Here is a 1,010,115-nt window from a genome sequence, read left to right on the forward strand (position 1 = left end):
TACATATTTGTATGTCTCACTGAGAGAAATGAAATGTAATTATATTAATATGTATGTTTCTGCAGTGTCGCATGATTAAAACAAATCCTTTTTGTACCAGAAAATTCATGATTACAGATAAATCCATTGGCTCAATCTGGTCCAGGTATATGACAAACAAGCATAATTGATGAATTAAAAGATTCTAAACATCAAAAGTAATATATTCTTTTCATCCATTCTATTTCTTTCTATTGTCTCATTACTTTCTAGACACTTTTTCAACAATAATCAACACTTCTTTTCTCACATTGTTTCTTTTTAAACAAAGAGCAAATTCATATTAGAATTTATAGAAAGCAATGATTTCTGCTATGGTTCTTTCTACTCTTTTTACACTTCCAAGGAAGGAAGGACTGAAGAAGAATTTAAGGAGAAATCGACTTATTGCTTGCTATTAGGAGTTCCCAACTACATATATGACTTCATGCTGGTAATATAATTTCACATTAAAGTATTTTTCCATTAGATAAGATTGAACTTCTTTGAAGAGTCTCAGGGAAGTTCTAAATGTTATGAATTCTGCATACGTGGTTCAGGATGTAGAGAAAAGTTAACTCAAATTTCACTAATGTCAAGTGTTCAGTGAAACTGAATATGTAGAAATCAAATCATTAGGAATGGTTGAGACATAGTTCTAGTACAATGAAGATAGTTAAATAGATTGTACTATCCAGATAGAAATGTTTCAGAACCTTGAAATAATAGTGCTTATGAATTAGAAAAAAAAGGCTATTAAATCCCTTGTATAATTAGCAACATGAATAAATATGAATTATTGGTAAATAAAATTGTACTTTCTAGAAAAGTATAAATAAACACTCAATGAAGCACTGAAATAAAAAATAAGACTTTCTATTTGATGCTATTTTAAGGACATTGAGAGCTATCTTAAATATGTAATTCTTAATAAATTGAAAAATGAAATTAATTTTTAGGAATGTGGACTCTGGGCCAACGCTGTGGCTCACTTGACTAATCCTCTGCCTGCGGTGCCAGCACCCCAGGTTCTAGTCCCAGTTGGAGCACCACTAGTCCCGGTTGCTCCTCTTCCAGTCCAGCTCTCTGCTGTGGCCTGGGAGGGCAGCTGAAGATGGCCCAAGTGCTTAGGCCCTGCATCCGCATGGGAGACCAGGAGGAAGCACCCTGCTCCTGGCTTCGAATCGGCGCAGCACCGGCCGTGACGGCCATTTGGAGGGTGAACCAACGGAAAAAGGAAGACCTTTCTCTGCAAGCGTACACCTTCCGGATAGGTTAACGCCGGCGAGACCTCGGAGACACCAGACGCGTTTATCGGCTTTTCAGCTTCACTTTATTTTTCAGCAGACTCACGTTACATGTCGCGAACGTCCGCCCTGTTACCGGCATTCATTCACAACTCCTTCATTCACTACTCCGCCTTTTACCAGCGTTCATTCATCACTCCGCCTTTTACCAGCGTTCATTCCTTCACTCCCGCCCACCGTCCACCTATTTATATATGATTCACGGAAAACATGTTACCAACTAAGTGTGGGAAACATGCAATAACAGGATGCTTAAAGTCAAAACAGGATCTTGCAATTAGCAACGGGCAGGGTGGAAAAAGCCCAGCACTAAACTTCTTGTGCTTGTACATGTCGGGAGGGGCACAGCTGGCCAGGCTGTCCCGTTCCCCGACATTTCTCTCTGTCTGTCTCACTGTCTATAACTCCTGTGAAATAAAAAAATAAAATAAAATAAAGGAATGTGGACTCTGTAGACATAATATAAGATAAAACTTGTTTCCTGCAGAATTTCTTCAAAGAACCACTCATCACTATTTGGATAAGAATCTTCTCTTTATAAATCCAGTACCAGTTCTGTTCCAGAACTGAGGTTTGGGACAGAAACCTAGATCTGAGAACCAACAAACTCAAAGATACACTGGAAAAGCAAACTGTAACTTGAAATTAGGGCCTATCAGTGTTGCCCCAAAAGGAAACACTACCTCTGTATTAGTTGTAGGAAATGACACAGAGAGTTCTCGCCACAGTCTAGTGTGTTTCATGCTGTCTTACATGTACCTTTTTCTAATAATACAAAGTGTAATAAAGTTAAAGATTTGTGCTCATGGGGCTGGCGCTGTGGTGCAGCGGGTTAAAGCCATGGCCTGCTGAGCCAGCATCCCATATGGTTGCCGGTTTGAGTCCCGGCTGCTCCACTTCTGATCCAGCTCTCTGCTATGGCCTGGGAAAGCAGTAGAAGATGGCCCAAGTCCTTGGACCCCTGCACCTGTGTGGGAGACCCAGAAGAAGTTCCTGGCTCCTGGCTTCAGATCAGCTCAGCTCTGGCCATTGTGGTCATTTTGGGAGTGAACCAGCAGATGGAGGACCTCTCTCTCTCTCTCTCTCTCTCTCTGACTCTACCTCACTCTGCAACTCTGCCTTTCAAATAAATAAATAAATCTAAAAAAAAAAAAATTCACTTCTTTTAAAATAAATTGTCACAAGTAAACATCAGTGTGCATACATACATTATCTGTCTGCATAAATTCCTTGTAGGTTGTAAGGAAGGTTAGCCAGAGGCTGGAGATTAAGTCCGAAAGAGAAGTTTGGGAGGAGATTTAAGTCTTGAACAAACAGAAAGCAGATTTAGTAATCTCAACCCAATGAAAACAATTATTATAGAAGACAATGAGGAGCAGAAATGAACAGATATTTTAAAAAAGACAATGACAGAATTAATGTAAATAAAAAGTCCAGCGGTAAACAACCAAAAATTTAAAGTGAATCAAAAGAGGAATCAATCAGAAAGAAGTGTAATCATTGTGAGACACTTGGTACAAACACCATATGATTTATTTTGTTTGTATTTATGGAAAGTAGTTCCATTGGTCTCTTAGACTTACATAAATGCCCAAGAAGAGCTAAATTTTTATATTCTTTAATGCATTTTTTCAGTAACATTGTTATAGAGAAAGGTTGGTCTGTTCTAAGAGCAAAGAATAGGGGTGGATTATTTACTACAATTCTCCCTCTTCTAACAAATAGGAAACTGGTTTTACTTTAACCCATGAATACATTTCCTAACCTTACTTGGTAGCTTGGTGTGTTCAATGACAAAGGTGCGTCACTTCTGAGTCATGCACTTAAAAGAAAAAGGATTTATTTCCCTTGCCATTTATTCTTTCTGTAAGCTACAGTGCAGGCAAGTTGGGGATCAATCATATTAAACCAGAAATTGGAATCCACACATTCAGGATGACAGAACAACAAACTAGGATAATACTTGCTCTCTGTTAAATTTCAGGACTAAAACTGTTCTGTCATATCCAGATTGTCTACCTCTGGACAATTACATGGAAGAGAATGAATTTCTATCTTATCTAAATCATAATATTTGTAGTCTATTTTCTTTTCCTCAGTGATTTAAGATTCTACGCTAAGTAACACACCTCGAATATTTTCTCTAAAAACAAAAATTCTACAATGAAAGAAATTTGGAAAATATTGAATGAAAGAAAATCAAACTCTCTGTCACCTGTATGTGTGTGTTTGTGTGTGTGTCTGTCTGTGTTATTCTAATATGCATTGTGATTATCTAACACAGGAATTATAGTATACTGTGTACTTAAAATAAATTTCATGAAACATGGAACTGCATTTTTAGCAATTGTTTAAAAGATTTGATTATGGGGCTGATGTTGTGGTAAAGCAGGTAAAGTTGCCACCTGCAATCCTGGCATCCCAAATGGGTGCCAGTTCATGTCCTGTCTGCCCCACTTCTAATCTACCTACCTGTTAATGTCCAGAGAAAGCAGCAGATGATGAGTCAAGTGCTTGGGCTCCTGTCACCCCTATGGAAGATCCAGAAGACGCTCCTGGCTTCAGCCTGGCCCAGTCCCGAATGTTTCAGCCATCCAGGGAATGGAAGGCCTGTGTGTGCATGTGTGTGTGTGTGTGTATCTCCCTGTCTCCCTGTAACTCTGACTTTCAAATAAATAAATAAATCTTCCACTGCTTTCCCAGGTGCCTTACCATGGAGTTGGAGCATGGAGTCAAGTAACTGGGACTGGAACTGGAGGTCATGTGGGATGCCAGTGCTGCAGGTAGTAGGTTAACCCACTGTGTCACAGACAGCACTTGCCCCAGCAAGTTGTAAAATGTGTCCCATGGAGAACACTAGTAAAAGCTGATACAAAAGTGTGTAAGTGAATCACTCCATTTGAAACATACATTCAGTCTGTTCATCACAGACCCGGAGGGAGGATTTCTAGGGTATATCAAGGAAAAAAGAAACATAACTATTTAAAGAGTGGCTGCGATAATATTCTACTAAATAACAAAATGTTCAGTTTATTGGAAAAAGAAGACTAGTATTTGCAGCACACTGAAAGAGGCACAAAGGTATATACATACAAATAGTAGACACATATGTACACACACATATGATATTTTCATTCTCAAAAAATTTTTCAAGTAGGCCTTGGTAAACCCATTTCATAATTGAGAAAACCCATTCATATCTAATCATGTGGAAATAACAATACTAGTCAGAGTGATAATGGGCAATATTATGTACCTATTTGCAAGAGTTTATACAGAGCTCCTAAATTTGTATTACTTGTCTTCTACTGGGAGAATTATGTGAAATTGTGAGTTCCTGGAGCCACACAATAGACATTCTCTTGGATCACCAATTTTACAGGTAAAAACAGGCACAAAAAAGCAATAAGAAAATGAGACAATGTGATTCTAAAACAGCACCACTATAGGAGGTGGAGATGATAATTAGGTCTTGGGAACAAGTTAGTGGAGATAGCCCTTGTCTGGGAAAATGAGAACGTAAGCAACGAGAGATGGAAGAACACTGACACTCTTCACAATTTTTCTTTGGATCAATCCAAGTAGTTATCAGTCCTTATGTAAAAACAAAGTGCCAACCAATTATAAACCTTAATTTTTACTGTTTTTAATACCGGCTTCTTTTAAGACTATTGATTCAGTTAAATAATAGACTGTGGGTTTTTTGTCTTTAGTAAACTGATTTGTTAGTTAAGCACATTGATCTGTTTCCTGAGTTTATAGGTTCTTGAGAAATTGATTTGTGTGATAAATACACAAGTCCCCTCAGCAGTTTAATTGTTTTCTGTATGAAACCTATTGATTTATGATTAGGAGGTATTGCTTGGAATATATATCAAACAGTGATTACACTTTGTAGGCAGTGTCTTGTAACTTGCCTTATGCATTGGTAGAAGGTACATGAATATTCACATAAACTCACACAAGTTTTATTTAAATTAAGCTATCCATTCAAAAAACACTATCTACATTTTGTTCATTGAGATTTAAAAATTAATGTCCAGTCTCTGCATAGCTAGGGAGCAAATACAAACATATAACTATCAAATGTGGGAACAGCATTGTGGCAAAGCAGACTAAACTGTCACCTGTGATGCCAGTATCCCATATGAGTGCCGATTTCAAGTACTGACTGCTTCATTTCTGATCCAGCTCCCTGCTAATGCACCTAGGAAGGCAGCAGAAGATGGCCCAAGTATTTGTTCCACTGTCACCCACATGGGAGACCCATACGGAGTTCTAGGCTCCTGGCTTTGGCCTGGCCCAGCCCTGTCGCAGCCATTTGGGGAGTTAACCAACCAATAGAAGATCTCTCTCTTTCTCTCACTCTCCTCTCACTCTCCTTTCCACCCCTCTCTCCTTCCCTTTCTTCCTCTTCCTTCTCTCTGTCTTCCTCTTCTCTCTATAAGTCTGCCTTTCAAATAAATAAATATTTAAAATGATCTATAGATGAATAAAACTTGCCTAATACAAGTGTAACCTAGGTGATGTAAGAGAAAATAATTGTGTCTTACTTGGAAAGCTTTAAAAGGGAGATAATATTTGAACTGTACCTTAAGGATGACTAAGATTTTAACAAACTTGGATGGAATAAATCATGTTCTAGTCATTTATTTTAAGGTCACAAAAAATCTTAACAAATTTTTAAAAGCATAAAGAAATTTTTCATTCTTAAACATGAAACTCTTTAACCTAAGAAATCTTCACAATAGAGCATACTGATCTTTTCTTCACAATATGTCGATTCTTTGATTAAAATATAGCTGCATATAATGAAATAATAGAAGTTTTTATATGATATCATCATAAACTTTAAGATCTATAGATAATAACATGTACATTTACAGTTCTGTATCATAAAACAACAATATTTATTTTGCCCCAGCTCTACATTCAGTTCTGTATTAGATAAGATGAGGAATTTGTAAAGAAAGATAATTTAAAGCATGGTTTCTGTATCCATATTTTAAAGTCTATTTGTATAAGATACATGCAATGATCAAAAAGCAACAATACCCTAATTCAGTAGTTAGGTTTTCTTGCTATTAAAACCAAGGCTTAGATTCCATTTAAAAATATGTGAATTAGAAGTATCATGATATAATGGAAAGAATTACACATAGAGCTTGAGTCTAGCCTCTGTTTTGTCACTAACTTACTAAGCGGCCTTGGTAAATCATTTCTCAGCTTCAGTTTCATCATCTGTAAAGTGAATTCCTTAATCTTGAATTCTTTTCTAGATCTAATATTCTAATATAGACAGCATTCTAATGTGGATGATCAAATATTGAATGTTGTTAATATCATTGTGTTATGATACTAAACCATGAAGGGGTATTGGCCAACTGAGGGAATAAACAACTTTGAGAAACAGAGAATCCATAATTTGTGCAATGATAAGATAAGTTTAGACAAGTGGTTTGGACTCAAATAATTGAAGCAGTTACTAGTCAGGAAGGCTAGTAATTAGGTTAGACTTAACATGAAGAAACTAGATAGAATGGGACTAATTAAAATTATACTGTGCTAATCTAGGAATGAGCTATTGAGAACCTGTGCTGGAGCATTAGTAGTGAAAGTACAGAGAAAAGGATGAATTTGAGACGGTTTGGGGGGGAAATGGATAGGGCAAGACATAAAAGTAAATGAAAAGTCAATCATTTCATCCTAAAGTTTCCAGTTTTCAATGCTAGAGGAACAAAACGCACTCCTTACAGAAATCAGATTTTTATCCAAAAGTGAAAGGGAAATGCAGATTGCTTTTACATTTTTATGGAGTCTGTGGTAATGATGGCAAAAAGAAAAGAAGTCCCAAAAGCAGTTTAAAACATGGGTATAGTACATGAACAAGAGAGAGATCAGAACTAAAGACATAGGTTGAAAAGCTATAAAACCACTGCAATAAAACAGGTACTAAATTACAGTTAGATGAGAAAGTTTTGGTGCTCTACTGAACAGCAGGATGACTATAGATAATGATAATGTACTATATATTTCAAAAAGGAAGAAGGAAGGATTTTGAATATTTTCACTATAAATAAAAAATGTTTGAGGATATAAGTATGTTTTTCAGGATATAACATTGCACAATACAGACATCTATTGACATATCACATGTTTTCCAAAAGTATGTATGATTTTTACATGTCAATTTAAAAATAAGTCATTATTGAGACCATATATTATTTTTCAAAGATTTATTTATTTATTTGAAAGGCAGAGTTACAGGGTGGCAAAGGCAGAGAAAGAGTGGCCTTCCATCTGCTGGCCCACTCTCCAGATGGCAGCAATAGACAGAGCTGTGCTGATCCTAAACCTATGCTCTCTGTTCTACAGTAGTCTGTTCTTAGGGCAGGGAATCTGCATGGAACTTGCCACTTTCACATGTTCTTATTATTTTTTTCTTTTTTTAAAAGATTTATTTATTTATTTGAAAGTCAGAGTTACACAGAGAGAAAAGGAAAGGCAGAAAGAGAGGTCTTCCATCCGCTGTTTCACTCCCCAATTTGCCTCAATGGCTGGAGCTGTGCCAATCCAAAGCGAGGAGCCAGGAGCTTCCTCTGGGTCTCCCATGTGGATGCAGGAGCCCAAGGACTTGGGCCATCTTCCACTGTTTTCCCAGGCCACAGCAGAAAACAGGATAGGAAGTGGAGCATCCGAGACTCAAACCAGCACCCACATGGGATGCTGGCACTGCATTTGGTGGCTTCACCTTCAATACCACAGAGCAGGTCCCAAAACTATCTATTATTAAGTAGCTAACATTTACTGAGCATATTTTTTTAAGTCTGCTACATGTATGAATTCATTCAAACCACATAAGAACTTAGGAACTATTATTATGATCACTTTATAGAAGAGGAAACTAAATGGAATAGGGATTGAGGGTTTGTCCTAGGTCATGGCTAGGCTCTCTGGTTCCAGCTACTATGTTCTTAAATACACGAGAGTAAGTAAAGTTAAAAAAGAGAGTTGAGGAATTACCTTAAGAGAAAAAGAGTAAGAAAATGATACAGAAACAAAAGAGATTGTCAAGAAGGTGTGAAGAAACCTGGGAAAACACACATATTACAAAATACTAGGTGATGGTTAAGAACTTTTTACAGAGTCATAAAGAATTCATTAATCCAAGAATGCTATAAAATAAGTGAGGAGAGAAGACTGAGCATAAATCACTGTATACAGTAAGTTATATTTACCAAATAAATAATATACATAAGCAAGCATTGGGGCGTAGGGGGTAAAGACACTGCCTGTAACACAGGCATCCCATATGGGCACTGATGTCAAGTCCTAGCTGCTCCACTTCCAATCCAGCTCCCTGATAATGCGCCTGGGAGAGCAGTGGAAGATGACTCAAGTGCTTAGGCCTTGGGAAACCAGGAAGAAACTCTTGGCTCCTGGCTTCAACTTAGCACAGCACTGGCTGTTGCAGCTGTTTGAAGAGTAAACCAGCAAATGGAAGATCTCTCTCTTTCTCTTCCTCTATCTCTCTGTCTCTGTAACTCTGCCTTTCAATAAATAAATAAATCTTTAAAAAAATGAACTATTGATGGGATTAAGATGGCAGAGCAGGGAGGGAGCTTACTGCTCTAGTCTAGGAGAAGATAGTTTTAAAAAAAGTGAAAAGAGTACAGTCTCAGGGAAGAGTTGGGGAGAAAACAGCAGAGAAAACTATGCAAATTAGAGGGACATGGTGGACCTACATGGAAGACGTGGATGAGCATAACTCAGGATCCCAGCAGCTAAGAGGCTCTGCATGAGCGTTGGAGAGTGAGGTGAGACCAGATTGTAGCAGCCCAAGCTACTGGCAAAAAAAGCTGCCATAAGAGCCTAGAGGGAATCCAGCTTAGAGCCCCACAGGGGATAGTGTACCTGCCAAACTAGAGGAGAAAAAACAAAAGGGGGGACACATTTCTCTCTCCCCATAACCCTGCAATGGCATCCTGTAACAAGCTGACAGAAGTCAGGAGCCATTTGGGATATACATAACAGCTAAGCCAGCTCATGTCTCCACCCAGGAACCAGTCAAGCATAGACTCTTGAGTCTGGTGGGGAGAACAGACAGGGGGATGGATGCTTGTGACAGTGGGAGGCTTGTGTGCTGGGACTCTGAAAACACTGAGGCTGTGTAGGAGGACTCAGGATGTAGCTCAGATTTGGGCAGTTCTATAGGAGGATCCACATACTCAGGGCTCCCTGGTTCCCTAGTGAGGGACATTGCTGGGGAGTCTGTGCTTACATGGCGGACTACACAGATATTTGTGTGGTACTTGTAGAAATAAGGACGAATATTATACCCACTGGGGCTAGTGCCAAGGCACGGTTCCACTTTGAGGAGAGGAGCCCAGCTGAGTCTATGCCAACAGGCAAGAAGAAACCTACCCTCTGATAATAAGAGAGAGAGAGAGATTTACCACACCAAACCTGGCTGTGTCATGTCAGACATGCCCTTCACCATGGAGCACTGAACAGAGCTCCTTGGCCACACCCACCACACCCCTCTAAGTATTCTCTGAAATCAAACACTCCAGTAATCCACACATAGTCCAAAGATAAAAGCTGCCACAGCATAAAAAAAAAAAGAAGAAGAAGAAATCCAACAAGTATCTCTACAAATGCCAAATACCAAACACACCAATTCAATAAACAAGAATATGGACAACAACATTTGTGGGGCATGAGGGTGGCAAAGATGATGCCGAGAGGAAGTTAAACAGGCGGAGTCCAAGTTGTTTACAAGAAAGCTTGATTGGGCACAGGCATCAGGAGAGATGACGTCAGCGCGTGAACAGTGCGTGGACCTTATGGAAACCGAGCGCATGATAGGGTAACCTTTAAAACGATTGGCTGGCTTGTCTTCCCCTCCCCTATAGCTCTGCGGTTTTTTCTTTGAAAGAGGCTTACTGCGCAATAATAAACGAGTTCCTGCTTGACTTGACTCCCCGCAGCATCTGATTGTCTCCAGGATCAAGGGAGGCTGGGAATGGGCAAGTGGCGCACTTACCTTTCCTTGGACCCAGTCCATCCTCGTTTGGGTGGCTAAGACCCTGCAAACATTATGCCCCCAAATGAAAACAACACTTCAATTCTAAATTGTGAAGATGATGAGATTGAAGAAATGCCAGAAATGAAATTAAAAAATCTATCAAAGGATTAATTAGAAATAATCAGAAGCAATGCACAAAGTAATGACATGAAAGAAAATAACTCTGATGAACTTGAGATCTTAAAGAGAAATCAAAATGAAATCTTGGAAATAAAGAATTCGATAGAACAAATAAAAAATGTACTGGAAAGCCTTAAAAATAGAATTGGTAAAGCAGAAGAAAGAATATCTGACATAGAAGACAAAGCACAGAAAATTACATAGTCAGATCAAACACAAGAAGAAATTAGATAACTAAAACACTATAGATAATCTATAGGATACTATCAAATGACCCAACATATAGGTTCTAGGAGTTCCTGAAAATATGGAAGGAAATGATTAGAAGGTCTTTTTAGTGAAATAATAACAGAAAATTTCTTCAACCTGGAGAAAGAAAGGAGCATCCAGACAGGAAGAACGTAGAACTAATAAACCAGAAAAGATCTTCTCCATGACATATTGTAATCAAACTCTCCACAGTAAAACATAAAGAAAAAATTCTTAAAATGTGCACAAGAGAAACACCAGATTACTTTCAGAGGATCTCCAATTAGGCTCACAGTGTTCTTATCAGAAACCCTAAAGGCTAGGAGAGAATGGTGAGATATATTGCAAGATTTAAGAGAAAATAACAGTCAAAGCAGAATACTATACCCTGCAAAACTCTCATTTATGAATGAAGGTGAAATAAGGACCTTCCATAACAAACAGAAATTGAAAGAATTTGTCACCACCTGTCCTGTCATACAAAAGATACATAAGGATGTATGTATAGATGTATAGAAACACAGAAACATAGTCATCACTATGAAAGAAGGTGAAGACAGAAAATCTCAGAGTACAAAGGAAATCCAAAGTAAAATAGGTATCAATACACAATTATTATTAAGTGCTGAAACTTAACTGAAAAGTGATCGCTGTTAAATATAAGAGTGGGGATAAGAGAGGGAAGAGATGTGCAATTCGGGACATGCTCAAGCTGACTTACCTCAAACGGTAGAGTTAGAAACATACCAGGGGATTCCAATTCAATCCCATCGAGGTGGCATGTACCAATGCCATCTCACTAGTCCCAGTGATCAATTTCTGTTCACAATTGATCATAATGATAGGACTAAGAACCAAAGGGATCACATAAACAAGACTAGTGTCTGCAAATACTAGCTGATAGAATAAAAAAGGGAGAGAACGATCCAACATGGGAAGTGAGATACACAGCAGACCCATAGAATGGCAGATGTCCTAAACAGCACTCTGGCCTCAGACTCAGCCCTTAAGGCATGTGGATCTGGCTGAAAAGCCCATGAGAGTATTTCAGGCATGGAAAGCCAAGACACTCTGGGGGAAAAACAAAACCTAAATGAAAGATCTCCACAAGTGAGATCCCAGTGGAAAGAACGGGTCATCAAAGAAGGAGGTACCTTTCTCTGAAGGGAGGAAAGAACTTCCACTTTGACCATGGCCTTGTCTAAATATGATCAGAGTCAGTGAACTCAGGGGGCTTCCATAGCCTTGGCAGCTCATGACAAGAGCCTAGGGTGATTACTGATGCCATAAACAAGAGTGTCAATTTGTTAAGTCAACAACAGGAGTCACTGTGCACTTACTCCTCATGTAGAATTTCTGTCCTTAGTGTGCTGTACATTGAGATTTAATGCTATAACTAGTACTCAAACAGTATTTTTCACTTTATGTTTCTGTGTGGGAGCAAACTGTTGAAATCTTTACTTAATGTATGCTAAACTGATCTTCTGTATATAAAGAGAATTGAAAATGAATCTTGATGTGAATGGAAGGGGAGAGGGAGTGGGAAAGGGGAGGGTTGCTGGTTGGAGGGACGTTATGGGGAGGAAGCCATTATAATCCATAAGCTGTACTTTGGAAATTTATATTCATTAAATAAAAGTTAAAAAAAAAAGATACAACTGTTATAAATATATGTCCATCTAATTACAGGGCACCTGGCTGTTTGAAAGAAATATTAAGGGATATAAAGTGAGACATAGACACAAATACAATAGTAAGGGGAATTTCAATTCCCCACTGTCAGCAATCAACAGATCTACCAGAAAGAAAATGAGCAAGGAACACCAGAGTTAATAGATACTATAGACCACATGGACCTAATAGATATTTACAGAACTTTTCATTCTACAGTAGCAGAATATAGTCTTCTCACCAGTGCATGTAACTTTCTCAAGGATTTACCACATACTAGGCCATAAAGCTAGTCTCAAAAAATTAAAAAAAATAAAAATCATAACATGCATCTTCTCAGACCACAATGCAATGAAGCTGAAAATCAGCAACTTAGGAATCTCTAGAACATATACAAACATCAGGAGAATGAACAAATTACTCCTGAATGAACAGTGGGTCATAGAAGAAATCAAAAGAGAAATCAAAAATGTCTGGAAACAAATGAAGAAAATACAACATATCAAGACTTATTGGATACAGCAAAAGCTGTGTTAAGAAGAAAGTTTATAGGAATTGTTGCCTACATCAAGAAATTTGAAAGGCACCAAATAATGAACTGTCAATGCATCTCAAAGATCCAGAAAAATAACAGCAAAAGAAATCCAAAACAAGTTGAAGAGAAATAATAAAAATTAAAGAAATCAACAAAATTGAAACCAAAAAAGCAATACAAAATATCAAAAAAAAAAATGAAGATCTGATTTTTTTGAAAAAATAAATAAAGTTGACACATCATTGGCCCAACTAATCAAAAAAAGAGAAAGAGAAGCCCCAAATCAATAAAATTAGAAATGAAAAAGGAAATATAATAACACACACCACAAAAATAAAAAGAATCATCAAAAATTACTACAAAGAGCTGTATGCCAGCAAACTGGAAAATACAGAAGAATGGGCAGATTCCTGGACACATACAACCTACTAGAGTTGGACCATGAAGACAAAGAAAACATAAACAGAACCATTACCAAGATGAAAATTGAATCAGTAATAAAGAGCCTCCCAAAAAAGTTAAGCCCAGGACTGGGTGGCTTCATTGCTGAATTCTACCAGACATTTAAAGAAGAAATAATTGCAATTCATCTCAAGTTATTCAAAATGTTATTGAAATGGAGGAAATACTCCCAAATTCTTTCCATGAAAACAGCATCACCTTAATTCCTGAACCCTAAAAAGATGCAACAGAAAAAGAGAACTACAGAACAATTTGCCTGATGAACATAGATGCAACAATCCTCAACAAAATTCTAGCAAATTGAATCCAGAAACACATCAGAAAGATCATTAACCTAGACCAAGTATAATTCATCCCTGGTATGCAGGGATGGTTCAACATTTACAAATCAAGCAATGTGATACATCAAATTAACAAACTGAAGAACAGAAACCATATGATTATCTCAATAGATGCTGAGATAGTATTTGATAAAATACAACACCCTTTCATGATGAAAATTCTAAACAAATTGGGTATAGAAGGAACATTTCTCAACACAATCAAGGCAATTTATGACAGCAGTGTCCTATTGAATGGCGGAAAAGTCAGATTCATTCCCACTGAGGTATGGAAACAAAGATACCCACTCTCACCATTGCTATTCAATATAGTCCAGGAAGTTTTAGCCAGAGTCATTAGGTAAGAAAAAGAAATCAAAGAGGTACAAATTATAAAAGGGAAAGTCAAACTATCCTTATCTGAAGATTACATGTTTCTATATATAGGGGATCCAATAGCCTCCACCAAGAGACTACTGGAACTATAGAAGAGTTTGATAAAATAGCAAGATATAAAATCAATACACATAATCAACAAACCATATACACAGACAATGCCATAGCTGAGAAAGAATGTCTGAGATCAAACCCATTCAAAATAGGTATAAAAAATCAAAAACCTTGGAATAAATTTAACCAAGTATGTCAAAGATCTGTACAATGAGAAATACAATACATTAAAGCAAGAAATAGAAGATACAAAAAAATGGAAAAATCTTCCATATTCATGGAAGAATTAACACATCAAAATGTCCATTCTTCCATGAGTGATTTGCAGATTCAATGTAATACCAATCAAAATTCCAAAGACATTCTTTTCAGAGCTAGAAAAAAGGCTGCTGAAATTCATATGGAAACACAGGAGACCCCAAATAGCTAAAGCAATTTGATACAACAAGAACAAAGTCAGAAGGGTCACAATAGCAGATTTCAAGACATGCTACAAGGAAGTTATAATCAAAACACCCAGTTACAAAAGGGACAAAGGACTTAAACAGACATTTTTCAAAAGAGGAAATCCAAATGGCAACAGACACATGCAAAAATATTCAGGATCACTGGCTGTCAGGGAAATGCAAATCAAAACCACAATGCAGTTTTACCTCACCCCAGTTAGAATGGCTTTCATACAGAAATCAACAAACAACAAATGCTGGTGAGGATGTAGGGAAGAAGCTACTCTAGTCCACTACTGATGGGAATGTAAACAGATAAAACCAATATGGAAGACAGTATGGAGGTAACTGAGAAACCTGGATATAGACCTACCATATGACCCAGGCATCCCACTCTTGGGAATTTACCCAAGGGAAATAAAATCAGCAAATCTGCATCCCCATGTTTATTACAGTACAATTCACAATAGCTAAGACATGGAATCAACCTAAATTTATGTCAGCCTAAGACTGGATAAAGAAATTATGGGATATGTACATTATGGAATACTATACAGTGATTAAAAATGAAATATTGTCATTTGCAGCAAAATGGATGAATCTGGAAAACATTATACTTTATGAAATAAGCTAGTCCTAAAGGCACAAATACCATATATTCTCCTATATCTTTGATAACTAATAGAGCATATAAAAGGAAATCTGTAGAAGTGAAATTGATACTTTGAGAAGCAATGACTTTAACAGCCCATGTCTTGGCTGTTTAGGAACAGTTTTTTTTTTTTTTCTTCTTCATACTATGTGTTGAACTCTTTACTTAACATAGACTTAATCTTATGTATATAAAGTCAATTGAAACTGATCTCAGAAAAAAATAAGAGTGGGAATGAGATAGCGAGGAGGAAGTTTGTAACTGTAAAGCTGAGTAGTTCTGAATACATTCCTATGGACTTACTTCTAAGGATACAGTTTGAAAACTTGCCATAGGACCCCAAATCTCATTAAGCTTGGTGGTAAAAATGATATCTTAAGTATTAAAGTGATCATATTAAGTGTCAAAGTGATCATATGGATAGGATTAAGTGTTAAAGGAATCATATAAATTAGATCAAGTGCATGGCAATTATATAGACACAATTAAAAGGGAGAGAATGTTCCAAGAGAATGTTCCAACATAAGAAGAAGTCCACACACCTGACTCATAGAATGACAATCGCTTTAAACAGTACTCTGTCCTCAGAATTGACTCTTTAGGCACCCTTGTCAGGCTGAAAAACCCATGGGAGCATTTCAGGCATGGGAAGCCAAGACACTGTAAAAAAAAAATTTACATGAAGGATTTCTGTGAGTTAGACTCCAGTGGAAAGAAGGGGCCATCAAAGAAAAATGTACTTTTCTTTGAAGAAAGGAGAGAACTTCCACTTTGCTTATGGCCTTGTCTAAATACTGGCAGAGTTTGTGGACTCAAAATGCTTCCATATCTTTGGCAGCTCATGACAAGAGCCTCTGGTGATCACTGATGTCATAAATAAGAGTGTCAGTTGTTAAATCAATAACAGAATCACTGTGCACTTACTCCCCATGTAGGACCTCTGTCCTTAATGAGTTGTACTGTGAAAATTAGCTATAAAGCTTGTTTTCAAACAGTACTTTATACTTTCTGCTTGTGTATCGGTGCAAACTATTGAAATCTTTACTTCGAATAGAGTTGGTCCTCTGTATATAAAGTTAATTAAAATGAAACTTAATGAAGAATGGGATGGGAGAGGGAGTAGGACGTGGGACAGCAGTGGGGTATAGGAGGAAGAACCTCTATATTCCTAAAGCTGTACCTATGAAATTTGTATTCCGTAAATAAAAACTTTAAAAAAAAAAAAAAGAGATAAAGGGGCTGGCGCTGTGGCACAGCGGGTTAACGCCCTAGACTGAAGCGCAGGCATTCCATATGGGCACTGGTTCTAGTCCCGGCTGTTCCACTTCCCATCCAGCTCTCTGCCATGGCCTGGGATAGCAGTAAGAAGATGGCCCAAGTCCTTGGGCCCCTGTGCCCGCATGGGAGACCTGGAGGAGGCTCCTAGCTCCTGGCTTCAGATTGGCACAGCTCTGGCTGGTGCACCCAAATGGGGAGTGAACCATAGGATGGAAGAACTCTCTCTCTGCCTCTCCTCTATGTGTAACTCTCACTTTCAAATAAGTAAATAAATTTTTAAAAAAGAGAGAGAGATAAATAAATAAAAACTAACGGAGACTGTGGATTCAAAAGGTTCCCATAGCCTTGGTAGCTCATGTCAAGAGCCTTGGGTGATCACTGACATCATACATAAGAGTGTTGTTAACCACAGGAGTTGCTGTGCACTTATTTCCCATGCAGAACCTCTGTCTTCAATGAGTCGTATTATGAGAATTAACTATAAAACTTGTTCTCAAATAGTTTGTGTGTGTGTGTGTGCAAATTGTTGAAAGCTTTACTTAGAATAGAGCTAGTCTTCTATGTATAAAGTTAATTGAAATTGAATCTTAATTGAAAATGGGACTGGGAATGGGATAGGGAGGAGGAGGTGATTTAGGAATAGGGTGGGAGGGTGCGTATGGTGTGAAGAATCACTATATTCCTGAAGTTGTACTTATGAAATTTGTACTCCTTAAATAAAAGGTTTCTTTGAGGAAAAATGTGAACTGTTAAAGAATAACAAAGAAAATTAAATTTTCTAATTTAAAAATGCTTAATTGACAAAGATTAAGTATACCCAAGACATACAAGGTGATGCTTTTATATACATACGCATTGTGTAATCGTTAGCTGTAAGAAAAAAATCTTAATCAGCTGAATTGTAATGGAACATTGAAAGGGAAGGAGGAATTAGACAGAACTTGTAAAATCACCAGGTGTCTAAGAGACCTGATGATAGATGAAAAGAAGACTGTGAACAAAACATAGATGTAATATAGTTAAATATTGATATGAAATGGTTGCAAATGCACCCTAAAACCCAGTGACTTAAAACTGCAACAGTTTATTCTCACTCAAGCCTCTGTAGGTCAGCTGGAGGTTGGCTAATCTCAGCTGATCTTAACTGGCCTTGGTTTGGCTTTGAAGGCCTTGATCATGAGCTATATCTTCCTTACACCAGCAGGACAACTAATATATCATAGTGATGACAAAATCACAAGAGAAAATGCTCAGTCTTGGAAACAAATTTCAAGTTTGTGCTCATGTTGTATCTGATTGGTAAAAACAAGTTACATGGCCAAGTCTAAAGTCAACCAGTAGGCAAGTATACTGTGAATATGATGCAAGGAACTACAAAAGCTACATAGTAAAGAATGTGGATTTGTGGTGAGTAAAAATAAGAACCACTAATTCAATCTACCATAGATAAGAATGGACAAACCACTTGGAAGTCTATGATTTATCAGACCATTTTAAATGATGCAAAGATGTCTTATATGAAAGTATTAGGAAAACTATTTTGAATGACCAATTGTGGCCGCAAGATAGAAATCCATGCATGACATGGACTGGAATTCACATTTTATATGTAATAGAAAGCAAGTGAAGACCCACAAGTATTGTAAGGGCTTTATGAAAAAGTGGCATTTTGTGAGGACTACCCTGAAAGTGCTATTTAGATGTGATTGGAATAGGGAGAGACAATGACATGGAAACCATAGGAGATCAGCAAACCTACTTAAGAAATCTAGAGTGAGGCCGGCGCCACGGCTCACTAGGCTAATCCTCTGCCTGCGGCGCCAGCACCCTGGGTTCTAGTCCCGGTTGGGATGCCTGTTCTTTCCCAGTTGCTCCTCTTCCAGGCCAGCTCTCTGCTGTGGCCCGGGAGTGCAGTGGAGGATGGCCCAAGTGCTTGGGCCCTGCACTCCCTGGGAGACCAGGAGGAAGCACCTGGCTTCTTGTGGTGGAATGAGAAGGCCATGCCAAGGTGGCCGCTGGCAAGCAAGTGTCAGTTACTCAGGAATGGCTTTGAAACCCACCTGGCAATGGAGCCTGCCTGGCAACAGGCTGTGATTGGATGGCTTTGGAAACTGCCTGGCAACAGGCTGTGATTGGTTGGGGCATAGACCGCCCCTTGACCAGATTGGCTGGTCTTGGCTTTATAAGATGTTGTACCAACTGAAATAAACGAGTCTGCGGGCTGCTTGCTTCAAGCCCGCTTTCACCCGACTCCCGGGGTCTATGTGGTGACTCTGCACCTCTTGCCCCCACCACACTCCTCTCAGAAAGGAATCCACTGCAACATTGTTGAGAAATCAACTGCAACAGCTCCTAGCTACGGATTGGCGCAGCCCACCGGCCATAGCAGCCATTGGGGGGGGTGAACCAGAGGAAGGAAGACCTTTCTCTCTGTCTCTCTCTCTCTCTCACTAACTCTGCCTGTCAAAAAAAAATCTAGAGTGAATATATTGATATCTAAGAAAGCAGAATTCAGGATAATACATGCTAAAATAGAGAAAGAGAAAATTTTAGTGATAAAAGGGTCAATCATCAATAAGACAAATATCCTCAATAGGTATTTAACAAATAACAGTTTCAAAATACATAAAAATTTTAACTGAAGGGAGATATAGACAAGTCTACAGGTGTATTTTAAGATACTTATGTCTTTCTATGAAATTGGTAGAAAAAGTAGGCAGAAAATCATAAGAATATAGAAAACTTGAGCGACACTATCGACTTTCAAGATAATTTCCACTGATAGAACAATAAGCCCAATAAAAGAAGGTCTGCATTCCTTTCAACAGCATATGAAATATTTGGCAAGGTAAGCCATATAATTGGGTGTGGAGACCCTTAATTTTAAGGCACTGAATTTTATACAGACTATGCTCACTGATCAAAATGAAACTAAATTAAAAATCACTATGAAAGCTGCATGGATAACATAAATATTTTAAAATTAAGCAACATACTTTCAAATAATCTATGTATCAAAGAAGAAATTACAAGGAAAATTGGAACACATTTGCAACTCAGTGATAATTAAAACATGACATGTCAAAATGTATAGGATGCAGCTGGGGCAGTAATCAGAACTCTACATGCTTACATTAGAAAAATATTAAAAACTAAATGATCTATGGACTTACTGCTCATGAACAAGATGTGGTACCTATATTTAATTTTCCCGATGCAACAACAGCAACAACAAAAACATGAAAAAATTATACAAAAATGCCCTCCTTGCCAGATGGAAAATCATTCTGGTCACACCTGCTTGTACGTAAATAAAAAGCACAAGAAAAGGTACTAAATCTCAAGATACACCTTTAGGATGTTTAAAACTTGTTAAAAAAAAAAAATGGCAATACTAGGTCGGCGCCACGGCTCACGAGGCTAATCCGCCTTGTGGCGCTGGCACACCGGGTTCTAGTCCCGGTCAGGGCACCGGATTCTGTCCCGGTTGCCCCTCTTCCAGGCCAGCTCTCTGCTGTGGCCCGGGAAGGCAGTGGAGGATGGCCCAAGTGCTTGGGCCCTGCACCCCATGGGAGACCAGGAGAAGCACCTGGCTCCTGCCATCGGATCAGCGCTGTGCACCGGCCGCAGCGCGCCAGCCACGGCGCGCCAGCCACGGCGGCCATTGGAGGGTGAACCAATGGCAAAGGAAGACCTTTCTCTCTGTCTCTCTCTCTCACTGTCCACTCTGCCTGTCAAAAAAAAAAATGGCAATACTAAATATTGGCAAATGTTATGATTTCAATGCTTATGTCCCCCAAAAATCTTCATCCCTGTGTTGATGATATTACAAAATAGGTTCTCTGGGAGGTGACTAAGTCATGGACACAGAACCCACACAAATGAGATTAATACCCTTGTAAGAGAAACCTTTTTCACTTTCCATCATGCAAGGTTAATGTGAGAAAAAGGCTGTCTATGTGGAAGCAGGCTGTCATCAGACCGTGAATCTTCTAGTTCCTTGATTTTGAACTTTTCAGCCTCTAGAACTATGATAAATACATTTATTTTATAAGTAGCCCATTCTATGCTGTTTTGTTATAGCAGCCCAAATAGATTTAGACAGCAAGTATGTAGAATAACTGGAACTATCGTAATTTGACCCTGGGAGTTTAAATTGTTTAACTACTTTAGAAAGATGGTTGTCAGCTTCTAAAACGATATGCATTCCCTTATTATCACTCAGCCATCTTTCTTCTAGTTATTTACCCAATATAAATGATAAAAATGTGTACAATAAGATTTGTACAAGAATAGTTATAGGGTCAGTGCTGTGGCAGAGCGGGTAAGGCTGATGCCTGCAGTGCCTGCATCCCATATGGGCAGTGGTTTGATTCCTGGCTGCTCCACTTCTGATCCAGCTCCCTGCTAATGGGTGTGGGAAGGCAGTGGAAGATGGCCCAAGTGCTTGGGCCCCTGCACCCACGTGGGAGTCCCGAAGAATCTCCTGGCTCCTGACTTCAGATCAGCCCAGCTCTGGCAGAGCTGGGGAGTAAACCAGCAGATGGAAGATCTCTCTCTCTCGCTCGCTCTCACTCTCGCTCTGTGACTCTGCATTCAAAATAAATCTTTTATAAAAAGAACATTTATAGCATTCATAACAGCAACAAACATTAATGATAGCCCCCAAAACAACACAAATATCCATCAATATGGGAATAAATTCAAACATTTAGATATATTCACACAATTAAATGTCAGTAATGAAAAAGAATAAAGTATGGTTACATGTAACAACACAACACAAGGTGGCCTCAGAAACATCAGGCTGAAAGAAAAAAGATGGACAAGAAAGTATATGCTGTATGATTCCTTTTATCTAAACTTTTGGAATAAGCAAAATTTATAAGAGTGGTTCCTTGGGATTGGGGCGAGTTGAAAGAAAAGGGACAAAATGATCTTTCTTGTGTGATGACAATATTTAATCACTTAATAGGGGATGATTATACAATTATGAAACCTCATCAAACTACATATGTAAAATCTATCATTTTCTTACATATTTAAATTCTACCTCAAATTTTAAAGTATTTTTAATGATTGACAAAATTTTAGCAGGTAAAATGACCACCTGAGAAGCAGGCATTCCATATTGGTGCCTGTTCAAGTCCAGGCTGCTCCACTCCCGATCCAGCTCCGTTAATGTGCTTGGGAAAGCAGCAGAAGATGGTCTAAGTCCTTGGGGCCCCGCACTCACATGGGAGACCCAGAATAAGCTTGTGGCTCCTGGCTTCAGACTGACCCAGCCCTGGATATTGGGGCCATTTGAGGAGTGAACCAACAGATGTAAGACCACCCTTCCATCTCTTTTTCTCTCTCCCTCTCTCTCTCTCTCTATCATCTATCTATCTATCTATCTATCTATCTATAACTCTGCCTTTTGAATAAATAAAATAAATTCTTTAAAAAAACTTTAGATGATACTTGAAAAAATTTACTGGGAATTGCAAAAACAAAGGAAGGAGTGAGCATAACAAAATAAAGATACCAAACAGTGTAAAATAATCAGCCATCACCATCTCCAAATGCAAATACTATAATGATAACTTCATGAGGGAAGAATGTTTATCATTTTTATTCTTTGATTTAACCCTGGCACAAAACATGACATATAATTGCCACTCAAAAAAATCTATTGTGTGTATGGATTATCATCAAAGTTGAAGCAGATAGTATATAAGGAAAGAAAGAGTTGTTTAAATAGAATAATGGAATTGAAATAAATATATTCTTTGTTTTAAGATTATTATATATTGAATCCAAGTCAAATGGAAAATATATATGACTGGATTTCAAATAACATTCAGGAAAGTGTTTGGTGTTTTAAGAGGTTTAATTGGTAAAACAAATTAACCTCAAGTGTTGAGTAGGGGAAGAATGAATTTTGTCTCCCATATGAAATTACAGAATGAGAAAAGAAAATTATATGTTTATACATATAATTACTAGAGAAGACTATGAATGCAGTTTGGACTGCAATTATGACAGCTGCAAACCTATGGTTATAAAATTGGTCCCACTGAAGACACCTTGTAGAGATCCCTTTGATTAATACTAAATCATTTCTGAAACAAGAATATGTGGTACCAAAATCAGGGATAGTCTTTTCTGAACAAGAAAGTAGTTATGAATTCTCTTGATGTCTACTTTATAAGTATGAAATGATCTTTGCTTACATAAAACTATTGTTCAATATGTACATAATGTATGTATAGAAGCAAAAAAAAAGATAAATCATACCTACTGAATAAGGCAATTTGTTGATTGCTTTAATTGATATTGGCAGACTTTAAAAAACAGTTTTTTGGAAGACATGGTTAAAATCAAGATTTTGAATCTGCTAGAGACTTCAATTATCTATGATATCATTGTAATGCAGTGAGTTATACTAAATGTTTCTTTAAGCAAAGATTGAATCAATCTCTGGTACTCTATCACAGAAAAAAATACATAAACCATTCCTGTTGTGAAAAAGGAACAAAGTCTCTAATCACCAACCACTGTTTTGCAATCAACCCTTCCCAAACAACAACAAAAGTGATGGCTTTGGGAAATTATTGTGGCTGAAACTCTGTAGCATCAAGAAAAATGATGATAAGACATCACACAGTCCCATTTGATATTACACTGAGAATAGTAAAAAGTATGATGGGGTGGTAGGGATTGAGCCAATCTTTTTTTCAAAACTGAATCCTGTTTTGTGTTCCCAAATTAACAAGTCATGGGAAAAAAATATTTGTATCTTATCAAAAAGAAAGGGGAAAAGGAAGTACTATTAGTATAAATTAAGCATATTGAAATTTATTTATATTTTAAAGTGATATTGGCAATATTAAGATAGAAACATTGATTTCAAGTAAGAATAAGGATATAGAAATGATCTCCAAATATTTTCAATAGCACACAAAAATAGTTTCATATCTGCAAAAGATTCTATTTATGGCTTAAAAAATAATTTACAGGCCAGCGCTGTGGCATAGCAGGTAAGGCCATCGCTTACAGTGCCAGCATCCCATATGAGCACCGGTTAAGTCACTGCTGCCCCACTTCCAATCTGGCTCTCTGCTATGGCCTGGGAAAGCAGTGGAAGACACGTGGGAGACCCAGAGGAAGCTCCTGGCTCCTGGCTTGGGTCAGTGCAGCTCTGGCTGTTTCGGCCAATTGGGGAGCGAGCCAGTGGATGGAAGACCTCTCTCTCTCTCTCTCTCTCTCTGCATCTCCTTGTCTCTGTGTGTAACTCTGACTTTCAAATGGATAAATAAATCTTTACAAAAATGATTTATTCATTATCATTTGCATTTTATGAGCACTAGGCATAACAGTAAAATAGGTACTCTGTACGCACAGAGCTCCTGATATACCTTTGTCTTACATCAGGCTAGCATTTATTCACACACATTGGAAATACACTATAAAGTTTGCTTTTGATGACATAGGATAGAACTTGAAATAGTTTCTTTCATTTCTTCACAAATTGCTTGAAAATTCCAGGCTCATCTCACCATTTACTGTTTTAAAGCAGCGACAAGATAAATGGTATGTTCCTGGGAGAGAAATATGTCATCGGTGATAAACAGCCCCAAACTCAGTCAAGCAAGTAATGCATTGCAGGTCAAAAACCACACCCCTGACAATACTGCCCATGCAGGTAATACACCACATGTCATATTTGAAGGAGGAAATGCTTTTTCTACTACTACCTCCTCAACAAATTGTAGTACTTGCTGACATAGTAATATGAAGGATTTGCAGAGGTAGAGGAATACATTTACAAGTTTCATGAAATGTAGTAAAACAAAGCCAAGATGCAATTAGCAACTGAAAGTCATCAAGAATATTAGCCAAACAATAAGTCATGATGAGATTTAATTAGAAGCAAGATTAAGTGTTCACTATAAATGAACATTATGTCCACAGACAGAAAAAGTTTCAAATTTAATGTCTATGAAATCAAAATTGATATTGGTTAAAACGGAAGGAAGAGAGGATTCTTCATTCTTGATTTAAACTCATTCCATTTCCCTGCTATGTACTCAACTACAGATGAGTTAGTCATGAATATAATAATATACTCCTACACCCGTCCCAGTCAATACAGCTACAGAAGCAGTGGGGAGGATATTACCTTCAGTGTTTAATTAAGTGTTTAAATAAATAGAGCTAAATTACTTGAATAAAATTCTAGATATAGAAGTTATCTCTAGCTAACCTTCCTTTAAAAAAAAAAACTCATGGTATTTTACCAGATAGGTTGGTGAACAGGATGATTCTATTATTTTGTTTTCCATGTAAAGGCTAGGATACAGACATATGGAATAATTTCACAGGTTTGAAGCATACCAGATGTTTCTTCTTAGCCGATTTGGCAGAATTACCTTGCAAATCATCAATCATATCCCCATGTTTTTAGAAGCCATACTATTGGTAGGTTTTATCACCCAAAATCTATAAATAAGTGAGAAAGATGGCTTCTGCAGTGTTTGTGCACATTTCCGTGAAATTTCTAGTGCTATCTGCAGGACCAAGAACAGCTTAGAATTAAATGTTAAAGTTAATTTTGTTTCTTATTGTTTTAAAAACAGAATAAACAGAAGATCAGAACTGTTATAATAGATAACCCATATGTAATATTTATTCTCTTCCAGTTTTAAGTGAGCTACATGATTAATTTCATTCCTAATGCAAGACTATGAAATAAACACTATGACTATCCTAACTTATATTTGAGGGATCTAGAGCAGTGATTAAATATCTTGTTCAAGGTCAAAAACCTAGTTAATGATGGAATCGTGATGAGAAGTCAAAAACCTGCAGAATGACAAAGAGAGAGAGAGAGAGAAAGTGAGAGAGAGAATGAGAGAAATGACAATACAGGTATCCTACAGTAGTAGCTGGAGCCCAACTACTTGAGCCATCACCATAGCTTCCCATGGTGTGCACTAGCAGGAAGCTAGAATCAGGAGAGGAGTCAGGGCCAGGAAATCAAATCCAAGCATTCTAATATGGGACAGGGACCTCTTATCCATAGGTTAAATTTGCCTCTGCATTGCACTCTTACCTGTTATGTTTTACTATTACTGAAGAAACAATAGGAAACAGCAGCAACAGGCTAATCCCTCTGACAACAATTGACTCTACATAGTACAAAAAAACTCTTAAGGGTTTCACTGTGTTACTACATGGAAATAATTAGAGACAAAATATGGCAGTTTCTTGATCACCATCTACACACCAGATGCTTTCACAATGTTATTTATCTGATATAATTTTAAAATATTTTATTTATTTATTTGAGAGGTAGAGTTAGAGGCACAGAGAAGGAGAGACAGAGAGAAAGGTCTTCCATCTGCTGGTTCACTCCCCAAATGGTCACAATGATAAGAGTTGGGCTGATCCAAAACCAGGAGCCAGGAACTTCTTCCAGGTCTTCCATGCAGGTTTCAGGGGTCCAGGCACTTGGGTCATTTTCTACCACTTTCCAGGCAATAGCAGAGAGCTGGATAGGAAGAAATGCAGCCAGGACTTGAACCAACGCCCATATGGGATGCCTTGCTGCAGGTGGAGACTTAACCTACTATGCCACAGCGCTGGCCCCTGTCTGATAATTTTATAATTCCACAAAGCAGGTTAAACCCTTCCTTTTGAACCAAATACTGTCTAACTCCCAATGACTCAATGCCCTATGACTTCTAATAGGTGATGCTGGCCAGTGAAACAAGTGTTTTTCATTAGAATGGCAATGGGTTTCCAAATACTTTCTAACATGTTATCAATGACAGACTATGCACAAGTAAGTTTACAAGTGAAGTTTACGAAAAGTTCATAGAAAATGCGTATTATGAAAAAAAATCATCCATGGATTTGAAAAACTTTTGGCACCAAAATGAGCATATCCTCTAAATCAATTTCCCACAAGCATTTTAAAAGACTCTAGCATCATTTTCTCTAAAATAGATAAAAGATAATATGATTTAATTCAACAAGTATTTACAGATGCCTCATATGACTAAGGAACCAGGTTAAACTCTTCAGGTCTTGAAACAAAATGAGTAAGCAATGAGAAAATCTGGTTTCACAGAGCTTAGCGTCTCCTAAAGTAGCTAAAATGAATGTGAAAAAGAATAATGCTACATAAACATATTGAAAGAGATACAAAATATCATGAGAGTAGATTTATCATGATGGAATGAAGAGAATTCTGCATCTTTCTCCTCTGACAATCACTCTCAGAAATGAAGAAAAAATGAGAAAATGAAGACACAAGCTCCATATTTAATAAAACCAGGATATTGCTGAAACAAAAAGCCCATAACATGAGATGAAAGTATATGGAGGGATTGTAATTGACTTAGCAATGCTAATAAAAGCCAACACACTTGTCTTCTGGGTAGAAAACAGATCCAGAAGTGGCAAGGGAGTGAGTAGGCTGTAAGTTGGGAACTTTCATTTGTACTTTTGTCTTTGGCCTACAAAAATTCCAGGGATGAGCCTGAATTTAAGCATATGGAATATAGTATTTTGGACATGGTAAAATGTAGCAAGCTTAATAGTAAGTAAAACTAATCAAATGAAATGCAGGATACTATTTGAATTTGCAGTAAATATATCTAACAAATTTATATATATATATGGCTTTTGTGTTGGGCTTCATCCACACTTTGGTGACTTCCTTCTTCAGCCAAGGAATAACAAAAGAAAAAAAAAAACATAAACTGAGTATTAGCCAAAATTTCTCTAAAATTGTGTAACTTAGACAAGTGTTTTTTTAGCCATTGGGCACAATTTCTTTCTTATCATCATTATTTTTACACTTTATAAGCAATATATACACTGAATATCATTAATTTTAATAAAATCTTGTTATATTCCTTATGGTATTTTGAGTATTTTCTCATACCATTATATCATTCCTACGTGTGAAAGTATAATTCACATACAAAATACAGACATATGACATGTTTTGGGTATGGACAGCCGTATAAATCCACATAAACATCAAGCATAAGAAGTTATAGAATAGCTGCATCACCCAGAGAGTTTCTTCTTGTGCCTTTCTGCCTCACCCACCTCACCTCCACACAAGCACCACTTTGTCAACTTTATGATCATAAGTCAGTCATGCCTGTTCTTGTATTTCAGACTGTAGGAATCATACAGTGAACTCTGCGGAATATGGCATTTTTAGAAAATATCAAGTTTCTGAAAGTCACCAACTTGTGTGTATTTGCAGTTTGTTCCTTTCACTTCAGGAGTGGCATCCTTTTGTGTGACTATGCCCCTGCTTGTTCCTCCAAATCTCTTTTTGGACATATGCACACAGTTCCTTTCTATGTATTTTGTCCTCTCCAAGAGCAGAAAGAGTCAGCATTATTGTATGTAATAGTAATAAGCTCTCATGCTTATTTCCATATCAACAACTATCATGTTTTCTTTTCCTTTATTCAGAGTATAAAAATGCGACTAAAAAGTGTATTAGTTTCTTGCTATACTAAAAAATCTGTGCTATGAGTACAACTAAATCAACAGACAACATCTAGCCCCTACTAGAAATATCTGAATCCAATTATAATCTCCTGTATTAAAAAGCTCTGCCTGTGGTGCCTGCAACCCTTACGGTTCTAGTCCCAGCTGTTTCTCTTCTGATTTAGCTCTCTGCCATGGTTTGGGAAAGCAGTAGAAAATAGACTAAGTGGTTGGGCCCTTGTGCCAACATAGGAGATCCAGAAGAAGCTCCTGGCTCCTGGCTTCAGATCTGCCCAGCTCTGGCAGTTGTGGCCATCTAGGGAGTGAACAACGAGATGGAAGACCTTTCTCTCTGACTCTCCTTCTCTGTCTGTAACTCTGCCTTCCAAAATAAATAAATCTTTCTTTTAAAACAAAAGAATTCTGCATCACTTGGAAACCAAACAGAAAGGTATATCAAAATAAATATGCATATATATCATTTTTCATATTTATTTCATTATTTGAAAGGCAGAGTTACACAGAGAGAGGGAGATACAGAGGATGGTCTGCCATTCACTGGTTCACTCCCCAGATGGCCACACTGGCCAGGGCTGGGCCAGACTGAAGCCAGGAACTTCTTCTGGGTCTCCCACATGGTAGCAGGGCCATCTTCTGCTGATGTCTGAGGCATAGTAGCAGGAAGCTGGACTGGAAGCAGCCGTGACCCCAACAATTGCCCATATGAGATGCCAGCATCACAGGCCGTGGCTTTAGCTACTATGTCACAGCTCCAATCCCTAAATATATATACATTTTTAAACTTTTTTGAAGTTTATTTTAAAAGTGTCACTTCATTTATGCTTGCACTACATCACCACATCTTTGAGATTTATCAAAATTGTTAGGTATATAAGTGGTTTGATTCTTTCATCCTGAGCATTTTCCATTGTATGACTACAACTCAGTTTATCCGTTACCTATTTATTTTTTCCCAAAGAAACCTCTTATTTAAAGAGTACAAATTTCAAAAGTACAACTTTAGAAATATAGTGATTCTTGCCAAATACCCACTCTCTCACTGCCAATCCCACCCCACCTACTCTTCCCTCACTCTCCCATTCCCAGTCCCATTTTCCATTAAGATTCATTTTCAATTAACTTTATAAACAGACGACCAACACTACACTAAGTAAAGATTTCAACAATTTCACACACACACACACACAAATTGAGAACAAGTTTTACAGTTGTTTCTCATATTACAAGTCATTGAGGACAGAAGTCCTGCATGGGAAGTAAGTGCACAATGATTTCTATTGTTAATTTAACAATTAACATTCTTATGCATGATGTCACTGATCACCATAGGCTCTTGACATGTGCTACCAAAAGCTGAGGAAGAATTTTTTTTTTATTTGACAGAGTTAGAGAGTGAGAGAGAGATACAGAGAGAAAGATCTTCCTTCCATTGGTTCACCCCCAAAATGTCCTCTTCAGCCGGCGTGCACCGATCCGAAACTAGGAGCCAAGTGCTTCTTCCTAGTCTCCCATGTGGGTGCAGGGCCCAAGCAGTTGGGCCATCCTCCATTGCCCTCCTGGGCCACAGCAGAGAGCTGGACTGGAAGAGGAGCAACTGGGACTAAAACCCGGTGCCCATACGGGATGCCAGCGCCACAGGCAGAGGATTAACCAAGTGAGCCATGGTGCCGGCCCCTGTGGAAGATTTTTGAAACCACAGTTTCTCGCAGTATTTATGCAGTGCCGTAATCAAAGTAGAAGTTCTCTCCTCCCTTCAGAGAAAAGTACATCCTTCTTTGATGACTGTTTCTTTCCACTTGGGTCTTATTCACAGAGATCCTACATGTAGAACATATTTTGCCACAGTGTCTTGGCTTTCCATGCCTGAAATGCTCTCATGGGCTTTTCAGCCAAACCAGAATAACTTAAGGGCTGATTCTGAGGTCAGAGTGCTATTTAAAACAATTGTCATTCTATAAGTCTGCTGTGTGGACTGTTTCCTCTGTTGTCATATTCTCTCCTTTTTAATTCTATTATTATTGCCAGACACTTGAGCTCATTTATATGATCCTTTTAACACTTAATTCTACCTATATGATCACTTTAACACTTAAGACAACATTTTTACCACCCAGCTTAAAGAGATTTAGGGTCCCATGGCAAGTGTTTAAACTGTGCCCTTAGAAGTAAGACTGTAGGAATATATGCAGAACTATACAGCTTTACTGTTACAAACATAATCTTCCCTCTCTTATTACTACTCTTATTTTCTACTGAGATCAATTTCAATTGACTTTATATACATATTATTAACTATGTTAAGTAAAGAGTTCAACAAATAGTATATAAAGAAGAAAGAAAAACTGTTTCTGACAGTCAAGACAAGGGCTATTCAAGTCATTGCTTATCAAAATGTGAATTTCACTTCTACAGATTTCCTTTTAGGTGCTCTATTAGTTATCGCAGATAGGGAAGAACATATGGTCTATGTCCCTTTGGACTGGCTTATTTCACAAAGTATGGTGTTTTCCAGATTCATCCATTTTGTTGCAAATGACCAGATTTCATTTTTCTTTTACTGCTACGTAATATACCATAGAGTACATTTCCTATAATTTATCAGTATTCAGTTGACAGGCATTTAGGTTGATTCCATGTCTTAGCTATTGTGAATTGAACTGTAATAAACATGGGGGTGCAGACAACTCTTTTATTTGCTGATTTCATTTACCTTGGGTAAATTCCCAGGAGAGGGATGGCTGGGTCATATAGTAGGTCTATATAAAGATTTCTGAGTTATCTCCATACTGTCTTCCATAGTGGTTTTATCACTTTACATTCCCACCAACTGTGGATTAGGGTACCTTTTTCCCCACACCCTCACCAGCATTTGTTGTTTGTGGATTTCTGTATGCAAATCATTCTAACTGGGGTGAGGTAAAACCTCATTGTGGTTTTGATTTGCATTTCCCTGACAGCTAGTGATCCTGAATATTTTTGCATGTGTCGGTTGCCATTTGGATTTCCTCTTTTGAAAAATGTCTGTTTAAGTCCTTTGTCCCTTTTGTAACTGGGTGGTTTTGTTATGTTGTTGTGGATTATCTTGATCTCTTTGCATATTCTGATTCTTAATCCTTTTGCAGTTACATAGTTTGCAAAGAATTTCTACCATTCTGTCTGTTGCCTCTTCACTTTCCTGAGTGCTTCTTTTTCAGTACAGAAGCTCTCAATTTGATGTAATCCCATTTGTTAATTTTGGCTTTGATTGCCCATCCCTCTGGGGTCTTTTCCAAGAACTCTTTGCCTGTGCCAATGTCTTGCAGGTTTTTCCCAATGTTCTCTAATAACTTGATGGTATCAGGTCATAGATTTAGGTCTTTAATCCTTTTTGCATGGATTTTCATGTAAGGTGTAAGATAGGGGTCCTGCTTCATACTTCTGCATATGGAAATCCACTTTTCCCAGCACCATTTGTTGAAGAGACTGACCTTGTTCCAGGGATTGGTTTTAATTCTTTGGTCAAATATAAGTTGGATGTAGATGCTTACATTGATTTCTGGCATTTCTATTCTTTTCCATTGGTCTCTCCATCTGTTTTTGTACCAGGACCAGGATGTTTTGATTATAACTTCCTTGTAGCATGTCTTGAAATCTGCTATTGTGACCCTTCTGACTTTGTTCTTGTTGTATAAGCTTGCTTTAGCTATTTGGGGTCTCCTGTGCTTCCATATGAATTTCAGCAGCCTTTTTTCTAGCTCTGAAAAGAATGTCTTTGGAATTTTGATTGGTATAACATTGAATCTGTAAATCACTTTTGGAAGAATGGAATTTTTATGATATTAATTCTCCCAACCCATGAAAATGGAAGTTTTTTCCATATATTTTGTATCTTCTTCTATTTCTTGTTTCAATGTTTTGTAATTCTCATCGTAGAGTCCTTGGATATACTTTGTTAAATTTATTCAAATGTATTTGATTTTTTTTTTTGGTAGCTATTGTGAATGGGTATGATCTTAGATGTTCTTTCTCAGCCATGGCATTCTCTGGAGAAACAAAGGGTATTGACTTTTTTGGTACTGATTTTATATCTTTCTATTTTACCAACTCTTCTATAGCTCCAATAATCTCTTGTGGGAGTATTGTGGATCCCCTATAAATAGAAACATGTCATCTGCAACGAGGGATAGTTTGACTTTATCTTTCCCAAGCTGTACCCCCTTTGATTTTTTTTCTTGTTTAATTTATTTAGCTAAAACTTCCTGGACTATATTGAATAGCGATGGTGAGAGTGGGCATCCTTGTCTGGTTCTGGATCTGAGTGGGAATGCTTCCAACGTTTCCACATTCAATAGGACGCTGCTGTGGATTTGTCATAAATTGCCTTGAATACGGTGAGGATGTTTCTTCTAGACCCAATTTGCTTAGAATTTTCATCATGAAATGGTGTTGTATTTTGTCAAATGTTTTCTCTGCTCTATTGCTATAATTATATTGTTTCTGTTCTTCAGTTTGTTAATGTGATGTATCACACTGATAGATTTGTGAATGTTGAACCATCCCTGCATACCAGGGATGAATCTCACTTTGGGTGAATAATCTTTAGGATGTGTTATTGGATTCGACTAGCTAGAATTTTGTTGAGGAGTGTTGTGTGTATGTTCATCAGGGAAACTGGTCTGTAGTTTTCTTTCTCTGTTGCTTCTTTTTATTTCTGTTGTGTCTTTTGTTACATTTACTTTTCCATCTCTAATTATATTGATTTGGGTCTTTTTCCTTTTTTTGTTAATTGGCCAATGGTGTAGAAATTTTATTTATTTTTTCAAAGATACAACTTTTCATTTTGTTGATCCTTTGTATTATTTATTTTGGTTTCAATTTTGCTGATTTCTTCTCTAATTTTAATTATTTCCTTTTTCCTACTACTTTTGGGCTTGGTTTGCTGTTGTTTTTCTAGATCCTTGAGATGCATTGATAGCTCATTTATTCAATGCCTTTCCAGTTTCTTGATGTCAGTACCAATTGCTATAAACTTTCTTCTTAACACTGTTTTTACTGTATCCCATAAGTTTTGATATGTTGTATTGTTGTCTTAACTTGTTTCTAGAATTTTTTATTTCTCTTTTTATATCTATGACCCACCATTCATTCAGAAACAAGTTGTTCAGTCTCCTGGTGTTTGCATATATTCTAGAGATTTCTGAATTGCTGATTTCCAGCTTTCTTGCATTGTGGTCAGAGAAGTTGCATATAGGTATGATTTTGATTTTTTTGAATTTGCTGAGACTTGCTTTATGGCCTAGCAGATGGTCAATCCTAGAAAAATTCCATGCACTGGTGAGAAGAATCTGTGTTATGCAACTGTAGGATGAAAAGTTCCGTAGATACATGTTAGGTCTATTTGTTCTATACTATCAATTAACCCTGCTGTTTCCTTGCTGATTTTCTGTCTCATTGATCTGACTATTGCTAAAAGTGGGGTGTTGAAGTCCCCCATTACTACTGTATTAAAGTCTGTGTCTCCCTTTTATATCTATTAACATTTCATTTAAATAGCCATGTGCCCTCTAATTAGGTGCATATACATTTATAAATAGTTACATCTTCCTTTTTAATTGATCCCTTAATCATTGTATAGTACCCTTCTGGTGCGTGGGCGCTTGCCACAGTGGGTATATTATTTGTCCGCTCTGCCATAAGGACTACACAAAGGATCTGTGAAGTCCTCAGTGTAATCTCAGATTCCCTAGCAATGTCCTTTACCAGGTAACCAGGGAGCCCTGTGTGTGTGGAGCCTCCCACAGTGACTGCCCAAAGTCCCAGCCACACCCTGAGTCCTCTCATTCAACCTCAGTGTTTAAACAGTCCTGGCACACAAGCCTCCAACAATCACGAACACTCAGCCCCCTGTTTGTTCTTCTCACCAGACTCAGGAATCTCAGCTTGACTTGTTGCTGGGCATTGACCCCGGCTGGCATAGCTGTTATGTATGTCCAAAATGGCACCCCCTCTCTATTGGCTTGTTACAGGACACTGTTCCAGGTTGATTGGGGAGAGAAAAATGTGTCCCGGCCTTTGTTTTTTCTCCTCTAGTATGGCAGGTACACTACCTACCATGTGACTCCATACCAGATTCCCTCTAGGCTATTCCTGCAGCTTTTTTGCCAATGGTTTGGGTTGCAACAGTCTGGTGTCACCTCACTCTCCAATGCTGGTTCAGAGGTTCTCAGCTGTTGGGGTCCTGAATTGTGTGTGTCCACACCCTCCATTTAGGTTCACTGTGTCCCTCAATTTGTGTAGAGTTTCCGCTGCCTTTTTCTGCCTAACTCTTCACTGAGACTGCACTCTTTCCATTTTCTTTAGAATATCTTCTCGTAGACTAGAGCAACTAGCTCTGTCCCTACTCCACCATCTTAATCCAATCTCCCATGATTGTCACAATAACTATTTAAAGTGAATTTGTGTTATTTACAGTGTGGTGAGATTATGAATAAAGCAATTATATAATGTGCTAATAACATGGGGGAGTTCTCTGAATTTTTTTCTCATCCATAAAATAGAGAAAATACTAACAATAACCCTAGAAGGCTGTTGAGAAAACCAAATTAGAATTCATTTAAAACATAGCCTAATACACATTAAAAAAATTCAAATAATTAGCAATGGAAGAAAAATAAAATGGTACAGAGAAATTGCATTGCAAGTAAGTTTTCTCCCATCTTCTACTTTTGCAACTGTTTTTTTAAAAAGGAAAGTAGCAGAACATTTCATCTATCTCTACTTTATATCTTTTCATTAGTTTATGTCTATCAGTCAAGGGATTCTAGTTTCCTTGTCCTGCAACATTAATTGCCCATTTGTAAGTTGGACCATCTAAAAATTTGATAAGTATGCTTTTCACTTTTTCAATAATATGCTACACAAGGCACAAATGTAGTGAGGAATGTGGAAATGAATGGATGAACTCAATTGCAAAGAAGACTTGGCAAGTTTTGCATATAATGGGTGGCAGTCAAAAAGGAATAAGATAAAGCTTCGAATTTGAGACCTGTAAAATAAAGGTGTGTGGGGGGGTGATACTCAATTTTAGACATAAAACTATCAATGGCAAAAGTAAATATATTTTTAAAATACAGTAGCAATTGGAAATATAGCATGCAAATATTGCAGAGACAATGAAAGACCAATGCATATATTATTATTTGATCATGTAAGTAACAAATGTCCTATAGATAGTCAAGGGTTGCCACATTTAGCCAATCAAAATACATGATGCAAATTAAATTAGAGATTCAAATAAAGAAGAAATTTTTTAGTATATGACATACTTTTGTTAATACTTTATGGACCATAGTTATCCAAGAAATTACTCACTGTTTAGAAAAGTCAAAATTAGCAACATCTTGCATTCAATCTGGAAATCACTGAGGATTAAGAAGACATTTGTTGAGCCCTGCGTGTCTCCAAGAGTATGCAATATCATTGAGAAGATAAAGTAAGAGCCAGAAGAGAAATGGAGCTTAAGAAAGAATAGAGAAAAACAATGGCTTAAGTAATACAGAAAAAAGAAAATTCAAGTTTGAGATAAAGTGATACATATGAACAAGAGTTCTAGTGCATTTCAACCTAGGAGAGGCCTTTATAGGATCCATTTAACAAATATTATGTATAGTTAAGATAGCTAAGAAATGGCCAATTATCAGCTAGACACATGAAGATGAATAACCTGTAGAAAATTAATTGCAATTTAGAGACTGCAGATGTCCTTCCTGAAAATTCAATAAAGATGAACAAACTGAGATGCTGGGATGCCCAAGTTCACATAGTAGGTTAGAAAATGAACTAGAACTATAGCCTACATTTTTTATTGCTATTTTTATTTTTTTAATTAGATTTCAATTCCTTAGTAGTTTATGGAGGTGGGTGTGGACCAAAACAATAACATAGAAACAAAAGACAAAAGGAAGAAGTTTGATATCTCCATCATGTAAAGAAAGTATAACATGAGCCTGGGAGTTTTGAGTGGGAAGATACAAATAGCCTGAGGAACACCACTAAGCCAGGATGACTAACTGGTAGTCCTTGCCAGAGTAGGAATCATTTTTTCATTCTCTTCTGTACCATCAAAACTGAGAATATAACCTCATATGTACTAGGTACTTAATAAATACTCAGTGAAAAAAAAATGCAAGTATTTTTGTTTATAATATGTATTAAAGTTCTCATCAACTTAATCAGAGGTTAGTTGTAGACTAAATTAATAGGGAACTCCTACGACTTCAGATATGAAAGAAATATGCAAGTAATCTTCAAAAAGTTCATGGAAATATGTATCATCAAAAAACTTGCATGGGTTTCAAAAAATTTTTGCATCAAAATAAACATACCTTTTAATTACATTTTTCTTTGGATTTTATGAAATTCCTTTGTGCACATATACAAATATATAATGCCATATCCTGAATATGAAAGAATCATGGTCCTCAGAACATGAAGCAGAACTTTATCAGTTAAAGAAGATTCCTGCAACTGTGGTAAGAAAATGACTAATTTTATGACTAAACATATTTAAAACATTTTAAAGGTTACCAATCCAAAATGAGGTGTGCAGACTTTTGAGTCATCAACACATACGTTCTTTTTCACCCATCATCTCTCATTTCATCCCTGAGATACGCAAAGTTTTATTCAAAATTGGAAGGATAAAATATTCCTTAACTAGAAAGGTTGGCAGATTCATTTAAAATAATGTACTTTTATTTGAAAATTTAAGTATGTCCTTATTGTGTCTGAAGCTAAAGAAAGACCTAGAGGCATTGTGAAACATCATTTGTCATCCTCAAGAGACAATTCAGTTAATGACTTGGAGTCCAAGCTTTATGCAACGTATTTTAAGGATCACTTGATCAGACAATTTCCTGAGGACAACAGAGGGGAAAAAATGGCTGATTCCAACCTAAAATGGCATTCAGTTAGCATCCCTTCTCCTCCCTAGTTGATATGGCAATATTTTTTCCTGGTGAATTATTTGTTTTGAGAGAGTAGGATGATCTGATGCTATCTCAAAAATGTAGATGTGAGGGTCCACCATTGTCACACAGCTGGTTAAGCCACCACCTGCTGTGCCAGGAATCCCATAAGGCCACTGATTCAAGACATGGCTGCTCCACTTCTGATCCACTCCCTGCTAATGTGCCTACGAAAGCAGCAGAAGATGGCCCAAGTGCTTGGGTCCCTGCACCCATGTGGAAGACCCCAAAGAAGCTTCAGGCTCCTGGCTTCAGCCTGGCCTACCCTCAGCCATAGCGGCCATTTGAAGAATAAATCAGCACGTGGAAGATCTCTCTCTCTCTCTCTCTCTCTGTATGTGTGTATGATCCTATCTCTGTAGCACTTTCTTTCAAATGAAAAATAAAGAAATCTTTTAAAAATGTAGATGTGATCAGTTAGCACATTCTAGCCTACATGAAGAAAAAATGGTAAAATCACATATTTTTGAAAAAAGCTTAATTTATTTATTTGAAAGACAGAGTTACAGAGAGGCAGAGGTAGAGGTAGAGAGAATCTTCCATCTCCAAAGGGCTCAGCAGCTGGAGTTGCTCTGATCTGAAGCCAGAAGCCAGGAGCCAAAAGCTTCTTCTGGGTCTCCCAAGCAGGTACTGGGACTCAAGAACTTGGGCTGCCTTCTACAGCTTTCCCAGGCCATAACAGAAAGCTGAATCGGAAGTGAAGTAGCTGGGTTTTGAACCAGTGCTCATATGGGATGCTGGCACTGCAGGTTGCAGTTTTACCTGCTATGCTATAGCGCCAGCCCCTAAAATTACCTATTTCTTGCTTACAATTTTTTAATGTAGCATTTGGTTTACTATGGCAACTAAATCAAAAGGGTTTCATTATATGCAATTAAAAAAAAAAACTTAGATCCATTCCCTAGAGGCCTGTAGCTATGAGAGAAACCTAGAAGAATCTTAAGTAAGAATGAGGCAGTAGTGTTTTACAAAAGACATAATCATTCCACTTCTATGAAAAACAGAATTATATTTCCAAAGTTCAAATACTGTTTTCTTTAACTAAATAGACTTAGTATGTATGTAATTCTGAAGATACAGTTGCATCCAGTTACTTAAATGTTTCCCACATTGCACATAGGAGAAGGAAGTACATGTCTTTGGGAACACACCTTGCTAACTGGTATTACTGATATGGATAACCTAGTCAATAAATGACCATCAACAGACTCCACATCTTGCAAAGAACTAATTAATAGAGTGATATTTAATACTACACAAAGCTATTTAGAAACAGCTGTTAGGGACAGCATTTGTGACATGGAAGTTAGAGACATTCAACACTGTAAAAAAAAGAAAAGGATCTCACCAATTGGTCTTCTTTACCCCCATACGAGAAAATGAGGAACAGGATTAAAATATAATGTATAAATATTCGTGTATTTGCCAAGTTTCAAACCCCAACATTGCTACTTATTAGCAGTAAGAGTTTGGGCTCTCATTGTCTCGATTTCTTCACCTATAAAACAGAAATAATGTTAAAATGTATTTCATAGATACATAGTGAGAACTAAGTGAGATAATATCTGTGAATTGCTCAGTTCTGCCAAGCTCAATTCATTTTATCTATCATTAATATTAATAGACACCTATGTGCTTCACATGATACTAGGCATTTTTATTCCTTATCTTATTTTAACACTCAAAAGCACCTTGTAAGGGTAGTATTATAAGTCATTTTGTCAACTAGATCCTTGGCTTGCAAGCAAAAAAAAAAATGACTGAATAACTTAAATAGAAAGATTGTCTGTCTACCTGTCTATGTGAAAGATATGTCTCAGAATCAAAAGAAAAAAGGAGTAACAACTAGGACATTCTACTCATCCACATAACAGGTATATTACACTGCTTCTACTAGAATGAAACAAAATTTAACCACTTTGTCATTCTGTCAGTTTGCTCAAAAGAGACTGTAATTGGTTAAACATGGGTTTTTAACCATGATTTGGCTAAGGAAGGGATGGATACTTTGATGAACCATCACAAAATGACTAATCACAATTGAAAGAGACAATCCTATACAAGGAAATTAGGTGTTATTACTCAAAGAACAAGAAGGATGATGGATTACCAGAGACAGAAATCTCTGCATAAGGCCTTGAAATCAAGAGTCCATTTGTGGTTTTAGTTTTTAAGGAGTGAGAAAGTGTATTGAATGAGGATTGCCCGACAGACAGTGTGGAATTCAAGCTAGTCAATATTGTTGATGTTATGCAAGAACTACTTTGAGAGAATTCGCTTGATGGGCAAGTGTTGAGGTGCAATGAGTTAAGCCACCACTTAGAATGCCCACATCCTGAATTGGAGGGCCTGGCTTGAGTCCTGGCTACTCTGCACTACCAATCCATCTTTTTACTAATGTGCCTAGGAGGCAGCTCATGATGGCCCAAGTGCTTGGGTTCCTGCCACCCACAAAGGAGATCATGTGGAGTTCCTGTCTCCTGGAGTTGCTGTGGCGTAGCCCTGACTGTTGCAAGCATTTGAGGCATGAACAAGCAGGTGGAAGATCTCTCTCTCTTTCTCTCTCTCTCTGTTTTCTTTGTCTCGCCCTCTTTCTCTGTCACTCTGCCTTGCAAATAAATAAATAAATCTTTAAAAATATTTTGTAAAATATAATGTTCTTGAGCATTCATATTCTGAAATTACTGATAAATTCCTTTAACACTTCCTCCATAAGTTAAAAAGCATCATATCCAGCAAAGACTTTATGAATTCGCCTTTGGGTAACATCCATAGAGATTCTGTTACTATAGGCTCCAACAACATCTTAAAGCCTGTGCAAACAGAAATCTTGATAGAATACATTTTATATGGCGATTATACTTCAGATTTCTTATACTTTACAACTAATTTCCCTACTTCTCTCAAATCAAATTTAATTTTCTTGTAAGAAATCACAAACCTAACATAACAAGCTAACAAATTACTGTAATTTTCTCAAATACCTCACAAAATCACAGTGACAGCAATAGTAATAGAAATTGTCCAAATAAAAATACCCCATAATATATTTTTAAACCTGTTGAAGGCATCCATTCGTAAATAACAGAACACTACATGTAGAATGACATATATGGAAACGTGAGATGTAAAATTAGTCTTAGGAAAGTATTTCAATTTTTATTTTCTCTAGCAAGTAAAGATCACCTTATTAAACATTTATTTTCAGGGTTATTCAATTTTCTTGAAATACCACCCACTCATTTTGATGATAAAGACTTGGCAACTGGACTGTGAAAGTCCCATAGAATGACCAGAGCTTCCATAGAAACTGGTTTTGAACACTTTTTTTCTATTCTTGTTTTTATTTTCCGGTAAGATAATTGAAGTAAGTTTTCTTTTAAAACCACATTCTTTGACATTCTGAAGTATCAGTTCTGACTCGTAGGTTTGCTTATTGCTTGGCATTTCATTCCAGCCTTACAGACTGTGTTGCAGTACCCATTTAACGTTTATGGCACATCTAGCGCAATATGAAGTTTTATGACAAAATTTAGCTCTAGCAAACTCCAAGACTGCTGTAACTGTATCTTTTGCACCTGCTTGGAGAGAGATAGAAGGTATCTTTATTCAACTCTGAGGAAGGGAGAGTTTCCTCTAAAGAAAGTTTCATCTATTTTGATGGTACTTACTCTAAATAGTCATTAAGGAGGAATGATTTTTACAGTTATATAATATAGTATCACTGTACGTCAGACACAGATGTTTCAAATTAAAATGGTCCATTTATAGAAACACAAAACCAAAGACATTTCCTTAAATGGTAGTATGACAGACGGCCTACTTATCAATGAGCCTGCTTCAGAATCCCTAGGTACTCTTCCATTTAAAAAGATCAATCATTTTAAAATGTGTACATTATAATAATATTTCTGAAGATGTGGGATTCAAAATGACTTGCAACAAGACCACTTTCTTCCAGAAAGAAAACCATGGTTGTTCAATAAGAGTCCTTTGAGCACTACACTTCAGCTATATGCATAATTAAGATTTTTAAAAAATTAAGCAATTATAAACATGTAAAATTCATAAAGTAGTGCCATTACCAGTATATAAAAGAATCCTGTAGGAGGAAGATATGTTTATAATTATATTAATCAAGGCAGTCAAGCAAAATCCATAGCCAATCACATATATTTTATTAGCCCTGCCAGAAATTTCCATTCACCAATTCTTTGTGCTAAAACATTATCAACCCTTGCCATCAGGTTTTATATTTATCTGACAGAGTAAGGAGAACATTAACCATTAAATGTAAACTTCAGATTGATTAGGTTCAAGGAAATTAGACACAGCTCATATGATTTTTTTTTAAGATTTATGTATTTATGAGAAAGACAGAGTTAGAGAGAAGGAGAGACAAAGAGTGATCTTCTATCTGCTAGCTCACTCTCCAAATGCCTGTATGTATCAGTACTTAATTCCTTTTAGGGCTGAAAACTTTCCATTTGATATATGCTACCATAAGCATTTATATACGAGTATTTTTTTTTCAGTAATGGCATTTTTTAGAATATATCTAGAAGTAGAATTGCTAGGTCATATGGTAATTCTATGTTAATTTTTTAAGAAACTATCAAACTTTTCCACAGCTGCTGAACAGTACATTCCCAACAATAACGTTGAAAGGTTGTAATTTCTCTATATCCTTGCCAAATGGAATGCTTCTGTATTTTTGTTTGTTTGTTTAAGTAGACTTGCTAGTGGGAATGAAGTGGTATCTCTCGATTTAGTTTGAATTAAATGAATAACTAATAATGTTTAGCATCTGTTCATGTGCTATTTGGCTATTTGCATATTTGTGAAGAAATATCTATTCAAGTCCCTTGGTTGGAAGTTTTTATTTGTTTGGTATTTTGTTCTTGAGTTGTAGATTGCAAAGTTTATGGATACAAGATCAACACAAAAATAATACAGCAAAAAATTAACAACCTGTAAAGGAAATTAAGTAATTAAGAAAGTAATTTCATTTACAATAACATAAAAACCCTACAAATTCAACAAAACAGGTAAAAAAAAAACCACCATACAATGAAAACAGAAAAATATCACTTTAATAAATTAAAGGGGACATAAACAAAATGGAATGACATTCCATGTTCAAGGATTAGAAGACTAGTTATTATTAAAATGACAATACTATCTAAAGCAAACTACAGATTCAGTGCAGTCTATATCAAAATTCTAACAGCCTTTTTGCAGAAATGGAAAAGCCAATCCTCAAATTTCTGTAAGTATCTTATCATGAACACACACACACACACACACACACATATAAAAATATATATCTATGTGGTGTCTCTTCTACAAAGCTGTTACCTTTTCAGATAGTAATTTGACTTTCTTCTTGAAATGCTTTAAACTTTATCAACTGTAACCTCTCATTTTTATATTTTTCCTCTCACCTTTTCAACTAGACTATTTTTCTTTTTCTAATTTTTAAAAAAATAATTCATCTGTTTCTTAATGTTTATTTTATTTGAGAATCAGAGAGACAGAGACAGAGACAGAAAGACAAACAGAGCTCCCTTCTGTTCGTTCATTCTCCAAATGCTCTCAACGACTGAGTCTGAATCCTAGGGCTAAAACCAAGAGATGGGAACTCAATCCAGTTCTCCAATGTGGGTGGCAGGGACTCATTACTTGAGCCATCATCTCTGCCTCCTCTAAGATTTGTATTAGCAGGAAGCTAGAATCAGGAACAGCCACCAGGCATCAAACACAGACACTCTGATAATGAGATGTGAGCATCTTAGCAAGCATCTTAACTGTTAGGCTAAATACTTACTTATATTTTTATTTTTATTTCTTCTCTTGCTCTTTAAATGTAAGGCTCTTCCCTTAATTTCATTTCACTTCATTCTGTATCTCAGTATCTAAAATATCTATTGCTTTTGTGTGATTTTTGTATAATTAGTTCCAACTGCTCTGAAATACTTTTCTCATAGTTCTGTTTGATAGCTTGCTATTTCCATTTTGGTGTTCTATCGAGACCTCACTCTCAACATGCCAAAAATATTTTTTTAGTAATAATCACCAATTTTTTTTCTGTGTTCAGTCTTCAAACTTCAGAATTATTTTTACATCTTCCTACATAATTCCCTAAATCCAAATTCTTGGTAAGTATTATTAAGTTTTCAATTACGTTGTTTCTCACATAAGACTTTATATTTAGCATACTTTCAGAAACAAACCTTGATCTCTTATAACACATACATGATCTACAAAAATATCTGCCTACATATTCCTGTTATCAAGAATATCAAGTAAAAATTTTTTAAGATTTATTTATTTACTTGAAAGTCAGAGTTACACAGAGAGAGAAGGAGTGGCAGAAAGAGAGAGAGAGAGAGAGAGAGGTCTTCCATCTGCTGGTTCACTCCCCAGTTGGGCACAACAGCCGGAGCTGTGCTGATCTGAAGCCAGGAGCCAGGAGCTTCTTCTTGGTCTTCCACGTGGGTGCAGAGGCCCAAGGACTTGGGCCATCTTCTACTGCTTTCCCAGGCCATAGCAGAAACCTGGATCAGAAGAGGAGCAGTCAGGACTCAAACCAGCCTCCATATGGGATGCTGGCACTGCAGGCGGTGGCTTTATCCACTATGCCACAGTGCTGGCCCAAAATATTTAAAATATATATTTATCACCCTACTTTAATGTTGAATCTTTTCCTAAGTGTATATGTTATGAGACATTGATTAATGGTAGTGCAAAATATCAGTTAGAAATGCATTCTAAAGTATTATTTACTTCATCCTAATTCCATCATTCTTAAATTTTTATTTTTGAGTAACTTTATAATGTGCACATGGAGTACAATGGAATATGTATATACTTTATAGCCAACTAAGTATACATATATCAAAAGTATATAATAAAACATTTTTATTGATATGAGTTCTCTACCAAATAATTAGATATTCTTATTCTTGTACATCATTCATATCACAAATTGATTATTCTTGAAACACTAAGTCTTGCTTCTTAATGTTAATAGTCTCCAAAATTTTCCCATTGCTTATTGAATAATGTATAACACTTTGGCAATGTTTCCAATGTCTGGCTCCAACTACTATTTCCGAACTTTATGTTCATTGCCATCCACCATAAATTCACACTTTGATGCATACTGAGAAGTCACCAACTATTATACTAAGTTTGTTCTGATAGATGTGATAATTTGGGACTCACAACATTAACTTGCATGATATTTTTTAGTATTTTATTTCATTGCCAAAAATCATATTTCTCAGATACAGCTGGATTTTTAGCTTATATTAAATATCAAAAGATGTAATAACATCAAACACTTGCCCCTGAATGACAACAGGATGCTGGTGCTAAGTAACAAATGTTCCCTTTATACTGAATACGTATGCTCCACTTCATCAAATGTGTAACCTCTCTCTTTTGTCTCCATAACTCCATGGCCAAGTGTCAACTGATACTTTTTCCACCATGTTTTTGCTATGGTTAAAAAAAAATACAGGAAGACTGCAATGTATTTTAAGAGAACTGGAAGAGAGCATGTATGTATATGGAAGAGAAAATTTCTCCCTGCATTTGTGTCTCTACCACTGTTTCTTTTCCCCTACAGTCATAATGAATCTATTCAAAGGGAATAAGTTCACAGTGATGGCTCACTACTGGTGTGCTCACAGAGAGAGCACATGGCAGAGAGCAAGAATTTAGTTGCTGCCTGGGTTTGTATAGCAAAAGCCAGCTAAAGGCCATAGTGCAGTGGAGGGGGTGGTGCTAGCTTTTCCCAGGTTTTTCAAACTTGGTGGACCTTGCTCTCTGTGGGCAGGTTAACTAGAAAAGAATACAGAGCGTGGAGTGGGGAAGAATACAGGATGCGATATTGAGCTGAGCTGAGAAAGAATGCAGGGGCTAGGGAGTTCCTTGGGGGATTGGATCTGCTTTCAAGCAAAGAGCTAAAATGGTTCTGAGGATTATGTCCTTGCTCTGTCAATGCTGACTCTGAGCATAGATCGGGAGATGGAGCACTGGCTTCTTTCTGGCTACTTCCTGCTGATACAGGACATCGATGCAGGGCAGGGTAGGTATACTCTGGATCAGACTGACTGAAGAAGAAGAGCTGTTTGGTGATGTTCCTGTGGGATGACTGGAAATATAGCAGTCTCTCATTCCTGTTAAGAATCTTTGAAATATATTAATTATGTATGATAGGAATAGAAACACTATGCGATGCCTGAGGTAGGATTGCTGTCTGAAAACTTATCCTTAGATTGAAAAGGAAAAGGAAAACTTGGGTTTAAGCTCTAAACTAAGACCCTGAAGTAAAGCTGATTGATCTTAGTTCAATTGACTGGATACTAATAGAAATAGAAAACAAACCAAGTATTTTGTGCAAGAATGTTTCCCCATCTCCATTTAGAAACTCAAGCAAGTAACATTTAGAAATGTCCTCACAAACATAGGTCATAACACAAAACATAAAACAAACTACTATTATGTGCCGGCCTGCAGCACAATGAACCGGGTTTCCTGAAACAGAGAGTGGGAATGCGGGGACAAGGACGCAAAGAATGGAGCCAAGACAAGTCCTGATCAAGGCTCGTTTATTCAACAAATCCAGTAGTATTTAAACATGACCAGTTGTATACAAGAAGGCACACAAAAGATTTTACATACCCAAAAGACTTTTGGGGTTACAAAGAGTTCCCGATAAGGTTCTTCCACTTAACAGATCACAAAATGTTATTAATCATTGATTACAAGGGTATAATAAAACACCTAGGTGATAAATGCAGGTTTCAGGTGTGACTGATTATCTACATCATCTCTTGCGAGAAGTTTAGCAGTGAGATATGATGTCTCCATCCATATGTTTAAGTGTAAACAAAAGGGGCGACTGCCTATGGCTGCCCACACTATTATTGAAAGTAAGTGAGGGGAAAACCAATAGATTTAGAATCTTAAGGGTTTCAGACATTCTTGGAAACAGAATGTATAATAAATATACATATAATGTTGAAAAGAAAGGATGCAATCACAAAAGTGAACAATCGACTCTATAATATTCAAAGCACAACTTCATAATATGAAACATAATAATTACCGAATGTGGCAGAAGAAGGTGCAGAATAAACAAGAGAGAATTGAAGAACTGAAATTGCACTAGCATCCGGAGCCACGGCTCACTAGGCTAATCCTCTGCCTGTGGCACCAGCACCCCGGGTTCTAGTCCCGGTTGGGGCACCGGATTCTGTCCCCAGTTGCTCCTCTTCCAGTCCAACTCTCTGCTGTGGCCTGGGAAGGCAGTGGAGGTTGGCCCAGGTGCTTGGGCCCTGCACCTGCATGAGAGACCAGGAGGAAGTGTTAGGTAGGAAGTCAGTTATGAGCTTATGTGTGTGACATAAAGGCCTAAAGAGAAGACATCTATGTCCAGCATATGCTGCATCTCAAAGTCATCCTGATGATGTTTCAGGGGCAGTCCGGTGTTCACATCCTGCCCTGCCCTGCCCCCTTCTACCTGATAACCTGCCAGGTGGGGGGTCCCCACCCCTTCTGCCTGACAAATCTTCCACAATCTCCCAGGTGCAGCCCAGTGTCTGCATTTCAAACACCCTGCTCAGGATCCCAATTCTCTAGGGGGTCCTGCCCACCCTTCCTCCTGTCTGATAACATTTGCATCCATAAAGTCCTTTGTTTCAGCCATTAAAGTCCTTTGTTTCAGGAGGCAATGTGTGAAGACAAAGACCCATTTCTTTAACACACACACACCCACACACACACACACACCCCGCCTAAACCCCGCCTAAATGTAGACCCTGCACTCTCTCCCAGGTCCTGTCTGGAGAGGTGCCCATCCATTCTTATGGATGTCCCTTCCCTAACAAACTTTGCTACTTTTACTTTCCACTACTCTGTCTCACGCCAGAACCCTCCAATTTCTCCAGTAACACAAGGATATCAGCAGTCTCTAGAAACTAGAAAAGGCAAGGTGATCCTGCTCTAGATTCTCTAGAGAAAATGCACTTCCACCAATACATTTATTTTAGCCCAGTGAGATCATTTTGGACTTCAAAGCTTCAGAACCATAAGACAATTGTAGGAGTTGGAGTCCCTAGCTTGCTAAATGCTGGTACCACTTCTGTACTCTGGCTGCTTGCTTGCCTGCTATGCTCCCCTGAATTTATGACCTCCTGCCCCCCACCAGCTCCCCTGGAATTTATGGCCCGATGCTTCCTGCCAGTTCCTCCCCATGCCATCTCCTTTGTGTGGCCTGCCCGCCACATAACATATATAGCCTTTACGTTTAAATAAACCAATGAACAGTTAGGTCCCAATACCTTGCCATAAGGAGAATAAGAAGATAACCTACGTAGGTAGGAGATGACCTGCTCCCTTGTAAGTGTGAGGCTATAAAAACCTCTCTTATGCAAACAAGAGGGCCTTTTGCCTGTGCACTGCTAAAGGGCTGTGTGCGGGTAGGGGGTCCCAGCCGGGTAGGGGGTCCCAGCAGGCTGGTAACAAATAAACCTCTGCTTTTGCATCCACAACTGTGCATTGTGTATTGATTGGGAAATTCAGACACAACAACAATAAGTTTTGTCTATTTTAAATCACTAAATATATGTTTATCAATAACTGTTATGCCCAGTTCAGTCATCCCCAAAGACCACCAAGGAGCCGATACCGCTGTAAAGCACATGAGAGTTTTATTGCAAGTCCGGGCCTGGTCTCTCAATCAACACCGACACAGCAGGTCTGAATTGAGAGCCCCGACCCTTCAGTGAACAGGGTTTTTATAGGGTTTTCAGAGACATTCTATACATTATGGTACCATTTAGCAAATCATCTCATCCCGCGGGAAATTCAAAGAACATCTCCTAGAATTGATTAGTGTATCCAGTGGCAGGAACGGACCTACTAAAGGTGGTTGGATGGTTTTGGGGTTGATGCCTTTTGAACTGATTGGCCGAAGCATAGGGTCTGAGCTGATGGGGTGTACGTGCCGAATTGCAGGGTCTCAGGTAGCTATCAATCACCTTATCTGCCCTGCGAAGACACCAGAAACTCTAGGTATTTCTCTATTATCTGTTAATCGGCTGTTGTTAGGAGAGTTTATCACAAGGGGAGTTCATTTATTTACTTTTAGGAGCTTCTGGCTCAGGGTTCAGGGCCTGGTCAGGCCCAAGTTACAAGATGGAGGCCTAATTTAAAATAGTTGCACCTTGATCCAGGCTCAGGTCTCACATAGCCATGATATAATCATCATAAATAGCATTGTGTATTATTACTGCTTGCTAATTGATTGCACCACTGAAGCTCCATATGTAGTGTTATGAAACTGGCACAGTTTATCTATGGCGCGATCTACACTCTGATTTACATCCCAAGCTCTAGCCCCCACCGCCATTGCTAGAAGCCAGGTGGCTACATGGCCCAACCTCTGTTGTCAAGCTCCACCCCCATCCTAATGGGATTTGCTGCTCCTGCTTCCCTGCCTGCCCTCAGGCAAAGTTTTAAAAGGACCTGTTCCTGAACACTTGGCTCTCTTGGCTCCTCTCTCTTGGTTCTTCTCTCTTAGCTCTTCTCTCCTGCTCACTCTTTCCAGCCTTCTCTCTCACTCCCCTCTCTCCTGTCCTCTCTCCTCTTTCTCTCTTACTCTCCTTCTCCCTCTTCGCCCCTTCCCTCCAGTCTGCTGTGTTTTCCCCAATAAACTCTTTCCCTTACTCTGGTGTTCGGTGTGCTCTGTGACGGCTAACAGAAATATATAACATGTAGTATTCAGTACCAAAAAAATGAGGAATATGCATACATTCTTCTAAAACATACAAAAGATACTTAGGAAAACTATTCACATTTTGACTTATGGACCCAACAAATTTCAACAAACAATTGTCATAAATGACATGTTCTCTGATTGCATTATAATTTAGAAGAATTTTTACATTTTTATAAACATATTTACAGAAACATAAAAACTAAGTTGTTGCTCAAATATAACTCATAATGAAGTTTTGAAATAATTTATATAAGAATAATAAAAATATGTTTTATATAACTTTTCAGGATACCACAAAATGATACTTTAGGAAAATTTAGTCACTTAGACATTTTCAAATAATAAGGACTGAAAATACATCTAAATTAAGAAATTTGAAAATAAGCATAAAGGAAATATAAAAGATAAGATTATAATGAAGAAAATTAGTAATCTATGACAGAAATTATTATTGTTCAGAGGAATAAAAATCACAAGAAAGGAATTTGTTCTTTTGAAAAGATTAATCATGGGGCCAGTGCTGTGGTGCAGTGAGTTAAAGCTCTAGCCAGCAGTACTCTCATCCTATATGTGTGCTGGTTCGAGACCTGGCTGCTCCACTTCCAATCCAGCTCCCTGCTAATGTACCTGGGAAAGCAGTAGAAGATGGCCCAAGTCCTTGGGCCCCTGCACCAAAGCGGAGACCCAGAAGAAACTCCTGCCTCCTGGCTTTGGATCAACTCAGCTCCAACCATTACAGCCATTTGAGGAGTGAACCAGCAGATGGAAGACCTCTCTCTCTCTCTCTCCTCTTTCTCTCTACTCTCTACTTCTCTTTGTAACTCTGTCTTTCAAATAAATAAGTTTTTAAAAAAAGATTAATCATATGCAAAAAAAAAAACCCACTGGTCAGACTGATTTAAAAAATGAGAGAAAGGGCACATCAAAAATTTTTCAGACTATAGTTCACATCAATGTGTTAATTTTGGTTACTGCTATCCACATGGGAGACCTGGATCGAGTTATTGGCTGCAGTTTCAGGCCCAGCTCAGTCATTTTCATTGTTGGCTTTGTGGAATTGAATTAGTAAAGTGAATAGAAATTCTCTCTCTCTCTCTCTCTCTCTCTAATAAAAAAAAAAAAATTAAAGAAAGACTAAAGTGTGGCATTGTAACAAGTATAGACAAATAGACCAATAGTAAATTGTTGGGTTAAGTAACAACTCCATATATACACGAATTCTTAGAACTATGAAAAATGTGCTACAGTGAAACCATAGAGAAAAACTGGTGTCTTCACAGCATGACTTTTCCAAGACGATGGGCTAGGAAACTCCAGGTCCTCAATCCTACGTGGAAGCATCACATAAACAGCAACATTCCAACCAAAGTAGCTTTGTAAGAATGTTAGAAACAAAGGATCTGAAGAAAATACTTGAACCACCAAACAACAAAAAGCAATACTTCAAACTGCAGAAAGTTTTGTGGCATGTTTGTTTGACCTTCTCCATACTCTCCCACATGTTGTGTACCTAGATGAGAAGGAAGTCACCCAATTCTCATTGCCTCCTTTGGGATTGATGGAAGAACTGAATTTTGAATTTTCTTACAGTATTCAGATTGATCTGATGGCTATTTACATGGCTGGTTTCTGTCTCGACTGTATGGAGCATAGGTCAGAATGTTGTCATAGATTGTATATCAGAGTGGAGATCAGGAACAAGGTAAAAAGATACCTGCTTCCATCACTTCTATTCACTTTAGTAGTGGAAGTTCCAGCCAAAGGATCTAGGCAAGAAAGAGAGACAATGGCATCCAAAATAAAATAAAGAAATAAAATAATCTCTATTCACAAATGAAATGGACATAAAACACCAAATATTTTACCTAAAAACTATTAGAAGTAATAAATTCAGCAAAATGTAGGATGAAAACAACACACAGGAATCAACTGTACTTCTATATGCTAATAAAATTCAAATGAATTTAATAAAAAAATTTTACTTACCATATATTAAAGGAATAAAATGCTTAGGGATAAGCTTAATTAAAGTGATGGGAGATTTGTTTATTGAAAAATGCAAAATGTCACTTAAAGATATTGAAGTCACATATGTGGAGAGACATTCATGCTTATGGATTAGAAGATTTAATACTGGTTAAGACGTCAATCATCTCCAAAGTTATTTATAAATTCAATGCAATCTCAACCAAAATCTTAATGTATTTTTGGAAGAAATAGGTAAAGCAGTCCTAAAATTCATGTGAAAGCTCAAGAAGATGTGCATAACGAAATAAATCTTGAAAAATATTTATAAAAGTAGATATCCCACACTTTCTGATTCCAAAATATAAAACAAAGCTATAGTAGTGAAAGCAGTGTGCATTGCCATAAAGACAGACATGGAACAATGGAGAACCACAAAATAAACTTTCACATGTTAGTTCAACTGATTTTCAGCAAGATGTCAAGACAGCTCAACACAGGGAAAGATCATCTTTTCAGGAAATAGTGTTGAGAAACTGGATATTCGTGTGCAAAAGAATAGGGATATACCTGTCCCTTACACTGTATGGAAAAAATAATTCAAAATGGACCAAAGAGCAAAATCCATAAAAGATTTAGATGGCAACCATATTAGTTTGGTAGGGCTGAAATGAGAAAATAACAGAGTCTGGGTAGTCTAAACACAAGGAATTTATTTTGTCAGAGACCTCTTTTCTGCTTTTTCTTTCTTCTAACATGTATAAATTTCATTGGAAACTATACATGATGTATGGTGTAATAGAGCCTGAAGCAGTCTGTAATTGTATTTGTAAGAGGCTTCAGATTCCTCTAGTGTACCTATTTTTTCTTTTTGTTGTTGTTGTTGTTGTTGTTGTTGTTTTCTTTCTTCCTTTTTTTCTTTTTTTTAGTGTACCTATTTTTATCTCTTCTCTTAAAGTTGGTCATCATCAATACTCCACCTCAGAGAGAATCTGTGCCTTGCATGTCTTTCATATGTAATCCTTTGTTATTTTACTAGAGCTCTTGTTGGCATGGCGGTAATGTTTGGAGGGCTGGGGTGGGAGGAGCATACAATTAAATCTCAGTCATTTAGTGGATATGTATACTGTTGACTTTGACCTCCAGAAGTGTTTCTTAGTTCTCCCCCAACCATAACCATGAAGGGGCTGCAGTGGAATAATGTCTTTTGCTGGGATAAGGTTTTTATAAATTACCTGTGCTGGTGTGTATGCCTTTTGTTATTGGCATACACCTATTCCTGTTTCTACCAGGTCCACGAGGGGACAATTCTCTGATCTTCACCTTTGTAATCTCGTAGAGTTCATGTAGGTAAAACCCATTAAAGTGTGGGCAAATGCTCTAAAACTATGACCTCAAGAAGTTTCTCAGACTTATGTTAACTATAATGACCCTCAAGTATTTCACTAAAATTATCATTTAAGTATTCTGCCCTATCCTTGGTGCCATTTGTCCCTCCCACAAATGTGATTGTGCTTTTCTGCTTTAAAAGACAGACCCTTGCCTTTGCTCCGGTGGAGAGATCTTGGGGCGTTAGCCTGCTCTTGGCCACCAGCTAAATAAAGGACTCATTCCAAATTCTAATGTGTGGCGCTTTTCTGTGACTCAACTCATTCCAAATTCTTAGTGTGTGGCTCTTCTGTGTGACTCACTTTGGGTATAACACTGTGAGTTTTTCATGTAAATCTTTTATGATATTGAAGTAGTATATTTGTAGTTATTGAGTGTCTTGACCGTGCTAATTTTGTCAAATACCTTTTCTGCATCAATTGAGATGATCAGGTTTTCTCATTTTTGCCTCAGTCCATTAATGTGATGCCTTCTACTGATCAATTTCTGTGTGGAAGTATTCTTGCCCTCCAGAAACAAATATCACTTGACCAGGGTATGTATTCTTTTTAGTATATTGGTAAACTAAGCTTTAGAATATTTTGTTGAAGACTTTTGCATAAATATCCCTAAAAGATATTGTTCCGTAGTTTTCTTACAGTGTCTTCGTCTGGATTTAGTATTAAGGCAATGCTGGATTGATAGAATGAGTTTGAATATGCTCCATCTTTTTCAGATTTTCAGAAGAGTTTCAAAAGCATTGCTGTTCCCAAGTTTCATTTCTGTTATTAATTTCTTATTTCATCCTGTTGTGATTGAAGAGGACATGTAAAATAATAGCTATCTTTAAACCTATTGAGACTTAAATTTTGTTCAACATATGGTCTATTTTGGAGAATGTCCAATGTACACTTGAGAAAAAAAAAAGCCATATTGTATGTTTTCTTTTTGGTAGGATTATCTGCATATGTCAGTTAGATAAAGTTAGATTATTGCTTTTGCTCAAGTCTCTTATTTTCTTATATTTATCTTATGTCTGGTTACCATCTCCATTATTAAGAGTATAGTATTGAAATCTCCAACTATTTTTGTAGAATTATTTCTCTCTTCGATTCTGTTCATTTTTCTTCATATGCTTTGATGGTCTGTTATTATGTGCCTGTGTGTTCATAATTTTATATCTTCTTGGTATAGTAAACTATTTATTAATACATTATATGCATTCATCCTTCTCTTAAACTTTTTCTGTGTATTTTATAGCACCCATGCTCTTTTGGTTACTGTTTTTATGGACTATCATTTTTCATCCTTTCAATTTCTGTCTCTTTGTGACTGTGAACAGAGAGTGAATCTGCTACAGACAAGTAGTTGATCACATTTTATAAATCATTCTTCCAAACTCTATCCATTGATTTTAAAGTGTAATCCATCTATACCTAATGTAATTACTGGTAAGGAATGACTGGTTGTTTTGCTATTTGTTTTCAATATTCATGATAATATTTTTGCCAAGTTTTTGCATTACTTTCTTTAAGTACACTTAATTTTGCTAGTGAAATTTAAATTTCCTTCACATTTCCTTTTATGTGCATTCTGTAACTACTTTCTTTGTGGTTACCATGTGGATTCCATTTAATATTCCAAAGTTATAAAACTCTAATTTAAATTTATACCATCATAACTTCAAAAACATACAATCACTATTTTCCTACATTGCTCTGTTCCCAGCTCCTTATTTTTGCTATTGATGTCATAAAATTTCATCTTTTATATATTGTGCATATTGAACATACCCTAATGATTATTTACTCGTTTGTCTCTTAAGTCATATGGAACATAAAATGTATGGTTACAAATCAAATTACAATATCAGTTTTTATGATATCCCATGTACTCATCTTTGCCAGAAGTCATTGTTTCGTCATAAAGCTTCAACTTGGTATACAGTCTCCTCTCATTTTAACTTGAAGGACTCCATTTAAATTTCTTTCAGGGCAGAATCAGTAGTAACGAAATGTTTTGGCTTTTGTTTTTCTAGTAACGTGATAAATTCTCTTACTTCTCCTAAGTATAAGGCTCTTGGTTGACAGCTTTTTTTCCTTCAGTTATTATATTTTTCAGTTCTAAAATTACTATTTGGTTCTACTTTATAACTTCAATTTCTTTTATGACATTTTTAATTTTTGTTTGCTTCAAATGTTTCCCTAATTGCTTTTTGGTGCATTTTTTGATGGCTACTTTAAAATACTTGTCAGCTAATTCTAATATCTCTGTCATCCTGGCATTTACGTGTTTTGATTATCTTTTTCCTCTAAGTAGAGATTTTCCTGGTTCTTGGTATGACTGCAACTTGTAATTGAAGCCTGAATATTTTGAGTATTATGTTATGGAATTCTGGATCTTAGTTTCTGTTTCAGCTAATTTTTGTCTCCTTGCTCCAACAGAGGAACGGCAGAGGAGGCAGCTTGTTACTGCTTACTAGAAGTATAGATCTAATTTTTCTTACTTAGACTCCTTGGACACCTGAGGGGGAGGGCACAGAGCCCCCTCTTTTACTAGTGGGCTGGGATTGATATTCTAGCTATTCAAAAGACTATTGCTATTAAACCTATAATTGGTAGAGTGCCTTGCTACTGTGTGGGACTGGCCTTGTTAATTTTGGGTCATGTGAAAACTTCTAACTCTATTATGACTTCTCTAACACCACTGTAGTAGAGAGGGAGGGTTGCCTTCATTTTTTTTCACCATACCTATGGCCATTTCTGGGTGCCAGGCTTTTTCAACTTCAAGTTAATGGATATGTGAGGTAACAATCAACCCAGGAAACTAGTGTTCAGGTGTTTTTATTTGAGTTCTGAGATATCTAGCTGGTCTGTTTCCTGTCAATCTTTAAACATTTTCTTATGTTTTTTATATATAATGTTTGAGGTATAGTAGTACTGATTAAAAGAAGCAGAAAGCCATATGATTACCCTATCTTTCTAGAAGTATTTTTTAAATCTAATGAGATTATCATATATTTCTCCTTTTTTTCTGTTAATTTGGTGAATTGTTTTGAATAATTTTTGAAATGTTAAACCACCCTGGCATTCCTAGATTGAATCCTATATGGCTTTATATCATTATTATTTTTATATATTTTGTATTCAATATTTTAATATTTTGTTAAATATTTCTACATCTCTGTCTTTGGGAGAGACTGTTAAACAAATTTCCTTTTCATAAAATCTTGCCATATTTGGGTATCTGGGATATGTTGATCTCATAAAATTGAGTAAGAAAAATTGTTTTTGCATTATTTTGTGTAAACATATATGTATTCTGTAATTTTTTCTTTATAATTTTGAGATAATTTTGTGGTGTAGCTATCTGAACACAAAGTTTACTTTGTGTCAATGAGAATAATTACCTTACTAGATATTACACTTTGGGGATTTTTTACATTGCTACCAGCTTTGATTAATTTCATCTTCAAAAAATATTTTCTCTCATTCATAAAATACTCAAGTGCATTTATTTATGACACCCTAATGATATCCCTAGGTTTTGAAGTAATGTTTTTTATTTCATCTATATTATTTATAATTTAAATCATTTTTTATAATTTTGATGAGCTTAGTTTTTCCTTTTTAAGATTTATTTATTTATTTGAAAGGCAGAGTTACAGAGGCAGAGGCAGAAAGAAAGAGAGAGAGATCTTCCATCCACCGGTTCACTCCCCAAATGGCTGCAACAGCCAGAGCTGGGCCAATCGGAAGCCAGGAGCCAGGAGTTTCTTCCAGGTCTCCCACACAAGTGCAGGGGCCCAAGCAGTTGGGACATACTGTACTACATTCTCGGGCTATAACAGAGAGCTGGATCAAAGTGGAGCAACTACATCACAGCACCAGCCCTGATGAGCTTAGTTCTTACATGTGTGGTATTGTTCTTTTGCTATCTATTTTGGATTCAGTGTGTTCTCCCAAAATCCATACTTTGAACGGTGAACTCTCTGTGGCTGCACTTAGAAATGAGGTCTGTAAGGAAGTAATTAAGGTTAAGTGAGCTCATAAGGGTGTGGTACTTATCTGATAGGACTAGTAACTTCGTAAGAAGAAACACCAAAGAACTCTCTCCCTCTTTTCTTCCCTGTGTCCTCCCCTCACCTCCCCTCTTTTCCTCTACCTCTCCTGTCCTCTCCCCCTTTTGCACACACTTACACATACACACACATTCACATACATTCTGAAGAGGTCATGTGAACACATGACAAGAGAGTAGCCAACAGGTAACAAGGAAGAGAGCTCACACAAGAAAATACCACATAGTCTGTGATATTTTGTTGTGACAGCCTGAGCAGACTAAGACACTGTCATAAAAATTACTACAACTCTACCACCTTTAGACAAAATAAATTAACTGTTTTATATCACTTTACATGAGAAATCTGTCTAGATTTTACTGATTTTTTTTCTTTACTCCTGGTCTCATAAAGCTAAAATCAGAGAAAGAAAATCTTCATTATATACCATTAATAAAATGGTATATAATCGAAAATAAAATATATAAGGGTACTTCAAAACATTTGTGGGAAATCAATGAAAATATACATTTATTTGAGTATAAAAAATTTGGAATCCATGCATAGATATATCATAATACACATTTTTCATGAACTTTTGAAGAATGCTTACATGCTATGTATGCATTTATTTCAATTTTTGCACCAAAATGAACTTACCTTTTAATTCACTTTTCAAGAAACTTTTGGAAGTACCCTCATATCTTAACATCAAGGGGAGATTATACTGTAACAAATATCTGAAATGTGGTAACAGCTTTTTAATGGGGTTTGGTGTGGGGAGCAACTGGGAGCAACTCGGACTAGACTAAGTTACTGGAATTAAGACTTATTCTATGCATCTGCTCTCCCACAATATGGCGCTGGGAGAGGAGGAAACAGCTTCTACTCAGCTGCCTCCAGTTCAACCAATAAACAGCAGGACCTGCTCCTGATTGGAGGAGAGCAGCGTACTCAGCGTGTGGGTAGCAGAGTTGGGATTGGTGGAAGAGGACTATAAAGGAGGAGAGAGACGGCATGCACCAGGAACATCTAGCTGAAGGAACACCTGAGCAGCCCCCGAGAGAGCCGGCCGGCGGTGTGCCGCTCCCCCGCGGAAGTGGGGAAAGTGGCAGGGGGAACCGCCCTTCCACAGAGGTGGAAGGATCAGTAGCCAACCCGGGAAGAACCAGCAGCAAACCCGGGGAGGGCCGAGCAGACAAAAGAACAGCGCAGGGTCCTGTGTCGTTCCTCCGCGAAGAGGGGGAGCGACAGTTTGGGAAGAGACTATAAGGACTAATTTTTTTTTTTTTTAAGATCCACTGATTTATTGGGGCCAGCGTTCTGGCGTAGCAGCTAAAGCTGCCGCCCGCAGTGCCAGCATCCCATATGGGTGCCAGTTCGAGCCCTGGTTGTTCCACTTCTGATCCAGCTCTCTGCTATGCCCTGGGAAAACAGTGGAAGATGGCCCAAGTCCTTAGGCCCCTGCACCCACGTAGGAGACCCGGAAGAAGCTCCTGGCTCCTGGCCTCAGATTGGCGCAGCTCCAGCCGTTTGGGCCATCTGGGGAGTGAACCAATGGATGGAAGACCTCTCTCTCCCTCTCTCTCTCTCTCTCTCTGCCTCTACTTCTCTCTCTCTCTCTCTCTGTGTAACTCTTTCAAGTAAATAAATAAATCTTAAAAAAATTTACTTATTTATTTATTTGAAAGGCTGAGTGATGGGGGGGGCTGGGTGATCCCATGGGACTTCCTGCCCTGCCCAAGCAGGAGGTTGGGAGGGACCTCACAGTCTGGCTGCTGGCAGACGGCAGGAGCTCCAGGCCCATATCCTCCATTCCCCCTTTCTATTGGAAGCCTGTGGCTGTGCCTTTATGATTGATAGAGAGCCGATGAGCAACTCCCACATTCCAGATGTGGGACAGTTGCACAAAGGAGCCCAGGGGCCTATGTGGCCTATGTGACCTATAAGTCTATTGGTTAGGGGTATTTGGCACACTGCCCCTTCTGCCCTATAGAATTGCTGTTACTACCCCAGGTTTTTTCTCCCTGTCTTACCCTATAAAAGTCTGTGCCTGATTGCTAATAACAGACATGTTCATCAGGCCTGTCTCCAGTGTTTCTTGTCAAGAGACATTGTTGCTCTTCCTGCCTGACAGCTAAGGGTCTCACACCAAGAGACCTGGGGCAGGGGGGCAGCAAAAGAGAGAGAGAGAGAGATCTTCCATCCACGAATTCACTCCCCAAAATGTCCACAACAGCCACGGCTGGGCCAGGCCAAAGCCAGAAACCAGGAACTCTATGCAGCTCTCTCATGTGGATGGCACGGGCCCAAATACTTGAGCCATCATCTACTATCTCCCAGGCACATTAGCAGGAATGTGAATGGAAAGCTGGATCAGAAGTGTGGAGTAAGCAGAACCCAAACCAGATCCTTTGATAGGGGATGCAGGCGCCCCAAACAATGACTTAATCTGTCATGCCACAGTGCTCACTCCAGGCTTGGTGAATATTGAAGAATATGTTGCAGAATGTCTAAATTCCTTTGACCAAACTTTTTGCTAAAATGCTTTCTGAATTGGTTTTACCATTATACATTCTGACCTGTAATATATAAGAAGTAATGTTAAATTTTGAATTAACAGTATTTTCACATTTTAGGGTTATAATTGAACATGTCAAAACATATGTATTGTTTAAAGCCACCAAACAAGACAAAATATGGAATCAACCCTGGGTCTCTGTTAATAGATGAACAAAGAAAAATCCTCCGCTTTGCGGCGCCGGCACACCGGGTTCTAGTCCCGGTCGGGGCACCGGATTCTGTCCCGGTTGCCCTTCTTCCAGGCCAGCTCTCTGCTGTGGCCAGGGAGTGCAGTGGAGGATGGCCCAAGTGCTTGGGCCCTGCACCCCATGGGAGACCAGGAGAAGCACCTGGCTCCTGCCATCGGATCAGCGCAGTGCGCCGGCTGCAGCGTGCCGGCCACGGCGGCCATTGGAGGGTGAACCAACGGCAAAGGAAGACCTTTTTCTCTGTCTCTCTCTCTCACTGTCCACTCTGCCTGTCAAAAAAATGGTAGGTATACAAAAAAATGGAATATTATTCCATAAAAAGAATGAAACCCTGACATTTCCACAAAATGAATGGAACTGAAGAGCATCAGATTAAGTGATATAAACCATACAGAAAGACAAACACTATATATTCTCTCTCAGATGTGAAACTTAAAAATCATAATTTTATTCGTGCCCCACTCCAGGTACCAAAAAAAGTGATAATTTTAATCCAAATTTAAAGAGTGATTACTATAGACTGGGAAGGGTGAGAAGGAGATGAGGGGAGGGTTGGATATTGAATACCAAAACACAGTAGGATGAACTTAACAAGTTCTAGTGTTTTGCAGTCCAATGGAGTGACTATGGCCCATGATAATCTATAAAGAACAGGAACAGAGGAGATGATTGGCTCCAAATGGAAAGAAAAGCTAAGGAAGTAAAAGGGATATTTTATTGGTTATTTTGATGATTCATATGACTCTGGTGTTTCATCACCTTAGTGAATTCTCTTTGTTCTCACATGTGAATTTGCCACATAACAAATGTTTCTAAATGCATGCAAAGGTTTTTAAAAAAAGACTAGCTTATAACACTCATAAATACTATATATGACAAATAAATCACATACATTGAAATTAGTGATAGTGTATTAGAATTTCTGATATGTAATAATTGAGTAAAAATACTGTATTGTTCATGGGACAATAAGCATGACAACATTTGTACTTTGATTTCAGAAAAAGGAAACCCTTTATCATTGCATTTGAATAAAGTACAAAGCTCATTTAAGCATTCCCAAACATGATTTTTCAGAATTTTTTCTTTTGACATACTGGAATGTATTTGCTTAAACATCTTTCCAACAATTTTCATTTGATGTCGACCCTATAACAACAGATAAAACATTTCTTCAAGCACTTCATAGTTATACATGAAAGAGGAAGAGAACCTATTCAATCAAATTTCAGAACATTTTCCCCCAAGTTGTTAAAAGAATAATACATAATGAAGTCTACAATAGTGTGGTAGGAAGTATGTCCTTTTTCCATTTGGAAATTTTAATTTAGAATGATTTAGAGGCATACAATATTAATGTTTGTGATTGTGGAATCAATTAAGCATTCTCACAGAGATTACTTCCCACAGTCAGCTGTAAACCAAATAAAATAGTCAGAAACTACCTCTTTCCTTCAAATCAGTCCTCACCAGAAGATGATCCTTACTGTCATAAATAACTATTATTGGGGCCACCACTGTGGCATAGCAGGTAATGCCTCTGGCTGCAATGACGGCATCCCATATGGAAGCCAGTTCAAGTCCCAGTTGCTCCACTTCTGATTCAGCTCCCTGCTGATGACCTGGGAAAGCAGTGGAAGATGGCCTAACTCCTTGGGCCCCTGCACCCCAAAGTGGGAGACCCAGATGAAGTTCCTGGCTTTGGCCTGGCCCAATGCTGGCTCTTCTGGACATCTGGGGAGTGAACCAGTAGATAGAAAATCTCTCTCTATGTGTGTGTCTCTCCCTCTCTCTCTGTAACTCTGAATTTCAAGTAAATAAATATATTTTTTTTAAAAAAGAAAATAATAGGTTACTCCAGATTCCTTTTAAAATACATATATATGTGGCTATAATTAATATTATTCGCTAGAAAATGAGAACTTTTATCAGCTGTTCTCAATTTTTAGGGAAAAAGAAAACTCTACTGGTTAGATTAATATTTATTTCCTAAAATTTTCAATGTGTTTCAAAACTCTATAATTTCATCACCAAAGAATACTATAGAAAATAATGATTCCCTTCCTAGTAAATCCATGCTTTCACCATACTGAATAATATTGTACCTAACATTTGGGACACTCCTTTAAATTGGTAATTAAAATTTCTGCATATATAGCATATTTCTTTATATAAATTAAAACTCCTTGAAAGAACCATATTTTGTGCTTGTTTTTATCTTTTACAGCACCAAGGAAAAATCTGAAATTTATTAGTTGCTCAAAAGGAAGGAAGGAAGGAAGGAAGGAAGGAAGGAAGGAAGGAAGGAAAAGAAAGGAAGAAAGAAAAGAGAAAAGAGAAAAGAGAAAAAAAGAAAAGAAAAGAAAAGAAAGGAAAGGAAAGGAAAGGAAAGGAAAGGAAAGGAAAGGAAAGGAAAGGAAAGGAAAGGAAAGGAAAGGAAAGGAAAGGAAAGGAAAGGAAAGGAAAGGAAAGAGAAGGGAGAGAAGAAAAAGAAAGGCTCACTGGGCTTGATGTAGCCCACCAAAAAAGAATCACTGTAGTCATAAAAACACACTCTGCCATGGAAACACAATCACATGTGTACTAAATATTCAATACTGTTGTTGAGGGATAGACATTGTGGCATAGTGGGTTAAGCTGCCACTTTGAATGCTACCATTCCATATTGGAGAGCCTGGTTCAAGTCCTAGTTACTCCACTTCCAATCCAGCACTAAGATCTAGCTTTCTGCTAATGCATCTAGGAAGTAGCACCTATCGGTCAGGTGCTTGAGTCCCAAACACCAATGTGAGAGACTCAGATGGAGTTCCTGGCTACAGGCTTTGGCCTGGCCCAGGCCCAGCTATGGAGCATTCGGGGAGTGATTTGGGGAGTAAACCAGTGGGTAGATTTCTCTCTTTCCCTCTCTCTCTGTCACTATCCCTTTCAAATAAATTGATAGTTAAAAATGATCATTGGTGAAAATTGTTTTGGAAATACCACTGTTGAGATGAAAAAAAAAGCTACACATGATATATCTAATGGTGATTTAAATCTGAGTATTGAATCTAAAAAGAACTACCTATCAATAATTCATAGCTGATTAACACAATTGACAAATAAAATGCTAAGCACTTTTCAGTTTTATTTCATTTAATCTTAAAAATTTATGAGGCAAATACAAGTAAGTTACTCCCATTCTACAAATTTAAAATTTGAGGCAGAGAGATGCTATACCTTTTAAAAATCTTTCAGACCATATGTGACAGAAAAAGGCTTAATATCTAGATTTTCTTTACTTCAAAGGGTTTGATTTTAATCTCCATAATCTACTGTCTCCTGAGTTGGATAATACACTGGATGAGAAGAATTCTGATCATTAAATTGGACTGATTAAAAAATTTCAAGTCTTACACAATAGCATGATGATCTACATCCTCAAGTACCTAATCTACTCAGTATTTTGTGACAGTTCTAAAGAAGTTTATTAAAAGGTTCTCTATTAAACAGTAACTATAATTTTGTATCTTACTACAATATTACCCGAAGGGTCTAGGAAAGGGAATACAATTGCCTCAAAAGTCTATGATCCAGGGATCAGCTTTTGCCATGAGAAAACATTGCTCAATAATTCTTTGCTATTCTGAATTGCCTATGTACAACTCTGCCACATTCATTCCATTCGTACTTGAGATTCCATCTGCAGAAACTTGACATCTGTTTCCTTGTAGCCACAAAGAAAAATTTTCCACGTGTTCATATAAACAATTTGAAGCAGGGAATAAATTATCACAGAGAGCGCAAGCTGCAATTGAAGCAGTGACATCTGTAAGAATATGTGATACAAAATTAACTCTCTAATTACCCAATATAATTTTGCCATTTTATTACTACCACTTACTTTCCAAGGTTTTCATATAGATTAATTTTAAGCACTTTTTTATAAACAACTGTTGCTAATGATGAGTCAACTCCAAAGAACATGAAAGGCATTTCAAATTCAAACCCAGCAAAGTATACCCTCATTTAGTGGAAATAAACTATGTATGTAAAGAGTTTGGTTTCTCTCATATACCAACTGTAAGCTTATCCCACATACCTAGCATACATGAAAATGTTTTATTAGATGAAACAAGCACCTGAGAGATTCACAGATGGCAACCAATACCAATAACAGAATTCTATAATTTGGCTAAATCAAGAAGCAAATGAAAATAAATACATAAAACTTAAGAGAGACAACCTGAGGTCTTTTAAATAATCAGTCTAGGTAGAGTCCATATGGCATATTTCATTGGAAAGTGAAAGTACTCACAAAAATATTTAGGATTAACTAAGCTTTTAATGGACAGTTGAAGAACAACCTGGTGTTGGGGAGGGGATAAAAGCGGGAGTAGCAGAGGATTGATAGAAAACTCATTAGGGATCATTATCCTCATTGTGAGACTGAAAATAACCACCATTATGAGAATTAATATAAGTTGACTATCTTCAATAACAATTAAGTAAGGCTTGAAAGGAATAGCGTAAGAGGATAAGTTTCTTAAATATCATGACTCCTAGCAGTACTGCTAAATTACTTCAATTATTCCATACTACCAGGTATGACATTAGTGTAACCTTGAAGTCATTGTAATATTGTGTGGTTAAGAAAATGTTTATTACAATGATAGGAACTTGGGGCAGACATTTGGTGCACAAGTTAAGTCACTATTTGGAGCGTTGCTAGCACACTCTGTTGGAATGCCTAAGTTTAAGTTCCTGCTCTACTTCTGATTCCAGCTTCTTGCTGATGCACGTGTTAGGAGAAGATAGCTGAAGTACCTGTATCTTGGCTATCACTTAGGAGACCTGGATTGAATTCCCGGCTCCTGGCTAATTTGGGGAGTGAACCAGCATATGGATAATCTCTGTTTCTGTCTCTCTTGCTCTCTCTCACTCTCTCTATTTCTTTCTTTCTCTCTCTCTCATCCTTTCAAGTAAGCACATCTTCAAATGGAAAATATGGAAGCTTGTTAACATTTCCAAACATTGAAAATACAGTCAATTTTTATTGGTGTAGCAGAATTGCAAGGCCACTTTACTGGACAGAAAGAGGAACAAGGAATAGAAGCCATTTAACCTGCAAAGTCTTAACCAGTCATATTAAGTATCATGACCAAGAGTGTTTTAATTCTAGAAATAGTCCACCATGTTAGAATGTTAAGATTGACTGGTAACCAGAGAGGAATCTCCCATGAACACTCCAAACTGGAAGGTAGTAAGACTGAATGTATAGAGCAGAAGCTCAATGGTGAGAAGGTACACATGATACAGAGAGTCAGATCAATGACAGATATTATCAGAGATATGGGATTATTTTCTTGACAAAATTGGAATAGAAGGATACTTTAGAGAAAAATGTCTGTAACATGCTATATAAAACCCTTTTATGAAATTTTGGAATAAACAGCAACATTTTTTCTAATGTTGTTTGACATAGGCATTTATATATTCTTGTTTCGAGTGGAAAGTGAGATGAAATAGGTGGATGGAGCCTGTTCCCTTAGTTGGTGAAGCAGACAGATTTAAAAATTCACTCATAATCTATCTTTCCTCATATACATCATAATCTTGCTTTAATACTATTTTATCTAATGACTTTCTTTTAGAAAATATTTATTTATTTAAAAGGCAGAGACATGGAAAGAAGAGAGACAGAGAGATATCTTTCATCCTCTGGTTCACTCCCCAAATGACTTTAATGGCCTGGTCTGGGCCAAGCAAAAGCCAGGAGCCAGGAGCTTCTTCCAGGTCTCCTACAGGGGTGCAGGGACCCAAGAACTTGGGCCATCATCTGCTGCTTTCCCCGGCACAATAGTAGGGAGCTGGATTGGAAATAGAACAGCCAGGACTCAAACCAGCATCCATATGGGCTGTCACCACTGTAGATGCTTACACTGCTATGCCATAGCACCAGCCCTTTTCTAACGACTTTCTATCAAAATATTAGCATTCATTTAACATAGTTTATAATTGCTGAAAATTTTAGACAATCTGTTCTGTGGGAGTGACCACGTCCCTCTTTCTCACAACTACACATGCTATCACTATTCTGGAATTTTCAGCTATCCACAAGAACCAGAATTGTCACCTTAGATAAATGAATCAGGCTAGAATGGCAGCTGAGATTTGAATCTTGCAGCCAGAAACCCAGAACCCTATGATGCTGAAAGATTTATTCAAGTCATTTAACTAACTTTACAATAATATGGCCTCACAATATTAGATGATTAAATATACTGAATCACACATACTCATATATCATTATAGGTTTTTACTCCAGTTAACTACATTTCATTTGCAAACACCCCACTAACAGCAAGTGCGCACACACACACCCCCACACACACAGGATACTGAGATAAGAGGTTTAGTGTATGCCCAATTCTTAATACTGAACCCTACCTTCAAGCTCTTGGGATTTTGAGAGTCATCTTAAAGTTGGTTTCTAACTGTTGTTATTTTTACCTTGATTATGCATTTTACATCTCAATAACTTTCTGAACAATAATGATAATCAACAGCCTATTAATCATATCTTTAGATTTAGCTTGAGTTTACTGGTACTTTATCTTCTTCTACCTTGATATCTTTGTTCCAATTTAAATTTGTTTTCAGTAGAGTATTCTTGAATTTCCACCAAAGTGTTTTGAGTGAGTTCACATTTAAGCCTTCTAGTGAACACTTATGGTAAATTTTATTTGTCCGCTTCACTAGACCATGGAGTGGAAGTGGGGGAAAATTTGTTGGGCAAACTTTGTTGTAGTTGGCTTTGTGAAGGTGTTTCTGGAAAGAGATTAACATTTGAATTGGTAGATTTAGTAAAGCAAGATAGGCCTACCCAAAGTGGACGGAATCTCATTCAACCAACTAAAGTCTTAAATTGAACCAATATTCTCTCAAATTCTAGCTTTCACTTATACAAATGAGAAATTCAATGCAACATGACAGTCATTACTTGCAAGTATAGTTATTGTGGGAGGTTAGAAGAATTTCCTTATTTCCTTTGTATTTTAAAAATTTTCCCAGCACATATTCAAGTGGAGGGTTTTGATAGTGCTTTCTGGTATTAGGTGTTTTTTTTTTAATATGAAAATGCAATTAGTTTTCAGTTTGATCAAAATTCAGTAGGATTTTAATTAATGTTTTTGAGAATCAATTTTCTTCCCCCCTTCCTTCTTCGATTTGCTTTTATTCTCATATTCAATGTCCTGCATTTGGCCTCTAATTTTTTATTCTTTATTTTTATGTATAATTTTAATTTATTTGTACTGTTTTCTGAATTGCTAAATAATTCCTCCAGTTCAGTTTCTAGATCATCATTCTTTGAACTATTTTGTTTGCATTGTTCTTTAAATAATTGTGGGCTAAACTTAATGTGGTCAATGAGTCACATCCTAGAAGAGAAAAAGAACATCAGAAGAAAATTTGCTGGCAATCTAAAATAATCTGTACTTCATAAATGTACCAATGTTAATCACTTAGTTTGGCCTGAATGATGTAGATATGCCTGATACTTAACATTAGGGAAATTTGATGAAGGATATGCATGAATGATCTGTATTATATTTGTAACATTACTGTAAATAAAGTTCTTTTTAAATTAAAATAAAACTTTGGAAGAAATAAGTGCCTTTTTCACACACAATTTTAGGTTGAAATTTCATATTTTATCATAAGATTCAAAGATGTAAAGGATATAATTTGTGGCATATAGTAAATACAGGTTGAACATCCTTAACCCAATATTCCAAAACCCAAAATGTTCAAAATCTGAAACTTTTGGAGGGCTGATATGATGACACAAGTGGCAAATTCCACACCTGACCTCATGTGATGAGTCTCCACCAAAATGCAGGCATACTAACAAGATCTTATAAAATTGCCTTTTGGGCCTGCACCGTGGCTCACTAGGCTAATCCTCCGCCTGCGGCGCCAGCACACAGGGTTCTAGTCCCGGTCGGGGCGCCGGATTCTGTCCCGGTTGCCCCTCTTCCAGGCCAGCTCTCTGATGTGGCCAGGGAGTGCAGTGGAGGATGGCCCAAGTGCTTGGGCCCTGCACCCCATGGGAGACCAGGATAAGTACCTGGCTCCTGGCTTCAGATCAGCACGGTGTGCCGGCCGCAGCGTGCCGGCTGTAGCGGCCATTGGAGGGTGAACCAGTGGCAAAGGAAGACCTTTCTCTCTGTCTCTCTCTCTCACTGTCCACTCTGCCTGTCAAAAAAAAAAATTTGCCTTTTGGTTATGTTGGTAAGATATATATGAAACAAATGAGTTTTCTATTTTGACTTGGGTTCCATTCCAAAGACATTTCATTAAGTATATGTATGTTTTCCAAAGTCTAAAAATGTTTGACATCTGAGATTCTTCTAATTCCAAGCGTTTCAGATAAGGAATACCCAGCCTGTATTTCATTATTAAGCTAAATGTGACAAAACTCTTTTAAATGTATTCAAGGAAATCTTATTAGTATGATAGTATGATGTTTACTATTGAAAGGAAAGAAGGAAAGAAAATAAAAGAAACCACAAAAAAGTCCCTCTCCAAGAGATTAAAATTGCATTCATTTTTTTTTCCTGGATTCATTATTTTCTTTTAATTTTTTAAAGATTTATTTCTTTATTTGAAAGAGTTACAGAGAGGGGGGAAGAGAGAAGGGGGGAAAGGGAGGGAGAGGGGAAGAGACCTTCCATCCACTGGTTACTCCCCAAATGGCTGCAATCACCAGGGCTGGGCCAGGCTGAAGCCCAGAGCCAGGTGCCAGGAGCTTCATCTGGCTCCCATGTGGGTGAGGGGCACAAGCACTTGGGCCATCCCAGGTGCATTATCAGGGAGCTGGATCAAGTAGAGCAGCAGGGACTCAAACCGGCACCCATATGGGATGCCAGTGCTGCAAACAGTGGCTTAACCCACTGTGCCACAGTGCCAGCCCCTATTTTCTTTTAAATTTTATTTATTTGAATGAGACAGAGAGAGAAACAGATAGAGAGATCTTCCATTCTCTTGTTCAATCCCCACATGCCTACAAAAGCCAGGGCTGGGTAACATTGAAGCCAAGAGCCCAGAATTCAATATGCATTTCCTACATTTTTGGCAGGGACCCATGTGCTTGAACCATCAAGCCATAAGCAGAGGCAGAGGCAGGACAGGACCTAGGGGCTTTGCTATGCCATGCCCATGTTGCAAGGGGGATCTCAACTGCTGCGGCAAACATTCGCCCACCAGTATCTTTATTTTCATTTCTGCTGCTACCCAGAATTCCATTGTGATGTGAATTATCTTTGTTTGAAAGCTTTTGTTTAATATTCTTCCTTACTTCTCTGGGGAAATAAGCATGTAAATAAATTGAAAATAATCGTTTAAAAATTTCCCATGATCAACTGAATTCTTATAAAAAGTATTCCTGTATCAAGTTATCTTTATAATTATTAATGGTACATAATTACAATACAATAAAGACTCAAGAGAAGTGAGAAGTGAGCCTTTCTTTTACAAAGTAAGAGACAGGCAACCGTGAAAGCAGAGATATAAAAAGTTAATGATGCATGATGACTCAATCAGTGATGTATTTCAGGACAGGTCAACTTTATGGAAGAATGTATGCAGGAAAATTGAAGATCTGCAAATGTATTCCTTTAAAAACCATCCATTCCTATGTCTTCACATATTCCCAAGGTTATATGTATCCCATCCGAAGTACAGCAGCAGTTCGTCTGCTGAATTTTTAATTTGAGTAACATGCTGTTTCTTTTCACTTATGCTTATTGCCTTTTCCATATATCCATGAGGTTTTATGTGTTAATTTACGTTCTCTTATTTTTCCCGTTATATCAATCAGAATAGTAATTGTTTCCCTTCTACAAACTACCCTTTACCCTATACCAGCCTGTGATTTTTCTTCTGTGTTCACAGAAGACAGCCACGGATGTTTCTTATTGAATGGTGGATTTAAGGGACTGTAGGGAAGAAATTTATTTTTCAATTGTCTGATATAATTTGAAATGTATTTCTCAGTTGTCTGGTGTCATTTGGAATCAGAAGGCTTCTTTCAGGGCCCCTAGCAACAAGTAAATGGAAGTAATTTTTTTAAAGAAGTGGTGAAAGTCTCCACCTATTACATTTGTCAGGGGCCCACTCTAGATTGTGGTCCTTGATTCAGTTTCTGTCAGAGACTTAACTCCTCCCATGGGCTTCATTCCTAGGCCTTCTGGCTTCACAAAAAAAAAAAAAAAAAAAAAAAGAGAGAGAGAGAGAGAAAGAAAAAAAAAAAAGAATGGTACCTGGAAAGTGAATTCAAACTTACTTTCCAAATTCATATCGCATTTTATTTCCAGTACTTCGGCATTATCACCAATCTTAATAAAGATGACAAATACTGTAGCTCATCCTTCATTCATTGTAATATAGTCATGAAATTAATTTCAATAGATTACATGTTCTTGACCTAAGAAAGAAAAGCTTTTCCCATTTAAAAGCTATCCTACTTGTTAGATGAAATTTAAAATTGGATACTGTGACTAATGGGAAATTTTGTTATAAAATTCCATCTTGTTTTTTAGGCCAAAATTACTGAAAGCCATAAACATCACTTCATGTGTTTCTGAAATAAGAAGACAGCTTGGTATTATGATACCTAACCATTCATCTAACCTTCAGAAATATCCATTTAATGACTCAAATTATGTCTTTCTTAGAAATAAATGATAGCATAAATGACAGAAATACATTTAGAATGTTGACTTGAGACTTATCATAGGGATATAACACACTTTTTGTGCAAACTTGGGAAGATGATATTATTGCACACTAATATTTTAAATCTTAAATAATTTTTTAGACATTCCATAATTTTCAAATCCAAATTAGGAGATACTTCAAATGATCAAGAGTGTAACAGATGCTTAACATTGAAACTTTTTTTTTTTTTTAACTTTTATTTAATGAATATACGTTTCCAAAGTACGAATAATGGATTACTATGGCTTCCCCCCCATACCGTCCCTCCCACCCACAACCCTCCCCTTTCCCACTCCCTCTCCCCTTCCATTCACATCAAGATTCATTTTCGATTATCTTAATATACAGAAGATCAGCTTAGTATACAGTAAGTAAGGATTTCAACAGTTTGCTCCCACACAGAAACATAAAGTGAAGAATAATAGATGATTTTTTTTTTAATGATGATGAAATCAGATCAGACCTATTGTCATGTTTAATCCCAGTGAGAGTCAAGTTGGGAGTTGATAGTTTCTTTTCTTTTCTTTTTTTTTTTTTTTTTTTACAGAGGATCAGTTTAGTATGCATTAAGTAAAGATTTCAACAGTTTGCACCCCCATAGAAACACAAAGTGAAATATATTATTTGAGTACTCGTTATAGCATTAAATCTCAATGCACAGCACATTAAGGACAGAGATCCTACATGAGGAGTAAGTGCACAGTGACTCCTGTTGTTGACTTTACCAATTGACACTCCTGTCTATGGCATCAGTAATCTCCCTATGCTCCAGTCATGAGTTTCCAAGGCTATGGAAGCCCCTTGAGTTCTCCAACTCTTATCTTGTTTAGACAAGGTCATAGTCAAAGTGGAGGTTCTCTCCTCCCTTCAGAGAAAGGTACCTCCTTCTTTGAAGACCTGTTCTTTCCACTGAGATCTCACTCACAGAGATCTTTTGCCAGAGTGTCTTGGCTTTCCATGCCTGAAATACTCTCATGGGCTTTTCAGCCAGATCTGAATGCCTTTAGGGCTGATTCTGAGGCCAGAGTGCTATTTAGGGCATCTGCCATTCTATGAGTCTGCTGAGTATCTCACTTCCCATGTTGGATCACTCTCCCCTTTATTTATTCTATCGTTTAGTGTTAGCAGGTACTAGACTTGCTTATGTGCTCCCTTTGACTCTTAGTCCTTTCATTATGATCAATTGCGAACTGAAATTGATCACTTGGACTAGTGAGATGGCATTGGTACATGCCACCTTGATGGGATTAAATTGGAGTCCCCTGGTATGTTTCTAACTCTACCATTTGGGGCAAGTCAGCTTGAGCATGTCCCAAATTATATATCTCTTCCCTCTCTTATTCCTACTCTTATGTTTAACAGGGATCACATTTCAGTTAAATTTCAACACTTAAGAATAACTGTGTATTAATTACAGAATTAAACCAGTCATATTAAGTAGAACAGACAAAAAAACTACTAAGAAGGATAATGTATTAAGTTGTTCATTAACAGTCAGGGCTATGCTGATCAAGTCACCATTTCTCATAGTGTCCATTTCACTTCAACAAGTTTCCTTTTTGGTGTTCAGTCAGTTGTCACCGATCAGGGAGAACATATGGTATTTGTCCCTTTGGGACTGGCTTATTTCACTCAGCATGATGTGTTCCAGATTCCTCCATTTTGTTGCAAATGACTGGATTTCGTTGTTTCTTACTGCAGTATAGTATTCTAAAGAGTACATATCCCATAATTTCTTTATCCAGTCTACCGTTGATGGGCATTTAGGTTGGTTCCAGGTCTTAGCTATTGTGAATTGTGCTGCAATAAACATTAGGCTGCAGACCGCTTTTTTGTTTGCCAATTTAAATTCCTTTGGGTAAATTCCAAGGAGTGGGATGGCTGGGTCGAACGGTAGGGTTATCTTCAGGTTTCTGAGGAATCTCCAGACTGACTTCCATAGTGGCTTGACCAGTTTGCATTCCCACCAACAGTGGGTTAGTGTCCCTTTTTCCCCACATCCTCGCCAGCATCTGTTGTTGGTAGATTTCTGAATGTGAGCCATTCTAACCGGGGTGAGGTGGAACCTCATTGTGGTTTTGATTTGCATTTCTCTGATTGCTAATGACCTTGAACATTTTTTCATGTGCCTGTTGGCCATTTGGATTTCCTCTTTTGAAAAATGTCTATTGAGGTCCTTGGCCCATCTCTTAATTGGGTTGTTGGTTTTGTTTTTGTGGAGTTTCTTGATCTCTTTGTAGATTCTGGTTATTAACCCTTTATCTGTTGCATAGTTTGCAAATATTTTTTCCCATTCTGACGGTTGTCTCTTCACTCTCCTGACTGTTTCTTTTGCAGTACAGAAACTTCTCAATTTGATGCAATCCCAATAGTTAATTTTGGCTTTGACTGCCTGTGCCTCCCGGGTCTTTTCCAGAAACTCTTTGCCTGTGCCAATATCTTGAAGGGTTTCTCCAATGTTCTCTAGTAACTTGATGGTGTCAGGTCGTAGATTTAGGTCTTTAATCCATGTTGAGTGGATTTTTGTGTAAGGTGTAAGGTAGGGGTCTTGCTTCATGATTCTGCACGTGGAAATCCAATTTTCCCAGCACCATTTATTGAATAGACTGTCCTTGCTCAAGGAATTAGTTTTAGATCCTTGATCAAATATAAGTTGGCTGTAGATGTTTGGGTTGATTTCTGGTATTTCAATTCTGTTCCATTGGTCTATCCATCTGTTTCTGTACCAGTACCATGCTGTTTTGATTACAACTGCCCTGTAGTATGTCCTGAAATCTGGTATTGTGATGCCTCCGGCTTTGTTTTTGTTGTACAAGATTGCTTTAGCTATTCGAGGTCTCTTGTGCCTCCATATAAATTTCAGCACCAATTTTTCCAGATCTGAGAAGAAGGTCTTCGGTATCTTGATTGGTATTGCATTGAATCTGTAAATTGCTTTTGGGAGAATGGACATTTTGATGATATTGATTCTTCCAATCCATGAGCATGGAAGAGTTTTCCATTTCTTGGTATCCTCTTCTATTTCTTTCTTTAAGGTTTTGTAATTTTCATCGTAGAGATCTTTAACGTCCTTGGTTAAGTTTATTCCAAGGTATTTGATTGTTTTTGTAGCTATTGTGAATGGGATTGATCTTAGAAGTTCTTCCTCAGCCATGGCATTGTCTGTGTATACAAAGGCTGTTGATTTTTGTGCATTGATTTTATACCCTGCTACTTTGCCAAAATCTTCTATGAGTTCCAATAGTCTCTTGGTAGAGTTCTTTGGGTCCCCTAAATAAAGAATCATGTCATCTGCAAAGAGGGATAGTTTGAGTTCTTCCTTCCCAATTTGTATCCCTTTAATTTCTTTTTCTTGCCTAATAGCTCTGGCTAGAACCTCCAGAACTATATTGAATAGCAGTGGTGAGAGTGGACATCCCTGTCTGGTCCCAGATCTCAGTGGAAATGCTTCCAACTTTTCCCCATTCAATAGGATGTTGGCTGTGGGTTTTTCATAGATTGCTTTGATTGTATTGAGGAATGTTCCTTCCAAACCCAGTTTGCTTAGAGTTTTCATCATGAACGGGTGTTGTATTTTATCAAATGCTTTCTCGGCATCTATTGAGAGAATCATATGGTTTTTCTTCTGCAGTCTGTTAATGTGGTGTATCACATTGATTGTCTTGCGCACATTAAACCATCCCTGCATACCAGGGATAAATCCCACTTGGTCTGGGTGGATGATCTTTCTGATGTGTTGTTGCATTCTATTGGCGAGAATTTTATTGAGGATTTTTGCATCTATGTTCATCAGGGATATTGGTCTGTAATTCTCTTTCAGTGCTGCATCTTTTCCCGGCTTAGGAATTAAGGTGATGTTGGCTTCATAGAAAGAATTTGGGAGGATTCCTTCTTCTTCGATTGTTCTGAATAGTTTGAGAAGAATTGGAGTTAGTTCTTCTTTAAATGTCTGGTAGAATTCAGCAGTGAATCCATCTGGTCCTGGGCTTTTCTTTGTTGGGAGGGCCTTTATTACTGTTTCAATTTCTGTCTCAGTTATGGGTCTGTTTAGGTTTTCGATGTCTTCCTGGTTCAATTTAGGTAGGTTGCATGTGTCCAGGAATCTATCCATTTCTGATAGGTTTCCCTGTTTGCTGGCATACAAGTCCTTGTAGTAATTTCTGATGATTCTTTTTATTTCTGTGGTGTCTGTTGTTACATTTCCTTTTTCATCTCTGATTTTATTGATTTGGGTCTTTTCTCTTCTTTTTTTAGTTAGTTGGGCCAATGGGGTGTCAATTTTGTTTATTTTTTCAAAAAACCAGCTCCTCGTTTGGCTGATTTTTTGTAATGTTTTTCTTGATTCAATCCTGTTGATTTCTTCTCTGATTTTAATTATTTCTCTTCTGCTACTAGATTTGGGTCTGGTTTGCTGTAGGTTTTCTAGATCCTTGAGGTGAATAGAAAGCTCATCTATTTGGTGCCTTTCCAATTTCTTGATGTAGGCACCTATTGATATAAACTTTCCTCTTAACACTGCTTTTGCTGCGTCCCATAAGTTTTGGTATGTTGTGCTGTTATCCTCATTTACTTCCAGAAAGTTTTTGATTTCTCTTTTGATTTCTTCTATGACCCATTGTTCATTCAGGAGCATGTTGTTCAATCTCCATGTGTTTGCGTATGCTCTAGGGATTCCTGAGTTGTTCATTTCCAACTTCATTCCTTTATGGTCTGAGAAGCTGCATGGTATGATTCTAATTCTTTTGAATTTGCTGAGACTTGCTTTATGGCCTAGTATGTGGTCAATCCTAGAGAAGGTTCCATGCACTGCTGAGAAGAATGTATAATCTTTAGCTGTAGGATTGAAAGTTCTGTATATATCTGTTAGATCCATTTGGGCTATAGTGTCGTTTAAATCTACTGTATCCTTGTTGATCTTCTGTCCTATTGATCTGTCTATTTCTGAGAGTGGAGTATTGAAGTCCCCCAGTACTATTGTATTGGGGTCTAAGTCTCCCTTTAAGTCCGTTAACAAATCTTTTAGATAAACCGGTGCCCTGTAGTTAGGTGCATATACATTGATAATTGTTATATCTTCCTGTTGAATTGATCCCTTAATCATTATGTAGTGTCCCTCTTTGTCTCTCTTAACGGTTTTTGTGGTAAAGTTTATGGTGTCTGATATTAAGATGGCTACGCCTGCTCTTTTTTCATTTCTGTTGGCATGGTATATCTTTTTCCAGCCTTTCACTTTCAGTCTGCATGGATCTTTGTTGGAAAGATGTGTTTCTTGTAAGCAGCAAATAGATGGGTTTTGTTTTTTAACCCAACATTGAAACTTTTTTCATTAATTTAATATATTAAATGACACATTGAAATTTTTACCACATTTCTAGAGTATATTTTCAAGCAATTCAAGAATTTGCTGCATATATTTATTAATATATTTATATTAATAATATAAATATATAATATATTTTATATATATATAAAATATATTTATATAATAATATAAAAATATAATATATTAATATATATTATAAATGCATAATAATTATTATGCATTTGGAATTATATAAAGTTTTGGTGATGCTTTGGCTTTGAATGAATTCTTACATTCATTCATTTATGTTTTTTTTTAATATTTATTTATTTATTTAAAAGGCAGAGTTCCAGAGGCAGAGAGAAAAGGAGAGAGAGAGATCTTCCATCCACTGGTTCATTCCCCAGATGGCCACAAAGGTTGGAGCTGCACCAATCCAAAGCCAGGAGCCAGGAGCTTCTCCGGAGTCTCCCACATGGGTGCAGGGACCCAAGGACTTGGGCCATCTCCCACTGCTTTCCCAGGCCACAGCAGAGAGCTCGATTGGAAGTTAAGCAGCCAGGACTCAACCGATGCCCATATGGGCTGCCAGAACTGCAGGCAGCAGTTTTACCTATTATGCCACAGCGCCTGCTCCTTATGTTTGTTTTAATGAGAGCAAATATTCATTAATAAATAACTTCAGCCAATATAGTAATCTTAGATTATATCTGCAATATACCTTCTTCCCCACATTTCTTTGGAGGAACTGCTTCTCTCTCCATTTTAACCATAGGGGACATAACCTTACCACTGTGAGTTCCATTCATAGTCAAGGGATAGATCCTTAAACCAAGCTAAGACAATCAGCCTTTTTATGAGACTTTTCTAACTAATGGTGTCAGTTAAGAGCCTTTTCCTTTTTGGTCACAAGTACGTAAATCTAGAGCTGTTGTTGGATGCATCTTTTATTGTATAGACAAAGCTAGCATTATAAAATAAGGTGTGCTAAATAAAGAAGACATGAAAGATGTTGTGTTGATTTCTCAACAATGTTGCAGTGGATTCGTTTCTGAGAGGAGCAGCGTGGTGGGGGCAAGAGGCGCGGAGTCATCACACAGACCCCGGGAGTCAGGTGAAAGCAGGCTTGAGGCGAGCAGCCCGCAGACTCGTTTATTACAGTTGGAACAACATCTTATATAACCAAGACCAGCCAATCTGGTCAAGGGGTGGTCTATGCCCCAACCAATCACAGCCTGTTGCCAGACAGGCTCCATTGCCAGGTGGGTTTCAAAGCCATTCCTGAAAGGGGAGGGTTGTGGGTGGGAGGGGCGTTATGGGGGGGAAGCCATTGTAATCCATAAGCTGTACTTTGGAAATTTATATTCATTAAATAAAAGTTTAAAAAAAAAGCCATTCCTGAGTAACTGACACTCGCTTGCCAGTGGCCACCTTGGCATGGCCTTCTCATTCCACCACATTTCCCCCTTTTCATTTATTTTTGAGCAACAAGAGGCATGATTCTTGACCATACCATTGTTGACCCCGTTTCCATGTGGTCTCTGTATGCAGCTGTGCCTATGTTAGGTTGTCCCCCAGGGGATCTTACCTGTCATTGACTAACCAGCACTCAAATCAAGAGACCACAGGATTGCTTGCTCAGATAGGGGTAGGAATGAGTAATAATGGTTATCAGGAATGGCATGACCACACACAGGCTGTGGGCCTTTTGAGTGGCTGACCAGAGCTAGTGGGGTATAAAACAGTAACAGACATGGCTATGGGCAGTTTCTCAGGGTAGGATGATAGGGCAGGTGCGTCTGCTAACAAGGCGGAGTCTCGGTCTTGTTCAGCTGGTTCTGGCTGGCCGTCAGTTGCAGGCTTGATGTTTCTGGCTGGTACCCAAATGGGCTTTTCCGCATTCTCTGGAAAGACACAAGCATATCCTCGACCTTTGGTTAGCAGAGGGTGTGGTCCTTTCCATTCTCCTGTCAGGGGGTCTTTCCACCTAACCATAGGGGCTGGGGTCTGGGATGGAAAGGATCCCCAGTGTTTATAAGCTGGGCTTATCCCTTGGGAATCAAAAGTAAGACAATTGATAGTGAAAAGGACCTCAGTCAAAGCAAGCTGTGGGTCTGAGGGCATATGATTGTTTCTTTGTCTTTGTAAGAGATCTTTAATCGTCCTATGAGTTCTTTCAATGATTGCCTGTCCCTGTGGGTTGTATGGAATACTGTGGCAAACTGTATGTTCCAATATTTCAGGAAGGAATTAAATTCCTGTGATGTATATGCTGGCCCGTTATCAGTCTTTATGGTCCAGGGGACACCAAGGACCAGCATGGCTGATTTAACCGCCTTTATCACATTACTAGCTTTTTCTCCGGATTGGGCTGTTGCAAATACAGCCTTTGAATAAGTATCTACCACCACATGGACAAACTTAAGTTTACCAAAGGAGTTAATGTGAGTGACGTGCATTTGCCATAGCTTATTAGGAGCTTGTGAACAAGTAAGATATCATCCACATAATGTATGACCAAGCACTGATCTTTAAGTGTGCTGGTCGCATGAGAAACGTATCTTTGGCAAATGGCAGGGCTATTTTTCATGTCTTGTGGGAGTACTGTCCACTGGAATCTTTTTGCAGGGAGCTGGAAATTGGGCTCCCATACTGTAAAGGCAAAGTAAGCCTTATCCTGCTCCGCAATGGGAATGGAAAAGAAGCAATCTTTGATATCAATGGTAACTACGTGGTATCCATTAGGAATGGCCCCTGGATGGGGAATGCCATCCTGGAATGTTCCCATCTTTTTTATATTTTTGTTAATGGCTCTCAAACCCTGTAGAAGCCTATATTTTCCCTGTTTTTTTTTTTTTTTTGGTATCACAAAAATGGGTGTGTTATGAGGGCTAGTGGAGGGTTCTATGTGTCCCTTTTCCAATTGTTCCTGTACTAACTCTTTAAGGATGCTAAGTTTGGGTTGTATTATTGGCCACTGCTCTACCCAGATGTTTCCTGTTTTTTTCCCATTCAATGGGGATTGGGCTTGGCTTTTGTATGAGGTGAGCAGTGGCCTCTAGAATTGGGGGTGAATCTTACTTGTAGGTTCTCCATTAAAGCTGCTGGCTTGTGGAGGTTTGTGATCCATAGTAAGGACCGCTTGCATTTGTGAGAGCACATCTCTCCCCCATAAGGTCATGGAAACCTCAGCAATTAGTGGAAAGATGGTTCCTGTATCTCCATTGTCATCTCGCCAAGTTACAGGTGTGATGACCTGGTCAGCCAATTTTAATCCTCCAACACCTTGGAGGTCAGGTCCAGGTACTGTCTTCCAATGTTGTATTTTTCTTGCATCCCTAGCTTTTAAGACAGTAACATCTGCTCCTGTATCAATTAAACCCACAAAGGCAATGTCATCTAAATATCGGGTCAATTTTGGCCTCAGATTGAAGATAGGCATCGAACAGTTAAAGGTGGTGGGACTCCCTCTTACTTGCTGGGCTCAGCGCTGCCCCACTGGGAGTTTAAAGGTTTGGTCTTGCAATCTTTTGCCCAATGAAAGCCTTTTTTACATCTGGGAAACAGCGTTTGGGGCTTGCCCCATTTTGCAGCGTTTGGGCAGTTTCGCCGTAGGTGTCCTATTTCCTGGCATCCCCAACAAACTGGAGGGTCATTAGACTTCTTTGTGCTCAATGTGTTAATGGCTGCAGTCAGGGCCTGTATGGGTATCTCAGCAGGGTTTACCTCCTTTGTGGCTACTATCCATTTAGAAATGTCTTCATTACAGACTGGGGCGATTGCTGCTTTTGCCTCTTTGGTAACACCTTCCCAAGCTAATTGTTTGACCAAATTGTCTTGATCGGGGCCAGGCAATAGTCTTTTCTCTACTGCCTCCAAGACTCTGGCAAGGAAATCGGGGAACCATTCGCCTGGGCCTTGAACTAGATTTCTCAAGAGCTGACTATAATCAGGAGGATTTATATTTTTTAAGGCTTTAATTGCCAAATCTCTGACCTGATCAAAATAGGCAACTACTCCAATGCGGGCCTGTTCATGAGGATATATATAGGTGCCACGGCTTGTAAGCATATCAAAGGTTACTGCTATTCCATAGGCAGCATTATTTCTTGTCAGTTTCAGCCTCTTCCTGATAGGAGGCTTTCCACTGTAAAAACTGTCGTCTCGACAAACATGCTTTGAGCAGTGCAACCCAGTCAAAATGAGTTTGAAGGTTTGCTGCCCATTGTCTGAGCACGTGTTCAAAGTAGGGAGAGTCAGGACCTGACTCTTGAGAAGCCTTTTTTAGCATGGTAAGGTCATTTATGGGTGTTGGAATGCAGGGCCTGAATTCTGCATCTGCTCCTACATTAACAGCAAACGTGCAGGTGGGATGGGGTCTAGCAGCTGCCCTAAGAGCTTGGGGTGTCCGAGTACTGCCACAAATGTGGGGATCCTCACTGGGTGCGGATGGGATGACCTGACATGAGTTATTTTCTAGAGGTTCTCTGAGTTCTTCCCACGGGTATGTGGGGGGTGGCTGACTAGGCATTGCTACATTGTTTGCTACCTTGTTTGCTACATGGTTATTTTCACTGTCGGAGCTCTCTCTCCCTAAGTCATCAACCACTGTCTGTGAGACAGGGACCTGGAGTGTCAGGCTCTTATCACTCACGGATTCACTATCTTTGATAATCTGCACAGGATTCTGAGAGGGGGGTATCTTTCCCATGTCTGAGTGCTTAAGAGCTGCACGGCATGCCAGCTCTAGCCAAAGGAAAGACACGCACAGCACTGCTGCCATAACAAAGCAAATTCCTAGCACCTCAGCTGTTGATGGCATTTTGCAGGAGGTTTCCCTACATTAGACAAACAGACAGTGGTGTATCAGATCGTAAGTATGTCCTGTGCTTAGTGGGGGACTTCCTTGATTCGTTAGGTCAAGGCTGTATGCCCACACGGTGTCTCCGGAGCGTCACCTCTCTCGAGTGAGGGAAGATGACTTGGTTCCGAATTCTGGGATGATCAGTCCCTTATGTTAATTCTCCAGGCGAACCGAAAGTAAAAGGAGGAGCCGAGAAGTGACATGAGCTTCTGGGCGGTGTGTGCCTAACCTGGGGTCACTTAGACCGAGGACAAGGACAAGGAAAGGGGCGTAGGAGGGGGTTCTGTGCTCACCCTCACAGAACCGAACAGCACACAAAACACCAAGGGGCCTTCTTGCAGAAATCCAGGGGGACTTTGCCAAGTCCCACACGCTGTCTCTTTCTCAGTCACATTGGCGCAGATGTTTGCTACCTTGTTTGCTACATTGTTGTTTTCAGTTAGCTCTTTAAAGCCAAAGAGACAGCTATGGTGGCATCTGACATTCTGGTTCTAGATTTTTCTGTTATTTTGAGATTATTTGATGTTAAGCCATTTATTTGAGCCTGAGGGTTGAGTCAGTGTAGTTTTACTCCCATGAACTACGTTTTTTTTTTTTCCTTTGTTCTTTTATTGGTATGTAGCTTAAACTATTCAGGTTTGTTTCCTGTTTTGTGCAAATGAAAAATTCTGATAGTGGTGAGCATTTGAACTAGTGATCAAGACAATAGTTATGACACTGTGTCCCATTAGAAAATTTGAATTTGAACACAAAGAAACATGAATGTCCAAAAAATATATGAAAATGCTCATTATCACCACCATCAGGGAAATGTAAATCAAAGCCACAATGAGATATAATCATGTCACTCCAATCAGAATGGGTATTCCAAAAACAGAGAGCAGGATCCCAGGTAAAGCTACCGCCTGCAGTGCTGGCATCCCATATGGGTGCTGGTTCAAGTCTCGGCTGCTCCTCTTCTGATCCAGCTCTCTGCTATGGCCTGGGAAAGCAGTAGAGATGGCCCAAGTCCTTGGGGTCCTGCACCCACGTGGGAGATCCAGAGGAGGCTCCTGGCTCCTGGCTTCGGAACGGCCCAGCTCCAGCCATTGTGGCCATATGGGGAATGAACCAGGAGATGGAAAGTCAGTTTCTCTCTCTCTCTGTCTCTCTCTCCCCCCCACACACACCTCTTTGCAACTCTTATTTTCAAATAAATACATTTAAAAAGAAAAAAGAGCAATAAAGGTTGTAGAGAAAGGGAAACACTTATACACTGTTGTTGGGAATATAAATTAGTGCAGCCACTGTGGAAAACAGTATGGAGATCTCTCAAAGAAACTAGAAATAGACTTGACATATTTTCTAGCAATACCACTACTGGGTATATACCCAAAAGACATTAACACATTCTGTGAAAGAAATACCTGCACCACCATGTTGGTAATAACACTGTTGACAATAGCCAAAATATAAAATCAACCAAGGTGTCCATCGTCAGATTAATGGATAAAGAAATGCTGGGGTGTGTGTGTGTTTGTGTGTATAATGTAATGTTATGTACCTATAAAAATAGAATTAAATTCTATCATTTGCATAAAAATGGTTATTACTGTAGGGCATCACGTTGATGAAAAATTCAGACAGAGAATGACAAATATTGCATGCTCTTCCTTATAAGTAGGAGCTGAAATTAAAAGAAATCAAAAACCCAAAATGAAAGAAACGCCTGTGTGTATTAGTTTTGCTATAAATACAGTGTTTTGTCAATCTTTGTTTTAAATCTTTGTCAAATTGTTATACTACTCCAGGTTTTTGTTTTAAGATTTATTTATTTGAAAGGCAAAGTTACAGACAGAGAGAGGGAGAGACACAGAGAGATACGGAGGTCTTGCATCTGCTGGTTCACTCCCTAAATGGCTGCAACAGCCAGGGCTGGGCTGATCCGAAGCCAGGAGCCAGAATGTTCTTCTGAGTCTCCCACATCCATGCAGGGGTCCAAGCACTTGGGCCATCTTCTACTGCTTTCCCAGGCACATTAACAGGTAACTGGATTGGAAGTGGGGCAGCTGGGATTCGGACTGGAGCCCATATGGGATGCCAGTATCACAGGCAGCAGGTTTACCTGCTATGCCACAACACTGGCCCCACTAATATAGTTTTAATGATTTTGTGACTATTCTAAAATTTACTTCATGAGTGACATTGAAAATCTTTTTATTCGATTTTTATTTATAGCCCTTGCCTATTTTTCTGGATCTTTTAAAAATTTTATTTTGTTGAACTCTTTAGTGGATCATTAAGCCTATGAATATAATGTAATTTTAAAATGTTATCTCAAAACAAAAGGTAAAATATAAAGAATACCTGGGTTTGAATCTGGGCTCTGGCTTCCAATTCCAGCTTCCTGTTAATGCAGACTCGGAGGTAATGATAATAGCCCAAATAGTTGGCTCCATGCCATCCCTTTGGGGGACCTGGATTGAGTTGCTGGCTCCTAGCTTCAGCCTGACCCAGCCCCATCTATTACAGGGTAGTAAACTAGTGGATTGGAGTATTCTCTCTCTCGCTCGCTCTCGCTCTCGCTCTCACACACACAATGTGTGTGTGTGTGTGTGTATGCTGATATTTGCCTAATGAAGATACAAGATCCTGCCTCTGCATATATTTTAAATTGTTCTCAAAGAGGCAAAAGCTAAACAGTATTTCTTTTTTTGGGGGGGGCGACAGGCAGAGTGGACAGTGAGAGAGAGAGAGACAGAGAGAAAGGTCTTCCTTTTCCGTTGGTTCACTCCCCAATGGCCGCTGTGGCTGGCGCACCACGCTGATCCAAAGCCAGGAGCCAGGAGCTTCTCCTGGTCTCCCATGCGGGTCCCAGCTCATCTGAAATGGAAATCTTCATCAAATGAGAAGTAATAAACCAAGCAAACAATTAAATGTGGGGAAAACAATATAATAATTGATAGCAAAAAGAAAATCTGAAAATCAAATTGTGATTATACAGAGGGAGTAAGGAAAAGAAATTATGAAACAAGAAAATATATATAGAAAAAAAACACACAGAAGCTGAGGCTGTTTATTGATAGTAACAGAAATACAAAGAAGCAAAGATAAGAAAAATAAAATTGTCACAATGGAGAAAGTTTAATGAATCCATGTTGCTGAGGGACAAATATAATAATCTTGACCTCAAATAATTGTGCACTTTCAATTCCTAAACTGCTTTTAATCTACAGATGTACCATTATACAATTTTTCTTGTTATTCTACAAAATTACTTTTTCTTTTACCACCAAATGTGACATGCATTATTTATCCCTTGAAGTAACCTGAGAGAATTCTATGCTATTCTATTTGACTAAAATAAGCTAAATATCACAGTTCTATATTTGCGTTATGTCTTATGTAATTGTGAGTTATTTATAAATTATAATTGGTTTAATAACATTTACTAATCAAATAACAAGAAATAAGATATTCATAAGCAATGTATCTATGTACCAAATAGTTAAGGCATTATTTTTTATCAGAATTAAAATATTATCTTCTAAAAGCAATAAATGCTATTTCTCAGGTTTTCCTGTCTTGTTTCTATCATTTAATACATTGTTTCTAAAACTACATGCCCCATTAGATCTTTAAATCAAAATCCCTGCTAATCTTGGCACAATATATGGAAGAAAACTTACATCTGTGGGGGCTTCTTATTTCCAATGTTTGATACATACTTTCACTGAAATTTTAATATACTAATCATGATGTTGCTAGTGGGATAAAACTTTCACAGAATATGTGTGCATATGTTAGCACATATATACATAGACATATATATGTACATACCCATATCTATGCATTATAAAATATAATATATGAAATTATAAAATACAATGCATATATATGGATACGTATATAAAAGACCTTGACAACAGCAACTGGATTTTTTCACCAGTTGTAGTTTGGAAAATTCACACACAATATATAAATATTTACACATTGATTGATATTTCAGAAAACTTTCTATGTAATGGCAAGCTGATTCACTGCTGTTAAATAGCATATAAAAATTAATGTTGATGTACTCTTTTTAGCAGGCTTTAAATAATTATTTCTTAAGACTACCCCCATTCTGCATGATGTCACTGTCAAACATTTTAGCCAAAACTGTTCTGATGCTCATCTATATGACTTTTTTATTATGATTTTTTAAAGTAATTTTGCACATGAATGAAAGAGAATTAAGTTATTTTCATGATAGTAGATTCAATGAATCTGATTTTTAGTACACTTTGTTAGAATTATAAATTCAAGGGAACAGATAGGACACTAACCTAAGTACATACTTTATATTTATATCAACATAATTGCAAAAAATACAAGGACAGTTACTGTTTTTCTATCTGTCAAAAAAATGCCAGGCAGGCACTTGGTACAATGGTTAAGATGCCACTTGAAATCCCTGTAACCCCTATTGGAGTTCCTGGGTTTAAGTCCCAGCTTTGTTTCTGACTCCAACTTCCTGCTAATATGTACCCTGGGAGGCAGCAAATAGTGGTCCAAGTACTTGGGTTCATGAAATGCATGTGGGATACCTGGACTGAATTCCATGCTCCCGGCTTTAGCCTGGCCCTGCCCCACTTCTTGTGGGCATTTAGATAATGAACCAGGGAGTATCCCTGTCTCTGTCTCTCTGTCTACCTGCCTTTCAAATAAAATTAAAATAATAGATAAGCTTTTTAAGTTTCAACTGTTGGTTAAAAGTAGGGTAAAGCTAAGACATGTGCCATAGAGGAAAGAAAATGTAAAATTACTTTGCAATAAATTTCCTCAAGATGAAAAGGAATAAAATGAATAAAGAGGTGTAGTGTTTGTTCATTTATTAATCTCTTTATATTGGATACTGTCTGGATAATATGCATCTCTAAATCTTTCTTATTCTGGAAAAGAGAATTATAATGGGAAGAACTCTTCCTCCTAATGTCCAATGTATACATGTCCACATACAGGCCAATTAGATAATCTTGGGAAGAAATGTGAAAACAGAGAGTAACCCAAAGATTCAGAGATCTTTAGAAATTATTCAGAATTCACAGATGAAATTTGAGACATTGTACCAGGAATGGTCAGAGGTGGCATTTCAGGAATGTTATCCTAACCAAATTTTAATGAGCTTCACTTAGCAAATTATTATATTCTTTTGACTCCTCTTTCTGTTTCAAACCAGGTAATTCATATTACTATTGATATTGTAACATAAACAGTACCTATCCCACCAGTATGCTAAAGGAGAAAAATCATGTGAGCATATCAATAGATGAAAAAACTCATTTGACAAAATCCAGCACTCATGGATGATAAAATCTCGCAGCAAATTATAATAAAGAGGAACTACCCCTAAGATTGGGGCAAGGCAAAGATATTCACTCTTACCACTGCAATTCAACATTGTACTTGAAGCTGTAGCAAATGCAATTAGAGAAAAGGAAATTAAAAATTATAGATATAGAGAAGGCAGAAATAAAAGTGTCTTTTGTCAGAGATGACATGATTGTCTATGTAGAAAACTCCCAAATAATCAACCAAAATATTTCTAAAATGAATAATGAATTATATCAACATATAAATGATCAGTATGAAAAAAACTACAAAACTCGGAAGAAGAAGTGATCAAGAAGATAGAAATAAATGAAGAGCTCAGAAGACTTAACATTATTCATAGTGATCTTTGAAATCAAAACCATCTCTGTCAAAATTCCAGCTAGTTACTTCGTAGTTATAGATAAATTGATTCTAAAGTTTACACTATGGAGGGGGGGGGGAGGAGGAGGAGGAGGACTCACACACTTGATTTCAGGACTTAGTAAAAAGCTACAGAAATCAGGACAGTGTGGTATTTGCAAAACAATAGGAAAACAGTTAAATGGAACAGAACGGAAATCCCAGAAATGCACTCACACAAATAGAGTAAACTTGCTATTGACAAAATTACAAAAAATTCAATGGAGAAAGGATAGTGTTTTCAACAAAGGATATTAGAATTCATTGTCTATCCAATACAAAGAAAATAAAATAAAATAGATGATGAATAGAGGATTTAAGGACTGATCTTAATTAATTGTTTCTCAAAAAGGATCTTAGACTTAAGTATAAATCCCCAAAATGTGAAACTTTTAAGTGATAATAAAAGAGAAAATCTAAGTGAACTTGGGTTTAGTAATGATTTTTTTCGATAAAATATCACAAGTATGACCTATGGAAGAAATAATTGGTAAACTTAATTTGATTAAAATTAAGACTGAAAAACGAATAGGCAAGACACAAACTGGGATAAAATGTTTATAAAACACATCTTATTATAGACATATGAGAATAATTCAAAAATTGTGGGAAACATAATTGAAAGATCATTTATTTCGGAGCAAAATCTTTTTGGAAATACATGCATGGGTTTTCATAATAAACATTTTCCATGAATATTTGGAAGACTTGAAAATATTAGTTCAAAACATTTTTCATCAAAGTAAACCTTTTATTGCATCTTCCATGAACTTCTTTAGATACCCTTATATATCTAAAATACACACAGAATATTTAGAATGCAAGAGGCCAGCGCTGTGGTTAATCCTCCACCTGTGGTGCAGGCATCCCATATGGGCACCGGGTCCTAGTCCCGGCTGCCCATCTTCCAGTCCAGCTCTCTGCTGTAGCCTGGGAGGGCAGTGGAGGATGGCCCAAGTGCTTGGGCCCCTGCACCCGCATGGGAGACCAAGAAGAAACACTTGGCTCCTGGCTTTGATTCGTCATAGCTCTGGCTGTGGCAGCCATTTGGGGAGTGAACCAACAGAAGAAAGACCTTTCTCTCTGTCTCTCTCTCTCTCACTAACTCTGTCAAATAAAAAAAAAAGAAGCTACTGGCTCCCAGCTTCGGTTCGGAGCAGCTCTGGCCATCGTGGACATCTGGGGAATAAACCAGTGGATGGAAGACCTTCTCTCTCTCTCTCTCTCTCTCTCTCTCTCTCTCTCTCCGCTTCTTCCTCTCTGTAACTCTGCCTTTCAAATAAAGAAATAAATAATACTTAAAAAAGAATATTTAGAATGCAAATAGTAAGGAATCAAACAATCCAATTAAAAATAAGCAAAAGATTTGAACAGTGGACCTATAGAGATGATGAATAAGCATAAGGAAAGTTGTTCAACATTGCATGTCATTAGGAAATTGCAAACAAAAACAACAACAAAATGTTATTATGCACCTATTAGAGTGGAAAAACCTGAAATACTTACAATATCAAATGCTGATGAGGATGTGGAGAAACAGGAATGTATTCATACTGGGAATGAGAACACCTTCACTGACTTTGAAAGACAGTTTGGCAAATTCTTTAATACGGCAATCATACTCCTGGATATTTATCCAAAGTGAAACTCATAAAAAATATGAAGATGAATGTTTATACCAGTGTTATTCATAGTTGACAAATATCAGAGTCATTAACAGGCTCTTCAACTGCTAAATGTATAAATTGTGTTATATTTATACAGTGGGAAATTACAACAAATTACTCCATATGATATAATGTGATTACAAAAGCAAATTGACATCCACACCAGCATCCCATATGAACTCAAGTTCCAGTCCCAGCTACTCTACTTGTGATCTAGCTCCCTGCTAATGCACCTGGGAAAAGCAGTGGAAGATAGTTCAAGTGCTTGACCCTGGCACCCACATGGGAGACCCAGAAGAAACACCTGGCTCCTGGCTTCAGCCTGACCCAGCCCTGACTGTTGCAGCCATTTGGGGAGTGAATCAGCAGATGGAAGATCTCTCTTTCTCTCTCTCTCTCTCTCCCTCTCTCTCTTTCTAACTCTCTCTCTCTCTGTGTAACCCTGCCTTTCAAATAAATAAATAAATCTTTTTAAAAAATGAACTACATTAGGCGCCGGTGCCGTAGCTCACTTGGTTAATCCTCCGCCTGCGGTGCCGGCATCCCATATGGGCACCAGGTTCTAGTCCCGGCTGCCCCTCTTCCAGTCCAGCTCTCTGCTGTAGCCTGGGAGGGCAGTGGAGGATGGCCCAAGTGCTTGGGCCCCTGCACCCGCATGGGAAACCAGGAGGAAGCACCTGGCTCCTGGCTTCGGATCAGTGCAGCGCCAGCCTTAGCGGCCATTTGGGGAGTGAACCAACAGAAGGAAGACTTTCTGTCTCTCTCTCTCACTGTCAAACTCTATCTGTCAAATAAATTTTAAAAAATGAACTACATTAATTAAAAACATTAAGAATAGAAGAAATCATGTGAAAATAAGAGCAGGTATTTGAGAACACTAACAATGTCTGTTCAATTTTCCTATAAACCCCAAATTCATATAAAAATATATTTAGTAATTTTCAAACACACATACAGCACATGTGCAGCAAAATGTGCTAACATGCAGCAAGAACTGCTAAGGTAAGTTTATAGCTGTAAGTGCCTTATTAAAGAGGAGAACGATTGAAGGCAATAAGCTAGTCTTATAGCTTAAGGAACAAGAAGAAAACAGCAAACCAAACCCAGAGAAAACAAGAGTAAGAAAACAATAATGATCAGAATGGAGATAAAGTAAAAAACAATAAAGTTTCAAGAAAACCAAAAGTCGACGTTTTGAAAAGGTCAACAAAATTGGCACAAAAATGGAATCATTATCGCTGAACCTTCCAGAAATATAAAGGATTAGAAGAAAATATGAACAGTTGCATACAAACATATTAAATAACCTAGATGAATTTGACAATTTTCAACAAACACACAAATTACCAAAAGTGACTTTAAGAGAAATAGAAAATCTGAAAATATCTATAATAAGTAAAGAGATTGAGGTGGTATTAAACTTTCCAGTAAAGAGAAGTTTAGTACTAGAAGACTTCACTGGTAAACTTTACCAAACATTGAGAAAAGGATTCACACAATTAATTTTTTTTTTTTTTTTGAGAGGCAGAATTAGACAGTGAGAGAGAGACAGAAAGAGAGTTACAGACAGTGAGGGAGAGAGACAGAAAGAAAGTTCTTCCTTTTCCATTGGTTTACCCCCAAAATGGCCGCTACGGCTGGAGCTACACAGATCTGAAGCCAGGAGCCAGTTGCTTCCTCCTGGTCTCCCATGCGGGTGCAGGGCTCAAGCACTTGGGCCATCCTCCACTGCCTTTCCAGGCCACAGAAGAGCTGGACTGGAAGAGGAGCAACAAGGACAGGATCTGGCTCCCTGACTGGGACTAGAACCCAGGGTGCTGGCACTGCAGGCGGAGGATTAACCAAGCGAGCCGTGGCGCCGGCCCACACAATTACTTTAAAAAATTCTTCAAACTATAAGAGGGATCAATTCCTAACTCATTCTGTGAGATGAGCTTTATTTATTCTGAGAACTAAAGCCACACAAAGGTATCACAAGAAAATTATAGACCAATACCACTTATAAATATACAGGCACAAATCATCAACAAAATACCACCCCACCACATTCAACATAATATTAATAGGATGTAGACTATAAAAAAGTAGATTTTATCTTAGCAATTCAAAGGTGATTAAACAGAAGAAAAGCAATGAATAAACACACTACAATTACAGTACAGAGGAATTTCATAAAATGTATCATCCTTTGGCAACATTTCTAAAACTATGTGGGTTCTTCAAAAAGTTCACGGAAAATGTGTATTACAGAGAAACCATGGAGGAGTTTCCAATTTTTTAATCAAATCAAGGTAAACTTACCTTTCAATTCAATTTCTTCAAGAAATTTTTGAATTGTCCTCTTAAAAAATTCTTCACCATGATAAAGGGCATGTATGAACAACCCACAACTCACATCTGACAAAAAATTGGAAATTCACCCCCCCCCCCAGATCAGGAGTAAAACAAGGAAGCCTGATTTTGCCATTTCAATTCAAAATTGGATGAGAAGCTCTATCCAGAGCAATTAGACCACAAAAAGAAATACATTCAAATTGTAAAGGAATAACTTCAAAATATTTATATTTGTGGATGGTATGAGCCTATGTTTACAAAATCCTGAGAAACCACAAAAAATATAGAATTAATAAAAGAATTTAGCAATTTTTTTCAGTGTATAGGATCAACTCACAAAAATCACTTGTCAGAAAAAGTAGAGAAAGATCGTGGCTGAATAAGATGTTCGCAGGTGATTATCTCTCCACAAAACACCATTTCCTGTTGCCTTCACAAGAGCTCAAAAGCCAGGTGAGAGATCACAGTGCCTGGGTTTAGTAGAGTAATAAAAAGGAATACACTGAAAGCACTAGGAAGAAAAATGTTGCCTGCCGCATCCCTTCCCCCAAGATCTAACTAGAGTAGCATGGAGAGATATGCCTTACCTCATGCTTGGGAGAAGGAGAGTGAATTAAATCTAGAATTTAGATTTAAAATGCAGTACCAGGACCATCATGATTAAAAAACAAAACAAAACAAAACACACACACACACAGTGCCCAACACAGCCTCTTTCCCCAGTCTCATAACTTCAGACTGAGATTTGTGGGCTCTCCTTGGGCAGCTAAAGAACACCTCCACCACCCTCTATCAAACTCAGACAGACACCAGATCAAGACTGCAGTTGCTGAGGAGTAGGGCAAGAAAGAACATTTATGACTTTGATTTGCAGCTTGGAGCCAGGACAACCACTGTGAGATCCAGTGCCTGATAAAGCGCAAAGGCCTCTACCCTCAGTCCAATGATTGCAGGTAGATCCCTTAGACTTGCCCCAACATCAGGTTAAGATTGTGTTCTGGTGAGAAAGATACATTTCAACCTCTTGTAGGTGTGGCATGAATCCTCAATATTGTGCAGAACTGTGACCGTGAGATGGTGTGTCCTAAATTATTACCAGTATGGGCAGTCAGGCAACTGCCTTTATCCCCCTGTCCCCTAATCTGAATTCTTAGGCAGACAGCAAGGAACACCAGGGCTTTGTCTTAGGGCTCAATGATGGTCGTGCTGGTAAAAACCAATATTGAAGACATCCTGATGATCTTGGTCACGAGGTCAGTGCCTGAAGATGAAGCTTTTAGACTTGCTATGGCATCAGAGATCTGTGCCCTAGTGAGATGGACTCATCTTGACGTATATCACTTGCGGACTCACATGGGCCTGGTGAGCACCTCGGAGATTGCACAAGACTTGACAACTGTAAGACCCAGGTATAATCCAGTATAAGCCAAGAAACTGCCTTTATCACCCTTCTCCTACCATTGGGCACAGAATAAAGAACCATAGAACTATGTCTTTGGTCTCGGTGCCAGGGTGGTAAAACCCAACACTAGGTAGATCCTAATAGTCCATGTCCCTAGCATACATTTGCATGGAACTTCTGGAACTGTCCTGGTGCCAAGTGGAGTCCTAAAGTTCCAGTTGACCAACACAAGGGTTCGCATTGCAGCCAGTGTCAGTTGTGAGTAGCTGCAGTGGCTTTGGGTCCATTTTGAGCCCATTTTGGCAACAGACAGACCTTGAAGCATAAGCTCATGCTTCACTGGTATGTGTGGGCTGAGGATCTGGGGTATGATCTATCATTGTGGTATTGGTGGCTGGCCATAGGCCTAGCCTCAGGGGGAATGCTTGTAGTGATGGACTACCCCTTTTTTGATGCCCCCCTTGTTCATTCTGAATAGCATGCCAGGTTTGGATTTGGGTAAAATCTGAGTTCAGGGCATCACTGATGGCAGTCTGGCAATAGAGTTGCTGAAGACTATGACTTACAGCAACACCTAACATCGATGTGGTGGAAGTGTGCAGACTCAGAGAAAATAAATGGACTACTTAGAGTCTCTAGAAGGAAAGTCACAACAAAGGCAGATAATGAAGTACAGGGGAAAATACCCTTCAATGTGCAGACAATGTCATATGCCAAAGTCCATCAAAAACTCCCAAAAACTCAATTCCTTACCTAAGGAACAAAATAAAGTGCCAGAAACCAAACACCTAGAATCTGATATTGTCAAATGCTCAGATCAAGAATTTAAAATAGCTATTTTAAGGAAATTGAATGAACTAAAGAACACATATAAATGATTTAATACTCTAACAGAGAGACTTGACAGAAAGATGGAAGGAATTTAAAAACTCAAACAGAAATCCATCCACTGATAACTATACTAAGTAAAATTAAAAGCACATTAGAAAGCATCAATAGACTAGATCAAAGAGAAGAAAGGATCAGTGAGCTTGAAGGCAGGCTATTTGAAAATACACAGTTGGAGGAGAAAAATAAAGAATTGAGAGGAACGGAAAAAGTGTAGAGGAAGTTTTAGATAGCACAAAAATAGCAAATATCTGAGTAACTGGGGCTCAAGAGGGACTTGAGAATGCCAAAAGCAAAGAAAGCTTATTTAAAGAGACAAATGTTCCAAAATGCTCCAAACCTAGAGAAAGGTACAACTGTCCAGCTATAGGGAGGTCAAGGGTCATTAGTCAGATTCAGCTCTAACAACTCAATAGCAAAATACCAAATAATCCAGTTAAAAATTGGTAATATATTTAAGCAGACATTTCTCAAAGGAAGATGTACTAATGGCCAACAGATACGAGATAATATGCTCAACATTACTAATCACCATGGAAATGGAAACCAAAGGCAAAACAAGGTATCACGTCACTCCAATAAGTTTGGGTATTATCAAAAAGATAAAAATAACAAATGATGGCATGGACACAGAGAAAAGGGAACTTTTGCACACTGTTGGTGAGAACATTAATTTGTACAGCCATGGTGAAAAACAGTAAGAAGGTTCCTCAAATGACTAAAATTAGAACTACTATATGATCTAGAAATCAATCCAAAGAAAATGAAATCATTGTCAAAGAGTCATTTGCACTCCCATGTCTATTGCAATACTATTTACAATAGCCAAGAAATGGAAACAACCCATGTGTCCATCCACTGACGAATGGATAAAAAAAAATGTGCTACATATACACGATGGAACACTATTATATCATAAAATGAATGAAATTTTGTCATTTGCAACAACATGGAAGGAACTGGAGGTCATTATAGTAGTTAAATAAGCCAAGCTCAGAAGGTCAAGAATTGCCATATTTCACTCATATGTTGCATATAAAAAACGTGATCTCCTATAACAAAAGAGTATACTGGTAGTTATGAGAGGTTGAGCAGAGTAGCGGGGAGGAAAAGATGCTGAAAGTTTGATTAATTAATATGAAATGTTATATATCTGGAGGAAGTTTTAGTATTCTAGTGCAAAACGGAGTGACTGTAGATAATGATACAGTAGTGTATATTTCTTTTAAAAAATCAAGAAAATATAATTTTAATGTAAGTTAGTTAAAATAAAATACAAATTTTATAAATTGGTTGTGTTTCCACACATAACATTCTAAAAGGATATATTGAAAATTCCATTTACAATACCATCAGAAAAATAAAATATTTGGGGATAAATCCAACCAAGGAGGGAAAACTATGTAACATTACTGAATAAAGTTAAAGAAATCCTAAGCAAATGTAAAACTCCTGTGTTTACAGGTTAGAAGACTTAAGACTGTAATAGTGACCAAAAGGAATCTACACATTTATGCGACCCCAATAAAAACCTGAATATTTTGCATATATGAAAAACTAATTCCTCAAATTCATATGGAACTGGAAGTGACCATGAATAGCCAAATCCCTGAGAAAAGAAAAAAACTTTCTCCTCTTATGCAGTGGAATGACTCTTTTTATTTATTTATTTTATTTATTTAAAAGACAGAGTTATAGAGAGAGAGACAGAGAGAGAGGTCTTCCATCTGCTGTTTCACTCCCCAGATGGCCGCAATGGCCAGAGCTGCGCCAATCCGAAGCCTGGAACCTGGAGCTTCTTCCGGGTCTCCCACATGGGTACAGGGGCCCAAGGGCTTGGGCCATCTTCCACTGCTTTCCCAGGCCATAGCAGAGAGCTGGATGGCAAGAGGAGCAGCCAGGACTAGAACCGGTGCCCATATGGGATGCCGGTGCTTCAGGCCAGGGCGTTAACCCACTGCACCACAGTGCCAGCCCCTGGAATAACTCTTATCCTGTGTTGACACAGGGATGGGTGATCAGCTGCTCGGAGCCTGGGTCACTCTCCTGCTCCCACTGCCAGCCACACCCAGCCAGGCAAGTATCCCTCAGCTTCTAACACAGGCAGCCATTACCACTGTGGGCCTCAGAACAGGGACTGAAAGCCCTGGTTCTGATTTCTAGTTTTATTCATACACACACACACACACACACACACACACACAGATTGAGAGAGAGAAACAGAGAGAAACTTAGTAGCAGCATCACAATATAGGGTATGGGCTTTTATGCCTCTCCTCAGGTAGAGGTAAATCACAATTTGAAACATCCTAGGAATGAAATTTCTGTTCAAAAAAAAAAACCTCTCTGTAACTGAGAGACAGGATTTTAATGTTATTACAACAAAAAAAAAATGATGAGTGTTGTAAGGGATAGATATGCTAATTGTCATGATTTAATCATCATACAATATCTACTTCAAAAAGTTTATAGAGAAAAAGGAATTAAAAGGTAAGATTATTTTGCTTCAAAATAAGATTTGAAATCTATGCATAGTTTTTTCATAATGAGCACTTTCCACAAACTTTTTGAGACACCCTTGTGCATGTCATGAAAGATCATACTGTATCCCATAAATATGTACCATTATTGTGTATATGCTTAACTATATTTTAAAAATATTTTCTATTCTTATCTATTTGAAAGAGTCAGAGAGAGAGAAAGATCTTCCATTCGCTGGTTCATTTCCTAGATGGCTGCGAAGGCCAGCACTGGGCCAGGCTGAAGCCAGGAACCAAGAGCCTCTTCCATGTCTCCAATGTGGTTAGCGAGAGCCCAAGCACTCGGGCCATTCCCCACTGCTCTTCCCAGGCCGTCAGCAGGGAGCTGGATCAGAAGTGGAGCAGCCAGGATACCAACGGGCACTGATATGGGACACTGATGTCCCAAGTGGCAGCTTTCACTCTCTATGCCACAATGCTGGCACAAGATTTACAGAAAAACAATGTGTTGGTTGCAGAGATGATCAATTGTGACTGTAATGAGTCTCACTAAGAATGACCCAAACAGCAGAATTCTGAATAACTGAAAGTCAAAATGCTGAAATGGGATTCACACTAGGATCTAATATTTCTCACTGAGCACCATTCTCAATTTTTCCTATTTTTTTTAAAGATTTATTTATTTATTTGAAAGTCAGAGAGAGAGAGAGAGAGAGAGAGGTCTTCCATCTAATGGCTCACTCCCCAATTGTCTGCAAAGGCCAGAGCTACGTCGATCCGAAGCCAGGAGTCAGGAGCTTCTTCCCGGTCTCCTACGCGGGTGCAGGGACCCAAGGACTTGGGCCATCCACTGCTTTGCCAGGCCATAGCAGAGAGATGGATCGGAAGTGGAGCAGCCGGGTCTCGAACAGGCACCCAAATAGGATGCCAGCTCTTCAGGCCAGGGTGTTAACTTGCTGCGCCACAGTGCTGGACCCAATTTTACCTATTTTGAAATACCCATCTTATAATAAAAGGCAAAATTTCCACAGTTGTGTTTAGCAGAACTTCTCCTGGATTTTCTTGGTTGCAACTATGGAATAAATAATTTTCTACATTGACTGGCATATGAGAATTAAATATGATGTAGTCTATAGCTACTGGAATTATAGCCCAGAAGAAATCCTATTCTATGTAAATTTTCTCCAGCGTATGTCCTTGGTAAGCCTCGAAGAAAGATGTTACCTCTGTAGGTGAGTTTATATAGATTTAAAAAAAAAATAGTGGACTTTGGGGCTGGTGTTGTGGCACAGCAGGTTAAAGCTCTGGCCTGCAGTGCCCGCATATCATATGGGCACAGGGTCAAGTCCTGACTGCTCCACTTCTGATCTAGCTCCCTGCTAGTATACCTGGGAAAACAGCAGAGGATGGCCCAAATCTTTGGGCCCATGCACCCATGTGGGAGGCTCAGGGGAGGCTTCTGATTTCAACCATTTAGGATATTTGGGAAGTGAATCAAAGGATGGAAGACCACTCTCCCCCTTTCTCTCTCTTTCAAATGAATGAAATAAAAATCTTTAAAAACATAAAGAAAATAATAGGTTCATGTAATCTTTATCCATGAGTTTGAATTTTTCCTGATACTAATGGATACAGATAAAATATGAATAGAATAAATAAATTAAATTCAAAATAAGCAATAAATTTGAAAGTTGTATAACACATAACTAAGTAGCAGAATTAATAGACTAATCAGAGCAGAAATTTAAAATAGCCACTGTGAATATATTCAGTGAAAAATGGGAGGATAATGGCAACTTGAAACTGATTAAGCTTCAGTAGAGCCACATAGAAAAATTGCACATGAAAAACATAATCATTATAAGATAGAATGCAGTAATGAGTTTAACAGGATAAATACAGAAAAAAATTAAAATATTGAGCTAGATCAGGTTTAAGTATTCACTCTTACTGTGAAAATTCTCTAGAGGAAACAAATAAGAAAAGCACTTAGAAAGATGTAAAATTTAGACATCAGACTTCACAAAAACAATGGATGCAAGAAGACAATGGAAAAATATTTTGAAAAAAATTAAAGCACAGGAACTCAATCACACAATTCTCTTTAAGTTGGTAGAAAAATGAGAAGATGAAATGAAAATATTTCCATCATGGCCGGAGCCTCGGCTCACTTGGCTAATCCTCTACCTGCGGCACCGGCACCCCAGGTTCTAGTCCCGGTTGGGGCGCTGGATTCTGTCCTGGTTGCTCCTCTTCCAGTCCAGCTCTCTGTTGTGTCCCAGAAAGGCAGTGGAGGATGGCCCAAGTGCTTGGGCCCTGCACCTGCATGGGAGACCAGGAGGAAGCACCTGGCTCCTGGCTTCGGAGTGTGCCAGCTGTAGCAGCCATTTGGGGGGTGAAACACCAGAAAAGGAAGATCTTTCTCTCCCTCTCTCTCTCTCTCTCACTGTCTAATTCTGCCTGTCAAAAAAAAAAAAAAAAAAAAAGGAAAAAAAAGAGAAAATATTTCCATTCTCAAAGAATACTAAGTGTTTAACTATGTATAACCTTATTTGCAAACATTCTTGGCGGAAATTTCCATTAAAAAGAAATAAATAGGGAATTAAGAGTTATGGATGGTCGGCGCCGTGGCTCAATAGGCTAATCCTCCAATCCTCCACCTAGCGACACCAGCACACCGGGTTCTAGTCCCGGTCGGGGCTCTGGATTCTTTCCCGGTTGCCCCTCTTCCAGGCCAGCTCTCTGCTGTGGCCCAGGAAGACAGTGGAGGATGGCCCAAGTCCTTGGGCCCTGCACCCTATGGGAGACCAAGAGAAGCACCTGGCTCCTGCCTTCGGATCAGCATGGTGCGCCGGCCGCAGCGCACCAGCCGTGGCGGCCATTGGAGGGTGAACCAACGGCAAAAGGAAGACCTTTCTGTCTCTCTCTCTCTCACTATCCACTCTGCCTGTCAAAAAAAAAAAAAAAAAAAAAAAAAAAAAAAAAAAAAAAGAGGGAGAGAGTTATGGAAGCAAAAAGAAAGAAAAGAGCACAATAAACCTTAACGTTGTTTAACATCCAAGCAGTAATTAGCAATAGACCATATAAGGCTTATCAGCAACAAAAATGTAATTAATATATTTATCTTTCCAGTGAAATAAAAACTGCATCTCTAAAGGAAAGGTAAAACTGAGGTGTAATATTGTAATTTATAATAAGAGATGAATACTTTAGTCTTTGTCCCTGATTTCTGGAACAGAGCAGTTTCCTTTCCTTTCCTTTCCTTTGCAAAGCTTGTGTTTCAGTCCCACTTGGAACTCAACTACCATACTGCGGGAAGCCTACACTTAGTGGAGAGACTATGCGAAGCGGACTTCAGTTGATCAACAGCTACAACTGAGAGAAGAATCAACACCAGCACCAACTATCATCCATGTCTGATTTTTAAGAACAGTGGAGGTCTCAGATGTCTGTATTCCCGGTCAACATCAGATGAAATGGAAGAAGCCCTACCGGAGTCCGGTTGACACAGATAATCTTGAGACATGATAAAATGTTTTTAAAGTCATTAGGTCAGAGTGTGACATCAAAAATATATTTGCCGAACAACAGATAAATGAAACAGAAGAAAGGCTGGCAGCTGAAATCATCTGAGGGATGATCTACTCACATGTGAGGAGGCTCATGCAGTCTCACAGCTAAAGACCTTAACCGAGGCTCTCATACAAGAACACTTCTATATCTGCTCGCTTCATGTGATAACTGTGTTCCAAAAGCAAGTGCCCTGGGAGAGAGTGAGGGGGAGAGAGACGGACAGACACACACACACACAGGGAGAGAGAGAGAGAGAGAGAGAGAGAGAGAGAGATGAAGGTTGTAATTTCTCAGTGACCTAGCTTCAAAAATCACAAAGCGGCTGGCGCCACAGCTCACTAGGCTAATCCTCCACCTTGCGGCACCGACACACCGGGTTCTAGTGCCAGATGGGGCGACGGTTCTGCCTGGTTGCTCCTCTTCCAGTCCAGCTCTCTGCTGTGGCCCGGGAGTGCAGTGGAGGATGGCCCAAGTGTTTGGGCCCTCTACCCGCATGGGAGACCAGGAGAAGCACCTGGCTCCTGGCTTCGGATCGGCGCAGCGCGCCTGCCATAGCGCATTGGCGGCAGCGGCCATGGGGGGGGGGGGTGAGCCAACTGAAGGAAGACCTTTCTCTCTCTCTCTCATTGTCTAACTCTGCCTGTCAAATAAAAAAAAAAAGTCACATAGCACCACTTCTGTACTCTGTGGATCACTTGGAGCAGTAACAAGCCACTCCAGGTTCACAGAGGGTTGGGGAATAGAATTCACCACTTTATAGAAAATACTAAAATTCTGGGAAATTATGTGAGACAAGAAATATTCCTGTGGCCATTTTGTAAAATAAGATCTGCCACAAATAGTTTGCAAATGATATATGTGGTAAAAACATTAATGAAAAACAGCAAACTTTTAAAAATCTGGCTTCCCTATTTTAAACAAAAGGTGACTGAAATACCATTCTTTTTTATAAGTTAAAGATTAACATTCTGTACATAAAAAGTAGAGTATGAATTTAATAAGAAAAGATATTCTAGAAAGGCAATATTTTCAGTGCCCAGATACAAACAGTATAGAAGCTCATAGAAATATTTTCCTTCAAAAATGTGTAAAACTTATTTTTACATAAAATAATAGTTTCATTTAAGAATAATCTTATCACATGAATAAAAGAAATAATTACAATTAATAGAATGCATATTAAGCAGCCTCCTGTTGCCCCTTGCTACATTACTCTACGGTAATATTAAAATAAGAAAGCAAATGCCATTTTAGAATTATTTCACAAAAATAATGTTCTTCAGGATTATATTAGAAAACCTATTTTAAAAACTCAACAATGAATATGATTAGCTTCAAAGTGTAATTTTAATAAGTTTTCAAAATTCATTCACCTTAATCTCTACTTTTCTGAGAGATAAAACAGAACCATTTTGTGCTTTGAATCTTATTTGTTTGAAATCCATTGCTGAAGAGAAGACACATTTTAATGTTCTGTGCATTTGCTATTCCACATTCTTACCATATTTACTGTTTAATCTTCCCAAGACTCCAGATGGCATTATCCTGTTTCTTTCCTCTGGTGATAGAAAAGATATCACATTTCTCATAATACATACTGCTCTTCAGATCACCTTTAAAGCTGTTGGATGAGCAAAGGCTTTCCTGATAGAATAGTGTATTAAGAAAAGAGCAAAAATACAGTGAAAGAATTCAGAAAGTTCAGAGGCCTCTGTGGTTGAGGCTTTGTACCAGATTTATTTCTAGAATGTATGTTTAGCTGTCATTGACTTCTCATTGATTTCATCATCAATTCCTCTCCTTCACTGATTATATGTCCTCAGAGATTATTGTTTCCATAATAATGATACTCTCTTTAAATGAAAATCTTTGTCTCATTAAAGTTTTAGTTCTTGTAGCTTTTATACATTTATATGCGAAAATACAGTATTTTCCAAGTAAAAATAGGTAGTAATATGTTATAGTTATCATAGCTATATTTTAGCTTTTATACACATTTACCCTAATAAGAGGAAACTGAGGTGCAATTCATATTTTTAGTTTTCCCAGACGCCTTATGGTAGTTGGAATTGCACACGCAGTGTTCTTTGAGTTACAAATCCATGAATTCACCCCTGCAAATCCAAAATGTCTAATGCGAACTTTGCATTTTATCATCTTAGTTGTTTTATTTCCTCCCATAAAAATAGTGACACAATCCACTCATTTTTCTCAAACTTGAACCTGATGATTCTTTCTAGACTGTTACATATTTGTTGCCATTCATATCCATTCATTGTGAAATCCTGTGAAATCTAATCCCTGAAAAGTCTTCAAAACCTATTTTGGCCATTCTCATTGCCATTGCCTTAAATTTTTGTCCATCAAAAGACTTCGTGTCAGACCACAGAAACACAGGCAATCAAAACCAGTATTAACAAATAGGATTAGTTCAACCTGAAAAGTGTCTGCACTGCTAAAGAAACACTCAACAAAGGGAAGAGGCAACTGACAGAATGGGAGAAAGTTTTTGCAAACTGCACAATGGTTAAATCCAGAATCTAAAAAGAGATCAAGAAACTCAACAACTACAAAACAAACAATCCAGTAAGAAATGGGCAAAGGACTTAAACAGGTTATTTTTCAAGAGAGGAATTTCAAATGGCCAGCAGACATTTGAAAAAATGCTCAGGATCACTAGCCATCAGGGAAATGCAAATCAAAACCACAATGAGGTTTCACCTCACCCCAGTTAGAATGGCTTTCATACAGAAATCAATAAACAACAAATGCAAGTGAGAATGTGGGGAAAGGGTACCCTAATCCACTGTTGGTGGGAATGTAAACTGGTGCAGCCACGGTGGAAGACAGTATGGAGGAGACACCTTAGAACTCTGAATGTAGGCCTACCATATGATCCAGCCACCCCACTCTGAGGAATTTATCCAAGCCAAAAGAAATCAGCATATGAAAGAGTTATCTGTACTCCCACGTTTATTGCAACATAATTCACAATAGCTAAGATATGGAATCAACCCAGATGTCCATCAACAGCTGACTAAGTAAAAAAAAAAATATGGCATATATACACTATGGAGTACTATTTAGCCATGAGAAAGAGAGAGAGAGAGAGAGAGAGAGAGAGAGAGAATGAAATAAAAAAAAAGTTATCTTTTGCAACAAAATGAATGCAATTGGAAGCCATTACACTTAGTGAAATAAACCAGTCCAGAAAAGACAGAAACCATATTTTTTTCCTCTGATCTGATGTAACTAATGGAGTACCTAAAAGATAACGTATTAGAGTGAAATGGACATTTTGAGATTTGATGATTGTTTACTGCTCTTGTCTCTTCTGTTGAAGAACAGTGTTTTTTTCTTCATTGTATTTATTGAACTCTTTTGCTTAGTATAGGATTAACTTTATGATAGTTAAGTAAACTGAAAGTAGATCTTCATAAAAATTGAGAGGGAGTGGGAGAGGGAGGAGGAAGAAGGATTGGAACATGGGTGGAAGGAAAGACAGGGTGGAAAGTGTCACTATGTTCCTAAATCTGTATATATGAAATACATGAAACTTGTATAACTTAAATAACTTTTTTTTAAAATCAGGAATAAAGAGAAAAAAATTTTCCTATCAGTTTTTACATGAAATGGGTATTTCCTGATAACTTTTCCAGTCTTATTTTTTGCTTACCATCAAAATGTTCTTTCTAGGAAACCAAAAATTAGATTTTGCTTTCCATTACTTTAAACCTCCTGATAACTAATCTTATTCTTTAGGAAAATGGTTCAACAAAATATACAGGGTACAGTGGGGTGACTCCTATCTTCTTTACCACTCTCATCTCTGGCTACATATGCATAACAATTGCATTTTCCTGTATACACCATAGCCTTTCTTGCCTATATGCTTTTTGTCAGTGATATTCCCTTTGTATAGACTTCTCCCTTTTTTGCACTCTTTTCTTGGATTACTCCTATTTGTATCTCAAGACTCAACTGAAGGGTCATATTCTCCAAGAAGCATTTCTCACATTCTTTTTTTTTTTTATTTCACAGGTAGAGTTATTGACAGTGAGAGAGAGAGACAGAGAGAAAGGTCTTCCTTCCGTTGGTTCACCCCCAAAATGGCCACTAAGGCCAGCGCTGCACCGATCTGAAGCCAGGAGCCAGGTACTTCTTCCTGGTCTCCCACGCGGGTGCAGGGCCCAAGCACTTGGGCCATCCTCCACTGCCTTTCCGGGCCACAGCAGTGAGCTGGACTGGAAGATGGGCAACCGGGACTAGAACCCGGCGCACATATGGAATGCCGGCGCCACAGGCGGAGGATTAATCAAGTGAGCCACAGCACTGGCCCCTCTCATATTCTTCATACTTATATCCCCACCCCTACCATCATGATCATATATCCCCCTCTTCCATTTATCCATAGAACAGTGTAACTATCATTTCAATAACTTGTATCACATTGCATTTTAACTTTCCACTTGGTTTATTCCACTTTTGTTTCTGGTCTTGTTAGAAGAAGGAATTCTATCTTACTCATTTTTGATTTCTCAGTACTTAGGCCTGTACTGGTATGAAATACATTTTTATTAAGTATTTGTTGAAGACCAAGTGAATTAAATACAATAAAATGAAATAGAAGTAGACTAATTGCTAGAAATCTCATATGTCAATCCTGAGCCAGGGATAAGTAGCCAGGGAGAAGTAACCAAACTTTTCTGAGCTTCAATTTTCATATGTAAATATATACATGTATATATATAAATTTTTTATGAAAATAAATTTAAGACACCATAAATCTGAATATACTACTATTTTTGCCATTTTCCCCCAAGATTTAACTTATTGCAACTAACCCATTGAAATAAGTCAGGACAGAAACTTTAGATGAATCATGGAAAGGCAAGGCTTCTATATCAATTAAGATGGTTTTAACTAAAAGTAATGGAAAACCTCAAATCAGATTATTCTATACAATGAAGAATATTATTTCTTGTTTCTGAAACTCTCAAGTTAGAGTGGGCCCTGGCGTTCATTGATTCAGAAATTAAATGATCCTTCTAGTATGCAGATTCTCTCCATATTGTCATCCTTGGTGTTTCAGTTATAGACCCCCTCATAGTCTCTACATTTCAGGAGCAAACAACTACGAAAATAAAATTTCTTTTCCATTAACTATCAGGAAAGAGAAATCTCTTCATCTACTATGTGAAGTCAATAACAATTGTTGAAATACAACTGGATCTGTTCAGTTTATACTAATCAAAATAGATTGCTGAAGATCTGAATGGAGTTAGCTTCCCAGGAATCATGTAGAAACAAAAATCTGGACTTGGGTTTAGAAGGAAGGGGAAAATTGGTATTAAATAGACAACCAACAAAAATAATATGGCAATTACATGCCAGAAAAAAATATTATATGACTATCTATATCACTGTTAAGAAGAGAGAGACGGATTATCAATGCTACAAGTAGGAATAGCAAAGCACAAGGGCTAACTTGTTGCACTGCAGATTAAGCTTCCACTTGCCAGCTGGCATCCCATATGGACACCAGTTAAAATCCCAGTTGCTCCACTTCTGATCCAGTTACCTGCTAAGGTGCCTAAGAAGGCAATAGAAGCTGGCCCAAATCCTTGTACCCCTGCACCTCACCTGGGAGATTCAGATGAAGTTCCAGGCTCCTGGCTTCATCTTGGCCTATCTGCAGTCATTGTGACCATTTGAGAAGTGAACCAGAGAAGGAAGAGCTCTCTCTCTGGGTCTGCCTCTCTCTCTCTCTCTCTCTCTCTCTCTCCCCATATATATATATATATATATATATATACATGTATTATATATATTATATATAAACTCTTTTAAATATGTAAATAGAACTTTAAAAATAGCAAAGCACAGAATAAGTATACATAGGGATAATGTGTTACAAACTATGTGTGATGATCCAGTCTCAAGACTCATAAATATCATAAAGTTATTATATTGACAAAGGCGGGTAGATTTGTAGTCATTTACAGATTGCTTTCTGTCATTAAAAAAGAAACCATATTTCTAGGGGCCAACGTTGTGCTGCAGCTAATGAAGGTACTACTTCTGACACAGACATCACGTATCAGAATGCTGATTCAAGTCCCAGCTGCTTCATTTCTGATCAGCTTCCTGATAATATACCTGGGAAAGCAGCAGACTGAAGACGCAGGCACCTGGGTCCTTGCCACTCATGCGGGAGACATGGATGGACTTTCTGAAATTCCTGGCTCCTGGTTTCAGCCTGACCCAGCTCTGGCTGTTGCAACCATTAGAGAAGTGGACCAGAGGATCAAAGATTCTCTCTCTCTCTCTCTTTTGAATAAGTAAATAAATCTTTAAAAAATGTGTTTCTATTTAGTTTCATATCTAAATAAATAAGATGCCATTGCAATAAACATCAGTAATCATAAATACCAATATAATGAAGAATTATATTTGACCAAAGATTCATAAATTAAGCCTTAAGAAATTAGCTGAATTGCTTCCAGAATATATATTCCATAGTGAAAAATCAATTCCAAGAAATTATTTTTTAAATCCTGTGTAGTCATTCTCTGTAATGAAAATCTCTGATTGAAAACTGTACTATAGGGCCCTTTTTCTGAATTAGGGGTAAGGTTAAGCAACACAACTGTTTTTCAGAGCCTCTAATTTATAAGTAAATATCTTAAGCATCTCTAGACAGAAAACATTTCTTAGCTTCCGAATTACCCAATAAGTAAGAAATAAAGCATTTCAGATGCTGCAAGGGAAAGATGTGACTATGAAAATGATTGGTAGGGTATGATTTTTCTTCTCCAGAAGTCTCAAAGCCTGTTGAGTTTTATGTACTAACTATAGAGACAACAAACTACTTCCTTATTATGGTATCAGCTCTTATAGATTTCTAGCCAAACATTTATTGTAATGAATTTCCACTTCAACAAGCAGAAAAGATAGATAAGAGAGGCTATTAAAATTGAACTTCTCCTCTAAAAAAACGTGGAAAATGGAAATATAAAGTGGTATCTTACAAAAATTCGGATGAATTGAATTTTTTAAAACCATAAGAATACAATAGGGATGCATCTGTAGATAATTACTGTGGTGTGGGAATGTGTAAAGCTTTCCTTGCAATCTGATTTTAAAAATCACTATTTCTTGAAACTTAATTTAAATATGAACCAAAACTGTTGACAAGCAACTAAAATATATATTTAAAAAGTCACTCTGTTCAAAACTGAAGATAACATACTATTTCCGATAATCAACAGTTGTGTGGTGGGGCTGAAATAAACCAATATTGACAAATGAAATGTAAATCCATAGCTTTACATCCTCTTTGTTGGTTAAGGAAGTGTCTGCTGGAGTTAGCAACAAAAGCAGGACATTGTTCAGTTGCTTCACATGAAAAACTCAAAATAATTTTCAAATATGTTCTTAAATAAGCATACACAGTTATAGAAGATAATGCTAACAAGAAGCTGAAAGTTTTAAAATATATTTTACCCACTGTAAACATTCACTTTATTAACACAAATATGTGCATTTAAACAGAACACTGATAATATTTTTTGCAAATTTTAAGGGAATGAAATGATTCAATTATTTTCTTTCAGTTTAGACTCATTACAAAGAAATTATGTCAAGCAAAATATACATATCAAATAGATTTGTTTCAATATTTGTCACTGTAATTCCTGATGCAAAGGTAAATAATTGTTCCTTCAGACTTTTTTTCTTTTTTTTAAAGATTTATTTTATTTACTTGAAAGAGTTACATAGCAAGGTAGAGCCAGAGAGAGAGAGAAAGAGAGAGAGAGAGGTCTTCCACCTGATAGTTCACTCCCAAAATGACTGCAACGGCCAGAGCTGAGCTGATCCGAAGCCAGGAGCCAGGAGCTTCTTCTGGGTCTCCCACATGGGTGCAGGGGCCAAAGGACTTGGGCCATCTTCTACTGCTTCCCCAGGCCATAGCAGAGAGCTAGATTGGAAGTGGAGCAGCCGGACTAGAACCGGTGCCCTTAGGGGATGCCGGCAATGCAGGCCAGAGCTTTAACCCACTGCGCCACAGTGCCAGCCCCTCCTTCAGACTTTTAAAACCACATTTATTGATGTAATGCTCATTCATAAGGACATGGTGTGTTCTTTTCAACACACAATTTAAGCACACCTATTTCTTTTACAAAAGTCTACAAAAATTTTGGACAAAAAAGATCACTGGATTATTTCATGCCACACTAGCTCTTTTTTTTAATTTTTTTTTAACTTTTATTTAATGAATATAAATTTCCAAAGTACAGCTTATGGATTACAATGGCTTCCCCCCCATAACGTCCCTCCCACCCACAACCCTCCCCTTTCCCACTCCCTCTCCCCTTCCATTCACATCAAGATTCATTTTCAATTCTCTTTATATACAGAAGATCAGTTTAGCATACATTAAGCAAAGATTTCAACAGTTTGCTCCCACACAGAAACATCAAGTGAAAAATACTGTTTGAGTACTAGTTATAGCATTAAATCTCAATGTACAGCACACTAAGGACAGAGATCCTACATGAGGAGTAAGTGTACAGTGACTCCTGTTGTTGACTTAACAAATGGACACTCTTGTTTATGGCCTCAATAATCACCCTAGGCTCTTGTCATGAGCTGCCAAGGCTATGGAAGCCCCCTGAGTTCACTGACTCTGATCATATTTAGACAAGGCCATGGTCAAAGTGGAAGTTCTCTCCTCCCTTCAGAGAAAGGTACCTCCTTCTTTGATGACCCATTCTTTCCACTGGGATCTCACTCGTGGAGATCTTTCATTTAGTTTTTTTTTTTTTTCTTCCAGAGTGTCTTGGCTTTCCATGCCTGAAGTACTCTCATGGGCATTTCAGCCAGATCCGCATGCCTTAAGGGCTGATTCTGAGGCCAGAGTGCTGTTTAGGACATCTGCCATTCTATGGGTCTGCTGTGTATCTCACTTCCCATGTTGGATCATTCTCTCCCTTTTTGATTCTATCAGCTAGTATTTGCAGACACTAGTCTTGTTTATGTGATCCCTTTGGTTCTTAGTCCTATCATTATGATCAATTGTGAACAGAAATTGATCACTGGGACTAGTGAGATGGCATTGGTACATGCCACCTCGATGGGATTGAATTCGAATCCCCTGGTATGTTTCTAACTCTACTGTTTGAGGTAAGTCAGCTTGAGCATGTCCCAAATTGCACATCTCTTCCCTCTCTTATTCCCACTCTTATATTTAACAGCAATCACTTTTCAGTTAGGTTTCAGCACTTAAGAAGAATTGTGTATTGATTACAGTATTCAACCAAAAGTATTAAGTAGAACAAACAAAAAAAATACTAAGAGGGATAACATATTAAGCTGCTCATCAACAGTCAGGGTGAGGGCTGATCAAGTCACCGTTTCTCATAGTGTTCATTTCACTTTAACAGGTTTCCTTTTTGGTGCTCAGTTAGTTGTCACCTATCAAGGAGAACAAGTGGTATTTGTCCCTTTAGGATTGGCTTATTTCACTCAACATAATGTTTTCCAAATTCCTAACAGGGATCACTTTTCAGTTAAAATTTAAACACCTAAGAATAATTGTGTGTTAATTACAGAGTTCAACCAATGGTACTAGAACAAAAAAAAATACTAAAATGGATAAAGTATTACATTGTACATCAACCGTCAGGACAAGAGCTGATCAAGACACTGTTTCTCATAGTGTCCATTTCACTTCAACAAGTTTCCCCTTTGGTGCTCAGTTAGTTGTTGCCAATCAGTGAGAACATATGATATTTGTCCCTTTGGGACTGTCTTAATTCACTCAGCATGATGTTTTCCAAATTCCTCCATCTTGTTGCAAATGACTGGGTTTCGTTGTTTTTGACTGCTGTATAGTATTCTATAGAGTGCATGTCCCATAATTTCTTTATCCAGTCTACTGTTGATGGGCATTTGGGTTGGTTCCAGGTCTTAGCTATTGTGAATTGAGCTGCAATAAACATTAATGTGCAGACTGCTTTTTTGTTTGCCAATGTAATTTCCTCTGGGTAAATTCCAAGGAGTGGGATGGCTGGGTTGAATGGTAAGGTTATATTCAGGTTACTGAGGAATCTCCAGACTGACTTCCATAGAGGCTTAACCAGTTTGCATTCCCACCAACAGTGGGTTAGTGTTCCTTTTTCCCCACATCCTCTCCAGCATCTATTGTTGGTACATTTCTGAATGTGAACCATTCTAACTGGGGTGAGGTGGAACCTCATTGTGGTTTTGATTTGCATTTCCCTGATTGCTAGTGATCTTGAACATTTTTTCATGTGTCTGTTGGCCATTTGGATTTCCTCTTTGGAAAAATGTCTATTGAAGTCCTTGGCCCATCTTGTGAAGTACCAAAAATGCAATGTATAGGAGTCAAATTGACATTTTGAGCTTGGATGATAGTTCACAGCCTTTAAAAGTGTTTTTTTTTCTTCTATTTGTTGAACTCTTTACCTAGTGTAGGGTTAATCTTATGTGTATAAACTGAAAGTAGATCATTGGAAATATTGAGAGGGATTAGGACAGGAAGGAGGAGGAAGGGTGAGAGCATGAGTGGGAAAGAGGGTGGGGTGGGAAGCATCACTATGTTCCTAAATCTGTATACATGAAATTTGTATACCTTAAATAATTTTTTTTTAAAAAAAAAAGGGCAAAAAAAAGCAGTATCTTATATGACAAGTACAAGTGTACCTGACAAAGTTCATAGAGAAAAGGAATTAAAAGATAAGTTTAGAGGAAGGCATTTGGGGCAGTGGTTAAGCTGCCCCTTGGGATGCACATATCTGGTTTGAGAATACCTGTGTTTGAGTCCCAGTTCTGCTCTCCTTTCCTGTTTTCTGCTAATGCACACTTGTGAGGCAGCAGGTGATTGCTTAATATTTGAGTCCATGACATCCACATAGGAGAACTGGACTGAGTTCAATGCTTCTTGCTTTGGCTTGACCATCCCTGACTACTGTGGGCATTTGAATAATGAACTAGTGGGTGAAAATCATTTCTCTCTCTCTCTCTCTCTCTCTCTCTCTTTCTGTAACAACAACAAAATGCATATTCAGGGGTAGGCATTTGAGCTGTCAAGATGCCTGTGTCACATATTGGAATATCTGAGTTCAATTCCTAGCTGTAATTCCTGACTTCAGCTTCCTGCTGATGCAGACCCTGGGAGACAGTGGGTGATGATTCAATTACTTAGGTCCCTGGCACAGAAATGGGAGACCTGGATTGAGTTCCCAGCTCCTGGCTTTAGCATGGCCCAGAACCAGTTATTGCAGGCATTTGAGTAATAAACCAGTGAATGGGAACTTTCTCTCTCCATATGTCTCTCCTTCTTGTCTCTGTCTCTCTGGCTCTCAAATGAGTACATTTTTAAGATAAGTTAGGCTGGCACCATGGGTGCTGCGGGTTAAGCTACTGCCTGCAGCACCAGCATCCCTTGTAGGTACCAGTTTGAGTCCTAGCTGCTCTGGATCCCTAATAATGCACTTGGGAAAGCAGCACAACATAACCCTAATGCTTGGGTCCCTGCCATCCTTGTGAAAGACCCAGATGAAAGTCTTGTCTCCCGGATTCTGCCTGGCCCAGCCCTGGCTACCGCGGCCATTTGGGGAGTGAACCAGCTGATGGAAGATCTCTCTCTCTTTCTCTCTGTAACTTTGCATTTCAAATAAATAAACAAATCTTAAAACAAAAGATAAGTTTATTTTGGTGAAATATTATTTGAAATGCATGCATGGTTTTTCTATATTATGTATTTTTCATGATTGTTTGAAACCTCATACTTCCAAATTTGCAATCCTCACAAAAGGCAATGAAAACATTGACACAGATTATTAAATCCACTCTAAAAATTGCTTTATGTTTTTCTTTTGTACTAATTAATTTGTTTTTATTGTGATTATAAATATATATGTCATACCATTTTAACCATTATAACTGTAAAGTTCAATTCACAGCATGTACAGCCTATACCACTATTGATTTACAAAATTATTTTATCTAAAACATAAGCTTTGATGTCCAGCATTGTGGCACAGCAGGTTAAGCCATGGCTGTTACACCGGTATCCCATATTAAAGTGCTGGCTCAAGTCCTGGCTGCTCCACTTCCAATCCAACTGCTAGCTAATGTGCCTGGGAGTAGAGCAGAAAATGACTTACATCTTGTGCCCTCTGCTGCCCATGTAGAAGACCTGGTTTGAGTTCCTGGCTCCTGCCTTCATTCTGGCCAAGACCTGGTTGTTGCAGCCATTTGTGGAGTAACTAGAACATGGAAACTTACTTTCTTTTCCCCTCTCTCTTTTTTTCTCTCTCTCTCTTTGTTGCTTTGTCTTTCAAATAAATGAGCCTTAAAAAACAAAACTTAAGCTCTATAATCATCAAGTGATATTTTTCCATTCTGCTTTTTTTCCTCTAATTAATTCTAACCTAATTTCTATCTCTGTGAAATTGCCTAATCTAGCTATCTCATGTATGTGGAATTATACCCTATTTCTTCTTTTCTGTCTGGCTTATTTCAATAAATGCAGTGTCCTCAAATTTCAGCCATGTTTTTGCATGTATCAGAATTTCATTCCATTTTATAGCTGAATAATATTCTCTGGTACACATATATCACAGTTAGTTTATTCATTCATTTGCTGATGGACATTTGGTTGGTTTCTATGTTTGGGGTATTGTGGATAAAGCTGCCATAAACATTGGCATACAAATATGTTTTCAAGTTCATGCTCTCATTTTCCTTTAATATAAACTTAAGTGTCCAAATGTGGGATCATATGACAATTCAATGTTAAGATTTTATTATTTTGGGCCGGCACCATGGCTCACTAGGTTAATCCTCCGCCTGAGGCGCTGGCATCCCATACGGGCACCAGGTTCTAGTCCCAGTTGCCCCTCTTCCAGTCCAGCTCTCTGCTGTGGCCCGGAAAGGCAGTGGAAGATGGCCCAAGTACTTGGGCTCCTGCACCCGCATGGGAGACCAGGAAGAAGCACCTGGCTCCTGGCTTTGGATCGGCACAGCACCTGCCATAGCAGCCATTTGGGGGGTGAACCAATAGCAGGAAGACCTTTCTCTCTGTCTTTCTCTCTCCCTGTCTATATCTCTACCTGTCAAATAAATAAAACAATTAAATAAATAACATTATAAAGAAAGATTTTGTTATTTTGAGGAGGTTTCCTTTCATTCCTAATTTTTAGATTTTTTTAATAGTTTTGAATTTTGTAAGGCCGGCGCCGCGGCTCACTAGGCTAATCCTCCGCCTAGCGGCGCCGGCACACCGGGTTCTAGTCCCGGTCGGGGCACCGGATTCTGTCCCGGTTGCCCCTCTTCCAGGCCAGCCCTCTGCTGTGGCCAGGGAGTGCAGTGGAGGATGGCCCAGGTGCTTGGGCCCTGCACCCGCATGGGAGACCAGGAAAAGCACCTGGCTCCTGGCTCCTGCCATCGGATCAGCGCGGTGCGCCGGCCGCAGCGCGCCAGCCGCGGCGGCCATTGGAGGGTGAACCAACGGCAAAGGAAGACCTTTCTCTCTGTCTCTCTCTCTCACTGTCCACTCTGCCTGTCAAAAAAAAAAAATAGTTTTGAATTTTGTAAAAAATATTTTTCTGAATAAGTTCAGATGATCATATCAATATTTTCCTTCATTCTCTTAATGTGATATATTACATTAATTGATTTTTATATGTTGAACCATCCTTGCATCCCAGGAATAAATCTCACTTGGTCATGGTGTATAATCCTTTTTAACATGGTGCTGAATTCACTTCAGCAGTATTTTGTTGAGAATTTCTATAAAAATATTTATAACAGGAAATGGTCTGCAGTTTTCTGTTCTTCTGGTATCTTTGTCTTCATTATCATAGCAAAGCTGGCTTCATGCAATGAGGTTGAAAATTGCCCCTCTTCTTCAATTTTTTAAAGGACATGAGGGGTGCTGGCACTGTGGCATAGTAATTTAAGCCTCCTCCTGCAGCACCTATATGCCATTTGAATACAGATTAGTGTCCCAGATGCCTCTCTTCCTATCCAGCTCACTGCCATGGCTCAGGAAAGCAGTGGAAGATGGCTCAAGTGCTTGGGCCCCTGCACCCATGTGGGAGATCTGGAAGAAGCTCCTGGTTCCTGGCTTCAGATTGGTGCAGCTCCAGGCACTGAGGACATCTGGGGAGTTAACTAGCAGATGGAAGACCTCTCTCTAGCTCTCCCTCCTCTGTCTGTAACTCTGCCTTAAAAATAAGGAAATAAATCTTAAAAAAAAAAAAAAAAGAGGAGAAGAAGAAAGACCTTGAGAATACTGAGAATATTTGAAATTGTTTCTCCTGTGAATGTTTGATAGAATTCACCAGTGAATCCATCTTGTCCAGAGTTTTTCTTTGACAGAAAGTTTTTGTTTACTTATTCAATCCTCCTACTAGTTCTGTATCTGTTCAAATCTTCTATTTGCTCATGATTCAGGGTTGCTACATTGTATTATATGGAATTTGCTTATTCTATCTTGTATATCCAATTTTATGACACAATTGTCAATAGTTTGTTCTTATAATCCTATATATTTCTGTAAAATAAATTGCAATATCTTCTTTTTCATTCCCAACTTTAAGAACTTGAGTTTTCTCTCAGCCTAATTAGAAGTTTCTTAATTTTGTTGACTTTTTCAGAATGATTATCACATGGTTTCATTATCTTTGCTGTTTTTCCATTTGTGCCTCTCATTCTTATTCTCTAAGTTAGTTATTTTCCTCTGAGATTTTTTAATGTGAGAATTTATAGTTATGAATTTCCTTCTTAGTTCTGTTTCCACTTCCTTTAATAAGTTATGATATATTAGATTTATATATTCAGTCATCTCACCATATTTTGTAATTTCCCTTGTTATTTATTCTTTGATTATGTTCTGGCTTAAAAATTATGTTGTTTCATTTCAACCTATCTGAATTCTTCAGTTTTCCTTTTATAACTGATTTATAGTTTCATTGGATTGTTATCAGAATCTATATTTGGTAGGATTAAAACATTTTAAAGTTTATTGAGACTCTTTTCCAGACCCAACATATAGTATCTCCTAGAAGGTGTTCCATGTGCACTTGAGAACAAGGTGTTTTCTGTTGCTACAGAATGAAAGCCTCTAAATATCTCTGAGCTTCAGTTGATCTATGATGTTGATAAAATCCTCTATTTCCTTATTGCTCATTTGTCTAGTTGCTCTATATGTTATTAAAAGTAGCATATTAAAGTGTACTACTATTATTCTAAAACTATCTAATTCTTAAATTTGATTGATGTTTCCATCATATTTTGGTGCTCTGATATTGGTATATAACTGTGGCAATAGTTATATATCTCTTGACCCATTTATCAATATACAATGTCATTTTTTATGTCTTCTAACATTTTGGTTTAAAATATTTTTCTTATATCAACATTTCCTTATCAGCTCTATTTTTTTATTTTCATGAATTATCATTTTTTATCTTTTACCTTTCAACCTGCATGAGTCTATACAACTAAAGAGTTTCTATTTATAGTTGAGTATTGTCTTTTTACTGTCATAGCAATAGATATCTTTTGAGTGGAAAATTTCATTCTTTATATTTAAAGTAAATATTTATAAGAAAGGACCTAATTTTTCTATTGTATTTGTTTTCTGCATGTTTTATAGTCTTTTGTCCTTCATTTATTACATCATTACCTTCTTTTAAGTTTAGTTGATTTTTTTAGTGGCAAATTTTGATTCCTTTCTTGTCTCCACTTGTGTATAGTCTAAACATATTTTCATTGTGTTACCAAGGGCATTGCATACAATATCCTAAAGTTGTAACTATCTAATTTGAATTAATAGCACCCTAACTTTGATGACATGCTAAGGCTATGCCATTGTTGTCATAAGCTATACATTTATTCCTTGTATACCTTTTAATAGATTTATAATTTTTTGCTTATTTGTTTTTAAATTCTATTAAAATGAAAAGTAGAGTTATAACACAAAATTAGAGTAAAACTGCTTTCTGTATTTTTCTCATATTCATACATCTTTATTACTATTATTTACATCCTCATCTTGTTTCAAGTTACTATTTAGCACCCTTTGGTTTCAACCCTCAATAGTCTCTTTAGCATTCCTTATCAGGTGTATCTTAATTTCTCTTACATTATTGAAAGAGAAGTTTCTTAGCTATAGCATTCTCAGTTTAGAGGGTTTGGGGCTTTTTTTTCTGAAATTCAGATACATCAACTTATTGCCTTCTGATCTACAAAGTTTCTGATTAGTAATTAGCTGATAATCTTAGTGAGGAACACTTGTACGTAGTAAGTGTTTTTTCTCTTGCCACCTTAAAGCTTTCTTTGCCTTTATCTATCTTTCTTTCTTTCCTTTTTTTTTTTTTTTTTTTTTTTTGACAGGCAGAGCGGACAAAGAGAGAGAAAGGTCTTCCTTTTTTCCGTTTGTTCACCCCCCAACAGCTGCTGCTACCGCTGGCGCGCTGCGGCCGGCACACCACGCTGATCCGAAGCCAGGAGCCAGGTGCTTCTCCTGGTCTCCCATGCTGGTGCAGGGCCCAAGAACTTGGGCCATCCTCCACTGCCCTCCAGGGCCACAGCAGAGAGCTGGACTGGAAGAGGAGCAACCGGGACAGAATCCAGCGCCCCCAACCAGGACTAAAACCTGGTGTGCCAGGTGGAGGATTAGCCTATTGAGCTGCGACGCTGGCCAACCTTTATCTTTCAATAGTTTGATTATAATTTGTCTCAGTGTGAGTTTTTTGAGTTTATAAAAATCTTGAATTTTTAATTTTTTTCATTAATTTGGCCAGTTTCTTATATTATTTCTTCAAATAATTACTCTTTCTCTTCTCCTTCTGTGTCAATCATAATTCATATATTGGTCTGTTCAATAATGTAGTCCATTAAGCTTTGTTCATTTTTCTTCATTTTTTCCCTTTTTGTTCTTTAGACTCACAAGTTCCAGTTTACTAATAACTGATTCTTCTTCCTACCCAATTCTGTTGTTGAACTTCTGTATTTTCAAAATTTGATTATTTTATTGTTCACCTCCAGAATTTTTTCCTTTCTATGATTTCTATTTTGGGTGAACATTTTGTTTTTATTCATAAATTCCTTTTATGATTGTCTTTGGCTTTTTGTATATAGTCTCCTTTAGTTCTTTTGAGCATATTTAAGACAGCTGCTTTTAAGTCTTTGTCCAGTAAGTTTTATACCCAGGCTTCCTCAGGGATAGTTTGTGTGGCTTTATTCTTTTCCTCTGTATGCGTCACAATCTTCTGTTTCTTTGCAGACCTATTTAATTTGTTATTGTTGAAACTGAGTATTTGAAACAACAGCTACCTCTCAGTCTCTGCAGACAGGTTCTCCGCCAGAGAAATTCTTCACACATTAGCTAGACTTTCTCTGAGTCTAGTGATTAGCTTGAGGTTAAAGTTTATGGTCTTCTCTGTTCTTTTCTTGAACACACACCTTTGTAGGATTTGCATGAGGCCATAAAAAGGCATAAAGAAATGATACAGTGTGGATGGACCTTGAAAACAAAGAAAAGAAACCCATGAGAAAAGTCAAGACATAGTTTGACTCCATTTGTATGATATGTCCAGAACAGAGAACACTATTGAGACATAGATTGGCAAGGGTGTTAGGTGGGCAGGATGGAGAATAATTGTCATGCATATTGGATTTCCTTTGTGGAGATAAAAATGTTCTGGAATTAGATAGTGATAACTGCACTACTCTATGCATATACTAAAGTGCACTGAATTGTATACTTCAAAGAGATAAATTTCATTTTAATGTGAATTATATTTTAAGCCATAAAAACACTTGATAGATCCAATGGAAAATTAAATTATTTTTGTGACTCCTTTCAGAGAATCCAATGTGAAGATATTATAAACGAAATGCAAAGATTGATAGATCAAAAAATGTAGTAGAACTAAGAGTCTCCTGATAATACAGATAAATGGTAATCAATATTTGAAGACAGATAGAACTTTACATGGGCATAGGGCCTGGTACCACCTGCAGGGGATATTGTGGAGGGAGGTGGATCTGGATGACCTGCATTGTGGGAATAACAAAAATACAAATATTCAATTAGGAAGCAATCAACACTCATTCTTTTTGCTCACACAAAGCCTGCTACAGCGCAAACTGTTGCTCCAGAGTAGCTGCTGTCCACATGTTGAGTAGCAATCCAGGTCAGTTTTGTTCTCCAGCCCCTCCCTCTCAGCACGTATTTTCAAAATCATTGCCACGGGGAAAGGACGAGATTCACTTGGAATTTCATGCCTCAGATCAAAGTAACACACATCGCTTTCATTTATAGCTTGCAGATCAGAATTGGTCTCCTGTCCTGCTTACTACAAGGGCACAGAGAACTTCAGTTGTCCACGTGCCCAAAAGGGAAGGACAGGTAGTAGATATCACTGGAAGTTTTATACTGTGACTTCTCCATTTCTCTCTCTCTCTCTCTCTCCCTCCCTCCCTCCCTCTCTCAAATCTATATCCATTTGTAGCTGTGGGCAGCAGAATAATAGCACAGTGATGCAGCCTGGCTCAGATAGTCGATAACTTAAGAGTGGATGAGCCAGGCCATAAACCTCCTCAACCCCTTGTCCTCCATCGTCCTGAAAGATTGAAGAATCCGAAGTACTAGAAATTTTTAAAAGGGAGCAAGTTCTCCTTGTTCAGGCACAGGGGTGAGTGCAGGAAGTAAGAAGAGGCATAAGCAGGAAATACTAAAGCTTAGAATATAACACTAGGGATTGTTTCCTGAGGTCTGGCTTTCCCTCTAAAATTCCCCAAGAAGATCATAGGCTAGGACTTGAGTTTTAAGTCTCATTTAGATACATTTCATAAGCCAGCATCACTTTGATTTGAGATTTGAAGTGCTGTGTTTATGAAAAGAAGATTTAAAAAGAGGAATTTCCTAAACAGCACTCTGGCCTCAGAATCAGCCCTTAAGGCATGCGGATCTGGCTGAAAAGCCCATGAGACTATTTCAAGCATGGAAAGCCAAGACACTCTGGGAAAAAAAAAAAAAAAAAAAAAAAAAAAAAAACCTAAATGAAAGATCTCCACGAGTGAGATCCCAGTGGAAAGAACGGGTCATCAAAGAAGGAGGTACCTTTCTCTGAAGGGAGGAGAGAACTTCCACTTTGACCATGGCCTTGTCTAAATATGATCAGAGTCAGTGAACTCAGGGGACTTCCATAACCTTGGCAGCTCATGACAAGAGCCTAGGGTGATTAATGATGCCATAAACGAGAGTGTCAATTTGTTAAGTCAACAACAGGAGTCACTGAGCACTTACTCCTCATGTAGGATCTCTGTCCTTAGTGTGCTGTACATTGAGATTTAATGCTATAACTAGTACTCAAACAGTATTTTTCACTTTACGTTTCTGTGTGGGAGCAAACTGTTGAAATCTTTACTTAATGTATGCTAAACTGATCTTCTGTATATAAAGAGAATCAAAAATGAATCTTGATGTGAATGGAAGGGGAGAGGGAGTGGGAAAGGGGAGGGTTGTGGGTGGGAGGGACGTTATGGGGGGGAAGCCATTGTAATCCATAAGCTGTACTTTGGAAATTTATATTCATTAAATAAAAGTTTGAAAACAAAACAAAACAAAAGAACAGTAGGTTACATTGATCATGCAACTTAGTCTGCATAGATGAAGCCACTCTTTATTCCTTTGTGCCTCATTCCTCATTTGTATTTCCCTCTCTTCCATAACAATTGTTCTATTTTGTTCATTGTGTCTTCCTTTGTTCTGTATTCTATTAAAACTGTGTATGTTTAGTGTACAAAAAAATAAATAAAAAATAAAAAGAGGAATTAATTTAACAGAAAAAAATGCTGCAAAATTTGTCAGAAAAAGTGTTGTTATGTATTGGAACTTCATCATTCCAGCACACCAGTATCAATATTTCAATGTGTATCTTGAGATAGGAAATGTGAGAAATAGAGAAGTGGGAGAAGGCCAAGATATTACAATTTTAATTTTTACAATTGGACAAAAAGTACTCAATTTATTACTAGTATGACTCTTTATGAACTAAATTGGTTATATCTCTGGATTTTCTTCATACTACTCCATCTCCCTATACCAGTATACAAATTTTACCCTCTTACCATACACACTTAGATACATGCAACTTTCCTAATTGAGCTACCCTTTGTGTATTTCCACTTTTTTTTTCCTTTTTGACTAGAATATTCTTCTGTGTGTTTTTTACATAATTCCTATGAAATACTCAAGTATCTAAATGGTCTACTTCCTCTGGATTATTATTAATGCCCTTAATAGCAAATTTTCGAAATTCCATGCAAGTTAGATTTATGAAAAGAAGCATATTATCTTATGGAACTTGGAAACCCTGGTTTGCAGCTGGACTCAGGAACAGCTGGAGCCATAGGCCCAAACAGAGGCACTTGCCATTTATCTTTCGCTACATCTCAGAATGGGCTTCCTCTAGATAATGACCAAGTTTTTGTCCCCTCTCCCCCAGTAGCTTCAGATACATATCTTACAATTCTAATAAGAGCCAACCAGGACTTTTCCTTTGTAGTTGCTTGAAAAGTTTATACTGTCAAACCTAGGTCACAAGGTCATACTGCATACAAAGGGAGGGAGACTGGTAGACATTAGTCTCTCCTCATACTATAAAATGAGTTTAATATAACATATGCATATCCTTGTGTTTAACATAAAATGGGCTTTCTGATCCCTGAGGAAGAGTAGGGAAAGGATACCTGAATAGACAAGACCAACAGTGACCCTCTACACCATTCACCATGTTTTCACAGCACACAGCATGCGTTTATACCAGTTACCACTTAGTATTGTAAATTCAGTTTAACAATCTACCTGATCCACGATCCTTGAGGTCAGGATTTGGTACAGTTTCTTATATGCATCAATATGCAGTGGAACATTTTCTCTTTTCTGGTTCACAGCAGGATTACACTTTCCTTTCCCTTGGATTAGGTAGTATATCATATACAGTTGTGGGCACCATAATGGGATGTTAAAAAGAAACACACTTCAAGTAACATGCACACATATTCCAAATGGTGCAGCCTCAGAATGTGGAACATTTATCACCTCTGCCTTGGATGATTGTGCTGAGCCACAGAAATTTGACAGGTTTTGTAGCTGCAGCTTAGTCCAACCTACTCTGACAAACACCAAAAAATTTTAGGTACAGTTATGGCAAAAATAGAATAAAATAAAACATAATGGAACCTGAAAAGATGGCTAATCATGTTATGCAGTGACAAGATATTTGGAAAATTTTTAATCTTTGATAAATTGTAAAGCAGAACAGGTGACATGATTCTAGCAAAAAAAAAAGTAGTTGGAAAACAATAGAGAACAAAATGTTATTAATTTGTGTTAGTTGTTATTTGTGGTGTTTGGCACATTACTACAAGAAAAAGAGGAGCTCTGGAAATAATTCACCAGTTAGGAAGCCAACAAGGAATGGTAAGGGAGAAGTTCAAAAAGTCTGGACTTTTCAATGTTTGAAAAGACTACTGCTTTTGAGCTCCCAACATGAAAGATAAGAGTGATAAAGGCTTTGAGGAACAAATGCCCAATAAAACCTTTAATCTGATTAAAATTGCCTCTGGGAAAAGTCTTGTTTAAGTGTGTGGTATCCAATGAAACCTTTCAATTGAATAAAGTAACTAAGAACAAAGATCCTATTAGGTGTGTGGTCTTCCAAGAGAAGACTGACAGCCTCAAGGTAGTTCCTTTGAAATTGAAGGAAAAAGAAGTGGAGTACAATAAGACTCTTGACCATCTTTCTCCTTATGTCCTCTTGACGCTCTCCTCTTGACTACATCTCTCTCTCGCTCTCTCGCTGTCTCACTCTCTCGCTGTCTCACTCTCTCGCTCTTTCACTCTCTGTATATGTATATTTATATGTATGTATAAGTATCTGTATGAATGTATAAAAATCATACTCATCTATAATAAGTAGTAAAATAAAATGTAATTTATATAACATTTGAGCATCTATCTTAAAAAGGACTGCAGAATGTAACTACTTATTTTTAAATCAATTTTTATTTTAGAAAATTTTAAATCTTTATGGGTACAGAGAACCCCATGGAAGCTCTATATAATCTAATCAATAATTCATCAGTTTGTATCTCTAAAATACATACTTCACAAAAAATTTCCTGTCGTATACAAGCACTTGTAACAGGGCCCCCGAAATAAGAACCCAATTATTCTCTTGAGGACCCTTTCTTTCCCTGCTAACAATGGGAAAGCAAGTTCCTCAACCCTGATATATAATCGTCAACCACCTGCAAGTCGTTTTTCGGAGAAAATTTCCTGTTTCTTACAAAAAACAATTCTCCATTTAAGACAAGGCAGACATTACCAAGTGTATTACTGATCTTTTTGACATTGTAACAAACACCTGAGAGAATCTACTTATGAAGGAAGAAAGTTTTTGTTTAAAAAAAGTCTATTTATTTGTTTAAAAGGCGGAGTTACAGACAGCCAGAGTCAGAGAGAGAGAGAGAGAGAGAGGTCTTCCATCCATGGGTTCATTCTCCAAATGGCCACAGCAGCCAGAGCTGAGCTAATCCGAAGCCTGGAGCCAGGAGCTTCTTCCGGGTCTCCTACACCCATGCAGGACGCCCAAGGACTTGGACCATCATCTATTGCTTTCCCAGGCCATAGCAGAGAGCTGAATCAGAAGTGCAGCAGCTGGGACTCAAACCAGTGCCCATATGGGATGCCGGCACTGCAGGCAGTGGCTTTACCTACTACACCACAGCACCAGCCCCTGAAGGAAGAAAGTTTATTTTGGTTCAGGGTTTTGGAGGTTCACAGTCCATGATTGGACAACCTCCGTGATCAGGCATCAGATGAACACAGTGCATGGTAGAACTGTTAGCGAAGATCGTAGTGTGGGCTTCTTGTCCTCGTGCAAGAAAGAATTTAGACATGAGATGCAGAGCAGTGGTAAGCAAAGTAGCACGGTTTATTGGGTAGGGCATCCATAAGAATGCATGGGACAGAATCAGAGTTCAGTCACTCATATTGGAGAAAGCAAGGTTATATGGTTAAATGGAAAAAATACACCTGGCAGGCCTGGTGGGTAGCACAGCGGAGAGCTGAGTGCTGAGTATGTGGTCTTTGTTCAGATCGGAGTTTTTAAGGGAAAGGAGTCCTGGTTTCTCCTTCCCCTCCTCCTCCTTCTCCAGGATGAAGGGTTTGCGGAGTGCAAATTAGGAAAATCCCTCCCCAGGATTTACTACTCAGTACTATCAGACTTGGGAGCCCACCTGTGCTGGACAGAAGCACCTCCCCTAGTGTGCCTGCCATGATGGAAGGCTGTAATGGTTTTATTGCTCCGGGTTATCAGGCCCAGGTAACCCATTTGATGCTGAGGAGAGAGGATTGTCCTGGGGAGCCTCCCTTGGGGGAAGGGCTGAGACCACCTGGAGAGTTATCAGGGTCTGGGCAGGACTTTGAAGTGTAAACACTGGGCTGCTTCCAAGGTGAGCTTCTGCAGATGCTGTTTTCCTCAAGCCCCTCTCACACACACACACACACACACACACACACATAGGCTAATCTCCAACCTCCTACCTAACAGAACAACTGCAGAAGAATGATAACACGGTGAGCCAAGACTCAGAGAACAGCTAGTATTCACACAGGTTTATAAAATCAGCACTCTCTAGAAAAAGACCTCCTCTGGCAATTCTGCAACAATGTAAGGACTTCCACTGAGCACACCTTCTTTTTAAAGATGTATTTATTTATTTATTTATTTGAAAGGGAACGTTATGGGGGTTCGGGGGGCGAGGAAGAGACAGAGAGAGAGAGATCCTCCATTCGCTGGTTCACCTCCTAGAAAGCCTCAATGGCCAGCACTGGGCCAGGCTGAAGCAAGGAGTCAGGAGCCATTTACATGTCTCCCACATGGCTAGTAGGGGCCCAAGCACCCAAGCCATCCTCCACTGCTCTTCCCAGGCCATCAGCAGGGAGCTAGATCAAAGTGGAACAGCAGGTACTTGAACTGGCACTCAAATGAAAGCCAGTCTTCAAGGCAGCAGCCTAACCCCTGGGCCACAATGCACACCCTGGGACCACCTTGTAAGTACCATCACTGGATCAGTCTCCATCCTCTTTCAATAATGCCACTGTTGTAGTGTTGTTGGTGGTTTTTTTTTTTTGGCCACATTTTTAGAAATGTTACAGCTTTTTTATGTTAGAGCTATTTCTCTCCACGTGATTCTTTTTCTCATGACCTGGGAAGAATTATGTACATCAAAGAATTACGCACATCGATAAAGAAGTATGAATAATGTGAAGGAAGTCTATTAAGTAAAAAAGGAAAGCAAAAGAATAAGCTCCTGGCAGGGCCAAGAGGGGTCCCAGAAGAGGTGGCAGAAGAAGAGGTAGTTTCTAGGGGTTTTTATATGTTTTTAAACAGGGAGTTTTCCTGAACTGGTTACTATATATGCTAATAAGTTGAAAACCTATGAATCACTCAGGGAATAGCTGACAGACTCACCTTTTCTGCATAGTTAAGCTAACGAGTTGAAACTGAACGCTTATTGTGAGCCACTTAGGTCAGAATCTGAGTAACTTGTTTTGCATAGTGGATTTCATGGAGTGCTCAAACAGGTCAGTGGTGGTCAGGGCCTTTGGCTAATGTGACCTCTTTTGGTGATTCCAATGAGTGTGTCATTTTTTCCTCAGGGCCCCTTGTCCCTCTGTACCTGCCTGTATTAAGAACCTGTCTGCCTCCCATCTCTATCTCCACCCTAGGAGCAAGCCTTGAACACTTGACCCTTTGAGGCACACTGAAACTAATATCCAAACTCTACACCAAGCCTACCAATGACATATACATCCTATGATGATCACAAGACCAGATTGTTTCATAATCTGTCGGTATAGAGTAAGAACAAAAACATACTAAGAACGTTACCTAAATTTAGTCCAAGGCCTCTCCCATCACTCATCACCTTCTGTTTCTGTACCTATAACAATCTCTTTGCTAGGGTGGGGCAGTATTTTGGAGCAGTAGTCCCTACTTCCTTTGCTGACTTTATGCAAATAAACTCTGCTTTTGTAAAAGCTGGTGTCCTCAAACTTGTTTTACAGAGTGCTTCAGATGATAAATGTTCTAGAATCACTGTGACAACACATTCAATCATAATTTCTAACATTAATTGTCAGCGAACATATTTCATCGGTTCTCTTGTAAATATTTTTTACAGTGGTTTCTTCAAATCTGATCTGAACAGGATCCACAGATGCCAGTTTGCTGGCATGTTTCTTAGAAGAATTTTAATCTGCCATTTTTGCATATTTGTTGAAGAAGCCATTAAGTCTTATTTTAGACCGGTAATCAGTTGTTTCAGCACTACTTGAACATTTGTTAGCAAAGCAGATTTTTTTCAAAATTTTCTTTCTTTTTTTCTCCTCTCCTCTCCTCTCCTCTCCTCTCCTCTCCTCTCCTCTCCTCTCCTCTCCTCTTCTCTTCTCTTCTCTTCTCTTCTCTTCTCTTCTCTTCTCTTCTCTGAGGTATAAAGACTGACAGAGATCTTCCATCCACTGGTTCACTCTCCAAATATGCACAAGAGCAGGGGCCAGGTCAGGCTGAAGCCAAGAGCCTGGAACTCAATCTAGGTCTCCCATGTGGGTGATGGAGAATCAAGTACTTGGGCCATCATCAGCTGCCTCCCAGAATGCACAAACAGGAAGTTGGAATCAGAAGCATTATAGGGACTCAAATGTAGACATTCCTATATGGGATGCATGTGTTCCAAGGGACATCTTAACTGCTGAAACAAACACCTTCCCCGAAACGCAAATTCTTGAGAATCTCTCCAAACCTATTGAATCAGAAACTCTGGGGGAAGAGCCCAGAAACATGCTAATGTGCACTAAAGTTTGAGACCTAGTGCTATAGTTATACATACTCAGCATTTTGTAGATTGTGTTTTCATGATATTGTTGAGTATGTTCCTCGGTCACTATCTCCTGGATTTCATACAGATTGTTGTTAGAGCTAAAGACTTCTCAGGTGCATTCTTTTGACAGTAGTATTTCATGGATCATGGGTTTATTTTATTTTATTTTTTAAACTTTTATTTAATAAATATAAATTTTGAAAGTACAACTTTTGGATTATAGTGGCTTTTTCCCCCCATAACTTCCCTCCCACCCACAACCATCCCATCTCCCACTCCCTCTCCCATCCCATTCACATCAAGATTCATTTTCAATTATCTTTATATACAGAAGATCAATTTAGTATATATTAAGTAAAAATTTCAACAGTTTGCACCCATACAGAAACACAAAGCATAAAGTACTGTGTGAGTACTAGTTATACCGTTAATTCTCATATTCAATATCTCAATTCACAACACATTAAGGACAGAGACCCTACATGGGGAGTAAATGCACAGTGACTCCTGTTGTTGATTTAACAATTGGCACTCTTATTTATGATATCAGTAATCACCTGAGGCTCTTGTCATGAGCTGTCAAGGCTATGGAAGCCTCTTGAGTTCACAAACTCCGATCTTATTTAGAAAAGGCCATAGCCAAAGTGGAAGTTCTCTCCTCACTTCAGAGAAAGGTAACTCCTTCTTTGATGGCCCATTCTTTCCACTGGGATCTCACTCACAGAGAAATTTCATTTAGGTCATTTTTTTTTTTCCCCCAGAGTGTCTTGGCTTTCCATGCCTGAAATACTCCCATGGGCGTTTTAGCCAGTGGATCATGGGTTTATATAATTTTCAATTGAACTATATCCCCAGGTTCATTCTCTTTTATAGTAATAACAAGATTGGTCAGTGCATCCGATGTGTCAGCCTAATATATTCATTGTAAAGTCCTCCATATGTGTTTTCATGATGGTCCAGGGTTTGCAAAATGGTGATACACTAAATCTGTTGTTTCTGCATTAGCTGACATAATTCTAAAGGTATGAACTTTTCTACATTAACTGTTTGATTAGCCTAAGAAACAATTTGTACTACAGAGACAGAATAACTGCCTGACTCTTTCTCTTATGTGCCAGTTTCCAAAATTGAATCTCTAGAAATCTGCAGAGTAAATCTGCCTTATAAATCAACATAATTGATTCGTGGATTTTAGTATATCTGATATGTTTCTATCCATTGTAGTTATTATTACTTTGATGCTCAGATTATCCCAAATTTGTCCAGTAGAAAGTTTTTAAAGTAGGCTCCTAAAGCTATTTAAAATAATCCAAATAGTTTTTTATAGTTTTCTTGACCTTGACGCAACAGCATGCTCCAGGCTCATTTTGTACATTTTGTGCACTACATCTGTTATTGTCTATTTCTCCAAGGATCTCTAGTTGGCTTAATTGGGATGTCATTCTAAAAGAACATCATATTAGTGTTAGTGCTACTCAACACAACTAGATATATCTTTGTTTTTAATAGAATGTAAAGAATAGGCACCTTTAAAATATAAACTACATCGTGAGCTCTTACTGAAATTTCCAGGTGAACATTAGGAATTCAGTGACCTTTTTTAAAAGCAATTATCTGTCTCTGTCTCACTCCACAGATGAGAAAGGGAGAGAGAGAGAGAGAGAGAGAGAGAAAGAGAGAGAGAGGAGATCATAGATAGGTAATAGATATCTAGATTCTGCAAACACTTTTTTTTCTGATAAGGTATATTTGTATTTCCCACCATTTGCCAATTGATGTGTGTGTCTGTGTGTGTATGCTTTTTTCCAGGTAAAACTATTGTTGCTGTTAAATATCAAATTTATGTATATTTCCTTTATAACATCTGAATATTAAATCACAGTCTCAGAGATAGTCACTGTTTACAGACAATAGACTTATTTCACCCTTATTTTCTTCTAAAACTGGTACTTTCAAAACTTCTAAAACTTTTTATTACTTTTGAACATTTTTTTTAATTTTGAGATAAAATATTCCTACTAGGGAATATTCTAAGGATGAAAGGAATTTCAAAGAATCCTTAAGCTGATTCATAATTGTACTTTTTACTAATGATGTTTTCATTTTGAACTGCTGAAGTAGACATCTCTAGACAAAACAAATGTTTTTAAATATCATTAGAAATCAATACTTTTGAGTTTTAGCCAGAGCCATTAGGCAAGAAAAGAAATCAAAGGGGTATAAATTGGAAAGGAGGAAGTCAAACTATCTCTGTTTGCAGATGACACAATTCTACATATAGGGGATCCAAAAGACTCCACTGAGAGACTATTGGAACTCATAAAAGAGTTTGGTAAAGTAGCAGGATATAAAGTCAACACAGAAAAAGCATTAGCCTTTGTATACACAATGCCATGGCTGAGAAAGAACTTCTAAGATCAATCCCATACTATAAAAAAATTAAATACCTTGAAATAAATTCAATCAAAGAGGTGAAAGATCTCTACAATCAAAATCATAAAACTTAAAGAAAGAAATAGAAGAAGACACAAAAAAATGGACAAATCTTTCATGTTCATGGATTGCACGAATCAATGTCATCAAAATGTACATACTAGTGAAAGAAATTTACAGATTCACTGAGATCCTAATGAAAATATCAAAGACAAACAAAATGAAATCAACATATGAAAAAGTTATCTGTACCCAATGTTCATCGCAATTCAATTAACAATAGCCAAGATATGGAATTAACCCAATGGTCCATCAGCTGATGACTGGATAAAGAAATTATGGCATATATGCACTATGGAATACTACAGAGCAATTAAAAAATTCTGTCTTTTGCAGCAAAATCGATGCAACTTGAAACCACTAAACTTATTGAAATAAGCCAGTCCCAAAAAGACAGATACCATATGTTTTCCCTTATCTGAGGTGACTAATGGACTACCTAAAATGTCACATATTGGAGTGAAATTGACATTTTGAGATTCAATGGTTGTTTACATTCCTTGTCTCTGCTATTGAGGAACAGTGTTTTCTTCTTCATGCTATTTGTTGAACTCCTTATTTTGTGTATTGTCAATCTTATGAGTATAAAGTAAACTGAAAATATTTTTGTAAAAATTAAGAGGGGGAATAGGTGAGGGAGGAGGAATAATGGTGGGAGGATAGGCAGGAGGGAGGGTAGGGTAGAAAGTATCACTATGTTCCTAAATCTGTATATATGAAATATATGAAATTTGTATATGTTAAATAAAATTTAAAAAAAAAACTTCTTATTACTTTTGACCTTTTTTTATTTTTGACATAGCATATTTTCATTTTACATTATAGTAAATGCTAACAAAAAGCAACAAAGACCATAGGTACACAAGCAAGGTAACAACAATCAAATGAAAAGATGTCAACTTTACCCATATACAGTAAACTTTAAGATAGTCACAGATTAAAATTTGTATAAAGACTCCTTGCTCTGAAAATAGGTGAAGTGTGTGTGTGTGTGTGTGTGTGTGTGTGTGTGTTTCTTTTATTTATTTGGGGAGGCAGATGAAAGAAAGCAAGATTAAACAAAGTTTCCATCTGCTGTTTCACTCTCCAAATGCTTTCAAAGGCCCCCAAATGGTACTGTAGCTGGGAGCCAGGAACTCAATTTGGGTCTCCCACATTGGTGGTGGAAATCCAATCACCCAAGCCATCACTGCTATCCCCCCAGGCTCTGCATTTGCAGGAGCTAGAGCCAGGAATTGAAACCAGGTACTCCATTGTGCATGGACATCTTGACTGGCATCTTAACCACTAGTCCAAATGCCCACTCCTGGAATTTCTTTTACTCTTCAATCTCTGATCCACCTGAAAATATGCCTAGGTAGATGGGGTGAGCAACAGATCAAGTTTGCTTTCTTTTGTATTGCTGTCCTGGAGCTTCAATATTACTTTTTTTTAAGATTTATTTATTTATTTGAAAGTCAGAGTTACACAGAGAGAGGAGAAGCAGAGAGAGAGAGAGAGAGAGAGAGAGAGAGGTCTTCCATCTGATGGCTCACTCCCCAATTGACTGCAACAGCTGGAGCTGCGCTGATCCTAAGCCAGGAGCCAGGAGCTTCCTCCTGGTCTCCCAAGTGGGTGCAGGGGCCCAAGGACCTGGGCCATCTTCCACTGCTTTCCCATGCCATAGCAGAGAGCTGGATTGGAAGTGGAGCAGCTGGGTCTCAAACTGGCACCCATATGGGTTGCTGGCACTTCAAGCCAGGGTGTTAACTTGCTGTGCCACAGCACCAGCCCCTCAATATTACTATTATAAAAGTCCACCTCCTTGTCCCCTCTGCAACTGTTTTGATATGTCATATTTATCATATACAACATTTACTTATTTTGTGACTATTTTGTTCTGGCCCACTGATCCATGCACCTAATTGTATATCAATGCCCCATTTATTTAATGAAACAAACATGAACACTATAATGGTTGCATAGTTCATCAGATTGAATTCTGAAGAGATATATCATTGCTCTGATGTATCTGGGGATAAAAAAAGAATCATGATAATATATTTTGGTTTAGGGTAGGATTTACCCTACTGTCAACATTTCTATTTTTTCAGGGTTTCTCTTGGTATTCTTACTTGTGGCTTTCACTAAATGAAATCAAAATATAGCTTCAAAAATGCTTGATGGTATTTTTATTGGAATCACTAAATTGAGATGACTTAATGAACTTTAACATATTTATCATGTCGATTTTCCTTTTAAAGATCACAGCATTCAACTGTTGCCAAAGATATCAGAAATCACCACTAGAAATATCTACTTTTTTTTTTAAGTTTTGCAATATGCTTTGGGCCATCTATATATAGGAAGAAGACTGGAGAGAGAATATTTCCCAATATTCTCTTCACATAGGGCCAAGGAAGATTACAGATGGAGAATATTCCAGAGTTGGAGCCAAGCATACAGATAAATGGGCAGAAGAGCAGAAGGACCTAAAAAAGGAGCATTCTCCACCCCTCAGGCAGCTCTGCCCTATTTCAGAAATTCTGTGTACCAGTGACTGTTATGCACATTTAATGACTTCCTGGTTTTTCACAATGGGAGTATTTGTTGCTATTAGTCTTTGCTGTCCCAACAGTTTATGTTTGGGTATTTAGTTCATAGGTCTTTAGAATAATCAAAGTTGTAGCTGACCATGATATAAAGACTCTTACATATGAAACAGAAGCTCTGGGCTTTAAGAGGCACATTTTGTGTTCTTCATGAGGGGGAGAGAATGACTTGACATTTGGTAATGAACAAAGGGGAATTCTGCATGGACTTTTGGGCCACTTATTTTCCTCTGTTTCTAAAAGGATGGGGGTTATGATTTTTTTTTCATCTTTTGTAGTTAAATGAAATTGCTTGTTACCATGGCATATGTATGTATTTTCACTAATACATGGGGACTGCACATTTTCATGTATGTGGTGCCTGGTATATTATATGGACACTCAGTAAAAATATTTTCAAAGAATGGAAATTATCATTTCAGAAACTCTAGCAGTCTCATCACATGGCCTTTCTTCACTGTGAGAATAATTAAATTTTCAAAGATTTATGATTTCTTAGTTTTTTCATTCATTGACTGTTTTCTCAAAATTTCTAAATATGCATCTAAGGAGATTATTACAAAATTTTTGTACTTTACTTATTCTTTAAGAATTCTATTCTGCCTATTAATTTTCTCATGGTAATGTCTAGGTATTTTGGCACTGTTTTGTTAAATAAAACAGCACAGAAAATTGAAAAGTGGGTATTTCCAGTCTCTTATTAATAAAACCCAACATATGTTTTGTTAAGATGAATCTAGAAATTAGGTAAAGCTCAGAAATATTTAGAAAACTAAATAATTGTGTCCATGTGGATTGTTCTATTTCTAATTTAACTGTTCATTTAACTGACAGCTAGTATCTTCTTTTAGGATTTTTTGAACAGAAAAAAGTATAATTTGAATTTGATTGAACGCTGATGGCATGACAAAGTGATCTGAGTTCACCAATTGATAGCTATATTTAGAAAAGATGATTACATGACTTTTCCAAACTCTGTACTTTTGGGAGATTCTATTCCCTAAACTGAATGTGGATACAAGGAAGCTGTCATGAAATCCTGTTGATCCAAGGACACCCAGACTCATATAACTTGCAAAACACTGCATAGACAAATGGCATGCAATCTTTAGGGAAAAACAAGTGTTTTTTGAAGTCTTTGCATAAACTTTTAAAGTAACAAAAAGCAACATACTTGTTTAAACCATGCTTTTAGAAGCTCAGAGAACTAATTATTTAAAAAATATTTTTCTACAAACAAGATATAATATATTCTGCTTTAAAGTATACATTCAGTAATTTTGACATGGTATTATAAAAATGTACTTTTGAGTTACCTAGCTTTAGAAAAAAATTTACATCTGAAAAACACACTGACACAACTGAAGTGGGGTATTACATTACAACAAAGCTTTTCTACAAGTTTCTTTTGTAAGAACAAGAAAGAAATTGAAGTTGACAACATGATTAAAAAACTGCATATTGTACTTATGCTAAGAAAATCACATAGCAGATTTTCGATTACCCACAGTAATAGGATCCAAAGAGAGCACACAATTAAACTACACAGATGATCATTTTAACCATGAGTTCCAACCATGTAAACTATTAGTAAGCAAGCAAATTTTTAGTTCACTAGAGTTCTGGCCAACCTCATCAAAGGTATTATAAGAGATAGTCAATGTTGAAAAAACACAATGAGTTGTTAACTAAAAATAGTCCATAAACTGAATGATATCCTGTGTAATTTAGGGTTTATAATGCATATTAACCAATAAATAAGATTTTTCTATGAATAATAAAAAAAGGGTTGTGGGAAGGACCAGGTTAATAGAAACACTTTGCTTGAGGAACAGAAAGGAAGCTAAATGGAACTGGCCAACATAATCAATAGAAAAACAGCTAAATATTTCCATAATTGTTTTCCCCAAGAAAAGATGCAAATCCTTTATGAGTACACTGCATCCTCAATGTTTCTACAGCATAGAAACACTGTTTGCTGGAGCCAGCACTGTGGCATAGTGGATAAAGCTGTCACCTGCAGTGCCTGCATCCAATTCGGGTGCTGGTTTGAGTCCTGGCTGCTCCAGTTCCTATCCAGCCCTCTGCTGTGGCCTGGGAAAGCAGTAGAAGATGACCCAAGTCCTTGGGCCCCTACGCCCATGTGGGAGACCTAGAAGAAGCTCCTGGCTCCTGGCTTCAGATCTGCACAGCTCCAGCCACTGTGGCCAATTGGGGAGTGAACCAGCGGATGAAAGACCTCTCTCTCTCTCTGCCTCTCCTTCTCTCTCTGTGTAACTCTTTCAAATAAATAAATAAATCTTTAAGAAAAAGAAGAAAAGAAAAGAAAAGAAATAATATTTGAAATTGTCATTGACCTCTGAAGATTCATAAATGGATTTAAAATAGAACCAATATATTTTGAAACATTTTGTAGTGTTGTTGTAATATATAACCTACTGATACCTTGAAAATCGGCAATTACTATTTGCACATTTATTTTTTGCTTATGGAAACTTCAAATTGTGTCTTTTCCAAATACTTAGATCATCCACAAATGATTACTTAATTTCCATCAATAGCATCTTTTTATTCTAATTCTGTCAAGAAACTATGCCAAAAATTTATTTAAGGTCTTCACTGTCAGAAATGCATTAAGGAGTGACAAATATTTTGGTACACTAGATTTCATCACATCACGAAGATTACAGTGTCTTCCCCCCAAAATATGACAGTATTCTGTGTCAGCCAATTATTCCCATTCAAAAGTCTAAAGGTTACCAGATCTTCCGTTATTTCAAGCCATTGATAGCAATATCATAGTTACATAGATTAGTGTTTCCATTGTGTTATGTTCTTTTATATATATATATTTATATTTTATTTTATTTAATGAACATAAATTTCCAAAGTACAGCTTATGGATTACAATAGCTTCCCCCCCATAACTTCCCTCCCACCCACAACACTCCCCTCTCCCACTCCCTCTCCTCTTCTATTCACATCAAGATTAATTTTCAATTATCTTTATATACAGAAGATCAATTTAGCATATATTAAGTAAAGATTTCAACAGTTTGCTCCCACACAGAAACACAAAGTGTAAAATGCTGTTTGAGTACTAGTTATAGCATTAATTAAGCATTGTGTTTATGTTCTTTATGGAATAGAATTACAAAATGTAAGTAAGCTATCCACTAGATGTTAAATTGAATTTTTTCATGTATCTACATACTTTTCATACCTTGCTTCATTAAATAACTGCATATTTTAAATTGTCTTCTCTCATTACTACATGCAACCACAGATGACATCTGTTTACTATGATTTTGTAATAGTGCCATTTGTTTTACCCAGATATACAATTTCTAGTTGCTCTACTCTACTCTTCTGTGTACATTATATTGACAAATACAGAAACATTCCCCAAAACCTGTTTCCAATAAAAAAAGCAAAAGAAACAATTAAGTCATGCTTATGCAAAACATGGAATTCATAAATTCTATGAAACACTCTAAAGAGCCATGATGCCAAACAGAAGAAGGAAGCATGATATAAATGTGCTCTTTCCAGAATATATTGATTCCCTCACAGTTTAGAGACCATATATGCTCATAATAACAAAATAGCTGAGTTAAAACTAGAGATGTATGTGTGTGTGTGCGTGTGTGTGTGTGTGTGTGTGTGTGAGAGAGAGAGAGAGAGAGAGAGAAGAAGCAGAAGAAGAAGAAGAGAGAGATCTTTTCTGAAATCTATGAAGGTTAAGTCCAACTACTTCATGTGCACACATACACACAGAGAGAGATGTATAAACTTATAATATTAGGATTTTTTAATGTCTTTGAACAGATCTCAGGAAAATGCTAAATAGTAACCTAATTTTGTTTAGTTTCTTTTTGTAACAGCACACTACAGATAGGGTTGTCAATGCAAGTCTTGGGAGAAATATTTTAAGTGTTCTTTGAAAATCTGTTTTATAAAATCAGCTATTCTGCTATATAGTCAAAAGAGATTGCTTAGATAAACTTTTGGGGCAAACATTTGGCATATTAGTTACGATGCCAGTTTGGGACACCCACATACCATATTGTAGCGCCTAGGTTGGAATTTCAGCTATGCTTCCCATTCCAGCTTCCTGTTAATGTATCCCATAGCAGGCAACAGGTGACGGCCTAAGTACTTGGTTCATGCCACCCACATGGGAGACCTGGGTTAGATTCTGGACACCTGGCTTTGGCTTGGCCCAGTCCTGGCCGTTTTAAACATTTGAGGAGTAAACTAGAAGACAGATGACACTTTTATCTGTCTTTGTCACTCTGCCTTTCAAATAAAATGAAAATACATAAATAATTTTTAAGTTCTGTCTTGTAAAGTTCGAAGAGAACTAGCATTATACATAGAAAAAAGATCTTGTCGCTCCCCCTCTTCGTGGAGGAACGACACTAAACCCTGCCTAGGCTTCATATCCGAGTCACGGCACAATTATGTCGCTCCCCGTCTTCGTGGAGGAACGACACTAAGCCCTGCGCTGTTCTTTCGTCTGCTCGGCCCTCCCCGGGTTTGCTGCTGGTTCTTCCCGGGTTGGCTACTATCCCTTCCACCTCCGTGGAAGGGCAGTTCCCCCTGGCCACATTCCCCACTTCCGCAGGGGAGCGGCACACCGCCGGCCAGCTTTCTCGGGGCTGCACAGGTTTCCTTAGATGTTCCCCTTAGATGTTCCTGGTGCATGCCGTCTCTCTCCTCCTTTATAGTCCTCCTCCGCCAATCCTAACTCGGCTGCCCACACGCCGAGTACGCTGCTCTCCAATCAGGAGCAAGTCCTACAGTTTATTGGTTGAACTGGAGGCAGCTGTGCAGAAGCTGTTTACTTCTCTCCTAGCGCCATATTGTGGGAGAGCAGATGCATAGAATAAGTCTTAATTCCAGTAACTCAGTCTAGTCCGGATTGCTCCCCACAGATCCCCCTTTCTTTTTATTTTTGGCGTTGATACGCGCCTGTCTTCGGTGTCCCGCGGCACACACTCTGCTCTACTTGCTAGAGTTGCCACAGGTTCTTACAAGTCCTATCAATCAGGCAAACCGAATCCGGGTCCTCTCTTCGCCATGTTGTGAGGAGGTTTTTAGGCGCTGATGCGTGCCTGTGTTCGGTGACCTGCGGCTCATACTCTGGTCGAGCCGCCTGCTGGCGCTTACCGCCTTGATCAGGCAGACCGAATCCAAGCTTTCTCATTGCCGTATTGTGGGGGAGACTTATTAGTGTTGGTTCGTGCCTATCTTCGGTGACCTGCAGCTCATACTCTAGTCGAGCTGCTTGCTGGCGCTTACCGCCTTAATCAGGCAGACCGAATCCAAGCTCTCACATAGCAGTGTTGTGGGGAGGCCTTATTGATGTTAATTCGTGCCTGTCTTCGGTGACCTGCGGCGCATAAGCTGCTAGCCGCCGCAGGTGCTCATCACCTCACTTAATCAGGCAGACCGAATCCAAGCTTTCTCATTGCCATGTTGAGGGGAGGCCTTTCTATTTCTCTATTTCTCTATCTCCGGGCATTCCTATTTCTCCCATTTTACTTCTATCTTCCAGCATTCCTATTTCTCTCACTTTACTTCTAAACTTCTGTTTCTCTTATCCCCGCAGCTTCCCGGCGCCTCGCCCTGCCGGCAGGCTCCGCCCCGAGGCTACTTCTCCGCGGCTTTCCGGCTGAGCCGCTTCAGCCCGCTTTGCGCGCACACTCCGCAGTCTCGCACTTAACCCTTTCGCGTCTGAACCACGGCCTCGCGCCAGCCCCGTTCCCTATCTATTCACGCCCCATGCTCTCTCTGCACGCGGCGGCTTCCACGAGTCACACAGCGTAGCTTACGTGTCCGCCACTAGCATTCAATCTAAGTTCCCCGGGCTAGCCTGGCGAATTCAACCCAGCTTACGTCTCCGCCCCACGGTTTGGCTTCCCGTCCTTTGCTCCCCGGGCTAATCAGACGGATCCCAATCTGGCTTACGTTTCAGCTTCTGGTTTCAACTTTTCGCCCCCTATTCCCGGGCTAACTTGAGAATCCCAAAGTGGCTTTCGTGTCCGCCTTGGCCTGCTCCCCACGGCTTCAATTTCCCTAACATTTTTCTCTACCCGGTATGTTTCCCCAAGCTTTCCTCCAACAATATTCCTCCCTCATTTCTCCTGGCCTCTCCCCACAGTCTGTATCCGAGTCTGTTTGTTCTAGCTTTCACTTTCGCTTTCGACCTTAGAGATTTCTCCCAGCTTCCCCCCGTAGTCTGTATCCGAGTCTATGCCTAGGCTTTCAATAGCTTCTTCCGGCACCTTTTTCGTCCGGCTTTTCCCTAGGCTATTTGCTAGTCTCTCTCTCCGGTATTTTCCCAGTTCTTCCCGTTTCTTCCCTCCTAAGTTTCCTATCCATCCTAGGTTTCCTATCCGAGTCACGGCACCATTATGTCGCTCCCCCTCTTCGTGGAGGAACGACACTAAGCCCTGCGCTGTTCTTTCGTCTGCTCGGCCCTCCCCGGGTTTGCTGCTGGTTCTTCCCGGGTTGGCTACTATCCCTTCCACCTCCGTGGAAGGGCAGTTCCCCCTGGCCACATTCCCCACTTCCGCAGGGGAGCGGCACACCGCCGGCCAGCTTTCTCGGGGGCTGCACAGGTTTCCTTAGATGTTCCCCTTAGATGTTCCTGGTGCATGCCGTCTCTCTCCTCCTTTATAGTCCTCCTCCGCCAATCCTAACTCGGCTGCCCACACGCCGAGTACGCTGCTCTCCAATCAGGAGCAAGTCCTACAGTTTATTGGTTGAACTGGAGGCAGCTGTGCAGAAGCTGTTTACTTCTCTCCTAGCGCCATATTGTGGGAGAGCAGATGCATAGAATAAGTCTTAATTCCAGTAACTCAGTCTAGTCCGGATTGCTCCCCACAGATCTCAAGTCAAGATGATACTGTGAGTTCCTTTTTAAACCTTTGCATTTACATTTCATAAATATAAGAGACTATGTTTTCAATATATAAAAAGCATAGCAGTGTTCAATATTAATTAAAAACCTTCAGCCATCACAAATAATAATAAACCTCCCCTTACAACAAACACACACAAAGTGATAGTAGGGCTTGATGCAGCAACTCTTCATAAATGATGCTGAGATTTGAACAAATCATAGATATATTTAGCTAATTCGTGGTGATTTGCCCAGATAGAGAATTTACAGGTACTCCAACCCATCTATATTAATTGTAATGGAAAACTACAAAATTTGTCCAATTTTGTGGCCCAAAACTCATATCTCCCTGTGACTTCCCATTCTTCTCCTTTATTTAAACTTTTGCTTTTTCATGATGTTCTGTTAAAAGTAAAATAGAAAAGCAGAGTTCCCCTAAGATAGTGCAAAATGCTTCCCCCAAAAGTTAACTTCAGGGAGATCAAGATCTAAGTGCTGAATCCTACTGCAGGTTTCTCCCCCAAAGCTGCCTTTAACAAACAAAATTGAGCTTCCAATCTTATCATGAGAATAGCAAGGGAGTGGTGATTCCACCCTCTCAATGGCTCTTTTGTTTTATCTGGAGCAAGACAATTAAGATTACAAATCAGGTCTTTTGAAGGGTTTTGTCCCCACCTTGTAAATGACTGTTAGGTGAATGTCAGGGTTTTTTTTCCCCAAAAAAGTGTGCAGAAAAACCCCACTACCACAAGCCCCTTCTGGTTTTGCCTCTCTTGGAGCCCCTTCCAGACCACTCTGGCAGGAGATCTCTGACTTAGATAAATCTTGCTTTTCTCTATGCATAACTATATATTTGGCTAACTAGTCTGTTAGGGCTGCAATAACAAAATTCCATAGACTAGGTGGCTTAAATAGCTGTACTGTGGTTTGAATGTATGTATGCCTCCCAAATTTGTATGTTAGGATCTAGCACTCAGTGTGGTAACAATAAGAGGTAAGGCCTTTAGGGCCATGATTAAGTCATGAGCAGTATGCCTTCATGTATGAGATTAGCGTTCCTATAGAAGAGGCGGAAAGGTGCACCCTAGTCCCTTTTTCTCCTTCTGTTCTTTCCACAATGTGAGCACATAGCATTTATATCCTACCTTATGAGAAAGCTGTCAGCAATGATATTTATGAAGATAGGCTCCCAACAGACCCAAAAAATGGTGCTATCTTAATTTTGAACTTTACAGTCTCCAGAATTCTGGAAATAAATGTCTTTGATAAATTATCCAGTCTAAAGTATTTTTATTATGGTAGCAGAAAGAGACTAAGACAAACAGAAATGTGTTTCTCAGGGCCAGCGCTGTGGCACACTGGGTTAACGCCCTGGCCTGAAGTGCCGGCATCCCATATGGGCGCCAATTTTAGACCCGGCTGCTTCTCTTCCAATCTAGCTCTCTGCTATGGCCTGTAAAAGCAGTGGGAGATGGCCCAAGTCCTTGGGCCCCTGCACCCACGTGGGAGACTCAGAAGAAGCTCCTGGCTCCTTGCTCCTGGCTTCGGATCTGTGTAGCTCCAGCCGTTGTGGCCATCTGGGGAGTGAACCAGGGGATGGAAGACCTCTCTCTTTGTCTCTACCTCTCTCTGTAACTCTGTCTTTCAAATAAATAAAATAAATCTTAAAAAAAAAAGAAATGTATTTCTCATAGGTCTGGAGACTCAAAGTCCAAGATCAAAGTGCCAGAGGGATTGCTTTCTCACGAGGTTTCTCAATTATATATATTTTTAAGGTCTATGTCAATTCCATTTGTCCTGGGATGGTGATTGTTCCTTCATAGGAGTTACTATGCTTAAATATTAAAATTAACTTTATAGTAATAAGCTATTTTACTTTACTTATATAGCATATTGGTATAGGTACAGCCTATATATTCCCCTAAAATCTATATGTTGAAATCATAACCTCCAGTACTTCCTAATGTGATTGTATTTGGAGCTGAGGAATTCATAGAAGTAGCTGAAAATACAATGAGGTCATTAGGATGTGCTCTAATCCAATATGACTGTTGTCTATAAAAATAAGAGATCATGGGCCGGCGCCGCGGCTCACTAGGCTAATCCTCCGCCTAGCGGCGCCGGCACACCGGGTTCTAGTCCCGGTCGGGGCGCCAGATTCTGTCCCGGTTGCCCCTCTTCCAGGCCAGCCCTCTGCTGTGGCCAGGGAGTGCAGTGGAGGATGGCCCAGGTGCTTGGGCCCTGCACCCCATGGGAGACCAGGAAAAGCACCTGGCTCCTGGCTCCTGCCATCGGATCAGCGCGGTGCGCCGGCCACAGCACGCCAGCCGCGGCAGCCATTGGAGGGTGAACCAACGGCAAAGGAAGACCTTTCTCTCTGTCTCTCTCTCACTGTCCACTCTGCCTGTCAAAAAAATTAAAATAAATAAATAAATAAATAAATAAATAAAAAAATAAGAGATCACAAGACAAATACAGAGGGATGGGCATGTGATGACACAGGAGAAAGAGGACCATCTACAAGGAAAGGGGAGAGAACTCAGAAGTAAATAGCCCTACCAACCTTACCTTTGAACGTCTAACCTTCAGAATTCTAAGAAAATATATACAACTCTCTTAATTCAAGATACCCAGTCTGTGGTACTTTTTTATGACAATTGCACCAAATTAAAACAGATACTTAATTTTTACATTTTTCCCACATTTGACCCAGGCCCCTTTCCCACTCCTGAGGCTATTAATTATTATCTGCAGATGATCAGCTTAGAGATTGGAATTCACATCTCTGAGTTAAAGACGATTTCAACTACTTTTTTCAAAGTGGTTTTCTCAGATGACATCTTGACAAAAAACTCAACTAAGCATACCATATTAAGTGCAAACCTTAGAGAGATTTGTGCAATTTATTTCTTTCATAGTCTGTCAATGCCCCCAAAATGTCCAACTGACCCAGCAATGACTGAAAAATCTCCCAGGAAAACCTCAATTCTTCTGTCACTTTCCTGTTAACCCTCTTATTTAAAGTCCTGTTTGTATGATTGACAGTGAAAGGAAAATGTGGATTGCATTTTGGAAACTGAGACTCTGTCTCAGTTTTACAGACTCACTTAGGTCTTTAGCCATTTCCTTCGTACTAGGGTTGTGAATTGCCTCCTGTCTGTGCCTTTTCAAAATGGGTATCTAAAAAAAAAGAAAAGAAAAAGAACCTGCACACTGTAATATTATCATATTGTAAAAGTACAAGTAGATGAATTAACTAATTCGGTGTACACTGAATTGCTTCAAGTACTAAGACCTCTTTGTGCCCCACACCTGTCAGTATTCCTACCCTCCTTTCTAACATTGTAAGTGACTTCAGCCCGGTTTTGAAGTTTGTATCATTTGAATCTTACAGTACATATTTTCTTGTGACTGACTTTTTAGATTAACATTATATTTGTAATATTAATCTGTTACTGCATACAGTAGCCCTTTGATCACTTTAAATTCTTCCTAGTATTTCATTGTCTGAAATCTCCTGCATATGAATTTTCTTTGGGTTCATTTCACTATTAATGATCATGTAGGTTATTTCTAATTTCTGGGTATTAGAAATAGTTGAGTTATGGACATTTCTGCAATTGCATTCTGGTGCACATGAGGGTACTTCCAAAAGTTCATGGAAAAATGAAAAGACAAATTTGGTAAACATTTGATGCAGCAGCTAAGACACCACATGGGATGCCAACATCTGATACTGAAGTGCCTGGTCTGGGTTTAAATCTTGGGTCTTCTTCAGATTCCAGGTTCCTGCTAATGTACACCATGGGAGGCAGCAGTAGGTGATGTTTGAAGTACATGTGGAAGGCCTGGATCAAGCCCCTGGCTCCTAGCTTCAACTCGGCCCTGGCCTGGCCACTGTGGGCATTTGAGGAGTGAATCAGCAGATGGGAACTGTCTGTCTCAGTCTATCTGTCTGTCTCTCTGCTTCAAAACAAATAAAGAATCTATCTTGTTGCAAAAAAAAAAAGATTGAAATCCATGCATAGTTTTGTTATTATACACATTTTCCAAAAACTTTTTCAGGATCCCTGAAGGACCCATATTTCTGCTCATAATATACTCATTGTTGAGAAGTATTCAGTAAAACAATATCTTTCTTTTTAATTCACTTCTGATGGTCTGAAATATTATATCCTGCCATTTTTCCTTTCTTCACTTTTTCTACACTTAACTTTTCATCCTTACTTCCTTCTATAAGAAAATTTTTTTTCACTATTCCTACCTAGTAATTAACTTTTCATCAGTGTTCTACTAAGGAATCCTCAGACACTTTAGATAATTCTCACTAGGACACATAATAAACAACATTTAGTGATCTGAAATGGTCCCTTATGCTAACACTGGAATTATTTCAGTTTATGAGACTAGTCAATCCTATATGCTTGTCTCATTTGTCTGCCTACCTCATTACTGGGGAATTCTCATATTGATAAAGTAATTATAGTTCAATACAACATGACTTATGACAACTCACAAAAACCAAAATCAATCATGATCTACTACTATCAAAACAATCATGACATTATTTGATTTGGTACCATCAATATCTGTCCCATTTCATGTAACAAGATTTCCAAGTATCCTCTTATCATCAAGTGTATTTTAGAAAGATTAAAATAATTAAATTAATTCCCCTGTTTCTTGAACACTGTTCATTTGTAGACTTCCACCTCTAAGTCCAGGAATCAAATTTCCCTAACACAATCAATTTCCTTGATCAACCATGAGTGTCAAAATTGACTTTCTTGAATTATTTAGAAAGAGAACGGTTGTTAAAAATCAGACAAGTGGAAATGATTGTTTAAATAACTTTAGTGAACATTTAGGAAATCAAGAGACAGACTTAGTTGATTTTATTATAAAGTTTCTTTTTTAAAAAAAGATTTATTTATTTATTTGAAACTCAGTGTTAACACAAAAAGAGAAGGAGAGGCAGAAAGAGAGAGAGAGAGAGAGAGAGAGAGAGAGAGAGATCGTCCATCCTCTGGTTCACTCCCCAATTTGCCACATTGGCCGGAGCTGTGTAGTTCTGAAACCAGGAGCCAGGAGCTCTTCCAGGTCTCCCATGTGGGTGCAAGAGATGAAGGACTTAGGCCATCTTCCACTGCTTTCCCAGGTCATAGCAGAGAGCTGAATTAGAAGTGGAGCATCCAAGTCTCGTACTGGTGTCCACATGGGATGCCAGCACTGCAGGTGGCAGCTTAACCTGCTAGGCCACAGTGCCGGCCCCTGTAAAATTTCAATTAACAGTTTTCCTAAGATGGTAAAAAGGAGGAGAGTCAGTTCATTCTGGTTCCAGTAAGTTCTGGGAAGGAAAATTGAGTGACAAGGAGAATTAGGAGATCAGAAACCAGGACTTTCACGAAGTTTTACTAGAACAAACAGATGGGAATGGAGAAATAGGATAGATGTAAAGATTAGAAATTTTGGACGGCACCCAGGCTCACTAGGCTAATCCTCTGCCTGCAGCACCAGCACCCTGGGTTCTAGTCCCGGTTGTTCCTCTTCCAGTCCAGCTCTCTGCTGTGGCCCGGGAAGGCAGTAGAGGATGGCCCAAGTCCTTGGGCCCTGCACCCGCATGGGAGACCAGGAGGAACCACCTGGCTCCTGGCTTTGGATTGGCGCAGCACGCCGGCCACAACGCACCAGCCATAGCGGCCATTTTGGGGGTGAACCAATGGAAAAAGGAAGCCCTTTCTCTCTGTCTCTCTCTCTCACTGTCTAACTCTGCCTGTCAAAAAAAAAATAAATAAAGATTAGAAATTTTGACACATTAAGCAGAGGCTGAAAGCCTCTGGAAGTGTTACCAGAGGAAAGGCTGTGGAAGCCATGGGGTTCTTGTCTTCACACAAGAAAGAATTCAGGCATGAGACAGAGAGCAGAGTGATAAGGCTTTATTGGAGACAGGGCATCCATCAGAATGGAAGGGACAGAGAGAGTCCCCAGTTGCTCGGACTGGGGGAGAGCGAGGTTACATGGTTGAGAGGAGAGAATACACCTAGGCAGGCCAGGAGGGTGGCTCAGCAGGAGGCAGAGGGCTGAGCGCAGTCCCTTTGGACTCCATAGGTTTTTGAGGGCATCTGTTTACCCACCTCCTGCTCTCCTCCAGGACAAAGGATGGAGAGGCCTGGCAGAAGGGTTTGTTAGGTGAAAATTAGCAAATTCCTCTCCAGATTTGCTGGCACCGGGGGAAGAGTAAGGGGGCATCCCTTAGGGCGTCTGAGAAGGCTTTATTGTTCCATGTTATCAGGTCAGATAACCTATTTGGTGCTAAGGAGAGAATTCTCCTGGGAGCTTTCCTGGGGGAAGGCCTGGTTATCAGGGTCAGGACAGGACCTTGAGTGCAAGATGCTGGGCTTCTGGAGCTGCAGTAGGCACTGGTCTTCAGGCCTGTCTCACAAACACACATAGGCTCAATTTCTGACTTGCTATCTCACAGAAGAATTTCTATATGCCCCTACTTTCATCACAAAGTTTAAACTAAGATAGTGAAATATAAGTACAAAGCAAGTAGTTTGATAAGATTGGGCATTTCCCCAAGCTCATGTTGGGGAGTGGGGTAGAACCTTAACAATGGGAACCTAGAAGTTCTAGTGTGGCTCATTGAGGGTCCATTGTTAGAACACTTTTGGAGCACCAGAAAACCAGGATTACAATGAAGAGAGACAGTCATGGATTGAGTCTTTGAGATAAAGAGTCTGTGTTCAAAAACATGAATTCACAAGTAGATACAGCACATTACCCCCTGGAAAGCAAAATAAACCAGTTTTACCTCAACATTCACCATTCTGGGAAACATCACAGAAAAACTATTGGGTATCCAGAGGGGCCAATGAGGCCCTCCAAAGGGCTCCATAATGCTACAAAAAATCCCATATCCTTTTAACTGTCCTACAGGTCAGTCCCATGAGCCGTATCCACCTCCCTGCAAAGCATATCCATAAACCAACTGAAAAAGTATCAGGAGAAGAGAGACAGAACATTGAAAACTGAAAAGATACCAGAGCTTTCCAAGGAGAGATAGACTGAATTATCTAAAGAAACAGTTCAGGGGTCAGTACTGTGGTGCAGAAGGTTAAAGCCCTGGCCTATGAAGCCAGCATCCCATATGGAAGCCAGTTCAAATCCTGTCTGTCCCACTTCCTGATCTAGAAAAGCAGCAGAGTATGGCTCAAGTCTTTGGGCCCCTGCACCCCCTTGGGAGACCCATAAGAAGCTCCTAACTTCGGATCGGTTCAACTCTGGCCATTGCGGCAATTTGGGGAGTGAACCAGCAGATGGAAGACCTCTCTCTCTGTGTGTCTCTACCTCTCTCTGTAACTCTGAATTTAAAATAAATAAAATATTTTTAAAAAAGAAATAGTTTGAGTTAAGGTAAATGAAATGAGATTATAGAATTATATTCAATCTTGGGCAGGGGAAAATTTTTATTGTTTTTTTTTTCATTACTATTCAACACAGTCATAGACAGGCCCTAATAGAAAAACCCAATAATATTGAAGAATTTACAGTGTATTAGCACATCTGAGGGTACACTAAAAACACTGGTAGATAATTAAATGTGTCTGTGAGATTATTTCTCATAACCATGCAAAATTTAAAATTTTTTAATTACTACAGTTGAGACAGTATGTTATTGCTAATCATTTTTTTTTTCATGGAAATATACTGCGCGGTCTTTGAACATCTCTCAGGCTTCTTGAAAGAAAACGATGTGTAGGAGAAGAGGATGAGAAAAACACACAACTCATAATATGATGCAGAGTCAAAAGGATGACTGAGAGCAGAGAAGGCATTGTGGCACATCGGGTTAAGAGCTGTTTAGGACATCTTAGTCCATATCAAAGTGCATGGGTTTGAGTTCTGCTTCCTGCTTCCAATCCAACTTCCTGATAATGCACATCCTGTGAGGCAGCAGATGATGGTTCAAGTAGTTGTATCTTTGCCAGCCACAGGAAAGGTCTGGATGGATTTCTTGGCTCCTGGCTCAAGGCTCCTTACTTCTCTCTGGCCCAGCCCTAACAGTTGTGGATCTTTGGGGATGATCACTTTCTCTCTCGATCTCTCCCTCTCTCTCTCTCTCTCTGTTACTTTGCCCTTCAAATAATACAGGAAGAATGGGTGAGTACAAAAAAAAAGAATAAAGTCATTTGCACAATTTATCAAAAAGATTTTTTTTTTACTGGGGCATGCACTGTGGTACAGTGGGTTAAGCTGCCCAACCCCAGCTGTAGGGACCATTTGGGGAATGAATCAATGGATGGAAGATCTCTCGCTTTCTCTTCCTTTCTCTCCTTTTCTCTTCGATCTGTTAATTCACTCCCCACATGCTCACAATGACCATGTCAGATCCAGGCTAAAATTAGAAGTCAGAAACTCCATCCTGTCCTCCCAAATGGATGATGTTTTATGTAAGCCATTTTGTGTAGGACAGTTTTCAAATTCAAAATATTCATGATTTCATTTCTTTTGGGTAAATTCCCAGGAGTGGGATGGCTAGATCACATGGCAGGTCTACATTCAGATTTATGAGGTATCTCCATTCTGTCTTCCACAGTGGGTGCACCAGTTTACATTCCATTCCCACTAACAAATGGATTAGAGTATCTTTATCTCAACCATCTGTTGTTTGTTGGTTTCTGTATGACAGGCATTCTTTTTTTTCCCCCACAGGTAGAGTTAGACAGTGAGAGAGAGAGACAGAGAGAAAGGTCTTCCTTCCATTGGTTCACGCCCCAAATGGCCACCATGGCCAGCATGCTGTGGCCGGCATACTGAATTGATCCAAAGCCAGGAGCTTCCTCCTGGTCTCCCATGTGGGTGCAGGGTCCAAGCACTTGGGCCATCCTCCACTGCCTTCCTGGGCAACAGCAGAGAGCTGGACTGGAAGAGGAGAAACCAGGACTAGAACCCGGGGTGCCAGTGCCACAGGCAGAGGATTAGCCAAGTGAGTTGTGGCGCCGGCGTCAGCCATTCTAATATCAGTGAGGTCAAACTCACGGATGGTAGTGATCCTGAGAATTTTTTCATGTGTTTCTTGGCCACTTGAATCTCTTCTCCTGAAAAATGCCTGTTGAAGTCCTGTGCCCATTTCTTAGCTGCATTGTTTGTATTCTTGTTAAATTTCTTGAACTCTTTACAGATTCTGGATTTTAATCCTTCATCAGTTGCATAGTTTACAAATATTTTCTCCCATTCTGTCAGTTGCCATTTCACTTTGCTGAGTGTTTGTTTCACAATGTAGAAGCTTCTCAACTTGATGTAATCCCATTTGTCAATTTTGCTCTTGATTGTGCTTCTGGGGTCTTTTAAAGAAGAACTCTCTGCCTATGCAAATGTCTTGCAGAGTTTCCCCAGTGTTCTTCAGTAATTTGATGATATAGGGTTGTAGATTTGGGACTTTGTTCCATTTTGAGTGCATTTTTGTGTAAGGACAAAGGAAGGGGGCTAGTTTCATACTTCTGTATGTAGAGTCCAGTTTTCCCAGCACCATTTGTTGAAGAGACTCTCCTTGTTCTAGGGATTGATCTTAACTCCTTTGTCAAACATAAGTTTGTTGAAGATGTCAGGACTGATTTCTGGAGTTTCTATTCTGTTCCATTAGTCTATAATTTAGTTTTTGTGCAAGTGCCAGGCTGTTTTGATTATAACTGTCCTGTCTTCAAATCAGGTGTTGTGATGCCTCCAGCATTGTTTTTGTTGTATACAATTGCTTTAGCTATTCTGGGTCTCTTGTGTTTCCATATGAAGTTTAGCATCATTTTTTTTTTCCTAGATCTGTGAAGAATGTCATTGGTATTTTGATTGATATTGCATTCAATCTGTAACTTGCTTTTGGAAGTATGAACTTTTTTTAAACTTTTATTTAATAAATATAAATTTCCAAAGTACAGCTTTTGGATTACAATAGCTTTTCCCCCCCCATAACTTCCCTCCCACCCACAACCCTCCCATCTCCCACTCCCTCTCCCATTCCATTCACATCAAGATTCATTTTCAATTCTCTTTATATACAGAAGATCAATTTAGTATAAATTAAGTAAAGATTTCAACAGTTTGCACCCACACCGAAACACAAAGTGTAAAATACTGTTTGAGTACTAGTTATAGCATTAAATCACATTGTACAACACATTAAGGACAGAGATCCTACATGAGGAGTAAGTACACAGTGACTCTTGTTGTTGATTAACAATTTGACACTTTTGTTTATGGCATCAGTAATCACCCGAGGCTCTTGTCATGAGTTGCCAAGGCTATGGAAGGCTTTTGAGTTCACCGACTCTGATCATGTTTAGACAAGGCCATAGTCAAAGTGGAAGTTCTCTCCTCCCTTCAGAGAAAGGTACCTCCTTCTTTGATGGCCTGTTCTTTCCACTGAGATCTCACCCGCAGAGGTCTTTCATTTAGGTGGGTTTTTTTGTTTTTGTTTGTTTGTTTGTTTGTTTGTTTTTGCCAGAGTGTCTTAGCTTTCCATGCCTAAAATACTCTCATGGGCTTTTCAGCCAGATCCAAATGCCTTAAGGGCTGATTCTGAGGCCAGAGTGCTGTTTAGGACATCTGCCATTCTATGAGTCTGCTGTGGACCCAGTTTCCCATGTTGGATCATTCTCTCCTTCTTAATTCTATCAGTTAGTATTAGCAGACACTAGTCTTGTTTATGTGATCCTGTGACTCTTAGACCTATCGTTATGATCAATTGTGAACTGAAACTGATCACTTGGACTAGTGAGATGGCATTGGTACATGCCACCTTGATGGGATTGAATTGGAATCCCCAGAACATTTCTAACTCTACCATTTAGGGCAAGTCAGATTGAGTATGTCCCAAATTTTACCTCTCCTCCCTCTCTTATTCCCACTCTTATATTTAACAGAGATCACTTTTCAGTTAAATTTAAACACCTAAGAATAATTGTGTGTTAATTACAGAGTTCAACTAATAGTATTAAGTAGGACAAAAAATACTAAAAGGGATAAAGTATTAAGTTGTTCATCAACAGTCAGGACAAGGACTATTGAAGTATGAACATTTTGATGATATTAATTCTTGCAAGCCACAAACATGAAGAATTTTCTTTGTTTTAATGCCTTTTAATTCTTTCTTTAATATTTGGTAATTTTAATCATAGAGGTCTTTGAAATTCATGGTTAAATTTATTCCAAGTTAATTAATTCTTTTTGGAGCTACTGTGTATGGAATTGATCTTAAGCATTCTTTCTCAGCCACAGCATTTTCTGTGTGTACAAAGGCTATCGATTTTTCTGTGTTGATTTTATATCCTGCCATTTTACCAAACTCCTTTATGAGTTCCAATAGTCTCTCAGTGGAGTCTTTTGGATACCCTATATATAGAATTATGCCATCTGCAAATAGGGATAATTTGAGTTCCTCCTTTCCAATTTGTATCTCTTTGATTACTTTTTCTTGCCTAATGTCTCTGGCTAAAACTTCCAGGACTATATTAAATAACAATGAGAGTGAGCATCCTTGTCTGTTTCTGGATCTTAGGGGGAATGCTTCCAGCTTTTCACTACTCAATAGGATGCAGGCTATGGGTTTGTCATGAATTTCTTTGATTATGTTGAGGATTGTTCCTTCTATATCTAATTTGCTAAAGGTTTTCATCATGAAATGATGTTGTATTTTGTCAACTGCTTTCTCTGCCCCTATTGAGATTGCCATGTGGTTTTTATTCTTCAGTTTGTTAATGTGATGTATCACATTGATTTGTGAATGTTGAACCATCACTGTATACCAGGAATAAATCCCATTTTGCCCAGGTGAATGATCTTTCTGATGTGTTGTTGGATTCAATTAGCTAAGATTTTGTTAAGGATTTTTTCATCTATGGTCATCAGGGAAATTGATCTATAGTTCTCTTTCTCTGTTGTATCTTTGTCTAGCTTAGTTATTAAATGTTTCAGGCTTTATAGAAGGAGTTGGGAGGATTCTCTCCATTTCTCTTGCTTTGAATAGCTTGAGAAGAATTGGAGTATGGTAGAATTCAGCAGTAAAGCCATCTGGTCCTGGGATTTTCTTTGTTGGGAGGGTCTTTATTACTGATATGATCTCCATCTTTGTTATTGGTCTGTTTAGGTTTTCTATGTCTTCATGAATCAATTTTGGTAAATTATATCTGTCTAGGAAACTATCCATTTCTTCTAGGTGTCCCAATTTGTTGGCTTACAGCACTTTGCATTAATTCCTGAAAAATCTTTTTTTATTTCTATGGTATCTGTTGTTATATTTCCTTCTTTTTCATCTCATTTTATTGATTTGGGTCTTCTCCCTTATTATTTTTTTTTGGTTAGTTGGGACAATGGTGTATCAATTTTGTTGATTTTTTTTTTTCAAAAAATCTTTTGTAATCTTTTGTTTCAATTTTGCTTATTTCTTCTCCAATTTTGATTCTTTCCTTCTACTAATTTTACATTTGATTTGTTGTTATTTTTCTAGGTCCTTGAGATGTACTGATAGCTCATTTATTTGTTACTTTTACAATTTCTTCATGTAGGCACCTGTTGTTATCAACTTCCCTCTTAACACTGCTTTTACTGTATCCCATAAGTTTTGATATGATATATGGTTGTCTTCATTGATTTCCAGAAATTTCTAATTTCTTTTTCGATTTCTCCAATGACCCACTCTTCATTCAGGAACATGTTGTTGAGTCTCCATGTGTTTGAATATGATCTAGAGGTTCTTGAGTGTTGATTTCCAGCTTTATTCCATTGTGGTCAGAGAAGATGCATGGTATGATTTCAATTTTTTGGAATTTGCTAAATCTTGCTTTATGGCTTAGTATATGATCTATCCTGGAAAAAGTTCCATGCACTGGTGAGATGAATATGATGAATATGTATTGTGCAACTGTGGGGTGAAAAGTTAAGTAGATATCAGTTAGGTTCTTTTGGTCTACAGTGTCAGTTAGCTCTGTTGTTTCTTTGTTGATTTTGTGTCTTGTTGATCTGTCTATTGATGAAAGTGGGTGTTGAAGTCCCCCATTACTATTGTATTGGAATCTATGTCTCCCTTTGGATTCATTAACATCTAAATAGCCTAGTGCTCTGTAATTGGGTATGTATACATTTATTATAGTCACATTTCCTGTTAAATTCATCCGTTAATCATTATATAGTGCCCTTCTTTGTCTCTTTTAACAGTTTTTGTGTTAAAGTCTACTTTGTCTGATATTGGGTTGGCAACACCTGCCTGTTTTTGCTTTCCATTAGCATGGCATATCTTTTTCCATCCTTTCACTTTCAGTCTTTGTGTATCTTTGTTGGTGAGTTGTGTTTCTTATAGGCAGCAAATAGATGGGTCTTGTTTTTTTAATCCATTTGTTCAGTCTGTATCTTTTAACTGGAGAGCTAAGGCCATTTAAATTCAAGGTGACTACTGATAACAACTTGGCCTTGCCATTTTCCCATAAATATTCCTATTGTTTACTTTGGATTTCTTTTATACTTTTACTGAGGGATTTCCTGCATTCACATTCTTTTGTAGTGATGACTATCTTTCTGTGTTTCTTTGTGTAGCACATCCTTACGCATTTTTTGTAATATTGGATGACTGATGACAAATTCTTTCAATTTCTGTTTGTTATGGGAGGTCTTTATTTCACTTTCTTTCTTAAATGAGAGCTTTTCAGGGTACAGTATTCTTTGCTGAGTTTTTTTCTCCTACGAATTGGACTATCTCTTGCCATTCTCTTATAGCCTATGAGGCTTCTGATGAAAAGTCAACTGTGAGTCTAACTGCAGATCCTCTGAAAGTAATCTGGCATTTCTATTGTGCACTTTTTAGAATCTTTTCTTTTTTCTTTAAAAAAAGATTTATTTATTTATTTGAAAGGCAGAATTACAGAGAGGCAGAGGCAGAGAGAGAGAGATCTTCCATCTGCTGGTTCACTCCCCAAATGGCCACATGGCCAGAGATGGAACTTTCTGAAGTCAGGAGCTTATTCTTGGCCTCCCAAATGTGTGCAGTGGTCCAAGCACTTGGGCCATCTTCTACTGCTTTCCCACATCATAACAGAGAGCTGAATTGGAAGAGGAGCAGCTACGACCAGAACTAGGGCCCATACGGGAATCTGGCACCACAGGCAGAGGATCAACCTACTGCGCCACAGCGCCAACCTCTCAATAGAGGTTCAGTCTTACTTAGTTCCTAGAAGCTACCTTCTGCTCCTTTCATGTGATCACCCACATTTTCATAACCAGCAAAATCCATCTCCTGCTTCAATTCCTTTTGACATTCCTTTCTGCTACCAAAGAAGAAAGTTTTCTGCTTCATGCTGTGAAATAATCCAGGCACAGAAAAACAAATACTGTGTGATCTCACTTTTACATTTTTAAAATCCAAACCCACAGAAATAGACGGTAGAAATATTGGCTGCCTGGGACTAGGAACACGTGAGATGGGGATACATTGATCACAAGCATTCACTTACAAGATGAAAAAGTTGTGGAGATCTAATGGACAGCATGTGTGGTGAGGAATATGTTCATTAATTTGATTGTAATCATTACACATTGTATATGTACATCAAAACATTAAATTGACATCTTGAATATATATGGGATCTTCAGAAAGTTCATTGAAGATGCATATTATGAAAAAAAGGTATGTGGGTTTTAAAAAATTTTGTGAGCAAGTAAACTTATTCTTAATTCCATTTTCCACAAGCTTTTTGAAGTACTTCATACAATTTTTGTCAATTAAATATTTGAAAATTAAAAAAATTAAAGGCTCATTTGTTTGAGCCAAATCCACCCAGATAATATCCATATATTAACATAAACTCACTTGGGTCTTCATTTGTAAAATTCCATCACAGCTATTCCTAAATCACTATTTGACTAAATAAACAGGAATAGGAATCTTTGGTCCAAAAGAAGAAATTAGAATTCTATGTACTATAGCCAAATAACTGCAGTTACAAGGAATTTCTGGAAAAAAAATACACATACATAAAATGATACTAGAAATGTTAATGGAAAAATGCAAGTTAAAAATAAGGGTTTTTTGTGCAAAAGATAAACCCATGTATTTTTTCCTAATATACATTTTCTGTGGACTTTTTGAAGGCCCCGTGTGTGTGTGTGTGTGTGTGTGTAGCTTTGCAGCTCTTTAATATAAAAAGATACATTAGAAGGACCTTACAACAGCATAGATGTTTGAAATAAATAAGAGACGTTATTTGCAAATGATGTATTTAGAAAGCTGCAAGAAACCCATTGTGGCTAAATGGAAGGGTAGGTACATGATTAAAGATAAAGGAAAGAAATGAGCCTCCAATATGCATTGGAAGGTTTTCAAAATAATATGTATTAATTTATAAGGATTTTGAGCTTCTTGCTGCAAGTCATAGGAAATTGCATAGGATAGAATTTAAAATCATAAATATTGAACTGATAATTAAATTAATAAGCATTAGTACACATCCTAGGTTCTCTACTTATTAACTTTACTTGCTCAAATTACTTGATTTTTCTATCAGTATCTTTATATATAGATGCATTATCTTCTTAAAGATTTATTTTTGGGGGGCCAGTACTGTGGCTCAGTGGGTTAAAGTCCTGGCCTGAAGAGCTGGCATCCCATATGGGCGCCAGTTCTAGTCCTGGCTGCTCCTCTTCCGATTCAGTTCTTGCTATGGCCTGGGAAAGCAGTAGAAGAGAATAAGCTCCTGGCTCCTGGCTTGGGACAGGTGCAGCTCTGGCCATTGCAGCCATCTGAGGAATGAACCAGTGGATGGACGATCTCTCTATCTCTATCTCTACTTCTCTCTATAACTCTTTTAAATAGATAAAATAAATATTTTAAAAAGATTTATTTATTTATTTACCTACTTGAAATGGAGAGAGAGAGAGAAAGAGTCTTCCATCTGTTGGTTCCCTCCCCAAATGTCAGCAAGAATCAGGGCTGGACCAGACAAAAGCCAGGAGCCAGGAACTCCATCTGGGTCTCTCACATGGGCAGCAGGGTTCCAAGCACTTTGACCATCAACCACCGCTTTTTCAGGCACATAAACAGAAAACTGGATCAGAAATTGATCAACCAACACTCCAATTGGCATTTTAATATGGGATGCTGGTGTCACAAGTGGCTGCACTTTGCCACAACAGTGGCCACTGTAATCAATTTTTTGAAATAAAATTTTTAAAAAGACTACATTTTATGAAAAGAATAGGATTCAGGCCCAAATTTCAAATGATAGCTTTTATTTCTATTAAATATATTGAATAGTAGAGTCATATGATCTAGTATGAAATTTAGAAAGAGAACCTCAAAATCAATGTAGGCTACAGCTTGGAATGGAGAAAAGATCAGAGGTAGTGAGACAAGTTAGCTATGGTCGGGATAAAACATGATAAGATGATAAGATCAGTATGTCATTTTACTGTTAATGGAAACGAAGAGGAAAAGATAGAACTGAAAAGTATTTCAGAAATAGATTTGGTTTCCCTATGTTCATTTATTTAACTCAAAGATGTCTTCAACTAGTCCAATAAAGTGCCTACTAGATCAAAGCTCATTCTGTGTTTAATTTTATTCACCAAAGCCCCTGCTGGAAGAAGTGACCCCTGGTTACTTCTTGGATATGTTCTGCCACATGATGTCACATGCCATACTTTTCCATGATTAATACTCAGCCTTAGGGTATCAGATTATAAGTATTCAACTCACAAAGAGAAGCCATTCCCTAAATTGAGCTGCAGCTTATAAGAAGATGAAACATGAAGAATTCTGACAAAATGTGAATAAACCAGGCCAATCAGATTTTCTTTTTAAGAAATTTAAATTAGGAGGTCTCAAGAGAATGATATAGTTAATAAAGGGGAGCTAAGCTGAAAGCATGTACATAAAAGGGTGAAAGAGCAAAGGGAACTATAAGAAACAATAAAGTAAGTTTCATGGGATAGTCAAAATTACAAGCAAGTTGGTAGTAAATTGAGACTTTCTTGTATGATATCAATGTTACACACAAACAAACAGATTTTATGATAAAATAAATCCGAGAATATATGCATAATAAATTGAGTTTACTTCAGAGCAGAAAGAAAATGTACTGACTAAAAGATAGTCCAGTGCATACAAAGAGGAAAAATTAATAGACACAAATAAAACATCAAAACCCAACACAGAGATTGAGTTACATTAATGGTCACACAGTAACATGAAAATTCGCAAGCAACTGCTTCAGAGGTTCCTATAATAGTCAACAGTTCATAATCTCATTTCAGAACTGTTTATATTTCCTGTCTCTTTGAAATATGCCTATTGCACTGCTTATCTTTTAGATTTCCATGCGAGTACTATCACAAGTTTTTCCATATGTCTCCTTACATTATGCCTAAAGCTTGAAACAGTCAGAGTAAGACTCTATACCTTGAAATTAAAAGAGACAGATATAAAATAAGGTAGCTCTTATCTGCCTTTATTCTTGTATGATGATCTGTTTATTATTCTTTCTATTACTTGAATTTTTAATCTCTTCTTGCATCAGGTTTCCCTGCTGTGTCTACAAATATGAAACAAATCTCCCTACACTGGAAGAAAAATCATTTACTTTCCCCTGTCACTTCTTTGAGGTACTATCTTGTCTGTTTTCCTTACTCCACATTCCTTCCAGAGGAGATTCCACAGTAATTGTCTTCACTTCTTCACTAGCCATTCACAATTCTTCCGATCAGTCCCTCAGCACCACTGCTCTGCTGCAAACACATTTGGAGATGCTACAAATGATGTTCTGGTTTCCACGTCCAATTGTTTTGTCTGTATTCATACTTTTTGACATTTCTGCAGAATCTGAAGCTGTGGACACTTCCATGCTTTGAGGAATTCCTTCTTCATTGGCTTCTGGAAAATGACATTCTCCTCATGTCTATCTTACTTATGTTTCTGTACTCTGTGCTAGCTATTCTTATTTTTCTAATCTACTAAATATGAGAGTACTTCAAAACAGTTATGAAAAACTTGGAATTGAAAGTTTATTATATGCATGCAGTTTTTTAAAAAATAATATATGAATTTTTGATGATGCACCAATTTCAAAATTTAAGCACCAGAGGCTGGCATGGTAGTGAGGTAGGTTAAGCTGCTGCCTGCAACACTGGCATACCATATGAGCACCAGTTCAAATGCCAAATGCTCTGCTTCCCTTCTCGCTCCCTGCTGATGAGCCTGGGAAAGTAGAAGATGGCCCAAGTACTAGGGCTATTGCCATCCACATGGGAGAGTTGGATGGAGTTCCAGGCTCCTGGATTTGGCCTGGCCTAACCCAAGCTGTTGTGGCTATTTGGGGACTTACTTTTTGTAAATCTGCCTTTCAAATAAAGAAAAAAATCTTTTTTTGTTTTTTAAAAAAAGCTTTTGTTAATGCTACTAAGAGGTGAGGTTCAAAACTTACTCCAATTAAGGTATTTATAGGCGGGGCTTTCAGAAGTTGAATGAGTTGAATTGAGTTGTTATCATGGAGCTCCCATAATTAAATTCTAGTGGCTTTTTGAAAGACCACATGGACAGAGACACAAGTGCACTCCTACTTGCCATGTGATGCTCTGTGCTGCTTACTAAACCCTGTCAAAAAGAGCACAATCACCAGATGCCACGCCAATGAAGCTTTCCTGTCTTGGACTGCAAACCTTCAAAACCATGAGCTGAAATGAATCTCTTTTCTTTAGAAAGTTTTTCCCGGGAATTTCAGTGTTGTAACACAAAGACAACTTATGAAGTCTCAAGAACTGTTCTGTATATTTACTGAATTTTAAAATTTTGTAATCAGTACAGCAAAACTATGGGTAATATCTTCTCAATCATCCATTTGAAGATACTAAGTAACAGAGAAGATATTAGCCCAAAACCATATGGCTTGTAAGTGGCAGGGTAGGAACTCCATCTTACATACTTTTGGTTCTAGAGACTATGTAGACTTCACCACTTTTCAAAGTCCATGCTACAGACACAATATTTTTTCTTAGATTGTCCATAAATCAACTAAGCTTTGTTACAAGGTCAAGTATAGTTTGTTAAAACTCCCTACCAGGATAGTTCTATTGGAAAAGCCCTCTTGTTTGCTGGACATGCCTAGCTTTATCTCAATATTTTCTCTTCACAAAAATATACTTTGTGCGCCCATCACATGAATTATTACGGACTTTGCTTCTATGTCCTAGTAACTTTACTTTACTTCATCTTTAACTTTACTTCATCTTTTATCACGTTTGGCAGACTGAATAGCACTGCTTTTATATATTCCTTAAGGTTCTATTCACATACTCCTGGTCATTTTTTATTTTTAAGAATCTATTCCTCGGAAAATTATACATAAATCCATAGCTCCAACTATTCCTCCATTTAAAGGACCCTTATAGCTATATCTTCTGTCCTAATCTCTTTCTAGAAGAGGATATCTGCACAGTCAACTGCTTCACTCATATTTCCACCTCACTGGAACTACAAATTCAACATTTTCACAATTGAACTCCTCATTTTCTTGCTCAAGACAATTTATTTCCCTGACATTTAATTTATTCCAACAGCCCTACTCAGGCTTGAAATCTCTATATCATCTTTGATTCTTCCCTCTCTTCTATTCCCCATGGTCAACCAGTTGCTGAATTGTATTGATTTTCGTTTCCACAGGATAGTTTTTATCCATTCTTTGTTTCTTCTGCCACTACCCAAATTCAGGCTTGATTGACTCAATTGTGTGCTGTTGTTAAGAGCTTCTTAACTGGTCTCCATGTCTTTATCTTGCATACTTGCAATTACTCTACCCTTCTAGAAGAATGATATTCCTGACATCAGCGTCCCATATGGGAGTTCTAGTACAAGTCCCCTATCTGATCTGGTTTTTTTTTTTTTTAAGAAGTTACCACAATAGGATAACTCACTTTTTTTAAAAAAAATTTATTTATTTATTTGAAAGGCAGAGTTACAGAGAGGCAGAGGCAGAGACAGAGAGAGATGTCTTCCATCTGCTAGCTCACTCCCCAAGTGGCCACAGTGGCTGGAGCTGTACTGAGCTGAAGCCAGGAGCCAGGAGCTTCTTCTGCGTCTCCTACGTGGGGGCAGGGACCCAAGGACTTGAGCCATCTTCTACTGCTTTCCAAGGCCATAGCAGAGAGCTGGATCAGAAGAGGAGCAGCCAGAACTGGAACTGGTGCTTATATGGGATGCGGCACTGAAGGCAGCAGCTTTACCCACTACACTACACCATCAGCCCATGATCTGTTTCTGATTCAGCTTCTTGGTAATGTGCTTGAGAAACCAGTGGAAGATCACTCTAGTACTTCAACCCCTGCTACCCATGTGGAAGACCAGAATGGAATTCTTCACTCCTGGCTTCAGACTAGCACAGCCCATGACTGTTAAGACCATTTGGGGAGTGAACTAGCAGACAGAATTTCTTTCTCTTCTCTCTCTCTTTCTCTTTCTCTCTCACTCTGTTACTCTACTTTTTTAAATAAATAAATCTCTTAAAAATTTCTAAAGTAGAGGCTGGTACTGATGCAGTGCCTACATCCCATATGGGTGCCGGTTCAAGACCTGGCTGCTCCACTTCAGATGTGGCTCTCTGCTATGGCCTGGGAGAACAGTAGAAGATGGCTCAAGTGCTTAGGACCCCTGCATCCACGTAGGAGACCTGGAAGAAGCTCTTGTGTCCTGGCTTTGGATAGGCCCAGCTCTGGCTATTGGGACCATTTGGGGAGTGAACTAGTGGATGGAAGATCTCTCTCACTCCCTGCCTCTGCCTCCACCTCTGCCTCTCTGTAACTCTGCCATTCAAATAAGTAAATAAATCTTTTTTAAAAAAAAGTTCCTAGGGCCGCACTGTTAAAACCCTGGCCTGAAGTGCCGGCATCCCATATGGGCGTCAGTTCTAGTCCCAGCTGCTCCTCTTCCAATCCAGCTCTCTGCTATGGCCTGGAAAAGCAGTAGAAGATGACCCAAGTCCTTGGGCCCCTGCATTACATGGGAAGACTTGGAGAAAGCTCCTGGCTCCTGACTTCGGATCGGCACAACTCCAGCCATTGCATCCAAGTGGGGTGTGAACCAGTGGATGGAAGACCCCTCTCTCTCTCTGCCTCTCCTCTCTCTGTGTAACTCGGACTTTCAAATAAATAAATCTTTAAAAAAAAAGTTCCTAAAGTAAAGCTTCTGATATTCTATCACCCTACTGAAAAACATACTTTGCCCTTACTCAGCCATCAGAAAATTTCTAAATTACTCAGCCTTGCATTTGAGGCTCATGTCAATTGGTTTCTAACCATCTTTTTAGGATTCCATTTATCTAACCTGTTAGCTTTTCTAAAAGTGTAGTTCCACATACTGGACTTTTCATTACCTCATGGTTTGCTTCCTCCATGCGTTTTTCACTCCATGTTTCTGGAATGTCTTCTGTACCCATCCTGAACTCTGCATGTAAAATTTCTATAATTAACTATATATCACCTCTTTTATGAAACCTTTTTGAATTCATCTAATTAAATATGATCTTTTCCTCATTTGTTTCCCATACCATTATATGCCTTATATTTTATGCAATTATAATATGCATTATATTTAATATATATAAATACAATATTTTATATGTATATAAAATATAATATGCATTATATTTTAATGCCATTTTTCCCATCCTGGTTTTTATTTTAGCTATTTTTCACTTGCTTTACTTCCTTACTAATGATATAAGCTTATCTTCAATTGCCTCAGTTAAAATGTGAGTACTTTTAAGAACATAGAAAATCTTACTTCTGTTTGTGTTCTATGTAGTGATTAATAGAGTTCTTATGTCTAGAAAGTACTCAAAAATCATTTAGTTGAATTATAATGTCAAATAAGTTAGGCTTCTTTATGTATGGACTGGAAGTGTAAAACATCTGTTAGTATATGTGAAGTGAGTGGGAATTCTACCAGTTCCTTGACTAGGGCCAGAGTGGCAATAAACACGCTTTCACTATAGGCTGACTCCCAATGATTTTCAGAGGATCCAAAAGAATGCATTAGTGTTCTTCAGAGACACGGAACCAGTAAGAGAGAGAGGCAGAGGAAGAATTTAGTATGGGAATTGCATCACATGGTTATGGATGCTAATTTCCATAAATAGGCCATCTGCATGCTGGGAACTAGTAACACAGCCATTCAAAGTCTGAAATCCTCAGAACCTGGGAAATCAGTTCTTACTCCTGCGATGTGACTGCTGCAAGTTCTGGAGAACATGGTTATTCCAGCTCCAGAAGAGAGAGAAAATTCAGCTTTCCTATCTGAGTCCTCCATGGATTGAATGATGCCTGACCACCTCGGGTGAGAACAGACCTTTCTTACTCCACTGATTCAATTGCCAAACTCTTCCAGGAACGCATTAACAGACATACTCAGAAATAATATCTTACTATCTGTCTGGATATATTGTAAGATTGACACTTAGAATTAATTGATCCAATACCTTCCTTGAATATAATAATAGATGATCAGCCACCTAGAAGAGTATGGAAAGCATCTGAGGGCAGCAAATGTCCATTTTCTTTACCATTGTACCCTCCATGACTGGTGGACTAGTTGGTACATAAAGCACTTTAGATATTTATAGAATGAATGAACAAAAAAAGGAAATATTGAATGAAGGCTGTGAGAGAATATTGTAAAGGAGATGACTTCCATTGCCATACTGCTCAGACATAGTGTTAAGCACTGTGGGAGGTTTGACTGGGGTAGAGAACTCTGAGTAGAGTGAGGGTAGAGAATGAAGTCATAAGAAAACTTGTTGGGGCTGGCGCCGTGGCACACTACGTTAATGCTCCACTTGCGGCACGGACATCCCATATGGGCGTCTGTTCTAGTCCCAGCTGCTCCACTTCCAGTCCAGCTCTCTGCTGTGGCCTGGGAAAGCAGTGGAGGATGGCCCAAGCGCTTGGGCCCCTGCACACATGTGGGAGACCCAGCGGAAACTCCTGGCTCTTGGCTTCGAATCAGCACAGCTCCAGCCGTGGTGGCCATTCGGGAAGTGAACCAACGGAAGGAAGACCTTTCTCTCTGTCTCTCTCACTGTCTGTAACTCTGTCAAATAAATAAATAAAATCTTAAAAAAAAAAAAAAAGAATGAAAAGAAAACTTGTAACACAGTGGTTTTGAGAACTTTGGAATTCACTAACACAGTTGATAATCCCTATCCAAATAAACTTAGTATTCATACATAAGATTTTAAGGAAAACCATTACAATTGAAAAAATGTGTCTATTTGAAATTCTTTATTCCATCAAATGTAAATATCAAAGATATCATATAATAAATCAATAGATCTCGCTAAGCAACAGATAAAAAAAGGACTTCTGCCTTACATAATTTTTAAGTTTCAATGTTGCTTAAGCCTTAGCACTTCCAAGTACATCACGGAACGCAGTGTTTTTTAATAAACTTGGCATCTCCAAAATTTACTTTTCAAATATTGCGAAGAAAAAGACATAAACAAATCAAATGTATTTCTTCTACAGGAGATGCAAAAAATGGTGTATCTAAGTTTAAACATGGAGGAATTAGGAAAGATTATACTTCTTTTTTGTCTATGGTGTTTCTGTTTAGGCAGCTCTTCTGTCAGGGAAAGAATGATCAAGTAAATATATTTAATCCTTTTCATTCCGGGTTGAAGATTGTAATTTTGACTTATGTGGAATTACTCAAGAGTCAATTTATATGCAAAGTAAAATATGAAGAATCAGAAGTTTTTCTTCATGGGCTTTTCTGTGATTTATCAAAGATTGAATCTTACTGCAATGCAAACAATTTATTCTTTAGATAAACGAAAGATATATAAAAGAGCAAGTTTTTAAAATCCACTTTGGTTTGCTTTAAATAACAACTTAATTAGTTGTAGGCTAATGAAGAACAGAAAGAGAGTAAGGTATACATGAAAAAATTGACTTTTTTTCTCAATTTTCTTTTGCTTAATTAATCTTTTTATGGTACTATGTAAATTGAATTTCCTTTTACTAGAAATGCACTAGCCACTGTCTTTCCTCTTTCCAAAGAGTAAAATAAGCTTTGAAAGGTGGCTTTTCTGGTTTATCACAGACTAGAAGATTACACAAACAAAGCTTCAGGAGTATTTTGTTTTGCAATAAAGATGTGTCTGTGCAGCAACAAAATGGCCAGGATCATCTTTGCTACCTTACCTGAAAACAAAAGTTTGAGAATACTCAATAAGGTTTTGGCTAAAATAAAGAAGGTGGAACAATGTCTCAGCTATAAATATCCATTACAACTGATGTAGGGAAAACAAAGGAATCAAAATTATATTAACATTGTCTTGAATATAACTGTGGTCTTCACAATCCTGCTATTATAAAATCCTGATATACTCTCAAAATGTCCCTCAGCTTTTTTCCATTTTTACTCCAAGATTTGGTGTTAATGTATAATTTAGATAAGCAAAAATCATCATTTATTTTTCCTTAATTTTCAGGGGGCTGTTGAGAGGCTGATTTTATTGTGTAAATTGAGTGTACAAAGAGGGTTCTTACAAACATGAGTTGAAGTAATTACCACAGGTGAGCAATTCAACATATCCATCAGCACACACAGCTGTCTTTGTGTGTGTGTATGTGTGTGTGTGTGGTAACAATACTTATAATCTATTCTAGAAAATTTCCAGTATAGCATACTATATAATTAACTACAGCCCTCATGCTTTATATTTCTAGATATATTCATCTTACATAACTGCTACATCATGCCTGCAATGGCTTGGACGACATTTGTATGCTGTTTTTCCCCTCCATGGGTTTCTTTGTTAGGTGCTTGGTGCTGGGGCTGGCAGTACTGGGACGTGATGTGAAACATTAAGGAGGTGGGCCTGGTAGATTTTTCAGCCATTTGAAGACATTGCCCCCAGAAGGCAATACTAGTCTCTTGGAATGAATTCTTCTGAGGATGAGGTGTTTTAGCAGTCGAAGCCTAATCCCTGGGTCTCTCTCTGGCTTCCTGGTTGGCAGTGTTAATTGCTTGCTCCCACACACTCTCCTGACATCTGCCATGGGGCCCTTGCAAAAGGGTGCACAATGCTGTTTGGACTCTCAGTCTTCAAAAATCTAAATAAGCAACTTTCTTTTATAGAGAGCCTATCAGGTGTTTTTTTTTTTTTTTTTTGCATCAATGAAATCTGACTAATACAATACCCATTCATGTCCATCTCCCCATTCCTCCATCCACTCCCCTCACTCCACCTGTACCAATGGTAATCACTATTCTAGTCTCTGACTCAAAGCATGCATTTTCATTTTAGATTCTATATATGAAAGAGATTATGTATTATGGTATTTTCCCTTTTGTTTTGCTTATTTCACTTAATTTAATTTCATCTATGTCACAGAGTGCTAAATATTCTGTATGTATACATACTTAAGTATATATTTTACTGTATATGTATTCATATATATTTATACATACACACATACATATATGATATGTAGATATATGTACATGCAACATAAAGCACAATATGTATATATGTGTATATAGGCCTACATAATATGTATATGCGTATATATATATAAATGTATACTCATTACAATTTTTTTATCCAGTCATACCTCAATGGAGATTTAAATTGCTTACATGTCTTATCTATTGTTAAAAATGTAACAAACATAAAGGTACAGCTAGCTCTACAAGGTGCTAATTTCCTTTCCTTTGGATAATGTATATATCCTGAAAAGGGTATTTATCTGTTTTTAATTTGTACAGAAACCTCCATACTATTTACCATAATAGCTGTACCAATTTGCATTCTCACCAACAGTGTACAAGAGGTATCTTTTCTCCACATCCTTTTTAAAACTTGTTGCCTCTTGGGTTTTTTTAGAAAAGCCATCTACTGGGCCGGCGCCGTGGCTCAATAGGCTAATCCTCCACCTTGCGGCGCCGGCACACCGGGTTCTAGTCCCGGTCGGGGCGCCGGATTCTGTCCCGGTTGCCCCTCTTCCAGGCCAGCTCTCTGCTATGGCCAGGGAGTGCATGGAGGATGGCCCAGGTGCTTGGGCCCTGCACCCCATGGGAGACCAGGAAAAGCACCTGGATCCTGGCTCCTGCCATCGGATCAGCGCGGTGCGCCGGCTGCAGCGGCGGCCATTGGAGGGTGAACCAACGGCAAAGGAAGACCTTTCTCTCTGTCTCTCTCTCTCTCACTGTCCACTCTGCCTGTCAAAAAAAAAAAAAAAGCCATCTACTATGGTTTGGATATACTTTGAGAGTGTGCTTCAAGAGTCCATGTGTTTGAATCTTGGTCCTAAGTATGATGATGTTGGGAAATGGTAGAACCTCTAAGAGGTGGAGCCTTGTGTAAGCTGGTTAGGTTATCTCAAACACTGCCTGTGGAAGCGATTAGCATAGTTCCTGCAGAACTCTTTTACAAAAAAAAAAAAAAAAAAAAAATGAGCCTAGCCCCTGACTCTCCATGGCTCCAATCTCTAAATATGCTCTCTTGCACATACTCCTGCTATGATGTCATCCACAATGAGGTCATTACTAGAGGCCACACCAATGAGGCTGCCAGATCTTGAACATCCAGGTTTCAAAATTTGAGCTAAATAAATCTTTAACCACTATATATTACCCAGATCCAGATATTCTGTTATAGCAACTGAAAACAGACTAGGACATCACCCTGACAGATGGTGAGGTGATTGGCATTTCCTTGATGATGAATGATGTTGAGAACTTTTTCATAAATCCTTTGCCCATTTTGGTATCTTCTTTGGACAACGTCTCTTCAAGTCTTACATGTGTTTAATTGGGTTAGTAATTTTTTTTGTATTGAGTTGTGTGAATTTTTTATATATTTTCAATTTTAACCCTTTATCACATACATGGTTTATAAATATTATTATCCATTCTTTTGACTGTATTTCCCATTTTGTTGATCTACTCATTTGCAGTTCAGAAACTTTTCAGTTTTATGCAGTTCCAATTGTTTATTTTTGCTGTCATTGACTGTACTGTAGGTGTCCTATACAAGAATAAATAAATGAATCATTGTCAAGATTAGTGTCAAGGAAAGTTTCTCCTATCTTTCCTTCTGGGAGTTTGATAGTTTCTAGTGTTATGTTTACATCTTCAAACCAGTTTGAGTTGATTTTTGTGTATCATGTTAATTTAAAGAAGCTGTTTTATTCTTTTGCATGTATTCATTTTTTCCAACCACTTTAATAAAGAGTCTATCCTTTACTAATTGTGTTTTCTCAGGAGTTTTATTAAAAATTAGTTGACTCTGTAAGTTTGAGTTTATTTCTAGGCTCTCTGCTCTGGTCCATTGGTCTGTGTGTATTTTCTATGACAGTAATATACTGTTTGGATTATTATAACATTGTCAGATGAATTGAAATAAGATGATGTGATGCCTCTATCTTTGCTTTTTGGATTTAATGATTGCTTTGGATATTTGGAATCTATACATTTTAGATTTTTTTTTTATTTTTGAGAAAAATGACATTGTAACATAATAAGGATTGCATTAAGCCTGTAGATCATTTTGTATGAACATCATTGAAACAGTGACTTCTAATTCATGAACATGAGATATCTTTCCATTTACTTGTGTCTTCTTCAGCTTCTTTCAGCCATATTTCTTTACAGTACAGCAATATTTCAGCTCCTTGGTTAAATTTATACCTAAAATATTTTATTTTTTATGGTGCTACTGCAAATGGGATCATTTGCTTGATTTCTTTTTTTTAAATATTTATTTATTTATTTGAAAGTCAGAGTTACACAGAGAGAAGAGGCAGAGAGAGAAAGAGAGAGAGAGAGAGAGAGGTTTTTCATTCGCTGGTTCACTCTCCAACTGGCTTAACGGCCAGAGCTGCACCAATCTGAAGCCAGGAGTCAAGAGCTTCTTCCAGGTCTTCCACGCGGATGCAGGGGCCCAAGGACTTGAGCCATCTTCTACTGCTTTCCCAGGCGATAGCAGAGAGCTGGATTGGAAGTGGAGAAGCTAGGTCTCGAACCAGCGTCCATATGGGATGCCAGCGCTTCAGGTGGGGGAGTTAACTCACTGTGCTACAGTGCTGGTCCCTTGATTTCTTTTTCAAATGCATCATTATAAGCATTGAGGTATAGAAATCCAATCAAATTGTGTGTGTTCATTTTGTATCTTGTAACTTTACTGAAAATATTTATTAGAACTAACATTCTTCCCCTCCCCCATGGTGGAGTATTCAAGTTTTCCTTGAAATATATGGGATAAGTTCATCTGCAAAAAGGGATAGCTTGCTTTTCCTTTCCAAAATTCATATTTTAGTTTCTTAAATCTTTGGCAGAATGCAGTAGTGAAGTCATCCAGTCCCTTCTTTGGTGGTAGACTTCATTACTGATGATGCAATTTCCTTACTCATTACTGGCTTATACAGATTTTCCACTTCCCTATGATTCAGTCTTGTTAGGAAGTATGTGCCTAGGAATTCACCCATTTATTCTGGGCTATCCTATTTTTGACATATAATTGTTCATGAAGTTTCATATGGTACTTTTTATTTCAGAAATATAAGTTGTCATGTCTCCTCTTTCATTTCTGATCCTATTTACTTGCTTGAGCTCTGTTTTTCTTATTAATCTACCTAAGTGATGATTTTATTTACCTTTTCAAAAACTTAATTTCATTAATTCTTTTATTGCTTTTCTAATCTATTACTTTAATTTCTATGCTAATCTTTGTTATTTCCTTTCTTTCCATTAACTCTGGGCAGTTGTTCATTTTCTAGCTCCTTGAAGTGCAAATTGTTTTTCTTCTTGTATTTTCTTTCTTAAAAAATATTTATTTAAGGGGCAGATGCTGTGGCTTAGCAAGTAAAGCTGCCTCCTGTAGTGCCAGCATCCCATATGGTCACCAGTTCGAGACCCAGTTGCTCTACTTCCGATCCAGCTCTCTGATGTTGCCTGGGAAAGCAGTGGAAGACGGCCCAAGTCTTTGGGCCCCTGCACCCACATGTAAAGACCTAGAGGAAGCTCCTGGCTCCTGGTTTCGGATCAGCGCAGCTCCAGCCATTGAGGCCGGTTAGGGAGTAAACCAGTGGATGGAAGACCTCTCTCTCTCTCTCTGCCTCTCCTTCCCTCTCTGTATAACTGACTTTCAAATAAATAAATCAATCTTTAAATGCAAACATTTGAAAAAATATTTTTTAAAGATTTATTTATTTATTTGAAAGCCAGAGTTACACAGAGAGGAGAGGCACAGAGAGAGAGAGAGGTCTTCCATCTGGTGGTTCACTCCCCAAATGGCACAACGGCCAGAGCTGTGCCCATCTGAAGCCAGAAGTCAGGAGCTTCCTCCAGGTCTCCCACGTGGGTGCAGGTACCCAAGGACTTGGGCCATCTTCTACTGTTTTCCCAGGCCATAGCAGAGAACTGGATGGGAAGTAGAGCATCTGGGTCTCCAACCGGCGTCCATGTGGGATGCCAACGCTTCAGGCCAGGGCGTTAACCCGTTGTGCCACAGTGCTGGTCCCGAAAAAAATATTTATTTATTTACTTGAGAGACAGAGGTAAAGACAGAGAGATGGAGAGACAGAAAGAGAGGTCTTCCATGTGCTGGTTCATTGGCTGCAATGACCAGAGATAGGTAGATTTGAACCAGGAGCCAGGAGCTTCTTCCAGGTCTCCCACAAGGGTGCAGGGGCCCAAGCACTTCGGCCATCTTCTACTGCTTTCCCAGGCCAATAGCAGGGAGCTAGATGGGAAGTGGAACAACCAGGGCAATAACCACTGCCCATATGGGATGCCAGTGCAGGGGGTGGATGTTTAACTTGCTATGCCACAGCACCAGCCCATATTTTCCTCTTTTTTTTTTTTTAAGATTTATTATACTTATTTAAAAGGCAGAGTAACAGAGAGAGAGGGAAAGATGGAGAGAGAATCTTCCATCTGTTGGTTCACTCCCCAAATGGCCACAACAGTCAGGGCTGGGCCAGGCCGAAACCAGGAGCCAGGGACACCATCCAGATCTCCCATATGGTGGAATAAGTCCAAGCATTTGGACCATTTTCTTCTGCTATCCCAGGTGCATTAGCGGGGAGGTGGATTGGAAGCAGAACAGTCAGGACCCAAACTGCCACTATGATATTGGATGTCAGCATTGCATGCAGCAGCTTAACCCACTATGCCACAATGCTAGCCATTGTTTCATCATATATATATATATATATATATATAGACATTTATCATTATAAATTTCTTTCTTAGGGATCCTTTTGCTGCATTCCATACATTTTGGTATGTTATTTTTCTATTTGTATTTTTCTCAAAGAACTTAGTGATGTCCTTTTTAATTTCTTTTGACACTCATTAGTTGTATAGGAGCATGCTGTTTAATTTCTATATATTTGTGAATTTTGCCAAATTTAATCTTGAATATTTTGATATCAGAATCTGCACATGGGACAGGCGTTTGATTCAGGAGTTAAAAGACTGTTAAGAATGCCTCCATTACATAATGAAGTGCCTGAGTTCATGTTTTCATTCTTCTTCTGATTCCAGCTTCCTGTTAATGTGCACCATAGGAGGCAGAGGTGATGGCTCAAGTGGTTAGGTTCTTGCCACTTACATGGGAAACATGGATTGAGTTATTTATTTGACCCCTGGCTTACTCCTGACTCTTGTGAACATTTGGGGAGTGAAGCAGTAGATGACAGATAGGTCTCTCTCTGCCTTTAAAATACATAAAATAAATTTTTAAAAAGTTGGTGCATGCTCAGCAAAAATGCTATTTTTAAAGAAAATACACTTGCTTTTGTAATTTTTATCTCTTAATAATTTTTTGCAAATAGACTTCTTTTTAATGGTTTAGTCTTTTAACCCTCTTAGTAGAGATAAAATTGCCTTACTTACCAGCCTTATTGTATTAGAGCATCTGAATGTGTTTATATATTACTTTATATAAACTTTACATACTCTATTTTTAAAAAATAGTTATTAAACTGAAAGAGAGAGAGAGAATCTTCTATTTGCTGTTCACTTTTTCCCAAATTGCAGCAAACGTCACAGCTGAAGCCAGGTGCCTAGAATTCCTTCAAGGTCTCTCACGTGGGTGACAGGAGCTCAAGTACTTTGTCCATCTTCTGCTGCCTTCCTAAGTGCATTAGCAGGAAGCTGGATCAGAAGTGGAGCAGCGCAACTCAAACTGGAACTCTGATTTGGGATGACATTGTCACAAGTAGCTGCTTAACCTGTTGTACCTGCTATATCGCCAGATCCAACACAGGATGCTTTTACAAAGTTTGTATATTCCTGGATTACAACCTGAGATGTTCATTTTGCTTGTGAAGATTATCAATTTTCTGGCATTCTAGCCAGATTAATTTTAAATATCTAGAGATAAAAATCTTTTTAAAATCATAGTAGAGGGTCTACATATGAAAGGAGCAATTGTTTCATAAAAAACTGACTAATAAGGAAACAAAAAATTAAGAAAAATGAATATGCAGACCCTGCATATATAATAAAAAGAAATGCTTTGAAGAAAAATAAAGAGTAATAATAAGGAATTTCTTAAGATTCTGTGTGTGTTATTTCATGTTGGGGAATGTATGAAGGGGAAGAATATCAAGTTTTTGTGATATGAAATATGACAAAGCAAAATAAATACTATATCATTGGACTCAAGAACACTTTTCACCAAGCAACATAAAAGAATCGAATCTCTAAAAATTGGAAATCTGCCTATAATTAAGCAACTTGAATTTAACTAGATCATGTAAAATGTAACCCTTTTTTCTGATGTAACATCAACAATTGTGAATTGTAGGGAACTATCACAAAAATGGTTGGCATCTTATGGTGTGGTAGGAGAATTTTAAGATATGTACCCTGTTAATTTGCATGATTCATTGAGACCTGAATGAAACTCTCAGTGTTTTCATTTTGTCTAAGAAACTACAGAGGCCGGTGTTGTGGCACAGCAGGTTAAGCTGCCACCTACAGTGCCTGCATCTCATATGGGTGCCAGTTCAAATCTTGCTGCTGCACTTCCAATCCAGCGCCTGTTAATGTTCCTGGGAAAGTAGCTGAAGATGGCGCAAGTCCTTGAGCCCCTGCCACCCACATGAGAGACCCAGAAGAAGCTCCTGGCTCTTGGCTTCAGCCTGGCCTAGCCTTGACCATTGAGGCCATTTGAAGAGTTAAACAGTGGATGGAAGATCTCTCTGTCCCTCCTTTTTTCCCTTTGTAACTCTCCCTTTTACATAAATCTTAGAAAAAAAAAAAAAAAAGAAAGAGAAAGAAACTACAGATGGGGTCCCTGCTATGACCAAGATGTGCTCCAACATAATTTAATATCAAAGCAGCAGTGGTCAGACCCATCTATTCAATAGAAGATGTCATAAATCATAACTTTATCCAGCCTAGGGTCAAAAGTACAATGTTATTCTTTTCTGCTTTAATTGCTTTGAGTATTTTTACTTTTAAGAGCCTATCATTGCATGCTCCTTTTAAAAAGCTCAGTTAGATAAGTTAGGGATGACTATTTATTTACTTCCCGTTCCCCCTTAATCCAGTTAGGGGAATAATGCTAGGGCCAACTACGGTGGTTAATTATCAACATTATATATAATATCTCAAAGGTCAGGAATTATTCCTAATGTACATCTCTCTTTTGATTGAGTAGATGAATTATCATTGGCTCAAATGTAACAATTTTAGCATGCCTGCTAAGATAAACATGATATTAGCATAAAAATCTCATTCCAAAAAAGAGAAAAATGGAAACACAACTACAGATGGATCAGAGAATTCAAAAGGAAGTTGAAATTCAGAGTTTTGCTGAAACTCTGCCATTAACATTGGGTAGAAGTATTTTTAATCTCAAATATGAGAAAGCAGCACTCCATGATATACAGCAACTGATTTAAATTTTAACACTACCAAAAGCTACCATTTTAATCTCCTAAACTTAGTTGATTCTTTACATTTTCTTCTCCCCCCGCCCCAGGTAAAGCTTGTTTTTGTATGATAGTCATACATATTATTATTAAATAAAAATTGAATTATTGGGGAGTGAACCAGTGGATGGACGACATATCTCTCTCTCTCTCTCTTTCTCTCTTTCTCTCTCTCTCTCTGCCTCTGCCAGTCTGTAGCTCTGCCTTTGAAATAAATAAATAAATCTTTAATAAAAAAAGTGGAACAGCCAGGATTTGAACCAGTGCCCATATGGGATGTTGGTATGGCAGGCAGCAGCTTTACATGCTACACCACAGCACTGGCCCCTTGTGCTATATTTTCCAACTGTTTAATTATCATAATTTATTGAATAATTCATTCTTTGTAAGTAATCGCTTGAAACACTGCCTTTTCTATATATATTCTCATGTATTTTTATTCTATTTTTGGACTCTATTCTATTGACCAATTTGTCTATATTAGTTCAAAACTCTTAAATTTTATAGCTTTAAAATAGGTTTTAACATATTCTTCTTCAAAAATGAAATAATTTTTCCCCAAAATTCTTCATCTATTCTTACAGTTTCATTAAACTGTTTACTCAGTAATCCTTGGAGTCTAATACATAACAGGCCCTATGTTAGATACTGAAGATAAAGTAGTGAACAAGCTAGATATGTAATTTTTATACAGTTATCTGCTTAAAATGAAAATAACTAATCATTTATTTTTTATTTTGGTCCCTACCACAGTGCCTGAACATAATAAAACATCAAATATTGATCTAAAGATTTATGTATTTATTTGAAAGGCAGAGTTGCAGAGAGAAAGGGAGAGAGAGAGAGAATCTTCCACCTGCTGATTCAGTTCATAGATGGTTGCAAAAGCTACTCCTGGTCAGAGTGAAACTGACAGCCAGGAGCTTCTTCCAGGTGTCCTATGAGGGTAGCAGGGGCCAAAGCACTTGGGCCATCTTCTGCTGTTTTTTCCTGGCACATTAACAGGGAGCTAGATTGGAAGTAGAGCAGCTGGGACACTAACTGGCACCCCTATGGGATGCTAGCATTGCAAGCAGTGGCTTTACCCTCTACACCACAATACTGATCTAACAAAGACAGAACTTCAGTTCATAAAGGTGAAGATAAAGCAATTGTTAACTTCTTTTTACAATTTATTTGCATTATTTGAAAGTCAGAGTTACAGAGAGAGTAGGACAGACAGAGAAAGAGAAAGAGAGAGAGAGAGAGAGAGATCGATCTTCCACCCATTGGTTCACAACCCAAATGGCTTTAATGGTCAGGGCTGGGCCAGGATGATGCCAGAGCTAAGAGTTTCAACCAGGACTCCCACATGGGTGCAGGGACTCAAGGCCTTGGTCCATCCTCTCCTGCTTTTCCCGGTGCATTAGTAGGAAGCTGGATCAGAAGTGGACTAGCCAGGATTTGAACTAGCACCCATATGGTATGCCAGTGTAGTAGGTGGCAGCTTAACCCGCTATGCTACAATGCCAGCCCCTAACTTTTTAAATATATCATATTTCATTGTCACTATTTCTCTAGATTCATGAATGAATTGAGGTTATTTCCTTGTCTGTCTATGCTATGCAATAGCTTAAATAACATATAATTATTTATTACTTGAAAGTTTCATTGAATGATATTCAAAATAAACTGAGTCTATAGCTTCAGTATTGTGGGTAAATCTTTCAAAATTTTTCAAATTTTAAAGAGCTTGGGCAGTGTTCAAACCTGGCTCAACTACTTATTAACTAGCCTTGCACCACTATTTTAAGTCTTCTGTCTAAATGTAGATAATAATAGTAACAAACTTATAGTATTGTTGTGAGAATCTAATATGGTAATGTGTAAAAACACTGAGTGTGTATCTGAAAAATAGTAATATTTGTAGCTTGCTCATATTATCACTATTTGCACTGTTCCCAACATTTGAAGACAATATACATTTTCTACTTAAAATATATTGAATGAATTAGGTAGGTATATAAGCAGGTAGACAGATAGATGATAGATAGATAGATAGATAGATGACAGATAATGTTTTGTGTGGTGTCCATTCTGCAGCAGAATGCATCTTTTCATATAATTTTTGATACTAATAAAATTATAACACAGAGAAATTATTACTTTTATGGAAATCTATACTTATTTTTAAGTGTATTTTAGAAAATATATTCTGGAATATTTTCAAAGATTTCTCCTGTTTCCTCTATGAAACATCTAGTTAAGTTGGTCCACTTTAATTGCTAATTAATTTAATTGCTCTCTGTTGAACTATTAATGTATTGATAAAATAAAAATCATTGCATACTGATTTTAATTTTGTACACTAATCCAGATATCTAGATCAGGAAGCCCCAAACCCAAGGCCCTTAATTTGGTACAGATCATATATTTAAAAAATTTTTTGAAAGGCAGAGTGAGAGCAAAGGGGAGAGAGAGAGAGAGATCTTCTACCAACTAGTTCACTCCCCAAGTGGCCATAACAGCCAGGTTTAGGCCAGGCTGAATCCAGGAGCCTAGAACTCCATCCAGGTCTCCCACATGGGTAACAGTGGACCAAGTAACTTGGGCCATCTTCTTCTGCTTTCCCAGGTGCATTAGCAGAAAGCTGGTTGCCAAGTGGCAGCTTAACCCACAGCACTACAACACCAGCCTCAGTGACTACATTTTCTAGTTCACCATAGTCCACACCATCATCTAATGTCTTCCACCCATAAAACTTCACATAGGTCCATTTTTGCTCACTCTGATGAGTCTGTTAACTCCTGCACTAGGTGAATTAGCATTGTTAGTGGATGTGAGTTGATTTAAAATATATTTTTTCACATTCTCCCATGAAACCGGTAAGCAGTGATTGAAGTCTCTTCCCTATCCATTTGGGGATGAAGGGATGGAGGGTCAGCTATGGCAAGTGGAGGCCTTAAGGGTATTTGTTTTAGACAAGTAATGTTGGGATTTCCCGTTATTCCTTGGAAAGCTGGAGGTTTTTTCAGATGATGGAGATAAAGTGCTATAGGTGGCTAATTCAGCAAGATAAGAATTGAGTTGAGTCATTTTCTAACTAGCATGTGTGTGTGTGCATGTTAGAGTGGAGAGCTACATATGTATTTCAGGAGGAGGAAGGCTTCACCACCAGCAGCAGGCTCCCTGTCCCTCTATGAGAGGTTGGGTAAGGACATACCTGAAGTTTCCCACATGAGAGGTTTCTTAGAAGCCCCATCATGCTGCGTCTGCAGCAGCCTGAGATGAGACCCTTTCGAAGTGACTTCACACATTTATTGTGATTCCTTCCTAGAATAGCTAAAGATGAATATATGGAAATCATTCCTCTTACTTTGCTGTTGGCTACAGAAGTGGTAGAACTCTGTTACAGCTATAATTCACCCTGCAGAGTAGACTCTGAAGTCTATGGATAAGAAAATACATTCATACATTCTCCAAAACAAAAAAAAAATGTTTATAGATGTATCAACCATAAGCTACACAAAAAAATACAGATTTGAAACTACATTTTTTCTTCAATATAACCAAATGAAATTCTTAGATGGAACTCCTTTCTCAAACCAAATATGTTTTCTTTTCTTTCCCTACTCAGAGAATACCCCAAGGGTGGTGTTTCTTCTCAATTTTACATGTAAATAAAGGTGAAGATGGAAAAAGGCTTTACGTGTGTGTGTGTGTGTGTGTGTGTGTGTGTGTGTAGAGATACACATTGAGTCAACTCTGAGATTTTATTACCTTAAAAATAATTAAAAAATAAATTGAAAGGGATCAAAGACTTCTTTGTTTACCAGTTGTTATTTTCTAGTAAACAGCCTTGAAAATGATGGGAGAAGTGAATGGCGAATGCTTGCTTGCCCCCTAAGCCACAGTGAATAAACTGCACAATATACCAGCAAGGATCTGTAAACATAGCTCCAGGGTCTTCCATCCTGTTAGCTCCTGATTCCTTGTCTGTCTTCTGTGCTTTGTGCTAAATGATGCTTCTATAAAAAGCATCTTAACTGCTTGAGAGGATTTTAAAGCAGTAATACATTAACTGCTTCCAAACTTTTTATTTTGAGTTTTTCAATCAGTTTTCAAAGAATTGATCAGACTGAAAAGAAAGGAATATCCATTTTCAAAGTTTGATTTTAAATAATTTTTACCTGTAAATAAAAAATAAACTCTGGAAAACCATCAGATGGCTAGAAATAAATATACAAAATGTTCAAATTTACAGAAACTAAGAAAACTTTTCCTTGGTCTATGAAAAGCCTTCAGTAAGTTCATGGAAAATGAGTATTCAGAAAAAGAATTATGTGTGGATTTCAAAAATTCTTTTATATCAAACCAAACTCATCTATTAATTTCATTTTCCACAAATTTGTTCAAAGTACTTTCATGAGATAAATAAATGTCAATGTTTTTGAATCGATTGTAGAGTATACAGAGATGATGGAGTCTTGTTTTCATTATTCCTTAAAGTAAATTATTAGTTTTTAAGATTTATTTATTTTATTTGAAAGGCAGACTGAAAGAGAGAAGGGAGAGTTAGAGATGTACCTTTCTTCTGCTGCTTTACTCCCCAAATGCCGGCAACAGCCAGAGCTAGGCCTCACTAAAGCCAAGAGCCAGGAACTCCCTCCAGCTCTTCCAGGTGGGTGGCAGAAACCCAAGTACTTGACCCATCATCTGCTGCCTCCTAGGCATATCAATAGGAAGGGTGATGAGAAGCATTGAGTAGCTACAATTTGAACCAGCATTCTGACATGGAATGTGAATGTCTCAAGTGGCTAATCCACTTTGCCACAATGTCTACCACTGAATAAGTTATTATTTATTTTATATAGTGTTTGCACTTTTTTCAATGAAAAGGATTAACAATGAAGCAATAAATGAACAATGAAAAATTTAAAAATGATTAATTAACAAATTAACAATGAAAAATGCAATTTTTTCACATCTTTGGAAATAATGCAAACAGGGAAACATATACTACCAAACAGAATAGATAAAAAGAAGACATAAGCCTAGAGTATGAAATCTAAGGATAGGGATATCTAAGAAAATGTGTTGAGCTTAAGAAAAAAATTTTTCTTTGACAAAATTCATCTATGTCAATAACTTTATTTTTCTTTATACATTTTTTATTTATATACGGGAACAAATTTTATGTATTTCATATATACAGATTTAAGAACACAATGATGCTTCCCACACTGTAAAATGGAAATTATAATTACTAATTTATAAAGCTAGAAGATAATTAAGTTAGATAATGAATCTAAAGTATAGAATATTGTGAATGTTTAATAAATATTATCTATTTTATCATAGTTACACATTATTATTGCTATCATATGATTTGGAGCCACTCTTCTTGAAAATAGTTTCTTGAACAATGGAAATGTTCCATATCCTGTCAGTATGGTAGCCCACAACTGCATATGGTCCTAAAACCTTTCAAAGGTGGCTCATGCACCTTACGATCTGAATTTTCAGTTTTATTAAATTTGGGTTAATTTTATAAATTACTGTAAGCAAGTGATTTTATGGGGATGCTGTATTGTTCTGCGTATCTTGTCAATAAGGTACTAACTATCCCTTGTTCTGGACAAACCTGTCAATGATTTTTGCTATTACTGGTGGTGAAGGGGAGGGCGGTTGCAGGAGTGAGTTTCATGGGTTCTTTTCCTCAGCTTAGTATAGAAATAAAAAGCCAGGAAACAATTTTGAAAGAGGTAGAAATTTTCTTAGACAGAAAAGAAACTTTTATTTGATTGGCAAGTAACAGAGAAAGCAGCTGGTCCAAGAGGAGACCAGGCAGAGTGCCAGAGGAGGTCACTGGCTTTGAGGAAGTGTGCAGGGTTTTTGAGGCGTTACTGTTTTTTCTGTTCCATTGGGTCATTCTATTGGGATTCCCATTAGATGGGGGTTTCAATTACTGTATGTTGATTGGCTTAGAGCTCATGGAGATAGTGGAGTAGGGGTCTCCTGGAGATGGCCTTTTGGGGGTTCAGCCTCCTCCTCAGCTAGCACTGGGTGGAAATTTGCAGCTAATTTGAAGGCATGATTTAAAACCACAAGGCTCACACAAGATGATCTGGCCACAGGGGCCCAGCCCTTTCCTCTGTCCGCTCTGGGTGAAAGCTCGCCCCCAGCCTGAAGGTGCGAGTTAAAGCTGCAAGGTCACACACGCAGCACAAGAAGTTGTTAGTGGGGGAGATGCTGGTGGGTCAGGAGACAGGCTTTCCAGCCACTGCTAGCAGCCTGCTTGTGAAGGACATTCCATCTATGTCTGAAGGGCCCACAGACCCCCCACCCCCAGCACCACTGGACAGCCTCATTTGCATATAGAACAATCTTCAAAGATTGAGACAGTGTCTCTTCCCACAGCAAAGTACAGGCATTTTAGAGCACAATGCAAGAGATTTGAGTCTCATAAACTCAAGATTTCTTTCTATAATGCAAGCAATTTGTATGAGATGGTTTCAAATGGCTTTCTTTACATCAGCCTATGGAAAGCTGTGACCAGGAAACAAGCGCAAGAATGGTGATATTATGGCTACTATCCCTGATAGTAATAAACTTTCCTTTATCCTTGACACATGAGTCTCAATTCTTTTGTCCAAACTTGACACTGTGACAGATTAACTTGTTAATTTGCAAGTAGAGTAAAATGTCAGACCCTTCACAATTCTTGACTGCTAGGTATGGCTTGTGACTATAATATTTAAAATATTTTTTCTTCAAGTGTTTCCTAGCTCCCTACACCCTACCTTTGTGGACCCCATTTATAGGTTTACTAGACCAGACCTTTTATTTACATTGTTTATTAATTCTTTATCAGTTTCATTTTAAATAGTTGCTATGTCTATTTTTTCTTCTACAATGGCTAATTTTCCATCTATGTAAATGCAGTTGGGTATACCAGCATTCTATTTGAAGTGACTGGTTCAAGTCCCAATTCCTCTCCCATTTCCAGCTTTCTGCCTGAGCCATAAAAAGGTGGGATAGGAAACTTATTTTCACAGTAAACTGGGAACTCAGAAAGGTGGTACTGAAGTAGGCAGGCATACAGGTTAAAATAGATTAGGTTTGTGAGCTGGAAGACCACACCTTCACCACGCCCCTGTGTGACCTCACACCCCTACCTGGCCACACCTGGGTGCCCACCAGCCAATCAGGTTAATTAACCACTCCCTTCTGGAAGTGGGTTAAAAGCCTGGTGTGTCCAGCCCTTCTCTTCTTCCCTGGCCTCTTGCCAGGAGGGGGCTTGCTGTAGCCCTGTGCATCCAGGAAGGGTGGCCCAAAGGCCACGTGCCCTAGGCTTCCTGGCCTGGATGCTCCTCCATGTGGCTGGTTCCTTGTGCTTGGTATGAACCCAGAGTTACCCCTCTCTCTCTCTTAGATAAAGCTCTCACTCTCCTATGCATCTTTCTCACTAAATAAAGGCTTAAAATGTACCATGCTGCCTCATTTATCTGTGCTGGTATTTAGAATTCTTCTCTAAATATTAGATAAGAACCCTCTCGGGCTTATTAATATTGGAGATTTATTAATAAGCATATGGTGATATCATATGGCACCCCAAATTCCAGTAACATATATGGCACCCCAGATGGCGCTTCTGGGGAATTTTAAGGGCCACATTTGCGTATAGAGTTTAGGGGGTCATTCCCAATATATCAGTGCTATTCTCATGATAAAATTGGAAGCTCAAGGAGTAGGAAAATTACTTTTGTTTTGCTAACGGCAGCTTTTGAGGAGAAGCATGCAGTGGGATTCAGTACTTTGACACTTTGATCTCAGCCAAAGATAATTTTTGGGGGGGGGCAAGCATTTTGTACCCTTTTAGGGGGACTCTCCTTTTCCTTATTTTCCAGAGGACAAATCTGACTGACTTGTTATTGACCCGTCTGCCCCCTCACATGTTTACGGGTAAAACCGTGACGGAGAAGGTACAACTTCTTCTATGTGGAAGCTAGACATTGGAACTTAAAAGCTTTTATTTTTAGGAGAGGGAAAATAAATGAAATATTTATTCTTCAGTGCACATACTTTCAAATATCAATTCTTTGTTTCTACTAAAACTCTTATCTATTGGAAAGAGTGACAATAGAAATTGCTGATCTCCAAAAAGGCTGAGTACTTAGAAAGAGCATGCATGTTGGAGTAGAAACTAGTATCTACCCAACAGAGTTATGGAAGTAAGGGTACTCTAACACCTTAATCAAGACGAGATGAGTATGAGTACTCCAAGATATTTTCTAATTTTGAGTAGAATTGTGAGGTTTTTGTGGGTTTCAATAATGGTTGTGAAAAGAAGGACTGTTTACAAATTTGGACAAAGGAATTAAAAGAAAGACAGTGCCCCATTACAGAAATAGATTTCGTATCCTGGAAAGGAAAAGTACATCCTGTAAGACATCTATGGTAGACTTTGTAAAGGATGGCAGAACAGGTTTGTGTAAATGCAGATGAGTGAATTATAACCCTAACAGCACCAACTATCACTGTTTTTACAGCACTATGATTTGCATGCAATAAATACTTTAAGCTTTACAGTAACCTTTTATGATACAATAACACAAAAAACTTATAAGCCTGATGTTATCTTTGTCTTCAATACAGTATGAGAGATTAGGTAATTGATTAAATAACCAATTATAATATCAACTCCATTAAGATAAATGTAGCATATCCATTCTACAGACTGATGACATGGGACAAAATAAAGACCAGATACTACAAAAGTAGATTACTTCTATCCCTGTATTTCTATAATCTAATATAGCTAAGGTACACATCTTGTACTCTTTGAAAAGCATAATAAATTAAATTGAATGATTATTTTTTAATGTGTAACATTTTCAGAAATCCAGTTTTCAAGTAGTCATTAATAACTACATGTTATATGTAATAAACATCACTTGTTATGCAAAAATATCACATTATTATGGCAACCTTGATTGAATTTTGGCTAAAGGTAGGGAATAGGATGCTTTGGAATCTGACCTCTTGAGATTCATTCTGCTAAAATAAACTTATAATGTCAACATAGCTAACTTTCTAGTCTGCATTTGAGGCAGATTTCCTAATTTATAAAATATTCTTTTCATTTTAATTCATAAAGGGTACATTGTTAAATGTTTCGTGTAAAAACCTGACTTACCAGTAAAAGTATAGGTTAACATGAAGAGTGATAACTTTTGTTACATTTAAATAGAATATTCAAAATATTCAATTTGAGTACAATTTGTATAATTTTAGGTCCTTTGAATAATTCAGATGCATTCATTTATTCTTGATTAGTGAATCAAGATCTGAAAAAGAATATACTTTACTTTATGACATGTGGCATTAATAATTTATTACCTCACTTACAAATCTTTTTTCAGAAAGGCAATAGGAAACGTTCAGGGGAAGCAGTTCTCAAAATCATAGACATACTAATGCCAGGTAGCCACAGCATGACATGAAGAGCAATCTTGGTGGATTTGACAAGAGAAGTTGGTGTTCTGACAAGAATAGTCATACAAAATACACTTTTGCTATGAATTTAGAATGAGATCTTTTCCCTCAGATTATCTAGGTAACTGTATCTAGGTAGAATATTTCAGTTATGGTTTATCGTCATAATACTCCCAGAGAATTTCCAATATTACTTTGACTTTCTTAATTTTTTTTTGACAGGCAGAGTTAGACAGTGAGAGAGAGAGATAGAGAGAAAGGTCATCCTTTTTCCGTTGGTTCACCCCCCAAGAGGCTGCGCCAGGAGCCAGATGCTTCCTCCTGGTCTCCCATGAGGGTGCAGGGCCCAAGGACTTGCACCATCCTCCACTGCACTCCCGGGCCATAGCAGAGAGCTGGACTGGAAGAGGAGCAGCTGGGACAGAATCCAGCGCCCCAACTGGGACTAGAATCTGGGGTGCTGGTGCCACAGGCGGAAGATTAGCCTAGTGAGCCACGCGGCACCGGCCCGACTTTCTTAAATTTTTAACAAGGCTGTACTTCTATGATTGACGAGGCATACTAAATGAAAAAAAAAAAAAACTACACTTGGTACTCTTAGACATCTTAGTTAACAAATATAGGACCTCCACAATAAAAGGATTGTATTGAATTCTATCACAGGACATGGACTTTCAACCAGTCATGTGTGTCATAAACCTTTACCAATATATTGCCAAATGCTTCCCAAAGAGTATGTTCTATTGTTATAACTTGAGATATGTACTTTTATGAGAAATATGTCAGAAAAAATACTGAGGTGAGCACTTAAAAAATGCAATGTAAGAAAAAAGGGGTAGGCCGGCACCGCGGCTCACTAGGCTAATCCTCTACCTGCGGCGCCGGCACCCCGGGTTCTAGTCCCAGTTGGGGCGCCGGTTTCTGTCCCGGTTGCTCCTCTTCCAGTCCAGCTCTCTGCTGTGGCCCGGGAAGGCAGTGGAGGATGGCCCAAGTGCTTGGGTCCTGCACCTGCATGGGAGACCAGGAGAAGCACCTGGCTCCTTGGCTTCAGATCAGCGCAGTGCGCTGGCCGCAGCGGCCACTGGGGGATGAACCAATGGAAAAAGGAAGACCTTTCTTTCTGTCTCTCTCTCACTGTCCACTCTGTCTGTCAAAAAAAAAAAAAAAAAGGTATAGAAAATACAAGACTGTGTCAAAGAAAAATCTGTATTAAGTGAAACACTAGAGAATTCTGCCTCATGGGTATATCAGAGGCTAAATTACTGTAATGATTTTACTAAAGTGAATAGAACAGTGAGTTAGTAGTGTGATAAATGTGGATGATATTGCAGAGTCTATGAGACAACATTTTCCATAATGATGACTATTTTATGACTATTATTAACTTGTGTCTTAGTATGGTTTGGACTGTTATAACAAAATAACACAGCCTGAGTAATTTACCAAATACCAGAAGTCTGTTTCCTTGTAGTTCTTGATGCTGGGAAGTTCAAGATCAAAGTGCTAGCATCTTTCAAGGGTCATCTTCCTGTGTCATCCCATACCAGAAGTGGAAAAGATCAAGAGAGAGAATTAGAGATGAACTCCCAATGTTAAGACCTCTTATGACCTGTGTTAATTCACTCATTAAAGTGGACCCCTCATGATATAAACACCTCCCGTTAGGTCCTACCTGCCAGTTTTTTTGCTTTGGAGGTTAAGTTTGCAACACATGCTTTTCGTTGACACATTCAAAACACAGTATTCCACTTGTGTCACTCAAACTTCATGTCATTCTCTCATGCAAAACACATTTATTTAATCCCAATATCTCCCAAATCTTAACTTGTCCCAGCACTAACCTAAAGTCCAGATTCTCTCAATTAGATCAGATAGAAGTGAGACTCAAGATGTGATTTGTTCTGATGCAAACTCCCCTCCAGGCATAAGCCTATAAAGTCAAAAAAGTTATCTACTTTCTAAATATAATACTGAGTCAGGCACAGGATAGACATTCCCATTCTGAAAAAGTGAAATACTCAGGAAAAAAGAGATAACTATGTCAAGAAAATCCAAACCCATTTGGGTGAACAGTACTAAATCCTAAGGCTTGATAATAATCTTTTTTGACTCTATGTCTTGATTTCCAGTTAAGCTGTGCCAGGGATTGGATCTCCAAGGCCTTGGACAACCTTGCCCTATGCCTCTGTTGGGTTCAGCAGCTCTCACAGGTTGGAGTCTCACACTTACAGCTTTCCAAGGCTGGTGCTGCACAAAGAGAGTATGAAAGAACAAAAGATAGCACCCACTGCAGCACTTCCTTTAAAAAAAAAAAAGATTTACTTTATTTATTTGAAAGGCAGAGTTGCAGAGAGAAGTAGAGCCACAGAGAAAAAGAGAGGTCTTCTATCCATATCCATTGGTTCACTCCCCAGATGACTGCAATGGCCAAAGCTAAGTTGATCCAAAGCCAGGAGCCAGGAACTTCTTCCAGTTCTCCCATGCGGGTGCAGGTGCCCAAGCACTTGGGCCATCTTTTACTGCTTTCCCAGGTCATAGCAGAGAGCTGGATTGGAAGTGGAGCAGCCAGGACTCAAACTGGCACCCATATGGGATGCCAGCACTACAGGCTAGAGTTTTAACCTGCTGCACCACAGTGCTGGCCCCAGCAATTCCTTTTATAAAGAGAAATATTCCATTCATAAGGGTATGTATCAGAATGAACTTTGCTACACTGGGGATTAAGTTTCCAACATGTGCTTTTGGTGTGTGTGTGGGGGAGGATCAAACCATGACAACTTGTTTATTGGTTGTCTGATGCTCTCAATTTTCACAACTCTATCAGAAAAAAAAAGTTATGTCTCAGTTATATTCTGTGGAGTTTCCAGATGAAAATAGCAGACTGAACACATTTATTTGTCTTCTTGTCCTAAGCTAATACTGCCATGGACCTCAGAAGTCTATGAAAAACCTTTGTAATTTTTCAGTGAAGCTGTTAATAGAAAGTTAGACAGCTAAAGTGGGACTAGATGCCTCAAAGAACAGAATACTTTCATACCTGAAAGTTTCCCTTAAAAGTATAATAATCCATGTCAAACATATAAAACATTTTCTTCAAAATTAACAAATCCTGGGGTGGGCATTGTAGCACGGCAGGTTAAGCCACAGTTTGGGAGGCACGCATCCTAAATAGGAGTGGTAATGCACCAGGGACGCAACAGATGATGGATTAAATACTTGAGTCCCTGTCAGCCACATGGGAAACCCAAATGAAGTTCAGGGTTCCTTCATCCTGGCTTGGCCCTGAGTGCTGTAGTCAATTGGGGATTGAAGATTCTCTCTCTCTCTCCCTCTCTCTTTCTCTCTCTCTGTCTTTAAAATACATAAATAAAAAAATCTCTAAAAATTAGTAGAAATTGAGCAAAATTTTTTACAATGGGAATTTTTTCATTATAGGAAGTTTCAAACTTATAAAGAATTTTATAATAAGGATACATGATCTCATCACAAAGGCTAAAAATTAATATTTATCTTCTCTTGTTTAAAGTATACTTTTACCAGTTATTTCTACCTTTTTCCACAGGATATTATTCTGACTTAAATCATATAATTATATTATGTGATATTTAAATGTATGTCTCTCCAGGATAAGAACTGTTTGTATACATAATCACAATGCAATCATCACATCTAAAATTAATAATAATTCCTTAATATCATCACATATGCATATATGCACCTCCTAATCTCAGAAATGTCACAATGCATTTTGAAGACTATTTTATATTCAAAAGTGAGAAGTCTCTTGAGCTTACTTTGTGGCTTGTTTTTAGTATGAAAAAATTTTAACTTTTTACTCTTACCACTGCCCCTATGCACAGATGGTTCAAATGACCTATATGAAATATTTGTCACAGTGCAAAGGAAAAAAGCAAACAATAAAGTAAAAAAAAAATATTTCTTTGAAAGTGTAGCACTTAAGAAAGAGAATTGGGTGGAGAAAAAATTAAAAAGGAAAGCTTTTTTTTGCAGTGTTACTTTTCATTGTTTTGTTATACAGGCATGATAATGTATATATCCAGATTCATAACCATTTAAATAATAGTTGCAGAAAAAAAGTAGATTTCCATTTCTCTTCAATTCATTAAAAACATCTTCCCCTCAATTCCCTAATATATCAGAATATAAACCCTAAAGCTCTGTTATAGGACTCCAAAATGAAAATGAAAGCAGTATGGGGGCTCATCTAACATCCAAGATGTGTTGAATTAATTCTATTCTGTCCAAGCTAGATTTCTCCTCAACTGTTACTCTTGCTACTGATGTTAATAATTTTGCCTGTTTTTTTTTTTTTCCTGCTACAGCTGAGAGCTGAGACTGTTGCCTTCAGAAGAATGTATTTTAAGTACATTTTTGTATAATTTGAAAATGGAAAGAATACTAGACTTTCTAACTATGCATACGCATCTAAGATTATTAGTTTCTGAGAAGCTTGACATACTTTAAAATGTCTTCGTGTGAAGCATATTATCATCTGCATCCAACACAATAGTGTCTGCTCTACTTAATGAGTAATTACTATATTAATTATCCACTTTAGTGATTCTGATGTTTCTGAAAAAGAATACAATGAAATTTATTTTTGTTTCCTTACATAATTTTTGTATCTAACATTTTGTCTTTTATTTGTTACATTTATTACTTTGGAAGGTTCTCTTTTCCCACACCCATTCCTATGACACTAACACAAAAAATCCATTTAATACTCAGTGGTCTCTTACTAATCTTACTTTGCAATACAAACACATAAATGACTGAGAAATCAACAGAATAGTGTTTGTATTTTATTTAACTCTCCAAGACATAGCCATTTTTAAAAAATCAGAAACCTTAAAATTTCTTGAAGAAATGTCACAATTTGTTCTATATGCTTTTTCTTTTTTAGTCTCTTCTTTCTTGGTCAAACTCATCTCCTTTAAAACTCTAGCCACTGTTCAGATTATGAGGAATAGACATTGATTTTTTTGTTTTTCTGTGAAGATCTTCCACTTCATATTATTTCTACGTAGGTGCTTCACTCACACTATCATCCCAGTTTCTGTATTAGAAAAATTGGGGTCAGAGTAAATATGTCTGTAACAGAACCAGCAAACAAACCAAACATTGACCTAAGGTATATGTTCTTCTTTACTTATAGACCTCTTCTTAAATTCCTCCTTCTTACTCTCTCCTCAAAATAGAAGTTGAAATTGATTTAGATTGGAAATTATATGTTGTAAATGTAGTATCACATTCAGAAATGGTGTCTTATTAGCTAAAAACTCAAATGGACATTTTTAGTCTGAAACCATTTTTCTGATCCTTTTCAACAATTAGACTAAATGAGAAAAAGACAAAACAAAAATGCTAGAATTATTTAGCAATATTTCATTTTTAGATTTTTAATTACAAAAAAAAACCACAAAATTTACCATCTTAACACTTTTGTATAAGTTTTTATTTATTTACTTCAGAGGAAAAAAGACAGAGAGCACACTCCAAAGTGTGCTCAATGGCCAGGGCTGGACCAAGGCTAGAGCCAGGAATTCAATCCAGTGACTTGAACTATCACCATTGCCTCCCATAGAGTGCATTAGCAGGACGCTGGAAGTGAAAGCAGAGCCAAGACCCAAACCGGAAAACTCTGATATGCGACACAAGTGTCCTAACCGCTAGGTCAAACACCCACCCCATCTTAACCATTTTTAAGTGTAAAGTTCAGTGACATTAAGTGTATTAACATTGTTCTGCAACCATTAATGACATCCGTGTTCAGAGCTCTTCATCTTGTAAAACTGAAACTCTGTGTAAACTATTGTGCAATAACTCCATTTTCCTCTATACATTCTGCTTTCTGTATCTATGAATTTGACTCCTCTGGGTACATTACATGAGTGGAAACATATTGTATTTGTCTTTTTGTGACTGGCTTATTTCATTTTTTTTTTTTTTGACAGGCGGAGTTAGACAGTGAGAGAGAGACAGAGAGAAAGGTCTTCCTTTTTTTCCATTGGTTCACCCCTCAAATGGTTACTAAGGCTGGCGTGCTATACCGATCCGATCTGAAGCCAGGAGCCAGGTGCTTCTCCTGGTCTCCCATGCGAGTGCAGGGGTCCAAGCACTTGGGCCATCCTCCACTGCCTTCCTTGGCCACAGCTAAGGGCTGGACTGGGAGAGGAGCAACCGGGACAGAATCCAGCACCCCAACGGGGACTAGAACCGGGGGTGCCGGCGCTGCAGGCAGAGGATTAGCCTAGTGAGCTGTGGCGTAGGCTGGCTTATTTCATTTAACATATATAACATCCTCAAGGTTTATCCATATTGTATTATGTGTCAGAATTTTCTTCCTTCTTTAAGATTGAATAATATTCCATTTTATGGACATTCCACAAATTGTCAATGCATTCATCCATTCATGGACACCTAGATTACTTCTACTTTATGGCTATTATAAATATTGCTATGAACATAGGAGTACAAACAACATAAAGACCTTACTTTCAATGTTTTTGGGTATACAAAGAAGAGATAACTCGTGGATAACATGTTACTTTTATGGTTAGCTACATTAAGAACTACCGTAGTTAGCTACATTAAGAACTACCATATTGTTTCCATTATGACTACAATATTTCATATGCCCACCAACAGGACAGTTGGGTTTCAATTTCTCCACATTCTCAATAAAATTTGGAATTTTCCCTTTTCTGATGTTAGCCATCCTAATGGATAGGAGGTAGTATACAATGGTGGCTTTCATTTTCATTTTCATAATTATTGGTAATGTTGAGAAACTTTTCATGTGCTTGTTGGCAATTTTTATATCTTCATTGAGGAAATGTCTGTTCAAATACTTTGCCTTTTATTTATCTCTTATTGTTCTTATCAAGTTGTAGGAGCTCTCTTCGCATTCTAGATGTTGACATCTTATCAGATACAAGATTTTAAAATAATGTTCCTCAATTTTCTGCTTTACATCTTTACCTTGTTGAAGATCCAATTAATATTCCATACACATTTGATAGTGAATGTTTTTATTTCTTAAAAATGCTACAGAATTTTGATGGAACTGTTAATGAATTTGTAGACCACTTTTGGAAGTATTGATATCTTAACAGTATTAAATCTGTCAATTCATGAAAAAGGATATCTTTACACTTCTTTGTGATGTCTTTAATTTCTTTCAAAACATTTTTTAGTTTTTAGGGTAAAAATCATTATCCTCTTTGACTCAATTTATTCCTAAGTATTGTGTTCTTTTTGAAACTATTGTAAATTAACTTTTTTCTTAATTTGCCCTTTAGATCGTTAATTGTTAAAGTATAAAAATGGAGAACATACGATATTTGTCCCTTTGGGACTGGCTTAATTCACTCAGCATGATGTTTTCCAGATTCCTCCATTTTGTTGCAAATGACCAGATTGCATTGTTTTTAACTGCTGTATAGTATTTTATAGAGTACATGTCCCATAATTTCTTTATCCAGTCTACTGTTGATGGGCATTTGGGTTGATTCCAGGTCTTAGCTATTGTGAATTGAGCTGCAATAAACATTAAGGTGCAGAAAGCATTTTTGTTTGCCGATTTGATATCCTTTGGGTAAATTCCAAGGAGTGGGATGGCTGGGTTGTATGGTAAGGTTATATTCAGGTTACTGAGGAATCTCCAGACTGACTTCCATAGAGGCTTAACCAGTTTGCATTCCCACCAACAGTGGGTTAGTGTCCCTTTTTCCCCACATCCTCGCCAGCATCTGTTGTTGGTAGATTTCTGCATGTGAGCCATTCTAACTGGGGTGAGGTGAAACCTCATTGTGGTTTTGATTTGCATTTCCCTGATTGCTAGTGATCTTGAGCATTTTTTTCATGTGCCTGTTGGCCATTTGGATTTCCTCTTTTGAAAAATGTCTACTGAGGTCCTTGGCCCATCTCTTAAGTGGGTTGTTTGTTTTTTTTTTGTTGTTGTTGTGGAGTTTCTTAATCTCATTGTTGATTCTGGTTATTAATCCTTTATCTGTAGCATAGTTTGCAAATATTTTTTCCCATTCTGTTGGTTGCCTCTTCACTTTCTTGACTGTTTCTTTTGCAGTACAGAAACTTCATATGTTCTCCCTGATCGGTGACAATTACCCAACCACAAAAAAGGAAACCTGTTGAAGTTAAAGGAACACTATGAGAAACAGTGACTTGATCAGCCCTTGTCCTGACTGTTGATGTACAATTTAATACTTTATCCCTTTTAATATTTTTTTGTTCTAGTTAATACTATTGGTTGAACTCTGTAATCAACACATATTTATTCTTAGGTGTTGAAATGTAACGGAAAAGTGATCCCTGTTAAATATAAGAGTGGGAATAAGATAGGGAGGAGATGTACAATTTGGGACATGCTCAATCGGCCTTGCCCCAGATGGTGGAGTTAGAAATGTGCCAGGGGATTCCAATACAATCCCATCAAGATTGCATGTACCAATGCCATCTCACTAGTCCAAGTTATCAACATCAGTTCACAATTGATCACACTGATAGGTCTAAGAGTCAAAGGGATCACACAAACAAGACTGGTGTCTGCGAATACTAACTGATAGAATCAAAAAGGGAGAGAACGATCCAACATGGGAAGTGGGATACACAGCAGACTCGTAGAATGGCAGATGTCCTAAACAACACTCTGGCTTCAGAATCAGCCCTTAAGGCATGCGGATCTGGCTGAAAAGCCCATGAGAGTATTTTAGGCATGGAAAGCCAAGACACTCTGGAAAAAAAAAAAAAAAAAAAAAAAAAGACCTAAATGAAAGATCTCTGTGAGTGAGATCCCAGTAGAAAGAACGGGCCGTCAAAGAAGGAGGTACCTTTCTCTGAAGGGAGGAGAGAACTTCAACTTTGACTATGACCTTGTCTAAATAAGATCAAAGTCGGCAAACTCAAGAGGCTTCCATAGTCTTGGAAACTCATGACTAGAGCCTAGGGAGATTTCTGATGCCATAAACAAGAGTGTCAAATTGTTAAATCAACAACAGGAGTCACTGTGTACTTACTCCTTATGTGGGATCTCTGTCCTTAATGTGTTGTTCAATGTGAATTAATGCTATAACTAGTACTCAAACAGTATTTTACACTTTATGTTCTGTGTGGGTGCAAACTGATGAAATCTTTACTTAATATATACTAAATCGATCTGTATATAAAGATAATTGAAAATGAATCTTGATGTGAATGGAATGGGAGAGGGAGTGGGAGATGGGAGGGGTGCAGGTGGGAGGGAAGTTAATGGGAGGAGAAAGCCATTCTAATTCATAAACTGTACTTTGGAAAATTATATTTATTAAATAAAAGTTTAAAAAAAGTATAAAAATGGAAATGAATATTGCAAGTTGGTTTGTGTCCTGAAACTTTGCTGAATATGAATGTAAGTTTGAATATTTTAAAGACTTGTGGAAGTTTTTGAATTTTCTACATAGAAGATCATTTTGTATATGAACAGAGACAATTTTATTTCTTCATTTTCCAATTCAAATGATGTTTATTTCTTTTTCCTGCCTAACTGTTCTAATTGAGACGTACACTATTAAGTTGAATTGAAGTTGTGAAAATGGGTATCCTTGTCTTCTTGGTGATCTTAGAGGGTAAGTTTTTCACCTTTCAGCACTGTGTCTGATACTTGATCTGAACTTTTTATGTATGACCCAATTATGTTGTAGTACTACTCCTAGTATTTTTAATGTTCTTATCATGAAAAGATGTGGATTCTATTTAATTTTTTTCTGCATCAATTGAGATGAACATGTTTTCTTTTACCATAGTCTGTTTATTTTCTTATGATGAAACATCATTTTATCCTAGGAATATATCCCATTAAACATCCTAAAATTCCAACAATCTGTCTCATACTGATAGCAAATTAAGTTCAATAACATGTACAAACTCTATACCTCCACCAGCTCAGCTTTAATTTATTCTTATCATAAAATTACATTTTGTATATTCTAAAATATATAATTATCATATTTATAATTAATTCTTCTATTTTGTCTTAAGACAAATTAAAAAATGAGTTATAAATCAAAATTATAATAATACAAGTATTAATACCTGTGCATATCCTTATCTTTAAAGAACTTACATTTGTTATGGTTTCAAGCTCCTGTCTAGTACTTTTTCATTTCTACTTGAAGACCCTTCTTCAGCATTTCTGTTAGTGCAGGTGTGTTAGTTATGAACTCCTTCAGCTCTTGGTTATCAGGGAATGTCTTAATTTAGCCCTCATTTTTGAAGGACTGTTTTGTGACATAGATTTCTCAACTGACAGTTTTTCTTGCAACTCTTTGAGTATATAATTTCCCTCTCTTCTACTCTGAACACTTTCTGCTATTAAATCAACTGATAATCATATTTAAATTCACTTCTATAGCATGAAAGTTTTCTTCATTCAAGATTCTCTGCTTATCTTTGACATCTACATTTTGATTACTACATTTTTTTTTAGTGAGTCTAATTTTTTCCCACCTAGAGTTCAGTGAGTTTCTTGTAGTTGTAAAGGTGTGCCTTTCCTCAAATTTGAGAAGTTTTGATCCATTATTCTTCAAATAATGTCTCTGCTCATTTTTTTCTCTTCTCCTTCTGAGATATCCATACTGTTTATAATGATCTTCTTAATATCCTTCTGTAAGTTCTTTAGGCTATCTTTTTCTTCATTTTTAAGTTATTTTCTACTCATACAATATTTTTAAATTTTTTATATTTATTTTTAGGATTTTTAGTTTTTAACAGATTCAATAAAATTCATAGATACAATTCTAATATAATAATTTACTTGGGGCCGGCACTGTAGTGTAGAGGGTAAAGCCACCCTGTGTAGTGCTGGCATCCCATATGGGTTACAGTTTGTGTCCCAGCTGCTCGACTTCCGATCCAGCTCTCTGCTATGGCCTGGGAAAGCAGTACAAGATGGCCCAATTCCTTTGGCCCTTGCACCCATGTGGGAAACCCAGAAGAAGTTCCTGGCTTCTGGCTTTGGATCAGCACAGTTCCAGCCATTGTGGCCAATTGGGAAGTGAACCAGCAGATGGAAGACCTCTCTTCCTCTGCCTCTTCTTCTCTCTCTGTGTAACTCTGACTTTCAAATAAATAAATATATCTTTAAAAAATAATTTTCTTTTCTTCTCTCACACACTTCCTTTGTATCATTTTCTTCCTTTTTTTTAGTTTTAGAGATAACACAATTTTAATTTACATTACAGTCAAGGGCTTAATTTTCTAACAAATAGAGTTCAACAGGTAAAAAGCAACACAATTCTACTTTAGCAGGAATATAGGCAGAGATCATAAGCAGCAGTAAAATGGGAAGTTGACAGTTTCACCCATATTCTTTTTTCTGCCTATTGTGTTTGCTATTGAAACTCCAGTGATTTTTTTCAAGTCAATTATTATGCTTCTCAGTTTCAGATTTCTCTTTGGTTTTCTTTATCTTTTGTGTCTCTTTGCTGATATCTTCATTTTTTCAAAATACTTTTTTCCCCTGGATTTCCTTAGTTTTCCTCTATATTTTCCCTTTTAATTCATTGGACATATTTAAAACATTTGTTTTAAAGTCTTTGTTAAGTAAAATTTGAGGCCCATTGTCGCTCCCCCTCTTCGCAGAGGAACGACACAGGACCCTGCGCTGCCCTCCCCGGGTTTGCTGCCGTCCCTCTACCTCCGTGGAGGGGCAGGCCCCCCTGCTACTTTCCCCACTTCTGCGGGGGAGCGGCACACCGCCGGCCGGCTCTCTCGGGGGCTGCTCAGATGTTCCTCAGGTGTTCCTGGTGCATGTTGTCTCTCTCCTCCTTTATAGTCCTCTTCCACCAATCCCAACTCTGCTACCCACACGCCGAGCACGCTGCTCTCCTCCAATCAGGAGCAGCTCCTGCAGCTTGTCAAGTTGGTGAGAGGCAGCTGTGTAGAAGCTGTTTTCTCCTCTCCCAGCACCATATTGTGGGAGAGCAGATGCATAGAATAAGTCTTAATTCCAGTAACTTAGTCTAGTCCGAGTTGCTCCCCACAGCCCATGTTTCTTTAAGGTTCTGTGGATTTATTTTATTCCTTGAGCTATGTTCTCTCATTTCTTTGTATGGTTTTATAATCTTTTGGTGAACAATGGGCATTTAAAAACACGGCCAACTCTCTCAGGCTTTGCCAAGTGGTTCATGCAGGGGAATAACTTCACTAATCAGCATGACATGAAGGCTTATGGGTTTCTCAGGATGTCTCAGTGAGAATGTGGTCCCTGGGTGCATGCATGTGATTATTTTTACCATTTTTTTTTTTCAGATACATATCTTATTTTAAACGTCATAGTTTTCCTAAGAGTCTGTGTTGTCTATTTTGTGTTGCCATAACAAAATAACTGAGACTTGGTTGTTTATAAGAAAAAGAAGTTTATTTTGGCTCATAGATTTAAAGGTTGAAATGTCAAAGTTAAAGAAATCATACCTAGCAAGGGGTTCAGGCTGTGTCATAACATTGAGGATGGCATCGAATGGCTAGAGCATGTGCAAAAATTGTGAACAAAACACATGGGAGAGACTAAACATGTGGGTTGGCCTCACTTTCTAACAACCCACTCTCATGAAACCAAACCAATCCTATAAGACATAATCCACTCCTGAATGATGGACATTAATCCCTTCCAAAACTTAACTGCCTTACAGTTGGCTCTACTTCTTAAAGTTTCCACCACTTCTCAATACCACTACATTGGAGGCCAAACTCCCAGAACATGAACCTATGTATATGGGGGCAACCACATACAAACCATAGGAGAATCTCACTTCTGTTTCTTCTCAGGTCTTTATATATTCTATTTCTCTGCCTGTAATCTCTATTCCCCTGGATCCGTGTATTTGCAGGCACCCTGTAGATTCTGTTGTACAATGCAACCTCACAGGTTAACTGAAATCTGCAAACTACTTCTTGTAGGTGAAACCTAAATCATTGACAATTTTTTTTTTAAATAAGGTTTTATTGTAACACAACAAGAACCATATTTTTTCATGTTGTCTATGATCATTTTTCCCCTGGGATATAGTTGAATAATTGCAATTGAGATATTGTGGATTACAAAGTTGAAGATATGTATCATGTCCTTCTTTAAAGAAATGTTTTTCTAAAATTTGCCCTAGCAGATGATTCAAATCCTCCAGGATATCATGATACTAACATCATTTTAGCATTTTAGTCTGAAATATATATCATCCCTGATTATGTATTATCAATTAAATTTAAATTTCTATAAAAAGTTTTGGAATTTGATTGCAAGTTCCTCAAGAGAGGGATGTGTATTTATGCTTATGTTTCATTTTTTAAAACCATGTGAGTGTATGGTGTGGACAACATAAGACTTGGAAACAGGATGATTTTAATGTGACAGTAGTTTGACCTCTTTACATGCGGGACTGTAAATGATATGGGACATAAGATCTGGGAACCATAATTTCATTATTTTGAAAATGAATATAAAAATTTCTCCCTCTTAAAAATCTTTTAAAGCTTAAATAAAGGAATGTATGTGACAAATATTAAATACAATAGTTTCTCAATAAATTATTGGTATTATTATTTCAACTTGTAGGCAGTGCAAGATACAAGTCAATACCTATTGCATACAAGAATGAAATGTTTTCATGGCTGACAGAAATAGGGACGGGAGACAGATGTAAAAGTAGATAAAAGGTGTTACTGACAATAGAAATAATGGAAAAGTTGATAAAGCATTGGGGTAGATGCTGAGAAAGAAGACAAACTATAAGACAATTAATAGATAATTTTGGTATGAGAAAGGTATATATAATACAGTAAAATATGTGACAAATAGAAGGTAAACTAATTGAGAAGAATAAAATAATAATATAAATCTATTATGGGTAAAGTTCAAAATTGGATAGAAAACTAAAGAAACAAATCATACATTAAAATAGAAGATAGAACAATTACATAATCTTTGAAACTTCATTCTTCTAGGAAATCAAAGCTCTTCACTGCTGCAGGAGTCTTCCATTATATAAAATGGCCCCTAGAAATATAGATATTAATGGTATAATGTTACAGGGATGAGCCAAGAGCAGGCAGTAATAGTGCAGAATGTGGGCACCACTCCTATATAGCAAAGGCATAGCTACCTGTTAAGAGTTTTAAATGATAAACTCATGATTTTGGAAGTGAAGTAATAAAGCAAAAAAAAAAAAAAATCAAATAAATAAAATGTGAGAGATATACTTGGAGAAAGGAAAAATATAAGAAAGTATTATGAAAGTATTATTGAGAGAAAAATGAATGGTAAAAATATGAAAAAAGTTAACTGTGAAAAATTAGGACAGGAAATGCTAAGTACATAGTAATAAAAACTGAGGCATAGACACTGTAAAATAGTTGCAATTACTTATTTTTTTTGGTGGATGCATTTTAGTTTTTGTGCCCAATGTAGGAGGTATCATTTGCAGATTTAAAAAAAAAATAGAAAATTTATTCAACATTCCATCCAAAACAAGTAAATGACACTAGTTTTTCCACATTCCTTAAAGTATGTGTACATAGATAGGTATATAACTAGCTACATAGATTGATAGATAATACATAAATTAATAGAGGATACATAGATACATAAATACACATAGAGCTGTGTAGTCAGGAAATAGATTAATTATATCTTTAACATATATTAATGTAATTAATATATTAATGCATATTTTTACATATGTTGCTAAAATGTTACTTGTAGTAGTCACTATTATCTATTTAAATAAATGTCTTATTCAATGTGAGTATCAAGGCCATTCATTAACTCTCATCCTGCCTCTTGATCCCTACTACTCATTTCTTTACCTCCTTGCATCTACTTCAGCTATCCCCTCCAAATAACCAATGGTCAGAAGCTGGTTTGGATCCTTTCATATCTTATTTTGTGTTCATAGACAAACATGTTCAGGCACACAAATGCATTTTTAACAAAATATAATTGTAGTATATTTATTTAACTGCATCTTGCTTCCCTGGTTAAAATCACATTATGAAAATGTTGTCAGGCCAGCACCGCAACTCAATAGGCTAATCCTCCACCTGCAGCGCCGGCACACCGGGTTCTAGTCCCAGTCGGGGTGCCGGATTCTGTCCTGGTTGCCCCTCTTCCAGTCCAGCTCTCTGCTGTGGCCAGGGAGTGCAGTGGAGGATGGTCCAAGTACTTGGGCCCTGCACCCACATGGGAGACCAGGATAAGTACCTGGCTCCTACCTTCAGATCAGCACTGTGCGCCGGCCACAGTGCACCAGCCGCGGCGTCCATTGGAGGGTGAACCAACAGTAACGGAAGACCTTCCTCTCTGTCTGTTTCTCTCACTGTCCACTCTGCCTGTCAAAAAAAAAAAAAAAAAAAAAAAAAAGGAAAAGAAAAGAAAGAAAATCATGGCAAATCTGCTAATGTATCACCAACTTGTTTTTTAAAGTGCCTTTGTAGTATTCCACTCTGTGATTCATATTCATATTGTATCACATTTTGCCAATTTTTTTCTTTTGTAAATACATTTCTATTGTATAGATTCCCTGATGCAGGAGTGTTGAAAGAGAGGAGATGAAGACAGACAGACCAAAAGTGAGAACAGAGCAAAGAGAGAGGGAAAGAAATGAAAGGAAGGGGAACATTAAGGGGAGAGAGAGAGATGGGGAAAAGACAGGAAGGGAGAGAGAACCAAGTGAATTAAGAATGGTGGAGCAGTGAGGATTTATTTTCATTTATCTTTTAAAGCTCCAGCAAGATTATTTTTCCAAACAGATTATAAAAATTCACAAATCCACTCCAATGAATAAAACTGTCTTTGTCCACAGATTTCTCCCCAGGAATAGTATTGCAGACTTTTAAATATTTTGTCAGTCTACGGGGTAAAAGCACTAATTCATTGCTATTTTAATTTGAATCTCTGCCCTAGAGGTCTTAGACTTCAATTCATATGTATATGCATCAGTCATTTGCATTCTTTGTATGTTAATTATCTACTTAACACCATTTATTCACCTTTCTATTTATATTTTGTCTTTTGTTGTCAATTTGAAAAATTTGTACTTTTTCAACATCAGTTTTATCTATTACCTGCCTTGCATATATTTTGTCTAATATGGCATGTATCTGTTGACTTTGTATATATATGTACTGTCAAAATAAAAATTGAATTTTTCGATAGTCAAACACATCTTTCTATTCTTCTGTGGCTTCTGTGTTATGAATTTTTCCCAGGTTATTAATTATATATAATCTAAAATGTAAAAAAGCTTTTGCATTTAGCATTTACATATTTAATTATCACTGGAATTTATTTCCAAATATGATGTTTTATAGTAATCCAAGCATGTTGTGCCAATTCCATTATTGAATAAACCATTTTTATTGTCTGAATAAAATAATCTTTTTTATGTATTTCCGTATATACTAAGATCTACTTCTGGACTCTTTTTCTGTCCCACTGATTTATTTATTCATCCTTCTAAAATACCATACTGTTTTGGTATGTTGGAAGGCTAAATCTTCCTTATTTTTTCCATATTTTCATATTTCTATGATTTTGGCTATTCTAAGCTATTTGCTTTTCCATTGAACTGTAAGATAATTTCACCCAATTTGGTCTTAACCTTTTTATTACATTGTATATTTAAAGGAGAGCCATACCCCCAAAGCTTTTCTTATTATCTTCTTACAATTTGACCTTGATTTCAGTTTTGAGTGCATCAAATGTCACAATATGTAAATTCCAAGGCTAGACCATAAAATGTGATAACATCATTTTTGTTTGGCTTGGGTTTCTGATTGCTAGAATCTAGCCAACTTACTACAAGAAGGTCCAAGAAGCCAGGTGGGAAGGCCCATTTGGGGAGGAACTGAAGAACCAACGTCCCTGGCTCAGTCTCAGCTTAGCTCAGAGTCAACAATCAGCCTCAGCTTGCCAAAGATTGTATAAAATGACCTTCAATTTCTGAGAAATAATAAATATCTGGGGCTTATTGTGTATTTTTGAGACAAGGCTGCTTTTATATCCACACAATGAAGAATGATACTCCTAGCTTCTAAATTTAAAAAGGAAAGGCTAGAGTGAATGGTTTAAAACACTCCCATTCCATGTTGAAGTACCTGGGTTTTGGTTCCAGACCTATCTTGAGTCCAGCATAGCTACTAATGCATGCCCTGGGAGGAAGTCGTGATGACTCAAGTACTAGGTCTCTGCCATAGCTGTGGGAGACCTGGGTTGGGTTCCCAGCTTCCAGCTTCACCTGGCACAGTTCCAGCCATGGTGAGCATTCCCAGAGTGAAATAATGGATGGCAGTTCTCTGCCTCTCTCTCCTTCCCTCTCTCTCACTTCCTTTCAAACAAACAAACAAAAAATTAGAGTAAACCTTTTAAAATAATTACATTACAAAATTTGTGCATAGTAGTTATCAGTTGCAGTAGTGGGCATTCTTACTATTCACATATACTTATTTCTCTATATCATGGCACTGCTACTCCATGGGGGCCAGCGCTGTGGCATAGCAGGTAAAGCTGCCACCTGCAGTGCTGGCATCTCATGTAGGCACCAGATCAAGTCCCGGCTGCTCCACTTCTGGTCCAGCTCTCTGCTCTGGCCTAGGAAAGCGGTAGAAGATGGCCCAAGACCTTGAACCCCTGCACCAGTGTGGGAAACCTGGAAGAAGCTCCTGGCTTCTGGCTTCAGATTGGCCCAGCTCTGGCCATTGAGGCCATTTGGGGAGTGAACCAGGGGGTGGAACACTTCTCTCTCTCTACCTCTGCCTCTGCTTCTCTGTAACTCTGCCTTTAAAATCATAAATAGGCCGGCGCCGCGGCTCACTAAGCTAATCCTCCACCTTGCGGCGCCAGTACACTGGGTTCTAGTCCCGGTCGGTGCGCCAGATTCTGTCCCGGTTGCCCCTCTTCCAGGCCAGCTCTCTGCTGTGGCCAGGGAGTGCAGTGGAGGATGGCCCAAGTCCTTGGGCCCTGCACCCCATGGGAGACCAGGAGAAGCACCTGGCTCCTGCCATCGGATCAGCGTGGTGCGCTGGCTGCAGCGCGCTGGCCACGGAGGCCATTGGAGGGTGAACCAACGGCAAAGGAAGACCTTTCTCTCTGTCTCTCTCTCTCACTGTCCACTCTGCCTGTCAAAAAAAATCATAAATATTTTTTTTTTATTTTAAAAGAGTACTGCATCCCCATCCAGTTGAAATTTGACCTAGTCTGCTGAATAGCTTTGACCTGCAATGTTTATCTTTCATTGTCCAGTAGAAGTATTTAATTGCTTTTACTCCAATCTCTGGCTTGTTCTTCCACCATGATGATTGTGCAGATGCCTATAGAGTTGGAAGTGCCTTAGGAGCAAAGAAACCTGAAATAGGCCACACTTAGCACTGGTGCTGTACTGGAGAGTCACCTGGGCCTTCAACAGGATTGATGCAATTTAAACTGCTGATGCTTTAGGATTGCTCGTTCCCTCAGCACACGCCAGCCTTGCCTGACTTTTCCTATAGTATTACATCTTGGGGATAAAGTTATTTTTTATTGTAATTTATTTTCTCACATCTTGAATAATTAATTCTGAAAATAGCTTTGTAATGCAATAACAATTTGTATATAGGAAGCATAAATATGCTTACATTTCAGACACTTTAGGCTTTCAAAATATTGTAAAATTGAAGTCAGTTATTTAATAACATAATCTGAAAATGTCAATGTTTTGGGCAGCAGAAATATAGAGAATGAAACTTTTTAGGAAAGTATATAAAAGTATTATGAAAAACAGTAAATTCAAACAGACAAAAAGACTATGAAAGTATATGCTTTATTTTAACATTTGACAAGCATGTGAATTATGTGGTGTTACTTAGTGTAAATGTTACTCAGAAACTGATATTATTCAGAAATTCAGATACTGTTGTCTTTCAATTAATTATATATATATTTAAGGTCTACCCCATGATATTCTGATATACATATTTAGAATGATTACTTCAATTAAGCTAATTAACATAACCATCCCCTAATTGAGTTACCATTGTGTCTTGAGAGCATTTGAAATTTGCATTTACAAATGATGTTGAGCACCTTTTCATGCACCTAATAATCATTTGCATGTCTTCTTTGGAGAAATACCTATTCAAGTTTTTTGTCCACATTTTAATCAGGTTATTTATATTTTGCTATCATCTTTGTGGGATCCTTATATATTTTATATATTAACCCCTTACCCGAAACATGATTTGCACATATTTTCTTCCAGTGGTTGGCTGTGACTGTCTTTAACCAAGACAACTCTGAAAAAAGCTTGCAGCTGAAGACTGTCTAGTGGCAGAACTCTTGGTAGCTGGGGATTGCATCCTTCATTTTTGAAAAGGAATCAAAAGGGGCATTACGGTGTCCACTATGGTGTTCAGTTTCATTTTTCTTACGAAGCAACAACTATGTGCTTTAAGAGATCAATACAAGTGAATTAAGCTCTGTTAAGTTTCATTAGAGAGATATGTGAAAAGAGTTTGCCAGTCACACTACAAATAATGCAATTGAACATATAAGAAATTTCCATAATCCTGGGAATAAAGGAAAGAAAAATCAATGAAATGATAGACTGATAGAACCCATCCATATGTGGCATAGGATTATTATTAAAGCATTTCACCATGAGCAATCACTGTTAAATTATTCTGTCATAGTCTAAGTGGCAGGTTTCTTTTTAAAAGTATATAACATTGCATGTTAAAGTCAATCACATCTTACATTTGATGAAGTAAGCTATGTGTGCTTGCCTGCGTGTATGTGTAATTTTAAAAAGCTAAGATATTAAATAAAAATAAAAGATCCCATTTTTTTTCTTCCTTTCTTGTTCATAATTTCCTGTGATGTAAGTAACAGCTACTGATCTGGGGCATTTGAGGCATTTCATGCAGCAAGTAAGTCATCCCTTGGGACACCTTCTCATAGTAGAGTGTTGGGCTGCGGGGGGAGTTCTGGCTCTGCTCTGCTGTCCAGCATTTTGGTGGGAGGCAGCAAGTCCCTGTCATTTATTTTATTTTATTTTATTTTATTTTATTTTTTTTTGCCAGGCAGAGTTAGACAGTGAGAGAGAGAGAGACAGAGAAAGGTCTTCCTTCCGTTGGTTCATTCCCCTAATGGCCACCACTGCACCGATCCGAAGCCAGGAGCCGGGTACATCCTCCTGGTCTCCCATGTGGGTGCAGGGACCCAAGCACTTGGGCCATCCTCCACTGCCCTCCCAGGCCACAGCAGAGAGCTGGACTGGAAGAGGAGCAACCGGGACAGTTATGGGCCGGCACTGCAGCTCAATAGGCTAATCCTCAGCCTGCGGCGCCGGCACCCCAGGTTCTAGTCCGGGTTGAGGCACCGGATTCTGTCCTGGTTGCTCCTCTTCCTGTCCAGTTCTGCTGTGGCCCGGGAGTGCAGTGGAGGATGGCCCAGGTCCTTGGGCCCTGCACCCGCATGGGAGACCAGGAGAAGCACCTGGCTCCTGGTTTCGGATCAGCGCGGTGCCGCAGCGGCCATTGCGGGGGTGAACCAACGGAAAAGGAAGACATTTCTCTCTGTCTCTCTCTCTCACTGTCCACTCTGCCTGTCAAAAAAAAAAAAAAAGTAATTATGTTGTTTTTCTTCAACTCTTTATTTTGAAAATGTCCAGTTCCATCGGAAAGTTTAATTGCAGTATTATTGGAGCACTTTTATAATCTTTGTCCTCTATCTACACATATGCACACATGTACACATTTGGGAGGGGAGGTAAATCACTTGAATGTATTTTTCAGACATCATATATATTTTCAACATATATCTCCTAAGATAAGGATACAGATGATATCATTATCACACCCAAGATACTAAAATAATAATCACATCTGAAATTGAATACATGGAATGTCAGATAAATGTTCTATGGAATTGTCCCCTTTTTCAAGGGAAATAGCATTGGAAACGTTAAAAATTGAAGAATTTAGTACAGAGTTGAGCTTTACTTTAAATGTAGCAATGGTAGCTGGGGATTCATTGTCAATGGGCAGAATAAGTCAGTGAATAGAAATTAGTAATGTTTAAAAAAAACGTACCGGCGCTGTGGCATAGCAAGCTAACACCCTGGCCTGCAGTGCCAGCCTCCCATATGGGCGCCGGTTCAAGACCCTGCTGCTCCACTTCCAATCCAGCTCTCTGCTATGGCTTGGGAAAGCAGTAGAAGATGGTCCAAGTCCTTGGGCCCCTACACCCACGTGGGAGACCCGGAAGAAGCTCCTGGGTCCTGGCTTCGGATCTGCACAGCTCTGGCCGTTGAGGCCATCTGGGGAGTGAACCAGCAGATGGAAGACCTCTCTCTCTCTCTCTCTCTCTCTCTCTCTTTCTCTCTCTGCCTCTCCTCTCTCTGTGTAACTCTGACTTTCAAATAAAATAAATAAATCTTTAAAAAAAAGAAAATTAGTAAGAAATATGATTAGATATCAAAGATTGGGGAAGAGCCATTTGATTATGTATCAAATTGATTAATAGAATTCTAAAACTGGATTCAACAGAATTATTTGCTAAAATTTGGCTTGGTAGCCCAAGAAAAATGCCTCCTAATTGAAAAGAGAAATCAGAGGCATCTGACTAAAGTTTGACCAAGGAGATAGTCCTTGTCATCCCCCTACACTCAAATCATAATCTAATAGAAAACCTGCATTACACTTGGTTGGTAGTATGGTCTGAATACTTGTTACCCGTCAAAACTCCTATCTTGAAATTCTAACCCACGAAGTGATATTAGGAATTAGGTCTTTGGGACAATGATTAGGTTATGAGGCCAGAGCCTTCAGCGGTTGTTCATGCCCTAGGTATAAGTATAAAGAAATTCATTACCCCCTTGAGTATCTAAGGCCACAACTAGAAGGTACTATTTATCAACCAGAAAGTGAACTCTCGCTAAACACCAAATATACTGGTGCCTTCATCTTTGACTTCCCAGCCCCAGAACAGTGAAAAATAAATTTTTGTTGTTCATAAGCAAGGGGTTCATGTTATTTTGTTAGAGCACCTCAAATGGACAAAGGCAGTTTTATCATTAGCCTCCTTTTTTTAAAAGATTTATTTATTTATTTGGAAGGCAATCTGACAGAGAGAGAGGGGGAAACACAGAGAAAAAGATATCTTCAATCCGCTGGTTCACTCCCTAAATGACTCAATGGCCATGGCTGAGCCAGGCCAAAACCAGGAACCAGGGACTCCATCCTGGTCTCCCACATGGGTGGCAGAGGTCCAAGTCCTTGGGCATCATTTGCTGATCTCCCAGGCACATTAGCAGGAAGCTGGATTGGAAACAGAGCATCTGGACTCGAACTGGTATTCCAATAAGGGTTTCTGCTATCAGAAGCAGTAGCTTCACCCACTGTACAACAATGCAGGCCTTATTAGCCTCCTTTTGTCAGAGTTTCTCCATCTTAATGTGTTTTTTTTTGTTTGTTTGTTTTGAAGAGTTCAGGCTAGTAACATTTGAGAATTTCCTACCATTTGATTATGTTATTTGTTTCATCATGATACTATTTGGATTAAACATTAAATAGTTAGACTGCTTGCTATGGTTTGAGTGTGTCCCCAAAATCCACATGCTGGGAATTTAATCCATGATGCAACCATCTCTGCAGGTGGGAACCCTAAGAGATTATTGGATCATGAAGGCTCTGTCTTCACAGTGGATTGATGCTATTGTTTTGGGAGTGAGTTCCTTAATAAAGGAAATGATTGGCTTCTCCCTTTCTCCCTTTCTCTCTCCTATCCATGAGATGCCTTCCACTATGTTATGACACACCAAGAAGGCCTTTGTCAGATTCTGGTCCTTGCCTCTTGGATTTCCCAGGTTCCAAAACCACAGGCCAGACATATTTCTGTTCATTATAAATTACCCAATCTATGGTCTGCTGATATAGCAGAATTAGATAGACTAAGACATTGATACCAAGATTATACTTTCCAGATTCCAAGTTAAGAAACACATCTTCTCTTTAAACAATATTATACATGAAATTGATAGAGAAGTTGTTATTGATTGGGAAAACAATAATTCCCTCCCTAAATAGACATGCTGATTCTGGAGAACTAATATATATCCTCGGGCTTTTATTAAAACAAAATAAATTAGGAAAGCCTTCCTATCTCTCATATTAAATGCAAAATTCAACATCTCTCCAGGCCCTGAAATACAGAGACCAATTTATTTGTATATATCGACAGATTGAGTGAACATTTCTATTTCATGCAAGTATTCCGCTATGGACACCTGGTACTAACTGAGTTAACTCACTGATATTCAGCTTACAGCTAACACCATCTGTAAGTTCCAAGATGTCTTCACTGTCATGATGGTCACATTAGATGCAGTGGCTGGAAGTCAGCACTCAACATGGGTCGGTCTTTTTCTCTTTATGTAATCTTATCTGCAAGTCATCTCTGTGGCAGAGTAGTGGCACTTCAGGGCTCCAAGAACAAGCATTCTGCAAGCACCAGTTTTAAATAGTGAACCTCAAATATGGAACAATATCATTCTATTGTATTCTAATGGTTGAGGCATTCAGAATCTACCCAAATTCAAGGTCGATGTCATTGATGTCCTTTTCAATTGGAGTACTATCAAAGAAATTGTGAGCATATATAATCTGTCATACATCCCTGCATAAATTTTTGTTTTTAATTTTTATATAAAATTTTAAGACACAAAAGTTATACATATTTGGGGTATAATGTGATGTTTTGATACATATACGCATTGTGTCATATCTAATCAAGATAAATCAATCTCCTTGAATAAGTAATATTTCCTTATGATGAAATATTTAAATCCTACCTTCTAGTTTTTAATTTAACAGAAAAACAAATGATACATTAATATTATCTATTGCCACATATACATAGTCAGATATCTGGCAACTCTTGCTATATTTTACTAGCTAGAAGCCAGCCACAGACCCAGTCAACATTCAAGAAGAATTTCACTAGACTAAACAACACATCATGGGTATCATGGGGTTCACCTTAAAGTCTGTATACAACTTTAGGAAATTTCTTAGGAGTGCAAGTTCTTGGATCTAACCCAGGACCTTCTGAACAGGAAACTCTGGGAGTGGTCCCCAGTAATTGAATGATTAGAAGCCCTTCAGGTAATTCTGATACATGAGAAAGGCTGAGAAGCACTGTAATAACCCATCGTTTCCCACTAATTTGAAATGCTAACCTTGTCATATGTGAAAGAGATTTTTAATTGTTTATAAATATCTGCTCTCCTCCTCTTTTCCCTTCCCAGTGTGAAACAGAGCTCCCCAAAATGACTATTCATTTTTCAACCACCTTGTACTAGGTGTAGCCAGTTGACTAAATTCTAGGTGAGTGGAAGTGGTATGTAGCATTGTCAGAAAGTACCCTAACAGAAGGACATTTTGTCTTTATTTTTCTATTTTTTTCTTTCTTGCTGAATATAATCCAGGTGAAATGAGTAGAGTTGAATCAACATTCTTGGGTCATGAATAACCTTGATAACTGAGACCACACAATATGAAACAAGAAGATAGGAGACAGTATCATTGACATGGTAGTATTGCATACCAGCCTGAAATTATTTCCATCAAATGAATGAAAGAAAGAAAATTGTCTTTTTTTTACAGTTACTGTTATTTTTGTTCTTTCACAGTTAAACTCAATTTGTACTAACATTATGTACGCACTTGGATCTATTTCTAGACTCTGTAATTATTCCCTTTCAAAGATCTATTTTTCTATTTCTGCATCAGAGTTATATCATATGGACTGTAAATTTTAACATCTGGTGAGACCATTATTACTCATATTTTTCAAAACTACTTATTTGAACTTTAAAATAATTTTACATAGATCCCAAAATAATAATTCCATTTAGATGATTTAGATGTGGCAAAGCAATATATTAACTTATGAGGTACGGATATTTTGATGGCATTATGTCTTCTTATTTGAGAACATGGCTGTGTCTTCATTTAGATAGCTTTCTATATTTTTCTATGCAATTTTACACTCTTATTCATATAGATCCTGCCCCATTCCTTAAAGTTTGTTTCTAAGTATTATGTGGTGGTATTATTGGCATGAAAAAGGTGTTTTTCTTTTCTATGTTCAATTATGTAGTCTATAAAAAGGTCTTGATTTTTAAAAATTTGATTATAATTGTGGTATCAAATTTTCTTACTTTCTAGTTAGTTTTATAAGAATATTTGTAATACCTAGAATATTTTTGTGAAAGCAATTTTTTTAATTATTTGAAATGTATACAGAATAATTCATTTTCTTATCTTATTGCATTAGTCAGAATTTCATAAGCACTATTAAAAATAATGGAGATAACAGCTATTTATCTTTTTCTGATAGTAATGAAAATTGGGATTTTATCATTAACTATTCTTAGTTTCTCTGAAAAATCTTGAATTTTTATTACCTACATATTTATTTGCATTGAGTGCTCAACATTGACATCAATTGATGCAATCATACATTTTCCCAATTAATTAATTGAAAGAGTGAACTCTTGACAGATTTCCTAAAGAAACACAAATGTTGCATTCATAGAATAAAACATATCCAGTCATCATGTTGCATTGTTCTTTTAATTTATTATTCAATTTGATTGACTAATGCTTGTCTTACATTATTCATTTATGTTTATCATTTAAAATTGCTAGAGTCTTCTTTTATACATCTTTTGTCAGTTTAAGTAGGAAGACTTTGTTGGTCATAAAACGAACCTTGGAGTATTCATCTTTTTCTATGGATCAAATTATTTGGAAAATATAGGCATTTTCATGGGACTCCAATTCCCATTAAGCTGGGTGGTAATAATGCCATTAAGTGTTAACGTGATCATATTAAGTGTTAAACTGATCACATAGAAAGGATTAAGTTTTAAAGGGATCAAATAAATAAGATCAAGTGTTTGGCAATAACAATAGATAGAATTAAAAAGGAGAGAATGTTCCAATATGGGAAGCAGTTCACACAGGAGACTCATAGAAAGACAATTGCTCTATAGCACTCTGACCTCAGAATCAGCCCTTAAGGCATTCTGGCCTGGCTAAAAAGCCTATTAGAGCATTTCAGGCATGGAAAGCCAATATACTATGGCAAAAAATAAAATGTCCTACATGAAGGACCTCTGTGAGTGAGACCCCAGTGGAAAGAACGGACAATAAAAGAAGGATGTATTTTTCTGCCTAAATAGTGATGGAGACTGTGGAATCAAAAGGCTTCCATAGGGGGGGCCAGTGCTGTAGTGTAACAAGTAAAGCCACTGCCTGCAGTGCTGGCATCCCATATAGGCACCGGTTTGAGACCTGGCTGCTCCACTTCTGATCCAGCTCTCTGCTATGGCCTAGGAAAGCAGTAGAAGATGGTCCAAGTCCTTGGGCCCCTGCACCCATGTAGGAGACCTAGAAGAAGCTCCTGGCTCCTGGTTTCATATCAGCACAGCTCCGGCCATTGTGGCCAATTGGGATGGAAGACCTCTCTCTCTCTCTCTCTCTCTCTGCCTCTCCTTCTTTCTGTGTATGCAACTCTTTCAAATAAATAAATATTTTTTTAAAAAAAAGGCTTCCAATAGCTTTTGCAGCTTATGTCAAGAGCCTTGACTGATCACTGACATCATACGTAAGAGTGTTAATTGTTAAATTAACAACAGGAATCACTGTATACTTACTCCCCATGCAGGAACTCTGTCCTCAATGAGTTGTATTATGAGAATTAACTGTAAAACTTGTTTTAGACAGTTTTTTATATTTTGTGTGTGTGTGTGTGTAAATTGTTGAAATATTTACTTAGTAAATGTTCTTCTGTGTATAAAGTTAATTGAAAATGAATCTTAATGGAGAATGGGATTAGGAATGGGAGAGAGAGGAGGAAATGGGGTATAGTGGGTGTGGGAGGGCAGATATGATGTACTTGTGAAATTTGTACTCATTAAATAAAAGTTTTCTAAAAAATTAGGCATTTTTCTAGAAGAAAACATCAGAGGAAAGCCTCTAGATATTGATATTAGCCTATGTTAGAAATTAGGCTATGTGTCTGTGAAGAGGGGCTTAAGGAAAACAAAAGATTCTTCAGAAAAGAATGCCTGAGAAACAGCCCAGTACTTTATACTGCAAAGTTCTGCCTAGACTCATAACTTCAGAGGTAGTCTCAGCCCTCTGCCCTGTGAAAGCTCCCCAGGACAATCTTCCCTCTTCAGCACCAAATGGGTAACCTGGCCTGATAGCATGGAGCAATAAAACCTTCACAGCCTTTCTCCAAGGTAGGCTCCTCTGCCTGGTGCCAGATGGGCTCCCCAGTCTGGTAGCACTGAGCAGTGAAACTTTGGGAGGGATTTCACCTAATTCACACTCAGCAGACCCTTTTGTCCTGGAGGAAGAAGAGGAGGGGTAGGAGAAACAGAATGGGAAGAAGCAGATGTCTGAATACAGTCTCAGCTCTCAGCTCTCTCTTGAGCTTCCCGCCTGGCCTGCCAAGTGTATTCTCTCCATTTAAGCATAGAACCTTGCTTTTCTCAGTCTGAGTCATTGTGTGTTTGTTACCCAAAATACAGAAATAAAATTTTATACCTACTTGCCTGTTTCAGTGTTGTTTTGATTTGATTCATTGAAGCAGTTGCCATTAAACCATCAATAATTCATGCTATTAATTGGTGCAAACAGTTCTTACAATAGGAATAGTAACTTCAATGTTTTAATAAAAGTAAATATTAGCTCACATATTTTTGACTTTTATTTTAGTGGGGTATTTTTCTCCCATTTCAAGTATGTATTTATAATATTCATTCTTTCTTTCATATTTACAGAGTTATTGCCAAGGTTATTGTGAAAATATCTATATGTAACCTGTGATTCTTAACCTACTTCACAAACAAGTCACTTTAATTTTTGTATTTTTCCCAAATGGCTGGAGTCAGAATGAGAAATAAAACAAATTAACTTACTGATTCTAAAACTCCAGTCTCTTTTTGATAGAGGTTTAAATATTGTGTGGTTTAAATGTTTTTGCTTCTTTCACCAGCTAATCCTTGGTGAGAATGAATAGATATCACAGTAACAGAAAGATGAAGGAGAAAAGAAAATAAAAGGAAAAAGACAAAAAGCACTAGACTAGGCACTTAGTATTTTTTTCTTTTTTAGTTTAGATTTTATGTTTTTATGTATTTGGAAGGTAGACTAAAGGGAGGGAGGAAGAGAGAGAGAGAGGGAGAGGGGGAGAGAGAGAGAGAAAGAGAGAGAGAGAGAGTGAGAGAGAGGAGAGAGATGGAGACAGATCTTCAATCCATTGATTCACTCCCCCAATGCCCACAAAAGCCAAAACTGGGCCAAGCCAGAGTCAGGAATCAGGAACTCCATCCAAGTTTCCTACATGGCTGGCAGGGACCAAAGTACTTGAACCACCATCACTGCTGTCTTCCAGGGTGCACATTAGCAGGAAGTAGAATAAGAAACAGATGTAGGACTTTGTCCCAGTGTCCCAGGCACTTCAATTTGGACTGCTTATGTCCCAAGCAGCAGCTTAACCCATTGTGCCACAACACCTACCACTGTAATTCTTAACCAAACTTTGAGCCTAATCAAAATGCAAAATGTATTTGCATAATTAGTGATATTGCGCAGTTGGAGATGTTTAAACATATTGGAATTCTCTCCATTTAGCCAAAGTGAAAATGAAGCAAGGAATGAAATTATTTTGTTTCAGGCGTATTATCTCCATTATGAGAAAATTATTTTACCTGGGTCTCCTAGTCACCTAGAATCCTACCGAGAAATCCTCTGATGGCTTTTACATTAAATGAGGTGATAGGCTTATCCTGGAACAAGTAAATGTCTCTTAAGTTGGTCTTGGGAGATGCCAAGTAAATGGCCAAAAACATTACAGTATTGCTCACCAACTTAGAAAAATAATTGAAATGGTGTTCAATTCAAAGAATTCCATTGAAAGAGAAAAAGTGTAGTTTACTCTGTATAAATTTAAAATACAATATAAAACAAAATAAAATCTTTGTCTATTCAATGATCAAATACAAAGAATAAAATGCAGCTTTATTTCTCATAGTTACTTTATTAATATTAATGAATAGGAAAACATGCAATATAGAACCCGAAATAGAACAATTAATACACAATAGCCACTGGACTACATACCGCCATCCTGAGCCACACAATATCCAACCTTCTCAATTCCAAAGCATAGCGAAAACTGCTTTGGGATACTGTTCGCTTTCAGATGCTGTATGATGTCACAGAGGAGGAATCTTCCCCAAATACAAACATAAATACATATTTCATAAAATTCCAAATATTTAAAGTAGGGATAGCATAAATTTCACACATTTTATTCTTAAAAGTATCACATACTGTCACTAAACAATTGCCTTCAATTTTTGTTTCATTTGTGCACACACATTTTTCTGAGCAGCCTTTTCATTACTACTTCTGCTGTTGTCAACTTGCACTGCTTTTTAAAAATCATATTTATAGAAAGCACATGGATGGTTAGTGTAAGAAAGCTACTACTGTGAATGAATATTTAAGGCCTCTGCATAAAATTGCTCTGGTGTGGTAATTGGCACATGATATAAAAAGGTTCCTGTCCAAATATAGTTCAGCTTCTCTTGGTCCCATGTTTTCCAGGCCAATTGGGCCAGTTGCAAATAGCAAAAACAATGCCTAAAGATTATGACACAAGGTTTAAAAATAATTATAAACTTTGTTTGCAAAAACTACTGGCTTCAAAGGATAAATGATAATCATAATGAAAAATATAAATCAGATGAATATAAATAAGGAAAAACCTAAATAAGTAGATGTCTATACATGAGTATTAGGAAATAAATGTGCATTCAGCCTTAATATAAAGAATAAAAAAGGCTAATGTTTAAGTATTTATATGAGTCATACCCACTTAATTTTCCCAGGACTGAGGACGTTTTGCACGTGACATGATTACATTTTAAGGACTGCACAATTTGTGATTTTTAGTCCAATTTTTTCCCATTTTAATGCAAGTGTGTGACAAATATTAGTTCGGGAAGGCAGAGGCTCTTCATAACTGTCACCATTACACAATAGCACTACTTATTTAACAACCATCTTTTTCTAACCAAATTTACATAATTAAAAATAAAATGCTTAACTAAATGAGACTATACAAGATGTACTCACTAAATTTATTACAATGTTGGTATCATATGTAAAGGCTACTTTTAATACACTGACACAGTATTAGTTAAAACGTGAAGATAAAGTTCAAGAAAAGAACATGTATGTACTTAGCATATAAGATACACGTTTGGATATATACTTACAAACATACAGTAATATTATAGCTAGAAAATTAATAATCACAATGTATTGAATATGGCCACAAAATAGAATAAGCAGCATGGCTGAACATATTATTATCACATGTATCATTCAATTTGAACTTCTAATTTCAAGCCAAATCAACCTTTTTTTTCAAGGGAAACATTTTCCAGTTCAAAGAATGTATCTTTTACACATCAGAAAAGCCACCTGAGATTTGTCAACCTATAGCTCTGTCCATCCATTCAAAGAAAGAATTTGTAAGGTGATGAGAAAGACCTCATCAGATCTGAAGCCCTGGAGTTATGGGTTTCCAAAGCCAGACCTAGTGGAAGCTTAGAAAGAGAATGCATAGGGGAGAAAAACTGGGCTCACACCCCTTGCCTCTTTGGCTACTTTCAGCCTGCTTCCGTTCAATGCCTCTCTGACACAAAGCCAGAAGAGGGTGCCCAGTCTTTTCAGATTCTAAACACAATCTAAATCCGATTATACAATCAGAGTTAGAAAGGGCAATAAAAGCATATTTGTTCATTCCTATATGTCTAGGAAAGGTAAGAAAACTTCACAAATTTTTAAATGTGAGGATTTAAGAGCTTCCCTAGTAACTGAATAAATCACACTATCAGAAAAGAAAAATTTCCCAAAATTTTACTTTGGTTCTTACTCTGGTTTCTAATAACATAGATAGCAAGCTTTCAGATTCCTAACAGATTATTTAGTATTGTTTTAGCTTCTTCTTTTTATCTCCTTTTAAATTTGTGTGTAGATCATAACTTAACTAAAGGTATGGAAAAGAAAAAATGTAGAAATAATTAAAATTTAAAAAAAATCTCACTTGCATAATCATTGCAAGTTGTTTTTGTTTTTTGGTTTTTGGTTTTGATTTTGTTTTGCTTTTTGAGTGAAAACACATACTAAAATCTACTGGAAGCACGGATTTTGTCATTCTGGGTTTTAAAAATCTTCCCCAGATTTAAAATCTTTGCCAACAATAACAACAGCAACGATAATAGCAATACACATACATGACATTATTTCAGTGAATTTTCAGACATTAGTCCTTCAGGATTCACATGCACCTGGGAAACCAGTATGCTCCAAATCCCTTGGAATGTTAATAAATACAAAGGAGAAACAAATACCAATTAATCGGAGATTTCACTAATTAAACTTTAGTACTTAAAAGTCAAGAAGTTATTCTACACACCAAAGCAAATATGAATTAAAGAGCTTCACAATGGGAACAATGCATTCTTAAAACGCTACTTAACCTGCCGGGCACATTAAGAGAAGCTTCCTCAACATTCAGTGGAAACCTTCACCAATGAAATTAGACATTTATCACAGTTTATATTACAACATTTACACACGGTTTAATCATAAATTACGTATCTTCAAGTTACACATTACAAAGTCTACATCTAGTTTAATCAACAAGAAATATTCACTCCCCACCCCCCCCAAAACATCAATTGTTTCTTGGTTTAGTGTGATACTGAAACAAGACATTTTCTTGGTTTTGTTATGGAGGAAAATTAATTGGGAGGTGTTTCTGTAAATTCATGAAATGTGCACATAGAAGATAATGGCCACTTACGAGGATGAAAACAGAAAATAAAGAACAGGCAACGGAAGGAAACTAATGTTTCCCTTGAATACTACTGTATTCTTTTCTTGGTAGGACATATTTTGTTTCATATGTGAGATTTTGTTGGTTTCTTTTTTTGTGTGCTATTGGGGTATTTCTATCCACCCCAAGAAGCAGTCATGAACCTTATTTCTCCCTCTGCACATCTCTTTGAAATTCTACACTGTAATACATTTGATGTAGTTTGATAATTACATATCTTGAAAAGTTCCTTCCTAACTCTCATCTTGTTATCAGTGGTTTTCGTCAGTAAGTTGAGCTAGAATGGTAAAATCCCCTTAGTCTTATAAGTTAAATACATGGTTTTATATACAGTTTTATTTATTCATCTGTGGTTTTTACTGAACATCTTTCGATAATAGCCTATGGAGCTGTTGAATCAACATTTAAATCTTTCTGATCTTCTCTAGAAAATAAGAGTTTACAGTCATTGTTATAAATGAATCTGGTATTGAAGGCATACACCTTCCTTGTGATTTTTATATACAAATTCAAGAAGTAAAGGTCCAGTTAATAATGGAATACAGGCTTAAAATGACAGATAAAATATTATTTCTGATGTACTTTACACTAAACTACAAAGGTAAATTTTAAAAAAAGAAAGAGGCCCTTTTTTTTTAGCAAATAATTGCCTAATTTGGGCACTTATATTGCACTTCAGTGTCTCGAACTCTACTAAAGAGTAGAGAAATAGGTTTAAATCTAGATCTGTACAGTTTATATATATTTACCAAAAATGCATATACAAATTATATCAACAATATATTCTTGCAATAAAGGTAGAAAACATAAAAAACAGGACAGAGACAAAAACTAGGAGATATTTACAGTCCCTACTATGCATTTTTAAAGGTAGAGATACTAGTAACAAAAACCTGGAGACAAATAAGAAACCAAAATCAAACAAAAAGACTAACAAAAAGAATACAGTACTTATACCTTCTAATGTTATCTCAACAAAAGTTTAGATAAACTAAAGGTAAACTTGGAAAGTCAGATATTTGCTAGTTTTCCACTTGCTATGTACTGTGTCCACAAAAATTAGAACAGAAAAAAAATCAGTAATATTGCACATGGTGTTAAAAAATGAAAAAAATACAGTACATCAGAAATAGTATTCACCATATATTAATTTCTGTCATGATAAGCCTTTCTGTACAGAGGGATGTGAATTTTTAAATTTGTTTTTAAATACACATTCTGAATTAAATAAATTGTACACTTAATTTTAACTTTTGACTAAGGGTCTAGCTCCAGACTTATTCTGGTGTCCGTTTTTTATTTACAGAGCTATTTACAAAGCTATCAATTTGGAATAATTATGGAAATTGGACCTTAAACTTGGATTATGTACATCCTGTCTAGTTTAGCTTTATAATGGATGCTCTTCCATAATGGGGGAGTCACCCCTAGAGGGTCTGGCCTGTTGGCCTGGAGTGAAGGTTGTCAGTGGAATGACCTTAATTGAATCATCACTGTGATGAATTCTTTCAGACATGGTATAAAACTGAGCTCTTGTACTACCTTGCACGCTCTGATCAAGAGAACGCAGTCCATCAGCCCCAGCCCCCTGCACCCAGCCTTGCTGCATAGCCATCGGTGGTTGGGCTTGGTTGCGATGGAGGGTAGCAGCCTGTGGCAGAGGGGGGCTACGGCGGATTGGAACAGCTTGTGCCAGGGGAGGGCTATAGCGGAGGGCTGAGCCCTGTGCTGCTGGTGGGCTGTGGCAAAGTGCAGTAGCCTGTGCTAGAGGTGGACTGTGGTGGAGAGCAGAGGCCTGCACTGGTGGAGGACTGTGGCACAGTGCAATGGCCTGGGTCACAGGAGGGCTGTGGCAGAGAGCAATGGTCTGTGTGACCGGAGGGCTGCGGCGGCGAAGAGTGGACTGTGTCAGGGGTGGGCTACGGCAGAGAGTAGAGGCTTGTCCTTGTGATGGACTGGAATGGGTCAGAGAAGCTGGCATCCAGCAAGAATCAGAATGGCCCAAGATGAGACATTCATGGGTACAGTTGTCAGAGGCCTCTTCCACAGTTGGTTGGACAGTTATTTCTGCAGCTGTGGGGGAAAACAAAAAAGAAAATATATTTATATTTCAAAGGCTTTTTTTTAGTTACTTAAATTGTATTGCTACAGGAAAAATTAACAATTTCTCTAGAAATACAGCTGAAATTTCTAGTATTTTCACAATTGCTACTTGATTTGTCAATAATAATTCCTCGAGAAATATAAATAACCAATGGGGTGAATAGGGTCTCACTTTTATAATTAAGGTCCTTTGGCTTAGTCTCCTAAATGTAGATATCTTAAATTGTTTTGTGACTATAAATGGAAATTATTGTTGATGATCTATCTATATACACAAGTCAGTTGAAGTATGGCTCCTAACTAACATGCAGAGAAGATATAAAAGTAAAGTGAGTGAGAAAGCAAATCATAGGAACATATATGAAACTAAAAAATTATAGTTAACCAAATTTTTATCTAGTAAACTAATCTGAAAATGTAGCTTATTGAACTATAAAATGTTCCTTTTAGTTTTCCAAAATAATTGATTACTGTAGTCTTTATTTTCTGAAAATCAGAGATTAGCAACATAATAAACTTACATATCCACAGCATTTATTTGTGAATTATAATGTCTTCTAAAACTCTTTTGTAAGATTTCTCTAAAGTCTTCGAATGTCAGTAGATACTAAGTATCAATAAGGACACCCTATAAAGACTCACAAAAGACAGATGGGGTCACTATATCAATATAACAGTTGACTTGAGAGCAAGCAATGTTATCAAACATAAAGAAAAACATTATATAACAGTAGAAAGACCAGTTCTCCAAGAAGATGAATCAATTCTAAGTGTGAAAGCAGCTAACAACACAGATTCAAGATACAAGAAGCAAACCCAACCAGAAATGAAAGGAAGAATAGACATATTGACAATCAGAGACTATAATATTCTTCAAACTTGATCAAACAAATAGAAAACCAGTAATAATATAGAAGAAAAAACCTAAATGAAAGATCTCCGCGAGTGAGATCCCAGTGGAAAGAATGGGTCATCAAAGAAGGAGGTACCTTTCTCTGAAGGGAGGAGAGAGCTTCCACTTTGACCATGGCCTTGTCTAAATATGATCAGAGTCAGTGAACTCAGGGGGCTTCCATAGCCTTGGCAGCTCATGACAAGAGCCTAGGGTGATTACTGAGGCCATAAACAAGAGTGTCAATTTGTTAAGTCAACAACAGGAGTCACTGTGCACTTACTCCTCATGTAGGATCTTTGTCCTTAGTGTGCTGTACATTGAGATTTAATGCTATAACTAGTACTCAAACAGTATTTTTCACTTTATGTTTCTGTGTGGGAGCAAACTGTTGAAATCTTTATTTAATGTATGCTAAACCGATCTTCTGTATATAAAGAGAATTGAAAATGAATCTTGATGTGAATGGAAGGGGAGAGGGAGTGGGAAAGGGGAGGGTTGCGGGTGGGAGGGACGTTATGGGGGAAGAAGCCATTGTAATCCTTAAGCTGTACTTTGGAAATTTATATTCATTAAATAAAAGTTTTTTTAAAAAAAGAAGACATGAACAACACCATTAATCAATTAGAATAAAAGTGAAAATAATTTGGATAACATTCTACTCTCAGCAAATTAGAAACACAAGAACTTCTTCAAATTTACATAGAACATTTACAAAAAGCTAATAGTTAACATCATCTTTAAAGGTGAACAACTGAGTTCTTTCCATTTAAAATTGGAACACAGTAAGGTTGACCATCCTCATAACTTCTATTTAAAATTGTATTATAAGGTCTACACATACACAATTAAATAAAGCAAGGGAAGAAATCAAAAGCATACAGACTGGAAAGAATAAAGCTGTCTCTATCCACAGACATAATTTGGTATAAATCTAACAAAATGCATGTAGCATCTATTGCTGAAGATAAAACACTGATTTGAATCCAAATCGAAGATTTAACATATGAAGAGATGTACTGTCTGGCACGGCTCAATAGGCTAATCCTTTGCCTGCGGCGCCGGCGCCGGCAACCCGGGTTCTAGTCCTGGTTGGGGCGCCCGATTCTGTCCAGGTTGCTCCTCTTCCAGGCCAGCTCTCTGCTGTGGCCCAGGAAGGCAGTGGAGGATGGCCCAAGTGCTTGGGCCCTGCACCCCATGGGAGACCAGGATAAGCACCTGGCTCCTGCCTTCGGATCAGCGCAGTGCGCCAGCCACAGCGCGCTGGATTCAGCGGCCATTGTGGGGTGAACTAACGGAAAAGGAAGACCTTTCTCTGTCTCTCTTTCTCACTGTCCACTCTGCCTGTCAAACACAAAATAAAATTAAAAAAAAAAAAAAGAGATGTACTATACTCAAAGCTTAGAAGATTTACTACTGCTTTGATGTCAGTGCTCCCCAAGTTGATCTGTAGACCCAGTGTAATCTCAACAAAAATCCGAGATACCTTCTTTTGTTTTTCCCAGGTGTCAACAAGCTGATTCTACAACTTATATGGAAAGAGAAAGGAATTATAATAGCTAAACAACTTTTAAAAAGAACAAACAATTGGAGGAACTTAAAAATTTAATATAAAATAGCCTTGGGGCCAGCATTGTGGTGCAGTGGGTTAAGCCACTACCTGTGACATCGACATCCCATATGGATTTTGGTTTGAGTCCTGGCTGCTCCACTTTCAATTCCACTCACTGCTAATGTGCCTGGGAAAGCAGCAGCAGATGACTCAAGTGCTTGAGCCCCTGCACCCACATGGTAGAACCAGATGGAGTTCTGTTCCTGGCTTTGGCTTGTACGAGCCCAGGCCACTGTGGGCATTTGGGGAGTAAACCAGTGCATGGAAGATTTCTCTCTGTGTCTCTGCCTCTCTGTAATTCTGCCTTTTGAATACATTTTAAAAAATATTAAAAATAAAACTTTGTTATATAACTTTGTGAAACCAGTGGTTAAGAATGTTATTCTACTGTAGTTTTAATAATTTGTGGTTACTTTAAAATTTACTGTATATGGGTGAAATGGTCATTTTTCCATTAATTTTTGTTTACAGCCATTTTCGATATTCCCACTAAACCAGGGTCTTTTTGCTTTTTACTTATTAAATTTCTTATTTGATGAAGTATTAAATCTTTTTTCCTGTAATGTAAATTTAAAATGTTTTCTCAATAACTAAAAAAAAAAAAAAGGGAAAAGGAAGGAGAGTGGGAGGGAGTGGGGAGAGAGGAAGGGAATGGTAAAATTATAGGAATGATAAGCAGATCAGTGGTGGCCAGGGTTTGGGAGTAGAGAAAGGGGTGAGTAGCAGGGGCAGCAGAATGGAATTTTCGAGTGATGAAACTGTTCTCTGCCATGAAGATAATGGTGGATACATTTCTCCAAACTGAAAGAACTGTACAACCGGATTGAATGTATCATAATGATATGGCCAGCGCCGCGGCTCACTAGGCTAATCCTCCGCCTGTGGCGCCAGCACACAGGGTTCTAGTCCCAGTTGGGGCACTGATTCTGTCCTGGTTACTCCTTTCCAGTCCAGCTCTCTGCTATGGCCCGGGAAGGCAGTGGAGGATGGCCCAAGTGCTTGGGCCCTGCACCCGCATGGGAGACCAGGAGAAGCACCTGGCTCCTGCCTTCGGATTGGTGCAGTGCGCTGGCCGTAGCGGCCATTTGGGGGGTGAACCAATGGAAGGAAGACCTTTCTCTCTGTCTCTCTCTCTCACTGTCTAACTCTGCCTGTCAAAAAAAAAATAGCAGTATTTTGCAAATACCAAGAAATTATACATTTTGTAAGTTAACTTTTACCTCCTATATTCAGTTCAGAATTTTCTACCAAAAAATAAAGTTTACTAATCACATGAAATAGTATTCAATGGAAATACTGTATTTTCTCCTTGTGCAGTTACTGTTTGGAATATTTTTAATGCAGTACGATCGAATTTAAATATCATTTTGAAAATTATGGGTAGGAGTACTAAAAAATGGGAAAGGGATATGAGATTGGTTTACAATACAAATTACAACTCAAATGTTTTATAAGACATTCAGCCTCACACATTTTCTACCTTTGTAAAAACTGCGAAATGACAGTGATTTTCCTTTGTGTACATGATGATGGTGAGATAAGAGTATAGCAAATGAGTGAAAATTTTTTTCATATAAACTATCTATTTAGGTCACCCTATTGTCTTACCTTTTCTTTTTTTCTTTTTTTTAAATTATTTTATTTATTTGAAAGAGTTACAGAGAGTGGTAGAGCCAGAGAGAGACAGAGACAGAGATAGAGACAGAGAGAGAGAGAGAGTCTCCCATTCCATTAGTTCACTCTCCAAATGACTGCAACGGCCAGAGCTGAGCTGATCCAAAGCCAGGAGCCATGAGCTTCTTCTTGGTCTCCCACATAGGTACAGGGAACCAAGAACTTGGGCCATCTTCTACTGCTTTCCCAGGCCACAGCAGAGAGCTGGATCAGAAGAGGAGCAGACAGGACTCGAACTGGTGTCCATGTGGGATGCCAGCAATGCAGGCAGCAGCTTTACCCACTGTGCCACAGCGCTGACCCCTCAATTCGTTTTTATTATCCAAAGTATTCCTTTAGAGAGATATACCATATTTTATTTATCTGTTCATTAGTTTATACTTGGATTGTTTACACTTTTACTTATCATGAATAATGTTGCTATGAACATTTGTGTAAAAGTTTTTGTACTAAGTCAAATGACCAATCTATGTTTAAATTTGCAGGAACTTTCAAACTTTTCTCCAGTTTGACTTAACTATTTTAGACAAACAACAGAAATATATAAATGTTCCAATTCCTCTGCATACCTGCTAATTTTTATTATCATCTGTTTTTTTTTATTATAGCCATACTAGTAAGAAGTGGTGTCTCATTGTGATGTTGATAATTGTTTTACTGAATACTAATGAAGCTGAACACGTTTTCTGCACCTATTAGTCATTAGTTTATCTTATTTGGAGGTATGCCTATTCATATCCTTTACCTATCTTAAAAGTAGATTATTTGCCTTTTTATTGTTGAGCTGTACAATTTCTCTTTTTATCTATATGGTCTTTTATAAGTCCATTATAAGATATATGTTTCGGGGGGCTGGCACTGCGGCATAGCGGGTAAAGCCTCTGCCTGCAGTGGGTGCCAGTTCAGGACCTGGCTGCTCCATTTTGACCCAGCTCTCTGCTGTGGCCTGGGAAAGCAGTGGGGAATGGCCCAATTTCTTGGGCCCCTGCACCCACACTGGAGACCTGGGGGAAGCTCCTGGCTCCTGGCCTCAGGTCGGCCCAGCTCCAACATTTGCAGCCATTTGGGTAGTGAATCAATGATGGAGGACTTCTCTCTTTGCCTTTGCCTCTCTGTAACACTGCCTTTCAAATAAATAAATAAATCTTTAAAAAAAGAAATATGATTCAGAAATATTTTCTCCCATTCTTTGGTTTTCACTTCATGATGTCCTTTAAAATACAAAATTCTTGAAATGACAAAGCTTAATTCCTTTTTTGTTGTTGTTTGTACTTATGGTATCAGGTTTTAAAAGGCTTTGCATGATACAAGGCAAAAATTTATTACTATGTTTCTCATAGTTTTATGGTTTCAGCTATTATCTTAAGGTTAATGACCAATTTGGAGTCATTTTCTGTGTATGTTTGAGGTAAGGAAGGGACTCAATGAATTTTCTTGTTTGTCTAGAAAGGTTTACTCATTTTAATTTATTACAGACATTTTCACTGGATATAAAACGAGGGGTTAACATTTTTTTTTCTTTTTTGTCAGCTTCTTAAATATGGCTTACCATTGCCTTTTGGCACCTATCATATCTGCTAAGAAGTTTGCTTTTATTCTTATTAAGGTTCCCACGTACACACGTCATTTTTTCTTACTCCTTTTGAAATATTTTCTTTCAGTATTTTTATAGGACATGCTTAAGTGTGGCTCTCTATGTTTACCATACCTGGAGTTTGTTGAGCTTCTTATGTATACATATCAATGAGTTTAATGAAATTTGAGTTTTTTTGAGTCATTATTTCTTCTAATATTATTTCTACTCCTTCTTCCTCCTTTCCTTCAGATAATTCCTTTGCTCATGAATAAGTGCGCTTAATGGTTTCTCACATTTCCCATTTTTCTTTATTTTTTGGCTCTTTTATTTAGATTGCATAATCTCAACCAAAATTTAAATTTGAGTTTTCTGATTCTTTCTCTGGATTCTTGAAATCTGCTATTGCTTCTCTATATTTTGGTTATTGTATTTTTCAACTTCAGAGTTAACATTTGGTGTTTTTACATTTTTACTTCTTTATTGATATTCTGGATTTGATGGTATATTGTCATTCTGCTTTACTCATTTAAGCATGGTTTCTTTTAGATTTTTGAACATATATGTGTACAATATCTGCTTTGACATCTTTTTCTATTAAATCTGACATCAGGACACACATGTAAGTTTTTGTTGCTCATGTTGCTTTTTTCATGTATGGCTCACAGTTTCCTATTTCTTTGTATATATCAGAATTATGTCAAAATTAGGCATTTTAGATAAAAATATTACATTAACTGTGGATACTAATAACCTTTCCTTCTCTGAGACTACATATTACTTTTCTCTGTTTATCTGTTTTGTTGCTATGCTGGAAATCTCGTATCTGCTTAATATGAAGTAACTGGTGGCACCCACCAGCATTCATCGTTGGACACTGATGTCTCAGTTAAATTATCTGCTGCGGCTGCAATTATATCCAGCTGTTTGGTTCCACTAATTATTGGATGATTCTTTAGCGAGATTTTTTGTTTGTTTTTGTTTTCGTTTGTTTTTTTGGCAATGTCCTGTGCATAAATTGCTCATAAACCTGATGCAATTAATTTTAGGCTCTTTCGCAGGGATGGTTTTTTGAGGCAACATGTTGATGTCTTGTTTCTTTTTCTATGTCTCTTTACAAGGTTCTTTCTGCTAAACTTACAACTAACTGGTCTACAGTCTTTTTTTTTTCCCCTCTCATGGAGCTACTATCCTCTTCTTAATTTTTTACCACCGAAATATCCACTGGATTTGGAAACTCCATTAGCTTGAACTTCCCCAAACTTTCTTACAAATACAGTTCATGCTCTTGGGGGAAGTTTTGGAGCTCTTTGTTTTTATGGTATATCTTTCTTCCCTTGCCAAAATCTGTGGCCACTGCATGGAAGCTGAGAGTAGGGACAATAGCTTGCTTCAGTTAGATTGGAAGAGTGCTGAACAGGCGAATCAGCTTCTGGTATTCTCAGTTTACCTATCCTAGCATGAAATTTCCACCCTAGGACTAAATTGGAGTATAGGCAATTGGGCTCAGTATTCTTAAAGCACTCTTGCCTGTAACAGACCTTCTGCAACATAGTGCTAATAGGGCTGAAAAATCCTGGAAGTATGCTTAACCTTAGAATAGGAGCTGGAGGGGGGAGTTCTATGTTCTTGGATAACTCTGCTCAGCATGTAGCTTCTGTTACGTTGAATTAATGGGGAAGGTATGGATCATGGTTTAAATTCTACAGCTCTCACTGCTTTGGCAGAGCATAAATTATCTTGAATAAGTGTTTCTGAGTTTGCTGTTTGCTCCTAGGACAATTTTTCATAAACTTTATATAGTTTTTTTAAGTCGTTTTCATCAATCATGGTTGTTTCACTGGAGAGAAGATGCATGTAACTACTCATAAAACCATGTGTAGATTGTATCTTTCCTATAGAATATTTTTTCTACTCTGATTAAAATACACACAACTAACATCTAATTTTAACCATCTTTAGGCATATAGTTTTAATTGTAAAAGTACATTCACATTGTGGTGCAACCATCACCACCATCTGTTTCCAGAATGTTTTTTATCTTCCCCAACAGAGATTATGTATCCATTCAACAGTGACTCAGTCCCCCTATCCTGAAACCCCTGGCAACTACCATTATACTTCCTATGAAATCGGCTAATATAAAAACCTCTTATAAGACTTGAACCCACAGCTATAATCAGTTCACAGCAGCTTTATTCAAAATAGCTAAGGCAATCCAAGGGTCAATCAATAGAGTAGATAGGTAAAATGTTTTATCTATGCAGCAAAACATTATTCAGACTTCAAAAGGAAGGAAAATTTGTCACATACTACAACATGGTTCAGAATAAATATTTCCACATACATACATAATCATATGGCAACTGTTACAACTCTAATTATTAGGAACCATCCACATTTTGAACTCACTATATCTCTGTCTCTATTTATTTAAGCATTGGCATTAACAAGTGATGTCAATAATCAGTAATATTTCACCACATAGCCTTAGTCCTTAAAAAATAAAACCAAAAATGCAAAGAAATTAATTCAAATGATAATACATGCACCAACAATTTTAGAAAGTTCTTCAAAACTTGGGAAATTAAGTAACAAGACACACACAGAATTTAAGAAAAATAAGAGGCGTAAAAGTTGATATGTTTTATGTGATTTCATGATGTATACAATATATGGTTTTCATAAATTGAAATATTTTATGATTAAATGGGAAACCAGTTGACACAAATTTTTTTATATGAACAGATGATACTTCACATAAACTTCTAAAATCTGTTGTGGGTCATTGTAATAGTATTTTCCAATAACAACAGTATAAAATATGAGTAATCTAGTATATCTGTTGAAATGCTCTCCAAAAAATTCACCTTGATAATGATTCAAAATTTCTATTACATTTAATCACTTACCCTCAATTCATATTGAATAAAAATCAACACAAGTATTAGTTAAATATAACCTCCATCAATTTAGTTCTAAACTTTTAATAACAAATAAGCTGAGGCTTTTTGATATTATTTTTTAAGAAGATTTATTTATTTACTTGAAGGTCAGAGTTACACAGAGAGAAGAAGAGGCAGAGAGAAAAAGAGAGAGAGAGAGAGAGAGAGAGAGAGAGAAGGGTCTTCCATCCGCTGGTTTACTCCCTAATTGGTTGCAACAGCCAGAGCCACGCTGATCTAAAGCAAGGAGCCAGGAGCTTCTTCCAGGTCTCCCAGGGGTCAAAGGACTTGGGCCATCTTCTACTGCTTTCTCAGGCCATAGCAGAGAGCTGGATCAGAAGCGGAGCAGCCGGGACTCGAACTAACACCCATATGGGATGCCAGCACTGCAGGCGGCAGCTTTACCTGCTACGCCACAGCGCCGGCCCCGATATTATTTGTTTTAAGAGCTCTCTTTTTTCTTTAAATAACAAATATTTCTATATTTATTAATATTTATGATTTTCAAAAATCTCATCAACAATAAGAAGATAAAATCATTTATTCAGAGCTACTAAATGCAGTTCTTACACTCAGACTGATGGTGGGAGGATTGCCTAGAACTACGTTTGCATCTACAATAGGTTAAAAAATCACAGCTTTAGCTAAATGTACTTAATCTCAGTAATTCAGAATGTGTTGGTGAAAATCTTAGTTTTAGTTAAAATAAATCTTAAACTTCACTGCCATATATCTAAATGTATACAAATACAGCAATACTGGTAAGTAAATTTTAAACAAAAGCACAAAAAAGAAGCATAATTAAATATTATAAAGATTTCTATGTGACTGAATGCTGCTAAAGCGTATTTCCTTTAGTGGGCTATACAGCTTTCCTTAACATGATTCACACCTTTTAATTAACATAACAAGCTATTTCCCAAAGAGAAAGTATGAGATTAACACAGATTAACTCAGTTCAAATTGAAAAGAATTTGCATTGTGAATTAGTGGAATCTAGCGAATTAAACTAAAACCAATGCTTTTTGAAGGCTTCTGAAACTCATGAATAACATTCAACATGAAAGAAATTAATATTCTTACTAGGAAATATATTATGCTCATGCAACATCCAAACACCCTATGGATATCACTGTAGTTCTTCTCGAAGGAAACCATGATTCAGTAGCGTAGTTGATCATTTTGTCAGGCTGAAAAGGAAACTTGAAATAAATTTATGATTTAAGTGATGTCCAAAAATTCTGTCAACATGAATGTAAATGAAGTATACTGGGAAAATGGAATATACAGCCAGGCGATAAAAACAGCAGACACAAAGAATATATTGCTCGGAAGACTTCCCCAATATCTCTCCTTGGAAACCATTTACAAGTGAACAGTTACCATCTGCAGTTGTTGAGAAGGAGTGAGAAAAATGACAGTATATTGAAATATATTTTTAGCACAATGAAATGAAGATCACTGTCAGAATATAATTCATCTGTTTTGGCTCAGAAAGAAAATCTGCCCTTATGATGTTGAATTCATTTGGATAGACCTTTTCCTTCACTCTAAATGCTTGTACTTGAACTTTAAATGGCTTTTCAGAATTATCTATTAACATATTTCTTCAATGGTCTGATGTAGAATATGTGTTTCAAGAAGTAGAGGAGCAAATCCCAGTATTTCAAAATTCAGATATCAAGTTTATAGATATGATTAAATGTGCTTCAATGATGTGCCCAATCATTCTCTACCATCTAACAATTTGGGAACAAATACATATTTTATAGACATTTCCCTTAGTGTTATCCCGACAAGACTTGAATGTTCATTATACAGATTTCCAAATTGTTCCATTTAATCTATCTGTTAATCTCTGATAGTAATTCCACATGTCATTTGATTAATGTTCAAAGCTGAACTCTCATGAAAAGGAATGACATATTTTGGTAAATTTGCGTTTGATCTCTCTTTTTCTTGCTCTTTCAGTCATTTCCCAAATGTATCACTGAGGATTGTTAATGTTATTTTAAGAGAATATCAGGTTGTAATTGACATACTGATTTCAGCAAAATTTTACTGTCCTGAAACACTTATCATTTGGTCTTCCCAAGAAGCCTAATAGAAATATATGACTTGTTCTACTAGGTTTACATGTCACAGTTTGGTTTAATATGGTCCAAATACATACTAGAGGCACTTGAAACATTCAATACAGATATGAACTTGTAATTTTGAGATTTGTGTGACTTAAAGTTCCACTAGCACACTGAAGATAATTTGTGCAATTTGATAATTTCAAGTTATTCATGTAAATAAATTAGCCAGAGCAGACAAATAATACATAAGAAAACCATATCATGAGATGAGTGATCCTATTTTCACCTAATATGTCTCTATTTTTTCTAGGATTTGCAGGGAACAAATTGAGTGAACTGACCACAACCAAGATAGTACTTTGGAAGCTACATACGTAAGTGAACATTAGGGAAGTGATGGGATTGGGGCTTACCGTAAAATTATCATTAGAGGGACCGGTGCTGTGACATAGCAGGTAAAGACGCCACCCGCCGTGCTGACATCCCATATGGGCACTGGTCCAAGTCTACCAGCTCTCTGCTATGGCCTAGGAAAGCAGTAGAAGATGGCCCAAGTGCTTGGGCCCCTGCACACACATGGGAGACCCAGAAGAAGCTCCTGGCTCCTGTCTTCTGCTTGGCCAGGCTCTGGCCATTTGGGGAGTGAACCAATGGATAGAAGACTTCTCTTTCTCTCTCTCTCTTTCTCTCTCTTTCTCTCTCTCTCTCCCTCTCTCTGTAACTCTGCCCTTCAAATAAAAAAATAAATCTTTTTAAAAATAAAAGTATCATTAGAATTTCCTCAATGTTCCCCAGTAATTTGATAGTATTGAGTCATAGATTTAGGATTTTGATCCATTTTGAGTGGATTTTTGTTTCATACTTCTGCACGTGGAAACTCTGCAAGACATTAGGATAGGCAAAGACCTCTTGAAAAAGACCTTAGAATCACAGGCAATCAAAGTCAAACTTGAAAAATGGGATTATATCAAGATGAGAAGCTTCTGCACTGCAAAAGAAACTTGCAAACTGAAGAGGCAACCAACAAAATGGGAGAAAATATTTTCAAACTATGCAACTGGTAAGGATTAATATCCAGAATCTATGAAGAGCTCAAGAAACTCAACAACAACACAACAAATAATCCAGTTAAGAAATGGGCAAAGGATTTGAATAGGCATTTTTCAAGAGAGGAAATTCAAATAGCCAACAGACACATGAAAAAATGCTCAGGATCACTAGCCATCAGGGAAATGCAAATAAAAATCACAATGGGATTTCACATCACCCTGGTCAGAATGGCTTTCATACAGAAATTAACAAACAGCAAATGCTGGTGAGGGTGTGGGGAGAAAGTACCCTAATCCACTGTTGGTGGGAACGTAAACTGGTGTACCCACTGTGGAAGACAGTATGGCAATATCTCAGAAAGCTGCATATAGATCTACCATATAACCCAGCCATCCCATTCCTGGCAATTTACCCAAACAAAAAGAAATCAGTACATGAAAGAGTGATCTGTACCCCCATGTTTACTGCAGCTCAGTTCACAATAGCTAAGACATGGAATCAACCCAGATGTCCATCAAGTGAAGCCTGGGTAAAGAAATTATAGTATATATAAACTATGGAATACTACACAGTGGTAAAAATAAGAAACAACAACACCATGTAATCCTGTCATTTGCCACTAAATGGATGCAATTGGAAACCATTATACTTAGTTTAAAAAGCCAGTCCCAAAAAGTCAAATACCATATATTTTCCCTGATCTGTGGTAACTAATAGATTACCTAAAAGGTAATCTATATGAGTGAAACATTGACACTTTGAGATGCTTACTTTACAACAGGCTTACAATCAATCTATGATTCTATAATGATGTTTTAGGCCCGTTGCTGAAATCTCCAGAGTTTCATTTTTATATAGCATAAAGTAAATTAAATAACCTAGCTATCTTAACAACAATAAAGCTTAAGAAACTCTTCATATAAGCAATTTAAGATTGCATTTGGATAAAATGATAAAAGAAGCACAACTTTCACCCTACAAAATAAACTGTACATAATTGCCAAGTATTTTAAAATAATGTGCATATATGAATATATAGCTTATTATGTCAATAACCATAAAAATGGGGTACACTTTTCATTGCTTTTGGTAGTATTTCTAACTAAAAAATGTAATGTTTTCTATATTATCATATTATTGAGACCACAGCAAAATTGATTGTGGCTAATTTACAGATTCAATGATAGCCACTAAGAAACATTTTTGTTTTCTCCCTTTAAAAGTTTAGATTTGATTAAAACAATAATAAATCCTCTGAATTACCTCAGCAACCAAAATAAACCCATGGATAATAATATTGAATATTCTTTGACGTATTATTCTACATCATGTGACTATAATTTTTAAATGCCCAAATATATCCAAAGTTAAAACAAAATCTACATGAATTCCAAATTGTTAATTCCTTTATCATTTCACATTATGGGTGTGGTTGAAATTATACACATAAGTTTTGTGAATATACAGATAATCTGGTGCAAAACATCATGACGTTAGGGATATTGTGATTCAAAGTATTCTCCAGAAAGCAATATTTGTTTTTGGCTTTTGAGGTTGGAATGGGCAATATTTTCCCTTTCTTGGGAGGCAGATTTTTTTTAATATCCTTGTGAGGTTTGATTTATATACTGGACTTAGCATTTAGAGAAGTTGAAAGCAGATCAGGGCTATTGCTTTTGGTATGCCTTTCAACATTTTTTAGTTTAACAGAGGATCTGTCAGACTGAAATCTTTCGAGAGATGGATGAAGTACTCTTTGGACACAGATATTGTAAAAGCACACAGATTATTAATAACCAATAAATGTAGCCAATCTCATTCATCCATTAATCCTGTGACTCTAAATATCACATGAAAATTTTTATTTCAAATTAGTTTTTTAGACGTGGCAATTTTGGTGTTCCAGATATATTAGACATATTATGTATTTAATATGCTCTCTGAAGTTTGTAATTAGCAAGTATTAGAATGTTTATACAGATGTAAGATGGGCAAGGAATAAAGCAAGTTCAGTCAAATGACCAATAACTTGGATGTTTGCATTGAAGTCAAGTTATATTTGAATTACCCTGTACAAGATGTGAAAGGCAAGTGTATGTGCCAAAATATCATAGAGAATTATGAGATATGGTCTTCACTGAAATAAAACTTTCTCCACAGCAAAGTAAAATCTCAATGCATAGATGAATAAAATGCCATATTATAATAAAACAATCATGTTCTTTAGGGGACAGCATTGTTGCATAGCAGGTAAAACTACCACCTGCGACCTGGGCATCCCAGATGGGCACCAGTTCATGTCCCAACTGCTCAAGTTCCCTGCTAATGGCCTGGGAAAAGCAGCAGAAGATGGCTCAACTGCTTGGGACCCTGTCACCCACGTGGGAGACCTGGAAGAATCTCCTGGCTTCTGGCTTTGGCCTGGCCCAGCCCTGGCCAATGGAAGATATCTCTCTGTCTCTTTCTTTCTCTCTCTCAGTAACCCTGCTTTCCATATAATTAAGGAATCTTTTTTTAAAAAAAATAGCAAACTAGAGGATGGAAAAATGAGACTTCAAGAAATGTGTTTGACCGAAAAATTTGTATGTAATTTATGAATGATAGCCAACTTATTCTATATAAGATGAAGGTGATGAGTAAGTCACGGATGTTTGATAACATAAGTGAAAAATCTTTGTATATTTGTGTTTGCATGTTCATGCATGTTTTATACATGTAAATATAAGAAAGCTATGATTGTAGTGTGTGTAATGAGGAAGTAAAGACGAGAAATAGATATGGGGAGATTCTCAGTAAGGGTGAACTGTCTTTTGGACAATTAAAGTGGGACCTTAAATGAAGAGAAAGCCCTAGAGGCAATATTCCTTCTCAACTAAGGAAAATGAACCAAAAATTATCCTTGATAAATCGACACAGAAATACATAAAGCATGTGAAACACAGGGTATAAGTTAAAATGAAATGTGAGGACATGTTCTTTGAGCTGAACAGACTATTTCTTTCAATATATTTTTCCTGAAATTGGCTTTCCACACTATGAATTTTAATTCCAACTACCAGTCTTATTATACATACCCCATTTAAGTGCAATGCAGTACATGTGCATGTTCTTTGTTTTATTAAGAATGACCTCATTAACCTCACATTTTCATCCTTTCAGTAAATGATTAAGTTTCTTAGTGATTTAGTTCTCTACAGTCTTTAAGGATGGATTTGCTTTGACTTGTTATGGCAACAAACTTTGGTTTAAAAATAGTCATTACGGGGCTGGTGTTGTGGCACAGTAGCTAAAGTTGCCGCTTGCAACTGCTGCATCTCATATTGGAGTGCCTGTTGGAGTCTCAGCTGCTCTACTTCCTATCCAATTCCCTGGTACTGTGCTTGGGAAAGCCTCAAGAACAAGGGATCCTGACTCCTGGCTTCAGCCTGGCTGAGCCCTGATTGTTGTGGGGATTTGGGAGTGAACCAGTAGATGTAAAATAACTCTCTTTAAAAATCAGAAAAATCTAAAAATTTTTTTTTTTTTAAATCATGAAAGGGCCAGGCTGTTGATATTGCTTCTACTCTTGCCACCACAAGGTCAGGTACTACGTCCACTATGTTGATAGGGTGAGTTATAAAGACATTTTGAATGTTAAACAAACCATGAATTCCTCGAATAAATCTCAGTCCCTAATAAAGGTCTCATTTTTGTATTATTTCTAGATTTTTAAAAGGACTTTTGTCATTTGGGTTATATTCATGAGGGATATTATCTTTAGTTCTTTTGATATTTTTCTTTTATTTCATTCTTTAATGGATTTTGTTTCAGAATAATGTTGACCCTGTTAATGACTTGCAAAGCATTCTTTCCTCGTTTATTTTCTGAAAACATTTGTTTAGAATTGTTACTTTTTCTTAAATATTTGCTGAATTTCACTTTGAACGTTTCTGGGTCTAGAATTTTCTTTGTGGGAGCATTCTTAACAAGGTTAATTTCTTTCTTTTTTTTTTTTAAGATTTTATTTATTTATTTGAGAGGTAGAGTTACAGACAGAGAGAAAGGTATTCCCTCTGCTAGTTCACTCCCCAAATGGTTGTAATGGTCAGAGCCAGGCCAATCCGAAGCCAGGATCCAAGAGCTTCTTCTTGGTCTCCCACATGAGTGCAGGGGCCCAAGCACTCGGTCATCTTCTACTGCTTTCCTAGTCTATAAGCAGAGAGCTGGATCAGAAGAGGAGCAGCCAGGACACGAACCAGCACCCATATGGGATGCTGGCACCACAGGCAGAGGCTTAGCCTACTACGCCACAGTGCCAGTCCCTGTATTTCCTTCTTGAAAGACCTACATTAGCTTGTGTCTTTCAAGGAGTTTGTCTTTCTCTTCTAACTTGCCAATTTGTTGGAAAAAGGTTCATAATTCGTATCTTACTACTTTATAACTATCTGTAGGCTCTACACATGAACCCTTATATACTCCTGATATTCATGATTCTAGTTTCAGGTCTTTTTTTTTTTTTTTTCTTAAGCAACTTTTAGCTAAGGGTGTAGCAATTTCATTAAAGATGTCAAGGAATGAGCATTTTCCATTGTCAGTACCACTGTACATAAAAGTAGTCACAGTCTTTGCTATGACATGTCATTGGAAAACAGATGCCAAAATACAAAGAATTAAACAAAAATCTATAAACTGTTTCTCACAAGAATGTTTTTCAACTACCTACTTTTATATAACATGTCTATCTTTATATAGAAAAAAACATTCTCTCTTTATCACTTCTCTGGATAGATCGAACAATGATACATAAATAATAATCTCGTTATTGAACCCTGCAGACACATAGCTAGAAATACGTTATAATACTATTATAGTTAATACAAATGTAGCAGTTAAGAGAGTGTGTTCCAGGTCCACGTTCTTATATGCAACTCAAAGGGATTTTGAGGGTGTTTCTTAAGTGAGATTGCCAGATTTGGCACCCAAAAGCATAAGCTACCCAGTTACATTTGCCTTTCAAGTAAGTTAGAAGTGATATTTTATTGTAAGTATGCCTCTTGTAATAGTTGAGAGTTTTTTTAAATAAAAAATTGCTGTTTTCCTGAAATGAAAATTTATATGAGTGTACTATATTTTATCCTGCAGGCTTAGTCGTAATATGATGTCACAATATGTCTGTGAATTTTCTATAAGTATAGAATACCTGTTCAAAAATCAATGATATTTATTTACTCTCAAACATATAGTATAATAAACCCTGCATATATGGTAGGTTAACATCTTTATGAATAAATTTCTGGTACATTACTTACATATTATAATAATAATAATATACTAACATTATAAGCCATGTACTCTGGTGGTTGGGAGAGATCATTCCTCTTAAAACTAAATCCATTAATTTAAATTCTCATGCCTTGACAAACACTGTCTCAAATTTCTTTTTTTAAATTTTTATTTAATAAATATAAATTTTGAAAGTAAAAACTTTTGGATGATAGCGGTTTTTCCCCCCATAACCACCCTCCCACCAGCGAACCACCCCATCTCCTACTCCCACTCCCATTCCATTCTTCATTAAGATTCATTTTTAATTATCTTTATATACAGAAGATCAACTTAGTATGTACTAAGTAAAGATTTCAACAGACTGCACCCACACAGACACACAAAATATAAAGTACTGTTTGAACACTAGTTTTACCATTAATTCTCATAGCACAACACATTAAGGACAGAGATCCTACATGGGGAGTAATTGCACAGTGACTCCTGTTGTTGATTTAACAATTGACACTCTTATTTATGACGTCAGTAATCACCCGAGGCTCTTGTCATGAGCTGCCAAGGCTATGGAAGCCTCTTGAGTTCACAAACTCTGACCTTATTTAGACAAGGTCATAATCAAAGTGGAAGTTCTCTCCTCCCCTCAGAGAAAGGTACCTCCTTCTTTGATGACCTTTGATGACTTTCCGCTGGAATCTCACTCACAGAGATCTTTCATTTAGGTCATTTTTTTTTTTTTTTTTGCCACAGTGTCTTCACTTTCCATGCCTGAGATATTCTCATGGGCTTTTTAGCCAGATCCCAATGCCTTAAGGGCTGATTCTGAGACCAGAGTGCTGTTTAGGGCATCTACCATTCTATGAGTCTGCTGTGTATCCCATGCCCCATGTTGGATCATTGTCTCCTTTTTAATTCTATCAGTTACTATTACCAGACACTGGTCTTGTTTATGTGATCCCTTTGACACTTAATCCTATCTTTATGATAAATTATGAACTTAAACTGATCACTTTAACTAGTAAGATGGCATTGGTGCATGTCAACTTAATGGGATTTGGCATCCCATGGCACGTTTCTAGCTCTACCATTAGGGGTAAGTCCAAGGGAGTGTGTGCCGAACTGTACATCTCCTTTTCTTATTCCCTCTCTTATTTTTAACAGGGATCGATTTTCAGTTAAATTTAAACACCTAAGAATAATTGTGTGTTAATTAAAGAGTTCAACCAATGGTATTAAGCAGAACAAGAAAATACTAAAAAGAATAAAATAGTAAGCTGTTCCTTGACAGGACAAGGGCTGATCAAATCATTGTTTCTCAAGTGTCAGTTTCACTTCTACATCTCACTGGACCACCTCAGCTCACCCCCACATTCTCCGACAAGTGTCTTACATTATTTTGGCAAAGACATCTTGAGTAACTAACTTATTTTGTTCTAATATTTTTTATATTCATGTAGGTTAGACTATACAGAAAAATTCTGGTAAATCTGTGGATGTTCATTTTGTACTTCAGTTTACTGCAGCTCAGTTACAAAATGCAGGAACTTATGGAAGTACAGTCAGTTTCTCTGATCATCTGAATCCCAACACATGAATTATTATTCTTTTATGAAAAGTACTCTGCTGAGCCAATAAGCCTTTGAGTATAATATAAATTAAAGTGTTATCTCAAAAATAAATAAAATACTAAGCTGAAAAAAATTATTTTACTGATTCAGAGGGAACAGGGGAGATAATTGAAGAGTTGTTCTGAGGGCAGTCATGGATTACACTGAGATATTCACGCTTTCCAGCTTGACACTACCTGTGACCAAGGATCTGCACTTGTGAGAAAAACACTAATGCAATTTTGACTTTTTACTACTATACGTTAATGAAGTGCGGAGAGATTTTTATAGCTTTTGTATCATAAAATATGTTTTACACTCAAATCCTCTTTGATTTATTCTAATGAAAGCTGTTAAAAGTAAAAGTGCATTTAAAAAATCAATAAATAAAAAGTATGTCTATAATTTTGTATTTATTCCCAAAAGTTTCAATATCAAACAAGAATATGAATTTTTCCAATTTTTGTAATATCTGTCAATGTCACAAAGATCATTATATACATTATGTATGCATATTTTTGAATTAGAAATTTCATGATGTGTGGTTTCATAAATTGTAAAATGAAATTCCCTATTAGAATTACTTAACATTTTATCATATCAGTTTAAGATATAGTCAATATACTATTCTAGTATTGTTTTAGAGAATAAGTTTTACACATTAATGACTGCATATTATGAAGTTTATTATAGTTTTATGGGGATGCATGTTATTTACTTAAGTAAAATATATATATATATTTTTCAAAATCTATATTATACTGATAACATTACACCTCTAGGAACAATATAAAGCCAGAAATTTTTAATGCTCAACTACTGTGTTTATTCCTAGCTAGTTTCACCAAATATTTATAATATTGTAAAGTATAATTGAAATCTTTTTCATGTCTCTTAACTGCTACATTTTGTATATCACATAATTTAGAAAGTTTTATTAGATTCCATTAGTCATGTTCCAATGAATATGAACACAGCTAATAGAAAACATGAATACTTAGCACTTACACCATCAATACCTTACATTTGTACCACTCAAAACAGTAACAAGATTGTTGTCACACATATCCATTCACATATATGCATATGTGTGCCCATAGTTAATTTATATTTTATAGTTAATATATGATTATCATGGGCTTCTTCAAGTTTTTATATACATTTTAAATGTTAACCATATATAATCAAATGTGTAAAGACTTCATTTCCTCTGAAAGCGCTTTTTTTTTTTTTTTTTTTCACAGAAATGTAAAAGTACTGACTGGTTCACTCTCCAAATGGCCTCAACAGGGCTGGTCCAGGCCAAAGTCAGGAGCCTGGAACTCCATTCACGTTTCCCTCTAATGTGCAGGGGACCAAACACTTGGGCAGTCTCCCACTGCTTTCCCAGGCACATTAGCAGGAAGCTGGATCTGGAAGTGGACCTGCTGGGACTCAAATTGGGCTCATATTGGATGCCATTAATGCAAGTGGAGTCTCAACCCACTACACCTCAATGTAGGACCTAATTACCACCTTAATTAAGAGTAAATCATCAAAATTCATTTTTATCTATACAGGTATGTAAACAAGTAGATGTAAGTAAGTGTGAATATTGCATTTATTTATACAGGAAAGTGAGTATAAATAAAAGTATGCATGAATGCTTCAAAAATCATGGTAATACCTATAATGAAAAGCAATTACATATTTTTCTTATTAGGTAGTTGCAACAGAAAGTATAAATAACCAAAATGGTCTTTGAGGTGAAAATTCAGTATTTCAAATGAAAAGAAAATTTCTAGTCAAATTGACAAACAGAAATAATATAAGCATTATAATTTTCCCATCAATCTGAGATAAAAATATTTTGAATTAAAGTCATTTAAAACCTATTTAATAAAGAAAATTATTTCAAATACATAATAATTTTCAAAGGCATAATCTGAATTCATTGTACTTCTAACAAATTAACATTGTAAAACTGTGTTTCTGAGTAATGCATATCATCTGATATTTCTACTTAACAGTTTAAATGTTTTGTACTTTGCTATTTCACTGCTTCCTTGCATCTTTAGGATCAAGCTCTGAATAGTAAAAATAACTTTTGACAAACATGATGCCACCTATAGGTTAAACTACTTGGTTCTACATATATAAAAGGAACAACTGCTAATCGTCAATAATATATATTATAATATGACAAAATAAGTATAAAAAGCACACATTAATATGCCTCTGACATTAAAAAATGTATAAACAGAGATTTTGCTTATGTATGTAATGGCAGAATTCACTCAATAGTCACTATATAATTCGTCACACAATCTACAAAGCTTGCTTCTGAGAAGATCAACTAGTTTATGTCAGTGCCTGAGGCTTGGAGTCACAGGGTTCAATATATTGAAATGATGGATCAAGATTAAGAACTTCATATCAGTTTGGACCAAAAAGACGTAAAATTTTCCTGTGTTGTCTATTTGCTTATTTATCATGCAGATACTAGCTAAACACTTGGATGAGGCTTATTTTTTAATTGTATTCTGAAAATACATTTGTAAGAATCTGGGTGATAGGAGAGAGTTGATATGGTAACAATTTAAATTGTATTTAGGCCACAGGTACAATGTTATTTCCCATTTCAGTCATAACTCTATATAAACACAAAGATAGACATCAGTTTTCTGAATAGTAAGCACATACTTTAATAATGAGCTATAATAATATACTATTCTATAAAGTCAGCTATAGCCTTAGGTAAAAGAGGAAAATGAAAAAGACTACAATCTATTTTTGCACATCATCAATTTATTTTCAATAATTTAAAACATTTCCTTCACTTTATAAAAAATTAGAAATTGAAAACAAATCCTTGAAAATGTTCAATCATTTTGGTACAAATAGAGGTGGAAGTATAGAAATTAATTGATAACAAAAGACAAATATGATAGAGCTTATGATATTAATCAGATTGGCAAAGATAAGAGTTTATTTAGAAAATTATTTAAGAAATATTCAGGCTGGCGCCGCGGCTCACTAGGCTAATCCTCCGCCTTGTGGCACCGGCACCCCAGATTCTAGTCTCTGTTGGGGTGCCGGATACTGTCCCAGTTGCCCCTCTTCCAGGCCAGCTCTCTGCTGTGGCCAGGGAGTGCAGTGGAGGATGGCCCAAGTGCTTGGGCCCTGCACTCACATGGGAGACCAGGAGGAAGCACCTGGCTCCTGGCTTCAGATTGTCGCAGCGCGCCGGCCGTAGCGGCCATTTGGGGGGTGAACCAACGGAAGGAAGACCTTTCTCTCTGTCACTCTCTCTCACTAACTCTGCCTGTCAAAAAAAAAATGTTCAAATTACGCATTCATTTAGTCACATATATATTCTAACGCATGTTCATAAAATGATTTCCCAAATGCATATGCTGAAATTTAAATAATTTAATTTATATGTAGAATGCTTATTATTAGCATTTAAAATAGCAACCTAAACTGATTTTTTTTATTTATTTGACAGAGTTATACAGTGAGAGAGAGACAGAGAGAAAGGTCTTTTGTCCGTTGGTTCACGCCCCAGGTGGCCACCACAGCTGGAGCTACGCAGATCCAGTGGATCCGGTGTTTCCGGAGGTGCTTCCTCCTGGTCTCCCATGCGGGTGCAGGGCCCAGGCAGTTGGGTCATCCTCCACTGCACTCTCGGGCCACAGCAGAGAGCTGGACTGGAAGAGGAGTAACCGGGACTAGAATTGGCACCCATATGGGATGCTGGCACCACAGGTGGAGGATTAACCAAGTGAGCCATGGCACCAGCCCCAACTAAACTGATTATTAAAACGGCATATCTGCCTCTCTTATATTTTAAGTGTTTTTGAATATTTAGCTTACGTAAACTACAAAAAATGCCTTTGTTATCATATTAAAGGCATTATCATATGCTTGAAGATAATTTTCCTGGGCTGGTGCTGAGGCTTAGTCGGTAAAGCAGTCGCCTGTGATGTAGTCATCCCACATGGGCATGGGTTCGTGTCCTGGCTGCTTCACTTCCTATCCAGCTCCTTGTTAATGGCCTGGGAAAAGCAGCAGAAGATAGCCCAAGTGCTTGGGCCCCTGCCATGCACATGAGAGACCTCGAAAAAGCTTCGGGCTCCTGACTGTGGCCTGGTCCAGCCCTGGCTGTTGCAGGCATTTGGGGAAAGAATCCATGGATGGGAGATCCTTCCCCACCCCGCTCCCCAACTCTGACTTTCAAACAAATTTTTAAAAAATTTAAAAACAGATAATTTTCCCAACACTTTCCCAGTTTTGAAATAAGTATCCATTACCTGGATGTAAGTATTATGCTAGCTAGCTGAATCAAACTTCCAAAGGTTATACTGCCAACCAAATACTGTATAATTTCATAGTAATCTTCAACAGAAAACCTGCCTATCAGGATACCAAATACAATAGACTAGTTGTCAAAACAAACTTTTATAAATACATAAGCAGTCGTTGAAATTATACAAATAACTATTTAGCTCAGCACTCAGTGAATCTAATCACCTCATGCCAGAGCATGTGATTTGGACGAACAATCAAATCAATCACATCAGATGATAATATTAAAAGACTTGAAGGGCATTTTAATAATTGAAAATTAACTGAAGGGTTTTACTATATTAGTTTGAGAGGATGAATATATGTTCTTTCATCTTCTATATATATTCCATTCATGAGTAAGAGAATTCTTAATGCATTATTTGAATTTTGGCTAAGGATTTTCATATCCCCACCCCATGAAACTCCAATAACTACCTTAATTAACTTGGAACTTGCATATTACCAGGCTGAGCTAATGCAACATAATGAAGGCATTTCATATTTATTGGTCTTGATAAATTGACTATAAATCATCAGAGTGAACAGCTTCTATGTTATATAAAGAAATGTAACTATTTCTTCCCCAAATAATTTGAAAGGGAATTAGTCAGATCATTATTCACTTGTTTCTCTGAAACTTTTAGTACTGAGTTTAAGAAAAAACTCTCTATTTTCAGTCTAACAGGACAGTTAATAGCATTGGAAATCAGCTCTGAGGACATAATATGAATGCTTTTAGCATTGAAAAGTAAACCTTTTTTTTTTTTTTCCAAAGAAAAGAGAAACCTATTTACCTTAACTCTCCACATTATGATGGAAATCATTTAGAACTTATTCCTGTCCTACAATGTTGCTGTGTTTTGCAAAGTGTTTGTAGTTTGGGAAAGGACTTAGGCACTTTAAATACTACAATTTTATCAGAAAAATACATTCTAAGTCTTAAATGAGACACATGGATTATACCTCACAGCAATAAAAACTGCATTACTTTGCATGAACGTGCATTTAAACTATATTTTTCCCTTTGCAATATAGAATGCTCAATTTTAACTAATATAATCTGCATAAAAGACACTAAATTTGTATTCTTATGACTATATCCATGATTCTCTTTTTAAACACATATTTGCAATCAGAAAAGCCCTCCAAATTTTCTTTACATCAAAATCCTACAAAAGTTAGCCTTATTCCCTTATTATACTTTTTTATTTCCAAGAAATTGACAACATTTAATGACAAAATGATTATGTGTGAAACAGGTGCCGTGGTGGTGTCTATTTTAATTGGATTTATTTAAAGCATTTTGATGAAAATGTCTTTCGCTATCTTTACAAGCACAATTCAAAACTGGATTGTGCTGTGAATTTGTATTACCACCATACCATAAATGCTGTACCTGTTTACACTATATGTTGAATGAATGCCCTTCCAGAGCTCAAGAATGGGTTTGTCAATTTTTAGTTGCCCTTACAGAGTGAATGACGCTGAACAGCAGCTCTTTTTCTGTATTGCTTTATATTGTTATGGATTGTTCAATAAATGCTAGGTCAGTTCCCTTCCTCCAACACCGATTCCTTTAAATGGAATGGTAGGTTTTTTTTTTTTTTCATTTTTTTTGTGAAGAATTGAAGATACTTCAGAGATCCTTTGGTTGTTTTGCACAATAAAAAACTAAGACCAAGAAAACTAAGCGAACTGCTCAAGTGCTCAGGCTAGTTAGACATAGAGGCAGGCCTAAAACCCAGTTCTCTTCTCTCCCAATTCAGTGTTTTCTTAATTATGGAGTTTTGGTTAAAGAATACAACATGCAGTGTGCTGTATTCACTATTCAAAAGCACTCAATTCACGTTTGCAAACATAAAATGATTTTTTAAGATTCAAATTAGAATGCACATTACAGAACTGTATCACAGGTTACCTTCAGATCTTTTCTGGAAAGTAATGTGAATATATTCTTTGAATACCTGAATTTCTCTTTTAAAAATTTCATTCTACTTTCCTGATTTATTTTTCATTGTTTGATAAAAGATTACATTATAATTATTTACAAATAAAATAATAATAATAATATCTAAGCTGTTAAGAAAATGCAGTACTAATGATAGACATAGACACATAAAATTCAACCAGACTTGAAGTTAGTAATCAGCACTCTTATTTATTTTCCCTCTCTTTAGAAAACTTATACAAGCCTTATTTGGCCAATTAGCAGTTGTGTTTGCTAGCTATTTGTTGCTTATGTCTGTTATGTAAGAGCTGCTTTTAAGAACTGCTCTGAACTCTCATAAAATCTACGAATATGGCAAGCTCCTGATTTGATAGTGAGATGCCTTAGTTTATGTTTTATTTCTTTTTTTTTTAACTTTTATTTAATGAATATAAATTTCCAAAGTACAGCTTATGGATTACAATGGCTTCCCCCCCATAACGTCCCTCCCACCCACAACCCTCCCCTTTCCCACTCCCTCTCCCCTTCCATTCACATCAAGATTCATTTTCGATTCTCTTTATATACAGAAGATCAGTTTAGCATACATTAAGCAAAGATTTCAACAGTGTGCTCCCACACAGAAACATAAAGTGAAAAATACTGTTTGAGTACTAGTTATAGCATTAAATCTCAATGTACAGCACACTAAGGACAGAGATCCTACATGAGGAGTAAGTGCACAGTGACTCCTGTTGTTGACTTAACAAATTGACACTCTTGTTTGTGGCATCAGTAATCACCCTAGGCTCTTGTCATGAGCTGCCAAGGCTATGGAAGCCCCCTGAGTTCACCGACTCTGATCATATTTAGACAAGGCCATGGTCAAAGTGGAAGTTCTCTCCTCCCTTCAGAGAAAGGTACCTCCTTCTTTGATGACCCATTCTAATAGTAGTGCATGGTGACTATAATCTATTTGTTTCAATGGAATGTTGAAAATGATATTTAAAGTCACATTTGAAAGATTTATTTATATATTAACTATAAAATTTAATCTACATGTATATGGTCAAACTAATCTGAAGTCTTAGTTTATTTTTCACATGATATCAAATATAATTTAGCTGAGAATTTTATTTTTCATTGTCCACTTATGTGATATTGTTTTCAAATATTCTATTTAACTCAATCTATTATATTGTTCCTATCCCACATTTGTCATTTCTCTTCCCTTCCTGCTGAGCCAAGTGATAGAGAAAGACTTAGAACGTCCGGAGTAGGTGATGGAGTCAGGGGTGGTGGTGGATAAGTGTTGAAGTCTGCAATAAATACAGGCAATTTCTCAGCAGTGATTCTTATGAAAATCTATCCTGAATCAAATAAAACTACCAGCTCATATATATAGTCCTATTTTTCTTCTGGAATATTTCTTCTGATTCATCATGGCAATTCTTATATCTAGGACCTCAAGTATGTCAAAACTATCAAGTAGTTTTTCTTTTTAATTTAAGATATTAATGTTAAAATTATCAAAAATACTATTTTAATAGAAATCCCACATTTACTGGGGAATGACAACTAAAAGTATCATAGTGAAAGTCACAAGTTAAAGCTAAACAGACCAAGTATATATTTTTACTTCTGAGACATAAATGGAAATTTTAAGCATTTGGTTAAACTCTTCTCAGAACAGCCAGGGGATGAAATGGGAGCTAATTTACAGCACTCATTCCATGCTTTGCTCACTATTTGTGATAAGGAATTAAAGGTGAAGATGAATTCTTATTTTGTAAAACCTTTAAATTAACTCTGGCATCAATATGAAAAATGTGAGATAGGTTGTATAATTTCTGAACATGTTTCCAAGATATTGTTCATCATTGTTACTCTTTGTTAAGGCTTGGATATGGTTGAGTATGTCCCCAAAGATTCATGTGCTGTAAACCTTTGTCCCAGTGTAAGAGTGTTAAGGTGATGAGGCCTTTAGAAGAATATTAGATCACAAAGATAGCAAGCAAGCTCAGAAGGGATCAATGTAGCTCTCAGAAGACCAGGTTAATTCCCACGAGAGTTGGCTGTTGCAAAACAGCCAGTCTGGCTCTTCCTGCTCTTTTGCTTCCTGGCTGGTCAACATTTCCCCTCTGCACACAGTTAGTCCCCTTTCTGTTTCTCTGCCATGGTGTGACTCATATAGGCGGCTCATGCAAGATCCTGGAACCATGCTGGTTGGATTTTCCAGCCACCAGAATTGAGAACCCAATAACCTCTTCTGGGTATGAGGCACCCATTCTCATATATTTTATTATAGCAACACAAAACAGACTTGCACAGTATTCAATTAAAAATAACAATTTGAAAAATGAGGTCTCCTGAAAAATGTTATGTGCTTACTTATGCTCTGTTCTCTGGTCTTATTTACTCTCTAACCTGTTTTCTCTTCAAAATACTATTTATATGTCTAGAGTTAATTCATTATAGCCTAGTGCCTACACTCAAGCTCATGTTAACAGAATATATTCATCAAAAATTATCAGACTTGAAGAAAAGATTTATATTTCTGTGGGAGAATAATTTGTTATGGCTATGAGCAAGCTTCCTACCCACTGGGCTATTTGAGAATTGGAAGATGAGAATGTTATGCTGGAATGCTTGGAACAGAGGTGATTAGAAATTGAGGCACAAATGAAGTTACAATGGGCAGGTTGAATTTGATTACATTTAAAAAATTTTCCAGTCTTTCTCTTCTATCATGAGGCTATAATGATCTGTCAGGTCGCTGAACTGTTTTTTGCATACAGTGATGAATTAGAGTTTCTTAAAGGCAACTCCAAGGAGCAACTTGATTGAGAGTGAGTCGTTTAGCTGTTCAGAAATACCGCTGATTCACAAGGAGTTATAAGTTTTTAGTCAATAGGCTAACACAGCAAGTGATTCATGTTAAACAATACATCTTTTCTGTCTTGATATTCTATCCATAATTATATTTCATGAAATACGGATTAATATACTTTCAATTTATGACAATTAAACTGTTAACAAAGTTTTTAGCAAGGTATGCACATAAAAACATACATGTAAATATCTACAGAGAAAACATGTTTATTATACACAATAAAACTTCAACTCCATCATTTAAAAACAAAGGAGTACATGAATATAAATTCACTGATGTAGTATAGTTCCTGCAAAGTTTAAATGATTACCACCACTTATGCTAATGTTGAACATGTGAAAAAGTACAATATAATGCAATATGTTTCAAGGAATATATAATTTCAAATGTTAATTTACTTAACTGGAATAAAAATGCAATAAAGGACATACAATGAAATATAGCTATTAAAATACAAATTTCAAGAAATAGTTAATGACATTGCAAAAGCTCAGAGTATAATGTTGGATTTAAAAAAAATGAGAATATTGGGGCCAACATTGTAGCATAGCGGGTAAAGATGCCACCTGCAACGCCAGCATCCCATATGGCTGCTGGTTCCTGTTCCAACTTTTTTCCTCCTCTTCCTCCTCCTCTTCTTTTTTTTTAAAAAGATTTATTTATTTATTTGAAAAGGAGAGTTACAGAGAGAGAAGGAGAGACACAGAGAAATATCTTCCATCCACTGGTTCACTATCAAGATGGAAACAACAGCAAGCACTGGGCCAGGCTGAAACCAGCAGCCAGGACTTGAATTGGCGCCCATATGGGATGCTTGTGTTGGAACCATGGCTTAACCTGCTGTGCCACAGCACTGGCCCCCTCCTGGCTGTTCCACTTCTGATCCAGCTCCCTGCTAATGGCCTGGGAAAGGCAGTGGAAGATGGCCCAATTATTTGGGCCCCTGTCACCCACATGGGAGAATCGGATAAAGCTCTAGATTCCTGGCTTTAGCCTGTCCCAGCCCAGCCTGTTGTAATCATCTAGGGAGTGAACCAGTGGATGGAAGATCTCTCTCTCTGTCTCTCCTCTCCCGTTCTAAGTCTGACTTGCAAATAAATAAATTTTCTTTAGATTTTATTTTATTTATTTGAGAGAGAGTTACAGACAGTGAGAAGGAGAGACGGACTAAGGTCTTCCGTCCATTGGTGCACTCCCCAGGTGGCTGCAAAAGCCGGAGCTACACTGATCCGAAGCCAGGAGCAAGGAGCTTCTTCCAGTCTCCCATGTGGGTGCAGGAGCCCAAGCAATTGGGCCATTTTCTACTGCTTTCCCAGGCCACAGCAGAGAGCTGGATCGGAAGAGGGGCAGCCAGGACTAGAACCTGGTGCCCATATGGGATGCCGGTGCTGCAGGTAGAGGATTAAACTATTGTGCCACGGTGCCGACCCCAATAAATATTTTTTAAATGGAAGTATCAAATAGTATATGATCCCAATAACTTAAAACCAAACCCAAAACACATATATTCTTATATAAAAAGATTAGAATAAAAAACAATATCACACCACTATTTTCACCATAGATTTGTTTAAGTGACTTTTAGTGTTTTCTGTGTGTTTAGTGTTTTCTACAATTTTACCAATAAGCATACACCATAGAATGAACAAAATGAACCAAATTTTAATATACATATGTGTGTATTGAGCTGTGGCACACAGTTCAACATGCAATATTAATCCTCAATAAAGGATTAATAACATTTATTATGAACCAATTGTCAAACACAGTGTCTGGTACATTTCATGAAATATTTTATTTAATCAGCTTAGCATCCCCCTAAAGTAAGAACTGTTTTCAGTGCGTTAGAAGATGAAACTGAGAGTCATGAGGATAAATAAATTATTAAGACCAAGCAGCTAAGTAACAGAAACAAGAGTTAAAACTTTTTGCTTAAGATGCAAAATCTTGTACTCTTTTTACTTAAATGCTGTTTTGTTGATTACTGAATAATTATATTAGGATAGGACTATGTGATACTTCACTTCTTTTCTGAAAAATTAAAGTCAATATAAAAAACTAGTGAAGGCTGAGGGAATAGTTAAAATATTCAATTTCATTATCTTTGAACATTGTGAGCATGAGTGAAATTTGAGTGTAATTATAAAATTTTTAAAAATAATCCTATTATATAGTCATTTAAAATGATAAATAATTTTGTAAATTTTGCTTTACCTTGGAGTGGCACTTCAGAAATTACTTTAGAAAACATAAAAGTCTGCTTTATAATTGGCTAGGTTTCCTTGATGGTTTCATTGTTTACTGTTTCTGTTTTTTTATATTTTATTTAAAATATTTATTTGAGAGAGAGGGAAGGAGAATGTGAGAGAGTGTGAGAGAGCGTGAGAAAGAGACTGCCCAAAGGTCAAGGATGAACTGGGGACACTAGGGACACTAGGGGCTAAAGCTGGAAGCCAGACACTCAATCTAGGGTCTCTCACACAGTTGACAAGATATTGCATGAGCCATTACGTGAGACATCGTAGCTGCTTTCCAGAGTCTTCTTTAACAGGAAACTGAAATCAGGAGCCAGAGCCCAGAATTTTACCCAGGTACGCCAACTGGGAATGCAGGCTTCTTAACGAGCACTTTAACTGCTTTCCCTAGCATCTGTTCAATTTCTCAATTTTATTAGAAAATATTTTGCACAATTATGACAGTTTAGGTTGTATATTTCCGGAATCCCTATTGAAATGGTGCTGTTTGTGATAAAACCATATTTAATGATTCTTGACATTTAATATAGCCTTTATAAGCATTTTAAAAATATTTAAGTATCAATATATCACTCATAAAAGGCTGAAACTAACCTATGGTGCATATATTTTTAAAAGATTTATTTATTTATTTGAAAGTCAGAGTTACACAGAGAGAGAAGGAGAGGCGGAGAGAAAGAGAGAATGAGAGGTCTTCTATCCTCTGGTTCATTCCTCAGTTGGCCATAATGGCCGAAGCTGCGCTGATCTAAAGGCAGGAGCCAGGAGCTTCCTCCAGGTCTCCCACATGAGTGCAGGGGCCCAAGGACTTGAGCCATCTTCTACTACTTTCCGAGACCATAGCAGAGAGCTAGATCAGAAGCGCAGTAGCTAGGTCTCGAACTGGCTTCCACATGGGATACTGGCACTATAGGTGGTGGCTTTACCAGCTACTGCACAGTGCTGGCCCCAGTGATGTTTATTTTGATGCATAACATTTTGAAATCCATGAAATGAGAAGAATCTTCAAAAGCTTATGGAAAATGTGTATACTGCAACATCTACAGTGTTGGGACCAGCACTGTGGTGTAGCGAGTAAAGTCACTGCCTGCAGTGCCAGCCTCCTTATGGGTGCCAGTTCGAGTCCTGGCTGCTCTACTTCCAATCCAGTTTGCTGTTAAAGCACCTGGAAAGCAGCAGAGGAAGGCCCAAGTGCTTGGGTCTCTGCACCCTTGTGGGAGACCCAGAGGAAGCTCTTGGCTCCTGGCTTCGGTCTGGGCCGGCCCTGGCTGCTTTGTTCATTTGGGGAGTGAACCAGTGGATGGACAATCTGTGTGTGTGTGTGTGTGTGTGTGTGTATGTTTCTCTCCATAACTCTGCATTTCACATAATTTTTTTAAAACAGAAAGTCAATGCCACAATAATGTGTTAAATTTTAGTGGTGTATATTCTAATACTGAGTCACTTAGAAACATATGTTTGTAAGCAAATGGACCTTCCAGGAGCTTCTAACATAACAGTTTAGGAATTAAGATCCCTTATCAATAATTATTTTAACTATGAGAAGGACAGAAATCTGCTAATATTGAATAAAAGTCATGTTAATACAAATGCTATGTAAATACCAAGCAGCTGGGAAATGATGGGTATGGAGATACCATGGTGCCACTTATCTCAAGTTTTGAATGTGTTATTTTAAGATCTTGACTTCTTTCAAACAGCAAGCACAGCCTAGAGTGAATTTTAAAATATTCTATTGAAATTTCTAATCTTTATGATTTGTATTTCCTTTGCTTATATCAGAATCATACTACTATCACATTTGAGAAAATATCAGACATTTCTCTGTCAAAATGTCAAGTCACTTGGAAAACAGGCGAGGTTAAAAAATGTCTACTCATCGTAAACGAATCTGAATATTTAGATACCACCATCATAGATCCTACTTAAGTTTCTAAAATAAATGTTGAGGGTCAAACACTTCTTCCACATGTTTGACCTGCACATTTAAAGAATTCTTTCCATCCCAAACAAGGTCGCAGCCCTACAAACACGTAGTCTGAACCTAGATATTCTTTTCTGCATAAATGAAGCTGTACACCTGGATAACCTTCAACTTTCTTTCTGACACTAATATTCAGTATGGCTTTTAATAAGTTATGAAGCTCCTGCCTTGCATCAGGTATTGTGCTAAGCATTGCTGAAACAAAGGTAAACATCACATGAACCTTGCTGTTAGGGCTCTGGGATTCTAATGGAGAATACATACACATAAACACATAATTACACAGAAAGTGCTAATCCAAGAGTTAAGATATTGGGGGGGAGGCGGTTAAAGGCACAAAGGAGGAACTAAACAGTATGGAAGACTGAGTGGGAAAGTAGGATGGTGGCATTAGGAAGAGCTAGCCTATATAAAGGCAAACAGGCAAAATTAAGGCTCCTTTGCATGACTATTCATACTTTACAGTAAGAGAATAATAGCACACGTTGGAACGAGGGAACATGCAAAGCAGGGGATCCATTACAAGATATTGGAAGGTTATATCAATCATTTTTTGTAGGCACTGAGGTAGTAGTGAAAAGTTAAGAGAAGATAAGTGATATCAAATTAAAAAACTAATAATAATAAAATACATTAATTGAAAAACTAAGACCTGAGAAGTGATTTAGTCAGTTTATCTGGAATGGAAGTTTATGGAAGAGGCAAAAACTGAATGTACATGTTTGAACCATGAAACTGATACTATCCCTTCTGATTCTAAATGTTGATGAGGTATTAACTCAGATTGGTCCAGAGTCTAAAGAGCCTTGACTGCCAGCCTAAATTTGAATATTTCATGGTAAGAATATTAACAGATTTTAATTTAAGGAAAGTAGTATGCACAAAATATAGATTTGAAAATTATATTTATTTTCTTGTGTATATAAAATATTGAGAAGCATAATGCAGAATCTCCTGGTTTTTCAACATTTAAAACAATACTTATAAGAAGTATTATGTTTTGGAGAACTCACAGGTCATCAGCATGGCCAGTTTATTCTCCTTTGCTGTTAGTGGCACTTTGGTGCAAAATATTTTCAAAAACTGTGGTAGCTGATATCTAAGATATAATCCACCTTTAACATAGATTGCCTGTGATATCAGGATATCAGGAATCTTCCTTGGAACAGTGATGATCTGTGCTCTTCCCTTTGGGGTGGAAGAGACTCTGAATCAAGAAGGAATCTTTTCTTGGTCTTTGCTGTGGCATAGTAAGTTAATCCTCCCCCTGAGGCACCAGCATTCCATATGGGCGCCAGTTCAAGTTCTGGTTGCTCCACTTCTGATCCAGCTCTCTGCTATGGCCTGGGAAAGCAGTGGAAGATGGCCCAAGTCCTTGGGCCTCTGCACCCATGTAGGAGACCCAGAAATATTTCCTGGCTCCTGGCTTTGGATTGGCCCAGTTTCAACTGTTTTTGCCAGCAGATAGATGACCTCTCTCTCTCTTCTGTCAATGACACTGCCTCTCGAATAAATAAATAAATATTTTTTTAAAAAATAATTTTTCTAGTTATGGCAGAATGGGATATTAAATGGATGAAGCTCTTACTGCTCATTGTTTGTCAATTCTGCAACACACCTATATTGTCTATTATGAGTAACATGTAAAGTTGTGTTGGAAATTTTTCTAGAATTCCAGAAACTTTTATGAACGTAGTCATACTTCTTCTTTTTAACTATATAAGTCAGAGAAAAACTTAGTTATTTGAGGTAGATAGCTATTACGTTATAAAAGGAAAAATGTCAGCACTTTAATAGCACATCTAATATGCTTTTTCAAAAATAGATGCTGCACTATTAGTAGTACAATTGGGTCTCTCTTCATTGATATTTCAGTGCTTTTGTTTTATTTATTCTAAAGCATAGACATTGTTTGTTCTCTTTTGCCATCAGAAGAGAAATGTCTAGAAAAGACTAAGTGAGTCATTAAAGTTGGTTCAGAATAGATAAATCAGGGGAAAAAAAGTGCTGCTCAGGTTGAGAAATACTTATTTTTAAGGAGCATTTTATATAAGTACTCAAGGAATCAGAACGTAGATCCCACAAATTTGGAAATGTTCATCATTTCAAAAAGCTTCTCGTTTCACCTAGCATCTCAGAACTCATTTGCACATATCAAGAAACGGTGTTGAAGGTCAATATCAGCACTGGACAGAGTAATTTCAGATTGAACGGTATAGGTATCATCCTCGCACTAACCTGCAATAATAACACTGTCTAAGTAAATAATAACTGATAGGAAATAAAAATTCTGCTCATGTTCAAGATGTATTAAACTAATATACATATAAGTATTTACAAGCCATAAATGAAGGTTCTAAATAATGCAATATAAGGTATTAAATTGAAATTTAATTTAGGAAAGCAAAATGAAAGATCTAAGTACACACACGCATATCTATTTACATACTATAATGCACATGTAACTTCTGAATTGAACATTACTGTGAGATTTAGAAAGCACAGCTTTGCATCCCTCATAAAGTACTGACAGATGTATTTTGGGCCTCAAAATGTACTTTGTGAGAATATATGAGTCTTTGTGTATAATATCTAGTTTTACTGTGGTTAGAAGTACCTGTTATATGCTTTAAAGTATTGAATTGTACACTTTAAGTTTGATTTTAGTAAGTGACAATTATGCTAGTTTTTCACATATTAAGGAAATAGATTAGACATTTCTAAATACATTCTGACCTTTATGTTTTGACTGCTGTTTTCTCTATCATTTTAATAACCCTAGTAATTCTTGCAATATTTTTAATGGGACAAACAAGTCACTAAAAAAAGTGTACACTTTTATCCTTTGAACTAATGAATAAAAATAGAATTTATCTCATCTGTTGTTGGTTCTGTCATCATTTATATGACTACTTCCTATAGCTTTATGGGAGATAAGGAAAAAAATGGCTGGAGGCAAAATTTAATATTGCAGTTGAGTTTTGCTCACATTCTAGAAGGTACTAGTGTTAAGTGAAATTAATTTGGGGAAGGTTATCATTTTATCATAGATTTGACAGCATCACCAAATGTTATGCTGGACACTGATGATAAGATGCCAGAAGGTTAGATGGAAGAATTAAAAAAAAAATTTCAAGAAGGGACTGAGTTCCTTTCTTTAATCATAGTTTATAGATGACACTCAGAATTTAAAATGGATATGTAGGGAGCAGGAAAAGATGTAGAAAGGCTTTTGATATTAATAATCTTTTGCATTTATTGAAGCTATTGGAACTTGACACAAACAGATAAGAGTGTCAACATAGTTTCTGTACTGCCAAACTGACATCTTAAAGGATACTAAAAATATTGTGAACAATAAACTGTCTGTACAATGATGAAAAATGAATATTTTTTCATGGACTCACATAATTTTTCTTATTATTTATAGATGGAACTGATAAAACTATCTAGAAACAGACAATCTGTTTAATATCAAGAGAACGTTCATTAGAAACAAAATGACAACACTTCAACATTAGTATGTGAAGATTTCTTAATCATGATGAAAGGCTCGAAAAGGAATTCAAAAGAATGATCATAGGATTACTCAGAAGCAAACACATGAGTTAAAGAAATCCATACATGACATGGCTGAAAAATTGTCCCATGAGATAGAGATGTTGAAGAGAAATCAAACTGAAATATTAGAAATGAAGAATTCAATATGTCAAATAAAAAATTACAATAGAAAGCCTTAACAACAGACTTGAAAGAATATCCGAGCAAGAAGATAAGTCTTTGGAAATATCTCAGATCAAAATAAAACAAAACAAAACAAAACCCAAGAAATTAGGAAAATTAAAAAGTTTCAGGATTTATGGGATGCTATCAAACTACCCAAACATACAGGTCATAGGAGTTCCTGTAGTTGTGGAAAGAGAAAACGCATTAGAAAGCCTATTCAGTGAAATAATAACAGAAAACTTCCCTAATTTGGAGTAAGAAAGGGACATCTAAGTACAGGAAGCACACAGATCTCCTAATAGACATGACCAGAAAAGAACTTCACCATGACACATTGTATTCAAACTTTCAAGAGCAAAACATAAAGAAAAGATTCTAAAATGTGCATGAAACAAAAGCTAGATTGCCCTCAGAGGATCTCTAATTAGACTCACAGTTGACATCTCATCAGAAACCCTACAGGCTAGGAGAGAATGGCAAGATATATTTCAAGTCTTAAGAGAAAAAAACTGTCAACCCAGAATGTTGCACCCTGCAAAGTTCTCATTTATGAAAGAAGGTGAAATAAATACCTTCCATAACAACAACAACAAAAAAACTTGAAAGAATTTGTCACCACTCATCCAGCCTTACAAAAAAATGCTTAAGCATGTACTACACACAGAAACACAAAATGATAGTCATCATTATGAAAGAATGTGAAGACAGGAAATCTAGTAAAAGTACAAAGGAAATCCACAGCAAACAATAGAAATACTTATGGAAAAATGGCATGACCAAGTTGTTACTTATGAATGATAGCTTTGAATGTAAATGGCCTAAATTCTCCAATTAAAAAACTGGCTGAATGGATTAAAAAACAGGACCTGTCTATTTGCTGCCTACAAGAAACATCTCACCAACAAAGGTACATGCAGACTGAAAGTAAAGGATGGAAACAGATATTCCATGCTAATGGAAAGCAAAGGTGAGCACAAGTAGCCACCTTAATATCTTTTATTTATTTATTTTTTAATTTTTGACAGGCAGAGTGGACAGTGAGAGAGAGAGAGAGACAGAGAGAAAGGTCTTCCTTTGCCATTGGTTCACCCTCCAATGGCCACTGCGGCCGGCGTGCTGCGGCCAGCGCACTGCACTGATCCGAAGCCAGGAGCCAGGTGCTTCTCCTGGTCTCCCATGCGGGTGCAGGGCCCAAGCACTTGGGCCATCCTCCACTGCACTCCCTGGCCACAGCAGAGAGCTGGCCTGGAAGAGGAGCAACCGGGACAGAATCCGGCCCCCCGACCAGGACTAGAACCCGGTGTGCCGGCGCCGCAAGGCGGAGGATTAGCCTAGTGAGCCGCGGCGCCGGCAAGCCACCTTAATATCAAACAAAATAGACTTTAACACAAAAACTGTTAAAAGGGACAAAGAAAGTCACTACATAATGATTAAGGGATCAATTCAACAGCACGATGTGGCTATAATAAATATATATGTAACCAATGCCAGGGCACCTGGCTATTTAAAAAAAATGTTAATAGAGCTAATGGGAGAGAAGAGACATAGACTCCAATACAATAGTAATGAGGGACTTCATCATCCCACTTTCATCAATGGACACAAACCAGAATGAAAATCAACAAAGAAAGAACAGACTTAGTCTACACTCCGGGCCAAATGGATCTAACTGATGTCTACAGAACATTTCACTCCATATTTGAAGAATACACCTTCTTTTCATAAGTGCATGGAATTTTCTCTAAGATGGATCACATGGTGGGCCAAAAAGCAAGTCTTAGCAAATTTAAGAACACTGAATGAATGGGGGCCAGTGCTGTGGCATAGCAGGTAAAGTCGCCACCTGCAGTGCTGGCATCCCATATGGGTGCTGGTTTGAGACCTGGCTGCTCCACTTCCAATCCAGTTCTCTGCTGTGGCCTGGGAAAGCAGTAGAAGATGTCCTAAGCCCTTGAGCACCTGCACCCATGTGGGAGACCCTGAGGAAGCTCCTGGCTCCTGGCTTTGGATCGGCACCGCTCCTGCAGTTGAAGCCAATTGGGGAGTGAACCAGTGGATGGAAGACCTCTCTCTCTCTCTCTCTCTCTCTGCATCTCCTCTCTCTGTGTAACTCTGACTTTCAAAGCAAATAAATAAACTTTTTTTTTTATAAAAAAAAAAGAACACTGAAATCATACCATGTATCTTTTCTGAACACAGTGAAATGAAACTAGAAATTAACAACCTAAGAATTTCTAGGAAATATTCAAGCACATGGAGACTGAACTACATGCTCTTGAATGAACAGTAGGTCACTGGGAAATCTAAAGAGAAATAAAAAAATTCTTGGAAATGAATGAAGATGACAATACAACATATCAAAACATATGGTATATAGCAAAAGCAGTGTTAAGAGGGATGTTTATAGCAATTCATGCCTATGTCAAGTAATTAGAAAGGAATCAAATACATGAGCTGTAAATGCATCTCAATGATCTAAAAAAAAAATCAACAAACCAGAACCAACAGTGGTAGGAGGAAAAAAATAATTAAAATTAGAGAAGAGGGGCCAGTGCTGTGGTATAGCAGACAAAGCTGCAGCCTTCAGTGCCGGCATCCCATATGGGAACTGGTTCAAGTCCCAACTGCTCCACTTCCTATCCATCTCTCTGCTATGGCCTGGGAAAGTAGTGGAAGATGGCCCAAGTCCTTGGACTCCTGCACCCACGTGGGAAGACCTAGAGGAAGCTCCTGGCTCCTGGTTTCAGATCAGCAAAGCTCTGGCTATTGTGGCTCACTGGGGAGTGAACCAGCAGATGGAAGATCACTCTCTCTCTCTGCCTCTCCTTCTCTCTCTGTGTAACTCTGACTTTCAAATAAACAAATAAATATTTAAAAAATAAATAGAAGACACAAAAAATGGAAAAATCTTACATGTTCATGGATTGCAAGAATTAATATCATCAAAATGTCTGTATTACCAAAAGCAAATTACAGATTGAATGTGATCCCAATTAAAATACAAATGGCATTATTCCTAGATCTAGAAAAAAACAAAGCTAAAATTCATTTGGAAACACAAGAGACCCTGACCAGCTAAAGTAATCTTAAACAGCAAAAACAGCGAGAGGCATCACAATAGCAGATTTCAATATAATACGGGGTAGTTATAATCAAAACATCCTGGTACCGACACAAAAATATACATGTAGACGAATGGACCAGAATAGAATCCCTAGAAATCAATCCAGCATCTAAAACCAGTTAATCTTTGACAAAGGAGCCAAAATCAATCCCTGGAGAAAGACAGTCTCCTCAACAAATGGTGCTGGGAAAATTGCCTCTACACATGCAGAAGTATGAAAGAAGACCCCCTACCTTACACCTTATACAAAAATCAATTCAAATGAATCAAGGATCTGAATCTATGACCCTATACCACTGAATTACCAGATGAGAACAATGGGGAAAGAAATTGGCATTGGCAAAGACTTCTTGGAAAAGACCTCAGAAGCACAGGCAATCAAAGCAAAAATAGACCAATGGTATTACATTAAGCTAGCGAGCTTAGGTACTGCAAAGGAAATATTTAACCAAATGAGGAGGCAACTAACAGAATGGGTGAAATTATTTTCAAACCATGCAACTGATAGAAGATTAATATCCAGAATCTATAAGGAGCTCAAGAATCGCAACAACAAAATAATAAACAATCCAGTTAAGAAATAGGCAAAGGACTTGAACAGGTATTTTTCAAGAGAGGAAATTCAAACTGGCCAACAGATACATGCAAAATACTCAGGATCATTAGGCATCAGAGAAATACAAATCAAAACCACACGAGGGTTCACCTCACCCCTATGGAATGGCTCTCATACAGAAATCAACAAACAATAAATACTGACAAGATTGTGGGGAAAAAGGTTCCCAATTCACTGTTGGTGGGAATGCAAACTAGTACAGCCATTGTGGAAGATAGCATGGAGATTCCTCAGAAAGTTGAAAAATAGATCTGTCATGTGATCCAGCTATTTCACTCCTAGGAATCTACCCAAAGGAAATGAAATCAGCATATGAAAGAGTTATCTGTACTTGTATGTTTATTGCTGTTCAATTCACAATAGTTAAGATATCTAATCAACCCTGATATCCATCAATCAATCATTGGATAAAGAAAATATGGTATATATACACTATGGAATATTGAAAATTGATTATTGTTTACAGCCATTGTCTCTACTGTTGTGGAATAGTGCTTTTTTCTTCTTACTATTTGTTGAATGTTTAGTGGAGGGTTAAGCTTATGATTATAATATAAATATAAAGTATGTTATTATAAAAAATAAAAGAATAAGAAGGAAGGAGGAGGGAGGGAAGGAATGTGGATAGAAAGCAAGGTAGGGTGGGAAGTATCACTATGCTCCTAAATCTGTATATATGAAATACATGAAATTCATTCACCTTATATAAATTTTAAAAAAATAAAAAACCAAAAATGACCAATTATCCTTTTTCTTAAGGTAAGCACTTGTTTTCTAAAAGCTTGGCTAGGCAATAACACTAAATGTCAATGTTCATAATGGTATAAGGGCAGTTATAAGTAATGTTCACATGTGAAAAAGTGATGGAACATGTGAGGAAGGAAAGAGGGAGGCAGAGAGACTTTCATTCATATTTTTTCTTTAAATTACAATATAAGCTTTTAAAAACCCAGATGATCACAAAGTACAATCTGAATTTAAATAGTATTTTTCCAAATAACAAATATTGCCTAATGCCAAATTTAAAAAAGACCAGCAGTGATTTTATCATGTTTTATTTTAATTTTATAACTAATTCCCTTTATCACTCATCTCTCACCTTTAAGTCATGTTCTAAATAGTTTACCTGAGAATTTTGATGGTAATGAAACAATAGTGAAATACATGATTAATTTTCACAGTTCTTATAAAATCATCATGCTGCAACTGCAACTCAAAAAAAAAAAAAAAAAAAAAGAGTTAACACTTCCTAAAAAGCAACTTATGTAGTTTGGATGGTAATAGTATTTTCTGATGAAACTATCTGGAAACTACTTCTTTTTTGCTGGATTTCCCTAAAGGTGCAATAAATATGTCCACCCTGAGGAGCAAAATTGTTTCCTCCTGCAGCGATGAGTGATATTATTGCTCCGAGGAGGACAATAAGACACCGTGCTGAGGCACATTGCAAAGAGACAGTGAAGAGAGCAGCAGATCACTTTTTGCAGTCCAGATGACATGCCCTTGTAATACAATAATTAAATGCTGAGTACATGATATGGGGTCAATGTGCTCCGGAAGCTATAGACCCAATATTAAGGGTAGTATCTAGAGCCCACTTTCTGTTATGAAATATATATTTTTCTAATACAAAGAGAATATACTGCTATAAATGGAAGAGAGTGTTCAAATAATTGTGTGAATTAAACTATTGATAGGATATATAAAATTTCATCATACACTAAAACACTCGAGATAGTTCCTACTATGTACATGAACTTGGCTTCTTTTCTTCATTTGATGAATTACTATTGTATAGCAATCTAATTTAGAGTGAAGAAACATCTGTAATTTTTAAGAGAGTAGAATGGGGAATTGGTATTTTCTTATTGTTTTTCCTTGAATAACATAGAAGAGCCAAATTTTCCTGTTATTTGCTATCCATTCTCAAAATAAGAATTGGTAATAATAAAAAAATCTAGTAATATCAAAACTGAGCCCATATACAGTGTCTTGAATTCATGTCCTAGTCTCTCAAGGATTCCCAGCCTCCCTCCATTAGCTTAAAGTTTTCTTGCCCTGATTTTATGATTTTAAATAAACCTTTTACTAGATTTAGCTCACTGAATTGAGGGAGTGGCACAGCCAGTCCTACAAGGTCCTTGAACACAAGACTCATGGTTTCATTTATCACCCCTGTAGGTTACATCTTGATGTTCAGTCTTGTCTAGAAGGGTTTCTTTTCTACGAACCCCAGGCCATGAGAAAAACGTAATGACCACCTGCACGAAAGCTAAATTAACATAATCAAAATTTGCTAAAGAACATGATACTGCCAACAAATTGAATGAGGGCCACAAGCACTGCAGACCAACCAGGAACTTAGATTCTAGCTGAACCTCTAAACTGGAAGTTCAGTCTGTAAGACCCTTTACCTCTAATCCTTTGAAGAGCCTGAGAATTAAGACAAGCTATGCAGCTCCTTGTTCTGCATTTGCAGTTAACACCTGCTTTTTTTCATCATGCTGGTGTCTGTAATTGGCTTGCTGCACCCCAAGCAAGCAGACCCAATTTGGGGGTTTCTAAAGAAATTCCTCCAGTCACTTTTAAGAGTGTGCTATAAAAATATCATTTAAAATTTTTATTGAAAAAAGAGTTCTCATGCAAACACGGAGTTAAGAATTGTCTCAGACTCCATTTATATATGTGTTGATGGAAAACAACATTATTTGCAAGTTAAATACATGTAGTCTTCTCTGACGGTGCATAGCTCTCTGACCTTAACCTCATTCCAGCCAGACTCTGATAGGATATTAATTCTTCCAAAATTTTTTCTTGCCATTTGTAACCTTTTTTCTATAAGTAAATAAATGTGTAATCATGGATAAGTCATATCCAATCTAGGATTTAGTTCTGTCATCTACAAAATAAGTAATTTGAGCTCTGGAATCCTTGAGATTGCTTCAGATATAATATGTAATTATTTTTCTTTTCTCTAGTTTTTTAGAGATGAAAAGTGCTCTCATTTTGTGTAAGGATCAGCTCACCACATATCTGAATTGAATATTCAGGAGTTCATTAGCTGACACATACTTTTAAAAGAAAGGAGCAGATTGGCATCAACAGTGCCTGAAGGCTAGTGATAATTCTTCTTCTACTCCCTAGCACATAATTTATGAGAAAAAGATAACAAAGAAAATACTATCTTTAAACTAAACCATTAAGGTTGATCATAAGCTTATATTCTTAACTTAAAATGTTGGTATGCAATCACACATCTAAACTCATTCTACTGATTTTTCTCTCAGATTCTGATGCAAAAACCTTTTTTAAATTTATTCTCATGACAAGAGAATTCTAAGCATACCAGTGGATTAAATATTCATTTGAGAATTTAACCCCTAAATCAGTAATACTAAAAATATAGTTTTATGAATCTTATCTGATAGACAACATATCTCTTTTAAACTTTTACTTATGAAAGATTTATTTAATTTGATTATTTGAAAAGCAGAGACATGGGTCAGGCACCAGCATCCCCTATGGTCACCGGGTTCTAGTCCCGGTTGCTCCTCTTCCAGTCCAGCTCTCTGCTGTGGCCCGGAAAGGAAGTGGAGGATGGCCCAAGTGCTTGGGCCCTGCACCCGCATGGGAGACCAGGAGAAGCACCTGGCTCCTGGCTTCGGATTGGCTTAGCTCCGTCCTTGGTGGCCATTTGGGGGGGTGAACCAATGGAGGGAAGACCCTTCTCTCTGTCTCTCTCTCACTGTCTAACTCTATCTGGAAAAAAAAAAAAAGTGGAGACAGAGAAAGAAAGAATCAAACAGAAAGACACAGAATGAGATCTCCTGTCTGCTGGTTCATCTCCCAAATGTGTGCGACAGCCAGGGCCAGCCCAGGTTGAAGCCAAGAGCCAGGAATTTCATTTAGGTCTCCATGTGGGTGTTGGGTTGGGACCCAAGTATTTGAGCCATAACTTGCTGCCTCTCTGGGTGGGCACTAGTAGGAAGTTGGAATCAATGACAGAGGCAGTATTTGAATGAGGAACATGGATATGGAATACTGGCATCCAAAATCACATCTTAACCTCTAGGCAAAATGCCCGCCCCTATATATTTTCTTTATGTGGTAAATTATTAATGGTCTTTGAAAACAATAATCCTATAAATTATAAATTACTGTGCAGAAATTGAATGATAAGCACTAAAGTAAACCCTCATGTGTTCCCCTAGTGGTAATGCCAAAGACAAAATCCATATGGTTATCACCAAGACTTTCTCCCTACTCTCTCCCACAGAGTGCATCCAAAGCTGTGATGGCCTTTTTTTGCAGACTACCATATAGAAGCCTGCTTTTGGACAGCAGATCTCACCAACTGTGGCGTTAAAAGTTGCACACTAATAAATAGGCTTTCTTTGAAAGCTATTTTTATTTATTTTCATTTGAAAATATTTATATTCATTTTCATTAATTTTTATTTATAGTCATTTAAAAGGCAAATAGGGAGGGAGGGGGAAAATGAGGGAGAAGGAGAAAGGGGTAGATAGGTAGATAGCTAGATACATAGACAGAGAGATAAAGATATCTTCCATCTTCTGGTTTACTCCGCAATTTTCTGTAACAGCTGGGGCTTGGCCAGGCTGAAGCCTGGAGCCAGGAACTCAATCCAGGTCACCTACATGGGTGTCAGGTACTCAAATGCTTGAGTTATTGCCTGCTACTTCCCAGGGTATGCTTTAGAAGGAAGCTAGAATCAGAAATGGAGCCAGGATTTGAAGCCAGACACTTCAATATAGGAAGCAGGCATCCCAAGCTACATTTAAACTGAAAGGACAGATGCCTACCCCTCAATAGACTTTTTGTCTGTTTCAAAAGGTCATAGGATCTGAGTGAAAGCAGTAGAAAAAGAAAAGCACCTGCATACTTTGCCTGGGTTTTGAGGAAAATGCATCTTGAAATATAAATTGTAGTAGTCTGGGTCACTAGTAAAAACATGAAATCTAAGCTAATTCTAAAAATTTCATTTATACATTTTTCTTTGTTTTTAAAAATTGCTTCTGTTAATTAATATACACCAGTAAATTTTCTTTATTGAAAACATTCTTAGTACTTGATGTTTAAGAAAATCTATTTTTATTGTAGTTGGACATATTCAACTTTCCAAATGAAAGCAGATTCCTCTGATAGGGTTAAATGTTAACATGTTTCTAATGGTACCTATTAACATGAGAGAAGACCAAAGTGGGTAAGACAAAACAAAAGAAAACAAATGAAAAAAATTTAATCAAAGCAAAATTCACCTTGTGTTGAATTCATGATGTACTTTACTAACTAAATGTAACACACCTTCCAAAGTTTTTCTAATCCCAGTAATTAAAGAAAAGAATCAAAGACAAAATAATTTGCTGCACTGTGTTAACCATAGTAATAATTACTCTTCTCTTCTCCAAAGGCAGTGTTCTTCATAGAATATAATTTAGTGGAGAATAAAATTAAATTTTCTTCAAGGGTAACTTATACAGCTAAGAAAAAAAGCTAGTTTCTTAAAATGCACACTCATTTAAGGCATGTTGCTATCCTCGTTAACCAGTTTAAGGGCAAATGTGAAGTGGGATTTTCAATAATGGAATTGTAACTGCTTGAAACTCAGGGATTTATTCCAATACTTTTGAGGCCATGGTGAGAAAGATGTTTAACAATTGCCCCACATGAATTCCCAAAAGTACCAGTTTTATCTAAAAAGGGAATGAAAATATCTAGAAGATACTATTTTTAAATTTTTTTTCCTGGGGGCCGATGCTGTGGCTCACTTGGTTAATCCTCCACCTGCAGCGCTGGCATCCCATATGGGCACTGGCTTCTAGTCCTGGTTGCTCCTCTTCCAGTCCAGCTCTCTGCTGGGCCTGGGAGGGCAGTGGAGGATGGCCCAAGTCCTTGGGCTCCTGCACCCGCATGGGAGACCAGGAAGAAGCACCTGGCTCCTGACTTCGGATCAGCACAGCGCCGGCCGTAGCGGCCATTTGGGGAGTGAACCAATGGAAGGAAGACCTTTCTCTCTGTCTCTCTCTCTCACTGTCTATAACTCTACCTGTCAAATAATAAAAAAAAAAAATTTTCCCTCCCTCCCTTCCTTCTTTTCTTCCTTCCTTCCTCCCTTCCATTATCTATGCTATTTACAAAGTTCTTTGGTTTTAAATTTATATTAGCACCTCTATTTTCTTATTCATCTTCCACATGTTTAGAAAACAAGATTGACTTTTGGATGCTGTCCCTTAGAATATAGCCTTAGCTCTTATTTTCCCATGATGTGTACTATGATAAAATTTTTTTCTAAATAATAACTTTCATCCTAGTCTTATGAATCCATAAAATATCTTCTAACCTATTTAGAAGGTTTTTGAAAATAAGCTAGGTAAATATTTTATTATTCTTTGTGATAAGCAGAAATTAAGGGGAAGGTGGTATTGAAAACAAAGTATCTTATCACATGTATTTTTAACATGTCTATATTTTCAGAATAGTGGGGCCAAAAATGCTGATTTGAATAACAATCTAATGCTGTTAGATTATCTAAATCACCTTGGTATTATGCAATCCAATATATATATATATAATATTTGCCTGTAATCAGGATTTAAAGAATTTACATGTATCTACAGGTAATCATGATAATGTTTAAAAATAAAGTTTCAAAAATTATTTTTAAAGATTTATTGATTTATTTATTTGAAAGTCAGAGTTACACAGAGAGAGGAGAGGCAGAGAGAGAGAGAGACAGAGAGAGAGAGAGAGAGAGAGAGAGAGAGGTTTTCCAACCAATGGTTCACTCCCCAATTGGCCGCAATGGCCGGAGCTGCGTTGATCTGAAGCCAGGAGCCAGGAGCTTCTTCCTGGTTTCTCACGTAGGTGCAGGGGCCCAAGGACTTGGGCCATCTTCTATTGCTATCCTAGGCCACAGCAGAGAGCTGGATAGAAAGTGGAGCAGCCAGGACTAGAACTGGTGCCTATATGGGATGCCAGCACTCCAGTCCAGGGCATTAACCTGCTATGCCACAGCGTGGGCCCCTCAAAAATTATTAAGAGTTAACTTTTTAAAGGCAGTATAGGAGGCTACTTCAAAAAGTTCAGAGACTCTCTGAATCTATTCCTTTCAAAAAAGTAATATAATAAACTTTTTTAAGAAAAAAATATGGAAAATGGAATTAAAAGACAAATTTACTTAGCTACAAAATAATTTAAAATCCATGCATATAAGAGGTCTTCAAAATGTTCATGGAAAAAGCATATTCTGAAAATATTATGCATGGCTTTAAAGAAAAATTTCTGCATCAAGATATATTTAACCTTAAATTCCATTTATAATGAACTTGTAAAGTAGCCTTACACTATTGCATGAACAAAGACTGCTGTGTCCTGATTCTCAGAATACTTTACATAGAATAGTGATTATAGATTTTTTTTAAAATAATTAAAGAAATCAGAAAATTTTACCAGTTCCTTGTATTCTAAATGGAGAAGTAGAAGTGAGTGGTTTGATAATCCAGATTTAAAGAACACTTTTTTGAAAGATGAAATTGTGTGCTGAGAAATTTTGATGGCTTATGATGAATAATCCTGTTCAGGATCATTAATAACAGAATTGGTTGAAACACTTCATTTTTCTTCTGAACTATGAAGTATCTAGAAAGATGGGTCTCAGGAGAGTAAAATGATATTTTCTTTATTGCATTTTTAAAGAAGATCATGTATTCTTTTTATTAAAACTGCATTGAACTTTGTAGATTTCCGCTGCAAGATAGGCTTTAGGATTTTCAGAGAATACATCAGTCACCAGAAAATAAATGACAACCTTTTTTTTTAATGTTAAAAACATCCCATTTGTTGATGTTGTTTTGCCTGCTTTCACAGAAAGTGATGTTTTATTCTTTTATCTAAAAGGAGAATGTTATGTGTCTCATGTATTAGTTGACTTCAAATCGTTTCCTACTTTCTAAATTATTTTTAAAAAACATGTCGATAATACACTTATCCTCACAAAACTTTGTCTTTTATCACGAGCTCCAAGGAAAAAATTATGAAAATGTTTTAATTGTACTTTTATAATAAACATGCTTTTAATTGTATTTTTATTGTATTTACTTTTATAAACTTTTAAAGATTGAAAGATGTTAACAGTCATATTAGTATAACAATGGAATACACAGTATGGTAATGCAGAAACTTTTGAAGTAAAAATAAAAGTTTAGGAATCATTGGAATTAAGATTTGTATTTGCAGGCTCAATCACAGTCAACTCACAGAGCTTCCTTATCTCCTAATGAGCAGCTACATATTAGGAGGTCTTAATACTGATTTAGAAGTGATATTTAATCAGTTCTTTTCAAAAGAAGGGTTTATCCCTGCAATGTTAAAATACTTCTTAGGAATAGGACAATTCAACTGACTAGGTGTTAATCATACTTTTTTTTAATGCAATGATTTTATAGTAAATTTGATGATACATTTGTCATTGTAATTATATGATGTAAGGATATATTATACAATAATCATACAAAATACACTTAGAGTAAATCTAAGTTGAGGTACAAATAAATAACTTGGGAATTGATTCAAAGAAAATGCAAGTATGTATCAAAATAATTCTATATTTAGAACTGTATAGCTTTCACACAGTGAAAGAGTCCTTTCTAAAAATGTTATGCATTTTTAAAGAAATAAAGGGTTGAAGCAACAAAATCTAAGAAATCATTTCCTACAGAAAAATGTTTTTTGGTGCTGTGGCGTAGTGTGTAAAGCTGCTGCCTGCAATGCTGGCATCCCCTATGGGCGCCAATTCAAGTCCCAACTGTTGCACTTCCAATCTGGCTCCCTGCTAATGTGCCTGAGAAAGCAGTGGAAGATGGTTCAAGACCTTGGGACCCTGAACCCATGTGAGAGACCAGGAAGAAGTTTTCTAGCTTCGGACCAACGAGCTCCAGCTGCTGTGGCCATGTAGGGAATGAACCAGTAGATGGAAGATCTCTCTTTCTCTCCATCTCTCTTCTCTCTCTATCTCTACCCCTCTCTCTGTCTCTCTGTAAACTCTGCCTTTCAGATAAATTTTTAAAAAGTGCTTCATAAAGAAAAACAGCTTTACATCTGAGTAGAAAGTACCATCACAAGAATGATAGGAAACCCACAAATTTATCATATACAAGACCACATTCAAGGGGTCTTCAAAAAGTTCATGGAGAATGCACATTATGGAAAACCTATGCACTGGTTTCTTTTTATTTTTCTTTGCACCAACATATACTTATTTTTTAATTCCATGAACCTTTTGAAGTGCCCTCATATTCTTTTTTTAACTAAAAATGTCCAATAAAAGTCTGATTATGTTCAAATAAAATTGCAATTGTAGTTATAAATGTTGTGTCTCAAAATTCTGACTTGTATTGATATTTCTAAAATGCTGATTTTTATTTATTTTCATCTACTTGAAAGGCAGGCTCAATCACCTAATTGAGAGGCAGAATGAGAAATAGAGTGAGTGAGGGTGAGAGTGAGAGTGAAAACAGGAAAGAGCCTTATCTTCCTTATCTTCATTCCCTAGATGCCTGCAAAAACTAGAGCTAGGCCGGGTCAATGCCAATGCCAGGAGCCTGGAACTCCATCCAGATCTCCCATATGGATGGTAGGGGCCTATCTAGTGCTATTATCTGCTCCCTCCCAGGATGCATTAGCAACAATCAGGATCGGAAGCCAAGCAGCCAGGACTTGAACCAGCACTTTTGATATGGGATGTGAGTAACGAAAGCAGTGGTTTGCACCACAACACTCACCCTGTCTTATTTTGGTCATGTGTACTTTCCAGAGTAGAATTTATATCCAATAGACTTATAGGTCCAAAAATGATTTAGAAGTGAATATATGCTTATATAAATTAAAACAGATCATTTAACAAAATATTAGTTAATGAGAAATTGAGACAAAAATAGGAATATTATTCTTGTGGTATGATATAACACTATCAAGCATACACATTTGAGAATATCAGTTTAATTTACATAAAATGATTTAGGTTCACAAAAATATCTTCTCAAGTCTTTTCAACTCTAGAACTATTTTGCATAAAACTGACAGAAAATTTTAAGAGGCTTATTACTTTCTCAAAGGTTTCATATTGCCTAGGTGAATAACGTAGGTTCCAGAGTTCTTCCTTTCAACTAGATGTTGTCATTATAAAGTATTTTGTTTTATAGCATTTGAGATGTAGTGTCATCAGTGAATTTGTGTTCCTCATAATCTTTTTTAATGTTAACATGTCAGTTTCCCCATAAATTTTATTTCCATGAGCCACACAGGAAATGAAATTAAAGGAAGCGTATGATATTTTCTTAAAAAGAGAAAAATAGAATAAGGTGGTTTAATAGTTTCAACAAAGGACTTGAGTTATCACAACTATTTCACCTCAATAACAATATTGCATATTTTTCTGAAATTACTGGCAAAATAAAAATATACACATATCATTATTTAACATATATTCCTAAGACAAATAACAATCTTTCCACAATCTATGGCAGCTATTATAAGTCTTTTTTTTTTTTTTTTTTCTTTCAGGCCAGCATTTTGCTATAGCTGGTTAAGTTGCTGCCTTCAACACTGACATCCCATATCGAAGCCCTGGTTCAAGTTCTGGCTGCTCTGCTTCCAATCCAATTCCCTGCTAATGTGCCTGGGAAGGCAATGGAAAAGATGGCCCAAGTACTTGGGGCCCTGCTACCCATGTGGGAGACCCGGACGGGGTTCCTGGCTTTTGCTGGGCCCAGCCCCAGGCATTGTGCTATTTGGGGAGAGAACTGGCACTTGCTCACCCTCTCTGTAACTGACTTTCAAATAAATAAGTATTTTTAAAAAAACAGAGTCATAATAGGTTTATTCACCATAGATTTTAATAGTTGTATTCAATTTTATATGTCTTTTTTTCACTTGACCAAATATATACAGTAGCAAATAATAACAAATTTTTCATGAAACACCTAGTTGTACTTACTAAGATTTTACTTTTAAAAACATCTTTTCTACAAAATAGCTCCTAAGAAATGCATTCAAACTTTATAATTATATGATGGAGAAGGTCTTTCTCTCCCTCTCTCTCCCTCTCTGTAACTCTGACTTTCAAATAAACAAATAAATGTTAAATAAAGAAATGTATAAGGGTGTGATTTTCCTTCCGACTATTAAAGATCACTAAAAAACAATTTTTAAGTTACATGAGCTAAAGAAATGTAGAATTTATATGTAATCAGTAAATATGTTCACTGGCTTCAGGTCTTGAAACATTATCACCTTTTCAAGGGGCTTACCTGGACAGGACAATCTTATTGACAATTACAATTGGGTCTACCCCTAAAAATCTACTAGCAGTCCTCCTACCTCTGCACTATTATTTTTTTTCCAAAACACTTAACATCTTCTAACATATTACAAAATTTACTTATTTCTTAACGTTTATTTCTGTCTTTCATCACTAAAGTGTAAATTCATAGAGGGCAAGGCATTTGTCCTTTGATAGAAATCAACTACCCAGAACAGGGCCTAGTATAGAGTATTCAATAAGAATTCATTAAGGATGTTTTTGTTATGCAAACAAAGTTGTGTGCTAGCATCACAAGTGTAATGGCCATATTTTATTATTATTCATATTTTCACTTTTCCCTCTCAGAGGCATTTCATTTTATTCTATCTTGACTTTTGAAGGTTTCCAAACACCGTGTTGTTTCACTTTTAATAGTTCAGAATGTTTAAAATTTCAGTCAATACAGAAAGAAAACTTTCTCCTTGTTAAATACAATACTCCTCAACATATTTTAGCCTCCTTAATATATTTTTAAACCCCACTGCAATCAAATCTGATCACCTTTTCATTTTCTATTGTTGTTTGTACTTGAACTTAATCTATATATTTCCTTCCATTTCTATTCTTTGTTGATTGATACACTTCAATCCAAGGAATCACATCTTGTCTCTGCTGTCTATTCAATATGCTTAAATGTATGATGGTGATAATGATAGTAGGACATCCATTAATATATTGTATTCAGTGAAGAAATTTTTTTTAGACACTGAAGAAATGTTAGTGCTACTCTTTGTACTTGAATAATGAAGATAACATTATATCTCTAGTATCTTAAGGAAAAATTTAGAATAATTTGATAATCTCTGTTTTAAAAGAGCTGCCTGCTGGTATCCTCCTTCCCCTTTTAGTGGTCACTTTGGGAGACTGAACATATTTATCAAGAGTCAACCTTTGTACATCAGCTAAATAATGGGGTCTTTAAATAGAAAAAGGCTGATTAGATTCTCTCAAGGTACCATAGGTTCTTCCACAATTAAAATGTATTTCTATTCGTCTATATTTCTTTCATCACATTCCATTTAGTAGGCCTTATTTTCCCCAGTGTCTACTTTGTCCCTATAGTAGGTTAGCATGATTATTGAGGTGGCTCTGTGGTGCCATTTCTAATGCATTACTGCAGTGTGACAGAAAATCTCATTTATCCTTACAACACAAATGAAAAATAGGTATTATATTATCTACATTAGTGAAATTAATGAACTCAAAGATCTTTTCATTTCCAGTCCCTCAGGCACACTGTTAGGCCATGATCTTTCATGATTTTTCCTCTGAAAAAGATAATTGACTTTATTTTTGTGACAATATAAGGCTCTCACTTAACTCAGAAAAGCTCAGAGCCAAGGAAGATTGCATAAATGGGTCAGTCGCTTAATAATATTTTTCATGTTAAGTTTTCTGGTATATCAAATATTATCAAAATTAGATTTTTCCATCTTTGTATAAATATTTACCTGCTTATTTAATACATTCATAAAAGCATTCTTATATCAATTCTTCATAAAATCTTACTGAGCAAACTTTCAGAGCATGATATATGTTAATAACAGATAAGATAGCTTATACAAATAATATGTAGAATATATTTATGAGTTAAGCAAGAAAATTCACTAAGGGTATATATATAGATTTCAGATTTTATTCAGAAAACAGGTTCAGTCAATGACTTATATTATAGGAAATGATCCTCACTAATGGACAAAATAACTTTGACATCTAAAGTGGAAAAAGTTGGAACAATGATATTCTGCTCAAAGGGGTAAGTTTGGCATATTTTATACTGCCTATGGATGTCTTACCCTTTGTTCCTGGCATATTGGGATAGAGATTTTTTTACAGTCTTGATTTTAATTTAAGGCATTACATTTAGTCCTAAATCCTTAGAGGAAATCTCAAAGGAGTTGATAAGACCATGTTTGTGCAAAAACATGCACACTTTTAAATTAGTGATTTACTCTTGAATTGATTTTTTTTCCAGCTCAAGGAAGAACTTGCCATTTCTAATGCTTTCCTCACATATGGCAATGACAAAGAAGTGTTTCTTTCAGTAGTTTCTGGGGTAATGCATTAATCTAGGAATAAAAGATACTTGTTATCAATATACTTTAAGACAAAGTGAGGGTCCAGCACTGTGGCACAGTGGGTAAAGCTGCCACCTGCAGTTCTGGCATCCTATATGGGTGCTGGTTTGAGTCCTGGCTCCTCTACTTCCGATCCAGCTCGCTGCAAAAGATGGGCCAAGTGCTTGGGCCTCTGCAGCCATGTAGGGAGACCCAGATGAAGCTCCTGCTAATGACTCCTGGCTTCTGGCTTTGATCAGCCCAACTACAGCCATTGCGGATATTTGGGGCATGAACCAGCCAGTGGAAGATCTCTCTCTTCTCTCTAATTCTGCCTTTCAAAATAACTAATCTTTAAAAAATTTAAAAAAGACAAACTGAAATTGTCTGTAATAATTTCCATCCAGGAAAGGATTTAAAGGCTTGGAATTTTGTGACCAATATCAAGACTAAATCAGGTGACTCCATGACTAACACAATTGTATCTATGGTAATCAGTTTCAAGAGAGATGAAAATAAAATAGCTTGAGCTAAAAACAGTTGGTTCAAATATTCTTCACTCAAGTGATATTCTATTCTGTATTTGGGATATTTGTAGCAGAGGCATTCCTTATAAACCTTATCAAATTTCTGAAGACTTATTCTTAAAGCACAGAACCATTGCAAAGCAGTATTATCACTTCTGTACTAAGAGGCTACAGTATCTCTGAAAAGAGCCTACACGATAAATTATTAGGAAAATGCTAAACATGCTGGTTCACTGTTATTACCCATCTATGAGATTTCTCCTGCCTTACAGTAACAGATGGAATGTATCTTTGGGGAAACGCCTAATGGAATAATAATAATAGTAATAATAATTGGCACAATGACAAGAATGCAGGACCTACTATGATGGGAGTGGGTACTCTCTTCCACAATTCCTGAGAAGTTTTGCATTCAGAAATAAGAGCAGGAGTGTGTCCAGCTCACAAATGATTCAAATAATTTTTAATCTCGGAACAATCTTTACTCCCTCCATAGATGACAAGTAGTTAGGAGGGCAAATATGCACCTTGAATTTTGGGTTTTAAGACTAATAAAGAAGGAGCTGGCATTTGGTTTAGTAGTTAAGATATCAGTTAGGATGCCCATGTCCCATTTTGGAGCACTAGCGTTCAATACTGAGTGCCAACTTCCTGGTAATGCAGATGATGGGAGGCAACAATAATGGGTCAAGTAATCAGGTTCCTACTACCAATGGGGGAGACCCGCAATTAGTTCCTAGCTTCTGGCTTCAGCTTTGGCCCATCCCCAGCCACTATAGGAATTTGAACAGTGGATCAACAAATGGCAGCTTGCTCTGTCTCTCCCCTCCTGCATCTCAAAAAAGTTTTTAAAAAAGAATAAAGAAAAAGGGTATTATTTATTTTTTAGAAATAGCTTTTTTTCTCTCTTTGAGGACAATCGAAATTAAAATGTAACTTTCAGGATCAAAGGCTTTAATTTATTTATAAGTAAACAAGGTTTAAAAGTATTTTGAATCACTCATTTTAATATCCTTAAGTCTGTCATATAGTTTTATTTTTTTTTTTTTTGACAAGCAGAGTGGACAGTGAGAGAGACAGACAGAGAGGAAGGTCTTCCTTTTTTTTCCCCATTGGTTCACCCCACAATGGCCTCTGCGGCCGGCGCGCTGTGCCTGGCACACCGTGCTGATCTGAAGCCAGGAGCCAGGTGCTTCTCCTGGTCTCCCTTGAGGGTGCAGGGCCCAAACACTTGAGCCAACCTCCATTGCACTCCTGGGCCATAGCAGAGAGCTGGACTGGAAAAGGAGCAACCAGGACAGAATCCGGCGCCCCGACCAGAACTAGAACCCGGGGTGCCGGTGCCGCAGGTGGAGGATTAGCCTATTGAGCCACGGCGCTGGCCTCATATAGTTTTTATTTATAAAACTTTGTCTCACAAAAAAGGATCAGTGACTCTAAGTGATGCTGTATTGTGGAGGAGTCTGCGTTTTCCCAGTCAGTCCATACATAAGGTTACTTTCGATGATTGTTTCTACCAAACCTAGAAAAGAACTATCATCAATAGTGGTCTCCATTATTGACTCAATTCATATGTAATTTCAGTTTTCTCTTCTCATTCCCAAACGTAATAGAGTATCTGTATTTAATTATTGCTACTTTTTAAAACCATCTTTGTATTAATGTTCATTGACTATACCTTAGGAAACACAGCTTTCACTTTTCCAGTAAGATCATTCTTTCTCCTTTTGCTGCAGCCAATGAAACCCAGACAATCGATGGTTGAACTCTTCTTGGCTTCTTATATTTCATTATTCACAATTTAAAATTAATTCATTCTCTGCACATTCACCCTCATCCCAACACTACTCTAGGCAAGAGCAAGACTGACTACTGCTGCTGTAGTCATTCTTTATCACAGTGTAAAGGCTATAAAGCATTGCCAAGATCCATGAACACAAATAAATAACAGAGAAATCAAAACCTGGAAAGCTCTAGGTGTGGTAATGGCACTAAATAATACATACAGATTCAGTGGACTGTGATTAGCATTTCTCTGAAAGGTATCATGGCCATGTTCTGCTGTTAGTATAACATTTGCAGCCATGGAATAAATCTAAATTAACACTGGAAACCCTGACTAATGCATCTAGCATGAATAACCCATCCAGAAACAAGCAATGGTGTTTCGCTTGTTACATCAACACAGATTGCTCACCAATCACTATCTATTCTGTAAACATCAATCCTACTGTGTTATTTTCTCCTGATTTCCTTAAAAAAATTGAGCATACTTTAAACCCATAAAATGGGCAGCTTTCTGCAGTGTGAAATATAATGCTTCAGGAAAAACTGGTGCATTTAAAAAGTTCTACCCTTAGTCCAGCCAGAAATCTAAGACAGTTTTGGTGTTGTTACATGGCTCTGATTTCCTCGTACAGTGATTCTCTCTGTGACTTTTATCAATCCTGTACTTCTCTTTCAGCAATTAATAATCTAACAAATGTTAGGGCATAAATTGTACCTCATTTTCTAGATTTCAGTACTGGTATTTTTATTTCATATCAAGAGGTATGGTATACATTCATAAGTAGTGTTTGATGGATAAAGACAACTAAATGTTCTTTCTTTCATCCTCAAAACTTTTCTAAAAATATTACTCCATATTTTACCAGAGATTTTTAACATAATACTTCAAATTCTAATTAAAACACAGAAGTATAGTCCTTTCAGGGTTATGTGAGAATGAGTTGAGCAGGGATTTCACTATGGACTCCTGTCACAACCTAGGACTCATAAAATACATCTGGAGTGTGCATGCATATTTTAATTTTCTTAAAAGAAAACTTCTCTTTCAATTTTGCTGGATACATTCTGTAACTTCCTGTTCTTGGAAAATTGATCAAATTCTTTTAACCAATCACAGACTGTTTTCACCAGTAGTCTCCCAGTTATTAGTCTCATTCTGCTTTTGAATAGTGTGTAACTCAAGGAGATCACGGAGAGGTAGCTCTGTTACTTTTCTTTTACTTGTATCTATTCATTCTGGAATGGAGAATGCCTTTAGCTCTAATAGTGCTATCTAGAAATCTGTGAGATTGTAGTTCATTTCACTCACTTATGTATTTTTTAATTCATTCATAATAAATCAATAGTTTGCTTATAAATATGCTTGAAATTGCTGATTAAAAGGAAGAAAATGAGTGCTGTAATTTGAGTGAAATTCAGATTTTGGGTTAAAAGAATGAGTGAATGAATGAATGAATGAATATCTTTCTCAAGTCACAGTAATTACATTAGATGCCTGCCCATGGGCAGGATTCTATGGTCAGGATACTTGAAGAGGTGAGTATATTTTATATATTAATCTTTTAAGGTGTTTTTATTTTAAGCTTGGAGTCTGATAATTTAAGTAAATTAATTAGCCTATATTAAAAAAAACCTAGTCTATTTGTGAAAGTGTCCACACTTTAAAATATACAAGCTTTCTAAATATATGGCAATAACACCATCTGTAATTCAGCAAGAGAAAATGTGTTCAGTGACTTCTAATAGCCTCCATGGGAAACTGTACTCATAATATCCCTAAGAAGAGATACTGATTTCATTTCTATATATTTCATTAATTTTTAAATGGCATCTTCATTTATGCATGTCATCTGTCATCGGTATTCCTATGATTTATAATTTATTTAAAAACTTCACTCTTGTATTCTTGCCTAATAAGGCACTAAATGCAACTCCTGAGCTTTCTACTTGTCAAAGACATTACATCAGATATCACAGTGAATGTTTAATTAAATATACAAAGATTTCAATAATAATAATATTGTAAATATTTAGAAATTGTACATGTAAAATTATCCACAAGTGAAAACCAAAAAGTTCAACTTTTACTACTAGGATAAAGCACATTTGTTTTTAGTCTGAATCTAAATATACATGTGCATGGCTGAGTACAATCAATGTAAATTTTTACCATAGGGCTTCAGAATTTAGCAGTAAAAGTGCTTTTCTCTCTTTCACCAATTCCATGGCATAAAAGCTCTCATTTTCAGGAAAATCAGATTTTGTTTTAAAGCGTGATGATATATTTTTGTGAACTAGAACACAGAATAACAGACCAAAATACTGACTCGCCCATGTAAACGTGAGCTATTAAGCAAGCAAGTGGAGCAGAGCTCATAAAAATTGCAGTTCATCTAAGGTCTCAGCTTCATGGAAGACTTACAGATTTCTCCGTTTCCTTACTTGGTTTCCACCACTTACAGTACTCCAAAACCTGTTAATGATCATAGAACTGGGACCATATATCAAATCTTCCAGGTGGTAAAAGAAAGGAAGGAAATGCTAAAGTCAGTCTACAAGGACATAAGCCTCTTGTGATGAATTAAGAATGACTTTTATTTCAAGGACAGGTACTCTCTTCAAAGTTCAGATGCTGACCTATTGTATTTTGGCACCTGAGAAATATTTGGCTACAGGGAACAGCAGGGAATCTGCAGCCCAAGTACTGAATTCTTAGTCTTGTATCACAATTAATCCTTAGTGCTCTGTGCCTATTTTAGTTTTTATTTGAGAGGGAGAGAGAGAGAAGAGGGAAAAGATACAGACAGAAATGGAGAGCTCATAACCACTAGTTCACATCCCCAATGCTTGCAATGGCTAGGTCGGGACTAGGGCTGAAGCTGGGAGCCAGAACTTCAATCAAGATGTCCCATGTATGAGGCAGGAACCCCAATATTTGAAAAATCACCTGCTACTTTTCAAGGTCTCCATTTACAGTAAGCTGGAATTGGGATCAGGAGTTGGGACATGAAGCTAGGCACTCTGATGTGGGAAGTGGGCACCTTAACTACTAGGTAAACAACTTCTCTGCTCTCTGTGCTTTATCTTCTCTTTTTAAAAAAATGGAGCAAAGAATCTGGAAATGACACAACGAATGAATTCTATTCTCTGGCAAAAGTTACACTATCATTGAAATATTTTCCTTTAAATGATTATCAACTAAAAATTAATAGTCCAACTTCAAAATAGGATATCACAATGATGTTTGTAAAGGAAGGCTGATAAAGAATGTATTAAATTTATTTGTTTATTTTTTGGGATTTATTTATTTATTTGAAAGTCAGAGTTACACAGAGAGAGGAGAGGCAGAGAGAGGTCTTCCATCTGCTGGTTCACTCCCCAAATGGCCACAACGGCTGAAGCTGTACCGATCCAGAGCCAGGAGCCAGGAGCCTCCTCCAGGTCTCCCACACAGGTGCAGGGGCCCAAGGACTTGGGCCATCTTCTACTGCTTTCCCAGGCCATAGCAGAGAGCTGGATCAGAAGAGGAGCAGCCAGGACTAGAATCGGCGCCCATATGGGATGCCAGCGTTTCAGGCCAGGGCGTTAACTCACTGCACCACAGCGCCAGCCCCTGTATTAACTTTCTAATAAGCACTTTGTATCTGGTTGGCCAAAACTGATAAGATAATTGTACCATGTTCAGAAAAGTCTTATTTTGGAAATTTTTTGCAGCATCACCTTTGTGAATACCTTGAATTATTTTCATATTTTCCTTGGAATCATGCCTGTGTATGTCTGTAAGGACAAAAACGGGCGGTTTCTTGTCAAGTTAGAAACAAAGATATAATTCAGGAAGGAAGAGTTATTAGTTACCAAAAAGAAAATTCAGTATGGATAAAAGGGATATACCAGTATTAATCACAACACACACTATGTTAAGTTCATTTTTGTCGACTGAAGACATGTAATAGTTTATGAATATTCTCCTTAGTTTGCATTTAAGATGGCTCTCTCTGGCATTGGCTTTTATTAACTAAGTAAGAAAAAGCTTTACAAGGTTGTTTCCTATTGTCAGATTTACTTTTTTGGGTAGCTTGAGGATCAATTATCAGAAATCACGATGTTCCTCATAGCAGAAAAACAAAGTCATGATCAAAGACAGAAGTATAAGCCATGGCCTTTGACTTTGGCATTACCATACACACTTGAAAAGTAATACTCTCTAAACACTCTATCAGGTTGTTAACTTTGCTCAGTTATCAGACATAAGTGAATGACACACAAAATAGCAAGAGATTGGAACAAGGGCCTGTTGAAAGCACAGAAAACAGAACACCAGGATCAGTTTAATCAGTAGTTGTAGAAAAGAAAGGAGTAAATTGACCCTGAAAACTACCACTCCAAAGAAAACTAAACACAAATCTTTTTGTAGGAGTACAAAAATGGGATGAGATAACTGGTAGGTAGGACTCAATACCTATATTTGAGGATAACATGTCAGAAATAAGAGGATAAGCCACATAAATATTATTTGTTCCCATAGTTTGAACATAGTATGTATTTTCTGGAAACGTTTCCGGAAAACAAATGAAGAAAAGAAAATTCAATTTTGAATAGAAGTGCAGAATTTGGATATCTGAGATGTTTATATTTTATAGAAAGTTTGGATTTGCCCCTATTAACTTGGCCTAATTTATGGCTTAATGTGTTATTTTTGTGTTATAAACCCTGATTCATAACTCCAGAGCAACTTAGAGAAGATGAAAAAGAGATCTTTCCAGGGTGTAAGTGGAGATAAAGTAGTTGTGTACTGAGGTGTCATGGTGTTTAAAACTTCACATAACACGTAATAAGAGAAGCCAGGATTCTGACCAACATATAGTTGCATGTGAAACCACCTTCCAAATGTTCTAGAACAGCAAACCATTGTTTTCTGATGTGCTAAGTGTTCATATGCCTCTTATCCTCCTTGGCACTGCATAATTAAAAATAGCTGATCTGTTATCTGAAAAAGCACATCTTGGTTGGAAAATTCAATCTTAGAAGAAAAGAAAAAGAAACAGAGATCATTTCATTTAGAAAAAAAATACACATGAAAAGCAAATGTATGGTGAATAAAAAGAAAACAAATAAAAAAGGAAAAGCATTGCATTTGGAAGAAAAGTGATTGTGAGTGAGTAAAAGAACTTCATCAGGTTGTGAGTTATTAAATGCCGGAAAGGTTTACTGAACAGAATATCTGCCCATGGAAGTCCTTAAAAGGGAAGATGCATGTTCATTAGGGAGACTGATCCTTCCCATTCAGAGGTCTCATGAACTCCACGGGGGCAGGTTGATCAAAACAGAGGAGAAGGAGAAATTCCTTGCCACAGAATCTGGGAGTAATCGCTAGTGGTCACATAGTTAAGCACCGGTGATAGCACTAGTTAATGTCAAATTCCAATCTTCATGTAATATCTTTTTTATGAGATGTGAGAAATGTCTAACATGACTGTTACTATTTATAGAAAGAAAATGTGGTTCACAGCTATCCAGCACATTGTGAGAGAAAAATAATGAGATGAGTCGATAAATCATTTGTGAGCCAATTTAATAATATGAAATTTTAGAGATAGACCAACTGTAATTCTATGTATATCTAGAAAGGAATTCAAGAAAGCCTATGGGCAAAGTAGTAAGCAAAAGAGGTGAGTCATCCAAAGTAATAAATATCATCATTTTGTTTGAAAAGCAGTGCATCTTTGAGAAAAGTTGATATGACATTGGTAGTAACAACATGGAGTACTTGTCACTGTGATGTTATGCTGAGAGAAAAGATTTTAAAATGAGATGCCTTTTAAAGAATATGCATATGTACATAATATCCTCATGAACTTAACAATATCCCAGACCAGATCATCTCCAGCCAAATTTATAGTCTTCTAAAACAGTCTGAGAAGTTTTCCTTTGTAACTTTCAGCAATTTTGCCTCAAATGCAATATTTAATTAGTGATCATTAAAACAGTGCATATGGCCTGTCTTATTTCTTTTCCTACGTATTTAGCTCACTCTTAGGCCCATCTACGGGTGATTGTCAGAAACCTATACTTTATGAACAGTCAAGTCATAACTGGTGAGAACAACTCTTGGATACCTTTCATCCATGTGGTATCAACTTCTGTGAAAAGCATTAGTATTAGCAACGGACAGACTTGGGATTCATTTGGTTTTGGCACTTCACAATTTTTGATTGTGGGAAAGTTAATTAGCTGTCTCAGAGTCCCCAGTCACATTTTCTTAAGCTCCCGAGTGAGTTTCTAATTCCTATTCCTCAGAAGGACTATTTTTAAAGTTAGCCATAATGTATGTAAATTACTCAACACAAGAATGTTAAATACAATAAAATAACATTTACTATAAATAAAATAAATGTTAACGTTGATTCCTGTCTTTTTCTCTTCCCCATCCATAAGAGATTTGTATGTATCAGCATATTTTTCTTTACTCAGTCATTTTTATAAATGGTTTCCAATTATTCTATCTCTTCTTTCATTCATATAATAAAAGCCAATCTGGCCTACCCCACAGGACAAAGAAAATGCTTAATACTCATAGATATCATTTCTCAGCCACTGTGTTACAGCTATTGATATTATGGTCATCTCTGTTTATAAACCCTCCAAAGTCCAAAAGAATCATAAAAAGGCAAATATTTACTGTTAAAAGGTACTTAAAGGGAGCCATGATGAAGGTAAAAAGAAAGAGTGAGAAGAATAAAGAGAAAATATGAGCAGATCACTGTGAATATGGCAAGCTTATTAAAAATTAACTAATAATAAAGATATACTTTTGATTTTCTTTCCTGTCACAACTTAAAAATACAAAGAATGTGATGTCATGTTGCTTCTGGATCTGAACTACAAATTGAGCTAATTAAAACTGATAGGCTAATATTGTCGATCTAATGAATCTATAGTCATAAGTGATGTTTTAGCTGTAGCAAAGAAAGAGTAATAATTAATGATACTTGAACTCCTTGCAAGACAGAGTGTAGTACTTGCTGAATTACAAAGTAAAATAAAAACAATGCACATTTTTGCTGCTACTAGGGGGAAGGAGAAGGTCAATATGTTATCTGTTTTGATGTAGATAATAAAGAAGACCATTGGCTACTACAATAGGACAGATAAAAGTTTTACTTCAATTCATGTGAGCTGACTTCTTTCATTACTCCCTAGTCATGTGAATTTAAGTAAGTTCCCCAGCTAATCTGTACATGTTTCTTCATCTCCTAATACTGAGTGAAGGAATTGACATGCGGTGTTTTTGTATTATCACAAAAAATGAAATAATCACTATGATACTTCGCATTTTATGGATGATGAAATAAGCTTTACAGTTAATAAGCAGAACCAGAAATTGAAAGATCTTTTATGAGTAAGCCATGCTGAATGTTCTCTGGAAGATTTGTATCTAGCAAAGTGTTCCTTTCCTAACATGATCAAGGGGGTCTTCTTAAAATATTTTACTTCTTTAAATTTTATTTATTTATTTATTTTAGTTTTTCCCCCCTAGTTTTTAAAAGATTCAGTACAGTTCATGGATACCATTCTAAGAATATAATGATATTCCTTTCTTCCCTCCATTCTGCCTTCCCTTTCTCCATCACTCTCTCCTTTTTTTTTTAGTTTTTGGGATAAAATATTTTTAATTTATATTACAGTCAAGGGCTTAATGCTTCATCAAATAAAAAGCTTAACAAATAAAAAGCAGAAGATCTTAGTTTAGGCAAGGGCTATCAACAATAATTGAATGGAAAGTTGACCATTTTACCCACGTACAGCAAATTTCAATGTAATCACAGATCATTAAAACTATAGTAGCATAACATTCTTAACCATTGTTTTGACAAAGGTATAAAACAAAGACTGACAAAAATATATTAACAGCAATACTGATGCACAAATGCAGCTCTTTCTTTTCATTTTTTTGATTTTTTAAAAAATTTAGCTCCCACATATAAGAGAGAACATGTGGTGTTTGTCTGTCTGGATCTGGCTTATTTCACTCAATATGATGTCCTCCAGTTACATCCATTTTGTTGCAAATGATAGAATTTTATTCTTTTTTATAGCTGAATGATATTCCATTGTATACATATCCCATAGAGGTCTTTAACAAGTCAGTTGGGATGTATTCCTGAAGGGCCTGACCATTCCAACTTTTGTGAGATCAAGGAACTAGACCTTATACAAACGAGTCAAACAGGTGCTTGGACCAAGTGGAGAATACAAACATCAGCTCCATTTCAGTTACAAGAGGGCCTGTTGTGATGTCTTCTCAAGAAGATAAATGGCCCAATTGAATTGATCCAAATCAGATTCCTGAGCAATCACTGAGCTGAGTCTATACAGTATGTATATATACATGTATACACACACACACACACACACATATATATATAAAGTTGTGATTGTTGTTGCTAAGGAAACTAGTAATAAACACATGGTAGGGGAAGAGCAAGTAAGCAGCATCATTGTTAGCTTTTAACAAACATGGAAAGAAGGACATTTCAAAAAGAGAAAATATATCACAGCATTTTACTTCTCAGTTTAAAAGAATTTATAGGTATTTCTTAATCTAAAAGTATACTTACACTCAAAGAAGTATTTACAACAAACAGGTTTAGGGCAAATAGGAAAAAAATTCAACTTTTTTTATATAAATATTGAAATGATGTGACAGCCTTCACATATTAATTTTTTTAAACAACCAATAGAGAGACAGTGAAAGAGAGAGAGAAAGAGGATTAGTCTATCATCTTAGTTCAAGCAATTTTTACCAAAAGAAGATAGAGCTGAGCCTCAGTGAGTGAAACTACTGCTATTGCACTATAATAGCATCCTTTTAAAAAAGTGTCTTTGAAATAGAGGATTATTGGGGACATTTTTATGGATTTAATATTTCCAAACATTTTTTGCAAATAGAGAAGGAGATGTATTGAATCAGGTGGAAGAATTACTTTGCCAAAATTTTCATGGATGTAACTGTGAATTGCAGGAAGTGGACTTACGAAGAGAAGATTAAAGAAGACATATACTGCAGAGGAATATTTGAACTAATACTTTAGCAAGTAAATTTTCTTGTATGTATTTAGAGCAATATTTAGAGCAATATATTTTATTAGAAATAAAAATAGAGCAATATATAATTTAATAAAGACACAAATACACCACAAAATGAGTTATTTTTATACAATTGGTATTCTTAATGTTAAATATTTGAGATGAGTGATGTGGAATATTGTATTTACCTTGGAAGCTAGTTCACATTATTAATTTTCTTATCTCAATTTTTTCATTGAAGACAAAATGAACCATGTTTGAATTATCACAAAGGCTAAGCACAGTTTCCACCATTAACAGCTTTCCTAAAGGATAATAGAGGTGGACACCTAGCCTAGCACTCAAGATACCCATGTCCCGCACTGGGTTTCCTGATTTCCATTCCTGATTCTGGCTCCTGACTCCAGCTTCCTGCTAATGGAGACTCCGAGAGGCAGTGGTGATGATTCAAGTAATTGGGAACCTACCACTCACCTGGGAAACCTAGATTGAGTTCCTGGCTCCTGGCTTTGATCCTGGCACAGCCTGTCCATTGTGGGTATTTGGGGAGTAAACTAGTAGATGAAAGTGTGCTCTTTCTCCTTCCCTCTTTCTCGTAAATTAATTAATTAATTAAAAAGGATAGTAATGTAATGTAGGTGCATCATGATTGGCTGTCAACAACTTCTTCAAGAGCCTGAACTGGTCTGCAAAGAAATCTTTGATGCACTTTCAGTTTACTTTTGAAATTTTATATACACACATGTGTACAGACACAAACACACAGACATACACTCAAACTTTTATTTTAATTTGGTTTATAAAAAATCTACAATTTAATATAAGATGGAAGAATAAAATGTATAAGATGGGGTAAGAAAAAGAAGGGTTCAAATCATGTGGATGATTACATCAGCTCTCTAATTTGTCCTTGATAAGAAACACAGTTAATAGAATCTTGACTTTTACGAGACATTATTTAGTTCCTATTCTACTTGGACAATCCCTCAAATGAATCAGTTCATTCTCACAGTCTTTCACAAGTGGTAATTGCCTTATTTAGCAATTGTCATTTGTTGGAAAATAACTAGTCATGCCTAATATAGATTCCCATACCTTGCACATAGCTTGCCATGTGAGCTCCCTTTCTCTCCATTGGTCCTGAAGATGGCGGATGGCAAATGCAAGAAAGTTAGCATTTCCGGAAATGAATCTTTATATTTGGATGGTTGTAGTTTAAGTTGTGATTGTCGTTTAATATTGTTGTATGTTTTGTTTTATATCACAGGAGGTAATTAAGATAATTGAAAAATATCAGAGTTCATATGGCAGAGATTATCTGTATAAATGGAATGCAAATGCATACTTTCGAGAGGAAAACACTGAAATTCTGAATTTTCTGTAATAAACCTATATAAAAGCCATAGTATAATCATATGATTCACTGATGTTTTACTTCTATCAAGATTTTTTTTCAATTCTCAGCATTGTATATTTAAAACAATCTTTAGATACTATGTGAACTGGAAGGCATTTTTCAAAATACTTTTCTCCCTTAGAAGGTAAATCCTATTCTCCTCACGTTCCACTTCTGTTAAGAAAAAAAGCTCATAAGTCAAACTCTAATCAAGCTGAAAAATCCCAGTTTTATTTCTTTATCTCCCCCAGGGGTACACTGGTACAATTCACAGAATCTTTTATTTTCTAAACTTTGCCACATCAAGACTTTTGTTTAGTCCTGTTCCTTTTTCATTTTGAATAACTATCTTCTCACTGTTCCTTTTCTAAAATCCACATGCTTTTTCAACCTCCTGTGACTAGAAATATTTTGAGCTCAGCAATCAACTTGGCACAAACATGATTGCCAGGGATTAACAACCCCTCAATTCAATAGGCAGAATTATGTTCACACAGCTGAGAAGATATGAATCAGTCACTTCTCTAATTATGCTCCAAGGCAGATGGAATTCTCTAGACTTCACCTGGCAAAAGAGAAATTTATAGAAAAATAAGGGCCTGTGAGTCTTTCCTCTTTACTTAGACAAGATATGAGCTATCATGCATTTGCTAAATGATGAGCAGTACAACAGCAAGAGAAGAATTTCTTTTTCCTTTGGTCTGTTGTTTACACATATATATTTACAAAGGAAAAGAACCACCAATGAAAATATCAGATATATGTATCCAAGCACTAAATTTCAGTATTTACTTTGAGAAATGATGATTGTTGCTGTTACACACAAAAAAGAAGCCATTCCTTTCAATAGAGTGGGTACCTTTTCATATAAGGAGATTTGAATTAGATTAAGTACCCTTTTAATTAAATTCATATTAGACCACGTAGCCACTGAACAATTTAAGATATTTGCAAATATCTTATTATAAAATGAAAGAGTAAAGTACCAAATAAATGAGAAAATATGTTCAATACATGTTTCTCTGAAATATTTAACATAATGGCTAGATTCTCTATTCATGAATAAGATTGGTTTGATAATGTCATTTGAAGATTCACTTTTTCCTATGAGATGCAGCTCTGCCCCTGGCAAGAGTTATAATTGATTTTGAAGGACAAGGGTGCTTTCTAAATATTAATTGTTTATAGCTTAAAACTGTTAGGCTAGATGCTCTTAAATATTTGTAACTAAAACTGACGTGATGAAGCCAAACTTTATCTGATTTTGTTAAGCCTTTTTTTTTTTTTTTTCACATAACACTGGTGGGAATGTAAAATGGTACTGCTTTAGAAAGCAGCCTGTCAGTTCCTAGAAACTCTATACTTGTACATACAGGAGAAATGAAAACATAAATTTCTAAAAGCAAAAGCTTTTGCATGAATGTTCATAGCAGTCTTGCCCTTAATAGCCAAAAAGTGAAAATAACCCAAATGACCATCAACTGCTCACTAGATAAACAAAATGTGGTATGTTCATACAATAGGATATTATTCCAACATAAAAAGAAAATGAATACTGGCACATGATATAAAACGTATCAACCTTAAAAGCATTATGCTAAGTGAAGTCAGCTTGCATACTGCTTGATTCCATTTATATTAAAACTCCATCATAGGACAGTAGAGACAGAAAGTATACTAACAACCACACAGATTCAGGGATCAGAACAAAGAAGCTTATCTGAGGTGATGACAATGGTCTAAAATCGGATCTTAGTGATGGTTGTGCAAGTCTGTAAATCTGTTAAAAGTCACTGAAGTGGGGGCTGGCGCTGTGCTGTGTAGCAGGTAAAGCTACCTCCTGTGACACCAGCATCCCATATAGGCACCAGTTGGAGTTCCAGCTGCTCCACTTCCAATCCAGCTCCCTGCCTGGGAAAAGCAGCAGAAGATGGCCAAAGTCCTTGGGTCCCTGTCACCCATGTAGGAAACCTGGAAGAAGCTCCTGGTTCCTGACTTCAAACAGGCCCAGCTCCAACTGTTGCAGACATTTGGGGAGTGAACCAGCAGATGGAAAAACCTCTCTCTCCCTGTCTCTCCCTCTCAAATACATCTTTTTGAAAAATCATTGACGTGTATACTTATAATGGATAAATTTGTAATTTATATTTTAATTAATTTTCAAATAAAAAAGATTGAAATACTAAAGTTAATGTGAGAGTCCTAATGAAAATAAGAATGCAAAAGGAAAAGCAAGTACTTTTCAAAATGAAAATTTTTAAAGAAGGAAAAGTTTGAAAGAAGAGAATCTGCAAAAGCTCAACCCTCATTTCCAGGCTTTGCTTGAGATTCTCAATAAAAATAATCATATACTAGAGTTTTTATGGCTAAAAATATAGGAAATTTCACATTATTTGGTGGTCAGATTTTTAAAATTTTTTTGTGTGTGTAATACAAAGCATTAAGGAATTCCTCACTAAGTATTATGTTTTATCAAGTCCATAAACTTTATTTCTCCCTTTATTGCCAAAGCTTCTGAATTTTTCTTGATGATAATATTTTCAGAATTCTCACAATATAAAGGCTGCTACTGCGGTCAGAGCTATGGCATACTGGGTTAAGCCACTGCCTGCAGTGCTGGCATCCCATATGGGTGCCAGTTCAATCCCAGCTGCTCCACTTCCAATCCAGCTCCCTCCTAATGTGCCTGGGGAAGCAGTGAAGATGGCACAAGTATTTGGGCCTGTACACCCATATGGGAGACCCGGAAGAAACTCCTGGCTCCTGGCTTCAGATCAGTGCAGCTCTGGCCGTTGTGGCCATTTGAAGAGTGAACCGGTGGATGAAATATCTTGCTGACTCTCTCTTATTTATTTGAGAGCCAGAGTTACAGAGAGGCAGAGAAAGTGACAGAGAGAGAGAGAGAGTTCTTTCATCCACTGGTTCACTCCCCAAATGGCCGCAACGGCTGGAGCTGGGCCAATTTGAAGCCAGGAGCCTGGAGCTTCCTCCAGGTCTCCCACGTGGGTGCAGGGGCCCAAGGACTTGAGTGATCTTCTACGGCTTTCCCAGGCCATCAGCAGATAGGTTGACTGGAAGTGGAGTAGCTGGGACTTGAACTCGAGTGCATATGGGATGCTGGCACTGCAGGCGGTGGCTTCACCCACTATGACACTTAAACCTCAAAGCATTTAAAGCACCCACTATGACATTTAAACCTCAAAGCATTCCAATGAGATAAGTACAAATATTATCTCCATTTCACAGATGAGAAAACAAAGGCAAAATTATATAAGTTGGCCTATGATCACACAGCTAATATTTGGTGAGCAGAGAGTAAAAATGTACCAGTCTTTTTTTTTTTTTTTTAAATATTTTGACAGGCAGAGTGGACAGTGAGAGAGAGAGAGAGAGAGAAAGGTCTTCCTTTGCCGTTGGTTCACCCTCCAATGGCCGCCGCGGCAGGTGCGCTGCGGCTGGCGCACCGCACTGATCCGATGGCAGGAGCCAGGTGCTTCTCCTGGTCTCCCATGGGGTGCAGGGCCCAAGCACTTGGGCCATCCTCCACTGCACTCCCGGGCCACAGCAGAGAGCTGGCCTGGAAGAGGGGCAACCGGGACAGAATCCGGCGCCCCGACCGGGACTAGAACCCGGTGTGCCGGTGCCACAAGGCGGAGGATTAGCCTAGTGAGCCGTGGCACTGGCCAAAATGTAGCAGTCTTGATTGCACAGTCACGGCTGCAACCACTGCACAATGTTGCCTCTCATTTTGTACAAAATTTTTAATCTCCTGTTACTAAGTAATCCAAAATAATTCAATTTAATACATTTACTAAAACATTACTCTTTCTATTGTGCTTCAACACTCTGTACACCCACTGTGGAATGATGGCTAGGTTTTATGGCCTGTAGATACAAAGATAGTAACTATAGCGTTAATTAAACATTTTTCTTTCTTTCATATATCATCCTTCCAGCATTCCTCTAGTAATTTCATCTTACCTAAATAATTTAGCTCTAAGGAGAAACTCATGTGAATTCCATATTTCATAAACCCACTCTCCTCAAGACATTTTAGTTGGCTCTCTCGAAACATTTTAACATGAGGAAGAACAGTCTGATGAATTTAGTATAATTACATTTGGCCTGCAAATAGTTCCCAGTATTAATATGTGAGCTACCATTTACTGATCTTGGAAATGTTGCAGTCATTGAAAGCCGTTACAGTTTCTGGTGATACATCTATCTTTTCATAGTAAGAAGAAGTACTGATTCAATTCAACGGACCGTGGAGATAGTATTCTTTTGCTGCTAGGAGCACAGGTACCTCACAAATGTGCTGACACCTTAGAGAAAACAGACAATTATGTCAGTATGTCCTTCACATAGCAGATGGTATGTGAAATCAGCTTCATGGATGGTGAGACTGCTAAAAGTTCTGATTTGTAATCCGCTGCTTTAGCATCAAATAACAACACATACTTAGGGAAGAGGCACCCCACATCATCATTTTATAATGATCCATGTTTCAGGGAATACCTGAAGCAGAAGCACAGACAAGCAACAGACATTATTATATGATGTCACAGACAAAGGCTGATTGAATTTCTGCTACGTTTGCCATCAAGAAGCTGGAGCTGTCAAACTCTTAGGCATCCCCTCATCTTCCAGGAGTGTGGAGTTCCCTGTTAGCATTTGATAACAGTATTCACACCATCAAGAACGAACGAATGCATTGTGGAATTTCAGGGTGTTTTCTGCTATGCTGAATTATTTCTTAAGAAATGTAGGCAAATCTGATCACAGTGCCCTGCCTTTGTTCTCTTTCACTAAAATACATCAAGATAGAAAAGTCTTGAATTAATTCAGACACATTTCTTTCAACTAACTTCTCTGTGCCTCCTTTTGTCTATCCATGGAATAATAATGATGACAGCAAAAATGGCAACAATAGCTGCAATAAATTTGCAAAACACTCCATGACAGTCACTGTGCTTAGTGTTTTACTTCACCTTATTTCATTATTCTCCCTTACAGTTGAAACATACTAGGCTAACAGCTAATGAATATAATATTCAAACTCAGACTTACTCTTCCAAAGCTGCACTCTCTCAATCACATTATTGTTGCCCACTTGCCCCCTTCCTATCTACAATTGAGATTGTGAGATTTAAGATTCTCTGCTGTCCCTTCTTATGTAAACAACTGCCAATGACATGTTCTAACAACTTCCTGTAACTCACTCTTACTGAAGTCAATATAGTTTACTGAGGATCTTAAAATCACACAGCTGCCATAGAAAGGACTCTCAGATCTGTAACACACATAGCTGCAATTTTCAGGTGTACTCACATTTCCAGAGAGACTGCACAGGAATGTATATTGGCCACATGCAAAGACAGACATCCAGTGAGAAATGGAAAACTCTGTACCGACAAGCCTTTGCCTCTCTTAAATTATACCTGGGGATATTGGCCTATAGTACCACTGACCACACTCAGTGTTGCTGTCTGTGGTCTGAACATTCAGCAACTTTAAGAGGTATTGCTAAATGTGCACTTCTTTGAGATAAACACTTAAGATAATTGAAAGCCTGAGAATGGATTTCCATAATTTAAGAATACCTTTCATGCACAGTAATTGAAAAGCAGAGTGGATATGATGTGTTTGGGGAAGCTGTACTTAAAAATCCAGAGATGACTTAGGATAATATGAACTGAATTTCTTAACAATCTAATAAAATGCACAAGCAGGAGAATTCTATTAAGAGAACGTGCACCTTCTAGAACTACCCACCAAGATGCAGACTGTTAATACACCGAAGCAGTGTTAGGAATACTAAGTCAGATTCATTGCAATACTTGAATCACTTCCTGGAAATAAGTTAGATTGCTCTGGCAGCATAGTCACCTTTTCAAAGCCTCTTTGGGACAATTTAGTGCCTCGAAAATTGGCAGTAATGTACTAAATGCCCTCGGGTTGCATCTCCATAAGTTAAGCAAAGTAGAGATTTGAAGCAATTCAGGATAATTCAGACAAAAACCCATTTCCCAAATTTGTACTGATAGTTAACTTTAAAAGATTCAGAGACTGACATTTGCAAGACTGTTGGCCTTTCATTTCATTCCTTTAACCATATTGACACAGATCAAGTGATTATCTTATTGCTAAGTTGTTATTCAGGAAGCAGAGAAAATAAACTTCATTAGATAAAACTACAGGAACAAAATAAAATATTCTGTTTAGGACACCTCTACAGACAAGAGGTTCTAGCCTCGTGATGGTCTCTATTAGTTAAGTATTTCTATCTTGCCCACAATGAGTTATAAATTCCTATTTTATCAAGATTTAGGTTTGTTCTAAATGAGGAATTATTTCTTTCACTCTCCCTCAAGTCGTATCCTTCATGTTTATTTTCATGCAAGTATGACAATTATAAACTTACAAATTAAAATGCCTAAAAGGACATTTTCTATTATTAAATATACTGTAATTGTGAAGCCAGATTCTGACTATATCTTGTTTATTTTAAGTCTTGGCACATTTCAATATTATTCTCAAAAAAATAAAGAGTTTGTAAAGCTCCAGTAAAAGCAAGACTTAAGAAAATTATAAGGCTATCTAATCATTAATAATCATTTTTCCTAGCAGTGCTTTTGTATGCTGTGCAAAGGAGCTTTTATCAACTTGATCTTTGGCTACCCCAACAATTCTTTATTCCAGGATACAGGATACAAACTAACAGCTGTTAAACATCTCCCATAGACAAGGATCTAGACTACAAGCCAGGCCATCAGACTTGCAGTCCTGTGCATTTCCCCATAGGTTATGCTGCCCTTCTTGAAATACAGAAGAAACAAGTAAGCAAAATATTACTGAGGCAATGTTACCTCTTATAACCAATAACTAGGAAGCTGTCATAGCTAAGAATGCAGACGACTCTCAAATGATACTTATCTCGGAGGAGAGGAGAATCTGAAGTAGAAATTATTTTGTGGAGTTATAATAAGAAAATATCTCAAAAAGGGAAGGTAAATATTTTTGTCACTATTAATAGCACTTTCTTTTTTATCTGACCCTTTGTCCTTAAAGAATTAGGATACCCAGCCTCTCAAGTTATGATTTATTTGAAGAAATTGTATTTTAGTGCCAGAGTGTCAATCATTGTAGGACTTAACATGTGGGCAAATCTGATATAACCACTCTCCCCACCCCCACCCGAACCTCATATACACTGCACAATTTCCATCCCATCATTTCAGCTAAGAAGCAAATCTGACAATTTATTACAGCTCTCCTGCACCAGATAATGGTCCAATTGATGGTATGTGACAGAGCAGCTTAACTTCAAGAGCTACTGCCGCTTTCTATAACTGCTGTCACTTTTGCTTTCCTCAGCTTCACTTTAGTAAATGATTTCCTTGCTGCTGTTTTAATTTTGAAATGTCTTGTTTCCCTGGGAAATTGCTATGAAAGTGAATAAAAATAGGTGGCTGTGAAGTATTTTTCCCAATATGTACATCAATTTTTGTCTCACATAATCATAACAACAGAGCAATGGCTAACACAAAACGTATTTTTTTTTCCTAGCCGATATGAATAAGTGGCCAATGTCTCATTTTGGCAAAACTCTACTTTCCAGGTGATATGCAATGTATTGATTCAGGGAGGAATGTTTTTAAAATTCATTGTTTTAATCTCAATATAAGTTATATGCTCCTTGGCCAATTTAAAACTCCTTTTTATATGCAAAATTGTTTTCAGGCACACATTCAAATTAAAGGTGACTATTTTGTTATCATTCTAGTTTCTTTGTTCCTAAATTGACTTGTACTAATATATTTTATTGAAATATTGGTTTTATATCTTTTGTAAACTATTAATAAAGTATTATTCATTGTGAGAGTATTATTCCTATATTGGTGGCTAAGAAGTCCTGTGGTTCAATGTTAACATTCTCGTGTTTTTTGCAGTTTCTTTTCCTGTTATTTTCTTTTGAATCCACATGCTCTTAAGATCAGGCTAGCTTAAATCCTCGCTTCCTTTCTAAGGGCTGTTATTGAAGTCTTGGCGTATTCACTGCAATGTTAATATCATTCAAACATCAGTTTACACATGAGAGTTTTTCTTTAGGCATTAATCAACTGTCTAATACCCATATGTAAAACTAGATGATTCAGCTGAAATTTGTGTCCAGTATTTTGCTTTTAAAGGAATAAGATGTCAATTTCTAAAGAAATCCATCTCACTTAAAAATGTGTATTTCTCATAGCAAAAAATTTAACAAGTCAGCTCTCATCAACCTGGTCCAACATGAAAGGACGATAATCCTTAAGATGGAGGCAGATATTTAGTTTTGGAATGCATTTTTGACAGGACTTTTTTTTGCACTTGAATGTTTTGTGATTTGGATTTTTTGATTCAAACAACAACAGTCAGTGACAATCATGAACAGCCACCTGGAAACTGCTGAAAAGTTGCTCTGATTTGGACACCCAGAACTCTTCCCCATCCTGTCTCGTGCTCACATTCTTGATATCTGCCTAAATTTTAGTTCTCTGTGTTGTCACAGGTTTCCAACATTGCTTCTGCTTGCAGGATCTCCCCAGGGTGTTTACCATCCTCAACAAAAGAGCTTAGTTACTTTTCCTCTAGGAAAAGCGACTAGAAATACATTCACCTCCTCCATTATATTTTATGCCTTTCCAGTTGAAGGATAGAAATTGATGTGGTGTAAAGGATAATAAAAGGTAGGCGAAATCAGTGGCTTTTTTAGAGATTCAGGTAATTTCTTTTTCAAAATTAAACCTCACTTTTACCAGGGTTATTTACAATGGAATCCTGATTTTTGGAATACACTCTTTTGAGGAATAAACTGCTTTGATGGGCAGATGAAAAAAGTAGAATGCAACCATTTTAAAACATTCTACAACTTGATTGTATTTTAAGTCTAATTTTCACTGTGTGTCAAAGGATACTGCAGCAGAGTATCAATTATAAGAAAAATTGTATTATCTGCAGAAATTCTATCAATAAATAAATCCTATGAAGATACAGTATCTGCACTAGAAATGAATTACGAAGAAATACAGTGAAAACTGGATTCACAATTGAAGAAAATTATATACAATACAGTGGTCACGCATTGTAAAGGCCAGAAGAAAATTGGAATTACTTTTCCCCTCCTTTAGATGGTATTTTTAAAGTGCATCATTGATAATAATGGCGATAATGATCCATTGGCTTTTTCAAACTCCAAACGAAGAGAAGTACTTTCACTTATTTTATTCTTTCTTTTATTTTAATCCACAACCTTTGCTGAACCAAAAATCACTATAAAAATTGTGTGAATACATAATCACATATGTGATAATTTTATATTCATTTGTAAGAAGCAAAGAGAAATAAATCTAAATTAACTTAAATATCAAATTGATAATGAATACATTTTCCCTTTCAATAACTGGTCATAGACAAGTTTCACACAATTTGTATTTTCTGGTTCTTAGGAAGCTTGTTTTTCCATATAATTAACTGATTCAGATTTTTAACAAAAAGAGGTAAGGCATAAAAGGAACCAGAATCAAACAGTGAAAAAGAATTTTCAATGGCAAAAAAAGTTTGTCTGTGGAATTCTTTTCAGGAATATTTTAAGGAAGTAGCTAGAAAAATTATGCTGATTTGCAGCTCTCCAAGTTACTTAAGAATATAGAGAGGAAATTTCACATTTGTGTATAATATCTAATATACTGCTGATGTCAGCATAAGTGAAATAACAAACAGATTGCAATTCAAGTTGAGGGCTTTATCTTCCAGGGGAAATTTATAACTAGGTCATGTTATATTTTTCATTTCTTATTTTACAGGTGCATTTCAGGCATAGGAGTGTGGTATTTACTTTTAAACATATTATGAAAAGTGCTGTTATCCACAAGTATAAAAAACACAGCAATAGGATTATAATTACTACATTGTTTGACTCAACAGTGTGTTATAAGTCTAACTAAATGACTAATGCAGTAAACAGACTTGAAGCTTCATTCTTCTGTGATAGCTTTTTTTTTTTTTAATTTTTAACAAAGCGGGCAACAGAATAGTTGCAAAAACCCACTACCATAAAATGTAGCAGATTTGTTTTAAAGTATCAAATGTCTGTATATTTAGCAATAATTCAGCACATTCTGTTAGTGAACCACAGGTGTCTATAAAGAGTTGGTAGTTTGTCATACCATATGTGATGCCATGCTGTCCCAATAGGATTGCATCTTTGCCATAGAAACTTTGCAATTTTTCATTATGCTGTGTTACTTTTGTAGGTAGAATAAGTTTACTGGACTTAAGACAAACTAAATTATCTCTTTGAATGAGCATACATTCACAAAATAACTTTAAAAGAGAGGAAAAGAAAAGTCTCAGGGTATGCATAATTGTGGACATCTAACATAATGGTCCAATTATGGAATTATCATTATACCCTGTAAAAATGTTTATTATACTTACAGTTTAAGCCAACAAGGAGGGGTCGGAGCTTTGGCATAGTCGGTTAAGCCTCTGCCTATGGCGCCGACATCCCATATGTGTGCCAGTTCACGTCCCTGCTGCTCTTCCTCTGATCCAGCTCTCTGTTATGGCCTGGGAAAGCAGTGGAAGATGGCCCAAGTGTTTGAACCCCTGCAACCACATAGGAGGCCCAGAAGAAGCTCCTTGCTCCTCATTTCAGATTGGCCCAGCTCCAGCCTTTGCGGCCGTTTGGTGAGTGAACCAGTGTTAGGAAGATCTTTCTCAATGTTTCTCCCTCTCTCTGTTTGTAACTCTACCTTTCAAATAAATAAATAAAATCTCTAAAAAAAAAATTGCAGATATATGTAAAGCTACTGCATTGTTGTATTAAAATAATAAAATAATGAATTTAAATATAAAAGGAATGTGTCTTTACATGTTAACATGGCAATGAATGAATAATTGAAGAAAGAAATCATTGAGAATTTGGCTTTTCTCTTACTAAGTAAATCAGACTTTTTGTTGTCACATACATATTTTTCTTAAATGATCAATTCATGGAAGAATTAAGGACATAGTAGCTTTTATAGTACTTTTTATACTTGGAGTATTGAAATGCTTAGCAACAAAACTTGAGACATTGGAGTTAGTTCTATCTTAGCCTTGTTTTTAATATAAACAAGGTAATTCTCTATAATACTGCTTGAATAAAAGCAATATTTAAAGTTTTAGTGCTAGATCACAGTCAATTAAACTAAATAATTCTCATCTTTATAATTACTGAATAAATGTAAAGACTTCAATCAAAAGTTTATACCTTGAAGTACTTAACATTTGACTGTAGAATATCACTAATTAATTCTTTTTATTATTATTACTATTATTATTTATTTGAAAAGTAGAGTTATAGAAAGAGAGAGCGAGAGACAGAAATAGAGAGAGAGAGAGGTCTTCCATCTGCTGGTTCACTCCCTAAATGGCCGCAATGTCCAGGGATGAGCCAGGCCGAAGCAAGGAGCCAGGAGCTTCTTCTAGGTCTCCCACGTGGGTACAGGGGCCCTAGTCCTTGGGCCACTCTCCACTGCTTCCCCAGGGGCATTAGCAGAGAGCTAAACTAGAAGTGTAGCAACCAGGAAACTAACTGGTGCCCATATGGGATTGCCAGTGTCCCAGGCAGTGGCTTAACCTGCTATGCCACAAAAACTGGCCCCCGACTATTTAATTCTTAATGAGTATCTGCCACTAAAGGTATATTTTTTAAAAAGTAGTAAATTACATTTCTCTTACCCTCTGGACTTTTAAAAAGTTAATTTCAATTCAATAAACATGCACTAATTGAATATGCCAAACATTGTGTTCTTCATGAATAATTAATATTGAATGCAAAATGGTACCTACCTTCCTGGAGCTTCCAGTTTAGGGGAAAATATGCAAAAAAAAAAAAAAATCCTACAAAGGGATTTCAGTGCATTGTGATTAATGTTGGGGAATTAACAAAGACTTGACCAAATTATAATTAGGATCCTCTAAGCTTTTATCCTAACTAGGTCTTGTGTTTAGGCCTTGTATTTAGGCATGCTTAACTCAGTTTTAGCAAGAATTCTCCAGCTTCCATATCTGGTCATCCTTGCCTGCCATCTGCAAGTATCCTGTTAGTGAAACCTGGCCCCTATACTGTGCCTTGAATGCGGATGCTAGAAACCATTGTGTTGGTCTTAGTATCCCCTGGTTTCCCTCCTTTAATTTAAAGTGTCCATGCCCTACCTTTTTGATAGTAAATCAAGCGCTTTCTTAGATTAGCTCACTGAATTGAGGGAGTGGTGTGGCTGGCCCTACAGGATTCTAATCACCTGACCCATGAGATCATTTGCTTCTTCAATGTATAATATGTTCCATCCTGTTTTGAGAGATTTCTTTTCCAGGAATTCCAGATCTGTAGCAAAAGGTAACTACCACTTGCACCTAGACCACAGACTGACTGATGCCCACTCTGCAATTATCAAAATTCCCTAAATGACATGATATCATCAACCAAAGGAATCTCAGGAGCACTGAAGACAAACCAAGAACTTGGACATCACCTGAACAGGTAGCACTCAGCCACAACTTCAGTCTATAAGACTCTTTACCCCTTACCCCCAGGGAGCCCTGGAATTAGGGAACAGCTACCCAGCTCCTTGATTTACACTTTGCAATAACCACCTCCTTTTTTCCATGAATCCAGTGTCAGTGATTGACTTTCTGTATATCTGGTGAGTACATACAGTTTTGTGGGCTCTGTAGCAACTCCTCCAACCAGTGTTAGGGGTTGTTCTATATCAGTATGTTGGTATAGCAAAACTTTCTCCAACCATCCACCAACCCTCCCCCACAACCTGATCCTTGGCTGTAATTTCCACTTGTCCTGGTTGAATTTGGAATTTAGTCCAGTTCTATACTGTTTCTCTCTATTGTAATCATTTTTGAATGAAATCTGTTTTTTTTTTTCACTTTAATTTTTGTCTGGCTCTGGTTTTCTTTATCAGTAACTGTTCACAACATTCTGGAAAATAAAGTAGTTCAACCGGTAATGTCTTCTTACAGGAGATAACTTCAATAGTAGAGCTATAGCCTGAGAGTTAACTAGGCAAAGTTATCTGGGAAGAGGTAGAAAAGCATTCTAGAGAATTTTACTGCAAATTTGTGTAAGGACAGAGAACAGTGCATTCTTAAAATTGTTAGCCATTTAGAATCTCTGGAGTATAGTACTTTAAGGACCCAATAGTGAAAGAAGAACATAGTTAGATAAGCAGTATGAGAATACTTCAAAATGTTGATGGAAAAATGGAATTGAAGATGTTTATTCTGGTGTAAAAATTTTTGAAATTCATGCATTTTTTTTCATGGTATGCATGTTTACATGTCTGGCCCTGTTCTCATTGTTGAGAAAGCAGTTTCTACATCGCCATAACTTTGTGCTTACCATATTCCATGATTCATTGTTATCTTTAGGGAATATTTCTTATGCAGTTATACCTGATTGGAGTCACAAAGTCAAACAGCACATGTCTCTGATGGAAAAGCTTGCACAATCATCATCATTTATTTGGTTGCTGGCTACTATGTATGATACAAGTTATGGTTTATTAATTGATGCTCTGAAACTAAGAATTACTTTTACTTAACAATTTCTAGATGGCCTAACTTCAAGAGTTGTTTCATCTTAATTCATCACCATAAATTCAGCTTACACAATCTTATAATTAACTAACCTGATTCTGGGTAAAAAACACTAACCATTCAGCTAGAGCTAAGCTGCTGGGATTTTTTAAAGAATGATCAGTTATTAAATGTAGAAGAAATTAATGAATACTTGCTTCCTATACTTTTTAATTCTTAGAGATTCTCAAAAATTTTTCCAATCTAAGGGCTGGCGCTGTGTCGCAGCTGGTTAACACCTTGGCCTGAAGCCCCAGCATCCCATATGGGCACTGGTTTGAGTCCCAGCTGCTCCACTTCCGATCCAGCTCTCTGCTACGGCCTGGGAAAGCAGTGGAAAATGACCCAAGTCCTTGGGCCCCTGCACCCGCGTGGGAGACCTGGAGTAAGCTCCTGGCTCCTGGCTTCAGATCGGTGCAGCTCCGGCAGTTGCCGCCAATTGGGGAGTGAGCCATTGGATGGAAGATCTCTCTCTCTCTGCCTCTCCTCTCTCTGTGTAACTCTGACTTTCAAGTAACTAAATAAATCTTTAAAAAAATCAATCTAACTTTTATCATGGACAATGACACTCTATATTATATATACCACAAAATTATATTGCCTAAGAAAGTTATGACAGTCAATGAATATTTACCAATTAACTGCTATAAACTAAAAAGGTATTTAATGAAGTAGAGGATAAGAATATGAGGAAACTTTGGAGGATAACAAATATGTTCTCAATTTTGATTGTTGTGATGTTTTCAAGAATACAGATATTATAAAACTTCTATAGCTGCACATATATGGGCAATTGTTAATGTACCAATTAGTTCTTTTTTATTAGTTTTTAACAGATTCAATGTGATGTGCAGATACAATTCTAAGAACATAATGATATTCCCTTCCTCCCTCCCTCTCTCCCTCCCTTCCTCCTCCCTTCTTTCCCCCACCCTCTTTCTTTCTCCTTTTTTAAAAATTTTTTGTTTGGTTTTTAAGATAGCATGTTTTAAATTTACATTATAGTAAAAATACTTAATACTCTATTGAATATGAAGTTTAACAAGTAAAAAGCAAAAAGACCTTAGTTTAGTGGGGATACAAAGATTATAAACAATAATTGAATGGAATAATGACCATTTCACCCATATACAGTAAATTTTAAAATAAGCACAGATCATTAAAACTATAGTTGTTGTGTAATATTCTTAACCACTGGTTTCACAAAGGTATGAAACAAAGTTACACAAAACCATATTTGCAGCAACACTGATATGCATAGATATTTCTTTCTTTTTTCTTTTTTTAAAATTTTAGCTCCCACATATAAAGGAGAACATGCAGTATTTTTCTTTCTGGGTTGGCTTATTTCACTCAACATGATGTCCTCCAGTTGTGTCCATTTTGCTGCAAATGGTAGAATCTCATTCTTTTTTTATAGCTGAATAATATTCCATGTGTGTCTATATATACATTTATATCATATTTTCTTTATTCATCTTATGATGGACCCCTTGATTGATTCCCAATTCTAGCTGTTGTGAACAGTGCTGCTATAAACATGGTAGTGCAGTTATCTCTTGGGTACAATGTGTTCAGGTCTTTTGGGTATATACCCAGTAGTGTGATTGCTGGATCATGTGGCAAGTCTATTTCTAGTTTTTAAAGAAATATCCACAGTTTTTCACAATGGCTGCACTAATTTACATTCCCACCAGCAGTGTATAAGTGTTCCTGTTTGTCTACATCCTCACCAGTGTTTGTTATACTCTGTGTACTGGATTTCAGCCATTCTAACAGGGGTGGAGTGATATCTTATTGTGGTTTTGATTTGCATTTCCCTAATGGCTAGTGACTTTAAGCATTTTTTCATATCATCAAATTGTCAAAAGTTAAACAAAGGAGAGAATCCTAAAGAAAGTAAGAGAAAAGTCTCAGTTACACATAAAGGAATACCAATTAGATTAACTTCAGACTTCTCAGCAGAAACCCTACAGGCCAGAAGAGAGTGGGATGATATAGTCAAGGTCTTAAAAAAGATTACAACCCAGAATATTATATCCAACAAAGCTATCACTTAAAAGTCAAGGAGAAATAAAGTATTTTCCAGATAAACCAAAAGAGAAAATTCACCACCACCAGACCACTCTTACAAGAAATTCTGAAGGGCATCCTGCCTTAGAAGTAAACATCATGAAAACACATGACAGTACCAAATTCACTAACAGATCAGGTAGAATCATTATCCAATCAACAAAACGACAGGTCTTAGATCTTATCTATCAATACTAACCTTGAATATAAATGGATTAAATTCACCAACCAAAAGACTTAGGTTGGCTAATGGATAAAAACCATGACTTCAATATATTCTGTCTATAAGAAACTCTCTTCACGAAGCTCACAGAGACTGAAAGTGAAGAGCTGGAAAAAGATATACCAGGCAAATGGAAACCAAAAGTGAGCAGGCATAGCTATCATGATACCAGATAAAACAGACTTTAAATCAAAAACTATAAAATAAGATAAAGAAGGACATTATATTTTGATAAAAGGTTCAAGTTATCAAGAAGATGCAACAATCATAAATATTTATGCACCTAAAGTAGCACCCAGATATATACAGCAAGCATTATTAGAAATAAAGGGAGTGATAGACTCCGACACAATAATAGTGGGTGACTTCAACACCCCACTCTCATCAATGGACAGATAATCCAAACAAAAAACAATAAAGATACATTAGAGGTGAAATGTACTATCAAACAAATGAACCTAACAGACATTTACAGGACATTTCAACCAAGAGCTACAGAACACAGATTCTTCTCATCAGTACATGGAACATTTTCTAGGATAGGCCACATATTAGGCCACAAATCAAGTCTCAGCAAATTTTAAAAGACTGAAATCATCCCACATGTTTTCTCAGATGCTAAAGGAATAAAAGTAGAAATCAACAACAAGAAGAACAATAGAACATTCATAGATACTTGGAAATTAAACAACATGCGACTGAATGATTCAGAAGAAATCCAAAAGAAAATCAAAAACTTTCGGCCGGTGCTGTGGCTCAGTAGGCTAATCCTCTGCCTTGCGGCGCCGGCACACCGGGTTCTAGTCCTGGTTGGGGCGCCGGATTCTGTCCCGGTTGCCCCTCTTCCAGGCCAGCTCTCTGCTGTGGCCCGGGAGTGCAGTGGAGGATGGCCCAAGTCCTTGGGCCCTGCACCCCATGGGAGACCAGGAGAAGCACCTGGCTCCTGCCATCGGATCAGCGTGGTGCACCGGCCGCGGCAGCCATTGGAGGGAGAACCAACGGCAAAAGGAAGGTCTTTCTCTCTGTCTCTCTCTCTCACTGTCCACTCTGCCTGTCAAAAAAAAAAAAAAAATCAAAACTTTCTAGAAATAAATGAAAATGAAAACACAACACATCCAAACCTGTGGGATACAGCCAAAACAATAAAAAGAGGGAAGTATATAGCATTAAGTGCTTACATTATTAAAAGAGAAATGGCTCAAATTAAAGATATAATGATGAACTTAGAAAAACAACAAACTGAAAATCAGCAGGGACAAGAAATAATAAGAATCAGAGAAGAAATAAAAGAATTTGAAACTGAAAAATCCCTACAAAGCAAAAAGGCTTTTTGAGAAGATAAGCAAAATAGAAAAGCCTCTAGCCAGACTAAAAATGAAAAAAGAGAAAAAAAATTCAAATAAATAAAATCAGAGATGAAAAAGGATAAAAATTAAACTGATACCACTGAAAAACAGAGATCATAGAATGGCAGATGTCATAAACAGCACTCTGGCCTCAGAATCAGCCCTTAAGGCATGCAGATCTGGCTGAAAAGCCCATGAGAGTATTTCAGCCATGGAAAGCCAAGACACTCTGGCAAAAAAAAAAAAAAAAAAAAAAAAAACAAAAAAAAAAAAACCACTAAATGAAAGATCTCCGCGAGTGAGATCCCAGTGGAAAGAACAGGTCATCAAAGAAGGAGGTACCTTTCTCTGAAGGGAGGAGAGAACTTCCACTTTGACCATGGCCTTGTCTAAATATGATCAGAGTCGGTGAACTCAGGGGGCTTCCATAGCCTTGGCAACTCATGACAAGAGCCTAGGGTGATTACTGATGCCATAAACAAGAGTGTCAATTTGTTAAGTCAACAACAGGAGTCACTGTGCACTTACTCCTCATGTAGGATCTTTGTCCTTAGTGTGCTGTACATTGTGAATTAATGCTATAACTAGTACTCAAACAGTATTTTTCACTTTATGTTTCTGTGTGGGAGCAAACTGTTGAAATCTTTACTTAATGTATGCTAAACTGATCTTCTGTATATAAAGAGAATTGAAAATGAATCTTGATGTGAATGGAAGGGGAGAGGGAGCGGGAAAGGGGAGGTTTGCGGGTGGGAGGGACGTTATGGGGGGGAAGCCATTGTAACCCATAAGCTGTACTTTGGAAATTTATATTCATTAAATAAAAGTTAAAAAAATAAAAAAAAGAGAGAAATTACTATGGGAGCTGGCACTCTGGTGCAGCAGGTTAAAGGCCCCATCTACGGTGCCGGCATCCAATATGGATGCGGGTTCGAGTCCTGGCTGCTCCACTTTTAGTCCAGCTCCCTGCTAATGCATCTGGGAAAACAGCGGAGGATGGTCCAGGTCCTTGGGCCATTACACCCACATTGCAGACCCAGAAGAACCCCCTGACTCCTGGCTTCGGATTGGCTCAGCTCCAGCTGTTGTGGCCATTTGGAGAGTGAACTAGTGGGTGGAAGATCTCTTTCTGTGTGTGCCTCTACCCCTCTCTGTAACTCTGTCTTTCAAATAAATAAAATAAACCTTTTTTAAAAAAGAAATTACTATAAAGAACTATATACAAATAAATTGGAAAGCCTCAAAGAAATGGATAAATTCCTAGATTCATAAAACCTACCAAGATTAACTCAAGAAGATATAGGCAACCTAAACAGACCCATGATAAGCAAAGGGATTGAAGCAGTAATCCAAAGTCTTCCATCAAGGAAAAGCCCAGGACTTGATGGCTTTACTACTGAATTCTAAAAACATTCAAAAAGGAAGTAACTCCAATACTCTTCAAACTATTCCAAAATATTGAACAGAATGGAACTCTGCCAGAATCTTTTTGTGAGGCAAGCATAATTTTGATACCAAAGCCAAACAAAGATATGACATGAAAAGAAAACTACAAACCTATATCCTTAATGAACAAAGATGCAAAGATTCACAATAAAATACTTGTAAATCAAATCCAAAACCACATCAAAAAGATCACACATCATGATCAAGTGAGATTTATCCCAGAAATGCAAGGGTAGTTCTATGTTCACATATCAACTAACTACATAAATCACATCAATAACATGAAGGAACAAAATGTGTGGTCATCTCCGTAGATGCAGAGAAAGCATTTGTAAGATTAAACAACGCTTCATGGTAAAAACCCTCCACATATTAAGTATAGAAGGAATACTTCTCAGAATTACAAAGGCTTTCTATCACAAGCCAACAGCCAATATCATATGGGATGGGGAAAAATTGAAAGCACTTCGCCCTCAGATCTGGAATAAGACAAGAATGTCCACTTTCACTACTATTTTTTATTTATTTATTTTTTTGACAGGCAGAGTGGACAGTGAGAGAGAGAGAGACAGAGAGAAAGGTCTTCCTTTGCTGTTGGTTCACCCTCCAATGGCTGCCACGGCTGGCGCGCTGTGGCCAGCGCACCGCGCTGATCCGATGGCAGGAGCCAGGTACTTCTCCTGGTCTCCCATGGGGTGCAGGGCCCAAGGACTTGGGCCATCCTCCACTGCACTCCCTGGCCACAGCAGAGAGCTGACCTGGAAGAGGGGCAACCGGGACAGAATCCGGCGCCCCGACCGGGACTAGAACCCGGTGTGCCGGCGCCGCAAGGCAGAGGATTAGCCTAGTGAGCTGCAGCACAGGCCCTCACTACTATTATTCAATAAGATTCGGCGAGAGAAATTAGGGAGGAGAAAGAAAGGGCATCAACATTGGAAAAGAGGAAGTCAAATTATTCATATTTGCAGATGACATGATGCTGTACATGGAAGAACCTAAACAATCAACCAAAAAGCTATTAGAATTGATAACTAATTCTGTAAACTGCAGGTTACAAAATAAATATATAAAAAACAGTTACTTTTTTGTGTGCTGATGAGGAACACACAGAAAGGAAGAAATCTCATTCACAATAACCACGAAAGAAATAAAATATTGGGAATAAGCCAAAGAAAGGAAAGATCTCTACAATGAAAATTATCAAACAACAATGAAAGAACCCATCAAGGACATAAAAACTGGACAGATATTTTTCGCTCATGGATCAGAAGAATCAGTGTCATTCAAATGTCTATACCACTTTAAGCAATCTACAGATTCAATGCAATTTCTATCAAAATACCAATGACATTTTTTACAGAATTAGAAAAAGCAATGGTAAAATTCATATGGAATCACAAAAGACCAAGAATAGCTAACACAATCCTGAACAAGAAAAATCAAGCTGGAGGTGTCAATACCTGATTTCAATGCATACTAAAAAGTGATAGTGATTAAAAAAGCATGATACTGGGTTAAAAACTGAAACTTAGATCAATGGAACAGAATAGAGAGCCCAGAAATTAATCCACATGCATATAGCCAACAGACTTTTGATAAAAATGCTCAGACCATACAGTGGAGTAAGGATAATATCTTCAACAAATGGTGTTGGCAAAACTGGATGTATATATATGCAGAAGAATGAATTTAGATCCATACCTCTCACCATATACAAAAATCAACTCAAGATGGATCAAAGACCTAAATTCAAGACCTGAGACTATGAAGTTACTGGAAGAAAAAATGGGGGAAACACTCCAAGACATTGTGTAGGGACAAGACCCCCAAAGCACAGGCAACAAAAGCAAAAGTAAACAAATAGGACTACATCAAACCCAGAACCTTTTGCATAGCAAAGGAAATGATCAACAGATTGAAGAGACAGCCCACAGAATGGGAAAAAAAAATTTGCAAACCACCTACCCAACAAAGGATTAATATTCTTAATATATCAGCAACTTAAAAAACTCAACAACAACAAACAAAACCAATCCAGTTGAGAAATGGGCAAAGGACTTCAACAGGCAGTTCTCAAAAGAAGAAATAAAAATGGTCAATTATTTCTTAAAAAAGTTGTTAAAATAAATTGTTAAGGAGTTGGCACTGTGGCATAGCTGGTAAAGCTGCCGTCTGCAGTGCCGGCATCCCATATGGGCTCTGTTTCAAGTCCAGGCTGCTCCACTTCCTATCCAGCTCCCTGCTATGGCCTGGGAAAGCAGTGGAAGATGGCCCAAGTCCTTAGGCCCCTGCACCCATATGGGAGACCCCAAAGAAGCTCCTGGCTTTGGATAGGCCCAGCTGTGGCCGTTGCTACCATTTGGGGAGTGAACCAGCAGATGGAAGATTCTCTCTCTCTCTCTCTCCCTCTCCCTCCGTCTCTCTCTGCCTCTCTGTAACTCTGCCTTTCAAATAAATAAATAAATCTTTAAAAAAATACATTGTTAATTATTTTAATTGCTGTGTCAGGAGTCCACATACTGTATGCAAGGTCACCAAGTGGAGGGTTTAATTCTATAAAAGGGGGGAGTAGTGGAAAGCATTACAAAGAAATTGACTCCAACTACAGGTTGAATGATGAGAAGTGTTTTCAAAGCAGACATTCAAAGAGAGTAGCAGAGAAGCAAACACAGGAACCATATGAATCATTAAGTAAACATGAAATTCTTTGAATTGTTTAAAGCATTGGGATTGAGAGGCAAGTGAAGAGATGAGTATGGAGAGACAGACTGGATGCAGGTCACGGAAGACTTCTTACACCAAGCAATTTGCATCAGTTGTTAAAAGAGAATAGCAACTGGAGAAAAAGGCTGCATCAGTATATAAAGATTTTGTACAAATATTAAAGGAACCTCACTATTTAAATGCAGTGTGGTGTAATGAGAAAAGACCTGAGACTTAGAATAACAAATTAGGGTTTAAATATCAATTCTGTTTAATTCATTATGTGTGTAAAAGCAAGTTAGCATTTTTGAGCCTCAGCTTTCACATTATCAAGTTAAATTACTTGGATATGGTGGATGCAATACCAATTTAATGGTATTTTTGTATCAGGTACAGAGTCACCAACTGTAGAACGTCACCCTTTCATTTATGAAGGTGTTTTCATGGAAAATGAAATTAAAAGATGGGCTTCTTGGGGCCAAGCACTATGCCTTAGTGGGTAAAAAATGGGCTTCTTTTGGAGTGGACTTTTGGTGCAGTAGTTAAGTTGCCATTTGAGATGCCTGCATTCCATGTTGGAGTGCTTAGCCAAGACCCAGACACTGCACTTCTGATCCAGCTTCCTGCTGGCACATAACCTAGAAAGCAGCAGATAATGGCTCAAGCACTTGGGTCTCTCCCTCCCGTGTGGGCGATCTGGATGGAGATCTTGACTCCTGACTTCAGCCAGGCCCATACTCTCTAATGCAGGCATTTGGGGGAATGAATTGACACATGGGAGAGCTCTCTGTCTCTTTGCCCTTAAATAAAATGAATATGAATCAATAAATAATTTTAAAAGATAGGTTTATTTTGGCATAGAAATTTTGAATCCATGCATATGATGGGTCCCTGGAACTTCCTACTCCTAATAATCTTGCACATCTTAATCAACATTTCCCCACTCCTTTCTCTGTTCTTCTCCCCAGTCTCTGGTAATCATCATTACACTTTTAACTTCTATGAGATCTAGGAATCTACTGCACAGTAGAATGACTTTAGGTAATGTTAATATATCATTTATTTCTTTATAAAAATAAAAAAAAAAAACCTAGAAGGTAGGATGTGGATGTTGTCACCATAAAGGAATGTTAAATGTTTGAGAAAATAGATATATTTACCCTGATTAGACATAACACAGTGTATACATACATGTATCAAAACACCTTTCCACAATTATGATTCTTATACATCAGTTAAACATTTGTTTTAAAAAATAAAAATAGGGACCAACACTGTGACAAAGTGGGTTAAAGCCCTGGCCTGAAGTGCCAGAATCCCATATGGGCACTAATTCGAGACCTGGCTGCTCCACTTCTGGTCCAGCTCCCTGCTAACATGCCTGGGAAAGCAGCGGAAGATGGCCCAAGTCTTTGGGCCCCTGCACCCACGTGGGAGACCTGGAAGAAGCCCCTGGCTCCTGGCTTTAGATAAGTACAGCTCCGGCTGTTGTGGCCATTTGGGGAGTGAACCAGCAGATAGAAGATCTTTCTCTCTCTCTCTCTCTCTCTCTCTCTCTCTCTCTCTGTGTGTGTGTGTGTCTACTTCTCTCTGTAACTCTTTCAAATAAATACAATAAATCTTTAAAAAATAAAAATGAAAAATAAAAGCTTCAAAAAATTTGATGGGAAAAAAACTATGAACTATAAAAAGGGGGATTTCAATTTTTTTGCACTAAAAGAAACATCTTTTATTTTAATATTTCCACAAAATTTTTGAAGTACCCTTATGTACATATGGTGGTAAAATGAATACCTGCAACGTAAGTGATTATGTTCAGCTTTAATGATAACACTGGTGAACCAGTCATAAGTCTTACACATTATTAATAGTTTAGTTTCCAGAACAAAGCTCTCACCCTGTGCAGTCCCTGATGCCTTATTCCAGAAAGAGGGCATAGCTGTAGATCAATGCATTTTCTTGAATGCATTATGTAAATTCAGTATTGTCAGTGAGAAACGATGGATTACAGTGGTGCTGGCCTGTAATATTCACTGGAGGAAACAAGGCTGAGTAGAAAAAAAAAAATCAAATGTCAGCCTCTCTCTACTGAAACAAAGTGAAAGGTGAACTGTTTATACATATGGTATGACAGCCCCACTAACATATACTTCATTTTTCATAGGATAAACTGACAGTGACATTTAATACTCCTAACAGGGGCTAGATGTTCTGATCTATGAAACTGCTTAGCAGTTCATGCAGAGACGACAAAAGTGCAATGATATCCTATGGAGAGGCCGGGACAAAAAACATCTCTTGAATCACAAATGACGTGAAAAGGACTTAGAAATGACTATATTTGCATGAGCTTCAGGTTATTTTATAATAAATGGTTCCAAACAATTTATACCTCTTTAATATTTCATGTCCAATACTTTGACCCTGACTTTGCTTAAGGGATTTGTTGAATTGTGCATGAGTTCAGGGTGTGACTTTAGCAATTCCCTTTGGAATAGATAACATACAAAATAGTAAAATGGATTTGTTGGTAAGGCTCTGTGTTTGGCTCTTCAACAGATGCTTCCTGCTTTCCTTGACTTATATTACGTAGTTTTGTGAAGGGAAAGAGAATTATTTTTTATTCATTTTTAAAAAGCGTTGGCATAACACGATTGTAAAAATCAAGTGGTTAAATTTTATGTAAGTTTTACTACTTAATTTCTTTAATTGCTGTATTATGGAGAATGTAAGGGGTGAATATAATTCCCTCATTCCTTTTGGTCCTACAAGTGAATTTTATACTGGAAATGAATACATTTCTCCCTTATTGGCCTCTAGTGAGATTAAAACAGACAGATATGTGAACTGCCCTATCTACTATTTTGGAAAGCCAATGTCATCACTTATTTATGACTGCTTTTTTAAAGAACATGCATCTTATTGTCATGAGAACACTTCGGGTGAAATCAACACTCAGAACAGAGTTTTAATTGTATGTTACAGTACTATCAACTATAGATACAGTGTGTATAGTGTGTCTCTAGAACTTAGTGATCTTACTTTGAGATTCTTACTGAAATGAGGCTTTAGACTGTGTTTTTCTTAGTCTCACAAGCAAAACGAAGAATCTCACTGAGCCCTGTTGTAGCCTCCTCCAGTGTGATCTTTGGTATATGCATGTGGTATGCATTTATATATTCACATCAGAAATATATTGTAATTAGACACTTAGAAAATCTGTTTCATATGATTCTGACTTTGAAAGATGAAAACATTACAAAACAATTATTTGCTTACATTGAGAGAAATCACACGGTATTGAATATCAAATAATAGGCTTTCGAGTATGCTTTATAAAGAGGCTTGCATATTCAGGAGCATTTTCTCAGTTTTGGACTGCCCCTCAGAAATGTGATAGATAAGTTAAAGAAATGAACAACAAGCTTGTTGAGAAACGAAAGAAGGGATTGTTACAAGAAACAGCAAGAGTTTAAGAAATTTTGTTCTGACTACTCGTGGTTGAAGATCTCTGGCTCCAGGAACCTTCACTGACTTCACTTGAGAGCCAGGGTTCAACTTCTTCACTCTCACTTTAATCTTATTCTTGGCCCCAGGCTCGTCTCCCTGTGACTTCACTCCTATGCAAATAAAATAAAAAGATACATCTTTTTTACTTTCTGCTGAAATGCATTGTCATCCCCAGGGTTAGTGACAGTTACTCCTACTGATTGGATCTTTGTTAAAAAATTTCTCTCAGCACTCCTTAAACCAATTGGTTCAACCAATAGACACTGACTTTGAAAGCCTCCACCAGGTGGCTTTCACCTTACAAGAACAAATAAACTCCGTGGCATCCATGGTCCTACAAAACAGGAGAGCACTAGATCTCCCAACAGCACAGCAGGACGGAACCTGCCTTTTCCTGGGAGAAGAGTGCTGTTATCATGCCAACCAGTCTTCAGTGGTAACTGACTCCCTAGACAAAATTAAATAATAGACTACTAGAGCAATCACAGACTTGAAACCAACAAAACATGGGGTGGACTGCTACACTGGGAGAGTGGGTATGGTTGTTAGCTCCTCTTCTTGGGCCGGTCATGGTCATCTTTATGGCCCTGCTATCTGAACCATCCCTATTTAATTTATTCCAAATTTTTTTACAGAACCACATCAAAGACCACGTGAAGACCATGATGCTACACCATCTCTCAAGGATACCAGCCCCTTCCCTCAAAACTCGAGGAAGACTTCAGGCTCTAGAGGCAAACCCCCGCACCCACGTGGCCCCTTTTCAGCAGGAAGTAGCCAGATGAAATCCATGCCCCATTTCTTTTTTTGCCTCTAGGGGTTGGAATAAAGGGCATGTTGCCCCTTCCCTAACGCTTTTCCCCTCCTCCCTCCGCCCTGCTTCCTCCCTCTAGCTGGGACCCTTGGTGACGAACCAGAACCAGACCCTTCCAGACTTCTTGCAAAGTAATTGGCCAACAGGGAAGCTTGTAAATAGATAAGATGAAAGTTCCTAGAGGCTTCAAAGAGCCCCCTACTCTCCTGCCAGCTGCTTTCTACCTGCCCCCACCCCAGTGGCAAATTCCCTCCTCAATGAGATAAAAGCTCAGTTCATTTATCTCTCAGCACCTATGCTGCCTGAATTTCATATATACTGTTTAACAAATTATATACGAATTGATAAAATTTATATGACATATCTACATTTTTACATAATACTATAATGTATAAAATGTGATTGTTAAGTTTGTTAATTAATGACATTCTGCAGACTTATTTTCCAGATAAAACTCAGCAAGGCTAAGGACACATAATGGCACACATATGGCACACATACACATTCTAGCATCTAGGACTGTTTTAAGCATGGCAATATTCTGCCTCCCACACTATGCCACGATGCTTCTCCAGGGCAGCAACTTGTGGGACACCGTTAATACTTTAGGGGGCCTCAAGGTGATGATTTGCAGAGGCCTAGTTGTATTCTAAGAAAGTTAAAACCTGTTGGTTAGTCTCTATTATCATGTTAGTAAATCAGCCGGCTCTGGTATGCCTATGGCATGCCAGTGTGTGAGATGAACTGAAAATCTGAAAACCTGAAGCCTTAGAAATAGCCTGAATAACTTTACAACTTCGTCATCTGAGACAAGCAATTATGTTCACAATGCCTTGAACTACTTCCCATCTGAGTCCCACAACAATCCAGAGAGTGAAGCATTAGTTGAGGAAGGGAAAATCCTCTTCATCTGCCAGCAGAGCCACTTAATCATATACAATCTATAGGATTTTTTTCAAAATAAAGAGCTAGGACTAGAACGCAAATCTCCAGGTTTCACCAAATGCACACTGAAGTTTCTGAAAATTTGATGTACTGATCTTGCTCATCTGCTATTAGGGCTAAAATAGAAATGGACTTAAAATATATAACTGCTTCCAATTATCAAAACCCATGTGTTTACTTTCACCAGGATCATAGAATGGACGATAAGCAAGGACAAAGCTCGTGGTTAAACTTAAAGACTGCTTGACCTGGTCATATATGTTATGTTTTCTGTGGGAAGGATTTCTTAATAAAGGTGTGATGTTTCTGCTAGATGTGTTAGCTTGTGTAGTTAGCGCTAACTATCTGAACAAAGTACTCCCCTTCCTTTTTAAGCACAGAATTAAATCTAAAGCACACTTACCCCTGAGTTATGTACCCAGTTGAGGAAATTTTGCTACCTGAATTTCTATTTAATAATACAGTGATAGTTTGGATTCAGCCATTAATGCACAAAAAGGTAGCTTTCTCCAAAGTAAATATTTCACTCCGAGAAATTTTGAGACAGAGGAAAATAAAATGATTATCTGAAATGAGGAACTATACATGGAAATTTAATTGCAAACTTCACATCTAGCAGTTCTTAAGTAAAAATAGCATTACAATAAAGTTGACTACACTTAGAATTGCAATTAATTGAATTATAATAACATTTCTATGGCTTGCCATTGTAAAAACACTGTCATCTTAATATGATATAGGTTACCTTAAAGTTTAAGTGGCTTATTCTTTTATTGTAGAAGGATAAGTAATTTCTAAACCTTCAAGTTGTACCCAGAGGCTCAGAACCAATTAACAAGAAATTAATAAATACACAAAAAATTAAAATTATAAAGCTAATTAATCACAGATCATGCTAATTCTTATAAGCAACTAAAATATGTAAGTTTGAGGATCAAACATAAACTTCAAAAGAGCATGACTTGTCACTTCTAAAGACTACAATATTCCAATTAGTGTATATTTTGCTGCTAATTTCAAAACTAAGGAGTTTCCTGACATTTGAATACAGATATAGCCAACATAAACTATAATTTTCCTGCTATTAATAATTAGAGACTTAATATTTCCCATAAATTTCTGAGCCTTAAGAAAGGATATACTGCTATTTGTAACAACAGGGGGTGAATCTGGAGAACATTATGCTAAGTAAAATATGCCAGACAGAAGGAAAACTACTGTATGATCTCACATACAGACAGAATTTAAAAAAGTGAAATACATAGGAAAAGAGGGTAGATGATGGTTAGCAGAGGCAGAGAGCAGAAGGAAGTGGAAAGAATTAGGTCAAAGGCCACAAAGTGGCTGTTATGTAGCATGAATAAGTCTCAAGATCCAAATTACAGTGTGAGGACTATAGTTAATATTGTGTAATATCCAGAAATTTTGCTAAGAGTAGATTTTAGATGATCTTATCACACATACACAAGCTAACAATGGAATGTGATCAATGGATTAATTTCCTTGACTGCAGTAATCACTGCATTATATATACATATATTTGTATATATTAAAGTATCATGTTGTATACTATAAATTTACATAATAAAATAAGTAATAATTATGGAATTGACACAATATGTTGGCAAGCAAATTCTCCTGTATTGATCTATTTGAACTATGCAACATAGTCCCAGGAATGGAACACATGGAGAAATGCACCACAGTATTTGTTCCACTTCATCTCTTGTTAGTATTAAAACTGGAGGGATCCACTCAGTATAATGTTTTCCAAATTCCTAACAGGGATCACTTTTCAGTCAGAATCAGCCCTTAAGGCATGCGGATCTGGCTGAAAAGCCCATGAGAGTATTTCAGCCATGGAAAGCCAAGACATTCTGGGGGAAAAAAAAAATGACCTAAATGAAAGATCTTGTGGGGAGCAGCCCGGACTGGACTGAGTTACTGGAATTAAGACTTATTCTATGCATCTGCTCTCCCACAGTATGGCGCTGGGAGAGAAGTAAACAGCTTCCGCACAGCTGCCTCCAGTTCAACCAATAAACTGTAGGACTTGCTCCTGATTGGAGAGCAGCGTACTCAGCGTGTGGGCAGCCGAGTTAGGATTGGCGGAGGAGGACTATAAAGGAGGAGAGAGACGGCATGCACCAGGAACATCTAAGGGGAACATCTAAGGGGAACATCTGAGGGAACACCTGTGCAGCCCCCGAGAAGAGCCGGCCGGCGGTGTGCCGCTCCCCTGCGGAAGTGGGGAATGTGGCCAGGGGGAACCGCCCTTCCACGGAGGTGGAAGGGATAGTAGCCAACCCGGGAAGAACCAGCAGCAAACCCGGGGAGGGCCGAGCAGACGAAAGAACAGCGCAGGGTCCTGTGTCGTTCCTCCACGAAGAGGGGGAGCGACATAATGGTGCCGTGACTCGGATAGGAAACCTAGGACGGATAGGAAACTTAGGAGGGAAGAAACGGGAAGAACTGGGAAAATACCGGAGAGAGAGACTAGCAAACAGCCTAGGGAAAAGCCGGACGAAAAAGGTGCCGGAAGAAGCTATTGAAAGCCTAGGCATAGACTCAGATACGGACTACGGGGGGAAGCTGGGAGAAATCTCTAAGGTCGAAAGCGAAAGTGAAAGCTAGAACAAACAGACTCGGATGCGGACTGTGGGGAGAGGCCAGGAGAAATGAGGGAGGAGTATTGTTGGAGGAAAGCTTGGGGAAACATACCGGGTAGAGAAAAATGTTAGGGAAATTGAAGCCGCGGGGGGCAGGCCGAGGCGGAAACGAAAGCCACTTTGGGATTCTCAAGTTAGCCCGGGAATAGGGGGCGAAAAGTTGAAACCAGAAGCTGAAACGTAAGCCAGATTGGGATCCGTCTGATTAGCCCGGGGAGCAAAGGACGGGAAGCCAAACCGTGGGGCGGAGACGTATGCTGGGTTGAATTCGCCAGGCTAGCCCGGGGAACTTGGATTGAATGCTAGTGGCGGAGACGCAAGCCACGCTGTGTGACTCGCGGAAGCCGCCGCGTGCAGAGAGAGCACGGGGCGTGAATAGATAGGGAACGCGGGGCTGGCGCGAGGCCGTGGTTCAGACGCGAAAGGGCTAGTGAGTAACCGCGGAGTGTGCGCGCAAAGCCGAGCCGCGCAGATGAGAGAGGCGCGGGCTGAAGCGGCTCAGAGCCGGCGAGGCGCCGAGAAGTAGCCTCGGGGCGGAGCCTGCCGGCAGGGCGAGGCACCGGGAAGCCGCAGGGATAAGAGAAACAGAAGTTTAGAAGTAAAATGAGAGAAATGGGAATGTTGGCAGACAGAAGTAAAATGGGAGAAATAGGAATGCCCGGAGATAGAGAAATAGAGAAATAGAAAGGCCTCCCCTCAACATGGCAATGAGAAAGCTTGGATTCGGTCTGCCTGATTAAGTGAGGCGATGAGCACCTGCGGGCGGCTAGCAGCTTATGCGCCGCAGGTCACAGAAGACAGACACGAATTAACATCAGTAAGGCCTCCCCACAATACAGCAATTAGGAGGCTTGGATTCGGTCTGCCTGATTAAGGCGGTAAGCACCAGCAAGCGGCTCGACCAGAGTGTGAGCCGCAGGTCACCGAACACAGGCACGCATCAGCGCCTAAAAACCTCCTCACAACATGGCGAAGAGAGGACCCGGATTCGGTTTGCCTGATTGATAGGACTTGTAAGAACCTGTGGCAACTCTAGCAAGTAGAGCAGAGTGTGTGCCGCGGGACACCGAAGACAGGCGCGTATCAACGCCAAAAAATAAAAAGAAAGGGGGATCTGTGGGGAGCAAACCGGACTAGACTGAGTTACTGGAATTAAGACTTATTCTATGCATCTGCTCTCCCACAGTATGGCGCTGGGAGAGAAGTAAACAGCTTCCGCACAGCTGCCTCCAGTTCAACCAATAAACTGTAGGACTTGCTCCTGATTGGAGAGCAGCGTACTCGGCGTGTGGGCAGCCGAGTTAGGATTGGCGGAGGAGGACTATAAAGGAGGAGAGAGACGGCATGCACCAGGAACATCTAAGGGGAACATCTGAGGGAACACCTGTGCAGCCCCCGAGAAGAGCCGGCCGGCGGTGTGCCGCTCCCCTGCGGAAGTGGGGAATGTGGCCAGGGGGAACCGCCCTTCCACGGAGGTGGAAGGGATAGTAGCCAACCCGGGAAGAACCAGCAGCAAACCCGGGGAGGGCCGAGCAGACGAAAGAACAGCGCAGGGTCCTGTGTTGTTCCTCCACGAAGAGGGGGAGCGACAGATCTCTGTGAGTGAGATCCCAGTAGAAAGAACAGGTCATCAAAGAAGGAGGTACCTTTCTCTGAAGGGAGGAGAGAACTTCCACTCTGACTATGACCTTGTCTAAATATGATCAGAGTCGGTGAACTCAAAAGGCTTCCATAGCCTTGGCAGCTCATGGCAAAAGCCTAGGGTGATTACTGATGCCATAACCAAGAGTGTCAATTTGTTAAGTCAACAACAGGAGTCACTGTGCACTTACTCCTCATGTAGGATCTCTGTCCTTAGTGTGCTGTACATTGTGATTTAATGCTATAACTAGACTCAAACAGTATTTTTCACTTTGTGTTTCTATGTGGGTGGAAACTGTTGAAATCTTTACTTAATGTATGCTAAACTGATCTTCTGTATATAAAGAGAATTGAAAATGAATCTTGATGTGAATGGAAGGGGAGAGGGAGCGGGAAAGGGGAGGGTTGCGGGTGGGAGGGACATTATGGGGGGGGGAAGCCATTGTAATCCATAAGCTGTACTTTGAAAATTTATATTCATTAAATAAAAGTTAAAAAAAAAAAACTGGAGGGATCCAACAATTTTCCAAGTGTGATGTACTATGTAGCATGTACTGCTATTGCTCTGTTTCTTCTCCTATTTCTCTTTTAAGCTGTTTTAATGAACTTTGAATTAGGATTCTGATAATAAGTGATATGTCATGTTTTAATGAATTTGAAGAGACAAAATATACCTTGTTTTTTTAGCTGATATTTTTATTGGTAATTTCAGTTATGTGGTTGTCAAAATTCCCAGAGCAGAATTCCCAAAGACTCTGCATCAACATTTGCAGTTGTCATTAATTCCTCCTATGGTTGTCATCTCAGTAAATGTGCCAAAGACTGAATGTCTCCAAGAAGACTGAATGTCAGTCTCTTACAAAGCAAGCTCTCCAGAGGAAGCATGGTGGTGAGACAGGCTCACAACTGCAGTGCCGCTGGACATACTGCTTCCATTCTATGTATTGAATCGAGAGCCACGGTCTCTGAGCGCCTTCCCTGACATCTCCCTTCAATTCTATCTGAGACAAGTTCATTATAATTACATACAGATTTATCTCATGATCACTGATATAGAATGTAGCATTCTACCGCCTAGAATTATGTAACTTTAACCTGCATCCAACTTCAAACTACAGGTTGTTAGTTTGAAACACTTATTTTTCACATAAAATTGATTCACCACTGTAGATGAAATGAGGGAATTATCCTAGAATATATGAGATAAAGATAAGTGGAGGAAAAGATCTATAGAATATATTTATGAAATACAAATTATAGTTGAAGTTTTATTCCTGGAAATCACATGATTAAATGATTTACTCCAAGCATAATCCATCTCCTTACTTCTCTACTAATCTGTCTCTGATGCTGTCATTACTCTTTCTTTAAAAAAAAAGATTTATTTATTTACTTATTTGAAAGGCAGAGTTACAGAGAGGTAGAGAGAGAGAGAGAGAAAGAGAGAGAGATCTTCCATCTGCTGATTCACTCCCCCAGATGGCTGCAATGGCCAGAGCTGTGCCAATCTGAAGCCAAGAGCTAGGAGCTGCTTACAAGTCTCAGACGTTGTGCAGGGACCCAAGGACTTAAACCATATTTTACTGGTTTTTCAGGCCATAGCAGAGAGTGGGATTGGAAGTGGAGCAGCCGGGACTTGAACCAGTGGGATGCCGGCACTGCAAGTGGTGGCTTTACCCGCTACACCACAGCGCAGGCCCTGTCATTACTCTTTGAGGACAATGATCTTTCCTATTTTTTAGGAAAGTTCTAAGTTCTAAGCACCAGAGGTAGGAAGAATGTGTTGATGATCTTTACAAGTACTAGTTATACATCTACATGCTTCAGTAAAACCTTTGATACTTTTGCTTGAGTCCAGGATTACATTACTTTACCATACTCATTAAGTTGTTTTATATCTGTCTGCCTTGAAGATCAGTTTTATTTTATTTTATTTTATTTTTTCCTTGAGTCCAGGAATACATTGCTTTACCATACTCATTAAGTTGTTTTATATCTGTCTGCCTTGAAGATAAGTCTTATTTTATTTTATTTTATTTTGACAGGCAGAGTTACACAGTGAGAGAGACAGAGAGACAGAGAGAAAGGTCTTCCTTCCATTGGTTCACTCCCCAAATGGCCACTACGGCCGGCGCGCTGCGCTGATCCGAAGCCAGGAGCCAGGTGCTTCTTTCTGGTCTTTCATGCGGGTGCAGGAACCCAAGCACTTGGGCCATCCTCCACTGCACTCCCGGGCCACAGCAGAGAGCTGGACTGGAAGAGGAGCAACCCAGACAGAATCCGGTGCCCCAACCAGGACTAGAACCGGGGTGCCGGTGCTGAAGGCAGAGGATTAGCCTAGTGAGCCGCAGTGCCAGCTCAGTTTTATTTTTCAAAATTATTGTATTAGAGTACCTAAAAATTGATGGAAAATAGAATTGGAAGATAAGGTTGTTTTGCTGCAAATAACTTCTGAAATTCATGCATACAAGAGATCTTCAAAAAGATCATGGAAATGTATATTATAAAAAAAAAACTGGACCAAAAGTGTGCAGATGTAGATGGTTTAAGAATATTTTGGGGTTGGTAGTGTGGAGCAGCGGATTAAAGCTCCAGCCTGCAGCACCGACACCGCATATGGGCACTGGTTCGAGTCCCGGCTGCTCCTCTTCAGATCCAGCTCTCTGCTATGGCCTGGGAATGCAGTAGAGGAAGACTCAAGTGCTTGGACCCCTGCACCCATGTGGGAGACCCGGAAGAAGCTCCTGACTCTTGGCTTTGGATCGGCCCAATTACGGCCATTGTGGCCATTTGGGGAGTGAACCAGCAGATGGAAGACCTCTCTCTCTGCCTCCGCCTCTCTGTAACTCTGCCTTTCAAATAAATACAATAAAATGATTTTTAAAAATGTTATTTGAAAAAATAATAAATAAAATAGTAAGTTAAGAAAAGAATATTTTTGATGGAAAGAACACATAGAAGTCGGAAAAAAGTATATTATTGTGCCCTCAATTTGGTTATGTGAGGATCTCAAATGGAATAAAAAAGGTGGGGCAGGGATACATTCAGAAATTGACAGAATAAACTAAAAAAAAATTGATTCTGACCAAGATGAAAAAAAAAAAGAAACGAAAAGAGAAGGGATAAAGGACAAAGTCTATGGTAAATTACCAGGCAGGCAAAAGTATATCTGGGTTTCTGGGCTGAGGTCTTTAAGAAGCCATAGTGTCTTCCCTAAGCCAAATTACTTGGTTAAGCCTGTGCCAGTCAATTTAGCTTAGAGCTGATGGTAAGTGCCTTTTGTCAGCCTATAATGACAGAGATATTATATCTGCATGCACTTTTTTATTCAGGCATAGCAGTAACCAAAAAGGCCAAAAGTTAGGGGAATATTTCATTTGCCATTATATCTCTGCATACCACTGTAACTACATTAAAAAATAACACTCTCTTGTGATGCTAAAAATTAAATTAACATGGCTTTGATGTTTATAGGCTGGCAGTGTGAGTCAAGAGAGCTAAATCATCAGTTTGGATATAAAATCATGCTATTGTACAGCATCTCTAAAAATGATGAATGTAGGTCTGTACTCGCGTTCAGGGTCTGGGTGCATCTGGCCATTTGGATTAGGTACAATTTATCTTGTGTATGAAATCATCCCCACAGAGATGCAGGTGTCACTTTCTGGAAAACTGTTATTCTAAATCAGTGTCTTGAAATGTGACTATATCATGTCTGCTTACTCTTTCTTCTCCTCCTGTGATAGAATCCAGAAGAGTCCATATAACATGGCTTTTGAAACTGAATGAATTCCTGCCAATCAGAATTTGCCTAGTGTATAATTGCGTTTTAGCATAAGAGTTTTGCTACAATGAAATTTAGACAGATTTGGCCTTTTGCTACAGGCCACACTGAAATTATTTTGAATGCAAATTTTGAGATACAAACAACTGCTTACTCAAGCCGGATTCTACTAAAGACATAGATAGGTATGTGTATGTATATATAAATATATATGCATACAATTGCTATTTTAAATGTTCTAATAATTAGATCAAAATATAAACTCAGGGGCCAGTGCTGTGGCATAGTGGGATAAGCCTCCACCTGTGGCACCGGCATCCCATATGGGTGCCGGTTCGAGTCCCGGCTGCTCCCCATTGATCCAGCTCTCTGCTATGGCCTGCGAAAGCAGTGGAAGATGGCCCAAGTCTTGGGCTCCTGTGCTCCCGTGGAAGAACCTGAGGAGGTTCCAGGCTCCTGACTTCGGATTGCAATAGCTTCAGCTGTTGTGGCTACTGGGGAGCAATCCAGTGGAGAGAAGACCTCTCTCTCTCTCTCTCTTTCTCTGCCTTTCAAATAAATAAATCTTTTAAAAAAATATATAAATTCAATCTTAGTTATTGTTCATGGACCTTGTATATATTTGCAAGACACCTATAACACCTGTACTCCACCACGGAAACAGAAAAAAATATTTCTACTATCAGCTAAAAATTCACTGAGTAAATATTTACTGAATAGCTTCAATGTGGCATTTGGAAGATATCATTGAATAACACAGCAGTTAGCTTACAGTCACGTGATTTTAAAAAGACATTGATTTGATCTGATATTACTCAAAACACTAAGCAAAACCCACCCAGAAAGGCAAGCGATGAGGTATGGTGGGTTAAGCCATATAGCAGCCAGTTAGAGTTCCAGCTGCTCCACTTCTGACACAGCTCCCTGCTAATGCACCTGGGAAATTAACAGAAGACGGCCCAAGTGCTTGGGCCTCTGCACCCACATGGGAGACTCTGAGAAAGCTCCTGGCTCTTGGCTTTGGCCTGGCCCAGCCCTGGTCATTATGGCCATTTGGGGAGTGAATCAGTGGATGGAAGATTCTCTCTTTCTCTCTCCCTCTCTCTCTCTCCTTCTTTCTGTAACTCTGCCTTTCAAATAAATTTTTAAAAAAATCTGGCTGGTGCCGCGGCTCAGGCTCACTTGGCTAATCCTCTGCCTGCTGAACTGGCACCCTGGGTTCTAGTCCTGGTTGGGGCACCGGGTTCTCTCCCAATTGCTCCTCTTCCGGTCCAGCTCTCTGCTGTGGCCCGGGAAGGCAGTGGAGGATGGCCCAAGTGCTTGGGCCCTGCACCCGCATGGGAGACCAGGAGGAAGCACCTGTCTCCTGGCTTCGGATTAGTGCAGCGCGCAGCACACCAGCCGTAGTGGCCATTTGGGGGGTGAACCAATGGAAGGAAGACCTTTCTCTCTGTCTCTCTCTCTCTCTCGCACTAACTCTGCGTATTAAAAAAAAATCTTTAAAAAAAACTCACTCAAAATATAGGATTCATTTCTTAAAATCTACAGATGCTCTCTCACCTTGAGAAGAAGCTACTAACACGGAGAGGTTGACCCAAGAGACGATTGTGGAATATAGTGCTAACAAAGCACTAAGAAGATCTGCCTTTTACTTCTACTCAGGATTTTAGAGAAACTGGAAGGGAATTCGATCACATAATTACTAGGTATTCACCCAACAGTGAAACATTCTTGTCAGTGGTGTGTACACATCGTTAGCTTGCCAATGTTACAGGTACAAAGAGAAAAATGTTAGTTCTCTCACTCTGCTAGGAGTCAGAATGGCCTTTTAATTTCTCCAGAGGAGAAAAGCTTTTCATGCCCCTTTCTTCACTTGCTATACTATATTGCAGTTCTCTGCTTATGAACCTAAATCTTTCCTGGAATCAAAAAATTCAATATACTTCTTTCCAAATCCCAGCTCCTACCACAAGGCTTGACTCAGAGTAAGTGCTAAGAATTTTTAACTAAATTATTACTAAGCAAGCCATACTCTTTTTATAATCAAAACTTAAATGCATTTATAAATAATAATAATTTAAACTTATAGTTATTTTAAAATATGACATATTTCTGTATTTTTCTATATGCAAAGATAATGACATATTATAGCACTACAATATTTAGTTTTATTTAACATATTATATAAAATTTTACCATTTTAATAAATAATCAACAAAATTTATTTGTCATTCTGTTTTAGTACTATCTTTAAAATTCTATATGTATTTTATTCTTTAAAAATCATACCAATTCAAACTAGCCACATTGCAAGAATTCTATAGTTACAACATTGGACAGGTATACCTAGATATTGAGACCCAACTATAAAATATTGTTCATGAGAACCAGGAGAAAGAGAAAGGGTAAAACGAGAAATCAGTGTGGGGATGTCACTATTAACAGATTTTAGTGATTCCCTCCTATTTCTTTTCTGTCACTTTTATAATAAGTGCTATACCTAAAAATACATTTTTTTCATCTCAGGGCATTATTAAATAAACAGTATAACATTATAAAATAATCTGATATTTTTTGTTTCAGAATCTGAAGAGGGGCTGGCAACCAGCGAAGAGGGGCCAGCACCTGCCATCCCATATGGGTGTCTGTTCAAGTCCTGGTTGCTCCACGTCCAATCCAACTCTCCACTATAGCCTGAGAAAGCAGCAGAAGATAGCCCAAATCATTGGGCCCTAGTACCCACGTGGGAGACCTGGAAGAAGCTCCTGGCTCCTGGCTTCAGATCAGCACAGCTCTGGCTGTTGCGGCCAACTGGGGAGTGAACCAGTGGATGGAAGACTTCTCTCTCTCTCTCTCTCTCTCTGCCTCTGCCTCTCTGTAACTCTGCATTTCAAATAAATACAATAAAACTTAAAAAAAAAAAGAATCTGAAGAAAGTCAGGATGGGCATGTTTATATAGAACTATGTCTTTCTCAATATCCTCAGAGATATTAACTAAACAAGTAGGACCTAACTTTTAAGTCCTTAGGGAAAGAAATTTAACCATTTTTAAAAAGATTTATTTATTTATTTTAAAGTCAGAGTAACACAGAGAGAGGAGAGGCAGAAAGAGAGAGAGAGGCAGAGAAAGAGAGAGAATTCTTCCATCTGCTGGTTCACTCCCCAATTGGCCGCAATGGCCAGAACTTCGCAGATCTGAAACCAGGATTCAGGTGCCAGGAGCTTCTTCCGGGTCTCCCACATGGGTTCAGGGGCCAAGGGCTTGAGCCATCTTCTCCTGCTTTTCCAGGCCACAGCAGAGAGCTGGATCAGAAGTGGAGCAACCGGGTCTCGAACCGGCGCCCATACGGGATGCCAGCACTGCAGGCGGTGGCTTTATCTGCTACGCCACAGCTCCGGCCCCGAAATTTAACCATATTAAGATCTCTGGAATCCTTTCTTACATCCTTTCTGAAATAGTTAAGCGTCTAATCCAATTGGGATGTGTGTGTGTGTGTGTGTTTTGTTTTGAAATTCAAGTTTAAAACGTAGAAAGCATGTTTCTGAATTGAAAAGCTTATACATTTGTCATGTTACTGAAGCTTTGCTAAAGAAAGCATGTTATTTACAATCATGAGGTCCTGTGGCTTCACGATGTAATACATCAATTTAAAATTTAATGCAGGATTATATAACAGTTGGAAAACTGCAATATAGTATCTCTAAGAGGATATACTAAAATCCTTCTTTGACGAGATGATGTTCTTACCACTGCTTAAAGACTTGCTAAAAATGTTGTTTTCAATTTGTGTACTTAATTGGGTGAGCAATGATAAGAATGAGCAATATTTGGTAAGTTGATTTGCTATCAATATATTGGTGCAAGCAAAATAATTCTCCAGGAAAAAAAATACAGACTGAATAGGGCAACGAAAGTAAATGAATTATGAATATTAATGCAATTATGATTGGAATATTCTGGCTAAAATTAGTATATTTTCTTCTTAAAAGAGGAAATTGAATGTCATCATGTATAGGTATTTTAACTTGAGGCTTTGCAAGAGTCACTTTACTTTCTAGAAGCTTTGTGTTGTATGTCCATCATCTTTAGTTTTTATGATTCAGCTATCCATTTATTGCAACAAGCAGCTAGTGTATATTGAGAACTTACTCTATGTATTTTACTAATATTAATTGTAACATACTTCCATTCCACATTTTCTGATATAGAGATCGAAACTATTAGTTTCAATTATAAAGAGATAAATTACATGAGATAAATTAAAAGTGACTAGCCTCCTGCTAATTAGTTAATATATTGATGTTGGATGATCTTCATGAAAGCCTTATTTTTCAACCATAGTGAAGACATTCATAAATAAGATTTTAGTAAATTTACAATGCTTGCTTTGTTAAATATAATGCCTTTTGTATTATTCACTCAGTGAATTTTGCTCAGTTCCAATAGGCAGTTTTGTATTTTCTTGTACCTCATGTATTTTGGGTAGTTAATGTCACTTTACTTAATGATGAAAGAAGTAAAATAATAATAATTAATTTCCTTGTTAAACTTGTGAAGATGTATCCAGATAGTTAACTCTTTATTTATATACTCTTATCTGCATTCTGAAAATATTCTTTAGTCGGGTAAGCTAGTACAAGAAAAGGCAGTCCCAGAAGGCAAACATTGGCCTTGGGTTCTGCTACATAAAGAATTAACACTGGGGGGACCACACTGTGACATAGCAAGTAAAGCCTGTGGCGCCGGCATCCCACATGGGTACTGGTTCAAGTCTCGGCTGCTCCACTTCCGATCCAGCTCTCTGCTGTGGCCTGGGAAAGCAGTGTATGATGGCCCAAGTCCTTGGGCCCCTGCATCCGCATGAGAGACCCTGAAGAAGCTCCTGACTTCTGGCTTCGGGTCAGCGCAACTCTGGCCATTGTGGCCATTTGGGGAGTGAACCAGCGGTTGGAAGACCTCTTTCTCTTTCTGCCTCTCCTTCTCTCTCTGTGTAACTCTGACTTTCAAATAAACAACTAAATCTAAAAAAAAAAAAAGACTTATTGATCTTTTCCTACAGAAATATTAATAATTATTTTTTCTGAAGTAAATACACTATTGACTGGTTATGTCAGTTAATGTTTGAAATGTTATTAACAATTTTAGGCAGATAATCAGTGAAAAACTGCTCTAACTATGACTTACAACTTTTATTGTTATAATAAATTATAACTGTGAAAACCTATTTGAAAACTCTTGGCCTTAACTTTGCAAACACTTATGTATCAATATTTTTTAAAACAATGTCAAAAATTTGGCTTTGGGTTGGGCATTGTGACACTACAAGTTAAATACCACATATTCTCCCTTATATGTGGGAACTAAAATTTAAAAAACAAAGAAGGGCTAGTGCTGTGGCATAGAAGCTGCCACCTGCAGTGCCAGCATCCCATATGGGTTCCAGTTCGAGTCCTGGCTGCTCCACTTCCAATCCATCTCTCTGCTATGGTCTGGGAAAGCCGAAGAAGATGGCCCCAATCCTTGGGCCCCTGCGCTTGCATGGGAGACTTGGAAGAAACTCCTGGCTCTCTTATTTGGATCAGCACAGCTCCAGCCACTGCGGCCATCTGGGCAGTGAACCAGCGTATGGAAGACCTCTCTCTCTCTCTCTGCCTCTGCCTCTCTGTAACTCTGCCTTTCAAATAAATAAATAAATCTTAAAAAAAAAGAAAGAAATGTCTTTGTATATAAGCATTGTTGCAAATACAGTTTTAAAAAAATGTTGTTTTATACCTTTATGAAACAAATGGTTAAGAATTTATACTAGTATAGTTTTAATGAGCTGTGATTACTTTAAAATTTATTGTATATGGGTGAAATGGTCATTTTTTCAGTCAATTATTGTTTACAGCCATTGTTCATATTCCCACTAAACTAGGGTCTTTTTGTTTTTTACTTGTTAAACATTATTTGGTGAAGTATTAAGCCTTTCTACTGTAACATAAACCAGAAAAAAAAATAGACAGAAATGGAGAAGGAAGGAGGGTGGGAAGGAGGAGAATATCATTATGTTCTTAGAATTGTATCTCCAAAGCATGTTGAATCTAGTAAAAACTAATTAAAACTTAAAAATATTTTTAATATTCTGCATATTGAAATTCAATACTTGCATCACATATTGGAATGTAAGAGTTAAAGTTCCACATCTGCTTATCATTCAGTATCTTGCTAATGTGCACCCTGGGAGGCAGCAGAGAATAGCTCAATAACTTGAGTCTCTGCTACCCACAAGGGAGAATCTGATGGAGGTCCCGGTTCCTGGCTTTAATATAGTCCAGCCCTGGCTATTGCAGGCATTTGGAAAGTAAAGCAGCAGAGAGCCATCTCTCTGTCTCTGTCTATGTTTCTCTCTCTCTCTCTGTTTGCCCTTCAAATAAATGAAAATAAATAATTATAAACATTAAAAAAACCCTCAGCCTTTGATGAAATCAGGTAGTTTTAATACAGTTTAAGAGTGCTCTTCTACAGTGTTAAATCATATCCATATTGATTTTTTATATTTTCTCTTCACATTATATAAGAAGCATATTTAAAGTACCAATTTATGAAAATTTATGGAACTTCTCTCATATGTTATTTATATGCAAATCAATACAAACAACCATTCAAAGTTTTAATCATTAATCTTAAAACTTTGGTTGTCCAAAATTGTATTAGTCAATATGAATTGAAATTGTATTAACATTGCACTATATTATCATAGCTAAACAACCTGACTGTAACAGACCAAAGAAAAGCCAATGAAAATTGATACTCATCACCTTAATACCACTTGATGCTGATTTAGCATCAAGGAGACACACCTTAAAAATGAGTAAAGGTTATGTTCTTTAGCATAAAATATCACCAAAGCCCTAATCCATTACCTCTAATTATCACCATGCAGAATATGGGAAAGAAAAACAAGAGGAATTATTTCACCATCAAGATACCTATCAATATCTAGGCACAACAGAATATCATCTAACAAAACATTCATACTTTTAAATCAGTCATCTCTCATTCTTTAGATTTAAGTTGTACTTCATGGTTTATACTTTTTACAATTACAAATAAAACATACTAAGATGATGCAAAAAAACTTTTTAAATTTTATTCCTAGCCATGAGCTCTGAATTTAAGTTTAGTTATTCTTTCCACTGAACCATGCTTCTTCCTGAAGCAATAAAGTTCAGAGGGGTACAGTTACATTTGAGGGTGCCTTTAAAAGTTCATGAAAAATCTATAATTATGAAAAACAATGCATGGATTTCAAATTTTTCACACAAGAATTAACTTATACTTTAATTCCATTCCCAGAAAGTTTTTGAAATCCCCTTGTATTATGCTGTTATGTCACTGCTTCTTTAGTAGTTGGTATTCTGTAGCAAAAAAATCATATATAATCAGAAATAATCACACTGGAATAGGAAATATGTCAAACATCAACTATTGCTCAAATGTTTAAACCAAACCTTTATCTACATAGAAGTAATTTCTCTTCTAGACTGAATTATGAACAAATAAAGTGAAACTTATTTGTTCTTTTTGAGCATAGGAAATTAAATTGAACTGATGCTTATAGCTACACAAGGCTAAGGATATTGCAAGCAAGGAGTTGGAACTTCAATTAATTGCATGTTTCCTAGATTTTACTTACCATTTCTCTCAGCTTTTAACAAGAACAACTGAAAGTAAGCAAAGCAATGCAGACCAATTAAAAGAAAAATCTAAACATCAATTTCCCTGAAATAGTTGCTTATATAAAAGGAAGAGTTTTTTTAATGGATTGTCACTTGCATAATGCTGTAACTGAAAAAGGATGTTATTAGGGACAGATTGTCTACATAATCAGTAAATGTTTAATAAGATATTATTTTTCCAAGAAGTGAAGAGAAGCTATTTCTTGTTAGGCTCATTCATACACTTTAAATGAAATTCTGAGACTCCAAAATACTCTGAAAATATCAAATAAATATCAGTAAAGGTATGGATAAAGCTCCACCATTTTCTACACATTAAGTAAAACAAGTATTATATGAATTGAAAATCTCTTAAGCTAAATATTGTGTTTTCCATTTAAGCTAAAATAAAAGAAAAAGCCACAAAGATTTTAGGGATATTCTTTAAACTTCATGCTATTGAATAAAAGCAGAATGAAGAAAAATATGTGCACAGATATGTACCAAATCAAATTCTGACAAAATGGATGTGGGATATCTAAATATTTTTGGTAAATTGTTGTTTAAAATATGCTGTTATAAAATGTGAACAGCTTTTGGATATAATTTTGAGTCTACATATAAATCATCTAAAGGTGAGGGCTTTACACAATCATCATTATATTGACTTTTAAAATCACTGAGTACACATTTTAATTCTAGGAATAAGTTCTGATTGCACAGCATTTCTGACTGTATAATAATTTTTCTAGTAAATGTCTTCCCACTTCATTTTCCCTCCATCCACCCATAGAATTCTATTGCTATTCTTCAAAGAGACTTGTTTCAGATGCTCTCATTATATACCCATAGAACTGTGGTGCTACTTTAAGCTCAGAACATATTCTAAGTTGACACCCACTTGTGATATGGCTTCACAATGGTGCAGTCATCTAACCCACTCTTATAACTCCCAGACTCAGAATTGCCATAGATACTTGGCATATGAATTTAGAGAAAACCGTAAATTAGAAACAGTAAAAATATCTCAGTCTGTTTTTTCTTGAGCTATCGGCAATGATAAAATGTGAGTATCAAATATATTTGTAACATGGCATGTGTGTAATCTTGTGTATTCAAAGATAGCTCTTATCCTGGTGATATAACATAGAATCAAGAGTGTCTTAATTTGAAAGTGATTAAAGCCACATGAAATAATTTTAAAGTCATGTAAATTTTTTTCAAAAATGGCATTGCAATTAATTACATTATTTGCACTCTATCATTTATTGTATCTTTCAGAGAGAGTATATTTTATGGCAGGAAAGGGAATTTTAATAAAGTAGACTGTATTTCAGCTACATGACTGCTACTTAAAGAGTGGAGGCACAGACAGACTTGTTTGCAAGACAATCAGTAAACAGTATTAACTATTATTATTGCTGAAAATCTCTACAGGTCATAGAATTGCTGTGCTTTTTTGATATATTGAAAATCAAGATATAATATGTCATTATTTTTTAAATGTTTAATATCTACTAATCTACTTTCAAGGAAATATTATATCTATGTATTCAGAACATAAAATTACATAAACCATATAACAAAAATCTGCAGACAGAAGGAGTTTAAAAATGTTAATACCACAGTATTTCATAAAAATGTTGGAATATGTTAAGAGTTCTGGTCAGGGTAAAGAATAGAGCAAAAAGGAACAAATGCATTTCCAGATTTTGAGGTTAGTTAGGTCATGAGGTACATTTATTATCTCCTAATCTTACTATAGGACACCAAATGAATATCTCAGTAAAAATCATTATTCCCTCCCTTGAATAATGCCCTAGAGTACCAGGAAGGATAAGTGTTCAGGCCTTATTGTACATTTAAAGCCAAGACATACCTTGTTAATGTCCATATCTTCATGACCCTCTCCAACTGAATCACCATTCAAGTCCAATATTGTAAGTTGCAAATTTGTACAAGTGACCAATAACAAAGGTGAGATAGAATTCAAGAAATTTTATAGGAACTTAATCTATAAATCCATTTTAAAGTATAACAGTAAGATAATACAATTCAATGGGGGAGTGGATAGTCTTTCAATAAATTCTTGAGAGACAACTAGATTTACACATGAAAAAGAAAGCAAGTAGACCCCTAAAAGTGGATCATAGACATAAATGTAAAATCTAAACATACAAATCTCTTAGAAGAAAAAACTGAAGCAAATTGCTGTGATCTTGGCCTAGGCAATGATTTCCCTGAAATGACACAAAAAGTGCAAAAAACAAAGAAAATTCGATTTCATTTTTTCCTTACACAGCCCTACTAATAAGATAAAAAGGTGAAATATAAAGTGAGAGAAAATATTTGCAAAATATATGTCTGGCAAGGGAATGTATTTGGAATATGCAGAGAACGCAAACTTTAAAAAATAAGAAAACTCAATTAAAAAGTGGCAAAAAATTTGAGTAGATATTGCTTCAAAGAAAATATACAAATGGTCCATAACACATAAAAAGATGCTCAACATCATTCATAACTAGGAAACTGCAAATTAAGATTGCAGTGACATACCACAGAATACTCACTATGGTGACTATGAAAAAAGGCAAGTGTTAGTGAGGATGTAGAGCAACCTGAACCTTTATGCTGTGCTGGTTGGAATGTAAAATGATGCAGCTGCTTTGGAAAATTGTTTTTTCCCAAAAAAGCTAAACACTGAGTTATCATATGACTCAGTAAATCCACTGCCAAGTATATCTCAAAGAGAACTGAAAACATCTGTACACAAGGAAACTTGTACACAATTGCTGATAACATTATTCATAATAACCAAAAAGGAGAAAAATCCAGATATCTATCAACTAACTACTAGCTAACAACATATGTTATATATCTACAATGTGGTCATTTACATAAAAAAGCTACTGAACATTACACTAGAAAATTGGTTAACTCAGTAAATCTTATGCTATTTAGGGTTTTTACTATCATTAAAATGAACAATATAAATAGGAATTAAAATACTGATACATTCTCTGAGTGGAAACTTGAAAGCATTATACTAAGTAAAAGAAGAGAGCCACAAAAGACTCCAAATAAAAGATTCCATTTATTTTAAATATCCACAACAGGGAATTCAATAGATAGAAAATGTAGATTAATCCTTGCCTATAGCAATGAGAAGGGATTTATGTATGTGGGGAAGACTGATAATAGGTACAGAGATTCTTTTGGGGACAACAAAAATAATCTTAAATTAGATTGTAGTGATGGTTGAACAACTCTGTGAATATGCCAATGTAGCCACTAAATTGTACACTATACATGGGTAAATTTTATGGAATGTGAATTGTATCCCAATGAAGCTAAAATCTATCTAGAACTCTATCTATCTATCTATCTATCTATCTATCATCTATTTATAGCCCAGCATACTTAAGAACTCAGTTCCAAAGAACAGAGAATGAAAATGGAAAATGGCAATTTTGCAGTGGAGATATATGGAAGAAATTGCCTTTACCAAGCATTTAAAGATAACATCACTAGTGATGGCACATGAATATTATGTTCCTTGTGCTATAATGTGGCAAGAAAATATTTTCTCTCTCTTTTATTATTTGCTTTTAGAGTTTTATTTATTTACTTTTATTCATTTGAAAGAGAGAGAGAGTGTGCGAGAGAGCCTCTGGTTCACTTCCCAAATGCCCATGGTTGAGCCATGTACTAGCCAGAAACCCAAAATTCAACCTGTGTCTCCTATGTGTAAAGCAGGAACTCAAGGACTCGAGTCACCACTTGTTGCCACCCGGAGTATGTACCAACAGGAAGCTGGATCAGAAGTGGAGTGGGAACTTGAACACAGGGATTTGAACCTAAGCACTCTGATATGGGATGCAGGTATCCCAAGTGGTGTCTTAACCACTGCACCAAACACTCATTCCTGTCTCTCATATTCTTTTCCAAAACTCATAACCACAGTCTAATAATCATAAGACAAACATCAGACATATCTAACTAGAGTAGCATATTAGAAAGTATCTGAACCAGTACTCTTCAAAAGTTTCAAGTAGCTGGTAAAGCTGCCACCTGCAGTGCCAGCATCCCGTTAGGTCGCCGGTTCAAGTCCTGGCTGCTCCACTTCCAATCCAGCTCTCTGCTATGGCCTGGGAAAGCAGTAGAAGATGGTCTAAGTCCTTGGGCCTCTGCACCTGCGTGGGAGACCCGGAAAAAGCTCCTGGATCCTGGTTTTGGATCGGTGCAGCTCCAGCCGTTGTGGCCATCTGGGGAGTGAAACATTGGATGGAAGACCTCTCTCTCTCTGCCTCTTCTCTCTCTGTGTAACTCTGATTTTTAAATAAATAAATAAATCTTTAAAAAAAGAAGAAGATGGCCCAAGTCCTTGGGCCCCTGCACCTGTATGGGAGACGTGGAAGAAGCCCCTGGCTCCTGGCTTCGGATCGGCATAGTTCCAGCTATTGTAGCCAACTGGGGAGTGAACCAACGGATAGAAGAACTCTCTCTCTCTCTCTCTCTCTCTCTCTCTCTGGCTCTCCTTCTCTCTCTGTGTAACTCTGACTTTCAAATAAATAAATAAATATTTTTTTAAAAGTTTCAAGTTCATGCTAAATTCTCACTAATTACAAAAACAAAGAAGACATGACAACTAAATGGAGTGTGGTATCCTGGAGTCCTGGAACAAAGAATATTGTTGGAAAATCTGAATTGTGTCTGTAGTTTAGCTAATAGAGTTCTAGCAATGTTATTTTCTTAGTTTTAATAAATATGCTATGGTTACATAGCATGTTAACACTAGGGGAACTTGGATAATCAGTTCACAGAAATTTTCTGTAACTACTTTACAGATATTCCTTAAATCTAAAATTATTCCAAAATAATACAAAATTCAATGTGAATTTATATATATATATGATATATAGTACATGTAACTACCATCATCTAATTAAACAAAACAAGTACAACATGATTCTTATTCCAAGGATAAAATTGCATATAGTTACATATGGCTTTTGATATTAAATTATATACCATTTTTATTCTTATGCTTTCCCTCTTCTACTATGAAAAATGTTGATGTTAAATCAGTGTCATTCTCAGAATACCAAATCTAGAAGAAACTATATTCTCTGTTTTGGAATTGATGAGTGTATCATTGGCTCTTTTAGTATTTTGAGGGTTCATAAACTAACCAAGGGTGCAGACAGTATAATGTTGAAGAACTTTTTTATTTATGTACTCTCATTCTCCTTTCAAAGGAAAGCTGTTCATACTCATAATGATCCTTGGAAAGCAATGCCTACTTCACATGTAAAATCGCTGAGACTAATGTTTTGTAGGCCAAGGTACACTGTCTGTTGGCCAATTGGCCAGATCTTGTCTTTGAGGAATAATTTAAATTCTGAAGCACAGAGACAATACCATTTTTCCAGTAATCTCTCAATAAGTCTGAAATTGGTTAGCTACAAAGAATTTCAAGTAAACCATCTATCACAATTGTAAGGATTCTCTTTATCTTCATAGAATTATGATAATTCATGTCTTAATTTATAAATTCATCACATCACTTTTTTTAAAGAACAGATCTAAATTATCATAATGTCATACATAAAACCTACAAGAGCCATAAAATTTAGTTTGAGTTTATATATTTTACAAATGAGAAAACAGGAACATTAAGAGTTTTAATTACGGACTCCTTCCTAAGAAGAAAGGATATTATCTTGTATTATCTCAGTGGTCTTAATGGAGTCACAAAGACCCTTAAATGAGGGAGAATGAATGTAAAATTATGCTCTTTGGAAAGCAGTTTGACCTTTCTCCTCTAAATTGAAGATAATATTATGATAGGGCCCATAACACTACTCGTAACGATACACCAAGCATAAATGAAATCATATCCACACAAAAACTTGAACATGAATTTTCATAGCTCCCTTATTCATAATAGCCAAAAGTGGAAGCATCCAAAGTCTATCAACTGATGCATAAAGAGAAAGTGGAATATCATACTTAATCACACTTAATCATACTTACATGTGAAAACTGAATGAATTTATGAACATACTAAAAACATATGAATCGTACACTTTAGAAGAGTGGTTGAATAGAATATATAGAGAAAACATTCACAAAAGCTGTATTCCAGGCAAAACACAGAAAAGTTGAATAAAATGCAACTCACACTACAACCTAACCTCACAACAATGCAACAAATCTTAGAATAGGATTTGTTAATTAGTAGAAAAGCATTTCTCAACTTCCAGTATAGCCCTTAAGTAAGTATTACTTAGCTCAATTAATTGAACAATATTTGTTAGTTAATTCTGAAAAGCAAGCCAAAGTTTCATAGTATAATGCTGAATTTGTATTACCATTTGATTGGAAGTAAGGATTAGTATTATACTAGCTGACACCAACAACACACTAGAAAGAACATTCACCCAAACTAATTGGAATTTACCCCTGGTATGCAGGGATAGTTCAACATATGCAACATACATTCTATATATAGGGGAACCAAAACGACTCCACTGAGACTATTAGAATTAATAAGAGTTTGGGCAAAGCTCCAGGATATAAAATCAACACACAAAAATCAATAGCTTTTGTATGCACAGACAATGTTATGGCTGAGAAAGAACTTGTAAGATCAATCCCACTTCACATTAGTTACAAAAATTTTTAAATACCTTGCGATAAACTTAATCAAGTATATGAAAGATCTCTACAATGATCATTACTAAACACTAAGGAGGTAAAAGAAGACAAAAAACATGAAAAATGTTCATGAATTGGAAGAATTAATATCATCAAAATGTACATACTACTGAAAGCAATTTACAGATTCAATATGATCCCAACAAAAATATCATATGTTCATTATCCTATCTGGATAAAATGACCCTAAAACTCATGTGGAATCACAAGAGAACTAGAATAGCTAAAGCAAGCCTAAACAATAAAAACGAGGCTGGAGGTATCACAATATCTCATATCAAGACATGTTGTAGTCAAAAAAAGACATGTTATAATCAAAACACTCTGGTACTGGCACAAGGGTAGACCTTTCAGGCCAGCACTGGGGCATAGCTGGTAAAACCACTGCCTGCAATGCTGGCATCCTATATAAGTGCTAGTTCATGTCCCATCTGCTCCAATTCCAATTTGCTCCCTGCTGGTGGCCTGGGAAAATCAGTGGAGGATGGCCCAAGTATTTGGGACCTGCTACCCACATGGAAGACCTGGAGGACGCTTCTGGCTCCTGGCTTCATCCTGGCCTAGTCCTGGCCATTGCGGCCATCTGGGGAATGAGTCAGTAGATTCACTTTCTTTCTTTCTCTGATTCTCTGTCTCTCTGTATTCTGACTTTCAAACAAAATAATGCATCTTTTTCTTTTAAAAAAAGAATAGATGCATTGACCAGTGGAACAGTCTAGGGACTCTAGAATTTAATCCATGCATCTACAACCAACTAACCTTTGATAAATGAGCTAAACTCACTCTCTGGAGAAAAAGGACAATCTCTTAAACAAATGGTGTTGGAAAAATTGGCTCTCTGCATGCATAAGTATGAAACAATTTCCCTACCTTACACTTTATTTAAAAATCAAGTCACAGTGGATCAGGATCTAAATCTAAGACCTGACAATCAAATTACTATAGGAAAACATAAAGGCAATACTTCAAGACATTGGAATAGGCAAAAAGTTCTTGGATAAGACCCCAGAAGCACAGGGTAATAAAGGCAAAAATAGACAAATGGGAATACTTCAAGCTAAGAAGCTTCTGCACATCAAAGGAAACACTCAACAAAGTGAAGAGGCAACTGACAGAATGGTATAAAATATTTACAAACTATACATCTAATAAAGGATTAATATCCAGAACATATAAGGAGCTCAAGAAACTCAACAACAAAACAAACAATACAGTTAAGAAATGGGCTCAGGATATGAACAGGCATTTTTCAGAGGATGAAATATGAATGGCCAACAAAAACATAAAGAGAGGCCCAGGATCACTAGCCATCTGGGAAATGCAAATCAAAATTATAATGAGCTTTCACCATCACCCCAGTTAGAATGTCTATCATCCAAAAATGAAACAATAATAAATGCTAGTGAGTATGTGGGAAAAAGAGTATCCTAATATACTGTTGGTGGGAATGTAAACTTGCACAACCACTATGGATACAGTATGGAGATTCCTCAGAGTTCTGAAAATAGATCTACCATATAGCCCAGCAATCCCATTCCTGGAAATTTATCCACAGGAAATGAAATGAGCATATGAAAGAGTTATTTGTACCCCCATGTTTATAACAACTCAATTCACAATAGCTAAGATATGGAATCAACTCAGATGTCTATCAACTGATGACTAGATAAATAAATTATGGTATATATATATATATACGCTCACATATATATATATATATATATAACTATACATGTACAATGGAATACTATTCAGCCATAAAAAAGGAATGAAATCCTGTCTTTCAGAACAAAACATATGCAACTGGAGATTATGCTTAATAAAATTAGCCAGTCTCCAAAAGACAAATAACACGTTTTTCCTGATTTGTGGTAACTAATATACAGAGTATGAAAAATGCAATGTATATTAGTGAAATTGACATTTTGAGATTTGAGTATTGTTTATACTCATTGTCTATATACTCCTGAGGAATAGTGGATTTCTACTTATTACTTGTTGAATTATTTATTTAGTGGAGTTTTATGCTTGCAATTATAAAGAAAATTAAAAGCATGTCACTGTAAAAATTAAGAGAAAAATAAAAAAAGGAGGAGGGAGGGTGGGATTGATGGAGGAAGGGAGGGTAGGGTAGGAAGTATATTATGCTCTTAAAACTGTATATATGCAATAGTTTTCCCTTTATATAAATAAAAATGTAACCGAAAGTATTAATATTACAATACTATCAATAAAATGGAAGTTCACAGTTCTTACATAGAAACTAAAGAGAACATATGAATATATAAAACCAGGTAGTACTTTCTCTTCATTGTTATACCACCTTTTGGGAGGATTAAGTAACTCTATGAAAATACTATGTCAGGAGGGTCATAGCAATAATCTTAAAAAATAAATTAAACTGGATAAAACAGTTACTAATGATTAGGGGAAAATGCTTTTACATTTAAGAAATTTGATTATCTGGTTAAGTAGTTGTATTATCTGAGTAAAACAATCTAATGGCTTCTGGGGCCCAGGAAATGTAAAAGAATATGCTACTTTTAAAAAAAAAAAATTTTATTTTATTTGAAAGGCAGAGTTACAGAGAGAGAAGGAGAGGCAAAGAGCATAATATACTTTCTACCCTACCCTCCCTTCCTCCATCAATCCCACCCACCCTCCTTCAAAAGTAATTGTGTTTATAGGGTGTTAAATAAAATTGCAATAATATCATTTTTCATGAAGGAACTACTCACAAAATATTTTGATTTTTAAATTGAGTATGCAATCATATAGTATGAATGTAAGAATACAGTCCCAAAGTAGCCTGCTTGGGAAGATTTTCTGGATTATACCTTATGCCTCTGTCTATATTAAAGAGATGTTGAAAATGATAATGCAGTTTTGCTGGAAACCCCATTTAGGATTTATTTTTATATTTATCTATATGCTATCCCAAAGCAAGCTCATAATATATGAAATCTTCTTACATAGTATCTCATTGAACATTATGCTAAAAATATAATTTTGGGAACCAGTGCTGTGCTATAGTGAGTAAAGCCACCACCTGCGATGCTGGCATTCCTTATGGGCATGGGTACATGTCCCGGCAGTTCCACTTTAGATCCAGCTCCTTGCTGGTGTGCCTGGAAAAGCAGCAGGGGATGGCCCAAGTTGTTGGGCCACTGAAACCCATGTGGAAGATCTGGATGAAGTTTCTGGCTTTTGGCTTTGAGTTGGCCCAGATCTGGCTGTTGTGGCTATTTAGGGAGTGAACCAGTGGATGGAAGATCTCTCTCTGTCACTCTCTTCTTCTCTCTCTGTAACTCTGCCTTTCAAATAAAATAAAAAAGTTTTTTTTAAAAAAAGAGGAAGAAGACAGGTCAAGAGACCTGTAAGAGAGAAGGAAGGGAGTGAAAAGGCAGGAGTGTGCAAAGATTCCCAGAAACTATACACACAAGGCACATTAGCACTGAGTGAACAATCAGGCCACATCTACCAATACAAGCCTAGTTGATCAAGTATTGTTTGAAGAAATCTTCTAATCACTATTTAGAAATAGCCTCTTGAGAAAAGCAGCTGTTTCTGTTGATGCTTTAAAATTCAAACAATGAATAAACTGTTGTGACTGCTCACTGAAAGTTAAAAATTATCATTAACTACAATAAAAATGAAGAGAATAAATATTACTTAATGCAATATTTTTTACAAGGACAATATATCAAGGACAATATTTAAATTAATAACAACAGAATTACTTTAGAACTGAAACTTTTGGTTAAACTAGCCGAAAAAACAATAGTTTTCATAGTGTCACAATAAGAACTAATCTAGTAATTAAATTAAGCTACATATTTTTATTAGAGTTATTCTAGAATAGCTTTGCACTAATTATAATGATATTTGAAAAGAAATATTAAAGTAAGGCATAGTCCTTTGGTTGATATTCAGTTATATCTTCTTATAAATTATATGGTCCCAGGTTCATTGTCAGTTCATTCATTTATTACAATTTTCTTGGAACTATATTTTGGAATGATTGTCTGTTTCCAAATATTTTGCCAACTGTTTCAACACCATTTGTCTAATAGTGCATAACTTTATCTCTGGTTCTTATTATTTCTAAATCATGTTTAATATTCACATATGCATTAACATACTATTTTACTGCATTGATTTATCATTTTCTACACAGATATGATACGTGTTTCATTGTTAAATCTTTACATAGTCTGAATTCCACTGTTAAAAATCTTTTTTTTTTTTGACAGGCAGAGTGGACAGTGAGAGAGAGAGACAGAGAGAAAGGTCTTCCTTTTGCCGTTGGTTCACCCTCCAATGACCGCCACGGCCGGCGCGCTGCGGCCGGCACACCGCGCTAATCCGATGGCAGGAGCCAGGTACTTATCCTGGTCTCCCATGGGGTGCAGGGCCCAAGCACTTGGGCCATCCTCCACTGACCTCCCTGGCCACAGCAGAGAGCTGTCCTGGAAGAGGGGCAACTGGGACAGAATCCGGAGCCCCGACCAGGACTAGAACCTGGTGTGCCGGCGCCGCAAGGTGGAGGATTAGCCTAGTGAGCCATGGCCCTAAAAATCTTTTTTAATTTTGTTACTTTTTGTAATACTATTATTATTAATATTTTAAATACATTAGAATAAGCTCAAGGCTCAAGATATTAGATTTGGAAAACATTTAACACAAGTTCTGCAAAGTTACCCATTCCTTCCCTCTTTTTGTCTACACTATTATTATACTTGGAATACAGCATCAAATACTGACTGCAAAGAAAACATAACTTTTGTTAATATAATTTGTAGCTAGTGACCAGATCTGGGCAATTTGTTAATATAAATTTTGTTAATTAATTGTGTAAATTCAAACTTTGTAAAGCATCCAACAACTGCTTTTTCCAAGCTGCAAACTGTTAAGATATATTTTCTAAATTTCACTTGGATGTAAATAATAACTAAATACTGTTTGGGGCCAGCGCTGTGGCACAGTGGTTAACGCCCTGGCCTGAAGCGCCAGCATCCCATATGGGCACCGGTTCTAGTTCCGGCTGCTCCTCTTCTGATCCAGCTCTCTGCCATGGCCGGGGAATGCAGTAGAAGATGGCCCAAATCCTTGGGCCCCTGCACCCACGTGGGAGACCCAGAAGAAGCTCCTGGCACCTGGCTTTGGAATGGCGCAGCTCAGATCCAATTGGGGAGTGAACCATCAGATGGAAGACCTCTCTCTCTCTGCTCTCTTCTCTCTGTGTAACTCTGACTTTCAAATAAATAAATAAATCTTTTTTAAAAAATACTGTCTTCCACATCTTTTCCAATCAGCAATGATATATTTGGATTTGATTGATTTTATGGTTGTATTGATTGAGTTACTTAAATGTTACCCTATTAATTGTGCATTGCATCTCATTATTTTGAAGGCATTTTCTGTTTCCAGTTTGGTGATGTTTTGGACCAAAGGTACATATTTTCAAGTGAGGAAAAAAAATATTTTTTCTCTGACACATAGCACTATTCACAAACATTGTCAGTAAGTCTACAAAACATATCCTGTAGTCCCAGCCACCATGGATAACACCTGTAGACATTTAATTTAAATATTTCAGATTTGTTACGGGCTCTAATTTAATTTTATTCAGAATTAGCATTCTTAACATTCACATTTTCATGTCAAACTACATTAATAATCTATTCAAATTAAAGCATATTTTATATAAACTGGAGGAAAAAAAATTTCCAGCTTTCTGGTTCCAATACTGGGAACAATAAATCTGGACTATTAAAAAAATACTACATGATACCTAAAATAATCCATGCTTGTGTAGCCTTCAGATTAACTAGTGCCAGTCAGTGTTCTCGGAGGGCTCACTTCTCTTGAAAACTACACAAGAATTTCAAGGAAAGCAAAGAATTATGGTTCCTATATATGACACAAAGTGGGCAACTGAAAGTGTTGACTTTGATCTATATAGCTCTTTGCTGCTTCACATTCAACATTTTTTTTTCCGTACCATCACTCACAGCAGTAAAACTCAACCAAAGCACTTTTCACCAATCGCTTCTGTTCTTTGAACTTTGGCAAATCTGGGCAAAAATGTTCCCAGATGAGCAAGCATAAATTCAAGGTTTCCAAGAGTTTGTTTTTCTTCAAGGTGTAATATCAAACTGATGGACTCCAAGACCAAACTGACTAGTTAATCTTTAGCCTTTGAAAAAAATCTAAAGCTAATATACTGGTCACTAGCTACACATAGCTGTTCTGGTACTTGAAATACAGCTATTCGGAATTGAGATATGCTGTATGTATAAAATAATACAAGATTTCAGGACTCAGTATGAAAAAGAAGGTAAAATATTTCATTTGTTACTTTTATATTGATTACATGTTGGAATGGTAATATTTTGGACATACTTTGTTAAGTAGATGTATTAGTAAATTTAATTTCACTTGTTTCTCTCTATTTTTTAAAAATATGGCTGGGGCCAGCTCTGTGGCATAGTGGACTGGGCCTCTACCTATGTGCTGGCATCTCATATGGGCCCTGGTTTGTGTGCCAGCTGCTCCTCGTCTGATCCAGCTTTAGGCTATGGCTTGAGAAAGCAGTGGAAAATGGCCCAAGTGCTTGGGCCCCTGCATCCATGTGAGAGACCTGGAAGAAGCTCCTGACTCCTGACTTTAGATCGGCCCACCTCTGACCATTGTGGCCATTTGGGGAGTGAACCAGCAGATGAAGACCTCTGGTTCTGTCTCTTCCTCTAAAATAAAATTAAATAAAATCTTTGAAAAAAAAATGGCCACCAGATGTTTCAAACTACATACGTGGCTTCCATTATATTTCTATTTGACTCTGATGATCAAAATCAATGATAATGCATCACTTGAAATTCAAGATTCCTGGTCTATAGTCTCAGATGAACAATTTACCTAATGAAAATATAGCCTTTTCAATGATCAGTTTTTGCATATATTCTAGCAAACAAAATTACCCATTTGTAAACTTTGTAAACTGTATTTCTGTCAAAATGTTCTGCCTCACAGTAAATCCAGATAAGAAGCCAAAAGTGATTAATTTCATGATTATTGTCAGAACAGAAAGAAAAATACTTCTGCAATACTGAATCATCATTCAGGATCCATTTCATATGGCAAGATAGATAATAGTACCCAGAGAATGAAGATTAAAATTAAGTACAGTATGGACATTTGATATAGCAGTGTGTGATGCTGGCATCCCATACTGAGGTGTCTGGGTTTGAGACCCAGCTCTGTTCTTGATTCCAGCTTCGTACTAAAGAGCACCCTGGGAGACAGCAGATTTAGTAGTTTCAGTAGTTGGATCTCTGCACCCACATGGGAGACTTAGAATGGGTTTCAGATTCTTGGCTTCAGGCTGGCCCAGTCCTAGCCTTTGCAGGCATTTGGGAAGTGAACCAGCAAGTAGGCAATTTCTCTCTCTCTTTCAAAGAAATTTTTAAAAAACCAATTAATTCTTTAAAAAAACTAAAAATAACAATAAATGATAATAAATGATAAAAAATAACAATGATGAGGTGGGTATTTGGTGTAGTGCTTAAGATGCCACTGGGGAAGCTTGTATCCCACATCAGAAGGCCTGTGTTTGCATGTCAGCTCAACTTCTAATTCCAGCTTCCTGTTAATGTGCACGCTGGAAAGGAGTAGATGGCTCGGGTGTTTAGTGGCATGCCACTTGCATGAGAGACCTGCACTGAGTTCTTGGCTTTGGCCTGGTCCAGCCCTGGTTGTTGCGGGCATTTGAGGAGTTAATCAGTAGATGGGAATTCCTCTCTCTCTCTCTCTCTCTCTCTCTTTCCCTCCACCTCTCTAGTGTGTGTTGTGGCACAGCAGGTAGGGCACCTACTTGGAATATTCACATCCCATATGGAAATGGCAGTTGAAGCCTGGCTTCTGGCTTCAGCCTAATCTACTTCCAGCTGTTGCGGGCATTTGGGGAGTGAATAGCATATGAAAGACCCACCTATCTTTCTAGCTCTCCTTTCAAATAAATAAATAAACCATTTTTAAAATAAAGTAAAATAAAATACATTTTTATTTTTTATTATTTTTATGGGTATGAAATTTTCCTTTTTTTTCTTTTTTTTAAACTTTTATTTAATGAAGATAAATTTCCAAAGTACAGCTTATGGGTTACAATGGCTTCCCCCCCCCATAACGTCCCTCCCACCCGCAACCCTCCCCTTTCCCGCTCCCTCTCCCCTTCCACTCACATCAAGATTCATTTTCAAATCTCTTTATATACAGAAGATCAGTTTAGCATACATTAAGTAAAGATTTCAACAGTTTGCTCCCACACAGAAACATAGAGTGAAAAATACTGTTTGAGTACTAGTTATAGCATTAAATCACAATGTACAGCACACTAAGGACAGAGATCCTACATGAGGAGTAAGTGCACAGTGACTCCTGTTGTTGACTTAACAAATTGACACTCTTGTTTATGGCATCAGTAATCACCCTAGGCTCTTGTCATGAGCTGCCAAGGCTATGGAAGCCCCCTGAGTTCACTGACTCTGATCATGGTCAAAGTGGAAGTTCTCTCCTCCCTTCAGAGAAAGGTACCTCCTTCTTTGATGACCCGTTCTTTCCACTGGGATCTCACTCGCGGAGATCTTTCATTTAGGTTTTTTTTTTTTTTTTTTCCCCAGAGTGTCTTGGCTTTTCATGCCTGAAATATTCTCATGGGCTTTTCAGCTGGATCCACATGCCATAAGGGCTGATTCTGAGGCCAGAGTGCTGTTTAGGACATCTGCCATTCTATGGGTCTGCTGTGTATCTCACTTCCCATGTTGGATCATTCTCTCCCTTTTTTATTCTATCAGCTAGTATTTGCAGACACTATTCTTGTTTATGTGATCCCTTTGGTTCTTAGTCCTATCATTATGATCAATTGTGAACAGAAATTGATCACTGGGACTAGTGAGATGGCATTGGTACATGCCACATATTTTTTTATTTATTTTTATTTTTATTTTTTATTTTTTTTTTCAGTCAGAGTGGACAGTGAGAGAGACAGAGAGAAAGATCTTCCTTTGCTGTTGGTTCACCCTCCAATGGCCTCCTCAGCCTGCGTGCTGTGGCCGGCGCACCGCGCTGATCCAAAGGCAGGAGCCAGGTTTTTCTCCTGGTCTCCCATGGGGTGCAGGGCCCAAGGACTTGGGCCATCCTCCACTGCACTCCCTGGCCACAGCAGAGAGCTGGCCTGGAAGAGGGGCAACCGGGACAGAATCTGGCGCCCCGACCAGGACTAGAACCCGGTGTGCCGGCGCTGCAAGGTGGAGGATTAGCCTAGTGAGCCGCGGCGCCGGCCTAAGATACATTTTTTTTTTTTTTTGACAGGCAGAGTGGACAGTGAGAGAGAGAGACAGAGAGAAAGGTCTTCCTTTGCCATTGGTTCACTCTCCAATGGCTGCCGCGGCCGGCGCGCTGCGGCCGGCGCACCGCGCTGATCCGATGGCAGGAGCCAGGAGCCAGGTGCTTTTCCTGGTCTCCCATGGGGTGCAGGGCCCAAGCACCTGGGCCATCCTTTTAAAAAGTAAAGTATGAAGTGAGAGTTGGATCGATGAGTAAGCACTGAATCAATCATTTTCCAGTTACATTAAATGGCAGATATTCTTGAAAAACAAATTTTTTTCTTAAAGGTTTACTTATTTATTTGAAAGGCAGAATGACAGAGGGAGAAGGGGACACACACACACACACACACACATGCTCAAGCGGACACGCGCGCACACACACACAGATTTTCCATCTGCTGGTTCACTGCCCTAATGGTCCAAACAGACAGGGCTGGGCCAGGTTGGAACCAAGAGTATGGAACTCCATCCTGGTCTCCCATGCAGGTGGCAGGCGCTCAAGCTCTTGGGTCATCTTCTGCTGCTTCCCCAGGTACATTAGCAGGGAACTGGATTGGAAGTAGAGCAGGCGGGACATAATCTGATACTCATGGGATGCCAGAGTCCCAGGCAACGGCTTATCCCACTGCACCACAAAGCTGGCCTTGAAAACAAATTTCTATACAACTTCATCATGAATACAGGTAATAGGATTATGTTTTCAGAAAGAGGAAAATGTTTTTAAAGGGTAAACAACTATAGACAATAAATACAAATATGTCTTGATATTTTTTTCGTTTATTTGAATTCCTTAAATTTAAGGCAGCATTGCTCTAAGTCATGAAGGATGCACTTTAAAAACTGGGAGAGGAATATATTCTGAACTATATTCTGTCAGTTGTATATGTAAGGAGAAAATTATTAGATTTAATAATGATTTATTCAGAATATTTTTATAAACCTTTTAAAATGCTAGTGTCTTTTTTCTTTTTTTTTTTTGAAAAATTCATTTGTTGGGGCTGACACTGTGGCATACAGGGTAAAGCCTCTGCCGGCAGTGCTGGCATGCCATATGGGCTCCAGTTCGAGTCCTGGCTGCTCCACTTCCAATCCAGCTCTGTGCTATGGCATGGGAAAGCAGCAGCAGATGGCCCAAATCCTTGGGCCCCTGCACCCATGTTGGAGCCCAGAAGAAGCTCCTGAAACAGCAGATGGAAGACTTCTTTCTCCTTGCCTTTCTGTAAATCTTTCATGTAAGTAAATAGATCTTTTCTTTTTTTTTTTTTAATTTAAAGATTGGAGCAGCTGGAACTCGAACCAGAGCCTAAATGGGATGACGACACTGCAGGCAGCTGCTTTACCCACTGTGCCACAGCTCTGGCCCCTATTCAGAATATTTTTAATGGTACTGAATTATAAGTAAACAAAATTGAAAATGTTTGCAACAGTGAAAAATACAGCATAATGAGCCTCTATATATGTGTGTGTATATATATATATACACAAATATATTTAAAAATCCTTTCAAAACATTAGCAAGATACTCAGTATTCACACTTTTTTGTTTTATAATATATAATTTAATGCAACTAACATTAGTTGCACAGTGTGATTATATCTCCACAATCTTGAGTCTTCCTTTATGACTAGTTAATTGAGTAGTCATAAATGACTAGTTAATTATTCTGGACACATTTATTCACTCCATATTTATTGAATGTTTAACAGATACAAACAGGTATGAGAAATGATCTTCATTTTACCTTTCTGTCTTGAATGTACACAAATAAATAATTTGAAATCATGTAAAATACAACATGTCAAGTGGAAATATAATCCATGCAATTGACTCTTACAGCTAGCTAGCACTTCAGCTGGATACTCAAGGAATCTTTCCTAGATTTGGCCACGAAAGGTGTGTGGGATTTAAATGGGACGGAAAAAACAAGATTGAAATATAATGACCAGCACAGGTAAATTCTTCTTAAAACATTTTGAAAATTATTTGAAGGAGGGAGGGAGGGTAGAAGGGGGGAGAGAGAGAGAGAAAGAGAGAGAAAGAGAGAGAAAGAGAGAGAGAGAGAGAGAGACTGACTGGTTTACTACTTAAATACCCACAACAGCTGGGACTTGACCAGGAGCAGGGAACATGATTCAGGTCTCCAGTGCGGGTGGCAGGAACTTAGTTAAGTGAGTCGTTACTGTCTTCCAGGGTCTGCATTACTGTGAAGCTAGAGTCAGGGGCCTGAGCTGAGAATCCAACACAGGTACTCAACTACGGGATGCAGGGATCTTAACAGCTAGGTTAAATTCCTGCTCCCAGCACAGTAGCTTCCTATACTTAAAAAAGTGTTTAGTTTATTCATGAGTCAGCAAATAGGCTATATTTTTAAAAATTAATCTGCTTTATTGTACTTGATATTGATATAAGTATTGGACACTCATATTTTTAAATTAAAAAAATAAGTTTTTGTTAGTTGAATATTCATATTATTAATACAAAATTTGATGTATTAGTAATAAGAATACCATATAACTAGTACAAAAATTTTATATGAAGGTATATACATTATAACAAATTATAAGTATTATTTCTTGTTGTGAAAAGTTGTTTATATTCAATAATAATACTAATATTTTTCTCACATAGATGATATATTTTGATATGCCATACAGTTGTGCTTGATATTTATAAGGCAAAAAAGTCCAGGTTTTTATGTGATATTTAAACACAAAACCAATGCAATATTTTATTTTTTTCTCATGTCGATTTCAAGACAATATAAAAGGAAAGTTGTATATATTAAAATTATGTTTTATGAAATGAAGATTACCATTCGTATTAGCTATAGTAGAAATAAGTATTTTGAATTTCCACAATGTTTATGACTCATTTAAACTCACAAGTCATGTTTTGCTAATAAGAAGGTGATTGTCATTTAGCAATGCCCTTTAATTCATTTACATACAATTAAAAAGTTTAAAGAATTCATTTGCTCTTCAAAGATTTTATACTGCTTAAAATCTATGCCAAAAGTTTTTATCAGAATGACAACACTGTAGTACCACAACCATTTACTAACTTTAATAACTCTTCATTAACTCCAAAATGATACTAATTATTCTCTTCTTGTCTACTTTTTATGATAAATAATAAAAATTTCCTTCTTTTGTCTTATTATAAATACCACATTAGGAAACAATACAAATTTTTTCGAGCTCCATGTGTCAATGTACAATATATAATGAATATGGCAAAATTAACTTGTCATATATTATCTGAAGAAGACAATTTTAGAACTTAAAATATCCAAATTCTAATGCTTCATAAGACTTAATTCCTTTCACAAATATTTTTCTGTGACATTTTAAAGTCTACTATTAGTAATCTAAAACAAAACCAATGAAACCTCATGTTGATTTAGTCCTTTCATATGAGAATTTAGGGAAACATTAAATTATCCTGAAAGGATTAATATTATGGCTTGTGCCATAAATTTGTTACTTGAAACTATACACACACATTTTTCATTAACTCCTGTCTATGGAAAAATGCCCTATGAATGATGTTAATTTTCTCATTAATTGACATTTGAAAATCTCCTGCATAAAGATGAACTATATTTTATTGTCACAAACTCTTATTAAATAAGCAGCCAGATAAAGATAGATTTGTATGAGAGAAAAATCCATTTTCCCACACTCTTCTAGATCCTTCCACCTCAACCTAACTTTCCCTCACATGCTTGTCCCTTGTCATAGTTATCTCTGACTCAGATCCAGCATTTCAAGCCCAAAGTAATAAACTCTTAAACTACCCTTGACCCTTGAGTACTAACAAGAAGTATCAAAAATTTGTTCAAGAACAGATATTTGATGGTTAACTGAAGACCAAAAGGGTAAAGGTTGTCCCATAAAACACGATAAAGATATATCAGAAATCACCTTGGATAACTGCAGCACTGCTGTAGACAACAAACTGACCCATGACTGCAGGTAGGCAAACCAGTTGACAGTCTACTGCCTACAGATCCTAGACCGCAATGCCAACAGAAAATGTAAAAGATACAGCTGAAACTCTTGCTCTTGAAATATGTGGGGGAAAAGTGCAGTTGCAAACAAATACAATGGAAAGTATTAATTTGTCAATGTTTACAAATACGTATTTCCCTCAAGAGGAGGTACAAAAAATTTGCCCTGAATGGGTTGACAAATATCTTTCTACAATTTCTTCTTGGGGAAAAGTAAGGCATCTCCAGAAGTAGAAATGATTGTCTTACTACTAAGTGCTTGTCTGCATGCATGTAATTTGCAATGAGGAGAAATGCATACACATTTTGGAAAACAAGCCAATATCATTCCTGGAAATCAGTCAACCTTCAGCAGAAAAACGGAATGAAAGAAATGATACTAGTTTCATAAGTTCATGACTAGGGTCACAAAGGGCTTTTTCTTCATGTATAGTAACATTTAATTCTATGAAGTATGCCTAAGAAATTGTACTAAGTGAGGTAAATATTAGCAACTATACTCAAATGAGCTGATAATGACAAGATACATAAAACATAATATGAAAACTGTAATAAAATATAATAATAAAAAACAATGATTTTGTAGAGTAACTTGAAATTAGAGCCCAACTGCATTACAAATATATTAAATAAATAATATTTAATAAGAGCAAAATTTAAAGTATGAGTTTAATTGCAATTATAATTAGTCAATGATATACCAATGAAGATTTAAAGATCTGGAGTAATGGTAATGTCTTACAGAAGTATAGTGCTTAAGGGATTATCAGATGAATTTTTTAATTTAACTTTTTTCTTTTCTACAGTTTCCACCTCTTAAAATATGGGAACAATAAAATAACCTACACATAGAAGTGGAAGAAATATTAAAAATATTTGAGACTTAGTCACCAGGAACATTGGCTAGAACACAATACACATTCAAATGCTAGCTATTTTAGGGATTTTTATTATTATATTACATCATCATGCTTCAAAGACATACAATTATTGCAATTTTCTAAATTGGGAAAATAAAGCTTCTGTGAGTTTAAAAGACTTGGCTAAGTACATACATCTAGTAAGATGTAGGATTGCCATCAGAACTCCTAACTCACTTTTGAATAATCTTTCCACTATACTTCTTAGTAGTTATGAATAAAACACCTTTGTACAACACACACAAACAAGTCCCCATGACTATTAAATAATTGTAGTTCCTGAATACTGTCAGGGGATACCTAAAGACCAGTGAGAAGGAGAGACACAAAATAAAAAGTTTATTTAACGTATCCATTTAAACCTGAATAACCCATTTAAACCTTGACTACTCAGAGTTTTAAGGGTAATCCAATATTTGCCTTAAAATTTCACTATTTAATTGATAGCCAAAAAATTATCATGGAATTTAGTATTGATCATACAATATCACAAAAGAATTGCTACATTTCTATCTAAAGATTCCAAAGCAAGATTTAAAACACCAAAAAAAAAAAAATAGAGCTTGCTCTTAGTATGTCAATTAAAGATTAAAGGTGAGATTCCTTTTACACAACAATTTAGATTTATGATTGTTTTCAGGAAGATTTATTCTTTAAGTGCTATTTTATTTGATCGAAACACCAATGCATTATAAATTACAGTTTAAATTAAAACTGTATAAGCAGAAATAAATTATTTTAAATAGCAATGGAACATTATGACAGACATATCCCCAAATATGAAGTGGACAATAAAGAAATGTTTGTATGTACACAATGAATGCAAATATATTTGAAATGTTTCACATATTTTGTAACACTTTAAAATTTTATCAGAACAATAAAATTATAGATATTTTAACTGATTGCTTAAACTCCATGTTTCAAGAAATGTGCTTTCTGTCAACCTTAACTTAGTATAGAATCACATACAATTTATACATTAAAATTTGGCAAAGAAAATTCATCTTGCATATTATTTACAAGTTCACAAGGAATGTAAACTTAGATTATTTTGTTAGGCATGCATATACAAGTTACAGATAAAATGAATAAAAATACAGAAATTAGAATTATATTTTAAATGCCTCCTCAGACAAAATGCTTATACTGTCAGTGGAAAAACTGAATATTAAATCCATAGGTAATTTGAAAGCAATGACTACATGTCAAATAAATAACTTTAGGGTCATATTACTTTTGCTTTCTAAAGTTGGATGACTCATAATTTGGAAAAAGCATCCGGGTATACAACATATCTAACTAACTGAATATCCTTCCTAGAAATCAGTTTATTTTAAACATATTAAAAATGTGTTTGAAGCAAACAGTTGAAATTGTGTTGTTTCATGAGAAGAGAAAAAAAAAATAGTTCTTAAACACAAGCCAGTAATTCATTTTAAAATGAAACATGCACCATGGGTATGGTATGGATTGTTTTCCACTGTACCTTTCTTTAGTCCAGGAATGAAAGCTAAAAAGAGATTTTAATAAAGTTAAACACAATAAATACTACATTTTAGCAGATTACATTAGCATAACTGAGTAAATATAAACTGTAAGATATTTTCAACCTCCTTTTACAGAGAATGTGATGAATGAGATAGCTAAGGACCGATAGTCCATGATAGTCCCTTATAATATGTTTTTCTAGAATTTGACCAAGCCTATACAATATGCTGGCATCTTAGAAAGTAATGATTTGTCCTTTTCCAAAAGCAAGGTGCTTTTACACATTTTTAAAAAGGACTAAACGTTTTGCAAGAATCCAATAGATTTTCTAGCTTTATTTTCTGTGATGACAATGTGCATTGAAGTGCCAGTGTCTCTCATGGAACCTCTTACTGAAAATGTAGTATGAGGAAAAACATTGTTTTTCACTTAATAGTTTGCTCTACCTCCAAATACTGATGTGGAAAATAGCTGTGGGGAGATCAAAAGTCAATACACACTGGCATGAGAATGCCCAACAGAATTTTCTTATCGTGGTTTAAAAAACAATTTCTAAAATATAACTATTTTCATATTTTTCACACAATTAGAATAATATGGTGAATTAAAGATATTATTCTCTAGATAAATTCAGAGCTTGCATTATTTCAAAATATTGTGAGATCATGCTTGGTCTGAAAAATTAGCAAAGCCTATTTTTAAACAAAGTAATAATGCTTGCAAAAACTTAGATTTGTAATGATCTGAAGTTTATTCATAATGTTAAGGCCAACAGTATAATCAATTTCCTACTCACTTATACATTTTGGGACATATTGAATAATATTTATATAAGTAAAAAGGCTTAAAAAACATTCTGAACTTGTCTAAAATCAATTTTGGGTAAAAGTAGATCATAAAACTGAAGATATGTGAAATGCTAAGAGAGAAGTAATAGATCAGAGATAGAAAAAAAAGGTGTAAGTAACATTATTACTCATATAGATTAGTGAGAGAGCACTGTGCAATATTTCTGTCATTGTCATATACACAGAACATTTATTTTTCACCATAAGGTGTTTCATTTATAAGAAATGTAATTTCATGGTAATACAACCTGAAGTACAGAAGAGAGAGAGAGAGAGAGAGAGAGAGAGAGAAAGCAGTGCTTTCACAGGACACTTCAGGTAGAACTGATTGTCTAAATAGATTTCTGCAACTCCCCAACCCCAAAATAATAGCTCTAATCAATGATAAGAATCACACACACCACACACACACACACACACACACACAAAATTCTAATTTATCAGTGGAATAAACAATTAACTCTTAGAATTTTTAACTGTAGGGTTTTCGAATATACCAGAGGAAAAAAAAAAGAAGGACTGCCTTAGGCAGAGAACATAAAGTACTTGCTTTTCATTTTTAAGACTGCAATTTCACTGTGGGCTACACCTTAGTGATCAAAATCCTTTCTAATCTGGTAGCTGAAAAGGTCAGAAAAAAAGGACTGTGATGGCTCTAAACTTGTTTCAAAGGGTACGGAGGTACAAATAAAAGAAGCAAAACAAGTGGCATGACAACAATAACAAAGAAAACAAACACATTTTAAAAACCTATTTGAGACCTTTAGTTCCTAAGCTGAAAAGTGAAAATTGGTTTCTAAGCTATCCAATTCAAATTTTAATCAATTTTCCTTAAAACTCAGGACAGTAAGCAGATTCTGCATACAACTTTCAAGACTGACTCTGAAGAAACACTTGAATTTATCACATGATACACCGTCAAAACAAGAAACCTTTTCCCCTATATAGGTAAATATGTATATTATTACATGCTAGCACAGCAATTAATAGATACATTTATTATAATTATTTGAATTTCCTTCTGCATGACATCAAACCCATCTCCAAAGGTATCTTTAAATTTCAGAGTGCTTTTTAATTAAGATGTAAAGTTTGCAAGTTTACAAGTAACATTATTTAAAAGATTTATTTTATTTATTTGAAAGGCAGAGTTATAAAGAAGATGGAGGGAGGGAGAGAGGGAATAGTCTATGTGCTGTTTCATTCCCCAAAGAGCCACAATAGTAAGGGTTCAACCAGGCTGAAACCAGGAGCCTAGAACTCCATTCAGGTTTTCCACGTGAGTGGAGGGCTATCTTCTGCTGCTTTCCCAGGTGTGTTATCAGGGAGCTGGAGAAGAAGTGGAGCAGCCAGGACTCAAACTGGCACACATTTGGGATGCCAGCACTGCAGGTGGTAGCTTAATATCCTCAGCCACAATGCCAGCACCAACATTTCTTCTTTTATCGAATTATTTATGTGAGAGGCAGAGTGAGAGAAAGAGGCAGCTTCCATCCATTGGTTCACTCCTGAAATACCCTCACTGGCTTGGGCTCGGACTGGGATTGTACTAGGCTGAAACTGGGAATGGAACTCAGGTACTTGGATGTGGGCTGCCAGCATCTTAACCACTAGACATTTAGCAGATTTCATATAAATGACATTTTTAAAAGATCCATAGTGCTCAATATTTTTGCACAGTGAAGACAAGCACAATCCTTATCCTTTGAAATACTACAGTGTATGTGAATCATATGACTAAAATAAAATTTTGCATTAATCCAACCAGAACCAGATGTTATAAGTGACTACTTGATTATATAATGTAAAATATGATAAGAATGTAGAAGATGTATATATCTAAATATCAATTTTGTTTTTAGCAAGGAAATTCTTTTCAAGTTATTAAATATTCTATAATTAAATGTGTTACTAAATTTAATAAGGTATTATTTTACTTTGAAAAATATGACAATAATATAAAAATTAATGTTTACATAAATAGTGTTTGCTTATTTAAGTATAATTTAATTTTAAAAGTATTTTCTCAAAATGTACCAAATAAATAATCTTAGCTGATAAATTAAAACAGGGATAGGCATTTGGTGAAGCAGTTAACATGCCACTGTGCTTGGAATGCCCATATCACATATTAGAGTACCTGGGTATGAGTCCTGGCTCTGTTTCTGATTCTGGCTTCCTGCTAATGTGCACCTGGGAGGCAGCAGATGATGGCTGAAGTACTTGGGTCCCTGCCACCCACGTGGGAGCCCTAGACTGAATTCCTGGCTCCTGGCTTTAGCCTGTTCCAGGTGACTGTGGGCATATGAGTTAGAGAACCAGTCTGCCTGTCTTTCTATCTCTGTTTCTCTGCCTTCCAAATAATAATTTAAAAAAAAGCAAAATAGAAATAACTGGGCATTTGTACTGGAAAATTATGTGAACACTTTCTAAAGATTTGTTTTATTTATTTGGAAGGCAGAGCTACAGAGAGAGAGAGGGAGTGTGTATCTTCCATCTGCTGATTCACTCCCCAAATGGCTGCAATGACCAAAGTGGGACAAGGCCAAAGCCAGAATTCAGGAGCTTCTGCCAGCTCTCCCATGCTGGTTCAGGGGCCGATCCTTGGACCACCCTCTGCTGCATTTCCAGGAACATTACCAAGGACCTAGATCAGAAGTGGAGCAGCCAGGATGGAAACCATACCCATATGGAAATACCAGCTCTGCAGGCGGTGGCTTAACTTACTATGCCACAATGGTGACCCCAAGTGAACATTTTTTAAAGTGAAAACCAGCTTCTATTGAAGTCACATATTGCTAAAATTTATCATGAGAACAAAATTTAAACATCTTATATTTTCCTATACTCACATATTGCAGTATTTCCTTCATAACCCTTATACAAACATTTAAGTGCTTGATATGCACTAGAAATATATGGCTAAATGTGACACTGAATTCCTGATAAATAGATAATGCTAAAATAGTTTAAAAGTTAAAAGGCTCATCACAAAATGAATGATATTGGCCTAATGTTTGCTGATGAAGTATCATGTATCAATCTATAAATGCTTTTATGTGAATAAAATAATAACAGCTGCAGTGTTTTGTCATGTGTTATTTTTAAAGTCATTCAAGACAGTTACTTTAAGGAAGCCAATTTTTAAATAAGGATCATCATTTCTTGGGGAAAGAATTAAAATTGCTTCTAAAGACACTTGTTTGGAAAACTCAGGTATCTTTGCCACTACAGTCAAGTGATAGATAATATTTGAAATAAATATTTGTGACTACATATTTGCATATGTCTCCTCCTTAACTCAATACATTACACTTTTTATTATATATTCTTATATGAAGAAAAATCTGAGCAATCAAGATTCAATTCATCTGAAACCCAACACATATTCTATGTTATTAAGGCCTAACTTTTGAGAACAATTTTCTTCATTTATTTTCTTATCTCAAGCTGCACAAGAATATGTAGTGAAGGTCATCAAATATGGCAGAATCAGTATAAAAACTAAAAACAATACACTTGAAATGTATAATGCCAAATTAATAGACCAATGCCTCGTTTTCTTTGAGTAATGCTAATTTTATAACATTCTACAAGATGTGCCAAAAAAAAACCCACAATTCTTCTTGATGTATAATTCAAATCACCCCAGTGTATCTCCTGTTGATTGCAAAACTAATAAGCTGTGGCACTATTATACTTATGCAGATTGCATGGATTCTGAACCACAAAAACAGTGTCGTTCAAATCAAATTTTCTGTTCAAATTGTGTGAAAGGTTAAGGTTTCAAACAAAAAAGCTGCAAGGTGATTAATACAATTAGCGTTTATTTTTTTAAAGATTTATTTATTCATTTGAAAGAGTTACACAGAGAGAGAAGGAGAGGCAGAGGGAGAGAGTGAGAAAGGTCTTCCATCCATTGGTTCACTCCCCAGTTGGCCACAATGGCCGGAGCTACGCTGATCTGAAGCCAGGTGCCAGGAGCTTCCTCCAGTCATCCCAAGCGGGTGCAGGGGCCCAAAGACTAGGGCAGTCTTCTACTGCTTTCCCAGGCAGTACTTCAGAAGTGGAGCGGCTGGGATTTGAACTGGCACCCATATGGGATGCCTGCACCGCAGGCGGCAGCTACACCACAGCACTGGCCCCAGTGAGCATTTATTTACAGTGAAAGGTTGCAAATATAAAATAAATTCTTCTTTGGGGCCAGTGCCGTGGCTCACTTGGTTAATCCTCTGCCTTCGGCGCCAGCATCCCATATGGGCACCGGGTTCTAGTCCTGATTGTTCTTCTTCCAGGCCAGCTCTCTGCTGTGGCCCAGGAAGGCAGTGGAGGATGGCCCAAGTGCTTGGGCCCTGGACCCACATGGGAGACCAGGAGGAAGCACCTGGCTCTTGGCTTCGGATCTGTGTAGTTCCGACCGTGGAGGCCACTTTGGGGGTGAACCAGAGGAAGGAATACCTTTCTATGTCTCTCTGTCTAACTCTGTCAAATAAAAATAAATAAAATAAAATAAATTCTTCATTTCTGTATATTGAATTTTTCATCTATATCCTTCTGTGACCTGACTGTCCATAAAAGTTACTATTAGATCAAAGCAACACTCATTTTGAATTTTAGAACAACTAAAGACATAGTTTGTTACACAAGTAACTAAAACCATAAAGATTAAAGCATTTTCACTAAACATGTAATTATCATTTTCTATATTAGCAGAACTTTAGTTGACCAAACTCATGCTGTAATATAATATCAAGTGGCTCTTTTTCCTTCAGAGCCTAGTGGTGTACATTTTCAATTCCTGAAATTAACTTATTTTCCCAATTCATCACAAAATGTTTCTAGTCCACAAGTTATTGGATATATTTTCTGCTTTTTATTCAGAGGAAATATTTGGGGCCACAATAATGGATAGCATTTCAAAAGGTTTTTTTTTTGTTGTTGTTGTTGACAGTATTCATGTACTTCAAAAGTATACACATACATTATAAATTTTATCTATAATAAAATAAGTGCACACTTCAGGGACTTTGACATCATCTGATCAGCACGCTCAGTACACATATGAAAAAAATGAAGCCAAGAGAAATGAAATGGTTCATCTAAGACACACACACCTTGCTAGAGAAAAAGGTAAGAATAGAATTCACTCTGTCTCAGGCTGTCACTGCAGCGAGGCAAGATAAGCCTCCGCCTGCAGTGCTGGCATCCCATGCAGGCGCTGGTTCTAGTCCCGGCTGCTCCTCTTCCAATCTAGCTTTCTGCTATGGCCTGCAAAAACAGTAGAAGATGGCCCAAGTCCTTGGGCCCCCTGCACCCGCGCGGGAGACTCAAATGAAGCTTCTGGCTCCTGGCTTCTGCCCAGTTCCAGCCATTGCAGCCGTTTTGGGAGTGAATCAGTAGATGGAAGATCTTTCTGTCTCTCCCTCTTTTTGTCTGTAACTCTGCCTCCCAAATAAATAAAATCTTAAAAAAAAAACAACCCTCAGTTTGTTTCTATCAAAGAACTCACACATTATGAAATGTTAAAATTTGCTGGTCCTTAAGAAGATACTACTGAAGGGATTATCAAAAGATCAGTGCTTTTAGAATACAGTTTTAGGAAATTCCAATTTAGATGACTATTATACAATTTACTTCCTCAAGTACACACCAATTTATGAGACTAGAAAAAGAGAAGGACATATTTTAGGAATTAAAATGTTGTTGTGGCAAATAAAGAAAGTATACTGCCTTTAGAAAAATAGTAATTAGCAATTTAGCTTTGTTCTAAAGAGAAACTCAATGTAATTCCTCTTTTTCCCTAAACATTTAAGGAAAAAAATTCAACCTCTAAATCTAACCTCAATGTTTTATATGGTTCAAAACCATAAGGAGTGAACCTAGGCAATCATAATAATTCCTTCTGACAGTTACAAATAAGAGAAGGAAAATTCTGATATGTATAAAACTAAATGTCTTAGGGGGAAAAAACCCACTTTACGTGATCATATTATTTTCATTATTTTACCAACTGTTTTTCTCCAGTAGCACTTCATTAATCACTTTGTCAAGTTGTTCTCGCAGCACAAATGTTAATTTCCAGTTTTTCTGAGTTAGTTTGGACATTTAAGAATGAAGATTCCTTTTTAAAAAGATTGTGCTGATTTCCAAAGAGGAACTCAAGAAATGTGAATCATGAAGGACTCTGAACTTTTCACAAAAATGACTGATAGAATATAAACAGTTTGATGGCCCTTGTTATACTGCTTTGAGAGATTCAGGAAGCAATTATGATAATATAGAAATTTTAATGACCTTGAGAAATTCCAAAAGCAAAAGTTTGACGGCTGGGTAGATTTTTTTTCAGTTTGGCAGAGAAAATATTAGAATATCAATATTTCTGAATTCTGCTTCTAAGCTAGCCAAAATGTTTGAAACAATTGCAGTTCTCAAACATTTCACACCTTTGAATACTCAATCTGTTCTTGAGTGGATGAATTCTAAACTAAGACAATTTTAAAATAGGACTTGGTGCTGTATCTGGTCTTTGAGTCCATAGAGAAATTGATTTCTAAAGTATGTTCCTTCACATGATTTAATGCAGACAGAATACAAGCCTCCAAGGTAACAGTGTGCAGTCTCTTATGCTATTAAAGGATTTAAGTTTTTACATCTCTTCCTTGTGAAATTTAATATAATTTTCCTTTAATCAGTGTATCCGATATTAGGAAGTTTGGCTGGCTTGTCAACAAACTTTTTTGGATTGTGCACATAAAAAATAACAAGGATGAACTTCAATTATACCTAGAGACATAGGCATATACTATAATATAATAACACTTCCTTTTAAAGAGAAATTTCCCAGGGCGTGCATTTAGCATAGCAGTAAGACACAGCCTGTGATGCCCACATGCCATATTGGAGTGCCGGTGTTTGAATCTTGGATCATGTTCTGATTCCAGCTTCCTGCTAAGTATACCCCAGGAGGCAGCAAGTGATGGCTCAAGTAGTTGAGTCACTGCAATCCATGGGGAAACCTGGATTGAGTTCCTGGCTCCTGGTTTTCATCTGGCCCAGCCTAGGCTGTTGTAGGCATTTGGTAAGTAAAGCAAAAGATGCATAACCTCTCTCTCTCTCTCTCTCTCCCTCCCCCCCCTTTCTCTCTCCCTCTCTCTCTCTTTCTTTCTATCCTTCAAATAAATAAATGAATAAGAGTTTAAAAATTTCCATTTAGAGGCCGGCGCCGCGGCTCACTAGGCTAATCCTCCGCCTAGCGGCGCCGGCACACCGGGTTCTAGTCCCGGTTGGGGCGCCGGATTCTGTCCCGGTTGCCCCTCTTCCAGGCCAGCCCTCTGCTGTGGCCAGGGAGTGCAGTGGAGGATGGCCCAGGTGCTTGGGCCCTGCACCCCATGGGAGGCCAGGAAAAGCACCTGGCTCCTGGCTCCTGCCATCGGATCAGCGCGGTGCGCCGGCCGCAGCGCGCCAGCCGCGGCGGCCATTGGAGGGTGAACCAACGGCAAAAGGAAGACCTTTCTCTCTGTCTCTCTCTCTCACTGTCCACTCTGCCTGTCAAAAAAAAAAAAAAATTCCATTTAGAGTAAAAATCCTTTGAATCATTCCCTCACGTGCTTGCCAAAATTTTGGCTCTGTTACAAATTAATTTTAAAATATGTTGTAGTGCAGAGTGAGCATCATGGTGCAGTGGGTTAAGTCACTGCTTGGGAAACCCAGTACCCCATACTGGAGTACTGATTCTAGTCCTGGCTACTCTGTGCTTCTGATTTAGCTTCCTGCTAATGTGCCTGGGAGGCAGTGGATGATAGCTCAAGTGCTTGGGTCCCTGCCACCCATGTTGAGGACACAGAGTTTCAGGCTCCTGCTTTTGGCCTGGCCCAGCCCCAGCTGTTGAAGCTATTTGGGGAGTGAACTAGTAGATGGAAGATTCTTCTCCTGTCTCCCCATCTCTCTGTTACTCTTTCAAATAAATAAGTTTTTAAAAATAATGTGTTGTGGGGCCAGTGCCGTGGCGTAGAAGGTTAATCCTCCACCTGCGGCACCAGCATCCCATATGGGCGCGGGTTCTAGTCCCAGCTGCTCCTCTTCCTATCCAGCTCTCTTCTCTGGCCTGGGAAAGCGGTGGAAGATGGCCCAAGTCCTTGGGTCCCTGTGCCCAAATGGGAGACCAGGAGGAAGCACCTGGCTTCTGGCTTCGGATTGGCATGGCTCCAGCCGTTGCGGCCATTTGGGGAGTGAACCAGCGGAGGGAGGACCTTTCTCTCTGTCTCTCTCTCACACTGTCTGTAACTCTACCTCTCAAATAAATAAATAAAATCTTTAAAAAAAATAATGTGTTGTAATGTAAAGTAAACAGTAGGTAATTAAAGTCTATATAGCATAAGGATATGCCATTAGGAACATACATTTTACTAAAACACTAAAAGATTTTATTTCATTAAGAAATAAAGTTAGTGGAAATCTATTTTGTGAGTGCCATAGGGTACTTTATTTTTATGTCTGACTATATGCCTTTCTAAAATACTAAGCTTTGCATACAGCCTAGGGCACTGTTTGGAGACAGATTTATCCTATTTGAGAAAATTTTATATTTCCATTACACTTATTTATATTAAAATGATAGTACATACATTTTTCTCTTCCACATAGCATAAAATCTAGAAAAGGAAATATAGCATATAATTATCATTCCAAAATATCTGTCTTATCATCTATTGTGGCAGAAATTAAGGAGCTCTGTAAATGATGGCACATTTTTAAAAAATCAGTAAGAAAAACAAAATTGCTTCTCCAAAAGCATTGTTGTATTAATTTCACTTCAAAATTCTCCACAAATGAAAATGACAGTGAAAGTTTCTTATTGACAGTACTTTTCTCTGAATGTACCATTTTAGAAAAGGGTATCTGGATGGATAATTTTTAAAAATTCTAGGTAAATAGATTATCTTAGGAGGTACATCTTAATATTTACATATTACGGCCGGCGCCATGGCTCACTAGGCTAATCCTCCATCTAGCGGCGCCGGCACACCGGGTTCTAGTCCCGGTCGGGGCGCTGGATTCTGTCCTGGTTGCCCCTCTTCCAGGCCAGCTCTCTGCTGTGGCCCGGGAAGGCAGTGGAGGATGGCCCAAGTGCTTGGGCCCTGCATCCCATGGGAGACCAGGAGAAGAACCTGGCTCCTGCCTTTGGATTGGCGCGGTGGGCCGGCCGCAGCGCGCCAGCCGTGGCGGCCATTGGAGGGTGAACCAACGGCAAAAGGAAGATCTTTCTCTCTGTCTCTCTCTCTCACTAGCCACTCTGCCTGTCAAAAAAAATATTTACATATTACATATTTAAGCAGATGAAATAAGTGAAAGAGAAATTATGGTGTCAGATATGCAATCTGACTTGATAATTCCCTTCATGAATTTTTTTGCACATTCTCATAAGCTATACTAGGGCATACTGAAGTTGTGATTTCTGGTAATTACAATCAATTAATAAAATGCTGATTTTAGAGAGTTACAGTATTGAATTATTTTTCATACTTTATGTTCTATCTGTCTAATGTATATTTTATTGGGACATTTCTGACATTTTCACATTCTTGGAACCAATTGCTAGCTTTTGTATTATCGTATGCTAACATTTGTGAAAGGAGTAAACCTTGAAATAATAAGCCATATGTAAAACAGTCTCAGGCTAATGTTATGATTTTAGCAACTTGGAACATTTTATTGCAGATGACATGAAAAATAAATATGTTGGAGTACATATATTTTTCCATTTCAAAATTATAAGAATGAAATAAAATCTAAATTCAGGTCAACTTGAAGTAAAAACTTATTTTTTTGTTTAGATACAAATTATTTTTAAATTTAATGTTGAATGCCAATCATTGTCCAGGGATAAATGCTATCCATAGAAATACTTAATTTTACATTTCAAGTAACAATGAATAAACCTGACATATGGGAATCTGGCTATAGATTTTAGGAATAAGCAAGAAGAGACATTTTCCATGTGGTGAAACATATTGGGTATCTACCGTGGCAAATCAATCTTCTTAGTTGGTATGTTGATAATTTTTTAAAGTTTTATTTGAGAGAGTTACAGAGAGAGAGAGAGAGAGAGAGAGACTTTCCATCGGCTGGTTCACTCTCCAGATGGCTACAATGGCCAGGGATGGGCCAAGTCGAAGCCAGGAGCCAGGAGATTCATCTGGGTCTCTCACATAGGTGCAGGGGCACATGTACTTGGGCCATCCTTCACTGCTTTCCCGGGCACAGTAGCAAGGAGCTGGATCAGAAATGGAGCAGCCAGGACTCGAACAGGCACCCATATGGGATGCTGGCACTGCAGACAGCAGCTTAACCTGCTGCGCCACAGCACCAAGCCCCTTGTTTGATAAATATTTTATATCAGCAAAGAACAAAGCATATGACAGTGCCACAAACATGAAGGGGAAATGAAAAGTAGAAGCAAGCTATTTTCAAACTGAATTAAATAAAAGCTTATATGCACAGGAAGAGGAGAAGGAGTATGAAGGACTTATTTTATCAGTCTGACAGATTAACTGACTGCACAAGACATGTTAAAAGGTTTTCTGAATAAACCAAATGTAGTCTGCCTTAGAAATCATCTGCACTTCATGATTAGAAGACACTGATTCAAGCTAATGGCTCTTTGGATACTCAAAATATAAATATTATATTTCTGGGATTTACAAAATGAGAGCATACCACTAAGAGATAAAATATTGCCTGAGATCTACTTTTTACATAACAAGGAAGGAAATATAAATCTTTTATATGCTATAAATTTGATTCTGCATTCGCTTGAATTCCTAAGTATTAATCTCTCCTTTTACTTCTTAAGTTTCTTCAAACATAAAATGATAATGTTTCTGCCAGCCAGGTTAGGGAATCCATGCAGAAATTAGCTCAAATATGCAGACTAGTATTGCTAAGAATTTGACTGGAATTTAGCCTAAGAATCTAAACCATGACCATTCAAGACGTTTATTTAAAAAGCACAGCAATCATCTAATGCTTATTTCACTCAGATGAAACATTATGAGACGAAGATGTGTCCTCTGATCCTTAAGAAGCAGTGCTTTCCTATTCTGCTTTAATCTTTGTCCTGTATAGAGCACAGAAATTATCTGTGTTCACTTTTTAAACTAGTATTAACTTCAAGTTCAACACGTATTTTTATTTGTGGAAACTGAAGAAAAGTTCTCTCTCTCTCTCTCTTTTTTAAAAATTTATTTATTTGCTTGAAAGGCAGGGTTACAAAGAGAAGAAGAGACAGAAAGATCTTCCGTCTGCTGTTTCACTCCCCAATGGCCGCACAGCCGGAGCTGGTTAGGCCAATACCTGCCATGCTGGCATCCCATATGGGCGCTGATTGAGACTCAGATGCTCCACTTCCGATCCAGCTCTCTGCTAATACACCTGGGAAAGCAGTGGGGGGTGGCCCAAGTGCTTGGGCCCCTGTACCCACATGGGAGACCCTGATGAAGCTCCTGGCTCCTGGCTCCTGGCTCCTGGCTTGGGCCTGCCCCAGCCCTGGCTGTTGAAGCCATTTGGGGAATGAGCCAGCAGATGGAAGATCTCTCTCTCTCTGTTTCTCTCTGTAACTCTACCTTTCAAGCAAATAAATAAATCTAAACAAAAAAAAATCACTAAGGCTAAGAGTAAAAGAAAAAAAATTCTGCATTTTTTGCCCATGTCTAACCTATTTCTCACCCTTTTAAAACAAATTTCCTAAATGGCCCTATTTTCAGACTTTTGTCCAATCTATCTTTCATAATGAACAAGCCTAAATTCTCTACCACTAAGAACTGTTTATATCTTAAAAGAAGGAAGAATAACTAAGTAGAATTGCTAACTTTACCTTGTTTGGGGGAGCATTCCCAAATCTAAAACAGTAAATAATCATTCTGAAATTCACTGTACAAAAATAAATAAATAAATGAAATAAAATCTATTTATTGGTTTTAGGCCTTGTTTTGTACTCAGAATACTAGGAACAATGAAAGTTATGATCAGACTCCAGTTGGCACTGTTTTTAATATATGCACATGCTAATGTATAAGTCTGTGTTGAGTATTTTCAAGCAGTCTTGTGACTTCTGTCATTGTTATGTTGTATAAATGCTTTAATTTCACTGAAGCATTTCTTAAAATTTACTTATGAGGTGGCATTTTCCTATGAGTGATTAATCCAAACTAATTATCTCTATACAAGTACAGATACAGATCACAATATCAGTTCACTGGAATTATCACTGATATTTTAAATTTTAAGATATGATCAAGCAAATTATATCTACACAAATACATAAATAACAAGTGGGCAAGATTGTCAATGAAAATATTATCAATACAATGAGGGTCAAAAGACCATACAAATTTCACTTGATTTGCAGAAACGTGCAATCACTTTACAAGCCCTAACTTTAAGAATGTAAATATAAGGGCCGGCATTGTGGCATAGTGGGTAAAGCACCTGCAGTGCCAGCATCCTATATGGGTGCTGGTTCGAGTCTCAGCTGCTCCACTTCTGATCCAGCTCTCTGCTATGGCTTGGAAAAGCAGTGGAAGATGGCCCAAGTCGATAGGCCCCTGCACCTGCATGTGAGATCCAGAAGAAATTCTTGGCTCCTGGCTTTGAATTGGCCCAGCTCCAGTGGTTGTGGCCATTTGGGGAGTGAACCAGCAGATGAAAGACTTCTCCTTCTCTCTCTCTCTCTCTCTTGCCTCTCTGAGTTTCAAGTAAATACATAGATTTTTTTAAAAGAATGTAAATATTTTATATACTATTGAAAATGAAAGAAATACATTCTTTAGTTTTTAAGACATCCATAGAATGTCTCAGCTGAAACAATTTTTCAAAAATAATTTATTAGACAATTGAAAGAAGTCTAAAACACACTATACATAGTATCATAAAACAGAAAAAAAACATTACGTTGATTAAATACTTGATATGAATTTCACTTTTATGACTTTTTGTTTTATGCCATTTTTAAATATCTAGTTTTGACTACTAAACACAAAGATAATTGACACAATTTTTGAATATTTCCCGTTATATTGCTTGCATGGTAGGTAACTCCACTGACTTAATTTACTTTGTAAGGTCAGTGCTTGTTTATACCTCAAACATTTAAGGCACTAATTCACCCTCTTATATTTGCGTAAAATAATATTGATTAGGATGAAATTAAGAATAGATACTCATGACTATAGTATTTGCTGTAATTTTCTCTAGTGCTATGCTGTGCAATGTGGACGTTCAAATGAATGTTAATCACACAAGTAAGACAACAAAATAAGCTATTTCACTAGTTCACATTGACTTAGCAATCAAGGAAGTCACTTGTTCTATATTATTAATGTATAATCTCAAATTAATATTTAATACTGCATAAGTTGTATCATTACCGGTCACATTCATAAGATAGATTTAGGAGAGGAACTTATCTACCTCAAACACTGTTATAAATATTGACATAACCATAAAATGGCAACATAATTGTAATTCTATATGGGTCATTCACTAAGTGTGTAAGGGAACTTGTAAGAAAGAGGAGAATAGCAAAAACAAGGAAATAGAAAGTAAAAGGAGAACAGAGATACTCCAAGTATAACGTCATATATTATTTTATACTACATAATATTGTATGTAAAACTATGTATAATTTTTTTTGTTTTCTGATTTTTTCAGCTTTGCGCTGTAGTGCTCAAATACTATTTTTCACTCATGTGATCAGGTTGGCAGAATTTTCTTTTTTAAAAGAAGTTCAAAATTCTTTTCATTCTTACTGTTAATTCTCACCTAGATGATAGAAAACAAGCAAACTACTCCAAGTCATAAAGCTATTAATATTTGGATCTAGACAATCTGAATGTGATGGTTATATTCTTTCTTTGGATAAATATTTTTGATGAACTAGTCAATAAATGAATAAATATATTGAAGGCATTTATTCTAAATATATATTTGTCTTTCTTTCTATCCAAGTATGTATCTCTTCACCTAGATATTACTATAGAGAATCCCTAAATTCCTTTATATGAATATCAGTTCCATCAATTCTTCATTTATCATACCACTTGTAGGAATAACCTCAGACTAATAGAAATAATATTATGTGATTAGCAGAAGAAACTTCAACAAGTTTGAATAGCTACTGAAAATCTCCCTGTTTCCTACATGTTGATCGTATAAAAATCATTGAATTCAGTCCAGCGCCGTGGCTCACTCGGCTAATCCTCCGCCTTGCGCAGCTGGCACACCGGGTTCTAGTCCTGGTCGGGGCACCGGATTCTGTCCCAGTTGCCCCTCTTCCAGGCCAGCTCTCTGCTGTGGCCAGAGAGTGCAGTGGAGGATGGCCCAAGTACTTGGGCCCTGCACCCCATGGGAGACCAGCAGAAGTACCTGGCTCCTGCCATCGGATCAGCGCGGTGCGTCGGCCGCAGCACGCCGGCCGTGGCGGCCATTGGAGGGTGAACCAATGGCAAAGGAAGACCTTTCTCTCTGTCTCTCTCTCTCACTGTCCACTCTGCCTGTCAAAAAATAAAAAAAAAAATCATTGAATTCAGCCTAAGAATAATTTGATGTGATTAAAAATTTTTTTATTTCCATCTATTAGAGTATTTTTTAAAAAGTTTTATTTATTTATTTGAAAGGCAGAGTTACAGAGAGGCAGAGAGAGAGAGAGAGAGAGAGAGAGAGAGTCTTCCATCGCTGGTTCACTCCCCAGTGGCTGCAACAGCTGGATCTGGGCTGATCCTGGATCTTCTTCCAAGTCTCCCATGCAGGTTCAGGGGCCCAAGGACTTGGGGCCATCTTCCACTGCTTTCCCAGGCCAGGCCATAGCAGAGAGCTGGATTGGAAGTGGAGCAATGGGGATTTGAACAGGCACTCATATGGGATGCTGGCACTGCAAGTGGTGGCTTTACCCACTACAACACAGTGTTGGCCCCTATTAGAGTATTTTACAATTATCCAACAAATACTGTTAAATAGTCAACTATGAACAATTTAGATTATCAGAAGTTTGTGGCTCTTCACTAAATTAATTGCTATGAGTTTGTCGCTCCCCCTCTTCGTGGGGAAACGACACTGAACCCTGCGCTGTTCTTTCGTCTGCTCGGCCCTCCCCGGGTTTGCTGCTGGTTCTTCCCGGGTTGGCTACTATCCCTTCCACCTCCGTGGAAGGGCAGTTCCCCCTGGCCACATTCCCCACTTCCGCAGGGGAGCGGCACACCGCCGGCCGGCTTTCTCAGGGGCTGCACGGGTTCCCTTAGATGTTCCCCATAGATGTTCCCGGTGCATGCCGTCTCTCTCCTCCTTTATAGTCCTCCTCCGCCAATCCTAACTCGGCTGCCCACACGCCGAGTACGCTGCTCTCCTCCAATCAGGAGCAAGTCCTACAGTTTATTAGTTGAACTGGAGGCAGCTGTGCGGAAGCTGTTTACTTCTCTCCCAGCGCCATATTGTGGGAGAGCAGATGCATAGAATAAGTCCTAATTCGAGTAACTTAGTCTAGTCCGGATTGCTCCCCACAGAGTTATAATTTTGTTTTTATTATCATAGAGCCTTTTGAGTGTTACATTCAGACTTACAAATATTTGGGAATGTGCCTATTAAGCAAACACATTTTCTTCCTCTGTGACAAAAAATAAACTTAACTTTTGCACTTTTAAGATGTTTCATTGGGGGCCAATGTTGTGACATAGTGCCTGTGAAGTGCCATCCCATATGGGTGCCGGTTCCAGACCCCGCTGCTCCATTTCAGATCTAGCTCCCTGCTAGTGGCCTGGGAAAAGCAGCAAAAGATGGCCCAAGTGCAATGGCCACTGCCACTCATGTGGGACCAGAAGACACTCCAGGCTCCTGGCTTCAGACTGGCACAGCCCTGGCCTTTTCAGTCATTTGGGGAGTGGTCCAGTGGATGGAAGATATCTCTCTCTCTCTCTCTCTCTCTCTCTCCCACCTCTATCTGTAATTTTGCCTTTCAAATAAGTAAAAATAAATCTTAAAATGATTTCTTATTTAAATCAGCTCCTCATTTTGTCTATATACATAGAATCAACTATATAAATTTATAAAAATACGACTTATAGAATCTATGCTCAGAATAAATGATCATATTGGTAGGATATGTAATCAAATTTCTGCTTTTTTTATTTAACTGTAGTAAAATACACATAACATAAAATTTAGTGAATCAGAGTCTGTATTTGAATAAGATCACATAGGTGGATCCCTCTGCACATGAAAGCCTGAGGAATACTTCTTTTAGCTACTTTAAACATTATTGCACGTAACACATTCTTCATTCAAAATTTGTATCTGTGAGTACAGGCCGGTGCTACTGTCATGCACAAACCAAGTAACCAGAAAGAGTGTGTACAGACTTCAAATAAACTTTTTGAGATGTTAGAGGCATCAACAGTTTAGACTTATAAATACCCTGCTTTTTGTACTGATTGTGCTACTCTGATATAGCAAATGTCTCAACAGTGACAGACCTCTACTTAACCAACTAATTTAAGAAACAACCTCATATACTCTTTCAGTAAATAAAACTTATTGACTTGATGTCCTCCATAAGCTGCATATCCTTAACTAGGAAGCTATTTTAGAGTGTTCTCATTCACATCTACTGGCAAAATGCATTTCCCATTTAGGAAAGTTTAGATCTGTGTTCATGCATTGCTTAGGAAAAGTTAGATCTTTCAGCTGGCACCGCGGCTCACTAGGCTAATCCTCCACCTTGTGGCGCCGGCACACCGGGTTCTAGTCCCGGTCGGGGCGCCGGATTCTGTCCCGGTTGCCCCTCTTCCAGGCCAACTCTCTGCTGTGGCCCGGGAGTGCAGTGGAGGATGGCCCAAGTACTTGGGCCCTGCACCCCATGGGAGACCAGGATAAGTACCTGGCTCCTGCCTTTGGATCAGCACGGTGCGCCAGCCGCAGCATGCCAGCCGCGGTGGCCATTGGAGGGTGAACCAACTCACTGTCCACTCTGCCTGTCCATGCCTGTCCAAAAAAAAAAAAAAAAAATCTGTGTTCATATATCCACTGCAATTGCTACCGAAGCAATTTAATTAAAATCTTAGTAAATCCATAAAACATGAATGCAAAAATATTTTTAAAGATTTATTTATTTATTTGAAATAAATAAATAAGAGTTTCACAGAGAGAGAAGGATAGGTAGAGCGGGAGGTCTTCCATCCACTGGTTCACTCCTCAGTTGGTCACAAAGCTGGAGCTGCGCCGATCCAAAGCCAGGAGCCAGGAGCTTCTTCCAGGTCTCTCACGTGGGTGCAGGGGCCCAAGGACTTGGACCGTCTTCCACTGCTTTCTCAGGCCATAGCAGAGAGCTGGATGGGAAGTGGAGCAGCTGAGATTCAAACCGGTGCCCATATGGGATGCCAGCACTGCAGGCCGTGGCTTTACCCACTATGCCATAGCAGCAGCCCAAAAATATTTTTTCAAAGAAGATGAAATTGAATTTTTTCAGAAAAATTTGTAAAGGGCAAGGTGTATAAATTCTTATTATAGCCTTGGCAGCTCATGACAAGAGCCTAGGGTGATTACTGATGCCATAAACAAGAGTGTCAATTTGTTAAGTCAACAACAGGAGTCACTGTGCACTTACTCCTCATGTAGGATTTCTGTCCTTAGTGTGCTGTACATTGAGATTTAATGCTATAGCTAGTAGTGAAACAGTATTTTTCACTTTATGTTTCTGTGTGGGAACAAACTGTTGAAATCTTTACTTAATGTATGCTAAACTGATCTTCTGTATATAAAGAGAATTGAAAATGAATCTTGATGTGAATGGAAGGGGAGAGGGAGAGGGAAAGGGGAGGGTCGCGGGTGGGAGGGACGTTATGGGGGGGAAGCCATTGTAATCCATAAGCTGTACTTTGGAAATTTATATTCACTAAATAAAAGATAAAAATAAAAAAATTCTTGTTATAGAATTGTTTGAATAAGAGAAATGCAGATGATTCAAGAAAAGCCCCATATAACTCAAGAAATATTTAACACTCAGAAATTTTTTCAAGAATGTTTAAACACACAAATATGAGTGAACTAGAAACTCAGTCCAGGTCTCTCAAGTGGATGACAAAGATCCAACTACTTGCACCATCTCCTGCTGCCTTTCAGGGTGTGTATTAGTGCAAAGCTGGAATCAGGAGACACCGAGCCAGTTCAGTGAGCAGATGAATGCCAAACATTTATTCGTTAGGTTTGGCAAAGAGAAGTATTGACTTATGTGTCATTTGAAGAGGAGTTTAAAGAAGCCCTATCTGTGGCATCACATTTAAATGGTGCCTATCCGAGGAATGACAAAGCCATCTGCAAAAGAGCAAATTTATTTATGTGAATCATTCTAAAAGGATATGAAAATCTGCTGCCATATATTTTTAAATGTAATGATTTTGCCACTTAATAAGCAATAAATTTGCTATAAGACTGAAAACCAATAAAATGACCTAAAACAGTACTTACATCTACCACGCAAAAACTTTTACCTTCAAAATTAATAAATTGTAAACAGTTAATGAAATATCTCCTCCCTTCACACAGACACATCTTTTTAAATCTATATGCAGTCTATTCAGTTCTCATTTTAAAAGGTAGGGTAAATTATATATGACAAATTCAAGGCCGTTTTGTCTAAAATTCGTATTATACATCTTCAATTCATAGTCTGTTTAATTTGAGAAGAACTATATTATTGTTTGCACACTACGTAGGAAAGAAGCTACAAGATCCAGAATCACTTAAACACCAGGAGATATTTAGGAAGAAAAAATGTTTTTCCCTGTTTTTTCTTTTGATACTTCTGCTTCACGATGCCTTAAAGATGACATTCTAATATTAAATTCCAGACATTATTAAGTAATGACAAGGAATTTGAAGTCTACCATGACTTGGTCAAATATTGACCCATGATACAGACACACACAGAAATAACATTAGATTAAATTAAGAGCTTTATTGAAGTTGAAAATATCAGATGACAAGTTTTACTCATTCAGGATTATCATGAAATCAAAGCATAGAAATAAAAACAAAATTTTCCTAATCCCATTGGCTTCCTCACTGCATGCCAATTTTAGTCATTTGTGTCAGTGCTTCAAGCCCTACTCTCAATTATATTCAAGAGAGATGGCTCCATAATTTGCCAGGCACAGTTTTTTTTTCCAGTAGTCTATTTTACTATAAAGAAGTGATTCCTTAGATGTAGCATAATCTCTAATTATAATTTAATTCAACTTCCTCTCCTATATTTAGTGAAAATAAAGAACACATCATCTTCAAATTCTGTTTTCATTAAATAACTACAATATTGAACACAGTTTTAAAATCACTTTGCAGCCTTTCTTCATCCCATTTGCTTTAAAATGTGTCTTCTCAGTTATTTTTTCTCACTGTAATTTTTTTCTTTCTCTCTTCTGAATACTAGATTTTTTTTACAACCTTCATAATTCATGATGCCCAAAACTCTAATATTCTCCTGGTGATAAAAGATATCAAAGTACTTCTGTTTCACATAGTCTATTATTTAGATGATTTATGCCTTTCTAACTTCATGCAAGGTACTTCTTTGTTGCAATTTGAATTTGGGGCATTATTTAAATTTATGTTGTCATTGGCAACATTCAAATCACTTTGCCTAATAACTGTTCATTTTATCACACAGTCAAATAGAAATTAGATTCATTACACATAACTCATGGATGAGAAAATCATTTTAGTTGTTATGTCTTATGCTGTGCTTAAAAAAATAAACAAAATTCCCTTAATTGTCTTTTATCTATGAGTAACTTCAACTCTTTATTCAGTTATCTAAGTTTCTATAAAGTTGGTCTGTGAAGGTCACCTTTAACTACAAGCATTTTTAGTAATTTTATTCAAGATCTGAATGTGGCACCTTCCATATTAGTATTCTTTAAAATGTTTGCTAGCATTATCTACCACTACAAAATTAATTCCTTTAGGATGTATATTATACAACTTTCTACAGTGGACCCCAAGCAATTCCGTCATTGATACACCTTGAAACTAAATCTCAGAAACATTCCTGATATGAAGTATTGAAATAAACATTGGAATTAATTTTTGCTTTGCATCTTTTCTAAGCAAGTTGTGATATTTAAAAATATGAGATCTTGCAAATTATAAGAGATCATTGCAAGCATACTTTATAAAAGAAATTAATCTTTAACATTATTTAATATTAAACATGAGGCACTGGATAATTCAAAATGGGAAAGTACATTAGCATTTCATAATAAAGAAGAAGGACATTAAATTAAAAAAAAAAAAACTAACTCTCCCAGCATTGTGGTTCAGTGTAATTATCAAGTACAAATGGTTCTGAAAGGTAACTTTTTACTCTCTATACTCTTATGTAATGTCCTGTGATTTACACATCTTTTAGATCATTGATTTTAAAACATTTTTAATCTCCCAAAGTTTGTAAGTGTAGTATTCTGTTGGGAATAATTTCATTTAAAATGTCTCTAATGCATAAGTAAATACAAAGAAAGGAAAGAAGACAGAGGAATGGAGGAAGATGAGAAAGAGCTGAGTTTTCTGTATAGATACCTTTTTACCTATCTAAACTTGAACTCTCCGTAAGTTCACAGAATATTTGAAATGCTTCAAGGAATCACTATGTAAATAGCATGTATCTTAAATATAAACAAGAAAACTCTTTTAGCCGAATTTTTATTTTCAAATTCAAGTACTTTTTTCATTTTTTCCTGGATAAATTTTTCAAAACCATAGTTACTTTACTACTATGTACAAGCTGACTTGATCCATAGCCATTCAAAAAGCCTAAATTTTTTCCGATCATCACATGGAAGTCTGTAGTCAGGCCAGGCTCCTCCAAGTTTTGGTCATATTTTGTTGCCCTTTTAAGCTTTGGACTGCTCTATCAGAGTAAAAGGAGTGGCTACAATTCAAGGTGGTTGCTAGGACAATGCAAGAGCTAAATTGTTTTTATTATTGCAGCCCATTTCGTGTTATTACCTTCAGAGGTGTGATCTTAGAGACACTCCTTTTTCTTTCTTCATTTTTATGACAGTTCATAACCTAGCTTAATTACACAAATGCCATTAATCCACAATAGCACCTAGCAAGCCCAAATGAATTCTGGCTTATATATTTATGCACAGTCTGATATTCACTTAAAGGCCAAGTTTCTCCTTTTTGTTTTCCTAATGCAAAACATTTAAAAATCCTGTGCAAGTCTATTTGCAGTATCATGATTTGTAAATCCATGCACATTATTTTTATCCTTTTTTAAAAGAATTATTTTCTTTGTTTTGAAAGAGGAGTTACAGAGAGAAGAGAGGTCTTCCATTCTGCTGGTTCACTCCCCAAATGACCAACGGCCAGAGCTGAGCTGATCCGAAGCCAGGAGCTTCGTCCAGGTCTCCCACACTGGTGGTAGGGGACCAAGGAGTTAGGCCATCTTCCACCGCTTTCCCAGGCCACAACAGAGAGCTGGATGTGAAGAGGAGCAGCTGGGACATGAACCAGTGCCCATACGGGATGCCAGCCACCGAAGTCTGGGGCTTTAACTCACTGCACCACAGCACCAGCCCCTATTTTTATCCTTTAGAGGAGCGAAAATATATTTGCTTCGTCCATCCTAGGTTCAGGGCTTTAGGTATTTATAACAAAAAGATAAATTAACAAGAGAAAACAACATACATCTATTTAAGATAAGTTTTACATGACAGGAAAGCCTTCATAAGAAAATGAAACCTCATTGAGACCTATGAACTTGACTATTTTTATGGCTAGGTTTTTTTGGAGTGGACATTTGTGGAGAAATATGATTGGACAAAGAGGATATGATCTAATGGTAATAAATTGGAGGAAAGTTAGCAAACCTTGTTTTTCAGATTCTTTTCTGTGACCCTTTGTCTTCAGAGTTAAGAATGTTCCTCTCTTCCCAAATATAGAGAAGACACTTCTCTAATGAGGGTGATAGTACCTGCTTCAGGGGAAGGTCAGAAAATCCTTCTTAGGTTTTATTCCCTCTTTAAGGGTGTAGTGAGAGGGAGGTGATAGTGACCCTCCTGCTTCTGCTGTTTTCTCAAATCCCTTTATCTTAAAATATTCAATTTATCAAGGTAACATAGTTTGGAGTTGAATGTCTTGAGCCTCACTAACCTAAATGACTGTCTCAAGCATTATCCACTTTGCGAAATTAAGTAGAACAAAGCATCATTTCCCTTAACAGTAACTGCACTTGGTGAAAGCAACAGCATGCAGGCAGCTTGGTTAGTGTCTCGTGTGTCTAAACTATGCGCTTATTCAATATGCATGTAATTTTTAAGACAATGAAAGACTTCTTTCAGGTTGTAATTTCACTGGTATAGAAATTAAAGTAGGTTATAGAAAGGATGATATGTGGACTAGATTATTCAACTGAATATGAAGATGAAACATATAACCTCTAAATTTTCTTATAATGTGAAATTGCCACAGTCTCTTATATATTTGTTTTTGCTTCTATATATCTTACTACCTATCATGTAAGGTTTAAACCACAAAGCTGGCTATTCATGGTGGCATACGATTTTTTCTATGCAATTTTATCGTCTATTATGTAGCAGTGGTTCTCTTATTGTTTCCAGTACACTGAAATAATACTGCCACCCAACCTGCTACTTGTAATTGTTTGGTTTTTGTTTTTTCCTTTCTAATTCTTCTTTCTGCGAGCTATACTTTAACCAAGTCTTATAGCAGGTCTCTTCTACCTTCGCATTCTTTTTATTTTTTTAAAAGATTTATTTATTTGAAAGTCAGAGTTACACAGAGAGAGAAGGAGAGGCACAGAGAGAGAGAGAGAGAGAGAGAGAGGTCTTCCATCCAATGGTTCACTCCCCAATTGGCCGCAACGGCTGGAGCTGTGCGGATCCGAAGCCAGGAGCCAGGAGCCTCTTCTGGGTCTCTGAAGTGGGTGCAGGGGCCTAAGAACTTGGGCTATCTTCTACTGCTTCCCCAGGCCATAGCAGAGAGCTGGATCGGAAGTGAAGCAGCCGGGACTCAAACCGGCGCCTATATGGGATGCCGGGTCTACAGGCTGCGGCTTTAGCCACTAAGCCACAGTGCCAGCCCCCTACCCTTGCATTCTTTCAGACTAATTCTAAGTTACAATTTATCTCTTGTAAGAATACCATAAAAGAGAAATAGATATTACACAGTACATAAGAGAAACCCGAGGCCCGTAGTAAGACTTCTGTTTCCACTTAAAACTGTGGGGCATTTCATGTGAGAGATCTTCCCTTATGCTTCTTTTAAAGTCAATGATAGCACAATGAGAGCACATGATACACTTAATAGAAGCCAATAAAATTAATTAATGAGCAGATGTTTAGTTTAAAGAGAGAAGGGAGGACACACATGGCCAATTAACAAATCATGTTTAGTCAAATTTATGTCTCTATTATTAAGGTCTATTATGTATTTATTTTAAGCAAGGTGATTTTTCCCTCAATTATCATTGTCTAACTTTCTGAACTTACATTTACATTTCAAATATTTTGTTTCTCCTAGTGGATATCCAATGAAGCCCAGACTTCAAAATTTTACTGACATCTCTTGAAAAAGTATGCAAATTTACTGAAATCAATATGTGATAACCTTTCATTAGATTTAAGAATGTATACTGGCACACTATTCTTCTAACCACCTATTTCTATTGTTGACATTTATCTTTAGCCATAATGCAAGGCTTACATACATCCAGTACACTTGCCTCTTAATGCTTGCCTCAAATGCCCATCTCTGAAAATTATCATTATCATCGCATATTTTCAGCCTACACTGCTAGTGGTAACAATGTCAAGAAGTTAGTTATGCTTGCCATTTTCTTTGAGGTGAGATGGCATTGTCCTCAATATCATGTGCACACAATCTGTGAAAGTGAAATACAATTATAGATTGTAAATGCTAATACATTAACCAACCTTATAAAACACTTGCTAGGGGCCAGTGCTGTGGCACAGTGGGTTAAAGCCCTGGTCTGAAGTGCCAGCATCCCATCTGGACACTGGTTCTAGTCCCAACTACTCCTCTTCCCATCCGGCTTCTCTGCTATGGCCTGGGAAAGCAGTAGAAAGTGGCCCAAGTCCCTGGGCCCTTGCACCCATGTGGGAAACCCGGAGGAGACTCCTGGCTCCTGGCTTCGGATCGGCACAGCTCCAGCCGTTGCCGCCAATTGGGGAGTGAACCAGCAGATGGAAGACCTCTCTCTCTCTGTCTCAACCTTTCTCTGTAACTCTGTCTTTCAAATAAATAAAATAAATCTAAAAAAACACACTTGCTAGCCCACAAACCTCCATTTGATGACTACCCTGTCCTTAATGAAATGTGTCAGGTGGCAAGCCCAAGAACTTATTATTTTATAATTACAAAGAGAACATAGAAAGTCTTAAATCCCAGGCATTTTAATCAGATGAAATAACTTAGAATATTATTTTACTAGGCAGATAGTTGATGTTTCTTTCAGAGACTAAAAGATCATAGTGTTCTTTTAGCACTATAATACTTTCTTTATTATAAATATGTATACACATTCAGTTCATACTCATAGACAGGCAAAATAAATGTGTTGAGGCACAATTTTGAAAGAAGTCTCAGTGGTACGCCCAGTGCTATATACGCCCTTGAGTTGTCCTGAGATGAGATGCCACTAGGAAGCACTATGGTGGATAAACACACTGTCATTGCTGCCTTCTAAGATAGTCAGTGCTTGTCTAATGCTAAATTGTTTTAGAATTATAGACAATATAAGATCAGACTTAGTGCTTCTTTCATTCCCTAAGTAGTACATTCCTAAGACTATGGGTGCAAGATGATTTATTGTAAGACATAAGCATGTAGACAGATTGCATATTTAATCAGGAGAACTGAAAATCTTATGGATATTTCTAGTTTCTGGAATTGTGGGTGATCTTGTAGGACTGCCTGCCCTGTCCATGTGAGAGGTGGGGAGGGCATGGCACACTATGCCTACTGGAAGGACCGCAGAGCCTGGCTGGTGGCAGGCAGCAGGAGCTCCAGGCCCATTTCCCCCAATCCCCCTTCCTGTTGGAAGCCTTGCGGCTGTGCCTTGAGAACTGATAAACAGAGAGCCTATAAGCAACTCCCACATTCCGGATGTGGGACAGTTGCACAAAGGATCCCAGGGGCCCACGTGGCCTATGTGACCTACGTGGTTAGGGGCATTTGGCACACTGCCCCCTTCTGCCCTATAGAATTGCTGTTACTACCCCTGGTTTTTTTCTTCCCGTCTTACCCTATAAAAGTCTGTGCCTGATTGCTAATAAACGGACATGCTCATCAGGCCTGTCTCCAGTGTTTCTTGTCAAGAGATGCCGTTACTCTTCCTGCTTGACAGCTAAGGGTCTCACATCAACAGACCTCATGGAAGTATAGTCTTGTCTATTGAAAGTAGCATTAAATCCATGTTTTGTAAGAGATTTTTTCAACTATATTTCTTACTCTAATGACAATACATTTCAGCTATCTCTGTGAAGGCACTTTTAAAAGTTCGTGGAAAATGCAATTAAAAGATAAGTTCATTTTGATGTGATTTTGAAATACACTCACATGAGGGGTCTTTTATGAATTCACAGAAAATGAGTCTTATGAGAAAACTATGGAGGGAATCTAAAATTTTCATACCTAAAAAAAAAAACCTTTCCCTATAATTCCACTTCCATGAACTTTTGAAAGTACGTTCGCATTAGAGTTTCTATTTTTTTTTTGCTCATCTATTTGAAACCTACTTTATTTATCATGCTGTTCTCTCCATGTAGATTTTATCTGAATTAACATCGAAGTTTCTTGTTTGCATCTAAAATTTACAAATTCAGTTTTCCTTCTTTGTACAAAAGTTAACATTTTTGTTCCCAAATTGTTGCAGATTCTTTTTTTTAAAAAAATATTTATTTGAAAGTCAGAGTTACAAAGACAGGGAGAGAGAGAGAAAGGGAGGGGGAGAGGGAGAGAGGCAGAAAGGGAAAGAGAGAAAGAGAGAGAGAGAGAGAGATTTCATCTGCTAGTTCATTTCCCAAATGGCTGCAAGGGCCCAGGCTGGGCCAGTCCGAAGCTAGGAGCCTAGAAACCCATCTGGGTCTCCCACATGGTACAGGAACCTGAGTACTTGGGCTATCTTCTGCTGCTTTCCCAGGAGCATTAGAAGGGAGCTATGGGACACTGGCATTACAGGTGGTGTGTTAACCAGCTGTGCCACAATGCCAGCACTTACAGATTCTTTAATTTTGCCACCAACTTATCTCCAAGTAACTTTAAGTCTAAGTCAATGGGTTTTCATTGAGTCTTATCTGATAATGATTTTTTTTCTCCTAAATTCCTACTAGGTAAACTACTAAAAATAAGGAAGTTTAAATTTTGAGTATGGATATTCACCACTACTCAAGGTACCCATTAAGTGAATATATGTTTTAAAAATTCAGTATACTTTTTTGTCATTTAATTTTTTTTAATTTAATTCACTGTCAGTAAAAATATTTAACACACTCTGCCAAGAACTGATACTTAAGATTTGTCTTTTTCCTCTTAAGCTATGCCAATAAAAAAGTGGTGTCATCTAATTTATAAAATTTTGCTGTGATTTTTGGAAAAAATATACATGTGTGGTAGTTATGGAAGATGGTTCATTCATGGTCTTTTCATTCAGCTTCTTGTTCAATCAAATGTTAAGCAACATATGGGTAAATGACAATGTGTACTTGTGCATGATGGCATGAATTTATAAATAGAAAAATAGGGTAGATAGGAAAATAGATAAACTTCAGCTTAAAATACAAAGAATCTTGTTTTTATGCTGTGGTTTTCAACAAGTTAAAAATGATGTTACAGGGGGTTTACAAGATGTTGGATAAGGGAATGACATACCAGGCTAGGCTAGGGATAAATAGTAAAAAAAAAAAAAAAAATAAGTGTAGGAAGTGCACTCTCAGGGGATAATTTGAGAAAAAAAGCACCGGAAATCCTACAAGAGAAAGAGGAATACCAGAGACCTGAGTGGAAGGCTCGAACACACAGCACAAACACAAACACAAGACACGACTGCGGGAACTGAGCGCCGGAGTGGGAGGCAGTTTTGAGATGGAGGGTGAGACTGGACTGCAGCAGACTATGGTGATATAGCGGTCATCAGCAGAGCAAAGAAGGACATTATGTAATGATTAAGGGATCAACGCAACAGGAAGATGTGACTATTATAAACTTATATGCACCTAATTACAGGGCACCTGGCTATTTAAAAGAAATGTTAATAGATCTAAAGGGAGACACAGACTCCAGTACAATAGTAGTGAGGGACTTCAATACCCCACTTTCAGCAATGGACAGATTAATCAGACAGAAAATCAGCAAGGAAACAACAGTTAATCAACAACATAGACCAAATGGACCTAATGGATGTCTATAGAACTTTTCATCCTATAGTTGCAGAATACACATTCTTCTCCCCATTGCATGGAACTTTTTCTAGGATTGACCACATACTAGGCCATAAAGCAAGTTTCAGCAAATTCAAAAAAATCAAAATCATTCCATGCATCTTTTCTGACCACAGTGGAATAAAGCTGGAAATCAACAGCTCAAGATTCTCTAGAACATATGAAAACACATGGAGACTGAACGATATGCTCTTGAATGAACAGTGGGTCATTTAAGAAATCAAAAGAGAAATCAAAAAATTTCTGGAAATGAATGAAGATTCGTTAATAAATAGGCAAATGATTTAAGCAGGTATTTTTCAAAAGAGGAAGTCCAAGTGGTCAACAGACACATGAAAAAATGCTAAGGATCCTAGTCACCAGGAAAATGCAAATCCAAAACACAATGAGGTTTCATTTCACCCCAATTAGTATGGCTTTCATACAGAAATTAACAAGGAACAAATGCTGGTGAGGATGTAGGAAAAAAAGTACCCTAATCCACTGCTGGTGAGAATGTAAACTGGTGCAGCCACTGTGGAAGACAGTATGGAGATTGCTCAGAAATCTGAACATAGACCTACCATATGACCCAGCCATCCCACTCCTGGGAATTTACCCAAATTAAATGAAATTGGCATATGAAAGAGTTCTCTGTACCCCCATGTTTATTGCAGCTCAATTCATGATAGCTAACATATGGAATCAATCCAAATGGCTGTGAACTGAAGACTGGATAAAGAAATTATGGGATAGGTGCACCATGTAATACTACACAGCGATAAACAAAAAATGCTATCCTGCTTTGTGCAACAAAATCGATGCAACTGGAAACCACTATAATTAGAGAAATAAGCCAGTCCCTAAAGGACAAATACCATATGTCCTCTCTGATTCGCAGTAACTAATAGAGCACCTAAAAGATAATCTAAGAAGTGAAGTTGACACTTCATGATGTAATGACTTTGAACAGTCCTATTCTACAGGGAGGGTCATTTTGGAAACCAACTATAAATTTCCCTAACACTGACATTCTGACAAAATTCTGTGAACACTACTCCTTCACAGGTGTTCCCAGAGCAGGAAATCTAAGAGAAAAAACAATAAGACTTATAAAACAAATTCTAGCTGCCTTACATCTCCTACATGTATTCATAAGACCTCATGTTAATTATTCTAAAGGAATAGGATTTGGTAGCATGAAAGCTGACCTCACTAATATGCTTAAAAAACATAGATCATCCTCTGGTGGCAGTCAGGAAAGAAGGTTGAGTATTGTTTATTATTATCATTATTACTGTAAACAAGAAATATTTTTGTGTGCTAATGATTCATTTTCTCATTATTTTTATTTGCTTGTTTGGGCCAAATGCAGGAAGAAGATATTGAAGTTTTGAAACAGCAAATGATTAATAAAATTTTTTCTGATTGGTTTATTGTTGACTCATTGTACCTAGCAGCAATTATAATGACAGTTTTTTAAAAAGCAAAGAAACAAACTGCAAAACAAATAACAAGAAAATCTACTACAAATCCCTCCCTTGCTGTTTTCTATTGGCAGAAATTAAAGTAGTTCATTTTATTGTCTATTCCTTGTTCAAACAAATTACATTTGCCATATCCAAATCCACAGAAATGGATTTGTAGTATGCTTTGGAGTAATAAATATGTCTTACTGTATCTCAGCTGAAATTGTGCTGAAGATGATTTAATTCAAAACTAAGTTTTAATTGACTTAAACCATAAAAGTTAAAAGTATTAGCTTTGAAAACTTATGAATGTTTGTTCACCGGATCTTCCTGCGCATTTCTCTAATGATTCAGAGCCCTAATTATAAAACTTCATAACTAGTAGTAATAAACCAACTGTTATGACACTGTCAATATACTGAGTAGTTATTTTTTACCAAACAATTATTTTTTAATTTTACTTAGCTGTAATACATCTTAATATATAAATATCTACTCCATCTTCCACTTTAACAAGGAGTGCCCATGGAAATTATCTCATTTTCAGGAAGAAATTCTTTAGAAACTGTTCTTTTTGTCTGAATTATACAAGTATTTATTTAACTCTAAATTCATATCAAGCACTGAAGCATCTACAAAGGGGAACACAAGAAGTAATGAAAATGAAGTACTTTGATAAATGTTATATTTATAAACACATACAACGAATTTTTTTCAATTCTGAAAAAGTAGTTTTGGTTTGATGCACTTCTAACAAAATCACATGCTTTACAATGGAATACTGTTTTTCTATTATCCTCTTTAATGTAGAACTGGGGGCCGGAGTTGTGGCTTAGTGGGTAAAGCCACCGCCTGCAGTGGCAGCATCCCATATGGGCGCCAGTTCAAATCTCGACTACTCCACTTCTGATCCAGCTCTCTGCTATAGCCTGGAAAAGCAGTGGAAGATGGCCCAAGTGCTTGTACCCCTGCAGGTGTCGGAGACCTGGAAAAAGCTCCTGGCTCCTGGCTCCTGGCTTAGGATCGGCTCAGCTCTGGCCATTGTGGCCATCTGGGAAGTGAACTAGTAGGCGGAATACCTCTCTCTCTGCCTCTGTCTCTCTGTAACACTGCCTTTCAAATAAATAAATAAATCTTTAAAAATATATTAAAAAGTAGAACTGAATTGCAAAATCTTATTTATTAAGTCTTTTAAACCATTCTAAATGATATTTCTGTTGAAAGTTATTGCAAATTTACAGCTAGTTATTGGAAAAAGTAGTCATAAAAATTTCAAGAAAATGGTGTCACATTATTTTCAGTCAATGGTAAAAAAGAACGATTTTAAAATATTTTGAAATAAATGGTAGGAAAAATGAAAACAACAGGGGCCGGCACTATGGTGTAGTGTAGTAACACCCTGGCCTGAAGCGCTGGCATCCCATGTGGTTCGAGACACGGCTGCTCCACTTCTGATCCTGCTCTCTGCTATGGCATGGGAAAGCAGTAGAAGATGGCCCAAGTCCTTGGGCCCCTGCACCCATGTGGGAGACCCCTCCTGGTCCTGCCTTCGGATCAACTCAGCTCCGGCCATTGTGGCCAATTGGGGAGTGAACCATCGGATGGAAGACCTCTATCTCTCTCTGGCTCTCTCTCTGCTGGTTCACTCCTCAGATGGCCGCAATGGCCGGAGCTGGGCTGATCCAAATCCAGAAGTCAGAAGCCAGAAGCCAGGGGCTTCTTCCATGTCTCTTATGTGGATGCAGGGGCCCAAGGACTTGGGTCATCTTCCACTGCTTTTCTAGGCCATGGCAGAGAGCTGGATTGGAAGTGGAGCAGCTGCGACTCAAACCAGCACCCATATGGGATGCCGGCACTGAAGTTGGTGGGTTTTTTTTTACCTGCTTATGCCTCAGCACCAGCCCCCAGTATTGGCTCTTAACTGTCATATTTCGTATCTAATAATTTTTTTAAACTCCATTTAATATTATCTCTATCTTACACATGAAAATAGAATATAAAAGTCCAAAAATGTAATCAAAAGAGAAACAGTAAGCATATTAGAATGGACTTCCAAAAAACTCACAAGAAGACCTCAAATTTGGCAGAATTCCATTTAGAGGATATTTTCACAACGAATGAAATCCCAAAAAATGAAATCCCAAAGATGCTTGCAACACAAAAGGCTCAAGACTGTTAATTTTAACCCTGGAATGCAGTCATTGATAACTGTTCTCCAAAGACATTGAAGCAGATGGCAAGTTTCACATTCTCATAAGAAGCATACTTGATGCTTCCACACAGACAGAAACTCTTAAAACTGAAAAAAAAAAAACATTTTTGTTGTTTAACATACTGGGAATTTTAAGAGAAGTTACTGTGTTAGAAGAAAAGTCATCAATCACTTCTCAACTTTCCTTCTATATCAATGAGCCTGAGTTAAGAGAAGACTACCACTGATTCCACGCAAGGCTGTGCACCACATTACAGGAACTCAGAGAATCTGAAAGAGCTCATCAGCTCTCAGTTTACATGCCCCCTGCAAGAGCATTCCTACGCACTCACCCTCCTCCTCCACAGCCCCCTTGAAAATCACTGATCTCTCTCTTCCCTCCAAAAGGCATGGGACACTATGAGCAAGAGCCTCAATAAAAAAGCATTTAAAATTCTACCTACCCTAGCTATTCATTAGCTAGATGTGGATTATTCGTTTTGAAATTTCACTAATTCTCTGATCTTGGTTTTCAGTAATGGCCTATTAATTCCCAAATGGTATGGATGCAGATACCATTAAATAGACTACAAAGTTATCTCTGACATAATCGCACAGGATGATGGTAGCTGCCACATCTGTGCTACTGATTTGCCATAATTCTGTAGGAGGCTGTAGGATCATGTGTGCTTTCGTAAGGCTGACAACACTTCTCAAGTTTCTTTTTTTAAACATCACCAGAGAGGACACAACAATTGTCACTTCCAGGTATTAGGTTGCTTCCTATGCCCCCAGAGTTTCATTTCAATTACTGCTAGATTTCTCAGTGGTCATGATAAGCCTTATCATACAGATAAAAGGGGAAGCCACTTAGCATTCTGGTCTTCTAAATGCATGCAAAAGTCAATTTATGTCTATTCTAGTCATTGATCACTGCCAAGAAAATTGTTCATTTACTCTACAAATTAAAATTTTATCTTCATTTAAAATGTAGGACCAAAAGAAAAACAGAAAAAAAACACCAAGCTTTAAATCATCTAGAATATATTTAGTCACAGCCAGGGATAGTCCGGTATAGGACACATTTAATTTGGTAGCCTTGATAGAGTGGTATCTGTGCTCTATGGAGTGCTATCCCCTCTTGCCTTATCGAAAATCAGAGTATATGAGTCCATCTGCTCCAGATTCACCCCACCATATGTGTTATGAAAGTTCTCCTGCCGCAGAAGAGAGGGTAAAATTATAAATACCCAGGTGCCTTGACAGCTGTAGTACAAGCTGGATTGATTTAGTTCATGTTAATTATACCATCAAAAAAGCTAAAAGGCTAAATTTTCAGATGGCACAACAGTACCAGAATGATCACAGAGAGAAAATAAATAAGTAAATTCGTGAGAGGTCACGATACTATAAAAAATATGAAATGCTTTATAAATATTGATGAACAAAGGCTATGGTGTTTTAGGCATTCAATCACTTGTCTAATCTCCAGGTGGAAGGGGTAATTCCAAAAAATGCTTTAAGAGTTTTGTCTAGAAATCAAAGGCACAGAAGGAAATAAAGAGGAAAACCAGAAAAGGGCAAACATAATAACAGGTATTTTTGCCTTGCACATGCTCTTAGATGCTTGTGTCTTCCTGTGAACAGTGAAGCTATGGAGGGAAAACTTCATTCTCTCCTTGGCAGGTTGGGCAAGAGAATAACACTCAGCAGGACAAACAGGAGGGAATACGCAGAAATGTGTACAAAGCAATACACTGCCATATCTCTCAACCAGCCATGCACACAGATGCATAATTAAATTCATGCTTATAAGGCCTACCAATTCCCACAGAAAAATCAGAGTAATTTCTTTACAATGTACACACTTGTTTTGCAAGAGTTTTATTACAACTCTGTATGTAGCACATGCCAGAAATGCTATACCATTTTTATATTTTATGGGAAATTACAATGACATCAGTACATGGTCATTAGCAGTTAACAAAAGTTTGCACATCACTGTTAGTCTCAATTCCATTTCAATGGTATGGTTAAACAGTCCAATAGCAAGTTCAATTTGATTATAACAATTAGAAGAATTTAATTTCTTAAGATGGAATATGGACTCATGCTACACGTCTTAAAGCAAATATAACATTTCTTACAATTACATATCTTATCTCTATGTATTGATGTCACTAACTGAATTTTAAGTTGACTAGTCCCCTAATACTTCACAGGTCCTACTTGTGGCTAACTTCTGAAACAATCATGATTAATATGTTTGCAGTTTTCAGAAAGCTGTTTTCCATTGGAAGACTATTATTGATGTTAATAATTCCAATACCAATAGTAACATAATTAACACAAGGGTATATACATGTACCATTTGAAAGCACCAATGATTTCAGAACATAGGCATTACTGTCAACCCTATTTTCTAGTGTAGCAAACAGGATCGGAGTTATAAAATCATTTGCAAATTTTTACAAAATTGGTAAATATGAGAACTGAAATTCAAAACTTTTTATCTGGACTCATAAACAATTAACATTTGAGTGTGTTGGTCAATAGCACAGAGAAAAGAGACATTTCATATTGGGGCCAGCGCTGTGGCGCAGTGGGTTAAAACCCTGGCCTGGGGCACCAGCATCCCATATGGGCGCTGGTTCTAGTCCCGGCTGCTCCTCTTCTGATCCAGCTCTCTGCTGTCACCTGGGAAAGCAGTGGAGGATGGCCCAAGTCCTTGGGCCCTTACACCCACATGGGAGACCCAGAGAAAGATCCTGGCTCCTGGCTCCTGGCTCCTGGCTTCAGACTGGCACAGCTCTGGTCATTGCGGCCATCTGGGCAGTGAACCCGTGGATGGAAGACCTCTCTCTCTCTGTAACTCTTTCAAATAAATAAAATAAATCTTAAAAAAGAGAAATTTCATAACATGATTAATCTGAAATTCATGAAATAAATCTGTATAGTTACTGTATTTTTTTCCCATCTCAGGATATTTAAGTTATTTTATTCTCTGAAATATTAGAGTTCTTTAAGCTATAAAGAATTTAGAACCCTAAAGCTTTTAGCATTATATGGCTTTAGGAGTAGCTTTGAGTGTGCTTGTGCATGCCTAAAGATAAAAAATTATAGAAGGTGTTAGAAAAATCATTCTCCTTTATCAACCTCCTTCTATTTCATTAACACATTTTGCTTTCTTAAAGAAGTAGAATAATTTAGAAAAAAAAAAGCTTAAAGATGTTAGGAAGAAAAAAAAGGGGGAAGAAGAAAGGCTGATAGGGAAGAGGAGGAGAGAGGAAACAAGAGAAGAGGAAAGAAGAAATTGGGATTACACCAAATTGAGAAGTTTCTGTACTGTAAAAGAAATAGTCAGGAAAGTGAAGAGGCAACCAACTGAATGGGAAAAAATATTTGCAAATTATGTAACCAATAAAGGATTAATAACCAGAATCTACAAAAAGATTGGGAAACTCCACAACAACAAAACCAACAACCCACTTAAGAGATGGGCCAAGGACCTCAATAGACATTTTTCAAAAGAGGAAATCCAAATGGCCAACGGACACATGAAAAAATGTTCAGGATCACTAGCCATCAGGGAAATGCTAATCAAAACCACAATGAGGTTTCACCTCACCCTGGTTAGAATGGCTTACATACAGAAATCAGCTAACAACAGATGCTGGCAAGAATGTGGGGAAAAAGGCACACTAATCCACTGTTGGTGGGAATGCAAACTGGTAAAGCCACTATGGAAGACAGTTTGGAGATTCCTCAGAAACCTGGATATAGCCCTACCACATGACCCAGCCATCCCACTCCTCGGAATTTACCCAAAGGAAATTAAACTGGCAAATAAAAGAGCTGTCTGCACCTCAATGTTTATTGCACCTCAATTCACAACAGCTAAGACAATGGAATCAACCTAAATGCCCATCAACAGAAGACTAGATAAAGAAATTATGGGATATGTACTCTATAGAATACTATAGCAGTAAAAAAAAAATGAAATCTGGTCATTTGCAACAAAATGGAGGAATCTGGAAAACATCATGCTGAGTGAAATAAGCCAGTCCCAAAGGGACAAATATCATATGTCCTCCCTGACAGGTGACAACTAACCAAGCACCAAAAAGGAAACCTGTTGAAGTGAAATGGACACTATGAGAAACAGTGACTTGATCAGCCCTTGTCCTGACTGTCGAGGAACAACTTACTATTTTATTCCTTCTAGTATTTTTTTTGTTCTACTTTAATACCATTGGTTGAACTATTTAATTAACACACAATTATTCTTAGGTGTTTAAATTTAACTGAAAAGTGATCCCTGTTAAATATCTGTTTGGGTGCAAACTGTTGAAATCTTAGTATATATCAAGTTGATCTTCTGTATATAAAAATAATTAAAAATGAATCTTGATAAAGAATGGGATGGTAGAGGGAGTGGGAGATGGGATGGTTGCAGGTGGGAGGGAGGTTATGGGAGTAAAAGCTGCAATAATCCAAAAGTTGTGCTTTGGAAATTTATATTTATTAAATGAAAGTTAAAAAAAAGAAAAGGCAATATTTTCCTAATATTTTAAATTTCTTCTCAAATGTGATTTTGAATAGTAATGTGCCAAGAATTCTGAAAACTACTAAATGGTAAATATTGTCAAAATTAGATGGTTTACCCTGGTCAAGTCATTATATATACTGAATTTAAATGTCTGCATTTAGAAATGCACAAACTTGGATGAAATAATCTCCAGGGACCCTTTCAAATTAAATTATATTATTTCCTTTAATATTTCCAACTTAGATTAGGAGACAAAATGGTATTTATTAAGCACATATTAAATAAAATCATTGTCCTATTTTCAACTTCATCATATCTTCATATCTAATAATTTCCTAAAATAATACAGACTTTTAAAATTTTTATATATTTGAAAGAGAGATAAAAAGACACAAAGAACCCTTCCATATACTGACTCACTCTTCAGTGCTGGGCCAGGCTGAAGCTGAGAGACAGGAATTTAATCTAGGTCTCACATATGTGGTAGGGACCCAATTACCTGAGCCATCATCATTGCCTTCCATGATACCCACCAGCAGGAAGTTGGAATTGGGAGCAAAGCTGGGACTGAAACCCAAGCACTCTGATATGGGATGTGGTTATCCCAAGCAAATGTCTGCCCCATAGTATTATTCTACATAAACATATATAAACAGTGGTGTTATGTATGAGATTGTTAAAATTGAGCTTGAGTATAGTTTGCTGCAAATTTTTCCTTATTTTAATATATACATATTAGTCTTAAACATATAATTCAAAAACAACACAGAAAAGATTGCTATTAAAATATTCATGAAATTAAAATATATTTCTTTTTTTATTTGACAGAGAGCTCTCATTCGCTGGTTCACTCCCCAAATGCATTCAATGACTGGGCCTTGGCAGGAGCTAAAGCTGGGAGCCAACTACTCAATCCAGATCTCCCTCTTGGATGGTAAAAATGCAACTACTTGTGCCATTATGTGCTGAATCCCAGAATCTGAATTAGCAGAAAGCATGAGTTAGGACCTGAGCTGGATACCAAATCTAGGTACTTCGAGGTGGATATGTTGAGTTTTTAATGTTATATTCACCAGGAGGCTAAATGTCTACCCCCAAATACCTTTCTTATCAACTCTGATTGTTTTATTTTTTTATTATTTTTTTTTTTGCTTTCAAACTTTTATTTAATGAATATAAATTTCCAAAGTACAGCTTATGGATTACAATGGCTTCCCCCCCCATAATGTCCCTCCCACCCGCAACCCTCCCCTTTCCCACTCCCTCTCCCCTTCCATTCACATCAAGATTCATTTTCAATTCTCTTTATATACAGAAGATCAGTTTAGCATACATTAAGTAAAGATTTCAACAGTTTGCTCCCACACAGAAACATAAAGTGAAAAATACTGTTTGAGTACTAGTTATAGCATTAAATCACAATGTACAGCACACTAAGGACAAAGATCCTACATGAAGAGTAAGTGCACAGTGACTCCTGTTGTTGACTTAACAAATTGACACTCTTGTTTATGTTTTATTTTTCTTCATTTCAGTGTTATTAAAGATACAACGATATTTCAAATTGCTTGTAACAATACCCAAAGTCTAGAACGACTGAGATGTCCTTCTAGCTCTATAAATACTACTTATGCCCTATGTATTAGGAGCAGAACATTTTAGCCAATTCCATTACATTTTGAAGCTAACAGCTATCAATTGATATCTAATAGCTTAATGGTAAAACAATGCAACAGCTGAAAGAAGCAACACATAATAAAAATTTAGATCAAAAATTAAAAATTATAAATTTATTCATTAAAAATACTTCCTTGAATCCATGCAATTTTCTCTGCTTGTGTTTTAGCAAATTTTTCAAAATAATCATCTATATTGGTTGTAACAAATTTCTTTCCTGTCAATTTTCTCTTAACTCAAATCCATGCATATTTTCACTCCTGATACTAAACTAAAAATTCTCTTATCAAGGTCACAAACAATCTTTATGTTGCTACAATCAAATGCATCTAAATTTTATTGAGTAGCTCTTGTTTTCTTGACTTTGCATTTACGTTGTTGACCACGCTTCTCCTTTCTTGATATATGTCTTCATGTGGTTTCGGATCTGCCATTGACTCTTAGTTTTTAATCCTATACAATACTGCCTTTTCTTAGTCTATTTGGTTGATTTCTTCTCACCTCCTCTACCTCTAAAGATTGTAAAGTTCTGTCTATACTCGTTCCCTTTGTGACTTCATCTATTCTCATGATTTTGAATGTAATCTATAGACTCTTAACTCCAAGCCAACTCATTTCTCCAGAAATCCAGCCTTGTAAATCTAAGATATATAGATATATACTATCTGTATTTGCATGTGAAAGAGGCCTCAAAAACCCAGGGTGCCCCCAATAGTTTTATTTTTAACCCGAAACTTTATTCTCCCACAGTCTTTTTAAAAGATTTATTTATTATCTATTTGCAGAGTTACACAGAGAGGGGGATCTCTCTCTCTCTCTCTCTCTCTTTCTGCTGGTTACTTCCCAGATGGTTACAATAGCCCAGGGCTGGGCCCAGCTGAAGTGAGGGACCTAGAAATCCATCTGGATCTCCCACATGGGTGGAAGGGACCCAACTACTTTGTTCATCTCCTGTTGCTTTCACAGGTGCATTACCAGGGAGTCGGATTAGTAGCAGAGCAGCCCAAACGCTAACCGGCCTTCATATGAGATGCCAGCATCCCAGGCAGCAGCTTAACCTGATGCTCCGGACCCTCTCCCACTGTCTTTACCATCTGAATTTTTAAAAATTCAGATTTTATTTCCGAAGGTCAAACATTGCTGTCACTCTTAATTCTTTCCTTCTTCTCAAACTTCATGTCCAATATATTAGGGAAAACATATTGGCTGTACCCTCGAAATATGTCTATAATCTGACTACTATCCTCCACATCTACTGCTATTAATCTGGTATAAACCATAATTCACCTGCACTACTTCAGAGCTTTATAAATGTTCTCCTTCTTTTGCTCCAATTCTATTATGTTTTCCACATATAAACCAATGTGACCATCTTAAAACATACATCAGATCATGCCACTTTTCTGCTCAAAATCCTCCTATAGCTATCCTCACAGCCTCCCTTCTTCATATAAGTAACAGCAGTTTGTCCCATGAGCCACTGATGAAAACAGCTTTCAGTTTTCCCAACATTTGCAGAATCAGTGAGATCACACACCCTCACGGATACTTCTACAGGTGGCGCACCATTTGCTTTTCGGAGGTCTGGGGCTCAGGCCAACAGAACCCTCCTCTGAACTTGTAGACACAAGCACCAGGGAAGACACACATCTTCCTCAGAGGTTCTGGCTCTGTATAAAATATAGTAAATCCTATCTAGCCAAAATCTACCACTGACTGCAATTAAAAACTCTAGACATAATAAAAACAAGCTACCTGAGGATTATGAGATAAAAACGAGGGCAGATTATGGAAAGGAGTCAAAACATAGAGAAGCAACTTATTCAGGTATAAGATTCCCCATATGATTTTCCCTTTTGTTTCATGTCAATGCCATAGGGTAGGCTCCACTGTCAAAGCTGGACAGAGGACTGTAGCTAGCAGATAATACTCTAATCAATACAGCATCTTTCTGGCCAGAGGACCTAGAAAAGGGTCAGAGAATGTAATGGAAGCCCTATCAGAAAAAAAATCTTTTAAATAATAGGACTCCTTTTTTTCTGTGTGTAAACCCACACAAATCTCAGGCTCCCCTCTGATCCACACCACTCAGAGACAGAACCAAAGCAGAACAGTAATGTGTTCTGAGAAATCAACTATGATATAAACTACAGCTTAAACTTCAGCTCAATCTCTGAGACAGATATTATCGGGTCAGTCCAAATATCATAGGAACATATTTCAAAATTGAATTGAGATTAGAAAAACTGACTGCTAAGGAAACAAACAGAAATGAACAATATCTGGATAATTAAAAAGGACCCAGAATCTACACTATCCAACATTTAACACAAAAAGACTCATGACAACATGACTTACTCTCCGGAGAAAAGAAAATGAACAGATGCTAATCTTGAGAGGACCCAGATACTAGAATTATCAGACAAAGATTTTCAAAAGAGCTATTTCAACTTTATATCAGCTGCATAAAATAAGTGGAAAAAGAGAAGTTTTATTTCTCTCTTAAAAATGGAAACTGTAGAAAGATAATGAAATAAACATTTTTGAATTGAAAATGTAATGTCTAAAATAAACAATTTACTTAATATAATCAAAAACACAGTGGAGATAACAAAGGAGAGAATCAGTGGAGTTGAAGATAAGTCAGTAGAAATTATCCAATCTGAAAAACAAAGAGAGGAAATACTGAAAAAAAGAATGATAGCCTCAGATAACTGTGGGACAATCTCAAAAGTTCTAAAATGTATGTGACTGGGGGCTGGCGTTGTGGTGTAGCAGGTAAAAGCCACAGCCTGCAGAGCCAGTATCCCACATAGGTTCCAGTTCAAGTCCTGGCTGCTCCACTGCCAATCTAGCTCCATGCTAATGCTCCTGGGAAAGCAGCAGAAGATGGTTCAAGTCCTTGGACCCCTGCACCCAGGTGGGAGACCCAGAAGAAGCTCCTGGCTCCTGGCTCCTGGCTCTTGGCTCCTGGCTTTGGCCTGACCCGGCCCTGGCTCTTGCCAGTGTTTGTGTAGTGAACCAGTGGAAAAAAGATTCTTTCTCTCTCTCTCTCTCTTTGCTTCTTCCTGTCTGTAACTTTTCCTTTCAAACAAATAAATAAATCTTAAAAAAAAATCGGAACTTATATAAAAATGTATGTGACTGGAGTCTCAGCAGAATAGGAGAAAGTGATCAGTATAGAAAAGAACATTTATGGTGCTCAGTAACCCACAATCATGATATACTCAAAGAATACAATGGCCAGACACATTATAATCAATCTGCTAAAAATAATAGACCAAGAAAAACCATGAAATCATCTGGAGAAAAACAACCCATTGCAATTAGAAGGGCAATGATTTGTATTACTATAGGCTTCTTTTAAAAACTGTGGAGGACAGAAGATACTGGTATTTCAATGTGAGAAAAGAACAACCCGTCAATCCAAAACCTTACAGCCATTGAAAAATCTCATTCAGTATGAAGGATGAACAAAGGCATTCTCAGATTAAGGGAAACTCAATTAAGTAATTGCTAGGACACCTCAGGTTGTAGGGAAATGACATAAACTTGAATTTACTATCTCTTTTGTGAAAAATAATCATTTTAGGGGTCAGCATTTTAGAACAAAGGGTTTAGCTGCCTGTGACACCAGCATCCCATATGAGTGCTGGAGACCTGACTGTTTCTTTTTTCTTTTTTTTTTAAGATTTATTTTATTTATTTGAAAGACAGAGTTACAGAGACAGGTAGAGACAGAGAGAGAGGTCTTCCATCTGCTGATTCACTCCCCAGATGGCCACAATGGCCAGAGCTGCACTGTTCTGAAGCCAGGAGCTTCCTCCAGGTCTCCCACATGGGTGCAGGGGCCCAAGGACTTGGGCCATCTTCTACTGCTTTCCTAGGCCATAGCAGAGAGCTAGATTGGAAGAGGAGCAGCCAGGATTAGAACCGGCACCCATATGGGATGCCAGCACTTCAGGCCAGGGCTCTAACCTGCTGTGCCACAGCACTGGCCCCCTGTTTCAATTCTGATCCAGCTCCCTGCTAACATGCATGGGAAAACAGCAGAAGATGCCACTTATGAGGGAGACCCAGCCTGGTCATTGTGAACCAGACAATGGAAAATCTCTTTCTCTCTCTGTCTCTCTTTCTGTATCACCATGTCTTTCAAATAAATAAAATAAATATTATAAAAAATAAACATACTCATTTTAAATACTCTATTTCAGTATTATAAGTATTAAAAAATTAAAGACTAGTAGAGAGAATTTTCAGTAACGAAGGAACACAAAGAGAAATGATAAATATGTGGGGATATGAAACTCAATTTTCTCATTTTAGGTTCTTTAATATATGTATGATCACAGATGTAACCCATATAGCACCTATAATAAAATGGTAGGTGGGCAAGGTTATATTGTTGTAAAGCTTCTATACTTTTACCCTAGTGGTAAATATAACTCTGAGTAAACTCTGGAAGGGCTGGTGAGTAAATCATGAGGCCTAGAGAAAGCACTAAAAATAATATAAAATATATAGCCAGAAGTCAATAGACAGAGTGGAATATTAAAACAATATTTCAACGAATCGAAAAGAAGCAGGAAAAAAGGGTAGAAGGGAACAGAAAAGAGAAGGAATAAACAGAAAAAAATTGAATCCAATCACATCAATAAATACATTAATATAAATAGTTGCAACATACATTATGAGATTATCAGGTTGGATTATAAAACAAAGCAGAACAAAAATGTACAACTATACCTGTCAATAGAAAGCTACTTTAACTACAAAAATATGTTAAAGTTAAAAGATTTAAAAGGATGTACCATGAAAACTCTAATCCAGCAAAAAATTAGGAGAGCAGGTGTTGTGATGCAGTGAATTAAGCCATCCCTTGGGTCACCTACATCCCATATCAGAGTGCCTGGGATCAAGTACTGCCTCTGCTTCAGATCTAGCTTCCTGCTAATGTGTAACCTGGAAAGCAGGAGATGATGACTCAAGTACTTTGATTCCTGCCATCCACATTAGAGACTCAGATCAAATTCCTTGCTCCAGGCTTCTGCATGGCCCAGTTCCAGCTGCTATGGGCATTTGGGGAGTAAAATAGCAGATGAAAGATCTTTCTTTCTCTCTCTCTCCCCCCTCTTTTAGTAAATAAAAGTAAATAAACAAAAACAAACAAAATTGAGTGACTACATCAATTTCAGCAAAAGTAGATTTAAGATAAAGGAGTAAACCCAGGGATAAACAGGAAAATTACATGTAAAGATAAAAGGGTGAATTCACCAAGAAGATGGAGAAATTATATACACATAATTATAACAGAGCTTTGAAATATTTGAAACAAAAACTAATGAAACTGGAAAAAGAAAAGAAACAAGATGCATTTAAATAATACATATGCCTAAGAGGAAGTTGCAAGTGAAATTAGAAATATTTTGAGTTGAATGTAAATAAAACAAAGCATATCTACATTTGCAAGACATATTGACACTCATGATTAGAGGAAAATTATAATATTAAATATTATAAATTAGAAAAGATAGTTCTAACTTCAGTGTTCTAAATGTTCACCTGAAGAAACTAAAAAGACAAGAAACTAAAAAGACACCCAAAGCAAACCAAAAGAAGGAAATAATAAAGAAAGGAACAGAAATCAATGAACTTGAAAACAGAAAAACAATGGAAGAATGATGAAGCCAACAGCTGGTTCATTGAAAACTCCATGGTGGGAGAAAAGGAAGTAATCCATAAGACACAGTAAATACGACATTTACTTGTAATGCTATTTTTGCTCCTGGCAAAGTAAATCTGTGGACAAGCTGATCAGGGTTATAGCTAGCTTTTGATTTCTCATGAACGGTTTGTGTTTAGTTCATTCTATTTCTGTAGAATTGATGAAAATCATTATAATTATATCAGCCAGTGGTAGATGTGCCATGGTCATGGAGAATATATTGGCTTATCAAAACCATATGATATTTTACTGTATAGCAGAGAATTAAAAACAATATTTTGGAAACTACAAGATTTTGCTCCTTAGTGTTTTCTATATCTCAAATCATATTTGGTAGGAAAGTGAATATTAGTGAAAACTTCCTAATATGGAGTTGGAGCTGCCATAGATCCAATATGAGTTTCCTGAAAAATTCTGGTTGTGTTAATGATAAATTGTTGTTTGCAGGAACTCCATGTGTATCTCCAAATGAACGATGTCATTGGTCTTATGTTTTCTAAAGAAATTAAAGTGTTATGAATGTAAATATATAGATGAAAAATAGATATGTAATTCCCATAGATATCTGGAAAGTCATGGTAAATAAATATAATTTTAATGTAGTAAAGAAAGAAATGATAGTTGTAATAGCCTTGGTCACTTATGTTTTCAGTGACTGAAATGGTGATCATATTATCTCTCCATAACCATGGTAAAGTCTTCTTAAATTTTTTTTATTTATTTGGGAGGCAGAGAGAGAGAGAGAGAGATCTCCTATCCACTGGTTCATTCCTCAAATCATCTAAAATGGCCTCCCAGCCAGAACTCAAGTTAAAAGCCAGCCAGAACTCAAGTTAAAAGCCAGGAATTCAATTCAGATCTCTGGTGTGGGTGGCAGGAACACAATCACGTGAACCATCACCTGCTATATCTCAGGATTTTCATTATCCAAAAGCTAGAGACAGGAGCTAGAGCCTGGAATTGAACCTAGGTATTGTGATGTGGGACATGGATCTTAACTAGCATTTTAATTACTGGGCCAAATGTTCACCCCCTTTTATAACATAAAAAAAAGAAGTTAATGAAGTAATCATGTGCCATATATGTTTCATCTTAGAAATTTAAAAAATTAGGGGCTGGCGCTGTGGTGCAGCAGGTTAATGCCCTGGCCTGAAGTGCTAGCATCCCATATGGGCACCGATTTGAGACCTGGCTGCTCCACTTCCAATCCAGCTCTTTATTATGGCCTGGGAAAGCAGTAGAAGATGGCCCAAGTCCTAGGGCCCCTGCACCTGCATGGGAGACCTGGAGGAAGCGCCTGGCTCCTAGCTCCTGGCTTTGGATTGGTGCAGCTCTGGCCATTGCAGCCAATTGGGGAGTGAACCATCAGATGGAAGACCTCTCTCTCTCTCTCTCTCTCTCTCTCTCTGACTCTCCTCTCTGTGTAACTCTGACTTTCAAATAAATAAATCTTAAAGAAATTTTGGAAACTCATGACTAGAGCCTAGGGAGATTACTGACGCCATAAACAAGAGTGTCAAATTGTTAAGTCAGCAACAGGAGTCACTGTGTACTTACTGGGATCTGTCCTTAGTGTGTTGTGCATAGTGAAGTAATGCTATAACTAGTACTGAAACAGTATTTTACACTTTATGTTCTGTGTGGGTGCAAACTGATGAAATCTTTACTTAATATATACTAAATCGATCTTCTGTATATAAAGAGAATTGAAAATGAATCTTAATGTGAATGGAATGGGAGAGGGAGCAGGAGATGTGAGGGGTGCGAGTGGGAGGGAAATTGTGGGACAGGAAAGCCATTGTAATCCATAAACTGTACTTTGGAAATTTATATTTACTAAATAATAAAAAATTGTAAAAAAATTAAAAAAAATAAATTTAAAAAATGAAATTGTCAGGTTATTTATATTTCTTAGTATGTATATTCTTAGTGTATATATTTTCATTTGTCTCACTGTTGTGTTTGGTGCCTTTTCAAATGAACTGTCTCCTAAAAATTGCATTCACTCTGATTATGTCAGTGAATACTCCATAGCAGAGCCCCTATTTGTAAAAAGCTGGCTGTTTTTACAGATTAGACTCTGGTTTGTTGCCCCAGGAACCTTTGTCCATGAAATGGCATTTTTTGTCAACCTCTCCTCCAGTAAACCAATTGTTAATTGAATTATGACAGTAAGTGAATGTGGGAAAACGCCAGTTGGAAAGCAAGTGGTAAGTTATGAACCCCCTGCTAAATAGATCATAAAATTTTGTTGTCTGGTGCCATTTTCTCAGTATTCTAAATATGCCACATTGCACTAAAATGAAATTTACATAGCTATAATTTCCATTGAAGTCCCTTATGCAGACGGCCAAGGTAATTTGATGCCATTCTAGGTGGATAATATGAATAATTTATGAAAAATCTCATGAGAACTAATCTTGTGTGTTCAAGGTTAAGAAATATTTTCTCCTTTTCTTCAAGGTATATTGGCCTTATTATCTAAATGATCCCTTGATGTTAGCAACTACTATGATAATGACAATATCTATATTTTTTACAAATTGATATTAAAAAGATCAACAGATGATATATTTGGTAAATATTCTTTCACTTGAATGCAAGTTGTATGCCACAAGAATTATTTCTTTTTCCAACAATAAAATGATTTCTATTATGCTTTGAATGGTCAAGCAAAAGGTGATGATACAGTATTTTATAGTACCCTAAATGTGCATAAAGTGCTTGGCAAGATCCTAAAAGTTCCTTTGCTCTAACACTTTGTCCACATGAATAATTCATGTGTATCAAAGGATAGGAGATACATAAAGTGCCTTGTTAAAGCCCCTAGATGCAGATTTCCTATTATTTAAATATCATAGCAAATCCCTAAATATCTAAGAAAAAAATCAAGAAACTGTATCTCCTATTGCCTCTAGTGTAAAAAAAATATCATATGTTGAATTTGAAATGCAGACATGCTTTTGTGATTGCCCTGCCATTTATATTTTGTGATTATCTGCTGTTATGAATAATCAAGGATTTTCCCTATTTTGACAGTTTTGTCTCAGTAGGCAACCAACCTTAATAGTAATTTCCCACACTCCTACTAGTAGAAGCTACTAGTAATTTCAAGGGTGTTAAGATTCAATAACTAAAAGAAAAATAAAGAATAAGTAAAAGGTAAGGAAGTGAACTGGTGGATGGCTATCATGAAAAGTAGTTCAAGTATATGCCAATGTATCTTAATGAAAGGTTAGCTGAAAGTTATTCAACATCATGCAGAAAATATATTTAAAAAAAAACCTTTATCCAGCTGAGTTCCAAAAAAGCCTATATTAAAAAAAGAACAAATTGAATACATTTGATGTAGTAAACCACTATTTAGGAGTGGGATATTCATGACTTAACCTTCCAGTGTATGAAATAAGGGCAGGTTTTTGCAGAAGAGAGACAGAAAAAAAAAAAAAAAAGGAAGAAAAGAAGAAAGCAGAAGTGTGTGACCCTGGCTATAAACCAAAGTGATTTGGCAGGTGTTCAATAGTAATTAAACACATTAGGCAACTAGCTAAGCCTCTGCAATATTCATAACCTATAAATGTTTTCACAGTCTCCTTAACCAGTCATTTTTTGCCCTTAAGTTTAGAAAGAGCAAAGAGCAAAAATAGAGTTTAACAAAAATTACACGTACAGGTTAGAATTCCCTGAACATTAAAATACACTTTTAAAATCTATATTGAGTAGTCCCTAAACACTTTTTTTTATTATTTATTTATTTATTTTTTGACATGCAGAGTGGACAGTGAGAGAGAGAGACAGAGGGAAAGGTCTTCCTTTGCCATTGGTTCACCTTTCAATGGCCGCTGCACCCGGCACGCTGTGGCCAGTGCACCACGCTGATCCGATGGCAGGAGCCAGGTACTTCTCCTGGTCTCCCATGGGGTGCAGGTCCCAAGCACTTGGGCCATCCTCCACTGCACTCCCGGGCCACAGCAGAGAGCTGGCCTGGAAGAGGGGCAACCGGGACAGAATCCGGAGCCCCAACTGGGACTAGAACCTGGTGTGCCGGCACCACAAGACGGAAGATTAGCCTAGTGAGACGCGGCGCCGGCTAAACACTTTTTTCGAAAAAAAAAAAAAGAAAAAAATTTTATTTCAATATTGTAAGTAATAAAAAGATTTGTTTCATGGCTAGTATACGCAATCCTTAGTTCAACTACTGACACATTTTGGGAGCCATGCTGACTGTGACCAATGCAGAGTACATAACTTTTGTTCTAATAATGAGTGAATTCACACAAACCTCAAATACTACTAATTTGGCAAATGTATGCTTAGTAAGCCATTAGCACTGTATTTGAAAAATATACATATGAAAAGAAAATGATTAATACTTTGGAAATATTTACTTATATAAAACTGAATATTTAATTGACTTTTACAGTTCAATTAACCTTATTAAAGTCTACTGGGTTTTTTTATTGTTGCCTTTATTTTAATATAAAATTTATCTGCAGATGGCATTTACCCAACCCATAATGCACACTCTGCCATCACTCAGGAAAAGGCTACCATAACTTCAAAAAAGAAAACAAACAAAAACAAAACTCTGTCACCTACCTCTGTCATTTGTCATTGTAAAAATCAATGAAATGCATTTATATACAATGAAAAAATTGTCCAGTATACCAAAGCTATAATTATGAGATGATGTTAAACAACAACAAAAGACTAAAGTAGTCTGGATCATGAATACACAATGAATTATGTACAATTTTGGTTTTTCTTAACTCATATTCAGTTACTAGAATAAATAGAAATGTCAGGTATAATGTTCTCAAAAAAAACTCATGAATTTTTTTAAAAAGAGAAAACATTTTTTAATTTTCATTCTCCAGTAAGCCAGGTTCTTGTTTTAAACATAGGCTTTCCTTTTCTTCTCTTTTTTACTGAATTTGTAGGAGTTTTTTACACTAAATATTGATAGGTGATCCAAATAAAGGAAAACACATAAACATACACACATTAACAACATACCTGGGATCTTTAAGCAGTTAAAAGCAGAAATATTTTTAATTCAAATCTTGGGAAGGTTCTTTACACATTTATTCAGTATAACATAGTGAGTAATCAAAATAAAAACACTGCTCCATGAATACATATGAGAACAATTTTTCTGATCATACAAGGTGACAAGTAAGTATGGATATTTAGTCTTCTCTAACAATATAATGCTTTGGAAAGAAAAAAATTTTTATATTCATTTAAATGTATTGTGGTGTACCAATATTTTAATTGTGGTAGTTGCAATTTGTACCAGTTCACCTAGTATTTTAAACACACATTCAGCCTGAACTATGTTCTGAACTCCCTTTTGCATGATTGCTATTGAGTTAAGTATCTAACTAGGCCAGTGATTGTAGTTATAAAAAAATCCTATTCTTTTCTTGAATTCTATAACAATTCAGCTTTAAAGTCTTTACAATATTTTCTATTGGAAATATTTTCAGGTTGTCTGCACTATATCTTCTTGATTACTTTGATGCAAATGAAAGCTGACTTACATTTTAGAATATTTCAACTTTTTTTCTTTCATAATTACTAGGTATAAAATGTCCTTTTTAAAAAATGCACTTAAGGGGCCGGCGCCGTGGCTCACTTGGTTAATCCTCTGCCTGCGGTGACGGCATCCCATATGGGCGGCAGGTTCTAGTCCCGGTAGCTCCTCTTCCAGTTCAGCTCTCTGCTGTGGCCCGGGAGGGCAGTGGAGGATGGCCCAAGTGCTTGGGCCCTGCACCCGCATGGGAGACCAGGAGGAAGCACCTGGCTCCTGGCTTTGGATCAGTGCAGCGCGGGCCATAGTGGCCATTTGGGGAGTGAACCAATGGAAGGAAGACCTTTCTCTCTGTCTCTCTCTCACTGTCTATAACTCTACCTATCAAATAAAAAATAAATGTGCTTAATATGCATAAAAGCCAATTGATACACTTGTACTTGAATTAAGGGACCAGTCATTTAATTCCCATAAAGAAGTGGAAATTAAATTATTTCTCAGTCAGTATCATGAAATAGTTAGTGCATTAATGTCATGAACCAGGATCCATGAACATTTGGAAATTATTGTAAAAGGACAAAATAATAGGAAAATATATAGTTATCCATGTGGAGTTCACCACATCTTTTTGGAAGATAAGTGGTCCTCCTGAAAGTAACAGTGCAACTCAAAGAGTGAAACATTCTCCTCTGACAAGGTACTCCACTCCCTCATTTCACTGAAGTGTGAATGGATAATGAATGAGCTATACATTTCACTCAATACCATATGATTCAGAGAGAAAACAAGCTAAAATAATATAGGAAAGTATTGAAGAGTACTACATTTCAAACCAAATCCCTATGCTTGTGAGTGAAATGTATAGCTCATTCATTATCCATTCACACTTCAGTGAAATGAGGGAGTGGAGTACCTTGTCAGAGAAGAATGCTTCACTCTTTGAGTTGCACTGTTACTTTCAGGAGGACCACTTATCTTCCACAAAGATGTGGTGAACTCCACATGGATAACCATACACATTCCTGATTACAACTGAGAGGTGATACTAAAATAAATAACAAATTACAGACTGTCTCAAAGGTAACTGCTGAGATTAGAATATAATTGCCTTGTAGAATTTTTTTTTTTAATTTAAGGCCAATGAATTTGACTAAGAATAAAAACTCCACTACAGTTGTATGTCATTCTTTGCATAAGAGTTGCTCTCTAGGGCTCAAAACTTGATGTAATACTGGTGCAGCCATTTGATTCTAGTTAGTTAAGTGTGGTTGACTGTTCTGGAAAACTGCAACATTTTAAAATCAAAATAATAATGACTCCCTGAAATAGTCTGTTATATCTAAACTGCGTTTCTTCTTGGTCTATTCATAACCAATGCCTATGTGCCAAAGTGATAAAACTATAAACAAATGCATTTGGGTAAGGATCACATCCCAGTTAAATACAGATATTTGAGCTGATGATATATCACTGGTTCCATTATGTCTTAATAGTGTGACTGGGGTAACTTACTCATCTTCTTTAAGCTTCAGTTTAATAACCTTTAAATTTGAGATACTAAATTCTATCCCACTTTGTTTTTGAGAATAAAATGTTAGTTCCATGAACAGTATGGACATGATAAAAAGTCACTGATGTCATTACTAATTACACTAGAAGTAGTACTGAAGCATTTAGTTTGCTACATTTTACAAATTTTCCACAACAATTCTTACCTGATCCATTCTACCATGGTATGAGAAACTGTGAGTTGAGAAACCATGAGCTATGAAGGCTACCACTTTATGCTAATAAGACCTTTGTTAGAAAAATGTGTCTATCAAACAATGCACTTCTCAAAAAGAGTGGTCGAATTTGTTAATCTCTTGAGAAAATGATAAATATATATATAGATCTAAAAGTTGCCAAACTCTTCATGATAAATTCCAGATAGCTTATGCTTTAGGAAATAATCAAAGATTATAAATCATCTTTGTGAATTTCATTGTGGAACAGTAATAAATAAACTTGGGGACATGAGGACTGAATCAGGAAAAATAAAACTAATTTTGAACAATAAATAATAAATCCAAGGTTTTAAGAGAATACTTTAACAAAATATATAGGCCGGCACCATGGCTCACTTGGCTAATCCTCCGCCTGCGGCGCCAGCACCCAGGTTCTAGTCCGGTTGGGGTGCCGGGTATTAGTCCCAGTTGTTCCTCTTCCAGTCCAGCTCTTTGCTGTGTCCCGGGAGGACAGTGGAGGATGGCCCAAGTTATTGGGTCCCTGCACCTGCAGGGGAGACCAGGAGGAAGTACCTGGCTCCTGGTTTCAGATCGGCATAGCACCAGCCGTAGCGGCCATTAGGGGAGTGAATCAACAAAGGAAGACCTTTCTCTCTGTCTCTCTCTCTCACTAACTCTGTCTGGCAAAAAATAATAATAAAAATAATAACCCATAATTGGCGATTTATATTGTCAAACATTTCTTAAATAGGACATCTCTAAATAAGAAAGAAATAATGAAAATGGTGCTATCATGTAAACATTTTGTAAACCATAAGGACTGATCTTTAAAACTTTGAAAGTTATAGAATTTTCTGGTAAAAACTACTATATCTGTTTTAAGCTTTCTTATATACTGTATCTGTTCCAAACATAAACAAAGCTACATTAAATAAGAAAAATAATTACATTGAATGTGTAGTGGTGGCTTACTTCAAATTCCTATTCAAAAAATTAGGTCTCCAAAATTGCAATAGAAATGATAATGCTGCAAATTTTGGTTTCTGTGTGTATTCATTGTGGCTATATAAAGTTGCTCTCAAGAATTAATTCAGGATTATTAAATATCATCTGGGAAGAAGACAGAAATAAGTAGAGCAGTAGAAACTGACAATATTGAATGTGATTGGATACATTTTTATTAAAATAACTGTAACACTTTAAGACAACTGCTAGGGTCCATTTTGATATGTGAAGAACATGAAAGTCATCACTCCCATCCTTACAAAAGGAAACATTTTAAGAAATGGAAAATCAGTAATTTTTGTTGGAACAATCAGAAAACTAAGATTTCAGGGTCATCTGATAGCCCCAAATCCAGAAAGACACCAAAACCAGAGAGTTACAGGCAGCTAATGCTTACCTGGAGCAGAAATTACTGGAGCCATAAGCTGGCGAAAATACGCATCTGTCAATTTTGGCAAATTGCTGGAGGCTAGGGGTCAACTATCATGAAAATGAAAAACTCCTGTTCACTCAGTTTTGGGAAGGCTCAATTTCATGAGCTTCAGGTGTTAATGATGAAGCTTTGAGAAAGAATCCCTTTTGGGCCAGCACTGTGGTGCAGTGGATTAAGCTGCCATGTATGAATTCCATGTTAGCACCAATTTGAGTCTCGACTGCCCTACTTTTGATCCAGCTCCCTGCCACTGCACCTGGATAAGCAGCAGAAGATGGCCCAAGTGCTTGGGTTCCTGCCACCTACATACGATCCCTTCATGGAGTTTCTGGCTCTTGATTTTGTCCTGGCCCAGCCTTGGCCTTACTGGCATTTGGGGAGTGAACCAGTGGGTGGAAGATCTCTCCCATTGTGTAACTTTGCATTTAAATCGAGGGAGAAAGAGAGAGAGAGAGAGAAATAAGGAAAGAAAAAAAGGAAGGAAGGAAGGAAGGAAGGAAGGAAGGAAGGAAGGAAGGAAGGAAATTCCTTGACGATTTTGGCAGATACTGTAAAATATATGTTGTAAGACATATATATATATTAAAATATATTTATTATAAAATACTCCCAGATATTTATCCATTGCAAAAGCCTACTCTCCAGGAGAAAAGAGTTTATCAGAGCTTTATCTCTGCTGATGGTAAGAAACTTTTCCCTTTCCAGTCCTTCTTGTATTTCTGTCTTACCTAAGAAGTGTGGAATAGTATCAAGGTGAGAAACTATAGCACTTGAGAAGGTCACAGTCCTTAGAGGAAGACTCACTAAAAGACTCAGAATTAGACACAAGATTGTAGAACTTTCTCCTCAATACTTTATAGCACACAAATAGGGGTCTACTAAAACAGCAGTGTATTTCAGCTGAAAGAATTGCATATACACAGTTACTCTGAGGAAGAGTACTGATAGAAGCTGAAAGTCAGGAAGCGACACAAAGGCAAGGACCTCAGAAGAATATGAAGCCGCAGGCACCTACACGTAAAGCAAACATTAGTCACAGCCTAACTTCTAGGCAGATTAACATAAAACCATACATTAAAGATCTGTTTACCTCAATGCCTATTATCCAACACATAATGCCCAACTTTCAACAAATCATCACAAGTCACGCCAAAAGGCAGGGAAAAATAAAACATAGTCTACAGAGACAAAGAACTCAAGAGAACCAGACTCAGATATGACATAGATGTTGGAATTATAAACTATGTTACAGGCAGATATCATACAGTCACATATCAAAATGGTAACTATGATAATATAATACAGATACTAATGGGAAAAATAGAAAACATGAAATATCAGATAGGTAGTGGAAGCAGAAAGATACAAACTACAGTAAAATTTCAAATGAAATGCTAGAAATCAAAACTATCGTAATAAGAATTAAGAATATATTTGAGGGGCCTATCAGTAATCTGGACACAAGTGGTGAAAAAATTAGAATATCTTCAGACTTTTCAATAGAAACAACCTAAAATGAAATGCAAGAAGAAAAAAAACAAATGAATAATATAAAGATACCTTTAGTATACTTTAGTGTTACAAATTAAAAAAAAATACTCAAAATGCCACAATGATGGGTGTATGTCAAATGAACACAAGAGTCAACTCCAAAGAGCTCCTGATGGCCAAAGATAGAATGATTTGAGCAACAAAATAAATAAAATGTATTCATTTATAACCCAAGTATAAAATAAATATTCATGAGTCCAGGTTGATATAAAAATGAAATAAATAAAGAGGAGGCAAGACAAATCTTCCATATGGAGGAATTCAAAATAATATACACAGACATTCTGTCCTCAAGGAGGTAACAGCATCACTCTTGAATCCTAAGGCATGGGCTATAGAGAAGAGAAAGGAGGAAAAATGGGGTATCTTGATAGTGTTCAAATATGACAAACAGTATCTCAGGCAGGTGATCAAGCTGATAAGTAATAAGTCACGCATACAGCTTGTAACTGTGATATGATGTCAATGGTACTTTATCTCTGTAGTCTACCTCCACAAATAACATATACTTAGACAAATCATGAGGAAAGCACCAGATAAATCCGAATTGAGGGATAGTCTATAAAATATCTGAGCTATAATCCTGAAAAGGTCATCTAAAACAAGAAAAGTCTGAGAAAGTGGCATAGCTAAGAGGATCTTATGGAGACATGACTAAATATAACATGGTATCTATAGCACTGTCTGGATCTTGGATGAGTCAAACCACATCAGATAAAAACCAAAGAAATCTGAATGAAGTAAGGATTTTAGTTAATAATAAAGTATCAATAATCATTCATTAATTAAAATAAACATGCAATACAAATCTCAGAATTTAATAGTCACAATAGGAGAAAGTGTTAAAGAATAATTTTCAATGACACTTGTTGAAGCACAGTATGGAGGACTACTTAGGATCATTGCAATAGGTACTGGCATTACTGCTATGGGACTTCAATGGAGGAGAGAGATTGGGCTCAGTTTCCAACACAGCATCAGCAAGTAGGAATTTATAGACAAGGAGCAGGGTGGATGTCAGCTGATGGAAAATTAGTAAAAAGAAACATCAGCGGTAAAGGGAAGTCCAGTTAAACCAATATTATAACCAGGTTCTCAATGAAGGCAGGCCAAAGTGATTAGACATTACCTGGGTGATACTGGATGATTTGGGACTTGATCAGATATCTAGGGTGATCAGATATTAAGGGAGAAAGTCCTTGCTAAACTGACTTATCAGGGTTCTTGCTAAAACTAGGTTTTGCAAGGAAGTGCACAGATGGACCTAGGAAAAGGTTCAGGAGTCTGACTACAGTTCAGTCAAGAAAAGAATCTTAATCAAGACTCAGTGAAGGAGCAGGCGTTTGGTGCAGTGGTTCACATGTCTCTTGGGATGCCCATATCCTCTGTGGGAGTTTCTGGGTTAGAATTCTGGCTCCTCTGTTTCTCTATTTTAGCTTCTTGCTAATGCTTACCCCTGGAAGAACAGGTGATGGGTCAAGCAATCGGGTTCCTGCAACCCATGTGGAAAACCCAGATTGGATTCCCAGTTATGGTCTAAACTAGAGCCAGCTGCTATGGGTATTTAGGAAGTGACTGGCGAATGGGAGATCCCTTTCTGGGCTCTTTCTCTTTCTCTCTCTCTCTCTCTCTCTCTCTCACTGCCTTTCAAACAAGTTTTTTTAAAAGGGAAAAAATAATCCAAGTAGAGTATTTGGGAACTCTCTCTTCTGTCCTCATAGTATTTCTACAAATTTAAAATCATAGATATATTTAAAACTACTATCGGAATCACAATTACTACATTTGAATTAATATACTTGCATATAAAAATTCTCTTTCCTCAGGTTCCTTAGTTGGAGTACTGGTTATTAACAATCTGAAAATAATCACCATTTGTTAAATGATAGGTAAGATTTTTGCCTATCTTTACAATTAAGACATTTGTCATTCTGAGAACACAATTTCTGAGTTTGTATTCCTGCTAAAAAGTAAAAGACATGCACAATTAATAGTTACTTATAAAATAGAAATATGCACCTTTTACTGAACGATAGTAATGTCTGTTATAAAGGACAGAAAATTTTACAAGCAGGCATAGTCATATGAATTTTTAAAATATGATTATCTTTGAAACAGAAATGTAAATATGAATATACATATAAATGTAGAGAAAACATGCCACAATTTTCAATTACTGGACTAGAGGAGAACTAGATAGCAAGCTCTGTGAAGTACTTGTTGGCTTTTGCTTTGTTTGGCTAGTCACTAGAATAAGGTGATTCACACATTAGTTGAGCAATGCATATATGTTAAATGCATGAACACTCTTGATGGATACTAAAGGAGCAAAATGCTGAATTGTCAGCATGGTTTTGGGCATTATTAGACTTCTATTTGAATAAGGTTGTTTTATCTGTATTCCTATAAGTTCAGAACCCTAATTTAATTTTATTCCCTCTCCATTTTCTCCTACTGCCCTTTTTCATGGCCTAGCATCAAGTTGCAGAACAATAGAGAACATCAGACTGAATTCTCTGTACTACTTAGTGATCTATTCCTTTTCTCAGATGAGGTTTTTGGGAATTAGGGATGTTTTAACTGGCAGAACTTGTCTTTCTGTTCTTGCTAGATCAGGGGAAAAACCCTCATATCTAGTTTATTGCCAACAAAGTAATTATGCCTAGTTGGTGGCAAGATGAGTGACACTGTGAACAATTCCCCAGTGACATCTGAGAGATGATAATAATTATGACATGAATATATTACTATTATTTAAAGATTCAATTAGTCAAATGTGAATGGCTCTTAATGTTCAAAGGAGTAAAGGATCCATATTTTCTGGGTGTGAACGCTGTCAGATATCTACTATTAATTTGTCTGTTTTAACACCTGACACTCCCAAAATTCTTTTCACCATTAGTCAAAACCAAATAGGTAAGAAAGAAACCCATTATTTGACAGAATTAAATCAATTTAAAAGTTAAAAGTAGGAAAGAAAAAACAGCACGTTTAAAGAATCTAGGAGTAATAGCAACATAACAATTAAACATATTAAACATTCTCACTTTGCTTTAAATGGGCCACAGATTTGGCTCTGTGCTTTACAGAAAATATAACACATGCAGAGACTGAGAGAGAGTATTATTGGGTAAATTAATCACACAGTCAAAAAGAAAAAGAGAAAGTTGTTTCTCAGGAGAAATAGAGCTTTCCTGGTCAGAGAATCACCTAACATATGTACATACATAGCCTCTAGCAGCCTGTATTAAAGAGAATGTGTATGATTACTGTTTCTCCACTTAAAAATAAATTAATATACCCACAAAGACTCTTCCTTGAACCATAAGAAAACCTGTCAATAAATAATAATTAATTACATCATAGTATATAACATATGTGTACATCTAACCAAATAAATCTTTAGATGAGGGTACTATAAATGCAAGGCTGTATGAAATTTGGTCATGGCAATAAGAAATAAATGCCAAGGGCACAAGTGTATTGTTTCACTTTTATTTATTTTTAGAGATTTATTTATTTGAAAGGTAGAGTGACAGAAAGAGACAGATCTTCCCTCCATTGGTTCATTCCCCAAATGGCTGCAACACCTGGAACTGGGCCAGGACAAAGCCCAGAACCAGGAACTGGTTGCTCACATGGGTAGCTAGGGAAATAGTTAAGCCATCATCTCTGCCCCCAGGGTGTGCATTAGCAGAAAGCTGCATAGAAATCGGGATGCCCAAACTCCAACCAGACACCCCAGTATGTGATGTCCTGAGTAGCCACTTTCCTGCTGTGCAAAACTCCTACCCTTATTTTATTTATTTTAAAGATCAAATTCATATCTTTAGAAATTGTCAACAATTAACACTCCATATGACAATATACTATCTCAGTAGAGATTGAGACAGACAAATGCATGACTATGTCACACTTTAAAGTCACAAATCCTGGTATCAATGTGACAATTGCCTACATAGTGAATTCAGTCTTCTCTTCAGACAGTCAATAGGAAGGAGAGCTACAGCAAACAAACACAGAACTATCACCCTTTCTAAAAGAAATACTCTCAGCTGACAAATACAAGGTAAAGTGAGATATTTATTTTGGCAATAGATTCATATTCATTCTCTCTCTCTCTTTCAAAATTTAACAATAGTAGCCCTCGTTGTATCTCCTTATTTGTCTCTGAAACACAGTTCTATCCACATTCCTTGTTAATTCCTATCTGTCTTCAAAACAGCACATCCTCAGGTAGCAGTTAAGGCCCTTGTTGGCATGTCTACATCCCATACTGGAGTACCTGGTTGTAAGTCCTGGCTCCCTTTCAGCTTTGGTCTGCTTCAGCTCTGGCCGTTGTGGGCATTTTGGGGGTGACCCAGTGGGTGGGCATTCTGTCTGTCTGCCATCTGTCTTTCTGCCTCTCAACATATTTTGCTAATTTATTCAACCTCAGGGAAAATGCAAGTTAAATATGTCTTTGCAACATTGACCAAGTCCAACTTTCTCTGACAATTTCTTACAGTACCTTTGGGTTTTAGAATCTTCCTTCCTCATCTTATATTAGCTTTAAAATAAATGTTATAAAACACCAAGATTAAAGTAAGCAAGATATCCTTTTAAATGCAATCTGCTGACTTTGCTTCCACAGCTAATATCAAAATGTAAATGGCAATGACTTTTCTTGAATTAAGCCTTTTTTTTCTGACTGCTACCATATGCATCTGCATTGCTTTCTTAGGGAGTTTGCAGATACCTCTTTCTTATGGCTAAGAATCAGATATTGTTTTTCTTTAACTGAAGAGCAGTACCCTTTGATGGCATCAAACACGAGTGCATCTTCTGAGGTTCTTGCATGAAGCAGTGCTAGTAAGGACTTACACACATTCCCCTATTTTCCCACTTCCCATATAACATTTTCTCATTGTTGATCCAAAATATGAGCATCTACAATTTCTAATTTTTCCCATATTTATAGTAATTGATACCATGCTTTGTTTTCTGGATTTAGAGGCTATGTCCTTTAAGCCCACAATTAATGATAATCATAAATTAAAATTTCCTATGTATCTTCAAGGAGTCTACTTCCTCTCCTCAAAGTTATCTTTACCTTTTTCTTATAATCCCTTTCTGTTTTTTTTGAAAATAAAGTAGGATTTATTTAAGTTGGAAACCTCCTGCCAGAGCAACAAAGAAGGAGGTTCCAAGAGAGGAAGATTCCAAGAACCCGATAGCTCTGGGGGTTTTTATGCACAATCTTGGGGACCAAACTGTCAATCAACAAGGTGGGGACAAACTTAACAAAAGACCAGATTTACAATTATCCATCCTGTCTGGCTTGCTTATGATAAAAAAAAAAATGCAGAAGGGCTGGGGAGAAATCACCACTCTCTTGCTATTCTCATGGCAAATTTGTAAATTTTGAAATTCCTAAGGAAGCAGGACACTTGGATCTGCTAAAGATAATCTTTTTGGGGTGGGAGGGGAGCAGGCACCTCACTGTTCCAAATTTCTAGCAGGGCATCACCCTGGCTGCCTATTACCCATTTGACTCCACACATTCCCACCTCCAGAAGGTTGAAAACCTAATTTCTTTTTAGGGGGAACTGGGTGATGACTGCTCTGGCTGCTTCATGCTGAAAAGGGACATCTTTGGGAAGGAGAGGCAAGACGGGGTTCCAGCAGGTCTATAATCCCTTTCATGAAAACATAGCAGTAAAAGCCCCTTAGTTTGTACCGCAGGGGCAATTCTATGTGAAGAGTAGCACTTAAATACGAATTTCACCTTGAAAATATCACCAGAATATGCCTTTGTTTGCTGTGCAACTAATTCTCAACACCGACAGTGCGTCCCTAAGCAAAGTCACTCCTTGTATGTGCTATGAAAAGTGATTCACTCTATCTCCTGCTAACACCTAGAGGGATGCCTACCAGTAAACAATGGGGGGAGAGAGATAATCACACTTGGTGATTCCTAAGTGTGATTTTCCTTCCTTAATTATGTTACTTGCTACCAATTTATTCAATGACAATGATAGGGGGAAAAAAAAAAAAACCTGAAATGGATTTTTTTGAGATGCTTCTCTAAAATAAATTATACTGATTTCCACTATGGGGGTGGGTAATCAGAGAGGCTGAAGCCTTCATACTATCAGGACATAGTCTTCCAAATTTATTAAAAAGTAATTAACATTGTTATTACTACAATCATATCTCCAGTTAAAGTTTTGCTATCACAAGTCCTGTGTGTAAATGATATGTTTCTTTTAAAATGTTAAAAAAAAAATGCTGGAGAAAAGATAAACATTTTACACTTCAAAGCATAAGTCTTGAATACTTGAATAAGCAATTTCTTGGCATTGATTTTTTCAGTAAATACAAATGTTAAGAGTCCACTAATTGAAATAGAATAAGCACAAGCAAAATGAGGTAGAGTAAAGCAATTAACTAAGAGAAATGTGGATCAAACACACTTAAGAATCAAATCTTCACCAATGAGTTTAGCCACTGTTACTTTTTAACTCAATTATTAGAGAAGAATTATTTCAATATAATGTATCTCTTGCAATTTTATGGACCACAGAGTTTGAAGCTTTGAAGCTTTTTGTAATCCAAAGTTAGGAAGGGAAAACATTCCATAGCTCTGTCATTCCAACCAAACCACATACTCTCCCATTGTCATCTACTTGCCTTATCAACAGTATACTTCCATCAATACACAAAATTCAGATGGCCTACTCCTGAAGTAAGAATTTATTCACAGAATCAAATAATCACAGCAACAAAAAAAATAGTTCTCTACAAACCTTCTCCCTCTTGAATCTGAAAAAAGCAATTAAGAAAGGGAGAAGTGTAGTGTTGCAGTGTTGTTTACACAGAATGTTAAACTCAGGCCTAGCTTTAATATTCTATGGTATGTTTATATCTAGATGATAGAGCTACTATTTAAGATTGCCCTCTACTGATCTATGATAACATCAATCATATTACTGGATGACACATAATGTATGTCAATTCTAACAGCCCATTTGGTGTCATAAATAACATATTAGAAAATGGTCCTCTGTGATTAAAATGAGTGTAGCTACAATCAAATGCGGTCATGCTAGCAAAATGAATTCCATCAAAATACTTTAAAATTTATTTTGAATTAGCAATTAATATCCCCCATTCCATTCTCAGAAATTATATAACAAATCACATATTAATGTAATTTTGCTACTTCCAAGTTTAAATTGTATCACTCTAAAAATAGATTTAGCCAATTATCTTTAAAAATATTTTAAGGCTATCTACATTGATAACATCTACATAAATTTGTATAAAATGTATTTCTGTATAGAATAGTAATAAATGAGGCATTTCTAATAAATACAGTAATTTAAGTAGCTATGGCCAACACTAACACGTCAGGTATTTATTCCTCCTTCTTTATAAACTTGACAATGTGAGTTAATTTCTGATGCATTCAGCTTTACATAGTTAAGGATTCTGGGGATTTATTAAAAAAAAAAACTACAATTATTTGTAGACATCTTGTATTTTGCAAAATAATGATAAAGGAATTTTTATATCTGAAATTAATATGCTGGAGAACATGTTAAGACATGCTGAGCTATTCTGTCTTAACCATAAATATGGAAAATTTCATCACTTTGGCAAAATTAAAGCACTTTAATAATATCAAGTGTCAAATGAGTATAGGGAAAGAGCAAATTCATACACATTTAGTGGGAAAGTAAAAAATTATACTTTATATCACAGAGATCGGCAATGTCTCCTAACATGTTTTTCTAGTGTATATACAGTGACGATGGATACAAGATCAAAAGATGATACATGTCATATACAAATTAGAAAATGCTTATTAAAACTACATAAAGAACATGAAAATAAATAAGAAAAATAGCCTAATAACATTGGTAATATTTATTAAAGTTAATAAAGAGAAAACAAAAATCGTAATTAAAATATTTTTGAAACGATATTCAAACTTACTCATAAGCAAAAAAATACACTAAAAGCCATAATAATACACCATTTTACACAGCTTAGATTTGCAAAATTAGGCCAGCGCCACGGCTCACTAGGCTAATCCTCCACCTGCGGCACCGGCACCCCGGGTTCTAGTCCCGGTTGAGGTGCCGGATTCTGTACCGGTTGCCCCTCTTCCAGGCCAGCTCTCTGCTGTGGCCCGGAAGGGCAGTGGAGGATGGCCCAAGTACTTGGGCCCTGCACCCCATAGGAGACCAGGATAAGTACCTGGCTCCTGGCTTCAGATCGGCGTGGTGTGCTGGCTACAGTGCCCCGACCGTTAGTGGCCATTTGGGGGGTGAACCAACGGAAGGGTGACCTTTCTGTCTGTCTCTCTCTCTCTCACTGTCTAACTCTGCCTGTCAAAAAAAAGATTTGCAAAATTAAAATTAAAAAATCAAAATACCGAGTGTTGGATAACTATGCATTGCTTAAGTAACAGGAACTCTCATGAGGGCTGGCGTTGTTTCATAGTGGGTTAAGCTGCTGCCCATGATGCAGGCATCCTATATGGGCACTTGTTTGAATCTACTCTGTTCTACTTCCAGTCTAGCTCCCTGCTAAATACACCTGGGAAAGCAGTGGAAGATGACTCAACTGCTTGGGCCCATGCCACCCACATGGGAGACACAAATGAAACTCTTGGTTCCTGGCTTCTTCCAAGCCCAGCCCTGGCCCTTGTGGTTATTTGGGGAGTGAATCAGCTGATGGAGGTTCTCTCTCTCTCTCTCTCTCCCCTTCCCTCTGCCTTTTCTTCTTTCTCTGTTACAGATACTCTCCTGCTGGACATTAAGACATTAAAGGAGCTAGTTCAAGGGAATGCTACAGACTCCCTCCCATGTGTTATCAAAGGGCCAGCTGTGTCTAAGCAAATCCATACTGACTTTAGAAACCATTTCTCCACCTGCCATAGTGGCATAGATAAGGCCTAGCCATGTACCTAAGATAAGATAGGTGTGTGCCTCCTGAAACTGTCTTTAAGTTATATATAATTTACTTATTCCTCTATGTAATACCATCTTACCTTGCAGTTGTGATTGTTAATCCCAGAGGGCTTAAGATAACAGTGTGCTCCCCTGCCTTACTGCCTTGCTAAATTTAGGGTACAAAAGTAGGGAAAGACAGAGGACTGGGGCTTGGCTGTTGAGACAGGAGTCTAGTCCAGCCCACATGCATAAATAAACTGTGTGTGCCTTTCTACCGAAGCCTCTAAGGCCATTTGGTTTCTTTGGTTTTTGTCTACAACAACTCTGTAACTCTGCCTTTCAAATAAATAAATAAATAAATAAATCTTAAAACAAGAAAAAAGAAAAGAAACTCTCATGCACTACTGAGATACTCTGGATACACTGAAGATACAAGCTACAACCCAATAATTCTAATTATAGGTAAATACCCAAGTAACTTCAACTAGGAGCAACAGGAAACACATACAAGGATTATTATTCTTTGCAGCTGTTTTTGTAATTGTCAAGAATTGTAAACTGCATAAATGGGAAATAGCAACAGGGAACTAAACTGTGGAATATTCATGCAATAGAACACTATACAGCAGTGGTAGTGAAGGAACTGGGTTTACATATTCACAATACAGAAAATCCCACTTACATAAGACTGTGCAAAAAGTCAGTGGCAGTGAGATATGTCTAGGAAGACATCATTTATAATGTATTATAGATATAATAAAAATGATATAGTAATTGGGAGGAATAAATACCAAATTCAAAATTATGGGTTACTTCTGGAGTGAGGAAAGGAGATTGGCAACAGAGGAGAAATTGAAAGTATGAAATTGGATCTCGGATATTTTAGATTTAAAAAAATAGAAGGGGTGGGCATTTGGTGCTATGGATAAGATTCTGCCTGGGATGGTTGTGTCCCATACCTGAATCCTTGAGTTCAAGTCCCGGTTCTGCCTCCAATTCCATCTTCCTATTTATACACACCATGAAGGCATCAGGCTCAAGTGCTTGGGTCCCTTCCACACATGTGGGGACCCATACTGAGTCACTGGCTTCAGGATTCACACTAGTCCAGCCTCAGCTATTGCATGCTAAATGAAAAATATCTCTATCTCTCTATAAATGAATAATGAAATAAAATAAAATGAGTGCTCTGTCATGGCTGAATGGTAAGCTTTTAAAATATGAGAGATTGTATACAATGATGTTTTGCTATCCTCTCTTTTAAATGATTCAAAAATTTAATAATAAAAATGCACATATCTTTTATCTAACAATTCCATTGATTTCATGACAGATTTTCAAGTGGTAGAACATTACAATGACTATTAAAGAATGTTCACTGCAACATTATTTGTTTCAGCAAAAACCTGGACATCACCTAAATGATCAGGTACAGATTAAATAAATTATTAACTATAAATTAATCACAGTGCCATGCTACCATTAAAAACGATGACACATATCTGTCCTTTTTAATGTAACTAATTCTTCAAGACATGCTTTCAGTGAAAAAAAATCACAAGACACATACACCCATGTAAAGTATTTCTAATTTGGATGATATTTTATTTTGTTTTTAAAAGTGGCTCAGGTGAGCGGTGAAGGTGCTGACAATTTGCCACGTTCAGGTTCTAATATTTTTTTTCAAGTTTATTTAATGAATATAAATTTCCAAAGTACAGCTTATGGATTACAATGGCTTTCCCCCCATCCATAACTTCCCTCCCACCGGCAACCCTCCTCTCTCCTGCTCCCTCGATTTGGATAATATTTTAAAAATCATTTATACACCAATACATAAATGCTGGTATACAGACTTTGAAGAGAGAAAACAAAAAGGTTTTAACAGAAGTCATTTATAGTAAGAGGTCATTATAAGCATGAAAGACAGGTGCTGAGGGAGACACTGACTTTTCCTTTCATATTCTATAGCTGCATTTATATTTTACCATATGTACACATGTTATTACTCTTATTTTTTATACAACTTGTATTATCTTGGTAGTCATATCATGGGTCATTTTATATTTTTCTTGACTTTAAAGCAAGATTAATGTTCTTTGAAATAGTGTACAAGAATGCAACTAAATCTCTGTTCATATGAAAACAAAGCAATTGGTTAACTCGTTCAATTTAAAGTCATTCAAAACTCATTCAAAATAGCCACTATCTTCTAAAAAAAAAAGAAAAAGAAAAAAAAAAAAAAAAAAAACAACAACCAGAGAAGTTACTTATTCACCTAAGTGGATTTGAAGTAAGCAGGCATACAGGTTAAAATTGATTAGGTTTGTGAGCTGGAAGACCATGCCTTTGCCATGCCCCTGTGTGACATCACACCCTACCTGATACCTTTGCCATGCCCCTATGTGACCTCATGCCCCTACCTGGCCACACCTGGGTGCCCACCAGCCAATCAGGTTAATTAACCACTCCCCTTTGGAAGTGGGTTAAAAGCCTGTGTCTGACCCTTCTCTTCTTCCCTGACCTCTTGCCAGAAGGGGGCTGGCTGTAGCCCTGTGCCTCCAGGGCGCATTTGCCTTTGGGCCACCCACCCTAGGCTTCCTGGAGCGTCTAGCTCCTCCACGTGGCTGGTTCCTGGTGCTCGGTATGAACCCAGGTTTACCTCTCTCCCTTAATAAAGCTCTCACTCTCCTATGCATCTTTCTTACTGAATAAAAGCTTAAAATGTACCATGCTGCCTCGTTTTATCTGTGCTGGTATTTAGAATTCTCCTCTAAATATTAGGCAAGAACCTTCTTGGGCTTATTAATAGTAGGGATTTATTAGTAAGCATATTGTGAAATCGTATGGCACCCCAAATCCCAGTAGCATATGCGGCACCCCAGATAGCACTTCTGGGGAACTTTAAAGAGCCACATTTTTGCATGAATTTTAGGGGGTCATCTCCAATTTCAGATTGACCTAGGAAGATAAAATGATTAGTGAGGTGTCCTTTATCCTGTGGACTAATTCCTATGGCCTTTCTTGCTCAGGACAGTGACAAATGAATCTCCAAGAGTTCATATGATTCTGTGGCAGAAATGTGAAGCTTGAATCTGACTAGAAAAGTATATATTATTATTTTTTAAGATTTATTTACTTATTTGAAAGGTAAAATTACAGAGAGAGGGAGAGACAGAAACAGAGAGATCTTCCATCTGCTGGTTCACTCCCCTAAAGGTCACAACGAGAGGGACTGGGTAAGGCCAAGGCTAGGAGCATAGCATTCCATCCAGGTCTCCCATGTTGGTGGCAGGGACTCAAGCACATGGGCTAAGTGTGTAAGCAGGGAGCCAGATCAGAAGTGGAGCAGCCGAGATTCAAACCATGGCTCATATGGGATGCTGCATCAAAGGTGACAGCTTAAACCACTGTGCCACAATGCCGGCCCCAGGAAAGTATTATTATTACCACCACGAAGTTGTTTAGCATTTTTTTTAGATGTAGTATTAAGTGTTTTATATTGTTTATGTCATTTAGTCCTCAAAATAATCCAATGAGGTAGATACTAGCATCATGTACATTATACAGAGAAAATTTGATGGAGCACAAATATGTAACTTCCTTGAAGTCACAACTACATACCACTTATAATGTATATCGTTATTCTTCATAGGAAGTTTGGGGGGATAATAGCATGAATACAGAATATTCTTTGCATACATTGAAAATTGCCATGACACAACAAATCATGCAAGTCCCTTAAATATTTTTGGTTGTATGCTTCCCTATACCAAATGGCAGGCACCAGAGCTGGCTCCATTATATGTAGTAAAGTCTGTTCTCCAATACTGTCTATCCTAGGTATTCTCTAGATGGATGAGTAGAATTTAGTTGTTAGGCTCAAACTGTGAGGAGTCAGATGGGTTAATAGGCAGTCAGCATGGTCCTACTGGAATTTGGGGTGTAGAATATTTGCTTCCTCCAAAACCTTATCTTTAGCAAGAACAAACAGGCCACCCTCCTTCCTTTGTAATCTCCAAATTTGCCATGAGAATAGCAAGGGAGCTCTTCCAGAGCTCAAAGCTTATTGTGAAAAAAAATTTACCTATCCCACCCTTCGGGATGGTTTTTTGTTTTATCCTGAACAGGCCAGACAGGATGGAGAATTGTAGATCAGGTCTTTCCGTGGGTTTTGTTCCCTCCTGGTAGCTAAATGCCTATTTGATTGTCAAGTTTTTTTCCTTAGAAATTGTACTTCAAAACCCCAGTGCCACAGGGTCCTTTTGGGGTTTTGCCTCTCTTGGAAGCTCCGCTCCATGCCTTGCTGGCTGGAGGTCTTTGACTCTAATAAATCTTTTTAAATCTCTCTGCTTGTCTGCTTGGAAATTTTTCTTCCTTCTGAGACAAAGAACGGAGGTAATAATAGTAATAATTTCTCTGCTGCCGTTTTCCCTAACAAAACAATTTGCTGCTAGAAGTGCTCCGTGGGTATGTAAGCAGCAAGGTGATAAGTTGCCATCTGTTTTAACTCCTGCATATCTTTCATTTAAAAAAGCAATATTTTATTTTTAAAAAGAGTAAAGTTCCTATTTCCATACATATACCTGTAAGTCAAGTATGCTTTTACTATACATCAAAACTTGGAAAGCATTGCATGGCTAAATGTCTTCCATTGATTTTTTTTTTTTTTTAATTAACAGTTGAAGTACCTGAGCCTTGATCAAGGTGCAGCTATTTTAGACTAGGCCTCCATCTTGTAACTTGGGCCTGACCGGTCCCTGAACCCTAAGCCGAAAGCTCCTGAAAAAAGAAAAATAAACTCCCCATGTGATAAGCTCCCCCTAGCAACAGCCAATCAGCAGATAGCAGGGAAATATCTAAAGTTCCAGGTGTCTTTTCAGGCAGTTAAGGTGATTGATAACATCCCGAAACCCTGTGCTTTGGCACGTACACCCTAGCGGCTCGGACCCTATACTTTAGCCAATCATTTTAAAAAGCATCAACCCCAAAAGCCATCCAACCACCTTTACTAGGTCCATTCCTGCCGCTGGATGCACTAATCAATTTTAAGAGATGTTCTTTGAATTTCCCACGGAATGAGATGATTTGCTGAATGGTGCTATAATGTATAGAATGTCTCTAAAAACCCTACATAAATCCCACAAAGGAAACAGGAGGGGTCCTCATCAGAAGACCTCTGCAATGGTTGGAAGCGTGGACCCTAGCTTGAACTAGAACAATAAACTTCTTTGCTTTTTGCATCACCAAGTCTCTCCTTGGGTTAATTGAGTCCAATCCAAGTCTGGTCTAACACAGTCAGAGTAGATATGAGTATAATTGAAATTTTCACTCTATATCTCTATGTGACACAGTAAAAGGTTTACCTTTGCTATGTAGGTTATTTCATAAGGATAGATTGACAACTCATTCATATCTCATAATGGACATATGACATAACTGATTATAATTTGCCCTTATCAAACTGAATCCACCAAAATATTAGTACATGTCTCTGAAAATCCAAAGCTAGCATTTCTGTATTTACCACTCATCATCATTCTCAATAGACCAAACAATGCTGTGGATATTTCTTTCTTTTTTTTTTTTTTTTTTTTGACAGGCAGAGTGGACAGTGAGAGAGAGAGACAGAGAGAAAGGTCTTCCTTTGCCGTTGGTTCACCCTCCAATGGCCGCCGCGGCCGGCGCGCTGCGGCCGGCGCACCGCGCTGATCCGATGGCAGGAGCCAGGAGCCAGGTGCTTTTCCTGGTCTCCCATGGGGTGCAGGGCCCAAGCACCTGGGCCATCCTCCACTGCACTCCCTGGCCACAGCAGAGGGCTGGCCTGGAAGAGGGGCAACCGGGACAGAATCCGGCACCCCGACCGGGACTAGAACCCGGTGTGCCGGCGCCGCTAGGCGGAGGATTAGCCTAGTGAGCCGCGGCGCCGGCCCCGGATATTTCATGTTGGAAAAAAAGTAAGTATTTTAAAATCTCTTTTGATATCAGCTTTCATAACTTTTGATTCTTGCAAGGGTGGAAACATAGTTTCATTAGATTTTTGGTTACAGATTAAGAAAAGTAGGTTGGATCAATTAAAAATATACTATTATCACATGGCATTTGTAATTTTGATAACATTTCTCTTATCAAAGGGAATTATGCTTTTAAAATTAACAGCTACAGCTTAAGGTCTTCTTAGTTAAATTCTGCCACTATCGCCATTGTGCAGAATTAATTCTAATCGTCATCTTAAAGATTAGCTAGTGATTCAAATCAAATGAATTCCTCAGTCCTATTTACCATTTTTGAAAATGATGGCTCAAACTAGCAAAATTAAACCCAACAAAAGAAACTCAAAAATGTGAATCACTTTGATTTTTCTTCTTAGATTTTATCTAGGAGACAAAGCTTTGCTTATCATCGAGTCTTCTTTTTTCCTGATTGCAATCTCATTTCACTTGCCCTTGATAAGACATGTTTTCAGTGACCTCCAGCTTGTTAAATATTCAGCAGAAAGTTTATGGACTTTCCCATAACCTTGATTAAAAGCCTTTTGGGAAACTAAATGCTGAAACAAGAACTTTATTTGAAAAGCAACTTGAGTGCTCCATGCTGATTTCTGTTTCACTAATAGTACTTATAATCAGCAGTCACTGACATAAGATGAGACCAGAGGTAAAATATGGAAAAGCAACCTTTCTCTTCTTATGAGTTACTGTTGTAGCAGACTAAATGAGGTATTTACAGCTTGATTGAGAAACCAGAATAGATTTATTTTTAATCCCTTGAGAGGAATGCATGGAGTGACTTACAAATTCACTTTCTACAAGGTAAATACCAAGTGAAGCTCCAACACATATCCCTGCACACACATGTAAACAGACACTCAGTATACACAGCAACAACTCATAATGTTTTGAGTCAAAATAACTGGAAGTTTACATATTTGATAGTTGAAGATCTAGATGGAAATTAACAGTTAAGACTGATTAGCATTCATAGGAAACTGAAAATTTTCTAAGATATGGCAAACTTCATTATCTCAAGACAGACAGTATTACTCTGCCTAAATGTCTCAGTAAGTCATTTTTATCTTAAATTAGATAAAGATAGGCTTGTTATATATTATTAGTGATTTATGGTTTATCATTTTTTCACTGTATTACTTTGTTCTGGAAATTCTCCATTATCAGCAATTTAAGAAGCATTGTAGTAAAATTTCATGGATTTAAAAGCGTTATTCTCTTAGAATCAATCTATGGAAATCTAGTACATTTAGTCTTTAAACTACTGTGTTTTCAGTCTCTTCCTTGTGTTATTATGTGTCTAAAATAAGTTTCTGAAACAATTCCTCATCACTTGATGTTTGTCTTCAATAAATACAAGCACTTAGGTTGGGGAAGGTGATCTAGAATCTCAGAAGGAAAGCTGATTCTCAAACAACATTCACAATACAGAAATCAGTAACAGCTTGATTTCCTTAAGATATATCTTAGCTATGATTTTTCTTTCCTTTGTCTTTGAAAAAATAAGCTTCCTATTCAAGGTATTTGTTTCTTACATTATTTATGAATGATCTTTGTCACATCAGTTTTGTAATACAAACTTGACACAAATTTTCCAATTGAGCTATGAAACAAGATGGAGAGGCGCAGGTGTTGTAGCACAGAGGGTTAAGCCACCACCTGGAAAACCTGCAACATGTATCAGAGTGCTCGGTGCTTGCCATTCAGCTTCCTGCTAAAGCACCCAGAAATCAGCAGATGATGGACCCAACACCTGAATTCTTGCCACTGACTTGAAAGACCTGGATGGAGTTCCAGGCTCCTGACTTCGACCTTGTCCAACCTTGAGTATTGTGGTTATTTGGGAAGTGAACCAATGGATGGAAGAGTCTCTCTCTCTCTCTCATTCTCCCTCTCTTTCAAAATCTCCTCTCTGTCTCTCTCTCTGCCTTTCAAACAAGTAAATAAACCTTTCAAAAATAAGCAGAAGAGGAGAAAGAATATTTATATTTGATATAATTTGAGACACTATTAATATATAATATATTATATTATATAACTATAAGACACTTTTAAAATCCTATCAAAGTGTTCATCCCTAAATATTATACTAACATCAGAAAAAAGCCATACTTCTGGAGAAAATGTTTTTTAATACTGAGTTATCAGGAAAGAATGATAGTCTAGTTCTCACTCAATAGTAAAAATATAAAAAGTTGAGAATATACATAAAACAAAAATTTCTTCAACAAACTTCAAAAAACTACTATCATATGAAAGCTATCATCATTTCTGTAGTCATATTAATGACTTGAGAAGAAAATATGAGTTTTTCTAGCATATTGTATATTTACATTTCACAGAAACTCTATTTCAATTGATTTTAAGATATATAAAGTGATTTAGCTTCAGGGATATGTCAGATACATAGTATAGGTTTTTAATATAACATTGCCATGGGGTCTTAAGAACCTTCTTAAGAGAAAGAACACAAAATACATAACATTTTTGAAAACAATATATGTGCATGTATTTGTTTTGAACAGAGTTCCTAATTGCTCCCAATGAAAGACTAGGTTCACATGAAGGTATTTCTTCCTTTTTCTCACCTATACTAATCCTCTGAATAAAATGCATTATTACTAGCCCTGTGCTGAATACAGCAAGTCTTGCATAGTGTATTAAAGGAGAAAACATTGTGTAATTAACTTTGCTTTAACCACACACATCCTCCTTCCTCACCACCAATGAAATTTAATGAAATAGTCATTTCTATTTATCAGCCCTGGGTGGGAATAAGGCTTATCCTTGACCCATAGAATGTATAAGCCCTCCGTAGGTTCATAGAAAAAGTCCATATATTTTCATTCTAATATTTGTCTAAATGGTACTTTCTCCAGCTATTAAACAAATTCATTTCTGAATGGTGATATCAATGTGTTTATTTATAGTTTTGGCAAAATGTATGAAATTATAACCATATGTGGAAGAACAAATACAACAGAATCATTTGTAAATATAGTGTTCATTATTCATCTTGTATCTACCTAAGAAAAAATTGGAATTTGGATTTATTAAAGTTCTAAGGATGGTTCTGTGTTCAAAACAGCCCAAAAAAGGTAATAAAAAGCATTAAGCATTTTTGATGACAGCAGACACTGATAGAATGGCATAATTCATGAGCCAACTGCATATGGAAAATGATACAGAATATTTATTCATTTCTATTTAATCAGAACTCCTCCTTTCATTCATAAAGAAGTCCCAGAGTATCCTACATGAAAAATAATAGTTATTTGTATTATTTATGTTACCCTTGAAAATGTGAATTTTTTAAAAAATTTTCTTATGCTACAGTAATTATTTTTAGAAATATTTTTTACTAAGTACTCTATGTTTTATCAGAATTTTTAAGACATTTTCTACTGTTATTCAATGCTTAGGAATCACTGACACTGAAGCAATATATATCATAGAGTACTATAATGAAGTTTTAAAATATTTTATTAATGCTTGTGATAATTAAATGTATCCTTTATATTCTATAGTATTGTCAAAGTTATATCATGTATTTGTCTATCAGAATAATTCAATGAGATATATACCCCTAAATATTTAGTTGATGGGATTATTTTAGGTATCCTAAGATTTTTACTTCCATCTGTGTTACATTTTTAACACTCCACATTATTCTGTTAATTCAATAAGAACATTTAGATTTGATCTTTTGATATGAATATCAGTTATTAGTGATAGTTATTATCCAAGATTTACATATCAATGTAAATAGCTGAAGAAAAGTAGAAAAAAATTTCAATTGCCATTTAAAAGCAAAGACATGTCATGTGTAGGAAAATGGAACCATAAAAATGTGGAGCTAGTGTGAGCCTGTTATTTGACAAGTATATAACATAAGCTCAAAACAATGGCTGACTTCCAGGTCACACAGATTGCCAACAGTAACTAGACTATATCGCAGGTTCCCCTTTTCATAATCATGTTCTGTCCATCGAATACACAGTACCAAATAGATGTGTATGTATTAATTTGATCACAAAACTAATCTTCCATCCAAAAATAGGAAAGAGTAATCTAAAAAGGACACTAAAGATTAATTCATATATCCATCTAAGGGCCATTTACTTTTTCTCACAAATGATTATTTTTTTAAAAGCCACTTCAGTATTTGCTTAAATATGTAGATTTAAGACAGAGGACAAAGATTACAAATGAGGCATTATCATATGATCTACAGTAATTTGTCAAACTGCAAATCATTGCTTCAAGAACTCTCATGCATGCCTAAGACTATCTTCATTAGATAATTACTCGTTATAAATCAGCTAAGGCTGAACTCTGATAGAGCATTCAGCATTCTAAATGTACATCCTTTTCTTTAATAAATTCAGGTAAAATACTTTAAAACAAATTTAATTTATTTAAAACACATTTTTGTGCTCACCTATATTTTTTTAGAAAAAAATGGCATTTGTTCTGTAGAGTTACAGGCAATAAATCACCATAAATAATACAATGAAATGATCTGAATCACATAAAACAGTCATTGTGAAGAGAAATATACTCAAAACTTACAATGATTTAAAAAAAAAAAAAAAAAGGAGGGCGGGCACTGTGGTGCTGTGGGTCAACGCCCTGGCCTGAAGTGCTGGCATCCCATACGGGTGCCAGTTCGAAATCTGGCTGCTCCACTTCCAATCCAGCTCTCTGCTATGGCCTGGGAAAGCAGTGGAAGATGGCGCAAATCCTTGGGCCCCTGCAGTCACGTGGGAGACCTGGAGGAAGCTCCTGGCTCCTGGCTTTGGATCATCGCAGCTCCGGCCGTTGTGACCAAGTGGAGAGTGAACCAGCGAATGGAAGATCTCTCTCTCTCTCTCTCTCTCTCTGCCTCTCCTCTCTCTGTGTTACTCTGACTTTCAAATAAATAAATAAATCTTAAAAAAAAAAAAAACCTAACAATGAAATGCTATTGTGATAGGGAAAAAAAATGGGCTACCATGTCTACAAACACACACACACAATATTAAAGGTAGTTCATTTCTGTGAAAATTTGGGAAAATGAAAAAATTCTAAATTTTCTTATTTTATCCTTTTGAGAGCACAACAGTTTGCTCCAATTTCAATATTTTCAATCATCACCTTGAGGAGAAATTTTTATTTTCACTTATGCCTGTGGTGTGTGAGGTGAGGGTAAGCCTGATTTACAAGTTAGCAGTAACACATTATCAACCTATCCTGGGAAATCTATGAGCCCACTTCTAATAAAGAAAATTATGGAGTCTGTAAATTTACACATGAACGATTTATGTTTGAACATATGATTATTATTGTTACTATTGTTAAGATTGTAAATGATTCATATCTGGGGAAAGTTTTGATGGTTAATTTAAGAATCTTAGAATAATTTGAGATAGATAAAGTAATTAATGAATTTTCAACTGTATGCAGTTTTCATTCAAATAAGCAACAGTGTGGACTAGTACTTGACTATCTTTGATTCCCACAATGAACTAAAAAGAGCCATATACCATGAGAGATGAAAACACATCTGCTTACAATTTCCCTCAGCATCTATATTCAGAAAACATCATGCATACTAAAAACACAACTTCCTTTCATTTTATGTCCATTAGACTTGAGGCACAGAGCCTTCTAAAACATACTGGGAGGGTGAGATTGCAAAGAAAATGAATGATGATAATAAAACAAGATGCGAGAACAAATAATCAGTCAATAATTCTTCACTCTTTCAAACTAAACTAGGATATATTAGTAAGCAATGAGATAAAGGAAGAGATAAAACTCACACATAATCAGCAGTTACCCAATTAAAGTTCCTATCATAGAATACATCTACATTGAATTGCTAAGCAAATATGCTTCCTAAAACTATTAGGACTTTAACAACAGGACATTTCTTTTTTATGACTCAATCGGCATATACAAAATGCAGATTCTTCGGGATACATGCAAAAGTAGTCAAATAAAGCAGTCCAAGCCCCACATGCGATAGGAAATTTATTTCTCCCTTTTCATCAACTTTCTGTGACTTTCTTGGCTTCCTTTGTGTTTACCCTCCCCATTTTGATAAGTGTACACAGAAATCAGAAAAATCAACACTAGCCATGATCCAGAGGAGTCCTTAATCTGTTTTTGTGTAATGGAATGCATAATGACTTCATGTGCATACTTGTTTGCTGACTCAATTAGTTGACAGTAAAACTGGCACTCAATTTTGCACATGTTCTATCTGCCCTGTAGTTCATCTTAGTTTCCTAGAAATGAAGTTTGTGTATATTCAAATATCTAGACTAAAAATAGCATTTATAGTCACCTGCAAATGTGAGTGACATAAACATGGAATGCATTGTTTTTCAAATAAAAGGTGTCAGAACAAATAATATGTGTACTTGTGCATGCATGTGCATGTATGTGTGCAGAAAGGAGAGAGAAAATGTATTTACTGAAGAACCAAATGAATACATATTAACACCTCAAAACTCCCTATATTTTTTTAAAGATTTAGTTATTTATTTGAAGGTAGTGTTAGAGATAGAGAGAGAGCAACAAAGAGAAAGAGATCCTCCATCTGCTGGTTCACTCCACAAATGGTCAAAATAGCTGGAGCTGAGCCAGGCCGAAGCCAGGAGCCAGGAGCTTCTTCCAGGTCTCCTGCATGAGTCAAGTACCTGGGCCATATGCCTCTGCTTTCCTAGGCACAGTAGCAGGGGGCTGGATCCGAAGTGGAGTAGCTGGAACCAAAACTGGCACCTATAAAGGATGTCAGCATTTTGGTGGCAGCTTTCTCTGCTAGGCTACAACACAGGCCTCCTGTATTTATTTTTTAAAGAGCTTTTTGTTTGTTTTAGTATGATTTTAAAATTTATTTTCATCAACTGGAAAGGTAAAACAAGTGAGAGAGCAAAAGCAAGAGAGAGCGAGAGAGAGATCTACCATCTAATAGTTCACTCTCCAAATGACTTTACCAGCCAGGACTGGGCCAGGCTAAAGCTAGGAGCCTGAAACTCCAGCTGAGTGGCATGGACTCAAGCACTTGAGCCATTATCTGATGCCTCCCCTGATGCATTATCAGGGAGCTGGATTAGAAGCTGAGCAGCCCGAATTTGAACCAATGCCCCTATATGGGATGTGGGCACTCCCAGAAGCTTAACCCACTCCACCATAACACTAGCTCCCTATAATTTTATGCCACTGAATGAGACTTATCCCAAAATGTCTATAATATAAACTCCATTATAGTAAAATTTTATATATCTTAAAATACGAAATAGTATCTTTCGAGGCCTTACCACAGATTATCATGAGTTCTTTTTAATACTGTGATTAGTCATGGCTGATTGCTTCACTATTCTCCCTCATCTATATTTTGGTTAGCAGTGATACATTTATTAGAACTTTGCTACCCAAAGTGTGCTCCCCAGAACAGTAGCTTCCCTATCACCTGAGGGCTTGTTAGAAATACATGATCTCAGGTCCTCACCCCAGACTACTAGGTGAGCACCTTAACAAGATGCCCTGGCAGTTGGTATGCACCTAAAACTGAGAAATACTATATGAGAATATGTATTTATAAATGCTATAAACATGCTCAGACATACATTTACACACACTTATTCAATACCACAATGGTATTGGTAGCTGCTGTTATTATCACCATTTTTAGGATGAGGAAAGCTGAGGTATAGGGTGCCTAAATATCTTACCAAATGTCATACCACTAATAAGACTAGAGGTGATATTCTAATACAGGTAGCCCAGTCCCACTCTGTATGCTTCTCTTCACAAATAATTATTTAGCCATACATACTGCAATAGCAATTAGGCTTTCTTGTGTAGGTAGGAGGCCAAGACAGAATAGAGGAGAATGAAACCTACTTGTACCTCCTACATCTCTATGCATTATTTAGAATCAAATGAGTATGAAAATTCTCCAATTTCAGAACAAAAATCTGGGGGTGGCAAACAAAGAAATATGTAAGCTGTTTTAAAAACAAGATATCTTAAGGTCTTGTTGAGAATTTACTACATTTTTTTTTCTTTTGCAAAAATAGTGTGGTAAAGAGGCTCAGAAAATTCAGTTTAAAGTGTGTGATTAATTTCACCTATATAGTGGCTTTTCATTCTCTGCCCTAAAAGCAGTCTTCTTTTACCCTATATTGAGTGATAATGTATAGACAGATTCACTTCAGACTGTTGGGCATTATGGGATCTTTCTAGATGAAAGGTTTTTTTACTTAGCCACAGTTCATATCCTTTGAAACCCTGAGGGGATATTTCAAAGAGTTACATGGGCATTGAATTGGGCTCAGTGTGTTTAAGATCTTTCCCCATGATATTTGGATTTCAGATATTATATTTTAGAAGTTAAGCTGTTCTGCAAAAATGTAATGGCTAGTTCTTCAGAAGGGAAGACTTAATAGTTCAATATGATGGCACTTTTAATTGGAATTTCAATATTTGGACTCAATTTCGGTTGAATCCTGAAACTCCAATTTTCTACTTGAATAAAAACAGATAGTTGTGTGACATTTTCCAATATATCCTGTTCTCCTGTCCAATTCAATTCAGAATCAACATTGGGGGCCGGGGAAGATTAGAAAACATTAGTACTGCAAAGCTTGCAATAGTTCTAAACTAGTAAAAGCAGCTTTTATAGATAATTATCTGTGGATCAAAGCAATTTAAACATAAACAGCTGAATAAAAGCATAATGATTGATGCAAAGACTCAGGTCTTTGATGAGTTCATGTTTCAGGAAGGAATGTTGCATCTTTTTAAAATACAATCTGAATTAGGCAAAGAAATCCATTATTAATATTTAACTTAGTTTTGAAAATCAGGTTCTCTAAAGGATTTTTTATAAGAATCCACATTCTTTAGAATTAGACAACATGTATGTGCTCTGTAAAATTGATTCCTCACTCAAGTTAAAGCCAAGATGTTTATGCATTAGTGGACACAATTTCCAAAGATATTTGCAAGATACAGTTTAACAGAGCTATCAATTAGGAAAGAATCATGGAATTCAATTTTAGATTAAGCTACTTGCGTAAATCTAAGGGAATCACAGCCTAATCCCAACCCTGGAAATATGCACTATCTAAACAAAAATTATATTGAGCCAGAGCTTGGCAATACCCTACTAATGAACCTAAGAGTAGCAGTCTACTCTTCTGAAATCAGTTACAGCTCACCATTTTTTCTATGCTCAGATGACATTTTGTCCTGTAAAAGTAATGCTCTTTGCAAGATCATCAACTATTCTTACTATTCTTCTCAAAATATGTGTATTTCAGCATGACTTTCTCAATCTAGACCACAAGCTAATATGTCATAAATTGGTATAAATAAAAGGTTACAGACTTTATATGTAAGACAAAGTTCTTCATATAAATTAATGGTTTGAGCATAATGGAGCTCATGTTTAGTTCCTATAGTTATCTTGTTTTTATCTTCAGTTCTTTTTTAAAAAAATTATTTATTTTTTATTTGAAAGGCAGAGTTACAGAGAGGTAGATGCAGACAGAAAGGTAAAGGCCTTCCATCCACTGGTTCACTCCCCAGATGGCTGCAACTACCGGAGCAGAGCCAATCTGAAGCCAGGAGCCAGGAGCTTCCTCCAGGTCTCCCACGCAGGTGCAGAAGCCCAAGGACTTGGGCCATCTTCTCCTGCTTTCCCAGGCCATAGCACAGAGCTGGATTGGAAGTGAAGCAGCCAGGACTCATACGGCACCTACATGGGATGCTGGCACTGCGGGTGGTGGCTTTACCTGCTATGCCACAGCACTGGCTCCAATCTCCAATTCTAATCATTGTCTATAAAGACTATGGCACACTATTAACTCAGTCTTTCAAAATCAGTTCCCTGATAATTGCAACTTAATCATTCTGTTAGAATGTGAAAATAGCATAAAAATGAATGGGACATGATTTTTAGAGGAAAAGTTGAGTTTACAGCATAAAGACTGGGGGATATATGTATTCATTCTGTATTTCTCCTCCTTGAGATTTTCTTTATGAACTTTTCACCATATTCAGAGGAAATTTAGCATCTAAAATTCATTTTTTAATTCCAATTTCTCTGTAAGCAGTATACACACACACACAATTAATCTGTTAGGTTACAATAGTATAGAGTAGCTAGCTTTCCTGACATGGTGATCATTATCATTCAGCAGGTTTACAATTTCGCCAATAAAGCTAACTGGTTAGCACTAACAGAAATTTTATAAATTAGAAGTCCATGTTGCTCAAATTGCCCTTTCAGTTGCAGAAGATGCTAAATGGGAACTTTTTTGTTAATGCAAATCCTCATCACGTACTTGTATAACAAAAAGTTTTCCATATGGATATATTACAACATTCCCCTTGGGCAATGATCACTATTCAAATTTTATACTAGTCTACTCTCAATGAGTTGCTTCATTTAAATTGCAAAAGGTAGCTGCTTACCAACATTAGAGAGTCTTCTATTTTGGAACATGACAAACATCAAATCTCAGTTTAGGACATTATTGCTTAAAAAGGCTAAATCTCAGTTCTGTCATTTGCATAATGAAGAGGCTGGACTAGATGGCAGTCAAGGTCCCTTAGAGCTCTAAACATTCAAAGAAAATTGAAAAGACAACACACACACATGCACATTGCAGATTTTTAATAGTTGCAAGATTATGACCCTAGAAGGGAAATTCCAGATGAATGCAAACCCTGTGTTTTGTAGCTAAGGAAAAGGAAACACAGTGAGGTTAAAAGATCTATCCAAGGTCATAGAGCAAGTTAATTGCAAAGTGTGGATTAGAAACCTGTAAAAAAAAAAGGTGCTGGCCTTAAAGAGATTATCTGCCATACATGTGGGGAAAGGAGTTTTAATGCGGATTTAAAAATGAAATATTATAATAAAATTATTAGTGCAAATAGAAATTCTTTTACAGAAAATTTAAATATATACTCAAAAGATAATATTTAAAATCACCATCTTCCTTATAGCTTTTGAGGTGTGTAAAAAGTATGAGTAGAATTTTTAAGAAAAAACTTCTAATGGCTAGTTTCATATATACTCATTAGAACTTCTTAATGGAACCTACAAATTTTTCTAATATAAGATTGATAAAAATAAACTGTCAGGAAAGTTCATGTGCCCAGTGGAACTAGGACATTAAAAAGATTATTAATTAAAACAGGGAAAAAATTGGCTCAGCAAACACTGCCACTTCTCTTCTCTATTGGGAATCTTCAGCATTCAATAAAGATGTAAAATAACAAATCACAGAAATCTTGGCAAGACAGATTGTCCATAGTTATTCATTATTTAATGAATTCCTTGATATATTCACTAGTTGTTAAGTGTTCTGTTGATGCAAGCAATTATGAAAATTGCAAGTTATTGCACAATGTAAAAGTGTCATGAAGATTAAAAATGCATTGCTACCATGTTCCTCTTTCATTAAAATTTATAAATTATTTTAAAATAAGTACTTGTTTTGTGGATAACATTATTCAATATTATGTCATCCAAAACTTGCATCTTGCCTGATTACACTGACTTTCAAAGAACTACAAGAAGGAACAAATGGCAAATAATCATCTCCTATACTCATAGAAAAGTGAGGAGTGAAAGTAGGATAAAAGAAGCAGAAGAAAGACAGAAGAAGGTCATAAAATGAATTGCCTCATGGCTCATAAATAATAGAAACATAAATGTCAAATGAACTTTATTATATGGTGTAGGTAGCCTAATAAAAATTTAGAAGCAAAGGAAGGCTTATTGTGAAGAGAAGGCCACCTATTCTGTCACTGAAGGTGGTTATTCAAGCTTACTGACATTCTAGACCTTATGGCATTGGCTTTCAGTTGGCAGCTTGTGCCAAGTTCCCAGTGCCTGTCATTTTCAAACAGAAAAGACAAGATAAGAAATTGCTTTACTTAGAGTGGTCTGCTTTTGAGTGATAAACCTCTATCTAATCCATATTAGATTCAAGATACGAAAGATACACTCATTTTAGAAGCTGTCACCCAAATGGAATCCTGTAAACGTCTTCAAGTTTCAAACTTTAAAGATATACTTCTCATCTTGATCCATGACCTTTGTGAGCTTTTTTTTTTTTCAGATTATCTCTAGTATAAATCCTTCATTGCCTTCACAAAGCCTAGATACTTCAAATTAGATGCCATTTTTCAATTGGTCTGCATTGTGATTACATTTCCCACACAGGAAAGTTGGATATGATAGGATAGTATAATAAAATTTGTTTCACACATTTTCTTGTTGTGATGTATTTTCAAACTTTCATAAGCTTGAGTAGAGAAAGATTGACTTTTTGAAGGCATAACAGTTTATATGATAAAATTAACACAATTCACAGGGCATCTGCCACTGGATCTCTGTTTACATCTGCTTAAGTCTGTTTCTTATATAGACTACTATCACTAGCAAGTGTCCCTTATTCTCTCTCAAGCAATGGCAGGTAGTTGAACTCTTGAGTGGAGCCATTATTTCTAATCTATTAACACCTTTTAAGGTCTGTTTATATACAGATATTTCTCTAACACTATTATTTATATAACACCAAAGACTAAAATAACCTGGTAGTCATAAACAGTATGAATGACTGCAATGATTTCCCTTTGAAAAAGAATACAGTGACATTGATCTTATTGTTGCCTTAAAAATATCACTCCATATGAAGGAAATATTTTTTTTTATTTAAGTAGAAGCATAACACTATATATTGTTTTCTGTTGGCCAGGAAATAAAATATAGCAAGCATTCATCCTCCACCTCTAGAACCCAGGAACATTGTGTTCAGATCCTTTCAACCAAATAACTGATATCACTGATAATAACATCACTTCTCAAAAATACGAATGGATGGGGCTGGCACGGTGTCATAGCAGGTAAAGCGGCCACCTCCAGTGCCGGCATCCCATATGGGCACCATTTCTAATCCTGGCTGCTCCTCTTCCGATCTGGCTCTCTGCTACTGCCTGGGAAAGCAGTAGAAGATGGCCCAAGTCCTTGGGCCCCTGCACCCACATGGGAGACCTGGAAGAAGCTCCTGGCTCCTGGCTTTGGATCAGCACAGCTCTGTCCATTACGGCCAATTGGGGAGTGAACCAGTGGATGGAAGATATTTCTCTCTCCCTCTCTCTCCCTCTCTCTGCCTCACCTTCTCTCTCTGTGTAACTTTGACTTTCAAATAGCTAAATATCTTTTTTTAAAAATGGATGTATTAAATTTTCAAGATAGATGATTTCAGATTTGCTGAACTGATTTTTTAAAAATTATTTATTTATTTTGAAAGTGTTACAGAGAGAGGAGAGAGAGAGAGATCTTTCATCTGCTGAATCACTCCCCAAATGGCTACAATGGCAAGTGCAGGGCCAGACCAAAGCCAGGAGCCAGAACCTTCCAATTATCTCCCATGTGGGCCACAGGGACCCAAACGTTTGGGCCATCTTCTGCTGCTTTCCTAGGTGCATTAGCAGGGAGCTGGATAGAGAAGCCAGAACTTGAACTGGCACCCATATGCACTGCTGGCATCTCAAGCAGTGGCTTAACCTCCTACATCATGCCAGCCCTAAGCTGATATAAATTATTTTACAACCATTCTCCTCATGAACTGTCACTATTATACAGGCTAACAACTAACACAGTTCTAGTAAGCAATCTTTAAAATAGAGATGACCCCTCAACTTATGATGGGGTTAGGTCCCAATAAATCCATCGTGAATCAGAAGTATCTTAAGTCCAAAATACATTGACAACTCACTGAACATCCTAGCTTAGCGACACAGGACACAGAATGGCATCATTTTTTTTTTTTTTTATACCTGGTGACCTCGTGACTGACTAGGAACTCAGCTGTGTTCAATGCTCAGCATCTCAAGAAATTAGTAGCCTAGAAAAACATCAAAATTTGAAACACAGTTTTTAAAATACTGTTGCTTCATGACATTGTAAAGTTGAAAACTGCTAAGTCAAGAACCTTCTGTATGTAGCCAGCAGAGACCGAATGCTTTGGCTCAAGAATCAATTTTTCAAAAAAAAAGGTCTAGTGATGTGGGAGATGGAGAGAGAGAGAGAGAGAGAGAGAGAGAGAAAGAGAGAAGGAGAGAGAGAGAGTCTTCCATCCACTGATTCACTCCTCAAATGGCTGCAACAGCTGGATCTGAGCCAGGTTGAAGCCAGGAGTGAGGAATCCCATCTGGCAGGAGCAGAAGTATTTGGACCATCATTCAGTGTCTTCCAGACACATTATCAGGAAGCTGCATTGAAAGCAAGAGCAGCTTGGACATGAACAAGCGCTTCAATATGGGATGTCGAGAGTCAACCCAGTGCACCAAAATGCCGACCCCTGGACACTTAACTTTTAAAAACAGTAAAATTCCTCTTTTTTGAATTGAATTTACTTCCTAATTGTTTATACAACAGTATTAGCAAAATGATTGCATTTGCTTTTCTTTTTATTTTAATACATGAGTTTGTGAATGGCTTCCATCAAAAATGCATTCTAAAGATATATTAGGGGGTCTACGGAGTAAAATTTTCCGGGGTAGACAGCAGCAAGCAAAAACAACATATTAATAGTTATATAATTAACATTTCCTAGACTTTGGATTTTAAAGTTTTTCTATGACATCAAAATCCTCTGGGGTATTGTTACTGTCCTTGTAAATACACTCATCTATACCTCTTTTTCCAACTAACTGAATCATTTTTCCTTGAATTCTTTAGATGGATGATTAGCACAATCACTACTCTCTCTATAGTATTTAGTACATCAGAATGTACATGTAAAAATATTTGCATAGTTTTACTTTGCTTTTGGATAACTGATGTTCATAACTATGAAAGGATAAGTATTGGGAGGCCGGCGCTGTGGTGCAGCGGGTTAAAGCCCTGGCCTGAAGCGCCAGCATCCCATATGGGCGCCGGTTGTAATCACTGCTGCTCCTCTTCCCATCCAGCTCTCTGCTGTGGCCTGGGAAAGCAATTGAGGATGGCCCAAGTCCTTGGGCCCCTGCACCCACTTGGGAGACCTGGAAGAAGCTCTTGGCTCCTGGCTTCAGATCGGCATAGTTCCGGCCATTGCGGCCATCTGGGAAGCAAACCAGCAGATGGAAGACCTCTCTCTCTGTCTCTACCTCTCTCTGTAACTCTTTCAAATAAATAAAATAAATCTTAAAAAAAAAAAAAAGGAAGAAAGGCTAAGTATTAATGATCTGTCATTAGGTAATTCTTTAAAGTGCCCTAGTTTTTAAAAAAATTTAACAATTGTCTACTTTCAGAATTAGCTGTTCAACTAATGAAAAGTTCAAGCAATAATTACCCTAGTGTTACTCATGTCAAAAGTCTTAGTAGACCAAGAAAATTTTGGCATTTCTTTGAGTAGCACTCTAGTCCATCAAATTATTCTTTCACTTTTTAAACCAACTGTTTATGGTACTGGTAGAGGATCAATCAAAGTGTGTTGCTAGAGAAAGATTAATTACATCCTTTTTTGTGGGTTAATTGGTAAAGTGTTAGAATGTTAAGCAAACTTGATCTATTGAAAGAAAAATGAATGTCAAACAGATGTGCTAACCTGAGATATACTCTAGAAGATTTATCATTTTTAAATTAATAACAAAATGCATTCCTCTTTATTCTAAGTACAAAATTTCTTTAGTCCTAAATGCTTTTGGAACTCTAAATTTTTTCTTTTGTATCACAGAAATAAGTATGGTATAAGAGCAAATAAAAGAAAAATATTAGCAAATACTTTTTGATAAAATTTTACACATCAATATTTTGTCAATTTAAGCTCAAATACTAGGCACTAGACCAGCTAAGGCATTTTTAGATCGAGCAATTTTATGTAGGAAATGATCATATATAATGAATAGGTTTTTAAAAATTCAGATGACATAATAACTTTTGCAGTTGAAGAAAATTAAAACATGGGTTAAACTAAGCCCCTTTCCCTTCATTTTAGAATTTAGAATTCAAAGAATTCTCTTTGCAAGTGAATTGATTTATGGGTGGTAAACTGAAAACTGATTTGGTTCTCTATAGAAACATTTTATATATCTGAAATACACTGTTACCCTAGGAAACATTGAGTAGTATTAACTGACCTTCATGCCAAAGGCTAAAAGTAAGGAGATTGCAACTGAGAAATATAAAAATTCACACAGCTTTCAAATGGAATAAGACAGGATATTTTAATAAATATGTCTACTGAAAAAAAATAATTGGATTGAGTTTGCTTGTTTCTTCTTTATCTTAAAAAGGAAAGTTAATATTCCTGGCAAAAGACTTAAGAGAATAGACTGCATAATTTCTTCATATAATCAGCAGATTTTTATCAACCAGGGAACTATATTTTTAAAAGAGTATTAATAAATCCTTCTGGCAAATTTTGAGGAAAATCTTATTCATAAAAGTTGTATTTCTATCTTTTTGTGAACTTACAAGGGATTTTCAGAACCATGTGCTATTTTGGGCAATTCATTAGCAGGAAAGAAAGCAGATTGAGGATGTAATACGTTTCAAAATAAGAGATGGGAGCTGCATAAATTACTTCCATTGCTTAAGGACAGCACTTACTTCCTCTAGCAGTTTGCATTCCTACTCATGGTGCTATTGACTAACACGGCACAGTTTATTGGCATCTGCTCTATATCACAAAACCCATTACTTTGTACTATTTCAGAGCTATAGACTTTCTTTTTGAAGAATCAAAGCACCTTGACGGTTTAGCCTAAAGAGATTACCTTGCTATGGTGAATGCTATAGCAGTCATTTTTTCCTCTCTTTAATCAACACACACACACACGCCATGTCCTAAATCTCACCGGTATGCCATATTAAGATAAAAGAACTTCATTTTAAGTGAAATATTTAGCTTCTTGCAAAAATTATCTTGGAACATGGGTTAAAGTTAGGCTTCAGGTTTAGTAGGAGAGCAGATTTTTAGCGTTATATATAGCAAAAATGACAGAAGCACTGATCTGACAATATTGTTAGACTTGTGCAGAAATGGACAATAACAGTTAGTTATCTCTACATTTTGCATACATTTATTAAAACATCAACTAGCAAGAATGTGTTATCTGCTTGACTATATTTATTTCCCACAACTATCCCAGTTTTAAAAGAAAATCTACTTAGCAAAAATCTTGTTAACAAGGAATTTGCAATTGCTTCATCCTGTAGTAGAATTATGACGAAAATATATAATAATCAAAATAATAGTGTTAATATGATTATGAGAGAAATATTTAGTCCCTAGTATAAGCAAACTTGAAAAAGGGCCTTAAATATGTCACCTAATACTCTGTGCTAGCATTTATAAATATACATAAAATCAGTTCCTGTAAAGAATGTTGCATTTGAATATTTCTTTAACAGTACTTATTACTACATATAATTGAGATCAGGATAGCTCTATTTAACTGTTTTATAATTTCTAACATGTGCAATTCTTCTGTTATTGTCATTTATGGCCCATCTTAGTCTCACTCAGCTTGGAAGTTTGCTTCAAGGATAGATTTAAGCTGCAGATACTTACTCTGAGACCATTCTTTTAACTATTGCTGTGCAATCCTCTATACAAGGAACTTAGTGACTGACTCATACCATATGTAAATTAATCAATTATTTATAGTTAATAAGAATGAGGCTTACATAATTTCTATATTCTTATCCATTAACAGCGTGTGATAGGCTTACAATTAAAATGATAGCTTAGAAGAGAAAAGATTAAGGAAATCTTTACTAATTGCATTTGTGTTACTTATGACAATTTTCTTATTAGAAGTTGGCTTTGATTTCATTATAATAGTGAATATAATCACAATTACATATTTATAACAGAAAACATAAAGCAGTGTTGTACAAAGTAAACGAAAGGTAGATTAGTGATGCATGTTATACAAGAATTTGTAATCCTTGGAATGAATGTTCATCATTCATTCTAAGTATAAAACTAACATGAAAATAGCAGATGTTTAGGATTTTCTGAATTCAGTCATTTAAAATCTCTAACATTTTTATATTGAAACCACCCTTTTATATCAAGCGTCTATACTTGTAGACAATAAAAAGGTTGATGTTATATTGTCATCGGTATTGTATGACTATAGATTACATCTTTGTATTTAACCAACCCATTTCTGTTATGATTTGAAATCTTAAAAACAGAGAACTAAAACATTATGGGGAGGCCATTATGTTCTAAAGTCTAGGTGCTACATTTAAATTATTTATCCAGACACTCATTATGCTCAAAATAACTTTTAAAATTTTCTAGTTTATACTACATGTTGATGCTTGTTATTTGTCCCAGATTTTAAGATATATTTGTTTGTCTCTGTGACTCTTTTCTATCACATATCTGTGGTAGTATCTTTTGTACCTACACAATTTTTTGTATATAGCTTCTTGGAATTTGGGGACTCTTCTAAGATACATATATCTTATCTAATTTCATATTTATCAAAATTATGTGGAACTGAGAATGCTTGTTCAATATTCAGTATAATGAATTAAATAAAATTTGCTAATATCAAACTCATGACACTTTTTTAAAGGCTTCAACATCTTTGGAATTTGCAAAACGGAGTTTTGTGCCTTCTATGAAGTGATTAAATTTAATTTCTTTGTAAACAGTAATATGGCACAGGTACATGATTTCTGAAGATTATTAAAAATCTCAGACCAACTCTCCTGTATTAGAGTCAGGAACTGTCAAAAGTTGTTATCTCTATTAAAAATAAAAATAAAACCTAGAAAACAATCTATACAAACTAAAAAATAATTTATACCTATACAAATAAATGAATAAAATAAAATGGCTGATCACTCACAAAGACACACATAAATCAACAAAAAATCCTACCTATGTCTAAACAAAGTGACTACTAAATTCTATAAGTGTCTTTTAGATGAGCTATGCTTACACATTTCAAATATTATCAACTGCTAAATGTATGCAATCCACCCAATTCTGTATGTTTGTCTTTTACGAATGTGCTACTATTCACAGTAACATAATGAACAGGACTATGTTATTGTAGCTACAATAATGTGAGTTGCATAGGCAGTAAACCAATTCACGCTAAGTGATTAGGAGGGTGTCACTTACTAGATTCAGGATCAGAGTTCCCATCCCCTTCAGTGCGGTTGTTGGGTGTGGCATGATCAAAGTATTCCTCCTGAGGATAGCCCAGAGGCAGGGCATGGGCTGTGCTGGGAAGGCTGCTTGCATCATGGTCGCCCAGTCCTCCATCACTGCTGCTTTCCTGAGAGCCTTCTGGTAGGTGAAATGTGACACGTCGCTGAGACTGAAAGGAAGAAAGAAAATTATAGCATTTCAACTATGATCTGAGTAACTACCTAATGCATCCAATTTAGTAAATGTATTATTTCAACTATCTAGTGAAGCCACATTAACATTATCTTGAGTTGTGAACAATTCGAGGCCTTTGTAAACAGCCAGTTCTGTGTTCAAAACTGCTTCGTCTAGCAGCAGAGTTGATTCCATTATATTTCTAAATAGGGAACATCCAGATACAGAATAAAAGTCAACTTGTTCTTTAAAAAAAAAATTATTTATTTGTTTGAAAGGCAGAGTTACAGAGAGGCAGAGGCAGAGAGAGAGAGGTCTTCTATCCACTGGTTCACTCCCCAGATGGCCGCAATGGCCGGAGCTGGCCCGATCCAAAGCCAGAAACCAGGAGCTTCTTCCGGGTCTCCAATGTGGATGCAGGGGCCCAAGGACTTGGGCCATCTTCTGCTGCTTTCTCAGGCCATAGCAGAGAGCTGGATCAGAAGTGGAGCAGCCGGGACTCAAACCGGCACCCATATGGGATGTCAGCACTTCAGGCGGCAGCTTTATCTGCTGTGCCACAGTGCTGGCCCCTCAACTTGTTCTAAAGCAAGATGCTGACAGCCTTTCTAAAATTTGAGCACACTGGAAATTCTGATAATCATTTTAACTGATTTATATAGCTATTGTTTCATAATAATTCATTTTTTGAGTAATAAGCATCAATAAATATAACAAAAACTTATGTGTTTTATATATAAGATTCAGGTGAGTTGAAAGAATGACTAACAATAATGTATTTGATCAAGTAGGTTTAGGAAATTAAAAGTACAAGTTGGGCCTTCGCTGTGGTGTAGTAGGCTAAGCCTCCACCTGTGGCACCAGCATCCCACATGGCCACCAGTTCCTGTCCTGGCTGCACCTCTTTCAATCCAGCTCCCTGCTAATGCACCTGGGAAAGCAGTGGAAGATGGCCCAAGTGCTTGCGCCCTAGCACCTACATGGGATACCCAGAAGAAACTCCTGGCTCCTGGCTTAGGTTCGGCCCAGCTCTGGCCGTTTTGGCCACTTGGGAAGTGAAGCAGATGGAAGACTTTTTTCTCTGTCTCTCCTTCTCTCTGTAACTTTAACTCTCAAATAAGTAAATAAAAATTACTGATGCCATAGACAGGAGTGTCAATTGGTAAAGTCAACAACAGGAGTCACTGTGCACTTACTCCTCATGTAGGATCTCTATCCTTAATGTGCTGTACACTGAGGCTTAATGCTATAACGAGTACTCAAACAATATATTTCACTTTGTGTTTCTATGGGGGTGCAAACTGTTGAAATCCTTACTTAATGCATACTAAACTGATCCTCTGTAAAAAAAAAAAAAAAAAAAAAAGAAATTATCAATTCCCAACTTGACTCTCACTGGGATTAAACATGACAATAGGTCTGCTCTGATTTCATCATCATTTAAAAAAAATCATCTATTATTTTTCACTTTATGTTTCTGTGTGGGAGCAAACTGTTGAAATCCATACTTAATGTATACTAAGCTGATCTTCTGTATATTAAGATAATCGAAAATGAATCTTGATGTGAATGGAAGGGGAGAGGGAGTGGGAAAGGGGAGGGTTGTGGGTGGGAGGGACGGTATGGGGGGGGAACCCATTGTAATCCATAAGTCGTACTTTGGAAATTTATATGCATTAAATAAAAGTTTAAAAAAAATTTTTCAAAAAAGATAAAGAGAAAATAGCTTAATTGTAACATTAATTAGGACCTCTGGCCATTAAAAAAAAGTACAAGTCAACTTTTAGAAGAATCTTAGGCAAAAGATTTTATATTGGAATTCATTTAAATTGGTTGTACTCTGAAAATACAAAAATAGTTACATGCTATGGATAACACTTGATGGTAATTATAAAAACAAACTATAGGTGCACCCCACAAATATGTACAATTATTACATGTCAATTAAAAATTTAAAATATATTTAAAAAACATACCATAAGTATCACGATAAATTGTGTTTATAGTGGAATATAGGAAATATATACAAGTCAAAATATAAAGATGAAGCATTGAGTTTGCAAAACAAATCCATGACACACAGCAAAGTCAGTATCTCCACTAAATGCAATAATATTTTTGTTTACAGCATTGTTATATGTTCCTAGTCTCCAAAAATAGCTTCCCCAATGGACTTCATCTCTTGGTATTCAGGCCTTTAATTAACTGATGATTGCATTGGATCTGGGCAAATCCTGTGTAATCAAATCAGGCAGCTTCTGCCTTGCTGACTCTGGGGAAAACAAGCTATACAGAAAGAAGTCTTACTACTGGGAGACCAGCATACTGTGAAGAATCTTGAGCTAGCCTTGTGGAAAAACTGAAGAAAAAGAGAGGACAATGCCCAGAGAGTTCCTGCTGTTGCAGCCACTCCAGTTCAGGTGCCAGATATATATGTAAAGAATCATTATGAGTATTTCAACTTACTGCTTCATTGGCATTATCCCAGCCACCTCCAGACATGTGAGCAATCCTAATGGAGGCATCAGTCATTGTTAAACAGAGATGGCTATTGTTTTAGTGCGTTACTCAAATTCTTGAACTAAAAAATGAGAAAAACAAATGGTTTTATATTTCCAAACATTAGGGATGGTTCACTGGGTAATGATAGATGAGTCAAGACACTAAACTACTGGCAGCAAAAAAGATGCAAATTAGCAATAATCATTTAAAAGATCCATATAGGGGCTGGCATTGTGGCAAGGCAGGTAAAATCACCACCTGCAACACCAACATCCTATATGGGCACTACAATGTACCTTCAAGAATTTAAATCCTTGCTAAGGGAAATTATGTAATTAAAATATCTTCTTCTCATGATGGGGCATGGTTACCTCATCCGTTACTCTCTGTCAGTCTTTGTATCTTGAATCCATGGTAAAAAGAGTAAGAAAAAATTTAGGTCATCTTCTGATATTTCCATTATACAGACATAATTAGAATAAATACTTCACTGATCCCTGAATTTCCACTCATAGATCAAACAACCATTAAATCATGTGAGAGGACTTTGAAACACATAGATTACCTAGCCTGTCAAATCACACTATTATTAAAAATAAAGATATGTACTAGAGGGCCACTGGAACAAGTGTAAACTTACATGAAAGTTTAGAAAAAGTTTAACTATTTAGGGTTTAGAGTTTAAAAGTACTAAATAAGGCATTGTATTCTTTTTTTTTCTATTTGTTTGAAAGGCACAGTGACAGAGACTGAGGGAGAGAGAGAGAGAGAGAGACATCTTCCATACATCAGTTTACCTTCTAAATGGCTGCAATTGCCAGGGATGAGCCGTGTCAAAGCCAGGAGCCTGGAACTCCATCTGTGTCTCCCACTACCACATGGGTGGCAGGAACCCAATTACTTGGACCATCATCCACTGCTTTTCCAGGCACATCAGCAGGAAACTGGATTGGAAGCAGAGTAGCCAGGACTCAAACCAGCACCCCAATATGGGATGCTGGCATTGCAAACTAAGGCTTAACCCACTGCACCTAACACTGGCTCTCATCCGCACAGTTTTATTTTGATGCAGGCAGTATGTTTGCTTCCATATTGTCTATGTCTGCTTTTACACTATAATTTCAGGGATCAGTAAGGAGACACAGATAATATCATCTGGCTCACAAAGCCTAAAATATGAGGCCGCTGCTGTGATGTAGTGGGTAAAGGTGCCGCCTGCAGTGCCGGCATCCCAAATGGGCGCCGGTTTGTGTCCCAACTGCTTCACTTCTGATCCAGCTCTCTGATTTGGCCTGGGAAAGCAGTAGAAGATGGCCCAATCCTTGGGCCCCTGCACCCACATGGGAGACCCGTAAGAAGCTCTTGGCTCCTGGCTTCAGATCGTCGCAGCTCCGACTGTTGTGGCCATCTGAGGAGTGAACCAGCAGATGGAAGACCTCTGGCTCTCTCTCTGCCTCTCCTCTCTCTGTGTAACTCTGCATAACTTTCAAGTAAATAATAAATAAGTCTTTAAAAAAAGCCTAAAATAATTACTACCTGTTCTTTTACAGAAAAAAAATTACTGACTGATAAATTAGATGATTCTAAGGTTTTAGAAAATGATTAATTGATCATTCTCAAAATTGTGGACAGACATTTATGCATTTAAAAAAAGGTTGGGGCCCGGTGCTGTGGCATAGTTGACTAAGCTGCCACCTGCAGAACTGGCATTCCATATGGGCACCGGTTCTGTCCTGGCTGCTCCACTTCCCATCCAGCTCTCTGCTATGGCCTGGGAACCCAGTAGAAGATGGCCCAAGTCCTTGGGCCCCTGCACTTCTTCTGGGGAGACCCGGAAGAAGCTCCTGGCTCCTGGCTTTGGATCGGCACAGCTCTGGCTGTTTCGGTCAACTGGGGAGTGAACCAGTGGATGGAAGACCTCTCTCTCTGCCTCTCCTTCTCTCTTGTGTAACTCTGCCTTTCAAATAAATAAATAAAAATCTTTTAAAAATATATATTTCATTTATTTGATATAAGTATTTATTCGATAGAAGTAGGAGTTATGTAGATTAAGTAGGGGCTACTTTTTAATGTAAGGGAAATGGAGTTTTGTGTTCACTTGCTTACCTACAGAGGAAAATAGCAAGGCAATCTTAGTAAAAAAAGAGATATTTTCCCGAAATGAGCGCTTGGTAAGGAAAGTTAAATCTTGGATACAAAAGCTTTTAATCTATTTCCCTATGACAGAATTAGAATCTGATCCTCTGTTAAAGCAATTAGTTAAAGCAATCTATTATGTTCTCTTGATGTCTCTGTTAAATTCTAATTGTTTAAAACAGCTGAGTTTTTATTAAGAGCTATGGGTTATTTGAAATATATGCTTATTCTAAAACATTTGAAAAAAAAATTGAAAAAAAAAACCTTGTAACAATGATCAAATTTGGTCTATATTATGCCATGATGTTAAGGGATCTTATTTCAACCAGATACTTTAAGCCTTCTTGGCATCCTTGACAGGCATTCAAAAAAATCAAAGTTCCAAAGAATTTAGACTCTGAAATTTCCAGTAAATTTGGACTTTGGTTTTTCCAGTTTGGGCCCAACTGGAAAAAATCGAAGGACATATACATGTCTCTGATCTTGTAGAGACAGACACCAGCTAATCAGGCTATTTGGACTATATTAGAAGTACTGTCAAGATGTGAAGTGGTGCTAAATTTAAAGTTTCTATAATATAAAATGCTACTGATACAAATGTCTGAAAGTTAAAAAGTCTACTGATCTTGTGTTACTAGACCTGATGGTCATTTTAATGAGAAAGCCCTAGAGGCCTAAAAGGGTTAAATGCTTTGTAAAATCCTACGGTGCTTTCAAAAATACTGTGTGAAGTAAGCAAGTGCCTCTTGTTGGTTAACGTATTTATAATTTTAAACATGGCTATTTAAAGTCTTTTGTCATCCACAGTTTTATATAGGCTCCGATGCACTTTTTCCAGCCACTTCTATTATATTCAGTACTTTGGGATGGTTCTGTAAACAGAAGAAGCCAATAACATATTACAAGTACCACCTGAGAGAAAGTACAGTTCTCTGAGGTTACTAAGAGCAGAAAGTAATTCAAATCAATTGGCAAATTAAAAAGCAGTTAAAGAGTTTAGAAAGCTATTATTGAAACTGCTATATTGTTCTATTATGTTATATGTGTATACATATTGTATGTCTGCATGGGACAATTTATTAAGAACTCTGTTTTAATTGGCTTATAGATAAAAGATTTCTCATCAATTTAAACTGCTAAAATTAATCAAAGATACATTTTAATCCATGTGACCTTAATCTCTGTATCATATGTTTTAAACTTTTTGGTAGAAAGAAAAAAGAAACGTTTTATATGCTTGTGCTTGAATTTGCTGGTTAAACAAGCTACACCATGTTAGATATTTAAGAGATGTTTCCAAATACATGTATTCTTAAAATTGATAGAAGGCATTGGACCTCCTGGTAAATGTTTTCCTAAGTTATCTAATGGTTGAAATCACTTTTCATTTGATATTGCTATTGTCCGTAAGCAATCTAGGACTTGCTTCCTCATTTCTCTATTCTAAGCCCGACTTGTTCTTTCAATTCTCTATTCTCTTCGTGGTAGGAAACTAATTCTATTCTGAAGGACTCTCCAAGATGCAAAATTTGATCTTTATATTTTATAAAAGGGATGGCTAACATTTTCTGTAATAGCATAGCCAAAATGAAAGCTTAAGTTATAATTACACAGCTAGACTTACTTTGCCATGGGCACAGTAAACAGGCAAGGCCTCCCTTTCAGACCAAAGGGAAAAAAAAGTTTTAAAGTAAGGACATAGCTTTCCTGATGGGCATGTCTACCTCAGAAAAACCACTACCAGAACATGCCTGTGACTATAGACTTCTAGCTTAGGCCACCGAGGATTAGAGCTGGGACTTGAGCACCCCCTTAACTTGCATCCTTGGTCAGCTTTAACAAAAACCAGGAGGAAAAGAAAGCCAGGCATCAGAAGCAATGTAAATATAGGTGGCAGGCCTATTAAAGGCAGCTCTGTACAGTGATCTGCCATCAAGGATACCCAACAGGCCAGTCCACTGCATTGGTTTTTGATGTGGAAATCTGGGGCTTCAGCAGAAGTCAGCTTGTGAAGAGCCCTGGCAGCTCTGCCAGCCAAGAGTTGGGTCACTGGAAACGGAACTGCCCTGGAGTTGAAGGACGCCCAGGTCAGAGCCCCAGACCTTGCTGGCTCCAAGCTGAGAAGCCCCTCACTCAGCCCAGCTTCCAAGGTGACCACCACTGCTGAGGGGATGGCCAAGTAGGGTCCATAACATTGCAGGCAGAACTGTAATTTTCCTGTTAGAGATGCCACCTGCCTTTACCTGGCCAGCGCACCTCCCAGGCCAGGTAGGTAATGGAAGTCAACAGGGTGTCCTCCCCAAGGAGGTTCACACCTCCCTTAGGACGTACCCCATGTGAAGAGATAGATGAGTCTGGGCTTCATAACTTACAAGGCTTTAAAGCCCACCTGATTATTATCAAGCCCCTTCTGTCAGTTTCTATTTGCCTCTCAATCGGAGAACTTATTTGTGGCTTAGACAGTCCTCACAAGGGTCCAGAGACCCCCCTCATTTCCTCTCCTCCATGAAATCCTCTCATTACCTGGTTAATGCCACTCTTAGGATCATTGATTGCTAGCCTCACCCTGTCTTTTATACTACAGTGTCTGTTTAAGTGTTTACAGCAGGTGATAATGGAACGAACCAAGGTCTTCAGCAACCAGGCGGTCAACCAAATGCTGCTACAGGGATATACTCAGCTCCCTACCCGGGAGACAGCGGCTTGAGACATCGCCCCATGCCAGTGAAGAGTACCTAGTCGCCCCATGTCAGCAGGAAGTAGCTCTAAAGATAAATCATCGTCCCTCTACCCCTCCTGGACTTTTGGGACTAATGTAATCCCATACAACTCCTGCTTTATAAAAAACAAAAGGTGGGAATGTTAGGAAAATGGCGCAGTTTTATCTATGGTGCGATCTACACCCTGACACTTGGCGCCCCCGCCGCCATTGCTGGAAGCCAGGTGGCCACATGGCCCAATCACCAGTGTCAAGCTCCGCCCCCATCCTAATGGGATTTGCTGCTCCTGCTTCCCTGCCCGCCCCCTGGCAAAGTTTCAAAAAGACCTAATCCTGAACACGTGGCTCTCTCTCCTCTCCTCTCCGCCTCTCGTCTCTCTTCTCTCCTCGCTAGCTCCTCTCTTCCCTGTCTCTCTCTCTCTCTTACACTCTCCTTCTCTCTCTTTTTCCTTCTTCGCCCCTTCCCTCTGGCCTGCTGGGTTTTCCCAATAAACCCTTTCCCTTAAAAAAAAAAAAAGATATCCCATCCCAGGACATCTGTGCCAGTAGCTTACTAAAGTTGTTGCAAAGGAATGCCCTAGAGAAATCTATAATTAACCCAGCCATATACTCACCTCCGACCTGTGGGGACCCATGAGCCGGCCATGGGCCCACATGCTAAGGCTTGGCTTGCTGACCATTGGCATTAGTTACTGCTGTGTGGATGTTTATGGTTTCTGTTGAGCTGTGATATCCGGACCGTTTCATAACCCCAGGCTAGAGTCAAAACAACTATGGCCTTGGGGCTTCCCGTGCTTCTTTTCCCACTGGCCAAGGCTGAGAAAACACCAGGTGGAAGCTTGTTGTTAGCACCCGAGTCGCCTGCTACGTGACCAGGAGCTTGATTGGATGAAGGCGCGTGATCACCTTTGTGGTTGGACAAGGAGCGCATGGACTGTGCGTGATCAGGCACCCGATTGGAGCACCGCCGCATGGACTGTAGTATGGACTAAGCTTGCTTACATGCTTCAACAATGTTATACTATATAAGCTGTTTGTGATATGGTGTGGGCGCTTCCCCTTTCTTTCGGAGCTCCCCTTGCTCAAGGGTTTTGTTAGGGTCCAAAAAAGCCCACCGCCCAAGGAACGACTCCAAGAGACTTTTTCTCTCATGCAACCAGCAAAGGGTTGGGACCCTCTGACAAGGACAGAGGAGCAGTGAGGAACTACAGCATAGGGTTTATAAAGGCAAAAACCGCAAAATCGGGAGGAGGGAGAGAATACACGGTTGCTAAGCGGTTGCTAAAATCTTACAATCAGCAATTATGATCTTAAGACATAGACAAATCACATCTTCATTATTAGCCCAGGTAACCCAGGTGCAACCTTTCTACTTTTAAGCTTGAGCAATCATGCTAGGGGGGTTTTGTGCGTTGCCAAGGGTGATGTAGTGCACTGCTATTGTCCGACTATTTGAGATCATAGTTTCAGACCAGAGTCTCACGGTGGGGGGGGCGGGGGGGGTTGCTTTCCCAGAATGCAGTCTCAAGTGCTCCAAAATGGAGTCCCTACTGTCAAGGTGCTACTTTACTCTGTCTTATTTTCACAGCTGCACCAGGAAGGTTTAAACCTGTAAGCTTAAGCTCAACTTTTTACACCCGCACATATACAATTTTAACTCTTCATGTTTCTTTTTCTATCCTGTTTAAATAAAAGTCTACTGAAGACCGATAAGCTGCGAGCAACGTCATTCCTTTGCGGGCAAGGGAGTGACACCGACCCTACTCATACTCGCAAATTGAATTCCCTTACGGCTAAATAAGAGAGAATGAGTGGGTTGGTAAGGACTCCTTTTAGTGAACACAACTCACTGGCTTTTACCTCTTTCTGAATGCACAAAGAAACACCTCTAAGCGTCACCACCACCTTGTTCCTGAAATGCAGTCATATATTTGACATTTTTGCAGGTTTAAATATAAGACATATTGTTTATGTTAATTTTAGCAATTATCAAAATGCCTAAACTGTAGGTCATGCTGTGTTTTATCACAAAGCGTTCTATATCATGCTAAAATGGTTTAATGTTCAATCTCATATTAGAGATTTGTTTTCTTTTGCAATTCCCAGTTTTAAAGTCTACAGTCTGAAATATTGATTTATCTATTTCTATTATCCATATTGGGCTAAAATGGTTTAATGTTCAATCTCATATTAGAGATTTGTTTTCTTTTGAAATTCCCAGTTTTAAAGTCTACAGTCTGAAATATTGATTTATCTATTTCTATTATCCATATTGGGCAATCACATGTCATCAATTAAATGTATTCTTTTTATATTCAATTAATTCACATGTGTGAATGTACATGGTGTGATTAATTAGGTTGTCCATTGTCATAAAATATTGTCTTAAAAGAAACTATTAGAACTTAGTTGTTAAAGAATTGTTTTAACAGCTTCCAGAAAATAACTTATCTTTTTTATTTGAAAAAGGGGTCGGGGATGGGGGAGAGAGAGCGCGAGATCTATTCACTGGTTCATTCCTTGAATGTCAGTGGTGCTAGGCTGAAGCCAGGAACTTGAAACTCAATCTAGGTCTCCCACATGAGTGTCAGGGACTCCACAACTGGAGCCATCACCCACTGCTTCCCAGTGTACACATTAGCATGAAGCTGAATTGGAAGCAGAGCCTGGACTTGAACCTAGCCACTCCAATATGTGATGTGGGTGCAAAAATTTAACTCTTGATAAGATCAGAACTCTTACTTGTTTTCTCCCTCTTGCTACTTTAATGATTCCTGTTTAAGGCTGAATTTTGTAGTCTGTGATACTTTGAACAGAACTCAAACTAAAACAAAAGTTTTAGCATTTACAAATCATTTGTAGTAAATTTTGGAAACTTGGTTTAACTCACTGATCCTTTACCTTTTTAAAAACTATGTATGTATGTATGTATGTATGTATGTATTTACTTGAGAGGCAGAGAGACACAGAAAGAGAAAGAGAGCTCCCATCTGCTGGTTCATTCCCCAGATGTCTGCAATAGCCAAAGCTGGGCTACGCTGAAGTAAGGAGCTGAGAACTCAGTTCAGGTGGCAGCAATCCAAGAATTTCAGCTATCACCTGCTGCCTTCAAGGCTGTATATTAGCAGGCAGCTGGGATCAGGAGCAAAGCCAGAGCTCAAACCCAGGCGTTCTGACAGGGATGCAGGCATTCTAAGCAGCATGTTAACCTCTAGGCCAGATGCCCATATCCGATTCCCTCCCCCAACACTCTACTTTTTAACATATGGGTTTTTAATCTTTGGTGTCATTTCACTGCTCAGGTCCATAATATAGAAAATTCAAATTATGGAGGTATTTTTCTTATCCAATATAAAAGTACATAGAATTATTAATTATTTCATGAAAATCAATCCTCCATTCTCTCCGAAAGATAAATAATTTTCTTTGTTTATATGCTGAAGATGATTGCTGTGCAATATAAAAGGGCTATTATGGTAATGACCATGTCATAATTTATCTGTCTGCAGCCCTTCAAGGAAGCTGTGGCATACAAATTAAAACAAATCTGTTGACTGTAATGGTTACTTTATGAGTTGGAGATAAATCCTGAATTTTTTATGAACAAATGTCTACGCTGCCTAGTTATTTTCTGCCAATAGCTGAGAGAAAAGCACTGGATGCTTCTCTCCAAAATCTACATACCTATTTTTTTTTTGCTCAAATCAATTACAATTCCAGAACATACAAATAAAAGTAAACAAATTATAGTGGTGTCACTTAGATGAATCACTTAGAGGCAAAATACCTAAAATATCAAATTCCCAACATTCTTGTGCCCATTATACCTCATGAAAGCATAATTCCATAGTGAACATCAGGTGAATATCGTTACATTTCCATAACATGATGCGAGTGACATTTTAGAAAGGTTAATCTGGCACCAGAGAGGTGGCATGCAGATAGGCCAGCCTGTGATTCTCATTATGAAGTGCTTGAGTATCATGCTCTAGAAAGCTCATTAGAATTACTTGTCAAAGTTTTCAAAGTTATCATATAACCTTGCACTCCCCATGGCTCCATTCAAATATAACCTGACCCAATCTTCCTTAGATTCACAGTAAGAAATTAGAAAGGGAAATCATTGCTAGGGTTATCATTTTTTAAGGTTTACTATATGCAGGAATGTTTTTGATTTGTAATATAAAACATTTTGAATATCAAACTTAAGCATATTTTAAATTTCAGAATCCTTATATTCTATTATAAGCAACAGCTTCATTCTGGATGTCAGAGGATTTCTGTTTTTCCATGGGTATGGTCTATTAGCAAATGAATTTATAAGTACTCAATTCATCAAAAAGTAAAATGAGAAAATAAAAACTGTATCAAAGGTTTGCATCTGCATTGTAGGGCCAGCACATATATCACATTTGAAGATCGTAATTCCCAGTGCAAAATCTCCCACATGACACTGTGGCCTTTTTCATTTTATAGCAGGCCTTTAGTATTTCACCCTGTAATTTGTAGTCATAAAACCTCCCACTTTTCCAATTCATATCATCTTGCGGGATAGATCAGTTGCTTTAATTGTTTCAACTCTGTTCTATTTCATAAAATTTGAATAGTCTGTCTCATTTCTCATTTTCCCTTTCGCATTCTGTTTCTGAAATTTTGACTCTTCAAGGCTTTTCTCCCCCCCATTTTTAGTACCATCACATATTACTAGTATGTACAGGCAGTTCATCATGATGCTCAGTTTTCCCAAAATTAGGTGTCTTCTTAGGCCTGACTATGTGGCTATTACATTTCTCATGATACTTGAAAAATTGGAGGGTCAGCGGAGCATAATCAGACATATTCTTTGGTCGTTAAAACACTGCATGGCATTAAAGGAGGGCATCTTTCCTTGAATCGTGATTCATTTCTGCTCAATCATAAAAGAAATAATCTTATTTGTAGAGAGGACGAAGCTTTTCTCTCAGGGATACTGTTGATTGTAAATTGTTAAATTGACAATTATCAGAGTTGTGTGAACTTTGAAAATGAAATAGCATTGTTGCAAATGTTTGCCTAGCAATTAAAATACGACTGAACTGAAACTAACATGCTTTGAAATTGGCATGTATCCCAAAATGCTATTAAGTAATACTAAAACCAAATATTAAAACTAAAAGCAGGCCATGGTCTCAATGAAAAATCCAAATATGAGTAAAAACAACTATAGAAGAAATGTCTGCATTGGCTTTGGTGCTGACCACATCAATATTTAGTGACTTATATTTGAATTTATGAGCCATGAGTTATCCAGAAGCTCTCTTCTGGAAGACTCAACTATCCAAAAAATAGCCACATACCAGGAAGTCTGAGAGGGATAAAGGCAATGTGAATTGCTTAAATCCTTATCACAAAGTTCATGCTCAGAATCCTATTTGCCTTACTCTGTTTCTGTATTCAACTTTAAAAACCTTGGCTATCTGGTTCTCCAGCTCACAGTGTATTAGACGGGTTGTTAGCTGCTAGAAATCAAAACAATGACAGAAGGAGAAATTTCTACCAATTATCCATAGATCCGCTTTTTGTAGCTACATGGAATACGTGTGATTCTTCTTCTACATGACAAGTTTTCCAGTCCTTGAAGATAGTTAAGCCTCATGTACAAGTCTTCCTTTTCTAAGCTAAAAATTTCATCCTAATTTGACATAGCTTTCAGAAGTTTTACCATGTTACTAACTCTTTTCTTTTTTACTTATGAAATCTGTCTGCATAATTAGATTATTTGCAAGGGCAGGCCTAAATTATTGAAAACTCTCTATTGTCTGTGACAAAATCGATTTGGGAAACGATGGATTCATTGATCACATATGATCCAAATAACAATTTTATTTTTAGAATGGAGGCAATAGTTAACTTTTTCTAGTTGTTAAATGATTTGAAAAGTTATTTCCATAAAAGAAGCTACAAGTTTTGTTTTGAATAGTTCTTTGCCTCTGGTGTCACTTCTTTTTATTTGCAAAATAATTCGCCCATCACTATAGTTACACAACATGTCTGTTTAATTGATGCATTTTAAACAAACCAAATGTCATTCAAGCAACAGATGGTTTCTGGCTTGAATTATATAGATTGGAGTGGTTATGTAGCATACACTAAAAGAGAAAAAGAACTGGCATTGTCATCAATTACATAAACACTTTGATCAAAATATTCTCTTGTTTAATGTTAGCAGAAATCACAACAAAAAAAGTATGTGATGGTGAACAAATAGCAGTTTAAAAATAATGATGATTAGAGTATTTTATTTAAAAAGTTGGAGAGTTTACACACCAGCTAGTATGCTAGCAATTTCTTTAGTGTTTTAGTCTGTGGACATTGGTAACCTGTTTGTTTTAGACCCATTCTATAATACATGAAACATATTTTTTCATCTCCTTTACCTAGTATTCATCAGCACATCAAAAACAACTGCTAGTCTTGTAAAATGTGTCACTTCTTGGAAATTAATATGAGATGAAAAGACCAGTGTTTCCTTTGAACTCTTCCCCACATTTAAAAAAATATTTGAAGTTCTATAATCCCCATAGGTAATCAAAGAGTAAATTAAAATAGCTGCATCTTCCAGCAATAACATTTGGCAGTGATGAAAGGTAGTAGCAAGCAGCGTTAGGGTGAATATCCATTTATCCAACCATACTGTCTACCACACCTACACATCTTATACACACCACACACACACACATACACACAAACACACCCATATGTGCACACACATAGATGCTATTACAAATACTCTCAAAGTGATTGATAAAGTAAAGTTCTAAAATAACAAATTATTGTTATGCTGTAGCCGCAGGACTAGATCGATACGGCACTATTTCATTGATCATAAAATGTTATTGACATGTATTTCTTTAAAAAAAAACCTCTAAATTTAAGATGGGAATATAAACTAATAGAAAGATGAAGTCTCCAAGCCTAAAACCTTCAAATGAATTTCACATATTTATATTAAACATATTATTTCAATCTTTTATAATAACATTTTTGTGCCTTTCATTATATTTGGAAATTAAAAAAAAACACGTGATTTTGATAAAATTGAATGCTGGCTACAGTAACAAGTAAGCTATCCAGTGATTTCTAAAAACATTGGCTACATACAAATCACCTGGTTAACTTGTTACTCATGCAGCTTTCTGAGTTTGAACCTTCAGGTTCTGATTGATTAGGTCTGACGGAAGACTCCAGTGATTTGAAGCATATGAGATGCTGTAGAGTGAATGTCTGTGTCCTCCCCAAATTCGTACATATGTTGAAATCTAATCCCTAAAAATTACAGGGAGGTGGGGCCTCTGATTGTGCTTAATGGAATTAGTGCCATTAGAAAAGGATTCCAGAGACCATTCTCCCTTTACCATGTGATGAGACAGTGAGAAGGTGAGTTTATGATCCAGGAAAAGAGCCCTCACCAGGCACTGGATGCCAGTACTTTAATCTAGAATTTCTAAGCCTCTAGAACTATGAAAAACAAATTTATGCTGTTTATAAACAAACCACCTAGTGTAGGGTATTTGGTTACATTAGCCTGTATGGACTAAGACATGGCCCTTTGCTTGCAAATTTAGAGAACTTTATTTTATGAGTAAAGGAAGCATAATGATTTAAGTTTTATAAATATATTCTAACTAGGCTTTATTGACCTGGGATTTAAAATAAATTGCCCACATTAAATTAATGGAATTCTAATTCATGATAATCTCTTACTAGAAAAATTTCTAAAAATAATTATTTCATAATTTTTATGCACTACAAATCTCATTTTGCCACAAAATTCTGTTTAATCACATCTGTTACCTCAATACTCACTGAGATATGAATAAGCCAAGATAACTCCTAGTGAAAATACAAAGCAGAGATCACGTGGCCTAACGGATAAGGCATCTAGAATGATGGATGTCCTAAACAGCACTCTGGCCTCAGAATCAGCCCTAAAGGCATTCAGATCTGGCTGAAAAGCCCATGAGAGTAATGAGAGTATTTCAGGCATGGAAATCCAAGACACTCTGGCAAAAAAAAAAAAAAAAAAAAACCTAAATGAAAGATCTCTGTGAGATCCCAGTGGAAAGAACAGGTCTTCAAAGAAGGAGGTACCTTTCTCTGAAGGGAGGAGACAACTTCCACTTTGAGCAGGGACTTGTCTAAATAAGATAAGAGTCGGTGAACTCAAAAGGCTTCCCATAGCCTTGGAAACACAACACATGACTGGAGCATAGGGAGATTACTGATGCCATAAACAGGAGTGTCAATTTGTAAAGTCAACAACAGGAGTCACTGTGCACTTACTCCTCATGTAGGATCTCTGTCCTTAATGTGCTGTACATTGAGACTTAATGCTATAACAAGTACTCAAACAGTATTTTTCACTTTGTGTTTCTATGTGGGTGCAAACTGTTGAAATCTTTACTTAATGTATGCTAAACTGATCTTCTGTATATAAAGAAAATTGAAAATGAATCTTGATGTGAATGGAAGGGGAGAGTGTCGCTCCCCGTCTTCGTGGAGGAACGACACAGGACCCTGCGTTGTTCTTTCGTCTGCTCGGCCCTTCCCGGGTTTGCTGCTGGTTCTTCCCGGGTTGGCTACCGACCCTTCCACCTCCGTGGAAGGGCGGTTCCCCCTGCCACATTCCCCACTTCCGCAGGGGAGCGGCACACCGCCGGCCGGCTCTCTCAGGGGCTGCACAGGTGTTCCTTCAGATAGATGTTCCCCTTAGATGTTCCTGGTGCATGTTGTCTCTCTCCTCCTTTATAGTCCTCTTCCACCAATCCCAACTCTGCTACCCACACGCCGAGTACGCTGCTCTCCTCCAATCAGGAGTAAGTCCTACAGTTTATTGGTTGAACTGGAGGCAGCTGTGTAGCTGTTTCTCCCTTCTCAGCGCCATATTGTGGGAGAGCAGATGCATAGAATAAGTCTTAATTCCAGTAACTTAGTCTAGTCCGAGTTGCTCCCCACAGAGAGAGAGCGGGAAAGGGGAGGGTTGTGGGTGGGAGGGAAGTCATTGGGGGGGGGGGGGGACAATGTAATCCATAAGCTGTACTTTGGAAATCTATATTCATTAAATAAAAGTTAAAAAAAAATTAAAAAAATAAAAAATAAATAAATAAAGAGCATGATTGGCCGGCGCCACAGCTCACTAGGCTAATCCTCTGCCTTGTGGCGCTGGCACACCGGGTTCTAGTCCCGGTCGGGGCACCGGATTCTGTCCTGGTTGCCCCTCTTCCAGGCCAGCTCTCTGCTGTGACCAGGGAGTACAGTGGAGGATGACCCAAGTACTTGGGCCCTGCACCCCATGGGAGACCAGGAGAAGCACCTGGCTCCTGCCATCGGATCAGCATGGTGCGCCGGCCACAGTGCGCCGGCTGCGGCGGCCATTGGAGGGTGAACCAACGGCAAAGGAAGACCTTTCTCTCTGTCTCTCTGTCTCGCTATCCACTCTGCCTATCAAAAAATGAATAAATAAATAAATAAAAATAAAGAGCATTGCGTTTGGGACCAGCGATGTGGCGCAACAGGTTAACGCCCTGGCCTGAATTGCCGGCATCCCATATGCGTACCGGTTTGAGACCCGGCTGCTCCACTTCCGATCCAGCTCTCTGCTATGGCCTGGGAAAGCAGTAGATGATGGCCCAAGTCCTTAGGCCCCTGCATCCACATGGGAGACTGGGAAGAAGCTCCTGGCTCCTGCCTTGGATCAGCGCAGCTCTGGCCGTTGCTGCCAATTGGGGAGTGAACCAGTGAATGGAAGACCTCTCTCTCTGCCTCTCCTCTCTCCGTGTAACTCTGACTTTCAAATAAATAAATAAATCTTAAAAGAAATACAAAATAGCCGGCGCCGCGGCTCCACCTAGCGGCGCCGGCACACCGGGTTCTAGTCCCGGTCGGGGCACCGGATTCTGTCCCGGTTGCCCCTCTTCCAAGCCAGCCCTCTGCTGTGGCCCGGGAGTGCAGTGGAGGATGGCCCAAGTGCTTGGGCCCTGCACCCCATGGGAGACCAGGAGAAGCACCTGGCTCCTGCCATCGGATCAGCGCGGTGCGCCAGCCACAGCGCGCCGGCCACGGTGGCCATTGGAGGGTGAACCAATGACAAAAGGAAGACCTTTCTCTCTGTCTCTCTCTCTCACTATCCACTCTGCCTGTAAAAAAAAAAAAAAAAAAAAAAAAAAAAGAAAGAAATACAAAATAAAAAGTCTCAAACTGGGCTGGTTATTTGGCACAGAGGTTAAGACTTTTGAGGACACCTATACCCCATATAGGACTCTATGGGTTCCAGTCCCTTGGTTCATGATCCAACTCTGCTTCTGGTTCCAGTTTCCTGCTAATGTACACCCTGGGAGGTGGCAAGGGATGGCTCAAGTACTAGGTTCCCTACCCCCAGTGTGGGAGACTCAGATTGAATTCCCAAGTTCTGGCTTTAGCCTGGTCCAGCTCTAGCTATTGTGGGCATTTTGGGAGTGAACATGTGGATGGAAAATTTATCTCTCTGTCTCATTCTCTCTCTTTATGCCTTTTAAATAAAAAAGTGGTTGTGCTCCACTAACAGTTTAAATGTCTCATACTTTAATCATTTTTCTTATCAAAAAATGGATGTACACAAAAGAATATCATTTTAACAATAAAGTATTAGCCATTCCAAGACATCTGAAAGCATTAATGGTAGCATTTCTGCAATTTCTATTGCTCATATACTCATTTTGTATATCAAAAATGGATTGTATTCGCCAGAGAAATCATGATTACTGTTTGTTATCTACTGAGTAAGTTCCATAATACTCAAGAATTGTAAGGGTACATTTAAAAAAAAAGACTAATTCTGAAGCATGAATATATTCACTCTTAGGAAAGTAGATTAATTATCTTTGAACACTTTGTATAGTTTCACATTTTTAAAATTTATTTTAAAAAAGATTTATTTATTTATTTATTTGAAAGTCAGTTACAGAGAGGGAGAAACACAGAGAGAGAGAGAGGTCTTCCATCTGCTGGTTCACTCTCCAAATGGCCTTAAAGGCCAGGGCTGGACCAGCCCAAAGCCTAGAGCCAGGATCATCTTCCAGGTTTCCTACGTGTATGCCGGGGCCCAAGCTCTTGTGCTATCTTCCACTGCTTTCTCAGGTGCATTAGTAGGGAGCTGGATCAGAAGAGGATAGCTGGGTCTCAAACTGGCACCCACAGGGGATATAGGCATCACAGGCAGAGGCTTAACCCACTATGCCACAATGGCGGGCCCTATTTTCACATTTTCATGTCACCACATTTGCTTACTTACATAGTTTTATCAATTCACTTTTTATTCATTTTAATTAGTAGCTATTGCTAGAGTGAATTTTGCTTACAGAGAGTATTCCTGCTAAAAGAGTTTAACGTTTAGAAGCCTCCAGTGTTGTGCACCTTTCTTTATAATCCTCTGAGTAAATATAATGACTCCAGGTCTAACAGTCAATATAACCACTGTTAATGTGGAAACAGCATAATTTGTTTGTAATGTTACATTTCCAGTTTGTTAATTGATTCAATTTGTTGTTGCATTCCAAAGTCATTGTTGCTTTGAAGGGCAGAGACCATGAAAGTATTTATTCATGTTTCTGTCCCTTGCACTTAACATGGATTGTAGTACATTGTTCACATTTAACAATGACTTTGGAATGCAACTGAATGGGAATTTAAAATGATAATTTGGGGCCAATGCTGTGGCTTTGTGGGTTAAGCCCTGGCCTGCAGAGGCTGCATCCCATATGCAGTCCCGGCTGCTCCACTTCCAATCCGGCTCCCTTGCTAATGGGCCTAGGAAAGCAGTGGAAGATGGCCCAAGTGCTTGGGCCCCTGCACCCATGTAGGAGACCCAGAAGAAACTCCTGGCTCCTGGTTTTGGCCTGGCCATTTGGAGAGTGGGCCAGCAGATGTAAGATTTCTATCTGTAACTCTGCCTTTAAAAAAATGATAATCCATATCACCCCCTATGAAGCATAATTCAGATAGTATGTTATCCATATTTAAATTGTATGAAATATTTATAACATTTTCTAATGGGGGCCATCAAACCGAATTATTAGTAACTACCTTGAAGTTGTTGGTGTAAAGTATATTAGTGATTTTTTTGTTATCTATAAGTAAGCCAACTTAGATGTGATTTTCTTCAAAAAACATTGGCATAGCAAAACTCTTTAAAAATAAAATTTAAATTTAAAAGCTTCTAAATATTTGGGATGATTACATTTAAATTAAGCATGAATATTTTTAAGAGTTTACTTCATTTATTTTCAAATCATTCTATTAATTTATATTCTTAAGAATTAAATTCATTTGTTTATTTAAATTACTATTTTAAACAATTTTATTAGTGTCATGTAGTAAAATAATATTTTCACTTTTAGGTTTTAGTATGTTTAAGTGACTTTTAATATGTCTTTTTAAAGGTTGTTTTTCAAATAACCCCAGGAAGGAATCAAGAAATATTGAAATATTTTATTTTTGAAAAGAAATGTGTATGTGTGTGTGTATCTGTACTTTCAAGATATCTCCTTTTGGCCCTTCCCTACCCTACTGAGTCTTAGGTAATATTTTTATATTTATATATCTCAATATATTTTGCTATTATTTAGATCAAAGTAGGATCTCTTTCATCAAATGATCAAATGGACCACAAGCAGGCATTTCAAACTTGTTTTTAAACTTGTTTTTAGAAGTCAATTGACTGTATATATGAAATACATGAAACCTGTATACAACTTAAATAACATTTTTTAAAAAAGAAGTCAATTGTGAGTTGAACAATTATCTTTTTTTAAACTATTAATTATTTATTTTGAAATTCAGAGTTACAGAGAGAGAAGGAGAGATAGATGAGAGAGAGAGAGAGAGAGAGAAGAGAGAGAGAGAGAAAGAGAGAGAGAGAGAGCTTCCATTTGCTGGTTCACTTTCCAGATGGCTGCAATAACCAGCACTGGACCAGGCCAAAGCCAGGAGCCAGGAACTTTTTCTGGGTCTCCCACATGGGAACAGGGGCCCAAGCACTTGAGACACCTTCTACTGCTTTCCCAGGTTATTATCAGAGAGCTGTATCAGAAGTAGAGAAGCCAGAATATGAACTGGTGCCCATATGGGATGCCCAGTGTCACAGGCAGCAATGTTACCCACTGCACCACAGCACAGGCCCCATAAATTGTCTTTATTTTGAATTTATCCTAATTGTTATGACCATCTCATAACTTCAGAATTAACCCTTTCACCATTAAGTTACTTGTGTCATTGTCTCAAAATGATGTCATTATTTTGCTTTGTTACCACAGCAAAATTTGAATATTTTCATAGTTAAGCAATATTAGAATCACATAAAAACTAACTTAATTTAACCTAAACACGTTGAATAGATTGAAGATTTGCATTTTCATGAAGCTATCAGACCAAAAATATTCAGTAGCAATAATACACAGCAAATTCATCTCTCAACAATAGAGCTAAATTAATTCTTTTGTGTCATATTCCTATCAGGAAGCTGTAAAGGATTATAAGTTGCCTCGTTGCCTGTGGTTGCTAAGTGAAGGAGAAATCTTGACTGGCAAAATATTTTGAAAGGGCTGATGTCAAAATGGAAACAAATGTTAGGAGTCCACCATACTGTCTATCAGTAAAAGAAATAGCACTTGGTTATTTCTGGTTGTAGTATTCCTTTTTCCAAAAAGAAAAAAAAATGCTGTTACTTATTTCTAGAATAACAGTGTTGTAATATCATCAACTGTAGCATTCTTTCCAATTTTAAACATTAGCTGATTGCATTTTCCAAAAAAACACCAATTCTAATTCCCAGCCCTTATGTCATAGACTAGTGAGTCATACATGTTTTACATTAAGATTTGGAAAAATGTTCAGAATCTTTTTTTTTCAAAATACTACTATCTTAAGTAATATTAGGACTTGATAATCCTAAAAATATTTTCAGTTATTCAAGGAATAGTCTATATAATTGCTGGGTACCATTACATTGATTCTATGTGATGGTCATTTAACAATAATTGTCAAGCTGTAAGTAGAAAGCACTAAAACATATTATTTTGAAATATGATAGAAATTTAGATGTACAATTTGGGACATGCTCAAGCTGACTTGCCCCAAATGGTAGAGTTAGAAACATACCAGGGGACTCCAATTTAATCCCATCAAGGTGGCATGTACCAATGCCATCTCACTAGTCCAAGTGATCAATTTCAGTTCACAATTGATCATAATGAAAGGACTAAGAGTCAAAGGGAGCATATAAACAAGTCTAGTACCTGCTAATACTAACCGATAGAATAAATAAAGGGGAGAGTGATCCAACATGGGAAGCGAGATACTCAGCAGACTCATAGAATGGCGGATGTCCTAAACAGCACTCTGGCCTCAGAATCAGCCCTAAAGGCATTCTGATCTGGCTGAAAAGCCCATGAGAGTATTTCAGGCATGGAAAGCCAAGACACTCTGGCAAAAAAAAAAAAAAAAAAAAAAAAAAAAAAAAAAAAAAAAACAACAACAACAACAACTAAATGAAAGATCTCTGTGAGTGAGATCCCAGTAGAAAGAACAGGTCTTCAAAGAAGGAGGTACCTTTCTCTGAAGGGAGGAGACAACTTCCACTTTGACTATGACCTTGTCTAAACAAGATAAGAGTCGGTGAACTCAAAAGGCTTCCATAGCCTTGGAAACACAACACATGACTGGTGCATAGGGAGATTACTGATGCCATAAACAGGAGTGTCAATTTGTAAAGTCAACAACAGGAGTCACTGTGCACTTACTCCTCATGTAGGATCTCTGTCCTTAATGTGCTGTACATTGAGACTTAATGCTATAACAAGTACTCAAACAGTATATTTCACTTTGTGTTTCTATGGGGGTGCAAACTGTTGAAATCTTTACTTAATGTATACTAAACTGATCTTCTGTAAAAAAAAAAAAAAAAAGAAATTATCAATTCCCAACTTGACTCTCACTGGGATTAAACATGACAATAGGTCTGATCTGATTTCATCATCAGTTAAAAAATCATCTATTATTTTTCACTTTATGTTTCTGTGTGGGAGCAAACTGTTGAAATCTTTACTTAATGTATGCTAAACTGATCTTCTGTATATAAAGAGAATCGAAAATGAATCCTCATGTGAATGGAAGGGGAGAGGGAGTGGGAAAGGGGAGGGTTGCGGGTGGGAGGGACGTTATGGGGGGGAAGCCATTGTAAACCATAAGCCGTACTTTGGAAATTTATATTCATTAAATAAAAGTTAAAAAAAGAAATATGATAGAAATTTTAGAGATCTGGAGATAATAATAATCATAAAATATTGCCTGCTATATTTTGTGGGTATAATATCTTTACAATTTATATATGCTAAACAAAGTCACAGACTGTACTACAGAAATCAGAACTTTTTCCACATAGCATTCATTTATTAAGAGGAAATAAAAGACTCTTCACTGGTAAAGATCTTTGGGATAGCAGTCATCTTAAGAGCAATTATCTGGAATCAAGGAGTGAGTATTCTCTGAGAAGCAGTGGATAGACTGTCTTTGTATTAAAGAAAGGGATTAAGAAATTGGATTTACAATGTGAAAACCTGACGAAGTGATATAGGAGGGAAAGGGTAAAATGATTTTGTACATTATTCAGTTGATGATAATCTTTAGATGCTTGGAATCTGGTATATGCATTTTAAAAGAGTTGAATTAATATTATTTGTAAAATACATATTGAAATAAAAGAAACAACCAGGAAAACATGCAGTTCTAGGACTCATTTTTTGAAGACAAAAATAAAAAATACAAAAATGAGTCTTTTACAGGCCACATAGCAGACTCATAGATTGGCAAATGCCCTAAACAGCACTCTGGCCTCAGAATCAGCCCTTAAGGCATTCAAATCTGGTTGAAAAGCCCATGAAAGCATTTCAGGCATAGAAAGCCAAAACACTGTGGAAAAAAAATGATCTGCACAAAGGATCTTTCTGAGTAAGATCCCAGTGCAAAGAAGGGGCCATCAAAGAAGGATGTACTTTTGTCCAAAGGGAGGAGAGAACTTCCACTTTGATTATGGTCTTGTCTAAATAAGGTCAGAGTTTTTGAACTCAAAGGCTTCCATAGCTTTGGCAGCTCATGACAAGAGCCTGGGGTGATCACTGACGTCATAAATAAGACTTTCAATTGTTAAATCAAAAACAGGAGTCACTGTACACTTGCTGCACATGTAGGACCTCTGTCCTTAATGAGTTGTACTATGAGAATTAATGGTAAAACTTGTCTTCAAACAGTACTTTATACTTTGTGTGTCTGTGTGGGTGCAAACTGTTGAAATCTTTACTTAGTATAGAGTTGGTCTTCTGTATATAAAGATAATTAAAAATGAATCTTAACGAAGAATGGGATGGGGGAGGGAGTAGGAGGTGGGACGGTTTGGGGGTGGGAGGGCGGGTATGGGGGTAAGAACTGCTAATTTCCAAAAGCTGTACCTATGAAATTTATATTTACTAAATAAAAGCTTTCTAAAAAATGAGTCTTTAATACCCCAAGAAGTGCACAAAGATGTTATGAAAATATATGTCATACCTTTGATTATTTCATTAAATAAAACTATATCTAAACATTTCTAAACATTATACTTATTTTGTATTTCAACATCAATAAACAGGAAATTATTATTATTATAATTATTAGAAGAACTAGGGGAGCAAAATGTGTTCCTAGGATAGTGTAAGTGCCATGATTCACTTAATGTGCTTGAATACTCTCTTACTTTTAAAATTTCAGTTGATTTAGTAAAACATTATTCTTTAGTTTTAGTTTAAAATATATAGGCAAATTTCCAAGGATTAAAGATATTGATATTTTAGGTATGATTATATGATTATCGATGAGTTGTTAGGAAAAAATGCAATGGTTAGTACTTCTTAACATCATTCAAGAAAAGCCTACTTTATAATTTCTGTTAGTGATTTTAAGATTCAGAAGCATCACTTTAAGAGTTATATTCTCTCTTTTCTTACTTTGAAATCTAATGTAATGAAGGAGTTCAGAACATATCACTCCAAAATATGCCACTTTGGCATAAGAATTATTTTGAGCTAAGGCATTTGAAAAATAGCAGGTGCAAGAAGATCATTCTGACCTTCATTCTGTTTCTTAAAAGCAGGAGATGAAATTCCCTAGTGAAAGATGTCCTCCCTATATCAGAAGGAAAATAACATTGTTATCATCAAGAACAGGAAATTGAGGCTGAGGGAGATCTGTACAAAACAAACCCTGCTAGACTAACCATTATTTTGCCAGTCACTTTGCTACCCAATTAACTAGCCTAACTAACAAGGTCATTTGCCTTCTCACATTTTAACAATTTACTCCAATGTATCTTTGAGTCTTCATTTCCTTAGGAAATCTCCCATGCTATGTACAACTTACATTAAATAAATTTATGTGCTCTTCTCCTGTTGACCTATCTCATGTCAGTTTAATTTTCAGGTTTGGCTGAAAGCTCCTAAGAGGTAGAAATCAAATTATGCTTCCCTACATCAGTCTCAAAAAGGTGTTTTATTTTTAATCTCCCATTATCAGTGTTTGAATATATGTTTATAAAATACCAAGCTGAACATCAATTTCATGTATGCTAGTTTGAATCAAATGATATAATAGTTAAGTTATGGTGCAAATTTTTTAAAATCTTGATAATCACACCTAAGTACTGACCAATGTTATCTTTCTATTTTTCTTTAATTTAAATAAATATCTTATTAATAATATGGTTTTTAATGATCTATCAATAGCATATGCTTAAAATTAGTCTCTCAAATTTATCAAAATGTAAACATATTATAATTGTTAAATACTTACTGAAATATTTTTATATTGAAAATTTAGAAGTCATTTTCATCAAACTCAAAATGATAATCTACATTAAGAAATATATCTGATCACGCTAATATAAATAAAAAAAAGAAATACAATGTGGTCAACATAAGCCAAAGAAATTAGATATTCATAGAGTTGCATAAAATTCCCAAAATAAAACTCTCTTGAGAGTGATTCAGATCTCTAGTAGTATAACTCATTTCTAAAGTACCTACTCCTGTTGAAAGCTATGGCTTCATGACATGGAACAACATGTGCATTAGGAGAACTCAGGACTAAATATATGTCTAATGTGCTCTTGTTGCATTAGCAGGAAATGGAAAGCAAGATAGCAGCAATTCTCTATGCCATTTTAAGATTAGTTTCTCCTACAGATTCATAGGATAAATACTCATATGACCTTAACACAGCTGATAGCAGCTGGAGTTTATTTCTTATAAATAAATGCAAGTGTCAATTTCTTACTTCCAAACATACACACACACACACACACACACACATCCTTATGATTTAAAATATAGAAATAGAATCAAAAGAACTATAAAATCTCATTATTGATCTCTGAAAATGCAATGACAATAGATAAGTCAAAGTTGAGTTAGAAATATCAGATGATTCATCTATTTTTAAATTTTAATCAAATAGTGTGCATGGAAATGTGTATTTTTTTAAATTGAAGGTAATATAAGACACACACACATATATATATGAACAATCTCACATATTAATAAGAACATTCGTACACAAATGAATGCAAAAAATTCAGTAAGTGGACTATAAACAGACCACACAATGTGAATTAATTTATGTCTTATAGAGATGTTCTAAACCATCTAAAAACATACTAGAAACAAATGAAAATCCATTCTCAACTATTTGATCAACTCCATGGAAATAAGATTTCTTTTAAAATGTTACCAGGCCGGCGCCGTGGCTCACTAGGCTAATCCTCTGCCTTGCGGCGCCGGCACACCGGGTTCTAGTCCCGGTTGGGGCGCCGGATTCTGTCCCGGTTGCCCCTCTTCCAGGCCAGCTCTCTGCTGTGGCCAGGGAGTGCAGTGGAGGATGGCCCAAGTGCTTGGGCCCTGCACCCCATGGGAGACCAGGAAAAGCACCTGGCTCCTGGCTCCTGCCATCGGATCAGCGCGGTGCGCCGGCCGCAGCGCGCCGGCCGCGGCGGCCATTGGAGGGTGAACCAACGGCAAAGGAAGACCTTTCTCTCTGTCTCTCTCTCTCACTGTCCACTCTGCCTGTCAAAAAAAAAAAAAGTTACCATATTTGCAATGAAATAGGCTTAAATCCCTTTAAAATGCATACACCATTCCTAGAATTTCAGAACTGCAGAAACTAAAGCAAGAGATATCTTAGATCTACATAAGTTTTTGAAGATTATCAAGTATCCATGACCTCAATTATTATATACTAATTTTGTTTTACCTAATAAATTCATTTTTAAAAATTTCAACACGTGGTAGTATAATTATTTTGAAATAGTCACAATACTAATTTAGTCCTTATTTCCATTTAATCACAACATATCAGTTTAAGATAAAGAATGTACTCTTCTGGGGCCAGTGCTGTGTTCCAATGGATTAAGCTGCAGCACTGGTTCAAGTCCCAGCTGCTCTGCTTCTAATCCAGCTACCTGCTAATATGCCTGGTAAAGCAGCAGTAGGTCACTCAAGTGCTTAGGGTCCTGCAACCCATGTGGGAGACCTGGATGGAGTCCTAAGCTCTGGCTTTGGTGTATCCCAGCCTGGACCCATGAGTTAATTTGGGGAGATTATTCAGATGGAAGATCTCTCTCACTCACTCTCACTCCCCCACCCCACCTTCTCTGCAGAAATTAATAAAAATCACATTTTTATTTTTAAAATAATTTTTAAAAATTTTAAAAATTAAACCATCTGATGTTTCTAAAATACAACTGCTCTCTCAAAATCAGATGATACTGCCTTGAAATGGGAAATCAGTCAAATTTCAGAGAATTTTTTAAAAATAGAGAGCGAGAGAAGAATAATAAAATGTATACATAGAGAAGTATGAAAGAATTGAGTGATAAAATATGTACTGAGTATTTTAAATATAATTGGAGCAAGGAACTATCAGTAACTATTATGATTTTACATAAATGGAACACAAATCTCTTGAGTTTCTTTGCATTTAAAAGCCATTCCCTGGGCTAGTGCTGTAGCCTAGTAGGCTAAGCCTCCCCCTATGGTGCCTGTTCCTGTCCCTGCTGCTCCTCTTCCGACGCAGCTGTCTGCCATGGCCTGGGAAAGCAGTAGAACGTGGTCCAAGTGCTTAGGTCCCCGCACTCTCAGGGGAGACCCAGAAGAAACTCCTAGCTTCTGGCTGCAAATTGGTTCAGCTCCAGCCATTGTGGCCATTTGGGGAGTGAACCAGCGGATGGAAAATCTCTTTCTCTCTCCGTGTGTCTCCTTCTCTCTGTCTGTAACTCTACCTCTCAAATAAATAGATAAAATCTAAAAAAAAAGCTGTTCCCTCTAAGAGTGTCATCAGGAAAACCAGGGTCTTCTTATCAGTTCTACATATAATTAAAACCAGGCTTTTCTTAATTTCTGTTGTGATGGTCCATCCCATTCAAATTACATGGCATTCGATCCTTTCTCAAAGAAAAAGTATGATAGCTAATTAAGTTCACTATATTAACAATCAATTCATATATATGGCGTTATAAGCAAATATGCTTACCATAACTGCAATATACAAAAAACCAGATATTTACACTGGGAATTAAGTCCTAAGGCAACACAATGCAATAAGACATATTCTATAGTTAAAACAAAAACTGGCTGGCGCCACGGCTCACTTGGCTAATCCTCCACCTGTGGAGCCGGCACCCTGGGTTCTAGTCCCAGTTGGGGCGCCGGATTCTGTCCCGGTTGCTCCTCTTCCAGTCCAGCTCTCAGCTGTGGCCCGGGAAGGCAGTTGGAGGATGGCCCTGCACCTGCATGGGAGACCAGGAGGAAGCACCTGGCTCCTGGCTTTGGAGCGCGCCGGCCTTAGTGGCCATTTGGGGAGTGAACAAATGGAAGGAAGACCTTTCTCTCTCTCTCTCTCTTTCTCACACACACACTAACTCTGCCTGTCAAAAAAAAACAAAACAAACAAACAAACAAACAAAAAACCAAAAAACAACAACAACAAAAAAAACTGTTCTGGGACCAGTATTGTGGCTCTGTGGGTTAAATGGCTGCCTAAAATGCCCACATCAAACTTAGGATTAACAGTTCAAGTCCTGGCTGCTCTGCTTCTGATCCAGCTCCTTGATAACGTGTCTGGAAAAGCAACGGAAGACAGTCCAACTACTTGGGCCCCTGCCACATGTGTGGGAGACAAGTATGGAGTTCCCAGCTCCTGGATTCTAGAACTTCACTTGCTCTAAAATTGAGAGATTACATATTTATTGGTGTTTGCTGTATTATCATCAGACCTGTAGTGTTGCCTGAACCTTCATGTACGTGCCTTCTCCAACTAAACTGCAAACTTCTTGATGGCAAGAATAGCTTATAACATATGGTACCTGGGACATAGCTGATACTTAGTGAGAATTTTCAAGATAAATGAATGTCATTATCTTCCTAGTGAAAATGAACACAGTTAAAGGAACACTAAAATGTCATGGTATCCTATTTGAAATCGAAAATGAAACAGGGTTTTACTCCAATTTAACTTTAGTACTGCTGTTCTGGTGCTATTCTATCATCCCAGGATAAAATGTTTGCATTCTCGATGTCCCTCTTCCTTTGTGTGATCGGGGTACATATGTTATTATTGGCTATTGAATTTCACTGGTTTCAATCTCACATTTGACCTCATTAATCTCTAGACTCAGGCACAACCGCAATTTCATATAATTTTATTTTACATTGGAAGCATTGAAAAGTAAATGATAGCCGAAGCTGTGTGCCACCTGACACAGAGTTTAAAAGCGAACTGAATATTAACGTTAAGGTACCTAGAATGAAAAAGTATCTCCGAGTGTGCCATAATTAATGGAAACATTGAGGTATTAATGACAGCTTTTGTGACTCTCTGTTACAACTCACTTCAAATGTGAGTGCTTTTAAGAACAAACATAAGTAATCAAGTGTTTTTCCTCAACTGTTTTGTTTTAATTTGTTTTATTCTGTGAGGAATGGTGTCTTCCAAACTAACATTTGGAAAGTAAGAGACAGTTGATGTAGATTAAAAATTGTTAACACATTAATCAATAGATACAATGCTTTAAATGGATATATTTTTTCTAATTCTTTGAAACAACTAAGACAGAATCCAGTGAAAAAGTCATAGTAGTTCACAAGAAGCTCCACACAAAAAAAAGTCTGAACAAATCCATAAGTAACAACCAATAGAATTCATTTAAGATCAGAGTTTCTAAAAAATTACAGCAGTAATTTTGAGTTATTTTCTTTCAGCTACAAATAAGATGTAATTGAAGCTGGGTCCTATCATTAATGCAAACAGTAGTTAAAGCAGCAGTGGGGAGTCTATAGGTGAATTCACTTTTTGTATTGTATTAGTTCAATTCATCTTAAAACATATTCATCAAAACAGTTTACAATAGACGGTTAGATTGTTGTCTTCTGTCTATCAAAGGAAAGAAATAGGAGTTATCACACACAAAGAGGATAATGTTTCTTCCAAGAATATTTTTCTTTTTTGTTCACGATGTCTATCACCACACTTATTATGAGACCTGCAAAAAGAAGATTCTGCCACCGATAACCATTAATTCCTCCCTATCCTACATAGATTTTGGCTTTAATTTCTTCTCTTATTAGCATATGTTGACTTCACTTGAGCTTTAGAGAGGGAGCGGGAGTTTACTCAGCTGGTTATCACTTGCTAGGAATCATACTAAATCAATGTGTTTTTATATGAAAAAATATATAGTATTATTTATTGGGTTATAAAGATGATTCAAATCTGATCTGTGCATCTAAATGTGATAAGATCAATGCTAGTAAAATGGTACAGTCTTATCTGTAGCACCATCTTAGGCTCTGACCCTGTCGCCATTTTTGTACAATAAGCTTCATTCTAAGCCCAGCCTGGCTTACTAGAAATCAGGTGACCAAATGGCCCAATCATAAGTGTCAGCTCCACCCCCACCCTAACAGGATTTGTCACTCCCACTTCCTTATCTCTGCAAAACTGTATAAGACCTGTTCTCCCCATATAGGCTGTATAGACCTGTTCTCTGGGTTCTAGTCCCGGTTGCTCCTCTTCTAGTCCAGCTCTCTGCTGTGGCCTGGGAAGGCAGTGGAGGATGGCCCAAGTGCTTGGGCCCCTGCACCTGCATGGGAGACCAGGAGGAGGTACCTGGCTCCTGGCTCCTGGCTTTGGATCAGCGTAGCTCTGGCCGTAGTGGCCATTTGGGGACTGAACCAATGGAAGGAAGACCTTTCTCTCTGTCTCTCTCATTGTCTGTAACTCTACCTGTCAAATAAATAAATAAAAATCTTTAAAAAAAAGTGAAAGTTACAGAGAGGGAGACACACACACAGAGGGAGGGGGAGAGAGAGAGCGCGCTTCCATTTCTTGATTTACTTCCCAGATGGCCGCAATAAAGACAAGAGCTAGGGCTGGCACCATGGCTCACTTGGTTAATCCTCTGCCTGCAGCGCCAGCCTCCCATATGGGCACCGGGTTCTAGTCCCGGTTGCTCCTCTTCCAGTCTAGCTCTCTGCTGTGGCCTGGGAGGGCAGTGGAGGATGGCCCAAGTGTTTGGGCTCCTGCACTGGCATGGAAGACCAGGAAGAAGCACCTGGCTCCTGGCTTCGGATCAGCACAACGCCGACTGTAGCGGCCATTTAGGGAGCGAACCAACGGAAGGAAGACCTTTCTCTCTGTCTCTCTCTCTCACTGTCTAACTCTATCTGTCAAAAAAAAAAAAAAAAAAAAAGACAAGAGCTTGGAGCTTCATCTGGTTCCCACATGGGTGACAGGAACACAAACACCCAGGCCATCTTCTGCTGCTTTTCCCAGGCCATTAGCAGGGAGCTGGATCAGAAGTAGAGCAGCCAGGACAGGAACTGGTGCCCATATGGAATGCCAGCATCGCAGGTGGCAGCTTTAACACATTAGGCCACAATGCCAGTCCCCTCCCCCCACCACACACACACACCAGACTCACTTTATATCTAAGGAGACACATAGATTGGACATGAAAGAATGGGGAAAGATATTCCATGCAAATAGTAATCAAAAGAGAGTAGAGATGGCTATAGTAATATCAAGAAAATAGATTTCATACTAAAAACTGTTACAAGAAACAAAGGCATTATATATTGATGAAGATCAATTCATCAGTAATATGTAGTTATTATAAATATATGAAGATACTTCAAAAAGTTTTTGTAAAATGGAATTAAAATGTAAGCTTTTATAGGTGCAAAAATTTTTTAAATCCATGTATATAAGAGGGTCTCCAAAGAGTTTATGAAAACACATATTATGAAAAAAACCATATATGCATCATATATTAAATACATACCAAACATCAGAGCTCCTAAACATATGAAACAAACACCAGCAGAATTGGAGAGAAACATAGGCGGCTCTATAAAAATAGTAAGAGACTTCAATGTCTCACCTTCAATAATGCATAGAAGTATCAGAAAGAGCATCAATAAGAAAACATAGGGTTTCAACAACACTAAAGATCCAATGGACCTACCAGACCTGTACTTAACACCCCACACAACAGCAGCAGAGTGCATATTGTTCTCCAAGTACACATGGAAAAATTTCCAGGATAGACCATATACTTTACCACAACACAAATCTGAAAAACTTTAATAAGACTGAAGTAAAATAAAACATCTTTTGCAACCATAATGAGATGAAACTTGACCAAAGAAAAAGAACAACTTGAAAATTCATAAATAGGTGGAAGATAACATACTATTAAACAACTATTGGTCAAAGAAAAAATTACAAGGGAAATAACAAAATATTTTGAGACAAATGAAAATGAAAACATAACATACAAAACCTTAGGAGATACAGAAAAAAAAGTGCTAAGAGGGAATCAGATTGCTTTAAATGATTACATTTAAAAGAAGAAAGATACCAAAGCCATAATCAAAATTTACACCTTAAAGAACTAGAGAAAGGACAGGCTAACTCCAAGGAAAGCAGAAAATGGGAAAAATAAAGATTGAGCACAGATAAACAAAATAGAAAATAGGAAAAAAAAATTAGGAAAATTATAGGGATTTATAAAAAAAATTATTTGAAAGGTAGAGAGACAAAAAGAGAGGTTAAGACAAAGATCTCCCATCCACTGATTCACTCCTCAAATGTTTGTAACAGCTGGGGCTAGGCCAGACCAAAGCAAAGAGCTGAGACCTCAGTGTGAGTCTGCCATATCAGGGATAGGGACTGAACTACTTGAGCCCATCACCTGCTACCTCCCAGGATGTGCATTAGCAGGAAGCTGGAAGGGAGAGCAGAATTGGGACTTGACTCTAAGCACTCCAGTATAGGATGTGGGTGCCACAAGCAGTGATTTAAGTACCGTACCAAATGCCTTCCTGAGATACATAAAATTTTTATGCAGCTTACTAAGAAATAAGAGTCAAATAACTAATATCAGAACTGAAAAAGGGAATATTACAATCAATTTACATAAGTAAGAAAAATTATGGGTATTATGAACTATGTCAAAAACTTAGGCAACATATATGAAATAGACAAATTCCTAGAAACATACAACCTACAGAGACTGAATCTTGAAAAAATAGAAAATTAGGACCAATTTATAATTAGTAAGGAGGTTGAATCAGTAATCAAAATCTTCCCAACAAAGAAAATCCAGGACCTGATGGCTTTACGGGTGAAGTTTGTTGAACATTTAAAGAAGCATAAATACCAATCAACAAACTCTTCCAAAAATGTGAAGGCAAGGGCTCACTTTCCAAATAATTCTATATATTCTTTGTTATTCTGATAACAAACCCAGACCAAGACAGTAAAAGGAAAGAAAACTAGGGACAGATGCAGCACAGCAGGTTAAGTCTACCCTTGGAATGCCCAAATCCCATACTGCTGTGCTTGTTTGATTCCCGGCTACTCCATACTTCTGATCTAGCTTCCTGCTAATGCACATGATGGTCCAGGTGTTTGCGCCCCTGCCATCCATGTTGTAGACCCAGGCAGAATTCCTGGCTCCTGGTTTCAGCCTGGCCCAACCCAGGCATCTGGAGAATAAATTAGCAGATGGAAGATCTCTCCCTCTCCCTCTCTCTGTCATTCTGTCTTTCAAATAGATAAATAAATCTTTAAAAAAGGAAGTTAAGAAAGCCACATAGCAATATCCCTAATGGAACTCCTCAGCAAAATACTGTCAAATAAAATTCAGAACTCAACAGCATATTAAAGGGAGTACACCCCCAGACCAATTAGGAATTATTCTTGGAATGCAAAAATGGCTTCATCATTCAAAAATTAATCAACAGAACATGAATACTAACAGAATTAAAAGAATAATAGACCCTATCAATTGATAAAGAAAAAGCATTGAATGAAATTCAACATTCATGGGGAAGCACTCAATCAAGTAGAAATAGAAGGAAACTACCTCAGGTTTATGAGGTCATGTATGAAAAGTCTTCAGATAACATCATACTCAATGGGGAATGTCTGCAAGCTTTCTCTGTGAGATTAGTAATAACATAGAGGTGGCCACTTCCAACTCTCCTATTCAACAGAGTACTGAAAGTCCTAGTCAGAGCAACTAGGCAAGGAAAAGGAGTAAAAATCATCCAAATTAAAAATGGAAACATAATTACCTCTGCACAATTTATGATTTTTATATGTAGAAAATCTTAAATATTGCACACAAAAAACTGTAAGGACTAATAAACAAATTCAGTAATGGTATAGGATAAAAAAATCAATACCCCAAATCAATAGAGTAACTGAACAAAAACAATGAACAATACTAAAAAAAAATTAAGAAAATTCTATTGCAATAGTATCAAAACAACATTCACATAGAAATTTAACCAAGGAGGTGTAAGGATTGCACATTGAAAACTACAAAACTTCTCTGAAAGAAATTTAAAAAGATACAAATAAGTGGAAAGACATTCCATGTCACAGACCAAAAGATATTGTTAATGTTTCCATACTTCCTAAGCAATACACATATTCAATGCAACACCTATCAAAATCTCCATGTTATTTTTTATAGAAATTGAAAAATCCATCCTAAAATTCACACTGAATACCAAGGATCCTGAAATAGCCAAATTAATATTTAAAAGAAGAATATTTTAGGAAATCTCACACTTTCTGTTTTCCAAACTTACTACAAATGTACAACGATCAAAACAAAAGCAAAAACAAAAGCAAAATATTGTGATATTACCATAAAGACAAAATTATAGCAATAGAATAAAGAGCTCAGAAATAAATCTTGCATATATTTATGTGGCAGAAGAATCCCAAATGTTCATTGACAGATAAATGGATAAACAAAATGTGGTACAGGCATACAATGAAATGTGATCCTACCTTGACAAGGAAGGAAATTCTGACATATGCTACGATATGGATGAGCCTTGTGGATATAATCAAGTGAAATAAGCTTGTCACCAAAAGCAAATGCCATATGAGTCCACCTATATGAGGTAACTACAGTCATCAAATTCATAGTGGCACAAAGTATAATGATGTTTGCCAGGGGACTGGGAAAGGAGGAAACTGGGGCATCATTATTCAGTAGATACAGAGTTTCAATTTTACAACCTGAAGAGTGTTCTGGATATGGGTGACGCTGATGGCTGCACAAGGTGATGTAGTTAATACCACTGAACCATATACTTTAAAATAACTAAGGTAGTAATTTTTTTGTTATTTGTATTATACAAAAATTTTAAAAAAGGTAACAATTGGATATTCTAAGTGTACAGAGAAGAGAAGGCAGTATGAAATGGGAACAGGAAAAAACATAAATACCTGATAAATCAGGAACTTTATAGAACGTTTGAACCGACAAAAGACAATAGAGTTTGATAATCACTGGTTTCCTCTAAGCATATAGAATCAGGTACATTGTAAAAGATAATTCCAGGTTGCAAGAAGTTAAAGAGCTGACATGTTATGAAAGCAGTTATAAAATGGTCTTTTAAGTAGTTTGTAGGAAAAGAAAGTGAAGAATTCTGGCAAATGTCTGAAGGGAAAGCAAAATTTAAGATATGTAGAGTGTTTTATTTTCTTCTAAAATAATGGAAACCTGATAATACATAGATATACAGGAAGACAAAACAGAGAAATAGCAATGATGCAAGACAGGGGGGAATTTAAATGAGAGACATACATATTCCTCAAAGATATGAATAAAAATACAGTGAACAGAATGATTCAGAAATATTGGAAGTGTAAAGATTAAAAACAAGGTTGAATTATTATGTTTTAAGATTTTTTAATTTAGTTCTTTGAGAGGCAGAGTTACAGACAGAGAGAGGGAGAGACAGAGAGAAAAGTCGTCCATCCACTGGTTCACTCCTCAAATGGCTGCAACTGCAGAAGCTGGGCAATCTCCCTAAACAAATAATAGTTGAGATAATATCTGGAAAATTATGAATGGCATACGGTGGGACTAGGAGTTTGAAAAGAATGAGAATATTTTGAATCAATCTCTGAATATAATGTAATAAGAAATAGTAAGAGGACTAATAAAAATGTTGCCCAGAGGCACTAAGAACCCTGGTTTAGGTAGAAAATATGAACTAGTGGACATGCACAGGCAGCTTTCAAAAGTATGTTTTCCAGTAGTTCTTGGAAATCTGGGACCAGAAGAGTAATGACTTCTGTTTGCTGCATTCATTGGTTTTAATATGAATGACACCTTAGTAACTTAATGAAACCTACAGTGCTCAGAATAGTGCCTGAAGCATATAGACATTAAACAGATTTTATGGATTGATGAATGATGCAATGTCTTTTTAAATATGTATTACAAAAATAGTATCTATGTGTGTTAGTGTCTACAACTAAAGTGAATTGGTGAAATGTTAAAAAAGTAAAAATAAAAAGGGTTTTAAATATGCATTACAGAGTAGGAGATAAGCTTTTTTTTATAAAGCTGGATGGTTGGTTTTGCTTATATAAAAAGAAAACTTACAAAATAAAAGGAAGTAATACATTTCTATACTAAAGATATTAAAGTATCATCTTTGAAATGACTTATGTCAAATTTTTCTTCAGCTATATTTTTAAATAATTCCTCCAAACTGCAACTGCTTACCTGATTTATGGATATAAATTTTAGATAATACTAGTTCCTATAAATAACTATTATGTTTATCTCATGTGCAATATACTACACAAATTCAAAATAGTTTGAGTATTAGAATCTTCCAGCATTTCAAATGTTGTAGAAATAGAAATGATGCTATTACCCTAAAATAATTTTTCAGTGTAAGGGAAAAGCAACATCAGAAAAGAGAGAGATAAAGCTATATTTCACTTTCACAAAATGATAAAAGTACTGTACAAGCACTTCTATAAAAAGGAAACAATTCAAGTCAATATGGTTTTAAATGAGTTGTATTTTTAGCTTTATAAAATACTTCACATTTTTCATGTTCAGATAATTGTAAAAAATGATTTCTTATGGAGAAGAAAAAAGATGCTAGCAAACTTGATAGAAGGATTAATTTATGCTTAGACACATTGATTTGTTCACTCTCACAGACAACTCATGTTTTTTTAATTTATGTATTTGAGAGGGAGAGGAAGAGGACATGGGGGACAGGAGAGAGAGAGAGAGAAAAAGTTAGTTCACATTGAGTAGATCATCTTCCACAGGCCTAAAATTGTGGGGCTCACCTAGGTATGACGACAAGAACTGGGAATACAATCCAGATCTCCCATTTGGGTGGCAGGAAGCCAACTACTTGAGCCATCACTACTACCTCCTGAGATCTGCATTAGTAGGAAAGTTAATTAGGAACTGGAAGCAGATATTGAACCAGGGACTCCAATGTGTGATGTGGGAGTCTTAACCAGAGTCTTTACTTCTAGGCTAAATGTCTACCTTGACAACACTTTTTTTTTTTTTAATTTAGGCAACCACTTCAGTAGCTGGAACAACCATGACCTGATCCTGGAAGATGATTCTAAGATGAAACATCACAGACAGGTATGAATTTAATATCTGCTTCACCTCAGAGCAATTTGGATCCTCTGGACAATGCTGGATTATTGACAAGATGTAGCTGCCAGTAGTGAGAACTTGGCACCTCAGTGAGTGGTAGTGTCAGGGTCTGACTGGCCTCAATAAGGCAGAAACTGCTGCCAAGCATGGTAAGACCAGGGAAAAATTTGGAGGTGGATGTCCTAACACCTCTGATGGAGCTCAACCATCCCTTGTAAGCAACCTCAGTAAGGATTGCAGATATGCAGCCATCACTGAAGATCTTAAGGACACTGCCACCACATCTCTGCCCTTTTGGAATGAACAAACAGCTCTCCAGTCCAAGTAGGGAAAACAGACACTGACTGCAACCCAGGCAGTAGTCTTCAGGCCATTGTCAAGCATCCAGAAGGTCTGTCTGAAGAGGCTGTCACGGAGCTGAATCTGTCAGCAGATATTCACATTGTCCTTGAATTGGACAAGAATCAAAGTCTATCAAGCTCATGCATTTCCTGGGGGATGAAGAGACTGTGTAAAGCTATATAAGCTTTGACTGCTCAGAGAAAGGCTGAGAAGTGAAGGGGAGCTGCAGACTAGTATCTAAGGAACACCATCCCTGCCCACCATTCTTCTGCGCAGTCACACTGACTTCATCTGTAGGCATCTTAGGATCTGACAACTCATTTAAAAAGACACATGAAGTAGCTGCTCAGTCCGAAGCATGAGGATCGACATAACTATGTTTTTTAATGGGCCAATACTGTTTTTTAAGAAACACTTATTACGTTAATAGAAGCCTCAAATACTTCTACAAGCATCGGTATTTTATCTATGACATTCTATCTATAATAGAATAATTCTGCTTATGTGACGTTCTTAGATAATAGTTTTGTTTGCTTGTTTTAGTAAGATCTGGTTACCATACAAATAGCTCAAAATGTAATGATGAAGAGATAGCTAGATTTCATAAGCTTGCAGACACTGAATTATGCATACTTTAGTTCATTTGCTGGCTCTGTATGTCTTTGATAGCAGAACCAATCAAATCTATTGTGTCATGAAAAGGATCAGACGTTAAGTCAGGTGAAAACACTGATTTTTGATCCACTGGATTTTATCATAGAGATGTGAACTTTGCTTTAAACTAAAGGTTAAATTCTATTAGTCTGTGTTTATTGTACTGTGTAAGAAATTGAATAAGACAATCCAAGCTGTTCATTCTGTATATGTACCAAGGGACACATTTATCCTTAATTGTTGTGAGAAATCTATTTAGATGTTTTAAGCTAATGTAGTACCCTATAGACTTTTAATTACAGTTGGTTCTCACACTGCTTTCACTTTCCTTCTGATCAATAAGTCTAAATAATGAGATACAAAATTTTACTGTATTAATCTTCATCACAAATAACTTATCCCCCTAAATATCTCAAAAGGTGGAACTAACTCTCATACGAAGAAAGTAGGTTTGTCCACATTCATTCCCAAACAAATCATATATATTCTATATATATTTATATGTATGTATATGTATATTTCCCTAACAAAGGGCACTTAACCTAAAAGAACACAAATGAGATGAGATAAAAAATAGCAATGCTTGCCCCAGGCATGAGGCACCACTACTGAACGATACGTCACAATCAATTTCTGGGGAAACTGTACACTACAGCTACTGCCTTCTGATGACAGCTTTTCACATGAATCAGATTATAAGGCTGAAGGACTGCAGGTTAGTGAGGATTGATGAAACAGTAAACGCCCTTGCTTTGTTTAAGACGATCCTGCCTGAAGTATAAACTTCTTTTAAAACTAATAGCAGGTCCCCTAGGAGTAGAATTTGTAATGAAGAAATATAAAAACTTGGGGCTGGCGCTGTGGCTTAGTAGATAAAATTGCTGCCTGCAGTGCCAGCATCCCTTATGGGTGCCAGTTCGAATCGCGACTGCTCCACTTCCAATCCAGCTCTCTGCTATGGCCTGGGAAAGCAGTAGAAGATGGATCCCTGCACCTATCTGAGAGACCTAGAAGAAGCTCCTGGCTCCTGGCTACGGATCAGCCCAGCTCTGGCCATTGTGGCTATTTGGGAAGTGAACCATGGGTTATATGAAGAGCAAAAGAAATATACAATAATCAAATTCCTGTGCCAGAATGAAGTCCAGCAGGGCAAAAAAGAAAACAAAAAGAGATTGAACAAGCTACCAGAAGAACTGTAACATTTTTTTCACGAAATATTTTTTCACGGCCGGCGCTGTGGCTCACTTGCCTAATCCTCTGCCTGTGGCGCTGGCACCCTGGTTCTAGTACCAGTTGGGGCTCCAGGTACTAGTCCCGGTTGCTCCTCTTCCAGTCTAGCTCTCTGCTGTGGCCCGGGAAGGCATTGGAGGATGGCCCAAGTGCTTGGGTTCCTGCACCCAAATGGGAGACCAGGAGGAAGCACCTGGTTCCTGGCTTCGGATCAGCGCAGCGCTGGCCATGGCGGCCATTAGGGGAGTGAACCAACAGAAGGAAGACCTCTCTCTCTCACTGTCTAACTCTGCCTGGCAAAATATGAAAAAAAATTTTTTCACAAAAATCTGTAAAATAGAAATCTAGGACCTAAAAGAAACTGAATTTGACCATGCCAAAGGACATTCTGCCTTAAATGAATTCACACTTTGAACATCTTTGTGTTTTCAATAACAATAAAGTTATTTTCTTCTCACCATTATATTTGTAGCATATAACATACCTAAAAGCTTTTGCTGAACACATGAATGTGTACACTAAGAGGATGTATTTTTTACTTGTTGAACATTATGGTTAGTAGTGATTTAAGCCTGTGATAACAAAGTTGAAATTATGTTATTGCAAAAATTATAGGAAAAAAAGAAAGGAAAGAGAGGTGATTGAGGGAGAGAGGGAGAAAGGGAAGTATGATTATCTTCTGAGAATTGTATCTATGAAAAACACGAGATCTGTTCTTTTTATATCAATAAACATTAAAGAAGATGTTATAGAATCTTTCTCTACTCCATTATCTTCAATTATCATCTTTATCCAATACTATTCAATTATTTATCTCCAGCCCACTCGGACATCTTGTAATAGTTTTCTATCACTATAATGAAATAGAGACAACTAACTTCATAAAAGAAAAAGTTGGTTTGGCTTACAGTTTTGGCAGTTCAAGTAGAAGTTTGTGTGGCCCCATTGGTTTGGCCCACTGGTAAGGGCAACATATTGAAAAGGCATAGCATGTGTGGAGTAGGGGTCACATGGTGAGCTAGGAAGCAGAGAGCATGATCTGGTCCAAGCTTAAGCTTTTATAACCAGCCCTCTCAGGAGAATTATCATCTGAAAGCTTGCTCCCAATAACCTAAAGAACTCCCACTGTGCCCTTCTCTTAAATCCCATAATTGGATTAAGCTTTTACTCTCTGTACATTTAACTTATGCAGGTGGGGTTTAAATATCTGCATGAGTTCAAGAGCCAAAACCATACAATGTCTCTTTTGAGACTTAGTTCTATATTTTTTCCATCTATGTACTGGAGATCTCCAACTGACGCTCATAGACTTCAAAATCACCATTCAAAAAGTACATATTGCACTTCCCTCATTCTTCACATATTTTCTGCTGTAAATCTCTTGAGGTTCCCTGCCCTTGACACCATACAAAAGACATCAGCAATTCTTGTCCATTTTGCCCTCTGAATATGCCCTAAGTTTTTCCCTTTCCCCACCTTCCAGGCCTCTTGTTTATTTCCACTATTATTGATTGTATCAAAAGTATATGTGCAAGTTAAAAAAAAGATAAAATACATCCCTGAAAAATAAATTTCAACATCTTCAATTCTCTTAAGCATTTACAAGTTGGCTAAAGGTGGCTGGTGCTGTGGCATGGTAGGCTACACCTCTGCCTGTGGCGCCACATCCATGTGGGTGCTGGTTCATGTCCTGCTGCTCCTCTTCTGATCCAGCTCTCTGCTAGTGGCCTGGGAAAGCAGTGGAAGATGGCCCAAGTGCTTGTGCCCCTAAACCCACATGAAATACCCAGAGGAGGCTCCTGGAAGACTTTGTCTCTCCCTCTGTCTGTCACTCTACCTCTCAAATAAATAAATAAATCTTTAAAAAACAGAGAGAGAAGTGTCATCTTTCTTAAAAAAAAAAAAAAACAGCAGGCTGAAGACTTAACGGCTGCAAAATAAGGAAAAATAGATTTTTAAAGAATGAGATTGATAGAAATGATATCGGATATCTTAATCTGTTCAAGCTGCTATAATAAAATACCACACACCGGGTAGCTTGTAAACAAAAAAAATTATCTCTCACGTTTTTGGGTATTGGTGCCCATATGGGATGCTGGCACTGCAGACTGCTGCTTTACTCAATATACCACAGTGTGGCCCCCTAGGGCTCTTTCATAAAGGCACTAATCTCATTCACTAAGGCTCTGTACTCATGGCTCAATCACTGTGAGGAGTCAGATGGGTTAATAGGCAGTCAAGGTGGTCCCAGTGGACTCTGGGGTGTAGAGTGCTTGCTTCCCCCAAGGGTTGTCTCTTAGCAAGGACAGAAGTGCCTACCGCCCCACTTCGTGAGAGCTTCCAAATTTTCCATAAGAATACCAAGGGAGTGGTGATTTCTGCTGAGCTCACAGTTTATTGTGAAAACAAGTTACCTATCCCACCCTCTGGATGGTTTTTGTTTTATCAGGAACGAGCCAGATAGGAAAAAGGATTGTAAATCGGGTCCTCTGATGGGTTTTGTACCCACCTAGTAACTGAATGCCAATCTGTCAAGATTTTTTTTTTCTTCGAAATTGTACTTAAAAAAAGCCTGGTATCTTTTGGGTTTGCTTTTCTTGCAGCCCCCCTCCATGCCACTCTGGCTGGAGGTCTCTGTCTCTAATAAATCTTGCTTTTAAACCTTTAAATCTTGCTTTTCTCTTTGCCTTGTCCACTTAGAAATTCTTCTTCCACGTGAGACCAAGAACAGAGGTAATAATAATTTCTCTGCCACCGTTTTCCTGTAACAACACTAATCTCATTCTTTAAGGCTCTGTCTTTATGACCTAATCACCATCTGAAGGCCCTGCTTCATAATTTTACAACCTGAGGGCTGAGCATTTCAACATAGAAATTTTGAGGAGACCCAAATATTCAGACCATAGCATAGGGTGACAGGAGTACCAGATTATTTTTTCCAGATTGCATAACTAAGATAAAGAATTACATCCTCAGTTATAGAATCCTGTTTCTTAATTTTGCTAGTCACATGCAACTGCATTTTTCAAATAAAGCAAGATAAAAGGCAGGAATTCATTAAGTGGGCTGGAGGGAGAGTAGAGTGGGAAGTATCCCTAAGTTCCTAAATCTGTATATATGAAGTTTGTTTCCCTTAAGAGTTAAATAAATAAGTAAATAAATAAATAAATAACATTCAAAAAAGGAAAAACCAGAAATTCTAAATAATGGCCTACTTTTTCATTTTTAAAAGAAATCTTACTTTTGGTGATTCACTTAACAACAACAAAGACTATTTTCCATGGAGCACTGAAGTAAGTTTTTGAACTTTCATCCTTCTTGAATCTGCTTTTAGGACTGCATACTTAACTGCATTTTTGCTGTTCCAGAGGAACCATGGTCTCCATAAGTCAGAGCATTTCCTGCTGCCTTTTACAGTGCCAATCTCCAGTATGGTTTGTGGATCACCAAGAGTGAGCATCTTTATGTGGACCATCTGCTGAGAATAGCAATTGCTATTGAAAGATGATATTCACTTTACACAGATACCTAGGGAACAGACATGGTCTGAGACCCTGTTCTGAAGATCACAGTAATTCCTTAGTAAGGTACTCTGTTCCACATTCCTTAATAGTTTACCGGCTATATTTCCCTTAGTAGGGCTAAAAGAGATATGATTTAAGCTTCTTAATTTTTTTCTTCATTGATTATGGAAACGATACTGGAATGGTAATAAAATAAACAAATGCCAATACCTCATTTGTAAAAAACATCTTCCCCCAACTGAGCAAACTTGTTTTCTATTTTCACTCGTGCTATTATATTTGTTGTTTATTGTATCAACAGCCAAGTACTATGCATTGGTTTTTAATTTTATTATTGCAAAGTGATTCTACTATAAATTATTTTGTAACTATAGGGGAAATATTTTGAAGTTATTCACTTAATAGTTTTAAAGCTGGAGATAAATAGTTAACTTAATGGAATTTATATTACATATAGCCAGGCATATTAGAGCTAAATTTGGTATTTTTTTTTCTTTAAATAATTTAGTATTAGGTAATTACATACCACATTTTTAGAGACATTAAACATTTTAATGTTGTTAATGGTTCCTTTTTTATAAAGTAATATAAATTGTAGTTTTTTACTGGCAAAGCAAGGCCAGTCTGTGAAGAAAGTAAATGAATTCCTAGTGCATCAAAGGGATAGAGAAAAATGATACAACTTTTGCTTTGCTCTCCAAATTATCTCCTAGGGTTCCCTCTAGGGTATAAAAGTTGACGCATTTACCAAGAGCATTGACATAGAAGGAGCTCCTAGTGGTCTAATCAAAAGAGACAACAGGAGTTATTCTCTCATTCTGTATGCACACTGCTTGGCCTGCTGAAATACGAGGCTATAGAAGTAGTAACACTTGGGTATATATAAAACAACATTGCGGGTGGTTTCTTTGAATTCACAATAATTATATGCAGATTTGATAAATAGTGTGTATTTACACAGTCTCAGGATCAGATAGGGCATTTTTTGGATGCCAATGATTAGTTACAAGCATGCAAAATGTACTGCCTCCATATCTTTCCAAATAGATCCTTAGGCGGCTAATGTTTGGTCTTGATAAACACTAGATATCTGTGAGCCAGATATAGAACACAGAATATGTACATTACATTATATGATATTTTCAAGCAATGCAAGAGTTCTCAAGAATTTACAATGACAATTTAACTCATTAATAAATAAGGAAATAATTATGCCACAATTAATATATTATTCTAATAAAAATATTAAGTATATTTTTAATTTGTAGCCTTCAAATATAGTAAAGAATTTTGGTTTGCTTTTTCATTATTTTTTTTAAGATTTATTTATTTGAAAGGCAGAGCTACAGAGAGGCAGAGGCAGAGAGAGAAGTCTTCCATCTGCTGGTTCATTCCCCAGATGGCTTCAATGGCCAGAGCTGTGCTGATCTGAAGCCAGGAACCAGGAGATTCTTCTGGATCTCTCAAGCAGGTGCAGAGGCTCGAGTACTTGGGCCATCCTCTACTGCTCTCCCAGGCCATAGCAGAGAGCTGGATTAGAAGTAGAGCAGCTGGGACTCGAACCCGTGTCCATGGGGGATGCTGGCACTGCAGGCAGTGGCACAGTGCCAGCCCCACATTATTTTTAAAAAAGCAGATTCTCCTTCAACAACTTTTTTTTCTCTGAAAAATAATCAGCCTGGATTTTATCAGATACCAAGGGAGATAAAGATTACAAGAATAGCAGATCCTTTTAGAAAATGAAATCAATAAATATTACTAATTAAATAGAACTCTAATTACAGACTAGCATAAATGAGGACTATTTATTTCAGTGATTCTTTTTTGTTCACATCTTGCTGTTTCTCTTTCAGATAGATCTTCCGTTGCTATTTTATAAACCACACAAGAAAACCATTGTTATTATTTTATTGACTGAACTCACGTTTATCAAGGCTTTTATAACTCTACCATGCTGAATTTCTCTCGTTCACCAAGTATCTACTAATATTTGAGAATTTCTTTTTGGAGGTATAACTGCAGTGAATTTCAAATATTTTTTCTCTTTGACTATATGTAAGTCAACACCCACACTTCAAGATTAAAAAGAAATCTTACAATGAATCCTTTATGCCTGGTAATAATTTTAAGATATATTTAATTAATGAAGTAGTGTAATGGAGTAGAAAGAGCCTTTGGTTTTAAATTGAAAGTTCCAGTTCCAGGTGTAGTTCATGTATATGGGAGTAATTCAAATCTCATTTGGCATCAGTTTTCTCATCTGTCAAATGAGAAAGCTGGGAATATCATATGCTTCTATTATCCTTTCACATCTAAAATTTTATGGCTTCTCTAGGAGCATGTTAACTCTAGGCAAAGATCTCAATCCATTTAGGATGCCTGGTCACTTGATGAAGTACAAGAATAAGCTCTCTGTCTTCAAAACAGTATTTTTTATGGTATAAAGTAGAAAATCATGATGATAATAAATAACATTACTGTGTTGGTTGCAGGACAACTGGAAATAACTTACTCTCCAATAGAGAGTGTGGTCATATAGTCAGATTGAGTTATTCCCGTCAATTTTCCAGTGCTTAAAAATAGAAGTTTCCATTTAAACATTCCACAGCTATTCTTCATAATCTATATGATACTTTATAGGCGATGTCTGGGAGTGAAATGATGATCGCAAGGAACCATAACATCCTTTTAGTCAGCCAACGGGTGCTGTACAAATAAATCAGGGTGACTTGTACCCAACACTACAGGAGCTCAACTTCAAGCAGATTTGTCTAGGTGAAAGGAAAAATCAGACACAGTAAAGAATTGTGAAGGGATTTGAAAGAAAATGCATTTCAACTCATCCGTGACTCATACGATACTTGCAGTAAATGAGCAAGCAATGTTTAATCACTGAGTTAGAAAATTTGGCCTAAGCCCAGTGTACTCTATTCAAATGTTTAAGTAATATAATTAGTAATACACTATAAATAACACTGATAGCAGTGAAGATAAAATTGAGTTTAGCATAGATACAAATCTTAGACAATTACTCAATTTAATTTTATAGATAGGTAAAGAAATGGAAAGAAAATTTACCATTAAATGTGCTCCCTAAGTTTAGGTGATACAAAAATATTTTTAATTAAATAGAATATTTTTAGTTTACATGAAATGAAATTAAGTCATGCTTTAGGCAAATCTAGTCTAAGTTACTCTTGGACAAATTATTCTGCAGGTAAGGAATTTTGAAATTATCTGGGAACTGACATAAAAGTGCTTTACAGGATTAGAATTCAGTCAAAAATGGTTCAAAGGAAGTGAGTCCTGTAAAATAGAGGTAATTTTAGCTCTTGAAACAGATGTACCTGATTAAGGATAATTGTCTCTTAAGACTGAAAAACAATGGACCTGTGATCACAGTAAGTAAACATCTAGCTAAACAGAGGTTACTCAGAAGTTTGAAATCAACTCACAAGTTCTTTCATCTCTTTTGAATTGCAAAGTAGTCTATATAAGTTCAAAAGCTGCTAGCAGTAAAATGGAAAACCTAGAGAAACATTCCAATTTTTGTTATCTATCAGTACAGAAATATTTCATGACAAAAGAAGAGAATAATGAGTGATATGGGTGGAATTGATATGTTTTAAAGTATGGTAGCATAAAAATAAATATAGAAACAGAAAAATAGTCACATGTCTATAATTTTTACACACATCCTGATAATCAGTTCCTACTCATCTGTATTCAAAGTATAAATACACATCTACAGGAATTTAAATGAAGTATAATTTATTTTTAAAGTTAGGCAATAGCCAATGTTTTCGGACAGTGGTAAAACTATTATATAGACAAATACATTATATTTGTCAGACAGGATAGCATGTGGTTCCAAATAGTTATATAATGTATTTTTCAATTTTCAAATCACATTATCTAATTAACTCAATTTAAATCCACAAAATTGCATTTATACTCATTCAACAAATATCTAGTCAACATCTACTGTGCATTAGAAACTGTTCTGTGCAGTGAGGATATAGAAGTTAAGAAAAAAAAAAAAGAAGAAACAAAATAGAAGGGTGAATTTTGGCACAGGGGTTAAAATGCTGCTTGGGATGATGTTTACATTCCATTATCAGGAGTGTCTGGGTTGGAGTCCCAGCTCTGCTTCTATTTCCAGCCTCCTGCTAATGCACACCCTGGGAGGCAGAAGATGATGACTCAAGTGCTAAGGCCTCCACCATCCCATGGGAGACCAGGACTGAGTTCACTGTTCCTGGCTTTAGCTTGTTTCAGCCCTAACTATTGCAGACATATGGGGAGTGAAGTAGTGAATGGAAATTGTCTCTCTTTTTCACTGCCTGCCTGTTTCTCTCTCTCTCTCTCTCTAATTAATTAATTAATTAATTAAAGTAAATAAATCGGGGCCACCGTTGTGGTCTAGCCGGTAAAGCCACCACCTGAGAAGCTGACATCCCATATGGGTGCCAGTTGGTGACCTGGCTGCTTCTCTTTGGATCCAGCTCCTGGATAATGCTCCTGGGAAAGCAGCAAAAGATGTGGGAGACCCAGATGGAGTTCCAGGCTCCTGGCTTCAGCCTGGCCTAGCCCTGGCTGTTGCAGTCATTTGGGGAGTGAACCAGCAGATGGACGATCCCTCTTTCTCTCTCTCTCTCTGTCTCTGCAAACTCTGCTTTCAAATAAATCAATAAGTCTTTAAACAATAAATAAGTTAAATAAATAAATAAAACATCTCAAATATGTAATCTGTTTGGTCCATAATCTAAAACATGATTTGTCTTCAAGAATAGCATTAAGGTTTCAAAACTACACCACATGGGAGAATGAGAAAAATTGATTCACAAATCAATTAAAGACCTTAATATTTTGAGGAATCCACTATGTTCACACTATAATATAGATAATTAGCTATAATATAGCTAATATAATATCTATAATATAGATAATTAGGTAAAGGATTTTTCTAAGAACATACACTTTGACTGAAGCCAGATTATACTTTAGGTTGAAAATGAGGATGCAGACTTGATCGTAAATCATCTAGGAGGCCAGAACCCTCAGCTGCAGGAGATGGAAATACGTTGTATCAAATTACATTGGTGACATCAACCTGGGGATAAATGGTTTAGACTGTTTCAGAAGGTCAACTGCCTTCCTTAACATGCAGGAGTACTTAGGAAATTAATTTCTATCAAAAAAAAAAAACCTCCTGTATTTTTTATTATGGTTCCAAGTATTCTTTATTTTCTACAGACTGTTTTCTTCTTTGCCTTCTGTTAGAATTTTTGTGGCATTAAAGGACCGAAAAGACTTCTTTATTAACTATTAATGCTATGGCTAGCATTCAATATTTCATTAAATCAAGCCATGTGCATATATAATTATATCTAATTGTACACATTTTCTTAAATCACTTACTGGGTTACTTTCCTATGAATAATTTACTTATATGATATTGATCAGTGTAACCTTTATTACTGGGAAAAACATAGCGTATGGCTGAACTTGAGCACATGCACAAATAGATGCACATATGCTAGAAAATGGGAACTCTATAAAGCAAGAAGCAGTTGTACTTCAATGTGCACTTAAGGATATGAAATGTAATTTTAAGCAAACATTAAAGCGTTGAAATATTATTTTAGTGTAAAAGATACATAATATGAGTAAATATTTCAAGTGAATTACTTGAAACTGAGTTCGGAAATCTGGTCCTTCATATCTGAAAATAACAGAAAATCAACATGATACTAATTAGAAATAATCATATTTTGCTGGACACTACACAAAATATTTCCTAAGGGAAAATATGCTACAGGTCATTTTTAAGGTTTGAGTACCTGTACAGAAAGATGTGTGTTGAAAACTGACAAAGCTGTGAATGAAAGCATTGTCTATTCACATAATATCTATGGCTGCTACCATAAGAATGGGCTGAAATAGTCTCCTTTCACTAGAATGAATTGTTGAAACTCAAATAAAAATCCAATCAAATTTTTTTCAATATATTACTATTGTGTTGGAAGCCAATACATACACACATTATTGTTAAAGGTTCACTGTAGCCTGCTACAAATGTCCATGTTTCAGTTAATCATATAATTCTATGTGTTACTGGTTAAATGTTAATACAAAATGTTGCTCTCTTAGAAGACAGTGAAGTTAGGTTCAGGTTCTTGGATCTTCCAGGTTTTATTTATATTATGGGAGGAGAAGATTTGGGAAAAGGAAATAATTTCACAGAGGATCTATATAGTAAGCACCTGAGTATTCTATTACTGCAACGTTTAAAGGATTATAAACCTTGAGGTGTAAAATAAGGCAAAGATGCTTTGCTCCAACAAATAACCCATGAATCCCCATCTGAGTTGCTCACTGACATTAAACAGACATTTCTATTTTACAGAATGATATGACTGACTGATAAGAATTCTGTGACCTTTCCTTTTCCTCTTTCTTTCTTCCACAACAAAAATGGTCTACTTCAAAATGTCATGGACGGTTTAAGAACTTAATCTTGAATCTGCCATACGAGTTGATAGATTCATTACCAATATAGTATCAGCAGTCTTTAAAGTACATGCAAGAATCCTATCTGTATCTGTTGCTTAAATTAAACAAAGGAAAAGTCCAAAAACTATCATTGAAAGTAAAAAATGACAATATTTTATCTTGACAATGGAGTTATATGTATTTTCCTTAGATTTAAACATTCTAAAATATATATTAGCTACTCCAAACATTAGAAGCTAGTGATTTTAGAAGAAAAAAAATATATTTCAGGTACTAACATTTTGATACTATCCTAGCATGTGCTTGGGAGTGGTTAATTAACTATCAGTACCACATGTAATGTGTTCACACATTCTGAAATATACTGAAAGAGTTTAATGAATTGCAGAGTAAATCCAAAGGACAGATGTAAATGACAAATAGCATGTTGAACTCGTACATTGTGGGAAAGAAGATACTTATCAAGACTAGGACCTTAATTTGGAAAACAATTCTCTTTTTTGAAGATGTCTTCTCTGACTACTATAGTTCTTGAAACTAATAAGAATTAAAAATTATAAATTAACAGCATTCTGGAGTTAATAAAATCTCTTTATTCTTTAAAACATTTCTTCAAATATTTTAAGGAATCCTCTCATACATTTATTATGTTGAGAATATATTTAAAATTTTTTTATTTATATAGAGGGAACACATTTTATGTATTTCTTATATAATGTTGAGCATAATGATTCTTCCCACCCTTCCCTTCTTCCCTCCCTCCCCTCATTCACTCTCACCCTCCTTCCCACTTCCTTTCTTATTTTTCTTTTAATTTTTACAATGACACACCTTGAATTTATTTTATAATCACAAGCTTAACACTTCCACTAAGTAAAGCATACAATAAGTTGTCAGTAGAAATATACTTGGAGTCAGTGGGAAAAATGGCTTAAAGCTTTCATATCCTAAATGAGTTTTTCTGTGGTTTTATCTTTGTAATCTCTGCAAATTTATTATTTCCCAGCCAGTAAAAACTGCAATGTAAAAGAAGCACACAATCAGCTTCCCTGTATCAAACTCAAAGTGGATTTTGATTATATGTTTACATGCCCTGTTTGTATGTGATAGCAGCTGGAGTTCAATTCAGTCCTGGTACTAAAAAGCAAGTAACCCAGATACAGCAGTAAAATCATACACCAAACTGAAATGATACACATTTCTTCCCACACTCTTTGGTGCTCTTCCATTAAGTTTGTATGTATCTTCATATTCCTTATTGTTTGATTAATCAGATTTATTAACTCCCTGTCCTTTCCATACAAAGTTATCTGGAAAATGGGCTGTGCAGGAATGCTTTTTTTTTCATTTTCGATTCTCTTTATATACAGTTTAGCATACATTAAGTAAAGATTTCAACAGTTTGTTCCCACACAGAAACATAAAGTGAAAAATAATAGATGATTTTTTAAATGATGATGAAATCAGATCAGACCTATTGTCATGTTTAATCCCAGTGAGAGTCAAGTTGGGAATTGATAATTTCTTTCTTTTTTTTTTTTTTACAGAAGATCAGGAAATGCTTTTACACATTAAAAATGAGACAGCTATTTGAGTTTCAAAGATAGGTATCTAGACCCAACCCAACTTTAGCAAACAGTCTTCATCACAAATTATACTTAAATATTAAATTTCATTAGCGATAGTCACAATTGGCCAACTGTTTATTCTGGATCTTCAGATTACCAACTAAAGAGTATAAAATGGAATAATTCAATAACCTATCACAGAAGATAAATGGAATAATATAATTATCTTCATATGTTTTTATTCAATTTTTAATTTCTTATCAAGTTAAATTAACTCAAATTAGTAGCTTTGGTCAGCATCCCAGTAATTAGGATTATAGGTAAAGCAAATTACACATTTGAAAATTAGTTTGGAACACCTGCATTTCAGGACATCAACCAATATGGCCCAGCACTTACGGCAGATTATTTTACAGAACAGACATTAACAATTTGTTTTTTCTCATGAGTATTTCCATGTTTAATTGTTTCTACTTGTCTATGCCACTTAAAGAACAATATTATGTTGTATAAAATTGAGTAGTGGGCTCACAAATATTTTTTCCAATCTCATCAATATGATTGTGTGCTTCTACTTGTTTTTACAGAGATGTCTTTCTGTCCTCAGGCTCAAATTACTCAATTTAAAAAAAAGAAACATTGTGACAATCCTCCACAGCTGCAAATTTTCCACTTTTCTATCCCAAAATAAATTATCAATATAGAAGATAGCTTAAATTCTCTAAAATGGTACAATCATTTATTAAATTTAACTAAGAAACAAGAAATTAATGGTATATTAGTTATTTGAATAAAGCTTCCATAAAAAAACATTCACTGCTTTATTGTTTCATTTGAAGGGGTGATTTAACTTTAAATACAAGACTTAGACATTTTAATTGTGCCTTCTTTGTGTGAATTTTTTTATTTTAAAACATATTGAAGCATATCTCCATATTTATTATTATTAAATATGGTAATGTAGACCTAAGAGGGGACAATGTAATGTAGAAGTTAAGAATATACTTAATCAAAAAAAACCTGTGTACTTTAGAAAGTGTTTTTGTACTCATCAAGCCTTGTTTTCCTCATCTCTTTGTATACGTATGTATTTGTTTAATTTATATATGCACATTCTGAAGGGATTTTTGTTTCTATGCTTTTTTTAAAAATTTTTATTTATTTGACAGGTAGAGTTATAGACAGTGAGAGAGAGAGACAGAGAGAAAGGTCTTCCTTCCATTGGTTCACTCCCCAAATGGCCTCTACGGCCAGCGCTGCGCTGATCCAAAGCCAGGAGCCAGGTGCTTCTTCTGGTCTCCCATGTGGGTGCAGGCGCCCAAGCACTTGGGCCATCCTCCACTGCCTTCCCAGGCCACATCAGAGAGTTGGACTGGAAGAGGAGCAACCGGGACTAGAACCAGCGCCCATATGGGATGTCGGCACCATAGGTGGAGGAATAACCTAGTGTGCCATGGCGCCAGCTCTGTTTCTATGCTTTTAATTGTGTCGTTGTTCCTTAGTGTGGTTCCTCGAACAAATAAACACTATAAATAACAGGTATGTATAATGTGTGTATATACATACATATATATATAGTCATTCAAGTTGCCCACAGTAAATCATCATCTTTTATTCATTAACCCATACTTAATCACTTTAAGATTCCCTAAAGATGTTGTCTCTGGAATCTAAACCTGGTTATATCAATTAATATCTAGGAACTTACTTTAATTAGGTTGACTTGCTTCTTCCTCCATTATTTGGTAGACCTTTATGTCAATACATATGGCTGTCATATATTTTATTCACATTGTATCATATCTTTACGTTGTCATGCTTTCTTTCTTGATTATGAACTTCCCTACAGCTGGAGCCTTGTCTTATTGGGTTCTGTAAGCCAGGGCCAATAAGTGCTTTAAGGATATTCAATAAATTTTGGGTGAAGAAATGACCTATGAATGTCAACATGTTTTTCTCAGTGGTATTAAGGAGAAAAATGTAATGATTTCTCTGAAAAACTAATGGAATGTCCAAAACCGTAAGTCTATTAACTTTTCAGAGCAGTAAGAGCTCATATTTACTTATTGTCAGTCACTATAAACCAAGTGCTATACATAGAACTTGTGGAAATTTTCAACATGTCAATGGTACAAGACATTGGGAACTTGGAGAACATGGTGACAGGTTCCTAGTTAACAAATGCAAATTTCTTACCTTAAAAGATAAATTTGAAATAATATCACCTGTATGATGGACACAATAGCCTCAGTGTTCCAGCTATCTCCAGTCACTTTAGCCATAGATGTTTCTACTATGCACTGTCAAATATGTTATAGTTCAAATAGGATCAAATTTATTAATTTTACAAAGGCTGAGGAACTTCATATCTCCGTTTATTTTTGGAGAAACCTATGGTCACCTGGGGTAGGACATCAGTATTTTAAGTCTGTAGATCCCTCCACACCATGATATAAATCTGGGAGATGACACTGTCAGGTATTACATCCAAAACTGTGTTGTATGAGTTGTTTGGTTGGATTGAGTTAATGAGCCCACAGACTTGTGACTATTTTCTTAACACAAGTTATGCTGAATATTTTACTATGAACTAACTGGATCAAAACCTTACTAGAAGAGACTCAACTACAAAGGGATAAGTGTGTTATTGAAATTTTCATGCATTGTACACCTCATAACTGTGATAAGTATTTGGAAACTTAGAAGAATTTGAGAGAATGTGAGGTAGGGTTACTGTCACAAAATACATTTTCCACTGTATACATATCAAAAGTTAATGAATTCATAGCTCAACCAGAAAACATCATAGCAAAAATCATTAAAAATCATATAAGAAATATATAACTGAATTTCATTGTCAGAATTTAGGTTTGAATATCTACAACATCAAGATCATGTGAATTACTAATTACTAATTAAAGATTTTGGATATATGCTTCATATAAATAAGCTTTTTATGTATATTTCAGAATCATGAGATATCTATGGTTTTCTATGATAAATATATAACTGAATTTCATTGTCAGAATTTAGGTTTGAATATCTACAACATCAAGATCATGTGAATTACTAATTACTAATTAAAGATTTTGGATATGTGCTTCATATAAATAAGCTTTTTATGTATATTTCAGAATCATGAGATATCTATGGTTTTCTATGATAAATGTTTTCTGTTTCAGCATTGTCATTAAAACCTGCAAAAACATAAGGTCCAATCTTATTCTAACCTTAAAGGCACCCTTATTTCCAAATAATTTTATGTGCATGTTCTTGAGAGATTGAATTTGAAAGAGGATCTTCCCTGCATATTAGGATAACATAAGAATAAAACAAGTCATTTTTCTTGTAGTAATTATTTTTATAATTGGGATTTATGTCTAGAAGACTGCTTCTTTATAATTGTAATATAGTGACCATCAACAAAATCTCTAAGATTGTTGATGTAATTTTCCCTTGTGGTAGGTGTCCGATACAAACATTTAAAATATAGCTCACCAGTTAACTTTCAAAAGATAACTTACAGCTTTCCTAATATAACCATTACTGATAGCACCATCAATGGGGATTCTAGTCTTATTTTTATGCCACTGATTGCATAATGGTACACCAAGCAAAACTTAGATATTAAATTCTGGTAGAAAGAGAAGTTATGTATTAATGGTCAAATAATCACTATTGTTGATGTTTCATAAACACATCCACAAACCCCATATCTGTCTATGCATATGCACATGCATGCACACACACACACACACATTTACAAAAATATAAACATTTATAAGACACTGGGTAGAAATAAACAGCCTCATTATAGTAAAGTCTCAGCCTTACCAACAAAGTACTCTTAAAGAAACTTTTCTGCACAATGTTTCTAGTAGATGCTTTCTGTTACTCATTTTAAGTGTGATTTTCACACAGTTTGGAATACTCAAGTGTGTTGGCCTGCTCCATTAACAGATGGAGTGTTATTGATCTGATACTTGCAGATTAGAGAGGAGCTCATTTTCACTTTTAAGATTTGTTATCATTTGGTTGCTTCTAGTCCAACAATGGATTGGAAAACATGCCTATGCATGCAAAGCCAGTTCAAGATGAATATATTTCGATTTCCCACAAATGCCTTCATTTTCACTTATTTTCAGACAACTTTCAGGAATCAAAGCCTGAAGCATATTACTTTTAGATTCCTTATTATAGATGCAAGTTTGATTTAAAACATAAGAAGCTACTTACAAGTGAACCAAATAGAAAAGTAATCTCTTGTGTTGGATCAAGAGTCACTTGAGGTCTAAAATTATGGACTTTTGTGCTCATTTGGAATTGAAAGTAGTTATTTCTATGCCCAGAGCCCTGAAAAAAAATTGATTTTACATAGAATCAAGGTGGCTACACACATCCAATGTTCAAAAAATAATTTCTTGTCTTCAAACTGAAAAAGAAAGGAGGGGGTGTTATATCATGTTGAGACTGGACTAGCTGAATTTTGCTTTCTCCCTACCTGCAACTGATTGACCCTAAATCCCTGAACCCCTAGAGACAGAAAAAAATAGTCTGAATGCAAATGCTATTTCCAGAGCCCCAAATGGAAGCTTTCCAAGGCCTTTGAATTTCAAAAGCACAGAGTTAAAGTAGGTGCCAACTCCAACTTTCAACACTGAGGATAATTTGCTGGCTTTCTATGAAGGTAAAGTGCTTCATGGTTTTTCTGTCATTGAAGATGTTAATAAATGTGTCTTTCTTAATTGAACTTTTCTTTCTAGAAGTACAAAAGATAAATTTTAAGTGATGAATTGGTGTCAAAGGACTGAATGAAGCAGAAAATATTTAAACAAAATCAGGCTATTTGTCACCTGAAATTAAACAAGTGATCTGTGCTGGCTGTCTATAATTTGTATTCAACCATAAAACCTACTTTATGCCCATGTTACCTCAAAAAGGATTTCTCAAAGTGAGTTCTTTTGATAAACTTACTAATGCTGGCACATATGACCTTATAGCAGGAAATTCACTTCAAGGGAAAATTATTTCTAGAATATATTTTTTTTTTGTAAACTGAATGCGTGAAAAACTATTTCTTTAGTGCAGAATTCTTTCTCAAACATGTAGGAATGATTTAATCAGTCTGTGACTCATATACAGGAATCAATTGTCAGCTTTGTATTCTGGGCCTCAAGAAAGCCAAAACAAGATTTGTCGTACACAATCATAGGATTTAATACCCTGCAATTCAAATATTTCATATGCATTAGCCCACTTAAACCTCACAAGAATGCTGTTCCATCAGTTGCCAACATCACCTCACTCATTTTGCAGACATGGAAATTATGTCACAGAAATATGACGTTAGTTGCTTAAATTCTTATCACTAACTCATGGTAAGTCTGGGCATTAAACTCCCTCTATGTACACATTACATATATGTTTCTACTCTTACTAACTCTTACCCTAGGATTGAGTATGGCAGTGTTTCTTAATGACTCATCCCTCTGAATGTGTAGACATTAAGTCAGGTTAAGCTTCCAGTTGATCTGAAAATTCCAACTTGAATATGCATCAGAATAACCTGGACATCTGTTAAAACATCAACTGTTAGGGTCTATCCTTAAAGTTTTTGATTCAGTATGTCTGGATTGGGGCCTTAGAATGTGCACTTCACGGCCTGTGCTATGGAGCAGTGGGTTAACACCCTGGCCTGCAGTGCCGGCATCCCATATGGGTGCCGGTTCCAGACCTAGCTGCTCCACTTCTGATCCAGCTCTCTGCTATGGCCTGGGAAAGCAGTACAAGATGGCCCAAGTCCTTGGGCCCCTGCACCCACACGGGAGACCCAGAAGAAGCTCCTGGCTCCTGGCTTTGGATCGGTGCAGCTCCAGCCATTGTGGCCAACTCGGGAGTGAACCATCGGATGGAAGACTTCTTTCTCTCTCTGCCTCTCCTCTCTCTGTGTAACTCTGACTTTCAAATAAAGAAGTAAATCTTAAAAAAAAAGAAAGAATGTGCACTTCCTTCTAATTCTCAAGTGCTGCTGCTGCTGTTCCTGAAACAATTTTGAAAATATTGGTCCACTAACCCAATCCATTGCCTATTAATTAACACAATGTCTTATAAAAGCACATGATAAGGATATATTATAACATTTAACTCTAGAACTTGATAGCATATGTGGGTAAATAAAACCCAGTAATTGCTGTTATTGATTTATCTTCACTTACTGAAAACCAATATGTATCAGGAGTGAGTGGATACAATTGTTAGGTACTTTAAGAGCTCAAATTAAAAACCCAGAGAACCCACTTCTTACGTTCTTTATGTGACATTTGTTGTGGGGAGCAACTGAGACGACTAAATTACTGGAACTAGGACTAATTCTATGCATCTGCTCTCCCACAATATGGCGCTGAGAGAGAGAGACCAAACAACCTCTACGCAGCTGCCTCATCAGTGTGATAAGCTGCAGCAGCTGATCCTGCTCCTGATTGGAGGAGAGCAGCGTGCTCAGCGTGTGGGCAGCAGAGTTGGGATTGGTGGAAGAGGACTATAAAGGAGGAGAGAAACAACATGCACCAAGGAACATCTGAAAGGAACACCTGAGGAACATCTGAGCAGCCTCCACAGAGGTGGAGGGGCCAGCAGCTAACCCAGGACGGCGTCTTCCTCCGCGAGTGAGGGACCGGCAGCTAACCCGGGAAGAGCTGGGCAGAAAGAACAGCGCAGGGTCTAGTGTTGTTCCTCCGCGAATGGGGGAGCGACAATTTGTAAATTTACACCTAGAGGTGTTTGTGGGCATGCACACCCACACATCCCCAAAGGTTTAGGAAAGTAATACAAAATATAATCTCAATATTCTCAAAAATGAAGCTTCCCCTATGAACCAATAAATAAATGCCTTTGTGAAAAAAGTGATGAAATATTCATTAGATAATATTTATTTGCTTTCTTAATTTATCTTGTTTATACAAATCTCATTACACTGAATATTAATGCCATTTTCTTCAAGAAATTTAAGTGACCCTAGATTTTCAATATTTGGAAAACAATTCACAAGTGGTAGTGATTTCAGTATGACTATATTAACAGGACTTTTTAATAGTCTATAATTATAGACTTCAAGTTATAAATAGGAATTCCACTTATGGCATTTATTGTAATTAATGTGTGCTAGATAATGCTACTTGTTTAACTGTCTGTTATTTACTAAACTTTGAATTAAGCAAGGAGGAAAAAGAAGAAGACAGAAAAACAGATTCTTGACTGCAAGCTATAGAGTTACAGTTATAGAGTTAAATTACAGAGTTACAGTTATACAGTTAAGTGATAGATTTTCATATCACATATTAATTTAGAAAAATTGAGTTCAATACACTTGAAAGGATGAGGGAACACTAGATTAGTCAGAGAAGAGGAAGTAGTTTTAAAATAATTTTTTGAGGGGCAGACGCGGTGGTGTAGAAGGCTAAGCCTCCACCTGCAGTGCTGACATCCCATTGGGTGCTGGCTTAAGTCCCTGCTGTTCCATTTCCCATCCAGTTCCCTGCTAATGCACCTGGGAAAGCAGCAGAAGATGGCCCAAGTACGTGGGCCCTTGTGCCCATGTGGGAGACCTGGAAAAAACTTCTGCTCCTGGTTTTGACCTGGCCCAGCCCTGGCCGTTTTGGCCGTTTTAGGAGTGAACCAGCAGATGAAGATAGCTCTCTTTCTCTCTCCATCCTTCTCTCTATTTCTGCCTTTAAAATAATTTAAATAAATAATTAAGAAATAAAATAAGTTTTTAAAAAAGTAATAGATTGATTAAAAATGAGGAAGAACATTTGAACAAAATATCTGATAATACACTTTGCTCTCTAAAATTTTCCCAAGTCTTTGTAGTATTCACTAACCTTTCTCTTTTCAAAACTCAAATGTTACTTATAGTTTGTAATATAATATTTGACTCTAAAACACACGCTATCTTTTTTTAAAAAGGTTTATTTTTTATTTGAAAGGCAGAGTTACAGAGATAGAAATCTGGGCTGATCTCATAGCTTAGCTATTGTGAATTGAGCTGCAATAAACATGAGGGTTCAGATAACTCTTACATGCTGATTTCGTTTCTCTTGGGTAAATATCTCATAATGACTTTATTATTTTCTTGTTCTATATACAGATTTGTCCCTCAATTCAACTGAAATTTGCTTGAGGACAGGTGCAAAATTTTATGTGTGTGTGTTTGGCACACCAAAGCTATCACAGATAACTAACACAAGATTAAGCATACTCTAGGTAGATAATGCAAAAAAAAAAAAAATCAGAGAAAGGGAAGAAAACAGGTTATGAATGATATTAAGACAGGAAACAGGCTTTTTAAAAAAAGACTTATTTATTTATTTGAAAGTTAGAGTTACACAGAGAGAGGAGAGGCAAAGAGAGAGAGAGAGAGAGAGAGAGAGGTCTTCCATCCAATGATTCACTCCCCAGACGGCCACAACAGCCGGAGCTGCGATGATCCGAAGCCAGGAGCCAGGAGTTTCTTCTGAGTCTCTCACGTGGGTACAGAGGCCCAAGGACCTGGGCCATCTTGTACTGCATTCCCAGGCCATAGCAGAGAGCTGGATTGGAAGAGGAGCAGCTGGGACTAGAACCAGCGCCCATATGGGATGCCGGCGCTTCAGGCCAGGGCGTTAACCTGCTGCGCCACAGCGCCGGCCCCAGGAAACAGGCTTTCAATCACTATTGTTTGTAAGGGATTCAGACCTTCCTATAATTATAAAGCTGATAAAGCATCATTTTACATGTAGCATATCAGAATTATTTAAAGAAAAGTATTTTTAAACATCTTTGTTGAGTTATAACTGGCAGAGGGTAAACTGAGCGTATTTAAACTGCACCACACAATTTTTTACATATGTATGTGCTCAAGGAAGTATACTAACTATACACAAGATAGTTACAATAGCCTCACCCTCAATAGTTTTCATCTGCCTGATTATTATCCCTTTCTCCTACTCCTCAACACTTGCCTCCCTAAGGAAAGAGCTGATTTGCTTTCCGGCACAGTAGCTTAGTTTTCCTTTTCTGTAGTCTCATATAAGTTGATTCATTCGGTCTGCATGCTCTTTCGTCTGGCTTCATTTACTCAGGATAATTATATTGATATTCATCCATGTTGTTATCTATATCATTAGTTTATTACTTTTTATCAAGGACTATATGTCTGTTGTACTGATTTAGCACAATTTATTTATCCTCTTTCCTGTTGGTAGACATTTGAGAGGTCTCTAGATTATGAATATAATTTTAAGAAACTGGTATGAGCATGTCTATGCAATTCTTTTATAGACATGTAGTTTTTTTTTTTCCTCTTGGGACATGACTAAAGGCAGAATGACTTTGGTCATTCAGGATTATGTTTGACATTTTATGAAAGTGCCCAATAATGTTTTTCCAACATGCTCCATTTTATATTTGCAACAGGAATGTAAGAGAGTTCCAGTTGCTCCACATCCTCGGGAACACTCTGCATAGAGAATTTGTAAGTATTCTAAATGTTATTTTATTTTACATTTTCCTTATAATTGTAAACAAGTTTTAAGAAATAGATTGATTACAAATGAGGAGGAACATTTGAACAAAATATCTGATAATACACTTTCCTCTGTAAAATTTCCCCAAGTCCTTGTAGTATCCATTGACCTTTCTTTTTCAATTTTTTGTTTGTTTTTAAATTACCGAACCTTGAGAGTTCTTTATATATTTTGAATATCAAATATGAGATTTGTAAATATTTTTCTTTTCTCTATAGTTTGTCTTTCCATCCTCTGTGTCTTTCAAAATGCTGAGATATTTAATTTTGATGATGCCAACTGTATTATTTTTAAGAGTTGCTTATAACGAACTGTCATATAATTCAAGGTCAGAAAGATCTTTTCCTATGTTTCCTCCTAGGTTTCTAGTTTCAGGTTTTAGATTTAGATTTATACTTTATTAAATTTTGTATATTTACATATGAGGTGAGATGCAAAGTGGAATTTGTTCTTTCACTGGTGCTTATTCATGTATTGGCAAGACTTTACTTTTTCCCCTGAATTGCTTTTGTACACTTGTGAAAAGTTATTTTTTATGTAAGTGTGTGCTATTTCAGAACTTCCTATTCCATCCCCCTGATCTACTTGTCCATCTTGTTGCAAAAACTACACTTAATCGATTACTCTAGAATTAAGAAAACTTGACATCAGGTACTGTTAACTCTTTCAACACTGTTCTTTTTCAAAGTTGATTATGTTATTATATGTCCTTTGAATTTCCATATGAACTCCAGAACGAGCTTGACAATTTTTATCCCTCCCCCTACCAAAACAAAACAAAAGCAAAAAAAACAAACAAAGAAACAAAAAACCCTGTAGTAATTTGTTTCTGAGTACAGGGAAATTTTAAAAAAATCCAAGACAACTGAGATCTTAAAAATATTTAAACCTTCTATCCATGTTTGATTTTTGATTGTTACTAGTATGCAGAAATACAAGAGGTATTTGTGTTTTAAAAATGAAGTAGAAATTGGGAAAATTCTGGAGCATGGATGAAATTAATATAAGATGGCTTTGGGCAAGCAATGGACAGCAGGTGATAGACTGAGGAACATGTTGGAGGCAGAGACAAGCTTTTTGTGCTAACTCAGCTTGTTACTGAGGTGCAAGTAAGGGATCTGTTGAGGGTGGCATTTGTCATAGCTGTAGGGGTACCCAGAACATAGTGTGGCTTCTATATGGTACGGGGATGAAACTAGAGCAATATGAGAAAAAATGGTGAGCATATTTTTTCTCATTTAGCTGGTATCATCATTTGAAATAAAATTTGCCACTTAAATTGGAATGATGGAATTCCTAAAACTTACTGTTTAAAGTGTTATTTTCCTTGATGATAGAATTATTTTGTATAGGAAGACTAACGACATTATGCTTGGTTACCACATATAGCTACTGCTTTTTCTGAAATTTATGTATAATATCTTTGAGAAAAAGAAGAGTTGTTGGATCTATTATTTTCTTTGTATTCATTTATTTTATTTAAGATCAGATAATGTGTGATGAATAAGAATAGGAGTCATGATTTCTAGAATTCTTAGCCATACAATGTCTACAAGTACAAAACCATCTCTAAAGACATTGGTTGGTTGTTCAGTTTCTATCCTTCCCAATCAGATAGCTCCTTGTCCCAAAAAACTGAAGAATGTTAATGATGGTACTCAAGGTGATGGTGATAAATAATATTATCATGTACTACAATGTTGCATTTTCTATATTAGGATCTTAACTCTGCAATAAATTTTATATGAGCATTACTCAAGATAGTCAAACTTCTGTTACCTGAAGGCATTTAAAGAAAAATAGAAGAATGTCACCGAGTTATTTCGATAACTCCACAGAGTGCTGTGAAGCTCCAAAGCTATAAATGAAAGTACATTTATCTGACCTATGAAGTCAGATTGTTCACTCTATTGACACTGCGGAAAGGGATTGCCAAGTTGATTTATAAGTGCTGGACACCACCAAATTAACTGACTGCCTTCAAGCAACAGGTTGTCAGGTTTACACCAAAGATCAGGTGCACAGGGGTGGCTTCATGCATGACCTGAGCATTCTAGCCAACAGGGCAGGGCAGACATCAGTGACTTTAGCACAGCTTGTCAAAACCTGTAACTGTACTAGAAATGTCATACTCCAATCCATCAAAAAATAGGTGAAAGTCTTTTTTTTAATACCTCCAACATTTAAACCAGGAGATTCTCACCCTACGACAGTTGCACCCTAACCCACCAACTTTAAGCAGTGACACACTATTCACTGTTCCGAGATAGTTTTATCAAAGAAGTACAGAATGTATGAGCTTAGATTAAATCATAACCTAAAATACTCTCTGGAATACTGATTTAATTCGATTTTTAACATAATTAATTTGTCCTGGATTATTTTTAAAGCCTGGAGAAATAGAAAAAAATGTATGAAATAATCCCATTTTATTTGTATTATTGAAATAGGGAGAAATTCAAATGTTTCACAGGAATAGCTTTGAGTCTGAGGATGACAAGTGTAACAGAAAAAAGGTTGTCTTAGTGAGTGATTACCAGCCTCTCTCTAGTGGCACATAGCTGTGTTCCCAGTAGAATACCAGTATCTGAAAGTCAAGGAAAATGGGCTAGATTCAAAGATAAACACAGAGCACTCTGCTATACAGAGGGTCACCAGGTCACTAGTGAAGAGAAATGCATGGAAGCCAGCATTTGAAATGGATCTGTGGATTTATTGATTCCTTATTCATCTTACAGAGGAAGCTAAATGAAAAATCCTGCTCCTCTTTCTGCTCTCACAACAGTTTGAATACCAACCTATCAAAGTAGTATGACATCAAGGGAAAAATATCACCACCCAGTAGCTTTCCAGATTAGTGTTCAAAATACATCATACTTTTAATTGAGTCCATATAAGAAATATCTTATTTATTTATATTTTAAAACAAAAGCACTAATATTTTCTGTTTACATGAGCTTAGTGATAGCATTAAATGTAAAGGAATAGATTTTTCTCTCTATGAAATCTTTATGAAGTATTTGTTTATTACAATGCACTTGCTTGTTAATTGGCTAGTTTCTTGCTTAAGCAAGCAGATCACCTAGAAAGGATAGTGCCATTACTCAGCAACTAAGCAAAGTAACTGTACATGTATCTTCAATTTTAGGTTAATAGTTTCTCCTGATGGTTCCAGTGAACAGGCAACATGGAATTTGAGAGAGGAAACATAATCTACTGGATAGATCTAATGGATATAACACCAATTAATGACAGCAAAAACATTCATTAAAATAAAACTGAATTAGGCCGGCACCGTGGCTCAATAAGCTAATCCTCCTCCTGAGGCGCCAGTACCCTGGGTTCTAGTCCCGGTCGGGGCACCGGATTCTGTCCCGGTTGCCCCTCTTCCAGGCCAGCTCTCTGCTGTGGCCAGGGAGTGCAGTGGAGGATGGCCCAAGTGCTTGGGCCCTGCACCCCATGGGAGACCAGGAGAAGCACCTGGCTCCTGCCTTCAGATCAGCGCGGTGCGCGGGCTGCAGCGCACTGGCAGCAGTGGCCACTGGGGGGTGAACCAATGGAAAAGGAAGACCTTTCTCTCTGTCTCTCTCTCTCTCTCACTATCCACTCTGCCTGTCAAAAAAAATTAATAAAAAAAACTGAATTAGAATGTACACCATTCATCATTTCACTGTTGCTTTCATTCTTTGATTCCCTAGTCTGTCATTCTTTTGTCCATAGTATGGTAATATGCCTCTTCCAAAAAATGTTCCTAGTGGTATTAACAGTAATGTTAATAATGAAAACAATAATACTGAAACCACTGGTAACTCCTTATCTTTGTCAAGAACTATTTTTTTTTTATTTATTCACTGTGGGTGGGGGAGAGAGAGATCCATCTACTGGTTCACTCTCCCAGATGACCATAACAGCCAGAACCAGGCACTCCATCTGGATTTCCTACATGGCTGGCAGGAGCCCAACTACTTGGGTCCTCATCTGCTGCCTCTGAGGCTCATTAGCAGGGTGCTGGGTCAGAAATGGAGTAGCCAGGACTTGAACTGGCACTCCAATATGTGTTGCTGGCATCTCAAGCAATGACTTAACCTGTTGTACCACAACACTTGCCCTGTAATGATGATTTTTAAAAAAGCTCTATTTAGGGGGTCGGCACTGTGGCGTAGTGGATAAAGCTGCCGCCAACAGTGCTGGCATGCTATATGGACACCTTTTGGAGTCCTGGCTGCTCCACTTCCAATCCAGCTCACTGCTATGGCCTGGAAAAACAGTGGAAGATGGTCCAAGTCCTTGGGCCCCTGCACCTGCATGGGAAACCTTGAAGAAGCTCCTGGCTCTTGGCTTTGGATTGGCACAGCTCTGGCCATTTCGGTCATCTGGGGAGTGAACCAGCAATTGGAAGACCGACCCCCCCCCCCTTTCTGCCTCTGCCTCTCTGTAACTCTGCTTTTCAAATAAATAAATAAATCTTTTAGATAGCTTTTAATTGTTAGTAACGTTAGTAAGCCTAGTGCTTTATGATTTATATATTCTTCATACTATTGATTTAGTTGAAAAAAAGTGTGTGTGTGTGTGTGTGTGTGAGAGAGAGAGAGAGAATCTTTGTTAGATCTTTCCACTTCTCTATAACACAAGTTCCATAATAGGAGCAGGGCACAGGTAGGTGCAAAACTGAAAGGAGTGAGAGCCAAAACTTCTGTCTATAAAGATTGCTCATAATCTTTTATTATTCTCACTAGCCAACTGCCATAGACACATGCTGTAATTCTATACCATCTATAAAACAGAGCAGTGCTGGGGGTGTGAGTAAGTCATCATACTGTGTTTATTTCAGCACCTAAAAGCACATCACATCATGTTAAGGTTTTGTAACTAATCCCAAAGCCATTAATTGTGGTAGCAATTGTGGTGGGACATGGAAACTTTAATTAACTTATGGAATATACAACTTACATTGATATATACAATATATAAATGAATACGGATCAAAATTAACTCATTATGCTTAGCAAAACAAGAAAGTAAAGAAGGCATAGGCAGTGTTCAGCATAAATGCATATATTTCTTTTTTCTTTTTTAAAATGCATATATTTCAAAATATAGGAATTATCCACTAGCACACAAGTTGAAAAAAGTCTCCCTCTTCCATTAGTATTGTTTGTTTATGCTTGATAATAATAGCAGCTCTCTCATACTGAGTACTCATGATGCTCTAGGCCTCAAGTTTAGCACTTTACATGTAAAATCTCATTTGTTTCACTTAATAATCCTATCTATGTTAGGTATGCTTATCTGCATTAGCATAGAAGATAACAAAATCACACAAGATTTAATACTGGGGACATGGTCTCACAACTGGTAATTAGAAGACTTACATCTTAAAATCCAATTCGAATTGTGGAATACTATACTTTGCTTTCTCACTGAATAACTGAAGCCTGAATTTCAAAGTACTCATGCACTGATCTTTGTTTATCTTGATCAAAAATTAAATTGAGGGGCCAGCGCTGTGGCTTAGCAGGTAAAGCCGCCGCCTGCAGTGCTGTCATCCCATATGGGAGCCGGTTTGAGACCTAGCTGTTCCACACCTGATCCGGCTCTCTGCTGTGGCCTGGGAAAGCCATAGAAGATGGCCCAAGTCCTTGGGCACCCACACCCACGTGGGAGACCCAGAAGCTCCTGGCTCCTGGCTCCTGGCTTTGGATCAGTGCAACTCTGGCCAATTGTGGCCATCTGGGAGTGAACCCGTGGATGGAAGACCTCTCTCTCTCTCTCTCTCTCTCTCTCTCTGCCTCTCTGTAACTTGCCTTTCAAATAAATAGATAAATCTTTAAAAAATAAACTGACGATTTTGCAGGATACTTTCAGGACATATACTACAGGCACACATTTATAACGAATGATTAACTTACAGAAAGAGATAGAGTCTGCAACTCTTAAGATAAGCAGGAGCCTGCTTCAAGTTCTATAGCATCAAACACAAAAATAAGAACAGACAATTCAGGTGGTTATCTAAGTTATCTAAATATTACCTCAAAACTTTTTGATGGTTAATGGAATCTGTTTGTTTTACATTTGCATCTACATAGCAATGAGATTACCTGCAAACTGTTTGTAAAATAGGAATACATTTAGAAAGAAGTTTACATTTTGTGAGGGAAAAAGTGCTATAAAGACAACCATGCCCAATTTCAATGAATAGGACTTTTTCATGGTATAGTGCCTGTAAAGTCTTTAAATGACTATGGATTTCCTTTATGGTCTTTAAGGATGTTAACAGTTTTTCTGTCCTTTAACTGATCAGTAAAATTGATGCGAAAGTGACAATTGCAAACTTTTTGCCTTCACCTTGAATGGTATTCTTTTCATTTTGTTTTACAAGAGCCAATTTTCCTATAATTAGAGAGACAGTTGAAGACTTGCTGAGATTTTAGATAATTGGGCATTATACCAACCCAATCCTAAACTAAAGTGCTTTGAAATAATCAAGGTGCTGCCCTGCACTGAAGACGATGTCAGACATTGACCTCACACCAGAGCTGGAGTAAAAAGCATTCCACCAGACAAACAAAAGCCTTTATGCAACTGTGCACTGTATTTTCTTTATCACAAATCTGTGTATTTCAAAAGACAAACCCTGAGCTTGGCTATGCAATCACGGAGTGAAGAAATGTCTGGGCAAAAGTGCTTCCTACTGACTATTCCTATTTTTGTCTTTCTGTTTTCATGTGGTTTTTGATTGCTAGATTGCACAGGCAAGACTTTTCTGGTTGACAAATGTCAAAAAGAATGGCAAAATCAAGCTTAGCTACAAAATACAGAATTCTCAGGGATGTGACAAATTCTGAATCAAAGGATAAAAACAGACCAATTTTGAAATGCAGATAGGCAATGAAAACATGAGGAAAACATTTTCATCCAGATGGTGAATTTTGATAGAATGATTTTATTCAAAGAGGGTTTATCCAAGAGAATTGTGGTGCAAATTTGATTGCCCTAAATTTTTCTTAGGACCAAATAAACATGGCATTAAAATACTATGAGTTTAAAGATGAAAGTAACAAAAAAGACTATAAATAAGAGGATGGGAATCTTCCATTTTCAGAAATATTAATTTTTTCTGTTACTGCTTCTACTATCAGTACTATTAAGAACAATAACTAACACATAAAATGAAATATTGTATGCTTAGGTCTTTTATGTCTATCATTACATTTACTACTAGAAGTAACCTGAGGAGGTAGCTGCCATTATTGTTGTTTCCAGTTGGAAAAAAAAAGTGAGTTTTTGAGAAGCTATGTAACTTGCTAAATTTCAAGCAGGTAGTAAATAGGGAATACATGAGCTGAACTCTAGTATTTATGACTGCAAGTATATAAGGTTGTCTGTTACACTAAAGTCTTTTTTACACAAAAGTATTAGAAAAAGAAGAAAAACAGATCTAATAGAACTGCTTAGATTTCTGAATTTTGAATCCTATTACAAAATACTTCATAAATATTTATTCCCTGCTTTTGTATCCAGCAATTTTTCCAACTGAGAAACAGTTAAGATATTTTACTGAAGACTGGAAAATATTCTCAAAAATTATTGCCAATTCTATGACCATACTCTGATTTTTAAGAAATAGTGTGAACTGAGGAACATTGAGGGGGTGGAGGGAGAAAGAAAAGAGAGAGAGGTGGGCGGGGGACGCTGACTTAAAAAGAACTTTGAGCACATTTATAAAGCTTAGAGTTTTGAGTTTCCTTAAAGAACTGGTAGAATGCTGAATAAATTTGAGGAAGGAATGTGGAAATACACATCATAGGTTAAAAAGAGAATGGAGAAGGAACCCCTAAAGACAAGTCCAACTGTTTTTGTCTATCAAAACCATGCACATCCAAATCTAACACAAATGGTACTCCTGGCCAGGGAGGTGGGATTTCAGAACAGGTGATTATAGCACATTCTTTCCAATTAACATTTTGTTACTCTTATCTCACTCACATTTGCACTCTCCAATGTTTAAGACCTAACAGTTTTAAAGATGACTTCCTATCTCTTTGACTGTAATTGTTTCTGACAGTATGTGTTTGGCTGTCTTTGAGACACGAACTTTCTATTCCATTTTTGGCACTGAAGACCTGAATGGAGCTTTTCAGTGTAAAAGGGCACAGTGAAGAAATGCCTATCAGAGATTGATCCTTTAGTAACTACAGGATCATTATCAGATTAAACATTCAGAAACAATGTTACTTGGTTTAGCAGAAGTCTGGGGTCAGAGGAGGGGGGAAAGTTTCCAAACTACCAATTCTAAATCTCTGAGAACTTGGAATACAAATACAAAATAAATTCAATTTTATCAAGTCCATCAGTCTCAGAGCAGTTTTGACTCAGTACATTATTTATAAAGAATTCTAAAGAGATTAATATATGGTTAATAATTAAAAAGCCTGACATCACTGTTTTTATTATTTCATAAATGTTTGTCACAATGACACTAAAATTGCTAATAATGTTTAATAAAATTGCAAACCAGAATGAACTATTGGGCACAGAATCATAGATCTATCTTTTAATAAAAAGAAATTTCCAATTGTTTTAAGAAGGGAAATTGTAGGCAGCCCATAGACAAGTCATAGACAAGTCAAGGTCAGTCTTGGCTTGCGGAATTCCTGGGATGAGAAAGTCACATACTCCCATGTTGAAGGAGAATGATCAAAGCAAGAACACTCTGCTAAAATTGACTATGTTATGACTATGTTGCAGAAAGCCTGATAAGTTGCTTGCATGTGTTGTTAATTTCTGTGTTGCCTCGAGCTACAGCTGGTTATGTATAAATATCTTTGAGACACTGGAATAAACGAGCCTTGATCAGCCTTGTTATCTTGGCTCCATTCTCTGCGCCCTTGTCCCTCTTTTTATTCCCACTCCCTTCGTCAGGTTCTGTTCGACTGGTGCGGCAGGCCTGCACAGGAAATTATTATATCATACTTTAAATTTTTTTGGATATAAAAAGATATTTTGAGAACTTCTTTTGAAAAATAAGTATTTGAAAACTCTTTTCCCACCATAAAGCTTGGAAGAGGCTATAGGATCAACTCAGTGCTGGAGCTGAAGGCAGAACTGGCCCAGAGGATAAGGCTGTGATTAGAACATAACCAGTGGTCTATCGTTTCCATTCAATCAATCCTGAACCTAGGATTTTATTTCCCCTTATTTCCTCTTATTTATTTGAACAACATAGTAAACTTTATAAGTGAGTTCCTTTGCATTTGCATTGTTACATTTTTTGGAAATTTTGAAATTTGCTTAAATATTTATGCCTTTAATTAATTTATTTATAAGGCAAAGAGAGAGAAACAGAGAGATATCTCCTATCTTCAGATACATTCCTCAAATATTTTCAATAACTGAAGTTGGGCCAGGATAAAGTTAGGAGTTGAGAACTCCATCCAGGATTCCCGTGTGGGTGACAGGGACCAACTACTTGAGGTATGTCACCAGCTACCTCCCAGGTGCTCATTAGCAGAAAGCTGGAATTGGGAGCAGTGATTAAAATCCAGGCTATTTGAATTGGATGCAGGCATTCCAAGTGATATGTTAACTGCTATGCCAAATACTCACCCCCAACATCTTGAATTTTTCCCCTCAAAGTATGTATTTTTGTTTTCATTGTTCTGATCATACCAAAAAGCTCAGGATTTCCCAAATAACATTTTTTTAGTTATTTATTTTTTTTACAGGCGGAGTGGACAGTGAGAGACACAAAGAGAAAGGTCTTCCTTTGCCGTTGGTTCACCCTCCAATGGCCGCTGCGGCCAGCGCACTGCACTGATCCGATGGCAGGAGCCAGGTACTTATCCTGGTCTCCCATGGGGTGCAGGGCCCAAGCACTTGGGCCATCCTCCACTGCACTCCCAGGCCACAGCAGAGAGCTGGCCTGGAAGAGGGGCAACCGGGACAGAATCCGGCGCCCTGACCGGGACTAGAACCCGGTGTGCTGGCGCTGCAAGGCGGAGGATTAGCCTAGTGAGCCGCAGCGCCGACCCAAATAACATTTTAAAATAGCAGTGGTACCAGACATTCTTTCCCTTAGCAAGGATTCTAAAATTTTTCCAGTAATCACATTTGTTTTTACTTGGATGGTCTTTCTGGCATTAATAAAGTTATTTGTATTATTTAAAATGATGAGAAATGAACAACAGGAAGTTGGATTGGAAAGGGATTGAGACTTGATTCTAGGCCCTCTGATATGGGATATGGACATCCCAAGCAGCAGCTTAATCCACTTAATCACAATGCTGGCCTCAATAAAGTTACTTTTTAATTGTGCTTTCCTAACATATTTATCAACAAGGTTTCATATGTGGTATCAAATGTGTTATTCACCTAGTATTCATAACTATTTTGCTATGTTTTGATGTACAGACTATGTAATATTTACAGAGCAAAAAATATTTGATTTTAAAACAATTTCAGGATTTACTGCCTTATGTTTAAAAGTCTCCAGAAACATACAGATTTCTAAAGTTTGCTTTGAAATATATTACTTTATAGAAAATTTATATCTTATTGGATATATTTTCCTGTTTGGTCTGGTGTAGTGAATCCAATTATTTTTCCTCCTGAAAGATAGTCCATTGTTGTATTACCACTTACTGAAGACACATTGTTGACCTACTGATTTGAAATTCCAACTTTATTAAACAATAAGTTCAACATATGCCTAAAAAGAAAGAAGTTTTGACTGATTAACTCATCGAATTCAGCATTTACTGCTCTATTTAGAGAGATCACGAGGTTTCTCTGCAAATCAAGCAATTTTCTGCCTGGATTATGGAATTAGTTTTATTTGTGTCAGCAGAGACAAAGGATTGTATATAATAATCATACCATTTCTTTAATTACACGGTGTTTCTTTAAAATAAAATCAAACTACTGGAAATGAGTAAAAGTTTTTAAAAATTTTTAAATTTATTTTAATTTTATTTGAAAGTCAGAGAGAAAGAGAGAGAGAGATGCTCAGAGAAACAAAGAAGGAGATCTTTCATCCACTGGTTCACTTTGCAAATGCTCACAACAGCCAGGACTGGGCCAGGAAGCCAGAACTGAATCCTGGTCTCCCTCATGGGTGGTAGGGGCCTAAGTATTTGAGCTATCCCCTGCTGTCTTCCAAGGTATACATTGTCAGGAAGCTGCCTGGGAAACAGAGGTGAGCTGAGACTCAAACCAGGCACTCAAATACAGCATGTGGGTCTCTTAATTGGCCAACTTCATGGCCGCACCAAATCCCCATTCCGTGTAAGGGAGTAAAAGTATATAGAGATATAACCTGTGTGTACAGTGTTCAAATCACTATTTCTACATAGATGGCCTAAAAGTAATGTAATTATTCATTTACATATATATATAATTAACATGTATATACACACACACACACACATATGTGTAAGTATGGGGAGAGAGACAGAAACAGAAAATTTTCCATCAACTTTCCCTACTATGTAACTATGTAACTACAACATTGGTAAGTCAAGTTACACATTTGTATCTAATAATCATTTGGCAAATATAGAACATTCAACTCTCCTAAAGAACTGTCAGCATTGCTGTCTCTAAACCACCAAACTTTCACTAAAATATATAAAATAACCTAACATATAAAATATATAAAATATCCCAATCTATTTCACTATATTAAAATTAAAACCCATATTTTTTTCTTTCCTCTACTTATTTAAATATCTTTACTTTCACCTTTTATGTTTTCAACCTAGGAAAATATGTTGCTTCTTTCCTTATCTCTCTTACATCCCCATGTACTGTGGCATATAACCTTAACTCCTGTTAAATAAGTTCTAATCAGCTCCAGAGGAAGCCATGCCTTTGCATATAAAACATCCTTCCATGCATCCTTCCATGATTTTTCCAGACAGTCATTACCACAGCATTATTTGCCTAGTATTTGTTAAATTATAAGCAAAATTTGTTATAAGCTTTTTTTTTATTTGACAGGTAGAGTTATAGACATATAGACAGTGAGAGAGAGACAAAGGTCTTCCTTCCGCTGCTTCACTCCCCAGATGGCCGCTACAGCCGGCGCAATGCGCCGATCCAAAGCCAGGAGCCAGGTACTTCCTCCTGGTTTCCCATGCGGGTGCAGGGCCCAAGCACTTGGGCCATCCTCCACTGCCCTCCTGGGCCACAGCAGAGAGCTGGACTGGAAGAGGAGCAACCGGGACTAGAACCCGGTGCCCATATGGGATGCCGGCGCTGCAGGCGGAGGATTAACCAAGTGAGCCACAGCACCGGTCCCAAAATTTGTTAAATTATAAGCAAAATAGTAAATAAACAGATTGCACTATAATCTATAGTATCTTTGTATTCCTCCTACACTAAACTGTGGGTTCATAAAGGATACCCCATGTCTTGTGCATTTATAATTTTTAGCATCTAGCACAATTCCAGGAATGAAAAATTCTCAGAGAATGTGATGATTAAAGGATTTGGTACTCAATACTTCCTTTGACTTTATAACACTAATAATTCTTTCTCTTAATAAAAGCAGTACTTATGTTGTATGTATTTGCCAAATCCATTCCAGTAAGAATATAAAGTGTATAATTGGTTTGGTTGTTATACGTTTGTTAAATTTCCCTAGTAATTTTCTCAGTTCTTTTAGGTGGTTACAGTTAAGAAAATACAGCAACAATAAGTGAAGAAAAAAAATTCCAAAAATTAAAGGATTTAATTATTTTATTAAAGGATGTTAAAGCTTAAGCTAACTTTTCTGAGGCCAATCCTATGGTACCAAAATTATTAGACGACTCCAGTTAATAAGCAAGCAAACAACCCACTTGGCAAACAAAACAAACAAACAAAAACATTAAGAAAAGAGGGCTTGAAATATCTACACTGGATTTCTGTTGATTAAAATTTAACAGACAAATGTCAATCCTTTACTGCACTTCATGCTGTATAGGTCTGGCGTGAGTAAATGGTACATGTAACAGAATATTTTAGTAAGGCATAGAGTGTGTGGCTAATAACACTGTGCACCCATGTGCATCTATAAAAGTTCAAAGATTTGAATGGTGTTTAGTGATTCAACTTGCTCAGAGCTCTCTGGGAGGTGCACATATTGATTGCACTCTTCCTCTGGCATCCACTTCCCAGGGGCAGGGATGGAGATTCTCAAAATTCATGCTAGCACTTGAAAGGAAAATAAATGAAATGGAAACTCAAATCATAGCATATTATAAGGCATTCAAATTTAAACATATTGCAATCCAAACCTGTAGAGGCTCTCATGAAAACATTAATTTATCTTGGTCCTCCAAACATTGCTCTTTTCAATCTTCATAGGCTTGTAAACAGTCTTAATGCCCTATTCTCATAATTAAGATTTATCAAAAATCTCAGCGCTTTACATTTGGGACAAGGTTTACAAAAGCTAGTGTTGTGTGTGATGATATATTTAAGGACTCTGCATGAACGTTATTGGGTATGTGTGAATCAGTACAATTTAAATGAAAATTATACAATGATAATTTTTTCTAGAAAAATTAGATAGCACACACTCAAATGGAAGGATCACAAGAACTATGAGGATTTTTCAAGTAATTTGTGGAAAAAGGAATTTTGGTACCAAAAAATTTGAAATCCATGCATATGAAAAGCCCTCAAAAATTCATGGAAAGTACATATTATAAAAAAACTACATATGGATACAAAATATTTTTATACAAAATAAACTTACCATTTAATTCTATTTTCTATAAATTGTTTGAAGTATGCTTATTAAATGTCAACTGTCCTTAAAGATGGACAGAGCACAGATTTTTTTTTTTTGGTCACATGGATGCAGATTTATCTTCTCCATCAGCCACTGATTGTGTGACTTTGAGCAAGCTATTCAACATTTCTATGGCTCTGTTTCTTCACCTACAAACAGAGCTAAAAATACTACTTTCAGGTAGAATATTTTATAATGCTCCTATTATACAATTGGTACTCAGCAAAGGCTATAGAAAAAAACTGTGAAATTATAGACTGCAGACATGCTATCATTGTTCGTTTGACAACTGTCACTGAGCTGATTTTGGTCCTCCCAAGTTTGGACTAATGAAAAATTATTGGTGCTGGCGCCGTGTCGTAGCAGGTAAAGCTGCTGCCTGCAGCGCCGGCGTCCCAAATGGGCACCAGTCCGAGTCCCGGCTGTTCCAGTTCAGATCTAGCTCTCTGCTACGGCCTGGGAAAGCAATAGAAGATGGCCCAAGTCCTTGGGCCCCTGCACCCATGTGGGAGACCCAGAGGAGGTTCATGGCTCTGGATCAGCGCAGCTCAAGCCATTGTGGCCGTTGGGGAGTGAACCAGTGGATGGAAGACCTCTCTCTTTCTTTCTCTCTGCCTTTCCTTCTCTCTCTGTGTAACTCTGAATTTCAAAATAAATAAATAATTTTTTTTTTAAAAAAAGAGACTATTACCAGCGAAAACACAGAAACAAGCTATATATGCTAATCTAAGTATCAACAAAGAGACCATTAGGTAGGGAATGGTCAGGGAAATCAAGCAGTTTGCTCATCATTAATAGGTTCAGGTATTTCACTAAATAACTACAGACCCTTAAAACACATTAGGCTAAGCCTCAATTCTTGAATAAGTTTTAGGCATTTCATACTTTGGATGTACCATCATTAATTCCTCTCATTTAAAAAACAGAACTTGCGTTAATAGGAAACTGATCTAAAAGTAGTAAGTAAACAATACAACCTGACACTTTTCAGAAAGCAACATAATTCACTTGAATACAAATTTACAGATTGTGAAGATGAAATCTGCCTGGTGGAAACTCATTCAGATTTCTAAAGTTTTAGTAACTGCTTGCCATTCCTGCAAATGAAAAAAAAATTGAAGTAGGCACCTTCTTGTACTGTTAATATTCATATATAATAACTTATTTGAAGATGATACAGTATTCATGTCAGTGATATTACTAATTTGGATAGTACATTAGTCAAAACATTTTCCCCAGTGGCCACAACTCTAACTTTCACATGTAAGAAATACAAAAATTGAATTCAATTTCAACAACTTTATTTTAAAGGAACGTTGAACTGGAATAATTTTATGTAGTTAAATTGGAAACAACTATACTTGAAATATCTTCTTCATACCACTTACAAACCCCTCTTTGAACTCAGTTGACAATGAAATTAAAAATCTCTCAATTTTCCTACTTTGTTCTACATGTTTCCTAAAACTATAGCTCTCCAATGTCAAGAATTCTACTAAACTACAGAAAGGTAAACAATTAAGTTTTGTGGGGAAAAACAAAATAGAAAAATTAACCATGTCACAAAAGTTTTATAACCAACAGTGGAAAGAGTTACTACATGGAGAGATTTAACCCTTTCATCTCAAAGGACACCATGACAGACTTTAATGCTACAATAATGCCGAATTTGCTTATGTTAAATAATTTTCAGCCAAGATTTTACTTTTACTTATCTACTTTACAAATATTTAATTTTCAAAAGATGACTTTTCCCTTGCCCTGTTTTCTCAATCGTAATAACTAGCAGTTCTTTTTTTTCTAGCCTAAAAAGGCAAAGAAAACTACCCTCTTATAGTGGGAAGATTGCTAGTATCCTGTTGCTTTCCAATCATACATTTTGTATACTTGATCCATTTGTAATATACAAATAAGAAAAAATGCATTTTTAATTTTCATTCGAAAGAAACAAAATAGTTAGAAGAATTTAAAGTCTCATGTTAAAATTATAAAACTGAATTTTGAGCTCAAAATCCCACCACACTCACTATAAATGTTTACTGTCTGTAGTGCATGAGACAAACACTCTTAGTGATTTAAGTCTTGTGAGCTGCTGTGAATAAACATTTCATGATTTTTCTAGAGATTTATTGCCAATTGCCAAATTTATCTGAACAATCTCTATTTATTTGATTACCAGGGTTTTGTTCTTTTTTCCCCTCATTTCTTTGAAGAACTACATATTCAAACAAGTTCCTCTGCTGAAGACACATGAAGTAAGATACCAAATGAATCACAAAAAGACAAGAAATATTGTGTACATACTCACCAGTACTTAGAAAACACTGACAACTTACTAATGTAGCAAACCTCCATTTTCAGAAGGCTGACTCTATATTTTATTTAGCTTTCTGATCTTTTAATTTTTAATTTTGTAACTTTTTGCTTTTTTAATTTAATTTTATTTTCCTGGGAAACAGAAAAGGGCCCACTGTAACTGAAGGCCTAACTATGTCTCATGTGAGTTTCACAAATTATCTTATTTCTTACTTGATAAAACTTTGAAAGATTAGTATTATACTTATTCTAAAAGTGTTTCATTCTAAGGGGATTCATATACCATATTCTGAGATTATATTTATCCTCATTGCTTTTTCTTTATAGCCATAACAGACAGAGACTGAATGGAATAAATTTTAAAATATTATAATTCAAAAAAATGAGATCAACACAGTGAAAACCACATTAGGATACAAGTTTATGATGGAAAACAATTTTAGAAGGTGATGACATTGATAAAATTGAAAAGTTTTAATTCAAAATTTAATTTAACAGAATGCTCTCAGTCCAATCTCTTTACCACTCGGCATTTCAACTTGAACCCAAGGGCAAAACATGAAAGAATATTAGAAATGGTGGATATATTTGTGTAAAGTCAGGTCATAAAGGAGAACTGAAGTAGTTTATAGGTCACGAAGTACACAACAGACACAGCACTATAGTGAACTGGGTAGAGCAAAATAGGAGAGGAAAACCAAAGCAGGAAACAGGAATGATGGATATATTGAGGGATAGTAGAAGCTGCGATATCTGGAGATTGAGCTACACTATTCTTTTTCTTAAAAACTAATAATACAATTTTTAAAAGTGCAAACCTACACAATCAAGGATCAGGTGTTTGGAAAACAGCAGAAAGCAATCTAGGTCAGTATTAAATAGAAAATTGCTGCTATACAGAAAGCTGCATTTTGTCCCAGCTGATAATGTCTTGGAGAAATTTCCCTAGTAGTGAGAGGTGCACTGTTAGCAAGTGCTTTCCTTTGTTTCCATAGTGGAATGAAAGTCCCATTCAGTTTCCGAACCATCAGGAGATACATGCTTGAGTTTTGTTTTACATATTTTTCTTTGATTTTCATAAAACAGAACTAATATGAAATTTACAATTTTAACCAATTTTATTGAGGCAAAATATGTATAATGTAAAATTTATTATTTTAATTATTTTAAGTGTGCAGTTCAATAGTATTAAGTGCATGTATTTCTGTGCAGCCATCACTATCATCCATTTCTACAATTTTTGGAAAAGAAAACTCTATCCATCAAACAAAACTCTGTATCCTTCTTCCCTTTAGCCCCTGCTAACTACCATCCCACTTTCTATCTCTATGATTTTAATAATTAGCTGAACAAGGTGAAATCATGCAGTTTTTGTCCTTTTGTGAGTAGCTTACTTCATGCAGCATGCTGACTTCAAGTTACATCCATATTGCAGCATTTTGCAGACTTTTCTTCATTTTTAAAGCTAATATTTCATCTTGTATACATATCACATTGGTTTGTCCTTTCATCCATCAATGGATACATAGATTGCTTCTAGCTCTTGATTATTGTGAAATGCCACTATTAAAGAGGCTGTACAAATACCTACTTTTGTCTGTACTTTCAATGCTTTAATATTTATACACAGAAGTGGAACTGCTATATAGTATGTGTGTTATATGTTTATTTTTTTGTGGAACCACTACAGCAGTTTCATAGTAGTTGTATCATTTTATATTCCCACCAGTGATGCATAAGTCTCCCAATTTCTCCACATCTCCACCAACACTTCTATTTCCTTTTCCTTTTTTTTTTTTTTTTGATAATGGCCTTCCTAACAAGTATAAAGTGGTCACTCATTGTGGTTTTGATTAGTATTCTCCTAATGATTCTTGATATTGAGCATCTTTTCATGTGCTTACTAGACACTTCTATAACATCTTTAGAGAAATGTGATTTTCAAGTCCTTTACTCATGTTTTAATCAGGTTGTTTGGTTAGTGTTGACATATAGAAGTTCTTTATCTGTTCTGAATATCCACTCCCTATGAGATACATGATTTACAATATTTTCTCTCTGTTGATTGCCTTTTCACTCTGTTGATAGTATCCTTTAATATGAAAAACCTTTTAATTTTAATGATTTAATTCCTGTCTTTCTGGTGATGTAATCAAGAAATCATTGTCAAATTCAGTGGCATGAAACTTTCCCCTTGTGTTTTCTTCTAAAAGATTAATGTGTTACCTCATATCTTTGATGATCCTTTTTGCATAAGGTAAGAGTCCAACCTCATTTATTTGCATCTAGATATCTAGTTTTACCAACATCATTTGTTATAAAAGCCATGCTTTCCCCCACTGAATACTCTTGATACCCTTGGCAAAAATCATTTGGGATCTTTGAAAACTTCACAGAAAATTCATATTATAAAAAACCTATGCATGAACTTCAAAATTTTCTTGCATCAAAACAAACTCATACTTACTTGAAATAGCATGCCTTAACATGATCTAGTCTGAGGCAATAAGAAGAATAAGGCATCAGTTTGGAATGAGTCCCTATTAGAGCAACATGAATTCTGCTACAATTGAAGCAAGAATATCAAATTTACGGTGGTGATTTGGTAAAAGACTGATCAAATCACTGATGCTTTAGAAGAAGCTTACAGGGACAATGCCCCAAAGAAATAAGCAGTTTACAATTGGAGAACTCATATAAAGAAGGGATGAGATGATTTTGAAGATGAAGCCCACAATGACAGACCAAGTACATCAATTTGCAAGGAAAAATTAATTTTATTCATGCCATCATTAAAGAAGAATGATGATTAACCACATAAAACATAGCCAGCACTGAGGACATCTCAGTTGGTTCAGTTTACACAATTCTGACTGAAAAATTAAAGTGGAGCAAGCTTTCTGCTTGATTGGTGCCAAAATTGTTGCACCCATACCAGATGCAGACAAAAACAGAGATTTTAATGGAAATTTTCAACAAATCTCATCAGGATTCTGAAGCATTTCCCCAAAAAACTGTAACATGAGATGAAACATGGCTATACCAGTATGATCCTAAAGCCAAAGAAAATCAAAGCAATTGCTACCAAGAAAGACAGTCATCCAGTAAATGCAAAAGTGGGTCTGTCAAGAGCAAAGGTCCGGGCAGACATTTTATTTTTATTTGTAAGATTTTATTTATTTACTTGAGAGGAAGAGTTAAAGACAGTGAGAGGGAGAGGCAGAGAGAAAGGTCTTCCTTCTGATGGTTCACTCCCCAAATGGCCACAATGGCCAGAGCTGCACCTATCCGAAGCCAGGAGCCAGGTGCTTCTTCCGGGTCTCCTATGTGAGTGCAGGGGCCCAAGGACTTGGGCCATCTTCCACTGCTCTCCCAGGCCATAGCAGAGAGCTGGATTGGAAGAGGAGCAGCTGGGACTAGAATCGGCACCCATATGGGATGCCGGCGCTGTAGGCGGAGGATTAACCTAGTGCGCTGGGCAGACATTTGACACAGCAGTTAAGACACTGCTTGGGATGTGTGCATTCCATATCAGAGTACCTAGGTTCTAGTCTTGGATCTGCTCCAAGTTTTAGCTTCCTTCTAATGCACATCCTGAGAGGCAGCAGGTGGTGGCTCAACCACTTGGATTCCTGCCACCCAGGTGAGAGACCTGAAATGAATTCCTGTTTCCTGGTTTCATCCTGGCCCATTTCCAGCTGTTGTGGGCGTTTGGGGAAGTGAACCATTGAATTATAGACCTCTGTATGACTCTAACTCTCTCTCTGCCTTTCAAATAGATAAATAGCTTATAAAAAGAAAAAAAAAAAAACAGGTCATGTCAACAGCTTTTTGTTTTGGATGCTCAAGGCATTTTGCTAGCTGACTTCCTTGAGGGCCAAAGAATGATGGCATCTCCTTACTAAGAGAGTGTTTTGAGAAACTTAGTCAAAGCTTTAGCCAAAAAATAAATAAAATTTTAAAAAATGGAAAAGCTTCACTAGAGAGTCCTACTCCACAATGATGATGTTTCTGCCCATTCCACTCCATTTCACTCCTCTACCAAAAGCAATTTTCTGAATGCTTCAATGGGAAATCATTAGACATCCACCTTACAGACCCAATCTGTCTCCTTCTGACTTCTTTGTTTCCTACTCTCAAAAGTAATATTTAAAGAGCACTCAGTTTTCTTCAGTTAATAATGTCCAAAAGACTGCATTCATATGGTTAAATTTCCAGGACTCTCATTTCTTCAGGGATAGGCTAAATGGATAACATCATTGCTTATAAAAGTACTTGAGGGGCCAGCATTGTGGCTCTGTGGGTTAAGCCACTACTTGTTTCGCTGGCAACCCATATTGGAGAGCTGGTTCATATCGTGGCTACTCTTCTTTCAATCAAGGTCCCTGCAAATGTGCCTTAGAAGACAACAGATGATGGCCCAAGTATTTGGACCCATGACACCCATGTAGGTGATTCAGATGGAGCTCCTGCCTCCCAGCTTTATCCTGGCCAATCTCTGATTGTCACAGTCATTTGAGGAGTGAACCAGCAAATAGAAGATCTTTCTCAATCATATATTCATTCAGCCTTTCAAATAGGCAATATTTTAAAATGTCTTGAATTTTATGGAGCTTGTGTTTAAAAATAACATTTAGATTTTATCTTTTTAGTTTTAATTAATTTGAAAGGCAGAGAGACAGAAATAGGGAGAAAAAGAAACAGATCTCCCATGTGCTGGTTTACTCCCTTAATGCCTGCAACAACTAGGGCTGTGCTAGGCCAAAGTCAGGAGCCACAAACACAATTCAGGTCTCTCATGCGGATGACAAGGAAACAAGTAATTGTGCTGCCTCCCAGGGTGTGCATTAGCAGGAGTCTAGAATTAGGATATTTGAGACTTGATACCAGACACTCCAATATGGAATGTGGGCCTTCCAAGTGGCATCTTAACAACCCACTCTTTTATCTTTTAATTCCATTTCCAATTAAGTTTTCAAGCCAGTTCTAATGTAACAGTTTATTACTGGGATTTCTATTCTATTCTACTGGTTTATATATCTCTTTATATCAGTACCACACTATTTTGATTATGGTAGTTTTGTAGTAAGTTTTGAAATCAGAAATTATGAGACTTCCAACATTTTTTTCCATTTTATTTGAAAGGCAGAGAGATAGATTGACAGAAAGACAGACAAAGCCAGGAGCACATAATATGATCCAGATCTCCCATGTGGTAGCAGGGAACCAATTATTTAAGCCATCATCTGACACATTCCAGGAAATGCATTAGAAGGAAACTGGATCAGAAGTGGATTCAAATCAGGCACTCCAATATGTAATGCAGGCACTCCAAGCAGAGATTTAACTGCTACCTATATGCCTGTCCCAAGACTTGCAACTTTGTTCTTATCCAGATTGTTGTGTCTATTCTATATGATTTTTAGGATATATTTTTCTGTTTGTGCATAAAGCACCACTGGGATTTTGACAGAGTGCACTGAATCTGTACATGGTGTTGGGGCTCAGAAAATGTTACCCCAATGTATAGCAATTTGACAGTCTGAGTACTTCGAACTGAACACTGGAAGAGTCTCAGAAAAAGGTCTCTTTCTAACCTTTATCCTACTCATCTTTTTTTGTTCTCTTTTCTCCCCAAAGGCAGGCCATAGAAACTAGAATTCCTTTTCCCCAAGGTAGGTCATAGACACTAGAATTCCTCTCCTCTAAAGACAACCATTAAACTTGCTATTCTTCCCCTACCTTTCTGTTTAGGAGAGAGTCACAAAGAAATTCTCTGACCTATTGTATAAGATAGTAGTGTATAACACCCTCATTCCAGAAGCAGTTCTTCTCCATACTCAAGAAGAAGGAATGTTACACAGAGAAGCCAAGGAGAATTTGAACAGACAGTAGTCCAGGCTACTACACCTTCCATTCTTCATGTTAGTTATTAGAATCTTCTCTCTGTTTTCTTATTAACGTAACCAGAATTTTGTCAACGTTGTTGATCTTTTTGAACATCCAATTTTTGATTTCATGGATATTCTCTATTATTATTGTTTATTTTCTATTTTATTTATCTCTGCTCTAATCTTCATTATTTCCTTCCTTCTGCTAGCTTCGGGTTTAGTTTGCTCTTCTTTTTCTACTTTCCCATGGTGTTAGTAAACTATGGGTGAGAGATTCTTTTTATGCAATTGTCTATAGCTATAGATTTGTCTCTTAGACTACTTTCTTTTTTTCCCCAGGCAAATGCAGCTTTATTTATTTATTTTTTAAGAAAGCTTTTATTTAATGAATACAAGTTTCATAGGTACAGCTTTAGGAATATAGCGGTTCTCCCTCCATACCCACCCTCCCACCTCCACTCCCATCCCACCTCCTACTCCCTCTCCATCCTATTCTTCATTATGATTCATTTTTATTTTCAATGCATCCTGTAAGTATTGGTGTTATATCTTCATTATCCTGAAAATTTGTAATTTCCATTGTGCTTTCTCCTTTTAACCACTGGTTATTTAAAACATTTCCACATATTTTGCACTTTCAGCTGATTTTTAGTTTCATTCATGCTAATTAGAAAAGATACTTTGCATAATTTCTACCTTTTTTTTTTACATTTTAGGCTTTTATTTAGTGAGAAAGATGCATAGGAGAGTGAGAGCTTTATCTGAGAGACAGGGGTAAACCTGGGTTCATACTGAGCACCAGGAACCAGCCACATGGAGGAGCATCTAGTCCAGGAAGCCTAGGAGGTGCAGGGCTACAGTCAGCCCCCTCCTGGCAAGAAGCCAAAGAAAAGAAGAAAAGGCCAGACACATTGTGTTCCAGGCTTTTAACCCACTTCCAAAGGGGAGTGGCTATTAACTTGATTGGCTGGTGGGCACCCAGGTGTGGCCAGGTAGGGGCATGGTGAAGGTATCAGGTAGGGCGTGAGGTCACACAGGGGCGTGGTGAAGGCATGGTCTTTCAGCTCACAAGCCTAATGGATTTTAACCTGTATGCCTGCCTACTTCATTCCCCCCTCAGAGACTCCATCCCCTGAATCCTAAGGGGAATGGATGGGCATGGAATCATCTCTTCTGTAACTGCTTCCTGCTTGTGAGGGGCGTAGTGCAGGCCCTGCCTATCCAGGAAGTCTCTGCCTATCCTATCTAACAAATTTGCTTTGTGAGCTGGAGCAGTCTTGTCATTGCCAACGTTTGTGTCCCCTGCATGGTTAGTTACTCCCAGAAGTTGAGTTCAAGCACCAGGAGCCAGCCACATGGAGGAGCATCTAGGCATCCGAAGGCCATGCGCCCTGGAGGTGCAGGGCTACAGCCAGCCCTCTCCTGGCAAGAAGCCAGGGAAAAGAAGAGACGCATAATTTGTACTTTTAAAAACATGTATTAATTTTGTAACTGACATTCAGTCTATCCCGGAGAGTGTTACATGTAATGTATGTTGAGAAAAATTTGTATTCTGATGTTGGGTGCAGTGCTATATTTCAAATCTATGTCTATATCTGTATCTATATATATCTATATCCATATCTATATCTATATCTCTATATATCTGTATGGTCTAATTTTTCAATAGTGTTGCCTAAGTTCTCTATCTTCTTATTGATCTTCTGTCTGATTGTTCCAGGTTTGAGCTTTTCAATTTCTCACAAAGTTTGGTAAGATCTATTGTTAGGCCAGCGCCATGGCTCACTAGGCTAATCCTCCGCCTAGCGGCGCCAGCACACCGGGTTCTAGTCCCGGTTGGGGCTCCGGATTCTGTCCCAGTTGCCCCTCTTCCAGGCCAGCTCTCTGCTGTGGCCAGGGAGTACAGTGGAGGATGGCCCAAGTCCTTGGGCCCTGCACCCCATGGGAGACCAGGAGAAGTACCTGGTTCCTGCCATCGGATCAGCGCAGTGCGCTGGCCGCGGCGGCCATTGGAGGGTGAACCGACGGCAAAAGGAAGACCTTTCTCTCTGTCTCTCTCTCTCACTGTCCACTCTGCCTGTCAAAAAAAAAAAAATCTATTGTTATATATTTAAACCAGGTAAAGTCCATCAAGAGCATTACCATCCAATGTATTCACACAGTGAAAATGAACAGTTTTTCCATTCTTAATTATGCATTTCTGAAACATCTTCAACGATTAGTTTTCTGTACTTATTAATAGGCAGCTTTCTCTTTTTTTAGCATTGAAATATTTAACTAGTCCTACAGGACACTAAGATGATTCCACACAAGGATGTTAATCATAAATGCTGATTCAAAATTGCAAGACTTTTATATGATCTATTTGTCTCTATCTTTGTTTCTGTCTCTGGCTTCATCTCTGTGTATATGTATGTATAAGTGTAGTATATTTATATGTCGTATCTTGTGTCTGTTTTTGTCTCTGTCTCTTTCTGCAGTAACAATTTCAGTACAAACAGCGTAAATCTCTACTTCTGCATGACTCAAACAACCCAATGCCTCCTTCCTTAGGAACTATAATGCAAACATTCTGAATAATGGATGTGTTTATTGCTTCACATTTAAATAAAAGTGGCTTTCAAAGACATTTTACTGTAGTTTCAAAGAGGATTTATTTATAAGGATATAGAATCATACCTCTACCCAACTGGGAACACTGTTCTTTCTATTGTGTTCCAAATGATCATTACATACAAAGTATAATAAATAATGAAAAGAAAGCAAAATTCACTTTTCAACAATATAACAAGTATATTTTTCTAAAAAAATATAAAATGTATCCACTATCAATGTCATCCACTTTTACCTTGGTTCAAAAGTTTTCAGAGAATTTCTTCTTTTCAAGAATTCTTTATGCTGATTAATTGTTGAATAACCACACTATGAAAGTAAGAAATCTAAGAATGGCAGTTCATTTGAATGTGCTGTGTCATTCAATCACATTCTACCTTCTCGTAACACATAAGCATGTGCCAGTTATTCTTCTAGGTAGATTCCATTTTAAAGATTTGTGAATAACAGAGGTGATGATGAAATAACAGCAAATCACTGTACTAGCAGGTATAAAAAAAATGAATTATGCCCTTCCCAAATTCATATATTGAAACCCTAATGTCAAGGGGCAGGCATTTTGGTGAGCCGATTAAAACACCACTTACGATGCCCGCATCCCATATTAGAGTACTAGTTCAAATTTAAGTTATTCCACTTCTGATACAGCTCCCTGGTAATGCGTGCCTGGGAAGTCAGAGGAAGATGGCCCAAATACTTGGACCCCTAAGACCCTTGTGGGAGATCCAGATAGAGTTTCTGACACCTGACTCCAGCCTGGCCCAGGCCTGGAAGTTGTAACCATTTGGGGAGTGACCCAGCAGATGGAAGATCTCTCTGTCCTCTCTCCTCTCTCTGCCTTTAAAATTTATTAATTAATTAATATTTTTAAAAAGAAACTTTAACCTCAAATGTGTCTATTTGTAGAAAGGGCTTTAAGGTTAAAAATACCTGCCTCTGGCCTTAAGGTTAAAAATAGTCTTAAAGGTGGGGTACTAATTCAGTGAGATTGCTATTCTTATAAGCAGAGGAAGAGACACCAAACTCTGCATGCAAACAGAGAAGCCATCTGAGGACATATAAAGAAGGTGGGCATCAACAAGAACAGAAATCTCTCCAGAAAGTAACCCTGACGGCACCTTCAACTTGGACCTGTAGCTTTCAAAACCATGAGAAAAGAAATTGCTCCTGTTTATATCACCCAGTCTATGGTATTGTATTATGACAGTCCTGGTAGATTAATACAACAGGCTTTAGGCTTAGTCTGTGTGTGGCATCACTATCAATAATTTTGGGACTTATTCAGGAATTTTCGCAAATATTTGATGTAATCTGCTGCTAAGTGAAGCCTTGGTAAAATATACCAACACAACAAGAAAAAAATGTTTTTCAATTGTCTGGGCATAGACAGATGTGAGTATAACAGATTGCTTTCAAATATTCCTTTTTCCAACACCGTCTCTTGGGAAACAAAAAAATGACTGCAGGATTATATTCATTGCAATCATGGCTAATTTATGGGGGCTAGGAAACTGTCATTTTTCTAAGTTGATCTCAATTCAACATCATCCTCTTTTCATCTCAAATTCACTAGAAGAATGGATCAATATAGTTGTTTTACTGTACTGCTCTCTGAACAATTTTTTATGAGTTTTAACATAAGTAGTGAGTATAGTATAGTAGTGAGGAAAGAATATTGGATATAGTCGAAAGAGGTCAGAATATAAGGATGGTGTCCCATTTCCAAAAATAAGACATTTTTCTTAACCAAGGTATAGCACTTAATGTTTCTGATTCTCATTTTCATCATCTGAAAATGTGGGGGTTTGGTGGGTGAACTAAATAATCCCTAAGGATTTCCCTAGCTCTGACAATATATTAAGATTAATGTTTTCTTTATATAATTATACTCTCTTCATTTCACATGAATTGAATTACAACATTCATGAATGAAAACATCTAACATTTATGCAGACATCATAAGTAGCATGTTTCTACCATTAGATGGTTCTTTTTCAATGCCATCAATAAATATCAGCTAATAATAAAATTGGTGTATCTATACAGAATGTTATCAATTTAATGAATTCCAGTGAAGTTCAATTTTTTGTTTGCATAATAAAATAAATTTGAAGACCACAATTGATGGCAAGATCACCAATTTTATATCTCACATCAAAGGTAGATAGCTATATTCTCTAAACAAATACTGTAAAAGCCTTAATAAAAGCAAATTTTATTTAATTATTCTGGTCAACAATAAGTCAATGGCTAAATCAGGGAACATAAAGGAAAAATTGTGCAGGTATCTGATTAATATTATATATAACTTACCAACCTGTGTGATGCTGGGGATAGGATACAAAACATAATACAAGAATAAAACTGTATTCTTGTGACTTAACTTTAAATATTCTATGTTTGTTTTCTTAAAACATTGTTGCTGAGAGAATTTCTCATTCCATTGGGAATTAAGAGTTCTCATGCTTCCAATATAAAATAGCTCAGCTTAGTCATTTAAAACAGAAGTTGCATTGTAATAAATATCTGAACTCACATAGGTGCTGTTTATCATGTGAGACATGATTGTAAAATATCAGTGTCAACTGCATTACAAGGGAATGTTCTGGATTGTAATTCAACCATTAATGTTAGTTGTATTCTTCATGGGAAAGAAAAGAAGCTTCTTAGTATGGAAGTTACTACAGAAAAATTATCTTTAAAAGATGATAATGGAATTTCATTATTTTATAGGTTTGTTAGATATCATTTCTTTAAAACCTGGGTCCTTAGAAACATTTAAACACATGCTTGCAGTTGCACAACACATACAAATATATTCATGGTTTGAGATGCGAAACGGGACCTGCATATAAGACTATAGTTCCTAAATACAGTATTTACCAGTAGTATTTCTTTAAGATATATTGGTATGCATCTTGTCAAGAATGCCCTTCCTGGAGAAGGTAACTCAATCCAGGTCTCCTGTGTGGGTGACAGGAACCCAACTAGTTGAGTCATCACCTATTCCCTCCCAAGGTGAGTAGTATCAGGAAGCTGGAATTGGAAGTAGAGCCAGAACTCAAATTCAGGGATATGGGCATCACTACATCAAATAAACACCCACCCCAAGAGCCATATTTCTAGCTGTCTCCTGGATATCTTCGTCATGATGTCTTTTAGTCACAGCAACACAATGTCTCCAAAACCATACTCATTGCTGTCTGCTTCAAGTTTGTTCTTACCTGTGTTGAAATCAGAAGTTAGTTCAAAAGTATTATTCCAGTATCAAATGTTCTCTAGTCCCATATTCCATATACATATGCAATCAATAATTTCTCATCTTTCTGTCTCATAAGTTCTTCTGAATTTATTCATTGCTACTCTTGGAGTCATGATTTATGCTCTCGAGACATTTACTGTGTGCATCTAAGCCAATCTTTGCCCAATTTCCCTTCCAAACTGCTGCTAAAATTATTTTTTTAATACCATGCAAGTTATTAGAGGATACAAGTTTGTCGCATTGCCTAAAGGATAATCTTCAAATTTCGTAATATGACATACAAGGCCCTCCACATCTCTGGTAGCCTTATACTCTAAACTCTAGCCTATCTGGAAAAAAAAAACTGTTCTATCTAATAAACTCTGACTTTATATTCCTTTTCTTAAGATCATAGGATAAAGACTGACTTCCAGCAGGACATCTAAAGAGCTCAGTGAACCTATCCCCTAACAAAGTTGGTAAAAATCATAAAACAAGACATTTTTTCTTTTCTTTTCTTTCTTTTTTTTTTTTTTTTTTTTTGACAGGCAGAGTGGACAGTAAGAGAGAGAGAAAGAGAAAGGTCTTCCTTTACCGTTGGTTCACTCTCCAATGGCTGCTGCGGCCAGCACACTGCGGCCAGTGCACCGCGCTGATCCAAAGCCAGGGGCCAGGTGCTTCCTCCTGGTCTCCCATGCGGGTACAGGGCCCAAGCACTTGGGCCATCCTCCACTGCCCTCCCGGGCCACAGCAGAGAGCTGGACTGGAAGAGGGGGGCAACTGGGACAGAATCCGGTGCCCCAACCAGGACTAGAACCTGGTGTGCCAATGCCACAGGCGGAGGATTGGCCTATTGAGCTGTGGTGCCGGCCAAAACAAGACATTTAAAGTCTCTGAAAATGGTCCTAGGACATCCAAAAATAAAGGAATACTTGGTCAAGAAAATCTGCAGCAACTGTGTAAGAAAAATAAGACTGTGGTATTTGAATGAAAATGTTTGTCATACCTGTCCCTCTTAGTTCATTGAGACTCAAATTCCACTGAAAACAGTAGCATTCAGGGACACAAGGCTAGTGGCAGGTGTTGGGGGCAGTGAGTGAAACCAGTACTTGGGACAATCACATCCCACATCAGAGTGCAGGTTTGGGTCCCAGTTACTCTGCTTCTTGCTAAGGCAGTGGATGATGGCTAAGTTTTGGGGGTTCTTGCCACCCCGATGGGACACCCATATGGAATCCCAGGCTCCGGGCTTCAGCCTGATCCATCCCTGGCTACTGCAGACTTTTGGTGAGTGAACCAGTGGGTGGAAGAACTCTCTCTCTCTCTCTCTCTCTCTCTCTCTCTTCCTCTCCCCCCACACTCTACCTTTTAAATAATAAATAAAATCTTAAAAAAAATAGCAGAGGGCTTGATGTCACTCAGCTCCCAGCTAGAGTGCTGTCTTTCTTTTCTTGGGGTATCATAAATTGAGCATGTCTAATCCTGCCAACAGTTGTCTGACGTGGACCTTAAGTTCCAGGTGAATACAGCTGAGAGGCAGAGGCTTCCTTTTTCTACTTTCCCCCACTCATTGATAGAAATTTTACCTTGGAGGAGATGCCACTGAGAATACTAGGGCCACAATCTTCCTTGCTTCATCATTTCTAAGGCATTGGTTCCATGCCCAGGAAGGAAGTTTATAAAGATTAGAAGTACCTCTGCCTTCAAAAAGGGTTTAGCAACTAAAGCAGAAGAAGCAATCAGAGACGTGAGCAGTCCAGGAGCAGATGGTATTACGGTTGAATTCTAACAAACATTTATAGGAGAATTAACATAAATCTTTACAAATTATCCCAAGAAATTGAAGTGACAAAAAAACACTTGCTAACTCATTGAATGAGTCCATATTAACCTGATTCCAAAACCAGGCAATGACATCAAAAAGAAAGGAAATTATAGACCGATATTTCTTATGAATATGGACACAGGAATTCTCAAATATACCAGCAAACCAAATACAACGACACATAAAAATAACTATATACTATGATCAAGTGGGATTTATTTCCAGCAAGCAAGAGTGATTCAACATAGGAAAACAGATCATAGACCACATCAATAAAATAAAAGACAAAACACAAAGGATCATTTTAAAAGAAACAGAAAAAAAACACAACTTGGAAAAGCCAACACCCTTTCATCAGAAATATTCTCAACAAACAAGGCATAGAAAGGAATTTCCTCAACATAATAAGGGGCATTTATGGAAAACTCACAGGTAACATTTAATTAATGGTAAAATATTGTATGCTTTCTTGCTAAGACCAGGAACATAACAATGATGTCTGCTTTTACCACTTCTGTTCAACACTGTACTGGAGGATCTAGCCAGGACAATTATGCAATAATACTAATAATGTAGTAATGATAAATGCATCCATATTGAAAAGGAAGATGTGAAACTTTTTATTTGCAGATGCTATTAAAAATTCTTAAGGAGTTTCAAGAAATTATTAGAACTATAAAAATGTTTATCAAGGTTGCATGGTATAAGATCAATATATAAAAATTGGTTGTATTCTTCAATTCATTTAGTTTTTGTTCACTTTTAGATATGAAAAAGATAAATAATACTATGCATTTAACTTTTTGGATGATATTCAAATGCTTTTGGAGTGTTATGATTACTCACAGTTTAGTATTTATTTTATCACTTGCTTCATGAATCATATTTTATTTGCATTTATCCTTTGCAAAATGTAAGTTATTACTCATACAAACTTTTCTCAACACTTTTGGTTTCAGTAAAAGTTCTTTTCCTGGCCATTCATGAAACTTTATCCACTTATTCTAGCTAATTAACAAGCACAAAATAGATGACTTCCTTCTAAGCATTTAATATTTTTACTTCAAGAGGAGCTTAAAATAGCTGAAGTAAAAATTCATAAAGTGAAAACTCCTGTGACTTTGTTAGCTTTTGCAATGTGAGGTGCTTCATTGTACAAAATTCTAGGTAATAATAGCATCTTGCTCACCAAAGATGTTTCTCCAGGGCCCTGAATCTAACAATTGCAATCTATTTTTATACATCTCTAAATAGTAGTTCTCTCAGAAGATGCCTTTGTTTTCCAAATGAAAACACTAAGGTATACTTGATGAGAACTAGCATGTAGAAATTGCAGAATAATAGCTTATGAAAATTTCCCTTTGCGGTCACTTTACTCCTCAAATATATGAACAAAATTGCAATTTCCATTAGCATTAAGTATTGGAATGTTTGGAGTAGCTGTGTCCTTAAGTAAGGAGTATATTCTCTAAAAAGATGAAATATTTAAGATAGATAGGGATACAAATGATTAGTGTTACCAGAGTTGATACCAAGGCAAAATATTCCAGTATTTCTAATATAAACCTGATTTTTTTAGATTTCCAGGAAAGTTGTAATGCTAGTCCAGATAGTTCTTCTACACATGACATCCATTTCCTCTATAGTTCACACCCTTACATTAGTATAATACTAATTTTGCCACAACTAATGAAACCAGTATGTCTATATACAATTATTAAATAATTTGTACTTATTTCTTCCTTTACAAAAGATTTTTTTTTTTATTTGAAAGAAAGAGCAACAAAGAGGAAGAGAGCGAGAGCAATCTTATATGCCTGCTTGACTCCCTTGTTGGCCACAACTCCCAGAGCAAACCAAAGCCAGGAGTCAGGGACTCCATTCTAGTCCCCAACATGGGTGGCAGGGACTCTAGTACTTGGACCATCTTCTGCTGCCTTCTCAGGCACATGAGCAGGAAGTTGGATTGGAAGCAGAGCTGCTGCAAATGAAACTGGTAGTCCATATGTTATGCTGGTGTCACAAGCAGTGACTTAACCCACTAGGCCAGTAGGCTGGGCCTTGTATGTTATTTCTATTTCCTTACATCTTTCTTCTGATTCAGGATCCCATTCAGGATTTTACATTATATTTAGTAATCATGACTCCTTAGACTCCTCTTGGCTGTGACATTTTATCACACTTTTCTTGTTTTTGTTAACCTAGATAATTTTTACAATTATTAATCAAGTATTTTGTGTAATGTCCTTAATTTGGAGGAAACTCTTTGGTTTTTAATTCTGCTTTCATAGCAGAAAACATAAAGATGTGCTTTCACATGCCAATATAGTTTGTAAAAATGTGTTTACAGTATTAGTTCTGTATTCAATGGAGACCAGATAAATGGTATATGTCTGCAACCTTTAATTCTAGGCCTGTATATGTAAACATTAACTGATTAGACACTTAAGTTTCTATGGGTCTTTTGTATCTCGGATTTTCATCACATTGCCACATCAAGTGTCTTAACATTAGAATATTGTCCTACTTCCTTTTCCACTGTTTTTAATTGTTTGGAAAAGTATCTTGATATAAAAGATAGGATTTAGGTAGAAATATATAATGAGAATTGTAAAAATGTATGCAAATTGCTGACATAAATTCCCAAGTTATTAGAATTTATTTTTATGCCCTTGACATTTTAAGAGAAATATGTAAATTATAATGAAAACATACTAAGAGCCGATTCATCTCAATATTCTATTCTTTGTATTAGTCAGCTTTTCATTACTAAAATGAAGTGCCTGAGACAAGATACTTAGGAAGGAAGGAGAGGTTTACTTTTGCTCACAGTTACAGAGATTAAAAGTACAAATGGAATGACTCAGGCATTAGTAAAGGCTTTATGGTGGATAGTGGAGTGTGTACAGATGAAAAGTCATTTGGTGAGTCACTAAGCAGAGAGGATAGAGACTGAGTCCAGAGTCAGACTTTTTTAACAACTCAAAGGCATGCCTCAAATGACCAAAAGACTTCCCATTAGTCCCATTTCCTACAGGTTGTACCACTCTCCAACAGTGCCACTGTAGAGACTAAGCCTTTAGTACATGAATATTTGAGGGGTATCCAAAGTAGTGTCCAAACTCCTATGTACTCTAACCTACTACCATCACCATGTTTGGTTTGGCCATTTAACTCTGCTTACTATTTTTGTATATCTGTAATTATAATACTTTTATGTGTTAATAAGTAAATAACAATTCTAATATATGAACAAGTATATTACATAATTTATTTACATTTATTTTATGCAAAAAATTAGTCACAAAATTTAATGCATCCAGCATTACTGATTTAGTCTTGGCCCACACAGAATATAGGTAACAGTGGCATCAGGATAAAAACTGTTAAAGCACAAAGGTACCAGCCTGACTCTCATTATAATTAATTAATAAGATAAATATTTTTGTGAAAATGCGACTAAGTAATTTGCCAGCTAATTAATGTGATGGAATTCTGAATACCAAGGGAACTGAATTAACCACTGTGTCTTGATTTTCCCCATTTCCAAAGAGCAAAAACTTGTGCATGTCATGAGAGTAGTAAGTACAGGTCAATTAGGGGTTCTAAAATCCTTAGAACAAAATATATATATGTACATACTACATAAAACAATAAAACGAAGTATTTAAGCCTGCGCTATAAATGGAATAGAAACTGACTCATATTAAGAAAGGTGATTGTTTCCATTATAATTCCAAAGTGACTCATTCATTAAATTTTATTCAGTGTTGCATTAAGTTTTACTTTTAGCCACATCGGAATATTTTATTTAAATGAAAATCTGTGTCATATGCCACCCCCCACACACAATTTTTTCTTAAACTTGGCATCAAAAATGACATTTTGGTGTCACTGAGATATGCCAGTTACTTCATTTTCTCCTCATTTTATTTTCCACAGAAGAATCTCTCATGTAACAAAATTTTAGCTGGTGCAAGTTCATGGTCAATTAGAACTTTGGACATTGTTAACCCACTTAAGAACACTGAGAAATGCAATAGTTGTTCCCAGAAACTCATGGAATGTAACATATGATATGTATTTTTTGAAATATTTTCTTGTCAGCTCAACTTTTTCTGGGTAAGTAGACATTATAATGCTGTTCCATCCTGAGACTATGTAGCCATGAGACATGATAACCATGATAAAAAAAAAATCATACAATTATTTACAAATCCTTAAAGGAAACACAATTTTTAATTTGATTAGCTCCCTGAAATTGTTTGCTAATGGATTTTGCAGACACAGCAGAGACTTGCACTGGCTGTAATTACACTATTGGGCAGTTTACCAGATTAAGTATTACATTCCTCAACATTTACTGTGCATTTTCTCTTCCCTCTTTTTTCAAGGGAGAAATTTAAAAATCCTTGCACAGATGCACACATGACACACAAGGCATGACAACTGCCTTGGCAAAAAGCTCTTTGTTTTCCTGAATGGTTCCATTATGATCTTCAGTCACTGGCTGTTATTGATTCCTGAAGCAAATATGATTCTTTCTTGGTTTTATTAGATAAGCTTTCTCTTGTTAATTACTCTTAGTTCAAATCACTTTGTTTTTCATTAAGGTCAACAAATTGAAGGAACTTAATAATTCATGTTGGACTCTTGCTGCAGTTTTTTCCACTACTTCTTGATTCTCTGAATACCAATAATAAAGCAATTTTCTTCTTTGCCTATTGTTCCAAATAGTGATTGTGTGTGGGTCTAATGGTGTTCTTGTGGGGAGGGTTTTGGTGGTCCAGGACACCGACAATAAAGATTATAAAACAAGAGGTAAGTACATAGTATCTTCCTTGAACATTTTATTTTTGATTTTTCTTATTTTCCTTCTCAAGGTGGTTGTTGCTCCAATAAGTGACAGTTTTATTTAATTTTTTTTTTGACAGGCAGAGTGGACAGTGAGAGAGAGAGAGACAGAGAGAAAGGTCTTCCTTTTCCATTGGTTCACCCCCCAATGGCCGCCGTGGCCGGTGCACTGAGGCCGGCGAATCGCGCTGATCTGAAGCCAGGAGCCAGGTGCTTCTCCTGGTCTCCCATGCAGTTGCAGGGCCCAGGGACTTGGGCCATCCTCCACTGCACTCCCTGGCCACAGCAGAGAGCTGGCCTGGAAGAGGGGCAACCGGGACAGAATCTGGCGCCCCACACGGGACTAGAACCCGGTGTGCAGGCACCGCAAGGCGGAGGATTAGCCTATTGAGCCATGGCGCTGGCTCAGTTTTATTTAATTATTAAGAGAAGCAGCTTTGAAAAATCATCCTCGGCTGGCGCCATGGCTCACTTGGCTAATCCTCTGCCTGCGGTGCCAGCACCCAGGGTTCTAGTCCCGGTTGGGGCGCCGGTTCTAGTCCTTGTTGCTCCTCTTCCAGTCCAGCTCTCTGCTGTGGCCCGGGAGTGCAGTGGAGGATGGCCCAAGTGCTTGGGCCCTGCACTCGCATGGGAGACCAGGAGAAGCACCTGGCTCCTGGCTTCAGATCGGCGCGGTGCACCGGTCGCAGCGCACGGGCCATATGGGCCATTTAGGGGGTGAACCAATGGAAAAAAGGAAGACCTTTCTCTCTGTCTCTCTCTCTCACTGTCTAACTCTGCCATCCAAAAAAAATAATTATCCTCTATGTGCCAAAGTAAGAAGTCTCCTGAATTATTTCAACAAAAAATATGACAAAGTTAACCTGATGACTTCTATGAAAAGTTTCATAAGCAGAAACGTAATGAGAGTGAGAGCGTTCAGCAGATAAGAGGTATGCACGTAAGATATTCCAGTGACATGCCAATCCATTAAGGATATCTCCAGTTTCTAAACTCTCTGTTGTTTTCAGTGAAAAATTGCCTGTTGATTCAACAATTAAATACTTTTTCTGAAATGAATTATTTTCTGCAGCAGAATATGAGAGATATGAGAGATCACATTGATCAAGCGAAATCAGCCACTTCCTTAGTTCAAAAATGTCAATGATTCTTTGCATCCATAATTCAGATGGAGAAGATTAAAGTATGTGTTCATATGGTTTATACATCTAATATAACTATTATACTCATATGTAACTCCTAGTATAATATATAATGGCCCATATTCTCTTGGAATGTATATGACCATCTGCTAACATTTTAAAAAAGACATATACTTTATACTTTGCATTCTTTTCATTCAGAGCTGATTTTCTGAATAATCACCAGGGTAGATAGTAGAGAAAGTGATTTTTTTTCATTTTTATTGATATCCATACTTTCTAGAATAATAAAAAACATAAAGCTCACATCATTTTCTTGTTTACTCACTTGTTTATTATGAAAGAGGCAACGTCCTCCTTCCCTTGGGTGTACTTTCTGTGGAAATTGCAAGTCAAAGAACGTAGTTAGGTGAGTACCTGACTGGTTAAATGAATTTGATTGGCAGTTCTGAAAACAAATTAACATTTTGTTCCCTACCACGATATACAAAACCTCCTAACACTGTGTTTTATGAGTTCAAATCAGTGACTATGTTTTCAAATGAACACACTTCTCTAGCCTGAGTTATTTTACACAAAATTGTGAAGCAGTTAGGCTTACACAGATATCTTCAAATGTATCTTAAATACAATACTACACATATCTACATCCCCCCTAATATATAGACATATCTGATAATCAGAAACATTCTAGAGGATAAAGGAAAGTGCCCTCCACTTCATAAAGGAAGAACACTCATAGGTTATATTGTGTTTTCACCATTAAAAATTTTCAAATATGTATGTAAATTTATTTTATATATTTCTCTCTAGATCAACATCATCTTTATATCTTTGAATCCTTAATAAACTAAAAACCAGTAGTATTTACCACATCTTGTAAAGTAAACTGAAGGAGACAGACTGATGTTTTTAAATGTCATCATTTGTGACCTAGTTTTGCAATTAGCAGATTAGACAAACAGTATTTTCTATCTAGTTCTAATCACTAATGGACATGCCAAAAATGATATCCCCTTCCTTACTTTCCTGCTTTCCTCTTTCTATTCAATTTTTTTTCCCTAACCATTCAGGAATTTCTCTTAGGCAAATTCAACCTAAGTTAAAATAAGGTAGAAGATACTTTGTGCCAACTGGTGCCTACTTTCAGATTGTCAAAAGCACTTCTTTGAGCATAAAGAGAATAATGGTTTGAACAAAATTACAAAAGCAATCTCCTGCATTCAGCACTCAGGGCTGGTTTTATATATAGGACACAGTGGGTATATAGGAAATATATTGGAAGAATATAGATGGAAACAGCAACTTTCCAAATAACCGCTATCTACACTTGTATACATCCATGACTAGAATGTCCCCTAACAATGACTATCTTTAGTTACTAGAGATTCACTGTTTCACTTAAAACACTGCGTTTATAGAAATCCCGGAAAAAATGCAATTTCACCTGAAGGGGGAATAATTAAGCCAAGATGTGAGTCACAAGATCAATAATGAAGAAACTAAACAGCCAGAATCCCATGAGACACACAGCACATGGGATAAGATAAAAGCTATTATATAGACAAAAGGTCTTATAAAGGGGCAGGAAATTAACCAGGCTTGTTTCAAACTTTCCATAATCTTCGGGAGAGGCATTGTCACAGAGTTGCTAGTCAATAGATGTTGGTTCTAATGCAGCCTTGGAAATAAGTCAACTATCAACCCCCTTTCTAGGCCTAGGTTTCCTCACCTGTAAAATGATGAGGATGGATGATCCTTAAATTAGTTACTGACTTTTAAGTTTCAGGATAGACACATCAAAAACCTCTCTATTACATAATTGAGCTAAATATGCTTTACAAGAGATGAATACTCTTTAAAGTTAGCAGGTTTTGTCACAGTTTGCAATTTGCTTTAGTAACTATAGTTCTGCCTGTGTTGATGTTTGACACAGAAAGGAGGTGAGGCAAATCAGGTATGCGATAGCCCACAATAATATATTATCTTTGTTCATCACAAGTACTCCAAGAAATTCTCAATTGAGTTAGGGTTTTGTTTAGTTTTGTTTCCTTTCCCTTTGTGATGAAGGAAGAGTTTGGAATTGCTATAAAGCTATTCTTAATTTTTCATTCTGGTATTACTTTTACTTCTCCCTTTGGGCTTTCAAACTTAACTATACTGTAAACATAGCAGAACAAAAAGATGTAGAACTGAGATAAGAGCTTTGAAGATAAGAGCTAGACTTGTGAACATGTACAACTGTACTTGGTGGCTGAGAGGGTTATATATATTTTTTCAGATTGAAAACTACACATATGGTAAAAGGAGTCTTTTTTTTAACTTTTGAAAATCACTGCTTCCTCTTTAGATGTAGGTAAATAACTCAATTCAAAACACTTGAGGATTTTCTTTTCCATATTTCTAACAAGGAATACACTTGAAGAGCCAACCAGAAATAATATATTTTAAGTTATTTATTACTGAGCTTGGAAGTTTATTGAAATATAAGCTGATCTCCTATAGCTTTGACTGTAACCAGCAGGCCACTGTTGACTAGTTTTGCATACTGGGAAGATAACTAGAATTAGAATGATCATATTCTTATTCCTAAATTATTGAAAATTGTTTTTCTACCTCCTGAAGCAGTCAGGGAAATGTACTCTATGATTACCAGCATGCAATCAAAATTTCAGCTTAAAACTAAGAATTACAATAAAGAAAAACAGGAAAGAAGGGAGGAAACAAGAGAAGGATGATGGGGAAAGTTAGCAAAAGATAATGGTGCTTTTGAAGAGAAACAAGATAGAGAAGGAAAGAGAGAACAAACTATGGAATAAGAGAATAGAAGGAAAGAAGAGGCCTTGGATTATCATTGTTGTTGTGGTCTGGAACCCACCCTTACCATTGAACCCATAGAATCAAAAAAGCCTCAGGCTTATAGCAGCCGCCCAGCTTGCTACCTCTTACCCCATCTACAATCCAAATTCAAAAAAATCACTGTAGCTCTGCTGGGGAAATTGTTGTTGATTTGTAGTAGACAGAAGGATAGGAGGGCAGCATTTGCTTTAAATTTCAACCATAAGTGTTGGCAAGTATCTCTTCCTGAGGTACACTGCTTGGTTCTGAAGGAGGAGAAGGCAGCAAAGCTTCATAGTGAAAAACAATTATGGTAATTTAGAGTATACAAAGGTCAGAGGTTGAAAGGATCCTTGTTTTCCCACTTGAGATCCAGGGAGGGGCTCGCTTCTGATATGATGGAAAAGTCACTTCTTTGAATTAGCTTTTCCTTTCAACCATTCAACACTTTCATCTCTGCCATCTTTCTTTCTTAATTTGTTCCCTGGATTTCAGGTGGGACGCGAGAGAAAAGGAAAGATACATTCCACCTTTGGCTTTTGTGTGACTACAAAACACGATCTTTTTCCTTGACGAAGAAGATTGGCTGCTTGCTCTTCCCTCAAAACTAAAAAGTGGTAACAAAGAACAGACATTTGCCAAAACTTCTGGATGAAATGTTTAGTAAACATTGCTTGCCCACAACTCTAGCACAAGTTTCATTTAACCCTTATTTATCTCCCCAGGAACTAGATGATTGATAGTCATAATGGTCTCTGTGAATCACTGAGATGCATATGGAACTGCTGAATCACTTTTAGAAAGTTTTATATTAGATTTTAAATTATATTTTCTATGGCTTAAGCAAGCACTTCACTCATAATATGGGTTACTCTATTTTTATAATTTTATTTTATATGTTTATTTTATATTTTATATATTGTAAAATATATATTTTTTATTTTTATATTTATTTTATTGTATATCTTTATTTTATTTTATTTTATTCACTTTAAGAAATGAACATCACAGGATTGTGTACATAATTATTCCCGTTAACTAACCAGAATTCCATTCTTCCTCATTTTTTAAACAAACCCAACAACTTTACTGTACAAAATCAGTACTCTCTGATGAAGGGAACCATTCTAAAATAAAAGGAGTAAGGAGAAGACAACCATAGCTGTTGAATGTTTGATTTAAGGTCTTTCTATTTTTCAAACTCTGACCTATTCAGAGAAATAAAAGGTGCAGTGTAACTGTGCTTTCAAAGAATTGAATATGGACAGAGTCTGAATTCATCTGAGTTCTACAATGTTTTAAACTTAGAAAACTGTCTTTCACTGCATAAATAAGTGTTGCTCATCTTCTGCACAGTTATTCATAGTGGCATATAGTAGACTAAGTCCTGTTTTGAAGTATTTGCAAAAGTCATAAATCATGTCTCTGAGGCTTTTGTTCAAGATATGATTTTCTACCTCTTTGCATTGTTATATAAGCACTATTTTGTCATTTTCAAAGAAACAAGTAATTATATAATTTAGTAATAGTTTATGGGATTTATTCAAAAGGGCTAAACAAAGTACAGAATAAAAAATTAATTATTCCTGGCATATTATTAAGTGGCATGGCATAATTAGATGATTCATTTTGCTAGTTTAAGACCCCATAACTATTTTCATTCTATATTGGTTACATGCATAGACTTTAAAAAATTGAAATTGGGTTACAGCACATGTGTGCTAGCTATGTTGTACTGAACCTAAAAAGTTACAAATGTGGTATATCCATCTGTGAGGTCCCTCTATATGGTAGGAGGGTAAAATTTCTGTGCGTTTTGACAAATTGGAGCATTTCATTTTTTTTCCTCTGAAACTGTTTTTAATTACTTAAAGCTACCAAATGTGTATATAGGCCACTGGATATATGCTTCTCTTCTTTAAACACACCGAGACGTTTTATTATTCCATAAGAAAAAAATCTGGGGTAGTAAAATGTTATATCCATATGTTTTAACAAGGGAAAATTTCTCAGTTCCTCTTTCATCCACTAATTGCATCCTCTCTGTAAATTACTTTGACACTTCAGAAGTATAAATCCTACAAGTAATAAATACTTAGTGGTACACTGTTATGAATATACCAGTGCAAATGCTGTATGTAACTTTGCACACAGAAATAATGTAATTGGTAAAAACAGTCAAGTGATTTCAATCAGATTTATTTATCAATTTTGAAAATATTTGTGTATGCAGTTATGACACTGGTTAGTCATTGAAAAATATTACACTTACTTCAGACAAACGGGATGATATAGGAGGACAATTTCTTCACATACTTAATCTCCTGATTTTACAACTGGCAAATTTGATTTCTCTACAAGTCAACATATGTATTCTATAGAAAGTCTATGCTTTCTATATAATCAATAAAAGTATCTTTATGTGACTATTCTTGTTTGTGATAAAATTATAGGATGTGCTATTTTAGATAGTGGAATCTGAATTAAGTTTAAAACACGTGCATATAAAACCAAATGCTAAAAGTCAATTATTGCTTTCTGGCTATCTCATTGAATAGCCTTGACAATGTTATTTTAATTACTGAGTGAATCTGTGTAGTGAGGTACTAATTTTAACCTCTTTCCAATCCCGGTGGAAGAAATAACCATTTGTATACAATTGGTTGTAAAACTTAACAACTTTTATATCTGATCATCTCTAATATACATATATGCAAGTGGAAGGTAAGCAACAAATGTGTAATGAATATTTACTAATCTGATCCATTAATGGTTTATTAAATATCATACAAATGAGAACAGTTGCATTGAGCATTATTAAATTTTAACTGTTACAAAATTAATCAGTTAAAATTGCAGCTATGATTAATAACAATTGCAAATGCCATCATTATCATTGCAACTACTATAAAATAAATATTTTGGATAATGTGTCTTTTAGATTCCTATGACTTAATTCCTTTAAAATGTTTCAAAAATAAATATTATTTAGAAAATCTTAAACAAATGATATAATTCCCTGGGAAATTATATTATGTGAACTGATAGGTAATTTCTAATTATTTCATATAAAGTTATTATGATCATTGATAAAATAAAAAGAAAAGAGAAACTAGGCAGTTATTTAATAAATTTGACTCGGGAAAGATGGTCCACTAATTACCTAATCTCTGAAGTATAAAGCATATTTGCATTTCTTTACTGAATCCAAGTCTCTGCTCCAGTTCTAGCCACTGTTTACTATTTATTTACCTGTGAACATCTTCATAAATTTATTTTCCCTCTTATTTCAACCCAATAATAGTCACTAGAATGTATAAAATAATACTTACTTTCCATTCCAAGTGCATTTGTTCATGTTAATTAGTACAAAAGTAATTATTTGTAAGCAAAAACTGAAATAATTGGAGATTGTCATTTAAGTCATAGAAATATAACTATTTAATTTTGTGATACCTCAGTGCTTTGTTTTAGCCATTGTTACACCAAGTTGGTAAAACAGCATCATTTCCAACATAAAAAACCTCAAGTTTAATGTGCTGCGTATTGTTCTAATTGGAAGATCATAGATAGATGATTCTATGTGTGATTCAAATATATTAGCCTAAATTCACTGTAATAATAGCGGATGTATTCATAATACTTTATAATTTAAATATTTTTGATACTTGAATAAAATCTCAATGTTGAATCTTGAAGAAATTTCAGTAAACACTACTGAGTTATGTAGTGGGTGAAGAGTAGCTATAAAAAACCAAAGCAGGCAAGATTAAGTGGAAATTTTATTTGATAGCTTCAGAAGAAAATTCACTAGAAGACAAAATATACAAAACCTATTATTAAGACAAATATTTTAAGTATTTTAGTTGTTGATGCAAAATTCTTAAATAGAAAGTGTAGTTAGATTAAGTGCAGAGTTATCTTTCAAAATAACATTCATTAATTTTTCCTTCACATTATAAAATCATTAATTGTTATAAAAATTAAGAAAGTATATTCATTTCCATGTTACCCTCTTAAAAAGTGTTTGGCTGTACAGATTGAAATAGGATAATAGATAATATGAAACCTCTTGAGTGACTTATAGCAAGATTAAAGCTTAGCATCAAATTCATAAAATAAATCACAGAGTCATTTAATATATGCCCACGATTTTTGTTTTCCAATTCTACAATAAAATATAATCAATGCAAACACCAAGGCATGTACAAACAAATGACAGCTTGTCTGATTAATGAGAAAATATAAACAAATGTATTGATTCTGAAATTTATCTAAACAGACCTAGAAGAAGTAACTAAATTGAAATTGGTAGTAGCTGGGGTGGGCGCTGTGGCGTAGCACGTAAAGCCTCCGCCTGCAGTGCCGGCTATCTATATGTCTGCTGGTTTGAGTCCCTGCTGAACCATATCTGATTCAGCTCTCTGCTACGGCCTGGGAAAGCAGTAGAAGATGGCCCGAGTTCTAGAGCCCCTGAATCCTCATGGGAAACCTGGAAGAAGCTCCAGGCTCCTGGATTCAGATTGGCTCAACTTTGGCCTTTGTGGCCATTTGGGGAGTGAAATAGTGGATGGAAAATCTCTCTCTGTCTTGCTGCCTCTACCTCTGTAACTCTACCTTTCAAATGAATAAATAAATCTTAAAATTAAAAAAAATTTAAAATTAAAAAATTGGTCAATGTCTACCAGTGATTTGAGAAGATTCTTTGATAATGGAATATTTCTTCCTATAGACATTGTAGACACCAACTGGCTACTGAAAAGACCAATTATCACACATCTTTTGAAAAAAGACTAAAATTCCACAAATGGCCATTCATTATTGCTTCTGTGATTTCCCTATCAAAAAGAAGAATGCACTTCTGAGAGCTGCAATACATTAAATCCAATAGCATGAATATATTTTAGTAGAATTAGTTATCAGTTTATTAGGTACAAAAAGCCAAAAGAAATAAGGAATTGGGTAAGAAAATGTTGATTCAAGAAAATCTAAAGGAAGAGAGTGGGGAGAAAATTTTTAGATTCCAGGATGTTGTCCAAATAATGCTGGATCATATAAGATGGAACAGTGTTATCAGTGGAAGAGGGCATTAAATGCTGGAGTGGGGAGACAATGATGCAGATGTTGGATACTGAAATGAGATATGTTGAGAGAGATAGAACAGAAGTACAATTTCCATGTTCTAATTTTTATTTATTTTAGTTTCAACAATAAGCTATTAATTTGGCATTCATTATTTTAAAGTCATGTAAATGATATGTATTAAGTCACATGGATACCACAACTAATAAAATGATAATAGATAAACTTTACATAGCATTTTTATGTTCTAGGTGCTGTTAAAACTATTTTTAAATACATGAACTTATTTAATATATACTATTTAAACCTTACAATAATCCAATGAGATGAGTATAATATTTGTTCCCAGGTAGAAAATGGCCCCTTTTGATAACTGAAAATACACTCAGGTTTGTAGATGTGAGATTGTTTAAGGGAACATATATTGGTAAATTATAACTCACTTTTGGCTATCTACTTCTATTCCTGATTTTCAGTTGTTGTTTTTTTTATTTTTTTTATTTTTATTTTTTTGACAGGCAGAGTGGATAGTGAGAGAGAGAGACAGAGAGAAAGGTCTTCCTTTTGCCATTGGTTCACCCTCCAATGGCCGCCACGGCCGGCGCACTGCACCCGGCGCACCGCGCTGATCCAATGGCAGGAGCCAGGTACTTCTCCTGGTCTCCCATGGGGTGCAGGGCCCAAGCACTTGGGCCATCCTCCACTGCACTCCCTGGCCACAGCAGAGAGCTGGCCTGGAAGAGGGGCAACCGGGACAGAATCCGGCGCCCCGACTGGGAATAGAACCCGGTGTGCCGGCGCTGCAAGGCGGAGGATTAGCCTAGTGAGCCGCAGCGCCGGCCAGTTGTTGTTACTTTGTTCTTTTATTAGCTTTCAAGAGCATTAAAAAGGAAAAGGAAAAAAAAAATAAAAAAGAAGTCTCTAATAGAGAGTCTCCAGAAATGGAAACTAGTAGAATCATTTTGTGGAACTCACCATTGTTTAAGTATCAATGTGAAAGTAAAGAATCCCACTTATTGTACAATCTCTTTTGAAGATGTCTATGTGCACTATATCCACGTGCTTTTTCTTTTATTTTTTTTCTTTTTAAATTTCATTCAAAACATTAAAAGGAACAATGCTTGACTTCCCACTGTATTTTCAAAATGTCAAGTGGATTACTGCTAACCACCAACACCACTCCATTAAGGGATAATTCCAAATCTTTGGTGAGATGCCGGGTTATTTCTGTGCACCAACAGTAAACAATTTTCCTTGGGTTAATTAATAAGAAGCAAAGCAAAAGCCACTTAAGAATGATGAAGTGGTGATGAAATTCTTTCCTAATGGATACTCCACATATGAGAGGAGGATAGATAATTTGTGTCAAATATTTCCTCATTTTCAATTTCAGTTTTCTGAAAAAAACTCATAGCATTGACATACGCTATTACATACCTGGATTGTCCTACTATTTTTACTAACATATGCTTCAATCTGTCAGACAATCCCTAATGTTGGATCAGTACCACAGACTTTGCTAGTATATATGCATCATATTGCATACTGATATTTTAACAATAGCAATAATAAGAACAACAACAACAAAAGCAGCAATAATAATAAACTATCCCTTGGGTAAATGTCATCTTTCATTACAATACAAAGTGTCTTTGCTTGTGTCTTCATTGCAATATCAGTATAGATTGTATATATGTAATCTGCAGTTATTTGGAGTGAGAAAGCAGAGGAAAAATGAGAAGAAAAGTGCTTTTAGCATCTATGGGCCCCCAGATACCACAGTTCACTAGCTACCCAAATTGTTTTCAGGCAGTTTGGCATATCTCATCAAGTCTTTCAGATTAAATTTGAAATGTGGTCCCAGATGCAAAAAGATAGTGTTTTATGCACTAGACCCCAGAGTTCCAGCTCATTTTTACACAAGTTTCTGTAAAAACCCATTGAGAGTTGACTCCAGATTATCCCCCAAATAAAATCCATAGATTGCATTAGAAAATATATATCCTATTCAAACATAAAAATAAACTGCTCTTTGTAGGATGTAGAAATATTCTGGTTGCACAACTTTAGCCTCCTTAAAATCTGGAAAAAAGCAGCCTTGCCTTTCAGCAAAAACTGTTCTCATCCTGTGTTTGCTGATAGTTGTTAGGTGTGCCTGTCCAAATGAGACTCAATAATATCCTAAAAACTGGAGATTTGTGGTGGATTAAAATATATGGTTTTATATGTTTTAATCTAATAAAGTATAATAGAAGAAATGTTGCAGTAGGTATCAGCATAACTTGTTTTAGTTAAAATATTTAATTACTTAAAAAACAAATAGCAAATTACATACGCAATAGCTTGATCCAGTCTTACACAAATTATATCCCATTTTGCTGCTTTGAATTTTTAGTTTCTATTAATATAATTAGAAAGCTCAACTTTAGAACTAATAGGAATAAATAAGTATGAGATTATAGTGATTAACATGAATTTGACCAAGTTTCTCCAAAGTGTAGTAAAAGATAATAAGAATAGTTTACACTGGTCACAGGTTGAGTTATGTTAGCACTAATTGGCTACAATGACTACCAACAGAACTCTCTAAAGAATTCCTGTATGGTGTTTTAATTTGAATTTTATTAGAAAAATTAATTGCAACAATCAAATCACAATGGCAAATTCATCAGTTCATACTTGCATAGAGTCTGAACTTTGGGACGTATTACAATAAACATGGATAGTTTAGTTAATTTGTAAAACAATAAAGCAACTTTTTTTTTACAATGAGAACTTTTAAATCAGTTAATGAACACTGTTTAATGTTTATCAAGAATAAAAGAGGGTCATATTTTTAGCCTAGAGGGTAAACTGCTGGTTGGTACCCACATCTCATATCAGAATACCTGTATTCAAGTACTGGCTTCTGATTCCAGCTTCCTGCTAATGCACGCTCTGGGAGGCTGCAGGTGATGGCTCAATTAGTTGGATTCCTACTACCCACTTGAGAGACCTACATTGAGTTCCCAATCTCCTGGCTTCAGCCAGGCATAGCCCACTGTTGTGAGCATTTATGGATTGAACCAGCAGATGGGAGCTCACTCTCTGTCTCTGTCTCTCAAATAAATTAAATAAATAAGAAACATTATCAAAACAAAACAAACAAAAAAAAGACGTCACTAAAAAAAGTATCTTCCCTCATTCTATTCTCAACTTTGTGTAAAAGCAAAATTTTTAATTTAATGATTCTAAGATATAGAGCTCAAAGAATATATATAAGCCTCTATAGATAGCAAAAGGCGAATGAATGGAAAAATATTCTTAGAAATGATATATGTGATAGCATAGTATTTTATATAGCAATACAAACATCAGCATCCTGGAGGATTGGTTCAAAAATCCAACATGTACCAAAGTCTGAATTCTCAAGTTCCTTATAATAAAATGGGATAGTATTTGCATATAATCTATGTACATCATCCTGTATACTTAAAATGATCTCTAGATTACTTCTAATACCCAATACAGTATAAATGCTATTAAATAGTTGTTGCATTATATTGTTTAGGGAATAATAACAAAAAAAGTCTGTACATGTTCAGTCCAGATGCATTTTTTGTGAATATTTCTAATCCACGGTTGGTTAAATTCATGGTTGTGCAGACACAGAGAGCTGACTGAATACACAAAACTGCTCACCAGATCATGAAACATACTAATCACTTTGATTTTGAGAATAACACGATTTGTGGAACTTGATATGGAATCCTAGGGGAAGAAAATCAGGCATTAGAAACCTAAACATAGTTGCCAATAGCAAAAATGGAAGGAATATTACCAAATTTAAAATTTAAGATCTAAAATAAAGTTTTAATTTAGGAATTCATTAAATGTTTACAAGCAGATATTTGTTAAGTAGACCTTATGGAATTAATTATTCCAGAAACAGTATTTTTTGATGTTTTAAATTTTTTATTTAATTAGCACATAATATTTGTACATATTTATGGGGTATAGTATGATAATTTGGTACCTGTATAAAATACGTTAATTATTGGGGCTGGCGCCATGGCACAGTAAGTGAATCCTCTGCCTGCAGTGCCAGCATCCCATGTGAGCACTGGTTCTAGTCCCAGTTGCTCCACTTCCAATCCAGCTCTCTGCCATGGCCTGAGAGAGCAGTGGAAAGATGGACCAAGTCCTTGGGCCCCTGCACCCACGTGGTAGACTGGGAGGAAGTGCCTGGCTCCTGGCCCCAGATTGGCGCAGCTCCGGCCATTGCAGCCATCTGGGGAGTGAACCAACGGAAGGAAGACCTTTCTCTCTGTCTCTCCCTCTCACTGTGACTCTACCTCTCAAATAAAATAAATAAATCTTTAAAAAAATAAAATATGTAATGATCAAATCAGAGTAATTAGCATTTCCATCTTTTTCAAATACTATCATTTCTGTGTGCTAGGAATCTTCAAACCATTTTCCCCAATTATTATTTTTTATTTATTTGCATGCACTTCATAATTACAACTTTAAGAACATAGTAATTCTTCCCACAATACCTGCCCTCTCACCCATTAAAAACATTATTTTAAAACCTATTATCCCTCCCTTCTACTCTTTCTTATTCTTGCTTTCTTCTTTTTCTTATACTCTTCCTCCCATGCTGCTCATCTTCTTTCTCATTGTCCTCCTCCAACTTTTCCCTTTCTTCTTAGTATATCTCAAAGAAACTCGGGTCTGGAAAATTTAACTGACAGACATAAAGTCTATATCTGTTCGCATATGTCACAATCCAATAACTAATGCAGGTCATAGTACATAGTGGCCTTTCATGGTGAATGTATAAATTAGGATCCCCATATCACACACCATTGTATTTTTTTCTTTCTTTTTTTTTTCTTTTTATTTTTTTGACAGGCAGAGTGGACAGTGAGAGAGAGAGAGAGAGAAAGGTCTTCCTTTTGCCATTGGTCCACCCTGCAATGGCCACCACGGCCGGAGCACTGCAGCCGGCGCACCGCGCTGATCCGATGGCAGGAGCCAGGTACTTATCCTGGTCTCCCATGGGGTGCAGGGCCCAAGGAATTGGGCCATCCCCCACTGCACTCCCGGGCCATAGCAGAGAGCTGGCCTGGAAGAGGGGCAACCAGGACAGAATCCGGCGCCCCGACAGGGACTAGAACCTGGTGTGTCGGCGCCGCAAGGCGGAGGATTAGCCTAGTGAGCCGCGGCGCCGGCCACACCATTGTATTTTAGACACAGTAGGCTAATTCTTATTCTGCCACTGGACAATTATTTTAAAAATATGTAAGACCATGATTCAAGATGTGGGTAAGTTGAAAATACAGGACTATTATTTTGTCAATATTCATTATTCATTTGTTATCAATTTGGACTTTTACTAATCAAAGTAGAGTCATGTGAGAGGGAATTATGGGACTCAATCACCAAATATAATTTAATATCTCATAACTTAGAACTCTTAAGCTTTATTGATATTAATTTTCCCTACAAATTGTATATCAGTAGACCAAATTAATACCTGCTATTCCTAGTTGGCTATTTAGTTCTATCAATTATCTTTCTAGATCCAACTTAGTAAAGATAATCCATAATATATATCACTTCATGTCAGTTGCTTAAGTGTGCTTTGTAATTGCCACAATGCATATACAAAAATACACATTGAAATTAGATAAATGGAGGTACAGATGCAACCTTCTGAATAGTTGACCTAAAGAAAATAGTATTGTCTATGTATGTTTGGATGTGTGAGCTTGTGCATGCATGTATGCATGTGTGTTTATCAAAAGCACCAAGACAAAATGTAAAATAAGAAAAATTAATGAATGTGATCCTTGATTAAGATGTGGAGATAAGCTGCAGTATGGTTAAAATATATACACTGTAAAGGTACAGCCAAGTCCAAGAAGTACAGGGTAAAAATGATCCTTATCCTCTGTCACTACCCAACTACCATCACCATCATCACTAAGAGACTTAAGATTCAGCTACTTAAAACACAGATGCTCATATTTAGAATACTACAGAGGGAACTCCTTATGATATTTAATATGTCTTGGCAGTTCATTGGCTCATCTGCTGAAAACAATTCCTATTTTTCCTATTTCATAGATTTCTTTCAGCAGTGATGTTAGAATAGATGTCAAGTTTTCCCCACTTTTAATATTCACCTAATAAATAGTTTCTTCTGGCATAATATTAAAATCTAACAATTTTTATTAATTATTTTATGCCACAAAGGATTTGTTTGTTCAAAAGAGCTCATTTTCTACCTAGTCTTTATTTATTTCTATAGCGTTATGCTGTGAATTGAACAGAACTTGGCCCTCCAAACTCCTGTAGACATTTAAACTTCAAAGTCTCATGCTAAAAGTTGAAGGACTGAGGCTAGAGACTAGATTTAATTAAAGCAGCTGTGAGGTGTCCCTGGTGGGAGGTCTTTATGGTTTTGGGGGCTGGCCTCTGAAAGTAGCTCTCAGGAGAGAGTTGGTTATTTCAGCTGAGTTTGTTCTGATTTCCTTCTCCTTATCCTGGTTCACCATGTGATTGTTCTGTACCTGCTCTGCCATTTTGAGCCTCCAACAGACACCAGGCTACTGGTGTACTGGATCCAGAACTATGAACCTACTCACTGTAAGCCAAAATAAACCCTTTCCTTCCCAAGAAGCTCCTCCTGGGTATTTCAGTTGAAGCAATGTGAAGCTGACTACTACAGAAAATTGGCACCAAGAAATGGGGTTGTCACTATTAACTATACCTGAAGACATTGAGAAGTGTTCAGAACTGGTTTAATGAGAAAGGCTGGGAGAATTTGGATGAGCAGGCTAGAGAAAGCTTAGAAGACTATAAGTAGACCTTTATGGGTAATTCTGATGAGTGAACAGGAGACCAGAAGAGTGGTACAAAGGTAGACAGTATAGGCCATGCCAATGAACTCTGAGATGGAATTCCACTGGGAAATGAGCTAAAGGCAATCCTTGCTATATGGCAGCAATGAACCTGGCATTTTTGTGCCCCTGCCCTGACACTTTCTGTGAGTCTGAACTGAAAGATGTGGACTGGTTTGCGTGGTGCAGGAGATTTCAAGGTAGCAAAATGTTCAGGCAGCAGCATAGATATAATTGGCTGCTATTAGTAAGTTTTACAGTGTGAATCAGGAGAACAGAGCAGAAAGATTTGGAAAATGGTCAGGCTGGTCAGGAAGGAATGAGGAAAAAGTGTGTTTGGGACAGAATGCACAGGAGAAACCCTTTGCTAAAGACAATAGTTTAGATGAATGGGAACCATGTGTTAATGGGCAAGATAATGGCAGAGTAATATCCAGGGTATTAGAGGTAGACCTTCCCATCATTGTCCCATCAGAGTACCAATTTGTTTCAAAGATCTTGCATGGCAGAATCCTTTCAGGAAAGAGCCTCAGGGCACCCTGATCACCCAGGGTCAACTCCAGAATGTGCCTTGCTGGGCCAAGGCACTGCTCCTGTTGGTGGCAGACCTTGGTATCAGTCATATGATGCTGGCTTTGCAAGCAGGCACAGTGCAAGGGTTATTAGATCATGGTGGATTCCACTGAAATTTCAAAGGAAACCTTGAAAGGTCAGGCACGGTTGTGCTGCAAGGTTGGCACCTCTGCGTGGAACGATGCTTAGTGAAGCTGTGAGAGTAGAGCAGAAGAGCCCCCAGAAAAGTAGAGGTGCCAACAAACTGAGACACCAGTCATGACATATTGTTACTATTAACATCGTAGTTAGTAGGTGATATGTTTACTTTCCAGAAAAGCTATTTTCATATTATACAAGCATAATCTTAAGGGTAAAGAATGGATAAGAATGTGTCATTATGAAAAGTTGGAGTGTAATGAAAGAACAATTAGAAGCAAAAATAGAAGATTAAAATCATTGAATAACAGAAAAACTACTTCAATGAATTCAGTTTAAAACATAGTTCAACAGGAAATCACATAGCTAATAAATCTTGGATTTTCTGATTTCCAACCTAGGTTGCTCATACTTACGTGCTGCCCACTCAAAAACAATAAAAATGGGCAAAGTGCCTAGGAGCAAAAATATAGCCATAGATCACAGACTAAGAGGAATTGCATACTTAAAACTAAATTGAAAATGTTTTACTATAATTACGTAGGTGGGTTTATTACTTTCAGTGATAACAGATTTTTTTTTCAATTTCTGTTAAGGTAAACTATATTTTAAAACAAGACAGTTACATTCAAATCATGTTTGTTTCTAGTGTAGATACTTGTATCAGACAAATGTGATGATCTACATTATTATTAGCCTTAAAAGTATAATAGATGTATGAAATTTCATTTGACAATGGCAAGTCATCTACATTTAATATAAATGATTTTATTTCTGTTTAATAACAATGAATTATTTCTATGTCCTTTATTGAGACATTGCTGGAAATGAAGCAGTATATAAAACAACAAATCTTCAAGTACAGAGAGCTAGATAGAAATCCAATATGTTGAATTCAAACAGGAAATTACTGTGCATTACAGTAAACTGATTTTTCTACTTAGGAAAAAAAATTCTTAGGAAGAAAAAATGCATTTGCGTTAATGGGATAAAGAATAAATTAAGACAAATGGCATTGTCTCTAATGCTTTAGGATAATGCACTCCCAGTGGATTAATAATTCCCAACTAACAAATTAATCTACCACAAATGAGTTTCCTTTCTCTTGACTTGAGGGAATGTATGCTAATTTATGTCTAGAAAGGTGTTCAGTGAACTAAATTATGACAGTTTTTGATGGCCAATGTCTGAATTGTGTTTCTGATATGAGAAAGTATTGAATCTACTCTTGAGCACTTTCTCAAAACAGTGAAAACCTGCATTTGAAACGTTTGCATAGATATTGTCAAGTCATACAAATTCAAAGGAGATAATTAAAATTGCAGGTGAGCTCTTCCAGATCTGAACAGTATTCCTTTTTTCCACTTCTAATCTCTTAGGTCACACCTCTCAAATCAATGAATTCTTAGTATATGAACACACACACAATATAATCACTTAAATGTTGCCATCAATTACTTTGAATAAAACAAGGTGAGATAACTGCAAATAGTGAAGGTAGACCCTGGTATATGGAAGCAATGATGAGATGCTGTGCCTATGACAGTGTACAGTCAATCCATTGAGAACACTTTTATGGAGAGTGACGATATGGAAGAAAGTTTAAGCAAAACACAAAGGAAACAGAAGAACATGACATTGTTGCTTTCTCTGATAATGCAAATGAGTCAAACAACTATAGTAGATAGTAAAAACTGTCCTAGTGAGTTGAATCTCTAGTGTGTTAGTATTAAATATCAATGGGGAGGGACCGGTGCTGTGGCCTAGCGGGTAAAGCCGCTGCCTACAGTGCCAGCATCCCATATGGGCGCTGGTTCGAGACCTGGCTACTCCACTTCCGGTCCAGCTCTCTGCTGTGGCCTGGGAAAGCAGTACAAGATGCCCAAGGCCTTGGGCCCCTGCACCGGTGTGGGAGACCCGGAAGAAGCTCCTGGCTCCTGGCTTCTGATCAGTGCAGCTCCTGCCTTTGCAGCCAACTGGGGATTGAACCATTGGCTAGAAGACCTCTCTCTGCCTCTCCTCTCTCTGTGTAACTTTGACTTTCAAATAAATAAATAAATCTTTAAAAAATATCAACAGGGATCCATAATAAGCAGTAATATTCCCTGCCAGTAAAAAGTACCAATAATGTAGGGGCCGGCGCTGTGGCACAGCAGGTTAACACCTGGCCTGAAGCGCCGACATATGGGCGCCAGTTCTAGACTTGGCTGTTCCTATTCCAATCCACCTCTCTGCTTTGGCCTGGGAAAGCAGTCCAAGATGGCCCAAGTTCGTGGGCCCCTGCACCCACATAGGAGATCTGGAAGAAGCTCCTGGCTCCTGGCTTCAGATTGGCGCAGCTCCTGCTGTTGCGGTCATCTGGGGAGTGAACCAGCTGATGTAAGACCTCTCTCTCTGTCTCTATCTCTCTCTGTAATTCTGTCTTTCAAATAATAAAATAAATCTTTAAAAAAAAGTACCAATAATGTAAAGTTGTAACAACTCAATGGACAATGAATACACTACTTAAAATATTTAAATGTCACGTAAAGAAGTTTTATGTATTAGTATGTGCATGGAATATAATGGCACTGATTAGAAAAGGTTCTATACTTAAGAGATTTCTCTTTCTAATATGCTGCAAAGTATACCTGAAAGGTTTTTGGGGTTAAGTTCATCTTTAAGCTTATAGAGATTTCTTGAAAATAGCCACTTGAATAATGATTGCTTAGTAAAAGATCAGTGCACACTCTTTAGGTCACAGTAGTGTATAATCTTTGCTTTTTGAACATTTTTTATACATGAGCCAAAATGTATTCATGTCTATTAGTCCACACAGCTTTATCACTTGCATGATCAATACTACACTGCCATCCAGTTCTTACCTATTTTTCTGGTCACCACTACCTTTAATTTACCCCGTTATCCATTTGTGTCCCAATTTCAGCCTGCTACCTCCTATTCTGATCATTTTCTTGTCATCTTTTCCTGAACAACAAAGCTTTCAATTATCTAACAGACCTATAATATTGTCATGGAAAGAATGGAAATGTTACTCAGCTATTATACGTTCGTAGATTTTGAATGAGTATATTGAATGCACTACTTTCTCCAATTGGGAGGGTGTCACGAAGCAACACTAACTCTACACCTTGTTAAATAACAATAAATAGCCTCTTTGCCAATTGCTCATGTTTCTTATCACGACTTGCTTTTTCTGTGGCAATTGGTCATAAATTGGATGGGGGCTATATATTTTATATCAGAATATAATTTTTACAATAGTTACTAAAATCCATAAAAAAGCCAAAACCAATATATTTTTTCTTGTTGCTATTTTTATTGAAATTGTGGATGTTGTAGAGAAGTTTGGCCATAGAAACAAAATTCACAAAATCCAAATTAAAGGCAGTAAGAATTGATTAAAGTAGTTCTCAAATTTGACTATGTATTTGACAGATCTATGGAGCTTGAAAAATACTAATTTCTTACCTTACAGATTCTCATGTAATTGGTCTGAAATTAAAGTGAGCATTGCCAATTTTTCAAAAATCCTTTGATAACTCTAATATGCAGCCAGACTTGAGAAGCCCTACCAAAACTCCTTCTCCACTTGTGAATCACTGTGCAATTAGCAACATTAACGAACAAAGCTACTGGAGAAACAATCAGAATAATTGAATATTTGCTATTTACTTGTTTCACAAAACTTAATGATAGCCAAAAATCATGACCACTAGAAGCTTTTTTAGAAAGTTTGCACTGGTTTCTAACGTGAATTGTCTATTTCTTTTTAACTATTGCAGATAGCTTCACTACTGAAATTTCTAAGGGATTTCCTATTTTGCGATAGCCACTGTAATTTTTACGGCTAATCTGAAGCAGAGTGTTTGAAATCGATTTAACACTCAACCAACTTTACACAGGCATTATATAGATGGTATCTTATCATCAATAAAAATGATACAAAACCTTTTCCAGAGTTGTACAACAAACGATCCCCCACAATCACTTTTAGTACAAAATATGAAACAGTTCTCAGAGATAGTTCCTTTAATGTTAGAGATTTACAGCACTGAATTCACATTTGCTTACTATGGAAAATACAGAAGGTCAGTATTTGAGAATTGCTCCACTACACATCTTGTTTTCAGGAAAATAAGGAGGGTAATCTGTCATGTTAGTGAAGAGATGCACTGTTTGAAGCATTATGCACTTCAAGGAGAAAACCCAACTCTTAAATCAATGTTTAAAGTATATTTGGATAACAATAGCTTTCACTCATAAATAATAAAACAAGCTATTAAAGGGTATCTGATAAATACTTTAGGCCAGGAGAAGTCAAGTATAATGGGAAAGGGGATGCCATTTGAACAGAATAAAAATCCAATGGCTTGTATTACTGACATAAAGTAAAAAGAGGTCAAATGTAAGTGCTCCAAAATATAAGCATAAACAGGAAGATCATATCTTTTACACAAAAATTTGTGAGTTTATGGAAGCCCTCACCTCTAAATGAGTAAACTGGAAAGAGAAACTCAGTAAATATAAGTAAAATTTGGTTTTGTTCAAGAATAATATTCTATAAGTTATTGTAATATACTGTTTCTAATTATATCAGATTGAGTTTTTGCTTTGTTTATGTTTTCTAAGCAATGGGTCTTTGAGAGCAAAGAGTCTATGTCATTCCTTTGGATATATGTTCATCACTAAGCACTGGGTCTGGCACATAGAAATTATTCCATATATGTCTGTTAAATAAATGACAACAAGCATTCATTAAATATTTACTAGATTTCAAGTGGTTTGTTAGGTATAGACTACAGGAACTTAGATGACATCTTTAATTATTAATTCTCTATATCCCAACAATAAACTGTAGTCTTTACCACTTCAATGTCTCTATTTAAAGCATTAAAATTAATCCTAGAAGCATCTCTTAAGCAATAAACAAATAATTCATGTAAATGAGGAAGACTGGTTTCACAGTGATCCTCAAAGAATAGGATAGGAAATTGACTAGTATAATTATAATCCTGATAATTAATTGCCAGAAGCTTCCTGTGAGTTAAGCAGGAAATTTGCCTACCTTAAAAAGTAGATGTATGATAAAGGACAGATATATGAAACGTAATGAATACAGGGAACTATGTCAAAAGTAATATATGTAACTTAACGGTTACAAGATATGAGATTTTAAATTTTTAATTCTTTTTCATAAACATCTCAATATCTGACTCAGAAAATTATGCTAACTCAATTGCAAAAACACATGTTCAGAAGAAAATTTTTTTACTTTTCTTATATAAATGCACTTGAAAGAAAAGAAAGGCCATCCTGGAGTCTGGTGGTATGGCGCAGTGTGTTACCCCGCTGCTTGCAACACTGAGATGCCATGTGGGAGTGCAGGTTCAAGTTCTGGCTACTTGTTTTCCAATCCATCCTCCTCTTTATGTGCCTGGGAAGGCAGCAGAGGATGGTCCAAGTTCTTATGCCACTTCCATCCACATGGGAGACTAAGATTGGAACTCCTGGCTCCTGGCTTCAGAGCAGCCCAGACCTTGATGTTGCAGCCATTTGTGGAGTGAACCAGTGGGTGGAAGATCTCTCTGTCTCTGTGTATGCCTGTCTGTGTATCTTTTTGTCTCACTCTGCTGATCTGCCTTTCAAACAAATATATAAATCCTTAAAAGAAGAGAGGCCCCTAAGTCACCACTACTAAGATTTCCACTTATATTTGTACTCTTCTATCTAGATATTTTGACATAGAAGTAGACAAAATAGTTGAACAAGTACTGTAATGTAGCACTAAACTTCATGCACCTCCAAAGATCTAATCTACTTACCATTTCTTTGGGAATTAATATGTGCTTGTTCTAGTCCTCAAATCTGCTAAGGGACATGTATAATAAACTATCTTTAAGACAATGAAGTGCTTTTCATACTTGAAAGATACAATAACGATCCGAGTATGTCATTATTCTAAAGATTATAAAATGATGACTATAAGAATAAAAAGCCAGCATCATTTGCATCATTGCAATCACATGGTAATGGGATTCAGGACTTGCCATGCCAAAAAAGACTATAAAGGACCAGAAAATGCCATCCCAAAATATGCCTTGTTGGCACATAGGATATTTTGAGCTGCTATTTTGAGAAACTGCAGATGCAGAAACTAGAAGAAATTACCCTTTTGTTAGACAAATTTAAATCTATAAAGTAAATCTCCATTCATAAAGGTATCTTCCTCTTTGCACAAGGAAGAGAATGACAAAATACCAGGCACTCTCAGTCAACAGAAGTTTGTTAAATCTGCATTACAAACATTACCTTTGTTTTATGGTGCTTTTCTTGACCATCTCATATTAACTAAACATTCCTTTCTTTCTTTCAAGGGAGCCATGGTATTTCAAGGGAGTCAAAGGTAATTCCTTCATATATGCTCATTTCTTTGGGTTCTTCCCTAATTATATAGGAAGTAAATGGCTTATTAAACTATGATTTGTTTTCTGTTTCTTATGCTTTGTTAAAGGAAGCCCCAGCTAAAAACTCATGAAGGGTGGAGGAGAAAATTATTTTTCCTTCCCTACAGCAGTATAATAATTGTACATGTCAATATGACAGACATATTCAATAGGTAATGAAAAAGATCTGCCATCTAATGGTAATAAGCGAATAACAGAGAATGAAAAAAATTAATCCTTAACTTAGCCATGAAGAAAAAGATATGACTTTGATATTGGCTAGGCAGAAAATGTAGTAAGCAGAGGAACTGAGAGACTGCCAGCAACTTTTATGGAGCACCCACACACTGTGCAAATCCTACTCTTTCTGTGTCAATCCAACGTGGCTACAGGCTCAGCATGCATATTTCCAATATTATACACCTAAGCCCGACTTCCCAACATGCATGAGTCATGATGACCATGTGTATGCTAAACCTCACATGAAGACACCATGACACATTCCTGGAGATCACCATGTGCACAGAAGCACTCCCAAACTCCATTCCATCTGGATATTCATTAGGATACCACTTTTACCCTATAAAGGGACCACCCAAACTTTGGTGGGGTAGCTGCTATTCTCTCATAGAGAGAGGTTGCCTATATCCATGTCTGAATATGTACTATCCATTTAAATAAATTCAGTTTTCCTACGCATCTATGCCTCAACCTTGAATTCTTTCATGTGTGAAGGGAGGATCCTGGAATAAAACCAGCCAAAGACCTTGTTCCCTACAACAATCTGATGGAATAAATATGGTTTGTTAATTTATTATTCCAAAGGGAAGGAATCAGCAGGTATCTCTCAATCAATGACATGACACATATTGTGTTTGAAAATATTATCTAATAAATTCCCTAGGAAAGTTTTCTGGGCTACTTGTTTTCTGAAATCAAAAGACAGGAATTAAGAAAGTGAAAATCAAATGATTTGCCCCCTATTTTCTGTTTCAGTTCTCTCATTAGTTTAGCTGGGGTAAGAAAGCGATACTTCACTGTATGGTGGTGTTTGGGCATGTTAAGCACTATTGAATCAAAGGACATTGAAAGACCTTAGAATTTGTCTCTGAAGGATTTTCTATCATTCTCTTGCTTGTCACCCCCAAGCACAAGGAGTAGCACTTTCTGAACTTCGTTTATCTGACTGAGGAAACTTCTTCCAAAAGGAATGCAGTAGTCTTAAACGGCCCTCCCTAGGCATCTCATTAAATAACCAGGAAAGACGAATTACCAAAGAAGAGAAGAGACTGAAAATCATCACCACTGTCAGACAAAATTTAAGTCTCTTCTAAGGCAGTGCACAGAGATTGCCTGGGAGATTTTTTTGTCTACAACTTTCTTCAAGCAAAGTCCCTCAGCTCATTCCCACAATTTGTAGCTGCCTCTCCCAGAACAGAGAATGCCTTTGTCTCAGACCACTGTCTGCTCAAGCTTTTCTCCTAAAAGTCATCTACTGCCCTTCTAAAATTGCTTACGGCATCCTTGACCCCATTTTTCTCTCCCCTCTGAAGAGGATATTTGAACATCAGCTATCTGACTCCCTGCTTAAGATTCATATTGTGCAAGTTAAATTTCTATGCCTTTTCTCCTTATTAATCTGTCTTTTGCCTGTTCATTTCAGTTACCCTTCAGAATGTTGAGGGGTAAGTTTTCCCTCCCCCAGCAGCATCTAAGTCACTGTTTCTGGTATAAAAATATAATTTTAGTATGGAATTGTAGATGTCTCAATTGTTTGATTGAGATCAGAGACATTACTTCGAATCACAGCTCTATAGTTTGGAGGATCAGTCTCAATGTATCAGTTGTTGAGTTAAGTCATAGATAGCACCAGACAAGGTTTCTTTCTAACTCATGTATTGACTTCAGATGGCATTGAATGAAGAGAAGCAATGACTTCTAACAGTTGCTACTAAAAAAAGAATTAAAAACTGCCCAATCTGTGACAATAAAAAGAGCACATATGCAAAAAGCTGAATTTGTAACTACATCTAACACGATTGTAAAGCTGAAGACCTGGGAATAGTGTATTTAATATATATTAAAGTGCTATGCAAATAAACTTTTAAAAATGCTTTCTTCTTTTCTATTGCTTTGAATAAAATATAGTTCCAAAGGCTTTTAAAACCCTGACTTATTTTACTTAAGGTTTCACTGTCTATTGTTTCCTTTACATTCAGAATAGAGCATAAAGCCGAAATGAATATGGATGATTTTATTTGAGAACGTCCTCAATACCACACCACACACAGAGTGAAAACATCTGTTTCTCCGTGAGATAATGGATGAATTTTGATGCTGTGAAGTGAGACAATGGTAAGTATGAGGGCCTAGAAGATTTTGATGTGAAGTTTAAAGTTTTTAATCAGATGAGAAAAGGGATGTAGTTTGATCACACAGTCCTCAGGTGTGAAAAAAAAAAAACTAGCAAGTTTTTGAAAAAATAAAGTCCAAATTGGCCAGTTCAGCTAATTGAGACCTCATAGAACAGTATTTGAAAAAAAGATTCAGAATATCAGAGTGTTAAAAGAAAATAATGCACAGTATTGATTTTTCCTTAATACTTTTATACACACCAAAATGGGATTACACGTACTTGAATTAGGGCTAAGGAAGAGTTAATCATTTACCAAGCATACTTCTTTCTATTTACATAAAACTGGAGGATTCAGACAGGAAGATTTTCAAATCCTTGTAGAATCAGCATTTGCTACTACATGGGTAGACTACTCCATATTTAATTCAAAGAAATGTTAAATAATTTCTCTTGGATTAAGTCAATTCTGCTAAATTCGTATTGAAGCTTTCAAATTAAAATTTTCACAAGCATACTGTGTATAAGAAGTTTAAAATGATACATGATAGGAATTGAAGAGATACCAAAGTACTGAACATTAAGTCGCAATCCAGGTATATACATTATACTTATGTGGAGAAATTGGTGGAGAAATCACAGAAGCCTTTATGGAAGTTTCCAGAACCACCAAGAGAGAATCTGTGGTTAAAATGCCAGATGTAACAGAAAGTTCTGGATGTATCAAGCAAAAAATGTTAGACAAATGACAAAATAATTCTATTCTAAATGATCCTCTCTTATAGCAGGGAAATGTGTGGAGAATAAACTATATTTAATATGGGTAATCAATTCCCTTAATTTAGTAATGAATTACAGCAATATCTTGTGATGGCAGCTGTTTTTTTCCTGATAAATCATATTTACATATTTTAAAGGTAAAAAGGCCAGGGCATATACAGACTAAAAAGCTATATATATCAAGAGATGAGATGGAATAGATGAGATCCGAAAGAACTCTGAATTATATTGAGTTTGCAAAGATAGTTTTTATTTTACTATAACAGGATCTAGAGTAATCTGCTGATAATTCAGAACTTGTGATTGTGAAAAGAATTTAAAGATGGTTGAAAAGATTTGGACAGTCATTCATGGAATGGGATACAAAGCTAATGAGAGAATAAAAAGACTCTGAACAATACCAAAAGCCCAACTGAAGCTATTACCATTAATGTGTAATAAGCAAATTATTCGGTACAATTTTGTAGTTTTTGTTGTTGTTGTTGTTCCCACATAGTACTCCGCAGGCTGTGGTGAATACAAGGTGTGTGTGGGGGGGTAATCTATAGTTGCAACTTGCTACTGAAAATAAAGTGGGAAGCCCTGGATAGCAATGATGAGATAGGGAGATAAATGTAACCAGAAGGGATTTTATAAACTCAGCAAAATGGAGAGGGTTGGGTTCACTGCAGAACCTAATGAAAGGAAAGCTTACCTTAACCAGACAGGATAATATAAAGCAGCTAACAAAGCTGTGATCACAGAAAGTGAGGACTATGTTAGAAATTATGGAGCCCTTGTAATCATGAGGTTCAAGAAATGTACATATGTACACATGAGGATCACAGAATCAATAAAAACAGTATTCAAAATATAAGACAAAATAAATATCTACCTACGGTGATGGCTACTGAATGTTGGTGCTATTTAAGTCTCAAATGAGAATGGAACTGAGCAGGAAAGGAGAATGAAAAATGATTAAAGTGTCCTTGAAATTATCCACCACTTATCAAAATTTCAGTCATCACCCATTGAGTACAGACCATATTCCAAAGCCAAATAAATAGCTGCAAAGAGACCCTACAAAAAGCCTCACAGAGTATGTGTAGTACAATGTTCTTAGGAAAGCCTATCTATGGACTATATGTAGCACGAAGGTAAATGGGTTTCCTTAGGTGGTAATGCTAAATTAGAGATCTTAGTGTGATTTAATTTTCTCATAACACTAATAACACTAAAATGAATATTTAATAGGGAAAATTGGTAAAATGGCATTCATAATTGTTACACATTTAACTGCATGCATTTGCTAGATAATAATGTTCCAAAATAGTATGTATGAAAATAATCTTTCACTAAAGGCAAGATGTGAGGACACACTGGGAGATAACCTCTAAAAAGCATCTCAACGTGACATTCCATATTGAAACCCTTAAATTATGCTTTCAGTGGAATTTCTGAAGAAATAATTTCCAAAAATTCCTGGATTGTTGAGCAGAATAGAAGATGAAGAAGTACTTTGAAGACACCAGCCAAAAATGGGTATTTTAACACATGTTCACACAGTATTCTCATTGCCTCCCTCATATTCATGTAGCCTTAGAGCAAATGACTACACAAATGACAGGAATCTTGAAGAAGATGGGCGGGTGACAGAATGGCTTTTATTCGGACTGTTACTGTAAGTACTCTTTCTTTATCTCCTACACTAGTCAAAAAGAAGCCACTTTGTAAATTCACCTCAGGCAGATATAAAGAAAGTAGAAATATACTCCTTTGAGAATCTCAGTCAGTTCTGTTTCTGCCATCTTCAGTTTAGCACTTTGGTGAACATAGTCTTTAACAAGACTGGCCATTTGTGCAAAGCCTGAGGGCAATTTAAACTCAGATTCATCCAAAGAGGGGAGGGATCTTAAAGAAAAATACCTACATGGAGATTTACAGATTAATGCTAACTAACGAGGGAAAAGCCAGTAGATTGAATCAAAAGGCCACAGAATAAAGGGAATTTCTTTACAAAAACTGTTGGATTCATAAAATTGTACTTCTTTCTTTCAGTTGAAAATAAACATTGCTTACATTATTTATGTAATCACGGGTAGTTATGTGTTCAAATGTGTTTGTCTTCCTTATTAGCTTTTAAATCAGCTATCAACCAGCCACAGAATGAATGAAGCCCGAAGTGTGGCATTTCCTTTGATTCTACTGTATGACACTAGATTCTCTGCAAAATACAATCTTTTAAAATAGAACAAAATGTCTATTCTTGTAACTTAAACCTCTGATTTGTAATCTAAAATAGGTCCTGTTTGGTAAGGCCTCTGAAGTCATTTAAATTTAAATCTAGGGTAGTCATTGAGAAATTTTCCTGTCCTTTGATGTTTTAGCATCTAAAGGATGATAAAGCACTTATCTAGATACTACATTCTTAGCCAAGATAGCGTTTTGCCTTACATTTTTACAAATGCAGGATCCTTATATTTTTCACTTACTCTGAATTAAACTGAACATAAAAGCCATATTTTATAATTCATTAAAAAAAAACTAAATAGGTGAAGCTCAGGAGTTCAAGAGATTAATTCAACTTTTTATGGAAACATTTGCAATAAATCCAAAGTTAATGAATATTCTGACACTTAATATATTTAAGGTTTATGGCTTCTTGAATTTAATATCCAAAATACCCTTCAAAAGCTATACATAAATGCAACGAACCAAAACTAAAGGGCATCAGAGGACAGAAGTAATCTCCATGGTATATATTAACTATATTACATCAAGTTAGGTATGGACTGACTATAGAGTTGTGAAAACAGCTTGATGATAGGTCTGCAGCAGCTGTGTAGCACCTTATGACATTAAATGTATTGCATATTATTACTAAAATACATTAAAATGGTTATTTTGACACGAAGGAAATGTTGGTTTTATAATTCTAAATTTTTTTAATAAGAAAAAAACTGCATGGGTTGAAACTATGGCTCTTCTACTTGTGAGCATCATAACATTGGGCAAGTCATTTAAACTATCTTACTACAGTTTCCTCATCTGCAGAGGAGTTTGTAGTATTATTATGAGTTTTAAATATGTATATAGGATGTATTGGGATATGCATAAGTGAATTATGTAGGTATAAGCATGCTTATATACATATGTACACACAAATAGGTATGTGTGTACACATATACACACAGTGCTTGGAACAGTGAGAGCATAATATTAATAAGCTAATTTTTTTTGACAGGCAGAGTTAGACAGTGAGAGAGAGAGAGAGAAATGTCTTCCTTTTCCATTGGTTCACTCCACAAATAGCTGCTACGGCTGGCGTGCTGTGCCAGGAGCCAGATGCTTCCTCCTGGTCTCCCATGCGGGTGCAGGGCCCAAGGACTTGGGCCATCCTCCACTGCACTCCCAGGCCATAGCAGAGAGCTGGGCTGGAAGAGGAGCAACCGAGACAGAACTGGTGCCCCAACTGGGACTAGAACTCGGAGTGCCGGCGCTGCAGGTGGAGGATTAGCCTAGTGAGCCGCGGTGCTGGCCAATAAGCTAATTTTTAAGATTACTTATTATTCATCCATTTGAAAGACAGCCAGATATACAAGGACAGGCAGTGTCACATGTAAGTTGTGGGAATCTACTAGTTCAGCCATCACTTCAGCCATCCACGGCTTGCATGAGCATGAATCTGGGGTCAGGAACAGGAGATGGGTATCCCAATGTAGGACATGGGCTTCTTAACTAGTACTTAGGTGCTACAGGCTAAACCCCTACCCAAGTAGGTTATTTTTATTACGTTTACTTTTATGTAAAAAGCTCACAGGAAAAAAATGACCAAGTGTTCAAAACTGCCCATTTGTAATCATCTCTTTGTCTTGCCCAAAGTTTAGCCAAGACTCTCCTTCTTACAGGCATGCTTCACCCCAAGTCAGAGAAATCACTACAAAAGTATAGTATGTCCCCATCAGCAGCTTCTCCAGGGACTCAGTTGACCACAGTGAGACTTTTTTCAACTGGACCACACTGAGCTATTGAACATTTCCCTTGCTTGTCCAACTTTCCCTTAAAAGATTCTGCTTATCTCCACTTGCTTCTCCTGATCTATAAAATAACAGCCTTTTAAATTACGTTTTGAGACCCTAGCAGATTTCAAATCCAATCATCTCCCCATGTCTCTTTTCCCCGTACTTTCTCTGAATGATAAGTCCAGATATGCTTTTATCTGACAAAAGAAATCATCCTTCTCAGTCGGCATTGTGGTGTAACTGGTAAAGCTGCTGCCTGTGATGTGGCATCCCATATGAGTGCTGCTTAGTGTCCTGGCTGCTCCACTTCCAATCTGGCTCCCTGCTAATGTACCTGGGAAAGCAGTAAATAGCCCAAGTATTTGGGGCCCTGCACCCATATGGAAGACCTGGAGGGAGTTCCAGCCTTTGGCCTGGCCCAACTCTGGTTGTTCTGGGCATTTGGGGAGTGAATAAGCTGATGGAATCTCTTTTTCTCTGTAATTTTGCCTTTCAAATAAATAAATAAATGTTAAAAAGAGAAATCTTTATTCACGAAGAATATCATTTTTCCTTGTTCATTATATTGTGATTACATTGATATTTTACAATCTACTATTGAACTGTTAAATGTTATGATTTAAACGTTTTCTGAGTGGGAACACGGGTCCATACCAGAATGCCATCTGCAAAGTCTGAATTTTTTAAAACAAAACACTTCTCTCTAGAATCACTACTCTAGATAAAATTTACAAATATGTCTTTTCTTCAAAATTCCAACTTTTAAATAACTTATTAGTAGGTCAATTTCCAAATTTGCTTGAACAGTTGAAAATATTAGGACACTGCAAATCTGTGGTGCTTCTCTCTCTCAAGGGAAACACTCTCCTTTGAATTAAAGAACTCTTTTGTCTTCTGGGAGGAGGTGACATTCAAAAATTCATCACCCAGTGGCCATAGTGTTACTCAATATAGTTCAGAGAGACATTTGAAAAGTCTCAGAAAAGTCTATTGATGTAAAACTCTCTGATACTGCTATTTTAGTTTATCTCTCAAACATTAATGAAATGCATTTTAGCATCCCAGTGAAAACACATTTTTAGGTAATTCTTACACTTGATAAAGGCATCCAAGACTAACCAATCATTTTTCTGGCATACACTAGACCATGCTCTGTCAAGTTCCTTTTCAAACATCAAATTTGGTTTCTCAAGCTAGAATAAGATATTCTATCTTAAAGAATATAAACATTATAAATTTTAAAAAGAGGAGCTGGTGTGGTGGTATAGTGGGTTAAGACGCCACCTGCAACTTTAGCATCCCATATGGGCATGGTTTGAGTCCTAGCTGCACCACTTCCAATCCAGCTCCCAGCTAACGCGCTTGGGAAAGCAGTGGAAGATGGCCCAAGTCCTTAGGCTCCTGCACCCACATGGGAACCCAGATGAAGTTCCTAGCCCCTGGCCCAGTCCTGGCCATTGTGACCATCTGGGGAGTGAATCAGCAGATAGAAGATTCTTTCTTTCTCTTCCTCTCTCTCTCCCTCTCTCTTTGTCTCTCTCTCTGTGTGTGTCTCTCTCTCTCCCCTTCTCCCTCTCTCTGTAACTATCTGCCTTTCAAGTAAAAAAAAAAAAGGAATATGAACATTTAACTTGATAACACTAATGGGGATATTTTGGTGCCTACCATAGATCATGTTTAAAGCTTACCTAATTTAACTTCCAAAATACATTCTATCAGAAATTTAAATGAAATTCATTTCTTTCAACCTTAAAAATGGTAAGGTCAACAAGGCATAAATACTAGGAAAGAAACGTCAGTGAACAAGTGAAAAGCCTTAATTTTCATGGCAGTTTAGTTTAACTAATGAGGTAATTAGAATTTAACAATATGTGTGAAATAGTTTATTCTTTTTTTCTAGAATATTCTTCAGATACATTTGAACAGAATTTAAACTTTTCATATTGAAAGATAAAATTCTAAAATCATTTATCTAAGACCATTATTTTGGTAATTAAACATGTTTAATTTAGTTATAGTGTTCTTTCCTGTGACCCTATGACTTTATAAACAGTCACTAACTTTTTTCTGTCACTGTTAAAAAGTGAATTGACACCAAAATGGCTCTTTCTTATTGCTAAATTGATCATAAAATAACTATTGCCAGAACATTCATAAAGTGATGCTGTCAACAGTATGCTGTTTTGGCACAGCAGGAAAAGAAAGTATTGGTGAAAAATAAAATAAGACTTGAAAATTTCTTCCAGGACTTTGTAAGTGATACAAAATGTAGAGACAGCTCAGCTTGGGTCTCATCTAAGGCAGAACCATAACATATGTCATCTTAAATACTTACAGTTTTAACTCCATGTATTAACTACCATAGCTTCAGGAATTTTAGCCAAAAAAAAAAAAAAGAAAAGAAAAGAAAAAAAAAGAAAAACAAAAACAGAACATATTTTGAAATCAATTTTCTTTGGAATTTATAATCTTACCTTTCCTGCCTTTTTCCCCTCGGATTTCCGCTGATTTAGGTTAAAATGGTGGCAAGGGAAGCAAAGGAAAACAAAACAAAAACAAAAACAAAAACAAAAATCAGCTCCAATTTGGTTACTGTAAGTACATCTTTTTAAAAAAGCATGTCAATATTCCAAATCAATAATACACAGTTTGTTCTTCTGCTGTATCTGCTTCTTTCATCTGCTACATTCTTCAGCAGTTTCAGTAAAGGGAAATAATAACACTGTAAATCACATGCAGCGATGTGAAGAGCCATGTTAAAAAACTGGGTTATAGACTTAGCCTATATATGCATCAACCAAGAAAAGGCACCCTTCCAATTAGATGTTTTCTTGCAGTATCACTTGTTTTCTATCCATTTTTAAATGATTGGGCTTTTATTTCAAGCATGATCACATTTTTAATTAAAGTGAGAAGAATTAGTCTGCCTGGAAATGCATGCATTGGAAGAAACATAAGAAATATCAACATGGCACACTATCTTTAAGTGTTAAATCAATAATTTTGGTGATCCTTAAGGGCATGTTAACACTGACTAAATCCTTTTTAAAACTATAACAATGAAGTCATTTTGTTCATTGTATTTAAGCCTCCTTGTTTTATCCTACCAACCTTGAGAGACAAGTTATTTTACTTTTTAGGACTCCAGAAATATTTACACCATTTGTCCTTTTCCCTTTTCTTTGTAGAGAATGAAAATATCATATAAGTGAACCAAATGTCTACATTTCTAGTTAATGATGCTCCCAAATGTCCTTTCTCTTCAATTTTTTCTCAGTGCCCTGTCTTTTCTAAAGTTATATGGAAGCTCCTTAGAGAGTCTTTTTGAATAAAAAGATTTACAGAAAATCAGGGTGAGGGATTAGGCTCATACTGAAATAAAGCTAGGTACAAAAAGAAATTATAGTCACTATATTAAGAGTATTCATTGATTTGTTCCAAGAGGGTGAGTTTTTCCTGTTACTTTAATATATCTTGGGTTTCCAAAATTAGAATTGAGAAAAGTGTCCACACATAAGCATAATTCTATTACCCATGAAAATAAAGGTGTACTTTTTTTGTCCTGCCACCTTGAGTATTGATTTTTAGACTACAGTATTCATATTGTCCCTCCACTGCAGCAAATTCCACCATCAATGACTCAATGGTAGAATTCAATTTGTCTGTGTAGGCATAGCCTGAGGATAATGCCTTGAGTAATCTCTTCCAAGTACATGTTCTTGTATTTTAATGTCTTCAATAAATCATTATTTATATCTCTCTTTATTAAGAATGACCATACTTAAATAACAGATTAAATTTTTAAGTTTACCAAAAGAGATAATCTCAGAGACTAAAAAAAATCTTAAAACTTAAATAGCATCTAAGAATACAACATTAAAAAATACAATTCTCTATTCTGTAGAATCACAATGGATCATTTTATGTTTGTTCCATTAGAAATGACTTTCAAGAATACAGTAGATTTTAGTTAGATGTTTTACCATTTATTAGTGAGCAATACAAAAGTGTTAAACCTAACAAAAGATATAAAAATGTTAATCATATCTATCTTGGTTAATTATTTAGAGAACTATTAAAAGATTGATGACTTAACCATTTTATAAGGCTGGTGAACATTTTGAGACAACTCTACAATATGTGTTTATACCTCCAAATTATATATTTTCATTGAGAACATTGCCTATGCAGTGCTACTTTGGACTTGAGAATTTATATTGAGGAAAGCTTAAAATAGATAATGTGAGAAATATTAAAATCATTCTCTTTGCCTTTATCTACACCACACAAACATGACACAATCTGTCACCATTAGTAGGTTGCAATCGGCTGACTAATGTGCAAAAACAAATTGATACCAGATTTGATGACAGAAAAAACAAATCAATGCTTAAAGTAGAGAAAAACATCCTTAAAATTTCTATTTTAATAAAAACACTAATTTTTATTCCCTTATTTAAAAATTGGCCACCAAATGACCCCTATTAACTGAACAAAATCATTGTCCAAACTATACACACACACACACACACACACACACACACTGAGGACAGGGAGAAAAGCTACCCAGTTTGAATGTCTATTGCCTCAAATTTTTCCACAATATGCATTTTTTTTTTTTTTTTTTGACAGGCAGAGTGGACAGTGAGAGAGAGAGACAAAGAGGAGAAAGGTCTTCCTTTGCCGTTGGTTCACCCTCCAATGGCCGCCGCTGCAGCCGGCGCACCGCGCTGATCCTGGCAGGAGCCAGGAGCCAGGTGCTTTTCCTGGTCTCCCATGGGGTGCAGGGCCCAAGCACCTGGGCCATCCTCCACTGCACTCCCTGGCCATAGCAGAGAGCTGGCCTGGAAGAGGGGCAACCGGGACAGAATCCGGCGCCCCAACCGGGACTAGAACCCGGTGTGCCGGCGCCGCAAGGTGGAGGATTAGCCTATTGAGCCACGGCGCCGGCTTCACAATATGCATTATTCATGTAGTCTCACATGTTCTTATCAAATTCCTGTAGTGAGCAAATACTCTTATCACTGATAGATGAACATTTCTTTTACCATATCCAAATTTCCAGGTTCATAATGCTAACTGAATATAACTGATGAAAAAGAACGGCAAAATATAATGTGTAAAAGGAGTAACAACATTTTTTAACAATGAGAGTATGATCTAACCAGAGGAACACTCTAAATTTTTTAGTTAGTTCTCTTCTAAGTCTCATAGTACTTGTATTAGGCAGTACAGTAGAAAATGGTGTCAAGTCACCACAGTGAAGAGTTATTCAAGTATTCGTTGAGGCTGTAGCTCTTTCCATTCAGTTGAATGAAACCAGATCAAAAGATTTTTGTATTCCTCTGTATCTTGTACTTTTGTGATTGGTGGGAATCAGATGCATTAGCTTTGCCTGTTTGGAACCTGTGCGTTTAGACCTCAAGCACAAAGGACATCAATAGATGAAGAGATCTGTAACCCCAAGGAGTGCTACTTTTGTGCAGTTTCTCTGCACATCCCAACTCTTTTTTTCTATCTCTAGGTTTACAACTTCTCTTTTCCTTTTCCTATCTATATAAAGTACAGATGTTATTTTTCCTTAAGGCTTAAAGTAGGGCATTGCTGGTCATTGCTGCTGCTGCTTACAGAGTAGCTGCTCTCTAGAACACAAGTTATAGGAAGTTTGGACCACTAAGGTTAGTCATAAAGTGAGCAAGACTAGAATTAGAAGTCAAGGAAGGCATATCACTGCATACAGGTGCCAGAAAGAAGAAATCTGCTGCAGTACAAGAATATTAGAACTTATCCTACATCACTACTTTGTATGCTGATTATGAACTAAATAAAAAACAATATGTACCAAAGACAATGCATGTGATGAGCACAGATTTACTTTTTAAAAAATACCCACAATCTCTTTACAATAAGCACCAATTATTACTGAATATCTGTCTGCTGGATAAGGTGAAATATGAACTCGAAATGTCTGGTAGTGGTCTAGGTTTAACCAAAAACTCATCAGAATGATGCTGGCAGTGTTATGTAGGACTGGCAATGTTAGTATATCTCTTCTAAATGTCATGGTCAAAATGAAAAGATTTACTAATGTGAACACATAGTGTAATCAAGAGTGTAGAATTTAGGCAATGGAGCTGGGGCACATGAACATGGGCAGAAAATATGAGACCTTTTAGTTGCTTAAACTTATTTTTTTGAGGATGTTCCAGGAAAGCTTATCCTGCAACGTTGTGCTCAAAGGGGGCCAGACCATCACAAACAAGACAAGCCTGAGTCTGGTTTTTGAATGTACAATGTATGAAGATGTATGTTAGTTGAGGAGGAGAGGGCTCTCCTGCTCCCCGTTACTAGCATCCTGGACGCTTTGCTAACCCTTGCTATAAAAGCACTGGCAATCTCTTTCTCAGGGAGGCAGTTTCTTTAGGGAACTATAGCTTCACACTGTCTCCTTTATTTGTCACAAATAAGTAAAGCTTTCCTCTCAGTAATTCTCACTTGAGGCTAATTATTATTTGATGACATACAAGCAAAGAGACCCTTTGTGTCCCCTACTAGTAGATCCTCAATGAATGCTTATCTATTGATGCATGAAACTCTGAAGAATGCTTCTTATGTTTGTGTGTGTGTGTGTGTGTTTATAATATAACAGACTAGAAGCCTGTTGAATATTGCCCCATGTGGAATACCTTCTCCAGTCTGCACATAGTTACTATAATAGTGGAAATTAATCACAATTTTAAACACAGTTAATCTTTACTGGATGTCAATCTACACAACTACCACGACCTAGTTTATTTTTTGGTAGAATGATACATGTAACATTATATTTCATCACTCTATTCATTTATTAACTTAGATTGCTGGTCCCTTCAAAGGAAAGGCACTGATAAATCTAATAATAATAACAATAGCCTTAATTTCTTCCTCAACATGTTTGCTTATTGTCTTTTACCTTTCTAAAATGCAAATCACCACTTCAAAAGAACAAGTTTAACAGAATGCATCTAGAAATTTTAATTGCCTTAATCTGTTTCCCTAAATCTGAGACATATATAAAAATGTGTAGATCGTGTCATGGATTTCACACTTTTTCACATCCACATAAATAGATTTTCATTCCATTTTCCACAAAGTTCTTCAAGTACCCTTGTATGGTATTAAAGAAAATGTGACATTTGAAATCAGAAGATTCAAGTTGTAATGCTAGTTTTATAATTAACTATATGTCATTATTCAAGCAAACTCTAGAAGACTATATATCTCCTCCCTGAACTAAAGCCAGTACATTAACTACATTTATTGATGATAATGATGGTAATAATGACCACAACATTTACAAGAGCATTAATACCACAACCATCAGTTTCATCATTTATTATGAGGCATTTCAGTAAATTCTTTATAAGTATCGTCTCATTTAATTCTTACAGTGACTCTCTGATGTGGACAATTCATCATTCTATTTTGTAGATGAGGAAAATGTGGATCAAAAAGGATAAGAATATTACTTATTTGTTCTACCTGTAAGACACATAGGAACAGTTTAAAAATAGGTTTACTGGCTTTTACAGTTCTCATTCTAGAATGTGAACTTGATGGAAGCAGGGTTTTCTTTTTTAATTTTAGAATTTGTAATACTGCTGTAAGGGGTGTTCAATATGTTCATGGAAAATGTGCATTATTATTTAATTCCATTATTCCACAAACTTTGAAGAAACTGTGTGTCCTCGATGCCTAAAAATGTGCCTGGCACAAGGTAGATCTGCAATAAATATTTACAGACTGAATTAAAAATAAGATATACTCTATTTTTAACTGTATGATGATAAAAAATGAGAGCCAATGTTTATTAATTAATTATGAATCTTAGTTATAAGCATAAGTTCTGGACTCATATTGTCTTGGTTCAACCCTGGATCTAAAACTTATTACCTATATTATCCCAGGTACATTTATTCTTATCCTTTTTCTTAGTTTTTTCACTTGTAGAATGGAGAAGTATGAGTTCCTACTTCAGGGTATTTGTAAGGAGAGTTAGATGAGTAAACTAAGTACTTTAAACAGTAGCTATCATTTTTAAGAGTCATATATGTGCCACCTATTATTAAGAGTAATTCATTTTAACACCTTTATTGATATATAATCATATTATTATTATTATTATTATTGACAGGCAGAGTTAGACAGCGAGAGAGAGAGAGAGAGGGTAAGTATCACAATTTTAAAACACACTCACTACCTCAAAAAGAAACCTCATGAAGTAGATGTTTGTCTTAATTTTGACATTACACAATATATACATATATTGATATCTCATGGTACACCATGATATGTGTAATTTTTATGTCACTAAAAATAAAAAACTAGAAAGGACACTTTACATCACCCCTTTCCCTCCCATTTTTCAAAGCTTTAAACAACCACTAACCTAACTTCTGTCTCTATATAATTTCCCAATTCTGTACATACACATGAAATAATATAATATGTAGTCTTGACTGGATTCTCTATCTTAGTGCAATGACTTCAAATTTGTTGTAATATGTTTCAGTAATTTATTTCTTTCCTATTGTCAAATAAATATTCTGTTGTAAGTATTTGTATGTATGTATGTTTTGTTGTGTGTATGTAAATATTTGTTTAAAGACTAATAGATACTTGGATTAATTATGCATTTTGGCTACTATGAATAATTCTACTATAAACATCTATGTGCAAGTTTCTGTGTTTTAATTTCTTCAAGTTTCATATGTTTTAATTTCTCTTTGCTATATATCTTGGAGAGGAATTGTTGAGTCACAGAATAGCTCTTATGTTAAATTGTTTAAGGAAGTGCTCCACTGTTTTTCTCACCAGCTGCACTATATAACATTCTCTCCAGTAGTGTTTGAGAGTTCAAATTTCTCCTCATCCTCAATAACTTAGAATTTTTCTAATTAGACAGTATTCTTGTCCAAATATTTTTATACAGTGTATACTGGTATCCAAAATTATTTTAATCATATTAATAAAGTTATGTAGCTTGACTCTTCTATCTGAGCTTTATGCCCATTTTCCATGATACTAAGATACCAGTCAAAAAACTGCAAACTCATCCTTTTAGAGAATTGAAGTTATCCATTTCCTTTTATGGATTTGCCCATTCTTTGAAATGTATATTTTAATTAAAAATTTCCTATGTTAATTTGAATGAGACTTTTTAAAATGTTATCAAATTATTATTTATTAAATTCCAAAATATCATATATCACTGTTAAAGTCTGAAAGAAAATACAGTTGGAAGAAGAGATAGACTATCGAGGGACAACGGCATTGCAGTTGCTTTATAACAAAGTCATTGAGATTACTAGATTGCATCTAGTTTGAATTGATTCTTTTTGTGTATGTATCTTGCATCTTGGAATTGGAACATGTGGGGATTATATAAAGTATCAGAATAGAGTCAAATGGAGAGGAAAAAAGCAATGCTTTTCTCAAGATGGGTGCTAGATCCAATCTAACAAAGTTACAGGATTACATATGAACAGAGTACTAGGGAGGATACCAAATTTCCAGCTTCTTTCCAGGAGCCACAGTTGAGGAAGAGTACAATAGAACCTTTTTCTCTCATTATGCTTTTGGCTTATTCAAAATCCCACTCTTGCCCTGAAACACTCTTATACTATGACAGTAACAAAAGTACTGTGACAGACACATTTGCTTTATGAAAATACTATTGTCAGTCAAAGCAAAGCTGCATCTTTAATTGTTTGAATTCTGCATAAAGATACCTTGGTTTGTTTGCTGCTAAAGACATATGCAACTGTCTCCAATATCATTTTAAATAACAGATCATCTTAAACATGTCATCCTTGTGAAATGTGAAAATCTGGCTGAGGATATTGCATTGTTTCTATTATAGCTTGTAGATGTTTGCAAAATAACATCAAAGCAATAAAGTGATTATAAGAATAAACACCAAAATGCAAATGATTTTTTTCTTATTTGCTAGAGGGATGTATTTTTCAAAATGCAACAACAACTGAATTGCTTAATTCTGTAAATATCTTGTTTTCATACTAAATGAAGGCATAGAAAACTATCTATAATAAGACATAAAAATTTAAAAGTCAGCTATCAGAGTGGGCAGTTGGCCCAGCACTTAAGCAGCTGGGTTTGATTCCTAGCTATGGCTTATATTTCCAGCTTCCTGCTGGTATAAACCCTGGTAAACAGACATGATGTCTCAAGTAATTGAGTTATTGCCACCCACATGGGAGACCTGAATTGCATTCCACACTACAGGCTTAATCTGGCTCTCTTAAATCATCATAGACGTTTGGGGTGTGAGCCAGCAGAGGGGAGTTCTCTCCCCCCCTCCCATGTCTCTCTCTCTGTCTCTCTTTTTCTCTCAGTCTCTCATAAATATAGATATATTTTTAAAAGGCCATTATCAAACTCTGGGATAGACAAAAAGGTATTTAAACAGTGTTACTAGTTCGTTAGTATGGGTCTTAAGTGAAAATTAAATTATCCCACAGTCTAAATTTTTTTATGACAGGCAGAGGTAGACAGTGAGAGAGAGAGAAAGACAGAGAGAAAGGTCTTCCTTCCATTGGTTCAGCCCCCAAATGGCCACTATGGCCGGCGCTGCGCCCATCCGTAGCGAGGAGCCAGGTGCTTCTTCCTGGTCTCCCACGCGGGTGCAGGGCCCAAGCACTTGGGCCATCCTCCACTGCCCTCCCGGGCCACAGCAGAGAGCTGGACTGGAAGAGGAGCAATTGGGACCGAATCCAGCGCCCCAACCGGGACTAGAACCTGGGGTACCGGCGCTGCAGGTGGAGGATTAGCCTAGTGAGCCACGGCGCCGGCCAGTTAGTCTAAATATTAATTAAATATTTAATGATTTGGTAATGACTTGAAGATACATTATAGTTGTATTTATTTTCATTTATCCATAAATTTTTAGTTTCAATGTAATATCCCTTAGTTAATAACATGCTAAGAAGCTATTATAATTGTCTGATACTGGTTGCTATTTTTTGCTTATGTCCTAGATGGGAAAAAATAGTATGTTCTAGTGTTAACAAATAGTTTCTCTGCATTCCTAGTTGGCTCTGAGATAGTTTTCCTATTTCATATTCTCTGGGAATCCCGGGTTAAACTGCAATTCCAATGCATTCCCTATGGAATTTTCAACTTTATTTTAAATCATTGAAGGAAATGAAGCTCAGGATGAAGCTGCTCATTTTTTTATAATTGCAATTATTCTTATTAGTTTGTAATTTTTCATTAAGCCTGTCTCAACACTATCAATTCAAGTGATACATAATGGCTATATTGAGTAAAAGAGTGTCCTCCCCAAATTTATGTGTACTCCTACCTTGAAGTGCAACTTTATTTGGAAATTGAATCTTTGCAGATATAATTAGGTAATGATGTAGATTTAAAATCATCCTGTATATACAGGTGAGCCCCAAATCCAATGACTATTGTTCTTATAAAAAGAGGCAAATGGATAGAGAGAGAGGAGCATGTGAAGATGGAGTCAGGGAATGGAGTGAAGCAACTACAAACCAAGAATGCCAAGGACTGGAAAACACAAGGAAGAATTCCAGCCTCAAGCTTTCTGAAGGTGCATGGCCCTGAGGACACCCCGATTTCATATTTCTAAACTACAGAGCCATGAGAGAAAATTTTGTTTTAAGCCACCAAATTTTATAGTAATTTGCTACAGCAGTCCTAGGAACTGATAGAAGATAGAAGATGGCCTGAGGGCTTGGGCCCCTGTACCCATGTGGGAAACCTGGCTTCAGCCTGATCCAGCCCTGGCTGTTGTGGCCATTTGGGGAGTGAACCAGAGGATGGAAGACCTCTCTCTTTGTCCTTCCTTCTCTCTCTATAACTCTGCCTTTCAAATAAATAAAATAAATCTTAAAAATTAAAATTAAATTTATATTAGTTATTAGAATACTATGATCTGTACATATGCAAGTTTCATAGCCAGCTCCATTACATGGAGCCCCGAGTATTAATCAATTCATTTGCTATAATACATGCAAACTATCAACTTGTACAACTGACAAATTTTCAATCATTTCAGTTATCTACCCAGTTTTGGATGCATCATGTGCAAAGAGTATCCTGTGTGTTGTAAAAGGCCAAGAATTGACAACCTAATTCCACTAGTGTGGCAAAACCAGCAAATCTACAGCTTGGAATGAATTTTTATCTCCTATGCCATTTCTAACTTATTCATTTATCAATTCACCAGGCTATTTAGAAATTAATCCATTCACTAGCCAGGCTAGCAAGTAAGGACAGAGTGATTGTCAAGACAGACATAGTTATCTTTGCCCTCATAGATTCTAGTCTCAATAACAGAATAGAGATAGGAGTAGAGATAACTATAATACTTACAGTATTCAAATAGTTTAGAAACCCTTCTTTATTAACAGAGGTAATGTATAACTTTATCTCAGAACAATTTCTAAATATTTAGTTACAACTTTAGCAGAGATATAAAATGAACATTAATTAAAGGCACAACTTAATATTTACCGTAGCTCAAGTCCAATCTATGATGCTGCCAGATTTCCATAATACAGAAATAAAAGCTATCCTCCTGAGTGATCCATGAAGTTTTGAATTATCAAAGGCTTACATTAAAACTGCATAAGATAGGGTCTGAGCTTTATTTAAAAAGGTATTTCATTTCCCTAGAGGCTCATCTGCCTCAGGCGTCTTCCCAGTATTTAGCTCTAAAGTACCTAAAATATTTTAAGCTTGTACAATTTTCACTGCTTTGTGAAGTTATCATGTAGATTTACCTTTTTTTTTCCAATTTGCCATATTGAAGTTATTTTCAGCTTCCAATTCAACATAAAATTACTGATGATTCCACTTAACTCTCTGGCTGAGTTTATTCTCAGCAGAGCTCTGTATTCAGGACAGTTTGGGTTTTTTTACTGGTTGTTTATTGTTGATATTCTAGGAAGAATGCATGAATTGTAATTCTTTGGGAACTTTAATGATGTAATTTTTCAATCAACTAGTATTCATTGAGTGTCTACTATATGGCAAATATAATGCTTAAGAGCTCAGGCTCAGGGGCAGAGGTTGTGAGGGTTAAGCTGCCTCTTGCAATGCCTGCATCCCATATGGGTGCTAGTTGAGACCCAGTTCCTCCACTTCCAATCCAGCTCCCTCCTAATGGCCTGGGAAAGCAGCCAAGGATTGCCCAAGTGATTGGGCCCCCCACAACCAATGGGGAGACCCAGATGAAACTCCTGGCTCCTGGTTCCTGGCTTCAGCCTGGCCTAGCCCCAGCTGTTGTAGTTATTTGGAAAAGTGAACCAGCGGATAAGAGACATCTTTCTCTCTCTTTAACTCTGACTTTCAAACAAATAAAATAAAAAAGGTCCTGCTTTTTAAAAAAAAAAAAAAAAAAAAAGAGTGCAGGCTCAAAACCCAGCTCCACCACTTACTTAACTCTATGATCTTGGGCAAGTTGCTCAACCACTCTAATCTGTGCTGGAGTTTGCTCTTCTGTAAAACACCAATAATAATAGTAATTACATGACAGAGTCACTGTGGGGGCTAACGAGGTTAACACAGTAAAGCAGTTATCACATTGTCCTATAGCAAGCACTCAACAAATCCCAGCTATCATCATCATCATCATCATCATCATCACCATCATTTTAACTATGCACTATGTGGAATCTTGAGAACACTATAATAAACAAGGAAATATCTTACAATCTACCGACCATGTCAGCAACTAAAACTACTTAGATGTGATCAACTAATTGCTGATGAATATAAAAGTGCCTTGAGTAGTAGTAAAAGATGGTGAGTAAGGCAACTTTAACTTTGGGGTCCCATGTGACTCACTGCCTCATGAAAATGAATTATAGAAAACTGCATAATACTAATCTAGTTTGCCTGAAGCATATGTTTTAAGAAATCATTTTATTCAGCTAGTATCTGTGGTCCAAAAGTAAAAACCTAAGTTTATTAAGGGCTTTAAACATGTCTAAATCTCCAGAGCCACATGACTTAATGCACAGTTCTTAATATGAAATCAGTAGTGAAACAAAGGTTTCTGTTTGACACTCATGGGATCAGAATATTAGACCAGAAGATGAGCTTTATTATGATATTCATTCTAATTGTGGTTCATCTTGAAATGATTAGATCTATTGTTAGAAAGAGGCATTGTCAGCACTAAGGATGCAGTGATTAATAGAATATTCTGTATGATTCTTTTGGATATATGTCTAAAATCTTGCTTGAGCTGTGGACCCAAATTATTAAGTGATTAAGGAAATTGTAATTGCCAGCCTTTATCCACATTTATCATCTGGAAAGAAACTAATCATTGCAAGCTTAGGATGGAAGAAAGCAAGATATTTTATAACTAGGACTGTGAAGTTAGACAGCAAAACTTAAGCATGGTTTCTACAGGAATATCCTGTAACACAATAAACCAGTATACCATTAAAAATTCTCTAACAAAATCTAGTTTAATTTAGAAGATCAAACTTACCCTCAGGAACATGAAGACATTTTCCTCACAATAATGGCAACCTTGGTTATTTTCTTTTATTCCAAAAAATGGAGGAAAATGTATCTCAGCCAGCTCTGGCTGATAATCTACAAAAATTTTATAGTAATAGCATTTGTGCTGTTCCTAGGCATGGTTTTACTCTGATTCTTTCGTTTGTCACAAAGACATGTGTCCAAGGTATAGCACTTCATTTTCTTTTTTTTTTTTTTTTAAAAAGACTGAGTGGTTGGTTGTGTATGTGTGTGTGTATATGTGTGTGTGTGTTTGAGAGAGAGTGCTTCCATTCCCTGATTCACTCACTAAATGGCTGCAACAGCCAGGGGGCAGAACAAGGCCAAAGCCAGTAGCCCAAGTACTTGAGACATCATCTGCTGCCTTCCCAGTTACATTAGTGGGAAGTTGGACTGCACTTAAGAGCTGACCTATAAATAATTACCTTAAAAGTAAATTATCAAACTATACCAATCAAAAGACAAAATTGATGGAGTGGATAAAAAAGAGAATCACACACAACCCAAGTATACACTACTTACAAGAAACTCACTTCAAATCATTGACTTAATGAGGTAGGAATTAAAAGGATGAAAACAATGTATACAATGCAAGTATTCATCAAAGAAAGTGTGTCTATATTAACAAATTATGTGACTTCCCATGAAACAAAATTGTCAAAGAGAAGCATTACATAATAATATTCAGTCTAGTTAGAAGACATAAAGATCCAAAAGGTGTGTGCGACAAACAAAAGAGCCTTAAAATATATGAAGCAAAAATTTATGATAAAACTGAAAGGAAAAAAAGACAGTCATAAACTATAGCTGTGACTTCAACATCTCATTCGCAGCAATTGATATAAAAGAAGAACAGCAAGAGAGAAGAAATAAAAATCACCATCAATAAATAGTATCTAATTGATGTAGGTATCAATAAAATTAATTGAACATATATAGAGAGAGATATTGAACATATATATATTGAACATTCTACCTCAGCACACGACAAATGTTTGTTTTTGTTTCAATCATAAAGATTTCATAAAGACAGATCCTATTTGGAAACATACAACGATCATCAACTAAGTTAAAAAATTGAAACAATACAGAATGTATTCTCTAACCATATAGCATCAAACTAGAAATCAAGAAGAGACAGGAAAAAGGGAAATCTCTAAATATAGGGAAGTTAAATAATATTTCTATTAAACCATTAAGTCAAAAGGAACATATAAATAGAAATAAAACTATCCACAGAGCTGAATCAAAAAGAATAAATAACACTATTTTGTGTTAAGTAATGCTGACAGGGAAATTTATAGCACTGCATGTTTATACCAGATGAGGTAAGTTCTCAGTCCAATAGTTTAGAAACTTAGAAAGACAAAACAAAACCAAAACCAAGAGCATTATAGATATGTAGGAATTGTGCAACATTTTTTTGAAAACCAATGTCATTCACCACATCATAAAGAGGAAAAATCATATGATCCTATTAACAGAAAAAAATTGATAAATATCAATATGCACTCATGATGAAATTTATGGCAGGTTAGCAATACAAGAGCATTACTCCTAAAAATTAAAGAGATATTATATAAATACATTGGTATCTAACATCATAATTAATGGGGAAGGACTGATTGACATTCCCGTATAATTGGGAACAAAGATGTACACTCTCAACATTTTTACTCAAGTACTAGACAATGAAAGTACTAGACTAGAAAATGAAATAAATGGCATACAAATTGGAAAAAAATAAGTTATTTAGAAACATCATTGGATATAAGATCAACCAACAAAAATCAATTATATTTCTATGTGCGGAAACTTGGCATGAAATTAAAAATACAATACTAATTTATAATCTCTTCAAAGATAATGAAACAGCTAGATATGTACCCATCAAAACACATACAATGTTTTTAGGTTGAAAAATAAAACCTGCTCATGAAAGAAATCAAAGAAGATTTAAATAAATGGAGAGGCATGCTGGACTCATGTATTGGAACATTCAGCCTAGTAGAGCTGTATATCCTCTACAAATTTATCTGAGAGTTTAATGCAATCCCTGTCAAATTCCTAGAAAGGCTTTTGGAAACATAGATAAGCTATTCTAAAGTGCATATGGAAATACACAGTACTAAAATAGCTAAAACAATTTTGAAAAGGAATTAAATGAGACCCTCACTCTACCTGATAGTAAAGCCTTCTAATTAGCTCCAGTAATTGTGATAGTGAGGTACTGACAATTGGATCATTGTAATAGATTAGACTGTCCAGGAACAGACTCACAAATATGTCTGGTTGATTTTTTAAAAAGATAAAAAAGTAACTCGATGAAGGAAGCAAAGCCTTTTTGATCACTGTTTCTGACCCAATAGGACCTCTATACATAAAACAATCAATCTTGACCTAAACCTTACACCTTACACAAAAATTCCAAATCCATTATGATTTAAATGTAAATTGTATAATTATGAAATTCTACAAAAAATAAAGAAAATTTTCAAGATTTATGGTTAGGCAAAGGATTCTTAGTCTTGACAACTAAAGCACAATTTTTTAAAAGATGAAATTGATTAATTAGATTTCAAAGTTTAAAATTTTTCTTTTTAAGATCCTGCAAAGAGATCTAGAGAAAATATTTGTCATTTATATGGCTGAAAAAGGAAGAACATCTACAATATATAAAGAACTTCCAAAATTCAACAGTCAAAACAAAACTACTCATTTAGAATATAGAAAAAAAGACATGACCAGCTGTTTTGCTGAAGATATACAGATGGCAAACACGCAAATGAGAGGATGTTCAACATAATTAGCCATCGGAGAAATGCAAATTTAAACGACAATAAGATATCACTACACATTCATCAGAATGCTAAAATTAAATGTAGAAAGAATAACAACACCAAATACTGGAGAGGTTCCAGAGAAAATAAATCGCTCATACTTTATTCATGGCATTAAAAATGGTATAGATACAGTTTGACAATACAAGACTAAACATATGACCTAGCAATTACACTTTCAAATATTGATCTCAGAGAAATTAAAACTTATATTCATCCAGAAACTTATATGTTAATGTCCATAGCTTTATTCATAATAGTCAAATATTGAAAACAGTGTTGGTGCCATTCAACACGTAAAAGGTTAGACAACAAACTGTGATACATCAATACCATGGAATATTAAGGGGTAATGAAAAGAAATGAACTGAGCATGGTAATTGATTTACGGCAAGCCCTTCTCTTTGGCTCTCATAGGGTACCCATGACAGGGTAAACAGCAGCCTTGAACCATTGCCTGGCTTCCTTACCTATGGGTTATGAGAATTGATAAAGGTTGCACAATGTGTTTTTAAAAAGTTTACAAAGAATGAACAAATTATACTCACAACAACTTTGATGACCCTCCAGAGAACTATGCTGAGTGAAAAAAGCCAACCTTCAAGACTATATTCGATGGGATTTCATTTATATACCTTTTAAAATCACAAATTTTTAAGAATTAGAACACATTAATGGTTATCAGAAGTAGGGGAAGTGGGGGAAGACATTTGAGCAGTTAAGTAGCTGATTGAGACAACTGTGTCCCATGTAAGAGTTTCAGGATTCTATACCCACCTCCAACTCCTGGCTCCAAGGTCCTATTAATGCAGACACTAGGAAGCAGTGGTAATGGCTCCAATAACTGTGTTGCTACCACCAATGTGAGAAACCTAGACTAAATTCCCAATTCCTGGCTTTGCCCTTGACCCAGCCTTGGCTATTGGAGGCATTTGGGGAAGTGAATCAATGGATGGGAGCTGTTTCTCTGCTTCTAGAATAATCCAATATTAAAAAAAGAAATTAGGAATGAGGAAAGTTTGTGGGGCATAGATGAGTACGGTTATAAAAGGGCAACAACAGGAAGGATCATCTTGGTGATACAGTTGTCCAGTATCTTGACTGTGACAGTAGATATAGGAATATATATGTGATAAAATTCTACAGAACTGAATATACACATATAAATGATTGTATATAACATGGCTGAAATAGGAATTGCGCCAAAGTCAATATCCTGGCTATGATATTAGACTATAAATTTTCAGGATGTTATGTCAACACAGAGTCCAAGAAATATCTCTGTATTATTCCTTACAACTTCATGTAGATATGGAATTATCTCCATACAAATTATGATTTAAAAATCAAAGCTATCTTGAGTTCAAGAGAAAGTAGTTTAGGAAAATCAGAATTTTTAAAAAATTTTTTTTGACAGGTAGAGTTAGACAGAGAGAGAGAGACAGAGAGAAAGGTCTTCCTTTTTCCGTTGGTTCACCCCCAAAGTGGCCGCTACAGCCGGCGCGCTGTGGCCGGTGCTGCACCGATCTGAAGCCAGGAGCTAGGTGCTTCCTCCTGGTCTTCCATGAGGGTGCAGGGCCCAAGGACCTGGGCCATCCTCCACTGCCCTCCCCGGCCACAGCAGAGAGCTGGACTGGAAGAGGAGCAGCTGGGACTGGAACCCAGTGTCCATATGGGCGGAGGATTAGCCTAGTGAGCCATGGCGCTGGCCGGAAAATCAGAATTTTAAGGAAACAACAAGTTGGACTGTTTGGGATAAAATATATGAATTATAAACATTGTACTTGGTGCAAAAGATATCCACTGAGGAGGATGTTCACTTTTCACATTCTTACAAGCTGTTAAGAACTAGATTTTTTTTAAATCCTCATTGAGTTTAAAGAAATTACCAGGAGGGGGTGGGGAGCAGCCAGGGCTGTGGCATAGCAGATAAAGCTGCTACCTGCGACACCAGCACCATATATGGCTGCCAGTTCCTGTCCCAGCTGCTCCACTTCCGATCTAGCTACCTGCTAATGACCTGAGAAAAGCAGCAGAAGATAGCCCAAGCACTTGGGCCCCAGCTACTCACGTAGCAGACCAGGAAGAAGTTCCTGGTTCCTGGCTTTGGACTGGCCCAGCTCTGGCCTTTGCAGCCATTTGAGAAGTGAACAAGGAATGGAAACTTTGTCTCTCTTTCTTTCTCTCTCTCTTTTTTCTCTCTCTCACTCTGCTTTTCAAATAAATAAATAAATAAATCTTTTAAAAAAAGCAAGGAATAATTAAAAGTAGAAAATGAAATAAAGGTTAACCAAGAAACTGGAAAGATCTCATCAGGAGAAAGATTGCATTTGACTCCATCACAGCATACCTTTCATGTGTGTCATTAGTGACAAGATTAGATTCATTGAAAAGGATATATTGTTTTTCATAAGTCATTGCACACCATTTCTTAGTTGATGCATCCATTCCATTGCTTCTAATTTTATTTAGTAGTTTGCTTAAGGAAAATATTATATATATGTATCTCCACATTTTTAGGACTACCCTCATTTGTATTTATCCTCAATAAACATCAAAGTCAATGGGTCTTCTTTATTACTTCTTGCAAGGTGACCCTAATTTATAATAACTCTGTTGAAATTATGATGGAATTTATTTGGACCACTATTCTCTCATTTATATTTAAATGCATACCATTAAAATCAGTGCAACTTTATCATTACTATTTTAACATAAGCCCCTGTGTATCATCACATGAATATATACTAAGCAAGATTCTTCTGAAGCAGTGTAACCTGCATTAAAAATGTAGATACAAACTATCTTCTCATTTATAATTTCAAGATTTTTGCTGAGATTAATAAAAAAGTAATCTGGGCCAGTATGAAACACTGGTTGCCTGACATGCAGACAGTTTTAATAATTATAGATCAAACATTAAATGATTGAGAAAAGTTAACCACAAAAAAGTTGCTCTTTATTCTACAACAAGTTCTTAAAACAGGCTTGCACAATTTTTCATTAACAGAGACACACTTTTGATCATTATGCCAACATTATGATTGAGTAAATTGGCCAAATGATCATTAAAGTGAATAATTTATTTTAAAATGCAAGCTTTGAAATTTAAGAAGTAATGAGTAAATTTTATCATATGTCTAATTATACTTCAATGAAACTATGAATAATGTTAATAACAGGATATAGTTGGTGAACTCTGATAGGCAGAATTCTAAGATGACTCCCAGTGATTTTCCACCTTCTCCACTTTTTGATTGTGGGTAGAACCTGTGAATATTAAACCCACGATTACATGCTATTATATGGCATAAAGGAAGATTATACAGATTGTGTCTCCTAATCAGGGAAGTCCTTTAAAAGCAAATGGTTTTCTTTAGCTGATCAAAGAAAAGGGAGTCAGAGATGTAGAGCAGGTGTTCTGGAAGAAAATAAGTATCCATGTTGGGATTGCCAATGTTGAGCATCATGTGCTAAGGAACTGTAAGCTGCTTCCAGAAGCAGATCATTATTCCCAGCCTATAGCTAGCCGTAAACAGGGGTGTCAGTCCTACAAAGGGAAGGAAATCAATTTTGAAAACAACTGGTGTGTGTAGAAGAGGACTCCACCTCCAGGTGAGAACAATAGTCCTGGTTGATATCTTGATTTCTTCCCAGTGAGACCGTTAAACAGAGAATCCAGTTATGCTATGCCTGGTCTTTTTAATTACAGAAACTGCGAAATGATATGTTTGCGGGTTTTTTAAGACACTAAGAAATGTATTAACTAGCAATAGAAAAGTAACAAATGTGTATATATTTATTTAAACTTTATTGTATTTTTGAACATTTTTAATTAAACATTAAGATAAAAAGAAAAACAACCAAAAAGGGTGAGCGATATCAGACAACAGGTTTGTTAATCTGTACAACAATAAACTAGTCTCAGTGGAAGTATAAAAGGTCTTACTTACTAGTCATAGGAGTAATTCATCTGAGCATTTGCGAGAAGGTGTAGAAATGTTCAATGGAAGATAAATAACTACAATGTATAGTGCATGACAAAGTAGAAATAAAGTGCTCTGAGTTACATTACAATGTTCTGTTAGACAGTTGGGTCAGTTAACGTATGAGCTGAAGGTTGGCACATCAATCTCTTTAGTTGTCTCGAATGAGAGTAATGTGTATTGTCTGTAATACAGTTGCATGATTGAATTAAGATCCTTTAAAAAGTCTTATAGACAAGAAATTATCATTTCAATTACAATACCTCCACATTAGTATCAAGTTAATTTTCATGGTTGGGTATATTAAAATTGATAGAAATTGAAATTTCCCATGGATGTTACAAAGCATATGTGATTCCCATTTGAAACCAGTTTATGTTACCGCAGAATGGGTTTTAGATTTGACATCTGAGTAACACTGACCATCTATATTAGTTCTAAATCTATGCCCAGTAGATTGCAATACCACAATTTATGTATGAATTAACTAAACAAGCAAACAAAAAGAAATGGTCAGATGTTAGGCATAAATAGAATTCTTTTTAGATAAGAAATTGTATATTAAATACAACAGCCCAGACTTAATCTTCTGTTTCTTGAATCAACATTTAAGGAGGGATCCACTTGTTTCATAGAATTCTTCCCAAATTCCAATATAAGAGACATAGGTGAAAATTAAACATAAGAGAAATGAATGAGGGGTGGAAATAAAAGCAGATAATATCTAGTGAGATGAAGTGAAATTACTGCAAATAAGATAGATACAGCAGATATTTCAAGGACATGTAGAAAAGTAACAGATACCTATAGATGGCAAAGAAACATAAAACTGCAAAGTAATTTATTTTTCTAAAGTAATGACTGGAATGTTTTGTTGTGAGCATATTGGATTCACCAGCCATATTTTGGACATATGAGTATCTACCAATAGCTGCTAAAGAATGTAGGTATGTAAGGAATATGCTGTATTTGTAACTTTTAATATGCTACTTATTGAACACTTTCTATTTATTAGACACTGTTACTTTACATGCATTTTATATATTATTTCTTTAATCATGTAACTGAGGTGAAATGTTTTTAAAGTCTATATAGTTGTGTAGTACCTAATCATATGTATGAACAATGGTGAAGATAATTTTAAACAATAGCAACATTTAGAATTTATGAGTTTATAACTCAAACATAATTATGCAACTTTTTATTCATTTATGTAATTTAACCTTTGCAACAATCCAGAGATAATCTTTATTATCTTTAACTCCCACTACATAGATGAAGAAGCTATGATTCAGAGATATTATTTAATTCACCCCAAATTAGTCCAATTATAAATGACAGAATTAGGACTTCAATGTACATCTGTCTGAATTCTTCTTAAATTTATATATGCCATCTTACTTGTTGAGTATGATGCTCTCTCCAAATGCCAATGTTATATAAACATGAAGCATGACCCTAGGTAATTAAATATCTATGTAAAATTTTTATAATACATACATACATACCACCCACATACACATGCATTAAAATTATTGAACTTTATTTTAATCTTAGAATCCTTAAGCAACACAAATATCCAAAGTTTTCAAGGTGACATGGTACATCTTGTAATTTTTTTAGTTTCAAAAAATGTGTTAAATTTTTGAAATCATCGCATGACCTAGGAACATAAAATTTTGGTGAGCTTTGTTCTCTTCCAAAGATGTGAAAAATTTATCTTGTTGTAGAAAATTCACTTTTCAAAGCCTCTGAGCTTTCTCTAGATAAGATGCTGAGATAAACTTGGTTTGTTCATGACAGATAAAAATATGAAAACATATAGGTAGAAGACTCTACCACAGATAAATGCCATCACTAGGCAAATTCATTCCTGTTCTGAAGCTATAAGCAATTGTCCACTGTATTATTCTGACCAGACAAGTAGCTGACTTGCTTTATCAGTGCCTTGGCATAATTGATCTTATAAATGCTGGACTTGTTTCATCATCTGTTATTAAATATACAGAAACCAAAGGAAACAACAAAATCATAACTGAAGATAGAAGAGAATCACTGCTGTGGAGCTATTAGTGGGTAAGGCAAGATGGTAGCCTTTACAGCTACTTAGCAAACACTGATATTCTCTTAACAGGAATCTATGGCTTCTTTGTTCTGCAAACTTATTGATTTGGAAGACAGAGATAGAGATTTTACATCCCTTGGTTCATTCCTCAAATGGCTGCAATATTCAGGACTGGGCTAATCCAAAGCCAGGAGCCAGGAACTCCATCTGTCTGGGTGGCAAGGGCCCAAGTACTTGAGCTATCATCTGCTGCCTCACAGGATGTACATTAGCAGGAAGTTGGGTCTGAAGCAAAGAAGCTGGGACTCAAACCAGGCACTCTGATATGGGATGTAGGTATCTCAAGCAGGGACTTAACTGCTGGACCAAACACCTGCTTCTTATGGTTTCTGTTGAATTTCTTTGTATGGACAATTGGAATACAGCAATATTAGAAAAAAACTTCATTATAAATAAGAATTTTATTCAGAGTTTACTTTGTGCCAGACATTATGCTAAAGCCTTACATGCATGATCTTATGAAATTCTCCAAATAATACTCTCCATTGGAAATGTCACTCTCCTACTTTGGAGATGAATTAACTGCAACATGCTGAATTTAAGTGTCATAAAGAAAGTTAATAGGCTGCTCATGGTGACCTAGCTAAAATCAGCAGAGCCTATAATACTGACAATAAATTAATTGATAAAATTATTGATTCTTAATAGGTTTAATTTTCTCTCATCGTGAATTTCAGGTACATAGTGAGGATATTTCACTATATTAAGCAATCTTAGAAATGTATTTTTAAATAAATACTTCCTCCTACTGAACACTAAGTACTAGAACAATGAATATGCATGCCAATTTTGAAACAAAAAATATAAATAAACCAAGAGAAAACAAAATTTAGAAGAAAATTTTAAATAACATGAAGTTAATGTGGGTAAAAGAACAATGGACAATGAATTCTTGACATTTAAAAGAATGAAATCCTTTGAAATACCTCATTATTGCATAGACTTTAAACAAAGTGAGATTTAATGATATTGTTTAAATCAAAATTTCATAAAAAGCCTCCTAAATAAATGATCCTCTAAACAGGAATTCTTACCTTTAGATTCTCAACAATTATCTTGAGTGTATTTAGTCTTAATGTTAAACAAAACAATATACTCTGTGAAAATTACCCCCTCACCATTGATGGAAGTGAAAATTAATGGTGAAGTGTTGACTGAGCTCTACATGTAAAATTCAGAATATTGGAATCAGTTGAAAATGAGAGATATACTTGATATATATCTTTTCTTTAAGTAACTTAAGAAATTGAAACCCCAGGATAGCTAAATTTCATCTATTGAGTCCAACATTGCCGCATTGTTGCATAACAGGTTAAGCTACCCTTTGTGATGCGAACGTCCCATATCAGCCAGAGTTCCGGGCTCCTGGTTTTAGCTTGATCCAGACCTGACTGTTGGGGTAATTTGGTGAGTGAGCTAGTGAGTGGAAGATCTCTCTCTCTCTCTCTCTCTGTCTGTCTCTCTATCTGTGTGTGTGTGTGTGTGTGTGTCTATCTACATCCCTTTCAAAGAAATCTTCTGTTTTAAGTGGCATAATGTAAGTAATAATGGAGACTGAACGAATAAAATAAACTCAAAACTACATTCTCTATTTTAGCAAAGATGTTGTAATTTTGTTTTTGTACTTGGTGTTTTATCTCATAGTTTTCTCATATTATTTCTTGTTTTTTTTTTTTTTTAATGATCATTACTATCGAAAATGGTAATGTTGGTTTGCCATTGTAGAGCTTTGATAAAGCCCGCAGAGAAACACTGTGCTTACTCAAAGCTCTCTATATATGTCCTTCCTTCATAAAGGGGAGAAAAAAGACTAAAAAGTCAGCTTTTTTATTATTAAATACTTGTTTATTTGATAGAGAAACAAAGAGCAAGACAGTCAGCAAGAGAGCTCCCATCTGCTGATTCATTCGTCCATCCTGGTCTCCCACATGGGTGGCAGGAACCCAAGTACCTGGGCCATCCTCTACTGCTTTCCCAGACCCATTAGGGAGGAATTGGATCAGGAGCATAGTAGCCAAGACTCAAATTTGCACTAGGAGACGCCAGCATTGCAAGCAGCTTAACCTGCTATGCCACTTTGAACAGAAAATACTTGCATTAAGATTAAGGAACCTTATTTGTCAAAACTCTTACCTAATTGGTAAGAATTAACATAGTCTCTGAAATCATACCCAGACCTGACAGCTAGAACTCAATTCCACTCAATCATGCAAAGCCTCAGGGGGTCTCAGGGTTACTTTTGAAAATCTAAGAATATGACCGAGAATGTTCTTTATCAGCAAGCTTCTGTATTCATAGACTGTAATATAGCTACATTAAAAAGGAAAATATTTTGTGCTTATATTTCATTTTCTTTTTTATTATATTCATATGCACTTTCAATTTTTTTAAAAATCCATCCTTTTGAAGCTTCTATCTCAAGTAGCAGCTTCTTCAGAATCTTGTATTTCTTTGCCTTTTTAAATTGTGTTCATATGGTCTTTCAATAAAAAAGTACCTACTTCTGAAGCTACTTTTCTAAAATATATATTAAAACACATTTTAGAGGTATCATATAATTCATAAAAATGTTTTGCCCTTTACAATTAAAATAACTCAGAAGAGAAGGAATTCTTTTGTTATCTGTTAAGGCATAGTATCTTAATGAAGGCATGGTTTTAATAATGATAAAAATTCTTTCTTCTGAGAATTCTTCCTTTTGGTTTCTCCATGTCTCACTTAAGAAATCCCAGGTCTCAAATGTAAATGCCCATAACAGAGGGAGAAAAAAAGAAAAGAGAAATTCTTGGAGTTATGAGCACAGTAAAACTTTATATCATTCATTAATTCATCCTAATCAAACAATGTGATATTCTATGTATTTCATCATCTTTATGATAAAGGGCTGAAGATTGGGTGTTGGTGTGTGTGGGATGGGTGGGTATGTACACAGCCCATTGAAAAAGAGACTCTAAAAGCTAGACTCCAATGCATGATTGAGTTTCAACACTAAGATGCATGATGAAACGACTCTGTATGTTAAATTTGATATATCCTGTTTTAAAAAGTGCACTTAGTAAGCACACTCATGCCTCAATAACCCATGACTCTTGGGGAAGGCATTTGGCATAGCAGTTAAGATCCACTTGGGAAGCCTGCATCCCTTAGAGTGCCTAGATTTGAATACCTGGTGTGCTATTGATCCCACCCTCCTGCTAATAAACACCCTGGGAAGTAGCAGGTGATGACTTAAGTACTTGTGTGTTTGCCACCCACATGGGATATCCTGGCTCCTGGCTTCCACCTGACCCAGCTTTATCTATTGCAGGTATTTGGGTAGCGAACAAGCAAATGGAAGATCTCTCCATCAGTCTGTCTGTTTATCTCTGTCACTGCCTCTCTGCCTTAAAAAGATAAATAAAATTTAAAAATAATGTGTGATTCTCTCTATGTATGTTTCCCCTCTACCTCTCTTCTGGTATGGTTCCAAGAGTTCCTTATTTTGACACTCTGGCAACTGTTGCCTCAGACCTCTCTGTCAAAACTATTTCTAGATGTAGCAACTTAAGCTGCAGCCTATAAGGCTAGCATCCCCTATGAGTGCCAGTTTGAGTCCTGGCTGCTCCACTTCCCATCCAGCTCCCTGCTAATGCACCTGGAAAAGCAGCAGAAGATGGCCTGAGTACTTGGGTCTCTGCCACCCACATGGGAGACCTAGCTGGAGTTCCAGGCTCCTGACTTCAGCTTGGCCCAGCCTTGGTGGATGTGGCCACCAGTAGAACCAGTAGAGGATCTCTTTCTGTCTCTGTCTCTGTCTCTGTCTCTCTCACTTTGAAATAGTTCTTTTCAAATAAATAAATAAATCTTTAAAAAAATTGTGACTTCTCCTTGGAGGTACTTTTTAGTTGTGTAACTATTGATATGTCATAGCTAAGCAAAGGTGAAGATTATGCATTCAATGTTACAGAGTTTATATTAACTAAAAATAAACAATGAATTTAAAGAGAACATCATTACTCTAGAAAAGTGAGAAATGCTTTTCTCATCCTAGACACTTATTGTAACAATATTATTTAATTGGATAATCTCTGTTCCATTTTCCCTATTTTATTAATTTATTTTTATTTATGAGAGAGAGAGAGAGAGAGAGAGAGAGAGAGGGAGAGAATCTATCCAGTAGTTCACTCCCCATATGCCTACAAGATCCAGGGCTAGGTCTGGCCAAAGTCAGGAGCCAGAAACTCCATTTGGGTCTCCCACATAGGTGGCAGTTGCCTCCCAAAGGGTGCATTATGAGGAAGCTGTGTACTAAGTGGAGGCAGGACTCCATCCTAGGCACTTTAATATGGTATGCTGGCACTCCAAGTGCAGGGTTAACCTGCTGCACCACAACACCTGCCCCCATCTTTGCTCCTTTACAGTGTCCTTGAATATTAAATCTAGAGATACTTCATTATTCTGTGCAATTCAAGCTGCTAAAATCATGCCTGCATTGCCACAGAAAATTGAAATCATTATGCCTTCATATAGTCATAAACTTGGGGTTACATTTCATTTGGAAAAACTACTTTTCTTTATCAGTGAATATGACAATGAGATTGAAGTATGCTGTAAAAATATGTAGTAAAGGTAAAATTGAATCATGACTACTCTTGCATCAAAGACCCACTGTGGCCTTTACTAGTCAAGTTTCAAACACACTTGAAATTCTTGTGGATAGTAAATTACGTACTGGATTCAAGATACTTATAGCTTTAATGTATTTCTTTCATTATGTTGTTTCCCAGTGATATTTTCTTAATGGAAATGTTTTTTTTTTTGTGAACTAAAACACACACACACATAAAATGTATGTCTGCTTCAGTTTCAATGATATTAATTATCTGTCCCTAAGAAACCACAGTATAAAATCACTTCAAGTTAAAGAAAAGTAAAGAAATAAACATAAGAACTGAGACACAGATACTATCATAACTCATAACATTTTGATTTTATAGTTGAACCATGAACTTAACTCTGACCTTGCATGACAATTAAAGCAGAAAGAGAAACATCTAATACCCTATGCCACATTGTTTGTGTGATTTATGAGGAATTGAATATTAAATATTATGTAAAGTGTTACACGATACTTTTGATATTATTAAACAAACAGGAAAGGACTATGCATTACTAAATATGGTGCTAGAAGAAAAATAAGTAAATGAGATCATACTTTATTGCCGTCATGTAATATTATCTATATAAGGAAGCAATCTATAATAGAAGTTATTATCTAGGAGAACACAATTGAGTGTGGTTCTAGGAAGCATTAGGTAGGGTTCAAGGTGCAAGGAATCCAAAGAAACTATGAGTAAGAGTGGATTGAGGAGTTGGGGTAGTTTCCCATTTTGGTACTGAATTTATTTACAGCACCTAAAGACCAGGATGAGCATCTTTCTCCTAATTGTGACAAATTATATTACATTTTCACCCTTCGATTCATCTGTATGCCAATATGATCTGAAAAAAAAAAAAAAGGTGAGTGCCTTTCTGCATGCATACATGTAATTCCCCCACAGTTAGCATAATCATATTAATTGGTGAGCAGAGATTCATATGGCAGCAGAGATACAGAGTTACTAGTAGTACATTCCACATTTCTAACAATTTTTAGAAGGTGCATTGAAGTGGTTTGTATACACAGGGCATTTGGGATATTATTGAAAATTTGGGAAAATATGAAATCAACAAAGTTGCAGAGAGCACCATCTAGTGGTTCAGTACAGTACATGACAATATACAATAGTCTTGATGGCTCGACTACGTAGGGGTCTTGGTTTGTAATTCTGGCAAACAGTATTTCATGTGCTTTCTCTTTGCCTCTTTTACTACTGACCATTGTATTGAATTTTAAAGGATAAGTGAATAGTGAGCATGGCTTTTATAATATACACTGCCATGAATCTGTTCTATGCCATTGCTCATCAAAAATCAAAGAATTACTCAACACCTAAATCATATAATAATAGTAGCTGAAATACATGTCATGGCCACAGAATGGATGCATCTCAAATGTACTGATATATCTTTCTATACAAAGTTGATATATAACATTTGTAAAACTACATGGACCCTTGCTTTCTTAATATTTCTCCAGGGGTGGACATATATCTCAGCTCTTAGGATGCTGGTTAACATGCCTGCATCCTATATCAGAGTACCTGGGTTCGATCCCAAGTTCTGGTTCCTGATTCCAGATTTCTGCTAATACAGACCCTGGAAACCAGCAGTGATGGCTCCAGCAATTTGTTTCCTGCCACCCTCACAGGAGACCTGAATTGTGTTCCTGGCACCAAGCTTCCATCCTGGTCCAGCCTCAGCCATTACAGGTATTTGAGGAGTGAACCACTGGATGGGAGTGCTTTTTCTCTTTCTCTCCCTCCAACTCATTCTCTCCCTCTCAAATTACAAAAAAAAGTTTCCCAAATTTCCAATTGTGACCCAAAATGGAAATTATTCCACATAGTCACATTGGATCAAAATGAGGCTTCTCTGTTTTCTCTGGCTCAAAGATGCACTTAAGAGATTGTCCATGATACACTAATGAGCATTTACACAAAAGAGTCCTATGCAATAGGCCCTTTCATGGACAAGTAGCATCCTTAAGAAATGTACCTAATCAGCATATGTCCATAAGAACTTAAAACGGACATATGCCCAATAATCTCTATTTTACATACACAAGCTATTTTTGGTGCTTGTTGGATTATCACTCAAGTAATTGTTAAGGACTGGAGAACAGAACCCACATATTTAACTGTACCTGTACATAATTGTATCTCTAGACAGCTGCAAATGGCAAATGCAAATATATTGAAAACCTTGTAATTTTAATACAAAAGATAATGTTCTTAGCTTTTTGATTTCTTTGTACATATCACCCACTTTGTCTCTTACTGGCATTTTTTTTTACTACCATTACTATAATTTCTTAAAATAATTTTAAATAATTGAAATGATCAGGGATGACCTTTCTTTCAAATAAACTCACAATTTTTCTCTTGGATCCTCAGCTATACAATACCAAATTTTTTTTTTTTTTGACAGGCAGAGTGGGCAATGAGAGAGAGACAGAGAGAAAGGTCTTCCTTTGCCATTGGTTCACCCTCCAATGGCCGCCACGGCCGGCGCACCGCGCTGGTCCGATGGCAGGAGCCAAGTACTTATCCTGGTCTCCCATGGGGTGCAGGGCCCAAGTACCTGGGCCATCCTCCACTGCACTCCCTGGCCACAGCAGAGAGCTGGCCTGGAAGAGGGGCAACCGGGACAGAATCCGGTGCCCGGACCGGAATTAGAACCCGGTGTGCCGGCGCCGCAAGGCGGAGGATTAACCTAGTGAGTCGCGGCGCCGGCCCAAATCTTACATATAATAAGTAATCATAGAATCTAAGGTATTAATCAATTCCTTAAAAATGAGCCAAGAGCGCAGCTCCAGCCATTGTGGCCAACTGTAACTCTTTCAAATAAATAAATAAATAAATCTTTAAAAAAATGAACCAAGAAAAGGAACAAAAAAGAATTACAGAATTTAAATAACTGAACTTTTCATCCACTACCTTACTCTTTTAATTAGTAAACAATATAAAAGAACTTTCTAATTTTCTTTGAAAAATGAGGACATTTGGGAAAACAAAGAAAGTATTTCCTCTCTAGTAAGAAAGACAAAATAGAAATAATTTAGAGTCCTCTCCCTTTCTAGTCTGGATGAAGTTAATCTATGATACACCGACAAATTTTCTACAATAAAATGAAGTATGTATTGAAAACTGCCCAACGGCACTGTGGCGTAGGTAGTAAAGCCACCGCCTGCAGTGCCGGCATCCCATAAGGGCGTTGGTTTGAGTCCTGGCTTCTCCACTTCTGATCCAGCTCTCTGCTATGGCCTGGGAAAGCTGTGGAAGATGGCCCAATTCCTTGGACTGGTGCACCCATGTGGGAGACCCAGAAGAAGCTCCTGGTTCCTGACTTCGGATCAGCACGGCTCTGGGGAGTGAATCAGTGGATGGAAGACCTCTCTCTCCCTGCCTCTCCTCCTCTCTCTGTGTAATTCTGACTTTCAAATAAAATAAGTAAATCTTAAAAAAAAAAGAAAGAAAACTGCCCAAAGCTGTTGCCTTCACTTTTCATATTCAAAAATGTAAGTAGAATGTTAGTGATTGCACTGCTAAATCCCTGTTGCCACATTCTCATATCTGCAGACTATATTCAACGGCTATAGAAGATTGAAAACAAGAAGGCCCTAAAATAGTGACTAATGTACTTTATGGATGTTCTGCACTGCCATAGTCTCCTGAGACGTGGCTAGCAGTGGAGAATTAAAGTGGAACTTCCTTGCAGCATATGGATTCTCTGGAATAATGTGCTGACAGTGGCAGAACATTTATCAACCGCACTGGCAAGATGTACAGCAACCTCATCTCATTGTCTTTTTGTCACTGAGAAGTAAGGAACAAGTTCCCAGGATACCAACCTTAATGGTCACTCTAGCAACAGCCATATTCACCAAACCAACTGGAAAGGCAGTTGCCTTCCAACAGGAAAGATTCATGGAGGGCCTTTTAAAAGTTTATAGAAAATGCACATTGTGGGAAAAAAACTACTCATGGATTTCAAAGGTTTTTTTTTTGCACAAAAATAAATTTCCATTTTTCTACAAAATTTTTAAGTACCCTTATATATGTTCACATATATAATGAATACATATGAATACATATATATGAATACATATATGTTCACATATATATATATGAATACATAGACTAAAATTCACTGCAACAAAGTTGAGATACATAAAACAAAAGTTAGACAATGAGAAAACTAGAGTTCCAGAGGACATTGTAAGTACACCTGTTCAAGCCGTCTTAAGATCATACTTTCACTTCATCTGATATACAAATTTCATGAAAAAAGAGAGTTCATGCTTCTTGCCCATTTATATTCTTCTAAAACGTTTCCTCATATTTAAAAGCATTTTCAAGTATTTTAGCATAAATATATTTCAAAAATGACAAGGATTTTTTCATAGAAATACAAGCTATTATCTCACCTTTAGATTATTCAAATGTATGATGATTGCCTTCCACTGATTTTAATTACCCAGTGTAATCCATAGTACATTAGTTCAAAGGAATAAAGTAATTCACATTTTTGGATTTCTTAACTTGAAAATGATTGTAACTCATTTTTATAAGGTTTTATAAACTGTATCTAATTAGGCATTTCTTGGAAGCCTTTTCTTAGTGTGACCAGAAAACTATTTTCAATAAAGTGAGATTATAAACCCAAATAACATAATTTCTCTGGCAATACCAGGACTTAGGCCACAAAGTAACTGAGTTCACTCTTTAAGAAATAAATCAGCTTACTTACCGGCTTCCTTCTTTGTTTTAATTTCAATATATCTAGAAAAAAATCTTAAAATCTTATTTTAGACTTGCCATTGTCCTAAATGGCTAATGACTTAATATAAAATTGGAAAAGTTATAATATAATTATATACAGAAAAAAAAAACAATCATGTCAACTCTACCACTCCTTTGGTATTAGTTAACAATTTATTTCAGGTGCTGTTGTAAAAGTTTCAAGTCTGGAGTTTTTCTCCTCTCTAGGCCGTTAATGCATTCTGACATTATTAATGACTCCCTTATGGAATCACACTGTAAGCTGAAAGCTCAGCTCTCTAGGCGTTAACATTTATATTTCAGAATCACTTAGCAGGGAAGAAAACAAATTTAAACTCTTCTGTGCCAAGCAATCCCACCACTCAGTCATCTTTGGGAATTGTCTGAGAAGAAAAATGAGACCTTGGTAAAATGAGGGGAGACCTGATGGCTAGTGCGTGTTGTCATTATAATTTGATTGTTACTCCCACTGCCTTAAATGTCATTTTTGTTCCTTCTGTGATGCCTTTGCTTATGCTGCTGACAATTCTTCTACTCCACAGTCCAATAGAATATTCGCCCTATTCTTGTTCTCCTATCCAAATCACTCTTGTCACTAAAGGCTCAGCTCAAACAAATCTCACCTTTCTAACACTTGTTTACTAAGTACTATAGCCCACATCAGTCTCACTGGGTCTTCAACTGTTATGGTACCCAAAGTCTGCAATGCATGATTTAGCACTTGATTAAAGAAGATTTGTGATTTTTTTTAATGTGAATGTTTATATTCTTTGACCAAGGCATAGGTTTGCTGGAAGAAGAAGGTAGCCTTTGAGTATCTATACATTCCTTATCTTCTATAATGCACACCTGAAAATTTGACTAATTGCTTTGGTTCAGATGTGTATAAGGAATGAAAAGGTATCTCACAGTGAAGGAATTAATCACCATTTTTCAGTGGGGAAAAAACAGGTTGTTGCTAGTTTTCAAAGATAAACAGTGTAAGCTGCCCAGATAATGTCTTTCTTAGATTAAAAAAAAAAAATCAAGGAACAGAAACAGCTGCTCTTTTAGAGCTTTGACTATATCCTAGTACTGCCCTAATGGCTTTACATGCATTACTGAATTTAATCTTTTCAAGAGCCCAATGCAGCAGGTGTGAGAATATCATCTCCATTTTTCCCCTGAGTAAATGAAATTTAGAGAAATTAACTAATCTGTCCATTATTGCATACTTAGGGTAAAACCCAGGTCTTCCCGTTTCCAAAGCCCATGAGTTTTATCCACTGTGTATGTTTCATTGTCTCCCCAAAGTGAAACAGAATTCAATGGAAAGGAAATAAATGCGGAATTTTTTGCCAAATTTGAACACAGAACCACAGGGGCAGACTTAGGAATATCCTATAGTCTTAACTTCCAAGTTTTAAGCACCTGTTTTCTTTGTCTCACAAGAAGTTAAAATGCATCCTAAATATATTTTTGAGAACATGTAAAATATTACTGTATCGTTTTGGATATATGGATGATTCAATTAATCAATATAAATTTATAACTTGAGCGTTACAAGATTTTGGAACATAGTCTGTTAGAATTTTTTTTTTTTTGGGGGGGGGAGGCAGAGTTAGACAGTGAGAGAGAGAGAGAGACAGAGAGAAAGGTCTTCCTTCCGTTGGTTCACCCCCCAAGTGGCCACCACAGCCGGTGATCTGAAGCCAGGGACCAGGTGCTTCCTCCTGGTCTCCCATGCAGGGGCAGGGCCCAAGGAGTTGGGCCATCCTCCACTGCACTCCCGGGCCACAGCAGAGAGCTGGACTGGAAGAGGAGCAACCGGGACAGATTCCGGTGTCCCAACCGGGACTAGAACCTGGGGTGCCGGCGCTGCAGGCAGAAGATAAGCCTCGTGAGCCGCAGTACCGGCCAGTCTGTTAGAATTTTAACACAGGTTTAGAGATCAAACTAACTAGCACCTATCAGAAACAAAATATCTAGATCAATATGTTTTGGCTAAGATCACATGTTGATAACACTACATTACCTTAAACATTGTGAACATAAAAATGGAAAGGTAAATGTGACAGTATAATGTAGATTTTTTCCACTTTTGAATCAGTTCCTATTTTACTTTATTAAGATACTGTCTTGTTATAACAGTTTGTTATATGTTTCACTTCCAGGGATACAATCTTTTTGATAAAGTATACATATCTAATTTTCATTTTGGATAGATGCATGTTCTTCATTTGTTAAATGAATATGCTTATTTAGTTTTCAACATTGTAATGGTTTCCATAATTATTCTATAGGCTGCTACCATATCCTTGTAGTTTCTATATTGTAGTATCTATGAAAGCATAAAAACAAATGTGAAGCTCCCATGGTCTGAATAATTAAACCCCCACACACTTACAAATTAGTTTTTCTCACTAAGAAAAATGTAAACTCAGAAATATAATAATTTAAATTACAGGCTTCATTTTTAAAGGACCTCAGACTTAAGTTTAGATTATAAAACAGATTAATCATATTTTTTTCTAAATGAACAAAAGGTACAAGATTTTTTGTTGAAAGATTAAAGATCAAATAATGTATGCAAAAAACCCAACAGCTTTAGAATTATTAAGAATAAGCAGTAGCATTATCACATTATCTCAGAGAACTTATTGCTGAACAGAAAACAAATTAGGGCGACTATAAATGACAGCAATTGATTGAAATTTGCATCAAGTTTATAGATCTTGACACACGAAGTAATGCCAGAAAAGGAAAAAATCCAAAAACAGTTAAAACTAGCTTATTTCAGAGGATCAATGCAGGGATCAGGTGTTGCAATTGGTCATGAAATAAAAGAGGCTGAGGAAAGCTGGAAGAAAGTCAAGAAGTCAAATTCAGATGCAGAATTACAGATGCACTCCTTGGACGTCAGTTGATAATTTCTGTGGGTCAGTGTGTCTAAGTGACAAGACAGTGATAGATACAATCACTTGTAAGCTTGCTGAAGCTCACAGTGTATCATTGATCTCTTCATTATTAAAATTAATATACTCACAAATTATACTGACATTATAGATTCACTGGGGATAATTCTTTACCTGCTTCAAAAAGTTCTTCTAAGGATTAAATTTAAAACAACAAAAAAGAGGCCACTTGAAAGCATAACTACTAGCTTTGACAACTTTAGCTCTGAAACTTTATGTTCATCTGTGATAAAAATGGAGTCAAAAGAATGAAAGGGACAAAAATTGCGTGTGTACTTTAATATTTTCAAAGTACTAGTTTGTGGTTTTCTGAATTTTGTGTTCATATTACCTTTCAATAGCTGACAACCAAGAATGGATTTTGATATTTAATCTCTCTTGTCTTTATTCCACATAATTATCTAATTCATTCTAAATTGGATGCAGTTCAAGTGAAGGCTTTTCCTGAAGATACCGAGACAAGTCTGTTCATCAGGACATACATTCCTTAACAAGAAGAAAATGCTTCAACTCTGCTACTAACTACTATGTGAGCTTGGGAAAAAATTACTATTACTGCCAATGGAGGGTCTGCAAAGTACAAAACACTGTATATTTTAAAAAATTACAAATGTCGTGCTATTGAACTAGCCTCATCCTTAGCATTCTAATCTTTGAATTCCAACTCTCATACCATTACTAACCAGAAATTTTTCCTAATGTACACTTCTAATCAAATTCAACCAATCATTTGCTTTGCATGGTCACAGCTTGTTATTCAACTATTTAGCACTTGCTTATTTTTCATATTCAATAACTGGTCATTGGCACAAGATTATTTCTTACTAAGCTCTGAGTTACTGGACAACACTTGTAGGTATTGTTGTTGTTCTTTTCTCTTTCATAAATATATTTCCAGTATTTGCCTCAGGACTTAGCACAAACTAATCACTCAATAAATGCTTTTTTGAATTATTGTGTTAAGTGACAATAAAACAAGAGAGAAGTACTACAAACAGCTTACTCTAAAAAATATCAAACAAACAGAGAGAGTGGGACATATGGCACAAATAATTTATTTACCTTCATTTAGAGCAAAATGCATTTTGTACAGGTGTAAATTATATCACCAGAGAAGAGCTACCTCTCAAAGACATTTTTATTAGAATATTAAAAGAAAAAATTTGCATTTGACATGTTGTAAAATTCCCTTTTAAACTAACAACAAAAGACGTTTTAAAAGTTGTTGCAACAGAAAAAAATATCATCAGAAGCACAATATGTTTCCATACTATGTATAACGACGATGCCGAAGACTCCAAGGTGATGCAAAGAAGAAAAAGAGAAGCTGTGCTGTTTGGAGGACACCCACAGGATTCTCAAAGCACACCCTATTTGCCAGTTAGATAACTTTTTAAGGCAGAACCAAGGTAAATGACACCTACGGTGCATATTCAGTGATCGTGAATCTTTTTCTTTTTCTTTTTGAATTAAAAATTGATTTACTTTGGAGGCAGAGAGACAGAATGAGCAATGGAGACACAGAGAGAGACAGAGAAACATGAAGACATCATCCATTCCTTGGTTCATTCTCCAAATGCTTGCAACAACTGAGGCTGGACCAAGACAAGGCCAGGAGCTGGGATCTCAATGCAGTCTCCCATGTGGGTGGCAGCGACCCAATAGCTTGAGTCACCATCTACTGCCTTTCATGGTACACGTTAGCAGGAAGCTTGAATTGGCATCAGAACTGGGACTCAAATCCAGGCACTCTGATTGGGGTGCAGGCATCCGAAGTGGCTATTTAGCTGCGTGCTAAACACCCACCCCAGTTATACAGTTCTTTAGAATATCCTAAGGTCAATGCAGGGGAAGTGGGTCATGGGAGAAAATATAGGAGATTTGTGCTTCTTATTTCTTGCATCAGAATAACAAAATCATCCTCTTACAGGAACCAATTTTCTTTACACAAAAGGGCAAATTTCCAGGGAGATCTTCAGTGGTATCCCCCATGGTACATATAACATGTGCATTAAGGAACAATCACTAAATCCCATATTCATGCAAATTTAGTATGTATTTCTTTCCAATCAGGTTGTCAAATGTAAATTCACAGAACAGAAAGATAGCTCTCATATTAACAGGTACTTTAGAAGAACAAAGAGGGCAGCATTGTGGCGCAGCAGGATACTGGCATTTCATATAAGAGGGTCCATATACAATCTAGCTCCCCTGCTAATGTAGCTGGGAAGCAGGGAATGACGGCTCAAGTACTTGAGGTCTTGCCACCCAAATGGGAGACCCAGATGGAGGTTCCTGGCTCCTGGTTTTGGCCTGGCACAGCCCATCTGGGTGTTGCAGCCATTTAGGTAGCTAACCAGCAGAATAAAGATCTCTCTCGCTTTCTTTTTTATCTCTCGGTCACTCTGCCTTTAAAATAAAGAAATCTTGAAAAAAAAAAAAAAAACAGAAATAACCTACCCCCAATTTGTGGTATAGAGTACTTTAAAAGGTCACTGGATGGTTGTGAGCAAATTATTTATAGTTGATTTTTAAAATATAGATTTAATTAGTATGTCGATTATTGAGGTCTCCAAGTAACAGACTCATTTGATCATGTTTCAGATTCACCTTGCATGAACCAAGAATACTGATGGAGTTCTGGAGGGCAGTAATGAGGACCAATAGCAAAGAAGTAAAACAGCTTTACTTCTTGGAGCTCTTCTATCAAGCCCTACCTCTCTACTCTTGCCAAAGAAGGGGACAGTTTAATAGTTTTGGAGAATAACTAATCTTCTTTAGAGAGTTTAAAATTAACATAGAAAACTATCTATGAAATGACATAGATTTAGAGACAGGTCAGCATGAATTTTTTCCAAGAAAGAATGTATAAAGAAATGAATGAAACTGCATTCAGTTATAAAATGCTGATTTGTAGAGAGTGAAAGAGGAGACTCTTCCTAACATTAAGCTACATTTGAATAAAGCAAGAGACTCTGTTTCTTAAAACTCAGGAACAACTAAATTTACTATCTAATTGACACCCACACTGTGTATTGGTGTTAATATGATCCAGCACTCAATTGGTGGAACAGTTATGTTCCAGTCATTGCATAAAGTACTTCATATGGGTTATCTGATATGATCCCAAACAATTCCTGATGAAATGGTATAATCATCATTGTCAATACAAATGATGAAATAAAACTCAGAGCTATAAAATATGTTGATGATGATTGCATGATTAATCATGCAACATTGGTATTTAAACAAAGAGTTATCTGACTCCAAAGTCCAGGCTCTTGTCCAACATGATATATTGCCTCTATTAAAAAGTGTAGGGGAATATTAGTGTGTAGGTGAGAGAAGAACAATATATCTGGCACTGAAAAACATCAGGTGAGTACAAGATTCTATGTTAGGTATGGAGTACAGAGTTAAAAATCTATCTGTTCTCCAAAACTCACCTTGTAGTATGAGAATATGACATGAACACCGATACTTGAAATATAAACCTGTGTGTGATTAAAGCCTGTAAAGGCACAAAGTGTCAGAGGAGCTCAAAGAATGGAAAAGTCATTGCCCACCGGGAGCCTTAAAAGATGACAATGAAACCAGTGGTAGTAGTAAGGGAAAAACATTGTTTGGAAAGGAAGATACATATATAAATAAATAGGTAAGGATGTATACAGAAAATTCAAGAAAGCAGATTCCAGATTGATTGGACCATAAATATGAATTAAAAATTAGCAGGTGTTGGGCTGGGGGATTGGCCTTGTGGTTAACATGTCATTTGGGATGCCCACATCCCATATCAGAGTGACTACAGTTCTACTCCCAATTCCAGCTTCCTGCTAATGTGCACCCTGGGAGGCAGCAGATGATAGCTTAAGTAGTTGGGTCCCTGACACCCACAGAGGATACCCAGATTGAATTCCAAGTTCTGACCTTTGGGGCTGGCTTGGCCCTAGACATTGCAGGCATTTGGGGAGTACACCAGCAGATGCAAGACCTCTCTCTGTCTGTCCATCCCACCCACCGCTACCATGTTTGTGTGTGTGTATGTATCTACTTTTCAAATAATGTAAATTAAAAAATTTTACAAAGGGGCTGACGTTTGACACAGGAGTTAAATTGCTGTTTGGAATGCCTGCATCCCACGGCAGAGTGCCTTGTTCAAGTCCCAGCTATTATGTTTCGGATTCAGCTTTCTGGTAATGAATACCCTGGGAAGCAGCAGGTGATGACTAAAGTACTTGGGTCCTGGCTACCCACATAGGAGACCTTGATCAAGCTCCAGGCCAGCCCTGGCTATTGCAGACATTTGTAGTTAACCAGTGGATATAAGATCTCTCTCCATCTGTCTTCATGTTTTCCTGTCTCTCTGTGTCTGTCTCTCTCTTTCTGTCTTTTAGATAAAAATGGAAAGAAATAAATTTTTAAAAGAGTTTAATGCTTGAAATTAAATAATAATAATAACAATAATAATTATCAGGTATTGAGGAAAGGTATCAAGCTGAGTGGTTATGACATCTGTTAAGATGCTCATGCCTCATGTTGGAGTACTTGGGATGTACACTCTACCTGACTCTAGCTTCCTGCTAATGCAGACTCTGGAAAGCATCAATGATGGCTCAAAGTAACCAGACTCCTGCTATTGCTATGGGAGCTGCAGTTAGCATTCTTGGCTCCTGGCTTCATCTTGATCCAGTCCAAGAAAGTGCGGGCCTTTAGGGAGTGAACCAGTAGGTGGGAGTTCTCTCTCTCCCTCTCCCTCTCCCTCTCCCTCTCACTCTCCCCCTCTCCCTCTCCCTCTCCCTCTCCCTCTCCCTCTCCCTCTCCCTCTCCCTCTCTACCTCTCAGATAAATAAATATTTTTTTAAAAAATTGCTTTTGAAAAAAACAATTAGTCTTATGGCGATAAAGCAATGAAGAAACTGAAAACTGTTGAGGCTAGGACAATCTATAATTGATGTTGGGATTTAGAATTTAGAATATGGTAGCCACCTAAGAATGACAGATGTCCGAGAGCAGGGAGGAATGAGTTTTACAGCCACAGTCCAGGTGATGTGTTCTGCAGCTTTATGGTAAAGAATATGCTGAAAAAATACATTTGGGAACTCACATTTGTGAATTTTTCCTAAGATAAGTCAAACTCGACTAAAGATCTTTGCAGAAACCTAGTGAGTTTCGATATGAGTGGCATGTCGTCAGTTGTCCTACCCTGTTTTCAATAACTTTAGTTAACAAAAAAAGAACTGTGCATCAGAGAGAAGGGCTGACAACTGTAGAGAGATAAGAATGCTCTACAATGCACACTAATAGGAATTATCAGCAGGAAATATCAGCGGGAGAGAAGAGAAGGACTCTACTGCAAAGTCAAAGAAAAATAGAAAACAAAACAAAACAGGAAAATCTTGAAAATCTTAGAGGCATACAACTTGCTAAATTGTTCTAGCATTGCTTTTCTGACATTTGGGCACTAACAAATGGAGCAATTTGACATAGTTACATGTGAGGCAGAGTGTTTTCTAATGAAAGTCCCAAAATGAGAAATTCAACATTCAGATTGAGTAATCTGTGAAAGTCATGAGACAAAATATTTCCACATCACATTAAGAAGCTCGCTATCATTGTATGTTCGTTTAAAAAATATTAAGTGTTACAGTCTGCGCTGAGATTATGCTTAAAACCAATAATTTAGCTACTCATTGGGCCAGGTGAGATTTTGAAAAGGTTCATTTTTGTTTTTATTATTTTAAATGTAGCTCTAGATTACATCAGCAGGTGTACCAAAGTAACTAGAAACCTATATATTTGCTACTACATATCTGAGTTAACTCAGTGATATTTTCTCAAGGATAATCTTTGTAATGTGTAGTCTTATAATTGTTTTATATTAACCAAAACAAAGCATTTTAGCATATAATATGATGATCTGAGAAAGTGATATGTAAACTTAAATGAACTAAATTTCTTTTCTTCATAATAACTGCTGCCAAAATCAACAAACAGGCAAAGACATTTCTGTTTCTGGCATTTATCTAATCTTCCTGTATAGATAGTGCTGAAGTCTATTCAACTGCCAGAGATAAAGGCCAACTCTATTTTGGGCCAGAACCAACCTGCACCAACTTGGCAGTACTTTGAGATGCTTTGAGATGTACTCATTACGTGAGTACAGAATTTAGTGTACTGGGTGACTGTGGACACTTAAATATTCATGTTTCCTAAGCCAGATTCACTTGCTCAGTTCATATGCCTGGGATATTTCCCTGCTTCATTTAATATCTTCTGATTTTAAAGTGGGATTGGAGGGGAAGAAAAGGATTTTGATACCTGCTTACTGAACATCTATCATGTTCCTACCTTGAAGTCTTTTAGTTTTTTAAAAGATTTATTTATTTATTTGAAAGGTGGAATCACAGAGAGAGAGAGAGAGAGAGAGAGAGATCTTCCATCCGCTGGTTCACTTCCCAAATGGCCGCAACAGCCAGAACTGGGCCGATCTGAAGCCAGGAGCCAGAAGCTTCCTCTGGGTCTCCCATGTGGTTACAGGGGCCCAAGGACTTGGGCCATCTTCTACTGCTTTCCCAGGCCATAGCAGAGAGCTGGATAGGAAGTCAGAGCAGCCGGGACTTGAACCAGCACCCATATGGGAAGCTGGCGCTGCAGGTGGAGGCCTAACTGCTATGCCACAGTGCCAGCCCCCTTGAAGTCTTTAATGTGTTAACTTTCATAGAAAAATCAATGACAATAATGTCATATCCCTGAGTTATATATGTGAGACAAATTCAAATAGCTTGTCATTTGTCCCAGGCTCTCTATATAGTGAATGGGAGAGTCACTGGATAGGGTATTACTACAAGGGGAATCATACAAAATGGTTGTCTGACCCTGAGTACCAGCACTGCTTACATCTTCTACCTGCCACCAAAACAGGACCTTTGGCTTCTGGAGTTTAGTCTGAGTGATCATATACTCTTTTGGATATTCTAATGGGTCCTGCTGCCAACCCTCCTTTAAGGATAAGACTCTTTACCAAGAATGATGGCCCCAACACTAATGCTATGTATGCCCGGTATTTATTTTTCTCCCAATTTGACCTCAGTTTCACCCCCAGGATATTTTCCTGATGAGTCCCCATGATTAACACAGAGATGAGCTTTTAGTACTTGATTTCAGAGTCATCAATGAGGTTCTCTTTGTGATTAAAACACAGTTTGCTTTTCTTGGGTGCTAGGCACAGTTAGAAGAATCATGCACAGGCTTATGAGTCATAATCCAAAACTCTGTGCAAGCAAATGAATCATGAGATAAAAGCTAATTCATTCCTGACTTATTTATATCTGAAAACTGAGAATCTACATTTTATTCATCTTAATTATTATTATCCTGAATAATATTAAAACTTTGTATTTATCTTCCAAAGCCTAATAGTCAGTAGATATGAACATCATAGTTAGCTATTTCCTTTCAAAGTTGGTTGCCAACATCTTGTGGTACAAGAGCTCCAGAAGAATGGTCCCCATCTGTTGTGTTGTGTATTCATCTGCTGTGGTTGCTACCAAGCCTTTTATCTGTGGACATGACTCCCATCTGCTCTGCTGCTGAGATTCATTAACATGCCATGGGAATCTAGGGTTGTCTGATTACACCTGGCATACACGTTGACTGAGGAACCATTCCATATGAATATAGTAACAATAGGAGGCAGGGTATGTTTAAGTAAACAGAACAAACTTTAGAATTAGAATACTTGTGTCTGCATCCATATATATAAATACTTAGAAGCTGTGCAACATCATGTACTTTATTTAATCTCTGAACTTCAGATTCCTCAACTAAGAAAAGAGATGCTAAAAACAACACCTCAAAAAATCTGCTATAAGACTGAGGAAAAAATTACTACAGAGTATTTAGCATGATGCCTTTAATAATCACTTAAAAATGAAAGTTACTAATGTTTAAAATTAAGTGTTCACATCACTAAAGGTCAAGGACAATGGAAAAATCTATATTGTTTAGTAGTTTCCTTTAATCTAAAAGGAAAATCTTACACTTATAAATAATGTTGCCATATCATGGTATCACTGTGTGTTGATTTTTTTTAAAATAGTATTTCTCTAATGTAAAGAGTCCTCTCTAAACCTGACTTGGAATTTAAGGCTTTCTACAACATTGCCCTTGAAAATGCAAATGACTCAAAATTTCCCAGATGAAAATATGAATAAATTCTTATCTCAAATCCTTTCCTAATGATAATTAGCATACATTCCCCTGAAATATGCACTTTTCTATATAGAATATCAAAATAACAAAATAACATCTTGAATTTCCAGCCAAAAGATATGTGCTTTGGGCTTTGAGGATAACATGAATTATGAAGTGTGTGGTTCAAACAAATTTCTAAGTGAGCTTTTTAAAAGCATTATCAAACATATTGTATGATGTGAAACTGTGGCTGGCAAGTAAAGAAAGTTAAGGGTCTGCTCACCTTAGAAACCATTGTGTGATCTCATGACCCCAATGAATTGTTTTCAAAATACTTCTTCTGCTAACATCGCAAATGGCTCTACTGAGTAGACACAATATTAACATCAATATAAAATGTTGCCCAGATAGAGTCTAACATTTGAGGATTCAGTTATGTGTAGTCTAGGAAGGCAATTTTCTTCAATTATCATTTGTCTTCCTGGCAAAAGAAGAGGACACTAATACTGACCATTATTTGGAGTTTCTAAATTCCCTTTTGGCTGTTTTATTTATAAACAAAACAAAATAAAAACTCGAACTTTTGTAACTCATTATATCAGCAATGATAAGGCATTTGAAATATGAAAGAATTATAAGTGCTGGTTTTATGTTATGAAAACTGAGTAGCTAAATTCCTGTGGATTTCTTAAATGGTAGTGTAGTAAAATATAAGATTAGTGTAGCAATTACTGTATCAAATGAATTTACTATTAGCACATTGAATGAGTGATCCTGTTAGTCACAATTTCAAGATTAGAAGGTAATTCTTTAAAACTGTGGAAATCCTCACATGCTATCACTGTTAATTAGCCTTTCTCATCCTGCAGAAAGATTTTTATTAAGGATTATCAAGAGAGATTTAATATTTTTAAATATTACACTTTGAGGGGAATTATTTCAATACTTTGTATTCTTTTTAAAAATGCATATTTATTTTCACCTACTAAAAGACAGAGAGGGAGAGAAGGAGGGAGGGGGAGGAGAGGAGTGTGTGTGTGTGTGTATGTGTGTGTGGAGAGAGATCATCCACCAACTGGTTCACTCCCCAAATGCCTGCAACAACCAGGCAGGGCTGGACCAGGCCAAAGCTAGGAAAACCAGGAGCTGCTCCATAACAATGCACACCTTGCATTCTTTATGGGTTTTTTTGCTCTTTTCTTTTTATTCCAGCATCATATAAGAGTTATCTTACTTTATTATATGTAAATATGTAAGAGTGTACTTCTGATTGAATAGAAAAAAATTAGTTTCATGCCAGAAGAGTCTCATTTTAAAGGATTTAATTGTTCTATATCCCATGCTTGGGACCACACTTCATTATTGCTGTTCATTCTCAGTGAGAAATTATCACATTGATGCTAAAAAGATGTGCTTTGGAGCCAGAATTAAGCAGTTTGCATTGTGTCTTCAGTACTTACTAGCATCTCCTTGAGCCCCAATTTCCTAATCTATACAAGAGGCAAAATAATAATAATAGACAACAGTAGTTATAAGTTTTGGCTGAGATTTAGATGAGTTAATGTTTTAATTTCTTACAAGAATTCTTGGTACATAGTAAGAGTTTTAAGTTTTGTTCAATAAAAGGAATAAATTCTATTGCCATATTTAACTTCTATCATCTTTTCAAGTAATCATTCTATTTTTCCTATCTCTTTTGTATCACTTCACAGTGCTTACACTATTTTATTTACGCTCTATGCCAGTAGTCATTATGTTCCTTGTAGGAAACACAGAAGGCATGAGCTGTGGCCATTAGGACTGAGGGAGTGGAAGTAAAGCCATAGGTCCATTCACCACTCATAGCCTTTCTTCAGCAGTTGGCCAGTACTGTTCTTCTGAGCTATATATTTCTCAAGGAATATAAAACATGATCTCAATACACATGAATTTAATGAAGTACAGTGGTAACCAAGATATTACCTATATTCATAATCAGAATGTCATCTTAGAAGAATTTTTCACAAGCAAGACAATTGCTATTGAAAGTCATAAGGAAAAGCAGAAAAATACTTTAAGAAATATACATTTTATTTTGTTCCAATTTTTTGATAGAATATTATTACGTTTTAGATTTGCTAGCTAATTTAACATTGCTATGAATCAAGGGAAGTCCGGGGGAAGGTAGGAGAATTTATTGTGGAAGGGGAAAGATCAAGCCATTATAAAATGGCACATTATAAAACAGAAATCCACTGTAATTGGCAAATGTATACATGCAAAGCTGGTAAATGTATATGCAAAGTTTGTCAATGCACATTTTTTGAGTAACTATTTTTTCTAAGTACTGAACAGATGCTACCATGTTTGCTATAGAGAACGTTTATGACCCCATTGGCCCTTATACGTTTAAAAGGTGTTCTGTTAGATTTATCTTCCTTTTTAAAAGTTTTTATAGGCTGGTGCCGCGGCTCAATAGGCTAATCCTCTGCTTGTGGCGCCGGCACCCCGGGTTCTAGTCCCGGTTGGGGCGCCGGATTCTGTCCCTGTTGCTCCTCTTCCAGTCCAGCTCTCTGCTGTGGCCCGGGAGGGCAGTGGAGGATGGCCCAAGTCCTTGGGCCCTGCACCCGCATGGGAGACCAGGATAAGCACTAGGCTCCTGGCTTCGGATCAGCGCGGTGTGCCGGCCACAGCACGCTGGCTGCAGTGGCCATTGGGAAGGAAGACCTTTCTCTCTCTCTCTCTCTCACTGTCCACTCTGCCTGTCAAAAAAAATTTATAGATTTTTTTTATTTGAATGGCATAGTTACAGAGAGAGAGAGAGAGAGAAAGAGAGAGGGAAAGATACAGAGAGAGAGAGAGAGAGAGAGAGAGTTCTTCCATCTGCTGGTTTATTCCCCCAAATGGCTGCAATGGATGGGGCTGAGCCAGGCCAAAGCCAGGAGCCAGGAGCTTCTTCTGGGCCTCCCACATGGGTGCAGGGGCCCCAAGGACTTGTATTGTCTTTCACTGCTTTCTCAGGTAGGGAGCTAGATTGGAAGTGAAGCAATAGGGACTCAGAACCAGTGCCCATATGGGATGCTGGCATCGCAGTTGTAAGCTTAACCCAATATGCCACAATTCTGGCCCTAAGATTTATCCTCTGATGTTAAATCTCACACTCTCTTTTAGAAATCTAATTTGGAATTTCAGTTGTGTATCTAAATATGTTCTAAGGATTCTAACAAAACTGCTATTTTTTTCTTAGGAAATGGGTACTTTTTTGAAAGCTCTTTACTGAAGATAAAGAACCTAGATTTCATAGTTCACCTGAAATTTTAATTAGTTTTTACAGCTGGGAGCCATTCTGCTTTATGAGACACCATTGTGTCACTTCCTGATTTAAAGAAAAGTAAGCCCACAAGGTCAGTATCTGTACCACGAATTTCAATTAATTACCAGATGAATGGCTGAGGTATACATTATCAAAAAATTTAAAGATTTCAGTGGAGGAATAAAAATAATTTAATTTTCAGGCTACACTCTAGTTTCAGAAGTTTCTATTTTCAGAAAGTTGTTTATGAAATCCCCCAAGTGAGTAATGAATATCTTGTTAAAGATGAGTAATTTCATAGAGAATCATAAAAGCTTGTTCATGGAACAAATATTTTCTTTATAGTTTGTGAAGGTAACACCAATGTTCATAAAAAGCAAGGTTGAAAACTCCCTATCTGTATCCTGGGCTTGGTAATGCTATATATACAGTGTAACCCATCACTCTTATATTGTATCTTAAATTGGGATTCAAGGTTCAGGCAGTAAAGACAATCAAGGCTGTCAAATACTTAACAGATTTACCTAATAAATGAAGATCAAACAAAAAGCACCCACTATGTAAGAAGTGATTAAGTCTCTAACAAGATTTTAACTTTGCTAACAAATCAAAGAATGAGTTACTGGTGAGAAATAATTAGAGTTAATTATTTGGCATTTCATTTAGTAGATTATAATCAGAAGTAACTAATTGGCTATATAAAAACTCACTGATTGAACATCTTATTCACGGAAGACAAGAATTTTATAAGAGTTTGATTCCATATGACCTCTATTTACCCTAGTCATAACTTATGTAGTATTGGTAGGTTTAATTTTTAAGTTTAAGGTAAATATTTTCAAGCTATGTATTTTTCCTCAGAATTTATATTCTGAAGACTGCAATCATTTCTTAATCAAGGAGTTGATAAAAATGATAATAAAATTCTGAGATGTCTCTTGGATACAGATGTAGATGGGTTTATTATATTATGGTCACCTTATGTTGTACACCCTAACCAGTTTTCTTTGAACAGAAGCAGAGGTGCCAGACTTAAAAGTCAGAATGTTAGAAGTTTATCAAAACAGCAATTTAAAACTTGTGAAACTTTGGACAGAAATTAGGTTGCAATTTACCTTTATAAAATTAATCATTTCTTCTCATAGTGCATAAATTAATAAAATAATTAAGAGTTGCAGAAATTAATCCTGTTATTACAGAATACATGGCTTTCATGAATTTCAGAAGCACACAAAAACTAATAAATAAAAAATGTGATTCTCCTTCTACTACATTTGGGTTGCTTGATACTATAGATTCGCCTTTAATGTATTTACATTTTCTGAATGTATTTCCTCCATAACAAGTAAAAGACATTTGAAAGTAACTAGGTAGAAGAAAATTAATGATAATTAATTTGCTATCCAAGGGGTCAGATTCAGGACCTTACATTATTGTTGTGTGGGAGACAATCCCCAGCTGGGCTTGTTCCAGGTTCTTCCATAAAAGAAATCAAGGAGATATACGTAGAGGTGTGTAGGAAAGCAAGATTTATTTAAAGGAATAGTACGCACCCAGAAAGGAGTGCAGGCAACCTCACCTCACAAGGGAGAAATGCCCCTGTGAAAGTTGGGTTTTATAGGGTAGGCGGGTGGTGCCCTAACTGAATAGTCAGGTGAGGTGGATTTTGCAATGGGGCTACAGCCCACATGATCACCTCTAGGAAAGTGTCATGGCATCTGGTGCATGATGGGAAGTGAGACTCAAGTGCATGATGGGAAGTGAGTGTGCCAAGCTTGTGGCCATGTTGGACTAGGACAGAAGGGGAGTGGGATTGGGCAGTGCACTTGTGCAGAAGAGTTTGGGTGCTGACAGTCTTCAATTTCTCATTACATCCCTGCCTATATAGTTATGAATTATAGTTAATTAGCCAGTCTCAGAATATGAAATAGTGTGGCCAACATTGTGACACAGCAATAAGCCGACGCCTGTGACTGTCCATCCATATGAGTCGAGGGTCAACTCCCGCTGTTCCTCTTCTGATCCAGCTCCCTGCTAATGCACCTGTGAAAGCAGCAGAAAATGGCCCAAGTGCTTTGACCCCTGCCACCCACGTGGGAGACCCAGATGGAGTTCCAGGTTCCTAGTTTCGGTCTGGCCCAGCCCTGAGCTTTACAATGATTTGGGGAAAATGAATCAGCAGACAGAAGGTATTTCTCTCTCCTTCTCTCACTAGCTCCCTCCTTGTCTATTGCTCTGCCTTTCAAATAAATAAAATACACCTTTAAAAACTTTTAAATAAAAATATAAATTATTTTTGAAAACAAATTCAGACTGACTTCCCTCAGAACTAATAAGGTTTTACTAAAATTTGCATAATTAATAATACAAGTTGTACTGTGTTGTGTTAAACCTTAAATAAGTCATATTATATAACAGCAGATTTCAATTTTTTTCAATCCAAGATCTCAGAACTATTTTTAAATATCCTTAGATCAGACAATCCTTTAGAAGATAATTTTAGAGGAATGATTGTACTTGATCAAACAAACCAGCTTCAGAAATATTATCAAACTACATGAGAAAGAAATATAAAATCACTGTCATATTTTCAACATTAGGGTCCAACACAAAACCACCTGAAGAAACTTCACAGAATAAACATGGAGAAGCACTGTTTTCTTATATAGTCATAAGAATCATTTTAAAAGAATAGGGGTAAATATCAAAAAGTATTTCTCTTTCATACCTGTGGTTGAGGATGAGTCCAGATCTCTACAGTTGTTGACTCTTTCATGGGGGTATGAGATCTCACAGCCTCCTTCATTGGCTTTAGAAGGAAAGAAAAATAGAACGACTTTTAACTTGTTTGTTAAGAGTAAAAAAATACATTGCATTTCACACAAGCATCAAACACTGGTAGGGAAAAAATATATGCAGTAAAAATTGTTTCTAGTCATCATAGCTCATAATGAATAAGTTATTGAGGGTTCACATGTGCCAGGAACAGCATTAGGTACTAAACATTTTAAAAAAGGAGAGAGAAGAAAGAAGATATTTACTTTCTCATGGAATTGACATTTCAGGTTTACACTTAAGTGGTCTATTATATATATGAATGGAATTGTGGAGGACAATTTAAAATATTTAAGTGGAAGAAATTTAAGCCAGAGAGACTTTTAGTCTAATGCTTTTACAACTGGATGGCTTTAAAAGTTATATTTATGAATGTGCCATTGTCTCAAATTAAAATCTATCTATCTTGTGTGTGCCACCACAACACAAATTTGCTATCTGCCATATAAAAAATATTTAATAGATGTGATAAATCCCAAGGAATTTATGAAGCAATACACAGATGCTAACCTACCAACTGAGAACAATTATCAGTCTTGATAAGATGTTTGTATCCATGTAATTTACCTCAGGCCAGAGTAAGTTCTCTGTTTTCATACATTATTTTTTATTTTGAAATACAGAGAGAGATAGGGAAAGAAAGAGAAAGTGAGAAAGCTCCCACACTGATTCAATCCTCAAATTCCATGATGGCTTGAGCTGGGGCCAGAGGGAAACCAATAGCTTGAGCCATCATTGCTGCCTTCCTATCTGAATTGGAGTCAGGAGCTGGAGCTGGGAATTGAATCCAAGTACTCCAACGTATGACAAGAGCATCTTAACCATTAGACTGATTTTATTTGAAGGGGGCGGGGGGAGCATCAGCTGGTTTGTTCCCCAAATGCCTATAGGAGGGCTGGGACTGGACTTGGGCTGGACCAAAGCCAGAAGCTTGAAGCCAGGAGCTCACTCCAGGTCTTCCATATGGTGGCATATGAAGCCAGTTATATGAATCATCACCACTGACCTTCAGGGTCTGCATTAAGAGGAAGCTGGAATAAAGAGATGGAGCTAGGAATTGAACTCATGTACTCAGATATGGGACTTGTTTGTCTCAATCGGAAGATTAACAAGTAAGCTAAATACCTTCCCTGTTCTCTGGCTTCAAAAACTTAATGTATATGACACACATTTTCTGTATATGTAATTTAAGCATATAACACAAAGGATTTAGTAAATAGTTGTCATTTGATCTATGAAAGGGACAGATTTTTCAAAAAAGCTGTGAAAATCCAACTCCATGATTGCTGGATACATTTGTGCTATAAAAGCAGAGATAAGTAGTTGTGGCAGAGACTTTATATCACACATATCACACTCTCAGGATTTCAACCACTATTCAACACACTACAAATTGTAGTGATACATCTATCATTCTACAAGTTTTCAAGTGCCACATGTATCACCTCAACATGACAAATTTTTTTTCCTTTCTTTCTTTTTTTTAAACTATCAGTATCTGCGCTTTATGACAAAACAAGACAAAAGGAGAAATCGTCTGGAACATCAACTTTCAACACAACCAAGCAAGAATTATTCTGTTATAAATTATATGATAAATCATGTTTATTAAGCAATGGAAGTATATCTGTGACAAAATAGTAAAACATGTGTTGATATTACTAGTTTAAGCACTTATCACAATATCCCAACTCATAGGAAAGCACAGTCAAAAGAATTAGAAAACTGAAATCCAGTGTCTCAGTACAGCATAGTTTCTTCACAAAAATGTAAAAAGAAAACAAAAAATGAGGCTGTGACCAAAGTAAGTTTCTGAAAGGCTCATTTGTTAGTGAAACAAAGAAAGCTGCTTACCAAGGGCAAGGGAATTAAATCATGTTTGCTTGGAACTGCTGAAGAACTGTGTCCGGATAAAACAAACAATAATATTAGCCTTTTGACAAGTAAAGACGGTAAAAAAAAAATTAGGGCATTGGAGAGGAGCATCAATAGTGACTTAGAAAAAAAAAGAAAGAAAAGAGCAAATGATTTGCAAAGGTTTTCCTTATCCCTTTGTGAGTTGACAGATGTTACCAACAATGTTCACTTGCCATTTATATGAAGAAAAGATGCCAATTTTGAAGGGGCTTTAGAATTAGTCTGTGAATAGTCTGTGTGGAATAGAACAAGCAAGGATTTTTCAAAGTTGAGAGAAGATGGATTCAGTAAAACCTGAAGTGGGATCTGCTATGAAGTGTTAAGACTGATAGTTAAATATGTGTGGAGCATTAAGAAACATACTTGTGCAAAGCAGAGCCTATAAAAATAGAAGGTGTTTAAAGCCTATGGTATTAGACATCAGCAAGTACCTTGTGGAAAATATGCTGTTGAAGCAGTAGAGTCAACAGTGAAGCTCATTCACTGTTGTAACTGAATCATTGTATTTCTGTAAACGTTTGCCAAATTACAAGCTGGGTAACCTGACTTGTCCCACAAAATAAGCATCTGGATGGCTTAGCAATGTACAGTTCTATGGAGATATTTTGAACTTGAGGCCAAAAGTGTAATTTTACTGAATAAGAAGAAGTATTCTCAACCATTATTACCAAACATTGAATCACCTTGGGAATTATTTTTTGCTGCAAACTTAATGATGTCTCATAATAAATCAGCCTACAAGGCAGAACAAGGCTTATATATGTAAAACGTATACAGCAGTAAAGTTATTTTGACAACTAAAGTTGTTTGAATCCCAAGTGATGACAAGCTGTTTTCTATACTCCACTATTGTCATACCTTAACACAAACAAAATCTCCATCCCCACGCAAATATGCGATGAGTTGTAACAAATATAAAGTCGAGGAGATTTACTTAATCTTCAGTTAGATACAATTACTCTTCAGTGTATTGATATGTTAAGTAGCAAAACCAAGGAAATAATCTGATACAACTCTACAAATATCTTCCAAGAGACAGATATACTCAACTAAAACCACATTCTTGTGGATTGATATCAGGATTTAACAGTACCCATCCTTGTGAAAAAACATTTTCAGAGATGAGATACACAAGTGCAACACCTTATTGGTATATCTATGCTTGTAAAAGTTATAATGTGTTACTATTATTATTATTTGAATTTTATATAAAATTGTGGAAATTTGTTTACTCTAATTTTACAAATACCTACTTCTAGCCCTTTAAGGAAAAAGGTTGCATATCCCTGAACTAGGAGAGAAAAACACAGACTGATAATTACAGCCATTGCACACATTTTTGAAATAAGTAAAATCCGGTAGGATTTAGATGCAGATTTTGGAGAGGAGTTTTAGATTTTGTTTATTTTTTAGCAGAGAGTAACATAGTCCCAACATAGGGGGACCCAGGATGTGATCAATATGACTGATGTGCCAAAGAAATGTAGGAGAATGTTAGGACAAATATATGCAAAAGTGAATTCAGTGCATACTGTGGATATACAAGCAAAATCAGTTGGTGAGTTTATAACTATATGGGAAACAAAATGGAAACACTCGATTGTGTTTGAGCTACATGTTAGCTGGTTTCTCAGCAGAATCTATGCTCAGGTCTCATATTTGACTTTTTTTTTGTAAGGCTGATCTATTTGATTTGTATTTCCTATGCACATTTTAAGCATCTGATTTAAGCATTCTCTGTCAGCTGTGATCAGCTTGATGTCTGTCTGGGCCATCCTCTGTCAAATGCATAATGCTACATTCTAATGGCCACTGAATTAAGTAAAGGTGATACTTTAAGTGATTAAGGGTTTAAAACTATGTGGATGTATCTTGTCCATTTAAATTTTGCAATTAAACATGTCTATGGTGTAGTATGCTTCAACACTGAAATATTAGGAAAATTTATAGAAATGTATTTTGTACAAATACAGCAACAGTAAAATGATGCCTCATCCCTGCCAATGGTCTCCCTATCACTCCTTCCCCTCCTGTCAAAATCTCATGATTACAAAACTAAGAACTAGGAAATTGTCTAATAAAATGTCTCCAAAATACATGACTGCTGAGGATTCACTACAATGCAAGTGAGAGAAATGGCAGTTGCAGGAAATCGTAGTGCTCAAGTACATTTATGCTTGAGTGTTTCCAGAAAATGAAATATGGTTTATCAGTGACACCTGAGAAATAAAATGCAGATCTGCATTTCTGTTTCCTTACATGTACCACATACTGAATCAGACTGTATCTTCCCTTTTATGGAATTAGATGTCAAACTGTCAAGAAAAGAGGAAAGTGCTTTATAATAATCAGTCTTTGTAGATTTAAGCCTCATTTTAATCCAGTTCCTATTAAGACAGCGCTCAGTGCCAAAAAAGTGAGAAGTGTGTCTTACCCATGATCTTGAAGAGTTCTTAGAGTCTCACTAGTATTACTGCTAATAATAAAAAATAATATTTGCAAGAAAAAGATGGATACATATCGGATCTTTTTATTATTTCTGAGTTAGAGATTACTAGTTAGATATTTGAAGGGAGCATGATCTTTTTTCAAATTGCATTAACTCATTTAAGCATGCATAGTTGTACCTTGTTTTACCTGTTGGCCTAAAGAAATAGACATACATGAAAGAAAAAGTGTAAAAGTGTTCATTTATATTATTTCACCTTTCTCAATCTAGAAATTTCATGGTCTAAAAACTGTCTATAATCTGCTTGAATGATTTTATTTACGGAGAATGTAGGAAGAAGCTGGCTCATAGGGAGCACTGATTCAGAGTAAATGTCCCAAACTCTATTAAGTCTCCCCCAATTGCTTGCCTGAAGCACAAAGGAATATTAGCCAAATTTCCATTCACAAAAATGTGAATTTTAGCTAAAAATATTTACAATGATATACCTTTTCCAATAAATAGGGAAAATAGTGTCAGCTGATTTATTGTCAAAGGATTTAGTCTTTGAGGAAAATGACAAGAAACCATTACAGGTGACCTAAAAGAGTAAAATTCATTTCCCAAAATATAACTGCCTGGCAAAAAGTCTTATGAAGCAAGGTGATTTGAGTTGAACCTTCTAAATCTGGCAGGTGCTTCTTGCTGTACTTCTCAAGTGTTTTCTTTACAGTATCTCACAGAATCTGCACTTTAGGAACTTGATGTATTAACTACATTCTTGAGCCTTACTAATCCCAAAACCACTATATGTGGTAAAACAAGCCTGACTTTTGTGAAAAAATCTTTTTTCTAAAGAAGAATTGTGGAATGTATTTTTTTCTTCTATCACTTGGAAATTTCATTTCAAGTTAAACCAAATGGTAAAAACGTCACCAACAAAATAACATCATGGTATTTCTGATTATAGTCTCAACATTGCATTATTTCAAAATCTAGCAAAAACAGAATCTAGAAGCTTCAGTGTATTTGGAAATCACATTTCTTTCTTAAAGTAGCAGGTTTTCTACAGAAATATAACTATGCTGCCATTTTCTAGGCAAACATATGCACCCTGGGAATTTCAAGTTTTATGGAGATTTGATATTCTAACTTGTCACAGTAGTCAAAGACCACAAGTGATCTTATAATAGATAATTACTATTATTATTAGATTGCCATTTAGTTGACATATTTACAGGTTAGGGAAAAAGAAATCAGCATTTGAAACACTTTTGGAAGAGGAGTCCTATGTATATCTGGCATTGTAATATATGTCTAAAGACATGATAATTCTAGTGATTATATTTATAGAATTTTCCCTCATTGTCATTTGTTTAGTTACAAAAACCAAGATCTTTACCAAGCAAGGGGCTGGTGCTGTGGCATAGCGGGTAAAGCCACCACCTGCAGTGCCAGCATCCCATATGGGCGCCAGTTCAGTCTGGGCTGCTCTACTTTCCATCCAGCGCTCTGATATGGCCTGGGAAAGCAGTAGAAGATGGCCCAAGTCCTTGAGCCCCTGCACCTGTGTGGGAGACCCAGAAGAAGCTCCTGGCTCCTGGCTTTGGATGGGTACAGCTCCAGATCGGTGCAACTCCATCCACTGCGGCCATCTGGGGAGTGAACCAGTGGAAGGAAGACCTCTCCTCTCCTCAATCTCTCTATCTCTGTCTCTGCCTCTCTGTAACTCTGCCCTTCAAATAAATAAATAAAATCCTTAAAAAAATTTTAGCAAGCAAATAACGTACATCAAAACTAAAGTTTAAAAGTATGTCTTGGTGTTTATGTTCCCCATTACATATATAATTGAATTATTTACATTAAAAGCCTCAATTCAGTATCTACTTTTAATTTTTGTAATAAATTACAGAGCACAGTTTCCAATTGTGGGGAATATAACCCAGAGATTTATAAAAAAAAGGAAAAAAAAAACTTCAAATTCTTGCTCTCCTTAATGTTTCTTAAGGTCCTTTCTATTTTATATTTAGGAGATGGCAGGTAATACCTAAGCAGGATTTTGTAGGTATTTAAAAGAGATTAAATCTGCTAAAAATTTGATACAACAATTGAAAGAGTAAGGCCTTTAGAATCCACTTTTGGCTCTATAGTCTACTACTTTTACAAACTCCATCAAGTTATTTAAAATGACTCTCAGTTTCATCAACTGTGAAAAGAGTATAAAAGTATGAGTCTCATAGGATCATTGTATATTGAGTTTCTATAATAAAGAGCTTGGCACTTTATAATTATCCCCTTGACTTGGGGTATTATGGCTGTATCTTCCTTAATAACATGTAGCATAAGCCATCTAGAGTCATCAACTCTTTCTCTCCCTCTCTCTTTCCTGAGTTACCACTTCAGTACAAGAGAAAGACATTCAGTAGCCCAGCTTGTGATATAGGATGATGGCCTTGTCTCCTGTTCTTATCCCCAAACAAGCCACAATTCTCTCAGTAATGTTCTAGGAAACATCCCAACATCTTTGAAACTGAAATTTCAGTTAATTTTGTTGGTGTCTATGTATATCTAAAAATTAAAAATTTACCAGTACTAAAATAAACAGCACAGTAATGTGATGGGTGAAAGTGGAAGGAGTAGGGAAGGGAGACATAAATTATTCTTTATTGTTTTCAATTATTACATAACTTATAGTTGAAAGAAGACTTTTGATTATAGATAAATTCCTTGTCTTAAATTTTTACTTATGATTGACATATAGTAACGTCACAATGTGATGTTTCAACATATGTGAAATATAATATGGTTAAATCAGGATAAATAGCACATATATTTTCTAATATCATTTCTTGTGGTGATAACATTCAAGATCCTGTTTTCTAGCCATCTTGAAATACACAATTCTTAGGAAAAAGAAGTATGTTGTGAATTTAATTAATATTCCCCAGAGCAAAGTTAGTTTTATAAATTGATGATTTATAGATTTATAAATTGATGACTTATTGAAAACTGCAAAACTTGAAAACCAATATGAATCACATTTAAGAATGTCTATACAAAATATAAACATATATTTGAAATCAAATTGACTATTGAAAATTTAGAATGAGTTGCCCAAAGAAAATCTTTTAAGAAAGCACCTCTAACTGCTTAAAAATTATTGAAAATGGTTGGGGGGAGGCAAAAAGGAAAGAATTTAAACATGGAGTTTGATATTTGCTATTCAGCCTAAAGTTTCAAGAATCTTTCAGATATCTGTTTCATAAAAGTAATGTACAGATTACAAGCTTGAAGAAACATGACAACTTTAAGATTTCCTTAAAAGTTACGCAGAGTAAAACATTCCGATATATAATCTTGCAACTGAAATTTTATCATGTTTTGTAGAGATGAAGCCAAGTCAGAAAATACACAATTTACTAATGTTTTCTGTCCACGGGATAATTGGCACACATTACTTAGAATTAAAGGGACATGCAAACCCTTGTTTATTAGCATTCTGGTACAGACAGGACATTATGAATTGGGAGCACTTATGTCCTACAATTAATTCTTGTTATTCTTTGTATATTTTGTTTTTTTTTTTACTTGTTAATTGTTGTCAAGAGATGCAGGTTTTTAAATGCAAAGAAAAATTTGGTAGCCACAGATGTAATGTAGAGAAACAATTTCACATCAGGTTAATACAAACTAAAATTTATTTTAACTGCAATCATCAAAGCAACAGCGATGAAGTCTTACAGAGAATACAGTTGGGTTATTCCATAGGCTTGTACAATATTTTTGAGACTGGTCTGAGTCCCTCTGAAGTGGTTTGGTATCACAAGAAAATGCAGATCCTCTTTCTGAATATGGTTAAGACCCAAGAGAGATGTGGTGAAAACAGAGGAGTAATTTGGGAGCGATATATTCATTTATCCATAAGGATTCCAAGGATTCTGCCAAAAGCAAACAGCTATTTTGAAATTGTCTTCAAGGGTAACAAATCACCAGGTGGAAAAATCAACAAGCTTGGAGCACTTAATTAGATCTTTTATCTTAATCATCAAGTCAAGTGTGCGCCTGTGTGTTTAGGGAAGGGGGGACATTATAGAAGGGGGATGAATTAACACTTAGAAAGCTCAGAGGTTTAACAAAACCTGACATGAGATTTGCCAGATGGTTTGGTACCGGATTGTAAAACTTGAAACTAATCTTCGTTTAAGAGTTTTAATGGTTGTATCCCTCTTATAAAGCCTCTTGCTCTTCTGCTGGGGTGATTCTGCAAAATTATAGATCAGGCTTTAAAGAACAGCTTCTAGGAACAGAGTCTCCTTAAATCTCAGCTAAACTGAGCAAGAAGATTACATGTTATTATGATGTAGCACAGCAGGATTTTCCCCCAGCAAACATAATGATGTGAAAAAGGATAAAGCTATCATTCCGCACAAAGAGGTCATCCATAGAAGCACAGAAGAACAATGCTTTCACACAGATTATCTGGACATGGTGAAATGTTCACATTGCCAAAGCTCTTCCTTAATGTTTCTGTGAAGAGCTCTGATCCTAACAAGCCCCTAGATCTAGATAGTGAGGCCCAGTGATCATGCATGTCTGTGAGGTAGCCTGTTTTGGGGCACCTAGGGGAGACTGCGGCTGTTACAGTCATCATTTTAAAAAATAAAGTGTAATATTTATTTCTCAGGCAATTTATATTTAGTCCCAGCTTATCAATTTTACTTCAAGAAGGATGAATTTTCTCATTTATTTATAATTTAAGTTTACTAAACTTTGAAAATGAATGCATATTCTTATTTGTCACATGAAAGAACAAAAATAAAACAGCACAAAACCATAATTCTCTCTGTATTTTCATATTTTGATATTCCTACTGAAAACCAGTTAAATCATGTATCATATAGAAGAGTTATGAGTTTTAAGTAAATGAGTTAAATCAATAAGTTTAATCTGAACCTTCATATTTTAAATATTGAAACTTAACAAAAATGTCAGTAACTATGCTTATTTTTTAAGTTTATTTATCTGAAAGTAAAGATGAGAGAGAGAGAGAGAGAGATCTTCTATTCACTGGTTCACTCTTCAAATGGCCCATAATAGTGGGTGTTGGGTCAAGCCAAAGCCAGGACCCAAGACTCTGTCCAGGTCTCCCAAGTGAATGGCAGGAACCCAAGTACTTGAGCCATCATCTGTTGCCTCTTAGGTGCACCAGCAGGAAGCTAAATTGGAAGCAGAGGAGCTGGGGCTTGAACTGGCACTCCAATATGGGATGTGGGTGTCCCAAGTGGTGGCCCAACCTGCTGCCCCACAAATGCCTGCCCCAGCTAATGTTTAATGACAGAAAAGACTAATTTATGTCTGTTAATTCATTGTATTATTTCTTACCCTCACTTCTTAAGAATGGCTCAAAATTACTCCTCAAAGTAGAAAGATATTTCATACCAAAAGCTGACAATTATTTTTAAGAACTCTGCCAAAATAAATATGAACACACAAACACATACACATGCACACAATAGGAGAAATTTAATTAGTTCTTACTTTAGCTTTTATTTTTATGTTATTTACTTATTTATTTGAGAGGTATAGAGACAGAAAGAGAAAAGGAGAAAGTTCCCATCTATTAGTTCACTTCTTAAATGTCACAAACAGCCAGAGACAGGCAAATCCAAGGCCAGAATTCAATCCATGTCTGCCATGTGGGTGGCAGGTATCCAAATACTTGAGGCATTGCTTGCTGCATTCCAGGGTCCACAGTAGCAGGAAATAGAATTGGGAGTGGAGCCAGGACTTGAATCGCAGTACTTTGATATTGGATGCTAGTGTCCTAAATGCTAGTTCATCCCTAGTCTTTGTTTTTCAAATAATTATTATACCTTTTGAAGTCTTTATTTGTTAATTTATTTTCGAGGCAGATAGAGACAGAGACAGAGACAGACAGAGAAAGAGACCTCCCATCCTCTGGTTCACTCCCCAAGTGTCCAAAACAGCCTTGATTGTGAAGCCAAAGCCAATAGTGAAAAACACAATCCAAGTCTCTAATGTGGGTGACGGGAACTCAATTACTTGAACCATCACGCTGCCTCCCAGGATATGGATTATAAGAAGCTGAAGTCGGGAGCTGAAGGAGAGTATCATATACAAGTTCTCTAATATGTAACATAGGCATCTTATGCAGCAATTTAAATGTTAGCCAAACATTCAACTCTAGTTCTTGTTTTTATTTATTTATTTATTTGGAAGTCAGAGTTACCACAGAGAGAGAAGAAGAGGGAGAGAGACAATGGCCAGAGCTGCGCTGATCAGAAGGCAGGGCCAGGAGCTTCTTTGGGGTCTCCCACATGGGTGCAGGGGCCCAAGGACTTGTGCCATCTTCTACTGCTTTCCCAGGACACAGCAGAGAGCTGGATCGGAATTGGAGTATCCGGGACCTGAACCGGCACCCAAATAGGATGCTCTCACTGCATCACTGCATGTGGCAGCTTTACCTGCTATGCGATAGCACCTGCCCCTTTATTTATTTTAAAAAATTTTATTTATTTAATATATATATACATACATACATATGTGTATATATATTTATATATTTGGAGAGAGAGAGAGAGAGAGAGAGAGAGAGAGAGTTCCCATCCATTGATGGTTTATTACCCAAATGCTCACAACAGCTGGGACTAAAGCTAGGAGACATGAACTCAGTACAGGTCTCCATCATGAGTGATAGGGACCCAACTACTTAAGCCATTACCTGCTTCCTACCAGGGTACACACTACCAGAAACAGGACTCTGGAGCAGAGCTGAGACTTGAACCCAGACATTCCAATATCAGATGCAGGCATCCCAACTGGCATCTTAATGGTAAGGCTAAACAATCCACCTGAATCCTCATTTTTAAAGTAATTACTGTCATTGTAGTTACCATAAAAATAAGAGTGTGCCATATAAGTAGTGCATTGTGGCATTGTGGCGTAGTGGTACCAGTTTGAGTCCCGGATGTTCCACTTCCATTCAAACTCTCTGCTAAACAACCTGGGATAGCAGCAGAAGATGGCCTAAGTACTTGGGCCCCTGCACTCATGTGGGAGACCCAGAAGAAGCTCCTGGCTTCAGCCTGGCTCAGCCCTAGTCATTTCAGGCATTTGAAGAGTGAACCAGCGGGTGGAAGATCTCTATTTCTATCTCCTTTTCTCTCTTTCTCTGTAACTCTGTCGAATAAAATAAAATAGGTCTTTAAAATATACAAAAAATTGAAGAGTTAAAATTTGAAAGTGTGTGTTTTTCAGTTGGGTATGGAGGACAGACTTTAAAAAAATTAGTGCCTGGACTAATTTCTTCAGTGGCTTCTAATTCATTAAAGGTGGCTACAAATGCATTAAAAGTTTTTCTTAATTTATGATTCAGAACAGTTACACATTTTCAAGAATTTTCTAAGTTGTTAGAGCATATGTAAGGGTAGTGGTAAAATGCTGAGTCAGATATCCCCCCCCCTCTCTCCAGGAAGCATTGAGATGCAGTGAGTTAAGCTACCACTGGGACACCCATATCCCTTATCTGGTTCAAATCCCAGCTACTCCACTCTGATCTAATTTCCTGCTGATACACATCCTGGGAAGCAGCAAATAATGGCTCAATTATTTGAGTCCTGGCTACCGATGTGGTAGATGGAGTTTCAGGTTTTTGGTTTCAGCCTGGCCCAACCAGGGCTGTTGTGGGCATTTGGGACCAGTAGATACAAGATTCTCTCTCTCTCTCTCTCTCTCTCTCCCCCATTAAAATAAATTTAAAAAATTAAGAATATTTTTGTAATAAGAACAGAGAAGTTCTAATAGTATAATCAATTGGTTAATCAGCAGCTTAATGCAGGGTGATTTTTATATGAACAGTTACTTTTAAACTTTTCTAGGAATTGTGACTGTAAAAATAATTCAGAGGTTTACTGCACACTTTGAAATTATATCTTTAAGTTGGCATCACTTCCATGCATCAATCTTTTTAATGGTGAAATATGATAATTTATTACATGTTATAGCAATGTTTAATATGAAATATAAAAATGTTATTTTGAAATTAAGAAGAAACATATAGAAATAGTTTGGAAAAATTTGTGGTCAGATATTAAATGTTATAATTATTAACAAATTATAATATCCCCATTATTTATAGGTACATATACAATAGATGAAGCTAAACTCCTAAAGATTTCATGTTCAATGAAAAGCATGATATAACAAGAGGAGTTTAGATTATTGGCATCACTCTTAACTCCATCAAAAAAAATCATAACAGCAGCCTACTGAATATAAACTGAATGCTATCATGAAGAGAATTTGCTGTGTATCAATAACACTGAGCTTAATTACCACCACCCCAATCTATGGTAAATATTGATTAACCTTTCAGATTCACTAGAACACACATACAAATTAATGTTTTTATCAGTACCATCAGCTTGGACTTGCTTTCAGGAAGTATTCCTAATGCCTAATGATTATGTCAAATTAAAAATATCTCTTTCAATTACATACTAAAATAAGGTAATTCCTGAATGTTAAGCAAATATGTGATTAACTATAAATTACAATTGTTTATTGTTTCTACAATAGCAATTATTTAAATGGAGAATATAATCATAGATTTATACTTTTCTATACCTTTCAGTGTGCACACATAATATGTGCAGAAAAGTTTGGCATTTCGTCAATATATGCAATTATGACTCAACTTTCTTTTCTAAAAATCAATTACAAGCAAGAACTAAAGAATTTATACTTTTTTATCTCCTAATAAGACATTAGATTCAATTGTAGGACAGGGAGATGAATAGCTCTATTTCATTACAAAAGTTGTGACTTATATGAAGAGTCATATCATAAAGCATTTATTTCCAACGTTCAGTATTTGATTATTAAATGTTAAAATTTTAGAAAAATCTGTTTTCAAATCCAATAAAAATTCACATAATGGATCAAAATAAAATTTCATTAGATTTCATGTTCAAATGAAAATTGTATTGGGAGTTTGCTCTCTTGAAATTCTCTTGAAGTTCTTCAAAGATGTCATTTATATAGAATGATTAGGCAACATAAATATAGCCAAATATAGGTCCTCATTGTTACCGTGAGAACTTGGTTTTGTGAAGTAGAAGTCCAATCTTAAAGAATTAAAAGTAATTCACATAGATACAATAAACTATTAATTAAAATTAGTTTTCAACACAAAAAGTTTACCAATTCACTGTTTTTAAAACATTCATTAGTATTGCTTGCTAAAATATAGCTGTAATTCCTAGATTTATATCAATAATCCAGTAATGAATTAAGATGACATTTATGGTGATTAAGACCAAGGTGTTAGTAAACTTGTGTAAGAACTTGCTGAATATGTACTATAATTATATTAAATCCCTTAATATAATAATAAATTTCTAATTTCTCAAGATATCCTTCTAAGAATCTCAAGTAATATACCAAGAAAATATTTTGACCTGAATTGTTCTACAATCTACCTCAATTAGTTAAGAATATGAACAAAGAATAAAAGGAGATTTAGAGAGGAAAGCCTATTAATTAAAGATGGACAAATAACAAGCATAATAAGAAAGAAAATCACGTTAGCTGTTTAAAATATGACTGGAAAAACAAGTAAGTAAAAAAGAAATGTGGCCTACACACCTGGCCCCACCCAATCCTGAGCAATTATTGATTAAATTTAGGAGAGTAGCTGGGGAGTTGGGTACCATACTGCCAACAACAAAATAGAGTCCACACTAGTTTAGGCCAAACATACAAACAACAACAACAAAGGATAATGAACAATTACAAAAATGGAAATTTAAAGGGCAGGCATCTGGCACATCCTTTGGGTCACCACTTGGGATGCCTACATCCCAAATCAGAGTCCCTGGTTCAAGTCCTGGGTGTTCTGCTTCCAATCTAGTTTCCTGCTGATGCATATCCTGGGAAGCAGTAGATGATGGCTCAAATCCATGGATCCCTAGCACACTTATGGGAGACCCTGATTGCATTCTGGGCTCCTGTTTTGGGCTTGGCCCAGCCCTGACTACCATGGGCATTTGGGGAGTGAACCAGAAGCTGGAATATCTCTCTTCGTCTTTTAAATTAAAATAAAAATGAAAAAATGAAACTTTTGAAATGGAACTTTTAAATTATAGTTAATTTACACATAGGTAGAAAAGTTAGCACTGCTTTTTTTTGCATTAAAGCATTAGGAAAACTGCATAATGCATTGTCATAAAAATAACAAAAACTTCAGCAAGACACTGACAAAAAACAGGTACTCTTTATATTAGATTTTCTAAGCTTAAAATACTTGATTCAAAGCTTTTCAGCTTATTTAATAGCAGAGTCTATCTTAAACAGTCTCTCAAGACTGGTTAAAATAAGGAAATAAGTAAAGTCAGTGATCTAGATTTCTGAGAAAGCAAAATTCCATAAATCAATAACTTATGATCATTATTCCATGTTACTTTCCCATCAACTGTATCAAAGAAATATTTATTTGTTTACTAGGCCAATTGGAATTTTGCTTAAAAAAGAAAGGTACACCCACTATATACCTACAAAAGAAGAATATCAAGACAGATGAGGAAGGCAATTATATTGAAATCCCTTTGAGAGCAAAGGAAAATGTAATTGTGTAGCAGTGCTGACTGGGTACAGTGACGCAGAAATAAATGAAATTAATAACACAGTTCTGAAGGCATTATTTATTTTTTAAAAAATATTTATTTATTTATTTAAAGGCAGAGTTACAGAGAAAGGGAAAGGGAAAGGGAAAGAGATGGGGAAAACCACAGACACACACATGCACGCACACACACACACACAGACACACAAGCAGAGCAATCTTTCATCTGCTGGTTCTCTCCCCAAATGGCTGCAAGTGCTAGGGCTAAGCCAGGCCAAAGCAGCCAGAACCAAGAAACTCCATCTAGTTCTTTCATATAGGTGGTGGGGCCCAATCACTTGGGCCATCCTCTGCTACTTTCCCAGGCACATTAGAAGAGAGATGGATGGGAAGTGGAGCAGGCCAAACTTGAACTGGCACTCACATGGGATGCTGATGTTGCAGGCGGCAGCTTAACCTGCAGTGCTACAACTCTGGCCCTAAGGCACTATTTCTTAAACTGTCTACTTCACTCTTAGCCTGACATGATTAAATAATATCTTTCAATCATTTTAATAGCATAAAGGGTCTTTTAGTTGAAGACTTGCATACATATTATAAGTTTTAAATATCTAATAAGTTCGACATTTTATTTGTAATGAGGTTTGGTTTTGTTTTTGCAAAGAAGCAGTATAAGTAGCTATGTAAAAACACCATAGAATTTATAAACTCAGACTTTGGAGTCACACTGAACTAAATGCAAATGGCATTTGTGAAAGCTAACTTGTTATAAAACCTGGTATAAATGAATTAGCATACTTGAGTATCATTTTATTCACTCCTAAAAGAAAATGATAACATTTTTCTCATGGATTGGTAAGAATTAAGCAGATCTGTGTACACAGCAACTTGAATACTACTTGGTGGATGTCATAAGAACTCAAGAGATGCTAAAATTTATTTCCTGTCTATTCAAATAAAATATAATCAACTTAATTGACAGTCAACTTGTGGGTGTAAGAGAATCTATTTTAGCTTCTTATACATTCCATGAACACAAGAAATCATAGGTACTTTGTTGGAGTAGCAACCAGTATCAGTAATTGATTTATTAGAGATGAAAAAGCTGTCATAAAATAAAAAGTCATTCAATACACATTTAATGAGCACCTACTATATGCCAGATAGAGTTGTAGCATGTAGAATGAAAAGTGATGGCGGAGTTTGAATCACGTGACATGCACACAATGTTTAATGTGTTGCCATTCAGTGTCACAGTCTCAAAGATCTAGAGACACTGAAAACTGATTAATGTATATGCTGCTTATTTTTAATAAAATAATATCTTACAGACACAACTGAAAACATTGTCAACAATCAGTGATAAAAATAATCATGGTAGCTTTGAGGGATGATTACACTAAAAAAGACAGAAATAAAAACATCATATAAAGTTTTAAATGAAGCTATCAAGTGATATACTAAGAGGAAAGCTAGAAAAAATATGCTTAGTGATACTTCAAATATATTTCACATAAAAAATGTGGTATGTGCTAATTAAATGACATATTTTCTAAATCAAGTGTTTTTACAACAGAAGATATCTACAGAAATGCACAGGGCCAATATGCAGACAAAATTTAACCACTGTCTGGGGCTGACGTTGTGGTGTAATGGGTTAAGCTGACACCTACAATGCTGCCATCACATTTGGGTGGCAGTTCAAGTTTGGGCTGCCCAATCCATCTCCCTGCTAATGTGCCGGGGAAAGCAGTGAATGATGGCCTAAGTACTTGGGCTGCTGTACCCACATGGGGGACCTGGATGAAACTCCTGGATCCTGGCTTCAGCCTGGCCCAACCCTGGTTGTTAAGGCCATTTAGGGAGTGAACCAGTGGATGAAAGAGTCTCTTTCTCTTTCTGTAACTTTGCCTTTCAAAACCATAAAATATATCTTTAAAAATTAACAATTTTCAGTGTAGTATCTGTATAGGACATACAGAAGTAATACATGCAGTTTTACTATTACAAATGTCCCTGTTGTCCAATACCATTCCCATAGAATCTTAAGACAAATTGTATGTTTCTGCCAAATGCTAGGATAAATTAATGTATAAATGCTATTTTTTAGAATTTTAGTCAGGCCTCCAGGTTAAAATGCTTATAAGTGTAACTTTATGCCAATAAAATTTGACTATAGTAAAATATATTCCATGTATACCTAATCATGGTAAAAATCACATATATCTGATTGTACTGCAAATACATATTACTGGAGAGAAAAGTTTTCAAATTTCTGCTTTATCGTGCTATAAAATCAGTGCCTTTGGAATAATTTTTGAGATGATTTTTGTGTGCAAATTTAATAAATGTCAATGTCTTAATAACTTGGCTTACAAATATGCTTCACTTATTTTCTTCAAACTTTTAAAAGCCTCAGAATTCTTTTCATTCTCATGTCATCTATCCTCTTTCCTGGTTAAATATAAGGAATGAATGAAATAAAAGGAAACATTAACAAATGATGTCCTCCTCCCATGCAATATGCTCTAACTACTATAAATGATGCCATTTTCTTCTAATCATGAAAAAATTGAATGGCTGTCCCAGTGTTCCCTTCATTGTTATACCCCATTTGGATTTGTTCTCCCTCAGCAAGTGTCCACTGTAAGTTTCCTTTCTGTATTATTACATCAAATATGTGTGCTGGTGCTTGTTTTCTCAGGATCTTTTTTAGTGAATAACAGTTCAATTTGATGAACATATCCTCAAGTGTCAATGCCCTATTGTGCTAATTCCCCTCTGCCTGAACTTGCATTTGTGGAGACCCAAGGTATCAGCCTAATGGAATAACTGTAATGATGAGAAATGTAGAAGCTGGGCATGTCAATGAGAGAAGAGCCTAGAAAGAAGTAAAAAGCACAGGAGCTTGTAGAGGAGTTCTTCTCAGTCATGTCTCATCATTTCCCCAGTCACTCCACTCAGGGCATCTAGTCACAGCTTTCTTGACCTCTGCCACATTGATTATAGCACTTCTTACTTTCCCCAATGGGTAAAAATAAGTGTAAGCTTCACCCCTGGAAGGAAGTGAGAATTGTCTCAATTAGACGTTTGGCCTCCAGGGTGTTTCAAGAACTTTATGTAATCAGTTTTCACATATAGGTTTCACTCTCCCTAGGTAGTTCATCCAAGTCATCACCTTCAGCTTCCAGTTTTTCCTGAGTATAAAAATCAACATAGAATGTTTTCATGTGTATGACAACAGAGAAGAACAAATGTTATCATGTTTATATCTTGGATTACCCAAACTTTAGAGTACATAAAAGTCTCTTGAATTTTCATCCCAGACTTGAAACAATCCAGTTATGATATTTATTAAAGACCTGGCAATATTCTAAATCAAATTTCAAAGGTTTTTGTATTTCTTTGCTTAGGTGAAAATCTGAACTTTTAGACTAGTTTGTAGCATCTATTCTTTCAACACTATTGGCAGAAAGTAGGAACAACATAAAAAATAATGATCTTCTCATATTAAGATCCATATATTATCTTGGGAATCATTTTTCTATTTGCTTACAATTTGACACAGTTTCTTGTCACCATTTTAAGTTCATTCTACTAATATTTCAACCCTCTTTCATAGGCAGACTAATGTTTCTTTCCCAAAAATATCCACAATCTATTCACTGAATTTGTGACTATTTTAAATTATATAGCAAAAGGGACTTTGCAGATATGACAAAATTAAGGATGTTGAGATAAAGAGTTGACCCTGAATTATCTGCATGGATACAATGCAATCACAAGCATTTTTGTAAGAGAAAGAGAAAGGCAGTGAGGGGAGTCCCAGAAAATGTGAAAAATAGAGGTCGGATTGATGCAGCTATGAACTATGGGCTATGATCAGCCTCTAAAAGCTGAAAAAGGCAAGAAACAAGGTTCACTCTGAGAGGTTCAAGAAAGAAAGGAACCTTGGCAACACCTTGATTTTAGCCTCCTTTTGAATTTATGGCGACCAGAACTATTAGATAATAAAACTTTGTGCTTTAAGTCACTAGATTTGAGGCATATATACAGCCCCAATCGGAAATTAAATTAATACATTTACTAACAGTTTAATATCATTCACATCATTGGTAGTCTGAAATACTTCAGTAAGTTGGTTAGACAAAAAAAAACCATTTTACACAACAACCACAGCTTTGAAGTTGCTGGTTAGGTGATAAACGTGGATAGGTCAGCAGCATCTAAGAAAGTCAATGGCCTTTGCAGTTACCTACATTTTCACCATAGCTCCAAAGTGTGAGGACACATCAGTGGTTTGTACAAAATGGATTTTCTAACAACAACAACAACAACAAAATCTATGCATGGACTTCAGAAAAAATTTGCACAAAAATAAACGTCTTTTAATTCCATATTCCATGAATTTTTTGAAGCATCCTTGTGTTACCGGAAAACTGCAGTGGAGAAATCACTGTTTACCTAAGTTCTTTGTCTTGTGCAAAAGAATTATCATGTGGACACATGGGTGAAAGTGAAGTAGGATTTATTTAGGTTGAAAACCTGCTGTCAAGAGCAGCAAAGAGGCCGGCGCCGTGGCTCAATAGGCTAATCCTCCATCTACAGTGCCGGCACCTCAGGTTCTAGTCCCGGTCGGGGCACTGGATTCTGTCCCGGTTGCCCCTCTTCCAGTCCAGCTCTCTGCTGTGGCCCGGGAGTGCAGTGGAGGATGGCCCAACTCCTTGGGCCCTGCACCCGCATGGGAGACCAGGAGGAGGCACCTGGCTCCTGGCTTCGCATCAGCGCGGTACGCAGCAGCCATTGGGGGGTGAACCAACGGCAAAGGAAGACCTTTCTCTCTGTCTCTCTCTTTCCCTGTCCACTCTGTCTGTCAAAAAAAAAAAAAAAAAAGGCAGCAAAGAGGGCCAAGAGGGAGGTTCCAAGAGAAGAAGACCCAAAGGGGACTGGTGGCAGTTGGTTTTAAGTACAATTTCAAAGACCAAAAAAAAAAAAAAAAAAAAAAAAAATGACAGATTGGTATTCAGTTACCAGGTAGGACAAAAAATGATTAAAAAACATTATTTACAATTCTCCATCTTGTCTTGCCTGCTAAGGGTGGGATAGATTACTTGTTTTCACAATAGCTGTGAGCTCAGCAAGAGCTCCCTTGCTATTCACATAGTAAATTTGGAGATTCCGAAGGAAGGAGGGCAGCCTGTTTGTTCTTGCTAAAGATAATATTTTGGGGAAGGAAGCAAATTTTATACCCCAAATTCCACCGGGATCCCCTAACTATCTGTTAACCCATCTGACTCCTCACACTTTGGCTCACTTGGTTAATCCTCCGCCTGCGGTGCCGGCATCCCATATGGGCGCTCGGTTCTAGTCCCTGTTGCTCCTCTTCCAGTCCAGCTCTCTGCTGTGGCCCGGGAAGGCAGTGGAGGATGGCCCAAGTGCTTGGGTGCCTGCACCCGCATGGGAGACCAGGAGAAGCACCTGGCTCCTGGCTTCGGATTGGCACAGTGCGCCTGCTGTAGCAGCCATTTGGGGGGTGAATCAATGGAAGGAAGACCTTTCTCTCTGTCTCCTTCTCTCTCACTAAGTCTGTCAAATAAATAAAAAATTTAAAAAAAATTAAAACTAGTGAACTAAGTGGTGCACAAGAGACAAAGATACTTCAGAGGAACACTTATTCACTCATTTGTTTAATAAATACTTACTGAGCACCTACTCTGTGGTATATACTGTTTTACATGCTGGGGATACAACTATGAATAATATCATAAAAACTCTACCCTCAAGTAGATTATATTCTATAAGATATGTAAAAGATATGTAAAAGATAATTATATTCTGTAAAAAATGTAAAAGATAATAAAACACGAAAACAAAATATATAGCCTATATATTATAATATTCAATGCTGTGAGCAAATCTTTAAGATAAGAAAGGAGGATGGAAATTTCTGAAGAGTGAAATCGCTTCTTTGTGGAGTGATCAGAAGGACTCATTGAGGAGCAGTGATCTGAGAGACACTGATGGAACAGACATAAGCCTCAGCCATTCTCGCTCATTATCCAAAAGATAGACAAACAATGGAGTTTATCCCTTGCCCTTGAATCTCAATTGGTTCTCACACCCTGTTGCCTTCATACCCCACCCCTGCATTCTTTCCAGTTTCCCAAGGCCCAACAGGCCACCTGAAAGACCAGTTCCAGGAATTCACCTCCACCTGCTGCCCCCTACCCCCACCCCCATCCCTAGTCCTCCTAAAATATAAAAAGTCCCGGCCCCTGGGGTGGGGGCCTTCAGCCACGTGTTCCATCAGTGGGCAGTTGGTCACCCACCTGTGCAGATTTATTTTCTCTGAATAAATTCGGTCTGGCTGTAGATTCATATTCTGCCTCCTCTCTATTCTGTGCTTCTTTACTTAACATTTTTGGTGCCCCATGTGAGGAGGCACCAATTCCGTGCCTCTTTTCCTAACAGACACAAAAACAGTAATCTATATGCACAAGAAGGGAAAGAGAATCTCAGGAAGACATAACAGAAAACAAAGTTTGTGACACAAGAACATATTTGGTGTGTCCACTCAGTAGCAAGGAGACCAATGTGGCTAGACTAGAAGGATCAAAGACGATAGAGACATATGAGAAGAGAGAAGAGGCACAAGTCCTGTCAGATCATGTAGGATCTTTTGTGTCATTACAATTACATTAACATTTACTCTATGTGACATGATAAGACATCAGATTTTAAAAAGTTCATGATCCCCGCCTGCCTATGTTAGGAAACTGGTGCAGTTGTAGCCAGGTGGTCGCATGGCCCAGCTACCTGAGCCAGGCTCCACCCCCATCCTAATGGGATTCACTGCTCCTGCTTCCCTGCCCACCCTCAGGCGAAGTTTTAAAAGGGCCTGTTCCTGCACACGTGCTCTCTCGGTCCTTCTCTCCTGCGCTCTCTTGGCCTCTCTTGGCTCCTCTCCTCCTTTCATCTCTCTTCTCCCTCCTCTCTGTCTCTCTCTTACAGTCTCCTTCTCTTTTTCCTTCGCCGCCCCTTCACTTCGGTCTGTAGGGTGTTCCCCAATAAACCCTTTCCCTTACTCTGGTGTTCAGTGTGTTTTGCGACGGCTAACATTAATATATAACAGCCTCTCTCTTTCTCTCTCTCTCTCGCTCTCGCTCTCTCTCTCGCATGCGAGCGCACATGTGCTTTGCCTTTCAAATACATAAATACACCTTTTTAAAAGATGCTAACTTTATAAAGAAAAACACAAGAGCGAGTGAAGTCCAGGAAGCAAATTGAAGGAACTAATTCAAGTAGAGTGATCAACTGATCTGAATGCTGGAAGAAGGTCATTTGAGACGGGAACTTAAAATTGATCGTTGTGTAAAACAACAGAGATAAGTATTGTACTTGCTGCTGATTGCTCCTTCAACAGAGTGATAACGAAAAGTCCTGGTTGGAGGAAGTGTAAGATGTTCTATCGGTATCCTCAAATATTTGTTCAAATTTCTACAATTGTAGTACCTCTAACTGGCTCAAAGGAATGACAATATAAATATGAATTCATGTTCAACATTACCTATTCCATTAAATAAATCATACACAAAGTAAAAAGCATTTTCATGATGAGAAACTGACATTTTTTAAACCAAAGCCTTTTCAATAAAACTGATTTCACTATTTTTCCCATGTTATTCCAATATATGGCTTAGCAGTATAAAGATGTGTCTTTATTATACACATGTTCATATGGTTAACAGTACAATGAGTTTATATTCATTTTTAATATTTAGATGGGTTAAATTTTTCAAATGTTTCTGTTATTTTTGTGACAGATATATAAAATAAAATGAAAGGAAACAAAAATGGTTCAAAGAGGGCAACTTCATGTATTCTGCCTTCTGGAAAATTAAACCTCATGCCTTATGTCTTTATATCTTTCATAAATGTCATACTGTAATTAGTAACATTCACATGCTTTAAATTTTCCATGTTGTCTTGTTTTCATATACAGAATAAATAGAAAATTAAAGAATTCAGATGAAACTTAAGATCAAAACAGCCATCTTTTACATTTGTTATTTATAAATTTTAGAACATGTGGTTTTTTGTCTTGGTTTAGTCAACTTTTTTCATTCTTTTTCTTTCTCCGTGCATGTGAGCTTGGTTTAGTCAACTTTTTTCATTCTTTTTCTTTCTCCGTGCATGTGAGCTTTTAAGAGAGATATTATTGATTAGGAAACTAATGGTTTCAAATAATAAACCAATGAGTTAACATATATGCTAAGGAACATTAATGAAAATGTAGAGTTAATCTTTGAAAATACCTCAGCTGAATGAATATCTGTTTATGTAAAAATCATTTAATCTTGAAATAGTCTTGAATTAGCTTTGAAACAAAAATCTTTCTTTTGTAGCCTTTATTCTTAATTACAATGAATTTTGTTTGACATGTAGTTAAGTGGTAGAATGCATTATTTAAATTATTAGATGAACTTGGGAAATATCTGTGTATACAAAGCAATATTCTTCCTCTATCTTTGGTAAATCAAAATGGAGATCAATATTATGTGAAATTTTAAATAAGCCTTAGAATATAGGAACCTTGGAATCTAGCCCATGGAGAGTGAAGGACTGCATAATTATCTGATGAATTTTAAGGAGTGTAAAGACATAGTCAATTTAGAAATGATGTATTTCAATGTATATGTTTCTATAAATGCCTGGATTCACTGGAATATCTTGGCATTTTAAAAATTTAAAGTATGAGGGGCAGCATTGTGGCATACTAGTTTAAACCTCTGCCTGAGACACTGGCATCCCGCATGGGTGCCAGTTCAAGTCTTGGCTCTCTGCTATAGACTGGGAAAACAGTAGAAGATGGCCCCTGTGGTTGGGCCCCTATACCCACATGGGATACCCAGAAGAAGTTCCTGGCTGCTGGCTTCCGATCAGTGCAACTCTGGTCATTGCGGCTATTTGGGGAGTGAACCAGTGGATGGAAGACCTTTCTGTCTTTCCCTCTCTCCATCTGCTTATGTAATGCACATATATAAATATATACATATTGGATATATATGAATAAATAAGTTTTCAATTAAATGTGATAACATGGAATCTTTATATACTATCTAAAATATGCAACAAATATGTTCAACTAAGTTATTACAGGTTTTGTTTGAGTGTTGCACTAAAATTCAGAAATTCAACTCATAAAATGACTATTGTTCCAGTACTTATTATTTCTAAAATGTATATGGGCAGGCCCCAAAGGGGTAAAATACTTGGCTGAATCATGACACATTTAAAAAAAGTCATTCAACTGCCTAGTTTTTGTACGTTTTACTGCCTATTAGGAAATAGATCACCTCAGGGTGAGTGTTACAGACCATTTCAATTACAGATTTTAGCCCCAAAGAATCTTTTGCGATATGTCAGAATGTGACACTATTTGCTCAGCTTTTCACCTCTGCTCTCTAACATCTATAGGCTCATTGTTTGCACAAGAAATTCCCTAAAGAAATTTACACATAACAGCATCATGCTTCAGACTATGTCCTGATTAAGAATCACTGTCTTTTAGCTTAAAGGTTAAAATAACTGCCAATTACAGTGAGATCTCTGCCTGCCTCCTGATACCCCAAGTGTGGAAACCTGTTCTAAGAATCTGTAGTGTGTAGCCTAGAGAACATTACAGAACATGGCTGAAGCTGTTAGCCCAGATAGGGATATTGTAATATCCCCATGTATATTATTTTTTCTCTTCCACCTAAAAGAAACTTTTCTCTTTCAAGATGAACTTGGTCTTGAATGTTGATTGCATGTATTTTATAGTATTCTGGGGAACTTATTTTTGTATGCTTATTTGTGCTCACAGCATTGTACAAAGGAGATATTGAATATTTTAAGTTATTCAGTTAATTAGTGGATGGTTTCAATTACAAAACTGCATATGGATTTACGAGCAAGGATATAAATGCTAACATAAAATTGACAAACGTTCTAGATGTTGATTCTGGATCTCCTTCTTCAAACAATTCTGCATGTTAGAGTATACTGAAGGGATGTATACATTGGCAGGTGTGGTAGAAATAGAAGAAAGTTAAACTTGGAAGATTAAGGAAGCTTTATTTTTTAATAAACTCAGCACATTGCCTGAAAATATCTACAAGCTTATGATTTAACTAAGCCATTAAATTCTTTTGGCATTTTCAGTGAGGATTTTAAAGCTCTAATAGAATCCATTACAATGAATAATAAGAATCAAGTCAAAAGTATCTTCAAATCTTGTCATTTTTGTCCAACCTCAATCTGAAAAATCAGTTTCCAGGTACATTCAAAATTTTTTGGAACCAAGATGACACTCCATTGATGAACCACATGTCAGCTGTTTCTGTTCACTTTGCTTCATTCTGCTCAGCTCATAATGTGGCAGTGTGTTGTAGTAAAAAAGATCAAATGAAAAATGAGGAATTGGGGCTCTAGTTACATTTTTGCCACTCACTTCTGTGATTTTAGAATAGTACCTTAATATAGTAACTTAAGTTAAACTGAAATATTTTACTACAAGTGGAAATCAATCTGGATAATTTGTGTTCATGGAATTATAGATGGGAAAAATTGTTATTTGAGGGGATTTAAGGTTATCACAGACATGTCCAAACACATGGGGAGTATATATATATATATATAATATATATGTATGTGTGTATATATATTTATATATATATATATATATTTATGTGTGTCCTTTCAGAAGTATCTGTCTTCAACAGCTAGTGATAATTTCTAAATATCATTCATATTTGCTTCAAAAGTTTAGGAGTCTTTAACTAAAGGTGCCTAGCATTTGAATGCTATGTACCCATTAAATCTGATTAATTACTCGTCCAAAATTCTGGTTTACAATTCATGACTTACTTGAAAAATCAGACATTTTTCCCCTGTAAGTTGAACTTTATGTTAGGCTGTGGCAGGTGTTCAGGGAAGCTGCAGATGTGCAATATCTACCTTTCTTCTCCCTCAATGATTAAGTGACATTTTTAAAGTTTTGTATATTCTAGATGCTTTTATGCTGGAACTAAATTTCTTCGAATTATTCTGTTGTGGCTAACCACATTTAATAACTGCTGGGAAAACATCATTTTTCATTACTGAAATACAAGAAGCTATAAAGTTGTAATTCTGCATACTTTGTAGAACAAAAACTGGTTCAGCCTCTAGATCTTAACATAAAGTAGTAACGTTTACTTTGGGTAGTTTAACAACTTAACTATCTGCATTCAAGAAGCTTCAGAAATAGAGGTGAAAGATGGTATGAAGATTTATACATTGTAAATACAGTAAATTTGGGATGAAATGCAAAACTGTTATTCTTAGACAGCTATATCTTAGACAGCTATTTTGTGTTTTAATATAAAAATTACCTTGGTTTTAGCATACAGTCTTCTCATATATGCATTCTCTCTTAACTTCCTTTGCCTACTTAAAACTGGATTTTACAAGTTTATTATCTTTTTCTAAAATTCTTTGTAATCATTCTGATCTTTAATCTCTTATTCTGAAGCTCATCTTTAAACTAAAAATAAAAGGAGCTTCTGATTTCCCTCCACGAGACTATAGACCATTGTATCTGTCCCTTTTCTTAATAGGTCTGCTTTAGTCTGTCTTGTCATTTTACAAAGCCTCTTGACTAGGCCAGCAACTGGTTTCATGATTTCTCTCCTCAGTAGATTTTTAAAGAGAATTACAAAATATACTTGAAGTCATAGCTTTTAAAATCAGACTTTTCAAGAAAGAAAATCACTCATGCGAAAATGGTAGGACTTTAAAAAAAAAGATTTATCTGATTGATTGACTTAAAAGGCAGAGCAGCAGAGGGCAAGGGAGAGACACTCCAATATGGGAAGCCTGCATTGCAAGTGGAGGCTTAAACCACTCTGTCACAATGCCTACCCAAAGTAGGAAATTAAGTTCTCCATATACTTTTTTTCTGTGTGAATATTTCCCTGTTGTATGTTGAAATCACAAATGACATGTGACCTGGGGCTTGTGTTAAACAGCCACTTGCAATGTTACAATCCCATAAGAGCACTGATTAGAGTCCCAGATGCTCCACTTCAGATCCACCTTCTTGTTAATGTGTAGTGGAAGATGGCCCAAGTGTTTGGGTCCCTGCCATCAATGTGATAGACACTGATAGAGTTCTTTGCTCTTGGCTTTGGCTTGGCCCAGCCCCAATCATTTTGGAGATTTGGGGAGTGAGCCAGCAATGGAACATATATCTGTCTGTTTGTCTCTCTCTGCCTTTCAAATAAATAAATTAAAAAAAAAAACAAATTTCTTTATTTTTAAAAATAACATGTTACCTGATCAATTCTGACTGCTTATTTTCAAGGAACCGCTAGTACTATTCGTTCAGATTATATGATTATCTACTAACAAACTAAGAAGCTGTTAGATGAAATTCAAAGCAATGATTGCTTCACACAGTAACAAAAATGAATGGTTCTTTTAATCTTCTTTATAAAAGCCCACAAGGGGCTAATTCAGCACAGATCTACCTGGAATAAATCCTAGAGCTTCAGGACACATCATCTAAAAGTAATCTAATGTTAAAGTCAATGCCCTGCATTGCTTTGCATTTATTAATGATTTAGGACTCCCAAAAAGAAATACTAATGCCTTTCCTAACATTATTTAGGTAAAGCAGTTCTTCAGTGAAAACTTAAATCTAAGATATATAATTTGAGATATTCTATCTGTTCATGGAAAATTAAGACAATGGGACAATTTCTGCTTGCCACTGTGTATAGACAAAGACAAAAAATACTACAAAATTTTAAATTTTAGTGTACTGAAGCAATCTTATGGACAATTTAAAAGTAAATTTATCAATCATTTGGATATTTTATGGAAAACAATCTTAGAAAGAGAATTGATGGCCATAGTTATACAATTTCCTTAAATAATCTGGGAATAATCATATAGTGCCAAAGGACTGCAATATTTTCATACATGTATTTTTTTTTATTTTTTTTTGACAGGCAGAGTGGACAGTGAGAGAGAGAGAGAGAGAAAGGTCTTCCTTTGCCGTTGGTTCACCCTCCAATGGCCACTGCGGCCTGCGTGCTGCGGCCGGCGCACTGCACTGATCCGATGGCAGGAGCCAGGTACTTATCCTGGTCCCCCATGGGGTGCAGGGCCCAAGTACTTGGGCCATCCTCCACTGCACTCCCTGGCCACAGCAGAGAGCTGGCCTGGAAGAGGGGCAACCGGGACAGAATCCGGCGCCCCGACCGGGACTAGAACCCAGTGTGCCGGCGCCGCAAGGCGGAGGATTAGCCTAGTGAGCCGCGGCGCCGGCCTTCATACATGTATTGTTAAGACTCAATCCTTTGAAAAATATGAAGAAATCTATATTCCTTTAAGAATAATCTAGTGGACTGGAATTGTGGCATAGCAGATAAGGCTGCTGCCTGCAATGCTGGCATCCCATGTGGACACTAGTTCAAGACCCAGCAGCTCCACTTCCAATCTAGCTCCTTGCTAAGGTGCCTGGGAAAGCAGCAGAATATGGCCCAAGTACTTGGGACCCTGCACACACATGGGAGACCCAGAAGAAGCTCTAAGCTCTTGACTTCGGCTTGGTCCAGCCCTGCTGTTGTGGACATTTGTGAAATGAATCAGCAGATGGAAGATCTCTCTCTCTCTCTCTCTCTCTCTCTCTCTTTCAAACAAGTTAAATAAATCTTTTAAAAAAAAAGAGATCTTTTTCTAAGCAACTCAGTTTTACTGCCCAGATCAATAATCTACTTTTTATCAATGGTATCAACACGCCAACATCTGCATAAATAAAGTATTTTGCTAATGAAGTTTTGTTTTGCTCATCTTCTACTGAATTTTGCACAATGTGACATGTGTTCATTAGTAATCTAATATCAACCTAAATCTGTAACTAAAGACAAAATAAAGTCACCACACCTTGATAATAAAACTAATAAAGAACAAGGAATATAAAATAACTTCCTCAACTTGATAAAGGATATCCATGAAATAACTACAGATAATATCATACTTAATTGTGAAGACTAAATACTTCCTCACTTAGATCAGGAATCAGACAAGGATGTTTGTCCTATTACTTCAATTCAATATTGCACTGAAGGTTATACTTAGAACAATCAGGCAAGAAAGAAATAAACAGCATCCATATTGGAAAGGAAGAAATAATACCATCTCTATTTTAAGAGGACAGGATCTTTTATATAGAAATTCCAATAGAGTCTCCATATATTAGCAATAAAAAATTCTAAAATGAAATTAAGAAAGCAATTCCATTTACAGAAGTATATAAAAGAATATAAGTTTAAGAAAAGAAGTGTAAAATTTGTACACTGGAAATTAAAAGCATTGTCAAAGCAAATCTAAGAATCTTAAATAAATGGAAAGATATCATATGTTCATGGATCAGGATGCCTAATATTGTTAAGGTGGCAACACTATTCAAACTGTCCTACAGATTCAGCATAATCTCTATGAAAGTTCTTGTGGGGAGCAACTCGGACTAGACTGTTACTGGAATTAAGACTTATTCTATGCATCTGCTCTCCCACAATATGGCGCTGGGAGAGGAGTGAACAGCTTCTACCCAGCTGCCTCTCACCAACTTGACAAGCTGCAGGAGCCGCTCCTGATTGGAGGAGAGCGGCGTGCTCGGCGTGTGGGCAGCCGAGTTGGGATTGGCGGAGGAGGACTATATAGGAGGAGAGAGACGGCATGGTGGTGTGGGTTGGTTGGAGAGTGCGTTGGAGAGTTCGCAGGGAAGTTCGTTACTTCGTTCTTTCTCACTTCTCTCTACTCATTCTTGCTTTGGGAGTTTGCTGTTTACTTATTCTTACTTTACTATAGAAAGGACTTGTAAAAAAAGGGAACAACAAGCGCCCGGTCCGGTGCGGCTCCTCCGCGTGCGGAGGAGCGGCAGTTCTAACTGCATTTTTTGCAGAAGTTGACAAGCTAATTCTAAAATTCATATGGGAATGCAAGAAACCCAGGACAGTCAAAACAACCTTGCAAAAGAACTTTAGAAAACCCCACTTCTCAATTTAAAACCTTATGTTATTTGTCTTTTGGAGACTGGCTTATTTCACTAAGCATAATGGTCTCCAATTCGATCCATTTTGTTGTGAAAGACAGAATTGCACTATGGCTGCATAGTATTCCATCATGTTTAAGTGCTTTCTCTGATTTAATATGTAGACTACCAAAAAAAGTAATGTCTACGAGTGAAATTGAGATCTTAGATTTGATTATTATTTCTAGACCTTTCAATACTCCTCAGTAATGGTGGTCTTTCTACATACCACTTGTTGAATTCTTTATTTAGTGGAGAATTGACACAATGATATAAAATAAATTGAAAGCGCATCATAACAAAAACTAAAAAAAAAAATTAAAAAGTAGAGAAGAAGGGTGTGGGGGTATCATTATGTTCTTAAATCTCTATGAAGCACATGAAATCTTCTCCCTTTATATAAATGAATGAAAGAATGAATGAATGACTTATGTGTTGTATATTTGGAGCACCAGTTAAGACATTGCTTGAGATGCCCTCATCTTACCTCAGAGTGCCTGAGTTTGAGTCCTGGCTCTGCTCCTGACTCCAGCTCCCAGTTAATGAACATGGTTTAAGTTATTGGGTCTCTGCAACCCACACAGAAGATCTGAATTGAGGTCCTGGCTCCTAGTCTCAGCCTGGCCCAAGCTATTACAAACATTTGAGGAGTGAGCCAGCAGATAAGAGTGAGCTTGCTCACTCTCTCTCTCTCTCTCTCTTTTTCTTAAAAACTTATTTGAAAAGCAGAGTTACAAAGAAACAGAGGGAGGAGGGAAAGAGAGAGAGAGAGAAAGAGAGAGAGAGAATCTTCCATCTGCTGGTTCAATATCCAAATGGCAGCAATGGCTAGAGTAGGGCTGATCCTAAGCCAGAAGCCAGGAGCTTCTTCCAGGTCTCCTATGCAGGTGCAGGGGCCCAAGCACTTGGACCACCTTCCACTGCTTTCCCAGGCCATAGCAGAGAGCTGGATAGAAAGTAGAGCAGCTGGGTCCAGAACAGGTGCCCATATGGGATGCTGGCAATGCAGGCAGCAGCTTTACCTGCTACACAACAGCTCTGGTCCCTCTCTCTGACTCTTGAAGACAGACAAAAATTTAGTACAATGCAAAACTGATAAAAAGGGAAAATAATTCCGTGCTTCATTCTCGTATCATACATAAAAATTAACACAAAATAGATCATAGACCAAAATTTAATAAAATGATAACTGCTTGTGACAAAATATAAGTGTAAATTTTCATGAATTAGGGTTAAACAATGTTTTCTTACATATGACCCTAAAAGCGCTAGTGACAAGAAAAATAAAATGCTTGGAGTTCATCAAAATTAAAGACTCCGCGCTTCAATTGATGACATCAATAATGTGAGAAGACAACTGACAGAATGAGAGAAAATGTTTATAAATAATATATCTGACTACATGATAACTCTACTATTATCTTGTTGTACAAATTTCAAGAAAAAGAATTTTTTTGGGTGAGCTCTGAGAATGTTTTGACTATATCAGGATACTTCAACAATTTATGCAAAATGGAATTCAAAGATAAGTTTACTTTGATGAATAAAATTTTGAAATGCACACACTTTTTACATAATATGCATTTCTGTGCATTTTTTAAAGCTCCTCATATTTTCCTTACGCTCTTGAAAGTTATAAAGCTCACTTGAGGTCTATGTTTCTCAAAGTGCTCTGAGGCATTGGATTAAGTTTAGATCTACAGTGGAAATGTTAACGGACTTTGAATACAAAGAAGAGAGCCACAGGACTAAGCTTGAGATGGGAATGAGAAAGTACAATGATGCTTCTCTAATTCTACCATTGTACCAACTTTCCAATTGAAATGTACTCAGTTTTTGAACCTGCAATTTTTTTTTTGCCAAAATGGTGGCAACAAAGAAGATTTTTTTTCCCAAAGTCAGCTTGAGAAAATATTTGTGTATATATTTTCTTCAATCTGAAGAAAATAAACCATGTTTTTTTCTGGATTTTTATCAGTAAGAGAGTCCTTCAATATAGTATGCCATATGATTTAAATAATGGTTATAAAACACATGCACATACATACACACACATGTCTCAGATAAAGAACTATTATCAGACTTTGAAAATTTCAGGGAAAGTTGTCATACCAACAAAGCCAGCTCCAAAGCTGACCTCATGATAACCCAAAAGTATATTTAATACAATAGAATTGTGATTCTACTTCTAGTTAAGCTATGCCCAAATGTGTGAACTTAGAAAAGTAACTTTATCTACCTGAGCCTAATTTTTTCTCATACAGAAAATGATATCCAAAGTAACAATAATTCAACTCAAAGGGTTTATGTTGAATAATGGAAAACGAATTCATTGTCCTTGTAAACCACAAAGAAAGGGCACACTCTCATGCTTGTTTATTAATTTTCTGCCAACATTTTGGCATTTATGTAGTATAAGGGATTATTGTGCTCTCTAAATTTGTTGGCAAAGTAAAGTAACAGACAACTTTTACAATGCAAACTAGTCTACTTTTTTGAATAAAAGATTTATTAATTTATTTGAAAGACAGAGTTACACAGAGAGAGAAGGAGAGGCAGAGAGAGAGGTCTTCCATCTGCTGGTTCATTCCACAATTCGTTGCAAAGGCCTGAGCTGCACAGATCCGAAGCCAGGAGCCAGGAGCTTCTTCCTAGTCTCCCACGCAGGTGCAGGGGCACAAGGACTTGGGCCATCTTCCATTGCTTTCCCAGGCCATAGCAGAGAGCTGGATCAGAAGCGGAGCAGCTGGGACGTGAACTGGCGCCCATATGGGATGCCGGCTCTGCAGGCAGCGGCTTTACTCGCTATGCCACAACGCCAGCCGCAACTAATTTACTTCTTATCTCCTAAAGTTCTAACCTACTTTCTTCTCTCAATAGCCCAATAAATACTCACGAAATTCATGCTTACACATTTTCTATTATACGCTGAACAATCTTATTTAAACATTTACAAAGTAGACTTTAATGATGTCACACTCTTCAAATTTGCCAAATGATCAATTTTGGGGACTGGAAGAAAATACATTACCAACAATTATGGTAAGAAACAATGAAATAGGCATTCAGATCTTTCCAGTAGTTAAACTAGGTGGTCAAAGTAACCTTCCACTGAATGGTAAAGAAATGTCTCTAATAACATTTTATGATTAGTTTTTGTTTTTACCCTAAATCAGCATGAAAAATTAATAATACCAAGACAAACAACATGGATAAGAGGTAAAATCAGGCACATAAATTTTGATTTTGACTCTTCTAAGACTCACACATTTCCATGAAGTTAAATATCATTAGGCATTTGCCTATAGAATGGATATTCACAAAGAAATATCCAAAATACATTGCTATTATATTACCATTTTCAACTGAAACAAGAATAGACATTTCACATGTTGATTTTATGATTTGGTTGCCCCTAGATTGCTTATTTTCTGAACTAGATTAAAATTGTTCATCTGTGGTATTTTTCTATGTATATTTTAAAATTTCCGCAGAGAAGATTCCCTGTCAGCAATAAGACTAACAGTTTTATAGTTAACAGAGAATCCTTTAAGAGATACTTTAAGGATACTTTAAGTGCTTCATACTAAGTGAGGAAAAGGAAGCAAAAATTAGCAGGTAAAACTATAGTATACAACTAAGGTTAGGAAATTTCAGCAAAGAGAAATGCAGGTGCAGGTTTAAATTACAGGAAAGTGATCATTTTAATGATCATAATAAGGAGAGTTGCCAACATGATAATGAATAGAATCATCAGTTTACAGCCATTGGTGACATTTCCTGTTGTCATTCAGCAAACTAATTGCCTCTTTTGTCAGGATGAATTTCTTATAACAGACGTGTTACAGGAAATTCTATGTGGGCTAAAAAATGTTCTGATATTTAAAAACTTCTGCCTAGACAATTTGTTTTGATATATGGGTATTGCTTAAATGATTGAAATGAGAATTATTATCAAGAGCTCCATGTGAAATATAACAGAAGGTACAAGATTGTGAAGTCTCTGTAAAACACATTTTAAATGAAGGGTTAATATAGTTAATATTTTCTGACATTCAAATGTATAGATATTACTGTATTTTTAAAATATATACATATCAGAAATAACATCAAACTATAAGAGGTGCATAATTTTAATAAAAATAAGACTACAGTAGGTTGATGAGGAAATCATATTAACAAACATTGTATATTCTAAGCACTTAATCTCATATACACTACTATATATTCATAAAAACTTTTTTCTCTTTGGGGACACACAAAATACATTTCATGGTTGTATGATGACATAAAATAATACAATGTTGAGCTTCAAAACATTAATAAGATACACATGCATACAAAAATAATTGGAAACATTTTAGTATACATACTGCAGAAGTGAGCACAAAATAATTGGAAACATTTGTATTTAATTTATATTAATATTATTATGCATTGTATTTAACAAGCTATACACTATTTTTTTTTATTTTTTTTTATTTTTTGACAGGCAGAGTGGACAGTGAAAGAGAGAGAGATAGAGAGAAAGGTCTTCCTTTGCCGTTGGTTCACCCTTCAATGGCCGCCGCGGCCGGCGCATCACGCTGATCCGATGGCAGGAGCCAGGTACTTATCCTGGTCTCCCAATGGGTGCAGGGCCCAAGTACTTGGGCCATCCTTCACTGCACTTCCTGGCCACAGCAGAGAGCTGGCCTGGAAGAGGGGCAACCGGGACAGAATCCGGCACCCCGACCAGGACTAGAACCCTGTGGGCCGGCGCCGCAAGGCGGAGGATTAGCCTAGTGAGCCGCGGCGCCGGCCCAATATACACTATTGAAGACTAATTTTATGCAACACAATGTCATTTGCAAATCCTATCAATACACTAGAATATGGTAAATGACTATCAGCTGGTATTGACTATGGGAGCCCTTTATATAATGCAAATAATGTAAATAAGACATCTTTTTTAGTCTCAATTTTATTTATTTATTTATTTATTTTTACAAAATTCCCCTTGCAAATCCTGTGTATCTGGTAATAGTCACATAATCCTTTTAGGAATTTCATGAAAATTATTTCCTGCTATAGTAGATGCATATACAACAGGAAGTACTAGAAATGCAAAAGTGCAAACAATGATTTTTCATTAGCTGGAAAGCCATACTTAAGCATTTAAATATAACACAGACACATTACCAAAGCAATTACAGTGCACGTAGCTACTCAAATCTGAACACAGACTAGTTCTAAATTGCTTTAAAATCAATAATATATATCACTGGTCATAATTACCGAACATCAGAAGCAATGTAGGGTTGTATATAATTATGGTACATTCATGGCACTTTACAACAAAGCCAATAGCCTCTTGAACTGAATCTCTTTCACATGTGCTGCCTAATTCCATTTAAGTGGGGCATTACATATGTAATAGAGCAAGGAAAAAAAAGATAGGTTTTGTAATGACAAATGCCCTGTACAGACATCAAAATCCCATAGGCAAGATGACTTGCGAATACATTAACAGTATTGCAGAGGCTGTTTTATTTGAAGGGGTTCTTGTTCATTGTCATTAGTATCAATCAAATAGAAAACCAGATTGTGATCTCAACTCATTTTCATCCTTCAAAATATGTATAGAGATTGCTGCTTCTCAGAGCATCTTTAAATTGCAAAGACTTAATATTGAGCTTGCAATAAAAATCTCTTGGTGTTCAATGTGTGTTAGAAATGATCTTTAGTGTGTCTGTTTATGATATCTTAAAATTATTTATTTTTATTGTGTCATTGAGCCACTTGCTCTTAATCCTATAATACAATCATGAGCAAAATGTGTTTCTCATGTAGTATATTCTGTATGGAGTCCTTGCCTCTGAGTTACAGACAATGTCACTTTTAATTTTTTTTTTTTTTGACAGGCAGAGTGGACAGTGAGAGAGAGAGACAGAGAGAAAGGTCTTCCTTTTCCGTTGGTTCACCCCCCAATTTAATTCAATGGTTCTTTGTGGTGAAATATGTTAGTAATTATGAGCTAAAGTTTACTTTTTTAGCATTCTGATTTAATAATAAAGTCCTGCTGTTTAGTAACCCAAAACCAAACCAAACCATGAAAACAATAACAAAAGAGGAATTAGGTGCACTATTAGCTTATTATTAGCTGATCTCAGTAAATAGAAGGCAGTGCCATAAATGTTTCTAACTTTAAGCAAGGTGGAGATATAATTGTAGAGTACTTGGAAACTGAATGATAATTCTTATTAAAATTTTTCTATTCATTTCTATTAAATTTGGAAAAAAACCTTATTTTTCTAGATTAAATTTCAGAAGACTATTAAAGATGGCTATACAATTCAGTTACTAAAATTACCTTATGGCATCGAGATGTATCATTTATGTTTAGAAGGAACATTATGCTGGGATGAGTTTTTTTCTGGTTGTTGAATATTCAAACCAATCTACTATTAAATAAAATATGTGGCAGATTGTTGTTTTGGACTGAGACCCAAAAGACTAAATCAAAATGGAGCCACTTATGCTATGTGCCACAGTATCAAACAGGTCAGTTATTCCTGAGAAGAGGAAACTCATAGCAACTAATTGGGAAGTGTGTGATCAACTTGAGCCAGTGTAATAGACATGCTCTTTGCCTTAATCCTTAAAATAAAAGTAACCTAAAGTAGTCTAATGTTGATCAATACAACATTTTTTATTCTGCTTCTTTGTTACCCCCTTACAAAAACCAATTGTCCTGCCATTTCTAGTGCAGCAGTCATTCTATTTTGTATTCTATTTTACAGGAGATGCCACTTGTTTCCATAATCTGTAATAGGAGTCAGTTAGATCTTTAAACAAATTTGTTTTAATTTTGTTTTTTGACACTCCTAAGTTATTTCTGTTTTTGCTCCCAAAAAATTAGTTTTTATTGCTCTGGAAAATTTCCTTTTATACTACAAAACATACAGACACTTTTGCATTTTATTCTTCCGAGAAACAAAATCCTGTCCTGGTTGTTAACAAAACAAACTACAGAAACTTTAAGACATGATGAGTGTATACATCCAGAGATATGATTCTTCTCCACCATGTAGGATGTTTGTCTGTACTAAACATGTTGAATCTTTTTTGCAGTGTGTCACATCAGTAAGAACACACAAACCCTCCCACACCCCCATCTGAAACTGGGAGATCTACACTTTATTCATTCATTCAATATTCCTTCATTTTTTCTTGTATATTATTTTACTTATTTCCTTGCTAACATTTTAATACTTCTTAATATTTATATTAGAAGAGTGATTAGCACTTTAATTTGACTATAGTTGCAAAATCCATAAACTGAATTGTATTAATAATCTTTAATTGTTTTTGTCTACAAAATTTCATGCACACTCAGTGCAAAACAGCATAGTCAAATAGAGCAAATACAGCTTACCAATTATAAAAATTATTTATTCTGGAGGAAAGATTATGGAATATTGTCGTTCAATTAGTCTTAAAATCCAAGTTAGTAGTCACAATGACAAATAAAGTGAACAGAGTGAACTATAAATGAAATACATTTTTTTTGCAGGTCAAGCATGTAAGGATTTTTAAATGATAACCCATTAAAGCCATTCCTGTAATTTCCTATCCTGGAACAGAAAGGCTTTGATGGACTGGCTGCAACATGTCGCTGATTCTTTCCCATCTTGTAAGAGTATAATTAAGTATCATAGTAGATATTCAAATACTATTGACATTATTTTCTAAATCAAAAATCTAAATAAAAAATTCTAAATCAGTACAATGAAGATATAAAGCTTGTAGGTATAAAGTTAAGTTTCTGAGTCAATGTTATTTGCAAAAATAAAAGTCAAAGAAAAGTAGAAAATAAGCACTTGAGTCTACCAGTAATTGCTTTTTCATTTTCAGTGTAGACATAATTTTAACAGAAATCAACATAGTGCCAAAAACTAGTTCATTTTGAATGGTATCTCAATGTGCTTTAAAATAGGTTTATTATACTGACTGCCCATGTATTTTAACATCCTCTCTTATTTTTGTTGGGTTTCTACACCAATCCTCCTAGACTTTTGCTGTTAAATGCATCTTTGTACTTCACTTTAATCCTTGCCTAGTAAGTAAAAGCACATGAAATTAATCTTCAGTAGGGGAAAAACGGCACAGACTATTTATAAGTAGTTGACAATACAATTAAGTCAGTATCTACCAGAGGAATAATAGAAGACAAACCATTTGATAAGTTTAAGATGAGGGAGGACAGGGCCTTTATCTCACTAATTGAAAACTGTTTTAACACATTCACAAAAGCCACAGTCCTACACACCAGGAAGATGCCTTGTTGTATTTCTCCCAAAGCTAAGGGACTTTGGTTTAGAAGATTCTTTCTAAGTTTCAGGTTTGGGAAATGTTCTATAATGATCTCCTACATTATTAAACCTATGTATTTATATGGAACATACCATAAGCATTGCATTCCAGAGATTAATTCTGGAGTGGTAACGCATTAGCGGAATAAAGCACTTGCTTTAATTTAAGGTGTATTCAAATTTCTTACAGAAGTCATTTAAAACCCATCCAAAGAGAAGCTAAATTCAAGTATCACTGTGCCCTTTGACTTACGAAGATAGCATGATTAGGATACTTATTTCATGAGTGTGAACTGATTCTTCACATATGATTTTAAGCATTCAAATGCATGTATGTACAAAAACACAATGAGCAAACACATTGCAAGTATGTTAAGGTAAACTATGAGAGGAAGGGATATCCCTACAGGAACAGGAAAACAGCTCTAATATTGCAGAAATGTGAGAACAAGACATAAGCTACATTCTTTTATTTAAGAAATATTTATGATTTATTTTTATGAATTATTTTATTTAAGAAATATTTATGAATTATAGGCCATGAACTATGCTAAGTGCTGACAAGATAGAAATGTCTGCTCTCACAGTGATTTTAGTGAGAAGGGGTGAAATATATACATTGAAAATTAGTAAACTACACAGTATGTGAAATAGTGGTTTGAAAAAAAAAAGGAAAAGATTATAGGGACTGCCATGGATATGAATGTGGGTACAGGGAGTGATTTGTAGTTTTTTTGAAAACAGTATTTAAAAATTTCCAAAGCTTATATATTTCCATTTCATTAGAGAGAGAGAGAGAGAGAGAGAGAGAGAGAGAGAGAATCCTTCTATCGGTTCACTACAAATATGCCTACAGCAGCTGGACTGGGACAGGTCAAAAGTGTTTCCAAGAGCCTGGAACTCAATCTGGGTCTCTCACATGGGTGGCATGAGGCTAGAACCTGTGCCATGACCTGCTGCCTCTCAGAACATCCATTAGCAGGAAACTGGATTTGAAGTGGAGTAGCTTGAAGTTGAGGCAGGCACTATGATAAGGGATGCAAGCATCCCAATCAGTGATTTAAGTGCTGGCCCACATTCCTGCCCCAGATTTGCAATTTAAACAGGATACTCAGGGAAGATCTCACTAAAAATTGGTATTTAGGCAAAGATTTGAAGGGTAGAGAGACTGTATATATAAATATCTTGCGAATAGAGTTTTAAGCAATGTAATAAATTATTATGTTCTTTTTTTAAAAGGGATCCATGTTTTGATGCTTTTTTTTAAAAGATTTTTATTTATTTATTTGAGAGAGAGAGCTACAGACAGTGAGAGGGAGAGACAGAGAGAAAGGTCTTCCGTCCGCTGGTTCACTCCCCAGGTGGCCGCAATAGCCAGAGCTGCGCCAATGGGAAGCCAGGAGCCAGGTGCTTCCTCCTGGTCTCCCATGTGGGTGCAGGAGCCCAAGGACTTGGGCCATCCTCCACTGCCCTCCTGGGCCACAGCAGAGAGCTGGACTGGAAGAAGAGCTGCCAAGACTAGAACCCGGTGCTCATATGGGATGCCGGCGCCGCAGGCGGAGAATTAACCTACTGTGCCACGGCATCGGCCCCATGTAGTTCTTAAATCAGAGTCATATCCAGCAACTTCAGAGGCTAGGATGGCTGGAACTATGGGAGCAAGGAAGCAAAGAGCAGGAGATAAAGTCTAGTAGATAACAGAAAAAAAGTACTGATTGTGCAGGTCCTCTACCACTTTAAAACTGTTGTAAATACTTTTTCCTTTACTTTGTGGAAGCTAAAAAAAAAAAAAAATGGAGGCATGTTTTCAACTCAGGAATGGCATGATCTCAATTATATTTTAGCAGAGTCATTCTGGCTGCTGAGTTGAGAACTGAAATGGAGGGCCAGGAGAGGAAGCAGAGAAGTGTTAGAAGGCTATTAAAATAATCCAGGTGGCAGTCAATGGAGTTTTAACCAGAGTGGGGGTAGAACAGGTGATAAGAAGTGACATATTTGTAGGTATATTTTGGAAAAAGAACTGAAAAGGTTTGTGATGATTTGAGTGTGTGTATGAAAAAAAGGTGACTTCAAGGTTTTTGGCCTGAGGAATTGGAACGATTTTGTTGACATGTATTAAGATAAAGAAGACTTTTAAAGGACCACACTTGATTGTAAAATATTAAATTGAAAGAGTAATAGAATTTCACCTCTATTTAACCTACAGTTCAGCCTTCTTGACATGGCGGATTTTTGAATCCTCCCTGTAGCATTTTTTAATGAGAAAGTAACAGCTAAAGAGAGTATAGTATCTCTAACCAGTGAACCCTTGAGAATGAAATGTATATGTATATTAATATATCATAACAATAGGCATAAATCAGATTGTCTCAGGAAAATTAACAAAAGTAGATTAAGACAAAAAGTAAGGACTTGGAATTTAACTTTCATTTGTCACGTACTAAATTGCATTTTTCCCAATGGCATGGAAGATATCCTATACAGGAATGTCTTAAATATATTACCCTGAAGTATCTTAAATCACTTAACTATTTAATACTATTATATCATAGAGTTGACCAACAATAGAATGAAACCTGAGAAAGCTAGTGGTCAAATTTCCTACTTCCTAATCAATAGACAGATAGATGGGTTTCCATTTACAAATACACACCTAGTCACAGCAGGGTTCATTCATCAGTTGAATAACAATTAAATCTACATTACGGCTTTTGCATAATTTCTTCAAGTTATGATATTTTATACTTTATTTATATTTAGGATGTTCATTTATGTCTCACATTTTTAATTTCCAAAGCCATTAATTTTTGGTATTACTCTCCCAATATAACTGTCTTTTCTGTTGCTTGTTGCTAGTGTGCTTGTGTGCTCCTCTGTTATTGCTTTTTATTTTAAAATAATAAATTTGTAATAAAACAGCTTTAAAATAAAAGCAATTGATTTTCCTTACTACTTTTTCTATGTCTGCTGTTCCTTGTAAAATTGGTGTTGGTATTAAAAACACTTAGTCCTCTCCAAAAATCTGAATTTATTTAAAGATAGAATTTTTGTTGTTATACTCTCATCTGAATACACCTCTGCCCCTTCACTTTCTAAATACACTGAATGTAGGAAACCATTAAATAATGAAGATAATACACAATTTGAAATATAAATAACCATATTGGCAGCATGATTATTTAGAATAATCACAAACAAGATAAGTGTCTGGGATTTAAATGCACATTTAACTGTATTTAAATATTCTCTTACATTGTTTAGCTTGTCTGTTTGATAAAAGAAAATACAGACACACACATTTATATCATAGAAGATGACATCATACTTTATGATGAGAATGGCATCTTATAGCAGTTGACTTCAGTTGACGAAAAATTAAAATTAAAATTTTAGCCAACTCCTCTTTAGGTCAACTGACAGAGTAGATGATAACAGTTTTAAATGTGCCCTACAATCCCTGTTTTCAAAAGAATTTTTATGAGTTTCATCAGTAGTTAGTATTATTAGTATGACAAGAAATGCAATGATTTCTAATATTTTGATTAGATCAAAATTTAACATTTTTTATTTCTTGGAATTCGAATGAAACCTGAAGTAAGCTTTGATATTCTGAAGTGGGCTTCATAAGATCATTCTATCAGTGTTTTTTGGATATGTACAAAATATAAAAATATTTATCTCTTAAATATGTAAGGACTCCTAAAGTAAAAGCTGAAAATGTAATTCTAAATCACATTTTATTTATGACTCTCCTTCTACCATTTGAGATATTTTAGTGTTCAGAATAGTCATGAAGTGTTCTTTAAATGTAGTTGAAGTGAAGCAAGAAAATATAAATATGTTTTAGTATTTAAAAAAAAAACTTTGAGGAAAAGAGTTGCCTACTCAAAATACAACTGAAAAACATATTAAATTATTTTGACTGGATTCTCTGGCTAACATTCAAAATAAACTGAAACACAGGTGATACCTTAGTCAATTATTGGCATGAAATGATTTTGTTTTCTGACTTCAATACAGAAAAGAAATGTTGGAATATAAATATACACACACTGATGTTTGTCAAAGCACATTCATACAACAGTGCAGTCCTCCTAAGCACCAGCATAAGTTCTTTACTGTTTTCATGTGCGTTAAGCCTCCTTGGCAGGTCTACACAATCAACACATCTGTTAGTATGGCAAGACGCCCATCCAACAATAGGAATGCTGAAGTCAAAAGATATAGTTGCCAAACATGGGTGTGGTTTTAGAACACAGCTACACAAATATATTCAGTTTTCCTCATCCACAAACTTTTTAAATTCTTACTATAATGTTATTATAGCCTCTTACCCTACACTGGTCAAGTTAACCTCTAAAATTTTAGACCTATAATCTTAGGAAGCACATAGATAACATTAGCTATATTTAAACTCAAGTTTACAGAATAATAGTTTATAGAAATGTAATGTATTAATAAAATAAATGTGATGGAATATGTGACTGTAGAACTTGCTTGTAATGGTGAAAAACCTTTGTTCCTTAGTCATGTCTTCAAACAGAAAATGAAATATATATAACCATAGTAATAAATGTGATAGTGAAATTTTGTTGTTAACTGGTTATCTCCAAAAGCAAACACTAAAACTAACATAGATTATGAAAAAATGACTGACTTCGGGATCAAATTACATCAGAAATAAATAACTATGCCATATTAACAAAATAAAAAAATCTAAATAAATGCACAAAAACATTTGACAAAATTCAATATCTTTCCATATTTTTAAAAATCGTAAGAATAACAGATAACTTCCTGAAATTTGAAAGGTACATCAAGAAAAATTATTGCTAAGATCATATGTGAAGTAGAAAGACTGAATCCTTTCCACTGAAACTGGGAACAAAAAGGATAACTGGCTCTTATCACTTTGGTTCAACATTGCTCCAAATGTGATAAGAATTAGAATAACATGAAAACCAAGCAAAATAGAAGTATAACTATCAGAGAAAGATAAGTAGAACTGCCCCATCTGCAAATGATAGATTTGTTTAATGAAATATCCCAACTAGAAAGTATCAATAAATTTAGGGAGATTTCATGATTAGAGAATAATGCTCATGTATATATATATATACACACACATTATTGTTATATGGTAATAGCAAATAATTGGAACATGAATATCAATAAAATAGTTTATATTCATGCTGAACAGCATAAAATACCTTGGGAATAAACCCAATAATGATATTACCTAAAATTTCTACACTGAAAATTACTAATTATTACCAAAAAGAAATTAAATAAGATCTAAATACCTAGAAGAATAGGGATGTTCTTAACAATGGGATTATGTCCCAACAGATCCATCGAAGTTAAAAATATTGTACATTGATAATGTTGATATACTTACCTACTTAATATAAAAGCTTAGTAATACAGTCTGCTATAGAGCAAGTGCAGGGAATGTCTAGCCTGCTGGCCATATAAGCCCTGTGTTGATTTGGCCCTGCCAAGGCAACTCTAGATGGCACTCAAGGTTTAATAAATCTGTAGTAGATTAATTTTTAAATTGGTAATTTTGTGTGGCCAACAAATGATCCTATAAATATCCAAATGGCCCTTAGCAGAAAAAAGACTTCCCACTCTTGCTGTTGAATGAATATTGATTGTATCCCTTCATGATTAAATACTGGAATTTGAAGCTTTGTGGCACAAACATTATGAGAAAATATTCTTTTGTTTATTGCTAGCCCAGGGAAAGATCAAAATTCACAATTTGAAGTATAGTTTCTACATGTGTGAATGTATGTATGTATGTGTATCATTTTTGTACCACCATTAAAAGGTAAAAAAAAGTTGAATCGATTTAAATTGAGGAATATTTGTATACTATATTCATGGATTAGAAAGCTTAATATCAAGAAAATGGGACTTTTATAGAAACTGACTATCTGATTTTTAAATTTATATTGAAATGCAAAGGGCTTAGAATAATCCAAAACACTTCATAAAAAGTTTTAAACTCAAAACTGAAGATAAATGTATAATAATTAAAATGTTTTTTAAAATTACAGATCTCTGTACTTAATGTGTTGTACAATGTAAATTAATGCTACAACTAGTACTCAAACAGTACTTTACACTTTGTGTTTCTGTGTGGGTGCAAACTGTTGAAATCTTTACTTAATATACACTAAATTGATCTTCTGTATATAAAGATACTTGAAAATGAATTTTGATGTGAATGGAAAGGGAGAGGGAGCGGGAGATGGGAGGGTTGTTAGTGGGAGAGAAGTTATGGGGGGGGGAGCCACTGTAATCCAAAAGCTGTACATTGGAAATTTATATTTATTAAGTAAAAGTTGAAAAAAATAAAAAGGTGGACATATGAATCAACAGAACAGAATAAAGAATTCAGAAATATATTACATATATATATGGTCAACTGATTTTGGAAAAGGGTGCTAATGCAATTGGATGGAAAAAAATTCTTTTAATAAATGGGATCAATGTGGGTAATTTCACAGTTTTTTTTAAACAAATAACATTTATCTTTTCTGCATACCACACACAAAATTAAATTAAATGGATAAAAAGCATACCTAAATATAGAACATAAAATTTTTAAACTTTTAAAAATCATGGCAGAAAATCTGTATTGTCTTGAAATAGTAAAAGTTGCTTTAGAACACACATATAAAGCAAAAATTGTAAAAGAAAATTATTACATCTTCACCAAAATTTAAAAACTTTGCTTTATAAATATGCCACTGTCAAAATGAAAAATCAAACTACAGACTGGAAAAATATATCCACAATACACATAACCAACAAAAGATTATCATCAAGAATATGTGAAGAACTTGTTCAATTTAATAACAGGACAAATAATTCAATAAGAAAATGGGAAAATCATCACACAGACACTATATCAAAGAAAACATAATAGATGACAAATAAAAACAAGATATTTAACAACTTCAGTCATTAAGTAAATGTAATTTTTTAAAATATTTATATGTTTGAAAGGAAGAGTTAGAAAGAAAGAGAGAGAGAGAGAGAGAGAGAATCTTCTATACATTGGTACACTTTCCAAATGTCTGCTTTGGCCAAGGTTGGACCAGATCCAAGTCAGGAGCTTGGAATTCTATCTAGGTCTCTTGCATGGATGGCAGGGGCCACTAGCTCAATCTTCCACTGCTTTCCCAGGTATGTTAACAGGGACTTAAACTGGTACCCATATGAGATGCCAGAATCCCTGTGCCACAATGCCAGCCCCATGCAAATGTAAATTTAAGTCACGAGGTCATACTAGAATTAAAGACATGCATACAGGGCCCAGCCTTGTGGCTCAATGGATTAAGCTGCTGCTTGCAAATCAGCATCTTATATCCAGTACCAGTTCCAGTCCCAGCTGCTCTGTTTCTAATCCAACTCCTGGCTGATGCACCTGGGAAGGCAGCAAAAGATGGTGCAAGTGGGAGATCCAGATGGAGTTCCAGGCTGCTGGCTTCAGCTTAGACAAGCCCCAGCCATTGTGGCCATTTTGTGTACTGAACAATTTTATCTCTCTCTCTTTCTTTCTCTCTCTCTTTCTCTCTCTCTCTCCCTCTTTCTCTCTTTTCAATAAATAAATAAATCTCAAAGCATTCAGTTCACACCCAATGTTAATGAGAATGTGAGTTAACTGGAACTTACATTGATGATGAAGATGAAAAATTTCACAACCACTGTGGAATACAGTGTGGCAATTTGGTATTTACCTGGATCTAACTACATGATCTAACCACTCTATTTTCAAATATTTTTCTAAGAGAAAAGATAGCATATATCCATACAAAGACTTTTATATGAATATTTGTTTCATCAATTATTTGTAATAGACAAAAAGGATATAACACTAATGTCCATTAACTAAATTGTTAAATGAGTTGCGGTTTATTCATAAAATAAAATATTATTAAGTAATGGGAATGAAATATATGCTACAACAGATAAATCTTGAAAATATCACAGTAAATGAAAGAAATCAAGCACATACACAAAATAGCACATGTATGTTTTTATATGATACAAAATTTTTGAAAATGCAAAGCAATACATATTGAGAGAAAGCAGATCAGTGGTTGTTTGTTTAAGGGTGTAGAGAAGGAAGAAGGTCTAAGTGTTTATTGGAAACTTTGGTTATGATGAGTTTTTTAATTATTTTAACTGTGTGGCAATATTTTCACATATTTCAAAAATGTCTTAAGTGAACATTTAAAAATTTTTTGATTGACATGTAATACCTGTGTGGCTATTGGGTACACATATATACAGGGTAGACTGAACAAATCTGGTAATTAGTATTTATGTTTTCTTATCTTTTCTTTAGGTTAGTAGCCTATGAGCTCCTCATTTTTAGTTTTTCATACAATATATAATCCATTCTTTTAAACTATATATTTGTTACATTTTGTCGTGGAACACTAGAACTTACTTCTCCCTATTATGTTTGGTACCCATTATCCCATTATCTAGCCACCCTCTACTCCCTCTCTCCTCAACTTGCCCAGCCTCTAGTAATCATTGCTCTAAGTTCACATCATCTTTTTTTTAACTTTGACATAAGAGAGAGAGCATGTATCATTTCTCTTTCTATGTATGGCTTACTTCATTTAACATTTAACATGATGACCTCCAGTTCTATTCATTTTGCTGCAAATGAAAGGTTTTCATTCTTGTTTATGTTGGAAAAATATTTCACTTGATTTTTAAATATGTACAGTTTATTGTGCTCCAATTACACTTCAAAAGAAAATTTTCTTTAAAAATTCCTGGAACTGGGTTTGTCATTATGCCTTTAAAAATGATATCTGCATAGATCTTTTATTCCAGGCTATATCTTTGGCACAAAGTGAAGTGTCTGGATTTTTTAAAAATCTAGAGATAGCTCACAATGTACAAATATTTTTCTGATACGAACACAGTATGTTGATGTAAATATGTATATTTAGTCTCTATATTTGAACAGAAAATAGACATTAGCACCAAAAAGCTGGTTTGGTTGTTATTCCAGGTCCAGCCCTCATAATTGTAATAAGCCACTTCAGAGATATTGGGCTTAGTAACCCATAACCATAATTAGCAATGGCAGCAGAAACAGTACCCATCTGTTGTGCCAGGCAACTTTCAGAATCACAGTTTGAGAAGTTATGTTTTATTATACATATTCACTCTTGTTTCTCAAAGTTAGCATGGCAAAGTTGAAGTCCATGTTTTCTCAATTGGAATGTCATATTTCATACATTCAATTCTACTTTCAACATCAAAAACTATAAATTATGCAAAATGAGATATAAGGATAAAGCATCTATGGCTGTGATATACCTCTTAAACTCAGGTTAAATGTATTGCATTTGCAAATTTTCCCTCAAATTTTTAAGAGTTAATTATCTAAACAAATAAGCTATGTGATGTACAGATAGCCATATGTAGGAGCAATTTTCTAGGGTCCAGATTTTTCACTCAAAAAAACAGTTTTAAGTATATAAGCATGTCAGTTTATTCAAAGCAAGTCCTGAAATCATGCTTGCAGATAATCTTACAGAGAGAAAGATTTTTAAGTGACAGAAGAACATATATTTGAAATAAAATAATAATTTCTTAATATATATTTTATGTAAATCCTAGAAGTGCCCCTAGTAGCTATGTTAAGTAGGCAGCTCTAATGTATTCTATTATAGGTGCTATTCTTATATACTAACAGAAAACTCAGCAAATGAGGAGAGTGTCTAAATAATAAGAGAAAGAACAATTTAAGAAATTCCAGGCTCCTGACTTGGATCTGGTCCAACCTTGACCAAAGCAGACATTTGGGAAGTGTAGCAGTGTTTGGAAGATTTTCTTTCTTTCTCTCTCTAACTCTGCCTTTCAAACATATAAATATTTTTTTAACTTTTATTTAATGAATATAAATTTTCAAAGTACAGCTTATGGATTACAATGGCTTCCCCCCCCCCATAACTTCTCTCCCACCCGCAACCCTCCCCTTTCCCGCTCCCTCTCCCCTTCCATTCTCATCAAGATTCATTTTCAATTCTCTTTATATACAGAAGATCAGTTTAGCATATATTAAGTAAAGGTTTCAACAGTTTGCACCCACATAGAAACACAAAGTGAAAAATACTGTTTGAGTACTAGTTATAGCATTAAATCACAATGTACAGCACATTAAGGACAGAGATCCTACATGAGGAGTAAGTGCACAATGACTCCTGTTTTTACTTAACAAATTGACACTCTTGTTTATGGCATCAGTAATCACCCTAGGCTCTTGTCATGAGCTGCCAAGGCTATGGAAGCCCCCTGAGTTCACTGACTCTGATCATATTTAGACAAGGCCATGGTCAAAGTGGAAGTTCTCTCCTCCCTTCAGAGAAAGGTACCTCCTTCTTTGATGACCCATTCTTTCCACTGGGCTCTCACTTGCAGAGATCTTTCATTTAGGTCATTTTTTTGTTTTGTTTTGCCAGAGTGTCTTGGCTTTCCATGCCTGAAATACTCTCATGGGCTTTTCAGCCAGATTCGCATGCCTTGAGGGCTGATTCTGAGGCCAGAGTGCTGTTTAGGACATTCGCCATTCTATGAGTCTGCTGTGTATCTCGCTTCCCATGTTGGATCGTTCTCCCCCTTTTTTATTCTATCAGTTAGTATTAGCAAACACTAGTCTTGTTTATGTGATCCTTTTGACTCTTAGTCCTATCATTATGATCAATTGTGAACAGAAATTGATCACTGGGACTAGTGAGATGGCATTGGTACATGCCACCTTGATGGGATTGAATTGGAATCCCCTGGTATGTTTCTAACTCTACCGTTTGGGGCAAGTCAGCTTGAGCATGTCCTGAATTGTACATCTCTTCCCTCTCTTATTCCCACTCTTATATTTAACAGCGATCACTTTTCAGTTAAGTTTCAACACTTAAGAATAACTGTATTGATTACAGAATTCAACCAAAAGTATTAGGTAGAACAAAAAAAATACTAAGAGGGATAACGTTTTAAGTTGTTCATCAACAGTCAGGGCAAGGGCTGATCAAGTCACTGTTTCTCATAGTGTTCATTTCACTTTAACAGGTTTCCTTTTTGGTGCTCAGTTACTTGTCACCGATCAGAGAGAACATATGATATTTGTCCTTTTGGGACTGGCTTATTTTACTCAGCATAACAAACATATAAATATTTTTAAAAATTACATTTACTTAATGACTGAAGTTGTTAATATCTTGTGCTTTTTTGTCATCTATTATGTTTTCTTTGATTTATGCTGGGGAAGCATATACCATGTTTCAATCTAATTACTGGAAATCAAATTAGATGATATTATCTAAAAGTTTCTTTTAACACAATCAACTGCATTCCATAGTCACTTTTTGCATTAATGAAAACCTATTTGGGGGCTGGTGCTGTGGCATACCGGGTAAAGCCGCTGCTTGCGGTGCCAGCATCCCATGTGGGCACCGGTTCAAGTCCCAGCTGCTCTACTTCCAATCCAGCTCTCTGCTATGGCCTGGGAAAGCAGTGAAAGATGGCCCGACTCCTTGAGACCCTGCACTCACGTGAGAAGACCTAGAGGAAGCACCTGGCCCCTGGCTTTGGATCTACGCAGCTCTAGCTGTTGCGATCATCTGGGGAGTAAACCAGTGGGTGAAAACCTCTCTCTCTGTGTCTCTCCTTCTCTCTCTGTGTAACTCTGACTTTCAAATAAATAAATAAATCTTTAAAAAAAAACAAAAAAAAGAAAACCTATTTGGGCTCATCAAGAAAATCAAACAAGTAAAACTTCCAAACAAATAGCGGACTCTGTATTACAGAAGAAGCTCCTGGCTTTGGTCTCACCCAGACCTGGCCTTTGCTGACATTCAGGAAGTGAACCAATGGATGAGAGATCTCTCTCCTCTCTCTGTGATTCTAATGTAGATCAACAGTTGCATTGTTGGTTTTGCTTCTGCTGATGATTTTAGAAATTAATCATTTCACCCTCCAATTTTCTTTTGAAAGTAAAATGATAATAATAAATTTTCTACTGAGCTATTTATCTTTCCCATTTCAGCAAAATTAAAATATTCCCATTTAATATTTTCTTACATCAATTACCTTCATTATCTGAACAAATGCTGCTAAAGTTGTATTTTCTCCTCCAAATTACCCAAACCTCAAAGTCTATGTGGCATTTAAAGATACAGTAAATACAGTATTTATAGGATCCGAGTGTCTTTAGTGTCAAACAAAGAATCACCAGGGGAATTAAGCACTGATGACTCGTGTATAGAGATACCCAAAAAGTCCAGTCCAAAATGCTTAATGGCTTTATTTGCAGAATAAAAGTGATATGAATTTGTAGAAAATAAAGACATTAATTAGTGGCAGAAAAATCAGTATTCCATAATGATCTTCTTGGGAGGCATTTTGACTTTCAGCTCTAGCATTAGTGGCGTGTATGGAAGAGCTGTAAGCTGCCCCCACACCATCTCCAAAAAGCAAGCAAGTTTATGCCACTGCAGACTTTTCCAGTTTAATAAACTCCCAGGGTGAAAAGAAAGACTGTTGTACCTGACTGGAATGCCTTTAAGGAATCTCAGTTGTCAAAATTAAATTTCAAAATAATAGTTCAGTGTTTATAGGCCTATTCTCTGTCATAGGCAAGAAGAAAAGAGGAGTATGTTAAAAACTCTATAAATGTGATGTTTATGAAAAATATTACTTATGGCAGTTCTATGGAATTTTCCTAGGTCTTATGATTTTGATAAAAAATATATGTATCTCAGGGTTGTCTCTTATGTGCAAAGCACATTTACAAAGCACTAGACCGGAGGCTGTACAACAATTTAATGCTTTTGCATTTTCCAAATGGAGATATTATACATTTTTTAAAAACAAACTTTGGAACAGCTTGACATTTTTATTTGAAAAATAGTGGCTAAGCATGTGGAACTGAAACATCTTTCAAGAGATTATGAAACTGCTGAAGAAACATTATTAAGTCATCATGAAGTATACCCAAAAATCCAATAGGGTAGAGGAATGCTGGAGCAATACAAAATTAAATTTAATTTTCAAGTCTCTATTTCCCATGCAAATTAGTACATTTTTATAATAATAGTTTACTTGAATAAGAACAGTTCATTCATCTGTTTATTTTTTAAATTTTGAGTGCTTTCATGTGTCAAATACTAGGACTTGATACTGCTAAACAGGCAATATTGGAAATAAGTTCTCCATATTTTCTATAATTAAAGTGCACACTTTCTTCTTGCTATACTTGTGACCTTTTTAAATAAAATGATTTGACTATCTTCTGCATGAACAATTTGTAAAGCAAAGTAATCTCAGGTGGTCCAAGAGCTTTTGCTAATGGTTTTTTTAAGTCTTGAAATTGTTGCTTTTACATATACTGTCCGGTGATTTCTATGAGCTGAAACACTGTTTTACAGTTTCCTGTACACAGACCATAAAAATCAAAATAAATAACAAGGGAAATAAATAACAGCTGTGGATATTTTGGCTGATAAATATTCATCAACTGACTACAGCAGCCCTTCTCTGAGCATTCCAACTTTTCATAATCCTTATTAGGGCTGTCCTCACACTTTTCTGATTCACTTTGTTTATATTTAATGAATATAAAAATAGGGACATTGTATATGTATTTAAGTTAAATACAATTAGCTTATTTAGTTTGCACAATCACATTGTCTACCAGTTATGTCCACTTGAAAACCAAGCCTTTGCCCAAACTAACACTATGGTGATTATTCAATGGTTTTAATAGATAAAGCAATTGAAATAGCTGGGTCAATAGTACTGGGAAGAATAAACGTTGACTAGAATGGTAGCACTGTTTGACAGGTCCCTAGAGACATTTATATATAATCCAATGACCCTATGTCATTTCGGTTTCAATATTGTCGATTCAGTGCAAAGGTCAGAAGTTTAAATCAATTCACCAAAGTCATGGGTAGACAATTATCAATGCTGAATTTTCTAATACATGTGAAAGCTATTCCCTCATCACTACCCACTAGCTTCATGAAGAATAGAGAAAAATTCAGAACTAAATTAAGTAATTCTGTAAAAGCTTAGTACTACTGACATCAGAGTGGCTGCTCTTTCAGAGTTACAGTGTAGGAGACTAAATCTGAAAGCTGCCATTGGGTGATATGGTTGGAAAATGTCAAAGTGTAAAACTACCAAATAACCAAGAAAAAGTAGCAGCCAATGATAACTATGCATTTTTGACGGTATTTTAAAAACTACATATATGTGTGCAGAACTAATAAAGCAATAGCAATTTTGCAATATGAACTATAAGGCGTATATAGTAAATGCCATATAATATTCCTTTAGTTTTTTTCCCTTCAACTTTTTCCTTATCTGAAAGGCAGAAAGAGAGGAAAAGGGAGAGTAACGGAGAGATCTCCCATTCACCCACAACAACCAGGCCTGGCCAAGCTGAAGCCAGGAAGCAGGCACTCAATGTGAGTATCCCACTTAGGTAGCAGGAACCTAACTACTTGAGCCATCACCTACTGCCTCCCTGGCTGCCCATGGGCAGGAAGCTGGAATGGAGGATGGTATCTAAACTTGAACATAGGCCTTCTAATATGGGATGAGTGTGTCCCAAGCAGTGGCTTAACTACAAATATCAACTTTCTACCACTCCTTTCTTCTGATTAATTGTGCTTATTTGAGCATTTAGAAATACTCTGTTACTCTTTTCCTGACAGGTTAAAGTAAACACAACTTTTGTGGACGTCAGTGTCCTGGCCTGTGAAAAGACAGGAAGAGAATCCCTACAGTGTGTGCTGCTTGAGTTGTTTTATCTTTTTGTTTATGGTTCCAGATTACAAAAAGGAAGCTTGTGCTTCAATGTAAATTTGAACTTGTTGTGAGAGAGTCACTGAACTCTTCCTTATTGTCACACAGGAAAACTATTAGTTGGCATGAGCAAAATGAGAAAGATGTTGTAGGGCTGTTTTATATATGAAATGGAGTGTAGACATGATGAACATCAAGGGTTTTTTCAACTCCAAGGTTCTTTGATTTTGTAAATGTTTTAAAACTGGGCTCAGTGATCATATTATCATATTTAAATCCCCTGTGAAAAAACTCAGTAAATAGCAACCAAATCCCTGCAAACAAGCTTGTAGTCAAGCAATGCCTAAAAATAAATCCTTTGTTTCACTTGGCTCCTCTAGATAACGATTTCTATATTATAAGGAGTCAGAGATCAACCTTTCTTTTACCCCAAGGAAAATCTAAACATTAATTCAGCTTTCTACATATGCTTGTGAAAACTAAAATGTGAAATAACAAAATTCTTTATACTCTTTATTGACATGAACATCTGGAGGCTCCACCTACATGTATTTATAAATATATGCATATGCAAATCAATTATACAGGTATATATACATGATGTTGATTATTAAAGTGTGGGTCTTGGATACAGTTCCTTCCTATTTCCACTTTCTTTTTTTTTAAGATTTATTTTTATTTACTTGAAAGACAGAGTTGCAGAGAGAGGTAGAGACAGAGAGAGAGGTCTTCCATCTGCTGGTTCACTCCCCAGATGGCTGCAATGGCCAGAGCTGTGCTGATCCGAAGCAAGGAGCCAGGAGCTTCCTCCAGGTCTCCTAAATGGGTTCAGGGGCCCAAGGACTTGGGCCATCCTCCACTGCTTTCCCAGGCCATAGCAGAGAGCTGGATCGGAAGTGGAGCAGCCAGGTCTGGAACTGGTGTCCATATGGGATGCCGGCGCTTCAGGCCAGGACGTTAACACGCTGCACCACAGCGCTGGGCCCCCTATTTCCACTTTCATCTGCTATTTTAAGCAAAGCAGACATTTCAGCAGATGATATTCACAAATTAAATGAAGTAATTTATATAAGAAGCAGTTTTATTCTTTTTTTTTATTTAACATTTCAAAAGTAGAATGCTAACAGATGACTTCTATGATTTACTTCAAAATGATGTTCAGAATTGTGTCCTGGAAAACTTTTTTTTTATGAAGTAGATTCAAATTCATTTGGCTTATGGAAGAGAATGAAAATTCTAGGAAATTGGTTTTCTTTTCCTACTACAGAAAAGAAAAACATTTGCAATTGAAATGTCCTCTATGGAGTTTGTCATATGAATACACTGGTGTCACTGTTAAAATACTGAAAACAAACTTAATAGAAATATCTGTGAAATTCACTTGTTTTCATCGTCTATAAATTTTGTACTTTGACATCAGTGTAACCTTAGATAGCAATCAGTTTTTTGGTTTGAAAATTTTGCAAGTAGTGCAATGCATAGAATTTTCTCCTGTGTTGAGAATAATTTCAAAATACTTATAATATTCAAATGTTTACTTTGGGGTGGTTAAAATTAGGTAAAGAGTATGCTTATGTGAAAAAAGGACAAGTATGTAGTAACATATGGCCTTAACAAAATAATCAGTAATGAACAAACTATATCATAAAAATAACATATGTAATATTTAAAATAATTTATAACATTGGCGTGTCATATTGTGTTAAACACTTGGAATTTGTGAAAAAAGAAGGAAGAAAAAGGAAAACTGAAGGACTGGGAAAAGTAGAATGAGGAAAATAGGAATTTATATAGTATTAAAATGGATATAAACGTGTGTATGTATATATGTGCGTGTATGGGTATATATGTGTGTATATGGATATTCAAGGGTAGCTCAAAAAGTTTGTAGAAGATTGAATTAAAAATAATTTTATTTTGGTAAAAATGTTTGAAATCCATGCATACTGAGAGTCCTCAAAACAGTCACTTAAAACACATGTTATGAGAAAACGATGCTTGTATCTCCAAAATTTTTGCACCAAAACATATATTTTTCATTCCATTTTCTAGAAATTTTTTTCTCATGTGTGTGCATACACTGTTTAGTATAAAGATTTACAATAAAGGGCCTGCACCGCGGCTCACTAGGCTAATCCTCCGCCTTGCAGTGCCGGCACACTGGGTTCTAGTCCCGGTCGGGGCACCGGATTCTGTCCCAGTTGCCCCTCTTCCAGGCCAGCTCTCTGCTGTGGTCAGGGAGTGCAGTGGAGGATGGCCCAGTCCCGGTCGGGGCACCGGATTCTGTCCCAGTTGCCCCTCTTCCAGGCCAGCTCTCTGCTGTGGTCAGGGAGTGCAGTGGAGGATGGCCCAAGTACTTGGGCCCTGTACCCCATGGGAGACCAGGAGAAGCACCTGGCTCCTGCCATCGGATCAGCGCAGTGAGCCAGCCGCAGCGCGCTGGCTGCGGCGGCCATTGGAGGGTGAACCAATGGCAGAGGAAGACCTTTCTCTCTGTCTCTCTCTCTCACTGTCCACTCTGCCTGTCAAAAAAATTTAAAAAAATAAAAAATAAAGATTTACAATAAAGATTACAACCATCCTATTAAGTCTGTCAAATTAAGAAGGTCCAATAAATAAATTATATATATTTTTAGGATGGGCAAATATTTTGAAGGGTGTGTGTGTTTAATATACAAATAGCTCATGCCCAAGTGCTTAGTTTAACCTGTGAAATATCCTAAAAATATTCCCTTGTTTTTATTTTATATATTTTGATATAAATTAAATAATTTTTCATATTCCACTTTATACTTGCTGATTCATCATTCAGTCAAGCTATGGTCTTATACTAATACAACATTCCAATTTGCAATGTTAACGCTTTGGTAAACGGCATTAAACAATGAAAAATGGGATCTAGAATGTAAACAAAAGCAGCTATACAGCACTCAATATTACTGATTACAAATAAACTCCTGCATACCATTCATATCAAATTTTTATTAATTTGATTCACTACTCTGAGGGGATTGTCAAGAAAAATTGACTAAATTAAATCAAATCAGTAGTTTTCTCCTCCTTACCTGTCTGGCCTTCTTTGAATAATAACAAAAGGGATTCTGTAGAGGTTGGCATTGTATACAGACATAAATGAAACAGAATGATGATGTCTTATCTAAAAAATTAATGATAGAGTAATAGCGAATAAAAATGTGTATTACTAGGGCAAGTATATGGTCTAACAGTTGAGATACAGTTGTGGGCATTCGAGGAGTGAACAAATGGAATGGAGATCCCTGCTTCCCTCTCTCTCTTCCTTTCAAATAAATAATTTTTATTATAAAAATGTATATTACCTATGCAGGGAATTCCTATGGCTTTGTGTATGTGCTCATCAACTTTTTCTCTATAACAATGAGAGTAAAATACATATTTATCAGCATATCTCCATTTCACATAAATTCTCTCAAGTACCCCTTAGAATGGCAACTGAAAGGATGAATCACAAGCTACATATATTGTACTACCAAATAAACTGTTTTGTGCAGCCAGTCTTTATAGCACAGAACTCTGTTAAATTTTATATATACATATATATATATATATACATGTAAATGTTTTATTAGTTAAGATTTGTGATAATTCATGGGTTGATTTTTTAACTTGTATTTTTAAAATTTAGTTTTGCTTTATTTGGATGTTCTCTCTGCTATTTCATTCCCAAAATGCTTGTAAAACAAGGACTAGACCAGGCTGAATCCAGGAGCTGGTGACTCAGTTGGTGAAAGGGATCCAAGTACTGAAGCCATCATCTGCTGCCTCCCAAAGTGTGTATTAGCAGGAAGCTGGATCAGAAGCAGAGCCGGGACTGAAACGAGGCACTCTGATACAAAATGATGATATCTCAAATGGCATCATTAATGATGTATAAAAGGGATCTTTACTTAAAGACTAGGAAAAAGTGACATAAATATACAATACTAATTATATTTTATATTGTTTTATTTCATTTTCTGTTTTTGATAAATTACACCAGAGTTTTGTAGAATATATATTTTTAATGTGTTGCTGGTATATAAAATCTGTAGGTAGTAAAGTCTTATAAATAGCCTTTCTTATGTAATAATACAGCATAGTGTAATAAGTATTTAAATATGCGTTTGAATACAGATTAAATTAAAAGTTTAGATGTTGAACTAAGAATCAATACTGATAACATGGCTTTGGGAATAATTATTGAACCCAAAAATGTCTGTTTAACACATTCATATGTAGGTTAAATATGAGTGTACATTTGTATATTTTCACATTTTTTCCAATATATACATATAGGAGTCTACTGCACATTTCAAAACTCCATTTTTTTTTTTTTGACAGGCAGAGTGGACAGTGAGAGAGAGAGAAACAGAGAGAAAGGTCTTCCTTTGCTGTTGGGTCACCCTCCAATGGCCGCCAAGGCCCTGCGCTGCGGGCAGCGCACCGTACTGATCCGAAGCCAGGAGCCAGGTGCTTCTCCTGGTCTCCCATGGGGTGCAGGGCCCAAGCACTTGGGCCATCCTCCACTGCACTCCCGGACCATAGCAGAGAGCTGGCCTGGAAGAGGGGCAACTGGGACAGAATCCGGCACCCCGACCGGGACTAGAACCCAGTGTGCCGGCGCTGCAAGGCGGAGGATTAGCCTATTGAGCCACGGCACTGGCCTCAAAACTCCATTTTTTTAAATATATTTAGAAATTTTGAAGATATTTACATTTTCACTTGAAAGAAAAATACGAAAATAGAAGTGCACAGGCAATAGATAAACACTAATGTTTTCTTCCAAACATTTCTACAAATACGTTATGTTTTATGAATGGTTGGGTAGAATTTAAACAAATTGTCATCTCTGTATTCATAGATCCAGGGCAGTGTAACAGCATACTGGAAATAAAGATACACATGCTAAATTCATGCCGCAAAAACACTCGCTTTTACATTGTCTTTTTACTTATTAACTATTTATATATTATCAGAAATTTTATGAAATGACCTACAGCAATGGTGCATAGATTAACTCTCCTTCTGATAAACATTTCTTATTGCTGTCTCATAGACAGTTTATTGAGGAAAAACTTTAGGCTTTATTTCATTAATCTACATATTGCTACAGATACTGTCATTCTGATCACAAATTTTTTTAAGTAAAATTGGTTATGTTTTCAAAAAGCAATATACATTATTTGTAGATAATCTTAATACTGGTTATTTCCAAAAAGAAAAAAATGTGTTCAATTTTCATGAAAAATCAAGATGTTTATTTGCTATATCTACACTACCAATCAAAGAGAGGTGAAAATAATCTCTATGTAAATGAGTTTTTCAAGGACATATGCCCTGCTACTGTCATTAACAATTAGCCAAAACATTTGCATCCAGATTGAACATTCTCCTCTGTCCAATAAAATTCAAATGTGCTGTGCATATGTAAAAGTCTAGGAAAGTTGTTGACAAGGAAAGTTATGTTGATGCTAGGCCTCACCCTCAGATTTCTTTTTGCATGCTGTCCTAAAAGTATTAGAAATTGGAATACTAAAATAATTATTCTTATATATGAATGCAGTTCAATATGCAATAACTAGCTAGATTATTCCAAAAGTAAATATTTAGACTCAATAGTGCAAGTGATTGCCCATTACGTGTTATAAGTGTAGTGAATGTTCATTGAATTTTAAATTTGTGATTCATTTGATACTTCTTTAAGCCAAGACCAGTTTAAAAACTAATAATTACAATGTGTTCTGTTATTCTAGGTTATTTCAGTATTTAGAGAATACCTTATATACTATACTTCATTTTATATTTCCAATGCACATATTAGGGGAAATTTAATTTAATTTTTTAATTTTATAATTTTACTGGCATGTTATATATATATGTTGCAACAATAACATGGAAATGAAAATAGATTCTGTCGCTAGAGTACAACTGACGGCATAGCAGGTTTTTTTTTAAAATATTTATTTATTTATTTATTTATTTATTTAAGGCTCCTGTACCCACATGGGAGACTTGAATGAAGCTCCTTTCTCCTGGCTTTGCCTTGTCCCCGTCTTGGCCATTGCAGCCATTTGGGGAGTGAATCAGCAGATGGAAGTTCCCTCTCTCTATCTCTAGCTCTCCCTCTCTCTCTCTGTAACTCTACCTTTCAAATAAAGGTAAAGACCTCAAAATGGGCTGCAAGGTTCTACAACAGGGCTCTGTAGGCAAAGTTTCCGTGAAAGGATGGATAGTAACAATTTCGGGCTTTGTCTGTTTCAACTACTGAATTCTTTCTTTGTGGGATCAATGCAGTCATAGGCAGTACAAAAAAGAATGAGCATAGCTGTGTTCCCATAAGCCATTTTTTATGGAAGTGAAATTTGAATTTCATGAAATTTTCACATACAAAGTACTATTATTTTTCTTGGAATCTTTTTTAACCATTTAAAAATGTCAAAACCATTCTTAGCTTCCAGGCTGTCCAAAAACAGGCATAATTTCCTGACTGTACCTGCATAGTACCCTGGGAGATCTGGCCCCCTGTTTTCTCTGATCTGCTCTCTTAATTCCTCTTCCTCTTGCTTGATGAGCTCCAGAGATACTGTCTACATTAGGCTCAGTTTGCCTTTCTGTTTCTCTTCTTTCTCCTTGAGATAGGCTTCCTTAAATATCCACCTAGTTTGGTCCCTGATCTCTTTAAATTCTTTGCTCAGATGTCACCTACAATATCTGCAACAATATGTTTGACTTTTATTTCTTTGCTTAGCTAATGAATGGTACTTAACAGCTAATGTAGGACTAATCAGCATTCCAGTGTTAATTTGAACATAGAAGACGTCTTTGCCATGTGCTTGTAATTTGCAAATGAAAACCAATTATTGATTGAATAATTAGAAGTGCACAACCTATCACCTGCTCCCAAATATTTTTGTTTATAGTTAATGACATTTTTCGCATATGTCATCTTCAAATTATAGTATGTGTGTTCTCTGCTCTATTATTACATTCTCATTACCAAAAATTGACAGTCCAGATTTTCTTTACTAAGATTATACTTTTCATTCTAATTATTATACATAAAAGGCTGATCCTCCAACTGACTTCTTATCACACGCATACACACATCCTTATATATAATAATTGCCAGACTACAGGCTGAGCTGTGGTACAAAAACAACATATGATGATTTTCTTGGATAGTGTTCAAGATAATATTTGTTTATATTTATAGGTTTACTTTGTTCATTTGAAAGGAAGAGAGAGACAGAAGCAGACAGATAGAGATGTAGCATCCACTTAATCAGTACCCAAATCCCCAAGCTGGTCCAGGGCCAAAAGTGGTAGCTGGGAGCAAATTCTAGGTCTCCCACGTGGGTAACAGTGACCCAGTTACTTTAGCCATCACCTACTACCTCACAGAATGCACATGAGCAAGAATCCAGAACAGGGAACAGAGCCGGGACTTATATCTGGGCACTCAGATGTGGGTTACGGGCATCTCAAGCAGTATTTTAACCCCTGTGCCAAATGTCTGTCCCTCAAGATAATATATGGGACTAGTGTTCTGGTGTATTAGATTAAATCACCACCTACAATGCTGGCATCCTATATGGGTACTGATTCAAGTACCAGCTGCTCCACTTCCGGTCCAGTTCCCTGCAAATATTCCTGGGAAAGCAGGGAAGAGGGCCCAAGTGCTTGGGCCATTATAGCCACGTGGGATACATGGAAGAAATTCCTGTCTCCTGGCTTCAGTTTGGCCCAGCCCTGGCCATTTCTGCCATTTGGGGGGGGCGGTAAACCAGGAAATAGAAGATGACTCTCTTCCTCTCTTTCTGTAACTCTCAGTTTCAAATAAATAAATAAACCTTTCTCAAAAAAGATAGTATTTAAATTGAAACAAAAACCATATTCATACTCCTGTGTTTGAGTGACATAGTTTATTACTCTTTTTTAAAGATTTATTTATTTATTTGAAAGGCAGAGTTACAGAAAGGCAGAGGCAGAGAGAGCAAGAGAGTGAGAGAGCGAAAGATAGAGGGAGAGAGAGAGGTCTTCCATCCTCTGGTTCACTCCCCAAATGACTTCAACGACTGGAGCTGTGACCATCTGAAGCCAGGAGCCAGGATCTTCTTCTGGTTCTCGGACATGGGTGCAGGGGCCCAAGGATTTGGACCATCTTCTACTGCTTTCCCAGGTCATAGCAGAGAGCTGGATTGAAAGTACAACAGCTGGGACTTGAACCTGTGCCCATGGGATGCCGGTAATAGAGACAGCAGCATTACCTGCTATGTCACAAAGCTGGCCCCATAGTCTATGACTCTTACAGGAATAATAAAACAATATGAATGAGATGTAGTCCATTCTTTTCAAAAAGAAATTTTTTTTTCTGCACAAATCCCTAAAGGTCATGTACTAAAGAGCAGTTAGTAAACATGAAAAAATTACCATTCGTTACTTAGAAATAATGCAATGGGACTGGCATTGTGGAGTAGCAAGTCAAGATGCAACCTGCAGTGCCAGCATCCCAAATGGGTTTCATTTTGCGTCTTGGCTACGCCAATTTGGAATGAACCAGCAGATGGAAGACCTCTCTCTCTCTCTGTGTTAACTCTGCCTTTCAAATAAATAATATAAATCTAACCAAAGAAAAAACTGTGTTTAAATAAGCTATTATTGTAACAAATAGGAATTGATGACACAATGAATGATGTGAATCACCATTTATGTTAAGAAACATTAAAGACAGAAACAGAAGATAGGATGAATAATCATGGTCGCAGGGAAGACCAGTAACATAATTCTACTATAAAACACATAAAAGCTGCTATTTGATTAGTTCATAGTAAAATGGGAAACTAAGATCCAACCACAGTGCCATCTTTTAATATGATAAAATCTCTCAGGCATCTTGTTTTTATTTCCAAATATTTGTTCCCTTCAAGTAACTAGAAATGTCCTTTCCTCAAACAAAACATAACTTTCTCTCGGCTCCCTCTCTCTTTTTTCTTAAATATATTGTCAAAGCAATCAATGTCATTATGAAGCATCATCCATTTCCAGAAGGTATATTTATTCCCCTCTGACATAGTCACAGTCTGCCAATCTTTTTTTAAAAAGATGTATTTATTTATAAGACAGAGTGACAGAGAGAGGGACATGTTGCACATGCACACACACACACACACACACAGGGTGGATGGGAGAGAGAGAGAGAGAGAGAGAGAGAGAGAGATCTTCTATCTGCTAGTTCACTCCCCAAATAGCCACAACAGTCATGAAGTCTGGGCCAGGTGCAAGCCAGGAGCCAGGAACTTTTTCTGAGTATAAGATATGGGTGGCAGAGGCCCAAGTGCTTGGGTCATGATCCAGTGTCTCTCAGGCACATTAGCAGGAAGCTGGATTAAAAAATGGAAGAGCCAGGACTCGAATCCATGCTCTAAAATGGGATTCTGCATAATAAGTGGCAGCTTAATCTGCTGTGACATAACAACACACCCTAAGTTGCCCATATCTTGCACAGACTACTTGCATTGTTCTTGTAAGGTGTGTGATTTCTAATAAAACTAAACATATCAAATAAACAATAACATTTCATGGCTGCCTATAAATGTATCCATGAAAAATTCCAAAATAATTTTCTAAAACAGCTGAATTTTATCAGGATTAATGTGAACAAAACATTCTCTCTTGATAGTAGCAAAATATAAATAATGGTTCCCAATTCATAGAGGAAGTCAGAACTTGTTAGAATAATGATATTAAGCATATTTTTCAGTTAATTACAGTGATTTTTAAACACTAAAACTCTACTTGATATGATTATATTATCATCATATATAAAACAATGTACACTATCATTAATTGTGGAATTATTTTACATGAAATTAAAATTATTTTGTTTTCCCTTTTTGGAAACTCTCAAAAAAACAATGATAATATTGGTTTTGTGTTGTTTTGCATTTAAATATGTGCTTACTTGAGGGCATTTTTAAATACTAGGAAATGTCAGATTTTTAAATTATCAGTTGGAAAGGATATGAATTTTTCTTAATCCAGAGAGTTTCTTTTATATTAATTCCTTAGATTAAGGAAAACTGTGAATAGAGCTGAAAATTAAAGAAATAAAAATTACTCCAGATCATACTAGTTTATTTTCTCAACAGACTGAACAAGGAATTTATAACTCTTGCTGTGTTCCATATAAATAAATCTTCCCTAGCCTTTTTTAAAAATTTTGTTCCTTTGATTGAACATTTGAGTCCATAAAAAATTCAGCCTGACCTTATGTCTCCAACAGGTAAAATGAACACTGTGCATATCTTCAAGCTCAATAAATATTAATCACAAGTTAATATAATTATTCATTTTTAAGTAGTATGATCAAAGACATTAGAAAATAACCTTGTCTAGGCAACAATTTAGTAAAGTGAATTCTAGTATCTGTTATGATTCAATATGTATTATTTTTTATATTGAGAGCACATCCTGATAAGTGATAAAATATTTTGTACCCATAACTGAAATATTCCCAAGAAGTTCACGGAAGTGTAGAGCATACTTTAATTTGCTACTTGAATCTATAACTGTTTTAGCTCTAAAATCTAAAATGACCCCAGTTTCTCCAGCCCAAAGCCTACTCCCAGGTTGATATATGCAATATTCAATATTTTTGAAGCTAAAATATCTTTACCCACATTTCCACAGAAACAATACAGTCATTCACTCATTCAACAAATCTTTTAAGCATGCATATCATGCACCAGACACTTTATTTGTCCTTTGAGAATTAGGGGTAAATAAAATAGATATTGTCGTAATGTTAATGAACTACACTTTATAAAACAAGAAAATTAATTCATTTACATTAGATTTAAGGAATGTGTTCCAACATACAGCCTAAAATAAGTAGATGTTTATGTGCCTTATACATAGTTGCATAGATACATAGCCTCTTCAATCAGTAGAAGCGCATCAGCACACTAAATGATTTAAATCAAATTACTAGGAAAATGTACCTATTGCACCACAAGGAGAGAATGAACTCTATCCAACAATACTGATTTGATATATATTTCATCATATAAAAATAAATATTCTGATCACAAAGCACTGGTTGTGCTAATCATAATTGATGTGATAAACATCTAAAAGAAAACATACCAAGGAAATTCCAAAAGCTTACTTCTAAAAATAATATCAAAACTGATTCAACAATAAAATTTCACAAAATACACAAACGGATAATTTATCCACTGATCTGGAAGGGAGATGCTAAAATGTGATTCAGACTAGATAGTCATTCAAGGAATTTTTGTAGGTAATGGGAACTTAGGAATAAATGAGTGAGATGCTTTATAGTAATAATACTATATTACTAAATAATAATATTAAAGGAAGAATGCTGCCAATATTTGCATTTTTATTTAATGAACAATTCCAATCTTCAAAATTTTGATCTGATTTTTCTGTTACATGCATGCATGTATTACATGTATCTTATATGTGCACATATAGAAACGTATTAAGAAAATCACATCTTAAATTGTAAATATATATACATTTATGAGCTATTTGCTCATGAAAAGATCACAATCAAGCAGTACAAAACTGTCTTAACAGAATGTTAGTGTTGAGGTTCAGAACATGTTACCTCAAATTATGATGCTTTGACATATTGACTACTTTAAGGTGAAGGACTTTGAGAAACAGCAGTTACTGAAAGGATATTGTGACATTCCCTTCTCACACAAAGTGAGTCATATGAGGAGCAGGCAGTTGGCACAGAGGTAATGCCACTGCTCGCGACAAATGCATCTCATATCAGAGTGCCTTAGGTTGGAGTCCAGGTTCTTCTCCTGATCCCAGATACCTGGCAATGTGCATCTGGCGACTTAATGCGAGAAATCCAGATGGAGTTCCTGGCTCCTGGCTTCAGCCTGGACCAGCCCTGGCAGCTGCAGGCATTTGAGGAATAAACTTGCAAATGAAGATACCTTGGTATGTCTCTTCATCTCTCTCTCTCTCTCTCTCTCTCTCTCTCTCTCCAAAGGAAGGAAGGGAGGGAGGAAGGAAGGGAAGGAAAGAGAGAGCCAAAGAGGACCTTCATATGAGAGGTGCGCTCACCATACCCACAGAAAAGGACAGAAATCTGAATGGACAGACTTCGGCTAAGTTTCCCTCAGTTTTCTGATCTTACATACCCCTTTTGTCCTATCACACTTTGCCAATCACTTCAGTCTTCATGAAATCTAATATCAAAAATGCTCAGGCTTAATTGCTTCTTTCAGTCTTCATGTTCTTATGAAAGCTCCATTGTTACCTTAAACTTACATTAAATATATGTGTATGCTTTTCTCTTGTTAATCTGTCTTTTGTCAGTCTAGTTTAATGGACCCCAAGGCAATGAACATAAGATGAGTAGAAGGAAAAGATTCGTGGTCCTGCCCTACAATATCAAGGGATTAATTAGAAATATGCCATATTTATGGTACTCATTTACAAATAAAATTTGAGTAAAATAAGAATGCATTGCTTTATTTATTTGCTTATTTTAGGGATATATATGGCAAATATCAATTCCAAAAGTGAAAATTACATCTATAGTAGCCTGTTTATGTTTATATTTTTTATACTTAGGTTCAGAATATTATGTTTTTCTAATAATAATTATATCCTCTACCAAAATATTTTATTAATAGTAAATAATTGTATTAGAAAATGTGAAATGAGTTAATTTTGGTACATAAGCTGCATTCTGTTCAATTGTTTATTCAAATTTGTGAATAGTTCTTGATTCACTGGAGATCATCTCATCAAACTAATATTGAGAGATTGCAAGTAAAAATTATAGTTATAAACACCTCTGTCTTCCTTCCTTGTCCAAGGTACAATTTGTAAAACATTTCTTCACTAAGTATGTTCCTGAATGATTGAAACCCGAGAAGAATGAATTCAGACATGCAAGATCAATGACTTCCTCTTTCAGTAAAGATTACTTATCTCATATTCCCATCAGAACAATATTTTATATTTGTATAGCATTTATTAGTGTCTCGGATTACTTCCACATTCACTATAAGTAAGCATAATGTCTTACTTGGTAGAGCCATTGGTTCAGAAGTTTGAAGAACAGAAATTTTAAGCAACTTTTTGACAAATGTTCACATACTGAATTGCAAATCAATGTAATTTAAATCAAAATGTCTTCTCCTGAGACAAAATTAATCTTTTGGATATTTACTCTTTTTTAATAACTAGATCTTCATTTCACCTTGAGTCTAACTTATTCAGTAACTGCTATAATAGCAACAGAAAAATAATAATTCTGTAATGATCTGATAGTTTACATTTGGGTAAAATTACACAATTCTTAAAAAGGGGGAAGGATACTTATGTCACTGCTCCTGATGCAATATTTAAATGATTATTTTAAATTGTGCCTTACTTAAAAAAAGAAGACTGACGTTTTAATTCTCACAATCTAATTTTAGCGTAATTATAACCAAATACTGTAAAGATAATAAATCTAAATCAAACTTAATAAAACAAGTCAAATAATTGAAAGATCCAAATTTCTTGCATTTTAGGATTAGTCCATCATCAACTTCTATATTAAAAGAAAAGGAAAAATTCCCCCAAATTACTTGGGATATTATAGGCATTTATTGATATTATAAATTATAATTTTAAAATATACATTTTAATAATATGCAGTGAATCTCATAAATGAATATATTAGGAAAGCACATGTTTTTACTAGTGATAATTAGAACCATATATCTTATTTTTCTATCCCCTCATGAAAACATTTTCATTTATTTACATAAGATCAATTTTCAAGCAATTGTGAACCTTTCTGTGTCACATATGTCTATTAAGGAAAGGTAAAAAAGAAATGATTTGTATTGGATTATATCTGAATCACATGATGTATTTAATAAAAAGTTTAGTACTTGGCAACAAAATTCAGCTTCCCTGGATTGAAAGACTGACATCATTAGTAGTAAAACATTTTTAACATATTCTGAACAAAAGAAGAATTATATGTTCTTCCACACACACCTTTAATTTAGATAGAGTTCTATTGAAAATCAAAAGAGAATATTTGTATTTTAATGTATAATGGAAAACACATATGATTAAAGAAATATGTTTAAAAACAATAGCACAAAAACATTCAGATGTGCTTAAAAAACTATTTCTATTTCTCTTTAATCTTAATTAGTTCAATGTCATCTTGAACAAATCAAAAGTGTCAGTTTATAATCAAGTTCACTTTTTTAAAAAAGCAAATGTCCTATACACATTAGTTCATTGCAGCATCCTTTGTAAATAACAAACATCTACCATTGTGTTAATAGTTTAGTTCACTTTTTAAAAGCACCATTTAAAATGCATGCAATAAACAGTGTTGCCTACTGTTACATAATGTACCTATAAAGTGATGAGGAAAGATTTCAATAACTCAATCATCAAAACGCTTCCTATTACTATCTTCTGAAATAATGACAAAAAGAACTCTCTCATTTGTGTTTGAATATTGACAAGTATGCCTGTGGCAGTGTCAACTTTTTGTGATTTTATAGGAATTTAAGATAGATAAAATCAATATGAATAATTTTCATGGGTGCATACATGGTTGTAATTTTATTGACTCCATTGTTTTGAATAAAATAGCCCAATATCACTTATGTTGAAAATATCACATTTATAAGAATTACCGTGTTAATATATTTTCATATTTGATTGGAACCATCCACAGTGAATTAGGAAAATAAATATCACTACCTCTACTGCATTATTCTTTTTGAATAATTCTATATTAAATTTCATTTTATTCATTCAATCAGAAAGCATGATTAAATAGTATGTGCATAAAACTTAAATCTATTCATCTATTCATGCAATAAATATTTGCTGAATTCTTCCTATGTACAGGTATCTATCATTGCGTTAATAGTTTGCTAGACAGTGGAGGTACAATGATGAACAAGGCAGATGTGTTTCCTAACCCACAAGGAGCTCACAATCTGGGAGGTAAGACAGGCAATAGACAAATCAATTCTTGAATGAATTAGAGGCCACAAACTGGAAGCCCAGACCCGGATATGGTCAGCATGATGATTTGCTTGGTCTACAAAGCATCTTAAAAATATTATTTTATAAAATTAAAAATATGAATGTTCACATTCATATTCCCTATTTCCCTTGAACATCTTGGACTACTTCCAACATTAGTGTGGTACTCCCAAATAACCTGAAACTAAATACTTATTGTACTTTTTAGATCTAGAGTGTCTTTTCTCATCCTCATCATACTCATACAGTTTTATGCCAAGCCCATTGCACCAATCTTTTTTATCCACCTAGTTCCTATAGAACTTGATTTTATAATCACTGGGGTACATCTTAATTACAATATATAACACGTGAAATACAGGGAAAGAAGAATGAGATATTTTAACAGAATCTGATTAACAGCAGTGTTTTGAATAGCAATTCTGAGGAAGTGACTTTTAATCTGAAACCTAAAGAATGAGAAGTTAGGTGGAGGTGGCAGTGTCCTAGGCAAATAGATGGCAAAGGCAAAAACCCTGAAGCTGGAAAGAGCTTGTCTTATTTGATACAATTAAAAATGAAGGTCAAGAAGCTGGCACTGTGGCATAGTAGGCTAAACTTCCTCCTGTGGTGCCAGCATCCCATATGGCCGCCAGTTCGAATCAAGGCTGCTCCACTTCCAACCCAGCTTTCTGTGTGGCCTAAGAAAGCAGTGGAGGATGGCCCAAGTGCTTGGGCCTCTGCACCCATGTGGGAGACCTGAAGAAGCTCCTGGCTAGAGTTTCGGACCAGCTCAGCTCCAGCTCTTGTGGCCATATGAGGAGTGAACCATCAGGTAGATTTCTCTCTCTGCCTCTGCCTCTGCTTCTCTGTAACTCTGCCCTTCAAATAAATAAATAAATCTTTTAAAAAAAAATGAAGGTCAATGCACCTGGAATATACAGTCAGCAAGGAATATAGTGAAATGAAATAAGGTCAATGACATAGATAAGAGACAAGTTTCATAGAACCTTATAGATCATGGGAAAGATCTGGGTTTATTCTAAATGCAAGGAAAAGCCATAACAATATGATTTCTATTTTGTTACATCACTCTAGCTTTTCTGAGAAGGTACTGAAACAAATGCAACAATAGAAGTTGGGTAACCGTTTAGGAGATTCAAACGATAGTGTTTGGTGAATGAGCAATGCCAGGTTGAGGTGTGTCAGTGAAGCTGACAAGTAAGACAGATTTTCAGGTACTATCAACAATATTTGCTGAGAGATGGAATGGAGATTGCGGTAGATGAAATTAAGATGGAAACGAAGCTGATATTAGCCACATTTATTGATATAAAGATGATGAAGACTGAACTAGGTTTGATGTAATAGAAAAGCCGGTAAAATTCAAGATACCTATGACTTATGCCGGTACAAACGGAAAGTATATATATATATATATATATATACACACACACACAATACACACACAAGTTTAGAGACAAAGGATATTAATCAGTATTTAGATGATATCTAGTGCCATAGGAAATTATTATACCAAAATAAAAATTTTAGAGAAAAAAAAGGTAAATGGTTCCCTAACACTGAGATGCAAGGAATTACAACATTTACAGATTGAGTAGGTATTGTGAAAATGGCAAATTGTATGGACCCTACTCACAGCAGCTTGCAACTTTAAAATTACAATTTTCTTTTTTTAACGATTTATTTATTTATTTGAAAGGCAGAGTTACAGAGAGGCAGAGACAGAGAAAGAGAGGTCTTCCATCCACTGGTTCACACCCCAGATGGCTGCAACGGCCGAAGCTGAGCCCATCAGAAGCCAGGAGCCAGGAGCTTCTTCAGGTCTCCCACGTGGGTGCAGAGACCCAAGGACTTGATAATCTTCTACTACTTTCCCAGGCCATAGCAGAGAGCTGGATTGGAAGTGGAGCAGCTGGGGCTCGAACCAGTGCCCATATGGGATGCTGGCACTGCAAGAGGCGGCATTACCTGCTACGCCACAGCACCGGCCACAAATTATAGCTTTCAAAAATGACTAGATTGTAATCAACTGAGTAACAGCAACCACTTACTGTAGTAAATAAGAGAAGGGTAAGGATATTTTTCTAGGTTTAAAAAAATCAAGAGTGTTTGGTAGAGAAAATTGGTCTGGTATCAAAGAAAAAAAGCCACACAGGTCAATATGCACGGCGTAAAGATTTGGAAGGGTGGGAAGGAATTTCAGGTGAGAAAAAACTTTGCCCCCAATTTGGGATACAGGACAATGTTGTTCATGTTCCAGAAACCACAAGTTGCCCAACTGGTAAAGCATAGAGTGAATGAAGGGCAATGCGTTGAGATCTGCTTCCATTCATGAGTCTAAAAGGCATCACTCTTACACTATAATGACACAACAAAAATAGAAACCTTATAACCAAAAAGTGCAAAACACGAATTTAATAATTAGTATCTAAATTTATCTCTTCCATAATAAAATTGTACCCACTCCTAACCTTCATATTAACTACACTTATCTCCTTGCTTACCCCAATATCTTGGAAATGTTGGAAAACAATGTCATTCTACAAGTCATCACATTTACACCATATTACATACGATAGATGATATAGAGATCATTTTGTATTATCTTAAAAGCATATCAGTATACACTTTCTGCCCCCTTTTCGTCTTGTTCTACCTTGACAGTGCATTTTGAAACTTTTATGATACATCATGTTAATGTACCTGGCAATATGTATCAAGACCACAAAGTTATAACTTTTCTCAAAAAGCACAAGACGAATATGTCATTGTTCCAAAGCCTCGTTTAGTTTACCAAAAAATTTAAAAGGTGATTTAACCACACAGATTAATAAATGTAAAATTTAAATGGCAAATGCGTAGCTATATTTCAACGTGCATTTAAGAACACACAGCACTTGCCAAGAAATGTGTTAGCTGTTCAAACTGGCTTGAATATAGGTGTTCTATAAATCAGTTTATTTGGAAATAATAGAAATAATGACAAACAACAATAACATGGAAAATCTTAGGCTCTGTTACTGATGAGTTGACTTTCAGGGAAATTATGAAATTATTAGGGCCTCTCACAAATCTATCTTTATATTTATAATATTCTATAAATTCTAATAAAGTACTTTTGGCTAATGCGAAATATCTATGCCCAATACTATATTTTAAAAATATAGGTAATTTGCTGTTGATAGGACTGGTTCTATCATTTCACTTTGATGTTTTAGAAAAGTAATTTATTAGATAGCTCAAGACTGCATTACAACCAAATTGATAAATATGGATGCTTAGTTTGCATATACAAATACAATGAATTTTAGAATGTGAAGAATCTCATAGAAAATGTTTAGAGAACCATTAATTTTAATAGAAACATATGTAATTCATATTTGAAAGCACACATGGAGGAGCACTGTGAGGGTGGGCTTGTCAAGGAAGAATTCCTACAGATGGAGGAAACAGTGGACTTGTTGATGAGTTTTCTGGTTTTAAAGTCTTTAGGAATGCTTTAAAATGAGTGAATAAAAATGTATATTCTTCCCTTCTTATGGGCTTGGAGATTTTATGTTGAAGATATCTCATCTTGCTAATAAAGCAGAAGACCATGTTTTAATTTTAGCACTTAAGTCTTATTTAGTTACATGTTAGCTTGATTTTTTTCTGACATCTTTGTCCCCTTTAAATGAAAGATTTTTATGAAATATTAGGATAATGTACCTTATTATAGCAGGAAAACCACAATTGCATTATTTCTGAAGGGCATAAAACTGTTGGTGGTAGATCTGTATTGTAGGTTGAAAATCTACAGCGAAAATAATCTGTGGCTCAAGAAATAAGGTAGGTGCCAACTACCTGCATATAAATGGGACATTTGTGACTGTTAAGAGACTACTGTTTTAAAACAGCAGTATGCATGATCATAAATCCATCTGACATTTATATAGCCCAGCTCTAATCTCAATGTTCCCTGCATGTGGAGCAGCAAGAGCCATAAATGTTATTACACATTGCTCATTAATATGCAAAGGTGAACCTGTATACTCAGTGCATATTGCCTCAGCTTGTTAATGAGCATTTCATGGACTGTGTAACTGCTGAACTACATTTCGATAGAAACATTGAGTTGTTTCTTCAGGCCTTATGTTTCAGCATGCTTGTTTCCACTTTGATGTATAAATTAGAGCACTACATTGAAGGGACCCAGGGGTTACCAGAGATGTTGAATCTTTCCTGTGAAATTGAATATAGCTCTCTTAAAATGTACTTCTGAGGCATTTTTTTTCTTCTCTGTTTAATGCATGGAAGACTTTCCACTGCTACCGAAATCAACCTCTAGATTTTCAAGTTACTTTTATTTTCTTTACTTAGCTAAAAGTTAATCTATCACCTTTCCCACTCGTCATAAGAAGAAATAAGACAGTAAATTTCAAAGAAAACTTCCATGAGTATACACAGATCTTCTGTATTTATTATTCTGGAGAATTTTTGTGTAATATCGCATTATATTTTGAGAATTTTTACTCTACATGTCACAAATCTAAAAATGTAAGAAGAATGGCCTGAAGGAAGTCATGGAAATTAAATTAAGAACCCTAATTTTACAGATAAGACAAATTCAGGTCCATATATTTACTTGCTTTCTTTCTGCTTGAAATTGGCCAAATAAAATTACTTTATTACTATTGTTAAAAATTGTGATCCATGAGCACCTCACTTATTTTTTCAATCAAAACACATTTACTGAGTGCTGAAATAAGATCATTTTGATGTAGTCTAAAAAGACAACTGCAGTATAAACTAGTGATAAGAATGGGTGCTAATTGACACTGGAGTTGAATGAATTAGTGGAGAGGTCATTTCCAGGTATTATGATTCAAAAGACCCCATTGATGAAGTTTAACTTTAATGCCTCCCTTTTCCATTCTGATTTTATTTATTTGAATCTTTCAAATAACCAACAACCACATGAAAATAAGCTCAATATCACTAACCACCAGGAAAATACAAAATAAATATATAGCATATATAATATATAAAATATAGAATATAAATATAAATTAATGAATAAATATATAATATATAACCTGATTTCTATGAGGTTGGCTATTATAAAGAAGACAAAAGACAACAATTGCTAGTGATAATGTGGCGAAAAAGGAACCCTAGCATTCTCTTGGTAGAAGTGTAAATTAATATAACCATTGTAGAAAAAAAGCATGGAGGTTTCTCAAAATTCTAGAAATAAAGCTAGCATATGCTAGCTTCCCAGAGCTTCCACTACTGAGTATATATCCAAGGGAAATAAAGCCAATCTGTGTGATACACACCTGTACTTTTATATTTATAGCAGCACTAATCAAAATTGTCAATAAATGGAAACAACCTAAGTTCCCATCTACAAACGAATGGATACAGAAAATGTGGTACATATACACAATGGAATAGTACTCAGCCATAAAAAGGATGAAATCTTATCATTGACAGCAGCATGTATAGAATTGCAGGTCTTTATATTAAATAAAATAAGACAACAACAGAAAAACACTATCAGATGATGTCAGTCATATGTTCAGTCATAAAAAAAGTGATCTCCTAGACACCGAAAGTACAGTTCTGACTAACAGAGCCAGGGGAGGGAAGTGGAAAAAAAGTTGAGTAATGAGTACCAAGAATAAGAATAAGAAGGTCTGGTATTCTGTTGCACAGTAGAGTGACTAAAGATAATGATAATGGAGTTTATGTTTTTCTTTTAAAAAAAGCTAGACAAAAGGATTTTGAATACTTTCATCATAAAGAAATGACAAAAGCTTTGGCAAAAAGTGTTTGAGAAGAGATATATTTACTCTGATTTTAACATTAAAAAGTAGACATCCGGGGCCAGGATTGTGGCACAACAGCTTAAGCCACTGCCTCCAACACCGGCATCACATATGGGCACCAGTTAGAATCTCAGCTGCTCCACTTCCAATCCAGCTCCCTGCTAATGCTACTGGGAAAGCATCAGAAGATGACTCAAGTACTTGGGCCCCAGCCACCCATGTGAGAGCCCCAGATGGAATCCCAGGCTTCTGGCTTCAGTCTGGCCTTTGCGGCCATTTGAAGAGTGAATCAGCAGATTGATTCATTCTCTCCCTCTTCCTCTCTCTCCCTCTCTCCCTGTAACTCTGCCTTTCAAATAAATAAATATAATATTTTTTTTTTGACAGGCAGAGTTAGACAGTGAGAGAGAGAGAGAGAGACTGAGAGAAAGGTCTCCCTTCCATTGGTTCACCTCCCAAATTGCCGCTTTGGCCAGTGCACCGCACCGATCCGAAGCCAGGAGCCAGGTGCTTCCTCTTGGTCTCTCATGCGGGTGCAGGGCCCAAGGACCTGGGCCATCCTCCACTGCACTCCCGGGCCACAGCAGAGAGCTGGACTGGAAGAGGAGCAGCCGGGACAGAATTCGGCGCCCCAACCGGGACTGGAACCCGGGGTACTGGTGGAGGATTAGCCAAGTGAGCAGCGGTGCCACCCAATATAATCTGTTTTTAAATAGTGCATAAATGTATGGAATCCTAAAACAGTATCTCAAAAATTGTATAATTTTTAGGCATCACTTAAAAATTTTCTAAATATTTTTAAAAATGAAGGGACAGGTGATGTTTGATAGGGAAGAGAGTAGAGACCACAAAATAAAAGATTCTAGTATAAAGTATACACAAAGACAGTGAGCAAGAATTCACAATGTAGATTTGGACAATGCATATGAAATAGGCTTGGATTTGACAACATGTTTACATAGAGGAAGAAGCAGCAGAAAATTTAATTAGGATGCTGAAAACTTTGAGTAACAGTCTTCTCCTTTAGGCAAGGAGTTTAAAAAAAATCTGAAAATTATAACTTTTTAACAAACCTCTTCTCCTTTTAAATGGAAACTTAAAAGTACCAAAGCCACAATATGAAAAATAGATAAAATGTAACCATTGTGGTTGAAGGAAGAGTACTACTCCCTCCCCTAGATGTAGCCCACATATACTCACTGACCTTCCTCAAATATTTAAGATCTGCAAATAGTTTTTAAATGTCTGATTAAGCTAAAAAGTGTCATTATATGTTCTTGGGTAGGGAAGTGGAGCAATAAAAGAAATGTTTTGGATAAAAATATTCTCCACAGATGTTAATCTCTTGTACCAAAAATATAATCATCTTCTTTAAAGTTAATTAATTTACACTAAAACAATCTGAGAAATTTTTCAAGAAGTTTCCAAATAATCACCTTTAATAATTAAGTATAATTAGTATTCAAATGTCGTGATTAAAAAAAAATAGTTGAGGGGTGGGGTATGACCTGGTGGTTAACATGCTAGTTCAGAGGCCTGCATCCCATATTGGAGTGCCAGGATTTGATTCCCAGCATGAGCTCCTGATTTCAGCTTCCTGTCAATGCAGACTTTGGAGGCAGCAGGTGATAGTTCAAGAGTTTGGGTCCCTGTTGGCCAGGTGAGAGACCGGAATCGAGATTCCAACTCAACCCCAGTTGCCGCAGGCATTTGGCAAGTGAACCAGCTAATGGGAGCTCTGTCTTTCTGAGCCCCTCTGTTTCTCTCTCTCTCTCTCTCTCTGCCTGTCAAATATGTTTTTAAATAATTGAAAAATGATTAAATTAAGATCAAATACCATCTTTCCTACAAACTCATTATTAAGAGCCTAGTAAAACTGAATTAAATTCATGAATGAAATATCACAGTGGAATAAACGAGAGAAGGGAATAATTTTTAGAAATAATATAACCAAACCAATTATATCAAAATGACATGTGAGAACAATATAAATCTCTTTATATAAAAATGAATATATTGTTCAAATTACACGCGACATAAGTGGGAATTATATAATATCATCCATATTTTAATTCATTTGCATTTTCATTGAGAAAAAATACTGATTGCTAAAAGTCTGGCAAACTGATATGTTTTAAAATTTTAAGAGGATGACACTATGATAACTGTAATGTACTATTTTCTTACCACAACTTCACCTATGCCATTTGCCAATCCTCGCCCAGTCATACAAGCCTCGCATGATGTACCTGTCTTCTGGACAAACAGCACTCATCTTTCCTGCCCTGGTCTTACAGAGATGTCATCTCCCTTATTTCTAAGCTATGTAAGCACAGATTACTTGTATTCCCATTCCTTTTCTGTTTTTGACATTCCCTGTAATGATTGGCTGAGTGATAATCAGCGGAGCTTAGTGAAGTGAGCACGAGAGCGGGATTTTGAGATGGTGTTAACCCCAATTTTGTCAATAAATATGTGTTTGGGAAAACTGTGTTATCATTCTTAAATTCAGTCTTCCATTTTGAAAACGATGTTCTTCGACTTCATGTTCTAAGAATCTTTCAGTTTACTGATTCTGTGACTGAAGGTAAGTGGATAAATTTATGATTTTTTTTTCTTTTTAAGCATTTCCTCCTTCTTGTATGGCTGTCTTAAAATTAAGAAAATAGGTAGATTATTGAGTATAAGTTGCGAAAATTTACTTCCATTGATTGGCATCAAAATTTTGTCTTGAGACTAGTAGATCCAGCTAACATGATTAGAATTTGCAATAGAGGAGCAGCATTTTCATGAGAAAAGAAAAAAGCTCCCTTCTTATCAATAACTAAAAGCATTAAGGTGAGATATGAAATTTTTAAGCATTTTTTGTTACTGTCACTCTTAAAACTCATGTGTTTTGGGAAAACACATGCTTACAAAGTAGCAAGGTTTCGTTGGAAAAAAAAAAAACTGCGTGGATTTCAAGAAAATTTTCCACCAAATTAAACTTATAATTCCAGTTTTCCGTGAAAAAAAAAAGAAAGTAGTTGAAGCAGGGAGAATTTTCTTTAAATTTAGCTCTAAGTGACTCAAATCCAGCTCAGAAATTTTAAGGCTAATATAGAGCTTACTTTCATATTTTTCAAACCTACAGAGAATGCTAGTAATAAAATATCACTGATGCAGAATAAACTAAGTCAGACTCATAATAACCTTCCTTTTGCCAAGAAGTCAAAGGATTTAGAAACTCTCCAAAGTGAAAATATTTGCTGTTTGTGGAGATACCAAAGGCCCCGAGTATCCCATGGGATGGCTGGATTTACAGATTAACCGACTTTAATAAAGGTTACCTGGATGTCTTACTAAGAAAATAAAGGAGACCCTGCAAAGGATATTTGGAGCTGTCAGGAATATTATATCTTCTGAAATACAAAATGTCCCTTCTTTTTTTTTTTTTTTTTTTTTTTTTTTTTTTTTTTTTTTTTTTTTTTTTTTTTTTTAGGTAACTAGACTATACTGGCCGTTGTACTGTGGAATCTTAACCTAAGATTTTATTTTTCTCTTTCTTCAGAAGATTCTGAGATTTACTCATTCCAACTGAATTACCCTAAATAAAAAAAAGTATCTTCATTTTCATACTCATGAAACTTTTTTAGCATTTCTAATGTTTTACCTACAAGCTTTCAAGTATAAACTTAAAATGAGTACTTTAAAAGATTGATTTATATTTAGATACTAATCAATCTATGAAAATAGCTATTCCAATTATGAAGTTCTTAGAAAGGATTAAATGCTAAGAAGAACTGTAGCTGGGGCCAGTGCTGTGGCGTAGTGGGTAAGCTGCTGCCTGCAGTGCGGGCATCCCATATGGGCACTGGTTCGATTCCCGGCTGCTCCACTTCTGATCCAGCTCTCTGCTATGGCCTGGGAAAGCAGTAGAAGATGGCCCATCTCCTTGGGCCCCTGCACCCGTGCAGGAGACCCGAAAGAAGCTCCTAGGTCCTGGCTTTGGATTGGCACAGCTCTGGTTGTTGCGGCCAATTGGGGAGTGAACCAGCAGATGAAGACCTTTCTCTCTCTACCTCTCCTTCTCTCTCTGTGTAACTCTGACTTTCAAATAAATATATAAATCTTAAAAAAAGAAGAATTATAGATCCACTGGCTAATAGATGAATTATATTGTATCTAAATCAATAAGCAGATCTTCAAAGGGTAACTTCAAAATACTATAAAATTTTAATTATAATCAAATATTAGTATATAATGCTATTCAGTGTTTATAAATCCACGTTTTGGCATAATTTTAGCTAATTCTAACCATAATTACATATGCATTTTAATTCTATATTCCTGCTTCCCATGGCATATTCAAAACCAAAAAGAATAACATATGGTATAACAAGGTTGACACTTAATAGTTCAAAGGATGAGTTTATGTTTATGGATCCATTATTGCAATCCCATTTTTAAAGTAGTTTCTCCTATGTTTTTCTATGAAAAATAAGCTTTGTGATAAAGATTACAGTGGGAAACAGAACACTCTATGTTATATTTATACCACTATGGTGAAACATTAATCCATATTGATAGATTGAGGGACAGTTTTTATGTTGCAATATGGAAGGTACCACTCAACATTGCAGAAAAATAACATCAGTATGACACTGTTTCATATTTTTCTAAGCCTCCACTAAAAATTAATTTCATTTCCCTACTTGGTAATCAAAATTGATGCACAGTGACTTAAAGTGCATTGTCTTTCCAAGACATTCAGCCTTAGAAACATTAAGTTCCTTTTATTTTTTTCGTACAATGTTAATTTCTCCTGAGTGAATCACAAGCGAAAGGTAGCTGAATGTACTTGCAATTTTATTACCATTGCATTATATGAAAAAGGAGTATTGAACCAGTGAAGCTTATCACATATTTCCTTGGATATTTATGTAGACATTTCGAGGAAATCTGTATTTTCAACCAGGTACACTTTCTGATACAGATCTTGGACTACTTGATGCTCATAAAATAAATAACACCCAAGACTCTTTCATTATTAAGTACTTTTCACTGTGAACTTGTCAAATACTGCTTCCTAACATCAAAATTACATTTTTCTTTTGATTCATATTGTTTACTCACAAAAACATTGTATAAACTATCAAATAAAACTGACAAATTAATTTGACTAGTGATTTCCTATGCATATTGTACTGGTTACTAGTAGTAGCAAGTTATTCATATAATAATCACCTTTATGTATCTACCTACTTAAGTATAATATTTTAGTAGTTCCACGCATTAATTGTATCTCTTAATTGGAATGCCATCGTCTCCCTCCTACAAAAATTTTCTTATATTGTTAATAGTACTTCTACTTCCAACTTCTCTAGAATAAAAATTGTTATAAACAACGATAATAATGCTAAATATTTAATTTGTTTTGACAGGCAGAGTTAGACAGTGAGAGAGAGAGACAGAGAGGTCTTCCTTTTCCTTTGGTTCACCTCCCAAATGGTTGCTACGGCCCGCGCACAGCACCGCCGAAGCCAGGAGCCAGGTGCTTCCTCCTGGTCTCCCATGCAGGGGCAGGGTCCAAGCACTTGAGCCATCCTTCACTGCCTTCCCGGGCCACAACAGAGAGCTGGACTGGAAGAGGAGCAACTGGGACAGATTCCGGCGCCCCAACCGTGGTGGCTAGAACACTGGGTGCCGGCGCTGCAGGTAGAGGATTAGCCAAGTGAGCCGTGCCGCTGACCTAAATTTATATTATGAAATATTTGAAATGACATTTATGCATGCAATGTTTTGAAGTTGCACTATTAATGCAAACTGGAGAGAATCTTTCTTATTGTACAACAAGAACTAGGAAAGAAATAAAGTGGTAGGATAATCACAGCAAATCCAAGGCTATCCAGGTTGACTTGTAGGCTAGGTGGCTGAGAGCAAAAGTGTTTCTATCCATTTCAAGGTTCTTTAACTAATTTTCTGCTTCAGGTTTTCCCTTCAGACTTGGTCTATGCCTGTGGCCAACAGGGGTGCAGTTCAAATATTCACCTTTTATTTAATTTTTTGAATTATTTGACCTCAGTATCTTAGCGTCCTTCAACTCAAAAGAAGACAAAATTATTTGCCTCCTTTAAAAAAGTGTTAGATTTCATGAGTCACCCTTTAAAAAGTGATTTAAAGATGAAAAATGCTTATTATTATGATGATGATGATTGCACATAAATGTGTATATATGTATATATGAAATAAAGAAATGAAATGAACAAAGAAATCTGAAAAATACAGCAGCTATGACATTACTGCCTCACAGACATATTAAATTTCCAAGCTGCTCATGGAGATTTAGGCAATGGATCCCATTAACATCAAAGGGTGTCACACAGCTAAATCCCAGAGAAGAGCTTAGCAAATGTAAGTGATATCTTGCTAACTATAGAATTAATTCAGTAGTTGAATTTTTAAAAGGAGATAAATCACTAAATGATAAAATGGTTCTTTTTAATTTCCTTAATTAGGAAATTTTTATGATAATATGTTAGTCAGAATGCTCAGTCCTATACTAGGTGCCATAAACTTACTAAGAAAAGTAACTGTTCATTCAATGTTAACATATATTAGCACAAATTTGATAAAAATATACTGTAGGCCACTTAGGATTTTGCTCAATATATTAATATTTCCTACATTTTCAATAATTACTTCACTAAGAGAGCAAGAGCATTTACAATAGCAACAATAAAAAGATAAAACCTCTATGAATAAACATCACCAGAAATGAGTAATGTTCTTAAAAAATATCTTTAAAATAATTTAGGGCACAAAAATAGAGTGGAATGAAGGAAAAGGCATGATGTAATCTTGGATAGGAAGGCTTAGCATCATAGTTAATGACTCTCTCAGTTAATATTAAATTTGGTGTAATTCCAATAAGAATAGTAACATTTTTCTAGAATGAGATAAATTGATTCCATGCTCATTTGATCAACAGTCACACTTCTAGGAATATGTATAAATGATACATATACAAAGTTTTTCATTACAGCACTGTTTGCATTTAAAATCGAAAATAACTCCCAGTATCCAACTATAAGAAATCATTTTTAACAACTGTGACACATCCTATGAATATGTACTTATATCTCCATAAATAAACTGGAAACATACATAAGCATGTAAATCTTGTTAGATGGGTTTGATGTTTGAATGATTCAAATATATTACCTATCCAAAACCTTAAAGTGAATTAAAAAATTAAAAATCTGAAAGCACACTTAAGAGAAAGTATACAAACCACACATTCTGTTCAATACTGTCAATACTAGCCCTGTCAATACGGTAGAAAGTGTTATTATATCTATGCTCTTTAACCAGACTTTGAATTATTTCTAGGTGGCTTGAAACTTGAAGTTGATATTCAGATAAATTATATGGAAGGCCACTTCTTTTCACCTATATAACATACCATAGTGAACAAGAAAATTGGTTTGATGACTATCAAGAATAGTACAAGTTCCTAAACAAGTTTTCAGCTTGTAAATACAAATAGATTTCCCCTGAATAACAGCAGGAAGCATAGCAATAGACTATGTGGTTGAGTGTTTTGCAAAAGTATGGCTCTGGCCTCTGCTCTCAAAGTGCTAAAACTAAATTTACTCAAAACATGTTTCACCTGCCTTCCATGAGCCAAAAACTGTGCCTCATTCTTTCACCATTGCTGTTCCAGGCAGAAGGTATAACAGAATTCAGGAGTTGGGAGAAATAACTTCTAAGCAACCATAGTTTCATTGATGTTAAGATTACTCAATTTTCAGGAATTTTATTCAAAAGATTAAAATGATTAATGTGTCTCAGCATATGACCTGCAATTGAAGACACCTGGCTCACAGCTTGCTATAAGTTTGATACATGAGGTTCTTCGGCATTTACTGCCATGAAGTTTGAAGGAGGCATACTGAAAAGAAGACACAGCAATAAACTTTTGGCAATAATTTCTCTCACACAGTTTCTGCCAAGCTGGAAAGAAATGCCATTTATATTTCTTAATTGGATTCATTTCCAAACATATACAGACTTTCAGTTAAAGTTTCTAAACAGCTGTACACATTGAATTAATAACAACACAAAGCACTTACTGAGCCAAGTTATGAACGAACAATTCTAACAGAGAAGTGACAGAAGAAGCCAAGATTCTAAAAAAAGATGAAGATAGGAGAGCAGTTTTTAGAGATGTTTTTTGTGAAACAGATAAGAATTATAGGGCTGTACTTACTAAACATACTTGATGGGGCCAATATGCCATGGCATTATGCTTTTAGGAATACAAATATCCATATGCATTTTCCATGATAAATTTCAAAAAGTGCACTTGGAGCTTTACTGGACAGCCACAGCCAGCCAGCCCCATGGATTTCTGGCAATACTAAGGACATTTCGAGAATCACGCCTGAGCTTAAACCTCAGATAAGAGTCTCGATCATGTCCCAAGGGAAGAAAAAATTGATGAGCAAATTCAAACATGATGTTTCAGCTTAGCCTTTTAGTTTAAATATCTAATACTTGTTTAATTTAAATAAAAGCTTATAGTGTTTAGTGAAAACAAAATGGAAATGAAGATGTATGGTATCTCAACAGTGTCCTTTATTCTATTCATACTGCTATTGAAACACATTTATGGAGAGCTTACCTATCTATCATTGGAATCAAATCTAAACTCACTTTAGTTTCTGTGCTCAATTTTTTAAAGATGTATTTTGTTTGAAAGGCAGAGCAACCCAGAGGAAGATGGAGATGGAGAGGGGTCTTCCATCTACTGGCTCACTTCCCAGATGGCAGCAAAGGCTGGGGCTGAGCAAGGTTGTAAGGCTCAAGTATTTGGGCAATTCTCTGCTGCCTTAGCATATTAGCAGGGAGTTAGATTGGAAGCAGAGCCGCCAGAACTCCAACCACTGTCCATACTGGAAGCTGGTGTTACAGGCAGTGGCTTAACCTACTGTACCACAACGCTGACCCCACTGTGGTCCAGCTCTGATCAGATAACTTCAAAACATAAAATGTAGTTTTGACTGCTTTATTGGTGTTGAGTCAAGAAATGCTGATGTAGGAAGGATAAAAGTAAATCCCAAGCACAAATGAGTCATCATCTGCTACATTATTTTTTTCTGTTCAACATCTATGTTTTATGGTTAACTTAATTGAATAGATACACACACACACACAAACACACAGAGGAAAGGGCTTCAAAAATGTTCAGGAAATGTGAAATTAAGACTGAGATTTTTCCATAAACTACATATACATAGCTTACATATATAAGATGTAGATTCATGTCTTAGAATTCTATGGGGGTGGGGGCCGGTTCTGTGGCGCAGCTGGTTAGAGCCCTGGCCTGAAGCACCAGCATAGCATATGGGCACCGGCTTTAGTCCCGGCTGCTCTTCTTCCAATCTGGCTCTCTGCTGTGGCCTGGGAGAGCAGTGGAAGATGAACCAAGTCCTGGGCATCACGGAAAATGCACATTATCTTTAAAAAATTCTATGGGGTGCTACATAACACATTCTTGCCTATCATCATAATCTATAGCTTTGTATATTAACTATCAATTCTGTTAAATAATAAATTTTCTGCATGAATATATAAAATCATCAGAGATGTAGAGGCTTAGAGGAAATCACAAGGATAAAGAAAACTTATTGGTGTTGGGGAATGGTTCAATGAAAGGAATGCACGTCCTTGCTTTTTCCCTGAGGACTTTTAAAATTTTGCTTTCTAATCTGGGAAGAGAAAATAACAAAATAAAAGAAAGAGGTCAACAAATTATCAACATTTTATATCTTCTTTTTAACTAAAATGTTATCTACAAGATAACAGACTCAGTCTAGTAGATATTGACTTGTGTTTGGCAGTTTCATAAGAATCAAGTTCACCTTATTTCCAACTTTCCTTAGATGTTACTCCAAAGAACACTGTATAATTAAATACATAATATCCTATTGTGTATACAGACACAGTGTGTGCATGTACATATATGTGTGTAAACACACACGAACACATCACCCCGGGTCCTCTAAAATATTTGTAAACTTAGCTCTTAATTCAATCTGTTCACATATTTTCCATTAGAGCAGGTGAATGTACTGTTCTATGTGTTCAAAGTACCCTGTATATTGATTCATAAAGGTTAAAGGAGCTTCCATATATCATTCAGAATGGATCTCCACTTCTTCAATCTATGAATGAGGTGTACACTCCCTACTTATCTTAAATTTGAATGAAGATTGATCTTCCAGAAACTGACTTGCATTATGGAAAATATTAAACAATATTTCAATTCGACCTTATTTTCCTTTTGAAATATGTGTAAAGGAAATATCTTCTTCTTGATAACCTCTGTAACAACAATCTCTAGGATTCTGGGATTTTCAATCTCTTTTACTGAGATATTGCTTTCAATAACTTGACAAAAGATATAGAATATCTTGATTTTTTCCCTGAAACAAATATGCATGATAGTTGGTAAAAGCAGTCAATGATCCTCTTTGTCCAGGAAATTGAATAGAGAAAGTAAGTCTGAGTCAACTTGGTTGCCATTTAAAGAACATTTTTAAGATTTTTCCAGGAAAACGGAGGATTTACCAATGTGAAGATTTCTAACTTGTCAATATCCAGAAGCAATTTCACTAGTTGTATACATTTAATTATTAAAAAGCCCAGTCACTACCATGATGAGAAGGACATGAGGCTTAAAATGGCACATCTCTTAAAATTATAGATGATTTTAATTTCAAACATAGATATGAGGAACCGCCATGTACTCAATTGGTTTTAAGATTTCTCACTCTTTTAAGCTTTGAAGGAGACTTTGTTTAGGACTATAGTCATGACATGAAAAAGATGTTACTGTTATATGAAAAATTCAACAAAAACTACAGTATGAGAGTGAAATTCACATTTGATCCTTTGGGATGTGCCACACTCATATCATAATGAAATATTTTTATTTTATTAAATATAAATAAAAAGATGTAGGTTAGTCCAGGGCATATCCCTCAAGACAACAACCTAGAATATTCTGAGGAAAATAGCAGGAGATATTGCTGCAGAATAAAAAGATATTTAATATTAGGAATAGAATTCTGATGACAGATACAATAACCTTTCATAAAACTATCAAGAGAAGAAAAATGCAAGAGGCAAATAAAGGACATGAAATGCAGGGGGAAAACATAAAAACTAGTGGACAAAAGAAAATAAAGAGTGTTATCCTTTGTCAAAACACTGATGACAGTTGAAATATTTCTGTGGTGCAGGTGTCACTGTGGTGGTCATTGGGGAGTATGGGAAGAGAGGATGCAAACTTGGGGTTTGGTCTTGCATTTTCATTAGATGACATCCCCACTGAAATCAGTTATTGATTTACGTTATTTGATAATAATGAAAATGTTACCATGTAGACTGCAAGAAAAGGGTTTTGCTCTTGGATAAAGTATCTTTCACATAATTTAAGTGTTGATAATCAGATGGGGAAAATTGTAAACATATAAGTTAAATTAAAGGAGTACTTTAATGTTTTTAACCTCTAGATTTTAGAAATTACTGTTACTTACTTGAACATGTTCTCCAAGCATATAAAAATCAGTGAACTTATTTTTTTCCAAAACCAGAGGATATTCATGATGGTAAAACATATTGTCCTGGTGAATTCTGTTTGTAAAATCAAACTGTTTTAAATGCTGAATTACTAGGGACTTGGGAAGTATAATCACCCAATTGGCAGACAGCCTAGCAAGGGAGACGATAGAGCAGTTGGATGCTAGGAATCTCAAATTGTCTCAGGGTGTAATATGAGGGGGAGTAAGACTTTTTTGCACACCTTGATCTTTTGTACATTCCTTTAGAATGAGAGACATAACTACTCAGAAATAACTGTATATTTTCAAAGATAGAGATAAGTCATTACAGCTGAGTGCCATCTGCATGTCAGAGGGCATTACAAGATTTTTAAATAGGGGCTGATACTATGGCATAGTGGGTTAAGCCGCTGCCAACAGTGCCGGCATCCCATATGAGCTCAGGTTTGAGTCCCGGCTGCTCCACTTCCTATCCACCTTTCTGCTGTGGCCTGGGAAAGCAGTAGAAGATGGCGCAAGTCCTTGGGCCCCTGCACCCGCGTGGGAGACCCAGTAGAAGCTCCTGGCTCCTGGCTTCAGAGAGGCTCAGCTCCAGCTGTTGCGGCCATTTGAGAGTGAACTAGCAGATGGAAGATCTCTCTCTCTCTCTCACTCTCTCTCTCTCTGCCACTGCCTCTCTATAATTCTGCCTTTCAAATAAATAAATAAATGTTTTAAAAGATTTTTAAATAAAGGATAATGTTTTAAAATCAAACTTATTTATAATATATAAAATAAATATTCTACAATGATTAATCATCTCATTTTATGATTCAAATGTTTTTCAATGGAATAGCTTCATGAAATGTTATTGTCCATGTTTTCAGTTATTTAAACTAACATATATGAAATGTTAACCAAAAATATATACTGAATATTTTGGAATAGAAAAATATGAGTAGAGGGAAAGGAATGAAAGTTTATAGATAAAATATTTATATATAATTTACATTTAATCAGAACAGGTAGATTTAAGACAAAAGTGAAGCCATGAGTTTAAGCAAATGCATATTAAATTATTTATGCCAGGTAATAAGCCAACTAAATGAGGAATGCTGACATTTTAAATATTGGTTAAAAAAGATTTTTTCAAATGTTTAGGGGGTTAATCTATATCATATCACTATAAATTTGTCTCAAAAATGAAGATCCACTGGAAAATTGAGTCATTTTCTCTGATGAATCAAAGGATATCCTTTGCCTGTTTTCTGCTCTACTAGACATTTACCATTTTTAATGGTAAATCTGCAACTAATTTTCCAAGGCTACTGCTTTTCATGCAGCTATATTCCTGAAGAATAACCTGTAAAAGTGCCGAGTGCTCATGGATGAGTTTCTAGAGGTATGTGACTAGGTATGAAATCATGAGATATTTGTACTTATTCACTTTTTTAAGAAAATGGTATTTATTTGAGAAAATGGGAAGAGAGAGACAGATAGACCGTGATCTCTCATCCTATGGGATGAGATCCTGAATGACAGCAACACCTGGCTCTGGGAAGGGCAGAAACCAGCTGCTAGGAACTCGATCCAGGTCTCCCATGTGAGTGACAAGGACCCAACCACTTCAGGAGTCACCTCCTGTCTCCCAGGAAGTGTCTTAGCAGGAAGCTGGAATTGGGAGATATGGGATGCAGGCATCCCAAACCACAACTCAACCGTTGTACCATATGCATGTCCTCCTATTCAAATTTCAGCAGTGGATGCCTGTCTCAAGAATAAGGGTAGTGGGCTAAGCCTCTGTCTGCAGTGGCAGCACCCCATATAGGCATGGGATTGAGTCCTGGCTGCTCTTCTTCTGATTCAGCTCTCTGCTATGGCCTGGGAGAGCAGTAGAAGACTGTCCAACTGCTTGGGCCCCTGCACCAGTGCGGGAGACTTGGAAGAATTTCCTTGCACCTGGCTTCAGATTGGCCCAGCTCCAGCCTTTGTGGCCATTTAAGGAGTGAACCAGTGGATGGAAGACCTTTCTCTCTGTCTCTCCCTCTCTCTGTCTGTAATTCTACCTATCAAGTAAATAAATAAATTTTTTTTAAAAAAGAATAAGAGTAGTTTCATCTGTGGGATTCTTACCATTACTATGGAGCCCTTTATCCATATGTGAAATGATCATTTAAATATTATCCAGTTGACATTAGCACAGTAATAAATTTATGGTATACTTCAAACTCCACATGAAACCATCTTATACTTAATAATGCTTTCTTTCTAACTAAGATTGTTACCTGGTTAAAAATGTGCGAATTATACTGAAAAAGAAAAACAGTGAAAAGGTATCTATGTATAAAAGTACATTCTTGCATGTGTTGGTGGTATGGTAGTGAACATAGCTGCCTTCCAAAGTACAAATGGATTCCTCTTTTCACTTTTCAGCCTGTGGGGATGAAAATGTACTCTCTTGCCACACAATAGTCACAGTTTCCCATATGTGAGGAGGTCACTATTATATCCATTTATTTCCTTTTAGAAAGGCTGGTGTCTTCAGTGCATTACATTGTCAGGTCCTGGAGTGCACAAATTACATTTCCTTGCCTGATGACATAGTGGGCAATTATAAAACCACATCAACCTACCTACATTTGAGAATAATTATCTATAGAGTTGAAAAATGCCAAGATAGACATATCTGACAACACAGAAGACAAGAAGTCTGAGAACAAATCCATACTTGCAGACAAATCTGAGAATTTAAATGGAATATGTAAACAGTTGTAAGAATGTACTTTACAGATGGATACATGGCTCTGCTATCTTCTAAACTGACTTCCAGTGTTAGGAACTACAGAAATCTGTGAACAACTTGATTGATAACTGGAAAGAAAGAAAGAATGAAAGAGAGAGAGAGAAGAGAAAGAAAGCAAAGCAAAGCATTACCACTTATGTTAATATGATAGCAACTCAATTTATTCAAGTGCTGATCAATGCTAAACAATCAGAGAGGCTCATGAATTATGTATTTCAAAAGAACTTGGTGCTTTTTAGTGGAATGTCACAAGGTTAACCAACTGGTAGACATGGGTTCCCTTGGGCACAATTTCAGCCGTAGTGCTTACTACTCGAGTCGATGGAAGAACAATAGGAAAATAGAGCTTTGTTTGAAATACATAATGAACTGCTCTCATAAACCTCAACCTTCAAAAGTCATTATACATGAGAATTTGATACTGAGACAATTACCGGACCTCCATTTGTCTAGCAATATCATCACTTGTTGCTTTGTCTATTCCTTAACCATATCTCAGGAATTATTGATATCACAATTGTCATAGATTGCCCTGTTAATACAAATGCATTAGCAATTAAAACAACTTGTTATGTAGTTCCTACTTCAGGGTTCTCAAGTCTATCTAAAGTGTGCCTCATTTCTCAGTAATGCTTACTTTTGTAAAACCTCAAGGTCTGGCTTCCACTTTCCTATGTCTGAGTCATTCATGTAGCTATTTTTCCAATTTTCATTTTTATTAAAATTCTCATCAGTATTCCTTTAGTCTATCATTTTAAATAAAGGACAATTATATTTGATGCTAAAGCTGGAACATCAATAAATCAAAACTGACATTTTTCTAGGTGTCTGTAAATGCCAAAAAGCTGTTTATACTACTAATGAGGTTTGAAATTTAATCCATAAACTCTTGGACCATTTGGAACTCACTTTGCAAGGGGTTCCTATGGTGCTGCCCTTGTTACTAAATATCTTGCCATTATTCATAAGTCTGAAAAATTATATTATCATTAGCTTCACATACCTCAAGAAAAAGGGTACCATGTACCTAAACTGTTTCTTGAAAATACTCAAATCAGGGACAGCTCTTTTTACATACAGTGGTATACCTTGATATTTCCAACACGTATGAGTGTGAAATGCTTCATAGTGTGGTTCAAAATAGTCTGTAGAAAAATTACATGTAGTAGCGATGTGGCTTTACCAGCATTAAAATCAAGATGCTGATCTTGAAGAAAAATGGGAGCAAATTACAAAAGATTTATTGCAATGCATTAAAATGCTGAATCAGGCTCGGAGAAGTCTGTCAGTTCATTTAATCAAAACTCAAATCACCTGCTGTGACAGAGATCTCTTTCTAGAGAAGCAGGAAAAAAGTTAAGCAAACGATTGCCTCAGGGCAGTCATGGGCCCATTTCCCAAAAGGAATGTAAAATGTGAGTTTTTATTTTATTTCAAATGTCCCCCAGAAACTAACTTCAAAAGACCATGGAACATTGATGTAAAAATTTTATGACATCAACAGCATATAATTATAGTTATATATTACCATGAGAATAATAATGATTTAACATCTACTCAGATTAGACTGTACAGAAAACAAGTTATTATACACATATTCTTTATTTATTTGAAAAGCAGAGAGAGAAAGAGTCGCCGGTGGTTGGTTCACTCCCTGCCAACAATGGCTGTAACTGGGCTGGTAAAGCTGGGAGCTGGGAACTAAATCCTGGTCTCCCATGTGGGTTGCAGAAATCTAATCAGTTAGGCTGTCACTTCTGTTTCCTCATGTTTACATTAGCAGGAAGCTGAAGTCAGGAGTTCCAGCAGGTGATCAAACGCAAGTATCCACTTGTAGTTAACCATTTGGCCAGATGTCCACCCAGTATATAATATGGAAACTGTTTACTATTTAGGAAGACTACACGTTCTCAGTTTTTTTTTTTTTTTAACTTTTATTTAATGCATATAAATTTCCAAAGTACGACTTATGGATTACAATGGCTTCCCCCCCATAACGTCCCTCCCACCCACAACCCTCCCCTTTCCCACTCCCTCTCCCCTTCCATTCACATCAAGATTCATTTTTGATTATCTTAATATACAGAAGATCAGCTTAGTATACATCAAGTATGGATTTCAACAGTTTGCTCCCACACAGAAACATAAAGTGAAAAATAATAGATGATTTTTTTTAATGATGATGAAATCAGAGCAGACCTATTGTCATGTTTAATCCCAGTGAGAGCCAAGTTGGGAATTGATAATTTCTTTTTTTTTTTTTACAGAGGATCATTAAGTAAGGATTTCAACAGTTTGCACCCCCATAGAAACACAAAGTGAAATATATTGTTTGAGTACACGTTATAGCATTAAATCTCAATGTACAGCACATTAAGGATAGAGATCCTACATGAGGAGTAAGTGCACAGTGACTCCTGTTGTTGACTTTACAAATTGACACTCCTGGTTTAGATCTGTAATTGATGCACAGTTATTCTTAAGTGTTGAAAATTAACTGAAATGTGATCCCTGTTGAACATGGTGGTGGGAATGGGAGAGGGAAGAGATGTATAATTTGGGACATGCTCAGGCTGACTTGCCCCAAGTGGTGGAGTTGGAAGCATACCAGGGGATTCCAATTCAATCCCATCGAGGTGGCATGTACCAATGCCATCTCACTGTTCCAGGTGATCAGTTTCAGTTCACAGTTGGTCATGGTGGAGGGACTGGGAGTCAAAGGGAGCACATAGACAAGTCTAGTACCTGCTAACACTAACCGATGGAGTAAATAAAGGGGAGAGTGATCCAACATGGGAAGTGAGATACTCAGCAGACTCATAGAATGGCAGATGTCCTAAATAGCACTCTGGCCTCAGAATCTGCCCTAAAGGCATTTGGAGCTGGCTGAAAAGCTCATTAGAGTATTTCAGGCATGGAAAGCCAAGACACTCTGGCAAAAGATCTCTGCGAGTGAGATTCCAGTGGAAAGAACAGGTCATCAAAGAAGGAGGTACCTTTCTCTGAAGGGAGGAGAGAACCTCCACTTTGACTATGACCTTGTCTAAACAAGATAAGAGTCGGAGAACTCAGAGGGCTTCCATAGCCTTGGCAACTCATGACTGGAGCATAGGGAGATTACTGATGCCATAGACGTTCTCAGTTTTAATGAGTGGATAACATAGTTCTTTTTATACTAAAACACCTAATTGTTTCCTATATTACAGTGTGTGTATAGTGACGTCACAGTTTATAATTGTCTTACAAATGATTTATAATCAAGCTATAAAGTCATAAACTCAGTATGTTTATGCTTCTTATGACACTAGGTATAACATATCTGGAAATATTTGTAAGAATTGTTGCATACGATCTAGTAACAAGAAATTGACTTCAGATGAGATATTTTCTAATCCCAAGGGCTATTTCATTCCCCATTCTTCTCTCAAGTAGAACAACCTGTTCTAGGTTGTTTTGTTTTGTTTTAGTAATCTCTTCTTTTCTGGTATCTGAGTGTTAACAATGTGAAAATATCACTAAGACGTTAATATATGGATGTGTTGTTATATTTAAGATGGTAGTATTTTGTTGGACACTACACAGATCTCCAAAACAGATGAGTATGTCAGAAAGTAAATTGTCCTGTCAGTAGAGGGAAATAAAGTCCAATTCTAATAGAATTGGGGTATAAAAATAACAAAAAGTTGTTGGGGGATTTTTCACTCATTCCATGAAAGAAACATACTTCACACTAGGGAAATCCAGTCAGTTACTGTCTCTCTACTTTGGTATTCTGAGTTGTATGTATAAGGTATTTCCCAGATGTATGTAGGTTCTTCAATTACACACTAGGTAATAAATCGAAAGTGTCTTTGAGCTTTAGAGCATAATTTTGGTGAACTCTGATAAGTAAAAGTAATTTATCTTCTTATAACCCATTTCCTTTTTATTTAAAATGAGAATTGTCAGATAATTCAAGGACTAACTAAATGAATAGACATGCAGATGAGCGCCTAATGATTTCCTAGGACAAGTATCAACGTACTGAAAGAAGGAAAATTTCTAAAAGAAAGGCAATCTAATACTTGATGGCAAACAGTGGTATAACTGTTGCTATGTATTTTGGTTATTTGTAAACAAATATGAGAACTGTACAAGTATTTACATAGTTGAAAAAATTTCAAGCATAAAGACATATTGTTCAGGGCCAGCGCTGTAGCGCAGCGGGTTAACACCCTGGCCTGAAATGCCGGCATCCCATGTGGGTGCCAGTTCCAGTCCTGGCTGCTCCACTTCCAATCTAGCTCTCTGCTGTGGCCTGGGAAAGCAGTAGAATATGGCCCAACTCCTTGGGTCCCTGCATCTGTGTGGGAAACCTGGAAGAAGCTCCTGTCTCCTGGCTTCGGATCAGCGCAGCACTGTCCTTTGCGGCCATCTGGGGAATGAACCAGCAGATGGAAGACCTCTCTCTCAGCCTCTCCTCTCTCTGTGTAACTCTGACTTTCAAATAAATAAATAAATCTTTAAAAAAAAGACATATTGTTCAGAATTATATGCCCTAAAGAAATTATCGCTAGACAGATTTATTAAATCTACTTAATCCCTTCACTTTAAATTAAGTTTTTATGATAGATATTTCTTATTTAATTCTACTGAATATTGCAGCTATAAATTCAAATTTTCAGGAATGTAGTCAAAGTGGAAGTCCCACATTAAAATGATAGGGGTTTTAAGATAACTCAGGTGATCAAGATCTCATTTACTCAGTTAAGTTGCATCTTATTTGTTCAACTGAATTTATTCAACAAAAAAGATATTTTCAAAATAACTAATTAAAATCACCATTCGTTAACTCCTATTTATCATCCAGGATTACTCATTATTAGTATCATTGCAAATACACACTTAGAGGATAAAATTTTAGATTTGACATACAATGAATTCCTTTTTTTAGTTGGCTGGGGTATAATTCCAACATTAAATGACAGAGGAGCAGTTGAGTAAGCATTTGAAAATCAGTGTCTTGATCTGATTAGATATGAGCCATGTAAAAATTTGTCTATCACAAAATATACTTAATATATTATTCAAATAATGAAACGTGTAACTGCTTTGCTCATAATTTGGAAATATCTTTAAAAGATTTGCTAGTCTTTAGTTCAGGAAAAATATGAAATGCAAGGGCATAAAGTAAGTAAATCTTCCATTGCAAAAACTATAAACCTTACTGAACTGTGTTTATTCTCCATTTAGTATTGTTTATTTATATAACCTACATTGTCTAATCTGCTTACTCCTTTGTGATTCAAACTTTTTGGGAGCTTTATCAATTAAGCACTTATCACCATTTCTGTGGTTGGCCCAGCAAATAATAGCCCTTCAAAGTGGAATCCCTGGTTAAATTCCAAGTTTCTAGATTATCTTAACAGATTAATGTTAATATGCATGTGATTTATGATAGTATTACTTTCATATATTTAATATGAAAATACATAAATGGCAGTCCCTTTGTTATTCAATTTTTAATCAGCTAGAAGCAAGAAATCCAAATGTGTTCATGTCAAGAGAACCTCAGACAAAATCCTCCATACTACTTTTAGTATAAAAGAGAGAAATACAGCAAAAATATGAGAAGCTATGTATGTTATTTGTGGTAGTCAAAATTTAAAAAGGAAAGAGAAATAGCTGAAATTAATTTCAATTATGTATTTTATTTAATCCAATCTAACATTAAAATTTAAACATTCAGTAAATACAAACTTATCAATGAGGTATTTTATATTCTTTCATCCTACATTATATTCTTTTATGCTACATGGTCACAATTTAGTAGAATTTCACAATTAGAAAACATCTCAATTCTGACTAACCATATTTCAGATGCTTCATAGCCACACATAGCTACTAAGCTACTAACTAATCTACTAGATAGCCCAGGTAAGAGTATCCCTGTAATGACATTTACTATTGATAGGTGTAATACTATAAAGTCCCAGCTCTATAGTATTTTGTTTTTTTTTCCTCCTTTCAATCTTTCATAGGTGCATTTGAGAAGGAAAAAAAAATGTTCTGACCATAACTTAATATTCTTTGTTTAGTTTTCAAAGTCTTCAATATGCCAGATGGTAGAATTTTTTGGACTTTTTTTTTCTTTGCTTCTACAATATGAGAATGGGGTTTATACATGATTTAACATAGCTGAGCACATATTGTTAAGTAATGGCAGAATTCCAGGGTAAGAGAACATAGGCAGCCATAGCATGTGGGTACCTTTTATTTATTTATTTTTCTTTGCAACCAGGTTAAGAAGAGATTTCCAGAGAATGAATTACTAGCACCAGAAATGTTGAACAGGGAGAAGGAGATTTAAATAAAGTCTTCAGTTCAAGATCCAATTAAAGATTAATTTTGTTCAATTAAATAAGCAGGAGGCCAATAGCCTGAGGTTGTCTATGCTTTCTGTTCCTGTGTAACAAACCACTATGTAATTTTGTGTACAAACAAACAGAAACCTACTTTGGAACAAGCAGATAAGTTTTAGCCAATCACAAGTAGCCACGCCTTAGTCATTCACAGGCAGCCAACTGATCAGATTATGCTCAAATAAAGTAAATACCTTGTCACACAGTGCGCAAATAAGACAAATGGCCTAATATTAGCCAATCAGCTTATTTATCTTCTTTGCCTCTATGTTTGATCTTTAAAAATTCACTGCTCACACTGCTGGGTGGAACTTCTAAACCTCTTCTGGTTCTGATTGCTGTCCACTTCATGAGTTACTCAGAGAAACTGTTAAATTGATCTATCTAAAGTTTCTCTTTCAACATTGTAACTCCAACCAACCAGGATGATATAACAAATCATATTTATCTTATATCAGTTAATAAAACTATGATTAAATGAATGATTGACTCAGGTGATGTTAAAGAAAGCAGTCTGAAGTCATTTAAGATCCAAACTATGACTACAAAAATTATCCCACTGGTGCAAGATTATATAATGACACTCTCTTAAAAGCTCTCTAGAGCCAAGGAGTAGTCTAACTCTGGTAGGCCAATCAAGTGCTTGCGATTCTTCTACAGGTACATTTAAAACATCTACGGAATTTCCTATTTTTCAATTTTATGTGTGAATTAATTAAGTACAACCTTTTGAGCCCACGGATATGTTAGCTAATACTAGACTATCTTAATGTAGTGAAATGTTCGGAAATATTGTAATCACTTTTAACCGAACCCTACCAAATGCTACAAAAACTAGATTATCTTTATCATTAAAGGTTAGCTTAAGAAAAATATTCTAGCTAGTAAACTATTTAAATACAGTAAGCTATTCATATGGTAACTTTCTGGCCAAATTCTCCTGCCCTCTAAAACATATATTTCATAATGTTGTAATTATCATTTATCCATATTTAAAAATTATACATTAAGAAAAATTTAAGATGAATCCTGAGAATGAGGATCCCTGAACTTAAAAAGGATATAATATCTAGCACAATCTAAAATAATGATAAGACAAACTTTAGAGGTTTTTTTTTAACCTCTATAAATTTAGATATAAGTAATAATATTATTTAAGGAAATTATATATTTAAAATTTATACATTTTCCAGTTTGTAGTTTTCATGACTATGTATTTGAAACTTCTCCTCATACTTAAAATAGACATACTGCTATCATTTTTCCCTGAAATCGTAATTCAGCCTCATTCCCAAGGCCATGAAGTCTTTCAAGTTACAATTTTGTAAAATTACTTTAATTCATTTTGGGGGTTTTTATATTTTGTTTTTAATGGGCTTAAGTCTTAGGTACAGGTTTCAAGGCTGGAATACACTTCTCTTTACAAGGAGGATGAGCCAAGATACTACTACAGGATTTTCAAGATACACTGTCAGCATTTAGTAAAATTCAAAAATACATAAAATATAGTAAACTAAAGAATTGCACGACTTCACCTAATTTTCTGGTTGTTTTATGTCTGCTCATACACATTTCCATCCAACTATATATTTCCTAGAGAAATGTGTTATCCCTGACAAGATGCCCATTTCTAATCTTTCAGTGATTACTGTGATCATTAACAGTGTTAATATAATCTGAGACTTCAACCACACAGGCCTGTCATCTAAGCACTTATGTGGTTCTGATAGAATGCGCATTTTAATTTGATTCCTCTGAAATTAGTAAGATATAATGTTATCATATCTTGCAGTATTTCAAGCCTGAATACTTTAAATGGCTAAGGATCTCAGTATCCTCCCTTGTTTATTCTTTTAATCATTAGTTAATAATCTTTATGAACATTAAATACCTGGGAAAATTCAGCTTTTACCAACATATAAGAAATCAATGTGTCCAGTTCACTTTTCAAATATAGCAAATTGAATTCTGTACTTTCCTCACAAATGTGCAATAATTATGTAAACCAAGGTCAGCAAAACCTAAAGAATCTGGAATTTTAGAACAAGAAATACAGTAAATAAAAATCTAATAAACACCACTCTATAGATGAGGAAATGAGGTTACTAGAAGTGAGAAGACCATTGCCGGAGTCATACTAGTTAGAAGCTGTGGTCTTACTAGTAAACAAGTGTTCTGGTTCTAAAATTAAGATGCAACTTTGGGTTTTGGATTATTTTTAAATTACCCAATGTTTATGGTATATATACCAATTACCTTCCTTAAATTAATAGCAGTTTCCTTTGTTTGATTTTGATAGTAAATATTTTAATTTATGAAAATTTATTAGAATTTTAATTTAAATCAAACAACTAACAGGATTCATTTTACCAAAATGATTTCCTATCATGGAAATATAAACAATTAACAGTGAGTTTTTTTTTTGTTCATTTATAATGTAGCATTACCACTGCAGATATTAATGCAACTTCAAATATGTAGTGTATTTCATTCCTTTTTTATTAGTGAGATCAAATTCATCACACATCAAACTTTACATATTTGGAGTTACATATTTTGAATATACAATCTCAGTGTATCTTTGAGCCCGAAATAACTGTTACAATTAGAATATTTGTGGAACTAATACTTATTTTTTAAAAGATTTATTTTATTTATTTGAAAGACAGAGTTACAGAGAGAGATAGAGGCAGAGAGAAAGGTCTTACATCTGCTGGTTCACTCCCCAGATGGCTGCAACTGCCGGAGCTGCGCCGATCCGAAGCCAGGAGCCAGGAGCCTCCTCCGGGTCTCCCACGTGGGTGCAGGGGCCCAGGACTTGGTTCATCTTCCACTGCTCTCCCAGGCCACAGCAGAGAGCCGGATTGGAAGAGGAGCAGCCGGGACTAGAACCTGTGCCCATATGCTATGCTGGTGCTTCAGGCCAGGGTTTTAACCCACTGCTATTCTAAGACATGAATCTACATTTTATATATGTAAGCTATGTATATGTAGTTTATGGAAAATTCTCAGTCTTAATTTCACATTTCCTGAACATTTTTGAAGCCCTTTCCTCTGTGTGTGTGTGTGTGTGTGTCTCCCACGTGGGTGCAGGGGCCCAAGGACTTGGTCCATCTTCTACTGCTTCCCCAGGCCATAGCAGAGAGCTAGATTGGAAGAGGAGCAGCCAGGACCAGAACTGGCGCCCATATGGGATGCTGGCGCTTCAGGCCAGGGCTTTAACCCACTGCGCCATAACGCCAGCCCCCAACTAATACTCATTTTTTAAGAGGAATGAAGCAAATGTTGGAAAGCCAGAGAAGCTATTTGTTGTTAAAATATATTTTTTCTTCCAGTTAGTTTGAACTTGAGATTGATAGAACATACCTTTACCAGTTAATATCTCTGTCCATTATTAGCAAGCTTATTGAAATGTGATATACTGTTCTGAAATATTTAATATTTGATTCTTAAATAGAGTTTAGATTTTACAGATTCTTTATCATCTATCAGCTTTCACATATGGTGAATGTCTCCATGTACCCATTTTATTTAAGACTCACTGATAGACATTTCCCTGTGTTCTAAAAAGTACACTCATTATCCTTTTAGTATATCTTACAAAGCATTTAACCCAAATATCCTACCATATCATATATTTTAAATATTTCATATTATCCATGTGATAACCAGAACAAAGCCTGTCATGCCATTGACTGCATTTTCATGGTATTCAGACAAATTATTTTAGATGTTAATGTGTGCTTCAGCATTTCACATAGTTACATCAAAGAAATATGGAAGTGTCTAGGAAAATGGTAGTTTAACTGTTGAAGAAATAAATTCTCATAGAGTTGTTTGTTTATATGCAAATATCTGTTTCCTATAGAAGTATTCTTAGCTATCAGCTAAAGCCTTTGTGAAATGTTTGAGACTTTCAACCTGGTTTTCAGTACTTTACAACTCCTCAAGTGCATAAAATTAGAGATGGTGCTGTCACATAGGTCTGCATTTCAGCACTGGTTTTCTTACATAATAATTTTGATTTTTAGAATTGTTACATAATCCTAATTTTCTGTCTCCCCATCAGTGTGAAGAAAAATAACCAACAGTATCTACCTCAGAGGATTGTTGTAAGGATAATTTGAAATAAATGATGTAAAGAACTCAGCTTGCCACGTACTTTTATTTCTTCTAATAAAACTATCCCATTTAGCATTCATAAAGCAATTTATGTTTTCCATCTATTTTACCATTATTTGAGCCACTTCTGTAAATTGAATAACCATCATATAACAGTATGCTTCGAGATCAAGTATTGGCCTCAAAGCCAGTATCCATTTCTGTATGTGTGTGTGTGTGTGTGTGTGAGCGCGCGCATGCTTGTCTGTCTATCATACTGGCTCAGCTAAAGCGGTATCTTATTATGTTATGCTCTAATTTCCAGTGCCATACTTATTAGTGCTTAATTATATATTACATCATACTAATGATGATGTGTCTGTGTGCATTTTATCTTCCCAATTAGACTGCAAGTTATTAGTGAAATTGGAGTGAGTCATAGATCTCTCTTGTAGCCCACAATGATTAGCCACATACTAAGTGCTTAATTGATCAACACTAGATGAATTATGTATTTGGTACCAGTTCCTTATCTCTATCTCACTCCTCATATATCATTGTCATATGAATCCTTCTCAATAAAAAATGGGTTTTAGGAGGAAAACATTGACAGGTATACTGGGGACATGGGTATTTCATTTTGCTGATATTCTTATGGGGTCAAATTCTCTCTCTCTCTCTCTCTCTCTCTCTCTCTCTCCCCTCTTCTCTCTCTCCCCTTCACTCTCTCTTTCTCTCTTAATACGTTTCCTGATACTATATTATAGCAGGTATTGATGCAGGGTTTCTGGGGATTGAAAATGATATGAGAGGCACTACTCCGGGTCTTAGTCTTTTAATAATATTGTATTGTAATTGTAAAAAATCTTATGACCCAAATAGGAGACCGAACCCTCTCTGGAACTTAAAATTAATGAGTGTATACTTTATTGATATTGGAGTTCAGAACACATCATTCCAAAATATGTTACTTTGGCATAAGAATTATTTTGAACTAAATGTCCTTGAAATACAGCAGACACAAGATCACACTGAACTTCATTCTGTTTCTTAAAAGCAGGAGATGAAATTCCCTTGTCAACGACATTCTTCCTATAGCAAAAGGAAAATAACATTTTTATCATCAAGCACAGGAAATTGAGGCTGAGGGAAATCTGTACAAACAACCTGCTGAACTAACCCTTATCTTCCTAGTCATTTATTTACTCAATTAACTATCGTATCACAAGACCTTTTGCCTTGTCACTTTTCTACAATTTACTACTTTTCGTCCAATTCTGTATGGAAGTGTTCAACTCTATTTTTGAGACTGTATTCCTTATGATGGATTCCATGATATGTAAAAATTTTATTAAATAAATTTGCATGTCTTTCTCCTATTGATCTGTCTTATGTCAGTTTAATTTTCAGGCAATCAAAAAAATCTAAAAGAATAGAGGTGAAATTGTGTATCTCTTACAGTTGTCAAGATAAATCCTCTTCTGTATCCAATAGTTGCCTCTGGTAAAGTTCTAAATTTGTGTTGTTATTTCCAACCTTTTTTACCCTGTGATGACAAATGATATTGAAGGGAAAACGTTTTCAGCTAAGATGTTGCTCTTTGACTCTTTTTTTAGCCCCAGGTTAATTTTATATACGCAGACTAAAACAACAGCAAAAAATATCAATTTATGCTTTGTAGTCATGTGTGTTGGATTCCAATTGCTACTGTAACAAATGCTCACAAATTCAGTGACTTAACATGACATGCATTTCTTAATTTACCACTCTGGAGGACATAAATTTGAAAGGAGTTTCACTGGCATAAAATCAAGATGTCAGTACAGCTGCATTGCTTTCTGGAGACTCTAGGGGACAATCTATTTCTCTTTTCTGGAATCCACACATCATCCACATTCCTTAAATCATGATCCTCCTCCACATATTCAGGGAAAGTAATATTGACCAATGCCTTGTCACACTACCATCCCTCTTTGCCTCTTCTGTCTTTCTCTTCTACTTTTAAGGACCCCTGTGATTTCATTGGGGCAACTTATATAATCAAAGGTAATTTTCCTACTTTAAGGCTACCTGAATAACAACCTTAATTATATCTAAAACCATAATCACTCTTTGCCATGTAATCTAACATATTCATAGGTTCCAGAGATAAAAACATAGACACCCTTGGGGAAGATATTATTCTCCTACCACAACAGTCTTTCTGAAATCATTGGATATTAATTAGCATCCGTTTATGTAAAATGGCTATAAAATAAATAGTATGAATTACAGATTCTGAGTCAGTGATTCATTCCTTTACTCAACAAATACAGTAAGTTATGTTTATGTTTATGTTCTAAAAAGTAGCTGTGAGCACTGAATTGGCCAATGTTGAATCATAGTTCCTAGAGTAAATACGTACATATAATATGTGTGTATGTATGTATGTATGTGTATATATATATACACATGTATATATATTTCATGTACATTATCATTTAAAACCTAAAAACAACTCTTCTTAGTAGGTTCTTTTTTTATTTTACAAGAGAAAATGATGTTCATAAGCTTTATGTGCCTTGTCTCAGGTCACTGCACCAAGAGATTACCAAAATTGAGATTTCAACTCCATTCATGGGGCTCCCAGTCAGAGCTTCTTAAACTACAGTACATTGTCCCCTAGTATCCCATTTCCATCTTCGGACCATGTATGTGTTAGAACAGAAACACTGCAGAATGTTACTTTGATAAGCCTCTACTGGAAACCTGCACATGAAATAACTCAAATCTGTTCCTGTTCTGCTCATGTTTGTGAAAGACCTTGCAAATTGTTTGAGGGTTAAAAATAACTTTTAGTAAGTGCATTCATAAATCAGAATCTGCCAGTAGTGAGAATCAACTTTACTTTTTAAACACCTCCTCTGATGCAAACAGTATTTTAGGTTCTGGGGAGAGACAGATTCCTTTGGTCTCTTATGAATTAGGGAGAGGAACAATAAACAAGCATTTGGATAATTGGCTATCTATAGCTAGACAGATAGATCCATGATCATTCTATACAAGTTTGTGTTGATATGTGTGGACAAAATCATGAAAGAGCTAGATTCAGATCAAGATCTACAGAAAAATAAACAAGAAATGAATATGCAAGAATACACTTAGTGACAATACCAATGAAGCAGCCATGTGATCTCATTTTCACTGACCTTGAAAATTTTCATTTTCTCATGCTATTCCTGGCAAGTAGGATTAGGAAAAAAAAGGAGTAAGGCTTAACACAACTGTGAAGAATTAGCATAGTCAGCTGCTCGGCCGAGCGAAAGTTTTAATGTAAAGTACTGTTAATCGAGAAGAGTGGTATTATGCTATAGTGTTGCTCTTCCTTTTTATAACTGCCCTCATTCTGCCAAAAATCCTAAGAATCACTCATTAGCACCCTTACAACAATTTGAAGAGAGTACCCCTACAAATATTATACACGTGTCTCAAGAAAACTTACCTAAATCAACAACACACATATACATATCTAATGTTGAATTTCAAAAAGTAGAGCAGAAATTGTATAAAATGCAAGTGTTATCTGTGCAAGTGAAAAATGAGGAAGGATGTTATCTTTCTGTACTATTGGGATTTAATTACATTAGATAAAACATTTTATAAATATTTTGCAATGTGAGCAGATACTTTGGAATGCTTAAACTGAAATACTGTAAAGATGCCAAGTCTTTCAGCATCTCAATTTTGAAGGGAAAAAAGACTCAGAAGTTCAATTTTCTGTAAATAAAAGACAGACATTTATTCATAACTGACGATACTTATTAAAAAATTAAAATAAACAAAGATGAAATCACAGCTTTGAATACACACACACACACACACGTATGTATCTTTTTTCTATTCTGGTATCAGATGAGTATTGAATTAAAAAAACTCATACAGGAAACAGCCAAAACAGTTTTAATAATCAATTGAGTCTACAGGGAAACACTTCTCTACTTTGTTTCCAGGAATAAGCACTGTGCTAATGATAGCAGTAATAATAATATTTATAAAGCACTCATTTCCCTACTGAAGCACTCAAGATATGACAATTTAAATAATATAAATTACAATTAAACATTTTTATTACTATAATGAACAAATTGTGAAAATATTCACTTAAGGTTTGGAGGTCCAAAGTTTTAACAAAGATAAAGATATTCCTGATTTTGCCAAACTGGGGGCATTGAGATCTGAATATTTATTTAAGTTCAATTAAGAAGTTAGCACAGAATATCCTTATGTGTTTCTTATATTTTTTAGAGTTTATGTACTGTACACTAAAGTGAGATTTATGTGATGTATTTATTTTACTTGTTTCCTCTTCCTTTGTTCTACCCTTCATTCCTGCCTTTCATTTTGTTTTGCTTTTAGAAATATTTACCGTAAGCAGCCTACATGAATATAGCTTGGTATGAACAGTTACAAATATCTTCACTTGGCCATTTCGAAAATGATATTCTCAATATCACATGGTCATATATTTGTGGAGCAAGAGAGAAATGCCATGAAGTTGATTACCCTGATTTTATATTCAAGGAATTTGAAGTTCATGAGATGGAAACAGATTTGACAATACCACATGGTGACAAAATAATAGAGTTTCTATTTCCTTATGTTTGCTCAGGTGTTCGTTCAATTGTATTGTGTTGCCCTCTATTCATGTAACAGGTAAACTCTAGCTTACTAATGCACACAGTATGTGAAGGTTATGAAAAAAAAATATGGATTATCTAAAAAGTTCAATATGAAAGCTGACCTGGCTCAGCTTCTTTGTCCTCGAATATCCTAGATTATGAATTACAATTATGGTGATTACAATTTAAGTTTAGACTTGTAGCAGACCACTGATGAGTTAAGATCCGCATAAATTCATCAAAGAAGTTAAATACTAGATAAATCGCTCAAAGAAAGACTCTGATTGTCATGACAGTAACTGTGGCAAAGATGAGAGGACATAATGGCTGCAGAGATCTCTAAAAAACTGTCTAAGATAATGCACATTTTCCATGAACTTTTTGACATACCCTTGTAGAAACTCGATGAGGGCCAATATCACTTTGTTTTGCTCACCATTATTCTTTTGCATCTAGCATAATGCTTGGTCCATGGTAGATGGTGGATTGTTTTGTTGAAGGAATGATATGTGTAAAAGATGTATTAACATTAGGAATGAAAAATGAATCAATTTCATTGAACACCACAGTTTTGGAACTCAGAATGACTTTATGAAATTATTTCCAATGCATCAAGTGAAAAGAAAGCTTTCTCGATCAAATAATACGTACTTCCTAAATGATTTTTAGTACCTGCTTCCAAAATGCCAGATCTAACTTTCAGTGTCTAAAAGATTATTTGAATGTACAAAGACTTTGCTTCGGGGGGTTTGTGTGTGTGTGTGTTTGTGTGTACGTGTGTGTGCCAGAAAATAGAAATTGAGGACGTAGAAGTTTTGAATAAACCCAGCTGGGCAGATGTCAATTTTATTGTATTTATGTATTCAGCTCTGAACATTGTGTGAGCTGGCAAGAAACAAAAAAGCCAAATGCCGATAAAAACAAATGACTCAATTTGGGTTTTACTGAAATAATGTAACTTGAGTATTTTACATATTTGATGAGGGATCCCTCAGTCCCACAAAGGCTATGGAGCTGCAGTTATTTGTCCCTTGTGGTGTAATTCTGCCTTTATGATACTGATCTTTTTCCAGCCCTTTTAACATGTCTGCTCCACCGTGTGAGCATCAACGTTGAATTTCAGTAAAATACAGCAGAAGAACCACTTTAACTGATCACAGACCTTACTGGAAACATTCCCGAGCAAACTATAGCTGAATCCTTTTGCTTCCCTTTCTGCGTGATAAACATTGGCTTCTCACTACATTGCACTAGGAATGATCTCTAAGTTTGGCTCATCTTCATCTGCTCATGACAATTACAAACAATTGCTGTAGTATTTCATTGGTTTCCTCTCAGAGACAGACAAAATGTTAGAAAAAGAATTCAAGCAAAATGATGCATGACCATTTTTAGTGACTATAAACCTGCTGTCATTGGAACAATGTTTGAGTTAGAAACTAACATAGTTCCTTACACAGACTTCCTTTCTCTCCATCTTTTACACTAATTCTTTCTAACACTGCCTATGCCCCTTCTGATAAAACACTTCAGTCATAAGGATGGGGCAAGCATGTCTTCTGACAGAATTGATTTCACTACAATCTTACTCTTCCTTCATATCCAAAATAATGTATAGCACACTAACAAGAAGTCATTCACACTTTCCCACACCTCTGTTTCTTATTCTTGATATCTTGGTACACTAGTGTCAAGTACAGTGAAAACAGACTCAAAGTCTTACACTTTGCTTACATATGCTTGAAGTGTGCCTATGTGTTTACTAAATGCACAGCTTGGGGAAATTGATTCCTATGCAGCTCCATTTCCCCATTGGTGAAAAGTGAAAGTGATAGTTACGCTCATTGAATTTTTGTGAATATTGTCAGATAAAAAATGTGGTTGGAACTTGGTCGATTCTTAAAAGCCCATTTCATGGTTGACAAAGATGCTTTTGAAGCAGACTGACCCTGCAAAAGAAACTTTATTCAGGCCAAGAAAGCTAAAATGCTTTTGAATGAAGTTGAAGCTGCTGAAAGAATTCTTTTTTAAAATCTGAGTCACCTAAATAGTGTTCATTCTGTTGCTTTATTTGAATTCAACACACTAATTATTCACATTGTGGCACCAATGTGCCACAGAGGTGAATATGATTTGTTGATTAAAATTCATCCAATACAAGGTATTTACTCAGCATAGGTAGGACCTTAAGTGAAGCTTTTCAAAGCCAAGTCCAAGATACACCTGAATCCAAAGGTGCTGAGGCACCTGTTGGCAATATAGTTTCCAAAACTTTGCCTCTGACCTACTAATTTACTGTTTCTGAGTGTGAAATTAACATGCTATCAAGAGTCTCAGGTGATTTTTCTAAACACAAGAAAATTGAGACCCACTCACCTAAGAAAATAACATAGCTAGTTTTTATGTAAATCTAATTTAAGCCTCCATGAAACCCAGGTACAAACTAGAAAAACTATTTCTGAATCTTTGAATGTGGACTCCAACCATGTACAAGAGAGAACACCACTCCTCTGGTAATTACTACCAAGAATGGAAATATCCTTCACACAAATATTGTGAAATTTTGTCTTGCTTCATTGCTTCTATTGATTTTTACTCATAAGCCCTGTACTCTCTGAGTGGATACTTACAGAGGATAGGGAAAGGCAGAGACCATGTTCTGTGTCTGTGTTGTCACACATACATTGCTTTTTAATCCCGGAATAGACAGAATTATGAGTGGTAGAATAATATTGAGAAAGGAAAACAAGAAAGAAGAAAAGTAATTTTTCTAAATACACAAGATACAATGACAATTCTAGCTGGAATTAATACCATTTTGATGATTCATTATGAAATTAAATACTGGATAGGAAAAATTCTCAAACACATAGTAGGTGGAGTAATATCAACTGGTCAGAAATGGAATGGGTAAGCCATTGCATTGTCTCTATCCCTGATCTGTGACTCTATAACTATGTTTTCACACAAAGAAATATGTGTTCCAATAAATTAAATTGGATAACCAACAGGAGAATCAGTATGTCATATTTTTCAAATATAATAAATACCCACATGTATTGGAGAATGAGAAGTGACCTATCAAGAAAAATCATTCTATTATTTAGCACTAATGTATTTATAATTTTAAAAACTATTTCAGCGTGTACCATAGGAAACACAAAAGTTGGTTTTTCCTCTTCAATTGCAGACATGAAAAATACCAAAATTTAATACTTCAAGGTTTATTTCTACTTTAAAGTATATCTTTTAATATGGCCTCATTTTAAATTAATGTAATTGGAATACCAAAAAAGCCATCATTTCGATTCTTTCTCAATGTTCCATGTCATAGTTTACTTTAAAAATGTCTTTCATTACAGAAGTATATCCACTTGGAGGAAAACAAAAATAGAACCCTTTCTTTTCCCTCATACAAAAATCAGTTTGAAATGAATTAAAGACCTAAATGTAAGACATTAAAATTTGCAGATATTAGAAGAAAATATAGGAACAATACTTTACGCTAATGGTATGGGCCAAGATTTTTAGATCAGACCCCAAAAGAACAGAAAATAAAAGCGAATATAGACAAATGAGATTTCATCACATTAAAGATTCTTTGCAAAGCAAAGCAAACAATAGAGTGAAAAAGGCAATCTACAGAATTAAAAAAAATTGTAAGCTACACATCTGACAATGGATTAATATATAAAATATATAAAGAATTCAGACAACTCAAGGAAAAAAAACAAAAACCCCAAATAATCCAATTAGAAAACAATATGGATATTCTTTGAAAAAACTAGAAATAGACTTGCCACATGATCCTGAGATCTCACTACTGGGTATACCCAAAAGACATAGTTGTATCAAAGAGATACCTTGCACTACCATGTTTGCAGCAGCACTGTTCACTAATAGCCAAAATATGGAATCAACCAATGTATCCATCCCCATATGAATGGACAAAGAAAATGTGGCATATGTACACAATAGATTATTCTTCAGCTATAGAGAAAGAATGAGCACAAAACAGCAATAGAACAGAATAAAAGATTCTGAAATCAAGCCACACATCTACAACCAACTTATCTCTGACAAAGGAGCTAAAATCAATCCCTGGAGCAAGGACAGTCTCTTCATCAATGGTGCTGGGGAAATTGGATCTCTGCAAGCAGAAGTATGAAACAATACCCCTACCTTATACCTTATACAAAAATCTACTCAAAATGGATCAAAGACCTAAATCTTCAACCCAATACCATCAAATTATTACAAAACATTGGGGAAATCTTCTGAAACATCAGCATAGGCAAAGAGTTCTTGGAAAAGAGCCCAGAGGCACAGGCAATCAAAGCCAAAATTGACAAATGGGATTACATCAAATTGAGAAGCTTTTGCATTGCAAAAGAAACACTCAGCAAAGTGAACAGGCAACTGACAGAATGGGAGAAAATATTTGCAAGCTATGCAACTGATAAAGGATTAATATCCAGAATATATACGGAGCTCAAGAAACTCAATAACAAACAATCCACTTAAAAAATAGGCAAAGGACTTAAACAGACATTTTTCAAAAGAGAAAATCCAAATGGCCAACAGATCCATGAAAGAGTGCTCAGGATAACTAGTCATCAGGAAAATGCAAATCAAAACCACAGTGAGGTTTCACTTCACCTTCATTAGAAGGGCTTTCATACAAAAATCAATAAACAACAAATGCTGATGTGGATGTAGGGGAAAAGGTAGCCTAATCCACTATTGGTAATGTAAACTGGTACAGCCACTGTGGAAGACAATATGAAGATACCTCAGAAATCTGAATATAGACCTACCATATGATCCAGCCATCCCACTCCTGCGAATTTACTCAATGGAAATGAAATCAGCATATGAAAGAGTTATCTGTACCCCCATGTTTTTAAGAGGTGATGAAGGCTCTGTCGTTTTGAATGGATTAATCCTTTCATGGAATTAAGGGATTGATGGGTAAATGGATTACCTTGAGAGTATCTCCGCTATAAATTATCATTCAGGTTGGGTAGGCCTCTCTTGCATGCCCTGTCCCTGATAATGCCCTGTACCTGCTCAGGATTCTGCAAGCACGAAGGTCAGAATCAGATGTGGCCATAAACCTTGGATTAGAGTGATGAGCCAAAAAGATTTTTTTTCTTTACATTAAAAAAGAGAAAGAGAAAAAAGTAGATATTTTTCTTGTTGCAGATCCAAGAACCCCCTGAATCAGCATTTTACTTTTAACATGCTCTCCAGATAATTCTAATTCTGATTATTATAAGACCATGTTTTGAGAAGTAGATCTCATGGAAATCAAGCAGTTTTGAATGAACAAGTATAAAGGGTTCATCATAAGAAAATAAAATAAATGAACCCAGTGAGAATCACATTGCATTCTATTATTCCACATGAACCACTTGGAAAGAATACCTAAACATTGTCAAATACTTGTTTGTAGTCGCTTTTACCCTACATGGATTGTTTTTCATGCCCCTCACCTCCCAAGTGTCCAAAATGAGAACAACCATCCCCCACTCTAGTCACCCAACTGTTTTTCTGTACAAAACAAATCTCTCCCATCTTTACTGAGACATCTTGATTAACTCTCCCATCATTAATTAGGCTACTCCATCTAGAATTTCATAGTCTTCAAAAACTGACATTACTTGATAATGACCATCAGGTATCTGTTGATCTCATAATTTGTCTTGTTATGTTCACATGGATAAAGACATTGCCTTTTCATTACCTCCAGGTTCCTCAATAATTTCTTTGCAGATCCTTACAATATAAAATGTAGGTAAGGTGGATGAAATAAGGTAAGATATTACATTCTCACTCCTTATACCAGTTTGTTTTTAAGTTTCAACTCATTGTGTTAGATATCGAATGAAAGATATCTGTCCCATTTTTAGCATATGCTCAAAGTAAAATAAGCATGTTACACATGTTTCTTTGTGAATAATATCACCAAATATACCAATCTCTGTGGACAGTCTATCTGGTCTTCTATCATCTTTGCTGTGTAGCCTAAATTTTATTTCTGAAAAAGCATTGATAATTTATCTTGTACCAATGACCACATTTTGAAAACTCAAAGCCTATAGCTGACTATATATAACACACTTCTTCATATCAGTCCAATATATACAGCTATCACTTAGTATTATTAGATACTTTAAACATTTTTAAAACTATATAAGCATAGGCCGGCGCCACGGCTCACTAGGCTAATCCTCTGACTGCGGCGCCGGTACCCTGGGTTCTAGTTCTGGTTGGGGCACCAGATTCTGTCCCGGTTGCTCCTCTTCCAGTCCAGCTCTCTGCTGTGGCCTGGGAAGGCAGTGGAGGATAGCCCAAGTGCTTGGGCCATGCACCCGCGTGGGAGACCAGGAGGAAGTATTTGGCTCCTGGCTTCGGATCGGCGCAGGGCGCCGGGGGTAGCAGCCATTTGGGGGGTAAACCAACACAATACCTTTCTCTCTGTCTCTCTCTCTCTAGCTGTCTAACCCTGCCTGTCAAAAAAAATCTATATAAGCATAAGAAATTTATTTTAAAGGAGGCAATGTGATTTAAATATCCATAGTTTCACCATGCCTTATGAAGTTCAACGATTGAACATATAAATTGTGGCCAAAGTGAGTATTGCTGTTAATTTTTATTTGAAAAGCAGATATATTTGAAAGGCAAAAAGAAACAGAGAAAGGAAGCAAAGAAGGAAGAAAGGAAGGATTGAAGGAACAGAGGGCATAAATTGGAAATTGAGCTCTTATCTGCTGGTTTACTCCCCAAATGGCTGCAACAGCTGGGTCCAGGCCAGACTGAAGCCAGGAGTCAGGAACTCATTTCAGAGCTACCACACAGATAGTAGGGACTCAATCAGTGATCACTGTTTTCCAGGGTCTGCACTAGCAGGAAACTGTAATTAGGAGCCAGAGTAAGGCATAGAACCCAAATAATCTGATGTGATCATCTTAACTGCTATGCCACATGCCCACCCCAAGCATTGTTTCTATAATGTTTGGAGAAAAGACTTGACTCACAGTAGAGGCAGGTACGTTTTTAGAAGCGATTTACTATGTACCATTAGAAAAACACCATATATTCCATGGGATAATGACTGATACAGGTAATCATAAGGATGATATAATATGAAATTTAGTCCAATGTAGTTTTTCTTTTTCTTTCTTTCTTTCTTTCTTTCTTTCTTTCTTTCTTTCTTTCTTTCTCTTTCTTTCTTTCTTTCGACAGGCAGAGTTAGACAGTGAGAGAGAGAGAGAGAGAGAGAGAGAGACAGAGAGAAAGGTTATCCTTTTCCATTGGTTCACCCCCAAAATGGCTGCTACAGCCGGCGGCCTGCGCCGATCTGAAGCCAGGAGCCAGGTGCTTCCTCCTGATCTCCCATGCGGGTGCAGGGCCCAAGCACTTGGGCCATCCTCCACTGCACTCCTGGGCCACAGCAGAGAGCTGGCCTGGAAGAGGGGCAACCGGGACAGAATCTGGCGCCCCAACTGGGACTAGAACCCTGGGTGCCGGCGTCGCAGGCAGAGGATTAGCCTAGTGAGTCATGGCGCTGGCTTCTAGTTTTTCTAAGAACAGTACCTTTATATTATTTTCCACCAATTATAGTTTTTCTGTGCAGGTGTATAAAAATTAAATGTATCCTTTATGGAATTGAGTTGATTATTAGCAATTTTAAGAAAATTAAGAAAATTTTTTCTTCGTAAGTAAATATTCAGATAAACTCTTCTGTATAAGAAGAGAGAAAAATAGTTCTACTATGTTCAAGCTTTGTTTGATAATAATATTAACATAAACATACGAATGCAGTTTCTCATACACAAATTTAATGCTAAGAACAAACTCTTGAAGGAGGCAGAATCAGTTATTACTTTACCCTTTAAAAGAGAATCAACAGAAGTAAAGTGAAGGGTTCAAGAATATTGCAATAGATGGACCCAGGACTAGAACCAAGGCCCTTGAAATGTATTGATGCCTATTTACTATTTCTTTTTTTTATAAAGAATTTTTGAATCACTATTTTTCATGCAATATTCTTTCTTGCTTGCTTGCTTTTTTGCTTTCTTATTTATTTATTTATGTGACAGGTAGAGTTATATACAGTGAGAGAGAGAGAGAGACAGAGAGAAAGGTCTTCCTTCCATTGGTTCACTCCCCAAATGGCCGCTGTGGCCAGCACTGTGCCGATCCGAAGCCAGGAGCCAGGTGCTTCTTCCTGGTCTGCCATGCAGGTGCAGGCGCCCAAGCACTTGGGCCATCCTCCACTGCCTTCCTAGGCCACCGCAGAGAGCTGGACTGGAAGAAGAGCAACTGGGACTAGAACCTGGCACCCATCTGGGATGCCGCAGGTGGAGGATTAGCCAAGTGAGCCACAGCGCCGGCCCGCTATGTACTATTTCTAAACCACATGGTATGTTTTAGATTGTTGCCTTTCTTCTAAACATTTTCTAAATTATTCTAAAATAATGTTGGATAAATAATACCAAATATTTCAACAGCATCTTAGGAAACACTCCACATACGATTATTTCTTCTTTTTTTCTAATAAGGTGACCTTTGCTTTTTAAAATTTAATTTTGTAATTTTATTTGAAAAGCAAATAGATCTTCCATTCACTAGTTTACTCTCCAAGTGCCTGCAATGACCATGGCTGAAGACAGGTCAAAGCTAGCAGCCTGTAACCCCATCCAGGACTCTCCTGTGGGTGGCAGGAACTCATTACTTGTGCTATTTTTAGCTGCCTTCCTGGCTATACAACCAGGAAACTGGAATTGGGAGAGGAGCTAGGACTCAAACCCAGGAACTCTGATATGGTATGCTGGCATCCCAAGTGGCATCTAAGTCACTGCATCAAATGATCATAGCTATTTCTTATCTTTGATGTTAAAATAAGTAAAGACTGAGTTTCAGAAAAAGTCTATATTTGGGGTGAGTGTTTGGTGAAGCAGTTATGATGCCTGCATCCCACACTGAAGTGCCCTGTGTTAGAATCCTGGCTCCACTTCTGATTCTTCCTTGCTGCTAATGCACACCCTCTGAGGAAGTAATGGTTCAAGTGCTTTGGTCCCTGCCACCCACGTGGAGACGCAGGTTGAGTTCCTGGCTCTTGGCTCCATCCAGGTCAAGTCCCAACTGTTGTGAGGGAGTGAACCAGTAGATGAATGATCTCTCTATGTCTATCCGTCTTTGTCTCTGTCTCTCTCTCAACCTTTTAAATAAAATGAAAATAAAAATAAATGCTTTAAATAGAATATCAAATTAATTCGCTAAGCTCAAGTGGATTCAAGTATTCTGACTGTGTTTTACTTGATCCATAATGTTGTTGCAATAGAGATACATGGGACTAGGATATGATGTTTAATTTTGAGTGTGAATTTCAGTGGATTGAGAGATGCCTAGAAAATTGGTAAAATACACATCTGTGTGTGTCTGTGAGGGTATTTCTGGAGAAGATTGACATGTGAATCAACAAACTAAGTGGGAAAGACCAAATTCAATGAGGGCAAGCACCATTCTGCAAAGTGAGGAAGTGGGGAAAAAAAAAAAAAAAGCTATCGCTCTATGTCTTAGTTTCTTCCTCTGAGTGGGGCAGATTTACTCAGGCTGCTGCTCTTGAGTATCATTCTCCAGGTTCTTTGACCTTTGGACTCTGGAACTTGAACCAGCTGCTCTCCGGAGGTCCAATTGGAGGCTGCACCATCAGTCAGCTTCTTGGACTCTCATTAACTATCAGTTTCTCAGGCTCTCCAGCTTGCAGATGACTACTGGGAGACTTTTCAACCTCTGTGGTCATGTAAGCAAATTTTCTACTTAAAGCATACATACCCACACATATAAGGATCCTTTGAAAAGTTCATGGGAATGGAGTTTTAAAATAATGCAGATTTTCTACAAACATTTTGGAATACCCTGTCATTAAAAAATATTGGGGAAGGAAAGAGTCTACACTTGGAACTTCTCTTCATGACCATTGTCTCTTCGTCTACAATAGCAATCCTCAGCTTTGGCAGCACAATGGAATTCCTTGCATCCATTCAAAGATACAGTTGATCCCTAGGTCACTCTAATATGGAGGTACTTCAAAAAGTTCATGGAAGACGAAATTAAAATGTGAGTTTATTTTGGTGCAAAAAAATTTCAATTATAGGGTCAGCACTGTGGCATAGTAGGCTAAGCCTCCACCTGCAGCATCAGCATCCCAAATGGGTGCCAGTTTGTGTCCTGGCTGCTCCTCTTCTGATCCAACTCTGTGCTTATGACTTGGGAAAGCAATGGAAGATGGCCCAAGTGCTTGGGCGCCTGCACCCACTTAGGAGATCTGGAAGAAGCTCCTGGCTCCTGGTTTCGTATCAGCTCACCTCCAGCCGTTGTGGCCCTTTGGGGATTAAACAAGCAGATGGAAAACCTTTCTCTCTGTCTCTCCCCCTCTCTGACTTTAACTCTACTTCTCAAATAAATAAATAGAATATTTTAAAAGTGGAAATTATATATACAAGCAGTCTTCTAAAAGTTTGTAGAAAAATATGTAACATGTATGAGAAAAATCGACATTTTGAGATTTGATTACTGTTTACATCCCATGTCTATACTCTTGAAGAATAGTGGTTTTTCTACTTTCTACCTGTTGAATCCTTTATTTAGTGGCAAATTAAGCTTGTGAATATAATGAAAATTGAAAGTATGTCATTGTAAAAAGAAAAATAAGAAAAGAAGGAGGAGGAATGGTGAGAGTGACTAAGGGAGGCAGGGAGGAAGAGTAAGAAGTATCATTATGCTCTTAAAACTGTATATATATAAAATACATGAAATTTGTTCCCTTTATAGACATAACAATTTTAAATAAAAATAATACTAAAAAGTTTATGAAAATGCATGTTATGAAAAACTATGAGTAGATGTCAACACTTTCATAACAAAATTTCATTATTAAAAAGGTTTATGTATTGGAAAGCTGGAGTTACAGAGAGGGAGAAGCAGTGGTAGAGACAGAGAAGTATTCCATCTGCTGGGTCACTCCTCAGATGGCTGCAATGCCCAGGGATAGGACAGATTGAAGCCAGGAGCCAGGAGCTTCATCCAGGTCTCCCACGTGGGTGCAAGGGCCCAAACATTTCGGCCATGTTCCTATGCTTTCCCAGGTGCATTAACAAGGAGCTGGAGGCCGGCGCCGCGGCTCACTAGGCTAAGCCTTCACCTAGCGGCGCTGGCACACCGGGTTCTAGTCCCGGTTGGGGAGCCGGATTCTGTCCCGGTTGCCCCTCTTCCAAGCCAGCTCTCTGCTATGGCCCGGGAGTGCAGTGGAGGATGGCCCAAGTGCTTGGGCCCTGCACCCCATGGGATACCAGGAGAAGCACCTGGCTCCTGCCTTCGGATCAGCGCGGTGCACCGGCCGCAGCGCACAGGCCGCGCCAGCCATTGGAGGGTAAACCAATGGCAAAGGAAGACCTTTCTCTCTGTCTCTCTCACTGTCCACTCTGCCTGTTAAAAAAAAATTTAAAAAAACAAAAAAAAAAACAAAAAAAACAACAAGGAGCTGGATCAGAAGTGAAGCAGCTGAGATTCGAACTGGCATCCATCTGGGAGCCACTGCTGAAGGCAGCAACTCAACTCACTATGCCCTAGCACTTCCATAAACTTTTTAGAGTAACTTCATATATAAGAAATTAAGATTTTTTTTCTCACCAGCAGCAGAAGAAATTTAAGATCACAAAACTTTAGGAGATCTAAATATCTATTCTATTGGTTCTCAACTCTAACTTCATACCTGAATAACCTATAGAGCTTTAAAAATTACTTACACTTAGTATACCCCATATCCACAAATCAGAATATCTGTGGGGCCTTGACACCAGTATCTTCTGAAACCCACCCAGGTAATTCTAATGTGCAGCAAGGATTAAGAAGGATTAGATGAGTTCGTCAATAATTTGTAATTAAGATCTTAAAGCTATTTTCTCTAGGGAGGCAAAGTTGAATTAGCTTGTTTGAATAATTGCCTTTTACTTAAAATAATAATGTTCCTCTAACTACAGAATAGTATATAAGTACTTCATAATATTTTAACTTTGTGGATTTATAATGCATTCAATGAAGACAAGAAAAAAACAGGTGCTTTTGAAGAGAGACTGGCTTTATTTTATAAGCATGAGTATATATAGCATATCTGTCATCAGGCAAGATATCCTAATACACTGGGGGGGGGGGGAGTGTAAGAGAATCTGTTCCACAGACAAGTGAGTATCTAATATTTAGTATTTCTTTCTTCAGGTCATATTTAATTCTGTTAAGAAATTTCATACTTAGTAATTACCCCCTACATCTTTTGTGCATATGCCTTTTGTAATAAGCAGGTTTATATCAAGTAAGTTATTGTGTAGTATAGTTCTTAGAAGTTTATAGTTTATCAACATTCTTCTTTGACTAGATAGTATATTCACAATGTTTCAATTTTAATGATTTTCTATATCAATAGACATAGGCACCAAAATACTTTTTATCCTGTTAACACCTTGAAGTGCCACTTCTCTGTTTACGATGCTTGTACCTATGCTTCAACAGAGTTTAGTATAAAACAGATCATTGAAAGAGCACTCAGTTTGGAAGTTGAGATGGGCAAGTTCTATATATAAAATCTTCAGTCTTTGTTAAAAAGTGGTGAGACTAGGATTCCACAGACTGCCTAAAAATAAGATAGTATGGAGATACCTCAGAAATCTTAAGATAGATCTGCCATATGATGCAGCCATCCCACTCCTGGAAATATACACAAACAAAATGAAAGCAGTAGATGAAAGAGTTATCTGTACCTCCATGTTCATTGCAGCTCACTTTACAATAGCTAAGATAAGGAATCAACCCAGATATCCAAAAACAGATGACTGGATAAAGAAATTATGATATATATATATATATATATATAAACACACACACTATGAAATATTACTCAGTAATAAAACAGAATGAAATGCTGCCTTTTGCAATAAATGGATGCAATTGGAAACCATTATGCTTTGTGAAATAAGTCAGTCCCAAAAAGATATGCCATACGTTTTCTCTGATCTGTGGTAACTAATACAGTACCTAAAATGTAAATGTATAGTAGTCAAATTAACATTTTGAAATTCAATGATTGTTTGCAGCCCTTGTCTCTACTATTGAGGAACAGCATTTTTTTTTCTTCATACTATTTGCTGAATTCTATACTTAGGGTAGAGTTAATCTTACGAGTATAAAATATACTGAAAATAGATCTTTGTAAAAACTAAGAGGGGGAATAGGAGAGGGAGGAGGGAGAGAGGTGGGAGCCTGGAAGGGAGGCAGGGTTGGTTGGGAAGTATTGCTATGTTCCTAAATCTGTAAAATCTGTATATAAGAAATGCATTAAATTTGTGTACCTTAAACAAAATCTAAAAGAAAAAGAAATTGAAGACCACCTTTGTTGGGCTTATTAGTACAGTGGACTGAGCTGAAGAGAAATAAAGACTTCCTGACAAATAAAAAATAGAGTTTATAATATCAAACATCTTCAGCTATTAAAATTTCACATTATTACTAAAGCTCAAGAGAAATGTCATTTTATAAAAACTTATGCACAGTTAAATTTACATCTAATATGTTCCTTGATTATCATGCAATCACAAAGCTATAATTACTGTGTCATTCCATTTATATGAAATTCTAGAATAGGCAAAACTAACCTATAGTGCCTCAAAGCAATCAGTAGTTGCCTGGAACTAGGAAGAGAAAAGACTAACTACAAAACAACCTGAGGGAACTACTTGGTTCTATGTAAATGTTCCATACCTTGATGGTGGTGATTATTTGAGTTTGTTAATTTGTCTGAACATGTTGAAATATAGAATCAAAATTGGCACATTGTGCTGTATGTAAATTATTACTAAGTAAGGTTAGATTTTTGAGATGAGAAAGCATAGTTTATGATAACATACTCTTCAAAAAGTTTTTAACTAAAATGACCAAAATTATATCATATTCTAAAATGTCGAGAAACTGTCCCATTCCACATGGAGTTCTTTTTACTTTTTATGACACACACAACTGAATAAAGGAAGAAATTTTTATTTTAAAAACTTTGTTTTCAGTATTTTTAAACTGAGGGTTAATCAGATTATAGATGAAATTGTCTCAAAGTGCCAAGTAATTAGCTAATCCATGTTTTAAAGGCAAACTTTTTTTCAACGATGCAATTTTAGTGCTTGAAACACTCTGTACCTATGGATAAAACAGAACAGCCTAATTAGATCAAGTAAGCACTTACATCTTCAATTAATTGTACATATCACACTATATGCAACCAAAGCAGGTGAGTTTAGCTGCATCTAGAATAAATATGATGTTTTTCAAATGAGTAAACGGACATTTAATACTTCTGAAATAAGTAAGCAGGCTTGCAGAATTATTGAAGAGATCTAAATTACAGGATTATAATTCTAGGATCAAAAGTCTGGCTGCCTTCCTCATCATAAAAATCAGTATGTCATACTTTCTTCTGTGCAGGTATAATATTTATGTGCATTTTCCCCAATGCAACATTACACATATTTTTGCATACTGAAAATAGACAAGGAACCAAAATAAGATGCTTAACTGATGGAATTTTTTTTTTGCTTTTGAATTCATTTGATACAACTCTCATTATCACCAATGAGTCTTCATATCTACATACACATTGTAAGGCTATATAGGTATTTTACAATTGCTCCTTACCCTCAAAAGGGTTAAAATGAGATTCCAAGTAGTCAAATGCCATAAGATATACTGAAAATACAACAAGGCCTGAATTTACATCCTAGAAAAGTTAAATACTTTCTTGAATTTCACTTTTCTCTTTAAACGGACATTAAAAATCCTTGCCTTATCTAACAGGGTTGTGAGGATCAAAGAAAATAATATATGGGAAAGTCTCCTAAAGTACAAAGTAGTGTCATTATTGTACTTAGATTTTCTGGCACACAATATTTATTGTCCACAGTATGTATCAAGTTACTACCATGTTTATATATTATTTGGAACTTTCAGCCATTTTGCTTTTAAGCACAAAACTAATGCACTCATGTCACACAGCCAAATGTTTATTAGACACACAGAATCAGTATTTTGGTGGATTTTAATAGCTCTATAGCTGTATCATATAACAACCATCAGTTTAACTTAGATCCAAAATCTAATTCACCTTTTTGGATTTTTATTATTGGAAACACATATTTTCCTTTCCCCTCTAAGGGTATGCCACTGTTAATGACCAATGTAAACCATTCAGACAAGACAGAAATCTATGTACTTTGAACTGTGATATCAAATTTCTGAGAATACAAATCACAGAAAAAGTAAATAAAGATCAATATTTTGAACCTGAATATTTATTAGGTTGCAATGTTTTTACTGTAAATCTGAGTTTTCATCAGTATCTAATATAAACACACACCAATTAGAATATTTGAATTATTAAATATGATACCAATATGAATCACCAAGTATAATATCTCCTAATGAGTCCAATATTTTAATAAAAATTGTTTTATAAAAATGAGACAATTTGGCTGTACTCACTGTTTAAACACTGATTCACATATAGAAATTCATCACACCTATACATGCACATGTGATTTTGCATAAATATAACTCATTTTTTAAAGTATTTGCAAATTCTTAATGGCTTATATAGGGAATTTCACAAAACATATCCAAAAATATTTTCTAAAACTCTTGTTATCTCTCAACACCAATCCTTTAGGCATTAGTTGAACTAATAAAAACAAAAAAATTAAATAGCATGGCTAATTTTAATGCATCCAGCTCTGTGACTGTCTCCATTAGCCATGGGGCTCTACAGGACTGAGTTATAATGAGTATGCCTGAAAGAAGTGGAGAGATAACTGGAAGGTTGTGTCCCAAAACTTGAGCATGATGATGAACATGTGAGAAGAGCAGCACATATAGGGGAAGAACTGAAGACAGATTAAAAAGACTTTGCAATCTTATCAAGTGTATGTGTGGCTGTGAAATCATCTATTATCATCATGATTAAAATAATTTTAACGCTGATGGCAAAATAACTGGCCTCAGGATTGAATCCACAGTATAATGAGCAAATTGCCTATTTTCTGAAGACTGCCAGTATATGTAAAGTAACCTCACTATAAAGGTAAATGATAAATTGTATCCTCAAGATATGTGAATGATGTAAGTTCAACACATGCCAAACAGATGTAAACTCAGAATTGAAAACCCAATTTGCAAAACTATACTGCTGATTTGGTAACTGAGTTAAACACCATGAATGTTCTTTATTTTATTTGTTTTATTTCTGTTTGGGAAATTTTAGTGCTAATTTAATAATAAAGTAAAACCTTGGTATATAATGAAAGATATCTTGAAATATATGAAAAATATTAAGATGACACAATTTCAAATTGTCAGAATAAAACAAGCTTAAATATCCCATGCCCATTGTTAAAGGTTTTCAGATACACTGTGGTGTTTTTGATATATTGTGTTATCTTCATTCACATTATATAGAAAATACTATGACAAGAGTCTATACTACTTAGTGGCCATAAAGGTGTCTTCCAAAAAGTTTATGGAAATGTGTACAGTGCACAAATTTCAAATTTTTTGCACCCAACTAAACTTATATATTTTATTCTATTTTCCATTAGCCTTTTGAAACACCTTTGTATACCAGCAATTAACTACAGCTCCTTCTTAGCTGGGACATAAAGAACAGAGATTGGCCTTACAATCTGATTCAAAACACAGGGTTCCTAAACCATCTTTATGATTATGGATTCCAATATAAACCATGCTACATCAAACATCCATTCCCTCTTAAACTTCTTGAGAGCAACAATGATTATGTTACATGATAAAGTAGACACTTCTTAGTGATTAGTCTTTAAACAATGAAGCAACAGTTTTCACAAGATATGTCATTGGATTTCCACAAAACAAGAGATGTTTACCTGTCATGCTCATGGGCTACATCAATAGATAAGTGACTTTAAAAAGATTACACAATCAGGAAGTGACACGAGTATTGATCTTGGGGCCAGTGTTGTGGTGCAGCAGATTAAGCCACTGCCTGTGATGCTGACATGCCATGTGTGCATTGGTTCAAGTCCTAACCATTCCATTTCTGACCAGCTCCCTGTTAATACTCCTAGGAAAGCAGCAGAAGATGGCCCAAATGCTTGAGTCCCTGCCACCCACATTGGAGACTGGGATGGAATTCCTGGCTGCTGGCTTCAGCCTGATCCAACCCCAATGGTTATGGCCATTTGGGGAATGAACTAGTGGATGGAGTCTCTCCCTCAATCTCTGTAGCTCTGCCTTTAAATAAATAAATAAATCTTAATAAATAAATAAAGAAATAACATTGATCTTGCCTAGTTCTTGTTAAATTTACACTGCATTGCTTCTAGGCCCAAATTAGACATAAGGAGATAAACCTAAGCTGAATTTGAAACTTGCAAATGATTTAGCAACTATTGAGGCATTTGTATAAGCTCTTGTCACACTTAAAATTATCCTCAAAGTGATGCTGGATGCTGAAAGGTTAGACATTTTCAATTAAACAGCTCTTGGTGAAATGGAATCAGGAGTGCATTACCATTGGCCCAGGTTCTAAGTATTATTTCTGTGACCTTGACCAAGTTTATTGGTTCTGAGCCTTCATTTTCTCATTTGGAAGATGGGTGTAACAGTAATAATACAACCAACTATTCATACAACAAAGAATTAATTTCTAGAATATATAATAAACTGAAACAATTCAATTTTGACCAAAAAACCCTGTTTAAAAATTGACTAATAACTTGAGTAGATATTTCTCAGAAAAAGATAATGCAAACCACCACGAAAAACTGTTCAATATCTCTAATTACCAGGAAATACTAATCAAAACTACAATGATATACTCTCCTATCCACTTTGAATGGTTATTATCCAAAAGACAAGAAAAAGCACTGGCTAGCATGCAGAGAAAGGGGAATTCTCACATATTGGTGGTGGGAATTTAAGTAAGTATAGTCACTATGGAGAACAGCATGGAAGTTCCTCAAAAGAAAAAAGAAACTTAGAAACAGAACTTTCACTTAATCCAGCTATCCCACTACTGTTCATACATCCAAAGGAAATGCTACCAGTATGTTAAGGTGGCATATGCAGTTGAATGTCTAATGTAGCAGTACTCAAAATAGCCACGATATAGAATCAACTGCAGTGTTCCTCAATGGATTAATGAACAAAGAAAATGTGGTATACATACACAGAAGAATATTACTCGTCACACTAACAGAATGAAACTCTGTGATTTGCAACAGCATGCTTGCAAGTAGAGTACTTTATGATAAGTGTAATTAGTGAAACAAAACAGCAAATATTGTATGTTCTCATTTAAACAAGAGTGACTTAAAAAGTTATGTGGCAGACAGGTGTGTGGCATACAAAGTTAAGCTAACAACTGTGACACCAGCATCCCATATCAGAGCACTGATTAAAATCCTGGCTGTTCCACTTTCTATCTCTGCTCCCTGAAATGCACCTGAAAAAGTACTGGCAGAAGAACCAAGTACCAGCCATTTAGAGAGTGAACCAGTACATGGAAGATCTCTTTATTTCTCTGTTTCTCTTTTTCTCTGTGTTACTCTGCCTTTCAAATAAATAAATCTTTAAGCCAAACAAAATTAAAAGTTGTATGGAAATGGGAATTTAAAAATATGCTTATTTTGGTACAAATTTTTTTAACTTTTATTTAATGAATATAAATTTCCAAAGTACAGCTTATGGATTACAATGGCTTCCCCCCCATAACGTCCCTCCCACCCGCAACCCTCCCCTTTCCCACTCCCTCTCCTCTTCCATTCACATCAAGATTCATTTTCGATTCTCTTTATATACAGAAGATCAGTTTAGCATACATTAAGTAAAGATTTCAACAGTTTGCTCCCACACAGAAACATAAAGTGAAAAATACTGTTTGAGTTTGGTACAAATTTTTTAAAAAAACTATTTATTTGAAAGGGAGAGTTACAGAGAAAGAGAGAGAGAGAGAGAGAGAGAGAGAGAGAGAGAGAGAGAAAGGTCTTCCATTCACTGGTTCACTCCCCAAATGTCTTTATTGGAGCTGTGCTGGTCCAAAGCCAGGAGCCAGGAGCTTCTTTTGGGTCTCCCATGTGAGTGCCTGAGCCCAAGGACCTGAGTCATCTTCTGCTGCTTTCCCAGGTGCATTATCAGGGAGCAGGATCAGAAGTGGAGCATCTGGGACTGGAACAGGCACTGATATGGGATGCCAGTGTCACATGCAGCGGTTTTACCCATTATACTACAGTAGTCTCCACCCCACGGCCCACCACCGATGGTTCAAATATTTTTTTTAAATCCATACATAATTTTTTCTAAATATGCATTTCCATGGACTTTTTGGTGTTCTTTCATATGTAGAAGTTAAAATGGATCTCAGAGAAATAGAGAACAGAATAGTAGTTACCAGAGCATATCAAGGGTGTGGGGGAGAGAAGGATGGAGAAACAGCTCATTGAGAGGATTTTGAATCTTCTCCACACCAAGAAATAATACACATCTGAAGTGAAGATATGCTAATGACACTGATCTAACTTCAATACATGTTGTATGCAAGTATTCAAACACCACTTTGTACCTCACAAGTATATACATTTACTATGTGTTTACTGAAATATTTACAATACATAAAACAAAAAGCAAACAAGCTATTAGACTCTAAATTCAATGTTAGTTTTTTCTGTGCCTATTGTCACAAAATCAATAGCTATAAAAATTCTAGTTAAGGGGCTGGCGCTGTGGTATAGCAGATCAAGCCACTGTCTACATTTCTAGTATCCTGTATCAGGTCTAGTTTGAGTCCTGGCTGCTTCACTTCTGATCCAGCTCCCTGCTAATGTGCCTGAGAAAGCAGCAGAAAATAGCCCAAGTGCTTGGGCCCCTGCATACACATGGGAGACCCTGAAAAGCCTCAACTCCTGGCTTTGGCCTGGCCCAGCCCCGGCTGCTGAGACCATTTGGGGAGTGGTGAATCAGCAGATGGAAGATCTCTCTCTCTGTTTCTCCTTCTCTCTCTGTAACTCTGCCTTTCAAATAAGTAAAATAAATCTTTTGAAAAATCCTAGTTAATCTCTGAGGTTTTTGTTAATTTCAGAATATCTCCAATCATAATATTATAAATTTTTATAATTCCAGAAAGCATGGATAGGTAATTACTAGTTACCATTATGAAGAATATAAAATATTGGAAAATCTGATTTAAAGTCAATTTTACACTTATTTTTAAAACTAATAGGTTGATAACTTAATGTATATTATTAGGCTGCTTTCTGTGGAGTTAATGTGGTTTGAAGTACTGTGCTGCATGATGCACCTTAAAATCTATATTCGAATAAAAGGCAAATTGTCTTCTGCTAATGCAATAAAGCACTCTTAGGGGATTTGAGAAATATTTGAAATGTAATAAAATAGTTTCTGATAACTTTTTAAATTCAGATAATAAGTTACATATGTAAATCTATGAATAGTACCATAATTAACATTAATACACAAATAATAAGGACTTCTGTTCATAAAACACATATTTAGTATTCAATGAACTTTTATTAGTAAGCTAAATATTCACAGATTTTTTTCACAATGGAGAAATATTTCTGTGTCTGATCACAGCTGTAAAATATTATGATTTCATTTCTAGAAGATGTTTTCTTACTTTAAGTCAAAAAGTCAATAATATAAAGTTGTCTTACTTCATAAAGTTTGGAAAGTGATGCCTCAGGGAATCTGAATAGAGAGGAAAAAGTCAGACATTCTGCTAAAAGTGAGGAATTTTCAGAGAAGAAAAAGTATAAAAATGATGAAGTTCAAATTCATCACAAGTATACAGAATATAACTGAAAACTGATAATACTAACATAATATTTGCTGTAGTTTGGAATGAAAAGCAAAAGTTGTAGGCAATTTCATACCTACCAAGCTGATTAGAATTTTGTAGACTGTGTATGTCTACTACTTTAATTTCTATTTTGTGTATGGGTTGGTGAATGTCTAGCCCATGGGCTATATGAGGCCTATGGAATCATTTGGTCTGGTCCTGCCAAAGGAACCGCAGGTGGGATTTGAAATTCAATAAATCTATAGCAGTCTCATTTTTAAGCTGATCATTTTGTATGGCCCACGAATGATGTTATAACTATCCAAATGGTTCTTGGCAGAAGGGGGTTCACTACCCTTGTAAGTCCTAGTATAAATGCAGAAGCAAAGCTGATAGAGAAAAAAATAAATTAAAAATATGATATTGTTTTTAATACAGTATTGTTTTTAATAGACTTTTTAGACCTTAATATTGCCTTCCTGTGATTTTTGTCCCTCTGTGATTCATAATACATTAAAAAGAGCAAATTGATCAATGCAGATTTGAAAATCAACAAGCTCACACATCATTTTAAAAAAAAATTTAGCCCTGGCACTGTGGCATAGCTGGTAAAGCCACCACTTGTGATGCCATCATCCCATATGAGTGCTGGTTCGTGTCCCAGTTGCTCCACTTCCGATCCAGCTCCCTGTTGGTGGCCTGGGAAAAGCAGTGGAAGATGGCCTAAGTCCTTGAACCTCTGCACCCATGTGGGAGACCTGGAAAAAGCTCCTGGCTCCTGGCTTCAGCCTGGTCCCAACGATGGCTGCTACAGCCATCTGGGAGGTAAACCAGCAGATGGAAGATTGATCTCCCTCTTTCTTTTTCTCCCTCTCTCTCTGTAACTCAAATAAATGAATAAATCCTTTTTTAAAAATTTAAAAAGTCTTTGCAAAAACATTTAAAAAAAACTTCAATGACTTATTGTCATCTAATCTCATTTCACTTCAACAAACCATTATGAGTAAATTATTTAAATGGGGCCCTTTTAAGCATTATGTTCATTTTTACTGTAACATTCAACGATTTTAAACATATTGTGCCTATTTTATTTTCTTCAATCATAAGAATCTACTTTGAGTTCCATGTGTTGGATCATACTAGCTAAATGCACAGGTTTGTTAAAGCAGGAGAACTTGGGTATTCAACTCCTCTGTCATAGTAAGGGGAGAAGAATGATCTGAGGAACAAACTGGAGAGACAAACGGAAGCAGAATTTTACATCTTTGCTAATCCTTAGTGTATATGTGCTGGTTTTTATTGGAGCTGAATGGAGACTAAGAAAAACATACTGAGTGATAGCTAAATTGAAAGTGTTCAGAAAGGTGCAAAATTACTTGTATGTGCACTTTCACCAGCTTTATTGAGATATAATCCACAATCCAAATGCTCATCTTTTAAAGCACACTATTCATTAGTTTTTAGTATATTCACTGGGTTGTGCAACCATTAGCACTATCAAACATGTTCTTTTTGTTATTAACATGAATGTCTGGAGTTATTTACCTAGGCTTCCTCTAATACTTTACCAAATTCTAATATATTGCAGCTTTAGAAAAATCGTACTCTAACAGCTATCTGGGACTTTGGGGATTTATTGAGACCAATATTGTTCAATTTTAGTAGTGCAAATTCATACTCCTTCACATCTTGGCATGCATCTAGATAAAGGAACACAGGTCTGTGGATTTTTTCACTATGTTGTTACTAGTAAAGTAAAAATAAAAATGTCCTCCACACAGAAACACATGTCTCAAGGAATTCATAATATTTTATAAGCACCTTATTAACATACATGAAGTTGCTTCAAAAAGTTATTGGAAAATAGAATTAAGATACAGGTTTATTCTGATGAAAAACAATTTTTAAATCCATGCATACAAGAGGTCTTCAAAAATTCAGTGAAAATTCATATTCTGAAAAAATTATACATAGATTTCCAAAAAAATTGCACCAAAATAAACTGGTGTTTTAATTCCACTTTTAGTAAAGTTCTTGAAGTACTCTTGTAAATGCATTTCTACCACCTTGGAATTTAGCGCATAATGTACTTAGATTTTAAATCATTGCTGGATCATTCCTCATGCCACAAACACAGAGAAAACATTTTCTTTTTTGAGGTACAAATGCATCTTAATATTAAAGCCTTAAAAACAATTTTGTTAATGCAGTTTCCAGTAGGAAAGAAGGGCAATGACCATTATAAAGCAACACTGGTGAGTTAGAAATAAGAGATATTTCAAGATTTATCATGTGTTAAAGCTAAAAGAAAGAATTAGCAAAAGCTTCTTCCTGATTTTACTACAAATTGAATTCATAATAATGGTTTCAAACTACATTCCATGTAACATATCTGTTCATCTATCCTTCTATCTACCCTTCCATTCATTTATTTTATATATATTTTTTTATATAGATATATTTATATATATTTCAATATATTATTTGGTTACACAGGATTTCTGGAATTCTAATAGTCATGGTATAGAAATTTGTTTTTTTTTTTTTTTTTTGACAGGCAGAGTGGACAGTGAGAGAGAGAGACAGAGAGAAAGGTCTTCCTATGCCGTTGGTTCACCCTCCAATGGCCGCCGCTGCCAGCCCGCTGCAGCCGGCGCACCGCGCTGATCCGATGGCAGGAGCCAGGTGCTTCTCCTGGTATCCCATGGGGTGCAGGGCCCAAGCACTTGGGCCATCCTCCACTGCACTCCCTGGCCACAGCAGAGAGCTGGCCTGGAAGAGGAGCAACCGGGACAGAATCTGGTGCCCCGACCGGGACTAGAACCCGGTGTGCCGGCACCGCAAGGCAGAGGATTAGCCTAGTGAGCCGCGGCACCAACCTTGAATAAACTTTTAAAAAACTTATTGTATCAATTGGAAAAAACAAGGATGGGGCAAATGTGGAGACTCAGAAGGCTAAGTCGCCACCTGAAATGCCAGCATCCCATATGATTCCAGTTCTAGTCCTGATTTCTCTGCTTTCCATCCAGATCCCTGTTAACATGCCTGTGAAGGCAGAGCTGTATGGCCCATACATCTGGATGAAATTCCTGGCTTCTGGCTTCAGTTTGGTTCTGCCCTGACTCTTGAAGACATCTGGGACATGAGCCAATGGAAAGAAGGACGCTCTCTCTCCCCTCTCTCTCTCCTCCCTGTTTCTGTAACTCTGCCTTTCAAATGAAAAAGTAAATATTTTAAAAACAGAAGGATATTATATAGAAAGGTTGATACAAATAACACAGATGAGAAACCATGAAACATAGTTCTTTTAAGAAATATTTGTTGCACTGGAATGTGAATTAGCACACGTGGCCCATCTTGGTGCCATATTGTGTCCCAGCGTAATGTGGAACAAAAACTGCAAGGGAAATATAATCAACTTCTAACATACAATTTAATATTCAATTTTTAAAAATTTATTATTTGCATACTGTGTCTGCTAGATACTATTCTCGGTACTAGAATAATAAAGATGTGTATGTCACAAAATACATTGTAATTGATGGGTTTACAGTCTGCTTTCCTGACACTTAAGTTAACTACCTTGTTTGATCAGTTTTGTTATTAATATCTCCATTTTAGAAGATGAGTAACCTGGGGCTGGCACTGTGGCATAGTATGTAAAGACACCACCTGTAGTGCCGGCATCCCATTTAAGCACTGGTTTGAGTTCAGCTGCTCCACTTCTGATCCAGCTCTCTGCGTGGCCTGGGAAAGCAGGAGAAGATGGCCCAAGCCCTTGGGTCCCTGCACCCATGTGGGAGACTCGGAATAAGCTCCTGATTCCTGGCTGTGGATCGGCCCAGCTCTGGCCATTGCAGCCATTTTGAGAGTGAACCAGTAGATGGAAGACTTTTTCTCTCTCTCTCTCTCTCTCTCTCTGACTCTGCCTTTCTGTAACTCTGCTCTTCAAATAAATAAATAGATCTTTAAAAAAAAGAAGATGAGGAACCTGAGATGCAGAATAATTAGTTGACTTTCCCATGGTCATACAACTAAAAAGTAGCAAGGATCAAGACTCAAACCCAGAACATTTAGTTCTAGAATCCATACTAAATCTACAACCCAATAAATCAAATTACTACAGGACATTGGTGGAAACTCATGAAGACATTGACATAGACAAAGATATTTTGGAAAAGATCAAAGAAGCACAGGCAATCAAAACCAAACTTGACAAATGGGATTACATCAAACTGAGAAGCTTCTGCACTGCAAAAGAAACATTTAGCAAAGTGAAGAAGCAACCAACAGAATGGGAGAAGATATTTGTAAATTATGCAACTGATAAAGAATTAAAATCTAGAATCTATAAAGATCTCAAGAAACTCAACAACAAAAAAACAAACAATCCAGTTAAAAAGTGGGAAAAGGACTTAAATAGACATTTTTCAAAAGAAGAAATTCAAAGGCCAAACAGACACATGAAAAAATGCTCAGGATTGCCAGCCATCAGGGAAATGTAAATCAAAACCACAATGAAGTTTCATCTCACTCCTGCTGAAATGGCTTTCATACAGAAATCAACAAATAATAAATTCTGGTGAGGATGTGAGGAAAAGGATACCCTAATCCACAGTTGATGGGAATGCAAAGTGGTGCAGCCATTGTGGCAGATGATATGAAGATACCCCAGAAATCTGAAAATAGATATACCATATGATCCAGCAATGACAATTCTGAGAATTTACCCAAACAATATGAAATCAGCAGATGAAAGAGTTCTCTGTACCCCCATATTCATTGTAGCTCAATTCACATTAGCTGAAATATGGAATCAACCCAGATATCCATCAACTGATGACTGGATAAAGAAATTGTGGTATATACCGTATGGAATATTACTCAGCATTAAAAAAGAATGAAAACCTCCCTTTTGAAACAAAATGGATGCAACTAGAAACCATTTTACTTAGTGAAATAAGTTAAGTCTCAAAAAGTCAGATACCATATATTTTCCCTGATCTGTGGTAACTAATAGTTACCTAACATGTAGTATATAGGAGTGAAATTGACATTTTGAGAATCCATGATCTTTAACAGTCCTTGTCTCTATTGTTGAGGAACAGTGTTTTTTTCTTCATACTATCTGTTGAACTCTTTACTTAGTATAGGGTTAACCTTATGAGAATAAAGTAAACAAAAATATTTTTGTAAAAATTAACAGTGGGAATAGAAAAGGGAGGAAGAAGAAAGGTGGCAGCATGGGCAGGAGGGAGGGTAGTGTAGAAAGTATCACTATGTACCTAAATTTGTATAAATGAAATTTGAACCTTAAATAAAATTTAAAAAATAAAAAACAAAATACACACACACACACACACACAGTGTGTTCTACAATGAAGACTAAATAAATAAACGAAGCATAAGACATGCTTCCAGTAAACCATGAATTCCATGCTGGGGATTTCTACTACCATACTTCCTATTCATGCTAATAAGATGACACGAAATACAAGGAAAAGCAAACCTGAAATTTTCATCAATATCTTCTGGTATGCTCCAAAATATTTTTATCTAAGTATGGATACCAGTTTTTCTAAGAAGTAAAGAAAATGTTACTTCTTATATCTATCATACTCTCACTGGGATTAAACATGACAATAGGTCTGATCTGATTTCATCATCATTTTAAAAAAAATCATCTATTATTTTCCACTTTATGTTTCTGTGTGGGAGCAAACTGTTGAAATCCTTACTTAATGTATACTAAGCTGATCTTCTGTATATTAAGATAATCGAAAATGAATCTTGATGTGAATGGAAGGGGAGAGGGAGTGGGAAAGGGGAGGGTTGTGGGTGGGAGGGATGGTATTGGGGGGAAGCCATTGTAATCCATAAGTCGTACTTTGGAAATTTATATTCATTAAATAAAAGTTAAAAAAAATAAAAAAAGAAAAAAAAGAAATAGTAAGTAAAAGAACAAATGAATCACTGTGTGTTTCTTGGTTGTGAAAATACTAGTATGCATCATAGAATCATATCAATAGAATTTCTGATTGAAAGAAAAATCAGCTGTTAAATTTCTAAAATAAATGATATTAACAATCATTGATGCTAGAATATACTTAATTTTGCCTAAAAAGCTATGAAATTTCTATTACAAAATGTGGAAAGGGACAATCACTTTAGTACAACTGAAATACTGATGAACTTATTTTTAATGTAAAAAGCTTATTAATCTACAGATCTTGCTTTCTTTTTCCCATCTGCAAATGCAACCTTAATCCTTTAAAGGCTCAATTCAATATTTAAATTGAAATTTCAATTGTGTGAATCTCCTAAAATTTCCTAAGAAAACCTTTAGAACTGTGTTTATGTGAAATCACAAACTGCCAATACTACAGAATGAATTTATTTTCTAACATATATTTTGAACATAGTATTTGTAACTAAAAATGTTACTAATATTTTACTACATATTTTCTGCTTGAAATTCATGCCTTTTGACACATGTGGTAAGTATGCAAAAAGAACATGGTATACTCTTTCTCATTAATTAATATAACTAAGTTTCAAATTGTTCAGTAATTAATTTTGTGGTTTATAAACATTAGTTGCCCTGCATTTACTCATCAAAACTACAAAGCATGTTCTCCAAAATAAAGCTTTTTTGTTACATTTACTTTTAGCTATGTCCTCTAAGATGGAAGTCCTCTGGTCTCAAAGATTTAGGGAATGATTATTTGAGAGAAAACAGACATTAAATATAACCAAAATGAGAATGTAGGTGTTGGGGAAAAGATAGAAGGCATTTTTCTTGGGAAAAAAAGCTTCATATCACTTGACAAGCAATAATTATTTGTATTTTCAAATGATGTGTACTTGGATCATATATTTCATCCAAACCTCAATAAGTTAGGATATCAGTCATTTCTTCTGAACCATGAATGTCCTGCATTTTAAGACATTCACTATATAATTAAGAATCTTCTTCTGAAACATTTACAAATGACTTTACCTTAGCCTGACCAGAAAAAAAAAAAAAAACTAGTCAGCAAATATTCTTTTCCCTCCCATACCTCTGAAAGCAAATATTCTTTTTTCTCCCATATAGCCCTGCATCCTGCACTTGACATTCATCCGTAAAAGGAGTGGGTAACCCAAAATGACTCTTGTGCATATAGCTACTTTGATTTTGACAATTCATTGAGCTGGAAATGCTTGCCTTTTTTCTGAGATGTTAAAAACCCTCTCTTCTCACAGCTTGAAAATACATAGTGTGCATGTTCCTAAATTAGGCTTCCAAAAATCTGTCTCTGTATTATTCTTAACTACAATAGATTTGAAATTTGTCTGGAAGATGAGAAGATGGGGGAACCTATTTACTCTGCCTTCTTAGGAAAAAAAAATAAAAAAAAAACAGAAAGTGTCATTCACTCCTCTATATATAACCTGGAAATTTAAGCCATAAATATACTCTGTTTAGGTTTCACTGTGTCATATATCAGCTTTCAATATGCAGCACAATAGCATCATATCCCAACCAAAGTGAAAATACATCTAAGCACAGAGCCAAAGTTCAAGTACATAAAGAACAGAGTCATCTTAAATGTATTGATTACCAAATATGGCTGGAGACTATATCAATCCAGAGGCCCAGTGGCACCTCAGGCCATGTCTACCAAAACCAGATCAATCAAGATATAGAGAGTGAAATCCCAGGTTTTACAGATTATACCCATAGAGGATAAAGACTAGAAAGTGTTTAAGTTCTAAAGACCATAAGAAAAGAGAAGACAAACGAGACATCAAGTAAATCATTCCAAATATAAGTTGTACACTACAATACAAGATGAATATTTTAGCACATTTTCTTTTTTTTCACCAATATAAACTCATCTTTTAATTCCATTTTCCAACTGGAGAGCAGGTATGAGAAACACAGTAAGATAGAAGTAATAAGTTTCAGGATTCCAAAGAACAAACTTTCTGAAGTATTCTTGTAACTGCCTTTATTGGCATGTCCCATGAGGAGGACCTACCCACTGACTTGTTACTGAGCTTCTCTGATGCTTCAGCTTCCTTTTCTGTGAGTCTTTTATTTGTGCCATTCATTAGGGTTACAAAGACCTTAGAATAGTACTTGGTTCACAGCAACAATGATAGGTAACATTTACCTGATGCTTAGCATGCATGAGGCATTGTTCTAAGAACTTTGCGTTTATTTATTTTTCTTCATAGCAACCCCACAAAGAGACTGAATCACCAAGAGGGTAAAGAATTTTCATGAAATCACATGGCTAATGAATAAGGGAGAATCCTCCAAGACTGAGCTCTTAGCAACTATAGGATGCTATAGCAAAGAGTGATGAGAAAGAGGGGCAGAGAAGACAGTCATGTAATCAAAGACAATCCAACATAGCTAGTAAACACTAAGGCAGTATAACATTGCTACTAAAATTAATCTGTATGGCAGTATATGCAATCCAGAATTGTACTTAGTTTTATAATGATTATGTAAAAATTTCACACTAAGCTCCTCAAAACAATATGAAAGAGTTATATTGCTCTGGTTGACATACAATCTATGCAAGGTGAGCATCAGTTGTCTAAAAATCTGAAAAGGAAATATTCCAAAATGCCAAATATGACACCAAAAGTGAAATTTTCATGCACAAAGATATTAAAATGTTGCAGAAGTTACCCTTGGGCAATGTATATAAAGTGTCTATAAAACAAATACATTTATGTTTAGACTTGGGTCTCATCTCCAAGGTATCTCATTATATATATGCAAATATTCTAAAATCCAACAAAATCCAAAATCCGAATCATTTCAGGACTCCATGCATTTCAGTGAAGGAGTACTCAACCTACATTGACAGTTCACAAATAAATGTCAATTATACATTGATATGTAAATCTTTATAAGGATTAGTGAGTTGTTTATTTAGATTCATTTCATAAGATGACACTATATGAATTGATTTCTTACCAAAACTAGTAGTGATCTAAATATTCTAGGCTAAGGAGGGTAAATTTGACTTAGGCAAGTACTAACCTGTTATATAGATGTATATGTATTTAATTTTTTTAGAATTTGAGAGACACAGAAAGAGAGGCAGAAGAGACCAAGAGATTGTTGAAGAGTTCCCACCTGCTGCTTCACATCTTTTTTTTTTTTTTTTTTTTTTGACAATACATCACAGAAACTTTATGGTAGGTCTGGGGGAAAGTGTTATTTACAATAAATGATGAAATAGTTTGTCTTTGTCAATATGATTACACATGAAGAATGCAAGATGCAAGTATGGATGCCTCCGAAGCAGCGCCACCAAGTCCCTAGGTTCAGCTGATGGCGTCTGTCTCCACACTGCTTCTTTAGGTTAACACAAACACAAATGAACATCACGTTCTTTCTCCTTTATGGTTCTCCCTTTCTATTCATGATATTGGCAGTTTCATACAGAAAAAAAAATTGGCTTTTGAAAAATTATTCCTCCTGTAAATTAATTTGGCCATATACGTCTATTGGCCAGGAAACGTCAGATGACCCTGACGTCAAGAGTAAACCTCTTGGTCTTCTGATTGCTTTATCACCGGTTTTTTTTTTTTTTTCTGTAAAACAAAAACAAAACTCAAGAAATGCTACAGAATCAGAGTATAAAAAATGTACAAGTGTATATGCTTCCCAGACACACAGAGACTGTTCTTCCTCCACATGTTCACCATGGCAGTGTAAGTAGTGAGTGCGATGACACAGCATGAAACTGGTTACTGCATCAGCCATGAGCTCAGATGGTCTCAACAACACATACTCCAGAAATGCTGAATGCTAAATCACTGAAAGGGTGCTAAGGTTCATCTAACGAGAGGCAAAAGGGGCTGGGGAGCTCAGGCCACAGTCATGAGAGGATGGAATAGGGCTTCTAGGTTTGATAGGTTCGCCATATCGAAGTCTTTGAAAATCCAATATGGAGTATCAATTATTTGCAAAAGGTGGAGATGGCTGTTCCCCGCTTTTGCAAATGAAATACAGTGGAACCACACTGTTGTATAGATCCCAAATAAATAGATTTCAATGCTAACAGAACAACAGGAAGGGTGCTTGTGAGCATCTCACACTAAGTCAGAAATGGGTGTGATTTCAGAAATCCCACAGCAAGAAGAGCACCATGGACACATCAGTTTCGGCCATTAAAAGATGGACTGTTTAAAAAAAATGTGTTTTCCTTCCGTAATTTTTGGTCAGTGAAGCTAGCACTTGTTTGCTGAACTGTGGAAGAATTGCAGGGTCACACACATTATTCATGATAAAGCAACCGAGCTGATGAGTCTGCGCTTAATTCAAGAACAACCAGCATGAGAGAGAGAGAGAGAGGGAGGGAATGAATGGGAGTTAACCACCATCACTGGTGCTCTCTCAGAGGAAGAGGGCTTAACAGATGAATTCACAAAGGTGGGCGGATCTCCACAGAACACCGAATGCCGTGTGTACACCCTCAGGAGTCTCCAGAAACAAGAAGACCACACAATGTATGTACTCTGATTTACACATCCCATTACAAAGGGAGAGAAAGACACCATTACAACTTCATAACTGTGTTAACTGCGTTAAGAAACCAAAGTCCAGAGTTTGGCAGGTAACTAAAAGAGGGTTATCACTTAGGTTATATAGCAAAAAGTGTTGATGTATAGTATATATAGTAGTATAAATAATAAAAAAGTATTATTTAAATTAGGTCACAGTGCTGTGTTATGTGCATAACAGTGTTTGATATAGTATTGGTGGGCTGGGACCTACGACACCAAGGACTCAACTGTCAACACTGGTTAGGTCACGATCAAGAGGGGGACACAGAGTTCCGATGTTTTCTTTTGGTGGCAAAAATCCTGAAGATGAAAGAAAAATACTTCTCTACGGAAACATAAAAGTCAATCACAACACCTGGGCAGCTGTGATCCACCAGAAAGAAATGAGTCCCAACCTGAATAAAGTTGAAAGGGAAGAAGTCACATTGAATTTAATCCAATCCCATATGGAAAACCCTCTCGTTTAGGTCACTTGTACGTAACTCTGGTTCCTGCAGAACGAGCCCTTCAGTGAGAGGCTGGAGACCTGCTCAGGTGGAGTGGAGTAATTGAACCTGGAGTCGGTAGCGCTTGGCATTGAGAAATCCTGATATGTTGTAGGACTCTGGGCTGGGCACAGGAGCCATCTGCACAGTGTTGCTTCACATCTTTAAATGCCCACCACAATTGGGCTGGCTGGGGCCAGACCCAGGACCCTAGCACACAGTCCTGGTCTCCCATTTGGGAGGCAGGAACCCAATTACTTCAACCATCACCTCTGCCTCCAAGGATCTACATTGGTGGCAATGCTGGAGCAGGGAGACAAGCACAGTCACTCTGATGTGGGATACGGATATCTTAACCACAAAGGTAAACACCCGCTCCTGAGAATTTTCAGTACACAGATTTAATATATGTTTGCTGGATCTACCTTTAGGAGGTACCATAAGCATCATGGCTTAAACACAGAAAGTTATTGACTCACAATTCTGAAAGTCACAAGTCCAAGATCAAGGTGTCACCAGGGTTGGTTCCTTCTGGACTTGGGCCATCTTCTACTGCTTTCCCAGGCCATAGCAGAGAGCTGGATTGGAAGTGGAGCAGCCGGGACTCAAACGGGTGTACATACAGGATGCCGGCACTGCAGGCGGCAGCTTTCTTTACTCGCTATGCCACAGCGTCAGCCCTACATCTTAATTCTACTGCCGGTTTGTCTCTGTGTTCAAATCTACCCTTCCCCAAAACAAATCCAATTCGCTTGCAAGTGTGTCCTGAGGGGAGCGGCTCAGTTCACGCGCTCCTCAGGGGTCGTGTCCCTTTCCAGGACTCCGTGCTTCCCTGCAATCCTAGCGTTCCCGGCATCCTCCCTGCCTCCCTGCGCATGCCTTTGCGGGGGCCCAGTGCACAGCTGGGAGGAAAGCAGAGGGCAGTGCTGCTGGTGGTGCAATGGGGCGAGGAAGGCAAAGGTAAGGCAATGGATCTGCTGGCGTAGGGTGGTGACATCCTCCTTTGTGCCAACTGAAGTGATAGAAGTGACCTGCAGTACCAGCATCCCATATGGGCGCTGGTTTGAGTCCCAGCTGCTCCACTTCTGATCCAGCTCCATTCGTGTATCCAGTACCAGGAGCCAGCCATGTGGAGGAACATGTAGGCCGGAAAGCATGGGGCGGATGGCCCAAAGGCCACTCACCCGGAAGGCACAGGGGCAGCAAGCGGGTCCAGGGCAAAAAAGCAGTATATTTTCTGTGTCCTATACTTTGTATTATAACAGAGGATGTACCATGCTAAGGATATAGTGAGTGCTTAAAAATTATTAAAATGTAGGGGCGGTGCTGTGTCATAGCGGGTAAAGCTGCTGCCTGCATTGCTGGCATCCCATATTGGAGCTGGTTCGAGTCCTGGCTGCTCCACTTCTGATTTAGCAATCTGCTATGGCCTGAGAAAGCAGTAGAAGATGGCTCAAGTCCTTGGGCCCCTGCATCCATGTGGGAGACCCAGAAGAAGCTCCTGGCTCCTGCCTTCGGATTAGTGCAGCTCCGGCCATTGCAGTTAATTGGGGAGTGAACCAGCGGATGGAAGACCTTTCACTCTCTCTCTGCCTCTCCTGTGTGTAACTCTTTCAAATAAATAAATAAATCTTTAAAAAATTATTAAAATTTGTGAAGGGGGCTGGCATTGTGGCATAGCAATTAGAGTCACTGCCTGAGATGCAGGCATCCCATATGGGTGTCCTTTTGTGTCCTGGCTGCCCCACTTGCAATGCAGCTCCCTGTTGATGGTCTGGGAAAAGCCTCAGAAGATGGCCCGAGCGTTTTGGCCCCTTCTACCCAAGTGGGAGACCCGTTAGAAGCTCCTGGCTTCAGCCTGGCCCAGCCATGGCTGTTGTGGCCATCTGGGGAGTGAACCAACAGATGTAAAATTCTCTCTCATTCTCTGTCTCTTCCTAAGTCTGACTTTCAAAATAAATCATTGCCCTTTCCTTTTTCTCTGCTTTGGATTTTATTTTTTGCATCTATTTATGTGTATATATAAATGGGCATTTATAATTTCCCATTTTTATTATTTTATCTTAATTTCATTGTGTGAGCTCAAAGGAAAAGTATAATGAGTTTTAAATGTAATGGCAGTACTACCTAAATTAATGTGAAAGTATTTTGGAAGCAACTATATATTTTTTAAAGATTTATCTATTTATTTGAGAGGCAGAGTTATGGACAGAGAGAAGGAGAGACAGAAAGAGAGGTCTTCCATCCACTGATTCATTCCACAAATGGCTGCAATTGCCTGAGCTGGGCCAATCCGAAGCCAGGAGCCAGGAGTTTCTTCCAGGTCTCTCACATGGGTGCAGCGGCCCAAGTACTTGGGCCATCTTCTACTGCTTTCCCAGGCTATTAGCATGGAGCTGGATGTGAAGTGGAGCAGCAGGGACTCAAACCAGCTCCCATATGGAGCCAGCACTACAGGCGGAGGTTTAATCTACTGGCCCTTGGAAGCAACTATAGAGAAGAGATTTGAATCAAGATTTCTGATACTAATGAATATGTTTTGCTAAAGTTTATCATAAAATGTACCTTCTAAAAAATAAAATGTATCTTCTATAAAGATGGTACTATTTTAAGTAAAATAGTTTAGTAAAATATTAGTGTTGTCTTTCTATAAACACACTAAGCATTTATTTTGTTCATTTGATATATATAGCTTATTTCCCTTGACACTCCAATCATGCTTACTTTGTTTGAATCAATCTAGAGGAAAAAATAAGAATCTACAACATGAGCAATACCAATGTAAAATAAACATAGCATTTTAATTAACTTTCTCTAAGGAATTGATGGTGCTTTCCAAAGTTTAAATTTCTCAGGGGATTTAGTTCCTTAGAGAATGAAAATGTCATTGTGTTTGGTAGATCATCATTTCCTTTCACAATACAGCAACAATGATCATATCCTTATTTTCTCTGAAAAGTCTATCGTCAATTTTAAAGGTCTAATTGGAATTTAATCCTATACACTTAAAAACCATCACTGAGAGGGGACCTAGTGGTTAAGGTGCTTACATACCATATCAGGGTGCCTGGGTTCAATTACTGGCTCCTGTCCTGATTCCAGCTTCCTGCTAACGAAGACACTGGGAGACAGCAGGTAATACCTGAATTGAGTTCCTAGCTCCTGTCCCCAGACTGTCCCTACAAGCACTCAAGGAGTGAACGAGCAGATGGAAGCCCTCTCCCTCTGTCTCTGTCTTTCTGCCTCTCAAATACTGTTTTTTAAAATCATCAATCAGAAACTAACAGTGTGTCAAGTCCATGCAGTGGTGTACTGGTCAAAATGTTATGTCCTGTTCTCAAAGAGTGAAAAATACCCTTTTTGTATTTTTGCATGTGCCAACTTCTGTGGTATAAATACCCCCACTACTGCCTGTTTTCAGTTAATGTATCACTGGGTGGAATTTCAGAGAGCTATGCAAGATCGTCTCTGACTAGCAACACCAGTTGGCTCCAGCACACCACTGTCAGTGTACCCATGATTAGAAATGTAAGTATAGTGAAGAATTATAAACACCAGTTCTTTACTGGAACTCTTGTCAAAATAAACTTCCTAAGTATACTTTGGATTCTCCACTCCCAAAATTGTCAATGTCCATCTAACTCTTTAACCTGGACCCAAAGGCCAAACTTACTATTTCACATTTCCTTCCAGAAACTCTATTTTATACATTTAACCCAAAGAAACCTAGCTCTTCTCTGTGTAAGCACACACCAAAGATTCCCTGCGTTTGTGCCTTTAATAGTCCTGTTCTTATTTCTAGAACATCTTTTTTCCTAATGACCCACATGTCCAAACCTGTCCTTTCAAAAATCTGCTCAAGTGCACCTCTAGGAGTCCTCCTGCCTAAATAGATCTCTCCTTCTGTTCTCCCATGCCTCAGCTTCTGTGTCTCCCTCCTTGAATCAATCAGTTTCTCCCTAGATTTCTAATTGTCTGTCTATAATTATTAACCTATGTTGATTTGACTATGAGCTCCCTGAAATCAGGCATCAGGTATAATTCATCTTTCAATGTCCTCTTTGAAGGCATTGTGTACTAGGTATAAATTTGTATTTATATCTAATGCATTTATTAGAGCAGGAGCAGAAAGAAAGAATTCTATGTCGTCATTTTAGAACAAGCATCATCAGTTTTATTGAGATTTAATTTAAAGCTTATCTTTCCTGATGACTGCTAATTATTAACTTAGGAACAATGCACTTTCTTCCTAGGAAAATCCCTTCTGTAATTCAGTGAAAGAATTAATGAGTATGAGAGGGCTGACAAAACATGATTGTATATTTGTTTTATATATATATATATACATATTATATATTATATACATATATATAGTACATTATTAGATGCCAATAAAAATTCCCCAAATAATTTGTTTTAACACCTACTGTTTTAACTTTTATCTTCATTATTTTTACATTAATCAGAAAACAATGTAGTAGTAAGCTTCATTGGGTCAAAAGACATTTTTCTTGACAACAAAAACTCATTCATTTGGTCTTGACGATATCTCACTAAGGATCACACCCAAAATTTTAAGATTTGAAATCTCAGAAGAATTACTATGAGAAGATAAGTTTCATGCAAACAGTAATAAAAACTATAAAATAAAAGAGTATGAGATGGAGGGCAGCACTGTGGCACAGCGGGTCAACATCCTGGCCTGAAGTGCCGGCATCCCATATGGGTACTGGTTCTAGTCCTGGATGCTCCTCTTCCTATCCAGCTCTCTGCTATGGCCTGGGAAAGCAGTAGAAGATGGCTCAAGTCCTTGGGCCCCTGCACCTGCGTGGGAGACCCGGAAGAAGCTCCTGGCTCCTGGCTTCAGATCAGCGCAGCTCCGGCTGTTGCAGACAATTGGAGAGTGAATCATCTGATGAAAGAACTCTCTCTCTCTCTGCCTCTCCTGCCTCTGTGTAACTCTGACATTCTAATAAATAAATAAATCTTTTTTAAAAAAAGAGTGTGAGATGGGCAAAAACAAATACATAAAACTGATAGTAAATTTTTACATATTATAAAATGTCATATAGTTATACTTTTAAAAGTCTAGTGCCTACATATTAATATAAATTCATGCAAAAATTCTACATTCTACTACCTATATCATTATTTATAAAGAAATCCATAGTAACATTTTCTTACTATATACACATTAAATGTAAAGTGACATTATCTAATTATTTTTCAGAAAAAGGAGGTATTAGCAAGTTAAGAAAACATTTAAAACTTAATATCTTTAGGGTAACAAATCAAATAAAAAATCCTCAAACATCAATAAATATATTTGTCTCAACTCAGACTTGAGCTCCTATCAGTGAAAGCTTGAATAGACAACATTGTCATCAGAATTATTCTGCCGTAACTCTATGAAGATTTTGCTAATTCTTCTCAAGTCCGTTTCATTAGTTGGAAAAAATAAATATTTTAAAAAGTCAAATCCTGATTTAATAAGTGGAGGATTTAAATAAATTACATCCTTCCGATGTTCAATGAACTTTAAATGAATTTCACTACAATCCATTGCCAGGCAACTAGACTATATCCTTAGGAATTTCAACAACACATTTATATTAAATCTACAAGTTGAACAAATAGTTTACTGAGTATTTCAGCCTTGCAAGATTATAAATAAGTCAGGATTTTTCTCATTAATTCTACCACTCATCTATAAACGCAAGATTATACCTAATACGTTGATGCTGCTGTTTTAAATCTCAAGAAAGTTATGCCTATGATAGTATGTTTGTCAATGAAGCTCAAATCATTTAAACTCAAATTAAAATTTTATATTAGGATTTGTATATAATTGAACTTTTGTGCGGATCATGTCATTTTGACTGATAAATTGACAACTTACTATTTCTGTGAGGTCTTTTTTTCATACAGTGAACATTTGCTTATGAATTACAGCAGCCTTGGGATTATCTTTCTGCATATATTCATTTTCTTTTTCTAGCTCCAGGTCTTAACTCCAACACCATGGACCAATGGCCCATGAAAGCTTGAAAGGCAAAGACCATTTAATACTTTGATGAAGGACTAAGAGAATATCAGCGTATCTGTTTTGTGAAAGTGTTCAATCCTAAACACAAGCTTTGAACTATTTTAAGAATGACTGACCTTGTGGGTAACAACTCTGACAATCTGCCAGCTATTCTTTTTGGCCCTAAACTATGCACAGAGCCAATGAATATATAACCCAATCATCCACATTTTACCCAACATCTCCTTACATGCTCTGACAGGGGAAAAGTAGAACAATAACCACTAATTGTTCAAATTGTAATGCAACTTCAAGTGAAACAAAACCTAGAGAAGCAAAATATGTTAAAGAAATTATTTGTGCATTTAAGTGCTATTGCTTTTCAATACTGATATGCCAAAAGAGGCAATATTTAATTTCCAAAAAATCTCTCTCTAACTTTTAAATAATTATAAAGAAATATGTACATACATATAGCTTAATATATATTAAATTACAAATATCATCCATTTCAAAAATAAAGGTAGGATATCTTTCCTAAATAACATTATGAAAATACCTGATGTGGAAAATGCTGTATTATTTGTAGGTTATTTAAAATGATACAATAAACTGAACAACAGTGAATCTTCCTCTTAAAAATGAGTGATAACTTTATACCTTCGTTAACTACAATCTTTTCTCAAAGTTTTTGGAAGTGGACATTCAATTGCAAAATGTGGTTCATTAAGAGAAAGTCCATGGTAGATGTTCATCAGACAAAAAAGTGTGTGTGTGTGTAACAGTTGTCAAAGATTTTATACTAGGGGTTGGCGCTGTGGTGTAGTGGGAAAAGCCACGGCCTGCATCCCATATGGGAGCCGGTTTGAGTCCCGGCTATTCCACTTCCGATCCAGCTCTCTGCTGTGGCCTGGGAAAGCAGTGGAAGATGGCCCAAGTGCTTAGGCCCCTGCACCCGTATGGGAGACCCTGAAGAAGCTCCTGGCTCCTGGCTTCAAATCAGCGCAGCTCTGGCAGTTGTGGCCATTTGGGGAGAGAACCAATGCACCGAAGAAGCTCTTGTCCTTTCCTCTGCCCCTCTGTAAGCCTGCCTTTCCAATAAATAAATAAATCGTAAAGAAAAGAGTTTATACTCAGAGATCAGAGATCACATATTCTCACTATATACATTTTCATCTGAGACCTGATACTTGATTTACAGAAATCTTTAGAAATATATGTTCATTTAACACAGATTAATTTTCCACTAACATTTATGCATGTATTTAGCCAAGTAAGTGCGTCTAATTGATAATTTATTCTAGTCAAAGGTTTCTGATTGTTCAATAAAGAATGGGACAGTATAGTCCATAATGTATTTTAATTTAATAGCAATATTTTAAGATATCACATTCTATTTTTAGATGGTATTTCTTAATTTTGACAGAATTTTAATTTTATTATTTTCTTGTTTATATAAATAGGATAAATTTCATGCATTTCATATATACAGATTTAAGAGCATAATGATATTTCCCACTCTACCCTCCATCTCTCCTTCCCCTACTCCCACCCTCCCTCCTCCTTCTTTTCTTATTTTTCTTTTAATTTTTACTATGACATACTTTCAATTTTCTTTATAATCACAATCTTAACCCTCCACTAAATAAAAATTCAACAAGTAGTAAGTAGGAAAACCACTGTTCCTCAAGAATATAGACAAGGGCTATAAACTATAATCAAATCTCGAAATGTCAATTTCACTCACATATATTACATTATTTTTTGCACTCTGTATGTTAGTTACCACAAATCAGGAAAAACATATGCTATTTGTCTTTTGGGACTGGCTTATTTCACTAAACACAATGGTCTCCAGTTGCATCCATTTTGTTGCAAAAGACAATTAAATTTTAATGGATTGCATAGGAAATATTTTTACTCATGTTCTTATCACACAATATTATAATTAATAAATATATTTACTCTATTTACTTTAAAATTTTGTATTTTCTAAAATTGATTTAGGGGCCAGCGCTGTGGCGCAACATGTTAAAACTCTTGCCTGCAGTGCCAGCATCCCATATGGGTGCAAGTCTGAGTCCCAGCTGCTCCACTTCCAATCGAGATCCCTGAAGCAGAAAATGTCCCAAGTCTTTTGGCCCTGCATCCTCGTGGAGACCCAGAAGAAGCTCCTGGCTCCTGGCTTCTGATGGGCTCAGCTTCAGCTGTTGCAGCCATTTGGGGAGTGAACCAGCGGATGGGAGACCTCTCTCCCTGTCTCTACCTCTCTCTGTAATTTTGTCTTTCAAATAAATAAAATAAATCTTATTAAAATTTATTAATAAACACGTATCTCACTATGCGATAAAAATGAGTATAGAGACTAATTTTTAAGCAATAGTAGTAGTTATATGGCTCTCTGTCATCCTTTTGCAAATGCAAAACATGTACATGCTGAATTAAAATCAAAGAAATTGTGCCTAAAGTACTGCTCCTTTTCTTGTCTATCAAAACACATCACTCTACATTGTCCTTTTTTTTTAATGTGAACATTTAGGGAAAGGTGGATATCCTGGGCTGTGATTTCAAATCCTTAAATATATAATAAATTTTTATTACATTGATTTGAACTGGATTGATTTGAAGCAAAATATCAAGACCAAAACATAAAAATGCTCTTGTCATAGAACTTTATAGAACAATGTAAGTTTGGCGTTTTTATAAGAAAATAATTTTAACTAGGTATTGTAGTTTGCCGTTTGCTACATGTTCATCTAGTTTTATTTATTTATTTATTTATTGACAGGCAGAGTGGACAGTGAGAGAGAGAGACAGAGAGAAAGGTCTTCCTTTTACCATTGGTTCACCCTCTAATGGCCGCTGCAGCTGGTGTGCTGCGACCGGTGCACCGCGCTGATCCGAAGTAAGGAGCCAGGTGCTTCTGGTCTCCCATGTGGGTGCAGGACCCAAGCACTTGGGCCATCCTCCACTGCACTCCTGGGCCACAGCAGAGAGCTGGACTGGAAGAGGGGCAACCGGGACAGAATCCGGTGCCCATATGGGATGCCGGCGCCTCAGGCTGAGGATTAACCAAGTGAGCCATGGCACAGGCCATCATCTACTTTTCAAAGGGTTATTTTCTTAAAGAGACACTTTTTTTTTTTTTTTTTTTTTTGCTGAAGAGCGGATGGCCAAATTAAAACTAAGTAGTATTATTTCTGTTTTAATGTGAAGAGCTATTAAAATTTCATGAATAACCAATAACATAATCAGAAATATTAAAAAAGCTTTGCAATAGCTTTGTGTTAATGGTGAAACTATGAAATTATTGAATGAGGAAATATTTCTTAGTTCACTGAGTGCATTGATACTTAGTAAAATCTCTTCCCCACCAGGAAACATGATAAAAGTGTAAAACATGTCAGTTAGAATTTAGAAATATAGCTTTACCAAAAGGTTTAAATCTCCTTTTTGTCTCCTCTTTTGCTCCTCTTTTTGTTTTATTAACAAGATTTTCCAAAATCAAACAGCACCCCAGTCTGAAATGGATAAACAAGAAAGATTTCTTTTTTTATGTTATGGCTTTACACTGTCAAAATTATGGTAAAGCAAATGGTCATTAAGCAACATTGCTTCATTTTATTTTCAGAAACATCTAATGCAACGTAAAGGCAGAAATGCTTTTGAAAGATACTCCATATCTCCCATTTCACTGCAAGGAGGATTCCTTAAACAGCATATGCTAAATAAATCTAAAGAACAACTCATCACTACTAGGATTGAATTAATAACCTAAAAGAAGTGGGTGTGGTAATCTTAAATATAGTAGATTTGGATAAATTATTACAAAAGAATTGAAATGACTGGCAGCTTCCCAATCTCATATCAGTTTTAAGTGCCTAATTTCCTCCATCTTCAATGATGTCACATATGTTAGATTTTAACCAGAAATAAGGAGAACCGTCAGTCTCCCTTGACTGCCCAAGACTCAAGTGGAAACTGGTTGCAATCCAGTGGGCTGGGAAAGCAAGGCAGCTGACAGTAACGGGAGCACGGGGCAAAGGTGGATAGGATCACATAATATAATGTGAACAACGTTCATTTAATGATCAGTTGGAGGGGCGATAAAAGGCACACTGGAATTTGAACATAATCTTTAAGCACTTTGTAATCAGTAAACTTGCTCTCATAGTGCTCTCTGAAGAACCAGAGTCACTGAAGTCTCTTTTAATCAGCAGTTGTCCCTATCCATTCCTGTAGCAGATGTGCATTTTACCAACAAACTGAGCCAGGTTCTCCAAGTGCATTGCTACTCCCAGGGAGTGTAATTAGCGTTTATGGAAGCTACATTAACTCTTTCAAGCACTGAAGCAGTGATTTTCAATGGTACCCTTCTGGCACACCAAAAATACAAAAAAAAAAAAAAAGTCAAAACCAACAGTGTGTGTAGGTTGCTCACAATGGCTCATTGATTCTCCATTCCAACCTGGCATAATTTGTATTTATGCAAAGAAAACTGAGAAGCGGAACAAATACAGGTTGTTGATGCTGCCACTATTATTCCTATGATCTTGGCCACCTTTTTTCTAATGTTTACACCTGTTGAGTCCTAGGGGGCAACCAAATAGAAAGTAATTCATGAGTACATCAGCTTCAGTATTTTAGAAAGGAAATGTGATAATAATTTTAAATGACAGTTCATAGAGAAAAGCAAAAGAGGCTAGACAGAGAAAGTGGTAGGAGATGAGGTTAAATAGGAGTGGACTCACATTGGCAAAGCTGAGAGCAGATCTTGTAGTCCATTGTAAGGACCTTGGGTTTTACTCTAAATGAGAAGTGGAGCCCTTAGATTGAACAGAGAAATTAGCTGTTTCCTTTTAGTAGAAACTCTCTGGCGGCTATGTTGACAATAGATAGTGTAGAAAACAAGTATGGCATTAAAGAGACCGTTAATAGAGACTACAGGAAAAATCTAGGTGAAAGTAAAGGTCCCTCAGACCAGAGTAGAAATAGAAAAGGTCATGAAAAAGGATGGGCTAACAAACCTAGATGTGACTTCAACTTACAAGTAAGAAGCTTAAAAATAAAGATTGAATTTTCAAGTCTTCCCTAATCCTTACTGTCACTATATTACAGAATATGAGGTATGTAATGTTACCTACAGATACACTTAGAGAAGTTTCAGTTGATTGTCAGAGATGTCCCTCACTGTATGATCTTTAAAAAAATTTTTAACATTTACTTTCTAATTAGTTAATAAGCTTTGATGACATTGGGAAAGAAGGGAGCATTACACTAGATACTGTGAGATAATCAAATAATATTATTTAGTAAACTTAGAACTTAGACTGGAGGGCTAAGGTTAGATATTGGGAGAGCTGATAAAACAACTCTTCAGGAATTCAGCAAATAAGAGGCAGCAGAGTCATGACGCATCTGTGACAAACTGAAAGAGAAAATAAAGTCAAGAGGTAAAAGCCTATACGTTTTCAGCAAGAAAACAATAAATATTAACTTTGTGTAATTCAGATGGTAAGAAAACTATATAGTAAAGCGGATATACTTGCAATTCAGTGATATAGCTGTGGTCCTATACACATTTATAACAATAAATTGGGACTCACATCTTGAATGAAATATTGAATGTTAAGTCAGTTCCCTCTGGATTACTATAGTTTGGCCTATATGAGTATCAGATATATTTTTGCAGTTACACTGTAGGATTGTGCAGATTTTGTAATGTCTCTTTCATGCATGGATTAACCACTAAGCATAATTGATAAATCTAATATTCATGGATGAATGAAAAGGGTAGCTATATGGTATCACTTTCATGCTTCTTTTGCTACACCATATACAAGATCTAATAAACCTAATTTATTACTCACATTTCTGTCTTTCTTGCCCATAATACACACGGTCTCCAAGGCCATTTAACTTGGTCTGCATTTCTCCTATCCTTCAACTAAGAAGCAATCAGTGAAAATTGCTTTGACCCCCACTATGTTCTATATTATTTGGTATCTGTACAGCTAGTAGATGAAAATTTGGATACTGTAAGGGCATTTATATGTCAATTAGAGGTTTTATTACACAACAAAACTTGGTAAATGTACCCCCAAAAAGTAAGAAAGCTAAATTTTATTATATGAAACCAATAATTATTATGTTGCTACAGCAGTGACACCATCATTGGGTCACATGCATGCATAAATACAATGTGCAAAGAACACACATTTTATATGTGTAGACTCTGTATCTGCATTATTACATGCACACACACAGACACACACTCTAAAACTTTTAGCACAAGAAAGTTGACACATATTCCATATTAGACATAGTCACTAAAATGGTAACATATAACCCTGATGACTGGGTAGACTACTCATCATAGTCACATTTCTGTAAAAGCAGGGAAAAGGCTGACAAATCAGAGGTTAAATTCCTGGTGTATGTAATTCTCCACATGGAACTTGGAAGTATTCCTTTATAGCTTAGAAGTGCTCTCTTACAGTTTCAGAGTAGCTGCCTTCCTCCCCTGTACATACCCTCTAGTCAGAGAACAGGACTACCACATAACAATCATGTCCCTCTTAAAGGAGATCTATGTAGTTTCTCAGCTTGCATAACAGATGGAGAAGAAATCAAGTAATAGAATGAAGTCATAAGTTGCCTTTTCTTCATTTTACTGATGCTCTACCCTGTTCAATGGTTGACATACAAAACACACTACTCAGAAATAAAGTGCTCACAGTGGTTTAATGCCTGAAGTTGAAACTTTATTATTGTCTCTCCAAATCTCAGAGGGAAACCTATGAATATAATATTTTACTTCATTCCTATCCCTTTTAAACCCCTATAATTTTCTCTCAAAACTTGATAATGAATATTTTCTGAGTCCCTGGGGATATGCTTCCGCTCTTTTCCTAACATTTCTTCCAATGTGGTTGATCTATAGCAAAGGTCAGCAAAAATTTTCTGTGAAGGATCAGATAACAAATAATTTATGCTTGTTGGAGCAGATGATTTCTCTGGCAACTACTCTGCCATTTTCATGTGGAATGTAAACAAACGAAAATGCTAGGTTTGAATAAAACTTTATAGACACTAAAATGACTTCATGTAATTTTCATATATCATAAAACATCTTCGTTTTGGTTTGTTGTAACATTAAAAGATGTAAAAGAAAATGTCTCTCTCTTGTGGGAAGGCTGAACATAGCCATGTGTCAGTTTGAAGATTTACATTACAAATTCATTTCTCATACATGTACCACTATCAATAAAGCTATAGTGATACTGGAAGATAGGCAATGAGATTCTTCTTTGCATTTACAACAAGGCAACGTGTGTGTGGGGGTTCTGAGTATGCATACATCTCTATACACTCAACACACTGGACACCACATGAGGAATGACTATAGCTTAAAACAAGTGTATTTTTATAAAAAAAAAAAACCTATCAAAACAAATATTTGAACAAATCCTGTTTATTTCCAAGGAGCTATCTTAACAGGTTATATTCACTACCCACAAAGAGGATGCTATTCTTTAAACCATTTTTGGAGTATTTAATTTTAAGTTGCATTCCAGGGTAATTGTTCTGAAGGCAATGGCATTTTTGATTCTATATTCTGGAAAACAGTTTAAAAACTTATAACATTACCTTTATAGTATGTCCTATTTAGTATAATAAGATATTAATGTATATCAGTTTGTTCTTATGATTATATTTTTAATCTTAAACGTACTCTAAAAGACTGTATTTAATCTATACAACTTTACAGATATCTATCAGTGCCTTCATGGAAAATGCACAACACACAAAAAAATCTACAGCCAACTTATCTTTGATAAAGGACTTAAAATCAATCCATGGAGCAAGGACAGTCTAACAAATGATGCCAGGAAACCTGACCGCTATGAGCAAAAGTATGAAACTAGACCCCTACCTTATACCTGACACAAAAATCTATTCAAAATGGATCAAAGACCTAAATCTAAGATCTGATAACACTAAATCATTAGAAAACATGGGGGAAACTCTACAAGACATTGGCGTAGGCAAAGACTTCTTGGCTAAGACCCCAAAAGTATAGGCAATCAGCACCAAAATTGATAAATGGGATTATATCAAACTGAGAAGCTTCTACACTGCAAAAGAAACACTCAGCAAAGTGAAGAGGCAACCAACAGAATGGGAGAAAATTTTTGCAAACTATGCAACTGATAAAGGGTATCCAGAAAACATAAGAGCTCAAGAAATTCAACAACAACAAAACAAATCCAGTGAAATAATGGGCAAAGGACTTAAACAGGCATTTTTCAAGAGAGGAAATTCAAATGGCCAACAGACCCTTGTGAAAATGCTCAGATCACCGGCCATCAGGGAAATGCAAATCAAAACCATAATGAGGTTTCACCTCACTCCAGTTAGAATGACTCCCATACAGAAATCAACAAATGACAAATGCTGGCCAGAACATGGGGGAAAAGGTACCTTGGTCCACTATTGGTGGGAATGTAAACTTGTGCAACCACTGTGGAAGACAGTATGGAGATACCTCAGAAATATGAAGAGACCTGCCATATGATCCAGCCATCCCATTACTAGGAATTTATCCAAACCAAAAGAAATCAGTATAAAAGAGTTATCTGTACTCTCATGTTCATTGCAGCACAATTCATAATAGCTAAGATATGGAATCAGCCCAGATGTCCATCAACTGTTGGCTGAATAAAGAAATTGTGGTATAAATACACTATGGAGTACTACTCAGCTGTAAAAAAAAATGAAATCCTATCTTTTGCAAAAAGATGGTTGTAACTAGAGACCATTATACTTAGTGAAATAATCCAGTGCCCAAAAGACAGATATCATATGTTTTCCTTGATCTGATGTAACTAGTAGAATCCATGAAATGTAATGTACTGGAGTGAAATAGGGATTTTGAGAATCAATGATTATTTATAGCCCTTATCTCTTCCATTGAGGGAACAGTGGTTTTTTTGTTTTGTTTTGTTTTGTTTTCCTTCTTTTCATACTATTTGTTGAACTCTTTTACTTAGAGTAGGGTTAACTATACAATCATTAAGTATACTGAAAATAGATCACTGTAAAAATTAAGAGTGGGATCTGAGTTGGGGGGAGGAAGAGTGGGAGCATGGGGGGAAGGGGGAGGGAATCCCACTGTGTTCCTAAATCTGTATGTATGAACTATATGAAACTTGTATAACTTAAATAAAATTCTAAAAAAGAAAAAAAAACTATGCATGGATTTCAAAAATTTTGAATCAAAAATAAACATCTTTTAATTTTATCTTTTTCTAAACTTTTTGAATTGTTCTCATATTTATCTAATGAATACTTAAAAACAAACCTGGGTAGAATTTATGATTGATATTCAACCATCACAATGCTTTCATATAATGTTTTTCCACTCACTTTTATGATGAACCTCTATTGCTCCCCATGTGCTACAATAACAGATAGTAAGAATAAGATAAATAGATGCCAAATATCTACTAAAGAATCTACCTGCCTCAGTATAAGCATTTGACTACTTGTTATAGTTGTTGGTATCCATTCATTTCAGTACATGATAAAGTATGACTATCAGTCATCATTGAAGAGAAGCATTATAATATTTTCACCAACTCCAACAGACTTTTCCCCAGTGATACTGCAGACATGTGTCAGGTCTACTTTGTAAGCCCACAAATGATTTTAGGCAGAGATATTTATAAAGGCATGTTAAGTTAGCTACTTCTTTGACAATGATTGTATCTATCTCCATTCAAATATAAGTATAAATTTATGCTTTCAAGAATATCACATTTGTAAAAGGTGTTCTTAAAATCTTCATTCCAATAATTTTAAAACATTTGGCACAAAATCAGTTTTCTACATTTTATTTTCAAGGGTAAGTCCTCTTATAGAAGCCAATTACGAAGAGAATATGCTTCCTAAAAGCAGCACAGATGTGGAGAACAATTTTACATATGGGATAACGTCTCTTTGACCATTTAAGGAAGTATCATATATTCACAGCTGGAATTTCTCTAGTAAGAGGTCTTCTAGGGTAAAACCAGCTGCCATTTTACTGTCTCTCAAAGACAAGCTACTCAGCGGCACATCAAAACATTACTACATTAAACAAAATAACACATGGTCTTTACGAACACACAGCTGTTCTGTGTATTTACCAACACTTCATTATTTCATATAATGTGAAAAATCAAGTTGTCTCTAAAAGTTTTAGAGTACAAAGAATATGTGCTAGGTTTACCTATTAGGCTGATGCAATGGCCACATATGTCATGACTAACTTTCCTTTTTAAGACCTCACCAAGGGGGCCAGCATTGTGGCATAGCGGGTAAAGCTGCCCCCTGCAGTGTCAGATTCCCTGTGACGCCAGTTCTGGTCCCGGCTGCTCCTCTTCCAATCCAGCTCTCTGCTATGGCCTGGGAAAGCAGTAGAAGATGGCCCAAGTGCTTGGGTTCCTGTACCCACATGGGAGACCCAGAAGAAGCACTTGGCTGCTGGCTTCAGATTAGCCCAGACCTGGCCATTACAACCATTTGGGAAGTGAACCAGTGGATGGAGGATCTTTCTCTCTGTCTCCCCTTTTATCTGTAACTCTACCTCTCAAACAAACAAATAAATGAATCTTAAAAAAAAACTCACCAAAAACAAGAATTGCTTTTTAGATATTAGAATATTCACTAGGATAAATTAAAACTGCATTAAAATGAATGTGTATGGAAAGTAGGCTTAAATTATAAAACTGACTCTACCACTAACAAGATTGTGGACATTAGGCAAGTCACTGTTCTCTGGACGATTTCCACTAAATGATTTCCAAATTTCCTTCTGCTGCTGAATATAATAACATAGCATTGTTTTGGCTATCTATATCCATTCATCTAATGTACTTTATACATTAAGCAATCAAACCATGAAGGTGGAGACAAGGGAAAGGATATTAATGCAAGAAATATATTTCCTTGAGATATTGTAAAATCCTTCAAGGCCATAAACTTCCTTTTCAGGATACTATTGTACACTTCATGTATTGGATTTGTCTCTTGAAATATGGAAGTTGGTCAAGCAAGTTACAACCCATATGTTTTCAGAAAAATATCCCTTCTCAAAATTGAAGTGCATTTCATATTGAGACAAGTGATACACTATAAAAATTGCACCTCTGGATAAAAATAATAACTCGCTTTTTAGAAGTTATGACTCCTCTAACCTGTACATAACAACCTTGTAGAACCATTTAATCAAACATTTTGAACACCTAAGACCAAGCTCTTCTGTACTATAGAAAATATTTGGATCAAGTAATGAAGTAATGAAATAATTCTCTGACAGAGTAAAAGAGCTCTGACATACCAATTATTAGGACTAATTTATAATATTTCTGCATGGAAAATCATGTTATTGGCTACATATATAAGCAAAGAAGCAGTAAAAAGAAAAGAGATTTCAATGGTGATATCACTTTAGATTAGATACATGTTGACTTATCTCAGTGTCCAAAATATATAGACTTACTTACATTTGGGAAGTAAAGCAACGCATGTACTACCTATTTTAAGTGATAGTTGATAATTTGTGACAATATTTCTTCTGTTCTGCACAGTTACTTATTTGTTTATTTCTTGAAAGGGGACATTATTTTTCATCACTTTAAAAACTTGGTCTAATCATAGAATTCTTTTATGAGAATTTCAAGATATCAGTATATTTTAAATATATGAAATACTTGAGGATGGACTTTAATTGCATTTTCATTTTATTGTTAATATGTCATAAAAATCAGTGGGAAAATTTCTGATAATTTTTTATTATTTCCACTACAAAATACAAGTTGTATCATTTTTAAAAATATAGAAGAAAAATAATAGTGTGAACATTCTCCAAAATTATTAAAATTTTTATAAACTTACAGCTCTCAAAATTATTTTTCTATAAGAATATTTTGTAACATCGTGAGACCAAATCTGTGTTTTTTTAATTAGAAAATGCTTAATGTAAAATACGTAGTAAGAGGGCAGGTGTTGTGGCACAGCAGATTAAATTGCTGTTTGCAACGGTATCTGAGTTACATCCCATATCTGGGTGCCTATTCGTTTCTTTTAAGCTTTCTACTAATGCACCTGGGAAGGCAGTGGTGGATGGCCCAAGTGCTTGAGCCCCTGCTACTCCCATGGGAGACCAGGAAGGAGTTCCTTACTCCTTACCTTGGCCTGGCCTGGACTTAGCTGTTTTGGTCATTCGGGGAGTGAAGCAACAGAGGCAAGATCTCTCTCTCTCTCTCTCTCTCTCTCTCTCTCTCTCTCTCTCTTGTTCTGCTTTTCAAGCAAATAAATAAACCTTTATATATATATATATATATACACATATATATTATACAATGAATTATATGTGGAATATTATCAACTGACTTTATGGAAAACTTTATGCTTACAGTCAATGGTTAGAAATAATCACATCAGAACTCTTGATTTTAAGATAGAAACAAATAAGAAATAGGAAACATATAACTGGTAATAAAAATCCTTCTGTTTTCTTCTTAGCATGATGATGGCATTGTAACAGTATGTCATTTTTAAAAAAAAACTATACTTTTCATTATTTCCAAAGTTTCTTTAACACAGGTCATACTCTATGGCATTTTTGTTGCTGATTAGTACATTAAGCTTTAGGATAGAGTATCTTGTTACAAATTTCAAGTTCAAAGACATAAAAATAGGGTCTTAATTTTACAACTCAACTGTATAAAATACTCATATGACTATGGAAAAAACAATTGTATTTTTATATTTCCATTATTCTTACCTGGAAGCTAGAAAAATTGAACTAGAATACTTCTTTTGAAGCTAAATGCAATCATAACCATGTCTAATATTAATAATAGGAATAAACTTAGACTTTTCAAATGTAGTTAATAAAAGGAGCATGTTGAAAGTTTGCAGGTTATCCAGAAAATATTATGTTCAAGTTTAGCCAAAACATTTGTTTTGTATATAATAAATTATTTGTATAATTAGTCAGCATGTTTTGTACTGACTTTGTTTGTTCTGTTTTCTTTATCAGTGGCTAAGCATGAAAGAGTTGATTAAGCTGAGTTTTGTTTTAATTTGACTATTCTCTAAAGCAGGCCTATTGGTGGTTCTTCACCAGTGAATATATTTTACTTTTGAGCAGTACAAGTCTGTATTACTTATAAGTAATAATGCAGAGTCCTTTAAGAAAATTATAGTAACAAAATTTAGCATATTAAGAAACAAAAATGTAATTACATGTAAGTCTAAGTATAATAGAAACTGACTAAATATTATATAGTCTTTACTTCACTGTATACACTGGCATCATGGCAGAGCTCTACATGAACAAGAAACAAGGTGATTAACTGAAGTCCAGAAGAACTAAAGATCTGAGGGCCGGCGCTGTGGCGCAGCGGGTTAATGCCCTGGCCTGAAGAGCAGGCATCCCATATGGGCACTGGTTCTAGTCCCAGCTGCTCCTCTTCTGATCCAGCTCTCTGCTATGGCCTGGGAAAGCAGTAGAAGATGGCCCAAGTCCTTGTGCCCCTGCACCCACGTGGGAGACCCAGAGGAAGCTCCTGGCTCCTGGCTTCGGATCAACACAGTTCCTGCAGTTGAAGCCAATTGGGGAGTGAACCAGCGGATGGAAGATCTCTCTCTCTCTCTCTCTCTCTCTCTGCCTCTCCTCTCTCAGTGTAACTCTGTCTTTCAAATAAATAAATAAATCTTCAAAAAAAAAAAAGAACTAAAGATCTGGACGAAAAAATAGACTGTTTAAAATCATCAAGCAAAATATCCAAGTAATACTTAAAGTCATAATATTCATTAATTATGTAAAAGGAGTGTAACATTACAATAGCATCTGTAGATCCAACTCTTATAACTTTCTTACCTAGTAAGAGATGTATTATTTGTCTGCCAGCAGCCTCCTGATTTTAAACCTTATATACACACAAAAAATAACTTCTTCAGTCATTAGCTAAAAGTTGGTTTGTCAGCTAATATGAAAGTTAATATTAACTTTTTAAATATTATTTTCTTTCTAAAATAATTTTATTTAAAAAAGTTTCACAGAAATATAAAAACTGTATGTAATTATGGGGTATCATGTGATATATACATATAGTATAATGTCCAATCAGGGTAAATATATCAATCTCCTAGAACATTTAACATTTCTTTATAGTGAAAACATTACCATTGGTTGAACTCTGTAATTAGCACACAATTATTCTTAGGTGTTTAAATTTTAACTGAAAAGTGATCCCTGTAAGGAATTTGGAAAATATTATGCTGAGTGAAATAAGCCAATCCCAAAGGGACAAATACCACTTGTTCTCCCTGATAGGTGACAACTAACTGAGCACCAAAAAGGAAACCTGTTAAAGTGAAATGAACACTATGAGAAACGGTGACTTGATCAGCCCTCGCCCTGACTGTTGATGAACAACTTAATATGTTATCCCTCTTAGTATTTTTTTTTGTTTATTCTACTTAATACTTTTGGTTGAATACTGTAATCAATACACAATTACTCTTAAGTGCTGAAACTTAACTGAAAAGTGATCCCTGTTAAATATAAGAGTGGGAATAAGAGAGGGAAGAGATGTGCAATTCGGGACATGCTCAAGCTGACTTACCTCAAACGGTAGAGTTAGAAACATACCAGGGGATTTGAATTCAATCCCATCAAGGTGGCATGTACCAATGCCATCTCACTAGTCCCAGGGATCAATTTCTGTTCACAATTGATCATAATGATAGGACTAAGAACCAAAGGGATCACATAAACAAGAATAGTGTCTGCAAATACTAGCTGATAGAATCAAAAAGGGAGAGAACGATCCAACGTGGGAAGTGAGATACACAGCAGACCCACAAAATGGCAGATGTCCTAAACAGCACTCTGGCCTCAGACTCAGCCCTTAAGGCATGCGGATCTGGCTGAAAAGCCCATGAGAGTATTTCAGGCATGGAAAGCCAAGACACTCTGGGGAAAAAAAAAAAAAAACTAAAAAACTAAAAGATCTCTGCGAGTGAGATCCCAGTGGAAAGAACGAGTCATCAAAGAAGGAGGTACCTTTCTCTGAAGGGAGAACTTCCACTTTGAACATGGCCTTGTCTAAATATGATCAGAGTCGTTGAACTCAGGGGGCTTCCATAGCCTTGGCAGCTCATGACAAGAGCCTAGGGTGATTACTGATGCCATAAACAACAGTGTCAATTTGTTAAGTCAACAACAGGAGTCACTGTGTACTTACTTCTCATGTAGGATCTCTGTCCTTAGTGTGCTGTACATTGAGGTTTAATGCTATAACTAGTACTCAAACAGTATTTTTCACTTTATGTTTCTGTGTGGGAGCAAACTGTTGAAATCTTTACTTCATGTATGCTAAACTGATCTTTTGTATATAAAGAGAATTGAAAATGAATCTTGATGTGAATGGAAGGGGAGAAGGAGTGGGAAAGGGGAGGGTTGCGTGTGGGAGGGACGTTATGGGGGGGGAAGCCATTGTAATCCATAAGCTGTACTTTGGAAATTTATATTCATTAAATAAAAGTTTAAAAAAAATCCTATCTCCTGTGTTTTGTGAATAGGGATATATTAACATTATCTGTCATCACCCTATTATGCAACAGCACCTTATACTTCTACATTTCTAACTAGACTTCTTTTAATGATATCATTTAAACTTGTTTACTCTGAACTGCTGGAAGCAGAACAGCAACTCCTGTAGCCTTATCCAAGAATATACACCTTCGATAAGGACAAACAAGAGTAAAAGAGCAAAACATGCCGTGCTAGATTATTGAAATCAGCACTGCAATGAGATCACAGTTATCACAAGTAGGCCACTCATGTATCCATCCGATTCTGTGAGTACCTCCCAATCTGTCAATCACGCCTCAATAAAGCTGGAAATAAAAGAAAGAGAAAAGAAGTAGCTATCAACACAAGATTCTACCCTTTTCTGCCAATTTCACCAGGATAAACTAAAAAAAAAAAAAAATTCTACCGTAACTTATAAAATGATATAGAGGATCAGTTTAGATGGAATTAGGGCAATAGGAAAAAAAATATTCATTCTTAGCATTAATAATAAGCATAAATAAAGTCAGGCCAATTACCAGAAACAAGTATTGGTTCTGCAGCCAAGGAGGCAGGAAAAAGACCCTAAGAGGCCACTCCAATGTAGCAGCATCCTTACCCTTCAATTTCTTTTTCTCAAAGAAAGGGAGAGAAAAGCTAAGACTCTAATTTGAATTTTAGCAGAATTCATAGCTTGAAGTTCTAAAAATTAGAAACAATATTAATTTAACATCCAGCTTCCCATCTATAAAAAGATAATTCAAAACAGTGGTAGTCATAGCAACTTTTCTCTAATCTTTGAAATAAATCACAGGCCTTATAGGTAAAGACAAAGTTAATAAAGGACATATTGCTCTAATTTCTGTTTAGGTGCTTAAAGCACTAGGTAATATACGTTCAAAATTACTTTTCATAAAATACAAACCAGTCTACTGTTAACACATCACATTGTGAAGTTAATTAAGAAGAACACAGAGTTGGTAAACTTGTTAATCTGCCAACTCTAAACTTCAACAAATTTCACCTTAGTGTGCTCAGTATTCTCATCTTTGCAAACAGATCAAAGCTGGTTGCAAAATGTTTAGTTACACCTGCAAATGAACACGGGAACAGTCCATGAAGCCAATGCTATCTCTTGATTTAGCAATTTCTATTGCTTTTTCAGCAGGGACTTCACCACTGTTTTTCACTCTTGCATTTCCAGGGCTAAGTGCAGTATCTACCACTTTGTAAGTGCCAGTAAAGTGTTTGTTTTAATAATAGATAAATTAATGGAAAAATACATTGTTCCCAAGCTCCATCTCAAACAACATCCCATTTAATAACAGTAGCAAAGTACTATCTAAAATAGTTTTAAAAATGGAATTTAATATTTATCAGACCTGAGATGAGTCCTTATTCCACCAATTATTAGCTATGTTACTTAAACTTATTCCTGGGTGTTTCCTGTAAAATATAGAGAAAAGGGCCAGAATTTGATATGGTGGTTACAGCACTGGTTAGGAAATCTGATATCTCATATCAGACTGCCTGCATACAATTTCCAGCTCCAGCTCCTAATTCTAGCTTCCTGCTAAAGCAAACCATGGGAGGCAGTGGTGGTGGCTCAAGTAGCTGTGTCCCTGAAACCTTTGTGGGAGATTTGGATTGAGTTTCTGGCACATGACTTTGACCCAGTGCAGTCCTGTCTGTTAAAAGCATTTGGCGAGTGAACCACAAATTAGGAGAACTTTCTCTCCCTCTCTCTCTCTCTCTCTCTCTTTCTCTCTCCTTTCTCTCTTCCTTATGCTTTTTGCATCTCAAAATAAAATAAAATATACAAATAATAATGTTTGTCCGGAGGACTGTTATGAGAAAAAGACAAAGACAAGATACTCATTCTCAAGCTGAGAGCAGAGTAAGTGTAATAAAAGGTGGTTCTGGGAAGATGATGGTTGTGAAAGTTTTTGAAAATCACAGAATTGCCTTAGAAAAATATACAAAGCAACTAGATAGCAAAATAAAAAAAAAACAGTGACAATATTTACAACTGAATTAGGTGACAAGGTATTCCCACAATTCTCAAAACAAGTGATTGAGAAAAATGCTAAAATAACAAAGAGGTGTCCATGGACCCAGCAGCCAAAATTGAGAGAGCAGCCAAAATTGAGAAAGCTGTGAGCCCCTTCAAAAGTGGGTAAGTTCAAAAGGCAAACATTAATGACTGAAGGGACTACAGTGGTATAGTCCGATAAACTTCTGCAAATGACTCGCTAGGGCATCCTTCTAGAACAAGGTACTACTATGAGACAAAATGTCCTAGTGAGGAATAAAAATTGAGCAGGATAGAGGCAATAGTGACAAAATGAAGGTGAGAGCCCAGCCAAGTGGGAGAAGCAAAAAGTGCCGTAAAATCTCAGAAGGCAAGTCACCATGTTTGAACACACAGAAAAGGGAACTCCATCAAGTTACTGCTACTTACGAAAGCAGCTCCCGGGAGCTTCCTTGTACCCTGCCTCCATTTAAAAGTACAAGAAATCTAAGTGCACTTAAGAATGAGTGGAATATTCTTGAGGAAAAGCTCATATAAAGTTACTATCAGATAAAAGAAAATCAGAAGCTGAACATTATCTGTACAACTCAGAAAAATGAACTAAGGTTAAAACTCACTACTTGAGAATAACCAAAAGACATTAAGGAAACTATTTAATACATGAAAGAACAATATAAAGCACAGTTAGAAATTGTAGGGAAAATGAGGTGACAGAACGCAGGAAATAATCAGAAATAAAGGGAAACATTCATTTCAGAAATGTTTCTTCTAAGGGGCAGGCCTTTGGTTTAGCAGTTAAGGTTTGAGGAATTGGTGTTGTGGCACAGGCAGTTAAGCTGCTGCTTGCGATGCCAGCATACCTATGAGCACTGGTGCTTATCCCCTGCCACCCACGTGGATGACCCAAATAGAGATCCAGGCAACCAGCTTTGTTCTGGCCCAGCCCCAGCCATTGTGGCCATTTAGGGAGTGAACAAGCAGATGGAGGATCAATCTCTTTTTTTCTCTCTCTCTGCAACTCCGCCTTTCAAATAATTTTTTTTTTTAAAAGACCCTGCTTGAGACTCCATGTCATACTGGAATGCCTGGTTTCAAGTCCTGACTCTGCTTCCAAACCAACTTCCTGCTAATGTGCACCTTGAGGGGTAGCAGGTGGTGGTTCACTTTCTCGGTACTCTCCCACTCATGTAGGGGACCCGGGCTGAGTTCCAGGCTCCTGACTTTGGCCTGGCCTGTCCCAAGTTGCTGTGGACAGTAGAGTACTAAACAAGCAGATGGTGTAGCAAGTTAGGCCACCACCTACAGTTCCAGTATCCCATATGGACACCAGTTTGTGTTCCAGCTGTTCCACTTCCTATCCAGCTTCCTGCTGTTGACCTTGGAAAAGCAGCCACCCAAAACTCTGATGAAGCTCCTGGCTCCTGGTTTTGGCCTAGACCAGCACTAGCCCTTGTGGCCATCTATGAAGTGAACCAGCAGATGGAATATTCTCTCTCTCTCTCTCTCTCTCTCTCGCTCTGTGTGTGTGTGTGTGTGTCTCCCTCTCTGTAACTCTGATTTTCAAAATTAATAAGTCTTTTTTTAAATAAATTAGTGTAAATATATGAAGTATTTTATCTTGAAATATATATGTGTTTGTGTATACACACACAAATACACACACAAATTTCATGTTTTTGGCCACTGAAAAGGCCCACAAATAATAACTCAACCAGTGGCAATGAACAAACGTAGCACCTAGAGTATGGTTTCAAAATATTATTGCCCATAAAAAGAAAAGGGACCTTTTTAGAATGGTGACAGACTCAAGGTTTAATTCAGGAAATATGAGGCAAACTCTTATCATCATATTTTACCACATGAGAAGTAAGATATAAAGACTAGTAGATTCTTGTCAGAAAAACTCAGGAGACAACTTGAAGAATTACTCATTTTCCAAAAATTAGAAATCTGAGCTTCAATAAAGATAGGAATGTTAAATCATTTAAACACATGAAACATGCTTAAACCTATAAATTCATAATGATATGAAAATAATCTACTTTGTCTCTCTTTGAGGATGACAAAAATAACTCAGTATTTTATAAACTGGTAAGTAAAAGAGAAGAATTATTCATCCATCCTATTTTTCTTACATGAATTATACCACTGAGTAACCAAACTGTAGATAAGGGGAGGCATCTCCTTATAAAAGCATTTTAGCTGATACATTAAAAGCAACCAGAGGTCCCCTGCATTGTGTGCAGCAGGATAACCCACCGCCTGCAAAGCTGACATCCCATCTCAGAGTACCAGTTCAAGTCCTGGCTTCTGTGCTTTCTATCCAGCCCCTGTTAATGTGCCTGGAAAATTAGCAAGAGATGGTCCAGGTACTTAGGCCCCTGCCAACCATGTAAGAGAACTGGATGGTGCTTTGAGCTCCTGACTTTGGTCCGAACCAGCCTCAGCCAGTGCGGTCATTTGGAGAGTGAACCAGTGGATGGAAGATCTCTGATTTCCTCTGTCTCTCCCTTGCTCACTATCACTCTACCTTTAAAATAAATAAATAGCTTTTTTAAAAGTAATGACAGAATAGCAACATGTTGTGTTATTATATACTATTTTATCGGGTTCCTAATCACTGAAATTTATTATATCACACAAAAACATATAACAAAAAAACAGCAATTACATTTTTTCCTTTGTCTCCTGCTAAGTACAAGTAGAAAGCTGAACACTGTGTATAAGGAAACATAAGAATCTGAAACATTCAGAGAAGTTAGATTAGTGGTGGGGCATCAGAACCCAAGGAAAAATATCATGATAAGTTCCCCAGGTTTCTTTTTAACTCATGTATCTCAGACTTAATACTGGAAAAGCCAGCACCCTGGTAACATCATCAGATAGACCTCCAAAAAAAGTCGAAAGTTTGCTCTTAGTAGCCAAAAACCATGGGATGAAATATTAGATAATAACTTATATTAGATAATAACTTAATGACTCCTGCCAACCACCGCAGAAAAAAACAATGTGGCCTCCTTTCAATATGTACCAGTCTAATGGAGGCTCTAGTTTTCCATCTTTTGCAGCCTGTAACAATGGTCTTAACTCCTATCACCTCATCCTAGGGCTGCAGGGGGAGTAGCAATGAGTCACTCTTACCCTTTCTAGCCAGGAAGCTATCTGTGGAAACCTAATGGAGAGTCAGAACTCCCACTTTATCCTAGTAGCAAGAAGGAACCTGTTCAACCTTTTAGGTGTCAACAAAGGCAGAGGGAGGAACCCATGCTTTTAGCACATACGCACACAGCCCTAGCAGGCACAAAATGCCCCTCTCCCCTCCCATTGAGCTAGATGGTATCAGAAAAGAGCTAATGAAAGGCCACACTAGTCACCACTGCACAGAACTGAGGTCAGTCCCCCACAGTTTTCATAATGGCCACATAGCAAGTAGGAATGAGTCTACTGTGCTCCTCCAGGCAAGGGTGATATCATCAGATGCCCACTGAGGAAAAGAGACCTCCTAATCCCACCCAGCAGAAAACCGAAGGCCTGTTACTGCTGGGTGTCAACTGAGGCTGAGTGTGGAGCCGGGCTTCCACCATCATCTGGCAGTAATGACACACCACTTCCATTCCCACTGGATTTCAGCAACTTTAACTTAAACCAGGGGCCGGCGCTGTGGTGTACTGGTTAAAGCCCCGGCCTGAAGCACTGACATCCCATATGGGTGCCAGTTCTAGTCCTGGCTGCTCCTCTTCTGATCCAGCTCTCTGCTATGGCCTGGGAAAGCAGTAGAAGATGGCCCAAGTCCTTGGGCTCCTGCACACACATGGGAGACCCAGAGGAAGCTCCTGGCTCCTGGCTTTGGATCAGCACAGCTCCGGCCATTGCAGCCAATTGGGGAGAGAACCAGCAGATGGAAGACCTCTCTCTCTGTCTCTACCTCTCTGTAATTCTGTCTTTCAAATAAATAAAATAAATGTTAAAAAAATAACTTAAATCCAGACTGTCATATTGTGTACAAGTTTCAGAATTCAATTGAAAATAACTCACCATAACAAGGAAGGAAAATCTCCACCTGAATGAGGGAAGACAATCAACATATACCAACACTAGAATTACAGACATTTTAGAATTATCAGAAAATGTGGCCAGGGTTGTGGCATAGAAGCTTAAGCCACCACCTGCACCTGCCGGCATCCCATATGAGCTCTGGTTCATGTCCCAGCTGTTCCACTTCTGATCCAGCTTCCTGCTAATGTGCCTGGGAAAGCAGGTGAAGATGACCCAAGTCCTTGGGCTCCTGCGAACTGTGTAAAGGACCCGGAAGAAGCTCCTGGCTCCTGACTTTGGCCTGGCTCAGCCCCAGCGTTTGTGGCCATTTGTGCAGTGAACCAACAGATGGTCGATATCTCCCTCTCCCCTCCCCCCCTTGCCTTTTCACTTATCTCCACGTGGGAGACCTGGCCCAGCCCTGACCATTGCAGCCATTTGAGGAGTGAGCCAGTGGACAGAGGATCTCTCTCTCTCTCCCCCTCTCTCTTTCTGTATCTTCCTCTCTCTGTGTGATTTTGCCTTACAAAAAAAAATCATTTAAAAAAAGAAATAATAATATAAAAAAATTTCAAATTTGCCAAAAGAAAATCAGATTCAAGAAGCCAGTTAAACACATTTAAATCTACTTTTGTCATAACTTCTCAGGACCCTGAATAATGTAATATTTGTTATGAAATCAGGATTTCATAAATTAATTGAATAGGAAAATATTTTATTTTTAACTGTAGTTAAATCACACCATCGTTCTTACATGGGATTAAAATTAGAGTAGGTATTGTTTCAATTTCCTTTTCTTTTTCTTGAGAAGAAATGTTGGAAAATTAATAAGAGTACCATTTTTAATTTAAGAAGGGTAAAGGACATTGGAATCAAGAAGGCTAGGCTTTCTTGGGCCTCCTAGTATGAAGGAAAGTGATCTCTCTCTGAACGTTGTGTGAAAAACATTATCATGTAATGCAACAGGGTATCGTCAGGCTCTCTGTAGCCTGAAAAACTATCTAACTCTAAGTAGTAGATTTCTTAATCATAAAAGCGATAATGAGTCTGAGTATATGAAGTAATAACAGATGCAAAACCAAATTTGATTGAGGTTTCTTTGAGACAGTTGGCCCCTGGGAAAAAGATGTACATTTGAATCAAGAAGTGTAATCTTGGAAACCCAAGAATGGGTATCTCCTTCACAGAGTAGTAAAAGAATTCTTCTTGAAGAGCCCTGAGATACTGTGTTGAGTTCTGTACACTGCACCACTGTGATCACAATACCCTGACCTAATTTCACTTGGATATTTAGAATTCAATCAAACCCTCATGTGGACTACATAGGATACTACAGCATTATCGGTCAGTTTGAGGTAGGTAGAGTCTCAATTAGAAAAATGTAAAGATAAGTGCATTATTGATACATATGAATAGTCATTATTTGCTCAACTCATTTCAAAGTTCAAATGCAACTTCATTTATTCAGTAAATATTGAGAGCCTACTATGAATCAGCACAGTGGGGAATATGAGAAAGGCTGACACAATTCATACAATTCACTGACATATATTAACTGACAGGCAGATTACAATAATGACTATCATAGTCACTGCCCCAAAGGTGTTCAAAATATAGTCAGATAGATGTAAGTACGAATATATAAATTACACTACAGTATAAGTACCATAAAGGAGATATGGACAAATTGCTGTGGGGATATAAAAAAAACCATGATTTTATCTGCATCTGAGAGTAACTATAGCAAGTTTTTACATATGAGACTAGAAAACACCCTCAGCAGATCCACATAAGCATTTACCATCATGTTTTTGTATTCTCAAAGAAATATAGAGCATTAAGAAAGCAGATAATGTCTTTGCTCAAAAGGTTTATTTTACAGAAAGAACCTCATAAGTAAGTATAGAAGATATTTTCTTACCTCCAAAGATACTATTTGGAGACTTCAATAAAGATAAATTCCCAAGATGACTAAAGATTCTGATTTTAAAATAAAACTCATTGAGTGGAAAACTGCATCTAGGTTCTACCCAGTCTCCCTTCAACCAGTCTTCTTTATGACAAAGACTCTAAACATGCTATTGCACTCAAACTTTGAGAAGCAACCATAATTTATTATTGTTGACCTTGATTTAAACCATCAAGTTCACCTGCTCTCTTACTCATTTGGGGATATGTTTCTGTAAATTACACTTAAAACTAGTCTTCTCGAAATGTTATACTTCTTTTAATTCTGTAGTAGTAAGTGCTTCACACTAGTGCTTAGTGCCTCAAATGACAGTATATGAATGTTTCTATAACCCAAGACACCAACAAATTATTTGTCCTAATGAGAGCCTTTTATGCCTTTAGTACTTACTCCTTAGCTTAAGAGGTTTGCAGCCCTGGAAGTTACAGGCATTTAGGGAGTGAACCAATGGATGTAAGATCTCTCTCTCCCTCTCTCTTTCAAAATAAATAAATAAATAAAATTTTAAAACATCATGGAAACATCTTTTTTTTAAATCAGTGCTACCCATGAGTTGGTACTTTATTTATTTGTTTATTTTTATTTGAAAGACCGAGTTACAGAGAGAGGTAGAGACAGAGACAGAGAGAGGCCTTCCATCTGTTGGTTCACTCCCCAGATGGCCACAATGGCCGGAGCTGATCTGATCTGAAGTTAGGAGCTAGGAGCTTCTTCTGAGTCTTCCACATGGGTGCAAGAACCCCAAGAACTTGGGCCATCTTCTACTGCTTTCCCAGGCCATAGCAGAGAGCTGGATGGGAAGAGGAACAGCCAAGACTAGAACCCTTACCCATATGGGATGCCAGCGCATCAGGCCAGGTCTTTAACCCACTGTGCCACATAGCCGGCCCCGGAAATGTCTTCATTTGAAAAAAAAAATGGTTTAAAAAATAACTGCATTGGCTATTTTAGTGAAGTGAATATGTTATCTAACTCTGTAGATATGTCTTATATAGTATTTGATATGGAGGTACTAGAAGGTACACAGAGATTATAATCACGTGACTTCCCTCAGACAGTGACAACAGAGCTACAAAGATAAAGCAAATATGATGCTCTAATTTTAGATTTGTTATAAGTATTTTCTATTTTGCAGATCAAAAGTAATTGGAAAATCTCCAAGCATTTCATTTAATCAAATACAGCCTAATCTTTGATCACTTGAACACATAATCAGCTTCACACTGTTGCCCACTTGAGAATTATTGATACTTTCTATTAATACAAATAGAAGTCCAGGTGATACATATTATCATTATCACAGCTAATGTGATTACTATATGTAAATTGATTACTATAATTAGATTATGGTTATTTGTACAGGAGAGAGAGTAAATTGTCTGCAGCGTTTTTGAGAAAGGGAAGATGAGAATATTATGTATTACCATTACAAATTTTTAAGCTGCATTAATGGAGCCAATTCCAGTAGCAGGTTTTAAATAACTTCAGTATGAGAAGGTAGGACTAGATGTGGAAAAGAGAAAGAGAAAATAGATTATAAAAATAAAGTAATGGAAAGAAGGATAAGAAGAAGAGAGTAAGAGGAGGCACAGGAAGCTAAAGTAAATTTCAGTCTTCACATAGAATATTAATTTGATATAATATTAGTGCTGTGTCTTATATTATTGGTACTCAAATGAAGTATACTAATGACAGAATTCTGCTGCAGAATTTTTTCTTAGGGTTATTGAATTTTAGCTTGGGCTTTGATATCTTCACAGTTCATAAATTAAACAACAATAACAATGAATCACCATCACACCATGAGAGATGCAAAGATGAATAAGACATGATTTCTCTCCAAGGGAAATTATCTTCTCCATTGTGAGAGCTTTGTTATAAGTCTTAGTGTATTTCAAAATGTTTTAATTTTTAAATATCATTGAAATACAAGCTAATTAATTTTCTAAACAGTTTATTAAGTTGATAAAACGTCACACAATAGAAAAACAAACCGTAGTTTTGGCTCAGGAGTATAATATTTTATTTTATTCTGTAATGTACAATTGTGAACACACAGTGACTTACCAGATTAAATCAGAAAATTAGCCCTAACCATGAATGCAATACGTTTTTTGAAGTGCAAAAAAGCCACATTATGGTAATATTTGTCTAAAACATGTATACTTTTTTCTAATAAATCTCTACATTTTTATTTTTAAAATTAAAATGAATTTTACTATAAAATTCATAATATTTAGTACAAATTATGAATTGAGATTTTGCTTTTTATCACATGATGTAAAATAGTCATAGTAGTGTGAATAATTTATAATAAAATTTTATAAACATAAGCTTAAAAATATAGCAACCTGAGAAGTTTTAAAGTTTAAAAGCTTTTACATAAATACTTACTAGATTTAGAATATGAAGGGGTCTTCAAAACTTTTATGGAAAAGTGTACTATGAAACAACAATGCATAAATTTCAAAATATTTTGGCATGAAAGTAAACATCTTATTTAACTGCATTGTTCCACAAACTTTTTAAGGTCCTTTTCTATAAGCAATTGCCCAATATAATCTGTACATATGATAAAACAGTACACACATTAAGTCTAATAATGCCTAACTCAATTTAAGGTGATTAAGAGCCAGTTTGTTTAGTACTATAACTATAGGTGCTCAACAAATATTTTTGAATACTGAAGTGAATCCTTTTTGAGGATGCAGTTTTGATTTTAAGTCTGGATCTAACTAAAATATTTTAGTTAAAATTGCATCATAATGGTAGTGACTGAATTGGTTTCACTACATTGGCAACTCTCTAAAGGCAAACTAATAGAGAGCTGAGAGCAAGACTTTAATTGCATGAAAATGGTAGGCAGAAAGATAGCCCCCAAAGATGTCCATCTTCCAGAACCTATGACTTATATTTCATAAGGCAAAAGAGACTTTACAGATGGGATTAAGGTTAAGGTCCTTGAGATTGGGAGATTATCTTACATTATGGGTCCAAACTAATCATATGCGTACTTAAAAGAGGAAAACATTTTCCAAATGAAATCAAAAAGAGATGTGAAGAGAAGTGTAAGAACAAAAAGTTTTTGTTCGGAAGATGGAGGAAGTGGTCAAGAGGCAAGGAAGGCAGGTGATTTCTAAAAGCTGGAAGAGGCAAGTCAATCAATTCTCTCCTAGAACTTCTGGAAAGGAACATCATCCTATTGCCACTAGGGTTTAGTCCACAGAGATCTGTGTGAGGCTCCTAACCTTAGGCACTTAAAAATAGTAAGTGGAGTTGTATTGTTTTCAGCCACCAAATCTTTTATGACAGCAATAAAAACTAATATATGTATAAATATGATTCAGATGACACTGACAAAGTGTTAGTGACATACATAAAGACTGAGTTTTAAGACAGTTGATGCATACATAATTTAAAATGAGTTTGGCACATTTTGATTCAACAAATTTAAATCTATATTTTCTTTATTTCCCAAAGGAGTTTGAATTCTTAGATATTTTCTTTCTTGGTGGGCAGAATTTAAAATGATACCCAATGAAAAATTGGCAGTTGGAACCGCCAGAATTTTTAGATGAGTTGGTGTATTTCTTCCTTACCTCATCTCATAGAGTCTACTTTCAAGAGGAGGCTGAGGTTATCTGTACTGAAATAAGCTTATTTGAGCTAATCACTGAAAGAAATAGATTCGAAAGGAATGAAGCCAGCTTCGAAAGTGGGAGAAGAGGCATCTGCTGTCCTCACTGTGGTGGTATATATCCCTGTGGGAGGCAGAAAAACATCTGTGCTTCATGAAACCCTCTCATGAAAGAATTATGCTTCTCCAACAGACATTTCAGGCTCTTAAAAAAAGATGCATTTAAAAAAGACAATTTCTGTACTAGCATTTAACTTAGCATTTAGCTTATTTTTATTCTGAATTAATTTAAATTTTGCTATAAAGTAGATTTCATGTTAGATGTAGCTTTTGTTTTCATATAGTTTTGTACAGCACAACATTTCCTTCTGAAAAGGTCACTATGTGAACCTGGAAGGCAGAAAAGAAGACAAGAAATGTATTACAAATTCAAGTCCAGGTATAAGCAAAACAAAAAGCTCAGAGAACTCTGCAAATTTCTATGGAATATGGCAATATTCTTTGAAGAATGCAAACATTCCAAGGGGTAAATAGGTTTTGAGTACATTTTTCCGTACATATGGCAAATGAAGCTACTGAGAATATAATGATAGTAGATTTTAATTTCTAGTGTTATGACAGATTAGATACACACACACACTCTCTCTCTCTCACACACACAAAACTGTCTTTCTACAAAACTCAAATATAGTAACACTCCTTTAAGTGTATTACTTTAATCATAAGAGAAAGAAGTCAGTTCTGAGAAGAACAAAACAAAGAAAGACTGAGTTGCCCTGTGATAATGTTAGGGGGGAAGGAATTAACAGGTCCTCAAACCAAGGGGCTTGTGATTAATTTGCAAATAAAAGGCAAGAGGCTGTCTTAGGTTCACCTGAGGTCAAGACTTTGAAGAGCTATGAGGGGGCTTCATGGAACATGTGCATTATCTTTTGATTCCATTTCTTCATGATTTTTTGAAGCCTCCTTCTACATATATCTTGGATTTTTAAAAATTGCCCATCAAATCAATGAGATTCCAAAGAAATATGCTTATCTTAGTCTGTCCTCGAAGTGGGAAAAATCTGTCTGCTGAGAATTTATAAATACAGATCTACATTTTAAAAGCTTGTTATCTAAATTTATACTATTCACATGACCTAGGAATGTCCAAAGGAAAAAGTAAAAGCAAAACGTTATCCCCAACAGGTAATTCTCCTGCTTTGCCTAGTAGTCGTGAACTCAGAACTTTTCTAGACATGTAGAATAGAATAGAAGTCCAGAAATCAATCCACACATCTAAAACCAATTTATCTTTGACAAAGGAGCCAAAATCAATCCCTGGAGCAAGGACAGTCTCTTCAACAAGTGGTGCTGGGAAAACCGGATCTCTGGATGCACAAATGAAACAAAACCCCTATATTACACCTTACACACACACACACACACACAAAAAAAAAAAAAAAAAAAACCACTCAAAATGGATCAAAGACCTAAATCTATGACCCGATAACATCAAATTACTAGAGAATATTGGGGAAAGTCTGCAAGATAATGGCATAGGCAGTCAAAGCCAAAATGGACAAATGGGATTACATCAAATTGAGAATCTTCTGCACTGCAAAGGAAACACTCAGTAAAGTGAAGAGGCAACTGACGGAATGGGAGAAAATATTTGCAAACTTTGCAACTGATAAAGGATTAATATCCAGAATATATAAAGAGCTCATTAAACTCAACAACAACAAAACAGAAAATCCAGCTAAGAAATGGGCAAAGGACTTGAATAGACACTTTTCAAGAGAGGAAATTTGCAAAATTTGCAAAATTGCAAAATGGTTAGGATCACTAGTGTCAGGGAAATGCAAATCAAAATCACAAGGTTTTACCTCACCCCTGTTAGGATGGTTTTCATACAGAAATTAACAAACAACAAATGTTGGTGAGGATGTGGGGGAAAGGTACCCTAATCCACTGTTGGTAGGAATGTAAAGTGGTGCAGTCATGGTGGAATAGTGTATGGAAATACCCCAGAAATCTGAATATAGATAGACCATATGACACAGACATCCCACTCCTAGGAATTTACCCAAATGAAAAGTTATCAACATATGAAAGAGTGATTTGCACCCTTATGTTTATTGCAGTTCAATTCACAATAACTAAGATATGGAATCAACAGAGATATCCATCAACTGATGACTGGATAAAGAAATTATGGTAAATATACACCATGGAATACTACTCAGCAAAAAAAAAAAAAATTACATCCTCTCTTTTGCAACAAAATTGTTGCAACTGAAAACAATTATACTGAGTGAAATAAGCCAGTCCCCAAAAGACAAGTACCATATGTTCTCCCTGATCTGTAGTAACTAATAGAGTACCTAAAAGGTAATCTAAAGGAGTGAAATTGACATTTGATATGTGATGATTTTTAACAGCCTTTGTCTCAACTGTTGAGGAACAGTGCTTTTTTTTTCTTCATACTATCTGTTGAACTATTTCCATAGTGTAGGGTTAACCTTATGAATATAAAGTAACCTGAAAATAGAACTTTGTAAAAAAATAAGAATGGGAATAGGAGAAGAGGAAGTTCATGAGAGCATGGGCAGGAGGGAGGATAGGGTAGAAAGTATCACTATGTTCCTGAATTTGTATATATGAACTACATGAAATTTATATACCTTAAATAAAATTAAAAAAAAAAACATGTCTAGAAGAACAGACACGCAATTCAGGTAGAACAGGATTCCTAGAGCTAATTGATCTCCAAATATTAGCTGAGTGCCAAATTTAACACACAAAATATTCAGCAACCACAACATAGCCCTGGGGTTACCTCAGGAACTTTCACAAATCATTAAGTAGATAGAAAGGAGTTTCTTTAAGTTGATTTTTAAAATAATATTAAAAGAATGTTTTAAATAATAAAACAAACACTATGATAAAACTACACATATTTTAAAATACACTACACCATTAAAATAAATATATACCTATTGAAATTGACATGCAGCATTATATTTATTCAATAAGTAAAGAAATATCTAGACTGCTATGATTCTAATGAGTAAAAAATTATTAAAAAGTTTTCAATAATGCAACATAGTAAAAATTGGGGCAGACATGCCACATGGATTTCATCCCATATAAAAACCTCCCTGATTTAATAATAATACCAAAAGAATCCCAAGATTAAAGAAAATAACTGACTTATAGAATGCTAGTTGTAGATTTTGCAGTTTTAAAAATCTAATTCCATATGAAATAATTGTATAATTTTCATTATTCAATTCAGACTTCAAATGCAACTTTAAGTGCTAACAGTGAGTTAAGAACACAGTCTCTATATGATAAATATTTTCCATATTTTATTACCAATTTTCTATGATATCATTTTGTCTGCAATTGATAACATATACTCTTTATCTTTTATATTAATATATTCATGTATTCTTCATTTTATTAGTTGATTCTATTTGTGGCATAGAAGTTTTAGTGGCAATCTAGAAAAAAAAACATATACATTCTCATTACAAACTATCTTTTTTTCGAATGAAGGAGTCATTTTGTGCAGCTACATCAGGCAGTGACAAACTTATCAGGTAGCCAGTCATGCTTTTTTATTGAATCTTGCATCATTGTAGACTTCCACAGCACTTAAAAAACCACAAATATAAATCCCTGTTGAATATTTGATTTCCACAAGGGCAACTCAAGTCTCCTTCGAACAATAAAAAAATAGTTGAGATAGTGATCAGTTTTTTTTTTTTTTTTTTTTTTTGACAGGCAGAGTAGACAGTGAGAGAGAGAGACAGAGAGAAAGGTCTTCCTTTGCCATTGGTTCACCCTCCAATGGTCGCCGCGGCCGGCGCACCTCGCTGATCCGAAACCAGGAGTCAGGTACTTATCCTGGTCTCCCATGGGGTGCAGGGCAAGCACTTGGGCCATCCTCCACTGCACTCCCTGGCCACAGCAGAGAGCTGGCCTGGAAGAGGGGCAACCGGAGCCAGAACCCGGCGCCCCAACCGGGACTAGAACCCGGCGCCGCAAGGCGGAGGATTAGCCTAGTGAGCCGCGGCGCCGGCCGATAGTGATCAGTTTTATGGAACTTGTTCCCCTTTCATTTTTCCCTTATTCAGGTCTTCATTCAGTGGCTGCATGGTGGACTATAATAAAAAATAAGCTGTCAGTTATAACCCAAGAACCTCAGACAGAACTTCCAAACCGATAGGTACTCAATTTTATTTACTGAATTAATGAATTATCAGAGTCCATCTATTATTCCTTCTTTCCTTCCAGTTTCATATAAAGCATGTATTAATGCAGCATTATCATTTTAGTACACAACCTGTATCAAAGAAACACAAAATGTTCTACACAATCCTCAAGTTTTAACAAATGTCACTTGTTAAAATTCCCTTTCTAAGATACCCACTGTTTTGAGCTCATGTTTATACTCCTGTGGACCTCTGATGTTTCTTTTTGAATATTATGCTTAGTAGTGCATTAAACCTGTGATTATAGTGTGGATTGAAATTATGCTTTGGCAAAAATTAAAGAAAAAAGAAAGGAAGAACAAGAGGGGGATTGTAGGGGAGAGCGTGGTTATCATCTTAGAATTATACCTGAAATCTGTTCTCTTTATATTAATAAAGTTAAAAATAAATTAAAAATTATAAAAAAGATATAGAGCTCAAAAGAACCATGAACACTGTTGAGAAACCATTAATATGGGATATGATTGATTAAGGAAATTCTTCTACTTTGGGTCAACTCAACTCTGTGTTTTGAAAGAAATTGCCAGATATTATTAACGTAGAAGTTTGCAGAGGGTACTCCAAGAAAGTCCAAGAAAGAAGGAATGGCCTGACCTAGGGTTGCAGGACTATTTTAAGAAGATAAATATTCTGGTTCAGGTTAGAGCTGTCAGCTTTTAAAATGCTAAAATTTCCTCTCCATTTCTTGCTTTCACTCAATTCTATTTAGTCCTAAACTTAGGGTAAACAGCTACAGCTGTCTTTACTTCTCAGAAATTAAAGACCAAGCATATCCTTGCTAATTTTAAACCAGGGCAATTCAGGATAAGATATACCATTTGGTAATCTCATCAATGTCTCCCCAGTTTCTGATGCAATCCTGGAACTGTTGATTATTGAGCCTTTCAGTTCATGTTTGATGAGTCAGTATTTGAGAAACAGAATTAATTCATTGCTTTTTAAAATGCTTTCCTTTAGTTTGAGGATTGAACGATTAGAATGGTTGCTATAGGACTGCTTTGTTATTCCATAATTACCATTTGGTTTTACTTCCATTGGCAGTGAAGATAAGGCATTTTCAATATTTTGCATTTCAATCATTTGTAGAAACAACTATGATAACTGTAGTTCCACACAATTTGTAATCACTTTATAGCGAAACAGCATCTTTTCTGTGTAGTAAGTAAAACTGCATACACTCTAGAAAAAAAAAATCAAATGAAGAGGAACAGCATAAAATAAGGTTAACATCCTCAGTCTGGGAGTGGGAGAACCTAGATGGTAGGCCCAGTCCTGTCATTAACTAGTTGTATGTCTCTGAGCCAGTCATTTGATTCCTGAGCTTCTGTTTCCCTATCTATAAAAAGTATATGCTCTATATTCATGATAAAAAGAAAAGGAGTATTACATAACTGTTGTTGATAGGAAGGAGAAATGAAAATACATTAAAGAAGACACTATAAAAAGCAACAGCCTGTCATTACTCTTTCTTGTCTTGCACTTACAGTTTAGCAAAAGTATTAAGTTGTCCTTAATATTTTTAAGCAATGCAAATTACTATACGTTAATTTAAAGCCCAGAAGGCTAACTTTGCCAGTTTCATATTCCATGTCTCATCTTTCCAAGTAGCAGATTCGTTATTTTTGAATTTATGCAATCTCACTCTCAATAATAAACCTACTGAGTTTTGTTATGGTTATTTATTCACAACTGATACTCTGTTCATATTTCTTACAGACATATAAAAAAGATGTCATTAGTATACTCTGTTTTCAATCTGATTTTTATCTGGATGTCGTGAAATAGTTTCTCATTAATGCATTCACATATACAGAAAATTCAGTGTATTTGATTTGTTGTTAAATTTTAAACAGACAAAACTGCCCTTATGGAAGGCATATATCACAAAATAAATGCAGAAATGAAGTCCTGAATTACACATACCATAAGCCTTAAATCATCAGAGATAGCTCTAGAATTAGACTACACTGAGATATTGGAAGAAATCCTGGGAACTGAGAAAAATGATGGCAGCTGCTGTCACTGATGCTGGCGCCAAACCAAACTTCAGTGTCTACACATAATCAATCATAGAGCTCTGGCTCCATTTTTATCACCATCTCTGAAGTCACAGGCTACAGGTTAAGATGAATAAGCAAAATGCCATGAGGAAGCTTCAGAGGTGATAGGAGAAAACGATTGAGGATCAGGCAGACAAGCAGGGAGACAGCAGCTGCCAACAGAATACAAGTAGGGAGTAAATAGGGAGATTCCTCTTTCACCTATTCAAGAAGCATCCCTTGCACAGCTATTATGTGCCAGACATTGCTGGGTGCTTGTGATACCAAAGTGAATTAGCCCCAACCTTACTTATCACGGAGCTCCCTGTACAGCCAAATGAAGCCAGGGGCACATTAATCTTAAAACACATTATGATAAGTCTTACAACAAAGCTATGTGCAAAGTGTGATTGGTAGTCTTTTAGAAAAAGATTCAACTGTCAAGGAGACTCAGGAAACACTTCACAAAGAAATTGTTACATGATATGGGGCTTAGTAGATGAATAGAATTTTCCATGTTGGGGAGGAAGTCAAAGGCAGTAAAAGCAGGGCAAACAAAGGGACATGAAAGAGCCCTCAGGCAAAAGGGACTAAGTGTAGAGTGCTTAGTTTTTGGTGTATGCCCTAGAGGCAGGAGGTTAAAAAACTGTGGAAGTGATGGGACTGGAAAAAGTGATTGGGATCCCAGGATGGAACTTCTCATCCGCCATGTTAAGAAAACTGGAGTTTCCCCCACATGCAAGAGGGCAGGCAACGGGATTTACAAAGGAGAGATGCACAATTCAAATCCTTGTGTAGAATGCTCTGTCTGGGAGGGTTAATCTGATAGGGAGGACTGATGGCTTGAAGGGGGGAAATCAATTAGGAGGCTGAGTCACAATGGTCTAGAAAAGAGTTCCATATGCGAGTGCTCCCACAGGCCCTGAAAATCAGGCAAATGTGAATCCTCCCATCCCTACCCCCAGGATTAAATTCGAGTTACCAAAAATTTAAATAAAATAAAGAAACTACGCTGGCCAAGCATCTTTGCAGACAGGATTTGGTTTAAGAATGGAAATTTGTTTAAACCATATGGAGGAGAGAGGATGATGACATTTTGAATTATGGAATGGATAAATGAGAAGTAAAGAAAGAGAAGATGAATTCCAGATCTCTTTGAGTGGTGAATGGGACTGCTCCTGCTGCCCCTGAGGCACTGAGATATCAAACATCCACTACAAATGCCATAATATGTATTCACTGACTCCAGTCAACAAGAGTAAATCTTTGCCCTTTATTTACTGCTCTGCAGAAATGCTAATAGTTATAAGTCAATATTATTTTTTAACACATTGAAATCACAGTTGGACCCTATCAATAAAGAAATCAGATGCTGTTTTTTTTTTTTTTTAGTTTCTATTTTTGTAAGGTAAATGGGGGCAGATAAATACAACAAAACTACTCTATAGAAGCGACAGAGGCTGAAATGACTATATAACTAAAAGTGACATTTATATACCTTTATACAATGAATCCTCTTACTCCTGCAATTTATATCAAAATGGGCATATTGGCTACAACCATAATGTGGTAGGAAAAATTGTAGACATGGTGTCTACTTAGAATTGGAGTGAGGGAAACATACATGAGGAATTACAGAGATTTAATTCTAAAGGTTTTGTAATTTCTGGACAAAGGAGGAATTCTAATGGATGATAAGAATAATAGGTTGAATATAGGTGGTTATCTCAAAACCAAAGATGAGCATTAATATGGCTTTTCCTCACTTAAGCTACCCTGATCATAAATTATTACTAAGGTAATATGGATAAATATTATCTTGAAAACTACTATATGTGATAAAAAGCACCATATGCAATTCTGATACATTTAAGCACACAATTTGAGTGCATTTCCTGGTTTCAGAAATGGCTGCAATTTACAAATATTACTGGCATGTACATAGTCTACGTCATATATATCAAGTGATTAGTGAATAGTTTAATTGAACAAGCAGTTAGAGAATATAACAAAACAGTGAACTTCATGTCAGAAGACCAAATATGCCCCCCCAAAAAATAAGTGTTCCGTGAGAATTTAGAATCTTGATCATACCACAGTTGACCACTTGCTGTGCAACCTTAAGCAAGACACTTAACCTTTCTGTTCAGATTTATCTGCTGTGAGGGGGGATAAGGACAGGCCAAATTACAAACCAAGTGCTCCTCCTAACAAGACTGTTGTTAGTTAATGGCCTAATAAAAAGAAAGTATCTCTGGCCTTTAAGAGGAACATGAATTTAGATGAAAAATTCATTGATTTCAAGTTACTTCAGGGATTTTTTATAACAATGGAAGGAACTGTGCTTTCAAGATCGCATCTGGTTATATTCTCTGGCCAAAGCAAAAGTACACTTATTGACTAAGGGTCACAATCCCATAGCAGCCAAGCTTTTATTAGGAACAAAGCAAAAATCATAAATATGTGAAGACCTCCAAATATAAGATATTATGAGACGATGAGGTCTGCGGTCAACAGTAGAGTACATATCTCCTAATAGCTTTCATATTCAGTTACATTTTGTAAATGCTGCCCTTCAAATGCCATCTGTGGGACCTCTGTCCAACATTTGTGATTCCTGTGTCAGCTTGCTCGCTCAACATCTCCACCTGGATGCTGATGTCCAAAACTTATCTCTTCTACATCTCTATATTTTTCGTGCCCCACTTGCCTGCTTTGTTCATCTCAGTTGATTGTAATTCTATTCTTTCAGTCTCTGAAGCCAAAAATCTAAGTGTCACCTTGACATCTCTATTTTTCTTGCACCTCAAATCTTCGTCTCCCAAGACATCATCCCAGCTTTACTTTGCACCACCCTCCACTGCTCTCATTCTGGTAAAAGTCACCATTCCTTCTCCTGGGAATCACTGCCATCAGTCTCTGCTTGCACCATTGCTATTCTCAACACCGCAGCCAAAGTCATCCTTTTAAAATCCACATAAAATTATTTCATGCCTCTAACAAAAGCCTGGCATGGTTCCTTATTTCATTCTTGAGTTAAGCTATTGTCCCTACAGTGGTTTCTTACAAGGCCCTTTAAGACATCACCTCTGCCACCACCAACATGCCCTCCTTTTGTCTTCTCCTACCATTCCCCACTAGTTTGACCTGCTTTAATCACACAGGCCTTCTTATGGTCTCTTGAACATACCTGTCACGGCTTCACACAAGTACTCAGATCTTCTCTCCACCTAGAAAGTTCTTTCCTTAGATATCTGCTTGACAAACTCCCTCACCACATTCAGTATTTGCTCAGATGTGATCTTGCCAATGAATCCAACCCTGATCATTTGCAAAATAGCCACAACCACAATTCCTGGCACCCCTCATCTCATCTATAGTATTCTGAAAATATTATCACTTTTGAATAGTCTCTAAAATTCAGTAATTAGACTAGTGTTTAATACTGTCTCTCCCCCTCCTAGATTGTAAGTGCTGTGTAGACAACCACATTTTGTTCCTGATATTGTTTGCTATGTCCAGGACCTAGAAGAGTATCTGGAACATAAACATCCAATAAATATTGTTGTCATTTATTATATTATCAGATAAAATAACTTATCAGAAAATTTTAATTTGATTTCTAGAGTTGTGGTAATACTTTTGCTACAATTACCAACAAGAAAAGGAAGGGAAGGTAAAGGGTGTATGCTATATGCTTACCGTGTGTCAGTTACCTATGCTAAGTTATATACATATATTTTCTTATTTCCTCCTCTTGACAAGAAAGTCAGGATGATATAATGGGATGTTTTCAAAGGGCAAACCTAAAGTTCTATAGCTTATGAGTAGCATAGTCAATGTTTGTACTCATTGTCACTTACGGCAAAAGCAATGAATTTATTTTAATATGAATGTTTATATATTACTTAAGATAATTGACATATAAATATCAGAATAAATGACATAGAAGGTCTAGATAGTTATCAGACTGATCCAAGATTAATCCAGGCAATTCATTTACTTTTACCATTACTTTTAAAGATTTGTTCACATAAGAGAATTTTTTTCAGATTTATAGACAGTCTTTGTAAAATGGGAAATAAAGAGTTGATACAAATCAGATATACTCAAAAAATACACTTTATAAAATTCCTGTTGATTTCTTTTCATTTTTGTTGACAAAAATTATATATATTTGTGTTATTCAACATGTTGTTTTGATATATGTACATTACAGAAGGGCTGAATTATACTCTTTGAATATATTGCTATTAACTGCAGTCACCATGATGTATAATAAATCTCTGGAACTTAGTCTACCTGTCTAACAGCTCTTATTCCATTTGACCACTATAGCCCAATCCTTCTATCTCCCAGCCTCTGGTATCCACCCGCTATTTTTGGGGAGTGGTTTGTCCCTGAAAGGGTGATGTATTTGAATCTGGTCCTCAAGGTGGTGGGAACTTTAAGAGATGGAGCCCAATGGGAAGTGATTAAGTCATCAGGACAACCGCTTCCAAAAGAAGTAATGTAGTTCAAATGGGACCCAGCTAGTTCCCATGGGATAGAATATTATAAAAGAGCACCACTGGCCTCTCCCGGATCCCTGGCTTCCTGTCTCATCATGCAGTCTTTACCTCTTGCCTGGTGTTCCTGCCAATGTGTTGCCATCCATCATTAAGTCCTCACCAGAGTAAAGCTGATGCTGGCACCATGCCCTTGAACCTTCACATCTGTGAGCTGAACAAACCTCTTCTGTTTATTCATTACCCAAATTCAGGTATTGTGTTTCATGACTAGAAAACAGACTGATACATCACCATTTCTTACCATTTTATTTTTACTGTGTATCTTCAGTGTAGATACCAGTTTACCTATACAGAGTAACATCGGAAAAACTGATTGTAGAAACAGTAAAACAAATTTTCTCCTAATTTCACCTAAGCTTTCAAAGTTGAAAATTCAAAAGATTAGCTGATGGAGGAAATATAAAAGGCTTGTCTGACAGCTTTTGTTCACAGTCAGAATTCTGCCAACTAGTTTTTAGAACAGGCAAAAAAAAAAAAGTCACTTACGAGGCTAATGCATTAAGCTCAAAAGACAAACTACTCACCAGAGGTGAGGTAACTGTTTTCTAGAAGAAACAGTCATGTTATCATTAGAGTTAAAGCTTTCCTGATCATATGGCTACTTATATCAGAAATTCTGTCACCTTACCCTAAGTGACCAATTTATCTTCCAGACTGTGTAACTGACAAAATTCTCTGATTTGGAGCTTATTCACACGTTGGAAATCGAGTACCATATTAATCCACACATAAATGTCTACAGAGCCCCCCTTGACAGCAGGAGTCGAGTGTCCTTTCCAACCTTGCTAAAATACTCAGATGCACTGAGTAAGCTTAATTGAATTATTTTGTTTTACTGAAATATGCAAAGTTGTTCAGTTTCTTCTTTTTTGTAATAATCATGACCTCGGGCTCACATAAATGAATTCTCTGCTCTCTTTGAAGAAAAAGATCAAGAAAAATTCCCTGAGTACAAAATCAAAAAAGAAAAGAAAGCTTTGCTTACTTGAAATATATATCTTAACACTCCTTCAATGTTTTCTTAATAATGAAAATAAAGAAAGAAATGGTAGTTACATTGTTTTCACTTTACGTATTCTTCTAAAAAATAAATTTATAAAAATTTCAATGTATTTTGAAATTATGATACTAGTAAGTAGAATCTACATGCTACAACAATTGACAAACCTTTCACTTTTTTTTTTTTTGGCAATTGGACTTCACAATCCACTGAAGATCTGAAAGTAACTAACAGTTATTAGAAGTTTCTGAGGTCAAACACTGTATAATATGCATTCGCCTTATCAAAGTTCATTTCAGATTTTAGATGTGAAAACTGAGTCACAAAAACGCAAATAAATCATGTAAGATCATACCACTAATATAAGAAAGAACTAGATTTCCCACCCTCATAATTTCCCTTATAATTAAGCGTCTTCTCCAAGTTTGTTGATTTCTGCTCCCAAGTAATTTTCTTTCTTGCTGCATCGTGTTTTGTGGCATTTAATGCTTTTGAAAAAGAGAACAATCATCACAACTCACTTTTTGTGCACCTAGTAGGCACTGCACTATGAAGTTTACCTTGTTGCTAATTTTAAGTAAGCCATGCAAGATAGGTTTTATTATACCCATTTTACAGATAAAGAAATCGAGCTTCTGGAGAATAAATACATTATCCCAGGTCACATAGCAGTACTGGTAGAATGAGGATTCCAGACAACACCCTTTTACCAGACCATGTTGTCTTATAGGATCACCTATCTTTGATCATCCTCACTACCTGGATGCTGAGTAAATTTTAAATTTACTCGTGAATTTTAATAATGTGACTATGATGTTACTTTTGAAAACAACCACATGTTTTTTTTTTTTTTTTAATCTAACAAGATGCTATTTTCTAAGTAATGCAAATACAATGAGCAAAGACATGTTTGGATACTAATTTTATGGTGCAAATTGGTACAAGGAAAGCTGCTTTGACATGTAGATATATTTGTAAATGTTGCCCTTGGGCTTGCAAAGTGTTTTTCTGCAGAGTCAAAGTACAGCTCATATAATTAAGCCACTCTCTCTAAGGTGACCATCATCTAAACAACTATTCTTTATGCCAACTACATCCCTTTGAGAAACAATCAGATACCTGTATTATACAATCATGCTGTATAGTATTTTAATTAAAAGGTGTATCACTGAAAACTTAAGCATTCTGTGTCTGCCAGAATCTAAAATCATTATGCAAATTGGAAGAAAGCCAGGAAAGAAAATACACATCTTTTCTGTTTATATTTCAATTACAATGTGAAAGTTCATGGCTAAAATGGAAGATTTCACATTTTCTAACAGAGATAAAAAGTTAAGGAATGACCTTTTTTTTTTTTATTTGTAGGCCACACCAAATTCTACCAGCATTAAAATTTAATAATATCATTTTATACATATGTGTTGCATTTTAACTCATTAAGTACAATTGAACTAGGTCACTAACTTCTAAATTTATGACACTGTGATATCATAAATCACAACGTTTGCTCTAATATTTAAAGGTGGCATGGTGAGCAAGAGCCTTCCTAATTGATAAACTCTTCTAGAATTGAAAGTAAGACTTTGTCAAAGTTACACACACATTTTTCAGGCCATCAGGGCATTTGATAATAACATGGAAAAGTAAATGGTTAAGCATGCCTGAAACCTGATTATAAAGAACAGTTAGACTCAGGATAATTCAGCGAAGACTGAAGAAAAGTGATTTTTTTTTTTTTTAACAGGCAGAGTTAGTAAGAGAGAGACAAAGAGAAAGGTCTTCCTTCTGTTGGTTAACCCCCCAAAATGGCCGGTAGGGCCAATGGGAAGCCAGGAGCCAGGGTGCTTCCTCCTGGTATCCCAAGCGGGTGCGGGTCTCAAGCCATCCTCCACTGCCTTCCCGGGCCAGAGCAGAGAGCTGGACTGGAAGAGGAGCAACCGGGACAGAATCTGGCGCCCCAACCAGGACTAGAACCTGGGGTGCTGGCGCCGCAGGTGGAGGATTAGCCTAGTGAGCCATGGTGCCGGCTGAGAAGAGATTTACAAGGGAAATGAAAACTAACTTTTGCCATCAAAAGAGCTCTGTCCTAGAATCAGGAACTTGAGATAACTACTATATAGAAACCAGCTATGACATCTTGGGTAATACTCTAATTACTTCTGATTCAATTACTCCGACTGAAAAATGGGATAACAAAGTAAAGAAAAAATAAACAGATCTGGTGTATTCTGAGAAGGGAAAAATTCCACATATAAATCTAAGGTAGTTCAACTGTTGTTCTACTATTTATATGGAGATGGGTTGCATATACATTTTGAAAGGAATATTAAGGGGGCTGGCACTGTGGTGCAGTAGGTTAAAGTCCCAGCCAGCATCCCATATGGATGCTGGTTCTTGTCCCAGTTGCTTTGCTTCCGATCCAGCTCCCTGCTTATGCGTCTGGGAAAGTAGCAGAGGATGGCCCAAGTCCTTAGTCCCTTGCACCCACATGGGAGACCTGGAAGAAACTCCTAGCTCCTGGCTTCGGATCGGCTCAGCTCCTGTCATTGCAGACATTTGGGGAGTGAACCTGTGGATGGAAGACCTCTCTCTCTCTCTCTGTGTCTCTATATCTCTGTAAATCTGTCTTTCAAATAAATAAAATAAATCTTTAAAAAAAGAATATTAAAACAGCAGCATAGAAGGGAATATGAAGAATACTAAAGTCTCATTCTGAATCCACTCTCTAGAAATAACCACTACTAACAACAATTCTGTTATCTAAATACAAAGGTCGTTTAGTGTTAATTTTTAAAGTCAGCCCATATGTGAAGCCTTGTTTGTCAGTACACTTGTTTTCAGTACACTCCACCACTCAAAACTCTGATTAACTTTGTAAATCAGAAGTAAGAGGAAAGCAAAGGAATTGTACTCAAAAGACCTTATTCGATCTTGTTATTATTCCTTATTAGCTGGGTAAAAAGGTCAAAACTCAGTCTAAATTTCTCATCACTAAAATCAGAATAATAATATTTCTTATCAGAATTGTTAATGAAATAAGAGAATATGAACATGCTTTTTAATCTATAAAGTGAAATAATTATTCAAGAGATATGTTGTATAACATGAGATTATAGTTAACAACAATGTGTTTTATATTTGAAAATTGCTAACACAGTATATTTTAAGTGTTTTCATCACAAATAAATGTGTGAGGTAATACATATGCTAATTAGTTTAATTTAACCATTCTAAAATGTATACACATTTCAAAACAGCATGTTGTACAACAGAAGCATACACAATTTTGTCAATTTAGAAACTAATACAAATCTAAAATAAGCAAAAACAAAAAGAGGAATACTAAGTTGTAATTGTTGATATACTTTTAATAGTTGAAATATTGATCTGTCTAGATAGACAATGGAATAAAGCACTCCTAAATTCACGATGGTTTAGCGTCTTTTTGTACTTTGTCAGCTGTGTGAGAATACAGAAAGCTGACTATGAAACATAGAATATTTGTCCTTGTCTCCTTTTCCCACAGTGCTCTCCCCAACACAGCTCAAACACGCCCTTCCCATAACCACACAGAAGTAACCGAGAGAAAGGGAGAAAGGACTGGCAGAAAAAATGCTTCTTTCCAGCATATTTCTTTAAATTTAATTTCCCTTTACCCAACACCAGTGAAAGGCAACTTTTCTTAAAAAAAAAAAAAAGATAAAAATAACAGATGAGTAACACATCTCCTCTCTAGTCTATGAAATAAAATTATGAATAAATTAATTTACCTCCCAAAGCATCGAGTATTCATACATTCAGCTCACACAATGTGGTTTTTTAAAAATTAGAAAGAACCAAAATTATGGTTCTATAATCTCTTCTCAAAGTCAATGTGGTTAACAAACTTTATTAATTGAAGCAGAAATTTTTCTACAAAATAGATGTAAAGAAACATAGATGGTGAATAAATTCATTCTAAACTGGAGTAAAGAAATCAGCTTCCATGAATAGTGAAACTGACTCTGTTCTCTGTCAAGTCCCTTAATTGTTTGGTCCCTAGCTTACTCAACCATAAATTAAGTTTAGCTCAGAAGGGTATATAGAAGGCACTCTACCTAATTAATGCCTGCTGTCAACAAAGCCAAAGTCAGGAATTTTGCATTTAATGTACATGGCCTCTAATTACTATTTTGGCTATGAATGCGGAGGGAAAGGAAGAAGTTGTCAAAAACTTATTTTGCAAGGACCAATCAGCATGTGTTGACATAAAAGAATGATAAAATGTGGTTGTTTGAATGAACTCTATTGCTACTCTTGTATGTTCTCAAAGGTAACTTACCCTTACAAATAGGTAAAATTTAGAACAATATTCTTAGTCATGATTTTTTATCATGTACTGTCTTTCAATATACGTCATTGCCTATTCTCTAAAATAGAGGTTTGACATACATTTGCATCTTTGTTCTTTCTTTATAATAACTTTGTTTACCCACTGTTTTTTCCAAATAACTTAATGTCCTTTAAACTACCGAAAATAAAAGTAAATAGAATATTTCCCGTTTCTGTGCATCATTAAAATGTTAACACTATTGTCAATTCACTCTCTCTCATCATTACACAAAACCATCTCTAAAAACAACAGAAACTCACTGACCCTCAGATGATAGCAAGATTTAGTATCATTTAAATTAACTGTAAGCAATTTCCTTCATCTGTACACTTATCTATACCTACTGTTTGAAAAAGGTATCTACTGTTCCTGAAGATGCTAAGGTCCAAGCTGGAACTATAGCTATTATAGATCATCTCAAATTGCATGTTGCTAGGCCAGAGAGATACAGAGGAAGAAGGTATATGCTCTAGAACAATCTGTGAAGTCATGCTGATGGATAAAATTTAACAGCAATATTTTCAAGCAGAAAATCAAATTTAATGAGTATGAACTTCAGTAGTATAACCATCATGACTATCTTCCAAGCAATCATCATGAAGTCATAATAATTTTTTTAAAAAATATATTTTTCAGTAACATAACCTAACCTCATCCTATTAATACTTGATATGCATTTTTCCAGCTAAATAACTAGGTGAAACCTTGCAATATTAATAATCTTGGGCAATACTCTGATGATATATAATCAACTTGTTAATATAAAAAGTGAATAATGTCTCTCAAGATTTCTTTGGCTAGACTGTTTTTTTTTTGTGGTTTCTTGTTATTGTTTTCTCTATTTGTATAACAATAGGTCATTGGAATTTTGGTAAGGAATTCCACTAAATCTATTGATTGCTTTGGATAGTAATGACACTTTGATAATATTAATTCTTCCATTCCAAAAACACAGGTTATCTTTCTTTTCATTTGTCCTCAATTTCTTTCATGGATGTCTTAAGGTTTTCAGTATATACATCTTCACCTCCCTGGCTAAATTTATTCCTAATTTTATTGGTTAGCATTCTATTATAAATTACATTGCTTTCCAAATTTCTCTTTCAGATAATTCATTCTTAGCATATAGAAATGCAATTGATTTTCTTATCTTGATTGCATATCATAATTTTACTGAAGTGGTTTATTAATTCTAATGTTTTTTGGTAGAGTCTTTAGCGTTTAGGTTTAAAAATAATTTGCCTCTTTTTCAATCTGGATTTGTTTTATATCCTTCTCTTGCTTAATTACTCTGGCTCAGTCTTCTATTACTATGTTGAATATAACTGGTGAGAGTGGGCACACATCACTTATTCCTAAACTTAGGGAAAAAGCTTTTAGATTTTTACTGTGGAGTATTCTTCTGGCTGTTAACTTGTCAAATATGGACTTAATCATGTTGAGAAACATTCCTTCTTTATTTAACTAATTGAGAGTTTCTAACATGAAATGATGTTGAATTCTGTCAAGTCTGTCAAATGTTTTTTTCTGCATTTATTGAGATGATTCTATTGTTAATGTTCTGTAATGTATAAATTCATGTATTTTATGTGTTGATTTGTAAATGTTCAACCAAATTTGCACCCCAGGAATAAATACCATTTGATTGTAGTGTTGATCCTTATATGATTTCAAAGTTTTTTTTTAGTACTTTGTCGAGGATTTTGCATCTATGTCCATTAGGTCTATTATGATGAAGCTGCAGGCATCCCACTTGGTGATTTTAAACTATATTACAAAGCTGTAGCAATCAAAACAATACGGCACCATCATTAAAAACAGATACATAGAGCCATAGAAAAGAAGAGAGCCTAGAAACAAACCCATTTATGAATATATACAGTCAGCTAATTTTTGACAGAATATGAAAAACACACAATGGGGAAAGAACAGGCTCTTCAAGAAATGATGCTAGGAAAAATGGGTATCCACGCAAACCAAAAACGAAACTGGATCCTTTCTCAAGTCACTTACAAAAATTAGCTTGAGATACACGAAAGAGTTTGAACAATAAAGCTCTTAGAATGAAACACAGTGAAGGGAGCTCCTTGGCTTTAGTTTTGGTAAAAGGAGGATAGTATGCAAAATCTATAAGAAATTCATGTAACTCAGTAGAAAAAATAATAGTCTGATTAAAAAATAGGTGAAGGACTTGTAAAGGCATTTTTCTAAAGAAGATAAACAAATAGACTTTAGAAGCCATTGTAATCCATAAGCTGTACTTCGGAAATTTATATTCATTAAATAAAAGTTAAAAAAAAAAAAGACGCTCAACATCTCTTAGATGACTGTTTTCAAAAAGTTAAAAGATGAGCATTAGTTGTTGGGAATGCATATTAGTACAACTATTATGAGAAACAGTTTGAAGATAGCGCAAACAATTAAAAACAGAACTACCATATGATGTGACATCCCTTCCCCTGGATGTATACTGGAGGATAATGAAATCAGTGTCTCAGCAGGTGGCATCTGTACTTCCCTGTTCACTGCAGCATTGTTCACTGCAGTCAAGACATCAAAACAATGTACATGTCCACTGACAGATGCGTGCGTAAGAAAAGGTGGTGTAGATGTACCCGTGAACATTATTCATGCATATAAAGGAGAAAAATATTGTATAGCATCACTTATCTGTGTACTCCAAAGAGAAAAAAAAAAGTCAAACTGACAGTAAAATAGCAGTTTCTAGGAACTAGAGGGTGTAGAAAATGGGGAGATGCTAGTGAAAAGATACAAACTTTCAATTACAAGATGACTAAATAAGAGGATCTAATGTACAGCATGGTGACTAGAGTTAATAATAGTGCATTGTATAATTGAAATTGCTAAGAATGTAGATTTTAAGCATCTCTCCAAAACGAACTATTTGAGGTGATGGGTGTGTTAATTACCTTGCTGTGGTAATTATTTCACAATGTATGTCTATATCAATTCATCCGGTTGTATGTTTTTTTTTAAATTTTTTTAATTTTTAATTTTTTATTTTAATTTTTTTGACAGGCAGAGTGGACAGTGAGAGAGAGAGACAGAGAGAAAGGTCTTCCTTTGCCGTTGGTTCACCCTCCAATGGCCGCCATTATGCCTCAACAAAGCTTGAAAAAGAAGACCACAAAAAGTAAATATTGGGAAAACCCTGCATTTTAAATAAAAAGTTAAGTTGAACTTCAGAAGGAAAAGAAATAAGCATGTTTAATTTGTTTTTCTTTTTCATATATGCTGTAAATAGCTAGTAAAAATGTACTTTCTGTCTAGAACAGTGCCACTTTGTATTAAGGTCCATCTTATTAGCATTTCTGTCTAACATTTTTCATTATAATCTCAAAATATATGTCAAGATTGAGAGCTAAACTAATGTTCTTAGCAATGTCAACTTTAGTGCTGCCATTCATGCATTTAATACACATTAATCTTACACACTTGTAGATGTCAACATGACTCATATTATCAAAGCTACATATTATAACCTCCCAAGTAGCAGAAATGTAACAAACTAGTCTTAGCTGCATCCCCAGACAAATTATATTAAAGCAATATACAAAGATCAGGGTGTATGGATCTTAAGACTTACAGAAAAGTAAAACCTATAGGTAAAATACTAAAATGTATGTGGGAATAAAATCTAAATTTCAAAGGTAGTTAGTGATTTGCCATTAGATCTCTAATGAGAATTAGCAGTGATAAAAGATTACTGATGGATGTTCAATTTCTGACTCCTCATCCCACCCACTCGGAACCAGTTTGCATTGAGATAACAAAGGGCAGAAGCGAAAAGTCAGATCTGCTAATAATGAAGTTAGCAGATCTGCCAGTTCATTTTAGTTAAAATATCAGTCTGATATCTATCTCTTCAAGGTCCCTCTGCATCTTCTCAGTTTAGATTGTTATTAGATTCTCTACTGATATATCCCAGAGCAAACATGTGTTTTTCCCTTTCCAATATAGTTATACAAACAACACATTGAAAGAGGTATTGTATTCTGGCTTTATTCATTCCTTGGCAGTTTTATAGTTTTTCAAATTTCAAACGGTAATTTCTTTTCAGCGGAAATGAGAAGTCTTTAAACTGACCCAAAGAGAGGGGCAAATAGAAAAAATCTGTTCATTGTTGAATTGAGATAGTTAAGAAAAAGTCACCTAAATGTTTTTGTTCAGCTTACCTCAAATCTTATGCCCCACAGGGGAACTCAAGTGTTATTACCTGTACGTTGAAGGGACTACTGATTACTAACCTCTTCCCTTGTCAATCTGTAACAAATATCTGATCCATTTGTGTTATAGATATTCATTCTAAAGTGTAATTTTCACGTACATATTTTTTATACGGAATAGATAACAATATTTGCTACAATTTGACTGTCCATAAAGCCCATTCTCCTATATAAAAGAATGGCAGAGAGGTAGAGAACAGTGCTTGGGTATTTGGGGAGTTTTCTTTTAGGCTTCCCATTCTGATGAACATCAGCAGCGGCAAAAGGTTTGGAAATACCAATCACTATATCCATGGTACTGCCCTAGTAGCAGCCATGAAAGTGAGCAAGTTCAGACTTTGCTACTACAACATGCTGTACACCAATACCAGGCAATGGCTCCTGATGGAACAACTAGAAACTTTCCCTCCCACTATTGCTGATGATTCCTCATATTTCTTTATTTTTGTGTTTGCCTTTTAAAAATATTTATTTCTTTGTAATTTAGAAAGAAATTGCAGGAGAGATAGAAACTCATCTTTTATCTGCTGGGTCACTCGCCAAATGACTGCAACAACCAGAGTTGGGCCCGGCTGAAGCCAGGAGCCTGGAACTCTATCCTGTTCTCAACTGGATGAACCCAACTACATGAACCATCACCTGCTGGCTCCCAAGGAGCACATTAGCAAAAGTGTCATCTGTAACAATGCAGACATGTACAGAAGTTGCAAATCCTTACCTGAGAATCTTTAGAAAATGTGTATTGATCCATGGTTTCATTCATTAAATAAGAGAAAAAAAATCATGTATATTGATTAGATCTACTATTCATTATGTGCTTCTTGGATACTTATAGAAAAGAAATATGAAATTACCAGAATTTACATTAAAATTTCTGAAATTACTGGAAATTTCATCTCGCTGGGGCTGGCACTGTCGTGTAGTAGGTTAAGCCACCTCCTGCAACTTGGGTATTCCATATGGGCACCAGTTTGAATTTCAACTCTTCTACTTCCTATCCCTGCTAATGACCTGGGAAGGCAGCAAAGGATGGTCCAAGTGTTGGGGCCCCTGCACACATGTGGGAGATCCGGATGAAGCTCTTGGCTCTTGGCTTCAGTTTGGCCCAGCCCTGGCTGTTATGGCCATATGGGTAGTGAGCCAGTAGATGGAAGCTTACTCTTTTTCTCTCTCCATCTCTCCCTTTTCTTTCTGTAACACTGTCTTTCAAATAAAATAAATCTTTTAAAAAAAGAAAAGAAAATTTCATCTTCCTAAAAATGAATTTCAGACAATTGAAAAATGTCTTTTAAATTAAAACTCAGTACACATAAAGGAAACTTAGTAATGCTCTGCAGGACTAATTTGTGTCCAAAGAATGCCTATTTCTTCTTAATATTGATGACTATGCAAAGAATTTTAGAATGTTTAATATTAGAATTGTGACCTTAAAAATTACATGAAAGAATAGAATGAAGTCCACACAAATTCAGTTAATGTCAGTCAAACTTGTTTCCTGCTGTTTTAAACTATTTCAAATTGTACTCTCACACAGTGGTCCATATCAAATAGCATGTTGTAGTGTGTTGACTTTCAAATGGCTTTTACTCTAGTAGCAGGGTTTACACACACACATACACAAACACATACACACACACATATATAAAATGTAGGTACACTCACATTTAACACAATGCTCCAAGAAAAAATAATAAACCATGGATGGCTAGCTACTATTTCTACTTGAAAAATGAAGATGTGTTATTTACTAATTCTTAAGCTGTGGTCACAAATGCCTTTAGCTGAAAAGTACAAAAGTGTCGAGTTCTTCCTTTGAAAGAATTAGTTTGCTCACAGCAATCAAATCTTCCATATGTCTCTCAATACATGGGAGTGATTTTACAAGGAACGGACAATTTCCCATTTTTCAATATGTAAAAACCAATTCTGACTTATTTAAAGCAAACTTTAACATGGGCAAAATATATTCTCATTCCAGCCAGTATTCTAAGTGTTGGGAATAAAAAATAAGCAAACCAGACAATAATCACATAGAGCTTACACTCTCATGGAGAGTGTAATAAAATATTCCACTTCATGTAAAAGATTTTGTGTCTTGAAATACATTCTGTGAAAACTTAATGCTTGTACAACTGGCTAAATTACACAGTCCCTATACAATGTGGCATTTTGAACACTACTACTATCAGGCTGGTCTTTTTATTGGCTTACCTACAAACCACTCTCATTCTCCTCATCATTTCAGAATTCTCCTTTTTGTCTTCTTTCTTATGTCTGCCTATGAAAATTCCAGCCTCCTTTTAAAGCTAATGAGATCTATATAGTTTAATTTCTGCCTCTTCCCTAAACACTCCTAGAATCATTGCAGCTTTTATTTCTTCCTCCTCTAAACTTTTATAACATCAATTAATCAATTAATCAATAATAATCCTGCTATAGTCCTTTAATAATTAAATTCTGAAATAGAGTGGTGAGCATTTCACTCAGTGGCTTAAGTCCCCACTTGGAGGGCCCTGGTTCAAGCTCCAGCTCCTCCATTTCAGATTCAGTTTTGTGCTAATGAGCATCCTGGGAGGCAGTAAATAATGGCTCAAGTACTTGGGTCCCTGCCACCAACATGGAAGACCTAGATAGAGTTCAGAATCGTGGCTTTGGCTTGGCCCAGTCCTGGCCATGGCAGGCATCTGGAGCGTGAACTAGTGGATGGGAGATATTCTTTCTTTCTCTGCTTTTCAACTAAATATTAAATTAAATAAATAAAAATCTAAAAATTCTTGGGCCTGCACTATGGTGTAGCATGTAAGGCCACTGCTTGCAGCACTGGAATCCTATATGAGTACTGGTTCAAGTACTCCCTGTTCCCACTTCTGATCCTGCTCTCTACTGTGGCCTGAGAAAGCAGTGGAGGATGGCGTGGGTCCTTGGGCCCCTGAATTCATGTGGGAGACCCGGAAAAAGCCCCTGGCTCCTGGCTTCGGATCTGCACAGCTCCAGCCTTTGCGGCCAGTTGGGGAGTGAACTAGTAGATAGAAGACCTCTCTCTGCCTCTCATTCTCTCTTTGTGTAACTCTTTCACATAAATAAATAATCTTTTAAAACAAAATCTGAAAATTATTAAATATGAAATCATTAAAATTTATCTGGGGTGGATTTTAAATGTCATCTAATCTTACCTAAATGGGTAGTGGAAAAAAACTGAAGTCCTAAAGATTGATTTACTCACAATCATCCAAGTTACAAATACAATATAGGAACTAATGCATCAGCACTCTCAGTAAGGCATTTTTCCACTCTACTAAACTGCTTGGGGCTGGCGCTGTGGTATAGCAAATAAAAGCCACTGCCTGCAGTGCCGGCATCCCATATGGGCACAGGTTCAAGTCCCGGCTGCTCCACTTCATATCCAGCTCTCTGCTATGGCCTGGGAAAACAGAACAAGATGGCCCAAGTCCTTGGGCCCCAGCACCTGCATGGGAGACCTGGAGGAAGCTCCTGGCTCCTGTCTTCGGATGGGCCCAGCTCCAGCTGTTGTGGCCATCTGGGGAGTGAACCACTGGATGTCAGACCTCTCTCTCTCTCTGCCTCTGCCTCTCTGTAACTCTGCCTTTCAAATAAAAAATAAATTTTAAACTGCTTGTATGAAGTTTCTTTTTATTTTTTTCCTAGTCACTAATCTTTCTTTTACGAAGATAGAATGAAATCAAATTTCAAATGCTTCAGCCTATGTAATATTATCTTTCATAGTTATCTCATCTACGTAGAAAACACACTGCTTTCTTTTGTAACTTTTTTCTCCCTGCATCTTCCTAAATCAAAAATGCTTTGAGAATTTTAGCCGATTAACTGTGAATTAATTCTTTTAGTCTTCTCCTGTACTTGTTACGCTGCTTTGCTTCAACTCACTTTTGTAAGACTCTTCTTTGAGACAATCAATCCCCAAAGATTATGAAAGCTTCTTACCGCCTTCTCCACACGCTTTCATATTCAGTATGACAGATCATAGAGCAAAGCATGCATACAGCAAAAACTTAAAACATTTCAGGGCCCTTAGGAGCCTAGATTAGGAAGGAGACATGGGTGGAGTGGAAAGACTTAAAACAAAATGCCTGGAAGGCATTTCCATTCTGGTGACTGGGTCTGATCTTCACAACAGAAGCAGAATTGCCTTCTGACTCCAACAAGTTGGGGTAATCAGGAGGCTATCAGCATGTTGCCCAAATTACTAGAAGTGTGTACCTAGAGCAAATACGGTTTAAGTCAGTTATATTCCACATGCTAACTGGAAATGACTAGATTCAATTATATTTGTGCATTTCCCAAGCCAAAATCTGGGGAAAATCATGCTGTATGTCCCCAGGAGAAGGAGGATTTGCTTACAAAGAGTCCCACCCTGTAGTCCTCCTGAGGGGGGAAAATTTTTTATATGCATTTCCTCCTCTCTAAGATTTTTTTCCTTTTAAATCTCAAGCTACAAAATTATGTCACTCTTTAGCTGCCAAATTATGTTATTTTATCTGAAATAACCATATAGAAGATACAAGTTTCAAACATAAAACTGCCTCCAACCATGCAGTCTACCTTCAAAGATAATGAAGTTTTTGTAGAGTGTATTTATGCAACATCACACAAGTGCGTGTATGGTCCTCAGTGTGAATGCAGAGAAGTGCAGGGCTTCTGTATTTTTTTCTATTCTTAGATTGCTCTTTACCTACAGTTGCTTGTATTTCATTTACATTAAAATTTACATCCAGGTCAAATTGGAAACAACCATTTCTGGGAATTAATTATCAAGGTTTTTTAGACTGCAATACTCCACATACATATCTTCCCTTTGCTGGCATGATCAAGTGCACATATACACACCTCATAATTATTGTCAAATTTTTTGGTAACAAGTCCCAGCATAGCTCTAAGTCTTTCTGAGAAATTCCCTGATAGTATGTTTTTATGGTAACTGCATCCCCTGGTTGCGCATTACCCAGAATCAGCTATGTGCTAAATGCACCTGTGATCTCCTATTTTCGCTGTTCTAGAGTTAAATTACATTTTTTTACACTATAACTGAAACACATATTCAGGCAGGAAATCCTGCAATTGCATTAAATAAAATAAAGATTGTATTGAGGTACCTCTTCAGGAATTTTAACCTGATATGCTTTCATTTAAGCACCTATAAGTACGCCTAGGTCTCTATATGAAATTTCAAATAGTCACAGTGGATATAAACAAAAGAAGAAAAGGATGAGAATTTGCCAAAGAGAAAGTAACAGAAGGATAATCATAATTAGAAAAATAAAAATTACGGCTAAATGTTAAAAAAATATACATTGTTTCAACCTGCACTTCACTTAAACACACAAGATTTTCCTAGTTGAATAAATTGCACAAATTAGAACAAAGATGCAGGTTTGCATCCAAAACCAAACCCTCAAACAATAAGCACAAGTGACAGAAACAAAGTTCCTTTTTATTTTTCATGGTCATTTACTCTGATTTGAAAATTACACGTTGTATACATATATCAAAACACCATAGTACCCCGTAAATATGTACAATTTTTATGTCAATTAAAATGGATGCAAGTTGGTAGGTAATAACTGATACTTCAAAAAGTACATCATTATAACACATGCTAAAAGCTGTATAGCTAGAGCCTGGGTTATTAGCAGTTCATGCTAAATGTGAAACCTGACATATGGTAGTACAACTAGAAACAGAGCTTTGAGGCAGGGTATAGATAATCCAAAGTGGGCTTGAAAATACACAAAGATCTTACAATGGCTAAACGTTTTATTTCACCCTAAACTTAGAAGACAAGTTTCAGTTACCATGAAGGTCTAGTATAATGCTTTCTCTGTAACAAAAGCACGGATTTGTTATTGTTTTGAACTAACAATATTTATCATGTGAGGGTACTTCAAAAAGTTCATGGAAATGGAATTAGGGGTTGGCGTTGTGACATAACAGAATAAGCCGCCTACAGTGCAGGCATACCATATAGACAAGGTTTGAGTCCTGGCTGTTCCACCTCTGATCCCCCTCCCTGTTAATGTGCCTGGGGAAGTAGTAGAAGACGGCTCAAGTCCTTGGGCCCCTGCACCCACATTGGAGACCTGGATGAAGCTCCTGATTCCTGGTTTCAGCTTGGCCCAGCCTTGGCCACTGCATCCATTTGGGGATTGAACCAAAGATGGAAGATCTCTTTCTCTCTCTCTCCCTCTGGCTCTACCTTTCTCTGTAACTCTGTCATTGAAATAGATAAAAAGATTTGGGCCATCTTCTGCTACTTTCCCAGGCACATTAGCAGGGAGCTGGATCAGAGACGGACTAGCTGGGACTCGAACTGGCACCCATATGGGATGCCAGCACCACAGGGTAGGGCTTCAACCCACTACACCACAGCATAGGCCTCTAAAATAAATCTTTTGAAAAAACAAAATGGAATTAAATAGTTCATTGTGATGCAAATAATATGAAATTGAATATATAAAGTCTTCTAAAATCTAATGGGAAATGTACATTGTGAAAAATACAAATTTCAAAGATTTCTGTATCCAGACGAACTTATTTTTATTTCAGCTTTGCCACAAACATTTTGAAGCTCCCTTGTGTGAGGCTATGAATAGGCTGCATTTTGAGAACACTAGCAAATACATGCATTCACCCTTAAAATTCTTGAGATTGATTATAATGGATTGTCTTCTGACTCGTGTTTGGAATTAGAGAATTGCCTTCTTTCCAGGTTGATACAAAAATAGTAGGCATCTAATTCATCATGTACAAGAAAACTGGCCTTGGTGTCTGGGGGTTGAAGAGGCCCTAGAAATTTAATGATTTCATTTAGGGTTTTATTCGCTTTAAAAGTAAAGCTATTTAAATTTTCTTCTCACCACCAGGAAATCTTAGCCTTTCAGTTTTTGACTGCCTGCGCATTAGCGAAATGATTTGACATAGCATTCTCTTACTGTCACACTGTTTACTTGCATATTTTAGAGATTTCGTTCTGAAGGATTACAAAGTAAAAATAAAATTCATCAAGTCATATAGCCTTTCATCCTATTCCCAAATATTATTTTTCTTTAATCTACACTTCCAGAGATTAATTTTTCATAGGGGTACTGTATTTTCAAAACTCTGATTATTTCCAATTTATATAAAGCAGTAACATCATTTGACATTTAAGAAGGTACACAAGGGGCCGGCGCTTGTGGCTTAGCGGGTAAAGCCGCCGCCTACAGTACTGGCATTCTATATGGGCGCCGGTTCGAGTCCAGGCTGCTCCACTTCTGATCCAGCTCTCGGGTATGGGCTGGGAAAGCAGTAGAAGGTGGCACAAGTCCTTGGGCCCCTGCACCCACATGGGAGACCTGGAAGAAGCTCCTGGCTCTTGGCTTCCGATCAGCCCAGATCCAGTCATTGCGGCCATCTGGGGAGAGAACCAGCAGATGGAAGACCTCTCTCTCTCTCTCTGTCTTCTCTCTCTTTATAACTCTGACTTTCAAATAAATAAATAAATCTTTTAAAGAAAGGAAGATACACATGATGTCTATCAAGATTTAGAAAAAATAAGAAAGCCACTTTTGTAAGCAGTTAATATAAAGATATTCAGAGCACTGGAATTTAAAATACAGTCTTATAGCACTATGTGTCATGTGATGTGAACTCAATGGATTCCTGTACTTGTTTTGAAAATGATTTATTTTTAATACTATGAAATAACCTTTTAAAAAGTTCTAAAGGAGGATTATAGTCTGTTAAATAATGATAATATTATGCTAAATGAGAAACATCTTAGTTCATTTTATATGATTTTATTAAATATGTAATTCTATTTCAAAAGTAAACCCACCCAGAGGGGTGGTCATTTGACACAGCAGTTAAGGTGCTGCTTGGGATATGAGCATCCCATATTGGAGTGCTGGAGTACTGGTACAATTTCCAATTCCAGCTTCCTGCTAATGACGTTCTGTGAAGCAGCAGAGGAAGGCCCAAGTACTTAGATCCCTGCCACCCACATCAGAGATCCAGATCGTGTTCTGGACTACTGAGTCTGGCTTGGTCTAGCCCTGGCTGTTGTGCAGACATGAGGGGAGTGCCCAAAATGATGGAAGATCTCTCTCAGCCTGTGTCTTTCTCTCTCTGTGTCTCTCTTTCAAATGAATGAAAAATTAATCAGTTTAAAAAAGTAAACCAATACATAATTCTTTGTCTATTACTGATGGATTTTGATGGATCTACTAAAATAAACTATTTGTATTTACAACCTGTAAGAATTTATTCCGTTCTATTTTCCACAGATAAAGCCAATGTACATAAATCTAAGAAAAATGAAGAAATATCAAGGCATTTTTGCTGTCACATAATGTTATACTACAAAATTCTTCTGAAAATCACTTCCTTTAAGTATTTTATGTCTCTTCATTTAAAAAAAATGAACTATCTCTATTCTTTGTGAATATCCCTATTATTGGAAGTCAGATAAAAACATTTTTAACAGTTTTTGATGTGGTACAGATCAATAGCTTTCATCAAAACAGTTTAAAAATAGCTGCATTTTTATGGTGTATAGACAAATCTAATGAAGTCTAACAGTACCCAAAAATTCTCCTTATTAGAATTTCAAGCTAAACTACTTGTTTTTGTGAGTATAGCTTAACAATTAAATTCAGTCACTTCTACTCACTTCACACATTAGTATCAATTTCCTTTTTTGTTTGTAGAGTAGTTAACTCCAATTCTAGCATGATGTGATCAAGGAGGTCTAATTGTGTATTAAAATGGCAAAGCTGTTGTAGGGCTGTTACAAAGCACTGAGCAAGAGCAACCACAAAAACAAAAGAAAAATTCAGAAAGAGATATAGCTTTGAGACATGAACTTCTGAAAGAAAAATCATTAAGCCAGCTAAGGTAAAATCACAGATGGCACTCACTGAGTATATTAGATATTTTAATGGTTATTTCTTTTTTTATTTTTTTAATTTTTTTTTTTATTTTTTGACAGGCAGAGTGGACAGTGAGAGAGAGAGACAGAGAGAAAGGTCTTCCTTTGCCGTTGGCTCACCCTCCAATGGCCGCCGCGGCCGGCGCACCGCGCTGAACCGAAGGCAGGAGCCAGGTGCTTCTCCTGGTCTCCCATGGGGTGCAGGGCCCAAGCACTTGCGCCATCCTCCACTGTACTCCCTGGTCACAGCAGAGAGCTGGCCTGGAAGAGGGGCAACCAGAACAGAATCCGGCGCCCCGACCGGGACCAGAACCTGGTGTGCCGGCGCTGCAAGGCGGAGGATTAGCCTAGTGAGCCACGGCGCCGGCCATTTAATGGTTATTTCAAAAACTGAAAACGGGCCTGTGGCTTGTGGCTGGTATTGTTTATTTTTTAGTTTAAAAGAAGCATGGACATAATGACTAGTAAGGTTTATATGCTTTCTCTTAATTGTATCAGGGCTATTCTGTTTTCAAATGTCAAATATGAAGTACTGACAGATTGAAGACTGCATTGTTAGCATTTAATGCAACAGTTGCTTAATAATTGCTTATGTTGTTAATACTGAAGGGCAAGCATTAAATTTATACCACTATTAGGTGTTAGCTGTTAAGTTTTCATAATTGCACTACACCAGGTTATAAAAGTTCTTTGCTATTCTTACTCTACTGGGAATTTTTACAAGGATTGGATAATTTTGTCAAACATCTTTTCTGCATTTCTTATATGATCGTGTACTCTTCCTTTTATATTTTTAGTATGATAAAATCTATAAGTATAGATTTGCTTTAATAGACTTTACTTTTGAGAACAGTTTTAAGTTCACAGAAAAATCAAGAGAACGATCCAGATATTCCCATATTCTCCCAACCACAACACATGTATTGCCTCCCCAATCACCAATATCCCTCACTGGAGTTGTACTTTTGTTACGACTGACAGTCCTACACAGGCACATTAATATAACCTGAGGTACATAGTTTACATTATGGCTCACACCTGATGTACATTTTCTGAATTTGAACAAATGTGCAATGACAGATATCCACCATTATGTTAGCAAACAGAATGATTTCACCTTGGCCCTCCAGCTATTCACCCCCTTTCTCTCCACTCCCACTCCTACCTATTCACCCATTCCCCCAACTCCTGGCAGCCACCCATCTTTTGCTACCTACATACTTTTGCCTTTTCCTGCATATTATATGATTGAGATCACACAGTGTGTAACCTTTTCATATTGGTCTCTTTGAATTAGTAGTCTGCTTTTAAATTTCCTCCATTTCTTTTCATGACATGATAAAAAATTTAAGTATTTAATAATACTGATAGACTTCAAGAATTAAAATATCTTGGCATTCTAGAATGATCTAAACTAATTCATAAGCATACTATGTTGTTTTTGGTTGCATATTACTTTATTTATAATTTTGCATCCATACTCATTAAGGATATTAGTCTCTAGCTTTCTTTCTCTGCTTTGATTTCATTTTCATACCAGGATAATTTTTGCTGGATAGAATGAGCTGAGAGGTATTCTATTTCAACTTTTTGGAATTTTTTTATGGAAGTAATATGACGTCTTAAATGCTTGGTAGAATTCCCCAGTAAAGCCGTATGGGCTTGTTTGCTTTGTGGGAAGACTTTTGATGAAAAATTTCATTTCCTTAATAGATACAAGGGTAAGCAGCCTATCCATGTCTCCTTTAGATATATTTCTGTTATTCAAATAACTTACACATTTCATGCAAATTGTCAAATTTATAGGCAAAAAGTTGTTTATGATATTTCCCTTTTTATCTTTTTAATACCTGTTAGAATCTGTAATGATGTCACCTCTCTCATTGCTGATATTAAATTAGTTCTTCTGTCAACTTTTTTATGATGACTGGCTGGAGATTTATCAATCATAAATTTGATTGATTTTGTGAAAGAGAACCAGCCTTTGGTTTCAATAATTTTGTTTTTTGTTTTCTTTTTCTGTTTTCAACTTCATTGTCTTGGGCTTTTATATTTATTTCCTTTGTCTGATTTCTTTGTGAGCTTTGCCTGTTCTTCCTTGAGGCAGACGTCATTTTGTACTACTTCTTTTCTAATGAAAAGTATTATAAAATTTCCTGTTTTTCCTATGATAGTGGCAACCCACGAAATCTGATAAATTGATATTTTCATTTTCATTCAGTTGAATATTTTCTTGTTAAACCTATGATTGATTTAGAAACATGGTATTCAGTTTGCAATTACTGAAAACGTTTTCCAGATATCAATCCATTATTGATATTTAGTTACTTTCCTTGTGGTGAATAAATATACTTCCTATGACTTGTATTTTCAAATGCATTTTAGACTTCTTTCATAGTCAAAAACAGAGTTGATCTCTGTGAGCACTTGAAAACAATGTATTCTGCTGTTGTTCGGTATGATGTTTAATAACTGTCAGTTTGTTCATGTTAGTTGGCAGTAATATTCAGGTCTACTATGTCCTTTCTGGTTTTTACTCTACTTGTTGTATCAATTAGTGAGAGAATATTAAAAGTCCCCACTATAATTTTCTAGTTTTCTACTTCTCCCGGAATTTTATTCAGTTTTTGCTCCATATATTTTGAAGTTTAGCTATTGGATCATTTATAAATGACTAGTACATCACCTTGATGAATTTATACCTTTATCATAATTAAATAACTTTCTATGTCCCTATTTGAATTGTTAATTGAAAATCTATTTTTTCTAATATTAAGTAACCATTTTAACTTCTTTGGACTATAGATTACATGGTACAGTTTACATGGTATGTAATTTTCTGTCATTTTACTTTTAACCCATTTTATCTTTGTATCCAAAGTACACTTTTGATTGAAACAGTCTTATCAAATCTGATAATATTCACATTTTACTGAGGTATTTAGACCTTTTATATTTAATGTGATTATTGACCTATTTAGAAGTAAGTTGATGTACTATTTGCTTTATTTCTTTGTCCTATAATGCTCATAGCTTTCTATTTTTCTGTCTTTATTTGGATTTAATATGTTTATGACTCAATTTTACCTTTAGTTGTTTTTAGATAAAATTTGGAGCCATTGCTTTAAGACTAGTCGTATATATCTTTCACTTGCAGACTTTCTTCAGGTGATACTACACTACATCATACATAATATAAAAAAAAATCTTACCATCACATACTTCCATTTTCCTCTCCCAACCTTTAAGCTATTCTTGAAATATATTTTTCTTATGTATATTATAAACTCCACGATATTTTGTCATTTATTTTGTATGAAGAGTCAAGTTACTTGAAAAGAGAGTCAAATGACACAAAATATCTCATGTGTCTACCCTGGAATTATCATTTCTGGCACTCCCCATTCTTTTGTGTGCATTCACATTTCTGTCTATTATGTTTTTCTTTCTGCCTGAAGGATTTCCCTTAACATTTATTAAAACATAAATCTGATGGTAATAAACGCTTTCCGTTTTTGTACATCAGAAGTACTTTCATTTTGTCTTCAGTTTTCTTTTTGATTTCCTTTTATTTTATTTGAAAAGGAGAGAGAGAGAGAGAGAGAGAGAGAGAGAGAGAGAATATCTTCCATCCATTGGCTCACTCCCTAAATGCCCACAACAGCCAGTCTCTCTCCGCTGGGATGAAGCTAGGAAACTCCACCCAGATCTCCCATTTGAGTGGCAGGCACCCGAGTATATAAACCATCATCTGCTGCCTCCCAGGGTGCACATAAGCTGGAAGCTGAAACAGAAGCTGAGTCAGTACTTGAAGGAAGCACTCTGATATGGGATGCAGGCATGCCAAAGGGCATCTTAACAGCTGAGACAAACTCCCACCTCTGGCTTCAGTTGTGAAAGAGATTTTCATTATATGTAAATTTCTAGGTTGCTCTTTTTCCTTCCAGCACTTTAAAGATGTTCCTATACTGTGTTTTCACTTGCATCATTTCAGATAAGAAGTTTGTTGTCATCTCTGTTCTTCTCTATAATGCATCTTGTCTTTCTGTGGCTTTAACTTTTTTTTCTTTATCACTGATTCTGAGCAATTTGATTAGGATACGCTGTGGTGGTTGTGGTTTTCTTTTTCTTTTTTTTTTTTTTTTGTGCTGTTAGGTAGGTACTTTGTGAGCTGTCATTAATTTGCAAATCAGGCCCTATTCTACGGTACTACTAGATGATTTTTCCCTAGCTTTGGATACTTTCCTTTCGTATGCACTGATGGATGAACTGATGAATACTCAAGGAAGATCCTTTGCTGAGCCCCAGGGTTCACTCGGTGTGTAGCTTTCTTCCCTTTGGTACTCTGTTCTAGAAACCCTAGCCACCATGTTCTCCTCAGCTTTCTAGTCTCTGTTTCCTCATTTCAGGAAGTTGTCCAGGTTCCAACTGGATCACCTCTACCTGTATTGTGCCCTGTGAACTCCCTTGAGATTGTAAACTGGCAATCTTAGATTTGTCTCAGAGGTTTCCTGTCTCTCAGGGATCACTGTTCTTCATTGCTTGAAGTTTACTTCTTGAAAAATGCCATTTCGTATATTTTCTTTCTCTCTCTTGTTTTCAATTGTTTCAGCCAGTAGTGTAAACCTTGCGCATTATTCCACCTTGGGCCAAAGTGGATGCTCTGAAGAAGTCTTTTAAACCACAAATATGCTCCTGAGTGTCGCTCCCCCTCTTCGTGGAGGAACGACACAGGACCCTGCGCTGTTCTTTCGTCTGCTTGGCCCTCCCCGGGTTTGCTGCTGGTTCTTCCCGGGTTGGCTACCGTCCCTTCCACCTCCGTGGAAGGGCGGTTCCCCCTGCCACATTCCCCACTTCCGCGGGGGAGCGGCACACCGCCGGCTGGCTCTCTCGGGGGCTGCACAGGTGTTCCCTCAGATGTTCCCCTTAGATGTTCCTGGTGCATGCCGTCTCTCTCCTCCTTTATAGTCCTCTTCCACCAATCCCAACTCTGCTAACCACACGCCGAGTACGCTGCTCTCCTCCAATCAGGAGCAGGTCCTACAGTTTATTGGTTGAACTGGAGGCAGCTGTGTAGAAGCTGTTTCCCTTCTCAGCGCCATATTGTGGGAGAGCAGATGCATAGAATAAGTCTTAATTCCAGTAACTTAGTCTAGTCCGGGTTGCTCCCAGTTGCTCCCCACACTGAGGACGTATCTTATAAAAACATGTAGGTTCCAGTTTAGAAGTTTCAGGCTACTTTGACTCTTCCAACCTTCAGATATTAAAGGAAAGTTGTAGCAACTTTAAATTAGAGACAATATTTATTCACACATTACCCTTCTTTTGGGAATATGATATTAAGTTATATACATAATAGAAGCTTATGAATTTTTAAAGCAAACCAGTATTGTTTCATTATGTCATGTTCTAGCACTAGTATTCTCAATGTGGGAAAAATTGCATAGCATCAAATGGTCAATTTAAAATTAATGGTGACTTTATTGGCTCAACTAGACAAATAGGCATACATAATGAGTTTAATTCAATTGCATGAGATGTAAAGGTTGTATTTGCATGAGGAAATTGAGGTGAATTTTAAAAATTTGATGAAGAGAAAAATGGCTAAAAGTATACCATAAGTTAAAATTACACTATGAATAAAGGAAAATTTTAGTCACTTAAGGCAAAGACAGTGTAATGAAGCTTGGAACTAATGACACCTGGCCAATAAATTTAAACACTATTCTATAGATACAGTAAAGCAATAAATATTAGAATGACAATTAAGGAGTGAGAGAAGTGTGGCTGTCTTCTTGGAACTGTGCCTATAGAATGTATAAAATCTGTTATCTTTATATTAATACATTTTTTAAAAAATGAAAATCAGACAATTATTGAAAGTAATGTGAGTAAACAGTATATCTTCTCATGTTAGATTTTTAAGATTCGTAAGAATTTGGACAAACTGAATTATTAAGACTGATAGTAGTCACTTCATAAGCAGTCAATACCCAGACCTCTTAAATTTTGTTGAATTCATTGAACTAAATGATATTTTTTTCATAATGAATAAACTTACATTTAACATTTGTCCCCACAGTTGAAGCACTGAAAAATTATTCTGATTTTACTTTCTAGGTTCATTTTACAAATGATATAAGAAAATAAGGGAGAAAATATTAAAAGCAAACCAAAGATTCATAGACTAGGTTAAAAAGTTTTTTACAATCCTGCTATGTTTGTGAAAATATAACAACATAATCCTGGTAAATCTTATTATTTTGATGGAAAATAGTCACATATACACAGTTATAGACTTAGAGAAAATACTCATTATATTGTCTCCCTTTTCATTACATACAGGGACAGCTGAACAAAAAAACTCAGTGCATTTAAACTTTTCTCCAGTCATAAAATACGCATATAGTTTTAGAAAGACAGATACATATTAAGTGGCAATTATCTCAGAAGTTGTGTTAAATTTCAAGCCAGACTCTTAAAGGCCATTATATTTTAATAAAAGTGATTCCTTTGCTGGTTGTGACTTTGAATTAAACTACTTAAATGATCATCTAGATAATTACAATAGAATGTATTGTATTGAAATTTATTGAAATAATAGAGTTAATGTAACAAAATGAGAATGTTCTGAAAAAGGAGAAGACAAATGCAAAGACAATTCAATCATAATCATTTTCTTAATAACACTTTGTTGCAGATAAGGAATCAGCTTATGTGTGGTTTCATACTGTGATAACACAGAAATTTAGCCTATAGTGAACTTAAATCACAAATCAATAATTAATCATTTCCTTCTGGATTTTCAAAGTCATAAAGCAAACACGTTCAAATGTTACCTTCAAGGAAATGGCCAATGGTAAACATAATTTTAGACAAGAGACTATTCTGAATGATCTTAACTATATCATATGATTGGCAGGCTATAATTTTGGTTTCAGAAAGAGCTATATGTTTCATAATGGAGCTAGCCAAGAATGAAAAATGCATTTTTAATTTGTAAGGGAATGCGAAAATTATTAAGGGCCCCAGCAAGCATCTGTCTGTGTACGCATCTGTTAAACATTAAGAAGGCTAAAATTACTCAGATGAATCAAATTTCCATCTCAGAGGATGACCAATTACAGTTTTTTTCATTGCTTTCCCATTCTTTTTGTTACGGGCTAGGCAGGCACTAGTTCAGGATCTGCTTAGCTGGAGGTACCTGCAAGCCACCACCAGTCCACCCTATTTGTAATTCTATGCTCCTACTTGTCAATCAAAACATCACCTTTTGCATGATACATCTGCTTCCTCCTGAATCTGGGGCGGGGTAAGGAAGATGCCATGAAAACATGTATATTGACCTCCATGCAGAATCTATGGAAGTATAAAATTCCTGGGTCACTTCATGCCTGTAGAGCCATCACCCCTGCCTCATAAAAGGAGGTGCTGGGAGTTGCTCTCTCTCTTTCTCCTGCCAGAGACATGACAGCAGGTGGTTCTGGGGTGCTCTCTCTGCTTCTCTTGCCCGACCTCTGTTTTCCTTTTGGGCTAACTGCCCGTTCATGATTACTTTCTTTATGTGGGGCAACCCATGCTCATCTGTGTGTGTGTGTGTGTGTGTGTGTTTACTTTACTTTTTTTTTTTCAAGATTTATTGGTTGAAGAACACACGGTATCTGGATAGATATTCCCCTCAAAAGGAATAGCAACAAAAACTGTGACAAGTTTTGGTAGATATTTTCAACACTAGGATGTTATGGAAATGTAATTCTGTGTCATTAAATTAACTGAAGCTCATTTTTAATATAAAATAGCATATAAATTTCAGAAATAAATACTACTTGGGAAAAATCCTTAGCATAAGTGACAGTATAAAGTTGGAAAATTTTAGCAAAAGGAATTATCAATTATAAGAAAATCATTCAACTAGGAGAAACGGTGACTTGGTCAGCCCTCACCCTGACTGTTGATGAGCAGCTTAATATGTTATCCCTCTTAGTATTTTTTTTGTTTGTTCTACTTAATACTTTTGGTTGAATACTGTAATCAATACACAATTACTCTTAAGTGCTGAAACTTAACTGAAAAGTGATCACTGTTAAATATAAGAGTGGGAATAAGAGAGGGAAGAGATGTGCAATTCGGGACATGCTCAAGCTGACTTACCTCAAACAGTAGAGTTAGAAACATACCAGGGGATTCGAATTCAATCCCATCGAGGTGGCATGTACCAATGCCATCTCACTAGTCCCAGTGATCAATTTCTGTTCACAATTGATTGTAATGATAGGACTAAGAACCAAAGGGATCACATAAACAAGAATAGTGTCTGCAAATACTAGCTGATAGAATCAAAAAGGGAGAGAATGATCCAACATGGGAAGTGAGATACACAGCAGACCCATAGAATGGCAAATGTCCTAACAGCACTCTGGCCTCATAATCAGCCCGTAAGGCATGCGGATCCGGCTGAAATGCCCATGAGAGTATTTCAGGCATGGGAAGCCAAGACACTCTGGGGGGGGGGGGAACCTAAATGAAAGATCTCCGTGAGTGAGATCCCAGTGGAAAGAATGGGTCATCAAAGAAGGAGGTACCTTTCTCTGAAAGGAGGAGAGAACTTCCACTTTGACCATGGCCTTGTCTAAAAATTATCAGAGTCAGTGAACTCAGGGGGCTTCCATAGCCTTGGCAGCTCATGACAAGAGCCTAGGATGATTACTGATGCCATAAACGAGAGTGTCAATTTGTTAAGTCAACAACAGGAGTCACTGTGCACTTACTCCTCATGTAGGATCTCTGTCCTTAGTGTGCTGTACATTGAGATTTAATGCTATAACTAGTACTCAAACAGTATTTTTCACTTTATGTTTCTGTGTGGGAGCAAACTGTTGAAATCTTTACTTAATGTATGCTAAACTGATCTTCTGTATATAAAGAGAATCGAAAATGAGTCTTGATGTGAATGGAAGGGGAGAGGGAGTGGATAAGGGGAGGGTTGCGGGTTGGAGGGATGTTATGGGGGGGAAGCCATTGTAATCCGTATTCTGTACTTTGGAAATTTATATTCATTAAATAAAAGTTTAAAAAAAATAAACCATCACAACCACCAAAAAAATAAAAAATAAAAAATAAATAAAATGATACTTAAGATGTAAAAAAAAAAAAAAAAAGAAAAAAGAAAATCATTCAGGGACTGGCACTGTGGCATAGTAGGCTAAGCCTCCACCTGCAGCACTGGCATCCCACATGGGTGCCAGTTTGTGTTCCAAGATGCTTCTTTTCTGATCTAGTTCTCTGCTTATGACCTGGGAAAGCAGTGGAAAATGGCCCAAGTGTTTGGGCCCCTGCACCCATGTGGGAGACCCAGAAGAAGATCCTGTATCCTGGCTTTGGATTAGCCCAGCTTTGGTGGTTGCAGCCACTTGGGGAGTGAACCAACAGATGGAAGACCTTTGTCTCTCCCTCTCTCTGTCTGTAACTCTACCTCTCAAATAAATAAAAATGCTTAAAAAAATAATTTAGTTGTCCATGAAAATCGATCATTTGCAAACTATGAAAATTAAAATATTTTCTTCAATATATCTATTATTTCATGATCTGCTTTTGACTTATCTCTTTGGAAACAGTCTTCCTAATATTGCAAATTGTTGTACTAGGTCTACTCCAGTGAAAGATATTTCTCATCTCTAAAGCCAAGACAAAGTGAAAACATGTTAACATATCCTGTCATTTGCATGCTATATCTTTGTAAACAACAACTTTTTAAACCTTGGGTTTTCTAGGCTTGATATGTAATTGACATAGCACATCTTGCTGAGATATTTTTACCTGAATTAACATGCATTGAAAAATATTATTTCCTTCCTACTTTCTAATCTTCATTAAGCTGCATTTATTGAATGACTTTTCTTTGTGACAATCTGAGATATATTTTATGAAATTAATTGCTCTCCTAACTGTTCGGTAACTGACATCAATTTATTTTCCAGCTTTGGGTGGTTTATTGTGGACACTGTGTTATTTCAGCTTAAATTTACTAATCTATCTACAGTGAGATTCCAATCTAATTTCTATGATTTTCCTAAGACTGTCAGGCCCAAACAGACAAAATTCAATTAAGAACATCTACAATAACACGGGTCTTTCTTAAGGAAAAAACAAGCAAGCAAATGTCCTCAATTGGGACTGCTGACATACAAGGCACATGCATAAGAACAATTTGATGGATATAACAGATTTACTTACTCTCTGCCTAAACGTATAATTGAATTCATGTGTTGCAAAGTGAAATTTTGAGACCATATACTGACTTAAAATCTAACGTGAACTGTTGTCATTTGGTTTGAAGAATGGAATAAGTACCCCCAGTAGGTTTTCGAGGAGTCCAGAGAGACACACAGAGGCATCCTAGGACTAATATTGATAAATCTCAGCACAGTGTGTAGGGGGGAAGCTAGCTAAGGGTGGAGTGCTGTGTGAAGAATTTACAATTTTGGAAAGAAACAAAGGGAGAACTATAGATCTAAGAGGAAAAAAAGGCTATTCTTTCAAAAAGAGGAGAGTATCTTAAAAAAATGAAAAAGACTAGAGGCATAAAACCAGCTGACAGACATCTTTAATTATGGGTGCTATTCTAACACAAGCTAGAAGGAACTAAGTCCCCCCACCACCACCAATAAAATGTGAAGTGTGGTGCTAATCAATGATTCTTATCACTTGGGGTGTGAAATTCTACTACAATAACATTCCCATGGTTAAGAGACAATTATCAAAGGGCAAAGGGAACAGCCACAGACAAAGCCCATTTTAAGAAGGAAATAAAGATTTAAATAGCTGAGGTGAAATATTTAGCTATCTTTTAAGAAAAAAGAATAATGTGTCTGGGATGTTATTTCTATTGTTGTCCTAATTAACAGACTTAGCATCTTTTCTTTAGATGGAAACATATCCTTAACCACAACTTTGCTATCTCCCTTTCTCTAAAACACACTCAACAAAAGGCCATTAAGGATGTCCCAGCTTAGAAACCTTATTTTTTTTTACTTGTGTTAATTGTCCACATTATGGTTGTTACTACTTTCTCACTGGAAACTTTGTGATGAGGAGAATTTAACACTGATTTCCAGCAAAATGGGATCTGCTTAGGCATGTCTGACACCTAAAATAATCACTTATTCACACCAACTATCCTATTCAGCAATTCTTTTTCACCAACAAATTTAGAAATAATTGCTTACTACCTAACTAGTTCATAAATATGCATTGATTTTGTCAACAAAGCAGGAAACTGGAGTATATTTTAATAAAAATGCATCTGAATAGATCAGGATTACTAGCTAACATTAATGTTGCCTTTCTTATATAAGCTGGCTTCTTTTTTGTTAGTAAAAGAAATTTGCTTTAAAACTCATCAAGGGTGGAAAATATTTGCATAGAGAACTGTACTAAAATGTATTTGAAGGCTGAAACAATGATTTGTAGATATTTGAATAGCCAATATCAGTATAAAAATTCACTATATGAAATAATATCATACCCATAAAAACAGCCTCTGGCATTTTACTAAGATAGTTTGCTCCTTCTTTAAGACTGCCTGGTCAATGTGTAGCCAATTCTCTCTCCCAAGGCTATTAGTAGCAGAGGAGGAGATAATTTGTTCTGGCTAGTCTGAGCTTTCTGAATACAGCTTAGCTTGTTAATTACTGCAGTCCTCCAATTGGCACTAATCAGATGTAGCAACAAAAAGAAAAAAAAAGTAGCAACAGCTTTGCAAGGCATAGGTCTACTTTTAACAGAAGATATTTTCAAAATAGACCCATGTTCATTATTCTAAAATAGCCTTACAATATAAGAAGTGCTATTTAGGAAGTTAAGAATTGAAACAATCTTCCACGATAAATGTTTTCATGACATCTGCAGTAAGTATTCATTTCATCACTTGGTCATTAAAGGAGAATTTTCCATCCAAAGGTGAAGGAACAATTGTACAGAAAAGGAGAGTAATTGTAAAGATTTATACTACTGGAAGATGTGTGGAAACAAGGGATGGAAACATGATAGTGTCAGATAAGTAGACATGAACGACTGGGGAGGGGTCAGAAGACCCTCCTCTAGGAGTGAATCCAAGAACCTTCTGTCTGTTGTAACTCACCCAAGATCATCCACTTTGTGGTTTAACTTGTGGTTAAAGTGTTATGATAATACGGGAACTCAGTTACCAGAAAAATCTAGCCACATGTGCAGAGAGCGCAAAGGTATGCAACTCCCAGCTGTCAGTTATAGGCCAATCAGGAGCATCTGGGCCACATCACATGTCAACATATCTCATACTTTAGGGATAAAAGTCCCGAACCAGGAAGAAGTGTTGTCACGTTTACTATCAACTGGTCCATTCCTCCCTTGGAACATACTTCGTTTTATTATCCTCACAGGGGCCTATGTACGCTCCACCAGCCAGCCAGCCATTCCTCCCTTGAAGTGTATTTCAATAAAGTTTTGCTTTACTAATTTTATGTTCCTCTCTCAGAATTATAATTCATTACTCCATTGGCAAAAAGGAGCCAAGACAAGCTGGCCGCCACCAATGACAAACATAAGCAGTCTCTACTTCCTGTTTAAAAGCTACTTGTAATGGAATCATGAATTTGATGTAGGATTATTGTAGTATATTACTGAAAAGGTTTTTGCATTATTAAGTAGGTACTACCTAATAAAGGGTATGTTTCAGTATAAAGTGACTATAAATCTTCTCTCTCTCTCCCTCTCTCTCTCTCTCTCTCTCTCTCTCTCACACACACACACACACACACACTTTTCCATATCTCGGTCTTTCTACCCTTCCCTCCTTCTTTCTCTCTGCCTTCTCCTTTCTTCTCCCCTTTTCTCTCGCTAATTATTTCTGACTCCCTCCATTTCTCCACATTTTCTCTCAACCATTCACTTTCTTTTAACTTTCCTCCTCTCTCCTGTCTCTTCCCACGTTTATACACTTTATCTTTTTTTAAAAAAAATTATTTATTTATTTGAAAGTTACAGAGAGAGAGAGGAAGAGAGAGAGAGAGAGAGAGAAAGCGAGCGAGAGAGCAACAGACAGATACAGAGATATTTTCCATCTGCTGGTTCACACCCCAGATATCTGCAATGACCAGGGCTGGGCCAGGCAGAAGCCAGGAGTGAGGAGCCTCCTCCAGGTGTCCCATGTTGGATGTAGGGTCCCAAACAATTGGGCCGTCTTCATTTGCTTTCCCAGGCACATTAGCAGGACAGGAAGTGGAACAGCCAGGACTGGTGCCCATATGGAATACCTGGGTTGCAGGCAGAGGCTTTACCCTGTCTGCCACAATGACAGCCCCTCCCCTTCACCTTTACTGTTTATTCCCCATCTACTTTTTACCTCCTTTCTCTCTTCAAGCTCTCCTCCCCTTTCTCAACTTTTACCTCTGCCCTATCCTCTTTCCTCCATTTTTCTCTCCAAAAATCACAAAGGAGCATGCGAATTTCCTCCCTCCCTCCCTCCCTCCCTCCCTCCCTCCCTTCCTTCTTCTTTCCATTCCCATTCTCTTCCTTTCCATTCCCATATAATCATGTACAGAATTCTACAACTACAACTTTTGTTTGGCTAAGCTTTGGCCAAGAACAGATCATAAAACAGTAGGATAGTCTATTTTTCTACTGGTGAAAAATGTTTAACTCCTGAAAATGAGACTCCTTTGTGAGTTTCAATTGCATTCATCAGCTAAGGTAAACATTATTTTAAGTATCTGTAGGTGAAACTATTGACAAGAGATTAGATAATACACATGGAAAGTGCTATGCTTTTGCAGGTAGAAGTGTTTAAATAAATAATAAATTTATAAGCACACAGAGGTGGAAGAGGACTTGTAATTCATACAGCACAAACTTCTTATGAAGACATTCAGCAGAATCTTCTGGAAATGGCTATCTATCCTCTGCTTTTACAATTTCTGTGTTGGGAATCTGACTACTTCATTACACAGTTCATTCTATTTTATTTAAAAAAAAATCTGCCTTCTAATAAAATAAAACCTGTCTGTGTAAGCGCTACTCATAGGTTACTGCTAATTACTCCTAGTACATTAGCAGACTGTTTTCAACGTAATTATTTTGCCTTTCATAATTTTTTTCTGGCAGCTCAACATGAACATAGTTTTACTGCCTCTTATTATAGAAAAGTTAATTGGAACAAAGTGAAAACTTTCACAAAGGTTTTCTTTCATGTCAACTTATGTTGACAGTTAATTCAAAATTAATGATCACATACTCATATGGTAAAACCCATTGAAAAAGGAAAGAAAAATGAGAAATTACCTATAATGAATCCCCAAAGATTAAGTTAACCTAAGTTCCTTTTTCCTGAACATTGTTTTCTAAGTTTTCCCTCTAGGATCACATAGTATTTCAAATGCTCTATGTTTTGAGCTCTAGGTCTATTGAAGGCTAACCATAGGAGTGGCCACACTGAATTTCCCTATCTATATATAGATTTTTGTTTAGATTTCAAGTCTGAACACAACGATTACACTGCTCTTATGAAATGTACAGTGTAATGAGCAACTTTGAAAAGACACTAGGCCACCTGCAAAGCTTACCCACCATGCATTCTGGTTCCAACATCAAAGGTCAAATTAAGCCATGAACTCTAGTTCTAACTCAACAGAAATAATTGTCATTGTACTTGCGAATTACATAAAACTAAGTAATAACTGGAGTTTGTGGGAGGATTACCATCTCTGCTGCATTTTGTAGCTAAGGGCTATTGACCTCTATTTTCACTTTCAGTGACTACAAATTGGATCCTAAAGTTTCCCTTTTGTCTTAGCAAAGAATAAATAATATTTCTCTGAAGAGGATCCCTTTTCTTACTCCTACTCTTTAGCCAAAAATATTTCCAGCCTTCCTCGGACTAATATGTTATTCTGTATAATTCTACTATATCTCTCCACAGTGTAGTAGGAGACATGATTTTCTTTTCTTTTATTCTCCTACTTGTATTTCTCATACAAGCATGCACACACGAACATTGATTCACCACTACTATCAGGAATGCTTCAAAATTTTGTTTACTGTTTTTACCATTAAAATGAACTTTGTAAGTGAATATTTGGGCTAGCAGTTAAGACACTGGCTGGGACAGCCACATTTTAAATCAAAGTGACTGAGTTTGATTCCTGGCTCCACTCCCTAGTCCAATTTCCTGCTAATGTGCACCCTGGGAAGTAGCAGTTTATGGATCAGGTACTTGAATTCCTAACACCCATGTGGGAGACTGGGGTTGAGTTTCTGCCTCCCAACTTGAGCCTGGCACAGTCCTACCCATGGAGGGCATTTAGGGAGTTAAGCAAGTGGACATCAGTTCTGTCTGTTCTTTGTTCTGTCCTCCCTCTCTCTCTCTCTCGTTCTCTCTCTCTCTCTCTCTCTCTCACACACACACAGAAATAAGCATTTTAAAAATTGATTTCCGGGGGCCCGCACCGTGGCTCACTTGGTTAATCCTCTGCCTGTGGCGCCGGCATCCCATATGGGTGCCGGGTTCCAGTCCCGGTTGTTCCTCTTCCACTCCAGCTTCCAGCTCTCTGCTGTGGCTCGGGAAGGCAGTGGAGGATGGCCCAAGTGCTTGGGCCCTGCACCCGCATGGGAGACCAGGAGGAAGCACCTGGCTGTTGGCTTCTGATTGGTGCAGCGTGCAGGCCACAGCTGCCATTTGGGGGGTGAACCAATGGAAGGAAGACCTTTCTCTCTGTCTCTCTCTCTCACTGTCTAACTCTATCTGTCAAGTAAATTTTTAAAAAAATGGATTTTTGTGGATTGGTGTTGTGGCATAGTGGCTAAAGCCACCACCTACAACACTGGCATCCCATGTGGGCACTGGTTTGAGTCCTGGCTGCTCCACCTCTGATCTGGCTCCCTGCTAATGCACCTTGGAAAGCAGTGGAAGGTGTTCCAAGTCCTTGGGCCTCTGCACCCATTCAGGAGGTCCAAAGAAGCTCCTAGCTCTGACTCTGACTTAAGCATGGCTCATCCCTAGTTATTGCAGTCAGTTGGAGGGTGAACCAGTGAATGGAAGATCTCTCTGTCTCTCTGTCTCTGTCTCACTCTCTCTCTCTCTGTCTCTCTGTAACTGTACCTTTCTTTGTTGTTTAAATTTTTTTTATTTGAAAGGCAGAGATACAGAGGTCAGGGCTAAGCCAGGCTGAAGTCAGGAGCCAGGAGCTTCTTCAGTGTTCCCAACGTGGGTGCAGGGGCCCAAGCACTTGGGCCATCTTCCACTGCTTTCCCAGGTGCATTAGCAAGGAGTTGGATCACAAATGGTGCATCTGGGACTTGGACCAGTGCCCATATGGGATTCTGACCCTGCAGGTAGAGAATTAACTTTCTACACTGTAGCACCAGCCCCATGTAACTGCACTTTTCAAATAAATAAAATAAATCTTTTTAAAAATTGAATTTCTACCTTTTTCTACCAAATTTTAAACCATAGAATATTTTTGTCTGAGACCCATCTACAGATATTAACTCTATCTAACACTTTTTCTAAAGAGTGTTTTGGCACAAAAAATTTCTCTTATTTGGGTATAATTCCTTTTATTGTCTTTGTAATTCCTGGATTTATTCTGAGAGATCATGTATATATTCTAGCATATACTTAATCCATTTTCTCTCCATTTCTTAAATTTCAACTTGCTTTCTAGCATTTATGACATCTTCTTGTTAAGTAAATCACTCTGCTTGCTGTTCTCTTTGGGGACATTTTGTATGGCTGCCAAGTATTTGAAGAACTCACAATCACTCACATATTGTAAATTTTCCTAACATAGATTAAAGCAGTACTAAAAAACAAGCTAACTTCCTAGGACACCAAACTCTCTAGAGCTGACTAAATCTTTACGACATATCTTTCCACACAGATTGGTGGAAACTGTTCAAACAATAAGCACTAAACATGCTAATTTCTGTTTGACTTCCTTTGTACTTTCTTTGCTGTGAAGTTACTTTTATTATTTTCCCCAGATTGCTACTTTTAACATGTCTAAGTGTTCTATAAATGTACTGGTAAAAATGCGATCTGTTTTGCTGTCCAATATGGCCATGGTAATCAATAATGATAGTTACAACAGGATTTCTGGAGCCACACTGCTGGTCTTGAATCCTAGCTCTATTATTTCTTAGGTTGATCTTGGGCAATTTATTTAGGCATTTCTGGGCTTCAGTGTTCATTCTTCTTATCTAGATAATGGGGATATGAAGAAAATGTATTTCTTAGAGCTCTTGTGTTGTGTATGTTCAAGTGTTACCCTACTATCTAGCACATAGTAGGAATCTAACAAACCTTGCTTATCCTTTTGTTACTCATGATATATGCCCATCAAGTGAACGGTAAATGTGATATTGTGAGGAGTCAGATGAGTTAATATTTAGCCAGGGTGGTCCCAGTGGAATTTGGGGTGTAGAATGCTTGCTTCCCCCCAAAAGGTTATCTTTAGCAAGAACAAAATGTTTGCCTTCCTTCCTTAGGACTCTCCAAATTTACCATGAATATAGCAAGGGAGTGGTAATTACTGAACTCATAGTTTATTGTGAAAACAAGTTACCTATCCCACCCTTCTGAATGTTTTTTTTGTTGTTGTTGTTTGTTTTGTTTTGACAGGCAGAGTGGACAGTGAGAGAGAGAGACAGAGAGAAAGGTCTTCCTTTGCCGTTGGTTCACCCTCCAATGGCCACCACGGCCGGCGCACCGTGCTGATCCGATGGCAGGAGCCAGGTGCTTCTCCTGGTCTCCCATGGGGTGCAGGGCCCAAGTACTTGGGCCATCCTCCACTACACTCCCTGTCCACAGCAGAGAGCTGGCCTGGAAGAGGGGCAACCGGGACAGAATCGGGTGCCCCGACCGGGACTAGAACCCAGTGTGCCGGCGCCGCGCCTCACTAGGCTAATCCTCCGCCGGCCCTCTGAATGGTATTTTGTTTTATTATGAGCAAGCCGGACAGGATGGAGAATTGTAGATCAGGTCTTTTGATGGGTTTTGTCCCCACCTGGTAACTGAATGCCAATCTGATTGTCAAGTTTTTTTTTTTTTCTTGTACTTAAAAACTTTAGTGCCACAGTCTTCCTTGGGTTTTTCCCTCCCTTGGAAGTCCCCCTCCATGCTGCTCTGGCTGGAGGTCTTTAAAAATATTTAAATCTTTTTAAATCTCTCTGTCCAACTGGAAATTCTTCCATGTGAGACAAAGAACCAAGGTAATAATATGTTCAATATATTTGCTGCCACAGTTTTCCCATAAGAATATGTTAGGGATAGCAGTATAGACCAAACAATTCAAACTATGAGATTATTTGAAATGATTTTTCTAAATATATGAAGAGTAGGTCATTTCAATTTTTAGAAAAAAGCAAGTAAGATTGATTTGGTCAGAATTTAATTGTATGCTGTCATTTTATAATTCAAAGTTAGTAAATAAGAAATAAGCTGTTCATTGCCACCTAAGCTAAGCACCATTAATCATATTCAGTTTATGGTGGCTAAGGTGTGTAACTCACAAAAACGTTTTTCAACAAGGTCCTAAGACATTTATATAGAGAGGATCTCCTAAACAAAAACAAAAACTCCTGTACATTGTACCTAAATATATGATTTATTTGTTCCTATTTAGTTTTTGTTAACAATCTTATGTAATTCATTTGCTCCCTTAATCTACCCACAGCATTAGATTAATTTTAAGACACCCCTGAGTAGCGAATTCCACAAATTGAAACCATCTTGTATAATGTGAATTATAAGGATTTTTTTTTTTTAAATCACATCACAACACTTGAAAAGAAATCAACATCATGTGTATCATTTTCAGGGCATTTATCATTCATTATGAACTCTTACCCATGACATTTACATTTTAAGCTAGACTATACCAGCCGTTCATTTCCCTCTATAAAAACATTTCCTCACATACCCAACCACAAATTGTTGAATCATAATTCGAGGATATCTGAAAGTGTACTGTCTGGGCAAGTTCCTGTTAAATTTAAAGTTTAGTAAATGTAATAAAATCCTTATTTCCTTCCTCTCACAGCAATATCTGTGATCAATTTAGGCTCCAACTTTGTTTCTTGATTTACAATAATTATTTGCATATTTCATCATGTCTGATAAATTTAATCAGAAACCTTTCAGCATCTTCTCTATTCAAAATAAGCATTTTGTATATAATATATATGAATAAATTATGCTCTCCAGCATGATATAAGGCTACATTATTACTATGGGTGGTTTTAAAGAATGAAAACCACAAGAGCCAAGTTTCATTAGGTTATTCATTTCACAAAATCCCAAGATAAATAGTTTACTTTTCATACACATAGTGAGGGAAGTGTTACTCAAGGCAGCATTCAAGAACATATTCACAGCCTGCTGTTAGTAGTGAGTACAGATAAGAATCACTAAATTAAACCTTGAAACTTAATGTCCAGGCTATGTGTGTGTTTGTCTCAACTTTTTTTTTTTTTAAACTGGGAAATAAGTGCAGAGAAATATATGTACTTTTATCTGACCATTTATTTGGACTATAAATTAGACTAAGTCTACCTTACAGCATTAGACGGATTATTAATACTCCTCTAGCATACTACAGGGCGCTGATTTGAATCCTTTCTCCCTTACTCTTCTGAATTATGAAATCTACTTATGTCTAAGCCAATACCTAAATAAGGAGCAGATCAGATCCTGGAACTAGATAATGAAGGTGTTACTTTGCCTCTCTTAGTATTATTTTCAACTTCCCTATCTGCTGTCAGCCTTCTGCAATGGGTGTGCTTCTCATAAATGTTATGACAGATATAAAAGGATTGTAGCATGAGCTTAGACAAGTCATTTTCACTTCTCTGGTTTCCCAGGATTCCTCGTTTATGAAGTGAAGGAATTGAACAAGAAGGTTTTTCTACCTTTGTGAGTCTAAGATCTCTAACATTTGGGTTTACAACAGTCACATAACAAGAATTTTTTTTAAAAAATTATTTATTTGAAAGAGATACAGAGATGTCTTCCACCCATTGGTTTTCTCCCTAAATGCTAGGATTTGCCAGGGTCAATCCTAAGCCAGGAAGCTGGAACTCAACCTGTATCTCCATGTGAGTGGCAGGGACTTAAGTACTTGAGCCATCACCTGCTGCCTCCCAGGGTGTGCATTATCAGGAAGCTGAAATTAGAATTCAGCTGAGACTTCAACCCATGAACTCTGAGATGTAAGTGTCCCAAGCAGTGCTTAACCACAGTGCCAAGTGCCTGTCCCCAAGGACATTTTTTTGAAAAAATATTTATTAATTTATTTGAAAGGTAGAGTTATATATAGAGGAGAGACAGAGAGATCGTCCATCTACTGGTTTGCTACCCAAATGGCCACAATAACCAGAGCTCGGCCAGGCAAAGCCGGGAGCCAGGAGCTACATCCAGATTTCCTTTGTGGGTAGCAGGGGACCAAGCACTTGGGCCATATTTTGCTGTTTTCTCAGGCACTTTAGCAGGAAGCTGGTTCAGAAGCAGAGCAACCAAGACTTGAACCATTGCCTATATGGGATGCTGGCATTGAAGGTGGCAGCTTAACTTGCTATGCCAAAAGGCTGATCCCCCTAGGACTATTTTTTTTTAAATAAAATCTCCTTTACATGGAGGTATAGTTTAATAGTACAGCAAAAAAGGCTGACTCTTTTACCACTTACTAGTTCTGAGACCTTGAATAAATTATTTAAACTCTGTTCCTCAGTTTCTTCATTTATAAAATGGAGAAGATGATGGAATCTATACCATACAGATATTTTGTGAGAGTTAAAGCAGTTAGTACATGTAAAACACTAGGAAACTGTTTGACACATAGTTAGATGGTGAATTAGGCATGCTATCTAACTGCTAATGACAGAAATCTGGGATCATATTGACTATATTTTCATTATTTTGCTGGTAATTACACAAAAATATTATTATGTACTAGGGAACATCAGATATTCAGGACATACATATGACAACTGTGTGTATGTGTGCATGTGCATGCATTATCCAGCATGTTATCTAAATTATCTATATAATATATGCATAGAATAAAGCTACACTTCCCATCTGTTAAAATATTTTTTGCCTTCATTGTTAGTTTTTAAAATGCCACTTCAATAGGATTACATATGGAATATACAAATATTTAGAGAAAATGTATCTATTTAATTTCAATCTCTTGGCTGTCCTATAAAACAAAATTGAAAAATAAAGACAAAGAAGCCAGGGTAAAATAGTAACCTCACCCAAATACGTGGTTACTCTACAGTGGTATGAAATATTTTCTATAATACAATGAGACAATTAATTTATGTGCCAACTTGGAAGATGCTTTTTACATAGAATTAATATATAATGTTGAATTTTGGGTGGGGCAGATTGCTCTCCATAATCTTGGTAGACCTCATCCTATTTATTCTCTTTTTTCTGGATAACGCTAAATAATGCATAAAGATTCCATTCAGTCTTCTAAGTGTCTCAACTAAGAAAATACACCAAGCACTTGGAGAACGTGTCATCAAGAGAGTCATCCTTATCCAATACTTTTATTTATTTATTTATTTATTTATTTATTTAAAAGGCAGAGTTACACAGAGAGAGAAGGAGAAGCAGAGAGAGAGAGAGAGAGAGAGAGAGAGAGAGGTCTTCCATCCCCTGGTTCACTCCCCAGATGACTGCAATGACCATAGCTGCGCTGATCTGAAGCCAGAAGCCAGGAGCTTCTTCAGGGCCTCCCATGCAGGTGCAGGGTCCCAAGGACTTGGGCCATCCTCCACTGTTTTCCCAGGCCATAGCAGAGAGCCGGATTGGAAGTAGAGCTGCAGGGACTTGAACCGGCACCCATATGGGATGCTGGCACTGCAGGCAGTTGCTTTACCTGCTACGCCACAGCGCCGGCCCCATCCTTACCCAATACTAAAAAAATCAACCGAATCCTCCCCATCCTATTCTAACACTGATTTGGATTCCCACATCCCATATCAGAGTGCCTGGGTTCTCATTCTGACTCTGCTCCTGATTGTAGTCTCTTGAAAATCCACACCCTGGGAGGCAGTATGGATGGTTCAATTACTTAGGTCTCTGTTACCCATGTGAGAGACCTGGACTGAATTGCTGACTCATGGCTTCGGCATGGCCCAGTCACAGCTGTTGTGAGCATCTGGGGAGCGAACCAGCAGACAGAAGCTCCCTGTCTGTCTGTCTGTCTCTCTGCCTTTCAAGTAAATTTTTGAAAGGGAAAATCAGTTCAGGATATGGGAACTCTGCCATGATAACTTAGAATTCAAGCCTTCTAATGACACATACTGCCTGAAATAGTTACACGAAAACTTTGGCAATATTTTATTTCTCAATCCTGAGAATCCTGCTTATTAGAAGGAAAAGTATTATTAACTATGAGTAAACTCTCCAAGAAATTTTCCAATTTTATCTGAGAATAAATGTGTTTAACAGTAAATTACTCACTGAAAATCTGGAAACTACTTATTTGCTTCTTAGCCTTCCCCAACAATCTTCGTGATATTTGCTCTGAAAAAAAATCAGTGTTCTAAACAGATCATGCCTGACACCAAAGGGGGTCAAGGAACAATTGGACAGTAAGATAACCAGATCAAAAATGACCATTTCAATGAAAATGCAGTTCATTCTCAATGCCAACAGTTCTATATTCATAATGTTTATAATGTCTGCCAATTTTAATCTTAATATTGATGCTTTCTTCTAAGAGTTCACTAGAATTCAAACCATGATGAAGTTGAGACTTCCATCATTACATTTAAGTTGATACTCACTAAGATGTTTATTAGTAATTATGCTCTCTTATGTTGTGGATTTTCTGTAGTACCAGTAGTCATTTATATGTTTTGATGCTCATTGTTTTGTCTTACTTAGTACACATACACACACACACACACAAAATCGCTGATGAGACCAGGAGGAAGCAGTGTGTTTATAAAGGGTAAGCAAAAGATACTCACTTGCTTACTCTAGCAATAGATTCTAGATAAAGGCAAAGATGAAAAAGTTCAAATAGACTGAAAATCAGACATTGGCCAAGATAAATTATGAATTTGGCCTAAATGACAAAAGATGTAGTTTCCAATTGAAATAAAATCGTGTCTGTAAATTCATTTCCTAACACTGCTGTAATGAATTGTCACAAACCAGTAGCTTAATATCACACAAATCGATTTGCAATTCTGGGGACCAAAAGCCAAAACTCGGTTCCTTTGGCTAAAATCAGGGTGTTAGCAGGGCTGTGTTCCTTTCTGGAAGCTCCGGGATAAATCCTTTTCCAGTTTTTTGGAGGCCACTCCCATTCCTTGGATGATGATATGTTTCCTCCATCCTCAAAGCCGACAACAGCATGTCATGTCAGTCTTTCTAACACCCCATCACTGTGATCTACTGCTCTGCCTCTCCATTTCATATTTAAGGAATCATGTGATTAAATAGGACTTACTTACATAATTCAGGATAATATACCTATTTTAAGTTCACTTGATTATCAGCTTTAATTCCACCTGCAAGTTCCACTGCACTTTTCTCCTCAAAGGTATAATATTCACAGGTTCCAGGGATTAGGGCATGGTCATCTTTGGGATGCTATTATTCTTCATAGTACTATACATGTGTACTTTTTACACTGAAATTCACATAATATGAATAGGTCTGTATTTTTCATTAATTTGAGAACCTGTACCTTCTTATTTAGAATCTTTAGAAGGTGTTCTTTTTTTCCTTAGAGTCTATATAAAATCACATATCCTTTGAATCTACCTTAAGAGAGTTAATAAGAATGGCCAGCACTGTGACAAAGCAAGTAAAGCCACTGCCTGCAGTGCCAGCATCCCATATGGGCACCCATTCGGATCATGGCTGCTCCATTTCTGATCCAGCTCCCTGTGGATGTGCCTGGGAAGACACTGAAAGATGGTCCAAGTCCTTGGACCCTTGCACCCAAGTGGGAGACCCAGAGGAAGCTCCTGGCTTTTGGCTTTGTATTGGCCCAGCTCCAGCCATTGCAGCGGTTTGGGGAGTGAACCAGCAGGTGGAAGATCTCTCTCTCTCTCTCTCTCTCTCTCTCTCTCATCTCTCTCTCTCTCTACCTCGGCCTCTCAGTAACCCTAACTTTCAATTAAATAAACCTTTTTTTAAAAAAAATGAGTAAGATATACCTTGCATCGTTTATTTTTGTTAAAGATTTTATGATGCCAAAGTGATTTAAGCTTTGAAGGACAATAAAGTCCTAAGATTATGTTATCTAAAATATCTTACAAATGGTTAGCATAGGAGCCAGGTTGTAATACAGTGGATTAAGCCACCCACATTCCATGTCCTAGTGTCTAGTTTAAGTTCTGACTACTTTGCAGTTCCAATCCAGTTTCATTCTAATTTACCTGGGAGACAACAGATGTTGGCCTGACTCCTTGGGTTCTTGCCATGCATGTGGGAAAACCAGATGGAGTTCCTGGTTCCTGGCTTCAGCCTGGCTAGCTTTGGCTATTGTGGGCATTTGGAGAGTGAACCAGCAGATGGAAGAGCCCTTTCTCACTCTCTTTCTCTGTTTGTCTTCCCCTCTTTCTATCACTCTGCCTTTCAAATAAATAAAAAATTAAATAAGTAAATATATATATATATCTTTTTAAGATTTATTTTCTTTATTGTAAAGGCAGAGTTACACACACACACACACGGGGGGGGGGGGGGAGGGAGAGCAAGAGCAAGAGAGAGAGAGAGATCTTCAATCCGTTGGTTCACTTCTCAAATGCCTGCAACAGCCAGAACAGACCCAGGTGGAAGCCTTTAGGCAGGAACTTCCTGATCTCTCATGTGGGTTCAGGGGCCTAAAGACTTGGGTCATCCTATGCTGCTTTCCCACGCCATTATCAGGGAGCTGGATTGGAAGTGGAGCAACCAGGACTTGAAACAGTGCCTAGCTGGGATGCTGGCATGACAGGTGGAGGCTTTACTGGCCACACCACAACACCAGCCTGGTTACTTTTTAAAAGAATGGCTACTATAGTTTTAAAGTTAAGAGCATGGACTCCTGACCTATACTGACTATATTTTTTTATGTTTGTACTATTTAATAGTTATATTTTAGCATAATAACTGGTAAATATTTTTATATTTTCATCTTTTTTAAACTTTTATTTAATAAATATAGATTTCTAAAGTACAACTTTTGGATTATAGAGGCTTTTTCCCCCCATAACCTCCCTCCCACCTGCAACCATCCCATCTCCCACTCCCTCTCCCATTCCATTCCTGACTGTATTTAAGTTCAAGCTTTTCCACTTTCTTATTGTGTCATCTTCAACAAGTCACTTAACCATTTTTTACTTCAGCTTCCTAATTTGTAATAAAGAATTCATAGTATTACCCAAATGAGATAATATTCATGTATGTCAGTGGAGCAGTGTCTTCCACAAAGTTAAGTTTTATATAGATGTTAGCTATTATTATAGTTATACTAAATTTTGAAACTATCTAAAATGTCTAATTTAAATTAAAATGCACTGTTAAAATCAACAGTAATAGATCTTGACTGGTATCACAACTACTAAATATGTTATTAAACAGAATGGTCTAAAAATGGAAATTTATACATGCATGTGTGACCAAATATTAACTAAAATAAAGGACATTTCTATATTATAGAAAAACAGAGTCATAAAATGGCTGAGATACTGCCTGTTGCCATATTCAAAATGAAAGAGTATCTATGGTTATTTTGTAAGACAGTTTGGCCGTTATTTACAAAACCAAATGTATTACTAACCATATCATCCAATAATCATGCTTCTTGGTATTTATTTGTACAAAAGCGTTGAAAATTTATATCCACACAAAAATCTGCATTCAGATGCTTACAGCAGCTCTATTCATAATTGTACAAACTTGGAAGAAAAATAAGTATCCTTCAGTAGGTTAATGGATAAACTGCGATGCATTCAGAAATGGAATATTTGAGTGCTAAAAAGAAAAGAGCTGTTAAGCCATGAAAACGTATGAAGGGACCTGAAATTTGTATTACTACATCAAAGAAGCCACTCAGAAAAGGCTACATATCATATGATTCCAATTATTTGATGGTCTAGAAAAAGACAAAGCCACAAATATAGTAAAAAGATCAGTGGCTGCCAGGGTGAGGTAGAGAAGGGAGGAACAAACAAGTGGAACAGATTGGATTCTTAGGGTAGTGAACTACTCTTTGTCATACCATAATTGTATATATCTTCACCAAACTCCTGGAATGTACCCCAAGATTGGACCCTAGTGTAAATGATGGCCTTTGGATGACACTGATGTGTCAATTTAAGTTCATCAATCATGACAAGTGTATTTCTCTGGCATTCATTTGGAAGATGCTCTGTGTGGTTGGAGCAGGAGGTACACAGGGAATCTCTGTGTCTTCCTCTCCATTTTCCTGTAAACCTAAAACTTCACTAAAATAATCTACTTACAAAAGTTGAGAGGGGATCAAGTATTTCTTAGAATGCTCTGGGGACAAAGTTGTTAATGAGGAATTCATCCACAGATCAGCCATCATTGGAGTCTTCGTGGCAAAATTTGCTAGTACCTTTTTGACGCTCTATGGAAATCCATAGAGCCAAAAGCACATGTTTCCAGTATTTCCTAACTTATAATGTTTAAAAGCTGAGTTATTTAGTTTTATGTATTTGAAAGAGAGAGAGAGAAAGAGAGAGAGAGAGAGAATGAATCTCTTCCCATTTGCTCGTTCAGTTGCCAAATGCCCTTAACAGCTAGGGCTGGTTCAAATTGAATCCTGGTGTCCAGAATCCAATCCCAGTCTCCCACATAGGTAGCAGGTTTGCAACTACTTGAGCTACCACCTGCTGCCTCCCAGGATGCGCATTAGCAGGAATCTGGAACCAAGAGCAAAGCTGGGACACAAACCCAGGTAAGCCAATATGTGATATGGGTATCTCAAGTGTCATCGTGTACCAAATGCTTGCATCATGACAGGAATTTTTTTATAACATAGGAACAGTAGAATTATGGTTAGCAGGAGAAAAAAAATTAAGAAAGCAAGCTAAATTCAGGATTTGTTTCAGCATCACTGTTACATTCAAAGCAAAGTACAAATAACAAATGCAGTATAAAATGTTACAATTCTCAAGAAAACATTACAAAACAAATAATAACAGCAACAAACAACAGCAACAAGGACAAAATACCTTGACTTTTTGTTTTTATGATTTGTGTGTGTGTGTGTGTGTGTGTAGTGCTAGATTTCACTGCCTTTACTCTTACTTCTAGCAATTCAGTAGGCAACTCAAGATCATTTTGCATATTCCCCTTCCTTTTCAAACTGAGAAATTACTGACTGAGCAAAAGTGCCTTTTAAAGCTTCATTGTCCTTTGTTTTCAATTGTTTGCTAAATCCAAAATATATATTTGAATTATTTAGCAAGAGAAGACTTATTGAAGGCTCTGGAGAAAATGCCTCTGGTACTATATAGTGTCCCTATTTTATCCACCATTGCACAGAACATCTATAAATGGCCCCAGTGCTTGCACAGTGCTATAGGGCTCATTCCCATTATCCCTGAGCTGTGGTTACTTCAAATGCTCTGCTAATCGTTCTGTGCTCTAACATGCTCTGGAGGAAAGTCTAAATGTCCCCACAAAGTCAAAGAGTAGTCCCACTAATGAAATTAAGTGAAGGGAATAAAATGTGTTTTTGTCAATGTAGGCCCCTCAAGCTAAATTTTGGAAGGTGATGCACATGGATTATTCAGTAGAAAAGCTTTTAATTAGTGTTACTTTACACTTCCTCCGTAAAGGGCAAAAATAATCAAAACAGTCCATCAGGCTCGCTGAAAACTAAGCAAGTTTTCAACTAGCTGAGTTTCCATCAGTTACCTATTTTAAAAATACCTGAAAGTTATTAAGGCAAGTCAAAAGAGTGTGTTCTTTTGCAAGTTGCCAGTTCTTTCAGAGCACACATACTTTTCCTCTGATACTTAATGCAAGAATAGTATTTATCAACCCCAAATCTCAATCATTTTTCTATCTAATGTTTATTTCCTTCTTTTTAGATGGGCTCTCTTTTTTTCATGATGCCGTTTAAAAAGCTGTAGCCTATAAATTGCGTTGAAAACAACAATTTCCAAAAGGTGTCATGACTTAGAAAAATATGCAAATATTCTGAAGATACCCCAATATTGATTTCTAACTAGCCTGATGTGTTAATATAATTGCTTTAATAGACCATTGTCTCCACCTTGTAAACTTGAATCAACTCACATCACTCTTTTGCTGCAGTTCCTAAAACATTATTGATTCAAATATTGTCTCTAGAAACAAAGATAATCCTTTTTTTGAGACTTCAAATTTAATTTATAGACTGTGTAAGCGACACTAGGTCAGTGCTGCCATCAGCTGAACACCAACTGACCTTGACAGCTCTGACATTTTAAACAGGCAGTTGGTAGTGATTGACTCACCAGAGAACAGCTCATTATTTATAGTGCTATCTCTTACTGAAACGATTTGATTTTGACCTGAGTAGTTTTCATCTGCACCTGAGCAGTGTAGAATTACAGACCCCTACTGAATTGAAAAGTAATCTGTTCCTTTGTATTCCCTAATTTTATGGCTTTCACTTTTTTTTTTCAGTCTCCCTGCAGGGTTTGTGTTCCCTCCTTTGTATGATATCCTATCTTGACTGCCCCAGCAGGAAAAACCAGTGGGATGTGCACTTCCCTTAAGTCTGTATCATCCTGAACTGTATTCCCTGGATTAGAATTCTTCATAACATTTGAAAAGAGAGTCAGAACACCAGAGGTTGTTTGGGGAAGGTGTTTATCATGTGCCTGTGATATCCTTAAAAAAATGCATAAATCTGTTTGACTTACCAGGAGCTTTAATAAAGCAAATGTTTCCTAAAGTAATTGAAAACTTTCTTTGGTTAAAAGTGGAAATTCCACCACTAGTGCAAAATGTGAAGCAAATATTTTTACAGTGTATATCCCTGTAGCAATAGTTCCCAAACAGATTCCAGACCCAGAGAGAAACGTTGAGGGCATGTAGATCAACAGTTAGGATGCTCACATTCCACATCAGGGAGCCTGTGTTCAATTCCCAGCCTCATCTCCTCATTTCAGCTTCCTACAATGCAGAGCCTCAGAGGCAGTGGTGATGATGCAATTAATTGGGTTCCCGCCACACACAGGGGAAACTTGGATTGAGTTCCCACTTCCTGGTTCTAACTCTGAACCAGGCCCAGCCATTGGAGGCATCTGGGAAAAGAACCATCGGATGGGAGCTCTCGCTCTCTCTCTTCCCCCCAAATAAATACATAAATAAAATGCCTCTTGCTCAACTACAATTTGGTCCACATCTAACTCAGTTATTTATCATTATCAAGATTTCTTCCTCCTCCAATTTTCAAATTTTTAGTTTCCAAATAATATTCTTCCTGGAAGATGAGCATATATGAACTCCAAAAAGTTCATGGAATTAATAGATACATTTATTTTGATACATTTTTTGAAAATCATACTTTTTTAATAATATGCGTTTGCCATGAGCTTTTTGAACACTTCTCTGGGCACTGGAAAAATTATGCTTAAGATAAGCATTTTAAAACAGAATTTCAATTAATAACATGTGACATTCTGCTCATGCTATCACCCAGTAAATGCGAAACACTAATATGCCTGACATTTCTTCAAGAACAGAGCAGAGTGAGAAGTTATCGCAAATATTTAAAAAGCATCTTTCTTCCAAAAAAGGAAACTCAGTCTAGGAGATTTAAAAATTTGACCAAATTCATAGTGCTATTTTTAAAAAATTATTTATTTTATTTGCTTAAAGGGCAGAGTTACAGAGAGAGAGGGAGACAGAGAGAGATCTTCTGTCTGCTACTTCATCCCTCAAATGGCCGCAACACTCAGAGCTGGGCCAGGCCAACCCTGGAGCCTGGACTTCATCTAGGTCTCCCAAGTGGGTGGCAGTGGCCCAATTTTATTAATTGGGAGCTGTATAGGAAGTGGAGCAGCTGGGACTAGAACCTGGGCTCATTTGGTATACCAGTATTGAAGGTGGTGGCTTAACCTGTTGCATCTCAACTCCAGACCCTTCACAGTGCTATTAGTGGCAAAGTAAGAACTAAAATCAATCTTTGCAGACTCTAAATAGAATGTTCTCCGGTAAATACAGCCTTTCAACTTAAGGGCGAGTATGGTGCCATGAACACTAAGATTTTCAACAACTGTAATCCTTATAATATCAGAATTATGACATGACCCTTAATTCTCTACCTAACCCCTTAGGTGCGAGCGCGCGCACACACACACACACACACACACCATTAAAATGAGGCATACAATTTACTATTTGCTACATAGTAACTTCCTTGGAAATACAAAGAATCTGACTGAAATATTAAAATTGGGAGTTCAAAATGGCTAAATAGGCAAGCCTAGTATTAGATTCCACCTCCACTGAAATGACTCAAAAGCAGATGCATGTGCTGGAGAAGGGTACCTGAATTCACTGGAACAGTGGGTACAAGAGTAGGATACTGAGACCAGGCACAGCAGCACAGATAGGGGAACAAAGACAAATGGCAACTGAATTTACAACCTGGAAGATTCCATGTTGCAGGGAAAAAGTAAGCAGCAGAGCCTGGGTGTAGCCCATCTACACAAATCCTTTGCAAGTGCAGTTCTCGCTAGTGGAGAATCCAGTCACCACAGATCAAGGGCTCAGTAAGGAGACCTCCTTGGAAAACTCACATCCCCATTGCTTCGGAAAAGGAACTCACCTTGTCTCTTCCCCCAACCCTCAGAATATAGTCTGTGGCAGTGTGGCAACACCTTGAGAAACTGTCAGAAACCTTACTGTGCTAGGAGACAGAAACCCTCCTCTTCCCTGGGGCCCCACAGACATTCCTGTAATCTCACAATGAAGACTGAGTCCCACAGGTCCAACTGAGATCAACAGAGCAAGGAGACTCCCAGCACCCTAGATCACTCAGGAGGCTGTGGGAGCAGGGCACCTGGGATGTCCAACTACTGAATCCTAGAAGTAGGGGGGCCTGACCCCTCAGACTTGGGGATACTCCTCCTCCCTACAGCCTTCCTTCCTCTGACCTCCAGGAATATCATTTGTTGTGGCTTGAACCTGTGCCTATCAAGACTTGTGTTCTAACCCAGTCTATCCACTGAGGCTCAGAGCTCCCTGCACGCTAGCAATAGTTTTTGCATAGTGTCTGAGTGCGCAATAGGGGATGTACCCACTCTCTGGACAATGTGCATGTTTTGGAACATAAACATGCTCAGGACAGTGTGCTCTCTCTGGGCACTACACCCAGCCCACACTTGACATTAGCACAGCAGAAAGCCTGTAGACTGAGCTCCAGGGCTTCCCAATGACAGTTGCTGTGGTTTCCGCATTCCAGACAACCTAAGCATCACTCTCAGCTCTTGCCACTCCACCCTCATGAGGGTTTCTGGCTTGGACTTTCTGAACCATGACCCGCACAATGTGCTGCTCATTTGCTGCCTTTGCTGAACCAAGATTTCTATACCCAGTTACAGCTCAGCGCTGTTAGCTCCCTGCTTAGAGTTCTGGCCTTGGCTTTCTGTTCCACAACCATTCCTGTGCACCACTGGCTTGCTGAGATCTCTGGCTCAGGCTTTCTGTGATCTGCCCAGCACTAATGCTTACTTGTTTAAGACTATGGCCCAGGCTTTCCATGTTGCAATGTGTTCATTCGGGGCTTTTGTACAGGAACCCCATGCCTTTTACAGTTCATTGCATCAGTCCCTAGCTGGGAGTTTTCTTCCAAAGTTTCTGTACCTCATCAAGACCCAGCACAGTGTTCCAGGCCCTTCAGCTCCTCTCATGGAAGCTGCAAGGTTCTATGTCCATCCAAGGCTCCTGTACTGTTGTTTATTGTGGTTGCAGTCTAGGGTTCCTGTGCCCCACCCATCTCAGCCACAGAGAGTGGCCTAGGTCCAGTTTTTCCACTGTTCCAGAGCCAAAGTCAATCTCATAGATACAACCACTCTCTCGGACACCATTTTTTCCTCTCCCCGAGTCAAAGTCACTCTCACAGATCCAGCCACTCTCTGAAATAGTATCTGGGGTATTCTTACCCACTCAGCATTAACACTCCTCTTGGGTCTTTGGAGTCTGTCAGTGGTTGGCAATGCACGGCCACAACCCACTCTAGGAGCCAGTGCTGATATTACAACTCCAGCTCCCGACTTGGGTAGTGGCTTGGAGTTGTTGTGCCAGGCCTAGTCCCAACACCAGCAGAGACTGCTCCCAACACCTGAGAAACTCCTGACCACAGTTCCTCCCATAGGAGACCGTTTGGGATCAGTGTGGCAGAGATCCCAGAAACTTGGCAGGGCCACAGGAGTGCCCCAGATTCTGACTAATGCTACCATCCACTATTGTGAAAAATGCATAGGGAAACTGTATTATGGAATACAACTGGAATTAAAGACAAAGAAGTTGACCAAAACCAATATCCAAATGTACAACTACAATCCACCAAAATCATCCTCTCAAAGTGATAGAAATAGATCATCTAGATACACAAATATTAGTATAGAACACAAGAAATATGATTAAGCAAGACAATATGATGTCTCAAAATGGAGAATTTTCAAAAAAACTAAAAATAGGTCTACCAAGTGATCCAGCTATCCCAGTTCTGGAAATTTATATCCAAAGGTAATGAAGTCTGCACATAAATGAGAAATTACACTCCCATGTTATTTGCAATACTATTCACAATAGCAAATATATGAAGTTAACTTAGATGTCCATCAATGGATAAATATATAATGAAAATGTGGTATACACACACACACACACACACACCCCACAATGAAATGTTACCCATCCACAAGAAGAATGAAATCCTGGTATTTGCAACAAAATGAATGAAATTGGAGGTCATTATGCTAAATGAAATAAGACAGACACAGAAAAACAAAGACCAAATGTTTTTTTCTCGAATGTAGAAGTTAATACATATGTAGTATAAAAATTGTGTGGATGTCATATCATAGATGTCATCTTCATTTAATTAAATTCTTTAGATAATAATATGGCCTTCTTTCCTCACGTTATGGTCTTTGCCATGAATCTCAAGTTATTTGATATTAATACATCCACCCCTGCTTTCAAGAAAAACAGTATGAATTTGTATAAATATATAATATTTACATATGTAGTAAATATGGTAAAGTGTTAAAATTATTGCAAAAATATGACAACAATATATTACAATAAAAGCAATAGTTAAAGATAAGTGACCTGTGAGCAGTAAAAATAAATTGAACAGAGATAATTAACTGATTAACAACTACAAATGAAACAACAATTTTAGCTTCAGATAGGTCTAAAATCAATTAATCAAAGATCTCAAGGCACAATCTCCAGCCAAGCATCTAATTTCAGATGTTAATGGTAACTCTCCCTATTGGATGACCAGGTCTTTAGGACGAGGCACTATGTTCAATACTGAAAAGAAACCTCTTGGGGGTCAGTAACATGACTTAGTGGGTTAAGCCTCAGCCTGCAGGGCCGGCATCCCATCAGAGTGCCGGTTTGAGTCCTGGCTGTTCCACTTCCCATCCAGCTCCCTGCTAATGCACCTGGGAAGGCAGCAGAAAATAACCTAAGTGCTTGGGCCTCTGCACCCACGTGGGAGACCTGGAAGCAGTTCCTGGCTTAGGTCTGACCTAGTCCTAGCCCTTGCAGCCATTTGGGGAGTAAACCAGCAGATGGTTTCTCTCTCTCTCTCTCTCTCAATCTCGTCTATGTCTATATCCTTCTCTCTGTAACTATACCTTTCAAATAAATAAGTAAATAAATTTAAAAAATTTTTAGAAGTAAAATAAAATTCTTGTCTTCACCAGAAAAGTTTAGGAACAAACATTGCACTTAATTTTTTTACGTTCCCTCTTCTGCTAATTTACCAAAAAATAATTTTAAAAATATAACAATGTAGGACAGTGAGACAAACTGCAGTTTTGAATTCGGTAGTCAATGAACAAAAAGGAACTGAGAGTTAGATCTTTAACTCATTATAATTATTTGGGTAAGAAACTCAGTTCTTTATGTGGCTTACAATGTTAAACTAACATAAATATATGTTTGCTAACAGAAATACATGAAGCTCAGGAATTCTAGAAAATGAATTGTTTTATAGATTTCTTTTTACTATTTATACACTATCATTCCAAATTAGTTAAGATTTTAATGGAATGTTTTATAGCATTGCAACTGAAATTATACATTACACACATCATAAAAGAGATTCTGATAAATTTAAATTATGTGGTTTAGCTTGTTCATGTTGAAATTGTTATTTTTTTTTTTTTGTATTTGACAGATAGAGTTAGACAGTGAGAGAAAGAGAGATAGAGAAAGGTCTTCCTTTTGCCGTTGGTTCACCACCACCCCCCCGCTACGGCCCGCACTGTGCCAATCCAAAGCCAGGAGCCAGGTGCTTCTTCCTGGTCTTCCATGAGGGTGCAGGCACCCAAGCACTTGGGCCATCCTCCACTGCCCTCCCGGGCCACAGCAGAGAGCTGGACTGGAAGAGGAGCAACCAGGACTAGAACCCAGCGCCCATATGGGATGCCGGTGCCACAGGTGGAGGATTAACCTAGTGAGCCACGGCACCGGCCCTGGTGAAATTGTTATGAACATAGAATACTATATGAAATAAATGTGTTGCCTCAAATTGTTACTTCATCATAGGGATTAAAGAATACCTACAAATGTCTTAATATTTTTTCAAAAAAATAAGATATTAATCCAAGAATCAAATTCTAAAATCTATAACATCTATAGGAAAATGCTGGTAACTAATTTAATTGTCTCAAATGTGAATCTACTCTACAGGTTGCATTTATTACATTTAATTTGCATGCTATAAAAGGTAAGGAGATTTTGAGAAATGAACAGAAAATTTCAGGCAAGAGCTAAGATCATGGAAGATCTTAGGTACAAGATGAGCAAGTCTGTAGCTGCTTCAGTAACTGATGGGAAGTTTGGAGAAGAGGATAATATTATTAGAACATAATGATATGAAGATGATTCTGGCACCAGTTGGTTGGATAGGTTGAAGAGGACATAGCTTGGAGCTAGGAGAACAACTTGGCAAACTATGTTAACAGTTAAGGTAAAAGGTAATGTAGGTGTCCGTATTATGTAAATAAAAGAAAAATGTGCCAAAATATAAAAATAAGAAAATAGGGGCTTGCATTAAGGTAGAAGAAATGCACTTGGAAATATGTGAGTTATTTTGGAGTTAGAATCAGAAGACAGGACCTTAGTGGATATGAAGATGGAAAATGATATTAGGCATCAAGAGTTATAAATTCCTTTAAGCATCACTTTAGTATATCAGAAACCAAGAGTTTTGTGATTAAATTTCTATAAATAAAATTAAATTAAAATACATAAAAATGAAAAATAAAAGGGTCCTTCAAAAGTTTCTGGAAATGGACTTATGTGGGGAGCAACTGGGAGCAACTCGGACTAGACTAAGTTACTGGAATTAAGACTTATTCTATGCATCTGCTCTCCCACAATATGGCGCTGGGAGAGGAGTGAACAGCTTCTACACAGCTTCTACACAGCTGCCTCCAGTTCTCCTGATTGCAGGAGAGCAGCGTACTCGGCATGTGGGTAGCAGTGTTGGGATTGGTGGAAGAGGACTATAAAGGAGGAGAGAGACAACATGCACCAGGAACATCTATCTGAAGGAACACCTGAGCAGCCCCCGAGAGAGCCGGCCGGCGGTGTGCCGCTCCCCCGCGGAAGTGGGGAAAGTGGCAGGGGGAACTGCCCTTCCACGGAGGTGGAAGGGTCAGTAGCCAACCCGGGAAGAACCAGCAGCAAACCCGGGAAGGGCCGAGCAGACAAAAGAACAGCGCAGGGTCCTCCACGAAGACGGGGAGCGACATAATGGTGCCGTGACTCGGATAGGAAGCCTAGGCAGGGTTTAGTGTTGTTCCTCCATGAAGAGGGGGAGCGACATAATGGTGCCGTGACTCGGATATGAAGCCTAGGCAGGGTTTAGTGTCGTTCCTCCATGAAGAGGGGGAGCGACAGACTTAGAAGATAATTTTGTTTTGGTATGAAAATTTTTAAAACCCATGCATTCAAGGAGTCCTTAAAAAGTTCATGGAAAATGTGTAGTATGAAAAAAAATTCATGAATCTCAAAATTTTTGCGTCAAAATAAACATATTTTAATTCTATTTTCCATAAAATTCTGGCATACCCTTGTGTGTATACATCCTAACTTTATTTCCTCTTGCAACTGAAGATATCTAGGCTGGCTGTATGACTTATGCTTTTACGCTCCCACCTGTAAGTATTCATATATTTTTAAATTTTCCATTAAAATTATGTTGTCACCTCCAACATTTAGTTCAAAGATGTTTTTTAATTCAATGTTAATGTCAGAAATTTATATCAAGGCATTTATTTTGTTGAAAAGAAACCTCAACAACAATCAAAAGACAGAAAGAACAAGTAGTGAAACATCAATGTTAACATAAATCCTATTGGCCAGATTGTGTAATTTTATTATTTTACAAGAATCCACTGTATTAGCAACTAGTAATGAGGAAACTCTTTTTAGGAGAACAGGGAAACTCTGTTTAGTGAACATAAATGATGACTGCTGTTTGAATTCAGAAAATTATTTGCTTAACATAATTTGCTTACACCATGATTGGAAACAATATTTGAATATGTTTAATAGTTCACCAGTTGAACATAAACCCATTTTAAATATTCCTAAACACATTGGATGGCTAAATTCTTTCTTTAAATTTTTTTATTTATTTATTTGCATGCATTTCATAAATACAGCCTTAGGAACATAATAATTCTTCCCAACATACCCGCCCTCCCACCCACACTCCCACCCCTCTTTACCTTCCCTCTCTTGTTCCCAGTCTTGTTTTTTACTAAGATCTATTTTCATTTAACTTTATACACAGAAGATTAACTCTACTCTAAGTAAAGAGTTCAACACTTTGTATGAGAAAGGAAAAGAGAAAGAAATAAACTAAAAAAAAAAAAAAAACTTTTCCTCAATAATCCAGGCAAGCACTGTTCAAAGTCATTGGGGATGCCTAAGTTCTAATTATTCTTTTTAATTGCATTTATTTATAAAAAATATTTCATTCAAATAATAATTAACCTCTTGATTATATTGTTAACATATTTCAATTGAAATTATAAAGTTTTTACATAATTATTAATGTATTCTATCTTCATTTTATGAAATTCTAACCTATGGCATATCCCTAAAGCTTGAATAATCATAGTTGTGGCTTCCAATAAACCTTACCCTCTCCTTCGGCTATCAAAAGCACGCAAAACAAGTTTCAAATGACTGATATTAAATCTATCAAAACTTTTTAAAAAATTACTATATATGAGGAAAAACTCTAATACATTAATTGATCTTAGATCTTATAATTTTTTTACTGACCTGTCAACATATCCAGGAGGGATCATAATTTATATTTCCTTGTATTCCAAGCATCCAGTATAATACCAGGTATATAACAGATCCTCAAACCATATATTGGTGGTTTTTTAGTGACCTATAATAATTATACACTTTGAAACCCAAAACAATATACATAATCAGACAAAAATTTCTACTTTTCTTTCTATAAAGTTATCTCTAGAAAGTTACCAAATAACCATTGAGTATATAGAAATTGTAAAGTGCCATAAATATCTTGAGGTTATTTTGAGAATGTCGATTTTTTTTTGAGAATGTCGATTTTAATTACTGACAATTTCTAATTGATTTGATTGGAAAATTTAAAAGTCTGGTTATATTGCTAAGTGAAATAATTCAAAAAATGTGTTGCATTTTCCAAATCATTTTGCACGTTAATTATTCACAGTGTGAGATCATTCACAGAATTAGAATAGATATAACTACCTAAAATTCACAATTCACAAGTCACTCTATAATAAGTATAGTCATTTGCTTAAAATTAGTGCTGTAGAGCATTGAATTTCATTATTCTAGCAGCATTTTCTCTGTTTCTACTTTATTGGTAGATTAACAAGTATTACAAATTTAGTGTTAAAATATATAAAAGTGTCTAAATTTAGTTTATGATAATACCGTTTTAATTTCATTTTACTTGTTATAGATCATACTTAAATATAAACACACAAAATGAAAATGACAGGAAGAGCTAGCAAAAAAATATTGAAAATAAATAAATATCAAGGAAAAAGAAAACTTAATAAAAATAGCAAATTTTAACAGATATGTTGTATAACAAAATTTCATAAATGGAAATAAAAATTCACAAATGAAAATGTGAAAGGGGTTCAACATGCAGGAGATGGAGGGAGCCATGATCCAAGGATCTGTGAGTGGCCTCTGGGAACTAAGAGCCAGCACAAAAAAGTGGCATCTCAGTTCAGGACCTAAATTTTGCCAATGATATCTGATTGAGCTTGGAGAAATATTCTACCCCAGAAAATCCAGATAAAAGCCAGTCCAGTCAACACCTTGAGTTTGACCTTGTAAGACCCTAAGCAAAGAACTCAGCCAAGTCTGCTTGGACTTCTGATCTATAGCATTGTAAGGTAACAAATGAGTATTTGTAAGCTGCTATTTTAGTGGGAATTTACTGCATAACTAAAAAAAAACTAATGCAGCACTGTTTTTGTATTGATAAGGAAACTGAGCCTGAGAGGTCTACATATAGAAAATGATGGAACTCTTCATTCTTCACATCTCTCCTAATACACACACACACATTAAGTGCCTTTATTCAATCATCTGCGAATCTCACAAGACAAAATAATTAACTGCTTTTAAATATTCAAATACCCATAAAACTCAACAAACTGGCAGGAAAATAATACATGAATTACTGAGTTATCAAATGTACTAATACGGGAATTGGTGTAACAAATCTCCATACCCTAATTAATTGAAACCACTTTCCTTTTAACTTTGGCAATAATGAACTGATTAGACTCTCCCTTTTAATAGGTTCAGAATCTTTGGGTACCCATAATAGCTTTTATGCATGTACATTCAATTAATTATTTAAAAACAACCTCTAGAGATAAGCTTAATTTTTCCCACTTAGCTAATTTCATTACTTCACATTGAATGAGCTTACAAAATCCCTATGTGTTTGCAAATTTCAGAAATAAATCTAAAATCAAGTATCTTTGTGTAAACCTAAGTGAACTTTAAAAATACATCCTATCAAATTTATGGAGTTTTAGTCGTACTATTAAGGAAGACAGAAACTGTCGGTGTGACTCTAAAATCTGTCATTTGCTAGAGCTAGAAAGTGTTTATTCTAAACAGCTTGTCAAGCTTAAGAAAAATATCAAATTATGGCTATATTTGTATCTCCACAGCCAAAGAAAATGGAAAAATTTAAGTAAAGCTTCAGTATGTGTTCATATATCAAGCTATTTGATATCAAGTGTGTGTGTATGTGCACCTTTATGTTTATGTATGCTTACTGGCATCATCATCAGCAAAATAATGGTGAATTAAGTGATATGAATGGATAAGGCAGGTTAGTGTTTTGGAAAAGTCACTGACAGAGGTAACAGTGAGTGGATTTGACTAATCACTCATGAACCCTATCTCCATGTCTGCTCTCTATTATATCATCTGTAATGCCTCTTCCTCTTTTTTGTGTACATTTTAGCGTTGGGCCTAATATGCTGTCTTTGCTAATAATGTATTATATTTTCCTTTCAATTATAAATCCTGTTCCTCCTTGGTAATTATAACATTTCTAATGACTGTAATGCTATAATGATGTTGAGATGATGAGAAGAATGCACCTGAAATTTTTAATCAGTGGAACTTAAGTCTGGTATAACTATCTTCCTTTTTGTCTTATACTCTGTTGGCACACACTGTTTATTTATTCAAGTCAGTCAAGCTCTCAGTTCATCTGAGATATTAACGATCCACTTTCATGGATCAGGACACAGAGGGCTTTGCATTTTATAAAAAGAAATGATTATTTTTGAGAAAGTTCTATTTTTATATACATTTGTATTTCAGTAGTTGGTACATGAGAATATAGTGGTATATTTCATGCCTAGTGTACTGATGAAATTAACTGAGAATGATGTATAATCCTCATTCGGGTGAGTCAAGTATAAGTAATTGCTCTGATAACATTAATATTTTTCAGTGCAGTAAGAAAAATAATGAATTTTCTATATGTTTGCTTCAGTGTGTTCGGTTAGGTACACGATGAGACAGGAAGCGTCTCTGCCAGAGTACTTGCACAACATTGAAAGTGAATGCGTCATAATTTTGTGCCTAGTTGCCTTAACTCACTTCAACCTAGTCCTTGTCCATAGATACATTGACTTATTTTATATTATTTAATTTTTCGTCAATATTTCTCCCTAGATGCTATGTTGAATGATGGTTGCTAATGTACTAAAAGGCCACATTTGCATTCTCGATGTTTGGGGAAAAAGGACATCAATCTGATATCATACACAAAATATATTTAAAAGTACCAGTAATTATACTCACCAAAAACTTGCTTTAAAATAATGAAGCATTTTTTTGATAGAAATAAGCAAGGCATAGACTTAACACTGTATGTGGAAAGTAGATTTAAGCAAGTACAATTACAGGTTGTGTACCTTTATCCAAAATGCTTGGGATCATGAATATATTGGATTTTCGATTCTGGAGTATTTATTTTCGATTTGGGAATATATCTTAGGGCCAGGAGTCAAGTCTAAACACGAAGTTCATTTATACTTCATAAATACTTTATGCACATAGTCTGGAAGTACTTTTATACAGTGTTTTTAGGCAACTATATTTGACTGTGACCTGTCAGATGATCTCAAGTGTAGAATTTTCCATTATAACATCACATTCAAAATGTTTTAGATTTTGGAGAACTTCAAATTTTAGATTTTCATATTAGTGAACCTCAACCTATACTGAAATTACATGTGTAGAAAGCAATAAAGAGAAGATTTAACACTTATCAGATTGGATTAGTTTCACCTTTGGGATTTTTTGATTTCACTTGCAAATAAATAAATAAATAAATAAACTTAAAGATTATAAACTTATAAAAGCCCTGTTTTGAAATTCAGATAAGTTAGAAGTTCTGAAACAAACTGTACTTTCAAAATCTTCTAAATTAATCTAGCTTTTTTTTTTTTTTCTTGACAGGCAGAGTGGACAGTGAGAGAGAGAGAGACAGAGAGAAAGGTCTTCCTTTTTTTTTTTTTTTTTCCGTTGGTTCACCCTCCAATGGCCACTCGCGCTGATCCGAAGGCAGGAGCCAGGTGCTTCTCCTGGTCTCCCATGGGGTGCAGGGCCCAAGCACTTGGGCCATCCTCCACTGCCTTCCTGGGCTGCAGCAGAGAGCTGGCCTGGAAGGGGAGCAACCGGGACAGAATCTGGCGCCCGGACCGGGACTAGAACCCGGTGTGCCGGCGCTGCAGGCGGAGGGTTAGCCTGTTGAGCCGCGGCGCTGGCCTAGCTTTGGTTCTTTTTTTTTTTTTTTAACATTTCCTGAAATAAGTTGTAAATCAGTGAGTCATATAAGGTCAATATTGAGCTATTTCAATAGTTTTACTAATTTTATCTAAAAATGATGTCTGACTTAAAAATAAACTTGCCACCCCGCTTTATGCATCATTAGTTGAAAAAATTATGAGTATGTTTAGGGAATAAGGTGAGAGTGACATTTTAAATAAAGGTCAAGTACTTTCATAGAAAACAAAATGTTTATTTCACGCTGCTAAACTTTACAAACTAGGCAATGCTGTTGGTAAAAGTGATTAAGAGATTTGATATAAAAATTTTCCAAAATTTTTATTTAAATGCTTTGCTGTATTTGCAGATAATCTTGCAATGTTATCAGGGTGTGGGGAGGTGAAAAGGCTAATTTTAGAATGTAACAAGGAGTTGAGGCCTGCACTGTGGCGCAATGGGTTAAAACCCTGGCCTGAAGCACTGGCATCCCATATGGGCGCTGATTCTAGTCCTGGCTGCTCCTCTTCTTTTTTTTTTTTTTTTTTTTTTTTTTTTAATTCATTTTTTGACAGGCAGAGTGGACAGTGAGAGAGAGAGACAGACAGAAAGGTCTTCCTTGCCATTGGTTCACCTTTCAATGGCCGCTGCACCCGGCGCGCTGTGGCCAGTGCACCACGCTGATCCGATGGCAGGAGCCAGGTACTTCTCCTGGTCTCCCATGGGCTGCAGGGCCCAAGCACTTGGGCCATCCTCCACTGCACTCCCTGGCCACAGCAGAGAGCTGGCCTTGAAGAGGGGCAACCGGGACAGAATCCAGCGCCCCGACCGGGACTAGAACCTGGTGTGCCGGCTCCACAAGGCGGAGGATTATCCTAGTGAGCTGCGGCACCGGCCCCAGCTGCTCCTCTTCTGATCCAGCTCTCTGCTATGGCCTGGGAAGCAGTAGAAGATGCCCCAAGTCCTTGGGCCCCTGCACCCACGTGAGAGACCCGGAAGAAGCTCCTGGCTCCTGGCTTTGGATTTGTGCAGCTCCGGCCTGTGGCCATCTGGGGAGTGAACCAGCAGATGGAAGACCTCTCTCTCTATCTCTGTCTCTGTCTCTCTGTCTCTCTCTCTCTCTGTAACTCTTTCAAATAAATAAAATAAATCTTTGAAAAAAAAAAGAATGTAAAAAGGAGTCAAATAGTATATATATCTAAAGCTTGAAAAATGATCTATTTTTGTGAATTTTTATGAATTATGGACTTGCTTTAATATATGGATAAATGTATCTACCACTGATAATTGGAGATCGCTTGTAGTAACATTTTACTGCACATGCAAATGGCTATGTTCAAATAGCAAGATATTTTGACCATGCTTATAAAAGGAATCTGTATCAGAATTCAATATTAGCTTCAACCTTTCAAAATTCTGAATTTCTTCTACCCATATTAGGTAGCCATTACTGGAACCTAAGAAGTCCCAAAAAGAAAGACATAAGTGTTTCTTTTTTTATTATTGCTCTATGTAAAGTGAAATCGTATGTTTATGTCTGTAGGGAAACCAGAGAGAAATGTAGAGATGCTCATCAGCAATCCTTTCAGAATAGTAAGAGCATGTTGGTACCCTTAAAAATTTTGTATTCTAGGGCTCATATATTAATGAAACTGGCTTAAAAAGATGGATACTACTAGACAATGACCCTCAGTGAGGCTAAAAGAGAAGATGCCATAAAATATGCAATTGAAAACTTAAACCTAATGTACAGTATGATGGTTATAATCAATAATACTGCACTGTAAATTTGAAATTTGTTAAGAGAGTATATCTCAAATAATCTTACCACAAAATGGTAATTGGGCCGGCGCTGCGGCTCAGTAGGCTAATCCTCTGCCTAGCGGCGCCGGCACACCGGGTTCTAGTCCCGGTCAGGGCGCCGGATTCTATCCCGGTTGCCCCTCTTCCAGGCCAGCTCTCTGCTGTGGCCTGGGAAGGCAGTGGAGGATGGCCCAAGTGCTTGGGCCCTGCACCCCATGGGATACCAGGAGAAGCACCTGGCTCCTGCCTTCGGATCAGCGCAGCGCGCAGGCCACAGTGCACTGGCCACAGCGGCCATTGGAGGGTGAACCAACGGCAAAGGAAGACCTTTCTCTCTGTCTCTCTCTCTCTGTCCACTCTGCCTGTAAAAAAAAAAAAATTTTTTTAAATGGTAATTAAGAACTGATGGATATGTTAATTAGCTTGATTGTGGTAATCATTTCACAATGTACACATATAGCAAAACATCACATTGTATACTTTGGTTATATGCAATTTGTATTTGTTGTTATACTCCGCATAAAGCTGGAGGAAAAAGGCAGGCAACATAAGCATGTAATATGCCATTTTTACAGTCAAATTAGGAATCTAATATGACATGCCAATTAACTAGGTCTCTCTTGAACTCAAAATTTCAACTATTTATCAGACAATATCAGATAAGATTGTGAATCTAGGGAGACATTAAAAACATTGTGAGGGGTGGGCATTTTGCCTAGTGGTTTTATGCCTGCATCTCATTTCAGAATGCCTGCTTCAGCACCCACCTGGGACTTCTGATTCCAGGTTCCTGTCAGTGCAGATCCTCGGAGGCCATGGTGATGGTTCAAGTAATTGGGGTTCTTGCCACGCACTGGGCAGATCTAGATCACATTCTGGATCCTGACTTCAGCCCCCCACCCCCAGTCTAGCAATGGCAAGAATTTGGGGAGTGAACCAGTGGATGCCTGCAGGCGCTCTCTCTCTCTCTCTCTCCCCCTCTCTCTCTGCCTTTCTGCTTCTCAAATAAATTACATTAAAAATCAAAATTGAAGAAGTTGCTAAACTCAAATATTTAGCCTGAATTCTCCTTTGACATTAGTAAGCCATAATACATGCCTACACCTTTCTGTTTATCAGTGAGACCTTTTCAAATCAGCCCAGCCATTAATTACAATCTCTGTAAGATAATTCCTTTAAAATATTAAATGCCACAGATATTTGTTAATGAATTGGATGAATTGTTGGGTCTCTTGTGATTATTATTCATATTAATATATGAAGAATCAAATGTGACAGAAGAGGATCAGGATGGAGACTGATATTTTTACAATGTAGATGTCACTGGAAACACTTAACTGTGCAAAATAGTTTTATCTTTTTCTTTTAACTATATCATTTCAAACTTATTTTTTGAACGAAGTAGTTTGGTAAACTGAAGGCAAAGTTCTACTTAGTTTTATTCTGGATATAAATTTTGGAGCAAACCATTTAGAAAATTTGTTTTGAATTGGCCCGTGTAAAATTACCTCTTCTTAAAGGAATGAAATAGCTTTAATAATATGCTATTTACTATTTTGTCTTGAATGTTTTTGTACAGTTTGTTTTAGAATTGTGTAACTATGTGATTGAAAAACTGTAAAAGAAATAGCTAAAGTGAATGAACCTATTCTTTACATCTGCAAGATACTGCATTTGATTTTTTTTAAATTATAAATTGAAAAGCATCAATAGTGTTTAAGACCTTGGCAACTTGAAAACCTATTGCAATTACTACAACAAAATTAAGTCAATGCGTTTGTGTATGTGTATGTGTGTGCATGTGTGTGTGTGCACATGTGTCTGTGTGTTGAGGATGTTGTTAGCTGTACGTGTTTATGCCAATGGTCTTTGGAAAACTAATAGAAATTCAGAAGATATTCAGCAAATAAAAAGTAAATATCAGCTTCACTTTACCTCTGTCTATAGGCAAACTATTTACAAAACCACATTAATAAGTATAATATCTGCTCATGTTTCAGAATTACACTAATGAAAACAGTAAGGTGTCTCACATGATTTTTATGCTTCCACTTGCATATTATTTTATTTTAAAAATAGAATTACACACTATACATTTTCTGTGTATTATTGACCAAGCCAAGTTAGTTAAAATTTATGCTTTCCGAAATGAACAGTGTGTCCATTATCAGCTTATTGGTGAAAATGCTTTTACAGCAAAAATCATTCTTTTTTTTCCTCAAAGGACCCATCCTTAGGAAAAAAAAAGATTTGTGTTAATATTTGTCCCCAAAGAAGTTCTGGGTTTGATATCTAAATAAGAATTTCACATTATTTTTGTCACTTTCTAGAAATCTAACCAATGCCATGGTTATTTATTGGTTTAATGAGTTCATGTGACTGTTTAATAATGAGTAAATGAACAAATAAATAAAATTCCCTGATTGTCTATCTGTTGAAAACTAAGCTGGTTACTGAGGATAAAAAGCTAATAAAGACATTGTTTCTGCCTTTGAAATGTTCAGTCTAGTGAATATAAGCTTATTAGTGAACAATATTTCAAACATGTGGATGAAAACTCAACTAATAGATGTAGGCTAGTGTTCAGTGATTATCATCCCTATTTGCACATCCAAATCACCTGTCAAGCTGATAAAAAAAATAAAGATAGCTAAGCTTTAACGCAGATCTGCTCTAGCACAATCTCATGGGATACATTCTGACCTCCACATGCAATTTTAATGCACAACCAGTGTTGTGAATCACTGGTCTAGACAGTGATCAAATAAAAGGTCACTTTTATCAAAATGGTTAATATACTGGGCCAGTGATGATTCAGCTCATTTGCCTCATTCTATTAGTGAGAGAAGGTGAAGTCCTTTTTTTCCTAAATTAAAACAAAATAGGAAAATGCTGAAGAATCTTCAATATGTAATTGCTTATTAGGTTAACTGTCCATTCTCAGCACATAAAACAAATATTTCAATATACTGAATTTTATTAGTATAAGACTTTATATCCACTTTTTTTAGTGAATTGATGTCAACTTCTAGAGCGATTTGCAAGCTAATCGTGTCTTCTCTATCACAATATTGAATAAATGGGTCAACTGCACACATATACGACTTTTTCTGCACCCATTTTTAACTTTTTATAATGTTGAATATGTCAACTTCTACTTTAAATATGTCTCAATAATTTAAAGATGTTACATATTCATAGAAAATCATATCCTGTATCAGACATCTACCTCAATTTTCTGGATTGACAATGACAAGTCATATGTATGGAAACTAGAATAGACTAATTGTAAATATACTTAATTTAGATAGAAATTATGCAGAGAAAACCACTTTAAAGTGAACAGCCTTTTGTTTCTTGAACTGTACCATGGCATAGCTGAACATATACAAAAGTTAATGATTAAGATTATTTAGGAAATAACGTTTCTAATTTTGAGAACATTGGTTGATATGTGTGTTTACACTATTTAGTAGAAAGTATGTAGAGCTGACATAGAGAAAAACTTAAAAAGGAAGATTAAATATCATCTTTCTTGAAAGCAAACCACTATTACGTATTATTTTCCAACTGGATATGAAAATGTAAATAAATTGAAAAATCTCAACTTTGTAAGTTGAATTTCTCTATCAAAATTATTTTTGTACAAAATTAGCTATTATATATAAAAACATAGAAAAGTAATAATGACACGTTATCTATTAGATCAATTGATAACTGATGACATGATATATGAAGATCTTTTAAAATCAGTCATGGTAATTTTTTTTCATATTCAACTATATAATAAATTTCTAGGAGTAGTATTGTCATCTTTTGATACACATGACCAAAGTTTACTTTTAAAAGCATTTATTTTTTGTACTACCAGAAGTTCTTATTGGAATTTCTCAATAGAAGATTATTATAAACTCAAATATTAATAGTACTGTATTTTCCTTTTTTGGTATTTACTGTTTTCTCTGTATTATTGTTTAGAAGGCAATGTCTAAAACAATTTTAAAGAAGTGGTGATTTCAGTTTATTACAGATTTTAATGAAATTGTCTACAATGTTTCTCTGTGCAATATGACGTTGCCTATTGGTTCAATGTACAGAAGGATTTATGTTTAAGGATCATTATAGCATTGTTTATAATAGAATGAAACTGAGAAAATCTAGAAATCTGGATAACTACATTTATTATGGCATGCTTATATAATTTAAATATTATATAATCATCAAAAATCTCATTTTATAAGTGTATTTAATAAAATCATAAATAATGACCCCTGTTTTGTCAAAAAATGATCACAGTACATACAAAGGAACAAGATGAAAGAATTTGTACTACTAAGCAGAATTTATTACTGTTGAATTTGTAGGGCTGTAGTTAATTTTTATGATTTTTCTATTTTATTTATTTTTCTGCATCTTCAAACTTTCTTCAATTAATGTATATTATTTTATAGCCAGAAAGGAGTCATTTAACAATAAACACAAGTTACAATGTTCAAATCAGATGCTAAATGAAAAAAATTCTTTGCTTATTAATCAATCAATCATACTTGGATTGCTTACAACTAACTATATGGTGATAAAATATAGTTATGTACTTGCGCCCATTTGTTCATCTCTTATTACACGGTTAAAAAGGAAATAGAGACATGGACCTTTAGCCTAGTAGTTAAATGCCCATATATCATGTCAAAGTACCAGGTTTGGTACCCAGCTCAGTTTCTGATTCCAGCTTCCTGCTGGAGGCAGCAGTGATAACTCAAGTACTTGCCTTTCTGCTCCCAGGTTTGGTCTTGATCTTGGCCCATTCCCAAATATTGCAGTCATTTGACAGATGAATCACAGAATAGGAGTTATTTCATTCTTTATGTATATGTCTCTTTCTACTTCACTTTCTCTCTGGCTCTCCATTTCTAAAATCAATAAATAAAATCTAAGGGAAAATGATCTCTCTGTATATACAATGAAGATACAAACACATTTGCTCTACATCTTCTTCCCCATTCTTTATAGAACTTACACTCCTAGTTATGTTAGTTCAAATTCCAATTGATAATCTCCAACCAACTACCTTAAATTTTTAATCATGTAAGAAATTTTATCCTGTTTTACCCCCATCTCATTCATTAGTGCCCATTTTCTTATTTCTTTGAGAGGGATGGATGGAGGGAGAGAGAGTGTGTGTGTGTGTGTGAGAGAGAGAGAGAGAGAGAGATCCATCTTTCTGGTTTGCACACCAAATGTCAAAACCCTGGGAACTTAATCCAGGTCTACCACATAGGTGGCAAGAGCCCAATTATTTGAGCCATCACTGCATTAGCAAGAAGCTGGAGTCAGGATTCAGAGATGAGCATTGAACCTAAGTACTCTATTATGGGATGTGGGTATCCTAACTGCTAGGCAGAAATGCCTGGTCCCAGCCCTTATTTTTACTTATTAAAATTTTTACTCATTTGAGAGACAGAGAGAGTGAGACAGTCCCTATTTTTAATTCCAAACTCCACTACCTTAGTCCTGGACCTTATCTCTTATCTTTGTCTTAAATCAGCATTCTTCAAACTAATTTACCTACCTTCAAATTTGTCTTCCATTTTCCATTATGATCTTTAATTATCTCAAAATATTTGGCAACATATAATTTCCCTACACAAAGATTTCATATGCATATTCCTATATGTATCCACAAAGGAGCCTGAGCTGAGTCACAAAGAATCACTCGAAGTTTACCGTGTAAATAGAATGACAAAAAGTATACCTTTCCACCATGAAAAATATGAATGAATCTGCGGAAACTAAAACCAACATGCTGTGTAGTCGAAAATTACAACTAATTTGATATCCCTAAAGCATAAGCTATGAACCAGTGATGAATGATATCTAAAACAGAAAAGAACACATCACAGAGAATTTTGTATGCTGTATTAAAAACTAGGGTATTGATTCTAAAAAATATGAGATCATAATGAAAGATTTCAAGAGAAATACTGCATTCATTGGCTGTGTGGATCTAATTTTAGTGGAATAAGACTACATATGTGAATGCCAGCTATGTAGCTATAGCAACTGTCCATCTAAAATATAAAGAGGACTAAAATTTGAGAGTTTAGTAGAGATATCAAGTAATAAATGCTACCCTTTGTGTATGAGTGTAGAATCTAAAAGTAAAATATTTGTATTTAAATATCAAATTTACTGATTGTAATGAAATTCACTGATTTTAACTGATTATGGGGCCGGCGCTGTGGCTCACTAGGTTAATCCTCCGCCTGCAGCACCAGCATCCCATATGGGCTCCGAGTTCTAGTCCTGGTTGCTCCTCCTCTGCTGTGGCCCAGGAGGGCAGTGGAGGATGGCCCAAGTACTTGGGCGCCTGCACCCGCATGGAAGACCAGGAAGAAGCACCTGGCTCCTGGCTTTGGATCGGCGTAGCTCCGGCTGTAGCGGCCATTTGGGGGGGTGAACCAATGGAAGGAAGACCTTTCTCTCTATCTCTCACTGTCTAACTCTATCTGTCAAATAAAAAAAAAATTACTGATTACTCTCTGTGTGATAAATTGTGAGGCTTGGTCTCATTTTCCCCATCAGTGAAATAGGGAAAATTATGTCTGTAATATGAAAGCCCTTGAAAAAGTACACATCATGAAATATATATTCATGTACTTCAAAAATTTGGCACCAAATTACATTTATCCTTTCAACTGCATTTTCCCTGAAATTTTGAAGTACCCTCACATGAACTTTGAATGAAATAGCGAACTTAAAGTTTTTGACACCATGCCTCTAACACAGTAAATTTTTAAAAATATTATCTGCACTTATTTTAATTATTTTAACAATAACTTGAATTTAAAATCATAAAAAAAAAATATTGGGATGAGACAGGGGGACAGTGGAGAAGAAAGCTTAGGTTTTTAGCTTGAGTGATTTAAGTGAATTAGTAGACATAGCTAATGGACCAGATGTGGGGAAAGGCGTTGAAGGGAATCAATTCCTTACGGAGCTATAGCTGCATCTGTAGTTCCATTGACTGTGGACAGAGATATGTCCATAGAGAAGTTTGGTATATCAACGACTGAGGTGAGAGGCCAGAACTATATATGTAGATTATAACTCATCAGGATATAGATCATATATGCAATGAGGAATGTGAGGCTATAACTTTAAGAAAACAAAGTTATGCTATTGACAGATGATGAGGTACCCAGAGAAGAGAACTAGAATTAAGAGAAGATATTAAAAAAAAAAAAAACACAAAAAGGTATATCATGGAAGCCAAGAGAACGTAAGTTCAAAAGGAGTGAATAAATGAGAAAAAATATTACATGGAGTAGAATAGCATGCAAATGAAAAATACTCTTTGAAGTTAGCAAGTTGGAGGCCACGGATAACTAAATGAGGACTGTAAGGAGAAGATAGGGGTACACACTAGATTCTCATGTTTTTTGGAGTGAACAGGAATTCAGGAAACACATATAGTTAATGAGTAGGTTGAGTAGGATGTATGAGAAATAGTACTCAAAAAATGAATATCAAAACTCCTTTGACTAGATATCAATTATCTCCATAAACATGCCAAAAATACGACCTTAATATCTTACTAAATTTATCTCAAAGGTAGCTTGAAAATATGTCCCCAAAATGTGACATGTACTTTAGCTTATTTAATTCCTGCAGACTGGGACTTGGCCTTCTTCTCCATGTTCCCAGATACTATTGTAGGTCCACACCATGTTTATATCCTCTATGAGTTTTTTCCAAAATACTTTAGCCCACAGTGAGTTTTCTCTTCAACCGAAAATTGCAGTTACTCCTATATCACCGTGTATTTCAGGTATTCATTTTTGTAGGTGTACAACATGTAAGCCTAGGAAATACATGTGAATTCTGAAACTAGTTTTTAAATTACCTAATTTTAAAATGAAGAAATTAAGAGAATAATATCTAACATAATACAATGGTCAAATTTTTGTCATTGTAAATAATATACAAGTTTCAAATATATAAATTTATACATATAAAAAGAACTAGGAGACTATTCGTCCAAATGCTAAAATGTGTTAATTTTGAGTGGCACAATTATAATACAATTCCTATTTCCATCACAGTGTTTTTTTTTTTTTATTTTCTAAATTTTCTACCATATTTTTTTTTTTTTTGACAGGCAGAGTGGACAGTGAGAGAGAGAGACAGAGAGAAAGGTCTTCCTTTGCCATTGGTTCACCCTCCAACGGCCGCCACGGCTGGTGCGCTGCGGCCAGCGCACCACGCCAATCCGAAGGCAGGAGCCAGGTGCTTCTTCTGGTCTCCCATGGGGTACAGGGCCCAAGCACTTGGGCCATCCTCCACTGCACTCCCGGGCCACAGCAGAGAGCTGGCCTGGAAGAGGGGCAACCGGGACAGAATCCAGCGCCCCGACCGGGACTAGAACGGGGGGTGCCGGCGCCGCTAGGTGGAGGATTAGCCTATTGAGCCGCAGCGCTGGCTACCATACATTTTTTTATCATGAAAACTAAGCATAGTAGCAATTAAAAAATTGTCGCCTGAGTTGAAAAATCTATCAACTATCCACTGGAAACTTACAGATGTATGGTTTAATTTGCTAATCCAATATAAATAATTTGATTAGCACTAGGTTATGATGGAAACATAAGTTTTAATTGAAAAAGTTATTTAATAGATTCTAGATAATTCATAGTATAAAGTTTCATACTATATTTTAGGCAATTCAGTTTCCATAGGATGTGAATTCTAATCATGTTGCACCTAAACTCTGGTAACACTACTTATATTGAGACATATATGGCTTTTAAATGTTTATGTTTTTTCTACTTGAAAGAGCAGGAGAGAAAGAGAAAGAGAAACAGAGAGAGAAATCTTCTATGTGCCAGCTCACTCCCTAAATACCTGCAACAACCAGGGCTGAGCCAGGCTGAATCCAGGAACACGTAACTCCATCCAGGTCACCCACATGGGAGGCAGAGACCCAAACACTTATGCTTCCTTCTCTGTCTTCCAGGATGCATTAGCAAGAGGCTGGATCAGGAGCAGTGCAGCTACCACAATGAACAATGCATGCCTCCCAACACCCCCCCATATATATATATATATATATGTATATATACATATATATGTATATATATAAATATATAAGATATTATATATATATATATATATATATATGTTGCTTGATAACCAGTATCTGAACCAACAAGCTGATGCTGAACTTTACTTGGATGGGTAAATGTAGGGAGGTCACCCAACTGTTGAAAAAAAAAAAAAAAGCAGCTTTTTGACTGTAATCAAATCATCTAAACAAAGCCAAATTCCAAATGAGATTTTGTCTCAACGTTTTATCTTGGACAACTTTTTAATAAGAGCTCTCTTTTGTAAGTTAGCTATATATGTACATGGAATAGTGGAGTTTTTCTTCAATTTCAAAAGGAAAAGAGAAAAATAGCTAATGTTTTGAAATCAAATAAGAAGCCATATTCTTATTATTTTATTATAAACCTGCCATCTCCAAAGGTCTCCTCCTTGCCTCTGCAAGCTATCCCATCTTCCTTAATTGTCATGAAAAATCCAAGGTTTTAAGGAATTTGATTCCATGTGCTATGACCTATTCAAAGAAATAATTCATAAAATACAATTCACAAATTAGAAGGTAACATTCAGAAACACAGGAGTCTTCTAGACTCCCACAGATAATCAAAAGTTGGCCACTTTGGATATTTGCATGAACTGTTAATAAGATATTTGTCATCAATAACCCATCCTTTTTGGTGTCTTGTGAGAGAGGAAACTAGATTGCAGGGCAGTATTAAAGGCATGCTTAGTTACACATAATTGATAAAAATTATCATTTATATATGGCTCTCGTTTTTCAAAAAAAAATTTTTTTGTGGAAAATCACCTCATTTGAGGTTCTGAATAGCACATTGTCTCCATTTTACCAATGAAGACACTGATTTTCAGAGGGGGATGATGACCCCTCAAGGTCACAACTAGATCTAATAGACAGGAAAGTCAAACAGCAACCATGGTCTTTCACCTAGCAAAGTTTTATTTTTGTAAGCTTTTCAGTTTGTTCTAATCCTAATACTATTCAATGTAATTTCAATACAGTTGTTATTCAGGTCAGAAAGTTATTACATACTAAATAAGTTGTTCTGTATTGTGAAGAATTCTGAACTGAAAGCAGGGACTTAATACTCTTCACCTAATTCCTATAAAATCTAACTGCATGATCTTAAGCAAATCACCTTCATTTTATCTTCATGTGAGTTTTTATGATCCTAGCACTAAGCCACCTTTGTTAATAATTTTCACATTTATTAACATAAAATTGTTTTCACAAGTTATACTGAAAAAGTCATCCACCTACAACTGAGGGGGTATTAAATTTAACATCATTGCACAGAGCAATACTCAATATCACTACTTGGGCCCCTATAAAGGACACAAATGGCAGAGATCAAGAGGCAACCATACTATGTATTGGTGAACTCTAGCTAAGCAGCTAATAAAATAGAATCACCTAGACTCTTGTTATGAGGTAGCTGTGGCATAGGGGCTTAAGTTGGGCTTGGGCAAATTGTTGAAGCTCTATGAGATGAGTTTGTTCAAATGTTTAATCTATAAAGTGAGTATATATTAATATCTAACTTGTAAGATTAGATGAATTATTCAACAGAGATGGGTCTTTATTTAGTGTCTATACTGTGCTGTGTATATTTTTATTCATTTGGTCCTCACAATCATATTAACTGAATATCTTGATATCATTGGAAATATGAAGCTGCTTAGCTTCAAAGAAGACAAAGATTGTACATCTAAAAACCTGCAAATATAGATTTGAAAAATGATCCGACTCTAACGTCCAGCATGTCCCACCACAGCTTACTTCTCAGTGTGTCTAGCCTTATGTCCGGCACCTATCAGACAGTCACAAAATTTCATTGAATTAATCCTTTTCTTCTTTTTGCAAATTTGTACTTTCAGAATTTAATACAGCAAAGGCATCTGATATATGTTCCCTAAGTGGTCTTAAGGAGTTAATGCAGCTTCCCAAACAAGTGTTGAACTTTGCCTATTTGGAACCAAATGTATTCAATAATATGGTATACTATTTATTGGACAGTATTAAAAATTAATGCATCAATTACTACACATGAATTGAATAGTTAAATTAGGAAACACAATCCAGAAACAAACTAGTCTTCAAATTTCTGATATGCAGTCAAAAGTTAGTGATTGTAAATAATTAAAATGAAAATTCACATTGAACTTCATTTAGCAACTTTTGATAGATTTCCTTGATCTCATTGACCCACATTATATGTTTCTGATATTACCAATGTGTCTAATCAGGCTTGAAAATCCATAGCTGTACTTAATTTATTAAATTTTTCTTTTTTATTATTAATTGAAATAGAGACTGCATTTAAATGTTGTGATACACATATATACCTTCCTTTGTCAACATCATCTTGTGGCTTGCCAAAAGCAAGACATAAGAATTAATATTTTATTTTAAATATTTCAAAAGCAGATTTGGAAGAGGGAATTCCAACAAATAACCTGCAGAAAGTTCATTCAAACATTTTTGGGTATTCACTACATTCAAAGATTGTTCCAGAAGGGGGAGAAATTGCAAGAAGAGAGACTTCCTTGTCTGCTATTTGCATTTTTCCAACTGACCTATTCATGGAAAATTCTGTCTTATGGCACACATCTGCTAAGCATACATCTACTGATGATAGCACCTTCCAGAATGAACATGCTGATTGTCAGCTTTGTAAAAACTGGGGAAAAAATAACCATGTACAAAATCAGGTGCCTGAGATGAAAGGGAAGAGAATGAGTCTAGGAAAGTGTTGAAGATAATTGAAAAAATCTAGAAATAGGTTTTGAAGTAAAGTGCTAAAAGTGAAGGGCTTGTAGACCTCCTATCAGAAGCCACAGGAGCCATAGTACTGCCAGAATTGTGATATAGAATAGTAGAAGGAAACTTAAGTCAACTAGACTTAGCTATAGAGCCTTGCTCTGCTACTAGCTTTGTAACCTGAGATAGACAAGTAACATAAGTAAGGTGCTTAGTGCACTGTCTGACACAAATAGGTACTCAACAAAGGTCAGTTCTCTCACAGTCTTGTATTCACCATTTATCAAATTATAGAGGTAGACTAGGACACAACATGATCACTAAGGTTCCATTCTATCTCTAAAATAAAGGAAGATCGCAGCTGAATCTACAAATCACATAAAGATTATAGTGGGCAACTGTTTGGCTCAGCGGTTAAGCTGCCAGTTAGGATATGGTCATATGCACTGGAGTAGCTACACTTAATTCCATCTCCTAACTCCATCTTCTCGCCCTTGTTAGCATGTAGGGCAAGAACCAGAATATGAGCTCTCTCTTGCTCTTGCGCTCGCTCTCTCTCTCTCTCTCTCTCCCTCTCTCTCTCCTTCTCTAAGTCTCTTGGTCTCTCAAATAAATAAATTTTAAAAAAGATTTTAGAAAATACTACAAGCGTGAGATTTAGATCAGTCAGTATAATAAAAGCAGCAGATTTGAGAGCATTATCAGCATAATTCAAGTAAAAGGTTTCTTGAAATCTGAAACGCTTGTTCCTATTGTAAGAATATAATCTTTATCTTAGTTTTTCTTTTGAAATTGGGATCTAAATTTTTTACTTAAGTTGTATTCACTCTAGTTTCATATATCTATATGCACAATATATGTATATGTTATATATTTATAATGTTTGTAATTATATTATGTATTATATGTGTATCACTTAAAATGTATTGCATATAATGTTAATATTATATATCTCTGTATGGAAATTGAACCTAAATGGAGATCTTTCTGAGTCGTAACATTCCTTTGGGCAGGGGGCATCTTCAGAGGGAATATATCTGACTATTCGATGTTTCTAACAAAGGAGAGGGTTAAATATGGAAAGAATATTCAAGAATGATGAGTTGAACAAGGGCCAATGCTAGGCATTTCCACAGAGAGGCAAACTAAGAAACAGGTTGATGAAACTGAGGAAATGATAGAATCCATGGTTTTAACCTTTTGGCTGTGACATTTTCCTGTTAGACATTTGATGTTTCCAGGAGTAGCACCCTCTCCCTGTCTCAACCTCAGTTCAAACAATTCAATCACGTTGTTTTAGCCCTACAAACTGTACCTCCGTCGACGTGAAAAATATATTTTCAGAATAACAAGCTTTGTGGATAAATAAATTTTACTCTGCAAATACTGTATATCTACATTGTGATGAATATTGTTACCACTGCTCAAGGAATAGGAGTTCAGTTGATTTGACTGAAGTATATCAGAGGGTGATACTATTGATAAAAATGTATTATAAGGGGGGCCAGCATTGTAGCACTGCAGATTAAGCTGCTGCCTTCAAAGCCAGCATCCAGATGAGTGGCAGTTTGAATTCCTGCGGCTCCACTTCCGATCTAGTTTCTTGTTGACATGCCTGGAAAAGCAACAGAAGATGACCCAAATGCCACCCTTATGAGAAACTGGATGTAGTTCCAGGCTGCTTTGGTCTGGCTCAGACCTGCCTAGCAATTGTGGTCATTTGGAGAGTGAACCAGCAGATAGATTCATTCTCTCTCTCTCTCTCTCTCTCTCTCTCTCTCTCTCCATCTCTCTTGGTCTCTCATTTTCTTTGTAAATCTGTCTTCCGAATAAATAAATGTAAATAAATAAATAAATCTTTTAAAAAATATATTGTAAGAGAGGATAGTAGAGAATTGTGTTCTAGGGTACAAAGGATCACCTTACACAGAAACTGTACAGGTGATTAAGTTTTTCTTTATCTTAGCAGGATGGACGGAAATTAGGTAAGAGATAAAATACATGTCTCTCCGTGAACATGGTGGTCACAAGGTTACTTTGACTGAAATGAGGCCTGACCTACAGTATGTTTCTCATGTGTATTAACAGGACAAGGCACAAGGGGTGGCACTGTGGTGTAGTGGATTAAACTGAGGCCTGCAATGCTGACATCCCATATGGGCGCTGGCTCATGTCTGGGTTGCTTAGCTTATGATCCAGCTCCCTGCTAAAGGCCTGGGAAAGCAACAGAAGGTGGCCCAGGTGCTTGCTTGGGACCCTACTACGCATGTGGGAGACCAAGATGAAGTTCCTGGCTCCTGGATTTGGCCAAGCCCAGCCCTGGCTGTTGCAGCTATTTGAGGAGTGAACCACAGTGGATAGAAGATTTCTGTCTGTCTCTCCCTCTCTGTCTGTAATTCTGCCGTTCAAAATAAAAACTTAATCTTAAGACAAAAAAAGGACAGGACACAACACTATGTTAGTATCACTATACCTTTAGGTGGTAGTCTGGTGGTCTAACACATTTCACATACCAGACTAACCTAAAGAAAAGGAATGTTGACAAATCTATATTCAATTTTTCTTGGGGATTCGTATCAGAAGGGATAAATTTTTTTTCTCCATGAAACCACAAATGCAGTAACAAATTTAAAATTTCACACACAAACACAAAAAGAGTTGAAATAGGAATAGAGTGAAGACAGACTTGGCATTTAGTTATGCTACTTTTTTCAGTTACATTCATTTAATATAGAATTTTTTCTAAGAGAAAAATCAAAGGAAAAATAATTTGGGGCTCTATCATATTTTTTGAAAAGAGTTATGTTTTATGAATAATAATTCTCTATAATAATTCTCTCATTGCCTTGAAGGAAACAATTAGAAAAAAATGTAAAATAACACAAATATAGGGGGATTTATTTTCAATTGAAATATGACAATGTGGTCCTCCTTTACTTTTTTAATGCTATTGAGTGTTTGACCTTAAATCCAATCATTCACTTGACTATCCCTTTATAGAGTGCATAAGGTGTACGCACTAAAGAAAATAGTCTTTGACTTTAAGAATGTTAATAACTGCTGTTATTTTGTCTTGAATGGTTAGACAATCCTCAATAATTATAAGTGAGCTATCTTCTTACTCATGATGGTGCTCTTTACAAAAATAGATGAAGTGAGTGCTGAATCTTTGCAAAACATCAGATACTTTGGAAATTTGTTATACTAAAGCTAGTGTTCCAGCATCTTGATATAAGACTGTCTAGCAAAGATGTGAAAGAGAACCCAACCAAAACAAAACCCAATCTCCCAGGATGCTTCTTGCATATAATTTAGAAAGCCTTTTTTTCCTCATCATAATGAGGACAAAAGGAAAAAAAAAGGACTAATTTAAGAACTAGGTGGTTTATTTTCATCTCCTCTATTTCTAGGAAGCAGGTGGTATATTTGCTTTCACTGTGTGTGCCAAGAAGTACATTTCTTAAAATTGCATATAAATATGTCACTCGCAGTTTTAAGTAGAGATATGTGGTTTCTAAATTTTCAGGAGTACTCTACTCTGTTATAATTCAGACATCATCTACATTTGATATCTCATGATTTTTTCCTTCTGTATCTGTTTTTACAAAATTGGTAACTGATTTTCAGCTTGGAGGGGATGAAAAATGATTTCTATATGGGGTAACCATTATATCTCAGTAAAACAGTAATAATATATATATAAATATATATAATGTTCTAACCATAGTTGTCAATATCTGTGTATTTATGATGATACAACTTGGAAAATCTCTACAGAGGACAAGGAAATCTTTTTCTTGCCATATAGCATAATGGCAATGTTTTTGGAAAAATCTCATACTGAGTTGCTTCTTTTGCTAAAATGTCTATAAGTAGTATGTGGCTCTCTCAGCCCTATGTATACAGAGTACATCCAGCCCAACAAATGAATTAAGCTTTCCTCGGCCAGCGCCGCGGCTCAAAAGGCTAATCCTCTGCCTGCGGTCGGGGCGCTGGATTCTGTCCCGGTTGCCCCTCTCCCAGGCCAGCTCTCTGCTATGGCCCAGGGGGTGCAGTGGAGGATGGCCCAAATGCTTGGGCCCTGCACCCTCATGGGAGACCAGGAGAAGCACCTGGCTCCTAGCTTTGGATCAGCGCGATGCGCTGGTCTCAGCCTGCCGGTCGCAGGGGCCATTGGAGGGTGAACCAACGGCAAAGGAAGCCCTTTCTCTCTGTCTCTCTCTCTCATTGTCCACTCTGCCTGTCAAAAAAAAAATAAATTAAAAAAAAAAAAGAATTAAGCTTTCCTTTGATACTTTTTGAGTACAACTCCATAACAGGAAATGTAATGTAAATCCAAATAGCTGAAACAAGTATTTCTAAAACTAGTGAATAAAAGTACTGTAATAGTAATTTTCTGGAAATAGATTCTAGAAACTAATATTTAAAGATTATAGGATCTAGTCATTTAATTGATGGGTTTTAATATTATAAGAATTATTTATGTCGACACTAAGAAATAAGAAAAACATGAAAGAAAAAGGATATCATCCAGTCTTCTTTTATTTTTTAATAAAACCACAGGTAGTAATCTTTCAAGTTTATCATATTCTCTCTGGAATTAAAATGATTTCTCAACTTGCTTTATCCCTGCAATTGCTCTTCTACATCACTAATCATGGCTTAGTTATAACTGTAGTCTCTATAGCAGTGTCTTATACAAAGCACCTTGTCATTTTAGTTCTGTTAAAATGTGCAGATTTTTGGAAGCACAAAAGTGCATGGTAAATGATATGGTCAGGGAACAGAGGGTAGTAGTTGTGAAAAAAATATAGGGTGCCAAGAATGGTGGGAGATAGGATGACAAGTTGACCTGGTTATCATTGTGAAGTCCTCTGAAAAATGTAGCAAAACTCAGGCTTTATATGCAATGGAAAAAGACTCCAGAACTTTTCTGTCACAGGCTTCACTTGATCACATCTTTGTTTTAGAATGCACATTCTGGATAGGGGGTAACAATTTGAAAGGACAGAAGAAAGTAGAAAGTAAAACAATTTGTTAATAGTGGAACAAGTGTCTTGTGATGAAGATCTGAAAAAAGGAAGTGGCAAAAGGACAAATGTCAGAGGTATTTTAGAAGTGAGATCAACAAATCCTGTGGATCTACGTGAATGTGCCTGAGTAGAGGAAAGTGTTGCTGATACGTTCTGCAATAGGGTAAATACATTCCTGGTAGGGCCAAATATATACTTGCAAGGTAATTCACTAGTGATATTCACACACACACACACACACACTTATATTTCTAACTATTATGATTAAAAACTGAGGTTTGGTATTTTGTCTCATGTGATTTTTTAAAAATCTGGTATACTCGGAGATTTTTATGTACAGAAAAATACAGAGTTTTTTTTTTTTTAAACATACTTGCAGTTAAATTCCTTGGGCATTAGGTTTTAATAGCAGCCATCAAGGGCCTCAATTGCCCTGCATCCTTACCCCTCATGGCCAATCCCTCACTGTAATCAACAACATTCTCCACATTATCTTGCTTGCAGTAGAAGTTTGAGAAATATTTAGTCTGATTTGAACACATGGTAAATCTCATCATGTAGCACGTTTTATTTAATATGTTGGTTAACAAATTATATCATATTACCAATATTCAATGAATTAAATTACGAAAAATGCACAAAACTAAAACTTTAGTAAACAATTTAATTTTGTCTTCTTCATTGTTCTAGGTGATTTGAAAAGGATCAGTTACCTCACAATGTTGGTGAATATGAGTGTCAGTAAATTTTTGGTTAATTCAACATAAGTAATGTGTTATATTATGAGGAATGTAGGATGTTATTGAGATAAAATATTTTAGAATCTTTGATGATGTTAATGAAATTGGTAGCCCCTGCTGACACCAACCACTTCAAAAAATATCAGAAGATGTGTTATTGCAATGAAGAAACAACTTTATTTATAGATATTCACTTAATACAGATTATACACACTTTATGCATCAAAATTACATAAAATACAACCAGGTGTTAGTGTCTACATGTATTCCAGTTGAAAGATGCTCTATAATATTCATTCTAATTTATTCACACAAAACCTGTTTATTCTTTTTTAAAATCACAGCTACAAAATACAAAGAAAAGCAAAAATTTTAAGGTGACTGTTATGTGTCCACTTGAATTTTGAATCTTCACAATTTTAATGTTACAGTTTTTCTTCAAATACCATTCTTAGTACTAACTCCACTCAGAAACAGAAATTACATTAAATTGTACACATTTTCTATATGATATCCTCAATTATTCCTATGATGCATGTCAATCCATAATCTACAAAAATGTGTGCATGTACATATACATAGTAAGGTGTGTATGCATATAAATGATGATGGGTGAAAACATGAATTAGACCTATAATACTATAGAAAGCTGAAACTGAAAATTTGACATTGTACAGAGAATTAACAGCAAGCTACATATCTCTTCTATTTTCACAAGTATTACAATTAAGAAAGGTATTAATGCAAAATAAAGAGGATTGATTTAATGGACTTTTACGTGGATATATTTTAGTCATATTAACTTAGCAGAAGTTGTCTATTACTGAAGAATAATTTGTCTTTGCTTTCTGATGTACAGGAGAGGAAGAACATACACTAGTATGTAGATAACAAAAAGGAATTTAATTTTTTCATGTATACTTTAATATTATTGGACATTGATCATTCAGAACAGGGAAACATGATGAAGAGACACACTGCTATTATATTACAGCCAGGTAACATGGTTTAAAAGGAAAAAATCATATGAGCACATATTCAGAATGCACTTAATATGACAGGAGCTTCACCAAATGAAAGATGATATATTGGATGATATAAGGGATAAAGGATGATTATAGTTTAAAGTGGGACATAACGCTTTAAAAGGAGACAATATCACTGTAAATGTAGATGTGTCATCTTAGACCAAGCTATCTTTAAAATGAAGTTTCTATCACTGTTTTCTGATAGAAATTTTACAAACACATACATGCATATATGCAGACATATGTATGTTTATACATATACTAATCCATTTTAGTCAAACTATTTTATAATTACTTCAACATAAAATTAAAATCAATTTTCCTTTAGGCACACAAATAAGTTTTTTTTTTATTTCTAGACATGAGATAAAAGCTTATGTTTCAGTTTCCAAACCTAAATCTTAATTGTATATTCCCTATAATTTCTATAATTTTGAAATGAATGTGTGTGTAACATTATAAACAAATAAAATTTATAAATGTAAAGTTGAATTGTAGTACCTTGTGGAACTTTGTTGTTAAACATCAACTACTCTAGATTCAGACAATGAGTTTTGAGTGACTGTGATCAAATGATTGAAAATAATAATGAAATAATCATATGATTTCTCATTTAGGGGCTCATAGACTAATTTTCCAGAGTTCATGCAAGCCTTTCTTGAAAATAAATCTATGTGTTTACATGCCAAAAGAGCTGGTCAAAATTTTTTAAATTTTCAATTACTTCAAGCTTGTGACACTGAACAACTCTTTGAGCTATGTAATTGAATTCCTGGAAATTTTGTTGTGCAAGATAACAATGTTTATGATTAATTCTCTTTTAATAACGCATAATTGAAATGGTGATCTACATTGATTATGTAATTAAGTTAGAATTAATATGCAATAAAACAAGTAGATACATGTTAAAGTATTTTATGCATTTCTGTAAAAGTACTTTTATCAGAATTGCACATTTGTTTACTTTTAACTGTGACTGAACAGGGTAAAAGCATTATTTTTAAACTTTTCCCTAATTAAGTGTAAAATTAAAGTGTTATTTTGTCATTTAATGTTCTCATCAAGTTTTGAGGTAAAATAATGAAAATTTTTAGAAACATTGACTTTCAAAGTGAGTAATGCTTTATGAAATAAATAAGTGAATAATCAATAAATATAAAGCTAAAGTATAAGGAATTGTAAATGTTTCCAAGAAACTCATTGAAATACTTCATTTTCATTATTATGCAAATTTGACTAACTGAATTCTAATGAAATGTGATATTTCCACTTAAAAAAGTTTTATTTCTAATTGGATAGAATGTGTATATGTGTGAATAATTAGCTATCTAAAAAGGTACAGTTTAAGTAATTTTAATTGAGAAAATCTATAATATGGAAGAGGTAAAAGAGTTGGTTGTAAGAATTCTTGGAAATAATTAAATTACTTGGTTGTGCCTGATAAAGGAAAGTGTGGCGGAAATGAAGATGGCGTTCTTATTAATTAAAAAAGTTTTTTAATGAAAACGATATTTTACCTGAAGGGAAGTTAATCTTATGGTAGAGATATGTAGCATGCCTCTGTATTACACTGCCAACTAATCAAACTATGCTATTACATGATTGTGTCCAATCACACATCTATAAAAATAAATAATATGCATAATAAATATGTTGATATTCAATAAGTGTAAAAAATCTTGTGCAGTTCATAATATAAAATGAAGAGAATAATACTGTAAGATTAAAATGCACCACTTCCAAAAGTTATAGAGCCTTCAAACAGAATTACTAAGTAAGTTATAAAGAATTTACTTACATAAATGGCAATAAAAACAAATAACTTTAAAATTCTTCATCTAAAATCTATCTGCAATTTTCTGAATTTTTCTTAAATGATTGTGTTTTGCATGTATAATAAAATAAAAGCCTATAGCTACTCTAGAATTTTTGAAGTCTATTCCTAATTATAAATACCCCATTAAATCACAAATCTCATGAACACCCTTAATGAGTGAAAAAACAAATTGCACATAGTTCTTTTTCTTAAATAGTGATTTGTATAACACATACAGTTTTCAGTTATCACAGCACCTTTGAATATGCTAGAAAACTAAATAATACTTCAAATAAACAAAGAGTAAACTCCACAACATCTAAGAAAATGTCTTTACACAAGAGCACCTACAGGAAGCATTTACAGAGTGTGGCTTTAGTCATATGAGAGTTCATAAGGTCTGCGTCTGTAGCATTGCAGTTGATATCAGGCTTCACATCACACTCAGCTAGATGTACAATTACAACACCTAATTAAACAGTGAGGATCATAGGGGATAAAATAGGAAAATGAGGCAGTAGTATTTTATATTGGAATGAATAGTAAATATTGCACAAAATAGTGGTTACCTGATTAAATCAAAGTTCAGTGTTTAAGGGTTGTTCTGAAGTGCATGCATTTTCATTGGTAATATAGACAGGGTAGTCAACAGAAAAAACAGAATACATATACATTAAAGACTACTTAACATATGAAATTTAAATTGTTTTATAATGGTACACTTAAATCATTGAACATAAAATATTGTCCAAAATAAACAATAAATATTGTCCAAATATTCTTTTTAAATGTCTTAAATTTAAAAATAAAGTTTTATATTTAAAGTAAAATGAAGGAATGCATTTCACTGTTTTATTTTCAATTTATGTACTAGAGATTTTAATTTAAAATTAGTATTTCTTAGAATGCTTGCTGGGTAGAAAGTATAAAGTATGCTGTAGCTAATCAGTCTACTTCTGATTCAATAACTTAAGTTCACAAAAAGTTTTTTATATCTACAATACTAATCTTAAGATTTGGTATCTTTCTGTCTTTTTCTATTCATTGACTAGAATAAGAACCACAGAGACTGCCAAGGACACTTCATTGAGAATATTCCAAGTGGCCATTAATGCCAACACAAGGGGTTAGAAACATATAATAATAGCATCAACTAAACTACAAGTGCCACTATTTTAACTGGTAAGATGGAAACAAGCAGGAAATGCAAATTTTAATCCTGCTTGGCTTCTGTGAAAAGCTAGCTACAATGCCTTCCATATTATTCTCAAATGGAAATATTATTCCTTTAAACACAAGCAAAGAATAGATGAAGGACAGTTAAATAGACAAAATTAAAATCCATTTTCATTGATGGCCCAATTTTAAACACTGTTTATTTCCAATCCTCATTGGCCTTTATGGGTAAATATTTTAGCACAAAGAGTAGGAAAGAAATCAATTTAGAAGTTCCTTTCTCACAGAAGCTGCATTCTGAGAGATGGAATAACTTACAGCTTTAAAAATAAAGTTTCTATTTTCATCTTCTGCAAAGACGACACACAAAACCATTGAGGAATGCTTTAAAGAGATTCTGGATAATTATTCCAAGATATTTCTTCTTCATACATACAAAGGGGTGATGAGGAGATTTTCTCTTTACAGTCACAAAGGAATGGGCACACAGTGAAAGAAATATGAAGTATTCTCCCTTAACTCACACAGTGTACAGAAACTGAGAGATCGAGGTAGCCATGACATATCATTTTAAATGCATTTACATAATAAGTACATACACAAATGATAATGAAGCTATGGCAGTTTGTTATAGGACATTTACACTCCTGATTCACTTTCTTGAGTTTCATTATTTTATTTACAAGTAAACTGAGACTCTGGATTTTAGAAACTCACACTTTTAGTATATCTTGATACTTACAGGGCAATGACTTTAGGGGTACACTAAATTGGCTCAATTTTGACATTCTTGGGAATGATATGAATTAAACAAAATATTTAATTTATGAGAAAGAAATGTGGTAGAACTGTAAAATTGTTCTATGTGAATAACTTGTACCAAGGTAAATTTTAATTTTTAACATTTTTCTACAATTATCTTTTGCAATATAATATTGTACTTAAAGTAACATCTCTCATTACCAGTAAAAGTAGTTACACTCACAGACATTATAATCAGCTATTAACTGTTTAAGCAGCCAGATAGCACATACGTTCAAGGAACTTGACAGCATTGGAGGTATAAGAGATTCCATATTAAATCAATAGGAACACTAAATTTTAACATAAATGTGTTTAAAATATTATCTATATTGAATATACCCAAGAATTATACTAATTTGAAATGCTAAATACAGCATGAACTTCTTTTAAATACTTTTACATTAAAGAACACTTCAAATAATACTCTGATTTTAATGTACATACATGACAGACAAAATCCTACTCACATTTTTTCAAGATAAAATATACAAATAAGCATTTGAATGAAAATTCAGGAAGAAAAAGTTATGTCATGTTGTGATTATAAAGGTCCTTTATACTCCCTTTATGTCCCAAGAAATCAAGAGGGTTTTTTTTTTAAATTCTGTTAGTAATGTTAGTAAGTCATAAGCAGCTTAAAGAATATAGTATAAAATTGGAACATGCCATTCTTTCCTCAATAAAATACAATGTACACCAAATTCAAAACACTTACTCCTTTGTGTAGGAAATGAGTTAATCAACATGGTGTAAAAGGTGAGTAAATTTTGAAAGTCAGATTATGAAAGTAATGATATGTGTTCTGTAATTTAATGCCAGAGAAAGAAAATAAATCTATTTAAATGTGACTTTAGTGCTTATATATTCCCTAGGTAGTTTCAAAATTAAGATATAATCTTTTTCAAATACCTGCCTAAAGCCGTGTTTCTACACTCATGTGATTGAAGTTCTGTTTCATATTCAAGAAATACTAATGCATTTTCTCAAAGTATCAGGGAGTATAAACAACTTTACATTCTCCTTTGGTAGATAAAAATAGCAAGAAGTTCTTTTTACGTATTTATAGAAAAAGGAAACATGATTACAACAAAAAATTTTTTTAACGATTAAAGTAGTGGAACAACATGATTACAATCAACCTAAAAAAAGTAAAATTGTTTTCTATCATCCAACTTTTAAGCAGAGTGCTGGATAATTATAACGATTTTCTTGGCAACACTATGCTAGTTCAAAGCACTGAAGTTTTTGTTTTCATTTTTTTTGTTTGGTTGGTCTTAAAAATATCTCTTTCCCTGGATACCTTTAAGAGGGCAGTTTGGATAGTTCAGCTTCATTTCCAAACTCCTGGATATGATGTTTAAATTCTTCAGCAATCAGACTGGGCAAGTAATTCCAGGTTTCATGATTGATACATTAACCATCAGTATGTACAAGACAGCATTCTATTACATTACCATTGTTTAAATTCAGAGCAAGCAAACATAGAAACAGCATGTTAGAACTCCATTACTGCACTGCACTGTTTCTTCCATAAATTTTAAGCTTTGTTCTCCAGATTACAGCTAAAGAAACACACGGTTCGACTGGGGCATCATTTTTAATGTGGTTTTTGTTTTGTTTGCTTTTATAGTGGGAAACCCAGATTAAAAAATTAATAATCTTAGCCAAATTTTGAAATCACAAATCATTGAAATATTTTGGAAAAGGAATGGAATTATGTTGTTCCTAGAAAGTTATATCTCACTGCAGATTTCAATAGTTGATGTCCTGGAATCAGTCTAGGACAAGAAAAATAACATGTTATCAAAATCAGATGGTTGTGTTTTAGGAACCTTATTTGCCAAGCATGCTACATGGCTAAAATTCACATTATCAAAATACTGATGCACAAAATCAAAGTTTTGAACTTAACAACAGTGGATACCAATGTTATTCCAAGCTAACTAAAAATGCTGTTTTCATTTTGAATCTACAATGTAGTTTCATCCATAAATTATATCTATGTCAGTCTTTCACCATTCTTTGTACCTCACTTCTAAATCACAAGACTATTTCAACTCAAATCATTGGAATTTGTTAGAAATTTTTAGGGGAGGGAGGGAGAATAAAGTACCTCGAATATATGTCTAAAGCAGTGACAGCTATATAGAAAGCCCTAAAAAAATTGGGCTTTAATTTTTATTCTCCTCTATTTTGCAAATGTATAGATTTCACTATAGTTTAATGGGGGATCTGTGTTGGATAAGACGGTTTTGTCAGCATATCTTGTTTATATGACAATCATCAACACTGATTCTCAAACAATTATTTATACTCATTGTTTTTCTAAGGTCATAACAACAAAATATTATTTGCTCTGAAAGGTGTTCATAGAAAATAATCTGAAAAATCATTCTCTTAAATTCACGTCTCTCATTTCTACTACAATAAACACAAAATGTCTTCCATAATTCATGTAAAAACATATGCAAAAAGGTGCATCTTATTCCCCAAGTAAAGGCAGCTTAATGCAATATATGCATTCCTTTCTAATAAACATTTCATATTTTTCAGAACACCAGAGTCAGAAAAAAATCTGTAGAAAGTATTTGATTCTCCTTTCACAATATAAAATTTCTAATAAATAGTCTTACATCCAACAATCTACCAAAACCATTTTATTTCCCCACTTCCATATTCCTACCCAATGAGTAATGAAGTAAATTTAAATACCACCCTTAATTCTCCTCTTGAAAATGTATTTCTCACTTTGTTTAAAGTAAAGTAGAATATTTCCACTTTTTGCTACAGTAATATTTTATTCTACTGTCAGAATTTCCTTAAGGAACAATGAACTTTTATTGCACTGGCTGACACTTTTCCGCATTTTCTATGATGTTTCTTTGAAAAGAAGACACCTACTGTATTTGAATTTTTAAATACATAATACCTTTTTCAATGCTCACTTATCTTGTTAGCATTCTGAAGTATCAGTGAATATAAGATGCCTCTTCTAGCATTAATGACAAATTGAAGAGTAGATGGCAAGAATAAAGAAAATTGTAGATGTAGCACAAAATGAAGCATTCAAATTAGTTTTAGCATCAAATTAGTCTGCCTAAGCTCACCAATTTATGTCTACAAAATATTTAGTAATGAATACAAAACTACTGTTAACTATGGAATAAAAAGTTTATGATTTATTTATATTTTAAAATGGGAAAAAATCACCTAAGGTATGTGAGAACCCACTGATTATAAGACTGTCCTTTCATTTAATAAAAACCTAATGACAACCAGTAACTCATTCTCATGAGCATTTACTTTTTATGTTTTGTCTGATTCATGGAGCTATTTCTCTTATGATATCTTAACAATATAACAAAAAATGCCATCATAGGAATATGATATCTTAGCAGTATAACAAAAAAATGTCATCATGGGAAAGAGTTATCAATTATGACCTTTCAAAATATTTTAAAAACAAAAATATGAATTTATTTGTAAAATATTTCAATATTTTCCTTTATGCATGCCTTGCTTACTGTATGTTCATATAGCTAAATAAAATTAGTCTAACTCATAGAACATCTTTGTGCCTCTGAAAATAGATTAAACCAGAACTTGTGCTTTTGAGTAGCTTTGTGAGTCAATCTACCAAAACCAATGATATACAAATGTAATTCACAAATCCCACCCTGTGCTTACTTTTTAAAGCAAGTTACAAATTTAGCCTAAGGAAAAGTGTTATTTGGAAATGCAACACAATAAGGTGTTATCATAAAGGAGACCTTTCTGTTGAGAAATGTTTTCAAGAAGCAGAATAACTGGAACTAGGAAATGAGAGTGCCCTTTTGAATGGTTAAATATAAACAGAAACATACTCTGAGGGTAGATGAAGTATCTATTCTGTTTATCGCCCATCAAACATCCACCAAAAGTAGATGGGACTCAACTGACGTAGAAACAGTTACTGCCCCGTCATACAAAGCATAACCGAAATTCCACACAGACTAGGGTACTATTTCATCTTAGCTTTCGCACCATCACTGAATTAGATTACCACTGTAGCAAAAGTGCACCCACAACTGAATTAAAAACTTACCTTTACCAGGTGATTAAGAGAGAAATTTTGATATTATTTGTATAATGTAACTGTTCACATCCTTGAATGATCTCCACTCCTGAAGCTATTTCCACAATTATGGTAAATCATTTACACTGTTATCTTGAATTGGTAGTCTGCTTTAATATCTCTAATTTTTGGCAAGAGGAAATGCCTAGCTAATATCAGTACCACTTTATTAAGCCTGAATAAATTTTCAAAAGACATTATTCACCAAAACAGAGATTACGTACATTTTTAATTTCCCAGACAAAATAAAACAGTGTACATGTGACAGGACTTTGTGAGACAAAAAAGTGCAGATAGATTCCATTACTTGATTTTTATTAAGGAATCAAACATAATTAATTCAGTTAATTTAATTATGGATTTCTAGGATGAATTTGCATTCATTTCTCCATGTGATATAGATTAAAAAGACAGCATGAACTCTGGTTTCTTTATATCTATTACATTTTAATTTATTGTGCACAGATTTCTTGGTCTTAATATGGTCATAGTTTCCTACATACCTACTAGAGAAGGCAAACATATTTCATTTTCCAAAAGTCATTATTTTTTAAGAATGTCTCCTGAAGGGCTCTGAATTCCTTACATAAATATGCAAATATTTAAACGGACATGAGTATCTAAAATAGAGATCTCATGTATACTTCATTCTCTTTCTTGAAGATTAGAGTGATCATGCTTTCATTTATCTAATCCAAATTCTTACTATATTGTGCAAATATAGGTTTGATGAACCAGAATAATTTTTAGTTCCTAATATGAAAATGACACTTTTCTTTACAGGGATCTGGAGGCATGGTGAGATAGAATGGGGGAGGACATCTACGTGTCATTTAATTTCCTTGAGCAGCCAAAATTTTCCCAAATTAAGATTGGATTCTCAATTCCATTAGTATTAAGAACTGCTTGTTCGATTTGAAAAGACTTCCACCATCATGTATCTAGCCCAAACTCTTGTGGCCCTCAGGCACACAATGGTACAGAGGACAGTGCTACAATCCTTGTTTTGGAGTTTTTCCAGTATATTCTCCAGCAAGAAGGGCCACACTGCCATCTACAGACACAATTACCCCTATTATAATGATCATTCTGCACCCAATTTTCCTACAATAATTAGTCATTTTGTTCTGATTGTCTATCAAACTTTTTAAATTAATCTATGTATCTATTTTGATATTTCTGCAGAATATTTTCATTTTGATCCCTCTTTGAAGTCATAACATTCTGTAAAGTTCCAAATCAACAGAAAATTATTTTACAATAACATAAAGTAAAAAAAGCTACATAGGACACATAAATTACCTACCGGTCTGGTGTGTACAGACACAGGGGCCTTGAAGGTTGTCACCGGATAGCTGCACTCAGAAACGCTGTAGGGATCAGAACTGCTGGAGGAGCACTTGGAGATGGAATCACAGGCCACAAAGGTGTTATCGAGAGGCAGTTCCTGAATGATGTGGTGCTTAGAATTCAGGGGCGTCTCAGGCTGGATCTGGAAGGTCGGCTGTGGAGAGGCAGATTTGTAGTGTCGGGCCAAATCAGGGCTGTCAGGCTTGAATGTGGTAGGTGTTGTGCCCCAGTTGTACTTGCCCATGGTTTGCTCTTCCAGCTCAATGGGAAGGTCAAGTGTGACACTGTTTCCATCATTGTCAGCATCATCTGCCTTTGCTTCTTCAATAGTGACAAAGTTAAGCAGCAAGTTCTTAGGGGCATTCTTCTTCTTCTTCTTCTTCTTTTTCTTCATCATTATCATCTGTCTGTTTTCTGGGTTTGGGGTAACCCATTCAGAATTCTGTTTGTTTTTCTGAGCAGCCTTAAGATGTGGTGCTTGGCGACATCTTACGACAGCAGTGATGAAAATAACTAGGATGACAGTTATGGTGCCAGCAACAATGGCAACCATGATCTTGACATAGTCACTGGTTGGTGAGGATGCATCAGCTGTCTCAACATTTTGTGTCACTGGTGTTTCAATGCTTTTGTGCACCAATTCATTAATCAGTGTAGCATTGGTCACTGATTCATTCACGAACAGATTGACAACTATAACATTGAAGAGGGAATCAGGTTGTCCTAAGTCCTTAGCTTTTACTACCAATCTGTGTAAACCAAGGTCAGCAACAACACATTTCTCTTTCAGTGTGATATTTCCTGATGTTTGGTCAATTATAAACAGACCCTTTGCGTTTCCCCCTGCAATGCTGTAACGAATTTCTGCATTCATGCCAGTATCATTGTCAACAGCAACTACCTGAAAGACCACTGCTCCTGGATTAGTAGATGGTAGAACCAATTCATAGGAGTAGTTGGAAGGAGGGATAACAAAAACTGGTTTGTTGTCATTGACATCAACCACATTAATGGTTACTTTGGCAGTTGAAGAGCGTGATACCCTACCACCATCCTCAGCTTTTACATAGAAAGTGTAAGACTCTTGCTTTTCTCTATCAAATGAGATATTTGGTCGGATGACACCAGTCTGTGGATCAATGGTGAACTCATCATTCACATCTACAATGGAGAGAGTGACTGCAGAATTCTCTCCATAGTCAGGATCAGTTACAGTGATGAGTCCCACTGTGCCATGTCTTGGGAGGTTTTCTGGGACATAGAAGTTGTACTCATTGTGAGTGAAAATTGGGCTGTTATCATTCTGATCAAGAACAGTCACTAAGACTGTGGCATTAGTTATTAAGGGTGGAATGCCATTATCTTTTGCCAGAACTGTGAAGTAATATTTTTCCTGTTTTTCTCTATCTAGTTTCTTTACTGCAGTCAGAATGCCTGTACGATGATCCAGATTGAATTCAGGTGGAGCATCAGTGCCCAGCAGGTAATTGATCTCAGCATTCCGCCCACTGTCTGCATCGGTTGCACTTATTTTTGTCAACTGAGTGCCAGGAGAGTTATTTTCAGGAACAGAAATACTTATGAAAGGCTGGGTGAAAACTGGAGCATTGTCATTTTCATCTTTCACTTTGACGAGGAGCATGGATGACTGATTCAAAGGAGGTTTGCCAGCATCCGCAGCCAACAATTTAATGGCATATTCTCTAGTGGACTCATAGTCAAGATATGCAGCAGTCTCCAGGAGGAACTGATTACTAAATACTGGTCTTAATCTGAAAGGGACTTCATGATCTGTGAAACACGTCACCCTACCATTATGGTCAGCATCCTTATCTGTCACAGTTATGAGAGCAACTTTGGTATTGAGTGGGGCATTTTCTGAAAGAACCACGGTGCCATTTGTTGGATTGATGATGTATCTTATGTCAATCGATGGGACATTATCATTGATATCTGTAACGTTTACCAATACCATTGCTCTTGCTGGCATTGATCCACCATCAGTTGCCAAAACCAGTAACTTGTGGCTTGGTGCTTCTTCCCTATCCAGTGGTTCTTTGACTGTGATAAGTCCAGTGGTCGTGTTGAGATGAAACAGTCTCTTGGCAATGTTGGAGACTAGATTGCTGAAATAGAAATGAATCTTGGCATTTTCACCTATGTCAGCATCTGTAGCATGGAGCTGTGTCACTGAAGTACCTACAGGAGCATTTTCAGGTATACTGACTTCAATCTCATTTTCCTTGAAGACTGGGCGGTTGTCATTTGTATCAGCAACACTTACTTGCAAGATAGCGGTACTGGATCTTTGAGGAAAGCCACCATCTTCAACCTTTACTTTCATCACATAGGTATCCTTCTCTTCCCTATCTAATTCCTTTTGAACAATCAGTTGTGGCATCTTGTCTCCTTCTGGTGTTTCAATGACATCAAGCCCAAAAATATTTTGACCCTGGAAAAACATGTAATGAAATACAATTTAACTTTGTTAATAATACAAATTAATATACCAATATCAATATATATCATGAAATGATTTAGCCATGTTAACTTATGTAATGAGAACAACTTTCAATTCCTTGAAGACACATGACATAGTAAGATGTCATAGCAAGACAGAAATAGGTGCCAGAAAACCTGTGTCCTAAATCTCAACTCTGTGTATCACTAATATTGTGATAAGAAGCATGGTTATTCTACATGAATTAAAATATATTTTACTGTAGATATATGTCTAATATGTTTTTTAGCCATCAAATGTAACCAGCAAGTATAGAATATTCATCAAAGACAGCAGCATTCAAGACATCTAATAAATAGAGTCAAAACCTTTGGTAGATGGATGAAATAAAAGGATTTACTGTTATAACAAATTTATGTAAAGTATCAGTACACAGAATTTCATTTTTTTCCTCTAGGAACATATGATGAAATAAAATTATATTGGAGATTAACAATGCAATGTTTTTAACCTCTCCCTGTCTTTTTTAAATAAGCAAGCACAAAGGGCACATACTGAAATGTAGAATTGGAAAAGATAGGTTAGCACAGCACCTTTTTTTTTTTTCTTTATGCACCTGAAGCTACAGTATGGGGATGTTTAAAAAACATTTCCCTATCTGAACTACAATCAGATGAGCCCTAGACAGACAAATAGTGAATATGCCAGCTGATGGAGGAATAGTACTGACTTGCTCTCAGGTGGTTCCTGCCCAGTGTTACATGCGGAATTTTGACAGAAATGAATAGAATAAAAAGATAGTGAGAGTGTGAAGCAAAGATCAGAAGAGGAACTTAAGATTCCTATTACATGAGTCATCTTTAAATATACATGTATTCATTCATTCATGTATGCATATATATGAGGGGGCTTCAAAGAGTTCATGGAAATGCACATTATCTTTTAATTCTATTTTCCACGAACTATCTGAACCTCCTCATATATGATACTGTCGCCTGTTTTAAACCTCTAATAGTACCTTATGATTTCCCTTTATAGTTTTTATTAAAATGCATATATTCACTTAATTAATATAAAGCCGTTACTATCAGTATCATAATTAAATACTTAGATTGTCATTGATTTTTCTCACATCTTAGCTAGAAGTTGATTTTCCATTATATTAGCAAAACATGTTTGCTCACCAACATATATCCCCACTTCCTAGGCAAATGCTCTAATCATATTAGATATTCAATATATCAGCATGCAAAGAATTAATAAAAATAGTATTGGATGCCATGAACTTTAATGAAATACAATTTAGAAACTATTTTTCTACTCATAACTGAGACATTTTGGATGTGAAACTTCCTAAAAGCTTTTTGGGATGCCATTACAAATACAAAATTATCATTAATTACTGTTTATTTCGATCAAATTATAATACTAAACACTGTATTTATTTATATTAAATATTACTATGATAAAATTCTATTTTGCTTAAAATATGCTATAAAAGAAATAATAAATTTCCAGTTTGCCAATTTTCACACAGTAAACAGATATAACATGAAAAAAGTTTGCCTTGCTATATGTTTCAAGAAAAAACACATTCTTTAACTGGTCATATGACTAAAATAAGAATAGAGTTCTAAGTTTAATTGTATGAGTTAAAAACACAACCAATATACACACTTTAGTTCATATAAAAAGTTGAAAAAATCACATTGGAGCAAACTGGTGATTTTAATTAATATTTCTGAAATGCCATCTTAAAATTCATAATCAACATGTAATTCTTCCACCATATCATAGCCCTGTATTTGAATAAACGTATAAGTGAATGTGTAAGTGAATCTTAGCACTAAAAAAATCCAATGTAGTGCATAAATATCTTCAAGCAAATCACAAGAAAAATAAAGCAATGTATTTGGGTATTGCACAAGATTAAAGGGGGATCTTCAAAAAGTTCATGTATAAAAGTGTATTATAAGACAACTATGCATGGATTTCAAATTTTTTTCACCAAAATAAACTTACCTTTTAATTCCATTTTCCACAAACATTTTGAAGTGTCCTTGTATTAACACAGTATAAAAGGAAAAAGTAAATGTTCTGTAGTTCTTGATTTCATATACAATTATACAACTATGACTATAATACACATGGAAAAAAAGAACAGGCTAGTTTAACTTTTAATTTTATGGACTTATGTTTGTGTATTTCCTGTTTACATATTTAGAGTTTAGTCTTATGTGTTTGCCTGACTTTTGAGTTGGTCTTTGCTTTCCCAAGCAAATTAAGGCAAAGTTATGGCAGTGGAAGAATTAAAAAGAATAAAAATACTCTCTGTCTCAGTCATTTTATGTAAAATGGAAATAATCTTAGAAGATAGAATTTTCTTTTTTTATTTATTTATCTGAGGGGGGGAGAGAGCGAGAGAGAGAGTTAGTTCCTATCTGCCAGCTCACTTCTTAAACGCTCATAAAGGCTGGCCTAGGTTGGGCCAAAGCTGAAGCTCGCAACTCAAGGCGGATCTCTGATGTGAGTGGCAGGAACTCAATCACTTGAGCCATTATGTGTTGCTTCCATATTATGTGTTGCTTCCCATAGTGTGCTGTAGCAGAAAGCCAAGAGTCCGAAGCTGGAGCCAGGTACTCCCAAGTACTCCCATATGGGGCCTGAGAATTTTTTTTTTAATTTTTATTTTATTTTTTTTTTTTTTGACAGGCAGAGTGGACAGTGAGAGAGAGAGATAGAGAGAAAGGTCTTCCTTTGCCGTTGGTTCACCCTCCAATGGCCGCCACGGCCAGTGCGCTGCAGCCGGTGCATCGCGCTGATTTGAAGCCAGGTGCTTTTCCTGGTCTCCCATGCGGGTGCAGGACCCAAGCACTTGGGCCATCCTCCACTGCACTCCTGGGCCATAGCAGAGAGCTGGCCTGGAAGAGGGGCAACCGGGACAGAATCCGGCACCCCGACCAGGACTAGAACCCGGTGTGCCAGCGCCGCAAGGCAGAGGATTAGCCTATTGAGCCACGGTGCCAGCCTAGGGCCTGAGAATCTTAACCAGCATGGTAACCACTAGCCCAAATATCTACCCCAAAATGCAGACTTCCTGAATTTCAAGGTGACAATGAAATATACATACCATTTAATAGATAATGTCCCCATTGCTCTTTTGTCTTCTATGACTGTACTAATCAATAAGATAGTGACTCCAAGGGAGGATTTACATTTAAATTTTAATGAATTAAAGTTAGATAAAATTTTCAAATCAGTCTTTATTTATAACAGCCACATTTGAACTCCCAGTAGCTGTATGTGTAGCTATCATGTTACATAGCAAAAATGTAGAACATTTCCATTACTGTAGAAAGTTTTATTGGACTGTACTGTATCTAGTTTTCTTTAACAAAGACACTCAATTTCAACCATGTGATTGCAGGTGTAATGTCCCCTCTCCCAGATATTAAGAGCTCTACGAATGAGTTATTGGTTTATATATGTAAACATCATATTGTCCAGGAAATTTAAACCAGAGTTGCCCACATGTGAGACACAAATACTTTTTAACACAATTCTATCATGATGTTTAAGTTCAATATGAAAAAGTGGTGCCAGCATGACTTTACTATCATTACTGAATGACTGTTCCAAGACTGTTTTCTGTCACATCTCCTTCAGAAATAAAATATGACTAACACATGTATCCAACATTAGTTCTACTTCATGGCAGTTAGCTCAACTGATATTCACATCCTCTTGAACAATGAAAAAACTTAAGCCCTCTGACATATGTTTGACCATGATATCAAGACAGTGAGAAGGGAGAAAAAGGGAAAAAGATGTATGGCTCCTTAATTCATCATCGCCTTAACTCTAGGACAGACATGTCCTAAAAAGAAGTAGTATGTATGGGATAATTCACCTATAGTATCCTGAATTCAAAACATACTTAGAATTATTTGTTTATCCTTGTTTATAAAGGTATTACCTACTTGAGGAAATCCTTTACTACCTATCCAAATGTTGTTTATCCTTCGTCGAGAGCACTAGCTATCATATATGAGAGTAAATCTACTTGAATTACTTAATATACAAAAGGTATGAGTGTATAGTGACATGGCATGACACTTTGTGTATATGTATTGTCTCTGAGAAGATAGCATCTGGTATATGAAGGTTCTTCAAAAGGTTTGTGGGAAATGAAATCAAAATATAAGTTCATTTTGATGCAAAGAATTTCAAAATCTATGCACTTTTTATAATACACATTTCCATGACACTTTTGAAGATGCCTTTTATATGAACACATTCAGTAAGCATCTCTTAGATGAACAAATGCAAGAACTAAAAGGATAGCTCCTGTTTTAAGATAAAGGGAGAGGGGCTGGTACTGTGGTTCAGTGGGTCAAGCCATCATTAGCAGCACCGGAATCCCATGTGGGCACCAGTTCAAGCACCAGCTGCTCAACTTCATATCCAGCTCCCTGCTAACGAGCCTGGGAAAGCAGCAGAGGATGGCCCAAATGCTTGAGTCCCTGCATACGTGTGGGAGACCCAGAAGAAGCTCCTGGTTGCTGAGTTTGCTCTGGCTCAGCCCTGGTCGTTGTGGCCATTTAGAGAGTGAATCAGCAGATGGAAGATCTCTCTGTCTCTGTCTCTCCCTCTTTCTCAGTAATTCTGACTTTCAAATAAGTTAATAAATAGATCTTGAAAAAAAAAAAAACAGATAGAAACAAAGCAGAGTTTGTACTTCTTTTTAATCCTTAGCCTATATTGGCACAGAAATAGTCTACAACTGTTCACTAAGGAGTCTTTTTTCTTTTCCTTTAATAAAGCTATCTAGAAAACAATTTCAGAGTTATTTTCTGAAACATCTACGTTATTTTGTTAAAGGAGTAATAAAAGCTGAAGCATCAAGGATGTAATAAAAGCTAAAGTGTCAAAAGCTAGTAAAATGTTACAACCTAGTTGTAAACCTTTATTTTCAGAAGAAATTATGACATACTAAGTGTGGTATGTGGTCAGCACAATACTTATAAAATTGAAAACTCTACTTCTGTGCAATACACATGCACAGTAAAAATAAAAACAAAACCTCAGAGAAGAAAATAGCTTACTGTATGAACTGATGCAAAAGCCATATACACACAATATATTGGTTTTGGATGCTGGTATTTAAAATGACATTGATCTCAAGAACACAAAATTAGAAGTTCAGATTTAGGTCAAGAAAAATTTATGGACTTTCTAATAACGTCATGTAATATAAATAACTTTATTTGATTTTTGAATGATATTTCTTCCTAAGTTGAAAAAAAGCTTTGGGTCCCAAAACCAGGGCAAAAACCGCTGAAATAAGCAAGATGTTAAAACTTTCACTCTTTGTAGGGGTTTTTTAAATCAAAGAAGAGAAAGTTGATGTTAGATATGAAACTCCAAGAGATGCATTTTCTTTGATTTAAAAAATTAAAGGTTATTCAATGCCAAATGAAAAGCTATATTTTTTATGTATTGTTCTGGGAAAGAATTAAATGAACCACTGTAGTAAATGTTAACATTTCTGACATATGCATATGTAAGACACCACTTTGTTGCCTATTGGTAGGTAATAAATAACACAGCACTTTCAGCACTATAAATCTGGTACAGTTGCCCAGAAAGTGCATACAGTGCCAGTAAGTACTAAAAATAGTTCCAAAGAGATTGGATTCTAAAACTGATTAAATAAAAGCTGTTTACTCTGTAGATCGAGGAAAAGTAGTAGAAAGAATAAAAATTTATTTCTGAGCTTTCACCACTGCTGGATTTATAAAGAACATACCTTATTTTAAATTTGTTTGTTCATTTTTGTCTATTACTGATACACCTTTGAGTCACAAGAATGCAAGAGGATAGTTTCAGATGGATAAAACCATACTGATTGTGGATATTTATTTATTCATTTATCTATTATTTATTGAGAGGCGGAGAGACAGAGAAAGGGAGCTCCCATCTGCTGCTCCACTCCTCAAATACCTGCAACAGCTGGGCAAAGCCAGGCAGAAGCTGGGAGCCGGGAATTCAATCCAGTTTCCCATGTGGGTGGCAGGAACCCAACCACTTGAATCATGACTGCTGTCTCCCAAAGTCTGGGTTAGCAGGAAGTTGGAGTCAGATGTCAGAGCTAGATACAAAAACCAGGAGCCCACATACTCCCAATGTAGGGCACGTATGTCTAAACCACTAAGCTGAAGCCTGCACCCAACCTAGCCACTTTAGAAAAACAGCAGGGAAATACATTCAATATTATCAACACAAATACAATAAAATACTATAATGAATTTACTTTTATTCTAGTAAAATTCCTTAATTTGTCATAGGTTGTCTGAAACTACTGGAGAGATTAGGAATTGTTGGTTACATCTTTAAACATCATGGTGCCATTTAAATTCTATGTACTATTTTGAGAACATTTCTTTCAGGAATCATCAGTAGCATTGTCAAAATACAATAGAATGGATTGCAAATAAAATGACCTCAGATATTAGTCACACATGAGTATCTGCCAGTAACTCTGAAGTCACCAAGTCCCTTCCTACTTTAAAGTTATATTAAAGAAAACAGAACAATGTGCAAGAAAACACCAGCTCTCTTTGGAAAAAACGAATTTACATTAAAATGTCAATAGTAGTAGCATGAATTTTTGGTGAAGCCACATATAAGATTGGAATATACATGTTGTAGATTTTATCTAACGTGACCTACCAAAACCTGTTTAGTAAGACAATGCTATCGATATCATGTAGTTCTTCTTAGTGTTACTCCCAAAAAAGGAATTCCTTTTATTGGCTTTGTTCCCTCATTTTTTTTTTCAGATTTCAACACTAGTAGTAGTTTCCTTTTTGACAAGAGAAAAGGCACTCAAAGGAGGTTCTCAAAAATTGTTGGTTTTTGTACTAGGTTCTGTCTCAATGTGTACTTACCTTTACTTCAGAATTTGTAAAATACATGTGAAAGACACTATTTTATTGTTTAAATTTTTTTTTTGTTTTCATCTATATGAAATGACGGGGGGAGAGAGAGAGAGAGAGAGAGAGAGAGAGAGAGAGAGAAAGTCTTCCATTCATTGGATCACTCCCAAAATGCCCAAAACACCTGGAGCAAGGCCAGTACTAAGGTATGAACCGGCATCTCTATCCAGGTTTCCCACATGGGTAACAGGAATCCAAGAAATGCACTATTAACTACTACCTTCCAGGGTGTGTGTTAGCAGGAAGCTAGATTGGCATTGGAAGTGCAGAGTAGCCTGGGCTCCAAGGAACTCCAGATGGAATTCAAACATGGCAAGCAGGGGCTTAACCCAATGTGCCACAACACCCACTCTTGTTTCCTTTTTTTATGGAGATATGTCACTGTCACTACTCAGTTTTCTCCAAATGGGAGAATAATCAGGCTACTTGATTATATTGTCTAGAATGTGCACTCCGATCAAAATGTTGTAAAGTGTTAGTTGAAATTCGTGATAGAGCTGGAGCAAAGGAAATTTATTTGAAGCTTTCTGGGTTGTTAGAGTCATGAGGACAGATTAATAAGTGAGACAGAGGCTGGCATTGTGACGCAGTGGGTTAAGCCACTGCCTGGGAAACCAGTATCCCATAAGGGCACAGGTTTGAGTCCTGACTGATGCAGTTCTGATCCAGCTCCTTGCTAATGTACCTACCAAAGCAGCGAAAGTTGATCCAAGCACTTGGGCCCCTGCCAAGTATGTAGGAGACTCTGATGCCATTCAAAACTCCTGGCTTCGGCCTGGCCCAGACTCAGCACTGGCCATCTGGGGAGTGAACCAGCAGATGAAAGATCTCTCTCATTCTCTCTTTCTCTCTCTCTCTTTCTCCGTCTCTCCAGATTCTAACCCTTGAAAAGCTAATAACATCTTATCATACAGAAAAACACTTAATACTATGCAATTGTTTAAAATACAAATTGGACTTGACCCAGAGATTTTAATGGTTGCTTTTTATTTGAAAATATTTTCTTTGAAAGAATATATTTTCAAGCATGTGATTTTAATCACTAGCTGCTTTTAATTGAAACGACATGCAAAACAAATGAAATGTCACTCCTAATTGTGGCTAATCAACTTTCTAGCAGCTGCTCGCGTGTGCTCAACTTAGATGAGCTGGATTCAAAAGAAAACAAAAATATAGTATATCGAATCACAGAACACTAGTATTAGAACAGAATTTGGATATCATCTTGCCTTACTTCTCCTTTTACAAGAAGGACACAGGCTCAGTGGGGTTCCTGACTTGCCCATGATGAGACAGAGAGTTCACGGCAGAGCCATGTTTTAAATAAAAGTCTCTTAACTTTGAGTTTAATGTTTTTTTTTTTTTCACTAAACTACAATTAACCTCTCAAAAAGTAGGCCTTTCTGATGTGGCAAGAACTATTGTGAAGAGCTTTCATCATGAGGTAATCATCAGGTAATTACTGTCCCCCCCCCAAAAAAAAAATAACACCAAATACCTAAAACCTCAGGTCCCCAAACACTGAGGCACTGATAAACAGGTTTTATTCCCTGTCCCCCCCAAAAAACTATTCTGTCATGCTAAGGAAATATTACTCATTGAAAAAAGAAATGCAAGAAATACCATTTAAAATATTAATGGTACATAAATATATATGATTTTACAAGTCAATTTTGAAAGGAAATAAAGAAGAAAAAATTATTTTAATGTATAAGTTAAGATTTATCAAATTCTCAAACATGGAATTCAGTTTTTCTAGTCTTTGACAGATGGTATAATGTACTTTATATTTCACAGAAGTCTTTCATAAAATTTTCTTTAAATCAAGATTTTCTTTTAAAAAATAACTTTTTTGAAACAGTCCAAAAGCATTTTATGTTGCTGTGTACTTATTTGAACAATTCAGAGCAAGTAAGGTAGCATTCTAGTGGTTAATAGGATTTGTGATTAGATCAAATCCTATCAAAAATTAGTTATCAAAAAACGGAAAGTGTATTTCACTAACAAATGTTACTGCAAACCTAAATGCTTATTTATATTTGAAAGATAAAAATTCAAGATGCTTCTGGTCTAGCATGTCAGAGAAAACTTTTAAGTAAAGGAAGTCAGTACATAAGCTAACTTGCAGGAAATGTAAAACACCATTACATAACCTAAGGTTTTGTGAAGGCATTTATCTGTCAAGTCTAAGAGCATCTTCAGTGTTTCTAACTCTGATTAGTTCAATTTTGTGAATTGTTAAAAGGTCTAAACCAATTTCTCTAGGACTTAGTATCCTCAAAGCCCAAAAATCTTTTTGCCAAAAAAGGATTTCGGTTTCTACACCATGTGAAAAAGCCATTTCTTCTGTACATCAAGGCCTCTGACTACTGATTAAATAGATCACGATAAGGATGGTGGAAATAGTTCCTGAAGGAAGTTAACTAAATGATGAATGTGTCCCTGGATCATGTTAAGAAAAGTTAAATCTTTTGTTTTTTGAATGAAATGGGAGTTTCAAATTGCCAGTAACTAACCAGAAATGGTTTATTCTAAGCAAGGACTTAGTATTTGGAAATCACTAATATTTTCATGGATGGACAGAAAAATCTTATAATCAATATATTTTTTATTGTTGATCATGAAAACGTCGTTCATATATATGAGTGAAAGTTCCAGATTTCTTAGCGGTCTGGTTTTAGAGAAGTATAATGGAGGCCAACAAATAGAATCAGCTCTCTACAGGTGGGGTGGAGGGTTGGAAGATGGCACGGAAGAGGCAAAAGAACTTGGGTATTTTTTCCCCTGCAGGTTTCAAACAAACCAAAAGAGTATGTTATTCTCAATGGAGGTGAAGTACTGAGAATCTCAGATGTGTGTTTTCATAAATCTGCATTTTAATCCAAATGCATATTCTTCTTTATTGGCATTAAGACTAGTCAAGGAATATGGTGCATAACATGGAAGAGTTGTGACAGCCATCTGAAATAAGGGATAACAGAAGCAAAGAGAAAAGTTTAGGACAAATACTAGGCCACAGAGAGTAGCCCCCTTTCCACTAAATCAGAGAAAGCTTCAGTTAAGACCATTTTTAGGCCGGCGCCGCGGCTCTATAGGCTAATCCTCCACCTAGCGGCGCCGGCACACCGGGTTCTAGTCCCGGTCGGGGCGCCGGATTCTGTCCCGGTTGCCCCTCTTCCAAGCCAGCTCTCTGCTGTGGCCAGGGAGTGCAGTGGAGGATGGCCCAGGTGCTTGGGCCCTGCACCCCATGGGAGAGCAGGAGAAGCACCTGGCTCCTGGCTCCTGCCATCGGATCAGCACGGTGCGCCGGCCGCAGTGTGCCGGCCGCGGTGGCCATTGGAGGGTGAACCAACGGCAAAGGAAGACCTTTCTCTCTGTCTCTCTCTCTCACTGTCCACTCTGCCTGTCAAAAAAATAAAATAAAAAAAAAGACCATTTTTAGTCAGCATTATTTTTTATAATCCATGGGCTAGCTAGATCTCAAGATATTCAAAAGGCCTCACCTCTGATTCTGCTTTACTTTAGGGGAAAGTAGAACTCAACCCCATATACCCAAATGTTTTCTCATTACATTTTAGAAGGAAATTGTGCATCCTCTGAGGTGATTTCAGGTTCTTTATTATCTCTGACTCTTCTTAAAAGAATTCCTCAATGGACCAGTGCTGGCCAGCGCTGTGGCATAGTAGGTTAAGCCTCTGCCTGCATCACAAATGCACGCCGGTTCAAGACCTGGCTGCTCTACTTCTGATCCAGCTCCCTGCTAATGGCCTGGGAAAGCAGCAGAAAATGGCCTATGTGCGTGGGTCCCTGTACTCACATGGGAGACCCTGAAGGAGCTCCTGGCTCTTGGCTTCAGATCAGCCCAGCTCCAGTGATTGGAGAGTGAACCAGAAGATGGAAGACCTCTCTCCCTCTCTCTCTCTCCCTCTCTCTCACTGCCTCTCAAATGAATAAATCTTTTTTAAAAAAATAATTATTTAATAGGTTAAAAAGCTGCAAGTGTTCTGTAACCATAACCACTCTTTAAATACTTAAAGAATCTTAACCTATTCTAACTTACTGGAAGTATTTCTTACCAGCAAACACTATGCCCCATGGTACTGATTCTAGGAGTGATTTATTATGTTTGGAATCAGTTTGAATTGGGAGAGACAATATTTTCAGATCATTAGTATTTATCTTCCCTCAGGTGCAATTAATAACATTCTTTAATCAGGGTATCAATTCACTATAATATCTTGCCTCCATCCTGAGAATAGAAATGTTCATGAAATTTCTCCAAGACTAATTAAAATAATGCCTTGAAAGACAAATCAAGTTTTTCTTTTTAATGGTGCAATATCCAGCAACTATGTAAATCAATCAAACAACTAAAAACTTCCATCCATATCCAATTAATCAGCTGTTTGCAAATCCAGCCAGTGATGAGATCAACCAAACTGATCATGGTTTTACTCACTGAAACATAGGTATTTTAAAATACATAATAGCATTTCAAATAAAAATGATGATGGGTGTATGGTCAAAATATTTTTTTTCCTGAGCCACAATCTTAAGAGAAAAAAATACTATAAAATTCAAGAGCTGAGAAAAAATTTTTCAATGAAAAGCCATTAATAAAACAGTAGCTTAATAAATTCTTGTTTTAATAAGATATATTTATTAGTCCGTTATACACCAATATTAACCTTAATCCTCCATTAATATCCTGAATAATCAATTAGATTTTAATTTATCTAATTCTAGATGGTGTTCACTTTTGTTTTTAGCCATATTAAAAATAAAGGATAATTTTTAAAATGTACTATTTTAGTATTACTAATAATGCTTACATGATCATTAAATCAAATTAGAAGTACACAGATTTTGTTAATGAGAAGATGTCTTTCTTTACTAGCTAAGCTCCAATCAGTTACAGCACATATACCAACAAAAATCCTCATATGCATCACTTTTATCCTCCCGATTTTTTATTCTAAGTTTGAACATTAGGTTAGTAATGGACACCCATGTTTGGTTAATAAAAATATTCATTGTATGAATTAGCTTCATTACAGAAGCTAAGATTTTGCAAGTGGTAATAATAAATGTGTTTCTCATACATAACATAAAATAGAATAAATACTGAAAACCTTTGTGCAATTAATGAGACATAAATCTCATCCAAAGTTGGAAAAAGAAAGCCATCTCCAAGCTACTCTGTTCTACCATTTAACTGTGTTCTTTTCAGTTACATGGGAAAACAAGTAGCTTCCACCTTTAAAATGATCATAACACTCTGTCAACTTTCAGAATGGACAATTACTTCATCAAATCTCTTCCTACCAGAGGACTTGTGTGTGCTAACAGTATTGCACCCATGACTCCCTAAGGGATAAGTCGTTTAAACTGCATTTATTGTTTAAACATTTGTGAAATATTTTGTCATCTGAAAATGCTTACCTTTTGAAGTTCTTAGGGAGTGAGATCCAAAAACAACCTGACTTGCCTGTGAAGTTACTAAAATCTTATAAAAGACAAAAATCTGCTCTTAGCACACAGAGAAGTGCAAGGAGAGTCTAGAGTGTTCTTTACAGGAGAAAAGCACTCTCCACCTTCTCAATGGACTACTTAGCAAACTCTGGAGATATTCCTAGCTATCACAGCTGGGCAGGAGAGTTACTGGGATTTATTTGGTTGAGATCAAGACTGCTGATAAACTTCTAACAGCGCAGGACTGCTCCCACCCTACCCCACAAGAAAAAAATTTCTAGCCTCAAATGCCAATAATGCCAAGGTTGAGAAATACCCTTAGTCAACACCACAAGAATTGCCATCCTATAAGGAAAAGACTAAATTATATCCAAATATAAATATTACTCTAAAATTCATAAATGGAATTATAAGGATAGGATTCAGTGAATAATCAGAAAAGACCACGAAAAATATAAATGGAGAGAAACAAGTAAATTTCATGAAGGAGAAACATTTACATAAACATCAATTTTTTGAAGCAGTATGCAGACTGTACATAAATATATATTGTGTTTCAAATTTATTGTTATTAATTATACTTCTAAAATACCTAAAGTGATCAAATAATACTTAATTTTATGAAAATGTAAATGGATTAAATGTTCTAGGAAGAGAAACTTTTGACCTAGATTATTTGTAGGTTATGGCAGAATAGCAGCAAATTAGTTATTATTTGTGACCATTGGAGTTACTACTTAAAACTGCCAAGATTTATACAATAACATGAAAATAGAGATGATAAAAATAAAAGCACGTGTAAAATATAACAATTGAATTTAAATGAATCCAACTAGTCTAATGATTAGCGAGCCTATCAAAATAACTAAAGAAATCATGATTTCTTCAGATGACCTTTGGTTTCAAGTAAAATATCAAAATCAAATTTTGATTCAGGTTCCACAATAGGTTTTTATTCAATCAGAGCTAAAAACATAGATGATAAACAAGAACTGAAAGTATCTGAAAGGGTATGTATATATAATGCTATTCTATTTATCTTATTTGAATGAATGTCCAACTTTTAATTTTATATTTATATAAAGTTACATCTAATATCCCTTACATTTCATTATTTCTTTCATGAAAGTGAGGATGTATTTGATCTGTAACAATATCTTATGAAAAATCATAGTGGTTGAAATGCCAAGACTTTACAAGTAATTTAATAATATTCTAATGCAATTTTTAGAATTTCATGCATTGCTTAGTGACTTACTAAGCTCGTTAAACATATGTTCAAGACAAAACACAGAAAAATTTTCACAGTTCACTACATCTTACTACATCTATATCATACTGAGTAATAATAGATAATCCAGTGGAGACTACTAAAAAAAAAAAAAAACAAAAGCATGACAGCAGATTTATCACTATTTGGTAATCTAGGAGGCTGATCTAGTTCTTCCTTTAGCTATTATAACAATGTCTCTCCTTTATCCCACTGAAAGAGCTGTCATAAATGTCAAAAGATGTGACAATCCTTGACAGCTGAGGGGTATAAAATAAATGCTTCAACAGTTAAAAAGTTGGCAGGGGAATTTTTAGCTTAATTCTCCTTTTAACTGGGTCTTTTGGGGGATTATGTCTTCTTTTTATGATGTATTGTGAAAAAATTTACCAATTTAAAGTCTCATATAATCAAATCTGCTTTCAATCCATACAGTCACTTGTTTTAGGGGAAAATGCATAGAACTATATAGAATTCATTGTAACTGGAAAATACACATTGGGAAAGTTACATCTTAAAATATTTCTTATAAAATATTGTCAAAACTAAACTCCAAACTATGAGTACAATGCTCACACAATCATTTTATAACACTAGAAGATACTATGATTAAAAGATGATAACTGGGAAGTGGATAAAATCATTTTAAAAATAATTTTTTTTACTAAAAATTAATGTTAAGGTCTTATATGTCAGAACCAGTATAATTCTTACCCATTACCTCTGAGAATCAACACAGATGTTAAAATTGTAGGTATCTGGCCTCTGTATGTTATCGCAGTGTCAATAAGAAGCCAATAGTTGTAAGCAAAATGTTTTGAAGAAATATATGCAAGACTACTGAAAATCTTCAAGGTAATATAGATGAACCAAAGTATATTATTAAAACAGGAAAGTCTTTACAATGATGCCCATTACACTGATATTTGTGATACCTACAAAGTCCAGTTTGAAACTCCCTTTAAAATCTTGTATTACAGATAAGAGTACACAATATATACTGATCAGATGGGACCAATCAAGATCTCAATCTCCCCATCCCAACTCCATAGTTGGAAACCTGAAGCTTCTTCCTTCCAGCTATTCGTAAAATATATTGTAGGACCCTGTGAACTACAGCCATCCTATCATGCTACAGAACACCAGAGTTTGTTGTTTTCAAAATTAAAATAACATATTTAAGTAAATAAGAATGCAAACTATCCTGTTTGATCATTACACATCATACACATGTAATGTAGCATCACATAGCAGCTCACAAAATGTACAATAATTTTTTTGAAAATCCTTGCTATTATAGAGAAACACACCTACTTACTTGAACCTGTCCTCTTAGAAAAGGGAAGATGCTACTCCTTGTAAAATACTCTACATGTAATAAAAGCCAAGAGAATCAGGGTGCTACAACAGTGATCTGAACTAAAGTAGAGAGTTTACTAATTACAGAAAAGAAATCTATAGGCGAGTTGAGCTTATCTTATTCCTACAAATAATTTTGGATTTTAAAGAATTCATTCTAGGAATCTTCATATACATTTGTTGAAGTGAAGAATTTCTAGGAAGAATTTAAAGAGTATTTTGAAGGAAAATAGAAGATAATGAGGTGGAATATGGTTCACTAAAATTTGGTTAATTATTGAATAGCAAAGTGTTGACAATGGTTTTGAATGAATGAATTTTACAAAATTATACTAAATTACTTTCACACATAACATCATGCATTAGATATTCAAGTGACATTCAGCTGCCTGAAATTATGTTTTGATTATCAAAATCTAATAAAAATATAGTTTCTCAAAATTGATATTAGAATATATATTTTGAAATATAGTAAACCCTATCAATGGATTATGATTTGTTATACTGCAAAAAGTTAGAAGAAAAACAATTAATATAGTTAAGTAACTTAATAATAAGTAATTTGTATTTTATTACATTACTCTAAAATAAAATTGTACCATTAAACCATTAAATTATTAAGCTAACTGAACTCTATCCTACATTTGTATTAAATTGATTTTTTATTATCACTAGAATTATTTAGGCTTGTAGCAATTACTATCAACTCTATTAATTAGATACTTATTTGAATCCAATTCAATTACTTTTGTTAGGGAGCATGCTAAAATATTTATGACATCTCTGAGAAGTAAAGGCAAGTTTCAAAATAAATATACTTAGAATGTGTTTACTAATTCATTTAATTGATTCTTTTTCATGAATAATGTCATTTAAAAGAGATCAGTGCTACTGATATGCATAGCTGACTTCTAAAATGGAAATCTGCATCATATCTGGTTCAGTGATTCTATTCATTTAGAACATTTTTTTGATCTAAATTTAAATTTATGCTTTGGAAAATGTTTGGTTCTACTATAATAGGAAATGGGTACTTAGGTTTCCATCAAAAGGTACATGGTGCATATAAAATATGAAACATAATATGCAAAAATTTGGAGTGAAAAATCCAGGCAAAGCCATGAAGAAAAGCAAAACATGATTGAGTTATTAGTGATGACAACATTTTTGGTAATGTTGATGAATGGAAAAAAATAACAAATACAAATTTGATTACATATTGATGGTATCAATTAGATTCAAATCAATATAATGAAGGAAAATAGAGACTTTATAAAGAATATGTCCAGGGCCGGTGCTGTGGTGTAGTGTGTAAAGCCGTTGCCTGCAGTGCTGGCATCCCATATGGGCACCGGTTCAAGTTCTGGCCACTCCACTTCCAATCCAGCTCTCTGCTATGGCCTGAGAAAGCAGTAGAAGGTGGCCCAAATCCTTGGGCCCCTGCACCTGCGTGGGAGACCTGAAAGAAGCTCCTGGCTCCTGGCTTCATATTGGCACAGCTCCAGCCGTTGCAGCCATCTGGAGAGTGAACCAGCAGATGAAGGACCTCTCTCTCTCTTTCTCTGCCTCTCCTCTCACTGTGTAACTCTGCCTTTCAAATAAATAAATAAATCTTTAAAAAAAAGGATATGTCCAGACAGGTAAAGTTGCAATTCTACAGAAACCACTAAAAGTTATTCTATCCATAACTTCACTCCTATTTTAGAAAGGTGCTCTAGTAGTTCCGTAGCTTAACCTCTCTCCAAGCTATGGCTTCCAAATTATTATTCAGAAAAAATGGGTACAGAAGGAATTCAATAACTCATTTAGCTCCTGAAAACTTACTGTTTAGAAATCTCACCAGAAATGTAACCCCTCCTACTTTTTGTGAGTCAGTGCATACAAGCAAAAGTCAGATAGTCTTCATACATTTGAATACTGAAGAGGGCGATGGAGATCTTATGTCTAAATGGAAAGGAATTCCTAATACAATTATGTCTCCTTTTCTTGCCTGTTTAACTTTAGTGAACACTATGTAATATGAACAATGCCAGCTCAGAAAATGATTCATCCTATATAAATTTGATGACAGTATATCTTCTGCCAGATGACTCTTCTTTACAAGCTAATCTTTTGCCAACTGAGATAACTCATTGTGAGAGTTGTTCAGCTAAAATAAAAGGAGAGTGCAGTTAGGATTTGTGCAAATAATAGTTGACCCTTATAATGTTATACAGGAAATGGCAGTTCGCTCACTCAAGGTAGACCAGATCTTTAGGAAGAAGAAGAAATGGAAAGTAGAATTTCAAAGAAGGAGCCAGTCTAGAAACTTGGGGTTTTGAATACTGTGACTATGTATTCTAGTTGTCTCTATTTAATTTTTATTGATACTATAAGAATTATAGTAATAGGGGCCGGCGCCATGGCTCACTTAGTTAATCCTCCTCCTGCGCTGCCGGCATCCCATATGGGCTCCAGGTTCTAGTCCCGGTTGCCCCTCTTCCAGTCCAGCTCTCTGCTGTGGCCTGGGAAGGCAGTGGAGGATGGCCCAAGTGCTTGGGCCCTGCACCCGCGTGGGAGACCAGGATGGGGCACCTGGCTCCTGGGTCCTGGCTCCTGGCTTCGGATCAGCGCAGCACTGACTGTGGCCGCCATTTGGGGAGTGAACCAATGGAAGGAAGACCTTTCTCTCTGTCTCTCTCATTGTCTGTAACTATACCCGTCAAATAAATTTTTTTAAAAAAATTATAGTAATAAAGAATTGCAATTTTTAAAATTAGTATTTAGTCAAAAGAGAGAGAGATGGTGTGAGAGAGAGAGAAAGAGAGAATCTCATCTGCTGATTCACTCATCAAATACCTAAAAGAGCTGGGCTGAGTCAAACCAAAGACAGGAGCCAGAAGCAAGGAATTGAATCTAGGTCTCCCACATGAGTGATACAAACCTAATTACTTTAATTATCACCTACTGCCTCCCAGGATGCACATTAACAGGAAACCGGTATAATGAATAGCTGTTTGGACTTGAACCTAAACACTACAATATGGGATGCAGGTATTCCAAGTGATGTCTTACCATTGTGCCAAATGCCAGCTGCTCTATTTAAATTTCAATTTCAAAACTGTCCTAGATTGAATGATAAATTATATGATCATGCTCATCTTATACAATGCAAACAGGTAACAAGAAAACAGATGAGTATCAAATTGATGTAAAATTATAGAAAAAATACACAAAGATAATACTTTTTAAGCTACAAATTAAGTCTGAACTCTATAGGTCATACCAGTTGCCCACTTCCCATGTAGAAAATCATTTGAGAAAGCAGGACTTATAAAAAAACAAACAATATACATGCCCTAAATGATCATCAAACTATACAAATATCTTTTTAAGCAATGACTGTTAGTGCACGCGTGTGTGTGTGTGTGTGTTTATATGTGTGTATGTGTGTGAAACAGCACTTGTTAACCATGTGAGAAAGCACAGACTCATGGAATCATTTATGAGAACATTACAACAACAACAAAATCTCTCAATATCAATTTGTACGCACAAAACACAAAAGCTTTTGTGAGAAAGAAGTGACATAACTCAGTGTGGCAAAGTACCGCTTACCTGAGTGACTCAACTATCACTAACTCATTAAACAACCGAAAGTTTAAGGAAGCTTAACAGCAGGAACAAATGAAACAACTGTCAATAATATTATGCAGTTAAGTGTGGAGACACTAAGGAATAACTTTAGGTTATATAACAACCTGGTTTATGCTTCCTTAATGCTTTCCCTAATCTAATTAAGGCACTTCCTTCAGAAGAAAAAAAAAATACAAAAATAATTGCTTCATCAAATTTCACTGTTGTCTGATAATAACAGGAGATTGTTTGGTAAGTTTTTAAAAATACATTCTTCACTATCTAAATAAAAGAGCATTTCATGGAAAATGGATTTAAAAGATGTTTATTTTGATGCAAAAGTTTGGAAACCCATGTGTAATTTTTGTGATGAGATTTTTGAAAACCTTGCATATGCTTGGATTTTTGAAAACTTCGCCTATGCCTAGGTATCTAAAATTTTTTTGCACCAACATAAGCCTATTTTTTAATTCCAGGTTCCATGACTTTTTTGATGTCATCAGGTAAAGCCAGTCACTTTGTGGGGTTATGTACAAATTTTTTCTCAGAGTGGAGTCAATTTGTTTACTCAAATCCTACAGTCTCCATTAGAGAAGACCAGAAATAATGAAAATGAGATTATTATTTATAAAACACCCATAGAACAAGTGGAGAAAATTTTTAATTAGATAAATTTTCACCATATATTTCTAGACAAACACAACTTAAGAAATTTTATCTATTAAATAAATAATAAAATTCAGATATTTAAAATCTAAAGAAATGAAAGCTAAGCTTTATTATTATTATCCAACATATAAACTATTATCATTTTCTGTGTGAGAGCTCTAGCTATCAGAAAAAAGTCCTTGGACATTGGAAGGCAGTACACCCGCATCCCTTACAGAATCCAGTCAAGATTCTGACAACTCCAGCTTCCTGCTAATGCACCTGGAAAGGCAGTTTCCACCACTTAAGTGGAAGACCCTGATGGGGTTCCTGGCTCCTGGATTTGGCCTGGCTCAGACCTGGTTGGTGTGGGCATTTGGGAAGTGAACCAGCAAATAGATGACTCTCTCTCTCTCTCTCTCTCTCTGTGTGTGTGTGTGTGTGTGTGTCTCCTTTCTGTCACACTGCCTTTCAAATAAATAAATCCTTTTAAAAAATCCTTTCATTATACCAATTAGATATTTGATCTTAAAAATCATTTGAAGGTCTAAGGCAAAACTTCAGTCAACTAGATATACCTAAAACCTCATGCACGATTTCTGCAGAAAACACATTTCAGAAGAAATGTCTAGAATCTTAAAACTACAGATGTTTACTTTAGTCTATACAGAAATCAGACAACAATGTTCCAACTAAGGGCTTCATATCCTATCCTCAATGAGGACATTCTCAGTTTTCCAAGCCCATGAATACTTGTAGTTTAAAGGTGCATTCACGTATCATTACTATGGTTTCTAAAGGATTCAAAGTGACAGTTACATTTGGAAAAGTATTTTTTTTAAATTTTTTTATTATTTTTTGACAGGCAGAGTGGACAGTGAGAAAGAGAGACAGAGAGAAAGGTCTTCCTTTGCCGTTGGTTCACCCTCCAATGGCCGCAGCGGCCGGCGCACTGCGGCCGGCACACCGCGCTGATCCGATGACAGGAGCCAGGTGCTTCTCCTGGTCTCCTATGGGGTGCAGGGCCCAAGCACTTGGGCCATCCTCCACTGCACTCGCTGGCCACAGCAGAGAGCTGGCCTGGGAGAGGGGCAACCAGGACAGAATCCGACGCCCCGACCAGGACTAGAACCCGGTGTGCTGGCGCCGCAAGGTGGAGGATTAGCCTAGTGAGCTGCGGCGCCGGCTGTGGCAAAGTATTTAAGACACCACTTGGAATGTCCACATCTCATGTCATAATGTCTGAGTTAAACTCCCAGTTGCACTTCTGATTCGAGCTACCTGCTAATGCAGAGTGGCAGACAGTAGATATGGCTTAAGTGGCTGTGTTTTTCTACTCACATGGAAGATCAAGATTGAATTCTGATTACCACCTTTGGCCTAGTCCAGCCCTAGCCTTTACAGTATTTGGAGAGTGAACCAACAGACAAAGGATCTCTGCTTCTCTGTGTCTGTCTCTCTACCTCTCAAACAAATAAAATAAAATGAGGGGCTGTAGCTGTGGCACAGTAGGTTAATCCTCCGCCTGCAGTGCTAGCATCCCACAATGGTGCCGGTTCTAGTCCTGGCTGCTCCACTTCCGATCCAGCTCTCTGCTATGGCCTGGGAAAGCAGTAGAAGTTGGCCCAAGTCCTTGGGCCCCTGAACCCACATGGGAGACAAGGAAGAAGCTCCTGGCTCCTGGCTTCAGATTGGCACAGCTCTGGCCATTGCAGCCATCTGGGGAGTGAACCAGTGGATGGAGGATTTTTCTGTCTATCTCTCCCTCTCTCTGTAACTCTACCTCTCAAATAAATAAATAAAAATCTTAAAAAAATTGCAAAAAAAAGTATCGTTGCTACTTCTTCAACTTAGAGAGTTATATGCAGGGTTTGCAATCTTGGAAAATTATGTGATCGATGGGGTAATGTGGCTATGTGTAGGTGACTCCTTAGGAATAACTTTCTTCACAGTAAAATTATCAAGTTTAAATGCCTCCTGAAACACACCAAATCTGTTAAATACTTAAGTCCTCAGAGGAAAAGCAATGTGAGATCACTAAATAGAGAATGAAATAATCAACATCAGAATATTGTAATATTATTGTGTATTTAACCAATGTAAGTAGCCTTCATTTTATATTTATTTATTTATTGAAGGTAGTTGAACTTCTGGGAGTTAACTGAATATTCATTAGATTGTAACTAAACATGATTATATTTTCAAGATTTGTGATATCTATATGAACTCTAATTCATCAGGTTAATCATTCAGCGGCTTAAATAAAGCATTATTTTCAACCAGAAGTAATCTATAAAGTTCTATACTTATTAATTTATTTATAATCCATTAAATTGTTTTTCTAAAATTTATGCATCCTTGGATTATTTAGAGCACCAATTTCTTCTTCTGTTAACCATTTAGGTGATTGTTTCCGTTGTAGACAGCAAAGCCCTACTTGTTCCACTGTCTTTAGGGTGCAGCCGTTGATTTTGCTGTGTATTCCTGGCCAAACCATTTTAAATGGATGAACTTTTAAGCAAACTCTTGTCCTCATGGGATATAGTAACTCTCTCATAAACAAGGAAAACATACTAGTATCCATAAAGGTAGCAAATCTGCTTTAAAAATATTTATTTATTTATTTATTTATTTATTTATTTTGACAGGCAGAGTGGACAGTGAGAGAGAGAGAGAGAGAGAAAGGTCTTCCTTTTGCCGTTGGTTCACCCTCCAATGGCTGCCGCGGCTGGTGCGCTGTGGCCGGCGCATCTCGCTGATCTGAAGCCAGGAGCCAGGTGCTTCTCCTGGTCTCCCATGCGGGTGCAGGGCCCAAGCACGTGGGCCATCCTCCACTGCCCTCCCGGGCCATAGCAGAGAGCTGGCCTGGAAGAGGGGCAACCGGGACAGAATCCGGCGCCCCGACAGGGACTAGAACCCGGTGTGCTGGAGCCGCAAGGCAGAGGATTAGCCTATTGAGCCATGGCGCCAGCTACTTTAAAAATATTTAAAACCTATTTAATTTAGAATAATTAAAAACAAAACATCAAATACATTATTACATATCTCTCCTACAAAAAGCCAAACTTGCAATAAAAAGGATAGGAAAACAAAACAAATAAACAAAAATGTTGTCAGCATGAGACAGAGAAGACAAGAAATCTGATGTATTTAAAATAGCATATGAAGGAGACATAAATAAAGTAATTCCAGATGGTAGAAGCAGTATATGAGACAGTACTCACATTAGCAATATCATAGTCATATGGAGGGCCAGAAGGAAGCAAAGACAAATGAAGAGAAGGAGACATTTGATTCAAGAGATAAGCTAAAGAAGGTAAATAGAAGACTTTCAAAAACATTGAACTTGATCCAGAAATAAATGTGGAGCCAGGGACATTGATTGAGAAAGAGAATACTGCTGTTGTATTATTCTTTGTATACATGCATAAAATATGTATGATCAACTAAGTTTAGGTTGTAAAATAAGCTTTTTAAAGAGTATAAAGCATTAGATCTTAGAAAAATTGGGAAGACTCTCAATGAGTCTTAAACTATAGGGTAAAACCAACAACTATTATTTATAGAACATATTTTTCATGGCACTCAGTAAATTTTATAGATTTTTCTTGTTTCATTCATTATAATATTCCTGCCTGTTTTATATAAGGATAATTTTAATTTGTTCCGAAATATAGGAAAGGAGTTGGAATCACAGATAATTGTTTGGGAATTAAGGTAACAGAAAGACTCATGTGATTACCACCATTATCACATAAATTACAGTTTTCATTAAAAAGTATCAAAATGATTTTGCAGATAAATGTTAGTAACAGTATCAATGCCAAAATCAGACCGGGTAAAAAATAAATTCCTGAAGGTACGTGGTAAAAGTCTACAAAAAATAAGTTCGGATATTTTAACTTTGTCATGATTATTAAACTTAATATAACTCCTTTTTTGATTGCAGCATGAGCAATTCCATATAAAATGTCCTTTTAATGAAATAAAGGTTCTCCTTCTTACATTAGTCATTAGTGTAAAAACACACTCTTCATAATACTTGTTATTAAGCTCCTTGAGGAGAGTGGCTATTTTTCAAATATATATTTGTGCCTCAAGACTTTGCATATTGGTCACTCATTAAATTTACATCACTAGAATTAGACTAAGATATTAGTTAGCTGTCAGTTACTCTTACAAGTAAGACAAAATTTGACAGAAGAGCTTTTCATGATTTAGTTTTACTTCATTGTATGGGAGGAACTTAAAATAATGAACCTTTATATATAAAAGAAGCAGAAGGATGAAAAATGTTCATGACATTATCATGCATTGAATAAAGTCCCAGATTAAATGTGATTTCAAGGGCAAATGCAATTTATGCTAAATAATCCAAAATTTCACTTTATTAGTAGTCAACTTTAAAATTCCCTTATTTTGTAAAATGAAACAAAGTTTCAACTTACTTTGAAAAACAATTCTTTTGTTTATATTTTCTGCTATACAACTTTATGATACTTTTCTTACTATACTTGCAAGTACAGAGATGCATACAAGCAGCAATTAAAATATAATACTGCTAAAAATCCTTCCAATACATTAAAAATATGTAACCATTTTCTAAATGAAGGTGAGCTGGAATTATCACTTTAATTTTACAGCAAATGAAAAACATGTGAAAATCTCTACTTTTATCATTTTAATTGCTAAAAAAATCTGTGCGTATTTTCACATGTATTCTAACTTGATGCACTTAGCTTTCCAGTAACTAATGTTTAACATTTTATAATAAAAATATTTTTTCATATATTTTCAGAATAAAATTTGGAAACATCTAATTCCTGCAAAGACCAATGAATGAAGGACATTTCAAAAATAGTAAAATTAAGTTCTGTGTTATTTAATTAATTTGAACCCAGTCCTTTTCTTTCTCTGGTAACTTCTACCTACATTCAGAAACTAAAAGTCACTTCAACAAAGACCTAGTAAAATGTAATTTGTGGTCAAAGCAATTTATTTGATTTATTATTATGTCACTGGATTATTTAATTATTCACACTTTCTTGACTGATTTTGTGAAGATGGCTGTAAAGTGATAAATGCAAAGGGAGAATATAAATTTTTTAGCATTTAATTTTTAAGTGAGAACTATTTTTCATGTGCATTCTGTATTTTGGGATACAGCAAAAAATCCTTCAGAAACTGATCCCAATTTGCTATATAAATTATTTCATCCATCAAATTAAAACAAAATCATAAATTTTTCTCCAGAATGACCTTATTGCCTTTACCATCTTTTCTGATACATGATGTTATCAACTGTGAAACAAAACCTTTAGAAATGTACCCATTGTTTTTTATCTAATGAAAAATTATATTTCAGTTGACTAAGAGAGTGTCTCCACAGCACAACATAGAGTTATAGTAAATAGAAAAGTTTGTAGCAAAAAGAGTAATTTATGCAAGGTAAGCAACCAACAGTGGGACATTTATTATCTTAGATTATTAGTATTGATCAGAATTATAAAAGCCAACTGGATCTGCGTATTCACACCCCATGTTCTCATGAAAGAATTCTATAACAAATAATTTTGTCCTGTATAAATATACTTTTATTTTCGCTTTTAAGTAATTCTCCTGGGCAGGAATAAAATTGATTTTTATTTAGGTATGGTGAGCAATAAAATAACAGATCAATAAATCTGCAACTAATAATAAAATTTAGTGGTGCTTTTAAAGTTAGTTGATAATATCAGGTTAAGAGGCATGATGTCAGTAAGTTAATCAGATTTGTTTTCTATTGCTTCAATTTATATATTTTACAATTGAGATATCTAAAATGTCTAATATATACTGTTGCATGTTGGACTATTAATAACAGGTATATTTAACAAAAGGCATTAGTGGAATTCTAACCAGGACTCTGTTAATAGTAATGAAGTCAAAAGTTACTTAATCCTATTAGTGTCACACTCTCATTTTAATAAGACCTGACAGCCTTAATAAAGATCCATTTATGAAAAGAATGTGTTTTATGTTGTCATTTTTCCCCCGCTGGAGGTGCACTCTGAAAATAACCCCAGCTTTTAGGGACCTAATAGTCATTACCATTTGATTGTCCTCTCTTTTCCTTTTCAGCATAGATCAAAAATGTTAATATGCACATAATAGAATTCAGAGAATACATAATAATCTTAAAGCTGAATTGGTGAATTTCTAACGAAAACTTTTTATAATTGAAAAAATTAGGAAATCTTTATATTCGAACTCTTCTGAGCATGCTGGAGCCATGAAAACTAAGTAAGCTTTGTAAACTGTTGAACATATTAGTTGTTATAGGACATTCTGCCTGTAATGATATTAATGCATATTTACTCCTAATTTTATGTGCCACTTAGAGCTATGGTAACATACAGTAAAGAAATCTTAATTCTTTCAGAATAATAAATTTGTTTTTTTGTTTCAACCATGTATCATTTGATTTCTCATTCTCAGCAATTTGAATCAAGATCATTAAATTTAATGGTGGATGAGATTTTTTATAATTTGGATTTTCTAACCCAAGATTTCAAAACAAATCTAACTCTAATCTTATTTTCATAAATCCAAGTGCAGATCTTGATCCATGAAGAAGATGTGTAATTAAAATAGAAACAAGGGACAAAAGGCTTTGTTATGTGAAGATTGTCTCAGATTAGATCATTTTTGAGGGTAGTAGAAAAGATTTGGCTGTCTTATGGGATGGGTAGAAACAGGTGAGGGCTTTGAGTGGGGTTACCAATCTGAGGATAAACTGATCTACTTGCTCTGTCAGCACAAACTGTCAGTCTTTGAAACATTGTCATTCCTCCCTCAAGGGAACCGATAAGCACATTTTCATTGGGCTAATGTAAAAATTTTACTACTGATATGTGCCAGGGAACATAGAAATCTCAAGTAGAAAATGAAGATGTATGTAACACCATTACACAAACTAATTTTCTGTGAGTTCCAACCATGGGAAGAAGTAGGTCCCTGTGGTTTATGGACATATCCTGAGTCAGATTGCTTGAGGAATATTTGTTTGTAAAAATGTTGGGTTCCCTGTCAACAAGACTTAGAATATGAAAAAGAACTTAATAAATAACAGGTCATCAGAATAAAAAAAATAGAAGAAATTCTGTAATTTCCCACTCATGGTCAATAGCCTATTCAAATACTACAACATGTGTGATATAGTGTGTGTGTGTTTCTCTCTCTCTCTCTCTCTCTCTCTATATATATATATGTATATATACATTCGTATACATACACATATAGATAAGTGTGTATCTCTATATATGTATATAGATATAAATATTTAACATAGTTCAAATTAAGAAAAAATGATATTAGGAATTCTCATTACAATATCTATTTGAAACAAAGAGATTTAACATCTGAGGTTTTTTTTGAGTGGCATCATCAAAAATGCTTACAAAAGTAGATGACTCATTTTTCTTTACAGAGAAGCATGATGGCTTGAAAAGCTTAAAATATAATGTATAGGAGAGAAATTGACATTTTGAGATTTGATGATTGTTTACAGCCCTTGTCTCTACTATGAGGAACAGTTTTTTTTTTTTTTCTTTCTTCTTACTATTTGTTGAACTCTTTACTTGGTGTAAGGTAATCTTATGAATATAAAGTAAACTGAAGGTAGATCATAAAAATTGAGAGGGAATAATAGAGAAAGGAGGAGGAAGGGTGGGAGCATGGGCAGGAGGGAGTGCAGGGTGGGAAGTATCACTGTGTTCATAAACCTGTATATATAAAATACATGAAATCTGTTTGCCTTAAATTAAAAAATGCCAAAAATAAAGGAAGCAAGCAAAACATAGCAAAAAAAAAAAAAGGAAAAGCTGAAAATTCGACCTCATCAAGGTCACATTGATAAGTTTTTACTAAGCAGAATTACTTAAAAGGCATTTCATTTTTGTGTTCCCATCCTTCTCCTTGTTTTCCCTTCATCTACTCACGCATTCTTTTGTCATGAACTTAATATGATCTCTGCTTCTACGGTTATCAGTGTATCTTCCTGTGTGTTCCTCTTTTGATCAATTCTAAGGGTCTGAAACCATATTTTGGCTCCCATCTCTCTCATTTACTAGTCATATGATCATAAGAAAAATGCACTACCACTCTGAAACTCACTTTCCAAATATTTAAAATGTAGAATAATACTACTTTCCTTGTTTATGCCAAAGCATACTTACCTTCAAAAAATATCGAATCATTAAAATATTTATATATTAATCAAACTTTTATAAATAAAGTTTCTAAGTTTTAAATCTTATGCAAGTTTATATTCTACACACTTTGACACACTTAATACTGTCTATTATCTTTCCACCACTGCCTTTAATTTCAATTAATTAATATCAAATTATCAACAGCAGGACCCCTTCATCTATAAATTGACCTATTTTTTCTCAGGAATTTTTCTCTGTATTTCCCTCTTCTCTCCCTTTTCTATTTGAACATTTCACATACGTTTTATATTACCCTAGTTAGTAGCAACTAACTGTAATTTTGCTATTCTTATCTATTGAACAAAAGTAGAGCAAACTAATATTAATTAAATTCTCATCCTATTTGGCAGGACGGCGGGTCTTTTGAAAGAAATCATTATGGTTGGCCTACTTACTTTTAAATTATAAAATTTACTATAGTCTGTGGATGAATCAAACATGGTTCTTTTCTTTTTCTTTATTTTCCCTTTCCCATAGCATACATGCCGCTGTCATGACAGGGCCTTTTTGCAAGTCAGAGTGCACTCAGTTAAAGTCACCCATGTCATGGCCCTCTGCATGCCTAGGGCTATGCTTTGTGTTCCATTCCCATTATTTTTAACAAGCAGTCAGAATAGTATTTGTCCATACAAATGCCCCAGTACTTTAGGTATATCATAGAGCTACTTTAGGCTTATCACACATTCTAAAACAGCAATTTTAGAACATTTCTATTCCCAAGACTCATCTAGAAATGTCTGGTAAGACTATCTTTTTGTCATTTGCTGATAGTCTTTAAAAGAAAATCAAATGAAAGCACATGTTAACAAAGCGAAAATTATGCTGGTAGGCTTAATTGTTTTGTTTGAATTTGTTAAGCAGCTTTCAGGACAAGTCAGATATTTCTTGGAAGTTCATTAAGCTGTCCTGAGGGAGAAATGATAAAGTTATTTCTTGACTAAAGCATTGCATTTTAAAACAACACAAGTGTCAGGATAGTGGGGTGGAGAGACCCTGTTCCAAACACCTTATTTACACTTGATGAGGTCCCATTTTCATTTTAAGTCTTAATTTTTATTTTCCAAATAAATTATTCTACTATAGGCTATGGTGTCCAACATGGATGCCATTAACCACATGTGACTATTAAAATTAAATTAAATTAAAAATTCAGTCCCTTAGCAGCACTAGCCACATTTGAAGTACTCGGTACATCTGCATGTGGCTAGTGGCTATGGTATTGGATATCACAGACAACAGAACTTGTGTCCTATTTCATAAAGTTTTACTGAACAGTGTTGCTTTAGAAATAGTATCTACTCTGCTACACACTTTTCTCTGAGTAGTGGAATAGTTTAAAACATCTCTAAAGATATTCTGCCCAAGTATATCTATTCTGTACTTTGCACTTATTCTTCCCAATTCTGCCCCTGTAATACTTAAATCATCATCTCCATATTATGGTTGAAGAAGTCAAAGGTCAGAAATACTAGCCTGGGACCTGCGCTTTGGCGTAGTAGGTTAAGCCTCCATCTCCAGTGCCTGCATCCCATAAGGGCCCTGGTTCACATCCTGGCTGTTCCTTTTCCAACCCAGTCCCCTGTTAATGGCCTGGGAAAGCAGTGCAAGATGGCCTAGGTACTTGGGTCCCTGCATCCACGTGGGAGACCCAGAAGAAGCTCCTGGTTCCTGGCTTCAGATTGGCCCAGCTCTGGCCATTGCGGCCAATTGGAGAGTGAACCAGCAGATGGAAGACCTTTCTCTATGTCTCTCCCTCTCTCTGTCTGTAACTCTGCCTCTCAAATAAATAAATCTTTAAAAAAAAAAAAAGAAAGAAAGAAATATTAGCCTGAAAGTAGTAGCTGTAGTAGGGGGTAAGAACTAAATTGTGGTTCACATCTTTTTGACTCCTGCATATTTTTCCATTTCATATGATTATAAGGAGATGTGATTAGGGATCTCTCCTAAACAAATGCTCATTTATAAATCATCTCACCCTTTTCTATCTGCATTTACTTCATATAATCAAACACATCTGCTTTTCACCTGAATTCAGGCAACTGAAATAAAAAAGGAAAGTTAAAGAGATCTGTAGCCTTTGATTTCTGAATGTATTTATAAACAGATACATCTTTTCAACATATTGGCATTAGTTGAACAATTTTCACATATTTCATAGCCTCTAGGACAAAACAGTTATATGTCTTTTTTTTTTTTTTTTGACAGGCAGAGTGGACAGTGAGAGAGAGAGACAGAGAGAAAGGTCTTCCTTTTGCTGTTGGTTCACCCTCCAATGGCCGCCGCACCCGGTGCGCTGTGGCGGGCGCACCACGCTGATCCGATGGCAGGAGCCAGGTAGTTATCCTGGTCTCCCATGGGGTGCAGGGCCCAAGTACTTGGGCCATCTTCCACTGTACTCCCTGGCCACAGCAGAGAGCTGGCCTGGAAGAGGGGCAACTGGGACAGAATCCGGCGCCCCGACCGGGACTAGAACCCGGTGTGCTGGCGCCGCAAGGCGGAGGATTAGCCTAATGAGCTGCGGCGCCGGCCTATGTCATATGTTTTTAAATATTTTTAGCATTAGCCATGTCAATCATAGTCTGGCGGAGAATAAGAAAATATTTTTTAGTGTTTGGAAAATCCTCTAGCCATGTCTATGTGAAATCTGCACAATTTTTATAGACATTTAAAGATCTTTAAATCTTTAAATAGCATGCAATTTCAATTGCATTCTATTAATTTACAGGTCCAAATCCTGAGTTTTCTACTACATCATACAACATGCAGGTAACTAACAATGCACATTCACTTGATAAATGTGACCCTTCTGCACATATTTTGAAGAATATCAAATGTTTCATTTGTTCTTACCCCTACCTTCCTCACTCCAATACCCAAATCCAGCCAGAGTAGGTTCCTCAGATTACCTGAATTTTTGTGCCTAAAGGCTTAGTTATCCCTTACAGCAAAAGAACATTGTGTGTTTTCAAAGTATTGGAACACAATGAAAATATTTAACACTGACATTTTGTCACTTTGATGACCAAAAATGTGATTACAGATCTTGTTTTGACTTGAAATTATCTTGAAAAATGTTTATTATTAATCTGTGAATGTTCAGATATGTTAGTAGTAAAAGTGCTCTGTGGGGTGGACATTCAGCCTGGCAGTTAAGACTTCAGTGATGAAGTCACATCTCTCATCAGAGTTTCTAGGTTCTCTACCCAGCTCTAGCTCCTGACTCCAGGTGCCTGCTAATGCACACCCAGAGAAGCAATGGTGATGGCTCAAGTTATTGGGGTCCTGCCACTCACATGGAAGTTACAGACTGAGTTCCTGGCTACCAGCTTCAGTCTGATCCAGAACTGGCCATTGTGGGCATTTAGAGAGTGAGTCAGCAGTTAAAAGCTCTCTCTCTCTCTCTCTCTCTCCCTGTCTCTGTCTCTCCCTCACATAACTAAAAAAATTATTGAATATTATATTCACCCAATAAACTTATTTGGCATATTTTCAAATGACAATATAAAGCTTCCTATCTAAAATAAGAAGAATGGTAGCCAGGTTTGTGTATTCAATGATACTTGATTGTTTAGGTCTAACCTATGAAGAGCCATCACTGGACAGGTTAAAAGTAGGATATTGAGCAAGCTAAATGGGATGAGCTCTTTGATTGACCCCAAGTAGATTGTTAAGGGAAGCACAACTGTTTGAAACTAGTAGATATACAATAAAAATTCATACCTCTCATGTATTTGCAAAAATTGTGTTGATGAATTCTATCTACCATGCTTCGTTTAAACTGAAAAATAGGTGTAATGCTTACTCAAAACTTGAAATATATTGATTGATTTTTTGTCTTAAAAAATGAAATAATGTTTTTAGCAAAGTGTTTTCAAACGCACCTTAATTAGTTGGTAATTTTGAACTCCATTTATTCCGATATCAGGATCAACTGCCGCTGGGAGAGCATATCGAGAGTTTATAGCCGAATTCTCTGGAATTGATATGTTGATAACCGTTGCCGGGAATAATGGTGCATTGTCATTTATGTCCTCTATCAGAAAACGTATCTTAACCAGTCTAAATATTTCATCCGGCAAAACGGCAACCTCCACTTCATAAAAGCAACGGGCATCCAGCATGATACCGGCACATAATTTCTCACGATCGATGCGAGCGCCAGTAGTGAAGATTTCACCAGTGCCCTCTTCAATCCGAATCAGTGGCACATCTCCTGTCTTGTAGACTAGTTTGAACTGCATTGGCGATGTCAAGGACTTGTCTGGAATAAGCGACAAGTTGAGGTCTTTCAACAAGTCGCCTATCAGGACGTTTTCTGGCATTTCTTCTCGGACCGTGTAGTTCTTCTCCTGGGCGCCAGACTGAAACACGACGCATGCTAACAGGACCGCAAATATATACGTCCCGGACAACAAGTCCATACCAGGCACAATTGTGACAGTTCTTTGTATCAACCCGCAGAATACTGACAAAGAAAAGAGAGAGAGAGAGAGAGAGAGAGAGAGAGAGAGAGAAAGGGAGAAAAGAGGAAGAATAAAAATTATTAGGAAGTCAACTATAGTTAACTAAATGTTCAGTTTTAAATTAAAACCATCAAGTGAAATATTAATGAAATCAGCACTGTTAAATAATGGCAAATCTGTTTTGCAAAAAGTATTATGATTTTTATATTAAGATGAACTATAACGAATATTTTAATTGTATCAAAATAATTAAAATACATGTAATTAAAACATTTAATTCAAAATATTTGCATTAACTTAATTCAATAGTTAAGAAAAAGTATATTTGTTACCAATTACAAAATATAATTATTATTGTTTGTGATCTTACGGATTTCAATTGTAATTATTTTATTGGCAAGGAATATTTTGTACAATATTCCATATCTTCAGTTCTGGGTACAACAATGTAAAAACTGATGTGGACAAAGGACATATGAGGGACGACTCAGGTAGTTTGCATTGAAGCAAAAGAAATCCTTTGGGAGACAGCTTGATGCAACAAACACCTAAACATAAGAACTATTATGTGTAAAGGGAATTAGAGTTTTCTTTCCTGAGATTAGAAAAACGAGAATAGGTATAAGTTGGGGTGGGGGCAACTTTCAGGTCAAGATAAACAAATGCTCATTAAAGCATTTTGAAGAAAAACAAGGTTCAGGAACTAGTGAATTCCATATCTTTGTAGGTACTGATACAGAATGGGAACTGCCAGTTGAGACTGGAAATTTGTTTTAGGCGTAGAAATTTGATAGACAACATCCAAGAGTTCAATGGGAAAGCTGGGCTAGAAGAAATTCCAAGTCTGAGAATTTATGATTACAGAATGCAGAAGGTAGTCCATATGAAAATGAAACATCCACAAACTGACATAGGAATTACTCACTAAAAGAAGAGCCTGAATGGAGTTTAAAAATAAGAAATTCATTGTATTAGACATTTAAAAATTGCTAAAAGGATATTTTTTTAATGTTCTCACCACAGTAAAAAACCTGTGTAGTAATGGATTTCTCAATTAGCTTAATTGACTCTTTCTGTGATGAATACATGGATCAGAACTTCACCTTGTATCCCCAAAATATACGCAATTACTATTTGTCAATTAAAAATAAGTAAATTTTTTAAAAAAATAAAACAGGCATTTCAAAACATTTTACTGAGTTTAAAGTTAGTAAAAAAAGCAATCTCTTGGCTGCTTTTTTCCTTTATTATTTTTCACTCACTGAAATCCTTCCAAGTGTCTCAATTCTCTAATTTTTGTGGTGAAATTCAACACGAAAATTTTATTTCTTTATAGTCAGCAATATTTTTCTCATTTCCTTTCTAAAATCTCGATTTGATATAGTTTCAGTATGATATATTAAATATTTTAAATCTCTAGTATCATGAAACATTCTAATATGTTTCTAGATGTTATTTATAGGTAATATGTTATGTAAACACAAAATGAAATTTATATTGCACTGCACTAAACACTATCAGATGTTATATTTTTATTATTAAATAGGGGTTAATGCAGCTATCAAAGCATTCAGCAGTTTTAAAAGATGAGTAGACAGATGGTCATTTAAAATTCCATTACAGAAAAGTATTAATGCACATACATATCTAATTAAGGAAGTTCTCAATATTTATTGGTAATCAATAACATTAACAAAGTTTTAGTAGTGGTCTAAAAATGGGAGGACTTATGACATGATATAAATAACTTGTTATGGATACTGTGCTGTGATTATGACAGACAATGCACCATATTCAGTGTTCCACTGCATAGCTACATGTCTGCATTTTCAGAAATGTGCATATGCAAATGTTGGAAGACATAAAATGGGAGAAAAAGAAATTGTCCTATTTGCAATCAGCAATAGAATAAATACATATGTTGCAAAAAATGAGATGGCTTAGATCCCAAATAGAAGCAAGAGGCAAACTAGATAAACTTTAAACATCTCATTTTATAAATGCTGATCACATAATATTACAATTATGACTCCAACCATCTTCCTTTGTTGAGACATTGATGCCATTTATAGAACATTTCAGCTATAATAATGAGTAATACTAATGCTGAAGACATTCGTTATCCTAGTAAACAACACAAAAAGACTGTTGTCTGTGCTACAGTATTTTTAGCATCATTTGCTCAATGATGAGCATTGGGACTACCTGATACAGAAACCTGCTCAACACTAGGTCTCTTGTGAATTATTGGTCTTATACTTTGTGAGTGTGAGATTAAAAACACACCACTGACACTTACTGTGAGTTAATATGCATACATATGTGTGTGTCCTATTCACTGTGAATCTAGGACATCTGAATATGAGTGTCTATGTATGTAGTTTTATAAATACCATGCAAACATAAGCAAAAACAAAAATGGGACAGCGACAATTGGAACTAAAACTACTACTCTATTCTTATCTTACCCTTAGGTATTACACAATATTACAACTGGTAAAGGAGTACTATAAACCATATTTTCAAACACTCTATGCATGTTGCAATATCTCTATGCAAGAAAAAGAATTAGAAAGTGACCTAATTTTAAGGAGTTCTCCCATTCCACTCTAATTCTACTCTACCTTTATTATCATCATCAAATAAAGTATTGTCAAGCTACAAGGGATATTTAACTTCTAGTTAGCAATTACTTTCAGATGAATTGAATTCATGAAGGTGAAGTGGCTCATGTACCAAATGTTTACACAACAATTTTTATGTGCCAAGCACAGTTCTAGGCCCTGAGAGTACATCAGTAAACAAAACAGACAAATAATCTTGCTCCTCATTATATCTGTAGAATTGTATCTGTGAATTACATGGAATCTCTTCTCTTTGCACTAATATCACATTAACATGACAATTGATGAGAATTGTGTTGTAGTAATTATCATGCATTTGCTGTGACCCTGAGAACCTAGTGTATTAATAAATTCCTTTAAAACATAAAAAGGAACATACAAAGAAAAAAAAAAAAACAGAAAAACAGAGAACCTCAAAAAAATTGGTCCTCCTAGAGTTTATATTTGATAATGTAAATATTCTAGCTGGCCTTTAATTCACCGTTCAACCATTTTTGAACTCAACACTGCTTCTACCAAATGTGAACATACATGATTAAATAACCTCAACCCCCAGATTTTCACTCCAACTCTTACATTTATCACTTGAAAATTTATTATCCTTAAAATTAAAAGGGTTTTCCTTGAAAATGCAGACTATAATTCCTTGAATGACCAGTAGAGAAATAAGTTGCTAAATATGAATATAGTCACTTCTCAGTTTTATGGATGCATGATAAATTTTTCTCAAGTACTCAGGGAAAATATGCCTACACACATACATTTACTTGGATCTAATTTTTATCTTTCCTTATGAGAAAATAAGATAATCTTAAATTCCCTAATCCTTCCCTGGCAAAGCATTCCTACTATAGACTGAAGTTAGTTTGGAGATTGATAGAGTAAGCAAAATGAAAGGAGAGATTTAAAAATATTTACCAGTTTCAATAGAAGCTTTACTATGTAAGTGAAGCCCTTTTTTGGCAGTATCTAGTGGTTGGATAGGCAATAGTTGTATTTATAGGGCTATAATAATGATAATAAGAGAAAAATAGAAACAAAATAAGCACCTCAAAAATATAAAGATATGAAAATCAAACCTGCAGGTTCATTTTATAATCTATGAAGAATTTAATTCAGAAGGATGAATAGGTAAGAGCGCTGCACCTCTAATATGTATAATTCTAAAAGTCTCAAACCACAAAAGTGATGTTCAAATGATCTGTCAGATTTCCAAGGCATAATTTCCTTGATGTTCTTGTTACATTCTCCTTCAATTATAGTGGCATTTCCAGCTGTGATATAGATAGACAGATAGATAGATAGATAGATAATTGATTAATTGATTGATTTGAAAGGCAGAGTCATAAAAGAGAAGGAGAGACAAAGTGAGAGAGATCTTCCATCTGCTGGTTCACTCCCCAAATGGCTACAAAGGCCAGGGCTGGACTAGGTCATAGTCAGAAGCCTGGAACTCCATCCAGGTCTTCCACAAGGGTGGCAGAGACTCAAACACTTGGCCACATTCTGCTGCTTTCCCAGGCACATTAGCAAGGAGCTGGATATCAGAAGTGGAGCAACTGGGACTCAAACTAACACTTATATGGGATGCTGGCATCACAGGCAGTTGGTTTAATCCATTGCACCACAACACCTGCCCCTCATTTGTGATATGTTTAAATTAATTCTATGTGAATGAGTGATTTATATACTATAATAAAACACTTTAAAAGAATGAAAAAGCTGGGTATTAGTGAACATAAGAAATACCTGTATGCTGCTCATTATCTTAACTCCACTAAACTCCCATATTCTGATTATTTTAATGACTCATGGAGTAAAAAATATACCATTCAACAACCACTTTGATGCTCTTGTTCTCATGCAGAGGTAAATTTTCTTAAACAGCCTGGGTAAACAATAAGAAAGTTTTTGAGGCTGACACTAGGGATCTAGGACATGAAAATGTGAAACATAGCCACACTGGGAGAAAGACAAACTGGAGCAACTGATGAGCCCAATATTTTCAAGGGGACTGACCACAGCAAGAAGAGTGATTCAGGAGCATTCGGTTGCCCCTATTCGACACACACAATTCCTACACATTCTGAAATTTGAGGTGTCACAGTGAAAATTTTTTTTTTTTTTCTTGACAGGCAGAGTGGACAGTGAGAGAGAGAGACAGAGAGAAAGGTCTTCCTTTGCCGTTGGTTCACCCTCCAATGGCCGCCGCGGCCGGCGCGCTGCGGCTGGCGCACCGCGCTGATCCGATGGCAGGAGCCAGGAGCCAGGTGCTTTTCCTGGTCTCCCATGGGGTGCAGGGCCCAAGCACCTGGGCCATCCTCCCCTGCACTCCCTGGCCACGGCAGAGGGCTGGCTTGGAAGAGGGGCAACCGGGACAGAATCCGGTGCCCCGACCGGGACTAGAACCTGGTGTGCCGGCGCCGCTAGGTGGAGGATTAGCCTAGTGAGCCGCGGCGCCGGCCCGTGAAAATTTTAATAAGGTACTTTATTTATGTACAACTAGTATTTTCATTAAATCTGATTCCACAAAGGGCTCATTTATTGTACACATTTTTGTACATGTCTAATTTTCACTTTGGGATCTAATCTTCCCTGAGAAGTGGATTCCAACCATGTTGCCTCTGTGTCCAAAATGCTTAACTTTGTTGATTCATTCTAACACTCCTCAACAGGTAGTGCAGTGTTCTCTAACAGAGTTTCAAAATCTGTTAATCAGTGCTCAAACATCACTTATAAGACCATTTGTGAAAGTCACTTTTCTATATTTTCTATATTATTTGGTATTTAGATATATGATTTGGGGAACATTTGAAATACAGCTTTACAGATTAATCAAACCAGAGACATATTTTGTATGCTAAAAACATTATTTGTCAAGTACATATGAACAAATGCATGTGACTTTAATTATGATTATTTCAGTACTAATAATTATTTTAATATATTTCAACCACTACCAGATTATCATAAATCATAAATTAAAAATCTGAAAGATAATTTGCATTTGGTGTAGAATTTTAATTTCTCTAAGTGATTTTAAATCAGTTATTTTATTCAATCTAGGTGATACGTGAGTATCTTACAGGTACTAATTTATATATTAGTATTTCCATCAAATAGTCATAAATTTCACACTCTAAAAATTCTTTAAGATCATATTTTAAGAAGGTGTAAATTACTTAGCCAAAGGTATCCATGTGTAAAGGGAAAGCGGTTGGGTCGGCGCTGCAGCTCACTTGGCTAATCCTCCGCTTGCGGCACCGGCACCCTGTGTTCTAGTCCTGGTCGGGGCACCAGATTCTGTCCCTGTTGCTCCTCTTCCAGTCCAGCTCTTTGCTGTGGCTCGGGAAGGCAGTGGAGGATGGCCCAGGTCCTTGGGCCCTGCACCCTCATGGGAGACCAGGAGGAAGCACCTGGCTCCTGGCTTTGGATCGGCGTAGTGCGCCGGCCGTAGCAGCCATTTGGGGGGTGAACCAAAGGAAAAGGAAGACCTTTCTCTCTGTCTCTCTCTCTCTAACTCTGCCTGTCCAAAAACAAAAACAAAAACAAAAAAAGGGGGGAAAGTGCTTGCAAAAGAGAGACAGACAGAAACAGAAACTAATGGACTTGGCATCTATGACTAAATTGTGAAATGATGGAGGTATTTTGACATCATGAAATCAAAGAACTTGAGGGATTAGGAAAGGTGCTATTTGATAAAAGAATGTTCAGGTATGACAATTCAACTCATCTGTTGACAAAATATGGTTTCTTAAAATATGCATCTTTGGGATAATTTGTGAGTTGAGTGGGTATTTGCTCAATAGCCTATTTTGAGTTTTAGATATATAAAGGAAATGAAAACTCTTAGTAACTCTTGTACTGATGAATTAAAAAAAAAAACACAGGTCTACCCAGAAGAAATAAGTGATATTACATTCACAATATTAATGCTTAAATTATCTGTGTAGAAATACAAATTAATTTTACTGTTGATTGTTCAGCTTCCTAAATTTAAGAATTAATTGAATATCTACTCAAAGCATTTTATCAGATTATTCTCATTTATAGATGCATACTTCTGCATAACTTAATATATTTTATTTGTGTCAACTTCTAATATATCAAATTCATGATGCAATAACATCAATAGTTAAAAGCCAATAAGTTACACCACCAAATCTAGGAAATAGTGGCTGAAAACAAGATCCCAGTTGATATTGTGAAAAACTAATCAAGTTAAAATATTAGTTAACAGATAATGAACAGTGGGTTAGGCGTTTGGTACAATATTAAGACACCATTTGGGATGCTAGCATCTCACATTGGAATATCTGGGTTAGAGTCCTGGCTCTACTTTTGATTCCTGCTTCCTTCTCACCCACACTCTAGGGGGCAGCAGGTCATGACTAAAGTTGCGCTCCACGTTCCTGACTTTGGCCTGATTCAGCCTCCCCAGGTGCTACAAGACTTTGAGGAGTCCACCAGTAGATGGAAGAGTTCTCTGTGTCTCTTTGTCTCTGAAATTCAAATAAACTAAAATAAATAAAAACTTTTTTAAAAGAAAAGAAAAATGTATCTATCAACCTACTGTTCTGAAGAACAGGAGACTATTTTCATCTTTAATAGCGGCATTCATTCACTCAGGGAAAAAATAAAGCTCTTCCTGTTATGTCTCTGAAGTGACATAATCCACAACCAAGTAGCTATGCATTACGGACCACTAAGCAAAAATCACATAGCAACTTTTGAACTGTCTTATAATAGGTATCTCAGCCTAAAGATTCAATAATATCCATCTTTTAGTTCGTATACTCTTACACACATTTAAATATCATTTCTGTATTTTTTGTTTTGTTTCATCTCAAAGCCACAGCAAACCAGATGACAACTTTAAAGCGAAAACATTAATTCCTTAATGAATAGAAAAACAATTGAAACATAAACTAGAATGAGAGTTTGCTTCAAAGAGCTGGTGAAAAAAATGGAACTAAAAGACAACACACATTTTTCATAAACTTTTTGAATATTCCTTGTACACATAGGCCACATTTTGAATCTTTAATATGTTATTAATGTAAAGCAGAAAATTCTCAATTTTGGCTTTCAAAGCACCTTGCTACATTTGAGAAATTTTGGTGGGTTCTGCTTCAATATTATTAACTCGTTTGAATGTGTACAAATATGGGATTTTAAAACTGAATGCTTTTAAGGGAACTCTACCACCTGTGATAAGCTACACAACACCTGAAGATTTAGTTCTTCAAAAATAATAATTTAGGTATAGAACTGTTTATTCATAAAGAACATTTTAAATTGAAATGACTGCTAAATCATTATATTTCATACTATAATTTTCCAATCTGAAAGCCAGAATCATTTGAAATATACCCTAAAAATTACTAAGCCTTTATATTTAACTTAGCACCACATGGCACTATGCCAAATACATAGTAAGTGTTTTAGAAATGTTTTCTAGAGCCTTAAGTCTCCAAATCTTTTGTTTTTAACCTTTTTCTTTCTTCCAAGAAAAAAGTTATACTGACACTCAAAGAAAACAATAGGCATACGTTACAACAATTCGGACTGTTTATTATTTTATTCATTTTGTTTTATTCACAGTTCTAAATTTTTCTAGTGAGAGTGTATTTTATTCACTATCATCACCATCACCTGTAATTATTTTCTTTTTTTTTTTTTTTTTTTTTTTTTTTTTGACAGGCAGAGTGGACAGAGAGAGAGAGAGAGACAGAGAGAAAGGTCTTCCTTCGCCGTTGGTGCACCCTCCAATGGCCACCGCGGCCGGCGCGCTGCGGCCGGCGCGCTGCAGCCGGCACACCGCACTGATCCGAAACCAGGAGCCAGGTACTTATCCTGGTCTCCCATGTGGTGCAGGGCCCAAGCACTTGGGCCATCCTCCACTGCACTCCCTGGCCACAGCAGAGAGCTGGCCTGGAAGAGGGGCAACCGGGACAGAATCCGGCGCCCCAACCGGGACTAGAACCCGGTGTGCCAGCGCCGCAAGGTGGAGGATTAGCCTAGTGAGCCATGGCGCCAGCCACCTGTAATTATTTTCATTACAAAGTACACTTAGTTGTTCTTAGCAGAACAGTTTTTCCTACTATCAGCAAACAAAATATATAAATGGATTAACTAACACAGCACCTTTTCAAAATAATTATAAATTCTTCCAATTTAAAGGTTTTCTTTTCTCTTTCTATGACGTTTTCCAATTTGGGAAGCCACAAACACCACTAGGGTTTATTTAAGAATTCAAAGTAATATCTTTTATTGTTAGCCTTCATTCAGTATTCTCCATGTATTTTCACTGCAAGTAAAAATCGAGTATTCTTTCTATGTGGCAATATACTAACAGATGAGAAAATGAATTATGTGATACATTTATTTTTTGTAAAAATCAAGCAGTGCATTAACCTCAAAATGACTTGAAGTCATCAAATGGGATATCTAGAATATAAGAGTTCTACCTCTACACCATTGTATATGGTATTTTTTTTTTGCCAAGCAAACATCAGCCAAACACTAATTGCGGAATAACCAAGAGATGTTTCATTTTTATGCTTAAAATAATAATCTCTATGTGTGCCCTAGTGTGTATGTGTGTATGTGCACAAACAAATAAATTCAAAGAAAATGCCACTATATCAAGCAATAGTTGAAACGCAAGCGGTGTGTTGTGGTTACTCTCACATTAAGGCAGTTCTGAAATGCAATAATTTCACTTATGTTCCACACCACTGCATTTTCAAATAAATATTATATACATCCAAAAAAGACATTTTTGTTTAGGGATTTTCAGTCATTGCTATTTTATTAATTCAGCTATTGAACTCTTTATGAATAACAAAATTTCAATCTTGCTTATTTATGAAGATTTTCAAATATTTAAGTTTATGTTCTCAAATCTGGTTTCACATTGATTTTGGAAAAGAGATTATGAAAGAAATGAAATACAGTATTTTTATTAGGTACTTATGACAAATTATTTGTGAGACTTTGCCTCCCCAAATATTTTTGGATTTTATAATTATAACTTATATTATAATGATTTCAATTTGAACTAGAATATGAAATAGGTGGAAAATGACCATTACTTCTTTTTAGTTAAATTATATTTTCTACATAGCTGATAAACATTAGTATAATCCAGAAAATTTCTTACTATTACAATAATATTAGAAATGCTGAAAGATTTCATTTTTTCTATTTAGAGATATTAGCTCCTTAAGAGAGATCATGAAATAAATTATCACAACCAGAAATATTTCACACTCATTATAACTGGCACTTGCTCTAGGAAACTGTGATCAAGCGCTGCATGAATTCTTCCTATTAACTGACAATTCTGGAAGATAAAGACAAATGCTATTCAAGATCAAATTGCTTTTCATCAATACTTGATATTACATATAGCACAAGAATAAAAATTTAGAAGCAATGGTATTATACTTCTGAAGAAAAAAGAAAATTATATTTTCCACAATACAATCATGTGCAGACTATAAGCATCTAGGCCTATACAGTCCACTAGCAGTTCTTATGAGTAAAATCTATTAAATTAAATTAAAAATTCAATTCCCTACTTGCAAATGTTCAATAGTCAATTGTGGCTAAGTACTAAATCGTTGGGCAGCACAGATTATAGAATTTCTGGTATTGCAGAAAGTTCTCTTGGACAGTGCTGATCTAGATTAAGTGGTCAATAATCTTGAGGTATATGTATATCCAGGACAGTGAGTGATAGCTGAGGTAGTCAGTTCATAGGTATGGGACAAAAATATATAAAGTGAAATGATGCAGGAAAATTGATTATTAAATCATCTAGTAATGAGTACTAATTTATGACATTACATTTTGAAACTATTAGGTAGTGAATATTTTAAAGAGATTGGTAACTTGTTAATTCAAGGAAAAATATCGCTCTTTCAAAATTAGAGATCACACTGCCTTACATTCTCTGAGAGGGAAAAAAATCAGTTTTACAGTTATAAATAAATAGTATCTTAAAATATAATTATTTTCATCAAACATTATATAATCCCAATAAACTGAGAATAGGTGCTCTGATAAATAAATGTAGTGTGTCTGAGACATCAAAATTATACAGAAGTAATACATCAATGCAACTACCTACTTGACAGTTTTTAGTGTATTGGGTAGGCTCAATAGAATTACGGAGTACTCACCACGTTCTTCTCATATACCACCATCATAATCCATATACGGATAGTATGAAGAATATAATGCATGATAGAAATCATTAATTCTTCAAAAACTTCAGACAGGAAACTGAAGGATATAGCACGAATATCCTAATAGACAACTGTGTAAGTTTGACACTATCTGGCTTTATGCAATATCATAAATGCATGCATACTATGAATAATTACATTTACCTGTGATACAGAATCAAACAGTGCAAGTTACTGTTGTTCTACCATATCCAATTATCATTTCACTCTTAATTCTTCTCTTTTTACTCCCAGTCCATATTGCCTCTTCCTCCTCTGAATATATGGTCAGAGTACGGATGTACATTGCCTGCTACAGTTTACAAAATCTATTCCTATGTTTGTGCAGACTTACCCCTTCACCTCTAAGTCCCCCACAGTGCTGGATACAGTCTTAATGAGTGATGATGAATTATTTTTATATTATCTTTTACAAGAACTTTTTATAAAAACTAATACTAATGAAGAAAAAGTTTCTGTGAGTCTAAATTTAGTTAAATCACTAGTAAAAGCCACTAAGCACTGAAACAGAAACAGAATCCTTGATTTTTTTTCCTGGTACAATACACAGACTTGCACCTAATCTCTTTTATCCCTAAAATAAGGGAAAGGGGGATTCATCCTTAAATCTTATGAGTCAGCTTTTAACCATTTGAAATTGTCTCTTACTTGTATTGGAGAAGAAATGAACAAATACAGTCAATGTGAGATTCTAATATTGTAACATTTAAATTTTTATGGTAATTTTCAGAACTTACTATATTATTATACATAAAACAGTAACCTTAAACAGATATTTGTGCATCAAGATTTTTCTTTTACCAGAACAGCTTAAGCCACCACTTTTGATGTGGGCATCCCATATTTAAGTGCCGGTTCATGTCCCAAGTGCTCTGTTTCCAATCCAATTCCCTGCAAATTCACCTGGGAGGGCAGTAGAAGATGGCCCAGGTGCTTAGGCCCCTGCAACCCACATGGGATAACCAGATGGAGTTCGGGGCTCCTGGCTTTGACCTGGCAGAGCTCTAGGCATTGCAAACATTTGGAAAGTAAACCAGCGGATTGAAGATCTGTGTCGCTTCCTCTCTCTCTTTCCCTCTTTCAAATTAATAAAATAGATGTTTTAAAAAACATTTTTTACCTTTTCCATATTCAGTACATAATGTTACTATAATTGGTTTGCATTTATAGTTACTTATTTCTTTCCTAGTGTGTCAATATGTTGGTATGTCAACCTATCCAAATATGGTATCTCTTAAAGGGCATATTTTTGCTCAATGTTACTTTCAAAGTAGCAATTAAATTCACACGCTAAAATAAGCTAGCAAATAAGATTTTTTATTTCTGTTTTATGTGCTACACATTAATGAGAAAATGTAAAATCAACTGCTTATACAGTCATTATCAAGTGTTTGAAAAATAATTAGTTGATAGCTAATACTACCATGCTAACAAAAAATCCATTTCATAGAGGCATCATTTAAGTAAACTTTTGATTTAATATTCTAATTTTAAAATAAATGAAAATTGCCCCATACACAATTAACTGAAGGATTCCATAGAAATCCATTTTGCACTCTCTTTATTAACAATATTGATGACTTTAGACAAATCATTCATTCAGGGATTCACAAGCATTGTACCAAAATCATTCACTTAAAGCTATTGCTACATGTATTTGACATCAAAATTGAGATAATCATTAATTTTCAGGACTAAAAACCATCAAAATCATAAAATGCTATAATCTCAAATATTAACTCTATTAACTGCCTGGGACAGATGAACTTATTTGAATTTTAGTCTAAGATGCTGGAGTATAGGCTAGGACGGCAGACTGTCTGATTTTAAATCATCCACCACTTATTAGGTGTGTGATTTTCTGCAAGCTAATTAAATTATATGTGTCCCTGTGTAAAATGTAGAGAATAGATATCTACCTCATAGTATTATTATGAAGACTAAGTGAATTAATACATGTAAAATGCTTAGAACAGTTCCTGGTACCAAATAAGTGTTGTATATGTTTGTAAATGTATTATTAAACTAACAAAAATAGAACAAATGTGTTTGTATATCCCGCATTCACAAAGATAATTATAAGCCTATGGAAAAATAATGGGAATTGAATTCTAGTATTAACTCTACCTTTAAGTAGCTTTGACTCTACATGTCATTTAATCATTCTATGTTTCACTTCCTCATTGAAGGTGAATAGAGTTTATCTCCAAGATCATTTCTTGTTCTAGTATTCTATGAAAATAAGCCTTAAAAAAATTGTAATCATTTGCATATTGTATCTCAATTATGAGCAATTCTACCACCTAAAAAAAATTTTTTTTGACAGGCAGAGTTAGACAGTGAGAGAGAGAGACAGAGAGAAAGGTCTTCCTTTGCCTTTGGTTCACCCTCCAATGGCTGCCGCACCCGGCTCGCTGTGGCAAGCGCACCCTGCTAATCCGAAGGCAGGAGCCAGGTACTTATCCTGGTCTCCCATGGGGTGCAGGGTCCAAGCACTTGGGCCATCCTCCACTGCACTCCCTGGCCACAGCAGAGAGCTGGCCTGGAAGAGGGGCAACTGGGACAGAATCCGGAGCCCCGACCAGGACTAGAAGCCGGTGTGCAGGCGCTGCAGGCGGAGGATTAGCCTAGTGAGCCGCGGTGCTGGCTCCACCTAAAAAATTTTACATCACAATTTCACATGCAAAGCCCAAATAACTTCTCATCAACTGAACACTTCATATAATTTTAATCGACTTAAATTAGATTTATAATATTTAAAGACTGTTTTTGGTAAACAATTTATTTTATGGTCATTTCTATCTTGATAACAAGTAATTTTTTCTTGTAATTTATAATGAATAGTCTGCTTTAGAAGAGTATTTCAATGATAATTCACTATTTTCAAGACATTTTGTTTAATATTCTGGTTATAAAATTTTGAGGGAAAATTTTATAATTCTTGATAACATGTTCAAGAAACACATATCCCAATTAACACTTATTTTCCACATATTATTATGATTGATTTTCAAGTGCTAAAATTGACCATTTTTTTATTGAATAGGAAACCTATGTTGATTTATGGGATGATTTAATTAATATGTAAATATGTCAAGAACAAATATAAGTTAGCGAAAGTAGGAGGGTTATGTCTACTGGATAATCATTATACATCTTGAAGGCCTGTAATCCAGCACGGTGTTGAAAATATTGAAGCAATCCCATTCCATAAAATCAAATGATGTTTGAAACAGATCTGCAACTAACATGTTAACTATGTCATTGTGCTTTTCTTCTGGAAATAATAAAAATTCAACTTCTTTAAAGTTGATCGCTTTAAAATAAAAAGTATAATTAAAACTTGTTAGAGCTGACAACTACAACATTGCACCTTTAAAATTTTCCACTAATTACAGCTGCTAATTTTCAAGAGGAACTGTTAAAATGAGTCAGATTTGACATAAGGACAGCTTCCCCACCTCTATTTTTTTATTCAGAAAAAAAGTATTTTTAATAATGCATATCCAAATGTATTATCTGTCGAACCACTACTTACTTTCTTATGGACTACTTTTACTTATTGTGGTGTTGGAAAATAAATACTAATTATTTTGAAAAACAGTATATACAATAATCAAAACAAAACAACAACAACAACTGAAAATAAAAAAATTCATTTGTTACATATTGAACTCTAGAGAAACTAAACTTTGAGGCCTAGCATACAAGGTCCTTAATTAGCTGTTTCTAGCAAATGCCTTTCTCTTTAATTCATAATCTGTGATCTCTCCTCTTTAGCCAAGCCAACAACTATTATCTAGCTATAACTTTTTTCAAGGTCATTATCTACTGCAGGGCCTTCAAAACTCATTTCCTCTAAGAAACTTTTCGTAGTTTAGCATCATTTGGGGAATATATGAATAAGTATAAGAGCAAGAATTGTTAAAATATGGCAACTATAATGAAGGCAGTCCACAAAGTCTTAGAGCAGTGAGCTTGGATTTTATTTAATGTGGAAACAAAATCTCAGAATGTCATTAATACTATGTGTTATGTGCACTCAAATACCATGTTTGTGTACTCATGCAATCTTTCTCCTTCACCCCTTAAAATTTGTACAGAATATTGTTTTGAACTGAATATCTTGTTAAATAAAATGTTTATCTTTGTTTAATTATGCTTTGCTAACTAAATGGTAAAACACTACTAAGAAAATGGACTGTGCTTCCTAAATGTTTGTAATTTCTCTCTACTATCTCAAGTTCTCTTGAAAATGAGCTTGGTTTAAATATCAAATCTGTAAAATGTTGTGTGCATATTAAGTAGACATAAAGCATAAAATTAAGTCATCTTACCAATGATGAAGCTAAAACCTGTCTTATTCATGGCAGTTTGTAAATTGAATCTATTTCTAAATAGACTAATAATATGATAGTTTATGTTCCAGTACTTGTAAGGGGCTTGAATAATTTGAGGAAGACTGTGAGTTACTGGTGGAAAATGAGAGGAACAGAAAATATGCAAAACACTGTGGAGGAAACATGGAAAGAATGAGAATACTAAGGAGAGGAAAAGAATGGCTGCGAAGCAAGGGAAGATCTTCACCACTGAGACAGACTAAGGGAACTAGAGGTATTCAGACAGTCTAGGCAGTAGAAAGTGGGATGCAAATTTAACTGGAGGAAATTGGGGTGAAAGGGAAGATGGAGAATTTAAGCTTTGGGTGGACATTTGAAAGAATTACAGACACTCAAAAAGAGCAGGGAGTAATTTGGGGGAAAGAATGGAACTGAGAATGACTTCACTGAAGAGGAGACTTGAAGGAACGGAAGGGACAAGGAGAGATAGGGAGATTCACTGGATCCAGGAGATCTTGGGCACACTTGAGACTATGATTTGAATACCAGGAGAGAATGCTGAAAGTGACACGTGAGTAACAGAGGGAATGGAAAGGAACCAAAATATTAATTATGTAAAAATGTAAAATAACATTTTAAAATCTTTTCTTGCTTAAATTCAGTTTAAAATGCCTGAGAAATTTAGCACTGATTAGTACTTATAAGAGATTCTCCTTTAAGCAATGGCAAACAGCACATGAGTATCTCAGTCTGTTCTTCTGTCTCATTCATGAGAGAAGCTGAGAATGGGTTGTTGTGACAAAGAACTTAAATGCATTATTTTAAAAAATGTTATTTTATTATAGAGGAAGTGTTGTGACAGGTTGAGGGAGGTGCACTTAAGGACACATTAATTGTTGACTCTACAAACTTAAAAAGTTTCTAAAAAAGTTAAAACTTCCATGACACTGAACATTATTTCCAAGCTTGGTTTTATTTAAACAGCATCCTAAACACCTTTTATTAACTTAAATGAGAATGGAGAGAGGTATGTACTACTAGCTTATTAAATCAAATGATCCTCCCAATAAAGTCCATATATTCGTTACTTAGAATATCCCCATTTGTTGATTTGGAAAATATTTGTTTAATACATGTTTTGAAGCAAATGTTGGAAATGCAAAAATGAGGAGTAATCATCCCTCTATCCAGGGTGCCTGTAGTCTACAGAAATATTTGTCTGAAATAGATACTTAAGGAATTTACCAGTACATGGATAACTAATGATCCTAATGACATAACTTCATGACCCATCAGAGACTTTGCATCTTCACAATTTACCATCAGTCAGCTTTAGTGTTGTATCTCTTCTCATAATTAATTTAGAAATTGACAATCCCTTGATGACATATATGGTCATCCACGCCAATGGAGATATTTACTACAATGTGTGGTATTTTTGTTGTTGTTGTTGTTGTTTTATATCTCTCCTGATATGATATCAGTCAGTATTGAAACACAGACTGCCCTTTCCTCTCATTCATTCTCATTGTTAACATTTCAACTTGAAACTTATCTCCAAAGAAAAATCAAAGTTCAAATATGAAAAATGGGAGTTTAGATAAAGTTAGTACTCCTGAGAAGACCCACGGAAAGAAGACTTATATGATACTAAAATGGTACTTAACATATATAAAACTCACCTTGAAATATCTGAATTAAAACCCACTTTCGTACAGTCCTCATAGTGCTCTGCAATCAGCTGTGGGATGGAGGATAAAAAGAGGAAGGGGAAGAAAAAGGTCTTTGCCTCCAATAAAATGTAATCAGTTGAAACTTAAATAAAATATATGTACTGAAAAGGGTTCAAATAACCCTAATGCTGCACTACAGCAGGATCCTCAAGGTTGCTTTAGTTTCAGGGATGCAATGATTTTATATTCCCTGATGGATAAAGTGCTGATAGCAGCAAATCATCCATGTAGGCACAAAATATTCACCAAGTTCAAACTGGTGTGGAGTATTTGCTATCTATACTTGTCTGCTATGGAAAGCATAAATAAAAATGACACAACCACTAATTGGGCTTTATCTACTGAATCGTTACAACAATTCCATAAACCTAATATATAAAATTGGGAATTTGTAGATTTATCAAACAGTAGAAAGCACAGATTCAAGGTTCTATACATATGGACTAAGTGTAATCCCAGCTAGTAGTATTTACTTCCTGACTCTGAGGGAAATGATCATGCAGTCCTTGAATTTAATCACATATTATGTTACTAAGAATTATTATTTGTCTACATATCAATTTCAATTTTCTTCAGTTATGAGATTGATCTTAATCAATTCATATTATTTTAGAAGAGGAATGTTGAATTCTGTAAGGAGGATAGCAAAACAGTGTCTCACCCAAGCTTGTCAGCTTCTTCACAAGATAACAAAGTTGAGAGCAGCTGAGGCAAGACCTCTCTGGCAAGTGATCTGTGGATTCCTTCTTACTCACAAAAGGATTTTCCTGTGGTAGGTCAAACACTTTGAGTTGGATTTCAAGAAACCACAAATCTATATTCAACAAGTAGACAACACATGACAGAGGTCCATTGTTATATGGCAGGACCCTCCAATTTGCTGTAAGGGCTACAAATCAAGAAAAAGTTAAAGATCTTTGCACAATTTTCAATTTTGGAAAAGGGGAGGCAAAGGACATAAAGACTAGGCTTTCAATATGATCTTATGGATCTCTCAGATTAAAAAACAAAATATACATGATACTTTTAGTGGCAGGATATGCTGGAAAAGTATTTCTAAGACTTCACAGGGAAGAAGCTTTTAAAGATTTTGAAAAGCCAGCCTATACGGTTGTATTCTTAATTCTAATTAGGCCAAATTGGTTGATGCATTTAATGCATATTTACATAGGAATTATGAGAACTTCTTACCAATTCAAATATGTTGAGTTTTATTATTAGTATTGCAAAACATATATTTAGGCTAAGTGAAAAAATTGACAACAATGATATGGATATCAGCGTTCCTCTTTGAGGGATAATGGCTTACATTATAAATGGCAATAAATTACGCTTTTTTCATATGGTAAATGGGAAGCCTATAATATTTACTCTATGACTATCACTTTACTATGATTTTATAAAAAATGTGTTTCTCTCAACTATTGCTATCAAAAATTTCTTGAGAAGCACAACCCAATAAAACCTTTGACAATGACAGAAATATTCTATATCCAATATGGCATTTACATGTGCCTACCTGCAACTTGAAATATAGATATTAAAACTGAAGAAATGAATTCTAATTTTAATTAAATTTAAATTTTGCATGTGTAGTTAATTGTTATCATACTGGACGGCATAGCTCAGAAGTACTTCACACTCTGTACTTAATCTAGGATATGTATGAATTTACTCAAGAAAAATATGTTTTCTTGTAATACACCATTCTTTCCCATCCATCCATCCATCCATCCTTCCATCCATCCAGTTGACCTGGACTTTTTACACATCCTCCATGTGTAAAGCACTATGCTAAGTAGTTGAGGACATAAGACCTGTACAAGATAAATAATACATTATCTAGGCTTAGTGACAAAAGAAAAATCAAAGTGATATGATATTACCAGAATTATGTCTTTAAATGCTTTTGGTAAGTGAGTGAAAGGTGTAAGAAGGATTGGAAGGGAAAGAGATGGCAAGATAGAAAAGTCTGAAGTTTCCTCTGGAAATAATCCAAACAGTGTCAAGTCTGAGTGACTGACTGATGAGTCAAGAACAGATAACGTAAAGTCTGGAGAATAAACGTAACATTGTTAGAAACAGTTGAGATTAAATGAGAGAATGCATTTTAATCTTATATATCTATAGTTGCTATTTGATTATAAAAAGATATTTTTATAAAAGGTAATGTAAATGAAAAGTTTAAACATCAAAAAGATTTACATGTTAATTACAATTGTACTAAAGATAAATATGATCATTGTGGAGCTAGGTTCCCTAAAGAGACCTCTAATAAAGTGTGAATATTAAACATTTTTCTAATCTTCCATCTTGGCCTCTATATGTAAAGATTAAAAAATAGAATAGCTACTATAAGTGTAGCTAAATATAAACAGAGGTGAATTTTCTCTTAATTCCTGTATAGGATTCTTATCAGACAGTGTCATATAATCTAAGATTCGTTAAAATTTTTCATGCTCTAAGAGACTGTCTAAAACACCTCAACCACTATTACATTGGTACTAATCTAAAAGTAAAGATCATACACTTTGGTGAGGGCAGGTGTTTGGTGCTGCTGGAAGGCCCACATCCCATAGTACAGTGCATGATTTAGAGTCCCAGCTCTGCTCCAGCTTCCTACTAATGCAGACCCTGGGGAAGTAGCCTGTGATGGCTCAAGTGGTTAGTTCCCTGCCACCCACACTGGATATAGAGATTGAGTTCTCAGCTCTCCCAGGCATTTGGGTGAGTGAATCAGTCATTTATATGGATTTCTAAGTGACATAAAAAACACCACCCCAAATTCTGGAATTTTGACCTCTAATAACAAATATCTACAATGTTGGCCACTTGTTAGAATGTTAGTGGGTGAATTAAAATACTACTTTTCTGACATCTCTCTCCCTCTCTCTCTCTCTCTCTCACTCATCATTTTTCTTATTCATTGTAATCATGGAGAACATAAGTAGCAAAGGTCTGAGGACCAAATCACTTTTATTTCCTCAAGTTACTCTTGATTCTTGGTAATGCAACAAGTCGATGTGACTAATTCACTCCAAACTAAGTGTTGAAAATATAATTATCTATGAAAATAACTTTAATTAGTGATTGACCTGATGGCACATTTAGGATGTGCCTTTAAAGAGCAATTGCACAGCACCTGAATTGAATGGAAGCCAAAGTATAACTGATTACAAATGACCACTCAGAAAATAGCATCCTTCTGGAAAAATTCTGTAATAATAAAGTTGGAATGGCTGATATTTAATGCTATAGTTTCTTCCATTTTAACCCTGCTAGCTGGATGACTTACTAGTACATTTGTATAATTGCAAAGTGTAGCAAAAATTACTTTTAAAGCCTAAGCACATTTACTGTAGGAATACTGGATGTTAGATAAAACACCGAATTTCAGGTACAGCATTATTACCACGAATTACCTGTCACATGTTGAGTCTAGCAACACTAACTGTTGTGTGCATTGGATAAAATAGGAAGAAGTGGTACAAATTTCAGGTGTCTGGATTAAAAGACTACAGTAACATTAAAGGATATATGAAAGATTAACACAAAGAAATATATACTACATTCATAAGTTAACTTTTTTTCTGATTGACCAACATATTATCATCAGTCCAGATGATGAAATGCCCTCTCATCTGTCCATGAGACTAGGAATTTACTAAAGCACTCTCGAAATCAAACACATGGAAAATCTTTAAAAAAATTAGTCATTCATATGGATTTGTAAATGAAATAAAAAATAACTAATTTATTTTTAAGATTTTATTTATTTGAGAGGTAGAGTTACAGATAGTGAGAGGGAGAGACAGAGAGAAAGGTCTTCCTTCCCTTGGTTCACTCCCCAAATGGCCACAATGGCCAGAGCTATGCCATGCGGGTGCAGGGCTTCAAAGACTTGGGCCATCTTCTCCTTTCCCAGGCCACAGCAGAGAGCAGGGCTGGAAGTGGAGCAGTTGGGACCAGAACCGGCGCCCATATGGGATTGCCAGTGCTGCAGGCAGAGGAATAACCTACTGCGCCACAGCGCCGGGCCCTAACTAATTATTTTAAGGTTAAGACAGTCAAAAAACAATTGCATGACCAAAACAGGTTGAAAGTCTGACAAAGATTTTGCTAATATAGACGAAAATCAGAGAAGATGGCTGAGGAGAGGGGCAACTAACACATCAGCTAAAGGAAGCATACTGCTCTTCAATAGTCTCCATAGACAGAATTTCAATTGGTTGATTCAAGCTTATGAAATTAATTTCACCAGGTTTAGTTTCTGTCTTAATTACTGATTCTCCTTGTGCACCTTTATATCAGTAAGGTTTACTAAGATGTTAGTGTTAAAGTTTGAACTATTTGAACTTTGTTCAATTCAGAATATTTATCTCATAGTCTTTCCCTGATCCTTAGAAAACATAGGCCTGTAAGAACACATCCTTGGTGTTATTGATAATAAAAAACCCTTCATCCTTATTCAGATTTTGTAGAAGCTATGGAGTAAAATGTTGTCTAATCTCTGCTCTTGTATGCATTTTGCAAGGTGTAACCTGCACATAGTCAATAAGGGAAAACCACAAAGAAAGTAGACACTATCCCCTGTCAATAGCAAAATCGTTTCAAAATGAACCTCTTTCATTGCTGTTTTTCCTGCATTAAATAAATGTGGTCAAGTATCAAATTCCACATTGTTTATTATACCTGTAACAGTTGAGGTCTAAGCCTAAACTCAAATTCTAACTTGTATATGCAAATTCAATTTGTACAGATAAGTAGTTTTTCAGAGACATTAAAGTTCCCATCACCTGGGTGCTCTTTGAGTTGAAAAGTAATAGGAAAAACTTTCCCACAGGTGAGGTAACTGAAATTTACACTCCTTGTGATTTATCATCTTGAGAAAACTTTTTTGTAGTTTCAGATTTCTGTGACCTACAATTTTTAAACAGGTGTACTGTGGAGATTATGACAAATCTCCACTTAGAGAATTTAAGATATCTAAAAGAATTGTCACAATCATGAAAGGTGAGAAACATCAAATGCCCATTCTTTCCTTTTAAAACAAAACAACTTTTTCTAGTGGAAATCAAACCCTTTAAGTGGATGTATCTTAGCAAACACAAGACATTTCTTCACTTTCAATCTTTATTCTTCTAGCAAGTTTCATGCTTGGCATACCACAAGACAGGAAAAAACTGAGTATTCTCAATTTTCAAAAAGTAGTAAATTCCTACAATGTTCACTATAAGTACATCAAAGTGTTTAACAACGTATCATTACAAAGGCAGTCAATTTAAATAATCAAGTTTGAATAGCAACCTTTGTTCTCCCCTGTCAAATTTGCATTCCTGCTGATGTCTCCACTTCATAGTCCCTTAAGTTACTCATAAAATACATTACATTATTCAAGAAAAAAGTTCAGGCACTTCATTTATCCAATGTTACTTTAATATTAACAAATCTTGTTTTCTTTTTATTTGAGGGGAATAAACATTCTATTTCCTTTGCCTTATAGTTTATTTGTCCTGATCACGTATTTTGTTGTGAAACTGCTCTAACATATATGTAACCAAGGAGCATAATTGTAGCGAATAGAATGCTTCTGTCCTAATATTAGAATCTTAAAATATTGGAAATGTATTTTTATGTTATTACAAATATTGATTTAAAATTATGCCCATACACATCTATAAATGTACATTTATGTATCCATGTATTCAAAGAATATCAGATTAGGGAAAGAAATTATACTTTGAGGAGAGGCAGAATTTGGGATTTCAAAAATTCCTCTTCTAAATGTATTACTTTATCTTAGAGGAATAAAATTCTGCAAAATAGAAAACGTTGGGTATGCGTCACGTTTTTATATATTACAAAGGGAAGCCTCAGCTTTTAGGAGTAATAGCAGTAACTGCTTTTATCAATCTTTTTTGTCATTTCAGTTATAATAAATAGAAATTGTGTATTTTTCTTAGCCATTTTGCTGTCGATAATATTAATAATTCTCAAACCCTTGTACTACCATGTTTTAAAAGTTGAAAAAAAAATATGATTCTTGGGTTTCTTGCTAAGACCGAGTAAAGCTCCTCAGAAAATTTGTCTTTCTGAGTCCGCTCAATTAATAAGTCTTTGGTTGTCTTTTATTACTACATTGTATAACATGCCTGTTATTATTATTATGTTATCTTTTAAAAGAACTTTAAAAAAGAACTTTCATACTTTGGTCACTTAAATATCTGGTAGTTGAAATAATATTTATAGACATGCAATTTCATAATAAATAATTATACCATTACACTTTATATCTTTGACTAGATAGAATGGTCAATTTAGAAATAAAATATAATTTCTGGCATAAAAGAAACGAAATACACATCTGCATAGATGTTGACTGAATCATTTAAGAATGATGAAGGAACATGCATTTTAAAATAGGATTTCCTCAGCTCAGTTAACAAATACATTACTAGAGATGACATCAGGGACATATTTTACTTAAATTTTAATATAATGAATTAATGATATTTTAAATGACTTCTTACATTTTACTAGTTCTTTACTAGTTGCAAATGATCAGAAATACTTGAAATATACACTGACATTTCATCTCTGTGGCATTTTTGTAAATAAAGAACATTCTGAATTACCACAAAAATCTAAATTGAAAATGGCATATTTCAACAATATAATATTCTTTAAAATAATTTTGATGACTTCTTTCAAAGAATCATGATTGATTTTGGTAATTTATTTTGAAAAGACTTATGTTTGATTTAAAAGGAAAACATATCATATTAACATTGCCTAAGCTGCCAAGAAAGAATAATCTTGATTTGTACTGGTTACTGTTGCCAATAATGCTACCAGTTCAAGAAGTATAAAGTTTCCACTATTTAGCAAACAGTAGGCTTTATCAGTAATCACGCTATCAATACATAATTGGAAAAGATTGGAGAAATCCAATAGTTTTCCATTCATGCTATTTGAACTCAACTACCAAGGTTGTTTATGCAGTGGCAAATTCCTGTTAAGTCCTAATCCTTCTAAAACAAAATATAAAGAAAATAAAGATCCATGTTTCTGCAAACTGCTATGGTGACAAACAGCATGACACATTCAGCAATTGGATTCATCTTAATACACTTTCCCAATTAAGTATTCAATTATTAAAATAACAATAGCTACCATTTAAGTAACTTGTCCAAGATCACAGAGTGATCAAGATACACATCTGACTCCAAACTTGAGTGATAGTTACTATACGGACTTTGTAAAAGAAAAAATGTTTGTGAGTTCAAATATAAAAATAAGAGAACAAAATCTAGCAATGTTTTGGAAGCAGAATCTAGATTGAAATTTGCAAGGGCATCACCAGGTAAAGAGCTATTCTGCTTGAAAATGTAACTTTAGGAAAAATGGGAAAGATATTTCATGGAAAATGGTTTGGTTATTTTAACTTTTTCTCAGCAATCAAATTTTCTGTAAATGGTTAAACAGTTATTCCATGTGCTTCTATGATCTATATTAAGTGGCAAACACAATAAATCAGAAAGAACTAAATACTATCTTTCATCCAAATGCCTATCTTGTTATTAGAAAAATGTCTACTCATTCAACAAGTAATTGAATTGGAAAATAGATTTATTTGTGCTACATCTCATTGAAATTGACGTTGCATAACTGGGTAATTTGCACTGAGGACATTTAATGGAATTGTGTTTCATTTTTCGGGAACTCATGCTAAAATTAGATCTGAAATCTCAACTTTACAAATCTCACTTTCTTCAGAAATATGTATTATTCATAAAGACTTCTCCAACCTTAGTTTTTACTTAAGCCTTATTTAATGATCTTGACAAATCTGTATATGTGAGAAGGAAGTCAGGAAATACATCCACTGAGGTTTTTCTTCATAATTTGAAGGTTATTAATAGTAAAAGTATCATTTTCTCCCTTTTGATAAATATTCTATACTGTGACCTTTGATGATAAGGTTGAATTGTATGGAATTGCTAATGTTCAACCAAGTTTGACCATAAAAATAGCAATTTCATGTAGTTCATCTTCATAGATTGTGCATAAGTATTTAGTCACTTTCCATTAATATTCAACTATCTATATAAATCACTATATCAGTAAGAAAGATTTATCACAAATATCTGGAGAATATACAAACTAGGTGTGCAAGAAAACCTGTTTCATGAAGGTGGACATTAACGAATATGTGGAGATTAAATAAGTGTATGGGTCTTCTTAATAATATCAATTTGATGTGTAGTGAGCCTGAAGTATTTTTACACAAGCAGAGAAATTACTTATTTGAAAATTGTTAAAGGCACAGCAGCCAGACTAGCAAGTGTAGCAGTAAAAAGCTGGAAGTAAAAGAGGAACAAAAAAAGGTGTATTCTGGTCAACAGAATCAATTGATGTAAACTCTGTACAATGTACACTACTATCATAGGTAACTGTCCAGAAAAGATAATGAATGTAAGACAAAGACCATTTGGGAGGAAATCGTTGTCTGGTATCTCCATAAAGTAAAATCTGTTTTTGGAGGACTCCACTGAGGTGGAACACAAACTGCCAATAACAGCTTGGATAGACACGTTACTGCACCTTTTCCAACATATGCATGCAGGGCTTACCGTTGCCTGCCTATGACTGCCATCAGTGCTACTTAATCATAAGAATGCTATAAAGGACAAGAGCATCTACCCCACTTGAAGGACTATCACTTTTCTGAATTCCCTCTGTGTTCTGTGTGTGTATGTGTGTGTGTGCTTGTGTGTGTGTGCCTTCCTTGAAATAAGCTAAATAAACACACACATACATAAATAAATGTTTTACAAAGTATTTTCTCTGTTGTCCAGTTCTTCATGAAAGCAAACTTTTATAATCCTTCATTTTATTCTCAAGTCAATCAGGATTTTATTGTTTCAGTTAAAAATTCCTTAAAATATTTTGGCCTCCAAGATTCTTGCCTTCACTAAGCGCCTTTCATTTATATTTCCTTCTAAGGTTGAATATTAGTCATTTGTAACACTTGAAGGACTGATGGCAAACTGTAGGAGCTTGATATATAGAGTCTGAGATCAATTCACTTACACAGTGGAGAAATTTTCTGCAAAACAAATGACTGCTATTTAATGTTACATATTATGTTAACATCGGTATAATCTGTATTTAATGCTATAATATTTCTCATTTTAAAATATGTAATGCTCTTGTATAGATTCATTTTGTAAAGTTATTCACTTCAGTCCAAACTAAAATAAAAAGTGACTTTCTCTAATGAACGTAAAGTTTACTCTATCCTTTTACTCTATGCTTGACTATTTCCATGCCCTTGACTATAAATAAACAAGAGTATATCTACCATATCCATGCAAATGCTTTTAAATCAATCTGTGTTGAACGAATTTCTATTATTCAGGTAGACATTCAGCCCATCTTACCTTTTGGTGATAAAAATGAAGAAACTATCTGACTCAAGAGCCTCTTTTTTTGTTCTTGATTAACAAAGTTAGAAAATAAATACTTCTCTCTTTTACATCTTTCTGTGCTAAATAAGTAATAGACCTACCTATTAAATGTATTTTACTTAAGGTCTGGATAAGATAATTAACTTACTTTTTTAAGTTTCTATTTTTTAATAACTTGAATTTAAACTAAATATTCCTAAAGCTAAAGCCATCATTTGCTTTAAATCAACTGAATATATTATAGGATTTTTTTATTAGTTGTGTCATTCAACAAAAATAAATAATAGGAACAAAAATTCTTAGTTTTCTAAAGAAAGCAGTTGCTGATTTTTACACTACATTAAAAAATGGGTACATGAAGTTACAAACAGAGACTATTTCTTTAAAGATTTACTTATGTACTTGAAAGGCAGAGTGACTGAGAGAGGGAAAGACAGAGAAGGAGATCTTCCATCTACTAGTTCAGTCCCTAAATGGCCACAATGGCCAGGACTGGGCCAGGCCAAAGCCAGGGGCAAGGAACTTGATCCAGGTCCTCCATGTAACGGCAGAATCCCAAGTACTTGCAAGGGCCATCCTCTACTGGTTTCCCAGTCACATTATCAGGGAGCCAGATCAAAAGTAGAGCAACTAGGACTTGAACCTGTGCTCCCATATGGGATGCCGGTGTCTCAGGCAGTGGCTTAACCTGCTGTGACACAAAATTGAAGATTTCTAATTACAACACAGTCATCTTTCCCATGTTACTTTTGTTTCAATTCTAGTCAAAAATATCTGTACAAGTATGTTTTCCCTTTGTCAAACACTTCAACACATATCAAAACTTTATTCTTCTGGGCATATATCCTTTTACTATGCATCTCTTAAGATAAGCGAGAGGAAGCAAGGTGTCAAATAGACTGTCTTTATTAAGCTCAACTACATCTTCTTAATTTTACCTTCTTGTTTTACTTTTTGAAAAATATATACTTACAAAACAGATGATACACTGTGCATTTACTCCCCATGTAGGATCTTTGTCCTTAATGTGTTGTACTATGCGAATTAACGGTAAAACTAGTATTCAAACAGTACTTTATACTTTGTATGTCTGTGTGGGTGCAGTCTATTGAAATCTTTACTTAGTATATACTAAGTTGATCTTCTGTATATAAAGATAATTAAAATGAATCTTAATGAAGATGGGATGGGAGAAGGAGTAGGAGATGGGATGGTTTGCGGGTGGGAGGGTGGTTATGGGAGGAAAACTGCTATAATCCAAAAGTTGTACTTTAGAAATTTATATTTATTAAATAAAAGTATTAAAAAAACAGATGATCAAGGTGATTTTTCAAATCGATTGTTCTGCAAAGAAACACATGTATAGAAAACAGAAGTAGAATAAAAGTGACTTGGAGTAACATATTTAATCTTCCAACATATTTAATCTTTCAACAACTCACTTTGTGAGGAAAGAATGATGAAAATTCAATGGAAGAATGAAAAATTATAGAACGATAGTATGGAAAATGGAAGAGTATGAAAAACCTAATTAGGTATCAAGTTAATTTCCATACTACATGAACTTGGCAGCTCTCACTGGAATGTTGTGGGTTTATTACTAAGAGGTCAGAATGCTACTAGTGTGGATGACATGTAATGTATTTGGAATTGTTTATATAGCTAAAATTTAATTTTTTTCCTTGATTAATATGTATGATATGTATAATTTTTTATTTAGGATCACATGTCTAATCATTATATTGCCATTTATCTGAGAAATATATGGATAGCCACAAATATTAATGTTTATTATATGAATAATATACATAACTGTACAAATGCACTTGAATGTTCAGAAATGTTTAGAAAAATATACAACTTAGGTATTATCAAAATTGATCTTCTAACATATAACTTTTAAATGTATGAATATATCAGTATTCAGTATTTGTTATAATTTATGGATATAAATGTATAACATTTAAAGAATCATACCTTTGAGTGTCTCCAACTAACACAGTTTTTCGTGTTTTCACTTATTTTCATAGTCTCTAAGAAATCTGTTGAATGACCATTATTTTTATTTTCTAACAGGAAGCTGAATCGAAAGTGAGGTAGCAAGGATTCAAACAGGCAGTCTGTCTGGTCTGAGATGTGGATGCTTCAAGCAGCAGCTTATTCTGCTGCACTGCAGTACCCACCTTCAGTTGTGAATCTTTAAACACCGTATCAGGCTCATTTAAATCATTAATCACACTATACTAAAACATTGTAAGTGTCTGACTCCTATAGCAAGCAGTCTCTTACTAATCATTGCACACTCTCTTCTATGAGCCTTGTATGATGCCTCAATAGAAAAAGGGTATTTTGCTCAACAGAACAACATTTGTTTGTGACTTATTATGAACTCTAAGGTAATATGAATTTTAGTTGTGGAGACAACTCCTTTTAAGGTCAGAAAATACAGTGTTCTTTTTTTACGAGGTTCTGGACTTAGTTGAAATATAAGGGCAATTTTGTGGAATATTCTTCAAACTTTAAATACCTATGAGGTAAGATTTTTTTTTTCTTAAAAAAAATGCAGGCATTTGGCTTAGCACTTGGAGTGTCTGAGTTCAATTCCAAGATCTGCTCTGGATTCCAACCTCCTGCTAATGCACACACTGAGAAACAGCAGTGATGGCTCAAGCAGTTGGGCCCCTGCCATTCACCTGGGAGATCTGCTTTGACTACTAGCTCCTGGCTTTGGCTCGACCCAGCTCTGGCCATTGCAGGCATTTGGGAAATGAAGTAGCAGATGGGAGCTCGCCGGGTCTCTCTGCCTCTTCAATAAATACAAAAAAGATAAATCAGGAAAATATAACATGTGAAGTAAAAACCAAGCTGATAAAAGCCTCTGGAGAAGACTATAGTTTAAGTATTAATTTGTGATGTATGATTAGAAAATTTAATAAATTGAGCTTAACTCCTTAGTTTTAAAAATTTTTGAATAAATACATTATATGGCTTATTACATCAGTTTAGATATTATGTATATTATATATACTAAAGGAAGAAATAATCTGTATCTGAATAAAATACATCCCAGCAAGAACTGAGTCATAACACTACTGCTATCTGAAGCTAATATTTTCTAACAGCAGGAAATCAACCTAAGCCCTACAAAAACTGTTTTTTTTATGTGAAAATAGAATTCAACAAGTAACAAAGTTGTATTGAATACCAGGGAGAGAAATACAGGTTTTTTTTTTAAGATTTATTTATTCATTTGAAAGTCAGGTATACATCCATCTATCTATATAAGTATTAATTTGTATATTTGTATTAATTTGTTTAGATAGATAAAATGTAGCAACTCCTTATTCTTTACTCATATCCTTGGGGCTTATATGCCAAGATAGACAATTGTGAGTCAAGAATATTGATCAAAGATCAATCAGAAGTATCAGGGAGAGGACATAGATATAGATGGGGATGGAAGGAGACACACAGAGAGAGAGATCTTCCATCTGCTGGTTCACACCCCAAGTGGCTGCAATGGCCAGCGCTGGGCCAAGCAGAAGCCAGAAGCCAGAAGCCAGGAGCTTCATCTGGGTCTCCCACATGGGTGCAGGGGTCCCAGCACTTAGGCCATTTTCTGCTGCTCTCTCAGGCCATTAGCTGGGACCTGGATTGGAAGTAGAGCAGCCAGGAAGTGAACTGGCACCTATATTGGGACACTGGCTTCACAAGTGGCTGCTTTACCTACTACAATGCTGGCCTTGAAATACAGTGCATAAGCATGACTAAATACAAATTTATATTTCTCTTGGCCTAATTTGAAAGCCATTATGTATCATGAATTTTAAATATATGTATTTATATACTTGTATTTTGGAAAAGTGGTTCAAGTGATTAAATCTTTTCAATATTTCAAAATACAATAATTTTAAAAATAATATTTACCTACTAGAATAGAAGTATACTTGGGTAAAACACTATCATGCTAAGTTCCTTGTTTGTACTTACTAAGCAGAGGCATCTTTGTTCATCTATGTTTTATATTTGTATTGCACTGGCATCATCATTATTTAATAATGTTAATAATTAAGAAAATCAACCCAAGAAAAGATATTTTAAACTTGCTTTATGAGTGGCAGAGATATGTAAAGAAATCTCCCACCAGCTGGTTCATTCCCCAAATGCCTCACAACACCCTGGGATGGGGCAGGCAGAACCTGGGAACCAGGAACTCAACCCTGGTCTGCCACATGGGTGGTGGAACACGATTACACTAGCCAGCATCCCATGTCTCAGGGTCTGCATTGGCGGGAAGCTGGAGCCAGGAAGCAAACTCAGGCACCTGGATGTGAGACACTGGCATCTTAACCACTAGGTAAATGTCCTCTCCCTGATACTTCTGATTGATCTTTGATCAATATTCTTGACTCACAATTGTCTATCGTGGCAGATAAGCCCCAAGGATATGAGTAAAGAATAAGGAGTTGCTACATTTTACTTGTCTTCATTAGAAATATAAACTGAGTTATTTTGGAAATGAAGCTAATGTACACATAAAAATAAAACCAACAGTTAACTTGTAAGAAAATCAGTTAAAATAACTGATTGATTCAACTAGTTGTGGTACTATGCGGATGGATTGTAAATAAGCTAAATTCTCCCTTTGTAGTTCAAGAGAATGTTTGTTACTTATTTATTTAATGCTATGAGACATTTTATCCCAGTATTACATACATTACAAAGACTAGAACTGAAAGCCATTATTTTTAACTTCAGATTGTCCAAGAGAATCCATTAAAAATCAAAAGTACTACCTGCTTCTAAATCAAACCTGTCAAATCTCTAATACAAATGAAGTAAAAATGCAATAATCTTTGATGAAGAAGATGATAAGCCACCTATAATTTAAATTTGCTTAAACTGATTATTTAATCTACAACAAATAGAATTATCAAAGGAGAAAGTCTAGGCTTTAAATTGGACCCTTAAAGTGTGTGTGTCCACATTTTTCAGACTGTAACTGAATTGTTAATGACAGATGACTTTTACAGATAGGATATTTCATAAGCCACCTATAATTTAAATTTGCTTAAACTGATTATTTAATCTACAACAAATAGAATTATCAAAGGAGAAAGTCTAGGCTTTAAATTGGACCCTTAAAGTGTGTGTGTCCACATTTTTCAGACTGTAACTGAATTGTTAATGACAGGTGACTTTTACAGATAGGATATTTCTCCTACAATTAAGCTACCTAGAAGAAAAAAAATCAAAGCTTAATATTCAGTTAACTAATGTGTTCTTTTTTGTATGAGGCATGGTATTCTACAGCCCTAATATAGTTAAACAGCTGAGAAATGGATATAATATGAATCGGTTATCTAAAAAGAAATAAAAATAAAATATCCATGTACACAGTCATTAATATGCTTAATGATATTTTTAAAATATAGAAAAAATACATTTATATTTATTGTTCTGCTTAAATACTTGTGCTGTGAAATTAAAAAGATATGAATTTGATTCCTGACATGAATGTTTGCTATCTTTGTACCTTTAGACAAGTTTCAATTTCCATTTTTTCACATGGAGGTGATTAGAATACCTCATCTCACAGGAGCATAGATACAAACAGATATTAATAACTAAAGAAGAGAGGAAGCTTTTGGTTAATTTGAACCAAACTAAAATACATGATGATTATCAAGTGTGCAAAAAGTAATTGTTTTGGTTGGTTAATTTGACATTGATATTTGAAACGTAAATTTTCTTTAGATAATTGACTCTGGATCTTTCAATTACTATGAATTTATTAGTCTTTCAAATAAGCTTACCGAGTAAATCACATCTAGAAGAGCTAAGAAAATGCTACTGACCTTTTGGTCATTTAACAGTTTCCAACTTTTTCTGTTTATCTTCAGTTGCTTCTTAAAGAAGAAAATTCTGCTCCATTGATTTTCTTCATAAGATAGCTTAAATTGCATTATTCATAGTAGTTCCAAAACATTCATGTTATTAATAATAAAAAACACTGTATCTAGAAATTATCTTTGGAAAATAAATTAAGATTTATTTTTAAAAAGGTTTAAGAATTTACTCTGCAGAAAGAATATATGACTCTGGTAGAAGAGAAAAGAACAAAATCTGTAGACCAATAGCTGTGCCAGATAAAATGACATCTATGCAAATTGAAAATCCTAATGATTTTTAGAAAAGAACATAATTTGAGATACATAAAAAATCTCATTCAAACAAACACAATCGGAGTTTGCTGGCTTTTAGACTATTTCCTTGCTTTTAACCAAAAGTGTTAGTTTATATTTTGAAAACAGCATGACCTTTGAAAGTGTGTTTGTTGAGCAAAAGTTTGCAACACCATTCCATTAATCTATTAAAAGCCTAATGTGTTAGACATTTTTAGCAGGAGAGCAAACACCTTTAAAATAAACAGGAGAAATATAATTTTCTGTAAATAAGCAAAATGTAAGTTCTACAAATTGTAGTGTTTATAGAATACTAAAACTTTACATTTAATGTATTTTGGGGTCCTAAATCAGAGAGGCATGTTACTAAAGTTAATATGACTATACAACTGTCCATAAAGTATTTCTTCCAAACAAACTTCTTGGATTCAAGACATCTCTATTTTGCAATACAGCAGAGTATTTTCGTGAAATTTCAGTAAAGTTTAGATTGCAACATAAAAGCAAACATAGGAGATATATCGAACAGACGAGTTACCATATGTTATAAAAATGTAATATTATCTTATAAAATTTAGGATTAATTCAGAAAATTAGTTAATTAGTATTTGTAAGTCCTTAATTTATTCAGAGTCACCATTTTGCTTTTAATTCATTGCTTGGTATTTACTATTCAAATATAAACTTTGGAACATTTCAGGCTTTATGATCATTAGACATTTAATATTTTTAATTCTATAAGCTCTTTTATTATGGCAAAATATGTGACAGTATGATATAAAGAAAGACACATTAACCAGGAAATCCTAAATTCTATTCCAGACAGTCACTTTTTAGCATTTGTGACCTTGGGCAAGTCATGCTAAAAAGAATGGAACCAGGGGTGGGCATTTGATACAGCTATTAATACGCTGCTTGTGAGACCTGCATCCCATATTGGAGTGTCTGCGTTTGAGTCCTAGTTCCAGCTTCCTGCTAATTTGCTGAAAGGCATCAGGTAATGGACAGTTCAAGTACATTGGTCATTGCCCACCACGTGAGAGACCTGTATGTAGTTCCTCGCTCCTGACCTGGTCTGGCCCAATTCTGGTGGTTAGGAGCATTTGGGGAGTGAATAAGCAAGTGGATTCACTCTGTCTCTCTCCCTTCCTGACTTTCAAATAAATGGATAATTTAAAATATTTAGGGAAAACAATAGAACCATCTGGAAAGCAAAACACCTTAAGCAGGTATATGTTATAGTCTACACTAAAAAAAAATCTGTTTTATCAAATTACTTCAGAAAAAGTATAAGTTATGCACAAAGACAAAAAAAAGATTATCTTCTCACCTGAAAAAGAATAATCAAATAAACTAGAAATTCCAGGATATTACATAATGCCTAAGAATTGAAATAACTCGAACTGTCTCCATTTGGAACCACTAATAATAATAACAGAAAGAAAACCCTCACAGCAAACAAATTAAGTATTTTTTTTTTACCAACATATTGCTATTTGTGAGGTATCTGAACATACTGCTAATTTAGTCAAGTCTGCATATCTCATCACAACTTGCATCTTTTTCTGCGGAGAAGTGTTACCCCTAACTTGTATTCCATGTCTAAGTCTCCTATTTCCTTCATCAAAATTTCAAGTTATTACATAACTTCCAAGGTAAGCTATCTACAACCAGTAACCCAGTATACATAACATGGTGTAAAGCTCATGGAATTTGAACTTACTCCTAGTTAAATTGGTGACCTTAGCCAGTATAGATTAGCCTGATTCTTCATTTGGAAAAAAGAAATGGAAAAACTGAAGGTGAGGAAGATAAAAATGTACACATCACCTAATTCACAGAGTAGTTTTAAGTATTAAGAAAAAAAATCGCTGGCGCCTCGGCTCACTAGGCTAATTCCACCTGCGGCACCGTCTCTGCTGTGGCCCGGGAGTGCAGTGGAGGATGGCCCAAGTGCTTGGGCCCTGCACCCACATGGGAGACCAGAAGGAAGCACCTGGCTCCTGGTTTCGGATGGGCGCAGTGCACCGGCCACAGCGGCCATTTTGGGGGGTGAACCAACAGAAAAAGGAAGACCTTTCTCTCTGTATCTCTCTCTCTGTTCAACTCTGCCTGTCAAAAAGAAAAAAGAAAAAAAAGCACATGGCCAGTGTTGTGGCATAGCCGCCACCTGTGATACTGGAATCCTACATAGACACCAGTTCCTGTCCTGGCTGCTCCACCTTTGATCCAGCTCCCAGCTCCCAGCTCCCTGCTAATGTGCCTGGGGAAACACCAGAAGGTGCTCCAATTATTTGGGCCCCTACCATCCAGGTGGGAGACCAAGATGAAGCTCCTAGTGCCTGGCTATGATCTGGCTCAGCCCTGGACATTGTGTCTACTTGGGGAATGAGCAATCAGACAGAAGACACTCTCTTTCTTTCTGTCTCTCCCTCTCTCTCTGTAACTGACTTTTAAATGAGTAAATAAATCTTTAAAAGAAAAAGAAAAAATCATAAATATCAGTTTCATGTAGAAGAATTACAATTTTAAGGAAATCTTACAATAGGGATAATGTTTGTCTTTTATATTCAGTAGCACTTTGGCAGAATATGTGTCATCATTTATATTTTTAAGTCTACTAATTATCTCCTGAGATTCATTAAAGAAACTGAACAAGGTTTGCTTCTCTGACAACAAAAGATATTTTTGTCATACCTTCTAATAATCCAGTTCTTCCAAGGGAAAATGAAGTGTGACCTCCCAAAGGGTAGAACTATTCACTCCATGTGGTTAACTACTATCATAAAACTCTTTTTACAGAAATGCTCGAATATAATCCAAATAAAATGATAATCCTGAAAGCTCCTGAAGTTCTGGGTTACAAGCATTTTCAGGACTGACCCAGAGCAATACACTTTATTATTTAACAGTCTATATCTAACAGCCAACCCATAGTCGTAATAGATTTTTTTTTTTTCCTCTGAAACAAGCTCCCTCCAGACCTCGTCTCTCAAATATTTTTGTCTTCACAGAGAAGAAAATTCTCAGAAGTCTAACTCTGGTTTCTGAGCCTACTTTAAATTAGAATCAAATCCTATTTTTTTTCCATCATAGTACGCCTACCTTGTTCAATTTGATTACATCCTTATTATCTAGTCCAGTACAGCTCCGTATCACTGTTATCACATGTTTTCAATCTCTGAGGCTAGAGATGTTATTTTAATTGTGCCTCATAAGATTCAATGAGTGCTAACTCAAACTTTCTAATACAAATTTCTAAGTCTTAAAGGATTAAATGTAGCACCTTGTTATTTTTTCTTTAAAAAGTCTCACCGGACCAAAAAAAAATAGATTCCTGGTATGATATTCGTTCCCTAGCTAATGTGTGCACTAAGAACAAGGATCTAGTGCTGCTTCTGACACTTAAAAAATGTGTGACCCTAAGAAAAAAAAAAAAAAACTTGTCTGTGTCTCTTTCCTCATGAGCCAAAAGGTGTATTTGCAATATCTGTTTCACTGAACTGTGAGATTCAGATGAAATAAAATCTGGAGTACATTAAAATGTACTAAAACTATTTTCAAATTATTATGTAATCATTCATACAGTTAAAAGTAGTAGTATTCAGGTGGGTGTTGCAACACAGTGAATTAAACTGCTGCTTGGGATGACTGTATTCCATATCAGAGTGCCATTTCAAGTCCTGCCTGCTCCACTTCCAATGCAGCTTCTTTTTTTTTTTTTTTTAAGATTTATTTTATTTATTTGAAAGACAGAGTTACAGAGAGAGGTGGAGACAGAGAGAGAGAGAGGTCTTCCATCCGTTCACTCCCCAGATGGCCGCAATGGCCCGAGCCGCTGCCAGGAACCAGGAGCTTCTTCCAGGTCTCCCACATGGGCGCAGGGGCCCAAGGACTTGGGCCATCTTCTTCTGCTTTCCCAAGCCATTAACAGAGGGCTGGATCTGAAGAGGAGCAGCTGGGACTAGAACCGGCACCCACATGGGATGCTGGCGCTTCAGGCCAGGGCTTTAACCCGGCCCCCCAATCCAGCTTCTTGCAGCCTGGGAGGAGATAGATGATGGCTCAAGTGCTTGGATCTCTCCCACCCAAGTGGGAAACCTGAATGAAGTTCCTGACTCCTGGCTTGGCCCAGCCCTGGCTGGTGTGGGCATTTGGGGAGTGAACCTGATGATGAAGACTGATCTTTCTCCCCGTCTCTCTCTGTCCTTCTGCTTAACAGCAAGTACGTAAAAATAAATGTAGACATTAAACAAAAAGGGTATTGCCTTTCCTAGTTACTATCATATTATAGCAATATTATTAGTAATCATAAGTACATTTATTATACATTACATGGCATTATCTTCTAGTTCTATTCAATCTTCACTGTTGTTTCTTTAAAACCTAATTTATCATGAAAATTACAATTTTGTACAGTTGCACAAAATTTTTCTCTAATTAAACAAACAAAAAATCTCAGGGGGGCATTTAGCCTAGCAGGTGAGATGCTGGTTAAGGGGAGGGCATTTGGTGCAGCAATTAAGATACCACTTGGGACACCCACATCCCATAGTGGAGTGCCTGAGTTCTAGTCCCAGCTCTGCTCCAGATTCCAGCTTCCTGACAACATGCGCCCATGGAGACATGAGGAGATTACTCAAGATCCTGCCACCCATGGGAAAGACCTGGATTCAGTTCCTGGCTCCCAGCTTCAGTCTGACCCGGCCCAATCTCAGCTGTTCAGAAATTTGGGTAGTGAACTAGCAGATGGGAAATCTCCCTCTTTCTCTCTTTAAAAAAGAGTAAAATAAATAAGATTCTTTAAAAAATAAAAAAAAAAGATGTCATGCCCCAAACCAGAGCACTTGGGTTCAGTTCCTGATTTCAGTTTCTGATTACAGGTTCCTGTTAATGCATACCCTAGGAGACACCAGTAATGGCTTAACTATTACATTCCTGGCACTCTGGATTTTCTTCCCAGCGTCAGGCTTTGGCCCAGTCATTGTGGGTATTTGGTGAATGAATCAGCAGATGAAACTATGTGTGTGTGTGTGTGTGTGTGCGTGCGTGCGTGTACATGTGTGTCTGTCACTCAAATACATAAATAAAAATATGAAAAAATTAACTCTCTTAACATGTATTCATATTCACTCCAAATGACACCATTTAAAACAATGTTTGTGGCATTTCTAATAGTTGCTAGATCATTATAAAAATTTTTCTCATATTTTTTCCAGGTATGACTCTAAGGAAGTTTTTTTTAATACTGTACTCTGTTTTATGCTTTTTATTTTAATGGTGTTGTGAATTAAATCAACTGTTTCTCATTGTCTCAAAATATGAAAAGCACATATTCATAGAACTGATATTTCTTTTGATACAGTGGGTTTCCTTCTCTCATCTTTGAAAACAGAGTCTCAGATGTTTTGTATTTTTCATCTGCTTCTTTTGGTTGGTTTATTTCTTGTATTTCTTTTTTTGTATTTTTTAGAACATGCACCTCCAAAAATAATAAGTGGTATTTAGGATGCTATACATGATTCCTCGGGCACATGGAAACAGTCTATGCTTAGCATTATTAAATAATGTTAAGAGTAATGAAGCCCAAGGCAACATTGGCAGACACCCAAGTTCATTTAGCACTTAGGATAAAAAAAAAAACATTTTAATCCAATTGGCCCTTTAGCTCACTGGGATCCTCACGTTGCCACCAAAGTATGTTGTTGCTATTAAAGTAACAGAGTTCAGAAAAGACTAATACAGTTTCATTGGGAGGGTGGTGGCTTCTGAATCCCAATGCCACAATTAAGACATGAATACGGATTTGAAGTGACAACTCTTTCATTTGTTTCCCTAACCCTGCCAGAGCAACAGTGTACTTCCTAACAAACACAGTTTAAGCACTTACACTTAACTTATTTCAATAGCTGTTTTCAATGTTGTCTGTTTTAATCTGACACTGGTTCTATACCAAGATGAGTTGTGCATAAAGAACTTTAACTATGAAACTCTTCCCAGATTGCTTGTGAATGAAAGGATCACTACATTTAAGGGGGCTATCTGCTGTATTCTAATACAAAAATCTAGGTGTGATGAAAGTAGTTAGCATGGTGTCTACTTCATTGTCTGTTACCACTTTGAGGGTTATGTTAGTGAACAGCAAACATAAAATAACTTCTATCAATTCTGTTGTTACTCTGCAAATGTCAAACACTAAAAGAAGGTCTTCAAATAGCCTAAGTGAAAAGTTAATAGGCAATTTTTTGAAATCTGAATGATTAACAGATATGTTCATTGATAATATTTTAAAAAACTAATAGGGTCAAAAATCTATTTTATGCTAAAACTGCTCACAACTTTTGGATCTGTTTAAAAATGTAAATATATATGTGGGTGGGTGGGTGGGTGGGTGTATAAATTATTGACACTGTATGCCCAATGGTTGAATTTTCAAAATGGTTTAAATGCATATAAAGTCAATTCAACAGAATTCACAATAAAATTCACAAGAAATTAATTATTATTCCAAGCTGCAACTTCAACTAACAGTTACATCACATTTTACAACCAATGTTAATATCAAAATGCAAATAGTAGTACACTATTTTATTTTAAAAATCTCATTCTTTGCAAAATACCTAAATTGAATCTCTTAAAAAGACGTCAGTTACCCATGGCCTATTTCCCCATTTTCATGCTTGTTAATCAGACTAGGAATTAGCCTCTTTCTTCAAAGTGTGGCATCTCCATGCCCAGGAAGCTTCTCAGAAATGCAAAATTTCAGGCCTCACCTAGATTCTACTGAATCAGAATCTGCATTTTAAAAAGATTTCCAGAGGACTGGTCTGCACATAAAAGTTTGACAAGCAAGGGAAGACTATAACTTCCTAGAAATTGGAGTTTAAAATAACAAGCCATTAGTAGCAATGGTGATTGATTAGAAATTGTGTACTGACTTTTTTTCTTTCTGAAGTGCTTTGACTCTGTTACAGTGACCCAGATATTCACTTTTGGAGCATTCGTCTTGCATGCCCATATTTATTTACTCTTGTATGCAGTGCTGGAGCGTTCACAGCATTCACAACATGTAGGATACTCAATGTATTCAAATTCCCTCCCCTAAATAATCTCACTTTGCATGCATTCATTAGACAAGGGCCAGCACATGGTAGCTGCTTCATTTCAGGGATGTTGGAACTGAGTTCCTGGACTAAAAAAAGTTGTTGTAGACAAGGAAAGCAGTAAGAACTGTGGAGTCTGACTAGAGGTTAAAAGGTCAGTGTTCAGCTGAGCAAATTCTTTCCTGATCTAAAGAAAAAGACAATGAAAATCTTGCCTGAAGACCACAGAATCAGCTACCATGTAAAGATTTTATCTTACTTGTGTATGTGTGTTTATTACCTATTTCTAAGCTACTCCTTTAAAAATGTAACATAATCACGCTTTAGAAGATTTTTGATCCTTATAAACTATCAAGCAACCACCAAATAGCACTTAAGATATTCTAAATATACCATATTAGATGTGTGAGAGAGAAGCCAGCCCAGGAAGTTTCAAAAAGGTTGCAAATTTCACACTAAATTGAAAGCCAGGCCCTATCACCTAACACTCTGACAGTTCCCTTTCTTCTCCATTTGATTTCTTCTACCCTCCCTATCTCCTTTCTCACAAAGCAGAATAGTCTAAGGTTATTCCTGAAAGAAAGAAAGCTTTGCTCTGGCCTATTTTGCTTGACTACCTTTGCCTGATCCATATCCCTAACACACACACACACACACACACACACACACACATATATATATATACTACCTGACACAGGGAATCTAGATTATGTAGCATGCACATCAAATTTTAGAAATTTCACTCCATATCTTCCCCAAATTATATTTAAACCTTTGGAGAAATGTACAGTTAAGTCTTTAAGGTAACTACACATTTATAAAAATAAAATAATCCTTCCAGGAATGTGTATTCCAGGCCATCTTCAGTAAATGGGCAGTCTCAGTCACTCTTTAGAAGTTAAAATATTTATATTATTTAATGCATTGATATTTTTGTCTGTTCATTTGGCCTCTAAGTCAGGATAGCATTTTATAGTTTTATAACACAATATGCACAATGCAGGTGCTTTTAATGATGTTGATTCAAGTTTGGATAAACAGTACTTTTTATATCTGAGTAAGACTGGAAAATTATGAAGATTAGTAAAGCCAAAAAATAAATAAGTCTTGCATATGTTTAACTTTCTGATAAGATACAAAACTAGTATTGCGTTTTACCCACTCTAATTAAAAAGCCATAAATGATGTTATTTTGGAATTCTAAATACACTAGAAAGTAGGGAATAGGTATATTGTGGAGTAAATACAGTATCACCATTACAGGATACCTTACATGAATTCCCAGAGCACTCATTTCACATCTCTGACCTTAATTTTCTAATTTGTAAACTGACAAGGTTGGACTCAATAATCTTTTTGATTCCTTTCACTTCCAGAAATATATACCATACTTCATGTAATATAATGTGTGCAGAGTGACCCTCTATACATATTTACCAAATTCAATTTAATGTGACTACTTATTACTTTATTGTTTTTGTTCATTGTCTTTGCCAAGAATATAAGCTTTTCAATGAACGTACTCCCTTGAACTTCTTTAAGGGCCACCCTTCACAACCTAGCCTAATTCCCACTTCTAAGGTATTGCAAAATACTGGGCAAGCCAAAGACTTTAAGTCATTGATGGTTAATGAATCAAGGCAGTGAAACTGGTAATATTTGCAGAGCCATGTGACAAGGAAAGAATGTGTTGTATGTTCATTATATTTTGTAAAACAGGATCATCTTTTCATTGGAAAGGGCCTTGAAATAACTTTCAACTCCTTCATTTTACTTATGAGAAAATTGTAATCCTGGGAGGCAATGTTATTTGCTCAAGGTCACTCTCTATATACTAATCAAATGGGAGTCATAAAATATCTTATGTTCACATAACATAAGTACACCCTCCGCTCTCACTTACCTGACCTGAAACATCTAGTAAAAGAGAGTTTATAACCTTGAAGACAATAAACAATGACTTGCATATTGCAAGCCCAAGATCTTTTAGATTAGTATAACACAAACCTATAGGTAATTGATTACCAAAGATCTGTTGTTTCAAAAATGACATGTCAGAAGAAAAGTACTACTTAAAAACCATTGACGAATATTTTCTAAAATAAATTATATATTAAAATATAGATATCCTAAAAGAAAAATGAAACAGACTATAATGCTAAATATTTCCTACATTAAGTAAACTTCACGGAATGTCATTATTATGGCTTATAATTTGAATTATTCCTACAAATAAAATGAAGCAAATGCATAAGTGTCTGTAAGTCTGTGTAACTATGTTAGCCATCCCATTATTTTATCATATACTTTTTATGGGACTAGTGTACAAAGACACTAAATAGGAGGAGAATATAAAGCAATTAGCTACTTAACTGAAAAACATTTTAATATATTTCAATAAATTCATCTTTGAGATTTTTATTTTTTAATCCAAGACATCATATTTTTTTTTTACTTTTACATTCAGAACTTTGATGAAAGGTATTCAAAGAAATGAGAGGCAAGACTGGGTGTGGAGAAATGTCCTGGCTTACAGATTGAAGACCCTCAATCCTATTGAGGCATCCCTCTAACTATTTGGAAAAGCCTTATCAGATTTTATCTGTCTGACCTTTTGTCTCTCCAGTTGATAAAATCCACTTTTATGCCTTCTATTCAATGTTTTCAATGAAATGAAAATAATATAATTATTTTGTAATGATGTAAAGCTATAGAATATTGTACACACTGAAAGTGTTAAGTAGGAGAATGAATAAAACAAAATGCATAGAATATAATAAAAGCATGGAAGAAACAATGTTTTATTTTCATTTACTATGAAAACAGTTACTGAACTGTAAAAATCAGTTCAGACTTCAATTTGTATTCCATTCACTTAAAAGTTTTTAAAAAGAAATGAGTTTTTCTTGTTTAATTAAAATCCATCAGCAGATTAGTTTTATTATCATTATGCTAAAAGATACATTACATTAATAAAACAGTTTTTATTGAACAGAGAAAAGTCCTCTCCCAGGATTTCTTCTCTTTTTCCTTTTTCCCTCTTCTTGTTTACCTAAATGTACACATTCACCATGTGCAGATTAGGTGGACAAAATCATCCTTTCAGATTTGAGCTGGAAATGACAACTATAGCCATTGTCATCCTTAGTTTCAAAATGTATTATACTGATTCAATACTGAACACATTGGACACAATTAAAAGGACAGTTTAAATCCTTGAACAGTTAAGGATTTTTAGAGTGCAAAAAATAATAGAAGCATTTCATGATTTCTGGCAAGTCACTCTTCTAATTCAAAACCATAATTGAAAAAGACTCTTTTTTCCATTTTTTTTTTAGTTTGATAATGAGAATAGTCTTTCCACAGATGTAACTGAATCTCAAGATACTTTTCACCCTAAAATAGCTTTCTTTATGTGATGAACCTGTGCTTTACAATTAATGTTGTACAGGGCATAAACCTTGAGGGGCCATGGCATATAGGTCATTTGATATGACCATATTTTAGGGATGATGCCTTCATGCTGAGCTTCTAGTGAAGAATAACACCATTCTCAAGTATGAGTAGATTAATTGAAACATTGCAAGCCAGTCTCGAATATCAAGGCATCTTACCTAGGTTTCTTCATTCTGGATACTGAATGATCAATAAAGTCTTCAGATAATAGAACTCTGCTCAGACAATGACATGTAATTTGGAATGTTATAATATAAAGTCAATCCAATTAAATGTACTTATATATTTTATTTTTCCCAAAGGTAAAATTTACATATGCCTTTGATGAAAGGACATATCATCCATTTTTACAGCATACTCTTTTTTCCCTCCCCAATTCCCAGTGATGTTGAGTCAACCTCACTGAATGTGGAGAAAAGGACAATATTAAAATTGTCCCTTTTCTACACACACACACACACACACACACACAGAGAGAGAGAAAACTTTCTAAGAATGCAGTTAAAAAGAAAAAAAAAAAACAAGGGTTCTTTTGCCACTTAAGACATGGTAACTGTGTGTGTTAGCATGGACACACATTGACTAAGGCCTTAAAATCCTGTTTGTGTATGAGAGGAAATCAGCTAAGGGGGATGCCCTCTCAAAATATTTAAACTTGAGCCAATATGACAATCCCACAAAGCAAAAACAGAGAAAGGGATAAAACTAAGAATTCGTTTACTGGAAACATAAAAAAGAATGACCCATAGGAAGATGACACACCAGAAAGGATGGGATGCAGAGAAACAGTGTCAGGAACGTGCAGTGAGAAATTCAGAAAAGTTGAAAATACTCCCCCAGAGTACAATATTTGAATCCCTAGTTGTAGCCAAAGGGAAGCAGACATTTGCAGGCATAACAAAAAATGCAACAAATCATAGGAATTCCACTAAAAATCTTGTTTGAAATAAAGCATAAGATACATAGAGGCAGCAAGAAATCTTCTTAGTCAAGAAAATTCAACAAATCTGTAAGTAAAATGTAAGTAGATGTTGCTTTTTTGCTATGTTTTTCTAAAGCTTCTTTGAGGTCACTGAAGATTCCCAAGGTGGCTAATGGGGAGGAGGACTTAAAAGGCAGACAGAAGTGCAGAAACTACAGGGTAATGAATACAGGGAAGAGGGGGTAGGGAAAGACTGCAAGAGAAAGGACAAAGGATAGAGAGAAAGCTGCTTCCTAGAGCATAGGGGAGGTAAAAGCCAAGGTTAAGGAACTCTAGTCACTGAGAGTGAACCAAAGTGGATAAGGACAGGAGAAATTATGTAGAATGAAGAAATGATGTGGGGAGGTGTGTAAAAACTGGGCTGAGATAGAGATGAATGTGCCTACAAGTGGCTGAAGGAATGGGGAGCTTCCCGGGCCAAAAGGAGTTGACTCTGTTGGTGGAACATGGGGAATTTCGAAGACTGGGTGAGGAAAGTGAGTAAAATGATAAAAGTGGATACATGGTGTCTAAAGAGACATTTTCTTCCGGGAAGCAGCATTCTTTTATTAGTTCTACTGATTTTCTTTAGGCCCTCTTCCATCAACTGTCCTCTTAGCCAGATGTTACAGCATATCTTGACTTATCTGCCTGCATTCTCTATCCCAATGCATCAGTTTATTCAATGATTCCTTAAAGACAATCAACAATGTTTCTATTGTGTGCCACCTACTGCCCAATTTTCTCACGTTATATTGTTGTTTTAATATAACTATTTGAAAACTCTCCAAAGCTCGTTGGCATCTACAACATACACACATACCTCTTAACTCCATAGCAAGGCATCGAATTCCCCACACCTGTCTTTACTTGGTCTATGTGAGTCATGACCTTCCAGGTATACTTCCTGGCTTGCCACTGATGAAGAATGTCTAATATTTAAAGTCAGAGAGATGTCTTCTTTATGAACTTCATCTCAACCACTTCGCAAAAATTAATTCCTCCCTCCATTATGCTCAGTTAGAGCATTTATCACCATTGTATCCTAGCTTTATAAGAGTCTCCCAGCTCAAACAGGCTCACGTCACAGTTTTCATGTTCTCTTTTGTATTCATGAAGCCTAACACATTGTCTGGCACAGTGGGTGACTAATTAATGTTTGTGGATCCTTTAGTGAATAAATAAAAAAAGATGACACCACCTTTAAAGTATGCAAAGCAAGATTATTGGAGAGAATTAGCTTTGAAATATTCATTCTCTGAATAATTTCCTTTCCCACTAATAGGAAACGTGGCAGCCATACATATTTCCTCAACGTAGCGCAGAACCAGTGGTTTCTATAAAGTGTCCTTGTGGGTGTACCTTCCCTTGCTGCTCCCCCAAGAATCTTATAAATCCTGGCTGAAGGCTGCTGTGGACTGCTTGCACTGAGAAAAGGAGTATTTTTCTGCTTTCGAAATCCCTTACCAGATTTCTTCCTGCCACCAGCGGTCTGTAAGCCCTCTATCGCGAATTTCTATCTTGCAAAAAACATAAACTTTTGAATATCAAGATCAGGAACCATGTGAAACCTGCAATCCCTTCTGCCAGGGCTTCCAGCCTCTAAAACCCAGCACTATTTGAGCGCCCATCACACTAGCATTCAGGTGATAAAAGGAGGGGCGCTCCTTTCAATCCTTAGCAAATGATTGAGCTCTAGAAAATGAATGTGTTTTGATGCTTGCTCTGAGTTTCCTCCCCATTCCTCTATTTCAAATGCACAGTAACTTTTAGCTTGCTGCCAGCGATATATCATGTGTGGGAAGCTTTCCATCAAAGGTAAAAAGAAAAAGAAGGGGGGCTACATTTACCACCTGAATTCTTTGCTCTAGTTCCCTTCCCCCCACATCTCCCACCTGCCTCCAAGCCAAAATACAGGAGGTAAGCAGTTTGTTGCAATCCCCCTTGAATGTCATTTCCTTTGGAAGGTAACTCAGCTCCTCCAGGCTCCAGATGCCTCCATACGCCCTATCTCCGTCCCCTCCCTCTTGCCCTGTGCAACCTTCGCCAACTGCACGCTGCTGCCCTTCTCCCAGAACTAAAGAAAGAATTGGCCGCAATCAGGGGAAACGGATTAGCCTCAAATTCGGGAAAGCAGGTGGCTGGTCCTTAAAACAAGAAGAGCAAGCTCAGAAGGGAAGTCGCAGCAGGCTTCCTTCTTGCAAAAACCTATTCCGGAATCTTCCCAATTTGGCGCTCCGGCCTCTAGAAGTGACTGCGCAGCCTTATAATAAAGAGCACGGTGGCCTCTACCCTGCAGCAGGCACGGCTGGAGCTTTTCTCTGGGCAACTTCCAATTTCCAGTCCCTAGCAGTTAATGGGACTCTCCCCACGACCCCCGCCCCGCGCCTTGGCCTGAGGCTGCACCCCTCCCCCACCGCCCCACAAATCTGGGAAGACAACCCTGTCCGCCTTCTAGAGAGCTTGCTCTGTGCAAGGCAAAGAGACAGCCACGGGCACGTTACGCTGGTCCTCGCGTCCTTCTTCCTTACCGCCCGGCGGGAGGGGGGGGGGCGGGGAAAAAAGAGCGGAAATTTAACACTGGTAACTGTTACTACGGCATCTGAGAACTTGCCCTCTAAAAAGCAATAAGTAAGTAAATTCACTGTGAATAGAGAAGGTGCAAACTGAAAAGAAGGCAGCGGGGGGGGGGGGGAAGGAGCAAAAGGCAAGACCTCAAATCTGTGTTTGACCTCGGGGTTCAAAACCGACCTCGGCCGGACCCGCACTGCCACCCCGCGCCCCATCATCTTCAAGCCTCCGGCTTCTCCGAGCGCCTTTGGGGAGCCAAGGAGACGCAAGGAGGGGGCCCTGAGCGGGAGCGCTGGAAGGGCCGAAGGGAAGCGAGGGCGGCTGCGCACAGGGAGCGCGCGGGGCAGGGCCGTTCGCGCTCCCGGCCCGGACCCCTCTCGCAGCCCGCCGAGCCGTTCTGCAGCTGACATCATTGCCACAAGGAGGGGCTGCCCGTGCGAAGGCGACTGGAGAACACGGTTCTCGGGCCTCGCTGGCGGAGGCGCTCGCTCGCCGCCTGGCAAGCGTAGTGCGCCGGCAGCGGCGGCGGGGGGAGCCTCAGCTTGCCGGAGCTGCGTGCGGCAGTTCTTAATTTAGCAGAGGGAGAAAGGTATCTTTAGACCTTTGCGCGTCCATCTCTCCAGTCTTTCGTCACCACCACCCGCACTACATCCGCGCTGCCTACGATGAACCAGACAAAGGCAAGAAAGGGGGATACACTATTACTTCCACTTGCTTTCCAACGCCCCCCAGCCCGCACACACGGAGAGAGAGAAACCAGGACAGCCTCGAGGCTGAGTTTTCCTGCCCTGACTGCGCGAGTCGGCTTCAAACAAGATTAAGAGTGGAATTCCATTGAGTTTTTACCAAGTTGCAAAGGTGCCCGCAAGTACTGCCCCGCCCCCACCCCCTTTGGAATCCCGTCTGTGGCACTTCTATGGGGAAACTAGAGATGAGTCGCTCCAAGTCAGAAGGCGCCGCCGTCCTCTGGGTGTTGCGCCCAGTGTTCGGAACTGTGCTCCGCGCGTTCCTCAGGTTGTTTCCTGGCTGCGGCGCTAAGAGCGCGGCCGCGGCCCCGCCAACACCATCGCCTCCTCCTCACCTTTCTGCCCCTTCCCCGGCTACCCGGATTTTCAAGCACTTAACTCCGACACTTTCCCGTGTACGGAAACAGCGCTAAGGCTAGGTCTAGATCCCATCTCGGGATGTTTCCACGCGAGGAAGGACGCGATTTCTGTTTTGGCTTGTTGTAGTTACCATTTAATTCTCCTCCTTTTGTCCCAGCCCCTCTTCTTTCCTTCCCATCTTTGCTTTGTGGGTGTGTGCCGCAGTGGCGCAACTTTCCAGTCCCGGCTCCGGAGCCAACATTTTGGAAGGGCACCCTGCTCGGAGAGGCGAGGGCCCGCCCGCAGGCGCGCGCGCACACACGCACTCCACACGCGCACCCCAGCGCCCTGCACCCCAAGCCGCAAGGGCGGCCAAAGCAGCGGAGCTCGGAATGAATCATTCTGCAAGCAAAGGGACATTGTGTGAGGCTCTTTTAAAAAGTCTTTGTTGGGAGAGGCTTGGAAGTGGCTCCTGCAACACACTCTTGTGATAGCGACAGCACCCTGCACCCTGGCGCGGAGGAGGCGGCGATTTGCGGCTCAGCGCTCTCAGCAAGTCTGGTCTCCAGCACGGGGCGTTCTGCCACTGTGCCCTGATAAAGTGTCTCAGGAAACGTACCCATCTGCGGCCACTGGCTTGCAAAAAGTCACCGTTTCCCATAGCACTCTCATTAAGAAGCCTCTCTTCTCGAAAAGGCGCAGTTTTCAGTTTTATGGCTATGATCTTATAAAAAAATTCCTTTGTGGAGAAATGAACTGGTTTTTTTTTTTTTTCGGGTCTCTTAGAAAACGCCATATATTTATGGAATAAGTGGGCGGGCTTTGGCTAAGGGATTACCAGTCATTTATTTAGAGCAAGAAGAACCCTTTTACGTTTGGCTACACTCTTAGAAAAAGTCTTTTTTTTTTTTTTTCATAAGAAAAGGATGCCGTCTTTGGTCTGCGCGATTAAATGAAGTTGCCCTGTTTTTAAAAAAGATAGGCAGCACTTCCCACACCTACCATCTCCACATCCAGCAGGTGCTGGCTGAACACAGCCCTGTAAGTAGGGCGGGAAGGAAGGGCGGGGAGACGAGTGCCAGTAGGAACAGCCCAGGGGACCCTGCGCGCCCTGTGGCGGGCCGCGCTCTCCTGCGCTGCGCCAAGGTCGGACCCCCAAGAGTACAAGCCACCCTGGCGGGGATCCAAAGCCGACAACCTCCCACCCCCACCACCTCCAAGAGACCGGGCACAGCGAGGCCCAGCCGCTTGAGGTCCGACGCGGATGCTGGGCTTTGGGCTTCGCCCCAGTGCTCAGACCCCTCCGCCAGGGGAGCCTGGGAGCCTGGGGCATGATTTTACCTCAGCACCTTGCCCCAGTCTTGAGTTGCGCTCAGCCTCGCCAAAGCCGGTTGTTAGGCGTTCAAGGGAAAGACCTTTTTGCACAGCCAATGTCGGGGAAATTCATGCGCGGACACTTTTCTGACAAAAGTGAGAGTTTTCGCAAAGTAACCAAGCCGAGCGGTGGCAGTGCCAAAAAGACATTCTCTTAGCGCTCACCCCCGGGATTCGCTGCTTGCCTTCCCTCCGGGGAAGGGAAGGGGGAAGGGAGGACGCTAGAAGCGTGTCTAAAGCCACTCTGTGGTCCTAGTCCAAACCCCAGGCGCAGGCAGCAGGCAGCCTCCGCGCACTGAGTGCGGGACTCATGCCTCCCCCGCCGCAGTCTGTTCTGGCACCCGCACGGGATACTTACTCAGTGAACGAAGCCTCTAGAGTAGAATGAAGAGGGAAACGTAAAGGAGAAAAAAGGCTTCCGCCCGCTCCACGGAGACTGCGATTGCTGTAGCGGGCTCTACCGCCACAGCTCGCAGTCCGCGGAGCAGCTGGTGTCGTGCAGGCTGTTTGTGAGGCTGTCGGGGCCGCCCGGGCTGCCTGGGCTGCCTGTGCCTGCCGCCTGGCTCGCCGCTGCCACTGCCACTCTGCGCACTCTGTTCGCCTCGCCTTCCGCTTTGCCGCGCGGGCCGCTGCGTGCAGCTCTGGCTCACAGCTCCTCCCGCCCTGACAGTTCGCCGACTGCAAGGAGCCAGTGTCGAGCCAGCCCTTTTGAATGGCGAGGGGGAGGGACTAGAGAGAGGGGGAGAAGGGGGAAGGAAGGGGGGTGAGCGAGTGGAAGGAGGGGTGGGGGGAGAAGTGAACCAGTGCCCGGGCTGCCTGTTGGGAGGGGATGGCGCAGCACCAACTGCTGGGTACCCCCCTCTGGTCCCCACTCTCTGCACCCCACATCCCCCACCGCTCCGGGGGCTGCTCCTCCCCGCTGACGGAGAACCGGGGGAGAAGGGCGGGGGCGAGACGGAGGTAAGCTTGGGAAGTTACTGCTCGCCGCCCAGAGAAGGCGGCAGAATGCGTGCAGGCGGCACGCTCGCGTGCGGGACCCGCTGCTGGGGAGAGCGTGCGGCTTTCGGGCTGCCCGCTTTCCTGAGCAGTAATGAGGGCATGCCTTGCTCCCCTAGGTCCTACGCTCAGTGCTCTCGCAGGCCACCCTTGAAGTTTCACTCATTTACATTATCTTCCAGAAGTTTGATTTTTTTTTTCTTACTCAGCGTGCTTGCTTCTCTCGCCATCCCGCTGGCTGCCCTGACTCCATCCAGCTAAAGAACAAGCATCCAGCAGCACCATTTTCTCATACAAAGGATACTTAAGGCAGACTAGTGGAAGTAGGGGAAGGAGCCGGGCAAAGCCGCAGTTGGAGCTGAGAGGCTGTGTCGGCATAAACCGTACTCAACAGTGAGCGGGTCTGGGACCTGGGTTGTCTTTCCCGAGTGATCGTCTGGGGGCGGTGAGTGAATGGGGGTGAAGGAGAGATCCTAGCTTTTGACTATCCCCGAAAGCAAGTCAGAGTGAGCTCAAGCAGGTCGGTGCCTGCGAGCTGCTTTTGTGGGGTCTAGGCGCATCGCTGCCGGGGACGGGGGCAGCATCGCGGGTGTGGACAGCGCTTTGGCAAAGTAGGAGAGGATTCGAGAGAAGGAGGAACCCAGCCGGAAGCTGCAAGGCTGGTGCTTACCGCGCGCTCTGGCTGCCTAGTTGGCGACGCCCGGGCGGGCATCAAGGTGCCAGGTCTCCCAAGACCACTGAAGCGACTGGGGCGATGTGGCTGGTTTATGGCTCGGATGTGTCATGAGTACCAAGAAGCAGAGGCCCATTCCCCCGTCCCTGTCTTGGGATTACAAATAAATAGCAAACAGCATCAAAACCTTCACAGCTGATCTATTCTGATTCTTGTTCCAAGGAGCAAGTCCTTAAATTTAGCCAGAGGCCAGAGAATAAACCAGGTGAATTCTCTACATTCACTTCTCCATAAAGCCGTGCCGTTTGCAGGTGAGGGGTGGTCCACTTTCCGTTCTTAAGCTGTAGAGAAACTTACCTTACTGGTACATTGCTTTGTATCTGAAAGGGGGAGGCTCTCCTTGCTGAAATAAAAGGAGAAAAAGTAGACAGTTTTCGAGTGCCAAGAGCATAGTATCCATTTTTATTTTTTTGTCTCCTGACTGAAAGGGAGATGGCATTCGTGAAAGGATAGAACATAAAGAAGGAAAAGAATGTGCGAATTATTATGAGTTGATTCTCTCAACAGCTTTCTCACGAAAAGTTTTTTATTTAAGGGCAAATCTTTATGACTTCCTTCTCCAGTGTGTGCCTCTCCATCTTCTTAACTGTCTCCTTTCCAATTCCTACTATTTTCAAAGGTTAAAACCTTGGTTCAAATATTCCTCACATTACTTTTCTTTTTCTTTTGCATTTTTAAGCACCTAAAGCCACAACTGGGAGAAAGATTAGCACCGCAGTCCAGTGCGACCTGCAGGAAAGAATACAGGAGGAAGTATTTGCTTGCTCAGGTCTGGGGGAGATGCTTTACACTTGTGTTTTCTACCTCCGGTAACTCTGCCTCCATCATTCATAGTATCCAGCACGTTCATTGTCCTCTTCTCAGGAGCTAAGAAATATCTGGGAGATGAAATGAGATGCTGTCAAATGGTTACAGCTCTGACTCTTAGGCTTTGCACTGCTGGATGAGACTCTCTCATAGGGGATGGCAGGAACTCAATGAAAATAAAACCACCGATTGATCCAGGACAGTATGGCAGAGCCATACCATGAAAACCCTTTCAGAGCACTAAGGATTATTTATAGCATCCACATTTGACACCAATTAATTGATTTCTTAAAATTTCCATCTAAACCTGAGATAGGGGGAGAGACCTGTGGTGACTGTTAGGAAGAATTTAAAGATAATCACCATGACCAACCTAGGAGGTTTGTATTACTATCCCCATTTTGCGATTCCCCAAACTGAAGCTCATAGAGCTTGCATAAGACCGTGGAGCTAAAGAGAAACAGATTCTAGAGTCCCATTCAGGGTGTGTAACTCCTAAGTTCAGCTACATGATTGCTTCATAGTCAATCTACAGTTTTCTGCAATAAAAAGAGCTCAGCATTTACTTTAAGGTGTATAGTCCAATAAAAAATGATCTCTGTGAAGTAGAAACATTACTTACAGACCAAGGAGATTCCAGTAGTTGATCTAAGTAACCCAGAAAATCATCTGAGAAATTCAGTTTGTTGAAAAGACTGACAGAAATCCACATCTGAAAATAATGAACACTTTCCCCATTTTCTGTTCTCCTATGTTCTGTCTGATGGTGGCACCAATGAGCAATGGAATAACCAAAAGCCAGGACACCTGGCAAAAACTCTCGGCATTCTAGATAAAGGACTGATGAGGACTCTGCTCTGCCTACACAGAGAAGGACTTTTCTCTTATTGACTGCTTTTTATGCACCATCTACATTATATAAATTGTCCTAATAATCCTCAAAACCATTCTGTGAGGTAAGTATTATTATTTTTTTAAAATGAGGAAACAGAGACTAGGTAAAATGCCCTAGTTTATATAGCTGTAAAATGCAGAGTTGGGAAATTCAAATCCCTATTCTTTACAAACCATTCTGCTGCTTCTCAGCATATGGTCTTCAGATTGTGTGGTTACAAGTTTTCAGAATGTGGGTTACATAAAAATTTTATAATTAATAAAACCCCATGAAGTAAAAAGGACATTGGGATTCCGTTTCTTGGAGGAGATGACATGAAAGAATTATGATATTTATTGCACTTTTTTTTTTGCCTTCCAATTAGGTACCTGAACCAGAGTTCTGCTTTGATGGTAAAAGGGAAATTATTGTAATTATATATATATATATATATATATATATATATATATATACCTTGTAAGCATGGAAATATGCCTAGTCCCTGAGAGTTGAACTATAAAGTTATTATATGTAAATAGTGGATCAAATAAGAGATTTTAAGATCTCTTGTAAGGATGTTTCTCAGGCCTGTAAGAATTGATTAAAACTAAAAAAAAGTGTTAATCTGAAGAAGGATTGATCAGCCATGGTGTTCCTGTAAAAGAAAACTCAGAGATTGAATATTGACAATACTTATTCATGCATATTTTCATCTCTCTGACAAAGGTACACTTAATATGAGATTGATGAAATCCATCAGATTTTCTGTTATTTCAATTGCCCTTACATTGCAACATCCCTTATCAAATAATCTGCCATCTGATTGTGATTTGCCTTTCCATATACTCTCTGTGCAGAGAGAAAATGCACAGGTTATGCAGATGAATGAGCACAAGTTCCTTGTATCTATCATATGACAGTTATTACATACCGAATTCCATCCATTTTTATTGCAGAAAACAACTTGCACTGTAAATTGCACATAAATATAATCCATATATCTTCATTCCTATTGGAAAAGTAGGTGGTGTGTGGACATGAAACAGTAAGACTGGGTAAAATACTTGGCATATTTCAAGTTAAATATTAAGTCATCAGCAATAATTGCATTTAATTGGAAGCAGTATTGCCCAGTGGTTAAGAAATGGACTTTAGTTTTAGATCAAATTTGGAGTCCCAGGTCTGACACTTTCTTGCTGTGTGGCTAGAGACAGATTAATCTCTAGACCTGTGCTGTCCAATAACATAACCTCTAGCCACATGTGTCTAGTGAGCATATGGCATGTGGCTTTTGCAAGTTGAGATGTGTTGTGAGTGTAAAACACCTTATGTTGAAGACATAATACAACACAAACATATACTTAAGTGTACAAAATATCCTGCTAATATCTTATATCAATTTCATGATGAAATAATATTTTGACTAATTGGTTAAAATATATTGTTAATTTAATCTGTTTATTTTTAATATTTGAATGTGGCTGCTAGAAATTTTTAAAATACAAATGTGGTTTGCCTCATATAATTTTTATACAAAATTACCCAAAAACCTTCAGTTTCTTTCTCTAAAAATGGAGATAATAAGATAATAACCTAATCCACCCCAAAATATTATAGTGAAATATAAATAATATAATTCACCTATAATGCTTAGCACATTGACTGACATTCTGTTAAAAGTTATCACTTTCTAAGACTTAGGAAATAAAGATGTTGCATAAAATTAAATGATGATTTAAATCCTAGAGGGATAGGGACTGCTGAAAGAGAAACACTTGGTTAAGAATTTGGTTTTCTTTTAGCCCTAAAGAAATCTTTCTACAGCAGCAAGCATGCATGTATACTGGCATGGAGACGGATAAAGTATATGCAAGTGCTTTGAAAAGTTAAAAGTGCTTTTCAATTCTAAACATTTTTACTATCTTCGTTTATACAGGCACTTTTACATTTAATCAGTAAATACTTCTAGTGTTAAGGCATTCAAGTCAAAAATGAAGAGAAGGCTTCCACGGGTACAGGCACACAAAATGCAAATGATTTCGTCAGAAGCTAAAAGTAGAAATGGGATAAATCCCGGTGGTTACAGAGCAATATGCTGTCAGTGTAACTGCAGACATACTGATTAGATGAACATCTTAACTGGAAACACTAGAGGGTGCTATTAGTGAAAGCTTAGAAAGATGAATGAGGCCTTCCAACACCCTTCCCCCTCTCCACCACTATAGATTATAAGAATTTGAAAAGGGCATACCTGTGAAATGAAACTAACACTTCTCCATATCCTCCTGGACATGACTTGTAAGATTATTTTTAGTCCTGGGAATGGACTTACGACATTACCAAAATAATAAAATATTGGAAGTTTGCTACAGTGCTTGGGCAAATCATTGGGGAAAGTTTAAAATGGTTCCTACTCTGAAGGAAACTTTACCAAAAGCTCAAGGAGGAGCGGACAAAAAGTTACCTGATAAAGGATTTTCCAGGAAGGAAATATTTCTATAGAAATTCCTTACTACTCCAAAACTTCTATAGCTAAGGAGTGGGGCAATTGTCTGATAATCAGGTCATATAAGATTTTTCCCACTCTGGGGGAAAACAACTCCACACCTGCAGTGGAAAGAAGCTTAGTGGAGTATCTTTCATAAGAATCTGGAAATTATGGCTTTATGAGTATACTTGAACTTTGCTGAAGCTCTGCACTCTTATTAGTGCAATTAAATGACTGAAGGTATGTGATGTTGCCCTCAAATGTGCTGTTTCCTTCTAAAGAATATGCTTCTCTTGCTGGATTCTCACTTTTCTGCAGATGAATTGTTGCAAACTGTATCTTATGAGTCTTTTCATCTCTGTGTTATTTGCCCGTATTGTGATGGCAGCACATGAGCAGAGGAAATTATTGTGTAAAGGAAGCAAAATTAGAATGTTATTAACAGTCTCTAACTTTGTTGATTTAGGGTAGTTTGTGACTTGAGTTGTGCAGATATTGCACAGTGAGGTGAAAGCTTCCAGGAATGGGACCAGCGCTGTGGCGAATTAGGCTAAGCCTCTGCTTGAGGTGCCGGTATTCCATATGGGCGCTGTTTCTAGTCCCGGCTGCTCCTCTTCAGATCCAGCCCTCTGTTAATGGCTTGAGAAAGCAGTAGAAGATGGCCCAAGTCCTTGGGCCCCTGCACCCATGTGAGAGACCCAGAAGAAGCTCCTGGCTCCTGGATTCAGAGAGGCCCAGCTCCTGCGGTTGCACCCATTTGGAGAGTGAACAAGCAGATAGAAGACCTCTCTGTCTCTCTCTTTGTCTGTAACTCCTCTCAAATAAACATATCTTTTTAAAAAAAGATTATTTATTTATTTGAAAGGCAGAGTTACAGAGAGGCTGAAGCAGAGAGAGACAAATTGAGAGAGAGAGAGAGAGAGGTCTTCCGTCTGCTAGTTCAACTCCCCAAGTGGCTGCAACAGCCAGAGCTGCGCTGATCCAAGGCAGGAGCCAGGAGCTTCTTCCAGGTCTCCTATGTGGGTACAGGAGCCCAAGGACTTGGGCCATTTTCTACTGCTTTCCCAGGCCACAACAGAGCAGCCGCGACTTGAACCAGTGCTCATATGGGATGCCGGCACTGCAGGCGGCGGCCTTACCTGCTACACCACAGTGCTAGCCCCATAAGTACATCTAAAAAAAAAAAAAAAAAGAATCCAAGAGTGTCTGGTTTTTGAGGAAAGAAGAAATATTTTATTTTATTATGTTTTATTTTGATATTGAGAATGAATACTTTTTGTACCATCAAAATTCCTATCTGGCCAACTCTTTGGGAAGTAGGTTTCAGCTACTGTGATAAATTTAGGAAATAGGCACACAGATGAAAGCAATCACATAATGTTTCTAAAACAATATATTGAGATTGATAAAAATACACGTTTCAAGAATCAAAACTAATCCCACACCACTCTGAGCCTCCTTTGTTTTATAAGCCTCTTTATTTCTATTATGACTATGGACTAAGTAGATTTACCTTTTTATGGTTTGAGAAATCAGTTGTATTTTTTTATTTTTGAAAATAAATGTGCTGCATATTTCATTGAAACATATAGGAATACTATTTTATGTTATTTTTTAACAAGCATGGCTGTGGTTTAGTTAACAAAATATTAAAAATATGCTTTTTTTCATTGACTAGACTACTGCAGCCATCCATTTTAAATGATTAGACATGTGTTTAGATAATCAACATAGGACTTCTGTTTTTCATGTAAGATTGAACATTTTTTATTTCATCATTACTAAAATTTAGCTGACTGTCAGCTTCTGTCTTTGGATAAAATATAGCAATCCAGGATTCTTTCCAATTGCCAAAATGTTTAGATCTTCTTTCACATAAGGGGAGGAATGGTGATTTGCATCATTTTAATTTTTAAAAAAAAAGATGCTTTGAATTTTTAAACTAGTTGTTCTTTCTTAACTAACTGCTAAATAAAGTGAAACCACAGGTGCATTTTTGCACACTATTGATCCTATTGTGGTTATCATTTTTGACAGGCTAGGTGGTGAACAGAAATGGCTGGAAAATAGGAGAGTTCTTCTTCTGAGGAAAAAAAAAGGTATAGCACAAAATTAGCAATGAAAATAAATATTGTGCCTAGACTCTTCCACCTTGAATTTTATCATTAGCCTCTATCTTCTCTAGCCCTGTTGCTGGAGCTAAAAACACCACTTCTCCTTCAGGCTCAACCTAATCCTGTCATAACAAAGAATCCTTCAAAAATCTCCGCTTTGTTGATTAACGAGTTTTTAAAATTTGTTCTCTTTTCAGACCCAATGTTCAATGTTCTTGGGGCAATTCCAACAAATCTGAGTTTTATTCCACATCCAAACCTGGTGGCTTAGCTTTTCTTATTTATCTAACTCAGTGGTATGAGGGCATACTAATACTCACTGCTAGTACCAGTGCTTAGGCTCTAATACTCAGCTGAAGCATTGGTACTCTGCATACTTCCTACCAGTCCCTTTCCCTGGTGCCCTAGGCCCAGTGTCAATAAAATATTACCTACTTGGCTGAAAGTCATGATCCCAGTAGACAAACTTCTTACCACCATCCTTTAAATAACAAAATAACTCATCCATGCAGTGATGAAAATAATGTATATTCTTAAATTGTGGGTTGAGATTTTCTTGTAGATATCAGTTAGGTACATTTGGTCCATAGTGGAGATTAACTCTGTTGTTTCTCTGTTAACTTCTTGTCTAGTTGATTTGTCCATTGGTCAAAATAGGGTGTTAAAATCCCCCATTACTATTGTATTGAGTCTATGTATTCCTTTAGATTCATTAAAATTTCTTTTATATAGCCAGGAGCCCTTGCATTGGGTTCATATACATTTACTATAGTCACATCTTTCTGTTGAATTGATCCCTTAATCATTACACAATGCCCTTCTTTGTCTCTTTTAACAATTTTTTTTTGTTTAACTCTATTTTGTCCGATATTAAGATGGCAATACCTGCTGAGTTTTGCTTTCCAGAGTATGGAATACCTTTTTCCATCCTTTCACTTTCAGTCTTTATGTATCTTTGTTGGCGAGGTGTGTTTCTTGTTTGCAGCAAATAGATGAGTCTTTTTTTTTTTTAATCCATTCAGCTAGTCTGTATCTTTTAATTGGAGAATTTAAGCCATTTACATTCAGGGTTACTATTGGTAAGTAATGATTTGGCCCTGGCATTTTTATGTAAATATTACTATTGTTTGCTATGAATTTCCTTTGTACACTTACTAGGAGATTTTTTCTCTTCACATTCTTTTATACTGATGACTATCTTTCTGTTTTTCTATGTGCAGCACATCCTTAAGCATCTTTTGTAAAGTTGGATGAGTGGTGGCAAATTCTTTAATTTCTGTTTGTTATGGGACGTCTTTATTTCATCTTCATTTGTAAATGAGATTTTGTGGATACAGTATTCTGGGTTGAATTTTTTTTTTCTTTTAAGTCTTGGATTATGTCTCTCCATTCTCTCTTAACCTGCAGGGTTTATGATTAGAAATCAGCTGTGAGTCTAATTATACATCCTCTGAGGGTAATCTGGTGTTTCTCTGGTGCATATTTTAGAATATTTTTTAATGTTTTATTGTTGAAAGTTTGACTGTAATGTGTCATGGTGAAGATCTTTTCTGGTCATGTCTAGTAGGAATTCTATGGGCCTTGTGTACTTGGATATCCCTTTCTTCAAATTAGGGACATTTTCTGTAATTATTTCACTGAATAGGCCTTCCAATCCATTCTGTCTTTTCATACATTCAGGAACTCCTAATACCCTTTTGTTGGGTCGATTGATAGTATCCCATAAATCCTGAACAGTGTTTTTAAATTTTCTAATTTCTTCTTCTTTTTTTTTTTTTTGATCTGACAAAGGTATTTCCAAAAATTTGTCTTCTAGCTCAGATAGTCCTTCTTCTGCCTCAATTTTCCACTATATTTTTTCACTGTTTTTTATTTGACATATTGAATTTTTCATTTCTAATATTTCAGTTTTTTTCAAAATCTCTATCTCATGGGAAAAATTTTCTTCCATTTCATGTATGGATTTCTTTACCTCATGAATTTACTTCTCATTGTTTTTGAATAATATGCTCATCATTCTTTTAAATTTCTTTTAAAGCATTTCATCCAATTCTTCATCTTCACATTCTAACACTGAAGTGTTGTTGTGTTCCTTTAGGGGAGTCATGTTGTCTTCCATCTTCTTGGTACTTTTATTTCTGCATTTATTTTTAGGTATTTGTGGAAATACTTGTTGGTTTTCTCCTCTGATGGATTTATATTTTAAGTATGACTCTCTCGCTTAGAAGAGTGTCTGTTCCTTCAGTGGATACCCAATGGCATGTGCTGAGTGTGGCCAGTGAACTCTGGTTATTGCTCAAGTGTTGGGGGAGAATCCAGGATGACACCCAAGTTGGATGTGGTGGAGCTCTATTATCAGCAGGCGAGCAGGAATGATCATTCTTGTCATAATCACAACCTCACCTCATTTTTTCCAAGGTGATCAATGAGGGAGGTTAGCCCACAGTGGTACAACCCCCATCTACACTGGAATCCTTGGCAATGATCTACCCCAGGCCATCAGGGAGCTCTGAGTAATTGCCTGGATTCCCAGCTACACCCCAGACCTTATTATGAAGTCACACCATACACATAGTTACAGTGCACACGGCTCTCACAGTAATGGGGTGCAGAGGACCCACTCAGCCTTGGAAGCCTGGCCCATCCACAGAGAAAGCAGAGTCACTTCCAAGCCAGGTTCATGTGGGTGCTCCTCCTTGGCAGTTTTAAAAGGATGGGGGCACCTCACACTCCTCCATGAGTATGCAGTTCCCTGTCAACCCTCCCAGACAGACTCAGTCAGTGGGGAACATGGATTTTTCCCTCTGGTGAAATTCCCTGGTCACATGCCTGATGAGAGCCTTTGCAGCCTCTAATTGTGTCAAGATGGTGCCTTCTCCCTGCTGGTTCTTGGATGCCCTTGTGGCAGCATGGGAAGAAAGAAATGTGCTTTTCCTTCTATGAATTAGGTGGATACTCTGTCTCCAACAAGGTCTTCAGGTCAGACTCAAAGTCAGTGTGGTCTACAAGGTACTCCCTCAGGCCATATCCCCAGTGGCACAGGCTTCTGCAATCTGTTCTCATCTCACTCGCAGATGCAGACGTCTCCTCCTGCCCCCGACTACAAGAATTGTGTGTGGTGTCCCTGCGCACTCCTGTGTGTCTGCACCTTCCACACTGCTCCATGGTATCCCTTTTTATTCTGCAGAATTTTCACTGTGAACTTCTCTTCTACTCTCCCCTGGGAATGCACTTCCTTTACTTTTCTTCTGCTACTTTCACCTGTTCATAAGCAGCAAATCTTTTCCCTACCAGCCATCTTGGAATAGCTTCATATTTTAAATTTTATTTTTTCTGTCTTTTATTTTTCTTTTCAACTTTTATTTAATAAATATAAATTTCCAAAGTACAACTTTTGAATTATAGCAGCTTCCCCCCATAACCTCTCTCCCACCCGCAACCATCCCATCTCCCACTCCCTCTCCCATCCCATTCTTCATCATGATTCATTTTCAATTATCTTTATATACAGAAGATCAACTTAGTATATACTAAGTAAAGATTTCAACAGACTGCACCCAGAAAGACACACAAAGTATAGAGTACTGTTTGAGTAGTAGTTTTACCATTAATTCTCATAGTACAACACATTAAGGGCAGAGGTCCTACATGGGGAGCAGGTGCACAGTGACTCCCGTTGTTGATTTAACAATTGACACTCTTATTAAATTTTAATTCTCGAACCATCTATGAAACATGCTGAAGTGTATAGATTATGCAGGTAACTTTTTGGAATTCATCACAATAAGTAATAATATGTCATTCAAACATTTTTGTTATTTTTGAACAGTGCAACTGAATTATATAACACCCAGACTTCCACTCACATCAATTATAAATTATTCCCCAAAATTAATCATGAAAATGTAATCATTGTGTGAAAATTACAAATAAAAGGTCAGAGAATGTGAAATTAACTGTGTCACAAATTTAAATGACACATGTTTCAAAATTTCCTATGAATGAATAAAATTGGCACTTTTTATAAAGGTTAGCATTTTCCAGAAAGCCTGAATAGATTGTTACAATGGTTATAATATTTTAAAAGTTCATTTAGGGAGTGAAAATTTAGCTTAGTAAGTAAGGAGCCCATATCCTACATCAGAGTACCTGGATTCATTTCCAGCTCTGGCTCCTCACTCCAGCTAATGCAGACCTTGGCAGGCAACAGTGATGGCTCAAGTGGCTAAATTCTTGCCACTGACAGCAGAGGACTTGATTGAATTCTCAGCTTCTGGCTTCAGCCCCTGCCTAGCCCTGGCTGTTGAGGGCATTTAGGGAGTGATCCTCAAATGAGAGTGTTTCTCTCTCTCCCTCTCTCTCTCTCTCCCCCCCTCCCTCTCTCTCCCTCCCTCTCTCTTTCCTATCTCCTCCTCTTCTTTCCTCCCCTTTCCTCCCCTCCTGTCAAATAAAAAATAATTTAAAAAAGTACAATTACAAGATAAGCTATTCAGTAATGCTGTAATGTTGGTGTACATCTCAATTATTGACACATACAATGAAGTGTATATCTTCAAAGTGAAGGACTTCAAGAATTATATACTTAAATCAAAAATATTGAAGAAGTGGTAAGCTGTGTTTCTCAGGAATTGTAAAGTAATATTTCAAGAAACAGTAAAAGCTATTGAAATCTGTACTAAATAGACTTAAAAAAAAAAAACTGTGTTGTCCTAGTCTGTTCTTCAAAGATCTTTCTAGGTTAGCAATGCGTAAAAATATTATAAATTAAAAATTTCTCTGAAACGTGGTACCTACTTGTTATAGATAACAGAACCGCTTAGGAATGAGAGGCATTTTAGACTGGTAACATTGCCAGATAAACAATACCTTAGTTGTTACACTAGACTTGTTCCACCAAGAAGCTATAAACTCTTATGAAAAATAATTTGTCTTAGAGTTACATTTAGCTAGTAATAAATGAAAATAAATCCAAAATGTAGAAGGTAGTCTTTTGTGTCCAAGGCATGTGTAGGAACTGGTTCTCTGTATTGGACTCAGTAATACGAAAGTGGGACTTGAGGAACAGGCAAACTCAGGGTCCTAAATGAGAAGAAACAGTAAAGGTCCTTTGTCCTTTTAATCATATTTTTTCCTCTTTCTGTCTTTTGAATTCAATACTATAACTTTTACAACTGAGTCTGTGTTATTTCTCTTTCGACTTTTCTGCAAGTTCTCAAATTTGCGTCAAATGCACATCTGGAGGTTGGTGAGCAGTGTGTTTGGTGTGGTAAGTAGAATGCATAGCAAAAAAAGGAATTGAAGTCAATGTTCCCTTCACAATGACTTACAGTCTTTAGACTGGCAAAAAAAGGAAGGTTAGCAAATGGTGGAGAGACACAAATTGGCATCCAAACTGTCTCCAACTGCTAATCTCCTCGAGTTCCCCAGGCTGGAGTTTGGGCAGGGTAGTCTGCAACAGAACCAGGAGCGAAGTTGTGTGTGCTGTGGCCCGTGCCCTCTAGGGGGCAGCAGAGGAACAAATTGGAGTTGGAGGTAAAGTTGGGAACAGGTGTGTTTAGAGGAGGAGCTCCTGTGTCTTGACTATGTAAACATATGATGTGACTTTTCAGCAGGGGCATGTAAAGAATTTATTCAACCAGAGAAAGCTTCTGAAGCAGTGTGAAAAATGATGCTAGATAGTTATAAAAGTATTGTTCATTCTTCAAACTTGTCTGCTCTGTCATGGTGCGGTTACTCTCTGTGCATTTATATCAGGATACACAAAATGTTCATGGGGAAAATAGAATTAAAAGAGTAACTTGGGGCAGACGCTGTGGCACAGCGGATTAACACCCTAGCCTGAAGCTCCAGCATCCCACATGGGCACCAGTTCTAGTCCCAGCGGCTCCTCTTCCGATCCAGCTCTCTGCTATGGCTGGGATAGCTGTGGAAGATGGCCCAAGTCCTTGGGCTCCTGCACCTGCATGAGAGACCCAGAGGAAGTTCCTGGCTCCCGGCTTCAGATTGGTGCAGCTCTGGCCGTTTGCAGCCATCTGTGGAGTGAACCATCAGATGGAAGGCCTCTCTCTCTGTCTCTACCTCTATCTGTAACTCTGTCTTTCAAATAAATAAAATAAATCTTAAAAAAAGAGTAATTTACTTCGGTTCAAAATTTTTTGAAATCTGTATACAATTTTTTCATAACATGTATTTCCATGAACATGTTGAAGACCTCATATTTATGTCATGCTATTAACATTCACGTAGCCCTTGATGTGCTCTTGTCAAATCTAGGTCAAATTTCAAAACGGGATTATGAAGAGCAATTTATAGATATGAAAATGAAAGGGGATAAATTGAAAAAAGATACATTGTAATAAAACAATATTATAAGAATGTACATGGAACATAATTTTAAAACGACAAGATCCTTTGGGTTGACTATCTTTTTACAGCATGGCATGAAGGAAGCGGAAACAGCTGAGGTGTGTATTACCTAAATGCCAAGGGGCAGGCGTTTAGTAAAATGGTGAAGACACTGATTGGGATGCCCGCATCCCATGTATGAGTTCCCAGGACTGAGTTTCAGATCTGCTCCCAAGACCAGGGTAATGCTAATGGACATCACTAGGAGGTAGAAGGTGATGGTGCCCAGTACTTGGATTCTTGCCACCCATGTGGGAGACCTGGACTGAGCTGTGCTCCTGGGTTTGTCCTAGTCCAGCCCCAGGTCTAGTGGGTTTTTGCAGAATGAACTAACAAATCAATGGGGTGTGTGTGTGTCTTTTTGTCTCTCTGCCTTTCACATAAAATAAAAATAAATAATTTTTTTTAAAAAAAATAAAGTATCTAGAAAACTTGGATTTAATTTCTGGTTATGTGGAATTCTAGTTGTGGAACATTTATAAGTTACTTAAATTTTCTAAATTCCAATTTCAAAAACTATGTCTTAAGAAATAAAATTTCCTTGAGAATCTTTAGGAAGACTAAATGAAATAATGAATATAAAAACTGCTGAACAGGCTGGTGTGTTGCGTAGTGGTTAAAGTCACCACCTGCAATGCTGGCATCCCATATGGGCGCTGGTTCCTGTCCTTACTGCTTCACTTCCAATCCAATTCCCTGCTAAAGTCCTGGGAAAAGCAGCAGAACATGGCCAAGGTGTTTGGGCCTCTGCCACACATGCAGGAGACTTGGATGAAGCTCCTGGCTCCTGGATAAGGCTTGGCACAGCATTCACTATTGTGGTCATCTGGTGAGTGTACCAGCAGATGCAAGATCTTTCTCTGTGTCTCTCCCTCTCTCTGTAACTCGGACTTTCACATAAATAAATAAATCTTAAAAAGATAAACTGCTTAATGAGTAGCTAATACAAATATTTTAATTTAGTATCATGATCGAAAAAATTTAGACTTCATTAGACATCCAAAGCAGTCATTGAGGTAAATGAAAGGGGGATGTACAGATATCTATTTATTCATTCATTCATTAGTTCATGTATTCATTCATAAATGAATATTTATTGAAACACTATATTCAATACATTTTAATTCTTTACATTGTCTTTCTGTTTCATGTGTGTTTTGTAACTTTTGCTGGTGAATTATGGGATTCAAGTACAATCCTATTAATTGAGGTAGACAGGGAGAAGGAATTGGTAAATTCAAATTTATTTGCCAAAAAAAAAATGTCTTCCCACCACATAACTTGCATCTCCCCTGTGGAGCTGTCATACTCTTAAAATGTTGTCAAAATTGATATTAATGTTTTGTGTACTCTACACTAATGTGCTTCAAAAATTCATGGAGAAGTGAAGTTAATAGATACATTTATTTTGATAAAAATGTTTTTGAAATCCATGCAATTTTTTCATGGTACACACATTTGTATACTCTTTGAAGAGCCATTGTATGCATGGATTCCAATTTGTTTGCACCAAAAAAGCTTGTCTTTTAAATCCATTTTCAATAAACATTTTGAAGCACCCTTATATATGTATATAGGTAGAGATTCAGGTGTAGACATAGATATATAGTAGTCCATATTTTGAAACAGCAGGTTGTCTTTATTTGAAATCTTTTAAACAACTACATTTTTAAAATTTATTTGGCAGAGTTAGACAGTGTGTGAGAGAGAGAGACAGAGAGAAAGGTCTTCCTTCCGTTGGTTCACCCCCCAAATGGCGGCTACGGCTGAAGCTACTCCAATCCAAAGCCAGGAGCCAGGTGCTTCTTCCTGGTCTCCCACGCAGGTGCAGGTGCCTAAGCATTTGGGCCATCCTCCACTGCCTTCCCAGGCCACAGCAGAGAGCCGGATCAAAGAGGAGCAACAGGGACTGGAACCCGGTGCCCATATGGGATGCCGGCGCCGCAGGTGGAGGATTAACCAAGTGAGCCGCGGCGCCAGCCCCAACAACTACATATTGACTGCGTAACTAATACAGAGGCAGATTTACCAAGAAGCTAATGGAGTTTAAACTTGGGGGCCCTCAATTACTTTGGTCTCTCTCAAAGCCTAATATTACAAAATCATTGTAATATTAAGAGGTAATCAAATGATAGGCAGCCAAAAATGTTGAAAAGGAAGCATTACAGAGGTCTGTTAAGCAGTTTATTATAAACGTATGCTATTTCCTTGGATTCTATGTTTGTGTTATTCATCAGCTTTTACACAGTTGTCATTTATCGTGACTTCTCTTTTCTCTATAAATAAATATTATGTTTACACCACATTTGGCAAAGTAACTTTGTGTTCTTTAATAAAAGAATGCTTACATGTATAAACACCAGGTTCCAACACCACGATTCACCTTTATTTATCCATGTGAGAAAGCTTTCCATTTATTCCTCCAGCAAACAATAAAAATATCTTTTAAAATGGAAATGTAAGTTATAGATTCAGATCTTTTCTGAGTGAATTCACTAAGTCCTGTAAAATCATATAAATTTTGAAAAAATTTTAATAGTTTCTGTAGCCTTTTGTAATACGGTTCTTAGGCACATCATGGACTAACGGGAAAGTAAAACCAAAAACCTTGGTATACTTCTAGAAGAAATTGTAGTCCTTTCATTTAAGCACAAAAAGCATGAAGTATCTTTCTATATGCAGGTTTGCAAATTGGGACTGGTCTTTATCAACTTGAAAAGTTTTGGACTTTTGGTCAGAACACATTTTCCTTCTCAGATAAGCATCTGTTATGTTTAACAGATACATGAAATTCCTGAGAAATCAAATGAAACGGAATTTTGTATTGAACATAAAATAAAGAACTATCAAATCAATCTTTCTTCTGAGGGCTGTGATGACAATCCTCTCTTGGATTAGAATTTTTCCACTTTGAACTGCTAAGTATATTATATTTCATACAAAAGGAGCATTAATCAAACTTGAAAATTTTTCTTTAGACCAGTTGTCATTTTTGTTATTTTTAAAATACAAGGTATAAGAAGCAAGTGTGATGATTTTCTCTTTTGTAATTGAAGTTCTGCTCTCTAACTTATAATCTGATATGAGAAGAAAATGGAATCATAATTTACAGACTAAGTTAAAATGACTGGGATTCCTTTATGAAAATACAGACTAAGTAGGCTTTTAGAAAGTAATAATATTCCAAGAATCCTTTAATTGTTTTTATGCTTGTTACAATACTGCACATAAGTATCATTGACTTTAAACAAAAATGCTCACACCTGTATAAAAGAATGAATAACTTGATATTTACTGGTCAAAATGTAACATTTCTTAGGAAAAGGTGATCAAATTGAGTTTCTCTCCTTGGAAAAGTGCCATTAAGTAAAGCACATATTTAGAGGTATGGTTAAATATCTATTAGTTAATAATGACAAAAAAATGCTGTCCGCATATGCATATGACACTGCTCCATTTTTTTTTTTATTTAGCAGTGAGGATAGGTTTTCTTTATGACAAAAATCCACAGACCTTCGTTAGAGGCTTGGTTAATGGCAAAGGTCCTAGAGTGGGTGGAAATATTTTTTCAGCTCAAAATTAACTGGCCTATATGTGACTCAAATCCATGGCCTTATACTCATTAGCACAATGCTCTAATTAAACTAATGACTCTCAAAATAATGACAAATCCAAAGTTTGAAAGAAGAAAGTTCTTAACTTGGCTTGTTAAAATGAATATAAAAACTACTAAGCAATGACATAAAAAATGTACTTAACTCTTCCTGAAATCACAATGACAATAGGGAGAAAGAATTGTCTTTCTCCTTTTTCCTCCTGGTACATGTTCATAAATGCAGACAATGTAGACAGTATCACTGGCCAAAGGTTGAAAGTAATCATAGATGTAAAGGTGATGGGGAAATTCAAAAAGTAAAATAGAGATCAGAAATGCTGAATTTTGTTCAAATTCTAGGTATGTACATTCACACACACACATACACAACTGGAAACTTAAGAAGTAGTAAATTTTTTTCTTTGAAACATTGACTGCTGTGAATCAGAGACCAAGGCAGTGTCACACCACCAAATTTAGTAGTGAGGGATCATCAGACCCAAATTGGGCAATTAATTTGTTTGGTTCATTGACTATTTTGGTGACTCTAATACTCACTGCAAGAAACTGAAGCAGATGCATCAGTTTGTTGTTAAACTACCTTAAGGAGGCCGGTGCCACAGCTCACTTGGCTAATCCTCTGCCTGCGGCGCCAGCACCCCAGGTTCTAGTCCCAGTTGGAGCTCCGGTTCTGTCCCGGTTGCTCCTCTTCCAGTCCAGCTCACTGCTGTGGCCCGGGAAGGATGGCCGTGGAGGATGGCCCAAGTGCTTGGGTGCCTACACCCGCATGGGAGACCAGGAGGAAGCACCTGACTCCTGGCTTCGGATCAGCGCAGTGTGCCAGCTGCAATGCGCCAGCCAAAGCGGCCACTTGGGGGGTGAACCAACGGAAAAAGGAAGACCTTTCTCTCTGTCTCTCTCTCTCACTGTCTAACTCTGCCTGTCAAAACAAAACAAAACAAAACAACTACCTTAAGGAATCATTCTGTCAACCTTTAACCCTTGCCATGTACTTGTTAGCTAACTAATGCACTTACTTAAAATACTGTGTCTTGAAGCACGTTCCACAGATTTGTAATTCATATTAGCATTAAAGGTTCTGAGTTGTATGACAGCAAAAAAAAATGTGTAACATACTGTAATCCAGAATTTGTCAAAATTAATTGCCTGTAGAATCTGATTTTTTTCTTTTCTTTTCATCATTAACATCTACTGTTGTACTTTTGAACTTACTTTGAGAGATGGTGACTTATAAGGTACTTATATTCCTACTGAGATATTATATAAAATAATAGATGAAATTATTATTTCTGAATTATCACAAAAGATAATGTGAGACCCAATTGTCTTTAAATTTTACATTTTACTTTCATGTCTTAAATTATACTATAGAATGGTTAAAGTGGTGAAAATAAGAATAATACATTCATTCAGCAGTTCTTTAAGTTCTAGGTATTTGGACTAGAATGTCATTACTACATAACAAAACATTCATGAGTGAAAGAAGAAGCAATATCAGTTACTTAGTCAAAGTCCAATTTTTTTTTTCTAAATTACATTCTAATTAAAATTCCTCTTAACACATCAATTACATGTACTTTTCCTTCAGTTTCTGCCTTAACCTTCTATGATACATTGTCTTATGTAATTTCATGACTAAGTTCCACTCTCGAGATGACTGATACATTGATTGTTCTGTAGAGAAATTTTGCATGTGTGGAGTAGGAAAAAAACTTTTCTCTATCCTGTCATGTTCAGAGTCTGGGGCCTATTAATTAAAATGACAAAAAGACAGATTAACAGGAGAAAAGTCATAAAAATTTATTGATGTTAATATTTTTACATTTTCTAGGATTCTCTTAAAAATAATAAAAAACTCAAAAGAGTTGCTTAGAGCTGGGGACTAATATACCATTTTAACAAAAGGTGATTAATTATGGAGAAGTAACTAGACAAAGAAAAATGAGGTTTGGGCTTCTGGGGGGGGTAAATTATGGGAAAATAACAAAGAAATAAATTGGGGAAGTAATGATAAATAAATAATATTTATGTATACTCATCTTGGTGCCATCCTCAGTGGTAAGAGTCACTTTCCTACTAGAGGATAGGAAGGTACCTTTGCAAACAGAAACTTTCTTTATAAATGGAAATTTCCTTTACAAAGGAAACTTTATGCCCTGCCTTTAGTCCAATGGAGAGAGGGCAGAGAGCTCTTCCTGTTTCTTTTTAAAAATTGTCTTTAGCTCAAAAGAATCCTTATGCCAAAATGGTTTGTTATGATCCCATTCAGATTTTAATCACAATATAAGTGAAACTCATTTTATTTGGTTATAATTTATTTGTTCATTTTCTTTTGTATGGTATTTGTTTCTTTAAGAGATTAACTTTTTACATACATAAAATAGAGCTAGCATATATCTCAAAGTATATATAGTTCAGCAAGAGAACTCAGTAATCTCTCAGACCAATTTGACTTTAAAGAGTATTGGCATGCTACGCTATTATAGTATAGTATATTAATTTTGGCTGTCAACCGTCAACCATAGACACTTAAGTCAAATGTTTAAACCACTGTTTCTTTTGGTTAACATGAAAAACAGTTTTCTGCCTAGAAGATATTCAAAGTCTAGAACTTATTTTTAGTATTTTTATTAAACTCTCCACAGGAAATAATATACTTAATAGATCAATGACATTTGTAATTTCATTCAGTTAGCCAAAGCCATTTTTGAAAAATAATGAAGGAATTTATAGTACCAACTATGTCATTTCTGTCTGCATTTTGTTTAACTCATCAAATACATTCTTTTCTAAAATTAAACTTACACAGATATACATATATTCTTTCAATTAATTTTAAAATTGTGTACCTAGTTGGATAGAATATTCCCTTGTAGTTATAGACAGTGGCTCCTGTGGTAAAGTCTGTCATAAGCTTAAGACAAATACAGGAGGTCTAGTTTAAGCACAATTCTGAATTCATGAGGTGTGTGAGAACTGAGTACTCAGAAAGTACTTTTAAGTACTTATTCATTAACAATGTATCTCGTCTGAATAGTGACACTATCAATTTTAGGTCACCTATAACCATTTTTCAGCACATTTTTTTTTTTTCAGAAGAGCACCATCAAGTCATATAGTTCCATAGTAACAATTTAGTTTTTAATATTTTAAAAGAAATAAATGTGCTGTAGAATAGGTCAACCTCATGGGGTCCGGGACTTTATGAGTCTACTAATAGCAGTGGGGTACTGGCTTTTGTTGGTGAGTATTTGTTGTGGAATTTGTGTGTAGCATTACACAAATTTGAGAGTAGTTTTTGGAATGGATATTCAGTACTTCTTGTAATGAGAGCACAGGAAATAGTCATTTTATTATGATGTTTTAAATTAATGGATTTATCTGCTTTAGTTGCTAACCAAGGAAGTAGAAATAGTAAACACACTTTATGACAAAAAGCCTAATTTTTTTTTTTAGTTGGGAAGAAAATGTGGTATTTCAAGTTACAAAAATCAAAGGACAAATAACTTGAAATCTATTACTATTAGTCTTGAATTTATTCATTTTTTACAAGTTACTTTAAATTTATTTAAAGCTGATAGCAGTACCATTTAAGAAATAATTTATTTACACTCAGGAATATAATAGCAGTGAATCTGTGAAACCTAGAAGAAATTGTACAAGCAAAAAGGCAGATGGATTAAGCAAAGGTAAACTTAATTTTGCATATTTGGTTGATATTTTTCTTAACTCAATCATATAATCATATACTTAATCATATAATAATAGTTTTTGTTTGTACAAAAGTTTAAAATATCTTTTTTAAGAATTTTGTGAGAATTGATAGTCAAGAGTGTGGAATCATTGAAGGGGTGATTGCAGTGGGTGCCAGTAATACCAGTCAGAAAAACTGGGGGCACATTTTTGGTTGAGAAACAAAATCCTCGGTAAGGGCAGTTAAAAAAATAAAGCATGCTTTTTATGGTAACTTTGTGTGTTTCATGATATTTAAAATGTGCATAGAAAACAAAATAAAATTAGAAAGGTAGGCTAGAACTGATTAAATTTACTTCTTATTGTTCTTTTGGAACACACAAAAAAACTTTCTATACAAATTCCAGTGACTAGCTCTTTTTATTTGTCTTGATTTTAAGCAGATCTTTGAAATTGGAAGACAAGCTCAGGATCACCCGGTCTGGATGTTCCACAATGTATTCCTCAGAATTCATAGAAGTGCCTTAGAAGCAAAGGTATGGAGTGAAGTAAGAAGGAAGTGGAATGAGCAAGGCCACCCTTAGTTTGAATTGCTCCACAATTTAGATGATATTTATGCAGGGATACCTGTTTTTTTTAGAATTTTTTTTTAATAAACATGAATTTCGAAAGTACAACTTTTGGATTATAGCAGTTTTTCTCCCCATAACCACCCTCCCACTTGCAAACCATCCCATCTCCTACTCCCTCTCCCATCCCATTCTTCATTATGATTCATTTTTAATTATCTTTATATACAGAAGACCAACTTAGTATATACTAAGTAAAGATTGCAACAGCTTGCACCCACGCAGGCACACGAAGTATAGAGTACTGTTTGAAGACTAGTTTTACCATTAATTCTCATAATACAACACATTAAGGACAAAGATCCTACATGGGGAGTAAGTGCACAGTAACTCATGTTGTTGATTTAACAATTGACACTCTTATTTATGATGTCAGTAATCACCTCAGGCTCTTGTCATGAACTGCCAAGGCTATGGAAGCCTCTTGAGTTCACAAACTCCAGCCTTATTTAGAGAAGGCCATAAAGTGGAAGTTCTCCCTTCAGAGAAAGGTACCTCCTTCTTTCCACTGGGATCTCACTCACAGAGATCTTTCATTTAGGTCATTTTTTGCCACAGTGTCTCGCCTTTCCATGCCTGAGAAACTCTCATGAGCTTTTTAGCCAGATCAGAATGCCTTAAGGGGTGATTCTAAGGCCAGAGTGCTGTTTAGGGCATTTGCCATTCTATGAGTCTTATGCAGGGATACCTTAATTCTTTGTCTGAAGTCATAGTTTTGCTGCTAAAAAATAAAAATACCTTTAAGAAAATCACTGATTTAGTCCATCTCCTTTATTTTAAAGTTGAGAAAACTGAGGCCTAGTGGATTAAAATAACTTATTTGTGAACATACACATTTGCTGAGTGGCAGCATAAATTGCTCTTCAAAGAATCTTGCTAGGATATATCTGGTATTCCTTTTATATTAATGTGATGTTGGTTTTTTAAAGTGGTTTCATGTCTTGTTTTAATCTTCAAAAAACAATACTATTGACTGGTTATAAGAAGCCTTAGCTCAATTTCAGAGATAAAGCCATTAGAGTTAAAACACATTACTAGAAAACTGGAAGAAATGGATAGATTCCTGGACACATACAACCTACCTAAATTGAGCCATGAAAACATACAAAACCTAAACACACCAATAACTAAGACAGAAATTGAATCAGTAAAGACCCTCTTAGCAAAGAAAAGCCCAGGACCAGATGGCTTCGTTAAAGAATAAATAACTCTAATTATTGTCAAGCTATTCAAAATCCTCCCAAACACCTTCTATGATGTCAGCATCACCTTAATTCCTAAAACTGAAAGAGACACAAGAGAGAAAAAGAACTACAGGCCCATTTTCCTGATGAAAATCCTCAACAAAATACTAGTCTATTGAATAAAACAACACATCAAACAAATCGTTCACCCAGACCAAGTGGGATTTATCCCTTGTGTGCAGGGTTGTTTCAGCATTCACGAATCTATCAATGTGATACATCACATTAAAAAATGAAGAACAAAAACCATATGATTATCTCAATAGATTAAGATAAAGCATTTGATAAATACAACACCCTTTCATGATGAAAACTTTAAGCAAATTGGGTACAGATGGAACATTTCTCAACACAATCAAGGCAATTTATGACAAGTGCATGGCCAGTGTCATGCTGTATGAGGAGAAGCTAAGAGCATACCCACTGGGACCTGGAACCAGACAAGGATGGCAACTCACAGCACTGCTATTCAGTATAGTCCTGGAAATTTAGACTAGAGTCATTAGGCAAGAAAAAGAAACCAATGGATACATATTGGGAAGGAGGATGCCAAATTATCTCTATTTGCAGATGACATGATTCTATATATAGGGAATCCAAAAGACTCCACTAAGAGACTATTGGAACCCATAGAAGAGTTTGGTAAAGTGGCAGGATGTAAAATCAACAAACAAAAACATCAATAGCCTTTGTATACACAGGCAATGCCATGGCCAAGAAAGAATTTCTAAGATCAATCCCATTCACAATAGCTACAAAAACATTAAATACTTTGGAATAAATTTAACTAAGGATGTCAAAATCTCTACAATGAGAATTACAAAACGTTATAGAAAGAAATAGGAGAAAATACACAAAAAATGGAAAAATCTTCCATGTTCATGGATTGGAAGAATCAATATCATCAAAATGTCCATTCTGCCAAAAGCAATTTACATATTCAAGGAGATACCAATCAAAATACCAAGGGCATTCTTCTCAGATGTATAAAAAATAACCCCGAATAGCTAAAGCAATTTTATACAACAAAAACAAAGCTGGAGGCATCACAATACCAGATTTCAAGAGCATCTCATATGAAAATAGATGGATAGACCAATGAAACAGAATAGAAATGCCAGAAATTAATTCAAGCATCTACAACCATATTATCTTTAACAAAGGAGCTAAAATCAATTCCTGGAGCAAGGACACACTTTTCAACAAATGTTACTGGGAAAGCTTGATTTCCACATGCAAAAGTATGAAATAAGACCCCTACCTTACACCTCACACAAAAATCCACTCAAAATGGATTAAAGACTTAAATCTACAACCTGATACCATGAAATTATTAGAGAGCATTGGGGAAATCTTACATGATATTGGCATAGGCAAAGAGTTCTTGGAATAGACACCAGAGGCACAGGCAATCAAAGCCAAAATTGACAAATGGGATTACATCAAGCTGAGAAGCTTCTGCACTATAAAAGAAACACTCAGCAAAGTGGAGGCAACCAACAGTGTGCGAGAAAATATCTGAAAACTATGCAACTGATAAAGGATTAATAACCTGAATATATAAAAAAATCAAGAAACTCAACAACAACAAAACAAACAACCCAGTTAAGAAATGGGTGAAGGACTTAAACAGGCATTTTTCAATAGAGGAAATCCTAATGGCCAATAGGCACATGAAAAAAGTGCTCAGGATCACCAGCCATCAGGGAAATGCAAATAAAAACCACAATGAGGTTTCACCTCACCCCAGTTAGAATGCTTGTAAGGATGTGGGGAAAAAGTTACCCTGGTCCACTGTTGGTGGGAATGTAAACTGGTACAGCCACTGTGGAAGACAGTATGGAGATACTTCAGAAGTCTGAATTTAGACCTATCATATGACCCAGACTTCCCCCTCCTGGGAATTTACCCAAGGGAAATGAAATCAGCATATAAAAGAGTTGTTTTACCACCATATTCATTGCAGTTCAATTCACAGTAGCTAAGACATGGAATCAACACAAGTGCCTGTCAACTAAAAACTGGATAAAGAAATTATAGGATATGTACACCATGGAATACTACATAGTGGCACAAAAATGAAATCAGGTTATTTCCAACAAAATGGATGCAACTGGAAAATATCACACTTAGTGAAATAAGCCAATACCAAAAGGACGAATACCATATGTTCTCCCTGATCTGTGGTAACTAATAGAATACCTAAAAGGAAATCTATAAAAGTAAAATTAACACTTCAAGCTGAAATGACTTTAAACAGCCCTTGTCATGACTGTTGAGGAACAGGTTTTCTTTTTTTTTTCCTATAATTTGTTGAACTCTTGGTATAAAGTTAATGGTATGTTTGTAAAGTTAATTGAAAATAGATCTTATTTTAAAATAAGAATGGCTATAGGAAAGAGGAAAGGAAGAGGGGTGGGATTGTGGGTAGGAGGGCACATGTAGTTGGAAGAATCACTATATTTGCAAAGTTGTATGTATGAAATGAATGTAGTTTGTATTCCTTAAATAAAAGGTTACTGGGGAACAAAATCCTCTCCTGCGTTCTCATTTTACTGATGAAGGGACTGGGACTCAAGCTAAGTAAAAGAGTTTATAGTGAGAGTAAGGTCTTGAATTTAAATCCATGTATCCTAAATTCAAATTAGTGTTTTTCCTATCAGGCTGCATTGCATCTTAATTCATAACATATGCTAACTAGTGCAAACATATATCCTTGCCAGAGCTCTGTATCCACACTTTTAATCATTTAGCTTGTCTGACTTAGAATGCCAAAGACCCTGTTGCAGTAGACTTACAAACCAGTGAGATGGATATGAGAAGCTTTTACATTTTTGTATTTTATTTTAAATGTTTTCAAAAATTATTTATTCCAAAGATAATGTAACAGAGAGGGAGAGAGAGATAAGCCAGACACATAAGACAGAGAGAGAGAAAGAAAAGAGATGATAGAGATAGAGATAGAGATAGAGATAGAGATAGAGATAGAGAGATAGAGAGGAGGGGGAGAGAGAGAGAGAGCCCTTCCACTTGCTGATTCACTCCCCAAACAGCTGCAACAAGCATGTCTGGACAAGACTGAAGCCAGGAGTCAGAGATTTCATCTAGGTCTCCCATGTGGGTGACAGTGGCCCAAGTGCTGGAGCCATCATCCACTGCTTTCCCAGGTACAGTAGCCAGAAGCTGGATTGGAAGCAGAGTAGATGGGACTCAAACTCTTGCTCCAGTATGGGATGTTGGCATTGCAAGCAGCAACTTAACCTGCTGTGCTACTACACTTGCTCTGAGAAGCCTTTTTTATGAATTGCAATGTCGAGAAGGAAGAAATGAATGATCACTGTGTGAGGAGAGATCACAGTCATATAACATTAAAACAGAAATTATTATTTCCTGGCCCAAATTCTTGGAGAGCTTGCAAGGGAAGTTCATAACCATATTTCTGTCTGGGAGAGAGGTTCAGTTCCCATGTTCTCTGAATAAGATCTCAGTCCACTAGAAATTTGACAACTTTGAATAGAGAATAAAGTTCCCAGATAATTCTGCTAAAAGGATTTGGTTAATTTAAACAATTTTTTCTTTGTGCTGGATCTGTGAAAAACATTTTTAAATAGTTACGTAGAAAAGTACTTCATCTTTACTATTAAAGTCCCACATGAATTGCAAGAACCCAAGGACTTGATTCATCATCTACTAATCCCCAGGTGCATTAGTGGGGAGTTGGATCAGAAGCCAAGCAGCTAGGACTCAATTGGCATTCCGATATGTGATACTGGCATCTCAAGTGGCAGGTTAATCTGCTGTGTCATGGCATTGGGCGCTATTTTGAAATTTAGCAATGATATTTTTGACAGTAAAAAAATTAAGGAAAAAAATTTGTGCTACTTTGACGGATTGATGACTTTTCATTTAGCTCAGAAATTACTGAAGGAGACCCAGATTGAGATTACTGAAGGGGATGAAGTAAATTGGGCCTAGAGATGTATTCCAGAGCAACAGTTATGCACAGATTATTAAACATACATTTAAAGTTAAAGACAGGAAAACAAAGTTTGAAATAAAATAGGAAGATCCGTTATAAAGATAAGATCTCAGTAAATAGAGCTGGGCAGGGAAGGGGAGGTTCTTAGAAGAGGAAATCAAGGGGTAAAGGCAAGGCCTCTTGAATTCTAGGGACTACAGGTCCGGGCTTTTGTGTATGCGTCCACAATTTTACAAGGGATTAATAAGTGAGGCAAGTAGGGGTTGAAACCCAAACTGCATCTTAGAGAGATTTTCTCTTAGAGAAAAGTATTGTGGCAGGTAGAATTTTATAGATGTTTGTGCATCTTTTAACCTAAGATTCCCAGGCCTTGTTTATTCAATCAAACACTAACATACATATTATCATAAAATGATGTTGCTAATGTAATTGATGTTCAAACTTACTGGACTGTAAAATACAGATATTGTCGAGCTGGGCCCAATTTAATCTTGTGATTCCTTTAAAAGCAGAGAGTTGGCACAGACATATGGGATAGCAGTTAAGTCAATGTTTGGGTTGCCAACACTCTATATCCAAGTACCTGGTTACTCTGCTTCTGACATAGAATCCTGATATACACACTCAAGTTTTTGGTCCCCTGCACCCCTCTGGGAGACCCAAATGCAGTACCTGACTGCTGACTTTGTTTTGGCCAGTCTCTGACTGTTGCAGGTATTTGGGAAGTGAACTAGCAGGTGGAAGATCGATCTCTCTCTTATTCTACCTTTCAAATAAAATGAAAAAAAAAAACAAAACCATAATTCCAGAATATAGAAAGTTTTCTTCTGGTAATCAGAAAAAGGGAAGTGAGAAAACAGAGGAACAAGGGTGAATCAGCATGCCCTTTGCTGGGTAGAAGATAGAGGGTGACATGTGAGAAGGAATATATCTATTAGGAACTGAAGGCAGCCAATATTTGATAGCAAGGGAGCAGAAACCTCCATCCTACATCTGGATTATCCCAATAATATGAAGGAGCTTGGAAACAGATTCATCCCTAAAACTTATGGTAAAGAAACACAGACTGGCCAACACCTTGATTTCAGCCTTGTGACACCTTGAGCGGAGAATCCAGTTGAGTCTGTCTGGACTTCTGACCTATAAAGCTGTTAGATGATAAGTGGATGCTGTTTTGAAGCTCCAAGTTTGTGGCAATTTGTTATGATAGCAATAGAAAAATAACACAAGTGCCTTAATAAATCATATAAAGGGGCCTTATGACCTAGCAGCAGCTCTGCCTATGGCTTTATGACCAAGCTCTTCAGAAAAGCAGAGAAAAGTCTTAGGGGTGACCAATCAAATGTTTTCGTTTTTGATTCTCACTCCAAGTAACTTTGTTTTCAAGGGTAGCTGTGACAATTGTCAGTGTGATACTGACCTTAAAATCTCAAAGATAGATAGTTGTTTGCTATGGAGCTTTTTTCCTCTTTCAATTTCCCTTCCTTTTTCACCTTTAATATCTTCCACAAAACAGCATTATGAGGGACTTAGTGGCAAATCTGTTAATGAGGCTGATTTTTCCATAAACAGATTTTCAGGTAAGATTTTAATTGTGAATGCCATTAAGTACTTCCTAGAACTAGCATCCTGTTTATTGTAAAGAGGCAATAATTCATTAGGCATTTGAAGCAGCAAGGCAGTAATTCATTGGGCTATGCAGTGTACTTAGACCAGAGGGAAGAAGGTTTGAAACCTAAGCTTGTCAATAAAAAAGGGCAAGGCTTGTCGCTAAATAATCTCTGATACTGTTAGGCTAGGAGGACACTGCTGTAAGGTTGTAAGTTTTAATAAAAATGAAACTTTGTCACTCTTCTGTGGACTTAAACATGGAGGCTACACTTTCTAGTTCAAAGTGACAGAGTAGTTCAGCATTTAAGAAGAAAATAGGAAGACAATCCAAGTTAACTTCGTTAATTAGAGGGTTAAAAGTTCCAGTTAACTTACCATCATGTTGATGTAAAAACAAGTATCAAACTAAACTGAATAAAAGAAATAATGCTAAACTAAATCTTATAAACAGAATTTGCTTCTTTAATGCACGTTATTGTGTTTATATTTTGTTAGATTTAGAGATTTTGAATTTTCTGAGAAAAGGCCACTATGATATGACTTCATGAAATGTGAACTCCTGTGGCTAGCAGCATGTTTAATTTCTGAATGTATCTTAAAAGTTACACGTCATTTTTGTTGTTGTTTTTGTAGTAAAAAAAAGCACAGATCTATGAGTAATTGCTGACTTTTATGACTTAATGTACATTGTAGGAAAAAGCTCACGTAAGGTTGATTTGATCTCTAAGGAAATGAGAAAGTATCATATATGTTATGACTTTGAAGACAAACTTCATTAATATAAACAAAGTGGTCTTATGGCAAAGGAAGCCATAGTCCTGTTATGTAGTGATCACTGGGCACTATATCTATAGTATACCCTAAAATAAAGGTGATAATACTTGAAATATTGCCTTCAAAATGGATGGATTTAAAGCATTTAATATAACATACTCAACATACTCAAATATTCAGGAGTGTAAAGTCCTTTTCCTGAAACTTTTACCATCCACGAATCCCTATTTAGACATTACTTTTTATTCCTCAGATTAGATGACTGGCTTGTTCTCTAAATCAGTTTCATTTATCTGCTTCATGGGTCTCCATTTCATTTCATCTAACTACAGCTTAGAAATGGAAAATCTAACAGTATTTAAGAGAAGATGCTTTATCTCTTTAATAAGACCTCTGCAAAGAAATGTGATTTTGGACTATGTTTGGTTTGGCCTATAAATATTGATTATTAAGATGACATAGTGAAGAAAATGATAATGATTCTTCTTTGTCTCTAATAACAGAGAATGAAAAATTCTGAAGTCTTATTATATCTTAGATATGGACTGCGGGGCAAAGTCACACAGCCAAAATAGTGAAATGTTTTAAACAAGGTACTTGTGATTTTCAAACAAAACTGTATGTGAGTGAATTCAAAGAAAATCTACACATACTCTTTTTTGTCTGAGATGTTGAAACTTTTGTAACTCTTTTTTCTGCTAATGCATTTTTAGGCATGTGGTTTATTTATTATCCTTTGGTTTATTTTTTGCTTATGCTTACCATTTTTTTCTTTCTAAAATTACCATTTAGTTACAAGTGAATTGGAACACTGAAGTAATCATTTGTCATTATTTTTTAAAACTGAAATGCTGATTTGGGAAAAGTCAGATAGTGAGTAGAAACTAATCTACATATTCTAAAGTGCTGCATTTATTTTCTTCTGCATCACTTAAGAAAAAATCTGAGATATTAGTAAAGATATAATTATTCTTATCAAATTTATCCTAGACTTGGGCTAAAGAGAATTTGTAACCCTGTGCGTTATCACAATATTTATGTCAGGAAGCTAGAGGTGACAGGATTTTTATGATTAATTCTTACTTTTAGTGGGGTTTTTCAACATAATGGTAATGCCAACCTCAGGAATTAGCAGGTAACCCTACAGAGAGGTAGAGAATAAAATTGTGCAAGCCTCAAAGCAGGAAACAGTATGGGAAGTCTAGTAGCTAGTACAGAGACCAGTCATGGGATATTATGGAGCAAGATATAAGAAGACAACTAGCAAGAGTAGTATAATTTCTTTACCCTTGCATTACTGTGTAGTACTCAAGAGTATAGGACAAAATACAGAGTTTACATTTTGAAAATGAAGTAAAAACCCACTTGTCTGGGCATAGAGTCAGTCTTAGATTCCTCCTATCTAAAGACAAGATTGATTTTAATAAATGAGTCATGGCTTAGAGAGCAGATAGAGGAAAAACAGCTTAATCTGAAGAAGAAAGTGAACATCTAAAATTAAGGAATGTGGAAGCGACGAATTTTCAGGACAAGTGGATTTCCTGAACCTTGGCACTATTGACATTTTGGAATGAATCCCTGTTGCAAAAGACAGATTAACAAAAGAAAAACAAACAGTAGTTTATTAACCTACATATTCCCTTATTGCATACAGACACACACACACACACGGGACACTCAGAAAATGAGTAATTATCGAAGAGGTAGCTTTGAATCCTAGCTTATATAGCATCTTCAGCATAGAACAACTCATTTTTAGATAAGTGACAAGACAAAGGAAATGGGATTGAATCTTTTTTTAAAAGATTTATTTATTTATTTGAAAGTCAGAGTTACACAGAGAGAGGAGAGGCAGAGAGAGAGAGAGAGAGAGAGAGAGAGAAAGAGAGAGAGAGAGAAAGAGAGAGAGAGAGAGAGAGAGAGAGAGGTCTTCCATCCGCTGGTTCACTCCCCAATTGGCTGCAGTGGCCAAAGCTGTGCTGATCTGAAGCCAGGAGCCAGGAGCTTCTTCTGGGTCTCCCATGTGAGTGCAGGAGCCCAAGGAATTGGGTCACCTTGTACTGCTTTCACAGGCCATAGCAGAGAGCTGGATCAGAAGTGGAGCAGCTGGGGCTCGAACTGGTGCCCATATGGGATACCGGCGTTTCAGGCCAGGGCGTTAACTCGCTGTGCCACAGTGCCAGCACTGGAATTGAATCTTTACAAGTGAGAGAAGTCAAATAACTGGCAGATAAATGTTAATTAGGGCCGGTGCCGCAGCTCAGTAGGCTAATCCTCCACCTAGCGGCGCCGGCACACCAGGTTCTAGTCCCGGTCGGTCGGGGTGCCAGATTCTGTCCCGGTTGCCCCTCTTCCAGGCCAGCTCTCTGCTATGGCCAGGGAGTGCAGTGGAGGATGGTCCAAGTGCTTGGGCCCTGCACCCCATGGGAGACCAGGAGAAGCACTTGGCTCCTGCCTTCGTATCAGCGCGGTGCGCTGGTCGCGGTGGCCATTGGAGGGTGAACCAATGACAAAGGGAAGACCTTTCTCTCTGTCTCTCTCTCACTGTCCACTCTGCCTGTAAAAAAAAATGTTAACTAGTTCAGCTTGTTAGTGTAGATTCCTCTGGTATCATCATCAGGCTGCTAAGCGTCCAAAGATACTTTCAGTGGTTCACCTTTGTCCTCCCTGGTAGAAGGGGACAGGATACCTTTGGTCTTTTTAAATTTGTGTTCCACTTTTACACAAATATAGAGAGAGCAGAGAGCTTTCCTACATCTACCTCTTAATTGTCTTCAGCTCAACAGTCCTTTGAGTTCTGAAGGATTGTAATCTGACCTCCCACAGTTGAGCATGAGAGAAAATCAGGGCATTTTATGGAATGGTAGTCAATAAAAATAGGACATAGTATCTTGGAAATGGGAAGAGTCTCCAGAAATCGGGAGAAGTAGCCTTGGAAAACAGTTATACGATTTCTATGTATCAGGCTTGTTCAAAATTCTCTAACATGTATTAACTAACTAAAACCTCTTAATAATTGTGGCAGTTAGTTAATTTACTGTCCTTATTTTGCATACGAGGAATCTGAGGCTCAGAGATGTTAAGTCATTAGTTCAAGGTCATATAGCACATTGAGATTTGTGAGGAAAAATATGAAAAGAAAGAGCAGTAGAACTAGAGAACATTTACACATGCCTTTAGAGTAGTGAACAAAGAAGGGAAGTCTGGAGAGGAGTCTATGATGGACTGATACAAATCGACAGAAATATACTAGGACTAGCATGCAAGATGGGACCATATCAAGAACAAGGATTGGAAAGTCATGTGCAATGAGTTAACAAGATGAAGAAGGATTTGTTTTTAAATCACCTTTTGGACAACACAAAGTGGTCACATTTACATTTTTCTTTTTTTAAAACATTTCATTCTTTTTGATTGGTCAACTAGTTTGAATTAATGAAACATTAAGAGCAATGGTAATGAGTTGATTGTAATTAGTGACACAATCATTGTTTTCTATATCATGGTTAGTTAGGGATACAAAAAGTGAGATACAGGAACAGACATTAGGTGCAAATGTTAAGATGCTGAATCCCATATCAGCATGTCTGTGTTCCAGTCCTGATTTCTCTGCTTCTGATTCCAGCCTCTGCTAATGTGCATCCTGGCAGGCTTCAGGTTATGGCTCAGGTAATTGACTGACTGCACTCACATGGGAGACCTGGATTGAGTTCCAGGCTCCTGATTTCAGCTGACCCATCCCAAGCTATTGTGAGCCCTTGGGAGTGAACTAGCAGTTGCAAGGTCTCTCTTCATCTGTGTGTCTCTGTCTTTCTTTCAGATAAATACAAATAAATAAATACAAATTAAAAAATTTTAATGTGAGATATAGATCAGATATAAAATAAAGTATAATTTTTAACCAATGTATTAAACATGAGATATCATTATTGACTAACAAGAACAGATGAAGAAGAAAGACAGGAATGAGGCAGGCAGAATATTTAAAGTGCTAAAGTGGCATAGTATTTTTAGTAAGATTTATTTATTTATAAAAGGTGGCGTTACAGAGAGGCAGAGAGAGAGAGAGAGAGAGAGATCGTCCATCCACTGGTTCACTCCCCAAATGTCCAGAATGGGTGGAGCTGGGCCTCTCTGAAGCCAGGAGCCAGGAGCTTCTTCTGGGTCTCCCACAGGGGTGCAGGGACCTAAGCACTTGAGCCATCTTCTACTGCTTTCCTAGGCCATAGCAGAGAGTTGTATTGGAAATGAGGCAGCCCAGTGCCTGTATGGGATGTTGGCACTGCAGGCGAAGGCTTTACTATGCCCTGTGGCATAGTATTTTAAGATTCCAAATGTGACATATCTTCAAGTAAACAATGACACTTTCATTTATTTAGCAATTTTTATCATTGAGAATCTTTTCGCTATTCCTCAACAGTAGAGACAAGGGCTGTAAACAATCATTGAATCTCAGAATGTCAGTTTCACTCCTATGCATTACATTTTTGGTACTCTTTTAGTCACCACAGATCACGGAAAACATATGGTATTTGTCTTTCTAGGACTGGCTAATTTCACTAAGCATAATGGTTGCTTTTTTTTTTTTAACCATTTGTTGAATTCTTTATTTAGTGTAAGATTAATCTTATGAGTATAAAGTAAACTGAAAGTAGATCATTGTAAAAATTGAGAGAGATTAAGTGAGAAAGGAGGAAGAAGGGTGGGAGCATGGACATGAGGTGTGGTAAGGTAGGAAGTATCACTATGTTCTTAAATCAGCATATATGAAATACGTGAAATTCGTATGCCTTAAGTAAAATTTTAAAAATAACAAAACCCTTTAACATCTTTTATCTAAAACAGATGTGCAAAATCTGACCCCAGGATGTTTTCTTTATGGCAAAAAGATCACATAACAAACAGAAGGCGTTATTTACATTTAGAATTAGATTCTTTGCTTGCTTTTAATAATTGACTGAATATATGTGTGTATATTGTGCTCATTTACCACTAGCTTTACAGTTGACAAATAAATAGAAGAAACTAGAAAGCTAGAAATGCCTTCTGCGTGTGAGTGGAAATAAGAACTTCTAGAATCTATCATGGGATAAACCTGATTCTTCCAGTGCCAGAATTATTCCCTGGATATGCCTGCTTGCTCTAAAATAGAAATTCACTAACTGGAATACAAAAGGCTTGAAAGAATGGTACAAAATTCAAAAGTATTAATTTAGTTTATGGCAATAGCTCACTCACTGTGAAGGAGGGCAGTATGCTTGAACCACTCTTCTTCCAAAATATTTTTTCTAACATGTTGGTTTAAGAATATTGCTTTCTGAGTAACATGTTTAGAAATATTTCTAACAAACTGCTTTCAAACTTCAATGTGTATGCAAATCATCTGGGGTGGGGATCTTGTTAAAATGCAGTTTCTGATTTTATAACTACAGAGTGAGGACTGAAAATCTGTATTTCCAACAAGATCCAAGATGATGCTTATGCTGTTGGTCCATAGATCACGTGGAAATAGGAAGGACCTCAATTCACTGGTATTTAATTTTTTTCAACCATAAAATGGAAGATGTGTGTTATTTATGTCTGTGACTCTTTAACCCATAACTTTTTATTTCTCCTACCTTTCTTGAGTTAATACCTTTTATGTTTTCATTTTATTTCAAGTAAGAAAGGATCATTTAAAAATATTTTTACATTTTTCCTTTTGTTTAATAAACCAAACCATTTTTTGAAGATTTGAATTAATAGCTGCTGTCAACATCAGTGGATGTTATATGGTTGTAGATGAGGAAAGATTCTGGGTAAAAGTTCTTTCTCTTCTTCATATCTGAGCCCTACTCAGTGGCTAGGGATAAACAATAGTATTTTTTAAAGGAAAATTTTGCTTATTAATTTATCATTTGTTTTTCAGATATATAACAATCATTAACTCCACAATAAGTATTGATATATAGTTAGCAAAATAAAACAAGACAAAAGAAGTCAAAACAAAAGTAGAGATATATCTGCCTTCTGGAACATTCAATCTTGGAAATAATTCTTGATCAATCTGGGGGAGAGGACAGGGAAAGTGAGATATAATCACAAGAATTTGAGTACATTATGAGAGTAAAAATTTAAAAAAAAATTATATATTTATATTTTACACAGTTTCATTTTTTCTCCAATAATTTTTCTCTTGATGGTTTGGGCAAGAAGGAAATCTGAATGAAAGAGGAAATCGGACAAGGAAGAAAGTATCACAGAGAAAAGAGCAAGGACAGGTATTAAAGGCTTGTTCCAAGGGGCAGAAGTACATTGTCAATCATGCCTAGTTTGAGGGATTCTTTGCTCTTTGTTTCTCCCTGTGGATGGCGTACATTGACAGGAGAGAGATTTCATGAAATAAATCTCCTTTTTGTTAGCTGGCTTATCCATTGTAAAATTTGTGCATCGTATTACTGTTCAGTAGTTCAGAACTACTGCTTCTGTGTCCTTCTAAATAATGGTTATAGAAATCTTGTAGTAGAAAGCGTGTTTTTTCTGCTTATATAAAAAACATCACTGCCATCTTCCTGCTTTGGACAAATGGCTGCAGGTGATTGCATCAGCAGCTTTATTACATTCACATTTTCACATTACAAAGTTTGCATTATCTGACAGGAACCCATTTTTTCCCCAGTGGTTTTGTTGTTGGTGTTGATTCTGTTCATCTGTGTTCTCCTTGATTGCACTGGCTTACCTAACTGGACAGCTGGAATATGTTAGAAAGCAGACCGCTCAGAGAAACAAAATTTTTCCCTTTGAAAAATGTCCTGGAGTGACTGGAAGTCCTCTAAGGCTTCTTTCATTTTCACTAAGACTTGGATTCTACATCTAGAATAGGCTGTCTTGTACTTGAATTTATTTTTCTTTATCAAGAAGAGTACTCTCTGGAAGCAGCTTAATACATTTGTCTTTTTTTTTCTGTGAATGCTTTTGGTGACTACTGAGATTATGGAAAATAGAAATAATGTAATGAAGACATTATATTAATTAAAAATATATTTTTTCAGAATATATTTTTGGAGCTTGTTGGATCTATGAATCCAGAAATCCTATCCGGGGTTCCCACTCACACTAAAATGTAAGCTTCCTAATAGCATTATCAGGAAAATTTTTTACAAGGCCATGGCCTTGCTGGTTAAAAGACCTTTATGAAGATAGAAATGTTTTATATTTCAGGGAAATACTATAAGTCGATGTTAATAGAATTTTTCTCTTGTTAAAAATAAAGCATGTAACTGTGATATCTTGTTAGTTTCATATTTTGCCATAGTAATATTTTAGTGCATTAATTCAGTCTTGCTAAGCCTAAAAAGAAATGCTTAGTAAATTTGATTCTTCCTGAGTTTATGGCATGACTGACTTCTTTGTACTCACTAGCATTCATTAAAACCGTATTTCCCTGTAAGAAGGTCTGAAATCAGATTCTTTTGTCCCTTTATTTTTTTTCTATTGTCACCTTCACTCAGGAGGTAGGTAAGCTGCTCTTTGCTTGTTTAGTAATTCTGTTGAAATTTGATATTTACTGTTATTTTATACAATGCCTGAAAAGAAAAGAACAAATCTTATAGGATGACCTCCTGGGAAGGTTTTATTCTAACCTCATTAGCTTTGCACCCAAGGTTCACAAAAGCAGCTTACTAAATGTGGGCTTTATAGCAATTTTTGCCAGTAGATGCTTTATGAATTTTAGCTCACGTCCTGTACAGACTGTTTTGGTGCCAGATAGCTATCACACATCCCTCACTGGTGCCAGTGACTCTTTGTACCTGGGCTCTTGTAGTATAATGTCTCATTCCTGACTGGCATTTGAATCATAGCATATCAGTTCTTGAAATTCTCCCCCTTAATAACTGCCATGCATTATTCAATTAGCACTGCTTCATAATTAATACTCTGAACACACTATCTTCTGGTATCATGATGGTAATTTCCTGCTCACACATGACATAATATAGATATTCTCAAAGGAGTTTTTATTCAATGCTATGCTTTTTGGAAAGCAAATCCTCCTTACTAATCAAATATGCAGTAAAGGGTAAACAATGTCCCTGCTTTACTCTGATATGCCTCACCTACAGGAAAAAGGGAGCTACCATTTATTAGTTTAGTGGCTGGAAGAATTATCACAAAATAATTAGACTGCATTTTGAAAGTGGTTAGTGGCTTTACAGAATCAGGTATTCAGAGATACAAAGAGTTCACATGTATCCTTTTCCACCATACAACTTTACAGATGCAAAAACTGAGGTCCAAGGAAATTTAGGTCTTTCAGCTTGTATCAGAAATAAGAATTCTCCTGAATTATGATCAGGATTCTTTCAAGATGAAGCTCTTAAGTTTTCATCATTACAATTTACGGATTTATACTGGGTGGTCTTGCATGGTACTTCTGCAATATAAAAACCCACTGAAACACTCATTCTAGTGATTAAAGGGCTGCCTTGGAAGTTAATACCTTGTTTTACTTTGTTGGGCTCAAATTGGGTGCAAATTTATACACATTCAGATTTACAAAGCAAAATAAAACTAGAAAATAGTTTTGCCAATGTTATAATTTTCAATAGTTGAGCCCCAGAGCAAAAAGAGGTCATCTTATTCAAGTAAGTACTTTGAATACAATTGATTTACAAATATGAATTGTTAGTGCTGTTTTAATTTAAGTTAGCAATATATAGCTCCATTGGGGAAAGAAATCTCCTTTCATTCCCCTTTCCCAAATATTAGCAATGCAAGGATTATTAGTGCTGGTTATGCCTATGTCATTCAGTCGCTGAATGAGTGTTTTGAGATTAAATTTATCAAGATGTGTTCATGAGTAGGAACAGTCTGATGTATGATAAATTCTGTGTCAGCAGAATGCAGAGCAACCTCCAAAAGTAGTTGGAGGTGTTGCCATAGAACTCCCAAGCTTGAGATGTGAAGAAAATAGATTACAGATATCAGTGTGGTAGAATAAAGTAGGTATTTATTGCAAAATGCAGAGCAAGGAACAAGGCCACTATTGCTGAATTCCCAGGATCCTTTAGGAGCTTGGGGTAAAGGTTTTTGTATACTGAAATTGGGGCTGAGAGATGCATGTTCAGCTTTGTCAAAGTTCCTGGTTGGTCAGTGGTACTCATGGCCTTTCTCTGATTGGTCGGTGATGCTGTGCTCTTGGAAAATGTTTACGATGCTCAGGTGGGCTTCAGTTGGTTGGGGATGGGTGGGTGATACATGCAAGTGGTAGTTATATTCTTCCCAGGCCTGGAATTACATTCTGCCAGGACCTGGAATTCCCTAAACAGACCCTTCTAGACAACACTGGACAACAGGATTTTATCTACTGGAGACATAAATGACTCCGTAAGTCCCGTGATTAGAACCTTGTAGGGCCAGCTGTATCACTCCCTCAATTCAGCAAATTCCTTTTGATCCTGAAAGACAGGCAAGGACATCTTGGCTAAGGGTGGGAGGTTGGGTTTGATTTTAAGTTTTAGGCATTATTTTTTTTAAATGATTTATTTAAGATGCAAAGAGACAGAAACATACAGACATTTTCCATCCAATGGCGACTCTCTAAATGCCCACAACTATCTGGGGTTGGTCAGACCGAAGTTAGGAGTCCAGAATTCAACCTGTGTCTCCCACATGGGTGGCAGCGACTCAAGTCCTTGGGCCATCATCTGCTGCTTCCTAGGGTTTACATTAGCAGGAAGCTGGAATCAGAAGCAGAATCAGAACTCCAGTGTGGGATGTGGCCCTATTAACTGCTGTACCAAATGCCCATTTCGAGCTATTATATATACATATATATATATTTAAAGATTTATTTGAAGGGCAGAGTTACAAAGAGAGAGAGAGAGAGAGAGAGAGAGAGAGAGAGAGAGAATCCATCTGTTGATTTACTCCCTAGATGGCTACAACGACCAGGGCTGAGCCAAGCCAAAACAAGGGGCCAGGAACTTCTTACAAATCTCCCACATGGATGCAGTGGCCCAAATACTTGGGCCATCTTCCGCTTCTTTTCCCAGGCCATTAGCAAGGAGCTGGATCAGAAGTGGAGCAGCTGGGACAAGAACTGGTGCCCATATGGGATGCAGGGTCACAGGAGGTAGCTTTACCTGCTATGCCACAATGCTACCCCCCAAGCTACTATATTTTAAAATGATGATTAAGAACCTGGACTCTGGAGTGAGATTGCATAGATGCAAATTACAGTTCCAACATTTACTTCCTATATTATTTTGCTCTCAGTTTGCTCTCTTTGACTCATTTCATTAATCTACAAAATGGGAACATCAGCAACACAGACCATAAGTTATTTATAAGCATATGAGTTAATATATGTAATATATTTGTACCAGAGCTTGGCACGTGGAAAACCCTTCATAAGTATTAGATGTCTTTATTATTTTAAGATTGTATTTCCATGGTTATTCATATATTAACTTATCTTAAAATCTAATTTGCACTTCTGGTTCTTTACAAGATGGGAATAAGATCTATTGGGGAAAGTATGCTGAAAGAAAAAGCATGGATAGGAGTTAGTTTAGGGTGAGAAGCATAGAAGGAAGAAAGAACTCACGAGTAAAGAGAATCTAGACAAAGCTCACTAAGTTTTGAGGAAATGAATAACTTTAGAATGGTTGGAACATGGAGTAGAAGGTGGGAAGTAATGAAGAATGAGTTTGGAGAGTTAGCTCGGGATGGAATCCTGTAACAGGAAGGCCCTGCATAGAGTGATAATGTGTTTGAGGAATATATTGGAAAGTCAATTGGCTTTTTAAATAGAGTATAGTGATATGATTTTCTTTTTGAAGATAATTTCTTGGGGCCAGCGTTGTGGTGCAGAGAGTTAACGCCCTGGCCTGAAGTGCCAGCATTCCATTATGGCGCCGGTTCTAGTCCTGGCTGCTCCTCTTCCGATCCAGCTCTTTGCTGTGGCCTGGGATAGCAGAAGATGGCCAAGTCCTTTGGCCCCTGCACCCATGTGAGAGACCCAGAGGAAGCTCCTGGCTTTGGATTGGCACAGTTCCGGCTGTTGCGACCAATTGGGGAGTGAACCAGCAGAGGGAAGACCTCTCTCTCTCTACATCTCCTCTCTCTGTGTAACTCTGACTTTTAAATAAATAAATAAATCTTTAAAAAAATGAAGACAATTTCTTTTTCTGAAGTGTGAAAAATAGTATTAAGTTTTGTTAAGTTGGGAGGAGTCATGTAGAATGCATTAACAGTAGTTAAAGTAAAAAATGTTGATAGCCCTTACTAAGAGAAAACAGAAAACAAGATTTGGGAGGATGGAGAGCATCATCTTATGCTTAGATCTGCTTGGTGAAGTCATAGCCATTTTTTTTTTGGAGTTTATGGACTCAGATTAACGGTGGGTTACAGACCTGAAGATAGCGATGGTTAATGGATCTGCAGAGTACATACAGCTAGAAAAAGGAACTAAAGCAAAAATGTGAGAGGAATAGGAGAAAAACTAGGAGAATGCAGTGTGATGGATAATAAGCAAGAGAGGATGTTTCAAAAAGAGGTAGTGTTACCAGTGTTACCAGTGTTACCAGTGTTAAATGTTACACCAGGTCAAGTGAAGTAAGGGCTGAGAGATGCCTTTCAGATTTAGCAGGAAACAGTATAACGCTATTTATGACAAGAGCAGTTGCAGTGACGGTAGTAGGTGTGCGTTCATGGTAGTGATGGCAGTAAGCTGAATTTCAGCAGCTTAAAGCGTGATTGGTAAGTGATGAAAGGCAATGGCAAATAAAAATGCTTTTCTTAAAAGAAGATGATATATAGGATGACACTCATGCCTGGATGGTAATGCATGCTCAAAAGAAGTTTTATTTTTATTTTTAAGATATGAGAAAATTGATCCTAAATAAATGTTTGTAGGAAACTATGAGAATTACTGTAAAACTGTGTTTGCTTTTCCTAATGTAAAATGCTATCTAGAACAATATATAGTTTACTTTGAAAGAGTGAGAAGTTTGTGTTACTACAGCACTTCCTAATTCAATGGAGTGCCTCTTTTAGCCCTTTCCCTGTGTTTGTTCTACCTTCTCTACCTTATTCTCTCTTGCTCAAGATGTATTCTTTGGAGTAGACATTTAGCCTAGCAATTTGGACACCATGTCCCATATCAGAGTGCTTGGGTTCAGTTCCCAACTCTGGCTTCTGCTTCCTGCTAATGTAGACCCTGGAAGGCAATGGTAATGGCTCAAGTAATTGGGTTACTGCCACCCACGTGGGAGACATGGATTATGTTCCTTGTTCCCAGCTTCAGCCCCTGTCCATCCGAGACTGTAGGAGACATCTGGGGAGTGAACTAGTAGGTAGAAGCACTCTTTCTGCATCTTCCCTGTTTCCTTTTTCTGCCACATGATAAATATTTTTTTGAAGAACAGATACAGTCTTTGAATGTAAACCTTGCAGAATACTTTTCCTTGTACATCTTGATAGGACTTCTTTAAGTTTTTCTCTTCAATTATGCCGTTATAGCTTGAAAATGCAAAGAAATTCACGTTTAATAACCTATTCATCTACAGTTTTCTTCAGTGTATGATTTTTTCCTTAACATAATTGAAGTTTCTGTGTTAGATGAAGATGCAGGCTAAGCAAGGAAGGAGTACTGAAGACATTTGTTTCTTTAACTCCTTAATTTTTCTTTAAGTGTCACTAAGTACTACTAAGAATATAAAGCTATTTATATTAGATAAATCTTTTTTATTTTACTAATTCTTTTTTTTAAAATTTATTTATTTTACTTGAAAGAGTCACACAGAGAGAGGAGAGGCAGAGGGAGAGAGAGAGAGAGGTCTTCCATCCGATGGTTCACTCCCCAACTGGCCGCAATGGCTGGAACTGTGCCAATCCAAAGCCAGGAGCTTCTTCCGGGTCTCCCACGTGGGTGCAGGGGCCCAAGGACTTGGGCCATCTTCCACTGCTATCTCAGGCCATAGCAGAGAGCTGGATGGGAAGTGGAGCAGCCGGGTCTCAAACCGGCACCCATATGGGATGCCAGCGCTTCAGGCCAGGGCGTTAACCTGCTGCGCCACAGCGCCAGCCCCTAGATAAATCTTTCATTTTACATTTAGTCTTACCAATGGAATCTTTGAATTATATTTAACAGTATATTTAAAAAGCAGTGAAATTTCAAGGAGTGTTTGCAGTTATTGTGCCCTTTCATCTCTTACTTAATAAATTGTGTTTTTGCTCTTGGCATATACATTTTACAAAACAATTGTGAATTAATGTAACTCCTATGAATAAAAATCTAGGTTATATGGGTGTAAATCCCATTCTTGCTGATAAAGAGTGTGGGCTCTGGAGTCAAATTGCCTATATTTGAATCTTGCTTCCACCATCAGCTAGCTGTGTGACCTCGGACAAGTTACTTCACCTCTTTGCGACTCAGTGTTCACATCTTGAAATAATATTAAATAATATTAATATCTAAATAATATCGATATCTATTCCATAAACATTTTAGGAAGGTAAAATGAATCAGCAGATACAAGGTTAAAATAGTACCTCTGGTGGGCTTTTAGCTTAGCAGTTAACACAACAATTAAGATGTGTTAGCCTCACGTTGGATTAACTGGGTTTGATACCTGGCTATGACTCTGGAATCCAGCTTCCTCCAAATGTAGACCATGTGAGGCAATGGTGATGAGTCAAGTAGTTGGATCTCTGCCATGCACATGGGAGACCTGATTGTGTTCCTGGCTTCTGGTTTCTCTCTTGCCTGGTCTCACCAATTGCAGGCATGTGAGGAGTGAACCAATAAATAGAGGCTTTCTCTCTCTCTCTCTCTCTCAAACAAATAAATTTTTAAAATTAAATAAACAAAACAGTATCTGGAACATAGTAAGTGATTAAAATGTTTGCAATTCAATATATTAAACATTTTATTAAACATGAATATGCTGGATATTACACAATTTTCTAACTAGGGGTTTTAGGCTAAATAGTATTCCCCAAAAAGAAATCTCCACTTGCTAATCCCCGGAACCTGTGAATGGTATCTTACATGGTTACAGAATGAATATTACCTTCTATGGCAAAATACATAAGTTGTGGGTTTTGAGAGAAGGAGATCACTTTGTTTTGTCTCAGTGTGCCCTAAATCCAGTGTCAAATGTCTGTTGAAGAGAAAAGCCGAGGAACGTTGGACAGACCTAAGTGGAAGCAGAGTCAATGCAGATAGTGATGGAGCCACAAGTAAAGGATGGATCTTCCTTGAGAGGCTTCTGAGGAAGCACAACCCTGAAAAGACTTGATTTTGGGTTTCTGCCATCTAGAATTGAGGGGATAAATACGTTTTTAAATTTATTTACTTATTTATTTTTATTTGAAAGACAGAGAGACAGACAGAGATCATCCATCTGCTTGTTCAGTTCCTACAAAAGTCAGACAGAGGTGGGCTAGGTTGAAGCCAGGAGCTGGCAAGTCAGTCTAGATCTCCCATGTGGGTGGCAGGGATCCAAGTACTTGAGCCATCACTTGCTGCTTCCCAGGATGTCAATTAGCAGGGAACTGAAATCAGAAGCAGAGTTGCGACTGAAAACCACGCACTCCAATGTAGAGTGTCAGTGTTCCAAGTAGCTTCTTAACCACTGTACCAAATGCCCACTCCCAAACACTTGTTATTTTAAGCCACCAAGTTTGTGGCAATTTGTTGTGGCAGCCTTAGCACATCGATACTTCATAACTGGTTGTTCAGTTTACTTGTGTTTGTTTGGCTGCCTTTTTTTTTTTTCTTTTTTACTTATCACTAAATAGTGCTTGAATTTTCCCTTCTCAGTTGACTGTCCATAGTGTATTAGCCTTGAGGACAGGTAATCAGTTTCAGTATGAATTAATCCACACACCCACAGCAAAAAACAATTTAAACCTGCATTAAATATGTTAAAATGTTTTAAATTCATCATTTTCGCCATTATTATTTTTACTGGACAAAGAGTTGTCATTTGTTTTTTTTTAATTTTTAAATTTTATTTTATTTTATTTTTGACAGGCAGAGTGGACAGTGAGAGAGAGAGAGAGAGAGAGAGAGAGAAAGGTCTTCCTTTTTGCTGTTGGTTCACCCTCCTATGGCCGCCGCACCTGGCGCGCTGCGGCCAGCACACCGCACTGATCCGATGGCAGGAGCCAGGAGCCAGGTGCTTTTCCTGGTCTCCCATGGGGTGCAGGGCCCAAGCACCTGGGCCATCCTCCACTGCACTCCCGGGCCACAGCAGAGAGCTGGCCTGGAAGAGGGGCAACCGGGACACAATCCGGTGCCCAGACCAGGACTAGAACCTGGTGTGCCGGCGCCGCAAGGCAGAGGATTAGCCTAGTGAGCCGCGGCGCCGGCCCGCCATTTGTTTTGAAAGTACACATCATACGAAGTAACACTTCCTTCTTTAAGTTAATTGCTTTTCTTCTTCCCTTCTCTCTTAACTCCTCTCTCTCTCTCTCTCTCTCTCTCTCTCTCCGCATTGATTTCATTAAACACCTTCCTATCCATTTTCTCTCAGCTTTACTACTCTTTTTTCCCTGAAGAAACCTTTTATTCAAGGAATACAAACTTCATGCATTTCATAAATACAACTTCTGGAATATAGTGATTCTTCCCACCATACCCATCTTCCCACCCACACTCCCACCCTTCCTCTCCTTCCCTCTCCCATTCCTAGTCCCATTCTCCACTAAGACCCATTTTCAATTAACTTTATACACAAAAGATCAACTATATTCTAAGTAAAAAGTTCAACAATTTGCATGAAAAAATAAAACAAAAAAACTGTTCCTCAACAGCAGATACAAAAGCTGTTCAAAGTCATTGCATCTTGAAGTTAATTTCACTTTTTTTGAGAAACATAATTAACTTTAAAGAAACAACCAAGAATGGTACATGTTTTGTGAGCACTTAGACATAACTATCACTTATGAGACATAAGAATATGCTCCACATAAGAATATGCTCCACTGAATATACCAAAAATATGAAATAAATCTTTGAGAACAAGTTTTACTGTTAACTCTCATAATACAACTCTCCAAGAGAGAGGTCCTGCATGGGAAGTTAGTGCCCAGTGTATCTTGTTGTTAATTTTATAATTAACACTCTTATGTATGATGTCAGTGATCACACAAGGCTCTTGACATGAGCTGTCTAGGTTATATAAGCCTTTTGAATCCACAAACTCTGTCAGTATTTAGATAAGGCCATACACAAATTGGATGCTCACTCCTCCCTTCAGAGAAAAGTAAATCCTTTTTTTGATAACTACTTTTCCCCCTGGGGTCTCACCCACAGAGGTTCTTCATGTAGGACACTTTTTGCCACAGCATCTTGCTTTCCATGCCTGAAATGCTCTTGTGGGTTTTTCAGCCAGACCAGAATGCCTTAAAGTATGATTCTGAGGTCAGAGTGTTACTTAAAACAATTGTCATTCTATGAGTCAGCTTTATGAAATGCTTCCCATGTCTTCCATAGTGGTTCTACCAGTTTACATTGCCACCAACAGTGGATTAGGGTACCTTTTCCCCCACATCTTCTTCAGCATTTGTTTTTGTTAATTTCTGTATGAAAGCCATTCTAACTGGGGTGAGGTGAAACCTGATTATGGTTCTCATTTGCATTTCCCTGATGGTTAGTAAACTTGAGCATTTTTTCATGTGTCTGTTGGCTATTAAGATTTCCTCTTTGAAAAAATATCCTTTGCCCATTTCTTAACTGGGTTGTTTATTTTGTTGTTATTGAGTTTCATGATCTTTTTATATATTCTGGATATTAAGACTTTATCAGTTACATAGTTTTCAAATATTTTCCCCATTCTGTTGGCTGCCTCTTTACTTTACTGAGTGTTTCCTTTGCAGTGAAGAAGCTTCTAAATTTTATGTAATCCCATTTGTCAATTTTGGCTTTGATTGCCTATACTTCAAGAGTCTTTTCCATGAACTCTTTGCATATGCCAATCTTGCAGGGTATCCTCAAGGTTCTCTAATAATTTGATGGTGTTTGGTTATATATTCAGATATTTAATCAATTTTGCATGGATTTCTTTGTAAGGTTTAATGTGGAAATCCAGTTTTCCCAGCACCATTTGCTGAAGAGACTGCCCTTGCTCCAGGGATTGATTTTAACTCCTTTGTTGAAGATAAATTGGTTGTAGCTGCTTGGAATGATTTCTGGTGTTTCTATTCTGTTCCATTAGTCTATCCATCTGTGTTTCCATATGAATTTCAGCATAATATTTTTCTATATCTGAGAAGAATGTCCTTGGTATTTTGGTTGACATCACATTGAATCAGTAAGTTGCTTTCAGCAGTATGGACGTTTTGATGATATTGATTCTTCCAACCCATGAACATGGATGATTTTTCCATTTTTTTGTATCTTCTTCTATTTCTTTCTTTAATGTTATGTAATTCTCATCATATAGTTCTTTGACATCCCTGGTTAAATTTATCCCAAAGTATTTGATTTTTTTTTGTAGCTATTGTAAATGAGATTGATCTTAGAAGTTCTTTCTCAGCTGTGGCATTGTTTGTGTATACAAAGGTATTGATTTTTGTGTATCAGTTTTATATCCTGCTACTTTACCAAACTCTTCGATGAATTCTAATTGTCTCTCAGTGGAGTCTTTTGGATCCTATATATATATATATATATATATACACATATATATACATATATATAATCATGTCATCTGCATATAGGGATGGTTTGACTTCTTTCTTCTCAATTTGTATCCCTTTAATTTCTTTTTCTTCCCTATTGGCATTGACTAAAACTTCCAGGACTATATTGAATAGCAGTATAGTGATAGTAGGTATCATTTTCTGGTTCTGGATCTCAGTGGAAATGCTTCCAAATTTTCCCCATTCTATAGAATGCTGTCCATGGGTTTGTTATAAATTGCCTTGAATTTGTTGAGGAATGCTCCTTGGATACCTAATTTGCTTAGAGTTTTCATCATTAAAGGGTGTTATATTTTATCAAGTGCTTTCTCTAAATCTATTAGATAATCATATGTTTTTTGTTCTTCAGTTTGTTAATGTGATGTATCACATTGATTGATTTGTGAATGTTGATCCCATCGCTGCATATCAGGGATAAATCCCGCTTGGATCAAGTGAATGATCTTTCTAATCCATTGTTGGGTCAATTGGCTAGTATTTTGTTGAGGATTTTTGTGCCTATGTTCATCAGGGAAATTGGTCTGTAGTTCTTCTCTGTTATATCTTTTTCAGGTTTAGGAATTAAGCTGATGTGCTTCATAGAAAGAATTCAGAATGGTTTCCTCACTGTCAATTGTTTGAATAGCTTGAGAAAAATTGGACTGTTCTTTAAATGTCTGGCAGAATACAGCAGTGAAGACATCCAGTCCTGGGATTTTATTTGTTGGGAGGGTCTTTATCACTGATTCAATTTCTGTCTTGGTTATTGGTCTGTTTAGGTTTTCTATGTCTTCATGGCACAATTTGGTAGGTTTTATGTTTCCAGGAATCTATCCATTTCTTCCAGTTTTTTCCGTTTTTTTGGCATACAGATCTTTGTAGTAATTTGTGACAATTCTTTTTATTTCTGTGGTGTCTGTTGTTACATTTCCTTTTTCATCACTAATTTTATTTTTTTAATTTAAATTAATTTTAAAGATTTATTTATTTATTTGAAACTCAGAGTTACACAGAGAGAGGAGAGACAGAGAGAGAGAGAGAGAGGTCTTCCATCTGCTGGTTCACTCCCCAATTGGC

The 1,010,115-nt window shown here is 36.5% G+C and overlaps 2 protein-coding genes, 2 non-coding genes and 1 pseudogene across 9 annotated transcripts; 3 read left to right on the forward strand and 2 right to left on the reverse strand.

Moving 5' to 3' along the window:
* Positions 1 to 38,572: 38,572 nt before the first annotated feature.
* Positions 38,573 to 78,581, reverse strand: LOC138847542 (endogenous retrovirus group K member 9 Pro protein-like). The gene is made up of 2 exons (XM_070066677.1): positions 78,221 to 78,581; positions 38,573 to 38,622 (listed from the first exon to the last, which is right to left on the reverse strand). The coding sequence occupies exons 1-2, from the start codon at positions 78,579 to 78,581 to the stop codon at positions 38,573 to 38,575; spliced, it is 411 nt and encodes a 136-aa protein (XP_069922778.1).
* Positions 78,582 to 128,534: 49,953 nt separating this feature from the next.
* LOC127485062 (small nucleolar RNA SNORD77) lies at positions 128,535 to 128,602 on the forward strand. The gene has a single exon (XR_007912261.1). It is a non-coding gene; the product is annotated as a small nucleolar RNA SNORD77 (small nucleolar RNA).
* A 79,084-nt stretch (positions 128,603 to 207,686) lies between these two features.
* Positions 207,687 to 962,127, reverse strand: PCDH11X (protocadherin 11 X-linked). 6 transcript variants are annotated; one of them, XM_051827409.2, is made up of 10 exons: positions 961,761 to 962,126; positions 929,859 to 929,964; positions 929,147 to 929,205; positions 911,664 to 912,247; positions 877,664 to 880,159; positions 607,759 to 607,839; positions 560,131 to 560,160; positions 431,833 to 432,031; positions 343,525 to 343,548; positions 207,687 to 212,651 (listed from the first exon to the last, which is right to left on the reverse strand). In XM_051827409.2, the coding sequence occupies exons 3-10, from the start codon at positions 929,187 to 929,189 to the stop codon at positions 211,969 to 211,971; spliced, it is 4,140 nt and encodes a 1,379-aa protein (XP_051683369.1). In that variant the 5' UTR covers positions 929,190 to 929,205; positions 929,859 to 929,964; positions 961,761 to 962,126; the 3' UTR covers positions 207,687 to 211,968. The 6 variants fall into 6 exon arrangements, with proteins under 6 accessions (XP_051683369.1, XP_051683371.1, XP_051683370.1 ...); XM_051827411.2 differs by lacking the exon at positions 560,131 to 560,160; XM_051827410.2 differs by lacking the exon at positions 343,525 to 343,548.
* LOC127484939 (probable phosphoglycerate mutase 4) lies at positions 436,699 to 470,057 on the forward strand (annotated as a pseudogene).
* On the forward strand, positions 575,430 to 575,564 carry LOC127485046 (small nucleolar RNA SNORA42/SNORA80 family). Its single transcript, XR_007912246.1, has one exon. It is a non-coding gene; the product is annotated as a small nucleolar RNA SNORA42/SNORA80 family (small nucleolar RNA).
* Positions 962,128 to 1,010,115: the final 47,988 nt, after the last annotated feature.

Source organism: Oryctolagus cuniculus, chromosome X (genome assembly GCF_964237555.1).
Source record: "Oryctolagus cuniculus chromosome X, mOryCun1.1, whole genome shotgun sequence".
NCBI classification, from domain to species: domain Eukaryota; kingdom Metazoa; phylum Chordata; class Mammalia; order Lagomorpha; family Leporidae; genus Oryctolagus; species Oryctolagus cuniculus.

Excerpts from the sequence above, each read along its gene's own strand:
- LOC138847542 (XM_070066677.1), bottom strand. The coding sequence starts at position 78,581 with ATGCCTATCTTCAATCTGAGGCCAAAATTGACCCGATATTTAGATGAC. Across the intron at positions 38,623-78,220 it reads CTTTAATGGAGAACCTACAA|GTGAAGAAATCGAGACAATG; the intron begins GTAAGATTCACC and ends TCTGTTTTATAG.
- PCDH11X (XM_051827409.2), bottom strand. The coding sequence starts at position 929,189 with ATGAGGACTGTACGAAAGTGGGTTTTAATTCAGATATTTCAAG. Across the intron at positions 880,160-911,663 it reads AAAATTACCAACTAATTAAG|GGTCAAAATATTTTTGGGCT; the intron begins GTGCGTTTGAAA and ends ATGTTTTTCCAG. Across the intron at positions 607,840-877,663 it reads TGTCTGTACACACCAGACCG|CCAATGAAGGAGGCTGTGAG; the intron begins GTAGGTAATTTA and ends TTCCTTCTAAAG.